The sequence below is a fragment of the Pseudophryne corroboree genome, chromosome 7 (assembly GCF_028390025.1).
Source record: "Pseudophryne corroboree isolate aPseCor3 chromosome 7, aPseCor3.hap2, whole genome shotgun sequence".
Classification (NCBI taxonomy): Eukaryota; Metazoa; Chordata; class Amphibia; order Anura; family Myobatrachidae; genus Pseudophryne; species Pseudophryne corroboree.
In genome coordinates, this window is record NC_086450.1 from 59,154,889 (window position 1) to 60,308,321 (window position 1,153,433).

Consider the following 1,153,433-nt stretch of genomic DNA (forward strand, 5'->3'; position numbering starts at 1 on the left):
TGTCCCCCAGCACACCATGCTGTACCTGTACTAAGACATGAAGGACTATATATATATATATATATATATATGTGTGTGTGTGTGTTATAGAAATCCAGAGGTCTTAGTTACATACATTTGCAAATGAATGATGAAGCCACCAGGCCTCACGACAAGGCTCCTCTGATGCTGGTGGTCCCTATCTGTACATGGCAAAGTGGTCATGATGGGCTGACGTTAGCGTATGAAAACTGGTCTAGCGAACGTCTTTTCTTACCATTATTCTTCCAGCAGTCAGGATGCCGGCGGTCATGTGACCGGCACCGGAACACTGACAACAGACATCCCGATGGTGAGTACCGGGGTTCGGGTCACGGTTAGGGCCTGGGGTGTTAGGGTTAGACACTGGGGGAAGTTTACTTTAGCCACACCACCGAAGGGTTAGCCTTAGCCGCCACCCGCAGAGGGTTAGGAGAGGGTAAAAATAGTTACATCTTCAGTGTCGGGATGCTGCTGTCTGTCATGTGACCGCCAGCATTCTGACCACCGGTATTTCATACCAAACCCATCTTAACCACTAAGCCAACTTTGTAAGAAACATTATATATAACTAGTTATCAGTCCGTCAAGATGACAGAACAGCATAACACTTGAATTCCCCCCATAGAGGTGAGGAGCAGTGTTAGCCTTTTATTATATAGGATGCTTCATATAATTTTAAGTAGGTCTGTAAGACAAAAAGTTCCATTTTTATAACGATAAAACAGATGTGTCCTCATACATCCAGCCTCAGTATGTCATGCATCGTGAGATGCCTGGCGCAAGTGAGCCGCTAGGTCCTGTGCAACTCAGCATCTTTTTTTTTTTGCTGAAAATGCATCTACCAATACCAATATGACTTGGACGCACCAGGATACTGTGCTGATTACTTTGATATGTGACACTTGTATATCTGTGTGCGACTGAGTCTATATATGAAGCACAGCGGAACTTGGCATGTAAAAAAGCTGCAGCCGCTACATTGTAGCACTTCCTATACAGATTCAGAGACTGTCGTACACAGATATACAAGTGTCGCTTACCAAATGAATCAGTGCAGTCTCTCGGTGCGTCATAGCCGCATTGCTTAAGTGCATTTTTGGCAAAAAGGATGTCTGACGCTAGCCGCGTCTCACGGGACCTGGCGCGCCAAGAGGGGCTGTTTGTCGCGACTGCAGCAAATGATGCATGAGGACACATCTGTATAATGGTTTTCCAGGTGCCTTATAATTTACAAGCAACTTCCTAAATGGAGGACAGCAGCAACAGTGTTCAAGTCCTCTGAATCACCATTCTTAAGTGGAATGGTAGTTTTGCTTGCAGGTAATTGTGTTAATTCAGGAATGAATCATTATACTGTATTCTTCAGTGCTAAGTGTACGATGTGGCCTTGTGAGGCAGCAATCCACCAGTCATTGCAGTACATGGTAGCATATTGAAAAACAAGTTTGGAATTAAAAACAGTGTGTCATATAAAGCTGCGTCTGACATCACGTCAGTAAGACAGACACCTCATATAACCGCTCTGTCCAGTTACGGAACCCTGTTCGTCCTGTTCTGTCATTCTCTCGCTTCCATTGTGTATAGGTAGATGCCTCCCTCCCAGTTAGCACACTCATCTACTGATCTGCTCTCTGCTGCTGGACTGCAGGGATCTGTACGGCTGTAGGAGGTTATTCAGAGTTGTTAGCAATTGGGCAAAACCATGTGCACTGCAGGTGGGGCAGATGTAACGTGCAGAGAGTTAGATTTGGGTGGGTTATACTGTTTCTGTGCAGGGTAAATACTGGTTGCTTTATTTTTACACTACATTTTAGATTTCGATTGGATCACACCCCACCTAAATCTTAACTCTCTCTGCACATGTGACATCTGCCCCACCTGCAGTGCACATGGTTTTGCCCAGTTGCTAACTTTTTTTGGTTTGCTAACAACTCTGATCCATACCCATTTGAAAATTACAGTCACGTAAACTAGAAAAATAGACCATCAAAGAAGCCATGTTGCATTGTTTGGGGGCGGATGCCAGATAAAATATTAATGTTACTGTACCATTTAATTTGTAAAGCACTAACATATTATCACTGTATATTTGGAGTTGCCATCACACACACATTACATACAGTGGGCCTCATTCAGAGATGTGCGCTAATGTCACTGCCGCTGGGAATGTGTACACAGCCCTACTGTGCAAAAATATGCATATGTCGCAGCCGCCTGGTTTTGTATGGAGACTCCCACCAGCGGCTGTACGAGTCCTGGCGGCTGCGTACAAAGACGCAGCGTCGCTCGCAGATCAGTTCATTATATAATATATAATATGATGGACACACTTTCTGTTCTGGCCCCAGTGGGTTTCCAATTCCAGTGCGAAATGTTAATTTCCGGCCACGTAGTAATGCTAATTCAAGAAACTAACATGGTATATACTGTATATCCCAATGATGTACATTCATTTTTATCCTTGATAAGGCCTCAACTAGGGGCAAAAAGCATTGGGACTACTTACTTTGGACCTACAGTACATCCGGAAAGTATTGATAGCGCTTAACTTTTTCCTAATTTTGTTATGTTACAGCCTTATCTCAAAATGGAATACATTAATTTTTTCCCTCAAAATTCTACGCACAATACCCCATATAATGACTAAGTGAACAAAACTTTTTGGGAGATTTTTGCAAATTTATGAAAAATTAAAAAAAACTAAGAAATCACATGTACATAAGTATTCACAGCCTTTGTTAAATACTTTGTTGATGCTCCTTTGGCAGCAATTACAGCCTCAAGTCTTTTTGAATATGATGCCACAAGCTTGGCACACCTATCTTTGGGCAGTTTCGCCCATTCCTCTTTGCAGCACCTCTCAAGCTCTTTCAGGTTGGATGGGAAGCTTCGGTGCACAGCCATTTTCAGATCTCTCCAGAGATGTTCAATCGGATTGAAGTCTGGGCTCTGGCTGGGCCACTCAAGGACATTCACAGAGTTGTCCTGAAGCCACTCTTTTGATATCTTGGCTTTGTGCTTAGGGTCGTTGTCCTGCTGAAAGATGTACCATTGCCCCAGTCTGAGGTTAAGAGCGCTCTGGAGCAGGTTTTCATCCAGGATGTTTCTGTACATTGCGGCATTGATCTTTCCCTCTATCCTGACTAGTCTCCCAGATCCTGCCGCTGAAAAACATCCCCACATGATGCTGCCACCACCATGCTTCACTATAGGGATGGTATTGGCCTGTTGATGAGCAGTGTCTGGTTTCCTCCAAACATGACACTTGGCATTCGCTCCAACGAGTTCAATCTTTGTCTCATCAGACCAGAGAATTTTGTTTCTCATGGTCTGAGAGTCCTTCAGGTGCATTTTGGCAAATTCCAGGCGGGCTGCCATGTGCTTTTTACTAAGGAGTGGCTTCCGTCTGGCCACTCTACCATACAGGCCTGATTGGTGGATTGCTGCAGAGATGGATGTCCTTCTGGAGAGTTCTCCTCTCTCCACAAAGGAATGCTGTAGCTCTGATAGAGTGACCATCGGGTTCTTGGTCACCTCCCTGACTAGGGCCCTTCTCCCCCGATCGCTCAGTTTATACGGCCGGCCAGCTCCAGGAAGAGTCCTGGTGGTTCTGAACTTCTTCCATTTACGGATGATGGAGGCCACTGTGCTCATTGGGACCTTCAAAGCAGCAGATATTTTTCTGTACCCTTCCCCAGATTTGTGCCTCGAGACAATCCTGTCTCGGAGGTCTACAGACAATTCCTTTTGACATGCTTGGTTTGTGCTCAGAGATGCACTGTCAAGTGTGGGACCTTATATAGACAGGTGTGTGCCTTTCCAAATCATGTCCAATCAACTGAATTTACCACAGGTGGGCTCCAATTAAGCTGTAGGAACATCTCAGAGATTATCAGTGGAAACAGGATGCACCTGAGCTCAATTTTGAGCTTCATGGCAAAGGCTGAGAATACTTATGTGATTTCTTAATTTTTTATTTTTAATAAATTTGCAAAAATCACAAAAAGACTTTTCACATTGTCATTATGGGGTATTGTGTGTAGAATTTTGAGGGGGAAAAATGAATTTATTCCATTCTGGAATAAGGCTGTAACATAACAAAATGTGGAAAAAGTTAAGCGCTATGAATACTTTCCGGATCTACTGTAGGTCCAAAGTAAGTAGTCCCAATGCTTTTTGCCCCTAGTTGAGGCTTTATAAAGGATAAAAATGAATGTACATCATTGGGATATACAGTATGTACCATGTTAGTTTCTTGAATTACATTACTACGTGGCCGGAAATTAACATTTCGCGCTGGAACCGGAAACCCACTGGGGCCAGTACTGAAAGTGTGTCCATCATATTCTATATTACACAGCCCAGTTATCCCACTATGGACCAGAAGTGCGTCATTGCTCTTAGAGCCACTTCATTGTGTCGATACAATTTCACAGGAAACTTTGCAAAGGGTTGATTAGCTGTATCCATTTGTGTGAAGCACAGAACGGCGGCCACTTCCAGCACTTACTGTGAAATAAATAGTTTCCTCATGTGGTTGCTTGACTTTTTGAACACTGGAGGTGCAATCCAAATTTTGATCCGATTGTCCGTTTGGGCGTTATCGTTCATGAACCGCAAGCGACACATCGAAAGTGATAATGTCAACCTCATGTTTATCCCCTTAGGTGATGTTTATTAAAATTCTAATTACGTTGTGTTCCTATTTCCCACCTGAAGAATACCTATGTTACATTTCAGCTTCCTAACATATCGGGAAGTAAGAGTCAGTGATGAGTCAGTGAGTGAGGGCTTTTGCATATATACTTTATATAGATATATAGATAGATATACACACACACAGATGGAGCCACGCTAATCGTGGCTCCGTCTGTGCCTGGGCGCGCCTATCACCGGAGCGTCTCCATCCGCGCGCCTCGGTCGGAGACTTGCGCCATTCACTAGAATGGGAGAGCGTCTCCGTCCAGGGCGCGCGCACATCCATGACGGAGATGCTCCCCATACACTAGAATGGGAGAGCGTCTCTGTGCACTTTCGGCGGGGCTAGGAGGACGGATCGCTGCACTGGATGAGTGCGGCTTTATCTCTGTCTGTGTGTGTGTGTGTGTGTGTGTGTGTGTGTGTGTGTGTATAAATACGTACAGTATATGTATGTATATGTTTGTGTATATAAATTATATAATGTAAATATATATATGTGTGTGTGTGTGTGTGTGTGTGTGTGTGTGTGTGTGTGTGTGTGTGTAGTTGGAGTATCTTCAGGGGCGCTATGAAACAGTGTTTCTTAAAACATTGAAGGCATTAAAACAATCAATAATTAAGACATTGATTACATCCAATTAATTCGTACAGTAGCCTTCTTTGGACAATAGGAGTTCCCTAATTAGGGCGGAGCCTATAAGGTAGCTTCTGGGTGATTTACATTCTAAGAACAAAGAAGCTACCTTATAGGCTCCGCCCTAATTAGGTAACTCCTATTGTTCCAAAGAAAGCTATGTATTAATTGGATGTAATCAATGTCTTAATTATTGATTGTTTTAATGCCTTCAATGTTTTAAGAAACACTGTTAAAATAAATTGTCTGTCTATACTTCAAATGAAGTTTTATGGTTGTACTGAATAATACAATTTGTGAAGGTCTATCCATTATCTGAACCACATAAAAGGTTCATTAAACACTGCTTTACAAAGACTAGGTATTTATTAAAGTAAGTAGATCAAAACTATAGACGCCCCCGAAGATACTCCAACTACATTTACACTACAAAGGGTCGTTCTGGTAGAAGACCATCTTTGGGGTCGCTGCCATATTTATGAACACATATATATATTTAGCTAATACCATATACACAACAAATTGGTGAACAATTTAGAAGTGTAGCACCGGTAATTTAAATCTTTTTATATATACAGCAATGTGTGTGTATGTGTATATATATATATATATATATATATATATATATATATATAAAGAATCCAAGGTGTTGGCACTCACAAAGTACATTTAACATCCAGCTGGGGTGCACCTCAGGCGTATCCACAGAGTCCGTCCATAGTAGGCCATATATATTCATCCAAAACTAGAGAGAGCACTCACCAGTCTTCTTTCTTTAAAGTTCCAAATGTTTAATTAACTTACACCATGCTGTAAGTTAATTAAACATTTGGAACTTTAAAGAAAGAAGACTGGTGAGTGCTCTCTCTAGTTTTGGATGAATACATATATATATATATATATATATATATATATACTCACACACACATACATATACACACACATATGCAGTAGCCCAATGTACACTAGATTGTTCTATCGTGTAAATGATGCAGGAATGACTACATTGCCTTTCATGAGATCATTTTAGATTGCTCTGTATGCTCTTCTTACAGTGACACATACTTTGTTGTTTGTGGAGAGACGACACATAACACTTTTCCCAAATAGATTAATTGGTTAATCTAAAAAGATGGCAGGCGGGGGACTGAAAGGCGCTATTGTTCCCTTTCTAAGACTGTGATGTGAATCGGCCTTGACACTGGCACTTGCATAGGGATGATGCAGTGCACCTACATTCAATATATTCATCTATTTTCTCCCTATTTATTGGGCTTGAGTAGGTTCTCGACATTAGAGAGCGGCTGCTGCTCTGATTCATCTTCTCTGAGTTTGCTCATCTTCGGGGGCAGAAAAAATGCCAGGTCTTTCATATAACAGGCTTGTGTGTTTTATCAGTCTCACTTTGAGACAGTGATGGTAAGACTTGTAGGGAGGAATACATTAGTGTTTGCCATGAAGTTCCATCTGTTTACAGTTAAGTTTTATTTGTGAGAAATGGTCAGATATTGATTTATAAGATGTGATCTTTCTCCTTCACTAATAAATACACCTAGCAAGCTCGCTGGCTGTAATTCTGCAGTTGTTTACTAGTGCTAAGTTACGCAGCTCAATGCCAAACAGCCAGGGAATCCGTCCAAATGAAATAGCTCTGTATTAGGATTGTTTTCCAGGCAACATTTCCTCAAAAACCTTTAAAGTGAGTTGACCGTGAGCTGCGTTCACCTTATCCCCCCTGTGTCTATGCGTCATAATACTAACATAGGTCACTGACTATGTGGTTCAGCAAACTGGAAGATGAAGATGAAATGTTTTATTATCAGTACTTGCCTTCTTTCTTTTAATGACCTGTGCCACCTTTAAAAATTGGTATGACTCAGAGTTAATATCTTATGCAACACTTAATGTAATTCCATTCTGCAAATTATGTCATTAAGATATGCAGATTTTTTTTTATTTTTTACCTAGAGCTAGGGTACGATCTGTATAAAGGATATTACATTAATACAATTTTCTCATTACACTCTATTATGTAACGCATATGGAAAAGTCAGGCTGTTACCTGAGAACTGTGTTAAGGATTAGGCACAGGTTTATGCTTTGCCTTGTTTTATTGCATTCTGCTCCTGTTTCTTACTTCTATGTTATGTGGTTATTTCTGGTTTCCTATTCCTTGATATTTCCAAATGTAGCTCTCAACTAATATCCTATAATTACAGGTTGAGTTTCCCATATTTAAAATGCTTGGAACCAGAGGGATTTGGGATGTCGTAATTTTCCATGTTTTGGAATGTTTGCATACTATAATGAAATATGTTGGGGATGGGACCCAAGTCTAAGCAGAGAATATGTTTGTTTGATATACTCATGTCATTGTATACAATATTTTTAATAATTCTGTGCATTAAACAAAGTATGTGTACATCATAGGCAAATGCGGGGGGGGGGGGGGGGTCTGGTTGCCCGGAAACCCCCCTCCTCTGGACAAGTGGCTCAAATTATGACAACAGTAGCAATATAATATGATTACTAGAGCTGCCGCCACATCATGTAGGTTTATGGGACAGGACAGAGTGGAGCTGCTGTACATGCCCAGTGGTAGAAGCTTCTTCTATCAACTTTGCTGTGTGTGTGTGTGTGTGTGTGTGTGTGTGTGTGTGTGTATCCGAGTCCTCAAACAGTGCACTGAACCAGAGAGTAGCTACCAGGAAGAAGAGACAGGAGCCTTACCATGAGGTGGGAGAATGTGTGCTTAGAAAGTGTAGTACTATTATGTTTGTGTATTTATTTATTATGGTATGTTTAACCTTTTCCTTAACACTTATATTATTTCAGTGTTTGATACAGTTTATACTATAGACCAGTGGTTCCCAAACTGTGTGCCGTGGCACCCTGGGGTGCCTCAGGACACTTGCAGGGGTGCCTCGGGTTGGTGGTCCAGGATCAATTAAAATGATTTATGGTTAATGTAATAGGCAAAGCCAGTGCTGGGGGCTGCCAATCATAACATGTTTGGACAAACAGAGGCAAATCCTGTCCCTCAACACACACAATTGACCCTAAGGGTGACATATAAGCACAATTTACTTAATTTAATATTTCTTTCTTAATTTATCAATAAGAAACCTTTGACCTAGGGGTGCCGTGAAAACAATTCTGATGCTCTAGGGCGCCGTGCTTGTAAAATGTTTGGGAACCACTGCTATAGACCATCTATAGTGTTAAATATTAATACTGTATTCCATACAGTATCCAGTGTATAAAAATACCAATGATTACTTTAATGTCCAGGGTCGTTACTAGGTTCTTCTACCGCTCCCCCCAAACTCCCACACATGCTCCAATGTTCCGCAGAGTGGGAGATTAAGGACTGTATTTGGAAACCCCCCTTTTAGAAATCCTGCCTTTGCCACTGCACATATACGAAATTCACTTGTTTTATATACACCTTATTTTTATAGCCTAAAGGTAATTTCATATATTATGTTACAATATTTGTAATAATTCTGTGCATTAAACAAGGTTTGTGCACATTGAACTTATTGAAAGCAAAAATGTTATCTCAGGCGTGTTCAAAAATTCGGTATTTCGGAATATTCCGTATATCGGAATTTTGGGTATGGGAGACTCAACCTGTATATCATTATCGCTTTTATTTGTTAAAGTACAGAAAATTGTAGCCACATTAGGCCGGAGTCTGAGAAGTGGACGTTTCTCGATATGATCACCAGAATGAGCATGCTTCGATAGTAGCGCTCGCGGAGGACGCGGTATCCAGATGATAGACAGTGTCTAGTTAGACAGTCAATAGATAGACACCTTATTTTAGAGAGACATTCGGTCGACATGAAAAGGGTAGACAGTACAAAAGGTCAACATGGCCAAAAGATCGACGTGAAAATTGTCGACTTAAAAAAGGTAGACGCAGTTTTGAAAAAATGTACTTTTTGGACTTTTTCATACCGTCTCTACTTATGTCGGCATAGAGTTGGATATAAACCTTGTGGCGAGCTGCGAGCGGATACCTTTCTACAATTGGAGGTCCCAGATGATAAAACTAGCCACACAAACTCCAAAAATGAAAAAAAAAATATGGCGTCTACATTTTTTATATTGACCATTTTCATGTTGACCTTTTGACCCTGTCGACCTTTTGACCCTGTTGACCTTTTGACTGTCTAACATGTGGGATCAATCTATTGACTGTCTAACTAGACACGGTCTATCTACTAGGCCACACCCGGAGGACACGAGAGTGGATGGTTTGCTCTGTGTGAGGCCAGATCACTCTGCCCGTGTAAGGGGGGTTTAAGGACAGCAACTTGGTGGCTACTGTGTGGACACACAGAAAACAGATCCGCTTTGTGGGAGTGCCACGGACACATAACCTGACTTCTGTGATCGTATCGGGCGTCCTTACGAAGAAGGGGAGGCTTTTGTCAGAGGGATCAAATTCACCCAGTATGGCACCATAGTACCAATACTAATGAATTAGTGGGCAGAGCGTTGCATAGACAGCCCGTCACATACTCTTATAATTAGTAAATCTGCCTGCTGCCCGCCCACGTCGGTATCTGGATGATAGGTCGACAGTTAAAAGGTTTACAGGTTCAAATGGTCAACACATCATATTGTCGACATACGTTTTTGTTTTCTTTTTTAAATCAACTTTGGGTATAGCAGCCTTGCCTAGAGCATGGGTGAACGAACGCGGTGCACTAATTGGGGTTCCACGTGCTGCAAGGTAAAATTTGACACCAAAAAAACATGAAAAACTTATTTCTACCTTTTATATGTTGCCCATTTCCGTGTGGACCTTTTGACCATGTGGACCTAGACACTCAACCTTTTGACTGTTGAACTATTATACCTTAACCATCCACGTGTGCTGGCCTTTTACGTTGGACTCTGTATCATCTGGCCCATTGTGTTTAGGTCTAGACAGAACGCTCATTAAATATAATGTGTGTTGGATGCTCTAGAAGTGTGTATATCAACTAGCCGCAGCTGTTGTAGCCTCGTTCCAGGCCTATATCTGACCCTTACCAGGGGTGTGCTGGTTTTTAATCATGCCAAAAAGGACGTTGCACAAGATGTGGTAATGGAGCGAGAGGTTTCCAATAAGGAATAAGCTGCTTGTTTGCACACAGGCTTTCTTTTCATCCCTGTCCTTTGGCATTTACCATCAAGAAGAAAAAAATAGCAACCCTGGGTTAATTGCATTTATTATTTATTGCTAGATATAATTGCATTTATTAACATACAGCGTACAGCCAAGCCATGTTCCCTCTCTTACTAATCTTTTGTGACCTATTCCAAGCTTGCCTCACCAGTGGCGAGAGATGAATGTAATATGAAGTTCCCGTACTCGGTTTGTGAATCACCAACGTCAATGTGTCTAAATATAGGAAATGCAAATTTGCTAAGTGCGGGTGTGCCAGTGGGCATTGCGTTTTCCCAGTGCGGGACACGTGCTGTGTGGTGGGTAGCGCTGCACCATCTCTATAGTGGACTGACCATGCCTCAGTATCTGTACAGTACAAGGAAACACCGTTATACTGCCGTCTGATGAAAGCAGCTGCTGGGCCAGGAATAGCTGCGAGACAGTGGGCAGAGAGGGGGGTTCTGTGACTGCTGACTTATTAAGGAGTGCTGTACTGAGATCCTGGAGCAATGAGACCGTCCTGCTGACGAAGATTCGTCTCACAGGGACAATGCATGGAATATTTTCCACCTCCCCTTAAATGTTTCCTTATTTGAGCATCTGCTAAACCTCACACAGTGCTCTGATTGGTGATATAGCTCTTCCTGGCCAGAGGTAAACCTTGGTGAAAGGAAGGGACGGAGCAGCTGGGCAGGTATCAGCAGCAACTGTAACCAGACAACAGTGCAGTCACTGCAACTTCAGCTACCACCAGCAAAACTCTGCAGAGGAAATGGCATAATTTGTCATTGTATCTTTATTCCTGTTTTCTGCCAATGCATTTTATGACATAAACGTACAGAGTCTGCAGATTACTGGCTATGCCTTCCTCCAGCGTTTCCTTTATTTATTTATTTCTTGCTTCCTTTGTGTTATTATGCATCAGACAGGAGCGGTTCTTGGTGCGGGCAAGCAGTGCCGGCGCTGTGGCCTGGGGGCGCGGCTGCAGGCACCCGCCGCCTACCTGCACCCGCTTCCCGGCTGCAGCAGACACCGTGGGCTGTGTGGGCGTCTGCTGCAGCCGGCGCACCTGTCAGACGCTAGAGGTCATTATTGATCTCTAGTGTCTGTGCGGCGCTGCTATGGGAGAGACGTCATGACGTCTCTACCACAGAGAGGAGTCGCGGGCGGCCAGACGGAGCAGCAGCGGTCGGGAAGCAGGAGCGGGGCAGTGATAAGTATTGTTTGGGGGGTTTTGTGTGCATTTGTAAGCAGCTACTAAGGGGCACAGCAACAGGGGACACAGCTACAGGGGGCAAATCTACTGGGGGCACAACTACTAGGGGCATAACTGTGGCCACGCCCCTCCCCTATGGCGCCACAAGGTGTAGAACTGGCCCTGGCATCAGACATAGTTGCCCTGGGATATGGCACAGCTGTGTTCTCTGCATTGAGAACGTTATTCAACTTTGCTAAAATAGCAAAACTGTAACTACTATCACTCGCATGCTTGGGGCCACCCGGCATGTTAATGAGGGCCAGCGATGCGATCAAAAGGCAGAGGTGTTTGGCATCATTGCAATGCATTGATCGCATTGTCCGGGCCACGCATGCACAGAACAGATCCTGCGTGTGCGCACTGGCTCAGGGGACGGGAGATGCGATGCGACCTGAATAAGGCCCTATGTACATTGCTATCTATATTCAGCTTGTGTTCTATCACAGAACACAACCCAGTAACCCCTGCCTGGTGATATAAATATGTGGTTGAAAAGCAGAGAAGGAGCCTATAAAGAGAAGAATATTTGCTAGAATTTGCTTGGAGCCTTGTACGAGTCATTACAGCTTTGTCCACACGTCTATCCTGAAATAGTACCACATACCCCTGTTTGGAGCTTCATGAACTTTACCACGAAGCCGCACCATGCAGCTTTTTTTTATTATTATTATCCTTTATTTATATGGCGCCACAAGGGTTCCGCAGCGCCCAATTACAGAGTACATATGCACATAATCAAAACAGGAAACCAGTGACTTACAGTTGAAGACAATATAGGACAAGTACAGGGTAACTAAACATAACTACACCAGTAAACGACTTAGAGATAAGTTTCAAGTTGGCCAAAAAACTGCAGGATTTGGGCAGTTGAGGATTATTAAAGCAAGAAAATGATAAGCACATGAGGGAAGAGGGCCCTGCTCATGAGAGCTCACATTCTAAAGGGGAGGGGCAGACAGACAGGGGTGACACAGATGGGGTAGACCGAGCATGGAACAGAGGGTTAGGATGAGATTTGGCTGGGTTTGGTAAAGAAGTGGGTCTTGAGAGCCCGTTTGAAGTTCTGTAGGGAGATGGAGAGTCTGAGGGAGAGAGGGAGAGAATTCCAGAGAAAGGGAGCAGCACGTGAAAAGTCTTGGAGATAGGAGTAGTAGGAAGTAATCAGAAGACAGGAGAGTCGGCGTGCATTAGCAGAGCGAAGAGGATGGGTGGGAGAGTAAAGGGAGATAAGGTCAGAGATGTAAATGGGAGAGCAGTGGGTGAGTGCTTTGTAAGTGAGTGTGAGAAGTTTGAATTGGATTCTGAAAGGGAAGGGAAGCCAGTGAAGGGCTTGTTGGAGGGGGAGGGGGATGTAGTGCATTTGTTGAGGAAGATGAGCCGGGCAGCAGCATTGAGGATAGATTGGAGTGGAGAGAGGTAATTGTCAGGGAGGCCAGTTAGGAGGAGATTACAGTAGTCCAGTCTGGAAATAATCAGTGAATAATGGTCTTGGTGGCATCATGGGTGAGAAAGGGTCTGATCCTGGAAATGTTTTTGGAGATGAAAATTATATTTTGTTATGCATTTTTATACCAAATTATTTGCAAAAATACTTATCCTAAGTACCTAGTACTTTATAAGCTGATTAGGATGCAAAATGCTGGAAAAAAGTACACAATCTGGGTAAAAGGACAAAATACAGAGGTCAGATACCAGTGACCCGTACAAAGCCTCACACCACGCTTTGTGTCACTGTATACCAATTCCTGTGCAACGTACAGTAAATACCAACTCTAAGCACCTAGTAGACTATAAGTAAAATTTCAGGAAAAGTACAGATGCGTCCTCGTACATCTAGCCTGAATACGCCACGAGATGCCTGGCATAAGTGAGCCGGCAGTTCACAGACAGCTCCGCTAAAGTCGGGCATCTTTTTTCCCCAAACATGCGTCTTATTTGCATCGGTATGTGAATAAGACGCACAAGCAGAACCTGCTAATTAAATGATATACGGCATAAGAAATGCTGCGTTACAGTGTATTCCTGGAAAAAATACACAAAAAGACACCCGGTGTTAGTAAACATGCTCACGACTAGGTGCGACTAGAGGGGCTTTGTAACGTGACTGCAGCAAGGATTTAGGAGGGCACATCTGTACGCAAGCACCAGAATTGCTATACGGCTATAATGCGGAGCGTCTAGATTTCTCCAGGTGTCTTGTACCATATAGTGCAGAAAGATTGAGTGTACACATAAGTACATAAGTCATTTAAAGACTGGAAAAGAAGCAACCTATGATGTAATGACTATATGGCCCTTCTGGGCATCTTCAGCAAGTAAATGTATTATTAAACAAATAATATTGTAATGACAGGAGAGAAATAAATATCAGTTACCTCCTTTGCAGATGCCCACCTATACTGTACAGTAGACCTTTCCGCTCCTGACGCTGAGGATCAGAGATCGGGTATATTCTGCTCCCAGAAATCATATACATACAGGGGATCCATTTAATTTGCCGGCTGTCTGGATCCTGGTGGTCAGGATACCAACGTAGGAATCCCACCAGCCGGAATACCGGCGTTACAGGACATTTCCCACTTTTGGGTATCCACGACACCCATAGAGTTGAGAGAGATCCTCTGGTGAGTGGAGCGAGCCACTGAGCCCCCAGCGTTGTGAGTCCGCAAGGGGACTTTTTGCACTTGTCCCGCTGCTGGCATACTGGCGGCCAGGATGCTGCTGTTGGTATATTGACAGCCAGCATCCCGGCCGCCGGAAGATCATACTGAATCCATATACAGTATTAGCCCATGTGCACCTGGATGCCCGCCCCTGTGTGTGCGCTTGGATGCTACTAGTGCACCTGCCCTACACTAGCAAAACATATGCTGATAACATGGCGTATTTATATTATCCCATCAGCTGTCACTGATCTCTGCCTATGTGAGTACACTGCGTAACACCTCTTCTGTCATCCTTCTTGATGCTATTGAAATCAGTACTAGAGAGTGCACTACCTTCGCTGCAGAAACACGCAACCACAAACAGACGCCTGCGCAGCTCTGCAGCACCCCTTTAAGTACCAGGTTCATAATGCGCAGGTTCCTATTATCACTTATTTATATAGCGCCACCAGTTACGCAGCCTCGCTGCCCCCTTGGAGCATACCGTTTAATTTCCTTAATACACAGACATAAACTAGGGTAAAGCTTATTTATTAACACGCTAGTATGTTTTTAGGGGTTGTGTATAGATGCCGGCGGTCTGAAGACAGTCAGCGGCATCCCGACACCTGCTAGGTAAGTAGTCTAACCCTCTTCCCCTACCCTCCTAACCCTAACTCTCCCTACCTGCAGCATTACTCTACCCCCTCCCACCGCAACCTAACCCTATGGGGTCAATTATATTCATCGACAGTTGAATAGCGCCTGGAGTTAGCTCCCGTCGCTATTCAATTCAGCTCATGTTAAGTCGGCGAAGGCCGACTTAACAGGTTGAATTGTCGGGAGAACGGGCATTCTCCGACATAACTCCCCGGCGCGATGCTGATTCCTGACAGAATCAGCCTCGCACCGGCCTCGCGGCAGCATTTTTGTCGGTTTTCTTCTCTCATCCCCCGTGGGTGAGAGAAGAATTCCCGACAATTGGTATCACTTGGCGCTGTATTGAATTGCGCTGGCGCTATTCAACTGTCGCTGAATAGAATTGACCCCAATGATGGCTAAATCTAATTACTCCCCTCCACCCGGGGCCTAAACAGCCCCGACATACTTATGTTCTGGATGCTGACAGTTGGGATACTGGCGTCGGCATTGTGAGTGGTGTTGGAGTTCCGGTGCCTGTCTTCTGGCCAGTGTCAGGATTCTGGCTTCTGTGTTCCATCTGGCGGCATCCCGGACACTGGTATACCGAATGCATTCCTTTTTCAGTGTGTGGGAGAAAATCCATGCAAATGCCAACGCAACATACAAATGCCACTCGGATTCCCTTGTCCGGAATCTAACTCATGATGCCTTCCACTGTGCTGCCTCAGTTGAAACTTTTTTTTTCTGACCACAAAATGCCATTTTCTCCTTAAATGTTCTACTTTTTCCTCAATTATGAGTCTTTCTTCACACATAGGGCCTGATTCATGGATGGGCACTGTGCCGACATCGGACGCAAGCTGCCAATGTTTTTCAGACTGCGCACGCGTGCTATTTTGATCTGTCTTTCTGAGGTAACCATCGGGACAATGGTTACCTCAGAAAGACAGACCATAATAGCATGCAGATCCATGCAATTCGGATGGCTGTTTCTGGGTAGTAACTGAGGAGGTGGTTAGCGAGATGCGGGTGGTCGCAGTGGCCATGTTCATACAAACAGTCTGCACCTCTGTAGGGCGGGTACAGTGTCCAATGGTGTGACTTAATACACACAGCGGCACATTAGCGTGACCCATCAGCTGTCGTGTAAGCATAAAGACGCGGTAATGGCGACACCTCTGAATCAGACCCATAGTGTGCTAGGTACTTTGGATTAGCTTTTTTATCACAAATTAATTAGTATAAAGTTGCAGATAAAGTATAACGATGGCGCAGGTCACTCATATTGCATCTTTCTTTTGCCTCTGTACCCTGTTCAGTATTGTGTACCTTTTCCTCAATGTTGTCTTTGTATGCTAATAGTGTACTGGGTACTTGGCACCAGTTTTTTGGCATGGCTAAGTGGCAAAGTCTGCGGTGCGCTAACTGGGCTACAGTACTTGGTGCTATATGAGGGTAGGTGGATGTGGGCACATCTGTGTATGCCACAAATGCTTATTATCTAGACTAGATGCTGTTTAAAAACTGGAAATAAACATCTTGTTAACATTGAGTTGGCGTACATCTCCTATTTAGTTCCTGAGTCGCCCTGAGGAAGGCTAATTGGCATGCTTGTCTGCTGCTGCCACTTGCTCTGAAGAAGCATTGTCCCATACATTGCAGCCGGCCATACAGGGAGGGAAGAGTATTGTCATTCACATACTAACACTTCGGGGGGGGGGGGGGGGGGGTTACCATTATTTCTAGTGAGGGAGGGACAGTACATATGGAGACTGAATTGTTTCAAAAGAACAATAGATGGTTTTGAGCCAATCAGTGTTGTGTGTTGACCAATGCGCCCGTCCTTACTGGAGGATGACCACTGGTGTTACTGGCTTGTGAATATGATCTAACAAATCTCGCTGTCTGGCAAAAGTTTGTAGCATGCGCAGTGCCAGGAGTCATCAACGGATTTGAATTGACCTCACCTTGACTACATAAATGAGCCAATAAGTGACCAGATGATAAGGAGCAATTGCGCTGACTACTCATACATACCTACATTACAGTATACATACATGTACTTTTAGGCATTGAACAGACTACTTTGTTTGATCTATCAAGTGTGTAGCCAGCTTTAGAGGTAACAGTATTTTAATAGCTTGAATATTATAATTATTAAAAAAATGTCTTGTCTTAAAAGACAGCAATCACTTGAAATGAAAATAAAAGATCATTTGAACTGAGTTACAACTCATTTACCTTCTTGAAGCTGATGGAACCGTTCCGTTTCAAGGTGTCTGTCCCTCCATCCTGACTGTTCATCTTTTTGTCCAGGACTGTCCATATGTTTGTCCAGCTCTCTGCTTTTACAGATTTTTTTATCATTTTTGGGAAGGTGATGGATTATGCCTTCAACACGATGTACTAATGCCCCCTACAGATGTGTCCCCAACATGGTGTTCTAATGTCCCCTACAGACAAGTCCCCAACATGGTGTTCTAATGCCCCCTATAGTCGTGCCCCCAACACCGTGCTCTAATACACTCTACAGACATGCCCTCAACATGGTGTTTTAATACCTCCTACAGATGTACCTGAACCAGGTGTTCTAATGCCCCCTACAGACGTGTCACCAACATGGTGTACTAATGCCCTTAACAGAAGTGCCCCCGACCAGGTGTTCTAATGCCCCCTACAGACATGCCCCCGACATGTTGTACAAATGCCCCCTACAGACATGCTCCCAACATGGTGTTCTAATACTCCCTACAGATGTGCCCCCAACATGGTGTTCTAATACTCCCTACAGATGTGCCCCCAACATGGTGTTCTAATGCCACCTACGTATGTGCCCCCAACATGGCGTTGTAATGCCCCCTGCAGACCTGCCATGGGCCATCTTAACGTATAGGCACACTGATTCTAGAGGCCTTCAAGTAGCCCCCACTCCCCCGGCGTGGTGCCTCCAGAGCTTCTTGGTAGGCAGGTAGAGAATCAGAGCCAATAGGCAGCATTCCCTACCGGCCTGCAGCCAGATAGTGAATGGTTGCCAGAATGCTGATTGGGAGATGGCTGGAGCTATCCTCCAATCAGAGTGCTGACAGCCATTAACTGTATGGAAGCATGTGGAGGGACTGTGCAGGACCGCAGGAGGTGTAAGTTATGATATTTATTTTATTTGTGTATTCCCGAGAATGGGTGTTTATGGGCACCTGTCCATTGCTTTGCCCAGGGCCTACAATGCTGTTAAAAAGGCCCTGGACATGCACCCAGCATGGTGTTCTAATGCCCCCTACAGGCGTGCCCCTACAGGTAATACCCATACAGATGTGTGATTGTCCTGCTTGAATGACATAAAAAATGAGGAGGTCTTCTGTGTAATCAGAATTACACCTGTTTGTTACTTGCACACATTAATTTGCCTTACTGTACATGGTAATAAAGCAAAAGAAACACACTAGTAGAATTGAAACAGTAACAGCGGCAACTTGAACAATTGTAACTTTATTAGTCTGAGCAATATAAACACATAGACCAGCACTTATCCAACAAGCCCCAAATGATGTATGTAATGCTGTACACCTGGACAAACCTTTCGTGAGGCACACTTCCACCTATATTCATGTAGAAGGGGCAAAGAAAAATTTAGATTTTGAAGAAAGATTCTTAATGCAATATTTGTGGGGGAAATATAGTAAACTAAAAAAATCTTTGTTTTTAAAGTAAGCTGTGTTCTGGCTAAATATCATGAATGTGTTTATAACATTGGTTGGATTGCGCCAAAAATGAGCATTTCCACAAAAGCAGATTTGGAAAGGTGCCAGATGTTCTGCATTAAAAGTCTAGAAATTAGGTTTTGTTTCTGGCACCCGTGACCAGCCGGAGACTTCAAGTCTGGGAACTCCTTCCCAACTGCATAGCCTCCACTCCAGCCAGCTCAGTTAAATAATCCCATCCCGGTACATCCCCAATCCACCCAACTGTGGCGCCACCACAGATGTCGTGATCTTGGCAACAATGTAATCCATAAACAGATTTGCACAGCAGTTGGTACATAAGGTTACAAAACAACACGTGCGCTGCATTTTGGTATAGGAGCATTAATGTCTCAGGTTGCATTTTGGCTGGTAAAGTGCAACATCCAGAAACTCTGTCTATTTCCACTTCTTATGCTCTTGCCAGACATAGGCTTCCCAAGTGAGTGGCTTTAATAACAGCATTTTTATTATGACTAGATTTAAATAATCTTATTACTAATCTTGTGATTTGACAATATTGGACACTTATGCAATTATTTAAAAAATCCTGCATGAATCAAAGCAAAATTAAATGTAATGAAATTAAATAATAAGCCCTATGTTATTAAATCTTCTCAAGGACCTTTTTTTCAATGATATTTGTATCCTACACCTACAGTATTTATATATGTACACAGAAACATATAATTTTGAAGGCAGATAAGAACCGGTTGGCCCATCTAGTCTACCCTTAACACACGCATACAGATGCACTTATACACTAGTGTTAATTTTAGTTGGCAGCCAATTAACCTACCAGTATATTTTTGGATTGTGGGAGGAAACTGGAGTACCCAGAGGAAACCCACTTAAGCATGGAGAGAATATACAAACTCCACATAGTTATGTCCATGGCAGGAATGGAACCCATGACCTCTGTACTGAGGCAGTAATGCTAACCATTACACCATCCGTACTATACTGCATCTCATTCATTCTATTTGTGCCACCAGTTAATACATTTTAATGCATGTTTGTTCAAAATAAACTTAGTGATAAGCACAGGCGGGTGGTCTGAAGTGGGAGCACTGTATCGAATACATATCTGTAGTTGTCCCTTTACACTTATATTAGAATTGGCTGATTTTGTCCTAAATAATTAAAACTATAAGTTATGTCTGTAGAATGTTTTGGTCAATAAGCATGGGTGTGCTGAACTGAGAAAAGCAATATTTGGATGTTATACAATATTGTGAATTAAATGTAAAGGAACAGTTATGGGGACCATTAACACTTTCACCACTGAATCTTTTCTCACCCCTGTGTTGAGTCTACTTTGGCACTTTGTAGACTGGTCACAGTTCAACATTAATGTCCGTATTTTAAAAGACAAAGCATCATTTTTTTTTGCTACCAAATTATATTTTATATTAGTTTTTACTGATACTAAGTTTTCGGAAAATGTAATTAGTTTGCGAACTCCTATCTCTACCAACAACCCATAATCAAAAAGTGTGTGTGAGGGGGAGGGGGGGGGGGGGGGGGGGGATTTGAAATTGCAATAAAGTGAACGAAAGCAAATATGTGTTGTTGTTCTTTTTAGTTTGTTTTATAAACACCACAAATAAATACTTTGTGGATCTTGCTTCGGCATATGTTTTTCTTTTCAGATCAGGGAAAAACTGAATTTGACACACAGGTTTTCATAATAAAATTAGCGTTTGAAAATAGTTACACTTTTTAACCCACATAGGAATAATAGGATAGCCTAGAAACTCATACCATTTTGAAAAGCAGGTAACAATGCACCAAATTACGACATCTCTGAACCTTGTCACAGGTGGTTAGCAGCCCATTGTCCACCCTTCCACCCGCCATCTCAAGAACTGTTTGGCGGGATCTTGAGTAGGAGAGGTGGAGGCTGTGAGTCTGCAATATGGAGATATAGAGAAGGGTGATTTCTGCGCCAAACTTGTCCCAGCTTCAGCCTTGTTGTTGCTACCGGTAATTTTCTTTTTAGATGATGGGCCCCGATGCTCCCAATTTGGTTTTACATAAAAAGAAATAACATATACATAGGTGTGCGCAGGGAGGGTGCCTGGTGCGCACAGGCACCCCCTAATGTCTGGCACCCCAATCTCACATGCCTGATGCAGCGATCGCTGAGCAGGCTGATTACTGTCCCCTCTGCACTGCACCCTGTCAGGACTGCATTACTGACCGGACGCCTGGGTTAATCAAGGGTACCACTGCCACCGGCTTTCAAACTCCCGGCTCCACCTCCATGTACAAAAACAGCGTGATGTGATTACGTCATGCTGCTCGCACGCCCACACGCCCACCTCTCTCCTTCTATGCTATGCCAACGCCAGCCACTGATGAGGATCAGCATGCAGCCAGCGTTCCTCTTAGGAAGACAAATTCAATACTGGCAGGCGGTCGGCAGCAACATTGACACGTCACTTGTTTTCCCAGCAGCAGCAGTACTAGTCTGCGACTGTCAGTGTCAGTGAGTGGCTGGCTTGTAAGTAAGCTGCTGCAGCTTGCAGGGGAAAGAGAGGGGGAGCCTGACCAGGCTGAGGAGGAGCACTGTAATTGCAGTGAGTGCCATCTGGGGTGTTTGTTTGGTGCACACCACAACATCTGACAATGTATCTGCTTTAACATAAACACACAGAAAAAGAAGCCGTTTCCTGGGTGCACTGAGAACCTAACAATTACATAATAAATTCATAGATAAAACATATCCTTTATTATTGTCATTTAAAATTTACAGCAAAATGAAATAAATAAAATCTAGGAGATAAGGCAAGTGAAAAAGTATTGAAACAATGTGATATTAAAATAAATTTGTATTCATCAGAGACTGCCACTGCTATGTTGAATATTTATCTTGTAATAAAGGCATAATAGCCCCCACTGCTATTCAAAGCTGATATTTTGTGAGATTCTACTGACTTCTTGATATTATCATTCAGTATTAATCAGTAATTCCCACTGTTTTTATTATAAAGAGTGTCAAATATCACATCTACTGCATGACTTCTTTCTAAAGAGTATTGGTTATCATAGATGTTATGTAACTCTTTATTTTAATAAAGCTTTGTTTATCAAAAGTTTTGCCACAGTTTTAGCATTCCCTAATAGCAAAAACCATACCTCCCAACTGTCCCGATTTTCGCGGGACAGTCCCATTTTTTGGGAACTGTCCCACAGCGTCTATTCACTGGAGTTAGAGAGGGCATGCCAGCAGCTCACAAAGTGCTGGGCATGCCCCCTCAGTGACGAAAACGGGGGGCGTGGCTCGCGATCGCAGGTCCTCCCGTGAAGCCACGCCCCCTTTTACGGGAGCGCACGCGGCTTCGCCACGCGTGTGTCCCTCTTTCTGATACTGAAAAGTTGGGAGGTATGGCAAAAACTGTGGCAAAGCATGCTGGGACTTGTAGTTTCACAACAGCTGGAGATCCATAGGTTGGCCAGGCCTGTGCTAGATAAATGAGAAGTAGAATCTGATTGGTTGCTATGGGCAACATCACATCTTAAATAGAACTCCCATCTTAGTAAATCTAACCCATAAACATATTTATTTATGTAGCAGTTCAAGCTTTCCATGTGGATGCACCTTACTCACCTGCACTCTTCTGGAGAATCTACATAGGAGTACAGAGGGCGTGCGGAAAAACGGGAGCACATAGTTGTGCAGTGGTGGTACAGTGGAAGTAGCAGGTCTCTGTCTCATACACTCCTTTGTGGAGACTCTCAGGGACATGTCCTATCAGTATGGAGGATAGAGCTGAAGATTCACAGTATGGCAAAGCATGCGCAGTAGCAGACAAGGTTGGAGGTGGCACCTCCAGCAGCCCAGGGTCCTAGCACTGGACAGAGACCTCATAGGACACTCTCTCCTAGATACAATACTGTACTGTAATTCCTAATCTTCTCTCAGAAGAATGCCGCTACAGTATATACTATATTGCATTGCCTGTCCTCTACGTATAAGAGAAAAACCCCTGCAGGGAGCCTAGTTACACTGCCCAAACTTCTCCACTCTTCTTCTATGGATCATATTTCTGTCAGCGGAATGAATGCACTTGCTACTGATACCATTCTCTGTGTCTTAATAGGTCCTCAGGGGACACAGAGACGAGTAGCGAGAATTTCTTTCTGACCTGTTCTTTTCATATCCTGTTTTAATGATCATTTTTAGCTATGATTTTTTATTTTTTTAATGTTTGTAGAGCACGCATAGACAGTTTAATTAAGAATGTCTTATTCATAATTACCAAGGCAGCTGTAGAAAAGTTGTTGGGAGTCAGGGCTCAGGAGCAGAAAGCAGCGTTCTCGGGAGAGAGTAGTAAATTCCAGACTTCCAGAACATTGTACTGTATATGTCTGCATGTGCCACAGTACATTGCAGCAATGAGCAATGTACTTACATAAGACTAACGTACAGGAAATGTAGTTGCTTAGCAATAAAAGAGCAGCATGGCATCTAATGTCATTATAGCGTGGCTTAAAGGGAAAATATATCCAAGTTCTAAGTAGAATTGACTCTCCCATAAAAGGACATTAACATACATTGGCATGCATGCATAAATCTATTGTGTATGGCAGCCATGGTTTCTATGCACATTTACATCTAAATACACGCACAAAGGCAAATGACTAAGTTCTGTTGAATAAACATAAAACAAATCCTGTTAATTTATAAGAAACCACATAGATGAAAGCTGATATAGTGTGTATGTGTATATATATCTTCTATACGTCTTATAAAGAGAACGTTTGTTTGATTGATTGCAATAAACTCCAAAACCACTGAACCGACTGTGATGCCGTTTTCCCCATTGTGTAGGTCATTTTCCCAGGCTGGTTTTAGGTGAAGTATCATCTTGATTGGTTGTCAGGATGCTGTGGGCAGATCTCCGCAGTGAGGGGTCCCCTGTACACTCAGCAAGTCACATGTGCACTGTGGGGATGGAGTTATGTGACTGGCGGAATACCGGCGGTGGGATCCCACCCCCTCACAATCTTGACAGTCGGCATGCCGACTAACAGGGACTATTCCCACTCGTGGGTGTCCACGACACCCATAGAGTGGGAATTGAATCTGTGGTGAGCGCAGAGAGCCCGCAAGGGTCTTTGATGCGCTCACTTCCTCCCCACCGGGCATCTAAAAGCCAGGATCCCAGCGTCGGTATGATGACCAGCGGTCTCCCGACTGCTGGTCACACGAACCCAACCCGCACTGTGTACCATGATAGACTTATTGGGTGTGGTTCGTTGGGTTGACAGTCATTAGGTTGACCACTATTGGTCGACAGTGACTAGGTCAAAACCTGAAATAGGTCGACAGGGTCATTAGTTCGACATGGAAAAGGTCGGCATGAGTTTTGTTCTTTTTTTTTGTGTCGTTTTCTTCGTAAAGTGAACGGGAACCCCAATTAGTGCATCATGTCCCCTCGCATGGCTCGCTTTGCTCGCCATGCTTTCGGGCAAGGTTGCTGTTTTCAATCGTAGTCCACGTGGATCGTAAAGTATGAAAAAGTTCAAAAAATGTAAAAAAATTGTGAACACTCATGTCGACCTCTTCATGTGTCGACATTTGCCACGTGGTCCTAGTGACATGTCAACCTAAAGACCATGTCGACCAATAGTGCTCGACCTAATGAGTGTCGACCTAAGTGTTGTCGACCTAGGCAAGCGTTTTTAATTAGAAAAATAATTAGTGTAGGTCAAAGGGCTATAAATGATGTTATCTAACTGGTTAATTTTTGTTGAGATTTCACAATGCCTAGGAGAAAATCTTCACTTGGTCGTGACTGCGGGTAAAAGGACACGCATTATGAGAAGGAATGAGGATAGCTTGGTGAGAGAACGTTGCCTCTTAGAAGACCGAGAGAGACATGCTTCTCAGGTGCAACAGAAACTCTGCGGCAGATACTGTATGTACTCGCCTATCCTTTCAAAGAGAGGGAACCCGTTTACATTGTAAACAAGAAGAAACCTCTAAAGAAAATACATCATGCCTCTCTTCACAAAGAGAGCATACCTGTATATATAGGGAGAACGAAACCTCTGAAGCCTGCCTCTCTTTGCAAACAGAACATACCAGGATAAATAAGAAGAATGAAACCTCTTTGCAAAGAGTGCAAACACGTGCACATAGGGAGGTGGAAACATTTTCAGAGACCCCTGAATGACTTGACTGAGAAAGCATGTGTCATCATGAGCTCAGGGCAACTAGAGTTCTGGAAGGAGACAGTCATCAAGGATCTAATCCCATATTCACTAATTGGCGCAATAAAGAATATTCTGCCTTTCACTATGCTGCAAATGTAGACCAGCCTAACGATGGGTCGATGTGTTTGGGACCCATGAATGTCAAGTTTCAATACTTCTGTGCACTTAAGTGAAAAGACATGTCAAAGGGCCTTTGTTACCGAAATGGAAAATTAAAATTACTCGAAATCCTCTAGCTCCCAGAGCCTCTATTTTCATTGCTTTCTGGTCAACATCCTCTATCAGGAGGATGAGTGGCTGTGGAAAGTATTAATGGCGTCCTCAGTGCTGAGAAATACAGGCAGGTACTTCTCCATCAGGGAGGCGTCTGATTGGCTCCAGATTTTTTCTGCAGCAGGACAACGACCCCAAACATATAGCCAATGTCATTAAGAACTATCTTCAGCGTAAAGAAGAAGAGTGAGTCCTGGAAGTGATGATATGGCCCCACAGAGCCCTGAGCTCAACATCATTGAGTCTGTCTGGGATTACATGAAGCGACAGAAGGCTTTGAGCAAGCCTACATCCACAGAAGATCCGTGGTTTGTTCTCCAAGATGTGTGGAACAACCTCCCTTCCAAGTTCCTTCAACTACTGTGTGCAAGTGTACCTAGAAGAACTGATGCTGTTTTGAGGGCAAAAGATTTTAGTTCTTGAATCCATGGGGGCCTGCTACCACAACATATCAAAATGCTCTGAAATCATCACACAAACCTCCAAGTTAGCAAAATTCCCTGATTTGCATAAAATGGGTCATAGGTGCAGCTTGCCCTGTGTCCCTGGTGTTCTTCACCCTAACAATGGTGTTGGCTACCCAAAAAAAGTATAGCCTATTATAAGGGGTGTCAAGGGTCAGTGCTGTTCAAATCAGATACATTGTATTGCACTGCATTTCTCTACTAGCATATAATATTTGTAAATTTCCACTTTGCTGGGAATTGGATCTAAGACCTTCCTGTACATCTTATATAGGTGGAATTACACCACTGGTCTATACATAACTATGGAGTTGATTTACTAGCTTCTAAAACAGACACATGTTGGTATTGTCCATACCAGCTAATCACATTCCGTCTATTATTTTCTAGAATGTAATAGAGAAATTATAGCTAAATCTGATTGGTTGCTATGGGCAATATCACCACTTTTCATTTGTAGAAACTTTAGTAAATCTACGCCTAGGTAACTATTGGCGTAATATGACCGTACAATGACTGACCGAGTAGACTGTATGAAGATAGCTACTCCCTGTAGACTGCTGTACTATTTTAGATCTCTTCCCATGCCATGATTAAACAGATGTAACAAATCGCGGATGGGCAAGATAAACTGTGCCAGGATGGTCATTCTCCCGTGACTACTATATTATTTCAGATCACTTCCCATCCCATTCCCCTTGATCTGTTGCAGTTTCAGAAACATATTTTGCATTCATTAGGGAAAATATTATTTCCCAGAATTCAAAAGAAAAATAATGTTCCTGCCAAAATATTTGGGGCACTGTCAATCTAAGTCATGTATTATAGGGTATGTATTTATGTTATGTTGTGACATGGGAGAGAGACACGGTCTGTGAGTTGACTTTTACGAAATAACATAAATGCCTGGTCTACAGCTTGCAACTTAAACTGATAAAGCAACATGTAAATTGCAGTACTTGACGGAGCCTGTCTGGTTCTATAGTGGCTGTATGACTATGTATGGTGCAAGCTCCCCATACTGCTTCCTTTAGTGAAGACAGGACAATGTGGCCAACATGGCTGACTTGTCCTAAGGTCTCAACATATTTTTTTTTGTGTCTCTTAAATTCCAATTGGCAACAACGGGTGCACTAAGAGGAGAGCAGGATAGGAACATAGAACCGAGGAACAGTGGTAGCTATTTTGGAGTGGGCAAATGTTGATTTGGTGACAACAGCTCATTCACGTTTCCATTTGAGCCAGATTATGGGTAGGGAAAGGTAATTGGGCAATTGGTTGCTGTTCACCTGTGTGGTAAAACCCTGACTTGGCTACTTGTCAAGGTTTTGGAAGGAGCACCAGGAAAAAGCCGCATTAAGATATTCCTCTAAGTGACCCTGGAGACTGGCCCCCTAGAAAGCCAGCAGATTGGGAAATATATATTAAGCCTGGAGAAGTAATAAACCAGTGATAAGTGCAAGGTGAGAATGCACCAGCCAAATATGTAAAGTGACAGGAGCTGATTGGCTAGTTTATCATCTTGCAATTATCACTGCTTTATGACTTCTCCAGGCTTAATACATCTCCCCCATTGTCTTATAATTCATGTATTTACAGTATGGCAGGGAGACTGCATATCCCAAAAATTGATAAAGAATGTACTGGCGCCAGCTGGATTTCCAAATAATGAGCAGATATGTTGCTTCAGTAAAAAGAATTTTCATACATTTATTACACATACATTAAAAATCTAAAAAACCAGGGCTTCAAAAGGATAATATATCATAAAATTGGACACGTCTCAGACTTAATTAGAAAAAATTACCAAGTTGCGCTAGACAATCAAATAAAAAAGCATTTATTTTAATGCATAAAATGTATTATGATAACAACAATTCTCCCGGGAGTACAATACACACTTTAAAATGACATCTCTATAACTGTAGACCTACTGCTAATTTTATAACAGAAGTACAAATTAGTACTATTCCAGAGCTTATGACCCCAGGGATATCACTTTAAATAGAATATTACCAACAGAAATTAATATTATCTGTTAAAAGAAAAAAGAAAAAGTCTGTGTTGACATGCATAAACTCACTTGGTCCACATGAATACCGAACAGTCCTGATCATTGATGACTGTGAGCTTAATCCAATGATCCTGTAGTAGACCGGACTTTTATAACATAAAATAGAAACTTATGTAGTTGATGCTGTGAGCAAATGCATAATTGGTAAACCACTGGCCGCTGTGACAAGGGGGAGAGCCCGGAGCAATGTTGCTGCGGTCAGCCGCTGGCTCCTGCACGGGGAGTGGAAAGCCGTACCTGAAGTGACCGCTGGACTGGATGAAATGCGGCTGTGTATAGCTGACACGCGGCTGCAGTATCCGGACGGTTGGCTGTTACCTTGCGTGGTACAATGTATGGGCTCTCAACAGCAGGCGGCTGACCTGTGCTCCCACGGGCAGCTCCGATTGAGCCTCCCTGCAATTGCCAGTGTGTATAGAAGGTGGATGAACACTCAGGCGGCGGCTGGTCCGTAATCAGTGGTATACCGTAGTAGCAATATTGCTGATCTCCCGCACAGAGTAAAGCTGGATGAGGCTCCAAGTGAAGTTAGCAACAATAAGCACCTGTATCCTAACGCGTTTCAACGCCAGCAGGGCGTCTTCTTCCAAAGGCACGTCTCAGACTTAATAAAGTCAGTTGCATGGATGTAATTAGACCACTTGAATCCCAATCGTAACTGATTGTATTGGCTTCTGGCAGGGGCTTAAATTCTCCAAACAGTCCTCAGTAATTTTAAATGTGGATATTACCCGTTCTTTATCAGCGGTCCCCAGAGGTCTCCGTTGCAGTCAGAAATCCAATAGCAGTTTGGGGATTGTCCCGGGTTTCCAAGCAAGGAACACTTATGAGGATCCAGTAGGAGCATAAAAGGTCCAATTGTTGCCAGATTAGATGAAAAGTAGCGGTGGGCACAGTGCCAGTGGTCAAAAACAAAAAACTGGATGTTAACCAAACTATACTTAAATTAACTTTGACATGTGACTGATGTTACATACGAATGTGACTCACGTTACATTTATGTCCCCAGTCACAGGGCTCCGATACACATTACTCTAACTTGTAGAATCCACATGAATTAATCAGTGTAGGCCTGATTACTGTATCTTCCTGATTAACTGTGAAGATGTATACAATATTCCATCTGGTGGTGATGGCCATTTCCAGTTGCTTCCATCTTGCTCCATCATCCTCACTAAGTATTCACCATCTCTGATGTCCTTGATCACACCTGGGTAACTCTTTCCATCATATGCAACATACAAGTCGATACGCAATAAATATATCGATTTTCAATTATCACACAATATTCTATTACTGTATGTTTAGCAGCATAAATATACCAAAATGTTAGTGGCTATGTGAAATTACATTTTCATGTGTTGTGTCCTATATTTCATGGTATGACCCATACAGATAAAATGTAAGCTGATATATGTAGTGCATAAGTTACATTTCCTCTTTAAAACATCACTCACAGTGAATTACAGCAGAAGACGCGCACAGGAATCACTGCTAACTCATGTCTTTGTTTTTATTACTATACTTCCTGCGCTGGAAGAGTGATGCGGTAAATTGATTCATACATGAGCAACCAAAGATAAATATGGAGATGTCTGTGTGTTCCGGAACAAAGCCAACTCCCTGGGACAGACAAGATGCTCATTGTTTACTGTGGTTTGGCGATTTTCCTCAATGTCCTATTCTAATCTCACATGTAACAGCTTTACACGTATGCACATCTTCTTCCCAATCTGTACAAAGTATTCCGGACATACTGCCCTCTCTCCTGGAATATACAGTAGTCTCCTGAATTCTATCTTAGAATTCCCTACTATCGGAGGCTCAACGATATAATTCACAGCGAATTGCACCAACGTTGTCCCGCCACCGTGATACAGCGCTGAAAATTGCGGCATTGTTCACTGGGGAGATGCAGTGATGCAGTTGTAAGTCTGGCCTGTTTTACCCAGAACAAACGTTTTGGCATCTAGGATGAATATACATTATTATTTATCAGTGAATTGAGAGCGTATAACGTGTAGACTACAATCTTGCTGATTTCTGGATTGGTCAATGATCATTTTCCATGGCAAGTAACTCCTTTATTTTAGTAACTTTAAAATCAAATATTGCATCCAGACAGAAAATCAGCACCCTTTCTGCTTTCAAATACTCACTATACTGTATGCATAAAGTGTTGGAACAAAGTGGCAATAATCCGAAATTAAACCTAATTTTTGTATTGAAATGCAACATGTGGGACTATTGTGACAAAACTCTTAGCTCTGGAAATATAAATCTTATAAATTCAAATCACAGGAAAATTAGGAGTCAGTTTTTTAGTCCATAAGCGAAGAACTTGGCCAAACTAGGGTTTTATTAAAAACCTTTAGTACTTCATATTTATCCAATCCAAATTGTAGAGTTGTTATAATTATCTTAAACAACATACACAGGAGGGTATCCAATTACCCGCAGTCAATAACGGCGGGTAATTGTATCACTGGGGGTTATTTTATTAGCCCCGATACAGCGGCCTCCTCCCCCAATGCCTGCACTTATCTGCGATTATTCATAATCCGTGATAAGTGGCCTGCCGGAGCTGCGGTAACACATGGGATCGAGTACTTCTCCCTGATACCATGTGTTTTCGCGCGATCATGTGTCCAATTTTGGCCAATCAAAATGGCCTCTAATTGGATGCCGCAATAATGTCCATCGGTCATTAATCGCGATATCGGCCCGTTTGATCGGCCGAAACGGCATCAGGGCTAGTTGGATACCCCACCCCCACACCCGTAGACTTTATGCTGCATTGTTTGTTTTTCATCAGTATTTATTGACTTTTTAATGTTTATCAAAAGAGGGATATAAAAAAAGAAACAAGGAAGGAAAGCAAGAAAAAGACGGTTGTACATGGGGAAACCAGCAATGTGTGATACAGGCAGTGTCGGACTGGGGCATGTAGGGCTCACCGGGGGAATGCAGTGGTAGGGGCCCATGTTTAAGGGTGTGGTCAGTCTGCAGAGGGGGTGTGGCCTGCCACCTCATTTGTTTGACTAACCATTAGATAGTGCAACGTCTGGGCCCCTTTATAAATATATACAGTAAATTCAGCTGCTGCATGCATGATAATGTATCAGATTAATAACAGCAATGCACTGTAGAAAATACACCATAGTCCAGTATAAGGTAACATATGTATGATGTATAATTCAAGTGCACAGTCTGGAACCTGATCCTTAGAGCAGGAGGAGGGCCCCCAGGCAGTGGGGCACACACGGTGGTTTCCCCTGTACGCCTGTGGGCCAGTCCAGGCCTGGATACAGGTAGTTCAATTCTTGAAACAGTAAACCATAACAGAGTAAAATACAATAAGAATGAGATAGTAACACACAGGCACAGATTAAAGCCCCGTACACACGGGGAGAGATGTGTGCTGAGCGAGGGGGAGGCGCTCATTTCACCCAGCGGTGAAATGAGCAATCTCACTAGATTTCTATTACGTCCTAGAGGATGCTGGGAACTCCGTAAGGACCATGGGGATAGACGGGCTCCGCAGGAGACATGGGCACTTTAAGAAAGACTTTAGGATTTGGGTGTGCACTGGCTCCTCCCTCTATGCCCCTCCTCCAGACCTCAGTTGATTACTATGCCCAGAGGAGACTGGGTGCATTACAGGGAGCTCTCCTGAGTTTCTGACACAAAGTATTTTGTTAGGTTTTTTATTTTCAGGGAGCCTGCTGGCAACAGACTCCCTGCATCGTGGGACTGAGGGGAGAGAAGCAGACCTACTTCTGTGAGTTGAAAGGCTTTGCTTCTTAGGCTACTGGACACCATTAGCTCCAGAGGGATTGGTACGCAGGTCTCATCCTCGCTGTCCGTCCCGGAGCCGCGCCGCCGTCCTCCTCACAGAGCCTGAAGGTAGAAGCCACGTATGAGAAGTTAGAAGACATCAGAGGTGGCAGAAGACATCACTGTTCTTCACTGAGGTAACGCACAGCACTGCAGCTGTGCGCCATTGCTCCCATTCATCTCACATACTGTGTCACTGTAAGGGTGCAGGGCGCAGGGGGGGGGGGCGCCCTGGGCAGCAAATAAACCTCTCCTGGCAAAAGATGGGTATATACAGCCGGTCACTGTATATACCTACGAGCCCCCGCCAAAGTTTTGTATTTTAGAGCGGGACAGAAGCCCGCCGCCAAGGGGGCGGGGCTTCTCCCTCAGCACTCACCAGCGCCATTTTTTTCTCCACAGCACCTCTGAGAGGAAGCTCCCCGGACTCTCCCCTGCTTAGATCACGGTGACAAGAGGGTTTTAAAGTAGAGGGGGGCACATAATTGGCGAATTGAGTATAAAAGCGCTATCTGGGTAAACATAAATATTGTGTTTTTGTCCTGGGTTATTATAGCGCTGGGTGTGTGCTGGCATACTCTCTCTCTGTCTCTCCTAAGGGCCTTGTGGGGGAACTGTCCTCAGATAAGAGGGTTCCCTGAGTGTGTGGTGTGTCGGTACGTGTGTGTCGACATGTCTGAGGTAAAAGGCTTTTTGAGGGAGGAGGAGGAGCAAATGAATGTGGTGTCGCCGTCGACGGCGCCGACACCTGACTGGATGGATATGTGTAATGTTTTAAGTGCCAATGTGAATTTATTGCACAAAAGATTGGATAAAGCTGAAGCTAGGGAACAGTCAGGGAGTCAACCCATGCCTGTACCTATGTCGCAGGGACCTTCGGGGTCGCAAAAGCGCCCACTATCCCAAATAGTTGACACGGATACCGACACGGATTCTGACTCCAGTGTCGAATATGATGATGCAAAATTACAGCCAAAGGTGGCTAAATGTATTCGATATATGATTATTGCAATCAAAGATGTTTTGCATATCACAGAGGAACCCCCTGTCCCTGACACGCCGGTACACATGTATGAGGGAAAGAAAACTGAGATAAATTTTCCCCCCTCACATGAGCTGAACGAGTTATGTGAAAAAGCTTGGGAATCTCCAGACAAGAAACTGCAGATTCCCAAAAGGATTCTTATGGCGTATCCTTTCCCGCCAACGGACAGGATACTGTGGGAATCATCCCCTAGGGTGGACAAAGCTTTGACACGCTTATCCAAAAAGGTAGCACTGCCTTCCCAAGATACGGCTACCCTCAGGGATCCTGCTGATCGCAAGCAGGAGGTTACCCTGAAGTCCATTTATACACATTCAGGTACCTTACTCAGACCGGCGATTGCGTCGGCTGTAGCAGCATGGACAGATACTTTATCAGCGGAAATTGATACCCTGGATAAGGATACCATCCTATTGACCCTAGGACATATAAAAGATGCTGTCTTATATATGAGAGATGCACAAAGAGACATTGGTCTATTGGGTTCGAGAATCAACGCTATGTCGATCTCGGCTAGAAGAGTCCTTTGGACCCGACAATGGACAGGTGATGCCGACTCAAAAAGACATATGGAGGTTTTACCTTACAAGGGTGAGGAATTGTTTGGGGAAGGTCTCTCGGACCTGGTCTCCACTGCTACGGCAGGCAAATCTAATTTTTTACCTTATATTCCCTCACAACCTAAAAAAGCGCTACATTATCAAATGCAGTCCTTTCGATCAAATAGAAACAAGAAAGGCCGTGGATCGTCCTTTCTTGCCAGAGGTAAGGGCAGAGGGAAAAAGCTGCACAACACAGCTAGTTCCCAGGAACAGAAGTCCTCCCCGGCCTCTGCAAAATCCACCGCATGACGCTGGGGCTCCACTAAGGGAGTCCGCCCCAGTGGGGGCACGTCTTCGAATTTTCAGCCACATCTGGGCCCACTCACAGGTGGATCCCTGGGCAATAGAAATTGTTTCCCTAGGTTACAAACTGGAATTCGAAGAGGTGCCTCCTCGCCGGTTTTTCAAATCGGCTCTGCCAACGTCTCCTCAAGAACGGGAGATAGTGTTAAATGCAATCGACAAATTGTATCTTCAACAGGTGGTGGTCAAGGTTCCCCCGCTTCAACAGGGCAGGGGATATTACTCAACCCTGTTTGTGGTCCCGAAACTGGACGGTTCAGTCAGACCCATTTTAAATTTAAAATCCCTGAACCTATACTTGAAAAGGTTCAAATTCAAGATGGAATCGCTCAGGGCGGTCATCGCCATCCTGGAAGGGGGAGATTTTATGGTATCTCTGGACATAAAGGATGCATACCTTCATGTTCCCATATATGCACCTCATCAGGCGTACCTGAGATTTGCGGTACAGGATTGTCATTATCAATTTCAGATGTTGCCGTTTGGGCTTTCCACGACCCCGAGAATTTTCACCAAGGTAATGGCGGAAATGATGGTGCTCCTGCGCAAGTAAGGTGTCACAATTATCTCGTACTTGGACGATATCCTCATAAAAGTGAGATCAAGAGAACAATTACTGAATAGCGTGTCACTTTCACTGAAGGTGTTACAGCAACACGGCTGGATTCTCAATATCCCGAAGTCGCAGCTGGTTCCTACGACTCGTCTACCCTTCTTGGGCATGATTCTGGATACGGACCAGAAAAGGGTGTATCTGCCGATAGAAAAGGCTCAAGGCTATTGAAACCAAAACAGATGTCAGTGCATCACTGCACACGAGTCCTGGGAAAGATGGTAGCATCTTACGAGGCCATTCCATTCGGCAGGTTCCATGCACGGACCTTCCAATGGGACCTACTGGACAAATGGTCCGGGTCGCATCTACAAATGCATCGGTTGATCACCCTGTCCCCCAGGGCCAGGGTGTCTCTCCTGTGGTGGCTGCAGAGTGCTCACCTTCTAGAGGGCCGCAGATTCGGCATTCAGGACTGGGTCCTGGTGACCACGGACGCGAGCCTCCTAGGTTGGGGTGCAGTCACACAAGGAAGGAACTTCCAGGGTCTTTGGTCAAGTCAGGAGACTTGTCTTCACATCAACGTCCTGGAGCTAAGGGCCATATTCAACGCCCTTCATCAAGCGGAGACTTTGCTTCGCGACTTACCAGTTCTGATCCAGTCAGACAACATCACTGCAGTAGCTCATGTAAACCACCAGGGCGGCACAAAGAGCAGAGTGGCAAGGGCGGAATCCACAAAGATTCTACGCTGGGCGGAAAACCATGTAAGCGCCCTATCAGCAGTGTTCATTCCGGGAGTGGACAACTGGGAAGCAGACTTCCTCAGCAGGCACGACCTGCATCCGGGAGAGTGGGGACTTCATCAGGATGTCTTCACGCAGATTGCAAGCCAGTGGGGCCTGCCCCAGATAGACATGATGGCGTCCAGCCTAAACAAAAAACTGCAAAGGTATTGCGCCAGGTCAAGAGACCCTCAGGCGGTAGCGGTGGACGCACTAGTGACACCGTGGGTGTTCCACTCAGTATATGTTTTTCCTCCTATTCCTCTCATCCCAAAGGTGTTGAGAATAATAAGAAAAGGAGGAGTTCGGACAATTCTCATTGTTCCAGATTGGCCACGAAGGGCCTGGTACCCGGAATTGCAGGAGATGCTCACAGAAGATCCGTGGCCTCTTCCTCTAAGACAGGACCGGTTGCAACAGGGGCCCTGTCTGTTCCAAGACTTACCGCGGCTGCGTTTGACGGCATGGCGGTTGAACGCCGGATCCTAGCGGAAAAGGGCATTCCGGATGAGGTCATTCCTACTCTGATAAAGGCTAGGAAGGATGTGACAGCTAAACATTATCACCGTATATGGCGTAAATATGTTGCTTGGTGTGAGGCCAGGAATGCACCTACGGAAGAATTCCATCTGGGACATTTCCTTCACTTTCTACAAACTGGAGTGAATTTGGGCCTAAAATTAGGCTCCATTAAGGTTCAGATTTCGGCATTATCCATTTTCTTTTAAAAAGAATTGGCTTCACTTCCAGAAATACAAACTTTTGTAAAGGGAGTGCTTCATATTCAGCCTCCTTTTGTACCTCCGGTGGCGCCTTGGGACCTTAACGAGGTTTTGAGTTTCCTTAAGTCGCACTGGTTTGAACCACTTCAGACAGTAGAGTTAAAATATCTCACTTGGAAGGTGGTCATGTTGTTGGCCTTAGCTTTGGCTAGGCGAGTGTCAGAATTGGCGGCTTTGTCTCACAAAAGCCCCTATCTAGTTTTCCATATGGATAGGGCGGAATTGTGGACCCGTCCTCAATTCTTGCCTAAGGTGGTGTCATCCTTACATATAAACCAACCTATTGTGGTGCCGGTGGCTACACGAGACTTGGAGGATTCCGAGTATCTGGATGTAGTCAGAGCTTTGAAAATTTACGTGGCCAGGACGGCCAAAGTCAGGAAAACTGAATCGCTGTTTATCCTGTATGCAGCCAACAAGGTTGGCGCTCCTGCTTCAAAGCAGACTATTGCTCGCTGGATCTGTACCACGATTCAGCAGGCGCATACGACGGCTAGATTGCAGTTACCTAAATCAGTCAAGGCCCATTCCACTAGGAAAGTGGGCTCTTCTTGGGCGGCTGCCCGAGGGGTCTCGGCACTACAGCTGTGCCGAGCGGCTACTTGGTCAGGGGTAAACACGTTTGCGAAATTCTACAAATTTGATACCCTGGCTGAGGAGGACCTCCTGTTTGCTCAATCGGTGCTGCAGAGTCATCCGCACTCTCCCGCCCGTTTGGGAGCTTTGGTATAATCCCCATGGTCCTTACGGAGTTCCCAACATCCTCTAGGACGTTAGAGAAAATAAGATTTTAAACCTACCGGTAAATCTTTTTCTCGTAGTCCGTAGAGGATGCTGGGCGCCCGTCCCAAGTGCGGACTACTTCTGCAAGACTTGTATATAGTTTTGCTTACATAAGGGTTATGTTATGGTTGCTTTCAGTTTCCGACTGAAGCTATGTTGAATTTCATACGGTTAACTGGTTAGTTTATCACAAGTTATACGGTGTGATTGGTGTGGGCTGGTATGAATCTTGCCCTTGGTTTAACAAAAATCCTTTCCTTGTACTGTCCGTCTCCTCTGGGCACAGTTTCTCTAACTGAGGTCTGGAGGAGGGGCATAGAGGGAGGAGCAAGTGCACACCCAAATCCTAAAGTCTTTCTTAAAGTGCCCATGTCTCCTGCGGAGCCCGTCTATCCCCATGGTCCTTACGGAGTTCCCAGCATCCTCTACGGACTACGAGAAAAAAATTTACCGGTAGGTTTAAAATCTTATTTTGGCACGCATGCATGCCAAATCTAGAGCCGACGATAGTGACGTGTGGGGCTGCGCATCGCTGTTGCCGGCACCCTACACACAGAGAGATCCATGCTTAATTTCTAAGCTATTTAATCAGATAGCTTAGAATTTAAGCACGGATCTCTCCGTGTGTACCCCCCTCAAGGAAGGTTGCTTTTATTAAAACTTAACTGAAGCGGGTGTGACAAATGTGGTTTATTGAACAGATTGGCACCTTTACCGTCAGTGATATAGCCGTGCCATGAAAACCACTTCGTCATAGATGAGGAAGCTGAAGAGGAGTAAGGGATGAAGGCAGTTTCCATGTCAAAATGGTGTTGGACCTTATGAAAAACCTTATGAAGAGAGGCGGAAGGGGATCTTTCCAACATTGGGCAAGGGCAGCCTAGACAGCAATGAAAATATGACCTAACACTTATCTCTGATTGGGCAAGATCTGGGAAGGATAAAGATGAAGAAGAGCAGATTCACGGGCTAGGGAACCTTCTTAGCTAGAGAAAATACCTCAGCCCAGAAGCACCGAAGAACGGGACGGTACCAGAACACATGAAAATTGTGTCCCACCTCACCACAATTCCTCCAGCAATACTTAGATTGTGCGGGCCATATAGCATGCAACCGATCAGGAGTGCAGTACAACCTACAATATATAGTAATTTAATGTGCATCTTAGAGTGGTTGATACATTTCAAAATGGGTGTGGTTCATCAAATCGACAGTGTCTAGGTCGACCACTATAGGTCGACAGTCACTAGGTCGACATGGATGGAAGGTCGACAGGGTTTCTAGGTCGACATGTGCTAGGTCGACAGGTCTAAAGGTCGACATGAGGATTTTTTTTTTGTGTGTCGTTTTCTTCGTAGAGTGACCGGGATCCCAAATTAGTGCGCCGCGTCCCCTCGCATGGCTCGCTTCGCTCGCCATGCTTCGGGCATGGTGCCTTCGCTACGCTACCGCTTCGCTCGGCACACTTTACCGTTCCAATCGTAGTCCACGTGGATCGTTAAGTATAAAAAAATTCAAAAAAAAATGTGAAAAACTCATGTCGACCTTTAGACCTGTCGACCTAGCACATGTCGACCTAGAAACCCTGTCGACCTTCCATCCATGTCGACCTAGTGACTGTCGACCTATAGTGGTCGACCTAAACATTGTCGACCTAGACACTGTCGATCTTCAGACCGGATCCCTTTCAAAATATAGTTAGACATAGCATATATCAATTCACTCTGAATATCAGTGAAGGGGTGTACCAGTTTTAATTTCCACCAAGTTTGCAAAGGGGATTTAGTGTAAGGGCACAGTACAGTAAGTGACGGTATCAATAGCAAATACCTCCCTTCCCAATACCTGAGGTTAAGCGGTTATATAATCCTGAAGGTGGAGCAGGAGGCCAGGTAACACTATGAATCCGTGTCTGACCAGGGAATATTTGAATATGTCCGGAGGAGAGAGGGAGTATTGTGCCTGTAGGGAAGGAAAAGAGAGCAGAGAGCTGCATTGTTTTTTTTTTGGGGGGGGGGGGGGGGTTTATGTTATTGCAGTAAATTGATATTATTGGTAAATATCCCTGAAATAAGATGTCAGTGGGATTTCATGATGTTTGACTGCAAATCTCAGGGGAGCTTATTACATTCAGGATAAATGTTGTACAACAAAAGGCTTTTGCAGTGTTCTTTCTAAACAGAGACACATTTTACAGATAATTGCTTCGGATAAACACCTTTTTACACCTCTGAGCCTGCACAACATTTCTATCAGATACCAAGTTCAGATAAGGGGCTTTAGAGGTTGTCTTGGGGGTCACAACCCTAGAAATGACTGCATACAATGTCTCTACAGCTGCAAATGGAATTAATTGGTTACTGCTATGCGAAGTCTGTAATAAGCAAACAAAGCTAAAGGTTATCCACATCAAGTAATCCAAAAATCCTATCCATTTCCTTTTACTTTTAGTCTATGCAGACACTTTGTTCTAAAAGAGTGTATGTGTGTTTGTGTGTGTGTATATACAGTGTGTATGTATATATATATATATATATACACACGTGTGTGTGTGTGTGTGTGTGTATATATATACACAGATGGGTCCTATTTATCTTGACCTTTAATAGGATTTACTGAGACTGGCCAGTCGGACTTAATCCCCTGCTGTAATGACTTAATCCCCTGCTGTATTGTTCTCTGTATTGTATTGCAGTTGAGAACAATAGATGAAGGGTTTATGCTAATAAATCATGTTGTGCCGAGGCGCAGAAAACTAGTCAAGATAACCGTGGATCCTTCTGAATATGTGTGTGTGTGTGTGTGTGTGTGTGTGTGTGTGTGTGTGTGTGTATATATGCAGCCTGTAATATGACAGTTAGAAGCTTTCTCCAAGCTTTGATACAGAATGAGAGGCGTTTGTGACGCATCAGTAGTAATAACTACAGTATGTCACCATGCACTAAAAATTCCTGATTTATTTAAATCTAAATCTATTCAGAAGTATAACTTTCCCATTACGCGATTAATAGCTGTCATCTTTAAAAAGAAAATACATTTTTCACACAAATTTCTCATAGAGCTATACTGTATATATATATATATATATATATATATACACACACACACACACACACACACACACACACACACTGCTCAAAAAAATAAAGGGAACACTAAAATAACACATCCTAGATCTGAATGAATTAAATATTCTTATTAAATACTTTGTTCTTTACATAGTTGAATGTGCTGACAACAAAATCACACAAAAATGATCAATGGAAATCAAATTTATTAACCCTTGGAGATCTGGATTTGGAGTCACACTGAAAATTAAAGTGGAAAAACACACTACAGGCTGATCCAACTTTGATGTAATGTCCTTAAAACAAGTCAAAATGAGGCTCAGTAGTGTGTGTGGCCTCCACGTGCCTGTATGACCTCCCTACAACGCCTGGGCATGCTCCTGATGAGGTGGCAGATGGTCTCCTGAGGGATCTCCTCCCAGACCTGGACTAAAGCGTCCGCCAACTCCTGGACAGTTTGGTGGATGGAGCGAGACATGATGTCCCAGATGTGCTCAATTGGATTCAGGTCTGGGGAACGGGCGGGCCAGTCCATAGCATCAATGCCTTTGTCTTGCAGGAACTGCTGACACACTCCAGCCACATGAGGTCTAGCATTGTCTTGCATTAGGAGGAACCCAGGGCCAACCGCACCAGCATATAGTCTCACAAGGGGTCTGAGGATCTCATCTCGGTACCTAATGGCAGTCAGGCTACCTCTGGCGAGCACATGGAGGGCTGTGCGACCCCCCCCAAAGAAATGCCACCCCACACCATTACTGACCCACTGCCAAACCGGTCATGCTGGAGGACGCTGCAGGCAGCAGAACGTTCTCCTTGGCATCTTCAGACTCTGTCACGTCTGTCACATGTGCTCAGTGAGAACCTGCTTTCATCTGTGAAGAGCACAGGGCGCCAGTGGCAAATTTGCCAATCTTGGTGTTCTCTGGCAAATGCCAAACGTCCTGCACAGTGTTGGGCTGTAAGCCCAACCCCCACCTGTGGACGTCAAGCCCTCATACCACCCGCATGGAGTCTGTTTCTGATCGTTTGAGTAGACACATGCACATTTGTGGCTTGCTGGAGGTCATTTTGCAGGGCTCTGGCAGTGCTTCTCCTGTTCCTCCTTGCACAAAGGTGGAGGTAGCGGTCCTACTGCTGGGTTGTTGCCCTCCTACGGCCTCCTCCACGTCTCCTGATGTACTGGCCTGTCTCCTGGTAGCGCCTCCATGCTCTGGACACTACGCTGACAGACACAGCAAACCTTCTTGCCACAGCTCGCATTGATGTGCCATCCTGGATGAGCTGCACTACCTGAGCCATGGTGTGGGTTGTAGACTCTGTCTCATGCTACCACTAGAGTGAAAGCAACGCCAGCTTTCAAAAGTGACCAAAACATCAGCCAGAAAGCATAGGAGCTGAGAAGTGGTCTGTGGTCACCACCTGCAGAACAACTCCTTTATTGGGAGTGTCTTCCTAATTGCCTATAATTTCCACCTGTTGTCTATTCCATTTGCACAACAGCATGTGAAATTGATTGTCAATCAGTGTTGCTTCCTACGTGGACAGTTTGATTTCACAGAAGTGTGATTGACTTGAAGTTACATTGTGTTGTTTAAGTGTTCCCTTTATTTTTTTGAGCAGTGTATATATATATAGATAGATAGAAAAATGGAGAAGACAGCACTCAGTGAAAGATATAACCAATAAAACAAATAATGGTGCAAGGTCAAAGAAGGGTTAATATTGACACTCACTTTTCCAAGGTACTGAAAAATGAATATACCAGCACTAACTTTTAGAGATGAAAAATTATTATTTATTCTTCCTAAAGATTCCATTGCATATAGACCGACAGCTGCTGCCTGACAGCTGTTTAAACCAGCACGGAGTGGTTTTCTTCACTGTCAGAGAATTTTCTTAAAATACGTAAATTGAAGGCAGCTCAAACTGTGTTAGAAATCCACACCAACCAGGGGACCACACAGGAACCTACAATAAGAAACAAGGCAGCTAATGGCACCCCATATCATTTAGACATATGGCTAAATCACTGAATAAATACACTGAACTTATTCTAATTTGTTTAAAATAACTTATCTGATTATGCTGAACATCAACATGACAGACAGTGGACGGCTTCACTGCTCCTTTGTACCCAAACAGCCTGCCAAATAGTGCATATAAATATAAACGTATCTGATTGACCAAAGGGATTGAGTGTTACACAGTCACTACCAGTTTACAATTAATAGGATCACAGGTTTCAGTGCTGGCAAGCTAGAATTTCCAGACAGAGGCCATCCACTGGGGTAAATTTACTAAAGCTCATAAAAGAAGTGAAAAGAGGTGATGTTACCCATAGCAACCAATCAGATTCTGTCTATCATTTCTCTGTTGCATCCTAGAAAATGATAGACAGAATCTGTTTGGTTGCTATGGGCAACATCACCTCTTTTCACTTGTAGAAGCCTTAGTAAATTTACCCCATTTACCCCTATGAGTTTCGTTGCAATATCTTTTTTTTTTTTTTTCAATATCTCAATTCTGCCCAGAGAAAATAAGATTTCTCTTACGTCCTAGAGGATACTGGGGTCCACATTAGTACCATGTGGTATAGACGGGTCCACTAGGAGCCTTGGGCACTTTAAGAAATCAATAGTGTGCACTGGCTCCTCCCTCTATGCCCCTCCTATCAGACTCAGTTTAGAAAATGTGCCCGGAGGAGCTGGTCACGCTTAGGGAAGCTCCTGAAGAGTTTTCTGCTTTTATTTTCTGTTTGTTGTTTTCAGACAGGGCTGGTTGGCACCAGCCTGTCTTCTTCGTGGGACTTAGGGGGGGAGAACGGCCCAACTTCCTAAAGAGTTATTGGTCCCGTTTCTCCACTGTCAGGACACTGAGCTCTTGAGACTCATTCGCAAGCCCCACCATGGTGAGCTTACCCCCCCACCCCACCCCCCGCAGCGTGCCGCCGCCACCCCTAATAGAACCAGAAGTAAGAAGAGTGGTGAGTAGGTGGCCAGCATCCCGAATAGTGGGTCGCCGGCTATAAAGGCGGCATCAGGGTATTGAGCGCAGCACTGACATGGAGGCTGCGTCTCCAGGCTCAGTACAAAATGCTGTATGTGTGTGTGTTTCCGCTGTGAGGGGCGAGCTGAGCTTTTTAACATTACACTACACTGGCAAACAGCTTACAGGGGTTCTAACCTGCTGTTAAGCTTCTCAGACACCTCAGGAAGTATAATAAAACTGGGGAGATTGTGCGCCATTATGGGGGCGGGGCTTCACTATGAGCAGATCCAGAAGCTCACCAGCGCCATTTTCCCTCTGCAGCTCACACTGACAGGACTTGCAGGGAAGTGCAGCTCCTCCACAAAGACTCCACGTTTCCTCAGCGGTACCAGGGGGTCATAGTAAGGGGGGAAGGGGTGAGCGGTGTTAGAATACTAAGCCCTATTAAGGAGCTTAGTTTGCGACCCAGCTGAGCTTGGCTTTAGCATAAAGGGTGCGGTGTGGCTGGCTCCATCTTCTCTGTGTCTCCCTGCGGGCTCTGTGTGGGTTAACTGTGCTTTCACCTTTACTGTATGTGAGTGTGTGTGTCCCTTCACATTACCATGTCAAGGGACTGTGTTTCCTGTACAGCAGAGTGTCTGTCCTCCCCGGGGGAATCACTACAGTGTACCCAGGATAGTACACATTCCCAGGCTAGTGGGTCTGAACCCGCATGGTAAAGGGATGATCTCACATATTTCTAATAAATTATCCCATAATGAGAAAGAGACGCAATACTTAAGACAGTCTGTGAAGGACCTGATGACTAGAGATTCAGTTCCCATACCAGCATTTCAGACCCTGACCATTTGTCCACAAAAGTGTACTCTGGCCCAAATCCTGCAGGCTGACACTGATGATGACGTATCAGACGCGGAGGAGAGTGAAGTGGACTCGTGTGCGGGAAATGCAGCCCTGTCACAAGGAATACAGGCCCTGATAGAAGATATTAGAGAAGTCCTGGACATTCCTGACAAGGTGGCGGAGGTGGATGAGGAATCTTATTTTAATGTAAAAAATAAATCCTCTGCTACTTTCCCTGCTTCAAAGGAGTTAAATTCTCTGAAACTTGGGTTAATCCGGACAAGAAGTTTCAGATCCCTAAAAGGTTACTCACATCCTTCCCGTTTCCTCAGGATGATAGGAAAAAGTGGGAAAATCCACCGATTGTTGACGCATCGGTATCTAGGTTGTTACGTAGGATAGTCTTACCTGTCCCTGGGGCAGCCTCCTTAAAGGACACGGCTGACCGCAAAATGAGACCACTCTCAAATCCCAGTACACAGCTCATGGGGTGGCCCAGAGACCCACCATTGCTTGTGCATGGATCACTAAGGCCATTTTAAAATGGTCAGGTAATCTAATTGACGGGTTCGATTCCTTATCCAGACGGGAGATAATTTTACTCCTACAGCATATACAGGACTCTGCTAATTTTATGGTGGAGGCCATAAAGGAAATTGGTTTGCTTAACACACGCACCACTGCCATGGCAGTGTCAGCACGCAGGGGCTTGTGGCTACGGATGCGGATTCCAGGAAAGGAGTGGAAAGCCTACCATTCACAGGTGAAGCCCTTTTTGGGGATGAACTGGATACGTGGATATCCAAGGCTACGGCGGGTAATTCTACATACCTTCTTTCCTCAGCACCCCTAGCTAGGAAAACCTACTCTGCTCCAACTCTGCAGTCCTTTCGGACAGCAAAATTTTAAAGTAAATCCAAAGGTTCTTCTACAGCCTTCAAAGGCAATAGAGGTAAACCCAGAAAACCTGCAACTGCAGTTTCACAGGAACAGAACTCCAGTTCTGCTTCCTCAAAACATTGAGCATGACGGTGGACCACACTGCCTGGAAGACAGGCAGTTGGGAGACCGATTAAGATATTTCAGTGACATATGTCTGGATCCATGGGTCAAAGATCTTATCGCCCAGGACTACAGACTGGAATTTTAGAAACTCCTACCTTACAGATTCTTCAAATCAAGCTTACCATCTTCTCCAGAAGAAAGCATGACTTTACAGGCAGCAATTCAAAAACTGGTACAGACTCAGGTCATTGTTCCAGTTCCGCTTCAACTGCAAAACAAGGGTTATTATTCCAACCTGTTTGTGGTACCGAAACCGGACGGTTCGGTAAGGGCCATTTTAAACCTCAAGTCACTGAACCCGTACTTACGGATGTTCAAATTCAAGATGGAGTCTCTGAGAGCGGTGATCTCAGGTCTGGAGGAGGGGGAATTCCTGGTGTCTCTGGATATCAAGGATGCGTACCTTCATATTCCAATTTGGCCGCCTTATCAGGCTTATCTAAAGTTTGCATTACAGGACTGTCACTACCAGTTCTAGGCCCTGCCATTTGGTATCTCCACGGCACCGAGGGTGTTCACCAAGGTAATGGTAGAGATGATGTTTCTCCTCCGCAATCAAGGAGTGAACATAATACCATACCTGGACGATCTGCTGATAAAAGCGCCATCCAGGGAGAGGTTGTTAGACAACATTGCCCTCTCAACACGACTACTCCAGGATCAAGGGTGGATTCTGAATCTGCCAAAATCTCACCTGGAACCAACACGGAGGCTTCCATTCCTGGGTATGATACTGGATATGGAGGCACAGAAGGTATTCCTTCCATTGGAAAAGGCATTGGTAATTCAGTCGATGGTGCAGGACGTTCTAAGACCGACCCGGATACCAGTGCGTATTGCATTCGGCTACTGGGGAAGATGGTAGCCTCTTACGAGGCACTGCAGCACGGAAGGTTTCACGCAAGGCCCTCCCAGCTGGATCTGTTGGACAAATGGTCTGGATTGCATCTTCACATGCACCAGAGGATACGTCTGTTGCCAAAAGACAGGATTTCTCTTCTGTGATGGCTTCAGACTTCTCACCTGACCAATGGCCGAAGGTTCGGGATTCAAAATTGGATTCTGCTAACCACAGACGCAAGCCTCAGAGTTTGGGGAGCAGTCACCCAAGGGGAACAGTTCCAAGGAAAATGGTCAAGTCAGAAAACCATTCTTCCGATCAACATTCTGGAACTATGGGCCATATCCAACACCCTTCTACAGGCATCACATCTTCTTCAGGATCACGCCATTCAGGTTCAGTCGGACAATGTGACGGCGGTAATGTACATAAACCGACAGGGCGGTACGAAAAGCAGAGCAGCAATGTCAGAGGTAACAAGGATTCTCCTCTAGGCAGAACAGCATGCTGGGGCGTTGTCGGCATTCTTCATTCCGGGAGTGGACAACTGGGAAGCAGACTTCCTCAGCAGACACGACCTCCACCCCGAAGAGTGGGGCCTTCACCCAGAGATGTTCGGGTGCTTGACACGTCGGTGGGAAATTCCACAAATCAACATGATGGCCTCTCGACTCAACAAGAAGCTCAAGCGGTATTGTTCCAGGTCGAGAGACCCACAAGCAGTGGCGGTGGACGCTCTGGTGACTCCATGGGACTACCAAGGTGGTGTACATGTTTCCACCACTTCCATTGATCTCAAGAATTCTCAAAAAAATAAAAAGGGAAGAGGTTCAAGCTTTTCTCATTGCTCCGGACTGGCCCAGAAGGGTCTGGTACGTGGATCTACTGGACATGCTCCTAGAGGATCCGTGGCCTCTTCCTCTTTGCAAGGATCTTCTACAACAGGGGCCGTTCATCTATCATGACTTACCGTAGCTACGTTTGACGGCATGGAGGTTGAGCGTCAAATTCTAGCCTGGACAGGGATCTCAGACAGGGTTATTCCAACCTTGATCCAAGCCAGAGAGGTGGTTACGTCTAAACATTACCACCGTATTTGGAAAAAATACGTCTCTTGGTGTGAGAACAGGAAATTTCCTGTGGTGGATTTTCAACTGGGACATTTTCTCCTTTTTCTGCAGTCAGGAGTGGATGTGGGCCTACGTTTGGGCTCCTTAAAAGTCCAGATTTCGGCCTTATTCATTTTCTTCCAGAAGCAATTGTCTTCTCTCCTGGAGGTTCAGACATTTTTGAAGGGTATTCAGCACATCCAACCGCCCATTGTGCCTCCTATGGCACCTTGGGATCTCAAGGTGGTGTTGCAGTTCCTGCAATCAGAATGGTTTGAGCCTTTATAGGACGTTGACGTCAAGTTTCTTACGTGGAAGGCCATCACACTGTTGGCCTTGGCTTCAGCAAGATATGTGTCAGAGCTGGGGACGTTGTCTCACAAAAGCCCCTATTTGATTTTTCATGAAGATAGAGCTGAACTCAGAACTCATCAGCAATTTTTTCCAAAGGTGGTGTCTGCGTTTCATATCAACGAACCTATTGTGGTTTCCAGCAGTTACCGACACCTCTGCTACTTCAAAGTCCTTGGATGTTGTGAGGGCTTTGAAGATCTATGTGATGCGGACAGCTCGTCACAGAAAATCGGACTCGCTGTTTGTTCTCTATGATCCCAATAAAATTGGGTGTCCTTCTTCAAAACAGTCTATTGCTCGCTGGATCAGACTTACTTTCAAGCATGCTTATTCTACGGCAGCTTTGCCGGTTCCAAGATCTGTACAGGCCCACTCTACTAGATCGGTGGGTTCTTCCTGGGCGGCTGCCCGGGGTGTCTTGGCTTTACAGCTCTGCCGAGCAGCTATTTGGTCAGGTTCGAACATGTTTGCTAAGTTCTAAAAGTTCGATATTTTGGCATCTGAGGACCTTCGGTTTGGTAAATCTGTTCTGCAGGAACCTCAGCACTCTCCCACCCGGTTCGGGGACTTTGTTACATCCCCATGGTAATAATGTGGACCCCAGTAACCTCTAGGACAGAGGTTCTCAAACTCGGTCCTCGGGAGCCCACACAGTGCATGTTTTGCAGGTAACCCAGCAGGTGCACAGGTGTATTAATTACTCACTGACACATTTTAAAAGGTCCACAGGTGGAGCTAATTATTTCACTTGCGATTCTGTGAGGAGACCTGCAAAACATGCGCTGTGTGGGCCCCCGAGGACCGAGTTTGAGAACCTCTGCTCTAGGACATAAGTGAAAATAGGATTTTAATTATCTACCAGTAAATCCTTTTCTCGTAGTCCGCTTCGTGTTTTTCTGCACTGTTACTTGGTTCAGTATTGTTGTTGGTTCAGCTGTTGCTGTTCCTGTTCAGTTTGGTTAGCATGGCTTTCCTCTTGTTTGTGTGTGCTGGTTCGGAATCTCACCACTGTTCTTATAAATCCTTCTCTCAAAGTATGTCCATCTCCTCGGGCACAGTTTCTAGACTGAGTCTGGTAGGAGGGGCATAGAGGGAGGAGCCAGCGCACACTATTGATTTCTTAAAGTGCCCAAGGCTCCTAGCGGTCCCGTCTATACCCCATGGTACTAATGTGGACCCCAGTATCCTCTATGGACTACGAGAAAAGGATTTACCGGTAGGTAATTAAAATCCTATTATTTGTATGCTCAACAATATTTGTGGATTTTTAACATTTTTAATCCTTACAAATTAAAAATAAAAATAAGTAAAAACATATTTAAAGATTTGTAGTCAGGTTTATAGTCCATTTACTATACGGAGTGCAATAAAAAACAAAGTTGAAAAGGTAAATAAGTTATCAGTTGATGTGGAATGACAGTTTATCCATTTACAAACCTGGGCTCCTGCATAGAAACTCAGAGGTCGCAGAAGGGACCTGGTTTACTCAAATCCACTTTTAATCGGTTTAAAAAAATACAAAAATTGTAAAGAAGAGAGAATAGATACACAAACAATAAAAAATGGAAGATCCTTTGTCTGCTTATGTCAGTGGCAGCCCTAAGGACAGAGCCGGCCATAGGCATAGGCAAACTAGGCAATTCCCAAACTGTGTGTCGTGGCTCCCTGGGGTGCCTCGGGACACTTGTAGGGGTGCCCTGGGTTGGTGGTCCAGGACCAATTCAAATTATTCATGGTCAATATAATAGGCAAAACCAGTGCTGGTGGCTGCCAGTCATAAAATATGTGGCCAAACAGAAGCAAATCTTGTCCCTCACCACACAACTGACCCTAAGGATGACATATAAACGCGATCTACTTAATGTAATATTTTTTTCTAAATTTCTCAATAAGAAATTTTTGGCCATGGGGTGCCATGAAAAAAATTCTGATATTCTAGGGCATTGTGATTCAAAAAAGTTTTGAAACCACTGGCCTAGGGCATTTGATATGCCTATGGGCATCAGCAGCTTCTGCTGATTAAAATAATGTGCGGCATGCCTATATTCTGTATGTAGCATTTCATATGCAGATACACCCACAGTCTCACATAGTATATATGCATGCTGTATATCAGTTTAATCAGCAGAAGCTGCTTGTGCATCCTAGCCACATAGCAATGCAAATAAGATGCATTTTCATTAAAAAAAAGGTGCCCGACGTTAGCATTGATGCAAGATTTGTGAGGACACATCTGTATCCAAGCAGAGGCAGAGGTCACAGTGTTAGTGGAAGTGTGAGTGCTGCGTGCTTGTGAGTGGGTTGGTTGTGCAGTAGTGTTCAGAATATGTGTAAGGAGCATTATGTGTATCATGTAAAAATGCATTAATAATGTGCAACATATGTGTAAAGGGCCACTATGTGTGTCATTATGTGCATAAGGGCATTAATAATGTGCGGCATATGTGTAACAGGGTACTACTGTATGTGTGTCATTATGTGTATAGGGGCACTAATAATGTGCAGCAAATGTGTAGGGGGCACTATGTGTGTCATTATGTGTATAAGGGCATTAATAATGTGCGGCATAAATAAAGGTTGTCATAATGTGTAAGGTGCATTATGTTTATAAGGACATTAATGTGTCTCATATGTGTAAGGGGCATTACTGTGTGGAATTGTGTATAAATGCATTACTAATGTGTGGCATTATGTGTATAAGGTGCTCTACTATGTGGCGTTGCATATAGAAAGGGCACTACTGTGTCGTCTAATGTAAATAAAGAGCAATAAGGTGTGGTGTAATGTGAATAAGGAGCAATTCAGTGTGATGTAATGTGAATAAGGGGCTCTACTGTGAGGAGTAACGTTTATAAGGTAAAGTGATACTACTGTGGGATGTAATATGAATTATGGACACTATCGCAAGATAAAATGTGAATAAAGTTGCAGTACTGTGTGGCGTAATTGGAACTGGGGTTACTATTGTGTGGCCATGCCCCTTGCCAGCAAGAAGATGCCCCTTTTGGGGCTGTGCGTCAAATGTGCGAACTGTTCCTATTTAAAATATAGGGGGTACAAGGACTGCTATGGGTGAGGGGTGATGGTGCTGGGAAAGAGGTGCAAGGTCAGAGGCAGAACCAGCGGTGGTGCTAGGGGGCACCAGCCAAAATCTTGCCTAGGGCATCATGTTGGTTAGGGCCGGCCCTGCCTAAGGATACACAAAGAAGTAGCTTGCCAGTGGAGTCTGTCACAGAGCAGATACTTAAACCTTCTTACCCTATTCGGCACTGTTGATTCACAGGCTTGCACATGTCAGCTGGACAGTCATGTCAGAATTCACCTTTAGCTCAAAGGTGAGTTGAGCTATTCCAACCATTACGCAGCTTCTCTATGCTCACATGATTCACACATCCAATCTACTGCTAGCTGTTTACACTGCTTCTAGCCACCTGTACCTTGCCAGTACACGTTTCCTGGGACTCCTGTTCCCCTGTGGCAGGAGTGGTTCCCAGCTCCTTAGCTCCTGTCTCTGATACAGTTACCTGCATATGTTCCCTGAGTGCTCCCTTCCTGTGGTTCAGCCTGAATCAGCGCTTTCCAATCTTCAGCTGGAATCACCATCTGCTCCTGCTGTAAGCTACGCTACCTCCTAACACCAGTGTGCTGTCTGCTCCTTGCAGCTATACTTGTGCTTGTTCCAGTCTGCTCTCAAGCCTCATGTATGCAGTCTCAGTACAGTACATGGTTGAGATAAGTACCTTCATGGTTCTTATCTCAAAATGTCAATGCTATGGTTTATAGATCCACTAGATGAATACACGTGCTTCGCTGTGGGATGAGGTTGGTAAATTTAGAATTATAGTTGGTCGTTCATTTATGTTGGTTGGAGATCTAGTATATAGGCATATCTTGCTTCCCTGACCCACTTTGTGTAGTGGCCGGACCCTGCTGTTCCCAATATACAACTCTCAGTCTGTGGCTTCCTGCTGCCTCCATTCCCCTCCTCACATCATGTCACTGCCACTGTGAAATTATCGATTTATTTTCAGTTTCTTATATAGTGCAGCACATTATGTATCTTGTGATACTGATACTCTGTGCTGCTGGGGGACCCTGCTACTTCCACTATATAACTCAGTGTGTGGATTCGTGTTACCTTCATTCCCCTCCTCACAGCATGTCACTGCCCCTGCCACACGCAGCCCTGTCCTGCTTGACATATTATGCATCTCCTAATATACTCTGTGCTGCTGGGAACCCTGCTCCTCCCACTGTATAACTGTCAGTGTGTGGCTTCCTGCTACCTCCATTCTCCTCCTCACCAGTGCCGTAACTAGACATTTTAGCGCTGTGTGCAAGAAACGGCATCGGCGCCCACCTCCCCCTTAATATAATCCGGCGGCAGTGCGCGCCATAGGCGTGCGCAAAAAATATAGGAGCGTGGCGTCATGGGAAAGAGGTGTGGCCACAAAATAATCCCAATTCATATTTTGGTGCACAGTAGTCTCCATTATTTAAATTACGCCGCACAGTAGCGCCACTACACCAGGTAGATCCCCTTTATCACATTACGGCAGACAGTGTCCTCTTTTTACACATTACGGCAGACAGCGTCCCCTTTTATACACATTACGTCAGACAGCGTCCCCTTTTTTACACATTACGGCAGACAGTGTCTCCTTTTTTACACATTACGGCAGACAGCGTCCTCTTTTTACACATTACGGCAGATGTTCAATGCAGTGTTGGGAGGATGAGACGTCACTCTGCAAACTCTGCAGCGCCCGCGGCTGCAATGAGTGTGACGGCGGGGACTGGCTGTGAGTGGGCAGAGCCGAATGAAGGCTCTGGGGGGCCCGGGGCACTTCAGAGAGCGAGGCCCCTAATTAAAAGACAGGCAGCTGAGTTTTTATATACAGGTTGAATATCCCATATCCAAATATTCCGAAATACGGAATATTCCGAAATATGGACTTTTTTGAGTGAGTGAGATAGTGAAACCTTTGTTTTCTGATGGCTCAATGTACACAAACTTTGTTTAATACACAAAGTTATTAAAAATATTGTATTAAATGACCTTCAGGCTGTGTGTATAAGGTGTATATGAAACATAAATGAATTGTGTGACTGTACACACACTTTGTTTAATGCACAAAGTTATAAAAAATATTGGCTAAAATGACCTTCAGGCTGTGTGTATAAGGTGTATATGAAACATAAATGCATTCTGTGCTTAGACTTAGGTCCCATCACCATGATATCTCATTATGATATGCAATTATTCCAAAATACGGAAAAATCCCATATCCAAAATACCTCTGGTCCCAAGCATTTTGGATAAGGGAGACTCAACCTGTATATATATATATATATATATATATATAGATAGATAGATAGATAGATCTATCTATATATATCTATATATATATATATATATATACACTGCGGGAACACTTAAACAACACAATGTAACTCCAAGTCAATCACACTTCTGTGAAATCAAACTGTCCACTTAAGAAGCAGCACTGATTGACAATCAATTTCAGATGCTGTTGTGCAAATGGAATAGACAACAGGTGGAAATTATAGGCAATTAGCAAGACACCCCCAATGAAGGAGTTGTTCTGCAGGTGGTGACCACAGACCACTTCTCAGCTCCTATGCTTTCTGGTTGATGTTTTGGTCACTTTTGAAAGCTGGCGGTGCTTTCACTGTAGTGGTAGCATGAGACGGAGTCTACAACCCACACAAGTGGCTCGGGTAGTGCAGCTCATCCAGGATGGCACATCAATGCGAGCTGTGGCAAGAAGGTTTGCTGTGTCTGTCAACGTAGTGTCCAGAGCATGGAGGCGCTACCAGGAGACAGGCCAGTACATCAGGAGACGTGGAGGAGGCCGTAGAAGGGCAACAACCCAGCAGCAGGACCGCTACCTCCGCCTTTGTGCAAGGAGGAACAGGAGGAGCACTGCCAGAGCCCTGCAAAATGACCTCCAGCAAGCCACAAATGTGCATGTGTCTACTCAAACGATCAGAAACAGACTCCATGAGGGTGGTATGAGGGCCCGACGTCCACAGGTGGGGGTTGTGCTTACAGCCCAACACCGTGCAGGATGTTTGGCATTTGCCAGAGAACACCAAGATTGGCAAATTCGCCACTGGCGCCCTGTGCTGTTCACAAATGAAAGCAGGTTCTCACTGAGCACATGTGACAGACGTGACAGAGTCTGGAGGCGCCAAGGAGAACGTTCTGCTGCCTGCAACATCCTCCAGCATGACCGGTTTGGCAGTGGGTCAGTAATGGTGTGGGGTGGCATTTCTTTGGGGGGCCGCACAGCCCTCCATGTGCTCGCCAGAGGTAGCCTGACTGCCATTAGGTACCGAGATGAGATCCTCAGACCTCTTGTGAGACCATATGCTGGTGCGTTTGGCCCTGGGTTCCTGCTAATGCAAGACAATGCTAGACCTCATGTGGCTGGAGTGTGTCAGCAGTTCCTGCAAGACGAAGCCATTGATGCTATGGACTGGCCCGCCCGTTCCCCAGACCTGAATCCAATTGAGCACATCTGGGGCATCATGTCTTGCTCCATCCACCAACGCCACATTGCACCACAGACTGTCCAGGAGTTGGCGGATGCTTTAGTCCAGGACTGGGAGGAGATCCCTCAGGAGACCATCCACCACCTCATCAGGAGCATGCCCAGGCATTGTAGGGAGGTCATACAGGCATGAGGAGGCCACACACACACTACTGAGCCTCATTTGTTTTAAGGACATTACATTAAAGTTGTATCAGCCTGTAGTGTGCTTTTCCACTTTAATTTTGAGTGTGACTCCAAATCCAGACCTCCATGGGTTAATAAATTTGATTTCCATTGATAATTTTTGTGTGATTTTGTTGTCAGTACATTCAACTATGTAAAGAACAAAGTATTTAATAAGAATATATCATTCATTCAGATCTAGGATGTGTTATTTTAGTGTTCCCTTTATTTTGTTGAGCAGTGTGTATATATATATATATATATATATATATATATACACACACATATAAATACATATACTGTATATGCACACACATATATATACACAGACACAGATACATACACAGATATATATATATATACACAGTATATATATATATATATCTATTTACGAACAAACATATATGCACATATGTATAGACACAATGATAATACAGCCAGCCAGCCTTACTTTTGCTGGCAGGCTGCTGTAGCACAGGAGAGTGAGTGTTCGCTCCTCTCCTTCTCCAAACACCACTCCGTACGCTGCTGCCAGGGATTCTCTCATATAGCCTGCGCGCTCAGACGATAACTGAGCCGCAGGCTATTACGTTACACACTATTGGACAGCTGAGCTGTCGCTCAGCTCATCCTGTACTGATAGCCACGGCTCAGGTATTAGGTTCCCAGGGCAACCAAACAGGAGCCGGGAATGCAGTGCAGCGCCGCAGATCGGTAACAGCTGCTATCTGTGGCGGGGGGCCCGGGGTACTGACAGTGGGGAGGGAAGGCCATTTCAGTGCCGCGGATCGGATCGAGTTAGAGATCCGATCTCCGGCGGGGGCCATTTTCTGACAGGGGGGCCCGGGGACTTACCCCCGGAGTTCCCCCCTTAAACCGGCTCTGGGGGAAATATTCGCTCTAACTAGGTGTGCGCTGTGGGCAATGCCCCTTCTGCATACACCTAGTTACGGCGCTGCTCCTCACATCATGTTACTACCACTGTCACTTGCAGCCCTGTCGTCACTGACATATCATGCATGTCCTGATATAGTTTGTGCTGCTGGGCCACCCCTGGGGGTGTGTTACCCCCACAGTGTTTGTTCCCAGATTGTAAATCCTCTGTGTACCAAGTTTGGTGTAAATTGCTCCAGGCATTCCAGAGTTATGCTATCTGCTGAAATATGTTGTGCTGCTGCCTCACCCCTAGGGGTGCTAGGGGTGTGTTACCCCCACCGTGTTTGTTCTCATATTGTAAGTCATCTGTGTACCATGTTTGGTGTCCATTGCTCCAGCCATTCCAGAGTTATGCTGTCTGCTGAAATACTCTGTGCTGCCTCACCCCTAGGGGTGCTAGGGGTGTCTTACCCCCACAGTGTTTGTTCCCAGATTGTAAGTCATATGTGTGCCAAGTTTGATGTAAATTGGTCAAGGCATTCCGGAGTTATGCTGTCTCCTGATATACTCTGTGCTGCTGTCCCACCCCTAGGGGTGCTAGGAGTTTCTTACCCCCACAGTGTTTGTTCCCATATTGTAAGTCATATGTTTACCAATTTTTGTGTACATTGCTACAGCCATTCCAGAGTTATGCTGTCTCCGGATATATTCTTTGTTGTACATACACACATCCATTTTTGGCGATTACCGTGAATGGACAGTGACATTTGTAAAACCGGTTCTTAGCAAGCACCTGGGACCTAAGGAGAAGCTACCTGCCAAGTTTAAAGATTGTAGGCCTTGTGGTTTAAGAGATTTCGCGATGAGTCAAACTGTGAGTCAATCTCCTTTTTTGCCTTCTATATATCTCCTATATACGGTAATAGCCTAGATCTGTGACTCTGTGCCTGTGTGTATAACGCTGGGCGTGGCTAGAAGCTCTCATTGGGTAAGTGGCAGGTCTATCACACCCAGTCCACAGCTGATTGGGTGAGAAGGTTACATCCAATGGGAGGCTCTGCCCTCTGGCTACTGTATGTTCCCGGAGCAGGATTAACAATGGGGCTAATGGAGCTGCAGCACCAGGTCCACACCCCAAAATAGTCCCACTGCATCTGCAGCACCATACCCTCCAACAATTTACACATAAAAAGATACAAATTCGAAAAGGGGGCGTGGCCACGGGTAAAGGGGTGTGACCATGCCCCTTTTCCTGTACTTTCAATGGAAGTTTGGAGAGCCAAAAATTGATACAGACCATAAAAAAAAGGTATCGTACCTGCCAAAAAGGTACAGTTAGAGGGTATGCCGCTGCATCTGCAGCAAGTCTCTGCGCTGTAGAAAGGGGAATAAAAAATCCTTTTACTGCAGCGTCCTATGTCCTGCTGCCAGTCTGCCTGCCCCCTCCAGCATCAACAATCCCCACTCCCTAGCCACAGCGCAGGTAGAGCAAAAGCTGCTGCAGCCACCGACATAGATGTGTATGAAAGAGGCGCAGTTGAAGGCTTTCATAGCCCTCCCTGTGCCGCATACTCTCTGAGCCCCAGAGCCTCCTCTGCGCGTGATGTCACAGAAGTGCCTCCCCGCCACGACCGCGCCCAGATACCCAGAGGCCCTGACTCCGCAACACAGCGCCTGGGCTGCCGTCCTGGAAACCCCGAGATGGCTAATGTAACGGATAGAGTGGGTGATATCGCGGAGGGTAATGTCTGGACACTGAATCAATGTAAAAGGTGACAGTGCTGTGCAGTGCAGTGGGTGTGCAGTGTCACTGACCCTGCACAGCACTCTCACCTTTTACATTGATTCAGCGAGTCAGTCAGTTCTGCCAGCCAGTCACTATTGTTAGCGCCGGTGTCCCAACGCGCCGAATTACAGGGAAGTAGACGCACTAAATAAACTACAGCTCCAAGCAGCCCTTAGTGCTGAAGCATTCCCGCGCTAACGGCTGCTGGGAGCTGTAGTTTATTGAGTGCATCATCTTCCCTGTAATGCAGTGCGTTGGGACACCGGCGCTAACAATAGTGACTGGCTGCTTGGCTGCTGTGCGAGTCTCCGGGAGAGACACTGCCGAAGAGAGGACAGCAGCTTAGCTGCTTCCAGAAGGAGAAGCAGGAGAAGCATTACCCGCCCCTCCCCCACTCGCAGTATCTCCGGGCCCTATCCACGGCACCCCCACACCCCCTGCACCACCCATGGTGGCTCCGGGCCCCCACCCAAGAACCCGCCCCTCCCCCACCCACGGCACCATCGCACCAGCCCCTCCCCAGCCTCAGTCACCCACGAAAACTGCCCCTCCCCCACCCGCAGCACCCCCGGACCCCATCCATGTCTCCTGCGCACCCATCACTCCCCCAACCACAGCACCTACTAGGTGATTCATCAGGCCCCGCGTGCGCTGTTCACGCCGTTGCAAGGGGCTATGATACCTTTACCATTTCACACCCTTTGTCTGTGCAATATTTAACCACTCACATAATTATGATTGGAGGTAATACTCCATATAATAAAAATGTTGCATGCCACAAGGGCGTGCAAGGGTTAAGGGGGCGTAGCCCCTTACGACGGTGTGAATGAATCACCTAGTATATATATAATAAGAATTTACTTACCGATAATTCTATTTCTCGTAGTCCGTAGTGGATGCTGGGACTCCGTAAGGACCATGGGGAATAGCGGCTCCGCAGGAGACTGGGCACAAAAGTAAAAGCTTTAGGACTACCTGGTGTGCACTGGCTCCTCCCCCTATGACCCTCCTCCAAGCCTCAGTTAGGATACTGTGCCCGGACGAGCGTACACAATAAGGAAGGATTTTAAATCCCGGGTAAGACTCATACCAGCCACACCAATCACACCGTACAACTTGTGATCTGAACCCAGTTAACAGCATGATAACAGAGGAGCCTCTGAAAAGATGGCTCACAACAATAATAACCCGATTTTTGTAACAATAACTATATACAAGTATTGCAGACAATCCGCACTTGGGATGGGCGCCCAGCATCCACTACGGACTACGAGAAATAGAATTATCGGTAAGTAAATTCTTATTTTCTCTGACGTCCTAAGAGGATGCTGGGACTCCATAAGGACCATGGGGATTATACCAAAGCTCCCAAACGGGCGGGAGAGTGCGGATGACTCTGCAGCACCGAATGAGAGAACTCCAGGTCCTCCTCAGCCAGGGTATCAAATTTGTAGAATTTAGCAAACGTGTTTGCCCCTGACTAAGTAGCTGCTCGGCAAAGTTGTAAAGCCGAGACCCCTCGGGCAGCCGCCCAAGATGAGCCCACTTTCCTTGTGGAATGGGCTTTTACAGATTTTGGCTGTGGCAGGCCTGCCACAGAATGAGCAAGCTGAATTGTACTACAAATCCAACGAGCAATAGTCTGCTTAGAAGCAGGAGCACCCAGCTTGTTGGGTGCATACAGGATAAACAGCGAGTCAGATTTTCTGACTCCAGCCGTCCTGGAAACATATATTTTCAGGGCCCTGACTACGTCCAGCAACTTGGAGTCCTCCAAGTCCCTAGTAGCCGCAGGTACCACAATAGGCTGGTTCAAGTGAAACGCTGAAACCACCTTAGGGAGAAATTGAGGACGAGTCCTCAATTCTGCCCTGTCCGTATGAAAAATTAGGTAAGGGCTTTTATAGGATAAAGCCTCCAATTCTGAGACACGTCTGGCTGAAGCCAGGGCTAACAGCATTACCACTTTCCATGTGAGATATTTTAAGTCCACAGTGGTGAGTGGTTCAAACCAATGTGATTTTAGGAACCCCAAAACTACATTGAGATCCCAAGGTGCCACTGGAGGCACAAAAGGAGGCTGTATATGCAGTACCCCCTTGACAAACGTCTGAACTTCAGGAACTGAAGCCAGTTCTTTCTGGAAGAAAATCGACAGGGCCGAAATTTGAACCTTAATGGACCCTAATTTTAGGCCCATAGACAGTCCGGTTTGCAGGAAATGCAGGAAACGACCCAGTTGAAATTCCTCTGTAGGGGCCTTCCTGGCCTCACACCACGCAACATATTTACGCCAAATACGGTGATGTTGCACGGTTACATCCTTCCTGGCTTTGATCAGGGTAGGGATGACTTCATCCGGAATGCCTTTTTCCTTCAGGATCCGGCGTTCAACCGCCATGCCGTCAACGCAGCCGCGGTAAGTCTTGGAACAGACAGGGTCCCTGCTGGAGCAGGTCCTTTCTTAGAGGTAGAGGCCACGGGTCCTCCGTGAGCATCTCTTGAAGTTCCGGGTACCAAGTCCTTCTTGGCCAATCCGGAGCCACGAGTATAGTCCTTACTCCTCTCCTTCTTATGAATCTCAGTACCTTGGGTATGAGAGGCAGAGGAGGGAACACATACACTGACTGGTACACCCACGGTGTTACCAGAGCGTCCACAGCTATTGCCTGAGGGTCCCTTGACCTGGCGCAATATCTGTCTAGTTTTTTGTTGAGGCGGGACGCCATCATGTCCACCTTTGGTTTTTCCCAACGGTTCACAATCATGTGGAAGACTTCTGGGTGAAGTCCCCACTCCCCCGGGTGGAGGTCGTGTCTGCTGAGGAAGTCTGCTTCCCAGTTGTCCACTCCCGGAATGAACACTGCTGACAGTGCTATCACATGATTTTCCGCCCAGCGAAGAATCCTTGCAACTTCTGCCATTGCCCTCCTGCTTCTTGTGCCGCCCTGTCTGTTTACGTGGGCGACTGCCGTGATGTTGTCCGACTGGATCAACACCGGCTGACCCTGAAGCAGAGGCCTTGCTTGACTTAGGGCATTGTAAATGGCCCTTAGTTCCAGGATATTTATGTGAAATGACGTTTCTATGCTTGACCACAAGCCCTGGAAAGTTCTTCCCTGTGTGACTGCTCCCCAGCCTCTCAGGCTGGCATCCGTGGTCACCAGGACCCAGTCCTGAATGCCGAATCTGCGGCCCTCTAGAAGATGAGCACTCTGCAACCACCACAGGAGAGACACCCTTGTCCTTGGAGACAGGGTTATCCGCTGATGCATCTGAAGATGCGATCCGGACCATTTGTCCAGCAGATCCCACTGAAAAGTTCTTGCGTGGAATCTGCCGAATGGAATCGCTTCGTAAGAAGCCACCATTTTTCCCAGGACCCTTGTGCATTGATGCACTGACACTTGGCCTGGTTTTAGGAGGTTCCTGACTAGCTCGGATAACTCCCTGGCTTTCTCCTCCGGGAGAAACACCTTTTTCTGGACTGTGTCCAGAATCATCCCTAGGAACAGCAGACGTGTCGTCGGAATCAGCTGCGATTTTGGAATATTTAGAATCCACCCGTGCTGTCGTAGTACTACTTGAGATAGTGCTACTCCGACCTCTAACTGTTCCCTGGACCTTGCCCTTATCAGGAGATCGTCCAAGTAAGGGATAATTAAGACGCCTTTTCTTCGAAGAAGAATCATCATTTCGGCCATTACCTTGGTAAAGACCCGGGGTGCCGTGGACAATCCAAACGGCAGCGTCTGAAACTGATAGTGACAGTTCTGTACCACAAACCTGAGGTACCCTTGGTGAGAAGGGCAAATTGGGACATGGAGGTAAGCATCCTTGATGTCCAGAGACACCATGTAGTCCCCTTCTTCCTGGTTCGCTATCACTGCTCTGAGTGACTCCATCTTGAATTTGAACCTTTGTATGTAAGTGTTCAAGGATTTCAGATTTAAAATAGGTCTTACCGAGCCGTCCGGCTTCGGTACCACAAACAGCGTGGAATAATACCCCGTTCCCTGTTGTAGGAGGGGTACCTTGATTATCACCTGCTGGGAATACAGCTTGTGAATGGCTTCCAATACCGCCTCCCTGTCGGAGGGAGACGTTGGTAAAGCAGACTTCAGGAACCGGCGAGGGGGAGACGTCTCGAATTCCAATTTGTACCCCTGAGATACTACCTGCAGGATCCAGGGGTCCACTTGCGAGTGAGCCCACTGCGCGCTGAAATTCTTGAGACGACCCCCCACCGTACCTGAGTCTGCTTGTAAGGCCCCAGCGTCATGCTGAGGACTTGGCAGAAGCGGGGGAGGGCTTCTGTTCCTGGGAAGAGGCTGCCTGCTGCAGTCTTTTTCCCCTTCCTCTGCCCCGGGGCAGATATGAGTGGCCTTTTGCCCGCTTGCCCTTATGGGGACGAAAGGACTGAGCCTGAAAAGACGGTGTCTTTTTCTGCTGAGAGGTGACTTGGGGTAAAAAGGTGGATTTTCCAGCCGTTGCCGTGGCCACCAGGTCCGATAGACCGACCCCAAATAACTCCTCCCCTTTATACGGCAATACTTCCATATGCCGTTTGGAATCCGCATCACCTGACCACTGTCGCGTCCATAACCCTCTTCTGGCAGAAATGGACAGCGCACTTACTCTTGATGCCAGAGTGCAAATATCCCTCTGTGCATCTCGCATATATAGAAATGCATCCTTTAAATGCTCTATAGTCAATAATATACTGTCCCTGTCCAGGGTATCAATATTTTCAGTCAGGGAATCCGACCAAGCCACCCCAGCACTGCACATCCAGGCTGAGGCGATTGCTGGTCGCAGTATAACACCAGTATGTGTGTATATACTTTTTAGGATATTTTCCAGCTTCCTATCAGCTGGCTCCTTGAGGGCGGCCGTATCAGGAGACGGTAACGCCACTTGTTTTGATAAGCGTGTGAGCGCCTTATCTACCCTAGGGAGTGTTTCCCAACGCGCCCTAACCTCTGGCGGGAAAGGGTATAATGCCAATAATTTTTTAGAAATTAGCAGTTTTTTATCGGGGGAAACCCACGCTTCATCACACACCTCATTTAATTCATCTGATTCAGGGAAAACTACGGGTAGTTTTTTCACACCCCACATAATACCCTTTTTTGTGGTACTTGTAGTATCAGAAATGTTCAAAACCTCCTTCATTGCCGTGATCATGTAACGTGTGGCCCTACTTGAAAATACGTTTGTTTCCTCACCGTCGACACTGGAGTCAGTGTCCGTGTCTGGGTCTGTGTCGACCATCTGAGGTAACGGGCGCTTTAGAGCCCCTGACGGTGTTTGAGACGCCTGGACAGATACTAACTGATTTGCCGGCTGTCTCATGTCGTCAACAGTCTTTTGTAAAGTGCTGACGCTATCACGTAATTCCTTCCATAAGACCATCCAGTCAGGTGTCGACTCCCTAGGGGGTGACATCACTATTACAGGCAATTGCTCCGCCTCCATACCATTTTCCTCCTCATACATGTCGACACAACGTACCGACACACAGCACACACACAGGGAATGCTCTGATAGAGGACAGGACCCCACTAGCCCTTTGGGGAGACAGAGGGAGAGTTTGCCAGCACACACCAGAGCGCTATATATATACAGGGATAACCTTATATAAGTGTTTTTCCCTTATATAGCTGCTGTATTGATTAATCTGCCAAATTAGTGCCCCCCCTCTCTTGTTTTACCCTGTTTCTGTAGTGCAGGACTGCAGGGGAGAGTCAGGGAGACGTCCTTCCAGCGGAGCTGTGAGGGAAAATGGCGCTTGTGTGCTGAGGAGATAGGCTCCGCCCCCTTCTCGGCGGCCTTTCTCCCGCTTTTTTAAGGAAAAACTGGCAGGGGTTAAATGCATCCATATAGCCCAGGAGCTATATGTGATGTATTTTTTGCCATCTAAGGTGTTTTTATTGCGTCTCAGGGCGCCCCCCCCCCAGCGCCCTGCACCCTCAGTGACCGGAGTGTGAAGTGTGCTGAGAGCAATGGCGCACAGCTGCGGTGCTGTGCGCTACCTTATTGAAGATAGGACGTCTTCTGCCGCCGATTTCCCGGACCTCTTCTGTCTTCTGGCTCTGTAAGGGGGCCGGCGGCGCGGCTCTGGGACCCATCCATGGCTGGGCCTGTGATCGTCCCTCTGGAGCTAATGTCCAGTAGCCTAAGAAGCCCAATCCACTCTGCACGCAGGTGAGTTCGCTTCTTTTCCCCTTAGTCCCTCGGTGCAGTGAGCCTGTTGCCAGCAGGACTCACTGAAAATAAAAAACCTAAACTTAAACTTTTCACTAAGCAGCTCAGGAGAGCCACCTAGTGTGCACCCTTCTCGTTCGGGCACAAAAATCTAACTGAGGCTTGGAGGAGGGTCATAGGGGGAGGAGCCAGTGCACACCAGGTAGTCCTAAAGCTTTTACTTTTGTGCCCAGTCTCCTGCGGAGCCGCTATTCCCCATGGTCCTTACGGAGTCCCAGCATCCACTTAGGACGTCAGAGAAATATATATATTATTATTTTTTCTTTTCTTTTTTTTTCTTATGTAACATACATATCAGAATGTTTTCAAATAAAAATAAGTACTCAGACCTGGCTTGTACTTTAAATGTATCAGCTGTGTAACTGCGGATCTTGGGCCAAATGGAAGAGCCTGTGAGAAGCAGGAAGTGCGGGACTTTCCAATCACTTACGTGGCACTTCCTGCTTCTCGCAGTCTGTTCCGTGTAGCCTGTTTTATATAATGCAGGATCATTTTAGGTTTGTAAAATGGAGAGCACAGTAAACATTCAAATGACAAGCCTTATCTTTGTGTAATTTCACAAATAGCAAATAGGTATACTGTACTTATCCAAATCATTTTTGCTAAAACTATTTTCGTATTGCCTGAATGTTTTAACCACTTAACTGGCATGGTCAGATTTCATGCAACTGCGCCATCCCACCCTCTCCCCCCTGTTTTTGACGAGGAGATCCGTTCTGCAGATGTGCATAATATAATGTTTAAATATTTAAAAAAATACTTTTTCAACTTTATTAAATAAAATACATTTTAAAAAAACAATGTTGTTAATGCTTTTAAAGGGAAAAATTGTTAGTTAAGTAATAGGATTTGGAGCAGTTTTCGTGAAAAACTACTCCAAGTCCTTTAATTCATATATTTTAAGTAAGCAGATCGCATTTTTCATTCTTAGAATGGGAAATGCGATCTGCTTGAAATTACTAATGGGAAATGTGAAAAAATACCAGAGGGGAACCCTGCGATAACAACGCTATCTGGAGATGGCGTTAAGTAGAGTTCCCCCTGTTCCCCAACTCCTGCTCTGCTCTGACAGGCAAAACAGAGCTGTGAACTAGCCCTTGTGATCTGCTTTGTGGTCACAAGCTGATCACTTAAAAATAATAAAAAAAATAATAATACTTATCTGCTCCCAGGGGTCCGGTGATCGGATAGCTCTCTCCTCCGGTCAGCTGGTTGCCGGGCTCCTGCTCTGTAACCCCCGGTCAACTGTGCTGTAAACCGGCATCTCACTTTACAGCATATGAGATGCAAATATACAGCACATATGACCGGGGTCACAGAGCAGGAGCCTGGCGACCAGCTGACCAGTGGAGTCAGCCAGCAATCACCGCTCATTAGGCAGGTAAGTGTAAGCGGAGGGGCAAGGGGGGTTATGGGGGTATTGGAATGTTTAAACATGTTTAATATTCCTAATTCCCCGAACCGACCATTGGGGGATCAGGTCATTGCAACAATTAATTGCTGATGTATGGAGTCCATAAGATGCGCTTTATATGTATGAAATGCTCACAGTCTATGCTTAAAGTGGGTATAAACTCAGGCAGTGTGAGAACCCTATTATATAAATAGCAGTGCAATGCCACTTCTAGCTTGTTTATGACGCCTCTCCATTTAGGAATATGTAACGTGTTTTAATAATAGGGTTTTTTAATTACTACTGCAGAATCAATTCCTATGCCAGGGAACACGCTCTTTTCGTATGCTTTAATAAATGTATAGCGAATACAAAATGAACAGTAGCACTTAAGTTGTGTTAATTTCACTAAGAACTGGATGATATCATTAAAGAAGAATTATTATTAGCCTATATAGATCCTCTTCAAGATCCGGACAGATTCGTGGACAGATGTGTTACTATAGATACCTGCCAGGGAAAGGTGCAGAGAGGAAACACTGAAGTGGCCACAATTGCGCTCTCTCTCTCTCTGACTGCACAAAAGACATAGGTATGATCCTTTTAATTATATACAAAGTCAGTTTGGGGGTGAGCTTTTGGGGCGTGGGGCTCCCTATATTGCTCTGGCTGGGCCACCTTGGGGCATCACCACCTTACATTTACTTTTACACTTATATCACACTGTGGGGTATATTTACTAAGGTCCCGATTTTGACCGAGATGCCGTTTTTTCTTCAAAGTGTCATCTCAGGAATTTACTAAGCAAAAATCACGGCAGTGATGAGGGCATTCGTAATATTTTGGAAGTCCTTGGAAAAAATCACGAATCAATACACCATCGGTCAAATACGCCTGCAATTTGGTAGAAATCGGTCATTTACTAAAAAGTGCAAAACACAAACACTGCCGACAATAGCCAAACACTGCCGTGCTAAAATACAAATCGTGAAAAAGTGCTAAAAAAAACCAGACCTGCTTTTTTATCCCGTGTTTGTATAGGCATGCACGGATCCATGAGATCCGTGCATGTTTTTCAGTGGGAAGGGGGGGGAAATGTTATAAATTTTCAAAAAAAAATGCGTGGGGTCCCCCCTCCTAAACCAAACCAGCCTCGGGCTCTTTGAGCCGGCCCTGGTTGCAAAAATATGGGGGGGAAATTGACAGGGGTTCCCCCATATTTAAGCAATCAGCACTGGGCTCTGCGCCTGGTCCTGGTTCCAAAAATACGGGGAACAAAAAGAGTAGGGGTCCCCCGTATTTTTGACACCAGCACCGGGCTCCACTAGCTGGACAGATAATGCCACAGCCGGGGGTCACTTTTATACAGTGCCTTGCGGCCGTGGCATCAAATATCCAACTAGTCACCCCTGGCCGGGGTACCCTGGGGGAGTGGGGACCCCTTCAATCAAGGGGTCCCCCCCCCCCAGCCACCCAAGGGCCAAGGGTGAAGCCCGAGGCTGTCCCCCCCATCCAATGGGCTGCGGATGGGGGGCTGATAGCCTTTGTTCAAAGTGTTTGATATTGTTTTTAGTAGCAGTACTACAAGGCCCAGCAAGCCTCCCCCGCAAGCTGGTACTTGGAGAACCACAAGTACCAGCATGCGGCGGAAAAAACGGGCCCGCTGGTACCTGTAGTACTACTACTAAAAAAATACCCCAATAAAGACATCACACACACACCTTGAAAGTATAACTTTAATACATACATGCACACCAACATACATACATACTTACCTATGTTCCCACGCAGGTCGGTCCTCTTCTCCAGTAGAATCCATGGTGTACCTGTAGAAAAAAATTATACTCACATAATCCATGGTTGAAGGCTCCTCGGTAAATCCTTTTGTAATCCACGTACTTGTAAAAATAAAAAAACGGATACCCGACCACGAACTGAAAGGGGACCCATGTTTTCACATGGGACCCCTTTCCCCGAATGCCAGAAACCCACTCTGACTGATGTCTAAGTGGGTTTCTTCAGCCAATCAGGGAGCGCCACGTTGTGGCACCCTCCTGATCGGCTGTGTGCTCCTGTACTGTCTGACAGGCGGCACACGGCAGTGTTACAATGTAGCGCCTATGCGCTCCATTGTAACCAATGGTGGGAACTTTCAGGTCAGCGGTTGACCGAAAGTGACCTCACCGCTGACCTGAAAGTTCCCACCATTGGTTACAATGGAGCGCATAGGCGCTACATTGTAACACTGCCGTGTGCCGCCTGTCATACAATACAGGAGCACACAGCCGATCAGGAGGGTGCCACAACGTGGCGCTCCCTGATTGGCTGAAGAAACCCACTTAGACATCAGTCAGAGTGGGTTTCTGGCATTCGGGGAAAGGGGTCCCATGTGAAAACATGGGGCCCCTTTCAGTTCGTGGTCGGGTATCCATTTTTTTATTTTTACAAGTACGTGGATTACAAAAGGATTTACCGAGGAGCCTTCAACCATGGATTATGTGAGTATAATTTTTTCTACAGGTACACCATGGATTCTACTGGAGAAGAGGACCGACCTGCGTGTGAACATAAGGTAAGTATGTGTATATGGAGGTGTGGATGGATGTATTAAAGTTATACTTTCAAGGTGTGTGTGTGTTGTCTTTATTGGGGTATTTTTTTAGTAGTAGTACTACAGGTACCAGTGGGCCCATTTTTCCGCCGCATGCTGGTACTTGTGGTTCTCCAAGTACCAGCTTGCGGGGGAGGCTTGCTGGGCCTTGTAGTACTGCTACTAAAAACAATATCATTCACTTTGAACAAAGGCTATCAGCCCCCCATCCGCAGCCCATTGGATGGGGGGGGACAGCCTCGGGCTTCACCCCTGGGCCTTGGGTGGCTGGGGGGGGACCCCTTGATTGAAGGGGTCCCCACTCCCCCAGGGTACCCCGGCCAGGGGTGACTAGTTGGATATTTGATGCCACGGCCGCAAGGCACTGTATAAAAGTGACCCCCGGCTGTGGCATTATCTGTCCAGCTAGTGGAGCCCGGTGCTGGTTTCAAAAATACGGGGGACCCCTACTCTTTTTGTCCCCCGTATTTTTGGAACCAGGACCAGGCGCAGAGCCCGATGCTGGTTGCTTAAATATGGGGGAACCCCTGTCCATTTTTTCCCCATATTTCTGCAACCAGGATCGGCTCAAAGAGCCCGAGGCTGGTTTGCCTTAGGAGGGGGGACCCCACGCAATTTTTTTTTTACATTTAAAATTTTTTTATTTTTTTTTTACAAGGTGCACAATGAAGCCCAGCACGGATCTCTCAGATCCGGCCGAGATTCATTGTATTAAAGTCGGCAGTGTTTTACAAGTCACTCACGTAAAACACTGCCAAAAAAAACGAATGACATCGACATCGGAAAACCCGAAAATGCAGAATACGGCAGCTTAGTAAATTAGTCGTAATCAATTCAAAAAGTTGCATATTTACACTTTCGATGTCATTCGTGATTGAACTTTGACCTCAAACGGGAAAATACGAATCTTAGTAAATTTACCCGTGTTTGTTTTATATTTATGTAGCTTTTTCACATATTTTTTACACTTATAACACTGCTCAGCTATACTTCACATTCTAACACTCTGACACTTTACTGCTGTCCTCTTCTTTTCTTTTACATTCAGCGGCCTCTTTCATTTGCTAAACACTAATCTTTCACTCCTATCCTTTTTCTGTGTGATGCCCTGGGGTGGTTTGGCTGGGGTGGTCTGGGGGTGCTCTGCGTCCCGGAGGTGAACCCCTATAGTGTTAGGGACCTGTCCGATGAGGTCACCGTGAAGCAGGTGGGCAGGCTCATATACTGGCCAATATATGCCAAGAACCTCAAATATGATATTATGGTTATAATAATTTTAATGGTGTATGGTGCACCTGCACCCTTTGTTCCTATGTTGTAGTGTTACAGTACTTAGTCCCAGCAAGGTAGCACATCCCATTATAATAAGCTAGGGTGTGCAGTCCAGGCCCCGTTTCCATATAGTCTATATATATATATATATATATATATATATATAGTGATGTAGGCAGCACTCAACAGGATTTCCTTGGCAGCAGCAGATGGTTTTGAACGTTTCAATTATTTTAATTACAATTTTCGTCAGGAAAGTATGTCCCATGCTGCATTCAGTAATGTTTTGCTTGTAGGTTGCTGTAAGGCTGTTATGTGGCCTTCACAAAGGCTCTGCAGCGGGCTGAAACATCAACCTTTTTGCGCACTTTAACTTGATGGATTAATAAACAAAGTGTTGGTATTTCTCATAGAGGAGCCTGGTGAGTGCTCTCTGTATAATATAAGCAAGACTTTGCTAACCATGTAGCGTGATGCTGAGGTTGTACTTATACAGTATGGCAGCATTAGAGTGAATATCTTGTTTGCCACTTGAGGCACGTGCCTAGAGTCGCCACTTACTGGGGGGCAGCATTTGTCACTTGTTTTATTAATGAAAAAGAATGTATACAATATGTCCCCTTTGTTTGCACGTTGTTGATGTTCACAATCCTGTCCTTTCTTTTATTTGAGCCCTTCTAGCTGCTTAGTTCCATATTCCAGGCCATAGAAAACAAAAAATAAAAAAAATAACAGTGAATGTGTAGGATAGTCTTTCGATCGAGTTCACTTCACAAAGATATCACCCCAAATGATGTTAGAATTTAAGATTAAAAGCATACCCAGACTCACACTCTATAGAGTGATAACTCGTACATCAAGGCATCTTTCGATCCCTTAATACGGCTATAATTATTCACCCCTTGGTGTGTGTCCACCCAGATCCGCGTACCCCACTCACTATTTATGTGAAGAGGTCACACATATAAAGGTATCTTTAAGATACAGGATAATTCCAAGTGGAGATAAGCATACCCCACTCACAGTAAAAAAAAAAAAAAAAAAAAAGGTCAGTACACATAAAGGTTTCTTTAATGGGTCCATCCTAAAGGATATTATACAACAGATTATTTCCTCACATATATGGTCCAAAAAAATAAATGGTATTGAATAAAAAGATATTTATTCCAAAAGCATTCATGAAATAAAAAATTCCGATTACACTGTGAAAGATTAAAAACGAGTAATAGTCTTTTATGTAGAGATCAAATAGTATAGACACACACAAATAGAGACCATGAAAAAAAATATTGGATAAAAAATACATTAAAAAAAGAGTAACAACCTCTGGAGTATATAAAAATTGGCTGTTCACATTCCTCCTTGTCAAGGAGGAGTATGAACAGCCAATTTATAAATACTCCAGAGCTATGCATTATGGAACTTACTGGATCAGCATTGCTCTTTTAGGAAAAGTACCCTTTTTTATGAAATTTTTATCCAATAAAAATTTTTTCATGGTGTCTATAATGTATATAGACTGTCTCTGTAAGCTGTCCTAAATGATTAACTTGGACAGAATATCCAGATATGATAGGTGGCCATAGAAGATTAATAGGGGGAGATGTAACAATGCTTGGAGAGAAATAAAGTGGAGAAACCGCTCAAAGCAACCACTCTAACTGTCATATATCTAGCACAGTCTGTGAAATGACAGAAGTTGATTAGTTGCTTTGGGCAACGTCTCCACTTTATCTCTCTTCAAGGTTTGAGACATCTCCCCCATAATGTCTGTTGATAATGTTGTCCGCTTGTCCACACTGTGCTAGAACCAAAGCATCTTACTTGCAGACTGCCAGCTTGTTGCAGCCTCCTCCCATTCCATCTGGTCCATGTTAACAGATGTCGCCTGAATTATCCTTTTGTCCGAGATTTACTAAAATCTGGGTGGTGGTAAATTGCTCTTCTAAAATGGCTCATATTGTCTGGCTTTAGAGGTTACCTTCATCTCATTTGTTTTCAAAGCATATTGTTAGGCTTTGCGGTTGTCTTGGAAACGTAGTGACAGACAGAGGAACAGCATTTAAATGTATAGTCTGTATTTTAAGAGCAGTTTGCAGGTCTTTGTATATCCGTTTCTTCAGCCAATCGTTCCCCTGGTGAATGGCCAGATGGAACGCGTAAAATAATGATTGGCAAATATATGTGCAGTTCAACTATATGAAAGCATTGATTTGCTCTCCAATGCAGAGTTTCCATATGATAATTCTGTACCAAGGGAGTTATTCAGAGATGAACGCAGATCGCTGCATATGCAGCCAGATCTGCATTCATCTCTGCACATGCTGGGGGCCGCCCAGTATGTGTGAGGTCGCCCCTTGATGCGTCCGCAACTAGATTGCGTACACATTGGATCTAAGATTGACCCCTGGCAGCGCAGCCTGGCTGCGTTGTCAGGCAGTCAGCTGCCATTTTTTTGTTTGGAGCAGCTGTGTGTGATGTCATACAGCTGCCCCGCAAGCAGTCCTGGCCTGCCCCCATTCACCCCGCCCCCCCTCCCTCCCTCCACCAACGCCACGTTGCTGCCCTGCAAACACCTCTCTCTGTCAATAACACTGCGGTCACATCCATCGGGGGGGAGGTGGGGGTGCATGTGCAGCTACTGCGGCCTGGTCTGAATGACCCCCCAGTATTCAGAAGACAAGTTGTTGTTGTTTTTTTTATCAATTATGGCTATCACCCACCACCTATTCCTGACATTGTTACTGATGGAGTAGTGCCAGACCTTGATAGGAGACTATGGAATATCATAATAACTAGGCTAAACGAGCTAAATAAAGATACAAATACCAGGTGGACAGCTTTATAGCCCTAGCAGTATATACAGTATGCCCTCCTGGACATCCTGGAAGTTATATACGGTACTAAGAGAGGGGTACTGCCACACACTGCAGGGACTTGCTACAATATTCAGGCAAATATAGCAGTGGGCCAATTCATATTTGTATGCAACCCCAATGGTCTGAGTACAAATACGATGTTTTGGGGTCTGTGTAGGCGCAGAATGGGTCTTGCGATATCGCATGCAGCCTCCTATCAGCCGCAGCTGATGGCCGATTTCAAGATGGCGTCCATGTTCGGTACATACCCTAAAAGATAGCCCACCTCACCCATACCTTACTGGAGTATTCCGTTTTCCCATTTCCTGCACAGTTTTTGAAACAAAAGGGTGTACTGCAACTTTTGAATCACCCTGTATACTGTGTCTGTGCTGAATGAAAAGATCTTGTTTCCAGTAACCACTAATACTGTCTGGAACACATGAAGTTACCAATGTTCCTATCTCTGCCCTGACAACCAGGGTTACCAGCCCCCCGGCTTCTCATCTGACCACAAATGAGTCTGCTCCCAGGAACCCATTCTATGTACCATTTATAGCTACGTACAGTACAATACATGAGGGCTGTCATCCTGATGATTGGTTTACAAACTCTAAATTAATTGTATATAATTAAAATTCATGGCTAACAAGCTTCAATTGTATAAGATCTTTAGGCCTTCCTATGGATGTTCATTACCACAGTCCCTACTTTTAACAGCTGCATTGCCACCAGCCACTGAGGTCCATTGCTCAGAGCATTATCTGCGCAGCTTAGTTGCAGTGTGTATTACACTGTGTTGTGCAGCAGTCTCTAAGCTGCTCGGTAAAGAATAGAGGTGAATAGAATACTCTCTGTATTGTATAGTCATCATAAGAATAATCTCTGTATTGTGCAGTGGTTACTAGAAGATTTTCTGTATCGAACAGACGTCACTAGAATGCTCTGTGGGTGGAATATAGGTAATTTAAATGTGCTTTGTATTGTACAGAGGTCACTAGAATGCTCTATGTATGATACACTGGTCACTAGAATGTTTTCTGTATTGTACAGAGGTCACTATAATGCTCTCTGAATTGAACATAAATCACTAGAATGCTCTCTGTGTTACACACACCAGTATTTCATTGTTCACCGGAATGTGCTCTGTATTGTATAGTGGTCACTAAAATTATCCCTGTATTGTACAGTTGCAACTATAATTCTCTCTGTAATGTATTGCACTGAGGTCAACTGTATAATGTAGAAATGTTCATCTATATTAAACCACTTTTAATAGAACTATTTTTGTAATGCGCAGGTGCCGCTGGAATGTTCTCTGTATTGTATGAAGATGATTATTATAATACTCTCTAAGTTGTATAATGATCACTAGAATTTTCTTCATTGAATACTAGCCAATTGATGCTGGGTTGCTTATAATATTTGATTATGACTCTTTGAGGTATATTTTTTAATATACATTTAATTGGCTATATAGGCCACAGTAAACCAACCATGCATGGTTTTCAGCACACTCATGTTTCCATTGCAGTGTCCTTGATAGACGAGCCTTCAGTGACTTGTTTTGCTTGTGTCTGCCATCCAGGCCAAAGGTATCCCCTGTAGATTATCGATAGCAATGACCAAGCAATTTATAAATTAAAATCGTTCAGTACAAAGGGGAAAAAAACATTTATTATACAAAGTAAGAGCAAAAAGTGTATAGTACATATTGTAGAAAAATGTATACAATGGCTTACTACAAAACCAAATCAGGGAAAACCTTTTACAAAATGACAGCACTGCTTAATAAAAATACATAATTTGCTTAAAAATATGAGATTTTTTTGTTGTTGTTTTCATAAATTCTCCAACCATGGGGGTAATTCTGAGTTGATCACAGCAGGAACTTGGTTAGCAGTTGGGCAAAACCATGTGCACTGCAGGGGAGGTAGATATAACGTGCAGAGAGAGTTAGATTTGGGTGGGTTATTTTGTTTCTGTGCAGGGTAAATACTTGCTGCTTTATTTTTACACTGCAATTAGATTGCAGATTGAACACACCCCACCCAAATCTAACTCTCTCTGCACATGTTATATCTGCCCCCCCCCCTCCCCCCTGCAGTGCACATGGTTTTGCCCAACTGCTAACAAGGGCCCTCATTCCGAGTCGTTCGCTCGGTAATTTTCTTCGCATCGCAGTGAAATTCCGCTTAGTACGCATGCGCAATATTCGCACTGCGACTGCGCCAAGTAATTTTACAATGAAGATAGTATTTTTACTCACGGCTTTTTCTTCGCTCTGGCGAACGTAGTGTGATTGACAGGAAATGGGTGTTACTGGGCGGAAACACGGCGTTTTCGGGGCGTGTGGATAAAAACGCTACCGTTTCCGGAAAAAACGCAGGAGTGGCCGGAGAAACGGGGGAGTGTCTGGGCGAACGCTGGGTGTGTTTATGACGTCAAACCAGGAACGACAAGCACTGAACTGAACGCAGATGCCGAGTAAGTCTGAAGCTACTCTGAAACTGCTAAGTAGTTTGTAATCGCAATATTGCGAATACATCGGTCGCAATTTTAAGAAGCTAAGATACACTCCCAGTAGGCGTAGGCTTAGCGTGAGCAACTCTGCTAAATTCGCCTTGCGAGCGATCAACTCGGAATGAGGGCCAAAGTTCATGCTGCGATTAATTCAGAAATACCCCCATGTGTAATACCCCTGGAGTGATGTAAGATGAACCAGGCCATGGGGTAGGTTAGTGTGTAGTGGTGGCATGGGTGCATTTAAATGTCCCCTCCAGTGAGAAAGACAGACTGCTTTTTGTGAGTGAACTTTAAACGTCAACATCCACCATACTTTCAGGCTAAGGGGGACATTTACTAAGCAGTGATAAGAGCAGAGAAGTGAGCCAGTGGAGAAGTTGGCCATGGCAACCAATCAGCACTGAAGTAACATCTATAATTTGCATACTATAAAATTATACAGAGATGCTGAATGGTTGATGAGGCAACTTCTCCACTGGCTCACTTCTCCGCTCTTATCACTGCTTAGTAAATGTCCCCCTAAGTTCTTGACCACTACCTCACCCTCAAGCACAAGCCCTTACCTTTGGGTGTAGACTTTTGTTTTAGCAATAGAGCCTTTCCTATTAAGAACCTTATGGATATGGATGGACTGAGGCATAGTGACATCCTTGTAGCAGGTTGTCAGTAGAGCTAGCAAGAGAGCAACCCCGGGACTTCACTCCACTGATTTATTCTACATCTCAGTGAAGACACGGTAACCTCTAAGAATTGCAGGGCATGAACAGAGATGCTGGAAAACCACATGTGAGTGGCTTGACCAACTGGTTTCATTCGGTAATGCTGGAGTATAGGGATCTGCCCTGAGAGGCACTCCACCAGGTGCGGGGACTACATATTTCTGTGTACAACGTGGGGTGGACTGGAGAGCAGGTAGGGGAGGGGTGTAGTAGGGTATGCGGGCAGCCGGGCTCCCGGCTGCCAGCATACCGTCGCCGGAATCCCGACCGCTGACATACCGACAGCTGGGCGAGCGCAAATGAGCCCCTTGCAGGCTCGACACGCTGCGGGCACGGTGGCGTGCTATGCGCGCCACACTATTCTCCCTCCATGGGGGTCGTGGACCCCCAAGAGGGAGAAAAGGTGTCGGTATGCCGGCTATCGGGATTCCGGCGCCAGTATACTGTGGTGGGAAGGTGGTGTGTCTAATAGAATGGTGACACCAGGGAAAGTAGAAGAGTCTGCTGTGACAATCACTCCTGGCATCAGGACAGACCAGGTTACAGGTGGGTACTGGTGACCAGGAGGGGGAAGGAGGGAGGAAGGTACTGTATATCATTCAGGTATGTAGTCAAAAGGTCAACAATAACAATATTGACATCCATAATGTCGACCAGTTATGATGCAAACATTGTTAAAAGCAGCATTTAGACATTCTCAGAATGTCGACAGGTGAAATTACGACATTAAGGTTAGGCTCTGGGTGGGGCTGATAGGGTTAGGCTGCAGGAGAAGGTTAGGGCTAGGATGTGGGTGGGAAGGTTAGAGTTAGGCTGCAGGAGAAGGTTAGGGCTAGGCTGCAGTGGGTAGGGTTAGGATGTGGGTGGGAAGGTTAGGGTTAGGCTGCAGGAGAAGGTTAGGGCTAGGCTGCAGTGGGTAGGGTTAGGATGTGGGTGGGGCTGATAGGGTTAGGCTGCAGGAGAAGGTTAGGGCTAGGCTGCAGTGGGTAGGGTTAGGATGTGGGTGAGAAGGTTAGGGTTAGTCTGCAGATGGGAGAGTTAGGCTATGGAGGTAGGATACGGATAGGCTGTGTGTAAGGGGGGGGGGTTAGGCTTAGGCACTACAGAGAGGGTAAGGGGTAGAGATTATTAGGGATAGTGGAAAAATACTCACGGAATGGTGGAGGACCACAGGTCTGACCCGGAAGCCAGAGTCACATGACCACCAGGACTGGTGGCTCCCGCTGCATGGCTGCTGGCCATGCCTACCAGGGCAAAATGTCAATATTCTAACTTGTCGACATATCATCACTGTCTATATGATGAATACATGATGGATGTCGATTTTATGACTGATGATATTTTGTCTTATAAAAGTGTCATGGCTGTACTGCACATAGTCCTTGGCCCTTCTAGAAGCCTCTCGTACCTATGTGCATTGGCCTGAGATATTCAGTTTTGGTGGGGGAAGGGGCACAAAGAACATTTTCTCCCTGGACTCTACATGGTCTAGAACTTACCCTGACTTTACTTTTAAAGCAGTCCTTACCTACCTTTCTCATCCCAGTGCAATCTCTACTATTGTGTATTCCCCTGTGTCTTGTCGGATTTTTACCTGTGAATTGGGAAGCCCTTCTCAACCAAAGTACCTCTGCGCTTCATACTGGAGGCACCAAGAAGTGTATTGTCAGATTTGTTTGCTTAATGCCCCCATAGATCAGCCGCTGGGAATCTTAGAATCCACCCATTGGAGGCCACCAATGATCCGTGATCTGTTGGGGGATCGGGGAAATGAAACACACTAAAAATGCCAGATTCCCCAATCCCAGCCGATCAAGAAATTGGGTTTTTCAAGCCTGTTTAATATAACCGATCCCCAGACCAGGCCGTTAGGGGATCTGGACTTTGGCCCAATACATCTCAGATGTATGGGGGCCTTTACTTTGCCCTTGGGCTTGGCAATAAGTTAGTTTGTCTGAGGATAATCACAAGAGACAGATCTACCTAACATTGGAATTATCCTTTATTTGCTCATATTACATACCTCCCAACTGCCCTATTTTCACGGGACAGTCCCGGGTTTTTGGGACTGTCCCGCAGTCCCACCTGCAGGCCGCAGTGTCCCGCGGTGAGGAGGGCAGTTGGTAGGCTCCTGTCACTCACACTGTGTGCGTCTATTCACTGGAGACAGAGGGAGAGGGGGCATGCCAGCAGCTCACAGAACGCTGGGCATGCCCCCTCAGTGATGAAAACGGGGTCGTGGCTCGTGATCGCGGGCACTCCCACAAAGCCACATCCCCTTTTCCATAGACCATGCCCCCTTTTATTTTCTGTGGTTCAGGCACTTATCTGGGGTGAGATATCTGCAGTAAAGTTGTGTTTGCTCGGGGGCGTGGCCACGGCAGCAAGGGACTAGGCAGCAAGACCGAGGAGCTCCCTGGAAAAAAGATCCTGATTCAATCCTGGGGCTCTACACTCCGGTCTTCCCTGGTCCCCACTCTTGCCTATCAGCACTGGGGAGGCAGCAGGCACAGTCGCTGCCCGAAACGAACACTCCCGCCCGCGCCAGCGGCCGCCCGGACTTCGGGCCTAGGCCGCAATTCAATCCCCGGCCTCAGGTTTGGAGCTCCGCCGGGCGCGCGTGTGCGCGTGCGCGCGATCCCGCGCCGGAGGCAGACACAGCGGCTGGCGGCTCCTGGGGACAAAGACACCTCACTCCTGCACCCCCAGGGCTCCACACAGCAATAAGTCAGCTTCCCTGAGGGCTGGTGCAGGGTGAGAGGATGAAATAATAAAGGTGCTGGGCGGCCATCTTGATTGCAGCTTCCTCCCTCTCCCCTTACAGCAGGGCGCAGCGAGTGTGAAATTGAGCTGGGCTGGAAGAGTTTGGAATGACCCCAGCTGCCCTTCTCCTGCCTTTACCCTTGGAACATCACACACCACATATTGGATTTACATTTATATCTATCTACCACTGCACCCACCGGGTTCCCCCCTTCTCCCACTGGCCTGGCAGCTGGCTCTCCCAGTGCCCGGCAGCTGCTGATACTGCATCTACCGCCCTACTGCTATACCTCTTGACACTGAATAGCGAGACTTTGAGCTGTGCTGGGCATTGATACGATGGTGAGGGGCGGCCAGAGCGCTGCCGCTGCTAAATTGGAGAAGTTTGCACGACAGCCTGCAACCCAGTCGACGCAGCCATCACCAAAGACCTCCCCCCCTGCCAGAATGGATCCCTCGGCTGGGGCCGACTCGGGGGCGAATGCACAGCCACCCGCCCCCTCCATCCAGCAGGTCCTGGAGGCTATAGCGGCCAGCGAACAACGTCTGTCGGACAAAATGGAGAAGGTACAGTGCGATCTATCATTGATGCGGCAGGACGTCCAGCGAATACGGGAGAGAGTGGGCGAAACCGAAACAAGGGTCTCCAATTTGGAAGACCTCAGTGGCCCTCTACAGAGATCGGTGTCTGCAGTCACACAGCAAGTCGCGACAATGCAAACTAAACTCCTGGACATGGAGGGCAGACTCCGCAGAAATAATGTGAGATTCGTGGGCCTCCCCGAAAAGGAGGAGGGGGCAAATCCTGAAGATTTCCTGGAGTCCTGGCTAAAAGAGGCATATGGCGCTGAATCCTTCACCTCCCAGTTCGCAGTGGAGCGGGCTCACCGGGTGCCCTTCCGGCCTCTACCCCCAGGCGCCCCGCCACGAACTTTTATTGCAAAGTTCCTGCACTACAAGGATCGGGACTCGGTCCTGCGCCTGGGCCGTGTGAAGGGCCCTCTACTCCGGAATGGAATCAGGGTGTCGGCATTTCCGGACTTTGCAGCGGACGTTCAAAAAGACCGGGCCCAGTTCCTTCCCATCAAAAGACGTCTTCGAGACTTGAATCTGCCCTACTCGATGCTGTTCCCCTCCAGGCTCCGCGTGGTGGCGGACGGGGAGACAAAGTTCTTCGGCTCGCCGAGGGAGGCGGCGTCCTGGCTGGACAGGTATGCTCCGGGGGACCGCCAGCTGGCTCCAGACTGACACCGGGTCGCCCTCCTATATGGGCCAACACTCCGCAAGTATAAGTCCAGGGAGCTCCCTTTAGCTTAATGGTTCTGGACTTTGCTGAGAAGTGACATTAACGTACAAAAAAGGCTTTTTTTGTATCGGGGTTGAATTGATCTGTACACCTGGTACAGTGTTGCCGTAGGCTTTGGGAACTCCAAGGTTAGAGTTTAGTTAGGGATATGGGTATACCACAGTTCGGGGAGGTATACGGGGTGGGGGGAAGTTTGGGGGCCGCCGTTGGCCTCTTAGAAATTATTATGTTGCTAGTTTTGAATTTAAGAAACCTATATGCTAGTTACCTGGAGGGTGTGGTGGGCCTGTACTGTTTTATGGGGTCCGGCTTGGGGCTCGGGGCCTGCGGGCGACATGATTATAGGTGCGAAACACCGGTTGGTCGGGTGGTTGCTAAAAGAGCTGCGTCCCTGTTGATACTTAGACTGACATGCCTCCCTTGAAATTTCTGGCGTGGAATGTCCGGGGCATCAACAATAAAGTTAAACGTTCCCTAGTATTTAAAATGATCAAGAAATATGGCCCGGATATCATTTGCTTGAGTGAAACTCACTTGGAGGGGAATAGGCTGTTATCGCTCCGCAGGCCTTGGGTGGGGTGGGCGTATCATTCCTCACACTCCTCTTATTCCCGAGGGGTGTCGGTAATGATAAGGAGAACTGTACAGTTCGAGATGATCAGGGTAAACACAGATCCTTATGGTAGATACGTATTTTTAGAGTGCAAACTGTTTTCACGAAATTTTTTCCTATTGTCTGTGTATGTTCCTCCCCCATTCTCCTACGATGTCCTGCAAAAGGCTGCTTCATTCGTTGCCTCCTCCCCCCATACTCCTGTCATCTGCCTGGGAGACTTCAACGCTGTGTTGGATGCCTCTTTGGACAGATGGGGGACTCCTTCGAGACAGGGAGCGGGGGGCGACTTGATTCCTCCGAAATCTAAATTTGCAGAATTTCTGGACAGTATGCAGTGGGTAGATGTCTGGAGGGCTCGCAATCCTACCCTTCGGCAATACTCCTGTTATTCGAGTACACATGGCTCCTTTTCCAGAATCGACCTGGCCCTGGTCTCGCCTGAGCTTGTGCCTGGCGTGATGGATGCTCATTACGAGGCACGAGGGGTATCTGATCATTCACCCCTGGTGCTGTCACTGGTGGGGGACTGTGAGAAGGGACAATCATACTGGAGGTTGCATCCATCCTGGCTTGCCCAGCTGGGCGAATGTCCAGAATTAGCGCCCGCATGGGAGGGATTTTTCGCGGATAACGCTGACACGGCCCCGGCCCCGGTAATATGGGATGCATTCAAGGCATATATGCGAGGTACCTTAATTGGCAAAATTGCTGCCTGCAAGGTGGCTCGCAGGGCGACAGAAAGACAGCTTGAGACCGAGTGCAGGGACCTGGAGACACGCTACCTAACTGAGGGCACCCCTACGTTGAAGGCCCGATGGCAGATGGCTCAGGGGGCCTGGCTGGCTCACCTCTCAGACAAAAATGCACGCTCCCTCTTGTTTAGGGCCAATAATATATACATGCAGGCGGACAGACCAGGTAGCCTGCTGGCCCACCTGGTGCACTACGACAGGCCTGGGACCACGATAGCGCAGCTGCTCGGCGCTGACGGCTCCATTACAGATAACACCCCCGACATTGCACAGCTACTCCTCTGTTACTTTAGGGAGGTATACAACAGTCAACTGACATGCTCCGGGGAGGAGCTAGACCTCTACTTGACAAATATCCCCCTTTCTAAACTTTCCCCTGAGGCTAGGGACGCCCTGGACGCGCCTCTGACCCTGGAGGAGGTGATGTCGGCGATCGAGGCGGCTCCTAGTGGCAAATCCCCGGGTAGTGACGGTATTCCCACGGAACTATACAAACAGTACATTAAGTTTTTTGGACCTCAACTACTAGACATGTATGTCAACATATACGCCGCTGACTGCCTCCCTCCCTCAATGTCCGAGGCTATTCTAATAATGCTTCCAAAACCTGGCAAGGACCCTAAACTCTTGGAGTCATACAGGCCGATCTCCCTTATTCCCACAGACGCTAAGATCCTAGCGAAAATTCTTGCGGTCCGTATAAACACAGTAATTGAATCCATAATCCACCCCGATCAAACGGGCTTCATGCCAGGGAAATCCACGTCCATTAATTTGCGCAGGCTGTACACTATTCTGCAGGCTCCTCATGATTTCCCTTCAGACGAGGTCGTGGTCTCATTGGACGCGGCCAAGGCTTTTGATAGTGTTGAGTGGCCATACCTGTGGGGAGTTATGGGGAGCATGGGCTTTGGCCCTAACTTTATACAATGGGTCAAACTGTTATACCAAAATCCACGCGCCAGGGTCCTGGTGAATGGATACATTTCCTCCTCATTCCCTTTGACGCGAGGCACCAGACAGGGATGTCCCCTCTCTCCCGCCCTGTTTGCCATAGCCATGGAACCCCTGGCCTGTTTGATTAGGTCACACCCGGACATTGAGGGAATCAGTACGGGTCCCTGCACTGATAAATTGGCCCTTTATGCGGATGACCTGTTGCTATTCCTTCGAGACTACGCGGTGGATATGCCCATTGTGTTGCAGGTCATAGAGACCTTCGGTAGGTACTCGGGTCTCCGCATAAACTGGACCAAGTCGTTTATCATGCCCGTTATAGGCCCCCCCCCCCAGACTCCGAAAATATCCTTGCCGCTGTGTTGGACAGCCCAGTTTAAGTACCTTGGGATCCTGGTCACCAACGACCCATCGGACTTCGTGCCCTTAAACCTTGACCCTGTGATACAGATGGTTGTGCGCAAATCGAGAGCTTGGTGCAAGCTGCCACTGACAATGACGGGTAGAGTCGGCCTCATTAAAATGGTAGTGTTGCCCAAGCTTTTGTATGTTCTATTGCAGTCCCCCGTTTACATATTCCCAGCGTTCTTCAGAAAATTAAATAGTGTCCTGACGTCCTTGATATGGGCCAATAGAAGATCCAGAATAAAACTATCCACCCTTACCAGACAAAAAAGGGACGGTGGCCTGGCATTACCCCACTTCCAACTGTATTATTACGCTGCTCAGCTATCACACATTGGCACGTGGCTCCGAGGAGGGGAGGAAGATGAAATAGGCCGGGCGTTCCTTAGCTGCTACCACCCAAGTCTTTCCCCGGCACAGGTTTTGGCGGGGGGTAACCCTTCCAGACTCTCACCTCCAATTGTCTTCCAGGCTCTGAAGATATGGTTGGCATTGAAGGTCCTACTTGGGTATGAGGGAACGGACCCGGACACCTCTCTGTGGCACTCCAGATCTCTTAGTGAACTGGGGTCCCTGGGGGGTGAGGAGGTATGGGCTCCGTACTTGATAGTTTCGGTGTCCCAGCTATACAGCAATGGCACGTTAAAATCATTCCAGCAATTGAAAGAGGAGTTTGGTCTCCCGAATTCCCACTTCTATAGATTCTTACAACTGAGGCATGCCCTGCAGGCGCAATTCGCAGATTCTTCCCCAACGCTTTTCCCCTTCCCCATGAAAGCATTTCTACATTCACTGGGCCGAGTTAAGGTGATCTCCTTCACCTACTCGTATCTCCTTCAAACGACACATGCAGACCCGCTCTCAAGCCTTAGGGAGAGATGGGAGAGTGACGTAGGTCCCATGGACGGGGAGGACTGGGAGGGCGCCCTGGGTAACCCGAGTCAGGTCACCAAATCGCTGCGGTTTCAACAGATACAGCTTTTTATTCTACATAGATCATACATGACTCCGAGCAGGCTGGCCAGATTTAGGACAGATAGCGCTGGTGCTTGCCCCAAGTGCGGGGATGCCGGAGGCACATTCTGGCACCTTACATGGGAATGCCCGCTGCTGCAGGTGCTCTGGGCTGGGGTCGGGTCGATTCTGGAACATACGGGGATACAGAGAAGCTTGCTGACTCCGAAATTCTGCATTCTGGGGGTGGGAGACCCCGATTCTGGGTCCCGCTGGGAAGACTTATACGCCCGCAGCATGTGCGCCCTTGCAAAGGTGTGCATCGCGCGGACGTGGATGGCCCCGCGACCTCCCACGATACATGCTTTTAAAGGTTTGGTAAACGATACTCTAATAAAAGAACGTTATGTCTACATGAAATTTAACGCCCTTACCAAATACGAGAAGATATGGTCTCCTTGGATTAATTCCACATACTCATCCCTTGCCCTTAGGACTTAGAGGCACTGACCTTCGCCGTGGAGCGATATTAGGGCCCTGGGGCGCTGAGTCGGACCTTCACCTTTCCTCCATTATAGCTGTATACATATCTGGTCGCCACACCACATCACGCATATGTTAGGTAACTAGGCTTAAGTTAGTTAAAGGGTTTGTTCGGGGTAGAGGGGTTGGGGGATACTCAGGGCCTGATAGACGGGGTAACCTTTAACACAGGTCCTGGGAGGGGGGGAGGGAGGAAATACAAAATGTTAAGTATGCGAAAAATGACCTGGTTACAGACCTCAGAAAATATGTATATGGTGGGAAGATTGCACGGGAACTGAAAAAATGGGAATTGTTATTCGTATCAGTATAAATATACGTTTATCCTTGGAGACAATATTGCTTTGAATAACGTGTAACCCCAATATGCTTCCCAGTGTACACTGAAATGTCTGTATATATAAAACACTGTTGAATAAAAATTACTCTATTTAAAAAAAAAGTTGTGTTTGCTCGGAATCAGCCACTTATATGATAGACAACCATCCCGCACAAAGTAAAAAAAAAAAAGTATCTTTACACCTCGGTGAAATCAAAACTGCAGGTGCGGCAGATATTAAGGGCCTGTTTTGCACACTTCTGCGCTGCTTTTTGCTCTGGTTGCGACACTGTACTCACTTTCACATGCTAATGCAACAATTACCCGAATTAATGGACTCATTCTGATTTGGAAGTAAAGCAAAAAATTAAGCAAGTACGGTAACTGTGCACCTAGGCAAAACCATGCGGCAGTGCAGGTGGGGCAGATGTAACATTAGAAGAGAGAGTTAGATTGGGGTGGGGTGTGTTCAAACTGAAATCTAAATTGCAACGTAAAAATAAAGGTGTCGTAAGGGGGGTACACACGGGGCGATGTTCAGCTAATTTCTAAGCAATCTGGCTAGATTGCTTAGAAATTAGCTGAACATCGCTTCGTGTGTAGGGGTGCCGGCGACAGTGATGTGCGGTCCCACGCATCGCTATCGCCGGTGCTAGACTGGCCTGCATGCAGGCACAATCTAGCAGGTCGCTCATTTCACCGTTGGGTGAAGTGAGCGGCCCCCCGTGTCCGTCCCTCCCTCGCTCAGCACATTGCACATCTGTGATAGACCGCTCAGCACACATCTCTGGGGAAATCTCCCCGTCAGTACGGCCCTTTACATTCATGGGCTACATGCAAAAATAGACAGTATTTACTCTGCGCAGATAAGAATATAAATGCATTTGCTCCCCTTGCATGGCAACATGGTATGTTGCAGATACAAAATTACTTGCTTTTTTGCTTTACTGCCAAATCAAAATCAGGCCCAGAGTCACAAATCTGTGCGTCTGAAAGTGCAAGTCTGTGTGTAATCTTGCCGAGAAAGCTTGAACTCAGCTTTAAGGCAAATTTGAATACAACAGGAAACGTCTACATCAGTGGTTCTCAAACTCAGTCCTCAGGACCCCACACGTTTCACATTTTCCATGTCACTCAGCAGCTGCACTGTGTATCACCAACTGTCACATTTTAAAAATGTACAGGTGACCTGCAAAACATGAACCGTGTGGGGTCCGGAGGACCGAGTTTGAGAACCTGTGATCTACATTAAATAATGGTATGAGAACCGTTACATACATTGATATTTGTGGGTTCACTACGATATGCCGGCGGTCGGGCTCCCGGCGACCAGCATACCGGCGCCGGGAGCCCGACCGCCAGCTTACCGACAGTGTGGCGAGCGCAAATGAGCCCCTTGCGGACTCGCTGCACACGCTACGCGCGCCACACTATTTTATTCTCCCTCCAGGGGGGTCGTGGACCCCCACGAGGGAGAATAAGTGTCGGTATGCCGGCTGTCGGGCTCCCGGCGCCGGTATGCTGGTCACCGGGAGCCCGACCGCCGGCATACTGAAGACCACCCGATATTTGTTACTGTTATCCAGGGCCTCTTATACTAAAGAAACTTCTATTTTATGTTGTGGTTATTTAGGCTAAAGTACCACAACATGCCAACAGCGTAGGGATATTACCATACTGTGGGCCTTATTCAGGTTTGTTAGCAAATCAAAAAAGCACACTAATGTGCAAAACCATGTTGCACTGCAGGTGGGGCAGATGTAACATGTGCAGAGAGATTTAGATTTGGGTGGGTTATTTTGTTTCTGTGCATGGTAATAAATCTGGCTGCCTTATTTTTACACTGCAATTTAGATTTCAGTTTGAACACACCCCACCCAAATCTAACTCTCTCTGCACATGTTACATCTGCCCCACCTGCAGTGCCACATGGTTTTGCCCAGTTGCTTGCTTTTATGGTTCCCTAACAAGCCTGAATAACCCCCTGTACGCAAGATTTCCTTTGGGAGTTGAAGAATCCAAATCCATTACTGTTGAGTTTTGGTAATTGTACAGGGGAACTCAATTAAAAGAAGTGACAGTTGCAGTAAAACTATATAAATACATTTATTCCAAGAAAGAAAGAAAACAATAAAAATAGAGGTTTTTTTTGCGACTTTCAGCTATACAAAATAGATAACTTCTTTGCATCACTTAAAACTATCATTACACATAAATGAAAGTGATACACCATTGTAAAGATAGTGTCTTGTTTTTACTGGTTGCGAGCTCATCCGTTTTGTTGCCTGAAAAAAGACAACCACATTATTGGAAATACGTGATGTCGCCACGCTCTCAAAAGTCACATTTGGCAATTAATGAAGATGACCACATACTGTAGCAGAGAAATAGTGACCTACCCAAAGAGAAACCTTCTGCTACATATAGTAATGCTAAACACTGGGAAGGACTCTGATCAACAGATGCCTGTTTTTAGTTTTGGCATGACTTTAGAAAGCAATACCAAGTCCCCAAATCTACTTACATGGGGTCCTGGTATTTAGGCTATAAGATTGTCTCCAAGTGATTTATGTGATCCTGCAGCTGCTCCAGAAGGTATGGTTCAATAGATCTACAGTAAAAAAAAATAGTAAATAGGTCAACCCCAGATGGTCAACATGGAAAAGACAGTAGAAAAAGTCAACAGGGTCTAAAGTTCAACACGAAAATGCTAGACACAAACAATGGTCCACACAAGTTTTTTTGTGTCATACTGCACGTTTCACCATATCTGAACCAACTTAGTGGAAACGTGTACCCTTGCAGGCTTGCTTCGCTTGCTATGCTTCAGGCAACGTGCCTCACTCCACTACTGCTGTGCTTGGCATAAGTTACTATTCCCAATCGAAGTCCACATAGATGGTAAAGGATGATTTTTTATTTTTTATTAAGAATAAAATAAACCGTAGTGACCATCTATGTGTCAATAATTGTCATGTTGACTTTTGAACCTGTGGACATCAAGAACAGTCTACCTTTCACCTGTCTATTTTGACACTGTCGACCTTTTGGCCTTGTTGACGTTTTTCATGTCGACATTTTGGGGCTGACCTATTGACAGTCTATTTTTTTACTGTAGATCTATTAACTGTATACTGCTCCAGCTGAGCCTGTATGCTCCTGCAGGTGCCTATTGTATCTGCAAAAATAACTGGGATGGCAGGAAGCATCCATTCCTGACAATCTGGTCTTGTTTATCGGACAGACAACTGATCAGAACGTGCAGACATAGGCAAGGCAGCTACAGGCACACACAAGATGTCAGGAGCTTCATATAATAGTCTGCATCATAGATCCCAGTTAAAGGACCTTCTGGGACTGGTCTGCACTCAGTATAGCCCAGAGGTTACCAAATGTGGTCCTCAAGGCACCCTAACAATCCAGGTGACTTAATTAGTTCCTCCGTCAAATTGATTGAACCATCTGTGTTGAGCAATGGATGTAGTTAAAACATGGACCATTAGGGTGCCTTGAGGACCACATTTGAGGACCTCTGGTACAGCCTATTCAGAACTCTCTTTTCAGTTTAGGTAAGAACTATCTTTTAATCTAGAGAAATCCGTGAGGACCATTTTCTTTAACACGTAACTGCCATACATAGAAGCTACACGACTGCTGCTCACTCTTGACAGCTATTACAGAGCTTTCTTTATGTCACTTCTGATTGGCTAATGCCAGTCTTGCAGTGCTATTCATATTCTGTATATCATTCGCTCCATGTTATGTTCCAGCATAGGAGCTAGCCCCAATATTTGTGCTTCAACCGTCCATGTCTATGAAGACATTTAGTCATATGCTGATGCACTTGTCTCCCATGCGTTCCAGCACAGCAATAATCATCCCATTAGTATGTAAAGGCAGTCATATTTCATAATTCTACACGGCATATTACTAATGAGTTTGATTCTGAAGGCTAACACTCCAAACAGTGTGTAGAGTTAGAGATGTTGAATGACTTCTCCTCCATCAGTCTGCATGTAATCTCTAGGAAGGGGTTCGGAAGACTTGCAGACTTAATTGCCGTCAAACAATTCCTTCACTGCGCTTGCTCCTCCACACGACCAATGCCGTCATAAGAAGTGTTATGAGGACAGGAAAAAAGATGAAGGAATAGAGTATGGCGAAAGGCGGGTCAGCTGGGAGGCGACCGGTGAGGGCACAGTTCTTGAAATACTTTATATGGATATTTGTGAAGAAGTGATCCACCAGGTGGTTTGGCCAGAAGCAGCCCTGAACTTCAGCCAGCAGAATCGTACAATTAGTGACATCACCATAGATCCTATAGGAGACAAGAAACAAATGGAAAAAAAAATGAATCAGCTGTACACTCTAAGATCAGTATACACTAACATCAGGAATAATTATTTATTTATTACCAGTTATTTATATAGCGCACACATATTCCGCAGCGCTTTATAGAAAATATTTGGCCATTCACATCAGTCCCTGCCCCAGTGGAGCTTACATTCTATATTCCCTACCACATGCACACACATTCACGCTAGGGTTAATGTTGTCAGGAGCCAATTAACCTACCAGTATATTTTTGGATTGTGGGAGGAAACCACGCAAGTACGGGGAGAATATACAAACTCCACATAGGGCCATGGTGGGAATCAAACCCACGACCTCAGTGCTGTGAGGCAGTAATGCTAACCATTACACCATCCGTACTGCCCACATCAGTACACACCGACACCAGGAACACTGCAACATCAGTATACATTATGGGCAGTACGGATGGTGTAATGGTTAGCATTACTGCCTCACAGCACTGAGGTCGTGGGTTCGATTCCCACCATGGCGCTAACTGTGTGGAGTTTGTATATTCTCCCCGTACTTGCGTGGGTTTCCTCCGGGTACTCCGGTTTCCTCCCACAATCCAAAAATACACTGGTAGGTTAATTGGATCCCAACAAAATGAATCCTAAACGTTTCCTCCGGGTACTCCGGTTTCCTCCCACAATCCAAAAATACACTGGTAGGTTAATTGGATCCCAACAAAATGAATCCTAAACGTGAATGTGTTAGGAATGTAGAGTGTAAGCTCCACTGGGGCAGGAACTGATGTGAATTTACAAATATTCTCTGTAAAGCGCTGTAGAATATGTGTGTGCTATATAAATAACTGGCAATAAATAATAAATAAATAAATATACACTAACATCAGTATACGCTATCAGGAACACTGAAATATCAGTATACACTAACATCAGGAATACTGTAATATCAGTATATACTAACATCAGGAATAATAAAATCAGTCTACACTAATATCAGGACCACTGAAATATCAATATACACTAACATCAGGAATACTGTAATATCAGTATACACTAACATCAGGAACAATAATAGCAGTATACACTAATATCAGGAACACTGAAATATCAGTGTACACTAACATCAGGAATACTGTAATATCAGTATACACTAACATCATGAAATACTGCAACATTAGTATACACAAACTTCAGGAAACACTAACATCAGGAAGCAGATACCATCATTATGCACTAACATCAGGAACACTGTAACACCAGCATATACTAACATCAGGAAAGAGGTAACATGAGTATGCACTAACATTAGGAAATAATGTATTATCAAGAAACACTTTTAATACCAGGACACACTACGAATTGTCTAGTGTTGTGTTTGCTATGATATTCTCTGAAAAAAGTGCATCAAATATACAGTTGTGGCCACCTTCATCTTACCCTCTAGTGCGATTTTGCCGCGATTGTCTATAGTCGCACCCGCAATCACTCAGTTCATTTTCTATGGTTCGCGGGGGCAACTATAAGCACACACCCACGAACGTGCACATGCATGGCGTCAACCTGCTGCGAATACCCGCAATCGCAGGTAAGCTGAAGAGGGTCACACCTGTACAGCGGAATCAGCAGTTTTATGATAATGCAGCCTACAAATTCCCTAGGAACTAGAATAATGCTGCTTGCCCACATATAATATATATAGATTGTAATCTGGTGAGCAGGGCCCTCTGACCTCTGTCTGCCAAAACCCAGTCTCATTGTATGTCATTTTATTGTAAAGCACAATGGAAAATACTGCTATATAAATAAATGTTAATCATCATCATCATCATCATCGCATTTACAGAGGGAATCCCTGATATAACTCGCTCCAGAACTCGGGAAGGCGGCAATCACCCCACAATACTATTCATTTGGCTCAGGAGACAGGCTTGGCTGTGGTAATCTTACACACAGGACTAGACTCTACTGTTTTCATTTAATCTCGCCACCTCTTTTAAGCATCACAATAGGATTTACAGCAGAGGAAGAAAGGTGTAGAATAGATGAAGAGGGAACTGTGCAAACTGACACAAGCTACACATTAATTTCCCCAAGGAGTAAGGAGCCAGACATAGGGACAGCAGCAATTGTAAACAATGCCTATTAAATAGATACATCTCAGTGAACAGAAAGGTTTAAAAAAAAAAAAAGGTACAAGGGTTGTGTAATACGTTTCCGGATGCACAAAAAGTATCATGTTTACAAACAAAGTGAACATTATATTTTTTTTAAGTATTCGCCAGAGGACCGTATGCAAAGCTGCATGCAATCAAACCACTTGGTGAAGCAGCTGGACCAGTCCGAACCAGGTATATCTTCTACATGCTGGATGAAGAGCTCCATTGCAGCCGACTCAAAATGAATCCCACAACTCTTGAACTTGGTTTGTGTAAACGCAAAGAAGTCGCAGGGGTCCAGCACTGGCCTGTACGGTGGATAACCAAGCTACCAAATGCGTTCATGGGACAGAAAATCCACCACTTTCCTGGACTTGTGGACAGGTGCATTGTCATGATGGAGAAGGGCACCACGAGCGCGAGTTCTTGGACGGAACCTGGAAATGGTTTCTAAGACTTGCGGCAGGCATTGGTTGGTGTACCATCCCTCAGGGACAATACTGCTGAACGAGTGGACATGACCAGTCCTGGCCACAAAAACAGCCTTCATCTGCTTGGCCACACTGCGCTCATGTAGGAACTTTTGTGGTGGCACACTTCTAACTGGGGTCCACTGGGCCAACTGTTGTTTGGTCTCAGGGGTGAAACTGTAGATCCAGGATTCACCACTGATGATCTCCCAGACAGAGTAAAACCTGGCCAGCATGTTGTGGCACCAAGTCACCCGAGCCTCCTTCAGCTCTCACGTCAGCTCATGGAATATCAAGCAGATGAATCCCAATGAGATGCCTGCCTCCTTTTCTAACTGGGACACCATCACCGTGGCATCCACCTCAACTATGCTCCGCATAGCAGAAAAGTTGTTCTCAGTGATGGTGGGCACAGTTCAGCCGAAACACTCCTCGTCTTCCAGGGACTGTATTCCGCGCCGAAATTCTGCAAACCACTCAAACACAGTGGTTTAGGATGGTGCTTCCTCCCAAAAAGCAGCTTGCAGTTGGTCAAAAATCTCCTGCTGTCCCAGATGACTCTTGCAGTCATAGAAGATCATGGCTCTCCAGTGGCCTCTGTTGAGCTGCATGACGAGTTTGTGAAGGACGTTAACCTGCTGACTTCTTTGTTGTGCAATGCTACTAGTATACAGTTCTGTGCCTTGACATGTCACAAGAACTTTCTTAAGAGTTTACCGTTCACAACCAGACAGTTAGATTGTGTCTACTCTACCTATGTACTCCGGACATTGTTTTCACACCCCTCGTATGTGCAGATGTGCACAATACTAGAGTACATATAAAAAGATCCCCATTACTTGCAGGAAATCTCCATTTTTGCACATACACAATGAATGAAAGTGCTGTGCTGTGGTGGTCAGTAGGGGTGGAACTTCATCACCGTAGTCCATTTATTTTCAAATGGAGAAAGTAATTAAACCCCTCAAATTTCAAAATGAGGGTCTAGGGCTAGGATGATAAGTGAGTTTGCTGGGTACTGCAGTGGAGCTGCACAAGGGAACCCTGCAGGTTCTGCCAGTTGCCAGTTTCTCTGACAAAAAAAAAGAAAGTTTGCCTGGAGTTCTTTACTCCATTGACTGCTTGGCCCAAGTAATGTGAAATATCACCCATAGATGTCAGCGTGACCAGTACATGCTTGGCTCTACCAGGAAAAATCTTTTCTTTCTCTCATTCATTTTTATCTCAATTTCCAAATCTTTACAGTGGGTTAGACAGTTTACTTACATACAGCGCATATGTCGACCAGCACTAGAGGCTTTAAACCCTTTGTCAGAGCCAGATTAAGGTCCACACGGGCCTGGAGCTGAAATTTATAAAGGGCCTAATTTAGTTTTGCAACATAATGTTCCGCCCTATCAGTTTAATAAATAGAATGTGCGTCACACTAAAGCTATACTTCCCCGCCCACAAACATGTTATCTGCACGCTTACTGAGCTACTGAGGCAAAAATAATCAACACAAGTATTAGTTACCAGATGGGCAAGTGCACCCTGAGCGCATTTGATGCCAGTGTGAATCCACCTGATGACAGTGTGATGACCAAGACAACTGATTAACACAGGCCTGTGGACAGGGCTGGTGCAAGGTTTCTCAACACCCTAGGCAAAACTTCAGCCTGATGCCCCCTCCTACACACCAGTAGCCACTATACAGCCACTCAGGTGAAAGTGTGGATGCAGCATCTTAGAAGTTCAACAGCAGCCGTATGCATTAAGTTTAACAAGGACGCATCTTTCAGAGTTATCCTGTAATTTATGATACCCCCCCCCCACAGATCCTGGCGCCCTAGTCAGCTGCCTACAGCTGCCTAATGGTAGAGCCGTCCCGTCCCATGGAGGAGGATGTACTGAGGCTGATGGAGAGTAAAAATAAGGGATGAAGGGGAAGAAGACTGAGTGGCACGTGGAACATAGAGGAGGAAAGCAGCAAGACAGAGAAGGGGAAGAGAGAGGGTGTTACAGTATATAAAGACATTGTAGCAGGAGAAAAAGACAGTGTGGAATAAAAATAGACAAAATGGGAAAGAAAAAAAAGGTGAGTCTCAGAGATAAGGAGAAACAGACAGTGGGGGAAGGAAAGAGTCATGTGGAAGAGATAGCAGGGAAAGAGGCAGATGGAGTAAAAGCTGGGAGACAACTGTTAGGGGACAACCACATTTACAATATGATAATACAATATATATATAATAGCTAAATATAAAAATATTCATAAATGCAAGCTGGGGAATTAAATTAGCATTGTGTACACGTAGCTCCCAGGTTAAGTGCCCATAGCTATTCAATTGACTGTATCGCACCCAGTAACTATTGCCTTGGGCTTAGTCGTGATAAAATGCATCTCCTGGATTAAATGCAGAGTGCAATGGTGTTACCACAAGTGGTAAACCCGCAACCAACCCCAACCCACTAGTTATCATGGGCATACCACGTAGGCAATTGAATAGCTTTGGGCACATCCTCATGATGCTAATTGACTGTACCCCATTGCATTCTGTAACTAACTTAAACATATCAATATGCACTTCAGAAGCACCAAAAAAATACAATGAGCAAACTATTAAACACATAAAATGATCATGTTTACATGCATGGCACACACACATGGAGTTACAATTCAACAGCCAACGGCCTGCAGCCCCGCTATCAAACTTTCACCATCATCTCCCCGGACAGTAGCTCTCGCTAATCCGTAGCAAACAGGTGATTCCCGGCTGCTGCTCCCGGTTCCCCCTTCCCTGTATCTTTGCACTCTAACAAAGCTGAAGCTGTGACCTTCACAACCCTGGCGTCTTCTATCCAGGATCAAGGGGATTGGTGTCTCCATCCCTCAGACTGGGTACCAGAGGCCCAGCTCCCGAGTCCTATGTCTCCTGCTCAGCTTCTTCCACCCCTCAGTGGGCCAGAGACTGCTTGCCACCTACCCTCGTCACATGGGCTCAGATTGGGAGGTCCATGCACATACCCTGCACCACTAAACGTACTCCTGGCACATTCACATGCCCCATGTATATACACATACCTTTAATTTTACACACATAACCCCTAATATACTTATATGCACCCCTCATGTACATGCACATACCCCCCCCCCCCCCCATATGCATATATACAACACTCTGTATATACACATACCCACTAAAATACATATATAGACATAAGCCTCCCTACTAAAAATATATACACCCTCCCGTACTTACACCCAATATATAGTGCATATATACAAACTGCTATACATATACTCCCGGACAGCACTCCATAGACTGGCTATCACTGGATAAGTGATCAACAGCATCCAGCAGGAACACTGTAACTCACCCAGCCCGATCAGTAATTACTTCACCTGAGCCGGACTACCTCCGTGTAGCTGTGTTTAGGTGGTGTGGTAGCACCTGTGTTGGTTCACAAAGTCCGTAGGAGGCCATAAGACACTAGTAATGTAGCAGCGCACAGGAAGTGCAAGAGAAGTTTACCGCTGCGCTGCCACACAGTGTGCTGATGTTGATCCACAGAAGGAGGGGGGGCTCCAGTGGCTGAGCTGGCAGCGGGGGAGGAGTAATCCGCTGGCTGCGCTGTCAGAGGCGGGTGGACTGAAGGAGTGTGATCCGGCGGCTGTGCTGGCAGCAGGGGAAGGACTGAGTGAACCTCCGGTTACTGCGCAGGCAATTAGGAGAGGACTTGAGGAGTGATCTGAAGGCTGCACTGGCAGGGGGGCTCCAGTGGCTGCGCTGTCAGAGGGGGGAGAACTGAAGGAGTGATCCGACGGCTATGCTGGCAGCGAGGGGGAGTAGTGATCCACTGGCTGCGCTGGCAGGGGAAGTGGGGCTCCGGTGGCTGCGCTGGCAGGATGCTGACTGTAGCTAGTAAAAAAACATTCCTCAGAATGCTGTGGGCCTATTTTGATGAAGGGCCTGGAGCTGCAGCTCCATCAGGCCCATTGTTAATCCGGCCCTGCCCTTTGTAATACAGTATAGAGACCCATGTAATCGTGTGAGGAAAGGCTCCATGTGTGTGGTCCCTGGCAGGTGAGTCTCAATGTCTTCATGAAGATCCCTGAGATGAAGCTGTAAGTTTTACAGTTGTGCATTTTTAGTTGAGGTCATTTCTTGGGAGATGGCTGGTGCTTGCCTAAGCATGGATGTTCTTTCATTTACAACTGAAAAATATGATGTGAGTTCCACTGGTGCACTTCTCAGGTCATCCTGAATGTCCTCTAAATGACTAAAGGAAATGCTTAATAAATCTCTTCCTCATAGACAGGTCAAAATATAAATAAGTAATTGGTCAGAAAAACAATGTCATAAACAAAAACCAGTATAAGATGAGATAATAGAAAAAGAAACAACTAGGACAAAGGAAACATTTCAAAGTGGATGAGGAAGCAGTATGTATTTGGGGGAGGGTACTCATAAGGGCTGACATTCAAGAAGGGTGAGGAAGAAACACAGATGATAGGGTGCTCAGAGACAAGTGGAGTGAACTGTTGTATCTGTTAGAAAGCATAGAAAGCAGTGTGTTTCTCTCCCCACTAAGCATACTGTCTGGGCATTCGGACCCAGGGAGGTCTGTCCTCCAATCTGTTGTACTGCTGCACCATGTGACTGCAACCATCTTGTAGATCCTTAGTGCAGAGAGACTGTGTAAGAAATTACATTATAGAGACATAAATCTCCCACTTAGCTCCAGAGAGACCTGCAATATAGAGCCGTTCCAACAACATTGCACCAATACCTGCAAGCAGCATACACTCCCCGGCTGGTGAGCTGTATAGAAATCCACTACGCTGAAGCTTCGATTCATAAGAACTAATGTGTATACAACAGTGAGTACCACTGTACCTGTTATATTTCAATAAACCAACACCACTGGTTAAGTAGCTATGGGGGTAACTCAGATCTGATCGCATCAGCAAATTTGTTAGCAGTTGGGCAAAACTATGGGGGTAATTCCAGGTTCATCGCAGCAGGAAATTTTTTAGCAGTTGGGCAAAACCATGTGCACTGCAGGGGGGGCAGATATAACATGTGCAGAGAGAGATAGATTTGGGTGTGGTGAGTTCAATCTGCAATCTAAATTGCAGTGTAAAAATAAAGCAGCCAGTATTTACTCTGCACAGAAACAAAATAACCCACCCAAATCTAATTCTCTCTGCAAATGTTATATCTGCCCCCCCTGCAGTGCACATGGTTTTGCCCAACTGCTAAAAAATATCCTGCTGCGATCAACTTGGAATTACCCCCTATGTGCATTGCAGGTGTGGCAGATTTAGGACGGAATGCATTTTATATGCATGTAGGTGACTAAACACCCGAGCCTGGGGATGCTTACCTCTGGGCAAGGAAGGGTTAATGTTTCTGTAGAAGGCTTTGTGTGAGGTGGGGTGAGGTCAGTTTAGCCTATAGAATTAGAGATAGGGGGTGGAGTTTCAGGGCCACCACAGATTACTGTAGGTATCCATTTTAGGGAAAATTTTCCTGGTGGACGTTACCTCCCTCTCTTGTGTAGTTGTCTGTTGTTGGCGTCAGCTTTCGTGGCGGGAAAGAACGGTTGCAGTTGTCATCTGTTTTTGTGATCTTGAAGTGCTCTCCCCTCCAATACATGTCTTAGGCTGATTATACCCTACCGGGGTCAGCAGCACCACCGGTCCAGGTGGGCCTCATGTTGTTATGTCTTTGGGGTGGGAGGTGGATACCTTGAGCAGGGTCATGGGGCTGGCTGGTCGCCCCCCATGTGAAAAATTTAGGTGGGAATGCAGTTGGCGATATTGCACTGTGGGGGCCGTTCTTTCTGTGCCACCATACTTTTCCTTGTTTCCTTTCTTCCTCTTTCATTTTAGTATTATAGGTATATAGATATGCTAAATCCTTAAATAGTTTTAGTTTTAAATTAGTAAAGCTGACCTTACTTTCCCCTTATACAAGTCTCTGTGTCTTTATTTACTGTTGGGTACGGTGTATTGATTGACCCAGGTACTGTCAAGAGGGGGCATTCATCAGGTGATGGGGGGTTTAATAACATTTGTAGACAGAGTTAGATTTGGGTGGGTTATGTTGTTTCTGTGCAGGGTAAATACTGGCTGCTTTATATTTACACTGCCATTTACATTTCAGTTTGAACACACCACACCCAAATCTAACTCTCTCTGCGCATGTTACATCTGCCTCCCCTGCAGTGCACATGGTTTTACCCAACTGCTAACGATCAGATCTGAATTAGGCCCTATGATGTTAATAGTTGGAGTCATCCGCTGGGGTGTGCCTATATAACTCTGAAAATAACAACCCCTGCACACACATCATTCCCAACAGTGGAGGTAATTCAGACCTGATCGCTGGGCAGTGATTTTTGCACTGCTGCGATCAGATAGTCCCCACCTACAGGGGGAGTGTATTTTAGGTGTGCAAGTGTGCGATCGCATGTGTAGCAGGGGTGTGGTTCATCAAATCGACAGTGTCTAGGTCGACAATGTTTAGGTCGACCACTATAGGTCGACAGTCACTAGGTCGACATGGATGGAAGGTCGACAGGGTTTCTAGGTCGACATGTGCTAGGTCGACAGGTCTAAAGGTCGACATGAGGATTTTTTTTTGGTGTCGTTTTCTTCGTAGAGTGACCGGGATCCCAAATTAGTGCACCGCGTCCCCTCGCATGACTCGCTTCGCTCGCCATGCTTCGGGCATGGTGCCTTCGCTTCGCTCGGCACACTTTACCGTTCCAATCGTAGTCCACGTGGATCGTTAAGTATGAAAAAATGTAAAAAAAGAAAAAAAAATGTGAAAAACTCATGTCGACCTTTAGACCTGTCGACCTAGCACATGTCGACCTAGAAACCCTGTTGACCTTCCATCCATGTCGACCTAGTGACTTTCGACCTATAGTGGTCGACCTAAACATTGTCGACCTAGACACTGTCGATCTTCAGACCGGATCCCGTGTAGCAGAGCTGTACAAACTGATTTTGTGCAGTCTCTGCGCAGCCCAGGACTTACTCAGCCACTTACTTCAGCCTATCCAGGACCGGATTTGACGTCAGACACCTTCCCTCCAAATGCCTTTTCCCTCCTGTGTTTTCCCGGACACTCCTTGAAAATGGTCAGTTACCACCCATAAATGTCCTCTTCCTGTCAATCTCCTGCGATCCCCGATGCAGGGCCGGCTCCAGGCATGTTCCAATAGAGCGGCCGAACAGGGCGCCGCACTTTATGGGCGCCGCTAGCTCTGGCCGCCATATTGGAGCCTGGAGCTGTCTCTGCAGCACTGCACTGTCTGTCTCCCCCGCCCCCGCTAACCGGCGCCGGCCCGTGAGCCAACCAGAGCTCGCGGTCCGGCAGCTGAGGCTGATTGGCTGCCGGACCGCGAGCTTTGATTGGCTTGCGGGCCGGCGCCTAGTCGAAGCGGCCGCCGGAGATTGAGGGCTAGGAGAGCCGCACGCTGCGCTCTCCTCCCGCCCTCAGCTACAAAGCAGCACAGGCAGCAGCCTCAACCCACAGGATCAGACTCGCGGTGAGCAGGGGGGGGGGGGATATCTGGCCCTGGGGACATGTCTGGCACTGGGGGCATGGGACATGTGTATCTGGCACTGGGGGCATGGGACATGTGTATCTGGCACTGGGGGCATGGGACATGTGTATCTGGCACTGGGGGCATGTCTGGCACTGGGGGCATGGGACATGTGTATCTGGCACTGGGGGCATGGGACATGTGTATCTGGCACTGGGGGCATGGGACATGTGTATCTGGCACTGGGGGCATGGGACATGTGTATCTGGCACTGGGGGCATGGGACATGTGTATCTGGCACTGGGGGCATGTCTGGCACTGGGGGCATGGGACATGTGTATCTGGCACTGGGGGCATGGGACATGTGTATCTGGCACTGGGGGCATGGGACATGTGTATCTGGCACTGGGGGCATGGGACATGTGTATCTGGCAGTGGGGACATGTCTGGCACTGGGGGCATGGGACATGTGTATCTGGCACTGTGGGCATGGGACATGTGTATCTGGCACTGGGGACATGTCTGGCACTGGGGGCATGGGACATGTGTATCTGGCACTGGGGGCATGGGACATGTGTATCTGGCACTGGGGGCATGGGACATGTGTATCTGGCACTGGGGGCATGGGACATGTGTATCTGGCACTGGGGGCATGGGACATGTGTATCTGGCACTGGGGGCATGTCTGGCACTGGGGGCATGGGACATGTGTATCTGGCACTGGGGACATGTCTGGCACTGGGGGCATGGGACATGTGTATCTGGCACTGGGGGCATGGGACATGTGTATCTGGCACTGGGGGCATGGGACATGTGTATCTGGCACTGGGGGCATGGGACATGTGTATCTGGCACTGGGGGCATGTCTGGCACTGGGGGCATGGGACATGTGTATCTGGCATTGGGGGCATGGGACATGTGTATCTGGCACTGGGGACATGTCTGGCACTGGGGGCATGGGACATGTGTATCTGGCACTGGGGGCATGGGACATGTGTATCTGGCACTGGGGGCATGGGACATGTGTATCTGGCACTGGGGGCATGGGACATGTGTATCTGGCACTGGGGGCATGTCTGGCACTGGGGGCATGGGGCATGTGTATCTGGCATTGGGGGCATGGGACATGTGTATCTGGCATTGGGGGCGGGCATGGGACATGTGTATCTGGCACCGGGGGCATGGGACATGTGTATCTGGCACTGGGGGCATGGGACATGTGTATCTGGCACTGGGGACATGTCTGGCACTGGGGGCATGGGACATGTGTATCTGGCACTGGGGGCATGGGACATGTGTATCTGGCACTGGGGGCATGGGACATGTGTATCTGGCACTGGGGGCATGGGACATGTGTATCTAGCACTGGGGGCATGTCTGGCATTGGGGGCATGGGACATGTGTATCTGGCACTGGGGGCATGGGACATGTGTATCTGGCACTGGGGGCATGGGACATGTGTATCTGGCACTGGGGGCATGGGACATGTGTATCTGGCACTGGGGGCATGTCTGGCACTGGGGGCATGGGACATGTGTATCTGGCATTGGGGGCATGGGACATGTGTATCTGGCATTGGGGGCATGGGACATGTGTATCTGGCACTGGGGGCATGGGACATGTGTATCTGGCATTGGGGGCAAGGGACATGTGTATCTGGCATTGGGGGCATGGGACATGTGTATCTGGCACTGGGGGCATATCTGGCACTGTGGGAACAAGAGTATCTGGCATTAGGGGCATATCTGGCACTGTGTGGGTCATATATGTATCTGGCACTGTGGGGGCATTTATGTATCTGGCACTGTGTGGGGCATATATGTATCTGGCACTGTGTGGGGCATTTATGTATCTGGCACTGTGGGGGCATTTATGTATCTGGCACTGTGGGGGCATATCTGCACTGTGGGGGCATTTATGTTTTGTGGCACGGGGGCATTTATGTATCTGGCACTGTGGTGGCATATCTGCACTGTGGGGGCATTTATGTATCTGGCACTGTGGGGGCATTTATGTATCTGGCACTGTGGGGGCATATCTGTACTGTGGGGGCATTTATGTATCTGGCAAGGTGGGGGCACATTCATATATCTGGCACTGTGGGGGCATTTATGTATCTGGCACTGTGGGGGCATATCTGCACTGTGGGAGCATTTATGTATCTGGCACTGTGGGGGCATATCTGCACTATGGGGGCATTACTATGGGGGCATTTATGTATCTGGAACTGTGGGGGCATTTATGTATCTGGCAAGGTGGGGGCATATCTGCACTGTGGGGGCATTTATGTATCTGGCACTGTGGGGGCACATTCATATATCTGGCACTGTGGGGGCATTTATGTATCTGGCACTGTGGGGGCATATCTGCACTATGGGGGCATTTATGTATCTGGAACTGTGGGGGCATTTATGTATCTGGCACTGTGGGGGCATATCTGTACTGTGGGGGCATTTATGTATCTGGCACTGTGGGGGCGCATTCATATATCTGGCACTGTGGGGGCATTTATGTATCTGGCACTGTGGGGGCATATCTGCACTGTGGGGGCATTTATGTATCTGGCACTGTGGGGGCATATCTGCACTATGGGGGGCATTTATGTATCTGGCACTGTGGGGGCATATCTGTACTGTGGGGGCATTTATGTATCTGGCACTGTGGGGGCACATTCATATATCTGGCACTGTGGGGGCATTTATGTATCTGGCACTGTGGGGGCATATCTGCACTGTGGGAGCATTTATGTATCTGGCACTGTGGGGGCATATCTGCACTATGGGGGGCATTTATGTATCTGGAACTGTGGGGGCATTTATGTATCTGGCAAGGTGGGGGCATATCTGCACTGTGGGGGCATTTATGTATCTGGCACTGTGGGGGCACATTCATATATCTGGCACTGTGGGGGCATTTATGTATCTGGCACTGTGGGGGCATATCTGCACTGTGGGGGCATTTATGTATCTGGCACTGTTGGGGGGCATGTCACGTGTATCTGGCACTGCTGGGGGGCATGTCACGTGTATCTGGCACTGCTGTGGGGTATGTCACGTGTATCTGGCACTGCTGGGGGGCATGTCACGTGTACCTGGCACTGCTGCGGGGCATGTCACGTGTAGCTGGCACTGCTGCGGGGCATATCATGTCTATCTGGCACTGCACATTATGTGTATCTGGCACTATACTGGAGACATTGTGTGTAAGGAACACTACTGTGTGTAAGGCTGCTAATTGTGTGCGTAGAGGGGGTGTGAAAATATATTTATAGTTTGATTATATGAAGTTACGAGGCCAAGGCCACTTTTCCAGAGGTCATGCCCACATAAGGGGGGGACACTTTTCTATTTTCTCGCTCAGGGTGCTAGTAGGCCTGGAGCCGGCCCTGCCCCGATGCATTTGGAATTTTTGCACCATCCCGTCGCTAACCGGCAATCCCCGTTGCTGCGGTCCATCGTGCTTGCGCATTGCGGTGCATATGCATGCGCAGTTCAGATCTGATCGCAGGTTGTGAGAAAACGCAGCCTAGGACTACTGCACTGGGCATTAGGATGCATCAAATGCCCCGACATTCGGAATGCTTGCTGTCCCTATTCTTAAAATGTACCTTTTTAGCATAGAAACAACTGTGCAACTTTTTTTTGATGTACGATTTGACTTAGGTGGTCCACCTCCACACCCAAAAATTGTCTGTATTGTATTGTATTGTACTGTACTGTACTGTACTGTATTGTATTATACAAAACAACTAACTTTAGCAAAACGAAGCCAACTTTTGTATGTGTGCCATGAATGCATGTCTTACATTGATTTAAGAACATAGGCCCTCATTCCGAGTTGTTCGCTCGTTGCCGATTTTCGCAACGGAGCGATTAAGGCAAAAATGCACATGCGCATAATACGCAGTGCGCATGCGCTAAGTATTTTAGCACAAAACTTAGTAGATTTACTCACGTCCGAACGAAGAATTTCCATCGTTGAAGTGATCGGAGTGTGATTGACAGGAAGTGGGTGTTTCTGGGCGGAAACTGACTGTTTTCTGGTAGTGTGCGGAAAAACGCAGGCTTGCCAGGAAAAAACGCGGGAGTGGCTGGCCGAACGCAGGGCGTGTTTGTGACGTCAAACCAGGAACGAAACGGCCTGAGCTGATCGCAATCTGTGAGTAGGTCTGGAGCTACTCAGAAACTGCTAAGAATTTTCTATTCGCAATTCTGCTAATCTTTCATTCACTATTCTGCTAAGCTAAAATACACTCCCAGTAGGTGACGGCCTAGCGTGTGCAATGCTGCTAAAATCTACTAGCGAGCAAACAACTCGGAATGACCCCCATAATGCGTGTCTTACATTGATTTAAGAACATAAGAACATAACAAAGAAAGGGAACAGCATGAAGCCTCATGGGCCTATCGTGGCTGTTCCCATCCAAATCATAAATCATTAATCAAATCATTATTTCTTTTTCAGATAAAAAAAATAGAAATAAAATAAGAATTAAAAAAAAAATAAGAATTTACTCACCGGTAATTCTATTTCTCGTAGTCCGTAGTGGATGCTGGGGACTCCGTAAGGACCATGGGGAATAGACGGCTCCGCAGGAGACTGGGCACATCTAAAGAAAGATTTAGGACTATCTGGTGTGCACTGGCTCCTCCCCCTATGACCCTCCTCCAAGCCTCAGTTAGGAACTGTGCCCGGAAGAGCTGACACAATAAGGAAGGATTTTTGAATCCCGGGTAAGACTCATACCAGCCACACCAATCACACCATATAACACGTGATAGGAACCCCGGTTAACAGTATGATAACAAATGGAGCCTCTGAAGAGATGGCTCACAACAAAACCCGATTTTTGTAACAATAACTATGTACAGGTATCGCAGACAATCCGCACTTGGGATGGGCGCCCAGCATCCACTACGGACTACGAGAAATAGAATTACCGGTGAGTAAATTCTTATTTTCTCTGACGTCCTAGTGGATGCTGGGGACTCCGTAAGGACCATGGGGATTATACCAAAGCTCCCAAATGGGCGGGAGAGTGCGGATGACTCTGCAGCACCGAATGAGAGAATTCCAGGTCCTCCTCAGCCAGGGTATCAAATTTGTAGAATTTTGCAAACGTGTTTGCCCCCGACCAAGTAGCTGCTCGGCAAAGTTGTAAAGCCGAGACCCCTCGGGCAGCCGCCCAAGATGAGCCCACCTTCCGTGTGGAATGGGCTTTTACAGATTTAGGCTGCGGTAAGCCCACCGCAGAATGCGCCAGCTGAATAGTGCTACAAATCCAGCGCGCAATAGACTGCTTAGAAGCAGGAGCACCCAGCTTGGTGGGTGCATACAGGATAAACAGCGAGTCAGTCTTTCTGACTCCAGCCGTCCTGGAAATATAAATTTTAAGGGCCCTGACTACGTCCAGCAACTTGGACTCCTCCAAGTCCCCACTAGCCGCAGGCACCACAATAGGTTGGTTCAAGTGAAAAGCTGAGACCACCTTTGGGAGAAACTGAGGACGAGTCCTCAATTCTGCCCTATCCATATGGAAAATCAGATAAGGGCTTTTACAAGACAAAGCCGCCAATTCTGAAACCCTCCTGGCCGACGCCAGGGCCAACAGCATGACCACTTTCCACGTGAGATATTTTAAATCCACAGTCTTAAGTGGTTCGAACCAATGTGATTTCAGGAATGCCAAAACCACATTGAGATCCCAAGGTGCCACTGGGGGCACAAAAGGAGGCTGAATATGCAGTACTCCTTTGACAAAAGTCTGAACTTCAGGCAGTGAAGCCAGTTCTTTTTGGAAGAAAATCGACACAGCCTGAAATCTGGACCTTTATGGACCCCAATTTGAGGCCCAACGTCACCCCTGCTTGCAGGAAATGCAGGAATCGACCCAATTGAAATTCCTCCGTCGGAGGCTTCATGGCGTCACACCAAGCAACATATTTTCGCCAAATGCGGTGATAATGTCTTGCGGTGACATCCTTCCAGGCTTTGATCAGGGTAGGGATGACTTCCTCCGGAATACCCTTTTCCTTCAGGATCCGGTGTTCAACCGCCATGCCGTCAAACGCAGCCGCGGTAAGTCTTGGAACAGACAGGGTCCCTGCTGCAGCAGGTCTTGTCTGAGCGGCAGAGGCCAAGGGTCCTCTGTAAGCATCTCTTGAAGTTCCGGGTACCAAGCTCTTCTTGGCCAATCCGGAACCACGAGTATGGTTTTCACTCCTCGCCTTCTTATTATTCTCAGTACCTTGGGTATGAGAGGTAGAGGAGGAAACATATAAACCGACTGATACACCCATGGTGTCACTAGAGCGTCCACCGCTATCGCCTGAGGGTCTCTTGACCGGGCGCAATATCTTGTCAACTTCTTGTTGAGGCGGAACGCCATCATGTCTACCTGTGGTTTTTCCCACCGGTTGACCAGCATTTGGAAGACTTCTGGATGAAGTCCCCATTCTCCCGGGTGGAGGTCGTGCCTGCTGAGGAAGTCTGCTTCCCAGTTGTCCACTCCCGGAATGAACACTGTCGTCAGTGCTAACACATGATTCTCTGCCCATCTGAGAATCCTTGTGGCTTCTGCCATCGCCATCCTGCTTCTCGTGCCGCCCTGTCTGTTTACATGGGCGACCGCCGTGATGTTGTCTGACTGGATCGGTACCGGCTGGTTTTGAAGCAGGGGTCTTGCCTGGCTTAGGGCATTGTAAATGGCCCTTAGCTCCAGGATATTTATGTGAAGAGAAATCTCCTGATCTGACCACAGTCCTTGGAAATTTCTTCCCTTTGTGACTGCCCCCCAGCCCCGAAGGCTGGCATCCGTGGTCACCAGGACCCTGTCCTGTATTCCGAATCTGCGGCCCTCTAGTAGATGAGCCCTCTGCAGCCACCACAGCAGCGACACCCTGGTTCTGGCCGATAGGGTTATCCGCTGTTGCATCTGGAGATGGGACCCGGACCATTTGTCCAACAGGTCCCACTGGAACGTCCTTGCGTGGAACCTTCCAAATGGAATTGCTTCGTACGAAGCTACCATTTTTCCCAGGACTCGTGTGCATTGATGTACCGACACTTTTCCTGGTTTTAGGATGTCTCTGACCAGAGATGACAATTCCTCGGCTTTTTCCAGTGGAAGAAACACTTTTTTCTGGTCTGTGTCCAGAATCATTCCCAGGAACAGAAGACGTGTCGTCGGGACCAGCTGTGACTTTGGAATGTTTAGAATCCAGCCGTGCTGTTGTAGCACTTCCTGAGAAAGTGCCAACCCCACTATCAACTGTTCTTTGGACCTCGCCTTTATCAGGAGATCGTCCAAGTACGGGATAATTAAAACTCCCTTCTTGCGAAGGAGTATCATCATTTCGGCCATTACCTTGGTAAAGACCCTCGGTGCCGTGGATAACCCAAACGGCAGCGTCTGGAACTGATAGTGACAGTCCTGTACCACAAATCTGAGGTACTCCTGGTGCGGAGGGTAAATGGGGACATGCAGGTACGCATCCTTGATGTCCAGGGATACCATGTAATCCCCTCCTCCAGGCTCGCAATAACCGCCCTGAGCGATTCCATCTTGAACTTGAACCTTTTGATATAAGTGTTCAAGGCTTTTAAATTTAAGATGGGTCTCACAGAACCGTCCGGTTTCGGTACCGCAAACATTGTGGAGTAGTAACCCTTTCTTTGCTGAAGGAGAGGTACCTTGACAATCACTTTCTGTAAATACAGTTTTTGAATAGCCACCAACACTGCCTCCCTGGCAGAGGGAGTTGCCGGCAAGGCAGATTTTAGGAAACGGCGGGGGGGAGACGTCTCGAATTCCAGCCTGTACCCCTGAGATACCACTTGAAGGACCCAGGGATCCACCTGTGAGAGAGCCCACTGTGTGCTGAAAAACCTGAGACGTGCCCCCACCGTTCCCGATTCCGCCTGAACAGCCCCAGCGTCATGCTGTGGACTTACCGGACGCAGGGGAGGACTTCTGCTCCTGGGAACTAGCTGTGTGCTGCAGCTTTTTCCCCCTTCCTCTGCCCCTCGGCAGAAAGGATGAGCCTCTAGCCCGCTTATTTTTCTGGGGCCGAAAGGACTGTACCTGATAATACGGTGCTTTCTTTTGCTGTGGGGTAGCCTGTGGCAAAAAAGTCGATTTCCCAGCAGTAGCTGTGGAAACGAGGTCTGAAAGACCGTCCCCAAAAAGTTCCACCCCTTTATAGGGTAAAACTTCCATGTGCCGCTTGGAGTCGGCATCACCTGACCATTGCCTAGTCCATAACCCCCGTCTGGCGGCAATGGACATAGCGCTTATTTTTGATGCCAGCCGGCAAATATCCCTCTGTGCATCACGCATGTATAAGACCGCGTCTTTTATATGGTCAATCGTAAGCAAAATATTGTCCCTATCCATGGTATCAATGTTTTCCGACAGGGAGTCTGATCACGCAGCAGCAGCACTGCACATCCAAGCTGATGCAATAGCGGATCTCAATATAATGCCAGTGTGTGTGTATATAGCTTTTAGGGTACTTTCCTGCTTTCTATCAGCAGGTTCTTTTAGGGCGGCCGTATCCGGAGACGGTAGTGCCACCTTCTTTGATAAGCGTGTCAGCGCTTTATCTACCCTAGGGGGTGTTTCCCAGCGTGACCTATCCTCTGGCGGGAAAGGGTACGTAGCCATTAACCGTTTAGAAATGATCAATTTCTTATCTGGGGAAGTCCACGCTTCCTCACACACCTCATTTAATTCGTCCGATGCAGGAAAAACTACTGGTAGTTTTTTCTCACCAAACATAATACCCTTTTTTGTGGTACCTGGGGTATCATCAGAAATGTGTAATACATTTTTCATAGCCTCAATCATATAACGGGTGGATCTATTGGAGGGTACACTCGTCTCATCATCGTCGACACTGGAGTCGGTATCCGTGTCGACATCTGTATCTGTCATCTGAGGTAGCGGGCGTTTTATAGCCCCTGATGACATTTGAGACGCTTGGACAGGCACAAGCTGAGTAGCCGGCTGTCCTATGTCGTCAAACCTTTTATGTAAGGAGCTGACACTGTCACGTAATTCCTTCCATAAGTCCATCCACACTGGTGTCGACCCCGCAGGGGGTGACATCACATTCACAGGCATTTGTTCCGCCTCCACATCATTATCCTCATCATACATGTCGACACAGCAGTACTGACACACAGCAGACACACAGGGAATGCTCTTACAGAGGACAGGACCCCACAAAGCCCTTTGGGGAGACAGAGGGAGAGTATGCCAGCACACACCAGGGCGCTATATAACACAGGGATATCACTATACAGAGTGTTTTCCCCTATAGCTGCCTATAATATATATATACTGCGCCTAAATTGTGCCCCCCCCTCTCTTTTTTACCCTTTCTGTAGTGCAGGACTGCAGGGGAGAGCCAGGGAGCTTCCTTCCAGCGAAGCTGTGAGGGAATAATGGCGCCAGTGTGCTGAGGGAGTTGGCTCCGCCCCTTTTTCGGCTGGCTTTCTCCCGCTATTTTATCGTTTCTGGCAGGGGTTAATATACACCTATATAGCCTCTGGGGCTATATATGGTGTTAGTTTTGCCAGCCAAGGTGTTATTTATTGCTGCTCAGGGCGCCCCCCCCCCCCCCAGCGCCCTGCACCCATCAGTGACCGCAGTGTGTGGTGTGCATGAGGAGCAATGGCGCACAGCTGCAGTGCTGTGCGCTACCTTGGAGAAGACAGAAGTCTTCAGCCGCCGATTTTCCGGACCACCTTCTTGTTTCTGGCTCTGTAAGGGGGACGGCGGCGCGGCTCCGGGAACGGACGACGAGGTCGGGTCCTGTGTTCGATCCCTCTGGAGCTAATGGTGTCCAGTAGCCTAAGAAGCCCAAGCTACCACCACTTAGGTAGGTTCGCTTCTTCTCCCCTTAGTCCCTCGTTGCAGTGAGCCTGTTGCCAGCAGGTCTCACTGAAAATAAAAAACCTAAACTATACTTTCTTCTAGGAGCTCAGGAGAGCCCCTAGTGTGCATCCATCTCAGCCGGGCACAGAAATCTAACTGGGGCTTGGAGGAGGGTCATAGGGGGAGGAGCCAGTGCACACCAGATAGTCCTAAATCTTTCTTTAGATGTGCCCAGTCTCCTGCGGAGCCGTCTATTCCCCATGGTCCTTACGGAGTCCCCAGCATCCACTAGGACGTCAGAGAAATAGAAATTAATAGAAATCTTTAATCTTCAGGGGCATGGTGGGCCACATAAATATCATCTCAGATTCTTCAAATTTGGTATGCAATATATCCTTAACAATTCAAAAAAATGTAGCATGGGGACAAATCATTTTTCTTACTTTTAAAAATTCATGGTGCGTTTGGTGCACCCTACCGGGCATCGGTGCCTAGCAAAGGGGTGGTGTGAAAAAATTATCGCACAGCCGTTTGTGGGTGGCAACTGACCGTTTTACAGGAATGTCCGGAAAAACGCAGGCGGGACTAGCCGGGAGGGTGTCTGACGTCGGCTACGGCCCCGATCAGCAGGATTACATCGCAGAGGAAGAGTAAGTCCTGGGCTGAGCAGAGACTGCACACACTGATGTTTGTGCAGCTCTGCTACAAATGTAATCGCACACCTGCACCCTGTAGGCGGCGACTATCTGATCGCAGGGCTGCAAAAAACGCACCCTAGCGTTCAGATCTGAATTACCCACTATGTTCCCTACCACACGTACACGCACACACATACACTAGGGGTCTTTTTTTTTTTTTTTTGCCGGGAGCCAATTAACCTACCAGTATATTTTTGGACTGTGGGAGGAAACCGGAGTACCCGGAGGAAACCCACGCAAGTACAGGGAGAATATACAAACTCCACACAGTGACCCATGACCTCAGTGCAGTGAGGCAATGGAGCTAGTTCTGGAGTGTATTATATTAAATTTTCCACAATGTAAATTCCCTGGATTTACTTACTTTTATTCTAAAATAAATATATATATATTTTTTTCTAAATCCAAACAACAAAAGAATGATTTCTGTTTCCAGTTTATGTCTGTAATACAATCTGTGCGGCGCTCCTCAGCCTCTATTCCGGGCTGGGTGGGAGAGCAAATATCGCACACACGGATTTTATCTCTCTCAGTACTTCAGGCGGGTTGCTATGTGCGGCGAGTACTTCTGCTTATCAGATGCCTCTGTCCTATCTCCTCTTCTAATTCATATTCCTAATTACTCTGCAAATAAAAGCAAATGCGAGCAAGGCGTTATCACTGTACACTACACAGAGCACCAGTAGAATTTAATATACCCTGTAACTGCTGCAGTCAGTCTATGGGACAGATTCACTTACCCAAAATGCAGATATGGACATATTAAATGCTGATATTTCAACAATGCCAACATCATAACTGTTGACAAAATAGTGTTGACATTAGGACTGTCAACATTTACAATTTTGACATTTTGACTGCATCCCCTTGATCAGAGGCCACTCGTATAAACTCAGAATAGCGCAAAATTCTGGTTACATGCCCGCAGCACTCCTACAAAATGGGTTTCATGCGTGCTTTCCCAAGGTAACTTCCCAGCGGTTCGGGTATATGTGACCGGCGGATAGAATGCCGCCGGTCGCATTACCGACGCCAGCATCCCGGTCTTTAAAATCTTCACAGAGGCGAGGTAAGCATACTGTCCCCTCTCCCTTACTACAGCTAAACCCTAACCTCCCCCCTTAGTGCCTAACCTCCAACCTCTCAGTGGAGCCTAAACCTATCCCCCTACCTCCCCGCAGCCTAACCCCCCATTTAGTGTCTAAACTTGCCCGTGCCTAACCGTAGCCCCCCCCCCTCCCGCAGCCTAACCCTATCACCCCCTCACACACACACACACACACACACACACACACACACACACAGCCTAACCCTAGCACCCCCCCTCCCCAAGTAGAGTGGCCAATCCCGGGCCATTTTTTAAATCTCGGGTATCGGGATTGAAAATTGGTCAATTCCAGCATTCCTGGGATTGGCTTTTTTCCTGTGTGTATGCCAACCCCCCCTCCCCCTGCCCTCCAAGCAACGCACACATAACTCACCATACTACAGGGGCGGGTGGGTGGACCACTTCCTTCAGGCTCGGTGGCGGGTGATGGGCGGCTTTCCTTTGGGCTCAGCGGCGGTTGACGGGCGATGGGCGGCTCACGTCACGCTGCGTAGGGGGAGGAGGGAGCCGGGCAGCGTCTGAGCCTCCTGAGGACGCTCAACGCTGCCCGGCATTAAAACCACGAAGGACCGCCTGATCCCGCAATCCCCGGGATTAGCCACCCTAGAAACGAGCCTGCACTGCTTGCAACCCTGCCTTGAACACAGGTGCTATGTGCATGTGACTATGCAGGAACTGGTGAGAAACTACTATGGAATAGGTGAGTGCATAGGTGATTAAAGCACAAAGTCTCAGTCCAATGACGGCTGCATTTCATCCCCCCACAAAGCACCAGCCTCAGGAAGTGTATGCGCTGTATCCTGTGTTATAGACAGAGACAGCAACTGTTCATAAATCCTGCTAAGTGATGCCCTTAATCCTTATGGCGTCTTGTGCAAGCACACAGTTATACAGACCGTAAGATCACGCATGATCCCTGATCCACAATAAATCCCCAAAATAAAAGAAAACAGCAGTAAGATAAAGTAGTGTCCCTTAAAGGGAAATGCTCATCTCCCCAATTCATATTTTCCTTCTGGATAAACAAACAGTGTACCTGGGAGAGGTCAATGCCTAGGTAAAGGTATATCTCATTAAAAACATCTTGTGCTATGCTGAGACGGAGACGTTGATCCTGCATGCACAGCCCATGGCGGAGTCAGGCAGGTTGTCTCTTCAGACCAGCAGTGCAAATGTCCACAGGGCTGATGGCTGCTCACAGTGGCCTCCTGTCACCGCCAGGCTGGCTTTGATCAGCGCGAAGAACAGCTGGAAGCAATTCGAGAGCTCCCAACTTTACATCATCATTGGGCAAAAAGGGTGAATTTATATAAATACATCTGGGCTGGCTAGGGTTAAAGCGGGCTTACAGCAGTGCCAGTGCAGCCGCATTTCCTAAAGTGCTGTGGATTTGTGTTGTTGTAATGATGTCAACACTCTGCAAGAGCGATGTCACTGATTTGTGCTGGGGCAGTGTGGGAATGGACTGGAGCCCCCCGCAGGAAGCATGTATACTCCCCTAGCCCCAGGCTGAAACTGAGTCATTCACCCTGGGGGGTTTAGTGGTTTCCTCTAACCTTCAAACATCCTGAAGGGGAAGATATGCTGCTGAATGAACTATGGAGCAAAGCAGTGCATTGAACCCATCAAGAGGCTGCAGAGCTCTGGTACACTGGTAATAACCGACTCATTTATCGATGATTGCATTTGCAATGTAATCTGGGTGCGATATTAGCACCCAGGAACACACTGCAAAATGCGATCACTTTGGGTGAATGTATCACCCAGCACAGGGCCGAAACTAGGATTTTCATCACCCGAGGCAAGGCAGTAATTTCCCCCAACCCCCCCCAAAATATGTGCCTCAAATGCCCTATGCGTAACATGCCCCACCAGCGTGTTCAACTACATGCTCCACTGTGTGTCTCCATACATTGCACTATATCATAACACTTCATCACTGCACTACATTCCCCTATCCACTGCACTACATCACTATACTACATGCCCCTACGCACTGCACTACATAGTACCCTATATGCTACACTACATCACTACGCTACATCCCCTTATATGCTACACCACATAAGTGCACTACATGCTTCTATATACTGCAATACATTACTACACTACATACCCTATGTGGTACACTACATCATTGCACTACACCACCCTATGAGCTACACCAAATCCTCCCATCTGTGAGGCAAAGCGGAGGTTGATTCTGCTAACTGGGAGCACAGTGGGCTTCTATAGCTTGTATGGTGCACCGCACGCTAGTCGCAGCACTGCATGGCAAAGAAGAGAGTTTAAGACAGTAGCTGACATAGGAGAGATCCCTGGTACTGAAGCTCACCCACACAGCGTCGGAGCCAGCTGCAGTCAGACAGGTGGGTCAGAAACATTGCCCTGGGACCTGTCTGCTGTCTCACTGGAGCAGCACAGCACTGCCGGTAAAAAAAACAACCAAAAACCCTGCTCCTCTGTAACTCCTTGGCGCCCCCCTTAAATCCTGCACCCGGGGCGCATGCCCCCTTAGCCCCCCCCTAGTTACGGCCCTGCCCAGCACAGGCAGGAACAGGGGCTCTGAAATTAGCTATTCCCTATGACGTGCAGAGTGCGCGTCCATGCACAGTGCCCGTTTCTGGCGGAGGGTTTCCGGGGAACCCTGCTGGAACTTCATGCAGTGAAGTGTAGCCCATAAGCTACAACGGGCTACCGCAATCTGGAGATACATCGTGCTGCAGTCAGCAATGTAGGGATCGCAGCAGGTATGTGAGATACCTGCTGTGATCCCTCCTTTACACATTGCAGGGATACACAGTATTTGTGGCTAACCCCCGAAATAGGATGTTTTCAGAACATAGCTACAAATACTGTTTGATAAATGGGCCCCTAATGCTGGGAGCACACTGGAGTGACGGGGCATTCGTTCCGACATTAGAACAAATGCCCTTGTGCCCAGATTCTGCATACACAGTGGAACGAGTTTTATGAAGGACGGATTGATCATGTTCTGTGCTTCATAAGCATTAACAAGTTCAATAGCAACATTGCTAAGTTTGATGTTCAGCACATAAAACCTAGCATCCGTCGCTAGTGACCGCGGGAGCGCGCAATCACCCGTACACACTGAGCGATGTAGGCGATTGTTTGTCATTATGAAACAGCAAATCGGCCCGACATCGCTCCAATGTGTACCCAGCTTAAATGACAGGGCTGTGCTACAGACAGTCACTAGTAAGCTAGGTCTGGACACAATGATTAATATGTGAGGCGATAAAGAAGTCATCGTATCTTTGGACTAGATCACAGATTCTCAAACTCGGTCCTCAGGACCCCACACGGTGCATGTTTTGCAGGTCTCCTCACAGAATCGCAAGTGAAATAATTAGCTCCACCTGCGGACCATTTAAAATGTGTCAGTGAGTAATTAATACACCTGTGCACCTGCTGGGTTACCTGCAAAACATGCACCGTGTGGGGTCCTGAGGACCGAGTTTGAGGACCCGTGGACTAGATGCATCACCTTTGTATCACTCTCCCAGTGATGATGCATCTAGCCCTTGTGTCTGATCTTTTTTTTAAATATATATATTAGTTTAAGGCTGAAGAATATCTATAATTAATAGCAATCAGTAGACATAAGGTTATAGTCAATTGTTTGAAAAGTCGGTTGGGTGTTTTTTCCTGTCTAAAAAACAGACACCCAACTGACTTTTCAAACAACTGAATACCCCCCGACATATTTATTGTAGCCGGCTCCTACACATTAGATGCTGACATACTAAAAGCTACAAACATTGTAGATTTTACTATGTGCAGCTACCTAAAGCCTGTGTATCTGTTTTGTATATATTTTTCACGAGCTTAATCTCTTATGGGCCCTACACACTTTGCGATACGCTGCCGAGCTGCCCGACGGAGGATACGGCTGACGGGCGACCCAGCGGTGGAGGGGCAGTGACGAGGGGAGTGAACTTTCTTTACTCCCCCCGTCACCCGGCTCCATAGCAGTGCAGGCAAATATGGACGATCTCGTCTATATTAGCCTGCATGCACAAGCGACGGGGCACCAACGATGAACGAGCGCGGGACCACGCGTCGTTCATCGCTGGAGCCCCCACACTGAAAGATATGAACGGTATCTTGTTCATTAATGAACGAGATTGTTCATATCTTTCAGTATTATCGCCCAGTGTGTAGGGCCTATTATACTTAAACTTGACATCATTATCTCTCTGATACAAACTAACTGCATGACAGATCTCCCTATTATGTGTTGTACGTGCCGAGTTCCGAACCGCTCATGTGGGCTGGAGTTGGTAATACAAGTGCCTAAAAAATGGAAATGTGAGTGGGAGCTATGGGAAAACACACTGCCTATGTTCTAACCTGGGCTTCTAAACTAGTCTCATGCCATTTGTCAAGTCAATCAATTTAAAGGTCTGTCCGTGATTAAACCACAAAAAATTGTTTCATTTTTATATATTAGTAGGGATGATGATGATTATGTGCTTTAGCAGTTATTGTGAGTACTAGCCCCTTTTTAGGGGCCCATCGTTCTTACTGTTCTAATTTCCTCAATGTTTATTGAGCTCTGCAGCAGCCGTACACTGACACTACTTCACAGGTGCACATAATGCAGTCTCCAAGTTAAGACCCTTCCCACACCCTGCGGTTGACCCAACCAGCTGGTGCAAAGTGAGATGCACAACGTGAGAGGCGAACTGGATGTCAGAACACATTTGTTAGGTCTTTTGAATGAAATGGGACAGGGGTGAATGAGGGAAACCTGAGATGAGCGGCAGGTGGGAATCATTTATTTGGAAAGACCAGATTATATGTCTGTGTGGACTGAGAGCTTTGGGTACCAACTGGTTAACTGGCGTTTGTAGTCAGAGGGTTGTTAGAGGTCGCCCGGTGAGGAGAGATTGATTTGTGCTTTGGCATCCCAGCTACTATTCTGCTTACCCAGCCCATTAGCTGTAGATATGATCACAATCAAAGCTCTTGTACCCCTCCCCAGAGCCTGTTCTAGACCGAGTGGAGCCCAGTGTGAGACTTTCCTTTGGCACTCACACACACACACACACACACACACACACACACACACACACACACACACACACACACAATGCCCCCATAGCCCCACACTCATACACTGCCCCCATAGCCTCTCACACACACACACAATGCCCCCATAGCCCCACACTCATACACTGCCCCATGGCCTTACACACACACACACACACACACACACACACACAATGCCCCCATAGCCCCACACTCATACACTGCCCCCATAGCCTCACACACACACACACACACACACACACACACACACACACACACACACAATGCCCCCATAGCCCCACACTCATACACTGCCCCATGGCCTTACACACACACACACCCACCCACACACACACACACACACACACACACACACACAATGCCCCCATAGCCCCACACTCATACACTGCCCCATAGCCTCTCACACACACACACACACACACACACACACACACACACACACACACACACACACACACACACACAATGCCCCCATAGCCCCACACTCATACACTGCCCCATGGCCTTACACACACACACACACACACACACACACACACACACACACACACACACAATGCCCCCATAGCCCCACACTCATACACTGCCCCATGGCCTTACACACACACACACACACACACACACAATGCCCCCATAGCCCCACACTCATACACTGCCCCATAGCCTCTCACACACACACACACACACACACACACACACAATGCCCCCATAGCCCCACACTCATACACTGCCCCATGGCCTTACACACACACACACACACACACACACACACAATGCCCCCATAGCCCCACACTCATACACTGCCCCCATAGCCACACACACACACACACACACACACACACACACACACACAATGCCCCCATAGCCCCACACTCATACACTGCCCCATGGCCTTACACACACACACACACACACACACACACACACACACACACACAATGCCCCCATAGCCCCACACTCATACACTGCCCCCATAGCCACACACACACACACACACACACACACACACAATGCCCCCATAGCCCCACACTCATACACTGCCCCCATAGCCACACACACACACACACACACACACACACACACACACACACACACAATGCCCCCATAGCCCCACACTCATACACTGCCCCATGGCCTTACACACACACACAGACACACACACACAATGCCCCCATAGCCCCACACTCATACACTGCCCCCATAGCCACACACACACACACACACACACACACACACACACACACACACACACAATGCCCCCATAGCCCCACACTCATACACTGCCCCCATAGCCACACACACACACACACACACACACAATGCCCCCATAGCCCCACACTCATACACTGCCCCCATAGCCTCATACACACACACAATGCCCCCATAGCCCCACACTCATACACTGCCCCATGGCCTTACACACACACACACACACACACACACACACAATGCCCCACACTCATACACTGCCCCCATAGCCTCTCTCACACACACACACACACACACACACACAATGCCCCCATAGCCCCACACTCATACACTGCCCCCATAGCCTCACATACTCACGCTGCCCCATAGTTTAACACAGTGGTTCTCAACCTCGGTCCTCAAGTATCCCCAACAGTTCATGTTTTCCAGGTCACCTAGTAGTTGAACAGGTGTATTCATTACTCGCTGACACATTATTAAAGACCCACAGGTGGAGCAAATAATTTCACTTGCAATCCTGTGAGGATGACCTGGAAAACATGAACTGTTGGGGGTACTTGAGGACTGCGGTTGAGAACCACTGGTTTAACACACACACTGCCCAAATATCTTCTCACACATGGTGACAGAGGATGGAAGGGTGTTCACCAGGCCACAAATCCATAAATAGATAGGACAAAAGACCTAAGCAGGGATATACCCCACCCTCAGATAGCCCACATACATCTAGAAGTGAAGAGGCTAAGCAAGGGGACCCCTTTCCTGCAGGTAGATACACTGCCCCACCACAATCTGGCACTGAAATGGTTAAGGCTCATGAAGGGTCAATGTGAGCCCAGGGAACTCCATACAGAGCCCCCCCCCCCCCCCTACCCAAACCATGGAGGAGACCCCCTTGATAATATGTAATAGAGGCAGCCAATGTGCACCCCCTCCTTTAATACTAACATGCTAGTCATATACTGCTTAGCCTGCTTAACAAAGCTCCATGTGAGGTGTAAAGCATCCAGGTAGAAGGGGGGTAACCATCCGTGGATATTGCCAGCGCCAACGCACATGCCACCTCTCACCCTCAGGGGGCCCTGAGCCAGGTATCTTCTCTTGCAGCTGCTCTGGCCTCTTTGTCCACCTTGCGCTGTTCTGTGTGGTGGTTCTCCAACCCGCAGATGCAGCCTGCAATGCAGATGAGGAGCAGACAAGGCAGTGGGGCAGGCTGGTTGTGACAAAGAGGGCAGAGTGTCCGAGAGAATTCCAGACAGCATCAAGAACCAGAAGATGAGACCAGTGTTGCCCAAACCAGAGATTCAGCTGTCTACAGTTTTGCAAGCGATGGTCCTGTCAGCCAGTGCCTTAAGCCACCCCCTATCCTCCCTACTGTATTCTGACACTATTTGATGCCTTATGATTACCCGTCCCGCTATAAAATGTCCATCAATTCACAACATTCAGAACCAGTCTTCTTGGTTTCTCCTCTGCAGATGGAAACCACTTGTATAAGAGGACTGGATAATTCTGTATAAACTGCTCATATCATTCAAATGTATTTGAATCTATAACCACAGCCTCATTGTATAATAAGCATAATAGTATCAGATTCCCTTCCAGTGAGATAAAAGCATTGTGTCATGATTGACAGCCTGGAGTAGTAACGACAACCCTATAGAGCGTGCTACGTGACACTGGACCATTCTCACAGCCGACAGTCCTGTCACAACAGCTGCAGTGCAGATTACTGTTAACCTGTATCTCAGAGTTACTTATACAACCCATCATTACAGCAAAGTGCTGGGAGGTTATATGCAAACAGCGTTCACCCACATGACTTACAAAAAGCACAAAGGGAAATAGAAAAATGTATCTAGATAAATATACATAAGACTCATGTGTCAGGACTATCCGGATGGTAGATACAATAGTACATAGATAGTCAATAGTTCAACAAAAGATGGTCATCGGGGTCAAAAGGACGACAGTTAAATGGTCGACATGGGCTAGGGTCAACAGGGTCAAAAATAAGAATTTACTTACCGATAAGTCTATTTCTCATAGTCCGTAGTGGATGCTGGGGACTCCGAAAGGACCATGGGGAATAGCGGCTCCGCAGGAGACTGGGCACAAAGTAAAAGCTTTAGGACTAGCTGGTGTGCACTGGCTCCTCCCCCTATGACCCTCCTCCAAGCCTCAGTTAGGATACTGTGCCCGGACGAGCGTACACAATAAGGAAGGATTTTGAATCCCGGGTAAGACTCATACCAGCCACACCAATCACACCGTACAACTTGTGATCTGAACCCAGTTAACAGCATGATAACAGAAGGAGCCTCTGAAAAGATGGCTCACAACAACAATAACCCGATTTTTGTAACAATAACTATGTACAAGTAATGCAGACAATCCGCACTTGGGATGGGCGCCCAGCATCCACTACGGACTATGAGAAATAGAATTATCGGTAAGTAAATTCTTATTTTCTCTAACGTCCTAGTGGATGCTGGGGACTCCGAAAGGACCATGGGGATTATACCAAAGCTCCCAAACGGGCGGGAGAGTGCGGATGACTCTGCAGCACCGAATGAGAGAACTCCAGGTCCTCCTCAGCCAGGGTATCAAATTTGTAGAATTTAGCAAACGTGTTTGCCCCTGACCAAGTAGCTGCTCGGCAAAGTTGTAAAGCCGAGACCCCTCGGGCAGCCGCCCAAGATGAGCCCACTTTCCGTATGGAATGGGCTTTTACAAATTTTGGCTGTGGCAGGCCTGCCACAGAATGTGCAAGCTGAATTGTACTACAAATCCAACGAGCAATCGTCTGCTTAGAAGCAGGAGCACCCAGCTTGTTGGGTGCATACAGGATAAACAGCGAATCAGATTTTCTGACTCCAGCCGTCCTGGAAACATATATTTTCAGGGCCCTGACTACGTCCAGCAACTTGGAATCCTCCAAGTCCCTAGTAGCCGCAGGCACCACAATAGGCTGGTTTAAGTGAAATGCTGAAACCACCTTAGGAAGAAATTGAGGACGAGTCCTCAATTCTGCCCTGTCCGTATGAAAAATTAGGTAAGGGCTTTTATAGGATAAAGCCGCCAATTCTGAGACACGCCTGGCTGAAGCCAGGGCTAACAGCACTACCACTTTCCATGTGAGATATTTTAAGTCCACAGTGGTGAGTGGTTCAAACCAATGTGATTTTAGGAATCCCAAAACTACATTGAGATCCCAAGGTGCCACTGGAGGCACAAAAGGAGGCTGTATATGCAGTACTCCCTTGACAAACGTCTGAACTTCAGGAACAGAAGCCAGTTCTTTTTGGAAGAATATTGACAGGGCCGAAATTTGAACCTTAATGGACCCTAATATGAGGCCCATAGACAGTCCTGTTTGCAGGAAATGCAGGAAACGACCCAATAGAAATTCCTCTGTAGGGGCCTTCCTGGCCTCGCACCACGCAACATATTTACGCCAAATACGGTGATAATGTTGTATGGTTACATCCTTCCTGGCTTTGATCAGGGTAGGGATGACTTCATCCGGAATGCCTTTTTCCTTCAGGATCCGGCGTTCAACCGCCATGCCGTCAAACGCAGCCGCGGTAAGTCTTGGAACAGACATGGTCCCTGCTGGAGCAGGTCCTTTCTTAGAGGTAGAGGCCACGGGTCTTCCGTGAGCATCTCTTGAATTTCCGGGTACCAAGTCCTTCTTGGCCAATCCGGAGCCACGAGTATAGTCTTTACTCCTCTCCTTCTTATGATTCTCAGTACTTTTGGTATGAGAGGAAGAGGAGGGAACACATACACTGACTGGTACACCCACGGTGTTACCAGAGCGTCCACAGCTATTGCCTGAGGGTCCCTTGACCTGGCGCAATATCTGTCCAGTTTTTTGTTGAGGCGGGACGCCATCATGTCCACCTTTGGTTTTTCCCAACGGTTCACAATCATGTGGAAGACTTCTGGGTGAAGTCCCCACTCCCCCGGGTGAAGATCGTGTCTGCTGAGGAAGTCTGCTTCCCAGTTGTCCACTCCCGGAATGAACACTGCTGACAGTGCTATCACATGATTCTCCGCCCAGCGAAGAATCCTTGCCACTTCCATCATTGCCCTCCTGCTTCTTGTGCCGCCCTGTCTGTTTACGTGGGCGACTGCCGTGATGTTGTCCGACTGGATCAACACCGGCTGACCCTGAAGCAGAGGTCTTGCCTGACTTAGGGCATTGTAAATGGCCCTTAGTTCCAGGATATTTATGTGAAGTGACGTTTCCATGCTTGACCACAAGCCCTGGAAATTTCTTCCCTGTGTGACTGCTCCCCAGCCTCTCAGGCTGGCATCCGTGGTCACCAGGACCCAATCCTGAATGCCGAATCTGCGGCCCTCTAGGAGATGAGCACTCTGTAACCACCACAGGAGAGACACCCTTGTCCTTGGAGACAGGGTTATCCGCTGATGCATTTGAAGATGCGATCCGGACCATTTGTCCAGCAGATCCCACTGAAAAGTTCTTGCGTGGAATCTGCCGAATGGAATCGCTTCGTAAGAAGCCACCATCTTTCCCAGGACCCTTGTGCATTGATGTACTGACACTTGGCCTGGTCTTAGGAGGTTCCTGACTAGGTCGGATAACTCATTGGCTTTCTCCTCCGGGAGAAAACCTTTTTCTGTACTGTGTCCAGAATCATCCCTAGGAACAGCAGACGTGTCGTCGGAATCAGCTGCGATTTTGGAATATTTAGAATCCATCCGTGCTGTCGTAGTACTACTTGAGATAGTGCTACTCCGACCTCTAACTGTTCTCTGGACCTTGCCCTTATCAGGAGATCGTCCAAGTAAGGGATAATTAAGACGCCTTTTCTTCTAAGAAGAATCATCATTTCGGCCATTACCTTGGTAAAGACCCGGGGTGCCGTGGACAATCCAAACGGCAGCGTCTGAAACTGATAGTGACAGTTCTGTACCACAAACCTGAGGTACCCTTGGTGAGAAGGGCAAATTGGGACATGGAGGTAAGCATCCTTGATGTCCAGAGACACCATATAGTCCCCTTCTTCCAGGTTCGCTATCACTGCTCTGAGTGACTCCATCTTGAACTTGAACCTTTTTATGTAAGTGTTCAAGGATTTCAGATTTAAAATGGGTCTCACCGAGCCGTCCGGCTTCGGTACCACAAACAGCGTGGAATAATACCCCTTTCCCTGTTGTAGGAGGGGTACCTTGATTATCACCTGCTGGGAATACAGCTTGTGAATGGCTTCCAATACCGCCTCCCTGTCGGGGGGAGACGTTGGTAAAGCAGACTTCAGGAACCGGCGAGGGGGAGACGTCTCGAATTCCAATTTGTACCCCTGAGATACTACCTGCAGGATCCAGGGGTCCACTTGCGAGTGTGCCCACTGCGCGCTGAAATTCTTGAGACGGGCCCCCACCGTGCTTGAGTCCGCTTGGAAGGCCCCAGCGTCATGCTGAGGACTTGGCAGAAGCGGGGGAGGGCTTCTGTTCGTGGGAAGAGGCTGTTTGCTGCAGTCTTTTTCCCCTTCCTCTGCCCCGGGGCAGATATGAGTGGCCTTTTGCCCGCTTGCCCTTATGGGGACGAAAGGACTGAGCCTGAAAAGACGGTATCTTTTTCTGCTGCGAGGTGACTTGGGGTAAAAAGGTGGATTTTCCAGCCGTTGCCGTGGCCACCAGGTCCGATAGACCGACCCCAAATAACTCCTCCCCTTTATACGGCAATACTTCCATATGCCGTTTGGAATCCGCATCCCCTGACCACTGTCGCGTCCATAATCCTCTTCTGGCAGAAATGGACATCGCACTTACTCTTGATGCCAGAGTGCAAATATCCCTCTGTGCATCTCGCATATATAGAAATGCATCCTTTAAATGCTCTATAGTCAATAATATATTGTCCCTGTCCAGGGTATCAATATTTTCAGTCAGGGAATCCGACCAAGCCACCCCAGCACTGCACATCCAGGCTGAGGCGATTGCTGGTCGCAGTATAATACCAGTATGTGTGTATATACTTTTAAGGATATTTTCCAGCTTCCTATCAGCTGGTTCCTTGAGGGCGGCCGTATCAGGGGACGGTAACGCCACTTGTTTTGATAAGCGTGTGAGCGCCTTATCTACGCTAGGGGGTGTTTCCCAACGCGCCCTAACCTCTGGCGGGAAAGGGTATAATGCCAATAATTTTTTAGAAATTAGCAGTTTTTTATCGGGGGAAACCCACGCTTCATCACACACCTCATTTAATTCATCTGATTCAGGAAAAACTATGGGTAGTTTTTTCACACCCCACATAATACCCTTTTTTGTGGTACTTGTAGTATCAGAAATGTTCAAAACCTCCTTCATTGCCGTGATCATGTAACGTGTGGCCCTACTGGAAAATACGTTTGTTTCCTCACCGTCGACACTGGAGTCAGTGTCCGTGTCAGTGTCTGTATCGACCTGAGGTAACGGGCGTTTTATAGCCCCTGACGGTGTTTGAGACGCCTGTACAGGTATTAACTGATTTGCCGGCTGTCTCATGTCGTCAACAGTCTTTTGTAAAGTGCCGACACTATCACGTAATTCTTTCCATAAGACCATCCAGTCAGGTGTCGACTCCCTAGGGGGTGACATCACTAACACAGGCAATTGCTCCGCCTCCACACCATTTTCCTCCTCATACATGTCGACACAGCGTACCGACACACAGCACACACACAGGGAATGCTCTGATAGAGGACAGGACCCCACTACCCCTTTGGGGAGACAGAGGGAGAGTTTGCCAGCACACACCAGAGCGCTATATATATACAGGGATAACCTTATATAAGTGTTTTTCCCTAATATAGCTGCTGTATATATTAATATGCCAATTTAGTGCCCCCCCTCTCTTGTTTTACCCTGTTTCTGTAGTGCAGGACTGCAGGGGAGAGTCAGGGAGCCTTCCTCCAACGGAGCTGTGAGGAAAAAATGGCGCTTGTGTGCTGAGGAGATAGGCTCCGCCCCTTTTTCGGCTGCCTTTCTCCCGCTATTTTGTGGAAAACTGGCAGGGGTTAAATACATCCATATAGCCCAGGAGCTATATGTGATGTATTTTTAGCCATTTAAGGTATTTTCATTGCGTCCCAGGGCGCCCCCCCCCCAGCGCCCTGCACCCTCAGTGACCGGAGTGTGAAGTGTGCTGAGAACAATGGCGCACAGCTGCGGTGCTGTGCGCTACCTTATTGAAGACAGGACGTCTTCTGCCGCCGATTTTCCGGACCTCTTCACTCTTCTGGCTCTGTAAGGGGGCCGGCGGCGGTGCTCCGGGACCCATCCATGGCTGGGCCTGTGATCGTCCCTCTGGAGCTAATGTCCAGTAGCCTAAGAAGCCCAATCCACTCTGCACGCAGGTGAGTTCGCTTCTTCTCCCCTTAGTCCCTCGATGCAGTGAGCCTGTTGCCAGCAGGTCTCACTGAAAATAAAAAAACCTATTTAAACTTTTACTCTAAGCAGCTCAGGAGAGCCACCTAGATTGCACCCTTCTCGTTCGGGCACAAAATCTTAACTGAGGCTTGGAGGAGGGTCATAGGGGGAGGAGCCAGTGCACACCAGCTAGTCCTAAAGCTTTTACTTTGTGCCCAGTCTCCTGCGGAGCCGCTATTCCCCATGGTCCTTTCGGAGTCCCCAGCATCCACTAGGACGTTAGAGAAAGATTGATACAATGTTTTTCATGATTTGTAGGGTTAGGGGTTAAGGTTAGGTTTAGGGTTAGGCACTTAGGGGACGGTTAGGATTAGGCTTCCCGAGAGGAATGATTATGGTTAGGCACAAGGAGGAGGGTTAGCCACTAGAGGGAGGGTTGGGTACATGGTGGACTGTTAGGGCTAGGTTGCAGAAGGGGATGATTAAGTTTAGTCACTAGGGGAAGGCTTAGGCACCAGTGGGAGGGTTAGGGTTAGGCACTAGGAAGAGGATTAGGGGTTGGCACTAGGGGAGGGCTAGGGTTAAGCACTAGGGGGGGTTAGGCACTAGGTGAAGGCTTAGGGTTAGGCTCTAGAGGGAGGGTTAGGGTTAAGGTTAGGCACTAGGAAGAGGATTAGGGCTTGGCACTAGGGAAGGGTTAGGGTTAAGCACTAGGGGAGTTAGGGTTAGGCACTAGGTGAAGGTTTAGGGTTAGGCTCTAGAGGGAGGGTTGGGGTTAAGGTTAGGTACTAGGAAGAGGATTAGGGTTTGGCACTAGGGGAGTGTTAGGGTTAAGCACTAGGGGTTGTTAGGGTTAGGCGCTAGGTGAAGGCTTAGGGTTAGGCTCTAGAGGGAGGGTTAGGGTTAAGGTTAGGCACTAGGAAGAGGATTAGGGTTTGGCACTAGGGGAGGGTTAGGGTTAAGCACTAGGGGGGTTAGGGTTAGGCTCTAGAGGGAGGGTTAGGCACTAGGAAGAGGATTAGGGTTTGGCACTAGGGGAGGGTTAGAGTTAAGCACTGGGGGGGTTAGGGTTGGCACCAGGGGGAGGGTTCAGGGCCGGATTAACAATGGGGCGGATGGAGCTGCAGCTCCAGGCCCCCCATTAAAATAGGCCCTCAGGATCTGCAGAGCAGCTGCTATACACAAGAAAAAGTTTTTTTTCTTGCAACAGCAGCGTGGCACAAGCCATCCGAGTCCCCGCTCCGCCCTCTCCACCACCCCCAGGCCGCGACCCCTCTTCAACCCCTCCCTCGGGACTGGTGGATCCAATGCTGCCACCAGCATGTACATTTGTGGCGCTGTGGTGGCACAGTGAAATGCTTCTCTAGCCTGGCCTCCCTGCAAACGCAGCAACGTCAGGAGTTGTGATGCCGCGGAGAGGCTGCCCCACCACCACAGCGCCATGGAGAAAACGGCAGGTACATTCAGGCAGCTCACTGAAGGTGGCCTGTGTACGCCTGTGTAACCGATCGTCCACCCAAGGTGAGCTTTTAGTCTTTCTAGCTGCAAGCCTGGCTGCTGCATTGCTAATATCAACAATACATATAAAAGTATTGCCCTTTAATATATATATATATATATATATATATATATATATATATATATATATATATATATATATATAAAAAATATATATATATATATTAAAAAAATATATATATATATATATATAAATGGATATATACACACACACACAAATGCGTGTGTGTGTGTATATATATATATATATATATATATATATATGGGATATAGTGTGTATGTATATATATATATATATATATATATATATATATATATATAATATAGTGTATATATATATATATATGATATAGTGTATATATATATATATATATATATATATATATAATAAGAATTTACTCACCGGTAATTCTATTTCTCGTAGTCCGTAGTGGATGCTGGGAACTCCGTAAGGACCATGGGGAATAGCGGGCTCCGAAGGAGGCTGGGCACTCTAGAAAGATCTTAGACTACCTGGTGTGCACTGGCTCCTCCCACTATGACCCTCCTCCAAGCCTCAGTTAGGTACTGTGCCCGGACGAGCGTACACAATAAGGAAGGATTTTGAATCCCGGGTAAGACTCATACCAGCCACACCAATCACACCGTACAACTCGTGATATGAAACACAGTTAACAGTATGAAACAATAGAGCCTCTCAACAGATGGCTCAACAATAACCCGATTTAGTTAACAATAACTATGTAGAAGTAATGCAGATAAACCGCACTTGGGATGGGCGCCCAGCATCCACTACGGACTACGAGAAATAGAATTACCGGTGAGTAAATTCTTATTTTCTCTAACGTCCTAGTGGATGCTGGGAACTCCGTAAGGACCATGGGGATTATACCAAAGCTCCCAAACGGGCGGGAGAGTGCGGATGACTCTGCAGCACCGAATGAGAGAACTCCAGGTCCTCCTCAGCCAGGGTATCAAATTTGTAGAATTTTGCAAACGTGTTTGCCCCTGACCAAGTAGCTGCTCGGCAAAGTTGTAAAGCCGAGACCCCTCGGGCAGCCGCCCAAGATGAGCCCACCTTCCTTGTGGAATGGGCATTGACAGATTTTGGCTGTGGCAGGCCTGCCACAGTATGTGCAAGCTGAATTGTACTACAAATCCAACGAGCAATAGTCTGCTTAGAAGCAGGAGCACCCAGCTTGTTGGGTGCATATAGGATAAACAGCGAGTCAGATTTTCTGACTCCAGCCGTCCTGGAAACATATATTTTCAGGGCCCTGACAACGTCTAGCAACTTGGAGTCCTCCAAATCCTTAGTAGCCGCAGGCACCACAATAGGCTGGTTCAGGTGAAACGCTGACACCACCTTAGGGAGAAACTGGGGACGAGTCCTCAATTCTGCCCTATCCATATGGAAAATCAAATAAGGGCTTTTACAAGACAAAGCCGCCAATTCTGATACTCGCCTGGCAGAAGCCAAGGCCAATAACATAACCACCTTCCATGTGAGATATTTCAGATCCACGGTTTTTAGTGGTTCAAACCAAAGTGATTTTAAGAAAACTCAACACCACGTTGAGATCCTGTCAAAGTCAGAAAAATATCTCTATGCACACTACCATATTTGCACCTCACACAGGTCCGTGCTGCGCATGCGTACGCTCTCCCGTACGTGCGCATACTCACAGTCGCGGGCACCCGCAGGCGCATGGTATGCATATTTACGGTAGAGTTTATGTGGTTGTAGCGTGCGACTCAATCGTAACATATTTTCAGTAATAATGTATTTTGTAGATCATGGTCCCTTTGATAGATTCTGAAAGTTTGGTTAATATAGAATGTTTATGAACAGAGGAATCCCTCTTTGTTTGATACGAAGGGTCAGACAGGAGTAATACAGTGGTGTTTAGTATCCATCGGAAGAATATTTAATTTGAAATATTCCGGTGTTGGTTTGAAGCAGATCAATCGCCCGTGCGAATAGTTATGGACATAAGAAGTTTATGAACATTTACTTTATTTGCACTTTATTACCCATGCGGCGGGAAACCCAGTTTCCCTCCCACCTGAGCAGTTGGAAATAGTCACAGCCCACCTGTATGAATCAACCTATGACCTTTTGTTATAATGCGAAGCCGAATTCCTATGTCCAATGAACAATGAGATTGTAGGGACCATTGAATTGTATTGTGTGTGGGGCATAAATAGGCAGGCCGACCGTATCCAGTTCTCTCTCTTCAACGGTTCTCATTGCTGATAATCGGGAGCTGGATATCGAGGCGCATGCGATCGTTCCCCTTGTGCGTAAGTTTTCTCCGTAATCATATTGTCTTACTGTGAGCCATCTCTCTCTCTCTCTCTACTCTTTCTCTCGTATTTTCCTTTAATTGTATTGTATTGTATTTCCTGTGTAGTTTATCTGGTTAGTTGGTTTATGTTATATTGTAGTGTATGCTTTGTACTGTGATTCTTTTTGCAAGTATAATAGTCATAATACATAATAGGTTTCGGACCCTAAGCCCAGGTATCTGTGTATTCTTTATAAGGGTTAAGTATTCTCTGAGCGTCGGTGACGCTCAAGCAGCTTTGTAGTTAATCAGGTTACACCAGGTTGCACTTACACTCTGTCTCTACACTAAGGTATACTGTGTATCTCATCGTTAAAGGTATAGATATAAAGGTTTAAACGTTGTAAGCGTCTGCACCGCTGGTGATCTCCTCGTGGTCCCGAGCGTACGCTACGCTATAGCGAATCATTACGTTAGTCGGCAGCCAATAGCGTCCCTGCCTGTGATCACTGGGCCGTAAGCGAACGTGACGCTTGAGCGTCTCGACTACGGTTGAGCGATCGCTACACAACTTGCGTACCCTTACGGTACTTCTTACGTAGATAGCGTACAGTGTTCTTAGACCTCTTAAGGTGTTTTATATACGATAAATATTCAGCTTTATCAATTGGCGGCTCGCCCGTCCTTCACATATCTGCACTAGGTAAATCAGCAGACATTATCCCTCAGCAAAGGGCGGGAGGTTGTATCCCTCGTAGTGCTGACAGGATAAGCGTCTGCTTCGCTTAGGTAAAGAGTGCTGAAGGAATCCGGGAACCGGAGGTAAGAACAAAACGCTAGTGTCTTTTAAAACTGTTTATTTTTCTGTCTTGCGTACACACGCACGCACACATATATATATCTGCATTTCTTTTTCTTTTTCATTTTCGTATATCACTCTCCTGTCTGCCAGTTTTTATAGTTGATAGAAGTGCTAAAAGAGAGTTGCCGTTATTTCATAGTTTAAGAGTAAAGGTAATATAGTTAAAAGATAGACAAACACACAGTTTCGCCTGGGAGATAAGGCGAAGTCAGTGTGTTTGTGTGGTAGATGATCAAGGATCATCTACATTGATAAAAGTATAAATTGTGTTACGGTGGATCTTTGCTTTGCGTATACGTGTCTCTAACAAAGACTTGCGTACGCAATCCAAAGGCCGACGCACGCAGCGTACGTTACGCAACGGAGCGTCCGGTTACGCCCACGTAGCTCAAGTCACGATAAGTTGATTTTTAACGCAAAGCGATAAATAACGCAAAGCGATAAATAACGCGAGGCGAGAAATAACGCAAGTCTATTTTTGGAAATCCAAAATTTAAATTAACAGATCCTGCTCCTAATTGGTAACACAGCTGGGCTAAAGAAAAATTTCTGCGCAGAAATAGAAATAGAAACAAAAGTGTACATGTGATGAGTGAGTGTTTTTACAATTTTTAAAGGTTGAACCACAAGAAAAGTCGAGTACTCGTGAGGTACATGCGTGTAAGTGACGTGCACGGTGGCTAGGGAGGCATCTCTGGTTAAATACAATTTTGAGCATTAGAGTATAGCAGACCAGGAGGTCATACTGTAACAAGACCAGGAGGTCATACTGTAACAAGACCAGGAGGTCATAACAGACCAGGAGGTCCAGGTACAGCCGACAAGGAAGTCCGCTATACAGTTCACAGGCACAACACCGAAAAGGGTTGGTGCAACACCCATATAGGCCATATAAGCTCTGGCTGAAGGAATTCGCAGTCGTAAGTTTCGATTCCATTGGTTTTTCCGTACATAAGCTTAGTTGTTTGTGTACTGAACGACTGGACCGCACGTAAGTGTGTGCAGTAGTTAGTAATCTGACCTAATACCATTAGAGTAAAGGGGTCACAAACGCTATCTGTACACTCTAACGTGATTTGTGTAATTTTTTTTATTTTAAGGGAAGTTCGCTGCTCACTCAGGAACTATCCAACAACCAATAGTTACTGGAAAGAGTCAGTGTTCTTCGGATAACCCTCGCAGGTTCCAGTAAATAGAGGTTCAGGTCGCAGGGGCCCTAGGTCGAGTACGCCAGCACCATATCGGTGTGATCAGGTCGTATTGGTCGGCGTGGGCGAGTGAGTGGGGTACTCGGTAAACCGCCACCGTCAGCCTATTGTTGGCATTTGGTTTTGCGTAAAGGGTTGGCTAAATAAAGCAACACTTTCGAACTATGGGGGCCACTTGTTCAGGTAGGGGGCGATCAACCTCGGTTCGGGTTGATTCAGTGGTCCGGCCAATTGGGTCGGCCAGGTATATAATGTGTGAGAAATATGGAAGTCACACAGAAACTTTATGTGATGAATGGGAGAGAATGACTGTACATGACGGGGAGAAATTCCCAAGAGTAGGGAGCTTCAGCTCAGAAGTGTTACAAAATTTAAGGAGGAGGATATGTCTCATAAAATCAACAAAGAGACGAATCCAGCATTATGATTATTTACAGTTGTGGCAACAGGAAGGTGAGATACAGAGAGGTTTGGCTCAGGCGGCGGGATCTGGCTCTAACAGAAAACTGATTGCCACGGCCCCGCCGCCACCATACATATCAGGAGAGAAGTTGATTGCGGAGAAAGACGCACTAAGGTGTAACACAAAATCACTTAGTAACTGTGTAAATGTTAATGATAATGTTAACCCATTAACCCATGCAAGTATTAACCCGTGCAAGTTGTACCCTGTTTTGAACTTTCCTCAGGAGTGTGATCAAGAGGACGAATCGGCAACGATTTCAGCGCTCTCTCTAGCAGCCACCATAGCAGAGACCACAGTAGGCACAGCTCCACCCACGAGATTAGTAAAGGCCCCTAGCGGAGGGATAGGTGAGGTCGTATCAACTGGTAAGTACGGCACCATGCATTATGCTGAAACTATTTCACCACAGCCTGTAGAATCTACACAGAATGAGGTTATTAGAATTACACCTGTTAGAGTAATAGCAGTGCCAAATGGGAAAACAGACGCATCAGGAGCCACTCCCATTAGGAACATTGCCATGTACACTCCATTTTCCCGAATGGAATTAAGGACCATAGTGTCTGAATTTCCTGACCCTAGAAAAGACTTAGTTGCCAGTCAAAAATACATCAGAGACTTGGGTAACACTGTAGAGCCCAACAATAAAGACTGGCAGATATTGCTGAGAGCATGTTTACCCTCAAATGTCGACGCAACTCAATTTTTAGCTGATTGCGGACTAGGTCATGATGTACCTCTTACAGATGTGTACAACCAAGATAATGTGAAAAGAATAAACTTGCAGCTAAAAGAGTATTTCCCAGCAGTAGCTAAATGGAATAAGATATTCTCCATTAAACAGAAGGAGTCAGAGACAGCTGCAGAGTATTTTCACAGAGCATTATTAGAAATGGCAAAATACACAGGCATAGAGGACATTAAAACAGTCACAAACCATCGGGAAGTAGCAGTATCGGTACTGATGGATGGTTTAAAAGAGTCATTGAAGACTAGGGTACAGACCACGCAACCATGTTGGCGAGGTCTGTCTGTGGCTACTTTGAGAGAGGCTGCTATTGATCACGACAGAAACATCACCAGACACAGGGAACAACAAGGTGACAAATTAATGTCAGTAAGTATACAGGCCCTGACCACAAGGCAGCCTTTGTTTGTATCACCAAATCCTGTGGGTAAGTCAAGTATGGTTACTTGTTATTCTTGTCACAAACAGGGACACATGGCACGAGATTGTAGAGTAAAGAATCCACGAAACTCATACCAAACCCCTAGACAACGACACGACACACGACATTGGGAGCAAGGTCCGCAGAAACGGAGTTATGAGCCACATACAGGGGAAACAAAAAGATATCCCCCAAACAGAGACTGGCATGCCTCTGGTAGTTCCCAACTATCTCCCTCACAAGTAGTTGCTGCCAGCGGGATTCAGGGAGGTCACCATACCCAATAGGGGTGTGGCCATACCTGTAATCTGCAGCCAGTAAAATTAATTGCCAATCTTGGAAGTGAACCCGAGATCGCAATTAATGTAGCTGGTAAAACTTTAAACTTTCTTGTAGACACAGGGGCGGCCAAGTCAGTGATAAATTCGACAGTGGGCATGAGAACCACTGGTAGGACAATTCCAGCCATGGGAGTAACAGGAGTAGTCCAGCACTACCCTGTTAGCAAACCAGCCGAGATTACAATAGGGCCTTTGCATACCAAGCATTCCTTTTTGCTGGCTGCATCGGCACCAACCAATCTCCTGGGAAGAGACTTACTGTGTAAAATGGGGTGCGTCATTTATTGTACTCCTGAAGGTGTATTCTTGGACATACCTGAGAAACACGCTCAGGAAGTGCGAGACATGTTAGACTCCCCATCAAAATTAATGTCACATACCATTATGACAAATAGGAATCCATCCCAAATAGAAGAGATGACATCTCAGATACCAGAGTCACTTTGGACAAAAGACGGACAAGACACTGGATTAATGGCAAACGTAGCTCCAGTAGTTGTACAAGTAAAAGATGGTAGGATAGCTCCAAAAATCCCACAGTACCCTCTGAAGCCAGAGGTGGAGTTAGGAGTTTACCCAGTAATAGAGCGCTTGCTACAACAGGGCATTCTGGTAAGAACGTCCAGCACTGCCAATAGTCCCATCTTCCCTGTTAAAAAGAGTGGGGGGAGGGGTTACAGACTAGTGCAGGATCTAAGGGGGATTAACAAAATAGTTGAGTCAGTTCCCCGTAGTGCCAAATCCAGTTGTCATCCTAATGCAAATCCCTCCCACTGCCAAATTTTTCACTGTTATTGACCTCTGCTCCGCTTTCTTTTCGGTACCTCTGCACCCTGACAGCCAATATTTGTTTGCATTTACATACAGAGGAGTCCAATACACGTGGACTCGATTACCCCAAGGTTTCATAGATAGTCCAAGTATATTTTCTCAGGCTTTGCATGATTGTTTACAGTCTTTCCAACCAGACAGTGGATCAGTATTGATACAGTATGTGGACGATTTATTACTGTGTTCAGATTCACTGGAAGCATCTCTGAAGGATACGAAACAGCTCCTGTTTCATCTTTCAGACACAGGACACAAGGTGTCCAAAGACAAGTTACAATTATGCCAAACTAAGGTAAAATATTTGGGACACTGTCTAACACAAGGACTGAGACACCTGACCGCTGATAGAATCCAAGCAATTAGAGACATGACTCTGCCACAAACCCAGCAACAGATCAGAACGTTTTTAGGAATGTGTGGGTATTGCCGTAATTGGATCCCAGGGTTTTCCATTTTGGCGTTACCTTTGCAGGAAATGGTCTCCTCAAACAAACCTGATAGGATTTCGCATACAGACGAGTCCGAAACAGCATTTGAGAGACTCAAACAGTGCCTAACGCAGGCACCAGCACTAGGTATGCCAGACTATGGGAAACCCTTTGAACTATACGGAACAGAAAGTGCTGGTTGCGCGGCAGGTGTACTAACCCAAAAGCACGGTGATGCCAGCAGGCCAGTTGCATACTACAGCGCTCAGCTAGACACGGTAGCGCGATCCCTCCCCACATGCTTGCGAAGCGTTGCTGCGATAGCATTGCTAGTGACAAAAAGCGAAGATGTCGTGCTAGGCCACAACCTCACAATCCATACGCCACATGCAGTATCAGCCTTATTGAATTCTGCCCAAACCAGACACGTCTCATCAGCGAGATTTACAAGATGGGAATTGGCACTAATGGCCCCCGTAAACATCACCATAAGGAGATGCAGTGCATTAAATCCTGCAACGTATCTCCCAGGTGTGCCTGGTCAGGCACAAAGGGTGGAAGGTGAGAGTGATGGGGAAGGAGGATTTAATACAAAGGAAGATACACATGATTGTATGGAATATTTGACCCAAAATTTTACCGCAAGGCCTGACATCAGTGACAACCCACTGGAAGATGCAGAACTCACGTTCTACACGGACGGTAGTTGTCATAGACAGTCAGACTCGGGAGACTTGTGTACTGGATACGCAGTCGTAGATGACCAAGACACCATAGAAGCGGAACCGCTAGGCCCACCTCACTCAGCCCAGGTTGCTGAACTGGTCGCCCTAACCAGAGCATGTGAATTGGCTAAGGGTAAGTCAGCCAATATCTACACCGATTCTAGATACGCATTCGGGGTAGTCCATGATTTCGGAGCCCTATGGCGCCTCAGAAATTTCATGACGGCCGCTGGTACACCGGTAGCGCATGCAGCTCACATAAAAAGGCTTCTAACAGCAATACAGGAACCCGACAGAGTGGCTGTTATCAAATGTAAAGCACACACATATAGCCAAGACCCGGTATCACTTGGTAACAGCCGAGCAGACGAAGCTGCTAAGTTAGCAGCTGCTACCCCCATACAGACAGACACCACACAATTAATGGTATTTAATACCATTAACACACAGAAGTTGTGTGAAATGCAAAATTTGTGTTCCACACAGGAAAAGGCAGTCTGGAAGGCAAAGGGATGTGGCCAGGAGTCCTCAGGACTCTGGACGGATGGACATGGTAAACCAGTGGCCCCCAGAGCATATCTTCCATGTCTGGCTGAAGCAGCTCACGGGCTGACTCATCTAGGCAAGGAGGGAATGTGCAAATTGGTGAGAGCATATTGGTGCGCCCCAGGATTCTCCTCTCATGCGAGTAAAAGAGCAATGTCATGCCTTACCTGTTTGAGAAAGAATATTGGAAAGGCAATACCTACAGAACCATCCCATATCCCACCTGCCGGCGGCCCTTTCCAGGTAATACAAATTGACTTTATACAATTACCCCCTTGTCGGAATTTGAAATATGTACTTGTTTGTATAGATGTTTTCTCAAATTGGGTCGAAGCATTTCCTGCAGCTACAAATACCGCTATGTTTACTGCTAAGAAAATTGTGCAGGAATTTGTATGTAGATATGGTATCCCTAGAATAATCGAAAGTGATAGGGGTACCCATTTTACAGGTGATGTCTTTCAAGGAATGTGTAAGTTGATGGGAATTGATAGCAAGCTGCACACTCCGTACCGTCCACAGGCGAGTGCGAAGGTCGAAAGAGTGAACAGCACTATTAAAAATAAATTGAGTAAAGTGATGGCAGAGACAGGATTGACATGGCCAGAAGCTTTACCCATTGTATTGTACAGTATCAGAACCACTCCCAGGTCCCCTCTTAATCTGTCCCCTTTTGAAATCTTGTTTGGTCGACAACCGCATGTCATGATTAACCCTCAGGATGATTTGAAATGTAACAATGAAGTAACTGTAAAGTACTTGATTAACATGAGTAAACAGTTAAGGAATCAAAATGATAATCTGAAGTTGGTGATTCCTGATCTACCTGATAGTAATTGTCATGACATTGAACCTGGGGATTATGTAATGATACGGAATTTTCTACGCTCAGGTTGCCTTATTGACAGATGGGAAGGACCATACCAGGTCTTATTGACTAGCACTACGGCATTGAAGGTTGCTGAGAGAGAGACTTGGGTCCATTCATCCCACTGCAAGAAGGTTGCTGATCCAGAGAAGTCCCGTGATAAGGAACAGACGGTAGAGGTTGTATCACTGGAGTGTCTGTTCCAGGAGGACTGAGGCGGCACCTGAGCCTTGAAGACCGAGAGCTGTTGTCGACTCCCCACTCCCTTTTATTGTTTTTCTCCACTTCCCATCCCCTCTCCCTCAAATTTATTTTTCCTCCTTCTCATTCTTCTCCGTTTCCTCCTATAAGATGGACTTGCCCCAAGAGACTGTGATCCGGATTTTCCTGTTGACCATGATGTTGACCAGAGCAGTCTGTTCCGGCGAGAGTACCATGGAGGTCGATAGAGGTTCTGGAATGGGTTCTGATGATAAAGCTGGAGGCGTAGTTTTCCAAGATCAACCTAACCAACAAGCAAAGGCGAGTATCAGAAAACGATCCGATAGCATTGACCATAGAAGAAATTGTGACGGATTGTTAGCTGAAGAAAACTGTATCTGTAGGCTCTGTAACAATGTCATTGAAGATGGGTGCATTAAGAAATGCCAATCCAGTTTTAATATCCATATGGACCGGCATCCATTGAGTGACTATCACTCCTTAGTGGGTAATGTGTTAAACAAAACAGATTGTTGGGTATGCTCTCAAGTACCTCAAGGTCACAGCAAATCAGGGCTAGTGCCATTTCCTTTAACGATAGGGGAGGTACTTGAGTTAAATGGTGGGAGACCGGTGGACAGGAGGTTTAATATCTCCAGCCCTCCTAGTTTGAAGCTCCACCAATACCATGTGGATAGGTCCCTATTATGTTTCAACATCTCCAATCCCAGAAAGCCGGGAAATTGGGAAGTGTCATGGAGTAACCACACCATGACCTTTTCGCATAGAGCAGATAGAATGCCTACAGATACAGAGCTTGTACGCCACATAGCCAGTAGAGGAAAATCTTTCCGGTATAGATACACCTTAGGAAATAGGATTACTAGAGTTGGAGAAGTATCACCAGGATACTGTGCACATATCGTACAACCTGATACGTGCATTAAGCAGATGGAAGAATTAGGGCTAGGAGATTTCACCTGGAAGGTGTGTAATATGGTAATGTCTTTCTCCGTCCCATATGTTCTCCCCGATGATGCATATTTCATATGCGGGAGAAAGGCGTACAAGTGGCTTGCCCCAAACTCGGAAGGATTGTGTTATATTGGAAAAGTATTGCCTGAAGTAATGACTGTAACACATGACAAAATGAAAGACATACACCGTGGTGCCCAAGCTCCTTATACTCACACTCATTACGAGCACCTCGTTAAAAGACAACTGTCAGAAAGGTTAGAGCATCCGGCCTCTGATCTGATCCATGAATCCACCGGGATTCAGGTTCTGGTGGCGTTAGATTTCACTCGCACCGCTCGAGGAGTGATGAATTATAGATACATTTCCGCACTCGCCAATTTGTTAGATAATATCACTGAAATGTATGATGACACGTTTAGATACACTGGAAGAGAACTTCAAGCTTATAAAACGGAACTGGTGCAGCATAGAATGGTTCTTAATTACCTCACAGCAGTGACAGGCGGATATTGTGTTACATTGGCAACACAGTACGGCGTGAAGTGTTGCACGTATATCACAAATAGCACCGAGGATCCGGTCGAGGTCATAGACCAAAAGATGGACGATATTCTCCAATTGAAGTGGGAATTTCGCCGAAAACACAATCTCACTCTTGCTGCTGTAGGTAATGAGCTGACTGGTTGGGTGTCATGGTTGAACCCGCGAAATTGGTTCTCCGGTTTGGGAGACTGGGCTCAAGGAGTCATAATGGATGTTGGGAAGTTTCTCCTATGTATCTTAGGTGTTATCATAACGATCGGTTTGATATTTAGATGCGGTCAGGCTTTAATGAGGTGCAATCGTCGTACTAAGGTAATGAGTTTGAGGAGTGAGGAAACTGTAATTAACCTGGATTTGATTTATGACCCAATGATAGAAACAATGATGTGATGAAAATGCGATTTCTACGGTCCGTTTCTTTCACCTGTTTTTCTGGTTTTTCTCCAAGATAAAAAGACCCACTTGGACGAGGAAGTTGACGAGACGCTATACAGACAACGGATAGACCAAAGAAGAAGTTTTGACCACTTGAGATATGGACATTTGATGAACTTTGCCATGGATCCCCAGTTTCCCTAGAATTCTTAAACTTACGCTAGCCCAACATTTTTTGTAAATCTAATGGCATTGACAAAGCTTTTTGCTCACACCTAATGGGCAACACAGCGCAAAGAAGACGACTTTCAACTGATACCGAACAAAACTTCAACCGACAGATGTACATTAACCTGACATAGAATACCACCGCATTTACCGTAATTATGTCTTTTCTTCATTTCTACAACCCTCAGGTAATGACACACATAGTATAGGGAATACAGGCACAGATATCAGCAATCACATATTCCCCCATTCATGTATCATCAACTAAAATGTGCTCCCCATTTTGTTCAAAATCCGAAAAGAGCTCGGTAAAGTTTGACAGCCCATCCACAGACCCGTACCACGGGATAAGAAGGAATTCAAATGTATACTTCGCAATACCTCGAAGCTTGATTTACAACACGTACGGCACGATGATACATGACCCCCCAAACACGGATTCATACACACATGCTTCTGCTATCTCACTAGGTCATACCCTCTTCACACCTACTCCTCTCTCCTCCCTTACCCAACCATGGAAATGAATTAACCCCTAACATATATTTTTCTCCTTTTGAAATGTTTTCAGGAAGTGGCAGTTATTATTGACTGCCAAAGGGTGGACTGTCAAAGTCAGAAAAATATCTCTATGCACACTACCATATTTGCACCTCACACAGGTCCGTGCTGCGCATGCGTACGCTCTCCCGTACGTGCGCATACTCACAGTCGCGGGCACCCGCAGGCGCATGGTATGCGTATTTACGGTAGAGTTTATGTGGTTGTAGCGTGCGACTCAATCGTAACATATTTTCAGTAATAATGTATTTTGTAGATCATGGTCCCTTTGATAGATTCTGAAAGTTTGGTTAATATAGAATGTTTATGAACAGAGGAATCCCTCTTTGTTTGATACGAAGGGTCAGACAGGAGTAATACAGTGGTGTTTAGTATCCATCGGAAGAATATTTAATTAGAAATATTCCGGTGTTGGTTTGAAGCAGATCAATCGCTCGTGCGAATAGTTATGGACATAAGAAGTTTATGAACATTTACTTTATTTGCACTTTATTACCCATGCGGCGGGAAACCCAGTTTCCCTCCCACCTGAGCAGTTGGAAATAGTCACAGCCCACCTGTATGAATCAACCTATGACCTTTTGTTATAATGCGAAGCCGAATTCCTATGTCCAATGAACAATGAGATTGTAGGGACCATTGAATTATATTGTGTGTGGGGCATAAATAGGCAGGCCGACCGTATCCAGTTCTCTCTCTTCAACGGTTCTCATTGCTGATAATCGGGAGCTGGATATCGAGGCGCATGCGATCGTTCCCCTTGTGCGTAAGTTTTCTCCGTAATCATATTGTCTTACTGTGAGCCATCTCTCTCTCTCTCTCTACTCTTTCTCTCGTATTTTCCTTTAATTGTATTGTATTGTATTTCCTGTGTAGTTTATCTGGTTAGTTGGTTTATGTTATATTGTAGTGTATGCTTTGTACTGTGATTCTTTTTGCAAGTATAATAGTCATAATACATAATAGGTTTCGGACCCTAAGCCCAGGTATCTGTGTATTCTTTATAAGGGTTAAGTATTCTCTGAGCGTCGGTGACGCTCAAGCAGCTTTGTAGTTAATCAGGTTACACCAGGTTGCACTTACACTCTGTCTCTACACTAAGGTATACTGTGTATCTCATCGTTAAAGGTATAGATATAAAGGTTTAAACGTTGTAAGCGTCTGCACCGCTGGTGATCTCCTCGTGGTCCCGAGCGTACGCTACGCTATAGCGAATCATTACGTTAGTCGGCAGCCAATAGCGTCCCTGCCTGTGATCACTGGGCCGTAAGCGAACGTGACGCTTGAGCGTCTCGACTACGGTTGAGCGATCGCTACACAACTTGCGTACCCTTACGGTACTTCTTACGTAGATAGCGTACAGTGTTCTTAGACCTCTTAAGGTGTTTTATATACGATAAATATTCAGCTTTATCAATCCCAAGGTGCCACAGGAGGCACAAACGGGGGCTGACTATGCAGCACTCCTTTTATAAATGTCTGAACTTCAGGTACTGAAGCTAGTTCTTTTTTGAAAGAAAATCGACAGAGCCGAGATCTGTACCTTAATGGAACCCAATTTAAGGCCCATAGTCACTCCTGCTTGCAGGAAATGCAGAAATCGACCTAGTTGAAATTCCTCTGTTGGGGCCCTTTCGGCCTCACACCATGCAACATATTTTCGCCATATGCGGTGATAATGAGTTGCTGTAACCTCTTTCCTGGCTTTAGTAAGCGTAGGAATTACTTCCTCCGGAATACCCTTTTCCTTCAGGATCCGGCGTTCAACCGCCATGCCGTCAAACGCAGCCGCGGTAAGTCTTGGAACAGACAGGGCCCCTGCTGCCGCAGGTCCTGACTGAGTGGCAGAGGCCATTGGTCCTCTGATATAAATTCTTGAAGTTCTGGGTACCAAGCTCTTCTTGGCCATCCACGAGTATCGTTCTTACTCCTCGCCTTCTTATTATTCTCAGTACCTTTGGTATGAGAGGCAGAGGGGAGAACACCTAAACCGACTGGTACACCCACTGTGTTACCAGAGCGTCCATAGCTATCGCCTGAGGGTCCCTTGACCTGGAGCAATATCTTTTATAGCTTTTTGTTAAGGCGGGACGCCATCATGTCCACCTGTGGCCTTTCCCAATGGTGTACAATCCTATTGGAAGACTTCTGGAGGAAGTCCCCATTCTCCCGGGTGGAGGTCGTGTCTGTTGAGAAGATCTGCTTCCCAGTTGTCCACTCCGGGAATGAACACTGCTGACAGTGCTAACACATGATTTTCCGCCTATCGGAGAATCCTTGTGGCTTCTGCCATCGCCATCCTGCTTTTTGTGCCGCCCTGTTGATTACATGGGCGACTGCCGTGATGTTGTCTGATTGGATCAGTACCGGCTGGTTTTGAAGCAGAGGCCTTGCTGGCCTCAGGGCATTGTAAATGGCCCTCAGATCCAGAATATTTATGTGTAGGGAAATAACCTGACTTGACCAAAGTCCCTGGAAGTTTCTTCCCTATGCGACTGCCCCCCAGCCTCAAAGGCTGGAATCCATGGTCACTAGGACCTAGTCCTGTATGCCGAACCTGCGGCCCTCTTGAAGATGGGCACTCTGCAGCCACCACAGTAGAGATACCCTGGTCCTTGGAGACAGGGTTATCAGCCTATGCATCGGAAGATGCGATCCGGACCACTTGTCCAACAGGTCCCTCTGAAAAGTTCTTGTATGGAACCTGCCTAATGGGATTGCTTCGTAAGAAGCTACCATTTTTCCCAGGACTCGCGTGCAATGATGCACCGCTACCTATTTTGGTTTCAGGAGGTCTCTGACTAGAGATGACAACTCCTTGGCTTTCTCCTCCGGGAGAAACACTATTTCTGGTTTATGTCCAGAACCATCCCCAGGAACAGTAGAAGTGTCATAGGAACCAGCTGTGACTTTGGACTGTTTAGAATCCACCTATGCTGTTGTAGCACTTTCCAAAATAGTGCTACCCCGACTACCAACTGCTCCTTGGACCTCGCCCTTATAACGAGATTGTCCAATTACGGGATAATTACAACTCCCTTTTTTTTTTTTTGAAGGAGTATCATCATTTCGGCCATTACCTTGATAAAACACCCTCGGTGCCATGTACAGTCCAAACGGCAGTGTCTGGACTTGGTAATGGTAATCCTGTACCACAAATCTGAGGTACTCCTGGCGAGGATGGTAAATGGGGACATGCAGGTAAGCATCCTTGATGTCCCGGGATACCATGTAATCCCCCTCGTCCAGGCTTGCAATAACCGCCCTGAGCGATTCCATCTTGAACTTGAATTTTTTTATGTTCAAGGATTTTAAATATAAAATGGGTCACACCGAACCATGCGGTTTCGGTACCCCAACCCGTGTGGAATAGTAACCCCGTCCTTGTTGAAGTAGGGGCACCTTGAGTATTACCTGCTGGGAATACCGCTTATTAATTGCCTCTAGCACAGCCTCCCTGCTTGAGGGAGTTGTCAGCAAGGCATATTTTAGGAAACGGCTGGGGGGAGACATCTCTAATTCCAGTTTGTACCCCTGAAATACTACTTGGAAGAAACAGGGATCCACCTGTGAGCGAGCCCACTAATTGCTGAAATTTTTGAGGCGGCCCCCCACCGTACCTGGCTACACCTGTGGAGCACCCGCGTCATGGTGTGTACTCACAGGAGGCGGGGGAAGAATCTTGATTCTGGGAACAGGCTCACTGGTGCAGCTTTTTCCCTCTACCCTTGTCTCTGTACAGAAAGGAAGCGCCATTTGACCCGCTTGCTTTTCTGAAGCCGAAAGGACTGTACCTTTTTCTGTGAGGAAACCTGAGGTAAAATTATTTCTTCCCAGCAGTTGCTGTGGATACGAGGTCCCAGAGACCATCCCCAAATAATTCCTCACTCTTATAAGGCTCTCTATGCGCTTTTTAAGTCAGCATCACCTGTCCAGTGACAGGTCTCTAATACCCTACTGACAGAATGGACATTACATTTATTTTGGATGCCAGCCGGCAAAATATCCCTCTGTGCATCCCCCATATATAAGACAACGTCTTTAATATGTTTTTATGTTTGCCCACTATTATCCCTGTTTGACAGGGTCACCAACCACGCTGCAGCAGCACTATCTGCAGGTCTCAGTCTAGTACCTGAGTGTGTAAATACAGACTTCAGGATAGCCTCCTGTTTTTTTTTTATCAACAGGTACCTATTAAAGTGGCCGTATCCTAAGACGGCAGTGCCACCTTTTTTGACAAACGTGTGAGCGCCTTATCCACCCTAGGGGATATCTCCCAGCGTAACTTATCCTCCTGGCGGGAAAGGGTACGCCATCAGTAACTTTTTATAAATTACCAGTTTCTTAACGGGGGGAACCCACGCTTTTCACACACTTCATTTATTCATCTGATGGGGGAACAAAACACTGCCTGTTTTTTCTCCCCAAACCTAAAACCCATTTATAGAGGTTAAAGTCAGAAATGTATAACACATTTTTTATTGCCGGGATCAAGTCACGGATTGGATTGTGTATATGTCTCCACCTTGTCGACACTGGAGTCAGACTCCGTGTCGACATCTGTGTCTGCCATCTGAGAGAGCGGGCGTTTTTGAGCCCCTGATGGCCTTTGAGACGCCTGGGCAGGCGCGGGCTGCGAAGCCGGCTGTCCCACAGCTGTTACGTCATCCACCCTTTTATGTAAGGAGTTGACACTGTCGGTTAATACCTTTTACCTCTCTATCCACTCTGGTGTCGGCCCCACAGGGGGCGACATCACATATATCGGCCTCTGTTCCGTCACCATATAAGCCTCCTCATTCAACATGTCGACACAGCCGTACCGACACACCGCAGACACACAGGGAATGCTCTAAACGAGGACAGGACCCACAAAAGCCCTTTGGGGGGACAGAGTGAGAGTATGCCAGCACACACCAGAGCGCTATATACTGCAGGGACTAACTGAGTTATGTCCCCTATAGCTTTATATCTATATATATAATGTATACTGCGCCTAAATTTAGTGCCCCCTCTCTCTTTTTTTAACCCTTGTAGACTGCAGGGGAGAGCCAGGGAGCTTACCTCCAACGGAGCTGTGAGGGAAAATGGCGCCAGTGTGCTGAGGAGATAGGCTCCGCCCCTTTTTCGCGGCCTATTCTCCCGTTTTTTATGGACTTCTGGCAGGGGTATTTACCGCATATATAGCCCCTGGGGCTATAGAGGTATTTTTGCCAGCCAAGGTGTTTTTATTGCTGCCTCAGGGCGCCCCCCCCCCCCAGCGCCCTGCACCCTCAGTGACCGGAGTATGAAGTGTGTGAGAGGAGCAATGGCGCACAGCTGCAGTGCTGTGCGCTACCTTGGTGAAGACTGAGTCTTCATGCCGCCGATTTTCCGGACCATCTTCTTGCTTCTGGCTCTGTAAGGGGGACGGCGGCGCGGCTCCGGGACCGAACATCAAGGCTGGGCCTGCGGTCGATCCCTCTGGAGCTAATGGTGTCCAGTAGCCTAAGAAGCCCAATCCGGCTGCAAGCAGGCGAGTTCGCTTCTTCTCCCCTTAGTCCCTCGCTGCAGTGAGCCTGTTGCCAGCAGGTCTCACTGAAAAGAACAAATTCTAAGACTATAACTTTCTAAGAGCTCAGGAGAGCCCCTAGTGTGCATCCAACCTCGGCCGGGCACGAAATCTAACTGAGGCTTGGAGGAGGGTCATAGTGGGAGGAGCCAGTGCACACCAGGTAGTCATAAATCTTTCTAGAGTGCCCAGCCTCCTTCGGAGCCCGCTATTCCCCATGGTCCTTACGGAGTTCCCAGCATCCACTAGGACGTTAGAGAAATATATATATATATATATATGATATAGTGTATGTATATATATATATATATATATATATATATATATATATGATATAGTATATATATATATATATATATATATGGGATGGAGTCAGCATACTTGCATTCGGGATACCGTCACTCAAAATACCGGCGCCGGGATTCCAACGTCAATCACAATGCCGGCACCGGAATTCGAAAGTATGTATTCTGTGGCTTTATAGTGTAACTACAGAAGGTGCGCTTGCTATGGGGCCTCGGCCGTTTCGGGTGCCCACAGGCCAAGCAACTTCTCTGCACCATGCTAAAAATGTTTTACTTTTTTTATATTGTATCCACATCACTACGGATTTCAAAGAGAGAGAGTAGCCGTTGCCCCCCCACCAGCAATGCCAAGTCGGCCAGTGTGCCGGCAGCAGTAATGAGGAGCATGGAGTTGGCTGCATGAAAGTGAAATGGTTCCCCCCCAGCAGCAGCGTTGCCTTCAAACCTCAACTCGGCCAGTGGCCCCCTTGATCAGGGAGACCGCAGCAGCACGGGAGAGCAGTGCCCCCCACTCCAACAGCAGTGTCAGCTGGAAAACAGAGGCAGCAACCCGCCCTCAGCAGCAGCGACAAACCTGGCCATTGTTAAGAGGCATTTTGTTTTCACATGGTGGTGCCCGGAGTAGTGGCTGCCTGGGGTCACTCCCCAGGGAAAAGTGGTAGTGATTTTAGTGTGCACTGGCGTGCGGACGGGATGTATATATGTATGGAGGCAATGGATGGATGGCAGCGACAGTGTATGGATGTATACATGTATGTATGTATGTATGAGAGCGGCTATGTATGTATGTATGTATGAGAGCGGTTATGTATGTATGTATGAGAGCGGGTATGTATGTATGTATGAGAGCGGCTATGTATGTATGTATGAGAGCGGCTATGTATGTATGTATGTATGAGAGCGACTATGTATGTATGTATGAGAGCGGTTATGTATGTATGTATGAGAGTGGCTATGTATGTATGTATGTATGTATGAGAGCGGCTATGTATGTATGTATGTATGTATGAGAGTGGCTATGTATGTATGTATGTATGAGAGCGGTTATGTATGTATGTATGTATGTATGAAAGCGGCTATGTATGTATGTATGAGAGCGGCTATGTATGTATGTATGTATGAGAGTGGTTATGTATGTATGTATGTATGAGAGCGGCTATGTATGTATGTATGAGAGTGGCTATGTGTGTATGAGAGTGGCTATGCATGTATGTATGTATGAGAGCGGCTGTGTATGTATGTATGTATGTATGAGAGTGGCTTCTGTATGTTTGTATGAGAGCGGCAGTGTATGGATGTATCTGTATGTTTGTATGTATGTATGAGAGCTGCAGTGTATGTATGTATGTATGAATGAGAGTGGCAGTGTATGTATGTATGTATGTATGAGAGTGGCAGTGTATGTATGTATGTATGAGAGTAGCAGTGTATGTATGTATGTATGAATGAGAGTGGCAGTGTATGTATGTATGTATGAATGAGAGTGGCAGTGTATGTATGTATGTATGAGAGTGGCAGTGTATGTATGTATGTATGTATGAGAGTAGCAGTGTATGTATGGATGTATGTATGTATGAGAGTGGTAGTGTATGTATGTATGTATGTAAGTGGCAGTGTATGTATGTATGTATGTATGTATGAGAGTAGCAGTGTATGGATGTATGTGTGTATGTATGTAGGTATGAGAGTGGCGATGTATGGATGTATGATAGTGGTAGTGTATGGATGTATGTATGTATGAGAGTGGCAGTGTATGGATGTATGTATGTATGTATGTATGAGAGTGGCAGTGTATGTATGTATGTATGTATGTATGAGAGTGGCAGTGTATGTATGTATGTATGTATGTATGAGAGTGGCAGTGTATGTATGGATGTATGTATGTATGAGAGTGGTAGTGTATGTATGTATGTATGTATGAGAGTGGCAGTGTATGGATGTATGTATGAGAGTGGCAGTGTATGGATGTATGTATGTATGTATGTATGTATGTATGAGAGTGGCAGTGTATGGATGTATGTATGTATAAGAGTGGCAGTGTATGGATGTATGTATGGATGTATGAGAGTGGCTATGTATGTATGTATGTATGAGAGCGGCTATGTATGTATGTATGAGAGCGGTTATGTATGTATGTATGTATGTATGAGAGCGGCTATGTATGTATGTATGTATGAGAGCGGCTATGTATGTATGTATGAGAGCGGCTATGTATGTATGTATGTATGTATGAGAGCGGCTATGTATGTATGTATGTATGAGAGCGGTTATGTATGAGAGTGGCTATGTATGTATGTATGTATGTATGTATGTATGAGAGCGGCTATGTATGTATGTATGTATGTATGAGAGCGGTTATGTATGTATGTATGTATGAAAGCGGCTATGTATGTATGTATGAGAGCGGCTATGTATGTATGAGAGTGGTTATGTATGTATGAGAGCGGCTATGTATGTATGTATGTATGAAAATGGCTATGTATGTATGAGAGTGGCTATGCATGTATGTATGTATGTATGAGAGCGGCTGTGTATGTATGTATGAGAGTGGCTTCTGTATGTTTGTATGAGAGCGGCAGTGTATGGATGTATCTGTATGTATGTATGAGAGTGGTAGTATATGTATGTATGTATGTATGAGAGTGGCAGTGTATGTATGTATGTATGTATGTATGAGAGTGGCAGTGTATGGATGTATGTATGTATGTATGAGAGTGGCAGTGTATGGATGTATGTATGTATGTATAAGAGTGGCAGTGTATGGATGGATGTATGTATGTATGTATGAGAGTGGCAGTGTATGTATGGATGTATGTATGTATGTATGTATGAGAGTGGCAGTGTATGTATGTATGTATGTATGTATGTATGAGAGTGGCAGTGTATGGATGGATGTATGTATGTATGTATGTATGTATGAGAGTGGCAGTGCTGTTAACACCTTGTGCAGAGGAAAACCATAGGCCCATCAGAAATTTTAGCTCCAGGCCCATGAGGACCTTAATCTGGCACTGGGAGGGTTAGGGTTAGGCTGCCAGAGGGGATGGTTAGGGTTAGGTACTTGGTGGACCCTAGGGCTAGGCTATGGAAGGGGATGATTCGGGTTATGCACTTGGTGGAGGGTTTGGATTAGGCTGCCAAAGCGGACAGTTAGGGTTAGATGCCTTATGGACAGATAGGGCTTGGCTGTGGACGGAGACAGTGTTAGGTACTAGGGAAGGGTTAGGGTTAGGCACCACGGGGATAGTTAGGGTTAGGCACTAGGGGCAGGGTTAGGGTTAGGCACTAGGTGGAGGGTTAGAGTTAGGAACCAGGTTAGGGTTAGGCACCAGGGGGACAGTTAGGGCTAGACACTAGCAGGAGGGTTAGGGTTAGGCGCTAGGGGTAGGGTTAGAGTTTGGGTTAAAAAATGGGTTGACCTCTTCTGTGTTGACTATTTGCATGTTGACCTTTTGACCCTGCTGACCTTTTAATCCTGTCAGCCTATTGCCTGTCGACCATCTGGTATTGACTGTCTATCAATGTACTGTCTATCCTTCAAGCCACACCCATGTCGGGACACAACTTCATTATTTTCAATTTAAAAGAGAAAGTAAATGCATAATCCAGGATCACATTCACTTTGAAAGATACCTACTCTATAAGATAGGTATGTACTATAGCCACCATGTCAACAGCCAAAATATAACACCTGCAAAATGTCAACATATGAAATAATTTATCTACAAAGTCAAAATATTTACAGTAGAAATGTTGGGTTTAGGGTTAGGGTTTATCTTAAAATTGGGTGTTAACATTATTTATCTGTCGACATTTTGGATGTCGACCATATTTTAACATTTTATCAGTCAACATTGTGTACCTGTCAACAGTGTGGTATCTATATAATGACTGTTGATAATTGTGATTGTCGACAAAACATACCAAAACCAGACTGTAAGTGTATACAAGTAGTAAATGAATAACATAGTTACCTTTTTTTAAAAAGGCATTCAGAATTCCGACTGCTCGCACAGCAATATATATATAATGACTTTTATGAGAAATAAATTCTTTACAGATTTGTCTCTATTCATATTGGTGTTCTCAGTTTTCTTTGTCCTTTTATAATTTAAGACTTGCAAAAACTCATCTCCAAGGAGATGAATTCCAACCTCATGGTATTTAGTTACTATAGAAACATAATATTTTTTTGTGATTATTTATCTTATAAAGTTCTGTGGTCAATAGGTACAGTGCTGTACAGACCCTTTAAATCAACTCTGGTAACATATAAGGGTGTGGTTCATCAAATTGACAGTATCTAGGTCGACAATGTTTAGGTCGACCACTATAGGTCGACAGTCACTAGGTCGACATGGATGGAAGGTCAACAGGGTTTCTAGGTCGACATGTGCTAGGTCGACAGGTCTAAAGGTCGACATGAGGATTTTTTTTTTTTTTCGTTCGTAGAGTGACCGGGATCCCAAATTAGTGCACCGCGTCCCCTCGCATGGCTCGCTTCGCTCGCCATGCTTTGGGCATGGTGCCTTCGCTCCGCTACCGCTTCGCACGGCACAGATTACCGTTCCAATCGTAGTCCACGTGGATCGTTAAGTATGAAAAAATTCAAAAGAAGAAATTTTTTTGAAAAACTCATGTCGACCTTTAGACCTGTCGACCTAGCACATGTCGACCTAGAAACCCTGTCGACCTTCCATCCATGTCGACCTAGTGACTGTCGACCGATAGTGGTCGACCTAAACATTGTCGACCTAGATACTGTCGATCTTCAGACCGGATCCCACATATAATACAGGAGCAATGATAGAAAGGAAACATTTGTCATACAGAATAATATCTTCTACTGTTCTGCCTTGTTTTTTGATTTGTTAATATAGTACTGTACAGTCGTTTTTAGTTCACTTCTTCTGCCGATAACTATCTGCTTGTCCAGGAAACTACAGGTAAGCCTAGTCCTGAGCTGCAGCTTCATTGAGTGAATTAGTATTATAAATAAAGTTGTTGTTATTATTATTATTATTACTATCATTAGGCTTATGTATCGAGCGTCACAAATGTCTGCAGCACCACACAGAGTAAAGCACCACTGCAGCAAAGACACAAAGCAGTGTAAACAAAGTAACAGAATAGCTTATGGCCCTCATTCCGAGTTGTTCGCTCGGTATTTTTCATCGCATCGCAATGAAAATCCGCTTAGTACGCATGCGCAATATTCGCACTGCGACTGCGCCAAGTAACTTTGCTATGTAGAAAGTAATTTTACTCACGGCTTTTTCATCGCTCCGGCGATCGTAATGTGATTGACAGGAAATGGGTGTTACTGGGCGGAAACACGGCGTTTCAGGGGCGTGTGGCTGAAAACGCTACCGTTTCCGGAAAAAACGCAGGAGTGGCCGGAGAAACGGTGGGAGTGCCTGGGCGAACGCTGGGTGTGTTTGTGACGTCAACCAGGAACGACAAGCACTGAACTGATCGCACAGGCAGAGTAAGTCTGAAGCTACTCCAAAACTGCTACGAGGTTTGTGATCGCAATATTGCGATTACTTCGGTCGCACTTTTAAGAAGCTAAGATACACTCCCAGTAGGCGGCGGCTTAGCGTGTGTAACTCTGCTACATTCGCATTGCGACCGATCAACTCGGAATGAGGGCCAATATACATAATTACAAGTGTAGGCATGATAACAGCCTATACCGCTTGGCTGTGATAGTGAGCGGTATAGCAGAGATACAAGGGGTTAAGGTTAAAGGACGGAATTCTGGATCAGGCAGAGACAGAGGTAAAAGTGCATAAGTGAGTTCTGGGCGAGAAGCAGCACAGTGACTGGAAAGAACTGGAGGGGTGTGGAGGGAAAGGAGGATGGAGATGTAGGAGGGAGAGGATAATGTGATTGCTTTGTAATACTCCTTTCACACCGCATCTCAGACCCAGGATATTGTCGGGGCAACCCAGATTGTGTGTTGCTGGGTCAGCAACAAAAACTTGGGGCCCGATACACTCATATTTTTAGGGCCCCCTATTACTCAGAGGTAGGTACCTGTGTTTCTCAGCCTCCCCCTGTGACTCTCAGCCCCCCATCTCCCTGTGTCTCTCAGCCTCCCCATCTCTCTCAGACTCTCCATTCCCGTGTCTCTGAGCCTCCCCATTCCCTTGTCTCTCTCAACCTCCCCCTGTGTGCCCACTCTCAGCCTCTCTATTCCTCTATGTCTCTCAACCTCCCGATTCCCTTGTCTCTCTGAGCCTCCCCTTGTGGACCAGCCTTCCTGTGTCTCTCAGTCTTCCCCTTCCCTTGTGGCTCAGCATTCCCCTGTATCTCTCAGCAAACCCCCTATCACCCTGAATCTTTCAGTCTCCTCCTCCCTCTTTGGCTCAGCTTTTCTATGTCTCTCAACATCCCCCTGTGTCCCCACCACCCAACCCATGTCTCACTAACGCACACTTACCTCCTGCTGAACCTGTTGCTCCATCTTTGCAGGTGGCTCGGCTTCTCTGCTGTCCAGCGGTGCACCATTACAACGTCACGCGCGTTGCATCTGACACGGGACAAACAAACTTTATTATGCCAGCTACTGGCAGCCAGTCAAGCTCCTGGACTCCTACTCCTTCATACAGAAAGATTCAGCCTGATTACTATAGCATGGCACAGTCAAGGGGGACACAGAAACTGGACTGCTGAGGTTCCTGTGGGTCCGGGGATCCTCGGAATCTTGGGCCCATCACAATTGTCCCCTTTGTCCTACCTGTTTCCGGGCCTGGTCTGTTGGTGTGAGCGGTTCAACCCAGGTTGCATGTCCCAGGACCGATCCACGTAGGCTGCCGAGTGAAAGGTGCGACCCAAGTTACTCTACCCAAGTTTCATTAATGCCTGTGTATCTTTATTCCAGGTCAACCCTATTCACACCGATCTCCCGGCAAAGGGTCTACAACAGGTATCAACATGGCTTGAACTTGTTGACGCATTGTAAACCGCAAACAATTCCTAGTATACGTGCGTATACATGGCCAATAAAGTCGATTCTGATTCTGATGACCCCAGCTCAGACAAAGGAATTAGATGTGAAACAGATGTATGAGATGTTGAGAAGTTAAATTTAACTCCTGTAGGACGGTCATGCAGACTTTGGATTTCATTATTGTTTGACAGTTTAAGGATTACATTTAAGGGAATTACTAATGATAACCCTAGATCAAGCTGTAAGATTCTGTAAATGTACAGTGTGAGACCCTTGCTAAATAATATTTAAAAAAATGTGGTTTTGTTTTGATATAGTTGTACGTTACCAGGGCCCCTGGGCTTCTCATGCATACCCAAAGTGAGGTCTCACAGATTCCTTATAAGTGGACATTTCTCCGCACTTATTTTTGGCATTGAATTCCCTTGCTAGGTCTATCATCTACAGTTATATCAAGATCCTTTGCCATCATAGATGGACCCATTCATGCTAAAATGTAATCTGCATTTTTAGCTCCTAAATGCATAATCTTACATTTATCTACATAAAACCAAGGGGGAACATTTACTAAGCAGTGAAAAGAGTGGAGAAGTGAGCCAGTGGAGAAGTTGTTCATGGCAACCAATCAGCATTGAAGTAACATTTATAATTTGCATACTATAAAATTATACAGAGCAGCTGATTGGTTGCCATGGGCAACTTCTTCACTGTCTCACTACTCCACAATTTACACTGCTTAGTTGATATCCCCTCTAATCTGCAATGTTCTGACTATGGATAGAAGAAAAGAGGGGGGGTCGCACAGACATGTATATGTACTGTGTCAATAATTTCAATAAGTCACATAGAATCCTTTCCCATAAATTTAAATCTCATTATTGTATCTATCAGTTTTATTATATGGAAGGTGCTCCTGGGAATAAATTGTATATATGTAAGGACCAAGAGAAGGAAGTATTCCCTATTGTGGTCACGCTCGGACTTTGTAACAATGTTCTTAAAGTCAGATATCAACGGTTATATTTGACCATTAATATTAAAATGTAGCTTTTATTTATTATCTTAAAACATCTGCGAAAATATTGTGCAAGTGAAAACAAGTGTAAAAATAATAAACAAATGTGAAGTAAAAATTCAGTCACTGCAACCTTTTAATTCTTCACTCTCTCAAGTGTATCCATATTTGTTGCAATGTTCTTTTCCTTAGTGTCCTAATGGAAACAATCGTATCCTTTTAATGTAACTCCGTGAGGTAGCTAATTCCACTGTTTAGGACTAGAGGGGTGATTCCGAGTTGTTCGCTCGTTAGTTTTTTTTCGCTATGGAGCGATTAGTCGCAAACTGCGCATGCGCAATGTTCGCAGTGCGCCTGCGCCAAGTAAATTAGCACAAAAGTTTGGTATTTTACTCACGGCCTAACAAAGTTTTTTCATCGTTCTGGTGATCGTAGTGTGATTGACAGGAAGTGGGTGTTTCTGGGCGGAAACTGGCCGTTTTATGGGAGTGTGCGGAAAAACGCTGGCGTTTCTGGGAAAAACGCGGGAGTGTCTGAAGAAACGGGGGAGTGTCTGGGCGAACGCTGGGTGTGTTTGTGACGTCAAACCAGGAACGAAACTGACTGAACTGATCGCAGTGTAGGAGTAAGTCTCGAGCTACTCAGAAACTGCAAAGAAATTTCTATTCGCAATTCTGCTAATCTTTCGTTCGCAATTCTGCTAAGCTAAGATACACTCCCAGAGGGCGGCGGCCTAGCGTGTGCAATGCTGCTAAAAGAAGCTAGCGAGCGAACAACTCGGAATGAGGGCCAAGATTGTCTTTCTTAATTGACAGTCTCTCTCAATCTTGGCAGTGTGCGCACCACTGTCTCCAAGAATATATTCTATATACAGTGATGAGACAATATCATGTTCTGACTATGGGCCTAATTCAGACATGACCGTAGATGTGCTAAATTTAGCACATCTCCGATCAGTCTTCAGACATGCGGAGGGACGCCCAGAATAGGGCTAATCCGCCCCGCATGTCAGGCCCGACCCTCCCGCACAAGTACAAAAGCATCACACAGCGGCGAGTAGCGGAAGAGTAGCTCCCTACCAGCGCAGCTCCTGCGCGCTGGCAGGGAGCTACTCGTCGCTGCCCGGGTCGCAGCGGCTGCATGTGACATCACGCAGCCGCCGCGGCTCACCCCCCCCCCCCCCAACGTTGCTCGGACCGCTCCCCCTAAATGTTGGCCAAACGCAGCTGGCCCGTTCAGTGACCACCTCTGCCTGTCAATCAGGCAGAGGCGATCGCAGGGCTAAGACAGCCATCGGCTGTCTGTCATACACCGGCGCACTGCGTCGCCGGCACATGCGCAGTTCAGACCTGATTGCTGCTGTGCAAAAACGCACAGCAACGATCAGGTCTGAATTAGCCCCAATGAGGACAGTGTTTGGCTTTTGTCGCCCTGATGGCCTCATCACAGCCTGTAGCTCAATGTGGGTTGAATAAATCACCTGGGCAAATAGTGTGTGAAAGAAAAGCACACTCTTCTGTTATATACAACACAAAACAACAGCATAAATGTGCCAAATACCAGAGTAATAGAAACATAGAAACATAGAATTTGACGGCAGATAAGAACCACTTGGCCCATCTAGTCTGCCCCCATCTAGTATTCACCACACTGCAAATTGCACATTATTTCTATCCCTCATCAGCGTATTTGTGTCACAGTCACTTTGATGCCATTTGCAGCGGCCTGGTAAACGTGACATGCGACTTGTCGACAACATTGGTCAACATCTTACACTTGGTTCTGTAGGTCTGTGGAGCTATTGGGTCCATACTGCACTGTGCATTGTACCCCTCCTGTGTGCATGCCATCAGACTGGGATGTAGACATATGGGAAACTGCCACATCAATATAGTCCACAGTCATTATGGACTTCAATACCTGGATATCTTTTATGATGTCCTTTAAGGTCTCTTTAAACTTGGGAATTTCTCTATATCCCAGGTAAGTCATCAACCGGGTGTGGCAAAAGTCCAAGCACTTAAACTCTGGAGGGGCTCATAATTGGAGGAGCACCACCAGTACATATTCCATGATGCAGGCTCTTTCTGTTGTGGTAGTGGCCTTCTCCAAAGCCACCAGCAGCCTTGTTAGCAATGCAATGGGGTGGCTGGGACCCTCTGGATTGGAGACACGTGGTGCATTTTCATGTATAGGCGGGCGCATCACCTGCTCTTCTGGATCATCATCCATGTTCCATGATCTCCTTTGTGGTGCCATTGTAGTGCTGCTGGTCCCATTCCCTTATGTAGCTCAGCAGCACCACTAGCGTGTCTGTGAGTCATGTCTTATCCATCTATATGAAAACACAAGCTGACAGTTGTTCATAGTGTCGGAATGGAGCATGAAGGGCCCACCAGGGAATGCAAATGGTGGGGGTCCAAGATTAAGGAGTGTCATCAATCATCACAAGAGTTGTGGCCAGCCACCAGAGGGAATTGTCCAACCATTAGAGAGTAGACGCAAATTACAAGGCCCCTTTATAAAGGAGGAGACACCCAGTATGATTGACAGGAGGGCTGATCTTGGATGTAGTTTCCGCAGAAACAAGTCATGCACCCAAGTTCATTCATGATCCTGCTCCATCCCTAGCGTAGGGGATGGGGCTCTTGTGCAGTGGGGCCCACCGGGGCTTTCCGGAGGGCACCTGTGGGCCAGTCCAACCATGGTTGTTCAGCTCTCAAAGAAAGGATTCTTTGTATCGGTGCTTCACTTTTCACTATGTTCACTTCCTGAGGCAATTGTCTGACTCTTTCCTGGGCAGTGTTCCAACAGTGTGGTGAACCTGATGTGTTATACTCTGATTAGATGATCCCACTGCTGCCAACAAACCTGAGGCCACCACATAAATGTTTAGCTGTTTTAGCCCTGAACTGACCATAGGTCACCCTTATGCTTTCCCAGCCACTCCACCTTAGTAAATCAGCTCAGCAATTAGAGAAAGAAAGATGCAGCTTTTTTTAACATATAAAAAGCACACTCAAAAGAATAATATACATGTGACAAAGGGGGTCATTCCGAGTTGATCGTAGGTGTGCTAAATTTAGCACAGCTACGATCAGGCACTGAGACATGCGGGGGGACGCCCAGAACAGAGCTAGTCCACCCCGCATGTCAGTGCCGAGTCCCCCCCCCCCCCCCCCCGTGCAGAAATGCAAAAGCTTCGCACAGCGGTGATGCTTTTGCATTTGAGGAGTAACTCCCGACCAGCGCAACTCCTGCGGCAAGCCGGGAGAACCTCTTCGCTGCCCGGGTCGCAGCGGCTGCGCGTGACATCACGCAGCCACCGCGCCCCCCCCCCCCAACAGTCTGGCCATGCCTGCGTTGGCCGGAACCGCGCCCCCTCCCGCCCAGCGACCAACTCTGCCTGTCAATCATGCAGAGGAGACCACTAGGCAACGACGGCCTTCATCCATCTGGCATGCGCCGGCGCACTGCGGCGCGGTTCCGACCTGATTGCTGGGCTGCGATAAACTGCAGCGAGCGATCGGGTCTGAATGACCCCCAAAGTCCACTGTTCACTCCACTGTGCATCCTATCCTGCAGAGCTTCAATTTCCGTGCAGCCAATCCTTACTGTCCTGAGCCTAGTGCAAACAAAGTAGCAACCCTCCGCCACCACTATCCAGAATTGAGATACCGTTTGTCCTGGGTCTGCGGTTTTCTAATGAGTTTTTTTAAATGTATTTATTGGTTTTACAAAAGAGAACAAAAGCATAAAAACATACAGTATACTCTCAAAAGTATCAGGACAAAAATAACAGCCGGTACAGTATATCTAATTTCGCAATATGTGGCGAAATGGAACAACCAAAATGGACGACATTTGAGATATAGGGGTCTATTCGTGAAACAGTGAAAAGTGAGGAAAAGTGAGCCAGTGGAGAAATTGCCAATCAGCATTGACGTAACATTTATAATTTGCATACTATAAAATTATACAGAGCAGCTGATTGGTTACCATGGGCAACTTCTCCCCTGGTTCACTTCTCCACACTTTTCACTGCTTCATGAATAGACCCCACACTGTAAAGTAAGAAAGACTTCATAGGATAACGTAGACATCTTGTGGGGATTGTCAGAAAGCTAATAATGATCAGTATTGTCCTCACAAACTGGGACGTCAAAACAGCAGAGCATACTATACATGATAACAAAATATAACATCCACATGCAATAGACAGGAATAATCAAATGTGAAATGTGAGTCTAAAACTTATAACAGAAAAGTACACAATAGACAGGATATGACCAGGGAGGGAACAGAGGACAAAGGGAGAGGAGGGGAGAGAAAGGAGGTTAGGATAACTTCCTTCCAGTCGCTTAAGTGAGAAACAAGAATAAAGTTGTTTATATAAAAACCAATTAGTGGACTCATAAAAAGTCAAGAGATGCTGCTGTTGTGAAGTGTTGAAAGTTCCTGTATAAGCACCTCATTTTTAAAAAATAAATGCACAACATGTCTATCTAGATCTGAAAGTGTACATTTACATTATAGATGGAGAGAATCAGTTTTTTGCTTGAGTTTAAGAGGACACACAATATGGGTAAGAGATGTGTATGCGTAGGATATAGTTCCCACGCAGAAAGCTATAATACCAGCATTGCTCTGCAAATCATAGGTAGTTGCAAATTTTAATAAATCATAAAACCTTATGCCAAATTTTCTTAATTTTGGGGCATTGCCAAAAGTTGTGAAAAAATAAAGCATTGTAAGTGCTGCACTTTCGGCAACATCCCAACTCTGAGGGAACCACATCTTTTCTCTGACCTGGAGAGATATAAGCACAGTGTGAAATGTAGTTCCTGTAATTGTGAAGAATTGTGGGCTTTAACAATAAGAGGCAGATTATCTAGTAGATCTTCAACCAGGAGATAACTAAAATATTCAGAAGGCCATTTACTTGATGACCTGGACTACATTTTCTCCATATTAGTAGGTACAAGGTCCCAATATACTGTGGGTATCTGCTTGCATAGGGAGCAATGAAGATTAAAGATAGAAGGTAAACCAATAGATTTAAGTCTTGAGAAGAATCATATGGGTCTGGTAAAGATTGAACATAATGCTGAAGTTGAAGGTAAGTGTCTGCATATATTTAAACACCACTTATGTTCTCACTTGCAGGTACCTTCTGGTGTGTGGCTCCAGAATATCTGCTAAAGCAGGATGTCACTCAGTGGGACACCTGCTGCCTGCATATAGTCACAATGGCCAGGAGGTGTATTATAGTACACAAAATATTGCTAGGTAGAAGAGAAATTATGGTAGGTGTATGGAAGAAGAGGAACAATGGAAGAGGCTTGGAAGAAGAGGAACAGTGAAAGGGATTTGGAAAAAGAGAAACAATGGAAGGAGCTTGGAAGAAGAGAAACAATGAAATGGATTTGGAAGAAGAGAAACAATGGCAGGGGCTTGGAAGAAGAGAAACAATGGAAGGGACTTGGAAGAAAATAAAAAATTATGGTAGTTGCTTGGTAGAAGAAGAGCCATGGAATGGGCTAGGAAGAAGAGGAGCAATATAATTGGGCTAGGGAGAAGAGGAGCAATGGAAGTGGCATGGAAGAGGAGGAACAGTGGAAGGGACTGGGCAGAAGAGGAAAAATTTAAGGGGCTTGGAAGAAGAGTAGCAATGGAAGGGGCTTGGAAGATGAGAAACAATGGAAGGGGCTTGAAAGAAGAGAAACAATAGAAGGAGCTTGGAAGAAAAGGAAGAAGAGGAACAATTGAAGAGGCTTGGAAGAAGAGGAGCGATGGAAGGGTCTTGGAAAAAGAGATTCAATGGAAGGTGCTTAAAGAACAGAAATAATGGTAGTTGCTTGGAAGAAGAGAAGCCATGGAAGAGGCTAGGAAGAAGAGGAGCAATAGAAGAGTCTAGGCAGAAGAGGAGCAATAGAAGGAGCTTGGAAGAAGAGGAACAATGGTAGGGGCTTAGAAGAAGAGGATCAATGAAAGGTGCTAGGAAGAAGAGAAGCCATGTAAGGGCCTAGGAAGAAGTGGAGCAATGGAAGAGGATAGAAAGAATAAGAACAATGGAAGTAGCTGGGAAGAAGAGGAACATTGGAAGGGGCTTGGCAGAAGAGGAACAATGGAAGGAGTTTGGAAGTAGAGAAACCAGATGAACAGTTTGAGATGCACTTACCCTACTGTTGCCTCCCAGTCGCACCACAGACTCATGCTTAAGCTTTCCATCTCTGCACTGAACTGCTGCAGACAGTACTCATTGAGAAGAACAGCATACGCAGACTCATTACAGCCTGCAAACACCATCAGTGGAGGAGCTGCAAGAAGAAAAAAGAAATACAAATCCTCTGGTTATACAAATCCTCTTTCCAGCAAATACCTGTCAACTAAAAACAATGTTATGTGTCAGACATGACACCTGTATATGTATATATTTACATGTAATTGTTGTCATTATGCAGCAGAAACCACAGCAGGTATCAACATACAAACAGTGCACAGTGACAGATGATTGGCAGATAAACATAGGACATGACATACAGTATAAGTGTAACAACAGCAACATGCTTGAGAAGACATTGCTACATTTGGTACATGGTATATTCTGTAAGATAATAATACTTGTAAGATAATTATAGGATGAACACGAAATAGCGTTATTGTGCAGGATAAATTTAGAACTGCAGTCTAAAATTAGGACCACAAAATTTTTATTACCACCTTTTTGCATCCATAAAAGTCCAAACTCACAACGAAGGGAGAAGAGGGAGCACAGCGGCTGTTAATGAAACTGGTATCCGGTCTCTAGGTCGACCACACTTAGGTCGACAATGTCTAGGTCGACCACTATTGGTCAACAGTAACTAGGTCGACATGTTGTAGGTCGACAGATCAAAATGTCGACATGCGTTTTTCACAATTTTTATCTTTTCTTGAACTTTTTCATACTTAACGATCCACGCGGACTACGATTGGGAATAGTAACCTGTGCCGAGCGCAGCAGTAGCGGAGAGAGGCACCTTGCCTGAAGCTCGCGAGCCATGCGAGGGGACACGGTGCACTAATTGGGGTTCCCGGTCACTGTACGCAGAAAAAAACACCAAAAAAAATAACAAAACCTCATGTCGACCTGTTGAACTGTCGACCTAGAACATGTCGACCTAGAAACCCTGTCGACCTAGTTACTGTCGACCAATAGTGGCCGGCCTAGACATTGTCGACCTAAGCGTTGTCGACCTTCCATACCACACCCGATGAAACCAGCATGGGATGGGAATAATGAAACAAAGATACTTTAAAAAAGTGAGATATTGGAAATAAAGGAAAATACTAGATATTGATAAAATGCTTTGTTAAGTTTGGTAATAAATGCTTATAATAATTCAAAATCATTTATATATAAATACTGTGTGATGGCCAAATGACAGTAAATTTACTGACACCAATAATAATGAATGATTATACAGTACTTTTACCAGTCACCAGATTTACTCGCATGCTGCTACAACTGCTTTAGTGCATACTTGCCTACTTTTGAAAAAGCATTTCAGAGAGATTGTGAAAGTAACACCTATCAGCGTGGACTTGTACTGCTACATCTGAGAGGCGTGTCATGAAAATGACTTACATCCAAATGTAAGTGAGCCCCAAAGTCAGTAAGATCTACGTGTTAAAGAAAATACACTGATATTTTGCAGGATTTGTTTGTGTATTGTATTTTACAAGAGGTTCCATATACTATAAGTGGCCACGAGAAACCTTATTTAAAATGTATGTAGCTATAAGGATCATTGGTGGTCATTCTGAGTTGATCGCTAGCTGCATTCGTTCGCTGTGCAGCGATGAGGCAAAAAAACGGCACTTCTGCGCATGTGTATGCGGTTACAACGAACAATGTCGTTTCAAACAGGGTCTAGCGAAGCTTTTCAGTCGCACTGCTGGCCGCAGAGTGATTGACAGGAAGAGGGCGTTTCTGGGTGTTATCTGACCGTTTTCAGGGATTGTTCGAAAAAACGCAGGCGTGCCAGGAAAAATGCAGGTGTGGCTGGCCGAACGCAGGGCGTGTTTGTGATGTTAAAACAGGAACTGAACAGTCTGAAGTGATCGCAAGCGCTGAGTAGGTTTTGAGCTACTCTAAAACTGCACAAAAAAACTTTGTAGCCGCTCTGCGATCCTTTCGTTCGCACTTCTGCTTAGCTAAAATACACTCCACAGATGGCGGCGGCATAGCTTTGCACGGCTGCTAAAAACTGCTAGCGCGCGAACAACTCGGAATGACCACCATTGTGCCTTATACCCAATGCAAGGAAATGGCACTGATGATCCCATTTGAATGTATATATCTCTGGTTTTTTTCTTTCCCCATGAATGTTACAGCTACATAATGGGGTATAGGGTGCAATCGGGGAGATTGCTGGACTATTGAGGGAGTCAGGGAGATTGCTACTATTTCAGGGAGTCTCCTGCAGAATAAGGGAGGGTAGGCAACTATGCTTTAGTGTCTTTTGTCGTAGTCACGTTTGCGACTCTATGCTTATGCTGGTAAAAAGCCCTTCCCTGGTAAACAAGTGTGCATCTGAATGTCCAAGGACTGGGACACCCACTTAGTGCATCTTTGGACATTACCATTGGACGCTCCCAGAGCCGGCGCAAGCCACTCAGCAAAGGGATGCAGTGCAGGGAGGCGCCAGGAATGGAGAGGCGCTCTCCCTGCTCTGCATTCCTGTGCTGAGCTGATGTCCCCCTGTTGTTGCTGCGGCGCCTGCAGGAACGGCTCTTGCCGCTCTGAAGGAGCGCTGCCGCTGCTCCACTGCCTACCCTCCCGGCTCCCACATGCTGCCGTGCGGTCAGGACCGGACCGACGCGCGCGGCCACATGACGCTGCTCAGACAGTGAGAGACTGTCACTGTCTATACTGTGGGCGCCGCGGCCGCTCAGGCTGCACCTTGATAGCGCAGCTGTGCATCCTCCTGGCTCCTAGCCCTCCCGCGATGCCAGGGAAAATGGGAAGGAGACAATCTGCGTGCAGTATCAGGTGAGGATGGGGAGCTGGAGCTGCACTGTGACAGAGTTGGGAGGTATGTGTCTCTGCATGGCTGTAATGTTTGTAAGTGTGCCACTGGGACCTATATAGTGTGTGTCAGTGTGCCTATGTACAATTTGTTAGTGTGTCAGTGTGCTCCTGGTCCGTGTGTGTGTGTGTGTGTGTGTGTGTGTGTGTGTGTGTGTGTCAGTGTTCCCTATACAATCTATGAATGTGTGCACTAGTGGATCCAGGGATGGGAGAGGGCACGCGAGACTGTGCTCCCCCTGTTGTTTCTGCCTTTTTTTTTTTTAAAAACAGCAGTAATGATGGAGATAGCGCAGGTCCAACTCGACGCATATGCAGGGTACATGGCTGCCTCGAACGCAAAATGATGAGGGAACTGCCGCAATGTTACCCCACCTCCCGCAGCCACACTGGAGGCAGCCTAGCTGCGGCTCTCCCTCCTGTGTCTTCTACCCGCTCTCCCGGGCCCGCTGGCGGCACCTGTGGGAAGCGGAGGAGGTTCCCAGCATTCAAACACCACCAGTTTATGAGCAGCCAGGTCCCAAGGCGACGGGTTGTGCTGTTCTAGATACAGCAGTCGGAAGCTATGCCCCCCGACCATGACTCCCTCCCCATTTGAAGCACCACCATATTCTGGAGCAGAGAGAGGAGGCGTTGCGTGTTTGTAGGCGTCACTGCTACAGGGGGTGTTGCATGTGTAAGCGTCACTGCTACAGGGGCGTTACGTGTGTAAGCATCAATGGTACAGGGGGCATTATGTGTGTAAAGCATCACTGCTACAGGGGGAGTTACGTGTGTAAGCATCACTGGTACAGGGGGGTGTTACGTGTAGCGTCACTGGTAAAGGGGGTGTTGCATGTGTATGCGCCACTTCTACAGGGGGCATTACGTGTGTGCACTGCGTTACATGTTTAAGCGTCACTAATACGGGGGGCTTTGCGTGTGTAAGCATCACTACTACAGGGGGCATTACGTGTGTAAGCGTCACTGGTACAGGGGGCATTGCGTGTGTAAGTATCACTGGTACAATGGGGTGAAACATGTGTAAGCGTCACTGGTAAAGGGGGTGTTACGTGTGTAAGCGTCACTGGTACAGGGGGCGTTACATGTGTATGCTGTGTTACGTGTGTAAGCGTAACTAATACAGGGGGCGTTACGTGTGTAAGCAACACTACTATAGGGGGCGTTATGTGTGTAAGCGTCACTGGTACAGGGGCGTTAAGCGTGTAAGCGTCTCTGGTACAGGGGGCGTTACGTGTGTAAGCATCACTGGTACGGGGCATTACGTGTGTATGCGTCACTGGTACAGGGGGCATTACATGTGTAAGCATCACTGGTACAGGGGTGTTACGTGTGTATGCGTCACTGGTACAGGGTGGCGATACATGTGTAGGCGTTACGTCATGGGTAAAGTGGGCATTACATATGTAAGCATCACTGGTACAGGGGGACGTTATGTGTGTAAGCGTCACTGGTACAGGGGGCGTTACGTGTGTAAGCGGCACTACTACAGGGAGCATTATGTGTATATGTGTCACTGCTTTGTAAAGTATGGGAGGGCGCAAATTTATAGTTTGCAGGAGGGCGCCGAACACCCTAGCACCGGCCCTGGACGCACCATAGAAACTTGTACTTGCCCCATGCAAGGTGCAGATTCTCTGTCAGGGTATCTCTGTGCGTCTGAATAACCATTTCCCAGCCATCGCCAAGGAACGCCCAATATATTTCCAATACATTTCTGAGACCGTGCGTCTCAATCACTACTGCGTCCAGGGGCAAATGCAGGATTTATTGGCAGGGGTTTCCGTAAAAAAAAAAAAATATATATATATTGCCACTATATATAACACACACACACACACACACACACACACACACACACACACACACACACACACACACACACACACACACACACACATACTTTCCACATACATACTGTACATGAAAACATGCTTAATATTCTGCATACATACTATAAATATCATGCAATGCAAACATACATACATACATAGTACATACACAAGCAGACATACCCAGGGATGTAAAGAGGAGACTGGTCTGGTGGCCATGGTACTGTAAAAAGCTGATGAAAACTCCCTGCAGTAGCAGGAGTAGCTGTGATCGCGGTTTGTGTTGAGACGGAGACAAAGCTGTCTCCGTCTCTAAAAACACTATTTGGCCCATCGGGGGGGTTTCTGGGTAACCAGAAACCCCCCCTGCGTGCGCTACTGGCGTCTATGCGCACACACCATTGGACCTGTGGTGAATCTTGTGTGTGAACAAATTGAAACATATCTGGTTGGTGGTTGTGCATAGAGGTGTGGGGTGGAATCAATGACGGCCAAACCTTCTAACAGGATTACCGGTAGATACAGTATGTGTATCAGTTTTTCATGAATTGGTGAGGTACAATTAATCAGAAAATGTGCTTAAATTTCTAATAAAGAATTTGTTGTCAACCCCGCAGCCCCACCCCCAGAGATAAAACATGGGGGTCTATGTACTAAAGAGTCTATTTACTAAGCCTTGGAGAGACAAAGTGTAGAGAGATAAAGTACCAACCAACCAGTTCCTAACTCATTTTTCAAACACAGCCTGTGACATAGTAGTTAGGAGCTGGCTGATTGGCTGGTACTTTTTCTCTCTCCACTTTATCTCTCTCCAAGGCTTAGTAAACAGGCCCCCAAGGGGGAGATGTACTAAGCAGTGTAAAGAGTGGAGAAGTAAGCATGGCAACCAATCAGCTGCTCTGTATAAGTTTATAGTATGCAAACTATAAACGTTACTTCAATGCTGATTGGTTGCCATGGGCAACTTCTCCAGTGGCTCACTTCTCCACTCTTTTCACTGTTTAGTACATCTCCCTCTAAGTCTTGGAGAGGGATAAAGTGGCTGGCAAAAAAGTACCAGCCAATCAGCTCCTAACTGCTATGTCACAGGCTGTGTTTGAAAGATGACAGTTAGGAGCTGATTGGCTGGTATTTTATCACTGTGAAATGTATCACTTTTCAAGGCTTAGTACATCTCCCCCTTTATTTCCATCCACTTTATCTCTCTCCAAAACTTAGTACAGTGGTTCACAAACTGTGTGCCGTGGCACCCTGGGGTGCCTCAGGACACTTATAGGGGGTGTAGTATGGCTGACCGGCGGTCTCCTGACCGCCGGTCAGCTTACGGACGCCGGGATCCCGGCAGCATACAGACGCCGGGATCCCGGCGGGGAGAGGCGAGTGCAGCAAGCCCCTTGCGGGCTCGCTGCGCTCGCCACGCTGCGGGCTCGGTGGCGACCTGCGGTCGCCACGGGTTCTATTCCCACTCTATGGGTGTCGTGGCCACCCACGAGTGGAAATAGTCCCTGTTGGTCGGCATGCCGACCATCGGGATACTGAGCCGGCGGGATGGTGGAGGAGGTCATGTGACTGTCGGTCAGCAGACCGTCGGTCACATGAATACCACCCCTTATAGGGGTGCCTTGGATTGGTGGTCCAGGACCAATTCAAATTATTTATAGTCAATGTAATAGGCAAAATCAGTGCTGTTGGCGGCCAATCATAAAACGTGTGGACAAACAAGCAAATCCTGTCCCTCACCACACAATAGAACCTAAGGATGATATAAAACCAGTTTGCTTAATTTAATTATTATTTTTTTCAAAATTGCTCAATAAGAAACTTTTGGTCTAGGTGTGCCATGAAAAAAATTGTGATGCTTTCTAGGGCACCGTTTTTCAAAACCACTGGCTTAGTACATAGAACCCAAAGTCAGAAACAGAACAATTTATTTTTAACATATTATTGTTATTCAATTGAACTCAGCATTTATGATAAACATCTCTGTAAAACAAGTTCTTTACAACAATTTTCTTTTGTCTGGTATTGTTCTAAGGTTCTTGTTGGCCTAATAAAATAAACAGTTCTAAGAAAATAAAAATCAGATAAATATACGTAAAAGTGATGGCAGCTGTGATTATTACCCCCTGTGACGTTACTCTTACAGTTTACAGACCACAATGTTCCGGGAAAGGTCCCTGTGAGGTTTCTTCCAGACCGCAGCATTAAACAGTCAGCAAAATGTATTTTATAATTTAAAAAAAACATGTTTTTATTTCCATTGTCTGAGATAAGGGTCTATTATGAAGCACTGAGTAAGACGTTCTCACTACCTCCTCCTACGTAACAAGAAGACCACGCAGAGATATACCCCAGATTATTATGACCACTGGGGTCCTGACCTTCGGAAAACTAACTGCTTCCCCTCGTTTCCGCTGCTTCAGATTTGCGTGACACGCCTTTGTTATGTAATAATTAAAATACTGAATATTTTTGTATTCTCAATGTCTTCTAGCTCTGTAAAAGAAATAAGAGAATAATTAAAGTAATTCAATTTTGTGTCAGGAACAAGAGTTGCTCCATTTTCGGTGTTGTACCAGGTGGATTATCTTTATTTTAGCCCTCGTGTGTGGGTTTTAGCTGGGGATTGTTATCTTCATATCAGCAGATGGGAAATGCAAAATAGACTGACTTGTGATCACGCTTCCCAGGTATTTGCCACAAGTACAGCAATCTGACAGGAACAGTACAAGGTGCCGTGACAAGCTCACAATGTGTCATAATTGCTTCTAGCAGGTCTGTCATTACCTGGTAGGCATGAAGAGACTGGAATTACAGGTGTCAGGCATGTAAAGGAAGTTACAGGATATTTCACAATGTTTGCTGGCAAGCTGATCTACAGTAAGCAATTCTCGTTTCTGCTAGAGATGAACGGTTCGGATTCTGAGGAATCCGAACCTCGCCAAACAGGGAGGAATCCGAGCGCACCGGCTCAGGTGTTCCTGCCAGACTCGGATTCCCTAACAAGGTCAAATGTCATCTCCCCGTCTTCGGATTCTCACGGGACTTGGATTCTATAAAAGACGCCGCTGCCGGGGCTCGGCGCCATTTCACGGATTTCGCAGCATGCTGAGGTTTGCTGCATAAACTCTGCTATTCCGCATAAATAAAATATAAATTTGGGGGACACTTTTAGTTTTACAGTACAGTAGTATACTATAGTATATTATATTATTTATTTATAAGACATGTAGGGGATGAACTGCTGTGTCCAGACAGAGTCTCACAAGAGGCATGTACTTAGGGGGTACACTGTGTTGACTCTGCTGTGTATTAACATAAGTTCTATATAGTTCTATGACTGTGCTGTGTCCACTCAAGAGACTCAGCGTCTTCCAAGGGGGTGCGCTATACCCTAGTGCGCTTTCCTCACGTGCATCTAACCCTGTGAGTCACGCAGTTTCCCTGATGCTGAAGTGCTTGGTTTGTTAAAGTGTGAATGTCCTTTTTAATATCCAACAGAAGGGTAGGTGGGAAGGTACCAAGGACAATTCCATCTTGCACCACCATTCATTTCTCCCACTGCTGTGTGTGTCGGCAGTTTATAGATATGCTTTAAACTGCCTTGTGTTTGTGCCGCTGCTCTGCCGGTTAGTAAACCAGCCAGCTCGCTGCAGACTTTAGACTAAAGTGGATGAAAACATTGTGAGCTGTGAGGTGATCAAAATTGTCTGCAAATGACTGGAAATGAATGTTATTGAGGTTAATAGTACTCTAGGTACAAAAAAAATTAAGTGATTGTAGCTTTTTTGGTAAATTTTTGAAAAAAATCCAAAGCCAGTCACGGCGATTTGGCAAATCCAAATCCAAAGCCGGCCGACGAATTACAACCAAATCCAAATCCGGCAAAAATGGCCTGGCACAAACACAGAGCGACAATGCAGCAATAGCATCACTGACCTTCGCAGAGATCTAGTACTGAGGGGACTATGTATTAATAAAACCAGCACTGCTGCGGTTATTAATGGTCAGTATCACGATGGATATATTATAATTTTGAATGAACATATCCCTGCTATGTACTAAGTGCAACTCGCAGGCATCGCGGTAGCAATAACTACTGTCCCAGCGAGTTACATCTCCGACACAATGGAGGGATCCTTCACACTTGTGAAAGACTCCTCTGGAGGAATCTGACACTGCGCATGTACCAAGACGGAGGCTCCGGGAGAGGGATTGCAAGATCCCTATCCTGCGAATCTGCCTCCATAGTCATAAAGCAATTTACGCCATCTGATGACGTATGGAAACTGAAGGAGCCAAACTCCGAACTGTGTAGCCCCCATTAATAATAATGGGGATTGCAATCTGCAGTTTCGGCATCATTTTATGAAATAAATGCTTTAATAAATAGGCTTATAACTTGTGTCGTTTCATGGGACACCATTATTACTAGTTCGTAATAGGAGTTAAGAAACTGCGGGGTCATTCAGATCTGATTGCTGGGCTGCTAATTTTGCTGTCCTACGTTCAGATAGTCACCGAGTGTATATTGGCCGTGCAAGTGTGCGATCCCATGTGTACGCCGAGCTGCTAAAATCCGCTTTGTGCAGTCTCTGCGCAGCCCAGGACTTACTCCTCCAGTGCGGTCACATCAGGCTGATCGGGGCCGGAGCTGACGTCAGACACCCTCCCTGAAAACGCTTGGACGCGTCTGCGTTTTTCCGGACGCTCCCAGTAAACGGTTAGTTACCACCCACAAATGGCCTCTTCCTGTCAATCACCTAGCGTACGCCCGTGCAAGCAGATTTTTCGCACCATCCCGTCACTGGCCGGCGAAGCCCTTTGTAGTTGTCCAAGGCACGTGCGCATTGCGGTGCATACGCATGCGCAGTTAGTACCTGTTTCCCGCACAGCAGCAATCAGATCTGATTGACCCCCTGTATGTGAACTGAATTCCCTTTTGGATGGACCATGTGTATTCATATGGAACTTGTACATTTACACTAGGCATAAATTTGCCTCAACAAAAGTTTAAACTATTTCAACATTTTTGTAATTCCCTGGAGAGGTGGATATAAGGACAGCAGGTGTTACAGAATTGTACATTCAGCTTTTCTTCTTGTGCTTGTCAGGAAAATTGGATTCTCAGTCTTGTGCCAAAGACATATAGCTGAAAATCAGAGTCAGAGGAAAAGCCATTGGGATTTGCATGCAAACCCGTTCAGCCAAATTCTCGGGCTGCACATAAACATAGATTTCCTATAACAACTATTGGCCAATTGATTTATATATAATAGAAATGGGGAACGCAGCTAATTACAGGTCATTAGACCTACTGGATAATAATTAATGGACTTCTTTGTATCATGCCTGAACGAACATATGGAACGTCCTCCTACTGAGCTAAAAACAATAGACTGTCGGAATCCTGGCTACATACCCTTTCATAGACCGTTCATTGCATTTGCTACATTGTAATGCGACATCTTTATCTGTCTTTACAAAGAAATAAATGTTAAGGACATTTGTATCTCACTATTTCCAGGAATTTCCTAGCCTTGTGGCATAGATCATTAACTTGTTTTAAAAAGGCAATTAGCTTGAGGGTGAGCTGATAACTTGAAGGGACACACATTAAGTGCAATGATGCTTATATCAATGCGTGACACAAAACAAATGACCTTGCCTCCAGCAGCCCCCATTGTTATTTTTCTCAGCAGGAAGGAAACATCAAGTCATGCAGTTTCGGCCTCTACTCAACATGAATGACGGGGAAACGTTTCATGTGACCAGGTGATATTTCTACAGTTCTCTAGTGTTTGTGTTCCTTGGTGCATGTCAGTTCCTTATTTTTAAGATGATAAGAGTGGAGCTTGGTTGGGCATCATCTAGATCAGAGGTTCTCAAACTCGGTCCTCAGGACCCCACACGGTTCATGTTTTGCAGGTCACCTGTAGCTTTTGAAAATGTGATAGTTGGTGATACACAGTGCACCTGCTGGGTGGCATGGAAAACATGAACCGTGTGGGGTCCTGAGGACCGAGTTTGAGAACCACTGATCTAGATGTATCTAGAGGCAGACTGGCTCACCGGAACACTGGTTAAATCCCTGGTGTTCTGCAGTGTCTAAAAGCCTACTTCCGCTATTCCCTAGGTGGTGGGGTCAAGACTGTGCAACAGGGTAGAAGGATAGGGACAGGGCACCCAGCTCTAACATTGCTTGTACCACTGATGTGACCATTGAAACATGACCATTTGTGGTGGTGAAATTTTTTTCCCAAACCAATTTAATAAAGAAATGTTATATACAGTATATCTCATCCTAACTCTCTGTTCCACGCTCTCTATGTACCCCATCTGTGTCACCCCTGTCTGTCTACCCCTCCCCTTAGAATGTAAGCTCTCAGAAGTAGGACCCTCTTTCCTCATGTGCTTATCCTTTTCTTACTTTAATAATCCTCAACTGCCCAAATCACACAGTTTTTTGGCCACCTGGAACTTATCTCTGTCATTTACTGGTGTAGTTATGCTTAGTTACCCTGTACTTGTCCTATATTGTCTTCAATTGTAAGTCACTGTTTTCCTGTTTTGATTATGTGCATATGTACTCCGTAATTGTGCGCTGCGGAACCCTTGTGGCGCCATATAAATAAAGGATAATAATAATTATATATATATATATATATATATAGGGTTAGGACAGGGTCTCTGTCATTGCTTCAGGAAAGAACATTTACTGTTTTTTGATTGAAATGGAATAATATCAACACAACTATTGTCTGTACAAATATATCTTATTGTAACCTGGGCAAATTGTCAAACAGTTTTTATCAATTGTATGTTTTAAATAACAATAAAACGTCAATTTTAAGATTGTATTAGTAAACTTGTACATATCAAAGGACGACAAGCTGCCTGGGGAAATCTTTTCTCTATTTCTTCCAATATCATATCCCATCTAACGGGGGGTATCTTTCCCTAAGGTGTAGCTCTCCATACCATATAGCGCGAGAAAGGTCTTATCCCTTTTTAGCGATATATATATATATACATACATACATACATACATACAGGTTGAGAATCCCTTATCCAAAATTTTAAATCCCACATTTTTAGGTCCCCTACTGAGATAATGACATATATATTATATATTATGTATATATATATATAAATATATTATATAGATGTATAATATAATATACATATGTATGTGTCATTATCTCAGTAGGGGAACCAACAATGTGTGATTTTGAATTTTGGATACTCAACCTGTGTGTGTGTATATATATATATATATATATATATATATATATATACACAAACAAACAAATAGAAAACCACGGCACTCGCCACCCCAGAAGTGGGGTGCAGTGTCCGCACTCGCCACTAATAGGGTGGGGTGCATGTAGCCCATGGCCACCTACTCAAAAATATAGAAACAGAAAGTTCAGCACTCACCAAAATAAGTGCTGAACTTTCTGTTTCTATATTTTTGAGTAGGTGGCCATGGGCTACATGCACCCCACCCTATTAGTGGCGAGTGCGGACACTGCACCCCGCTTCTGGGGTGACGAGTGCTGTGGTTTTCTATTTGTTTGTATATTTTAGGGTTAATCCTTGGTTAACTCATTAACTGTGGCCACAAGCTTTGTTCATGCACCCCTATTATCTTAAACCTGTGTCAGCTGCCTTTCAGTAATTTATCAGCCAGTGTCAGGTGACGAGTGTACCTTTAAAAGCCATGGAGTTCATGGCAGATACACCTTAAACCAAGTAGGTATATTTGCAGTTATATTATGTGTGTTACAGTTGCCAGGTTTTAATTTTTATGATTTTGTGATAGTGTAGGACCTGCATGAAGGTGGGGTTCCTTGGCGAGCGGTGTGCAGGCTTCCGTGCATTGGCCAATTCACTAACTAAACCCCCATCATTTATTCATTTATTCCTAGATGTTGTGAGGATAAGTGAGCTTATTTTGGTGAGTGCTGAACTTTCTGTTTCTATAAATATATATATATATATATATATTCATTGGGCATCAGCTGCAGCAGATAAATATTATCAGTTTTGGCTGTTACTGTCTTCTCCAAGAGGCTGGCACCAGTCAGAATACAGCTGGGGTTAGGAAGTTGAACATGAACATCTGTACAAAACTATCAATTGTGGTTCCCTAGGCCAGGGGACAGCAAGACATATAGATTTCCATGCTGGTCCTATAATGGGCTGCCTAGGCAGGCCTGAAAGCAACCTCTAATCTAGTAAGAGGTGGGGCTACATGATGCTCTGGCACTTTGTACTGTGTCCTTACCCCTAACCCTGCACTCTATACTGTATTCTTACTCACTAACCCTGCACACACTACTATACCCTTATCCCTAACCCTGCACTCTATACTGTATTTTTACTCACTAACCCTGCACACACTACTATACCCTTATCCCTAACCCTGCACTCTATACTGTATTCTTACTCACTAACCCTGCACACACTACTATACTCTTATCCCTAACCCTGCACTCTATACTGTATTCTTACTCACTAACCCTGCACACACTACTATACCCTTATCCCTAACCCTGCACTCTATACTGTACTCTTACTCACTAACCCTGCACACACTACTATACTCTTATCCCTAACCCTGCACTCTATACTGTACTCTTACTCACTAACCCTGCACACACTACTATACCTTTACTCCTAACCCTGCACACACTACTGTACTCTTACCCCTAACCCCACATTCTATACTGTACTCTTACCACTAATCCTGAACCCACTACTATATGCTTACCTCTCCCCAACCCTGCACCCAATACTGTGTCCTTATCTCCCAACACTTTACCCAATACTGTGCCCATATCCACTAATTCTGCCAGGAATAAACCCAGCATACACTACTCCCGCTACAGTGTCCTTACCCCTAACCCTGCAATCTATACTGTACTCTTAATCACTAACCCTGCACACACTACTATACCCTTACCCCCCCCCCCCTCCTGCACACTATTTTACCCTTACCCCTCTAATCTTGTGCACACTACTGTACCCTTACCCCCTAACCCTGGACCAACTACTATATGGTTATTATCATTATTAGTATTATCCTTTATTTATATGGTGCCACAAGGGTTCCGCAGCGCCAAATTACAGAGTACATATGCACATAATCAAAACAGGAAAACAGTGACTCACAGTAGAAGATAATATAGGACAAGTACAGGGTAACTAAACTTAGCTACATCAGCAGATGACACTGAGATAAGTATCAGGGTGGCAGAAAACCACGGATTTGGGGCAGTTGTGGATTATTAAAGTAAGAATAGGATAAGCACATGAGGGAAGAGTCTGAGGGGGAGAGGTAGAGAATTCCAGAGTAAGGGAGCAGCACGTGAAAAATCTTGGAGATAGGAGTGGGAGGAAGTAATCAGTAAGCAGGAGAGTCGGCGTGCATTAGCAGAGCGAAGAGGACGGGTGGGAGTGTAAAGGGAGATAAGGTCAGAGATGTAAATGGGAGAGGAGTGGGTGAGGGCTTTGTAAGTGAGTGTGAGAAGTTTGAATTGGATTCTGAAAGGGAAGGGAAGCCAGTGAAGGGCTTGTATGAGAGGAGAGGTGGACGTAGTGCGTTTGGTGTCCTCTTTGTTCTGCTAATGCACGCCAACTACTGATTACTTCCTCCCACTCCTACCAAGACTTTTCACGTGCTGCTCTATGTTCTATTTCTCTGGAATTCCCTACCTCTCCCCCTGAGACTCTCCATCTCTCTTCAAAACTTCAAACGGGCTCTCAAGACCCACTTCTTCACCAAACCCAGCCAAATCTCATCCTAACCCTGTGTTCCACACTCTCTATGTACCCCTGTCTGTGTCACCCCTGTCTGTCTACCCCTCCCCTGTAGAATGTAAGCTCTCACGAGCAGGGCCCTCTTCCCTCATGTGCTTATCCTTTTTCTTATTTTAATAATCTTCAACTGCACCAAATCCAGCAGTCTTCTGCCACCTGATACTTATTGCAGTGTCATCTGCTGATGTAGCTATGTTTATTTACGATATACTTGTCCTATAGGATTGTCTTCAACTGTAAGTTGCTTTTCCTGTTTTGATTATTTGTTTATGTACTCTGTAACTGGGCGCTGCGGAACCCTTGTGGCACCATATAAATAAAGGATAATAATAATAATAATAATTAAAAAGATGTCAGAGTTGGTGAGAGGGAATGGGAGGGGTGATAAGGGTTGAGTGGTGGCTGGTTGCTGGATGTGATGTCCTGACGTATGGAGTCAATCTTGGATGTAAAATAAGTGGCAAAGTCAAGAGCAGACAATGAGGATGGGATAGGAGGTGGCAGTGGGCAGAGGAGGGAGTTGACAGTAGCAAAGAGGCACTGGGGGTTGGAAGACTGCGTAGAGATGAGAATTTTGAAGGTTGATTGTTTAGCGTGGGAAATGGCAGCACTAAAGGACGAGAGCATAAGTTTGAAATGGAGGAAGTCTGCCTTAGAGCGTGATTTCCTCCACTGTCGCTCGGCAGTACCTGAGCATTTTTAGAAGATATCTAGTGCATTTGGTGTGCCAGGGTTGAGGTGTTGATCTGCGAGGGTGAATAGTGGTTGGTGGAGCCACAGAGTTAAGAGCAGAAGTAAGAGATGCATTGTATAGGGATGTGGCTTATTCAGGACATGAGAGAGATAATAGGAGTGAGAAGTGAGTCGAACAGGGAGGATAGGGATGAGGTGTCAATAGCCTCAATGTTACGCTTAGTGATGTAGTGATGGTAGCCTTAGGAGGGAGAGATGGGGAAGCAGAGATATATAAGTTGAAAGAGAGCAGGTGGTGGTCAGAGAAGGGAAAAGGGGAATTGGAGAAATCAGAAATATCACAGCGGTGAGTTAAAACCAGATCCAGTGAGCTTCCGTTCACATGGGAGGGTGAGGTGATCCATTGGGAGAGACCAAGTGAAGAGGAGAGGTTAAGGAGTTTAGAGACAGGTGATTTTGTGGGGCTATCGATAGGGATCTTGAAATCACCTAGGATAATGGAGGGAATGTCAGAACGGAGGAAGTGAGGTAGCCAGGAAGCAAAGTTGTCAAGGAATTTGGAGAAAATGCCAGGGGGATGGTAAATGACAGCAACTCGAAGATTAGTAGGTTGGTAGAGGTGTATCGCATGGACCTCAAATGTAGAGAATGTAAGGGATGGTTCTGGAGGTATAAGCTGGTATGTGTAGCTAGAGGGTAAAAGGACCCCAACACCACCACCACCATGGCGACCCCCGGGTCGGGGTGTGTGTGAGAATGGATAAAGAGGGTGTAGTAATGGTGCTGGGTCCTTGGCTAGGAAGGGAGACTGCAGGAGTGAGGCATGGAGGGAGTGCAGTATGATAGTGGTGGAGGAGAGGTAAGGTGACAGAGGAGGGACAGAGCAGGGTAGAGTGGTAGGGTAGAGTGTCTGTGAAGGGGCAGAAGTGAATTGCAATGGGGAAACAGAAGAGGAGGGGAAGGGAGGCAGAGGGGAGGATGGGAGATAGAGGAGAGGAGAGAGGATGAGATGTAGGAGACTGGGAGAGAAGGATAGAGGTGGTACCAGGGAACAACATAAAGGATTAGGAAGACAGTGATTAATGAGGGATGTTGCCGTCCTGGCCATAGTATGAATGGGGTAAATAGTGGTAGTAATATGAAAATAGGAGGAGTGGTGGCTGAATGAGAGAGCAGTGGAATAGCAGAAATCAGAGCCGTAACTAGGGGTGTGCCGGCGGTGCCTTGCACACAGCGCATATGCGCTGAGGGCGGAGGACCGTCCAGCAGCACCCGCAGGGCCACTCTGCTGTCCCATCTCTCCCCCCCCCCCCCCCCCGCCCGCTCCTATGCGCACCGCACGTACAGTTCTCCGGCCAGTGCTGCAGCTGCACGCCAGCGCTCTCCGCCCCCACCTGCTCCCCCCCCCTTCCGGCCGCAGCGTCTCATCGATGCGCACAGATCAGCACATGTAGAAGAGCGGGGAGACGGAGAGTGACTGGCGCTGCTGCAGGCAACATAAAACATAGCTGTGCTGCGCTGTGCTCAACGGGGGGTGGTGGTGGTGGAGGAGGATGGGAATGATATAAAAGTACAGCACGTGATAAGATACAGGGCAGCTCAGAGAAGGGGGAAAAAACTGGAGGGGGGGGGGGTTGGTAGCACAAGGAACAGAGTGGATAGAGGGTGAAGGAAAAGAGAGAGGGAAGACAGAGGGAGGGGATTGGAGGATGGGTATGAGTGTTAAAAATGTTGCGTATTGGATAGGTGTGTAAATGATTTACACAATGATTTACACACCTATTCAATACACATTTTTCACACTCACTAATACCTGTCTTCAGCCACTCACATTTACACCCCCTTCTCCCATGTACCTCACAAATACTTGTCCCCAGCCATTTACATTTACACCCCCTTCTTCCGTGTCCCCTCACTAATTCCTGTTCCCAGCCACTCACATTTACACCCCCTTCTCCTGTGTCCCCAGGGCCGTAACTAGGTGTGGGCATAATGTGCTTTGCCCACAACGCATTTGGCCTGTGGTCGCACCTTCCACATACACCCGATTGGCCGCCCGCCACCTACTGCCCCCGTGTGCTCCGCTGACGGATGCTCCATGCTGCTCCCTCCACTCCCCTGTGTAGAGCGCTGACAGACGCTGCGGCCGCTCCTCCTGCACCCCTGTGTAGAGTGCTGATGGCCTCGCTGGTTGATGCATACTGTATGCACCATTAGTGAGCATTAGTCAGCGCTGGCCGCGTCTAACTCTCTCCCCTGTGTGCGGCACACCCACCTCCTGCAGACAATGGGGGTCATTCCGAGTTGTTCGCTCGCTAGCAGTTTTTAGCAGCCATGCAAACGCTATGCCGCCTCCCACTGGGAGTGTATTTTAGCTTAGCAGAAGTGCGAACGAAAGGATCGCACGGCGGCTACAAAATAATTTTGTGCAGTTTCTGAGTAGATCCAGACCTACAGAAGATAAAAACTTAACCTCACTCGCAAGAGTGGGTGAGCCACGCACTTGACAGAGTTGATTCTCCTCTAGCAGCTGAAAAATTTTTTTGGAACGCCACTCCAAACTGAACACAATATGCAATTGTACTCTAGGTACCAAAGACAGCGCTTAGTAATACACAACAAGATATTAGTAGAAATTGAAAATAAAACAGATGTATGCAGACAGGTGTAAAAGATCAATCAATATTTATTTAATTTCTATTTGATCGGTTAAAAATGCTTTGTTACACATATAAGGGCATTTATGTGAACAAGTTAAAACATGACTGACTTGAAGCAAGCTGGATGATCGTGTGCAAGGCACTAATAAGTAACCAGTGGTTGGTGGACCTATATTTCCTGGGTATAAATGGTAAGTCTCTCCATTAATAGTTACCGATCCTGGTGGAACCAAATGTCACATTCCCTGGTGATATCTCAGCATGAAGAGATTTCAACACACCGGTTGGGGGAAATAGGTCCTCCGTTTAGCAATGGAAAGGTCGTCAGAGAGAGTCCCAGACTTGTTCTGAAGAAGGTCCACCGTCCAAATGTCCTGGGTAGTAGTGCCACACGGTCCACTAGTATGGTCCTTACGCGTTTCGCTGACTTCCAGGGGCAGCTTTATCAACTTGTTCACATAAATGCCCTTATATGTGTAACAAAGCATTTTTAACCGATCAAATAGAAATTAAATAAATATTGATTGATCTTTTACACCTGTCTGCATACATCTGTTTTATTTTCAATTTCTACTAATATCTTGTTGTGTATTACTAAGCGTAGATCCAGACCTACTCCTAGCTTGCGATCACTTCAGACTATTTAGTTCCTGTTTTAACGTCACAAACACGCCCTATGTTCGGCCAGCCACGCCTGCGTTTTCCCAGGCACGCCTCTGTTTGTATCTGACACGCCTGCGTTTTTTCACACACTCCCTGAAAACGGTCATTTACCTCCCAGAAACACCCACTTCCTGTCAATCACTCAGTGGACAGCAGTGCGACTGTAAAGCATCACTAGACCTTGTGTGAAAGTACTTTGGCTGTTGTGAAAGTATGTCGCGCGTGCGCATTGCGCCGCATGCGCAGAAGTGCCACTTTTTGACCTAATCGCCACGCTGCGACCAAAAGCAGCTAGCGAACCACTCGGAATGACCCCCAATGTACAGAGGGAGTTCCGGAGCAGGAGCCACCAGCAGCGCAGAAGGGAGAAAATAATGTAAGTATCGACACTCACACTACACTACGTACACTACACTACAGTACTGTACACTACACTACAGTACACCCTAAAGGTAAGGGGAAGCATGTAAGGGGCTCTACCTGGCGTAATGTATATAAGGGGCTCTTCCTGGCGTAATGTGTATATGAGACTCTACCTGGCGTAATGTGCATAATGTGCTCTGCCTGGCATAATGTGTATGTGCTCTACCTGGAATAATGTGTATAATGGGCTCTACCTGGTGTAATGTGTGTAATAGGCTCTACATCGTGTAATGTATATAAGGGCTGTACCTGGCATAATGTGTATAATGTGCTCTACCTGGCATAATGTGTATAACGTGCTCTACCTGGTGTAGCATGTATAAGGGGCTCTACCTGGCGCAATGTGTACAAGTGTCACTACTGCGTGGTGTAATATAAATTGGTACTATTATGTGGCCACGCCCCTTCCCCATAAATCCACACCCAATTTTTTGCCGCACCCCTCTGACGAACACTGGCCATATTTTAGCTATGGAGGGGGGGGGGGCGCAGATGCTGTTTCTTGCACACAGCGCTAAAATGTCTAGTTACGGCACTGGCAGAAATAAAGACGATTTGCAAGTATTTAAAATGTGGTTAATGTCTACAGGTTAACAGTAAGGCAAATGTTTTGCTGATGTAAGATAGACAATTATTACACAGTGTTTGCAAACAGCAAGTCGGTGCTATGCTTTTCAGTGCAAAGTTTATTTTCCAGGCTTTGCAGGTGCTTTTTGCAGAAAGTTATTATATAGTTTCAGTGAGGATTGGAGAATATTAGACCTAACGCTGTACATGCTACTGTTCCCTAACCCCCCTACCAGGCACACTACTGACCCTTACCCCCTAATCCTGCATACACCGCAGTTCCCTTACCCCCTAACCCTGCATACACTACAGTACCCTTACCCCCTAACCCTACACACACCACTGTTCATTTACCACCCCTAACCCTGCACATATTACTGTACCCTTAACCCCTAACCTTACACACACCACTGTTCATTTACCACCCCTAACCCTGCACATATTACTGTACCCTTAACCCCTAACCTTACACACACCACTGTTCATTTACCACCCCTAACCCTGTACACACTACTATATGCTTTCCCCCTAACCGTGCACTCACTACTGTTCCCTTACTCCTCTTGCCCTGCACACACTACTGTTCCCTTACCCTGCACACACTACTGTTCCCTTACTCCCCTTACCCTGCACTCACTACTGTTCCCTTACTCCCCTTACCCTGCACACACTACTGTTCCCTTACTCCTCTTGCCCTGCACACACTACTGTTCCCTTACCCTGCACACACTACTGTTCCCTTACTCCCCTTACCCTGCACACACTACTGTTCCCTTACCCTGCACACACTACTGTTCCCTTACTCCCCTTACCCTGCACTCACTACTGTTCCCTTACTCCCCTTACCCTGCACACACTACTGTTCCCTTACCCTGCACACACTACTGTTCCCTTACTCCCCTTACCCTGCACACACTACTGTTCCCTTACCCTGCACACACTACTGTTCCCTTACTCCCCTTACCCTGCACACACTACTGTTCCCTTACCCTGCACACACTACTGTTCCCTTACTCCCCTTACCCTGCACTCACTACTGTTCCCTTACTCCTCTTACCCTGCACACACTACTGTTCCCTTACCCTGCACACACTACTGTTCCCTTACTCCCCTAACTCTGCACACACTACTGTTCCCTTACCCTGCACACACTACTGTTCCCTTACCCTGCACACACTACTGTTCCCTTACCCTGCACACACTACTGTTCCCTTACTCCGCTAACTCTGCACACACTACTGTTCCCTTACCCTGCACACACTACTGTTCCCTTACCTTGCACATGTAGCAAGGGCCAGTGTACTCGTGCGGTCACTGGCCCTGCTACTAGCGTGCGCGTCCCTCCTCACCTGGGACGGCCCGGCGCCGTCCCATGTGGCCGGGGGTAGCGCGGGCTTCGGGCGGTGCTGGGGACCGGATCTGGTCCGGTCTCCACCTGCCCCGCTGAGTGCAGAGTTCGGCAGCGGGCGTGGGGGCGGCGGTGCATACCCACCGCCGCTCCACGCGGGTGATGGCGGCGGGCCTGCATCCTCCGGGACGCAGACCCCGCCAATCGCCGCCCGGCATTTTGAATTTGGCGCCAGCCGCGAGCCAATCACGGCTCGTGAACTGGCAGCCAATCGGGAGTGGCGGCGGCGAGCCAATCCCGGCTCGCCGCGTCATAGCCCCGCCCCCCGGCACTGGCTTGTATTAGCCAGCGCTGGGCGCGAGGGCTCGGAGTCGTCGGCTGGGAGGGAGCAGCGAAGAGCTCCCGAAGACGGAACCGAGACGACGGCGCCAGAAGTCCTGGAGGGCGGCGGCACGTGCAAAAGAGCTGCTACACGCCGCCGCCCGCCGGGTGAAGTCCTCGGAAGCCCTGGGCCAGCGGTGTGCAACGCAAAAGAGCTTGCACCGGCCACCGCTGCCCAGGTGAAGTCTCCAGGAAGCCCGGAGGTGGTGGGAGCCATCCCGCCTCCGGCGAAGACAACGCGGTGGGCGTGGCCGGACCAGGCTTGGTCCGGCCGTGGCCCTTTGGACGGGTAAGTGCAGGTGCCCCCCTCCCCTAGACCACCAGGGATCGGGCATTAGGCCCGTGGGCATAGTCAGGCCCTTCCGGCCTGTGGGCATAAAGTCGGGCCCTCCCGGCCCGTGGGCATTTCTGGACGGGCCCTCCTGGCCCGTGGCACGGTTGAGCGGGCACTAGGCCCGAGGGGATAGTCAGGCCACCGGCCTGTGGCACCAGTAGGCGGGCACTAGGCCTGTGGGGCAAAAACAGGCACTAGGCCTGAGCTGAAGTCGGCGCTAGGCCGCAGGTTGCTGAAGTCGGCGCTAGGCCGCAGTTAGCTGAAGTCGGCGCTAGGCCGCAGGTTGCTGAAGTCGGCACTAGGCCGCAGTTTGCTGAAGTCGGCGCAAGGCCGCAGATTGCTGAAGTCGGCGCTAGGCCGCAGGTTGCTGAAGTCGGCGCTAGGCCGCAGGTTGCTGAAGTCGGCGCTAGGCCGCAGGTTGCTGAAGTCGGCGCTAGGCCGCAGGTTGAAGTCGGCGCTAGGCCGCAGGTTGCTGAAGTCGGCGCTAGGCCGCAGGTTGCTGAAGTCGGCGCTAGGCCGCAGGTTGCTGAAGTCGGCACTAGGCCGCAGGTTGCTGAAGTCGGCGATAGGCCGCAGGTTGCTGAAGTCGGCGCTACGCCGCAGGTTCGCGCAAGTTGGCGCTACGCCGCATGTGTGATGAGTTCTCAGTTTTCCCCACAGCCAGGCCCCCATGAAAGGTAGGCTGTCGGAAGTACGCGTTGGTGAGTACCACAAGGTTGAAACAGTATTACGGTGTTGTGCTATAACCTTTGTATAAGTGTCTCTCCGTCATAAAGCGTAAGCAGCGCCACGTCCCGTGGGCTGTGTTGTGTGTTCTCTTACAGGAGCAAAGAAGAAGGGCCAGTCGTCTGGCGGAAGCCGAGTATATAGCTGGTGAGCATAAAGGTGTTTCGTGTGTGTTTGTGGTGTATGTTGCCCCTCCCCCACTTCCCCTTTGGGCGTTTTCGTTCAGGGTCGCCCCTGGTGCTCCGCACCACTACGGGGGCGCCCAGTCTGAGGCCACAAGTGCCAATGATGACCCTCCACTGAGCCCAGTGTAGGCCACCCCAGCGTCGTGTGCCCCCCCCCCCCCTCCCCCCTATATTCGTTTCAGGTGACCCAGGAAGTTCTTCTCCGTGTTTGAACGTGTGCCAGTATCGTCTGAGCTACCTCGACGGACTGAAGGTGGAGGACGGGAGGCGTGCGGTACGTAGGCCTGGTAAGTGATCGATCCGAATTTTGTTCTCCAGGGCCCCACCCCCGTGCCTCTTACACACACACTACTGTTCCCTTACTCCCCTTACCCTGCACTCACTACTGTTCCCTTACTCCCCTTACCCTGCACACACTACTGTTCCCTTACTCCCCTTACCCTGCACTCACTACTGTTCCCTTCCCCCTCCCCCAACCCTGGACATACTACTATACCCCTGCTTATCACTTATTTTACATTATATTGCACATTACATTTCAAAATATGAAACACTGTAAAGAAACATGTCAAGGGGACATATTCGTAGGAGGGCGCAAATGTATCATTTGAATGTGGACTCCAAACACCCTTGCATCGGTCCTGCTACATACAGTATAAAGCAGCCAGTTTCTACATAGGCTGCAAGAGGTGCAGTGAGCGCTTTTAATTAAAAAGGTCATTTTCAGAAAGTGGTCAGGGGATTCAGGATTTCTAAAAACAACAAGTGTTAGACATTGTTCATGTGTTGGAAGTGTGTGTGAGAAGAGCCAGGAGAACCCTCACATGCTACATCAGAGTCAGCGTGGATTCACCAGCGGCGTCACAGCAGCTGTAAGACCCACAGGGGAGTTGTGAGTCACAATTGTCAAGAGGGAAAATCAGCAACAACTACATCCAAAGCATGCGAGGGGGAGGGGGGGGGGGGCTGATGAATGGATATAATAGAGAGTGACGGAGGCTGATGGGGAACTGTGCATATAAAGCTGGTAAGTGGTTTAGCATGAGGCTGTCCCATTAATGAATGGATGCACACACTGACATGCACTGCTCATCTACATCCCATAATTGTTGTTCTCCCTAGAGTCTTATTTTATCACCAGACACAGTGCTGGGGTGTCAGGAACATTGAGATCTAGCATTAAAATACCAGCTAGCGTTTCTCAGACTCCCTCAGGAGGAGGTTAGGATACTGTACATCAGCAAAGAGACTTGTAGTACTGCATTCACAAATGAGCCTGAATACTGCAAGCTTCCTGCCTGATGAGTGACCCCATCACCCATACACAGCAGACATTTGGTGGTCAGACATACTGTTCATGTAAAAGCAACACAGCAATTTAGCAGGCACCAGTGGAATCACTCTCTTAAGGATTTTTTAGGGACCACCTAAACTGAAGACGTGGAATGCGCTTTTATTTGGGCAACTCATACTCTGGGACTTCCGAATATTGGATAGTCTCCATGGATGACGTGATGGGTAGATCACCCTTCCGCACCCTGCCTACTTACTAGTGTAATGGGCCTAACCATGCAAATTGCCCAACCCCACCCCCAAAGGGATCACCTGCATTGTCTCCTCGAGAAATCTCCTGGAGGGGGGAATTAAAATGCTGTTAAGTGTGGCGTAAATGCCTCTGTTTGTACGCCCTGTGCATGTGGACGGCTGTACGCATACTTCCCAAGCTCTGGACCTATTCTTGCCCATTCAGATACATCTTAAACCATTGGGTGTGTTTTACCGGCGGCCAGGATCTCGGCGTTCAGCATACCAATGGATCCCGGCAGGGGGTTGAGCGCAACAAAGCCCTTTGCGGGATCGGTGGTTCGCTGCACTTGGCACAGGTTCTATTCCCATTCTATGGATGTCGTGGACCCCCAAGAGTGGCAACAGCCCTCTGCCCCCTGTCGGCATTCTGACGGACAGGATCCTGGCGTTGGTATGCTGACCGCCGGGATCCCGGGAGCCGGTTTCCTAATTACATCCCATCTTAAATGTAGCACGTGGCCCCATGAGTTAAAGGGGGGCTCTGCACTGTCCTGTTGGCATGTGGGTACACATGGTGACACAGCAAAGCATAACTAACGAGAGACAGGTTCTAGAACCACAAAATCACTTCTCACTACACTGAGCTCATAGTCATGTTGCTGACACCACCCTGAGATGACGTGTGCTGTGTGAGGCGACGCGTTATCCAGCTGGAAGTAGTTATTGGAAGATGGGTAGACTGGGGCTATAAAGGGATGCATGTGATCAATATACTTATTCAAAATTATTAAAAAACACCCGTGGCTGTCGTCTCTTATTTTCCCAGATTGTTTATAATGTAGTGGCTATATTGCCTTGTTCTATAAATTGTCAACTGTATACCGTGTACTATTTTATAATTTTTAATTCACATATCTCTATCTTTTCTATTCACTACTTTTTATTTTTTTAATATTTCCCCATGTTGCAAAAAGATATTTATGAATAATAAAATATTTTTAAGCTATACCAATAAAGATGAAACATTTTTATAATTAATGGCCCCAAGTGCACCAACACAAATTCATACATTTCATGTGGTGTTTAATATAGTTGTATATCATGCTTGGGAGTTTACATGGCTTGGATAATAATTTGGGCTGTATCATTCACTGACTACTTTGAAGTTCTGCTATTGTTAAGTATGATTGATTCTGCTAATGTGCCAAGCCACAACATCAAATAAACATATACAGTACTGTGCAAACGTTTTAGGCAGGTGTGGAAAAAAAGTGCTAAGTTAAGGTGCATACACACGGAGCGATATAACTGAGCGATTTCGACTATATAGTCAAAATCGCTCAGAAAGTTAGTGCATATCTCTCCATGTGTACACAGCCAGCAATAGGGATGCGCGTCCCCGCCAGGTCGCTATCGCTGCTAAAAATAGACTGTGCAGGCAAGTCAATTTTGGCTAGGTCGCTGGAAAAGAAAAAGCGTCCCCTTGCTTAAATGAGTTAGCTAAAATCGCCCATAGCCAAAGTCGCTGGAAAAGTTAGTCAAAATCTCTGGTAAAGTTAGTCAAAATCTCCTACAGCCAGTTCAAGGGAAATCGCTCAGTCAAAATCTCTCCGTGTGTATGCACCTTAAGAGTGCTTTCAAAAATAGAAGCGTTAATAGTTTATTTTTATCAATAAACAAAATGGTAAGTGAATGTACAGAAGAGAAATCTACATCAAGTCAGGGAAGGTTGTTTAAAACATCTTGGAGAACTAACCACAGATCTTCTGTGGATCTATCTCTTCATGTAATCCAGGCAGACTCGACGATGTTGAGATCAGGGCTCTGTGGGGGCCATATCATCACTTTGAGGACTCCTTGTTCTACTTTACGCTTACAATAGTTCTCAATGACATTGGCTGTGACATTGGCTGTATGTTTGGGGTCGTTGTCCTGCTTTAGAATACATTTGGAGCAAATCAGATGCCTCCCTGATGGTATTGTATGATGGATAAGTACCTGCCCGTATTTCTCAGCATTGAGGACACCATTAATCCTGACTAAGGGGTTCATTCTGACCCGTTCGCACGCAGCGGTGCGAATGGGTCGGGACTGCACATGCGCGCCGTGCACATTTCGCACACGTGTCATTGCCCTGGCGACAGCCGTGGCCGGGCAGCGACGCCGGGAACGAGGAAAGCGGTCGCAGCGGCGAACGCAAGAGGATTGACAGGAGGAAGGCGTGTCGGGGTGGCAACTGACCATTTTCCGGGAGTGGCCCAGCGAACGCAGGTGTGTCTAGGTGTTTTGAGGGGGGATGTCTGACGTCAAATCCGGGACCTGCATCGCTGGATCCGACGCAAATGGTAAGTAGGTGTAGGGCTGGTCTTGTTTTGCTATAAACTTTTTTAGCATAGCAGGGCTGCACAAGCGTTGGCAGCTCCGCTAAGCTAAAATACACTCCCCCATAGGCGGCGTCAGGTTGATTACAGGAGCAGCATAAAGTTGCTACGTGCGATCAACTCAGAATGTCCTCCTAAATCCCCAACTCCATTTGCTGAAATACAGACCCAAACTTGCAAGGAACCAACACCATGCTTCACTGTTGCCTGCAGACACTCATTATTGTACCGCTCTCCAGCCCTTCAGTGAACAAACTGCCCTCTGTCACAGCCAAATATTTCACATTTTGACTCATCAGTCCGGAGCTGACATTTTTCTGCACCCCAGTTCCTATGTTTTTGTGTATTGTTGAGTCACTTGGCCTTGTTTCCATGTTGAACCTATGGCTTTTTGGCTGCATTATTCCATGAAGTCCAATTCTGGACAGACTTCTCTGAACAGTATATGGGTGTACCTGGATCCCACTGGTTTCTGCCACTCCTGAGCTGATGGCACTACAGGGCATCATCTGATTTCAAAGGGAAATAAGCCTGATGTTTTTCATCTAATGCACTATGTTTCCGTAGTCCACTGCGTCTATGGTCCTCAACGTTGCCCATTTCTTTGTGCTTTTTCAAAACAGCTTGTACAGCACATCTTGAAACCCCAGTCTGCTTTGACATCTTTGCCAGGGAGAGACCTTGTGTCTTGTTGCTGTGCTCAGTCTTGCCATGGTGTATGACCTGTGACATGAAACTGTCTTCCACATCCTCACCTTTGTAGCAGAGTTTTGATGTTCCTCACCCAGTTTTAAGCCTCTTACACAGCTGTTTCTGTTTCAGTTAATGACATATGAAAATGACGATCATTATCAACGGTTTGGTATGATTGGTTAATCATACACCTGACTATAATCCTACAAAATCTCTGACTTTGTGCAAATGTACCTAAAAGAATTGATGCTCTTTTGAAGGCAAAGGGCAGTCACACCAAATATGATTTGATTTAGATTTCTCTTCTGTTCATTCACTTTGCATTTTGTTAATTGATAAATTGATTACCACTTCTATTTTTGAAAGCACTCTTACTTTGCAGCATTTTTCCAACACCTGCTTACATTTTTTGCACAGTACTGTTTATTTTGTAATTATTTATTTATTTTTCATCTTGGTTTTGGATGAGTTGTGTCCATTTCTTCTCTTAAGCTGGGTAGACACTAGGCAATATATCTTCCGTTTGAGCCAACAGCCAATATATAATGTGCTCGTCGATAGGTGGGTCCACCAACACGTCTGTCTAGTGTGTACCCAGCCTTACTTACAGAAGTCTACCCTCAGTCTTTCTGCTGCTTTACTTATGTCACTCGTGAGGAACAGAGGCTTAAAGCAAATAAACCATGTTTATAAGTAACATTGTGTATTTTCTTAAGTAATACAAAATGTTGGCAGGGTTTCAGTGCTTTCTCTATGCATATTTATTAAACGCAAACCAGCCTACAGTAGTTTATGTAGCCACAGACAAAGCTTGGTCTAATGATAACGGCTCACAGCCAGTGGTGCAAGTAGAAATATTTTCTTAGTGGTACTGAGTGCCGGAAAATGGGCGTGGCCATGTGTTGTGAGGGGCGTGTCCACATACTGCTAGTGGGAGTGGCTACATGACAAGAGCGGCGTGGCCACATGTCACAGACCCTTTTTTGGGTGGAATCTGGAGGCAAGGCTAAAAATATATAGTAATGACTCCAGTATAATAGAAATATATAAGAATGCCCCCAATTTAATAACAATATATAGTAATGCCTCCATTATAACAGGAAAATACAGCCACTGTCACACTCCCAGTAACCCTGACAAAGTGGGAGGAGCCGTCATGCTGCCAAACACCATGATCTTGTTGCTTTGTGGCAAATTATAATTGTGGTGATGGCAAAGTGTGTGGCAGGTGGTACTGGGTACCCGCTGCCAAATTCTTACGGGTACTCTGTACCCGAGCGTACCCGTATACTTGCACCGCTGCTCACAGCCACATCTTTTGGTACTGCTGACTGACTATACAGTACATCAGTGGCTGTTTGACTGAACTGCCCAATTTAACTCATTTTGGTGTCCAGATCAGACATGTAATACACTTAGAGATACTATATACAGTATTGTCTCTTCTGGCTTCTTGCCGATTGACAGCCCATAATAGCTGTACATTTAAGTGTCTTTCAGTTGTATTAATAATAATACAGGTTGAGTATCCCATATCCAAATATTCCGAAATACGGAATATTCCGAAATACGGACTTTTTTGAGTGAGTGAGATAGTGAAACCTTTGTTTTCTGATGGCGCAATGTACACAAACTTTGTTTAATACACAAAGTGATTACAAATATTGTATTAAATGACCTTCAGGCTGTGTGTATAAGGTGTATATGTAACATAAATGCATTCTGTGCTTAGATTTAGGTCCCATCACCATGATATCTCATTATGGTATGCAATTATTCCAAAATACGGAAAAATCCGATATCCAAAATACCTCTGGTCCCAAGCATTTTGGATAAGGGATACTCAACCTGTAGTAGCAACAGTTTCACTTTAATGCGCAGTTAGTGACCAGTACATAGACCTTTACAACAATTTTGATTTCATCATGGGCACATCCCAGTATCAGCTAGAAATTCTTCTTTATAATCAGAGTTTCATGGTTTTTATACTCTCCCACCTTGCTGGACGCATCACTCTGTAATGTTGGGCATCATATAGACAGGACTCAGGTCTCAGGTCTGTACTGTAGTGGGCATCAGGGGTGTGGTTCATAGGGTCGACCACACTTAGGTCGATAGTGACTAAGTCGACACCTGAAATAAGTCGACACACGCATTAGGTCGACACGAGGAAGGTCGACCTGACAAAAGGTCAACATGAGTGGTTTTTTTTTTTGTTTAATTTTTAATTGGTGTAGTTTTCTTCTTAAAGTGACCAGGATACCCAATTAGTGCACTGTGTTCCCCGTGTTAGCTCGCCATGCTTCAGGCAAGATGCCTCGCTCCGCTACTGCTGCACCCGGCACAGGTTACCGTTCCCAATCGTAGTCCTCGTCAGTGGTGCAAGTAGAAAGAATGTCATACAGGTACTGTGTGCGCGCATAAAAAAATGGGTGTGGCCAAATGCCACATGGGGCGTGGCCAATGAAAATGGGGGGCAGATACACATGTCCCCACAGTGCCAGATATGCCCCCAGTGCCAGATACAGAAATGCCCCCACAGTGCCAGATATGCTCCCAGTGCCAGATACAGAAATGCCCCCAGTGCCAGATATGCCCCCAGTGCCAGATACAGAAATGCCCCCACAGTGCCAGATATGCTCCCAGTGCCAGATACAGAAATGCCCCCAGTGCCAGATATGCCCCCAGTGCCAGATACAGAAATGCCCCCAGTGCCAGATATGCCCCCAGTGCCAGATATGCTCCCAGTGCCAGATACAGAAATGCCCCCAGTGCCAGATACACATCCCCACAGTGCCAGATATGCCCCCAGTGCCAGATACAGAAATGCCCCCAGTGCCAGATACAGAAATGCCCCCAGTGCCAGATACAGAAATGCCCCCAGTGCCAGATATGCCCCCAGTGCCAGATACAGAAATGCCCCCAGTGCCAGATACAGAAATGCCCCCAGTGCCAGATACACATCCCCACAGTGCCAGATATGCCCCCAGTGCCAGATACAGAAATGCCCCCAGTGCCAGATACACATCCCCACAGTGCCAGATATGCCCCCAGTGCCAGATACAGAAATGCCCCCAGTGCCAGATACAGAAATGCCCCCAGTGCCAGATACACATGTCCCCACAGTGCCAGATATGACCTCAGTGCCAGATATGCCCCCAGTGCCAGATACAGATAACCACAGGGCTATTAGTACTGTATATGCACGCAAAACTGGAGGTTTGAATCAAAGGACTGTGGTGAATACAGTACCATTTCTTTTGCCAGCACAGCCTCTTCTCTCCCATTCTGTGCCTCCGGGTCCGCTCCGTCACCGCCTGAGTCCGCATGCCGATTACAGCGTGGTGTTGCCTAGTGAGGGATGCGGGCGCCAGTGACACTGCGCGGGAATACCTTGCTTCTGGTTCAGTGGTCACTGGTGTGCGGCCCGCCCCCTGGGGGTTGGGTTGTGACCGGCCACCTCAGTCCTTCACTCAGCTTGCTCCCGTCCCTGCTGTGTGAGCCTGTCAGCTAGCTCCGGAACGCTAACGTCTCATCCCGTGCCCATCACACACAGCAGGCTGGATGATCGGATCGCATCGGAGGGACGGAGCGGCGGAGCGGCGGCCCGGCAGCGTGGGTACGGTGTACCCACGGCTAAATTCTTAAGGGCACGCCGTACCCACCCACTTGCACCGCTGGTCCTCGTGGATCGTAAAGTATGAAAAAGTTTTAAAAAATAGTAATATTGTGAAAAAGTCATGTCAACCTTTTGTCATCTCGACCTAGTGACCATGTCGACCTAGTGACCATGTCAACCCAATGCATGTCGACTAATAGTGGTCAACCTAATGACTGTCGACCTAAGTGTGGTCGACCTAAAGACCAGATACCGGGCATCAGATAATGGGTCTTTGCAATTTTTACTGCTGACCTTCAACTGTTGAGGTGATGTAGTGTATAGGGGAGGAAATCAGAGGAGGTGTCCGGATGATAGATAGGCAGTGTCTAGTTAGACAGTCAATAGATGTTAGACAGACATTAGGTTGACAGGGTCAAAAGGTCAACATAAAAAAGGTAGACAGGTTTTTTTTTTGTGTTACATGTTTTTGGACTATTTCATACCTTCTCTATCCATGTCGGCATAGAGTTGGTTATAAACCTTGTGGCAAGCGCAGCGAGCCAACGTGCCCGAAGCGTGGCGAGCACGCGAACCCCGCGAGGGGATGCCTTTCTACAATTGGGGGTCCCAGATGACAAAACTATCCACACAAAAATGCAAAAAAAGGTGTCTACCTTTTTTTGTGTTGACCATTTTCATGTCGACCTTTTGACCCTGTTGACCATTTGTACTGTCTTCCTTTATCATGTCGACTTTTTGACCCTGTTGACCTTTTGACCCTGTCGACCTATTGTCTGTCTATTGACTGTCTAACTAGACACTGTCTATCTATCATCCCACACACATCAGGTGGCGGGGCTGGGTGTAGTATGAACGGTAGAGAGTAACTAGGTCGACAGTATCTAGGCCGACCACTATTGGTCGACAGTAACTAGGTCAACAGGATCTTTAGGTCGACAGGGTCTAGGTCGACATAAGTTGTTTATGGGTTTTTTTGTGTCGTTTTCTTCGTATAGTAACCGGGAACCCCAATTAGTGCACCGTGTCCCCTCGCACAGGCAAGGTGTATCGCTCCGCTACCGCCGCGCTCGGCACAGGTTACTATTCCCAATCGTAGTCCACGTGGATCGTTAAGTATGAAAAGGTTCAAAAAAAGAAAAAAATCGTGAAAAACTCATGTCGCCATTTTGACCTGTCAACCTAGAACATGTCGACCTAGAGACCCTATTGACCTAGAAACCCTGTCGACCTAGTTACTGTCGACCTAGAGAATGGATCCCGGCAGGGCTCTGTGCTGTATACTGAGCACCAATTAATGAGGTGACAGTTGAGAGGTGATCATCAGATGGTTGGGCTCTGTGCTGTATACTGGGCATCAGATGGTGGACTCTGTACTGTATACTGGCCATAAGGTGATGGGGCTTTGTGCTGTATACTGGATATCAGATAATGGGGACTGTACTGTATACTGGGCATCAGATGGTGGGGTTGTGTACTGTATACTGGTCACCAGAAAGTGTGACTGTGTACTGTATACTGGCCATAAGGTGATGGGGCTTTGTGCTGTATACTGGATATCAGATAATGGGGACTGTACTGTATACTGGGCATCAGATGGTGGGGTTGTGTACTGTATACTGGGCATCAGATGGTGGGGTTGTGTACTGTACACTGGGCATCAGATGGTGGGGTTGTGTACTGTATACTGGTCACCAGAAGGTGTGACTGTGTACTGTATACTGATCATCAGACATTGGGACTCTATTCTATACTGGCCATCAGCTGGTGGTGCTGTGTACTGTATACTGGTCATCAGACATTGGGACTCTATACTGGTCATCACATGATGGGACTATTGTCTACTGGTCATCAGATGAAGAGGCTATGATTTGTATATAGGTGTTAACCTGATTATTGACTTTAGCACTATAAACTGATATCAGTACATGAGTCATCAGATGGTGTTTAGAATATTTTTCTGGTGGGCATCAGATGATTAGACTTGGCAATGCACAGCAGATAATTTGACTCTACTGTGCTACTGTACTGTGTGTGGGGCCATATATATTGATACTCTGCACTTTATAAGGGTGGCATCATATCATATTACACTGGGAGACCAGCTGGAACAGGGGATTGGGGAGCAGTGGTAAATACATTCTTCTTATTTATTTAACCTGTTGCCACTAAAACTACATTTTTAATTTAGGACGGAGTTATACTTTCAAACAACTGTCATTTAAATGACAAAAATGTCACACCCAATCTTTGTGACAACACACCTCACCTTGACTAATTATATCTAAGAATAACTGAGGGTGCGCATCTTTAAATACTATAATTTCTCTGTTGCCCTTCAGAACATAATAGACAGCATTTGATTGGTTGCTATGGACAACATCACCAATTCTCTGTTTTAAAAGCTTTAGTAAATTTACCCCTTAGTGTGCATCCTGTTGTTTCTCAGTGTGTGTCTTTTTTTAGTCATACTGAAGCCGCATCGGACCTACATGAAGGCAGTAGCGTAACTACCATCCCCCGCGGCCACTGCAGAGGCTTGGAGATGCAGGGCTACGGGAGTGCCGCTGCTGATTCACTGCAGATTGACATGTGGACGGCTCTGCTAAATATCCCTCCCAAAATGGCCGCCGCCATGGAGGAGACAGATGCTGGACCTCTAGTGTCTGACAGAGCCGGGAAGTGCTGGGACCCGGGAGCGCATAGCGCCGGGTAGCACTGGCAGCCACGGTAACCTTACACCCTTGGCAATGAACATGAAAACCCCTTGGCAATGAGCATTACACATCCAGCGCATGAAACCCCTGGCAACAAACATTACCCCTTGGCAATGAGCATTACACACCCAGCGCATGAAACCCCTGCCAACAAGTATTACCACTTGGCAACAAGCATGAGATTCAGTGTATGAAACCCCTGGCAACAAGCATTACCCCCTGGCAACGAGCATAACACCCAGGGCATGAAAACCAGTGGCAATGAGCATGGAACCAAGAGCATGAAACCCCTGGCAATGAGCAGAAAATGTGAAAGTAATTAGAAGCCTTACTGTGGGGCATAATGTGTAATGGACATTGCGGTGTGGGGCATAATGTGTAATGGACATTGCAGTGTGGGGCATAATGTGTAATGGACATTGCAGTGTGGGGCATAATGTATCACGGACATTGCAGTGTGTGGCATAATGCATAATGTGTATTGCAGTGTGCGGCATTATGTATGATGGACATTGCGGTGTGTGGCATAATGTATAACGTGCATTGCGGTGTGTGGCATAATGTGTCACAGGCATTACTGTGTGTGGTATACTGTATCGCGGGCATTGCGGTATGTGGTATAATGTCTCAGGGGAATTGTGGTGTGTGGAATAATGGATCAAAAGGTATTACGGTGTGTGGCATAATGTATAACGGGCATCGCGGTCATAGGTGTGCGCAGGGGGGGTTCCTGGTGCGCACAGGCACCCCCTAATGTCTGGTTCCCCGATCTCACATGACTGATGCAGCGATCGCCAAGCAGGCTGATTACTGTCACCTCTGTCTACCCTGTCAGGACTGCATTACTGACCGGATGCCTGGGTTAATCAAGGATGCCACCGCCCACCCGCCACATGCCCACCTCTCTCCTTCTATGCTATGCCAATGTCAGACACTGAGGAGCAGCATGCAGCCAGCATTCCTCCTAGGAAGACAAATTCAAAACTGGCAGGCGGCCGGCAGCAGCATTGACACGTCATTCGTTTTTCCAGCAGCAGCAGTACTAGTCTGCGACTGTCAGTGTCAGTGAGTGACTGACTTGTAAGTAAGCTGCTGCTGCAGCTTGCAGGGGAAAGAGAGGGGTAGCCAGACCAGGCTGAGGAGGAGCAGTGTAATTGCAGTGAGTGCCATCAGGGGTGTTTGTTTGGTGCACACCACAACATCTGACAATGTATCTGCTTTATTAGGATTGGCACAAGGGTGGATATGTTATATTGCGTTGATGTCAATAGATGGTGCTAACACGCCTAAAAGGTGGTGCTAGACACACCCCTCCGATGGTGCACCCCCTAATAAAATGTGCTGCGCACGCCTATGATTGCGGTGTATGGCATAATGTTTCACAGGCATTGCAGTGTGTGGCAATATGTGTTAGGGGCATTACGGTGTGTGGCATATTGTGTAATAAGCATTGCGGTGTGTGGCATAATGTTCAAGGGCCATTGCCGTGTCTGGTATAATGTGTAAAGTGCATTACTTACTTTAAGGAGGAAAAATGACAAATAATGTAAGGGGCATGAATCAGGATTATTTTTTTCCTGCGGTGGCCAACGTCTGGGCGTGCAGGTTGCAAAACTGGGGTATAAGATAGTATTTTCCTGCAATGACACGCCTCTTTAGCGATTTTTTTGGCTTGGGAGAGAAAAGTTTTTACTTACGCCACTGCATGAAGGGGTGGGATCTGCAGTCAGATGCAATTAAGAATAACAATAAGAATACATTATTGTCATTAACAAGACAAGACAAATGAAATTTTCCAATAAACATCCTGCACAATAAAACAAACAATAAAACTAATTTATTGTTTTATTGTTTGGTTGCCATGGGCGACTTCTCCACTTTTATTGTTTGGTTGCCATGGGCGACTTCTCCACTTCTCCATGACTTCTAATTAACTCCAAATATATACCAAAAATGCTACTTTTTTAAGACGCCTTTTGCTAATCCTTCTGAATCTGAGCCCAACTATAAAAACAGGCCCATTACAGGGTACTTACCTGATCTTTATCAGAAGGTGGTGCACATAAAAAAAACCCAGTTGCGAACACGTGGACTAGATGAGTACTGCACTGTGTTGCAGATATTACAAGGGCTTATTATAGAACTGACCTAACATACGGGCATTTTTAGTTAATTGACAAATTGGCTCCAGTAGCCAAAACACGTTGTTTGTCTTGTTATTCCCAGTCACTTTGAGCTGTCAGAAGTCCAGTTTGAGAAGATGCTGTAGTTACACTAATGTACTGTATTACACAATGCAGTTTTGTATTAAGTGCCAACTTGCCAATATTTGGGTTTAGGTGTGACGGATACTTCGTTTGTTGTATATACAAAGAGACTGTCAATGTCAATAGATACATGTAACTGAACCTAAACTATACTATCTCTATTTTCCATTTGACTACTGTGGACAGGTTACACAATGCTGTTAGTGGGAACAAATGTTTACTTTCTCAACAGTCCTTTATATAGCGCACACATATTCCACAGCGCTTACAGAGACTATGGGGGACATTTACTAAGTGAGCCAGTGGAGAATTTGCCCATGGCAACCAATCAGCACTGATGTAACATCTATAATTTGCATACTATAAAATTATACGGAGCTGCCGATTGGTTGATGGGGCCACTTCTCCACTGGCTCACTTCTCCGCTCTTATCACTGCTTAGTAAATGTCCCCCTATGTCAGCCATTCACATTAGTCCCTGCCCCAATTTACAGTCTGTACTCTCCACTGAATTACAAAATAAAGCGCCAATTTCCTACTCATCCAGATTGATTGTGACCACTGAAGACAGTCACACGATAAAAAATCAGGCCATTTAAGAAATGTAGTGCCACCTGTTCTATTCCATGAATAAAGAATATTTAAGGTATAAAGGTTTTTTTCCCCAAATATTTTTATTTTTAAATAAACGGAATTTAAAAAAAAAAATGTATTATGTTTTTTTTTGCTTTCAGTGGAAATAGGAGCCCAAATCTCACGGGCTGGCTGAAAGACTGGCGTGGCAACGTGGTAAGTCAAAGGTTTTACAAGGAACAGGAGGTAGACGTTCTTCCAAGAAAAAGAAGTATTAGATCATGAGGACACATGCTCACCCACCCAAGATCCTCTCCAGGAGGGACAGAATGCTCTGCTCCTGGACTTCCCTCTTCATGTATGATTGCCATCACCTGTGGTGAAACACCTTTCTTATCCATTAGCCTGTTCAACACAGGTGCTGGCAATCACAGAGAAAGAGAAAAGTCCAGGAGCAGAGCATTCTGTCCCTCCTGGAGAGGGTCATGTTGGGAGGTATGCATGCTGAAAATGGAAGGTGATAGGTTCAAAGGAAACCTGTAGGAACATTATAGTAGTGGATAGGTGGAACAGCTCCCATCAGTGGTGGTAGAAGTTAAGACAGTAGAGCAATTTAAACATGCGTGGGTTAGACATAAGGATATCCTTATAAAGAACTAAGGTATACACTTACTAAGCAGTGATAAGAGCGGAGAAGTGAGCCAGTGGAGAAGTGGCCCCATCAACCAATCAGCAGCTCTGTATAATTTTATAGTATGCAAATTATAGATGTTACTTTACTGCTGATTGGTTACCATGGGCAACTTCTCCACTGGCTCACTTCTCTGCTCTTATCACTGCTTAGTAAATGTCCCCCTAAGGATCAAACAGAGTTGAGGTTAAAAAGGGGGCAAACAAGATGGGCCACACTGCGATTCTTTATTCACAGTGTGATTTACAGGCAGGGAGTGTCTGAGGGAGTGCCTCAGGAGGTATTGCCTCAGCCTACAACTTCTATCCAGTACATACAAAACATTGCGCAAGTGTATCAAATGCCGCCGCATTCTGTGCAACCATAGGATTACTGATTATCAAAAGATGCAACCCCTGAATATTTGTAGGCAGTTGCTTGGAACTGCGAAGCAGCCAGCAGCCGTCTCAATAGAATGATAGGAAAATGCAGGGGGGTTTCCAGTTGCCCAGAATTCCCCCTTCTCTTGGCAAGTGCCTCATATTAAGACAACAATAGCAATGATATATAATACGGTTACAAGAGCTCCAGCCACATCATGCAGTTTAAGGAACAGAGCAGAGCTGCTGCACATGCCCAGTGGTAGGAGATTCTTCTACCAAATTTGGTGTGTGTTTCCTGACCACAGTATTTATATTATTTAAATGTTTGATACAACCTATACTAGAGACCATGTATAGTGTTAAATATTAATACTGTATTCTATACAGTATCCAGTGTATAAATAGACCAATGTTTACATTAATGTCCAGAGTTGTTACTAGGTTCTTCTACCGCTCCCCCAGACTCCCGCACTTGCTCCAATGTTCCGCAGAGCGGCAGATTGTAGACTTCATTTGGAAACTCCCCTCTAGAAATCCTGCGTTTGCCACTGGAAATCCAGGCATCTGTGTCATTTGCATATTTTCGTACATCCGCTGCAAATGCATTAGCCTGAATCAGGCCCTATAACACTAAGGTTGGGTACGCACTTGGCGATGTGCACCCAAAATATCCTCCCATCCAGCGGATGGGATGATATATCGTTCACATCGTCCAGTGTGTATTCACTATATTGTTAACGATGCGCGCTCCCACGGGTCGTTAACGATTTACAATATCTTTAATTTTCACCTTGAAATCTAAAGATACTGTAAAAGACTGGATGTGGCCGGGTGCTGTCATCCAGTATAGCAAACAATATATTTTGCTGGTGGAAATCTTGCACAATGTCACATGTCGGCAAGTGTGTACCCAGCCCAACACAAAAAAAAAAAGGAAAGAAGGGCACTTAGGATGTGCAGTATAATAGCGGGATGTATTAAAATACCCATTGCAGCTATGCTAATTTGAAAATGTACTAACATATGCGATTAGCATTGCAACGCGATGACAGAGGCCCCCTGCAATACCTGTGAGAGGGTTTGCGGCGGACTCTGTCACCTCCCAGCATCGGGAGGTGACATGTGCTGGGAGTCCCCGGACTCCTCCTCCCTGCAGCTGGAAGGAGAAATGGCTGTATTGCGTGGGAGGAGGAGGTGGGGGCCGGGCCGCCTTAACAGCAGTGTAGGCCCCTGGGCACAGCAATGCACTGGGCCCCCTACCCATCCTTCAGCAGTAGGGGTGGGAGTGCTATCAGCAGCAGGTTTGATGTCCTGCGGGACCTGGAGCAGTTCTGCTAATTACTCCTTTACTGCACAGATGGGGCAGGAAGGAGAATACTAAACTGTAGAAGGGGGCTTTAGGCTGAATGAAGAAGCCCTGGTTCATGACCCAGCGTGGTAAGGGGTGTTTAATACGTAGGGGAGGGTCGATAGTGGAGTGAGCTTAATATTTATCATTTTCCGGTGGGATGGCAACTTGCTTTACTGCAGATATCTCAAGTTCCTGGAAATAGATTTCTAAGCTTTCAATGGGATAAAACACTAGAGAGTCCCACCTTTTAGGAGGTACTGTGCACTTGGGGATCAGAGTTCAGGAGCCAGAGCAATTCGCCAACGAAAATCTAATACTGCATATTAGGTGTGTGGAGCTGGAGCAGGGACCAGCTGCTGGAAGGCTGATATCTCTGGTTCTGGGCATAATAGAGACAAGCTGCCAGTGTCCACCAAAAGGGGAGAGTCACAGCTTTAGGATTATACCTTCATAAAAACTCTAAATCAGACAGAACCCGAGATATCTGGCTGGGAAGTGCAATTAACAGGCTTGGATGGGGGCCACTGCTTTCAAGTCAGATATCTCCGGTTCCCCAGGGCCGATTTTCAAAAATCTGGTACCCCTGGAAAGAGAAGACCCTCAGCTATCAGCCTAGGGCCCTTATACTCCTGGGGCCCTTGGGCAAGAGCCCATTGAGCCCATACGAAAAGACGGCCCTGGGTGGGGGGATCGTGGAGGGCACCGGGAGGCTGCCTGGACACAGGTGAGGGGGGGGGGGGGGGAGGCGGGTGTGATGGTATGCGGAAAGAGGCCCATAGGCTTCTATGGTGATACCCTCTGCGAAGATATGCGGGCGGTCGGGTCTTAGTGAATTTGAAAATGCTGTAAAACCCCCGAAAACGGGGGGTTTACCACATTTTTCCTTTAGTACATCCAAGGCTAAGGGGGACATTTACTAAGCAGTGATAAAAGTGGAGAAGTGAGCCAGTGGAGAAGTAGCCCATGGCAACCAATCAGCATTGACATAACATTTATAATTTGTGTACTATAAACATATACCGAGCAGCTGATTGGGTGCCATGGGCAACTTCTCCACTGGCTCACTCAAGTGACTCCACTTTTATCACTGCTTAGTACGTGCCCCCTAAGTCTGTATAGTAAATGTATTATATGCAAGCAAAACATTCGGATAAAATTAACGAAAACTTGCCCAAAGCAACCAACCAGATTCTAGCTATTATCTTCTAGAAGGCGCTAGATATCAGTAGAATCTGAATGGTTGCTACGGGCAACATCTTCACTTCTAAAAACACGAACTTTAGTAAATATACCTATTAGAGTGCACAACATATATGAGTAGCCTTCTTTTCTGTTTACTGCATAGTACAACATATGGGGCATTGGCAGTAGTACACCCAGCTGAATACTTTATTCCGATACAAGACATAGAGGTAGAGACTGATGTACACATTCCAGCTACCAGTGCAGGAGGTACTTTACTTTTGAGATAATAGTTTATCTGCCCCTGCAGTGTTGTTCCCAACCTCCATGCCATACTTACCTACTTTGTGGCTGCTCCCTCCGGGAGGGAGCAGCCAGGTTACACAAGAGGGGGCGTGGAGGAGGCGGGACAGGGGCGTGGTGATGTGTTTGCATCATCGTAGCCCCACCCCTGCTCTGTAATGCCCACATTATTTGTATTGCAGAGTTGGGGGGGCTACAATGACGCAAATTAGCGCGATCACCCCGCCCTTTTTTATATGAACAGGCTGAAAGTGGTGGGGTGCAGCGGGAGGAGTGTGGGGTGCGGTGGGGTGTGGCGATTGGGATGCGGGAGACTTGCCCCCTTCCCCAGGGGGCCGGGAGTGCCACCCTAATTTCGGGAGCCTCCCGGCCTTTCCGGGAGAGTGGGCAAGTATGCTCCAATGTGCTATTTAGCCAGCCCACCAAACCAAGGATGGCTAGCCACGCCTCTTCAACCCCACACACACTATTTCACGGGCCCCTACCATTGCATTCCCCCAATGCAATGGTAGTAGCCAGGGAGGAGAGCCAGATGAAATGTAGGCGCCAGAGAGGAGAGCTAGATCACATGCTTGATCTGGGCCCCTTAATATATATTAAATATTATACTAAGAAGGAAAGAATGAGACTGAAATGAGTGCGCTTGTTGACAGTGTGCAACCAGATCGTACTATACCAAAATAAGAGGATTCCTCAAACCTCCACCATAGTATACAGAAAAAAAGGAAAATAGGTAAGACTTATCCGGCGCTACTGTCTGGGTGGTATCCTAATTTGGTTATCCTGGAATATTCCTCTATATGGCAGGATTGAATCCAGATGTACTCAAAAGCAATGAAAGAGGTAATACAGTTTTAATAGGTATCAATGTGTCACAGATAAAATCATAAATTTTAGCTCCACATATATTAAAAAAAATGTGCAAAGAATGTCAGAGTAGCCGTGACTGAATGAAATTACCATAGAGGTATGAACTGATGCATACAGTTCCTAATCAGCGTGTTAAAGGTGATTCCCGGGCACACACAGGTCTTAATCACACTGCTCTGAGTCCCCTGGGTCCAACAATCACAGTCACCGCCAGCTGGCCACTTGCAGATGCCGCCGACGCGTTTCAAACCCACGCTGGGGTCTTTTTCAAGGAGTCCATGTGGAGCTGTCTTCCGGAGTGATTTAAAAAGGTGTACCGTCCAATGAAGCGGGGCCGGTCACAGCTGATCTCTATACAGCAATCTCCTACAAGTCCCGTGATCATTAGCTGCGATCGGCGTCCGCTCCCACAGTAACGTTACGTCACATCCGGTAAATTCTTCCGATACGTCATCTCCGGTAAGATTTAAATGGTGATATAACAGAAATATTTATCCTTTTTATTATGGATAACTAAGGGGCCTATTTGTCACCATCCCCATCCAGGATGCGGATGACAGGTGATAAAATCGCCCAAACTCGCGCTGCGATAATTGATCACATCACAGGGATGTATCAATTATCGCATGACACTACGATGACACTCTGCAGCATCATCAGGGTATTTTTCAGGAAAAAATACCCCGATGACCTGTTGCGCATGCACCGCCACCATCGCCGCTACCACCGCCACACGGTTGACCCCCCCGTCGCAACTACCCCTGCATGCCGCAGACCTCCCCTAGCAGGATAATATACTCACCTTTCCAGGGAGCTGGTCCGCGCTGCTTCTGCTGGGCTGCCCGGCGCCGATTCCGGTGCTCTGCGGTGACCCCCAGTGCTGCAAAGTGCGCTGCCCCTTTGTAGCATCCCTTTACTGCACCGGGGTCACATTGCAGCACATGGAGGACCCGGCGCCCAGCAGCGCACAGTGGAGCAGCGGACACTGGATCCCTGGACAGGTGAGTATGTTTTTTTAGGGGTTTTTTTTGTTTTGTTTTTTTCCTTTTTACACTTTGATCAGCTATGTGTGTCCATCGGACACACATAGCTGATCACTGGAGCTGGGTCCCGCTCAGCTTTCTCTGCCAGGGGCAGAGAAAGCTGGGCAAATGCAAATGCTTCCCTATCGCAGTGATGCCCTGTGATCTGGGCAAATGCCTCCCTATCGCAGTGCTGCCCTGTGATCTCGCCAGCCTGAGCTGGTGAGATCACAGGGCACACTGCTGTATTTTTTCACATATTTTTTGGGTAAATTTGGCCACATCACATTTCCCATTATAGGTATGGGGAATGCGATGTGGCTTACTTAAAAAAAAAGTGAATGAAAGGGTTTGGAGCAGTTTTTCATGAACACTGCTCATAATGCCCTTTAATACATTCAGGTGATACTAAAATAATGTGAAAAGGGTGTGAAAACAACCTTTTTCACATTATTTTAGTAAAAGTAATGTTAATAAATAGACCCCTTAGTCCATTCCTGTTCCCGGATTGTTCAAATATCATCTCCCCCTAACATCGTCAGTATATACAAGGGTCCAGATAATCCCGATTTTAAATATCTATCCGCTGGCATGAAAATGCATAAAGAAGGAGGTTCCATAACAGTAAAAATAAAATACATGGAAATTAATAACTTATTGATACATTACCATCCATATGATAACCAGAAAGATAAATAGGTAGATGCTGAAAGAAGATGTATATAAATAGAAATGGATGGAAGGTAAGTACTAAAATACTGATTATAAGACCACTATTATAAAACCGCTACTATAAAAACTATTATTACTGCCATGTTTCTGTCTGAAATGTTCCGACAAGGCATGGGTTCGTAAGCCTTTCTTTATATTGCGTAGGTGCTCATCTATACGTACCTTTAACGGTCTAAATGTACGACCGATGTAAAATAGCCCGCAGGAACATTCCACCCCATAACATTCCACACCATGTTCTTTACGTTACATGTTATAAACTTATTCATTTTCTCTGTTTTTCCATTAATTATCACTTCAGTTATTTTTTTGTTGTCACCTTTAATTTCCCTTCAGGCAATAAATGGCCCACATCTACTGTACAATAACCTTTTGATTTTATTACAGGCCCCATTCTTCCAGATTTCTGTATTGACTACTAAAGGTGGTTATAAATGCCCAATTATATGTTGGCGAGTTTGTTGATTTTTTTGTCTTATTTGTCAATAGATCTATCCTGTCGACTTCCCCCACCTTATCAATGGTTTCCTCTACCAAGCCTTTTTGATATCCTGAGGCTACAAACTTATTTTTCATTGTTTCCGCTTGTTTGGTGTAGTTCTCATTTTTAGAGCAATTATGGGGGTAATTCCAAGTTGATCGCAGCAGGATTTTTGATAGCAATTGGGCAAAACCATGTGCACTGCAGGGGAGGCAGATATAACATGTGCAGAAAGAGTTAGATTTGGGTGGGTTATTTTATTTCTGTGCAGGGTAAATACTGGTTGCTTTATTTTTACACTGCAAATTAGATTGCAGATTGAACACACCACACCCAAATCTAACTCTCTCTGCACATGTTATATCTGCCTCCCCTGCAGTGCACATGGTTTTGCCCAATTGCTAACAAAAATCCTGCTGCGATCAACTTGGAATTACCCCCTATGTTTGATTCTCTTTAGTTGACCACCTGGGACGCATAGGTGAGCACCTACGCAATAGAAAGAAAGGCTTACAAACCCACGCCTTGTCGGAACATTTCAGACAGAAACATGGCAGTTATACTTCTGAGATAAAAAGGTTTTTCGGTTTGAAATGGATATCAGGCCATTGGAGGCAAAGGGATTTAGCCAGCCAATTGGCAAAAGCCGAAATGAAATTAATTTTTGATTTAGGAACTTTGAAGCCAGGGGGGCTAAACTCAGATTTTGAGATTAAATGGTTTTCATAGTAGTGGTTTTATAATAGTGGTCTTATAATTAGTATTTTAGTACTTACCTTCCATCCATTTCTATTTACTGTATATACATCTACTTTTAACATCTACCTATTTATCTTTCTGGTTACCATATGGATAATAATGTATCAATAAGTTATTAATTTCCATATATTTTGTTTTTACTGTTATGGAACCTCCTTCTTTATGCATTTTCATGCCAACGGAAATATATTTAAAATCGGGACTACCTGAACCCTTATATATACTGACGATGTTAGGGGGAGATGATATTTGAACAATCCGGGAACAGGAATGGACTAAGTGATCCATAAAAAAAGGATAAATATTTCTGTTATATCACCATGGAAATGTTACCGGAAATGATGTATCGGAAGAATTTACCGGATGTGACGTAACGTTACTATGGGATTGGCCATCGATCGCGGCTAAGGATCATGGGACTTGTAGGAGATTGCTGTATAGAGATCAGCTGTAACCGGCACTGCTTCATTGGACTGCACACCTTTTTAAACGCACTCCGGAAGACAGCTCCACATTGACACGTCAAGGACTCCTTGAAAAAGACCCCAGCGTGGGGCTGAAACGCGTCGGCGGCATCTGCAAGTGGCCAGCCGGCGGTGACTGTGATTGTTGGACCCAGGGGACTCAGAGCAGTGCGATTAAGACCTGTGTGTGCCTGGGAATCACCTTTAACATGCTGATTAGGAACTGTATGCATCAATTCATACCTCTCTGGTAATTTCATTCAGTCACGGCTACTTTGGCATTATTTGAACTTTTTTTTTTTATACATGTGGAGCTAAAATTTGTGACTTTATCTGTGACACATTGATATCGCCAGGGCCGGATCTACAATTAGGCAGCTTTAGGCGGCTGCCTAGGGGCGCCAGCTCCTGGGGGGCGCCACTGAATTCATCTAGAAAAAAGCTAAAGGATGTCTCTGTATGCGGCCTCCTCCTTTTACACTGCGCTGGCTGCTGCTGTGGGTCTAATCAGGTACAGCTACCACTATCAGGCTGTACCACATAATGCCTCAGCACTTCCTCTGTGCCGACATGAGTAACATCGTCATGTGAAGGCACATAGGAGGCGGATGTAACTATGGTTCCCGAGGGGCGCCCCCACGGCTGCTCCTCATAGCCGTGATGCACCTCCTGCAGGGGGGTTGCAGGTTAGGGGGCACCAGGTTGAAGCTTTGCCTAGGGTGCATAGAGACCTTGCACCGGCCCTGGATACCGCTTAATACAGTACTTCACTATATTACCTCTTTCATTGCTTTTGGGTACATCTGGATTCAATCCTGCCATATAGAGGAATATTCCAGGATAACCAAATTAGAATACCACCCAGACAGTAGCACCGGATAAGTCCTACCTATTTTCCTCTTTTATTCTGTATTAAATATTAAACTGTTTGAGTAATTAAAATGTCTTATTTTTTTATTATTCATTTGTCCCTAATAATACATTAAATAATTGTGCCCCATAAATATACTTATAAATTGTTTGGGCCCCTCAATTATTCATTTGGGACAACTTATTATATATGTGTAATGTGGCTCCTTATTAGGTGCATGCAGTTTGAGCAATCTTGTCAGCCAGAGGCAGATTTATCAAAGTTTGGAGAAAGGTAAATTGGAGAGAGATAAAGTACCAACCAATCAGCCCCCTAACTGCCATGTTACAGGCTATGTTAGAAAAATGACAGTTAGGAGCTGGTTGGTTGGATAATTTATCTCTTTCCGAGCTTTGATACATATGCCCCTTTATCTCTCTCCACTTTATCTATCTCCAAGCATTGATAAATGATAAATCTGGGCATAAATATGAAGATGTAGGGAGGGGGTGAGTTGCATTGAGTTGTGTTTTAATAATTGGTTTCCAGGGATATTCCAGGGGTTTTGCATGTAATACATCTGTCTATTTGTAACAACCCAAACACTGATGAAAGCCCATGATTTTAGCAAATTGTATTCCATTACATGTACCCTGTTATTTTCAGTCTGGTTCAAGGTTTTTGTGGGCAGGCAAATCAGAGTCCTCAAGAGTCAATGAAAAGATTCCAGTAAGTATTAATATCAGTGCTATTTAAGGTAAGCATTTCTGAATGCTGGTCTGCTAACCTGATCATTATGTTTTACAAGTGCTGTCACAGGGAACAAGAAAGTGTGTCCGCCAGACCTCTCAGCAAATCTTACTTAGGTGCTGCGTGCTGCAACAGTAATGTCATAAATTAGAGCACACAGTAATAAGGCCATGTCTTTATAGCAACATAATATAAGCAGTGCAATGCAAATTACAGTAGCACCAAGGTGGCATGACTGTTATAGGAGAAATAAATGTTTTATACAAATATAAATACCTATAGTCTCTCCAAATGTAGACTCTGGGCCTAATTCAGGGTTGATTGCAAAACAACATTTTCCTCTAATGGGTAAAACCATGTGCAGTGCAGGTGAGGCAGATGTAACATGTGCAGAGAGAGTTAGATTTGGGTGGGGTGTGTTCAAACTGAAATCTAAATTGCAGTGTAAAAATAAAGGGGCCAGTATTTACCCTGCACAGGAACAATATAACCCACCCAAATCTAACTCTCTTTGCACATGTTACATCTGCGCCCCCCCCCCCCCCCCCAAAGTGCACATGGTTTTGCCCATTAGAGGAAAATGCTGTTTTGCAATCAAACTTGAATTAGGCCCTCTATGGGGTAAATGCACTGTGAATCATGTTTGGTCTGAATTTAAACATGCTGGGATACACGTCCAATCTAGAGCCGGCGATAGCGACGCATAGGGCCTACATTGCTGTCGCCGGCACCACTACACACGGAGCGATGTTTGTAGATATCATTCCGTGTGTAACCCCCTTGAGAATCGTGTCTACCAATGGTCTATGCAATAATGTTTAGTCTTGTGCAATTCAGTCATGTTATGCCCGAATTCTATGCAACACCATGCGAGAAGCCTGTATTGTAGAAGCTTGCACATAGCACCGGCCTCAACTAGCAGGGGAGTAATGCCACAGCCAGGCAACACACTTGACGAGGTCACCCCACCCAAACATTATCCCCCCCCCCCCCCCCCCCAATAGTCAGCCCAGGCCGAGTATTCCTTGAGTGTAGGCCTGGGCTGAAGCCCTGGGGTATCTTCAGGGGCGGTGGCAGGGCCGGAGTAAGGGAGGGGCAACAGTGGCGGCCATCCCGGGGCCCCCACACACTGCGTTTTCAATAGGAGGAGTCTCACTCCGGCATCTCAGCTGTTCATTAACAGTGCCCACCCAGGAGCTCCTCTGTGTACAGTCAGTCTCGTGGGATAGTGAAGGGAAATCCCGCAAGACACTGACTGTGAGCTACCAATTTTAGTAGTGGGGTCCTGACTTCCACCAGCCTTAATCCGGCCCTGGGCGGTGGTTGTGGAGCTAATAGCAGTATAAACCAGATTTAAAAGTAATATTGGGCCTGATTCATATTTGTAAATAAAGCAAAAAAAAGCATGTACTGTGATTTTGTGTCTGGGACAAACCATGTTGCCATGCAAGGGGAGTAAATATTTTTTTTTTTTTTTAAACATTTCTCTCTTTATTGAAGCATTTCAGAGAAAAAAGTAACAACATTCACATAAGCATTGTGAGTAATAACACAGAAGAAATACAGTGCATATGACACAAAACATGCTGTACAATGTGGGGGATATGTCAAGATTCAATATCAGAATCATGGCCAAGTATAACAAATGCAATATTATAGTTCGACAGCCAATGGTCATAAGACCACCTATACCGCCTGGAGAGATGGGATCATGTTACGGCCGCGAGCCCTACACTATCGAAGGTGATGGGAGGGTCTCTAAGAAAAATCCTGGTTTCATACCAAAGCGTGTTGCGAAAACAATGATTAATGGCCTCTTTAGTAGGGATGGGCAACATCTCAATAAAACTTTCCCATGTTGCAAAAAAAGATTCGGTGCAAGACTCTTTTTGGAGCGAGGCCTCTAACCAATCCATGTGACATATAAAAAATAGTTTGTCTTTAAACATCTCCAAAGTCGGGACAGAACATTGTATCCACATTTTCAAAACGGCCTTTCTGGCGGCTGATGAAATTGCTAAAAGTAGTTTTTATACGGCCTTGGTAGTTCTGGTACCAGGGGGGAGCAGGCCAAAAATCGCCCACTCTGGTGTGAAGGGGACATAATTCACTAAATGTTGGGAAGCAAAGCGCCATACTGTTAGCCAAAACCGTCTCAGAAGTGGGCAAGCCCATAAACAGTGATAAAGGTCTGCCGTGTGATGTCCACATTTGGGGCAAGAAGGATCATCCAAGAGGCCTATCAAAAATCCCCTATGAGGAGAAATATAAGACCTATGAAATATACTGAGATACATCTCAGTGTATTTAGCCGCTGGGAACATAGTGGTGGAAATATGTAACATGTGTAATAGTTTATCGACATCTAGGTGCGGAAAATAGTCTAACCATTGGGTTATTCCTGTTTTAAATGTAGAATGTTCTATTATGGTATGGAGATGTTTATAGTAGAAAGAGATTGCACCCTTGGATTGCACTGGTTTCAATAGCAAGCGATCCAGATGATTATCCCAATTGCCCGTTGGCAATAATCTAGAGACCTTACTAGCGTAATGCTGGGCTTGAAGGATAGCAAAATTCTGGGGGCCAATGCATGTATATTTAGATACGGCCTCTGTGTAAGATAGTGATCTATGAGAGTCAAAATTAATCAGCTGTCCTACATTGCAAAGCCCCTGTGAATCCCATTCAGTAAAAGGATAGGTAGCCTCGCCACTTTGAAAACTGGGATTTCGTAAGAAAGGAAAGTGGATAGACAGGTGTTTGTGTAATTTATATTTATGTCTCAAGGACAACCAAACTTTTCTCGTAGTCATTAAAAGGGGGTTAATAATCAAGTCTGCAGAAATCTCAGCGTCAGTTAGATGTAAAAAAGCTATTAAGGATATATGAGGAATAGAGTAAATACATTTATATTTTTACTGTGCAGGGTAAATACTGGCTGCTTTTGCATATAGCCCACACATGTTAAGCAGATTTATTTTACACTGCAATTTAGATTTGTTTGAACACATCCCACCCAAATCTAACTCTCTCTGCACATGTTCCATCTGCCCTACCTGCAGTGCAACATGGTGTTTCCCAGTTGCTTGATAATTTGCTTTACTTACACTTACTATCACGATTCTCTGTAAATTTCCGTGTTGTATTCTTTTCTACAGTATTGACTTCTATTTGTGGGATTGTCCGTGTTTTGTAGTTCAAGTCGTGATTTTAATCTCTCGTTTGGCTTTCGTAAATCTCTGAGTTTAAAAAACAGGCTAAACTCGCCCAAATATGCAAACTCGGACCAACACTATTCTTAGTAAATTTACCCCTATATATCTCTATACAACCAATATGCCAAACATAGCAACTCTGCATCCATTATATATACGGGAGGCAATAAATTTGCCGGCTGTCGGGATCCCGGCGGTCAGGATACCGATGCCGAAATCCCAACAGCCGACAGCCGGAATACCGGCTCACCTGGGCGGGATGTATTAACATACATCGCCGCACCTCGCCGGTTACCGCAGCGATGTTGATCGCGTATGTACTAACATATGCGATCAACATCGCGATGCGGTGACGGAGGCCCCCCGCGATACCTGTTAGGTGGTCTGCGGGGGGTCTCCGTCACCTCCATGGGGTCCCCACACAGGATAGATGCAGGGAAGCAGCAGCAGGCTGCCCCCGGCGCCTCCTCCTCCCCCCTGCAGCCGGAAGGACGTCCGGCTGCGTTGCTAGGGGGAGGAGGAGATTACCTCCGGGGCATCATGGAGGAAGGTAAGCTGGGGGGGAGGAGGGTCGGCGTCTGCGGCGGTGTCGACGGTGTCGGCGGGTTGCGGCGGTCGGCGAAAAGAAGCCCATAGGCTTCTATAGGGTATCGCCATCCAGAGATGGCGATACCCTGGACGCCGAAAACGCGGCGGTAGGGTGTTAGTAAATATGAAAATGTGGTAAAACCCCCGTTTTCGGGGGTTTTACCGCATTTTTGCTTTAGTACATCCCGCCCAGGGTTATTATTTCCACTCGTGAGTGTCCACAACACCCATAGAGTGGGAATAGATCATCTGGCGAGTGCAGCGGGCCTGCAAGGGGACTCATAGCGCTCGTCCCACTGCTGGCATTCTGGTAGGCGGGATGCCGCTGTCGGGATACTGACAGCCGGTATCCCGTCCGCCTGGAAAACATATGTATTCCATATATACATATATAATATATATCTATATTACTAGGAGAGGGACATAGAGATCGGCCAATATTTCCATGTGATAGCCCCAATTAAATATTTGCAGTATAAAGTTATATATATATATATATATATATATATATATACAGTGGCAGATCCAGGGGGGGGCACTCAGGCCTGTGCCCCCCCTGTCATTTGTGGCCTCCGTCCCCCGTTCTCCCCCAGCACCGGCGCCGCACAGGGAGATGACGGGCGCCCGCTGAGATTGTGTTACCAGCGGGCGCCCGTCTCCCTGCACAGCAGCAGCCGGAGTCAGGAGATCAGTACTGAGCTCCGGCTTCCGGCGCTGTCACTGTGCGGCGTGCGCTATGGGAGAGACGTCAGTCATGACGTCTCTCTCATAGTGCTAAGTAGCGGACGCCAAGAGGAGGACTGCAGCGGTCTGGAAGCGGGAACGGGGCTCGGTAAGTATGTTGTTTTTTCTTCCTTAATGCAGCGGGGGCATCTACTGGGGGCAAACTACGAAGGGGACATTACTACTGGGGCGGCATCAACAAGGGGCATTACTACTGGGGGGGCATTATTACTGGGGGCAAACTACTGGGGGCATTATTACTGGGGTCATCTACTGGGGGCATTACTACTGGGGGGTCATCTATTGGGGGCATTACTACTGGGGGCAGCTACTGGGGGACATTTTTGCTGGGGGCATTATTACTGGGGGGCATCTACTGGGGGCATTACTACTGGGGAGTCCTCTATTGGGGCAAACTCCTAGGGGGCATTACTACTGGGGGCAAACTACTGGAGGACATTATTACTGGGGGGCATCTACTGTGGGCAAACTACTGGGGGACATTATTACTGGGGGGCATCTACTGGTGGCAAACTACTGGGGGACATTATTACTGGGGGTCAACTACAAAGGGGCTAACTACTGGGGGCATACTACAGGAGGGCATTACTACTGGCGGCGTAACTACATGGGCATTACTATTGGCAGCTTAACTACAGGGGCATTACTACTTGGGGGCTAAACTACAGGGGGGGGGGGGGCAAACTACTGGGGGCATAACTACAGGGGCCAAACTACTGGGGGCATTACTATTGGGGGCTAAACTACAAGGAGGGCATAACTACAGGGGCTAAACTACAATGGGGCAAACTACAGGGGGGGCATTACTACTGGGAGTCTAAACTAAAGGGGGTGGGGGTAAACTACTGGGGTCATAACTGCAGGGGCATTACCACTGGGGGCATAACTACTAGGGCGCTAAATGACTGCGGGCATTACTACAGGCAACATTACTACTGGGGGCAATACGAGCATTGCATAAGGGGCACCACTACTATGGGGTCTATATAAGGGGCACTACCAGTACAGGGGACATTGCATAATGAGCGCTACAACTGTGGGCATTGTATAAGAAGCGCCACCTCACATGCACCGAAGCCGCACGCAAATGTACTTGCCCCTTCTATGGTGCCCCCTATCACTTTCTTCTGGATCCGCCCCTGTATATATATATATATATACACACGTTTGCTATGCTCATGATTTAAATGGATGTTCTTGATTCAGCTGCTGTACTTTGAATACAGGCTCGGTTGTGCGAATTAAACTCCAGTTTGCTTCTATGAACAGCTGATCCGTTTTGTAAGGTTGACAGTTTTACAACTTTCTATCATACTTCTGCATGCGGTGTTTATTACTAATGTGTGAATTTTGCTGTAGGCGCCCGGCCTCAGATATATCTGCTACTTAGCAACCCCCCGTTATGGAATAAGAGTGGTTAAGTATAAATGACTTACTGTAGAGTGGGCTTCTAATGTGATTTACATTAACAGTGCACTACACCAATGTGCTGTACAGTAATTGCAGACCGTGCATAGAAGAAATACACAAATGCAACAAGAAACACAAGGACTCTTTTTTCTATTGGACTATACATCTAGTGTTATTGATATAAAGAGCGTCTGACGAGTATTAATAAGTGGAGGCAAGGAAAGGGCTCGCTGCACAAAGGCAGCACCACTAAAAAGGTCTACATCCAGTAGGACTGCTACTAATGGCAGACATGCATTAGGTTGACAGGGTCAAAAGTTCGTCAGGGTCAAAATCGAATAATCCACACCCGCACCACTGTCTTTAATAACAATACAGGTGGTATGCAGCGCTACAAACTCATGATGAGTGGTAGTGGTTTAACAAGGCATTTGTGGCCCCACTGCAATATTTCCTATAGGGCCCTCATTTATTTTGTATCAAGTCTGATAATGAGTGGAGAAGTGGAGGAGCTGCCCAACCAATCAGCTTCTACCTATCATTTTATAGAATGTACTTGATAAATGCTAGCTAGAAGCTAATTGGTTGCTATGGACAACTTCTCAGCTGGTCCACTTCTCCTCTGTTTAGGAACTTGGTACATCTCCTTCCAGGTGTATTATCCAGCTGGAAGAAGATGGGTACACTGTGGCCTTAAGGTATGCACATGGGCAGCTAGAAGACACAAGTAGACTGTGGAGCCTAGACAATGCTCAGTTGGTATTAATGTGTGCCAACAACACTTTCCTCACACCAGTACACCACCACCAATACAGCCATCCGGAACCATCAGCACATGGCTGGATGGATCCATGGTCTAATGCTGTTTGCTGTATATTCTGTCCCTATCATCTGTATGACACATCAGAAATTGAGAATGTGGATGCAGAAAGTACCTCTGTAATATGCTTAATATTCACAGCCTGTGTTCTATAGACAGTTAGAACGAGTGTCCTCACTCTACTGCTCACATTAGCTCAGGAGAACACATACAGGGCAGGAGAGACCAAGCATTACCCCATAGTCCATACCTCCCAACTGTCCTGCTTTTAGCGGGACAGTCCCGTTTCTCTGGGACTGTCCCGCTGTCCCACCCGCGGGTTGCAGTATCCTGCACTGGGAGGGCAGTTGGGAGAGCCTCTCTGACTCGCTGCTCTGCCAGCAGAGCAGCGGTGAATAGACGCTGTGTGCATGCGCATAGCGTCTGTCCACTGGGACAGGGGGCATGCCAGCAGCTCACAGAGCGCTAGGCATGCCCTTCACAGCCGACGAAAACGGGGGCGTGACCTGCGATCCCGGCACTTCCACGAGGTCATGCCCCCTACCTGCGAGGTCACGCCCTCTATTTTCAGAGGCGCGCATCTGTGTCCCTCCGCCCAACTTTCTAAAGTTGGGAGGTATGTTACCTAGAGGTTTCTGCAGCAGCGGATTGGCCATGTGGCTCACCAGGACGTGTCTGTAGGGCCTGTTTTGTGTGTTGTCATGTGACCGCACCCCCCACATGACAGACAGCCCACCTCTCTCAGTACACTGCATGCTCCCCATTTATTCCGATATTCCATCTCTGTAGTACAGCAACTTCCATGGCTACACGGTATGTTATACCTGTTGTGCTGCCCATGTTGGGCCACTTCTACAAAAGTTTACAGGGCCACATGTAGTTCCCAATCCGCACAACTGCACCAAAAGGTGCAAGGAAGGCCGCAACTGCATCAGGCCCTATGAGGAGGGCTCCCCCCACCCTCAACAGACTCCACCCCCATTATGGCTGCATCCATAAATTTCCCAGGCTGGCTTTCCAGCCCAATCCGCCCCTGGGTGTTTGTCATGTTTACAGGTGCAGACATCTCTTGCAGCTTGACATAGCTGTGATGCTTTATTTCTCGCCCGCACACTTGAAATACAACACTGCTGAGTAAGACGCCAGCGGTCTCGGTCAGAAGTGACAGGACACATACTGCAATATAAGCTGGGCACTGCCCGCTGGAACGCTCTATTCAGCACTTATGACCCGGCTCAGATCATTAGATATTTGGGTGTGATTACATGTACTGTAAGGATGTTTCCATGTGTCCATCTGTGTAGAAACATCATTTTTGAATGCATAAGTACTGTATATAACTTGGTGTATAACACTGTACAATACAACAACCTTCAAAATAAATTTTTGCTGCCCTCAGATATCAAACTGGTTTTTTTCAGGTCAAGGCCTGTATTATATAAACCCTACAAAACTAGAACAACACCAGTAAAAGACAATGGGGGTCATTCTGAGTTGACCACTCGCTAGCAACTTTTTGCAGTGCTGCGATCAGGTTAAATCTCTGCAAAACTGCGCATGCATATGCACCACAATGCGCAGGTGCGTCGTACGGGTACAAAGAGGATCAGTGCTAGGCAATGGATTTAACGAAGAATCCATTCGCACAGCCGATCGCAGGGAGATTGACAGGAAGAAGGCGTTTGTGGGTGTCAACTGACAATTTTCTGGGAGTATTTGGAAAAATGCAGGCGTGTCCAAGCGTTTGCCGGGTAGGTGTCTGACGTCAATTCCTGGACCAAAAAGACTGAAGTGATCGCAGCGGCTGAGTAAGTCCAGAGCTACCGAGAAACTACTAAAAACTTTTTGTGCCGTCGTCACGATCTGATCGCGGCACAGCAAAAAGTTGCTAGCAAGCGATCAACTCGGAATTACCCCCAACAAAATGTAGCTTATGTGACATATGACTACAGATGCGCCCTCATACATCCAGCCTCAATACGCCATGCAGTGTTAGATGCCTGGCGTGACTGAGCCCCCAAGTCCCGTGCAACTCTGCGAACGTTGGGCGTCTTTTTTTTTTTTTTACAGAAAATTCATTGTGGTGACACAGCAATATGAATAGGCTGCATAAGGTGACTGTGCTGATTAATCTGATATATGACACTTGTACATTGTGTGTGACTGAGTCTGTATACGGAGAAGAACAGAACTAGAATTGGAAAAAAGTTGCAGATTCAGAGACTCAGTCGCACACAGATATACAATGTCACATACCACATTAATCAGCATAGTCTCCTCATGCATACTGGTCACACTGCGTTGCAAATAAGATGCATTTAAAAAAAAAAGAAAAAAAGGCAAAGACACGCCCGACACTATAAGATTCACACGTGACCTGGTACGCCAAGACGGGCTGTTTGCGGGAGAGATGTATGTAATCACATCTATATAATGAGTATTGTGGTGATGTATACTGTCTTTTGTAGGACTTTAAATGGACTCTGTACACTTCACAGGAACTAATCTGTTACCCAGGTAGTTTGTTAAGCAGGGGTGAAGCTTGGTTTTCTGTCAAATACTGAGCTCGGAACCCTGCCTCTTCCTCCCTTCCCCGTAGTCACTCTAGGCTTTCTTGAACACAAACATCAACATTGTACAGAATGAAGGGATCATAGTGACCTCCATATAATACAGAAAGCATCACAGTGACTGCCAAATAATACAGAGCACATCATAGTGACCACCATAAAATGGTACAGAGCACTACAGTGACCACTATATCATACACAGAGCAGCACAGTGACCATCATACTGTATAATATAAAGAGCAACAGTGACCGCCATATAATGAAGAGGGCATCACAGTAACTGCCACACTATACAGAGAGCCTCAGTGATCTCCATATAATACAAAGAGCATCAGTGTCCACCAAGTAATATGGTATGCCGGGCAAGTTACTGGCTCAGCCCCTTGTATATGTATATATATATATATATATATTCACCATAACATATGTACAGAAAAAGGATTCTGTATCTTATATAATCTCCTGTTTGTAGTAAGTCAGGTGGAGGTCAGCTGGAGGGGCATAGAGGCTCATCTTGTGTGCCACCGCAATCTGGAACTTTGCTCTGCAGCGCTACGATTGGTGGCTGATCCCAGGGAAGGACTAGCCACCAGGGAGCAGAGCAATGGCAGGGTCTGCTGACCGATCCTGACTATCTGCACAATGCGGAATGTAGGCTACTGCTCGATAATATTAGCTGCAGGAGTGCCACCTCCACCATGATTGCAGCTTTAGCTCCAACCTTGGTGTTCCCCCATCATCCATCAACTCAGGCACACCCCACCAGTTGTGCCCCTGGTGTTATGTAATATATAGAGTGAGTTTTACGCTTGAGGTTTAAAAAAGGTTCAAATGTTTCTATGTGACCACTTCAGTCATTTATCCAGGGTTACATATTTATTTACACAATACATTATTTCTCTGTTGCAGGAGAATCCGCCAGGTGGTGAAAGTTCTGTACGTAATACTTTTGCACCAATCCATCGTTTTGTGAGGACACCTGCTTTGGCTCTGGGAACCCAGGCAGATGCATCCTCTTCTGCTCTATCTACAGGCACAAAATCTAAAAGAAAGTTGCTGTATAAGGTCTAATTATGTCTAAAAATGCCAGGAAAGCTTTGTCTTAAAGATGACATAATCGCAGATGAGTTAGCGAATAGGTCATGGATGCAAAGACAGAGATCTTTGTCCTGCAAGCACTGCTTTATGGCTCAGAACAGCTGGGCTGGAGAAATCTGTCCCAAGTACATGAAATATAAGACTTCACCAATGACCAAAGCGAGAACTTCCTCTAAACTTATCAACTACTTCCAGGTTCCAACCCTTACCAGCTCCCAGATGGCAGTCCACAATGGGGGAAGAATGTGCTGCTACTAACATGGAAGTGGGGGAGTTAAGCCCTGAATATAAACAACTGTCACGAGAGAATGAATAGGAACAAAGATGACTTAAAGAGACTGTAGGGCAGATGTACTAAGCTTGGAGAGAGATAAAGTGTAGAGAGATAAAGGGCGGGATGTACTAAACAGAAAATGCGGTAAACTCCCTGTTTACCGCATTTCCTGATGTACTAAGCCCCGGCCGCCAGGTCAGCGCCGCGGCGGGGTACGCCAGCGTACATCCATAGAAGCCTATGGGGCTTCTCTCCGCGGCGCTGTGTGAGGGATCCGATCGGATCCCTCCCAGCATGCCCTGCGGCCGCCACCGTCACCCCGCGCATGCGCAGACTGACTTCTGGGGCCGAATCCCGGAAGTCAGGCTGCCGCTGCGCATCGCGGAGGACAGCTCTTATCGGAAGAGCTGTCCTCCGCAATGCTGATCGCATATGTTAGTACATATGCGATCAGCATCGTGGCGCAGGGCGGCGATGGGCGGCGATGTACATTAGTACATCCCGCCCAAAGTACCAGCAAATAAGCCTTTAACTGCCATGTTACAGGCTGTGTTTAAAAAAATAACAGTTACTATAGGAGCTGATTGATTGGTACTTTGTCTCTCTCTACTTTATCACTCATCAAGGCTTAGTACATCTGACCCTGTATAATACACAAGTATATTTTTATGTGATCAAAATGTAAATATTAGGAACTTGCTCTCTCCGCTGACCTATGACCTTATATACTACACACCAGTTTCAGGACCCTATTCAGTAAGGATTGTAAATTCGCTCACATGCTGGTGGAGGCCCACCGCCATCTTTTTGACATCAAGCATCCACCTCGATCATGCACACACCACGCCCACCCCCCCCCCCCCCCCCCCCCCCCACCCCCCCCCCCCCCCCCCCCCCCCCCCCGTACGGAAGCTGCCGCCGCTGCCGCAACGCTCCGTCTCCGCCTTGGAAACGGAGTGTTCCCGCCCCACGAATGCCTCTGCCTGTCAATCGGGCAGAGGCATTCCCTTTTACTGCGGGTCGCAGGATGGGCCCTGTGCATGTACCCACAGAGCAAACGCAGAAATTCCGGTTGGATCGCGATTTGCTAGCCAACCTGAATTTGGCCCTCAGCTTCCAAATGTCCTCAAAAAAACCCTTAGAAACTGCCCAAAATTTGCATCTTTATCCAATTAAACTAATCGTCAATTACATGTGCTCCCAATTTGTGATGCAGTCTTCAGAATTAGGGGGACATTTACTAAGCAGTGATAAGAGCGGAGAAGTGAGCCAGTGGAGAAGTTGCCCATGGCAACCAATCAGCACTAAAGTAACATCTATAATTTGCATACTATAAAATGATACAGAGCTGCTGATTGGTTGATGGGGCAACTTCTCCACTGGCTCACTTCTCCGCTCTTATCACTGCTTGGTAAATATCCCCCAAATGACAAAACTTTCACAGAAGTGGAGTATAAATATTCCCAGCACCCATAGATTCAGTTCACCATAAATATGGAAAGTATGAAAGGAATATTGAGGATATTTACAGAGAATCGGAATAGGCTCCGTTTCTGCAAATGATGATGCTCTGCGGTTGCTATGGAGCCCACTGATCTCAGACACACTGCACCTATGCAGATGGACACGTAGGTATTACATGCTGTATGTCATATATGTTATTGCACATACAAATCATTACAGTCCAGATTATTTGTGCTTTACACCTTCCCATACAGACCTTAAAAAAAAAAAATAGCAGAAGGAATTAGATAGCCCCTTCCTCGAAGACAATTAAAACATTCAGATGGTTACCCACCAGCATTGTGAGATGGGAAGCTCTTACATGTGCTCCTAGAGTGGAAATTAATCAGTATAAGGTCTCAAGGCAGGAAGACGAGAGGGAGAAAGGCTGGAGAAAAATGTAATTCCATTGAGGTACTAGAAAGTACTCAGAAAATGTCCTTGAAAAAGCCCTGGGACCGATTAGGGAATTTAAGGCATAGACTGAAGCTGCTGATGCAGATGTATGCAAGAAAGTTCTTTTTATAGCTGGGACGGAAAGACTTTATAAGAATAGTAATAAGAATGAGAAGTGTAACTAAACTAAAACGAAAAGTAATATTTATTTATTATTTATTAACAGATTCTTAATATAAAGTAGGATATTGATGGAATAGCAGGTTCTCGTAGAAGGATCAAAAGGGTCATTAGATATATAGCTAATTCAAGGTATTAGAGCTATATACATTTCTGACTGCAACTGTACATATGTATACACACACACACATACACACCATATACATGTATACATATCTCTATCCCAAATCTTTCACCCAAATATTAGATGCGATTAAAATCAGGTACAATTTTAAAATGGTACTAATTAAATCCATTCAATTAAGATAGACATGGCAAGAGAAGTGGGATTAGTCCACAACCTAATGAATACAGCGTAACGGGAATATATACATAATCCCGGTATGACAATACTAGCCGTAGCCAACACCCTCTGGGGGTTAGCTATAGGGGGTGGTGGAGGAGGTGGCTAGAGTTAATCCCCCCAGCTAGTGCCTATCCATAGCCCCCCTGTCGGACCCCAACCCCCGATACACATTCGGCATCCCAGCTGTCGGTGATCCGGCGCCGGTCCCCTGAGTGGTGTCAGGATTCCGGCACCTGTCATATGACCGACAGCCGGGATGTGCTTAAAGTTCTACTTTATAGTTTGACTTTAAAGCAGAGATGTAGAATTCTCCAATAAACTATCTTTGCGTATTCAAGGCTATCATGGCTATTGTGCCTAAATCCTTAAAAGTAATTAGATTCTAATTATTGACAGTGGTCAAAGTGGAAATTTTTAAGTGGGGGTATGCAAAAGTCAAGGACGCAATTATGAGCCTCCAAAAAAGGGGGCGTGGTCACCTAATAGGGCGCGTGCCCAGTGTAGTAGAAACCCCTATACTATCTAATACCTGTGCCCCTTTCACCTTATAGCACACGGTACGAGCTGAAATTCACATTATAGCACACGGTACGAGCCGAAATTCACATTATAGCACACGGTACGAGCCGAAATTCACATTATAGCACACGGTATGAGCCAAAATTCACATTATAGCACATGGTACGAGCCAACATTCACATTATAGCACACGGTACGAGACGAAATTCACATTATAGCACACTGAATGAGCCGAAATTCACATTAGAGCACACTGAATGAGCCGAAATTCACATTATAGCACACTGAATGAGCTGAAATTCACATTGTAGCACACTGAATGAGCTGAAATTCACATTGTAGCACACTGAATGAGCCAGAATTCACATTATAGCACACTGAATGAGCTGAAATTCACATTATAGCACACTGAATGGGCCGAAATTCACATTATAGCACACTAAATGAGCCGAAATTCACATTATAGCACACTGAATGAGCCGAAATTCACATTGTAGCACACTGAATGAGCCGAAATTCACATTATAGCACACTGAGTGAGCTGAAATTGTGACAGCAGGGACAGCCAAAGTGATGACAGGGAGAGAGAGAGTTAAGACAGGGAGCGAGAGTAACGACGGAGAGAGAGTGAAGACAGGGAGAGAGAGTGACGACAGGGAGAGAGAGTGACGACAGGGAGAGAGAGTGACAGCAGGGAGAGAGAGAGTGACGACAGTGACAGCAGGGAGAGAGAGAGTGACAACAGTGACAGCAGGGAGAGAGAGAGTGACGACAGTGACAGCAGGGAGAGAGAGAGTGACGACAGTGACAGCAGGGAGAGAGAGTGACAGTAGGGACAGGGACAGTAACGACAGGGAGAGAGGGTGACAGCAGGGGAACATTACCTGACTCATTTGTTGCGGGTGAGCGGCTGGTGGCTGGCGGCGGTGAACGGCTGGTGGCTGGCGGTGGTGAGCGGCTGGTGGCGGCGAGTGGCATGCGGTGGGCGGCGGTGAGTGGCGTGCGGTGGGCGGCTGGTGGCGGTGAGCGCCGTGCGGTGGGCAGCTGGCGGCGGCGAGCGGCTGTGAGCTAGTACAGCGCTCTACACAGCCGCCGGCCGCTGAGCAGGGGCGGGAGCACCACGTGCAGGCAGGATGGCCACTTTCCTCGCCTCCTTCTGCACTTTCATTACCGGGGGTCAGTGGGAAGAAGTGGCGGTATACCATACCGCCGTATACTGCCCCACTTCGACCACTGATTATTGACCAATTTCATTACTGAAAATTAAGTATAATCTATATGCTAAAATCCACAAAGTAGAATTACCCTGTTCCTTATCTTGTTTATCTGAGAAACACACGCTTTACCCCTGGAAGAGCATCTAGGAGAATATAATAGAATATGCCAGCAAATAATCTATCCCGCTCTTTCTCTATCAAGTTGTGAATACATTTAGCTGTCCATCTAAAGTATTTCCCTTTATACATGTCCCACAGACAGAATAAGAGCTAATGGAGCGTTACCTGGAGCTTTGTCTTCTTATAACAATACTAGACAATACTCTCCATCTTGCCCATTAATATTTGTATTAACAATGGAGTGTTGGAAACGGGAGTTCCGCATAGCGCAGGGATTTCAGGAATTACGTTTGCAGGAAGACGCAGTCACTTTCTTTGCATATGGCACCTTATTAATATTGTCAAATCCAAATCAGTCCTATCACATGATTCAAATTAATTAGACAAATAATGGAAGATATCTCTCGTTAAATTAAAAACTACAAAAACAGAAGTAATGGGGAGATCTTTATCCCGGTCTCGCTTCTAATCTGTGAAAGCTACTTTACCATTTAAAGCATCCCTTATATTAGAACTAAATTAACACCTGCTATAAAAAAAAAAGTTTTTTTTCCAAATGAAACAAAACAAAAAAGATAACAGCCAGATCCTCTGGTTTTCTCATTCTTTCCTTGAATTTCAGGCAAAAGGACAAAGCAATGAAGAAAGAAAAGAGAGAGAGGAAGAGAGAGAGAGAGAGAGGGAGAGAGGGAGAGAGAGAGAGAGAGAGAGAGAGAGAGAGAGAGAGAGAGAGAGGGAGAGAGAGGGAGAGAGAGAGGGAGAGAGAGAGGGAGAGAGAGAGAGAGAGGGAGAGAGAGAGAGAGAGAGGAAGAGAGAGAGAGAGAGAGGGAGAGAGAGAGAGAGAGGGAGAGAGAGGGAGAGAGAGAGAGAGAGGAAGAGAGAGAGAGAGAGAGAGAGAGCGCGCTAAGGGCCTAGTTCAGAGTTGATCGCAGCAGAAAATTTGTTAGCTAATGTGCAAAAACCATGGTGGTCATTCCAAGTTGATCGCTCGCTAGCAGTTTTTAGCAGCCATGCAAACGCTATGCCGCCTCCCACTGGGAGTGTATGTTAGCTTAGCAGAAGTGTGAACGAAAGGATCGCAGAGCGGCTACAAAATCATTTTGTGCAGTTTCAGAGTAGCTTCAGACCTACTCAGCACTTGCGATCACTTCAGACTGTTCAGTTCCTGTTTTGACATCACGAACACGCCCTGCGTTCGCCCAGCCACGCCTGCGTTTTTCCTGGAATGCCTGCGTTTTTTCGAACACTCCCTGAAAACGGTCAGTTGACATCCAGAAACGCCCACTTCATGTCAATCACTCTGCGGCCACCAGTGTGACTGAAAAGCGTCGCTAGACCTTGTGTGAAACTACATCGTTCGTTGTAATAGTAAGACGCGCGTGCGCATTGCGGTGCAGACGCATGCGCAGAAGTGCCATTTTTTGCCTGATCGATGCGCAGCGAACGAAAGCAGCTAGCGATCAACTCGGAATGACCCCCCCATGTGCACTGCAGGTGGGGAAGATGTAACATGTGCAGAGAGAGTTAGATTTGGGTGGGATGTGTTCATACGGGTGCGGGATGATAGATAGACAGTGTCTAGTTAGACAGTCAATAGATAGACACCACATGTTAGACAAACATTAGGTAGACAGGGTCAAAAGGTCGACAGTACAAAAGGTCAACATAAAAATGGTCGACACAAAAAAATTTAGACACCATTTTTTTTTGCGGTTTGTGTGGATAGTTTTGTCATTTGGGACCCCCAATTGTAGAATGGCATCCCCTCGCGGGGCTCGCCACAGGGTTTATAACCAACTCTATGCCGACATGGATAGAGAAGTTATGAAATAGTCCAAAAACATGTAATTTTTGAAAAAACCTGTGTCGACCTTTTTATGTCGACCATTTTCATGTTGACCTGTTGACCCTGTCTACCTTTTGTTTTGTCTACCGTTTTCATGTTGACCTTTTGACCCTGTCGACCTAATGTCTGTCTAGCATGTAGTGTCTATCTATTGACTGTCTAACTAGACACTGTCTATCTATCATCAGGACACCATTCAAACTGAAATCTAAATTGCAGTGTAAAAATAAAGCAGCCAGTATTTACCCTGCACAGAAACAAAATACCCCACCCAAATCTAACTCTCTCTGCACATGTTACATCTGCCTCCCCTGCAGTGCACATGGTTTTGTCCTTTAGCTAACAAATTTGCTCCTGCGATCAGGTCAGAATTAGGCCCTAAAAACGAGCAAGCAGAAGATTGCTGTGGAATCTAATGATACCCTTATTTATTTATTTATCTATCAACAGTTTCTTAGGGATCAGTATGGTAAGCTGGCAAGCGGGATCCTGACGTCCAAAATACCGACGTTGGGATTCCGACAGCAAAGAAGCCGACAGGGGTGAGTAAGGGGTGCTATACTCTCTCCCCTACCCCCCAAACCCTGACCCTCCCTACCAACTGCCTAACCCTAACCTTCCCCTTAGTGCCTAACCCTAACCTTCCGCCCGTCAGTGCCTAAACCTAACCTCCTGTCCCCGCTGCCTAAAGCTAACTCTCCTGGGCCGCAGTCAACCCTCATCCCCCCTCTCCGCAGCTTACCTCCTCAGCGGCGCAGTGTGAGGACATTCGGTATCCCGGCTGTCAGGATTCCAACGTCGGGATGTCTACCTATTCGGGATGCCCGCATCGGCATTCCGAATGGTGTCGGGATTCCGGTGTCTGTAATCTGACTGAAGTGATCCCGACAGACGGGATTCTGACTGCATCCCATTTCTTATATAGCGCAGTAAATCCGTTGCACTTTACGATTGGAAACAACAGTGATAAAACAAAACTGGGTAATAACCGACAGTAATAGAGGTAGGAGGGCCCTGCTCCCAAGCTTACAATCTATGGTTGCACGTAACTGTAAGGCGCTGGGGGTGGGGTGTACTACACATCACATTTTGGCTGTGATACATCCCTCCACTTACCGGGTGCACAGCGGCATAGCTCTTCTGAAAAGAGTTGTTCCTTACAATGAGAGGACATCTGGTTTATGACCTGGAAGTCCTTCTGCACATCTGCCACAGACGAGTGAACCACGGGGAACACTGGGAGGGATCCGATTGTTAAAGTTTATTTTGTTTGTGATTGTACTGAGAGATATTACATTGTGACTGTGGCATTCTGTAGATTCAACAAATCTGCCTATTATTGGTATCAGCTGAAGTACTTGATGTCAGCATTTCTTTTCATTAATCCTTATACGGTTACCAATGCATTTCTCTAGAGCATAACTAAGTAATTTCATGGTACAAATGGAAAAAAAAACAATTCTCCAAGAGTTTTTGTCTGGTCTTACAAGAGTTGGTGGTCTAGGATTGTCCGGTGTTACGGAATATTCTCAGCCCACTGAGACTGCGAGAGCAGTAAATAATACACTGTACTGCAACAAAGCCACTATAGTAATCCCGGGGAAAGACAAAGTTAGATATTCACCTTGGCTGGGAAAGAATCTAGTCTCCAATTGGCTAAATTATATCCTACAATTGGCCCTATCCTTAAACAGATTAAATACCAATACAAAACCACGTCCACTAATACCATTGCTTGAAATTCCCATTATTTAACCTCAGAATACTAGATGGTTATTTTTTATTTATGAAGTAATAATGGTCATAAACATAGGATGCAGTTTTTTCCTTTCTACATATATGACAGGCACACAGTTTCCATGAAGACATTTACAATACATCACAATTCAGTGTAGAAAGAAACTGATCACATCATTATTTTCTGTACTATATTATGCTATGTATCTGTTAAGCGCCTTGAGTCCTATTGGAGAAAGAGCGCTATATAAATAAAATTATTATTATTATATTTCTTATGTGACTACGGGCAGATGTACTAAGCCTTGAAAGGTGATGAAGCAGTGAAAAGTATGGAGAAATGAGCCAGTGGAGAAGTTGCCCAAAGCAACCAATCAGCATTGAAGTAACATTTATAATTTGCATACTATACAATTGTACGGAGCAGCTGATTGGTTGCCATGGGCAACTTCTCCACAGGCTCACTTCTCCACTATTTTCACTGCTTCATGAATAAACCCTACAGTCTGCAACATGGCAGTTAGGAGCTGATTGGCTGGTACTTCATCTGTCTCCACCTTATCACTTTTAATGCTTAGTACATCGGCCACTTAGGGAGAGATGCATTGAGCCATGGACAGAGATAAAGTGGAAATGTTGCTCAAAGCAACCAATCAGATTCTAATTGTTATTTCAAAGACTTATGGTGCCCATACACTTATGAGATTATCGGTACTAGCCTTTGATTTCGACTACATCTGTGAGAGAAATCGAAGGATTGTATGCACATTCAAGATATGTGCTGCACTTAATATTTCTCACATCGCAGTGCGATCGCATGTGGTTTTAAGCCCACATGAGATATATCGCACTGCGATGTGCGATGGGCACCCGCCGGGAGCGATGATCGGATGGTAATCACTTTGGCAGTTCAGGTGCGATTTCATCGCACCTGAACTGCCGGTGCGATGCCCCGCGATTTCGCGTCGTGGGGCATCGCACAAGTGTATGGCCAGCATATGGGAGACATGTACTAAGCAGTTATAAAAGTGGAGAAGTGAGCCAGTGGAGAAGTTGCCCATGGCAACCAATCAGCTGCTCCGTACAATTGTGTAGTATGCAAATTAGAAATCTTTCATCAATGCTGATTGGTTTCCATGGGCAACTTCTCCACTGGCTCACTTCTCCACTTTTATCACTGCTTGGCACATGTCCCCTTTCGTTAGATAAATGACAGTTAGGAGCGGATTAGTAGTTTTAGCAACTTCTCCACTTTATGTCTCTCGAAAGCTTGAAACATCTCCCCCTAATTATATTAATGAATCAACCAGAGATGATACTTCATCTCATGTTACAAACTGACATAACAGACATTTTTAAAGGTTCAAACCAGAGGCGGTTTATGAGAGGACAGGGAGCATGTACAGGCAATGGAGCTATCTAAAAGATAGCAGGTCGATATGTGCAGGCAATGGAAGCTGACCATTCTAATGCCTGCAGCTGTTGTTTTCGATAGCTGCATGCTGGCGATGCCCATACATCGCTGCAGGGACAGAGCTGTGATGTATGTGAGTAGCGAGATCCCGCGCATGCGCAGAGGAGCAGAGACACAGCGCCTCAGCTCTGAGCTGAATCGCTGTGCGCTCTGGGGACATCTTCGGAGGGGAGAGCTTCACTCCCCTGTTTCGGCAGACAAGATGTTAATACATCTTGTCAATGTCCATTCCTGCTTCACTTCGGAAATGAGGTGAAGCAGGAAGTGTTATAGCGGCACGATGCGTGCCACTATAATATATTTCTCCCTTATTTTCCCCAGAGACTTTTATCTGCAGCTAGGGGTGCCAACAGCTCTGCAGGGCCCTGGTACTGGAAGGAGGTGTGGCCAATGTGGGGTGTGTGGCTAAACCCCCTCCTTAGAAATTTTTTAAACGGAAGATTATGTGTACGTGCAAAGCAGGGGGCGCCAGTGTCTGATCTGGTAGGCGGTGGCAGCAGAGGCAGCGAGCATTATTGCCCCCCCCCCCCCCCTCTGCACATCACATAGGGAGAGGACTGACTGCTTCTGCAGCAGTCAGTCTTCTCTCTACCTGTCCAAAGTGCATCTGTCTGTATTGGGAAAGGGGGAAGGGAGGGGGGGGGGGGGGGAAGCTGGACTCATGCCCCCGACAGGCTCCACCCACAGGCCCGGGTACCTGCCCCCCTCCCACTCTCTTGGGGCCACTGTCTGCAGTGCCGGGGGTAGCGGGACTGCGTAAATCAATAGTGACAGTTCTGTTAACTGCAGTTTCGGTTTAGCAAATTCACTGAACGGACAATGTGATTCTGCAACATTATGTTTATGGTAAAATTATTGGCCCTCATTCCGAGTTGATCGGTCGCACGGCGAATTTAGCAGAGTTACACACGCTAAGCCGCCGCCTACTGGGAGTGTATCTTAGCATCTTAAAATTGCGACCGATGTATTCGCAATATTGCGATCACAAACTACTTAGCAGTTTTAGAGTAGCTCCACACTTACTCTGCCTGTGCGATCAGTTCACTGCTTGTCGTTCCTGGTTTGACGTCACAAACACACCCAGCGTTCGCCCAACCACTCCCCCGTTTCTCCGGCCACTCCTGCGTTTTTTCCGGAAACGGTAGCGTTTTCAGCCACACGCCCATAAAACGCCGTGTTTCCGCCCAGTAACACCCATTTCCTGTCAATCACATTACGATCGCCGGAGCGATGAAAAAGCCGTGAGTAAAAATACTATCTTCATTGTTAAATTACTTGGCGCAGTCGCAGTGCGAATATTGCGCATGCGTACTAAGCGGATTTTCATTGCGATGCGATGAAAAATACCGAGCGAACGACTCGGAATGAGGGCCATTATTTGCCAGTTCCATCACGACGGATGCGCAGACTGCCAATAATCACTCACTTGCGAAAACTCTGAATCCGGCCCTACGTGTTTTATGTCATTCATTTTACATAACAATTTTTATTTTATTTATGATTGTATTCCCTTTAAAATATATCCTTTCATAAACTAGCATCTGTGCAATTAGGCTTTTACATTATCAAACTGTATCTGATTTCCTTTCATCCAGGCATGTTTATTAGTTTATTAGCGTGTACGGTGCTCCCTGAGGAACCCAACGTGAAATAAGGCAAAATATTATTCAAAGTTTCATCTCGTGTGTATATGTTTCCAATATTATCCTTTATATTATGCTTTATTAAATTAATTTCACAAATGCAACAAAAATGCAGATTAAAGCTAAAATCAGGGTTGAATGCAGTAATGAACATATTCAAAGCAATATGATTTTCTTTTTAAAATCCATCTGGAGTCCTACATCTTACATTATACTGCCGTATCAGAGTCATATCCGTGATAATAGGCATCATTAACAATACCCATATCAATGACAAACGGATTTCTAGAGGGAGGTTTCCAAATGCAATCCACAATCTCCTACTCTGCAGAACATTGGAGCAAGTGCGGGAGTCTGGGGGAGCAGCAGAAGAACCTGGACATTAATATAATCATTGGTCTTTTTATACTTTGGATCCTCTCTGGAATACAGTATTAATATTTAATAATATAGGTGGTCTATAATATAGGCTGTAGCACACATATTTAAACTATATAAACAAGATAAGTGGTCAGGAAAAGGTTAAACATACCATAATAGATAAATACACAAACATAATAGAACCTGTACTGCACTTTCTAAGCACACATTCTCCCACCTCATGGTAAGGCTCCTGTCTCTTCTAGCTACTCTCTGGTCCAGAGCAATGATTGTGGACTCAGATACACTTGATAAAACTTGGTAGAAGAAGTTGCTACCACTGGGCATGTGCACAGCTCTGCTCTGTCCCTTACGCTGCATGTTGTGGCAGCAGCCCCAGTAATTGTGTTTTATACTATTACTATTGTTGTCATAATTTGGGCCACTTGCCAAGAGGTGGCGGGTTCCAGGCAAGTGATGTTCATGAAAGTGGATTTATATTTGCTATTTCTCATTGGAATGCAATGATGGCTTTGGGGCCCCATAAGAAAATCCTGAAGGGTCCCATGCAGTCTATAGGGCTCTCCTTTTCCCTACACTTATGTAATGAGAAGGCCGCTCCTCGTCCTTGACTGCTCATACAGTAAGGGACCAGTAGCGGCTCTTGCCACGGGTAAGCAGGCTTTTTGCCCGGGGCGCCGCTACCCTGAGGGTGCCGTCGCCGCCGTGGCAAGAGCCGCTACTAATCCTCCCTCCCCGCTCCCCGGCTGCAGCGAGCGCCGCATGCGCCCGCTGCAGCCGGCGTCGCTGACTGACGCTAGAGGTAAAAATTGAACCCTAGTGTCTGTGCGGCGCTGCTATGGGAGAGACGTCATGATGTCTCTCCCATAGAGAGGAGCTGGCGGCCGGTGACAGCAGCAGCAGCGGTCCGGAAGCAGGAGTGAGGCTGGTAAGTTTTGTTGTTTTTTTTTTTAGGATTTCAAAGCGGCACTACTACTGGGGGCACTACTACAGGGGGCACAGCTACTGGGGGCAGATCTACAGGGGGCACAACTACAGGGGGAACAGCTACTGGGGGCAAATAAACTGGGGGCACAGCTACAAGGGGCACAGCTACTGGGGGCACTGCTACATTGGGCACTGCTACAGGGGGCACAGCTACAGGGGGCACAGCTACAGGGGGCACAGCTACTGGGACACAAGGTCTAGAACCAGCCCTGTAAGGCACTACCATAGTTCACACCTAGTCCAAGCAGAATTAGTGGCCTATTAAACGAGTGCCCCAAAAAGTGAATGTTCCTGTTTTAGGAATGGACTTTTGGGCTAGTTTTCATTCCCCCCACATGATAAGCAGCTGCCCAGGAGAAGCCGAACATTTACACTTTCTCCACAAAAGGTTTCACTGCCGGATTCAATCCTGCCAGTGTTACAGCGATCCTGTACTGCACATGTGCACTGGAGGGCCCCAGTGAGGCATGACCTCTGTTCACAGGGGTCACGTCTTCCGCAAATGCGAAATTCAACTTTTATTACAATTCACACAAATACAATTTACTGAATTAACAAATGAATCAACTTTTGACCCAGGCACAGCGCTTGTGACACCGATGTTCATACAGTATCTGAATTTATTTGGTATTCTCTGTCATCACCAGATTAACCGCAGTTTGGAATTAGTTTATGCCCTGAATCATTTCCTGTAACTAAAGATATTGGTTTCACCTGGGACACTGAGAGCTACAACTTTTCCTACAAAAAACAATCGCTCTCCCAGCAACGTAGAACAGCCTGGAAATTACAGGGTTATAAACTGAGCGTATTATGTAATAACGCATTGTGCTGGGTTATACTGAACAGGAGATTCTTAACGCAGTCCTGCAGATTATTCATCTTAAACGTAACAGTGGATTCAACACATGTATTATTAACACACATTCATTGTCACGTTTAACTAAAACTGCTGAATATAGGGGGTCATTCCGAGTTGATCGCTCGCTAGCTACTTTTAGCAGCCCTGCAAATGCATAGTCGTCACCCACGGGGGGAGTGTATTTTCGCTTTGCAAGTGTGCGATCGCTTGTGCAGCCGAGCGGGTCAAAAACATTTTGTGCAAAACAAGACCAGCCCTGAAGTTACTTACCCTATGCGATGATCCTAGCGCCGGAGGAACTGGAATTGACGTCAGATACCTGCCCTGCAAACACCTGGTCACGCCTGCATTTTTCCTACTACTCCCAGAAAACGGTCAGTTGACACCCATAAATGCCCTCTTTCTGTCAATCTCCTTGCGATCGGCTGTGCGAATGGAATCGTCGCTAGAAGCATTGCACAGCAACGATGCTGTTTGTACCCATACGACGCGCGTGTGCATTGCGCTGCATACGCATGCACAGTTTTGCCATTTTGTTTACCTGATCGTTGCGCTGCGAAAATCGGCAGCGAGCGATCAACTCGGAATGACCCCCATTATTCACTGTATAGTCCATGTCACCATTGAAGCAAAATAATAAAGTACAAAATAATGAAACAGTTTGACAGATGAAAGGAAAAATTAAAGCTTGACTATCTGCTTGACTAATAGAACATATATACTGTAGCCTCAGGCATTCAAGGAATGCAGAGATCTGCTAATTATCAAGAGGATGCACCTACTTTATGAATCCTCAGCCCATCTAATTTGTCTGGGAAAAATGAGAACTATGCAGAAAGGAAAATTAATTCTATCATTCTATGACACAGAGCAACAAAAAAGTGCATTTGATCAAGATTTGATTCTAGTTTTAGAACAAGCCCCTTTGAGGTTACCCACCTTGAAATGACATTAACTCAATTGTACATAGCGTACAGAAACTTTTACTACATACATTGCTTTATCTTTCTGTTTTCAGTATGTGCTTTTCAGCCACGTCATTATATCATAAGGCAGATTTACTTATTTCCATTGCTGTGCTGTATTATTTGCATTGTATCATTTCCAACGGCAACAAAAAGCAAACTGCTGTCTGAGAGTATAAAGCTATAGCTTTTATCACAAGTCCAGGTAAGAAAGGACATAAAGGTCTATTTAATGCAAGTTCGAATGAAGGACTTTCTTTTTTTTACAGATATTATAAGCCCTAATCATCATCATACCCAAACAGAGTCAGATCAGTGTTTAGCAGAGGTTTAGTTTAGGGCAATAATTCTGATGCATGGTCAGGGCATCAGAATTATTGCCCTATATCTCTGCTAACCATTCATCTGAAAATGTTTAGCAAATTTACAGCAAAAAGATAGCCAGCGAGATGCAGCCACAATCTGGGTGATTTTGCAGCAATAATTTAAAAGACAGATTCAATCTAGTGGCTAAGTGTTCTATTTACTAAGCCTTGAACGGACATAGGTGGTCATTCAGAGTTGTTCGCTCGTTGCCGTTTTTCGCAACGCAGCGATTAGGTGGAAAATGTGCATGGTACGCAGCGCGCATGCGCTAAGTAATTTAACACAAAACTTGGTAGATTTACACAAGCTCGAGCGACGTTTTTTCAACGCTCCAGTGATCGTAGTGTGATTGACAGGAAGTGGGTGTTTCTTGGGGGCGGCAACTCTGCGTTTTCAGGGAGTGTGCTAAAAAACGCAGGTGTGCCAGGTAAAAACGCAGGAGTGGCTGGAGAAACGGAGGAGTGGCTGGAGAAACGGGGGAGTGGCTGGCCGAACGCAGGGCGTGTTTGTGACGTCAAACCAGGAACTAAATGGACTGAGGTGATCGCAATTTAGGAGTAGGTCTGGAGCTACTCAGAAACTGCAAGGAATTATTTAGTAGCAATTCTGCTAAGCTAAGATACACTCCCAGTAGGCGGCGGCATAGCGTTTGCACTGCTGCTAAAAGCAGCTAGCGAGCGAACAACTCGGAATGAGGGCCACAGGGCCTAATTCAGACCTGATCGCAGTTGTGCTAAATTTAGCACATCTACGATCAGCTTCCCTGACATGCGGGAGGACGCCCAGCACAGGGCTTGTCCGCCCCGCATGTCAGGCCCGACCCCGTCACACAAGTACAAAAGCATTGCACAGCGGCTATGCTTTTGTACTTGAAGAGTAGCTCCTTACCAGCGCAGCTCCTGGGTGCTGGCAGGGAGCTACTCGTCGCTGTCCGGGTCGCAGCGGCTGCGTGTGACATCAGGCAGCCGCCGCGGCCCACCCCCCACACGGTATGGGCATGCCTGCGTTGCTCGGACCGCGCCCCTAAAACGGCGGCCAAATGCCGCCGGCCCGCCCCCTCACGCCCAGCAACCGCCTCAATCAGGCAGAGGCGATCACATGGCTGAGACGGCCGTCGGCTGTCTGGCATGCGCCGGCGCATGTGCTGTTCAGTCCTGAGCAAAAAGGCCCAGCACCGATCAGGTCTGAATTAGGCCCATAAAGTGGAAGGAGATAAAAGTACCAGCCAATCAGCTACTAACTACCATGTCACAGGCTGGGTTAGGTTGGCTGGTACTTTATCTCTATCCACTTTATTTCCGTCTAAGTCTTAGTAAATAGACCCCACAATCACTGAGATTGTGCCGATGCCTGCAACTCCCTAAAGGGGGGTACACACGGAGCAATGTTCTAATTGTAAAGCGCAACGGAATATGCTGCGCTATATAAGAAACTGTTAATAAATAATTTCTAAGCAATCTGACCAGATTCCAGATTGCTTAGAACATCGCCCTGTGTGTAGGGGTGCCAGCGACAGTGATGCGTGGTCCCGCGCGTCACTATCACCAGTGCTAGATTGGCCTGGCACAATCTAGCAGGTCACTCATTTCACCGCTGCCCCCCCCCCCGTCCGTTCCCTCTCGCTCAGCACATCGCGCTGTGCTGAGCGGGGGAGAGATGTGTGGTGAGCGGTCTGTGACAGAACGCTCAGCACACATCTGCCTCCACATCTCCCTGTAAGAACGGGCCCTTTACTCATACATTTGAGTCTAACAGGTAGATTTACTAAAGCTAAAAAAACAAACACATGGTGGTATTGCTCATAGCAATCAATGGTAGCTAGGATCTGATTTGTTGCTATGGGCAACACCACCATGAGCTACATTTAATAACCTGCAAACTGCAGGCTGTGCGGGAGTTTGTGAGAGTATTGCCGTATTTTTAAAGTGGCAATGTTTGCCGCTTTAAAAATGTGGCAGTACTCAAGCAAAATCCTGCACAGCCTGCGACTCACGGGATATTCAATTTAGCCCCAATGTGTCTGTTTTAGAAGCTTTAGTAAATCGGACCCCATGTCTGTGTGACATGGAGACAGTTCATACAATACTAGGGGCTCATTTATTACAGTATGCAGTGCTTTTGAAGGATGCATTGACAATGTAGCCCCAGGAGAGCCTACAGAATTCTATCACTCCATGCCCAGAGGGATGACCCACTAATGCTACCAGGGCTGTAACTAGGCATGTGCTAGTGGTGCCTGGCACACAGCGCAGATGCGCTGGAGGCGCAGGACCACCGGCAACACCTGACTGCCCGCTCCGCCACACTGTGGTGTCCTGGCCGCGTCTCCCTGCCGTCACCAGCTGGCCCCCAGCTGCATTGCCCGGCTACCTCTCACATAGGTAGCCGGGCAGCGCTGCAGCTCCCCTCCGATCCCCCCGTGTGCTGGGAGAGATGACGTCTCTCCCAGCCAGCCCCCAGCCGATCCACATTGCCCTGTGCTGAGAAGAGCACAGCGTAGGGCAGGAAGACAGAAGAGGTGAGGAGAGGCGCATCCATCATGCCGGCTCGTCACTGATGGTGAGTATAACACACACACTCTCACTCTCTCCTTCCTTTCCCTTCCCTCCCCACCCATAATGTGTAAAAAGGGGAACTTCCTGCCATCATGTGTAAAAAAAGGGGAACTTCCTGCCATCATGTGTAAAAAAGGGGAACTTCCTGTCATCATGTGTAAAAAAGGGGGTCTGCCTGCAGTAATACGTAAAAAAGGGGACTGCTTTCTATAATGTGCAAAAAAAGGGGTATTGCCTGCTGTAATGCGTAAAAAAGGAGACTGCCTGCTGTAATGCATAAAAAGGGGGGACTGCCTGCTGTAATACGTAAAAAAGGGGGACTGCCTGCTGTAAAGCGTAAAAAAGGGGACTGCCTAGCATAATGTGTAAAAAAGGGGGACTGCCTGCCGTAATATGTAAAAAGGGGGACTGCCTGCCATAATGTGTAAAATAGGTGGACTGCCTAGCATAATGTGTAAAAAAGGGGACTCTCCTGCCGTAATTTGTAAAAAATGGGGACTGCCTGCCGTAATGTGTAAAAAAAGGGAGACTTTCTGCCGTAATGTGTAAAAAAGGGGACTCTGCTGCCACAATGTGTAAAAAAAGTTTTTTTGTTTTTTTTTTGCTGTATGTGTGAAAAAGGGGGACATTATTGTTGTTGTAATGTGTAAAAAGGGAACTGTGCTGCCGTAATGTGTAAAAAAGGGGGTCTCTGCCTGCTGTAATGTGTAAAAAAAGGGGACTGCCTGCCGTAATGTGTAAAAAAGGGGGTCTCTGTTGCTGTAATGTGTAAAAAAGGGACTCTGCCTGCTTAATGTGTAAATAGGGGACTGTGCTGCTGTAATGTGTAAAAAGGAGCTCTGCCTGATTTAAAGTGTAAAAGGGAGCTATGTGGCCATGCCCCTTCCCCTTGAAGCCACGCCCCTATATATATATTTCACTGGCCCTGCTTTGTATATGGGGGCGCCGATGCTGTTTCTTGCACACAGCGCTAAAATGTCTAGTTACGGCACTGAATGCTATTCTCGCATGACGATAAGAAAGTATGTTCTAGCTACACTGAGGTTGCACAAAGCACCCAGCCAGGATTGGCTTTACACACCTCTTTCTGTAAGCACGACACTGCCAAAGCCAAGTTGGTTTTACCTTTTAAAATATTGTTGCTCTAAATCTAGCAGCCAAATAGTGGAAATCTCGCTGCTCCCTGCCGATCGCAGGTTATTGCATTAACCCACGATATGTCCACTCCATACTGTACCTTCCCTCCAAGTTTCTTTCCAGGGGTTAGCTAAGCTGATCCCAGGTCTAAATTTGGCCTCTTTGCTTTCCAAGGGGATCACAAATATTAACCATTTGTTTGAGGGGTGGTATTCATGTGACCGCCGGTCAGCTGACCGACAGTCACATGACCTCCTCCACCAGCCAGACGGGTCACTATCCCGATGGTCGGCATGCCGATCAACAGGGACTATTTCCACTCGTGGGGGTCGCCACAGAGCCCGCAGCGTGGCGAGCGCAGCGTGGCGAGCGCAGCGAGCCCGCAAGGGGCTTGCTGCACTCGCCCCTCCCCGCCGGGATCCCGCTGTCGGTATGCTGCCGGGATCCTGGCGTCGGTAAGCTGACCGGCGGTCAGGAGACCGCCGGTCAGCCGTACTACACCCTGTTTGAGTATTCAAATGTATTCTTTTCACAAATTCCAATCTCAATTCCTGATACCAAAAACAATATACCAACGTATGGCCCAGATTTATCAAGCCTTGGAGAGCATGGTGATAAAATATGAACCAATCAGCTCCTAACTGTCATTTTTCAAACTAAAGGGTCTATTTACTAAGCCTTGGATGGAGATAAAATACCAGCCAATCGGCTCCTAACTGCCATTTTTCAAACACAGCCTGTGACATGGCAGTTAGGAGATGATTGGCTGGTACTTTATCTCCGTCCACTTTATCTCAATCCAAAGCTTAGTAAATAAAGCCCACAGTCTGTAACATGGTAGCTAGGAGCTGGTTGGCTGGTACTTTAGCACCGTGCAATTTATCACTCTCCAAGGCTTGATACTGTAAATGTATTTATTTATTTATTATTAGCAGTTTCTTATATAGCGCAGGATATTCCGTTGCGCTTTACAATTAGAACAACAGTAATAGAACAAAACTGGGTAAAAACAGACCGCCATGGCATACAAGTTATTCAGGCGCTGCTTAGGGTTGTTTTACCTGGCAGGTGTTAAATGGGGGATAGTCAGTCTCCCAGAAACAAAATATAGAAGCAAAACCGTAACAGCGCTCCAGATAGATAATTTATTGATACATAATGTGTTTTTGGGCATTAAAAAGTCACAATGTAATCAATAAAACATAAAAACCACAAAACATCTGAATACCAACTGGACATCAATCCATTACCCCAAGCCGGACTGATGGCGACATGCCCACTGACTGTTAAGTGTCCAATATCTCCTATCAGGATGGTAAATACTAGTGCTCAGACACTGTGAATACTAACTGACCAGGTATTATTATTATTTCTATGGCCTTTGATCCAATATTCCGATGTTTTCTGTTTTATTGATTAAATTGTGATTTTTTTTTTAAATGCCTGAAAACACCTTATGTATCATTGAATGATCTGTCTGTTACTATTTTGTTGCTCAATTCCTGATCCCGCCTCATGACTTCTATAAATATTACATGTTAGATATTGGTTAGGGATGTTTGGTTTTGATCACAAATAAAACCTCTGAAAATATCTTTGCATGCACATTCACCTTTACCACAAGGGTAAGTATCTTTTTGGTTTCCACAGCTAATATCCATAAATCTTTATGCAAATGTATTGCACAAGCTCAGTAGGAATCTGATCTCATTTTCACACTCTCGCAGGAGGACTGGCAACAAATGTCATATAAAACTAGAATCAAATCTTCATGTAATGAATGTTTTTCTTCCATAAATCTCCTCCGCATACTTTTATTTATATATCCTACAAGTTTAGCTGAAAACCGTCTTACAGGTCATTTGCTATAATGCTCTGAGTAGTGTCAGTTATTTTATGAACACCCTAGATAGATAGATAGATAGATAGATAGATAGATAGATAGAGAGAGAGAGAGAGAGAGATCACAACATCAGCGATAAACACATCAGCGATAAAAATGAGCCGTTGCTAAGTACACGGTTAAATGAGGAAGTAGTACGAGAGAGACTAAGTAGATTAAGATAAATAAATCTCCTGGGCTGGATGGACTACACCCCTGGGTTCTTATGGAACTTAACTTAACCCTATATTTGATTTTCAGTGAGTCAATTACATCAGGAATGATAATGAAGAACTGGCATACAGCAGAGATAGTCCCAATATTTAAAAAGGGAATTAAAACTCATCCCGGTAACTATAGACCGGTAAGTTTGACATCTATAGTGGGGAAAATACTGGAAGGTATATTAAGGGATAGTATACTAGAGTACTTAGATACCTCCAAGGTTATTTCTAGGAATCAGCATGGTTTTGTGAAGTACAGGTCATGTCAAACTAACTTAATATGCTTCTACGAGAAATTGAGTGATAATATTGATCGGGGTAAAGCAGTGGATGTGGTCTTTCTGGACTTTGCCAAGGCCTTTGACACAGTGCCATATAAGAGACTAATTTTCAAATCAAAGAACCTGGGGTAGGAAACACTATTTGTACTTGGGTAATTGGCTGTACAACAGGGAACAGTGAGTGATGATTAATGGGATGTTCTCTGAATGAGCCTCAGTGCTCAGTGGAATACCACAGGGTTCAGTACTCGGGCCATTGCTGTTTAACATATTCATTAATGACCTAGGAGTGGGCCTGGAAAGCACAGTGTCAATTTTCACATGCGATACTAAACTTTGTTGAGTAATTAATTCAGACAAGGATGTTGAGTCTCTACGGAATGACTTATCTAGACTGGAGGTCTGGGCAGACAAATGGAGAATGAGGTTCAATATAGAAAAATTTAAAGTTATGCACTTTGGGATTACGAACAATCGGGCAACCTATAAACTAAATGGCGAAAATGTAGGAATAACGGTAGTTGAAAAAGGATTTGGGTGTGCTCATCGATAATAGACTTAGTAGCAGTGCGCAATGTCAAAATGCAGCAACAAAAGCAAATAAGGTGTTAGCATGCATAAAACGGGGGAATGGAGACAAGGGATGAGAGTGTAATCCTGCCACTGTATAAATCATTGGTGCGTCCGCACCTGGAATATTGTGTACAGTTCTGAGCACCGAACTATCAAAAAGATATCTTGGAACTAGAAAGGGTGCAGAGGCGAGCCACCAAACTGGTTAGGGGTTAGAGGCACTAAATTATGAGGAAAGACTTACAAGGTTAGATATGTTTACACTGGAAAAGAGGCGGCTGAGAGGGGACATTATTAATATTTATAAAATACATTAATGGATAATACAAGGACTTATCAGACGATCTGTTTATCAAAAAAAAAGCTACACAGGACACGAGGACACCCCCTGAGGTTAGAAGAAAAAAAATGTCATACACAACGGAGGAAAGGGTTCTTCACAGTAAGAGCAGCAAGGATTTGGAATTCTCTGCCCAAAGAGGTAGTAATGGTGGACTCACTAAATAAGTTTAAAAATGGATTAGATAAATTTCTAACTGATAGAAATGTCCAAGGTTACAGCATCTAAATTATATGTAATTTTATAATACAGGTTGAATGTAACAATGGGGGTAATTCAGACCTGATTGCTAGAGTGTGTTTCAGGTAGTCACCACCTACAGGGGGAGGGGGAATTCGCTGTGCAGGGGTGCGATCGCATGTGCAGGAGAGCTGCACAAACAGCATTTTTTGCAGTCTCTGCACAGCCCGGGACTTACTCTGCTGCTGCGATGATCAGGACCGGAGCTGACGTTACGAATACTCCCACAAAACGCTGGGTCCATCATACGTTTTTCTGGACACTACCTAGAAACGGTCAGTTGGCACCCACAAACGCCCTCTTCCTGTCAATCTTCTTGCAATCGCCGGTGCAATCTGATTTTTTGCACCATTCCGTCGCTCCCCGTCGCGCCTGCGCATTGCGGTGCATACGCAGTTCAGACGTGATTGCCCACTGAGTAAAAACGCACAGCAGCGATCAGGTCTGAATTTGCCCCTATGATAGATACTGTAGATAAAAACAGATAGATAGATAGATAGATAGATAGATAGATAGATAGATAGATAGATAGATAGATAGATAGATAGACAGACAGAAGTAGCAGTTGAAGAAATTGCAAATGAACAAGCTTTTTATGTATTTATCCATGTACTCATTATGGGACATTACTTGCCAGTTCAGGTCAAACCATAATTCCCAGCGGGAGTTGTCATGAATGCATCACATATGTTATCTGACTTTTCCTGACCTCTCATTGTGCCATCGGTTTACATATATAAATATTTATAATATTTAATTAAAAAAAAGAAATGTTGCTCACTGCTTCCCATCAACAACAGGTGGGGTGAGCTATGATTCAGCAACAGGCTCTCATCATTTACAGATAAGACGGCTGGCTGTTTATTTCAATTTTCTAGGCCCAGATGGGACCTTTATCAAGGACACTAGTTTCAGCCCTATCTACGCTGCTTTTGTTCCCGACCCTTACTGAGCAACATTTGCAAAAAACAGCACCTGCCTAAATGCACAGACGAAACTCAGTAAAAAAATAAAATAAATTACCCCTGCTGTAGAAACATTTGTTTAAAAAAAGAGAAAAAGAAAAACTTGCTCCAAAGGTCCCAATTTGTGCACTTACGCTCTTAATTATGGTTGGATGTAGGTTCCTCTGTATGAATGACATTACCTATTGCCTTGCAGAACACATATACCAGAATGGTTTTTTACGTACCTTATTATTACGAGATGGACTATTGTAGGTATATTACAGGGCATATTCAATTAGCCACTTGGCTTACCGCAGGAGGATAACCTTGAGTTTTAACGGTCAGAGCTATTCAATGTATGCCCATTTCATTCAGTGTTAAACCCAGGGCGAATCAGCGTTAACCTGTAGGTTTCAGATTAAGGGATCTATTCATGAAGCAATGAAAAGAGTGGAGAAGTGAGCCAGCAGAGAAGTTGCCCATGGCAACCAATTAGCTGGTACGTATAATTTTATACAATGCGCTTGATAAATGTTACTTCAATGCTTATTGGTTGCCATGGGAAACTTCTCCACTGGCTCACTTCTCCGCACTTTTCACTAGTTCATGAACAGAACTCTAAGTGCTCGAGCTAACATGCTTACAGCGGCCGCCATTAAAGCCCTGCTTACTGTTAATTTCTGTTCGCACCTCAGTAAGGTGCGAATAGCAACCTGCATAAGGGCAGCATGCAGGATTACCAGGATCTGCAATTATATAGCTCTGGACGCTGCAACCAGCTTGTAAATCCTGCGGCTAAATGAATATGCGCCTAATGGCATTAACATAACTACTGGAGATGCCAATTAATTAGACTTGGATGCCTCTATAGATACATTTCTGGCCTGGCGTACAAATGCGCCATTAATGGTGATGAGTATAACAGCAATATCTAACACTTCTGATTGGCTGATTGTGTATTAAATGATCACTCCAGGTAATAGGTACTTCATTCAGTAGCACCCAGGCTCCACTAAATCAGTTTGTGGACAACTTTTTGGATTTTTATATATGTTATTTAACTATTTATTTATTTATTACCAGTTTCTTCTATTGCACTTTACAACTGTTATTTCCATTGGGATTACTACAGTAAAAATAATTCACATTGCATTTAAAAAGTGGCAATAAATGGAAGTGGGATGTTTTTGTCTAATTAATGTTTTGCATTTTTTTATTATAATTATAATTATTATTTGATTTTTATAATAATTATTATTATTATTATTATTATTATTATTATTACTAGTAGTAATTATTTATTATTAATAGTAATTACTAATAACACACAGTTCTGTCTTGTGTATGTGACACTTCATTCCATTACATTGTATATGAATAGGGTAATGTTCTGTTCACATACCAATCACTGCCAAGCCACATCTCTATTCTATAGAAGGGCACAAGTATAGATACTGATATGTTGGTGCGATGTGTCTTCAACTACAGTGCATGAGTCAAAATACACATGGAAGACCACACTTTTACTACCAAATATTTATGTGCACAGTTATGATATAAAAACGTGTAATTCTCTAAATTAGGTCCTTAGTTTGTATAGTAAATAACAATGACTATTGATGCAACAGTTTCTAAAAATGTTTGTACAACAAATTCCAGTTCTATGACTGCAACGTTTCCCAATAGATTATAGCACAGGTTCTCAAACTCGGTCCTCAGGACCCCACACAGTGCATGTTTTGCAGGTCTCCTCACAGAATCACAAGTGAAATAATTAACTCCACCTGCGGACCTTTTAAAATGTGTCTGTGAGTAATTAATACACCTGTGCAGCTGCTGAGTTACCTGCAAAACATGCACCGTGTGGGGTCCTGAGGACCGAGTTTGAGAACCTATGGATTATAGGAAGGAGAAGAGGAGCGAGAAGAGAAGAGGAGAAGAGATGAGAAATGCTGCTTATTCATTGTTCAATGTCCAATATGTTCCTGTTACAGACTGCAGCTACACTAATTGCAGAACTATCTTTCCAGGGTGTTATCATCCAGGGTGTCCTGACATCGCGGGTAAAGAACAAGCTGAGATTTTATCAGTCAGCTCGTGTCTTGTAATCCCACTTTCTGGTGCTATATACAGGATATCATATAGCTGCATGTGGCTAAGGGGGGCACTGAAATGGGTCATTTTACTTTTAAATGTATTTATTTATTTATTTATTTCTTTATTTACCCTAGATAAATACTACAGGGAAGGGGATATTATGTAAATGGGTATAAGAAAGCAGACAAACACTGTAATGTCATCATTAAATACAGCCATGCTCCAATTCTTACATTGTGTGCATATTCTTACAGTTATTAACACAATTCTATCAGACTGTCCTAGAACGCACAGCTGTCACACAACTCACTTCCACAATCTTGGGATGAGTAAAACCCCCCAGTCTTATCACTTGCTTGTGGAAGTATGATGGTACTTGTAGTTCCACAAACACAAAGTACCCGGTCCCGGAGATTGCTTAAACCCCACTATACACACACCGAGAACAGATTGGGAGCTTCTGCATATGGGGAATGATAATTATAGTTTATGAGAGTTTAACTACTGCTCCACTAAATCCACACAAAATAATACAGTGCTCAAAATGACAACAATTAAAATAATAATAATAATAATAATATTAGAATGAATAAATAATAGTAATAATAATAATAGAATGAATAAAGAAAAATAATAATAATAATAATAATAATAATAATAATAATAATAATAAATACATTATAATAACACAGGTCACAAGCTGCAAGTGGCAAGTAGTAGCCTGGAATCGCTTACACAATAGTAGACTAGCACCTTTCCCCGGAGGTAAGTAAATAAAAATAAAGTGTCTAGATGTAAATATAGACAATACATTCTGTACCGTACTCGTCAGATGTGTCATGCAACTATGCGGAGAAGTTCTATCTATGCATCTGGGAGGTGACGGGAAGATCAATCATCGAGACAATGATTAGAAGCTATTATGTTATATGTTGCAGATTTGTATACAATACACATGTGAGCGCAGTGCCCCTGTGTGTACAGGCTGTGTGACAGATGTTGAGCTGTATCACCAGTGCTGTGTCCCTTACCTAGGAGGATCCAGAGCAGGTGCCTGGAGGTGAGGAGGAATCCCAGGTTCATGTCTGGACAAGGTGCCCCCAGCTCAGAGCGCCGTATAGCAGTACACTGGGGGAGCCATCAGAACGGTGTGGAGGTAGAGCACTTCCAATAGTGACAGCTCTGGGTGTACCTCCAGGACACCAGAGCCATCCAGGTGCAAGGGAAGTTCTAAATGTTCTCAAGATGACCAGGGAGGTGCTTCCACCGACCAACCACTTTTTGGTGCTCCAAGCCAACGAATGGGGTCTCCTTCTCTTATGCCTGGGAGATGCTGGGAGGATCCTACAGGCTTTTTGGATAGCACAATCTCATCTATAGTATGAACCTCATCGTAGTTTGGTCCTTTTTTGAGGTCAGCCCTTCTGGTCTGCAGAAGTCTTCTGCAACATGAATCCACTGGAGAGATATCCGAGAAGCAAGCAAACCCATAGACTAATAATACTACTGGAGTGGACCAGGCAAAGCAAGTTGGTGCTATGGGATCTCCACTTCTATAGAGCTTCCTCAGGTGATTGCTTCCGGCACTTCTATGTTCCTCAGTCTGAAGTGTAAGGTTCCTCTTGGTAGAGTTATGAAGATCTCCTCTTGGTAGAGTTATGAAGATCTCCTCCTCACCTTTTGCTGCTCTCCTCTGATGAATGTGATTCTGGATCTGTTGAGGGAAACTGAAGGTCCTCTATAGGCTCAAGGGCTTTGAATGTGTGCATGGGAAAGAACTTTCCTCAATCTCTCTGCTTGTGGAGTGTTCTCTCCCCCTCTCTGTAGATTTGAGGTTCTCCTATCCCCTTTGCATCTATAGGTGCGCGTATTCCCCTGCCTCCCACTGTGGATGGGGGAGGATCCTCCCAGCCTCCCTCTTGTCCTCTGTACAAGTGGAGGCTCTCCTGCAGCCTTCGTCTTCCCTTCTGCTGCTGGCATCTAAGTTTAGATCCGGATCTGTTATAAATAGGATCTGTATGCACAGACCGCAGCCGAGATCTCTCCCTTATAATCCCAGGAACGCCTGTCATTGCCATATGGGAGCTGTCAGTGTACAATGGTTATGATTGCTGCTGGTCGGTGTCAGACACACTGGGTGCACGGAGCAGGATGTCTCTCTGAGTACAACAGGGTGGAATTAAATGCTGTAATGAGTTTTGTGACTGTAGTGTTCCTCCTGGGTCTGCATGCAATAGTAATTTGCTTCCACTTGCAGTGACTTGCAGAGAGGGTACTGGATCTATATATTGGCGCAGCAAATGTCATTTCCAGCTGTGTGATCGTCTTGCAATCTCTGTGCCCTTTATCACAATGCAGCTAGATACCTGTCCAGGGACATAATTATCGCACCGCGAATTAAGCACGCTTTATTGGTAAATATGCAATTACATTCCTAACATTTAACTTGCATAGTTATATTTCATCTGCAAAATACAGTACTATGTAAAACAACATTATTTGTACTGAAATCATCTGTAGCCTTATGACATTCCACTACCAAAGGGTAGCATTGAGCCTGGCTTGCCTCTTGCGTATACACTGTCAATGGAAGAGTTTACTGTATATAGAGGTAAAATCAATGTTTGGAATGACTTATACAATGTATATAGATCGTTCCTCTAAGAGTATAAACAGAAGGATTGCATTTATTTACAGAAAGAACATACTTTTAGTAATGTTTAGTATGTATTCTTGGACTAGATTTAAAAGTTGTCAAATAAAGGTCTTTATAATATATATATGTACAGTACATACATTTACATCAGCAGAATATATTTTGGTGTGTAACCTCTATATGAACTGTGAGATACTGTAGGTAGGATTAATGTCGTTTTAAAATATTTAGTCTCCTCTGTCATCATTGTTCCTGATAGAAAACTGCAATGAAATCCTTCTTTCACTGCATCAAACTTTACTGTCTTGTAAGACATGTATGGAGTATATTTATCATGATCACCATTTAGAAATACAAAAATCAGACATTTCCACTATAAAATGACTTTCATCCTAAGTATGTATCATTTATCCTAGCAACTCTTTAGTGGTATCCAAGTGTTTATTTTACAGCAAACCACAAAGTGGTCACATTAATAGTTTGGAAAACTGTACACTGAACTATGATTGCTTCATTCTGTTACAAGTGAATATCATGAGCTTCCACATTGATCTTTATCAGACAATGTAGAGCATATATGATTAGATTCCACACACAACTGTCTCTGATTAGCAGGGCATGCTGTGGCTTGTGGTTCTACAGCAACAGGTGAGCTCCGGATTGTCAATTTATTCATTACAATTTTCCTTTTTGTTTTGGGGGATGTTTTGATGCTGTAGGGTTGCAGTGTAGTGACTATAGGGTTGTAGTGTAGTGACTATAGGCTTGTAGTGTAATGACTGTAGGGTTGTAGTGTAGTGACTGTAGGGCTGTCGTGTAGTGACTGTAGGGTTGTAGTGTAGTGACTATAGGATTTAAGTGTAGTGACTATAGGGTTGTAGTGTAGTGACTATAGGCTTGTAGTGTAATGACTGTAGGGTTGTAATGTAGTGACTGTAGGGCTGTCGTGTAGTGACTGTAGGGTTGTCGTGTAGTGACTGTAGGGTTGCAGAGTAGTGACTATAGGGTTGTAGTGTAATGACTGTAGGGTTGTAGTGTAGTGACTGTAGGGCTGTCGTGTAGTGACTGTAGGATTGTAGTGTAATGACTGTAAGGTTGTAGTGTAATGACTAAGGTTGTATTGTAGTGACTGTAAGGTTGTAGTGTAGTGACTGTAAGGTTGTAGTGTAATGACTGTAGGGTTGTAGTGTAATGACTGTAAGGTTGTAGTGTAATGACTAAGGTTGTATTGTAGTGACTGTAAGGTTGTAGTGTAATGACTGTAGGGTTGTAGTGTAATGACTGTAAGGTTGTAGTGTAATGACTAAGGTTGTATTGTAGTGACTGTAAGGTTGTAGTGTAATGACTGTAAGGTTGTAGTGTAATGACTGTAAGGTTGTAGTGTAATGACTAAGGTTGTATTGTAGTGACTGTAAGGTTGTAGTGTAATGACTGTAAGGTTGTAGTGTAGTGACTGTAGGGTTGTCGTGTAATGAATGTAAGGTTGTAGTGTAGTGACTGTAAGATTGTCATGTAGTGACTGTAGGGTTGTAGTGTAGTGATGTAAGGTTGTCATATAGTGACTAGGGAGTGACTGTAGGGTTGTAGTGTAGTGACTGTAGGGTTGCAGTGTAGTGACTGTAGGGTTGTACTAGTGTAATAACTATAAGATTGTAGTGTAGTGACTTTAAGGTTGTAGTGTAGTGACTGTAAGGTTGGGATCCGGACTGAAAGTCGCAGTAACTAGGTCGACAATGTCTAGGTCGACCACTATTGGTCGACAGTGTCTAGGTCGACAGGGTCTTTAGGTCGACATGTTCTAGGTCGACAGGTCAAAATGTCGACATGAGTTTTTCACAATTTTTTCCTTTTTTTGAACCTTTTCATACTTAACGATCCACGTGGACTACGATTGGAACGATAATCTGTGCCGAGCGAAGCGAGCCATGCGAGGGGACGCGGTGCACTAATTGGGGTTCCCGGTCACTCTACGAAGAAAACGACACCAAAATAACATGAAAAACTCATGTCGACCTTTTGACCTGTCGACCTAGAACATGTCGACCTAAAGACCCTGTCGACCTAGACACCGTGTTGACCTAGTTACTGTCGACCAATAGTGGTCGACCTAGACATTGTTGACCTAGATACTGTCGATTTTCAATACCACACCCGTAAGGTTGTAGTGTAATGACTGTAAGGTTGTCGTGTAGTGACTAAGTTTGTAGTGTAATGACTGTACGGTAGTGTAGTGACTGTAGGGTTGTAGTGTAGTGACTGTAAGGTTGTCATGTAGTGACTGTAGGGTTGCAGAGTAGTGACTGCAGTTGCTGACAAAGAAGAGGTTGCATTCCATTCATCATTAAGAGTTTAGCACTTATAGCAGCTGTGCCATCTGCAGGCTGTAAGCAGGTACTACATAAAATATGAGAATCCTACGACAAAATAGATAATGGAAACTGATTTTTGTTTTGTAATAAAACACCTTGCAAAATTCAGTTGTTGCAAAACACATTGGCCCTCATTCCGAGTCGTTCGCTCGGTCATTTTCTTCGCATCGCAGCGTTTTTCTGCTTAGTACGCATGCGCAATGTTCGCACCAGTAATTTAGCTATGAAGATAGTTTTTTTACTCACGGCTTTTTCTTCGCTCCGGCGAACGTAATGTGATTGACAGGAAATGGGTGTTACTGGGCGGAAACACTGCGTTTTATGGGCGTGTGGATGAAAACGCTACCGTTTCCGGAAAAAACGCAGGAGTGGCTGGAGAAACGGAGGAGTGTCTGGGCGAACGCTGGGTGTGTTTGTGACGTCAAACCAGGAACGACAAGCACTGAACTGATCGCAGATGCCGAGTAAGTCTGAAGCTACTCTGAAACTGCTAAGTAGTTTGTAATCGCAATATTGCGAATACATCATTCGCAATTTTAAGAAGCTAAGATACACTCCCAGTAGGCGGAGGCTTAGCGTGTGTAACTCTGCTAAAATCGCCTTGCGAGCGAACAACTCGGAATGAGGGCCATTGAAAGGTAAATCAAACTATTATCATTGACAGCCATTTATATAGTGCCTACGTATTATTCAGCACTTTACAAATAATATTTAATCATCAACATCACTACTTGCTCTAGTAAAGCTTAAAAGCTATGGTGGTGATTCCGAGTTGTTTGCTCGCTAGCAGTTTTTAGCAGCTGTGCAAACGCTATGCCGCTGCCCACTGGGAGTGTATTTTAGCTTAGCAGAAGTGCGAACGAAAGGATCGCAGAGCGGCTACAAAGTTTTTTGGGCAGTTTCAGAGTAGCTCAAAACCTACTCACCGCTTGCGATCACTTCAGACTGTTCAGTTCCTGTTTTGACGTCACAAACACGCCCAGCCACGCCTGCATTTTTCTGAACACTCCCTGAAAACGGTCAGTTGCCACCCAGAAACGCCCACTTTATGTCAATCACTCTGCGGCCAGCAGTGCGACTGAAATGCTTCGCTAGACTCTGTGTGAAACTACATAGTTTGTTGTAATAGTACGTCACGCGTGTGCATTGCGCCGCATACGCAGAAGTGCCAGCATGCGCAGAAAAGCAGCTAGCGATCAACTCGGAATGACCACCTATATTCCTTCTCACACAAACTCATAAAGAAGGGTTAATATCATCAGGAGTCAATTAAGCTAAAATTATGTATATTGGGGTATGGGAGGAAGCAGGAACAACCAGGAGGAACCCCACACAAACATTGAGAGAACAACCAAACTCCACACAGATTGGAATGAAGCCCATGGCAGTGATGCCTGTACATATAAGTGCTGATTCTTACAGTATTCCACCAATACTTGACCTACAGATGTATCCGCATACAACTATGCTCAAGTTGTGTGAAAATAACGTGTTTGGCGCACCACGGATTCTGCGACTAAGCATCACACTTTTGTAACAAAAGTGTGTTGTATTCATATTACTAATGTGACAGGAGTACAATGCACAAGTACCCTGGTCGCTGGCTTTACATGCAGCTGCGGCTCATCTGCAATTCTATACGGCTTCCTTTGTACCAAAAATACTATTCTTACAGTATATAAATAGGACACTAAAAGCGACTTTGGAGGCAGCTGTGATGCAAATAATACATTCAATTCAGAAATAAGTACAAAAGTCCGGATTGCTGGAGTGATGTGTAGCTGGAGGATATGGTGGCCGATGGGCTGACATATCGTTACCGCGGTACACACCAGAATGATGTAAAGAAGAACGGCTCCCTCATTCCGGCTTTCATTACCTTGCACGGCACCGCATGCAATATCGTCTGGTTGGCCGTGCAGCATTGCCGACAGGACGATATTGCATGTGACCTCTGCAGTGCGCAGATTGGAAGAACACACTGTATGATCCGGCCGATATGTTGTTCCGATTTGTCCGGAAAACGACATATCGAGCCGAGATTGCTCCAGTGTGTACCCAGCTTAAGTTGTGCCATGTTTCTCACGCCAATATTCAGCAAAAAGGATAGGTGCACGAGGACACACCTTCACATAGACATAGACAGAAAGATTATTAACCCGTTCTATCTGAAGGTGGGTACACACTAGGCGATGTGCTCTGTGAGTGATGTCGCCTAATGTTTCCTCCTCCCGGGCCGGGCGGTCGGGTAGTCACACTGAGTGATAGGATGTTCATAACGCTCAGTGACATCACGCAGCGGCCAGGAATACACTGATATGACGTTCATAACGCTCAGTGATGTCACGCAGCGGCCGGGAATACACTGATATGATGTTCATAAAGCTCAGTGACGTCACGCAGCGGCCGGGAATACACTGATATGATGTTCATAAAGCTCAGTGACGTCACGCAGCGGCCGGGAATACACTGATATGACGTTCATAACGGTCAGTTATGTCACGCAGCGGCCGGGAATACACTGATATGATGTTCATAACCCTCAGTGATGTCACGCAGCGGCCGGGAATACACCGATATGACGTTCATAACGCTCAGTGATGTCACGCAGCGGCCGGGAATACACTGATATGATGTTCATAACGCTCAGTGACGTCACGCAGCGGCCGGGAATACACTGATATGACGTTCATAACGCTCAGTGATGTCACGCAGTGGGCGGGCTGTGCAGGCAGCTCTTGGACGACAGTCCAGATTGAGCTGCCTGCACGTCCGACAGCGAGGGTCGTTAACGACCCGCAAGCCCGCGCATCGCTCATTGGCATACACACTTACAGAGGAAGTGAACGATGTCGCTTAGGAAGAGTTAAAATAAGCAACATTGTTCATTTTCTCGCCAAATGTGTATACACCTTGATACTATAAAGCATACTGTACACTTGCTGACCCTTTAAGGGATGGGTCTGGGCTCTACACACCATTAGGCAGGACTGCGGGAAAGGGGTGAGGATAAAAATGATATAGTTTGAATCATTTTAGCCCCACCCCCTCAATACAAGCCCGCGATTCACAGTATAATTTCCCCATCATGCCCAGTGCACTAGGAAGTGGTCGTGATGCGGGAGCTCCATCCACTCTTCCGGGCTCCTGAGGACTACCCTGAAAAGGCTAAATAATTTAGATATAAAGGAAGTCCACTATTTGTTCTTCTGGAGATTGCCACTTAGCAACAGCTAGTGGGCTTGGGTAGCAGGCATTCAGGGCCTCTGCTGGCAGGCAGGGGGGTGACATATCTCCATCGCTAACCTGCCAACACTAAGGGCCAGATGTATTAATCTTGGAAAGTGATAAATTGCACATTCATAATGCACCGACCAACCAGTTCCTAACTTTCATTTTTCAAACCCAGCCTGTAACATGGCAGCTAGAAGCTGATTGGCTGGTATCACCGTGAAATGTATCACTTTTCAAGACTTAGTACACCTCCCCCATGGCGCTGCACCTGTCCTGCAGACCAGGTTACGTAAGGTGACATGCACACTCTCAGCTGGGCAGGGATACTGCTCACAGAGGGGTCTATTCATGAAGCAGTGATAAAAGTGAAGAAGTGAGCAGTGGGGAAATTGCCCATGGCAACCAATCAGCTGCTCCATACAATTGTATAGTATGCAAATTACAAATGTTACTTCAATGCTGATTGGTTGCCATGTGCAACTTCTCCACTGGCTCACTTCTCTACACGTTTCACTGCTTCATGAATAGACCCCTGAATCAGATTTTGATGAAGGATGGAGGATGCAGTCTCGGGTGTAGATTGACTGAAGCTTAAAAAATGAAGGTTGTACCATAGTAACCAGTCAGATTCAGTCTATCATTTTCTAGGATGCAATACAGAAATGATAGCTAGACTCTGGTTGGTTGCTATGGGCAACATCACCCCTTTTAATTTTTAGAAGGATTAGTAATCTACCCCTCAGACTCTCTGACTGGCACACTGCTTTATCCTCATATTTGCTAAAATGGACATAAAAAAACATATAAAAGGCTATATCGGTGTCTGCTACTGCCTCATCTGAGAGAATGAGAAATCCTTCCGCCATAATACCTGATGACCAAGTTACCTCATATTCTGAGGTAAGATTTTGATCTGATCATTCAGGTTTTTCTCCATAATATATCCGTCCAACAGATTGGAGCAATATAGTAAACATGATATAGTGTATACGTCCGATTGTAAGTAAGATGGGACGTAGCAACGAAGACATGCCGTTACAACGACACGTCACACCGTCGAAAACTGGATTGTACTGTGTGTTCTGCTCTCATCATAAACCCATCGTAGGTCCTTCCCTTACTGAATAATCCTCAAACCCCTCTTCTGTGGTAGATGGGGAGTCAGAGGAAGGAATTGGGACAGCTGTGTCTTTAAATTCACATTGAGTACTTAGGAGTTTTCTTTCAAGAGATTGAGTATAGAAGGTATAGTGTCACAGATATATTGCATACTGTCACCTCTGACTGTAGCAGGCTCTAACATGCTAAGAACCTCATAAAGGCTTGTCACTGTGTCACTATCATCATACCTCTCCTCATGTATCAGTTGTCAGGCTCTGAGGTAAAAATGGATTCTGATCATAATGAAGCACTTTCTGAAGTAGGCGCATGTTCAAGACAGATGTTCCCAATATAAATAAATCCTCGTAGAGATGTCAGCTCAGGCACAGGCATAAAGTTCGATGATATTGCCTATAGAAGGTAAGTAGCAGCATTTGCAATCCTTTTGTTAGCATGCTGGGGGCCGCCCATCTCAGGGCAAGGTAGCTCATTATGCTGACCGCCGCATCCCCCCCCCCCTTCCCCTTCAAGCAGCAGAAATTGTGAGTGCAACTTTCTTATTGCGGCCGCTCCGCGTGACGTCACGCAGCAATCACTTCACCGGCACGCCCCAATTTCTTATACATGCCCCCACAATGTTCCATCTACGCCATGGAAACAAAGCGTTGCCTCCCCCAAGCCCAGCGCACGCATCTTTTTCGTATTATTTGCATTTCACACACTGAGATCCAACCTGGATGAGGCCCTAAGTGTGAACATTCTGAGGTGTATAAAACATTCAGGTTCATGCTCGTAAAAGAGTATTAATTGGTGCTGAAGAGTTTCATGGGCCTCCCTGGTGTGCCATCTCTTTTCTGACAGATATTGACTCAGCTCCCAATGCATTAATGGGTGATAAATGGCAGATTTCACAAGAAATACTGAGAAAAAGTCAATTACAATTACAGTTGCAGCAAGTCCTTTGCTATTGCTTGACAAGGCAGAATGGAAGACTACACTTACATCTGCTCCATTTATACACTTACCTTATTGTGTTCTTACAAAACACTACAATATAAAAAATGGCTCACTAGTGCAGTCTTAGAACTAGAACCTAAGTCTCTGGACTATTCTAGTCTTTCACATGCAGACCTGCTTGGACCATAGTTTCTGCCAGGAGTAAAGGGCCTTACACACTGGGCATTTTGAACGATGAATGATATGAACAATTAACGATTTTTCAGTAACGATTTTTTGCATACACACAACGATTTGTATAAACGATATAAACAATTTGACATTGCAAACATCTATATCGTCCAAATTGGCTTGCAATGATAAACCAACAATGAACGACTGCGGGGACGTGCATCGTCGGTGCCTCCACACTGATCGAAATGAACGATATAGCGTTCATTTTTGAATATCTTTCTAAAATGTCATCCAGTGTGTAGGGCCCTTTAGGTCTTGTTTTAAAGCTTGCAGATCCTTTGCAGTGATAAAGAGTTCAAAGTAAACGCAGGAGGCCCTTTTTGCAAGGGCAAGGGTGTAGCTACCATAGGTGCAGACAGTGCAGCTGCTATGGGGCCCAGGGTTGAGAGGGGCCCCTTTTATCTGTGAAAGTTACATATGTTATATACATATTTTGTCATTCGGTGGTACATAGGGGCACTTACAAATATTTGCCTTCGAGCCTGCAATCTTTCTATTTACGCAACTTGACCTGTTCATTGTAATGTGGTATAAAATGAACTGGAGGGGAATTATAATGTTGCATAATATGAACTGGGGCCCTGAAATGTGGCACAATATGAAGTGAAGGCACTGTATTGTGGCATAATATGAGCTGGGGACACTGTATGTCATATGTGAATTGATACTGCGTGGCATAATGTGTACGGGCAGTCCTATAATGTGAATTAGAGCGCTACTATGGTTCAGAAAATGAATTAAATCACTGCTATGGGGCATAATATAAACCAAGGCACTACTATGGTCCAGAAAATGAACTAGGGCATAAAATTAGCAACTGCTGTGGAGAGCTGTCTCTCTGGGAGTATTTGGGTAGGGGCCCCTTCAAAATGTTGCCATGGGGCCTGCAAAGTTCTGGCTACGCCCCTGTGCAAGGGTATTGTGCTTCCAGAGCTAGAGCTTAGTAGAGAGAGCTCCCCATAGACTAAAGGGGGGTACTCACGGAGCGATATTCTAAGCAATCTGACTAGATTGCTTAGAATATCGGCAGGATCGCTCCGTGTGTAGCCCCCTCGGCGATAGCGATGCGCGGCCCCGCACATCGCTATCGCCGCTGCTAGATTGGCCTGCATGCAGGCCAATCTAGCAGGTCGCTCACTTCACCCGCTGGGTGAAGTGAGCGGCCCCCCCGTCTCCCCCCGCACGCTCAGCACAGATCGCGCTGTGCTGAGCGGCAGGAGAGATGTGTGCTGAGCGGTTCGCTCAGCACGCATCTCTCCTTGATCGGCCCGTGAGTACTGGGCTTAATGGTTTAAGACAATACAATTTGGTGTCAAGTTGCAATTAATTTAATTGTTCATGAAAGCCATTTACATTGTTGGAGATGCAGTAGCCGTCTGAGCAAAATCTTACAAACAGTAGCCAGACCATAGTAAAATAGTTTACAAACCCATTTTGAATAGCTGAAAGGCCCATATCTTCCCTATCAAAAATATAAATAATATATAAGCAGATGTGAGACCAGTATTAAATGTAAGAGAGCTAAACAGCTTTTCGAAACCCAGAACCAGAGCCGTAACCAGACTTTTTGGTGCCCTGTGCCAGAAAGAGAATAGGCACATGCCCTCATGGGGAAGGGGTATGACAGAATTTAAGTCCATGCTACGATGCCCCTTTCCAAATCATATATATACACACACACATATATTTAGAGAACACTGCAAGAAAATAGATTTGGACACAAATCCTCTCTATACCACATTCATGCACTTAACTTGAGAGATTGTTGTAATTCATTTACAATACCCTTTATTAAATAACACATTTCAATATACTGACATACCAAAGATTCAAACCTATAACCAGTTGCATTCCAGTCAAACACCCTATTCATTGGGTAGTATTCAAATGATATATCATGCCCAATCTCCTTTCTAAAATAATCCGTTATCGCGCATATCGCGCCCATAGTAATCCGGTTTAACTGTGTAAAGGGTTGGGTGCCTCGCTACCCCGGGGATGATACCACGCCCCCGAGGGCAGAAACAGAATGGGCGTGGAAGGGGGTGAAAAGAATTGAATACCGCCCATTGAGCTATTTGACCCTGCCTAAAAATTTGGAGATTTCTATCTATATAAAGCTACTAAACCCCCCAAAAAAAATCAGCAATGCAATTGAGCAGATCTATGTAGTGTGCAGTCACATAGCCAATCCCTTGCAGCCACTAACTACATAGATCTGCTCAGCTGCAATGCTGATAATTTTTTCACAAAGTACAAGGTAAGCTTCACATAGAATTCTGTAACTTTTTTATGTAAGGGCAGATAACTCAATGAATAGAGTGTCTGACTGCAATGGCACAGGCAATGGGTTTGAATCCCAGGTATATCAGCATTTTGAAATGTAATAAATGACAGTATGACTAAATAACAAAGCGCTCTCAAGTTAACTTTACTAAAGTTATATAGGTATTAGCGACGGAAGGGGTGGGGGAAGCAGACAGGGGCTTGCTGGGCTTAAAAAAGGGACTAAGCTACAAATTAATTAAAACAGATAATTGACAGGTGCTGCCAACAGTGCTCCCTACCTCGCATACGGCCATGGCCAGAAATATTCCATATGGAATGTCTGCATGACATTCCCTTTTTACTGAACCAGAATGGTTTCTTTGTTAAAATAGATCTCCAGAATGTTTTCCTTTCCATCTCTATACATCTAAACAACAAATTCCCACGGTTTTATTGGAAAGACCTACTATACCAGTGTTCTGTCATGCAGGACCAGTGCAAGATCTTTCTGCAACCTAAGCAAAACTTCAGCCTAGCACCCCCAACCTACAACCTCCCCCCGCCCTCCTCCATACACACACCTTAGGTGGCCACTAGGTGGGCATGGGTGAATTGCATCATTATACATATACAGAGAAAAGGGACAACACTCAAGGACTTTTAAAGTGATAAAGTATACTGTAAACAAAGTCACAAAATGATGCGTTTGTTCACATAATACTTCCACTTTAAAAGTCAATTTATTCTTTATGTATAGCTGTACATGGGGTCTGGTTGGGATATTTAGTTGGAGTTGGGTATGGGATGCCAACTACATCCCTTTAATTGTATGTGTATACAGTACATACATTCAGTATATAGGCACAGGCATACTGTACATATATGTATGCTCCTTATTATGTTCCATCCCCCCATCTGTAAAGTTCATTACTGACCCTCCCTCCTCCATATTTACTGTATTGTACCCCAGTGCCTGTATTTTCTTTATTATCCTGTTCACAAGTGCAAACCACCCATTGGGCTGTAAGATGTGTACTGTCTGTGGTCCCGCAGAGACCACCATGGGTTATTTACCTTAAGTTGTTTTATTGTTTTTCCCTGGTCATTGTTAGGATTCCTATTGCAGGTGGCCACAGTATTACAGCGACACTGCGGGTGCAGACATGCAGACGGGTGCTGCTTGCTGCTGTAGAGCCAGGATCCAGGGGCCTGGAGGAGGTATATCAGGGATATGAGGAGTGGCCCTGGTGACGCCCCTCTGGAAACATAGTTACATCTGCCTCCTATGTGCCTTCACGTGACTTGATGTTACACGTGTCGGCACGGAGTAAGCGCTGAGGCACTATGTGGTACAGCCTGATTAGACCCGCAGCAGCAGTCAGTGCAGTGTACAAGGAGAAGGTTGCATACAGAGACTTCCTTCGGCTTTTGAGAGATGAATTCAGTGACGCCCTCCAGGGGCCGGCGCCCCTAGGCAGCTGCCTAAAGCTGGTAGAGCCAGCACTGCTGTTATGTCATTTTGCTTCTAAAACACCTTTTGCTACTAGAAAAGTTTGCACCTACAGACCTTAATACACCACAGGGAAATAACCCTATCTTTCTACCATAGCATAGCCCAGTCAGCAGAGCCGTTCTCAGATTTTTCTTACAAACCTGACACTGCTAGTCATACATTATTTACCTGCCCTCCCATGTCCTATGGGAAATTTCCAATTGATACTCACTGCCTTTTCCAAATTACAGGCCTGTGTTAGACCCTCCTCTGATTTTAATGCTAACGTCAGTCGTGTCTCCTGTGGGATAGGACGATTTCGCCCAACAACGAGCTATACAAGGAGAATGGTTAGGGGACGGAAATAGCCTTCATAAAAGTACTTTAGAACGAACAGCTAAAACAAATATCATTTCAGACTCTTTAACCCACAAAATGCTCTAGTTCTTCTCTGGACAATAAAACTGCTACGTCCTACATAAACAGAATGGGGGACATCTTTTAATGTTCCTTTGCATGGAAGCTTTGGACATTTGGAAGGAGACCACAGAAGGGAACATACTTTAAGTCTACAAGCAATAAACCTACCTAGAAATATTAACTAACTGGCAGATTCCCTTTTCTCTCTTTTTTTGGATACTTAGACTTCCTTACTAGATATTGGGATCGATTATTTATTGGGTTTTAGACCCGATAATTAGAACTTCTTATTGGCGCTTTTCATGGCAATATGAAGCGTAGTAATGCCCGGGTGTATTAAAAATCACATCCAGGGACAGGGGCTCAGCTAAGAGGCCGTTCCTGAGGTGAGTAAAGAATGGGGTTGCTTTTGCGATCAGAAACAGGGGAGCAGATACATTCAGGGGATACTTACAGTTTGCAGATGATGGACATTTTCTGGGGATTTCACACAATGGGGCAGATATATAAGGCCTGGAGAAGTGATAAAGCTGTGATAAGTGGAAGGTGATGACACACCAGCCAATCAGCTTCTGTCAATTTACATATTGGAGCCGATTGGCTGGTGCGTTATCGCCTTGCACTTATCACTGCTTTATAAATTCTCCAGGCTTAATACATCTGCCCCAATGTATTTAATAAATAATCCCCATTGTGTCTATTGGTTTTCCTCTTGGCTTTTGCATTTGCGATAAATGAATTAAGCTTACCTTACTAAATGTCTCAGACCCATGTTTTTCATACCCCAGAAGGGTACAAATTATCTCAAGGGTCTTACCAAACATATCTTATATAGGATTAATTAGTAAAATTAGACATAGTAACAGATGATAAAGAACCAAAACATACCCCACTTGTCAGAATATACAGCAATTATTCATTACCTAAAGAAAACCTTACTGTACAGCTAAACCCTCTACTCTTACAGGATACATTGTTTGCTACTGATATATGTCAATTTAAATGCCTCTTTCTGTCTTATTCGTGGGTATCTATAGCAGCCTCAAAGTCTTTCCTTTTCACATGGAAAGCCGGTCATCTGCATGTACATTTGCACAATAGGAGACTTGTAAGCAGCAGGCTTATCACCTATACCCTCCAAATAACTGGAAAATAATTGAACCTCACACTTTGATATAACCTCAACTTACAGAGAATGGATATTGGGGGTAATTCAGAGTTGATCGCAGCAGCAAGTTTGTTAGCAGTTGGGCAAAACCATGTGCAGTGCACTGCAGGGGGCAGATATAACATTTGCAGAGAGAGTTAGATTTGGGTGGGTTATTTTGTTTCTGTGCAGGGTAAATACTGGCTGCTTTATTTTTACACTGCAGGTTAGATTTCAGTTTGAACACACCCCACCCAAATCCAACTCTCTCTGCACGTTATATCTGCCACACCTGCACTGCACATGGGCCGTCATTCCTAGTTGATCGCTTGCTAGCTACTTTTAGCAGCCGTGCAAACCGCATAGACGCCTCCCACGGGGGAGTGTGTTTTCGCTTTGCAAGAGTGCGAACGCCTGTGCAGCCAAGCGGTACAAAAACATTTTGTGTAAAAATAGGATTTTGGTACTTACCAGGTAAATCCTTTTCTTTGAATCCATAGGGGGCACTGGAGTACTCTTGGGATATGGACGGCTTCCACAGGAAGAAGGCACTGAATAAATTAATTTTGAAACTACACCTCCCCTCCATATCCCTGAGTACCTCAGTGTTTTTTACTGAGCCGAACAGGAGCGATAGAGAGGTTGACAATGGAGAATTACATATAACATAACGGACAACAATAAAGTTGACACAACATTACTGACAACTAAACAGTTGACACCATCACCGATTAGAACTTGTTAATCTGAACCAGTCGGTGAAAATGTGTTACCATAAGATCTACTGAACCTACCCCAAACCAGGTAAACTGCTCTGGGTGGGCGTCCAGTGCCCCCTATGGATTCAAAGAAAAGGATTTACCTGGTAAGTACCAAAATCCTATTTTCTTTTTCATCCACTAGGGGTCACTGGAGTACTCTTGGGACGTACCAAAGTTTCCCCCGTGGGCGGGAGAGCTGTTTGGCACCTGTAACACTAGGCGGCCACAGCTAGATGCTGATGCCACAAACGTATCAAACTTGTAGAAGCGCACAAACGTGTGCACCGAAGACCATGTAGCCGCCCGGCAAAGCTGTGTCGTAGAAGCTCCACGACTCGCTGCCCATGACGTTCCCACAGCACGTGTGGAATGAACCGTTACTGATGTAGGCGGCTGTAACCTAGCATTAAGGTAAGCCTGACGTATGGTCAGTTTAATCCAACTGGATAAGGTCTGCCTAGAAGCTGGCCAACCCATCTTGGCAGCATCATGGAGAGCAAACAACGTATCCGTCTTACGAACTGTCGATGTTCGGGATACATAAATGCGTAATGCGCGTACCACATCCAACCTACCAGAGTCTCCTGTTAACACAGGAACTACTATTGGTTGATTGATGTGAAAAGATGACACTACCTTTGGTAGAAAAGCGGAATTCGTCCGAAGTTCCGCTCTGTCATGATGAAACACTAAATACGGTGGCTTGCACGACAAAGCACCCAAATCTGAAACACGCCTTGCTGACGCTAAGGCTAAAAGAAAAATTGTTTTCCCAAGTGAGAAATTTAATATCCACTTGTTGTAAGGGTTCAAAATAAAAAGACTGTAAGAAATCTAAAAACCAGATTCAAGTCCCATGGCGCAGTAGGTGGAGTGAATGGAGGCTGAACTCTGAGGACACCCTGCATAAAGGTGTGAACCGACGGCAATAGGGCCAATCTACTATGAAAATAAATTGACAACGCCGATATCTGCTCTTTTAGTGTGGATAAACTCAGACCTCCATCTAACCCCATCTGTAGAAATAACAAAAGACGGGATAACTTAAAAGATGATGTCGGAAACTTCCGAGCTTCACACTAACCTACATAGGCACGCCAAATTCTGTATAATGAGCTGCCGTAACCGGCTTCCTAGCTCGTAACATGGTTGGTATAACCGATTCTGGAATGCCCTCTCTTCTTAAGAGGGCTGTCTCAACAGCCACTCCGTCAAACGCGGCCGCGCTAAATTGGGGTAAAGGAACGGACCCTGCTGTAACAGGTCCGAACGTAGTGGGAGCGGCCAAAGACCGACTGTGAGTAGACCGCGGAGATCCGAGAACCAAGCTCTCCGAGGCCAAAGAAGCACCACTAGTATAACTGTGACGGACTCTCCTTTGATCCGTTTTAGCCACAGAGGGAGTAGCAGAAACGGTGGAAACAGATACACGAGACTGTATGGCCACGTGATTGTGAGAGCATCCACCGCCACTGCCTTTGGATCTCTCGTTCTGGACACGACCTGGGGCGTTTGATGATTGTGGCGAGATGCCATCAGGTCCACCTGCGGGTAACTCCACTTCTGGACCAGCATGTGAAACACTTCTGGATTTAATGCCCATTCTCCTGGATGAAAATTCCGACGGCTGAGATAATCCGCCTCCCAGTTGTCCACTCCCGGAATGACTACTGCCGACAATATCATTTGGTAATACTCGGCCCAATAGAGGATTCAAGCTACTTCCCGCATTGCCATACGGCTTTCCGTTCCTCCTTGTTTGTTGATATATGCGACCGCCGTCGCATTGTCTGACTGCACCTGAACAGCCTGAGCCTGCAGCCTGTGCACTGCTTGTCGTAGCGCATTGTAAATTGCCCGGAGTTCCAGGACATTTATAGACAGCAATCTTTCGTGATCCGCCCAGAGACCCTGGAGCTGATAATTTTGAACTACAGCTCCCCAACCTCTGAGACTCGCGTCCGCCGTGAGAATTATCCAATTCCAGGCGCCGAACCGTTTCCCTGAGGTTAGATTCTGTACTTTGAGCCACCAGAGAAGAGACACTCTGGCCCTTGGAGACAACCTCACCCTGCGGTAAATCTGCAGATGCGAGCCCGACCACTGTGCGAGCACATCCAATTGAAAAGGACGTGAGTGAAGTCTTCCGAACTAAAGCGCTTCGAAAGCCGCCACCATTGTGTCTAATAGGCGAATGCACAAATGAACCGAGACTGTGCGTGGCTTGAGCACTAATTGTACCAGATGACGAATGACCTGTACTATCTGTTCGGGTAAGTAAATTCTTTGATTTACCGTATCGAGAATCATACCTAGGAATTGAAGTCGTTGAGACGGAATCATTCAGGAATTCGCGTAGACAATGGTAGGAAATCAGATTTTCCCCCCCACTTGGTCTGCGATCTATCTCGTTTGGAATCTGACTCCGCCTGTTAGGAACGTAGCCAAAGTGGACGTTATGCGCCACTAGCGAAGCTGAAAACGCAAGAACCAACTGCCAACGTCCAAAGAAGCTGTAGGCAGCAAGAAGTGTAAGGTGGTCTTTATTTAGGGCAAACCTGAACTGGAGTGTCCTCCACTACAGCCTTGTTACCTCAAACCCTTACCAAAGCAGTGCGAAGCAACAGCCCTACTGCTGTGTAGGGTACACTCCGATAGGTAGTTAAACGCCCAATAATTGCAATTGTCTCTCATTGAAAATTGTTCAGCGTTCGCTGAGAACCTGACGTACTGGCCTGGTGCTATGAGGGCTGGCGGCAAATCGACCGCAACAATCTAACTGAAACAGTAAAAAAAATAAAAATTATTTTTTCAGGTAGTACATGCCCCCGCATTCCCCCCAAAGAGGACCGGTAAGGGTCTGTCTGTGCAGTTTTTACGTAGAGTACTAACCACTATACGATCACGGCAACTTAAACGAGCCTTAAACGAGCCTTAAACGAACCTACAATCTTGTTATACGTAGTCAGATGCGTTATACATTGCGCCACTGGCCCAGATTCGTATTTGTCCGACACACTGTGTGACCGACTTTGCAGCGAAGCTGCTTGTTTGACTATGCATTAGGCTTAGTGATCATGTACCCCAACCAGTAAGTACACCACGGAAGTAACGTGTGTATAAACCTGCATTACCGTGCATGCGGTTACCAGCAATAGTGAATCTTCCTGTAGAGTCATGCTGTACAAAAACAATTAATAAATTAAACTCCTAACAACACCCCGCTCCTCCAGAGGCTAAGTGTTGTAGGGCAGCAACCTCCGGGAAAGAACCAGGAAGTAACATTAAAAAATGGTGTCCTACCATGTTTTTTTTTTTTTTTAAACACCTGTTAAACCAGGATCTGAACCAATCACAATGTTCACTGTGGCCGGGAAGCCTAACCACTTGGCTACAGAGCCACCTGTAAAATCAATAAGCAAAGCTGCTGCAGGTGAGCCTGAACTCACCATGTTTGCAGTGCTCAAAAGATACTGTTTAATAAGCACTGTGTGCTGACCAATTAGTCTTGCTTACTGCAAAATAGATTTTTAAATGTCAGCATATTATATATATATAAATATATCCACACATACATACAACAATGTATATTCACACATACTCAGACCTTAATAAATATATATATATATATATATATTCCATATATGCATACATACACATATATATTATATACCTATATACATATATCCAGATACATCCTGATACAGGGGTATAATAATTTTTAGAAGTCTGAAACTAAATGTGACCTCACACAGGCTTAAAACCTGAGATGACTGCTGCTTAACCACAGCTTAGTTAATGGGCCATATCTAGTGGCCAGCGCCGGGAGCGGGCTCTGGAGAGCTATCATGACTGTAAAACCTATGGTAGGTTTATATTGATAGTGTAAGCCCAAACTGAGCTACCAGAATGTATCTTTTTTTCTTTATTTTTTAACAGTTTAAACTAGCATGCATTAGTATGCAATCTAGTTGGATCACCAGTCTCCCCCAGATGGCAAACAATATGCAACACTGCTTAGCTTCCAAAATCAGAAGAGTTTGGGCGTATCCAGTGTGGTGTGGTTGTAGATTAAAAAATACCTACAGCACCTTGTACTCCCAGGTGGCTAATCAGGCCCAAAACTGCTTAGCTTCCAAAATCAGATGAGATTGGGCGTATCCAGTGTGGTGTGGCCAAGTGAATTAAGCCAAAGCTGCTGCAGGTGAGACCTGAACTCACAATGCTTGCAGAGCTCCACAGATACTGTTTTATAAGCACCATGTGCTGACCAATTGTTATAACATATCTTAATTTACAACAGTGAACAAAGCCAGTATTTGGCTGCCACGGCCATGAATCAGATTTGCAGTCTTTAGGATAATATCATTATAAACAGTTATGATATAAATAATAGTAAGAGAAGTGAGTGTATCCATGTTTTAGACATGGCAGGGAAACTGCTTATTAGTAATTGCTGGTGTCTTACTCATGCAGACAGACAATACAAAAAATACAAATACAGACAACTTGCGCGACTCAGTAAATAGCACCAAGGTGTCTCTATAAATATATATCTGGCCAAGTGCAGTGCACGCCAGCAATATGCCTGATCCCAAATTCCCCTTAACACCCCTGCGCCTTCAATGGAGGAGAGATGTAACACAGGAAATTCTGGAAATACAACAGGAAAAACAACAAGAAGCATGGTTAATATGTCCCCATGCTCACAGTATAACACAAAGTGCCGACTTATAATTATGTAGGCAGATTTAATAAACATCTTATGTTGCACTCAAACCTGCACATATAACTTGTATCCTGTTTTAACAAAGACTTCATAGCCTATTGTAATACATATGCAGCGCTGCTGTATTCCCTTTATCAATAAGAGTTGAATCATGAGCTTTTATCCAGTGACCCTGACATTTCTGTGTGCAGGGAACATCACTGTGGCAGCAAAGTTACTCACTAAGCTATGGAGCCTGCCTTTTGACTCATTTGTGTGCCCCCCCGTGCTCCGTGTACCGTTCTCTATACACGGGGCCGGCTATGGTGGAGAGGGAGCCCGAAGCGGCATCGAGGGCCGGGGAGCGCGCTGCATAGAGCCGTGCACACACACACAGTATCCCACACAGTGGGGCGGCAGCGTGAGCTGACCGCCCCGTTCAACATACCTGGACCCTGTGGTGAGGCTATGACGGGCCTTCTCTGTAAGTTCCGTCCAGCCTTTACTGCAGGTTTTAGTCCTGCACGTGATAGTGAGGGAGCTCTTTTTAGAGAGGTCCGACACCCACAGCTGCTAAAGCAGCCTTCACTATACCGGACCCACGCCTATTGGAAGGGGGGAAGGGATGTGGTAAATCGTTGAAAAACTTAGAAAAAATTCCAATGAAATGTGGACAAACTCCACAAGCCTTCTAACTGTGTCGAGCACAGAAAAAACACTGAGGTACTCAGGGATATGGAGGGGAGGTGTAGTTTTAAAATTAATTTATTCAGTGCCTTCTTCCTGTGGAAGCCGTCCATATCCCAAGAGTACTCCAGTGACCCCTAGTGGATGAAAAAGAAACAAGACCAGCCCTGTAATTACTTATTCTGTGCGATGATTGCTGCGACGAAGGTCCCGGAATTGACGTCAGATACTCGCCCTGCAAACGCCTGGATACACCTGCGTTTTTCCAAAAACTCCCAGAAAACGGTCAGTTGGCACCCATAAACGCCCTCTTCCTGTCAATCTCCTTGCGTTCAGCTGTGCGAATGGAATCGTCGCTAGAAGCAGTGCAAAACAACGATGCTCTTTGTACCCGCACGATGCGCGTGCGCATTGCAGCTCATACGCATGCGTAGTTTTGCCATTTTTTAAAATGATCGCTACGCAGCGAACAACGGCAGCTAGAGATCAACTCGTAATGAGGGCCTATGGTTTTGACCAACTGCTAACATATTTGCTGTTGCGATCAACTCTGAATTAGGCCCAGTGACTGCAGTGCAGGTGTTGACACTATTCAGTCAGTGTAAAGGCCAGATTTTTGAGATGAGTTGCCAAAATGAAGGCACCTCAGGAGGTCTTCCACTGTAGACAGTTATGCACAATGGTCTTTTCTAGCATGGATGAAACTTGATGTGGTCCTTCTTAAAAGTCAACTTGTACTCTGGAGCCAAGGTATGAAGCTTTCTCAGTCCTCAATTTTCTTATGTTATTCAACCAGGCCATGGAACCAATGCAATGGACACAATCTTTTTTTCTCATATAGCATGCAACATAAATGAAACAAGCAGTAGTGCATTACAGTAACAAAGGATCCCTCTCAAAAGGTACCCTTAGGGGTTGACTATTAATTAAGGAACCATTGAGTGCATATAATGTAAAAAAATAAGAATTTACTCACCGGTAATTCTATTTCTCGTAGTCCGTAGTGGATGCTGGGCACTCCGTAAGGACCATGTGGAATAGACGGGCTCCGCAGGAGACTGGGCACTCTAAAAGAAAGATTAGGTACTATCTGGTGTGCACTGGCTCCTCCCTCAATGCCCCTCCTCCAGACCTCAGTTAGGGAAACTGTGCCCGGAAGAGCTGACACAACAAGGAAAGGATTTGGAATCCAGGGTAAGACTCATACCAGCCACACCAATCACACTGTACAACTTGTGATAACCATAACCAGTTAACAGTATGAACAACAACTGAGCCTCATTTAACGGATGGCTCATAACAATAACCCTTTAGTTAAGCAATAACTACATACATGTATTGCAGAGAGTCCGCACTTGGGACGGGCGCCCAGCATCCACTACGGACTACGAGAAATAGAATTACCGGTGAGTAAATTCTTATTTTCTCTGACTTCCTAGTGGATGCTGGGAACTCCGTAAGGACCATGGGGATTATACCAAAGCTCCCAAACGGGCGGGAGAGTGCGGATGACTCTGCAGCACCGCATGAGCAAACTCAAGGTCCTCCTCAGCCAGGGTATCAAACTTGTAGAACTTAGCAAACTTGTTTGACCCCGACCAAGTAGCAGCTCGGCAAAGCTGTAAAGCCGAGACCCCTCGGGCAGCCGCCCAAGAAGAGCCCACCTTCCTTGTGGAATGGGCTTTCACCGATTTTGGATGCGGCAATCCAGCCGCAGAGTGAACCAGCTGAATCGTGCTATAGATCCAGCGAGCAATAGTCTGCTTCAAAGCAGGAGCGCCAACCTTGTTGGCTGCATACAGAATAAACAGCGAGTCAGACTTTCTGACTCCCGCCGTTCTGGAAACATAAATTTTCAAAGCCCAGACTACGTCCAGCAACTTGGAATCCTCCAAGTCCCTAGTAGCCGCAGGCACCACAATAGGCTGGTTCAAATGAAACGATTATACCACCCTAGGGAGAAATTGGGGACGAGTCCTCAATTCTGCCCTGTCCATATGGAAGATCAGATAAGGGCTTTTACATGACAAAACCGCCAAATCTGACACACGCCTAGCCGAACCTAAGGCCAATAGCATGACCACTTTCCACGTGAGATATTTTAGCTCCACGGTCTTAAGTGGCTCAAACCAGTGGGATTTCAGGAAATCCAACATAACGTTAAGATCCCAAGGTGCCACCGGTGGCACAAAAGGAGGCTGAATATGCAGCACCCCCGGAACAACGTCTGAACTTCAGGCAGTGAAGCCAGTTCTTTTTGAGAGAAAATGGATAGGGCCGAAATCTTGACCTTTATGGATCCTAATTTTAGGCCCATAGTCACTCCTGACTGTAGGAAGTGCAGGAATCGACCCCGCTGGAATTCCTCTGTAGGGCCTTCCCGGCCTCACACCAAGCAACCTATTTTCGCTATATACAGTGAAAAAGTCTTGCTGGCACGTCTTTCCTAGCCTTTATCAGCGTAGGAATAACTGCATCCGGAATGCCCTTTTCCGCTATGATCCGGCGTTCAACCGCCATGCCGTCAAATGCAGCTGCGGTAAGTCTTGGAACAGACAGGGCCCCTGTTGCAACATGTCCTGTCTGAGAGGCAGATGCCCTGAGTCCTCTGAGAGCATTTCTTGCAGCTCCTGGTACCGAGTCCTTCTTGGCCAATTCGGAGCAAAGAATATTGTTCTCACTCCTCCTTTTATTACAATTCTCAGCCCTTGGGTATGAGAGGAAGAGGAGGGAATACATAGACCGACTGGAACACCCACGGTGTTACTAGTGCGACCACAGCTATCACCTGAGGGTCCCTTGACCCGGCGTAAAACCTTTTTTAGCTTTTTATTGAGGTGGGACGCCATCTAGTCCACCTGAGGCAGTTCCCATCAATTTGCAAACTGCGTGAAGACTTCCTGATGAAGTCCCCACTTTCCCGGGTGGAGGTCGTGCCTGCTGAGGAAGTCTGCTTCCCAGTTGTCCACTCCCGGAATGAACACTGCTGACAGTGCACTTACTTGATTCTCCACCCAGCGAATAATTCTGGTGGCTTCTACCCTCGCCACCCTGCTCCTTGTGCCACCTTGGCGGTTTACATGAACCCCTGCGGTCTGACTGGATTAGAACCGGTTGGTCGCGAAGCAGGATCTCCGCTTGACTTAGGGCGTTGTATATGGCCCTTAGTTCCAGGATATTGATGTGAAGGCAAGTCTGTTGACTTGACCACAGACCTTGGAAATTTCTTCCCTGTGTAACTGCCCCCCACCCTCGGAGGCTTGCATCCGTGGTCACCAGGATCCAGTCCTGAATGCCGAATCTGCGGCCCTCGAGAAGGTGAGCACTCTGCAGCCACCACAGGAGAGACACCCTGGCCCTGGGGGATAGGGTGATTAACCGATGCATCTGAAGAGGTGATCCGGACCACTTGTCCAGTAAGTCCCATTGGAAGGTCCTCGCATGGAACCTGCCTAAGGGGATGGCCTTGTATGATGCCACCATCCTTCCCAGGACTCGAGTGCAGTGATGCACTGACACCTGTTTTGGTTTTAATAGATTCCTGACCAGTGTCATGCATAGGCGTGCGCAGCACATTTTATTAGGGGGTGCACAATCGGAGGGGTGTGTCTATTGACGGTCAACGCAATATAAAATATCCACCCTTGTACCAATCCTAATAAAGCAGATACATTGTCAGATGTTGTGGTGTGCACCAAACAAACACCCCTGATGGCACTCACTGCAATTACACTGCTCCTCCTCAGCCTGGTCTGGCTCCCCCTCTCTTTCCCCTGCAAGCTGCAGCAGCTTACTTACAAGTCAGTAACTCACTGATACTGACAGTCGCAGACTAGTACTGCTGCTGCTGCTGGGAAAACGAGTGACGTGTCAATGCTGCTGCCGACCGCCTGCCAGTATTGAATTTGTCTTCCTAAGAGGAACGCTGGCTGCATGCTGATCCTCATCAGTGGCTGGCATTGGCATAGCATAGAAGGAGAGAGGTGGGCATGTGGCGGGTGTGGCAGGTGAGCGTGCGAGCATGTTTTTGTACATGGAGGTGGAGCCGGGAGTTTGAAAGCCGGTGGCAGTGGCACCCTTGATTAACCCAGGCGTCCGGTCAGTAATGCAGTCCTGACAAGGTGCAAAGCAGAGGGGACAGTAATCAGCCTGCTCGGCGATCATTGCATCAGGCATGTGAGATTGGGGTGCCAGACATTAGGGGGTGCCTGTGCTCACCAGGCACCCCCCCTGCGCACACCTATGGTGTCATGAGCTCCTGAGCTCTCTCTATCGGGAGATAAACCCTTTTCTGGTCTGTGTCTAGGATCGTGCCTAGGAGAGGCAGATGAGCTGTAGGAACCAACTGCGACTTTGGAATATATAGAATCCAGCCGTGTTGCCGTTACACTTCCAGAGAAAGTGATACGCTGTTCAGCAACTGCTCTCTTGATCTCGCTTGTATGAGGAGATCGTCCAAGTACGTGATAATAGTGACACCTTGCTTCCGCAGGAGCACAATCATATCCGCCATTACCTTGGTTATGACAATCCCGTACCGCAATTCTGAGGTAGGCCTAATGAGGTGGATTAATGGGGACATGAAGGTATGCATCCCTTATGACCCGATTCACGATAAAGTCTCCCTCTTTTTAGGCTTGCCCTGACCGCTCTTAGCGATTCCATCTTGAACTTGAACCTTCTCAGGTATATGTTCAGGGATTTTTAATTCAATATGGGTCTGACCGAACCGTCTGGTTTCGGCATTACAACATGGTCGAATAATAACACCCTCTTGTTGAAGGAGGGGGCCCTTGACCACCACCTGTTAAAGATACAATTTGTGAATTGCAGTTAACACTGGCTCCCTCTCTTGGGGGGAAGCCCGCAGGGCCGTCGGTGAGGGGGCATCTTCTCACAGTCCAGCTTGTTTCCCTGAGACACAATATCTATTGCCCAGGGACCTAACAGGGAGTGAACCCACTTGTGGCTGAACTTACGAAGTCGTGTCCCCACCGGGCCTAGCTCCGCCTGTGGAGCCCCAGCGGCATAGGTGGATTTTTGTAGGGGCCGGGGAGGACTTCTGTTCCTGGGAACTAGCTGTGTTGATCCCGGCTCTGACAAGAAAGGACGCACCTCAGACTTTCTAGTTTCTTTATTCGAAAGGCTGCATTTAATAATGTCGTGCTTTCTTAGGCTGTGCAGGAATATAAGGCAAACTAGCAGAATTACCAGCTATAGCTGTGGAGACCAGGCCCGAGAACCCTTCTCCACACAATCCTCAGCCTTCCATATGCCTCTTAAGTCGGCATCATCTGTCCAATGCATATTCTACAGGACACGTCAAGCAGAGATCGACATAGCTTTGACTCTAGGACCCAGTATACTCATGTCTCTTTGGGCATGCTTTATAACTATATATCTATCACTTAAGACAGCATCTTTAATATATTTACTAGGGTCTCAATCTCTGCTGATAAGGTACCTGTCCACGCTGCCACAGCGCTATAAACCCATGCCGACACAATCGCCGGTCTGGGTAGTATACTAGAATGTGCACGCTATCTGCAGGATCCCTGAGAATAGCAAGTGCTACCGTCTGTGCAAACAGGACACCCTAGGGGAAGATTCTCAACACATCCTGGCCCTAGTGGGGAAAGGATACAGCCGGAGAATTCTCTTGTGGGAAGCTGCCGTCTCTTGTCTGGAGATTCCCGCTCTTTTTCCTCATGAGAGGAGGGAAATTTACCTCAGCATTCTTCCCCTTAAACATGTGTACTCTCGTGTCAGGGACAGATGAGTCATCAGTGATATGCAAATCATCTTTTATTTCAATAATCATATATTGAATACCTTCTAGCCATCTTGGCTGTAACTTTGCATTATCGTAGTCGACAGTGGAGTTAAACTCCATGTCGATACCAGTGTTTGTTATTTTGGATAGTGAGCATTGTGAGACTCTGAAGGTCTCTGTGACATAGGGACAGACATGGGTAGATTTCCTGTCTGTTCCCTAACCATTTGTGCAATAAATTCACCTTAGCACTTACACATATCCAAACAGGTGTCGGCGTTGTCGACGGAGACACCCTCTCACACACATATCCGCTCTATCACCTCCTTAGAGGAGCCTTTTACCTCAGACATGTCGACACACGCGTACCGACACACCACACACACAAGGGATGCTCTATTTGAGGACAGTTCCCCCACAAGGCCCTTTGGAGAGACAGAGAGAGAGTATGCCAGCACACACCCCAGCGCTATATAACCCAGGGATTACACTACAACTCAGTGTTTACCCAGTAGCTGCTGTATATACAATTTTTGCGCCTAAATTTATGTGCCCCCCCCCCTCTCTTTTCACCCTTTGTGTACCAGGATACTGCAGGGGAGAGCCTGGGGAGCTTCCTTCCAGCGGAGCTGTGAAGAGAAAATGGCGCTGGTGTGCTGAGGAAGAAGGCCCCGCCCCCTCAGCGGCGGGCTTCTGTCCTGTTTCTGACTAAAATTGGCGGGGGTTTTACACATATACAGTCACAGACTGTATTATGTGTATTTTTATGCCAAAGGTATTTTTATTGTTGCCCAGGGAGCCCCCCCCCAGCGCCCTGCACCCTACAGTGACCGGAGTGTGTGGTGTGCTGTGGGAGCAATGGCGCACAGCTGCGGTGCTGTGCGCTACCTTAATGAAGACAGGAGTCTTCTGCCGCCGATTTCATCGCTTCTCTTCTGTCTTCTGGCTCTGCAAGGGGGACGGCGGCGCGGCTCCAGGAACGGACGATCGAGGTCAGGCCCTGTGTTCGAACCCTCTGGAGCTAATGGTGTCCAGTAGCCTAAGAAGCACAAGCTAGCTGCAAGCAGGTAGGTTTGCTTCTCTCCCCTCAGTCCCACGTAGCAGTGAGTCTGTTGCCAGCAGATCTCACTGAAAATAAAAAAAACTAACAAATACTTTCTTGCTAGCAAGCTCAGGAGAGCCCACTAGGAGCACCCAGCTCTGGCCGGGCACAGATTCTAACTGAGGTCTGGGGGAGGGGCATAGAGGGAGGAGCCAGTGCACACCAGATAGTACCTAATCTTTCTTTTAGAGTGCCCAGTCTCCTGCGGAGCCTGTCTATTCCCCATGGTCCTTACGGAGTGCCCAGTATCCACTAGGACGTCAGAGAAAACATTTTTTATTTCAACAGATCTGTAACTACAATTACCCTTAAATAGGGAAAGATAATGTCCATGTGCACATAAAACATTGTTAATGAATGAATAAAATGAACTCATACCAGAGTTAAATTTCAAATTAACTCTCAAACACTATAATCCCATGAGCTCCAGAAATCCTTAGGTTGGTGGAAAGAGGCTTCACAAACACCTACAGGAGACAGGTCAAACCTGTTGGCTGTGATTGTGGACATTAAAGTAATTTGACCTGAGTAAATGACTTCAATGTGGACTCTCTTCGCCACCCGAAGGTTTTCTGGAGCTCCTGAGTGTCATAGAGCGGAGAATATGTGGTTACACAAAAAGCAGTCACTCAGAGGATCAGAGCAGAGAATGGACAGCTGCCAGGGGATCCGGTCTCTAGGTCGACCACTATTGGTCGACAGTAAGTAGGTCGACATGACAAAAGGTCGACATGGGTTTTTAACTCTTTTTTTCATTTTTTTAAAAACATTTTCATACTTTACGATCCACGTGGACTATAATTGGGAACGGTAACCTGCCCGAAGCATGGCGAGCGGAGCGAGGGGACACGGTGCACTAATTGTGGTTCCCGGTCACTCTACGAAGAAAACGACACAAAATTTAAAAAAAAAATCATGTCAACCTTTTTTCATGTCGACCTAGTACATGTCAACCTAGAACCCATGTCGACCAATAGTGATCAACCTAAGTCTAGTCTATCTAATATACCACACCCTGCCAGGGAAAGGGAGACCCAAAAGCCTCCAGGTACTAGGGACAGACAAACATGTCATCCCCTCGATCTTGTTCTCTGGCCAGCTGCACTGATTGCACCACCCTAGCAACGGCCCCGTTGGCAGGAACTAATATGTGCCAAAAAATAAAACACTCCACAACATCACAATCCTGTATTGTTACACCCTGCAGGACTAATCTATGGATCATAGAACTATACAATAGATAGCTATACATTCACTACATCATTTATCACAACATGTTTATATTTACTGCGTATTGTAGTTTCTATGGGCCTAATTCAGACCTGATCGCAGCAGCACATTTGTTCTCTAATGGGCAAAACCATGTACACTGGGGCAGATATAACATGTGCAGAGAGAGTTAGATTTGGGTGGGTTATTTTGTTTCTGTGCAGGGTAAATACTGGCTACTTTATTTTTACACTGCAATTTAGATTTCAGTTTGAACACACCCCACCCAAATCTCTCTCTCTCTGCACATGTTATATCTGCCCCCCCTGCAGTGCACATGGTTTTGCCCATTAGAGAACGAATTTACTGCTGCAATCAGGTCTGAATTAGGCCTTACATTTGTCTTTTACGTACAAAGTTGGTCTTTTTCTGGGCTGTTATAAGGGGGAAATTTATCATTAATCACAATCTTCCCCCATTAATGATCTTTTCTAATTGCCGCATCTTGATAAATTGAAATATTACGAAATCAATAAAGAAAACATTTCTTCTGACATTTTGGAATCTACTGAATATTTGCAAGGATACAAACAGCCAACTGCATATGTAACAGTAACTAAACTTGCCGACACCAATGTAAGAAAGTAATATACTGTATTGACTTTTACAGGATTACCCGGTTATTTCAAACATGTATCTGATCTGTCAATAAGCCTTTGGATATATCAGGCATACTCATAATACATATGTATTCTCTGACATTATCTATGTCAATAGCTTCAGCATAACAAATCATACGCTTCTCTGCATACAAAAGTATTATTATATTGTGCTGTACATCTGATAGACACTGGAGAGCTGGCTTCCTGCTTTGCAGAGATGAATTGTACGCCCGATAATCCAAAGAACTCACCATCCAGTGGCTCCGGCACGCCAGACTTCAAATAAAGATGACTTCTTGCTTATATAGAGTATATAAATATTCATTTTCCAATTACACTATGCTTACCGAAGAGCTCAGCCGAAGCACAAGACACTAAAGGCCCATACACACTTGACGGTAAAATGAGCGATGTCGCTTATATTCCCCATTCCTGAGCGACGTCTCTCATTTTCTCGGCCAGTGTGTATGCCGCCAGCGACGATCGATGCGTGTCGGCAACGATAGTCACTGTCGTCAGTGCATGCATGCTGGATCTGGACTGTCGGTAGGACCTGCGTGACGTCACTGAGCGATATGAGCGGTCATATCACTCAGTGTGTACGGGCGGCCGCCGACCGCCTGGCCCGGGAGGGGAAACACTAGACGACGTCGCTCATAGAGCGACGTCGTCTAGCGTGTATGGACTTTAAAAGTGGAAGACCTGTAATAACTAATCAGTGAAGCATAAACAAAAAAGTATACACAGATTCCTCCTACAATCATGTTATAGAACCAGTGCTATCCAACAATTTTATATGTGTGTTTAATATACACGTCATGATTTCTACGAAGTGTAACCTCACAATTTGTACCGGATGATCATTTAGATGCATGGTTTTGGTGGATTAGGGACATAGTTGAATTTTTTTTCCAATTGCCAAATCGGTATAGTATAGTATGATCGAGATACATAGCTATCCCAGCTGATGGGAAGCCGGCGGTCATATGACCGACACCGGCGTCCCAAAGCAGAGAGGGGTGTTTGGGGCAGGCACTCATAGTTCATGAATCTAGGGGCCCTATGAGTGCATCTTCAAGTATTCTTTGGTCTCTTGGTATGCAACTATACCCATGGAAAAGTGACCAGTATTATTGGAATGACCACTTGGTTTACAGGCCTTCTTGGGACACTAGAGGGATTCACTTGAACTTGTAGCTGCATCTACAAGAATACATTTATTAGAAAATGGTGTAATTGTCAAGATTAGCATATTAGTGGCAGGCTCTTGAAATTTAGTCTTTGGGTTTTTTTTTTGCCATAGAACTCTTTTTGAAAAATGTATGCCATTAGCCCACCCCCCATATGCAAAGAGACCTCCCCAAATGTCCTATACGTGCACATCAGACTCTCCTCATATCTCAGACCAGCTCTTCGTGTTGCTCAGATTGCCTCACAAGCCCCCTTCTATACCCATTAGAACTCCCCAAATGCATTTACATGACATAAGACCACCACACATCATGTAGATAAGACATAAGACCCCCACATACCATCAGACCATACCCATGGGCACACCACACATCCCACTGGAACCCCCCACCGCATGCCATAAGATGTCCATACAGGTCCTGAAGACCTTCCCAAAAGGTATCCAACATCTACCATAGAACTGCAAAAAGTCAGGATCAGGTATAACTAGTCAACCCCGTTGCAAAAATAAGAATTTACTTACCGATAATTCTATTTCTCGTAGTCCGTAGTGGATGCTGGGAACTCCGTAAGGACCATGGGGAATAGCGGCTCCGCAGGAGACTGGGCACAAAAAGAAAGCTTTAGGACTACCTGGTGTGCACTGGCTCCTCCCCCTATGACCCTCCTCCAAGCCTCAGTTAGGATACTGTGCCCGGACGAGCGTACACAATAAGGAAGGATTTTGAATCCCGGGTAAGACTCATACCAGCCACACCAATCACACCGTACAACTTGTGATATGAAACCCAGTTAACAGCATGATAACAGAGGAGCCTCTGAATAGATGGCTCACAACAAGAACCCGATTAGTTAACAATAACTATGTACAAGTATTGCAGACAATCCGCACTTGGGATGGGCGCCCAGCATCCACTACGGACTACGAGAAATAGAATTATCGGTAAGTAAATTCTTATTTTCTCTGACGTCCTAGTGGATGCTGGGAACTCCGTAAGGACCATGGGGATTATACCAAAGCTCCCAAACGGGCGGGAGAGTGCGGATGACTCTGCAGCACCGAATGAGAGAACTCCAGGTCCTCCTCAGCCAGGGTATCAAATTCATAGAATTTTGCAAACGTGTTTGCCCCTGACCAAGTAGCTGCTCGGCAAAGTTGTAAAGCCGAGACCCCTCGGGCAGCCGCCCAAGATGAGCCCACCGTCCTTGTGGAATGGGCTTTTATTGATTTAGGCTGCGGTAATCCTACCGCAGAATGCGCCAGCTGAATAGTGCTACAAATCCAGCGCGCAATAGACCGCTTAGAAGCAGGAGCACCCAGCTTGTTGGGTGCCATCAGGATAAACAGCGAGTCAGTTTTCCTGACTCCAGCCGTCCTGGAAAAATAAAATTTTCAGGGCCCTGACTACGTCCAGCAACTTGGAATCCTCCAAGTCCCTAGTAGCCGCAGGCACCACAATAGGTCGGTTCAAGTGAAAACCTGAGACCACCTTCAGGAGAAACTGAGGACGAGTCCTCAACTCTGCCCTATCCATATAGAAAATCAGATAAGGGCTTTTACATGACAAAGCCGCCAATTCTGACACACGCCTGGCCAAGGCCAAGGCCAACAGCATGACCACTTTCCACGCGACATACTTTAGCTCCATGGTTTTAAGTGGCTCAACCAATGCGACTTTAGGAAATCCAACACCACGTTGAGATCCAAAAAGTGCCACAGGAGGCACAAAAGGAGGCTGAATATGTAGTACTCCTTTAACCAAAGTCTGAACTTCAGGCAGTGAAGCCAGTTCTTTCTGGAAGAAAATCGACAGAGCCGAAATCTGGACCTTGATGGACCCCAATTTGAGGCCCAAACGTCACCCCTGCTTGCAGGAAGTGCAGGAATCGACATAGTTGAAATTCCTCCGTCGGGGCCTTCATGGCCTCCCACCAAGCAACAAATTTTTTGCCAAACGCGGCGATAATGTCTTGCGGTGACATCCTTCCTGGCTATGATCAGGGTAGGGATGACTTCCTTCGGAATACCCTTTTCCTTTAGGATCCGGTGTTCTACCGCCATGCCGTCAAACGCAGCCACGGTAAGTCTTGGAACAGACAGGGTCCCTGCTGCCGCAGGTCTTGTCTGAGCGGCAGAGGCCAAGGGTCCTCTGCCAGCATCTCTTGAAGTTCCGGGTACCAAGCTCTCCATGGCCAATCCGGAACCCCGAGTATGGTTTTCACTCCTCGCCTTCTTATTATTCTCAGTACCTTGGGTATGAGAGGTAGAGGAGGAGACACATAAACCGACTGGTACACCCACGGTGTCACTAGAGCGTCCCCAGCGATCGCCTGAGGGTCCCTTGACCTGGCGCAATATCTTTTCAACTTCTTGTTGAGGCGGGACGCCATCATGTCCACCCGTGGTCATTCCCAACGGTTTACCCGCATTTGGAAAACTTCTGGATGAAGTCCCCATTCTCCTGGGTGTAGGTCGCCCATCGGAGAATCCTTGTGGCTTCTGCCATCGCCATCCTGCTTCTTGTGCCGCCCTGTCTGTGTACATGGGCGACCGCCGTGATGTCGTCTGACTGGATCAGTACCGGCTGGTTCTGAAGCAGGGGCCTTGCTTGGCTTAGGGCATTGTAAATGGCCCTTAGCTGCAGAATATTTATGTGAAGCGAAATCTCCTTGGAAATTTTTTCCCTGTGTGACTGCACCCCAGCCCCGAAGGCTGGCATCCGTGGTCACCAGGACCCAGTCCTGTATTCCGAATCTGCGGCCCTCTAGTAGATGAGCCCTCTGCAGCCACCACAGCAGCGACACCCTGTTTCTTGCTGACAGGGTTATCCGCTGTTGTATCTGTAGATGGGACCCGGACCATTAGTCCCACAGGTCCCACTGGAACGTCCTTGCGTGGAGTCTTCCGAATGGAATTATGCTTCGTACGAAGATACCATTTTTCCCAGGACTCGTGTGCCTTGATGTACCGACACCTGTCCTGGTTTTAGGATGTCTCTGACTAGAGATGACAACTCCTCGGCTTTTTCCACTGGAAGAAACACTCTTTTCTGGTCTGCGTTCAGAAACATTCCCAGGAACAGAAGACGTGTCGTCGGGACCAGCTGTGACTTTGGAATATTGAGAATCCAGTCGTGCTGTTGTAGCACTTCCCGAGAGAGTGCTACCCCCACTACCAACTGTTCTTTGGACCTCGCCTTTATCAGGAGATCGTCCAAGTACAGGATAATAAAAACTTCCTTCTTGCGAAGGAGTATCATCACTTCGGCCATTACCTAGGTAAAGACCTTCGGTGCCGTGGACAACTCCAACGGCCGCGTCTGGAACTGATAGTGACAGTCCTGTACCACATATCTGAGGTACTCCTGGTGAGGGGGGTAAATGGGGACATGCAGGTACGCATCCTTGATGTCCAGGGAGACCCTGTAATGTAATCCCCCTCGTCCAGGCTCGTAATAACCGCCCTGAGCGATTCCATCTTGAACTTGAATCTTCTGATATAAAAGTTCAAGCATTTTAATTTCAAGATGGGTCTCACCGAACCGTTTCGGTACCACAACCACTGTGGAATAGTAACCCCTTCCTTGCTGAAGGAGGGGCACCTTGACAATCACTTGTTGTGATTATAGTGTTGAATATCCACCAACACCGTCTCCCTGGCAGAGGGAGGTGCCGGTAAGGCAGATTTTAGGAAACGGCGGGGGGAAGAACGTCTCGAACTCCAGCCTGTACCCCTGAGATACTAATTGAAGGACCCAGGGATCCATGTGAGAGAGCCCACTGTGTGCTGAAATTCCTGAGACGGGCCTCCACCGTACCCGGGTCCGCCTGAGCAGCCCCAGCACCATGCTGTGGACCTACCGGACGCAGGGAGGACTTCTGCTCTTGGGAACTAGCTGTGTGTTGCAGCTTTTTCCTCTACCTTTGCCTCTCGGCAGAAAGGATGAGCCTCTAGCCCTCTTGCTTTTCTGGGGCCGAAAGGACTGTACTTGATGATACGGTGCTTTCTTTTGTTGTGGGGTAGCCTGTGGCAAAAAAATCGATTTCCCAGCAGTATCTGTGGAAAGGAGGTCTGAAAAACCATCCCCAAACAGTTTCACCCCCTTATAGGGCAACTTCCATGTGCCGATTCGAGTCGGCATCGCCTGACCATTGCCAAGTCCATAACCCCCGTCTGGCGGCAATGGACCTAGCGCTTATTTTTGATGCCAGCCGGCAAATATCCCTCTGTGCATCACGCATGTATAAGACCACGTCTTTTATATGCTTTATTTTCAGCAAAATATTGTCCCTATCCATAGTTATTTTCCGACAGGGAATCTGACCACGCAGCGGGAGCACTGCACATCCATGCCGAAGCAACGGCTGGTCGCAATATAATGCCCTAGTGTGTGACTATATCTTATAGGGTAACCTCCTGCTTTCTATCAGCAGGTTCCTTCAGGGCGGCCGTATCCGGAGACGGTAGTGCCACCTTTTCTGATAAGCGTGTAAGCGATGTATCTACCCTATGGGGTGTTTCCCCGCGTGACCTATCCTCTGGCGGGAAAGGGTACGCTGCCAATAACCGTTGTAGAAATTATCAATTTCTTACCGGGGGAAGACCACTCTTCCTCACACACCTCATTTAATTTCTCAGATGCAGGAAAAACTACTAATAGTTTTCTCTCACCAAACACAATACCCTTTTATGTGGTACCTGGGGTATAATCATAAATGTGTAATACATTTTTCATTGCCTCAATCCTGTAACGGGTGGACCTATTTGGAGGGTACACCAGTCTCATCGATGTCGACACTGGAGTCAGTATCCGTGTCGACATCTGTGTCTGTTATCTGAGGTAGCGGGCGATTTTAGAGCCCCCCATGACATTTGAGACGCTGGAACAGGCACAAGCTGAGTAGCCGGCTGTTCCGTGTCGTCGACCTTTTATGTAAGGAGTTGACACTTTCACGTAATCCTTCCATAAGTTCAACCACACCGGTGTCGACCCCGCAGGGGGTGACAACATATTTACAGGCATTCGCTTCGCCTCCACCTCATTATCCTCCACATACCTGTCGACACAGCCGTACCGACACACAGCACACACACAGGAAATGCTCTGATAGAGGACAGGACCCCACAAAGCCCTTTGGGGAGACAGAGGGAGAGTATGCCAGCACACACCAGGGCGCTATATATCACAGGGATAGCACCTATAAAAAAGTGTTTTCCCTTATAGCTGCATATATATTGTATACTGCGCCTAAATTGTGCCCCCCCTCTCTTTTTAACCCTTTCTGTAGTGTATTAACTGCAGGGGAGAGCCAGGGAGCTTCCCTCCAACGGAGCTGTGAGGGAAAAATGGCGCCAGTGTGCTGAAGGAGATAGCTCCGCCCCTTTTTCGCGGACTTTTCTCCCGCATTTTTATGGATTCTGGCAGGGGTTAATGTACATCCATATAGCCCTGGGGGTTATATGTGATGTATTTTTGCCAGCCAAGGTGTTAATATTGCTGCTCAGGGCGCCCCCCCCCCCCCAGCGCCCTGCACCCATCAGTGACCGCAGTGTGAGGTGTGCATGAGGAGCAATGGCGCACAGCTGCAGTGCTGTGCGCTACCTTGATGAAGACTGATGTCTTCTGCCGCCGATTTTCCGGACCTCTTCTTGCTTCTGGCTCTGTAAGGGGGCCGGCGGCGCGGCTCTGGGACCGGACTCCGAGGCTGGGCCTGTGTTCGATCCCTCTGGAGCTAATGGTGTCCAGTAGCCTAAGAAGCCCAAGCTGGCTGCAAGCAGGCAGGTTCGCTTCTTCTCCCCTTAGTCCCTCGATGCAGTGAGCCTGTTGCCAGCAGGTCTCACTGAAAATAAAAAACCTAAAACTAACTTTTATCTAAGAAGCTCAGGAGAGCCCCCTAGATTGCACCCTGCTCGGTCGGGCACAAAAATCTAACTGAGGCTTGGAGGAGGGTCATAGGGGGAGGAGCCAGTGCACACCAGGTAGTCCTAAAGCTTTCTTTTTGTGCCCAGTCTCCTGCGGAGCCGCTATTCCCCATGGTCCTTACGGAGTTCCCAGCATCCACTAGGACGTCAGAGAAAAAAATTTAGTGTGTTATACAATTTGTTCATCTAAAGTGCACTGTATCCCAACATTTTTACAGTATACTTAAAGTGTTAGAATCATGTCAACTAAATTTAGGGAAGAAAAAAATTGGCAAGGGTTTTACTGCAATTTACAGCCCAAAGGGAAAAAGCTTGTGTCCCCCCCCCCCCCCATGCTTTTTCTATGGGAAAACAAAACACGGTTTTGACACTTTATTCTTCAACAACCTGACCACTTATCACAACTCTGCAACCTTATTGCACATCTACATCACACACCCTATTGAATGACACTTGAACCAAATAAAATTGGTGTTGTCCTTGCGGACTGGTCACAAAAATATTACTTAGCCTAATAAATAGTTGAATTGGATCCCGTGCTTATTTTTTGGCTCCACAGCAGCACTTCCTTACAGACTTTCTTCAGCAGACATCAGATAACCGACCACTCAGCCCCTTAGCCATATGAGATGTGTACCAACAGGGCCTAATGACAGGGCAGGCCCTGTCTCATGTCTAGGAGGCTTGAACATGCTCCCAGGGACAAAGCTATCTCGGAGGTCACTATCTCTAGGCATCCATGCATGGTGAGACAAGCCCCACTCAAAAATTTATATGGGTGGTTTACAACAGTGAGGTGGAACATCATGATGAATTGCCAGGTGGCACGTAGTGACCGAACATATTCCCAAGGACAGCAGAAGTCAGAGTTACTGCTTATTTCTTCATGGATGAATGTGTCGTTCATACAGAAACCAGCCCATTCACAGAGCTTGTATCTGTAATGAGAGCGTCATCTACGATTCTCTTTTGAGAAAATGTAGGGGTCTATGTACTAAGCTTTTGGAGAGAGATAAAGTGGACTGAGATAGTACCAGAAAACCAGCTCCTGTCATTTTTCAAACACAGCCTGTAACATGGCAGTTAGGAGCTGATTGGCTGGTACTCCAAGAAGTTGACAGGGTCAACATTTCAAAAAAGGGAGGTATAATGACCGCACAAATGGAAATGGTCGACAAGTTTTTGTTAAGCTTGTTGGGTGTTATTTTCTCTGTTTCTTCTTATGTGACCACAATTTGTGCAAACGTATACCCTCGTGGGTTTGCCTCGCTCGCCACGCTTTGGGCAAGGTGCCTCGCTCCACTACTGCTGCGCTCAGCATAGGTTACTATATCCAATCGTAGTACTAGTAGATGGTAAATGAAGTAAAAGTTAAAAAAAAGATGTGAAAAACACAACAAATATGTGTTGACTAAATGTGCGTCAACTATTGTCATGTCAACCTTTTGAACCTGTCAACCTTAAGCACGGTCTACCTTTTACCCCTGTCAACATAATACATGTCGACCTATCACGTGGATACCAAATGGATAGAATATGAAATTTCATCAATATCCACAATGAAGTATCTTTGTACATTTCAGTATTCCATTACACATAACAGAGCCTTACAGGAAAGCCTAGTGGCTTTAAATCAGGGATGGGGAACCTTTGGCACTCCAGCTATTGTTGAACTACACATCCCAGCATGCCCTGCTACAGTTTTAGCATGGACAAATAGCAAAACTGTAGCAGGGCATGCTGGGATGTGTAGTTCAACAACAGCTGGAGTGCCAAATGTTCCCCATCACTGCTTTAGATGGTATCTGGACTATAGATCTACACTAAACAGGTCTACAGTCAATAGATCTACCATCAATGGTAGACATGCATTAGGTCAACATGTAAAAGATACAGTTCAACAGGGTCAAAAGGTCGACATGACAATAGTCGACACATATGGTACACACAAGTTTTTTCTATTTTTCATTATTTCCAAAGTTTTCATACTTTACCATCCACGTGGACTACGATTGGGAATAGTAACCTATGCCGAGCGCATCGGTAACAGAGCAAGGCATCTTGCCCGAAGCATGGCGAGTGGACGCAATACACTAATGGGGCTTATTTGTGGCAGAAAAGTGACAAAACACCCAAGAAAATTGTGTCTACCATTTTTGTGTTGACTTTTTGACCCTGTCGACCTTTCCTACTGTCTATTATGTCAACCTTCTGACCCTGTCGACCTAATGCATGTCTTTTTAGTGTAGATCTAATAATCCACAACAGCTTTAAACAAAGCAGGTCCCATTGTATCAGGTTCTTCAGCACCAAAAGGTAAAGGATTTAATTATAGACTATTCTCCGTCAAAGAGGGGATCCGGACTATTAGTTGACATATATTAGGTCCACAGTCATTAGGTCAACCCCATATGGTCGGCTTGTTGTATGCAAGGTCAACACCGGAAAAGGTCAGCAGGATCATATGGTCAACTTGACAATGGTCAAGAGGCATTTGAGTTTTTTCCTCATGTCCAGAAAAGTGCAATGCCAGATGACTTCTTATGGCATTGGTGAACTCCATGCTTTTGGACATCAGCAAAGAGGGGTGTGGTATGACTTGGTCACCATAATCATATCTACAGTCATCAGGTTGACATGAGAATGTCAACAGTGACCATGTAGACAAGCCTCATGTCTACCCGGTTTATATATCGATATGATGAACTGTGTACAGGTTGTCCCTGGTGGATTTGTGGTCCCTTACCTTCTCTTGGCGGCAACATCTTCTTACGGTTCCTGGTGGTGATTCAGCAGCAATCTGGTGTGTATTCCTCCCTCTGTCCCTAATTACTACAGAAAGTCGAGGCAGTAGCTGATTGGACCATTTGGTGCCTGCAGCTGGCCCGGCAGTAGATGATTGGACCATTTGGTGCCTGCAGCTGGCCCGTCAGTAGATGATTGGACCATTTGGTGCCGGCAACTGACCAGACAGTAGATGATTGGACCATTTGGTGCCTGCAGCTGGCTACGAATGGACAAAATCTGCCATATGATCTCAGTGCCACAATACTTTCCAGCTAGACCACATGTGTGGTTGAATCACAAAGGAGTGAAAGTTACTAGCAAATGAACAGGATAGGGTGGAAGCTGGAACGGGCCGAATTACAAACTAATTCCCTGCAGGCACCTGTGCCGTTGTGGAGCTGTGTGTGCCCCTGTGTATGACACACAGCACATGGTGCAGGGAGATGTACAGCTCCTTCCTGACCCACAGCTGCTGCACTCGTGCTGAAAAAATGGAAAGCAGCACTGCCAGAACACCAAACCGGGCCGGCACCCTACAGCAACTTTTGTTGCTGTGAAGCTTCCTGTGCACTCCGAACGTATGTGTCTGCTGTCGCACAACAAAAGGTGCAGTGATATGTGCAAAAAGTTCCACAGCAGCGGAGGTCGCTGCAGGTAGCTGTTCTGGTGCAGCGTTGCAGAGCCCGGACCGCACCGGTTTTCACCTAATCCCAAAATGCACCTGAGGGCATGCCTGATAATAATCCAACCGATTTCACTCAAATTACTCATGGGGATTTGGCCTGTTCAAGTTTGGATGTTCGTGTATTGCTAAAGTGATCACAACATAATAAAAATGATAAGCTACAACTGTAATGTTGTAAAACATTAAAGTCAAAGTATTTGAACCCTAATATTTTGGGACATTAAATTCATATTTAAGATAACCAGAAATGTAACTTAAAACCTTTGTATGAAATGTTTTTTGTCCTTCACTCATTTATTTACATAATTACATTCAACATTTGACAGCACATTTTATTCAAATTACATTTATTTTGTCTTGAATGTAACACTGACATCATTACCTGAATTTATGGAACATACCAATATTCATTTGTGTACATATCCGACAGGTGAAGCATTTGATTCTGTAGTTAAAAATTATAACAAAAAATTCTAACATTGGCCGGTCATAATCTGTAAATAATGGGTGTACATTATGTCCAGTCATTTACTGTAAGTACTGTGAATAATCACAGGAGCAGTAAGTTGATACAGTCCCATGTCTTCATTAGAAACATTATGAAATGTTACTGTTCACATTCAGTAGACATGAATATGCTGCCATCTTGTGGACACAATTAGCAATCAATCAACATATTTAGATTTATAAAAGAAGATTTTTGTCCTACCTTTAAAATCTTTTTTTTTTCTGAGGCCATGGTTGACACTGGGGACAGTGGGTATAGCTTAAAGCTTTAGTACGGGCACCAAGGAGTTAAAACATTTGAGTGCTGCCTGGGAGGCCCCTCCTCCCCTATACCCAGCCTGCACCAGGCCAGTCAGTTTATTACTATACAAGCAAGGAACAGGAAAGGAAGGCAGAAACATAGCAGAACCAAACCCACACAGCCACAAGACAAGCAGGAGAACATGTCCGATAAACACGCTCGCAAGGAACAAAAGGGTGGGCGCCCAGGGTCAACCATGGCCTCAGAAAAAAGGATTTTACAGGTAAGACAAAAATCCCCTTTTTTCTATCAGCCAATGGTGTGACACTGGGGACAGTGGGACGTCCCAAAGCTGTCCCTTTACGGGCGGGAATGCTCCCGACCTGCACTAGGGACCCAGCGCCCAAAAGCCACATCAGCTGAGGCGAAGGTGTCAAATCTGTAGGAATGTATGGACTGAAGACCATGTTGCAGCCCTGCAAAGTTGCTCCGCCGAAGCCCCCCGGCGAGCCACCCACGAGGTACCAACTGACCTCGTGGTATGGACCTTAACTGATGCCAGAACCGGCTTCCCAGCCAACAGGTAACCGGGACAAATAGTAAGGCGCAACCATCTGGCAATAGTCTGCTTGGATGCTGGCCAGCCTCGTTTATGTTCGTCATAAAGGATGAACAAGGAATCCGTTTTTGTAACGTATTAGTGCGGTGCACATAAATATGTAAAGCTCTGACCACATCAAGAGTGCCCATAGCGTCAAAATCCCTAGCAGAATCCGAAGGAGAAAAGGCTGGAACAACAATCCTCTGATTGATATGAAATCTAGAAACCACTTTAGAAAGATATCCAGACGGGTGCGGAGCACCGTCCAATTTGGATGGAAAATCAAAAAGGTCCGCTTCCCAATTTAATACCCCGGGATTGTATACTGCGGATAAGGCCGTCAGATACTTCTCTGCCCACTGCAAAATGTGGATGACTTCCGTCATGGCTGCTTGGCTGTGAGTGCCGCCCTGGTGGTTTGTCGCATTGTCCGACTGGATTCTTAGCGGACGGCGATGTAAGAGAGGACCCGTCTGAGTCAAGGCACTGAACACCGCTCGCAGTTCCAGTACGTTGATTGATAGTTGGCTCTCCTGAGGAGTCCCCCGGCCTTGGAAGGAGTGATCTTCGACGACCGCGCCACACTCGCGTAGGCTGGCATCCATCGTGAGAACTCCCCAGTTCAGTATGCTGAAGGAATGACCCATGTTTAAGTTGGATGTCTGGAGCCAACAAAGGAGCAACAGACAAGTGTCCCTGGAGAGTAGAATCATTTGAGATGTCGTGGAGAGTGATCCCAATTCCGTAGAAGTTCCAACTGTAATGGTCTGTAATGTAACTGCGCATATTCCCCTATCTCGAAACAGGATACCATCTTGCCCAAGAGTTGCATGCAGTAGTAAATGGACACCTTCTGATCCAGAAATCTGCGAATCATGGCCTGTAAGGCTCTCCTCTTGTCGTCCGGGAGAAAGATTCTCTGCACAAGAGTGTCCAATAGAGCACCCAGGTGTGTCATGCGCTGAGATGGTGTGAGGCTGGGTTTCCACCAATTTATCAACCAACCGTGTGACTGAAGAATTGTCAGTGTGATGTCGATGTGCTCCTGAAGACTCGCCTGTGACTGTGCCATGAGGAGGAGATCGTCCAGGTATGGTAAGATGCGGACACCCTGCAAGCGCAAATGCACCGTCATCACCCAAATCACCTTGGTGAAGACTCGCTGTGCCGTGGAAAGTCCAAACGGTAATGCCTGGAATTGGTAATGTTTATTCTGAATAGCGAACCTGAGAAACCTCTAATGGTTTTCCCGAATGCGGATGTGCAGATAGGCATCTTGGAAGTACAAGGAGGCCATAAAGTCTTACTGTCGCCTTTTCGAGTTCTGCTGGCAGTCCTGTAGGAAAGAAACATCTGGGTGGCCTGTCTCTGAAAGACAGGGCGTATCCGCTGGACACTATGCCCAGAACCCAGACATCAGACGCAGTCTGCCCCTAGACCTCGGCAAAGCGGAGAAGACGACCGCCTACCCTGGAAGCCTCCAGGTGGGAGCCCAGATTGCCATGCAGCAGGCTTTCGGTTTGCTTGGGGGCCTAGCGCTTTCTGGACCAAGATTGACGACCCTTTGGCTTTGAATTCTTGGTAGAAGGAGCCTGGGAGCGGGAGGAAGGCTGACCATGGGCCTTACCTTGTGGGCGAAAGGAGCGAAAAGTTGGAGATCTAGTCTGTGGCGCAGCTGAAGGAAGAAATGCTGTCTTGGAAGAAGCAACCGTGGCCACAATCTTGTTCAGTTCCTCACTAAAGAGGACCTCTCCCCCAAAATGTAAGGACTCCAAAGCTTTCTTAGAAATTTCATCAGCACGCCAGGAGCGCAACCACAGTGCACGCCTAGCCGCTACTGAGGCAGCAGAAAATAAGATTTTAAACCTACCGGTAAATCTTTTTCTCCTAGTCCGTAGAGGATGCTGGGGAGTCCGTAAGGACCATGGGGTATAGACGGGCTCCGCCGGAGACATGGGCACTATAAAGAACTTTTAGTATGGGTGTGCACTGGCTCCTTCCTCTATGCCCCTCCTCCAGACCTCAGTTAGAGAACTGTGCCCAGAGGAGATGGACAATATGAGGAAAGGATTTTGTTAATCTAAGGGCAAGATTCATACCAGCCCACACCAATCATACCATATTACCTGGAATAACGCAACCAGTTAACAGTATGAACCAAACAGCATCAGCCAGAGACTGATCACAACTGTAACATAACCCTTATGTAAGCAACAACTATATACAAGCCTTGCAGAAAATGTCCGCAAATCCAGGGCAAGATTCATACCAGCCACACCAATCACACTGTATAACTTGTGATAAACTTACCCAGTCAACAGTATGAACAACAACAGAGCATCAGTTCAACCCTGATGCAACAATAACATAGCCCTTATTGCAGCAATAACTATATACAAGTATTGCAGAAGAAGTTCGCACTTGGGACGGGCGCCCAGCATCCTCTACGGACTAGGAGAAATAGATTTACCGGTAGGTTTAAAATCTTATTTTTTCTTACGTCCTACAGGATGCTGGGGACTCCGTAAGGACCATGGGGATTATACCAAAGCTCCCAACCGGGCGGGAGAGTGCGGATGACTCTGCAGCACCGACTGAGCAAACGCAAGGTCCTCATCAGCCAGGGTATGAAACTTGTAGAATTTAGCAAAAGTGTTTGAACCCGACCAAGTAGCTGCTCGGCAAAGCTGTAATGCCGAGACGCCTCGGGCAGCCGCCCAAGAAGAACCCACCTTCCTAGTGAAATGGGCCTTTACCGAATTTGGTACCGGCAATCCAGCCATCGAATGAGCCTGCTGAATCGTGTTACAGATCCAGCGAGCAATAGTCTGCTTAGAAGCAGGAGCGCCAACCTTGTTGGCTGCATACAGGACAAACAGAGCCTCTGTTTTCCTAACCCTAGCCGTCCTGGCTACATAAATCTTTAAGGCCCTGACTACATCCAGGGACTTGAAGTCCTCCCAGTCCCCCGTAGCCACAGGCACCACAATAGGTTGGTTCATATGAAATGAAGAAACCACCTTAGGCAAAAATTGAGGACGTGTCCTCAACTCTGCTCTATCCACATGAAAAATCAAGTAGGGGCTCTTGTGAGACAAGGCCGCCAATTCGGACACCCGCCTTGCAGATGCCAAGGCCAATAACATGACCACCTTCCACGTGAGAAACTTTAATTCCACTGTTTGAAGAGGTTCAAACCAGTGAGATTTCAGGAAACTTAACACCACGTTAAGGTCCCACGGTGCCACTGGGGGCACAAAGGGGGGCTGTATGTGCAGCACTCCCTTCACAAATGTCTGGACTTCCGGGAGAGAAGCCAATTCCCTCTGAAAGAATATAGATAGGCTCCATTAAGGTACAGATTTCGGCCCTAACTTCAGGCCCATATCCACTCCTGTATGTAGAAAGTGGAGAAACCGGCCCAGATGGAAATCTTCCGTAGGAGCATTCTTGGCTTCACACCAAGATATATACTTCCTCCAGATACGGTGATAATGCTTTGCCGTCACCTCCTTCCTAGCCTTTATCAGAGATGGGATAACTTCCTCCGGAATACCCTTCCCAGCTAGGATTCGGTGTTCAACCTCCATGCCGTCAAACGTAACCGCGGTAAGTCTTTGAACACGCAGGGCCCCTGCTGTAACAGGTCCTCCCTGAGAGGAAGAGGCCACGGATCTTCTGTGAGCATTTCCTGAAGGTCTAAGTACCAGGCCCTTCGAGGCCAATCTGGGACAATGAGTATTGTCTGCATTCTTCTTTGACTTATGATTCTCAATACTCTTGAGATGAAAGGAAGAGGAAGAAATACATAGACCGACTGAAACACCCATGGTGTCACCAGGGCGTCTACTGCTACTGCCTGAGGGTCCCGAGACCTGGCACAATACCTCCAAAGCTTTTTGTTGAGGCGTGACGCCATCATATCTATTTGAGGAAATCCGCAAAGATTTGTTATCTCTGCAAAAACTTCTTGATGAAGTCCCCACTCTCCCAGATGGAGATCGTGTCTGCTGAGGAAGTCTGCTTCCCAGTTGTCCACTCCCGGAATGAAGACAGCTGACCGATCGCTTACGTGATCTTCCGCCCAGCGAAGAATCCTGGCGGCTTCCGCCATCGCCACTCTGCTCCTTGTCCCGCCTTGGCGGTTTACATGAGCCATGGCTGTGACGTTGTCTGATTGAATCAGAATCGGTAGGTCGCGAAGAAGATTCTCCGCTAGTCATAGGCCGTTGTATATGGCCCTCAATTCCAGTATGTTGATGTGTAGACAAGCCTCCTGGCTTGACCATAGTCCCTGAAAATTTCTTCCTTGTGTGACTGCTCCCCATCCTCGGAGGCTCGCGTCCGTGGTCACCAGAACCCAGTCTTGAATGCCGAATCTGCGACCCTTTAGAAAGTGTGCACTCTGCAGTCACCACAGGCCCTGGGGGACAGGGTTATTTTCTGATGTATTTGCAGATGGGACCCAGACCACTTGTCCAGAAGGTCCCACTGAAAAGTCCTTGCATGAAACCTGCCGAAGGGGATGGCCTCGTAGGCTGCCACCATTTTCCTCAGAACTCGAGTGCATTGATGAACAGACACTCTTTTTGGTTTTAGCAGGTCTCTGACCATGTTCTGGAGATCCTGGGCTTTTTCCAATGGGAGAAACCCCCTTTTTTGTTCCGTGTCCAGAATTATGCCTATCCAAGTATGGGATAATTGTGACTCCCTGCCTGCGCAGGAGCACCATCATCTCCGCCAAAACCTTGGTGAAAATCCTCGGGGCTGTGGAAAGCCCAAACGGCAACGTCTGAAACTGGTAATGACAGTCCTGTACAGCGAATCTCAGGTACTCCTGATGAGGGGGGTATATGGGGACATGAAGGTATGCATCCATTATGTCCAGTGACACCATCAAATCCCCCCCTTCCAGGCTGGATATTACAGCTCGGAGCAATTCCATCTTGAATTTGAACTTTTTCAAGTACAGATTTAGGGATTTTAGATTTAAAATGGGTCTGACTGAACCATCCGGCTTCGGGACCACAAACAGGGTTGAATAATACCCTTTCCCCTGTTGGACCAGGGGAACCTTGACCACCACTTGCTGTTGACACAGCTTTTGAATCGCAGCTAACACTACTTCCCTCTCCGGGGGTGAAGCTGGCAAGGCTGACTTGAAAAATCGGCGAGGGGGCACCTCTTCGAATTCCTGCTTGTAGCCTTGGGAAACAATTTCCATTACCCAAGGATCCACGTCTGAAAGAGTCCAGATCTGGCTGAAAAGTCGAAGGCGCGCCCCCACTGGTGCGGACTCCCTTAGGGGAGCCCCAGCGTCATGCGGTGGATTTTGTAGAAGCCGGGGAGGACTTCTGCTCCTGGGAACTAGCCGTAGCAGGTGTTCTCTTTCCTATACCCTTACCTCTGGCAAGGAAGGAGGAGCCCCGACCTCTTCTTGATTTATGCGAACGAAAGGACTGCATCTGATACTGTGGAGTTTTCTTTTGCAGTTGGGGGACAAAAGGTAAAAAGGTAGATATACCCGCGGTAGCTGTGGCAACCAGGTCCGCGAGCCCCTCCCCAAACCCTTGAAAGGTAAAACCTCCATATGCTTCTTCGAGTTTGCATCACCCGTCCATTGGCGAGTCCATAGAGCTCGTCTCGCAGAAATAGCCATGGCTCTGGAACCCAGCAGGCCACAGTCTCTTTGTGCGTCCCTCATATATAAGACTGCGTCTTTAATGTGGGCTAAGGTTAATAAAATGGTATCCCTGTCTAGGGTATCAAGGTCAGTGGACAAGGTATCTGTCCATGCTGCAACTGCGCTACATACCCACGCCAATGCTATTGCCGGTCTGAGCAAAGCACCCGTATGCGCATAAATACTTTAAAGTAGTCTCCTGTCTGCGATCAGCAGGATCCTTGAGGGCTGCCGTGTCCGGAGATGGCAGCGCCACCTTCTTGGACAGGCGCGTTAAAGCCTTGTCCACCCTGGGATAGGATTCCCAAGGTACCCTGTCCTGTGCAGGGAAAGTATACGCCATAAGAACCCTTTTGGGAATCTGCAGTTTTTTATCTGGAGTTTCCCAAGCTTTTTCAAATAACTCGTTAAGCTCATGAGATGGGGGAAAGGTTACCTCAGGTTTCTTTTCCTTATACATGCGCACCCTCGTATCAGGGACAGAGGGGTCATCAGTTATATGCAAAACATCTTTTATTGCAATAATCATACACTGAATACCTTTTGCCACCCTTGGGTGTAATTTTGCATCATCGTAGTCGACACTGGAGTCAGAATCCGTGTCAGTACCAGTGTCCACTATTTGGGATAGGGGACGTTTTTGAGACCCAGAAGGGCCCTGTGACCCAGTCCAATCCGTGGATTGACTCCCTGCTTTCTCCCTGGACTCTGCTTTGTCCAGTCTTTTATGTAATGAGGCCATATTCGCATTTAACATATGCCACATGTCCATCCAATCATGAGTCGGCATTGCCGACGGAGACACATCACACATCTGCTCCACCTCCTCCTTGGACAAGCCTTCCACTTCAGACATGCCGACACGCACGTACCGACACCCCCCACACACACAGGGATATATCTACAAGGGGATAATTCCTCACCAAGACCCTTTGGGGAGACAGAGAGAGAGTATGCCAGCACACAACCAGCGCCAAACTGACACTGGAATAACCCAGATAGCGCTTTATATATATATATATATATATATATATATACACACAGGTTGAGTATCCCTTATCCAAAATGCTTGGGACCAGACGTATTTTGGATATCGGATTTTTCCGTATTTCGGAATAATTGCATACCATAATGAGATATCATGGTGATGGGACCTAAATCTAAGCACAAAATGCATTTATAATTCATTTACACCTTATACACACAGCCTGAAGGTAATTTTAGCCAATATTTTTTATAACTTTGTGCATTAAACAAAGTGTGTGTACATTCACACAATTCATTTATGTTTCATATACACCTTATACACACAGCCTGAAGGTCATTTAATACAATATTTTTAATAACTTTGTGTATTAAACAAAGTTTGTGTACATTGAGTCATCAAAAAACAAAGGTTTCACTATCTTAGTCTCATTCAAAAAAGTCCGTATTTCGGAATATTCCGTATTTCGGAATATTTGGATATGGGATACTCAACCTGTATATATATAATCAATGTTATACACTCACTGCGCCTTAAACATGCCCCCCCCCCCTTTTCAGCACTCTGTCACCGAGTTCAGCAGGGGAATGTCCGGGGAGCCAGCTTCTCTGCAGCGTTCTGTGGAGAAAATGGCGCTGGTTAGTGCTGAGGGATCAAGCTCCGCCCCCTCCAGTGGCAGGCTTCGGTCCCACTTCAATATACAAAATATGGCGGGGGATCTATTCATTTACTGCCTCCGCAGCCTAATGTACCCGTTTTTGCCAGACCAGAGGTTTATTGCTGCCCAGTGCGCCCCCCCCTGCACCCATCAGTGCCCGTTCTGTGTGTGTAGCTTGTGGGAGCAATGGGGCGCAGCGTTACCACTGTGCGCTTACCTCAGTGAAGATCTGAAGTCTTCTGCCGCCTTGAAGTCTTCTTTTCTTCTTATAATCACCCGGCTTCTATCTTCCGGCTCTGCGAGGAGGACGGCGGCGCGGCTCTGGGACGAACGGCGGGGTGAGACCTGCGTTCCGACTCCCTCTGGAGTTAATGGTGTCCAGTAGCCTAAGAAGCAGAGCCTATCATTTAAGTAGGTCTGCTTCTCTCTTAGGGAACCTGTTGCCAGCAGTGCTCCCTGAAAATAAAAAAAACTAACAAAATTATTTTTCAGAGAAACTCTGGAGAGCTCCTCTGTAATGCACCCTATCTCCTCTAGGCACAGTTCTTTAACTGAGGTCTGGAGGAGGGGCATAGAGGGAGGAGCCAGTGCACACCCATACTAAAAGTTCTTTATAGTGCCCATGTCTCCTGCGGAGCCCGTCTATACCCCATGGTCCTTACGGAGTCCCCAGCATCCTCTAGGACGTAAGAGAAATCTTGGATGAAAAAGTTCCTGCATCCAATACTGCCTCACCTAAAAAGGTGTTGGCCTCTCTAATATTATCAACATATTTAATAAGATCAGGACGACGTATGTTTGATCTGAGACCCTCTGTTAACACATCTAACCAGCTGCTAATTGCCAAGGAGACCCAGGCAGATGCAATTGCAGGGCGTAGAGCTGCTCCAGCATTGGAGTAGATGGATTTCAAGGACTGCTCAAGTTTCCTGTCCGTAGGTTCCTTCAGAGAAGTGACATCTGGGATGGGAAGTGTGGAAAACTTAACCAGGCGGGCTACATGTGCATCCACCAGTAGGGGACACTCCCATTTCTTCCGATACGCTTCCGCCATGGGGTAGAAGGAAGAATTCCTCTTGGTTACCAAAAACTTCTTGTGAGAAAGAGACCAAGCTTCCTTGAAAAGATCCTCTAATTGCGTAGAAGGAGGAAAGGCTGACGGATCTTTCTTTTCTTTCTTCTTAAAAAAAGGGGTCTGTGCATCATGAGGGGTGTCAGTATCCTTAATCTGAAGGACTTCCCTAACCGCGTTGACTAGTGCCTTTACCCTGGCCAAACTCATCTGGCCGTCCTGGGCCTGAGGGTCCTCGGACTCTGAATCCTGATGTTCTTCCCCCTCTTCCAAGCATTCCTCAGAGTGGGAATACTCCGATGGTATCAGAGACAGTGCAGAGGAACTCTTATAGGCCCTACACACTGGCCGATTTTCTGAAAGATATGAACGATCTCAAACTCGTTCATATCTTTCAGTGTGGAGACTCCAGCGATGAACGATGCGCGGCCCCGCGCTCGTTCATCGCTGGTCTCCCGTCGGCTGTGCATGCAGGCCAATATGGACGATCTCGTCCATATTTGCCTGCACTTCAATGCAGCCGCGTGACGGGGGGGAGTGAAGAAACTTCACTCCCCCCCTGCCGCCAGGTCGCTCGTCGGGCACCTCGGCGGCGCATCGTCAAATGAGTAGGGCCCTTTACTCCTGCGCTTAGATGAAGAACCCAGGGCCTGCTGTAGGTTACTGTAAACCTGCACTAATCCCTGTACTGATTGGGACAACCCTTGGACCCAGGAGGGTTCAGAAGGTTGAGGTTGATCCGCACTAGTTGCAGCAACAGGCACCTGAGGGGTTCTGTTAGCTTCCAGCTGGGAAGCCAGTTCCTTCATAGCTGAGGCCAAGGAGGCAGCTTAAGCTGGCTCCGCAGGAGTTGAACCTCCCGCAGCAGGCTCGGCTGGAGGCTCGGCAGAGCAATGGTCACAGAGCCCCGTGTGGTCTTGTACCGTGCAAGATAAACTTTCCTTGCAAGCCGTACACATATAGGCGTGCAGTCCAGCTGTTCCCTTCTCCTTTTGGTCAGCCTTGGAAGGTCCCCTGGAGGACATGTTCAAACCTGTTGTGAAAGCAAAACACTCACCTACACAGATATAGCAGATAAGTGTGTGAGCTAAGTAACACTAGCCTATAGAACCACAAATAAATTATTGGGTCGGGTACTGTAACTGTGTGACCACCACAGGAGTAGCAGCTAAGGTAAACAGTGATACCAATACAATCTAATCTATTGCAATACAGCACCCTGGCAGTATACTGAAAAGAAAAAAACAATGGCATCTATTGTCCAATTACCAACACCATGAGGTGAGGGACATACAACCTGACACTGGTGCAGTGTTGGTAAAATGGAGGCAGGATGGCTCTCTCTAAAGTAGCGTGCAGCTGAGGTACAATGTAGAAACTCTGGGGCAAGCTGAACCCACGTGTAGAATAGCAGAGAGAAGCCCAATTTGCTGCTGAGCTAGTAGGAGTGGGAGTGTTAAGGGCAGAGCCTAGGCAGAGAGAGCGCCCTGAGAGTATAACCTAATGATAGAAAACACTCTCTGGGGAAGGGGGCGGAGCTACGGGTACATCCCCCTTCCTGGAGGCAATGTTATGTTTAAAAATGTAAAAAAAATAAAAAAACACCACCACATAAATCCCTATCTACAGCAGAGACTTGGTGCAGATGCAGTGGCATACCCTCCAGCTGTACCTTTTCGGCGGGTACAGTACCTTTTTTTTGGCTCTCCAAACTTTGATTGAAAGTATAGGGAAAGGGTTCGAGTTTGTAGCGATTTGTATGTGTAAATTATTGGAGGGTATGTTGCTGCAGATGCAGTGGGTCTATTTTGGGGTGTGGAGCTGCAGCTCCATCAGCCCCATCGTTAATCCTGCTCTGGGAACACAGCAGCCAAAGGGCAGTGCCTCCCATTGGATGTAAGTTACTGTGTGTGGGAGGGCGTTTCTCACCCAATCAGCTGTGGACTGGGTGTGATAGACCTGCTGCTAACCCAATGAGAGCTGCTAGCCACGCCCAGCGTTAGCCACACAGTCACAGAGTGACAGATCTGGGCAATTATATAGGAGATTCTGCTATAAAGCAGGCAGAAATTGTTCTTCTAAAATTATTTAAATAGAGCACTTTAAGGTTTTTAAAGTAACGTTTTTACGTATTTTTATACTTTTTATTTTGACTCATCCACACAAGTGCATATTGTCTGAGACTGGTCCAGTGATGTGTATGAATATATGGTTTGCATACATCTCCAATGGTGGGTGGACTGTGCATGCTCAGAATTCAGTTCATGAACAACAGCGTTTGGGTGCAGGAAGAGCTGAGCAGCATTCTCGAAAATGGGGACATGTCACACCCATTTTCTGGGAGTGCCCACTCCAGGGCCTGCATCTTCTGAAGCAGAGTTACTGGCCCCGGCTGAGCAGTTCCAGTGGTCATTTGGAGTAAGCTTCAGCTTCCTCAGATGACCAAAACTGCATAAGATGCTGGCCGGTGGTTAATTTTTCCTATAGACTACTCCTGTGGCATTAGCATTTTAACACATCACTGCTGCGTCCAAAGACCATCAGACCCATTTTTCATCCCACCTGTGGGCGTAACATCCATCTTGGGTGCATTACAAAGTATGAGAATAAGCCATAGAAGGAACCAAGAAATATACGGGTAATTGAAAAGCGAGTAATAGGATACGCAATGAATAGATCCACATATATTTCATCCTACCAGAGAAAGATATGGCTCACTTTAGGAATCAACACTTCTCTTTTCCTTTGGAAGGCCTGTGGGGAAATATATTCTGAGTAGAAGCCCACATAGAATGAGGATTTAACTACATGACTCTTGTCCTAAGAGTATCCTTTCCGCCTGTCCAATAACAACAGAAGATGGGCTACTACTAGTCAAGAAAGCGTCCTGCACTCTGAACGTCAGTAGGCTTTTGGGCCTTGTGCTTAGTGTCCAGGTTTGTTTTCTTTTCCGTGAAAAGAAAATCTGGATTTTAGAACTTCCGATAATCATTGGCTAGCTCTGCTAACACAACACAAACAAAATGGATGAAACCATGGCCCCTTAGGTATAAAAGATGTGCTTGAAAGAAAAGTACTTTTCCTACCAGTAGCTTGACATCTCATCCTATCAATTTAGTACCAAATAAAACGGATCCTTTAAAAGGCATTGCCTCTGTAGACATAGTTGTCTTCACATCAGCTGTCCACAATCTGAGCTATATCACTCATCTGGCAACAACTGCCAATGCAGAAATCCTAGAACAGAGTAAACAAATTTCAATAGTAGGAAATCAGAAGATATCCTAATTTGCAACACTATGTACAGAAGCGCAGTCCCAAACTAATTGCAAATCTGAAAAAGTTCAGACCATTTATCTAGAGCTTTCAAAACCTACACTGATGCTAAGTTTGTGTTGACCCTGCGGCAATATAAATAGACTTGAAAAAAATGCAGAATAAGCACATACCTGTGTGCCGCCAAGGTTCTTCCGCACGCATTTTTTTTTACATCACTTATGTCCAAACCCTAGTGAACCACCGTTACAAGATCATCTATGCTCTGGCCTCCAAAAGATTCAAATGAGGTGGAATCCGCTGTTTGAGAATCATCTTAAATTTCTCTTTAATAGAATTCAGAATAAGAATTTCTTGCAATATGAACCTAAGGAACATGTTGACGCTTGTGAATTTTGAGACACTAGAACGATAATGCCCGATTTCATCCAATTTCGGGCATTCGGGCCGATATCTCGGGTGAAATCGGGCATTTTGGATGTGTTTACAATCCGATGCGCGTTCCCGTGAGGGTCGGATCGGCCCCGCTAGATCATTAGTGCTGCACTCGTGATATGTCGGTTCCCACAGGCATGGCTGGGATTGCATACGATATATCGCATGCAAAATGGACCAAATCGTTTGGAATCTTATGGAACCACTCCCGGGAGAGTTCAAGGGAAATCGCCTCCGACATCAACCTCAGACATATCGTTGTAGTGTATGGGGCCCTTTAGACCTTAACAGACTTTCCAAGAAGGAATACCTTTTCTTTAAAACCCAAGCAGATTATCTCCAGTAACCTGGTCCAAGGTGGTGTTCCCGAGACTTTCCAATCTCTGAGAACTGGCCACAACTGGTGCAGTAGTCACCACCGAACATCCGTAGTTTAAACTGGATGAGACACCGTAGGATCAATACACTGCACAACAATTTAATTAGCTCAGACATGGATTTCACCCCCCAAAAAGTAGCAAATTATACTTACCGATAATTTGATTTCTACAAGATACTTCATGGCAGCCATTACTCTGGGATTGTATCCCATCCTCCTAGCTCTTGCCAGAAAGTTTTTCCACACTTAGGGACTGCCCACTTAGGGTACATAGGTTACTCCTCTTCCTCCCTAGTCTTTTGAGTGTCTCCTTACATTCGGTACCTGTGAAAAAACACTCTTAGGGAGGGTAATTATGGGCTACCATGAAGTATCTTGAAGAAATGAAATTATTGGTAAGTATACTTCATGGCAGCCATTACTCTGGGATATACCAAAGCATAATTACAGGGAGGGTGAAACAATAACTGCCCTTCAATCAAAATTCATGCTTAATAACTGAATTTATTTGTTACAATGCCTCTTTAAAGACACGGCTTCCAAAGTGGGCGCCAGCCACATCAAGAGCATAGTGACTGGAAAAAGTGTCAACTGATGACCAAATAGATGCTGCACATATATCCTTTGCCAACACCTGTGACTTTTTAGTCCAAGATGTTGCAACTGCCCTAGTTGAGTGTGCCTTCAAATTTACTGGTACCTCTTGACCATTCTCTTTGTATACAAACGTAATCAGCTCTGTGACCCATCTGGAAATAGTCTGTTTTGTAGGTGCCTCACCCTTCCTTGTTCCTGAATGCAGGACAAACAACTGCTTTGTCTTCCTACAGTCTTTCATTCTTTCCAGATAAATGGATTTTGCTCGCACCAGATCAAAAGTATATAATTTTTTTATCTTCTTCAGTATTCGGCTGCTGAAAAAATAAAGGCAATACCATTTCTTGGTTAAAATGGAATGTCAAAACCACTTTCGTCAGGAACTCTGGATTTCTCCTTAGTACTACTCTATCAGGAAAAATATTCAAAGAAGGCTCTTCCGCCCATAACGCCTGAAGTTCAGTGACTCTTCGTGCAGAAGTAATGGCAGTTAGACAAACCACCTTCCACCTGCTCTAGATACTGAGGCCAAAGCCACTCCCGGCTTCAGTGACACTGCTGACGAGCTATGCAATTTGTAGAACTTTCAATTCTTTTGTCCATGTCATATTTTAACACAGCCCCATCTTCAAGAAAAATAGTAGTTTTGGACACCACTTCTGCTACTGCAGCATCAATCTTGGGTAGGGAACACCATTTTAAAAATTGCTCATCATTGACAGGAAACATACGATCATCCCTCTTATTTCCTGATTGCTTATCAACATTCTGCCACTTCTAAATCATAATATGTTTAAGAGCCTTATGTACTGGAAAATATCGATTCTTCTTAACTCTGTCCTCAAATAAAGGCTTTTGACTGTCAGAATCCAGTGCAGGTTCCTTATCATTCATAGATTTGTAAACATTGTTTAACAAACTATCTACAAGATCCAGATTAAATAGCCTGACATCATCCTGAATTTCTCCAGATTCGGTACTAGATATTTCCTGATAATCATCTTCAAAATTAACCACAGAAGAAAAAATTTCATGAATAGAATCCAAACTAGTTTGAGTTTCAAGGGAATACGAGATCAAGATCTCAATCAAATCTTCTTTAGTGACAAAAGATTTCCTCATCCAGACCATTAAGTATTGCAGCTGTTTAGACTGATTATCAACAGGTGGCTCATTAGCTACACAGCCTTCACATAGATTAGAATCTCCTACTCCAGAGAAGACCATCACATGCAGCACATTCTTTAGCTAAATGCTTCTTCTTACAAGCTCTTTTCTTCACTGGAGACACACTAAAATAAATAGCATAGCCACAAATTACTAATAAAACCTTAGACCATAAAACATGCCCTCTATGAGACCTTACCTCTTTAGGGCAGTATCAGGCTTGTGTGGAGAAAGTACTTTATCCATTTTGTCAGTACCTAACGACAGAGGCACAGCAGATTTGTAATCCAGACTCTGTAGCTGTACAGTGCTGCTTCTGAACTGACACTCCAGCGACATCTTTAAATACCCAATTCCGATTCAAAGTGGGCGTGCGCATGCGCAGAGAGGTCCCGCACAGATACCTGGGACGTCTGCGTCAACGCAGAGTCTCTCCTGCGAGATCTGCACCTGCTCACCCACCTCGCTAAGCCCTCTGGGAACTGCATCACTTTCGGTCAGTGTGACGTACATGCGCCCACCCTCCAGGAACGCAGAGCATTGCGCACGTGCAGACCCTCTTCCAGACTGCCCGTACTCCAGCGGGAGCACCCATACCTAGTGATCTGGAGCCCGCTGAGCAGCAACATCAAGAGACAGTCTTTGGGAGGACTAAAAACGGCAGGGCTGCAGAATAACATGGAGATCCATAGCACTCTGCTTCCCTTCTCCCCAGGGAGCCACCCGTTCCAGCATGTCTGCAATAGACATTCGCTGGGCAAATTAAGTAAGCCTCTAAGAACAAAATAACAAACCATTTACACGGTCACTGCCTAGTAGACAGGAAAAAAAAAAAAAAAAAAGACTACGGCGGAAAGGAGGGGTAACCTTATATACCCTAAGTGGGCGGTCCCTAAGTGTGAAAAAACTTCCTGTATAGAGCTAGGGGGATGGTATATAATCCCAGAATGGCTCCCATGAAGTAGCGTAGAAGAAATTACTCCCTTACAGATGGCACCCCCAATGCGGATGCATATCACACCCCTCCTACTGGCAACAGACATCTCAGTGTCTATCCTCTGGACAATTGGACTGACACCTAGAGAAAAAAATATATATAAAAAGAGTTCCCTTCTAGCATTGGAATTACTTCCTTTTTCTGACACACCACAAAATAAGATATCCAACTGAATGTACGATTAGCTGCTGTGCAGTGGACAGGGGGCATGTGTGACAAAAGCTGCAGAGGTGAGGATATATGGCGTATATGTCTAACATTTTAACAATGGAAGCATACTGAGTGCCCACCTGTTTCTGTGATATCAGAATCGCTTATTTGGCTGGTCTTATGAAAAATTTGTTGAGGAGTAGGGAGAACACTTCATGATCATTTAGTAGATCAGACTATCCTTCTGTTGGTTTGATGAAAAGTTGGATATGTGGCCAACTTTAGCTTTGGCATGCTATGCCTGTCACTATTGCCATAGACCAACTGCAAGGAGAATGCTTCAGTCCTTGAGGTTCAAAGTCTTCAGAGCTTATTATAAGGGGTAGTTTATTACTTCAAGTGACCTCAATCTAGTTTCTGATAAATGCCACAGCTAGAGGGATGCGGTCAAGATGCCAGCTGGTGGGATCCTGGCAGTTGAAATACTGATGCCGGAATCCCGACGCCGGAACTCTGAAAGAGCCAGTAGACTGACGCCATAATCCCCCCACAGCAGGCCGGTTAGGTTTAGGGATGCGAAGGGGGTTAGGTACCACACAGAAGTATAGGGTTAGGCTGCAGGGGTGGGGTAGGTTACAGTTAGGCTGCGGTGAGGAGGGGTGGGGGTGTTAGGCACCCCCTGGGAGGGTTAGGGTCAGGCTGCAGGGAAGGGATGGTTAGTTTTAGGCAGCGGGGATCAGGGGGTAGGGTTTAGGCACCTCCGGAGGTGGTTAGGGTCAGGTACTAAAGGGCGGGGTTAGGCTGCGGGAACAGAGCGTAGGGGAATAGGGGAAGTAGCCTTTACTCACCCGTCGAGATTTCATATATCGAAATCTCAGTGTCGAACGCCGGGATGTTGTGGACATCATTACACACTAATTTCCAGCCAGCAGTAAGTTATTGTTGCACATAAAACAACCCATCAACAATACAAGCCAAGGCCGGAGTAAAGATTCTTTGGCAGGTTTTACCTGCCAAAGAATCCGAATCAATGTAAACTGAAAAAAAGGGAGCATGACATATTGGGAACTAAAGTGGTCCAAAAAATATGAATGGGGCCTCATAGGCAAAATCAAATGTATGAGGGCTCAATACAAAAAGCAGCGGGATGAAGATAAAATGTATTAATCATATTGCCTTGGTCTAACTGTACTGAAAATTTAGAGCCCCTAGTAAATACATCACATAGAGCAAGGGTAGGCAGACTTTCAACACTACAAAGAGAAAAAAATTCGATAGAGCCACCACCACTACAATATAGACAAACTTGTACACAAGTAATTGAGTACTACAAAAGGTAGTTGACTTCCCTGCCCTTTCTTTTGAAGCTAGTTTGCTCAGGTTAATTGGATAATTTGTAGTCTGGAGATAAAGACGAACGTCAGAAATTATTATGAGGACTATACAGTGAGGATTGAAAGTTTGGGCACCCCAGGCAAAAATTCATTTTAATGTGCAAAAAGAAGCCAAGGAAAGACGGAAAAATCTCCAAAAGGCATCAAATTACAGAATAGACATTTTTATAACATGTCAAAAAAAGTTTGATTTTATTTCCATCATTTACACTTTCAACAGAACAGAAAACAAAAAATGGCGTCTTCAAAAGTTGGGCCACCCTGCAGAGTTATTACCTTGTACTGCCCCCTTTGGCAAGTATCACAGCTTCTAAACGCTTTTTGTAGCCAGCCAAGAGTCTTTCAATTCTTGTTTGAGGTATCTTCGCCCATTCTTCCTTACAAAAGTCTTCCAGTTCTTTGAGATTCCTGGGCTGTCTGTGACGCACTGCTCTTTTAAGGTCTATCCATAGATTTTCAATTATGTTGAGGTCAGGAGATTGTGAAGGCCATGGCAAAACCTTCAGTTTATTCCTCTTGATGTAATCCATCGTGGATTTTGAGGTGTGTTTAGGATCATTATCCATTTGTAGAAGCCAGCCTCTTTTTAACTTCAGCTTTTTCACAGATGGCATCAAGTTAGCATCCAAAATTTGCTGAAATCTTATGGAATCCATTTTTCCTTCTACTCGTGAAATGTTCCATGCCACTGGCTGCAATACAACCCCAAAGCATGATTGATCCACCCCCAAGCTTAACAGTAGGACAGAGGTTCTTTTCATTAAATTCTGTGCCCTTTCTTCTCCAAACGTACCTTTGCTCATTCCGGCCAAAAAGTTCGATTTTAACCTCATCGGTCCACAGAACTTTATTCCAAAATACACCAGGCTTGTCTATATGTTCATTTGCAAACTTCAAATGCTGATTTTTGTGGTGAGGACGTAGAAGAGGTTTTCTTCTGATGACTCTTCCATGAAGACCATATTTGTACAAGTATGTCTTTATAGTGTGGAATAGTGTACCACAACTCCAGTGTCTGACAGATCTTCCTGGAGGGATCGTGCAGTCAAACGTGGATTTTGACTTGCTTGTCTCACAATCCTGCGAGCTGTTCTGTCTGATATTTTTCTTGGTCTTCCAGATCTTGCGTTAACTTCCACTGTTCCTGATGACTGCCATTTCTTAATTACATTCCGAACAGAGGATATGGGCATCTGATAACGCTTTGCTATCTTCTTATATAGCCTTCTCCTGCTTTGTGAGCGTCAACTATTCTCAGTTTCAGTGTTCTACACAACTGCTTAGAGGAACCCATGGTGCTGATTGTTGGAGCAAGGTCAGATGAGTCTGGGCTTTTAAACCTTTGAGATTGACATCACCTGGCCTTTCCAGACGATGATTGAGAACAATCCATGACACTGCCAGGTCTCAGCTGTCCAAAGGGGGCAGTACAAGGTATTAACTCTGCAGGGTGCCCAAACTTTTGCAGACGCCATTTTTTGTTTTCTGTTCTTTTGAAAGTGTAAATGATGGAAATAAAATCAAACTTTTTTTGACATGTTATAAGAATGTCTAATCTAATTTGATGCCTTTTGGAGATTTTTCCATCTTTCCTTGGCTTCTTTTTGCACATTAAAATGAATTTTTGCCTGGGGTGCCCAAACTTTCAATCCCCACTGTATGTGTCAAGATCCACTCAGCAATCGTCTGGGTTTCGTTGGTTATGTATTCCACGCTTGGGTTAATCTGTTTGCAGACGGTCTAGACTAGAGCGTCAAAAAGGTCTTCTCTGCGAGAGAAGGTAAGAGGAAGGAGCAATGCATGCACCTATTAAGAGGGTGGTTGACCCCGCAGATGCCAGTCAAAACATTCTTAAGTGCCAAGGGTTGCCTACCCCTAATAGAGTATCCTAGTGACCAATAGACAATACAGAGAATGCTACTAACCACTATGCAATACATGGAGCATCATAGTGATTATTAAAAACAGACAGCATCGTTATGACCACTATTCTAGCTCCATCTGCTTGTTTTACATCCTACTGGCTCAAGGACCATATGCACATTGTCGTGAATAGGGTGGTGCAACATGTGCCACCGCAAGATAGGGAACAGCACCTGTCAATTTTCTGTTTTAATCAGTCTCACTTGCAACTTCCTCCTCTTTAATATCCGGCATCACCTGGCTGTCTCCATCTCCCCCTTACATCTCTTAGTACCTTCAGTCACACACTCCTTTATTTAAAGGCATACATTTCAAAATATTCATACTTCCCATACAGGAGCAAATAGCTCATTGAGTAAGGTGTCTGCTGCAATATGGAAGATCATGGGTCCAAATTCTGGGTAGGACAGTATTTTGAAATGTGTGCTTTAAATAAAGAAGAATGTGACTGGAGGTCCTTGGTATAACTGCTAAGAAATATGTGACGGCCGGACACGTGGGCGATAAGCCTTTATAAGGTCAGATGTACTTTTATATGTTAATCTTTGACAAAAAATGTAATTAAACATCTGAAACGTTGGCTATAAAGCTTGTGGATTTCTTATACGATGTGAACACCTCCCTGCCTATTCATATTATCTATCATGTGGGAAGGGGCATCATAGCAGGTGCTTTCACTGGGCACCAGGGCTCACTATCAGCGGCACCAATGCTTTTTCTGGCCCAAGACACCAAAATGCCTCGTTACGACTCTGCATATACGGAGATTTCATAAATGTGTGGTGCATTCCAATGAATAAAACCCATTCTACAAAATCCAGATATCAGAAAATGGATACGGTGAGTGTTTAATTTCAAGCAAAAAAAAAAAACACAACAACTCACACAAGTTAATGAGAAGCTTTTTATTAACATGTAACACAGAGACACTGATGTTATGCATACTAAACAAATAATGCAAGAACACCAATTACAACAGCACTAATGGTTCTGCCAGCTTACTGTTAAATGGCTTTATAGCAAAACTAAGAGACTTGCGGCAGCTAAGCATGACTTCTTTCTTAACTGTTGAAACAAATAAATCTGAATCTGCTTTGGCTGCAAATAATTTTCTGCACCACACAAGTAAGGGCAATTTGGACCAAGCTGAACAACTAGTTTTTATTCTGTGTGGCCACCATTAACATGGCTGGTATGTAACATAACTGTAGTGTTATGTGGTCATTTTATTGGAAGATTCATTAAAGCCACATAATTTGCAATCACGTAAATTTAGTTTTACCAATCTGTGGCCCACTAGATATTACTGATCTGGCAGATAATAGACGTGGTCTGTGGATATCAGCAAATCTGCAGTGAGAGCGCCACAGAATACCTAAATGTGACAAAACAAGACAGAACCAGTGATACCAAACATGAAAATTTTTATCTATGTAATTCTATTTTTGTAAGGCTCAAACAATGTTGTCAAGAAAATCACTAGTAAAAAATGAAAAAACATTCCAAAACAAATAGGCCAATGAACTATTCATAGTCTCTTTAAAGCAAATACATGAGTATACAGACATGAAAATACAGGAAAGTAAGGGGTATAAACATTTTTTCTATATATATTTATTGACGAAATATTTTCTTAACAAAATGCTTATTCCAGGCTGCAACAACCAACAGATGAAGGGGTCTCAGAATTCGTCCGACGCTTTATTTTTCACAAAAGTACATGTTACAATGGTCTGGTTTACCAGAAAGAACATGGCTAAATAAACCTGTGAGGACAAAACAATGCAATATGAGTTTGCAGATGGTGTTATAGAATCATGACTGTTTGAAATCAATCTTGACATTGGACAAAACTGAAGTTAGCATGTCGAACAGAATTACATTCATACATTTTTAAGTCCTTGTTCAAGAAGATAGTAGGGATTTGTTAGACTAAAAATATTTTTCCTCTAACCATGTCAGTACAGTCGAAAAGCACTGAGAGAATGAAGACCTAATCTATTTCTCTGTAAATATGGCAATGAAAAAGCTAGGTGCAAAATGGTGCAGAACTACCACAAATTTGGGAAGCAATAAATTGAGGAGCGTAGGTCTTGGCTGTGTTTTTAGATTTGGTGTCTTTCTGCGTTTTCTCCATGTTGCACTACAGGTGCCAGCGGGATAACAGAGGTGGCGACAGCATTTTGGGATCAGTAGATCACTGTGGAAAATGCTTAATTTAATTTTTAATTATTCTAGTTACCACACTCCTATTGCACTCGGAGTATGGGCAAACACTAGAGTTCTTCAGCACAGTCGGTTTTCCAGGGGAAATTTTTTCTTTTTTGTTTTGTTTAGAATAACCCCTCTTTCATGCACCTGTAAAGCAACTCAAAATTGAGCAGCTACCACTTTATATTGCTGGTCTGAGAGGCATGGATGGCACCAGCATTTGGAGGACATGCTGGTTCTTAAAGGTAGGGGCAACAGGTTCTTAAATATGTTAAAGAATCACTACTTGTCTCAATTAGTCGAGGACCCAACTAGGGGTAAAACTACTCTGAATCTAGTAATTACTAATAATGTGGACATTATATCAAACACTAAAGTTGGGGAAACTTTGATGTCGAATGTGATCATATAGTGATCACTGTTACCCAGTTTCAGGAAACATTGCTATACGGGTTCAACCAAAACATTTAAACTTTAGGAAGGCTAATTTCAGTATGCTGAGATGTGCACTAAACGACATTGAGTGGGAAGTTTTGTTACATAACAAGAACACTTCGGAAATGTGTGATGCTTTAAAAGGGTTGCTAGATAGCAATATTCACAAATTTATTCCCATGGGCAGTAAATGCAGGAGTACCAAACTCAAACCGATGTGGCTTAACAAGGTGGTCAAGGCAGAAATGGATAAAAAGAAGCGTGCTTTCAAAGCATTTAAATCTAATGGAAAGGAGGAGTCATTCCAGTACTACAAGGAATGCAATAAAAGATGCAAAAAAGCAATAAGAGCAGCTAAAATTGAAAACGAAAAGCAAATCGCTATAGAGAGTAAAACCAATCCTAAAAAGTTTTATAAATACATAAACAGTAAAAGGTTAAAAAATAAGAATTTACTTACCGATAATTCTATTTCTCATGGTCCGTAGTGGATGCTGGGGACTCCGAAAGGACCATGGGGAATAGCGGCTCCGCAGGAGACTGGGCGCAAAAGTAAAAGCTTTAGGACTACCTGGTGTGCACTGGCTCCTCCCCCTATGACCCTCCTCCAAGCCTCAGTTAGGATACTGTGCCCGGACGAGCGTACACAATAAGGAAGGATTTTGAATCCCGGGTAAGACTCATAACAGCCACACCAATCACACCGTACAACTTGTGATTTGAACCCAGTTAACAGCATGATAACAGAGGAGCCTCTGAAAAGATGGCTCACAACAATAATAACCCGATTTTTGTAACAATAACTATGTACAAGTATTGCAGACAATCCGCACTTGGGATGGGCGCCCAGCATCCACTACGGACTATGAGAAATAGAATTATCGGTAAGTAAATTCTTATTTTCTCTAACGTCCTAGTGGATGCTGGGGACTCCGAAAGGACCATGGGGATTATACCAAAGCTCCCAAACGGGCGGGAGAGTGCGGATGACTCTGCAGCACCGAATGAGAGAACTCCAGGTCCTCCTCAGCCAGGGTATCAAATTTGTAGAATTTTGCAAACGTATTTGCCCCTGACCAAGTAGCTGCTCGGCAAAGTTGTAAAGCCGAGACCCCTCGGGCAGCCGCCCAAGATGAGCCCACTTTCCGTGTGGAATGGGCTTTTACAGATTTTGGCTGTGGCAGGCCTGCCACAGAATGTGCAAGCTGAATTGTACTACAAATCCAACGAGCAATCGTCTGCTTAGAAGCAGGGGCACCCAGCTTGTTGGGTGCATACAGGATAAACAGCGAGTCAGATTTTCTGACTCCAGCCGTCCTGGAAACATATATTTTCAGGGCCCTGACTACGTCCAGCAACTTGGAATCCTCCAAGTCCCTAGTAGCCGCAGGCACCACAATAGGCTGGTTTAAGTGAAATGCTGAAACCACCTTAGGGAGAAATTGAGGACGAGTCCTCAATTCTGCCCTGTCCGTATGAAAAATTAGGTAAGGGCTTTTATAGGATAAAGCCGCCAATTCTGATACACGCCTGGCTGAAGCCAGGGCTAACAGCATTACCACTTTCCATGTGAGATATTTTAAATCCACAGTGGTGAGTGGTTCAAACCAATGTGATTTTAGGAATCCCAAAACTACATTGAGATCCCAAGGTGCCACTGGAGGCACAAAAGGAGGCTGTATATGCAGTACCCCCTTGACAAACGTCTGAACTTCAGGAACTGAAGCTAGTTCTTTTTGGAAGAATATCGACAGGGCTGAAATTTGAACCTTAATGGACCCTAATTTGAGGCCCATAGACAGTCCTGTTTGCAGGAAATGCAGGAATCGACCCAGTTGAAATTCCTCTGTAGGGGCCTTCCTGGCCTCACACCACGCAACATATTTACGCCAAATACGGTGATAATGTTGCACAGTTACATCCTTCCTGGCTTTGATCAGGGTAGGGATAACTTCATCCGGAATGCCTTTTTCCTTCAGGATCCGGCGTTCAACCGCCATGCCGTCAAACGCAGCAGCGGTAAGTCTTGGAACAGACATGGTCCCTGCTGGAGCAGGTCCTTTCTTAGAGGTAGAGGCCACGGGTCTTCCGTGAGCATCTCTTGAATTTCCGGGTACCAAGTCCTTCTTGGCCAATCCGGAGCCACGAGTATAGTCTTTACACCTCTCCTTCTTATGATTCTCAGTACCTTGGGTATGAGAGGCAGAGGAGGGAACACATATACTGACTGGTACACCCACGGTGTTACCAGAGCGTCCACAGCTATTGCCTGAGGGTCCCTTGACCTGGCGCAATATCTGTCCAGTTTTTTGTTGAGGCGGGACGCCATCATGTCCACCTTTGGTTTTTCCCAACGGTTCACAATCATGTGGAAGACTTCTGGGTGAAGTCCCCACTCCCCCGGGTGAAGATCGTGTCTGCTGAGGAAGTCTGCTTCCCAGTTGTCCACTCCCGGAATGAACACTGCTGACAGTGCTATCACATGATTTTCCGCCCAGCGAAGAATCCTTGCAACTTCCGTCATTGCCCTCCTGCTTCTTGTGCCGCCCTGTCTGTTTACGTGGGCGACTGCCGTGATGTTGTCCGACTGGATCAACACCGGCTGACCCTGAAGCAGAGGCCTTGCCTGACTTAGGGCATTGTAAATGGCCCTTAGTTCCAGGATATTTATGTGAAGTGACGTTTCCATGCTTGACCACAAGCCCTGGAAATTTTTTCCCTGTGTGACTGCTCCCCAGCCTCTCAGGCTGGCATCCGTGGTCACCAGGACCCAATCCTGAATGCCGAATCTGCGGCCCTCTAGGAGATGAGCACTCTGTAACCACCACAGGAGAGACACCCTTGTCCTTGGAGACAGGGTTATCCGCTGATGCATTTGAAGATGCGATCCGGACCATTTGTCCAGCAGATCCCACTGAAAAGTTCTTGCGTGGAATCTGCCGAATGGAATCGCTTCGTAAGAAGCCACCATCTTTCCCAGGACCCTTGTGCATTGATGCACTGACACTTGGCCTGGTCTTAGGAGGTTCCTGACTAGGTCGGATAACTCCCTGGCTTTCTCCTCCGGGAGAAACACCTTTTTCTGTACTGTGTCCAGAATCATCCCTAGGAACAGCAGACGTGTCGTCGGAATCAGCTGCGATTTTGGAATATTTAGAATCCATCCGTGCTGTCGTAGTACTACTTGAGATAGTGCTACTCCGACCTCTAACTGTTCTCTGGACCTTGCCCTTATCAGGAGATCGTCCAAGTAAGGGATAATTAAGACGCCTTTTCTTCGAAGAAGAATCATCATTTCGGCCATTACCTTGGTAAAGACCCGGGGTGCCGTGGACAATCCAAACGGCAGCGTCTGAAACTGATAGTGACAGTTCTGTACCACAAACCTGAGGTACCCTTGGTGAGAAGGGCAAATTGGGACATGGAGGTAAGCATCCTTGATGTCCAGAGACACCATATAGTCCCCTTCTTCCAGGTTCGCTATCACTGCTCTGAGTGACTCCATCTTGAACTTGAACCTTTTTATGTAAGTGTTCAAGGATTTCAGATTTAAAATGGGTCTCACCGAGCCGTCCGGCTTCGGTACCACAAACAGCGTGGAATAATACCCCTTTCCCTGTTGTAGGAGGGGTACCTTAATTATCACCTGCTGGGAATACAGCTTGTGAATGGCTTCCAATACCGCCTCCCTGTCGGGGGGAGACGTTGGTAAAGCAGACTTCAGGAACCGGCGAGGGGGAGACGTCTCGAATTCCAATTTGTACCCCTGAGATACTACCTGCAGGATCCAGGGGTCCACTTGCGAGTGAGCCCACTGCGCGCAGAAATTCTTGAGACGGGCCCCCACCGTGCCTGAGTCCGCTTGTAAGGCCCCAGCGTCATGCTGAGGACTTGGCAGAAGCGGGGGAGGGCTTCTGTTCGTGGGAAGAGGCTGTCTGCTGCAGTCTTTTTCCCCTTCCTCTGCCCCGTGGCAGATATGAGTGGCCTTTTGCCCGCTTGCCCTTATGGGGACGAAAGGACTGAGCCTGAAAAGACGGTGTCTTTTTCTGCTGAGAGGTGACCTGGGGTAAAAAGGTGGATTTCCCAGCCGTTGCCGTGGCCACCAGGTCCGATAGACCGACCCCAAATAACTCCTCCCCTTTATACGGCAATACTTCCATATGCCGTTTGGAATCCGCATCACCTGACCACTGTCGCGTCCATAACCCTCTTCTGGCAGAAATGGACAGCGCACTTACTCTTGATGCCAGAGTGCAAATATCCCTCTGTGCATCTCGCATATATAGAAATGCATCCTTTAAATGCTCTATAGTCAATAATATATTGTCCCTGTCCAGGGTATCAATATTTTCAGTCAGGGAATCCGACCAAGCCACCCCAGCATCCAGGCTGAGGCGATTGCTGGTCGCAGTATAATACCAGTATGTGTGTATATACTTTTTAGGATATTTTCCAGCTTCCTATCAGCTGGTTCCTTGAGGGCGGCCGTATCAGGAGACGGCAACGCCACTTGTTTTGATAAGCGTGTGAGCGCCTTATCTACCCTAGGGGGTGTTTCCCAACGTGCCCTAACCTCTGGCGGGAAAGGGAATAATGCCAATAATTTTTTAGAAATTAGCAGTTTTTTATCGGGGGAAACCCACGCTTCATCACACACCTCATTTAATTCATCTGATTCAGGAAAAACTACGGGTAGTTTTTTCACACCCCACATAATACCCTTTTTTGTGATACTTGTAGTATCAGAAATGTTCAAAACCTCCTTCATTGCCGTGATCATGTAACGTGTGGCCCTACTGGAAAATACGTTTGTTTCCTCACCGTCGACACTGGAGTCAGTGTCCGTGTCAGTGTCTGTATCGACCTGAGGTAACGGGCGTTTTAGAGCCCCTGACGGTGTTTGAGACGCCTGTACAGGTATTAACTGATTTGCCGGCTGTCTCATGTCATCAACAGTCTTTTGTAAAGTGCTGACACTATCACGTAATTCTTTCCATAAGACCATCCAGTCAGGTGTCGACTCCCTAGGGGGTGACATCACTAACACAGGCAATTGCTCTGCCTCCACACCATTTTCCTCCTCATACATGTCGACACAACGTACCGACACACAGCACACACACAGGGAATGCTCTGACAGAGGACAGGACTGGGGAGACAGAGGGAGAGTTTGCCAGCACACACCAGAGCGCTATATATATATATAGGGATAACCTTATATGAGTGTTTTTCCCTGATATAGCTGCAATATATATTTATCTGCCAAATTAGTGCCCCCCCTCTCTTGTTTTACCCTGTTTCTGTAGTTCAGGACTGCAGGGGAGAGTCAGGGAGCCTTCCTCCAACAGAGCTGTGAGGAAAAAATGGCGCCAGTGTGCTGAGGAGATAGGCTCCGCCCCCTTTTCGGCGGCCTTTCTCCCGCTTTTTTATGGAAAAATTGGCAGGGGTTAAATGCATCCACATAGCCCAGGAGCTATATGTGATGTATTTTTTGCCAAAAAAGGTGTTTTTATTGCGTCTCAGGGCGCCCCCCCCCCCAGCGCCCTGCACCCTCAGTGACCGGAGTGTGAAGTGTGCTGAGAGCAATGGCGCACAGCTGCAGTGCTGTGCGCTACCTTATTGAAGACAGGACGTCTTCTGCCGCCGATTTTCCGGACCTCTTTAGTCTTCTGGCTCTGTAAGGGGGACGGCGGCGCGGCTCTGGGACCCATCCATGGCTGGGCCTGTGATCGTCCCTCTGGAGCTAATGTCCAGTAGCCTAAGAAGCCCAATCCACTCTGCACGCAGGTGAGTTCGCTTCTTCTCCCCTTAGTCCCTCGGTGCAGTGAGCCTGTTGCCAGCAGGTCTCACTGAAAATAAAAAACCTAAAACTAAACTTTTTTCTAAGCAGCTCAGGAGAGCCACCTAGACTGCACCCTTCTCGTTCGGGCACAAAAATCTAACTGAGGCTTGGAGGAGGGTCATAGGGGGAGGAGCCAGTGCACACCAGGTAGTCTTAAAGCTTTTACTTTTGTGCCCAGTCTCCTGCGGAGCCGCTATTCCCCATGGTCCTTTCGGAGTCCCCAGCATCCACTAGGACGTTAGAGAAAAGGAGAACATAGGTCCAATAAAAGACGAATTTGGAGTATTGATAAATGACGAAATAAAAGCAGAAATACTGAACACATTTTTTTCATCAGTGTTCAGAAGAGAAGAACTGACGGTGGGAGTAGTGCATAATGATAGTGACAGTAAAGATTCATGGTTAGATACTTGTTTAAGTGAAGATGTAGTCCGGGAGAGACTAAGCAAAATTAAGATTAATAAATCACCTGGCCCTGATGGACTTCACCCGAGGGTTCTTTTGGAGCTTAGGTCACAACTAGCAAGACCCCTATACTTGATTTTAAAAAGTTCAATTAGATCAGGCATGGCATCGAAGGATTGGCGTATAGTTGAGGTAATCTGGGTAACTACTGACCGGTTAGTTTGACATCTATAGTGGGGAAAATATTGGAAGGAATTCTAAGGGATAGCATACAGGAGTATCTGCAGACCGCTAAGATTATTAGCAAGAGCCAGCACGGGTTTGTTAGTGACAGATCATATCAAACTAACTTAGTTAGCTTCTATGAGGAAGTGAGCGACAATTTTGACCAGGGAAAAAGCAGTGGATGTGGTTTACTTAGATTTTGCAAAAGCCTTCGATTCAGTGCCTCACAGGAGACTGATCATCAAATAAAAAAATTGGCCTAGGAAAAACTGTTTGTACATGGATAAGTAACTGGCTGGATAATAGGGTACAGCGAGTAGTGGTCAACGGGAAGTCCTCAAGCTGGACACCAATAGTCAGCGGAATACCACAAGGGTCCGTACTCGGGCCACTACTGTTCAACATATTTATCAATGACCTAAAAATAGGCTAGGAAAGCAGATGATACTAAACTGTGTAGGGTAATTAATTCGGAAATAGATGTGGAGTCTTTGCAGAATGACTTATCTAAACTTGAATCTGGGCGTCTAAATGGAGAATGAGGTTCAACATAGAAAAATGCAAGGTTATGCATTTCGGGACTAAAAACAAACTTGCATCCTACATATTAAATGGGGAAAGTCTATGGGTAACAGCATTGGAAAAAGATTTTGGGGTACTCATTGATAATAAGCGTAATCACCGTATACAATGTTAAAGCTCAGTAAAGAAGGTAAGTAAGGTGCTAGTGTGCATAAAATGGGGAATTGAGAGAAGGGACGAGGATGTAATCCTGCCACTGTACAAATCATTGGTACGTCCGCACCTGGAATATTGTGTTCAGTTTTTGGCACCACTGTATAAAAAAAAGATATCGGTGAACTTGAAACGGTTCAAAGGCGAGCTACTACACTGATAAAAGGGCTAGAGGGACTGTATTACGAGGAAAGGCTTACTAGGTTGAATATGTATACACTGGACAAGAGGCATCTAAGAGGAGACATTATTAATATCTTCAAATATGTAAAGGGACATTACAAAGAGTTATCAGAGGAATTATTTATTAAAAGAACACTGTTTAGGACACGTGGGCACTCGCTGAGGCTGGAGGACAGAAAATTCCATACGCAACGGAGGAAAGGTTTCTTCACTGTTAGGGCAATAAGGATTTGGAATTCCCTGACAGGGAAGGTGGTAATGGCGGACTCTGTAAATGCATTTAAAAAAGGATTGGATATATTTCTGATTGAAAATGATATTCAAGGTTATAACATTTAAAATATTGACGTTTATAATCCGGGTGTAACATGTTAACCAGTCATAAAACATTACTTCAGCAGGTACATTTTAATCAACTCCACTTAATACAGAATATAGGTTGAACACAATGGGCATTTTGCCTCTATTCAACCTCAATTACTATGTTATTTGGAGGATCTAGGGGTGACCCCAGGTGAACTGACTCTCAATTTAGAGATATTTTCATATGTGCTATTATGTAGCATAACATTAAACAATTATTTGACCAGAGTGGGAGCGGTTACTATGTAATGTTAGGGACCACCAGCATCAGAGAAGCCTTGCTGAGGCCTGGTGGCTTAATCATATCTTTGCAAATATATGCATCAAAGACTTCTGAATTTTCTATTGTCATGTAGTGTTCAAGTCTCATTGCTGATACGTCTTTATGTACTAGGGGGGTGGGGACAACTTTTATACTATGTATATTATAAGCTTTTCAGGGACTTCCAAATTTTGCAGTTCCTTGCAAAATCTAAAATATTTTGGTCTGACCATGAACTATAGTACCTGAAGTGTTCAACGGTCAGACTGGTGCCTTCTTTCTCGCAGCCAATTTTGAACATGCCTCTGCTATAATTTCTGGAATAGGCACACCGCAGAGATAGCCTCCTCTGCTTCGTCTCATCTCTTCCAAGGTATCAGAAATCTGCTGACTGCAATATAGACACATGGTAGTAGGGAGTCTAATGCAGAAGCCAGCAACGCCAAGCACTGACAGTAGCCCTTACCTGGGAACATCTTTATGGTGGTCTGTCAGATAATTAAACACCCTTTGGTACTGGTAGAAATTAAATCGGTTAGGAATGACAATCATATTAAACTCAGCAGCTTCTTTCTCAAGTTCGGCCATACTCCAATCCTAAGTGCACACAGGAACACAGATAACGTCTAAAGTATTACTTTCATTTATTAAATCCTAAAGTAAGTTTCTACAAAATGTAACAAGTGTGACAGTTACAACCAGAATGTAATGTACAGCTTTGTTCTAATTCAAGTTCCTTGAAAAGAACGTATACACTATGAGCCAACACGATTAAAAGCTCCCCTACTTATTATGTGTTCTCAAGATCAGTTGCGCTCAACTTCTGATTTACCTGGGACCCAACTGCTGTGACACTCAATAAAATAAACTGACATTCAAGGGGACCCCAAAAATACAGATCATGGTACCTGGATGTGGGATCCAGACACACCGGCTGAATGCCTGAATATTGCTGTAAAGATTCATGACGGTTACGAAAACAAAAAATTAGGATTTTAATTACCTACTGGTAAATTATTACCATAGGGTATAGACCAGAGGTTCTCAAACTCGGTCCTCGGGAGCCCACACAGTGCATGTTTTGCAGGTAACCCAGCAGGTGCACAGGTGTATTAATTACTCACTGACACATTTTAAAAGGTCCACAGGTGGAGCCAATTATTTCACTTGCGATTCTGTGAGGAGACCTGCAAAACATGCACTGTGTGGGCCCCCGAGGACCGAGTTTGAGAACCTTTGGTATAGACGGTTCCACTAGGAGCCATGGACACTAAGAATTTGATAGTGTGGGCTGGATCCTCCCTCTATGCCCCCCCTACCAGACTCAGTCTAGAAAACTGTGCCCGAGGAGACGGACAAACTTTGAGAGAAGGATATAAAAGGATAGTGGTGAGATTCCGAACCAGCACACACAAACAAGAGGAAAGCAATGCTAGCCCAACTTTAAACAGTAACAGCAACGGCTGAACCAACAATACTTAACCAAGTAACAGTGCAGGAAGAACGAAGCACCGGGTGGGCGCCCAGTATCCTCTACGGACTACGAGAAAAGGATTTACCGGTAGGTAATTAAAATCTTATTTTCTCTTACGTCCTAAAGGATACTGGGGTTCCATTTAGTACCATGGGGATGTACCAAAGCTCCTTAACCGGGTGGGAGAGTGCTGAGGTTCCTGCAGAACTGATTGACCAAACTGAAGGTCCTCAGAGGCCAAAGTATCGAACTTGTAGAACTTAGCAAACGTATTCGAACCAGACCAAGTAGGTGCTAGGCCGAGCTGTAAAGCCGAGACCGCGGGCAGCCGCCCAAGAAGAACCCACCGACCTAGTAGAGGGGGCCTGTACAAATTTTGGAATCGGCAATCCTGCCGTGGAATAAGCATGTTCTCTTTACACACACCTTCAAAGCCCTTACATAATCCAAAGACTTTGAAGTAGCAGAGATGTTGGTTATCACCGGAACCACAATTGGTTGGTTGATGTGAAACGCAGACACCACTTTAGGAAGAAATTGCTGACGAGTTCTGAGTTCAGCTCTGCCCTCATGAAAAATTAAATAGGGGCTCTTGTGAGACAATGCCCCAAGCTCTGACACACGCCTCGCCGAAGCCAAGGCCAACAGTGTGACTGTCTTCCATGTAAGATATTTTACGTCAACCTCCTGTAACGTTTCAAACCAGTCCGATTGGAGGAACTGCAGCACCAAATTGAGATCCCAAGGTGCCATGGGGGGCACAAAGGGAGGTTGGATGTGTAGTACACCTTTCCAGAACGTCTGGACCTCAGGGAGAGAAGCCAATTGTTTCTGAAAGAAAATGGATAAGGCCAAAATGTGGACTTTTAAAAGAGCCCAGACGGATGCCCACATCCACACCTGCCTGCAGAAAAAGCAGGAAACACCCCAGATGAAATTCCCCCACAGAATTTTTTTTGCTCTCACACAGACGTATTTCTTCCAAATACGGTGGTAATGTTTAGACGTTACCCCCTTCCTGGCTTGGATCATAGTCGGGATAACCTTGTCAGGGATCCCTCTTCTGGCTAGAATCAGCCGTTCAACATCCATGCTGTGAAACGTAGCCGCGGTAAGTCTTGATAGACGAACGGCCCTGTTGCAGAAGATCCTCGGTTCTTCGAGGAGCATCTCCAGAAGGTCCGCGTACCAGGCCCTTCTCGGCCAGTCCAGAGCAATGAGTATTGCTTGAACCTTTTCCCTTTTTATTCTTTTTAGAATCCTTGGGATCAGAGGAAGTGGAGGAAACACGTACACCATATGATAGACTCAAGGGGTCGTCAGAGCGCCCTCCGCTACTGACTGCCTGTGGGTCTCTCGACCTGGAACAATACCACCTGAGCTTCTTGTTGAGACGAGAGGCCATCATGTCGATTTGTGGATATCCCCATTGACTTGTCAACCACCGGAACACTTCCGGGTGAAGGCCCCACTCCCCCGGGGTGCAGGTCGTGTCTGCTGAGGAAGTCTGCTTCCCAGTTGTCTACTCCTGGAATGAAGACTGTTGACAACGCCACAGCTTTTTTTCTGCCCAGAGGAGAATTCTTGACACCTCTGACATAGCTGCTCTGCTTTTCGTTCCGCCCTGTCGGTTTATGTACGTCACTGCCGTCACATTGTTCGACTGGACCTGAATGGCCTGATCTTGAAGGAGATATGAGGCCTGCAGAAGGGCGTTTTATATGGCCCCGAGTTCCAGAATGTTGATTGGAAGGATGACTTCCTGACTTGAACATCTTCCTTCTGCTCCCCAACCTCTGAGGCTCGCGTCTGTGGTTAACAGAATCCAATTCTGAATTCCGAACCTCAACGAGGTGAGAAATCTGTAGCCACCACAGAAAGGAGATCCTGGCTTTTGGCGACAGACGGATCCTCTGGTGCATGTAAAGATGCGATGCGGACCATCTGTCCAACAGATCGAGCTGGAAGGGTCTTGTGTGAAACCTTCCGTATTGAAGCACCTCATAAGAGGCCACAATTTCCCCCAGAAGGCAAATGCATAGATGCACCGATATCCGGGTTGGCTTCAGGACAGCCCAAACCATCGACTGGACTATCAATGCTTTTCCAACGGAAAGAACACTTTCTGCGACTGTGTCCAGTATCATTCCCAGGAATGGAAGCCTCCATGTTGGCTCTAGGTGAGATTTCGGAAGGTTCAGAATCCACCCATGACCCTGGAGAAGTCTGGTTGAGAAACCAATGCTTCCAGCAACCTCTCCCTGGACGGCGCCTTTATCAGAAGATCGTCCAGGTACGGAATTATATTCACTCCCTGTTTGCGGAGTAGAAACATCATCTCTGCCATCACTTTGGTGAACACCCTCGGTGCCGTGGAAAAGCCAAATGGCAGGGACTGGAACTGGTAGTGACAGTCATGTAGTGCAAACCGTAGATAAGCCTGATGGGGCGGCCAGATCGGAATGTGAAGGTACGCATCCTTGATATCCAGACACACTAGGAATTCCTCCTCCTCCAGACCTGAGATTACCGCTCTCAGAGACTCCATCTTGAACTTGAAAACTTTTAAGTACGGGTTCAAGGACTTGAGATTCAGAATCGGCCTTACCAAACCGTCCGGTTTCGGTACAACAAACAAGTTGGAATAGTACCCATTGTTTTGCATATGAGGTTTAACAATGACTGGAGTCTGTACCAGTTTTTGGATGGCATGCTGTAAAGTTATACGTGCCACTTGTGAAGCTGGTAAGCCTAATTTGAAGAATCTGTGAGGTGGGAGCTCTTGGAAATCCAGTCTGTAGCCCTGGGAAATAAGATCTATGACCCAGGGATCCCGGCACGAACTTGATCAGATGTGACTGAAGAATTTTAGTCGGGCTCCCACCTGACAGCCCTCCAGGCATCGCGGTCCACCGTCATGCTGAAGGCTTTGAGGAAGCAAAGCCTGAGCTCTGTTCCTGAGCAACTGCAGTTGCTGGTTTGCGTGGTTCACCTCTTGTGCCTCTGGAGGCCGTAGAAGCACCTCTGGATTTGCCCTTAAACTTGGCCGTCCGAAAGGACTGTAAATTTGAAGCTGAATAAGCTTTCCTGGCTGGGGGAGCTGCGGAAGGAACATAGGTAGACTTACCCGCAGTAGCTTTTGGAGATCCATTTGTCTAGTTCATCTCCAAATAAGGCCTCTCCTGTGAATGGTAGACCTTCCACTCCCTTCCTGGAATCCACATCAGCAGTCCACTGGCATAGCCACAAGCCCCTGCTTGCTGACACTGCCATAGCGCTGGTGCGTGCATTAAGCAAGCCTCTCTCTTTTATGGCTTCCACCATAAAGTTTGCAGAGTCCTGTATATGTTGCAGGAGTAAAACAACATCACTCCCTAGACAAGGAATCTAACCCCTCAATTAGGCTACCTGCCCATTTAGCAATGGCTTTTGTGATCCACGCACATGCAACAGTGGGTCTCTGGACGCCCCAGCAGCTGTGTACAATGATTTGAGCGTAGTCTCAATTTTACGATCAGCCGTGTCCTTTAGGGAGGCTGCACCAGGGACAGGCAATACAATTTTTCGTGACAACCTAGAGACTGATGCGTTGACTATCACTGGATTTTCAAATTTTTTCCCATCCTCCAGAGGAAGAGGAAAAGGAAAAGATGAGAGCAATCTTTTAGGGATTTGAAATTTCTTATCAGGAGTAACCCACGGTTCTTCAAACAAGGTATTCAATTCCTCTGACACAGAAAAAGTGATCAGTTTAACAGTACACTGTTCCCATATTGTCATTTCCTCCATGTCAGACACCTAAGTACTGGGAAACCTCAGAAATAATACCGCCGGAGGCTAGTAGAACGGACTTTCTTTGCCCTCAGTAGCTATGTAGGGCAAAGAAAGTCCGTTCTACTAGCATACTTTGGCTTGCTATGTACCTGCATGGTAATACTTGGAATAATAACTAGAGATGAGCGGGTTCGGTTTCTCTGAAACCGAACCCGCACGAACTTCATGTTTTTTTCACGGGTCCGAGCAGACTCGGATCCTCCCGCCTTGCTCGGTTAACCCGAGCGCGCCCGAACGTCATCATGACGCTGTCGGATTCTCGCGAGACTCGGATTCTATATAAGGAGCCGCGCGTCGCCGCCATTTTCACACGTGCATTGAGATTGATAGGGAGAGGACGTGGCTGGCGTCCTCTCCATTAGAAATTAGATTAGAAGAGAGAGAGAGATTGTGCAGAGTCAGACAGAGTTTACCACAGTGACCAGTGCAGTTGTTGTTAGTTAACTTTTATTTATTTTAATATAATATATCCGTTCTCTGCTATATCCGTTCTCTGCCTGAAAAAAAACGATACACAGCAGCAGCCAGTCACACAGTGTGACTCAGTCTGTGTGCACTCAGCTCAGCCCAGTGTGCTGCACATCAATGTATAAAAGGCAAAGCTTATAATAATTGTGGGGGAGACTGGGGAGCACTGCAGGTTGTTATAGCAGGAGCCCCCAGGAGTACATAATATTATATTAATTTAAAATTAAACAGTGCACACTTTTGCTGCAGGAGTGCCACTGCCAGTGTGACTAGTGGTGACCAGTGCCTGACCACCAGTATAGTAGTATATTGTTGTATGTATTGTATACTATCTCTTTATCAACCAGTCTATATTAGCAGCAGACACAGTACAGTGCGGTAGTTCACGGCTGTGGCTACCTCTGTGTCGGCAGTCGGAACTCGGCAGGCAGTCCGTCCATCCATAATTGTATTACAATATATACCACCTAACCGTGGTATTTTTTTTTCTTTCTTTATACCGTCGTCATAGTGTCATACTAGTTGTTACGAGTATACTACTATCTCTTTATCAACCAGTGTACAGTGCGGTAGTTCACGGCTGTGGCTACCTCTGTGTCGGCAGTCAGTCCGTCCATCCATAATTGTATTATTATTATAATATATACCACCTAACCGTGGTTTTTTTTTCATTCTTTATACCGTCGTCATAGTGTCATACTAGTTGTTACGAGTATACTACTATCTCTTTATCAACCAGTGTACAGTGCGGTAGTTCACGGCTGTGGCTACCTCTGTGTCGGCAGTCGGCAGGCAGTCCGTCCATCCATAATTGTATTATTATTATAATATATACCACCTAACTGTGGTATTTTTTTTTCTTTCTTTATACCGTCGTCATAGTGTCATACTAGTTGTTACGAGTATACTACTATCTCTTTATCAACCAGTGTACAGTGCGGTAGTTCACGGCTGTGGCTACCTCTGTGTCGGCAGTCGGCAGGCAGTCCGTCCATCCATAATTGTATTATTATTATAATATATACCACCTAACCGTGGTTTTTTTTTCATTCTTTATACCGTCGTCATAGTGTCATACTAGTTGTTACGAGTATACTACTATCTCTTTATCAACCAGTGTACAGTGCGGTAGTTCACGGCTGTGGCTACCTCTGTGTCGGAACTCGGCAGGCAGTCCGTCCATCCATAATTGTATTATTATTATAATATATACCACCTAACCGTGGTTTTTTTTTCATTCTTTATACCGTCGTCATAGTGTCATACTAGTTGTTACGAGTATACTACTATCTCTTTATCAACCAGTGTACAGTGCGGTAGTTCACGGCTGTGGCTACCTCTGTGTCGGCAGTCGGCAGGCAGTCCGTCCATCCATAATTGTATTATTATTATAATATATACCACCTAACCGTGTTTTTTTTTTCATTCTTTATACCGTCGTCATAGTGTCATACTAGTTGTTACGAGTATACTACTATCTCTTTATCAACCAGTGTACAGTGCGGTAGTTCACGGCTGTGGCTACCTCTGTGTCGGCAGTCGGCAGGCAGTCCGTCCATCCATAATTGTATTATTATTATAATATATACCACCTAACCGTGGTTTTTTTTTCATTCTTTATACCGTCGTCATAGTGTCATACTAGTTGTTACGAGTATACTACTATCTCTTTATCAACCAGTGTACAGTGCGGTAGTTCACGGCTGTGGCTACCTCTGTGTCGGCAGTCGGCAGGCAGTCCGTCCATCCATAATTGTATTATTATTATAATATATACCACCTAACCGTGGTTTTTTTTTCATTCTTTATACCGTCGTCATAGTGTCATACTAGTTATTACGAGTATACTACTATCTCTTTATCAACCAGTGTACAGTGCGGTAGTTCACGGCTGTGGCTACCTCTGTGTCGGCAGTCGGCAGGCAGTCCGTCCATCCATAATTGTATTATTATTATAATATATACCACCTAACCGTGGTTTTTTTTTCATTCTTTATACCGTCGTCATAGTGTCATACTAGTTGTTACGAGTATACTACTATCTCTTTATCAACCAGTGTACAGTGCGGTAGTTCACGGCTGTGGCTACCTCTGTGTCGGAACTCGGCAGGCAGTCCGTCCATCCATAATTGTATTATATACCACCTAACCGTGGTTTTTTTATACCACCTAACCGTGGCAGTCCGTCCATAATTGTATACTAGTATCCAATCCATCCATCTCCATTGTTTACCTGAGGTGCCTTTTAGTTCTGCCTATAAAATATGGAGAACAAAAAAGTTGAGGTTCCAAAATTAGGGAAAGATCAAGATCCACTTCCACCTCGTGCTGAAGCTGCTGCCACTAGTCATGGCCGAGACGATGAAATGCCAGCAACGTCGTCTGCCAAGGCCGATGCCCAATGTCATAGTACAGAGCATGTCAAATCCAAAACACCAAATATCAGAAAAAAAAGGACTCCAAAACCTAAAATAAAATTGTCGGAGGAGAAGCGTAAACTTGCCAATATGCCATTTACCACACGGAGTGGCAAGGAACGGCTGAGGCCCTGGCCTATGTTCATGGCTAGTGGTTCAGCTTCACATGAGGATGGAAGCACTCAGCCTCTCGCTAGAAAAATGAAAAGACTCAAGCTGGCAAAAGCAGCACAGCAAAGAACTGTGCATTCTTCGAAATCCCAAATCCGAGCCCACCCGCTGGCGGTGATGCAGGGCAGTCTGGAGCGACTGCTGATGCTGACATCTGGTCCGGACTGAAGGACCTGACAACCATTACGGACATGTCGTCTACTGTCACTGCATATGATTCTCTCACCATTGATAGAATGGTGGAGGATTATATGAGTGACCGCATCCAAGTAGGCACGTCACACAGTCCGTACTTATACTGGCAGGAAAAAGAGGCAATTTGGAGGCCCTTGCACAAACTGGCTTTATTCTACCTAAGTTGCCCTCCCACAAGTGTGTACTCCGAAAGAGTGTTTAGTGCCGCCGCTCACCTTGTCAGCAATCGGCGTACGAGGTTACATCCAGAAAATGTGGAGAAGATGATGTTCATTAAAATGAATTATAATCAATTCCTCCGCGGAGACATTGACCAGCAGCAATTGCCTCCACAAAGTACACAGGGAGCTGACATGGTGGATTCCAGTGGGGACGAATTGATAATCTGTGAGGAGGGGGATGTACACGGTGATATATCGGAGGATGATGATGAGGTGGACATCTTGCCTCTGTAGAGCCAGTTTGTGCAAGGAGAGATTAATTGCTTCTTTTTTGGTGGGGGTCCAAACCAACCCGTCATTTCAGTCACAGTCGTGTGGCAGACCCTGTCACTGAAATGATGGGTTGGTTAAAGTGTGCATGTCCTGTTTTGTTTATACAACATAAGGGTGGGTGGGAAGGGCCCAAGGACAATTCCATCTTGCACCTCTTTTTTCTTTTATTTTTCTTTGCGTCATGTGCTGTTTGGGGAGGGTTTTTTGGAAGGGACATCCTGCGTGACACTGCAGTGCCACTCCTAGATGGGCCCGGTGTTTGTGTCGGCCACTAGGGTCGCTTATCTTTCTCACACAGTCAGCTACCTCATTGCGCCTCTTTTTTTCTTTGCGTCATGTGCTGTTTGGGGAGGGTTTTTTGGAAGGGACATCCTGCGTGACACTGCAGTGCCACTCCTAGATGGGCCAGGTGTTTGTGTCGGCCACTAGGGTCGCTTATCTTTCTCACACAGTCAGCTACCTCATTGCGCCTCTTTTTTTCTTTGCGTCATGTGCTGTTTGGGGAGGGTTTTTTGGAAGGGACATCCTGCGTGACACTGCAGTGCCACTCCTAGATGGGCCCGGTGTTTGTGTCGGCCACTAGGGTCGCTAATCTTACTCACACAGCTACCTCATTGCGCCTCTTTTTTTCTTTGCGTCATGTGCTGTTTGGGGAGGGTTTTTTGGAAGGGACATCCTGCGTGACACTGCAGTGCCACTCCTAGATGGGCCCGGTGTTTGTGTCGGCCACTAGGGTCGCTGAGCTTAGTCATCCAGCGACCTCGGTGCAAATTTTAGGACTAAAAATAATATTGTGAGGTGTAAGGTGTTCAGAATAGACTGAAAATGAGTGTTAATTATGGTTATTGAGGTTAATAATACTATGGGATCAAAATGACCCCCAAATTCAATGTTTTAAGATGTTTTTTAGGGTTTTTTGAAAAAACCACCCGAATCCAAAACACACCCGAATCCGACAAAAAAAATTCGGTGAGGTTTTGCCAAAACGCGGTCGAACCCAAAACACGGCCGCGGAACCGAACCCAAAACCAAAACACGAAAAATTTTAGGCGCTCATCTCTAATAATAACACGTGCCACAATAGATGCATGCGCACGTCTCGTGTATGTATGATACCTCCGGCGGTATTATTCCTGAGGTTTCCTGGTACTTAGGTGTCTGACATGAAGGAAATTACAATATGGGAACAGTTTACCGTTACACTGAACCGGGCATTTCCTGGACATCACTTCCTGGACATTACTTCCTGTTTTTATGAATGACCAATAAAGTTTTTTAGATAAAAAGGAGCACCAGAAAGACACTGCCATCCATGATTAAGTGCGCTTAGACGCACAAAACGCTTTGGTGGCAACGAGACACCGCATCGGCACTTGTCTGCTTGGCCGGCTTACTGCACTCTGCCGCCGGCTTGCCGTGACGTCACCCGCCGGGATCCACGATTGCTGGACGCAGCGATCTGAAGTGTCTGGGAGGAAACAAGCTTGTAACCCAGCACGGACGGTACACGGAAATTACAACATCTGAGGGCACAAGGTAGGGCAAGTCAGGGAGAGGCTAATACAAACAGCAGCTACCCGCACGGACTGTGGACACTCTAATTACCCCAAAAGGGACTGTAAACATTCTTATAACCAATTTTTCCCTACAGGTGCTACATAATTTTTAGCGCTCATTTTTTTTTTTTTTTTTTTTATCTATAACCCACAAAGAGCCCTTCCAGGGAGAGACAGAGTTATTTGGAGCCGGCCCCCCACTGCACCCTTATCGCTAACGCCGGGTCTCAGACTAAGTATCCTGATAGGGGACTTAGGGGTCTATTTACTAAGCCTTGGATGGAGATAAAGTACCAGCCAATCACCTCATAACTGCTATTCCACAGGATCTGTTTGAAAAATGACAGTTAGGAGCCGATTGGCTGGTACTTTATCTCCAGCGACTTTATCTCTATCCAAGGCTTAGTAAATAGACCCCTTAGTACACTAATAAATCACTCCCGATTATATATTCCGATACATTGGCATGTGGCCAAACTATCGCCCGTATCTATACGCTAGAAGTAGTTGCTAACGTTAAAATCTGATGGATTCTATGTATAATTCCAAATATTGGGGTCTCTGTGTATAGTTCTAAATATTGGGGTCTCTGTGTAAAAGTTTTTCTTTGGGTCTGTTGATAGGACTCTGTCACTTTAAGAGAACATATGTATATCTACGTGCGCATGTTCCCTCTAAACATACTGTAGTCATCATTTAAATATCATATATTGAATACATTAACAATAAAAATGCTGTAATTTGATCTGATTAGAATATTAAGTGCTATTTCTGACTAGATAACGAAATCAAAATAAATCATAATTTTTTATACATATACACCATTTATACATTTTGGTTATCTAAAAAAGAAATATCACGATAATACATTTTAAAACATCTATCAATTAAGGCTCTGAAGGTTAGGGTGATTGTTGGGCTCATGAGAGACTGGAACCTGTGACCTTGTGAGCCGGGTTCCGGTTACTTATTGGTTGACCAAACTAAGAGGTATAAAACTTGACAACTAATGTGAGTAATCTTGAATCTCCTCTGGCGCTACCACTTAAGCATATACTAAATTACAACTAAAAGTTAGTTGAAAAACTTTCTATATTGATATAACATATATCAATATCACCATTCTATTAAAAAAAAGGCAGTATAAAAAAGTAAGATGATTTGATAAACTTCAGATATGCCGCTAGATTTATGTTCCTGATGCGTGATACATGACTGAATAGAATGAATTTAAATGTATCAAAATACCTCTATACACACTAATTTTAGATAAATGTATTGATACTGTATAGACAAAAAGCACCTTTCTTTATATATATCATATACGGTTTTTTATTTAAAAAAAAAAAATGAATGTATATATGGTCTTTTAAGATCTTTACACTTGTGCAGTGAATTAGGGTAATTATAATACACAGGTGTGTAAAACTGAACTGAACTAAGCTGATTGGCCACAGTGAATTTAAATACATCTCCACCTGTCCTGTGCAAACATATTGCTCCTGAAGAAACCGCCAAGTAGCGGAGAAACGCGTTGAGGACTTGAATGCTGCGAGTCCGGTGCTGGACACCAATTGGGACACATCAAGCCGGTGTACGTCCTCCCCCTGCCTTTATCACCTTGATATTGAACTGCTACCTATTACCGCTGTGCTAATAAGAGCCCCGTCAGCAGACGCGCTGTCACGGAATCGGTTATTTCCCCTCCGGACCATCTAAAGAAGGGGAATATATACAGCCGTCTGGAGCCCTCTTCTCTGCACCTGCTATTGACAGGAATCGGCGTACTCATTGGAAATAAGTGAAACATATCTACACAAACAGGGGTGAGCATAACGTACCCATTGTCTCTGACTACCACTAATTTGGACTTGCTATTCATAGCACACCAGTCTAACAAACCCGGGACAATATCAGCAATAAATACACACGGACTGCAGCATTGGTTTATTATAACCCAGATATTCAGATGAGTATATCATAACATTGCACTTATTAACTGCTATTTTTATTTCGTAGTCATTTTATATATGTGATCTTAATTGTGGTAAATAAATATAAATTTTTTTTATAAGCGCTCCTTTAATTGTTTAGTCATTGAAACATAGGTTTTAACTTACGTTGATAAAAAAAAAAAAAAGGAGTTTTATGGTAAGAACTTACCTTTGTTAAAACTCTTTCTGCGAGGTACACTGGGCTCCACAAGGAATAGACATAGGGGTGTAGAGTAGGATCTTGATCCGAGGCACCAACAGGCTCAAAGCTTGGACTGTTTCCAGAATGCACAGCGCCGCCTCCTCTATAATCCCGCCTCCCTGCACAGGAGCTCAGTTTTTAGTTAACCAGCCCAATGCAGTAGCAGGAAAAGAGACGACAACGGTTAGTAGCCACATACACCACATTCTCATGACAGGAGAAGTGTCAGCGGCTAATGCCATACCAACCCAAAGAAGCTCAGTGCATCAGGGTGGGCGCCTTGTGGAGCCCAGTGTACCTCGCAGAAAGAGTTTTAACAAAGGTAAGTTCTTACCATAAAACTAATTTTCTGCTGCGGGGTACACTGGGCTCCACAAGGAATAGACATAGGGGATGTCCTAAAGCAGTTCCTTATGGGAGGGGACGCACTGTAGCGGGCACAAGAACCCGGCGTCCAAAGGAAGCATCCTGGGAAGCGGCAGTATCGAAGGCATAGAACCTTATAAACGTGTTCACAGAGGACCACGTAGCCGCCTTGCACAATTGTTCAAGGGTCGCACCACGTTGGGCCGCCCAAGAAGGTCCAACAGACCGAGTAGAATGAGCCGTAATGTGAGCAGGAGCCGACAGACCAGCCCTCACATAAGCATGTGCAATCACCATTCTAATCCATCTTGCCAAAGTTTGCTTGTGAGCAGGCCAGCCCCGTTTGTGAAATCCAAACAGCACAAAGAGAGAATCAGATTTCCTAATAGAAGCAGTTCTCTTCACATAGATAAGGAGAGCCCGTACCACATCCAAAGACCGCTCTTTGTGAGACAGATCAGGAGAAACAAGTGCCGGAACCACGATCTCCTGGTTAAGGTGGAACGAAGAAACCACCTTAGGTAAATATCCGACGAGTCCTAAGAACCGCCCGGTCACGGTGAAATATCAGATATGGGGAACTACAGGACAAGACACTCTTCTAGCTGAATCAATAGCCAGCAGAAACACCACCTTAAGGGAAAGCCACTTAAGGTCAGCTGAACCAAGAGGTTCAAACGGAGACTCTTGTAACGCCTCCAAAACCACCGACAAGTCCCAAGGAGCCACAGGCGGGACATAGGAAGGCTGGATACGCAACACGCCCTGAGTAAAGGTATGCACTTCAGGTAAGGTCGCAATTTTTCTTTGAAACCACATCGACAAAGCAGATATTTGAACCTTGAGGGAGGCCAGACGCAGGCCTAAGTCCAGGCCCTGCTGAAGAAAAGCAACAACTTGGCTATACTAAACTTGGAAGCGTCATAATCGTTAGATGCGCACCAAACAAAGTAAGAATGCCAGACCCTATAGTAAATCCGAGCCAAAGCTGGTTTCCGGGCCCGCAACATAGTTTGAATGACCGCCTCAGAAAACCCTTTAGCCCTTAAGACGGAAGCTTCAAGAGCCACACCGTCAAAGACAGCCGGGCTAGGTCCTGGTAGACACAGGGGCCCTGAACGAGGAGGTCTGGGCGTTGTGGAAGTAGAATTGGACGCTCTGACGATAGGCCTTGCAGGTCTGAGAACCAGTGCCGTCTGGGCCACGCTGGAGCTATGAGAAGCAGAATTCCTTTTTCTTGCTCGAACTTCCGAATTACCCTGGGCAGGAATGACACCGGAGGGAACACGTACGGCAGCCGAAACCTCCACGGTACCGCCAGCGCATCCACGAATGCTGCTTGAGGATCCCTTGTCCTTGCTCCGAAGACCGGAACCTTGTGATTGTGTCGAGACGCCATCAGATCCACGTCTGGAAGGCCCCACTTTTCCACTAGGAGTTGAAACACTTCTGGATGGAGGCCCCACTCGCCGGCATGTACGTCCTGACGACTGAGAAAGTCCACTTCCCAATTTCGGAATGAATATTGCCGATATGACCGGTAGATGGCGTCCTGCCCAATGTAGAATCCGTGAGACTTCCTTCATTGCCAAACGGCTTCGAGTGCCGCTTTGATGATTTATGTAAGCCACTGTGGTGGCGTTGTCCGACTGCACTTGAACAGGACGGTTCTGAATTAAATGCTGGGCTAGGTTCAATGCATTGAAGACCGCCCGCAATTCCAGAATGTTGATTGAGAGGAGGGACTCCTCCTTGGTCCACCGACCCTGAAGGGAGTGTTGCTCCAGCACCGCACCCCAACTCCTTAGACTGGCATCTGTCGTCAACAGGACCCAGTTGGATATCCAGAAGGGACGGCCCCTGCACGAATCCTGTACTGAAGCTTCAGGACTTTCTCCTGACACAAGAACAACCTTTGGTTGTGAGTGTCCAATAGCGCTCTCAGATGCACCATGCTCTGAGCAGGGATCAGGGAGGATTTCTTCCAGTTGATGAGCCACCCGTGGGCTTGCAGAAACAGGACAGTCATATCCAGATGACGCAGAAGTTCTGGGAAATTTGCCAGGATTAACAAGTCGTCCAGATATGGCAGTATCCTGACCCCTTGACGGCGGAGTACCACCGTCATCACCGCCATAACTTTTGTGAAGACTCACGGAGCCATTGTTAAACCAAAAGGTTAACGCCGAAACTGGTAATGGAGGTTGCCAATAGCAAACCTCAGGTATTGCTGATGTGACGCTGCTATAGGAATATGCAGGTAAGCATCCTGTATGTCCAGGGAGACCATGTAGTCCCCAGGTTCCAAGGCCAGAACTATAGAGCAAAGGGTTTCCATACGGAACTTGGAAACCTTCACAAACCTGTTCAATGCCAATGAGCCGGGAGGACCCATTCGGTTTCGGGACTAGAAACAGCGGAGAATAGTACCCCCGGCCCCTCTGCGCAAGAGGCACCTGTACTACGACTCCTGTATCCAGGAGGGTCTGTACCACCAATTGCAGAGTGTTTGCCTTTGTCTGGTAAAACGGGACGTCTGTCTGCCAAAATCGATGAGGGGGTCGGTTTTTGAAGGCTATGGCGTAACCTCGAGTGAGGAGGCCCGCCCAGTCATGCGGCAGGCTTATCGGTCTTGGAAGCTGGCTGACGGGCTGCCCAGGCTCTTTTGGGCTTTGGCTTACCAGGTTTAGAAGTGCGGACCTGCTTGTTGTACGCCTGACCTTTTGCTTTACCTGAAGGACGAAAGGGGCGAAAGTACCTTTAGCCTTTGACACAGAAGGAGCGGTACTTGGCAGACAGGCAGTTTTGGCAGTAGCCTCCCCAAACAGAAGTCCTCCCCAAACAGAATATCTCCCTTGAAAGGGAGTACCTCCAGGGTTTTTCTAGAGTCCAGATCCACAGACCAGGATCTCAGCCACAATATCCGCTGAGCCAGGACTGACGTCGTAGAGGCCTTGGCTGCTAGGATACCGGCAGCAGAAGCCGCCTCTTTAATATAGCGAGAAGCTGTGACAATATATGACAAGCATTGTCTAGCATGGTCAGATGAGATTTCAGCTTCTAACTCCAAGGCCCATGCTTCAATAGCCTCTGCAGCCCATGTTGCTGCAATAGTGGGCCTTTGTGCAGCAACCGTGAGGGTGTAAATCGCTTTAAGACAACCCTCCACACGTTTATCCGTAGGCTCCTTTAGAGACGTGACGGTAGTGACAGGTAGAGCCGAGGAAACCACCATCCTAGCCACATGTGAGTCTACTGGAGGAGGCGTTTCCCAATTCTTGGACAGCTCTGGTGCGAGGGGATAGCGAGCCAGCATCTTCTTTTGAGGCACAAACTTTGTACCCGGGTTTTCCCAGGGTTCCTGACGTACATCCACTAGGTGATCAGAGTGAGGTAAAACTTGTTTAACCACCTTCTGACGCTTGAACCTATCTGGTTTCTTAGGAGGGACGAATGGCTCGGGATCATCCGTAATCTGTAAATTAACTTAATAGCCTCCAAAAGATCAGGAACATCCACATGTGAACTACCCTCCCCATCAGCAGCATCTGAGTCAGAACCTGTGGTGTCAGTGTAAGTGCCGTCTTCATCAGACGAGGTGTCAGTGACAGCAGTGGATTGTGAGGAGACAAGCGCTCGCTTAGAGGATCTCTTGGACTTAGGCGAGCGATGGTCAGACTTTCTTGTAGTCACGGACTGGTTCAACTTCTTCAATTGAGCAGATAAATCGTCCGCCCACGGCGGGTTAGCTGCAGGGACCACATACGGTTGTACCGGCATTGGGGGTCCCATAGGGGGTGTTAGTTTATGAACTAGAGTATGCAGAAGCGTGGAAAAAGCGGCCCACGGTGGGTCATTATATACCTCCGTTACCACAGTTCCACTGGGGGGCAAGGAGCCCCCAAGTACCAGAGCCCAAAGCTGCTATATTCCCCTCATAGTGATCTGTGGCTTCAGCAACACCGGCAGTGTGTTCAGCCCCAGAACCGTTACCCTCAGAAGCAGACATGATATAACTTGCAGTATCAGGTAACAGTACAATTGGCAGCAGCACAATACCTCTTACCCAAACCCCTGCGCAGTGTATTCAGCACTAGCAGAGATAAAGGAGAGATATGGTGACTAAATCACAGAGAAATATACGTATTAAAGTAGATCTTTGTGAAAATCGTATATCAATATAAAACCTGACGCACCAAGCCCCCTCAGGTTATAGAATATAGGGATAGCAAGTTGAGTGAAAGACACGAAATGGACACCATTCAGCTATCTAATGCACACACAGGTTATTACTAACAATAACACTGCACTGGACTAGCTTTTATATATATATATATATATATATATATATATAATCAATAGATATAACACTACACAGTAAGAACTGGATGTATATCACAGGGTAATTGTACTAGAAAACCCTGACTAAATGCACTCTTTCTTAACTAGCACTGTCTAAAAAGGCAGGTAGAATACTTAAGTGTCATGTAAAGTCACAGCACTGACAACCAGGCGGCTTTACACAGGAGGATTTGCCCAAGCAGTCCCAGGAACAGTGAAGCTGAGGGACAATGGCACCCAGACGCTGACAGGGAGTGAGGGAGAGACGGATATGCAGCTCCAGGGCGGGAACATTTGCGGAAAATGGCGCCCTGGGGCTTCAGGTCTAAGCCTTATCCCCCTGCTGGCAAAACCACCGGGTACTGTGGGCTACTGAAAATGGTTTAGAGAGAAAACCTGACCTGCACCCATGCCCTGGTGATCTAGTGGGATCGCCTGTACTGCCACAGTGTCCACCGCCAGCGCGCGCGGCCCGCCTCCCGCTGACCGCACCGGATCGCAATAAAGACCAGGTCCCGCAAGCGGGACCCACTCACCACCTCCCGAAGCGCGGCCGCGCGATCCCGGAGAGCCCCAGTCGTGTGTGCCTGACGTGAAGAAAACCGGAGCCTCCTGCTGTAGTTACCCGGCAACCAGGGCTCAGGAGTGTACAGCGCCGCTGGGGAGAGCTGGAGCTGCAGCAGTGAATGTCTTCTGACATTTACCACCGCTGCTGCCCTTGAAGTCTTCACTTTTTTCTACAAAAAAAGCTCTTCTTAGGGCTGCCTGGAGCAGCCCCTCTGTTATGTGCCTGCTTACTGCAGCACCAACTACAAAACTGAGCTCCTGTGCAGGGAGGCTGGGTTATAGAGGAGGCGGCGCTGTGCATTCTGGGAACAGTCAAAGCTTTGAGCCTGTTGGTGCTTCGGACCAAGATCCTACTCTACACCCCTATGTCTATTCCTTGTGGAGCACAGTGTACCCCGCAGCAGAAAGACATCCAGAATGTCCTTAGGAGCTGCCTGGTGAAATGTTGTAAAAACTATTGGAACCATTTAGGTGCTTTTTAATTCTGATAAGCTATAGCGCCCAAAAAATCAGGGTAAATTACCCCCTGAGTGTTTTGTTATATAAAATAAGAATTTACTCACCGGTAATTCTATTTCTCGTAGTCCGTAGTGGATGCTGGGAACTCCGTAAGGACCATGGGGAATAGCGGGCTCCGAAGGAGGCTGGGCACTCTAGAAAGATCTTAGACTACCTGGTGTGCACTGGCTCCTCCCACTATGACCCTCCTCCAAGCCTCAGTTAGGTACTGTGCCCGGACGAGCGTACACAATAAGGAAGGATTTTGAATCCCGGGTAAGACTCATACCAGCCACACCAATCGCACCGTACAACTCGTGATATGAAACACAGTTAACAGTATGAAACAATAGAGCCTCTCAACAGATGGCTCAACAATAACCCGATTTAGTTAACCATAACTATGTACAAGTATTGCAGATAAACCGCACTTGGGATGGGCGCCCAGCATCCACTACGGACTACGAGAAATAGAATTACCGGTGAGTAAATTCTTATTTTCTCTAACGTCCTAGTGGATGCTGGGAACTCCGTAAGGACCATGGGGATTATACCAAAGCTCCCAAACGGGCGGGAGAGTGCGGATGACTCTGCAGCACTGAATGAGAGAACTCCAGGTCCTCCTCAGCCAGGGTATCAAATTTGTAGAATTTTTGCAAACGTGTTTGCCCCTGACCAAGTAGCTGCTCGGCAAAATTGTAAAGCCGAGACCTCTCGGGCAGCCGCCCAAGATGAGCCCACCTTCCTTGTGGAATGGGCATTGACAGATTTTGGCTGTGGCAGGCCTGCCACAGTATGTGCAAGCTGAATTGTACTACAAATCCAACGAGCAATAGTCTGCTTAGAAGCAGGAGCACCCAGCTTGTTAGGTGCATATAGGATAAACAGCGAGTCAGATTTTCTGACTCTAGCCGTTCTGGAAACATATATTTTCAGTGCCCTGACAACGTCTAGCAACTTGGAGTCCTCCAAGTCCCTAGTAGCCTAGGCACCACAATAGGCTGGTTCAGGTGAAACGCTGACACCACCTTTGGGAGAAACTGGGGACGAGTCCTCAATTCTGCCCTATCCATATGGAAAATCAAATAAGGGCTTTTACAAGACAAAGCCGCCAACTTTGATACTCGCCTGGCAGAAGCCAAGGCCAATAACATAACCACCTTCCACGTGAGATATTTCAGATCCACGGTTTTTAGTGGTTCAAACCAATGTGATTTTAAGAAACTCAACACCACGTTAAGATCCCAAGGTGCCACAGGAGGCACAAACGGGGGCTGACTCTGCAGCACTCCTTTTATAAATGTCTGAACTTCAGGTACTGAAGCTAGTTCTTTTTGAAAGAAAATCGACAGAGTCGAGATCTGTACCTTAATGGAACCCAATTTAAGGCCCATAGTCACTCCTGCTTGCAGGAAATGCAGAAATCGACCTAGTTGAAATTCCTCTGTTGGGGCCCTTTCGGCCTCACACCATGCAACATATTTTCGCCATATGCGGTGATAATGAGTTGCTGTAACCTCTTTCCTGGCTTTAGTAAGCGTAGGAATGACTTCCTCCGGAATGCCCTTTTCCTTCAGGATCCGGCGTTCAACCGCCATGCCGACAAACGCAGCCGCGGTAAGTCTTGGAACAGACAGGGCCCCTGCTGCCGCAGGTCCTGTCTGAGTGGCAGAGGCCATGGGTCCTCTGATATAAATTCTTGAAGTTCTGGGTACCAAGCTCTTCTTGGCCATCCACGAATATCGTTCTTACTCCTCGCTTTCTTATTATTCTCAGTACCTTTGGTATGAGAGGCAGAGGGGAGAACACATAAACCGACTGGTACACCCACGGTGTTACCAGAGCGTCCATAGCTATCGCCTGAGGGTCCCTTGACCCGGTGCAATATCTTTTATAGCTTTTTGTTGAGGCGGGACGCCATCATGTCCACCTGTGGCCTTTCCCAATGGTGTACAATCCTATTGGAAGACTTCTGGAGGAAGTCCCCATTCTCCCGGGTGGAGGTCGTGTCTGTTGAGAAGATCTGCTTCCCAGTTGTCCACTCCGGGAATGAACACTGCTGACAGTGCTAACACATGATTTTCCGCCTATCGGAGAATCCTTGTGGCTTCTGCCATCGCCATCCTGCTTCTTGTGCCGCCCTGTTGGTTTACATGGGCGACTGCCGTGATGTTGTCTGATTGGATCAGTACCGGCTGGTTTTGCCGGCCTCAGGGCATTGTAAATGGCCCTCAGGTCCAGAATATTTATGTGTAGGGAAATAACCTGACTTGACCAAAGTCCCTGGAAATTTCTTCCCTGTGTGACTGCCTCCCAGCCTCAAAGGCTGGAATCCATGGTCACTAGGACCTAGTCCTGTATGCCGAACCTGCGGCCCTCTTGAAGATGGGCACTCTGCAGCCACCACAGTAGAGATACCCTGGTCCTTGGAGACAGGGTTATCAGCCTATGCATCGGAAGATGCGATCCGGACCACTTGTCCAACAGGTCCCTCTGAAAAGTTCTTGTATGGAACCTGCCTAATGGGATTGCTTCGTAGGAAGCTACCATTTTTCCCAGGACTCGCGTGCAATGATGCACCGCTACCTATTTTGGCTTCAGGAGGTCTCTGACTAGAGATGACAACTCCTTGGCTTTCTCCTCCAGGAGAAACACTATTTCTGGTTTATGTCCAGAACCATCCCCAGGAACAGTAGACGTGTCATAGGAACCAGCTGTGACTTTGGACTGTTTAGAATCCAACCATGCTGTTGTAACACTTTCCAAAATAGTGCTACCCCGACTACCAACTGCTCCTTGGACCTCGCCCTTATAACGAGATTGTCCAAGTACGGGATAATTACAACTCCCTTTTTTTTTTTTTTTTTGAAGGAGTATCAACATTTCGGCCATTACCTTGATAAAACACCCTCGGTGCCATGTACAGTCCAAACGGCAGTGTCTGGACTTGGTAATGGTAATCCTGTACCACAAATCTGAGGTACTCCTGGCGAGGATGGTAAATGGGGACATGCAGGTAAGCATCCTTGATGTCCCAGGATACCATGTAATCCCCCTCGTCCAGGCTTGGAATAACCGCCCTGAGCAATTCCATCTTGAACTTGAATTTTTGTGTTCAAGGATTTTAAATATAAAATGGGTCACACCGAACCATGCGGTTTCGGTACCCCAACCCGTGTGGAATAGTAACCCCGTCCTTGTTGAAGTAGGGGCACCTTGAGTATTACCTGGGAATACCGCTTATTAATTGCCTCTAGCACAGCCTCCCTGCCTGAGGGAGTTGTCAGCAAGGCATATTTTAGGAAACGGCTGGGGGGAGACATCTCGAATTCCAGCTTGTACCCCTGAAATACTACTTGAAAGAAACAGGGATCCACCTGTGAGCGAGCCCACTAATTGCTGAAATTTTTGAGACGGCCCCCCACCGTACCTGGCTACACCTGTGGAGCACCCGCGTCATGGTGTGGCCTCACAGGAGGCGGGGGAAGAATCTTGATTCTGGGAACAGGCTGACTGGTGCAGCTTTTTTCCCTCTACCCTTGTCTCTGTACAGAAAGGAAGCGCCATTTGACCCGCTTGGTTTTCTGAAGCCGAAAGGACTGTACCTTTGTCTGTGAGGAAACCTGAGGTAAAATTATTTCTTCCCAGCAGTTGCTGTGGATACGAGGTCCCAGAGACCATCCCCAAATAATTCCTCACCCTTATAAGGCTCTCTATGCGCTTTTTAAGTCAGCATCACCTGTCCAGTGATAGGTCTCTAATACCCTCCTGACAGAATGGACATTACATTTATTTTGGATGCCAGCCGGCAAAATATCCCTCTGTGCATCCCCCATATATAAGACGACGTCTTTAATATGTTTTTATGTTTTCCAACTAGTATCCCTGTTTGACAGGGTCACCGACCACGCTGCAGCAGCACTATCTGCAGGTCTCAGTCTAGTACCTGAGTGTGTAAATACAGACTTCAGGATAGCCTCCTGTTTTTTATCAACAGGTACCTATTAAAGTGGCCGTATCCTAAGACGGCAGTGCCACCTTTTTTGACAAACGTGTGAGCGCCTTATCCACCCTAGGGGATATCTCCCAGCGTAACTTATCCACCTGGCGGGAAAGGGTACGCCATCAGTAACTTTTTATAAATTACCAGTTTCTTAACGGGGGAACCCACGCTTTCACACACTTCATTTATTCATCTGATGGGGGAACAAAACACTGCCTGTTTTTTTCTCCCCAAACCTAAAACCCATTTTTAGAGGTGCTTGGGTTAAAGTCAGAAATGTATAACACATTTTTTATTGCCGGGATCACGTCACGGATGTTCCTAGTGGATTGTGTATATGTCTCCACCTTGTCGACACTGGAGTCAGACTCCGTGTCGACATCTGTGTCTGCCATCTGAGAGAGCGGGCGTTTTTGAGCCCCTGATGGCCTTTGAGACGCCTGGGCAGGCGCGGGCTGCGAAGCCGGCTGTCCCACAGCTGTTACGTCATCCACCCTTTTATGTAAGGAGTTGACACTGTCGGTTAATACCTTTCACCTATCCATCCACTCTGGTGTCGGCCCCACAGGGGGCGACATCACATATATCGGCCTCTGTTCTGTCACCATATAAGCCTCCTCATTCAACATGTCGACACAGCCGTACCGACACACCGCAGACACACAGGGAATGCTCTAAACGAGGACAGGACCCACAAAAGCCCTTTGGGGGGACAGAGTAAGAGTATGCCAGCACACACCAGAGCGCTATATATATACAGGGACTAACTGAGTTATGTCCCTAATAGCTTTTATATAATATACTGTATACAGTGCCAATTTTAATGCCCCCCCTCTCTTTTCCCTCTTACTGTACTGTAGAATTGCAGGGAAGAGCCAGGGAGCTTCCCTCCAGCCGAGCTGTGAGGGAAAAATGGCGCCAGTGTGCTGAGGAGATAGGCTCCGCCCCTTTTTCGCGGCCTATTCTCCCGTTTTTTTATGGAATTCTGGCAGGGGTATTTACCTCATATATAGCCCCTGGGGCCATATATTGAGGTATTTTAGCCAGCCAAGGTGTTTTTATTGCTGCCTCAGGGCGCCCCCCCCCAGCGCCCTGCACCCTCAGTGACCGGAGTGTGAAGTGTGTGAGAGGAGCAATGGCGCACAGCTGCAGTGCTGTGCGCTACCTTGGTGAAGACAGAGTCTTCATGCCGCCGATTTTCCGGACCATCTTCTTGCTTCTGGCTCTGTAAGGGGGACGGCGGCGCGGCTCCGGGACCGAACATCAAGGCTGGGCCTGCGGTCGATCCCTCTGGAGCTAATGGTGTCCAGTAGCCTAAGAAGCCCAATCCGGCTGCAAGCAGGCGAGTTCGCTTCTTCTCCCCTTAGTCCCTCGCTGCAGTGAGCCTGTTGCCAGCAGGTCTCACTGAAAATAACTAATTCTAAGACTATAACTTTCTAAGAGCTCAGGAGAGCCCCTAGTGTGCATCCAACCTCGGCCGGGCACGAAATCTAACTGAGGCTTGGAGGAGGGTCATAGTGGGAGGAGCCAGTGCACACCAGGTAGTCTAAGATCTTTCTAGAGTGCCCAGCCTCCTTCGGAGCCCGCTATTCCCCATGGTCCTTACGGAGTTCCCAGCATCCACTAGGACGTTAGAGAAATAATCACTCCCCCCTGCTATGACCCCCTGGTACCCCTGAGGTAATGCAGAGGGAAAATGGCGCTGGTGAGCTGCTGGATCCGCTTATAGTGAAGGCCCCGCCCCCTCAATGGCGCACAGTCTAACCGCTTTTTTATACTGGCTGAGGTAATCTAGTGCTTAAAATGGAGAGAAGTCAGTTTTAAGGCTGTGTTTGCCAGTGTGGGTACTGTGTACAGTGTACCGATACACAGCTGTGTACTGTGTCTGGAGACGCATTCTGCCCCAGTCAGAAGCCGTGCGTCTCCGTACCCTCATGCCGCCATAATGACCGGTGACTAGCTAACCGGGACGTCGGCTTAGTACTCACCACTCTTCATTCTTCTGGCTCTGTTAGGGGTGGCGGCGTGCTGCGGGAATGCTCGACATGGTGGGGCTTGCGAATAGTTCCCTCAGGAGCTAGTGTCCTGTCAGCGAGGAACAGGACCATTAACCCTTTGGGAGGTTGCCCCCCCCCCCCCCCAAGTCTGACGAAGCAGGTAGGCTGGTGCCATCCAGTCCTGCCTGAAAATAACATACGGATAAAATAAATGTAGAAAACTCTTCAGGAGCTTCCTTAAGCGTGACTGGCTCCTCCGGGCACATTTTCTAAACCAAGTCTGGTAGGAGGGGCATAGAGGGAGGATCCAGCCCACACTATCAAATTCTTAAAGTGCCCATGGATTCTAGTGGACCTGTCTATACCCCATGGCACTAAATGGAACCCTAGTATCCTCTAGGACGTAAGAGAAATCACATCAGTCATGAACAAGTCTGGCAGCAATGTCCCACAACACCCTGCTCAACTATTTATCTCCTGGAAGAACAGAGTTCTGAGTTAATTCAATCTACTTCAAGTAGGGTTACCAGTCAGTCACGACCACCCTCTGCATAAGAAAAGCCAGCTGACGGCTGCAGATGTACGTATGTGGCATGTGGTCCCCTGTACAAGTGCAAACCAAGGAATTTTCAAAGCTCACAGTCACGAGTGCATTTCCAGCACTCACCTTATGTGTCTCTCCCCAGTACCACTCCCATTCCTACCTCTCTCCCTTAGAATGCAAGGCCCACCTTCCTCTTGTCTCATTCCGCTCCCATAATTAAAGTTACTATGCCATTATTGGCATGCATGTAATTATGAATTTGCATGTAAAGAGGCATAGACAGGCTGGTGACTGTTAGGGCTACCTTGTTTGTATCACTGCTCCATACCACTCTGTGGAACTGTGTGGTGTCTATGAATAAATGTTTATATAAACATATATTCACTTTTTTTTTATTTTAGCTTTAGTAACTTTTTGAAACAAATATTTTTTCACATTATATTGTATATGGTCATGAACATTATATGTGTAAAAAAACAAAAAGATGGTATGCATTTATTCCACCCCATATCTGAGGTTTCTACATATAGAACTAACACTCAAAAGCATTTACCATTAATGTATACGGTGGAGGATCTTCTTGATGACCAGCAACACTGGAGCGCACATGGGCTTTATCTGTAGATTGGGACAAGGTTCCTGTGTTGGATGTAGCATTTGCAGAGGTTTCAGTGTCTCCTTCTATTGTCACACTGCATGGGACAAATGTTGGAACTCTCAAAGGTGCTGCAGGCTTGTAGATGGACGGCCCTGAAGTAGGCTTTGAAAGTAAGCTCTCAGGGGAGGACACACTTTCACTTACAGCAGTTCCTTCTTTAACCAAAGAAGTCGGGGTATTTGCTACAGAGACTGTGTCTGACAATTTCCAGTCGTTTGATGTGAAGACAGAAGCTGGTTTACTGACCGTCTGTGCAGCAGTTGGCTTATCTGTTGTGCCTCCTGCATTGGCCTCTCTTTCCGGTACCAGCGTTCCAGCGGTTGAAGGCCTGGTATTTTTCTGCACAGCATCCCTTACATTGAATAATTTAGCTCTACCTCTGCTTTGGCCATTTGTGGCATGCATCGGTTTCACTGACTTAACAGGCACGTAATTGCTACCAAGTTTACCAACGTAAGTGGGTGCATTAGGTTTCATATTAATATCTGGTGTGAAAATGTTGGTATTTGTCATGGGAACCTGTAGGGGACATGGAGTACAGCTGGGTGATGAACTTAGTGGATACATATATGGAACAGCCATTGGATATGGTGTGCCACTGTAAGCCATGTTTGGGTAAGGTGCAGGTAACATCCACTGGCTGCCAGGAGGCATGACACTAGGGCTATTGCTGTACGATGTAGCTGGAAATACTTTATTTACATTATTGTGAGGAAAGAACCCATATTGGTTTGTTACGCTCATAAAGAAATCTCTCCCGCTTCCACCACCTTGCGCTATGGGAGTGTCGACATGTGGGCCTGTTTTGGGTGCCCTGCCAAATGCTGACGGCAGCGAAGGATAACATCCTTCAGGCACAGTGCTGCCAATCTTGACTCCTCCTTGGGGCAAAGTTCCAGATGTTTTGAATGCTATTGGAAAATTGCTGTTGGAGTTGTTGACTGCACGAACTTTTAGTTTTTTCCCCCAAAGCTCCTTTAAATTCATTTCTTTTACAGCAGCCTGTGCTTGTTCTGGACTAGTGAAGATCAGTACAGCATACCTTCAGATGGAACCAGGACAAAACACAAGTAAATTAAGGTGTACACTTTATACTTAAATATGTGTCTGCCAGTAACGGGGTTTAGTATGAAATACCTACAATCAAAATCCCGGCGGTCAAAATACAGACAACAATTGACAGACGGTCAAAATCCCAACAAGGTCAAAATCCCGACATTTAAAAATAAGATTTTACTAAACGGTAAATCTATTTCTCGTAGTCCGTAGAAGATGCTGGGGACTCCGTAAGGACCAAGGGGAGAGACGGGCTCCGCAGGAGACATGGGCACTTTAAGAAAGAATTTAGTTCCTGGTGTGCACTGGCTCCTCCCTCTCTGCCCCTCCTCCAGACCTCAGTTAGAGAAACTGTGCCCAGAGGAGATGGACAGTACGAGGAAAGGATTTTTGTTAATCCAAGGGCAAGATTCATACCAGCCACACCAATCACACCGTACAACTTGTGATAACAATCCAGTAAACAGTATGACAATAACATAGCATCAGTTCACGCCCGATGCAACAATAACGTAACCCTTATTGAAGCAATAACTAAATACAAGTATTGCAGAAGAAGTCCGCACTTGGGACGGGCGCCCAGCATCCTCTACGGACTACGAGAAATAGTTTTACCGGTAAGTAAAATCTTACTTTCTCTAACGTCCTAGAGGATGCTGGGGACTCCGTAAGGACCATGGGGATTATACCAAAACTCCCAAACGGGCGGGAGAGTGCGGATGACTCTGCAGCACCGATTGAGCAAACATGAGGTCCTCCTCAGCCAGGGTATCAAACTTATAGAATTTTGCAAAGGTGTTTGTACCCGACCAAGTAGCAGCTCGACACAGCTGTAGTGCCGAGACCCCTCGGGCAGCCGCCCAAGAAGAGCCCACTTTCCTAGTGGAATGGGCCTTGATCGATTTAGGTAACGGCATTCCTGCCATAGAATGCGCCTGCTGAATCGTGTTACAGATCCAGCGAGCAAGAGTCTGCTTTGAAGCAGGGCCGCCAAGCTTGTTGGCTGCATACAGAACAAACAGTGCTTCTGTTTTTCGGACTCTAGCCGTCCTGGCTACATAAATTTTCAAAGCCCTGACCACATCAAGGGACTCGGAATCCTCTAAGTCCCGTGTAGCCACAGGCACCACAATAGGTTGGTTCATATGAAAGGATGAAACCAATTTTGGCAGGAACGGAGGACGTGTCCGCAATTCCGCTCTATCCATATGGAAAACCAGATAGGGGCTTTTATGTGATAAAGCCGCTAATTCCGACACTCGCCTAGCCGAAGCCAGCGCTAATAACACGACTACCTTCCAAGTGAGATATTTCAACTCCCCCATTTTCAGTAGTGATGAGCGGGTTCGGTTCCTCGGAAACCGAACCCCCCCGAACTTCATCCATTTTACACGGGTCCGAGGCATACTCGGATTCTCCCGTATGGCTCGGTTAACCCGAGCGCGCCCGAACGTCATCATCCCGCTGTCGGATTCTCGCGAGTTTCGGATTCTATATAAGCAGCCGCGCGTCGCCGCCATTTTCACTCGTGCATTGGAAATGTTAGGGAGAGGACGTGGCTGGCGTCCTCTCCGTTTATTAATGTTGAGCAAATATTTGTGCTTATTGCTTAATTGTGGGGACTGGGGAGCAGCTGTATTATATAGGAGTACAGTGCAGAGTTTTGCTGACCAGTGACCACCAGTAATATACGTTCTCTGTCTAAAAAACGCTCCATATCTGTGCTCACAGTGCTTTATTGTGGGGACTGGGGACCGGGGACCAGCAGTATTATACAGGAGGAGTACAGTGCAGAGTTTTGCTGACAGTGACCACCAGTATATATAGGAGTACGGTACGGAAGGCCACTGCTCTACCTACCTCTGTGTCGTCAAGTATACTATCCATCTAGATTCTATACCTGTGGTGCATTTTAGTTTTGCAGTTTGCTGACAGTGACCACCAATATATATAGCAGTACGGTACGGAAGGCCACTGCTCTACCTACCTCTGTGTCGTCAAGTATACTATCCATCTAGATTCTATACCTGTGGTGCATTTTAGTTTTGCAGTTTGCTGACAGTGACCACCAGTATATATAGCAGTACGGTACGGAAGGCCACTGCTCTACCTACCTCTGTGTCGTCAAGTATACTATCCATCCATACCTGTGGTGCATTTCCATACCTGTGGTGCATTTCAGTTGTGCGCAGTATATATAGTAGTAGAGCCATTGCTATTGATACTGGCATATAATTCCACACATTAAAAAATGGAGAACAAAAATGTGGAGGTTAAAATAGGGAAAGATCAAGATCCACTTCCACCTCGTGCTGAGGCTGCTGCCACTAGTCATGGCCGAGACGATGAAATGCCATCAACGTTGTCTGCCAACGCCGATGCCCAATGTCATAGTAGAGAGCATGTAAAATCCAAAAAACAAAAGTTCAGTAAAATGAGCCAAAAATCCAAATTGAAAGCGTCTGTTGAGAAGCGTAAACTTGCCAATATGACATTTACGGCACGGAGTGGCAAGGAACGGCTGAGGCCCTGGCCTATGTTCATGGCTAGTGGTTCAGATTCACATGAGGATGGAAGCACTCATCCTCTCGCTATAAAACTGCAGTGCCACTCCTAGATGGGCCAGGTGTTTGTGTCGGCCACTTGTGTCGCTTAGCTTAGTCACACAGCGACCTTGGTGCGCCTCTTTTTCTTTGCATCATGTGCTGTTTGGGGACAATTTTTTTGAAGTGCCATCCTGCCTGACACTGCAGTGCCACTCCTAGATGGGCCAGGTGTTTGTGTCGGCCACTTGTGTCGCTTAGCTTAGTCACACACCGACCTTGGTGCGCCTCTTTTTTTCTTTGCATCATGTGCTGTTTGGGGACTATTTTTTTGAAGTGTCATCCTGTCTGACACTGCAGTGCCACTCCTAGATGGGCCAGGTGTTTGTGTCGGCCACTTGTGTCGCTTAGCTTAGCCATCCAGCGACCTCGGTGCAAATTTTAGGACTAAAAATAATATTGTGAGGTGTTCAGAATAGACTGAAAATGAGTGTAAATTATGGTTATTGAGGTTAATAATACTATGGGATCAAAATGACCCCCAAATTCTATGATTTAAGCTGTTTTTGAGGGTTTTTTGTAAAAAAAAAAAAACACGAATCCAAAACACACCCGAATCCGACAAAATTTTCAGGGAGGTTTTGCCAAAACGCGTCCGAATCCAAAACACGGCCGCGGAACCGAATCCAAAACCAAAACTCGAAAAATTTCCGGTGCACATCACTAGTTTTCAGTGGTTCAAACCAGTGTGACTTTAGGAAGTCCAAGACCACATTAAGGTCCCAAGGAGCCACCGGAGGCACAAACGGAGGCTGAATATGCAGTACTCCCTTAACAAAAGTCTGAACTTCTGGGAGAGAAGCCAATTCTTTTTGAAAGAAAATGGATAGGGCCGAAATCTGGACCTTAATGGAGCCTAATTTAAGGCCCAAATCCACTCGTTTGTAGGAAGTGAAGGAAACGGCCCAGATGGAATTCTTCCGTAAGAGCATTCCTGGCCTCACACCAAGAAACATATCTTCGCCATATACGGTGATAATGTTTTGCTGTTACTTCCTTCCTAGCCTTTATCAGCGTAGGGATAACCTCAACCGGAATACCTTTTTCCGCTAGGATCCGGCGTTCAACCGCCATGCCGTCAAACGCAGCCGCGGTAAGTCTTGGAACAGACAGGGTCCCTGTTGCAACAGGTCCTGCCTTAGAGGAAGAGGCCACTGATCTTCCGTGAGCATTTCCTGCAGATCTGGATACCAGGTCCGTCGTGGCCAATCCGGAACAACGAGGATTGTTCTCACTCTTTTTCTTCTTACTATTCTCAACACCTTGGGTATGAGAGGAAGAGGAGGAAATACATAGACGGACCGAAACACCCACGGTGTCACGAGGGCGTCTACCGCTACTGCCTGAGGTTCTCTGGACCTGGCGCAATACCTCTGTAGCTTTTTGTTGAGGCGGGACGCCATCATGTCTATCTGTGGCAGTTCCCACCGACTCACAATCTGTGCGAAGACTTCTGGATGAATTCCCCACTCTCCCGGGTGTAGGTCGTGTCTGCTGAGGAAGTCTGCTTCCCAGTTGTCCACTCCCGGAATGAACACCGCTGACAGTGCACTTGCATGATTCTCCGCCTAGCGAAGAATCCTGGTGGCTTCCGCCATTGCCGCTCTGCTCCTTGTGCCGCCTTGGTGGTTTACATGAGCCACTGCGGTGATGTTGTCTGACTGGATCAGAACTGGTTGGTCGCGAAGTAAGGCCTCCGCTTGACGTAGGGCGTTGTATATGGCCCTTAGTTCCAGGATGTTGATGTGCAGACAAGTCTCTTGACTTGACCAAAGACCTTGGAAATTTCTTCCCTGTGTGACTGCTCCCCAACCTCGGAGGCTTGCGTCCGTGGTCACCAGGATCCAATCCTGAATGCCGAATCTGCGGCCCTCGAGAAGGTGAGCACTCTGCAGCCACCACAGGAGTGACACCCTGGCCCTGGGGGACAGGGTGATCAACAGATGCATCTGTACATGTGATCCAGACCACTTGTCCAACAGATCCCATTGGAAAGTTCTCGCATGGAACCTGCCAAAGGGAATGGCCTCGTATGAGGCCACCATCTTTCCCAGGACTCGAGTGCAATGATGCACGGACACCTGTCTTGATTTCAAAAGGTTCCTGACCAGAGTCATAAGTTCCTGGGCTTTTTCTATCGGAAGATAAACCCTTTTCTGGGTCGTGTCCAGAATCATGCCCAAGAAAGGCAGACGAGTCGTAGGAACCAACGGCGACTTTGGGATATTGAGAATCCAGACGTGTTGTTGTAACACTTTCAGTGAAAGAGATACGCTGTTCAGCAACTGCTCTCTTGATCTCGCTTTTATAAGGAGATCGTCCAAGTATGGGATAATTGTGACACCCTGCTTGCGCAGGAGCACCATCATTTCCGCCATTACCTTGGTGAAAATCCTCGGAGCCGTTGAGAGACCAAACGGCAACGTCTGAAATTGGTAATGACAGTCCTGTACCGCAAATCTTAGGTACGCCTGATGAGGTGGATAAATGGGGACATGAAGGTACACATCCTTTATGTCCAGTGACACCATAAAATCCCCCCCTTCCAGGCTGGCGATGACCGCTCTTAGCGATTCCATCTTGAACCTCTTCAAGTATAGGTTCAGAGATTTTAAATTCAATATGAGCCTGACCGAACCTTCCGGTTTCGGAACCACAAACATGGTCGAATAATACCCCCTTCCCTGTCGAAGGAGGGGAACCTCGACCACCACCTGCTGAAGATACAATTTTTGTATTGCATTTAACACTATCTCCCTCTCTAGGGGGGAAGACGGTAGGGCCGATTTGAAAAACCGGCGAGGAGGCACCTCTTCGAATTCCAGCTTGTAACCCTGAGACACAATTTCTATTGCCCAGGAATCCACCTGGGAGTGAACCCACATGTGGCTGAAATTCCGAAGACGCGCCCCCACTGGCCCCGACTCCGCCAGTGGAGCCCCAGCGTCATGCGGTGGATTTTGCAGAGGCCGGGGAGGACTAATGTTCCTGGGAACTAGCTGTATTGTACAGCTTCTTTCCTCTGCCCCTCTCTCTGGCAAGAAAGGACGCACCTCGGACTTTCTTGTTTCTTTGTGAACGAAAAGACTGCATTTGATAATGCGGTGTTCTCTTGGGCTGTGACGGAACATAAGGCAAAAAATTTGACTTTCCAGCCGTAGCTGTGGAGACCAGGTCCGAGAGACCTTCACCGAACAATTCCTCACCCCTGTAAGGTAAAACCTCCATATGCCGTTTTGAGTCGGCATCACCTGTCCATTGCAGAGTCCACAGGACCCTTCTGGCAGAAATCGACATAGCGTTTATTCTAGAACCCAGCAGACTAATGTCTCTTTGAGCATCTCTCATATAAAGGACAGCGTCTTTAATATGCCCCAGGGTCAATAAAACAGTATCCCTATCTAGGGTATCAAACTGCTCTGATAAGGTATCAGTCCATGCCGCTACTGCACTACAGACCCAGACCGACGCGATTGCCAGTCTGAGCAAGGTACCTGAATGTGTATAAATGGACTTCAGGGTACCCTCCTGTTTGCGATCAGCAGCATCCTTGAGGGTAGCCGTATACTGGGACGGCAGGGCTACCTTTTTGGATAAGAGAGTTAAAGCTTTGTCCACCCTAGGGAAGGATTCCCATCGTAACCTGTCCGTTGGCGGGAAAGGATACGCCATAAGAATCCGTTTGGAAATCTGCAGTTTTTTATCTGGAGATTCCCAAGCTTTTTCACATAACTCATTCAGTTTGTGTGAGGGGGGAAAGTTACCTCAGGTTTATTTCCCTTATACATATAAACCCTTGTGTCAGGGACAGGGGTTTCCTCTGTGATGTGCAAAAACTCCTTAATTGCTATAATCATATATCGGAGTGATTTAGCCAACTTTGGCTGTAACTTTGCATCATCGTAATCGACACTGGAGTCAGAATCCATGTCGGTATCTGTGTCAACAATTTGGGATAGTGGGCGCTTATGAGACCCCGGCGGTCCCTGCGACATAGGATCAGGCACGGGATGAGACCCTGACTGTCCCAATGCATCAGCTTTGTCTAATCTTTTATGCAAAGAATTAACATTATCATTTAAAACCTTCCACATATCCATCCAATCAGGTGTCGGCGCCGTCGGCGGAGACACCACATTCATTTGCTCCCGCTCCTCTCCCACATAGCCTTCCACATCAGACATGTCGACACAAGCGTACCGACACACCACACACACAGGGAATGTCCTTTCTGAAGACAGTTCCCCCATGAGGCCCTTTGGAGAGACAGAGAGAGCGTATGCCAGCACACACCCCAGCGCTATATAACCCAGGAATAACACAGTAACTTAATGTTAACCCAGTAGCTGCTGTTTATATACTTTTTGCGCCTAATTATGTGCCCCCCCCCTCTATTCAACCCTCTTCTACCGTGTATCAGCAGGGGAGAGCCTGGGGAGCTTCCTCTCAGCGTGCTGTGGAGAAAAACTGGCGCTGGTGAGTGCTGAGGGAGAAGCCCCGCCCCCTCGGCAGCAGGCTTCTGTCCCGCTTAAATTTTATTTCTTTGGCGGGGGCTCCTACATATATACAGTGCCCAGCTGTATATATGTGTTTATTTGCCAGAATGAGGTCCCAAAATGCTGCCCAGGGCGCCCCCCCTGCCCCCTAACAGTGACCGGAGTATGTGTAGGTGTGTGGAGCAATGGCGCACAGCTGCAGTGCTGTGCGTTACCTCCAGTGAAGATCACGAAGTCTTCTGCCGCCTGTGAAGTCATCTTGCTTCTCATACTCACCCGGCTTCAGTCTTCCGGCTCTGCGAGGGGGACGGCGGCGCGGCTCTGGGACGGATGGCGAGGGTGAGATCCTGCGTACCGATCCCTCTGGAGTTAATGGTGTCCAGTAGCCTAAGAAGCAGGACCTAGCTTCAGAGAGTAGGGCTGCTTCTCTCCCTTCAGTCCCACGATGCAGGGAGTCTGATGCCAGCAGAGCTCCCTGAAAATAAAAAACCTAACAAAAAACTTTCTATCAGCAAACTCAGGAGAGCTCACTGAAAAGCACCCAGCTCCTCTGGGCACAGAATCAAACTGAGGTCTGGAGGAGGGGCAGAGAGGGAGGAGCCAGTGCACACCAGGAACTAAATTCTTTCTTAAAGTGCCCATGTCTCCTGCGGAGCCCGTCTCTCCCCTTGGTCCTTACGGAGTTCCCAGCATCCTCTAGGACGTTAGAAAATACAGAAAAGGGCAAAATACCGACATTTAAAATGTTGACATGTCAAAAAGTCGACAAGTTTTATATTAGTTTTTTTGTGTGTGAATGTCGACATACAGATGGAGCATTCTTCATCTTTGCCTTTAGTGTTCACGCTAGGCTGTTTTAGCAAGGTGCTGCGCCCTGCCCGATTTTTTTAAGGGCCAAATCCACCCTGCACTTTCTGCGGCGCCCTGCTAAAACAGCCGCCCGCTTCCTGCCCTTCCAGTGTGTAAAGATTCCGTGCGCCATTCACGCTGTGGGAGAGAGCTTGGGGACACAGCACAGCATCTCCGTAGGTGCTGGGCACGCCCCCAACAGTGACACAGACGGCCACCCACGCCCCCTGTAATAACGTCTGCGGGCCGCACCGCCCACTTAAATGATGTTGCACGGCCATGGCCATGCCCCCTTTTCGGCCGTGTGCGTGCACACACATGTGCCCTTGCTGTCTGGCGCCCTGCCCTCTACATTTTCTAGAGGGACCACTAGCCTTTAATAGGATTAATTGATCCAGGGCAGTAGGACTTAATCCCCTGATGTATTGTTCTCTCTGTATTGTATTGCAGCTGAGAACAATAGATTAAAGACTTATGCTAATAAACCATGGTGCACCCCCTCCAGGTCCACTGGGATGGTAAAGTATGAACAAGTCGGTTTCAATGATGAAAATCATGAAAAACACATGTTGGCTTTTTGACCTTGTCTGTATTTTGACAGTCGGTCAATGGTTGTCGGTATTTTGACCGCATCCCCCAATAACACACCAATGTCCTAAAAATGACTGAAAACGACCATGACGCTGCACCTTCTGACATCTACATTTACAGTCTCTATTCTCATGAACTGCATATACAGTAAATGGTTAAATAAAATGCAGTATCTCCGTAGTTAGTGTATAAGATTTATTGATCCTGCATTGCATGGAACATGACAAATGCATTGATTAAAATCATTAAAATCATGAGCGTTTCAGCAACCAATTAACCCAAGGGTGCAACAGCGTATTAATGCACATAAAATTTTAAAAAAATTGACAGCCAGGAATAAATGCATTTAATAAATAGGAGCTTCTCTCCCAGAAAAGCACAGGTTTAGCTTCATAACAAAACAAATTGAAATTTTTGTAATGCAAATAATAGAGGTTGCTAAAAGCCTTTAGCTATGTTCCTCAACTGCCAGTCCCTTTTCCAGATGATCTAGCCTCAATACGCTACGCAGCATGAGATGTCTGGCGATAGTGAGCCGCCAGGTCCCATGCAACTCTGCTAGCATCGGGCATTGGTTAGTTGTAACGCAACGTGACTAGGACACACCAAGAGATGGTGATAAGTAATTCTATATATATATATATATATATATATATATATATATATATATATATATATATATATATATATATATATATTTATTTCTCTTACGTCCTAGAGGATGCTGGGGACTCCAAAAGGACCATGGGGTATAGACGGGATCCGCAGGAGCTTGGGCACACTAAAGAGACTTAAGACTGGGTGTGAACTGGCTCCTCCCTCTATGCCCCTCCTCCAGACCTCAGTTAGACTTTGTGCCCAGGAGTGACTGGATGCACACTAGGGGAGCTCTACTGAGTTTCTCTAGAAAATACTTTTTGTTAGGTTTTTTATTTTCAGGGAGCACTGCTGGCTACAGGCTCCCTGCAGCGTGGGAGTGAGGGGAGAGAAGCAGGACCTACTTCTGTGAGTTTCAAGGCTCTGCTTCTCGGCTACTGGACACCATTAGCTCCAGAGGGTTCGATCACTTGGTGCGCCTAGCTGCTTGTTCCCGGAGCCACGCCGTCACCCCCTCACAGAAGCCAGAAGTCGGGTGAGTATGAGAAGATCAGAAGACTTCAGGACGGCAGAAGACTTCAGTGACGGAAGGTACAGCACAGCGGTAACGCTGTGCTCCATGCTCCCACACACATCACCAACGGTATTTCACTGGGTGCAGGGCGCTGGGGGGGGGGGGGGGCGCCCTGGGCAGCATGTTACTGAAGTTTCTTAGGGCGGCACAAACATTGTGGGTGCCTCGGCACCGTGTACAGACCCCCGCCAGCATTTTTAAACAGTTTTGAATTTGGCGGGCCGAAGCGCGCCGGGAAGGGGGCGGAGCTTTGTCCCGCAGCTCTCCGGCGCCATTTTCCCTGCAACACGCGGCTGAGGGTTAGAGACGCTGCGGGGACCTCCACGATTCTCCAAGTAACGGGGGGCTTTTTCAGAGGGGGGCCGCAGTGTGGTGCTTAATAGTGAGATAAGGCAGCGCTGGGTACATATATTGTTTTTTGCGATATATGGGCGCTGAGGTGTGAGCTGGCATACTCCCTCTGTGTCCTCTATCTGGGCTTTATTCTAGGCCTGTCACCTAGCAGGGACGTTCTGTGTGTTGTGGTGTGTCGGTACTACGTGTCGGCATGTCTGAGGCTGAAGCTTATTCACCGGAGGAGGTTATTGGGGGAGCGGATGCGGGGCTAGAGTTGGGACTGTCGACGCAGCCGACACCTGATTTGCTAGCATTGCTCAGTACGATGAACTCGAATATAGCTTCCTTATCAAAGAGATTAGATAATTCTGAGGCACAGACCCAGGTGTGGAAAAAGTCTATGGAAGAGGCTTTGTCTCAGGTTCAGACCCCGTCTGGGGCGCAAAAGCGGCCATTTACTCAGGTGGTAGATACTGATACCGACACGGACTCTGATTCCGACGTCGATTTCACTGAGGCAGCGTTACATCCACGTTTAGTTAAGAGTATTCAGTACATGATTGTGGCTATAAAAGATGTTTTACACATTTCTGATGAACCTGCGGTACAGGAAACTAGGATTTGCTTGTTCAAGGGAAAAAAACCTGAGGTGAAATTTCCCCCTTCTCATGAAATGAATACTCTTTGTGAAAAGGCTTGGGAGTCGCCGGATAAGAAATGGCAGATTCCCAAGAGAATTTACATGGCGTATCCTTTCCCCTCTGAGGACAGGGAAAAATGGGAGACATCTCCAACTGTTGACAAAGCTTTATCTCGTTTGTCTAAGAAAGTGGCGCTTCCGTCTCCTGACACGGCAGCTCTCAAAGATCCGGCGGATCGCAAGCTGGAGACGTCTCTGAAGTCCATTTTCGCTAATCCAGGTGCATTACTCAGAACCGCTGTGGCGTCGGTATGGGTGAGTAGTGCTATTGCTAAATGGGCTGAGAATTTAGCTAATGATATGGATACTCTGGATAAAGATAATGTCCTTCTAACTCTTGGTTATATTAAGGACGCTGCAGATTACATAAAGGATGCGGCGAGGGACGTCTGTCTCTTCGGTTCAAGAACCAATGCCATGTCGTTATCAGCCAGGAGGGCCCTGTGGATCCATCAATGGAACGCTGATACCAACTCCAAGAGGGCTATGGAAGCGCTACCCTTCAAAGGTACTGTCTTGTTTGGGGACGGCTTGGCTGACCTGGTCTCGACCGCGACTGCGGGTAAGTCCTCTTTTCTTCCTTATGTTCCCACACAACAGAAAAAACCACATCAGCAGATGTAGTCCTTTCGTCACAATAAATACAGGCGTGGAAAAGGCTCGTCCTTCCTCGCTTCAAAAGGTAGGGGAAGGGGAAGAAAACCTTCTGCAGGTTCAGGCGCCCAGGACCAAAAGTCCTCCCTTGCTGCTACCAAGTCCACCGCATCACGCTGGAGCTTCCCTGGGGGAGTCCGAACCGGTGGGGGGCCGTCTACGAAGTTTGTCAGGTCTGGATTCAAAATCAGGCCTGGATCCCTGGGTACTAGAGATCGTGTCTCAGGGATACAAACTGGAGTTTCAGGAGATGCCCCCTCACCGGTTCTTCATTTCGGCATTATCAGTAGGTCTTCCGGACAGGGAGGTGGTGCTAGCAGCGATTCAAAAACTGTGTCTACAGAGGGTCATTATTCCTGTTCCCTCGTCTCAGCGGGGGGAGGGGTTCTACTCGAGCCTCTTTGTTGTGCCGAAACCGGACGGTTCGGTCAGACAAATTCTAAATTTAAAATCCCTCAATCCATACTTGAAAGTTTTCAAGTTCAAGATGGAATCCCTTCGAGCTGTGATCTCCAGCCTAGAAGGGGGGGATTTTACGGCGTCAGTCGAAATAAAGGATGCCTACTTACATGTGCCGATATATCCTCCGCATCAGGCTTTCCTCAGGTTTGCGTTACAGGATTCTCATTACCAATTTCAGACGTTGCCGTTTGGGCTTTCCACGGCTCCGAGGATTTTCACCAAGGTCATGGCGGAAATGATGGTGCTTCTTCGCAAACAAGGGGTTTCAATTATCCCGTACTTAGACGATCTCCTGATAAAGGCGAGGTCCAAGGAACGATTACTGAAAAGTGTGGAGTTGTCTCTTATCGGTCCTGCGACAACACGGATGGGTCCTCAATTTGCCGAAATCCCAGTTGATTCCGACCACTCGGCTTACATTTCTGGGCATGATTCTGGACACGGAGTTACAGAAGGTATTCCTTCCAGAAGAAAAGGCTCTGGAATTGCAGACGATGGTCAGAGAACTTCTGAAGCCGTCGAGTGTGTCGATACATCATTGTACTCAGGTTCCAGACTGGCCAAGAAGGGCCTGGTACCCGGATCTTCAGGACTTGCTGGTGGAAGATCCTTGGCCGCTTCCTCTAAGGGAGGATCTGTTGTTACAGGGTCCATGCGTGTTTCCGGACTTACCGCGGCTGCGTTTGACGGCATGGAGGTTGAGCGCCAGATCTTCGCTTGTAAGGGTATTCCCAGGGAGGTCATTCCAACTCTCATTAAGGATAGGAAAGAGGTTACGGTGAAACACTATCACCGTATCTGGAGGAAATACGTTTCCTGGTGTGAGGTTAAAAAGGCTCCTGCGGAGGATTTTCACTTGGGTCGTTTTCTCCACTTTTTACAGGCGGGTGTAGATGCAGGCCTGAAATTGGGTTCCATCAAAGTGCAAATTTCGGCTTTGTCTATTTTCTTTCAAAAAGAGTTAGCTACCCTCCCAGAGGTTCAGACTTTTGTGAAGGGTGTAATGCATATCACTCCACCGTTTGTACCGCCTGTAGCGCCATGGGACCTTGATGTCGTCTTGCGGTTCCTCATGTCTTCCTGGTTTGAACCTTTGTGGAAGGTTGAATTAAAATTTCTCACTTGGAAGGTGGTTATGCTTTTGGCGCTGGCATCTGCCAGGCGAGTATCGGAATTGGCAGCTTTATCTCATAAGAGTCCGTACTTGATTTTTCATGCGGATAGGGCGGAATAGAGGACTCGTCAACAATTTCTACTAAAGGTGGTTTCGTCATTTCACATTAACCAACCTATTGTGGTTCCGGTAGCTTCGGAAGAAGTGGCGATTCCAAAATCTCTGGATGTTGTAAGAGCGTTAAAAGTTTACGTTTCTAGGACAGCTGTTACTAGGAAAACTGAAGCGTTGTTTGTTTTGTATGCGGCCAACAAGGTTGGTCATCCCGCGTCAAAACAGACTATTGCACGCTGGATTTGTAGTACGATCCAACAGGCTCATTCTTCGGTGGGGTTACCGGTGCCGAAAGCGGTTAAAGCCCATTCTACTAGAAAGGTGGGCTCATCTTGGGCGGCTGCCCGAGGTGTTTCGGCACTACAGATTTGCCGAGCGGCTACTTGGTCGGGTTCGAACACTTTTGCTAAATTCTATAAGTTCGATACCCTGGCCAATGAGGACCTGGCGTTTGCTCAGTCGGTGCTGCAGAGTCGTCCGCACTCTCCCGCCCGTTCTGGAGCTTTGGTATAATCCCCATGGTCCTTTTGGAGTCCCCAGCATCCTCTAGGACGTAAGAGAAAATAGGATTTTGGTACTCACCGTTAAATCCTTTTCTCCTAGTCCGTAGAGGATGCTGGGCGCCCGTCCCAGTGCGGACTCTTACTTGCATTATGTATATTTTTTTGCTGGTTAAGTTAGTTATACACGACTTGTGTATTGGTTTATTACAGCTGGTTGCTGGAGTTTTATGCATACTGTTATCTGGTTTGGTGTTATTCCGGTTGTACGGTATGTTTATTGTGTGGGCTGGTAATTTGGTAGCCCTTAGTTAAGACAAAAATCTTTCCTTGTGGTGTCCGTCTCTCCTGGGCACAGTTCCTATAACTGAGGTCTGGAGGAGGGGCATAGAGGGAGGAGCCAGTTCACACCCAGTCTTAAGTCTTTTTAGTGTGCCCAAGCTCCTGCGGATCCCGTCTAAACCCCATGGTCCTTTTGGAGTCCCCAGCATCCTCTACGGACTAGGAGAAAAGGATTTAACGGTGAGTACCAAAATCCTATTTTCATATGTATATTGTGTGCAATGGAGTCTGCATACGGTGCGCAACGGAACTTGTATTGGACAAAAGCTGCGGCTGCTACATAGCAGCACTTCGTGGAGTTTCACAGACTCAGTCGCACACATATATAAGTGTCACATATCTAATTGCCAAACACAGTCTCCTTGTGCCTCCTAGCCACATCGTAGTGCGACTAAGGGCCTAATCCAGACCTGATTGCAGCAGCAAAATTTTTCTCTAATGGGCAAAACCATGTACATTGCAAGGGGGGGGAGGGGTAGATATAACATGTGCAGAGAGTTAGATTTGGGCACATGGTTTTGCCCATTACAGAAAGATTTTGCTTCTGCAATCAGGTCTGAATTAGGCCCTAAGACACAACGCCTGACGCTAGCAAAGTCTCAAGGCACCTGGAGTGTCAAAATGGTCTATTTGGTGCGACTGCAGCAATGATGTATCGGGACACATCTGTATGTATCTTTCTCAGTCAATAATGGTAAGTAATCACTAAGCATTCAGTATTGATACATAAAAGGGGGAAATTCAACTGTTTTGCATGCCCGATCTCCCATCTTAAGTGACGGGATATCACGGTGCGCAATTCAATTGTTGTTGTTTATTTATCGCGCCCAGACAGGCCAGGTTTAGCCACTTAAAACGGCTAAACCCTACCAAAGTGCTAGGCACGATGTGAGAAGTGCCGTTTGGGGCGGATCAGCGTGCCCAAACGTAGCAACAACTGAATTGCTCCGTTTGGCGCTATCTAGTGGTGGACATGGGGAGTAACGATTGAATTTTCCCCAAAGAGTTTACACTTTTTTCTTTTTTGCCTCTTCAAATTCATCTACACATTCAAAATAACTTCAGCAAATTTTACCTGGACATCATAGACGAGTCTTCAAGAAAAACATTAGACACCTTATATTTCTGGAAGACATTCAACACTTGTTCCTAAAACAAAATGATGAAAGGTGTTTATTTTCTTAAAATCAGGATTTTGGTACTTACCGATAAATCCCTTTCTCCGATTCCACAGGGGCCACTGGAGCACAGTTACAATGGGGAAATAGTAGGCAGTAATTGGGAGCTGGCACTTTAAAAATTCTAACACTGTGGCTAGCTCCTCCCCTACTATGTCCCCCCTCCAAGCCAGTCTACGTAAAACTGTGCCCGAGGAGAGCTGTAATAAACAAACTTGAAGGTAGAGGAGGTTAACGCCGCCATGTAAACCAGGATAACACAAAACAACCCTGGAACTTAACCTAACAAAAAGGTAAAACTGAACCAAACAAGCAGTCACATAGTGATCTGTAAACCGTTAAGCAAAAAAGGAGGAAACAGCGCTGGGTGGGGGCGTCTAGTGGCCACTGTGGAATCGGAGAAAGGGATTTATCGGTAAGTACCAAAATCCTGATTTCTCCTTCATCCACTAGGGGCCACTGGAGCACAGTTACAATGGGGACGTCCCAGAGCTCCCAAAACGGGTGGGAGAGCGCTGAGAGTCCTGTAAAACCGCTCGGCCAAACTGCGATGCAGAGGCCGCAAACGTGTCAAACCTGTAGAATTTGACAAACGTATGTCGGCCTGACCAAGTAGCCGCCCGACATAAAGTAGTCATGGAGACCCCACGGCAGCCGCCCACGAAGGTCCCACAGAGCGCGTAGAGTGCGCTGAAATCGAAGATGGAGGTTCCCGAGAAGCTGCCAAATAAGCTTGTCTGATGGTCAGTCGAATCCATCGAGACAAAGTCTGCTTAGAAGTAGAGATGAGCGGATTCGGTTTTACTCGGTTTTACTCGGTTCTCAAAACCGAATCTTATTGGCTCACGGATGTCACGTGTTTTGGATAGCCAATAAGATTCGGTTTTGAGAACCGAGTAAAACCGAATCCGCTCATCTCTACTTAGAAGCCGGCCAACCACGGCGACCAGCATCGTAGAGAACAAATAAGGAATCTGACTTCCGAATAGTTGAAGTCCTCTCCACATAGATCTTGAGCGCCCTGACAACGTCCAATGATCTCGAATCCGGAGAGTCCACCGAGAGTGCCGGAACCACAAGAGGCTGATTGATGTGAAAATCAGACACCACCTTAGGTAGAAAAGACATGCGAGTACGAAGCTCGGCCCTATCCGCATGAAACACCAGGTAAGGAGACCTACAAGAGAGAGCACCAAGTTCCGACACCCGTCTAGCTGAAGCCAGCGCCAGGAGAAGAACCACCTTCCAGGTGAGATATTTTATCTCCACTTATTCCAGGGGCTCAAACAATGAAGACTGCAGAAAGGAGAGGACCAGATTGAGGTCCCATGGCGCTGTCGGAGGGCGGAAGGGAGGCTGTATTCGAAGAACCCCCTGAAAAAGTCTGGACTTCCGGCAGCAGGGCTAACTTTTTCTGGAAGAAAACCGAAAGAGCAGAGACCTGCACCTTTAGTGAACCTAGTCCTAAGCCTGCTGAAAAATCTGCCTGCAAAAAACGGAGAAGGCGGGCTAAGCAAAACACGGAAGGAGAAAATTCTCGATGTTCACACCAGGCTACATAAGCCTTCCAAATGCGGTAGTAGTGAGACGATGTGACTGACTTTCTAGCCCGAAGCATAGTAGGTATAACCGTACGAGGAATCCCCTTTTCAAGATGGCTTTCTCAACAGCCACGCCGTCAAACGTAGCCTGCGTAAGTCTGGATAAAGAAAAGGACCCTGTTGTAGAAGATCGTCTCGTAGTGGCAGGGGCCAAGGCTCGGCTACCGACAACAGGTGTAGGGTGGAGTACCATACCCTGCGTGGCCAATCCGGAGCCACCAGGAGGACCAGCGCATTTTCTCTCTTGATGCGCTGCAGAACCCGTGTCAACAGCGGGAACGGAGGAAAGAGGTAAACGAACTGGAAATTCCAAGGAGCCGTGAGAGCATACACGCCCGCCGCCGCCGGGTCCCTCGTCCGAGAGTAATAAAGAGGCAACTGATGGTTCAGGCGGGACGCCATGAGGTCGATCTGTGGTCTTCCCCACCGGCGGACCAGTTGCCAAAACACCTGGGGATGTAGAGACCACTCTCCCGGGTGCATATCCTGTCGGCTTAGATCAGTGGTTCTCAAACTCGGTACTCCACACAGTGCATGTTTTGCAGGTAACCCGGCAAGTGCACAGGTGTATTAATTACTCACAGACACATTTTAAAAGGTCCACAGGTGGAGCTAATTATTTCACTTGTGATTCTGTGAGGAGACCTGCAAAACATGCACTGTGTGGGGTCCCGAGGACCGAGTTTGAGAACCTGTGGCTTAGATAATCGGCTTCCCAATTGTCCACTCCCGGAATGAATATCGCCGAGAAGGACAGAGCATACTTCTCCGCCCAGAGAAGGATGTTGGTGACCTCCCTCATCGCTGCACGGCTGCGAGTGCCGCCCTGACGGTTGATGTACGCCACCGTCGTGGTGTTGTCGGACTGAACTCTGACAGCTCGACCGCGTAGTAGGTGATGCGCCTGAAGCAGAGCATTGTACACCGCCCTTAGTTCGAGAATGTTTATGGGGAGAGCGGATTCGTGTATTGACCAGCGCCCCTGAAACCGATGTTCCAGGGTCACTGCTCCCAAGCCTCGCAGACTGGCGTCCGTGGTGAGGAGAGTCCAAATCCCATACACCGAACCGCCTTCCTTCCAACAGATGCGTCGACTGGAGCCACCAGAGAAGCGACGACCGTGCCTTTGGAGATAGCGTCACCCGCTGATGAAGGAACAGATGAGATCCTGACCACTGATGTAGAAGACACAGCTGAAACGGTCGAGAGTGGAAGCGACCGTACGGAAGAGCTTCGAACGCTGCTACCATCTTTCCCAGAAGGCGAATGCACAGATACACTGACACCCGACGGTTTCGAAGAACCGACCTTACCAGTGTCTGCAAAGACAGGATCTTGTCCTGAGGAAGGAAAACCTTCTGACGGACCGTGTCGAGAATCATCCCCAGAAACAACAGCCGTTGTGAGGGGCATAAGTGAGACTTCGGGAAATTCAGGATCCACCCGTGACGAATCAGAAGGTCCTGCGTCATCCGGATATTCTGAAGCAACAGTTCTGCCGAGCCTGCTTTTATTAGCAGATCGTCCAGATAGGGAACAATCGTCACACCCTGCTTCCGAAGTAGGGCCATCATGACCGCCATGACCTTTGTGAATACTCTGGGAGCAGAAGAGAGACCGAAAGGAAGGGCCTGGAACTGGAAATGAGCGTCCTGTATCGCGAACCGGAGAAAAGTCTGATGAGGAGGCCAAATGGGAACATGTAAGTATGCATCCTTGATGTCTAAGGATGCCAGAAACTCGTTTCTCTCCAACCCCGCAATAACAGACTGGAGGGACTCCATCTTGAACTTGAATACCCTCAAATACGAATTGAGATCCTTCAAGTTCAGGATTGGCCTGACTGAGCCGCCCGACTACGGTACGAGAAACAGGCTTGAGTAATAGCCCTGTTTCCGATGATGAGGGAACAGGGATCACCACACTTGCGGATAGAAGCTTCTGGACCGCTGCCTGTAAGGAAACTCCTCGGTTGTCGGAAACTGGCAAACCTGTGGTAAAAAAAACGCTGGGGCGGTTGTTTCCTGAAAATGGAGCTTGTAACCGCAAGTGATTAGATCCCGGACCCAAGCATCTGGACAGGACTGTACCCAGACCTCCTTGAAATCCCACACACGAGCTCCCACCCTGTGATCTCCCAGGTGGGAGGGAAGCCCGTCATGCGGTGGTAGTGGTAGAGGACTTAACCTCTGACTGGGCTGAGGCCGCGGACCCCTGCCGCTGCCTCTACCTCTATGGCCACGGAAGGTAGAAGTTCCTCCCCTGGCCTCGAAACCTGGAAGGGGTACGAAAGGAGCGACCCCTATATGACCTGCGAGTGGCTGGAGCAGCAGAAGGAAGATAAGTCGACTTACCACCGGTGGCCTGAGAGATCCAGGCATCCAGATCCTTACCAAACAGAACCTCACCCGTAAAGGGCAACGCTTCTGCTGCCCTTTTGGATTCCGTATCCGCTTGCCACTGCCGGAGCCAGAGAGCTCTGCGGGCCGCAATTGCTAAAGCGGAAATCCTAGCCCCGAGAATACAGATGTCCTTGGACGCTTCGCAAAGATAAAGGGCTGATTCACGGATGTGTTCTGCCCACTGTATCAATCGATCCACCGGCAATTCGTCACGAATTCCAGAGGACAAGTGCTCCGCCCAAGCTTCGATCGCCTTGTTGACCCAACAACCTACCTGCGCCGGGCGATGTAATACCCCCGCCGCCGAGTAAGCGAAGTTGCTCCCGGAACAGGTAGGACCGCGTCTTTTTGGACGGATGAGACACCGAAGGATCCACAATCGGAGAGGTCTCATAACGTTTCCTGCTATCTGTGGGAAAAGGATAGGAAGACAACAGTTTTCTTGATACCTGAAATTTTGCGTCTTGATGTTTCCAGGCTGTCGTTATGAGCGCATCCAGCTCCTCCGAAACTGGAAAAGTCACCGGCAAGCATTGGTTGGTGCCAAACCTTGAAGGGCGCAAGGCGTCCTGCTCTGTCTCCTCCACATGTAATACTGAGCGAATAGCAGTAATAAGAGCCTCTATACCCTGAGCTACTGGTTCAGAGTCCCCGTACACCTGATTGTCATCAGTATCCGGTATATCGACATCCTGTATATCCTGTACATCTAACCCCTCCTCATCTAATTGAGGCATATCATCGTCAAAGTCCTGCAACACAGAGGCTAGCAATCTCTTTTTAGAAGCCTGTTGAGTGGGGCTAAAGGACGGGGCTTGGGAAGGGATTACCGCCCTAGAGACCCCTTCTACTGACTTTGCCAATGAGACAGCCCAAGCAAGTTCTGGCTCCGGTACCGGGACAAGCTGTCAGAACCGGGCCGCCTCTCTATCTTCCCGAGAGGCCTTTAGTTCCCTAGTCAGCAAAGACATAACCTCTGTGAGATGTGTCGTCCATGCAGGGGCACTCTGGGGTTCTGAGGAGGGCTGAGCAGATGGCTCTGACTCCTCACATAAAACCTGAACCTGTTTTTGTGTTGCCTTGGAGCCTTTACTGGCCATGGCAGCACCTAACAACTGTAACCCTCCCATACAGGAAAACAGCAATAGGCAGAAAGGGAGGAAGGGGGGAGAGTAGGGAAAAATGCAGCCACAGCAGCCCGAGCTATCCTGCACGATACTGTGCAGTTACAGGCTGTAAGGAAGTATTTAGATGCCCCCCAGTGCCCCCTGTCCCCACTGTAACTGTCTCACTGTGTACTGTGCAGTGCCGTGGCGCTTCTCCGTCCCGCGCTGCTGCAACGGAAATGGCCGCCAGCGCGCGCTGATTCCGGCGGCGCAGAGCGGGACTAAGCTCCACCCCCTCCGCAAAGGCGCCAAGTTTGAAGTTGCTTTGCGCCTTTTGCAGGATCCCCGTAGCGGCTGAGCGGGGATCCGAGCGGGGAGGGGGGCGGGCGGGAGACAAGCCCAATCTGAACTGAGGTCTCTGTCCGCACTAAATAAATAACCAAAGAAAATAGCCAGAGCTATCCAAGCCCCTGTGCCACCCCCTAACCAAAACCTGTAGTAGCGGTGGAAGAGCGGGGGAAGCGGGAGGGGGAGGGGGGGCAGAGAAGCACTCAACATTTAATAATGTGGTGAGTGGCCTCGACACGCGCCACACGCAGCGGTGTCCGGCCACGTATACTTACCGCTGCCGGAATCTTCAGCCGACGGAGCGGCCCCGACGCGCGCCGCACGCAGCGGTGTCCGGCCGGCTCCGGAGAGCTCAGTGTCTCCTTCAGCCGGGGCCCATCCCGAGCCGCACGCAGCTGCGATGGGACCCCGCCGGCAGCCTCCCGTGGTGCAGACTGGCAGTGGCAGAGCTGCCAGTCTGTGAGTGTAAGTAAAGGCCCGTACACACTGGTCGATGTATCGGCCGTTCTCTTGAACGGCCGATACATCGCGGGACCGTCGGCCAGTGTGTACGGGCGATACGTCTGTGAACTCCGTCGTTCACAGACGTATCGCGTCGGCCGCGCAGCACAGCCGACAGCCAATATATCTAACGATATATTGGCCCGTCGCTGTGTGTGTACGGGGCGGTCGTCCGACCGCCCGTACACATGCTGCGGCGGCCGGCGGTGATTGACAGGTGAACTGGGCGGGCGCGAGCGCCCGCCCGCCCAGTTCATGACGTCAGTCCCCCGACGGATCGGGCTGTGTGTATGCACAGCACACTGCCCGATCCGTACATAGATATATCTGCAGATCAATTGATCTGCAGATATATCTAATAGTGTGTACCCACCTTTAGAAATAGAGAAAAAAAAAATAATTCTTCAGAGAAGACCCAAGTGAACCAGCTCCCTTGGGCACAAATTAAAGACTGGCTTGGAGGGGGGACATAGTAGGGGAGGAGCTAGCCACAGTGTTAGAATTTTTAAAGTGCCAGCTCCCAATTACTGCCTACTATTTCCCCATTGTAACTGTGCTCCAGTGGCCCCTAGTGGATGAAGGATAAATAATTTTCTCTACTAATGCAGTGATATTCTTCAGTAAACAACGTACAGAAAGGGAGGCAGAACATTGCCCTGAAAGAACTGGATGAGAAACCGAAGAATAAGAAAACCTAAAACTAGAGGAACAGAAGATCACTTGGAGGACATCTTATGTATCCTCATTAAATAGGAAATAAAATAAAAATCTTCTCTCCATTATAATATAACAAGCCCTTTAAACCCAGGCAACCTAAACGGCAGTAAAGGTCTCTAAAACAGAAGGTTGGACCATATCGGCATTCACCATTCTGAGGATAACCTAGAGGGCCAATCCACCAACTTTAAAGTTGACATCTAATTTTACCCTCTTGAGCACCATAGGTAGCATCAATACTCGGGGGAAGGGGGGGAAGCAGTACAAATTGCAAAAGCTACTCTGGCATCTACTAGTGTGTGGCAAGGTCCATGGTCCGGGAACAGTAGCTCTATGCACCTTGAATTTTTGCAGAGATTCCATCATGTCTACGTCCCATGGACCCCACCTATCCACCACACAAAATGCTCTGTTCTTGGTCTTCCTTCTTAATGTATGATTGCCATCATCTGTGGCGAGACACCTTTCTTATCAATTTACCTATTCAAAACAGGTGACGGCAATCCTAAATTAAGAGGGGACAGAGTACTTTGTCCCTCCTGGACTGGGTCATGTTGGGAGGTATGCCACCATGTGCTAGAATCCAACCAGCTGCAGGGACCACTTTCTAGGGTCAAGATCCTGCCCACTCAGGTAGTCAACCTTCCAATTTTCTACTCTGGCAATGAAGACTGCCTCAATGGCTGGAACCCGCTATTCTGCCTATTTTATGATCCGGCTAGTCTCTCTCTTTTGGTCTGGACACTCCTGGTGCCCCGTTGGTAATTCAGAACAGGTCATGTATGAAGGATTTACATCTGTGGAAGCAGATGGGATAATTACTGATCAACTCAGGTGTGCAGAATTAGAAAAAAAATCTTGCACAGCATAAACTGTTGCTAAGCAGGGTACTGGAGTTGAGAACCACTGGGCTTTCTGGATCTTCACTGGCTTTCCCTGAAGTGTGAGGCACTAGTGAGGGTGTGCAAGACTGCTCTGACCTTCAAAACTTTGATGGGAAGGAACAAATCTTACAATGTCCAATGCCCCTGGGCCATGGATTGAAATGAGACAGTCTCCTGCCCCGAGAATGGCATATCTTGTTACTAGTGCCCAATCCCAGATGGTGAATGGTGCCTATTTATATTGTCTTATTGTAATAAGCAAGAGGAGAGTTCTCAGGAACAGTGGGGCAGGTGGACTTGAGACTTTCTTTACGTCGAGATACATTTGATCAGTAACTTTCTAGAATGGAACTGGCAAACCTTAAACACTGGGATATCTAGTCCAGAAACATTATGCATTAGTGAACTGACACTAATCTTTCCTTCTTTAGCACCACATGGACTGACAGGATCTTTTTCAAAGGAAGAAACACTTGTTGTCTGTGTGTGTTGAAGATAATGCCCAAGAACAAGACTCTGAGATGGTAGAAGGTTGGATTTTGAACAATTGATAATCCTTCCGTGGGACAGCAACACTTGCTGTGCCACCTGCACGTGATCCAGGAAAACCTCTGTAGTAGCCTTGATCATGTGATTATTCAATATGGAACGACAGTCACTACAAACATTCTCAGATAGATGGTCATGACAGACAGAGTTAATCTGGGCATATACTATAAAATTATCTGGCAGACCATTTGTCCAATCTGGCTTGTTGGAATAAAAATCTGGTAATGCATGGGAGCAAATGACAAATCGACCATTTGCTCCCAAACAATGGAAAACAATCAAAACCTGTTATTCAGATAAATTGGTTAAATCAGTTTTGCTTTTCATTCCAACCAGCCAGACTGGACAGGTGGTCTGCCATATAATTGTATGGAGTATGCCCAGCTTAAGGCACATAGTTGGAATTAATGGACTCAAACTGCAAATGAAAGCGCCATTTGGTGCTACTCCCAGATGGGAACATAAAGGTGGTAGGCATTCTAGCGGACGCTATGGATCCCCTTACTGCTGCATGTTAGGACCCACAGACCTCTATCATTCCAGCTTGAAGATCTCAAACCTCAGCTTACAATCGGCTAGTAAGATCAGTCTGACTTCTGGACCAGAAGATGGTTTGATTGGAACCTTCCCCTTTTTGGTCCGTTGGAACAGAAACAACCACACCTGAAAATAGGGCCTGGATAGATACTTTTAGTACAAGATGCTTTGCGTAATCTGCAGGCAGGCCCACGGAGAAGAACTACAGGAAAGGTAGACCCAAAAGCCCTGTTTTGCAACCTGTTGAGAAAATTTATATTACACGAGCGTCAGAATTGGACTCTCACAAAAGAAAAGCAAATTGACTCCCATCTTGGTATCTCCAAAGTGGGAAGGGTCCCCACCAATCTGAAGGCTTGTCACAAGTCCTAAAATCTGAACAGCAAGCCATCCATGTCTGCTAACCACTGGATTGACCACCGTAGTTGGCTGGAAAGGGACCCTAAAATGTGGTCTGACTTCTTGACTTGTCTGGACAACGAAAGGAGTGAAAAGAACTCTGTGTTGGAGCAGCTAATGAAATAAAATAGCGCAAACGACATGGATAGGAAAATCTTACCCAGCTCTGGCCCAAACTGGACCACTCTATCATGCTGCAGTGCCTCCAATGCCAACAAAAGGTCTTGTCCACACTGCTGAAGCAGAGACTAGAGCACTAAAAAGGTCAGGATCTATGGCCATGATTTAGACTACAGGTGCATACAAATCTGGATCGGTTCAACGTAACAGTGTTTGTTAGTAATATCCACCCTCAATATAGTGTTTTATTTAAGCACATACTACCTCAGTTAAAGCTATTTTACAATCTATTATTAAAACAAAAAAACACCTAAACCTTACAGCAGAGGTTCTCAAATGCGGTCTTTGAGGCACTCCAACAGTTCATGTTTTAAGTTTAACCATGGTTGGCAACAGGTGACTTCATTAGCACCTCCGTTAATTTTAATTAGGCATCTGTGCTGAGCCATGGATATACCTAAAACCTGGACTGTGGTGCCTTATGGACCGCGTTTGAGAACCTCTGCATTACAGGTTCGAAAACTCTGCCGCAGTTATCTGTGCTTCGGCTAAAATCAGGATTTTGGTACTTACCGATAAATCCCTTTCTCCGATTCCACAGGGGCCACTGGAGCGTAGTTACAATGGGGAAATAGTAGGTAGTAATTGGGAGCTGGCACTTTAAAATTCTCACACTGTGGCTAGCTCCTCCCCTACTATCTCCCCTCCAAGCCAGTCTACGTAAAACTATGCCCGAGGAGAGCTGTAATAAACAAACCGTAAGGTAGAGGAGGTTAATGACGCCCTGTAACCCAGGATAACACAAACCCAACCTGGAACAGAACCTAACAAACAACCGGCTAGCCCGAACTCAACAAGCAGTCATATGGTGATCTGCAAACCGTTAAGCAAAAAACAAGGAGGAACAGCGCTGGGCGGGCGTCCAGTGGCCCCTGTGGAATCGGAGAAAGGGATTTATCGGTAAGTACCAAAATCCTGATTTCTCCTTCATCCACTAGGGGCCACTGGAGCGTAGTTACAATGGGGACGTCCCAGAGCTCCCAAAACGGGTGGGAGAGCGCTGAGAGTCCTGTAAAACCGCTCGGCCAAAGTGAGATGCAGAGGCCGCAAAAGTGTCAAACTTGTAGAATTTGACAAAACGAATGTCGGTCTGACCAAGTAGCCGCGCGACAAAGTATTCATGGAGACCCCACGGGCAGCTGCCCACGAAGGTCCCACCACGCACGTAAAGTGCGCTGAAATGGAAAACGGAGGCTCCCGAGCAACCGCCAAGAAGACTGTATCCAACAGCCCAGCATATGCTGGGACCCTGGCTATTTAGTACGGGAGCATCGTACAGAATAAAGAAGAAAAAACCATTCGTCGAATAGCCTAAGACCTCTGTAGAGAAAGTCAGCGAGCCCTGACAACAGTCAAAGAGGACTGAAAAACACTAGTGTCAGATTTATATGAAAAACGGACATGCCCTTTGGGAGAAACGACCGCTGAGGCCGAAGCTCAGCCGGGGGAGTTGCTAATAGAGTACTCCCTGAAAGAGAGCCCGAACTTACGGGCGCCAGGCTAATTTCTTTTGGAAGAAAACCGAAAAAGGCAGGGACCGAAAATTCAGGTCAATGTGGTTTGAAGCGCAGCGGAGCAAAACCTCCCAGAGAAACCAAAGATTACGGCTGAATGGTAACTGAAAGAAGGGGAAAACCCCCTTTTATCCTTATTATGTCCCATACAGCTTTCCAAAAGTGGCAAAAGCGAGAAGAGGTAACAGACTTCTGAAATCGGGGCCTAGTAGGCCTAACCGAACTAGGGAACTCCTCCCTTCTGAGGGCTCGTGAACAGTCACACGGTTAAATGAAACCAGTGTAAGATTGAACAAAGAAAAGGACCCTGTTGAAGTAGACAGTCCAGTCGAGGTAGGAGCCAAGGCTCCTCTACCGACAACAGTTGTAGCCGTATCTTCAAGTCATGGGTGGCCCAACCAGAGCCACCGAGAGGACTAGCACGAATATTCTCCTCCTGTGTTACCGAAAGTGAGGTAGAAATAGAAAAGGAGGCAGGATAGAATAACCAGAAACTCCCCGGAGCCCTGAGGGCATCCTCGGCTATTGCCACCAGAGCTCACGTCGGTGAGTAGTAAAGGGTTAAAGAGTCAGTCAGAACGCCCTGAGGTCGATTCGAAATCTCCGCCCACAGCAGACCAGCTGACAAAACTCCGGGGAATGTTCCCTCACCCAGGAGTCTGACCTGGTGGCCTGATCTGGAAAGAAGATTGTTGTCCCCCGCTCAGAGGGGAATGTAGGCGACCACTCATTGCGTCGCAGCTTGACTGAAGAAATAGAGTACCTGGTACCGAGGAAGGAAAAATCCTCCGACGGACCCTGTTGAGAAAACGTTTATGAGGAGCATAAATCGGATCTTCAGAAGCCACGTAATGTACAGAGTGGGATAGTAGCAGTAGATTGTCCCATTAGGGAACCAACGTCAACCCCTTGAAAAAGAGTTATTCTGTGATCTTCCTGAACCCTGTGGGAGCGGAAGAGAGACCGAAAGAAAAGGACTTACAGTGAAAATGAGAATCCTGTAATGCGACTGAGTAAAGCCCGATGAGGAAACCCAACGGAAATCAGTAAACAGGCATCCCTGAAGACAAGGGACGCGTAAAACTCCCTTTCTTGTTCAACTAGCAATCACAAACTGAAAGGATTCTAAGGCCAGAATAGGCCTGGCCGAGCCAACTGGCTTCGGAACGTGAAAAGAAAACAAAGGCCTGAGAACTGTCCCGATTCAAATGATATGTAAAAAACAGGGATCAACACCCTTTGCGGTTAGAAGCATATGGAGCGCCGCCTGCATTATGACTCTCTTGTCATCGTAAATCGGTCGACCCCTGCCGAGGGACTCCCGAGACGGTTGTACTCCCAAATCTAGTCTGTAACCGCCCAAGCCTTCTTCCACCGACCTGCGCCTACCCTGGGACCCTCCAGGTGGTAGGAAAGTCTGACCTTTAATGTGTGTATAGGATGATGTAAAATCAGACTGGACCGAGGATGCTGAACCTCTGCTTCAGCTTTTTTTTTTTTTCTGAGATCCCCTGGCGACAGAGATATCGCCCGTGTGGAATCGGAAGCCTGAAAGGGCACGGTAAAAATCTAAAGGAAAGACCGGTAAAGGTCTGTCTTGGAGCTGGGGCAGAAGTAGGAGAAAGCAAAGTGGACTTACCTCCAATGGTTCAAGAAATCCTGCAGAAAGTTCCTTCCCTTGAACCATCTGCCCCGTAGGATTTCATGTTCACCTGTCACTGTCGCAGCCCCAGAGGTCGTCGGGTTAAGACAGCCCAAAGCGAAAATGCAGGTTCCGAGACTGCAGACGTGGACACCTCCAAAGAACAAAGCAGAATCGTGATTCTGACCCGTACCAAAGTATCAATTGATCCGGATGCAAAACATCCTGTAACCTAGAGGACAATTGTTCCACAACCTACCTGCTCCGGACAAGGTAGAACCCTGCTGCCGTATATGTCTTTGATGGATCCCTGAGCAAGGTTGCCTCAGGAAAACGGCAGCCTGTTGGACCGGCGATACATCGAGGGGTATACCCTGGAGAGGTTCTGATACCCTTTCCTGCCGTCTGCGGGGAAAGGATAGGAAAACAAACATTGTTTGATACCTGAAATTGTGTATTCGGGTGTCTGCCGGCCGTCTACCGGAGCCTGCCCAGCTCATCCGAAACTGGACCAGTCGCTGTCATTTCGTCATCGGCGTCGAACCCTGATGGACTTGACGTGTCCGCCTCCTTTACCTGCAGTCTCAGACGAACTGCTGTATAATGCACCTGGATATTCTGAGACACAGGTTCAGACTCCACAGAAAACAGACATCATCAGTATTGTAACATGGAAGGTTAGCAAGGTTTCTTTAGAAACCTGGAGAGGTGAAATGACGTACAAGGTCTCTGGTTACCAGTGACATTACCTGTATAATCTGAGCTGTTCAAACAGGAGTGTCCTGCAGGTGCGTGGAGGGCTCTGCAGATGGCTCCACCGCATACTTCACACCTAAGAGGGAATTCTTTGACTATCCCAGGTGAGACAAACAAAAGGAGAAAAGGTGGGTTAAATAAACACAGCCCTATGTAAGGTCTGCACTATAATGTGTAGTGACCGACACGATTCAAATAAACTTTCTGGGGCAGCGGAGACCTGAACCAGTAACGCTGCGCTGTGGGACAGGAGTCTTAGCCCTAGGCTATAGGAGCTCTCCTTAAAGTTTTGTTTGGATTCAAACCCCTGTTCAGATACCCGCTACTAGCGTACTGAGCCACAGCGCTATTTGTCTGATGCCTTACACACATTCCCCAATTACAAATAGCATTAGTAACTAGTGACACCAAGGAATAATAAAGGGAAGGCAACACCCCGCCCTGTATGTAGTGTACCGCTAATTAAGGTGCACCCGATGTTTCTCGGAGGTTCCGCTGGCTTTTCAAAATGGTGACCAGCCTGTGAGAAAAGATGGGTGAAAATGTTATGTGGCAAGGTGGGGTATTCTGTTTCTAGAAAACATTGCGGAAGTGTTTGTTTTATCCCCTATATATGGTATTGTATGGATATATCTATATACATACCCACACACTTAAATATATATATACAAACATATCTATATATATATACACACACCACAGTGAACCCATGCACCTAATAGGGCAGATAAATACTGTGCACCTAATAGGGTAGATAATTACTGTGCACCTAATAGGGTAGATAAATACTGTGTATTTGTAGGGTAAAGAAATACTGCCAGTAGATTTTTAATTATCAATGAGCTGAGTCCCAGCTCCTGTAATAGAGCAGATTCCCTGATCTAAATGTCTGAAATGGGGCAGAGGACTCCCCTGCAGGAGGAATGTAGCCAAAGCAAGATGTAACAATATTTCTGCAGCACACTGCACAGAAAAGCTACAAACTCCAGAGACAGGTGTGTTGCCTAGAGACAATGAGAGCTGGGAGCCTCCACCGGGGGGGAATAAGCTTCACCCCCCTTCCCCCCTCATACCTTATACATGTAAAGAATCCTCCCTGCACAGCCAGGAGAGGAAAGGAGCTTTCAGTGGCCCGGGGAGCGGGGGACTGTGGAGCGGCGTCTCGTCATGCTGCAGCGGCTGGGGAGCGGAGAAAGCCCGCCGTACAGAGCGGTAGTTAGCTCCGCCCCCTCCGCTTCGGCGCCAAATTCAAATCCGCTGTATAGTAAGCGGAAAGCGCCCATGCATCCCCCGGCCGCCTGTATGCTGCGGCCGGGGAGCGATGTGCGGCCGGGGAGCGGAAAGCCTGAGCCCGCCGAACGGAGCGGGAGTTAGCTCCGCCCCCCTGCTCCGGTCACTTTCAAATTAAAACCGCACTATCATCCGGCTGCCTGTAAGTGTGTATGCTGCGGCCGGGGAGAGTGTGTCCTTTGCTGGAATCGAACCCTAGCTCGTGGGCATCGTAACTATAGGTGTTACCACTCTGCCATGAGAGCTATGCTAATTATTACACAGATATATGATATATGTAAATGTATCACCCGGCTGCCTGTATGCTGCAGCCGGGGAGTGAAGAGCGCTGAGCCCGATTACAGAGCGGGCTGAAGCTCCGCCCCCCACATAATGGCGCCAATTTCAAATTAGTAAGCCTTTTATGCACTCCAGCCTGTCTGACTGGAGAGTATAGGGGAGCCTGTCCATCCATGTATTAAAACACTGAAACTGAAAAATGTAAAAACATACATCAGTCTGGAGGGGGAGGGGGGGAGATTGTACTCACCGCTTCCTTCCGTCAGGCGTTTCGACCCAGCGGCCCCGACACGCGCCGCACGCAGCGGTGTCCGGCCATTTTTGATACTCACCGCTGCCATGCTGCCGGAATCTTCTGCTGGATGGAGTGGCCCCGACACGCGCCGCACGCAGCGGTGTCCGGCCAACTCAGGAGAGCTCAGTGTCTCCCTCAGCCGGGGCCCATCCCGAGCCGCACGCAGCTGCGATGGGACCCCGCCGGCAGCTCCCGCGGTGCAGACTGGCAGTGGCAGAGCTGCCAGTCTGAGTGTGTGAGAGAAAAATAAAATAATAAAGAAAAAAGAAAAAATTCTTCAGCTAAACCCAAGTGAACCAGCTACCTCGGGCACTAAACTAAGACTGGCTTGGAGGGGAGATAGTAGGGGAGGAGCTAGCCACAGTGTGAGAATTTTAAAGTGCCAGCTCCCAATTACTACCTACTATTTCCCCATTGTAACTACGCTCCAGTGGCCCCTAGTGGTTGAAGGAGAAACTTCCTTTAACAGTCATCGAAGGACTTCCGGTTCCGGCGCCCATGTGAGGAGAAGCTGATTGCTGCAGCTCTCCTGCACCCTCGGTAACCGGAGCACACAGCGCCTCCCGCTCGCGGCTTTTCTCCGCACCTGGCGCACACTACCTGTGGGAAAGTGCTGGGGACTGGATGGAAAGGTTTCTGTCCTCCCCCATGCCCCCTAAAGCCCAGAGATCAAGGTCTGAAAAACGGCCGGGGGAATCCAAGATGGCCGCCGCACCTAGCTCACAAATGAGTCTGCAGGCTGCTGGCAGCATTAAACAGGCTTCTGCAAAACACATTTCTCCCTCAGGTGAGCTTGACTGTTCCCCTGCCTCTCCAGTGACTTATGCTGATGTAGTGAGAGCTGATAGGGATGCCATGGAGCCTATCATGGATGCACATGCTGCTAAAATGCAGCAGGCAGTAAAAGACCTAAAATCCCAAATCAAGCAGTTATCCAAGACTGTTCTTACAAATGAACAAAGGCTGGGGGAGACTTTTCAGGATGTTGGGGATCTTAAGCACAGATATGATGAGCTCCAGAAATCTCACTTCCAGCTGCTGAACAAGGTTGACGATCTTGAAAATAGATCGAGGAGATCGAATCTTCGGGTGCTGGGGCTCCCCGAGTCACTGAAAGGTCCTGATTTGACTCTTTTTTTACAAACGTCCCTCCTTGATTTGTTGCATATCCAAGATGAATGCACTGGCTTAGTTATCGAGAGAGCCCACAGACTGGGTCCCCCACGTTCTTCACCTAATAGCAGACCACGTGTGGTTATATTTAAATGTCTGAACTTTCTCCATAAGGAGGCAATATGGACGGCATCCAGGAGGCATAGGAATTTACAATGGGAGGGAGCTCGTTTAGCCATTTTCCAGGACTACTCCGCGGAGGTATCCCGGGCACGCCGGGAATTTACCCCCCTTTGCTCCCGTTTGGTAAAGGCGAATAAAAAATTTGCTCTGCTCTTCCCTGCAAGACTACGCCTGTTTGATGGAAATTCTTTCCGGGACTTTACAAATCTTGCAGATGCAGAGGCTTATGTTTCTGAGGCATCCAAGGCAGATGACGACTCCTCTCAGGCGGATGACACCCTGGATCGAGATGGCTGAGTATTGCTCCTGGACTTTTCTGTTTCCGGTTATGTCTGCCAATTTAATTATTGCTCTAGAATCTGCTGCAGGTGTTTTTTCCCCCAAAAGAGACTTTGGTCTTATAAAGCGGGCTGAACCTTTTTGTCTTGTTTTCTGTTTTAGATTTTTCTTATTCATCTGTTGTCTTTTTGTGGCTATGTAATCTTTCTAGAATGGTTATATATGCTTAGCGGAGATATCTCCCCCTACTTCTTATGTGACAGGCTGCGTTTTTCTTTTTCTGTAACAGGCTCTGTGTGCTCTGATATTTTCTTGTTATTTTTCCTATGTATATTTTCATATATTATGTTGCCGAGGGTGGGTAAGGGCGCCCCCTCCCTCATTTTTCCTCAGGTTTTCATAATTCCGGCTGGCTCATTGGCGGTCTATGACGGCCTCTGTGCTTGCTTGAACCGGTTGTTCTCGTTTTCTGAAGTTATGATTGTCCTTAGCAGGACTTTCTTCCACAATGTTAATGTTATATTTTGTGTGTTTTCTATGTTTCTGTCCCTCTTTTCTTCTCCCCCTCCCCTTCTCCTCCTAATGTGTCCACCCCGGTATGATTTGTATCCATTTTTCGGCGGCTGTAGATATCATGATTACTGCGCAGGTTTTCAGGTTTTCCCAGTTCATTTGATGCATGGCTAGTTTGAGTGTCGGCATGTGGAATGTGGGAGGGATCAACTCCCCAGCTAAACGCAGAAAGATTTTGCTCTATCTTCGGAAGGTGGGGATGGATGTTGTTTTCATTCAGGAATCTCACCTTATGCCAAATGAGGTGGTAAAACTGAACACTATGGGTTGGTCTGTGGTAGCCTCTTCTTCCTTCTCTTCTAAGGCTAGGGGAGTGATAATTTTAGCACGGCACACGGTCCCTATCTCTGTCCATGCGATTTTAGATGACACTCAGGGTCGGTATGTACTGGCAGATGTCACATTGTATGCATCCAGGTTCCTACTTTGTAATATCTATGCTCCTAATCAGTACTCTAAGCAATTTTATACGAACATGGTCACTAAGCTACTCTGAAATTCCTATAATCTTGGGTGGAGATTTTAATTTATATTCTTCTCCAACCTTGGATAAACCCCCCCCCCTCGTTACCACGTATTGGTATCCCCTATATTTGCTCGCAGTTGTCCTTAGTGGATGTGTGGCGCGCATGCTACCCATTAGAAAGGGAATTTACATGCCTCTCAGCTGCGCACCACACGTTCGAGGATTGACTATCTGCTGTTATCTGACTCCTTTTTCTCAAAAGTGGCTGACTCTAAAATTGAGGATATCTGTATTTCGGACCATGCTTTATGCTGGATGAAATTGATGCTCCTCTCAGAAAAATCCCCTTTTCGCTCCTGGCACTTCCCCTCTCATTTAAGTGGCTCTCTGAAATTCCGCTCCTCATTAGATGCAGCGTGGCAGGATTATCATACGCATAATGGAGAAACTCTGAGTGAGGATCCTGCTCTTTTCTGGCAGGCGTCAAAATCAGTTATTCGGGGGCACATTATGTCCTATAGTAAAAAAAAGGGATTTAGATTTAAACTCACAATATTTGGAAGCCCAGGCGGCTCTTACTCACTCTTTTCAGGAATTTAAATCCTCCCCCTCCCCTTCTACTAGGGAACGGTACCTTACACAAAAAAACACTGTTTGATACCCTCCTTTCTCAATTGGAAGCTAAATATTCATTTTCAAGAGACTGTGGCATTTACAGATATGGCAATAAGTCTGGCAAACTGTTATCCCGTTTGTTAAAAGGCAGACACCCTAAAGTGGTCATTCACTCTCTGCTCACCCAAGGTGGGGACAGAGTACGGACCTCGGCCGAGATTGCTGAGATGCTACAGTCTTTTTATACCACTCTTTATGCACGTCCTGTTATTAACCAGACCCACAAGTCTAGCTTTTGGTCTTCTACTGATCTGCCTCAAATGTCAGAGTCGCACTGTACCTCTCTTCTTGCACCTATCACCACTGAGGAAGTTTCTTTAGCAATAGCTGGACTGAAGACTGGGAAGACTCCGGGCCCTGACGGTTTTGCCAATGACTACTATAAAATTCTATCTACTAGACTGTGCGAACCTCTTTGTCTTATTTAATTATTTTATGCAGGGTGCTTCCTTGCCCCAATATTTTAATTCCGCGGTCATAAAGGTTATCCCGAAGCCTGGCCGGGATCCTGAGTCTCCCAGTTCTTATCGTCCGATCTCCCTTCTAAACACGGATTATAAATTGTTCACTAAAATCCTCTCGAATAGACTCAAATTCATAGTCCCTGATATAGTTCATACAGACCAGACTGGATTTGTCTGGGGTTGGCAATCAGTGAGCAATATCCGAAAGGTATTGACTGTTATGCAGGCCTTTCAGCTTTCCAAACCCACTGACACTAATGTATTATTGTCACTTGATGCCGAAAAGGCCTTCGACCTGGTCACCTGGGACCATCTGTATGAAACGCTTCACCGCTTTGGTGCACCTGAGGACTTTGTCTCTCTTATTTCCCGATTATATGAATCTCCCTCCACTCAAGTTTTGGGGAATGGTATCCTCTCATCCCCTTTTCTTATCCAGAGTGGCACACGTCAGGGCTGCCCCTTGTCACCTTTATTATTTGCCTTAGCTTTAGAACCCCTAGCTGTTTCCCTGAGAAATTCTCCCAGATTTACAGGCATAAAAATAATGGACACCATGGTAAAATTATCACTGTATGCTGACGACATGCTTCTATTTATTTCTCAGCCTGATACGTCCATCCCTGCGATTGTCTCCCTGATTGAACAATTTGGTTCCTTTGCGGGATACAAAATTAATATATCCAAATCCGAGCTTCTCCTCCTTTCAGGAGACTCTTCTCTCTTTCCATTACACCCAGTCCTGTCCCGATTCCCAGTGGCTCGAGATAGTCTTAGATATTTAGGAGTTCAGATCCCTACTTCCCTCCCACATCTATATGCGGTTAATTTTGGTCCTATTTTGTCCAAGGTGTCTAAAATCCTTACAGACTGGGCGTCTCTGCCCTTGTCTCTTATGGGTCGCGCAGAAGTTATTAAATCTGTTGTTTTTCCCAAGATTGCTTATTTTCTTCTTATGCTCCCTATTGCCCTTGTTGAGAAAGATGTCCTTTTTCTTAAACAGTGTTTCACTAGATTTCTATGGGCAGGTTAACGACCAAGAGTCCCCTACGCTAGGTTACAGCTATTACGTGAAGAGGGATGTATGGGAATCCCGGATCCTGTTCTATTTAGTAGAGCAGCGATGTACCGGTATATCACAGACTGGCTTTGGGGCAGATCAGTATTTACGAACTTGCCACTTGAACTGGCGGTATTCCATCCTTTCTCCCCTGCTGCACTCTTACACACCCCAAACTCCCGTCTCCCATCCGAGATAAAACATAATATTCTATTTTGGCATACATATCGAGCATGGCAGGCCACTCACACTAAAGCCCAGAGAAAACCTGACACCTCTCTTCAGACTACGTTTTGGGGTAACCCATGTTTCCTTCCTGGCCTTGATAACGCACATTTTTTGAGTTGGAGAGAAAAGGGGATCGCAGCTATTAGAGACATATACGACCCAGGAGGCAACGCAGTGCTTTCTTTCTCTGATATCCAGATAAAATTTGGTATTTCCCACCGGGAATTTTTTATGTACCTGCAGGCTAGACACTTTGCTCAATCCCAGTCTCACCCAATGATTTCTGAGGCTACCACAGACCCGCTGCGCACCTTAATGGTGCTTACTAAAGATTGTCCTTACCATCTTAGTTACTTCAGAAACACCTTTAGGGTCTCATATAGAGACCGGCTCTGGGATTCCGCGTTGTCTTCATGGGCCAGAGATATCCCCAATATGGGATCGTGCGCTGAATTGTTAGATAACATTTTACCCACTTTTAGGTTCTTATACTCTGCCTCTTTGCAAGAGGTTCACTTGAAGACGCTCCAAAGGGCATATATAGCACCTAATCAGAGGGCACACATGGTCCCAGACGACACTGGCTGTTGCATCAAATGTACTGCGCAGAGTGCCACCTTGTACCACAATATGTGGTCTTGCCGGAAAATATCTAAGTTTTGGTACAAGGTGGTCGCTTATCTCAACACAGTATTTAACTTACGGTTAATAAAACGCCCGAGGGCTTGTCTGCTACTTGATTTTAGGGAGTGGTCTCTTGGGCCCGAAGATAGAGACATTGTTCCGGTACTCTCTGTTATCCTGACAATTGCCAAGAAACAAATTCTTAATAATTGGATCAAACCGTCTACCCCTTCTTTGATGGCTGTAAAACACATGACCCTCCGGATTATTTATTTTGAGAGGCGTGCTACTCTTCCTGATATTGAATTGGGGGTCAGGCGATTTGCCAAGAAGTGGGAGAAGTATATTGATACCCTAGACCCTGATGTACAGTCGTTCATATATAAACTTTTTGAGACTACAACGTGGTATCTATATAGACAAATCGATAGGGCCTCTTGACAACCTAGGCCCATGTACTGTTCCTTTGGGACCCCCTGCTGTTTTCTTAGGAAATGCAATTATATTTATTTTAATACCCCATGCTGTATGTTTAGTCTGATGCCATATAGGTACTTAACCTTCTCTTTGGTTAGAATGGCTAAACATGCCTGAATTACTTCTTTAATATTTTTAATTAGGACTTCTATGGCCGCTACTCATTCATGATATGATTATACTTGTATTGTTTTCACCATTTGTCCCCCCCCTCCCCTCCTGTATGTCTTCTTTACTGACCTCTCGGGTATACTGATGTCCTGTAAATCCTCAGGTAGAATTGTATGCTTAGCCTTAGGTATATGGTGATTTCTTATGCTAAGACGCACGTCGGTAATGTTTTCATCATTTCCTAGACATCATGTAGGTTAAGATTGTTTATCCTTTACCTCTTACTCAAGCCTACAAGTACCGACTATGTATCTGTTGTCTCACTGATGTGGCTTAAAAGCACCTTACGATGGATTATTGTAACTATACCGGTTTCTCTCCGGTTTTTGGTATGTCTGTATCATGAAGGTCTTCCATGATCTTGTATTTCTATAAAAAAATCTAATAAAAATTGTTGAATTAAAAAAAAAATAAGAATTTACTTACCGATAATTCTATTTCTCATAGTCCGTAGTGGATGCTGGGAACTCCGTAAGGACCATGGGGAATAGCGGCTCCGCAGGAGACTGGGCACAAAAGTAAAAGCTTTAGGACTACCTGGTGTGCACTGGCTCCTCCCCCTATGACCCTCCTCCAAGCCTCAGTTAGGATACTGTGCCCGGACGAGCGTACACAATAAGGAAGGATTTTGAATCCCGGGTAAGACTCATACCAGCCACACCAATCACATCGTACAACCTGTGATCTGAACCCAGTTAACAGCATGATAACAGAGGAGCCTCTGAAAAGATGGCTCACAACAATAATAACCTGATTTTTGTAACAATAACTATGTACAAGTATTGCAGACAATCCGCACTTGGGATGGGCGCCCAGCATCCACTACGGACTATGAGAAATAGAATTATCGGTAAGTAAATTCTTATTTTCTCTGACGTCCTAGTGGATGCTGGGAACTCCGTAAGGACCATGGGGATTATACCAAAGCTCCCAAACGGGCGGGAGAGTGCGGATGACTCTGCAGCACCGAAAGAGAGAACTCCAGGTCCTCCTCAGCCAGGGTATCAAATTTGTAGAATTTAGCAAACGTGTTTGCCCCTGACCAAGTAGCTGCTCGGCAAAGTTGTAAAGCCGAGACCCCTCGGGCAGCCGCCCATGATGAGCCCACCTTCCTTGTGGAATGGGCTTTTACAGATTTAGGCTGTGGCAGGCCTGCCACAGAATGTGCAAGCTGAATTGTACTACAAATCCAACGAGCAATAGTCTGCTTAGAAGCAGGAGCACCCAGCTTATTGGGTGCATACAGGATAAACAGCGAGTCAGATTTCCTGACTCCAGCCGTCCTGGAAACATATATTTTCAGGGCCCTGACTACGTCCAGCAGCTTGGAGTCCTCCAAGTCCCTAGTAGCCGCAGGCACCACAATAGGCTGGTTCAAGTGAAATGCTGAAACCACCTTAGGGAGAAATTGAGGACGAGTCCTCAATTCTGCCCTGTCCGTATGAAAAATTAGGTAAGGGCTTTTATAGGATAAAGCCGCCAATTCTGAGACACGCCTGGCTGAAGCCAGGGCTAACAACATTACCACTTTCCAAGTGAGATATTTTAAGTCCACAGTGGAGAGTGGTTCAAACCAATGTGATTTTAGGAACCCCAAAACTACATTGAGATCCCAAGGTGCCACTGGAGGCACAAAAGGAGGCTGTATATGCAGTACCCCCTTGACAAACGTCTGAACTTCAGGAACTGAAGCCAGTTCTTTCTGGAAGAAAATCGACAGGGCCGAAATTTGAACCTTAATGGACCCTAATTTTAGGCCCATAGACAGTCCTGTTTGCAGGAAATGTAGGAAACGACCCAGTTGAAATTCCTCTGTAGGGGCCTTCCTGGCCTCGCACCACGCAACATATTTACGCCAAATCCGGTGATAATTGAAGGGTTACCTCTTCTGTCTTTGTACATATTACTTTTTATATGATCAGTTTCCTTGTGGTGGTTACAGTGTAAAAGTGAATATTTCTATTTCCCTAGTGAAGGGTTAAAACATGCTATATGAACTCTTATGTGTTTGCATGGATGCGTGCTGCCCTGTGCTAGGTGCCTTTGTCTCTCATACAGATACCAGGCTTGTGTGGGTCTGGCATCCAAGGTCAGTTCTATACCAGATGAAACCTGCTTTTTCTACTTCTGTGTGTTACTAAAAGATCTTGTGTTAAGTTCCGTTTGATGCAACGTATATAACATCTGCCTAGCAACTGCTATATCCAATTATGTTATGTCAAGTATTAACCACCCCTACGTACCCCACTAGGGCACCACCCCTAAGCCAATGAGCCCTTTTACACTTATCAGTTACACCCTTATGTGTTCTCTTTTTATACCAATGTTAAAACATTCAATAAAGCAGAGTGATTCTTAACTACATGGTGTCGTGTATTATCTGTAACGTTAAGGATTGCTCTCACTGACGTCAGTAGGCCATCACATCGAGGGCTAAAACAAGAGGCTGAATTCCTTTCAAAGTGGGGGCTCAGTCCTGGATTCAGTTGATCGCCCCCGGACCGGTAAGATAGAGAATTTATTGTCTGTCTTTGCCGTAAGGGATTGCGTTCAAACACTGAATTTGAACTCACTCCGTGTTCCGGGAACACGTGATAAGGTAATATTTAAGTCCGGGACTTAATATTACGTAGTTTTATGTAAAGGCATAAAACAGGTATCAGGGATACCATAGAATCTTTAATGTCTGGGACTTAAAGATACGTCTGAGAAAGGACCAGGAGTCCAAGCGCAATTCTCCAAAGACGTTAGTATCTGGGATACTTAAAAAAAAAAAAAAAAAAAAGAAAAAAATAGACCTGGGGTCTATACGTAACGTAGAGAATACCCCGATTTGATCGCCAATATATTCTTGTATGTTTGTAGTGAGATAAGTTCTTATATTTGGTTCAGACGGCTGGTAAGTTTTCGTCTGCCAGATATCTTTACTCAAACACTTTTCTTGCTTCCTGTTTAAAACGCTGTATTTTTCTGACATCTTGTACGAATGGTAAGCGTACCCGTCAAAAGATTTCATGTTCTCATTATACAGATAATATTGTGATATTGTCAATGACTAATTAACTGGTGTTAGCTAATGCATGCATAGAATGTTTTTGTAAATTGCATTTTTTGTTGTGAAATTGCATAGAAAGTCTTTTTGTTGTGAAATTGCATAGAAGGTTTTTTTTTTTTGTGTAAACTGCATTTTTGTTGTGATATTGCATAGACAGTTGTTGTAAGTTGTTGTGGAAATTGCGTAGAAAGCTGGTGTAGATTGTATTCTTTACTATGGGAGGGGGTCAGAGTAAGACAGTCATTTATCCTCCACCTTTACCAGGGGAGACATGTAAGGAGTATGTTGCTCGTAACTCCACCACAGATTATTATTTAGTTAACCCTTGGGTGGATAACTTAGCAGGGTGGACAGAGAAAGTTGGCAGCCCCAGCCCATTCCCCCGTGATGGTATTAATTATCCATTTTATATGGACATGGTCAAAGGTCTTTGTCTGGAAGACAAGGAAGCCTGGCCGTGGTATGATCATGACCCACAATGGGACATGACATATATGCGTGCTGGAGGAGAGCAATGGCTCACGATAGCACCTCATTGGTATGACAAGAATATCAAGCAGAAACAGCGTAGAATAAAAACTGTAACTTCCAGACTACATAAAGCTGAGGAATTTAGAAGCAACAAGTTTCTAAAAAACTCTTCTCCCCCGCCCTACACTCCCCTATATCCCTCCTTAAAAGACACAGATCTTTTAGCTGCAGTTGCTTTGTCACGAATGCCGATGCAAGGGGGAGGGGGAGGAGGAGGAGGGGAAGGAGGCTCAGGAGGCTCTGCAGGAGGAACAGTCCCCCCTGACAGTACCCTCCACACAGGCATAACCACCCCCGCCCCTAGTGCCCCTGACGCAGCTATTGTGGGTGGCGACTCTGACATTCCTATTGAAGGTGGTGGCCGCTCGGGCCATGATCAAATATATGTAACCCAGCTTGAAACTACAGTCCAGACTCCTAGCAAACAAATCACCTCCCGCCGTAACGCTGACTCAACTGTTGTCATTAACCACCCTCTTACCCCCTCCATAACGCGATCCGGCACTGGTTTCCTTGAAAACAGTGCTGGTGCCAGCGGTGTCGCTACACACCTGCCCTTCATGACAGTAGGGGATCAATTGTTAAAGAAACCCATTGAAATAGAGGATTTAGACAGAATTGTTAAGAACTGTCCCAAACCCACTGTTGCACCTGACGGCTGCATAGCTTACTTGAAAAAGGCTTGCACAGGACGCAGCTATACTCAAGAAGATATGAAGCTGATCATAGATGGGGTTATAGACCATTACAACGGGTGGGATTGGAAAATGATTCCCTCTATCAACACTCCTGCAGTCCTAAACAATGCCACTAATTACCCCCTCAATACCGAGGAAGGTGTAAAGCAAATGTGGAAGGAAATTGGAGAACACATGAAAGAAATCTTTAAGACCCGTGCCTCCCTTCCCATTGCTGTAGCATGCAAGCAAAAACCTACTGAAACTGTCACTGAGTTTTGGAAGAGGTTTAAAAAGTGTTGGTCTGAAGATGCAGGTCTCACTCTTGTAGATACAGACCATTTACTAATTTCTACCTTTGTAAATAACTTGTTGCCATCTGTTATGGTCCCTGTTAAGCAAGGTGTTTCTTCCTGGACCTCTGATAATATTAAGGAATTTGAAAAGCACTTATATGAAAAGGAAGCTGCAGGATGCTTTGATGTTAAAAAACCCTTGCAGAATGCCCCAACTCATAATTACCAAAATCAGAGAAACCGGGGAGATAGACGCCAGCAGCACTTTACTGGCCCACCCCGCAATCCAGCCCGATATCAAAACCCACAAGCCCGATATCAAAACCCACAAGCCAGGCCACCCCACCCCCCTGACTCTGCCAGCAGGAAACAAACCTCCTGCTTCAACTGTGGAAGGGACGATCACTGGGCAAGGGATTGCCCTTGTCCCTCACAAAACCAGCGACAGCCCCAAGCTCCGGCTCCCTCCCGGGATCATCCCCGACAGTCACACAACAACCCCTTTCAGGATCATGTCCGATTCCGAGTTGACTGGCAGGATCCCTCCCACTGACGGGGCTCGGAGGAGGGTATCCCAGCCTTTGCCCAACTCACCAGACACTGGAAGGACCCACCGCTACTAACCTTGATTATAGGAAAGAGAGCAATCCCTTTCCTGGTGGATAGCGGGGCAACTACTAGTGTTTTGTGTGTCGACCTGTACGACGGTCACTTGGAAAAGACTGCTCCTTCAATGGGAATCAATGGGATACCCACAGATGCTTACCTGACAGATGCCCTTAGTGTCAGAACCACGGGAGGCACATATATGGGTAAACACAATTTCACTGTAATACCTGAATGTCCAATTAATCTTCTGGGAAGGGATCTTCTTAGCAAACTCGAAATCTCCATTCTCCCTTCACCCACTAGCAGCGGCCTGGAGGTCGAGTCCCCACACCTACCGGTGTGGGAAGCAACAGACATTACACCTGATTTTGACAAAGTAAACCCTGCTCTATGGTCGGAGGGTCCCTATGACACTGGCCTCATTCCTTGCACACCATATAGAGCAACCCTGAAACCTGACACACAACCTGTCTATCAAAAGCAATACCCCTTGTCACAAGAGAAGATTGAAGGTCTTAGACCAATGATACAACAGTTTCTCCAACAAGGCATTCTCAGACACGTAATTTCACCTTACTGCACACCAGTCAACCCAGTTGCTAAGTCAGATGGCAGTGTAAGGTTTGTACAAGACCTTAGGGCAATTAACCAACTCATTGTGCCTATAGCACCCATTGTACCTGACATTAACTCACTCATTTCAGCTATCCCTGCAGATGCTGCATTTTTTTCTGTGATTGATTTAAAAAATGCATTTTTTAGCATTCCAGTGGATGCACAGACACAGTTACTTTTTGCATTTTCTTTTGAGGGCAAGCAACTCACATGGTGTCGTTTACCCCAGGGCTACATTGACGCACCTGTTGTGTATAGCATTGTACTCCAGGCCACATTGGGGCCCTGGCAACCTCGCCATGGTTCAGTCCTGCTACAGTATGCAGATGATCTGCTGCTCTGTAGTCAAACTGAGGAGGCCTGCCGGGAGGATGGTATATCACTGTTAAACTGGCTCTGTGAATGTGGACACAAGGTGTCCAAAACAAAAATGCAATGGTGTAAGAAGCATGTGGATTACTTAGGTTTTGTGCTCACTCAGGGGGAAAGGAAAGTCAGTCCACAGCGCATTCAGTCTGTATTGGGCCTGGTCACCCCAACTACCCAGAGAGAACTGCTGTCTTTTCTGGGTATGGTAAATTACTGCAGACAGTGGATATCTGATTGTTCCTATTATGATAACATTTTGAGACAAGCCACACTGAAAGACAAACCTAATATTGTACAATGGTCACAAGAAATGTTAACTGCATATGAAAGCTTAAAGTGTATGTTAATGAAAAGTCCGGCACTTGGCCTCCCCAACTATGTACTACCTTTTCATTTGTTTGCAAGGGACAATTGTAAAACCATGGCGGGGGTGCTCACACAGTTTCATGGAGGAAAGTTGCGCCCAGTGGCATTTTTTTCCAAAGTAATGCCTGTCTCAGTGCAAGGTATGCCTGCTTGCCTCAGGGCACTTGCAGCCTGTGCAATGGTAACTGAAATGGCCACCACACTCACCCTAGGCCACACAACAATACTTCACACCACTCATGATGTTCTAACCATTTTAAAAGGGTTACACACACAACACATGTCAGCTCAGCGCCTCAGTGGATATGAGGTTCTCCTTTTGAACAACCCCTCACTCACCATTAAGTATGCCACCAACTCTTCAGGTCCTGCACCCATTCTCAACGCTCTACTGGGGCTCAAAGGTCCTGAAGACCACCCTCCTGAACCCCATGACTGCTCAGCTTCCATTGAGTCAGAAACATCCCCCAGACTGGACATGTCCCCTGTCCCTGTCCCCGACGCGGATGTCATTTTTGTAGATGGTTCCTGTAGCAGACCCAATGACACCACGTACCAAGCGGGTTATGCTATTGTCACTCTCCCTGACATTATTCTGGAAGCACAGCCCATTCCTTACCAGTCAGCACAGGCTGCAGAGCTCATTGCTCTCACAAGGGCTTGTCACCTTTACCAGAATAAACCAGTCACCATCTACACTGACTCCAAATACGCGCACGGCGTCGTGCATGACCATGGGGTCATTTGGCGACGCCGTGGTTTCCTTGGAGCTGATGGAAAAGGCATATCACATGCCCAACTCATCTCTGACCTTCTGCATGCCATAACCCTGCCCTCTGACATTGCAATCCTCCATTGCAGGGCACACACGGGGGGGAAGGATGCAGTCTCCCTTGGAAATGCTCTTGCTGACTCTGCTGCCAAACATGCGGCCTCACAGCCCATCACTCAGGCCCACATGTCCATCATGACCCCCCCAGCTCTCGACAACCATTACCTGATCACCCAGTTACAGGCCTCAGCCTCCAATGCCGACCTAGCTGACTGGATTTACCCAGTTTTGCAGAAGAATCCTAAAACAGGATTAATCTGCAAAGAGGGGAAACCTTGTATACCCCAGTCCAGTGCACCCTTGTTTATTGCCCACTACCATGGCATAGGACACCACAGTAAGGCAACAACTACCTTACTCTTACGTAATGATTTCTATGTCACGGATGCCAAGTCATTAGTAGATCAGTATGTCAGTAGATGCATCACTTGCCTGCGAAACAACCCCAACAACCCTGACAAGGCAAAACATCAGCATCTTGAATACCCCACCACACCCTTTACACACCTGCAAATTGACTTCACCCATATCCCAGGTACTGGTAAACAGGAGTATGCCCTGGTCATTGTAGACATGTTCTCTCGATGGCCAGAGGTATTCCCCACTAAATCTGAGGATGCAAAGACAGTTGCTAGGATCCTAACTCAGGAAATCATCCCCAGATGGGGGTGCCCATTGCAAATCAATAGTGATAAAGGCTCCGCCTTTACAGCAAAAATTACACAGGCCTTGGTAAAGGCCCTGCAGGTGGAATGGAAGTTCCACATCCCGTATCACCCGCAGAGTTCAGGGGTCGTAGAACGCATGAATAGGACCCTCAAAGACAAGCTTAGGAAGGCCACAGGAGGCACCTTCCACAAATGGAAGCAAGTCCTTCCCATTATCTTGGCAGAAATTAGAATGACACCACAAAAGACTTTGGGTTACTCCCCCTTTGAAATATTAATGGGTAGGCCCTTCCCTACACCTTGGGCTAAGAAACCATTAGTAATACAGGAGGGAGATCTAGAACTTATCAGAGAAGAGTATGTCAGGTCCCTGATAATAAAACTGAATGAAATTGAACATGAGGTTGTTTGTAAAAACCCTTTGAATCCACAGGAACCTACACACCCCTTTAAAGTCGGAGACAGAGTCGTGGTGAAGGTGCTCCCCAGGAACAAGAGCCCAGGAGACTTTACCTACGGTCCAGAGACAGAGGTCGTAGCAGTAACCAGAACAGCAGTCCTGACAGAGGAAAGCCCCACCTGGATCCATGCATCCCGAGTGAAAAAGGTTCCTAGACCAGACCTAGAGAGGGAAGCAAGTGATTCCAGCGAGGTACGAACGGGGGCAGACAGCCCTGACCTCCCACCTAGCGAAGACAGAAGAACAGAGGAAGATGAGGAACCTGTCCCCTACCTCTATCCTGGGGACTATGTTGATAATCCTAATGGTCCTCACTTGCCAAGCTACAGCTGAAGTAGACATTACACAAAAATCCGGCACCTACACATTTTGGTATAACTCCTCCAATACTGAGGTTGCCACCTACAAAATAGATTTCTGTACCATTGCTCCCTGTCTTAACAAATATTATTCCTGGCAGTGTGATCAGTATGGTACACGTAATACCCCCATTGAAGCCTATATTTGTGTTACTAGTAAATATTGGGGAAATAAATGTGCGTATTGGGGATCAGTGGGATGGAATTCTGGCCATGGTTATGGATACCAGCCCAAAGAGGCTCTCTCAAGTAAAGACAAATATGGTGAGTCCCTGCTTACCCGTCTTACCCTTCATAGACAAAACAGATGTGATAGTAAATTCATATTAAGCATAAAACATCCCCAGTCTACTGATGCAGGCACCTATGTCCTAGGTGAATCTTTTTTTTAAACCCATCCCTTACACCATTCTTGTTACAGGATATGTTTAACAATGAAAAGTATGCCCAGCTCAAGCCCTCTAAACCACGCCCCAACCTCTTGAAACCTCATATAACCACCTTCAAGGATATGATGGCCGTTAACAATCCCACCTTTAAAGACACCCTAGCTATTGAAACTGGTTTCTCTGACATCAATTTCTGGTTGGAATGGATGAAGTATAGTGCTAACAAACACAATAAAAGCAACTGTTATGTCTGTGGCAAATCTAGGCCCCACCTCGGTACAGTGCCCCTTAATATACCCCTAGAACAGGAAAATTGTTTTTTCAGCCTTTTTAATGACACCAAAACAAATGATAGTCAGTGCGAAATGTGGAAAAGGGAATATCCCATATTGTCAAAAAATCCCAACCCAGGAAGCACCATAACCATATATCCTGGAAACTATACCTGTTATACATCTAACACCACCACAGGGAGAAATCTAAAAACCTTCCCACCAGGGTATTGTGCAAATAAAAGAACAACTGTTTTAGTCAACCAAACTAGATCATTAGGCGACATTTATTACATATGTGGGGATATGAAACTTAGAATTAAATTAGACACACCATGGTATGGTGAGTGTGCCCTGGCCAAAGTCATAATGCCACTCCTAATGATCACCGATGACCCCACTCCTCCCTCTAATACTCCTGCTAATCGAAAGAAAAGAGCACTCCCAGGAGGTAGCTTTGACCCCCACGTATACATTGATGCTATAGGGGTCCCAAGAGGTGTTCCAAATGAGTTCAAAGCTAGAGATGAAGTGGCTGCGGGTTTTGAATCATTGTTTCCTATAGTAACTGTAAATAAAAACGTAGCCTGGATTAATTATATATATTATAATCAACAAAGATTTGTTAATGATACCAAAGATGCTCTTAAAGGTATAGCTGAACAGCTAGAAGCCACTTCCCAAATGACATTTCAAAATAGAATGGCCCTTGACATGATTCTAGCAGAAAAAGGCGGTACATGTGTTTACATTAGTAAGGTGGAAGGCTGTTGTACATATATTCCTGACAACACTGGTCCCAATGGTAAGGTTACTTTAGCCATAAACAAGTTAGAAACCTTATCCATAGAACTTAAGAAAAATTCAGGTATTGATAACCCATGGAGCCAATATTTTGGGTGGTTTGAAAATTGGAAACAGGCTCTTGTGCAAATAAGCATATTTATACTCATAACTTTAATTCTTTTAGGCATTATAGTTTATTGTGTAATTCCCTGTGGAAAGAAACTTACCTCCAAAGGCATTGATAAGGCCCTGATGTATTATGATATAACTACCAGTCCTGTCACCTCCTCTGATAGTGAGGGACCCGACGATTATGTCCAATATCTCAAGAACTGGAGAAACAAGAAAGGAGCCTCACTCCAGAATCATGTCATATAATAATCATGATTCTAAGAGGGGATTGAAGGGTTACCTCTTCTGTCTTTGTACATATTACTTTTTATATGATCAGTTTCCTTGTGGTGGTTACAGTGTAAAAGTGAATATTTCTATTTCCCTAGTGAAGGGTTAAAACATGCTATATGAACTCTTATGTGTTTGCATGGATGCGTGCTGCCCTGTGCTAGGTGCCTTTGTCTCTCATACAGATACCAGGCTTGTGTGGGTCTGGCATCCAAGGTCAGTTCTATACCAGATGAAACCTGCTTTTTCTACTTCTGTGTGTTACTAAAAGATCTTGTGTTAAGTTCCGTTTGATGCAACGTATATAACATCTGCCTAGCAACTGCTATATCCAATTATGTTATGTCAAGTATTAACCACCCCTACGTACCCCACTAGGGCACCACCCCTAAGCCAATGAGCCCTTTTACACTTATCAGTTACACCCTTATGTGTTCTCTTTTTATACCAATGTTAAAACATTCAATAAAGCAGAGTGATTCTTAACTACATGGTGTCGTGTATTATCTGTAACGTTAAGGATTGCTCTCACTGACGTCAGTAGGCCATCAATAATGTTGCACGGTCACATCCTTCCTGGCTTTGATCAGGGTAGGGATGACTTCATCCGGAATGCCTTTTTCCTTCAGGATCCGGCGTTCAACCGCCATGCCGTCAAACGCAGCCGCGGTAAGTCTTGGAACAGACAGGGTCCCTGCTGAAGCAGGTCCTTTCTTAGAGGTAGAGGCCACGGGTCCTCTGTGAGCATCTCTTGAAGTTCCGGGTACCAAGTCCTTCTTGGCCAATCCGGAGCCACGAGTATAGTCCTTACTCCTCTCCTTCTTATGATCCTCAGTACCTTGGGTATGAGAGGCAGAGGAGGGAACACATACACTGACTGGTACACCCACGGTGTTACCAGAGCGTCCACAGCTATTGCCTGAGGGTCCCTTGACCTGGCGCAATACCTGTCCAGTTTTTTGTTGAGGCGGGACGCCATCATGTCCACCTTTGGTTTTTCCCAACGGTTCACAATCATGTGGAAGACTTCTGGGTGAAGTCCCCACTCCCCCGGATGGAGGTCGTGTCTGCTGAGGAAGTCTGCTTCCCAGTTGTCCACTCCCGGAATGAACACTGCTGACAGTGCTATCACATGATTTTCCGCCCAGCGAAGAATCCTTGCAACTTCTGTCATTGCCCTCCTGCTTCTTGTGCCGCCCTGTCTGTTTACGTGGGCGACTGCCGTGATGTTGTCTGACTGGATCAGCACCGGCTGACCTTGAAGCAGAGGTCTTGCTAGGCTTAGAGCATTGTAGATGGCCCTTAGCTCAAGGATATTTATGTGGAGTGATGTCTCCGGGCTTGACCACAAGCCCTGGAAATTTCGTCCCTGTGTGACTGCTCCCCAGCCTCTCAGGCTGGCATCCTTGGTCACCAGGACCCAGTCCTGAATGCCGAATCTGCGGCCCTCTAGAAGATGAGCACTCTGCAACCACCACAGGAGAGACACCTTTGTCCTTGGTGACAAGATTATCCGCTGATGCATCTGAAGATGCGACCCGGACCATTTGTCTAGCAGATCCCACTGGAAGGTTCTTGCGTGGAATCTGCCGAATGGGATTGCTTCGTAAGAAGCCACCATCTTTCCCAGGACCCTTGTGCATTGATGCACTGAGACTTGGCCTGGTTTTAGGAGATTTCTGACTAGTTCGGATAACTCCCTGGCTTTCTCCTCCGGGAGAAACACCTTTTTCTGGACTGTGTCCAGGATCATCCCTAGGAATAGAAGTCGTGTCGTCGGGATCAGCTGTGATTTTGGAATATTGAGAATCCAACCGTGCTGGCGCAGCACTATCTGAGATAGTGCTACCCCGACTTCCAACTGTTCCCTGGATCTTGCCCTTATCAGGAGATCGTCCAAGTAAGGGATAACTAAAACTCCCTTTTTTCGAAGGAGTATCATCATTTCGGCCATTACCTTGGTAAAGACCCGGGGTGCCGTGGACAATCCAAACGGCAGCGTCTGAAACTGATAGTGACAGTTCTGTACCACAAACCTGAGGTACCCTTGGTGAGAAGGGCAAATTGGGACATGTAGGTAAGCATCTTTGATGTCCAGAGACACCATATAGTCCCCGTCTTCCAGGTTTGCAATCACTGCTCTGAGTGACTCCATCTTGAATTTGAACCTTTGTATCTAAGTGTTCAAGGATTTTAGGTTTAAAATTGGTCTCACCGAGCCGTCCGGCTTCGGTACCACAAATAGTGTGGAATAGTACCCCTTTCCCTGTTGTAGGAGGGGTACCTTGATTATCACCTGCTGGGAATACAGCTTGTGAATGGCATCCAATACTGCCTCCCTGTCTGAGGGAGACGTCGGTAAAGCAGACTTTAGAAAACGGCGAGGGGGAGACGTCTCGAATTCCAATTTGTACCCCTGAGATACCACTTGAAGGATCCAGGGGTCCACTTGCGAGTGAGCCCACTGCGCACTGAACTTCTTGAGACGGGCCCCCACCGTGTCTGCTTGTAAAGCCCCAGCGTCATGCTGAGGACTTTGCGGAGGCGGGGGAGGGCTTTTCTTCCTGGGAACTGGCTGTTCGTTGCAGCCTTTTTCCTCTCCCTCTGCCACGGGGCATAAATGAGGCGCCTTTTGCCCGCTTGCCCTTATGGGGCCGAAAGGACTGCGCCTGATAATACGGCGTCTTCTTAGGTTGAGAAGCTACCTGGGGTAAAAATGAGGATTTTCCAGCAGTTGCCGTGGCTACCAGGTCTGATAGACCTACCCCAAATAACTCCTCTCCCTTATAAGGCAATACTTCCATGTGCCTTTTAGAATCCGCATCACCTGACCACTGCCGCGTCCATAAACCTCTTCTAGCAGAAATGGACAGCGCGCTAACTCTTGATGCCAGTCGGCAAATATCCCTCTGTGCATCACGCATATATAAAAATGCATCCTTCAAATGCTCTATAGTCAGTAATATACTGTCCCTATCTAGGGTATCAATATTTTCAGTCAGGGAATCCGACCACGCCAGGCCCGCACTGCACATCCAGGCTGAGGCGATTGCTGGTCGCAGTATAACACCCGTGTGAGAGTATATACATTTTAGGATATTCTCCAGCTTTCTATCGGCAGGTTCCTTTAGGGCGGCCGTATCAGGAGAGGGTAGTGCTACCCGTTTAGACAAGCGTGTGAGCGCTTTATCCACCCTAGGGGGTGTTTCCCAACGTGCCCTATCCTCTGGCGGGAAAGGGTACGATGCCAATAACCTTTTAGGAATTATCAGTTTTTTTTTATCGGGGGAAACCCACGCCTCATCACACACTTCATTTAATTCCTCGGATACAGGAAAAACTACAGGCAGTTTTTTCTCACCAAACATAGGCCCTCATTCCGAGTTGATCGGTCGCAAGGCGAATTTAGCAGAGTTACACACGCTAAGCCGCCGCCTACTGGGAGTGAATCTTAGCTTCTTAAAATTGCGACCGATGTATTCGCAATATTGCGATTACTAACTACTTAGCAGTTTCAGAGTAGCTCCAGACTTACTCTGCCTGTGCGATCAGTTCAGTGCTTGTCGTTCCTGGTTGACGTCACAAACACACCCAGCGTTCGCCCAGGCACTCCCACCGTTTCTCCGGCCACTCCTGCGTTTTTTCCGGAAACGATAGCGTTTTCAGCCACACGCCCCTGAAACGCCGTGTTTCCGCCCAGTAACACCCATTTCCTGTCAATCACATTACGATCGCCGGAGCGAGGAAAAAGCCGTGAGTAAAAATACTTTCTTCATAGTAAAGTTACTTGGCGCAGTCGCAGTGCGAACTTTGCGCATGCGTACTAAGCGGATTTTCACTGCGATGCGATGAAAAAGAACGAGCGAACAACTCGGAATGAGGGCCATAATACCCTTTTTAGTGGTACTTGTATTATCAGATATATGCAATACATTTTTAATTGCTTCAATCATGTAACGTGTGGCCCTAGTGGAAGTCACGTTTGTCTCATCATCGTCGACACTGGAGTCAGTATCCGTGTCTGTGTCTACCATTTGAGGTAACGGGCGTTTTAAAGCCCCTGATGGCGTTTGAGACCCTTGGACAGGCACAAGCTGAGTAGCCGGCTGTCTCATGTCGTCAACTGTCTGTCGTAACGAGCTGACACTGTCACGCAATTCCTTCCATAAGCTCATCCACTCAGGTGTCGACTCCCCAGGGGGTGACAACTGTATAATAGGCAATTGCTTCGCCTCCATCTCATTTTCCTCCTCAAACATGTCGACACAATCGTACCGACACACCGCACACACACAGGGAATGCTCTGATAGAGGACAGGACCCCACTAGCCCTTTGGGGAGACAGAGGGAGAGTATGCCAGCACACACCAGAGCGCTATATATAAACAGGAATACCACTATAAAATGTGCTTTTCCCTTTATAGCTGCTGTTCGTATCAAAACTGCGCCAAATTAGTGCCCCCCCTCTCTTTTTTACCCTTTTCTGTAGTGCAGGACTGCAGGGGAGAGTCAGGGAGACGTCCTTCCAGCGGAGCTGTGATGGAAAATGGCGCCTGTGTGCTGAGGAGATAGGCTCCGCCCCCTTCTCGGCGGCCTTTTCTCCCGCTTTTTTGTAAGTTCTGGCAGGGGTTAAAATACATCCATATAGCCCTGGGGGTTATATGTGGTGTATTTATGCCAGCCAAGGTGTTTTACATTGCTGCTCAGGGCGCCCCCCCCTAGCGCCCTGCACCCTCAGTGACCGGAGTGTGAAGTGTGCCTGAGTAACAATGGCGCACAGCTGCAGTGCTGTGCGCTACATTGTTGAAGACTGATGTCTTCTGCCGCCAGTTTTTCCGGACCTCTTCTTGCTTCTGGCTCTGTAAGGGGGCCGGCGGCGCGGCTCTGGGACCGAGCTCCGAGGCTGGGCCTGTGTTCGGTCCCTCTGGAGCTAATGGTGTCCAGTAGCCTAAGAAGCCCAATCCACTCTGCACTTCAGGTGAGTTCGCTTCTTCTCCCCTTAGTCCCTCGATGCAGTGAGCCTGTTGCCAGCAGGTCTCACTGAAAATAACAAACCTAAAACTAAAACTTTCACTAAGACGCTCAGGAGAGCCCCTAGTGTGCACCCTTCTCGGCCGGGCACAAAAATCTAACTGAGGCTTGGAGGAGGGTCATAGGGGGAGGAGCCAGTGCACACCAGGTAGTCCTAAAGCTTTTACTTTTGTGCCCAGTCTCCTGCGGAGCCGCTACTCCCCATGGTCCTTACGGAGTTCCCAGCATCCACTAGGACGTCAGAGAAAAAAACAGTCATCGAAGACCAGTGTAACTGCTGGGGATCCACACATCCCAGCAAGTCTTGCCAATTGTGTTGTTACGGCATGCTAAAACTGTTGCCGGGCATGCTGGATGCGTATTCATTGGCAGCTTGGGTGCCACACACTGCTTACCCCTACCCCTCTAAACTGATCATTGCTGCAATATAGTGCCCAGGTGATACAGAGGGATGTCAGAGATTGCAATACATGTACAGTACTGTATGTGTTATCTTGAGCATGATAGGTTGGTGTCACATATGCAGAGTGCCATAATGTAGTTCATGATCAACTAAAGTGAAAAGAGCAGATAAGGCATGAAGTGAGAACACAATATAAACTGGAGACTAAGCTGACAGCGGGATCAGTATGTATGACTGATGGACGGGATGCCGGTGGTCAACATACCGACACTGGCATCCCGTCCATCATAATCCCGACAGCCCCCCCCCCCCCAGCAAGCCCCCTAACTCTCACCATTTCCCTACCCTAACTCTCCCTTGTGGGTGTCTAACCTTAACCCTTCCTTCCCCGCTGCCTAAACCTAACCCTCCCCTTCTTTGTGCCTAACCTTAAACCTCCCTCCTTGGGCCCTAACCTTCCATGCCCTTCCCCTTAGCCGCCCCCCCCTCTTCTGCCTAAACCAAGCCTCCACCCAACCCCCCCCATCCCTGTCCGTATGTAGGCGACGGGATAGCTTCTTCGGGATCCTGGTGTCTGTATATCGACCACCATGCTCCTGGCAGTCGGTAAACTGCTTCCCCTGACAGCAGGTGCCTAGAACTTTGTAATGCCCATATGGTAGTGAGCATGAAGTCCTCCAAAACCATTTGAAAACCTAATCGTGCACAATTAGTCAGGACACAGACCAGCAAAACCCACTACAAATATAACACAAACCACGGGACAGAAAGCTACGTGACTAATAGTGTTAAGCGCATACACACTTGCCGATCTGTGCGGGCGATATGAACGATCTCGTTCAGTAATGAACGAGAAATCATTCATATCACTCAGTGTGTATGCACGAGCAATGAACGATGTGCGGCCCCACGGACCTTCATCGTTGGTTCTCCGTCGCTTTGCAACGCAAGTTAATTTGGACGATGATCGATCATCATTCAGATCGATCATCAAAACTGAATGCATCGGCAAGTGTGTAGGGCCCTTTAGACAGCTCAAGCTGACAGGCCATAAGAAGCAGGAAGAACGAGAGCTTAGGGAATTACAGCAGTGTACCAGACAGACACGCCAGGAAGCGGATTATTTACCATGGACTTGTAAACTCATACCTCTGTGACTGACGGCGCTATATTTCCCACGTGGACATAGTAAGCTTGCTGCACCCCTGACTGAGTCCCAGAGTTCCTGCCTTCTAGGAGAAATAAAACAAAATAAACATAAAGCATACATGTGCATAAGCAGCTGCATTCATTCATTTACTCCACTTATACTCTGGCAGCTTGATGCAAGACCTGTTATTTGCATACATGATTTTATTTTATTGTAGCAGTGATCGCAAAAACGCTCCATGGCGCGTTTTTTTACACGATTTTGAAGACCTGGGACTCCAGTTTCTAAAGTGGGTGGGTCCTCGGGGATGCGCTCATCATCAGCCAATCCCTAAGGGGGATTTGCATGGATTGATTGATGCTGGCCCCGGCTGAATGATAGAAAGAGGAGGTGGAGCCTTTAACCTCCTCTATGGCGCCTCTCCTGTGCATGCTGCTGCTCGCAGTGGGCTAAGCTTCTGAACAGGGGGGTTGCCACAGTGTCTGGGGGGTGCTGGCGATGTGGCAGAGTGCAGGGATCTGCGTCCGTGATCGAGCAGGTAAAGCTGGGCTTAGTGAGAGGGGCTTCCCGCGTTGCCGTCTGAGGCGGTGGCCGCGCTGCCGCGTTTGCTAGAACCCTACAAAGCAAGCGCGGCCACCACCTCAGATGGCACAGCGGGAAGCCCCTCTCACTAAGCCCAGCTTTACCTGCTCGATCACGGACGCGGGTCTGGCGTCTCCGGTGGGAGGGGGGCTGGCTATGCGGTGGCTGCCTGCCTGTGTCCGCTGCGCGTGATTAGATGGGCTTGCTTGGGATTATGTGGGCTTGCTTGGGATTCTGCCTTATAGCCTTTGGACACCGCTGTGGGGTCCAGCAGGGAGGTGGTGGTGGTGGTGGTGGTGGGGGGGGGCTGGTGATTGGAGCTGTATCTGCAAAGGGAGACACTTTGTCTTAGTCTAGTGGGTTATACTATATGGTCTCTGATTTGGCATCATAGCAGCATACCTCTCAATATGACGTGTATAAGTGCTCTACCTGGTGCAATGTGTATAACGTGCTCTACCTGGTGCATTGTATATAACGTGCTCTACCTGGTGCATTGTATATAACGTGCTCTACCTGGTGCATTGTATATAACGTGCTCTACCTGGTGCAATGTGTATAACGTGCTCTACCTGGTGCATTGTATATAACGTGCTCTACCTGGTGCATTGTATATAACGTGCTCTACCTGGTGCATTGTATATAACGTGCTCTACCTGGTGCATTGTATATAACGTGCTCTACCTGGTGCATTGTATATAACGTGCTCTACCTGGTGCATTGTATATAACGTGCTCTACCTGGTGCATTGTGTATAACGTGCTCTACCTGGTGCATTGTGTATAACGTGCTCTACCTGGTGCATTGTATATAACGTGCTCTACCTGGTGCATTGTATATAACGTGCTCTACCTGGTGCATTGTATATAACGTGCTCTACCTGGTGCATTGTATATAACGTGCTCTACCTGGTGCATTGTATATAACGTGCTCTACCTGGTGCATTGTATATAACGTGCTCTACCTGGTGCATTGTGTATAACGTGCTCTACCTGGTGCAATGTGTATAACGTGCTCTACCTGGTGCATTGTGTATAACGTGCTCTACCTGGTGCATTGTGTATAACGTGCTCTACCTGGCGTAATGTGTATAACGTGCTCTACCTGGCGTAATGTGTATAACGTGCTCTACCTGGCGTACTGTGTATAACGTGCTCTACCTGGTGCATTGTGTATAACGTGCTCTACCTGGTGCAATGTGTATAACGTGCTCTACCTGGCGTAATGTGTATAACGTGCTCTACCTGGTGCATTGTATATAACGTGCTCTACCTGGTGCAATGTGTATAACGTGCTCTACCTGGTGCAATGTGTATATTGTGCTCTACCTGGTGCAATGTGTATAAGCTGCACTACTGTGTGGTGTAATGTAAATTGGCACTATTATGTGGTCACACCCCTTCCCCATGAAGCCACGCCCCTACATTTTTGCGGCACACACTGCCTACACTTTAATATCTGGGAGGTGGAGCACCAATTCACTTTCTGCCAAAGGGCACCAAAATGTCTAGTTACAGCTCTGGTGCCGGGTGTCCTGTATGCTACACAGCCCAGCAGCATTGTCACCCCATTCCCCCACCTTGCAACACTTTTGTAGTGTCCAAACAAGATTAAGATTAATAAGAACCCTCACTCCGATGGGACCCAGAAAAGGACCGGTAGGACCCCAATTTTTAAAAGTATGGGGTCCCTGGGACCCACTTTTTCTTGGGCTCAGCACAATCACTGTGTAGAATAAGGTGAACACTGCAATGTGTTCATTTAATCACTATATTGAATATAACTTATTTGTATATTTTATGATTCACTGACATAGAATTTTTTTTAAATATTAATTATTAGTAAGCAATTGTTTCCCTGATGTCAAAGTCGAAAAATATTGCAGTACACACACATCACGTACAAACTACACACAGATGGCCTCCGCGCGTGTACTTGTTCTGCTGTGCGTGCACATATTCGCAATTTGCGTATGGTCGCTCCCACGGTCCTGCGCATCAGCGCGTGGTATGGGTATTTACGGTAGAGTTTGTGAACGCATGGAAAGCTATCAAAACACATTACATATTTAATCCAAATAGTGCACAATGTACACATAGTCCCCCTGCACCACATCAGAAAGTAACAGCAGTTTAAATGGTAACATAACAAAGGGATTCACCTTTACAGAATAGGAGGGGACAGAACAAGGTTATAAGGTGGTGTTTGGTATCCAGCTGAAGGGTATTTTAAGGGCAACATTCCGGTGTTGGTTTGAGGAAGATCGCATGTTCCTGCGGATAGTTATGTGCAGGAGCAAAATATAGATTTAAACTGTATTTACTGTACATTATGTATGCGGCGGGAATCCAGAGGAGACCACCCACAAGAGCAGTTGGAACAGACATCGCCTACCTATTCAAACCGACCTATGACCTCTCCTGTACTGTAAATGTGCATCCCTGTGTCCAATGGACAAAGAGATTACAGTATCTATTGTATTGCTTTTTGGATGAATTGTATAAAGAGAGCCTGCTGCAGGCCTGCTCAGACACAAGACTCACAACGTTATCTATCAGATGACGGAGGACCGGCAAATTCACTCACGTATGTACCATTGAATGTAGCCATTTACTGTTATACTGTATTGTATTATTTGTATTGTAACCCCCTTTCAGCAATAATACGCTGTGGTTTCGGAACCCAGCGGTTTAATTACAATCTGGTGTCGTGTCTTCATTGCCCTGCTAAGGTTTAAAGTGTATTATCATTGCATTGCATTGCTGTAAAAGGTTTAAAGTGTATCTCTGGGTGTGTACGCGCTGTGAGTACTTTGTACCGTCAGCGCGGCGTTTGTACGCAAAGTCCGTACACAGTACGAGACTTTGTACACTATTAGCGAACAAAGTACGTAGAGTGTGTATTAAGTCTAGCGGCCGCAGCGGCTCCATGGTAAAGTGTATTTAAGGTGTGTTTAAGGTATTGCTTTCATTCCTGTAAGATAATCAGCATTATCACTGAACTAAGTGATCTGTTCTCATCTTGTCTTGGGCTGTCTGCATCACTCAAGGGCCCCATACACTTATGCGACCACATGTCGCAGGCGATCACCCCGGCAGCCTCCCGGAGGGCAGGATCGCCCAAGATATATCGTATGCTGTCCTTTTGCATACGTACAATGTATCTTGGGCAATCCCAGCCATGCCCCCAGGTCGGACCTGATTGAATGTGCAGCACATTCAATCTGGAGGATCCGATCCGATGCTCACGGGATCGCGCATCGTATCGGAAACACCTCCAAAATGCCCGATTTCATCCGATATATCGGGCCGAATGCCCGAAATCGGATGAAATCGGGCATTATCGCTCTAGTCTAGTGTATGGGGCCCTTTAGGATAACACTGCTGAACGTGTTTTGCACACGCATACTTGTTCTCCATCTAGCATTATACCCAACAAGCATGGCACTACCTGACTGTAGCCATTAGCTGCAACTACAGAGGAGACTAGGCTTGTTCAGCAACAGCAAGTAATAGATCTACAGCTCAGACGTTACAGGAAAGAAAATTTTTTTTACTTCAAACCACAGGTTCATCATAAACCAGTGTCACTACACCAAGACACTTCTAATAAGAGAGCCAGTTTCACATCATATTAAGGGGCAGATGTATTAAGCCTGTAGCAGTGATAAGTGCAAGGTGATCACACCAGTCAATCAGCTACATTATGTACTTTTCCATTTAGGAGCTGATTGGCTGGTGCGTTATCACCTTGCACTTTTCACTGCTTTATCATTTCTCCAGGCTTAATACACCTGTACCTAAGTGCCTTGAGAGCACTGCCTGAAGCTTAGAGTTCAATGAAAACACCTAACCTATCCATCCTACATGATATGCTTCAATGACCTTATCCTGCACCACTAAACATTCATATTGTACTACACAGAAAAACCAAAGCACCTGTAAAAAGCACGGGGAGCAATGAGCAAAAGGCCTCAAAAAGGCAAAAGAAATGTGTAAAGTTTTCAATTTTTTTTATGTTGGTGAAGGAGCCCTATACAACCAACCAATACCCACTAACACCCTAAGCCTAGTCTGACCATTCAGCGATTTTACTGGAGCTCTAAGCTGCAATATTATTTTTCAACAGACGGTAGAATAACATGCACTCCTCAAAAATAAATCCGATAACCTCACATAAGCTACAGTTCAATTTAATAAAACATCAGAGGTCACTTCATATTGCCAATATGTAGTCATTACTGTGCAGCATCAGCGCGTCCCCTAAGTGCAAGACATACATCTGATTACTTAATTTTAAGGGTGGTGACTGGAGGTTAACCGGCTTTTACTGGACCGGATAAAGCAGGTTGATCCGCCAACTGCCAGGGATATTATGAGAGGCACTACTAGGCTGACACACTCCTAGCACTAAATTGTAAAGCAAAGCGAACAATAGGACCACAAAATATAAATATACTGTAATGAAAGTTTGTACCATGACTGACCACGCTTCTGTTGGTGCTAGAAGTAAAAAATATCATGGCAGCCATAGTGGTCATATATAGGGATAGCCAAGACACGGACCATCTGCTAGCTACAAGCCAATAGCCTTCCTAAACCTCAATTGACATCTTCTGATCAACATTTTTGCAGACACACTGGGATTGATGGTGGTTGCCAGGTTAAGTCAGCACAAAGCTTCTCACAACACTACCTTCGATATTCTGGAAACTCCAGCTACATGGGAAGTTTTCCAACGTTAAAATAAACAAAAGATAAGAAATTCCAGAAGACTACAGATGAGACTAGCAATTGTATGAGTAAACCATTACAGATGTGTACTTATACAGCGCTGCCACACTACTCGTAGCACAGTGGGCCGTACGCCCCGCTATGTCATTCACTTTCAATGGGAACTGGCAGCAAATGCGCTGCGTTTGCATCGCGGTACCACGCTCCTATACGTAGCAAGGCTGCAGCGCAGGCCTGGCTAACCTGTGGCTATCCTGCTGTTGTGAAACTACGAGTCCCAGAATTCCCCGCTACACTTTTGCTATTAGGAAATGCTAAAACTGTGGCAGGGCCCGTTAGGATGCGTACTTTCGCAACATCTGGAGAGCCAAAGGTTGGCCAGGCCTGCTGTAGCGGGATGCATCTGTATATCAAAGTGGAGAATAAGAATCCAAATTGTAACATATGGTTCTGTGGAATATCACCTAATTTAGAACTAGTTGAGCTTTTAACACACTTAACGTGCAATTAAATTTAAATGCAGACAGGAACATTCGGTTGTGGATATGAAGCAGCGTATAATGGGGGATATTGAATTGTTTATTGCTCCCTATCTCCCATGTGTGTGTGGGGGTTAATGTGATATCCAATAGTTTCTTATATCGCGACCAGGGAGGTTGGGTTTAAAGCGGCTAAACTCAACCAAACTAACGGGCGCACTGCAGAAAAGTACTGTTTGAGCGCTCAAATGGGTCAGTTTTCACTCATTTCAGCTTGACCACCTCAGGGGCAACAAACACAATTGAACACCGCCCAATATATCATAACAAAAGCAGCTACTATTGAGTATTATTTAGGGTATGTGTTTTACATTTCACTGGAATTGAAAAAAACACACCAACCTCCCTCTCCTCTCTCCTGGGTATCCTGTGTAGCAGAAAGGGACGTGCTTGTCAGATCCTAAAATAAAATAAGTCATTAATGAAGCTTGTGCACAAGTCAATGGGCTGATTAGTACATATTTGGTAAATATCACGTACATTTGCCACACTATTAGTTTTCTTGAATCCCCAAGATGCACTATCAGACCTGTTCTGCAGTGTGCTGTGCTGAGGAGTATCCATGAAGCATTCCTTCAGTAAGTTACTGAAAAATGGAAAATCCAGGTATTACATCAATTATTGACGAATGTAACCATATATTAGTGCAATCATCAGCTAGGATATAAAAAATTTAGATACTTACTCAGCTGGAGATTTCAATTCGGTGAGCTATAGAAAACAAAAATTTTTTAATCTGCATGAGTGAATTATTTATTGAAAGAATTACAATCTGACAGCGAAAAGAACAAAAAGATAATGACCAGTGGATTACTTAGTACATTCAGTCACAAACATTCAGATTCCTTGCATAGTAGTACAACGCTTAAAACATTCCCAATGGGAGGAGTGATTTAAAGAAATGAATAACTGTATTGATACAGGAAGAAAGATTTATGGTCAGAACTTACCCTTGTTAAATCTCTTTCTGCGAGGTACACTGGATTCCACAGGGAATAACATCAGGGTGTAGAGTAGGATCTTGATCCGAGGCACCAACAGGCTCAAAGCTTTGACTGTTCCCAAGATGCACAGCGCCGCCTCCTCTATAACCCTGCCTCTGTGCACAGAAGCTCAGATTTGTTAACTAGTTCAATGCAGTAGCAGGTAAAAGACGATAAAAGTTAGTAGCCACAGACACCACATTCTCACGACAGGAGAAGGTATCAGCGGCTAATGCCATACAAATCCAAAGAAGCTAAGTGCGTCATGGTGGGGGCCCTGTGGAATCCAGTGTACCTCGCAGACAGATTTAACAACGGTAAGTTCTTACCATAAATCTCGTTTTCTGCTGCGGGGTACACTGGGCTCCACAAGGATTAACATCGGGGATGTCCTAAAGCAGTTCCTTATGGGAGGGGACGCACTGTAGCGGGCACAAGAACCCAGCGTCCAATGGAAGCATCCTGGGAGGCTGAAGTATCGAAGGCATAGAACCTTATGAACGTGTTCACTGAGGACCACGTAGCCACCTTGCACAATTGTTCAAGGGTCGCACCACGGCGGGCTGCCTAGAAGGTCCAACAGACTGAGTAGAATGGGCCTTAATAGTAGCAGGAGCTGGGCGACCAGCCTGTACATAAGCATGTGCAATCACCATTCTAATCCATCTGGCCAAGGTCTGCTTGTGAGCAGGCCAGCCACGTTTGTGAAAATCAAACAGTACAAAGAGAGAATCCTACTTCCTGATGGAGGCAGTTCTCTTCACGTAGATACGGAGAGCCCGTACCACATCCAAAGACCGTTCTTTGGAAGACAAAGCAGGAGAGGCAAAGGCCGGAACCACAATCCCCTGATTAAGGTGGAAAGAAGACACCACCTTAGGTAAATACCCGGGACGTGTTCTAAGAACCGCCCGATCACGGTGAAAAATCAGATATGGTGACCTACAAGACAAGGCACCCAAATCTGACACCCGTCTAGCAGAGGCAATAGCCAGCAGAAACAATACCTTAAAAGAAAGCCACTTAATGTCTGCAGATTCAAGAGGCTCAAACGGAGGCCCTTGCAATGCCTCCAGAACCACCGACAAGTACCAAGGAGCCAACGGCGGGATCGCGATTTACAGCGGGTCCCGTCGAGGGGACCCCTTACCTCCTCCCTGAGTGCGGCCACGCGATCAGGAAGAGCAGCAGTCATGTGTGTGACTAACTTGGAAGAAAACTAAAGCCTCCACTGTAGGTACCCAGCAACCAGGGCGCGGGAATGTACAGCGCCGCTGGGGGAGGTGATGGAGCTGCAGCAGGAGATGTCTGACTGACATCTAACACAGTCAGTGTCTCTGCTGCAGCCCTTGAAGTCTTCAATATTCTTTAAAAGCTTCTCTCAGGGCTGCTGGAGCAGCCCTGTTATGTGCCTGCTTACTGCATGGCACCAACTACAAACCTGAGCTCCTGTGCACGGAGGCAGGGTGATACAGGAGGCAGCGCTATGCATCTTGGGAAGAAGGTCAAAGCTTTGAGCCTGTTGGTGCCTCGGATCAAGATCCTACTCTACACCCCAATGTTAATCCTTGTGGAGCCCAGTGTACCCCGCAGCAGAAACACATATATATGAAGCGCAGAGTGTAGGTAATCAGGGCAGTGAAATAAGTTCCAATATAACAGCAAAAAATTACGGTATCTCAAAGCTAGCAAAGGATCCTATTAGTTTAAGAGTGAGATGAGACTAAAAATAGAAGGAAAAAGTACCACATTAGTAAACTCTTCTACTTTGCAATGCTTCTCACACCTTGTAGATCTCTTGGTATTTCCTTCCCTTTCAGAATCCAAGTCAAACTTCTCACATTCACTAACAAAGCACTCACCCCCTCCTCTCCTACGTACATCTCCGACCTTATCTCCCTTTACACTCCCACCCGTCCTCTTCACTCTGCAAATGCACGCCGACTCGCCTGTCTTCTGGTTACTTCCTCCCACTCCTGTCTCCAAGATTTTTCACGTGCTGCTCCCTTACTCTGGAATTCTCTACCTCTACCCCTCAGACTCTCCACCTCTCTACAAAACTTCAACAGGCTCTCAAGACACACTTCTTTACCAAACCCAGCCAAATATCATCCTAACCCTCTGTTCCACGCTCGGTCCACCCCCATCTGTGTCACCCTTGTCTGTCTGCCCCACCCATTTACAATGTAAGCTCTCACGAATAGGGCCCTCTTCCCTCATGTGCTTATCCTTTTCTTACTTTAATAATCCTCGACTGCCCCAAACCCAGAGGTTTTCAGAGACCCTGATACTTATTTCAGTGACATCTGCTGATGTAGCTACAGTATGTTTAGTTACCCTGTACTTGTCCTATATTGTCTTCAACTGTAAGTCACTGTTTTCCTGTTTTGATTATTTGTTTATGTACTGTGTAATTGGGTGCTGCGGAACCCTTGTAGCGCCATATAAATAAAGGATAATAATAATAATGAACACAAAAAAACATCAAAGAAACTGATAATCAAACACATCTGATGACCCTGTTCAACCATAATGTGGTTAGTAATCAACAGCGGGAAGGTATCTCTGCTCTGGATGATCCATCGACCACAGAAAAAGGGATTTCAAAGTAAAATATTCTAATTTTTCTTTCAGCCATCTGTAAAACACAAACTGAATAATAACCTTGGTAGTAAAGAGATTGGTTTTTAAGAAGCCAACATATGCGGCACTTTTGACGAGGCCCGTACAGTCATAATGTCTCTCCATGTTCATTATGGACAATCCCCTCTAGTGGTTATGAGCCATGTTCCAAAAGGTGGATATAATATACCCAGCTCAGGGTGGATTGGGTAGGAATGTGGAGAGGGAGAGGACGGTGCTAATGTCCCTTTTTGGACCTCAAAAAGAACTATAAGCTTTTCCTTTCTCATAAAAGACCATGCCCTGTCCACCAAGTGAAGATCTCCCGTTTACATCTATGGAATTCTGCAGACTTTATTATGGGTTGCAGGATAGGTAGAGCTCTAAGCTATTATGAAATCAGTAGACCACCTTAGGGAGGAAATGAGAGTCTCCTAGTAACAGCCACATTTTCTTGAAAAACAAAGAATAGGTCCAAAGGGAAACTGTGACTAAAGGGGTCCAGATCAAGGTTACGCTATGTATACATTTTCTGACATGCATAACAGAGGACAAACGCCTCTGGAAAATACACACGAGGACAGGCAACTGCCCATACTGTCCTATAGGAAAACAGAATGAAAGGCTGAAACCCTTGTGAGAGTCAAGTGCAAAGCAAACAACTGAATGCCACCATAACCTGCTGTACACCTTGGATGAGATTAGCTTGAAAAATTGACAGTATTCCAATCTGTAAAATTTAACAAAAACCCAACAACAGGGAAGAATGGTAATGGACTAGACGGAGATAATGGTTACTGGTTAAGGTTATAGTCATGTAAACAGTATTGTAAGCAAGGTAAACTCTAGGACTGTTCGCTATTATATGGAAGCAAGAAGACAGAGCACAGGGTTTTTGTTGTGAGTTTGTGTACGGAGACTTGCACTGTAGTAGCTACTGTATAAATAAGTTTTAGTTGGTAGTTTGGAATTTCCAAGCAGTAACAATAGAGTTTGTGATAGATGTGAAAAATAGGATTTGAATTACCTACCAGTAAATCCTTTTCTCGTAGTCCGTAGAGGATACTGAGGTCCATTTAGTACAATGGGGTATAGACGCTTTCACTAGGAGCCATGGGCACTTTAAGAATTTGATCGTGTGGGCTGGCTCCTCCCTCTATGCCTCTCCTACCCGACTCAGTCTAGGAAACTGTGCCCGAGGCGACGGACATACTTTGAGTGAAGGATAAAGATAGTGGTGAGATTCCGAACCAGCACACACACACATACAACAAGAGGAAAGCCAAGCTAACCAAACTGGAAACAGGGACAGCAACGGCTGAACCAACATTACTTTACCAAGTAACAGTACAGGAATAACGAAGCACTGGGCAGGCGATAAAGGATTTACCGGTAGGTAATTAAAATACTATTTTCTCTTACGTCCTAGAGGATACTGGGGTACATTTAGTACCATGGGGATGTACCAAAGCTCCCAAACCGGGTGGGAGAGTGCTGAGGTTCCTGCAGAACGGTCTTCCACCTAAGACACTGTATTATACGTCCACCTCCTGTTATGGTTCAAACCAGTCCGATTGGAGGAACTGCAGCACCAAATTGAGATCCCAAAGTGCCGTGGGAGGCACAAAGGGAGGCTGGATGCGCAGAACCCCTTTCAAAAACATCTGGACCTCAGGGAGAGAAGCAAATTGTTTCTGTAAGAAAATGGACTAGACCGAAATCTGGACTTTTATGGAGCCCATACGTAGGCCCACATCCACACCTGCCTGCAGAAAAGGCAGGAAACGTCCCAGGTGAAATTCCACTGCAGAATAAGTTCTACTCTCGCACCAAGAGACTTATTTCTTCCAAATACGGTGGTAATGTATAGACGTTACTCCTTTTCTTACTTGGACGATAGTCGGGATAACTTTCTTAGGGATCCCTCTTCTGGCTAGAATCAGCCGTTCAATTTCCATACCATCAAAAGTAGCCGCGGTAAGTCCTGATAGATGAACGGGCCCTGTTGCAGAAGATCCTCGAAGAGGTAGAGGCCATGGATCTTCGAGGAGCATCTCCAGAAGGTCCGCGTACCAGGCAATTCTTGGCCAGTCTGGAGCAATGGGTATTGCTTGAACCTTTTCCCTTTTTATTCTTTTGAGAATTCTTGGCATCAGAGGAAGTGGAGGACACACGTACACCATCTGATAGACCCATGGAGTCGTCAGAGCGTCTACCGCCACTGCCTGTGGGTCTCTCGACCTGGAACAATACCACTTGAGCTTCTTGTTGAGACGAGAGGCCATCATGTTGATTTGTGGATATCCCCACCGACGTATCAAGCACCTGAACACTTCTGGGCGAAGGCCCCACTCCCCGGGTGCAGGTCGTGTCTGCTGAGGAAGTCTGCTTCCAAGTTGTCTACTCCCGGAATGAAGACCGCTGACAACGCCACAGTGTTTTTTTTCTGCCCAGGGGAGAATTCTTGACACCTCTGACATCGCTCCTCTGCTTTCCGTTCCGCCCTGTTGGTTTATGTACGTCACTGTCATCACATTGTCCAACTGGACCTGAATGGCCCGATCATGAAGAAGATAAGAGGCATGCAGAAGGGCGTTGTATATGGCCCTGAGTTCCAGAATGTTGATTGGAAGGGTGACTTCCTGACTTGACCATCTTCCTTGAAACTGCACCCCCTGGGTGACTGCTCCCCAACCTCTGAGGCTTGTATACGTGGTTAACAGGATCGAGTCCTGATTCCGAACCTCAACGAGATGAGAAATCTGCAGCCACCACAGAAGGGAGATCCTGGCTTTTGGCGACAGACAAATCCTCTGGTGCATGTGAAGATGCAATCCCGACCATTTGTCCAATAGATCGAGCTAAAAGGGTCTTGCGTGAAACCTTCAGTATTGAAGCGCCTCGTAAGAGGCTCCCACCTGACAGCCCTCCAGGCATCGCGGTCCGTCATCATGCTGAAGGCTTTGAGGAAGCAGAGCCTGAACTCTGTTCCTGAGCACCTGCATTTGCTGGATTGCATGTTTTACCTCTTGGACCTCTCGAAGACGTAGAAGCACCTCTGGATTTCCCTTAAACTTGGCCGTCTGAAAGGACTGTACATTTGAAGCTGAATAAGCTTTCCTGGCTGGGGGAGCTGCAGTGGGAAAATACGTAAACTTACCCGCAGTAGCTTTGGAGATACATTTGTCTAGTTTGTCTCCAAACAAGGCCTCTTCCTCTTCCACACCTTTCCTGGAGTCCGCATCAGCAGTCCATTGGCGTAGCCACATATGCCCCTTTGTGCTGAAACTGCCATAGCGGTGGTGCGTACATTAAGCAAATAAATCTCTTTTATGGCTACCACCATAATGTTTGCAGAGTCCTGTACTCCCCCCCCTTAGAATCTAACCCCTTAATTAGGTTACCTGACCATTTAGCAATGGCTTTTGTGATCCACGCACATGCAACAGTGGTTCTTTGGCCACCCCAGCAGCTGTGTACAATGATTTGAGTGTAGTCTCAAATTTACGATCAGCCGTATCTTTTAGGGAGGCTGCACCAGGGACAGGCAATACAAATTTACGTGACAGCCTAGAGACTGATGCGTCCACTATCGGTGGCTTTTCCCATTTTTTCCTATCCTCCAGAGGAAAAGGAAAAGATGAGAGCAACGTTTTAGGAATTTGAAATTTCTTATCAGGATTAACCCACGGTTCTTCAACAGGGTATTCAATTCCTTTGCCGCAGGAAAAGTGACTGAGGATTTCTTTTTTACATTAAAATAAGATTCCTCACACTCCCCTGACACCTTATCAGGAATTTGCAGAACATCTCTGATAGCCTCTATTCCCTGAAACAGAGTAGCATCCCCCCATCCTCCAAATCCACCTCACTCTCCTCCATGTCTGACCCGTCAGTGTCAGACTGCAGGATATGGGCCAAAGATCGCTTTTGCGGACAAATGGGAAGGGATTGAGACGCTGGTTTGGGGACTGAGTCTCTATTCATAGTATCCTAATTATTGCGTCTCTTTCTCATTACGGGATAGCTTTGTAGAAATATTTGAGATCATTCCCTTAATGGAATTAACTCGTTCCGGTTCAGCCCGCTATTCTGGAAAGGTGCACTGCCCTGAGTACCCAGTAGTGAGCCCCCTGGTGAAGAGGAACACTCCGCTGTACAAGAAACACACTCTTTGCCTGACATAATGTAAATGTGACAGCACACACAGGAAAAGGTTAAGCACAATTAACCCACATAGTGCCTTTCAGGGAGACACGGAGTAATTTGGAGCCAGCCCCCACCGCGCCCTTTTCGCTAACGCCAAGCTTAGCCGGGTCGCAGACTAAGTACCCTTAATCGCTCCCCCCATGCTATGACCCCCTGGTACCGCTGAGGCAATCTGGAGTCACACCGGAGGAGCTGCGAGTAGCTGTCAGTCAGCGTCTGTGTCCACTGCAGAGGGAAAATGGCACTGGTGAGCTGCTGGATACGCTCATAGTGAAGCCCCGCCCCTTCAATGGCACGCGGTCTTCCCACTTTTTTCACACTGGCTGAGGTAATCTGTTGCTTAAAATGGAGAGAAAACCGTTTTAAGGCTTTGTTTGCCAGTATGGGTACTGTGTACAGTGTACTGAGACGCAGCTGAGTACTTTGTCTGGAGACGCAATCCGCCCCGGTTAGAAGCTGCGCGTCTCCATACCCTCATGCCGTCATAATGGCAGGCGACCCCCTAGTCGGGACGCTGGCTTAGTACTCACCACTCTTCTTTCTACTGGCTCTGTTAGGGATGGCGGTGTGCTGCGGGAATGTATGCTCGCCATGGTGGGGCTTGCGAATAGTTCCCTCAGGACCTCAGTGTCCTGTCACCGGGGAACGGGACCATTAATACTTCAAGAGGGTAGGCCGGAATCCCGACCACACAATCCCGACAGGGGTGGCGAGCGGAACGCAGCCCCTTGCGGGCTCGCTTCGCTCGCCACGCTGCCTCGCTACGCTCGGCACACTATTATATTCTCCCTCTATGGGTGTCGTGGACACCCACGGAGGGAGAATATGTCGGGATTGTGGCGGTCGGTATTTCGACTGCCGGGATCCCATCCAGCGGGATGTTGACCGCCTCCCCCCCCCCCCCGCCCTCCCTAAGTCCCACGAAGCAGGCAGTCTGGTTCCAACCAGCCCTGCTTTAAAATAACAAACATATAAAATAAAAGCAGAAAACTCTTCAGGAGCTTCCATAAGCATGACCGGCTCCACCGGGCACATTTTCTAAACTGAGTCTGGTAGGAGGGGCATAGAGGAAGGAGCCAGCCCACACTATCAAATTCTTAACGTGCCCATGGCTCAGAGTGGACCAGTCTATACCCCATGGTACTAAATGGAACCCCAGTATCCTCAAGGGCGTAAGAGAAATATACTGTAGGTGCATTTGTGGTTAATACAGTGGTTTAGGAGAGCATGTGATTTATGCTATCAGTTGTACTGAGTAATGAGGAGGACTCGACCATGTGTGTGTATAATATATATTTATATTTTTTATATTACACTATAAATTTGTAGCCTGCTATTATTAATTGGAGACCCGAGTGCCGCCTATAAAAAAAATAAAAGATCTCAAATGAAAAAAATCTATCTGCATGCAGTCTTTCCTGATAGAAGTATCACTGTGGCCACGATGTGTTGCATATTTTGGCGTACACGGAATCCTCACCCTGCAGAGAACAAAGAATACTGGGAGAAAGGGGACCACTTCGGAGATGAAGAACATGGTTTGAATAAGCTTCATTACCTGATGAATGCTTGCCATTGGAATTATACACAGGAATCAGATAAGGGTTTGCAAAGCCTAGACCCCATTAAAGAAACAGCTGGAAGGGGGTAATTAAAGGAATAGGTAAGTAAGCTCTTATGACAGATTTAGGGGAGTTGACCAAGTAACCATACCTATGTAGTGTAGGTTAATTTGTATATAGACTCATCAACTTCTCCAAAGCCAGTTGATAAGAAACAGGATTTTAAATACCTACCGGTAAAATCTTTTCTCGTAGTCCATAAGGGATATTGGGGGCACATTAGTACGATGGGGTAGAGACAGGGTCCAAAAGAGCCTATGCACTTTAAATTTCTTCAACTGGGTGTGCTGGATCCTCCCCTCTATGCCCCCTCCCACAGGCAGTTACAGAGAAGGAAACTTAACGAGAAGTGTGGTGAGATTTATACACCAGCACACCATAACATAACTGGGCCAGCGACCGCTGGCAACAAACAGTAACAGATGAACAAGTAACACATAACAGAGAACCTGCAGAAAGTTACCGCACAGAGGCGGGCGCCCAATATCCCTTATGGACTACGAGAAAAGGATTTACCGGTAGGTATTTAAAATCCTATTTTCTCTAGCATCCATAATGGATATTGGGGACACATTAGTACGATGGGGATGTCCCAAAGCTTCCAGAACGGACGGGAAAGTGCGGAGACATGTGCAGCACCGCCTGCCCAAACTGGGTATCAAACTTGTAGAACTTCACAAAGGTGCTCTTCCCCAACCAGGAAGCCGCTCGGCACAGTCGCAGGGCCGAGACTCCACGGGATCTTGTAGAGTGGGCCTTCAGAGACTGTGGAACAGGTAAGGCTGCCAACACATAGGCTTATGGAATAGGGAGCCGAAGCCAACGAGCAATGGACTGCTTTGAAGCAGGGCAACTCTTTTTCTGTGCGTCATATAGCACAAACAAGGAATCAGTCTTTCTGACCAGAGCTGTCCTCATGACATAGATCTTCAAGGCTCACAAAGCATCCAATGCCCCCGGAGGGGCAGAAGCGCCAGAACTTGACGGGATCACAATAGGTTGATTCAAGTGGAATGCAGAGATGACCTTCGGCAGAAACTGCTGCCTAGTCCTGAGCTTCGCTCTGTCCTCGTAGAAGATCAAGTATGGACTTTTATACGATAAGGCCCCTAATTCTGAGACACGTCTAGCAGAAGCCAGGGCCAGTAACATCACCGTCTTCCATGTGAGGTACTTGTCTTCTACCGTCATCAGCAGTTCAAACCAGGAGGACTGTAAAAATCATAATACAACATCCAAATCCCAAGGTGCCGTAGGCGGCACAAACAGAGGTTGGATGTGAAGCACCCCTTGCAAGAAGGTCTGAACTTCAGGCAGTAGAGCCAACTTCTTATGGAAGAAGATTGAAAGAGCTGAAATCTGAACTTTATTGGATCCCAGACGTAAGCCGTGATCTACTCCAGCCTGCAGGAAACAAAGAAATCTTCCCAAGTGAAATTCGGCAGCTGGATATGTGCGTTCCTCGCACCAGGAGACATATCTCTGCCAGATATTATGATAAGTGTTTTGACGTCACAGGTTTCCTTGCTTGAATCATAGTGGCAATGACCTTTTTGGAAAGTCCCTTGTGAGCTAGGATGTTCCACTCAACCTCCATGCCGTCAAACGAGGGATACGGTCGTTAGGTCGACACAGCTTAGGTCGACAGTCATTAGGTCGACATGGTCAATAAGTTGACTTGTACTAGGTCAACGGGTCAAAAGGTCGACATGAGGTTTTTTGGTTTCTTTTTTTTAAATTGGATTTTTTCATACTTCACGATCCACGTGGACTACGATTGGAACGGTAACCTCCCCGTAGCATGGCGAGCGAAGCCAACCTTTTGATCTGTCTACCTAGTACATGTCGACCTTTTGACCTGTCTACCTAGTACATGTCTACCTAATGACCATGTCGACCATTTGTCCCTGTCGACATAATGCATGTCGACCTTCCATTGTCGACCTTTTGTCCCTGTCGACGTAATGCATGTCGACCTTCCATGGGCAACCTGATGACTGTCGACCTAAGTTGTGTCTATCCAACGACCCATACCCTCAAATGAAGCCGCCGTAAGTCCGGGTAGACGAGCGGACCTTGTAGAAGAAGTAGATCTCTTCTAAGTGGTAGAGGCCAAGGGTCTTCAACGGACATGTCCAGAAGATCTGCGTACCACGCTCTCCGGAGCAAGCAGAATTGCTTGTACTCCTTGATGCCGGATCCCCTTGAGCACCTTTGGGATCAACGGGATCAGAGGGAATACGTAGACCAGCTGGTAAGGCCAAGTCGACGTCCGTGCATCCACTGCGCACACCTGAGGGGTCTCTGGTTCGCGAGCAATAGCAGCGAAGTTTCTTGTTGAGGCGAGATGCCATCATGCCGATCTGGGGGCAACCCCACCAGTCGATGATCTGTTGAAACACTTGAGGATGTAGGCCCCACTCCCCTGGGTGGAGATCGTGGCGACTTAGGAAGTCTGCTACCCAGTTGTCTACTCCCGGAATGAAGATTGAGGACAGTGCTATTGCATTTCTTTCCGCCCAGAGGAGTATTCTTGATACTTCTCACATGCAGACCTTGCTTTTTGTCCCTCCATGTAGATTGATGTACGCCACAGCCATGGCGTTGTTGACCGACTGGACCTGGATTGCCTGATCCCGGAGCAGAAGGAAGGCCTGAATCAGAGCACTGTAGATGGCCCGAAGTTCAAGGATGTTGATCGGAAGTAGGGCCTCTGGGCAGACCACCTGCCCTGGAACTGCACCCCTTGGGTGACAGCCCCCCACCCCCTCAGACTCGCATTCGTCGTGAGGAGGATCCAATCCTGAATCCCGAAGCGTCAACGTTCCCGGAGATTAGAAGACTGCAGCCACCACAGGAGTGAAATCCTGGCCTGGGTGACAGATGAATCATCCGGTGAATCTGAAGATGGGAACCAGACCTTTTGTTCAGGATGTCCAATTGAAAGGGTCTGGCATGGAACCTTCCATACTGAATGGCCTCGTACGAGGCTACCATCTTATGCAAATATGAATGGAAACTCGAGTCGGTCGGAGAACCATGCGCACCATTTCCTGGAGAGTTCTCACTTTGTCCTCTGGGAGGAAAACTTTCTGCGCTACAGTATCATTCCCAGAAACAGGAGCCGCTGAGATGGCTCCAGGTGGGACTTCTGTAGATTGCAGATCCAACCGTGGTGAGATAGAAGTTGGAGAGTGCGATCTATATGGAGCAGTAGGAGCTCCCTGGAACTCGCCTTTATCAGGAGATCGTCCAGGTAAGGGACCACAATGACCCCCTGGAACCTGAGCTGGAGCATAATTTCCGCCATCACCTTCGTGAACACCCTCGGAGCTGTAGTTAAGCAAAAGGGTAACGCCTGGAACTGGTAGTAATTGTTCAGCAGAGCGAACCTCAGATAGGCCTGATGAGGAGACCAAATTGGTATATAGAGGTAGGCGTCCTTGATATCCAAGACAACTAGGAATTTCTGATGTTCCAGGCCTGCGATCACTGCTTTCAAAGATTCCATCTTGAATTTGAAAACCTTTAGGTAAGTATTCAAGGACTTCAGATTCAAAATTGGGCTCACAGACCCGTCTGGTTTCGGCACAATGAACAGACTGGAGTAGTAACCTTGTCCTTGCTGTTGCAGGGGTACTAGGGGTACTGGAACAATGACTTGGGACTGGACCAACTTGGTGATGGCCTGTAGTAGAGTAACACGCATATTTTCCAAAGCTTGATTTGAAAAATGGTTGGGGAGGAGCACCGTCAAACTCCAGCTTGGAACCCTGAGAAATAAGGTCCCTTACCCAGGAGTCCTGGCAGGAACTTTCCCAGATGTGGCTGAACAGACGTAACCGGGCTCCCACCTCGAGATCCTCCCGGGGAGGGCGGGCACCGTCATGCTGAGGTTTTCACGGAAGCTGAACTGGTGCCCTGTTCTTGAGAGCCAGCTGGTTCCTTAGGTTTACCCCTGGTGCCTCTAGCTGCATATGATGCACCCCTGGCCCTAGATCGAAATCTGGTGGACAGAAAGGACTGAGTAGGTACGTCTAGCAGGTGGAGCCCCCGAGGGAAGAAACGCGGATTTCCCAGCAGTAACTTTGGAGATCCATGCATCCAATTCGCCTCCGAAGAGCCATTCACCTGTAAAGGGAAGAGATGCCACATTGCATTTGGAGTCAGCGTCTGCAATCCACTGACGCAACCGTATGGCTCTGCGTGCAGACACACGAATAGCAGTGGTCCTAGCGTTAATATTGCCAATCTCCTATAGGGAGTCACAGAGGACTCCTGCCGTCTCTTGAATGTGTTTTAGGAAAGTCACTGTAGTAACCAGGGTCATGTTACCCGAGAGACCCTCCTGAATTTGAGTAGCCCAGGAATGAATTGCATGTGTCATCCAGCAACCTGTAATGACCGGTCTTTGAGATACCCCTGCAGTAATGTAAATAGATTTCAGTGTGGTCTCAATTTTTCTATCCCCCGGGTCCTTTACTGTAAAGGAGACCGGAACTGGGAGCACCGCCTTCTTAGAGAGGAGAGAGACAGACGTCTACAACTGGAAATTCTTCCCAGAACTTTCTGCCTTCAGGGGCAAAGGGGAATGTATGCAAAAACCATTTTGACACCTGATATTTCTTATCTGGATTTTTCCAGGCAAGCTTAAATAAATCATCTAATTCTTTGGAATCAGGAAATGTGACAGTCAGTTTGTCTTGTGGGAGGAAAAAGGACTGCTGATTAGTAGTGTCCTCTAGGGGGAGCTTTAGCACATCCCTTATAGCCAAAATGAGGGGTTCAATACCCTGTGTAGGGGTGGAATCCCCACTTATGGGATTCACATCATCCTGTAAATCATCATCAGTATCTGAGAAGAGTGCAGGTAAAGCGCGTTTATGCGCACCTTTATTAGACAGAGGGGAATGAGGCACCTCAGGCCTGGCAGCTAGATCTGCTACTGCTTGTTGCAGTTCTTGTGTTTTGTTGGCATTTGCAGTGAGTTGAGATGACATATCAGACATCATAGTTTTGATAGCCCCGAAGCCAGGAAGGCTCGTGACTCTCCACCACATTATCCTCAGCATTTCGTGAGGACCGACTACACTGCTCACAAGAAATGGAAACAGATGAAAGAGGGGAGAATCTGGTATTACATACACTGCATAACGCGTGTATTACCATTATGAAGTACACACAATACACATACAACACAGACTGATTTACAATGTAATCCTGCCCTATTACATGTGAGAGGAGACACAGAAGAAGAGAGGGGTTCCTGTCTATAGATAGTTAAAAGATAGACAGTCATTAGTTAGACACTATATGGTCGACAGTCCAAAGTCGAGACAGGGTCCAAAGTCGAGACAGGGTCCAAAGTCTTGAGAATCATAAGTCAGAGACAAAAAATAAAGTTTTGCCTCATTTACTATCCATGTCACAAACTATTACCTATAGTAAAGTTGTGGCGAGCAAAGCGAGACACAGAGCCCGAAGCGTGGCGAGCGCCCGAATTTCACCAAATTTGGGTAAATATACCGTTATGGTAACAAATTACCGTTGATAACGGGATTTCTCTTATGTCCACAGGATAACATTGGGATATGCCGGAGCGACAGCGGAAATGGTACCAAATAGTCACGAGCTTTCTGCCCTCCCAGGATGCATCGGGCTCCTCAATATAATCCCGCCCACCAACTCAGTCAAATCAGTTGTTTTCACAGAAATTAGGCAGGAGTAACATGTAGAACCCTATTCAGGCGATAAGAACACACATGCACACCCTTCCATACAAGAGGGAAGAGGTTTAGTGATTGTCAAGATCCTCAAATCAGGTGCATCAGGGTGGGATCCCTGTGGACATAGGAGAAATCCCGTTATCAACGGTAAGTTCTTACCATAACGGTATATTTCTCCGGCTGGGTCCACAGGATTATCCACAGGATAACATTGGGATTCCCAAAGCCATTATTAGTGGTGGGGACGCTCTTGATTAGCCAGGAGAACCTTTCGCCCGAAGTCTGCGTCATGAGAGACAAAAGTATCCAAGGCATAATGTCTAATGAATGTGTTAATGGAAGACCATGTGGCTATATATTTGGGAGAATACCGCACCGGTATGTAATAAATATCAAAAATCAATATAATAACCAAAATAAAAAGATGTAGAGAAAACCCTGTTTTCTTATTTTTATTTGGTGGTGCACCCTGAGTCAATGGCAACTTGAGACAACAAAAAGGAGAAAAAAGAGACTCTTTTGTGGGCGCACTCTTAACTTAAATTAATGTATGAAAAATTGGAAGATTGATCTAAAAATTAGCTTTTATTAATAATACAACGATAAAATGTGATCAATGGTCAATGGCATCAAAAATAAGAATTTACTTACCGATAATTCTATTTCTCGGAGTCCGTAGTGGATGCTGGGGTTCCTGAAAGGACCATGGGGAATAGCGGCTCCGCAGGAGACAGGGCACAAAAAGTAAAGCTTTTCCAGATCAGGTGGTGTGCACTGGCTCCTCCCCCTATGACCCTCCTCCAGACTCCAGTTAGGTACTGTGCCCGGACGAGCGTACACAATAAGGGAGGATTTTGAATCCCGGGTAAGACTCATACCAGCCACACCAATCACACCGTACAACTTGTGATCTAAACCCAGTTAACAGTATGATAACAGAGGAGCCTCTGAAAGATGGCTCCCTAAACAATAACCCGAATTAGTTAACAATAACTATGTACAAGTATTGCAGATAATCCGCACTTGGGATGGGCGCCCAGCATCCACTACGGACTCCGAGAAATAGAATTATCGGTAAGTAAATTCTTATTTTCTCTATCGTCCTAGTGGATGCTGGGGTTCCTGAAAGGACCATGGGGATTATACCAAAGCTCCCAAACGGGCGGGAGAGTGCGGATGACTCTGCAGCACCGAATGAGAGAACTCCAGGTCCTCCTTTGCCAGGGTATCAAATTTGTAGAATTTTACAAACGTGTTCTCCCCTGACCACGTAGCTGCTCGGCAGAGTTGTAATGCCGAGACCCCTCGGGCAGCCGCCCAAGATGAGCCCACCTTCCTTGTGGAATGGGCCTTAACAGATTTAGGCTGTGGCAGGCCTGCCACAGAATGTGCAAGTTGAATTGTGTTACAAATCCAACGAGCAATCGACTGCTTAGAAGCAGGCGCACCCAACTTGTTGGGTGCATACAGTATAAACAGCGAGTCAGATTTTCTGACTCCAGCCGTCCTTGAAATGTATATTTTTAAAGCTCTGACAACGTCCAACAACTTGGAGTCCTCCAAGTCGCTTGTAGCCGCAGGCACTACAATAGGCTGGTTCAGGTGAAACGCTGATACCACCTTAGGGAGAAAATGCGGACGCGTCCGCAGCTCTGCCCTATCCGAATGGAAAATTAAATAAGGGCTTTTATAAGATAAAGCCGCCAGTTCAGATACTCTCCTGGCGGACGCCAGGGCCAGTAACATAGTCACTTTCCATGTGAGATATTTCAAATCCACATTTTTTAGTGGTTCAAACCAATGGGATTTGAGGAAATCTAAAACTACATTTAGATCCCATGGTGCCACCGGAGGCACCACAGGAGGCTGTATATGCAGTACTCCTTTGACAAAAGTCTGGACCTCAGGAACTGAGGCCAATTCTTTTTGGAAGAATATTGACAGGGCCGAAATTTGAACCTTAATAGATCCCAATTTGAGACCCATAGACAATCCTGATTGCAGGAAATGTAGGAAACGACCCAGTTGAAATTCCTCCGTCGGAGCACTCCGATCCTCGCACCACGCAACATATTTCCGCCAAATGCGGTGATAATGCTTCGCGGTGACTTCCTTTCTTGCCTTAATCAAGGTAGGAATGACTTCTTCTGGAATGCCTTTTCCTTTTAGGATCTGGCGTTCAACCGCCATGCCGTCAAACGCAGCCGCGGTAAGTCTTGGAATAGACACGGTCCCTGCTGAAGCAGGTCCTGTCTTAGAGGTAGAGGCCACGGATCGTCCGTGACCATCTCTTGAAGTTCCGGGTACCAAGACCTTCTTGGCCAATCCGGAGCCACTAGTATCGTTCTTACTCCGCTTTGCCGTATGATTCTCAATACCTTTGGTATGAGAGGCAGAGGAGGAAACACATACACCGACTGGTACACCCAAGGTGTTACCAGCGCGTCCACAGCTATTGCCTGCGGATCTCTTGACCTGGCGCAATACCTGTCCAGTTTTTTGTTGAGGCGAGACGCCATCATATCCACCATTGGTCTTTCCCAACGGTTTATTAGCATGTGGAAAACTTCTGGATGAAGTCCCCACTCTCCCGGGTGAAGATCGTGTCTGCTGAGGAAGTCTGCTTCCCAGTTGTCCACTCCCGGGATGAACACTGCTGACAGTGCTATCACGTGATTCTCCGCCCAGCGAAGGATCCTGGCAGCTTCTGCCATTGCACTCCTGCTTCTTGTGCCGCCCTGTCTGTTTACATGGGCGACTGCCGTGATGTTGTCCGACTGGATCAACACCGGTCTTCCTTGAAGCAGAGGTTCCGCCTGGCTTAGAGCATTGTAGATTGCTCTTAGTTCCAGAATGTTTATGTGAAGAGACTTTTCCAGGCTCGACCACACTCCCTGGAAGTTTCTTCCTTGTGTGACTGCTCCCCAGCCTCTCAGGCTGGCGTCCGTGGTCACCAGGATCCAATCCTGTATGCCGAATCTGCGGCCCTCCAATAGATGAGCCCTCTGCAACCACCACAGAAGAGATACCCTTGTCCTTGGAGACAGGGTTATCCGCAGGTGCATCTGAAGATGCGTGCATTGATGTACAGACACCTTTCCTGGTTTTAGGAGATTCCTGACCAGGTCGGATAACTCCTTGGCTTTTTCCTCGGGAAGAAAAACCTTTTTCTGAACCGTGTCCAGAATCATCCCTAGGAACAGCAGACGAGTTGTCGGCATTAATTGGGATTTTGGAATATTCAGAATCCATCCGTGCTGCTTTAGCACCTCTTGAGATATTGCTAATCCCATCTCTAGCTGTTCTCTGGACCTTGCCCTTATTAGGAGATCGTCCAAGTATGGGATAATTAATACGCCTTTTCTTCGAAGAATCATCATCATCTCGGCCATTACCTTTGTAAAGACCCGAGGTGCCGTGGACAAACCAAACGGCAGCGTCTGAAACTGATAGTGACAGTTTTGTACAACGAACCTGAGGTACCCCTGGTGTGAGGGGTAAATTGGAACGTGGAGATACGCATCCTTGATGTCCAAGGATACCATAAAGTCCCCTTCTTCCAGGTTCGCTATCACTGCTCTGAGTGACTCCATCTTGAACTTGAACTTCTTTATGTACAGGTTCAAGGACTTCAGATTTAGAATAGGCCTTACCGAGCCATCCGGCTTCGGTACCACAAATAGAGTGGAATAATACCCCTTCCCTTGTTGTAGAAGAGGTACCTTGACTATCACCTGCTGAGAGTACAGCTTGTGAATGGCTTCCAAAACCGTCTCCCTTTCGGAAGGGGACGTTGGTAAAGCAGACTTCAGGAAACGGCGAGGTGGATCTGTCTCTAATTCCAACCTGTACCCCTGAGATATTATCTGCAGGATCCAGGGATCTACCTGCGAGTGAGCCCACTGCGCGCTGTAATTTTTGAGACGACCTCCCACCGTCCCCGAGTCCGCTTGAGAAGCCCCAGCGTCATGCTGAGGCTTTTGTAGAAGCCGGGGAGGGCTTCTGTTCCTGGGAAGGAGCTGCCTGTTGCTGTTTCTTCCCTCGACCTCTGCCTTGTGGCAGATATGAATAGCCCTTTGCTCTCTTATTTTTAAAGGAACGAAAGGGCTGCGGTTGAAAAGTCGGTGCCTTTTTCTGTTGGGGAGTGACTTGAGGTAGAAAGGTGGATTTCCCGGCTGTAGCCGTGGCCACCAAATCTGATAGACCGACTCCAAATAACTCCTCCCCTTTATACGGCAAAACTTCCATATGCCGTTTTGAATCCGCATCGCCTGTCCACTGTCGCGTCCATAAAGCTCTTCTGGCCGAAATGGACATAGCACTTACCCGTGATGCCAGTGTGCAGATATCCCTCTGTGCATCACGCATATAAAGAAATGCATCCTTTATTTGTTCTAACGACAGTAAAATATTGTTTCTGTCCAGGGTATCAATATTTTCAATCAGGGACTCTGACCAAACTACCCCAGCACTGCACATCCAGGCAGTCGCTATAGCTGGTCGTAGTATAACACCTGCATGTGTGTATATACTTTTTTGGATATTTTCCATCCTCCTATCTGATGGATCTTTAAGTGCGGCCGTCTCAGGAGAAGGTAACGCCACTTGTTTTGATAAGCGTGTTAGCGCCTTGTCCACCCTAGGAGGTGTTTCCCAGCGCTCCCTAACCTCTGGCGGGAAAGGGTATAATGCCAATAATTTCTTTGAAATTATCAGCTTTTTATCAGGGGCAACCCACGCTTCATCACACACGTCATTTAATTCTTCTGATTCAGGAAAAACTATAGGTAGTTTTTTCACACCCCACATAATACCCTGTTTAGTGGTACCTGTAGTATCAGCTAAATGTAACGCCTCCTTCATTGCCAAAATCATATAACGTGTGGCCCTACTGGAAAATACGGTTGATTCGTCACCGTCACCACTGGAATCAGTGCCTGTGTCTGGGTCTGTGTCGACCGACTGAGGCAAAGGGCGTTTTACAGCCCCTGACGGTGTTTGAGGCGCCTGGACAGGCACTAATTGATTGTCCGGCCGCCTCATGTCGTCAAACGACTGCTTTAGCGTGTTGACACTATCCCGTAATTCCATAAATAAAGGCATCCATTCTGGTGTCGACCCCCTAGGAGGTGACATCCCCATATTTGGCAATTGCTCCGCCTCCACACCAATATCGTCCTCATACATGTCGACACACACGTACCGACACACAGCAGACACACAGGGAATGCTCTTAACGAAGACAGGACCCCACTAGCCCTTTGGGGAGACAGAGGGAGAGTTTGCCAGCACACACCAAAAGCGCTATATATGACAGGGATAGCCTTATAATAAGTGCTCCCTGTATAGCTGCTTTTATAATATAATTTTTGCCACTATTTTGCCCCCCCTCTCTTGTTTTACCCTGTTTCTGTAGTGCAGTGCAGGGGAGAGACCTGGGAGCCGTCCTGACCAGCGGAGCTGTGTAAGGAAAATGGCGCTGTGTGCTGAGGAGATAGGCCCCGCCCCTTTTCCGGCGGGCTCGTCTCCCGCTCTTTAGTGTATTCTGGCAGGGGTTAAATATCTCCATATAGACCCGGAGGCTATATGTGAGGTATTTTTTAGCCAAATAGGTTTTCATTTTGCCTCCCAGGGCGCTCCCCTCCCAGCGCCCTGCACCCTCAGTGACTGCCGTGTGAAGTGTGCTGAGAGGAAAATGGCGCACAGCTGCAGTGCTGTGCGCTACCTTTAGAAGACTGAGGAGTCTTCTGCCGCCGATTCTGGACCTCTTCATGTTTCAGCATCTGCAAGGGGGCCGGCGGCGAGGCTCCGGTGACCATCCAGGCTGTACCTGTGATCGTCCCTCTGGAGCTGATGTCCAGTAGCCAAGAAGCCAATCCATCCTGCACGCAGGTGAGTTCACTTCTTCTCCCCTAAGTCCCTCGTTGCAGTGATCCTGTTGCCAGCAGGACTCACTGTAAAATAAAAAACCTAAGCTAAACTTTCTCTAAGCAGCTCTTTAGGAGAGCCACCTAGTATGCACCCTTCTCGGCCGGGCACAAAAATCTAACTGGCTTGGAGGAGGGTCATAGGGGGAGGAGCCAGTGCACACCACCTGATCGGAAAGCTTTACTTTTGTGCCCTGTCTCCTGCGGAGCCGCTACCCTGTCTCCTGCGGAGCCGCTATTCCCCATGGTCCTTTCAGGAACCCCAGCATCCACTAGGACGATAGAGAAATAAGTAAATGTCTGCAAAGGTGAATATAGTCAAAAAATAAGATTTTACTTACCGGTAAATCTATTTCTGGTAGTCCGTAGTGGATGCTGGGGACTCCGTAAGGACCATGGGGAATAGACGGGCTCCGCAGGAGACAGGGCACTTTAAGAAAGAATTTGGATTCTGGTGTGCTCTGGCTCCTCCCTCTATGTCCCTCCTCCAGACCTCAGTTAGAGAAACTGTGCCCAGAAGAGCTGACAGTACAAGGAAAGGATTTTGGAATCCAGGGCAAGACTCATACCAGCCACACCAATCACACCGTATAACTTGTGATAACTATACCCAGTTAACAGTATGAACAACAACGGAGCATCAGATCAACCCTGATGCAACCATAACATAACCCTTATTTAAGCAATAACTATATACAAGCATTGCAGAAGAAGTCCGCACTTGGGACGGGCGCCCAGCATCCACTACGGACTACGAGAAATAGATTTACCGGTAAGTAAAATCTTATTTTCTCTAACGTCCTAGTGGATGCTGGGGACTCCGTAAGGACCATGGGGATTATACCAAAGCTCCCAAACGGGCGGGAGAGTGCGGATGACTCTGCAGCACCGAATGAGCAAACATAAGGTCCTCCTCAGCCAGGGTATCAAACTTGTAGAACTTTGCAAAAGTGTTTGAACCCGACCAAGTAGCTGCTCGGCAAAGCTGTAATGCCGAAACCCCTCCGGCAGCCGCCCAAGAAGAACCCACCTTCCTCGTGGAATGGGCTTTTACCGATTTTGGTAGCGGCAATCCAGCCGCAGAATGAGCCTGCTGAATCGTGTTACAGATCCAGCGAGCAATAGTTTGCTTTGAAGCAGGAGCACCCAGCTTGTTGGGTGCATACAGGATAAACAGTGACTCAGTTTTCCTGACTCTAGCCGTTCTGGCTACATAAACCTTCAAGGCCCTGACCACATCTAGTAACTCGGAATCCTCCAAGTCACGAGTAGCCACAGGCACCACAATAGGTTGGTTCATATGAAAAGATGACACCACTTTTGGCAGAAATTGCAGACGGGTCCGCAATTCCGCCCTGTCCATATGGAAAACCAGATGGGGCTTTTATGTGACAAAGCCGCTAATTCTGACACACGCCTAGCTGAAGCCAAGGCTAACAGCATGACCACCTTCCACGTGAGAAATTTTTACTCCACGGTTTTAAGTGGCTCAAACCAGTGTGATTTCAGGAAACTCAACACCACGTTAAGATCCCAAGGTGCCACTGGAGGCACAAACGGGGTCTGAATATGCAGCACTCCCTTTACAAACGTCTGAACTTCAGGAAGAGAAGCCAGTTCTTTTTGAAAGAAAATGGATAGGGCCGAAATCTGGACCTTAATGGAACCCAATTTTAGGCCCAATGTCACTCCCGACTGTAGGAAGTGAAGGAAACGGCCCAGCTGGAATTCCTCTGTAGGGGCATTCCTGGCCTCACACCAAGCAACATATTTTCGCCATATACGGTGATAAGGTTTAGCCGTCACGTTCTTCCTAGCCTTTATCAGCGTAGGAATAACCTCATCCGGAATGCCTTTTTCTGCTAGGATCTGGCGTTCAACCGCCATGCCGTCAAACGCAGCAGCGGTAAGTCTTGGAACAGACAGGGCCCCTGTTGCAACAGGTCCTGTCTTAGAGGAAGAGGCCATGGGTCCTCTGTGAGCATTTCTTGCAGCTCTGGATACCAAGTTCTTCTTGGCCAATCCGGAACAATGAGTATTGTTCTCACTCCTCTTTTTCTTATGATTCTCAGCACCTTGGGTATGAGAGGAAGAGGAGGAAACACATAAACCGACTGGAACACCCACGGTGTCACTAGTGCGTCTACAGCTATCGCCTGAGGGTCTCTTGACCTGGCGCAATACCTCTGTAGCTTTTTGTTGAGGCGGGATGCCATCATGTCCACCTGTGGCAGTTCCCACCGACCTGCAATCTGCGCGAAGACTTCTTGATGAAGTCCCCACTCTCCCGGGTGGAGGTCGTGCCTGCTGAGGAGGTCTGCCTCCCAGATGTCCACTCCCGAAATGAACACTGCTGACAGTGCTCGTACGTGATTTTCCGCCCAGCGAAGAATTCTGGTGGCTTCCGCCATCGCCACCCTGTCCTTGTGCCGCCTTGGCGGTTTACATGAGCCACTGCGGTGATGTTGTCTGATTGAATCAGCACCGATTGGTCGCGAAGCAGGGTCTCCGCTTGACTTAGGGCATTGTATATGGCTCTTAGTTCCAGGATACTGATGTGAAGGCAAGTCTCCTGACTTGACCACAGACCCTGGAAATTTCTTCCCTGTGTGACTGCCCCCCCACCCTCGGAGGCTTGCATCCGTGGTCACCAGGACCCAGTCCTGAATGCCGAATCTGCGGCCCTCGAGAAGGTGAGCACTCTGCAGCCACCACAGAAGAGACACCCTGGCCCTGGGGGATAGGGTGATCAGCCGATGCATCTGTAGATGTGATCCGGACCACTTGTCCAACAGATCCCATTGAAAGGTCCTCGCATGGAACCTGCCGAAGGGAATGGCCTCGTATGATGCCACCATCTTTCCCAGGACTCGCGTGCAGTGATGCACCGACACCTGTTTTGGTTTTAAGAGGTCTCTGACCAGTGTCATGAGTTCCTGCGCCTTCTCCGTCGGGAGAAAAACCTTCTTCTGGTCTGTGTCCAGAATCATGCCCAGGAAGGTAGGAATCAGCTGCGACTTTGGAATATTCAGAATCCAGCTGTGCTGTTGTAACACTTCCCAAGAGCGTGCTACGCTGATCAGCAACTGCTCTCTGGACCTCGCCTTTATGAGGAGATCGTCCAAGTATGGGATAATTGTGACTCCTTGCTTTCGCAGGAGCACCATCATTTCCGCCATTACCTTGGTAAATATTCTCGGTGCCGTGGAGAGACCAAACGGCAACGTCTGGAATTGGTAATGACAATCCTGTACCACAAATCTGAGGTACTCCTGATGAGGTGGATAAATGGGGACATAAAGGTAAGCATCCTTTATGTCCAGAGACACCATAAAATCCCCCTCCTCCAGGCTTGCGATGACCGCTCTGAGCGATTCCATCTTGAACTTTAACTTTTTCAGGTATATGTTCAGGGATTTTAAATTCAATATGGGTCTGACCGAACCGTCCGGTTTCGGTACCACAAACATGGTTGAATAGTAACCCCTTCCCTGTTGCAGGAGGGGAACCTTTATCACCACCTGCTGGAGATACAATTTGTGAATTGCAGCTAACACTATTTCCCTCTCTAAGGGGGAAGCTGGCAGGGCCGATTTGAGGTAACGGTGAGGGGGCATCTCTTCGAATCCCAGCTTGTATCCCTGAGACACAATCTCTATAACCCAGGGATCCACCTGGGAGTGAACCCACTTGTGGCTGAAATTTCGGAGACGCGCCCCCACCGGGCCTGGCTCCGCCTGTGGAGCCTCAGCGTCATGCGGTGGATTTAGTGGAAGCCGGGGAGGACTTCTGTTCCTGGGAACTAGCTGTATTGTGCAGCTTCTTTCCTCTGCCCCTGCCAAGAAAGGACGCACCTCGGACTTTCTTGCCTTTTTGTGATCGAAAGGACTGCATTTGGTAATACGGTGCTTTCTTAGGTTGTGAGGGAACATATGGCAAAAATTTTGACTTTCCAGCCGTAGCTGTGGAGACCAGGTTCGAGAGACCGTCCCCAAACAATTCCTCACCCTTGTAAGGTAAAACCTCCATGTGCCTTTTCGAGTCGGCATCGCCTGTCCATTGCCGAGTCCACAGGACTCTTCTGGCAGAAATCGACATTGCATTTATTCTAGAGCCCAGTAGGCTAATGTCTCTTTGAGCATCTCTCATATATAGGACAGCGTCTTTTAAATGCCCCAGGGTTAGTAATATAGTATCCTTGTCCAAGGTATCAAGTTCCTCAGATAAGGTATCTGTCCATGCTGCTGCAGCACTACACATCCAGGCCGACGCAATCGCCGGCCGTAGTAAGGTACCTGAATGTGTATAAATGGACTTCAGGATATCCTCCTGCTTTCTATCCGCAGCATCTTTAAGGGTGGCCGTATCCTGTGACGGCAGGGCTACCCTCTTGGATAAGTGTGTTAAAGCTTTGTCTACCCTAGGGGAGGATTCCCAGCGCAACCTGTCTGTTGGCGGGAAAGGATACGCCATAAGCATCAGTTTGTAAATCTGCAGTTTTTTATCTGGAGATTCCCAAGCTTTTTCACATAACTCATTTAACTCATGTGAAGGGGGAAAGGTCACCTCTTGCCTTTTCTCCCCATACATATAAACCCTCTTGTCAGGAACTGGGGTTTCCTCTGTGATGTGCAACACATCTTTCATTGCTATAATCATGTAACGGATGGCTTTAGCCATTTTAGGCTGCAACTTTGCATCATCACCATCGACACTGGAGTCAGAATCCGTGTCGATATCTGTGTCAACAATTTGGGATAGTGGGCGCTTCTGAGACCCTGACGGCCTCTGCGACGTAGGATCAGGCATGGGTTGAGACCCTGACTGTCCCAAGGCTTCAGCTTTATCCAACCTTTTATGCAAGGAATTAACATTATCATTTAAAACCTTCCACATATCCATCCAATCGGGTGTCGGCGCCGTCGGCGGCGACCCCACATTCATTTGTACCCGCTCTGTTTCCACATAGCCTTCCTCGTCAAACATGCCGACACAAGCGTACCGACACACCACACACACAAGGGATGCTCTATTTGAAGACAGTTCCCCCACAAGGCCTTTTGGAGAGACAGAGAGAGAGTATGCCAGCACACACCCCAGCGCTATATGACCCAGGAATCACACAGTAACTTAGTGTTAACCCAGTAGCTGCTGTATATACTGTTTTTGCGCCAAATTTATGTGCCCCCCCCTCTCTTTTTACCCTCTTTCTACCGTGATTCTGCGGGGGAGAGCCTGGGGAGCTTCCTCTCAGTGGAGCGAAAATGGCGCTGGTGAGTGCTGAGGAAGAAGCCCCGCCCCCTCAGCGGCAGGCTTCTGTCCCGCGTTGTGTGTGTAAAATAATGGCGGGGGCTCATGCATATATACAGTGCCCAACTGTATATATGCTGCTTTTTGCCAAGAGGTTCCTAATTGCTGCCCAGGGCGCCCCCCCCCCCTGCGCCCTGCACCCTACAGTGACCGGAGTGTGTGGGTTTAGTGTGGGAGCAATGGCGCACAGCTGCAGTGCTGTGCGCTACCTCATATGAAGACTGGAGTCTTCTGCCACCGATTTTGAAGTCTTCTTGCTTCTCACGCCGGCTTCTGTCTTCTGGCTCTGCGAGGGGGACGGCGGCGCGGCTCCAGGATCGGACGACCAAGGGTGCGATCCTGTGTACGATCCCTCTGGAGCTAATGGTGTCCATTAGCCTAAGAAGCAGGACCTATCTTCAGTGAGTAGGGCTGCTTCTCTCCCCTCAGTCCCACGCTGCAGGGAGTCTGTTGCCAGCAGATCTCTCTGAAAATAAAAAAACCTAACAAAATACTTTCTTATAGCAAGCTCAGGAGAGCTCACTAAGTAGCACTCAGCTCGTCCGGGCACAGATTCAAACTGAGGTCTGGAGGAGGGACATAGAGGGAGGAGCCAGAGCACACCAGTATCCAAATTCTTTCTTAAAGTGCCCTGTCTCATGCGGAGCCCGTCTATTCCCCATGGTCCTTACGGAGTCCCCAGCATCCACTACGGACTACAAGAAATAGATTTACCGGTAAGTAAAATCTTATTTTTTGACTATATTCACCTTTGCAGACATTTACTTATATTGTCTCTATGCACTCTCAGCCTCTCAGTTACGGTTTGTGTATTTGTTACAATGTTTATCCCTATCTGCTACATGAGTATCATTATTGTTGAAACCTCTAAGCACAGAATACTATAGGTTTAAAGTCATTATCTATGTATTTGTTACACTGTTATTCTTCCAATTTTGGGCTTATATCTATCTTTTTTTACTTGCTGGACTCCTATATCTGGCTTCAGAACCATACTGCTCTAGATATTTTCAGATATTAATTCATACAGCTTATCTAAGAATGTCATTATATTTTGCTTGATTATAGCAGCTGATAATTGTCATTTCTAATCAGATCTGATATACTTTTCTGATATAGCAGTATTGGGTATACGTTTCTTTCACTTGTTTCAGTCTTTTTCTAATTTTCATGGACTCTCACCGATTCAGGGTTCGCCCCTGTCTAACATTGGCAGCAGATCCATCTTATCTCTGGTACTCTTTTGATACTGTGTAATTCGTGAACTCTCATCAGTGATTCCAGAAGCATTCGATCATCGTTCATTTCGTCTCTACTATCATACCACACTGGTAATGCCCAAAACCGTCCGATCTTGGAAGCTAATCTGTGTAGGGCTGGGTCAGTACTCAAGTGGGCGACTCTTGAGGAAGACTCAGTTTAGTAGAGATAAGACTGGCCTATTACGCTCAGAGTCTAACACTGACAGCAGATTCACTCTGCTATCTTATTTCTTACTGCTCTTTCTTTCCTTATGACAGCTGGGTACATTACGCCTGTTTGCTTGCACATATTCAAATCTCCATCAGGTACTCTAACTATATTAACACAGGGCTAGTACATTTAAGTGTCTTATCTGTCTCATAAACTGTTTGGGTTAATCCCCCTTAAAGACTTTGGACTCTGGCAGCCGGAATTTATCATGCTAAAATTAGCATCTGATTATTACTGATTATATTATAGTATTGCATTGTTCTATCTAGTATCAGCAAACTTACTGCTACTTATTTCACTTGTTTGATTACTATTTTGATGCCATTGACCATTGATCACATTTTATCGTTGTATTATTAATAATAGCTCAATCTTCCAATTTTTCATACATTAATTTAAGTTAAGAGTGCGCCCACAAAAGAGTCTCTTTTCTCCTTTTTGTTGTCTCAAGACCATGTGGCTGCCTTACAAATCTGTTCTGCTGAAACACCATGCTGTGCTGCCCATGAAGGACCTACCCTACGTGTAGAGTGTGGAGAGACATTAGCCGGAACAGGGAGATCAGCACGAGAATATGCTTCTGACATTGTCATTCGAAGCCATCTTGCTAGTGTCTGTTTAGTAGCAGGCCATCCTCTTTTGTGAAATCCGTAAAGAATGAAGAGAGAATCTGTCTTTCTGATGGCACTAGTACGATCCACGTAAATTCTTAATGCACGGACTACATCCAGCGACGCTTCTCTTGCAGACATTCCTGATACCTGAAAAGCCGAGACTAAAATTTTTTTGTTCAGGTGAAACTCTGAGACCACCTTCGGAAGATAACCAAATCTAGTTCTGAGAACTGCTTTATCTGGATAAAAGATCAGAAAAGGAGACTTACACGATAGTGCCCCTAAGTCTGACACTCTTCTAGCCGACGCCATTGCCAGCAGAAAAAGAACTTTAGCCGTTAACCATTTAAGATCTGCTCTCTTAAGTGGTTCAAACGGAGCCCCCTGAAGGAATTTAAGAACCAGATTTAAATCCCAGGTTACTGCAGTAGGAACAAACGGTGGTTGAATGTGCAACATTCCCTGAAAGAAAGTACGCACATCCTGCAGGTTCGCAATGTTTCTCTGAAACCATACAGTTCATGCTGATACTTGAACTCTCAAAGAAGCCACTTTTAAACCCTTACCCATTCCTGCTTGGAGAAAATCCAAAATCATGGATACTTTAAAAGATCTTGGATTCATACCTCCCTTGTTACACCAAAGAATATAGGCCTGCCCACCTTAGTATGTGAGTTACTTCTTCCATCAGTCCTTTGCTGTGAGTTCCTCCCCGATGGTTGAGGTACGCTACTGCTGTTGCATTGTCTGAACGGATCTGGACTGGTCTTCCCCACAGAATGTCCTTTGCCTGAACTAGAGCCATATATATGGCCCTTATTTCCAACAAATTTATTGGCAGGCAACTTTCCTTCGTGGTCCATTTTCCCTGGAACCAAACATTTTTGAACACTGCTCCCCAGCCTTGAAGACTGGCATCCGTTGTCAATACTTGCCAATCTGCTATCCAAAAGGGTCTCCATTTGTCTAGATGGTCCATCTTTAGCCACCAAGCTAGTGACCTTTTTACCCTTACTGGGAGCTTTATCATCTGTCTCTTTATTGTCTGGTGTCTTCCATCCCATCTGGTTAGAATGAGGTGCTGTAAGGGTCTGGAGTGGAATAGCGCATATTCCACCATATCGAATGTTGACACCATCAGACCCATCAGTCGTATTGCTGCATGGACAAACTGACTGTGCAACAATTCCTGAGTCATTACCTGTACCTTGGAGATCTTCTTCTCCGGTAAGATAATCCTTTGTAGACTTGAATCCAATATGGTCCCCAAGTGAACCATCCGTTGTGATGGATTCAGGGACGACTTCTCCTAATCTATGAGCCATCCGTGTCCTTGTAGACAAGCTATTGTCTGTTGGAGATGGCCCAAGAGTAACTCCTGGGATTGAGCCAGGATCAACAGATCGTCTAGGTATAGAAAAATTCTTATTCCCTGCTTGCGGAGTTAAGCAGCCATAACAACCATAATCTTGGTAAATACCCTGGGGGCTGTTGCTAGCCCAAAGGGCAAAGCCTGGAACTGATAATGCTGCTGGAGGATGGCAAACCTGAGGAAACACTGATGTGACCGTGCTATGGGCATATGGAGGTAAGCATCCTGTACATCCAGAGATACCATGTAATCTCCTGGTTCCAGGGCTAATACTATGGAGCGTAACGTCTCCATGTGAAACTTTGGAACCCAAATGTATTCGTTTAACCCTTTGAGGTTGAGAATTGGTCGGAATGATCCATTTGGCTTCTGGATCAAAAACAGGTTTGAGTAAAACCCCCGTCCCCTTTGTGTCAGGGGTACCGGGATAATTACCCCAGACTGAAGCAATTTCTGAACTGCTTCTTGCAAAGCCCTGGCCTTCGACTCTATACGAGATGGGCTGGTGCAAAAGAACCTTTGAGGAGGCTGGAAACCATAACCGAGAGATACCACCTTCTGCACCCAAGCATCTGTCGTCGACTGGCGCCAAATGTGTGCAAAGTGATGGAGTTGGCCCTCAACCCTGGCTGGTTCCTCCAGACACAAAATAGCTTTCATGGCATCAATGGAGCTCAGTTATATCCTCTGTGCTGAAGCCCTCCGACTGGTCATCATATGGGGTATTTGAATACACTGTATCCTCATCTGTTGTATCATCTTGTGTAGTCTGTAACATGGATGTATCTACCCTGGTATTAATAGCCTGGCAACTTGTAGAAGCTGTTGGCATCAAACCATATGGAGGGAGCTGCATGTATGGGTTAATACTGTAACCTATTCCCGGGGGTGGAACTGCAGGTGCTAATCTGTTAGCTATTGTAGACCAGGTCTGTGCGACCACACCCCTTCTTGCAGGGCGTTGCCCCTCATAAGTAAGATACTGGGCTATTCCATGCAAAATCCTTTTACCAGATAAGCATGTTAAGGGTGTCCCTGATAAAGTATCCTCGTCTTTTGCCGCTCACAGACATGGTAAATAATCAGTTTTTTTTTACAAATACTACACTCTGTGACTGAAAATCACCTATATAGATATTAGTGATGTGCGGATTCGGTTTTACTTGGTTCTCAAAACGGCATCTTATTGGCTATCCAAAACACATGACATCCGTGAGCCAATAAGATGCCGTTTTGAGAACAGAGTAAAACCGAATCCGCTCATCACTAATAGATACAGAAGTGATATCAATCTGACCACAATCCGAGCACCTGAATTGAGTATCAGAAACCATGCTTGACAAACATATAAAAGTCAGCAATCACACTAGTAGTCAGTCACATGTTAATTATTAGACATTGTCATATGAGAATATAATCAACCACAGAATACTTTTCTAGTATGTAGAATTACAATTACTGCAGTTCTGTTTTTCAACAGCTATTATCACAAGTTTTCTCAGACATGTTATGCAGAAAACAATAGTACTGTACAGGTCTCATATGCATTGTGTACCAAAATTAACTATTCATACTAACAAGTAGAAAGAATTTTAGTACTGTATAACCCTCACTCAGAGTGGGATACAGGGAGACTCACCCCACTACCAGAATCAATCAATACACCCGACAGACGCTGAGTGGATTCAGACGCTACTGGTGTACACTGCCGCCCGGTAACTGATGAAAGACACAGACGCTCAATAAGGGACCCAGACGCTCAGTGAATGATCTGCGACCCGGTCTCGGCGGCAACTCTAGTGTACACAATCGCAACGTCTAAACTGCGACCGAGTATCTTTGTGGTAGCGTCTGAGACGGAAGTGAGGTCATCAGTTCATGGACGGGAGACGCACGGAAACTGGTCATGAACTGGGGGGAGGGGCGACCAGGAGAGCGTCCGACTCCCCCTGCTGACATAAACCACAAGGATCGCGGCCTCAGCCTAGTCCTGGCACCTATAATCCCTGCAGCATAGCGTTGTTGCACTTAAGAGTGGCGGCGCATCAGCCACTGTTTGGTAGTCTCCTCCAATACAGTGCGGCTGTGTCTGAATTCCTCTAGTAAGTGGAATCGATGCCTTACCTTCTCCCCATGCTCCGGTGACAACCTGGTAACGTCTGCTGGACCTGCTAGAACATCCGACACAGACGCCCGTCAAGACAGCACTAATACCCGCGGGTAAGCGTTGTTGCGACCCGGTGGGGAGTTGTTGGAGCGACTCTTTTCAGAATGCGTTTAAGACACTGTTAGGAAAGATCACTCAACACTTAGTAAGACTATAAAAATAAAATAACAAAAGCTTAGGGCTGCCTTAGCAACAGCCCTGTGACCATGTTCCGGCTCCTGCCGCACCAGAAAGGGAGGCCAGAAAGCTCGTGACTATTTGGTGCCATTTCCGCTGTCGCTCCGGATAACCTGTGGACCCAGCCGGAGAAAAAAAATATGTTTAAAAACACAACAAAAAAAACTAAAAATAAAAAATTGTGTCTGACTTGACTGTTGACCAACTAATGACTGTCTATCTTTTAACTGTCTATGAACTATACCACACCCGAAGAGAGGACACCAGCACACCCAACACTGCAGAGCCCCAGTGAGGCTGTCAGCATTGTTTATATATCAGTGAAAACTGTTTTTTTAAATGAATCCCCTGAGGGGAATAATATCTGTGCACAAATAGCAGCTCTCCCCCAACTACACCCTGTACCAGTGATCCAGCATGTGACAAGCCTGGAGAAGCTGTGTGAGACTGTTGCTTATGCAGAGAAAGGCGCCAAAATGCCGCTGAGCCCGCACTGATGTAGCTCCGCCCCCCGTAATGGCGCCAGAGCTACAGATATATATTTAAACTGGCCACGTCTCCTAAGCATGCTGAAGCCTCACATAAATGTTAAGTACAGCCATCACTAGCCAGTCTCACGCAGGGGCTATAGCGAGTCCCCCCAGGAGGGTCCCGTATGCCTCAAGCGCGCTTCTGCCGCACAAGGAACCAGGGGATCCCCCTAGCGGGACCCCCGGCTTGTACTCACCACTGACGATCACCATCAGGCAGTTAGGGGTGTGCGGCGTGCTGCGGTTGCGACAGCCAAGACGCAGTGCCCTGCTGAACAAACAACCCCTCAGTGGTGTTCCTGCTGCGGGGAAACGGCTCTGCATTTCACGAGGCAGGTGATCGCCCCTTCCCCCCTTAACTCCCACGGCGCAGGTATGCTGGTGCCCAAACAGCATACCGGAAAAAAAATAAAAATAAAACTGCCTGTGGGAGGGGGCATAGAGGGGAGGAGCCAGCACACCCAGTTGAAGAAATTTAAAGTGCACTGGCTCCTTTGGACCCGTCTATACACCATCGTACTAATGTGTCCCCAATATCCCTTATGGATGCTAGAGAAAGACAAATAAAATGGGCAAATATCACTAATTCCAGTACCAAGGGCACATACACTGAAGCCCTTTCCTGCTTGAAAAGGGCACTGAGCCAGGATAGGAAAAAAGTGTTACGTCTCCTTTGGCTGGTACTTGACATTTACCAGTTTGTGTTTGACAGATGGTGGAGTAAAAACAGGATTTTTATACCTACCTGTAAAACCTTTTCTCCTAGTCCGTAGAGGATGCTGGGGTCCACTTTAGTACCATGGGGTATAGATGGTTCCGCAGGAGCCATGGGCACTTTAAGACTTTTTCAGAGTGTGAACTGGCTCCTCCCTCTATGCCCCTCCTCCAGACCTCAGTATAGGAACTGTGCCCAGGGAAACGGACAATTCGAGAAAAGGATTTACTTTTAAGTTAATGGTGATATTCACACTAGTGATGAGCGGATTCGGTTTTACTCGGTTCTCAAAACCGAATCTTATTGGCTATCCAAAACACGTGACATCAGTGAGTCAATAAGATTCGGTTTTGAGAACCGAGTAAAACCAAGTAAAACCGAATCCGCTCATCACTAATTCACACCAGCTCACACTTCAACCATGCCGCACAACATGGCATTCAACATAACCCATGCTAAGCAGCATAAACATTACAGCAACGAGCTGAAAATAATTTTAACACAACACCTGTGTAAAACTTATAACAAAATAACTACTGCAGGTAAAGTACGCACTGGGTTGGGTGCCCAGTATTCTCTACGGAGTAGGAGAAAAGGATTTACCGGTAGGTATTAAAATCCTGTTTTCTCATACGTCCTAGAGGATGCTAGGGTCCACTTTAGTACCATGAGGTTATACCAAAGCTCCAGTCAGGCGGGAGAGTGCGGATGTCCCTGCAGGACCGATTGACCAAACTTTAGGTCATCAGCGGCCAAGGTGTCAAACTTGTAAAACTTAGCAAACGTGTTTGTCCCTGACCAGGTAGCTGCTCGGCAAAGTTGTAATGCCGAGACCCTCCGGGCAGCCCCCCAGGATGAGCCCACCTTTCTAGTAGAATGAGCATTTACCGAATCCGGCATCGGCAATTCTGCCGTGGAATGAGCGTGCTGAATCGTACCTCTGATCCAACGCGCAATAGTCTGCTTAGAAGCAGGACACCCAATCTTGTTGGGAGCATACAGGACAAACAGTGCGCCTCTGTTTTCCGTATATGAGCTGTTCTTGCGACAAATTCTCAAAGCTCTGACCACATCCAGAGACTTCAAACCAGTGAAGGTGTCAGTAGCCACTGGCACCACAATAGGTTGGTTTACATGGAAAGAAGAAACCACCTTTGGAAGAAATTGCCGACGAGTTCTTAGCTCAGCCCTATCTTCATGGAATATCAAGTAAGGGCTCTTGTGAGACAAGGCCCCTAACTCAGACACCATCCTTGCGGATGACAAGGCCAACAGCATGACCACTTTCCAAGTGAGAAACTTCAACTCTACCTCCTGGAAAGGTTCAAAACAATCTGATTGAAGGAACTGCAATACCACGTTAAGATCCCACGGTGCCGTAGGAGGCACAAATGGAGGTTGGATGTGCAGAACCCCTTTCACGAACGTCTGAACTTCTGGAAGTGAGGCCAATTGTTTCTGAAAGAAAACGGACAAGGCCGAAATCTGGACCTTGATTGAACCCAATCGTAGACCAGCATCCGCACCCGCCTGAAGAAAATGGAGAAAACGTCCTAAATGAAACTCTCCGTTGGAGCCTTTTTGGTTTCACACCAAGACACATATTTTCTCCAAATACGGTGGTAATGTTTAGACGTTACTCCTTTCCTGGCCTGAATAAGAGTGGGAATGACGTCTTTGGGAATACCCTTTCGGGCTAGGATCCGGCGCTCAACAGCCATGCTTTCAAACGTAGCTGCGGTAAGTCTTGATACACGCACGGCCCCTGCTGCAGCAGGTCCCCGCGAAGAGAAAGAGGCCTAGGATCTTCTATAAGTAACTCCTGAAGATCTGGATACCAAGCCCTCCTTGGCCAGTCTGAGACAATGAGGATCGCTTGAACCCCTGTTCGCTTATGATTTTGAGAACCTTTGGTATCAATGGAAGTGGAGGGAAGACATACACCGACTGAAACACCCACTGGGTCACTAGTGCATCCACTGCTATTGCTTGAGGCTCTCTCGACCTGGAACAATATCTCTGAAGCTTCTTGTTGAGACGAGATGCCATCATGTCTACTTGAGGAACTCCCCAAAGACCTGTCACCTCCGCGAAGACTTCTTGGTGGAGGCCCCATTCTCCTGGATGGAGATCGTGTCGGCTGAGGAATTACGCTTCCCAGTTGTCCACTCCTGGATTGAAAATTGCCGACAGAGCTCTTGCATGTCTTTCTGCCCAGAGGAGGATCTTTGTCACCTCTGCCATTGCCGCTCTGCTTTTCGTTCCGCCCTGACGGTTTATGTACGTTACTGCTGTTACATTGTCCGACTGGATCTGTATGGGTTGATCTTGAAGAAGATGCACCGCTTGTAGAAGGACGTTGTAAATGGCTCTCAACTCCAGAACGTTTATGTGAAGACAGGCTTCTTGACTTGACCATCTTCCTTGAAAGCTTTCCCCCTGTGTGACTGCTCTCCAGCCTCGGAGACTTGCAACCATGGTTACTAGGACCCAGTCCTGAATCCCGAACCTGCGTCCTTCCAGGAGGTGAGAACTGTGCAGCCACCACAGGAGCGAAATTCTGGCTTTGGATGACAGGATTATCCTCTGATGCATGTGTAAATGGGATCCAGACCACTTGTCCAATAGGTCCCACTGGAATACTCTGGCATGGAATCGGCCAAACTGTATGGCCTCGTAGGCCGCTACCATCTTCCCCAACAACCGAATGCATTGATGAATCGACACTCTTGTTGGTTTCAGAATTTGTTTGACCATTCTCTGGATTTCCAGAGCCTTTTCTACTGGAAGAAATACCCTCTGTACTTCTGTGTCCAGTATCATCCCCAGAAACGATAATCTTGTCGTTGGTTCCAACTGTGACTTTGGAAAATGTATGATCCAACCGTGTTGTTGAAGTACTGTCAGGGAGAGTGCAATGTTCTGCACCAACCTTTCCCTGAACCTCGCTTTTATCAGGAGATCGTCCAGGTAAGGAATTATATTGACTACTTGCTGTTGAAGGAGGACCATCATCTCCACCATCACCTTGGTGAACACCCTCGGTGCCGTGGAGTGTCCGAACGGCAACGTCTGAAACTGGTAATGACAATCCTGCACTGCAAATCTCAGATAAGCTTGATGTGGAGGATAGAGAGGAACATGTAAGTAGGCATCTTTTATGTCCACTGACACCATGAAGTCCCTTTACTCCAGACTGGAAATCACTGCCCTCAGAGATTCCATCTTGAATTTGAACTTTTGCAGGTAGAGATTCAGTGTTTGCAGATTTAGAATCGGTCTGACCGAGCCGTCCAATTTCGGAACTACGAAGAGGCTTGAATAAAACCCCTCTCCTTGTTGCGACAAGGGAACCAGGACAATCACTTGATCCTGACACAATTTTTGTATTGCCGCTGATACCACTTCCCTGTCTGGGATAGAAGCTGGTAAGGACGATTTGAAAAATCAGCATGGGGGAATGTCTTGAAACTCCAGCTTGTACCCGTGGGACACTATATGTAAGACCAACGGGTCCAGGCCAGATTGAACCCAAATCTGACTGAAGAGTTTCAGACGTGCCCCCACTTGAGCGGACTCCCGCAAGGGAGCCCCAACGTCATGCTGAAGATTTGGCAGAAGCAGAGGTTGATTTCTGCTTCTGTGATCCAGGAGAGGCTGTGGATTTTTCTCCTTTTCCCCTTCCATTACCGGCAAAGAAGGGGGAACCTTTACCCTTTTTGTATTTATTGGGCCGAAAGGACTGCATTTGATAGTGATGCGTCTTTTTCGCCGGCGCAGGAGCATTAGGCAAAAATGTCGATTTACCTGTGGTAGCCGCAGAGGCTAAGGCATCCAGCCCATCTCCAAACAAGGCCTCGCCTTTATATGGGAGAGCCTCCATATTCCTTTTGGAATCTGCGTCAGCATTCCATTGGCGAATCAACAACGCCCGATGTGCTGAGATCGCCATGGCAGCGGCTCTTGATCCCAAGAGACCAATATCTTTCATGGCTTCCAGCATGTATGCAGCAGCGTCTTTGATATGACCTAATGTTAGGAGTATCGCGTCTCTCTTTATTGTGTCAATGCCTGATGACAAGTTTTCTGACCACTTTTCAATAGCACTACTCACCCATGCACAGGCAATGGTAGGCCTGAGTAGCGTCCCATTGGTCACATAAATAGATTTCAACGTAGTCTCTAACTTGCGGTCTGCCGACTCCTTTAGTGAAGCCGTCCCAGGGAGAATCACCTTTTTTGTTAACCGTGACAGGGCATTGTCTAAAATGGGGGGTAACTCCCACCTTTTCCTGTCCTCTGCAGGGAAAGGGTAAGCTGCCTGAATTCTTTTGGGAATCTGAACTTTCTTTTCAGGCTTTGTCCAGACTCCCTCAAAGAGACTGTTCAGTTCATGAGATGTAGGGAAAGTGACATTCATTTTTTCTTCTCTATATTAAAGTAAGCGTCCTCCTGTGGTAAAGGAGGAGGCTCCGTAACTTCTTACACCTCCTTTATAGCAACAATCATGTATTGAATGTTTTTTGCCAACTTTGGATCTATTCCCCTGGATTCACTAGTGTCGACACAGGAATCAGAGTCCGTGTCGGTATCAGTTTGTACTACTTGTGCAAAATAGACGATATGGTAAGAACTTACCGTTGATTACGTAATTTCTCTTATGTCCACAGGTATTCACAGGATAACATTGGGATATGCCGGAGCGACAGCGGAAATGGCACCAAACGGTCACAAGCTTTCTGGCCTCCCAGGATGCATCGGGGCTTCACCATATAATCCCGCCCACTGACTCAGTCAAATCAGTTCTTTCCACAGCGATTAGGCAGGAGCATCAGGTAGAAATCTATTTAGGCGATAAGAACACACATGCACACCCTTCCATACAAGAGGGAAGAGGTTTAGTGATTGTCAAGATCCTCAAATCAGGTGCGTCAGGGTGGGACCCCTGTGGACATAAGAGAAATTACGTTATTAACGGTAAGTTCTTACCATAACGTCTATTTCTCTGGCTGGGTCCACAGGTCATACACAGGATAACATTGGGATTCCCAAAGCCAGTTTTAGTGGTGGGGACACTCCTGATTACACAGGAGGACCTTTCGCCCGAAGTCTGCGTCATGAGAGGCAAAAGTATCCAAGGCATAATGTCTGATGAATGTGTTAATGGAAGACCATGTGGCTGCCTTACAAATCTGTTCTGCTGAAGCACCCTGTTGTGCTGCCCATGAAGGACCTACCTTACGTGTAGAGTGAGCAGAGACATTAGCCGGAGTAGAGAGATCTGTATGAGAATAAGCGTCTGATATTACCATTCGGAGCCATCTTGCCAGCGTCTGTTTACTAGCAGGCCATCCTCTTCTATGAAATCCGTAGAGGATGGAGAGAGAATCTGTTTTCTGATGGCACTAGTACGATCTATGTAGATTCTTAATGCTCGGACTACGTCCAGCGACGCTTCTCCCGCAGAAAGTCCCGATACCTGAAAAGCTGGTACTACAATCTCTTCATAAGGTGAAACTTTGAAACCACCTTCGGAAGATAACCAGATCTAGTTCTGAGAACTGCTTTATCTGGAAAAAAAAAACTTAGGAAAGGAGACTTACACGATAACGCTCCTAAATCTGACACTCTTCTGGCTGACACCATTGCCAGTAGAAAAAGTACTTTAGCCGTTAACCATTTAAGATCTGCTCTCTTAAGTGGTTCAAACGGAGGTCCCTGGAGGAATTTAAGAACTAGATTCAAATCCCAGGGAGCTGCAGGAGGAACAAATGGAGGTTGAATATGCACAACTCCCTGAAAGAAAGTACGTACATCCTGTAAATCAGCAATCTTTCGCTGAAACCATAACGTTAACGCTGATACTTGAACTCTCAAGGAAGCTACTTTCAAACCTTTATCCAATCCTGCATGAAGGAAATCCAAAATCCTGGATACTTTAAAAGATCTTGGATTCAAACTTTTTTCAGTACACCAATGAATATAGGCTTGCCATATTCGATGATAAACACGAGCTGAAGGCGGCTTTCTTGCTCTAAGAATAGTTTGGATTACTTGTTTGGAAAATCCTCTAGCTAAAATAGAGGTTTCAACAGCCACGCCGTCAAAGACAGACGATCCAGATGGCTGTGACAACAAGGACCCTGCATTAGCAGATATGGACGTTGAGGGAGCAGTATCGGTGCTTCCATGGACATCCTTGGTAGATCTGTGTACCAATGCCTTCTTGGCCAAGCTGGAGCTATTAGAATTATGGCTCACTTCGCTTGCTTTATTTTTCTCACTACTCTGGGTAACCGAGAAATTGGAGGGAACAGATATTCCAGATGAGATTTCCATTCTACTGACAGTGCATCTACAAGGACCGCTCCGGGATCCTTTGTTCTTGATCCGTACCTTGGAACTTTGTTGTTTAGACGAGACGCCATGAGATCTATCTCCAGTAGACACCATCTGTTCACTATTGTCTGAAACACCTCTGGGTGTAATGCCCATTCGGTTTCCTGAATGGTGTGTCGACTGAGAAAATCCGCTTCCCAGTTCAGTACACTTGGGACAAATACTGCTGATAATGCTGGAAGATGAAGTTCTGCCCATCTTAGAATGGGAGTTACTTCCTCCATCAGTCTCTTGCTGTGAGTTCCTCCCTGATGATTGAGGTACGCTACTTCTGTTGCATTGTCTGAGCGAATCTGGACCGGTCTTCCTTGCAGACTGTCCTTTGCCTAAACTAGAGCCATATAAATGGCCCTTATTTCCAACAGATTTATTGGCAGGCGACTTTCCCTTACGGTCCATTTTCCCTGGAACCAAAGGCTTCAGAGTACCGCACCCCAGCCTTGCAGACTGGCATCTGTTGTCAGGACTTGGCATTCTTTTATCCAAAAGGGTCTCCCCTTTTTTAAATGGTCTGTCTGTAGCCACCACGCTAGAGACCTTTTTATGTTTACTGGAAAGTTTATCATCTGCTTTTTTATCGTCTGATGATTTCCGTTCCTTTTGGTCAGAATAAGGTGCTGTAAAGGTCTGGAGTGGAATTGCGCATATTCCACCATGTCGAAGGTTGATACCATCAGACCCAACAGTCGCATTGCTGCATGGACTGACATTGTCTGGGTGTGCAACGCTTCTTGAGTCATGACCTGCACCTTGACTATCTTCTTCTCTGGTAAAAAAACTTTCTGTAGACCTGAATCCAATATGGCCCCCAAATGAACCATCCGCTGTGACGGATTCAGAGACGACTTTTCCCAATTTATGAGCCACCCGTGTCTCTGTAAACAAACTACTGTCTGTTGAAGATGGCTCAAAAGTAACTCCTGCGAATGTGCTAGGATTAACAAGTAGTCGAGGTATGGGAATATTATTATCCCCTGCTTGCGGAGATAAGCTGCCATAACCACCATTATTTTGGTAAACACCCTGGGTGCTGTTGCTAGCCCGAAGGGCAAGGCTTGGAACTGAAAATGTTCCTGGAGGATGGCAAACCTGAGGTAACACCGATGAGACCGTGCTATAGACACATGTAGGTAAGCATCCTGTACATCCAGAGATACCATGTAATCTCCCGGTTCCATAGCCAACATTATGGAGCGTAATGTCTCCATGTGGAACCTTGGAATCCAAATGTATTTAACATTTTCAGATTGAGAATTGGTCGAAATGACCCATTTGGCTTCTGGATCAGAAATAGATTGGAGTAAAACCCCTGTTCCCTTTGTGATGGAGGTACTGGGACAATCACACCTGACTGCAGTAATTTTTGGACTGCTTCTTGCATGGCATTGGCCTTCGACTCTATACAAGACGGGCTGGTGCAAAAAAATCTTTGAGGAGGCTGCCTCCTGAATGGGAACCCATACCCCTGAGATACCACCTTCTGCACCTAAGCATCTGTTGTCGACTGTTGCCATATGTGTGCAAAATGAAGGAGTCGGCCCCCAACCCTGGAGTCCTCCAGGCGGAGGCCCGTCTCTTCAGGCTGATGGTTTCTGTTCAGGCTTGGAAGCTGGCTTTCTACTAGCCCATTGCTTCCTACCCCTGGCCGATCTATTGGACTGGGGTTGCTAATACCCCTTTTCCACCTACGTACCGTGTCCGATCCGGGATGTTTAACACGGCTACAACCCGTGTCGGCTCCCCCATTTCCACTACACTTCGACACGGGTTATTCCCGTGTCTGATCTGTTTCCACCTAACCCGGGTAAGCTCTGTAAAATCCTATTGCTGTCATTACAAATGGACTTTTTACTGTCTCATCAAGATGATGTCATCAAAAGGACCAAAACGGAGGGGTGGGGCCTGCTCACAGCATTGCAGCAATGGACACCGGTGCAGTAGCTGTGTCTAGCATGGAGTCGCAGACTGTTTGCAGTTTACTGCTGCTTTCTGCTACAGACCGCTTGATGCAGCTTTTCACCTTGTGCTACCTACTGCAGAGCTGGAGAAGGAGAGCTCAATTCTTTGCAGAGAGGGCTACCTATCGACGCAAATATTTGAAAAGGAGGAGAGCGCGTATATCATCCACTGTTGTTATTTCTTTCATAACAATGAACTGTACACCAAGCCGAAGAATGTGGATGAGAGATCGCAGACATATTAAGCAGCTCCTTGATCTCTGTGTCTGACCAGATATGGCTAGCCATGTTGCTGTGCTGGAGCTTCTGCTGCTGTATATTGTCTGTTTGTTTGGAAGCTGCTGCAATAAAAATATCTGTATGTACCCAGCGCGACTTCAGAGTGTTTTGTTTGCTGCCTCAATGCCTGCATGTGCCCAGCGTGTCTCCCAGGGATGACATCATCTTCCAGTGCCCCAGAAGCACCAATCAGCGTCTCAGAGCGTTACTCGGGTCTGAAAACACGTGTAATGACCGTTTCCACTGCACCGCTATCCGTGTCATTACCGTGTTCTACCCAGGTAAATAGCCGGGTTGGATTCCCGGGTCACTCAACCCGTGTTGACCCGTTTCCACCTACTAAAAATCCGTGTCGATGCGCGCCCCCGTGCAAAAACACGGGTAAAAACAGCTAGTGGAAAAGGGGTATTAGACTCCTCTTTAGCTTTCGCTTTGCCATCGAAATGGCCGAAACTTTGAACCCTTAGTCTTAGGGTTATAACTAGCCGGAAATCTGACCTTCTTTGATTCAGCTTCCGATTCTAGAATACCAGACAATTGTTTTCCAAACAATATATTACCAATGAAAGGCAATGCTTCCAATTCTTTCTTGGATTCAGCATCTGCTTTCCAGGTACGTAGCCAAACTGCTCTACGAGTGGCTACTGTCAAGGCTGAAGCTTTAGAAGCAATTGTACCCATATCAATTGCTGCTTCTTCCAAATATTGGGCAGCTTGTCTCAAACGGCTCAAATGATACTCTTGCTCCCTATCAGGAGGAGAGAGGCCATTCTCTAGTTCCTCTATCCATTCGCCCATTGCCTTTGCTATCCAGGCCGAAGCCATAGCAGGTCTTACCACTGCTCCTGAGAGAGAAAATATATTTTTCAAGAAGCTGTCTACCCTTCTGTCTGTGACATCATTTAATGAGGTAGATGACAGTGGTAAAGCAGATTTATGCACAAGTCGCAGTACATGTGCAGCTACTTTCGGAGGAACTTCTCTTTTCGAACAATCCGCAGCTGGAAATGGATAATAAGTATCCCATTTTTTCGGAATCTTATACTTTTTACTGGGCGTCGCCCAGTATTCATCCATCATTTCAGTCAGCTCATCTGACGCTGGGAATTCAGTTTTAACGGTCTTTGTTCGTTTAAACACAGGTGCTTTAGATTTTGACACTGTTTTGGCTGACTCTTCCAAAGAGAACAGCCTTCATAGCATCAATAAGTTCAGCTACATCCTCTGAACTAAAATTCTGCGACTGATCATCATACGGAGTATTTGAATATACTGTATCATCATCTGTTGTATCATCTTGTGTAGTCTGCCACATAGACGCATCGGTCTTAGTCTTACCTGTCCCTTGGTTACTTGTAGATGCTACTGGAACCAACCCGTAGTAAGGGAGCTGCATGTATGGGTTAATAGTGTAACCTAACCCCTGGGGTGGTGTTTCTGGGGTTAACCTGTCCGCTATTGAAGACAAAGTCTGTGCGAACATACTCCATGGTGGCTCTGCTGGTTGTTGAACCAAATCCTGTTTTTTACTTTGCTGAAAAGCAAAACAGTTCGCACACAACCCCTCATACCAAGTAACCCTGTTTCACAAGATAAACATGTTAGGGATGTAGGAGTGCCTGATTAATTCTCCTAGTCACTTTTGCCGCTCACAGACATGGTAATATTCTGTTAATGACAACACAATTTGTGACTGAAAATCACCTATATATGGATATATAGAAGTGAGATCAATCTGACCACAACCGTGCACCTGAATTGAGGTTCAGAACAGGACTGACGACATAAAAAAGTCAGCACACATACTAGCAGTCAGTCACATGTTAAGGCAATAAACATTGTCATATGAGAATACAACCCCCATAACAACTTACAAGTAAGTAGGAAAATTGTACTTTTGTTTTTAACTGGGTTTTTTCAAACATAACATGCAGAAACAACAGTAATATACAGGTCTCATATGCAATATGTACTAAAATTAACAATTCAAACTAACAAGTAGAGAGAATTTATAGTACTGTATACCCTTCCTCCATAGAGCGGGATACAGGGAGACTCACCACACTTCAATATCCAAACAAATACGCTCGCAAGACGCTGAGTGGATTCAGACGCTACTGGTGTACACTGCCGTTTTGATAACTGATGCAAGACACGGACGCTTAGTGAAATGCCACGTGTATGCAGACGCTAAGGCCTGCGACTCGGTCCGGCAATTTCTAGTGTACACAACCGCAGCGTCTAAGCTGCGACCGAGTACCCTCGTGGTAGTGTCTGAGACGGAAGTGAGGTCAGTCAGTTTACGGACGAGAGACGCACAGAAACTGGTCATGAACTTGGGGGAGGGGCGGCCAGGAGAGCGTCTGATTCCCCCTGTTGACTTAAACTTTAAGGATCGCACCCTCAACCTAGTCCTGGCGCCTATGATCCCTAGAGCGTAGCGCTGTCGCACCAGAGAGTGTTTGGCGCATCAACACACTGTTTGTAGTCTCCACCAAAAGCAGTGTAGCTGTGTCCGGACCCCCCTAGTAAGAGGAAATCCATAGACTTACCTTCCCTCCATGCTCCAGCCACAGCCTGGTTACGTCTGCTGGACCTGCTAGACCATCAGACACAGACGCCCGTCGAGACAGCACTGTACCGCGAAGGTAAGCGTTGTTGCGACCTGGTGGGGAGTTGTTGGAGCGACTCTTTCTAATATGCGTTTAAGACGCTGTTAAGAAAAGTCACTCAAAAACATAGTAAGACTATAAAAATAACATAAAAAAAGCTTCAGGCTGCTTTATTAACAGCAGCCCTGTGACCATGGTCCGGCTCCTGCCGCACCAAACAAAAAATAAGATTTTAAACCTACCGGTAAATCTTTTTCTCCTAGCCCGTAGAGGATGGTGGGGACTCCGTAAGGACCATGGGGTATAGACGGCTCCGCAGGAGACATGGGCACTGTAAGACTTTAGAATGGTTGTGCACTGGCGCCTCCCTCTATGCCCCTCCTCCAGACCTCAGTTAGGACTGTGCACAGAGGAGACTGACAGTACGAGGAAAGGATTTTTGTTAATCTAAGGGAGAGATACATACCAGCCCACACCATACATACCGTACAACATGGTATATAATAAACCAGTTAACAGCATGAACAAAACAGTATCAGCCAGAGACTGAACACAACCGTAACATAACCCTTATGTATGCAATAACTATATATAAGCCTTGCAGAATTTTTCCGCACTGGGACGGGCGCCCAGCATCCTCTACGGACTAGGAGAAAAAGATTTACCGGTAGGTTTAAAATCTTATTTTCTCTACCGTCCTAGAGGATGCTGGGGACTCCGTAAGGACCATGGGGATTATACCAAAGCTCCAGACCGGGCGGGAGAGTGCGGATGACTCTGCAGCACCGATTGAGCAGACACGAGGTCCTCATCAGCCAGGGTATCAAACTTGTAGAATTTTGCAAAAGTGTTCGAACCCGACCAAGTAGCCGCTCGGCAAAGCTGTAATGCCGAGACGCCTCGGGCAGCCGCCCAAGAAGAGCCCACCTTCCTAGTGGAATGGGCCTTAACCGAATTTGGAACCGGCAGTCCAGCCATAGAATGAGCCTGCTGAATCGTGTTACAGATCCAGCGAGCAATAGTCTGCTTATACGCAGGAGCGCCAACCTTGCTGGCAGCATACCGGACAAACAGTGCTTCTGTTTTCCTAGCCGTTCTGGCCACATAAATCTTTAAGGCCCTGACTACATCAAGGGACTTGGAATCCTCCACAGCACCCGTAGCCACAGGCCCCACAATAGGTTGGTTCCTATGAAATGACGAAACCACCTTAGGTAGAAAATGAGGACGAGTCCTCAACTCTGCTCGATCCGCATGGAAAATCAGATAGGGGCTCTTGTGAGACAAAGCCGCCAATTCGGATACCCACCTTGCAGATGCCAAGGCCAATAACACGACCACTTTCCAAGTGAGAAACTTCAATTCAAACGCTTGAAGAGGTTCAAACCAGTGTGATTTAAGGAACTGTAACACTACGTTAAGGTCCCACAATGCCACCGGAGGCACAAAAGGAGGTTGGATGTGCAACACTCCCTTTACAAAAGTTTGGACTTCTGGGAGAGAAGCCAATTCCTTCTGAAAGAATATAGATAAGGCCGAAATCTGCAGCTTAATGGAGCCTAACTTCAGGCCCATATCCACACCTGACTGCAGAAAATGGAGAAAACGACCCAGCTGAAAATCTTCCGTAGGAGCATTCTTGGCTTCACACCAAGAATACCTTTCCTAGCTAGGATTTGGTGTTCAACCGCCATGCCGTCAAACGTAACCGCGGTAAGTCTTGGAACACATAGGGCCCCTGTAGTAACAGGCCCTTCCTGAGAGGAAGAGGCCACGAATCTTCTGAGGGCATTTCCTGAAGATCTGAATACCAGGCCCTTCGAGGCCAATCTGGAACAATGAGCATTGTCTGCACTCGTGTTCGTCTTATGATTCTCAATATCTTTGAGATGAAAGGAAGTGGAGGGAACACATAGACCGACTGAAACACCCACGGTGTCACCAGGGAGTCCACTGCCACTGCCTGAGGGTCCCTTGACCTGGAACAATACGTCCAAAGCTTTCTGTTGAGGCGTGACGCCATCATGTCTATTTGAGGAAGTCCCCAACGACTTGTCACCTTGGCAAAGACTTCTTGATGAAGTCCCCACTCTCCTGGATGGAGATCGTGTCTGCTGAGGAAGTCTGCTTCCCAGTTGTCTACTCCTGGAATGAAGACCGCTGACAGAGCGCTTACATGATTTTCTGCCCAGCGAAGAATCCTGGTGGTGGCTGCTGCCATTGCTGCTCTGCTTCTTGTCCCGCCCTGGCAATTTACATGCGCAACAGCTGTGATGTTGTCTGACTGTATCAGAACAGGTAGGTTGCGAAGAAGATTCTCCGCCTGTCGCAGACCGTTGTATATGGCCCTTAATTCCTGCACATTGATGTGTAGACAAGTCTCCTGGCTTGACCATATACCCTGAAAAATTTTTCCTTGTGTGACTGCTCCCCATCCTCGGAGGCTCGCGTCCGTGGTCACAAGAACCCAATCTTGAATGCCGAACCTGCGACCCGCTAGAAGGCGAGTACTCACAGGAGAGAGACCCTGGCCCTGGGGGACAGGGTTATCTTCCGATGCATCTGCAGATGGGACCCTGACCACTTGTCCAGAAGGTCCCACTGAAAAGTCCTTGTATGGAACCTGCCGAACGGAATGGCCTCGTAGGCCGCCACCATCTGTCCCAATACTCGAGTGCAGTGATGAACTGACACTCTGTTTGGTATTAACAGGTGCTTGACCATGTTCTGGAGTTCCTGGGCTTTTTCCATTGGGAGAAAAACCCCTTGTTCTTCAGAGTCCAGAATCATGCCCAAAAAGGACAGTCGAGTTGTCGGAACCAACTGCGACTTTGGTAGATTTAGAATCCAGCCGTGCTGTTGTAGTACTCTCAGGGAGAGAGACACGCTTTTTAATAACTGTTCCCTTGAACTCGCTTTTATCAGGAGATCGTCCAAGTATGGGATAATTGTGACGCCTTGCTTGCGCAGGAGCACCATCATTTCCGCCATCACCTTGGTGAAAATCCTCGGGGCCGTGGAAAGCTCAAAAGGCAACTTCTGAAACTGGTAATGACAATCCTGTACAGCAAATTTCAGGTACGCCTGATGAGGAGGATATATGGGAACATGAAGGTATGCATCCTTTATGTCTATTGACACCATAAAATCCTCCCCTTCCAGGCTGCCTGAGAGATTCCATCTTAAATTTGAACCTCCTCAAATATAGGTTTAGGGATTTTAGATTCAGAATTGGTCTGACCGAGCCCTTTCCCCTGTTGCACTAGGGGAACCTAGATAATCACTTGCTGTTGACACAGCTTTAGTATGGCAGCCGAAACTATTTCCCTCTCTGGGGAAGAAGTTGGCAAGGCCGATTTGAAAACTCGGTGTGGAGGCACGTCTTCGAACTCCAGTTAGTAGCCTTGGGATACAATTTCGACCACCCAAGGATCCAAATCCGACTGAACCCAGACTTGGCTGAAGAGTCGAAGACGTGCCCCTACTGGTGCGGACTCCCGTAGCGGAGCCCCAGCGTCATGCGGTGGATTTGGTAGAGGCCGGGGAGGATTTTTGTTCCTGTGAACTAGCCGTAGCCGTTGTTCTTTTCCTTCTACCTCTTCCTCTGGCGAGGAAAGAAGAGCCACGCCCCCTTCTGAACTTATGCGACCGAAAGGACTGCATCTGGTAATGAGGTGTTTTCATTTGCTGTGGGGGAACGCAAGGCAAAAAAATAAGAATTTACTTACCGATAATTCTATTTCTCGGAGTCCGTAGTGGATGCTGGGGTTCCTGAAAGGACCATGGGGAATAGCGGCTCCGCAGGAGACAGGGCACAAAAGTAAAGCTTTCCGATCAGGTGGTGTGCACTGGCTCCTCCCCCTATGACCCTCCTCCAAGCCAGTTAGGTACTGTGCCCGGACGAGCGTACACAATAAGGGAGGAATTTTGAATCCCGGGTAAGACTCATACCAGCCACACCAATCACACCGTACAACTTGTGATCTAAACCCAGTTAACAGTATGATAACAGCGGAGCCTCTGAAAAGATGGCTCACAACAATAATAACCCGATTTTTGTAACTATGTACAAGTATTGCAGATAATCCGCACTTGGGATGGGCGCCCAGCATCCACTACGGACTCCGAGAAATAGAATTATCGGTAAGTAAATTCTTATTTTCTCTATCGTCCTAGTGGATGCTGGGGTTCCTGAAAGGACCATGGGGATTATACCAAAGCTCCCAAACGGGCGGGAGAGTGCGGATGACTCTGCAGCACCGAATGAGAGAACTCCAGGTCCTCCTTAGCCAGGGTATCAAATTTGTAGGATTTTACAAACGTGTTTGCCCCTGACTAAATAGCCGCTCGGCAAAGTTGTAAAGCCGAGACCCCTCGGGCAGCCGCCCAAGATGAGCCCACCTTCCTTGTGGAATGGGCATTTACATATTTTGGCTGTGGCAGGCCTGCCACAGAATGTGCAAGCTGAATTGTATCACACATCCAACTAGCAATAGTCTGCTTAGAAGCAAGAGCACCCAGTTTGTTGGGTGCATACAGGATAACAGCAAGTCAGTTTTCCTGACTCCAGCCGTCCTGGAACCTATACTTTCAGGGCCCTGACAACATCCAGCAACTTGGAGTCCTCCAAGTCCCTAGTAGGTGCAAGGCACCACAATAAGCTGGTTCAGGTGAAACACTGACACCACCTTAGGGAGAGAACTGGGGACGAGTCCGCAGCTCTGCCCTGTCCGAATGGACAAACAAATATGGGCTTTTTTGAGAAAAAAAACCCACCAATTTGACACTCGCCTGGTCCAGGCCAGGGCCAAGAACATGGTCACTTTTCATGCGAGATGCTTCAAATCCACAGATTTGACTGGTTTTAAACCAATGTGATTTGAAGAATCCCAGAACTACGTTGAGATCCCACAGTGCCACTGGAGGCACAAAAGAGGGTTGTATATGCAATACTCCCTTGACAAAGTTCTGGACTTCAGGAACTGAAGCCAATTCTTTCTGGAAGAAAATTGACAGGGCCGAAATTTGAACCTTAATGGACCCCAATTTGAGGCCCATAGACACTCCTGTTTGCAGGAAATGCAGGAATCGACCGAGTTGAAATTTCTTTGTGGGGCCTTCCTGGCCTCACACCACGCAACATATTTTCGCCACATGTGGTGATAAGGTTGTGCGGTCACCTCCTTTCTGGCTTTGACCAGGGTAGGAATGACCTCTTCCGGAATGCCTTTTTCCCTTAGGATCCGGCGTTCCACCGCCATGCCAACAAACGCAGCTGCGGTAAGTCTTGGAACAGACATGGTACTTGCTGAAGCAAGTCCCTTCTTAGCGGCAGAGGCCATAAGACCTCTGTAAACATCTCTTGAAGTTCCGGGTACCAAGTCCTTCTTGGCCAATCCGGAGCCATGAGTATAGTTCTTACTCCTCTACGTCTTATAATTCTCAGCACCTTAGGTATGAGAAGCAGAGGAGGGAACACATACACCGACTGGTACACCCACGGTGTTACCAGAACGTCCACAGCTATTGCCTGAGGGTCTCTTGACCTGGCGCAATACCTGTCCCGTTTTTTGTTCAGACGGGACGCCATCATGTCCACCTTTGGTATTTCCCAACGGTTTACAATCATGTGGAAAAAACTTCCCGATGAAGTTTCCACTCTCCCGGGTGGAGGTCGTGCCTGCTGAGGAAGTCTGCTTCCCAGTTTCCATTCCCGGGATGAAACACTGCTGACAGTGCTATCACATGATTTTCCGCCCAGCGAAAAGTCCTTGCAGTTTTTGCCATTGCCCTCCTGCTTCTTGTGTCGCCCTGTCTGTTTACGTGGGCGACTGCCGTGATGTTTTTCCCACTGGATCAATACCGGCTGACCTTGAAGCAGAGGTCTTGCTAAGCTTAGAGCATTATAAATTTACCCTTAGCTCCAGTATATTTATGTGGAGAAAAGTCTCCAGACTTGATCACACTCCCTGGAAATTTTTTCCTTGTGTGACTGCTCCCCAGCCTCTCGGGCTGGGCTCCGTGGTCACCAGCATCCAATCCTGAATGCCGAATCTGCGGCCCTCTAGAAGATGAGCACTCTATAACCACCACAGGAGAGACACCCTTGTCCTTGGATATAGGGTTATCCGCTGATGCATCTGAAGATGCGATCCGGACCATTTGTCCAGCAGATCCCACTGAAAAGTTCTTGCGTGAAATCTGCCGAATGGAATTGCTTCGTAGGAAGCCACCATTTTCTACCAGGACCCTTGTGCAATGATGCACTGTTTTTAGGAGGTTCCTGACTAGCTCGGATAACTCCCTGGCTTTCTCTTTCGGGAGAAACACCTTTTTCTGGACTGTGTCCAGAATCATCCCTAGGCACAGCAGACGTGTCGTCGGGATCAGCTGCGATTTTGGAATATTTAGAATCCACCCGTGCTGTTGTAGCAGTATCCGAGATAGTGCTACTCCTACCTCCAACTGTTCCCTGGACTATGCCCTTATCAGGAGATCGTCCAAGTAAGGGATAATTAAGACGCCTTTTCTTCGAAGAAGAATCATCATTTCGGCCATTACCTTAGTAAAGACCCGGGGTGCCGTGGACAATCCAAACGGCAGCGTCTGAAACTGATAGTGACAGTTCTGCACCACGAACCTGAGGTACCCTTAGTGAGAAGGGCAAATTTGGGACATAGAGGTAAGCATCCCTGATGTCCCGGGACACTATATAGTCCCCTTCTTCCTGTTCGTTATCACTGCTCTGAGTGACTCCATCTTGATTTGAACCTTTGTAAGTGTTCAAAAACTTTTTAGATTTAGAATAAGTCTCACCTAGCCTTCTGGCTTCAGTACCACAATATAGTGTGGAATAATACCCCTTTTCTTGTAGTAGGAGGGGTAATTTAATTATCACCTGCTGGGAATACAGCTTGTGAATTTTTTCCCATACTGCCTCCTTGTCGGAGGGAGACCTTGGTAAAGCAGACTTCAGGAGCCTGCGAAGGGGAAACGTCTCGACATTCCAATCTGTACCCCTGGGATACTACTTGTAGGATCCAGGGGTCCTGTACGGTCTCAGCGCCATGCTGAGAACTTGTCAGAAGCGGTGGAACGCTTCTGTTCCTGGGAATGGGCTGCCTGCTGCAGTCTTCTTCCCTTTCCTCTATCCCTGGGCAGATATGATCTTATAGGGACGAAAGGACTGAGGCTGAAAAGACGGTGTCTTTTTCTGCAGAGATGTGACTTAGGGTAAAAACGGTGGATTTTCCAGCAGTTGCCGTGGCCACCAGGTCCGATGGACCGACCCCAAATAACTCCTCTTCCTTTATACGGCAATACACCTTTGTGCCGTTTGGAATCTGCATCACCTGACCACTGTCGTGTCCATAACATCTTCTGGCAGTTATGGACATCGCATTTACTCTTGATGCCAGAGTGCAAATATCCCTCTGTGCATCTCGCATATATAGAAATGCATCCTTTAAATGCTCTATAGTCAATAAAATACTGTCCCTGTCAAGGGTATCAATATTTTTAGTCAGGGAATCCGACCAAGCCACCCCAGCTCTGCACATCCAGGCTGAGGCGATCGCTGGTCGCAGTATAACACCAGTATGTGTGTATATACTTTTTATGATATTTTCCAGCCTCCTGTCAGCTGGTCCTTGAGGACGGCCCTATCTATAGACGGTACCGCCACTTGTTTTGATAAGCGTGTGAGCGCCTTATCCACCCTAAGGGGTGTTTCCCAACGCGCCCTAACTTCTGGCGGGAAAGGGTATACCGCCCATAATTTTCTATCGGGGGGAACCCACGCATCATCACACACTTTATTTAATTTATCTGATTCAGGAAAAACTATGGTAGTTTTTTCACATCCCACATAATACCCTCTTTTGTGGTACTTGTAGTATCAGAAATATGTAACACCTCCTTCATTGCCCTTAACGTGTGGCCCTAATAAGGAATACGTTTGTTTATTCACCGTCGACACTGGATTCAGTGTCCCTGTCTGTGTCTGTGTCGACCGACTAAAGTAAACGGGCGTTTTAAAACCCCTGACGGTGTTTTTGAGACGTCTGGACCGGTACTAATTGTTTGTCGGCCGTCTCATGTCGTCAACCGACCTTGCAGCGTGTTGACATTATCACGTAATTCCCTAAATAAGCCATCCATTCCGGTGTCGACTCCCTAGAGAGTGACATCACCATTTTAGGCAATTGCTCCGCCTCCTCACCAACATCGTCCTCCTACATGTCGACACACACGTACCGACACACAGCACACACACAGGGAATGCTCAGATAGAGGACAGGACCCACTAGCCCTTTGGAGAGACAGAGGGAGAGTTTGCCAGCACACACCAAAAACGCTATAATTATATAGGGACAACCTTATATAAGTGTTTTCCCTTATAGCATCTTTTTTATATATTTCTAACGCCAAATTAGTGCCCCCCCTCTCTGTTTTAACCCTGTTTCTGTAGTGCAGTGCAGGGGAGAGCCTGGGAGCCTTCCCTCCAGCCTTTCTGTGAGGGAAAATGGCGCTGTGTGCTGAGGAGATAGGCCCCGCCCCTTTTTCGGCGGCCTCGTCTCCCGCTCTTAACGGATTCTGGCAGGGGTTAAATATCTCCATATAGCCTCCGGAGGCTATATGTGAGGTATTTTTAGCCAAAATAGGTTTTCATTTGCCTCCCAGGGCGCCCCCCTCCCAGCGCCCTGCACCCTCAGTGACTGCCGTGTGAAGTGTGCTGAGAGGAAAATGGCGCACAGCTGCAGTGCTGTGCGCTACCTTTAGAAGACTGAGGAGTCTTCTGCCGCCGATTCTGGACCTCTTCTTATTTCAGCATCTGCAAGGGGGCCGGCGGCAAGGCTCCGGTGACCATCCAGGCTGTACCTGTGATCGTCCCTCTGGAGCTGATGTCCAGTAGCCAAGAAGCCAATCCATCCTGCACGCAGGTGAGTTCACTTCTTCTCCCCTAAGTCCCTCGTTGCAGTGATCCTGTTGCCAGCAGGACTCACTGTAAAATAAAAAACCTAAGCTAAACTTTTCTAAGCAGCTCTTTAGGAGAGCCACCTAGATTGCACCCTTCTCGGCCGGGCACAAAAATCTAACTGGCTTGGAGGAGGGTCATAGGGGGAGGAGCCAGTGCACACCACCTGATCGGAAAGCTTTACTTTTGTGCCCTGTCTCCTGCGGAGCCGCTATTCCCCATGGTCCTTTCAGGAACCCCAGCATCCACTAGGACGATAGAGAAAGAAGACTTACCCGCGGTAGCTGTGGAAACCAGGTCCGCGAGGCCATCCTAAAATAAAAGTTCACCTTTGTAAGGTAAAGCCTCGATATGCCTCTTTGAGTCAGCATCCCCTGTCCATTGACGGGTCCACAGGGACCTTCTAGCAGAAACTGCCATGGCATTAGCTCTTGAACACAAAAGCACAATATCTCTCGCAGCCTCTCTCATATATAACGCTACGTCCTTGATGTGACCTAAGGTCAACAAAATACTATCTTTGTCTAGGGTGTCAATGTCAGATGACAAGTTATCAGCCCAAGCTGCAATTGCGCTACCTACCCATGCTGACGCTACTGCAGGTCTGAGCAGGGCTCCCGTAGTCGCATTAATTGATTTCAAGGTAGATTCCTGCCTACGATCCGCAGGATCCTTTAGTGCCGCTGTATCCGGGGATGGTAGTGCTACCTTTTTGGACAAGCGCGTTAAGGCCTTGTCCACTGTGGGCGAGGATTCCCACCGTAACCTGTCCTTTGAGGTGAAAGGATACGCCATAATAATTCTCTTGGGAACCTGCAGTCTCCCAAGCTTATTCAAATAAAGCGTTCAGCTCATGAGATGGGGGAAAAGTTACATCAGCTTTCTTTTCTTTAAACATGCAGACCCTCGTGTCAGGGACAGAGGGGACCTCTGTGATATGCAAAACATCTTTTATTGCAATAATCATATATTGAATACATTTGGCGACTCTTGGGTGTAACCTCGCCTCATCATAGTCGACACTGGAGTCGGAATCTGTGTCGGTATCAGTGTCTGCTATCTGGGTAAAGGGATGTTTATGGGACCCTGACGGGTCCTGTGACACAGTAAAAGCCATGGGTTGATTCCCAGCATTGTCTTTGGACTCCTTTGTCCAATCTTTTATGTAATAGAGCCACATTAGCATTCAAAACATTCCACATGTCCACCCAATCAGGTGTCGGCTGTGCCGACGGAGACACCACCACCATCTGCTCTGCTTCCTCCTTTGACGAGCCTTCCGCTTCAGACATGTCGACACACACGTACTGACACCCCCACACACACTGGGATAACTGAAATATAGGGACTGACCTACAATAAGGCCCTTTGGAGAGACAGAGAGAGAGTATGCCAGCACACACCCAGTGCCACAATATACTGAAACAAAAAGTCACAGCCTAAATAGCTCTTTATAAATATACAATTCTGCACCAAATAATGTGGCCCCCCCCACCCCCTCGTTTTTGCCCCCTCTTACTGTGTTCAGCAGGGGAGAGTCCGGGAGCAGCTTCTCTGCAGCATGCTGTGGAGAAAATGGCGCTGGTTAGTGCTGGAGGATCAAGCCCCGCTCATTTATTTATACTGGCGGGGGTTTTATAATATACTGCTTCCGCAGTATCTAAGAATGCTGCCGGTTTCATTTGAGGTGATTATTGCTGCCCAGGGCGTCCCCCCCTGCGCCCTGCACCCATGCTGTGCCTTGTGTGTGTGTGGGAGCAACTGGTACCTCAGTGAAGATCTGAAGTCTTCTGCCACCTTTGAAGTCTTCTTGCTTCATATACTCACCCGGCTTCTATCTTCCGGCTCTGTGAGGACGGCGGCGCGGCTCTGGGACGAACAGCAAGGACGACACCAGTGTTCCGACCCTCTGGAGCTAATGGTGTCCAGTAGCCTAAGAAGCAGAGCCCATCAGTCCAGGAAAGTGGGTCTGCTTCTCTTTCCTCAGTCCCACGAAGCAGGGAGCCTGTTGCCAGCAGTGCTCCCTGAAAATAAAAAAACTAACAAAAGTCTTTTCAGAGAAACTCAGTAGAGCTCCCCTGCAGTGCATCCAGTCTCCTCTGGGCACAGGATCTAACTGAGGTCTGGAGGAGGGGCATAGAGGGAGAAGCCAGTGCACACCCATTCTAAAGTCTTACAGTACCCATGTCTCCTGCGGAGCCGTCTATACCCCATGGATTCTTACGGAGTCCCCAGCATCCTATAGGACGTAAGAGAAAACTGATTTGACTGAGTCAGTGGGCGGGATTATATGGTAAAGCCCTGATGCATCCTGGGAGGCCAGAAAGCTCGTGACCGTTTGGTGCCATTTCCGCTGTCGCTCCGGCATATCCCAAAGTCATCCTGTGGATAACCTGTGGACCCAGCCAGAGAAAGATCTTTTTTTGTGAACCCGAGGGGTCCCCTGTGGATGAAAAGGCAGAACTATTAAAAATCACATCTTCCACGGATTTTCTCCAGTTTTCTGCATGAGACTTAGACTTATCCAATCTCTTACTGATATGATTCACACGATCACGTAATTCTTTCACCCATTCAGGCTCGTACTGCGACGGCAGCGCCACCACATTACAACTCTGTGTCCATAAAATGGCTCCCTCAGGGGAAGAGCTCCCTGCCTCAGACATGCCACACACGTGCACAATCACACCAAAGACACTTATTGGGGATAGACCCACAGTAAAATCTGTCAGAAGGACACAGAACAGGATTTGCCAGCTCACAACTCAGCGCCAAGGAAAAATAGGATTTTAATACCTACCGGTAAATCCTTTTCTCCTAGTCCGTAGAGGATGCTGGGGACTCCAAAAGGACCATGGGGTATAGACGGGATCCGCAGGAGACATGGGCACACTATAAGACTTTGACTGGGTGTGAACTGGCTCCTCCCTCTATGCCCCTCCCCCAGACCTCAGTTATAGGAACTGTGCCCAGGGGAGACAGACATTTCGAGGTAAAGGATTTTTGTTAAACTAAGGGTGAGAAACATACCACCACAAACACACCGCACAACTGGAACAGCAGGAATACCAGATAACAGTATGAACTAAAAAAGAACAGCAACAAGCTAAACATAGGTGATACACACCCATCGTGTAACCGAAAACAACAATACAACTGCAAGTAACAGTACGCACTGGGATGGGCGCCCAGCATCCTCTACGGACTAGGAGAAAAGGATTTACCGGTAGGTATTAAAATCCTATTTTCTCTTACGTCCTAGAGGATGCTGGGGACTCCAAAAGGACCATGGGGTCTATACCAAAGCTCCAGACCGGGCGGGAGAGTGCGGACGACTCTGCAGCACCGATTGAGCAAACATGAGGTCCTCCTCAGCCAGGGTAACAAACTTGTAGAACTTAGCAAAAGTGTTTGAACCCGACCATGAAGCTGCTCGGCAAAGTTGAAGCGCCGAGACCCCTCGTGCAGCCGCCCAAGATGAGCCCACCTTCCTGGTAGAATGGGCTTTTACGGACTTCGGCAACGGCAAACCAGCCGAAGAATGAGCGTGCTGAATCGTATTACAAATCCAGCGTGCAATAGTCTGCTTGGAAGCAGGATTTCCAATCTTGTTGGAAGCATATAGGACAAACAGAGCCTCCGTTTTCCTAACAGGAGCTGTTCTGGCGACATAAATTTATAAAGCTCTTACGACATCAAGAGATTTCGGGACTGCCACGGGTACCACAATAGGTTGATTTATGTGAAAAGAAGAAACCAGCTTCGGCAGAAATTGTTGATGAGTCCTCAATTCCTCTCTATCCACATGAAAAATCAAATATGGGCTCTTGTGAGACAAAGCCGCCAATTCTGACACTCGTCTGGCAGACGCCAAGGCCAAAAGCATGACCACTTTCCAAATGAGAAACTTTAACTCAACCTTTCGCAAAGGTTCAAACCAGTGAGACATAAGAAACTGTAACATCACTTCAAGATCCCACGGTGCCACGGGTGGCACAAACAAGAGAATGGATATGCAGCACTCCCTTCACGAAAGTCTGAACCTCAGGAAGGGCGACCAGTTCTTTTTGGACTTTTATGTAACCCAATTTGAGGCCTGCATCCACGACCACCTGCAAAAAATGGAGGAAACGACCCAAGTGAAACTCCACCGCAGGAGCTGTTTTGGTTTCACACCACGACACATTTTCTCCAAATCCGGTGATAATGTTTCGCCGTGACCTCCTTTCAAGCCTCAAGGAGAGTGGGGATGACTTCCCCGGGAATACCCTTACGAGCTAGGATTTGGCGTTCAACCTCCACGCCGTCAAACGCAGCCGCGTTAAGTCCGGAAACACGCATGGCCCCTGCAGTAACAGGTCCTCTCTGAGAGGAAGCGGCCAAGGATCTTCTATGAGCAACTCCTGAAGATCCGGATACCAGGCCCTCCGTGGCCAATCTGGAACGACGAGTATTGCCTGAACCCTTGTTCGTCTTATGATCCTCAACACTCTAGGAATGAGAGGAAGTGGGGGGGGAACACATACACCGACCGAAACACCCACGGAGTTACCAGGGCGTCCACCGCACTGGCTTGGGCGTCCCTTGACCTGGAACAATACTTCGGAAGCTTCATGTTGAGGCGAGACGTCATCATGTCTATTCCCCAACGCCTTGTCACTTCTGCGAATACCTCTTGATGAAGGGCCCACTCTCCTGGATGGAGATCGTGTCTGCTGAGGAAGTCCGCTTCCCAGTTGTCCACGCCCGGAAGGAAGACTGCTGACAGAGCGCTCACGTGCTGTTCCGCCCAGCGGAGAACTCGTGTCCTCCGCCATTGCCGCCCTGCCCCTTGTACCGCCCTGGCGGTTTACATACGCCACCGCTGTTATGTTGTCGGACTGGATCAGGACAGGTAGACCTTGAAGAAGGTTCTTTGCTTGTAGAAGGCCGTTGTAAATGGCTCTAAACTCCAGAACATTTATGTGGAGACAAGATTCCTGGCTTGACCATTTTTCCTGGAAACTTCTTGCTTATGTGACTGCACCCCAGCCTCGGAGACTTGCATCTGTGGTCAGCAGGACCCAATCCCGGATTCCGAACCTGCGTCCCTCTAGAAGGTGAGAACTTTGCAGCCACCACAGGAGAGAAATTCTGGTCCTGGAAGATGGACTTATTTTCCAGTGCATGTGCAGGTGAGACCCGGACCATTTGTACAGCAGATCCCACTGAAAAACCCGGGCATGAAACCTGCCAAACGGAATGGCTTCGTAAGCCGGAACCATCTTCCCTAGCACTAGAGTGCATTGATGAATCGACACACTTGCCGGTTTCAGAATCTCCCTGACCATGGTCTGTATTTCCAGAGCTTTTTCCGCCGGAAGAAACACTCTGTAGTTCCGTGTCTAGGATCATGCCCAAGAAGGGCAGCGGAGTTGTCGGAATCAACTGAGACTTTGGCAAATTTAGAATCCAACCATGATGTTGCAGAACAGTCAGGGAGAGTTCCACATTTCTAAGCAACTGCTCTTTTGATCTCGCCTTTATCAGGAGATTGTCCAAGTACGGGATAATTGTGACACCCTGCTTGCCGAGAAGTACCATCATTTCCGCCATCACCTTGGTGAAGACCCTCGGGGGCCGTGGAAAGCCCAAACGGCAACGTCTGAAATTGGAAATGACAATCCTGCACCGCAAATCTCAGGAAGGCCTGATGCGGAGGATATATCGGGACGTGTAAGTAGACATCTTTTATGTCGACTGACGCCATAAAATCCCCCCCTTCTAGGCTGGAGATCACAGCGCGAAGAGATTCCATCTTGAACTTGAAAGTCTTCAAGTACGGATTGAGCGATTTTAGGTTTAGAATCGGTCTGACCGAGCCGTCCGGCTTTGGCACGACAAAGAGGCTCGAATAGAACCCTTCCCCCCGTTGGGACGGGGGAACCGGGACAATGACCCTCTGTTGACACAACTTTTGTATCGCAGCATTTACTACTTCTCTTTCTGGAAGAAACTGGCAAGGCTGATTTGAAAAAGCGGCGGGGGGGGGGGGGGCATCTCCTGAAACTCCAGCTTGTACCCCTGGGACACTATGTCTAAGACCCAAGGATCCAGGCCCGATTGGAACCAGACCTGACTGAAGATTTGGAGACGGCCCCCCACCGGCACGGACTCCCGCAGTGGAGCCCCAGCGTCATGCGGTAGATTTGGTGGAGGCGGGGGAGGACTTTTGGTCCTGGGTGCCAGACACAGCAGGCGACCTTTTTGCCCTTCCTCTACCCTTTGAAGGGAGCAAGGACTAGCCCTTTCCTTTTTTGAATTTATTAGGCCGAAAGGACTGAATCTGATAATGGGGTGCTTTTTTCTGTTGTGTGGGAACATAAGGAAGAAAAGATGACTTACCCGCAGTAGCGGTAGACAACAGGTCAGCAAGGCAGTAACCGAACAAGACACTACCTTTAAAAGGGAGAGCTTCCATAGCTTTCTTGGGAGTCGGCATCAGCATTCCATTGATGAATCCACAGCGCCCTCCTGGCCGAGACCGCCATGACATTGGCCCTTGATCCCAAGAGGCCAATATCCCTCGCCGTATCCTTTAGGTAATCTGCAGCGTCCCTGATATAACCAAGAGTCAAAAGAATGTTATCCTTATCAAGGGTACCCATGTCAGCTGCTAAATTATCAGCCCACTTAGCAATAGCACTACTAACCCACGCCGACGCCACAGCAGGCTTGAGGAGTGCACCAGTAGTAACGAAAATGGCCTTCAATATCGTCTCCTGCTTGCGATCCGCCTGATCCTTGAGGGCAGCCGTGTCAGGAGACGGAAGCGCCACCTTTTTGGACAGTCGGGATAGAGCCTTGTCCACATTGGGAGACGACTCCCATTTCTCCCTGTCGTCAGAGGGGAAAGGACATGCCATAAAAATTCTCTTGGGAATCTGCCACCTTTTGTCAGGCGACTCCCAAGCCTTCTCACAAAGAGCGTTCAGTTCATGAGATGGGGGAACTTCACCTCAGGCTTTTTCCCTTTAAATAAACAAACCCTTGTTTCTAGGACAGGAGGTTCCTCATAAATATGTAAAACATTTTCAATAGCCACAATCATGTACTGAATACTCTTTACCAACTTCGGATGTAAAGTGGCCTCATTGAAGTCGACACTGGAATCAGAGTCTGTGTCGGTATCTGTATCTGCCATCTGGATAAATGAACGTTTTTGTGACCCTGAGGGGGTCTGTACCTGAGACAAAGCGTCCTCCATGGATTTTCTCCATGTTTGTGTCTGAGAATCAGATTTATCTAGCCTCTTAGACAAGAATGCCACGTTTGCATTCAATGTACTCAACATATTAACCCAATCAGCAGTCGGCTGTGCCGACAGAGTCATTCCCAAATCTTTCTCCGCGCCCCCAGTAACTTAATCCGGGGAGGAACACTCAGCCTCAGACATGTCGACACGCAGTACCGACACACCCACACCGGCCAAAAGGGGACAGACCCACAGGGAAGCCTGCAGAGAGAACACAGAGGGAGTATGCCAGCTCACACCCCAGCGCCCATATACTACTAAATAAATAATATATGATGGCTGCGCTGTAATACATATACATATATAGCACCAAATTGCCTGTGCGTGTCCCCCCCCCCCCCCCCCGTTTTGCTCCCTTGTACTTGTAAGGAGAGTGGAGGTCCGGGCCAGCGTCTCTGCAGCAGCTGTGAAGAGATAAAATAGCGCTGGTAAGCTGTGCGGCTAAGCCCCGCCCCTTCCCGGCGTGATGTAGTCTCGCTCAAATTTGAATTTATTTATACTGGCGGGGGGTATCGTATACAGTGCCCGGGCACTGAATATGCATCTCTTGCCAGTCAAAAGACCCTCAGTAACTTGCTGCCCAGGGCGCTCCCCCTCAGCGCCCTGCACCCTGTGAGTGCCGTTGGTGTGTGTGTGGGAGCATGGAGTGCAGTGCGACCGCTGCGCTGTACCTCCGTTACTGAAGTCTTCTGCCGTCACTGAAGTCCTCTGTTCTTCTAATACACACCCGGCTTCTTTCTTCTGGCTTCTGTGAGGGGGGGGTGACGGTGCGGCTCCGGGAACAAGCAGCTAAGCGCACCAAGTGATCGAACCCTCTGGAGCTAATGGTGTTCAGTAGCCTAAGAAGCAGAGCCCTTAACTCAGAAGAAGTAGGTCTGACTTCTCTCCCCTCAGTCCCACGAAGCAGGGAGCCTGTAGTCAGCAGGTCTCCCTGAAAATAAAAAAGCCTAACAAAGTCTTTCCAGTGAAACTCAGTAGAGCTCCCCTAGTGTGTGTCCAGTATCTCCTGGGCACAGAATCTAACTGAGGTCTGGGGGAGGGGCATAGAGGGAGGAGCCAGTTCACACCCAGTCAAAGTCTTATAGTGTGCCCAAGTCTCCTGCGGATACCGTCTATACCCCATGGTCCTTTTGGAGTCCCCAGCATCCTCTAGGACGTAAGAGAAAAAACCCTTTGTCATGTACCTTGTACACAGAGACCTTAAGTGCTTATATAATGCCATTACACTGTACCCCCCCCCCCCCCCCCCCGTTCTTTTGCACCCTGATACTTGATTCAGAAGTGGAGAGGAGGATCAGCTGTTCTTCCCCTGCAGCAGGCAGGAGAAAATGGCGCTGAACAGTGTGCTGGCTGCCTGAGGAAGAAGCTCCGCCCCCTGTAACGGCGCGCCTCCCCTAAGAGCTAATTTCTAATCTTTATACTGGCGGCGGTGTAGGACTGTGCCACAACATCATATGCTACCTTTTGCCAGTGAGAGTAGGTTTCATGCTGCCCTGTCAGCAGAAGCAGAGCCATGAAACTATTTAGGAAGTTGGTTCCTACTTCTTCCCCCTAAGTCCCACGAAGCAGGGAGAATGTTGCCAGCAGTCTCCCTGTAAAATAAAAAAACTAACTAAAGTCTTTTAGTAGACCTCAGTAGAGCTCCACTAGAGTGCGACCAGTCTGCCTAAGCACATTTTCTAAACTGAGGTCTGGAGGAGGGGCATAGAGGGAGGAGCTAGTTCACACTGATAAAGTCTTAAAGTGCCCATGGCTCCTGCGGAACCGTCTATACCCCATGGTACTAAAGTGTACCCCAGCATCCTCTAGGACGTATGAGAAATAAGTAGTTTCAACGGCTATTTCATGCAATTGCAATTTTGAAAATTAGAAGTTAATTTTTTTATTTATTTTTTAAATAGTGGTGTGCTTGTTTTCAGGTAATACCCCTCTACCTCCTGTGGACCCATGCTGGAAGCATGCAAGCACACCCTCCCTCACTAACCAAAAGCAATAGTGTACCTTGTACTTTACCAAGAGCAAAAGAAGAGAGTGTCAGGAGAGCAGGGTAGTGACAAAAAAAATTAAACACATGCAGAGTATTACCTGCATATTGAGAGGCTTCAATGCATCAAGTGGTATGCCAGACTGAATTTGTTTCTTCATTTCCTGGTACTTCTCTTCTACTTCAGCGAGAGCCGCCATGAGATTGAAGCGAACCCCAGTTGGGGGCTGATCAGTAGGTGCTCTGTGCAGGCTAAGGAAAGGCTCCGTCTCCATGCTCTGCTGTTGCGTTTTCCAGCAGAGCTGTAAACACAACCAGCGCTGCACATCCAAAAGCAGGATTTCAGCCTTTACTGCTCTGGCTTCACTAGAAGCCGATGGCAAGCCATCACTAACCCTGGGCAATGCAAATAAAATACGTTAAAGAGGTCAAACTTAAATACTCCATTTTCAATTAATTAACGAGGTCACACAAACACAAAAATACAGGTAGTGCACAGGAAATAGAATATACAAGTTGCTTACAGTGGGGATTGAAAGTTTGGGCACCCCAGGCAAAAAATCATTTTAATGTGCAAAAAGAAGCCAAGGAAAGATGTAAAAATCTTCAAAAGGCATCAAATTACAGATTAGACATTCTTATAACATGTCAAAAAAAGTTTGATTTTATTTCCATCATTTACACTTTCAAAAGAACAGAAAACAAAAAATGGCATCTGCAAAAGTTTGGGCACCCTGCAGAGTTAATACCTTGTACTGCCCCCTTTGGACAGCTGAGACCTGGCAGTGTCATGGATTGTTCTCAATCATCGCCTGGAAAGACCAGGTGATGTCAATCTCAAAGGTTTTAGAAGCCCAGACTCATCTGACCTTGCTCCACCAATCAGCACCATGGGTTCCTTTAAGCAATTGCGTAGAACACTGAAACTGAGAATAGTTGACGCTCACAAAGCAGGAGAAGGCTATAAGAAGATAGCAAAGCGTTATCAGAAGCCCATATCCTATGTTCGGAATGTAATGAAGAAATGGCAGTCATCAGGAACAGTGGAAGTTAAAGCAAGATCTGGAAGACCAAGAAAAATATCAGACAGAACAGCTCGCAGGATTGTGAGAAAAGCAAGTCAAAATCCACGTTTGACTGCACGATTCCTCCAGGAAGATCTGGCAGACACTGGAGTTGTGGTACACTATTCCACTATAGAGAGATACTTGTACAAATATGGTCTTCATGGAAGAGTCATCAGAAGTAAACCTCTTCTACGTCCTCACCACAAAAATCAGCGTTTGAAGTTTGCAAATGAACATATAGACAGGCCTGATGGATGATTTTGGAATAAAGTTCTGTGGACCGATGAGGTTAAAATCGAACTTTTTGGCCGCAATGAGCAAAGGTACGTTTGGAGAAGGAAGGGCACAGAATTTAATGAAAAGAACCTCTGTCCAACTGTTAAGCATGGGGTGGATCAATCATGCTTTGGGGTTGTATTGCAGCCAGTGGCACAGGGAACATTTCACGAGTAGAAGGAAAAATGGATTCAATAAGATTCCAGCAAATTTTGGACGCTAACTTGATGCCATCTGTGAAAAAGCTGAAGTTAAAGAGAGGCTGGCTTCTACAAATGGATAATGATCCTAAACACACCTCAAAATCCACGGTGGATTACATCAAGAGGCGTAAACTTAAGGTTTTGCCATGGCCTTCACAATCTTCTGACCTCAACATAATTGAAAATCTATGGATAGACCTTAAAAGAGCAGTGCGTCACAGACAGCCCAGGAATCTCAAAGAACTGGAAGACTTTTGTAAGGAAGAATGGGCGAAGATACCTCAAACAAGAATTGAAAGACTCTTGGCTAGCTACAAAAAAAGTTTACAAGCTGTGATACTTGCCAAAGGGGGCAGTACAAGGTATTAACTCTGCAGGGTGCCCAAACTGTTGCAGACGCCATTTTTTGTTTTCTGTTCTTTTGAAAGTGTAAATGATGGAAATAAAATCAAACTTTTTTTTGACATGTTATAAGAATGTCTAATCTGTAATTTGATGCCTTTTGGAGATTTTTCAATCTTTCCTTGGCTTCTTTTTGCACATTAAAATGAATTTTTTGCCTGGGGTGCCCAAACTTTCAATCCCCACTGTATATCCCTTTCAAACTAGCAAAAAGTTAATGGGGTTATTGCACGTGCACGCGCATCAACCCGGGGTTTTGCTTAGTCTGAAAGGGTTCCAAAGCAATATCTCGGCATTTCATCCCAGGTCGTGACCTGGGTTGAAGCCGGAATCTACCCAGGATGCGGTGCAGTGTGAACGGTAAGCCAGGTCAAGGCGACCCAGGACCCGTTCTCTGCATAAGAGGAGGCGGCACTTTGAGAGGATCATCTCCAAGCGCTGCCTCCTGTAGCGTCGACGGTGATGTCACCAACCCAGCAATATGTCGGGTCGGGCTGCAAGTCTGAAAGGGCTCTCAAGACAGGTCTGAAAAGGGGTTTTAATAGTGTGTTGAGCCTCCATACACTTCCACAACTGCTTGCCTGAAGTTTACAGGCATCCGGAACTGTGCAGGAGGGGTGTAGAACATGGGTCTTCAACGTGCGGCCCTCCAGCTGCTGTGTAACTACACATCCCAGCATGACCTGCCTCAGTTTTAGCATACCTTAATAGCAAAACTGTGACAGGGCATGCTGGGCTGTGTAGTTTCACAGCAGCTGGAGGGCCACAGGTTGAAGACCCATGATGTAGAACAGGCATGTCGTGGCTCTCCAGCTGTTGTGAAACTACAAGTCTCAGCATGCTTTACCAGCTGCTTGGTGGAAGGTATGCTGGCAAAGCATGCTGGGACTTGTAGTGTCACAACAGCTGGAGGGCCACGAGTTTGACATGCCTGATGTAGAACAATGTCTCCCCAAGATACTCAACACACATCTTGGGGTAGTGTTGCAAAAAGAATGCCAAAATGCTCAACTGGGATCAGATCTGATGACTAAAAAAGCAAAGCCCTTTAAATGACATCTGTTTCTATGTCCATTATATATATATATATATATATATATATATATATATATATATATATATATATATATATATATATATAGAAAATATTTAGGTTAGGCCTCGAAGGATAAACCTTGCATGCAGTATGGATCGTTGTACTGCAAGACGTCCACCGCAGTGGACATGTGATTTCAACTGTGACGATATAAATTGAGTGTTTGAGCAAAACATCCACTATATTATGCCCTAGATGTTACTTTCCTTGAATTTTTTTTCCACCTGCTCTGCTATCTTTGAGTAAAAATATTTTACAGAAATCCCTGAAGTTCTCGGTACTGGTGACATTTCCTCAGCCATTTTATTTTAATCTTTTTGTTTTAGTAGGAATTAAAAGCTTCCAGGTGGCATACCTTCTATGTTTGGTAGAGGTCCAAAAAGATTACACCATGTACTAGTGATGACACCATGTACTAGTGATGTCAAAAGAGTTTCTACAAGAGATAAGGACTTACAAACAGCTGTCCACTGGGAATACATACGAAATGCTGGCGGTCGGGATGCCAGCAGTCACATGACAGACAGCGGCATCCCAGCTGTGAAGATACCAACATCGGAGGGGATAAGTATTTCTACCCCCCCCCCCCTCTAACCTAACTCGCACGGGATGGTGGCTATGGCTAACCCCCGCAGGGGTGTGGGCTACGGCTAACCCTTGCATGGTAGCTACAAGAGCTAAACCCCCACCCCTAGTGCATAAACCTCCCCCTAATGGGTCCTAACACCAATACACACACACGGCATCCCGGCGGTGATCAGGCGCCAGTCTCCTGAGCAGTGTCAGGAATCCGGCGTCAGTCACATGACCGCCGGAACCCTGACAGGAGGGATGGTCCACTGTACCGGCCGCTGTAAATGAAAGCGTTAACCACTGCCTTTTAAGAAAAGAAATAAACAAAAACCGACACATACCCCTTGCAATCCTCCATCTTTTTGCTGGCTCCATTTCCTGCCTGTTCTGTGTCCTGGCAAGTAGCACAAAATTAAATGTTAAGTGAAATATTCTGAATTAACACCATAAACAGAGGTATTTTAGAATTTTGGGATCATACCTCATTCCAGTTTCACTGTGTTTTAGTTACTTTGTGTACACTAATATCACACTTTTTTTTTATTTTATTTTTTTACAGCATAGAAATAAAATTACTTTAAGTGCATTATACAAGTTTTCAAGCAATTTAACAAAACATGCATACTATAAGCACATAGCACAGTGGTTAGACTTGCTAATCCAACCAGGGTAATATACATGTACCGTATGTGTTTGTAAGTATTCCCATATTTGGTTGAGTTTCCTCCAGGTGCTTACTTCCTACCACTTTCTAAAAAGGAAGTTTAGACTAAAGGTGATTACACACAGTGCAATGTATTTATGCGATTTTGACTATATAGTCAAAATCGCAAGAAAAATTAGCACATATCGCACCTTGTGTACAAAGCTTGTGATACTGTTGCGCGGGACCGTGGGATATCGCAAGAAAAGAAAAAAAAGACTGTGCAGGCAAGTCAATCTTGACTACCTAATACAAAACGAGTTTTATGGTAAGAACTTACCTTTGTTAAAACTCTTTCTGCGAGGTACACTGGGGTACACTGAGCTCCACAAGGAAAGACATAGGGGTGTAGAATAGGATCTTGATCCGAGGCACCAACAGGCTGAAAAGCTTTGACTGTTCCCAGAATGCATAGCGCCGCCTCCTCTATAACCCCGCCTCCCTGCACAGGAGCTCAGTTTTTAGTTAACTAGCCCAATACAGTAGCAGGGAAAGAGACGACAACGGTAAGTAGCCACATACACCACACTCTCACGACAGGAGAAGTGTCAGCGGTTAAAGCCATACCAACCCAAAGAAGCTAAGTATGTCGGGGTGGGCACCTTGTGGAGCCCAGTGTACCTCGCAGAAAGAGATTTAACAAAGGTAAGTTCTTACCATAAAACTCGTTTTCTGCTGCGGGGTACACTGGGCTCCACAAGGAAAGACATAGGGGATGTCCTAAAGCAGTTCCTTATGGGAGGGGACGCACTGTAGCGGGCACAAGAACCCGGCATCCAAAGTAAGCATCCTGGGAAGCAGTGTATCGAAGGCATAGAACCTTATGAACGTGTTCACTGAAGACCACGTAGCCGCCTTGCACAATTGTTCAAGGGTCGCACCACGGCGGGCCGCCCAAGAAGGTCCAACAGACTGAGTAGAATGGGCCGTAATGTGAGCAGGAGCTGATAGGCCAGCCCTCACATAAGCATGTGCAATCACCATTCTAATCCATCTGGCCAAAGTTTGCTTGTGAGCAGGCCAGCCTCGTTTGTGAAATCCAAACAGTACAAAGAGAGAATCAGATTTCCTAATAGGAGCAGTTCTCTTCACATAGATACGGAGAGCCCGCAACCACATCTAAAGACTGCTCTTTGGGAGACAGATCAGGAGAAACAAGTGCCGGAACCACGATCTCCTGGTTAAGGTGGAACGAAGAAACCACCTTAGGTAAATATCCGGGATGAGACCTAAGAACCGCCCGGTCACGGTGAAATATCAGATATGGGGAACTACAAGACAAGGCACCCAAATCCGACACTCTTCTAGCTGAAGCAATAGCCAGCAGAAACACCACCTTAAGGGAAAGCCACTTAAGATCAGCTGAACCAAGAGGTTCAAACGGAGACTCTTGTAACGCCTCCAAAACCACCGACAAGTCCCAAGGAGCCACAGGCGGGACATAAGGAGGTTGGATACGCAACACACTCTGAGTAAAGGTATGCACATCAGGTAAGGTCGCAATCTTTTTCTGAAACCACACCGACAAGGCAGATATTTGAACCTTGAGGGAGGCCAGACGCAGGCCTAAGTCCATACCCTGCTGAAGAAAGGCCAACAACTTGGCTGTACTAAACTTGGAAGCGTCATAATCATTAGATGCACACCAAACAAAGTAAGAATGCCAGACCCTATAGTAAATCCGAGCAGAAGCCGGTTTCCGTGCCCGCAACATAGTTTGAATGACCGCCTCAGAAAACCCTTTAGCCCTCAAGACGGAAGCTTCAAGAGCCACGCCGTCAAAGACAGCCGGGCTAGGTCCTGGTAGACACAGGGGCCCTGAACGAGGAGGTCTGGGTGTTGTGGAAGTAGAATTGGACTCTCTGACGATAGGCCATGCAGGTCTGAGAACCAGTGCCGTCTGGGCCACGCTGGAGCTATGAGAAGCAGAATTCCTCTTTCTTGCTTGAATTTCCGAATTACCCTGGGCAGAAGTGACACCGGAGGGAACACGTATGGCAGCCAAAACCTCCACGGCACCGCCAGTGCATCCACGAATGCTGCTTGAGGATCCCTTGTCCTTGCTCCGAAGACCGGAACCTTGTAATTGTGTCGAGACGCCATCAGATCTACGTCTGGAAGGCCCCACTTTTCCACTAGGAGTTGAAACACTTCTGGATGGAGACCCCACTCACTGGCATGTACGTCCTGACGACTGAGAAAGTCCGCTTCCCAATTCAGGACTCCCGGAATGAATATTGCCAATATGGCCGGTAGATGGCGTTCCGCCCAATGTAGAATCCGTGAGACTTCCTTCATTGCCAAACGGCTTCGAGTGCGACCTTGATGATTTATGTAAGCCACTGTGGTGGCGTTGTCCTTCTGTACTTGAACAGGATGGTTCTGAATTAAATGATGAGCCAGGGTCAACGCATTGAAGACCGCCCGCAATTCCAGAATGTTGATCGAGAGGAGGGATTCCTCCTTGGTCCACCGACCCTGAAGGGAGTGTTGCTCCAGCACCGCGCCCCAACCTCTTAGACTGGCATCTGTCGTCAACAGGACCCAGTTGGATATCCAGAAAGGACGTCTCCTGCACAATTGTCGGTCCTGGAGCCACCAGAGCAGCGACAGATGGACCTCCGGAGTCAATGAGATCATGTGAGACCTGATCCGGTGAGGCAGGCCGTCCCACTTGGCTAGAATCAGCCTCTGGAGGGGACGAGAATGGAACTGAGCATACTCCACCATGTCGAATGCTGACACCATGAGGCCCAGCACCTGCATCGCCGAATGTATCGACACTTGCGGACGAGAAAGGAAGCAACGAATCCTGTCCTGAAGCTTCAGGACTTTCTCCTGAGACAAGAACAACCTCTGGTTGTGAGTGTCCAATAGCGCTCCCAGGTGCACCATGCTCTGAGCAGGGTCCAGGGAGGATTTCTTCCAGTTGATGAGCCACCCGTGGGCTTGTAGAAACCAGACAGTCATATCTAGATGACGTAGGAGAATTTCTGGGGAATTTGCCAGGTTTAACAAGTAGTTCAGATACGGCAGTATTCTGACCCTTTGACGGCGGAGTACCACCGTCATCACCGCCACAACTTTGGTGAAGACTCGCGGAGCCGTAGTTAAACCAAAAGGTAACGCCCGAAACTGGTAATGGAGATTGCCAATCGCAAACCTCAGGTATTGCTGATGTGACGCTGCTATAGGAATATGCAGGTAAGCATCCTGTATGTCCAGGGAGACCATGTAGCCCCCAGGTTCCAAGGCCAGAACTATAGCGCAAAGGGTTTCCATACGGAACTTGGAAACATTCACAAACCTGTTCAATGCCTTGAGGTTGAGAATGGGCCGGGAGGACCCATTCGGTTTCGGGACTAGAAACAGCGGAGAATAGTACCCCCGGCCCCTCTCCGCAAGAGGCACCTGTACTACGACTCCTGTATCCAGGAGGGTCTGTACCACCGAATGTAGAGTGTTTGCCTTTGTCTGGTACAACGGGACGTCTGTTAGGCAAAATCGATAAGGGGGGGTCGGCTTCTGAAGGCTATGGCGTAACCTCGAGTGACGACTTCCCGTACCCATGCATCTGAAGTGGTCATCAACCATTCCTGGGTATACCCTAGAAGCCGGCCCCCCACCCTGGGATCCCCCACGGGGAGGCCCGCCCCGTCATGCGGCAGGCTTATCGGTCTTGGAAGCTGGCTGACGGGCTGCCCAGGCTTTTTTGGGCTTTGGCTTACCAGGTTTGGAAGTGCGGGTCTGCTTGTTGTACGCCTGACCTTTTGCTTTACCTGAAGGACGAAAGGGGCGAAAGGAAGTACCTTTAGCCTTCAACACAGAAGGAGCGATACTTGGCACACAGGCAGTTTTGGCAGTAGCCAAGTCAGCCACAATCTTATTTAAGTCCTCCCCAAACAGAATATCTCCCTTGAAAGGGAGTACCTCCAGGGTTTTTCTAGAGTCCAGATCCACAGACCAGGATCTCAGCCACAGAATCCGGCGAGCCAGGACTGATGTAGTAGAGGCCTTGGCTGCTAGGATACCGGCATCAGAAGCCGCCTCTTTAATATATCGAGAAGCCGTGACAATATATGACAAGCATTGTCTAGCATGGTCAGAAGAGATTTCAGCTTCTAACTCCAAAGCCCATGCTTCAATGGCCTCTGCAACCCACGTAGCTGCAATAATGGGCCTTTGTGCAGCACCCGTGAGGGTGTAAATCGCTTTCAGACAACCCTCGACACGTTTATCCGTAGGTTTTTTTAGAGACGTGATGGTAGCGACAGGTAGAGCTGAGGAAACCACCATCCTAGCCACATGCGAGTCTATTGGAGGAGGCGTTTCCCAATTTTTAGAGAGCTCTGGCGCGAGGGGATAGCGAGCCAGCATCTTCTTTTGAGGCACAAACTTCGTACCCGGACTTTGCCAGGGTTCCTGACGTATATCCACTGGGTGGTCAGAGTGAGATAAAATAAGATTTTAAACCTACCGGTAAATCTTTTTCTCGTAGTCCGTAGAGGATGCTGGGGACTCCGTAAGGACCATGGGGTATATAGACGGGCTCCGCAGGAGACATGGGCACTATAAAGAACTTTTAGCATGGGTGTGCACTGGCTCCTCCCTCTATGCCCCTCCTCCAGACCTCAGTTAAAGAACTGTGCCCAGAGGAGATGGACAATACGAGGAAAGGATTTTGTTAATCTAAGGGCTAGATTCATACCAGCCCACACCAATCATACCATATAACCTGGAATACACATAACCAGTTAACAGTATGAACCAATAACAGCATCAGTCAGAGACCGATTCCAAACTGTAACATAACCCTCATGTAAGCAAAAACTATATACAAGTCTTGCAGATCCAGTCTGCACTGGGACGGGCGCCCAGCATCCTCTACGGACTACAAGAAAAAGATTTACCAGTAGGTTTAAAATCTTATTTTCTCTTACGTCCTAGAGGATGCTGGGGACTCCGTAAGGACCATGGGGTTTATACCAAAGCTCCAGATTGGGTGGGAGAGTGCGGATGACTCTGTAGCACAGACTGAGCAAAAGCGAGGTCCTCGTCAGCCAGGGTATCAAACTTGTAGAATTTAGCAAAAGTGTTTGAACCCGACCAAGTAGCTGCTCGGCACAACTGTAATGCCGAGACGCCTCGGGCAGCCGCCCAAGAAGAGCCCACCTTCCTAGTGGAATGGGCCTTCACCGAATTTGGTAACGGCAAACCAGCCGTAGAATAAGCCTGCTGAATGGTGTTACAGATCCAGCGAGCATGAGTCTGCTTCGAAGCAGGTGCGCCAATCTTGTTGGCTGCATACAGGACAAACAGAGCCTCTGTTTTCCTAACCCTAGCCGTTCTGGCTACATAAATTTTCAAGGCCCTGACCACATCCAAGAACTGGGAGTCCTCCAAGTCACTTGTAGCCAAAGGCACCACGATAGGTTGGTTCATATGAAATGAAGACACCACCTTAGGCAGAAATTGAGGACGAGTCCTCAGTTCCGCTCTATCCACATGAAAAACCAAAGAGGGGCTCTTGTAAGACAAGGCCGCCAATTCTGACACTCGCCTTGCAGATGCCAAGGACAATAACATGACCACCTTCCAGGCGAGAAATTTTAATTCAACCGTTTGAAGGGGCTCAAACTGGTGAGATTTAAGGAACCGTAACACCACGTTAAGGTCCCAGGGTGCCACTGGGGGCACAAAAGGAGGCTGGATGTGCAGCACTCGTTTCACAAAAGTCTGGACTTCTGGCAAAGAAGCCAATTCCTTCTGAAAGAATATAGATAGGTCCGAAATCTGTACTTTAACAGAGCCTAACTTTAGGCCCATATCCACTCCTGTCTGTAGGAAGTGGAGGAAACTGCCCAGATGGAAATCTTCCGTATGAGCATTCTTGGTTTCACACCAAGAGACATATTTCCGCCAGATACGGTGATAATGTTTCGCCGTCACCTCCTTCCTAGCCTTCATCAGAGTAGGTATGACCTCCTCCGGAATACCTTTCTCGGCTAGGATTCGGCGTTCAACCTCCATGCCGTCAAACGCAACCGCGGTAAGCCTTGGAATACGCAGGGCCCCTGCTGCAACAGGTCCTCCCTGAGAGGAAGGGGCCAAGGATCTTCTGTGAGCATTTCCTGCAGATCTGAGTACCAGGCCCTTCGAGGCCAGTCTGGAACAATGAGTATCGACTGTACTCTTTTCTGTTTATAATCCTCAAAATCTTTGCGATGAGAGGAAGAGGAGGAAACACATAGACCGACTGAAACACCCATGGTGTCACCAGGGCGTCTACTGCTACTGCCTGAGGGTCCCGAGACCTGGCACAGTACCTCCGAAGCTTTTTGTTGAGGCGTGACGCCATCATGTCTATTTGAGGAATTCCCCAGAGACTCGTTATCTCTGCAAAGACTTCTTGATGAAGTCCCCACTCTCCTGTGATGGAGATCGTGTCTGCTGAGGAAGTCCGCTTCCCAGTTGTCTACTCCCGGAATGAAGACAGCTGACCGAGCGCTTACTTGAATTTCCGCCCAGCAAAGAATCCTGGTGGCTTCCGCCATTGCGACTCTGCTCCTTGTCCCGCCTTGGCGGTTCACATGTGCCACTGCTGTGACATTGTCTGATTGAATCAGAACCGGTAGGTTGCGAAGAAGACTCTCCGCTTGTCGAAGGCCGTTGTATATGGCCCTTAATTCCAGCACATTTATGTGCAGACAGGCCTCCTGGTTTGACCATAGTCCCTGAAAATTTCTTCCTTGGGTGACTGCTCCCCATCCTCGGAGGCTCGCGTCCGTGGTTACCAGAACCCAGTCCTGAATGCCGAACCTGCGACCCTCTAGAAGGTGAGCACTTTGCAGCCACCATAGAAGAAACACCCCGGCCCTGGGGGACAGTGTTATTTTCTGATGTATTTGTAGATGGGACCCGGACCACTTGTCCAGAAGGTCCCACTGAAACGTCCTCGCATGAAACCTGCCGAAGGGAATGGCCTTGTAGGAGGCCACCATTTTTCCCAGAACTCGAGTGCATTGATGAACTGACACTCTTTTTGGCTTTAGCAGGTCCCTGACCATGTTCTGGAGGTCCTGGGCTTTTTCCAACGGGAGAAAAACCTTCCTTCGTTCCGTGTCCAGTATCATGCCTAGGAACGACAGTCGAGTCATTGGAACCAATTGTGACTTTGGCAGATTGAGAATCCAACCATGCTGTTGGAGCACCCTCAGGGAGAGCGACACGTTCTTCAGCAATTGATTTCTTGATCTCGCTTTTATCAGGAGATTGTCCAAGTATGGGACAATTGTGACACCCTGCCTTCGCAGGATCACCATCATTTCCGCCATTACCTTGGTGATAATCCTCGGGGCCGTGGAAAGCCCAAGCGGCAACGTCTGAAACTGGTAATGACAATCCTGTACAGCGAATCTCAGGTATTGTTGATGAGTGGAATATATGGGGACATGAAGGTTAGCATCCTTTGTGTCTAGCGACACCATAAAATCCCCTCCTTTCAAGCTGGATATTACAGCTCTGAGCAATTCCATCTTGAATTTGAACAGTTTCAAGTACAGGTTTAGGGATTTTAGATTTAAAATGGGTCTGACCGAACCATCCGGCTTCGGGACCACAAACAGGGTCGAATAATATCCTTTTCCCTGGTGGTGCAGGGGAACCCTGACAATCACCTGCTGTTGACACAGCGTTTGAATTGCAGCTAATACTACCTACCTCTCTGGGGAAGAAGCTGGTAAGGCCGACTTGAAGAACCGGCGCGGGGGCACCTCCTCGAATTCCAGCTTGTAGCCCTGGGAATTTCCTGGGCCCTGGGAATTTCCCTCGCCCAAGGGTCCACGTCTGACTGAACCCATACTTGGCTGAAGAGTCGAAGGCGTGCCCCCACTGGTGCGGACTCCAGTAGAGGGAGCCCCAGCATCAAGCGGTGGACTTCGCAGAAGCCGGGGAGGACTTCTGCTCTTGGGAACTAGCCGAAGCAGGTGTTCTCTTACCTCTACCCTTACCTCTGGCGAGGAAAGAGGAGCCCCGACCTCTTCTGGACTTATGTGACCGAAAGGACCGCATCTGATACTGTGGAGGTTTCTTTTGCTGTTGGGGAACAAAAGGCAAAAAGGTAGATTTACCCGCAGTAGCTGTGGAAACCAGGTCCACGAGACCATCCCCAAACAATAAGTAAGGTAAGACCTCCATATGCTTTTTTGAGTCCGCATCACCCGTCCATTGGCGGATCCATAAAGATTGTCTTGCAGAGTTAGCCATGGCATTGGCTCTTGAACCCAGTAATCCAATGTCTCTTTGAGCGTCCCTCTGCGTCCTTAATATGAGCTAATGTTAACAAAATGGTATCCCTATCAAGGGTATCAAGGTCAGCTGACAGGGTATCTGTCCAAGCTGCTACTGCACTACATACCCATGCCGACGCAAATGCCGGTCTAAGTAAAGTACCAGTATGTGTATAAATAGACTTCAATGTAGTCTCCTGCCTGTGGTCCGCAGGATCCTTGAGGGCCGCTGTGTCAGGAGACGGCAGCACCACCTTCTTGGACAGGCGTGTTAAAGCCTTGTCCACAGTGGGAGAGGATTCCCAACGTACCCTGTCCTGCGTAGGGAAAGGGTACGCCATAAGAATCCTTTTGGGAATCTGCAGTTTCTTATCTGGAGTTTCCCAAGCTTTTTCACATAACTCGTTAAGTTCATGAGATGTAGGAAAGTTTACTACCTGTTTCTTCTCCTTAAACATGTGTACCCTCGTGTCGGGAGCAGAAGGTTCATCAGTGATATGCAAAACATCTTTAATTGCAATAATCATGCACTGAATACTCTTTGTAACCCTAGGGTGCAATCTCGCTTCATCATAGTCGACACTGGAATCAGAGTCCGTGTCGGTATCTGTGTCCACTATTGTGACAAGGGACGTTTCTGAGACCGCGACGGGCCCTGTGAGTCGGTGTAATCTGTGGATTGACCCCCTGTCGACACGATGGACTCTGCTTTGTCCAGTCTCTTATGTAATGATGTTACACTTGCATTTAACATATGCCACATACACATCCAATCCTGAGTCGGCACCACCGACGGGGACACACCACTCATCTGCTCCACCTCCTCCTTGGATAAGCCTTCCGCTTCAGACATGCCGACACACACATACCGACACCCCCCACACACAGGGATATAACTATAAGGGGACAAATCCCCAAACCAGGCGCTTTGGATTGACAGAGAGAGAGTATGCCAGCACACACCCAGCGCCAAACTGACACTGGAAGCAACCCAGATAGCGCTATTATATGAAATTACACTGATTTCCCCACTCACTGCGCCTGTAATGTGCCCCCCTCCTCCTTTTTCAGCCCTCTGAGTTCGTGCAGCAGGGGAAAATCCGGGGAGCCAGCGTTCTCTGCAGCTTCTGTGGAGAAAATGGCGCTGGTTAGCGCTGAGGATCAAGCTCCGCCCCCGCCAGCGGCGGGCTTCGGTCCCACTCTGTTTAACAAAAAATTGCGGGGGTTGTATTGTTTACTGCCTCCGCAGCCTAATAATGTATATTGTGCCATCCAAGAGGTTTTTTGCTGCCCAGGGCGCCCCCCCTGCGCCCTGCACCCATATGTGCCTTTCTGTGTGTGTTGTCTGGGAGCAATGGCGCGCAGCGTTACCGCTGCGCGCTTACCTCAGTGAAGATCTGAAGTCTTCTGCCACCTTGAAGTCTTCTTTCTCTTACGTCCTAGAGGATGCTGGGGACTCCGTAAGGACCATGGGGTATAGACGGGCTCCGCAGGAGACATGGGCACCTAAAAAGAACTTTTCCTATGGGTGTGCAGTGGCTCCTCCCTCTATGCCCCTCCTCCAGACCTCAGTTAGATTCTGTGCCCAGAGGAGAAAGGGTACACTGCAGAGCTCTCCTGAGTTTTCTGTAGAAAAATATTTTTTTTAGGTTTTTTATTTTCAGGGAGTCCTGTTGGCAACAGGCTCCCTGCATCGTGGGACTGAGGGGAGAGAAGCAGACCTACTTAACCGATAGGCTCTGCTTCTTAGGCTACTGGACACCATTAGCTCCAGAGGGAGTCGGAACACAGGTCTCACCCTGGGGTTCTACCAGGAGCCGCGCCGCCGTCCTCCTCACAGATGCAGGAAGATAGAAGCCGGGTGAGTATGAGAAGATAGAAGACATCTCAGGCGGCAGAAGACTTCAGATCTTCGTGAGGCCATTGCTCCCAGACACAACACACAGAGGAAGCACTGATGGGTGCAGGGCGCAGGGGGGGCGCCCTGGGCAGCAATAATCCTCAATTTTGGGCACAATAGAGTATGATTAGGCTGCGGAGGCAGTAAATCACAGATCCCCCGCCATTTTATTACAATTGCACTGGGACCGAAGCCCGCCGTTGGGGGGGGGCGGAGCTTGATCCTCAGCACTAACCAGCGCCATTTTCTCCACAGAAACTGCATGAGAACGCTGGCTCCCCTGCTGAACACTTCACAGGCTGGAAAAAGAGGAGGGGGGCACATTGGTAACGCAGTGAGTGGGAATTTGGATAGTATATATAAAAAAGCGCTATCTGGTCATTTTTTTCCAGTGTTATTTGGGCGCTGGGTGTGTGCTGGCATACTCTCTCCTAAGGGCCTGGTTGGGGTCCTGTCCCCTTACAGGTTTATCCCTGTGTGTGTGGGGTGTCGGTACGTTCGGGTCGACATGTCTGAGGCGGAAGGCTTCTCCAAGGAGGAGGTGGAGCAAATGAGTGGTGTGTCCCCGTCGGTTGTGTCGACTTAGGAATGGATGGATATGTGGCCTATGTTAAATGCAAGTATGGCATCTTTACATAAGAGGCTTGATAAGGCTGAATCAGGGGAGGCATCACGGGGTCAATCCTCGGATTGGACCAACTCACAGGGCCCGTCGGGGTCTCAAAAACGTCCCTTAGCACAAATTGTGGACACTACTACCGACACGGACTCCGATTCCAGTGTCGACTATGATTAAGTAAAATTGCACCCTAAGGTGACAAAAAGCATTCAGTGTATGATTGTGGCAATAAGGGATGTGTTGCATATTGCTGATGAACCCTCTGTTCCAGACACGAGGGTACACATGTTTAAGGGAAAGAAACCGATTATAAATTTTCCCACATCTCATGAACTAAATGAGTTCTTTGAAAAGGCTTGGGAGACTCCGGAAAAGAGACCGCAGATCCCCAAAAGAATTTATATGGCATACCCCTTCCCTAAACAGGACAGGGTGCGTTGGGAATCACCTCCCACTGTGGACAAGGACTTAACGCGCCTGTCCAAGAAAGTGGCGCTACTGTCTCCAGACACAGCGGCCCTCAAGGATCCTGCGGATCGCAGGCAGGAGACTACTTTAAAGTCTTTTTATTCGCATACTGGAGCTGTGCCAAGACCGACAATTGCGTCGGCATGGGTATGTAGCGCAATTTCAGCATGGACAGATGATCTGACGTCTGAATTTGATACCATGGATAGAGATGCTGTATTGTTAATTCTAGCCCATATTAAGGATGCAGTCTTATTTATGAGAGATGCTCAAAGGGATATTGGATTGCTGGCTTCCAGAGCCAATACCATGTCTATCTCAGCGAGACGATCCTTATGGACTCGCCAATGGACGGGTGATGCGGATTCAAAAAAGCATACGGAAGTCCTACCCTATAAGGGAGACGTATTGTTTGGGGATGGGCTGACGGACCTGGTTTCCACAGCTACCGCTGGTAAATCAAATTTTTTACCATTTATTCCCCAACAGCAAAAGAAAATACCACCGTATCAGATGCAGTCCTTTCGGTCGCAAAAGTCCAGAAGAGGTAAGGCTAGAGGGAAAAGAGCACCCGCTTCGGCCGGTGCCCAGGAACAAAAGTCCTCCCCGGCCACTACAAAACCCTCAGCATGACGCTGGGGCTCCCCTGAGGGAGTCCGCACCGGTGGGGGCACGTCTTCGACTTTTCAGCCAGGCCTGGGTCAGCTCATACCTGAATCCTTGGGTGTTGGAAATAGTTTCCCAGGGTTACAAACTGGAATTCGAAGAGGTGCCCCCACGCCGATTTTTCAAGTCGGCATTACCAGCTTCTACACCAGAACGGAATGTAGTGTTCGCTGCAATTCAAACGCTGTGTCTACAGCAAGTAATTATCAGGGTTCCCTTGAACCAGCAGGGAAGAGGCTACTACTCAACCCTCTCTATGGCCCCGAAACCGGACGGTTCGGTAAGACCTATTTTGAATCTAAAATCCCTAAACCTGTACATGAAAAGATTCAAATTCAAGATGGAATCGCTCAGGGCGATTATAGCCAGTATGGAGGGGGAGTTTATGGTGTCACTGGACATAAAGGAGGCGTACCTTCATGTCCCCATATATCCCTCCCATCAGGAGTACCTGAGATTCGCTGTACAGGATTGTCATTACCAATTTCAGACGTTGCCGTTTGGGCTTTCCATGGCCCCAAGGATTTTCACCAAGATAATGGCGGAAATGATGGTGGTCCTGCGCAAGCATGGAGTCACAATTATCCCATACTTGGACAATCTCCTGATAAAGGCGAGATCAAGAGAGAAATTGCTGAGCAGTGTAACGCTCTCTCTGAGAGTGCTCCAGCAACACGGATGGATTCTCAATCTACCGAAGTCACAGTTAATTCAGACAACTCGACTTACGTTCCTAGGTATGATACTGGATACGGAACAAATGAAGGTTTTTCTCCCGTTGGAAAAAGCCCAGGACATCCAGAACATGGTCAGAGACCTGCTAAAACCGAAAAGGGTGTCAGTTCATCAATGCACTCGAGTTCTGGGAAAAATGGTGGCGGCCTACGAGGCCATCCCCTTCGGCAGGTTCCATGCGAGGACGTTTCAATGGGACCTTCTGGACAAATGGTCCGGGTCGCATCTGCACTTACATCGGAAAATAACTCTGTCCCCAGGGGCCAGGGTGTCTCTCCTATGGTGGCTGCAAAGTGCTCACCTGCTGGAGGGTCGCAGGTTCGGAATTCAAATTCAGGACTGGATCCTGGTAACCACGGATGCGAGCCTCCGAGGATGGGGAGCAGTCACCCAAGGAAGAAATTTTCAGGGACTGTGGTCAGACCAGGAGTCCTGTCTACACATCAATGTGTTGGAACTCAGGGCCATATACAACGGCCTTCGACAAGCGGAGAGTCTTCTTCGAAACCTACCAGTTCTGATTCAATCAGACAATGTCACAGCAGTGGCTCATGTGAACCGCCAAGGCGGGACAAGAAACAGAGTCGCGATGGCGGAATCCACAAGGATTCTTCGCTGGGCGGAAAATCACGTAAGCGCTCTGTCGGCTGTCTTCATTCCGGGAGTGGACAACTGTGAAGCAGACTTCCTCAGCAGACACGATCTCCATCCAGGAGAGTGGGGACTTCATCAAGAAGTCTTTGCAGACATAACACGTCTTTGGGGAATTCCTGAAATAGACATGATGGCGTCACGCCTCAACAAAAAGCTTCGGAGGTATTGTGCAAGGTCTCGGGACCCTCAGGTAGTAGCAGTAGACGCCCCGGTAACGCCGTGGGTGTTCCACTCGGTCTATGTGTTTCCTCCTCTTCCTCTCATCACAAAAGTGTTGAGGATCATAAAGCGAAGAAGAGTACAGACGATACTCGTTGTTCCAGACTGGCCTCGAAGGGCCTGGTACTCAGATCTTCAAGAGATGCTCACAGGAGATCCGTGGCCTCTCCCTCTGAGGGAGGACCTGTTGCAACAGGGGCCCTGTATATTCCAAAACTTACCGCGGTTACGTTTGACGGCATGGCGGTTGACCGCCGAATCCTAGCAGAGAAGGGGATTCCGGAGGAGGTCATCCCTACTTTAACTGAGGCTAGGAAGGAGGTGACGGTGAAACATTATCACCGTATCTGGCGAAAGTATGTGTCTTGGTGTGAAACCAAGAACGCTCCTACTGAAAATTTTCATTTGGGGCGTTTTCTCCACTTCCTGCAGACAGGAGTGGATATGGGCCTGAAAATAGGATTTTGGTACTTACCAGGTAAATCCTTTTCTTTGAATCCATAGGTGGCACTGGAGTACTCTTGGGATATGGACGGCTTCCGCAGGAAACAGGGCACTGAATATTTAAATTTAGAACTCTCCACCCCTCCATATCCCAGAGTACCTCAGTGTTTTTTACTAAGCCGAACAGGAACTATAGAGAGGTTGACAATGGAGAATTACATATAACATAACGGACAACAACAAAGTTGACACACAACGTTACTGACAACTAAACAGTTGTCACCATAACCGATAGAACTTTATAATTTGAACCAGTCGGTGAAAATGTGTTACCATAAGATCCCCTGAGCTTACCACAAGACAGGTAAACTGCTCTGGGTGGGCGTCCAGTGCCCCCTATGGATTCAAAGAAAAGGATTTACCTGGTAAGTACCAAAATCCTATTTTCTTTTTCATCCACTAGGGGTCACTGGAGTACTCTTGGGACGTACCAAAGTTTCCCTTGTGGGCGGGAGAGCTGTTTGGCACCTGTAACACTATGCGGCCAAATCTAGATGCTGATGCCGCAAACGTATCAAACTTGTAACAGCGCACAAACGTGTGCACTGATGACCATGTATCCGCACGGCAAAGCTGCGTCGTAGAAGCTCCACGACCAGATGCCCATGAAGCTCCCACAGAACATGTGGAATGAGCTGTTACTGATATATGCGGCTGTAACCTAGCATGAAGGTAAGCCTGACGTATAGTCAGTTTTATCCATCCGGATAAGGTCTGCTTAGAAGCTGGCCAACGTATGTTGGCAGCATCATAGAGAACAAACAACGTATCCGTTTTACGAACTGTAGACGTTCGGAATACATAAACGCGGAATGCGCGTACCACATCCAGAGTTCCAGAATGTCCGGTTAACACAGGAACTACTATTGGTTGATTGATGTGAAAAGATGACACTACCCTTTGGTAAGAAAACGGGATTCGGCCGAAGTTCCGCTCTGTCATCATGAAACCCCAAATACGGTGGCTTGCATGACAAGGCACCCAAACCTGAAACACGCCTTGCCGAAGCTAAGGCTAGGAGAAAAATTGTTTTACAAGTGAGAAACTTTATATCCACTTGCTGTAAGGGTTCAAAATATGAAGACTGTAAGAAATCTAAAACCAGATTCAAGTCCCATGGCGCTGTAGGTGGAAAGAATGGAGGCTGTACTCTGAGGACCCCTTGCAGAAAGGTGTGTACAGACGGCAATAGAGCCAATCGTCTTTGAAAGTAAATTGACAAAGCAGATACCTGCACCTTTAGTGTAGATAAACGCAGTCCTCCATCTAACCCCGTTTGTAGAATAACAAAAGACGGGATAACTTGAAAGATGATGTCGGAAACTTCAGAGTTTCACACCAACCTAAATAGGCACGCCAAATTCTGTAATAATGAGCTGCCGTAACTGGCTTCCTAGCTCGTAACATGGTTGGTATAACCAATTCTGGAATGCCCTCTGTTCTTAAGAGGGCGGTCTCAACATCCACCCCGTCAAACGCAGCCGCGCTAAATCGGGGTAAAGGAACGGACCCTGTTGTAACAAGTCCGGACGTAGTGGGAGCGGCTAAGGATCGCCTGCGAGTAGTACGCGGAGATCCGAGAACCAAGCTCTTCGAGACCAATGAGGCGCCACTAGTATGACTGTGACGGACTCTCTTTGGATCCGTGTTAGCAACCGAGGGAGCAGCGGAAACGGTGGAAACAGATACACGAGGCTATACGGCCACGCGATTGTGAGAGCATCCACCGCCACTGCCTTTGGATCTCTCGTTCTGGACACATACTGGGGCGTTTGGTAATTGTGGCGAGATGCCATCAGGTCCACCTGAGGGTAACCTCACCTCTAGACCAACATGTCAAACACTTCTGGATTTAATGCCCATTCTCCTGGATGAAAAGCCCGACGGCTGAGATAATCCGCCTCCCAGTTGTCCACTCCCGGAATGAACACTGCCGACAATATCACCTGGTGGTATTCTGGCCAACTGAGGATTCGAGCTACTTCCTGCATTACCATGCGGCTTCTTGTTCCTCCTTGTTTGTGTATGCGACTGCCGTCGCGTTGTCTGACTGCACCTGGACAGTCTGAGAGCGAAGCATGTGTACTGCTTGTCGTAGTGCATTGTAAATTGTGCGGAGTTCCAGGACATTTATATACAGCAATCTGTTGTGACCCGCCCAGAGACCCTGGAGCTGACAATTTTGAACTACAGCTCCCCAACCTCTGAAACTCGCGTCCGTCGTTAGAATTATCCAATTCCAGCCGCCGCCTGCGGTTAAATTGTGTACCTTGAGCCACCAGAGTAGAGACACCCTTGCCTTTGGCGACAACCTCACCCTGTGGTGAATCTGCAGATGCGAGGCCGACCACTGTGCGAGCACATCCAGTTGAAATGGACGTGAGTGAAATCTTCCGAACTGAAGCGCTTCGAAAGCCGCCACCATTGTTCCTAATAGGCGAATACACAAATGTACCGAGACTGTGCGTGGCTTGAGCACTCATTGTACCAGATGGCGAATAATCTGTACTTTCTGTTGTGGTAGGTAAATGCTTTGATTTACCGTATCGAGAATCATACCTAGGAATTGAAGTCGTTGAGACTGAATTAGATGTAATTTCTTGAAGTTAACACTCCAACCGTGGTGAACCATTACATTGTACGTTTGCAGCGCCTGTTGGAGGAGCATCTGTTGAGACGGAGCTTTTATGAGCAGATCGTCTAAGTACGGAACGATTGTCACTCCCAGGGATCTGAGATGAGCTATCATCACAGACATCACTTTGGTGAATACCCGAGGCGCTGACGAGAGGCCAAACGGTAGAGCCTGAACCTGGTAATGGTTATGGCGCATTGCAAAACGCAAGAACCTCTGATGAGGTGACCAAATCGGAATGTGTAAGTACGCATCCTTGAGATCTAGCGCAATCATGCATTCTTGTGGCTCTAAATCTGCAATTACTGACCTGAGAGATTCCATTTTTAATCTGTAGTAAGTGACTTACTGATTGAGACTCTGGCGGAGCCATCCGGCTTCGGTACCCCAAACAAACTGGAATAATAACCCTGCCCTTGTTGGTGTACCAGGCCGGGAATTAAAACTGCTGAATCCAGCAGAGACTGAATGGCAATTTGCCGAACCGCCTTCTCGTCGTCCGACAGAGGCAGGTCTGTCTTGAAAAATCGCAGTGGCGGGAGACAGCTTTCTTTTAACACTAAATTGCGGATACATACATCAGTGGATGTCTGGAATCCCGGCAAATGTAACGTCTGAAGGCGCGCTCCCACTATTGGAACTCCGAGATGACCTGGGAGCCCGTCAAGCCACTGGCTTGTCGGTGACCTTAGCGCCCTAACGTTACAAGGCGTGGCTGTTTCTCTACCACAGCCTTGAAAGGACTGAAGTCTAAAGGATCTGAACGCCGGGCCAGAGTATTTCCGTCTCGGTACCAGTGGAGGCAATGGCAGGAAACTAGACTCCCCCCCCCCCCCCCCCCCCCCCCCCCGCCCCCACCTCCCCTTGTGGCCCGAGAAAAGCATTTGTCCAATTTAGGACCAAACAACTTCTGGCCAACGTATGCTTTGGACCTCTGACTCCGCTTGCCAAGAACGCAGCCAGAGTACTTGTCATGCTGTAACTAGCGACGATGAAAAGCGAGAAGTGAGCTGACAGCCGGCAGCCGAAGCTGTACATAGATACTCAGCAGCTTCTCAGATTTGATTAGCGATAAGTATAACGTGATCGTCAAGTAGAGCAGACTTGATTTCCGTTATCCATACAAATAGCGCCTTAGTGACCCAAATGCCCTTCTGTCTTACGTCTGAAGGGTCTTTATAAGGTTTGACACAGACGAATCCACCAATGGTGGATTTTCCAATGTAGAGGTCACTGTGTGGAAACGGGTAAGTAGACTTAAATCTGTGAGGTAACGAACCGGTTATGCGGTTCTTTCGTGTTTCTACTAACATCTTATTAAGATATTCCTAAAGAAGAACCCCATTGGAGATCTCTGTCGTTTAGTAAATACGACTTTATTATATGTCAGAGGCTCCTTAGTCTCTGTAAACTTCAGAGACTGACGCACTGGCCTGATGAGATTATCAATGTCTGGGCTGTCAAAAGCTGCACTATCTGACTGCTGGTCTAATTTGCCCTCCTCACCCTTATTTAGCGCCGTGAGGTCTGGCATAGAATTGTTAGACTGCAACAAAGTAGAAACGGGTAAATTATAAGACAAAATAAGATTTTACTCACCGGTAAATCTATTTCTCGTAGTCCGTAGTGGATGCTGGGACTCCGTAAGGACCATGGGGAATAGCGGCTCCGCAGGAGACTGGACACAACTAAAGAAAGCTTTAGGACTACCTGGTGTGCACTGGCTCCTCCCACTATGACCCTCCTCCAGACCTCAGTTAGGATACTGTGCCCGGAAGAGCTGACACATTAAGGAAGGATTTTGAATCCCGGGTAAGACTCATACCAGCCACACCAATCACACCGTATAACTCGTGATACTATACCCAGTTTAACAGTGTGAAACATAACTGAGCCTCTCAACAGATGGCTCAACAATAACCCTTTAGTTAAACAATAACTATATACAAGTATTGCAGACAATCCGCACGTGGGATGGGCGCCCAGCATCCACTACGGACTACGAGAAATAGATTTACCGGTGAGTAAAATCTTATTTTCTCTGACGTCCTAAGTGGATGCTGGGACTCCGTAAGGACCATGGGGATTATACCAAAGCTCCCAAACGGGCGGGAGAGTGCGGATGACTCTGCAGCACCGAATGAGCAAACTCTAGGTCCTCCTCAGCCAGGGTATCAAACTTGTAGAATTTTGCAAATGTGTTTGACCCCGACCAAGTAGCTGCTCGGCAAAGTTGTAAAGCCGAGACCCCTCGGGCAGCCGCCCAAGAAGAGCCCACCTTCCTCGTGGAATGGGCTTTCACTGATCTAGGATGCGGCAGTCCAGCCGCAGAATGTGCAAGCTGAATCGTACTACAGATCCAGCGAGCAATAGTCTGCTTTGAAGCAGGAGCACCCAGCTTGTTGGGTGCATACAGGATAAATAGCGAGTCAGTTTTCCTGACACTAGCTGTCCTGGAAACATAATTTTCAGGGCCCTGACTACGTCCAACAACTTGGAATCCTCCAAGTCTTTAGTAGCCGCAGGCACTACAATAGGTTGGTTCAAATGAAAAGCTGATACCACCGTAGGGAGAAACTGGGGACGAGTCCTCAATTCTGCCCTATCCATATGGAAAATCAGATAAGGGCTTTTACATGACAAAGCCGCCAATTCTGACACACGCCTGGCCGAAGCCAAGGCCAACAGCATGACCACTTTCCACGTGAGATATTTCAAATCCACGGTTTTAAGAGGCTCAAACCAATGCGACTTTAGGAAATCCAACACCACGTTGAGATCCCAAGGTGCCACTGGAGGCACAAAAGGGGCTGAATATGCAGCACTCCCATAACAAATGTCTGAACTTCAGGCAGTGAAGCCAGTTCTTTCTGGAAGAAAATCGACAGAGCCGAAATCTGGACCTTAATGGAACCCAATTTTAGGCCCATAGTCACCCCTGACTGTAGGAAGTGCAGAAAACGGCCCAGCTGAAATTCCTCCGTTGGGGCCTTCCTGGCCTCACACCACGCAACATATTTTCGCCATATGCGGTGATAATGGTTCGCAGTCACTTCTTTCCTAGCTTTAATCAGCGTAGGGATGACTTCCTCCGGAATGTCCTTTTCCTTCAGGATCCGGCGTTCAACCGCCATGCCGTCAAACGCAGCCGCGGTAAGTCTTGGAACAGACAGGGCCCCTGCTGCAGCAGGTCCTGTCTGAGCGGCAGAGGCCATGGGTCCTCTGAGATCAGTTCTTGAAGTTCCGGGTACCAAACTCTTCTTGGCCAATCCGGAACAATGAGTATAGTTCTTACTCCTCTTTTTTTTTATTTTTTTATTATCCTCAGTACCTTGGGTATGAGAGGAAGAGGAGGGAACACATAAACCGACTGGTACACCCACGGTGTCACCAGAGCGTCCACAGCTATCGCCTGAGGGTCCCTTGACCTGGCGTAATATATTTTTAGCTTTTTGTTGAGGCGGGACGCCATCATGTCCACCTATGGCCTTTCCCAATGGTGTACAATCATTTGGAAGATTTCTGGATGAAATCCCCACTCTCCCGGGTGGAAGTCGTGCCAGCTGAGAAAGTCTGCTTCCCAGATGTCCACTCCGGAAATGAACACTGCTGACAGTGCTAACACATGATTTTCCGCCCATCGGAAAATCGTTGTGGCTTCTGCCATCGCCATCCTGCTTCTTGTGCCGCCCTGTTGGTATACATGGGCGACCGCCGTGATGTTGTCTGACTGGATCAGCACCGGCTGGTGTTGAAGCAGGGGTCTAGCCTAACTTAGGGCATTGTAAATGGCCCTTAGTTCCAGAATATTTATGTGTAGGGAAGTCTCCTGACTCGACCATAGTCCTTGGAAGCTTCTTCCCTGTGTGACTGCCCCCCAGCCTCGAAGGCTGGCATCCGTGGTCACCAGGACCCAGTCCTGTATGCCGAATCTGCGGCCCTTTAGAAGATGAGCACTCTGCAGCCACCACAACAGCAACACCCTGGCCCTTGGAGACAGGGTTATCAGCCGATGCATCTGAAGATACGACCCGGACCACTTGTCCAACAGATCCCACTGGAAGATCCTTGCATGGAACCTGCCGAATGGAATTTCTTCGTAAGAAGCTACCATCTTTCCCAGGACTCGCGTGCATGGATGCACCGACACCTGTATTTGTTTTAGGAGGTCTCTGACTAGAGATGATAACTCCTTGGCCTTCTCCTCCGGGAGAAACACTTTTTCCTGTTCTGTGTCCAGAACCATACCCAGGAACAGTAGACGCGTCGTAGGAACCAGCTGCGACTTTGGAATATTCAGAATCCAGCCGTGCTGTTGTAGCACTTCCCGAGATAGTGCTACTCTGACCAACAACTGCTCCCTGGACCTCGCCTTCATAAGGAGATCGTCCAAGTAGGGATAATTATAACTCCCTTTTTTTTTTTTTTTTTTTTGAAGGAGTATCATCATTTCGGCCATTACCTTGGTAAATACCCTCGGTGCCGGGGACAGACCAACGGCAACGTCTGGAATTGGTAATGACAGTCCTGTACCACAATTCTGAGGTACTCCTGGTGAGGAGGGTAAATGGGGACATGCAGGTAAGCATCTTTGATGTCCAGTGATACCATGTAATCCCCTTCGTCCAGGCTTGCAATAACCGCCCTGAGCGATTCCATTTTGAATTTGAACCTTCGTATATAAGTGTTCAAGGATTTCAATTTTAGAATGGGTCTCACCGAACCGTCTGGTTTCGGTACCACAAACATTGTGGAATAGTAACCCCGGCCTTGTTGAAGGAGGGGTACCTTGATTATCACCAGCTGGAAGTACAGCTTGTGAATTGCCGCCAGTACTACCTCCCCTTTCTCCGAGGGCAGCAGGCAAGGCTGATTTGAGGTAACGGCGAGGGGGAGTCGCCTCGAACTCCAGCTTGTATCCCTGTGATACTACTTGCAGAACCCAGGGATCCACTTGTGAGCGAGCCCACTGGACGCTGAAGTTCCCGAAACGCGCCCCCACCGCACCTGGCTCCACCTGTGGAGCCCCAGCGTCATGCGGTGGACTCAGAGGAAGCGGGGGAAGATTTTTGATCCTGGGAACTGGCTGTCTGGTGCAGCTTTTTTCCCTCTTCCCTCGACTCTGTGCAGAAAGGAAGCGCCTTTGACCCGCTTGCTTTTCTGAAGCCGAAAGTACTGTACCTGATAATACAGTGCTTTCTTAGGCTGTGAGGAAACCTGAGGTAAAAAAAATTCTTCCCAGCTGTTGCTGTGGATACGAGGTCCCAGAGACCATCCCCAACAATTCCTTACCCATATAAGGCAGATGTGCCTTTTAAAGTCAGCATCACCTGTCCACTGCCGGGTCCCTAATACCCTCCTGGCAGAATGGACATTGCATTAATTCTGGATGCCAGCCGGCAAATATCCCTCTGTGCATCCCTCATATATAAGACTACGTCTTTAATATGCTCTATGGTTGGCAAAATAGTATCCCTGTCCTGACAGGGTAACAGACCACGCTGCAGCAGCACTATCCATGCTGAGGCAATTGCAGGTCTCAGTATAGTACCTGAGTGTGTATATACAGACTTCAGGATAGCCTCCTGCTTTTTATCAGCAGGCTCCTTCAAAGTGGCCGTATCCTAAGACGGCAGTGCCACCTTTTTTGACAAACGTGTGAGCGCCTTATCCACCCTAGGGGATATCTCCCAACGTGACCTATCCTCTGGCGGGAAAGGGTACGCCATCAGTAACTTTTTAGAAATTACCAGTTTCCTATCCGGGGAACCCACGCCTCTTCACACACTTCATTCACTCATCTGATGGGGGAACAAAACACAGGCTGCTTTTTCTCCCCAAACATAAAACCCCTTTTTTGTGGTACTTGGGTTAATGTCAGAAATGCGTAACACATTTTTCATTGCCGAGATCATGCAACGGATGTTCCTAGTGGATTGTGTATATGTCTCAACCTCGTCGACACTGGAGTCAGACTCCGTGTCGACATCTGTGTCTGCCATCTGAGGTAGCGGGCGTTTTTTGAGCCCCTGATGGCCTTTGAGACGCCTGGGCAGGCGCGGGCTGAGAAGCCGGCTGTCCCACAGCTGTTACGTCATCCAGCCTTTTATGTAAGGAGGTGACACTGTCGGTTAATACCTTCCACCTATCCATCCACTCTGGTGTCGGCCCCACGGGGGGCGACATCACATTTATCGGCATCTGCTCCGCCTTCCACGTAACCTTCCTCATCAAACATGTCGACACAGCCGTACCGACACACCGCACACACACAGGCAATGCTCTGATTGAGGACAGGACCCCACAAAGTCCTTTGGGGAGACAGAGAGAGAGTATGCCAGCACACACCAAAGCGCTATATAATACAGGGATTCACACTACCCACAGTGATTTTTCCCTTATAGCTGCTATAATACACAATTTTGCGCCTAAATTTAGTGCCCCCCCTCTCTTTTTAACCCTTTGAGCCTGAAAACTACAGGGGAGAGCCTGGGGAGCTGTCTTCCAGCTGCACTGTGAAGAGAAAATGGCGCCAGTGTGCTGAGGGAGATAGCCCCGCCCCTTTTTTGGCTGACCTTTCTCCCGCTTTTTATATGGATTCTGGCAGGGGTATTTATCACATATATAGCCTCTGGGACTATATATTGTGATTTTTTGCCAGCCAAGGTATGAATATTGCTGCTCAGGGCGCGCCCCCCCCCCCCCCCCCCAGCGCTCTGCACCCATCAGTGACCGGAGTGTGAGGTGTGCATGAGGAGCAATGGCGCACAGCTGCAGTGCTGTGCGCTACCTTGTTGAAGACCGAAGTCTTCTGCCGCCGATTTCCAGGACCATCTTCATGCTTCTGGCTCTGTAAGGGAGACGGCGGCGCGGCTCCGGGACCGAACGATCGAGGTCGGGTCCTGTGTTCGATCCCTCTGGAGCAAATGGTGTCCAGTAGCCTAAGAAGCCCAAACTATCTCCAGTCAGGTAGGTTCGCTTCTTCTCCCCTTAGTCCCTCGTAGCAGTGAGTCTGTTGCCAGCAGATCTCACTGAAAATAAAAAACCTAAAATATACTTTCTTTTCTAGGAGCTCAGGAGAGCCCCTAGTGTGCATCCAGCTCAGCCGGGCACAAGATTCTAACTGAGGTCTGTAGGAGGGTCATAGTGGGAGGAGCCAGTGCACACCAGGTAGTCCTAAAGCTTTCTTTAGTTGTGCCCAGTCTCCTGCGGAGCCGCTATTCCCCATGGTCCTTACGGAGTCCCAGCATCCACTTAGGACGTCAGAGAAATTAAATTTATCCTTTGTACCCAAAGTGAAGTTGGACCTTTGCAAAGGCTGAGACTCCTCCGTTAGATCTGGCGGTCTCACCCGAGACTCCGATCTTGCCGCTCGTGTCGAGCGGCGGCCAATTCTAATTGCAACCCAGCCATTACATTTGCTTAACATAGGATCTGGGAATGAAACCGGCTTCCGGAGTGGAAACCTACAAAACATACTGAACATGTGATAGATTTATGTACAGACATTGCAGTAAAACTTCTTTTTAGTCTTTGCTGGTGCCTTACTCATTATGCAGACAGACAACACAATAGACAAAGACAGACACTTGCACGACTCAGTAAAATTGTTACTTAAGGTGTGTAATTATATATATATATATATATATATATATATATATATAGCCGAAGTGCAGTTCACATGGCCAGCCTATATGAAACCTGAACCAAAAATTCCCACTAACAGCCCTGTGCCTCCGGTGGAGTAGAGATGTAGGACAGGAACGTTCTGGAATTAGAAACAGGAAGCATGGTTAAAATGGCCCCCATGCCATGCTTACACTGATAATCACAGGACAGGTTACAATACAAGCCTCCTGACTGCAGTTTAATATAGGCTCAATAGTCTATTAATACAACCTATGGTGCATATGGCAGCCTGTCATACAGGCTATTCTTCCCATAAAAGTTTTTCTCCCTTGCAGCAGCGCTGTAATCAGACTTGTCCCTTTCCCTCCCCCTGTGCTCCCTGTAGCGCTGTGTCTCAGCGGGGAGTGTTGCCGGGAAGCTGACCTTGTCATTGCAGGGAGGCGGGGGACGTTTATGAAGATAGCAGCCGAGGGAACATTATGCAGACAGCGGAGTTCGGCTGGCCGGAGCGGCGCTTAGCGGCTTCCGGCGGCGCTAGCTGAGCTGCGGCGGTTCTCCCCCTCTTAGTGCTGGTACTTTGATGGACGTACAGCGCGGACGGAGCGGCTGGGGCGGGCGGACAGAGCGGCTGGGGCGGGCGAACGGAGCGGCTGGGGCGGGCTGTATCAGGGGCAGGTGCGGGCGGCGTTATAACACGGACCCCACACAGCGGGGCGGCAGCGTGCGCTTACCGCCCCGTTCCCCCCCAGCATACCTTGTCTCCTGTAGGGAGGGCTGCGACGGGGCTTCTTTCTGAAAGCTCCGTCCAGCTCTTGCAGCAGGCAGTGAGCTGCGTGTGGCTGTGAGGGTGCGCTTTGTAAGGACCGACACGCCATGCGCTGCTCCGTGCAGCGGCACTATCCCGGACCCATGTTTTTAGTAGAAACTGGGAAGGGATGTGTTTAAGTAGTAATAAAAAAGGTAAAAATTAAAAACAAAATCAAAAAATATTCAAAGAAAAAGTGTGGATCCCCACACAAGCCTCTGTTAGTGCATGAGCACAGAAAAAACACTGAGGTACTCTGGGATATGGAGGGGTGGAGAGTTCTAAATTTAAATATTCAGTGCCCTGTTTCCTGCGGAAGCCGTCCATATCCCAAGAGTACTCCAGTGACCCCTAGTAGATTAAAAAGAAATTAGGTTCTGTTAAGGTACAGATTTCAGCCCTTTCGATTTTCTTTCAGAAGAAATTGGCTTCTCTTCCAGAAGTCCAGACGTTTGTAAAGGGAGTGCTGCACATCCAGCCTCCTTATGTGCCTCCAGTGGCACCGTGGGATCTGAACGTGGTGTTGCAGTTCCTAAAATCACACTGGTTTGAACCACTTAACAAGGTTGAGTTGAAATTTCTTACCTGGAAGGTGGTCATGTTGTTGGCCTTGGCATCGGCAAGGCGAGTGTCAGAATTGGCGGCCTTGTCACACAAGAGCCCCTACTTGATTTTTTATGTGGATAGAGCGGAATTGAGAACACGCACTCAATTTTTGCCTAAGGTGGTTTCTTCTGTCAAAGTCGAAAAATATAGCGACCTATGATGCCTTGTACTAACCCCATGCGCTTGCCCGCTGCACGTGCACATTCTCTCCCGTGCGTGCGCATATTCGCAGTTGCGTGACGACGCCTCCACGGTCGTGCGCTCAGGCGCGTGGTATGTGCATTTACGGTAGAGTTTGTGTGCGTCTGGCGGGCGACTCGATCGTTACATAGTTAATCCAAATAGTGTATTTTATAGGTTATGGTCCCTTTAATAATATCAGTAAGTTTGTTTAGTGTAACTGGTTCATGGACAGAGAGATCCCTCTTTACATAATACGAAGGGTCAGACAGGCTTTGAGCAATGGTGTTTAGTATGTAACTGAAGAGTATATTATTAGTAACATTCCGGTGTTGGTTTGAAAGAGATTAATCGCTCCTGCGAATAGTTATGTTTATAAGAAGTTTATGGACATTTACTGTATTTGCAGTTCATTATCCATGCGACGGGAATCCTGAGATTCCCTCCCACCTGAGCAGTATGAAATAGTCGCAGCCCACCTGTTCGAATCAACCTATGACCTTTTGTTATAATGTGAAGACAGATTCCTGTGTCCAATGAACAATGAGATTGTAGGACCCTTTGTAGTGTACTGTATGTAGTGTATATAAGAACAGCCAGCCAGGGCCAGCTCAGTCTACTCTCCACAACGGTTTTCATCATTGACTAACTAGAGAGCTGGTACCAGGACTGCGCAGCGATCATTCCCCAGTGTGTAAGTTATTCTCTGTAACCAACTTATTCTCTGTTTGTATTTGCCATATTCTCTCTCTCTCTCTGTTATTGTTAAGGATTAAGACGCTGTTGTATATTGTATAAATTCAGTTATTCTGTTTAGGTGTTTTATGTTAGTGCTGTAGTGTATAAGCTGTAACTGTTTTCCCCTTTTACATACTAAAATCATCTAGATAAAGGTTTTGGAACCTTACAAGGTATTGTGTGTTTATCATTACATTGCTAAGGGTATTCGGAGCGTCTCAATCGCTCAAGCAGTTTTTATATTAACAAGGATAAGAAGCGTTATATCATTACAGTATTTCAGTATTAGGGTTTACAGTATAAGTATAGCCTTTCAGTGTGATTCATACAAGGTTTACTGTGTGTCATCCTGTGAGCGTCTGCGCCGCTCGTGTTCCACTCGTGGGCACAGCGTCCGCTACGCTAGTAGCGTAGCATTACGGTACTCGGGCCGCCTATAGCGTGCTCGATACCCAGCGTAAGCCGTGAGCGAACGTGCCGCTCGTGCGTCTCGACCACGGCCTAAGCGTCTGCTACGCTAAGTGCGTACCATTACGGTACCCCGTACGCCCATTGCGTACTGAGTCTCTTACCAATAATATAGTGAATGTTATAAGATAAATAATTAGCTTTATCACTTCATTCCATCTGAACCAACCTATCGTGGTGCCTGTGGCTACGAGTGACTTGGAGGATTCCAGGTCGCTGGACGTAGTCAGGGCTTTGAAGATTTATGTAGCCAGAACGGCTAGAATTAGGAAAACAGAAGCACTGTTTGTCCTGTATGCTGCTAATAAGATTGGCGCACCTGCTTCGAAGCAGACTATTGCTCGCTGGATCTGTAATACGATTCAGCAGGCTCATTATACGGCTGGATTGCCGGTTCCAAATTCGGTTAAGGCCCATTCCACTAGGAAGGTGGGCTCTTCTTGGGCGGCTGCCCGAGGCGTCTAGGCATTACAGCTTTGCCGTGCCGCGACTTGGTCGGGGTCAAACACCTTTGCTAAATTCTACAAGTTTGATACCCTGGCTGACAAGGACCTAGCTTTTGCTCAGTCTGTGCTGCAGTCATTCGCACTCTCCCGCCCGATTGGGAGCTTTGGTATAAACCCCATGGTCCTTACGGAGTCCCCAGCATCCTCTAGGACGTAAGAGAAAATAAGATTTTAAACCTACCGGTAAATCTATTTCTCCTAGTCCGTAGAGGATGCTGGGCGCCCGTCCCAGTGCGGAAACTCTGCAAGACTTGTATATAGTTGTTGCTTACATAAGGGTTATGTTACAGTTGGAGTCGGACTTGGACAGTCACTGTTGTTGTTCATACGGTTAACTGGTTATGTATGTTCCAGGTTACATGGTACGATTGGTGTGGGCTGGTATGAATCTTGCCCTTGGATTTTTAAATCCTGCCTTGTATTGTCCATCTCCTCTAGGCACAGTTCTCTAACTGAGGTCTGGAGGAGGGGCATGGAGGGAGGAGCCAGTGCACACCCATAGGAAAAGTTCTTTTTAGGTGCCCATGTCTCCTGCGGAGCCCATATATACCCCATGGTCCTTACGGAGTCCCCAGCATCCTCTACGGACTAGGAGAAATAGATTTACCGGTAGGTTTAAAATCTTATTTTTCTTCTCATACTCACCCGGCTTCTTTCTTCCGGCTCTGCGAGGAGGACGGCGGCGCGGCACCGGGACGAACCCCAGGGTGAGACCTGTGTTCCGACTCCCTCTGGAGCTAATGGTGTCCAGTAGCCTAAGAAGTAGAGCCTATCACTTAAGTAGGTCTGCTTCTCTCTCCTCAGTCCCACGATGCAGGGAGTCTGTTGCCAGCAGAGCTCCCTGAAAATAAAAAACCTAACAAAATTATTTTACACAGAAAACTCAGGAGAGCTCCCTGTAATGCACCCTATCTCCTCTGGGCACAAGATCTAACTGAGGTCTGGAGGAGGGGCATAAAGGGAGGAGCCAGTGCACACCCATACTAAAAGTTCTTTATAGTGCCCATGTCTCCTGCGGAGCCCGTCTATACCCCATGGTCCTTACGGAGTCCCCAGCATCCTCTAGGATGTAAGAGAAAACTTGTTTAACCACCTTCTGACACTTGAACCTATCTGGTTTCTTAGGAGGGACGGATGGCTCGGGATCATCCGTAAGCTGTAAAATCAACTTAATAGCCTCCAAAAGATCAGGAACATCCACATGTGAACTACCCTCCCCATCAGCAGTATCTGTGTCAGAATCTGTGTGGTCAGTGTAAGCGCCATCTTCATCAGACGAGGTGTCAGTGACAGCAGTGGACTGTGAGGAGATAAGAGCTCGCTTAGAGGACCCCTTGGTCTTAGGCGAGCGAGGGTCAGACTTTTTTAGTCGTCAGGGACTGGTTCAACTTCTTCAATTGAGCAGATAAATTGTCCGCCCACGGCAGGTTAGCTGCAGGGACCACATACGGTTGTACCAGCATAGGGGGTCCCATAGGGGGTGTTAATTTATTAACTAGCGTATGCAGAAGCGTGGAAAAAAGCAGCCCACGGTGGGTCATTATGGACCTCCGTTGCCACAGTCCCTCTGGGGGGCAAGGAGCCCCCAGAACCAGAACCCACAGCTGCTATATTCTCCCCGTATAGATCTGTGGCTTCAGCAACACCAGCAGTGTGTTCCGCCCCAGAACCGTTACCTTCAGAAGCAGACATGATATAACTTGCAGTATTAGGTAACACAGTACAATTGGCAGCAGCACAATATCTCTTACCCAAACCCCTGCGCAGTGTAGTCAGCACATGCAGAGATATAGGAGAGATATTGGGGTATATGCAATAGCGGGCGAATTCGCGGCAATTATCGCCGTTTTTTCAATTCGACCAAATTCGCCAGGTGAATTCCGGAAGGTGGCTTCCGGAATTCACCATATGCAATGAAAAACGGATTCGCCAGTCGCGGGCGAAAATCGGCCGATTTGGCGGATTTTGCCGCGATTTTAAAAAACGGGAAAAAACGGGGAAAAACCCGAAAAAAAAATGGCGTGGGGTCCCCCCTCCAAAGCATAACCAGCCTCGGGCTCATCGAGCTGGTCCTGGTTCTAAAAATGCAGGGGAAAAATCGGCCAGGGATCCCCCGTATTTTTAAAACCAGCACCGGGCTCTGCGCCTGATGCTGGTGCCAAAAATACGGGGGACAAAAAGAGTAGGGGTCCCCCGTATTTTTAACACCAGCATCGGGCTCCACTAGCTGGACAGATAATGCCACAGCCGGGGGTCACTTTTATGCCGTGCCCTGCGGCCGTGGCATCAAATATCCAACTAGTCACCCCTGGCCGGGGTACCCTGGGGGAGTGGGGACCCCTTCAATCAAGGGGTCCCCCCCCCCAGCCACCCAAGGGCCAGGGGTGAAGCCCGAGGCTGTCCCCCCCCATCCAATGGGCTGCGGATGGGAGGGCTGATAGCCTTTGTGTTAAAAAAAAAGATATTGTTTTTTCCATTAGTACTACAAGTCCCAGCAAGCCTCCCCCGCAAGCTGGTACTTGGAGAACCACAAGTACCAGCATGCGGGAGAAAAACGGGCCCGCTGGTACCTGTAGTACTACTGGGAAAAAAATACCCAAATAAAAACAGGACACACACACCTTGATAGTAAAACTTTATTTCATACGCCGACACACACATACTTACCTGTGTTGACACGCCGACTGCAACGATCTCCGACGATCCGAGGGTACCTGTCAAAAAATTATACTCACCTTCCAGCGTCCAGAGGTCCAGGTCCAGAGGTAAATCCACGTACTTTGTAAAAAAACAAACCGAACACGATCCACCGGACTAATGAAAGGGGTCCAATGTTTTCACATTAGACTCCTTTCCCCGAATGCCGGGACATCACGTGACTCCTGTCACTGATGTCCCTTCAGCCAATCAGGAAGCGCTACTGCCGTGGCGCTCACCTGATTGGCTGGACGCCGTCTGTACTCTGACAGCGCCTCGCAAAGCCGCTCCATTACTTTCAATGGTGGGAACTTTGCGGCTAGCGGTGGGGTCACCCGCCGGTCAGCCGCTGACCGGCGGGTGACCTCACCGCTAGCCGCTAAGTTCCCACCATTGAATATAATGGAGGGAGCTGTGCGATGCGCTGTCACAGCGATCAGCCAATCAGGTGAGCGCAACGAAGTTGCGCTTCCTGATTGGCTTAGAGACCTGTCAGTGACAGCTGTCACTGACAGGTCTCAATCGTGGAAAGGTGTCCCATGTGTCAGCATGGGACCCCTTTCAGTCCGTTCTGGAGCGGGTATTTGCGTTTTCTTTTTTTGCCAAGTACGTGGATTTATCTCTGGACCCTGAGGTGAGTATATTGAACTTTGCTTTTCAGGTATCCGTGGATTCTACATGGAGAAGAGGACCGATGTCGGCGTGTGAACATAGGTAAGTATGTGTGTGTCGGTAGTGTGAAATAAAGTTTTACTGTCGACGGTGTGTGTGTCCTGTTTTTATTTGGGTATTTTTTTCCCAGTAGTACTACAGGTACCAGCGGGCCCGCTTTTCTCCCGCATGCTGGTACTTGTGGTTCTCCAAGTACCAGCTTGCGGGGGAGGCTTGCTGGGACTTGTAGTACTAATGGAAAAAACAATATCTTTTTTTTATCACAAAGGCTATCAGCCCCCCCATCCGCAGCCCATTGGATGGGGGGGGACAGCCTCGGGCTTCACCCCTGGCCCTTGGGTGGCTGGGGGGGGGACCCCTTGATTGAAGGGGTCCCCACTCCCCCAGGGTACCCCGGCCAGGGGTGACTAGTTGGATATTTGATGCCACGGCCGCAGGGCACGGCATAAAAGTGACCCCCGGCTGTGGCATTATCTGTCCAGCTAGTGGAGCCCGATGCTGGTGTTAAAAATACGGGGGACCCCTACTCTTTTTGTCCCCCGTATTTTTGGCACCAGCACCAGGCGCAGAGCCCGGTGCTGGTTTTAAAAATACGGGGGATCCCCTGTCAATTTTTCCTCCGCATTTTTAGAACCAGGACCAGCTCAATGAGCCCGAGGCTGGTTATGCTTTGGAGGGGGGACCCCACGCCATTTTTTTTCTGATTTTACCGTTCCAGCAATAAAAAAAAAAAAAAATAATATTTTAAAAAATATATAAATAATATTTGTGCCTCCCCCCCCAAAAAAAAAAGTACCTAATCCCTTCTAATATAAATAGATCTGCTATTCCCCAAAAAAAAAAACACCAAAAAAAACATGTTTAAAATTTTTTTATTTGTTTTCACCCTCCAAAGTGTGGCGGATTGAAAATGACGAATTTGCTGTCTAAAAGCACTGCTGTCGAATTTCCAAACTTGAATTGAATATGCTTTGGTCGAATTGCAGCACTTGTATCATTGCAGAAAAGTCGAATTTGCAAAAAGTCGAATTTCAAAAAGTCGAATTTTGAAAGTCCGTTTTTTGGTCGGAAAGCACTGCATTGCATAGGCGAATTTTTTTTTTTGGTCGAAAATGACCCGAAATTCGCCAATTTCGGGAATTCGACCACAATTGCATATACCCCATTGTGACTAAAATCACAGAGAAAAAATAAGATTTTACTCACCGGTAAATCTATTTCTCGTAGTCCGTAGTGGATGCTGGGGACTCCGTAAGGACCATGGGGAATAGACGGGCTCCGCAGGAGACTGGGCACACTAAAAGAAAGATTTGGTACTACCTGGTGTGCACTGGCTCCTCCCTCTATGCCCCTCCTCCAGACCTCAGTTAGGATACTGTGCCCGGAAGAGCTGACACAATAAGGAAGGATTTTGAATCCCGGGTAAGACTCATACCAGCCACACCAATCACACCGTACAACTCGTGATATTAAACCCAGTTAACAGTATGAAATACAACTGAGCCTCTCAACAGATGGCTCAACAATAACCCTTTAGTTAGGCAATAACTAAATACAAGTATTGCAGACAATCCGCACTTGGGATGGGCGCCCAGCATCCACTACGGACTACGAGAAATAGATTTACCGGTGAGTAAAATCTTATTTTCTCCGACGTCCTAGTGGATGCTGGGGACTCCGTAAGGACCATGGGGATTATACCAAAGCTCCCAAACGGGCGGGAGAGTGCGGATGACTCTGCAGCACCGAATGAGAGAACTCAAGGTCCTCCTCAGCCAGGGTATCAAATTTGTAGAATTCAGCAAACGTGTTTGCCCCTGACCAAGTTGCAGCTCAGCAAAGTTGTAAAGCCGAGACCCCTCGGGCAGCCGCCCAAGATGAGCCCACCTTCCTCGTGGAACGGGCTTTCACTGATTTAGGATGCGGCAATCCAGCAGCAGAATGCGCCAGCTGAATTGTGCTACAAATCCAGCGAGCAATAGTCTGCTTAGAAGCAGGAGCACCTATTTTGTTGGGTGCATACAGGACAAAAAGCGAGTCAGTTTTCCTGACTCCAGCCGTCCTGGAAACATAAATTTTCAAGGCCCTGACTACGTCCAGTAACTTGGAATCCACCAAGTCCCTAGTAGCCGCAGGCACCACAATAGGTTGGTTCAAGTGAAAAGCTGATACCACCTTAGGGAGAAACTGGGGACGAGTCCTCATTCTGCCCTATCCATATGGAAAATCAGATAAGGGCTTTTACATGACAAAGCCGCCAATTCTGACACACGCCTGGCCGAAGCCAAGGCCAATAACATGACCACTTTCCACGTGAGATATTTCAGATCCACAGTTTTAAGTGGTTCAAACCAATGTGATTTTAGGAAACTCAAGACCACATTGAGATCCCAAGGTGCCACAGGAGGCACAAAAGGGGGCTGAATATGAAGCACTCCCTTTACAAAAGTCTGAACTTCAGGTAGTGAAGCCAGTTCTTTCTGGAAGAAAATCGACAGAGCCGAAATCTGGACCTTAATGGAACCCAATTTTAGGCCCATAGTCACTCCAGACTGTAGGAAGTGCAGAAAACGACCCAGCTGAAATTCCTCTGTAGGGGCCTTCCTGGCCTCACACCACGCAACATATTTTCGCCATATGCGGTGATAATGGTTTGCGGTTACTTCTTTCCTAGCTTTTATCAGCGTAGGAATGACTTCCTCCGGAATGCCCTTTTCCTTCAGGATCCGGTGTTCAACCGCCATGCCGTCAAACGCAGCCGCGGTAAGTCTTGGAACAGACAGGGCCCCTGCTGCAGCAGGTCCTGTCTGAGCGGTAGAGGCCATGGGTCCTCTGACATCATTTCTTGAAGTTCCGGATACCACGCTCTTCTTGGCCAATCCGGAACATGAGTATAGTTCTTACTCCTCTTCTCCTTATTATCCTCAGTACCTTTGGTATGAGAGGAAGAGGAGGGAACACATAAACCGATCGGTACACCCACGGTGTTACCAAAGCGTCCACAGCTATCGCCTGCGGGTCTCTCGACCTGGCGCAATATTTTTCTAGCTTTTTGTTTAGGCGGGACGCCATCATGTCCACCTGTGGTTTTTCCCACTGGTTTACAATCATTTGAAAGACTTCTGGATGAAGTCCCCACTCTCCCGGGTGGAGGTCGTGCCTGCTGAGGAAGTCTGCTTCCCAGTTGTCCACTCCCGGAATGAACACTGCTGACAGTGCTAGTACGTGATTTTCCGCCCATCGGAGAATCCTTGTGGCTTCTGCCATGGCCACCCTGCTTCTTGTGCCGCCCTGTCGGTTTACATGGGCGACTGCCGTGATGTTGTCTGATTGGATCAGAACCGGCTGGTTTTGAAGCAGGGGCCTTGCCTGACTTAGGGCATTGTAAATGGCCCTCAGTTCCAGAATGTTTATGTGGAGAGACGACTCCTGACTTGACCAAAGACCCTATAAATTTCTTCCCTGTGTGACTGCGCCCCAGCCCCGAAGGCTGGCATCCGTGGTCACCAGGACCCAGTCCTGTATGCCGAATCTGCGGCCCACTAGAAGATGAGCACTCTGTAGCCACAACAGTAGACACACCCTGGTCCTTGGAGACAGGGTTATCAGTTGATGCATCTGAAGATGCGATCCCGACCACTTGTCCAAGAGGTCCCACTGGAAGGTCCTTGCATGGAACCTGCCGAATGGAATTGCTTCGTACGAAGCCACCATTTTTCCCAGGACTCGTGTGCAGTGATGCACCGATACCCGTTTTGGTTTTAGGAGGTCTCTGACTAGAGATGACAGCTCCTCGGCTTTCTCCTGCGGGAGAAACACTTTTTTCTGTTCTGTGTCCAGAACCATCCCCAGGAACAGTAGACGTGTCGTAGGGACCAGCTGTGACTTTGGAATGTTTAGAATCCAGCCATGCTGTTGTAGCACTTCCCGAGATAGTGCTACTCCGACCAGTAACTGCTCCCTGGACCTCGCCTTTATTAGGAGATCGTCCAAGTACGGGATAATTAAAACACCCTTTTTTCGAAGGAGTATCATCATTTCTGCCATTACCTTGGTAAACACCCTCGGTGCCGTGGACAGTCCAAACGGTAGAGTCTGGAATTGGTAATGGCAATCCTGTACCACAAATCTGAGGTACTCCTGGTGAGGAAGGTAAATTGGGACATGCAGGTAAGCATCCTTGATGTCCAGGGATACCATGTAATCCCCCTCGTCCAGGCTTGCAATAACCGCCCTGAGCGATTCCATCTTGAACTTGAATCTTTTTATGTAAGTGTTCAAGGATTTCAAATTTAAAATGGGTCTCACCGAACCGTCCGGTTTCGGTACCACAACAGTGTGGAATAGTAACCCCGTCCTTGTTGAAGTAGGGGTACTTTGACTATCACCTGCTGGGAATACAGCTTGTGAATTGCCTCTAGTACAGCCTCCCTGCCCGAGGGAGTTGTCGGTAAGGCCGATTTGAGGAAACGGCGGGGGGGAGGCGCCTCGAATTCCAGCTTGTACCCCTGAGATACTACTTGAAGGATCCAGGGATCCACCCGTGAGCGAACCCACTGATCGCTGAAATTTTTGAGGCGGCCCCCCACCGTACCTGGCTCCGCCTGTGGAGCCCCACCGTCATGCGGCGGACTTGGAAGAAGCGGGGGAGGACTTTGGTTCCTGGGAACCTGCTGCGTGGTGCAGCTTTTTTCCTCTTCCTCTGCCTCTAGACAGAAAGGACCCGCCTTTTCCCCGCCTGTTTTTCTGGGGTCGAAAGGACTGTACCTGATAGTACGGCGCTTTCTTAGGCTGTATGGGGACATGGGGTAAAAACGCTGACTTCCCAGCTGTTGCTGTGGAAACAAGGTCTGAGAGACCATCCCCGAATAACTCCTCACCCTTATAAGGCAAAACTTCCATGTGCCTTTTAGAATCTGCATCCCCTGTCCACTGCCGAGTCCATAAGCCTCTCCTAGCAGAAATGGACAATGCACTTATTCTAGATGCCAGCCGGCAGATCTCCCTCTGTGCATCTCTCATGTACAAGACTGAGTCTTTTATATGCTCTACGGTTAGCAATATAGTGTCCCTGTCCAGGGTGTCAATATTTTCTGACAGGGAATCTGACCAAGCAGCAGCACTGCACATCCACGCTGAAGCAATAGCTGGTCTCAGTATAACACCAGTGTGTGTATATATAGACTTTAGGATAGCCTCCTGCTTTCTATCAGCAGGTTCCTTTAGGGCGGCCGTATCCGGAGACGGTAGTGCCACCTTTTTAGACAAACGTGTGAGCGCTTTATCCACCCTAGGGGGAGTTTCCCAACGTGACCTATCCTCTGGCGAGAAAGGGAACGCCATTAGTAATTTTTTTGAAATCACCAATTTCTTATCAGGGAAAGCCCACGCTTCTTCACACACTTCATTCAATTCTTCAGATGGGGGAAAAACTATTGGAAGTTTTTTCTCCCCAAACATAATACCCTTTTTTGAGGTACCTGGGTTTATATCAGAAAGGTGTAAAACCTCTTTCATTGCCTCAATCATGCCACGAATGGCCCTAGTGGACATTAAATTTGACTCATCGTCGTCGACACTGGTATCAGTATCCGTGTCGACATCTGTGTCTGCCATCTGAGGTAGCGGGCGTTTTAGAGCCCCTGATGGTCTTTGAATTGCCTGGGCAGGCACGAGCTGAGAAGCCGGCTGTCCCGCATTTGGCATGTCGTCAAATTGTTTATGTAAGGAGTCGACACTTGCACGTAATTCCTTCCATAAGTCCATCCACTCAGGTGTCTGCCCCGCAGGGGGTGACATCACATTTATAGGCATCTGCTCCGCCTCCACATAAGTCTCCTCATCAAACATGTCGACACAGCCGTACCGACACACCGCACACACACACAGGGAATGCTCTTAAAGGAGACAGGACCCCACAAAAGCCCTTTGGGGAGACAGAGAGAGAGTATGCCAGCACACACCAGAGCGCTATATAATGCAGGGACTAACTGAATTATGTCCCCTATAGCTGCTATAATATTTACTGCGCCTCAAATCTGTGCCCCCCCTCTCTTTTTTACCCATTGCTGTAGTGTAGACTGCAGGGGAGAGTCAGGGAGCTTCCTTCCAGCGGAACTGTGAGGGAGAAATGGCGCCAGTGTGCTGAGGGAGAAGCCCCGCCCCCTTTTCGGCTGACTTTTTCCCGCTTTTTTCTGTATTCTGGCAGGGGTAATTACCACATATATAGCCTCTGGGGCTATATATTGTGGTTATTTTGCCAGCCAAGGTGATATTATTGCTGCTCAGGGCGCCCCCCCCCCCAGCGCCCTGCACCCTCAGTGACCGGAGTGTGAAGTGTATATGAGGAGCAATGGCGCACAGCTGCAGTGCTGTGCGCTACCTTGGTGAAGACTGAAGTCTTCTGCCGCCGATTTTCCGGACCATCTTCTTGCTTCTGGCTCTGTAAGGGGGACGGCGGCGCGGATCCGGGAACGAACACCAAGGACGGGTCCTGCGGTCGATCCCTCTGGAGCTAATGGTGTCCAGTAGCCTAAGAAGCCCAAGCTAGCTGCAAGCAGGTAGGTTCGCTTCTTCTCCCCTTAGTCCCTCGTTGCAGTGAGCCTGTTGCCAGCAGGTCTCACTGTAAAATAAAAAACCTAATATATATACTTTCTTTCTAGGAGCTCAGGAGAGCCCCTAGTGTGCATCCAGCTCGGCCGGGCACAGAAATCTAACTGAGGTCTGGAGGAGGATCATAGAGGGAGGAGCCAGTGCACACCAGGTAGTACCAAATCTTTCTTTTAGTGTGCCCAGTCTCCTGCGGAGCCCGTCTATTCCCCATGGTCCTTACGGAGTCCCCAGCATCCACTAGGACGTCGGAGAAATACGTATTAAAGTATATCTTGTGAAATCCTATATAAATATAAAACCTGACGCACCAAGCCCCCTCAGGTTATAGAATATAGGGATAGCAAGTTGAGCGAGAGACACGAAATGGAAACCACTCAGCAAGCTAATGCACACACAGATAGTCACAGTTGTACAATGCAGAGGTTATTAACAATAATACTGCACTGGACCAGCTTATATATATAGCTATGAAGTCAATAGATATAACACTGCACAGTAAGAACTGGATGTATATCACAGCGTAATTGTACCAGAAACCCTGACTAAATGCACTCTTTCTTAACTAACACGGTCTAAAAAGGCAGGTAGAATAGTTAAGTGTCATGTAAAGTCACAGCACTGACAACCAGGCGGCTTTACACAGGAGGATTTGCCCAAGCTGTCCCAGGTACAGTGTAGCTGAGAGAAATGGTGCCCAGACACTGACAGGGAGTGAGGAAGAGACAAAATAGGATTTTGGTACTTACCAGGTAAATCCTTTTCTTTGAATCCATAGGGGGCACTGGAGTACTCTTGGGTTATGGACTGGGCGTAGCCGGAAATGGCACATATTTAAATATTTAAATTAGTAACTGGCCATCCCCTCCATAATCCCACAGAGCCTTCAGTATTTTTACTGGGCCGAACAGGAGTGATAGAGAGGATGAACCATAGAGAATTACATATAACATTATATGAACCTATAACATTATAATATAATGGTCAACCCTAAAGTTGACACATAACGGAACTGATAACAATCAGTTGACACCATAACATCGAATGCATTGGTGATAAAGTGTTACCATAAGATCCACAGACCTTACCACAAGACAGGTAAACTGCTCTGGGTGGGCGTCCAGTGCCCCCTATGGATTCAAAGAAAAGGATTTACCTGGTAAGTACCAAAATCCTATTTTCTTTTTCATCCACTAGGGGTCACTGGAGTACTCTTGGGACGTACCAAAGTTTCCCCCTTGGGCGGGAGAGCAGTTTGGCACCTGTAACACTAGACGGCCAAAGCTAAATGCTGATGCCGCAAACGTAGCCAACCTGTAAAAGCGCACCAACATGCGCACTGATGGTCATGCACTGATGACCATGTAGCAGCTCGTCTACGCTGTTTTGTAGAAACTCCACGACCTGCTGCTCCTGACGTTCCCAAAGAACGTATGGAATGGTCTGACACTGATGTAGGCGGTTGAAGCCCGCTTATGACGTTCACTAGAACGTTTGAAATGGTCTGACCCTGATGTAGGCGTTGTAGCCTATTATGAAGCTAAGCCTGACGTATGACATAAGGTCTGCTTGGTAGCTTGTAAAGCCATCTTCACCACATTATAGAGAACAATGTGTCTGTTCTACGTACAATTGTTTGGGTTACATAAACGCGTAGTGCGCGTACCACATTCAAAGTAACTTAAGTTCTCGAACATATTGATAACCGAGGAACTACATTAATTAGTTGATACGTGACATACGATCTTTGACTGGAACACGGAATTTGTGCGAAGTTCCGCCCTATGACCATAAAACACCAGATTTGGGGCCTTGACATGCAAACCACCCTATGTTAAAACACGCCTTGCTGAGAGGCTAAGGCTAAGAGAAAAGTGTTTACCAATTGATAAACGTAACATCCACTTGTTGTAAGAATTCAACAAATGAAGACTGTAAATAAAAAACCTAAAACCAGATCACGTCCCCTGGCGCTGTAGGTGATAAAACCAGATCACGTCCCATGGCGCTGTAGGTGGTATAAATGGAGGTCGTCTGAGGACACCGTGCAGGAAAGTGTGTACAATCAGCAAAGGAGCCAAACACCTTTGCAGGTAAATTGACATGCAGAGACCTGCACCTTGAGTGTAGAATATAATCCTTCACCAAACCCAGTCTGTAAAAATATTAAAAGACGGGATAACTTGAACATGATGTTGGAAACTTCTGAGCGTCACACCAACCTATAGAGGCACGCTAAACCTTGTGATAATGAGCTGCCGTACTGGCTTCCCAGCCCCTAACATGGTTTGTATACCAGATTCTGGAATGCCATCCGTTCTTGAGAGCGCTTTGAACAGCCACCCCGTCAAACGCTGCCGCGCTAAATCGGGGTAAAAGAACTGACCCTAGTGGGACAGGTCCGGACGTGGCGAGAGCGGTGAAGGATCGGCTGCGAGTAGTTCGCGGAGATCCAAGAATCATTGCCTCCGAGGCCAATGTGGCGCCACTAGTATGACTGTCATGGAGTCTTGTATGATCCATTTTAGTACCCGAGGAAGCAGCGTAACCGTTGTAACAGATTCACAACGCTGTACAGCCACGCGATCGTGAGAGCATCAGAGCATCTACAGCTGCTGCCTTCGGAGCTCTTGTACTGGACACATACTGGGATGGACACATACTTGGATTTTTTTTTTTGTTTTGTTTTTTGTTTTGTTTTTGAGAGATGCCAATAGATACCCCTGTGGGTAACTCCACCGCTGGACCAACATCTGGAACACTTAAGAATTCAATGCTCAGTGTCCTGGAATAAGCTGCCGGCCAGCTGTTCACTCCCAGAATGAACATGGAGCAACTTGCCGCATGGTCATGCGACTTCGATTCCGTCCTTGATCGGTGATGTATGCGATCGCCGTTGTGTTGTCTGACCGCACTTGGACAGTCTGAGAACGGAGCATGTGGCCCGCTTGCCGCAGCGCGTTTGACCGAAATCTCCGTGATTTGTGAAGTTAATCATTTGGGACCCCAGGTCCCCAACCTCTGAGACTCGCGTTCATATTTAGAATGATCCAATTCCAGACGCCGAACATTGTCCCTGCGGTAAAATTATGTACTTGGAGCCACTAGAGTAGTGAAACTCTGGCCCTTAGAGACAACCGTACTATTTGATGAACTTGTAGGAGCGTGCAAGAACTTCCAGGTGAAAATGACCCGAGTGACTCCTTGCGAAGTAGAGTGCGTCGAAAGACGTCACTCTCCTTACCTTTACCAATAGGCAAAAGGCCAAACGGATCAAGACTGTCCGTGGCTTGCGTACGAACTGTACGTGATGACGAACAGTTTGTGTGGTATGTTCAGGCAGGTAAATCCGTGCAATCACGGAATTATCCCTATGCATGAGTCCGTTGTTACGGAATGAGGCTTGATATCTCTAGGTTAACAATCTAACCGTGTTGAACGACACCCTTGTACGTTAGTAAGGGCCGTTGCATGACGAAGTTTTGAGACGGAGCTTTAATGAGCAGATCTGCAAAACACTGAACTGTTATCACTTCCAGGGATGAGCTATCACGATAGCCATTACTTGTGACAACCCTAGGCGCCATACGAAGCCAAAACGGTAGCGCTTGAAAGAGAGAATGGTTTTTACTGCCAACTTAAGTAGGCCTGATGCGTCTAAGTACCTATTCTTGTTGAAATCCAGAATCACTGTGATTTTCAACCTGTAGTCACCAACTGCAGGTATTCATGAATGTGTAGTAAGCGACGCCCTGATTGACCTGAAGGGTCAGTATCGGACTGACAGATTCAGCCAGCTTTGGAACTACCCCAAACTGGAATAATGTTGTTGACTGCAGTCAAAGTGCTCAATCTACTAGAGCTTGTATGGCGGTGTGCAGAACCGCATGTTATGACCCAGGCAGACCCGTCTTGCAAATTGCAATGGTGGAAAACAAGCAACCTTTGTCTGGTAAACTGCGAACCCAAAAATTGCGGATCCCCCAACTGTGGATGCCCACAACCGACGATCGGCGATGGCCTGGAAACTCATTCTAGCCTTGGCTTTTCAGTGGCTTAGCTGTAAACGCCACTGAACCCTGGTTAAAGATGCGTGGAAGTAGGTGGCAGCACTTTAACCGTATATTGACGACAATCAGACAGGTAGAGGTTATCGAAAACCATGTTCACTACCACCTGACCCGCCTGTGGCTGTTTCTGTAGCACGGGCCCGAAAGGACCGAGATGTAACGACTATATCCTGAATCTATTTATTCAGGAATTTGTCCAAGACAGGACGAAACATGTGGGCAGCGTAAGGTAATGTTTCTATTCTCGTTTAGAAACGGACACCGTCCTGTTAAGCACGTAGCGAAAAAACACGTCGTGCCGCACTAGTGAAACTGAAAAGCGAGAACTAAACTGGCTGACGTCCACAGAAACTGTACCTAGATAATATATTGAGCAGATTCACAAGTGTGATCAGCGAGAAGCGTAAGGTGTGCTTCTTGTAGGGCAAACGTGAACTGTATTGCCATGCAACCACTGCCCTGTTAAGCCGAAACCGGGCCCAAACCAGGTTAAACAACACCCCTACTGCTGTATACTATAGGACACACTGCGACGGGTATTGAAACCGTCAAATTATAAAACAATAATAACAATTGTTCACAGTCAGTATATACGCCAGCCTCCCTATGTGCAGTCTTATTTGTCCGACGGACTCTGCAGCGAAGCTGCTATGTCTTAGACTTACTCCTTATGTACACGGACAAGCAAGTACAGAAGGATAGACTAGTACCGTGACTTAGTACCACGTAAATAAAGTGTGTATAAATCTACATTACAGCACACGTGTTCATCTTGTGCTTGTACAAAACCAAGAAAATAAAATTCCTAACAACACCCCGGCTCCTCTTGAGGCCGAGTGTTGTAGGGCAGCAACTTCCTGGGAAGAACCAGGAAGTAATGTTAAAATGGTGTCCGGCCATGTGCTTGCTTATTGCAAGATTGCTGATATACATTAATACATGCATATGTATATACACAGACACACCTATCTGTATACCATCAGTGTGTAAACACACAAACACATATACACACATACATACACATATATATAAATAATAAGAATTTACTTACCGATAATTCTATTTCTCGGAGTCCGTAGTGGATGCTGGGGTTCCTGAAAGGACCATGGGGAATAGCGGCTCCGCAGGAGACAGGGCACAAAAGTAAAGCTTTCCGATCAGGTGGTGTGCACTGGCTCCTCCCCCTATGACCCTCCTCCAAGCCAGTTAGGTACTGTGCCCGGACGAGCGTACACAATAAGGGAGGAATTTTGAATCCCGGGTAAGACTCATACCAGCCACACCAATCACACCGTACAACTTGTGATCTAAACCCAGTTAACAGTATGATAACAGCGGAGCCTCTGAAAAGATGGCTCACAACAATAATAACCCGATTTTTGTAACTATGTACAAGTATTGCAGATAATCCGCACTTGGGATGGGCGCCCAGCATCCACTACGGACTCCGAGAAATAGAATTATCGGTAAGTAAATTCTTATTTTCTCTATCGTCCTAGTGGATGCTGGGGTTCCTGAAAGGACCATGGGGATTATACCAAAGCTCCCAAACGGGCGGGAGAGTGCGGATGACTCTGCAGCACCGAATGAGAGAACTCCAGGTCCTCCTTAGCCAGGGTATCAAATTTGTAGAATTTAGCAAACGTGTTTGCCCCTGACCAAGTAGCTGCTCGGCAACGTTGTAAAGCCGAGACCCCTCGGGCAGCCGCCCAAGATGAGCCCACCTTCCTTGTGGAATGGGCATTTACATATTTTGGCTGTGGCAGGCCTGCCACAGAATGTGCAAGCTGAATTGTATTACACATCCAACTAGCAATAGTCTGCTTAGAAGCAAGAGCACCCAGTTTGTTGGGTGCATACAGGATAACAGCAAGTCAGTTTTCCTGACTCCAGCCGTCCTGGAACATATTTTCAGGGCCCTGACAACATCTAGCAACTTGGAGTCCTCCAAGTCCCTAGTAGGTGCAAGGCACCACAATAAGCTGGTTCAGGTGAAACACTGACACCACCTTAGGGAGAGAACTGGGGACGAGTCCGCAGCTCTGCCCTGTCCGAATGGACAAACAGATATGGGCTTTTTTGAGAAAAAAACACCAATTTGACACTCGCCTGGTCCAGGCCAGGGCCAAGAGCATGGTCACTTTTCATGTGAGATGCTTCAAATCCACAGATTTGACTGGTTTTAAACCAATGTGATTTGAGGAATCCCAGAACTACGTTGAGATCCCACAGTGCCACTGGAGGCACAAAAGGGGGTTGTATATGCAATACTCCCTTGACAAACTTCTGGACTTCAGGAACTGAAGCCAATTCTTTTTGGAAGAAAATCGACAGGGCCGAAATTTGAACCTTAATGGACCCCAATTTGAGGCCCATAGACACTCCTGTTTGCAGGAAATGCAGGAAACGACCGAGTTGAAATTTCTTTGTGGGGCCTTCCTGGCCTCACACCACGCAACATATTTTCGCCACATGTGGTGATAATGTTGTGCGGTCACCTCCTTTCTGGCTTTGACCAGGGTAGGAATGACCTCTTCCGGAATGCCTTTTTCCCTTAGGATCCGGCTTTCCACCGCCATGCCGACAAACGCAGCTGCGGTAAGTCTTGGAACAGACATGGTACTTGCTGAAGCAAGTCCCTTCTTAGCGGCAGAGGCCATAAGACCTCTGTAAGCATCTCTTGAAGTTCCGGGTACCAAGTCCTTCTTGGCCAATCCGGAGCCATGAGTATAGTTCTTACTCCTCTACGTCTTATAATTCTCAGCACCTTAGGTATGAGAAGCAGAGGAGGGAACACATACACCGACTGGTACACCCACGGTGTTACCAGAACGTCCACAGCTATTGCCTGAGGGTCTCTTGACCTGGCGCAATACCTGTCCCGTTTTTTGTTCAGACGGGACGCCATCATGTCCACCTTTGGTATTTCCCAACGGTTTACAATCATGTGGAAAAAACTTCCCGATGAAGTTTCCACTCTCCCGGGTGGAGGTCGTGCCTGCTGAGGAAGTCTGCTTCCCAGTTTCCATTCCCGGGATGAAACACTGCTGACAGTGCTATCACATGATTTTCCGCCCAGCGAAAAGTCCTTGCAGTTTTTGCCATTGCCCTCCTGCTTCTTGTGTCGCCCTGTCTGTTTACGTGGGCGACTGCCGTGATGTTTTTCCCACTGGATCAATACCGGCTGACCTTGAAGCAGAGGTCTTGCTAAGCTTAGAGCATTATAAATTTACCCTTAGCTCCAGTATATTTATGTGGAGAAAAGTCTCCAGACTTGATCACACTCCCTGGAAATTTTTTCCTTGTGTGACTGCTCCCCAGCCTCTCGGGCTGGGCTCCGTGGTCACCAGCATCCAATCCTGAATGCCGAATCTGCGGCCCTCTAGAAGATGAGCACTCTATAGTCACCACAGGAGAGACACCCTTGTCCTTGGATATAGGGTTATCCGCTGATGCATCTGAAGATGCGATCCGGACCATTTGTCCAGCAGATCCCACTGAAAAGTTCTTGCGTGAAATCTGCCGAATGGAATTGCTTCGTAGGAAGCCACCATTTTTACCAGGACCCTTGTGCAATGATGCACTGTTTTTAGGAGGTTCCTGACTAGCTCGGATAACTCCCTGGCTTTCTCTTCCGGGAGAAACACCTTTTTCTGGACTGTGTCCAGAATCATCCCTAGGCACAGCAGACGTGTCGTCGGGATCAGCTGCGATTTTGGAATATTTAGAATCCACCCGTGCTGTTGTAGCAGTATCCGAGATAGTGCTACTCCGACCTCCAACTGTTCCCTGGACTATGCCCTTATCAGGAGATCGTCCAAGTAAGGGATAATTAAGACGCCTTTTCTTCGAAGAAGAATCATCATTTCGGCCATTACCTTGGTAAAGACCCGGGGTGCCGTGGACAATCCAAACGGCAGCGTCTGAAACTGATAGTGACAGTTCTGCACCACGAACCTGAGGTACCCTTAGTGAGAAGGGCAAATTTGGGACATAGAGGTAAGCATCCCTGATGTCCCGGGACACTATATAGTCCCCTTCTTCCTGGTTCGTTATCACTGCTCTGAGTGACTCCATCTTGATTTGAACCTTTGTAAGTGTTCAAAAAATTTTTTTAGAATAAGTCTCACCTAGCCTTCTGGCTTCAGTACCACAATATAGTGTGGAATAATATCCCTTTTCTTGTAGTAGGAGGGGTAATTTAATTATCACCTGCTGGGAATACAGCTTGTGAATTTTTTCCCATACTGCCTCCTTGTCGGAGGGAGACCTTGGTAAAGCAGACTTCAGGAGCCTGCGAAGGGGAAACGTCTCGACATTCCAATCTGTACCCCTGGGATACTACTTGTAGGATCCAGGGGTCCTGTACGGTCTCAGCGCCATGCTGAGAACTTGTCAGAAGCGGTGGAACGCTTCTGTTCCTGGGAATGGGCTGCCTGCTGCAGTCTTCTTCCCTTTCCTCTATCCCTGGGCAGATATGATCTTATAGGGACGAAAGGACTGAGGCTGAAAAGACGGTGTCTTTTTCTGCAGAGATGTGACTTAGGGTAAAAACGGCGGATTTTCCAGCAGTTGCCGTGGCCACCAGGTCCGATGGACCGACCCCAAATAACTCCTCTTCCTTTATACGGCAATACACCTTTGTGCCGTTTGGAATCTGCATCACCTGACCACTGTCGTGTCCATAACATCTTCTGGCAGATATGGACATCGCATTTACTCTTGATGCCAGAGTGCAAATATCCCTCTGTGCATCTCGCATATATAGAAATGCATCCTTTAAATGCTCTATAGTCAATAAAATACTGTCCCTGTCAAGGGTATCAATATTTTTAGTCAGGGAATCCGACCAAGCCACCCCAGCTCTGCACATCCAGGCTGAGGCGATCGCTGGTCGCAGTATAACACCAGTATGTGTGTATATACTTTTTATGATATTTTCCAGCCTCCTGTCAGCTGGTCCTTGAGGACGGCCCTATCTATAGACGGTACCGCCACTTGTTTTGATAAGCGTGTGAGCGCCTTATCCACCCTAAGGGGTGTTTCCCAACGCGCCCTAACTTCTGGCGGGAAAGGGTATACCGCCCATAATTTTCTATCGGGGGGAACCCACGCATCATCACACACTTTATTTAATTTATCTGATTCAGGAAAAACTACGGTAGTTTTTTCACATCCCACATAATACCCTCTTTTGTGGTACTTGTAGTATCAGAATTATGTAACACCTCCTTCATTGCCTTTAACGTGTGGCCCTAATAAGGAATACGTTTGTTTATTCACCGTCGACACTGGATTCAGTGTCCCTGTCTGTGTCTGTGTCGACCGACTAAAGTAAACGGGCGTTTTAAAACCCCTGACGGTGTTTTTGAGACGTCTGGACCGGTACTAATTGTTTGTCGGCCGTCTCATGTCGTCAACCGACCTTGCAGCGTGTTGACATTATCACGTAATTTCCTAAATAAGCCATCCATTCCGGTGTCGACTCCCTAGAGAGTGACATCACCATTACAGGCAATTGCTCCGCCTCCTCACCAACATCGTCCTCATACATGTCGACACACACGTACCGACACACAGCACACACACAGGGAATGCTCTGATAGAGGACAGGACCCACTAGCCCTTTGGAGAGACAGAGGGAGAGTTTACCAGCACACACCAAAAACGCTATAATTATATAGGGACAACCTTATATAAGTGTTTTCCCTTATAGCATCTTTTTTATATATTTCTAACGCCAATTTAGTGCCCCCCCTCTCTGTTTTAACCCTGTTTCTGTAGTGCAGTGCAGGGGAGAGCCTGGGAGCCTTCCCTCCAGCCTTTCTGTGAGGGAAAATGGCGCTGTGTGCTGAGGAGATAGGCCCCGCCCCTTTTTCGGCGGCCTCGTCTCCCGCTCTTAACGGATTCTGGCAGGGGTTAAATATCTCCATATAGCCTCCGGAGGCTATATGTGAGGTATTTTTAGCCAAAATAGGTATTCATTTGCCTCCCAGGGCGCCCCCCTCCCAGCGCCCTGCACCCTCAGTGACTGCCGTGTGAAGTGTGCTGAGAGGAAAATGGCGCACAGCTGCAGTGCTGTGCGCTACCTTTAGAAGACTGAGGAGTCTTCTGCCGCCGATTCTGGACCTCTTCTTACTTCAGCATCTGCAAGGGGGCCGGCGGCAAGGCTCCGGTGACCATCCAGGCTGTACCTGTGATCGTCCCTCTGGAGCTGATGTCCAGTAGCCAAGAAGCCAATCCATCCTGCACGCAGGTGAGTTCACTTCTTCTCCCCTAAGTCCCTCGTTGCAGTGATCCTGTTGCCAGCAGGACTCACTGTAAAATAAAAAACCTAAGCTAAACTTTTCTAAGCAGCTCTTTAGGAGAGCCACCTAGATTGCACCCTTCTCGGCCGGGCACAAAAATCTAACTGGCTTGGAGGAGGGTCATAGGGGGAGGAGCCAGTGCACACCACCTGATCGGAAAGCTTTACTTTTGTGCCCTGTCTCCTGCGGAGCCGCTATTCCCCATGGTCCTTTCAGGAACCCCAGCATCCACTAGGACGATAGAGAAATACATATATATATATATATATATATATACATACAACAGTTATATTGTATATGTAACAGAGACTTCTGATATTGGCCACAGGCTTAAAATCCTGATGATTTTGCTGCCTAAACGCAGCTTAGCTATTGGGGCCTCCCTGCGGGCTTCCTCCCCCCCTCTCTCTCCTGCAGAAGAGTATTATATGCAAGTTCAGCCTTTATTCTGGCTGCCGACTTCCCCCCACACTGCTCCCCCCCCCGTTGTTCAGCAGACGGGAGACGGGGAGTGCAAGTTTCACCGCAGCCGCGTGAAGGACAGTACCTCGGAGATTGGTGAGCGGCTGCCTGAGCGGGCCGCGGCAGCAGCTGTCCGCGGTCAGGTCGGCCGCTCAGCCCACGAGAGCCGTACCGGGGTAGGGAGGAGGACGAATCCGGAGAGACGGGGAGCGGCGAGCGTTCCGGCGGTAGTGGCGGGAGCTGCTCGCTAGCTACCCCTGCAAGCGGCCAGCGGCGCCGGGTGACCCAGGAAGCGTCGAGCGGCCTGCGCAGTGCCGGGGTTCGCTCGCTGGCTCCATCTGCAAGTCCAGGGGAGCATTATAGTGGCAGCAAGGGTTAGCTAGTGGCAGGCAGCAGGGGAACGATTACAGTTAATATAAACACATACAGTCCCCCCATAATGGGCGGCAGCGTGAGCTGACCGCCGCAATAGATCGAAAAAGTAAGTAAGTGAGCGGCGGCAGTGAGAGCTGCCTACCGCTCAGTACCTGCACCACCTGCGGAGGCCATGACGGGACTTTTCTGTAAGCGCCGTCCTGCGTCCTTGTGCAGCCCGTGGCTGCAATCAGCTGCGCTGATTTTAGTCAATGGCGGGGCCCTTTGTATGAGCGCCGGCAGACCATCTGCTGCTAATGCAGCACCAATGATCCCTAACCCGAACTTCTCTGATAAGTTGGGAAGGGATCAGGTAGAAAAAACAAAAATAATCTTGCTTGAAATAATCTTGCTTGAAGAATCGCAGGACATTCAGTCCTCAGTACCTTCCGCTAGAGGCACAGAAAAATACTGAAGGCTCTGTGGGATTATGGAGGGGATGGCCAGTTACTAATTTAAATATTTAAATATGTGCCATTTCCGGCTACGCCCAGTCCATAACCCAAGAGTACTCCAGTGACCCCTAGTGGATGAAAAAGAAATATGCACCTCCCGAAGCGCCCCCGTCGTGTGTGCCTGACCATGGAAGAAAACCGGAGCCTCCTGCTGTAGGTACCCGGCAACCAGGGCTTGGGAGAGTATAGCGCCGCTGGGGAGAGATGGAGCTGCAGCAGTGAATGTCACTAGACATGTACACACTGCTGCAGCCCTTGAGGTCTTCACTTTTCTTCTAAAAAGCTCTTCTTAGGGCTCCCTGGAGCAGCCCCTCTGTTATGTGCCTGCTACCTGCAGCACAAACTACAAAACTGAGCTCCTGTGCAGGGAGGCGGGGTTATAGAGGAGGCGGCGCTATGCATTCTGGGAACAGTCAAAGCTGTTTAGCCTGTTGGTGCCTCTGATCAAGATCCTACTCTACAACCCTATGTGTTTCCTTGTGGAGCCCAGTGTACCCCGCAGCAGAAAGTATGCTATAGCCAAAATCGCACCGTGTGTATAGACCATATCGGTGCTTATGGGCTCTGGGGGAGTTCAAGGGAAATCACAAAGTCAAAATCGGGCATTGACAATATCTCACCGTGTGTATGCACCCCATGGGGCGATTATCGGATGAGTGTGCATGCACGAAGGCCAAAATGCGATCGCAGAGCCAGCAAAGCGTGATCGCCAGGAAGTGACCATTAGTCTGAGGTAACATGGCGTTTGTGGGGAGTTGTTGGGAAGATGCAGGTGTGTCATCTGACGTCAGCTGCGAATGAAAACATGGCGCTGCTGCGACTGAAGCTGTGTATATAATGCGTAGGCATGGGTCAACAGGTATTATTGATGGTGGCTGACTGTTCCCGATTACTGCGTATGCATAGTGCTTACGCGAATACATACGCAAATTTGTGAATGCATCGGTGGTCTTTTTCCTTTCTGGGCGGCTCTTCATGTGTTTTTTTTTAGCAGAAGCAGGATTGAGAAAATCCCAATTTCTGTTTCAATAGCGATCCATCCTGAATTAGACCCTAAACTTGCAATGGGACAGTTACTGATGTAAATGATTAAAATAAGATTTTACTCACCGGTAAATCTATTTCTCGTAGTCCGTAGTGGATGCTGGGACTCCGTAAGGACCATGGGGAATAGCGGCTCCGCAGGAGACTGGGCACAACTAAAGAAAGCTTTAGGACTACCTGGTGTGCACTGGCTCCTCCCACCATGACCCCCCCCCCCTCCAGACCTCCGTTAGGACACTGTGCCCGGAAGAGCTGACACAATAAGGAAGGATTTTGAATCCCGGGTAAGACTCATACCAGCCACACCAATCACACCGTATAACTTGTGATACTATACCCAGTTAACAGTATGAAATATAACAGAGCCTCTCAACAGATGGCTCAACAATAACCCTTTAGTTAAACAATAACTATATACAAGTATTGCAGACAATCCGCACTTGGGATGGGCGCCCAGCATCCACTACGGACTACGAGAAATAGATTTACCGGTGAGTAAAATCTTATTTTCTCTGACGTCCTAAGTGGATGCTGGGACTCCGTAAGGACCATGGGGATTATACCAAAGCTCCCAAACGGGCGGGAGAGTGCGGATGACTCTGCAGCACCGAATGGGCAAACTCTAGGTCCTCCTCAGCCAGGGTGTCAAACTTGTAGAATTTAGCAAATGTGTTTGACCCCGACCAAGTAGCTGCTCGGCAAAGTTGTAGAGCAGAAACCCCTCGGGCAGCCGCCCAAGAAGAGCCCACCTTCCTCGTGGAATGGGCTTTCACTGATTTAGGATGCGGCAGTCCAGCCGCAGAATGTGCAAGCTGAATCATACTACAGATCCAGCGAGCAATAGTCTGCTTTGAAGCAGGAGCACCCAGCTTGTTGGCTGCATACAGGATAAACAACGAGTCAGTTTTCCTGACACTAGCTGTCCTGGAAACATAAATTTTCAGGGCCCTGACTACGTCCAACAACTTGGAAGCCTCCAAGTCTTCAGTAGCCGCAGGCACCACGATAGGTTGGTTCAAATGAAAAGCTGATACCACCTTAGGGAGAAACTGGGGACGAGTCCTCAATTCTGCCCTATCCATATGAAAAATCAGATAAGGGCTTTTACATGACAAAGCCGCCAATTCTGACACACGCCTGGCCGAAGCCAAGGCCAACAGCATGACCACTTTCCACGTGAGATATTTTAATTCCACGGTTTTAAGTGGCTCAAACCAATGTGACTTTAGGAAATCCAACACCACGTTGAGATCCCAAGGTGCCACTGGAGGCACAAAAGGTGGCTGAATATGCAGCACTCCCTTAACAAAAGTCTGAACTTCAGGTAGTGAAGCCAGTTCTCTCTGGAAGAAAATCGATAGAGCCGAAATCTGGACCTTAATGGAACCCAATTTTAGGCCCATAGTCACCCCTGACTGTAGGAAGTGCAGAAAACGGCCCAGCTGAAATTCCTCCGTTGGGGCCTTCCTGGCCTCACACCACGCAACATATTTTCGCCAAATGCGGTGATAATGGTTTGCGGTCACTTCTTTCCTAGCTTTAATCAGCGTAGGAATGACTTCCTCCGGAATGCCCTTTTCCTTCAGGATCCGGTGTTCAACCGCCATGCCGTCAAACGCAGCCGCGGTAAGTCTTGGAACAGACAGGGCCCCTGCTGCAGCAGGTCCTGTCTGAGCGGCAGAGGCCATGGGTCCTCTGAGATCATTTCTTGAAGTTCCGGGTACCAAGCTCTTCTTGGCCAATCCGGAACAATGAGTATAGTTCTTACTCCTCTTCTCCTTATTATCCTCAGTACCTTGGGTATGAGAGGAAGCGGAGGGAACACAAACCGACCGGTACACCCACGGTGTCACTAGAGCGTCCACAGCTATCGCCTGAGGGTCTCTTGACCTGGCGCAATATCTTTCTAGCTTTTTGTTTAGGCGGGACGCCATCATGTCCACCTGTGGCCTTTCCCAACGGTTTACAATCAGTTGGAAGACTTCTGGATGAAGTCCCCACTCTCCCGGGTGGAGGTCGTGCCTGCTGAGGAAGTCTGCTTCCCAGTTGTCCACTCCCGGAATGAACACTGCTGACAGTGCTAACACGTGATTTTCCGCCCATCGGAGAATCCTTGTGGCTTCTGCCATCGCCGTCCTGCTTCTTGTGCCGCCCTGTCGGTTTACATGGGCGACTGCCGTGATGTTGTCTGACTGGATCAGTACCGGCTGGTTTTGAAGCAGGGGTTTTGCCTGACTTAGGGCATTGTAAATGGCCATCAGTTCCAGAATATTTATGTGTAGGGAAGTCTCCTGACTCGACCATAGTCCTTGGAAGTTTCTTCCCTGTGTGACTGCCCCCCAGCCTCGAAGGCTGGCATCCGTGGTCACCAGGACCCAGTCCTGTATGCCGAATCTGCGGCCCTCTTGAAGATGAGCACTTTGCAGCCACCACAGCAGAGACACCCTGGTCCTTGGAGACAGGGTTATCAGCCGATGCATCTGAAGATGCGATCCGGACCACTTGTCCAACAGATCCCACTGAAAGATCCTTGCATGGAACCTGCCGAATGGAATTGCTTCGTAGGAAGCTACCATTTTTCCCAGGACTCGCGTGCAGTGATGCGCAGACACCTGTTTTGGTTTCAGGAGGCCTCTGACTAGAGATGACAGCTCCTTGGCTTTCTCCTCCAGGAGAAACACTTTTTTCTGTTCTGTGTCCAGAACCATCCCCAGGAACAGTAGAAGTGTCGTAGGGACCAGCTGTGACTTTGGAATATTTAGAATCCAACCGTGCTGTTGTAGCACTTCCCGAGATAGTGCTACCCCGACCAACAACTGCTCCCTGGACCTCGCCTTTATCAGGAGATCGTCCAAGTACGGGATAATTAAAACTCCCTTTTTTCGAAGGAGTATCATCATTTCGGCCATTACCTTGGTAAATACCCTCGGTGCCGTGGACAGACCAAACGGCAACGTCTGGAATTGGTAATGACAATCCTGTACCACAAATCTGAGGTACTCCTGGTGATGATGGTAAATGGGGACATGCAGGTAAGCATCCTTGATGTCCAGTGATACCATGTAATCCCCCTCGTCCAGGCTTGAAATAACCGCCCTGAGCGATTCCATCTTGAACTTGAATTTTTTTATATATGTGTTCAAGGATTTCAAATTTAAAATGGGTCTCACCGAACCGTCCGGTTTCGGTACCACAAACATTGTGGAATAGTAACCCCGTCCTTGTTGAAGGAGGGGCACCTTGACTATCACCTGCTGGGAATACAGCTTGTGAATTGCCTCTAGCACTGCCTCCCTGCCGGAGGGAGTTGTTGGCAAGGCAGATTTGAGGAAACGGCGGGGGGGAGACGTCTCGAATTCCAGCTTGTACCCCTGAGATACTACTTGAAGGATCCAGGGATCCACCCGTGAGCGAGCCCACTGATTGCTGAAGTTTTTGAGACGGGCCCCCACTGTACCTGGCTCCGCCTGTGGAGCCCCAGCGTCATGCGGTGGACTTGGCGGAAGCGGGGGAGGACTTTTGCTCCTGGGAACTGGCTGTATGCTGCAGCTTTTTCCCTCTACTCTGCCTCTGGGCAGAAAGGACTCGCCTTTAACCCGCTTGCCTTTCTGGGGCCGAAAGGACTGTACCTGATAATACAGTGCTTTCTTTGGCTGCGAGGGAACATGGGGTAAAAATGCTGACTTCCCAGCTGTTGCTGTGGAAACGAGGTCCGAGAGACCATCCCCGAACAACTCCTCACCCTTATAAGGCAAAACTTCCATGTGCCTTTTAGAATCTGCATCACCCGTCCACTGCCGAGTCCATAATCCTCTCCTGGCAGAAATGGACATTGCACTTATTTTAGATGCCAGCCGGCAAATATCCCTCTGTGCATCTCTCATGTATAAGACTGCGTCTTTAATATGCTCTATGGTTAGCAATATAGTGTCCCTGTCTAGGGTATCAATATTTTCCGACAGGGAATCTGACCACGCAGCTGCGTGAAGCAATAGCTGGTCTCAGTATAATACCTGTGTGAGTATATACAGACTTCAGGATAGCCTCCTGCTTTCTATCAGCAGGCTCCTTTAGGGCGGCCGTATCCGGAGACGGTAGTGCCATCTTCTTTGGCAGGCGTGTGAGCGCTTTATCCACCCTAGGGGATGTTTCCCAACGTGACCTATCCTCTGGCGGGAAAGGGTACGTCATTAGTAACCGTTTAGAAATTACCAGTTTCTTATCGGGGGAAGCCCACGCTTCTTCACACACTTCATTTAATTCCTCAGATGGGGGAAAAACCACTGGTAGTTTTTTCTCCCCAAACTTAATACCCTTTTTTGTGGTACCTGGGGTAACATCAGAAATGTGCAACACATTTTTCATTGCCTCAATCATGTAACGTGTGGCCCTATTGGAAGTTACATTAGTCTCATCGTCGTCGACACTGGATTCAGTATCCGTGTCGACATCTGAGGTAGCGGGCGTTTTAGAGCCCCTGATGGCTTCTGAGACAGCTGGGCAGGCACGAGCTGAGAAGCCAGCTGTCCCACATCTGCTATGTCGTCAAACCTTTTATGTAAGGAGTTGACACTTTCACGTAATTCCTTCCACAAGTCCATCCACTCAGGTGTCGGCCCCGCAGGGGGTGACATCACATTTATCGGCACCTGCTCCGCCTCCACATAAGCCTCCTCATCAAACATGTCGACACAGCCGTACCGACACACCACACACACACAGGGAATGCTCTGACTGAGGACAGGACCCCACAAAGGCCCTCATTCCGAGTTGTTCGCTCGGTATTTTTCATCGCATCGCAGTGAAAATCCGCTTAGTACGCATGCGCAATGTTCGCACTGCGACTGCGCCAAGTAACTTTACTATGAAGAAAGTATTTTTACTCACGGCTTTTTCTTCGCTCCGGCGATCGTAATGTGATTGACAGGAAATGGGTGTTACTGGGCGGATACACGGCGTTTCAGGGGCGTGTGGCTGAAAACGCTACCGTTTCCGGAAAAAACGCAGGAGTGGCCGGGGAAACGGTGGGAGTGCCTGGGCGAACGCTGGGTGTGTTTGTGACGTCAACCAGGAACGACAAGCACTGAAATGATCGCACAGGCAGAGTAAGTCTGGAGCTACTCTGAAACTGCTAACTCGTTTGTAATCGCAATATTGCGCGTACGTCGGTCGCAATTTTAAGAAGCTAAGATTCACTCCCAGTAGGCGGCGGCTTAGCGTGTGTAACTCTGCTACATTCGCCTTGCGAGCGAACAACTCGGAATGAGGGCCAAAGTCCTTTGGGGAGACAGAGAGAGAGTATGCCAGCACACACCAGAGCGCTATATATACACAGGGATTAACACTATGAGTGATTTTCCCTTATAGCTGCTTATATGTATACTACTGCGCTAAATTTAGTGCCCCCCCTCTCTTTTTTACCCTTTGTAGTCTTGAAACTGCAGGGGAGAGCCTGGGAGCGATCCTTCCAGCGGAGCTGTGAGGGAAAAATGGCGCCAGTGTGCTGAGGGAGATAGCTCCGCCCCTTTTCCGGCGGACTTCTCCCGCTTTTTTATAGATATCTGGCAGGGGTATTTTTCACATATATAGCCTCTAGGACTATATTATGTGATTTTTATGCCAGCAAGGTGTTTAATATTGCTGCTCAGGGCGCGCCCCCCCCCCCCCCCCAGTGCCCTGCACCCATCAGTGACCAGAGTGTGAGGTGTGCATGAGGAGCAATGGCGCACAGCTGCAGTGCTGTGCGCTACCTTGTTGAAGACCGAAGTCTTCTGCCGCCGATTTCCAGGACCATCTTCTTGTTTCTGGCTCTGTAAGGGGGACGGCGGCGCGGCTCCGGGACCGGACGATCGAGGTCGGGCCCTGTGTTCGATCCCTCTGGAGCTAATGGTGTCCAGTAGCCTAAGAAGCCCAAGCTAGCTGCAAGCAGGTAGGTTCGCTTCTTCTCCCCTTAGTCCCTCGTAGCAGTGAGTCTGTTGCCAGCAGATCTCACTGAAAATAAAAAAAACTAAAATTATACTTTCTTTTCTAGGAGCTCAGGAGAGCCCCTAGTGTGCATCCAGCTCAGCCGGGCACAAGATTCTAACTGAGGTCTGGAGGGGAGTCATGGTGGGAGGAGCCAATGCACACCAGGTAGTCCTAAAGCTTTCTTTAGTTGTGCCCAGTCTTCTGCGGAGCCGCTATTCCCCATGGTCCTTACGGAGTCCCAGCATCCACTTAGGACGTCAGAGAAATATCATTCACCATAAATTGCTGCATAATTTACACACACATGCATATATAATGGCAGGCATCCTATACAGCATTCACTTCACTGAATCGCATGGGTGGTCTTTAGTTTGCCGGCTGTCGGGATCCCGGCGCACAATATACCGGCGCCGGAATCCCGACAGCCGGCATACCGACACCTTTTCTCCCTCTCTGGAGGGAGAACAGATAGCGTGCGCCACCGTGCCCGCAGCGTGTCGAGCGCAGCAAGCTCGCAAGGGGCTCATTTGCGCTCGCCCAGCTGTCTGTATGCCGGCAGTCGGGATTTCGGCCGCCGGCATGCCCTACTACATCCGAATCGCATAGCCAGGAATGGTAAGTAACCATTTTAGTTTTTGATTATAGCATACAGGTTATTCATTACATGATGCATCTAGTTACTGAACCTAGGGCCTAATTCAGACCTGATCGCAAAAGCAAAATCTTTCTATAATGGGCAAAACCATGTGCACTGCAGGTGTGGCAGATGTTACATGTGCAGAGAGAGATAGATTTGGGTGGGTTATTTTGTTTCTGTGCAGGGTAAATACTGGCTGCTTTATTTTTACACTGCAATTTAGATTTCAGTTTGAACACACCCCACCAAAATCTAACTCTCTCTGCACATGTTATATCTGCCCCACCTGCACTGCACATGGTTTTCTGCCCATTAGAGAAAATTTTTGCTGTTGCGATCAGGTCTGAATTAGGCCCATAATCATAAAACACATTTCAAATATAAATTTAGATCAGCCAAACATTTCCATGACGCCCCATTTACCTGAGTCAGTGACGATAATCCATTAGTCATGTCTGGATTTACTCCAGTACATTGTGGGCCCGTTTTTACGATCGGAGTTCCTTTGATGTAACAATCAGTTTTAGAAGCCTTCTTGACCTCTGTAGACGGGTTAATTATGGCAGATGGAGGCCTGGTATCAGTGGATGTAAACGGAAGACCAGGTGGAGGGTTAACTTGGCTGTACAAAGAAAAACTGGAAAGGTCTTCAAGGGCCTCTTCAAAGGTACACTGCTCTACATCTGTATCATCAAGCGAAAATTGTGAACTTGATCTACTGTGAAAGCTGCCACTTCTCACAGACAGAAATGTTTCATCATCGAGAAGGTCACTCGCTGAACAGTCTTGGTCCCCAGAGTGGTCAGAGTTCTCCGAGCGGTATGTCTGAAATTGTAGAGAGTCATAAATTTTGTTTAGTTCAGCTACACGGCCAGATTCTTTGAAGACTAAATTTGTGCTTTCAATAACCAAATCTCCCTCAGTAATTCCAGAGTCATGAAGAGACTCGCATACATTGGGCACAGCTGGCATAAGATCCGGTGTTTTCACTTGCACATTACTAGACACACCCGGGTATGGAGGATCCCCAGAAGTTTGTGGACAATCATTTTCACTATCCCACACTTCCAAACATGGAGCAGCTTGTGTTTCATATTCCCACGCTGAAAGCTCATTCTCACAACGCTGCTCTTCTGTATCAGTCTGATCAAGCCACAATGCTTCTCGTTGAGGGATCACATCTGTAATCAGCTCCTTACCAGACTGGCCATACCCAGGAGGATGCAGCACTCCCTCAGAGCACACCTTACTGTAGTTTGGGTTATATTTATGACTAAAGCTCTCTGGCTTCTCCATGATGGTGCAGTAAATGTCACAGGAGTTGTCAAAGGTCTTCAAGTAACTTTTACCTGTATTAAAGAGAACAAGAAGTTAAGAAAGCCGTATAAACAAAGCACCAACATTGCAAAAATAACAATAAATATGGAAAGATTTATTTCAGCAAGTGCAACAAAAATGATGTAAGACCTTCAACAGCATTTCATTGCCCAATGCTCTCTGTGCTGTGATGTTGTTTGACTGACCGCGAGTAACCTCACAGCTGACCGCAAAGTTCCCACCATTGAAGATAATGGAGCAGCAGTGCTATGTGCCTTCTGACAGCTCCGACGCGCACAGCCAATCAGGAGAGTGCCACGACGTGGCGCTCCCTGATTAGCTCAAGGGACCCTCTGTGACAGGAGTCACGGGGGGTCTCAGCAGTCGGGGAAAGGGGTCCCATGTGTAAACATGGGACCCCTTTCAGTACGTGTTCCGGGTTTTGCGTTTTATTATTTTGCCAAGTACGTGGATTACAAACTAAGAAGAGGACAGATCTACACAGGATTTTTGTGAGTATAATTTTATTTACAGGTAACCCGTGGATTCTACTGGTGAAGGGGACCGACTGCTTCGTGTCAACATAGGTAAGTATGTGTGTGTCGGTGTGCATGTATGTAATAAAGTTTTACTATCACGGTGTGTGTGTACTGTTTTTATTTGGGTATTTTTTTTGCAGTATAACTACAGGTACCAGTGGGCCCGTTTCCCCCCCGCATGCTGGTACTTGTGGTTCTCCAAGTACCAGCTTGCGGGGGAGGCTTGCTGGGACTTGTGGTTCTGCTACAAAAAACAATATTTTTTATTTTTACACTTTGCTATCAGCCCCCCATCCGCCGCCATTGGATGAGGGGGGACAGCCTCGGGCTTCACCCCTGGCCCTTGGGTGGCTGGAGGGGGGGGACCCCTTGATTTAAGGGGTCCCCACTCCTCCAGGGTACCCCGGCCAGGGGTGACTAGTTAGTGATTTAATGCCAGGGCCGCAGGGATCGATATAAAAGTGTCTCCCGGCTGTGGCATTATCTCTCTGACTAGTGGAGCCCGCTGCTGGTGTTAAAAATACGGGGGACCCCTACGTTTTTTGTCCCCCGTATTTTTGGCACCAGGACCGGACGCAGAGCCCGGTGCTGGTTGTGAAAATACGGGGGATCCCCTGTCATTTCCCCCCCCCGTATTTTTACAACCAGGACCGGCTCAAAGAGCCCGAGGCTGGTTATGCTTAGGAGGGGGAACCCCACGCATTTTTTTTCATGATTTTTTACAAACTTTTGTGCCGTCCATGAAGTCGAATCCAGGACGCACACTATCGTCAATTGGTCCGTTTTTCGACAGCGGGACTGTCGAATCCGTTTTTTATTGAATATGTCGAATTCGGATCCTGGCGGGAGGGTATGTGACTGTCGAATTGTGTCGAATTTAAAAACGGTCGAATTCCGACAATTGCATAAACCCCATAGTGAGGCTGAATCCGTAAAACACCGAGTGAAAGTATGAACGTCAGGAATAGACGCAATTTTCCTCTGAAACCACACCTACAAGGCAGATATATAAACCTTGAGGGAGGCCAGACGAAAGCCTAAATCTAGGCCTTGTTACAGAAAAGCCAAAAGCCTAGAAGTACTGAACGAATAGGCATCATAATTCTTAGCAGCACACCATGTGAAGTAAGATTACAGACCCTGTAATAAATCCATGCAGAAGCCGGTTTGCGGGCCTATGTAGTTTGAATAACCGCCTCGTAGAATCCCTCGGCCCTCAGGAGTGAAGCTTCAAGAGCCACGTCGTCAAAGCCAGTCTGGCCAGGTCCAGATAGACACAAGGGCCCTGAACGAGGCGGTCTGGGCGTTGAGGAAGTAGAAGATGACGCTCTATCGATAGACCCTGCAGGTCTGAGAACCAATGCAGTCTGGGCCATGCTGGAGCGACTAGAAGTAGTATTCCTCTTTCTTGCTTGAACTTCCGTAGAACCCTGGGCAGGAGTGACACTGGAGGGAACACGTATGGCAGCCGAAAGTTCCATGGAATTGCCAGTGCGTCCACGAACGCTGCTTGAGGATCCCTTGTCCTTGATCCGAAGACCAGAACCTTGTGATTGTCGAGACGCCATCGGATCTACATCTGGTATAGGAGTTGAAAGACTTCCGGGAGAAGACTCCACTCTCCTGTGTGAACGTCCTGACGACTGAGGAAATCCGCTTCCCAGTTGAGGACTCCAGGGGTGAACACTGCCGATATTGCTGGCAGATGGCGTTCTGCCCAACGGAGGATTTTTGATACTACCAGCATTGACATGCAGTTTAAGTGCCGCCTTGATGATTTATGTACGCCACCGTGGTAGCATTGTCTGATTGTACTTGAACACGCCTGTTTTGTACTGGAGGCAGGGCCAGTGTCAACGCATTGAACACTGCCCGCAATTCCAGAATGTTTATTGGGAGGAGAGATTCCTTCCTGGTCCACCGACCCTGGAGAGAGTGTTGCTTTAACACCGCACCCCAACCTCTCAAACTGGCATTCGTCGTCAGAAGAACCCAGTTGGAGATCCAGAAGGGACGACCCCTGCTCAATCGGTGGCCCTGTAGCCACCAGCTCAGTGACAGACGGACCTCCAGAGCACTTGCATTGCGAAATGTATCGACACTTGCGGACGAGATAGGAAGCATCGAATCCTGTCCTGTAGCTTCAGGATTTTCTCCTGAGACAAGAACAACCACAGGCTGTGAGTGTCCAACAACGCCCCCAGGTGCACCATGCTCTGAGCAGGGACCAGGTAAGATTTCTTCCAGTTGATGAGCCACCCGTGGGCTTGCAGAAACTGGATAGTCATATCCAGACGGCGTAGGAGAATTTCTGGGGAATTCGCCAGGATCAACAAGTCGTCAAGGTACGGTAGGATCCTGGCCCCTTGTCGGCGGAGCACAGCCGTCATTACCGCCATGACCTTGGTGAAGACTCGCGGAGCCGTGGTCAAACCAAAAGGTAACGCCCGAAATTGGTAATGGAGGTTGCCAACAGCAAACCTCAGGTACTGCTGATGCGACACTGCAATGCAAATATGCAGATAAGCATCCTGTATGTCCAGGGCGACCATATAATCCCCAGGTTCCAAGGCTAGAACAATAGAGCGAAGAGTTTCCATACGAAACTTGGGAGACCCTCACAAATTTGTTCAAGGACTTGAGGTTGAGAATGGGCCAGGAGGACTCATTCGGTTTCGGGACTAGGAACAGTGGTGAATAGTACCCCTTGCATCTTTGAGCCAGAGGCACCTGTACTACGACTCCTGTGTCCAGGAGGGACTGTACCACCGAATGAAGAGAGTCTTTGCCTTCACCTGATCCGAAGGGAGGTCTGTCAGGCAAAAATCGATGAGGGGTACGATTCTTGAAGGATACGGCGTAACCTCGAGTGACGATTTCCCGTACCCAGGCATCGGAAGTGGTCTTCAACAATTCCTGGGTATACCCTAGAAGTCGGCCCCCCACCCTGGGATCCCCCAGGGGGAGGCCCGCCCAGTCATGCGGCAGGCTTGTCGGTTTTGGAAGCAGGATGACGGGCAGCCCAGGCCCATTTGGGTTTATTGGGTTTGGGATTGTGCGAACCTGTTTCGGGTACGCCTGACCTTTTGCTTTCCCTGAAGGACGAAAGGAGCGAAATGGAGTACTCTTAGCCTTCGGCACCAAAGGACCAGTACTAGGCAGACATGCTGTTTTAGCAGTAGCTAAGTCAGCCACTATCTTGTTGAGGTCTTCTCCGAAAAGAATCTCTCTTAAAAGGGAGTACCTCCAGGGTATTCTTAGAGAATCCGGGGAGCCAAAATGGACGTAGTAGAAGCCTTGGCCGCCAGATTACCGGCATCAGAAGCAGCCTACTTAATGTAATGAGACGCTGTGATAATATATGACAAGCATTGTCTAACATGATTAGAAGCGTTGGAAGGCAACTCCGCCTCCAGCTCCTGAACCCACGCTTCAACAGCCTCTGCAGCCCATGTCGCTGCAATGGTGGGCCTATGCACAGCACCGGTTAGGGTGTAAAATAAGAATTTACTTACCGATAATTCTATTTCTCGGAGTCCGTAGTGGATGCTGGGGTTCCTGAAAGGACCATGGGGAATAGCGGCTCCGCAGGAGACAGGGCACAAAAGTAAAGCTTTTACAGGTCAGGTGGTGTGTACTGGCTCCTCCCCCTATGACCCTCCTCCAGACTCCAGTTAGGTACTGTGCCCGGACGAGCGTACACAATAAGGGAGGATTTTGAATCCCGGGTAAGACTCATACCAGCCACACCAATCACACCGTACAACTTGTGATCTAAACCCAGTTAACAGTATGATAACAGAGGAGCCTCTGAAAGATGGCTTCCTAAACAATAACCCGAATTAGTTAACAATAACTATGTACAAGTATTGCAGATAATCCGCACTTGGGATGGGCGCCCAGCATCCACTACGGACTCCGAGAAATAGAATTATCGGTAAGTAAATTCTTATTTTCTCTATCGTCCTAAGTGGATGCTGGGGTTCCTGAAAGGACCATGGGGATTATACCAAAGCTCCCAAACGGGCGGGAGAGTGCGGATGACTCTGCAGCACCGAATGAGAGAACTCCAGGTCCTCCTTTGCCAGGGTATCAAATTTGTAAAAATTTACAAACGTGTTCTCCCCTGACCACGTAGCTGCTCGGCAGAGTTGTAATGCCGAGACCCCTCGGGCAGGCGCCCAAGATGAGCCCACCTTCCTTGCGGAATGGGCCTTAACAGATATAGGCTGTGGCAGGCCTGCCACAGAATGTACAAGTTGAATTTTGTTACAAATCCAACGAGCAATCGACTGCTTAGAAGCAGGTGCACCCAACTTGTTGGGTGCATACAGTATAAACAGCGAGTCAGATTTTCTGACTCCAGCCGTCCTTTAAATGTATATTTTTAAGGCTCTGACAACGTCCAACAACTTGGAGTCCTTCAAGTCGTCTGTAGCCGCAGGCACTACAATAGGCTGGTTCAGGTGAAACGCTGATACCACCTTAGGGAGAAAATGCGGACGCGTCCGCCGCTCTGCCCTATGTCGAATGGAAAATTAAATAAGGGCTTTTATAAAACAAAGCCGCCAGTTCAGATACTCTCCCGGCCGAAGCCAGGGCCAGTAACATAGTCACTTTCCATGTGAGATATTTCAAATCCACATTCTTTAGTGGTTCAAACCAATTGGATTTGAGGAAATCTAAAACTACATTTAGATCCCACGGTGCCACCTTAGGCACCACAGGAGGCTGTATATGCAGTACTCCTTTGATAAAAATCTGGACCTCAGGGACTGAGGCCAATTCTTTTTGGAAGAATATTGATATGGCCGAAATTTGAACCTTAATAGATCCCAATTTGAGACCCATAGACAATCCTGATTGCAGGAAATGTAGGAAAACGACCCAGTTGAAATTCCTCCATCGGAGCACTCCGCTGCTCACACCACGCAACATATTTTCGCCAAATACGGCGATAATGCTTCGCGGTGACTTCCTTCCTTGCCTTTATCAAGGTAGGAATGACTTCTTCCGGAATGCCTTTTCCTTTTAGGATCTGGCATTCAAACGCCATGCCGTCAAACGCAGCCGCGGTAAGTCTTGAAAAAGACACGGACCCTGCTGAAGCAGGTCCCTTCTCAGAAGTAGAGGCCACGGATCGTCCGTGACCATCTCTTGAAGTTCCGGGTACCAAGTCCTTCTTGGCCAATCCGGAGCCACTAGTCTTACTCCTCTTTGCCGTATAATCCTCAATACCTTTGGTATGAGAGGCAGAGGAGGAAACACATATACCGACTGGTACACCCAAGGTGTTACCAGCGCGTCCACAGCTATTGCCTGCGGATCTCTTGACCTGGCGCAATATCTGTCCAGTGTTTTGTTGAGGCGAGACGCCATCATGTCCACCATTGGTTTTACCCAACGGTTTAATAGCATGTGGAAAACTTCTGGATGAAGTCCCCACTCTCCCGGGTGAAGGTCGTGTCTGCTGAGGAAGTCTGCTTCCCAGTTGTCCACGCCCGGGATGAATACTGCTGACAGTGCTATCACGTGATTCTCCGCCCAGCGAAGGATCCTGGCAGCTTCTGCCATTGCCCTCCTGCTTCTTGTGCCGCCCTGTCTGTTTACATGGGCGACTGCCGTGATGTTGTCCGACTGGATCAACACCGGTCTTCCTTGAAGCAGAGGTTCCGCCTGGCTTAGAGCATTGTAGATTGCTCTTAGTTCCAGAATGCTTATGTGAAGAGACTTTTTCAGGCTCGACCACACTCCCTGGAAATTTCTTCCCTGTGTGACTGCTCCCCAGCCTCTCAGGCTGGCATCCGTGGTCACCAGGATCCAATCCTGCATGCCGAATCTGCGGCCCTCCAATAGATGAGCCTCCTGCAACCACCACAGAAGGGATACCCTTGTCCTCGGCGACAGGGTTATCCGCAGGTGCATCTGAAGATGCGACCCTGACCATTTGTCCAACAGATCCCTTTGCATGGAACCTGCCGAAAGGGATTGCTTCGTAAGAAGCTACCATTTTTTTTCCCAGGACTCTTGTGCATTGATGTACAGACACCTTTCCTGGTTTTAGGAGGTTCCTGACCAGGTCAGATAACTCCTTGGCTTTTTCTTCGGGAAGAAAAACCTTTTTCTGAACTGTGTCCAGAATCATCCCCAGGAACAGCAGACGAGTTGTCGGCATTAATTGGGATTTTGGAATATTCAGAATCCATCCGTGCTGCTTTAGCACCTCTTGAGATAGTGCTAAACCCATCTCTAGCTGTTCTCTGGACCTTGCCCTTATTAGGAGATCGTCCAAGTATGGGATAATTAATACGCCTTTTCTTCGAAGAAGAAATATTATCTCGGCCATTACCTTTGTAAAGACCCGAGGTGCCGTGGACAAACCAAACGGCAGCGTCTGAAACTGATAGTGACAGTTTTGTACAACGAACCTGAGGTACCCCTGGTGTGAGGGGTAATTGGAACGTGGAGATACGCATCCTTGATGTCCAAGGATACCATAAAGTCCCCTTCTTCCAGGTTCGCTATCACTGCTCTGAGTGACTCCATCTTGAACTTGAACTTCTTTATGTACAGGTTCAAGGACTTCAGATTTAGAATAGGCCTTACCGAGCCATCCGGCTTCGGTACCACAAAAAGAGTGGAATAATACCCCTTCCCTTGTTGTAGAAGAGGTACCTTGACTATCACCTGCTGAGAATACAGCTTGTGAATGGCTTCCAAAACCGTCTCCCTTTCTGAGGGGGACGTTGGTAAAGCAGACTTCAGGAAACGGCGAGGTGGCTCTGTCTCTAATTTCAACCTGTACCCCTGAGATATTATCTGCAGGATCCAGGGATTTACCTGCGAGTGAGCCCACTGCGCGCTGTAATTCTTGAGACGACCGCCTACCGCCCCCGAGTCCGCTTGCGAAGCCCCAGCGTCATGCTGAGGCTTTTGTAGAAGCCGGGGAGGGCTTCTGTTCCTGGGAAGGAGCTGCCTGTTGCTGTCTCTTCCCTCGTCCTCTGCCTCGTGGCAGATATGAATAGCCCTTTGCTCTCTTATTTTTAAAGGAACGAAAGGGCTGCGGTTGAAAGGTCGGTGCCTTTTTCTGTTGGGGAGTGACTTGAGGTAGAAAGGTGGATTTCCCGGCCGTAGCCGTGGCCACCAAATCCGATAGACCGACCCCAAATAACTCCTCTACGCATCGCCTGTCCACTGTCGTGTCCATAAAGCTCTTCTGGCCGAAATGGACATAGCACTTACCCGTGATGCCAGTGTGCAGATATCTCCCTGTGCATCACGCATATAAAGAAATGCATCCTTTATTTGTTCTAACGACAGTAAAATATTGTCCCTGTCCAGGGTATCAATATTTTCGATCAGGGACTCTGACCAAACTACCCCAGCACTGCACATCCAGGCAGTCGCAATAGCTGGTCGTAGTATAACACCTGCATGTGTGTATATACCTTTTTGGATATTTTCCATCCTCCTATCTGATGGATCTTTAAGTGCGGCCGTCTCAGGAGAGGGTAACGCCACTTGTTTTGATAAGCGTGTTAGCGCTTTGTCCACCCTAGGAGGTGTTTCCCAGCGCTCCCTAACCTCTGGCGGGAAAGGGTATAAAGCCAATAACTTCTTTGAAATTAGCAGTTTTTTATCGGGGCACCCCACGCTTCATCACACACGTCATTTAATTCTTCTGATTCGGTAAAAACTACTGGTAGTTTTTTCACACCCCACATAATACCCTGTTTAGTGGTACCTGTAGTATCAGCTAAATGTAACATCTCCTTTATTGCCAAAATCATATAACGTGTGGCCCTACTGGAAAATACGGTTGATTCGTCACCTTCACCACCGGAATCAGTGCCTGTGTCTGGGTCTGTGTCGACCGACTGAGGCAAGGGGCGTTTTACAGCCCCTGACGGTGTTTGAGGTGCCTGGACAGGCACTAATTGAGTGTCCGGCCGCCTCATGTCGGCAAACGACTGCTTAAGCGAGTTGACGCTATCCCGTAATTCCACAAATAAAGGCATCCATTCTGGTGTCGACCCCCTAGGAGGTGACATCCTCATATTTGGCAATTGCTCCGCCTCCACACCAATAACGTCCTCATACATGTCGACACACACGTACCGACACACAGCAGACACACAGGGAATGCTCTATACGAAGACAGGACCCACTAGCCCTTTGGGGAGACAGAGGGAGAGTCTGCCAGCACACACCAAAAAGCGCTATATATGACAGGGATAGCCTTATGATTAAGTGCTCCCTTATAGCTGCTTTTATATTAATATATATTGCCATTTATTTTGCCCCCCCTCTCTGTTATACCCTGTTTCTGTAGTGCAGTGCAGGGGAGAGACCTGGGAGCCTTCCTGACCAGCGGAGCTGTGACAGAAAATGGCGCCGTGTGCTGAGGAGATAGGCCCCGCCCCTTTTTCGGCGGGCTCGTCTCCCGCTATTTAGTACATTTAGGCAGGGGTAAATATCTCCATATAGCCTCTGGGGCTATATGTGAGGTATTTTTAGCCTTTTTAAAGGTTTTCATTTGCCTCCCAGGGCGCCCCCCTCCCAGCGCCCTGCACCCTCAGTGACTGCCGTGTGAAGTGTGCTGAGAGGAAAATGGCGCACAGCTGCAGTGCTGTGCGCTACCTTAAGAAGACTGCAGGAGTCTTCAGCCGCCGATTCTGGACCTCTTCTTGCTTCAGCATCTGTGAGGGGGCCGGCGGCGTGGCTCCGGTGACCATCCAGGCTGTACCTGTGATCGTCCCTCTGGAGCTTCATGTCCAGTAGCCAAGAAGCCAATCCATCCTGCACGCAGGTGAGTTCACTTCTTCTCCCCTCTGTCCCTCGTTGCAGTGATCCTGTTGCCAGCAGGAATCACTGTAAAATAAAAAACCTAAGCTAAACTCTCTAAGCAGCTCTTTATGAGAGCCACCTAGAATTGCACCCTTCTCGGCCGGGCACAAAAATCTAACTGGAGTCTGGAGGAGGGTCATAGGGGGAGGAGCCAGTACACACCACCTGACCTGTAAAAGCTTTACTTTTGTGCCCTGTCTCCTGCGGAGCCGCTATTCCCCATGGTCCTTTCAGGAACCCCAGCATCCACTTAGGACGATAGAGAAATTGCCTTTAAACAACACTCCACACACTTATACGTCAGCTCTCTCATGAACGTGACGGTAGTTACAGGCAGAGCGGAGAACACCACCAGCCGTGCCACCTGCGAATCCACTGGCGTGGGTGTTTCCCAATTTTTACTTCGCTCCGCAGTGAGGGGTAGCGAGCCAGCATCTTCTCGTGAGGCGTGAATTTCTTTCCTGGATTTCCCCAAGACTCCTGACGTATGTCAACTAAATGGTTAGAGTGAGGTAAAACTTGTTTAGCCACTTTGACGTTTAAACCGGTTTAATTTCTTAGGGGTAGCATCAGGCTCCGGGTCATCATCAACTTGAAGAATGAGCCTGATAGCCTCCAACAAGTCAGGAACATCCACCTGTGAAACAGCTTCCCCATCAGAAGTATCAGGATCAGAATCTGTGGGGTCAGTATACACGCCATCCTCATCAGACGAGATGTCTGGGACGTTGGTGGATTGTGAGGAAGTAACTGCCTGCTTAGAGGACCCCTTGGTCTTAGGCGGGCGAGGGTTAGACTTCTGAGTAGTCAGTGATTTGTTCAATTGCTGTAACGGATTGGACAGCTGATCTTCCCACGGCGGGTTAACCGCGGGGACCATAAGCGGTTGTACCGTCACAGGAGGTCCCATAGGGGGCTTTAGTCTAGTTACCAGCTTATTCAATAGCGTAGAGAAGGTGGTCCAAGGCGGGTCATTTTGAACCCCCGTTGCTATAGTACCACTGGGGGGCAAGGAACCCCCAAAACCTGAACCCTCAGCTGCTATGTTATCCTCAAATGTGTCTGCAGCATCAACACCACACAGTGTGGGATCAGCAAAAGCACCATTGCCCTTTGTAGCTGACATAGTCAAAAGCTCAATGCAAGGCAACACAGTACAATATCAGCAGCACAGTACCTGACAAGAAACCCCTGTGCAGTGTATTTCAGCACAAACCGGGAATTCTAGAGGTATATGGTGACTAAAAATCACAGAGAAAAATACACAATGAGTATATCCTGTGAACTACCTATATTAAATGATAAACCTGACACACTTAGCCCCCTCAGGTTATAGAAAATAGGGATAGCAAAATGAGTGAGATATACGAAATGGAGGTCACACAGCAGTTATATGCACACAAAGAGTCCGTTAGTACAATGCAGAAAATAAGATAAGATTTTACTTACCGGTAAATCTATTTCTCGTAGTCCGTAGTGGATGCTGGGAACTCCGTAAGGAACATGGGGATAGACGGACGGGCTCCACAGGAGACATGGGCACTTTAAGAAAGAATTTAGGTTCTGGTGTGCTCTGGCTCCTCCCTCTATGCCCCTCCTCCAGATCTCAGTTAGAGAAACTGTGCCCAGAAGAGCTGACAGTACAAGAAAAGGATTTTGGTAATCCAGGGCAAGATTCATACCAGCCACACCATATAACTTGTGATAAACTTACCCAGTTAACAGTATGAACAACAACAGAGCATCAGGCCAACCCTGATGCAACCATAACATAACCCTTATTGAAGCAATAACTATAAACAAGTATTGTAGAAGAATTCCGCACTTGGGACGGGCGCGCAGCATCTACTACGGACTACGCGAAATAGATTTACCGGTAAGTAAAATCTTATTTTCTCTAACGTCCTAGTGGATGCTGGGGACTCCGTAAGGACCATGGGGATTATACCAAAGCTCCCAAACGGGCGGGAGAGTGCGGATGACTCTGCAGCACAGATTGAGCAAACACAAGGTCCTCCTCAGCCAGGCTATCAAACTTGTAGAACTTTGCAAAAGTGTTTGAACCTGACCAAGTAGCCGCTCGGCACAGCTGCAATGCCGAGACCCCTCGGGCAGCTGCCCAAGAAGAGCCCACCTTCCTAGTGGAATGGGCCTTAACTGCTTTTGGCAGCGGCAATGCAGCCGCAGAATGAGCTTGCTGAATCGTGTTACAGATCCAGCGAGCAATGGTTTGCTTTGAAGCAGGAGCACCAAGCTTGTTGGAAGCATACAGGATAAACAAATACTCTGTTTTCCTGACCCTAGCCGTTCTGGCTACATAAACCTTCAAAGCCCTGACCACATCAAGCAACTCGGAATCCTCCAAGTCAGTAGTAGCCACAGGCACCACAATAGGTTGGTTTATATGAAAGGATGAAACCACTTTCGGCAGAAATTGTGGACGGGTCCGCAATTCTGCTCTATCCGCATGGAAACCAGATAGGGGTTTTTATGTGACAAAGCCGCCAACTCTGACACATGCCTAGCCGAAGCCAAGGCTAATAGCATGACCACCTTCCACGTGAGTTATTTCAACTCCACCGTTTTGAGTGGTTCAAACCAGTGGGATTTCAGGAAACTCAACACCACGTTAAGATCCCAAGGTGCCACTGGAGGCACAAAAGGGGGCTGAATATGCAGCACTCCTTTACAAACGTCTGAACTTCAGGTAAAGAAGTCTACTCCTTTTGAAAGAAAATGGATAGGGCCGAAATCTGGACCTTAATGGAACCCAATTTTAGGCCCAAATTCACTCCTGACTGTAGGAAGTGAAGGAAACGGCCCAGCTGGAATTCCTCTGTAGGGGCATTCCTGGCCTCACACCAAGCAACATATTTTCGCCATATACGGTGATAATGTTGAGCTGTCACGTCCTTCCTAGCCTTTATCAGCGTAGGAATGACCTCATCCGGAATGCCTTCCTCTGCTAGGATCCGGCGTTCAACCGCCATGCCGTCAAACGCAGCAAGTCTTGGAACAGACAGGGCCCCTGTTGCAACAAGTCCTGTCTTAGAGGAAGAGGCCACGGGTCCTCTGTGATCATTTCTTGCAGATCTGGATACCAAGTCCTTCGTGGCCAATCCAGAACAATGAGTATTGTTCTCACTCCTCTTTTTCTTATTATTCTCAGCACCTTGGGTATGAGAGGAAGAGGATGAAATACATAGACCGACTGGAACACCCACGGTGTCACCAGGGCGTCTACAGCTATCGCCTGAGGGTCTCTTGACCTGGCGCAAAACCTCTGTAGTTTTTTGTTGAGGCGGGATGCCATCATGTCCACCTGTGGCAGTTCCCACCGACTTGCAATCTGTGCGAATACTTCCTGATGAAGTCCCCACTCTCCCGGGTGGAGGTCGTGTCTGCTGAGGAAGTCTGCTTCCCAGTTGTCCACTCCCGGGATGAACACTGCTGACAGTGCGCTTACGTGATTTTCCGCCCAGCGAAGAATTCTGGTGGCTTCCGCCATCGCCACCCTGCTCCTTGTGCCGCCTTGTCGGTTTACATGAGCCACTGCAGTGACGTTGTCTGACTGAATCAGAACCGGTTGGTCGCGAAGCAGGGTCTCCGCTTGACGTAGGGCGTTGTATATGGCCCTTAGTTCCAGGATGTTGATGTGAAGGCAAGTCTCCTGACTTGACCACAGACCTTGGAAATTTCTTCCCTGTGTGACTGCTCCCCACCCTCGGAGGCTTGCATCCGTGGTCACTAGGACCCAGTCCTGAATGCCGAATCTGCGGCCCTCGAGAAGGTGAGCACTCTGCAGCCACCACAGGAGAGACACCCTGGGGGATAGGGTGATTAACCGATGCATCTGAAGATGTGATCCGGACCACTTGTCCAGTAAGTCCCATTGAAAGGTCCTCGCATGGAACCTGCCGAAGGGAATGGCCTCGTATGATGCCACCATCTTTCCCAGGACTCGAGTGCAGTGATGCACTGACACCTGTTTTGGTTTTAATAGGTTCCTGACCAGTGTCATGAGTTCCTGAGCTTTCTCTATCGGGAGATAAACCTTTTTCTGGTCTGTGTCTAGAATCATGCCTAGGAAAGGCAGACGAGTCGTAGGAACCAACTGCGACTTTGGAATATTTAGAATCCAGCCGTTACACTTCCAGAGAAAGTGCTACGCTGCTCAGCAACTGCTCTCTTGATCTCGCTTTTATGAGATCGTGCCAAGTATGGGATAATTGTGACCCCTTGCTTCCGCAGGAGCACCATCATTTTTGCCATTACCTTGGTAAATATTCTCGGAGCCGTGCAGAGACCAAATGGCAACGTCTGAAAATAGGATTTTGGTACTTACCAGGTAAATCCTTTTCTTTGAATCCATAGGGGGCACTGGAGTACTCTAGGGATATGGACGGTTCCACAGGTACTAGGCACTGAATAGTTAAACTTTGACTATACCTCCCCTCCATATCCCAGAGTACCTCAGTGTTTTTTACTGAGCCGAACTGGAGCTATAGAGGTTGACAATGGAGAAATACATATAACCAAAAACGGACAACAATAAAGTTGACACAAAACGAAACTGACAACTAACAGTTGACACCAACCCGATAGAATTTCTAATTTGAAACAGTCGGTAAGAGTGTGTTACCATAAAATTCCCTGCACTTACCACAACCAGGTAAACAACTGCTCTGGATGGGCGTCCAGTGCCCCCTATGGATTCAAAGAAAAGGATTTACCTGGTAAGTACCAAAATCCTATTTTCATTTTCATCCACTAGGGGTCACTGGAGTACTCTAGGGACGTACCAAAGTTTCCCCCCTGGGCGGGAGAGCTGTTTGGCACCTGTAACACTAGACGGCCAAATCTAGATGCTGATGCCGCAAAAATATCAAACCTGTAAAAGTGCACTGAAGACCATGTAGCCGCACTGCAAAGCTGTGTCGTAGAACTCCACGACCAGCTGCCCATGACATTACCGGAGAACGTGTGGAATGAGCTGTTACTGATGTAGGCGGCTGTAATCTAACATGAAGGTAAGCCTGACGTATGGTCAGTTTTATCCATCTGGATAAGGTCTGCTTAGAAGGTGGCCAACCCATCTTGGCCGCATCATAGAGAATAACAACGTATCCGTCTTAGGAACTCTAGACGTTCGGAATACATAAACTCGTAATGCGCGTACCACAACCAAAATTCCAGAATCTCCTGTTAACACAGGAACTACTATTAGATGATTGATGTGAAAAGAGGACCCTACTTTTGGTAGGAAAGCGGGATTCGTCTAAAATTCCGTTCTGTCATTATGAAACACTAAATACGGTGGCTTGCATGACAAGGCACCCAAAACTGAAACCCGCCCTGCCGAAGCTAAGGCTAGGAGAGAAATTGTTTCCCAAGTGAGAAACTTAATATCCACTTCTTGTAAGGGTTGAAACAAAAAAAAACTAAGAAATCTAAACCCAGATTCAAGTCCCATGGCGCAGTAAGTGGAGTGAAATGGAGGCTGTACTTTGAGGACACCCTGCATAAAGGTGTGTACCGACGGCAATAGAGCCAATATTCTTTGAAAATAAATTGACAACGCAGATACCTGCACCTTTAGTGTGGATAAACGCCGACCTCCATCTAACCCCATCTGTAGACATAACAAAAGACGGGATAACTTGAAAGATGATGTCGGAAACTTCCGAACTTCACACCAACCTATATAGGCACGCCAAGTTCTGTAATAATGAGCTGCCGTAACCGGCTTCCTAGCTCGTAACATGGTTGGTATAACCTATTCTGGAATGCCCTCTCGTTTTAAGAGGGCTGTCTCAACAGCCACTCCGTCAAACGCAGCCGCGCTAAATCGGAGAAAAAGAAAAGACCCTGTTGTAACAGGTCCGGACGCAGTGGGAGCGGCCAAAGAACGTCCGCGAGTAGACCGCGGAGATCCGAAAACCAAGCTCTCCGAGGCCAATGAGGCGCCACTAGTATGACTGTGACGGACTCTCTTTTGATCCGTTTTAGCAACAGAGGGAGCAGCGGAAAACGGTGGAAACAGATACACGAGACTGTATGGCCACTTGATTGTGAGAGCATCCACCGCCACTGCCTTTGGATCTCTCGTTCTGGACACGTACTGGGGCGTTTGATAATTGTGGCGAGATGCCATCAGGTCCACTTGCGGGTAACCCTACTTCTGGACCAGCATGTGAAACACTTCTGGATTTAATGCACATCCTGGATAAAAATCCCGGCAGCTGAGATAATCCGCCTCCCAGTTGTCCACTCCCGGAATGAATACTGCCGACAAAATCACCTCGGCCCAATTGAGGACTCTAGCTACTTCCCGCATTGCCATGCGGCTTTTCGTTCCTCCTTGTTTGTTGATGTATGCGACCACCGTCGCATTGTCTGACTGCACCTGAACAGCCTGAGCCTGGAGCATGTGCACTGCTTGTCGTAGCGCATTGTAAATTGCCCAGAGTTCCAGGACATTTATAGACCGCAATCTTTCGTAATCCGCCCAGAGACCCTGGAGCTGAAAATTTTGAACTACAGCTCCCCAACCTCTGAGACTCGCGTCCGCCGTGAGAATTATCCAATTCCAGGCGCCGAACCGTTTCCCTGCGGTTAGGATTCTGTACTTTGAGCCACCAGAGTAGAGACACCCTGGCCCTTGGAGACCACCTCACCCTGCAGTGAATCTGCAGAAGCGAGCCCGACCATTGTTTTTGGCATGCATTGCAGGCAGACACTGTACTCGTTAGGCCGCAGCCAACCATTGCGAGCACATCCAGTTAAAAAGGACGTGAGTGAAGTCTTCCGAACTGAAGCGCTTCAAAAGCCGCCACCATTGTGTCTAATAGGCGAATGTACAAATGAACCGAGACTGTGCGAGGCTTGAGCACTAATTGTACCAGATGACGAATGACCTGTACTTCTGTTCGGGTAGGTAATTTCTTTGATTTACCGTATCGAGAATCATACCTAGGAATTGAAATCGTTGAGACGGAATCATTCAGGAATTCGCGTAGACAATGGTAGGAAATCAGATTTCCCCCCCCCCCCCCCCCACTCGGTCTGCGATCTATTCTCGTTTGGAACGAAGCCAAAGTGGACGTTGTGCACCACTAGCGAAGCTGAGACGCAAGAACCAACTGCCAACTTCACAGAAGTGTAAGGTGGTCTTTATTTAGGGCAAACCTGAACTGGAGCGCCCTGCCACTACAGCCTTGTTACCTCAAACCCTTACCAAAGCAGGGCGTACCAACAGCCCTACTGCTGTGTAGGGTACACTCCGATAGGTAGTTAAACGCCCAATAATTGCAGTTGTCTCTCATTGGAAATTGTTCAGCCTTCGCGGAGAACCTGACGTACTGGCCTGGTGCTATGAGGGCTGGCGGCGAATCGACCGCAACAATCTAGCTGAAACAGTAATTTTTTTTTCCTCTCAGGCAGTACATGCGCCCGCATTCCCCCCAAAGAGGACCGGTAAGGGTCTGTCTGCGCAGTCGAGTTTGTCCGACACACTGTGTGACCAACTCTGCAGCGAAGCTGCTTGTTTGATTATGCATTAGACTTAGTGATCATGTACCCCGACCAGTAAGTAGTAATCTGTGTATAAACCTGCATTATAGTGCATGTGGTTTCCAGCAATAGTGAATCTTCCTGTAGAGACGTGCTGTCAAAAACAATTAATAAATTAAATTCCTAACAACCCCCCGCTCCCCCACAAGCTGAGTGTTGTAGGGCAGCAACCTCCAGCAAAGACCCAGGAAGTAACGTTAAAAATGGTGTCCTACCATGTTTTTTTTTTGGTTTGTTTTTTTATTATTATATCTATATATTACACCTGTTAAACCAGGATCTGAACCAGTGTCCATGCAATCACAATGTTCACTGTGGGCGGGAAGCCTAACCACTTGGCTACAGAGCCACCTGTAAAAATAATAAGCAAAAGCTGCTGTTTAAACATCAACTCTGGTGATGAAATGGTTGTTGTAGTGACTTGCAATCCAGATGGTACCTGAACCCACAATCCCTGGTTTAGGAGGGCAGTGTCCTATCCATTAGGCCACTGGGGATCTGGGAAGGTGAGGCCTGAACTCACAATGTTTGCAGTGCTCAACAGATACTGTTTAATAAGCACTGTGTGCCGACCAACTGCGCCACTGTAGTCTTGCTTATTGCAAAATAGATTTTTAATGTCAGCATATTATACATATATATATATATATATGGAAAAAGTGGGGGATAGGGGTACCGGCGACCTGTGTTGTTTTAAAAAAGTATGTACTAAAAAAACTTTGGATTTATGAGCCAAAAAAATATATATATAAAAATAAACCAATTTTAATAAAATATAAAAGTTATTTGATACAAAATTAAAATTTTCAAGAGATAATAGTATATAAATATATAAATATAAGATAGGAGATTCGACTTAGCTTTAAAAATAGGCAGGGGGTCAGTGCAGGGAACCCAACGCGTTTCGTCACATATGACTTCTTCAAAGGGTAGGGACAGAATGATTACTTAAGCCTATTTATACCCTTACATACTAGGTAAGGGGTTGTGACATCACAGGTGGTCATGTGATTCAATCTCAAGGTCTGACATAAAAATATACATGATGGCTGTTTTAAACGTGACAGCAGTCTGTGGGTGTCATTAGGGGCATATTTACATCTAAAACGAATGGTTTATAAGTTAAAAAAGTGTAAATACATCATGTAGAAAGGATTAGAACATTAAATAGCGGTACTTCCGCCACACTTCCGGTGACGGAGGCCGCGGGTCACATGACTTCGGGTACTTCCGCCCCACTTCCTGTTCGCGTCTGCGCATGCGCCGGCGGCGAAACCCGATCTCAGTGTGTTCTATTGTGTCTCCTCAGTCTCTGGTCAGGGTTTTCTCCTTCACGGCGGCCATTTCTTTGTGTGGAAAAACCATAGTAATTAGAGGAGTTGCGGTGGCCATTTTATTGGAGTTTCAGGAGACCCATATTCTTTTCAATAAGGAATATCCATGGCAACGTTTCCATGTAAAAAATAAAAACAAGCAGTTGGTAGTAATCCTTATAGCGGTGTTTATTTATCATAAACCAGCAGTTGTCAATATCATAACAATCCATAGGCTAGTATTTGAGTGGGTATCTATATGCAAATTATAATACAGTGATCCGTTTAAACTGTCTGACAGGGCTCTCTCAGGTGATTCTAAGGTGAGGGGGAGGTGCTTATACTATATATGTAAATTAACACAGCTGTGTTTAAAAGCTTTTTTTCTCAGCACATTAACGCAAAGAACAATTACTATAAATAATAATAATAATAGTAGATAATTAAAAAATATATATATTTATATTTATTATATATTTTTTAAAAACACGTAGGTATTTTAAGGTTTTTTAAAAAAATTCCTAAAGGACACGTTTAGTTGTAGAAGTGCCAAGTATTGATAGATCGCCCACCAGTTGGCTTGACGTCCTATCTTCACTCACTACAGTACCTGATCTTCCCAGGTAGTCCCCTTCCCTGGTACTGGTCAGGCCCGATACACTGCTTAGCTTCCAAGATCGGACGAGGTTGGGCGTACCAGTGTGGTATGACTGTACATATGTGTGAGACGTCGTAACACCGGTGGTCCGATTGCTCAATACCACTCGAGTTCAGGTTAGCTTAAATAATTTATTATAGTGCAAAATTGTGTTTACTAAGAGGAAGATTGTGAATGTGACAAGCAGGAGTATATGAAAAAAGAGGATACTGCACCTCACAGGAAAGGTGCAATCTCGTATCCTTCGTTAAGGCCTGTTGGTTGCAGGGTCCCCAACTGGAAAATCCAGTACATTTCGCGTCTTGAGAGCTTGTTTGCAAGGTCACCACCTCTCTCGCCCAGGTCCACATGCTCAATCGCCTTGAACGTAAGGTCTTCTGGATTTGAATTGTGTTGTGATGTGAAGTGTCTGGAGACTGTGTGGCTTTCGACTTTATTTTTAATATTTCTGATGTGTTCCTGGATCCTTATTTTCAACTGTTTCTTGGTCTTGCCTACATATTTCATCCCGCAAGTACATTCCAATAGGTAGATTACGGACGTGGTGTTGCAGTTCATAAAATGTTTAATAGTATATTCTTCTTTATTTTCCATGTCACTGAAGGTTTTTCTATTCCGATTCAGATACTTACAAATGTTACACTTCCCACATTTATAAGATCCTAAACACTTAATCATCGGGATCCTTTGGGTGGGTTTCTCCTTTATCATGCTGGGTGCCAGGCAGTCCTTCAGGTTCCTTGACTTTTTGAAAATGAGTGTTGGTTCGGGCGGTAGGATATCTTTTAGTACTGTGTCCATCAGAAGAATATTCCAGTGCTTTTTAAGTGAATTCCTTATTATTCTCTCATGTTGACTGTAGGAGGTGATGAAAGCGACTGTGTCCTTCATTTCGTCTCTCGGTTTGTACCTCAACAGGTCCTCTCTATTCAAACTTCTTGTCTTCTTCATTGCTTCATTCAGGATGGGCTCAGGATACTCTGTCTTGGAACCTTCTCTTATATATCTCCAGTTGGTCTTCACAGTCTTTGGTACTCGTGCAGTTTCTCTTAATCCTGGAGAACTGTGAGGCCGGTATATTGCTCTTCCATCTTTCTAGATGGTTACTTCGGAAGACCTTCACTTCAACTACCAATAGTAGGTCGGTTGAATACTTGGACTTGGTTTTAACTGGGGAGTCTGGTGGCGTTACTACTAAGAATTTTATCAAGGAGGTCGACATGAACAGTTATTTGCATTTCCGAAGTAACCATCTAGAAAGATGGAAGAGCAATATACCGGCCTCACAGTTCTCCAGGATTAAGAGAAACTGCACGAGTACCAAAGACTGTGAAGACCAACTGGAGATATATAAGAGAAGGCTCCAAGACAAAGAGTACCCCTGAGCCCATCCTGAATGAAGCAATGAAGAAGACAAGAAGTTTGAATAGAGAGGACCTGTTGAGGTACAAACCGAGAGACGAAATGAAGGACACAGTCGCTTTCATCACCTCCTACAGTCAACATGAGAGAATAATAAGGAATTCACTTAAAAAGCACTGGAATATTCTTCTGATGGACACAGTACTAAAAGATATCCTACCGCCCGAACCAACACTCATTTTCAAAAAGTCAAGGAACCTGAAGGACTGCCTGGCACCCAGCATGATAAAGGAGAAACCTACCCAAAGGATCCCGATGATTAAGTGTTTAGGATCTTATAAATGTGGGAAGTGTAACATTTGTAAGTATCTGAATCGGAATAGAAAAACCTTCAGTGACATGGAAAATAAAGAAGAATATACTATTAAACATTTTATGAACTGCAACACCACGTCCGTAATCTACCTATTGGAATGTACTTGCGGGATGAAATATGTAGGCAAGACCAAGAGACAGTTGAAAATAAGGATCCAGGAACACATCAGAAATATTAAAAATAAAGTCGAAAGCCACACAGTCTCCAGACACTTCACATCACAACACAATTCAAATCCAGAAGACCTTACGTTCAAGGCGATTGAGCATGTGGACCTGGGCGAGAGAGGTGGTGACCTTGCAAACAAGCTCTCAAGACGCGAAATGTACTGGATTTTCCAGTTGGGGACCCTGCAACCAACAGGCCTTAACGAAGGATACGAGATTGCACCTTTCCTGTGAGGTGCAGTATCCTCTTTTTTCATATACTCCTGCTTGTCACATTCACAATCTTCCTCTTAGTAAACACAATTTTGCACTATAATAAATTATTTAAGCTAACCTGAACTCGAGTGGTATTGAGCAATCGGACCACCGGTGTTACGACGTCTCACACATATGTACAGTCATACCACACTGGTACGCCCAACCTCGTCCGATCTTGGAAGCTAAGCAGTGTATCGGGCCTGACCAGTACCAGGGAAGGGGACTACCTGGGAAGATCAGGTACTGTAGTGAGTGAAGATAGGACGTCAAGCCAACTGGTGGGCGATCTATCAATACTTGGCACTTCTACAACTAAACGTGTCCTTTAGGAATTTTTTTAAAAAACCTTAAAATACCTACGTGTTTTTAAAAAATATATAATAAATATAAATATATATATTTTTTAATTATTATCTACTATTATTATTATTATTTATAGTAATTGTTCTTTGCGTTAATGTGCTGAGAAAAAAAGCTTTTAAACACAGCTGTGTTAATTTACATATATAGTATAAGCACCTCCCCCTCACCTTAGAATCACCTGAGAGAGCCCTGTCAGACAGTTTAAACGGATCACTGTATTATAATTTGCATATAGATACCCACTCAAATACTAGCCTATGGATTGTTATGATATTGACAACTGCTGGTTTATGATAAATAAACACCGCTATAAGGATTACTACCAACTGCTTGTTTTTATTTTTTACATGGAAACGTTGCCATGGATATTCCTTATTGAAAAGAATATGGGTCTCCTGAAACTCCAATAAAATGGCCACCGCAACTCCTCTAATTCCTATGGTTTTTCCACACAAAGAAATGGCCGCCGTGAAGGAGAAAACCCTGACCAGAGACTGAGGAGACACAATAGAACACACTGAGATCGGGTTTCGCCGCCGGCGCATGCGCAGACGCGAACAGGAAGTGGGGCGGAAGTGCCCGAAGTCATGTGACCCGCGGCCTCCGTCACCGGAAGTGTGGCGGAAGTACCGCTATTTAATGTTCTAATCCTTTCTACATGATGTATTTACACTTTTTTAACTTATAAACCATTCGTTTTAGATGTAAATATGCCCCTAATGACACCCACAGACTGCTGTCACGTTTAAAACAGCCATCATGTATATTTTTATGTCAGACCTTGAGATTGAATCACATGACCACCTGTGATGTCACAACCCCTTACCTAGTATGTAAGGGTATAAATAGGCTTAAGTAATCATTCTGTCCCTACCCTTTGAAGAAGTCATATGTGACGAAACGCGTTGGGTTCCCTGCACTGACCCCCTGCCTATTTTTAAAGCTAAGTCGAATCTCCTATCTTATATTTATATATTTATATACTATTATCTCTTGAAAATTTTAATTTTGTATCAAATAACTTTTATATTTTATTAAAATTGGTTTATTTTTATATATATATTTTTTTGGCTCATAAATCCAAAGTTTTTTTAGTACATACTTTTTTAAAACAACACAGGTCGCCGGTACCCCTATCCCCCACTTTTTCCATACATTCTAGCAATACTCTACCAGCATTGCATTTTTAGGGGGTGGCAGACACCTATAACAAGGTAGAGTGTGTGTTTTTAAAGATTTTCTCTTTTAGAAACGGTTTGACATTACTTTGGAATCCATCCCACAAGTGGCGCTGTATATATATTTTTTCTATATATATATATATATATATATATAAATATACACACATATACAACAATGTATATTCACACATACTCAGACCTTAAAAATATATATATATATTCTTAGAAGTCTGAAACTAAATGTGACCACTCACAGGCTTAAAAACCTGAGAAATCTGCTGCTTAACCGCAGCTTAGTTAATGGGTCCCGAATCCAGTGTGGTGTGGCTGTAGATTTAAAAATAACTACAGCACCATGTATTCCCAGGTGGCTAACCAGGCCCAACACTGCTTAGCTTCTAAGATCAGATGAGATCGGGCGTATCCAATTGTGGTGTGGCTAAGTGAATTAAGCAAAGCTGCTGCAGGTGAGCCTGAACTCACAATGCTTGCAGTGCTCCACAGATACTGGTTTATAATCACCATGTGCTGACCAATTGTATAACACATCTTACTTTACAACAGTGAACAAAGCCAGTATTTGGCTGACCACAGCCATGATTTAAATTTGCAGTCTTTGGGATAATATCATTATAAACAGTTATGATAAAAATAGTAAGTGAGTGTAGATCCATGTAATACACTGTTACAGACATGGTAGGAAAACTGCTTTTTAGTCTTTGCTGGTGTCTTACTCATTATGCAGACAGACCATACAAAATACAACTTGCGCGACTCAGTAAATAGCACTAAGGTGTCTCTATAAATATATATCTGGCCAAGTGCAGTGCACGCCAGTAATACATGATCCCAAATTCCCCTTAACACCCCTGCGCCTTCAATGGAGGAGAGATGTAATACAGGAAATTCTGGAAAAACAATAGGAAGCATGGTTAAAAGTGCAGACTTATAATTATGTAAGCAGATTTAATAAACATACTATGTTGCATTCAAACCTGCAAATAACATGTATCCTGTTTAACAAAGACTTAATAGCCTATTGTAACACACATGCAGCGCTGCTGTATTCTAGAAACATACTTCTTTTATCAACAAGAGTGGAACATGAGATTTTATCCAGTAACCCTGACATTTCTGTGTGCAGGGAACATCACTGTGGCAGCAAAGTTACTCACTAGGCTATGGAGCCTGCCTTTTAAAAAAATAAGAATTTACTTACCGATAATTCTATTTCTCATAGTCCGTAGTGGATGCTGGGGACTCCGAAAGGACCATGGGGAATAGCGGCTCCGCAGGAGACTGGGCACAAAGTAAAAGTTTTAGGACTAGCTGGTGTGCACTGGCTCCTCCCCCTATGACCCTCCTCCAAGCCTCAGTTAGGATACTGTGCCCGGACGAGCGTACACAATAAGGAAGGATTTTGAATCCCGGGTAAGACTCATTACCAGCCACACCAATCACACCGTACAACTTGTGATCTGAACCCAGTTAACAGCATGATAACAGAAGGAGCCTCTGAAAAGATGGCTCACAACAACAATAACCCGATTTTTGTAACAATAACTATGTACAAGTAATGCAGACAATCCGCACTTGGGATGGGCGCCCAGCATCCACTACGGACTATGAGAAATAGAATTATCGGTAAGTAAATTCTTATTTTCTCTAACGTCCTAGTGGATGCTGGGGACTCCGAAAGGACCATGGGGATTATACCAAAGCTCCCAAACGGGCGGGAGAGTGCGGATGACTCTGCAGCACCGAATGAGAGAACTCCAGGTCCTCCTCAGCCAGGGTATCAAATTTGTAGAATTTAGCAAACGTGTTTGCCCCTGACCAAGTAGCTGCTCGGCAAAGTTGTAAAGCCGAGACCCCTCGGGCAGCCGCCCAAGATGAGCCCACTTTCCGTGTGGAATGGGCTTTTACAGATTTTGGCTGTGGCAGGCCTGCCACAGAATGTGCAAGCTGAATTGTACTGCAAATCCAACGAGCAATCGTCTGCTTAGAAGCAGGAGCACCCAGCTTGTTGGGTGCATACAGGATAAACAGCGAGTCAGATTTTCTGACTCCAGCCGTCCTGGAAACATATATTTTCAGGGCCCTGACTACGTCCAGCAACTTGGAATCCTCCAAGTCCCTAGTAGCCGCAGGCACCACAATAGGTTGGTTTAAGTGAAATGCTGAAAACACCTTAGGGAGAAATTGAGGACGAGTCCTCAATTCCGCCCTGTCCGAATTGAAAATCAGATAAGGGCTTTTACAGGATAAAGCCGCCAATTCTGACACGCGCCTGGCCCCGGCCAGGGCCAACAGCATGACCACTTTCCATGTGAGATATTTTAACTCCACAGATTTAAGTGGTTCAAACCAATGTGACTTTTGGAATCCAAAAAAAAAACTACATTGAGATCCCAAGTGCCACTGGAGGCACAAAAGGAGGCTGTATATGCAGTACCCCTTTTACAAACGTCTGAACTTCAGGGACTGAAGCTAGTTCTTTTTGGAAGAAAATTGACAGGGCCGAAATTTGAACCTTAATGGACCCCAATTTCAGGCCCATAGACACTCCTGTTTGCAGGAAATGTAGGAATCGACCCAGTCGAATTTCCACCGTCGGGCCTTACTGGCCTCGCACCACGCAACATATTTTCGCCAATTGCGGTGATAATGTTTTTGCGGTTACATCCTTCCTGGCTTTGATCAGGATAGGGATGACTTCATCCGGAATGCCCTTTTTCCTTCAGGATCCGGCGTTCAACCGCCATGCCGTCAAACGCAGCCGCGGTAAGTCTTGGAACAGACAGGGTCCTTGCTGGAGCAGGTCCCTTCTTAGAGGTAGAGGCCACGGATCCTCCGTGAGCATCTCTTGAAGTTCCGGTTACCAAGTCCTTCTTGGCCAATCCGGAGCCACGAATATAGTGCTTACTCCTCACCATCTTATCAATCTCAGTACCTTGGGTATGAGAGGCAGAGGAGGAAACACATACCCTGACTGGTACACCCACGGTGTTACCAGAGCGTCTACAGCTATTGCCTGAGGGTCCCTGGACCTGGCGCAATACCTGTCGAGTTTTTCCCAACGGTTTATAATCCTGTGGAAGACTTCTGGGTGAAGTCCCCACTCTCCCCGGGCGGAGGTCGTGCGGAGGAAGTCTGCTTCCCAGTTGTCCACTCCCGGAATGAATACTGCTGACAGTGCTATCCCATGATTTTCCGCCCAGCGAAGAATCCTTGCAGCTTCTGTCATTGCCCTTCTGCTTCTTGTGCCACTCTGTCTGTTTACGTGGGTGACTGCCGTGATGTTGTCCGACTGGATCAACACCGGCTATCCTTGAAGCAAAAGGTCTTGCTAAGCTTAGAGCATTGTAATTGTCCCTTAGCTTCAGGATATTTATGTGAAGTGATGTCTCCAGGCTTGACCATAAGTCCTGGATATTCCTTCCCTGTGTGACTGCTCCCCAGCCTCGCAGGCTGGCATCCGTGGTTACCAGGACCCAGTCCTGAATGCCGAATCTGCGGCCCTCTAGAAGATGAGCACTCTGCAACCACCACAGGAGGGACACCCTTGTCCTTGGTGACAGGGTTATCCGCTGATGCATCTGAAGATGCGACCCGGACCATTTGTCCAGCAGGTCCCACTGGAAAGTTCTTGCGTGGAATCTGCCAAATGGGATTGCTTCGTAGGAAGCCCCCATTTTACCCAGAACCCTTGTGCATTGATGCACTGAGACTTGGCTCGGTTTGAGGAGGTTCCTGACTAGCTCGGATAACTCCCTGGCTTTCTCCTCCGGGAGAAACACCTTTTTCTGGACTGTGTCCAGGATCATCCCTAGGAACAGAAGACACGTCGACGGAACCAGCTGCGATTTTGGAATATTGAGAATCCAATCGTGCTGCCGCAACACTATCTGAGATAGTGCTACACCGACCTCCAACTGTTCCCTGGATCTTACCCTTATCAGGGAATCGTCCAAGTAAGGGATAACTAAAATTCCCTTCCTTCGAAGGATCATCATCATTTCGGCCATTACCTTGGTAAAGACCCGGGGTGCCGTGGACCATCCCTACGGCAGCGTCTGAACTGATAGTGACAGTTCTGTACCATAAACCTGAGGTACCCTTGGTGAGAAGGGTAAATTTTGACATGAAGGTAAGCATCCTTGATGTCCCGAGACATCATGTAGTCCCCTTCTTCCAGGTTCGCAATCACTGCTCTGAGTGACTCAATCTTGAATTTGAACCTCTGTATGTAAGTGTTCAAATATTTTAGATTTTAGAATCGGTCTCACCGAGCCGTCTGGCTTCGGTACCACAATAGTGTGGAATAATACCCCGTTCCCTGTTGCAGGAGGGGTACCTTGATTATCACCTGCTGGGAATACAGCTTGTGAATGGCTTCCAAAACGGCCTCCCTGTCAGAGGGAGACGTCGGTAAAGTCGACTTTTGGAAACGGCGAGGGGGAGACGTCTCGAATTCCAATATGTACCCCTGAGATATTACCTGAAGGATCCAGGGGTCTACTTGCGAGTGAGCCCACTGCGCACTGAAATTCATTGAGAACGGGCCCCCACCGTGCCTGAGCTTGTAAAGCCCTAGCGTCATACTGAGGGCTTGGCAGAGGCTGGAAAGGGTTTCTGTTCCTGGGAACTGGCTGATCTCTGCAGCCTTTTTCCTCTCCCTCTATCACGAGCAGAAAAGAGGAACCTTTTGTACGCTTGCCAACAAAGGACTGCGCCTGATAATACGGCGTCTTATTTTGAGAGGCGACCTGGGGTACAAACGTGAATTTCCCAGCTGTTGCCGTGGCCACCAGGTCTAAAAGACCGACCCCAAATGTCCCCTTTCAAAGGCAATACTTCCAAATGACGTTTGGAATCCGCATCACCTGACCATTTTACTGGTAGAATTGGACAACGCACTTATACTTGATGCCAGTCGGCAATTATTCCGCTGTGCATCATGCATATATAGAAATGCATCTTTTAAATGCTCTATAGGCAATAATATACTATCCTTATCTAGGATATCAATATTTCCAGTCAGGGAATCCGACCATGCCAACCCAGCACTGCACCTCCAGGCTGAGGCGATAGCTGGTCGCAGTATAACACCAGTATGTGTGTAAATACCTTTTTTTGGATACCCTCCTGCTTTCTATCAGCAGGATCCTTAAGGGCGGCCATCTCATGAGAGGGTAGAGCCCTTGTTCTTACAAGCGTGTGAGCGCCTTATCCCCCCTAGGGGGTGTTTCCCAATGCATCCTAACCTCTGGCGGGAAAGGGTATGCAGCCAATACTTTTTAAGAAATTATTAATTGTTATCGGGGGGAAACCCACGCATCATCACACATTTTATTTCTCAGATTCAGGAAAACTACAGGTAGTTTTTCCCTCACCGAACATAATACCCCTTTTTTGGTGGTACTCGTATTATCAGAAATGTATAAAACATTTTCCATTGTCTCAATCATGTAACGTGTGGCCCTACTGGAAATCACGGTTGTCTCTTCACCGTCGACACAGGAGTCAGTATCCGTGTCGGCGTCTGTATCTGCCATCTGCCTGACGGCCTATGAGACGTCTGGACAGGCACAAGCTGAGTAGCCCGCTGTCTCATGTCAACCACTGTTTTTTTATATAGAGCTGACACTGTCACGTAATTTTCAACAGTACATCCACTCAGGTGTCGACCCCCTAGGGGGTGACATCACTGTTACAGACACTCTGCTCCGCCTCCACATCATTTTCCTCCTCATACATGTCGACACACACGTACCGACACCCAGCACACACACAGGGAATGCTCTGATAGAGGACAGGACCCACTTAGCCCTTTGGGGAGACAGAGGGAGAGTTTGCCAGCACACACCAGAGCGCTATATATGTATAGGGACAACCTTACAATAAGTGTCTATCCCTTATAGCTGCTTATATCTGTAATTTTGCCAAATAAGTGCCCCCCTCTCTTTTTTACCCTGTTTCTGTAGTTGCAGGATGCAGGGGAGATTCTGGGAGCCTTCCTACCAGCGGAGCTGTGTGGGAAAAATGGCGCTGTGTGCTGAGGAGATAGGCCCCGCCCCCTTCACGGCGGGCTCTTCTCCCGCTTTTTACTGGAAAACTGGCAGGGGTTAAATACATCCATATAGCCCAGGAGCTATGTGTGATGTATTTTTCGCCAACTAAGGTAAATTCATTGCTTCCCAGGACGCCCCCCCCCAGCGTCCTGCACCCTCAGTGACCGGAGTGTGAAGTGTGCTGAGAGCAATGGCGCACAGCTGCAGTGCTGTGCGCTACCTTATGAAGACAGGAAAGTCTTCTGCCGCCGATTTATGGACCTCTTCTTGCTTCAGCATCTGTAAGGGGGCCGGCGGCGCGGCTCCGGGACCAATCCATGGCTGGGCCTGTGATCGTCCCTCTGGAGCTAATGTCCAGTAGCCTAAGAAACCCAATCCACTCTGCACGCAGGTGAGTTCGTTTCTCTCCCCTAAGTCCCTCGATGCAGTGAGCCTGTTGCCAGCAGGTCTCACTGAAAATAAAAAACCTATTTAAACTTTTACTCTAAGCAGCTCAGGAGAGCCACCTAGATTGCACCCTTCTCGTTCGGGCACAAAATCTAACTGAGGCTTGGAGGAGGGTCATAGGGGGAGGAGCCAGTGCACACCAGCTAGTCCTAAAGCTTTTACTTTGTGCCCAGTCTCCTGCGGAGCCGCTATTCCCCATGGTCCTTTCGGAGTCCCCAGCATCCACTAGGACGTTAGAGAAATAAGATTTTACTCACCGGTAAATCTATTTCTCGTAGTCCGTAGTGGATGCTGGGGACTCCGTAAGGACCATGGGGAATAGCGGCTCCGCAGGAGACTGGGCACAGCTAAGAAAGAATTAGGACTACCTGGTGTGCAGTGGCTCCTCCCACTATGACCCTCCTCCAGACTTCAGTAAGGATACTGTGCCCGGAAGAGCTGACACAGTAAGGAAAGTATTTTGAATCCCGGGTAAGACTCATACCAGCCACACCAATCACACCGTATAACTCGTGATATTATACCCAGTTAACAGTATGAACATAACAGAGCCTCTCAACAGATGGCTCAACAATAACCCTTTTAGTTAACAATAACTATATACAAGAATTGCAGACAGTCCGCACTTGGTACGGGCGCCCAGCATCCATTACGGACTACTAATAGATTTACCGGTGAGTAAAATCTTATTTTCTCTAACGTCCTAGTGGATGCTGGGGACTCCGTAAGGACCATGGGGATTATACCAAAGCTCCCAAACGGGCGGGAGAGTGCGGATGACTCTGCAGCACCGAATGAGCAAACGCAAGGTCCTCCTCAGCCAGGGTATCAAATTTGTAGAATTTTGCAAACGTGTTTGCCCCTGACCAAGTAGCAGCTCGGCAAAGTTGTAAAGCCGAGACCCCTCGGGCAGCCGCCCAAGAAGAGCCCACTTTCCTCGTGGAATGGGCTTTTACTGATTTAGGCTGTGGCAGGCCAGCCACAGAATGCGCAAGCTGAATTGTGCTACAAATCCAGCGAGCAATAGTCTGCTTTGAAGCAGGAGCACCCATCATGTTTGGTGCATACAGGATAAATAGCGAGTCAGTCTTCCTGACTCCAGCCGTCCTGGAAACATAAATTTTCAAGGCCCTGACTACGTCCAGTAACTTGGAGTCCTCCAAGTCCCTAGTAGCCGCAGGCACCACGATAGGTTGGTTCAAGTGAAAAGCGGATACCACCTTAGGAAGAAACTGGGGACGAGTCCTCAATTCTGCCCTATCCATATGGAAAATCAAATAGGGGCTTTTACATGACAAAGCCGCCAATTCTGACACCCGCCTTGCCGAAGTCAAGGCCAAAAGCATGACCACTTTCCACGTGAGATATTTTAAATCCACGGTTTTGAGCGGCTCAAACCAATGTGACTTTAGGAAACCCAACACCACGTTGAGGTCCCACAGTGCCACTGGGGGCACAAAAGGAGGCTGAATATGCAGCACTCCCTTGACAAATGTCTGAACTTCAGGTAGTGAAGCCAGTTCTTTTTGGAAGAAAATCGACAGAGCCGAAATCTGGACCTTAATGGAACCCAATTTTAGGCCCATAGTCACCCCTGACTGTAGGAAGTGCAGAAATCGACCTAGCTGGAATTCCTCCGTTGGGGCCTTCCTGGCCTCACACCACGCAACATATTTTCGCCATATGCGGTGATAATGTTGTACGGTTACATCTTTCCTAGCTTTAATAAGCGTAGGAATGACTTCCTCCGGAATACCCTTTTCTTTTAGGATCCGGCGTTCAACCGCCATGCCGTCAAACGCAGCCGCGGTAAGTCTTTGAACAGACAGGGCCCCTGCAGCAGCAGGTCCTGTCTGAGCGGCAGAGGCCATGGGTCCTCTGAGATCTTTTCTTGAAGTTCCGGGTACCAAGCTCTTCTTGGCCAATCCTGAACAATGAGTATAGTTCTTACGCCTCTTCTCCTTATTATCCTCAGTACCTTGGGTATGAGAGGAAGAGGAGGGAACACATAAACCGACCGGTACACCCACGGTGTCACTAGAGCGTCCACAGCTATCGCCTGAGGGTCTCTTGACCTGGCGCAATATTTTTCCAGCTTTTTGTTTAAGCGGGACGCCATCATGTCCACCTGTGGCCTTTCCCAACGGTTTACAATCAGTTGGAAGACTTCTGGATGAAGTCCCCACTCTCCCGGGTGGAGGTCGTGCCTGCTGAGGAAGTCTGCTTCCCAATTGTCCACTCCCGGAATGAACACTGCTGACAGTGCTAACAGGTGATTTTCCGCCCATCGGAGAATCCGTGGCTTCTGCCATCGCCGTCCTGCTTCTTGTGCCGCCCTGTCGATTTACATGGGCGACAGCCGTGATGTTGTCTGACTGGATCAGAACCGGCCGGTTTTGAAGCAGGGGCTTTGCTTGACTTAGGGCATTGTAAATGGCCCTCAGTTCCAGAACATTTATGTGTAGGGAAGTCTCCTGACTTGACCAAAGTCCTTGGAAGTTTCTTCCCCGAGTGACTGCCTCCCAGCACCGAAGGCTGGCATCCGTGGTCACCAGGACCCAGTCCTCTATGCCGAATCTGCGGCCCTCTCTGAGGTGAGCACTCTGCAGCCACCACAGCAGAGACACCCTGGTCTTTGGAGACAGGGTTATCAACCGATGCATTTGAAGATGCGATCCGGACCATTGGTCCAACAGGTCCCACTGAAAAGTTCTGGCATGGAACCTGCCGAATGGAATCGCTTCGTAGGAAGCTACCATCTTTCCCAGGACTCGCGTGCAATGATGCACCGACACCTGTTTTGGTTTCAGGAGGCCTCTCACTAGAGACGACAGCTCCTCGGCTTTCTCCTCTGGGAGAAACACTTTTTTCTGGACCGTGTCCAGAATCATCCCTAGGAACAGTATACGTGTCGCCGGAACCAGCTGAGACTTTGGAATATTCAGAATCCAACCGTGCTGGTGTAGCATCTCCTGAGATAATGCTACGCCGACCAACAACTGCTCTCTGGACCTTGCCCTTATCAGGAGATCGTCCAAGTATGGGACAATTAAAACTCCCTTTTTCCGAAGGAGTATCATCATTTCGGCCATTACCTTGGTAAATACCCTCGGTGCCGTGGACAGGCCAAACGGCAACGTCTGGAATTGGTAATGACAATCCTGTACCACAAATCTGAGGTACTCCTGGTGAGGATGGTAAATGGGGACATGCAGGTAAGCATCCTTGATGTCCAGAGATACCATGTAATCTCCCTCTTCCAGGCATGCAATAACCGCCCTGAGCGATTCCATCTTGAACTTGAATTTTCTTAAATATGTGTTCAAGGATTTCAAATTTAAAATGGGTCTCACCGAACCGCCCGGTTTCGGTACCACAAACATTGTGGAATAGTAACCCCGTCCTTGTTGAAGTAGGGGCACCTTGACTATCACCTGCTGGGAATACAGCTTGTGAATTGCCTCTAACACAGCCTCCCTTTCTGAAGGAGTCGTTGGTAAGGCAGATTTGAGGAAACGGCGGGGGGGGGGGGGGGGGGGGATGTCTCGAATTCCAGCCTGTACCCCTGAGATACTACTTGAAGGATCCAGGGATCTACCTGTGAGCGAGCCCACTGATTGCTGAAGTTTTTGAAACGGCCCCCCACCGTACCTGGCTCCGCCTGCTGAGCCCCAGCGTCATGCGGCGGACTTAGCAGAAGAAGCGGGGGAGGACTTTTGTTCCTGGGAAGTGGCTGTATGCTGCAGCTTTTTTCCCCTACCTCTGGGCAGAAAGGACGCGCCTCTACCCCGTCTGCTCTTTTGGGGGCGAAAGGACTGCACCTGATAATACGGTGCTCTCGTTGGTTGTGAGGGGACATGTGGCAAAAATGCTGACTTCCCAGCTATTGCTGTGGACACTAAGTCTGAAAGACCATCCCCGAACAACTCCTCACCCTTATAAGGCAAAACTTCCATGTGCCTTTTGGAATCTGCATCCCCTGTCCACTGCCGGGTCCATAACCCTCTCCTGGCACAAATGGACAGTGCACTTATTTTAGATGCCAGCCGGCAAATATCCCTCTGTGCATCTCTTATGTAAAAGACAGCGTCTTTAATATGCTCTACGTTTAGCAATATAGTGTCCCTGTCTAGGGTGTCAATGTTCTCTGACAGGAAGTCTGACCATGCAGCTGCCGCACTGCACATCCATGCTGAGGCAATAGCTGGTCTCAGTATAATACCAGTGTGTGTATATATAGCTTTTTGGAGAGCCTCCTGCTTTCTGTCAGCAGGTTCCTTCAGGGCGGCCGTATCTTGGGACGGCAGTGCCACCTTTTTTGATAAGCGCGTAAGTGCTTTATCCACCTTGGGGGGTGTTTCCCAACGTGACCTATCCTCTGGCGGGAAAGGATACGCCATTAGTAATTTTTTTTAAATTACAAATTTTTTATCAGGGGAAGCCCACGCTAGTTCACACACGTCATTTAATTCTTCAGAAGGGGAAAAAAATAAGAATTTACTTACCGATAATTCTATTTCTCGGAGTCCGTAGTGGATGCTGGGGTTCCTGAAAGGACCATGGGGAATAGCGGCTCCGCAGGAGACAGGGCACAAAAAGTAAAGCTTTAGGATCAGGTGGTGTGCACTGGCTCCTCCCCCTATGACCCTCCTCCAAGCCAGTTAGGTACTGTGCCCGGACGAGCGTACACAATAAGGGAGGAATTTTGAATCCCGGGTAAGACTCATACCAGCCACACCAATCACACCGTACAACTTGTGATCTAAACCCAGTTAACAGTATGATAACAGCGGAGCCTCTGAAAAGATGGCTCACAACAATAATAACCCGATTTTTGTAACTATGTACAAGTATTGCAGATAATCCGCACTTGGGATGGGCGCCCAGCATCCACTACGGACTCCGAGAAATAGAATTATCGGTAAGTAAATTCTTATTTTCTCTATCGTCCTAGTGGATGCTGGGGTTCCTGAAAGGACCATGGGGATTATACCAAAGCTCCCAAACGGGCGGGAGAGTGCGGATGACTCTGCAGCACCGAATGAGAGAACTCCAGGTCCTCTTTTGCCAGGATATCAAATTTGTAGAATTTTACAAACGTGTTCTCCCCTGACCACGTAGCTGCTCGGCAGAGTTGTAATGCCGAGACCTCTCGGGCAGCCGCCCAAGATGAGCCCACCTTCCTTGTGGAATGGGCCTTAACCGATTTAGACTGTGGCAGGCCTGCCTCAGAATGTGCAAGTTGAATTGTGTTACAAATCCAACGAGCAATCGACTGCTTAGAAGCAGGCGCACCCAACTTGTTGGGTGCATACAGTATAAACAGCGAGTCAGATTTTCTGACTCCAGCTGTCCTGGAATATATTTTCAGGGCCCTGACAACTTCTAGCAACTTGGAGTCCTCCAAGTCCCTAGTAGGTGCAAGGCACCACAATAAGCTGGTTCAGGTGAAACACTGACACCACCTTAGGGAGAGAACTGGGGACGAGTCCGCAGCTCTGCCCTGTCCGAATGGACAAACAGATATGGGCTTTTTTGAGAAAAAACCACCAATTTGACACTCGCCTGGTCCAGGCCAGGGCCAAGAGCATGGTCACTTTTTATGTGAGATGCTGCAAATCCACATATTTGACTGGTTTTAAACCAATGTGATTTGAGAAATCCCAGAACTACGTTGAGATCCCACAGTGCCACTGGAGGCACAAAAAAGGGGTTTGTATATGCAATACTCCCTTGACAAACTTCTGGACTTCAGGAACTGAAGCCAATTCTTTCTGGAAGAAAATTTACAGGGCCGAATTTGAACCTTAATGGACCCCAATTTGAGGCCCATAGACACTCCTGTTTGCAGGAAATGCAGGAAACGACCGAGTTGAAATTTCTTTGTGGGGCCTTCCTGGCCTCACACCACGCAACATATTTTCGCCACACGTGGTGATAATGTTGTGCGGTCACCTCCTTTCTGGCTTTGACCAGGGTAGGAATGACCTCTTCCGGAATGCCTTTTTTTCCCTTAGGATCCGGCTTTCCATCGCCATGCCGACAAACGCAGCTGCGGTAAGTCTTGGAACAGACATGGTACTTGCTGAAGCAAGTCCCTTCTTAGCGGCAGAGGCCATAAGACCTCTGTAAGCATCTCTTGAAGTTCCGGGTACCAAGTCCTTCTTGGCCAATCCGGAGCCATGAGTATAGTTCTTACTCCTCTACGTCTTATAATTCTCAGCACCTTAGGTATGAGAAGCAGAGGAGGGAACACATACACCGACTGGTACACCCACGGTGTTACCAGAACGTCCACATCTATTGCCTGAGGGTCCCTTGACCTGGCGCAATACCTGTCCCGTTTTTTGTTCAGACGGGACGCCATCATGTCGACCTTTGGTATTTCCCAACGGTTTACAATCATGTGGAAAAAACTTCTCAATGAAGTTTCCACTCTCCCGGGTGGAGGTCGTGCTGAGGAAGTCTGCTTCCCAGTTTCCATTCCCGGGATGAAAAACTGCTGACAGTGTTATCACATGATTTTCCGCCCAGCGAAAAGTCCTTGCAGTTTCTGCCATTGCCCTCCTGCTTCTTGTGTCGCCCTGTCTGTTTACGTGGGCGACTGCCATGATGTTTTTCCCACTGGATCAATACCGGCTGACCTTGAAGCAGAGGTCTTGCTAAGCTTAGAGCATTATAAATTTACCCTTAGCTCCAGTATATTTATGTGGAGAAAAGTCTCCATACTTGATCACACTCCCTGGAAATTTTTCCCTTGTGTGACTGCTCCCCAGCCTCTCAGGCTGGGCTCCGTGGTTACCAGCATCCAAAGGAGAGCCACCTAGATTGCACCCTTCTCGGCCGGGCACAAAATCTAACTGGCTTGGAGGAGGGTCATAGGGGGAGGAGCCAGTGCACACCACCTGATCCTAAAGCTTTACTTTTTGTGCCCTGTCTCCTGCGGAGCCGCTATTCCCCATGGTCCTTTCAGGAACCCCAGCATCCACTAGGACGATAGAGAAACTACTGGTAGTTTTTTCTCCCCAAACATAATACCTTTTTTTGTGGTACCTGGGGTCACTTCAGAAATGTGTAAAACATTTTTCATTGCCTCAATCATATAACGAGTGGCCCTATTGGACATTACATTAGTCTCTTCGTCGTCGACACTGGTATCAGTATCCGTGTCGACATCTGTGTCTGCCACCTGAGGTAGCGGGCGTTTTAGAGCCCCTGATGACTTTTGAGACGTCTGGGCAGGCACGGGCTGAGAAGCCGGCTGCCCCACATTTGGCATGTCGTCAAATTTTTAATGTAAGGAGTCGACACTTTCGCGTAATTCCTTCCACAAGTCCATCCACTCCGGTGTCTGCCCCACAGGGGGTGACAACACATTTATAGGCACCTGCTCATCCTCCACATAAGTCTCCTCATCAAACATGTCGACACAGCCGTACCGATACACCGCACACACACAGGGAATGCTCTGACAGAAGACAGGACCCCACAAAGCCCTTTGGGGAGGCAGAGAGAGAGTATGCCAGCACACACCAGAGCGCTATATAATACAGGGATTAACTAAATTATATCCCCTTATAGCTGCTATATATGTATTTTGCGCCTAAATTTAGTGCCCCCCCCCCTCTTTTTTACCCTTTTCTGTAGTGTAGACTGCAGGGGAGAGCCAGGGAGCCTCATTCCAGCGGAACTGTGAGGGAGAAATGGCGCCAGTGTGCTGAGGGAGATAGCTCCGCCTCTTTTTCGGCTGACTTTTCTCTCGCTTTTTTATGGATTCTGGCAGGGGTATTTATCACATATATAGCCTCTGGGGCTATATATTGTGATATATTTGCCAGCCAAGGTGTATTTATTGCTTCTCAGGGCGCCCCCCCCCCAGCGCCCTGCACCCTCAGTGACCGGAGTGTGAAGTGTGCATGAGGAGCAATGGCGCACAGCTGCAGTGCTGTGCGCTACCTTGGTGAAGACTGATGTCTTCTGCCGCCGATTTTCCGGATTCTTCTTGCTTCTGGCTCTGTAAGGGGGCCGGCGGCGCGGCTTCGGGACCGAACACCAATGGCCGGTTCCATGCGGTCGATCCCTCTGGAGCTAATGGTGTCCAGTAGCCTAAGAAGCCCAAGCTACCACCAGTTAGGTAGGTTCGCTTCTTCTCCCCTTAGTCCCTCGCTGCAGTGAGTCTGTTGCCAGCAGATCTCACTGTAAAATAAAAAACCTAACATATACTTTCTTTCTAGGAGCTCAGGAGAGCCCCTAGTGTGCATCCAGCTCGGCCGGGCACAGGATTCTAACTGAAGTCTGGAGGAGGGTCATAATGGGAGGAGCCAGTGCACACCAGGTAGTCCTAATTCTTTCTTAGCTGTGCCCAGTCTCCTGCGGAGCCGCTATTCCCCATGGTCCTTACGGAGTCCCCAGTATCCACTAGGACGTTAGAGAAACTCTCATTTGTGTGCCCCCCCCCCCCCCCCCCCCCCCGTGCACCGTCTCTATACACGGAGCCGGGCTATGGTGGGGAGAGAGCCGGAAGCCGCATCGAGGGCCGGGGAACGCGCTGTATAGAGCCGTGGAGCGGCCTATGCATAAATCAACGTGGCCGGCGCGGCTCAGAGCGGCGGGGGACACAGCATAAACAGCGGCGCTGGAAGCGGCGGCGGGCGGCTGAAGACAGCGGCCGGCGGCCACACACACACACACAGTATCCCACACAGCGGGGCGGCAGCGTGAGCTGACCGCCCCGTTCAACATACCTGGACCCTGTGGTGAGGGCAATGACGGGGCTTCTCTGTAAGCACCGTCAGCCTTTTACTGCAGGAGTCCTGCACGTGGTAGTGAGGGAGCTCTTCTAGAGAGGTCCGACACCCACAGCTGCTTCAGCAGCTTTCACTATCCCAGACCCTCGCCTTCTTGGTAGGGGGAAAGGGATTCCAAAAAATTATATACAAAAAATTCAGTAATTGTGGATCAAGTTCCACAAGCCTAGTCACGGTGAGCACCGAAAAAACACTGAGGTACTCTGGGATATGGAGGGGAGGTATAGTCAAAGTTTAACTATTCAGTGCCTAGTTCCTGTGGAACCGTCCATATCCCTAGAGTACTCCAGTGACCCCTAGTGGATGAAAAAGAAATTGGTAATGAAAATCCTGTACCACAAATCTGAGGTACGCCTGATGAGGTGGATAAATGGGGACATGAAGGTATGCATCCTTTATGTCTAGAGACACCATAAAATCCCCCCCTTCCAGGCTTGCGATGACCGCTCTCCGCGATTCCATCTTGAACTTGAACCTTTTCAGGTACATGTTCAGGGATTTTAAATTCAATATGGGTCTGACCGAACCGTCCGGTTTCGGGACTACAAACATGGTCGAATAATAACCCCTTCCTTGTTGAAGGAGGGGAACCTTGACCACCACCTGTTGAAGATACAATTTGTGAATTGCAGTTAACACTAATTCCCTCTCGTGGGGGGAAGCTGGCAGGGCCGATTTGAGGTATCGGTGAGGGGGCATATCTTCGAATTCCAGCTTGTATCCCTGAGACACAACATCTATTGCCCAGGGATCCAACTGGGAGTGAACCCACTTGTGGCTGAAATTTCGGAGATGTGCCCCCACCGGGCCTAGCTCGCCTGTGGAGCCCCAGCGTCATGCGGTGGATTTTGTGGAAGCCGGGGAGGACTTCTGTTCCTGGGAACTAGCTGTGTTGTGCAGCTTCTTTCCTCTGCCCCTGCCTCTGGCAAGAAAGGACGCACCTCGGACTTTGTTTTCTGTGATCGAAAGGACTGCATTTGATAATACGGTGCTCTCTTAAGCTGTGAGGAAACATATGGCAAAAAATTTGACTTTCCAGCAGTAGCTGTGGAGACCAGGTCCGACAGACCCTCCCCACACAATTCCTCACCCTTGTAAGGTAAAACCTCCATATGCCTTTTTGAGTCGGCATCACCTGTCCATTGCCGAGTCCACAGGACCCTTCTGGCAGAAATTGACATAGCATTTATTCTAGAACCCAGTAGACTAATGTCTCTTTGAGCATCTCATATATATAGGGCAGCGTCTTTAATATGCCCCAAGGTCAACAATATAGTATCCTTGTCTAAGGTATCAATTTCCTCAGATAAGGTATCCGTCCATGCTGCTACAGCACTACACACCCAGGCCGACGCGATCGCCGGCCTCAGCAAGGTACCCGAATGTGTATAAATGAACTTCAGGGTAACCTCCTGTTTGCGATCCGCAGCATCTTTGAGGGTAGCCGTATCCTGTGACGGCAGGGCTACCTTCTTGGATAAGCGTGTTAAAGCTTTGTCCACCTTAGGGGAGGATTCCCAGCGTAACCTGTCCGTTGGCGGGAAAGGATACGCCATAAGAATCCTTTTGGAGATCTGCAGTTTTTTATCTGGAGATTCCCAAGACTTTTCACATAACTCATTTAGCTCGTGTGAGGGGGGAAAGGTTACCTCCGGCTTCTTTTCCCCATACATATGAACCCTCTTGTCAGGGACAGGGGTTTCCTCTGTGATGTGCAACACATCCTTAATTGCTATAATCATATAACGGATGGATTTAGCCAATTTAGGCTGTAACTTTGCATCATCGTAATCGACACTGGAGTCAGAATCCATGTCTTTATCTGTGTCAACAATTTGGGATAGTGGGCGCATCTGAGACCCTGACTGTCTCTGCGACATAGGATCAGGCACGGGTTGAGACCCTGACTGTCCTGAGGCTTCAGCTTTTTCTAACCTTTTATGCAAGGAATTAACATTATCATTTAAAACCATCCACATATCCATCCAATCAGGTGTCGGCGCCGTCGGCGGAGACACCACATTTATTTGCTCCCGCTCTGCTTCCACATAGCCTTCCTCGTCAAACATGTCGACACAAGCGTACCGACACCACACACACAGGTAATGCCCTTTTTGAAGACAGTTCCCCCACAAGGCCCTTTGGATAGACAGAGAGAGAGTATGCCAGCACACACCCCAGCGCTATAAACCCAGGAATAACACAGTAACTGAATGTTAACTCAGTAGCTGCTGTTTATATTGATTCTTGCGCCTAATAATGTGCCCCCCCTCTCTTTTTACCCTCTTCTACCGTGTATCTGCAGGGGAGAGCCTGGGGAGCTTCCTCTCAGTGGAGCTGTGGAGAAAAAATGGCGCTGGTGAGTGCTGAGGAAGAAGCCCCGCCCCCTCAGCGGCGGGCTTCAATCCCGCTTAAATGTACAATTTTTGGCGGGGGCTCATACATATATACAGTGCCCAACTGTATATATGTTAAACTTTTGCCAAAAGAGGTCCCAATTGCTGCCCAGGGCGCCCCCCCCTGCGCCCTGCACCCTTACAGTGACCGGAGTATGTGAGGTGTGTGGGAGAAATGGCGCACAGCTGCAGTGCTGTGCGTTACCTCAGTGAAGAACGGAGTCTTCTGCCGCCGATTTGAAGTCTTCTTGCTTCTCATACTCACCCGGCTCTGCGAGGGGGACGGCGGCGCGGCTCTGGGATCGGACGGCAAGGGTGAGATCCTGTGTACGATCCCTCTGGAGCTAATGGTGTCCAGTAGCCTAAGAAGCAGGACCTAGCTTCAGAGAGTAGGGCTGCTTCTCTCCCCTCTGTCCCACGATGCAGGGAGTCTGTTGCCAGCAGAGCTCCCTGAATATAAAAAACCTAACAAAATACTTTCTCTCAGCAAACTCAGAAGAGCTCACTGAAAAGCACCCAGCTCGTCTGGGAACAGTATCAAACTGGGGTCTGGAGGAGGGGCATAGAGGGAGGAGCCAGAGCACACCAGAACCTAAATTCTTTCTTAAAGTGCCCATGTCTCCTGCGGAGCCCGACCGTCTATCCCCATGGTCCTTACGGAGTCCCCAGCATCCACTAGGACGTTAGAGAAAATAAGAATTTACTCACCGGTAATTCTATTTCTCGTAGTCCGTAGTGGATGCTGGGAACTCCGTAAGGACCATGGGGAATAGACGGGCTCCGCAGGAGACTGGGCACTCTAAAAAAAAAAGATTAGATACTATCTGGTGTGCACTGGCTCCTCCCTCTATGCCCCTCCTCCAGACCTCAGTTAAGGAAACTGTGCCCGGAAGAGTTGACACAACAAGGAAAGGATTTGGAATCCAGGGTAAGACTCATACCAGCCACACCAATCACACCGTACAACTTGTGATAATCATACCCAGTTAACAGTATGAACAACAACTGAGCCTCAGTAATAGATGGCTCATAACAATAACCCTTTAGTTAAGCAATAACTATATACATGTATTGCAGAGAGTCCGCACTTGGGACGGGCGCCCAGCATCCACTACGGACTACGAGAAATAGAATTACCGGTGAGTAAATTCTTATTTTCTCTGACGTCCTAGTGGATGCTGGGAACTCCGTAAGGACCATGGGGATTATACCAAAGCTCCCAAACGGGCGGAAGAGTGCGGATGACTCTGCAGCACCGCATGAGCAAACTCAAGGTCCTCCTCAGCCAGGGTATCAAACTTGGAGAACTTCGCAAACTTGTTTGACCCCGACCAAGTAGCAGCTCGGCAAAGCTGTAAAGCCGAGACCCCTCAGGCAGCCGCCCAAGAGCCAACCTTCCTTGTGGAATGGGCTTTCACCATTTTGGATGCGGCAATCCAGCCGCAGAGTGAACCAGCTGAATCGTGCTATAGATCCAGCGAACAATAGTCTGCTTCGAAGCAGGAGCGCCAACCTCGTTGGCTGCATACAGAATAAACAGCGAGTCAGTCTTTCTGACTCCCGCCGTTCTGGAAACATAAATTTTCAAAGCCCGGACTACGTCCAGCAACTTGGAATCCTCCAAGTCCCTAGTAGCCGCAGGCACCACAACAGGCTGGTTCAAATGAAACGATGATACCACCCTAGGAAGAAATTGGGGACGAGTCCTCAATTCTGCCCTGTCCATATGGAAGATCAGATAAGGATTTTTACATGACAAAACCGCCTATACTGACACACGCCTAGCCGAAGCGAAGGCCAATAGCATGACCACTTTCCACGTGAGATATTTTAGCTCCATGGTCTTAAGTGGCTCAAACCAGTGGGATTTCAGGAAATCCAACACAACGTTAAGATCCCAAGGTGCCACTGATGGCACAAAAGGAGGCTGAATATGCAGCACCCCCGGAAGAACGTCTGAACTTCAGGCAGTGAAGCCAGTTCATTTATTAGAGAAAATGTATAGGGCCGAAATCTTGACCTTTATGGATCCTAATTTTAGGCCCATAGCCACTCCTGACTGTAGGAAGTGCAGGAATCGACCCCGCTGGAATTCCTCTGTAGGGCTTTCCCGGCCTCACACCAAGCAACCTATTTTCGCCATATACAGTGAAAAAGTCTTGCTGTCACGTCTTTCCTAGCCTTTATCAGCGTAGGAATAACTGCATCCGGAATGCCCTTTTCCGCTAGGATCCGGCGTTCAACCGCCATGCCGTCCAATGCAGCCGCGGTAAATTTTGGAACAGACAGGACCCCTGTTGCAACATGTCCTGTCTGAGAGGCAGAAGCCCTGAGTCCATTTCCTGCAGCTCCGGGTACCGAGTCCTTCTTGGCCAATTCGGAGCAAAGAATATTGTTTTCACTCCTCCTTTTATTACAATTCTCAGCCCTTGGGTATGAGACGAAGAGGAGGGAATACAGAGACCGACTGGAACACCCACGGTGTTACTAGTGCGACCACAGCTATCACCTGAGGGTCCCCTGACAAGGCGTAAAACCTTTTTTAGCTTTTTATTGAGGTGGGACGCCATCTAGTCCACCTTAGGCAGTTCCCATCAATTTGCAAACTGCGTGAAGACTTCCTGATGAAGTCCCCACTTTTCCGGGTGGAGGTCGTGCCTGCTGAGGAAGTCTGCTTCTCAGATGTCCACTCCCGGAACGAACACTGCGGACAGTGCGCTTACTTGATTCTCAGCCCAGCGAAGAATTCTGGTGGCTTCTACCCTCGCCACCCTGCTCCTTGTTCCGCCTTGGCAGTTTACATGAACCCCTGCGGTCTGACTGGATCAGAACCGGTTGGTCGCGAAGCAGGATCTCCGCTTGACTTAGGGCGTTGTATATGGCCCTTAGTTCCAGGATATTGATGTGAAGGCAAGTCAGTTGACTTGACCACAGACCTTGGAAATTTCTTCCCTGTGTAACTGCCCCCCACCCTCGGAGGCTTGCATCCGTGGTCACCAGGATCCAGTCCTGAATGCCGAATCTGCGGCCCTCGAGAAGGTGAGCACTCTGCAGCCACCACAGGAGAGACACCCTGGCCCTGGGGGATTGGGTGATTAACCGATGCATCTGAAGAGGTGATCCGGACCACTTGTCCAGTAAGTCCCATTCGGAAGGTCCTCGCATGGAACATGCCTAAGGGGATGGCCTCGTATGATGCCACCATCCTTCCCAGGACTCGAGTGCAGTGATGCACTGACACCTGTTTTGGTTTTAATAGATTCCTGACCAGTGTCATGAGCACCTGAGCTCTCTCTATCGGGAGATAAACCCTTTTCTGGTCTGTGTCTAGGATCGTGCCTAGGAGAGGCAGATGAGCTGTAGGAACCAACTGCGACTTTGGAATATATAGAATCCAGCCGTGTTGCCGTTACACTTCCAGAGAAAGTGATACGCTGTTCAGCAACTGCTCTCTTGATCTCGCTTTTATGAGATCGTCCAAGTACGTGATAATAATGACACCTTGCTTCCGGCAGGAGCACAATCATATCCGCCATTACCATGGTGAATATTCTCGGGGCCGTGGAGAGCCCAATCGGCAACATCTGAAATTGGTAATGACAATCCCGTACCGCAATTCTGAGGTACGCCTAATGAGGTGGATAAATGGGGACCTGAAGGTATGCATCCCTTATGTCCCGATTCACAATAAAGTCTCCCCCTTCTTAGGCTTGCACTGACCGCTCTTCGCAATTCCATCTTGAACTTGAACCTTCTCAGGTATATGTTCAGGGATTTTTAATTCAATATGGGTCTGACCGAACCGTCTGGTTTCGGGATTACAACATGGTCTAATAATAACACCCTCTTGTTGAAGGAGGGGACCCTTGACCACCACCTATTAAAGATACAATTTGTGAATTGCAGTTAACACTGGCTCCCTCTCTTGGGGGGAAGCCCGCAGGGCCGTCGGTGAGGGGGGCATCTTCTCACAGTCCAGCTTGTATCCCTGAGACACAATATCTATTGCCCAGGGATCGAACAGGGAGTGAACCCACTTGTGGCTGAACTTACGAAGGCGTGTCCCCACCGGGCCTAGCTCCGCCTGTGGAGCCCCAGCGACATTGGTGGATTTTTGTAGGGGCCGGGGAGGACTTCTGTTCCTGGGAACTAGCTGCCCGGCTCTGACAAGAAAGGACGCACCTCAGACTTTCTTGTTTCTTTATACGAAAGGCTGCATTTAATAATGTCGTGCTTTCTTAGGCTGTGCAGGAATATAAGGCAAACTAGCAGAATTACTAGCTATAGCTGTGGAGACCAGGCCCGAGAACCCTTCTCCACACAATCCTCAGCCTTCCATATGCCTCTTAAGTCGGCATCATCTGTCCAATGCATATTCTATAGGACACGTCAAGCAGAGATCGACATAGCTTTGACTCTAGGACCCAGTATACTCATGTCTCTTTGGGCATGCTTTATAACTATATATCTATCACTTAAGACAGCATCTTTAATATATATATATCTCTATATATACATATATATATCTATATGCATATTAGGGTCTCATCTCTGCTGATAAGGTACCTGTCCACGCTGCCACAGAGCTATAAACCCATGCCGACACAATCGCCGGTCTGGGTAGTATACTATAATGTGCACGCTATCTGCAGGATCCCTGAGAATAGCAAGTGCTATCGTCTGTGCAAACAGGACACCCCAGGGGAAGATTCTCAATATATCCTGGCCCTAGTGGGGAAAGGATACAGCCTGAGAATTCTCTTGTGGGAAGCTGCCGTCTCTTGTCTGGAGATTCCCGCTCTTTTTCCTCATGAGAGGAGGGAAATTTACCTCAGCATTCTTCCCCTTAAACATGTGTACTCTCGTGTCAGGGACAGATGAGTCATCAGTGATATGCAAATCATCTTTTATTTCAATAATCATATATTGAATACCTTCTAGCCATCTTGGCTGTAACTTTGCATTATCGTAGTCGACAGTGGAGTTAAACTCCATGTCGATACCAGTGTTTGTTATTATGGATAGTGAGCATTGAGAAACTCTGAAAGTCTCTGTGACATAGGGACAGACATGGGTAGATTTCCAGTCTGTTCCCTAACCTTTTGTGCAATAAATTCACCTTAGCACTTACACATATCCAAACAGGTGTCAGCGTTATCGACGGAGACACCCTCCCACACACATATCCGCTCTTTCACCTCCTTAGAGGAGCCTTTTACCTCAGACATGTCGACACACGCGTACCGACACACCACACACACAGGGGATGCTCTGAGGACAGTTCCCCCACAAGGCCCTTTGGAGAGACAGAGAGAGAGTATGCCAGCACACACCCCAGCGCTATATAACCCAGGGATTACACTACAACTCAGTGTTTACCCAGTAGCTGCTGTATATACAATATTTGCGCCTAAATTTATGTGCCCCCCCCTCTCTTTTCACCCTTTGTGTACCAGGATACTGCCGGGGAGAGCCTGGGGAGCTTCCTTCCAGCGGAGCTGTGAAGAGAAAATGGCGCTGGTGTGCTGAGGAAGAAGGCCCGGCCCCCTCAGCGGCGGGCTTCTGTCCTGTTTCTGACTAAAATTGGCGGGGGTTTTACACATATACAGTCACAGACTGTATTATGTGTATATATTGCCAAAAGGTATTCTTATTGCTGCCCAGGGCGCCCCCCCCCCTGCGCCCTGCACCCTACAGTGACCGGAGTGTGTGGTGTGCAGTGGGAGCAATGGCGCACAGCTGCAGTGCTGTGCGCTACCTTAATGAAGACCGGAGTCTTCTGCAGCCGATTTCATCTCCTTCTCTTCTGTCTTCTGGCTCTGCAAGGGGGACGGTGGCGCGGCTCCGGGAACGGACGATCGAGTTCAGGCCCTGTGTTCGAACCCTCTGGAGCTAATGGTGTCCAGTAGCCTAAGAAGCACAAGCTAGCTGCACGCAGGTAGGTTTGCTTCTCTCCCCTCAGTCCCACGTAGCAGTGAGTCTGTTGCCAGCAGATCTCACTGAAAATAAAAAATAAGATTTTACTCACCGGTAAATCTATTTCTCGTAGTCCGTAGTGGATGCTGGGAACTCCGAAAGGACCATGGGGAATAGCGGCTCCGCAGGAGACTGGGCACAACTAAAGAAAGCTATTAGGTCACCTGGTGTGCACTGGCTCCTCCCACTATGACAATCCTCCAAGCCTCAGTTAGGACACTGTGCCCGGACAAGCTGACATAATAAGGAAGGATTTTGAATCCCGGGTAAGACTCCTACCAGCCACACCAATCACACCGTATAACTCGTGATACTATACCCAGTTTAACAGTATGAAAACAACTGAGCCTCTCAACAGATGGCTCAACAATAACCCTTTAGTTAACAATAACTATGTACAAGTATTGCAGACAATCCGCACTTGGGATGGGCGCCCAGCATCCACTACGGACTACGAGAAATAGATTTACCGGTGAGTAAAATCTTATTTTCTCTGACGTCCTAGTGGATGCTGGGAACTCCGAAAGGACCATGGGGATTATACCAAAGCTCCCAAACGGGCGGGAGAGTGCGGACGACTCTGCAGCACCGAATGAGAGAACTCAAGGTCCTCCTCAGCCAGGGTATCAAATTTGTAGAATTTTGCAAACGTGTTTGCCCCTGACCAAGTAGCAGCTCGGCAAAGTTGTAAAGCCGAGACCCCTCGGGCAGCCGCTCAAGATGAGCCCACCTTCCTTGTGGAATGGGCTTTTACTGATTTAGGATGCGGCAGTCCAGCCGCAGAATGCGCCAGCTGAAATCCAGCGAGCAATAGTCTGCTTAGAAGTAGGAGCACCCAGTTTGTTGGGTGCATACAGGATAAATAGCGAGTCAGTTTTCCTGACTCTAGCCGTCCTGGAAACATAAATTTTCAAGGCCCTGACTACGTCCAGTAACTTGGAATCCTCCAAGTCCCTAGTAGCCGCAGGCACCACAATAGGTTGGTTCAAGTGAAAAGCTGATACCACCTTAGGGAGAAACTGGGGACGAGTCCTCAATTCCGCCCTATCCATATGGAAAATCAGAAAAGGGCTTTTACATGACAATGCTGCCAATTCTGACACACGCCTGGCTGAAGCCAAGGCCAATAACATGACCACTTTCCACGTGAGATATTTTAGATCCACGGTTTCAAGTGGCTCAAACCAATGTGATTTTAAGAAACTCAACACCACGTTGAGATCCCAAGGTGCCACTGGAGGCACAAACGGGGGCTGAATATGCAGCACTCCTTTCACAAGCGTCTGAACTTCAGGTAGTGAAGCTAGTTCTTTCTGGAAGAAAATCGACAGAGCCGAGATCTGTACCTTAATGGAGCCTAATTTCAGGCCCATAGTCACTCCTGCTTGTAGGAAATGCAGAAATCGACCTAGTTGAAATTCCTCTGTTGGGGCCTTTTTGGCCTCACACCAAGCAACATATTTCCGCCATATGCGGTGATAATGCTTTGCAGTTACATCTTTCCTGGCTTTAATCAGCGTAGGAATGACTTCCTCCGGAATGCCCTTTTCCTTCAGGATCCGGCGTTCAACCGCCATGCCGTCAAACGCAGCCGCGGTAAGTCTTGGAACAGACAGGGCCCCTGCTGCAGCAGGTCCTGTCTGAGCGGCAGAGGCCATGGGTCCTCTGAGATCATCTCTTGAAGTTCCGGGTACCACGCTAGTCTTGGCCAATCCGGAACCACGAGTATTGTTCTTATGCCTGCTGAGAAAGTCTGCTTCCCAGTTGTCCACTCCCGGAATGAACACTGCTGACAGTGCTAGTACGTGATTTTCCGCCCATCGGAGAATCCTTGTGGCTTCTGCCATTGCCATCCTGCTTCTTGTGCCGCCCTGTCGATTTACATGGGCGACTGCCGTGATGTTGTCTGACTGGATCAGTACCGGCTGGTGTAGAAGCAGGGATTTTGGCTGATTTAGGGCATTGTAAATGGCCCTTAGTTCCAGAATATTTATGTGTAGGGAAGTCTCCTGACTCGACCATAGTCCTTGGAAGTTTCTTCCCTGTGTGACTGCCCCCCAGCCTCGAAGGCTGGCATCCGTGGTCACCAGGACCCAGTCCCTTGGAGACAGGGTTATTAGGCGATGCATCTGAAGATGCGATCCGGACCATTGGTCCAACAGGTCCCACTGAAAGATTCTGGCATGAAACCTGCCGAAAGGAATTGCTTCGTAAGAAGCCACCATCTTTCCCAGGACCCGCGTGCAGTGATGCACCGATACCTGTTTTGGTTTCTGGAGGTCTCTGACTAGAGATGACAGCTCCTTGGCTTTCTCCTCCGGGAGAAACACTTTTTTCTGGACTGTATCCAGAATCATACCCAGGAACAGTAGACGTGTCGTCGGAACCAGCTGTGATTTTGGAATATTCAGAATCCAACCGTGCTGGTGTAGCACCTCCTGAGATAGTGCTACTCCCACCAACAACTGCTCCTTGGACCTCGCCTTTATTAGGAGATCGTCCAAGTACGGGATAATTAAAACTCCCTTTCTTCGAAGGAGTATCATCATTTCCGCCATTACCTTGGTAAACACCCTCGGTGCCGTGGAGAGTCCAAACGGCAGCGTCTGGAATTGGTAATGGCAATCCTGTACCACAAATCTGAGGTACTCCTGGTGAGGATAGTAAATGGGGACATGCAGGTAAGAATCCTTGATGTCCAGGGATACCATGTAATCCCCCTCGTCCAGGCTTGCAATAACCGCCCTGAGCGATTCCATCTTGAACTTGAATTTTTTTATGTATGTGTGTCAAGGATTTCAAATTTAAAATGGGTCTCACCGAACCGTCCGGTTTCGGTACCACAAACAGTGTGGAATAGTAACCCCGTCCTTGTTGAAGTAGGGGCACCTTGATTATCACCTGCTGGGAATACAGCTTGTGAATTGCCGCTATCACAGCCTCCCTGTCTGAAGGAGTAATCGGCAAGGCAGATTTTAGGAACCGGTGGGGTGGAGACGCCTCGAATTCCAGTTTGTACCCTTGAGATACTATTTGCAGGATCCAGGGATCCACCTGTGAGCGAGCCCACTGATCGCTGAAATTTTTGAGGCGGCCCCCCACCGTACCTGGCTCCGCCTGTGGAGCCCCACCGTCATGCGGCGGACTTGGAAGAAGCGGGGGAGGACTTTTGCTCCTGGGAACCTGCTGTTTGTTGCAGCCTTTTTCCCCTACCTCTGCCTCTGGACAGAAAGGCAGAGGTAGGCTGTGAGGGAACATGGGGTAAAAATGCTGACTTCCCAGCAGTTGCTGTGGAAACTAGGTCCGAGAGACCATCCCCAAATAACTCCTCACCCTTATAAGGCAAAACTTCCATGTGCCTTTTCGAATCTGCATCGCCTGTCCACTGGCGAGTCCATAAGCCTCTCCTAGCAGAAATGGACAATGCACTTATTTTAGATGCCAGCCGGCAGATCTCCCTCTGTGCATCTCTCATGTAAAAGACTGAGTCTTTTATATGCTCTATGGTTAGCAGAATAGTGTCCCTGTCTAGGGTGTCAATATTTTCTGACAGGGAATCTGACCACGCAGCGGCAGCACTGCACATCCATGCTGACGCAATAGCTGGTCTAAGTATAATGCCTGAGTGTGTATATACAGACTTCAGGATCGCCTCCTGCTTTCTATCAGCAGGTTCCTTGAGGGCGGCCGTATCCGGAGACGGTAGTGCCACCTTTTTAGACAAACGTGTGAGCGCTTTATCCACCCTAGGGGGTGTCTCCCAACGTGACCTATCCTCTGGCGGGAAAGGGAACGCCATTAGTAACTTCTTAGAGATTACCAATCTTTTATCAGGGAAAGCCCACGCTTCTTCACACACTTCATTTAATTCTTCTGATGGGGGAAAAACTACACGTAGTTTTTTCTCCCCAAACATAATACCCTTTTTAGTGGTACCTGGGTTTATATCAGAAATTTGTAACACCTCTTTCATTGCTTCAATCATGCAACGAATGGCCTTAGTGGACATTAGACTAGACTCATCGTCGTCGACACTGGTGTCAGTATCCGTGTCGACATCCGCGTCTGCCATCTGAGGTAGCGGGCGTTTTAGAGCCACCGATGGCCTTTGAGACGCCTGGACAGGCACGAGCTGAGAAGCCGGCTGTCCCGCATTTGGCATGTCGTCAAATTTTTTGTGTAAGGAGTCGACACGTGCACGCAATTCCTTCCATAAGTCCATCCACTCAGGTGTCTGCCCCGCAGGGGGTGACATCCCTTCTATAGGCATCTGCTCCGCCTCCACATCATTATCCTCATCAAACATGTCGACACAGCCGTACCGACACACCGCACACACACAGGGAATGCTCTAACAGAGGACAGGACCCACAAAAGCCCTTTGGGGAGACAGAGTGAGAGTATGCCAGCACACACCAGAGCGCTATATAATGCAGGGACTAACTGAATTATGTCCCCTATAGCTGCTGTTATATATACTGCGCCTAAATTTAGTGCCCCCCCTCTCTTTTTTACCCTTTTCTGTAGTGTAGACTGCAGGGGAGAGCCAGGGAGCTTCCTTCCAGCGGAGCCGTGAGGGAGAAATGGCGCCAGTGTGCTGAAGGAGACAGCTCCGCCCCTTTTTTGCGGACTATTCTCCCGCTTTTTTATGGATTCTGGCAGGGGTAATTATCACATATATGGACTCTGGGGCTATATATTGTGGTAGTTTTGCCAGCCAAGGTGTTTTTATTGCTGCTCAGGGCGCCCCCCCCCCCTAGCCGGAGTGTGAAGTGTGTATGAGGAGCAATGGCGCACAGCTGCAGTGCTGTGCGCTACCTTGGTGAAGACTGATGTCTTCTGCCGCCGATTTTCCGGACCTCTTCTTGCTTCTGGCTCTGTAAGGGGGACGGCGGCGCAGCTCCGGGACCGAACACCAAGGCCAGTTCCATGCGGTCGATCCCTCTGGAGCTAATGGTGTCCAGTAGCCTAAGAAGCCCAAGCTAGCTGCAAGCAGGTAGGTTCGCTTCTTCTCCTCTTAGTCCCTCGCTGCAGTGAGCCTGTTGGCAGCAGGTCTCGCTGTAAAATAAAAAACCTAATTATATACTTTCTTTTTAGAAGCTCAGGAGAGCCCCTAGTGTGCATCCAACCTCGGCCGGGCACAAAATCTAACTGAGGCTTGGAGGAGGGTCATAGTGGGAGGAGCCAGTGCACACCAGGTGACCTAAAAGCTTTCTTTAGTTGTGCCCAGTCTCCTGCGGAGCCGCTATTCCCCATGGTCCTTTCGGAGTTCCCAGCATCCACTAGGACGTCAGAGAAAACCTAACAAATACTTTCTTTCTAGCAAGCTCAGGAGAGCCCACTAGGTGCATCCAGCTCTGGCCGGGCACAGATTCTAACTGAGGTCTGGAGGAGGGGCATAGAGGGAGGAGCCAGTGCACACCAGATAGTACCTAATCTTTCTTTTAGAGTGCCCAGTCTCCTGCGGAGCCAGTCTATTCCCCATGGTCCTTACGGAGTTCCCAGCATCCACTAGGACGTCAGAGAAAATAGGATTTTAATACCTACCGGTAAATCCTTTTCTCTTAGTCCGTAGAGGATGCTGGGGATGCTTCAAGAACCATGGGGTATAGACGGGATCCGCAGGAGACATGGGCACACTATAAGACTTTGAATGGGTGTGAACTGGCTCCTCCCCCATATGCCCCTCCTCCAGACTCGTTATAGGAACTGTGCCCAGGGAGACGGACATTTCGAGGAAAAGGATTTAATTATTTTAAACTAAGGTGAGATACATACCAGCTCACACCACTAACACGCCATACAACATGGCATTCAACAACAACGCATGCAATGGCATGATCAACATCAGTCACAAACTGACTGAACTCAACACAACCTGTGTGTAACTATAACCAATTACTGCAGATACAGCCCGCACTGGGACGGGCGCCCAGCATCCTCTACGGACTAAGAGAAAAGAATTTACCGGTAGGTATTAAAATCCTATTTTCTCATATGTCCTAGAGGATGCTGGGGATGCTTCAAGAACCATGGGGTTTATACCAAAGATCTAGAACGGGCGGGAGAGTGCGGATGACTCTGCAGCACCGATTGACCAAACAAGAGGTCCTCCTCAGCCAGTGTATCAAACTTGTAAAACTTCGCAAAGGTGTTTGATCCCGACCAAGTAGCAGCTCGGCAAAGCTGTAATGCCGAGACCCCTCGGGCAGCCGCCCAAGATGAGCCCACCTTTCTGATAGAATGGGCCTTCACCGATTTCGGTAACGGCAATCCTGCCGTAGAATGAGCCTGCTGAATCGTATTATAGATCCAATGCGCAATAGTCTGCTTAGAAGCAGGAGCCCCAATCTTGTAGGGAGCCCACAGGACAAACAGAGACTCTGTTTTCCTAATCTGCGCCGTTCTGGCGACATAGATCTTCAAAGCTCTAACCACATCGAGAGACTTTGACTCCGCCAGGGCTTCAGTAGCCACTGGCACCACAATTGGCTGGTTAACATGAAATGATGAGACCACTTTTGGCAGAAATTGCTGACGAGTTCTCAACTCCGCTCTATCAGCATGGAAAATCAAATTGTGAGACAAAGTCGCCAACTCAGATACCCGTCTTGCAGACGCCAAGGCCAAAACATGACCACTTTCCAAGTAAGGAATTTTAACTCAACCTTGCGCAAAGGTTCAAACCAATGTGATTGCAAGAATTGCAACACCACATTAAGGTCCCATGGTGCCACTGGGGGCACAAAGGGAGGTTAGATGTGCAGCACACCTTTTACGAAGGTCTGAACCTCTGGAAGAGAGGCCAATTCCTTTTGAAAAAAGATCGACAAGGCCGAAATCTGTACTTTAATAGAGTCTAACTTTAGGCCCGCATCCACACCTGCTTGTAGGAAATGGAGCAAACGCCCCAGGTGAAAATCCTCCATAGGAGCCTTCTTGGATTCACACCAAGAGACAAATTTTCTCCAAATACGGTGGTAATGCTTTGCAGTTACTTCTTTTCTAGCCTGAAGAAGTGTAGGAATGACTTCACTGGGAATACCCTTTCGGGCTAGGATATGGCGTTCAACCTCCACGCCATCAAACGCAGCCGCTGTAAGTCCTGATACACGAATGGCCCCTGTCGTAACAGGTCCTCCCGAAGAGGAAGAGGCCAGGGATCTTCTATGAGCAACTCCTGAAGATCTGGATACCAGGCCCTTCTTGGCCAATCCGGAACAATGAGGATCGCCTGAACCCTTGTTCTTCTTATAATTTTTATCACCTTTGGAATGAGTGGAAAACCCACTGTGTCACTAGGGCGTCCACCGCTATCGCTTGAGGGTCCCTTGACCTGTAACAATATCTCTGAAGTTTCTTGTTGAGGCGGGACGCCATCATGTCTACTTGAGGAACTCCCCAACGACTTGTCACTTCTGCAAAGACCTCTTGATGAAGACCCCACTCTCCTGGATGGAGATCGTGTCTGCTGAGGAAGTCTGCTTTCCAGGTGTCCACTCCTGGAATAAAGACCGCCGACAGAGCGCTGGCCTGCTTTTCCGCTCAGCAAAGAATTTTCGTGGCCTCTGCCATAGCAGCTTTGCTCTTCGTTCCGCCTTGGCGGTTTATGTACGCCACTGCTGTCACGTTGTCTGACTGAATCAAGACCGGCAGACCTCGAAGAAGATGTTCTGCTTGCAGTATGCCATTGTATATGGCTCTTAATTCCAGAATGTTTATGTGTAGACAAGCTTCCTGGCTTGACCACTTTCCCTGAAAGTTTCTTCCCTGTGTGACTGCTCCCAAGCCTCGGAGGCTTGCATCTGTGGTCACCAGGATCCAGTCCTGAATCCCGAACCTGCGTCCTTCCAGAAGGTGAGAACTGTGCAGCCACCACAGAAGTGAAATTCTGGTCCTGGGAGATAGAATTATTTTCCGGTGCATGTCCAGGTGAGACCCGGACCACTGGTCCAGCAGGTTTCACTGAAACACCCTGGCATGGAACCTGCCATACGGAATGGCCTCGTAGGCCGACACCATCTTCCCCAGCAACAGAGTGCAGCGAAGAACTGACACCTTTGCGGTTTCAGAATCTGTTTTACCATGTTCTGTATTTCCAGAGCTTTTTCCACTGGAAGAAAAACTCTCTGTAATTCTGTATTCAGAATCATACCCAGGAACGACAGCAGTGTCGTTGGATCCAACTGTGATTTTGGCAAATTTAGGAGCCAACCATGATGGTGTAGAATCGTCAGTGAAGGGCAACATTCTTCAACAGTTACTCCTTGGACCTCGCCTTTATGAGGAGATCGTCCAAGTACGGGATAATTGTGATTCCCTGCTTGTGCAGGAGAACCATCATTTCCGCCATTACTTTGGTGAAAATCCTCGGAGCCGTTGATAGACCAAACGGCAACGTCTGAAATTGGTAATGACAACCCTGCACCGCAAATCTCAGGTAAGCCTGATGTGGAGGATATATGGTGACATGTAGGTATGCATCTTTTATGTCGACCGACACCATAAAATCCCCCTCCTCCAGACTGGAGATCACTGCTCGTTGAGACTCCATCTTCAACTTGAATCTTTTCAGAAAGAAATTGAGGGATTTTAGGTTTAGAATCGGTCTGACTGAGCCATCCGGCTTCGGGACTACGAACAGGCTCGAATAAAAACCTTCCCCCTGTTGAGACGGGGGTACCGTGGAAATCACTTGATTTTGACACAACTTTAGTATCGCAGTGCTTACTCTCTCTCTTTCTGGAAGAGAAGGCCGATTTGAAAAATCGGTGAGGGGGTATGTCTTGAAACTCTAATTTGTACCCCTGGGTTACAATGTCTACTATCCAGGTCCGAGTGTACCCAGACCTGGCTGAAGAGCTTGAGACGTGCCCCCACTGGTGCGGACTCCCGCAGAGGAGCCCCTGCGTCATGCGGTGGATTTGGTAGAAGCCGGAGAGGAATTCTGCTCCTGGGAACTTGCCACAGCCTGTGACCTTTTTCCACGACCTCTCCCCCTTGCAGCAAGGAAGGAGGACCCACGTCCTTTTTTGAATCTATTGGGCCGAAAGGACTGCATCTGATAGTGAGGCGATTTCTTCTGCTGTGCAGGGACATAAGGTAAAAAGGAAGACTTACCCGCGGTAGCCGTAGACACCAGGTCAGTGAGGCCGTCGCCAAACAAAACCCTACCGTTAAACGGTAGGGCCTCCATCGCCTTCTTAGAGTCAGCATCAGCATTCCATTGATGTAACCACAACGCTCTCCTTGCAGAGACCGCCATGGCATTGGCCCTTGAACCCAAAAGGCCAATATCCCTTACAGCTTCTTTTAAATATGCTGCAGCGTCCCTGATGTGACCCAGAGTCAAAAGTACACTATCCCTGTCTAGGGTATCTACCTCAGATGACAAGTTATCTGCCCACTTTTCAATAGCGCTACTGACCCATGCCGCAGCAACGGCAGGCCTGAGTAGCGAACTGTAGTGACATAAATGGATTTTAGTGTATTTTCATGCTTAGGATCCTTTAGGGCTGCCGTGTCCTTTTTGGATAGACGCGATAAAGCTTTGTCTACCGTGGGGATTGATTCCCACCTTTCCCTGTCCCCAGAGGGGAACGGATATGCCACTGAAATGCTTTTGGGAACCTGAATCTTTTTGTCCGGATTTTCCAAAGCCTTTTCAAAAAGTGCGTTCAGTTCATGAGAGGGAGGAAATGTTATCTCAGGTTTCTTTCCTTTAAACATACAGACCCTAATATCAGGAACAGCAGGGTCCTCAGTAATATGTAGTACGTCCTTTATCGCCACAATCATGTACCGAATACTCTTAGCCAGTTTTGGATGTAATCTGGCATCACTATAGTCGACACTGGAATCAGAGTCCGTGTCGGTATCTGTATCTACTATCTGGGCAAATGCACGTTTCTGCAACCCCGAAGGGGTCTGGGTCTGTGACAAAGCATCTTCCATGGATTTCCTCCATGTTAGGTTCTTAAACTCAAATTTATCAAATCTCTTAGTTAACTTAGTCACGTTTGCATTTAAAACACTCAACATATTCACCCAATCATCCGTCGGCGGTGCCGACGCGGTCACTCTCACAGCCTTTTCTGTCCCCACTCCAGCCTCTTCCTGGGAAGAGCATTCAGCCTCAGACATGTCGACACCCACAACCACACTGGGGCTATTGGAGACAGACCCACAATAAAGCCTGCAAGAGGGACACAGAGAGATTTCTGCCAGCTCCACACCCAGCGCCTATCCCGGTACTGAGGCCAGTAAAGTGACTGCACAGACCTGTTAGCGTTTTTTAATAAGAATTTACTTACTGATAATTCTATTTCTCGTAGTCCGTAGTGGATGCTGGGGACTCCGTAAGGACCATGGGGAATAGCGGCTCCGCAGGAGACTGGGCACAAAAGTAAAGCTTTAGAACTACCTGGTGTGCACTGGCTCCTCCCCCTATGACCCTCCTCCAAGCCTCAGTTAGGATACTGTGCCCGGACGAGCGTACACAATAAGGAAGGATTTTGAATCCCGGGTAAGACTCATACCAGCCACACCAATCACACCGTACAACTCGTGATCTAAACCCAGTTAACAGCATGATAACAGAGGAGCCTCTAGAAAAGATGGCTCACTACAGCAATAACCCGATTTTTTGGTAACAATAACTATGTACCAGTATTGCAGACAATCCGCACTTGGGATGGGCGCCCAGCATCCACTACGGACTACGAGAAAATAAGAATTTACTTACCGATAATTCTATTTCTCGGAGTCCGTAGTGGATGCTGGGGTTCCTGAAAGGACCATGGGGGATAGCGGCTCCGCAGGAGACAGGGCACAAAAAGTAAAGCTTTAGGATCAGGTGGTGTGCACTGGCTCCTCCCCCTATGACCCTCCTCCAAGCCTCAGTTAGGATACTGTGCCCGGACGAGCGTACACAGTAAGGAAGGATTTTGAATCCCGGGTAAGACTCATACCAGCCACACCAATCACACTGTACAACCTGTGATCTGAACCCAGTTAACAGTATGATAACAGCGGAGCCTCTGAAAAGATGGCTCACAACAATAATAACCCGATTTTTGTAACTATGTACAAGTAATGCAGATAATCCGCACTTGGGATGGGCGCCCAGCATCCACTACGGACTCCGAGAAATAGAATTATCGGTGAGTAAATTCTTATTTTCTCTATCGTCCTAAGTGGATGCTGGGGTTCCTGAAAGGACCATGGGGATTATACCAAAGCTCCCAAACGGGCGGGAGAGTGCGGATGACTCTGCAGCACCGAATGAGAGAACTCCAGGTCCTCCTTAGCCAGGGTATCAAATTTGTAGGATTTTACAAACGTGTTTGCCCCTGACTAAATAGCCGCTCGGCAAAGTTGTAAAGCCGAGACCCCTCGGGCAGCCGCCCAAGATGAGCCCACCTTCCTTGTGGAATGGGCATTTACATATTTTGGCTGTGGCAGGCCTGCCACAGAATGTGCAAGCTGAATTGTATTACACATCCAACTAGCAATAGTCTGCTTAGAAGCAAGAGCACCCAGTTTGTTGGGTGCATACAGGATAACAGCAAGTCAGTTTTCCTGACTCCAGCCGTCCTGGAACCTATACTTTCAGGGCCCTGACAACATCCAGCAACTTGGAGTCCTCCAAGTCCCTAGTAGGCGCAAGGCACCACAATAAGCTGGTTCAGGTGAAACACTGACACCACCTTAGGGAGAGAACTGGGGACGAGTCCGCAGCTCTACCCTGTCCGAATGGACAAATAGATATGGGCTTTTTTGAGAAAAAACCCACCAATTTGACACTCGCCTGGCCCAGGCCAGAGCCAAGAGCATGGTCACTTTTCATGTGAGATGCTTCAAATCCTCAGATTTGACTGGTTTTAAACCAATGTGATTTTAGGAATCCCAGAACTACGTTGAGAACCCACAGTGCCACTGGAGGCACAAAAGGGGGTTGTATATGCAATACTCCCTTGACAAACTTCTGGACTTCAGGAACTGAAGCCAATTCTTTCTGGAAGAAAATCGACAGGGCCGAAATTTGAACCTTAATGGGCCCCAATTTGAGGCCCATAGACACTCCTGTTTGCAGGAAATGCAGGAATCGACCGAGTTGAAATTTCTTCGTGGGGCCTTCCTGGCCTCACACCACGCAACATATTTTCGCCACATGTGGTGATAATGTTGTGCGGTCACCTCCTTCCTGGCTTTGACCAGGGTAGGAATGACCTCTTCCGGAATGCCTTTTTCCCTTAGGATCCGGCGTTCCACCGCCATGCCGTCAAACGCAGCTGCGGTAAGTCTTGGAACAGACATGGTACTTGCTGAAGCAAGTCCCTTCTTAGCGGCAGAGGCCATAAGTCCTCTGTGAGCATCTCTTGAAGTTCCGGGTACCAAGTCCTTCTTGGCCAATCCGGAGCCATGAGTATAGTTCTTACTCCTCTACGTCTTATAATTCTCAGTACCTTAGGTATGAGAAGCAGAGGAGGGAACACATACACCGACTGGTACACCCACGGTGTTACCAGAACGTCCACAGCTATTGCCTGAGGGTCTCTTGACCTGGCGCAATACCTGTCCCGTTTTTTGTTCAGACGGGACGCCATCATGTCCACCTTTGGTATTTCCCAACGGTTCACAATCATGTGGAAAAACTTCCCGATGAAGTTTCCACTCTCCCGGGTGGAGGTCGTGCCTGCTGAGGAAGTCTGCTTCCCAGTTTCCACTCCCGGAATGAAACACTGCTGACAGTGCTATCACATGATTTTCCGCCCAGCGAAAAGTCCTTGCAGTTTTTGCCATTGCCCTCCTGCTTCTTGTGCCGCCCTGTCTGTTTACGTGGGCGACTGCCGTGATGTTTTTCCCACTGGATCAATACCGGCTGACCTTGAAGCAGAGGTCTTGCTAAGCTTAGAGCATTATAAATTTACCCTTAGCTCCAGTATATTTATGTGGAGAAAAGTCTCCAGACTTGATCACACTCCCTGGAAATTTTTTCCTTGTGTGACTGCTCCCCAGCCTCTCGGGCTGGCCTCCGTGGTCACCAGCATCCAATCCTGAATGCCGAATCTGCGGCCCTCTAGAAGATGAGCACTCTGTAACCATCACAGGAGAGACACCCTTGTCCTTGGATATAGGGTTATCCGCTGATGCATCTGAAGATGCGATCCGGACCATTTGTCCAGCAGATCCCACTGAAAAGTTCTTGCGTGAAATCTGCCGAATGGAATTGCTTCGTAGGAAGCCACCATTTTTACCAGGACCCTTGTGCAATGATGCACTGACACTTTTCCTGGTTTTAAGAGGTTCTTGACTAGCTCGGATAACTCCCTGGCTTTCTCTTCCGGGAGAAACACCTTTTTCTGGACTGTGTCCAGAATCATCCCTAGGCACAGCAGACGTGTCGTCAGGATCAGCTGCGATTTTGGAATATTTAGAATCCATCCGTGCTGTTGTATCAGTATCCGAGATAGTGCTACTCCGACCTCCAACTGTTCCCTGGACTTTGCCCTTATCAGGAGATCGTCCAAGTAAGGGGTAATTAAGACGCCTTTTCTTCGAAGAAGAATCATCATTTCGGCCATTACCTTGGTAAAGACCCGGGGTGCTGTGGACAATCCAAACGGCAGCGTCTGAAACTGACAGTGACAGTTCTATACCACGAACCTGAGGTACCCTTAGTGAGAAGGGCAAATTTGGGACATGGAGGTAAGCATCCCTGATGTCCCGGGACACTATATAGTCCCCTTCTTCCTGGTTCGTTATCACTGCTCTGAGTGACTCCATCTTGATTTGAACCTTTGTAAGTGTTCAAATTTTTTTTTATTTTTTTTTTAGATTTAGAATAGGTCTCACCTAGCCTTCTGGCTTCAGTACCACAATATAGTGTGGAATAATACCCCTTTCCTTGTTGTAGGAGGGGTAATTTGATTATCACCTGCTGGGAATACAGCTTGTGAATTTTTTCCCATACTGCCTCCTTGTCGGAGGGATACCTTGGTAAAGCAGACTTCAGGAGCCTGCGAGGGGGAAACGTTTCGACATTCCTATCTGTACCCCTGGGATACTACTTGTAGGATCCAGGGGTCCTGTACGGTCCCAGCGTCATGCTGAGAGCTTGGCAGAAGCGGTGGAAGGCTTCTGTTCCTGGGAATGGGCTGCCTGCTGCAGTCTTCTTCCCTTTCCTCTATCCCTGGGCAAATATGACTCTTATAGGGACGAAAGGACTGAGGCTGAAAAGACGGTGTCTTTTTCTGCAGAGATGTGACTTAGGGTAAAAACGGTGGATTTTCCAGCAGTTGCCGTGGCCACCAGGTCCGATGGACCGACCCCAAATAACTCCTCTTCCTTTATACGGCAATACACCTTTGTGCCGTTTGGAATCTGCATCACCTGACCACTGTCGTGTCCATAAACATCTTCTGGCAGATATGGACATCGCACTTACTCTTGATGCCAGAGTGCAAATATCCCTCTGTGCATCTCGCATATATAGAAATGCATCCTTTAAATGCTCTATAGTCAATAAAATACTGTCCCTGTCAAGGGTATCAATATTTTTAGTCAGGGAATCCGACCAAGCCACCCCAGCTCTGCACATCCAGGCTGAGGCGATCGCTGGTCGCAGTATAACACCAGTATGTGTGTATATACTTTTATATGATATTTTCCAGCCTCCTGTCAGCTGGCTCCTTGAGGACGGCCCTATCTATAGACGGTACCGCCACTTGTTTTGATAAGCGTGTGAGCGCCTTATCCACCCTAAGGGGTGTTTCCCAACGCGCCCTAACTTCTGGCGGGAAAAGGTATACCGCCAATAATTTTCTATCGGGGGGAACCCACGCATCATCACACACTTCATTTAATTTATCTGATTCAGGAAAAACTACAGGTAGTTTTTTCACATCCCACATAATACCCTCTTTTGTGGTACTTGTAGTATCAGAAATATGTAACACCTCCTTCATTGCCCTTAACGTGTGGCCCTAATAAGGAATACGTTTGTTTATTCACCGTCGACACTGGATTCAGTGTCCGTGTCTGTGTCTGTGTCGACCGACTAAGGTAAACGGGCGTTTTAAAACCCCTGACGGTGTTTTTGAGACGTCTGGACCGGTACTAATTGTTTGTCGGCCGTCTCATGTCGTCAACCGACCTTGCAGCGTGTTGACATTATCACGTAATTCCCTAAATAAGCCATCCATTCCGGTGTCGACTCCCTAGAGAGTGACATCACCATTACAGGCAATTGCTCCGCCTCCTCACCAACATCGTCCTCATACATGTCGACACACACGTACCGACACACAGCACACACACAGGGAATGCTCTGATAGAGGACAGGACCCACTAGCCCTTTGGAGAGACAGAGGGAGAGTTTGCCAGCACACACCAAAAAACGCTATAATTATATAGGGACAACCTTATATAAGTGTTTTCCCTTATAGCATCTTTTTATATATTTCTAACGCCAAATTAGTGCCCCCCCTCTCTGTTTTAACCCTGTTTCTGTAGTGCAGTGCAGGGGAGAGCCTGGGAGCCTTCCCTCCAGCCTTTCTGTGAGGGAAAATGGCGCCGTGTGCTGAGGAGATAGGCCCCGCCCCTTTTTCGGCGGCCTCGTCTCCCGCTCTTCAACGGATTCTGGCAGGGGTTAAATATCTCCATATAGCCCCCGGAGGCTATATGTGAGGTATTTTTTGCCAAAAAATAGGTTTACATTGCCTCCCAGGGCGCCCCCCTCCCAGCGCCCTGCACCCTCAGTGACTGCCGTGTGAAGTGTGCTGAGAGCAATGGCGCACAGCTGCAGTGCTGTGCGCTACCTTAAGAAGACTGAGGAGTCTTCTGCCGCCGATTCTGGACCTTCTTCTCTTTTCAGCATCTGCAAGGGGGCCGGCGGCGAGGCTCCGGTGACCATCCAGGCTGTACCTGTGATCGTCCCTCTGGAGCTAATGTCCAGTAGCCAAAGAAGCCAATCCATCCTGCACGCAGGTGAGTTCACTTCTTCTCCCCTAAGTCCCTCGTTGCAGTGATCCTGTTGCCAGCAGGACTCACTGTAAAATAAAAAACCTAAGCTAAACTTTTCTAAGCAGCTCTTTAGGAGAGCCACCTAGATTGCACCCTTCTCGGCCGGGCACAAAAATCTAACTGAGGCTTGGAGGAGGGTCATAGGGGGAGGAGCCAGTGCACACCACCTGATCCTAAAGCTTTACTTTTTGTGCCCTGTCTCCTGCGGAGCCGCTATCCCCCATGGTCCTTTCAGGAACCCCAGCATCCACTAGGACGATAGAGAAATAGAATTATCGGTAAGTAAATTCTTATTTTCTCTAACGTCCTAAGTGGATGCTGGGGACTCCGTAAGGACCATGGGGATTATACCAAAGCTCCCAAACGGGCGGGAGAGTGCGGATGACTCTGCAGCACCAAATGAGAGAACTCCAGGTCCTCCTCAGCCAGGGTATCAATTTTGTAGAATTTTACAAACGTATTTGCTCCTGACCAAGTAGCTGCTCGGCAAAGTTGTAAAGCCGAGACCCCTCGGGCAGCCGCCCAAGATGAGCCCATCTTCCTTGTGGAGTGGGCATTTACAGATTTTTGGCTGTGGCAGGCCTGCCACAGAATGTGCAAGCTGAATTGTACTACAAATCCAACGAGCAATAGTCTGCTTAGAAGCAGGAGCACCCAGCTTGTTGGGTGCATACAGGATAAACAGCGAGTCAGATTTTCTGACTCCAGCCGTCCTGGAAACATATTTTCAGGGCCCTGATAACGTCTAGCAACTTGGAGTCCTCCAAGTCCCTAGTAGCCGCAGGCACCACAATAGGTTGGTTCAGGTGAAACGCTGAAACCACCTTAGGGAGAAACTGAGGACGAGTCCTCAATTCCGCCCTGTCCGAATGGAAAATCAGATAAGGGCTTTTACAGGATAAAGCCGCCAATTCTGACACGCGCCTGGCCCAGGCAAGGGCCAACAGCATGACCAATTTCCATGTGAGATATTTTAACTCCACAGATTTAAGTGGTTCAAACCAATGTGACTTTTGGAACCCAAAAACTACATTGAGATCTCAAGGTGTCACTGGAGGCACAAAAGGAGGCTGTATATGCAGTACCCCTTTTACAACGTCTGAACTTCAGGGACTGAAGCTAGTTCTTTTTGGAAGAAAATTGACAGGGCCGAAATTTGAACCTTAATGGACCCCAATTTCAGGCCCATAGACACTCCTGTTTGCAGGAAATGTAGGAATCGACCCAGTTGAATTTCCTCCGTCGGGCCTTACTGGCCTCGTACCACGCTACATATTTTCGCCAAATGCGGTGATAATGTTTTGCGGTTACATCCTTCCTGGCTTTGATCAGGATAGGGATGACTTCATCCGGAATGCCTTTTTTCCTTCAGGATCCGGCGTTCAACCGCCATGCCGTCAAACGCAGCCGCGGTAAGTCTTGGAACAGACAGGGTCCTTGCTGGAGCAGGTCCCTTCTTAGAGGTAGAGGCCACGGATCCTCCGTGAGCATCTCTTGAAGTTCCGGTTACCAAGTCCTTCTTGGCCAATCCGGAGCCACGAATATAGTGCTTACTCCTCTCCATCTTATCAATCTTAGTACCTTGGGTATGAGAGGCAGATGAGGGAACACATACACTGACTGGTACACCCACGGTGTTACCAGAGCGTCTACAGCTATTGCCTGAGGGTCCCTTGACCTGGCGCAATACCTGTCGAGTTTTTCCCAACGGTTTATAATCATGTGGAAGACTTCTGGGTGAAGTCCCCACCCTCCCGGGTGGAGGTCGTGTCTGCTGAGGAAGTCTGCTTCCCAGTTGTCCACTCCCGGAATTGCTGACAGTGCTATCACATGATTTTCCGCCCAGCGAAGAATCCTTGCAGCTTCTGCCATTGCCCTCCTGCTTCTTGTGCCACCCTGTCTGTTTACGTGGCTGACTGCCGTGATGTTGTCCGACTGGATCAACACCGGCTGACCTTGAAGCAGAGGTCTTGCTAAGCTTAGAGCATTGTAAATGGCCCTTAGCTTCAGGATATTTATGTGAAGTGATGTCTCCAGGCTTGACCATAAGCCCTGGAAATTCCTTCCCTGTGTGACTGCTCCCCAGCCTCGCAGGCTGGCATCCGTGGTCACCAGAACCCAGTCCTGAATGCCGAATCTGCGGCCTTCTAGAAGATGAGCACTCTGCAACCAACACAGGAGGGACACCCTTGTTCTTGGTGACAGGGTTATCCGCTGATGCATCTGAAGATGCGACCTGGACCATTTGTCCAGCAGGTCCCACTGGAAAGTTCTTGCGTGGAATCTGCCGAATGGGATTGCTTCGTAGGAAGCCACCATTTTACCCAGAACCCTTGTGCATTGATGCACTGAGACTTGGCTCGGTTTTAGGAGGTTCCTGACTAGCTCGGATAACTCCCTGGCTTTCTCCTCCGGGAGAAACACCTTTTTCTGGACTGTGTCCAGGATCATCCCTAGGAACAGAAGACGAGTCGTCGGAACCAGCTGCGATTTTGGAATATTGAGAATCCAATCGTGCTGCCGCAACACTACCTGAGATAGTGCTACACCGACCTCCAACTGTTCCCTGGATCTTACCCTTATCAGGGAATTGTCCAAGGAAGGGATAACTAAAATTCCCTTCCTTCGAAGGAATAATCATCATTTCGGCAATTACCTTGGTAAAGACCCGGGGTGCCGTGGACCATCGCAATCACTGCTCTGAGTGACTCAATCTTGAATTTGAACCTCTGTATGTTAGTGTTCAAAGATTTTAGATTTAGAATCGGTCTCACCGAGCCGTCCGGCTTCGGTACCACAACAGTGTGGAATAATACCCCGTTCCCTGTTGCAGGAGGAGTACCTTGATTATCACCTGCTGGGAATACAGCTTGTGAATGGCTTTCAAAACTGTCTCCCTGTCAGAAGGAGACATCGGTAAAGCCGACTTTAGGAAACGGCGAGGGGGAGACGTCTCGAATTCCAATTTGTACCCCTGAGATATCACCTGAAGGATCCAGGGGTCTACTTGCGAGTGAGCCCACTGCGCGCTGAAATTAATTGAGACGGGCCCCCCACCGTGCCTGATTCTGCTTGTAAAGCCCCAGCGTCATACTGAGGGCTTGGCAGAGGCGGGAAAGGGTTTCTGTTCCTGGGAACTGGCTGATTTCTGCAGCCTTTTTCCTCTCCCTCTGTCACGGGGCAGAAATGAGGAACCTTTTGCCAGCTTGTCCACGAAAAGACTGCGCCTGATAATACGGCGTCTTCTCATGTTGCTTCCAAATGCCGTTTGAAATCCGCATCACCTGACCACTGTCGTGTCCATAACCCTCTACTGGTAGAAATGGACGACGCACTTAGACTTGATGCCAGTCGGCAAATATTCCGCTGTGCATCACGCATATATAGAAATGCATCTTTTAAATGCTCTATAGGCAAAAATATACTGTCCCTATCTAGGGTATCAATATTTTCAGTCAGGGAATCCGACCACGCCAACCCAGCACTGCACATCCAGGCTGAGGCGATTGCTGGTCGCAGTATAACACCAGTATGTGTGTAAATACCTTTTAGGATACCCTCCTGCTTTCTATCAGCAGGATCCTTAAGGGCGGCCATCTCAGGAGAGGGTAGAGCCCTTACAAGCGTGTGAGCGCTTTATCCACCCTACGGGGTGTTTCCCAACGCACCCTAACCTCTGGCAGGAAAGGATATAATGCCAATAACATTTTAGAAATTATCAGTTGTTATCGGGGGAAACCCACGCATCATCACACAGCTCATTTAATTTCTCAGATTCAGGAAAACTACAGGTAGTTTTTCCTCACCGAACATAATACCCCTTTTTGGTGGTACTCGTATTATCAGAAATGTGTAAAACATTTTTTATTGCCTCCATCATGTAACGTGTGGCCCTACTGGAAGTCACATTTGTCTCTTCACCGTCGACACTGGAGTCAGTATCCGTGTCGGCGTCTATATCTGCCATCTGAGGTAACGGGCGCTTTAGAGCCCCTGACGGCCTATGAGACGTCTGGACAGGCACAAGCTGAGTAGCCGGCTGTCTCATGTCAACCACTGTCTTTTATACAGAGCTGACACTGTCACGTAATTCCTTCCAACAGTTCATCCACTCAGGTGTCGACCCCCTAGGGGGTGACATCACTATTACAGGCAATCTGCTCCGTCTCCACATCATTTTTCTCCTCATACATGTCGACACAAACGTACCGACATACAGCACACACACAGGGAATGCTCTGATAGAGGACAGGACCCCACTAGCCCTTTGGGGAGACAGAGGGAGAGTTTGCCAGCACACACCAGAGCGCTATATATATACACAGGGATAACCTTATATAAGTGTTTTTCCCCTTATAGCTGCTGTATCTTTAATACTGCGCGTAATTAGTGCCCCCCCTCTCTTTTTTAACCCTTTCTGTAGTGTAGTGACTGCAGGGGAGAGCCAGGGAGCTTCCCTCCAACGGAGCTGTGAGGGAAAATGGCGCCAGTGTGCTGAGGAGATAGGCTCCGCCCCCTTATCGGCGGCCTTATCTCCCGTTTTTCTATGTATTTTGGCAGGGGTTAAATGCATCCATATAGCCCAGGAGCTATATGTGATGCATTTTTTGCCATCCAAGGTGTTTTTATTGCGTCTCAGGGCGCCCCCCCCCCCCCCAGCGCCCTGCACCCTCAGTGACCGGAGTGTGAAGTGTGCTGAGAGCAATGGCGCACAGCTGCAGTGCTGTGCGCTACCTTGTTGAAGACAGGACGTCTTCTGCCGCCGATTTTCCGGACCTCTTCTGTCTTCTGGCTCTGTAAGGGGGCCGGCGGCGCGGCTCTGGGACCCATCCATGGCTGGGCCTGTGATCGTCCCTCTGGAGCTAATGTCCAGTAGCCTAAGAAGCCCAATCCACTCTGCACTCAGGTGAGTTCGCTTCTTCTCCCCTTAGTCCCTCGAAGCAGTGAGCCTGTTGCCAGCAGGTCTCACTGAAAATAAAAAACCTAAAACTAAACTTTTCACTAAGCAGCTCAGGAGAGCCCCTAGTGTGCACCCTTCTCGTTCGGGCACAAAATCTTAACTGAGGCTTGGAGGAGGGTCATAGGGGGAGGAGCCAGTGCACACCAGGTAGTTCTAAAGCTTTACTTTTGTGCCCAGTCTCCTGCGGAGCCGCTATTCCCCATGGTCCTTACGGAGTCCCCAGCATCCACTTAGGACGTTAGAGAAATATAAATCAATCAGCATCAAATTACTTGTGCCCCGCCCCTGTTTTTCACCCTGTTACTTGTACAGCAGTGCGGAGGACAGGGTCAGTGTCTCTGCAGCTTCTGAGGAGATAGAAGATGGCGCTGGTCAGAGCTGTGCGGCTAAGCCACGCCCCCTACATGGCGTGCTTCAGTCCCGCTCAAAATGCTGATTATACTGTCTGGGGTCCCTGAACTAGTGCCCGGAGCACTTTTACTATACATGCCAGTCTGATCTGAGGTCTCATGCTGCCCAGGGCGCACCCCCTGCGCCCTGCAGTGCCGTGATAAGCGTTGGAGCATGGCGCGCTGCGCGGTACCTCTTTTGCAGTCACTGAAGTCTTCTGCCTTCTCATACTCACCCGGCTTCTATCTTCCGGCTTTTGTGAGGGGGCGACGGCGCGGCTCCGGGAACAAGCAGCTAGGCGTACCGTAGTAATCGAACCCTCTGGAGCTAATAGCCTAAGAAGCAGAGCCCTTGAACTCTTAAGAAGTAGGTCTGCTTCTCTCCCCTCACTCCCACGATGCAGGAAGCCTGTAGCCAGCAGGTCTCCCTGAAAATAACAAAACTAAATAAAGTATTTTTCTGAGAAACTCAGGAGAGCTCCTCAGTGTGCATCCAGTCTCACTGGGCTTAGAATCTAATTGGAGTCTGGAGCAGGGGCATAGGGGGAGGAGCCAGTTCACACCCATTCAAAGTCTTATAGTGTGCCCATGTCTCCTGCGGATCCAGTCTATTCCCCATGGTTCTTGAAGCATCCCCAGCATCCTCTAGGACGTATGAGAAATTATGACATGCAATAAAACTGCACTGGACTAGCAATACATAGTAGTACTAAGAATAGCTATACACTTAATAGATATAACAATGCACAGTAAAGACTGGATGCACAGGGTACTTGTACTAAATAACCCTGACTAAATGCACTGTTTCTTAACTAACACTGTCAGCAGACATGTAGAATACTTAAGTGTCCTGTAAAATGCACAGCGCTCACAGGCAGGCGGTATTACAGAGGAGGATTTGCCCAAACAGTCCCAGGATCAGCTCAGCTTGTCCTAATGGCACCCAAACACTGACAGGGAGTGAGGGAGAGAGAGATATGCAGCTCAAGGGCGGGAACATTTATTCTAAATGGCACCCTGGGGCTGGGGGAGGGGCTACAGGTCAAAGCCTTATCCCCCTGCTGGACTTCACCACCGGGTACTGGGGGCTTAAATAACGAGTTTTATGGTAAGAACTTACCTTTGTTATAACTCTTTCTGCGAGGTACACTGGGCTCCACAAGGAATGGACAATGGGTGTTGTAGAGTAGGATCAAAAGCTTTAACATTCTTCCCAAGATACATAGCGCCGCCTCCTTTATCACCCCGCCTCCGTGCACAGGAGCTCAGTTTTGTTAACCAGCCCAATGCAGTAGCAAGTAAAAGAGACGACAACTGCCAGCTGCCACAAACACCACACTCTCCCGACAGGAGAAGTGTCAGCGGCTAATAACATATCAACCCAAAGAAGCTAAGTGCGTCATGGTGGGCGCCTTGTGGAGCCCAGTGTACCTCGCAGAAAGAGTTTTAACAAAGGTAAGTTCTTACCATAAAACTCGTTTTCTGCTGCGGGGTACACTGGGCTCCACAAGGAATGGACAATGGGGATGTCCTAAAGCAGTTCCTTATGAGAGGGGACGCACTGTAGCGGGCACAAGAACCCGGCGTCCAAATGAAGCATCCTGGGAATCGGCAGTATCGAAAGCATAGAACCTTATGAACGTGTTCACAGAGGACCACGTAGCCGCCTTGCACAATTGTTCAAGGGTCGCACCACGTTGAGCCGCCCTAGAAGGTCCAACAGACCGAGTAGAATGGGCCTTAATGTGATCAGGAGCAGAGAGATTAGCCTTTACATAAGCATGTGCAATCACCATTCTAATCCATCTGGCCATAGTCTGCTTGTGAGCAGGCCAGCCAGGTTTGTGAAACCCAAACACAACAAAAAGAGAATCAGATTTCCTAATAGGAGCAGTTCTCTTCACATAGATACGGAGAGCCCGTACCACATCCAAAGACCGCTCTTTGGGAGACAGGTCAGGAGAAACAAGTGACGGAACTACAATCTCCTGGATAAGGTGGAACGAAGAAACCACCTAAGGTAGATAGTCGGGACGAGACCTAAGAACCGCCCGGTCACGGTGAAATATCAGATATGGGGAACTACAAGACAAGGCACCCAAATCCAACACTTTTCTAGCTGAGGCAATAGCCAGCAGAAACACCACCTTAAGGGAAAGCTACTTAAGGTCAGCTGAACCAAGAGGTTCAAACGGAGGCTCTTGTAACGTCTCCAAAATCACCGACAAGTCCCAAGGAGACACAGGCGGGGGAGACACAGGCGGGACATAAGGAGGTAGGATAAGCAACACACCCTGAGTAAAAGTATGAACATCAGATAAAGTCGCAATTATTCTCTGAAACCACACCGACAAGGCAGAAATATGAACCTTGAGGGAGGCCAGACACAGGCCTAAATCTAAGCCTTGCTGCAGAAAAGACAAAAGTTTGGCTGTACTAAACTTGGAAGCGTCATAATTGTTAGATGCGCACCAAAACAAAGTAGGAATGCCAGTCCCTATGATAAATCCGAGCAGAAGCCGGTTTCCGGGCCTGCAACATAGTTTTAATGACCCCTTCAGAAAACACTTTAGCCCGCCAGACGGAGGCTTCAAAAGCCACGCCGTCAAAGACAGCGTTTTTTCTAGAGTCCAGATCCACAGACCAGGATCTCAGCCACAATATCCGGCGAGCCAGGACTGACGTAGTAGAGGCCTTGGCTGCTATGATACTGGTATCAGAAGCCACCTCTTTAATATATCGAGAAGCTGTAACAATATATGACAAGCATTGTCTAGCATGGTCAGAAGAGATTTCAGCTTCTAACTCCAAAGCCCATGCTTCAATGGCCTCTGCAACCCACGTAGCTGCAATAATGGGCCTTTGTGCAGCACCCGTGAGGGTGTAAATCGCTTTCAGACAACCCTCCACACGTTTATCCGTAGGCTCTTTTAGAGACCTGACGGTAGTGACAGGTAGAGCTGAGGAAACCACCATCCTAGCCACATAAGAGTCTACTGGAGGAGGCGTTTCCCAATTTTTAGACAGCTCTGGCGCGAGGGGATAGCGAGCCAGCATCTTCTTTTGAGGCACAAACTTCGTACCCGGGTTTTCCCAGGGTTCCTGACGTATATCCACTAGGTGGTCAGATTGAGGTAAAACTTGCTTAACCACCTTCTGACGCTTGAACCGATCTGGTTTCTTAGGAGGGACGGATGGCTCGGGATCATCTGTAATCTGCAGAATTAACTTAATAGCCTCCAAAAGATCAGGAACATCCACATGTGAACTACCCTCCCCATCAGCCGTATCTGAGTGAGAACCTGAGGGGTCAGTATATGTGCCGTCTTCATCAGACTAGGTGTCAGTGACAGCAGTGGATTGTGAGGAGTTAAGCGCTCACTTAGAGGACCTTTTGGACTTAGGCGAGCGTTGGTCAGACTGTTTAGTAGTCAAGGACTGGTTCAACTTCTTTAATTGAGCAGATAAATCGTCCGCCCACGGCGGGCTAGCTGCAGGGACCACATACGGTTGTACCGGCATTGGGGGTCCCATAGGGGGAGTTAGTTTATGAACTAGCGTATGCAGAAGCGTAGAAAAAGAGGCCAACGGTGGGTCAGTATTTGCCTCCGTTGACACAGTCCCACTGAGGGGCAAGGAGCCCCTCAGAACCAGAGCCCACAGCTGCTATATTCTCCTCAAATGGCCCCGTGGCATCAGCAACACCGGCAGTGTGTTCAGCCCCAGAACCGTTACCCTCAGAAGCAGACATGATATAACTTGCAGTATGAGGTTAACACAGTACAATTATCAGCAGCACTATACCTCTGAACCCAAACCCCTGCGCAGTGTAGTCAGCACTAGCAGAGATAAAGGAGAGATATGGTGACTAAATCACAGAGAAAAATACGTAATACAGTATGGGGTATATGCAACTGCGGTCGAATTGCCGCAAAAGTCGAAAAATGGGGCATTTTCGACAAAAAAAACATGTCGAATTGGATTCGACAATGCAATACAGTACTTTTCGACAAAAAAACGGACGTTTCAGATTCGACTTTTTGCAATTCGACATGTCTGCAGTAATAAAAATGCGGCTTTTCGACAAAAGTATATTCAATTGAAGAATGTCGATTCGACAACAGTGCTTTTCGACAGTAATTTCGTCAATTTCATTCCGCCTCACTTTGCTGGCGGAATCTAATAAAAAAATGTAAAAACATGTTTTTTTGTGTGTTTTTTTTATTGCTAATAGCATATCTATTGAGAGCATGGTTTTCAGTGGGAAGGGGTGGGAATGGGTTAAAATCCAGAAAAAAAACTAAGCAAAACCAGCCTCGGGCTCTTTGAGCCGGTCCTGGTTGTAAAAATACGGGGGGGAAATTGATAGGGGATCCCCCATATTTTTAGAACCAGCAGCGGGCTCTGCGTCCGGTCCTGGTGCAAAAAATACGGGGGACAAAAGACGTAGGGGTCCCCCGTATTTTTAACACCAGCACCGGGCTCCACTAGCTGGAGAGATAATGCCACAGCCGGGGGACACTTTTATATCGGTCCCTGCGGCCGTGGCATTAAATCCCCAACTAGTCACCCCTGGCCAGGGTACCCTGGAGGAGTGGGGACACCTTAAATCAAGGGGTCCCCCCCCCCCTCCAGCCACCCAAGGGCCAGGGGTGAAGCCCGAGGCTGTCCCTCCCATCCATGGGCTGCGGATGGGGGGCTGATAGCCTTGTGACAAATAAAGAATATTGTTTTTTGCAGCAGAACTACAAGTCCCAGCAAGCCTCCCCCGCAAGCTGGTACTTGGAGAACCACAAGTACCAGCATGCGGGGGGGGGGAAACGGGCCCGCTGGTACCTGTAGTTCTACTGCAAAAATAATACCCAAATAAAAACAGGACATGCACACCGTGATAGTAAAACTATTACATACATGCCGACACACACATACTTACCTATGTTCACACGCCGACTCTGTCCACTTCTCCAAGTAGAATCCACAGTGTACCTGAAAATAAAATTATACTCGCCTAAATCCAGTGTAGCTGTCCTGTTCTTTTTTGTAATCCATGGATGTATATCACAGGGTAATTGTACTATAAAACCCTGACTAAGTGCACTCTTTCTTAACTATCACTGTCTAAAAAGACAGGTAGAATACTTAAGTGTCATGTAAAGGCACAGCGCTGACAACCAGACGGCTTTACATAGGAGGATTTGCCCAAGCAGTCCCAGGAACAGTGAGCTGAGGGATAATGGCGCCGCAAACACTGACAGGGAGTGAGGGAAAGACAGATATGCAGCTCCAGGGCGGGAACACTTGCTAGAAATGGCGTCCTGGGGCTGGGGGAGGGGCTTCAGGTCTAAGCCTTATCCCCTCTGCTGGCAAAACCACCGGGTACTGTGGGCGATATAAGAATTGGTTTAGAGAGAAAACCTGACCTGCGCCCATGCCCTGGTGATCTAGTGGGATCGCCTGTACTGCCACAGTGTCCACCGCCAGCGCGCGCGGCCCACCTCCCACTGACCGCGCCGGATCGCGATAAAGACCGGGTCCCGCAAGCGGGACACACTTACCACCTCCCGAAGCGCGGCCATGCGATCCCGGAGAGCCCCAGTCGTGTGTGACTAACTTGGAAGAAAACCGGAGCCTCCTGCTGTAGGTACCCGGCAACCAGGGCAGCGAGTGTACAGCGCCGCTGTGGGAGAGATGGAGCTGCAGCAGGCAATGTCTACTGACATCCAGCACAATCTGTGCCTCTGCTGCAGCCCTTGTAGTCTTCTTTTTTCCTCAGAAAAAAGCTTTTTCTAGAGCTACTGTGAGCAGCTCTTCCTGTTACATGCTTGTACTGCAAGCACCAACTACAAACTGAGCTCCTGTGCACGGAGGCGGGGTGATATAGGAGGCGGCGCTATGCATCTTGGGAAGAAGGTCAAAGCTTTTGAGCCTGTTGGTGCTTCAGATCAAGATCCTACTCTACACCCCCCATTGTCCATTCCTTGTGGAGCCCAGTGTACCTCGCAGCAGAAAAACGGTTTTATGAGAGAAAATCAACCTGTGCCCATGCCCTGGTGGTCTAGTGGGGTCCCTGTACTGCCAGTGTCCACCCCAGCGCACGTGGCCTGCCTCCCACCGGCTGTGCGGGATCGCGATTTACAGCGGGTCCAGCCGGGGGGACCCACTTACCTCCTCCCTGAGTGCAGCCACGCAATCCAGGAGAACCGCTGTCGTGTGTGTGACTAATTCGGAAGAAAACCGGAGCCTCCGCTGTAGGTACCCGGCAACCAGGGCGCGGGAGTATACAGCGCCGCTGAGGGAGGCGATGGAGCTGCAGCAGGAGATGTCTGACTGACCTCTAACACAGGTCAGTATCTCTGCTGCTGCCCTTGAAGTCTTCAATATTCTTTAAAAGCTTCCCCCTTGTTGTATGCCTGCTTACTGCATGGCACCAACTACAAAAATTGAGCTCCTGTGCATGGAGGCGAGGTTATAGAGGAGGCGGTGCTATGCATTCTGGGAAGAAGGTCAAAGCTTTGAGCCTGTTGGTGCCTCGGATCAAGATCCTACTCTACACCCCAATGTCATTCCCTGTGGAGCCCAGTGTCCCCCGCAGCAGAAATAAGAAGTAGTTACACCTGGCGGTCAGCACAGGACTGACAGAGATCCTCATATACAGGGTAACCACAGGTCCTATGGTGAGTGCGCTGGCTTTGGGGTAGGGGGGGACCATACATTCCCATATGCCGCCGGCATATATGGGGCGGTTGGGATTGGGGCAGTGGATCTCCAGGAATTGATGCTGCATGAGGTGACCTAGAAGGTGGTGGATTCTACAAGATTTTCAGTGCATTGGTATATTTTGTTGACATTTATAATTCTGACATAAAATGTCGAAATGAACAGAATGTCAGCAAAACAGTGTGCAGCGTTATCTTACTACTGAATCTCCGGTGGTTCCAGATGTGTTTTCTGGGTCTGACGGCCACGTGATGGTAAGTTACAGCTGTCATCCGGCGCTTAGTAACTTCCCTAAACCTAAGCCCTAACCCTCTGCTCCAGCAGCACAACACTAATGTCGGCATTCTGCAGAATGACCACATTTCACGTCAACACTTTGAGAATGTTGACATTCATCAACGTTAACATACCCGTTGATATTTTTACTGCATTCCCTGTCCAATGTGAAAATATTTTATATACTTTTTATTTCTATTTGTGGAATTCAATTGTTCCTCCCAATCTCCCATCTAAAGTGACGAGAGATCGGGGGGCAATAATAAGAATTTACTTACCGATAATTCTATTTCTCGTAGTCCGTAGTGGATGCTGGGGACTCCGTAAGGACCATGGGGAATAGCGGCTCCGCAGGAGACTGGGCACAAAAGTAAAGCTTTAGAACTACCTGGTGTGCACTGGCTCCTCCCCCTATGACCCTCCTCCAAGCCTCAGTTAGGATACTGTGCCCGGACGAGCGTACACAATAAGGAAGGATTTTGAATCCCGGGTAAGACTCATACCAGCCACACCAATCACACCGTATAACTTGTGATCTAAACCCAGTTAACAGCATGATAACAGAGGAGCCTCTAGAAAAGATGGCTCACTACAGCAATAACCCGATTTTTTTTGGTAACAATAACTATGTACCAGTATTGCAGACAATCCGCACTTGGGATGGGCGCCCAGCATCCACTACGGACTACGAGAAATAGAATTATCGGTAAGTAAATTCTTATTTTCTCTGACGTCCTAGTGGAAGCTGGGGACTCCGTAAGGACCATGGGGATTATACCAAAGCTCCCAAACGGGCGGTAGAGTGCGGATGACTCTGCAGCACCAAATGAGAGAACTCCAGGTCCTCCTCAGCCAGGGTAGCAAATTTGTAGAATTTTACAAACGTATATTTGCTCCTGACCAAGTAGCTGCTCGGCAACGTTAAAAAGCCGAGACCCCTCGGGCAGCCGCCCAAGATGAGCCCACCTTCCTTGTGGAATGGGCTTTTACAGATTTTGGCTGTGGCAGGCCTGCCACAGAATGTGCAAGCTGAATTGTACTACAAATCCAACGAGCAATAGTCTGCTTAGAAGCAGGAGCACCCAGCTTGTTGGGTGCATACAGAATAAACAACGAGTCAGATTTTCTGACTCCAGCCGTCCTGGAAACCTATATTTCCAGGGCCCTAACAACGTCTAGCAACTTGGAGTCCTCCAAGTCCCTAGTAGCCGCAGGCACCACAATAGGTTGATTCAGGTGAAACGCTGAAAACCACCTTAGGGAGAAACTGAGGACAAGTCCTCAATTCCGCCCTGTCCGAATGGAAAATCAGATGAGGGCTTTTACAGGATAAAGCCGCCAATTCTGACACGCACCTGGCCCAGGCCAGGCCAACTGCATGACCACTTTCCATGTGAGATATTTTAACTCCACATATTTAAGTGGTTCAAACCAATGTGACTTTTGGAACCCAAAAACTACATTTAGATCCCAAGGTGCCACTGGAGGCACAAAAGGAGGCTGTATATACAGTACCCCTTTCACAAACGTCTGAACTTCAGGGACTGAAGCTAGTTCTTTTTGGAAGAAAATTGACAGGGCCGAAATTTGAACCTTAATGGACCCCCATTTCAGGCCCATAGACACTCCTGTTTGCAGGAAAAGTAGGAATCGACCTAGTTGAAAAATTCCTCCGTCGTGGCCTTACTGGCCTCGCACCACGCAACATATTTTCGCCAAATGCGGTGATAATGTTTTGCGGTTATATCTTTCCTGGCTTTGATCAGGATAGGAATGACTTCATCCGGAATGCCTTTCTCCTTCAGGATCCGGCGTTCAACCGCCATGCCGTCAAACGCAGCCGCGGTAAGTCTTGGAACAGACAGGGTCCTTGCTGGAGCAGGTCCCTTCTTAGAGGTAGAGGCCACGGATCCTCCGTGAGCATCTCTTGAAGTTCCGGTTACCAAGTCCCTCTTGGCCAATCCGGAGCCACGAATATAGTGCTTACTCCTCTCCATCTTATAATTCTCAGTACCTTGGGTATTAGAGGCAGAGGAGGGAACACATACACTGACTGGTACACCCACTGTGTTACCAGAGCGTCTACAGCTATTGCCTGAGGGTCCCTTGACCTGGCGCAATACTTTTCGAGTTTTATAAACATGTGGAAGACTTCTGGGTGAAGTCCCCACTCTCCCGGGTGGAGGTCGTGTCTACTGAGGAAGTCTGCTTCCCAGTTGTCCACTCCCGGAATGAATACTGCCGACAGTGCTATCACATGATTTTCCGCCCAGCGAAGAATCCTTGCAGCTTCTGCCTTGCCCTCCTGCTTCTTGTGTCACCCTGTCTGTTTACGTGGATGACTGCCGTGATGTTGTCCGAATGGATCAACTCCGGGTGACCTTGAAGCAGAGGTCTTGCTGAGCTTAGAGCATTGTAAATGGCCCTTAGCTTCAGGATATTTATGTGAAGTGATGTCTCCAGGCTTGACCATAAGCTCTGGAAATTCCTTCCCTGTGTGACTGCTCCCCAGCCTCGCAGGCTGGCATCCGTGGTCACCAGGACCCAGTCCTGAATGTCGAATCTGCGGCCCTCTAGAAGATGAGCACTCTGCAACCACCACAGGAGAGACACCCTTGTGCTTGGTGACAGGGTTATCCGCTGATGCATCTGAAGATGCGACCCGGACCATTTGTCCAGCCGGTCCCACTGGAAAGTTCTTGCGTGGAATCTGCCGAATGGGATTGCTTCGTAGGAAGTCACCATTTTTCCCAGAACCCTTTCATTGATGTACTGAGACTTGGCTCGGTTATAGGAGGTTCCCGACTAGCTCGGATAACTCCCTGACTTTCTCCTCCGGGAGAAACACCTTTTTCTGGACTGTGTCCAGGATCATCCCTAGGAACAGAAGACGAGTCGTCGGAATCAGCTGCGATTTTGGAATATTGAGAATCCAATCGTGCTGCCGCAACACTACCTGAGATAGTGCTACACCGACCTCCAACTGTTCCCTGGATCTTACCCTTATCAGGGAATCGTCCAAGTAAGGGATAACTAAAATTCCCTTCCTTCGAAGGAGTATCATCATTTCGGCCATTACCTTGGTAAAGACCCGGGGTGCCGTGGACCATCCATACGGCAGCGTATGAAACTGATAGTGACAGTTCTGTACCACAAACCTGAGGTACCCTTGGTGAGAAGGGTAAATTGGGACATGAAGGTAAGCATCCTTGATGTCCCGAGACATCATGTAGTCCCCTTCTTCCAGGTTCGCAATCACTGCTCTGAGTGACTCAATCTTGAATTTGAACCTCCGTATGTAAGTGTTCAAGATTTTAGATTTAGACTCTGTCTCACGAGCCGTCCGGCTTCGGTACCACAACCGTGTGGAATAATACCCCGTTCCCTGTTGCAGGAGGGGTACCTTGATTATCACCTGCTGGGAATACAGCTTGTGAATGGCTTCCAAAACTGCCTCCCTGTCAGAGGGAGACATCGGTAAAGCCGACTTTAGGAAACCGCGAGGGGGAGACGTCTCGAATTCCAATTTGTACCCCTGAGATATCACCTGAATGATCCAGGGATCTAATTGCGAGTGAGCCCACTGCGCGCTGAAATTCATTGAGACGGGCCCCCACCGTGCCTGATTCTGCTTGTAAAGCCCCAGCGTCATACTGAGGGCTTGGCAGAGGCGGGAGAGGGCTTCTGTTCCTGGGAACTGGCTGATTTCTGCAGCCTTTTTCCTCTCCCTCTGTCACGGGGCAGAAATGAGGAACCTTTTGCACGCTTGCCCACGAAAGGACTGCGCCTGATACTACGGCGTCTTCTTATGTTGAGAGGCGACCTGGGGTACAAACGTGGATTTCCCAGCTGTTGCCGTGGCCACCTCCGCCTCACCTGACCACTGTCGTGTCCATAACCCTCTACTGGCAGAAATGGACAACGCACTTAGACTTGATGCCAGTCGGCAAATATTCCGCTGTGCATCACGCATATCTAGAAATGCATCTTTTAAATGCTCTATAGACAATAATATACTGTCCCTATCTAGGGTATCTATATTTTCAGTCAGGGAATCCGACCACGCCAACCCAGCACTGCACATCCAGGCTGAGGCGATTGCTGGTCGCAGTATAACACCAGTATGTGTGTAAATACATTTTAGGATACTCTCCTGCTTTCTATCAGCAGGATCCTTAAGGGCGGCCATCTCAGGAGAGGGTAGAGCCCTTGTTCTTACAAGCGTGTGAGCGCTTTATCCACCCTAGGGGGTGTTTCCCAACGCACCCTAACCTCTGGCGGGAAAGGATATAATGCCAATAACATTTTAGAAATTATCAGTTGTTATCAGGGGAAACCCACGCATCATCACACACCTCATTTAATTTCTCAGATTCAGGAAAACTACAGGTAGTTTTTCCTCACCGAACATAATACCCCTTTTTGGTGGTACTCGTATTATCAGAAATGTGTAAAACATTTTTCATTGCCTCAATCATGTAACGTGTGGCCCTACTGGAAGTCACATTGGTCTCTTCACCGTCGACACTGGAGTCCGTATCCGTGTCGGCGTCTATATCTGCCATCTGAGGTAACGGGCGCTTTAGAGCCCCTGACGGCCTATGAGACGTCTGGACAGGCACAAGCTGAGTAGCCGGCTGTCTCATGTCAACCACTGTCTTTTATACAGAGCTGACACTGTCACGTAATTCCTTCCAACAGTTCATCCACTCAGGTGTCGACCCCCTAGGGGGTGACATCACTATTACAGGCAATCTTCTCCGTCTCCACATCATTTTTCTCCTCATACATGTCGACACAAACGTACCGACACACAGCACACACACAGGGAATGCTCTGATAGAGGACAGGACCCCACTAGCCCTTTGGGGAGACAGAGGGAGAGTTTGCCAGCACACACCAGAGCGCTATATATATACAGGGATAACCTTATATAAGTGTTTTTCCCCTTATAGCTGCTGCATTTTTAATACTGCGCGTAATTAGTGCCCCCCTCTCTTTTTTAACCCTTTCTGTAGTGTAGTGACTGCAGGGGAGAGCCAGGGAGCTTCCCTCCAACGGAGCTGTGAGGGAAAATGGCGCCAGTGTGCTGAGGAGATAGGCTCCGCCCCCTTCTCGGCGGCCTTATCTCCCGTTTTTCTGTGTATTCTGGCAGGGGTTAAATTCATCCATATAGCCCAGGAGCTATATCTGATGCATTTTTTTTTTGCCATCCAAGGTGTTTTTATTGCGTCTCAGGGCGCCCCCCCCCCCAGCGCCCTGCACCCTCAGTGACCGGAGTGTGAAGTGTGCTGAGAGCAATGGCGCACAGCTGCAGTGCTGTGCGCTACCTTGTTGAAGACAGGACGTCTTCTGCCGCCGATTTTCCGGACCTCTTCTGTCTTCTGGCTCTGTAAGGGGGCCGGCGGCGCGGCTCTGGGACCTATCCATGGCTGGGCCTGTGATCGTCCCTCTGGAGCTAATGTCCAGTAGCCTAAGAAGCCCAATCCACTCTGCACGCAGGTGAGTTCGCTTCTTCTCCCCTTAGTCCCTCGATGCAGTGAGCCTGTTGCCAGCAGGTCTCACTGAACATAAAAAACCTAAAACTAAACTTTTCACTAAGCAGCTCAGGAGAGCCACCTAGTGTGCACCCTTCTCGTTCGGGCACAAAAATCTAACTGAGGCTTGGAGGAGGGTCATAGGGGGAGGAGCCAGTGCACACCAGGTAGTTCTAAAGCTTTACTTTTGTGCCCAGTCTCCTGCGGAGCCGCTATTCCCCATGGTCCTTACGGAGTCCCCAGCATCCACTAGGACGTCAGAGAAATTCAATTGTTCTTTATTGCGCCCAGAGAGGTCAGGTCTAAGCTGCATAAAGAAGCTAATCCCAACCATGGTAATGAGCGTAGCGCTAACAGTCTATATCTGCCATCTGAGGTAACGGGCGCTTTAGAGCCCCTGACGGCCTATGAGACGTCTGGACAGGCACAAGCTGAGTAGCCGGCTGTCTCATGTCAACCACTGTCTTTTATACAGAGCTGACACTGTCACGTAATTCCTTCCAACAGTTCATCCACTCAGGTGTCGACCCCCTAGGGGGTGACATCACTATTACAGGCAATCTTCTCCGTCTCCACATCATTTTTCTCCTCATACATGTCGACACAAACGTACCGACACACAGCACACACACAGGGAATGCTCTGATAGAGGACAGGACCCCACTAGCCCTTTGGGGAGACAGAGGGAGAGTTTGCCAGCACACACCAGAGCGCTATATATATACAGGGATAACCTTATATAAGTGTTTTTCCCCTTATAGCTGCTGCATTTTTAATACTGCGCGTAATTAGTGCCCCCCTCTCTTTTTTAACCCTTTCTGTAGTGTAGTGACTGCAGGGGAGAGCCAGGGAGCTTCCCTCCAACGGAGCTGTGAGGGAAAATGGCGCCAGTGTGCTGAGGAGATAGGCTCCGCCCCCTTCTCGGCGGCCTTATCTCCCGTTTTTCTGTGTATTCTGGCAGGGGTTAAATTCATCCATATAGCCCAGGAGCTATATCTGATGCATTTTTTTTCGCACATTTCAGCTTGCCACCTTAGGGGGTAGCGGACTGAATTGCCAGCGCCGGCAGCTGATCGCGCCTCAATGGAGAAACTATTGAATAGCTTGGTTGGGCGACATCTACTAGCTGCTGACGATGAAAATAATTAAATTCTGCCCTTTATGTGAAAGACTTGTTTTAAGTTTTATGTATGTTCTACATTAGTAAGCCATTAGTGTAGGTCATAAGACAGTTAAGACAACCGTGGAATTTTCTTACATTACAGGATGAAAGGTTAATAAGGTGTAGTGCGAGAAAGTGGTCTGAAATTTTTCATTACGTTAAAGTTTTGCATTAATTGGTCTCTGAAATGATCTATAAAACTTGCTACAAGGTTATTACATTTCACTGATGCTAGATGAGACAATGACTCCTTCAATGTACTTGTACATCAACTAGCTAACATTTATGAAGTTTAAAAAGTGTACCAGATGTGATGTGGATTCCTGTATGGAAGGTGATGTCCTGTCAACACATCAAAGTATAACGCCTACTTACTCTTCAGCGTCACCCAATTATTATATGGCTGCAGAGATGGGTTGCCCTTGAGAAATTTTTCCAAGCCACCAAATTCTGGAAAATAAAAAAGCCTGGACAATCAGAAATTCCAAGACTGTGCTATAACAAAGACATACTTAAAATAGTTACTGGAAGAGTATTGGAACATTAGGTCTTTTCACGGTCACTCAATGTAATACTACTGTGCTAACAAACATATAAAATATACTGTTAAAAGGAAACCAGGAGCAGTAAGTGCAAAGTGAAACAAAGTGGTAAATACTTCTACTTCTCCACTTCCTACAAATCAAAATAATACAATTAGTACGCTGTAGTTTTAAACAACCCTCAAAAAACTAAATTAAGACTTTTAGCTCTAACAGATCAAAATGTATTACACATTTTCAAACACCCAAACAAAACAAAGGAGGGAGTACAGCAGGTAGTTAAGACAAAGGATTGCAGGGAGGCGTTGTTACTTCCCAGTGGTCACTCCCCCAAGGAACACGCTACAGTACTCCACTTCATTGCTGCACCCAACACATAGAGAAATCGGTCCAGTGTAGGGGGTGTGACTGCGCCACCTCCCCAGTACCCAGGCATGCGGTCACACTGCAAGGATTTCTGAGAGAAACTTCCTTCTCTAGAGGAAGATCTTTGTGGGTGAGGAGTTTTTTTTAGGCTAAGTAGGCGATGCACGTCCCACATAGCCCAACATAAATAACATTAGGCATGGTTACCAATTCCTAGGCAAAGTAGGTAATGAACATCATTACCTACTTTGTCTAACAAATTTTGGGAAAAGTGTTGCAGTTTTAAGTGAGAAAATAAGATTTTACTTACCGATAAATCTATTTCTCGTAGTCCGTAGTGGATGCTGGGACTCCGTAAGGACCATGGGGAATAGCGGCTCCGCAGGAGACAGGGCACAAGAATAAAAGCTTTAGGATCAGGTGGTGTGCACTGGCTCCTCCCCCTATGACCCTCCTCCAAGCCTCAGTTAGGATACTGTGCCCGGACGAGCGTACATAATAAGGAAGGATATTGAATCCCGGGTAAGACTCATACCAGCCACACCAATCACACCGTACAACTTGTGATCTGAACCCAGTTAACAGTATGATAAAACGAAAAGGAGCCTCTGAAAAGATGGCTCACAACAATAATAACCCGAATTTTTGTAACAATAACTATATACAAGTATTGCAGACAATCCGCACTTGGGATGGGCGCCCAGCATCCACTACGGACTACGAGAAATAGATTTATCGGTAAGTAAAATCTTATTTTCTCTGACGTCCTAGTGGATGCTGGGACTCCGTAAGGACCATGGGGATTATACCAAAGCTCCCAAACGGGCGGGAGAGTGCGGATGACTCTGCAGCACCGAATGAGAGAACTCCAGGTCCTCCTCAGCCAGGGTATCAAATTTGTAGAATTTTGCAAACGTGTTTGCCCCTGACCAAGTAGCTGCTCGGCAAAGTTGTAAAGCCGAGACCCCTCGGGCAGCCGCCCAAGATGAGCCCACTTTCCTTGTGGAATGGGCTTTTACCGATTTTGGCTGTGGCAGGCCTGCCACAGAATGTGCAAGCTGAATTGTACTACAAATCCAACGAGCAATCGTCTGCTTAGAAGCAGGAGCACCCAGCTTGTTGGGTGCATACAGGATAAACAGCGAGTCAGATTTTCTGACTCCAGCCGTCCTGGAAACATATATTTTCAGGGCCCTGACAACGTCAAGCAACTTGGAGTCCTCCAAGTCCCTAGTAGCCGCAGGTACCACAATAGGTTGGTTCATGTGAAATGCAGAAACCACCTTAGGTAGAAATTGAGGACGAGTCCTCAATTCTGCCCTGTCAGAATGAAAAATTAAGTAAGGACTTTTATATGATAAAGCCGCCAATTCTGACACACGCCTGGCTGAAGCCAGGGCTAACAGCATCGTCACCTTCCATGTGAGATATTTGAAGTCCACAGTGGTGAGTGGTTCAAACCAATGTGACTTTAGAAAACTCAACACAACATTGAGATCCCAAGGTGCCACTGGAGGCACAAAAGGAGGCTGTATATGCAGTACCCCTTTTACAAATGTCTGAACTTCAGGCATTGAAGCCAGTTCTTTCTGGAAGAAAATCGACAGGGCCGAAATTTGAACCTTAATGGACCCTAATTTTAGGCCCATAGATAGTCCTGTTTGCAGGAAATGGAGGAAACGACCCAGTTGAAATTCCTCTGTAGGGGCCTTGGCCTCACACCACGCAACATATTTTCGCCAAATGCGGTGATAATGTTTTGCGGTTACGTCCTTCCTGGCCTTGACCAGGGTAGGGATGACTTCATCTGGAATGCCTTTTTCCCCTCAGGATCCGGCGTTCAACCGCCATGCCGTCAAACGCAGCCGCGGTAAGTCTTGGAACAGACAAGGCCCCTGCTGGAGCAGGTCCTTTCTCAAAGGTAGAGGCCACGGTTCGTCCGTGAGCATCTCTTGAAGTTCCAGGTACCAAGTCCTTCTTGGCCAATCCGGAACCACGAGTATAGTTCTTACTCCTCTCCTTCTTATGATTCTCAGTACCTTTGGTATGAGAGGCAGAGGAGGGAACACATACACTGACTGGTACACGCACGGCGTTACCAGGGCGTCCACCGCTATTGCCTGTGGGTCCCTTGACCTGGCGCAATATCTGTCTAGTTTTTTGTTTAGACGGGACGCCATCATGTCCACCTTTGGTTCTTCCCAACGGTTTACTATCAGGTGGAAGACTTCTGGGTGAAGTCCCCACTCTCCCGGGTGGAGGTCGTGTCTGCTGAGGAAGTCTGCTTCCCAGTTGTCCACTCCCGGAATGAACACTGCTGACAGTGCTATCACATGATTTTCCGCCCAGCGAAGAATCCTTGCAGCTTCTGCCATTGCCCTCCTGCTTCTCGTGCCGCCCTGTCTGTTTACGTGGGCGACTGACGTGATGTTGTCCGATTGGATCAATACCGCCTGACCCTGAAGCAGGGGTTTCGCTTGACTTAGGGCATTGTAAATGGCCCTTAGTTCCAGAATGTTTATATGAAGAGATGCTTCCATGCTTGACCACAAGCCCTGGAAATTTCTTCCCTGTGTGACTGCTCCCCAGCCTCTCAGGCTTGCATCCGTGGTCACCAGGATCCAATCCTGAATGCCAAATCTGCGGCCCTCTAGTAGATGAGCACTCTGAAGCCACCACAGAAGAGACACCCTTGTCCTTGGCGACAGGGTTATCCGCTGATGCATCTGAAGATGCGATCCGGACCATTTGTCCAGTAGATCCCACTGAAAAGTTCTTGCATGGAATCTTCCGAATGGAATCGCTTCGTAAGAAGCCACCATTTTTCCCAGGACCCTCGTGCACTGATGCACTGACACCTGGCCTGGTTTTAGGAGGTTCCTGACTAGCTCGGATAACTCCCTGGCCTTCTCCTCCGGGAGAAACACCTTTTTCTGGACTGTGTCCAGAATCATTCCTAGGAACAGTAGACGTGTCGTTGGAATCAGCTGCGATTTTGGAATATTTAGGATCCACCCGTGCTGACGTAACACTACCTGAGATAGTGCTACTCCGACTTCTAACTGTTTCCTGGACCTTGCCCTTATCAGGAGATCGTCCAAGTAAGGGATAATTAAGATGCCTTTTCTTCGAAGAAGAATCATCATTTCGGCCATTACCTTGGTAAAGACCCGAGGTGCCGTGGACAACCCAAACGGCAGCATCTGAAACTGATAATGACAGTCTTGTACTACAAACCTGAGGTACCCTTGGTGAGACGGGTAGATTGGGACGTGGAGATAAGCATCCTTGATGTTCAGAGACACCATATAGTCCCTTTCTTCCAGGTTTGCTATCACCGCTCTGAGTGATTCCATCTTGAATTTGAACCTCTTTATGTAAGTGTTCAAGGATTTCAGATTTAAAATTGGTCTCACCGAGCCGTCCGGCTTCGGTACCACAAACAGCGTGGAATAATACCCCTTTCCCTGTTGTAGGAGGGGTACCTTGATTATCACCTGCTGGGAATACAGCTTGTGAATGGCTTCCAAAACTGCCTCCCTGTCGGAGGGAGACTTTGGTAGAGCAGACTTCAGGAACTGGCGAGGGGAAAACGCCTCGAATTCCAGTTTGTACCCCTGCGATACTACCTGTAGAATCCAGGGGTCCACTTGCGAGTGAGCCCACTGTGCGTTGAAATTCTTGAGACGGGCCCCCACCATGTCTGAGTCTGCTTGTAAAGCCCCAGCGTCATGCTGAAGACTTGGCAGAAGCAGGGGAGGGCTTCTGCTCCTGGGAAGCGGCTGCATGGTGCAGTCTTTTTCCCCTTCCTCTGCCCCGGGGCAGGAAGGAATGGCCTTTAGCTCGCTTGTACTTATGGGAACGAAAGGACTGAGTTTGAAAAGACGGTGTCTTTTTCTGCTGATGTGAAGTGACCTGGGGTAAAAAGGTGGATTTTCCAGCCGTTGCCGTGGCCACCAGGTCCGATAGACCAGCCCCAAATAACTCCTCCCCTTTATACGGCAATACTTCCATATGTCGTTTGGAATCCGCATCGCCTGACCACTGTCGCGTCCATAACGCTCTTCTGGCAGAAATGGACATAGCACTTACTCTTGATGCCAGGGTGCAAATATCCCTCTGTGCATCACGCATATATAGTAATGCATCCTTCAAATGCTCTATAGTTAACAGTATATTGTCCCTATCCAGGGTATCAATATTTTCAGTCAGGGAATCCGACCACGCGACTCCAGCACTGCACATCCAGGCTGAAGCGATTGCTGGTCGCAGTATAACACCAGTATGTGTGTATATACTTTTAAGAATATTTTCCAGCCTTCTATCTGCTGGTTCTTTGAGGGTGGCCGTATCAGGAGACGGTAACGCTACTTGTTTAGATAAACGTGTGAGCGCCTTATCTACCCTAGGGGATGTTTCCCAACGCGTCCTAACCTCTGACGGGAAAGGATATAGTGCCAATAATTTTTTAGAAATTAGCAGTTTTTTGTCGGGGGAAACCCACGCTTTATCACACACCTCATTTAACTCATCTGACTCAGGGAAAACTATTGGTAGTTTTTTCACACCCCACATAATACCCTTCTTTGTGGTACTTGTAGTGTCAGAAATGTTCAATGCCTCCTTCATTGCCGTGATCATGTAACGTGTGGCCCTACTGGACATTACGTTTGTCTCCTCACCGTCGACACTAGACTCAGTATCTGTGTCTGGGTCTGTGTCGACCCACTGAGGTAACGGGCGTTTTAGGGCCCCTGACGGTGTCTGAGACGCCTGGACAGGCACTAATTGATTTGCCGGCTGTCTCATGTCATCAACCGTTCTTTGCAAAGTGCTGACATTATCACTTAATTCTTTAAATACGATCATCCAGTCAGGTGTCGACTCCCTAGGGGGTGACATCACTAACCCAGGCAATTGCTCCGCCTCCACATCATTTTCCTCCTCATACATGTCGACACACACGTACCGACACACAGCACACACACCGGGAATGCTCCGATAGAGGACAGGACCCCACAAGCCCTTTGGAGAGACAGAGGGAGAGTCTGCCAGCACACACCAAGCGCTATATATATATATACAGGAATAACCTTATATAAGTGTTATTCCCTTATAGCTGCTGTTTATATAATTTTTAGCTGCCAATAGTGCCCCCCCTTCTCTTTTTTTACCCTGATTCTGTAGCAAGTCTGCAGGGGAGAGTCAGGGAGCCGTCCTTCCAGCGGAGCTGTGAGGGAAAATGGCGCTTGTGTGCTGAGGAGATAGGCTCCGCCCCTTCACGACGTCCTTATCTCCCGCTCTTTTCTGTAAAAATGGCAGGGGTTAAAATACATCCATATAGCCCAAGAGCTATATGTGATGTATTCTTTTGCCAACCTAAGGTATTATCTGTTATATTGCGTCTCAGGGCGCTCCCCCCCAGCGCCCTGCACCTCAGTGACCGGAGTGTGAAGTGTGCTGAGAGCAATGGCGCACAGCTGCGGTGCTGTGCGCTACCTTAGTCTGAAGACAGGATCGTCTTCTGCCGCCGATTTCACCGGACCTCTTCGCTCTTCTGGCTCTGTAAGGGGGCCAGCGGCGCGGCTCCGGGACCCATCCAGGCTGAACCTGTGATCGTCCCTCTGGAGCTAATGTCCAGTAGCCTAAGAAACCCAATCCACTCTGCACGCAGGTGAGTCCGTTTCTTCTCCCCTTAGTCCCACGATGCAGTGAGCCTGTTGCCAGCAGGACTCACTGAAAATAAAAAACCTAAAATACACTTTTATTCTAAGCAGCTCAGGAGAGCCACCTAGCCTGCACCCTTCTCGTTCGGGCACAAAAATCTAACTGAGGCTTGGAGGAGGGTCATAGGGGGAGGAGCCAGTGCACACCACCTGATCCTAAAGCTTTTATTCTTGTGCCCTGTCTCCTGCGGAGCCGCTATTCCCCATGGTCCTTACGGAGTCCCAGCATCCACTAGGACGTCAGAGAAATTAGTTTCTCTTTTATGCTTTATTTTATGGCTCATTTTTAAACGTGTGATACTGTATTTTTTAATTATTTGTATTTATTCATTCTTTCAACCATTGTTGCCTACCATTATGAAACCAATTATGTTATTTTATATTGTTTATCCATGACAATAGTGAGTTGCATTATGAAGCCAATAATCTGGTTAATAAAATCATTTGATTATGGATTATCAATTTTTGTTGGCTCATCCATTTATTTGCCAAACGCAGGCCAGATTAGGCACAGACACTACTTTTAACAGTCATATTTTGTTGGCTCCTAAGTTTTGATCTATAAAGTCCCCCTCCCATAGCCGAAGACACTTTCTTGTTTTCTATTACGTTGGGAAACGTGCTAGTTCTCCTTAGGTCAGAGATTGGTCACCCACTAGCGCAGCCCTTACTTTCATGTTTATATTATGTATAATACTTGATTTTCCACTTCGCCTGTTACATTACATACAGTATAGATTTGGGCACACTGCATAAAGCCCGGTTTAGATCACCTTTGAAAAAGCCACCTAGAGTGGTGAAACGCGTCAGGTTTACACACCAGGAACTGGACAGCTCCACCTAGTACTACTCATTTCATTGGGAAACCGTTGACCTAACTACTTCTTCATCCAGCACTGTTTCCTGAGGTCGGGAACATCCAGCTAAGCAGCATTATCAGCAAAGGACATCTGTGAACCAGGATCCACTACTGCCACTGCCGTCGCTGAACGAGCTTAAACAATTGGACTCCTTCTTTGGAACACAGTTGGAAACCTTGTATAGCTGGAACAGTTCTCTTGCTGGTGAAACATGGCCATGTGTGAGTAATTACCACAAAAACATTGGACACTGGTTCCTATAGTAGTGCAATTAATGGTGGATAAGCCTTATAATCGAGTCTGATACCTGTGTGTTTGACATCAGTAATGGTTTTATTCTATAATTGTATAATAAATACGGATTAGATTGTTTTACAATTATTTACATACAGCGATGTTATTTTATTCCTTTCATTTCATTTAGGGAGACTGACTACCTCCCATTACAGCTGCTAGGAGAAACCACTCATACGTGCACGTGTCCATATCTATCTTGATATATATTCCAACCGGTTTAGATCACATTTAATTTTAATAAAATAATGAAGAAAACAGGACTCAAAAAGAAAACTTGCAATGCAGAACTCAATACCTTTTATAATGTTTCTCTCTTCAGCAGCAAGTAGAATGTACCACCCCAGAATCTCTTTTCCATCAACTTCAACTGCAGTGTGTTTTTTCAGTAACTCGACCACCTGTCTGAAGGCACACACAGAGAAAGGTCTCAGATATCTATATGGCTTTATATAATCTACAGTATACCCACTATATCCCATCTATATACAAAAGAGCCTATAGCAACTAAGTTACACTAGACTAACTTTCTTCCAACCATCCAACTAAAAACGGTTCTCCGTACGCCCAATGGTGATCACAGTTACCTAATTTTTTTTTCATGAGATCAGCCGATCAATTCTTTCAGCGGACCCCCAAACCTTTTAAAACTTGTGATGTCACAGAAGTAGACAGTGTCTGCCTACTCCTGCATTTTTCAAATAAATTCATCTGTATGTGTATTTTAATAATTTAAACTGTTGGCATTTATAAAAGTAAATAACCCCCTACCCCATCACTTTCTAATTAGCACGCGTATATTCAGTCCATGACCCCTATGTTGTTTCCCCCTCCCCTGATTGTAGAGCAAACAGCACTAGGCTGAATGCATCAGTGTTGGTTACAAACTTGGGGGACCCGCACACATCATCTTTACTAGACGGGCAGTGTCCATCTACTTCTGACAGACTGGTCGTTCAGTTATTAAGGTGGAAAGCTTCTAACGTTTCCCCTACACTGAACGATAGCGCCCAAATATAGGAGAGAAATAAAACTTGTTTGATTTATCCTGCAAGTTGGACGGACCGTTCTCCGACGTTTTTCAGTATATGGGAGCAAACAGCAAATTATTAATCCGAAACAGCCATTTAGTTGGCTGGTTGGAGCGATAATGGTTTACTGCAGTGGTTCCCAAACTGTTTGCCTAGGCACCCCGGGGTGCCCCAAGACTCTTGCAGGGATGACTTGGGTTGGTGGTGCAGGACCTAATAAAATTATTTATTGTCAAACTGCTTGTGGCTGTCAATCATAAAACATGTGGACAATCAGAAGCACAACTCTGTATACCACCATATAACTAACCCTAAGGAGGACAGTGAAGCACAATTTACATCATTTAATTTATTTTATTTTTTTCCAAAAAAAAAACAAAAACAACTTTTATCCTAGGGGTACTGTGAAAAAAATAAATGCTGATACTCTTGGGTATCGTGACTCAAGACAGTTTGGGAACCACTGGTTTAGTGTATGGCCAGCTTAACACTTCTGCAGAAAATTTTGATTTGATAACCTACCGGTAAATCCTTTTCTCCTAGTCCGTAGAGGATGCTGGGGACGACATCAAGATCATGGGGTATAGACGGGATCCGCAGGAGACATGGGCACTCTAAAGACTTTTCATTGGGTGTGAACTGGCTCCTCCCTCTATGCCCCTCCTCCAGACCTCAGTTATAGGACTGTGCCCAGGGAGACTGACATTTCGAGGAAAGGAATTACTTAACTAGTGATGAGATATCTACCAACTCACACCCTCAACCATGCCGCACACATAGCATTCAACATAACACACACCAACAGGCATGAACCAATTGCAGCAACATGCTGAAACCAAGATAACACAACTTGTATAACTGTAATAACTAAACTGCAGGTAAAGTACGCACTGGGACGGGTTCCGGTATAAATGGTCGACCATGTTATGGTCGACAGTCATTAGGTCGACCACTATTGGTCGACATTGACATGGTCGACATGTACACATGGTCGACACATGAAAAGGTCGACATGAGTTTTTTAACCTTTTTTGGTGTCGTTTTTTGCGTAAAGTGACGGGGAACCCCAATTAGTGCACCGCATCCCCTCGCATGGCTCACTTCGCTCGCCATGCTTCGGGCATGGTGCCTTCGCTTCACTCGGCACAGATTACCGTTCCAATCGTAGTCCACGTGGATCGTAAAGTATGGAAAAGTTCCCCAAAAGAAAAAAGTTAAAAAAACTCATGTCGACCTTTTCATGTGTCGACCTTTCATGTGTCGTCCATTTTCATGTGTCGAACATGTGTCCATGTCGACCAATAGTGGTCGACCTAATGACTGCCGACCATAACATGGTCGACCATCTGAACGGATACCACTGGGACGAGCGCCCAGCATCCTCTACGGACTAGGAGAAAAGGATTTACCGGTAGGTTATCAAAATCCTATTTTCTCATACGTACTAGAGGATGCTGGGGACGACATCAAGACCATGGGGTCTATACCAAAGCTCCAGTACGGGCGGGAGAGTGCGGATGACCCTACAGCACCGATTGACCAAACTTTAGGTCCTCATTGGCCAAGGTGTCAAACTTGTAGAACTTAGCAAATGTGTTTGACCCTGACCAAGTAGCTGCTCGGCAAAGTTGTAATGCCGAGACCCCCCGGGCAGCCGCCCAGGAAGAGCCCACCTTCCTAGTGGAGTGGGACTTTACGGACGTCGGTAACGGCAATCCAGCCGTAGTATGAGCTTGCTGAATCGTATTTCTAATCCAACGTGCAAAAGTCTGCTTGGAAGCAGGACAGCCAATCTTGTTGTGATCATACAGGACAAACAGAGCCTCTGTTTTAAGTATACGAGCTGTTCTAGCAACATAAATTTTCAACGCTCTAACCACATCTAGAGACTTTGAATCAGTGAATGTGTCAGTAACTACTGGCACCACAATAGGTTGGTTTACGAGAAAGCAGAAAACCACCTTAGGAAGAAAATGTTGTTGAGTTCGCAACTCTGCCCTATCTTCATGGAAAATCAGGTAAGGGCTCTTGTGAGACAAAGCCCCCAATTCAGACACCCGCCTCGCGGATGCCAATGCCAAAAGCATCACCACTTTCCAAGTGAGAAACTTCACCTCTATCTTTTGTAGAGGCTCAAACCAATCCGATTGAAGGAACTGCAATACCACGTTAAGGTCCCATGGTGCCACTGGAGGCACGAATGGAGGCTGGATATGCAGAACCCCTTTCACGAAGGTCTGAACCTCTGGAAGAGAGGCCAATTGTTTTTGGAAGAACACTGACAAGGCCGAAATCTGGACCTTGATTGATCCCAATCGTAGGCCCGCCTCCACACCATCCTGCAAAAAATGGAGAAAACGTCCTAAGTGAAACTCTTCTGAAGGAGCCTTCTTGGATTCACACCAAGACACACATTTTCTCCAAATACGGTGGTAATGTTTTGACGTTACTCCCTTTCTGGCCTGAATAAGGGTGGGGATGACCTCCTTAGGAATACCCTTCCTGGCTAGAATACGGCGCTCAATACCCATGCCATCAAACGTAGCAGCGGTAAGTCTTGGTACACACACGGCCCCTGCTGCAGCAGTTCCTCCCGAGGAGGAAGAGGCAGAGGATCTCCTATGAGTAACTGCTGAAGATCTGGGTACCAAGCACTTCTTGGCCAGTCTGGGGCAATGAAGATTGCTCAAACCCTTGTCTGTCTTATGATCCTGAGTACTTTTGGGATCAGCGGAAGTGGAGGGAAAACATACACTGAAAGAAACACCCAGTGGGTCACCAGTGCATCCACTGCTACTGCTTGAGGGTCTCTCGACCTGGAACAGTATCTCTGCTGAGACGAGACGCCATCATGTCTATTTGAGGAAATCCCCAAAGACTTGTCACCTCTGCGAAGACTTCTTGGTGGAGGCCCCACTCTCCTGGATGGAGATCGTGTCTGCTGAGGAAGTCTGCTTCCCAGTTGTCTACTCTCGGAATGAATATTGCCGACAGAGCTTGTAGATGTTTTTCTGCCCAGCGGAGGATTTTTGTCGCCTCTGCCATTGCCGCTCTGCTTTTCGTTCCGCCCTGCCTGTTTATGTATGCGACTGCTGTTACATTGTCCGCCTGGATCTGCACGGGACAGTCTTGAAGAAGATGTACCGCTTGTTGAGGGCCGTTGTAAATGGCTCTTAGCTCCAAAACGTTTATGTGAAGGCAGGCTTCCTGTTCTGACCAACGTCCGTGGAAGTTTTCTCCCTGAGAGACTGCACCCCAGCCTCGGAGACTTGCATCCGTGGTTACTAAGACCCAGTCCTGAATCCCGAACTTGCGTCCCTCTAGCAGGTGAGAGCTGTGCAACCACCACAGGAACGAAATCCTGTTTTTTTGACGACAGGATTATCTTTCTGTGCATGTGTAGGTGTGACCCCGACCATTTGTCCAACAGGTCCCACTGGAATACTCTGGCATGGAACCTGCCAAACTGTATGGCCTCGTAGGCCGCCACCATCTTCCCCAACAACCGAATGCACTGATGGATCGACACACTTGATGGTTTCAATATCTGTTTTACCATTTTCTGGATTTCCAGAACCTTTTCCAGCGGAAGAAATAAATACTCTCTGAACTTCTGTGTCCAGAATCATCCCGAGGAAAGACAACCTTGTCGTCGGTTCCAACTGTGACTTTGGGTAATTTATGATCCACCCGTGTTGTTGGAGTATTGACAGGGAGAGGGATATGTTTTGTAATAACTGCTCCCTGGATCTCGCCTTTATCAGGAGGTCGTCCAGATAAGGGATTATACTGACTCCTTTCTGACGAAGGAGGACCATCATCTCCACCATCACCTTGGTGAATACCCTCGGCGCCGTGGAGAGACCGAAAGGTAACGTCTGGAATTGGTAATCGCAATCCTGAATCGCAAATCTCAGATATGCCTGGTGAGGAGGATAAATGGGAACATGCAGCTAAGCATCCTTTATGTCCACCGGCACCAAGTAGTCCCCCTCCTCCAGACTGGCAATCACCGCCCGAAGTGATTCCATCTTGAACTTGAACCTTTTCAGGAAGAAATTCAGATCTTTTAGATTTAAGATCGGTCTGACCGAGCCATCCGGCTTCGGAACAAAGAGGCTTGAATAAAAACCCCGCCCTTGTTGTGACAACGGTACCAGGACTATGACCTGGTCTTGACATAATTTTTAGATTGCCGCTGTTACTGCTTCTCTCTCTGGCTGAGAAGCTGGCAAGGTCGAATTGAAAAATCGGCATGGGGGGAACGTCTTGAAACTCTAGTTTGTACCCCTGGGATACTATTTGCAACACCCAGGGGTCCAGGCCAGATAGAATTCAATCCTGGCTGAGGAGTTTGAGACGTGCCCCCACCCGAGCGGCCTCCCGCAAGGGAGTTCCAGCGTCATGCTGGGGATTTGGCAGAATTAGGGGTAGACTTTTGCTCTTGGGAACCTGGAGCCGGTGTGGGCTTCTTTCCCCTTCCCCTAACTGCAAAGAAGGGGGAACCTCTCGTCTTATTGTATTTATTGGGCCGAAAGGACTGCATTTGCAGGTCTTTTTTTTTCTTTTTGCCGATGCAGACGCAGAGGGTAAAAACTGTACCTGCGGTAGCCGCCGAGACTAACGCATCCAGGCCATCGCCAAATAAGGCCTCACCTTTATATGGGAGAGCCTCCATGTTTCTTTTGAAATCTGCATCCGCGTTCCACTGGCGAATCCATAAGGCCCGCCTAACCGATACTGCCATGGTAGCGGCTTGTGAAATCAAGAGTCCAATATCCTTCATTACTTCCAGCATGTAGGCGGCAGTGTCCTTGATATTCCCTAATTTAAGGAGTATCTCATCTTTAGCAATCGTGTCAATTTCTGACGACACACTTTCCGACCATTTTTCAATATCGCGACTCACCCATGCGCAGGCAATAGTGGGCCTGAGCAGTGTACCATTGGTAACATAAATGGATTTCAATGTCGTTTCCATTTTGCGGTCTGCCGGCTCTTTAAGAGAAGCCGTGCCAGGAGCAGGGAGAATTACCTTCTTTGTCAAGCTGGAAAGTGCACTGTCTAACACATTTTTTCCTGTCTTCAACCGGGAAAGGATAAGCTATGTGAATCCTTTTGGGAATAGAAATTTTTTTATCAGGATTCACCCACATCCCTTCAAACAGAGCATTTAGTTCGTGTGAAGGAAGGAACGTGACTTTGGATTTCTTTTCCTTACATAAATAATCTTTCTCCTGAGGTACAGAAGTGCTTTCTGTAACCTCCAACATGTCCCTTATAGCCACAATCATATATTGTATACTTTTTGCCAATTTATGATCTATCTCTCTGGATTCACTATCGTCGACACAAGAATCAGAATCTGTGTCGGTATCAGTGTTTACAACATTTGCAAATGGTCTCTTATGTGACCCAGAGGGGCCGTCCGCATAAGGAATAACAGCATCCTGAAAAATCACATCTTCCACAGATTTTCTCTAGCATGCAGCCTTAGATTCAGACTTATCCAATCTACTGTTAATCAGATGCAAACTGTCACGTAGCTCTTTCACCCATGGAGGCTCTTGGTGTGCCGGTAGCGCCACCACATTACAACTCTGTGTTCCTAAAATGGCTTCCTCCGGGGAGGAACTCCCTGCCTCAGACATGCCTCACACTTGTACAGCACTCACAGACACACTGGGACTTATTTGGGGACAGACCCACAGTAAAATCTGTCAGAGGGACGCAGCCAGATAGGATCTGTCAGATAGGAGCAGCCAGCTCACAACCCCAGCGCCTGTATTTAATGTCTGTGAACACAGAATGCCCACTGACATGCAGCGCTCTTTACACAGTAAAACACATTTGTAAAGCACCCAAATCGCTTTGTGCCCCCCTTATTTACACCCTGAATACTTGTAGTCAGAAGTGGAGGAGGACCAGCTATATCTCTGCAGCCTGAGAGAGAAAATGGTGCTGAGCAGTGTGCTGGCTGCCTGAGGAAGAAGCTCCGCCCTTGTTACCTCAGAGACTGTTTGTAATATTTATACTGGCGGGGGTAGGGCTGTGCCTGGGCATCTTATGCCCCCTATTAGCCAGTTTATAGAGGTATTTTGCTGCCCAGGGCGCCCCCCGCGCCCTGCACCCTGCAATGCCTGTGTGTGTGGGCAGCAATGGCGCGCTGCGCTCCCGCCAGCCGCGTCGTACCTCAGCCGTCACTTACTTGATTGAAGTTCAATCTTCTCATACTCACCTGTCTTCTGACTTCTGGCTCTGTGAGGGGGGTGACGGCGTGCTGTGGGAGTGAGCATCTAGACACGGCTAGCGTTCAGTTCCCTTCAGGAGCTAATGGTGTCCTGTCAGCCAGAAGCAGAGCCATGAAACTCTGAGGAAGTTGGTTCTGCTTCAGCCCCCTCAGTCCCACGAAGCAGGGAGTCTGATGCCAGCAGATCTCCCTGAAAAAAAAAAAAACTAACATAAGTCTTTTCAGAGAAACTCAGTAGAGCTCCTCAGAGTGCATCCAGTCGACCTGAGCACATTTCTAAAACCGAGGTCTGGAGGAGGGGCATAGATGGATGAGCCAGTTCTCCCCCAATTAAAAGTCTCTAGAGAGCCCATGTCTCATGTGGATCCCGTCTATACCCCATGGTCTTGATGTCGTCCCCAGCATCCTCTAGGACAGGGCTGGCCAAACCGGTCCTCGAGATCTACCAACAGTTCATGTTTTCCAGGCCTCCTGGAGATCTGTAGAATGGTCAGTTAGGAATGAATGCAGCACATCTTAATTAGTAATGACTACACCTGTGTACCAGCTAGGTGGTCTGGAAAATGTGAACTGTTGGTAGATCTCGAGGTCTGGTTTGGCCAGCCCTGCTCTAGGACGTATGAGAAAATCAGTTAGCCAAATACAGAGATCTCTCACTGTTACCCAAGCATTAGAAAATAGAATTCTAAATGGTCTACAACAGGCCTGGCCAACCTGTGGCTCTCCAGCTATTGTGAAACTACAAATCCCACCATGCTCTGCAACGGTTTCAGCATTTCCTAATAGCAAAAGTGTAGCAGGGTATGCTGGGACTTGTAGATGCACAACAACAGGTTGGCTAGGCCTGGTCTACACACTGTAAATTTCTGCTTTTTTATTTTAATGTACTTTTGCTAAATATTGTATGCAATATTGTAACCAAGCATCCTGCTATTTTGTGAAGTAAACAGTCTAATCCGTGGCCTACAGGTACATACAGTAGGTAAGTATGAGATAATTACTTGTACCTTTACAGCAGGGGTGGGGAACCTCCGGCCCGCGGGCCGTATAAGCCGTTTGGTCCGGCCCACCAGCTTGTGTCAGTGAGACACGCTGCCGCTCAGTCCGGCGGCAGCGTGTCTCAGCTGTCAGAACAGGGAGACAGGGAGGAGAGCGCGGCTGTCGAGTGGGAGCGGAGGCGTGTAGTACTGCAAACCAGCCGCCGGTCCGTGAGCCAATCAGAGCTCGCGGACCGGCAGCCAATCAGGAGCCGCGGCTGCCGGTCCGCGAGCTCTGATTGGCTCTCGAACCGGCGGCTGGTTTGAAGTACTACACGCCGCCGCTCCCACCCGACAGCCGCGTTCTCCTCCGTGTCCCACGGTAAGCAGCACGGAGGGGAGGGGGGAGAGCATCTGTATACCTGGCACTGTGGGGGGCATTTGTATACCTGGCACTGTGGGGGGCATTTGTATACCTGGCACTGTGGGGGGCATTTGTATACCTGGCACTGTGGGGGGCATTTGTATACCTGGCACTGTGGGGGGATCTGTATACCTGGAACTGTGGGGGCATCTGTATACCTGGCACTGTGGGGACATCTGTATACCTGGCACTGTGAGGGGCATTTGTATACCTGGCACTGTGGGGGCATCTGTATACCTGGCACTGTGGGGACATCTGTATACCTGGCACTGTGAGGTGCATTTGTATACCTGGCACTGTGAGGGGCATTTGTATATCTGGCACTGTGGGGGCAATTGTGGATCTGGCACCGCACTATTGGGGGCATATCACGTCCCATTTTAACTGGCCACACCCATTTTTTTGGCGCGCGCCTCCGGCGCGCACACACAGTACCTCTAAGGGGCAGACCTACTGGGGGGCAGGGTAATTTTTTAAGTTGAGAATTTTTGTACGGCCCCCGAAGGATTTTATAAATATCCAAATGGCCCTCGGTAGAAAAAAGGTTCCCCACCCCTGCTTTACAGTAACATCCCACATCTGGTGTACGCAGATGTTATCATTTTTACAACTACACAGGTGCATCAAGAGATGAAGAGTACGACAGTAAGGAATGAACACTATGAATACCTGTTAAGAGAATCTTTCTTCGCCAATTTGCAGTTTTCACAGGTGCCCTCACTAGATAGGTCTTTAGCATAAAAATAGGAATGTAACAGTAAGAATAAAATAATTCTATTATATAGACAAACTGTGCAAAACTATTAGGCAGGTGTGAAAAAATGCTGAAAAGTAAAAAGGTTTCCATACACTAGTGCGATTTTGCCTGATTTCATCCAATTCAGACGTTTCGGGGCGATAAATCGATGAAGAAGGGCAAATCGCATGTGCTTTACCTCCGATCCGATGCGCGCTCCAGTGAGCATTGGATCGTAGCCTCTAGATCGGAAGTACTGCACTATAGATGACGGATCCCGCAGGCATGGTTGGGATCGCATACGATACATTGTATGCAAAAGGACCGGATACGATTTATCGAAAACCCTTCCAAACCATTAACCATAAAACAGGTCAACATAGCAAAAACACTGCACACACCTCACTGGCTGCAAGATATACTGTACTATATAGCAGTCAATACTTAATCACAAGATACAATAAAGGGCAATTCTCCGTGATGCACGGGAAAGCTACACAAATTCAAATGACAAACGTCTCCAAACATCAATATTTTAGCGGATCTTACATTACAGCTTGAACCCGATGGGCATTTTGCTTCTTTTCAACCTCACTAACTATGTAACTATGGTATAGTGTAAGGCATTGCTACTAATGGGCCCTACAGACTGGGCGACATCACTGCACGATATGAACGATCTCGTTCATTAATGAACGAGATACCGTTCATATCGTGCAGTGTGGAGGCACCAGCGATGAACGATGCGCGGCCCATCGCTGGTGCCATGTCGGCTGTGCATGCAGGCCAATATGGACGAGATCGTCCATATTTGCCTGCAAGTCTACGGAGCCGGGTGACGGGGGGAGTGAAGAAACTTCACTCCCCCTGTCACTGCCCCCCCCCCCCGCCGCCAGGTCGCCCGTTGGCCACCTCGGTGGCCAATCGTCAAATGTGTAGGGCCTATAAGCAATTAAGTTTTCATATAACAATATCTTAACAGACCAGTTTAAAAGAAAAAATAAGATTTTACTTACCGGTAAATCTATTTCTCGTAGTCCGTAGTGGATGCTGGGGACTCCGTAAGGACCATGGGGAATAGACGGGCTCCGCAGGAGACATGGGCACTTTAAGAAAGAATTTAGATTCTGGTGTGCTCTGGCTCCTCCCTCTATGTCCCTCCTCCAGACCTCAGTTAGAGAAACTGTGCCCGGAAGAGCTGACAGTACAAGGAAAGGATTTTGGTAATCCAGGGCAAGATACATACCAGCCACACCAATCACACCGTATAACTTGTGATAACTTACCCAGTTAACAGTATGAACAACAACAGAGCATCAGTACAACCCTGATGCAACTATAACATAATCCTTATTGCAGCAATAACTATATACAAGTATTGCAGAAGAAGTCCGCACTTGGGACGGGCGCCCAGCATCCACTGCGGACTACGAGAAATAGATTTACCGGTAAGTAAAATCTTATTTTCTCTAACGTCCTAGTGGATGCTGAGGACTCCGTAAGAACCATGGGGATTATACCAAAGCTCCCAAACGGGCGGGAGAGTGCGGATGACTCTGCAGCACCGATTGAGCAAACACGAGGTCTTCCTCAGCCAGGGTATCAAACCTATAGAACTTTGCAAAAGTGTTTGAACCTGACCAAGTAGCCGCTCGGCACAGCTGTAATGCCGAGGCCCCTCGGGCAGGGGCCCAAGAAGAGCCCACCTTCCTAGTGGAATGGGCCTTAACTGATTTTGGCAGCGGCAATCCAGCCGCAGAATGAGCCTGCTGAATCGTGTTACAGATCCAGCGAGCAATAGTTTGCTTTGAAGCAGGAGCACCAAGCTTGTTGGAAGCATACAGGATAAACAAGGACTCTGTTTTCCTGACCCTAGCCGTTCTGGCTACATAAACCTTCAAAGCCCTGACCACATCAAGCAACTCGGAATCCTCCAAGTCAGTAGTAGCCACAGGCACCACAATAGGTTGGTTTATATGAAAAGATGAAACCACTTTTGGCAGGAATTGTGGACGGGTCCTCAATTCTGCTCCATCCGCATGGAAAACCAGATAGGGCCTTTTATGTGACAAAGCCGCCAATTCTGACACACGCCTAGCCGAATCCAAGGCTAGTAGCATGACCACCTTCCACGTGAGATATTTCAATTCCACCCTTTTGAGTGGTTCAAACTAGTGGGATTTCAGGAAACGCAACACCACGTTAAGATCCCAAGGTGCCACTGGAGGCACAAAAGGGGGCTGAATATGCAGCACTCCCTTTACAAACGTCAACTTCAGGTAGAGAAGCCAGCTCTTTTTGAAAGAAAATGGATAGGGACGAAATCTGGACCTTAATGGAACCCAATTTTAGGCCCAAAGTCACTCCTGACTGTAGGAAGTGAAGGAAACGGCCCAGCTGGAATTCCTCCGTAGGGGCATTCCTGGCCTCACACCAAGCAACATATTTTCGCCATATACGGTGATAATGTTGAGCTGTCACATCCTTCCTAGCCCCTATCAGCGTAGGAATAACCTCATCCGGAATGCCTTTCTCTGCTAGGATCCGGCGTTCAACCGCCATGCCGTCAAACGCAGCCGCGGCAAGTCTTGAAACAGACAGGGCCCCTGTTGCAACAAGTCCTGTCTTAGAGGAAGAGGCCACGGTTCCTCTGTGAGCATTTCTTGCAGATTTGGATACCAAGTCCTTCTTGGCCAATCCGGAACAATGAGTATTGTTCTCACTCCTCTTTTTCGTATGATTCTCAGCACCTTGGGTATGAGAGGAAGAGGAGGAAATACATATACCAACTTGAACACCCACGGTGTCACCAGTGCGTCCACAGCTATCGCCTGAGGGTCTCTTGACCTGGCGCAATACCTCTGTAGCTTTTTGTTGAGGCGGGATGCCATCATGTCCACCTGTGGCAGTTCCCACCGACTTGCAATCTGCGTGAAGACTTCTTGATGAAGTCCCCACTCTCCCGGGTGGAGGTCGTACCTGCTGAGGAAGTCTGCTTCCCAGTTGTCCACTCCCGGGATGAACACTGCTGACAGTGCGCTTACGTGATTCTCCGCCCAGCGAAGAATTCTGGTGGCTTCCGCATTTGCGACCCTGCTCCTTGTGCCGCCCTGTCGCTTTACATGAGCCACAGCGGTGATGTTGTCTGACTGAATCGGAACCGGTTGGTCGCGAAGCAGGGTCTCCGCTTGACGTAGGGCGTTGTATATGGCCCTTAGTTCCAGGATGTTGACGTGAAGGCAAGTCTCCTGACTTGACCACAGACCTTGGAAATTTCTTCCCTGTGTGACTGCTCCCCACCCTCGGAGGCTTGCATCCGTGGTCACCAGGACCCAGTCCTGAATGCCGAATCTGCGGCCCTCGAGAAGGTGAGCACTCTGCAGCCAACACAGGAGAGACACCCTGGCCCTGGGGGATAGGGTGATCAACTGATGCATCTGAAGATGTGATCCGGACCACTTGTCCAGTAAGTCCCATTGAAAGGTCCTCGCATGGAACCTGCCGAAGGGAATGGCCTCGTATGATGCCACCATCTTTCCCAGGACTCGAGTGCAGTGATGCACTGACACCTGTTTTGGTCTTAATAGGTTTCTGACCAGTGTCATGAGTTCCTGAGCTTTCTTTATCGGGAGATAAACCCTTTTCTGGTCTGTGTCCAGAATCATGCCCAGGAAAGGCAGACGAGTCGTAGGAATCAACTGCGACTTTGGAATATTTAGAATCCAGCCGTGTTGCCGTAACACTTCCAGAGAACGTGCTACGCTGATCAGCAACTGCTCTCTTGATCTCGCTTTTATGAGGAGATCGTCCAAGTATGGGATAATTGTGACCCCTTGCTTCCGCAGGAGTACCATCATTTCCGCCATTACCTTGGTAAATATTCTCGGAGCCGTGGAGAGACCAAACGGCAACGTCTGAAATTGGTAATGGCAATCCTGTACCACAAATCTGAGGTACGCCTGATGAGGTGGATAAATGGGGACATGAAGGTATGCATCCTTTATGTCCAGAGACACCATAAAATCCCCCCCTTCCAGGCTTGCGATGACCGCTCTCAGCGATTCCATCTTGAACTTGAACCTTTTCAGGTATATGTTCAGGGATTTTAAATTCAATATGGGTCTGACCGAACCGTCCGGTTTCGGTACTACAAACATGGTCGAATAATAACCCCTTCCTTGTTGAAGGAGGGGAACCTTGACCACCACCTGTTGAAGATACAATTTGTGAATTGCAGTTAACACTATTTCCCTCTCGAGGGGGGAAGCTGGCAGGGCCGATTTGAGGTATCTGTGAGGGGGCATCTCTTCGAATTCCAGCTTGTAACCCTGAGACACAACATCTATTGCCCAGGGATCCAACTGGGAGTGAACCCACTTGTGGCTGAAATTTCGGAGACGCGCCCCCACCGGGCCTAGCTCCGCCTGTGGAGCCCCAGCGTCATGCGGTGGATTTTGTGGAAGCCGGGGAGGACTTCTGTTCCTGGGAACTAGCTGTGTTGTGCAGCTTCTTTCCTCTGCCCCTGCCCCTGGCAAGAAAGGACGCACCTCGGACTTTCTTGCTTTTCTGTGATCGAAAGGACTGCATTTGGTAATACGGTGCTTTCTTAGGCTGTGAGGAAACATATGGCAAAAAATTTGACTTTCCAGCAGTAGCTGTGGAGACCAGGTCCGACAGACCCTCCCCAAACAATTCCTCACCCTTGTAAGGTAAAACCTCCATGTGCCTTTTTGAGTCGGCATCACCTGTCCATTGCCGAGTCCACAGGACCCTTCTGGCAGAAATCGACATAGCATTTATTCTAGAACCCAGTAGACTAATGTCTCTTTGAGCATCTCTCATATATAGGACAGCGTCTTTTATATGCCCCAAGGTCAATAATATAGTATCCTTGTCTAAGGTATCAAGTTCCTCAGACAGGGTGTCCGTCCATGCTGCCACAGCACTACACACCCAGGCCGACGCGATCGCCGGCCTCAGTAAGGTACCTGAATGTGTATAAATGGACTTCAGGGTTCCCTCCTGCTTTCTATCCGCAGCATCTTTGAGGGTAGCCGTATCCTGTGACGGCAGGGCTACCTTCTTGGATAAGCGTGTTAAAGCTTTGTCCACCCTAGGGGAGGATTCCCAGCGTAGCCTGCCCGTTGGCGGGAAAGGATACGCCATAAGAATCCGTTTGGAAATCTGCAGTTTTTTATCTGGAGATTCCCAAGCCTTTTCACCTAACTCATTTAGCTCGTGTGAGGGGGGAAAGGTTACCTCCGGCTTCTTTTCCCTCTTGTCAGGGACTGGGATTTCCTCTGTGATGTGCAACACATCCTTAATTGCTATAATCATATAACGGATGGATTTAGCCAATTTTGGCTGTAACTTTGCATCATCGTAATCGACACTGGAGTCAGAATCCATGTCGGTATCTGTATCAACAATTTGGGATAGTGGGCGCTTCTGAGACCCTGACGGCCTCTGCAACATAGGATCAGGCACGGGTTGGGACCCTGACTGTCCTGAGGCTTCAGCTTTTTCCAACCTTTTATGCAAGGAATTAACATTATTATTTAAAACCTTCCACATATCCATCCAATCAGGTGTCGGCGCCGTCGGCGGAGACACCACATTCATTTGCTCCCGCTCTGCTTCCACATAGCCTTCCTCATCAGACATGTCGACACAAGCGTACCGACACCACACACACAGGGAATGCCCTTTTTGAAGACAGTTCCCCCACAAGGCCCTTTGGAGAGACAGAGAGAGAGTATGCCAGCACACACCCCAGCGCTATCAACCCAGGAATAACACAGTAACTTAAGGTTAACCCAGTAGCTGCTGTTATATTGATTTTTGCGCCTAATTATGTGCCCCCCCTCTCTTTTTACCCTCTTCTACCGTGTATCTGCCAGGGGAGAGCCTGGGGAGCTTCCTCTCAGCGGAGCTGTGGAGAAAAAATGGCGCTAGTGAGTGCGGAGGAATCCCCGCCCCCTCGATGGCGGGCTTCTGTCCCGCTTAAATATGCATTTTCTTAGCGGGGGCTCATACATATATACAGTGCCCAACTGTATATATGCTCACTTTTGCCAAAAAGAGGTCCGAATGCTGCCCAGGGCGCCCCCCCCTGCTCCCTGCACCCTTACAGTGACCGGAGTATGTGAGGTGTGTGGGAGCAATGGCGCACAGCTGCAGTGCTGTGCGTTACCTCAGTGAAGACCGGAGTCTTCTGCCGCCGATTTCGAAGTCTTCTTGCTTCTCATACTCACCCGGCTTCTGTCTTCCGGCTCTGCGAGGGGGACGGCGGCGTGGCTCCGGGATCGGACGACGAGGGCGAGATCCTGTGTACGATCCCTCTGGAGCTAATGGTGTCCAGTAGCCTAAGAAGCAGGACCTAGCTTCAGAGAGTAGGGCTGCTTCTCTCCCCTCTGTCCCACGATGCAGGGAGTCTGTTGCCAGCAGATCTCCCTGAAAATAAAAAACCTAACAAAATACTTTCTCACAGCAAGCTCAGGAGAGCTCACTGAAAAGCACCCAGCTCGTCCGGGCACAGATTCAAACTGAGGTCTGGAGGAGGGACAGAGGGAGGAGCCAGAGCACACCAGAATCTAAATTCTTTCTTAAAGTGCCCATGTCTCCTGCGGAGCCCGTCTATTCCCCATGGTCCTTACAGAGTCCCCAGCATCCACTAGGACGTTAGAGAAATTAAATTAAAAGCGTGTGATGCACAGGACTTTATGTTCACTTTCCGGAGAATCACCCAACAGCGTAAACAAAGTGACAAATGAACATTTACACAATTACAGGTGTAGATGTAGTTTTAGTGTATCCTCAGATGGCATGGGAGCCGCTTTATGCCGATGGAGGCATTTTGGTGTTGAGGTGGATCCAATAATCCCTTTCCCGTGTAGACGATTTTCCAAAACGGACACGTGCAGTGTCAATAACTGTGGAGGACACACAAAGACTCCTTCAATGTGCCGGGAACTATTTCCCAGTGACAACACTTTATGGAAAGCCATGTCCCTGTATAAATTGTTAGTAAATAAGAGAGGATAATCATGCTAAATAAATAAATAAAATCCCACTGCAATATAAACTGGGGAGGGAAACTAATTGCGGCACTTCATGCGATTTTTAATACAAAGTCCGTTACTCCATAGGCCCACTTAATTTTTCTACCGATGGTCATTATCGGGATATTCAATTAAAGCCAGATTTTTGAGGAAACGTCCCGTTATCATGCGATAACACATGGGACCCGGGATAAGTATCCAGACCCATGTGTTATTGTGGCTCAGAGGGTTTATCGAGGATTAAGCTTCGGGTGCCCATAATCCCTGATAAATGCCAGGGATTGGGCTTAATTGACTAACCCCCAGTGAATCAATCAGATGTGGTAAATTACTGCAGCTAATTGAACACATGACATAGCGTAGGCCCCTAAATTACTCAATTTAAAATGGATGAGGTCATAATGCAATCTCAAAATTGACTTGGAAAATTACTAAACCATAGGGCCTATTATATACACACTGTCATACTCACACATAAAATATACACACACTCTCACACTCCTAATATAGTCACACACTCATCTAAATAAGCGGCAAAGTGTGTTTGCGTCTGTTTGTCCTTTATGCACAGCCAGAGATTTCTACCTAGCTCCACCAAATTTGTCAAAGTGGTGTAGTCTGGCCAGGATTCAATGTTTTCCCTAGGTTTGAACTTTGACAGGGCCACACACGCTCAGACAGAATATACTAGTCTTACTATACTTCTAATATACACACAGTCACAATCTCATAAAATACACTGTCACAGTGTAATATACACACACACTTAGTTTTCACTCTAGGATTTTTTTTTTAGGGCAGGGAGATTATCATTGAGGAGGGCACATATGTTTATAGTTTTTATACATATATTTTCCCCTTAATGTATCCTATACCCCTTCATACTGTACATATAGGACACCCATGTATCACCCAACATATGTACCGAGAAAATACTGTATATGTCCAGTCGAACGGCTTCAGCGTATACCTAAAGTAGCAGCCAGAATTTACCATGCACAGAAACAATATAACCCACCCAACTCTAACCCTCTTCACGTTACATCTGCCCCACCTGCAGTGCACATGGTTTTACCCATTAGTGTGCTTTTTTGGTTTGCTAACCATCCTGAATAAGACTCTAATAGTCTAAATCTGCTTTATTCCTGGAATGCATTTTTTTTCTGAATGAATGCAGGTACACTGCCAAGGGTAGCAACCCGCATCCTTAATTACTTTTCGCCAACACGTGGGAACAATTTCCCCATAAGGCAGGCATTGCGTTAAGTATAATCTTTGCTACCCTTAGTTGTGTCCATGTACCCACACAAAATGGCTTCAACCACTGTGCCCAGTGCCTACAGCACTTCAGGACTCGCTCTCCATGACCTATGCACACTTACCAGTCGCTTGCAGCCTGCTTATGCTCCACACTTAAACAACACATGGGGTGGTGGAATAGACAGAGACAGAGGGGTAAATGTACTAAGATGGGAGTTCTATTTAAGATGGGATGTTGCCCAAAGCAACCAATCAGATCCTACTTCTCATTTATCTAGCACCTTCTAGAAGGTAATATTTGTAATCTGGTTGCTATGGGCAACATCCCATCTTAAATAGAACTCTTATCCTAGTAAATTTACCCCAGGCTGCCTGATACACAAAATGTACTGCTCGCTTTATCACTATGGAAAAACAAGATGAAATAGTTATGGCCTTTCTACTACCAATACAAGGCAGAAAGGAACCTATAATCCTATTATCTTACAGTATACAGGTTGAGTATCCCATATCCAAATATTCCGAAATACGGAATATTTCGAAATACGGACTTTTTTGAGTGAGAGTGAGATAGTGAAACCTTTGTTTTTTGATGGCTCAATGTACATAAACTTTGTTTAATACACAAAGTTATTAAAAATATTGTATTAAATTACCTTCAGGCTGTGTGTATAAGGTGTATATGAAACATAAATGAATTGTGTGAATGTAGACATACTTTATTTAATGCACAAAGTTATAAAATATATTGGCTAAAATGACCTTCAGGCTGTGTGTATAAGGTGTATATGAAACATAAATGCATTCTGTGCTTAGATTTAGGTCCCATCACCATGATATCTCATTATGGGATGCAATTATTCCAAAATACGGAAAAATCCCATATCCAAAATTCCTCTGGTCCCAAGCATTTTGGATAAGGGAGACTCAACCTGTACTATAAAACTACAGAACGTCTCTCTATGACAAATTCTATAAACCTACACATAAGCTTTACACTCACATAAACCTAACCTAATATACATTCTGCTAGCACTCTATAAATGTCCCTTAAGCCCAAACACCAATGTCCAAAGTACTATGGGGGTGATTCAGACCTGATCGCTGGGCTGCAAACATTGCTGGCCTGCGTTCAAATAATCGCCGCCTCCAGGGGGAGTGCAAATTCGCCGTACAAGTGTGCGAATCCATGCATACGCCATGCAGCAAAAATCCACTGTGTGCAGTCTCTGCGCAGCCCAGGACTTACTCCTATAGTGCAATGAGTAGAGCCTGATCAGGGCCAGAGCTGACGTCACACACCCTCCCTGAAAACGTTTGGACACCCTCGCGTTTTTCCGGACACTCCCAATAAACGCTCAGTTATCACCGACAAACGGTCTCCTCCTGTAAATCAACTTGTGAACGCCCGTGCAAATGAAATTTTCGCTCCATCATGTCGCTGACCAGCGATGCCCTTTGTTGTTGTCCAACGTGCGTGCGCATTGCGGTGTATACGCACGCGGTTAGTACCTGAAAAAGCACAGCAGCACCAGGAATGAATCAGGCCATATGTGGTACAATAAAGACTTTCTAAATTACTTCAGTTCTGCAAATCTGGATCACACCGGAGCCTTCGTGTGCAAATTCCGGCTCTGGAAGTGTGTACACAACTAGGAGTCAGATAGAAACACTGATATGTATATAAATGTACCACTAACTACTATACTGGAATTCAGCTCCTGAGAGACACTTAATTACTTCTTGCGACTAGCTGCACATATAACAGATCTCAGCTTGCACCCTCCGAAGACGCAATAAATCCACATTAAGTAGGGCTTCACGGCTAGCCGCAACCAGACTACACCTGGCACAACACAGGAGCTGCAACTTACCACTACTAACCCTGGGCATTATTTTGGGAAAAAGGTGGCAGCAGAAGAACTGAGGGGGGGGTTCAGTTCTACCGCTGCCACTTTTTCCCTAAATAATGCCCAGGGTTAGCAGTGGTAAGTTGCAGCTCCTGTGTTGTGCCAGATATCGTCTGGTTGCGGCTAGCCCTGAAGCCCTACTTAATGTGGATTTGACTATTCCTTATGGACACATAAATGGTTTAACTTCACCATTGTAGTATACCGAGTCAGGATGCTACTTTCCCTCTAAAAAGTGAAGTTCAGCGGTCACTTTAGCAGGACTCCATGTCCAAGTCTCAGCCAGTTTGCTTGTTGCAGCCTCTCCCTCTATCTGCCTCAGACTGCTCTCCTTTCTCAACGGCTCCAACTGTCATCCCTCCAACTGCATTTTTTTTTTTTTTTTTTTTTTTTTTTTTTAAACCAACTTTGTCTAAAATGGCACTGGCCTCTATGCCCTATTCCAAAATGGTTTCATTTGAGTCAGATCTCATTAACCACAAAAAAAATAAAAAATAGTATTTTAATCACCTGCCGGTAAATCCTTTTCTCATAGTCCATAGAGGATGCTGGGGTCCACATTAGTACCATGGGGTATAGACGGGTCCCTTGGGAGCCATGGGCACTTTAAGAGTTTAATAGTGTGGGCTGGCTCCTCCCTCTATACCCCTTCTAACAGACTCAGTCTAGAAACTGTGCCCTAGGAGACTGAAATACTTCGAGAGAAGGAAATACACAGATAGTGGTGAGATTCACACCAGCTCACACATAACAGAAAACCAAGCTCACCAGCTTGAAGCAAGTCAGCAACGGCTGAACAATATTACTTAACCAAGCAACAATGCAGTACTTAACCAAGGAACAAGGCAGTACTGAACCAAGTAACAACTGCAGGAAAACGAAGCGCTGGGCAGGCGCCCAGCATCATCTACGGACTACGAGAAAAGGATTTCCTGGTAGGTAAATATACCGTTATGGTAAGAACTTACCGTTGATAACGGGATTTCTCCTATGTCCACAGGTATCCACAGGATAACATTAGGGATATGCCGGAGCGACAGCGGAAATGGCACCAAATAGTCACGAGCTTTCTGGGCTCCCATGATGCATCGGGCTCCTCCATATAATCCCGCCCACCGACTCAGTCAAATCAGTTGTTTTCACAGCAATTAGGCAGGAGTATCATGTAGAACCCTATTCAGGCGATAAGAACACACATGCACACCCTTCCATACAAAAGGGAAGAGGTTTAGTGATTGTCAAGATCAGAGGTTCTCAAACTCGGTCTTCGGGGGCACACACAGTGCATGTTTTGCAGGTAACCCAGCAGGTGCACAGGTGTATTAATTACTCACTGACACATTTTAAAAGGTCCACAGGTGGAGCTAATTATTTCACTTGCGATTCTGTGAGGAGACCTGCAAAACATGCACTGTGTGTGCCCCCGAGGACCGAGTTTGAGAACCTCTGGTCAAGATCCTCAAATCATGTGCGTCAGGGTGGGATCCCTGTGGATATCTGTGGACATAGGAGAAATCCAGTTATCAACGTTAAGTTCTTACCATAACGGTATATTTCTCCGGCTGGGTCCATAGGTTATCCACAGGATAACATTGGGATTCCCAAAGCCATTATTAGTAGTGGGGACGCTCCTGATTAGCCAGGAGAACCTTTCGCCCGAATTCTGCGTCATGAGAGGCAAAAGTATCCAAGGCATAATGTCTAATGAATGTGTTAATGGAAGACCATGTGGCTGCCTTACAAATCTGTTCTGCTGAAACACCATGCTGTGCTGCCCATGAAGGACCTACCCTACGTGTAGTGTGCAGAGACATTAGCCAGAACAGGGAGATCAGCACGAGAATATGCTTCTGAAATGGTCATTCGAAGCCATCTTGCTAGCGTCTGTTTAGTAGCAGGCCATCCTCTTTTGTGAAATCCGTAAAGAATGAAGAGAGAATCTGTCTTTCTGATGGCACTAGTACGATCCAAGTAAATTCTTAATGCACAGACTACATCCAGCGACGCTTCTCCCGCCGGGACTACAATCTCTTCGTTAAGGTGAAACTCTGAGACCACCTTCGGAAGATAACCAAATCTAGTTCTGAGAACTGCTTTTTCCTAAATCTGACACTCTTCTAGCTGACGCCATTACCAGTAGAAAAAGAACTTTACCCGTTAACCATTTAAAATCTGCTCTCTTAAGTGGTTAAAACGGAGCCCCCTGAAGGAATTTAAGAACCAGATTTAAATCCCAGGGAACTGCAGGAGGAACAAACGGTGGTTGAATGTGCAACATTCCCTGAAAGAAAGTACGCACATCCTGCAGGTTCGCAATATTTCTCTGAAACCATACAGTTAATGCTGATACTTGAACTCTCAAATAAGCCACTTTTAAACCCTTATCCATCCTGCTTGGGGAAAATCCAAAATCCTGGATACTTTAAAAGATCTTGGATTCATACCTCCCTTGTTACATCAAAGAATATAGGCCTGCCATATTCGATGATAAATCCGAGCTAAAGAAGGCTTTCTTGCTCTTAGCATGGTTTGAATTACCTGTTGTGAAAAACCTCTTGATTTCAGGATAGAGGTTTCAACAGCCACGCCGTCAAAGACAGCCGTTCCAGATGGCTGTGACAACAAGGCCCCTGCATCAGTAGATCTGGACGTTGAGGAAGCAGAATTGGAGCTTCCAAGGACATCCTTAGCAGATCTATGTACCAATGTCTTCTGGGCCAGGCTGGAGCTATTAGAATTATGTCTCCCTTTGCCTGCTTTACTTTCCTCACTACCCTGGGCAACAGGGAGATAGGAGGAAATAGATAATAAGATTTTACTTACCGGTAAATCTATTTCTCGTAGTCCGTAGTGGATGCTGGGGACTCCGTAAGGACCATGGGGAATAGACGGGCTCCGCAGGAGACATGGGCACTTTAAGAAAGAATTTAGATTCTGGTGTGCGCTGGCTCCTCCCTCTATGTCCCTCCTCCAGACCTCAGTTAGAGAAACTGTGCCCGGAAGAGCGGACAGTACAAGGAAAGTATTTTGGAATTCCAGGGCAAGATTCATACCAGCCACACCAATCACACCGTATAACTTGTGATAAACTTACCCAGTCAACAGTATGAACAACAACAGAGCATCAGTGCAACCCTGATGCAACAATAACATAGCCCTTATTGCAGCAATAACTATATACAAGTATTGCAGAAGTAGTCCGCACTTGGGACGGGCGCCCAGCATCCACTACGGACTACGAGAAAAAGATTTACCGGTAAGTAAAATCTTATTTTCTCTAACGTCCTAGTGCAGAGGTTCTCAAACTCGGTTCTCGGGGGCACACAGAGTGCATGTTTTGCAGGTCTCCTCACAGAATCGCAAGTGAAATAATTAGCTCCACCTGTGGACCTTTTAAAATGTGTCAGTGAGTAATTAATACACCTGTGCACCTGCTGGGTTACCTGCAAAACATGCACTGTGTGTGCCCCCGAGGACCGAGTTTGAGAACCTCTGTCCTAGTGGATGCTGGGGACTCCGTAAGGACCATGGGGATTATACCAAAGCTCCCAAACGGGCGGGAGAGTGCGGATGACTCTGCAGCACCAAATGAGCAAACACAAGGTCCTCCTCAGCCAGGGTATCAAACTTGTAGAACTTTGCAAAAGTGTTTGAACTTAACCAAGTAGCCGCTCGGCACAGCTGTAATGCCGAGACCCCTCGGGCAGCAGCCCAAGAATAGCCCACCTTCCTAGTGCAATGGGCCTTAACCGATTTTGGCAGCGGCAATCCAGCCGCAGAATGAGCCTGCTGAATCGTGTTACAGATCCAGCGAGCAATAGTCTGCTTTGAAGCAGGCGCATCAAGCTTGTTGGAAGCATACAGGATAAACAAAGATTCTGTTTTCCTGACCCTAGCCGTTCTGGCTACATAAACCTTCAAAGCCCTGACCACATCAAGCAACTCAGTATCCTCCAAGTCAGTAGTAGCCACAGGCACCACAATAGGTTGGTTTATATGAAAAGATGAAACCACTTTTGGCAGGAATTGTGGACGGGTCCGCAACTCTGCTCTATCCGCATGGAAAACATGATAGGGGCTTTTATGTGACAAAGCCGCCAATTCGGACACACGCCTAGCCGAAGCCAAGGCCAGTAGCATGACCACCTTCCACGTGAGATATTTAAATTCCATCGTTTTGAGTGGTTCAAACCAGTGGGATTTCAGGAAACTCAACACCACGTTAAGATCCCAAGGTGCCACATGGGGGCACAAAAGGGGGCTGAATATGCAGCACTCCCTTCACAAACGTCTGAACTTCAGGTAGAGAAGCCAACTCTTTTTGAAAGAAAATGGATAGGGCCGAAATCTGGACCTTAATGGAACCCAATTTTAGGCCCAAAGTCACTCCTGACTGTAGGAAGTGAAGGAAACGGCCCAGTTGGAATTCCTCCGTAGGGGCATTCCTGGCCTCACACCAAGCAACATATTTTCGCCAAATACGGTGATAATGTTGAGCCGTCACGTCCTTCCTAGCCTTTATCAGCGTAGGAATGACCTCATCCGGAATACCTTTTTCCGCTAGGATCCGGCGTTTAACCGCCATGCCGTCAAACGCAGCCGCGGTAAGTCTTGGAACAGGCAAGGCCCTTGTTGCAACAAGTCCTGTCTTAGAGGAAGTGGCCACGGGTCCTCCGTGAGCATTTCTTGCAGATCTGGATACCAAGTCCTTCTTGGCCAATCCGGAACAATGAGTATTGTTCTCACTCCTCTTTTTCTTATGATTCTCAACACCTTGGGTATGAGAGGAAGAGGAGGGAATACATAGACCGACTGGAACACCCACGGTGTTACCAGGGCATCTACAGCTATCGCCTGAGGGTCCCTTGACCTGGCGCAATACCTCTGTAGTTTTTCGTTGAGGTGGGATGCCATCATGTCCACCTGTGGCAGTTCCCACCGACTTGCAATCTGTGCGAAGACTTCTTGATGAAGTCCCCACTCCCCCGGGTGGAGGTCGTGCCTGCTGAGGAAGTCCGATTCCCAGTTGTCCACTCCCGGGATGAACACTGCTGACAGTGCACCGACGTGATTCTCCGCCCAGCGAAGAATTCTGGTGGCTTCCACCATCGCCACCCTGCTCCTTGTGCCGCCATGTCTGTTTACATGAGCCACAGCGGTGACGTTGTCTGACTGAATCAGAACCGGTTGACCGCGAAGCAGGGTCTCTGCTTGACGTAGGGCGTTGTATATGGCCCTTAGTTCCAGGATGTTGATGTGAAGGCGAGTCTCCTGACTTGACCACAGACCTTGGAAATTTCTTCCCTGTGTGACTGCTCCCCACCCTCGGAGGCTTGCATCCGTGGTCACCAGGACCCAGTCCTGGATGCCGAATCTGCAGCCCTCGAGAAGGTGAGCACTCCGCAGCCACCACAGGAGAGACACCCTGGCCCTGGGGGATAGGGTGATTAACCGATGCATCTGAAGATGTGATCCGGACCATTTGTCCAGTAAGTCCCATTGAAAGGTCCTCGCATGGAACCTGCCGAAGGGAATGGCCTCGTATGATGCCGCCATCTTTCCCAGGACTCGAGTGCAGTAATGCACTGACACCTGTTTTGGTTTTAATAGGCCCCTGACCAGTGTCATGAGTTCCTGAGCTCTCTCTATCGGGAGATAAACCCTTTTCTGGTCTGTGTCCAGAATCATGCCCAGGAAAGGCAGACGAGTCATGGGAACCAACTGCGACTTTGGAATATTTAGAATCCAGCCGTGTTGCCGTAACACTTCCAGAGAACGTGCTACGCTGATCAGCAACTGCTCTCTTGACCTCGCTTTTATGAGGAGATCGTCCAAGTATGGGATAATTGTGACCCCCTGCTTCCGCAGGAGCACCATCATTTCCGCCATTACCTTGGTAAATATTCTCAGAGCCGTGGAGAGACCAAACGGCAACGTCTGAAATTGGTAATGACAATCCTGTACCGCAAATCTTAGGTATGCCTGATGAGGTGGATAAATGGGAACATGAAGGTATGCATCCTTTATGTCCAGAGATACCATAAAATCCACTCCTTCCAGGCTGGCGATGACCGCTCTTAGCGATGCCATCTTGAACTTGAACCTTTTCAAGTATAGGTTCAGGGATTTTAAATTTAATATGGGTCTGACCGAACCGTCCGGTTTCGGGACTACAAACAGGGTCGAGTAATATCCCCTTCCTTGTTGAAGCAGGGGAACCTTGACCACCACCTGTTGAAGATACAATTTGTGAATTGTATTTAACACTATCTCCCTTTCCTGGGGAGAAGTTGGTAGGGCCGATTTGAAAAACCGGCGAGGAGGTACCTCTTCGAATTCCAGCTTGTTACCCTGAGAAACAATTTCTATTGCCCAGGGATCCACCTGCGAGTGAACCCAGATGTGGCTGAAAACTCGAAGACGTGCCCCCACTGGGGCGGACTCCTTTAGTGGAGCCCCAGCATCCTGCAGTGGATTTTGTAGAGGCAGGGGAGGACTTCTGTTCCTGGTAACTAGCTGTGTTGTGCAGCTTTTTTCCTCTGCCCTTACCTCTGGCAAGAAAGGACGCACCTCATACTTTCTTGTTTCTCGGTGATCGAAAGGACTGCATTTGATAATGTGGTGCTTTCTTAGGCTGTGAGGGAATATAAGGCAAAAAATAAGAATTTACTTACCGATAATTCTATTTCTCGTAGTCCGTAGTGGATGCTGGGGACTCCGTCAGGACCATGGGGATTAGCGGCTCCGCAGGAGACAGGGCACAAAAGTAAAAGCTTTAGGATCAGGTGGTGTGCACTGGCTCCTCCCCCTATGACCCTCCTCCAAGCCTCAGTAAGGATACTGTGCCCGGACGAGCGTACACAATAAGGAAGGATTTTGAATCCCGGGTAAGACTCATACCAGCCACACCAATCACACTGTACAACCTGTGATCTGAACCCAGTTAACAGCATGATAACAGCGGAGCATCTGAAAAGATGGCTCACAACAATAATAACCCGATTTTTGTAACAATAACTATGTACAAGTATTGCAGACAATCCGCACTTGGGATGGGCGCCCAGCATCCACTACGGACTACGAGAAATAGAATTATCGGTAAGTAAATTCTTATTTTCTCTGACGTCCTAAGTGGATGCTGGGGACTCCGTCAGGACCATGGGGATAATACCAAAGCTCCCAAACGGGCGGGAGAGTGCGGATGACTCTGCAGCACCGAATGAGAGAACTCCAGGTCCTCCTCAGTCAGGGTGTGCCCCTGACCAAGTATCAGCTCGGCAAAGTTGTAAAGCCGAGACCCCTCGGGCAGCCGCCCAAGATGAGCCCACCTTCCTTGTGGAATGGGCATTTACATATTTTGGCTGTGGCAGGCCTGCCACAGAATGTGCAAGCTGAATTGTACTACACATCCAACGAGCAATCGTCTGCTTAGAAGCAAGAGCACCCAGTTTGTTGGGTGCATACAGGATAACAGCAAGTCAGTTTTCCTGACTCCAGCCGTCCTGGAAACTATATTTTCAGGGCCCTGACAACATCTAGCAACTTGGAGTCCTCCAAGTCCCTAGTAGCCGCAGGGCACCACAATAAGCTGGTTCGGGTGAAACACTGACACCACCTTAGGGAGAAACTGGGGATGAGTCCGCAGCTCTGCCCTGTCCGAATGGACAATCAGATATGGGCTTTTTTGAGACAAACGCCGCCAATTCTGACACTCGCCTGGCCGAGGCCAGGGCCAACAGCATGGTCACTTTCCCTGTGAGATATTTCAAATCCACAGATTTGAGCGGTTTAAACCAATGTGATTTTAGGAATCCCAGAACTACGTTGAGATCCCACAGTGCCACTGGAGGCACAAAAGGGGGTTGTATATGCAGTACTCCCTTGACAAACTTCTGGACTTCAAGAACTGAAGCCAATTCTTTCTGGAAGAAAATCGACAGGGCCGAAATTTGAACCTTAATGGACCCCAATTTGAGGCCCATAGACACTCCTGTTTGCAGGAAATGCAGGAAACGACCGAGTTGAAATTTCTTCATGGGGCCTTCCTGGCCTCACACCACGCAACATATTTTCGCCACATGTGGTGATAATGTTGTGCGGTCACCTCCTTCCTGGCTTTGACCAGGGTAGGAATGACCTCTTCCGGAATGCCTTTTTCCCTTAGGATCCGGCGTTCAACCGCCATGCCGTCAAACGCAGCCGCGGTAAGTCTTGGAACAGACATGGTACTTGCTGAAGCAAGTCCCTTCTTAGCGGCAGAGGCCATGAGTCCTCTGTGAGCATCTCTTGAAGTTCCGGGTACCAAGTCCTTCTTGGCCAATCCGGAGCCACGAGTATAGTTCTTACTCCTCTACGTCTTATAATTCTCAATACCTTGGGTATGAGAAGCAGAGGAGGGAAGACATACACTGACTGGTACACCCATGGTGTTACCAGAACGTCCACAGCTATTGCCTGAGGGTCTTTTGACCTGGCGCAATACTTGTCCAGTTTTTTCCAACGGTTCACAATCATATGGAAGACTTCCCGATGAAGTCCCCACTCTCCCGGGTGGAGGTTGTGCCTGCTGAGGAAGTCTGCTTCCCAGTTGTCCACTCCCGGAATGAACACTGCTGACAGTGCTATCACATGATTTTCCGCCCAGCGAAAAATCCTTGCAGTTTCTGCCATTGCCCTCCTGCTTCTTGTGCCGCCCTGTCTGTTTACGTGGGCGACTGCCGTGATGTTGTCCCACTGGATCAATACCGGCTGACCTTGAAGCAGAGGTCTTGCTAAGCTTAGAGCATTGTAAATTGCCCTTAGCTCCAGTATATTTATGTGGAGAAAAATCTCCAGACTTGATCACACTCCCTGGAAATTTTTTCCCTGTGTGACTGCTCCCCAGCCTCTCAGGCTGGCCTCCGTGGTCACCAGCATCCAATCCTGAATGCCGAATCTGCGGCCCTCTAGAAGATGAGCACTCTGTAACCACCACAGGAAAGACACCCTTGTCCCTGGAGATAGGGTTATCCGCTGATGCATCTGAAAATGCGATCCGGACCATTTGTCCAGCAGATCCCACTGAAAAGTTCTTGCGTGGAATCTGCCGAATGGAATCGCTTCGTAATAAGCCACCATTTTTCCCAGGACTCTTGTGCAATGATGCACTGACACTTTTCCTGGTTTTAGGAGGTTCCTGACTAGTTCGGATAACTCCCTGGCTTTCTCCTCTGGGAGAAACACCTTTTTCTGGACTGTGTCCAGAACCATCCCTAGGAACAGCAGACGTGTCGTCGGAAACGGCTGCGATTTTGGATATTTAGAATCCACCCGTGCTGTCGTAGAACTACTTGAGATAGTGCTACTCCGACTTCCAACTGTTCTCTGGACCTTGCCCTTATCAGGAGATCGTCCAAGTAAGGGATAATTAAGACGCCTTTTCTTTGAAGAAGAATCATCATTTCGGCCATTACTTTGGTAAAGACCCGGGGTGCCGTGGACAATCCAAACGGCAGCGTCTGAAACTGATAGTGACAGTTCCGTACCACGAACCTGAGGTACCCTTGGTGAGAAGGGCAATTTGGGACATGGAGGTAAGCATCCTTGATGTCCAGGGACACCATATAGTCCCCTTCTTCCTGGTTCGCTATCACTGCTCTGAGTGACTCCATCTTGATTTGAACCTTTGTATGTAAGTGTTCAAAGATTTCCCATTTAGAATAGGTCTCACCGAGCCGTCTGGCTTCAGTACCACAATATAGTGTGGAATAATACCCCTTTCCTTGTTGTAGGAGGGGTACTTTGATTATCACCTGCTGGGAATACAGCTTGTGAATTGTTTCCAATACTGCCTCCCTGTTGGAAGAAGACGTTGGTAAAGCAGACATCAGGAGCCTGCGAGGGGGAGACGTCTCGAATCTCCAGTCTGTACCCCTGGGATACTACTTGTAGGATCCAGGGGTCCACTTGCGAGTGAGCCCACTACGCGCTGAAACTCTTGAGACGACCCCCCACCGCACTTGAGTCCGCTTGTACGGCCCCAGCGTCATGCTGAGGACTTGGCAGAAGCTGTGGAGGGCTTCTGTTCCTGGGAATGGGCTGCCTGCTGCAGTCTTCTTCCCTTTCCTCTATTCCTGGGCAGATATGACTGGCCTTTTGCCCGCTTGCCCTTATGGGGACGAAAGGACTGAGGCTGAAAAGACGGTGTCTTTTTCTGCTGAGATGTGATTTGGGGTAAAAAAGGTGGATTTTCCAGCTGTTGCCGAGGCCACCAGGTCCGATGGACCGACCCCAAATAACTCCTCCCCTTTATACGGCAATACTTCCATGTGCCGTTTGGAATCTGCATCACCTGACCACTGTCGTGTCCATAAACATCTTCTGGCAGATATGGACATCGCACTTACTCTTGATGCCAGAGTGCAAATATCCCTCTGTGCATCTCGCATATATAGAAATGCATCCTTTAAATGCTCTATAATCAATAAAATACTGTCCCTGTCAAGGGTATCAATATTTTCAGTCAGGGAATCCGACCAAGCCACCCCAGCGCTGCACATCCAGGCAGAGGCGATCGCTGGTCGCAGTATAACACCAGTATGTGTGTATATACCTTTTTAGGATATTTTCCAGCCTCTCAGCAGGCTCCTTGAGGGCGGCCCTATCTGGAGACGGTACCGCCACTTGTTTTGATAAGCGTGTGAGCGCCTTATCCACCCTAAAGGGTGTTTCCCAACGCGCCCTAACTTCTGGCGGGAAAAGGTATACCGCCAATAATTTTCTATCGGGGGAAACCCACGCATCATCACACACTTCATTTAATTTATCTGATTCAGGAAAAACTACAGGTAGTTTTTTCACACCCCACATAATACCCTTCTTGTGGTACTTGTAGTATCAGAAATATGTAACACCTCCTTCATTGCCCTTAACATGTAACGTGTGGCCCTAAAGGAAAATACGTTTGTTTCTTCACCGTCGACACTGGAGTCAGTGTCCGTGTCTGTGTCTGTGTCGACCGACTGAGGTAAATGAGCGTTTTACAGCCCCTGACGGTGTTTGAGACGCCTGGACAGGTACTAATTTGTTTGCCGGCCGTCTCATGTCGTCAACCGACCTTGCAGCGTGTTGACATTATCACGTAATTCCTTAAATAAGCCATCCATTCCGGTGTCGACTCCCTAGAGAGTGACATCACCATTTCAGGCAATTGCTCCGCCTCCTCACCAACATCGTCCTCATACATGTCGACACACACGTACCGACACACAGCACACACACAGGGAATGCTCTGATAGAGGACAGGACCCCACTAGCCCTTTGGGGAGACAGAGGGAGAGTTTGCCAGCACACACCAAAAACGCTATAATTATACAGGGACAACCTTTATATAAGTGTTTTTCCCTTATAGCATTTTAATATATATATACATATCGCCAAATAAGTGCCCCCCCTCTCTGTTTTAACCCTGTTTCTGTAGTGCAGTGCAGGGGAGAGCCTGGGAGCCTTCCCACCAGCATTTCTGTGAGGGAAAATGGCGCTGTGTGCTGAGGAGAATAGGCCCCGCCCCCTTTTCGGCGGGCTTCTTCTCCCGTTTTTCTGAGACCTGGCAGGGGTTAAATACATCCATATAGCCCCCAGGGGCTATATGTGATGTATTTTTAGCCAGAATAAGGTACTATCATTGCTGCCCAGGGCGCCCCCCCCCAGCGCCCTGCACCCTCAGTGACCGCTGCTATGAAGTGTGCTGACAACAATGGCGCACAGCTGCAGTGCTGTGCGCTACCTTATGAAGACTGAAGAGTCTTCTGCCGCCGTTTCTGGACCTTCACTTTTCGGCATCTGCAAGGGGGGTCGGCGGCGCGGCTCCGGGACGAACCCCAGGGTGAGACCTGTGTTCCGACTCCCTCTGGAGCTAATGGTGTCCAGTAGCCTAAGAAGCCAATCCATCCTGCACGCAGGTGAGTTCACTTCTCTCCCCTAAGTCCCTCGTAGCAGTGAGCCTGTTGCCAGCAGGACTCACTGAAAATAAAAAACCTAACAAACTTTTACTCTAAGCAGCTCTTTAGGAGAGCCACCTAGATTGCACCCTTCTCGGCCGGGCACAAAAATCTAACTGAGGCTTGGAGGAGGGTCATAGGGGGAGGAGCCAGTGCACACCACCTGATCCTAAAGCTTTTACTTTTGTGCCCTGTCTCCTGCGGAGCCGCTAATCCCCATGGTCCTGACGGAGTCCCCAGCATCCACTTAGGACGTCAGAGAAAAAATAAGAATTTACTTACCGATAATTCTATTTCTCGGAGTCCGTAGTGGATGCTGGGGTTCCTGAAAGGACCATGGGGAATAGCGGCTCCGCAGGAGACAGGGCACAAAAAAGTAAAGCTTTTACCAGATCAGGTGGTGTGCACTGGCTCCTCCCCCTATGACCCTCCTCCAGACTCCAGTTAGGTACTGTGCCCGGACGAGCGTACACAATAAGGGAGGCAATTTGAATCCCGGGTAAGACTCATACCAGCCACACCAATCACACCGTACAACTTGTGATCTAAACCCAGTTAACAGTATGATAACAGAAAGAGCCTCTTAAAGATGGCTCCTTAACAATATAACCCGAATTTGTTAACAATAACTATGTACAGTATTGCAGATAATCCGCACTTGGGATGGGCGCCCAGCATCCACTACGGACTCCGAGAAATAGAATTATCGGTAAGTAAATTCTTATTTTCTCTATCGTCCTAAGTGGATGCTGGGGTTCCTGAAAGGACCATGGGGATTATACCAAAGCTCCCAAACGGGCGGGAGAGTGCGGATGACTCTGCAGCACCGAATGAGAGAATTCCAAGTCCTCTTTTGCCAGGGTATCAAATTTGTAGAATTTTACAAACGTGTTTTCCCCCGACCACGTAGCTGCTCGGCAGAATTGTAATGCCGAGACCCCTCGGGCAGCCGCCCAAGATGAGCCCACCTTCCTTGTGGAATGGGCCTTAACAGATTTAGGCTGTGGCAGGCCTGCCACAGAATGAGCAAGTTGAATTGTGTTACAAATCCAACGAGCAATCGTCTGCTTAGAAGCAGGGGCACCCAACTTGTTGGGTGCATATAGTATCAACAGCGAGTCAGATTTTCTGACTTCAGCCGTGCTTGAAATGTATATTTTTAAGGCTCTGACAACGTCCAACAACTTGGAGTCCTCCAAGTCGCCAGTGGCCGCAGGCACCACAATAGGTTGGTTCAGGTGAAACGCTGATACCACCTTAGGGAGAAAATGCGGACGAGTCCTCAGTTCTGCCCTATCCGAATGGAAGATTAGATAAGGGCTTTTATAAGATAAAGCCGCCAATTCAGATACTCTCCTGGCGGAAGCCAGGGCCAGTAACATAGTCACTTTCCATGTGAGATATTTAAAATCCACCTTTTTCAATGGTTCAAACCAATGGGATTTGAGGAAATCTAAAACGACATTTAGATCCCACGGTGCCACCGGAGGCACCACAGGAGGCTGTATATGCAGTACTCCTTTAACAAAAGTCTGTACCTCAGGAACTGAGGCCAATTCTTTTTGGAAGAATATTGACAGGGCCGAAATTTGAACCTTAATAGATCTCAATTTGAGACCCATAGACAATCCTGATTGTAGGAAATGTAGGAAACGACCCAGTTGAAATTCCTCCGTCGGAACACTCCGATCCTCGCACCACGCGACATATTTTCGCCAAATGCGGTGATAATGTTTCGCGGTGACTTCCTTCCTTGCCTTAATCAAGGTAGGAATGACTTCTTCTGGAATGCCTTTCCCTTTTAGGATCTGGCGTTCAACCGCCATGCCGTCAAACGCAGCCGCGGTAAGTCTTGAAAGAGACAGGGACCCTGTTGTAGCAGGTCCCTTCTCAGAAGTAGAGGGCACGGGTCGTCCGTGACCAACTCTTGAAGTTCCGGGTACCAAGTCCTTCTTGGCTAATCCGGAGCCACTAGTATTGTTCTTACTCCTCCTCACCGTATAATCTTCAATACCTTTGGTATGAGAGGCAGAGGAGGAAACACATATACTGATTTGTACACCCAAGGTGTTACCAGTGCGTCCACAGCTATTGCCTGTGGATCTCTTGACCTGGCGCAATACTTGTCCTTGAGGCGAGACGCCATCATGTCTACCATTGGTCTTTCCCAACAGTTTATTAGCATGTGGAAGACTTCTGGATGAAGACCCCCCTCTCCCGGGTGAATATCGTGTCTGCTGAGGAAGTCTGCTTCCCAGTTGTCCACGCCCGGGAAGAACACTGCTGACAGTGCTATTACGTGATTCTCCGCCCAGCGAAGAATGTTGGCAGCTTCTGCCATTGCACTCCTGCTTCTTGTGCCGCCCTGTCTGTTTACATGGGCGACCGCCGTGATGTTGTCCGACTGAATCAACACCGGTTTTCCTTGCAGGAGTGGTTCCGCCTGGCTTAGAGCATTTTAGATTGCTCTTAGTACCAGAATGTTTATGTGAAGAGACTTTTCCAGGTTCGTCCATACCCCCTGGAAGTTTCTTCCTTGTGTGACTGCTCCCCAACCTCTCAGGCTGGCGTCCGTGGTCACCAGGATCAAATCCTGTATGCCGAATCTGCGGCCCTCCAATAGATGAGCCTTTTGCAACCACCACAGAAGATATACCCTTGTCCTTGGCGACAGGGTTATTCGCAGGTGCATCTGAGGATGCGACCCTGACCATTTGTCCAACAGATCCCTTTGGAAAATTCTTGCATGGAATCTGCCGAATGGAATTGCTTCGTAAAAAGCCACCATTTTTCCCAGGACTCTTGTGTACAGACACCTTTCCTGGTTTTAGGAGGTTCCTGACAGGTCGGATAACTCCTTGGCTTTTTCCTCGGGAAGAAAAACCTTTTTCTGAACCGTGTCCAGAATCATCCCTAGGAACAGCAGACGTATCGTCGGAAAACAGCTGCGATTCTTGGAATATTTAGAATCCAGTCGTGCCGTCGAAGAACTACTTTAGATAGTGCTCTTCCGACCTCCAACTGTTCTCTGGAACTTGCCCTTTTTAGGTCGTGCAAGTAAGGGATAATTTAGATGCCTTTTTTCTTTGAAGAAACATCTTTTCGGCCATTACCTTGGTAAAAAGGCCCGGGGTGCCGTGGATAATTCAAACGGCATCGTCTGAAACTGATATTGACAGTTCTGTACCACGAACCAGAGGTACCCTTGATGAGAAGGACAAAATTTGGACATGGAGGTAATCCTTGATGTCCAGGGACACCATATAGTCCCCTTTTTTCCGGTTCGCTATCACTGCTCTGAGTGACTTTATCTCGATTTGAACCTTTTATGTAAGTGTTCAAAACATTTTAGATTTAGACTATGTGTCACCAAGCCGTCTGGCTTCAGTACCACAATATAGTGTGGAAAAATAATACCCTTTTCCTTGTCGTAGGAGGGGTACTTTGATTATCACCTGCTGGATATACAGCTTGTGAATTGTTTCCAATGCTGCCTCCCTGTCGGAGGGAGCCGTTGGTAAAGCAGACTTCAGGAACCTGCGAGGAGAAGATGTCTCGACTCTCCAATCTTTACCCCTGGGATAATACTCGTACGATCTAGGGGTCAACTTGCGAGTGATCCCACTGCGCCCTGAGACTCTTGAGACTACCCCCCCACCTTGAGTCCGCTTGCACGGCCCCAGCGTCATGCTGAGGACTTGGCAGACGCGGTGGAGGGCTTCTTTTCCTGGGAAAGGGCTGCCTGCTGCAGTCTACTTCCCTTACCTCTATGTCTGGGCAGATATGACTGGCCTTTTGCCTGCATGCCCTCATGGGAAAGGAAAGATTGAGGCTGAAAAGACGGTGTCTGTTTTAGCTGAGATGTAACTTGGGGTAAAAAAGGTTGGATTTCCCAGCTGTTGCTGTGGTCCCCAGGTCCGATGGACCGACCCCCAAATAACTCCTTCCCTTTATACAGCAATACTTCCATCTGCCGTATGGGATCTGTATCACCTGACCACTGTCGTGTCCCTGACATCTTCTGGGAGATATGGACAACGCACTTATCTTGATGCCAGAGAGCAAATATCCCTCTGTGCATCTCACATACATATATATAGAATGCATCCTATTAAATGCTCTACATGAATAAAATATTTTCAGTCAGGGAATCCGACCAAGCCAACCCAGCACTGCATCTCCAGGCTGATGGCGATCGCTGGTCGCAGTATAACCACCGTATGTGTGTATATACTTTTTAGGATATTTTTCCAGCTTCCTATCAGCTGGCTCCTTGAGGGCGGCCGTATCTGGAGACGGTAACGCCACTTGATAAGCGTGTGAGCGCCTTATCACCCTAAGGGGTGTTTCCCAACGTACCCTAATTTCTGGCGGGAAAGGGTATAACGCCAATATTTGCTATCGGGGTAACCCTACGCATCATCACACACTTCATTTTATTTTATCTGATTCAGGAAAAACTACAGGTAGTTTTTTCACTCCCACATAATACCCTTTCTTATGGTACTTGTAGTATCAGAAACACGTAACACCTCCTTCATTGCCCTTAACGTGTGGCCCTAATGAGAAATACGTTTGTTTATTCACCGTCGACACTGTATTCAGTGTCCGTGTCTGTGTCTGTGTCGACCGACTGAGGTAAATGGGCGTTTTTTAAAAAACCCTGACGGTGTTTCTGAGACGCCTGGACCGGTCCTAATAGATTGTCGGCCGTCTCATGTCGTCAACCGACCTTGCAGCGTGTTGACATTCTCACGTAATTCTCTAAATAAGCCATCCATTCCGGTGTCGACTCCCTAGAGAGTGACATCACCATTACAGGCAATTTCTCCGCCTCCTCACCAACATCGTCCTCATACATGTCGACACACACGTACCGACACACAGCACACACACCGGGAATGCTCTGACAGAGGACAGGACCCACTAGCCCTTTGGGGAGACAGAGGGAGAGTCTGCCAGCACACACCAAAAACGCTATAATTATATAGGGACAACCTTATATAAGTGTTTCTCCCTTATAGCATCTTTTATATATATACAATATCGCCAAAATCAGTGCCCCCCCTCTCTGTTTTAACCCTGTTTCTGTAGTGCAGTGCAGGGGAGAGCCTGGGAGCCTTCTCTCCAGCTTTTCTGTGAGAGAAAATGGCGCTGTGTGCTGAGGAGATAGGCCCCGCCCCTTTTACGGCGGGCTCGTCTCCCGCTATTTTTGAAGTTAGGCAGGGGTTAAATATCTCCATATAGCCTCTGTGGGCTATATGTGAGGTATTTTTTGCCTCTAATAAGGTTTTTATTTGCCTCTCAGAGCGCCCCCCCCAGCGCTCTGCACCCTCAGTGACTGTTGTGTGAAGTGTGCTGAGAGGAAAATGGCGCACAGCTGCAGTGCTGTGCGCTACCTTTATGAAGACTCAGGAGTCTTCAGCCGCCGATTTTGGACCTCTTCTCTCTTCAGCGTCTGCAAGGGGGCCGGCGGCGCGGCTCCGGTGACCATCCAGGCTGTACCTGTGATCGTCCCTCTGGAGCTAGTGTCCAGTAGCCAAGCAGCAAATCCACTCTGCACGCAGGTGAGTTCACTACTTCTCCCCTAAGTCCCTCGTTGCAGTGATCCTGTTGCCAGCAGGACTCACTGTAAAGTAAAAAACCTAAGCTAAACTTTCTCTAAGCAGCTCTTTAGGAGAGCCACCTAGACTGCACCCTTCTCGTTCGGGCACAAAATCTAACTGGAGTCTGGAGGAGGGTCATAGGGGGAGGAGCCAGTGCACACCACCTGATCTGGTAAAAGCTTTACTTTTTTGTGCCCTGTCTCCTGCGGAGCCGCTATTCCCCATGGTCCTTTCAGGAACCCCAGCATCCACTTAGGACGATAGAGAAATAGATTTACCAGCTGTAGCTGTGGAGACCAGGTCCGAGAGACCTTCCCCAAACAATTCCTCACCCCTGTCTTTTATATGCCCTAGGGTCAATAAAATGGTATCCTTACCTAGGGTCTCAATCTCCGCTGATAAGGTATCTGTCCATGCTGCTACAGCACTACAAACCCAGGCCGACGCAATTGCCGGTCTGAGTAAAGTACCAGAATGTGTGTAAATGGACTTTAGGGTAACCTCCTGCTTGCGGTCAGCAGGATCCCTGAGGGTGGCCGTATTTACATTAGCACTTAAAACATTCCACATATCCATCCAGTCAGGTGTCGGCGTTGTCGACGGAGACACCACATTCATCTGCTGCCGCTCCTCTCTAGCAGAGCCTTCTACCTCAGACATGTCGACACACGCGTACCGACACCACACACTCAGGGAATCCTCTTATCTGAAGACAGTTCCCCCACAAGGCCCTTTGGAGAGACAGAGAGAGAGAGTATGCCAGCACACACCCCAGCGCTATATGACCCAGGAAAAAAAACACAATTTTATGTTTACCCAGTAGCGCTGTATTCACATATATATATGCGCCTAATTATGTGCCCCCCCTATTCTTTAAAACCCTCTTTCTACCGTGGTATAAGCAGGGGAGAGTCCGGGGAGCTTCCTCTCAGCGGTGCTGTGGAGAAAAATGGCGCTGGTGAGTGCTGAGGGAGAAGCCCCACCTTTCGGCGACGGGCTTCTGTCCCGCTCAAATACAGTAAAAATTGGCGGGGGCTATATATATATATATATATATATATATATATATATATATATATATATATATATATATATATATACACATACATACATACATACACACACACACACAGTGCCCAGCTGTATATATATTTATTTTGCCAAAGAGAGGTCTATATGCTGCCCAAGGCGCCCCCCCTGCGCCCTGCACCCTTACAGTGACCGCCGTGTGTGAGGTGTATGGGAGCAATGGCGCACAGCTTTACTGCTGTGCATTATCTCAGTGAAGATCATGAAGTCTTCTGCCGCCTCTGAAGTCTTCTTTTCTTCTCATACTCGCCCGGCTTCTATCTTCCGGCTCTGCGAGAGGGACGCCGGCCCGGCTCTGGGACGGACGGCGAGGGTGAGACCTGCGTACCAATCCCTCTAGAGCTAATGGTGTCCAGTAGCCTAAGAAGCAGAGCCTTTCAACTCACAGAAGTAGGTCTGCTTCTCTCCCCTCAGTCCCTCGATGCAGGGAGTCTGTTGCCAGCAGGCTCCCTGAAAATAAAAAACCTAACAAATAGGATTTTGGTACTTACCAGGTAAATCCTTTTCTTTGAATCCATAGGGGGCACTGGAGTACTCTTGGGATATGGACGGTTTCCGTAGGAACAAGGCATTGAATATTAAAATTTAGAACTCTCCTCCCCTCCATATCCCAGAGTACCTAAGTGTTTTTTACAGAGCCGAACAGGAGCGATAGAGAGGTTGACAATGGAGAATTACACATAACAGAACGGACAACAATAAAGTTGACACATAACGTGACTGACAACTAAACAGTTGGCACATTAACCGATAGAACTTGAAACTTGAACCAGTCGGTGAGAATGTGTTACCATACGATTCCCTGAACTTACCGCAAACTAGGTAAAACTGCTCTGGGTGGGCGTCCAGTGCCCCCTATGGATTCAAAGAAAAGGATTTACCTGTAAGTACCAAAATCATATTTTCTTTTTCATCCACTAGGAGTCACTGGAGCACTCTTGGGACGTACCAAAGCTTCCCCCGTGGGCGGGAGAGCAGTTTGGCACCTGTAACACTAGGCGGCCAAAGCTAGATGCTGATGCCGCAAACGTATCAAACTTGTAAAAGCGCACAAACGTGTGCACTGATGACCAGGTAGCCGCACGGTAAAGCTGCGTCGCAGAAGCCCCACGACCAGCTGCCCATGAAGTTCCCACAGAATGTGTGGAATGAGCTGTTACTGATGTAGGCGGCTGTAACCTAGCATGAAGGTAAGCCTGACGTATGATCAGTTTAATCCATCTGGATAAGGTCTGCTTAGAAGCTGGCCAACCCATCTTGGCAGTATCATACAGAACAAACAACGTATCCGTCTTACGAACTGTAGACGTTCGGGACACAAACGCGTAATGCGCGTACCACATCCAAGGTTCCAGAATTTCCTGTCAACACAGGAACTACTATTGGTTGATTGATGTGAAAGGATGACACTACCTTTGGTAGGAAAGCGGGATTCGTCCGAAGTTCCGCTCTGTCATCATGAAACACCAAATACGGTGGCTTGCATGACAAGGCACCCAAATCGGAAACACGCCTTGCCGAAGCCAAGGCTAGTAGGAAAATTGTTTTCCAAGTGAGAAACTTAATATCCACTTAGTGTAAGGGTTCAAAATATGAAGACTGTAAGAAATCTAAAACCAGATTCAAGTCCCATGGCGCTGTAGGTGGAATGAATGGAGGCTGTACTCTGAGGACACCTTGCAGAAAAGTGTGTACAGACGGCAATAGAGCCAATCGTCTTTGAAAGTAAATTGACAAAGCAGATACCTGCACCTTTAGTGTAGATAAACGCAGTCCTCCATCTAACCCCGTCTGTAGAAATAACAAAAGACGGGATAACTTGAAAGATGATGTCGGAAACTTCCGATCCTCACACCAACCTATATAGGCACGCCAAATTCTGTAATAATGAGCTGCCGTAACTGGCTTCCTAGCACGTAACATGGTTGGTATAACCGATTCTGGAATGCCCTCTCTCCTTAAGAGGGCGGTCTCAACAGCCACCCCGTCAAACGCAGCCGCGCTAAATCGGGGTAAATGAACGGACCCTGTTGTAACAGGTCCGGACGAAGTGGGAGCGGCCAAGGCTAGTCTGCGAGTAGTCCTCGGAGATCCGAGAACCAAGCTCTCCGAGGCCAATGAGGCGCCACTAGTATGACTGTGACTGACTCTCTTTTGATCCGTTTTAGCAACAGAGGGAGCAGCGGAAACGGTGGAAACAGGTACACGAGGCTGTACGGCCACGTGATAGAGTCAGTTTTCTACCTTTTAACACAAGCTATTTACTAATACCTTCAAGCCGTAATGGCCGCTAAACCACGTGCAACGCACTCCGTACGCTATTTGCGTACAAAGACCTCGCACGTGGTACGCAAGTTACGTACACACGCTGCGCTGAGTGTACGGAATACACACAGCGAGCGTACACACAGATAATAACCTTTTAAACCTTAAACACAGTATGATTATACTGTAAGTCTTAGTATTGAGATACTGTAATGATATACCACTGGTTAACCTGGATATTTAAGCAAGCTGTTTGAGTGATTGAGATACTCAGAAACCCTTTGTACTAGCTAGAGAAACACAGACACCTTGCTGAGGTTCCAACACCTTTACTAACGAAATTTAGCTATGTAAAAAGGAAAAATACAGTTAACAGCTTATACACTACAGCACTAACATAAAACACCTAAACAGAATACTAGACATAAATATACAATAGCGTCTTAATCCTAAACAATAACAGTGAGAGAGAGAGTATGGCAAATACAAACAGAGAATAAGTTGGTCACAGAGAAACTTACACACGTGGGAATGAATCGCCTGCGCTATCTGGAAATCCAGCTCTCAGTTAATCAATGATGGAAACCTTGTGGAGAGAAGTGAGAGAGCTGGCCCAGGCTGGCTGCCTTATATAAACAACATACAGTACACTACAAAGGGCCCTACAATCTTATTGTTCATTGGACACAGGAATGCCTCTCCGCACTGTAACAAAAGGTCATAGGTGGATTTGAACAGGTGGGCTGTGACTATTTCAAACTGCTCAAGTGGGAGGAATCCTCAGGACTCCCACCACATGTGTAATAAAACAGCAAATACTTTTAAAGTCCATAATCTACTTTTACATATAACTAACCAACACCGGAATGTTTCTAATAAAATACTCTTCGGTTAGGTACTAAACACCACCGCTCAGACCCTGTCTGACCCTTCGTATCATACAAAGAGGAATTCCCTTGTCCATGAACCAGTTACACTAAACATACTTACAGATATTATAAAAGGGAATATTACCTATAAAACACGCTATTTGGGTTAACTATGTGGCGATCGAGTCGCCCGCCGGACGCTCAAACTCTACCGTAAATGCGCATACCACGCGCCAATGCGCACAGCCATAGAAGCTCCATTACGCAACTGCGAATATGCGCACGCACGGGAGAGCGTGTGCACGCCCAGCGGGCATGTGTATGGGGTTAGTGCAAGGCATTGTGGATCACGATATTTTTCGACTTTGACACACGCGACGGTGAGAGCATCCACCGCCACTGCCTTTGGATCTCGCGTTCTGGACACATACTGGGGCGTTTGGGGATTGTGGCGAGATGCCATCAGGTCCACTTGAGGGTAACCCCACCTCTGGGCCAACATGTGAAACACTTCTGGATGTAATGCCCATTCTCCTGGATGAAAATCCCGACGGCTGAGATAATCCGCCTCCCAGTTGTCCACTCCCGGAATGAACACTGCCGACAACATCACTTGGTGACGCTCGGCCCAATTGAGGATTCGAGCTACTTCTCGCATTGCCATGCGGCTTCTCGTTCCTCCTTGTTTGTTGATGTATGCGACCGCCGTCGCATTTTCCGACTGCACCTGGACAGGCTGAGACCGAAGAATGTGCACTGCTTGTCGTAGCGCACTGTAAATTGCCCGGAGTTCCAGGACATTTATAGACCGCAATCTTTCGTGAGCCGCCCAGAGACCCTGGAGCTGACAATTTTGAACTACAGCTCCCCAACCTCTGAGACTCGCGTCCGTTGTTAGAATTATCCAATTCCAGGCGCCGAACCGTTTCCCTGCGGTCAGATTGTGTACATTGAGCCACCAGAGTAGAGATACCCTGGCCCGTGGCGACAACCTCACTCTGTGGTGAATCTGCAGATGCAAGCCCGACCACTGGGCGAGCACATCCAGTTGAAAAGGATATGAGTGGTCTCCCAAACTGAAGCGCTTCGAAAGCCGCCACCATTGTGCCTAAGAGGCGAATGCACAAATGTACCGAGACTGTGCGTGGCTTGAGCACCAATCGAACCAGATGACGAATGATCTGTACTTTCTGTTCTGGTAGGTAAATTCTTTGATTTACCGTATCGAGAATCATACCTAGGAATTGCAGTCGTTGAGACGGAATCAGATGTGATTTCTTGAAGTTGACAATCCAACCGTGCTGAACTAGGACATCGTACGTTAGCAACGCATGTTGGAGGAGCATCTGTTGAGACGGAGCTTTGATGAGCAGATCGTCCAAGTACGGAACAATTATCACTCCCAGGGATCTGAGATGAGCTATCATCACAGACATCACTTTGGTGAATACCCGAGGCGCTGACGAGAGGCCAAACGGTAGAGCCTGAAACTGGTAATGGTTCTGCCGGATTGCAAACCGCAAGAACCTCTGATGAGGTGGCCAAATCGGAATGTGTAAATACTCATCTTTGAGATCCAGCGCAATCATGAATTCCTGTGGCTCTAAACCTGCAATTACCGACCGCAGAGATTCCATCTTGAATCTGTAGTAAGTGACGTACTGATTGAGGCCCTTTAAGTTCAATATTGGCCTGATTGTGGTACCAAAGCCGGATGGCTCAAACAGACTGGAATAATAACCCTGCCCCTGTTGGTGTACAGGGACCGGAATCAAAACTGCTGACTCCAGCAGAGACTGAATGGCAAGTTGCAGAACCGCCCGTTTGTCGTCCGACACAGGCAGTCCTGTCTTGAAAAACCGCAGTGGCGGGAGACAGTCGATCTCTATTTTGTAACCTTTGAGCACTAAATTGCGGATCCACCCATCTGTGGACGTCTGGAACCACGCCAAATGGAACGTCTGAAGGCGTGCTCCCACAACTGGAGATCCAAGATGGGCTGGGAGTCACTGGCTTGTCGGTGACCTTAGCGTCTTGACGACTGGCGTTGGTTTGTTGGAAACCACGCCCTCGACCTCGTCTACTGGCCGTGGCTGGTCCCCTACCACGGCCTCGAAAGGGCTGAGGCCGAAAGGATTTGAACGCCGGGCCTGAGTATTTCCGCCTAGGCGCCGTTGGAGGCAATGGTAAGAAAACAGACTTACCACCCGTGGCCTCAGCAATCCATTTGTCCAATTCAGGACCAAACAACTTCTCGCCACCGTAAGGTAACGACTCTATACCTCTTTTGACCTCCGCTTGCCAAGAGCGCAGCCAGAGTGCTCGTCGTGCTGCAACTAGCGACGATGAAAGGCGAGAAGTGAGCTGACAGACGTCAGTAGAAGCTGTACATAGATAATCAGCAGCTTCCCAGATTTGATCAGCGAGAAGTATAAGGTGATCGTCATGTAGGGCAGACTTGAGTTCTGTTATCCATACCATGAGCGCCTTAGTTACCCAAATGCCAACCAACCCAGGTCTAAGCAACACTCCTGCTGCTATATACATGGATTTTAGCATAGCTTCAATTTTACGGTCTGAAGGGTCTTTAAGCTTAGTAGCCGTTGGTACTGGTATGGTTAATTTCTTTGTAAGTTTAGACATAGACGAATCCACCAATGGCGGATTCTCCCATGTAGCTGTCACAGACTCCGGAAACAGGTAACTAGACTTAAATCTGCGAGGTATAGAAAACAGTTTATCCGGATTCTTTCATGTTTCCAGTAACATCTTATTAAGAGATTCCGAAACCAGAAAACACATCGGAGTCCTCTGTCGTTTAGCAAAGACGACTTCATCATTTGTCAGAAGCTCCACAGATTCTGTAAACCTCAGAGACTGACGCACCGCTCTGATGAGATTATCAATGCCTGGGCTGTCAAAATCTTCACTATCGGACTGCTGGTCTACTTCGCCCTCCTCACCGTCATCTTGCGCAGTGAGGTCTGGCATAGAATCATCAGACTGTAACATAGCAGAAACAGGTAAATCATAAGACAAAGTACATTTATCCCTACTACCCAAAATGGACTTAGACTGTTGGCAAGGCTGAGACCCCTCCGGTAGTCCTAGCGGTCTCACCCTAGACTCAGATCTTGCCGCTTCCCGCTCCTGTCGAGCGGCGGCCAATTCTGATTGCAATCCAGCCATGACATCTGCTAGCATAGCCCATGGAGGTTCGGGGATGAAACCGGCTTAGACAGCGGAGCAGAGATTGTATTCGTAGCTGAATCCACAAAACATACTGCGCATGTGGTAGAACCATCCGGTAACACACTGTCACAGACATGGCAGTGCTTTTTTGGTTTTGCCGGTGCCTTACCCATTATGCAGACAGACAATACAACATACAAAGACAGACAACCTGCACGACTCAGTAAATAGTACTAAGGTGTGTATATTATATATATATATATATATATGTATATATATATATCTATATCTGGCAAAGTGTAGTGCACATGGCCAGTACTATATGAAACTGATCCCAAATTCCCACCTACACCCCTGCGCCTCTGGTGGAGTAGAGATGTAGTACAGGAACATTCTGGAATCACAAACTGGAAGACAGGAAGCAAGATTAAAATGGCCACCATGGCTCATAGTGCAGGGTATATGTAACAAGTGCAGCCAAACCTGTAATATAGGCTTAACAGCCTATTTCATCAATGTCACCCCCCTTATGCAGCCCTCCGCTAATGTCACCCCCCCCCCTCTTCTACTCCCTCCCCCGTGGCCCGTGTACCGCTGTCTGAGCGGGAATTACCGGGGCGCGGGTATCTCACTCCCAGCGCAATCAGGGTGCAGGGAGCAGGGGAGCGCTGTAATGGAGCGCGGCCGGCGGGTGCGAGCGGCGGGTGAGCGCGGCAGCCGGGTCTCGGCGGTGGAGGCGGCGCTGCTCGGAGCGGTTGCCGGGGCGGCCTGTCAGGAGAGGCGGGTGCGGGCGCAGTGAGAGCGGCGTCAGTGACCAGTGTCCCCCCACAGCGGGGCGGCAGCGTGCGCTGACCGCCCCCGTACCCCAAGCATACCTGACTCCAGAGGCGAAGGCTGTGACGGGGCTTCTATCTGTAAGCTCCGTCCAGCTGTAGCAGCAATCAGGGAATGAGCTGCATGTGGCTGTGAGGGTGCTCTTTGTGAAGACCGACACGCCATGCGCTGCTCCGTGCAGCGGCACTATCCCGGACCCAAGTTTTTACAGAAACTGGGAAGGGGTGTGCTGTGAGCAAAAAAATAAGAATTTACTCACCGGTAATTCTATTTCTCATTGTCCGTAGTTGATGCTGGGGACTCCGTAAGGACCATGGGGAATAGACGGGCTCCGCAGGAGACTGGGCACTCTAAAAGAAAGATTAGGTACTATCTGGTGTGCACTGGCTCCTCCCTCTATGCCCCTCCTCCAGACCTCAGTTAGGGAAACTGTGCCCGGAAGAGCTGACACTACAAGGAAAGGATTAGGAATCCAGGGTAAGACTCATACCAGCCACACCAATCACACCGTATAACTTGTGATAACCATACCCAGTTAACAGTATGAACAACAACTGAGCCTCAATCAACGGATGGCTCATAACAATAACCCTTTAGTAAGCAATAACTATATACACGTATTGCAGAAGAAGTCCGCACTTGGGACGGGCGCCCAGCATCCACTACGGACTACGAGAAATAGAATTACCGGTGAGTAAATGCTTATTTTCTCTGACGTCCTAGTGGATGCTGGGGACTCCGTAAGGACCATGGGGATTATACCAAAGCTCCCAAACGGGCGGGAGAGTGCGGACGACTCTGCAGCACCGAATGAGCAAACTCAAGGTCCTCCTCAGCCAGGGTATCAAACTTGTAGAACTTTGCAAATGTGTTTGAACCCGACCAAGTAGCAGCTCGGCAAAGCTGTAAAGCCGAGACCCCTCGGGCAGCCGCCCAAGAAGAGCCCCCTTCCTTGTGGAATGGGCTTTTACTGATTTTGGATGCGGCAATCCAGCCGCAGAGTGAGCCAGCTGAATCGTGCTACAGATCCAGCGAGCAATAGTCTGCTTCGAAGCAGGAGCGCCAACCTTGTTGGCTGCATACAGAATAAACAGCGAGTCAGACTTTCTGACTCCCGCCGTTCTGGAAACATAAATTTTCAAAGCCCGGACTACATCCAGCAACTTGGAATCCTCCAAGTCCCTAGTAGCCGCAGGCACCACAATAGGTTGGTTCAAATGAAACTATGATACCACCTTAGGGAGAAATTGGGGACGAGTCCTTAATTCTGCCCTGTCCATATGGAAGATCAGATAGGGGCTTTTACATGACAAAGCCGCCAATTATGACACACGCCTAGCCGAAGCTAAGGCCAATAGCATGACCACTTTCCACTTGAGATATTTTAGCTCCACGGTCTTAAGTGGCTCAAACCAGTGGGATTTCAGGAAATCCAACACAACGTTAAGATCCCAAGGTGCCACTGGTGGCACAAAAGGAGGCTGAATATGCAGCACTCCCTTTACAAACGTCTGAACCTTAGGCAGTGAAGCCAGTTCTTTTTGAAAGAAAATGGATAGGGCCGAGATCTGAACCTTTATGGACCTTAATTTGAGGCCCATAGTCACACCTGACTGTAGGTAATGCAGAAAACGACCCAACTGGAAGTCCTCTGTAGGGGCCTTCCTGGCCTCACACCAAGCAACATATTTCCGCCATATGCGGTGATAATGCTTTGCTGTCACATCCTTCCTAGCTCTTATCAGCGTAGGAATTACTTCATCCGGTATACCCTTTTCCGCTAGGATCCAGCGTTCAACCGCCATGCCGTCAAACGCAGCAGCGGTAAGTCTTGGAACAGACAGGGCCCCTGCTGCAGCAGGTCCTGTCTGAGAGGCAGAGGCCATGGGTCCTCTGTGACCATCTCTTGAAGTTCTGGGTACCAAGTCCTTCTTGGCCAATCCGGAACAATGAGTATCGTTCTCACTCCTCTTTTTCTTACTATTCTCAGTACCTTGTGTATGAGAGGAAGAGGAGGAAACACATATACCGACTGGAACACCCACGGAGTTACCAGTGCGTCCACAGCTATCGCCTGAGGGTCCCTTGACCTGGCACAATATTTTTTTTAGCTTTTTGTTTAGGCGGGACTCCATCATGTCCACCTGTGGCCGTTCCCACCGATTTGCAATCTGCTCGAAGACTTCTTGATGAAGTCCCCACTCTCCCGGGTGGAGGTCGTGCCTGCTGAGGAAGTCTGCTTCCCAGTTGTCCACTCCCGGAATGAACACTGCTGACAGTGCTTGTACGTGATTCTCCGCCCAACGAAGAATCCTTGTGGCTTCCGCCACCCTGCTTCTTGTGCCGCCCTGTCGGTTTACATGGGCGACTGCCGTGATGTTGTCTGACTGAATCAGCACTGGTTGGTCTCGAAGCAGGGGCTCCGCTTGACTCAGGGCGTTGTATATGGCCCTTAATTCCAGTATGTTTATGTGCAGACGAGTCTCCTGACTTGACCACAGCCCCTGGAATTTTTTCCCTGAGTGACTGCCCCCCATCCGCGGAGGCTTGCATCCGTGGTCACCAGGACCCAGTCCTGTATGCCGAACCTGCGGCCCTCGAGAAGATGAGCACTCTGCAGCCACCACAGAAGAGACACCCTGGCCCTCGGGGACAGAGCGATCAGCCGATGCATCTGAAGATGCGATCCGGACCACTTGTCCAACAGATCCCACTGAAAGATCCTGGCATGGAACCTGCCGAAAGGAATGGCTTCGTATGACGCTACCATCTTTCCCAGGACTCGCGTGCAGTGATACACCGACACCTGCTTTGGTTTCAGGAGATCCCTGGCCATGGTCACTAACTCCTGAGCCTTCTCCTCCGGGAGAAATACCTTCTTCTGTTCTGTGTCCAGAATCATGCCCAGGAAGGGCAGACGCGTCGTAGGAATCAGCTGCGACTTTGGAATATTCAGAATCCAGCCGTGCCGTAGCAACACTTCCTGAGAGTGCGCTACGCTGACCAACTGCTCTCTGGACCTCACCTTTATGAGGAGATCGTCCAAGTACGGGATAACTAACTCCTTGCTTCCGGAGGAGTACCATCATCTCCGCCATTACCTTGGTAAAGACTCTCGGTGCCGTGGATAGACCAAACGGCAACGTCTGGAATTGGTAATGACAGTCCTGTACCACAAACCTGAGGTACTCCTGGTGAGGCGGATAAATGGGGACATGCAAGTACGCATCCCTGAGGTCTGGAGGAGGGGCATAGAGGGAGGAGCCAGTGCACACCCAGATCTAAAGTCTTTCTTAAAGTGCCCATGTCTCCTGCGGAGCCCGTCTATCCCCATGGTCCTTACGGAGTCCCCAGCATCCTCTAGGATGAATAATATTTAAGCAATTAAAGCTGGATATCAAAGCTAACCTTCTGCATTAGACAAACTTGTTATTTTTGTAGGGCCTACAGAAAATACAACATGGGAACTCTAATTCATACCTGTGGTCCTTTTTGGCCACTGTTCCCTATTTGGACAGAATGTGCGTCTTTCACAAAAAGGGTAATTCAGATCTGATCGCTAGGCAGCGATTTTGCAGTCCTGCGATCAGATAGTCGCCGCCTACACGGGGAGTGTATTTTCTCTGTGCAAGTGTGCGATAGCAGGTGTAGCAGAGCTGCACAAACTGATTTTGTGCAGTCTCCGCGCAGCCCAGGACTTAGGGTGACATTTATGACGCAGTGATAAGAGCGGAGAAGTGAGCAAGTGGAGAAGTGGTCTCATCAACCAATCAGCAGCTTTGTATCATTTTATAGTATGCAAATTCTAGATATTACTTCAGTGCTGATTGGTTGCCATGAGCAACTTCTCCACTGGCTCACTTCTCCGCTCTTATAACTGCTTCGTAAATGACCCCCTTAAATCAGCCGCTGCGATCACATCAGCCTATTTGGGACCAGATTTGACATCAGACACCCTCCCTTCCAACACTTGGACACGCCTGCGTTTTTCCAGACACTCCCTGAAAACGGTCAGTTGCCACCCACAAACGCCCTCTTCCTGTCAATCTCCTTGCGAATGCCCGTGCGAATGGAACCTTCACACAAACCCATCGCTGAGCGGCGGTCCCCTCAACACACATAGTTTGGATCTGATTGCCCGCTGTGAGAACGCACAGCTGCAATCAGATCTGAATTACCCCCAAAATGACAGAATCTGTAATCTCAAAGAACCTATGGATCTTTCTACTATGTTACCTTACAATATAAGCAAGCACTCAAGAAAATTAACAGCACGTATTGTAACAGCTTAAAAACTGCGGGCCTGTAAAGCATTGCATCTTTAGGTTTGTAGTTAATGTATTATGGTTTAAAGCGGAGGTTCCCAAACAGGGTCCTCAAGGCACCCCAACGGTCCTGGTTTTAAGTATATCCATGCTTGGCCACAGTGACTTAATTATCACCTTCGTCAATTTGATTTAACTATCTGTGCTGAGCCATGGATATACTGTACCTAAAACCTGGACTGTCGGGGAGCCTTGAGGACCACGTTTGGGAACCGCTGGTTTAAAGTGTATAGGTATATTTTTGATGATTTGGTCCTAAACATGCTGTCAATGTGCATTGGTCCAAACCGATAAAATGTATATAACATAATATATCTTGCAATGTATGCAGGACTCCATGCAAACCCCTTAGGGCAGTGATGGGGAACCTTTGGCACTCCAGATGTCGTTGGAACTACACATCCCAGCATGCCCTGCTACAATTTTAGAATGGCAAAACTGTAGCAGGGCATGCTGGGATGTGTAGTTCAACAGCTGGAGTGCAAAAGGTTCCCCAAAACTGCCTTAGGGCAGTGGTTCTCAAACTGTGTGCCGTGGCACCCTGGGGTGCCTTGGGACACTTGCAGGGGAGCCTTGGATCGGTGGTCCAGGCCCAATTTAGATTATTTATGGTCAGTGTAATAGTCAAAACCAGTGCTAGTGGCTGCAAATTATAAAATATGTGGACAAACAGAAGCAAATCTTTTCCCTCATCACACAATTGAACCTAAAGATGACATCTAAACATAATTTACTTAATTGAATTTTTCTTGCTATATTTCTCCGTAAGAAACTTTTGGTCTACGGGGTGCCGTGAAAAAAATTCTGATACGCCAGGGTGTCGTGAATAAAAAAAAAAAAAAAGTTTGAATACCACTGCCTCAGGGAATACTTGCTCCATTAAAAGAACTGCTTCTCCATCATATGAGGCATCACGCAGATACGGTGGCATTAGTGTACATCTCTAAAGCAGGCCCTACATACGGCAAATTGTTGCCATAGGGGTATATGCAATTGCGGTCGAATTGCCGAAAATGTCGAAAAACAGGGCATTTGACAAAAAAAAAAAAATCGACACTGCAATACAGTGCTTTGACAAAAAAAAAAAAACGGACTTTTCAGATTCGACTTTTTCAAATTCGACAGTTCACAAATTCGACATGTCTGCAATGGTAAAAATGCGGCTTTTCGACAAAAGTATATTCAATTAAAAAATGTCGATTCGACAACAGTGCTTTTCGACAGTAAATTCGTCAATTTCATTCCGCCTCACTTTGCTGGCGGAATCTAATTAAAAAAAAATTTAAAACATGTTTTTTTTGTGTTTTTTTTTATTGCTAATAGCATATCTATTTATATTAGAAGGGATTAGGTACTTGGTTTGTCTATTAGGATTTTCAACTATTATTTATATATTTTTTTAAATAATATTTTATTTTTTAACTTGAGAGAGCATGGTTTTCAGTGGGAAGGGGTGGGAATGGGTTAAAATTCTGGGAAAAAAAATGCGTGGGGTCCCCCCTCCTAAGCATTACCAGCCTCGGGCTCTTTGAGCCGGTCCTGGTTGTAAAAATACGGGGGGGAAGTGGACAGGGGATCCCCTGTATTTTTAGAACCAGCACCGGGCTCTGCGTCCGGTCCTGGTGCAAAAAATACGGGGGACAAAAAGCGTAGGGGTCCCCCGTATTTTTTTGAACCAGCACCGGGCTCCACTAGCTGGGGAGATAATGCCACAGCCGGGGGACACTTTTATAGCGGTCCCTGCGGCCGTGGCATTAAATACCCAACTAGTCACCCCTGGCCGGGGTACCCTGGAGGAGTGGCCAGGGGTGACTAGTTGGGAGACGGACGAAGACGTGGCCAGAGTCGGCGTGCCAACATAGGGAAGTATGTGTGTCGGCATGTATGTAATAAAGTTTTACTTTCACGGTGTCTGTCCTGTTTTTATTTGGGTATTTTGTTTGCAGTAGAACTACAGGTACCAGCGGGCCCGTTTTCCCCCGCATGCTGGTACTTGTGGTTCTCCAAATACCAGCTTGTGGGGGAGGCTTGCTGGGACTTGTAGTTCTGCTGCAAAAAACAATATTCTTTCATTTTTACACAAGGCTATCAGCCCCCCATCCACAGCCCTTGGATGGGGGGGGGGGGGGACGACGACAGCCTCGGGCTTCACCCCTGGCCCTTGAGTGGCTGGAGGGGGGGGGGCCTTGATTGAAGGGGTCCCCACTCCTCCAGGGTACCCCGGCCAGGGGTGACTAGTAGAGATGAGCGGGTTCGGTTTCTCTGAATCCGAACCCGCCAGAACTTCATGTTTTTTTTCACGGGTCCGAGCGACTCGGATCTTCCCGCCTTGCTCGGTTAACCCGAGCGCGCCCGAACGTCATCATGACGCTGTCGGATTCTCGCGAGACTCGGATTCTATATAAGGAGCCGCGCGTCGCCGCCATTTTCACACGTGCATTGAGATTGATAGGGAGAGGACGTGGCTGGCGTCCTCTCCATTTAGATTATAAGAGACTGAGAGAGATTTACTGGAGCTGACTAGGAGGAGTACTGTTACTGTAGAAGTGTAGAGACTGAGTGGAGAGAGTTTACTAGTGAGGACAGTGCAGTTTACTTTATAATCCGTTCTCTGCCTGAAAAAAGCGATACACAGCACACAGTGACTCAGTCACATACCATATCTGTGTGCACTGCTCAGGCCAGTGTGCTGCATCATCTATTATCTATATATAATATTATATATATCTGTCTGACTGCTCAGCTCACACAGCTTATAATTGTGGGGGAGACTGGGGAGCACTACTGCAGTGCCAGTTATAGGTTATAGCAGGAGCCAGGAGTACATAATATATTATATAGTGAGTGACCACCAGACACACAGTGCAGTTTATTTAATATATCCGTTCTCTGCCTGAAAAAAGCGATACACACAGTGACTCAGTCAGTCACATACCATATCTGTGTGCACTGCTCAGGCTCAGGCCAGTGTGCTGCATCATCTATTATCTATATATAATATTATATATATCTGTCTGACTGCTCAGCTCACACAGCTTATAATTGTGGGGGAGACTGGGGAGCACTACTGCAGTGCCAGTTATAGGTTATAGCAGGAGCCAGGAGTACATAATATATTATATAGTGAGTGACCACCAGACACACAGTGCAGTTTATTTAATATATCCGTTCTCTGCCTGAAAAAAGCGATACACAGCACACAGTGACTCAGTCAGTCACATACCATATCTGTGTGCACTGCTCAGGCTCAGGCCAGTGTGCTGCATCATCTATTATCTATATATAATATTATATATATCTGTCTGACTGCTCAGCTCACACAGCTTATAATTGTGGGGGAGACTGGGGAGCACTACTGCAGTGCCAGTTATAGGTTATAGCAGGAGCCAGGAGTACATAATATATTATATAGTGAGTGACCACCAGACACACAGTGCAGTTTATTTAATATATCCGTTCTCTGCCTGAAAAAAGCGATACACACAGTGACTCAGTCAGTCACATACCATATCTGTGTGCACTGCTCAGGCCAGTGTGCTGCATCATCTATTATCTATATATAATATTATATATATCTGTCTGACTGCTCAGCTCACACAGCTTATAATTGTGGGGGAGACTGGGGAGCACTACTGCAGTGCCAGTTATAGGTTATAGCAGGAGCCAGGAGTACATAATATATTATATAGTGAGTGACCACCAGACACACAGTGCAGTTTATTTAATATATCCGTTCTCTGCTTGAAAAAAGCGATACACACAGTGACTCAGTCAGTCACATACCATATCTGTGTGCACTGCTCAGGCTCAGGCCAGTGTGCTGCATCATCTATATATATTATATATCTGTCTGACTGCTCAGCTCACACAGCTTATAATTGTGGGGGAGACTGGGGAGCACTACTGCAGTGCCAGTTATAGGTTATAGCAGGAGCCAGGAGTACATATTATATTAAAATTAAACAGTGCACACTTTTGCTGCAGGAGTGCCACTGCCAGTGTGACTGACCAGTGACCTGACCACACTGACCACCAGTATAGTTAGTAGTATACTTATATTGTGATTGCCTGAAAAAGTTAAACACTCGTCGTGTGACTTCACTTGTGTGTTTTTTTTTTTTTTATTCTATAAAAATAAAACTCATTCTGCTGACAGACAGTGTCCAGCAGGTCCGTCATTATATAATATATAATATATACCTGTCCGGCTGCAGTAGTGATATATATATATTTTTTATATCATTTATCATCCAGTCGCAGCAGACACAGTACGGTAGTTCACGGCTGTGGCTACCTCTGTGTCTCTGCACTCGGCAGGCAGTCCGTCCATAATTGTAATACCACCTAACCGTGGATTTTTTTCATTCTTCTTTATACATACATAGTTACATAGACATCTTCTCTTTATCAACCAGTCTATATTAGCTGCAGACACAGTACAGTACGGTACGGTAGTTCACGGCTGTGGCTACCTCTGTGTCTGCACTCGGCAGGCAGTCCGTCCATAATTGTATACCACCTAACCGTGGATTTTTTTCAGTCTTCTTTATACATACATAGTTACATAGACATCTTCTCTTTATCAACCAGTCTATATTAGCTGCAGACACAGTACAGTACGGTAGTTCACGGCTGTGGCTACCTCTGTGTCTGCAGTCGGCAGGCAGTCCATAATTGTATACTAGTATCCATCTCCATTGTTTACCTGAGGTGCCTTTTAGTTGTGCCTATTAAAATATGGAGAACAAAAATGTTGAGGTTCCAAAATTAGGGAAAGATCAAGATCCACTTCCACCTCGTGCTGAAGCTGCTGCCACTAGTCATGGCCGAGACGATGAAATGCCAGCAACGTCGTCTGCCAAGGCCGATGCCCAATGTCATAGTACAGAGCATGTCAAATCCAAAACACCAAATATCAGAAAAAAAAGGACTCCAAAACCTAAAATAAAATTGTCGGAGGAGAAGCGTAAACTTGCCAATAATAAGAATTTACTTACCGATAATTCTATTTCTCGGAGTCCGTAGTGGATGCTGGGGTTCCTGAAAGGACCATGGGGAATAGCGGCTCCGCAGGAGACAGGGCACAAAAGTAAAGCTTTCCGATCAGGTGGTGTGCACTGGCTCCTCCCCCTATGACCCTCCTCCAAGCCAGTTAGGTACTGTGCCCGGACGAGCGTACACAATAAGGGAGGAATTTTGAATCCCGGGTAAGACTCATACCAGCCACACCAATCACACCGTACAACTTGTGATCAAAACCAGTTAACAGTATGATAACAGAGGAGCCTCTGAAAGATGGCTTCCTAACAATAACCCGAATTAGTTAACAATAACTATGTACAATTATTGCAGATAATCCGCACTTGGGATGGGCGCCCAGCATCCACTACGGACTCCGAGAAATAGAATTATCGGTAAGTAAATTCTTATTTTCTCTATCGTCCTAGTGGATGCTGGGGTTCCTGAAAGGACCATGGGGATTATACCAAAGCTCCCAAACGGGCGGGAGAGTGCGGATGACTCTGCAGCACCGAATGAGAGAACTCCAGGTCCTCCTTAGCCAGAGTATCAAATTTGTAAAATTTTACAAACGTGTTCTCCCCTGACCACGTAGCTGCTCGGCAAAGTTGTAATGCCGAGACCCCTCGGGCAGCCGCCCAAGATGAGCCCACCTTCCTTGTGGAGTGGGCCTTTACAGATTTAGGCTGTGGCAGGCCTGCCACAGAATGTGCAAGTTGGATTGTGCTACAGATCCAACGAGCAATCGTCTGCTTAGACGCAGGAGCACCCATCTTGTTGGGTGCATACAATATAAACAACGAGTCAGATTTTCTGACTCCAGCTGTCCTTGCAATATATATTTTTAATGCTCTGACAACGTCCAGTAACTTGGAGTCCTCCAAGTCACTTGTAGCCGCAGGCACTACAATAGGCTGGTTCAGATGAAATGCTGACACCACCTTAGGGAGAAAATGCGGACGAGTCCGCAGTTCTGCCCTGTCCGAATGGAAAATCAGATATGGGCTTTTGTAAGATAAAGCTGCCAGTTCTGACACTCTCCTGGCCGAAGCCAGGGCTAGTAACATGGTCACTTTCCATGTGAGATATTTTAAATCCACCTTTTTTAGTGGTTCAAACCAATGAGATTTTAGAAATTCCAAAACCACATTGAGATCCCACGGTGCCACTGGAGGCACCACAGGAGGCTGTATATGCAGCACTCCCTTAACAAAAGTCTGGACTTCAGGAACTGAAGCCAATTCTTTTTGAAAGAAAATCGACAGGGCCGAAATTTGAACCTTAATAGATCCCAATTTGAGACCCATAGACAATCCTGATTGCAGGAAATGTAGGAATCGACCCAGTTGAAATTCCTCCGTCGGAGCACTCCGATCCTCGCACCACGCAACATATCTTCGCCAAATGCGGTGATAGTGTTGCACGGTTACTTCCTTCCTTGCTTTAATCAAAGTAGGAATGACTTCTTCCGGCATGCCTTTTTCCATTAGGATCCGGCGTTCAACCGCCATGCCGTCAAACGCAGCCGCGGTAAGTCTTGAAACAGACAGGGACCCTGCTGAAGCAAGTCCCTCCTTAGAGGTAGAGGCCACGGATCTTCCGTGATCATCTCTTGAAGTTCCGGGTACCAAGTCCTTCTTGGCCAATCCGGAACCACTAGTATCGTTCTTACGCCTCTTTGCCGTATAATTCTCAATACTTTTGGTATGAGAGGCAGAGGAGGAAACACATACACCGACTGGTACACCCAAGGCGTTACCAGCGCGTCCACAGCTATTGCCTGCGGATCTCTTGACCTGGCGCAATACCTGTCCAGTTTTTTGTTGAGGCGAGATGCCATCATGTCCACCATTGGTCTTTCCCAACGGGTTACCAGCATGTGGAAGACTTCCGGATGAAGTCCCCACTCTCCCGGGTGAAGGTCGTGTCTGCTGAGGAAGTCTGCTTCCCAGTTGTCCACTCCCGGGATGAACACTGCTGACAGTGCTATCACATGATTCTCTGCCCAGCGAAGAATCCTTGCAGCTTCTGCCATTGCACTCCTGCTTCTTGTGCCGCCCTGTCTGTTCACATGGGCGACTGCCGTGATGTTGTCCGACTGGATCAACACCGGTTTTCCTTGAAGCAGAGGTTCTGCCTGGCTTAGAGCATTGTAGATTGCTCTTAGTTCCAGAATGTTTATGTGAAGAGACGTTTCCAGGCTCGTCCACACTCCCTGGAAGTTTCTTCCTTGTGTGACTGCTCCCCAGCCTCTCAGGCTGGCGTCCGTGGTCACCAGGATCCAATCCTGTATGCCGAATCTGCGGCCCTCCAATAGATGAGCACTCTGCAACCACCACAGAAGAGATACCCTTGTCCTTGGAGACAGGGTTATCCGCTGGTGCATCTGAAGATGCGACCCTGACCATTTGTCTAACAGATCCCTCTGGAAAATTCGTGCATGGAATCTGCCGAATGGAATTGCTTCGTAAGAAGCCACCATTTTTCCCAGGACTCTTGTGCATTGATGTACAGACACCTTTCCTGGTTTTAGGAGGTTCCTGACAAGCTCGGACAACTCCTTGGCTTTTTCCTCCGGTAGAAAAACCTTTTTCTGAACCGTGTCCAGAATCATCCCTAGGAACAGCAGACGAGTTGTCGGCATTAACTGGGATTTTGGAATATTCAGAATCCAGCCGTGCTGTTTTAGCACTTCTTGAGACAGTGCTAATCCCCTCTCTAGCTGTTCTCTGGACCTTGCCCTTATTAGGAGATCGTCCAAGTATGGGATAATTAATACGCCTTTTCTTCGAAGAAGAATCATCATCTCGGCCATTACCTTTGTAAAGACCCGAGGTGCCGTGGACAATCCGAACGGCAGCGTCTGAAACTGATAGTGACAGTTTTGTACAACGAACCTGAGGTACCCCTGGTGTGAGGGGTAAATTGGAACGTGGAGGTACGCATCCTTGATGTCCAAGGACACCATAAAGTCCCCTTCTTCCAGGTTCGCCATCACTGCTCTGAGTGACTCCATTTTGAACTTGAACTTCTTTATGTACAGGTTCAAGGACTTCAGATTTAGAATAGGTCTTACCGAGCCGTCCGGCTTCGGTACCACAAATAGAGTGGAATAATACCCCTTTCCCTGTTGTAGAAGAGGTACCTTGACTATCACCTGCTGAGAGTACAGCTTGTGAATGGCTTCCAAAACCGTCTCCCTTTCGGAGGGGGACGTTGGTAAAGCAGACTTCAGGAAACGGCGAGGCGGATCTGTCTCTAGTTCCAACCTGTACCCCTGAGATATTATCTGCAGGATCCAGGGATCTACCTGCGAGTGAGCCCACTGCGCGCTGAAATGCTTGAGACGACCGCCCACCGCCCCCGAGTCCGCTTGAGAAGCCCCAGCGTCATGCTGAGGCTTTTGTAGAAGCGGGGGAGGGCTTCTGTTCCTGGGAAGGAGCTGCCTGTTGGTGTCTCTTCCCCCTTCCTCTGCCTCGTGGCAGATATGAATATCCCTTTGCTCTCTTGTTTTTAAAGGAACGAAAGGACTGCGGTTGAAAAGTCGGTGTCTTTTTCTGTTGGGGAGTAGCTTGAGGTAAAAAGGTGGATTTCCCGGCTGTAGCCGTGGCCACCAAATCTGATAGACCGACTCCAAATAACTCCTCCCCTTTATACGGCAAAACTTCCATATGCCGTTTTGAGTCCGCATCGCCTGACCACTGTCGCGTCCATAAACTTCTTCTGGCCGAAATGGACATAGCACTTACCCGTGATGCCAGTGTGCAGATATCCCTCTGTGCATCACGCATATAAAGAAATGCATCCTTTATTTGCGCTAAAGACAGTAAAACATTGTCCCTATCCAGGGTATCAATATTTTCAATCAGGGACTCTGACCACACTACTCCAGCACTGCACATCCAGGCTGACGCTATAGCTGGTCGTAGTATAACACCTGTATGTGTGTATATACTTTTTTGGATATTTTCCATCCTCCTATCTGTTGGATCTTTAAGTGCGGCCGTCTCAGGAGAGGGTAACGCCACTTGTTTAGATAAGCGTGTGAGCGCCTTATCCACCCTAGGAGGTGTTTCCCAGCGCGCCCTAACCTCTGACGGGAAAGGGTATAAAGCTAATAACTTCTTTGAAATTAGCATCTTTTTATCGGGGGCAACCCACGCTTCATCACATACATCATTTAGTTCTTCTGATTCAGGAAAAACTATAGGTAGTTTTTTCACACCCCACATAATACCCTGTTTAGTGGTACCAGTAGTATCAGCTAAATGTAACGCCTCCTTCATTGCCAAAATCATATAACGTGTGGCCCTACTGGAAAATACGGTTGATTCGTCACCGTCGCCACTGGAATCAGTGCCTGTGTCTGGGTCTGTGTCGACCGACTGAGGCAAAGGGCGTTTTACAGCCCCTGACGGTGTTTGAGGCGCCTGGACAGGCACTAACTGATTGTCCGGCCGTCTCATGTCGACAAACGACTGCTTTAGCGTGTTGACACTATCCCGTAATTCCATAAATAAAGGCATCCATTCTGGTGTCGACCCCCTAGGAGGTGACATCCCCATATTTGGCAATTGCTCCGCCTCCACACCAATATCGTCCTCATACATGTCGACACACACGTACCGACACACAGCAGACACACAGGGAATGCTCTTAACGAAGACAGGACCCCACTAGCCCTTTGGGGAGACAGAGGGAGAGTTTGCCAGCACACACCAAAAGCGCTATATATGACAGGGATAGCCTTATAATAAGTGCTCCCTGTATAGCTGCTTTTATAATATAATTTTTGCCACTATTTTGCCCCCCCTCTCTTGTTTTACCCTGTTTCTGTAGTGCAGTGCAGGGGAGAGACCTGGGAGCCGTCCTGACCAGCGGAGCTGTGTAAGGAAAATGGCGCTGTGTGCTGAGGAGATAGGCCCCGCCCCTTTTCCGGCGGGCTCGTCTCCCGCTCTTTAGTGTATTCTGGCAGGGGTTAAATATCTCCATATAGCCCCGGAGGCTATATGTGAGGTATTTTTTAGCCAAATAGGTTTTCATTTGCCTCCCAGGGCGCTCCCCTCCCAGCGCCCTGCACCCTCAGTGACTGCCGTGTGAAGTGTGCTGAGAGGAAAATGGCGCACAGCTGCAGTGCTGTGCGCTACCTTTAGAAGACTGAGGAGTCTTCTGCCGCCGATTCTGGACCTCTTCATGTTTCAGCATCTGCAAGGGGGCCGGCGGCGAGGCTCCGGTGACCATCCAGGCTGTACCTGTGATCGTCCCTCTGGAGCTGATGTCCAGTAGCCAAGAAGCCAATCCATCCTGCACGCAGGTGAGTTCACTTCTTCTCCCCTAAGTCCCTCGTTGCAGTGATCCTGTTGCCAGCAGGACTCACTGTAAAATAAAAAACCTAAGCTAAACTTTCTCTAAGCAGCTCTTTAGGAGAGCCACCTAGATTGCACCCTTCTCGGCCGGGCACAAAAATCTAACTGGCTTGGAGGAGGGTCATAGGGGGAGGAGCCAGTGCACACCACCTGATCGGAAAGCTTTACTTTTGTGCCCTGTCTCCTGCGGAGCCGCTATTCCCCATGGTCCTTTCAGGAACCCCAGCATCCACTAGGACGATAGAGAAATGCCATTTACCACACGGAGTGGCAAGGAACGGCTGAGGCCCTGGCCTATGTTCATGGCTAGTGGTTCAGCTTCACATGAGGATGGAAGCACTCAGCCTCTCGCTAGAAAAATGAAAAGACTCAAGCTGGCAAAAGCAGCACAGCAAAGAACTGTGCATTCTTCGAAATCCCAAATCCACAAGGAGAGTCCAATTGTGTCGGTTGCGATGCCTGACCTTCCCAACACTGGACGTGAAGAGCATGCGCCTTCCACCATTTGCACGCCCCCTGCAAGTGCTGGAAGGAGCACCCGCAGTCCAGTTCCTGATAGTCAGATTGAAGATGTCAGTGTTGAAGTACACCAGGATGAGGAGGATATGGGTGTTGCTGGCGCTGGGGAGGAAATTGACCAGGAGGATTCTGATGGTGAGGTGGTTTGTTTAAGTCAGGCACCCGGGGAGACACCTGTTGTCCGTGGGAGGAATATGGCCGTTGACATGCCAGGTGAAAATACCAAAAAAATCAGCTCTTCGGTGTGGAGGTATTTCACCAGAAATGCGGACAACAGGTGTCAAGCCGTGTGTTCCCTTTGTCAAGCTGTAATAAGTAGGGGTAAGGACGTTAACCACCTCGGAACATCCTCCCTTATACGTCACCTGCAGCGCATTCATAATAAGTCAGTGACAAGTTCAAAAACTTTGGGTGACAGCGGAAGCAGTCCACTGACCAGTAAATCCCTTCCTCTTGTAACCAAGCTCACGCAAACCACCCCACCAACTCCCTCAGTGTCAATTTCCTCCTTCCCCAGGAATGCCAATAGTCCTGCAGGCCATGTCACTGGCAATTCTGACGAGTCCTCTCCTGCCTGGGATTCCTCCGATGCATCCTTGCGTGTAACGCCTACTGCTGCTGGCGCTGCTGTTGTTGCCGCTGGGAGTCGATGGTCATCCCAGAGGGGAAGTCGTAAGCCCACTTGTACTACTTCCAGTAAGCAATTGACTGTTCAACAGTCCTTTGCGAGGAAGATGAAATATCACAGCAGTCATCCTACTGCAAAGCGGATAACTGAGGCCTTGACAACTATGTTGGTGTTAGACGTGCGTCCGGTATCCGCCGTTAGTTCACAGGGAACTAGACAATTTATTGAGGCAGTGTGCCCCCGTTACCAAATACCATCTAGGTTCCACTTCTCTAGGCAGGCGATACCGAGAATGTACACGGACGTCAGAAAAAGACTCACCAGTGTCCTAAAAAATGCAGTTGTACCCAATGTCCACTTAACCACGGACATGTGGACAAGTGGAGCAGGGCAGGGTCAGGACTATATGACTGTGACAGCCCACTGGGTAGATGTATGGACTCCCGCCGCAAGAACAGCAGCGGCGGCACCAGTAGCAGCATCTCGCAAACGCCAACTCTTTCCTAGGCAGGCTACGCTTTGTATCACCGCTTTCCAGAATACGCACACAGCTGAAAACCTCTTACGGCAACTGAGGAAGATCATCGCGGAATGGCTTACCCCAATTGGACTCTCCTGTGGATTTGTGGCATCGGACAACGCCAGCAATAGTGTGTGTGCATTAAATATGGGCAAATTCCAGCACGTCCCATATTTTGCACATACCTTGAATTTGGTGGTGCAGAATTTTTTAAAAAACGACAGGGGCGTGCAAGAGATGCTGTCGGTGGCCAGAAAAATTGCGGGACACTTTCGGCGTACAGGCACCACGTACAGAAGACTGGAGCACCACCAAAAACTACTGAACCTGCCCTGCCATCATCTGAAGCAAGAAGTGGTAACGAGGTGGAATTCAACCCTCTATATGCTTCAGAGGTTGGAGGAGCAGCAAAAGGCCATTCAAGCCTATACAATTGAGCACGATATAGTAGGTGGAATGCACCTGTCTCAAGTGCAGTGGAGAATGATTTCAACGTTGTGCAAGGTTCTGATGCCCTTTGAACTTGCCACACGTGAAGTCAGTTCAGACACTGCCAGCCTGAGTCAGGTCATTCCCCTCATCAGGCTTTTGCAGAAGAAGCTGGAGGCATTGAAGAAGGAGCTAAAAGGGAGCGATTCCGCTAGGCATGTGGGACTTGTGGATGCAGCCCTTAATTCGCTTAACAAGGATTCACGGGTGGTCAATCTGTTGAAATCAGAGCACTACATTTTGGCCACCGTGCTCGATCCTAGATTTAAAGCCTACCTTGGATCTCTCTTTCCGGCAGACACAGGTCTGCTGGGGTTGAAAGACCTGCTGGTGACAAAATTGTCAAGTCAAGCGGAACGCGACCTGTCAACATCTCCTCCTTCACATTCTCCCGCAACTGGGGGTGCGAGGAAAAGGCTCAGAATTCCGAGCCCACCCGCTGGCGGTGATGCAGGGCAGTCTGGAGCGACTGCTGATGCTGACATCTGGTCCGGACTGAAGGACCTGACAACGATTACGGACATGTCGTCTACTGTCACTGCATATGATTCTCTCAACATTGATAGAATGGTGGAGGATTATATGAGTGACCGCATCCAAGTAGGCACGTCACACAGTCCGTACTTATACTGGCAGGAAAAAGAGGCAATTTGGAGGCCCTTGCACAAACTGGCTTTATTCTACCTAAGTTGCCCTCCCACAAGTGTGTACTCCGAAAGAGTGTTTAGTGCCGCCGCTCACCTTGTCAGCAATCGGCGTACGAGGTTACATCCAGAAAATGTGGAGAAGATGATGTTCATTAAAATGAATTATAATCAATTCCTCCGCGGAGACATTGACCAGCAGCAATTGCCTCCACAAAGTACACAGGGAGCTGAGATGGTGGATTCCAGTGGGGACGAATTGATAATCTGTGAGGAGGGGGATGTACACGGTGATATATCGGAGGGTGAAGATGAGGTGGACATCTTGCCTCTGTAGAGCCAGTTTGTGCAAGGAGAGATTAATTGCTTCTTTTTTGGGGGGGGTCCAAACCAACCCGTCATATCAGTCACAGTCGTGTGGCAGACCCTGTCACTGAAATGATGGGTTGGTTAAAGTGTGCATGTCCTGTTTTGTTTATACAACATAAGGGTGGGTGGGAGGGCCCAAGGACAATTCCATCTTGCACCTCTTTTTTCTTTTCTTTTTCTTTGCATCATGTGCTGATTGGGGAGGGTTTTTTGGAAGGGACATCCTGCGTGACACTGCAGTGCCACTCCTAGATGGGCCCGGTGTTTGTGTCGGCCACTAGGGTCGCTAATCTTACTCACACAGCTACCTCATTGCGCCTCTTTTTTTCTTTGCGTCATGTGCTGTTTGGGGAGGGTTTTTTGGAAGGGACATCCTGCGTGACACTGCAGTGCCACTCCTAGATGGGCCCGGTGTTTGTGTCGGCCACTAGGGTCGCTAATCTTACTCACACAGCTACCTCATTGCGCCTCTTTTTTTCTTTGCGTCATGTGCTGTTTGGGGAGGGTTTTTTGGAAGGGACATCCTGCGTGACACTGCAGTGCCACTCCTAGATGGGCCCGGTGTTTGTGTCGGCCACTAGGGTCGCTAATCTTACTCACACAGCTACCTCATTGCGCCTCTTTTTTTCTTTGCGTCATGTGCTGTTTGGGGAGGGTTTTTTGGAAGGGCCATCCTGCGTGACACTGCAGTGCCACTCCTAGATGGGCACGGTGTTTGTGTCGGCCACTAGGGTCGCTAATCTTACTCACACAGCTACCTCATTGCGCCTCTTTTTTTCTTTGCGTCATGTGCTGTTTGGGGAGGGTTTTTTGGAAGGGACATCCTGCGTGACACTGCAGTGCCACTCCTAGATGGGCCCGGTGTTTGTGTCGGCCACTAGGGTCGCTTATCTTACTCACACAGCGACCTCGGTGCAAATTTTAGGACTAAAAATAATATTGTGAGGTGTGAGGTATTCAGAATAGACTGAAAATTAGTGTAAATTATGGTTTTTGAGGTTAATAATACTTTGGGATCAAAATGACCCCCAAATTCTATGATTTAAGCTGTTTTTTAGTGTTTTTTGAAAAAAACACCCGAATCCAAAACACACCCGAATCCGACAAAAAAAATTCGGTGAGGTTTTGCCAAAACGCGTTCGAACCCAAAACACGGCCGCGGAACCGAACCCAAAACCAAAACCCGAAAAATTTCAGGCGCTCATCTCTAGTGACTAGTTGGGTATTTAATGCCACGGCCGCAGGGACCGCTATAAAAGTGTCCCCTGGCTGTGGCATTATCTCCCCAGCTAGTGGAGCACGGTGCTGGTTCAAAAAATACGGGGGACCCCTACGCTTTTTGTCCCCCGTATTTTTTGCACCAGGACCGGACGCAGAGCCCGGTGCTGGTTGTAAAAATACGGGGGATCCCCTGTCAATTTTTTCACCGTATTTTTACAACCAGGACCGGCTCAAAGAGCCAGAGGCTGGTTACGCTTAGGAGGGGGGACCCCACGCAATTTTTTTTCAGGTTTTTTAACGATTTTTGTACCGTCGGAAAAGTCGAATCCAGGACGCACTTATCCGTCAATTGGTCCATTTTTCGACAGCGGGACTGCCAAATCCGTTTTTTATTGAATATGTTAAATTCCGGCACCCGCCGGCCGGAATTCGACGGTCGAATTGTGTTGAATTTAAAAACGGGCGAAAAAATGCCGCAATTCGCCCGGAATTGCATATACCCCATAGTGAGAAAAGAAAACAAAAAGTACATATTACCCTCATGACAGGGAACGTGTGTTTGGGTAGGCCAGAGAGCCAATCTACAGTACCCTATCATAAAAGAAAACAATGTAACAAATGCTAATTTCGCAGTGCCCATTAGCAGCTTTGTATGGTGAAGGAAGATAAAAAATAAAAAAAATAGGGTTTTAATACCTACCAGTAAATTCTTTTCTCATAGGCCAAAAGGGATATTGGGGGAAACTAGTAAGATGGGGGTATAGACGGGGTCCAAAGGAGCCAGTGCACTTTAATTTCTTCAACTGGGTCTGCTGGCTCCTCCCCTCTATGCCCCCTCCCACAGGCAGTTATAGGTAAAACAGTGCCCGAAGGAGAAAGGACATGAGAGAAGGAACATGATAACAAAGGGTGGTGAGATTTACACACCAGCACACCACAAACATAACCAGCAACAGCTGGTAACAACAACAGCCACAGCTGAACAGGTAACCACAGAACAAGAACCTGCAGAAAAGTCCACGCACTGAGGCGGGCGCCCAATATCCCTTATGGACTACGAGAAAAGGATTTACTGGTAGGAATTAAAATCCTATTTTCTCTAGCATCCATAAGGGATATTGGGGGAAACTAGTACGATGGGGACGTCCCAAAGCTTCAAGAACAGGCGGGAACGTGCGGAGACTACTGCAGCACCGCCTGCCCAAACTGGGTATCCTCTTTGGCCAGAGTATCAAATTTGTAGAACTACACAAAAAAAAAAGAAAAAAAGAAAAGGTGTTCTTCCCCGACCAGGTAGCCGCTCGGAATAGTTGCAAGGCCGAGACTCCACAGGCAGCCGCCCAGGAAGAACCCATAGATCTAGTAGATCTTCTGGGACTTAGGAACCGGTAAGGCTGCAGACACATAGGCCTGTTGAATAGTAAACCTAATCCAACGAGCAATGGACTGCTTTGAAGCAGGGCAACTCTTCTTCAGCGCATCATAGCGCACGAACAAGGAAACTCTGCAGGCGGATATGTGCGTTCCTCGCACCAAGAGACATATCTCCTCCAGATATGATAGTATTTTGAAATCACATGTTTCCTGGCCTGAACCATGGTTGCAATAACCTTCTTGGAAAGGCCCTTGTGAGCTAGGATGTTCCGCTCAAACTTCCATGCCGTTCTGAGTGGTAGAGGCCAAGGGTCTTCGACGGACATGTCCAGAAGATCCGTGTACCACGCCCTCCGAGGCCAATCCGGGGCGGACACCTTAATTCCTGATTCGCTTTAGCACTCTTGGGAGCAATGGGATCGGAGAAAACAGGTAGACCAGCCCGTGCGGCCAAGGCAACGCCAATGCGTCCACTGCCCTCGCCTGAGGGTCCTGGTGCGTGAGCAATACCAGGGAAGTTTCTTGTTGAGACGAGAAGCCATCATGTCTGTCTATTTGTGGGCATCCCCATCGGTCGATGATCCGCTGGAACACCAGATGGTGGAGCCCCCACTCCCCCGGGTGGAGATTGTGACGACTCAGGAAGTCCGCCTCCCAGTTGTCTACACCCAGAATGAAGATTGCCGACATGGCTCTTGCATTTCTTTCCACCCAGAGGAGTATCTGACACCTCTCGCATGCAGGCTCTGCTTTTTGTCCCTCCTTGTCGACTGATATATGCCACCGCCGTGTCATTGTCCGACTGTACCTGGATTGCGTGATCCTGGAGCACAGGAGAGGCTTGAAGTACAGCATTGTAGATTGCCCGAATTTCCAGAATGTTGATTGGAAGGAGGCTTTCGTGGGCTGTCCACCTGCCCTGGAACTGCGCTTCTTGGGTGACAGCTCCCCATCCTGAATCCCGAAACTCCTGCCCTCCAGGAGATTGGAGGACTGTAGCCACCACAGGAGGGAAATCCTGGCCTGAGGTGACAGCTGAATCATCCGGTGCATCTGGAGATGCGATCCGTACCACCTGCTCTGGAGATCCAACTGAAACGTTCTGGCATGGAACCTCCCATACTGGATTGCCTCGTAAGAGGCAACCATCTTTCCCAACAATCTTATGCAGAGATATACGGACACACCAGTAGGTCAGAGCACCATGCGGACCATCTCCTGAAGTGTTTTCGCCATGTCCTCTGGTAGAAATACCTTCTGGGCCACAGTATCCAGCAACATCCCCAGGAACAGGAGCCTCCGAGTTGGGTCCAGGTGGGACTTCTGTAAGTTGAGGATCCACCCATGGTCGGACAGAAGACGGAAGGTGCGGTTGATATGGAGCAAAAAAAGCTCCCTGGATCTTGCCTTTAGCAGAAGATGGTCCAGGTAAATCCGAAGTTGAAGCATCATCTCCGCATTCAACTTCGTGAATACACTTAGGGCTGTTGACAGGCCGAAGGGCAGTGCCTGGAACTGATCATCCAGCAGGGCAAACCGCAGGTACGCCTGAGGAGGCCAACTCGGAATATGGAGATAGGCGTCTTTGATATCCAAGGAGACCATAAATTCCTGTACTTCCAGGCCCGCAATCACTGCTCGCAGGGACTCCATTTTGAACTTGAGCACCCTCAAAAAAGGATTCAATGATTTCAGATTCAGAATGGGTCTGACCGAACCGTCCGGCTTCGGACAACAAACAGGTTTGAGTAAAGCCCCCTGCCGCATTGCGGTAGTCGTACTGGAACAATGACGTGGGATTGGACCAATTTTCGGATAGCCTGTTGCAACGTAACCTGCATATACTCCAAAGCTGGTAAGCTTGATTTGAAAAATCGTTGGGGAGTACTGTCAAACTCCAGCTTGTAGCCTTGAGAAACGAGCTCCCTGACCCAGGCGTCCTGGCAGGAAGTCTCCCAGACGCGGCTGAAGTGACGCAGTCGAGCTCCCACCTCGAGATCCCCTCGGGGTGGGTGGGCACAGTCATGCTTAGTGGAAGCAGAACCAGTGGACTGTTCCTGAGAACTGGTGCTTGCAGGTTTTCTGGACTTACCTCTGGTACTTCTGGCCGCATTGGAGGCACCTCTGGCCTTCGATCAAAATCCGTGAGATTGAAAGGACTGGACAGACAGCCCCGGATAGGAGCGTCTTGCTGGCAGGGCCCCAGAGGGGAGAAACGTGGATTTCCCAGGCGTAACTTTGGAATCCAGGTATCCAATTCGACCCCAAAAAGCCATTCCCCAGAAAATGGGAGAGATTCCACACTACATTTGGATTCTCCGTCCGCAATCCACTGACGCAACCACAAGGCCCTGCGCGCCGACACTACCATGGCAGACATCCGAGCATTAATGTTCCCCATCTCCTTGAGGGAATCACAGAGGACACGTGTAGTGTCCTGAATGTGCTTCAGTAGAGTGACCATAGTAACTAAGGGCGTATCTCCCAAGAGACCCCCCTGAATTTGAATGGCCCAAGCATGCACAGCATGGGTCATCCAGCAACCTGCAATAACCAGTCTTTGTGAGAGGCCGGCTGCAGTGTATATAAACTTTAGGGTAGTCTCTATCTTCCGATCCCCAGGATCCTTCATGGTAAAGGAGCCCAGGACAGGTAGCATCGCCGTTTTAGACAGACGAGAAACTGAGTCATTCAAGCCAGGGGGTTCCTCCCAAAATTTTCTACCTTCAGGAGCAAACAGGAAAGTGTGCAAAAACTTTTTGGACATTTGGAATTTTTTGTCTGGATTTTTCCAGGCCTGTTTGAATAAGTCATTTAACTCTGGAGAATCAGGGAAAGTGACATTGGGCTTGTTTTGTACAAAGAAAAACGACTGCTGTGATGCAGTGTCCTCCAGAGGGAGCTTTAACACATCCCCTATAGCCAAAATGAGGGGTTCAATACCCAGAGTGGGGTCGGGATCCCCACTAACGGGATCCAGGTCATCCCCATCATCTTGTATATCATCATCAGTATCAGATAATAGAGCAGGTAAACCACGCTTCTGAGGACCTGCATGAGAGAGGGAGGCTGTGCATCAGCCTTAGCAGCTACATCTGCAACAGCTTGTTGTGAGCTGGGATGACATATCGGACACTATAGTCTTAAGAGACCCTAACCAGGGGGGCGTGGTCTGACTGATGAGGAGTGCAGACGTGCTTATGCCTGGATCCTCTGCCCACCTTAATTAAAAGCGTTTCTATAGGGTCAATACCCTCTGTGGACACTCTCCGGGGGATCCCCTTCCCCCTGTAACCCACCTGTGCCCAGTATATTCCGCCGCAGAGCCGGGGAGCAGTTCTCTGTTTCCGCAGGTTGCGGCCTACATACCTCCGGAAGCCGGGGCATCACGTACCTCCTTCATCCGCGTGGGGACGCGGCGCCGGGAAGCGGCGCGGACCCTTCCCGGGACGCAGGAATCATCGGCTGGCTCCACCAAGACCCCCAAAGTGGACACCCCCCGTGGGCAGCAAGTAGAGGAGGCATCTGGCAGTGGGGGACAGCAGAGAGACAGGCTCCCAGGAGACGCGGCGGCCATTTTGGATCCCCCTGGAGGGGCTGATTTGAGAAGGTAGTGTGCCTGTGTGCTGTGGGGGACTCTGAACTGGGGCTGCACTGGGTCTGGTGGCCCTCTGGCTCTACTTTGGCTGTGTTCCCACTCTGGGGCCTCTGTTGAGGGATCTGGGCTTTTACCTTTTTTGTGGAGCTTTAGCCTTTCACTCAGCAGTATCTTCTTCTACTACAACTGCCCCATCCTGTGGCCACTGGGTGTAACTGTATGCACTTCCCCCACAGTGTGCTCGATACAGAATACATATTATACTGCAGACTTCTTTGGATCGCAGCTATCCCAGCCCTGCCGTGAAAATCAGATGCGTTGTCCCCATGGTAAAATGACCACGCTCGCTATTATGATGTGATTGCTCTGAGATAATTTTGCCTCCACCCGACTGCTCCTTTGACATGATATGACAATTCAACTTTCATGTGGATCCTTCTTTGATTGATATTACTAACACCTCCTGTCTCCAGTTCCTCTATTTGTGTCGGTCAGCTTTATCATGCCTCCCAAGAAATATAAGGCCGCTAAATCTGTTTCCCAAGTGGCGTTCTTTAAACCTTCTCCTTAAGCCACTAAAACAAAAGATGTACGGAGTGGCTCCTCTAAGTCTGTTGTCCTTGTGTCCTCGCCGCTTCGAGATGCGCCCGCCCCTACCACTGTTACCGCACACACCAGCTCTATCGAGGACAGTGACTCGCTTACGGTGGGCGCTATGAAGCATCTCCTAACGCAATTTAAGGATGAAGTTACGGCAGAATTTAGAGCGACTATGAAGGAATGCCAGAGATCCATTGATGAGATTGGTGGCCGCACCGATCACTTAGAAACAAAAATGGGTGAAGTGGTGTCGTCGCATAATGACCTGATCTCTTCCCATAAACTGCTTCAAAATGAGGTCACAGCACTCAGGGACAAACTTTCTGAACTGGAGGACAGATCGAGACGTAACAATATAAAGTTGCGAGGTGCTCCGGAGGCTGTCGCCAATAGCGCTTTAAATGATTTTGCAGTTGACCTCTTTAGCAAACTCCTTCCCTCATACCGCTCGGCGGACTTTCTGATCGATCGCATCCATAGGCTCCCAAAAGCCAGGAACGCTCCTGCTGGAGTCCCCCGAGACGTCCTTATGAGGTTACATTATTTCCACATGAAGGAGGCAATTTTGAAACTCCTAGACCCTCGGATACTGCTTCGGAGGCTTTGGGCTCACTTCAGATATTCGGAGACCTGTCCCCTGCTACTCTAGCGAAAAGGCGCTCTTTACCCCATCACGTCAGTGTTACGCAAAGAGAACATTCTATACAGATGGGGATTTCCTACAAAGTTGTTTATTTCTCGAGAAGGTTCTACTGTCGTTATAACGAACGTTGAGGAGGGTAAAAAGATCCTTGCGTCATGGAACTCTGCAAGCTCATCTACACACACCTCTCCCGACCGAGGCCTTCAGCGGGACTGGACCCCTCGTCGGCTGCTGATCTTTGAGTATCGTCTGTTCTACTATGCTTGCATTGTTTCTATATCTTTTTAATCGTTTTGTTATGTCATGTTTCCTATTTTACACCAGTTCCTTGGCGGTTGCTTATTACGGGTGTTTATGTAAGGCCTATTTGAGTGTTGTTAGACTGTTTTAAGGTGATGCCTCAACACCGCTGGTTTACTGTTTGATGTCTGCCTCTGCTGCCCCGTCTGCCGGCCATGTCTCTTTGTTAGCTGGGTATTCTACCCAAAATTTTTTTTTTTTTTATTAGTCCCGGAGGCTGGCGATGCGGGGGATCAGAGATAGAGGTCCGAGGAACTGCATTTTGTTAAATTTTAGTTCGAGTGTGGGCAGAGTGACCACTACCCCCCACAGATTAATTCTGAGTCGCCATGGTTAGGCGTCCAACCGTGCCCCCGAGAGGGGTTAATGTTATGTTTCCTTTAACTGTTTTTCTCCTTTTTCTTATCCTTTCTTTTCCTTTTCCTCTCCTTCTGTCTGGAAATTGTTGCACATACTTTCTACATGCCAGCTGGTTGATGATAATTATGCAATCTTCGATTCCTTTACAGTATGGTTAACATTGTTTCTATAAATGCAAAAGGTCTTAATTCCCCACATAAGAGGAAGTTAGCACTTAATTATTTTCATAAACTTAAAGCTCAAATCATAGCCGTCCAAGAGACACATTTTATTAAATCTGCCCCTCCATGGTTTACTAATGTGAGATTTCCCCATTGCTATTGGCCAATGGACCAACGAAGAAGGCGGGGGTGGCAATCTTGGTGTCTCATCATTGCGCGTTTTCCCTCACGTCACAACCGACCCTGAGGGGAGAATTCTAATTTTGGTGGGCACTCTTGAAAATAAAGAGGTGACGATTGTTTCTCGTTATGCCCCGAACACCAAGCAATTAGCATTTTGCAGGAAACTCTGTGCTAAGGTGCTACAATTGGCCAAGGCTGCTTTACTTTTCTTGGGGGACTTTAATTTGACCCTTAACCCTTTGGTTGATAACTCTGGCAAGCGGCCCTCACTCTCCAGTCAGCTCCATAGGAATGCAAAGGGCTTTAGCCAGTTATTGGCGGAATATGATCTTTTAGACCTTTGGCGAGTTAAACACCCAATGGATGGATAGACTACACATTTTATTCCCCGGTACATGCCTCTTATTCCAGAAAAGACCTAGCCTTAGCGGATAAGTGGACTCTACAGTCCATCCGTAAAATTTCCATTCTCCCCATGTCATGGTCGGATCACTCCCCACTATTCATTGAGTGGGATATTAGTAGTAGAAAGATTACCCCAGCCCCCTGGCGCTTAGGTAAACAAAGTCTTCTTCAGCCGGAGACCAAGCAGGCTATCCAAACCACCATAGATTTTTACCTCTCTGAGAACTCTCCTCGGGAGACATCCACCTTCACATTCTGGTGCGCCCTCAAAGCAGTATCACGAGGGACAGCAATTCAAACAGCGGCTAAACTTAAAAGGGAATATCGTAAAAAAAATTGAACAAGCTGAGCTTGCAGTCGCTTCCTTGGAGAGTTCTCACAAGGCACAGCCACATGATAAAACCCTTCTTAAATCATTGCAGGAAGCAAGAGAGGCGGTAAACGGTTTTTATTTAGCGGAAGTCCAACGCAACCTGCATAGACTGAACCAAAAATTCTATGTATATGGTAACCGGGCTGGCAGACTGCTGGCGAGGAAGTTGAGGGGCAGGAAAACTAAAGAAAAAATTCACATTGTTTATTCGGATAGGGGCAAGAGAGTATATGACGAAATTGCAAATGTCTTTGCATCTTATTACTCTAAACTATACAACTTGAAGGAGGATTCCTCCACTTTTCAACCCACAGGCATGGATGTTCAGAATTTTCTGGGCAATTTTCCTCTCCCTTCGCTGTCACCGGAGTCTTGTAGCTCCCTTAGTGTGCCTTGGACTTTAGCGGAAGTCGAAAAGGCTATTGACTCCCTTCCAGCAGATAGGGCCCCGGGACCAGACGATTATCCTTCTGGTTTCTATAAATCCTTTAAGGAGAGTTTGGCCCCGGTGCTCCTATCAGTGTTTAATGAAGCCTCAGAAGTTGGGCGCTTCCCCAGGGAGATGCTGGAAGCTCAAATCGTCACCATCCCCAAACCGGGAAAAACTCCCACCTCAGTACAAAATTTTAGACCAAATGCTCTATTAAATACAGATTTAAAACTTAATGCCAAATTAATTGCCAAACGTATTAGTCCCCTCCTCCCTTCTCTTATCAACCCTGAACAAGTGGGCTTCGTGTTAAACAGACAGGCCCCAGATAATACGCAAAGGGTGATTAATGTTATTGAACATTCTGCCTGTAGAAAAGAACCCCTCCTACTTTTGTCTCTGGATGCCGAAAAGGCGTTCGATAGGTTGAATTGGGACTTTATGAGATTAACTCTGGACAAATTTGGCTTCTCTGGAAGGATCCTAGACTCTATCCTGGCTCTCTATTCCACGCCCTGTGCGAGGGTCTTTGTTAACGGATTTCTTTCTTCACCCTTTAATATCTCTAATGGCACTAGTCAGGGCTGCCCGTTATCTCCTATTTTTGCGTTGGCGATAGAACCCTTGGCTGCTTGCATTAGATCCCGGGACTCGATTAGTGGCCCTGTTATAGGGGGCATTTCTCACAAAATCAGCTTGTTTGCGGACGATATTTTATTATGTCTTTCTGATCCTGAGACTTCCTTGCCGGTTCTCCATGCCGTTCAAGACTATTCGGATGTTTCCTTTTATAAATTAAATACTAATAAAACTGAGGCCCTCCCACTCAATATATCTCCGACTGTGGTCTCTAGGTTGAAGGAATCGTACAAATACGCATGGAAGTCCTGCTCCCTGAGATACCTAGGGATTAATTTATCCAGGGAAGATAATTTAATTGAATGTAATTATGCCCCGTTATTAAAAACCTTTACGGAGCTGACTAGGGAGTGGATGCTGCAGGTGGTGTCTTGGCTGGGTAGAGTTGCTGCTTCCAAGATGGTCTTATTGCCGAAATTAATGTATCTGTTTCGCGTAATACCAAGACCCCTTCCCAAACTCTTCTATAATAAATTTAATCAGGTCCTGATTAGGTATGGGTGGGGAGGCTCTAGGCCGAAAATTGCTAAAAAGATTCTTATTCTGCCGAAACAAACCGGTGGGGTAGCTTTCCCAGATATAGAAAAGTACCATGCTGCTTGTCTGTTAAGTCAGTCTAGAGACTAGTTTGACACTTCGAGCCTGAAACCTTGGGTTATTCTGGAAGCTTCTTATTTGAACGCTGTTACTCTCTCTGATTTGTTTTGGTTACCACCTTCTGCTGCCCGAAGTAGGTCCGGATCTTGCAAGTCTATTAAAACGACCCTAGATTCATGGCATAAACTAGTGTCCTCTTCGGAAGAGATTAAATTACCTTCACCCTGCCTGTCGTTAGCCGCTTTTATGTCATTGATTCCTAACATTACCCTAGAACACAGGTTCTCAAACTCGGTCCTCAGGACCCCATGCCGTGCATGTTTTGCAGGTTTCCTCACAGAATCGCAAGTGAAATAATTAACTCCACCTGCGGACCTTTTAAAATATGTCAGTGAGTAATGACTACACCTGTGCACCTGCTGGGTTACCTGCAAAACATGCACTGTGTGGGGTCCTGAGGACCGAGTTTGAGAACCTGTGCCCTAGAAGATTGGATTCGGAAGGGGCTCTCCACTGTGGGCGATTTTTTTTCTAGGTGACGTCTTGATGTCCTTTTCTCAATTACAAGAGAGATTTGGGATTCGGACTCAAGACTTTTTCAAATATTTGCAGGTGAGAAGTTGGTTACACTCATTTACACCGCATCTTCACAAACGCTTACATTAAAAGCCAAATGGAGACATCCTCACATAAATGTGGGATTACGTGGTGGTATCAATTTCAATTAACTAGCAGCACACAGACTAAATTCAAAGCGCAGATTTTATGGAAAAGAGATTTGAATAGATACTTTACTGATGCAGAATGGGAAAGTATATTTAAGTCTTGTTTTAAAGTCTCCAAATGTATTAACCACTCTGAAACATTCTATAAGATTATACAGAGGGCCTACTTCACCCCTGAAACAAAATAGAATCTGGCCTTCACAATCTAAATTATGTTGGAGGAAATGTGGTTCAACGGGGGATATCTTTCATATTTTCTGGGCATGCCCTCATATACAACCACTTTGGAGAGAAGTTTTCAATATGGTTAGCATGATTTTAGGGTTCTCCATCCCCCTGGACCCAGCTTTAGCGTTATTTCTCTGACGTCCTAGTGGATGCTGGGAACTCCGTAAGGACCATGGGGAATAGCGGCTCTGCAGGAGACTGGGCACAACTAAAGAAAGCTTTTGGACTACCTGGTGTGCACTGGCTCCTCCCTCTATGACCCTCCTCCAGACCTCAGATAGAATTTTGTGCCCGGCTGAGCTGGATGCACACTAGGGGCTCTCCTGAGCTCCTAGAAAAGAAAGTATATTTTAGGTTTTTTATTTTCAGTGAGATCTGCTGGCAACAGACTCACTGCTACGAGGGACTAAGGGGAGAAGAAGCGAACCTACCTGCTTGCAGCTAGCTTGGGCTTCTTAGGCTACTGGACACCATTAGCTCCAGAGGGATCGAACACAGGGCCCGACCTAGATCGTCCGGTCCCAGAGCCGCGCCGCCGTCCCCCTTACAGAGCCAGAAGCATGAAGATGGTCCTGAAAATCGGCGGCAGAAGACTTCGGTCTTCAACAAGGTAGCGCACAGCACTGCAGCTGTGCGCCATTGCTCCTCATGCACACCTCACACTCCGGTCACTGATGGGTGCAGGGCGCTGGGGGGGGGGGGGGGGGGGGCGCCCTGAGCAGCAATATTAACACCTTGGCTGGCAAAATAATCACAATATATAGTCCCAGAGGCTATATATGTGAAAAATACCCCTGCCAGGATCCATAAAAAAGCGGGAGAAAGTCCGCCGAAAAAGGGGCGGGGCTATCTCCCTCAGCACACTGGCGCCATTTTCTCTTCACAGTGCAGCTGGAAGACAGCTCCCCAGGCTGTCCCCTGTAGTTTTCAAGCTCAAAGGGTTAAAAAGAGAGGGGGCACTAAATTTAGGCACAAATCTGTGTATTATAGCAGCTAGAAGGGAAAAAAATCACAGTGGGTAGTATGAATCCCTGCATTATAAAGCGCTCTGGTGTGTGCTGGCATACTCTCTCTCTGTCTCCCCAAAGGGCTTTGTGGGGTCCTGTCCTCAGTCAGAGCATTCCCTGTGTGTGTGCGGTGTGTCAGTACGGCTGTGTCGACATGTTTGATGAGGAGGCTTATGTGGAGGCGGAGCAGATGCCGATAAATATGATGTCACCCCCTGCGGCGCCGACACCTGAGTGGATGGATAGGTGGAAGGTATTAACCGACAGTGTCAACTCCTTACATAAAAGGCTGGATGACGTAACAGCTGTGGGACAGCCGGCTTCTCAGCCCGCGCCTGCCCAGGCGTCTCAAAGGCCATCAGGGGCTCAAAAACGCCCGCTACCTCAGATGGCAGACACAGATGTCGACACGGAGTCTGACTCCAGTGTCGACGAGGTTGAGACATATACATAATCCACAAGGTACATCCGTTACATGATCTCGGCAATGAAAAATGTGTTACACATTTCTGACATTAACCCAAGTACCACAAAAAAGGGGTTTTATGTTTGGGGAGAAAAAGCAGCCAGTGTTTTGTTCCCCCATCAGATGACTTAATGAAGTGTGTGAAGAAGCGTGGGTTCCCCCGATAAGAAACTGGTAATTTCTAAAAAGTTACTGATGGCGTACCCTTTCCCGCCAGAGGATAGGTCACGTAGGGAGATATCCCCTAGGGTGGATAAGGCGCTCACACGTTTGTCAAAAAAGGTGGCACTGCCGTCTTAGAATACGGCCACTTTGAAGGAGCCTGCTGATAAAAAGCAGGAGGCTATCCTGAAGTCTGTATATACACACTCAGGTACTATACTGAGACCTGCAATTGCCTCAGCATGGATAGTGCTGCTGCAGCGTGGTCTATTACCCTGTCAGGACAGGGATACTATTTGCTAACCATAGAGCATATTAAAGATGTCGTCTTATATATGAGGGATGCACAGAGGGATATTTGCCGGCTGGCATCCAGAATTAATGCAATGTCCATTCTGCCAGGAGGGTATTAGGGACCCGGCAGTGGACAGGCGATGCTGACTTTAGAAGGCACATGAAGATTCTGCCTTATAAGGGTGAGGAATTGTTTGGGGATGGTCTCTGGGACCTCGTATCCACAGCAACACCTGGGAAGGAAAAAAATTTACCTCAAGTTTCCTCACAGCCTAAGAAAGCACCGTATTATAAGGTACAGTCCTTTCGGCTTCAGAAAAGCAAGCGGGTTAAAGGCGCTTCCTTTCTGCACAGAGACAAGGGAAGAGGGAAAAAGCTGCACCAGCCAGCCAGTTCCCAGGATCAAAAATCTTCCCCCGCTTCCTCTGAGTCCACCGCATGACGCTGGGGCTCCACAGGTGGAGCCAGGTGCGGTGGGGGCGCGTCTCGGGAACTTCAGCAACCAGTGGGCTCGCTCACAGGTGGATCCCTGGGTTCTGCAAGTAGTATCACAGGGATACAAGCTGGAGTTTCGGGGCGACTCCCCCTCGCCGTTACCTCAAATCAGCCTTGCCTGCTGCCCTCGAGGAGAGGTAGTACTGGCGGCAATTCACAAGCTGTACTTCCAGCAGGTGATAATCACGGTACCCCTCCTTCAACAAGGCCGGGGTTACTATTCCACAATGTTTGTGGTACCGAAACCAGACGGTTCGGTGAGACCCATTCTAAAATTGAAATCCTTGAACACTTATATACGAAGGTTCAAGTTCAAAATGGAATAGCTCAGGGCGGTTATTGCAAGCCTGGACGAAGGGGATTACATGGTATCACTGGACAAGGATGCTTACCTGCATGTCCCCATTTACCCTCCTCACCAGGAGTACCTCAAAATTGTGGTACAGGACTGTCATTACCAATTCCAGACGTTGCCGTTGGTCTGTCCCCGGCACCGAGGGTATTTACCAAGGTAATGGCCGAAATGATGATACTCCTTCGAAAAAAGGGAGTTATAATTATCCCGTACTTGGACGATCTCCTTATAAAGGCGAGGTCCAGGGAGCAGTTGTTCGTCGGAGTAGCACTATCTCGGGAAGTGCTACAACAGCACGGCTGGATTCTGAATAGTCCAAAGTCGCAGCTGGTTCCTACGACGCGTCTACTGTTCCTGGGTATGGTTCTGGACACAGAACAGGAAAAAGGGTTTCTCCCGGAGGAGAAGGCCAAGGAGTTGTCATCTCTAGTCAGAGACCTCCTAATACAAATACAGGTGTCGGTGCATCACTGCACGCGAGTCCTGGGAAAGATGGTAGCTTCTTACGAAGAAATTCCATTCGGTAGGTTCCATGCAAGGATCTTCCAGTGGGATCTGTTGGACAAGTGGTCCGGGTCGCATCTTCAGATGCATCGGCTGATAACCCTGTCTCCAAGGGCCATGGTGTCGCTGTTGTGGTGGCTGCAGAGTGCTCATCTTCTAGAGGGCCGCAGATTCGGCATACAGGACTGGGTCCTGGTGACCACAGATGCCAGCCTTCGAGGCTGGGGGGCAATCACACAGGGAAGAAACTTCCAAGGACTATGGTCAAGTCAGGAGACTTCCCTACACATAAATATTCTGGGACTAAGGGCCATTCACAATGCCCTAAATCAGGCTAGACCCCTGCTTCAACACCAGCCGGTGCTGATCCAGTCAGACAACATCACGGCGGTCGCCCATGTAAACCAGCAGGGCGGCACAAGAAGCAGGATGGTGATGGCAGAAGCCACAAGGATTTTCCGATGGGCGGAAAATCATGTGTTAGCACTGTCAGCAGTGTTCATTCCCGGAGTGGACAACTGGGAAGCAGACTTTCTCAGCAGGCACGACCTCCACCCGGGAGAGTGGAGACTTCATCCAGAAGTCTTCAAAATGATTGTACACCATTGGGAAAGGCCACAGGTGGACATGATGGCGTCCCGCCTCAACAAAAACCTACTAAGATATTGCGCCAGGTCAAGGGACCCTCAGGCGATAGCTGTGGACGCTCTGGTAACACCGTGGGTGTACCAGTCGGTGTACGTGTTCCTTCCTTTGCCTCTCATACCCAAGGTATTGAGAATACTAAGAAGGAGAGGAGTAAGAACTATACTCGTGGAAGAAGAGCTTGGTACCCAGAACTTCAAGAAATGATCTCAGAGGACCCATGGCCTCTGCCGCTCAGACAGGACCTGCTGCAGCAGGGGCCCTGCCTGTTCCAAGACTTACCACGGCTGTGTTTGACGGCATGGCGGTTGAACACCGGATCCTAAAGGAAAAAGGCATTCCGGAGGAAGTCATTCCTACGCTGATTAAGGCTAGGAAAGATGTGATCGCAAAATATTATCACCGCATATGGCAAAAATATGTTGCTTGGTGTGAGGCCAGGAAGGCCCCAACGGAGGAATTTCAACTGGGTCGATTTCTGCACTTCCTACAGTCAGGAGTGACTACGGGCCTAAAATTGGGTTACGTTAAGGTCCAGATTTCGGCTCTGTACATTTTCTTCCAAAAAGAACTGGCTTCACTGCCTGAAGTTCAGACTTTTGTTAAGGGAGTGCTGCATATTCAGCCCCCGTTTGTGCCTCTAGTGGCACCGTGGGATCTCAACGTGGTGTGGGATTTCCTGAAGTCGCATTGGGTTGAGCCACTTAAATCCGTAGAGCTAAAATACCTCACGTGGAAAGTGGTCATGCGGTTGGCCTTGGCGTCGGCCAGGCGTGTATCAGAATTGGCGGTTTTGTCATGCAAAAGCCCTTATCTGATTTTCATATGGATAGGGCGGAATTGAGGACTCGTTCCCAATTCCTTCCTAAGGTGGTATCAGCTTTTCATGTGAACCAACCTATTGTGGTGCCTGCGGCTACGTGGGACTTGGAGGACTCCAAGTTACTGGACGTAGTCAGGGCCCTGAAAATATATGTTTCCAGGACGGCTGGAGTCAGGAAAACTGACTCGCTATTTATCCTGTATGCACCCAACAAACTGGGTGCTCCTGCTTCTAAGCAGACTATTGCTCGCTGGATCTGTAGCACGATTCAACTTGCACATTCTGCGGCTGGACTGCCGCACCCTAAATCTGTAAAAGCCCATTCCACGAGGAAAGTGGGCTCTTTTTGGGCGGCTGCCCGAGGGGTCTCGGCTTTACAACTTTGCTGAGCTGTTACTTGGTCGGGTTCAAACATTTTTGCAAAAAGTCTACAAGTTTGATACCCTGGCTGAGGAGGACCTTGAGTTTGCTCATTCGGTGCTGCAGTCATCCGCACTCTCCCGCCCGTTTGGGAGCTTTGGTATAATCCCCATGGTCCTTACGGAGTTCCCAGCATCCACTAGGACGTCAGAGAAAATAAGATTTTACTCACCGGTAAATCTATTTCTCGTAGTCCGTAGTGGATGCTGGGCGCCCGTCCCAAGTGCGGATTGTCTGCAATACTTGTATATAGTTATTGCCTAACTAAAGGGTTATTGTTATGAGCCATCTGTTAGTGAGGCTCAGATATATTTCATATTGTTAACTGGGTATAATATCACGAGTTATACGGTGTGATTGGTGTGGCTGGTATGAGTCTTACCCGGGATTCCAAATCCTTTCCTTATTGTGTCAGCTCTTCCGGGCACAGTATCCTAACTGAGATCTGGAGGAGGGTCATAGAGGGAAGAGCCAGTGCACACCAGGTAGTCCTAAAACTTTCTTTAGTTGTGCCCAGTCTCCTGCGGAGTCGCTATTCCCCATGGTCCTTACGGAGTTCCCAGCATCCACTACGGACTACGAGAAAATAAGATTTTACTTACCGATAAATCTATTTCTCGGAGTCCGTAGTGGATGCTGGGGTTCCTGAAAGGACCATGGGGAATAGCGGCTCCGCAGGAGACAGGGCACAAAAAGTAAAGCTTTTTCCGATCAGGTGGTGTGCACTGGCTCCTCCCCCTATGACCCTCCTCCAGACTCCAGTTAGGTACTGTGCCCGGACGAGCGTACACAATAAGGGAGGATTTTGAATCCCGGGTAAGACTCATACCAGCCACACCAATCACACCGTACAACTTGTGATCTAAACCCAGTTAACAGTATGATAACAGCGGAGCCTCTGAAAGATGGCTTCCTACAACAATAACCCGAATAAGTTAACAATAACTATGTACAATTTATGCAGATAATCCGCACTTGGGATGGGCGCCCAGCATCCACTACGGACTCCGAGAAATAGATTTATCGGTAAGTAAAATCTTATTTTCTCTATCGTCCTAGTGGATGCTGGGGTTCCTGAAAGGACCATGGGGATTATACCAAAGCTCCCAAACGGGCGGGAGAGTGCGGATGACTCTGCAGCACCGAATGAGAGAACTCCAGGTCCTCCTTAGCCAGAGTATCAAATTTGTAAAATTTTACAAACGTGTTCTCCCCTGACCACGTAGCTGCTCGGCAAAGTTGTAATGCCGAGACCCCTCGGGCAGCCGCCCAAGATGAGCCCACCTTCCTTGTGGAGTGGGCCTTTACAGATTTAGGCTGTGGCAGGCCTGCCACAGAATGTGCCAGTTGGATTGCGCTACAGATCCAACGAGCAATCGTCTGCTTAGACGCAGGAGCACCCATCTTGTTGGGTGCATACAATATAAACAACGAGTCAGATTTTCTGACTCCAGCTGTTCTTGCAATATATATTTTTAATGCTCTGACAACGTCCAGTAACTTGGAGTCCTCCAAGTCACTTGTAGCCGCAGGCACTACAATAGGCTGGTTCAGATGAAATGCTGACACCACCTTAGGGAGAAAATGCGGACGAGTCCGCAGTTCTGCCCTGTCCGAATGGAAAATCAGATATGGGCTTTTGTAAGATAAAGCTGCCAATTCTGACACTCTCCTGGCAGAAGCCAGGGCTAGAAGCATGGTCACTTTCCAAGTGAGATATTTCAAATCCACCTTATTTAGTGGTTCAAACCAATGAGATTTTAGAAAATCCAAAACTACATTGAGATCCCACGGTGCCACTGGAGGCACCACAGGAGGCTGTATATGCAGCACTCCCTTAACAAAGGTCTGGACTTCAGGGACTGAAGCCAATTCTTTTTGGAAGAAAATCGACAGGGTCGAAATTTGAACCTTAATAGATCCCAATTTGAGACCCATAGACAATCCTGATTGCAGGAAATGTAGGAATCGACCCAGTTGAAATTCCTCCGTCGGAGCACTCCGATCTTCGCACCACGCAACATATTTTCGCCAAATTCGGTGATAATGTTGCACGGTTACTTCTTTCCTTGCTTTAATCAAAGTAGGAATGACTTCTTCCGGCATGCCTTTTTCCATTAGGATCCGGCGTTCAACCGCCATGCCGTCAAACGCAGCCGCGGTAAGTCTTGAAACAGACAGGGACCCTGCTGAAGCAAGTCCCTCCTTAGAGGTAGAGGCCACGGATCTTCCGTGATCATCTCTTGAAGTTCCGGGTACCAAGTCCTTCTTGGCCAATCCGGAACCACTAGTATCGTTCTTACGCCTCTTTGCCGTATAATTCTCAATACTTTTGGTATGAGAGGCAGAGGAGGAAACACATACACCGACTGGTACACCCAAGGCGTTACCAGCGCGTCCACAGCTATTGCCTGCGGATCTCTTGACCTGGCGCAATACCTGTCCAGTTTTTTGTTGAGGCGAGACGCCATCATGTCCACCATTGGTCTTTCCCAACGGGTTACCAGCATGTGGAAGACTTCTGGATGAAGTCCCCACTCTCCCGGGTGAAGATCGTGTCTGCTGAGGAAGTCTGCTTCCCAGTTGTCCACTCCCGGGATGAACACTGCTGACAGCGCTATCACATGATTCTCTGCCCAGCGAAGAATCCTTGCAGCTTCTGCCATTGCACTCCTGCTTCTTGTGCCGCCCTGTCTGTTCACATGGGCGACTGCCGTGATGTTGTCCGACTGGATCAACACCGGTTTTCCCTGAAGCAGAGGTTCTGCCTGGCTTAGAGCATTGTATATTGCTCTTAGTTCCAGAATGTTTATGTGAAGAGACGTTTCCAGGCTCGTCCATACTCCCTGGAAGTTTCTTCCTTGTGTGACTGCTCCCCAGCCTCTCAGGCTGGCGTCCGTGGTCACCAGGATCCAATCCTGTATGCCGAATCTGCGGCCCTCCAATAGATGAGGACTCTGCAACCACCACAGAAGAGACACCCTTGTCCTTGGAGACAGGGTTATCCGTAGGTGCATCTGAAGATGCGACCCTGACCATTTGTCCAACAGATCCCTTTGGAAAATTCTTGCGTGGAATCTGCCGAATGGAATTGCTTCGTAAGAAGCCACCATTTTTCCCAGGACTCTTGTGCATTGATGTACAGACACTTTTCCTGGTTTTAGGAGGTTCCTGACAAGCTCGGATAACTCCTTGGCTTTTTCCTCCGGGAGAAAAACCTTTTTCTGAACCGTGTCCAGAATCATCCCTAGGAACAGCAGACGAGTTGTCGGCATTAACTGGGATTTTGGAATATTCAGAATCCACCCGTGCTGTTTTAGCACTTCTTGAGACAGTGCTAATCCCATCTCTAGCTGTTCTCTGGACCTCGCCCTTATTAGGAGATCGTCCAAGTATGGGATAATTAATACGCCTTTTCTTCGAAGAAGAATCATCATCTCGGCCATTACCTTTGTAAAGATCCGAGGTGCCGTGGACAATCCGAACGGCAGCGTCTGAAACTGATAGTGACAGTTTTGTACAACGAACCTGAGGTACCCCTGGTGTGAGGGGTAAATTGGAACGTGGAGATACGCATCCTTGATGTCCAAGGATACCATAAAGTCCCCCTCTTCCAGGTTCGCTATCACTGCTCTGAGTGACTCCATTTTGAACTTGAACTTCTTTATGTACAGGTTCAAGGACTTCAGATTTAGAATAGGCCTTACCGAGCCATCCGGCTTCGGTACCACAAAAAGAGTGGAATAATACCCCTTCCCTTGTTGTAGAAGAGGTACCTTGACTATCACCTGCTGAGAGTACAGCTTGTGAATGGCTTCCAAAACCGTCTCCCTTTCGGAGGGGGACGTTGGTAAAGCAGACTTCAGGAAACGGCGAGGTGGATCCGTCTCTAATTCCAACCTGTACCCTTGAGATATTATCTGCAGGATCCAGGGATCGACCTGCGAGTGAGCCCACTGCGCGCTGTAATTTTTGAGACGACCGCCCACCTTCCCCGAGTCCACTTGAGAAGCCCCAGCGTCATGCTGAGGCTTTTGTAGAAGCCGGGGAGGGCTTCTGTTCCTGGGAAGGAGCTGCGTGTTGCTGTCTCTTCCCTCGACCTTTGCCTCGTGGCAGATATGAATAGCCCTTTGCTCTCTTATTTTTAAAGGAACGAAAGGGCTGCGGTTGAAAAGTCGGTGCCTTTTTCTGTGGGGGAGTGACTTGAGGTAGAAAGGTGGATTTCCCGGCTGTAGCCGTGGCCACCAAATCTGATAGACCGACTCCAAATAACTCCTCCCCTTTATACGGCAAAACTTCCATATGCCGTTTTGAATCCGCATCGCCTGTCCACTGTCGCGTCCATAAAGCTCTTCTGGCCGAAATGGACATAGCACTTACCCGTGATGCCAGTGTGCAGATATCCCTCTGTGCATCACGCATATAAAGAAATGCATCCTTTATTTGTTCTAACGACAGTAAAATATTGTCCCTGTCCAGGGTATCAATATTTTCAATCAGGGACTCTGACCAAACTACCCCAGCACTGCCCATCCAGGCAGTCGCTACAGCTGGTCGTAGTATAACACCTGCATGTGTGTATATACTTTTTTGGATATTTTCCATCCTCCTATCTGATGGATCTTTAAGTGCGGCCGTCTCAGGAGAGGGTAACGCCACTTGTTTAGATAAGCGTGTTAGCGCCTTGTCCACCCTAGGAGGTGTTTCCCAGCGCTCCCTAACCTCTGGTGGGAAAGGGTATAATGCCAATAATTTCTTTGAAATTATCAGCTTTTTATCAGGGGCAACCCACGCTTCATTACACACGTCATTTAATTCTTCTGATTCAGGAAAAACTATAGGTAGTTTTTTCATACCCCACATAATACCCTGTTTAGTGGTACCTGTAGTATCAGCTAAATGTAACGCCTCCTTCATTGCCAAAATCATATAACGTGTGGCCCTACTGGAAAATACGGTTGATTCGTCACCGTCACCACTGGAGTCATCGCCTGTGTCTGGGTCTGTGTCGACCGACTGAGGCAAAGGGCGTTTCACAGCCCCTGACGGTGTTTGAGTCGCCTGGACAGGCACTAATTGATTGTCCGGCCGCCTCATGTCGTCAAACGACTGCTTTAGCGTGTTGACACTATCCCGTAGTTCCATAAATAAAGGCATCCATTCCGGTGTCGACTCCCTAGGGGGTGACATCCTCATATTTGGCAATTGCTCCGCCTCCACACCAATATCGTCCTCATACATGTCGACACACACGTACCGACACACAGCAGACACACAGGGAATGCTCCTAACGAAGACAGGACCCACTAGCCCTTTGGGGAGACAGAGGGAGAGTTTGCCAGCACACACCAAAAGCGCTATATATATATCAGGGATAGCCTTATAATAAGTGCTCCCTTATAGCTGCTTTGTTATATCAAATTTTCGCCATAAATGTGCCCCCCCCTCTCTGTTTTACCCTGTTTCTGTAGTGCAGTGCAGGGGAGAGACTTGGGAGCCGTCCTGACCAGCGGAGCTGTGAGAGGAAATGGCGCCGTGTGCTGAGGAGATAGGCCCCGCCCCTTTTCTGGCGGGCTCGTCTCCCGCTATTTAGAAAAATTAGGCAGGGGTTAAATATCTCCATATAGCCTCTAGGGCTATATGTGAGGTATTTTTAGCCTTTATAGGTAATCATTTTGCCTCCCAGGGCGCCCCCCTCCCAGCGCCCTGCACCCTCAGTGACTGCCGTGTGAAGTGTGCTGAGAGGAAAATGGCGCACAGCTGCAGTGCTGTGCGCTACCTTTTGAAGACTGCAGGAGTCTTCAGCCGCCGATTCTGGACCTCTTCTGTCTTCAGCATCTGCAAGGGGGCCGGCGGCGTGGCTCCGGTGACCATCCAGGCTGTACCCGTGATCGTCCCTCTGGAGCTTGATGTCCAGTAGCCAAGAAGCCAATCCATCCTGCACGCAGGTGAGTTGACTCCTTCTCCCCTCAGTCCCTCGCTGCAGTGATCCTGTTGCCAGCAGGAATCACTGTAAAATAAAAAACCTAGCTAAACTTTTTCTAAGCAGCTCTTTAGGAGAGCCACCTAGATTGCACCCTTCTCGGCCGGGCACAAAAATCTAACTGGAGTCTGGAGGAGGGTCATAGGGGGAGGAGCCAGTGCACACCACCTGATCGGAAAAAGCTTTACTTTTTGTGCCCTGTCTCCTGCGGAGCCGCTATTCCCCATGGTCCTTTCAGGAACCCAAGCATCCACTAGGACGATAGAGAAATAGATTTACCGGTGAGTAAAATCTTATTTTCATTTGTACGTAAACCACCTCTCCGCAGGTGATTGCTACATCTTGGGGCATATCTTGATAGCTACTAAAGCTGCTATAGCCCAAGTGTGGAAATCTGAGAATCTTCCTGCCCTAGCGTCTATTCAAAATAAGATTCACAAACATTACATTTTTGAAACAGCGGAAGCTAAATATTCTTCCTCAGCTAATTCTATTCACCTGAAATGGTTAGGTTGGTCCGACTATAGGGGGAGAGTAGGTAGGCTAACAGTCTATAGCTCTCCAATTGTGCTTCACCCCACCTAGACTGACTTCTTTAAGAATGTTGTGATATCAGACAATTTTTTTTTGTTTTGTTTTGTTTTATTTGGTTTGTGCTATGCCTCTTTTTTGTGTTTTTTTTTTCTTGTTTCTGAACGCCCAATGTAACCAATTGTATATTCATCCAACTGTGCGTTAATAGTGCTTTGATTATGGTAACCATTCCGGACTGCGCCTATGTTTCCCTTTATCTCTTTTTTCTGTTCCCCATTTCTGTGTGAAAAATCTTCAATAAAAATTTAATGTTTAAAAAAAAAAAAAAAAAGAGACCCTAACCAGTGGGACCCTCTCCCCCAACCTCTTCACTAATTTGTGAATATTGACTGCATTGCTCACAGGAAACAGTCATTAGATAATGGAGAGAATCTGGTGTGACATATACTGCAAGCCTGCCCTACTGTATGTGAGGAGACACAGAGAGGGGATACCAGCACACCTTGAGCTGCACAGCCCCAGAGAAACTGTCAGCTCTGTAAATCATAGTAAATACTACTAAATGCAGTCCTAATTAGGCTCAGAATAGTGTACACAAGCGGCTCTCCCCTTAGCTACGCTCTGTACCAGTTTCCAGCGTGTCTGTGAGGCAGGAAGCGCTAAGTGTGTGCTGTTGATGGCTGCTGTAAGCAGAGGAAGGCACCAAAACGCTGCTGGTCCCGCTCTGAGGAAGCTCCGCCCCCTCCAATGGAGCCGGAGCTGTACATCTTATTTATACTGGCAGAGTCTCCAAACAGACTTAAAACCTCACACAACTGCTTAATTAAGCAGTTTTGTGCCAGTGTACACATGGGGGATCTTCGCAGGACCCCCCATGTGTGTAAGGGAGGGTTCCGTATGCCACGTCCATGGTCAGCTGCACTCTGAACCAGGGACCTGTACTCCCCACCAATGTCACCTTCAGGCAGCATTAGGAGTGTGCAGCGTGCTGCAGCTGTGACAGCCAAGGCGCAGTGCCCCACTGAACAAACAGCCCCTCAGGACTGTGGTCCTGCAGCGGGGAAGCGGCTCTGCACCTCGCAAGGCCGGTGACTGTCCCCCCCCTAACTCCCACGGCGCAGGTATGCTGTTGCCCAGACAGCATACCGAAAAAACTAAAAGTTTTAAATTAAATTGACGAAAACTCTCTGGAGCTGCAGAGATGGGCATTATTTTCTAAACTACCTGTGGGAGGGGGCATAGAGGGGAGGAGCCAGCAGACCCAGTTGAAGAAATTTAAAGTGCACTGGCTCATTTGGACCCCGTCTATACCCCCAACGCACTAGTTTCCCACAATATCCCTTATGGATGCTAGAGAAAAATAAGAATTTACTTACCGATAATTCTATTTCTCGGAGTCCGTAGTGGATGCTGGGGTTCCTGAAAGGACCATGGGGAATAGCGGCTCCGCAGGAGACAGGGCACAAAAAAGTAAAGCTTTACTAGGTCAGGTGGTGTGCACTGGCTCCTCCCCCTATGACCCTCCTCCAGACTCCAGTTAGGTACTGTGCCCGGACGAGCATACACAATAAGGGAGGCATTTTGAATCCCGGGTAAGACTCATACCAGCCACACCAATCACACCGTACAACTTGTGATCTAAACCCAGTTAACAGTATGACAACAGAAAGGGCCTCTTAAAGATGGCTCCTTAACAATAACCCGAATTAGTTAACAATAACTATGTACAAGTATTGCAGATAATCCGCACTTGGGATGGGCGCCCAGCATCCACTACGGACTCCGAGAAATAGAATTATCGGTAAGTAAATTCTTATTTTCTCTATCGTCCTAAGTGGATGCTGGGGTTCCTGAAAGGACCATGGGGATTATACCAAAGCTCCCAAACGGGCGGGAGAGTGCGGATGACTCTGCAGCACCGAATGAGAGAACTCCAGGTCCTCCTTTGCCAGGGTATCAAATTTGTAAAATTTTACAAACGTGTTCTCCCCCGACCACGTAGCTGCTCGGCAGAGTTGTAATGCCGAGACCCCTCGGGCAGCCGCCCAAGATGAGCCCACCTTCCTTGTGGAGTGGGCTTTTACAGTTTTTGGGCTGTGGCAGGCCTGCCACAGAATGTGCAAGTTGAATTGTGTTACAAATCCAACGAGCAATCGACTGCTTAGAAGCAGGTGCGCCCAACTTGTTGGGTGCATACAATATAAACAGCGAGTCAGATTTTCTGACTCCAGCCGTCCTTGCAATGTATATTTTTAAGGCTCTGACAACGTCCAACAACTTGGAGTCCTCCAAGTCGCTAGTGGCCGCAGGCACCACAATAGGTTGGTTCAGATGAAATGCTGATACCACTTTAGGGAGAAAATGCGGACGAGTCCGCAGTTCTGCCCTATCCGAATGGAAGATTAGATAAGGACTTTTATAAGATAAAGCCGCCAATTCAGATACTCTCCTGGCAGAGGCCAGGGCTAGTAACATAGTCACTTTCAATGTGAGATATTTCAAATCCACCTTTTTCAATGGTTCAAACCAATGGGATTTGAGGAAATCTAAAACTACATTTAGATCCCACGGTGCCACCGGAGGCACCACAGGAGGCTGTATATGCAGTACTCCCTTGACAAAAGTCTGGACCTCAGGGACAGAGGCCAATTCTTTTTGGAAGAATATTGACAGGGCCGAAATTTGAACCTTAATGGATCCCAATTTGAGACCCATAGATAATCCTGATTGCAGGAAATGTAGGAAACGACCCAGTTGGAATTCCTCCGTCGGAACCCTCCGATCCTCGCACCACGCTACATATTTTCGCCAAATGCGGTGATAATGTTTCACGGTGACTTCCTTCCGTGCCTTAATCAAGGTAGGAATGACTTCTTCTGGAATGCCTTTCCCTTTTAGGATCTGGCGTTCAACCGCCATGCCGTCAAACGCAGCCGCGGTAAGTCTTGAAAAAGACAGGGACCCTGCTGTAGCAGGTCCCTTCTCAGAGGTAGAGGCCACGGTTCGTCCGTGAGCATCTCTTGAAGTTCCGGATACCAAGTCCTTCTCGGCCAATCCGGAACCACTAGTATTGTTCTTACTCTTCTTTGCCGTATGATCTTCAATACCTTTGGTATGAGCGGCAGAGGAGGAAACACATACACTGACTGGTACACCCAAGGAGTTACCAGTGCGTCCACAGCTATTGCCTGTGGATCTCTTGACCTGGCGCAATATTTGTCCAGTTTCTTGTTGAGGCGAGACGCCATCATGTCTACAATTGGTCTTTCCCAACGGTCTATTAACATGTTGAAGACTTCTGGATGTAGACCCCACTCTCCCGGATGAAGATCGTGTCTGCTGAGGAAGTCTGCTTCCCAGTTGTCCACGCCCGGGATGAACACTGCTGACAGTGCTATCACGTGATTCTCCGCCCAGCGAAGAATCTTGGCAGCTTCTGCCATTGCACTCCTGCTTCTTGTGCCGCCCTGCCTGTTTACATGGGCGACCGCCGTGATGTTGTCCGACTGAATCAACACCGGCTTTCCTTGCAGGAGAAGTTCCGCCTGGCTTAGAGCATTGTAGATTGCTCTTAGTTCCAGAATGTTTATGTGAAGAGACTTTTCCAGGCTCGACCACACTCCCTGGAAGTTTCTTCCTTGTGTGACTGCTCCCCAGCCTCTCAGGCTGGCGTCCGTGGTCACCAGGATCCAATCCTGAATGCCGAATCTGCGGCCTTCTAATAGGTGAGCCTTCTGCAACCACCACAGAAGTGACACCCTTGTCTTTGGTGACAGGGTTATTCGCAGGTGCATCTGCAGATGCGACCCTGACCATTTGTCCAACAGATCCCTTTGGAATATTCTTGCATGGAATCTGCCGAATGGAATTGCTTCGTAAGAAGCCACCATTTTTCCCAGGACTCTTGTGCATTGATGTACTGACACTTTTCCTGGTTTTAGGAGGTTCCTGACCAGATCGGATAACTCCTTGGCTTTTTCCTCTGGAAGGAAAACCTTTTTCTGAACCGTGTCCAGAATCATTCCTAGGAACAGCAGACGAGTTGTCGGGATTAAATGGGATTTTGGAATATTCAGAATCCACCCGTGTTGTCTTAGCACCTCTTGAGATAGTGCTAAAGCTGTCTCCAGCTGTTCTCTGGACCTTGCCCTTATTAGGAGATCGTCCAAGTATGGGATAACTAATACGCCTTTTCTTCGAAGAAGAATCATCATCTCGGCCATTACCTTGGTAAAGACCCGAGGCGCCGTGGACAATCCGAACGGCAGCGTCTGAAACTAATAGTGACAGTTTTGAACAATGAACCTGAGGTACCCCTGGTGTGCGGGGTAAATCGGAACGTGTAGATACGCATCCTTGATGTCCAAGGATACCATAAAGTCCCCTTCTTCCAGGTTCGCTATCACTGCTCTGAGTGACTCCATCTTGAACTTGAACTTTTTTATGTAGAGGTTCAAGGACTTCAGATTTAGAATAGGCCTTACCGAGCCATCCGGCTTCGGTACCACAAATAGAGTGGAATAATACCCCTTTCCTTGTTGTAATAGGGGTACTTTGACTATCACCTGCTGAGCGTACAGCTTGTGAATGGCTTCCAACACCCTCTCCCTTTCGGAAGAGACGGTTGGTAAGGCAGACTTCAGGAAACGATGAGGAGGATCCGTCTCTAATTCCAACCTGTACCCCTGAGATATTATCTGCAGGATCCAGGGGTCTACCTGCGAGTGAGCCCACTGCGCGCTGTAATTTTTGAGACGGCCCCCCACTGTCCCCGAGTCCGCTTGAGAGGCCCCAGCGTCATGCTGAGGTTTTTGCAGGAGCCGGGGAGGGCTTCTGTTCCTGGGAAGGAGCTGCCTGTTGGTGTCTCTTCCCTCTTCCTCTGCCTCGTGGCAGGTACGACAAGCCCTTTGCTCTCTTATTTTTGTAGGAGCGAAAAGGCTGCGGTTGAAAGGTCGGTGCCTTTCTCTGTTGGGGAGTGACTTGAGGTAAAAAAGTGGATTTCCCGGCAGTAGCCGTGGCCACCAAGTCTGATAGACCAACTCCAAATAACTCCTCCCCTTTATACGGCAAAACCTCCATGTGACGTTTTGAATCCGCATCGCCTGTCCACTGTCGTGTCCATAAGGCTCTTCTGGCTGAAATGGACATAGCACTCACCCGAGATGCCAGTGTGCAAATATCCCTCTGTGCATCACGCATATAGATAAATGCATCCTTTATTTGTTCTAACGACAGTAAAACATTGTCCCTATCTAGGGTATCAATATTTTCAATCAGGGATTCTGACCAAACTACTCCAGCACTGCACATCCAGGCAGTTGCTATAGCTGGTCGTAGTATAACACCTGCATGTGTGTATATATTCTTTTGAATAACTTCCATCTTTCTATCTGATGGATCCTTAAGTGCGGCCGTCTCAGGAGAGGGTAACGCCACTTGTTTGGATAAGCGTGTGAGCGCCTTGTCCACCTTAGGGGGTGTTTCCCAGCGCGCCCTAACCTCTGGCGGGAAAGGGTATAATGCCAATAACTTTTTTGAAATTATCAACTTTTTATCAGGAGCAACCCACGCTTCATCACACACGTCATTTAATTCTTCTGATTCAGGAAAAACTGTTTGTAGTTTTTTCACACCATACATAATACCCTGTTTTACGGTATCTGTAGTATCAGCTAAATGTAACGTCTCCTTCATTGCCAAAATCATATAACGTGTGGCCCTACTGGAAAATACGTTTGAATTTCTACCGTCGTCACTGGAATCAGTGCCCGTGTCTGGGTCTGTGTCGACCGACTGAGGCAAAGGGCGTTTTACAGCCCCTGACGGTGTTTGAGGCGCCTGGACAGGCATTAATTGATTGTCCGGCCGCCTCATGTCCTCAACTGACTGTTTAAGGGAAGATAAACCATCACGTAATTCCACAAATAAAGGCATCCATTCTGGTGTCGACCCCCTGGGGGGTGACATCTGCATATTTGGCAATTGCTCCGCCTCCACACCAATATCGTCCTCATACATGTCGACACCACGTACCGACACACACCGCAAACTCACAGGGAATGCTCTAATGAAGACAGGACCCACTAGCCCTTTTGGGGAGACAGAGGGAGAGTCTGCCAGCACACACCACAAAGCGCTATATATACAAGGGATATCCTTATATTAAGTGCTCCCTTATAGCTGCTTTAATATATATATATATATAGCCATTAATGTGCCCCCCCTCTCTGTTTTACCCTGTTTCTGTAGTGCAGTGCAGGGGAGAGACCTGGGAGCCGTTCTGACCAGCGGAGCTGTGACAGAAAATGGCGCCGTGTGCTGAGGAGATAGGCCCCGCCCCTTTTTCGGCGGGTTCTTCTCCCGCTATTTTTCCAGTCAGGCAGGGGTTAAATATCTCCATATAGCCCCTATGGGCTATATGTGAGGTATTTTTAGCCTTGTATAAGGTTTATATTTGCCTCTCAGAGCGCCCCCCCCCAGCGCTCTGCACCCTCAGTGACTGCCCAGTGAAGTGTGCTGAGAGGAAAATGGCGCACAGCTGCAGTGCTGTGCGCTACCTTATGAAGACTGAGGAGTCTTCAGCCGCCGGTTTCCGGACCTCTTCACGCTTCAGCATCTGCAAGGGGGTCGGCGGCGCGGCTCCGGGACCGGACTCCACGGCTGGGCCTGTGTTCGATCCCTCTGGAGCTAATGGTGTCCAGTAGCCAAGCAGCAAATCCACTCTGCATGCAGGTGAGTTTACTACTTTCCCCCTAAGTCCCACGTTGCAGTGATCCTGTTGCCAGCAGGACTCACTGTAAAGAAAAAAACCTAAACTAAACTTTCTCTAAGCAGCTCTTTAGGAGAGCCACCTAGATTGCACCCTTCTCGTTCGGGCACAAAATCTAACTGGAGTCTGGAGGAGGGTCATAGGGGGAGGAGCCAGTGCACACCACCTGACCTAGTAAAGCTTTACTTTTTTGTGCCCTGTCTCCTGCGGAGCCGCTATTCCCCATGGTCCTTTCAGGAACCCCAGCATCCACTTAGGACGATAGAGAAAAAGGAAATCATCATCATCATATTATTATCATCATCATCAACGCAAAATACTCTGGCAGACCTAGAATGCACTCACCTGCAGATCTACGCACGGGTGTTTGTCGTTGTGGGAATTCCGTTATGGCTGAACTCTGGCAAGGGATGGTTGTGAAGGTCACACAATGCGACACTACAGTATGAGCAACAGGTACAGAAACACAACTCTGGCAGAAAGGTAGCACATCTCCCGTGTTACACTGAAAAGTAGGACTCTGGAGAGAGTTCGTAAAATCCATCACAGAAATCAGTATAAGTCATTACAACGCGTGAGACCTAAAACAAACTCGCACACCTGTTGCTGTAAATCAAACAAATAGAGCAGGTTATAAATAGCTATTAAAGACATTCCTGTACAGATGTGTCCTGATACAGCTATCCCTCTTCCGCCAAGTAGCACGAGAAGCCTAGTACCATGCACAATGCTGCGGCCAATCCTCAGTTTTTCTACTTTTTCCTCAGTTTTGTGTCTTAGTTTACTAAGGTTTTTGGAGCAAAAACGTTGGAATAAAGTCAAAGATTAAGCATAATTATGCGAGGTTCACAAGGATTGGACCTGCCTAATGCCTTTACCGCAACTTTGCAAATAGTGGGGCAGATGTATTAACCTGGAGAAGGCATAAGGAAGTGATAAACCAGTTATAACTGCAAGGTGATAAACGCGCCAGCCAATGAGCTCATATATACAAATTGACAGTTAGGAGCCGACTGGCCGGTGCATTTATCACCTTGCACTTATTAGTCGTTTAGCACTTCCTTATGCCTTCTCCAGGTTAATACATCTGCCCCAGCGTACTAGGTACTGTACTTAGGATTAGTTTTGTGGCTTGGCTAAGCAGAAAAGTTTGTGGAGCAATAAATGGGGCTACTTGGCGTGACTTGAGGATAAGTGTATGTGGATACATCTGCAGTACAGCAGAAGGATGGCAAGCAAGTTCTTAAATAACATAATGGGAAAACATGTTCAACATGAGTTACACCAATGCACGGGTATTGGGTCTTTCTGTCCTCCTACTGTATATCTATGCTAAGAAGCCTCTCTTAGCACACCAGATCTTGGGAGAATCTTCTATCATAGAGCATCTTATTTGTATTGTTGCAATGTAAAGTGCCTAGGACGCACAAGGAGACTGACAATTACTTTGATATATGACACTTGCATATCTGTGTGCGGCTGGGGAGAATTCAATTGTTTATTGTGCCAATAGCCAGCTAGATGGCGCCCAACAGAGCAATTCAATTGTTGCTCTGTCCGAGTAGCATTTCAGTTCGCAGCCACTAGAGGTGAATACAACCATTTCAAAACGGGCTGCATTCAATAACCCGGTTGTCAGGATCCTGGCGCTCAGCATACTGGTGCTGGGATCCCGACACCTATATTCCCTCTTGAGGTGTCCACGACACACTTGGGAGGGAGAATAAATAACGTGATGCCCACAGTGTGGCAAGCCCGCAAAGGGCTCTTTTACGCTCGCCCCGCTGCCGGCATTCCGCGGTCAGGATTCTGACCGCCGGGATGGCGGGTGCCAGTATATAGATACCAACACTTAAAAGCATGTTACAACTGATAGTTGACTTCTGGTTGCCCAAAATCAGATTTTCCCGATATAATTGCATCACTTTCGCCCATTTTTGGTGCCAAAGAAATAAATTAGACTACGTGAGGACAGGTTATTAGTCAGTTTCTTATTTCTCCACTTTGCTCATCCCTACACTCCCACGTTGTGTATGTACAAATGTTTATGGGTCCGCATAGTTGTACCTGTTCTTAACCTTGAATCAAGTGAATTGGCCTCTATCAATTCACCGGTGTTGGACGCTTGCCACGAATCAGAGTAGAGAATGCGTCTACCAGCAACGTTGTCCTCGATCAGAGGTAAGTTTTGGTGCTTCTGTCATGGGACTTCTGTAACATAGAAAATTGTAAAATTTGCTTACAGCTAGCACCAAAATACCCATTGCTGGGGACAAACCCCTCCCCTGCATTGCTCTTTCGTTTTAATAATATTTTTCTTCAAGTTCAATACTCATTTTTTATTCCACCAATTTTTTCTTCTTTGCCCCATTTTCCCCAGAGATGAGCGAAGACTCCAATCAGATAGTTATTCCAAAAAAACAAATTCTCTCATCTGCTTTTTCCAGTTGCCCTGTACACCATTAAAAAGAGGTAATTAAATAACTCCAAGAGTCCAATTCAATTGTTTTCCCCGCAGCTACAGCCTTCACCCAGTACCCGCGGGGATACAGTATTTTATACCATCCCTGCGGCTACCTGACGTCTAAATGGAGCAGCAATTGAATTGCTCTGTTTTGCACCTCTTAGCTGTAACTGCGGGGAAAAACAATTAAATTGGACCATTTATGCCTCGGTGCAGCTGGTATAAATAGATGGACAGTGCAATTCGCCCAATCATCAGGAGGGGCGTGTTTACACCAGGTGACCGGGAGCTGTTCTCCCAGCGCCATTACCAATCGGGTGCCGGGAATCAGACTCTAGAAGGAGTTGCGGCCGCCCGCCCCTCCTGATGATTGGACGAATCACACTGTCCATCTAATTACACCAGACGCACCACGGCATTATGGGTGACCGCTAGGCATTATGGGGCATTTTACTAATTAAGGTTTAACTCCGTTGTAGTATTATATCTCAGGCCCCAAGTGGGGCTTTTTTTGTAAAATACATTACATCCATATCCTATTAATTTTTTAAGTTTGTGTCTATAATATATGGCCATGTTTCTATTCTTAGTTTCCAGCACCAATGATAGGTGGGGGGGGGGAGTGATGTAATCATGCTGGCCTTAATAAAAGGAGGTAAAGTATACTTACACAAACACTTCAGATACTTGGATCTATAGGAAAGCTCATATTGAATTGCCAGGAGGTAAGAAATCCTTATACCTTTATTACCATCACCAGCTCTCTTATTGTTTATTATGCTGTAACGCTATTTTATGGATGAATTATTAATAAGCCCAATTGGGCCTGCAGTTTAAAATCAATTATGTTATCGGATTTAAATGTGACACATTGGAAAAATAGTCCAGGGGCTAAGTTTTCCTATAATTATTCTTAATTGGATGTTTAGTAATGATACTTTTGTGAGAAACCTTACGAAGCGTTTACACAAAAATGTTATGATGTTTTCCCAATAAGTGATTGGACCAGGTATACAAGAACCGTATGCTCAATTGATTAGACCTGAATGTCCAAATATATTTTACTCACTTCTGATTTTCATGATTGCCTCATTCATAGTAAGGTATGTGCCCTTATGTATAGAAAGCCTAGTTCCTTGTACTTATCCCTCTCTGCTTTTTGTCCATGTTTTATTCTGTTATGTCATCAGTTGGATTTTATTATGTGTTTCTCATCGGGGGATGAGATGTTCGTGCAGCCTGTTGTGTCTTTTTATCTAATTTGTGGGAAGCTGAAGCTAAGAGCGTTGTTTAGTGCTGTGACCTACTCTTTGTGTCCCTGACAGTCAGGGTCCCATACAGGAGTCCCCCCCGCTTTGAACCCCCGCTCCCCCCGTCACTAGGCCTGCCTACAAGGCAATGTTATTCCCTGATAGCAGTGGCCTTGTTCAGAAGGATAATGTGCAATGTCACGCTGCAATAATGGTTATGACTGATCAGATAGAGATTATTATATATAATATTTTTTTTACCATAATATAATAGGTTCTGTGGCAGACTACATCCAGGTAAAATGCAGGCTTGAATTTAGCCAGTTACAATAACTGTAAATCACAGGTGTTCCGTATTAAAGAGATATTATGGCAAGCCTGTATAGGTTCTCTTTCTGGCTGCTTGCCTTACACATCTTCTATGCTGCTATGTCCTGAAGACTGTCCCTTGGGGTTCAAAACATCGACTGTATGTATTCCTGCATTTATTGTTACTAATTTACCGCATTAAACATTTACTAATTCTCTATTTTGTGGTGGTGAGTGCCTGAAAAACTTTTTGGCTATACTATGGACTTTTTGTCTCTACTGGCGCACCCGCTATCCAGCTTGGTAAGATGAGAGCGGACACTCTGGAAAGTCGTGTAGAAATATGTGCAAGAAACGATCCAGAGAAGTTTATAGATTGAACTGGGAGGAGCTGTTGTTCGCTAAAACCAAAAAAATGACAAGACGGAGAAAGTCCTGTTCTCAAGTACATACTCAAGATCTTCTGTAGCCTTAAAAGAGATCATGGGGCTAATTCAGAGTTGATCACAGCAGAAAATTTGTTAGCAGTTGGGCAAAACCATGTGCACTGCAGGTGTGGCAGATATAACATGTGCAGAGAGAGTTAGATTTGGGTCTGTCAGCTTCTCAGCTTCCGCTTTGGTCTTGTTAACAAAACTGACCTGCCTGAGAATGGGGGCAGGGTTATAGGGAGAGGTACTGGAGCATCCTGGGATATCTGAAAGGGCAGTGCCCAGAATTGATAATGTTGATTGCTAAGAGCAAAAAGGAGATTTATGGTAGACTTACCATGGTTAAATCTCTTTCTGCAAGGTACACTGGATTCCACAGGGAATAACATTAGGGTGTAGAGTTGGATTTTGATCCGGGGCACCAACAGGCTAAAGCTTTGACTGTTCCCAGGATGCACTGCACCACCTCCTCTATAGCCCCACCTCCAGGCACTGGAGCTCAGTTTTGTTAACCAGTCCAATGCAGTAGCAGGTAAAATAGAGACGGTAGATGTTAGCCACATAGAACCACATTCTCACGTCAAGAGAAGGTAACAGCTGCTAATGCCATACAAACCCAAAGAAGCTGAGTCAGGGTGGGCGCCCAGTGGAATCCAGTGTACCTCGCAGAAAGAGATTTAACAATGGTAAGTCTACCATAAATCTCCTTCTCTGCAGCGGGTTACACTGGTATTCCACAGGGAATAACATTGGGGATGTCCTAAAGCAGTTCCTCATGGGAGGGGACGCACTGTAGCGGGCACAAGAACCCGGCGTCCAAAGGAAGCATTCTGGGAGACGGAAGTATCAAAGGCATAGAACCTGATGAACGTGTACACCGAGGACCACATAGCCACCTTGCACAATTGTTCTACGGATGCGCCACGGCCGGCCGCCCAAGAAGGTCCAACAGACCGAGAAGACTGGGCTTTGATAGCAGCAGGAGCTGGGAGCCCAGCCTGCGCATAATCTTGTGCAATCACCATTCTAATCCATCTGGCCAAGGTCTGCTTAATTGCAGACCAGCCACGTTTGTGAAAAAATAAGAATTTACTCACCGGTAATTCTATTTCTCATAGTCCGTAGTGGATGCTGGGGACTCCGTAAGGACCATGGGGATTAGCGGCTCCGCAGGAGACTGGGCACAACTATAAAGAAAGCTTTTAGACTACTGGTGTGCACTGGCTCCTCCCACTAAGACCCTCCTCCAGACCTCAGTTAGGATACTGTGCCCGGAAGAGCTGACACAATTAGGAAGGATTTTGAATCCCGGGTAAGACTCATACCAGCCACACCAATCACACCGTATAACTCGTGATACAATACCCAGTTAACAGCATGATAACAACTGAGCCTCTCAACAGATAGCTCAACAATAACCCTTTAGTTAAGCAATAACTATATACAAGTATTGCAGACAATCCGCACTTGGGATGGGCGCCCAGCATCCACTACGGACTATGAGAAATAGAATTACCGGTGAGTAAATTCTTATTTTCTCTAACGTCCTAAGTGGATGCTGGGGACTCCGTAAGGACCATGGGGATTATACCAAAGCTCCCAAACGGGCGGGAGAGTGCGGATGACTCTGCAGCACCGAATGAGAGAACTCCAGGTCCTCCTCAGCCAGGGTATCAAATTTGTAGAATTTAGCAAACGTGTTTGCCCCTGACCAAGTAGCAGCTCGGCAAAGTTGAAGAGCCGAGACCCCTCGGGCAGCCACCCAAGAAGAGCCCACTTTCCTCGTGGAATGGGCTTTTACTGATTTAGGATGCGGCAGTCCAGCCGCAGAATGTGCAAGCTGAATCGTACTACAGATCCAGCGAGCAATAGTCTGCTTAGAAGCAGGTGCACCCAACTTGTTGGGCGCATACAGGATAAAAAGCGAGTCAGTCTTCCTGACTCCAGCTGTCCTGGAAACATAAATTTTTAGGGCCCTGACTACATCCAACAACTTGGAAGCCTCCAACTCATTCGTAGCCGCAGGCACCACGATAGGTTGGTTCAGATGAAAAGCTGATACCACTTTGGGGAGAAACTGGGGACGAGTCCTCAATTCTGCCCTGCCCATATGGAAGATCAGATAAGGGCTTTTACATGACAAAACCGCCAATTCTGACACACGCCTAGCCGAAGCTAAGGCCAATAGCATGACCACTTTCCACGTGAGATATTTTAGCTCCACGGTCTTAAGTGGCTCAAACCAGTGGGATTTCAGGAAATCCAACACAACGTTAAGATCCCAAGGTGCCACCGGTGGCCCAAAAGGAGGCTGAATATGCAGCACCCCCGGAACAACGTCTGAACTGCAGGCAGTGAAGCCAGTTCTTTTTGAGAGAAAATGGATAGGGCCGAAATCTTGACCTTTATGGATCCTAATTTTAGGCCCATAGTCACTCCTGACTGTAGGAAGTGCAGGAATCGACCCCGCTGGAATTCCTTTGTAGGGCCTTCCCGGCCTCACACCAAGCAACCTATTTTCGCTATATGCAGTGAAAAAGTCTTGCTGTCACGTCTTTCCTAGCCTTTATCAGCGTAGGAATAACTGCATCCGGAATGCCCTTTTCCGCTATGATCCGGCGTTCAACCGCCATGCCGTCAAATGCAGCCGCGGTAAGTCTTGGAACAGACAGGGCCCCTGTTGCAACATGTACTGTCTGAGAGGCAGAAGCCCTGAGTCTTCTGAGAGGATTTCTTGCAGCTCCGGGTACAGAGTCCTTCTTGGCCAATTCGGAGCAAAGAAAATTGTTCTCACTCCTCCTTTTATTACAATTCTCAGCCCTTGGGTATGAGAGGAAGAGGAGGGAATACATAGACCGACTGGAACACCCACGGTGTTACTAGTGCGACCACAGCTATCACCTGAGTGTCCCTTGACCCGGCGTAAAACCTTTTTTAGCTTTTTATTGAGGTGGGACGCCATCTAGTCCACCTGAGGCAGTTCCCATCAATTTGCAAACTGCGTGAAGACTTCCTGATGAAGTCCCCACTTTCCCGGGTGGAGGTCGTGCCTGCTGAGGAAGTCTGCTTCCCAGTTGTCCACTCCCGGAATGAACACTGCCGACAGTGCGCTTACTTGATTCTCCGCCCAGCGAAGAATTCTGGTGGCTTCTACCCTCGCCACCCTGCTCCTTGTGCCGCCTTGGCGGTCTACATGAACCCCTGCGGTCTGACTGGATCAGAACCGGTTGGTCGCGAAGCAGGATCTCCGCTTGACTTAGGGCGTTGTATATGGCCCTTAGTTCCAGGATATTGATGTGGAGGCAAGTCTGTTGACTTGACCACAGACCTTGGAAATTTCTTCCCTGTGTAACTGCCCCCCACCCTCGGAGGCTTGCATCCGTGGTCACCAGGATCCAGTCCTGAATGCCGAATCTGCGGCCCTCGAGAAGGTGAGCACTCTGCAGCCACCACAGGAGAGACACCCTGGCCCTGGGGGATAGGGTGATTAACCGATGCATCTGAAGAAGTGATCCGGACCACTTGTCCAGTAAGTCCCATTGGAAGGTCCTCGCATGGAACCTGCCTAAGGGGATGGCCTCATATGATGCCACCATCCTTCCCAGGACTCGAGTGCAGTGATGCACTGACACCTGTTTTGGTTTTAATAGATTCCTGACCAGTGTCATGAGCTCCTGAGCTCTCTCTATCGGGAGATAAACCCTTTTCTGGTCTGTGTCTAGGATCGTGCCTAGGAGAAGCAGATGAGCTGTAGGAACCAACTGCGACTTTGGAATATATAGAATCCAGCCGTGTTGCCGTTACACTTCCAGAGAAAGTGATACACTGTTCAGCAACTGCTCTCTTGATCTCGCTTGTATGAGGAGATCGTCCAAGTACGTGATAATAGTGACACCTTGCTTCCGCAGAAGCACAATCATATCCGCCATTACCTTGGTTATGACAATCCCGTACCGCAATTCTGAGGTACGCCTAATGAGGTGGATAAATGGGGACATGAAGGTATGCATCCCTTATGACCCGATTCACGATAAAGTCTCCCTCTTTTTAGGCTTGCCCTGACCGCTCTTAGCGATTCCATCTTGAACTTGAACCTTCTCAGGTATATGTTCAGGGATTTTTAATTCAATATGGGTCTGACCTAACCGTCTGGTTTCGGGATTACAACATGGTCGAATAATAACACCATCTTGTTGAAGGAGGGGACCCTTGACCACCACCTGTTAAAGATACAATTTGTGAATTGCAGTTAACACTGGCTCCCTCTCTTGGGGGGAAGCCCGCAGGGCCTTCGGTGAGGGGGCATCTTCTCACAGTCCAGCTTGTATCCCTGAGACACAATATCTATTGCCCAGGGACCTAATAGGGAGTGAACCCACTTGTGGCTGAACTTACGAAGGCGTGTCCCCACCGGGCCTAGCTCTGCCTGTGGAGCCCCAGCGGCATAAGTGGATTTTTGTAGGGGCCGGGGAGGACTTCTGTTCCTGGGAACTAGCTGTGTTGATCCCGGCTCTGACAAGAAAGGACGCACCTCAGACTTTCTTGTTACTTTATTCGAAAGGCTGCATTTAATAATGTCGTGCTTTCTTAGGCTGTGCAGGAATATAAGGCAAACTAGCAGAATTACCAGCTATAGCTGTGGAGACCAGGCCCGAGAACCCTTCTCCACACAATCCTCAGCCTTCCATATGCCTCTTAAGTCGGCATCATCTGTCCAATGCATATTCTACAGGACACGTCAAGCAGAGATCGACATAGCTTTGACTCTAGGACCCAGTATACTCATGTCTCTTTGGGCATGCTTTATAATAAGAATTTACTTACCGATAATTCTATTTCTCGGAGTCCGTAGTGGATGCTGGGGTTCCTGAAAGGACCATGGGGAATAGCGGCTCCGCAGGAGACAGGGCACAAAAGTAAAGCTTTCCGATCAGGTGGTGTGCACTGGCTCCTCCCCCTATGACCCTCCTCCAAGCCAGTTAGGTACTGTGCCCGGACGAGCGTACACAATAAGGGAGGAATTTTGAATCCCGGGTAAGACTCATACCAGCCACACCAATCACACCGTACAACTTGTGATCTAAACCCAGTTAACAGTATGATAACAGCGGAGCCTCTGAAAAGATGGCTCACAACAATAATAACCCGATTTTTGTAACTATGTACAAGTATTGCAGATAATCCGCACTTGGGATGGGCGCCCAGCATCCACTACGGACTCCGAGAAATAGAATTATCGGTAAGTAAATTCTTATTTTCTCTATCGTCCTAGTGGATGCTGGGGTTCCTGAAAGGACCATGGGGATTATACCAAAGCTCCCAAACGGGCGGGAGAGTGCGGATGACTCTGCAGCACCGAATGAGAGAACTCCAGGTCCTCCTTAGCCAGGGTATCAAATTTGTAGGATTTTACAAACGTGTTTGCCCCTGACTAAATAGCCGCTCGGCAAAGTTGTAAAGCCGAGACCCCTCGGGCAGCCGCCCAAGATGAGCCCACCTTCCTTGTGGAATGGGCATTTACATATTTTGGCTGTGGCAGGCCTGCCACAGAATGTGCAAGCTGAATTGTATTACACATCCAACTAGCAATAGTCTGCTTAGAAGCAAGAGCACCCAGTTTGTTGGGTGCACACAGGATAACAGCAAGTCAGTTTTCCTGACTCCAGCCGTCCTGGAACATATTTTCAGGGCCCTGACAACATCTAGCAACTTGGAGTCCTCCAAGTCCCTAGTAGGTGCAAGGCACCACAATAAGCTGGTTCAGGTGAAACACTGACACCACCTTTAGGGAGAGAACTGGGGACGAGTCCGCAGCTCTGCCCTGTCCGAATGGACAAACAGATATGGGCTTTTTTGAGAAAAAACCACCAATTTGACACTCGCCTGGTCCAGGCCAGGGCCAAGAGCATGGTCACTTTTCATGTGAGATGCTTCAAATCCACAGATTTGACTGGTTTTAAACCAATGTGATTTGAGGAATCCCAGAACTACGTTGAGATCCCACAGTGCCACTGGAGGCACAAAAGGGGGTTGTATATGCAATACTCCCTTGACAAACTTCTGGACTTCAGGAACTGAAGCCAATTCTTTCTGGAAGAAAATCGACAGGGCCGAAATTTGAACCTTAATGGACCCCAATTTGAGGCCCATAGACACTCCTGTTTGCAGGAAATGCAGGAAACGACCGAGTTGAAATTTCTTTGTGGGGCCTTCCTGGCCTCACACCACGCAACATATTTTCGCCACATGTGGTGATAATGTTGTGCGGTCACCTCCTTTCTGGCTTTGACCAGGGTAGGAATGACCTCTTCCGGAATGCCTTTTTCCCTTAGGATCCGGCTTTCCACCGCCATGCCGACAAACGCAGCTGCGGTAAGTCTTGGAACAGACATGGTACTTGCTGAAGCAAGTCCCTTCTTAGCGGCAGAGGCCATAAGACCTCTGTAAGCATCTCTTCAAGTTCCGGGTACCAAGTCCTTCTTGGCCAATCCGGAGACATGAGTATAGTTCTTACTCCTCTACGTCTTATAATTCTCAGCACCTTAGGTATGAGAAGCAGAGGAGGGAACACATACACCGACCGGTACACCCACGGTGTTACCAGAACGTCCACAGCTATTGCCTGAGGGTCTCTTGACCTGGCGCAATACCTGTCCCGTTTTTTGTTCAGACGGGACGCCATCATGTCCACCTTTGGTATTTCCCAACGGTTTACAATCATGTGGAAAAAACTTCCCGATGAAGTTTCCACTCTCCCGGGTGGAGGTCGTGCCTGCTGAGGAAGTCTGCTTCCCAGTTTCCATTCCCGGGATGAAACACTGCTGACAGTGCTATCACATGATTTTCCGCCCAGCGAAAAGTCCTTGCAGTTTTTGCCATTGCCCTCCTGCTTCTTGTGTCGCCCTGTCTGTTTACGTGGGCGACTGCCGTGATGTTTTTCCCACTGGATCAATACCGGCTGACCTTGAAGCAGAGGTCTTGCTAAGCTTAGAGCATTATAAATTTACCCTTAGCTCCAGTATATTTATGTGGAGAAAAGTCTCCAGACTTGATCACACTCCCTGGAAATTTTTTCCTTGTGTGACTGCTCCCCAGCCTCTCGGGCTGGGCTCCGTGGTCACCAGCATCCAATCCTGAATGCCGAATCTGCGGCCCTCTAGAAGATGAGCACTCTATAACCACCACAGGAGAGACACCCTTGTCCTTGGATATAGGGTTATCCGCTGATGCATCTGAAGATGCGATCCGGACCATTTGTCCAGCAGATCCCACTGAAAAGTTCAGTGCGTGAAATCTGCCGAATGGAATTGCTTCGTAGGAAGCCACCATTTTTACCAGGACCCTTGTGCAATGATGCACTGTTTTTAGGAGGTTCCTGACTAGCTCGGATAACTCCCTGGCTTTCTCTTCCGGGAGAAACACCTTTTTCTGGACTGTGTCCAGAATCATCCCTAGGCACAGCAGACGTGTCGTCGGGATCAGCTGCGATTTTGGAATATTTAGAATCCACCCGTGCTGTTGTAGCAGTATCCGAGATAGTGCTACTCCGACCTCCAACTGTTCCCTGGACTATGCCCTTATCAGGAGATCGTCCAAGTAAGGGATAATTAAGACGCCTTTTCTTCGAAGAAGAATCATCATTTCGGCCATTACCTTGGTAAAGACCCGGGGTGCCGTGGACAATCCAAACGGCCGCGTCTGAAACTGATAGTGACAGTTCTGCACCACGAACCTGAGGTACCCTTAGTGAGAAGGGCAAATTTGGGACATAGAGGTAAGCATCCCTGATGTCCCGGGACACTATATAGTCCCCTTCTTCCTGGTTCGTTATCACTGCTCTGAGTGACTCCATCTTGATTTGAACCTTTGTAAGTGTTCAAAAAAATTTTTAGAATAAGTCTCACCTAGCCTTCTGGCTTCAGTACCACAATATAGTGTGGAATAATACCCCTTTTCTTGTAGTAGGAGGGGTAATTTAATTATCACCTGCTGGGAATACAGCTTGTGAATTTTTTCCCATACTGCCTCCTTGTCGGAGGGAGACCTTGGTAAAGCAGACTTCAGGAGCCTGCGAAGGGGAAACGTCTCGACATTCCAATCTGTACCCCTGGGATACTACTTGTAGGATCCAGGGGTCCTGTACGGTCTCAGCGCCATGCTGAGAACTTGTCAGAAGCGGTGGAACGCTTCTGTTCCTGGGAATGGGCTGCCTGCTGCAGTCTTCTTCCCTTTCCTCTATCCCTGGGCAGATATGATCTTATAGGGACGAAAGGACTGAGGCTGAAAAGACGGTGTCTTTTTCTGCAGAGATGTGACTTAGGGTAAAAACGGCGGATTTTCCAGCAGTTGCCGTGGCCACCAGGTCCGATGGACCGACCCCAAATAACTCCTCTTCCTTTATACGGCAATACACCTTTGTGCCGTTTGGAATCTGCATCACCTGACCACTGTCGTGTCCATAACATCTTCTGGCAGATATGGACATCGCATTTACTCTTGATGCCAGAGTGCAAATATCCCTCTGTGCATCTCGCATATATAGAAATGCATCCTTTAAATGCTCTATAGTCAATAAAATACTGTCCCTGTCAAGGGTATCAATATTTTTAGTCAGGGAATCCGACCAAGCCACCCCAGCTCTGCACATCCAGGCTGAGGCGATCGCTGGTCGCAGTATAACACCAGTATGTGTGTATATACTTTTTATGATATTTTCCAGCCTCCTGTCAGCTGGTCCTTGAGGACGGCCCTATCTATAGACGGTACCGCCACTTGTTTTGATAAGCGTGTGAGCGCCTTATCCACCCTAAGGGGTGTTTCCCAACGCGCCCTAACTTCTGGCGGGAAAGGGTATACCGCCCATAATTTTCTATCGGGGGGAACCCATGCATCATCACACACTTTATTTAATTTATCTGATTCAGGAAAAACTACGGTAGTTTTTTCACATCCCACATAATACCCTCTTTTGTGGTACTTGTAGTATCAGAAATATGAAACACCTCCTTCATTGCCTTTAACGTGTGGCCCTAATAAGGAATACGTTTGTTTATTCACCGTCGACACTGGATTCAGTGTCCCTGTCTGTGTCTGTGTCGACCGACTAAAGTAAACGGGTGTTTTAAAACCCCTGACGGTGTTTTTGAGACGTCTGGACCGGTACTAATTGTTTGTCGGCCGTCTCATGTCGTCAACCGACCTTGCAGCGTGTTGACATTATCACGTAATTCCCTAAATAAGCCATCCATTCCGGTGTCGACTCCCTAGAGTGACATCACCATTACAGGCAATTGCTCCGCCTCCTCACCAACATCGTCCTCATACATGTCGACACACACGTACCGACACACAGCACACACACAGGGAATGCTCTGATAGAGGACAGGACCCACTAGCCCTTTGGAGAGACAGAGGGAGAGTTTACCAGCACACACCAAAAACGCTATAATTATATAGGGACAACCTTATATAAGTGTTTTCCCTTATAGCATCTTTTTTATATATTTCTAACGCCAAATTAGTGCCCCCCCTCTCTGTTTTAACCCTGTTTCTGTAGTGCAGTGCAGGGGAGAGCCTGGGAGCCTTCCCTCCAGCCTTTCTGTGAGGGAAAATGGCGCTGTGTGCTGAGGAGATAGGCCCCGCCCCTTTTTCGGCGGCCTCGTCTCCCGCTCTTAACGGATTCTGGCAGGGGTTAAATATCTCCATATAGCCTCCGGAGGCTATATGTGAGGTATTTTTAGCCAAAATAGGTATTCATTTGCCTCCCAGGGCGCCCCCCTCCCAGCGCCCTGCACCCTCAGTGACTGCCGTGTGAAGTGTGCTGAGAGGAAAATGGCGCACAGCTGCAGTGCTGTGCGCTACCTTTAGAAGACTGAGGAGTCTTCTGCCGCCGATTCTGGACCTCTTCTTACTTCAGCATCTGCAAGGGGGCCGGCGGCAAGGCTCCGGTGACCATCCAGGCTGTACCTGTGATCGTCCCTCTGGAGCTGATGTCCAGTAGCCAAGAAGCCAATCCATCCTGCACGCAGGTGAGTTCACTTCTTCTCCCCTAAGTCCCTCGTTGCAGTGATCCTGTTGCCAGCAGGACTCACTGTAAAATAAAAACCTAAGCTAAACTTTTCTAAGCAGCTCTTTAGGAGAGCCACCTAGATTGCACCCTTCTCGGCCGGGCACAAAAATCTAACTGGCTTGGAGGAGGGTCATAGGGGGAGGAGCCAGTGCACACCACCTGATCGGAAAGCTTTACTTTTGTGCCCTGTCTCCTGCGGAGCCGCTATTCCCCATGGTCCTTTCAGGAACCCCAGCATCCACTAGGACGATAGAGAAAACTCTATATCTATCACTTAAGACAGCATCTTTAATATATTTACTAGGGTCTCAATCTCTGCTGATAAAGGTACCTGTCCACGCTGCCACAGCGCTATAAACCCATGCCGACACAATCGCCGGTCTGGGTAGTATACTAGAATGTGCACGCTATCTGCAGGATCCCCGAGAATAGCAAGTGCTACCGTCTGTGCAAACAGGACACCCTAGGGGAAGATTCTCAACACATCCTGGCCCTAGTGGGGAAAGGATACAGCCTGAGAATTCTCTTGTGGGAAGCTGCCGTCTCTTGTCTGGAGATTCCCACTCTTTTTCCTCATGAGGGGAGGGAAATTTACCTCAGCATTCTTCCCCTTAAACATGTGTACTCTCGTGTCAGGGACAGACGAGTCATCAGTGATATGCAAATCATCTTTTATTTCAATAATCATATATTGAATACCTTATAGCCTTATAGTCGACAGTGGAGTTAAACTTCGTGTCGATACCAGTGTTTGTTATTTTGGATAGTGAGCATTGTGAGACTCTGAAGGTCTCTGTGACATAGGGACAGACATAGGTAGATTTCCTGTCTGTTCCCTAACCATTTGTGCAATAAATTCACCTTAGCACTTACACATATCCAAACAGGTGTCGGCGTTGTCGACGGAGACACCCTCTCACACACATATCCGCTCTATCACCTCCTTAGAGGAGCCTTTTACCTCAGACATGTCGACACACGCGTACCGACACCACACACACAGGGGATGCTCTATTTGAGGACAGTTCCCCCACAAGGCCCTTTGGAGAGACAGAGAGAGAGTATGCCAGCACACACCCCAGCGCTATATAACCCAGGGATTACACTACAACTCAGTGTTTACCCAGTAGCTGCTGTATATACAATTTTTGCGCCTAAATTTGTGGCCCCCCCCCCTCTCTTTTCACCCTTTGTGTACCAGGATACTGCAGGGGAGTGCCTGGGGAGCTTCCTTCCAGCGCAGCTGTGAAGAGAAAATGGCGCTGGTGTGCTGAGGAAGAAGGCCCCGCCCCCTCAGCGGCGGGCTTCTGTCCTGTTTCTGACTAAAAATGGCGGGGGTTTTACACATATACAGTCACAGACTGTATTATGTTTATTTTTATGCCAAAGGTAATTTTATTGCTGCCCAGGGCGCCCGCCCCCCAGCGCCCTGCACCCTACAGTGACCGGAGTGTGTGGTGTGCTGTGGGAGCAATGGCGCACAGCTGCGGTGCTGTGCGCTACCTTAATGAAGACAGGAGTCTTCTGCCGCCGATTTAATCGCTTCTCTTCCGTCTTCTGGCTCTGCAAGGGGGACGGCGGCGCGGCTCCGGGAACGGACGATCGAGGTCAGGCCCTGTGTTCGAACCCTCTGGAGCGAATGGTGTCCAGTAGCCTAAGAAGCACAAGCTAGCTGCAAGCAGGTAGGTTTGCTTCTCTCCCCTCAGTCCCACGTAGCAGTGAGTCTGTTGCCAGCAGATCTCACTGAAAATAAAAAACCTAACAAATACTTTCTTTCTAGCAAGCTCAGGAGAGCCCACTAGGAGCACCCAGCTCTGGCCGGGCACAGATTCTAACTGAGGTCTGGAGGATGGGCATAGAGGGAGGAGCCAGTGCACACCAGATAGTACCTAATCTTTCTTTTAGAGTGCCCAGTCTCCTGCGGAGCCCGTCTATTCCCCATGGTCCTTACGGAGTTCCCAGCATCCACTAGGACGTCAGAGAAAAGTACAGTTACTGAGTGTGTGTCCAAATATGCTCTGTGGTATTTAGACCATTGGAGGAATAGCTTTAGAATAGGTGGCCGACATGAATATGACAACAGAGCAAAGAATTACCTCTCCCTATGGGTGCTTCGGGACGAAACCGCTGTGTGAGCTCCGTGTGGCAACTGCAGCCAGGACCTTACTCTCTCCTACGTTGATTACCAGCGGACGGTGCACGTCCAGGGCGTCTTGGAAAAGTTCCAGACACAGTTGGTTCTGTGCGGCGGTTCCCATTCAATCGGTTACAGCTACGCTCTTTCCACAACTCTCTGCAGCAGACAGTGGGTGATGCACCCACAGGGAAATTGAGCCTGCAATAGCGTGGCCCCGACCATCTGTGCACACAAGCTACTAATCCTCTAGCCCGACATAATATTGGGCAATCTCTGGACACACCGGTGACGCCCGGGCTCATCAGCCCATAGGGAGAGGACATTCTTTGCTCTATTATCATATTCATGTCGGCCACCTATTCTGAAGCTATTCCTCCAATGGTCTAAATACCACAGAGCATATTTGGACACACACTCAGTAACTGTACTTTATTCATGAACTTTATTTACAGCAGTTTTGGCAACAGTGTTCCCCATTTCAACAGATTGTTACATTGGAACTTTTCATCAGCCACTTCAGTGAGCTTCACTGTTACAGTATCCATTGCAACAGTTGACACAATCTATGTGATTCTTTTATGTACACATGTGGCTATCAGTGAGATAGGAATTATATAGTAATAACCTATGTACTTGTTTTTATCAAGTGGTATTTTATTGGATTATTGTGATCATTAAATATTTATCGTACTAATTTATTTGACTCTTTGGTTGTATCAGGATTTAGGAAGTTATGGTGTTTAAATGCAATGATCGCCTCTATTAATTTCTTTTCTAAGCTTCCTGGCTTGACCATTTTCCCTGGAAATTTTGTCCCTGTGTGACTGCTCCCCAACCTCAGAGACTTGCATCCGTGGTAACTAGGATCCAATCTTGGATCCCGAACCTGCGTCCCTCTAGAAGGTGAGAACTTTGGAGCCAACACAGGAGAGAAATCCTGGCCCTGGGAGATAGCCTTATCTTCCGGTGCATGCGTAGGCCGCCACCATCTTCCCCAGCACCCAAGTGCATAGATGAATCGACACTCTTGCCGGTTTCAGAATCCCCTTGACCATGTTCTGTATTTCCAGAGCTTTTTCCACCGGGAGAAAAATTCTCTGCAGTTCCGTGTCCAAAATCATGCCCAAGAACGACAGCCGTGTTGTCGGAATCAACTGCGACTTTGGCAAATTTAGGAGCCAACCCTGTTGTTGCATAACTGACAGGGACAGCGCAACGTTTTTTAATAACTGCTCCTTTGATCTCGCTTTTATCAGGAGATCGTCCAAGTACGGGATAATTGTGAGACCCTGCTTGCGCAGGAGCACCATCATTTCCGACATTACTTTGGTCATTCCACAGCCCCGAGGATTTTCACCAAACGGCAACGTCTGATATTGGTAATGACAATCCTGAACAGCAAACCTCAGGTAAGCCCGATGTGGAGGATATATGGGGACATGTAGGTAAGCATCCTTTATGACACCATAAAATCCCCCCCTTCCAGACTGGAGATCACTGCTCGGAGAGATTCAATCTTGAATTTGAATCTTTTCAAATATAGATTGAGGGATTTTAAGTTCAGAATCGGTCTAACCGAGCCATCCGGCTTCGGGACCACGAACAGGCTTGAATTAAACCCTTCTCCCCATTGTGACGGGGATACAGTGACAATGACTTGTTGTTGACACAGCTTTTGTATTGCAGCGCACACTACTTCTCTTTCCGGAAGAGAAACTGGCAAGGCCGATTTGAAAAATCAGTGGGGGGGCACGTCTTGAAACTCCAGTTTGTATCCTTGGGCCACAATTTCCAGCACCCAAGGATCCAGGCCTGAGTGACCCCGGACCCGACTGAAGACGTGCCCCCACCGGTGCGGACTCCCGCAGCGGAGCCCCAGCGTCATGCAGTGTACTTGGTAGAACTTCTGCTCCTGGGAGCTTGCCACAGCCGGCAATCTTTTTCCCTTACCTCTAGCAGCAAGGAAGGAGGACCCTCGTCCTTTTTTGAATTTATTAGACCGAAAGGACTGCATCTGATACCGAGGCGTTTTCTTTTGCTGTGGAGGGACAAAAGGTAGAAAAGATGACTTACCCGCGGTAGCTGTAGATACCAGGTCCGCGAGGCCTTCACCAAACAAAACGCCACCTTTGTAGGGCAGAGCCTCCATAGCCTTCTTAGAGTCAGCATCACCATTCCATTGAGGAGTCCACAACGCTCTCCTAGCCGAGATTGCCATGGCATTGGCCCTTGATCCCTAGAGGCCAATATCTCTCTCAGCCTCCTTTAGATAGACTGCAGCGTCCCTGATATGACCCAGCGTCAAAAGCACGCTCTCTCTATCCAGGGTGACAATTTCAGACGACAAGTTATCTGCCCACTTTTCAATAGCGCTACTCATCCATGCCGCTGCCACGGCTGGTCTGAGCAGCGTACCTGTAGTGACAAATAGATTTCAAGGTAGTTTCCTGCTTCCGATTCGCAGGATCCTTTAGGGCTGCCGTGTCAGGGGACGGAAGCGCCACCTTCTTGGACAACCGCGCTAGAGCTTTGTCCACTGTGGGCGTCGACTCCCACTTTACCCTATCCTCAGAGGGAAACAGATATGCCATAGAAATTCCCTTGGGAATCAGCAACTTCTTGTCAGGAGTATCCCAAGCCTTTTCAAAAAGAGTGTTCAGTTCATGAGAGGGAGGAAACGTTACCATAGGTTTTTTTCCCTTATACATACAGACCCTTGTCTCAGGCACATCAGGGTCTTCCGTGATATGTAACACGTCCTTAATTGCCACAATCATGTACTGAATGCTCATAGCCAGTTTAGGATTCAATTTGGCATCACTATAGTCGACACTGGAGTCCGAATCTGTGTCGGTATCTGTGTCTGCTATCTGGGTAAACGAACGTTTCTGTGACCCTAGGGGGGTCTGAGTTTGTGACAAAACATCTTCCATGGATTGTCTCCATGCTTGGTTCTGAGACTCAGATTTGTCTAATCTCTTATGCAACGAAGCCACACTTGCATTTTAGACACTCCACATATCTACCCAATCAGCAGTCGGCAGTGCTGACAGAGTCACTCCCACATTCTGTTCTGCCCCCACACCAACCTCCTCCTGGGAAGAGCATTCAACCTCAGACATGTCGACAAACGCGTACCGACACCCACTATCACACTGGGCTATAGGGAACAGACCCACACAGTAAGGCCCTTCAGAGAGACAGGGAGGGAGTTTGCCAGCTCACACCCAGCGCCTCACCCGGTCTGAAGGAATATACAATGCCCCAGACCTTGCAGCGCTTTTATATATAAATACAGTTGTGCTCATAAGTTTACATACCCTAGCAGAATTTGTGCTTTTCTGGCCATTTGTCAGAGAATATGAATGATAACTCACAAACTTTTCTTTTCTTTCACTCATGGTTAGTGGTTGGGTGAAGCCATTTATTGTCAAACAACTGTGTTTACTCTTTTTAAATCATAATGACAACAGAAACTACCCAAATGACCCTGATCAAAAGTTTACATACCCTGGAGATTTTGGCCTCATAACATGCACACAAGTTGACACAAACGGGTTTGAATGGCTACTAAAGGTAACCATCCTCAACTGTGATCTGTTTGCTAGTAATCAGTGTGTGTGTATAAAAGGTCAGTGAGTTTCTGGACTCCTGAGAGACCCTTGCATCTTTCATCCAGTGCTGCACTGACGTGTCTGGATTCTGAGTCATGGGGAAAGCAAAAGAATTGTCAAAGGATCTGCGGGAAAAGGTACTTGAACTGAATAAAACAGGAAAGGGATATAAAAAGATATCCAAGCAATTGAGAATGCCAATCAGCAGTGTTCAAACTCTAATTAAGAAGTGGAAAATGAGGGATTCTGTGGAAACCAAATCACGGTCATGTAGACCAGAGGTTCTCAAACTCGGTCCTCGGGGGCACACACAGTGCATGTTTTGCAGGTAACCCAGCAGGTGCACAGGTGTATTAATTACTCACTGACACATTTTAAAAGGTCCACAGGTGGAACTAATTATTTCACTTGCGATTCTGTGAGGAGACCTGCAAAACATGCACTGTGTGTGCCCCCGAGGACCGAGTTTGATAACCTCTGATGTAGACCAACAAAAATTTCAGCCACAACTGCCAGGAAAATTGTTCGGGATGCAAAGAAAAATCCACAAATAACTTCAGTTGAAATACAGGACTCTGAAAAAAAGTGATGTGGTTGTTTCAAGATGCACAATAAGGTGGCATTTGAAGTAAAATGGGCTGCATGGTCGAGTCGCCAGAAGAAAGCCATTACTACGCAAATGCCACAAAGCATCCCGCTTACAATACTCCAAACAGCACAGAGACAAGCCTCAAAACTTCTGAAACAAAGTCATTTGGAGTGATGAGATCAAAATTGAACTTTTTGGCCACAACCATGGGAGAGGAGTCAACAAGGCCTATGATGAAAGGTACACCATTCCTGCTGTGAAACACACAGAGGTGGATCGCTGACGTTTTGGGGTTGTGTGAGCTACAAAGGCACTGGAAACTTGGTCAAAATTGATGGCAAGATGAATGCAGCATGTTATCAGAAAATACTGGAGGGGGTGTGGCCTGGCTGTGGATGCAGGAGGTTGTGCTGCACTCAAGCTCCTGCCACAGTAGCAGTTTTAACTGCTCTTTTGCCCCACAAGCATAACTGAAACCTTCCATATACCCCACTCGGTCCCTCACAGCAATAAGCAGGGCGGTTGCGGAGCCGGCGGGTGCCCCCTGGACCCGTGCGGGTTGCGGCCTACCCCGCCAGCTGGAGCCGGGACCTCGCGTTTGGAGTCACCCCGGACCGGAAGTGCGGCGCCCCGCGGCTGAGAGACGGGCCGGAGCTGTCCCCAACACCCCCAGAGCCCCCGCAGCACTCACCGCCCATCACCTCATCCTGGTGAGTCATTGCCCCGGCGATCCGCTCTGTGCGGCGGGTTCCCGTGTGTCCGGCGTCTGGCTCAGCTGTGAGAGGAAGTGCGGCGCCGGTCACGTGGTGCCGCTCCCGGGGCCAGACGCGGTCACTGATATAACCAAAGCCCACGGCGTGCCCCAGGAGACCCCGCCTGGGCTCTGGGGAAGCCAGCCACTGCCACCACTGAAATTATCCTGCAGACAGGGGATACTTAGGGCCCGTTGCAGGCACCTGGAGGTGGCAGCCTGGCGGCGCCATCTTGGATCCTGGCAGACTCCACTGGCAATTGGGAATAGGAGCCCGCCGTCGCCATTTTTAAATCTGGAAAGGCGCCCATACTAAGAGTGCTGTATAGCCCTGCTGCCAAATAGGGTGTAGGTGACAGGGGCTGCCGACACAGGATCCCAACCACCCCACTAATTAAAGGGGACAAGCTGCACATTCTTTGCCTGACATAAGGAACTGAAGCTCCCCCTGGTGGTCCCCTGCTACATCTCACCTCCCCACTGCTACACTTGGCTGTATTATAACAAAATAACTTGCCTACATCTAGCCACCGCTACGTGACCACCATGTCCCCACCCAAAAGGAAATAGACGCCTCCTCCTGCAGTCATGTAGGGCCGTCTCGAGGGATGATAGCTGACGCCCTCTGACACGTTCTACTACCAAAATGACCACAGATCTGTTTTGCTGATTCTGCAATACCTTGCCAGACCCGACACGATAACGCATCCACCCTGACATGTCTTTAACGGCGTGATTCACTCACCGCTGCACCTGACACTATCTCCTGTATGGTGGCGATTTAGGGATCAGTGAATATCAGCCCCAAGCTCTGGGATATGGGACCGAGGGAGTGCTCAAAGTGTGACCTGTGATACTGAATCGCCCATCACATCTACCCCAACGCCTGTCGCACAGGTCTCGACGCCCACATCCCCTTCTTATTACCCATGAGTCGCAGGAAACGTAGGGGAGTGAAAACCTCTATTTGTCAGTCTGAAGTTACCCCCCGCTCAGACCTAAGGCGGTTTCTCAATCTCCGGAAAGATACAGTTATGTCGACTCCGCCGACGCCTTCCTCTCCGGCACATTCCGAGAGGGCAGAGAAGCAGGGCGAAAACAGAGTGACTACACCAGATAGGAATTCCACCGGACAGCAGGACATGCAGAAGGTCCTCGCACTCCTGCAGACCTTGCCCACTAAGGCGGACTTCACATCTTTGGAGAGTAAACTCCGAGACGTGGTCCACTCTGAGGTGTCCTCACTTCGGTCTGAACTGACTCAGCTGGGTTCTCGAATTGAAACATTGGAGACCAGGGGAGATGAATCCAACGCTTTCCAACACGCACTGGTGGATACTATCAGACTTCAAGCAGTAGAGATTCAGAACCTGCACGACCATCTTGATGATATAGACAACAGGGGACGTAGGAATAACCTGCGAGTGAGGGGCATCCCAGAAGACATACCACAGCAAAGCATCTCAGATGTCCTCAACAAAATCTTCGGTGCAGTCCTGGAAACCGACCCGAACGACCCCATTGTTTTCGACAGGGCACACAGAGCACTGCGTCCCAGAGGCTTGCAGTCCGACCGACCAAGAGACATTATTTGCCGCCTTCACTACTACAGCCAAAAAGAAGAGATAATCAGGAAACTCCGGAACGCCGGAGACCTAGACTTCAACGGCGTACCTATCCAGGTCTTTCAGGACCTCTCTCGCCACACCCTACAGTCAAGACGTCAAATAAAACCCCTAACAGACGCCCTCCGTAAAAACAACATCAAATACAGGTGGGGTTTTCCGTTCAGCATCACAGCTACCAATGACGGCAGGTCTGCAACGATTCGGACCCCCGAGGATGTCGCCCCCTTCTGCTCCACCCTATCTATTGACCCAGTACAGGTCCCTGAGTGGCAATCCGTAGGCTTGAGGATACGCCCCCCCCAACCTCCCCGGGCTGACATGCCTTTCCAAACAGTGGGATCTCCTTCAGCAGCACAGAAAAGGAATCGCTCCCTTTCGTCCCCTCTGTCTTCATCTACTCCCTCGGCTGCGAAGACCTGATCGCACCACCTTTAAAACGGCAACCTTTCCTTGCTACGCAGGACTGACGGGTACGGAGAGGACTACTCCAATATGTCAAGTCCCCATGGGAGGGTCCATGGCCTTTATATGAAGACTGCCTCCCTTGAGGCATCATGCAGTTGGGGGGCGCGTTGCCTCTCGGACTCTCGCCTCTATATTTAATAGTCCCGCCATGCCCGAGGGACATAGACATTTTAACTTCCCGAATAGAGTGAGATTTAAGCAACTCTGCCACGGTATTTACTGTACTATCGTAGCTCGGGTAATGTTCTATACCTAGTGTGATGGCATGCAATGTTCACATTATTGTGGTTATTCATTATGTTCCATTGATATAGTCCGTGTGGGAGGGCGGATCCGTTCCCCCCTCCCTCGTTACCCCATTTGCACCGCAATGTTTGGTCCTGGAATGATCGATGGGGACACTGTCCCCGTTGTTCGTATCACCAGGAGCGGTGCTACGTCTTCACATGTTCAACTGTGCTATATTGTTATGTTTTTCTGTTCTGCTGTTCTTCCCCTATCCCTTTCTCTCTCCCCCCCTCTTCTTCAGGTTCTCTCTTCCCCTCCAAAATTACCTAGACTCACCAACGCCCAAACCCTACTCTATGCGGCTGGGATCTCGGTAAGACCAGATTTACTATTTCTTATTGGAACGGATAAATGGCGCAACTAAAAGTGGTTTCTATTAATGCCCGGGGACTCAACATTCCTGAGAGGCGGTCAAGGGCCTTACGAGAATTGAAAGCCGAAAAAGCAGATGTTGCCTTTGTGCAAGAAACCCACTTTAAAGAGGGAATGGCCCCCTCTCTCAGGAATCGAGACTTCCCTACAGGGTATTTCTCCAATAATGTTGATGGTAAGACATTAGGGGTAGCGATTCTGATCGCCAAGCATGTTACCCTCGCTGATGTTGTTTGTCACCAACTTGTCCCCGGCAGGGCTCTACTTATAAACTGCACCATCGCTAATAGAGCTCTTACATTTCTTAATGTTTATGCCCCCAATAAGGCACAGCCAGGCTTTTTGGAAAGAGTCCTCACGCTAGCCCAACCTCATATTAATGGGATTCTACTTTTTGGCGGGGATTTAAACTGGTCTTTGGAGCCTCGGTTAGACTCCTCCAACCCCTCCCCAAGGTATTCAGATAAATTACATCGTAGGGTCCGGAAGATTCTACATAACTTCCAACTTATGGATGTCTGGAGAATACAACACCCCTCCACTAGGGATTTTAGCTTCTATTCACACCCTCACAACACTTACACTAGGATTGACTACTTATTTATCCCGCATAGATTTTTACATCTGGCTGAGGTATCTGCTGTGGGCAACATGTCCTGGACAGACCATGCTCCCGTCTCTCTGGGGGTTCGCCTGTCCCCAGTCCGCCCGAACTCCTACACGTGGAGACTAAACGAGATGATCATCCAGGACCCCGGTTGCCAGCAGCAGATCAGGGAGGCGATAGCCGATTATATTGAGGTCAACGACACAGAGGAGATATCTAAAGTAGTAGTTTGGGAGGCACACAAATGTGTAATAAGGGGAAAACTCATTCAACTGGGCGCCCATAGGAAAAGACAACATATGGCGGCACGGGAGGCCTTGTTACAAAGAATTCAAGCCTTAGAACTTCTCCATAAATCCACCATGTCAGATGAAAACCTTCAATCATTACTAATAGCTCGGAAGGAATTAGACTCGCTTATGTCCCACAGATTGAAGTTAGAGGCTAGAAAATGTCGTAGTCGCTATTTCCTATGGGGGAACAAACCTGGGAAGCTGCTGGCGCGGGCTCTCCAGGCTCAACGCGCGGCATCTTTTATATCTAAAGTAAAATCTCATACGGGAACAACACAACATACCACGACAGAGATAGCAGCTGCTTTCCGACATTATTATACCCAACTATACAACCTAAGAGGCTCCACGGAGGCAGAATCCAATCTTTCCCGAAAGGCCTCCATTGCAGAGTTTTTAAGGGAAATTAAATTTCCCACTCTTACACCTGAAGAAGTCGAGTCACTTGAGAACCCCTACACTCTGGCAGAACTCGAAGACGCTGTTAAGACCACTCCAAATGGCAGGAGCCCGGGCCCTGACGGCTTCTCTTTAGCCTACTATAAGACATTTGGAGATGTCTTGCTACCTATGATGCTTAGAGCTTTTAATCAGGTTTCAGACCAGTCCTCCTTCTCCCCTCAGTCTATGCTCGCACATATCACAGTGATCCATAAGGAGGGCAAAGACCCGTCACAATGTTCCAGCTATAGACCAATTTCCCTATTAAACGTAGACTTGAAGCTCTTCGCCAAATTAATGGCGAATCGCTTAAAACTCTTCCTTCCAAAACTGATACACTCGGATCAGGTGGGATTCGTTCCGGGCCGCGAGGCCAGGGACAACACCACGAAGATTCTCGATTTGATTCATTACGCATCAACTTGTAAATCCCCCTCCATCCTCCTCTCAACAGACGCAGAAAAAGCGTTCGACAGGGTGGACTGGGATTTCCTATTGGGGGTACTGGAACACATGGGCATGGGCATGGTGGGCCTCCAGAGAATTAGGGCCCTGTATTCTGACCCCGCTGCTCGCGTGCGTATCAATGGCGAACTATCAGACCCGTTCCAGATACGGAATGGGACTCGTCAGGGGTGTCCTCTGTCACCACTTATTTTTGTGCTATGCATGGAGACCCTGGCGAGGGCCATTCGTCAGAATGTTAACATCACAGGGCTGCAGGTGGGGAGGACGGAGTACAAGCTCGCCCTATTTGCAGATGACCTCCTTGCAGTGATTTCTAATCCTTTGACCTCTATACCCAATCTCCTTAAAGAGTTCAAGCGGTTTGGTACTCTCTCCAATTTTAAAATCAATTTATCAAAATCTACAGCAATGAATTTAACACTAGACCAGACCAGCCTCCAAGTACTACAATCTATCTCGCCCTTTGCATGGCATCCAACACAATTAAAATATTTAGGAGTAACCCTTCACAAGGATCTTTCCCAAATTTACCAACTGAATTTCCCCCCACTCTTATCAAAACTCCACTCTGATCTCTCCAAATGGGGCGGGAAAAAAATTTCATGGATAGGGAGAATAGCAGTAATCAAAATGAATATTTTGCCCAGAATTCTTTACCTACTACAAACTCTGCCTGTTACTATTCCTCGATCATGGTTCCTCTTACTACAACGAAAGATCAGAGACTACATTTGGGCGGGGCGAAAACCCCGATTTAAGCATGAGATCCTCTTTAGACGGAAACATCAAGGAGGTCTCCAACTTCCTCACTTTTTATCCTATTACCATGCAGTACTCCTTACGAGAGCCATGGAATGGAGTAGTGAACTCCACAGGAAACAATGGGTAGATATTGAACTGGCCTCTCTTCCCTCTCTTAGCTTGAACTCCCTCTGGCTTTCTAAAGTCCCCCAGGTAACGCACCCACTGGCTAGTCCCATCTTTTTGTGTTGGCGGCTCCTACGCTCTCTCCCACATATTTCAACACATCCCTCCCCACTCTCACCACTGTTTGGGAACCCTGAGTTTCCCCCTGGATGCCACTCCTTGTCGTTTCATGCATGGCAAGAAAAGGGCATCCGGAGAACTAATCAGATGCTAGATTCATCTGGTATAATACCCTTTCCCGGACTGCAAACTAAATGGAACCTACCCAATAAAGAAATCTGGAGATATCTCCAAATTAAACATTACCTACAGACTTTTTGCTCTTCTGGAAAGGGTACACGGGCACTAACTTTATTTGAACAGATGTGCCTCTCCCACACATACCCTAGACACACTCTTTCCACGTTTTACAAGTGGATCTTGAATTATAGATTTTCTTCCCAACCGAAATTTGTCAGGGATTGGGAATTAGACCTAGGGGGTCTGGTGGCCACAGACGATTGGGAAGGTATCTATAAAAATACCTTCTCATTAACTACCAATGTGCTAGTCTTGGAGACTCACTACAAAGTTCTTACAAGATGGTATAGATGCCCAAATATCCTCGCAAAAATCTATCCTGGAGTACCCAACACGTGCTGGAGATGCGAGACAGCAGTAGGCACCCCACTACATATATGGTGGGAATGCTCTCTCTTGCAACCGTTCTGGCGCAAGGTGGTGGAGACAGCTAGCATTATCCTCGGTGAGGACTTACCCTTTTGCCCTAGCTTTTGGTTATTAAATCTCACGCGTACATCTAGATTTCACCTCAAGAAATCACTACTTCGCCATATTCTGAGTGCCTCTAAGGCAGTGATCCCAGTCCACTGGAAATCAACAGTGCCCCCCACTATGAAAGAATGGTCCGCCCGATTAGACCATTATATGGCAATGGAAGATCTCATTTTGTCTCTAGAAATGAAAAACACCTCCTTTATAGCTACCTGGAGCCCATGGCTGGAGTACAAGGAGACAACCCATTACAAATCTTCTTTTTAAGAGAAACCCCCCCCCTTTTACCTCCAGTTGCCATATGTAATTAATCATGCTTTAAGCCCCTTGGGATAGGAAGAGAGAACCTCCCCCCCCCCCCCCCCCCTTCCTAAACCTTATCTCCCTAAGCTACCTCTCTTTCTCCCCCTCTACACTGAGAGTAATACTACCCCTTACCCTTCTATTTTTCTCTTTGTATCTCGTTACTCCTCTACCCTTTCCTACTTCTACTCTCTCCCTTTTGCATCAAGAAGTTGTAATTCATGAAACGTTTATGGTTCTTACTCCTTTATGCTCTATATACTTTTCTTTATCTGGAATTATGATACGTTAGTGGAAAGAGGACATCCCCCTCTACAGTTATTTTCCATTGCTTTTATTATACACGGTGTTAAGTTTCTCCGGATGATGTACCTCTGACAATCTTAGAAGCTATTCAAATGTCTCTGCAACTTCCTGTTTTCGTTCATTTGAAATTTAAATAAAATCTATTTGCAAAAAAAAAGAAAATACTGGAGGAAACTTAGCACTCGTCAGCCCGGAAGCTGCGCATGGGACGTACTTGGACGTTCCAACATGACAATGACCCAAAACACAAGGCCAAGTCGACCTGTCATTGGCTACAGCAGAATAAAGTGAAGGTTCTGGAGTGGCCATCTCGGTCTCCTGACCTCGATATCATTGAGCCACTCTGGGGAGATCTCAAATGTGCAGTTCATGCAAGACAGCCCAAGAATTGACAGGAACTGGAGGCTTTTTGCCAAGAAGAATGGGCAGCTTTACCATCTGAGAAAATAAAGAGCCTCATCCACAACTACCACAAAAGACTTCAAGCTGTCATTGATGTTAAAGGGGGCAATACACGGTATTAAGAACTGGGGTATGTAAACTTTTGAACAGGGTCATTTGGGTAGTTTCTGTTGTCATTATGATTTAAAAAGAGCAAACACAGTTGTTTGACAATAAATGGCTTCACCCAACCACTAACCATGAGTGAAAGAAAAGTTTGTGAGTTATCATTCATATTCTCTGAAAATGGCTAGAAAAATCACATTCTGCTAGGGTATGTAAACTTATGAGCACAACTGTATATTCAACACCAAATATGCTGTGCCCCCTCCCCCTGTTTTTGCACCCCGTCACTTGTGACAGAAGTGAAGGGCCAGGACCAGCGTCTCTGCAGCTTGCTGTGAAGAGAAAAGATGGCGCTGAAAAAAGCTGGAAGGACGAAGCCCCGCCCCCTAAATGGCGCGCTTGTGTCCCGCTTATTTTTATACTGGCGGGGGTCTGTATACAGTGCCTGCGCACTGTATACCTCTGTGCCAGATCTTAAAATAAGAATTTACTCACCGGTAATTCTATTTCTCGTAGTCCGTAGTGGATGCTGGGAACTCCGTAAGGACCATGGGGAATAGCGGGATCCGAAGGAGGCTGGGCACTCTAGAAAGATTTCAGACTACCTGGTGTGCACTGGCTCCTCCCCCTATGACCCTCCTCCAAGCCTCAGTTAGGATACTGTGCCTGGACGAGCGTACACAATAAGGAAGGATTTTGAATCCCGGGTAAGACTCACACCAGCCACACCAATCACACCGTACAACTCGTGATATGAAACCCAGTTAACAGTATGAAACAACTGAGCCTCTCAACAGATGGCTCAACAATAACCCGATTTAGTTAACCATAACTATGTACAAGTATTGCAGATAAACCGCACTTGGGATGGGCGCCCAGCATCCACTACGGACTACGAGAAATAGATTTACCGGTGAGTAAATTCTTATTTTCTCTGACGTCCTAGTGGATGCTGGGAACTCCGTAAGGACCATGGGGATTATACCAAAGCTCCCAAACGGGCGGGAGAGTGCGGATGACTCTGCAGCACCGAATGAGAGAACTCCAGGTCCTCCTCAGCCAGGGTATCAAATTTATAGAATTTTGCAAACGTGTTTGCCCCTGACCAAGTAGCAGCTCGGCAAAGTTGTAAAGCCGAGACCCCTCGGGCAGCCGCCCAAGATGAGCCCACCTTCCTTGTGGAATGGGCATTGACAGATTTTGGCTGTGGCAGGCCTGCCACAGAATGTGCAAGTTGAATTGTACTACAAATCCAACGAGCAATAGTCTGCTTAGAAGCAGGAGCACCCAGCTTGTTGGGTGCATATAGGATAAACAGCGAGTCAGATTTTCTGACTCCAGCCGTCCTGGAAACATATTTTCAGGGCCCTGCCCACGTCTAACAACTTGGAGTCCTCCAAGTCCCTAGTGGCCGCAGGCACCACAATAGGCTGGTTCAAATGAAACGCTGACACCACCTTACGGAGAAACTGGGGACGAGTCCTCAATTCTGCCCTATCCATATGGAAAATCAGATAAGAGCTTTTATAAGACAAAGCCGCCAATTCTGATACTCGCCTGGCAGAAGCCAAGGCCAATAACATGACCACCTTCCACGTGAGATATTTCAGATCCACGGTTTTTAGTGGTTCAAACCAATGTGATTTTAAGAAACTCAACACCACGTTGAGATCCCAAGGTGCCACAGGAGGCACATATGGGGGCTGAATATGCAGCACTCCCTTTACAAATGTCTGAACTTCAGGTACTGAAGCTAGTTCTTTCTGAAAGAAAATCGATAGAGCCGAGATCTGTACCTTAATGGAACCCAGTTTTAGGCCCATATTCACTCCTGCTTGCAGGAAATGCAGAAATCGACCTAGTTGAAATTCCTCAGTTGGGGCCTTTTCGGCCTCACACCATGCAACATATTTCCGCCATATGCGGTGATAATGATTTGCTGTAACCTCTTTCCTGGCTTTAATAAGCGTAGGAATGACTTCCTCCGGAATGCCCTTTTCTTTCAGGATCCGGCGTTCAACCGCCATGCCGTCAAACGCAGCCATGGTAAGTCTTGGAACAGACAGGGCCCCTGCTGTAGCAGGTCTTGTCTTAGCGGCAGAGGCCACGGGTCCTCTGAGATCATCTCTTGAAGTTCCGGGTACCATGTTCTTCTTGGCCAATCCGGAACCACGAGAATTGTGTTTACTCCTCGCTTTCTTATTATTCTCAATACCTTTGGTATGAGAGGCAGCGGAGGGAACACAAACTGACTGGTACACCCACGGTGTCACCAGAGCGTCCACAGCTATCGCTTGAGGGTCTCTTGACCTGGCGCAATACCTCTCTAGTTTTTTGTTTAGGCGGGACGCCATCATGTCCACCTGTGGACGATCCCACTGATGTACAATCATTTGGAAGACTTCTGGATGAAGTCCCCACTCTCCCGGGTGGAGGTCGTGTCTGCTGAGGAAGTCTGCTTCCTAGTTGTCCACTCCCGGAATGAACACTGCTGACAGTGCTAGTACATGATTTTCCGCCCATCGGAGAATTCTTGTGGCTTCTGTCATTGCCCTCCTGCTTCTTGTGCCGCCCTGTCGATTCACATGGGCGACTGCCGTGATGTTGTCTGACTGGATCAGCACCGGCTGGTGTAGGAGCAGGGATTTTGCTTTACTTAGGGCATTGTAGATGGCCCTTAGTTCCAGAATATTTATGTGAAGGGAAGTCTCCTGACTTGTCCATAGTCCTTGGAAGTTTCTTCCCTTTGTGACTGCCCCCCAGCCTCGCAGGCTGGCATCCGTGGTCACCAGGACCCAGTCCTGAATGCCGAATCTGCGACCCTCCAGAAGATGAGCACTCTGCAGCCACCACAGAAGAGACACCCTGGTTCTTGCAGACAGGGTTATCAAGCGATGCATCTGAAGATGCGATCCGGACCACTTGTCCAACAGGTCCCACTGAAAGATTCTGGCATGGAACCTGCCGAATGGAATTGCTTCGTAAGAAGCTACCATCTTTCCCAAGACCCGCGTGCAGTGATGCACCGATACCTGTTTTGGTCTTAGGAGGTCTCTGACTAGAGAAGACAACTCCCTGGCTTTCTCCTCCGGGAGAAACACTTTTTTCTGGACTGTGTCCAGAATCATCCCCAGGAACAGTAGACGTGTCGTCGGGACCAGCTGTGACTTTGGGATATTCAGAATCCAGCCGTGCTGGTTCAGCACTTCCTGAGATAGTGCTACTCCCACCAACAACTGTTCTTTGGACCGTGCCTTTATTAGGAGATCGTCCAAGTACGGGATAATTAAAACTCCCTTTCTTCGAAGGAGTATCATCATTTCCGCCATAACCTTGGTAAATACCCTTGGTGCCGTGGAGAGTCCAAACGGCAGCGTCTGGAATTGGTAATGGCAATCCTGTACCACAAATCTGAGGTACTCCTGGTGAGGATGGTAAATGGGGACATGCAGGTAAGCATCCTTGATGTCCAGGGAAACCATGTAATCCCCCTCGTCCAGGCTTGCAATAACCGCCCTGAGCGATTCCATCTTGAACTTGAATTTTTTTATGTACATGTTCAAGGATTTCAAATTTAAAATGGGTCTCACCGAACCGTCCGGCTTCGGTACCATAAATAGTGTGGAATAGTAACCCCGGCCTTGTTGAAGTAGGGGTACCTTGATTATCACCTGCTGGGAATACAGCTTGTGAATTGCCGCTAGCACCGCCTCCCTGTCTGAGGGAGCAATCGGCAAGGCAGATTTTAGGAACCGGTGGGGTGGAGCCGCCTCGAATTCCAGCATGTATCCCTGAGATACTACTTGAAGGATCCAGGGATCCACCTGTGAGCGAGCCCACTGACCGCTGAAATTTCTGAGGCGGGCCCCCACCGTACCTGCGTCCACCTGTGGAGCCCCACCGTCATGCGGCGGACTTGGAAGAGGAAGCGGGGGAGGACTTTTGTTCCTGGGAACCTGCTGTCTGTTGCAGCCTTTTTCCCCTACCTCTGCCTCTAGACAGAAAAGACCCTCCTTTTCCACGCTTGCTTTTCTGGGTCCGAAAGGACTGAACCTGATAAAATGGTGCCTTCTTAGGCTGTGAGGGAACATGGGGTAAAAATGCTGACTTCCCAGACGTTGCTGTGGAAACTAGGTCATAGAGACCATCCCCAAATAATTCCTCCCCTTTATAAGGCAAAACTTCCATGTGCCTCTTGGAATCTGCATCTCCCGTCCACTGACGAGTCCATAAGCATCTCCTAGCAGAGATAGACAATGCACTTACTTTAGATGCCAGCCGGCAAATTTCCCTCTGTGCATCTCTCATATATAAGACTGAATCTTTTATATGGTCAATCGTTAGCAGAATAGTGTCTCTGTCTAGTGTGTCAATATTTTCTGACAGTTTTTCTGACCATGCAGCGGCAGCACTGCACATCCAAGCTGACGCAATAGCTGGTCTAAGTATAATGCCTGAGTGTGTGTATACAGACTTCAGGATTGCCTCCTGCTTTCTATCAGCAGGCTCCTTAAGGGCGGCCGTATCCTGAGAGGGTAGTGCCACCTTTTTTGACAAACGTGTGAGCGCTTTATCCACCCTAGGTGGTGTTTCCCAACGTGACCTATCCTCTGGCGGGAAAGGGAACGCCATTAGTACCTTCTTAGGAATTACAAATTTTTTATCAGGGAAAAGCCACGCTTCTTCACACACTTCATTTAGTTCATCTGATGGGGGAAAAACTACGGGTAGTTTTTTCTCTCCAAACATAATACCCTTTTTTGTGGTACCTGGATGTAAATCAGAAATGTTTAACACCTCTTTCATTGCCTCAATCATGCAGTGAATGGCCCTGACAGGCATTAGGTTTGACTCATCGTCGTCGACACTGTTATCAGTATCCGTGTCGACATCCGGGTCTGCAAACTGAGGTAGCGGGCGTTTTAGAGCCCCTGACGACCCCTGAGGCACCTGGACAGGCACGAGCCGAGATCCCGGCTGTCCCACATTTGGCATGTCGTCAAATTTCTTATGTAAAGAATCTATACGTGCACTCATTTCTTTCCATAAGTTCATCCACTCGGGTGTCTGCCCCGCAGGGGGTGACGTCCCTTCAAAATGCATCTGCTCCGCCTCCACCTCATTATCCTCATCAAACATGTCGACACAGCCGTACCGACACACCCCACACACACAGGGAATGCTCAACAGAGGACAGGACCCACAAAAAGCCCTTTGGGGGGACAGAGTAGAGTATGCCAGCACACACCAGAGCGCTATATATATATATATATATATATATATATATACATACATACACACACAGGGACTAACTGAGTTATGTCCCCAATAGCTGCTTTTCATATAATATATGTATATATACTGCCAAATTTAATGCCCCCCCTCTCTTTTCCCTCTTACTGTTACTGTATATTGCAGGGAAGAGCCAGGGAGCTTCCTTCCAGCCGAGCTGTGAGGGAAAAATGGCGCCAGTGTGCTGAGGATAGGCTCCGCCCCTTTTTCGCGGCCTATTCTCCCGCTTTTTATGGAATTCTGGCAGGGGTATTTACCTCATATATAGCCTCTGGGGTTATATATTGAGGTATTTTAGCCAGCCAAGGTGTTATTATTGCTGCCTCAGGGCGCCCCCCCCCCAGCGCCCTGCACCCTCAGTGACCGGAGTGTGAAGTGTGAGAGGAGCAATGGCGCACAGCTGCAGTGCTGTGCGCTACCTTGGTGAAGACAGAGTCTTCATGCCGCCGATTTTCCGGACCTCTTCTTGCTTCTGGCTCTGTAAGGGGGACGGCGGCGCGGCTCCGGGACCGAACACCAAGGACTGGGCCTGCGGTCGATCCCTCTGGAGCTAATGGTGTCCAGTAGCCTAAGAAGCCCAATCCGGCTGCAAGCAGGCGAGTTCGCTTCTTCTCCCCTTAGTCCCTCGCTGCAGTGAGCCTGTTGCCAGCAAGTCACACTGAAAATAAAAAACCTAAGTCTATTCTTTCTAAGAGCTCAGGAGAGCCCCTAGTGTGCATCCAACCTCGGCCGGGCACGAATTCTAACTGAGGCTTGGAGGAGGGTCATAGTGGGAGGAGCCAGTGCACACCAGGTAGTCTGAAATCTTTCTAGAGTGCCCAGCCTCCTTCGGAGCCCGCTATTCCCCATGGTCCTTACGGAGTTCCCAGCATCCACTAGGACGTCAGAGAAAAGAGGTTTTATTGCTGCCCAGGGCGACCCCCTGCGCCCTGCACCCGTGTAGTGCCGTTTGTGAGCGGGAGCAATGGCGCGCAGCGCGACCGCTGCGCGTTCTCTGAGACTGATGTCTTCTGCCGCCTTCACTGAAGTCTTCTTTGCTTCGGATACTCACCCGGCTTCTCTCTTCTGGCTCTGTGAGGGGGACGGCGGCGTGGCTCCGGGAACGAGCAGCTAGGCGTACCAAGTGATCAGACCCTCTGGAGCTAATGGTGTCCAGTAGCCTAAGAAGCAGAGCCATTAAATAACAGAAGTAGGTCTGCTTCTCTCCCCTCAGTCTTACGAAGCAGGGAGCCTGTTGCCAGCAGTGCTCCCTGAAAACAAACCTAACAGAAAGTCTTTTCTAAAGAAACTCTGTAGAGCTCCCCTAGTGTGTGTCCAGTTTCTCTGGGCACAGAATCTAACTGGAGGCGCGGCATTGAGGGAGGAGCCAGTTCACGCCAATTTAAAGTCTTAAAGTGCCCATGTCTCCTGCGGATCCAGTCTATGCCCCATGGTCCTTTTGGAGTCCCCAGCATCCTCTAGGACGAAGGAGAAAATAAGAATTTACTCAACGGTAATTCTATTTCTCGTAGTTCGTAGTGGATGCTGGGAACTCCGTAAGGACCATGGGGAATAGACGGGCTCCGCAGGAGACTGGGCACTCTAAGAAATAATTAGGACTACTGGTGTGCACTGGCTCCTCCCTCTATGCCCCTCCTCCAGACCTCAGTTAGGGAAACTGTGCCCGGAAGAGCTGACATTACAAGGAAAGGATTTGGAATCCCGGGTAAGACTCATACCAGCCACACCAATCACACCGTACAACTCGTGATAACTATACCCAGTTAACAGTATGAATAACAACTGAGCCTCACCGAACAGATGGCTCATAACAATAACTATATACAAGTATTGCAGAGAGTCCGCACTTGGGACGGGCGCCCAGCATCCACTACGGACTACGAGAAATAGAATTACCGGTGAGTAAATTCTTATTTTCTCTAACGTCCTAGTGGATGCTGGGAACTCCGTAAGGACCATGGGGATTATACCAAAGCTCCCAAACGGGCGGGAGAGTGCGGATGACTCTGCAGCACCGAATGAGCAAACTCAAGGTCCTCCTCGTCCAGGGTATCAAACTTGTAGAATTTTGCAAACGTGTTTGATCCCGACCAGGTAGCAGCTCGGCAAAGTTGTAAAGCCGAGACCCCTCGGGCAGCCGCCAAGAAGAGCCCACCTTCCTCGTGGAATGGGCTTTTACTGATTTAGGATGCGGCAGTCCAGCCGCAGAATGTGCAAGTTGAATCGTGGAGCAGATCCAGCGAGCAATAATCTGCTTAGAAGCAGGAGCACCCAGCTTGTTGGGTGCATGCAGGATAAACAGCGAGTCAGTCTTTCTGACTCTAGCCGTCCTGGAAACATAGATTTTCAGGGCCCGGACTACGTCCAGCAACTTGGAAGCCTCCAAGTCCCGAGTAGCCGCAGGCACCACAATAGGTTGGTTCAAATGAAAACGCTGAAACCACCTTAGGGAGAAATTGGGGACGAGTCCTCAATTCTGCTCTGTCCATATGGAAGATCAGATAGGGGCTTTTACAGGACAAAGCCGCCAATTCTGACACCCGCCTAGCCGAAGCCAAGGCCAAAAGCATGACCACTTTCCACGTGAGATATTTTAATTCCACGGTCTGAAGTGGCTCAAACCAATGTGATTTTAGGAAATCCAACACAACGTTGAGATCCCACGGTGCCACAAAAGGGGGCTGAATATGCAGCACTCCCTTAACAAACGTCTGAACTTCAGGCAGTGAAGCCAGTTCTTTTTGAAAGAAAATAGACAGGGCCGAAATCTGGACTTTAATGGATCCCAATTTTAGGCCCATAGTCACTCCTGACTGTAGGAAGTGCAGAAATCGACCCAGCTGAAATTCTTCTGTGGGGGCCTTCATAGCCTCACACCAAGCAACATATTTTCGCCACATGCAGTGATAATGTTTTGCTGTCACATCCTTCCTAGCTTTTATCAGCGTAGGAATGACCTTTTACATCAAAATCCGGCGTTCAACCGCCATGCCGTCAAACGCAGCCGCGGTAAGTCTTGGAACAGACAGGGCCCCTGCAGTAGCAGGTCCTGTCTGAGAGGCAGAGGCCAAGGGTCCTCTGAGATCATTTCTTGTAGTTCCGGAAACCAAGACCTTCTTGGCCAATCCGGAACGATGAGTATAGTTCTTACTCCTCTCTTTCTTATTATCCTCAGCACCTTTGGTATGAGAGGAAGAGGAGGGAACACATAAACCGACTGGTACACCCACGGTGTCACTAGAGCGTCCACAGCTATCGCCTGAGGGTCCCTTGACCTGGCGCAATATCTTTTTAGCTTTTTGTTGAGGCGGGACGCCATCATGTCCACCTGTGGCCTTTCCCAACGACTTACAATCAGCTGGAAGACTTCTGGATGAAGTCCCCACTCTCCCGGGTGGAGGTCGTGCCTGCTGAGGAAGTCTGCTTCCCAGTTGTCCACTCCCGGAATGAACACTGCTGACAGTGCTATCACGTGATTTTCCGCCCATCGGAGAATCCTTGTGGCTTCTGCCATCGCCATCCTGCTTCTTGTGCCGCCCTGTCGGTTTACATGGGCGACCGCCGTGATGTTGTCTGACTGAATCAGCACCGGCTGGTTTTGAAGCAGGGGTCTTGCCTGACTTAGGGCATTGTAAATGGCCCTTAGTGCCAGAATATTTATGTGTAGGGAAGCCTCCTGACTCGACCATTGTCCTTGGAAGTTTCTTCCCTGAGTGACTGCCCCCCAACCTCGGAGGCTTGCATCCGTGGTCACCAGGACCCAGTCCTGTATGCCGAATCTGCGGCCCTCGAGAAGATGAGCACTCTGCAGCCACCACAGCAGACACACCCTGGCCCTCGGGGACAGGGTGATCAGACGATTCATCTGAAGATGCGATCCGGACCACTTGTCTAACAGATCCCACTGAAAGATCCTTGCATGGAACCTGCCGAATGGAATTGCCTCGTAAGAAGCTACCATCTTTCCCAGGACTCGCGTGCAGTGATGCTTTGGTTTCAGGAGGTCTCTGACCAGAGATTACAACTCCTTGGCCTTCTCCTCCGGGAGAAACACCTTCTTCTGTTCTGTGTCCAGAATCATACCCAGGAACAGCAGACGCGTCGTAGGAACCAGCTGCGACTTTGGAATATTCAGAATCCAGCCGTGCTGTTGTAGCACTTCCTGAGATAGTGCTACTCCGACCAACAACTGCTCCCTGGACCTCGCCTTTATAAGGAGATCGTCCAAGTACGGGATAATTATAACTCCCTTCTTTCGAAGGAGTATCATCATTTCGGCCATTACTTTGGTAAATACCCTCGGTGCTGTGGACAGACCAAACGGCAACGTCTGGAATTGGTAATGGCAGTCCTGTACCACAAAACGGAGGTACACCTGGTGAGGTGGGTAAATGGGGAAATGTAGGTAAGCATCCTTGATGTCCAGTGATACCATGTAATCCCCCTCTTCCAGGCTTGCAATAACCGCCCTGAGCGATTCCATTTTGAACTTGAACTTCCTTATATAAGTGTTCAAGGATTTCAAATTTAGAATGGGTCTCACCGAACCGTCTGGTTTCGGTACCACAAACATTGTAGAATAGTAACACCGTCCCTGTTGAAGGAGGGGAACTTTTATTATCACCTGCTGGAGGTACAGCTTGTGAATTGCCGCCAGCACTACCTTCCTGTCCTGGGGAGTAGCTGGCAAGGCTGATTTGAGGTAATGGCGAGGGGGAGACGTCTCGAATTCCAGCTTGTATCCCTGAGATACCACTTGTAGAACCCAGGGATCCACCTGTGAGCGAACCCACCGGTCGCTGAAGTTCTGGAGACGGGCTCCCACCGCACCTGGCTCCACCAGTGGAGCCCCTTCCATGTGCCTTTTAGAATCCGCATCACCTGTCCACTGCCGAGTCCATAATACTCTCCTGGCAGAAATGGACATTGCATTAATTCTAGATGCCAGCCATCAAATATCCCTCTGTGCATCTCTCATATATAAGACTACGTCTTTAATATGCTCTATGGTTAGCAATATAGTATCCCTGTCAAGGGAATCAATGTTATCTGACAGGGAATCAGACCATGCTGCTGCAGCACTACACATCCATGCTGAAGCAATAGCAGGTCTCAGTATAGTACCTGAGTGTGTATATACAGACTTCAGGATAGCCTCCTGCTTTCTATCCGCAGGCTCCTTTAAGGCGGCCGTATCCTGAGACGGCAGCGCCACCTTTTTTGACAAGCGTGTGAGCGCTTTATCCACCCTCGGGGATGTCTCCCAACGTAACCTGTCCTCTGGCGGGAAAGGGTACGCCATCAGTAACTTTTTAGAAATCACTAGTTTCTTATCAGGGGAAGCCCACGCTTCTTCACACACTTCATTCAACTCATCTGATGGGGGAAAAACCACTGGTTGCTTTTTCTCCCCAAACATAATACCCTTTTTAGTGGTACCTGGGTTAATGTCAGAAATGTGCAACACATTTTTCATTGCCGTAATCATGCAACGGATGGCCCTAGTGGAATGTACATTAGTCTGAGAAGCCGGCTGTCCCACAGCTGTTATGTCATCGAACCTTTTATGTAAGGAGTTGACACTGTCGTGTAAAACCTTCCACATATCCATCCACTCTGGTGTCGACCCCGCAGGGGGTGACATCACATTTATCGGCACCTGCTCCGCCTCCACATAAGCCTCCTCATCAAACATGTCGACACAGCCGTACCGACACACCGCGCACACACACAGGGAATGCTCTGACTGAGGACAGGACCCCACAAAGTCCTTTGGGGAGACAGAGAGAGAGTATGCCAGCACACACCACAGCGCTATATAAACAGGGATTTACACTATTACAGAAAGTGATTTTCCCTATAGCAGCTATACAATACAGTTTTGCGCCCTAAATTTAGTGCCCCCCCTCTCTTTTTTACCCTTTGAGCCTGGAAACTGCAGGGGAGAGCCTGGGGAGCTGTCTTCCAGCGGAGCTGTGAAGAGGAAATGGCGCCAGTGTGCTAAGAAAGATAGCCCCGCCCCCTTCTCGGCGGGCTTATCCCGCTCTTTATATTTATATTATGGCGGGGGATTTTTGCACATATATAGTTTATTAGACTATATTATGTGCTGTTCGCCATGTAAGGTACTCTAATTGCAGCCCAGGGCGCGCGCCCCCCCCCCCCCCCCCCCAGCGCCCTGCACCCATCAGTGACCGGAGTATGTGGTGTGCATAGGGAGCAATGGCGCACAGCTGCAGTGCTGTGCGCTACCTTAATGAAGACCGGAGTCTTCAGCCGCCGATTTCCAGGACGTTCTTCTTGCTTCTGGCTCTGCAAGGGGGACGGCGGCGCGGCTCCGGGACCGGACGACCGAGGCTGGGCCTGTGTTCGATCCCTCTGGAGCTAATGGTGTCCAGTAGCCTAGAAGCCCAAGCAGGTAGGTTCGCTTCTCTCCCCTAAATCCCTCGTAGCAGTGAGTCTGTTGCCAGCAGATCTCACTGAAAATAAAAAACCTAAATATACTTTCTTTTCTAGAAGCTCAGGAGAGCCCCTAGTGTGCATCCAGCTCGAGCCGGGCACAGATTCTAACTGAGGTCTGGAGGAGGGGCATAGAGGGAGGAGCCAGTGCACACCAGTAGTCCTAATTATTTCTTAGAGTGCCCAGTCTCCTGCGGAGCCCGTCTATTCCCCATGGTCCTTACGGAGTTCCCAGCATCCACTAGGACGTCAGAGAAAAAAAACATTAAAAAACTCATGTCAACCTTTTGACCTGTCGACCTAGAAACCCTGTCGACCTAGAGACTTTACCTTCCATACCATACCCACAAAGAATACTCCTGAACACCTGGTCCTTTACAGGGCAGAGGGAAAAGAGACAGGGATAGATATAAAAGTTTATGTAAAGCTGAAGAGAGAAATATCAAACAGCAGAAACTAGCATAAGTCACATACATAGGAGAGAAATACAATGGTATAACTGCAATGAGCACTTAAGTACTCAGCCTTGGTTGTCAGCAGGTATGATATCAGTGTTTTAAAAACCTGACTCCTTGGAGACGTTTTTTTTACAGGGAGACTGGATCCGGCGTTCCCGAAGACCTGGCTTGCTTGCCCAGGCATGGCTGCCGGAGTCACTGAGGGGAGGAGGGTGTGGAGCTGCAGCTAAATGGCGGAAAGTTCGTGGTGGACTAGTGCCCAAAGCTGGGGGAGGGGTTACAGGTTGGCGCTCCCTCTCCTATGCTGGCACGTCAATCACCGTTACTGGGGGGCCTTAATAAATATTTCCTGTGCCCCCATATGCCCTGGTGGTCTAGTGGAGTCCCTGGTCAGCATCCACCTCCCAGGATGCGAAGGGGACCACAATTCGAGTGCAGGTTCTAGAGACCGGGACCCTCTTACCTGCTCCCAGATGGCCGGCCACGCAGTTATGGGGTTGCCAGCAGCAGGAGTGCTAGTCGCTTGGTGGGGGCCAGTGGCCGTGCGGGAGTTTTGGCGCCGGCGGGGAGTGTTGGAGCCTGGGTGCTGGAGTCTAAAGGTGTGTACACACGGTGAGATCCTTGCTATGGCCGATTTTCACTTGCGATTTCCCCTGAACTCCCCGGAGCCCAGATAGCACAGATTTTGACTAACTTTTCTTGAGATATGGACTATGTGTGCTTACGATAGCACTGACAGTCTCAGTTTAAGAGAGTAAAAAATTAAAGGCTTTGGAGCCCCCCTGTAAAAAGGTGCATGCAGCTTCCTGCTGCGCCATACAAAAAATAATAAGAATTTACTCACCGGTAAATCTATTTCTCGTAGTCCGTAGTGGATGCTGGGGACTCCATAAGGACCATGGGGAATAGACGGGCTCCGCAGGAAACATGGACACTTTAAGAAAGAATTTTGATTCTGGTGTGCTCTGGCTCCTCCCTCTGTCCCTCCTCCAGACCTCAGTTAAAGAAACTGTGCCCGGAAGAGCTGACAGTACAAGGAAAGGATTTTGGGAATCCAGGGTAAGACTCATACCAGCCACACCAATGACACCGTATAACTTGTGATAACTTACCCAGTTAACAGTATGAACAACAACAGAGCATCAGATAAACCCTGATGCAACTATAACATAACCCTTATTTAAGCAATAACTATATACAAGCATTGCAGAAAAAGTCCGCACTTGGGACGGGCGCCCAGCATCCACTACGGACTACGAGAAATAGATTTACCGGTAAGTAAAATCTTATTTTCTCTAACGTCCTAGTGGATGCTGGGGACTCTAAGGACCATGGGGATTATACCAAAGCTCCCAAACGGGCGGGAGAGTGCGGATGACTCTGCAGCACAGATTGAGCAAACGATAGGTCCTCCTCAGCCAGAGTATCAAACTTGTAGAACCTTGCAAACGTATTTGAACCTGACCAAATAGCAGCTCGGCATAGCTGTAATGCCGAGACCCCTCGTGCAGCCGCCCAAGAAGAGCCCACCTTCCTAGTGGAATGGGCTTTCACTGATTTTGGCTGCGGCAATCCAGCCACAGAATGAACCTGCTGAATCGTGTTACAGATCCAGCGAGCAATGGTTTGCTTTGAAGCAGGAGCACCCAGCTTGTTGGACGCATACAGAATAAACAGTGACTCCGTTTTCCTGACTCTAGCCGTTCTGGCTACATAAACTTTTAAAGCCCTGACCACATCTAGTAACTCGGAATCCTCCAAGTCACGAGTAGCCACAGGCACCACAATAGGTTGGTTCATATGAAAAGATGAGACCACTTTTGGCAGAAATTGGGGACGTGTCCTCAATTCCGCTCTATCCATATGGAAAATCAGATATGGGCTTTTATGAGACAAAGCCGCTAATTCTGAAACGCGCTTAGCCGAAGTCAAGGCTAATAGCATGACCACCTTCCACGTGAGATATTTCAACTCCACTGTTTTAAGTGGTTCAAACCAGTGTGATTTCAGGAAACTCAAAACCACGTTAAGATCCCAAGGTGCCACTGGAGGCACAAAAGGAGGCTGGATATGCAGCACTCCTTTCACAAATGTCTGAACTTCTGGCAGAGAAGCCAACTCCTTTTCAAAGAAAATGGAAAGGGCCGAAATATGGACCTTAATTGAGCCTAACTTCAGGCCCAAATCCACTCCTGACTGAAGGAAGTGAAGGAAACGGCCCAGCTGAAACTCCTCAGTAGGAGCATTGCTGGCCTCACACCAAGAAACATATTTTCGCCATATCCGGTGATAATGTTTAGCTGTTACGTCCTTCCTAGCCGTTATCAGCGTAGGAATGACCTCCTCCGGAATACCCTTTTCTGCTAGGATCCGGCGTTCAACCGCCATGCCGTCAAACGCAGCCGCGGTAAGTCTTGGAAGAGACAGGGTCCCTGTTGCAACAGGTCCTGTCTTAGAGGAAGAGGCCACGGATCCTCTGTGAGCAATTCTTGCAGATCTGGATACCAAGTCGTTCGTGGCCAATCTGGAACAATGAGAATTGTTCTTACTCTTCTTTTTCTTATTATCCTCAGTACCTTGGGTATGAGAGGAAGAGGAGGAAATACATAGACCGACTGGAACACCCACGGTGTCACCAGGGCGTCTACAGCTACAGCCTGAGGGTCCCTTGACCTGGCGCAATAGCTCTGTAGTTTTTTGTTGAGGCGTGACGCCATCATGTCTATCTGTGGTAGTTTCCACCGACTTGTAATCTGTGTGAAGACTTCTTGATGAAGTCCCCACTCTCCCGGGTGGAGGTCGTGTCTGCTGAGGAAGTCTGCTTCCCAGTTGTCCACTCCCAGGATGAACACTGCTGACAGTGCACTTACGTGATTCTCCGCCCAGCGAAGAATCCTGGTGGCTTCCGCCATCGTCACCCTGCTCCTTGTGCCGCCTTGGCGGTTTACATGAGCCACAGCGGTTATGTTGTCTGACTGAATCAGAACCGGTTGGTCGCGAAGTAGGGACTCCGCTTGACGTAGGGCGTTGTATATGGCCCTTAGTTCCAGGATGTTGATGTGAAGGCAAGTCTCCTGACTTGACCACAGGCCTTGGAAATTTCTTCCCTGCGTGACTGCCCCCCACCCCCGGAGGCTTGCATCCGTGGTCACCAGGACCCAGTCCTGAATGCCGAATCTGAGGCCCTCCAGAAGGTGAGCACTCTGCAGCCACCACAGGAGAGACACCCTGGCCCTGGGGGATAGGGTGATTAAACGATGCATCTGAAGATGTGATCCGGACCACTTGTCCAGGAGATCCCATTGAAAGGTCCTCGCATGGAACCTGCCGAAGGGAATGGCCTCGTATGATGCCACCATCTTTCCCAGGACTCGTGTGCAGTGATGCACCGACACCTTTTTTGGTTTTAATAGGTCTCTGACCAGTGTCATGAGTTCCTGAGCCTTCTCCATCGGGAGATAAACCCTCTTCTGGTCTGTGTCCATAATCATGCCCAGGAAGGGCAGACGAGTCATAGGAATCAACTGCGACTTTGGAATATTCAGAATCCAGCCGTGCTGTCCTAACACTTCCAGAGAGCGTGCTACGCTGATCAGTAACTGCTCTCTTGATCTCGCTTTTATGAGGAGATCGTCCAAGAATGGGATAATTGTGACCCCTTGCTTCCGCAGGAGTACCATCATTTCTGCCATCACCTTGGTAAATATTCTCTGTGCCGTGGGGAGACCAAACGGCAACGTCTGAAATTGGTAATGACAATCCTGTACCACAAATCTGAGGTACGCCTGATGAGGTGGATAAATGGGGACATGAAGGCATGCATCCTTTATGTCCAGAGACACCATAAAATCCCCCTCTTCCAGGCTTGCAATGACCGCTCTGAGCGATTCCATCTTGAACCTTTTCAGGTATATGTTCAGAGATTTTAAATTTAATATGGGTCTGACCGAACCGTCCGGTTTCGGTACCACAAACATGGTCGAATAATAACCCTTCCCTTGTTGAAGGAGGGGAACCTTGACCACCACCTGCTGAAGATACAATTTGTGAATTGCAGCTAACACTACTTTCCTCTCTAATGGGGAAGCTGGCAGGGCCGATTTGAAGTATCGGTGAGGGGGCATCTCTTCGAATTCCAGCTTGTATCCCTGAGACACAATCTCTATTGCCCAGGGATCCACCTGGGAGTGAACCCACTTGTGGCTGAAATTTCGGAGACACGCCCCCACCGGGCCTAGCTCCGCCTGTGGAGCCCCAGCGTCATGCGGTGGATTTAGTGGAAGCCGGGGAGGACTTCTGTTCCTGGGAACTAGCTGTGTTGTTGCAGCTTCCTTCCTCTGCCCCTGCCTCTGGCAAGAAAGGATGCACCTCGGACTTTCTTGCCTTTTTGTGATCGCAAGGACTGCATTTGGTAATACGGTGCTCTCTTAGGTTGTGAGGGAACATATGGCAAAAAATTTGACTTTCCAGCAGTAGCTGTGGAGACCAGGTCCGAGAGACCCTCCCCAAACAATTCCTCACCCTTGTAAGGTAAAACCTCCATGTGCCTTTTTGAGTCGGCATCACCTGTCCATTGCCGAGTCCACAGGACCCTTCTGGCAGAAATCGACATTGCATTTATTCTAGAGCCCAGTAGGCTAATGTCTCTTTGAGCATCTCTCATATATAGGACAGCGTCTTTTATATGCCCCAGGGTCATTAATATAGTATCCTTGTCTAAGGTATCAAGTTCCTGAGACAAGGTATCCGTCCATGCTGCTACAGCACTACACACCCAGGCCGACGCAATTGCCGGCCTTAGTAAGGTACCTGAATGTGTATAAATGGACTTCACGGTACCCTCTTGCTTTCTATCCGCAGCATCTTTTAGGGTGGCCGTATCCTGTGACGGCAGGGCTACCCTCTTGGATAAGCGTGTTAGAGCTTTGTCCACCCTAGGGAAGGATTCCCAGCGTAACCTGTCCGTTGGCGGGAAGGGATACGCCATAAGCATCCTCTTGGAAATCTGCAGTTTTTTATCTGGAGATTCCCAAGCCTTTTCACATAACTCATTTAGCTCATGTGAAGGGGGAAAGGTCACCTCCTGCCTTTTTTCCCCATACATATGAACCCTCTTGTCAGGGACTGGGGTTTCCTCTGTGATGTGCAACACATCCTTCATTGCTATAATCATATTACGGATGGCTTTAGCCAATTTAGGCTGTAACTTTGCAACATCGTAATCGACACTGGAGTCAGAATCCATGTCGGTATCTGTGTCAACAATTTGGGATAGTGGGCGCTTCTGAGACCCCGACGGCCTCTGCGACATCGGATCAGGCATGGGCTGAGACCCTGACTGTCCTAAGGTTTCAGCTTTATCCAACCTTTTATGCAAGGAATTATCATTTAAAACCTTCCACATATCCATCCAATCAGGGGTCGGCGCCGTCGGCGGAGACCCCACATTCATTTGCTTCCGCTCTGCTTCCGCATAGCCTTCCTCGTCAAACATGTCGACACAAGCGTACCGACACACCACAAACACACAGGGGATGCTCTTTTTTGAAGACAGTTCCCCCACAAGGCCCTTTGGAGAGACAGAGAGAGAGTATGCCAGCACACACCCCACTGCTATATGTCCCAGGAATAACAGTAACTTAGTGTTAACCTAGTAGCTGCTGTATAATATGTTTTTGCGCCAAATTTATGTTCCCCCCCTCTCTTTTTACCCGTGAATCTGCAGGGGAGAGCCTGGGGAGCTTCCTCTCAGCGGAGCTGTGGAGAGAAAATGGCGCTGGTGAGTGCTGAGGAAGAAGCCCCGCCCCCTCGACGGCAGGCTTCTGTCCCGCGTTTCTGTACACTATTATGGCCGGGGCTCATACATATATACAGTGCCCAACTGTATATATGTGTAACTTTTGCCAAGAGGTCCTTAATTGCTGCCCAGGGCGCCCCCCCCCTGCGCCCTGCCCCATACAGTGACCGGAGTATGTGGGTGTAGTGTGGGAGCAATGGCGCACAGCTGCAGTGCTGTGCGCTACCTCAGTGAAGACTGGAGTCTTCTGCCACCGATTTCGAAGTCTTCTTGCTTCTTTCACCCGGCTTCTGTCTTCCGGCTCTGCGAGGGGGGGCGGCGGCGCGGCTCCGGGATCGGACGACAAAGGGTGAGATTCTGTGTACGATCCCTCTGGAGCTAATGGTGTCCAGTAGCCTAAGAAGCAGGACCTATCTTCAGAGAGTAGGGCTGCTTCTCTCCCCTCAGTCCCACGATGCAGGGAGTCTGTTGCCAGCAGAGCTCCCTGAAAATAAAAAAACCTAACAAAATACTTTCTTATAGCAAGCTCAGGAGAGCTCACTAAACAGCACCCAGCTCGTCCGGGCACAGATTCAAACTGAGGTCTGGAGGAGGGACATAGAGGGAGGAGCCAGAGCACACCAGAATCTAAATTCTTTCTTAAAGTGCCCATGTCTCCTGCGGAGCCCGTCTATTCCCCATGGTCCTTACGGAGTCCCCAGCATCCACTAGGACGTTCGAGAAATACATATATAGATTGGCGATCATAAAGGCCACAAATAGCACACCACCTGCACAGCACCGTATCCCCGAACATGGCTCGCTTCGCCCACTATGAACGGCCGATATATCGCGAGTCCGTTGGCCAGAGTGCACAAGCAATATATCTGAACGCCGTCATTCACAGACATATCTCGTCAGCCCTATAGCACAGCCAACAGCCAATATATCTAAGGATATATTGGCGCATCGTACTGCGTGTACAGGCGGTCAGCCAACCGCCCGTACACCCGCTGAAGATGCCGGCGGTGACTGACAGCTGAACTGGGCGGATCCATGTAAACACCCACCCAGTTTGTGACGTCAGTCCCGACAGATCGGGCAGTGTGTATGCTCAACACACTGACCGGTCCGTCTGCAGATGTATCTGTAGGTGTGTGCCCAGCATTACACATACTGTAGAATTACTATGCAACTGTACATAAACTGACAGTCAGGGGGTAAAGGTAGTGCAGAAACCCACCTCCACTCTGCCCAGCATCGCAAATGATGCCACAAAACCTCTCTCCCTAAGCATTGCACATGATGCCACAAAACCTCTCTCCCCAGAATTGTACATGATGTCACCCGCCCTCTCTCCCCAGCATTACACATGATGCCACAAACCCCAACTCCTCAGCATTGCACATGCCACCTGCCCTCTCTCCCCCAGCATTGCACATAATGCCACCCGCCTTCTCCCCAGCACTGCACATGCCACCCGGCCTATCTCCCCAGCACAACCAACTTCTCACATGCCGCCCAGCTTCTCTCTCCCCAGCATTGCATATGCCACCCGGCCAGCTTCTCTCCCCCAAGCATTGCATATGCCACACGGCTTCTCTCCCCCCAGCATTGCATATGCCACCCGGCCAGCTTCTCTCCCCCAGCATTGCATATGCCACCCGGCCAGCTTCTCTCCCCCCAGCATTGCATATGCCACACGGCTTCTCTCCCCCCAGCATTGCATATGCCACCCGGCTTCTCTCCCCCAGCATTGCATATGCCACCCGGCCAGCTTCTCTCCCCCAGCATTACATATGCCACCCAGCTTCTCTCCCCCAGCATTGCACATGCCACCCGACCAGCTTCTCTCCCCCAGAATTGCATATGCCACTCAGCTTCTCTCCCCCAGCATTGCATATGCTACTCAGCTTCTCTCCCCCAGCTTCTCTCCCCCCAGCATTGCATATGCCACTCAGCTTCTCTCCCCCAGCATTGCATATGCCACTCAGCTTCTCTCCCCCAGCATTGCACATGCCACTCAGCTTCTCTCACCCAGCATTGCACATGCCACTCAGCTTCTCTCCCCCCAGCATTGCATATGCCACCCGGCCAGCTTCTTTCCCCCCAGCATTGCACATGCCACTCAGCTTCTCTCCCCCAGCATTGCATATGCCACTCAGCTTCTCTCCCCCCAGCATTGCATATGCCACTCAGCTTCTCTCCCCCAGCATTGCATATGCCACTCAGCTTCTCTCCCCCCAGCATTGCATATGCCACCCGGCCAGCTTCTCTCCCCCCAGCATTGCATATGCCACTCAGCTTCTCTCCCCCAGCATTGCATATGCCACCCGGCCAGCTTCTTTCCCCCCAGCATTGCACATGCCACTCAGCTTCTCTCCCCCAGCATTGCATATGCCACTCAGCTTCTCTCCCCCCAGCATTGCATATGCCACTCAGCTTCTCTCCCCCAGCATTGCATATGCCACTCAGCTTCTCTCCCCCCAGCATTGCATATGCCACCCGGCCAGCTTCTCTCCCCCCAGCATTGCATATGCCACTCAGCTTCTCTCCCCCAGCATTGCATATGCCACCCGGCCAGCTTCTCTCCCCCCAGCATTGCACATGCCACCCGGCCAGCTTCTTTCCCCCCAGCATTGCACATGCAACTCAGCCTCTCTCCCCCCAGCATTGCACATGCCACTCAGCTTCTCTCCCCCAGCATTGGATATGCCACCCGGCCAGCTTCTCTCCCCCCAGCATTGCACATGCCACCCGGCCAGCTTCTCTCCCCCCAGCATTGCACATGCCACCCGGCCAGCTTCTCTCCCCCCAGCATTGCACATGCCACCCGGCCAGCTTCTCTCCCCCAGCATTGCACATGCCACCCGGCCAGCTTCTCTCCCCCCAGCATTGCATATGCCACCCGGCCAGCTTCTCTCCCCCAGCATTGCATATGCCACCCAGCTTCTCTTCCCCAGCATTGCATATGCCACCCAGACAGCTTCTCTCCCCCAGCATTGCACATGCCACCCGGCCAGTTTCTCTCCCCCAGCATTGCTTATGCCACTCAGCATCTCTCCCCCCAGCATTGCATATGCCACCCAGCTTCTCTCCCCCAGCATTGCACATGCCACCCGACCAGCTTCTCTCCCCCAGCATTGCACATGCCACCCGGCCAGCTTTCTTTCCCCCCAGCATTGCACATGCCACCCGGCCAGCTTCTCTCCCCCCAGCATTGCACATGCCACCCGGCCAGCTTCTCTCCCCCCAGCATTGCACATGCCACCCGGCCAGCTTCTCTCCCCAAGCATTGCACATGCCACTCAGCCTCTCTCCCCCCAGCATTGCATATGCCACCCGGCCAGCTTCTCTCCCCCAGCACTGCACATGCCACCCGGCCAGCTTTTCTCCCCCCAGCATTGCATATGCCACTCAGCTTCTCTCCCCCCAGCATTGCATATGCCACTCAGCTTCTCTCCCCCAGCATTGCATATGCCACCCGGCCAGCTTCTTTCCCCCCAGCATTGCACATGCCACTCAGCCTCTCTCCCCCCAGCATTGCACATGCCACTCAGCCTCTCTCCCCCAGCATTGCATATGCCACCCGGCCAGCTTCTCTCCCCCCAGCATTGCACATGCCACCCGGCCAGCTTCTCTCCCCCCAGCATTGCACATGCCACCCGGCCAGCTTCTCTCCCCCCAGCATTGCACATGCCACCCGGCCAGCTTCTCTCCCCCCAGCATTGCACATGCCACCCGGCCAGCTTCTCTCCCCCAGCATTGCACATGCCACTCAGCCTCTCTCCCCCCAGCATTGCATATGCCACCCGGCCAGCTTCTCTCCCCCAGCATTGCATATGCCACTCAGCTTCTCTTCCCCAGCATTGCATATGCCACCCGGCCAGCTTCTCTCCCCCAGCATTGCACATGCCACCCGGCCAGCTTCTCTCCCCCAGCATTGCTTATGCCACTCAGCTTCTCTCCCCCCAGCATTGCATATGCCACCCAGCTTCTCTCCCCCCAGCATTGCATATGCCACCCAGCTTCTCTCCCCCAGCATTGCACATGCCACCCGACCAGCTTCTCTCCCCCAGCATTGCATATGCCACCCGGCCAGCTTTCTTTCCCCCAGCATTGCACATGCCACCCGGCCAGCTTCTCTCCCCCCAGCATTGCACATGCCACCCGGCCAGCTTCTCTCCCCCCAGCATTGCACATGCCACCCGGCCAGCTTCTCTCCCCCAGCATTGCACATGCCACTCAGCCTCTCTCCCCCCAGCATTGCATATGCCACCCGGCCAGCTTCTCTCCCCCAGCACTGCACATGCCACCCGGCCAGCTTCTCTCCCCCAGCATTGCTTATGCCATTCAGCTTCTCTCCCCCCAGCATTGCATATGCCACCCGGCCAGCTTCTCTCCCCCCAGCATTGCACATGCCACCCGGCCAGCTTCTCTCCCCCAGCATTGCTTATGCCACTCAGCTTCTCTCCCCCAGCATTGCACATGCCACCCGGCCAGCTTCTCTCCCCCCAGCATTGCATATGCCACCCGGCCAGCTTCTCTCTCCCCAGCATTGCATATGCCACCAGGCCAGCTTCTCTCTCCCCAGCATTGCATATGCCACCAGGCCAGCTTCTCTCTCCCCAGCATTGCATATGCCACCAGGCCAGCTTCTCTCCCCCAGCATTGCACATGCCACCCGGCCAGCTTCTCTCCCCCCAGCATTGCATATGCCACCCGGCCAGCTTCTCTCCTCCAGCATTGCATATGCCACTCTCAGCTTCTCTCCCCCCAGCATTGCATATGCCACCCGGCCAGCTTCTCTCCCCCAGCATTGCATATGCCACTCAGCTTCTCTCCCCCAGCATTGCATATGCCACTCTCAGCTTCTCTCCCCCCAGCATTGCATATGCCACCCGGCCAGCTTCTCTCCCCCAGCATTGCATATGCCACTCAGCTTCTCTCCCCCAGCATTGCATATGCCACTCAGCTTCTCTCCCCTCAGCATTGCATATGCCACTCAGCTTCTCTCCCCTCAGCATTGCATATGCCACTCAGCTTCTCTCCCCTCAGCATTGCATATGCCATTCGGCCAGCTTCTCTCCCCCAGCATTGCATATGCCACTCAGCTTCTCTCCCCCAGCATTCCCTCAGCATTGCATATGCCACTCAGCTTCTCTCCCCTCAGCATTGCATATGCCACTCAGCTTCTCTCCCCCACTATTGCGTATGCCACCCAGCTTCTCTATCCAGCTTTGCACACCCAGCTTCTCCCCAGCATTGCATCCGACACCCCGTCTCTGTCCACAGCATTGCACTATTGCACCAGACACCCTGTGTCTCTCTCCAGCATTGCACCAAACACCCTGATATACAGGTGGATATGTAGCAGCGCCAAATGCCAGGGGATAGTCAGTCAGCACCCTGCCCCGTGCGGAGCCATCCGACCTCAGCAGTAACCAGGGCCCAACTATCCGGAGCAGGGAACTTCGTCACAGCTCGCCATACTAACCTTCACCAACTCCCCGCCACACGGTTGGTTCTAAATCGCAGTGGGAGAAAGGACCTCAACCCCGCCACACCTGGGCTACACAGTATTCCAGGGAGCAGCGTTCTCCTACTCAGGCTCACGCCGCTTCCGTCAGTCCCGCCCCGTGACGCGGCTCCTCCGCGGACTTCTTGGCCGCATCACCGGTGTCAGGATGGGGAACTGAGGTCACCAGCCAAGATCCATCCCCCAGTATAAAATGAAGGGAGCGGCGAGCGGTCTCTGGCGGGAATATAGTCCGGGTCATTGGTGCCTCGGAGTTCTGTGTGTACGCCCAGCATATATGGCAGTATCTGGGGGCTGTTAAAAACAGGGTTACAGATATGCTGTAGTTCTGGGTTTGCATACTTCGCTGATACAGTATCAACATCAGCTCCTCACATGTTATACAGCTGAAACTAATGGAGAAATGTGAAGTCACATAAATAATAATAATTAAAACAAAAATTGCATAAAACGGCTAAAGCTGACCAAAGTGCTGGTTTGAGCGCTCAAACAGGTCACTATTTGCTAATTTCAGCTTGCCACCCCGGGCGCTGCAAATTGAATTGCCGGCAGCTCTTAGCGGCAGAACGGAGCAACAATTGAATTGCTCCGTCGGGAGCCCGGCAACAGGGCCGTCTTAGCAGTGTAGGCCCCTGGGCACAGCAATGCACTGGGCCCCCTACCCATCCTCCAGCGGTAGGGGTGGGGGGTGCTATCAGTGGCAGCTTTGATGTCCTCCGGGCGGTAGAGGGTGTTCTATCTTCCCCCAGCATGTAGGACCTGGAGCAGTCATTTCTGCTAATTACTCCTTTACTGCACAGATGGGGCTAAACTGTAGAGGGGGCATTGGGTTGAATGAAGAAGCCCTGGTACATGACTAACAGGGTGATAGGGGGTGTTTAATATGTAGGGAAGGGGTGGATAGTGGAGTGGGTTTAATATTTATCATTTTCCAGTGGGAGGGCAGCTTGCTTGACTGCAGATATCTCTAGGCTTTGAATCGGATTAAAAAAAAAAACTAGAGAGTCCCACCTTTTAGGAGGTTCTGGGGACGTGGGCATCAGAGCTCAGAAGCCAGAGCAATCCACCAACGAAAATCTAAAACTGCATATTAGGTGTGTGGAGCTGGAGCAGGGTCCAGCTGCTGGAAGGCTGATATCTCTGGTTTTGGGCATAGTAGAGAAAAGCTGCCAGTGTTCACCAAAAGGGGAGAGTCTCAGCTTTTGGAGTATACCCTCAGAAAAACTCTAAGTCACACAGAACCCGAGATATCTGGCTGGGAAGAGCAATTAACAGGCTCGGATGGGTACCACTGCTTTCAAGCCGGATATCTCCGGTTCCCCAGGGCCGATTTTCAAAAATCTGGTACCCCTGGAAAGAGGGGACCCTCAGCTATCAGCCTAGGGCCCTTATACTCCTGGGGCCCTTGGGCAAGAGCCCATTGAGCCCATACGAAAAGACGGCCCTGCCCGGCAACTGTCAGTACCGCACAAAACAACTGAATATCACCCATATTGTTGGTCAATCTTGCTTTCTCATATGTCCTAGAGGATGCTGGGGTCACATCAAGAACCATGGTGTATAGACGGGATCCGCAGGAGACATGGGCACTATAAGACTTTCAAAGGGGTGTGAACTGGCTCCTCCCTCTATACTCCTCCTCCAGACTCCAGTTTAGAATCTGCCCAGGCAGACTGGATGCACTCTGAGGAGCTCTACTGAGTTCCTCTGAAAAGACTTTATGTTAGGTTTTTTATTTTCATGGAGACTGCTGGCAACAGTCTCCCTGCTTCGTGGGACTTAGGGTGTGTACACATGGTGAGATTCGGGCTATGCCCGATTCTCACTATGCGACAGGGGCCGGGTTGGCACATAGTCAGTATCGCAAGCACATAATGAGTGTGCTTGCGATACCGACTATGTGCGATTTTGGCTAAGTGTCAATTTTGAATATCTCTTCTATAGAGATAGCCAAAATTGACTTGCCTGCACAGTCTATCTTTTCTTTAGATGCCGACCGCGCATCAGCATCGAATCGGGATCGCAAGGTGACTGTCACCTTGCGATCTGCACTAACTTTTCTTCCGATTTTGACTATATAGTCAGAATCGGAAGAAAAAATCTCACCGTGTGTACACACCCTAAGGGGAGAGAAGTCAGACCTACTTCTGTGAGTTTCAAGGCTCTGCTTCTTTGGCTACAGGACAGCATTAGCTCCTGAGGGTTTGATCACTAGGTACGCCTAGGGGCTTATTCCCAGAGCCGTCCGTCACGCCCCTTGCAGAGCCAGAAGTCAGAAGACAGGTGAGTAGAAGGAGAAAAGAAGACTTCAGTACGGCTTTGAGGTACCGCACAGCGATCGCACGCTGCGCGCCATGCTCCCACTACACAGCGGCACTACAGGGTGCAGGGGGGGGGGGGGCACCCTGGGCAGCATATCTAACCTCTATAACTAACTGGCGAGAGGGGACATAGTGCCAGGGCACTGTCCAGACCCCCACCAGTATAAAAAATTATTTAAAAAGAGCAGGTCTGAAGCGCCCCATTACGGGGGCGGAGCTTAGTCCTCACAGCACAAGGCTGCAGAGACGCTGGTCCTTCCACACACTGCTGCATAAGTATCAGGGTGAAAAACAGCGGGGGGGGGGGCACAGTTATTTTGGTGCATTATTTGTAAAATATAAAAGCGCTGCAGGTCTGGGGCATTTCTGTGGTGTTTCAGACCGGATTGGGCGCTGTGGTGTGAGCTGGCAATAACTCCCTCTGTGTCTCTTCTCTTTGACAGGCTTTACTGTGGCTCTGTCCCCTATAGGCCCAGTGTGTCTGCGTGTGTTGGGTGCACATGTGTCGGCATGTCTGAGGCGGAGGGCTCTTCCCAGGAAGAGACTATGTTAGGGAGTCTAGGGACACAAACGGCTGCTGGAGTGACCCTGTCGGCACCGCCGACACCTGATTGGGTGAATGTTTTGAGTGCTCTGAATGCTAATGTCGCTTTGATAAATAAGAGATTGGATAAATCTGAGTCTCAGAACCAGGCTTGGAAGAAATCCGTAGAGGATGTGTTGTTACAAGTCCAGACCCCCTCGGGGTCACAAAAACCTTCATTTGCCCAGCTGGCAGACACGGATACCAACACGGACACTGACTCAGTTGTCGACTATAGTGATGCCAGATTAGATGCAAAACTGGCAAAGAGCATTCAGTACATGATTGTGGCTATAAAAGACGTATTACATATCACTGAGGACCCTACTGTTCCTGATACTAGGGTCTGTATGTATAAAGGAAAGAAACCTGAGGTAACGTTTCCTCCTTCTCATTAACTGAACACGCTTTGTGAAAAGGTTTGGGAAAATCCTGACAAAAAGTTTCAGATTCCCAAAAGGATTCCAGTGGCGTATCCGTTTCCCTCTGGGGATAGGGAAAAATGGGAATCACCCCCCATTGTGGACAAAGCTCTATCACAGCTGTCCAAAAAGGTGGCTCTTCCGTCCCCTGACACGGTAGCCCTAAAGGATCCTGCGAATCGTAGGTAGGAAAATACATTGAAATCCATTTATGTCACCATGGGTACACTACTCAGACCAGCCATTGCATCTGCGTGGGTGAGTAGTGCTATCGAAAAATGGGCAGATAACTTGTCATCTGAGATAGATACCCTTGATAGGGATAGCATTCTTTTGACACTAGGTTATATCAGGGACGCTGCAGTCTACCTAAAGGAAGCCTCTTGGGATCAAGGGCCAATGCCATGGCGCTCTCAGCTAGGAGAGCATTGTGGATTCATCAATGGAATGCGGATGCGGACTCTAAGAAAGCTATGGAGTCTCTACCGTATAAAGGTGGTGTATTGTTTGGTGACGACCTCGCTGATTTGGTATTTACAGCTACCGCGAGTAAGTCATCATTTTTACCTTATGTGCCTGCACCACAAAAGAAAGCACACCACTATCAGATGCAGTCCTTTCGGCCCAATAAATACAGAAAAGGCTGAGGGTCTTCCTTCCTTGCTACTAGAGGAAAGGGTAAAGGTAAACGATCACCGGCCGTGGCCGGTTCCCAGGAGCAGAAGTCCTCCCCGGCTTCTGCCAAATCCACCGCATGACGCTGGGGCTCCTCTGCAGGAGTCCGCACCGGTGGGGGCACGTCTTAAGCTCTTCAGTCAGTTCTGGGCTCGTTCAGCCCTGGACCCATGGGTTTTAGAAATAGTGTCCCAGGGGTACAAACTGGAGTTTCAAGACATTCCCCCTCACCGATTTTTCAAATCGGCCTTACCAGCTTCTCTTCCGGACAAGGAGGTTGTATGCGCCGCAATACAAAAATTGTGTCACAATCAAGTAATTGTCAGAGTTTCCCCGTCGCAACAGGGAGAAGGCTTTTATTCGAGCATGTTCGTGGTCCCGAAGCCAGACAGCTCAGTCAGACCAATCCTGAACCTCAAATCCCTCAATTTCTACCAGAAAAAATTCAAATTCAAGATGGAATCTCTCCGGGCAGTGATCTCCAGTCTGGAGGAGGGGGATTTTATTGGGTCGGTAGACATAAAGGATGCCTACTTACATGTTCCCATTTATCCTCCACATCAGGCTTACCTGAGGTTTGCAGTTCAGGATTGTCATTACTAATTTCAGACGTTGCCGTTTGGTCTGTCCACGGCTCCGAGGATTCTCACCAAAGTAATGGCCGAAATTATGGTTCTCCTGCGCAAGCAAGGAGTCACAATTATCCCGTACTTGGACGATCTTCTGATAAAGGCGAGATCCAAGGAACAATTACTGCAGAACATTACGCTCTCCGACAATTCTGCAGCAACATGGTTGGCTCCTAAACTTGCCAAAATCACAGTTGGTTCCGACGAGACGGCTGTCGTTTTTGGGAATGATTCTAGACACAGAATTACAGAAAGTTTTTCTTCCAGTGGAAAAGGCTCTTGAAATTCAGAACCTGGTCAAACAAATTCTGAAACCAGCAAGAGTATCAATCCATCAATGCACTCGGTTGCTGGGGAAGATGGTGGCGGCCTACGAGGCCATTCAGTTTGGCAGATTCCATGCCAGAGTGTTTCAGTGGGACCTGTTGGACAAGTGGTCCGGGTCCCATCTACACATGCACCGAAGGATAACCCTGTCTTCCAGGACCAGAATCTCACTCCTGTGGTGGCTGCACAGCTCTCACCTCCTAGAGGGATGAAGGTTCGGGATCCAGGACTGGATCTTAGTGACCACGGATGCGAGTCTCCGAGGCTGGGGAGCAGTCACACAGGGGGAAAGCTTCCATGGAAGATGGTCAACCCAGGAAATGTGTCTACAGATAAACGTTCTGGAGTTAAGGGCCATTCACAACGGCCTTCTGCAAGCGGAACATCTTCTTCGCAATCGGTCCGTCTTGATTCAGTCGGACAACATAACAGCAGTAGCGTACATAAACCGCCAGGGCGGAACAAAGAGCAGAGCAGCAATGGCAGAGGCCACAAAAAGGTTCTCCGTTGGGTGGAAAGGCATACAAGCGCTCTGTCAGCGATCTTCATTCCAGTAGTGGACAACTGGGAAGCAGACTTCCTAAGCAGACACGATCTCCATCCAGGAGAGTGGGGTCTTCATCAAGAGGTCTTTACAGAAGTGACAAGTCTTTGGGGAATTCCTCAAATAGACATGATGGCGTCTCGCCTCAACAAGAAACTTCAAAGATATTGTTCCAGGTCGAGAGACCCTCAAGCAATAGCAGTGGACGCCCTAGTGACACCGTGGGTGTTTCAGTCGGTGTACGTGTTTCCTCCACTTCCACTTGTTCCAAAAGAGATAAAGATCATAAGAAGAACAAAGGTTCAAGCGATCCTCATTGTTCCAGACTGGCCAAGGAGGGCTTGGTATCCAGAGCTTCAGGAATTACTCATAGGAGATCCCTGGCCTCTTCCTCTGAGGGTAGATCTGTTACAGCAGGGGCCGTGCGTGTTCCAAGACTTACCGCAACTTCGTTTGACGGCTTGGAGGTTGAATGCCGGATCCTAGCCCGAAAGGGTATTCCCAAGGAAGTCATCCCCACTCTTATTCAGGCCAGGAAAGGAGTTGTCAAAGTCAGAAAAATATCTCTATGCACACTACCATATTTGCACCTCACACAGGTCCGTGCTGCGCATGCGTACGCTCTCCCGTACGTGCGCATACTCACAGTCGCGGGCACCCGCAGGCGCATGGTATGCGTATTTACGGTAGAGTTTATGCGATCGTAGCGTGCGACTCAATCATTACATATTTTCACTAATAATGTATTTTGTAGATCATGGTCCCTTTGATAGATTCTGAAAGTTTGGTTAATATAGAATGTTTGTGAACAAAGGAATCCCTCTTTGTTTGATACGAAGGGTCAGACAGGAGTAATACAGTGGTGTTTAGTATCCATCGGAAGAATATTTAATTAGAAATATTCCGGTGTTGGTTTGAAGCAGATCAATCGCTCGTGCGAATAGTTATGGACATAAGAAGTTTATGAACATTTACTTTATTTGCACTTTATTACCCATGCGGCGGGAAACCCAGTTTCCCTCCCACCTGAGCAGTTGGAAATAGTCACAACCCACCTGTATGAATCAACCTATGACCTTTTGTTATAATGCGAAGCCGAATTCCTGTGTCCAATGAACAATGAGATTGTAGGGACCATTGAATTGTATTGTGTGTGGGGCATAAATAGGCAGGCCGACCGTATCCAGTTCTCTCTCTTCAACGGTTCTCATTGCTGATAATCGGGAGCTGGATATCGAGGCGCATGCGATCGTTCCCCTTGTGCGTAAGTTTTCTCCGTAATCATATTGTCTTACTGTGAGCCATCTCTCTCTCTCCCTCCTCTATCTCTCTCTCATTTTCCCTTTATTGTATTGTATTGTATTTCCTGTGTAGTTATCTGGTTAGTTGGTTTATGTTATATTGTAGTGTATCATTTGTACTGTGATTCCTTTTGCAAGTATAATAGTTATAATACATATAATAGGTTTTGGACCCTAAGCCCAGGTATCTGTGTATTCTTTATAGGGTTAAGTATTCTCTGAGCGTCGGTGACGCTCAAGCAGCTTTGTAGTTAATCAGGTTACACCAGGTTGCACTTACACTCTGTCTCTACACTAAGGTATACTGTGTATCTCATTATTAAAGGTATAGATATAAAGGTTTTAACGTTGTAAGCGTCTGCACCGCTGGTGATCTCCTCGTGGTCTCGAGCGTACGCTACGCTATAGCGAATCATTACGTTAGTCGGCAGCCAATAGCGTGCCTGCCTGTGATCACTGGGCCGTAAGCGAACGTGACGCTTGAGCGTCTCGACTACGGTTGAGCGATCGCTACACAACTTGCGTACCCTTACGGTACTTCTTACGTAGATAGCGTACAGTGTTCTTAGACCTCTTAAAGTGTTTTATATACGATAAATATTTAGCTTTATCAATTGGCGGCTCGCCCGTCCTTCACATATCTGCACTAGGTAGATCAGCAGACATTATCCCTCAGCAAAGGGCGGGAGGTTGTATCCCTCGTAGTGCTGACAGGATAAGCGTCTGCTTCGCTTAGGTAAAGAGTGCTGAAGGAATCCGGGAACTGGAGGTAAGAACAAAACGCTAGTGCCTTTTAAAACTGTTTATTTTTCTGTCTTGCGTACACACGCACGCACACATATATATATCTGCATTTCTTTTTCATTTTCGTATATCACTCTCCTGTCTGCCAGTTTTATAGTTAATAGAAGTGCTAAAAGAGATTTGCCGTTATTTCATAGTTTAAGAGTAAAGGTAATATAGTTAAAAGATAGACAAACACACAGTTTTGCCTGGGAGATAAGGCGAAGTCAGTGTGTTGTGTGGTAGATGATCAAGGATCATCTACATTGATAAAAGTATAAATTGTGTTACGGTGGATCTTTGCTTTGCGTATACGTGTCTCTAACAAAGACTTGCGTATGCAATCCAAAGGCCGACGCACGCAGCGTATATTACGCAACGGAGCGTCCGGTTACGCCCACGTAGCTCAAGTCACGATAAGTTGATTTTTAACGCAAAGCGATAAATAACGCGAGGCGAGAAATAACGCAAGTCTATTTTTGGGTATCCGAAATTTAATTAACAGATCCTGCTCCTAATTGGTAACACACCTGATCTGAAGAAAAATTTCTGCGCAGAAATAGAAATAGAAACAAAAGTGTACATGTGATGAGTGAGTGTTTTTACAATTTTTAAAGGTTGAACCACAAGAAAAGTCGAGTACTCGTGAGGTACATGCGTGTAAGTGACGTGCACGCTGGCTAGGGAGGCATCTCTGGTTAAATATACAATTTTGAGCATTAGAGTATAGCAGACCAGGAGGTCATACTGTAACAAGACCAGGAGGTCGTACTGTAACAAGACCAGGAGGTCCAGGTACAGCCGACAAGGAAGTCCGCTATACAGTTCACAGGCACAACACCGAAAAGGGTTGGTGCAACACCCATATAGGCCATATAAGCTCTGGCTGAAGGAATTCGCAGTCGTAAGTTTCGATTCCATTGGTCTTTCCGTACATAAGCTTAGTTGTTTGTGTACTGAACGACTGGACCGCACGTAAGGGTGTGCAGTAGTTAGTAATCTGACCTAATACCATTAGAGTAAAGGGGTCACAAACGCTATTTGTACACTCTAACGTGATTTGTGTAATTTTTTTATTTTAAGGGAAGTTTGCTGCTCACTCAGGAACTATCCAGCAACCAATAGTTACTGGAAAGAGTAAGTGTTCTTCGGATAACCCTCGCAGGTTCCAGTAAATAGAGGTTCAGGTCGCAGGGGCCCTAGGTCGAGTACGCCAGCACCATATCGGTGTGATCAGGTCGTATTGGTCGGCGTGGGCGAGTGAGTGGGGTACTCGGTAAACCGCCACCGTCAGCCTATTGTGGACATTTGGTTTTGCGTAAGGGTTGGCTAAATAAAGCAACACTTTCAGACTATGGGGGCCACTTGTTCAGGTAGGGGGCGATCAACCTCGGTTCGGGTTGATTCAGTGGTCCGACCAATTGGGTCGGCCAGGTATATAATGTGTGAGAAATATGGAAGTCACACAGAAACTTTATGTGATGAATGGGAGAGAATGACTGTACATGACGGGGAGAAATTCCCAAGAGTAGGTAGCTTCAGCTCAGAAGTGTTACAAAATTTAAGGAGGAGGATATGTCTCATAAAATCAACAAAGAGACGAATCCAGCATTATGATTATTTACAGTTGTGGCAACAGGAAGGTGAGATACAGAGAGGTTTGGCTCAGGCGGCGGGATCTGGCTCTAACAGAAAACTGATTGCCACGGCCCCACCGCCACCATATATACCAGGAGAGAAGTTGATTGCGGAGAAAGACGCACTAAGGTGTAACACAAAATCACTTAGTAACTGTGTAAATGTTAATGATAATGTTAACCCATTAACCCATGCAAGTATTAACCCGTGCAAGTTGTACCCTGTTTTGAACTTTCCTCAGGAGTGTGATCAAGAGGACGAATTGGCAACGATTTCAGCGCTCTCTCTAGCAGCCACCATAGCAGAGACCACAGTAGGCACAGCTCCACCCACGAGATTAGTAAAGGCCCCTAGCGGAGGGATAGGTGAGGTCGTATCAACTGGTAAGTACGGCACCATGCATTATGCTGAGACTATTTCACCACAGCCTGTAGAATCTACACAGAATGAGGTTGTTAGAATTACACCTGTTAGAGTAATAGCAGTGCCAAATGGGAAAACAGACGCATCAGGAGCCACTCCCATTAGGAACATTGCCATGTACACCCCATTTTCCCGAATGGAATTAAGGACCATAGTGTCTGAATTTCCTGACCCTAGAAAAGATTTAGTTGCCAGTCAAAAATACATCAGAGACTTAGGTAACACTGTAGAGCCCAACAATAAAGACTGGCAGATATTGCTGAGAGCATGTTTACCCTCAAATGTCGACGCAACTCAATTTTTAGCTGATTGCGGACTAGATCATGATGTACCTCTTACAGATGTGTACAACCAAGATAATGTGAAAAGAATAAACTTGCAGCTAAAAGAGTATTTCCCAGCAGTAGCTAAATGGAATAAGATATTCTCCATTAAACAGAAGGAGTCAGAGACAGCTGCAGAGTATTTTCACAGAGCATTATTAGAAATGGCAAAATACACAGGCATAGAGGACATTAAAACAGACACAAACCATCGGGAAGTAGCAGTATTGGTACTGATGGATGGTTTAAAAGAGTCATTGAAGACTAGGGTACAGACCACACAACCATGTTGGCGAGGTCTGTCTGTGGCTACTTTGAGAGAGGCTGCTATTGATCACGATAGAAACATCACCAGACACAGGGAACAACAAGGTGATAAATTAATGTCAGTAAGTATACAGGCTCTGACCACAAGGCAGCCTTTGTTTGTATCACCAAATCCTGTGGGTAAGTCAAGTATGGTTACTTGTTATTCTTGTCACAAACAGGGACACATGGCACGAGATTGTAGAGTAAAGAATCCACGAAACTCATACCAACCCCCTAGACAACGACACGACACACGACATTGGGATCGGGGTCCACAGAAACGGAGTTATGAGCCACATACAGGGGAAACAAAAAGATATCCCCCGAAAGGAGACTGGCATGCCTCTGGTAGTTCCCAGCTAACTCCCTCACAAGTAGTTGCTGCCAGCGGGATTCAGGAAGGTCACCATACCCAATAGGGGTGTGGCCATACCTGTAATCTGCAGCCAGTAAAATTAATTGCCAACCTTGGAAGTGAACCCGAGATCGCAATTAATGTAGCTGGTAAAACTTTAAACTTTCTTGTAGACACAGGGGCGGCCAAGTCAGTGATAAATTCGACAGTGGGCATGAGAACCACTGGTAGGACAATTCCAGCCATGGGAGTAACAGGAGTAGTCCAGCACTACCCTGTTAGCAAACCAGCCGAGATTACAATAGGGCCTTTGCATACCAAGCATTCCTTTTTGCTGGCTGCATCGGCACCAACCAATCTCCTCTGGGAAGAGACTTACTGTGTAAAATGGGGTGCGTCATTTATTGTACTCCTGAAGGTGTATTCTTGGACATACCTGAGAAACACGCTCAGGAAGTGCGAGACATGTTAGACTCCCCATCAAAATTAATGTCACATACCATTATGACAAATAGGAATCCATCCCAAATAGAAGAGATGACATCTCAGATACCAGAGTCACTTTGGACAAAAGACGGACAAGACACTGGATTAATGGCAAACGTAGCTCCAGTAGTTGTACAAGTAAAAGATGGTAGGATAGCTCCAAAAATCCCACAGTACCCTCTGAAGCCAGAGGTGGAGTTAGGAGTTTACCCAGTAATAGAGCGCTTGCTACAACAGGGCATTCTGGTAAGAACGTCCAGCACTGCCAATAGTCCCATCTTCCCTGTTAAAAAGAGTGGGGGGAGGGGTTACAGACTAGTGCAGGATCTAAGGGGGATTAACAAAATAGTTGAGAGTCAGTTCCCCGTAGTGCCAAATCCAGCTGTCATCCTAATGCAAATCCCTCCCACTGCCAAATTTTTCACTGTTATTGACCTCTGCTCCGCTTTCTTTTCGGTACCTCTGCACCCTGACAGCCAATATTTGTTTGCATTTACATACAGAGGAGTCCAATACACGTGGACTCGATTACCCCAAGGTTTCATAGATAGTCCAAGTATATTTTCTCAGGCTTTGCATGATTGTTTACAGTCTTTCCAACCAGACAGTGGATCAGTATTGATACAGTATGTGGACGATTTACTACTGTGTTCAGATTCACTGGAAGCATCTCTGAAGGATACGAAACAGCTCCTGTTTCATCTTTCAGACACAGGACACAAGGTGTCCAAAGACAAGTTACAATTATGCCAAACTAAGGTAAAATATTTGGGACACTGTCTAACACAAGGACTGAGACACCTGACCGCTGATAGAATCCAAGCAATTAGAGACATGACTCTGCCACAAACCCAGCAACAGATCAGAACGTTTTTAGGAATGTGTGGGTATTGCCGTAATTGGATCCCAGGGTTTTCCATTTTGGCGTTACCTTTGCAGGAAATGGTCTCCTCAAACAAACCTGATAGGATTTCGCATACAGACGAGTCCGAAACAGCATTTGAGAGACTCAAACAGTGCCTAACGCAGGCACCAGCACTAGGTATGCCAGACTATGGGAAACCCTTTGAACTATACGGAACAGAAAGTGCTGGTTGCGCGGCAGGTGTACTAACCCAAAAACACGGTGATGCCAGTAGGCCAGTTGCATACTACAGCGCTCAGCTAGACACGGTAGCGCGATCCCTCCCCACATGCTTGCGAAGCGTTGCTGCGATAGCATTGCTAGTGACAAAAAGCGAAGACGTCGTGCTAGGCCACAACCTCACAATCCATACGCCACATGCAGTATCAGCCTTATTGAATTCTGCCCAAACCAGACACGTCTCATCAGCGAGGTTTACAAGATGGGAATTGGCACTAATGGCCCCCGTAAACATCACCATAAGGAGATGCAGTGCATTAAATCCTGCAACGTATCTCCCAGGTGTGCCTGGTCAGGCACAAAGGGTGGAAGGTGAGAGTGATGGGGAAGGAGGATTTAATACAAAGGAAGATACACATGATTGTATGGAATATTTGACCCAAAATTTTACCGCAAGGCCTGACATCAGTGACAACCCACTGGAAGATGCAGAACTCACGTTCTACACGGACGGTAGTTGCCATAGACAGTCAGACTCGGGAGACTTGTGTACTGGATACGCAGTCGTAGATGACCAAGACACCATAGAAGCGGAACCGCTAGGCCCACCTCACTCAGCCCAGGTTGCTGAACTGGTCGCCCTAACCAGAGCATGTGAATTGGCTAAGGGTAAGTCAGCCAATATCTACACCGATTCTAGATACGCATTCGGGGTAGTCCATGATTTCGGAGCCCTATGGCGCCTCCGAAATTTCATGACGGCCGCTGGTACACCGGTAGCGCATGCAACTCACATAAAAAGGCTTCTAACAGCGATACAGGAACCCGACAGAGTGGCTGTTATCAAATGTAAAGCACACACATATAGCCAAGACCCGGTATCACTTGGTAACAGCCGAGCAGACGAAGCTGCTAAGTTAGCAGCTGCTACCCCCATACAGACAGACACCACACAATTGATGGTATTTAATACCATTAACACACAGAAGTTGTGTGAAATGCAAAATTTGTGTTCCACACAGGAAAAGGCAGTCTGGAAGGCAAAGGGATGTGGCCAGGAGTCCTCAGGACTCTGGACGGATGGACATGGTAAACCAGTGGCCCCCAGAGCATATCTTCCATGTCTGGCTGAAGCAGCTCACGGGCTGACTCATCTAGGCAAGGAGGGGATGTGCAAATTGGTGAGAGCATATTGGTGCGCCCCAGGATTCTCCTCTCATGCGGGTAAAAGAGCAATGTCATGCCTTACCTGTTTGAGAAAGAATATTGGAAAGGCAATACCTACAGAACCATCCCATATCCCACCTGCCGGCGGCCCTTTCCAGGTAATACAAATTGACTTTATACAATTACCCCCTTGTCGGAATTTGAAATATGTACTTGTTTGTATAGATGTTTTCTCAAATTGGGTCGAAGCATTTCCTGCGGCTACAAATACCGCTATGTTTACTGCTAAGAAAATTGTGCAGGAATTTGTATGTAGATATGGTATCCCTAGAATAATCGAAAGTGATAGGGGTACCCATTTTACAGGTGATGTCTTTCAAGGAATGTGTAAGTTGATGGGAATTGATAGCAAGCTGCACACTCCGTACCGTCCACAGGCGAGTGCGAAGGTCGAAAGAGTGAACAGCACTATTAAAAATAAATTGAGTAAAGTGATGGCAGAGACAGGATTGACATGGCCAGAAGCTTTACCCATTGTATTGTACAGTATCAGAACCACTCCCAGGTCCCCTCTTAATCTGTCTCCCTTTGAAACCTTGTTTGGTCGACAACCGCATGTTATGATTAACCCTCAGGATGATTTGAAATGTAACAATGAAGTAACTGTAAAGTACTTGATTAACATGAGTAAACAGTTAAGGAATCAAAATGATAATCTGAAGTTGGTGATTCCTGATCTACCTGATAGTAATTGTCATGACATTGAACCTGGGGATTATGTAATGATACGGAATTTTCTACGCTCAGGTTGCCTTATTGACAGATGGGAAGGACCATACCAGGTCTTATTGACTAGCACTACAGCATTAAAGGTTGCTGAGAGAGAGACTTGGGTCCATTCATCCCACTGCAAGAAGGTTGCTGATCCAGAGAAGTCCCGTGATAAGGAACAGACGGTAGAGGTTGTATCACTGGAGTGTCTGTTCCAGGAGGACTGAGGCGGCACCTGAGCCTTGAAGACCGAGAGCTGTTGTCGACTCCCCACTCCCTTTTATTATTTTTCCTCCACTTCCCATCCCCTCTCCCTCAAATTTCTTTTCCTCCTTCTCATTCTTCTCCGTTTCCTCCTATAAGATGGACTTGCCCCAAGAGACTGTGATCCGGAGTTTCCTGTTGACCATGATGTTGACCAGAGCAGTCTGTTCCGGCGAGAGTACCATGGAGGTCGATAGAGGTTCTGGAATGGGTTCTGATGATAAAGATGGAGGCGTAGTTTTCCAAGATCAACCTAACCAACAAGCAAAGGCGAGTATCAGAAAACGATCCGATAGCATTGACCATAGAAGAAATTGTGACGGATTGTTAGCTGAGGAAAACTGTATCTGTAGGCTCTGTAACAATGTCATTGAGGATGGGTGCATTAAGAAATGCCAATCCAGTTTTAATATCCATATGGACCGGCATCCATTGAGTGACTATCACTCCTTAGTGGGTAATGTGTTAAACAAAACAGATTGTTGGGTATGCTCTCAAGTACCTCAAGGTCATAGCAAATCAGGGCTAGTACCATTTCCTTTAACGATAGAGGAGGTACTTGAGTTAAATGGTGGGAGACCGGTGGACAGGAGGTTTAATATCTCCAGCCCTCCTAGTTTGAAGCTCCACCAATACCATGTGGATAGGTCCCTATTATGTTTCAACATCTCCAATCCCAGAAAGCCGGGAAATTGGGAAGTGTCATGGAGTAACCACACCATGACCTTTTCGCATAGAGCAGATAGAATGCCTACAGATACAGAGCTTGTACGCCACCTAGCCAGTAGAGGAAAATCTTTCCGGTATAGGTATACCTTAGGAAATAGGATTACGAAAGTTGGAGAGGTATCACCAGGATACTGTGCACATATCGTACAACCTGATACGTGTACTAAGCAGATGGAAGAATTAGGGTTAGGAGATTTCACATGGAAGGTGTGTAATATGGTTATGTCCTTCTCCGTCCCATATGTTCTCCCCGATGATGCATATTTCATATGCGGGAGAAAGGCGTACAAGTGGCTTGCCCCAAACTCTGAAGGATTGTGTTATATTGGAAAAGTATTGCCTGAAGTAATGACTGTATCACATGACAAAATGAAAGACATACACCGTGGTGCCCAAGCTCCTTATACTCACACCCATTACGAGCACGTTGTTAAAAGGCACCTGATAGAGAAGACAGAGCATCCGGCCTCTGATCTGATAAGTGAATCCACCGGGATTCAATTCTTAATCGCGTTAGATTTCACCCGCACCGCTAGAGGAGTGCTGAATTATAAATACATATCGGCGCTCGCAAATTTGTTAGATAATATCACTGAAATGTATGATGACACGTTTAGATATACTGGAAGGGAACTTCAAGCTTATAAAACAGAACTGGTGCAGCATAGAATGGTTCTTAATTACCTCACAGCAGTGACAGGCGGATATTGTGTTACATTGGCAACACAGTATGGCGTGAAGTGTTGCACGTATATCACGAATAGCACCGAGGATCCGGTCGAGGTCATAGACCAAAAGATGGACGATATTCTCCAATTGAAGTGGGAATTTCGCCGAAAACACAATCTCACTCTTGCTGCTGTAGGTAATGAGCTGACTGGTTGGGTGTCATGGTTGAACCCGCGAAATTGGTTCTCCAGTTTGGGAGACTGGGCTCAAGGAGTCATAATGGATGTTGGGAAGTTTCTCCTATGTATCTTAGGTGTTGTCATATCAATTGGATTGATATTTAGATGCGGTCAGGCTTTAATGAAGTGCAATCATCGTACTAGGGTAATGAGTTTAAGGAGTGAGGAAACTGTAATTAACCTGGACTTGATTTATGACCCAAATGTAGAAACAATGATGTAATGAAAATGCGATTATACGGTCCGTTTCTTTCACCTGTTTTTCTGGTTTTTCTCCAAGATAAAAAGACCCACTTGGACGAGGAAGTTGACGAGACGCTATACAGACAACGGATAGACCAAAGAAGAAGTTTTGACCACTTGAGATATGGACATTTGATGAACTTTGCCATGGATCCCCAGTTTCCCTAGAATTCTTAAACTTACGCTAGCCCAACATTTTTTGTAAATCTAATGGCATTGACAAAGCTTTTTGCTCACACCTAATGGGCAACACAGCGCAAAGAAGACGACTTTCAACTGATACCGAACAAAACTTCAACCGACAGATGTACATTAACCTGACATAGAATACCACCGCATTTACCGTAATTATGTCTTTTCTTCATTTCTACAACCCTCAGGTAATGACACACATAGTATAGGGAATACAGGCACAGATATCAGCAATCACATATTCCCCCATTCATGTATCATCAACTAAAATGTGCTCCCCATTTTGTTCAAAATCCGAAAAGAGCTCGGTAAAGTTTGACAGCCCATCCACAGACCCGTACCACGGGATAAGAAGGAATTCAAATGTATACTTCGCAATACCTCGAAGCTTGATTTACAACACGTACGGCACGATGATACATGACCCCCCAAACATGGACTCATACACACATGCTTCTGCTATCTCACTAGGTCATACCCTCTTCCCACCTACTCCTCTCTCCTCCCTTACCCAACCATGGAAATGAATTAACCCCTGACATATATTTTTCTCCTTTTGAAATGTTTTAGAAGGTGGCAGTTATTATTGACTGCCAAAGGGTGGACTGTCAAAGTCAGAAAAATATCTCTATGCACACTACCATATTTGCATCTCACACAGGTCCGTGCTGCGCATGCGTACGCTCTCCCGTACGTGCGCATACTCACAGTCGCGGGCACCCGCAGGCGCATGGTATGCGTATTTACGGTAGAGTTTATGCGATCGTAGCGTGCGACTCAATCATTACATATTTTCACTAATAATGTATTTTGTAGATCATGGTCCCTTTGATAGATTCTGAAAGTTTGGTTAATATAGAATGTTTGTGAACAAAGGAATCCCTCTTTGTTTGATACGAAGGGTCAGACAGGAGTAATACAGTGGTGTTTAGTATCCATCGGAAGAATATTTAATTAGAAATATTCCGGTGTTGGTTTGAAGCAGATCAATCGCTCGTGCGAATAGTTATGGACATAAGAAGTTTATGAACATTTACTTTATTTGCACTTTATTACCCATGCGGCGGGAAACCCAGTTTCCCTCCCACCTGAGCAGTTGGAAATAGTCACAACCCACCTGTATGAATCAACCTATGACCTTTTGTTATAATGCGAAGCCGAATTCCTGTGTCCAATGAACAATGAGATTGTAGGGACCATTGAATTGTATTGTGTGTGGGGCATAAATAGGCAGGCCGACCGTATCCAGTTCTCTCTCTTCAACGGTTCTCATTGCTGATAATCGGGAGCTGGATATCGAGGCGCATGCGATCGTTCCCCTTGTGCGTAAGTTTTCTCCGTAATCATATTGTCTTACTGTGAGCCATCTCTCTCTCTCCCTCCTCTATCTCTCTCTCATTTTCCCTTTATTGTATTGTATTGTATTTCCTGTGTAGTTATCTGGTTAGTTGGTTTATGTTATATTGTAGTGTATCATTTGTACTGTGATTCCTTTTGCAAGTATAATAGTTATAATACATATAATAGGTTTTGGACCCTAAGCCCAGGTATCTGTGTATTCTTTATAGGGTTAAGTATTCTCTGAGCGTCGGTGACGCTCAAGCAGCTTTGTAGTTAATCAGGTTACACCAGGTTGCACTTACACTCTGTCTCTACACTAAGGTATACTGTGTATCTCATTATTAAAGGTATAGATATAAAGGTTTTAACGTTGTAAGCGTCTGCACCGCTGGTGATCTCCTCGTGGTCTCGAGCGTACGCTACGCTATAGCGAATCATTACGTTAGTCGGCAGCCAATAGCGTGCCTGCCTGTGATCACTGGGCCGTAAGCGAACGTGACGCTTGAGCGTCTCGACTACGGTTGAGCGATCGCTACACAACTTGCGTACCCTTACGGTACTTCTTACGTAGATAGCGTACAGTGTTCTTAGACCTCTTAAAGTGTTTTATATACGATAAATATTTAGCTTTATCAGAGTAACGTCTAAACATTACCACCGTATTTGGAGGAAATACGTGTCTTGGTGTGAATCCAAGAAGGCTCCTACGGAAGAATTTCAGTTAGGACGTTTTATCCATTTTCTACAAGCCGGTGTGGACGCGGGCCTAAAGTTGGGCTCAATGAAAGTACAAATTTCAGCTTTATTGGTTTTCTTCCAAAGACAATTGGCCTCCCTTCCAGAAGATCAGACTTTCGTGAAAGGCGTGTTGCACATCCAACCTCCCTTTGTGCCCTCTGTGGCACCGTGGGATCTTAACGTGGTGTTGCAATTCCTTCAATCTCATTGGTTTGAACCTTTACAGAAGGTAGAGTTGAAATTCCTCACTTGGAAAGTGGTCATGCTGTTGGCCTTGGCATCCGCAAGGCGGGTGTCTGAATTAGCAGCCTTGTCTCACAAGAGCCCTTATTTGATCTTCCATGAAGATAGGGCAGAGTTGAGGACTCGTCAGCAATTTCTGCCGAAAGTGGTTTCGTCGTTCCACTTGAACCAACCAATTGTGGTGCCAGTGGCTACTGACGCCCTGCTGGAATCGAAGTTTCTCGATGTAGTAAGAGCTTTGAAAATTTATGTCGCCAGAACGGCTCAGTTTAGGAAAACGGAGGCTCTGTTTGTCCTGTATGCTAACAACAAAATTGGGGCTCCTGCTTCCAAGCAGACTATTGCGCGCTGGATCTGTCATACGATTCAGCATGCTCATTCTACGGCTGGATTGCCGTTACCGAAATCGGTGAAGACCCATTCTACCAGAAAGGTGGGCTCGTCCTGGGCGGCTGCCCGGGGGGTCTCCGCATTACAACTTTGCCGAGCGACTACTTGGTCGGGTTCAAACACCTTTACGAAGTTCTACAAGTTTGATACCCTGGCTGATGAGGTCCTCATGTTTGGTCAGTCGGTGCTGCAGAGTCATCCGCACTCTCGCACCCATTCTAGAGCTTTGGTATTACCCCATGGTTCTTGATGTGACCCCAGCATCCTCTAGGACGTATGAGAAAATAGGATTTTAATACCTACCGGTAAATCCTTTTCTCTTAGTCTGTAGAGGATGCTGGGCGCCCGTCCCAGTGCGTACTTTATCTGCAGTTGTTGCGTTTTTAACACAGGTTGTGTTACGTTTAGTCAGCCTGTTGCTGACGTTGTTCATGCCGTTGATTTGCGTTATGCTAAATGCCGTGTTGTACGGCGTGCTTGAGGTGTGAGCTGGTATGTATCTCACCTTAGTTTAACAATAAATCCTTTTCCTCGAAATGTCCGTCTCCCTGGGCACAGTTCCTATAACTGGAGTCTGGAGGAGGGGCATAGAGGGAGGAGACAGTTCACACCCCTTTGAAAGTCTTAAAGAGCCCATGTCTCCTGCGGATCCAGTCTATACCCCATGGTTCTTGATGTGACCCCAGCATCCTCTACGGACTACGAGAAAAGGATTTACCGGTAGGTATTAAAATCCTATTTTCTGCGATGGATCTCGGTGACCATCGTATAGGGCGGGATGTATCAAGCATTTGCAGTACATCCTGCCACTTACCGCATTGATACTTATCGCATATGTACTAACATATGCAATTAGTATCGCAAAGGACAGCTCTCCCCTATAAGAGTTGTCCTTTGCGATGCCGGCTGCTGGAGCTACAAGAGGAAGGAGGGACACGGATGCCAGCTCCACCCTCGCTGCTATCACCAGAGGCTCAACCAACCAGTGCAGCCTGGGGGAGGAGGAAGTGGCGGCTGGCGGGCAGGCTGTGGCTGCTGGTGTACGCTGCGCTGATGCTCCTGCTCCTCCCACTGATGCAGTATAAAGGCTGGCTGACCGGCAGGGGGCGCCCGGAGCTGGTCTCCTCCCTGTGGGCGGACGATGAGGATGCTGCCGAGGAGGAGGGCCATTGGCATTTTTATAATGGGTGCAATGTGTGCGATGCACATGGGCCCCTGGGTCCAGAGGGGGCCCACACCACACCCATATTTTAATACTTGCCTTTCTGGAGTCCAGCATCGGGCACTGCTCTCGCGGCGGAAATCACAGCCAAAATGGTCGCCGCACATGCGTAGTAGCCAAATTGGTCTCCGGAACATGGCACATTGCCGGAGACTACTATGCCGTGCAGAGGAGGGGGCCCACCCGGAGATGAACACGGACCCCCTCCTCTGTTATGGCGATCCTGAGGACGTTGCGGTGTCAGTGCTGCCCCACACACACATGAATATACATGCCACCTGGTGGATGACGGGAGTAAGCTCCACCAGTGCCTGGCAGCCCTGATGTGTGACTGAGGGGGCACAGAGCTACGGATGGAGGAGGTGCCCTGCTCAGAGGTACACGGGGCGGGGAGGATCCCTCAGGATGGCTGGTGAAGGAAACCCCCCCCCCCCCCCCCCATAGATCCTGGAAGTTGAGTTGGAATATAGACTACTACAAATGGTCAGTAGTTGCATATTCTGCATTATGCTAAACAATAAGGAAATTATCATTGGGGGTAATTCAGAGTTGATTGCAGCAGCAAATTTGATAGCAGTTGGGCAAAACCATGTGCACTGCAGGTGTGGCAGATATAACATGTGCAGAGAGAGTTAGATTTGGGTGGGTTATATTGTTTCTGTGCAGGGTAAATACTGGCTGCTTTATTTTTACACTGCAATTTAGATTTCAGTTTGAACACACCACACCCAAATCTAACTCTCTCTGGCCATGTTATATCTGCCCCCCCTGCAGTGCACATGTGAGTTGATCGCAGCAGCAAATTTGTTAGCAGTTGGGCAAAACCAAGGGGGTCATTCAGAGTTGTTCGCTCGTTATTTTTTTGTCGCAACGGAGCGATTAGTCGCTAATGCGCATGTGCAGTGTCCGCAGTGCGACTGCGCCAAGTAAATTTGCTATGCAGTTAGGTATTTTACTCACGGCATTACGAGGTTTTTTCTCATTCTACGGCAGGATTGCCGTTACCTACGTCTGTGAAGGCCCATTCCACTAGGAAGGTGGGCTCTTCTTGGGCGGCTGCCCGAGGGGTCTCGGCATTACAGCTGTGCCGAGCGGCTACTTGGTCAGGTTCAAACACTTTTGCAAAGTTCTACAAGTTTGATACCTTGGCTGAGGAGGACCTTGTGTTTGCTCATTCGGTGCTGCAGAGTCATCCGCACTCTCCCGCCCGTTTGGGAGCTTTGGTATAATCCCCATGGTCCTTACGGAGTCCCCAGCATCCACTAGGACGTTAGAGAAAATAAGATTTTTCTTACCGGTAAATCTATTTCTCGTAGTCCGTAGTGGATGCTGGGCGCCCGTCCCAAGTGCGGACTTCTTCTGCAATACTTGTATATGGTTATTGCTTAAATAAGGGTTATGTTATGGTTGCATCAGGGTTGATCTGATGCTCTGTTGTTGTTCATACTGTTGACTGGGTATGTTTATCTCAAGTTATACGGTGTGATTGGTGTGGCTGGTATGAATCTTGCCCTGGATTACCAAAATCCTTTCCTTGTACTGTCAGCTCTTCCGGGCACAGTTTCTCTAACTGAGGTCTGGAGGAGGGACATAGAGGGAGGAGCCAGAGCACACCAGAATCTAAATTCTTTCTTAAAGTGCCCATGTCTCCTGCGGAGCCCGTCTATTCCCCATGGTCCTTACGGAGTCCCCAGCATCCACTAGGACGTTAGAGAAATGTAATGTATTTTGTGGTCTATTCATAAAGCAGAGAAAAGCCCTGTTTTGCATTCTCTAATCTTGCACTCGGGGAGGGGGGGGGGGGGGGGGGGGATTGTATCAAGCCCAAAGCAGTCATACTATCATAAAGGCTCCTCTACGCAGGCCCTGTGCAGACCGCTCAGCAAAGGGATGCCATGGTGGAGAGGCGCTCTTCCTGCTCTACATCCCTGTGCTGAGCTGCTGCTGATTTCCCTGCTGCCGGCTGCTGTCACACTCTATGATATGCAGCGGCGCCGGCAGCACAAAGCCTCCTCTCCCCTCTGTGACAGTGCATTGTCCGGGCGGGCTCCAAAAGGGGGCGGAGCTAGATGGGAATAAGGGCCCTCATTCCGAGTTGTTCGCTCGCTAGCTGCTTTTAGCAGCATTATACGCTAAGCCGCCGCCTACTGGGAGTGAATCTTAGCATAGCAGAATTGCGAACGAAAGATTAGCAGAATTGCGAATAGAAATTTCTTACCAGTTTCTGAGTAGCTCGAGACTTACTCCTACACTGCGATCAGTTCAGTCAGTTTCGTTCCTGGTTTGACGTCACAAACACACCCAGCGTTCGGCCAGCCACTCCCCCGTTTCTCCAGCCACTCCCGCGTTTTTCCCAGAAACGCCTGCATTTTTTCGCACACTCCCATAAAATGTCCACTTCCTGTCAATCACACTACGATCAGCAGAACGATGAACAAACCTCGTTACGCCGTGAGTAAAATACCAAACTTATTTGCAAATTTACTTGGCGTAGGCGCACTGCGATCATTGCGCATGCGCAGTTTGCGACTAATCACTCCGTTGCGAAAAAAACTAACAAGCGAACAACTCGGAATGACCCCCAAGGGGCAGAGGATGAGCTGCTGCAGCTTTGGCCAGCCAGACTTCCTTAGGTAAGTGTCTGGAAAGAGAGTGAGTGTGTGTTTGTGTATACACAGTATCTGTGTATACTGTATATATGTGTTAGTGTATGTGTGTAATGTATGTACAGTATGTATGTGTGTGTGTGTGTGTGTGTGTGTGTGTGTGTGTGTGTCTGTATACATATGTGTATGTGGTGTGTGTATCTGTGTGTGTACGTGTGACTGCGGCATAATGTGTGTAAGCGTCACTGGTACAGGGGGCGTTACGTGTAAGCGTCTCTGGTACAGGGGGCGTTACATGTGTAAGAGTCACTGGTACAGGGGGCGTTACGTGTGTAATCGGCACAGGAGGGTGTTACGAGTCTGAGCGGCACTGGTACAGGGGGTGTTACATTGGTAAGCGGCACTGGAACAGGGGGCGTTACGTGTGTATGCGGCACTGCAACAGGGGTTGTTACGCGTCTAAGCGGCACTGCTACAGGGGGCTTTACTTGTCTAAGCGGCACTGCTACAGGGGGCTTAACGTGTCTAAGCGGCACTGCTACAGAGGGCGTCACACGTGTCTAAGCGGCACTGGTACAGGGGGCGTCACACGTTAAGCGGCACTGGTACAGGGGGCGTCACGCATGTAAGCGGCACTGGTACAGGGGGCGTCACGCATGTAAGCGGCACTGGTACAGGGGGCGTCACGCATGTAAGCGGCACTGGTACAGGGGGCTTTATGCGTCTAAGCGGCACTGGTACAGGGGGCGTTACGTGTAAGCGGCACTGGTACAGGGGTGTTGTGTGTGTAAGCGTCACTGGTACAGGGGGCGTTACGTGTGTAACCGTCACTGGTACAGGGGCGTTACGTGTGTAAGCGGCACTGGTACAGGGGGCGTTACGTGTCTAAGCGGCACTGGTACAGGGGACGTTACGTGTAAGCGTCACTGGTACAGGGGGCTTTACGTGTGTAAGCGGCACTGGTACAGGGGGCGTCACGCATGTAAGCGGCACTGGTACAGGGGGCTTTATGCGTCTAAGCGGCACTGGTACAGGGGGCTTTACGTGTGTAAGCGGCACTGGTACAGGGGGCGTCACGCATGTAAGCGGCACTGGTACAGGGGGCTTTATGCGTCTAAGCGGCACTGGTACAGGGGGCGTTACGTGTAAGCGGCACTGGTACAGGGGTGTTGTGTGTGTAAGCGTCACTGGTACAGGGGGCGTTACGTGTGTAACCGTCACTGGTACAGGGGCGTTACGTGTGTAAGCGGCACTGGTACAGGGGGCGTTACGTGTCTAAGCGGCACTGGTACAGGGGACGTTACGTGTAAGCGTCACTGGTACAGGGGGCTTTACGTGTGTAAGCGGCACTGGTACAGGGGGCGTTACGTGTGTAAGCGTCACTGGTACAGGGGGCGTTACGTGTGTAAGCGTCACTGGTACAGGGGGCGTTACGTGTAAGCGTCACTGGTACAGGGGGCTTTACGTGTGTAAGCGTCACTGGAACAGGGGGCGTTACGTGTGTAAGCGTCACTGGTACAGGGGGCGTTACGTGTGTAAGCGTCACTGGTACAGGGGGCGTTACGTGTGTAAGCGTCACTGGTACAGGGAGGCGTTACGTGTAAGCGACACTGGTACAGGGGGCGTTACGTGTAAGCGGCACTGGTACAGGGGTGTTGTGTGTGTAAGCGTCACTGGTACAGGGGGCGTTACGTGTGTAAGCGTCACTGGTACATGGGCGTTACGTGTGTAAGCGGCACTGGTACAGGGGGCGTTACGTGTAAGCGTCACTGGTACAGGGGGCTTTACGTGTGTAAGCGGCACTGGTACAGGGGTCGTTACGTGTGTAAGCGTCACTGGTACAGGGGGCGTTACGTGTGTAAGCGTCACTGGTACAGGGGGCGTTACGTGTGTAAGCGTCACTGGTACAGGGGGGCGTTACGTGTAAGCGACACTGGTACAGGGGGCGTTACGTGTAAGCGGCACTGGTACAGGGGTGTTGTGTGTGTAAGCGTCACTGGTACAGGGGGCGTTACGTGTGTAACCGTCACTGGTACAGGGGCGTTACGTGTGTAAGCGGCACTGGTACAGGGGGCGTTACGTGTAAGCGTCACTGGTACAGGGGGCTTTACGTGTGTAAGCGGCACTGGTACAGGGGGCGTTACGTGTGTAAGCGGCACTGGCACAGGGGGCGTTACGTGTGTAAGCGGCACTGGTACAGGGGGCGTTACGTGTGTAAGCGGCACTGGTACAGGGGGCGTTACGTGTGTAAGCGGCACTGGTACAGGGGGGCGTTACATGTGTAAGCGGCACTGGTACAGGGGGCGTTACGTGTGTAAGCGGCACTGGTACAGGGGGCGTTACGTGTGTAAGCGGCACTGGTACAGGGGGCGTTACGTGTGTAAGCGGCACTGGTACAGGGGGCGTTACGTGTGTAAGCGGCACTGGTACAGGGGGCATTACGTGTGTAAGCGGCACTGGTACAGGGGGCGTTACGTGTGTAAGCGGCACTGGTACAGGGGGCGTTACGTGTGTAAGCGTCACTGGTACAGGGGGGCGTTACGTGTAAGCGACACTGGTACAGGGGGCTTTATGCTTTTAAGCGGCACTGGTACAGGGGACGTAACGTGTCTAAGCGGCACTGGTGCAGGGGACGTTACGTGTAAGCGTCACTGGTACAGGGGGCTTTACGTGTGTAAGCGGCACTGGTACAGGGGGCGTTACGTGTGTAAGCGTCACTGGTACAGGGGGCGTTACGTGTGTAAGCGTCACTGGTACAGGGGGCGTTACGTGTGTAAGAGTCACTGGTACAGGGGGGCGTTACGTGTGTAAGAGTCACTGGTACAGGGGGGCGTTACGTGTAAGCGACACTGGTACAGGGGGCGTTACGTGTAAGCGTCACTGGTACAGGGGTGTTGTGTGTGTAAGCGTCACTGGTACAGGGGGCGTTACGTGTGTAAGCGTCACTGGTACAGGGGCGTTACGTGTGTAAGCGGCACTGGTACAGGGGGCGTTACGTGTGTAAGCGGCACTGGTACAGGGGGCGTTACCTGTGTAAGCGGCACTGGTACAGGGGGCGTTACGTGTGTAAGCGGCACTGGTACAGGGGGCGTTACGTGTGTAAGCTGCACTGGTACAGGGGGGCATTACGTGTAAGCGGCACTGGTACAGGGTGCGTTACATGTAAGCGGCACTGGTACAGGGGGCGTTACGTGTAAGCGTCACTGGTACAGGGGGCGTTACGAGTGTAAGCGGCACTGGTACAGGGGGCGTTACGTGTGTAAGAGTCACTGGTACAGGGGGCGTTACGTGTGTAAGCGGCACTGGTACAGGGGGCTTTATGCATCTAAGCGGCACTTGTACAGGGGACGTTACGTGTCTAAGCGGCACTGGTACAGGGGGCGTTACGTGTGTAAGCGGCACTGGTACAGGGGGCTTTACGTGTGTAAGCGGCACTGGTACAGGGGGCGTTACGTGTGTAAGCGGCACTGGTACAGGGGGCGTTACGTGTGTAAGCGTCACTGGTACAGGGGGCGTTACGTGTGTAAGCGTCACTGGTACAGGGGGGCGTTACATGTAAGCGGCACTGGTACAGGGGGTGTTACGTGTGTAAGTGTCACTGGTACAGAGGCGTTACATGTGTAAGCGGCACTGGTACAGGGGGCGTTACGTGTGTAAGCTGCACTGGTACAGGGGGCGTTACGTGTGTAAGCGGCACTGGTACAGGGGGGCGTTACGTGTAAGCGGCACTGGTACAGGGGGCGTTACGTGTAAGCGTCACTGGTACAAGGGGCGTTACGTGTGTAAGCGGCACTGGTACAGGGGGCGTTACGTGTGTAAGCGGCACTGGTACAGGGGGCGTTACGTGTGTATGCGGCACTGGTACAGGGGGCGTTACGTGTGTAAGCGGCACTGGTACAGGGGGCGTTACGTGTGTAAGCGGCACTGGTACAGGGGGCGTTAGGTGTGTAAGCGGCACTGGTACAGGGGCGTTACATGTGTAAGCGGCACTGTAACAGGGGGCGTCACGTGTCTAAGCGGCACTGCTACAGGGGGCATTACGTGTCTAAGCGGCACTGCTACAGGGGGCGTTACGCATGTAAGCGGCACTGCTACTGGGGGCGTTATGCGTGTAAGCGGCACTGCTACATGGGGCGTTACGTGTAAGCGTCACTGGTACAGGGGGCGTTACGAGTGTAAGCGGCACTGGTACAGGGGGCGTTACGTGTGTAAGAGTCACTGGTACAGGGGGCGTTACGTGTGTAAGCGGCACTGGTACAGGGGGCTTTATGCATCTAAGCGGCACTGGTACAGGGGACGTTACGTGTCTAAGCGGCACTGGTACAGGGGGCGTTACGTGTGTAAGCGGCACTGGTACAGGGGGCTTTACGTGTGTAAGCGGCACTGGTACAGGGGGCGTTACGTGTGTAAGCGGCACTGGTACAGGGGGCGTTACGTGTGTAAGCGGCACTGGTACAGGGGGCGTTACGTGTGTAAGCGTCACTGGTACAGGGGGCGTTACGTGTGTAAGCGTCACTGGTACAGGGGGGCGTTACGTGTAAGCGGCACTGGTACAGGGGGGTTACGTGTGTAAGTGTCACTGGTACAGAGGCGTTACATGTGTAAGCGGCACTGGTACAGGGGGCGTTACGTGTGTAAGCTGCACTGGTACAGGGGGCGTTACGTGTGTAAGCGGCACTGGTACAGGGGGGCGTTACGTGTAAGCGGCACTGGTACAGGGGGCGTTACGTGTAAGCGTCACTGGTACAAGGGGCGTTACGTGTGTAAGCGGCACTGGTACAGGGGGCGTTACGTGTGTAAGCGGCACTGGTACAGGGGGCGTTACGTGTGTAAGCGGCACTGGTACAGGGGGCGTTACGTGTGTAAGCGGCACTGGTACAGGGGGCGTTACGTGTGTAAGCGGCACTGGTACAGGGGGCGTTAGGTGTGTAAGCGGCACTGGTACAGGGGCGTTACATGTGTAAGCGGCACTGTAACAGGGGGCGTCACGTGTCTAAGCGGCACTGCTACAGGGGGCATTACGTGTCTAAGCGGCACTGCTACAGGGGGCGTTACGCATGTAAGCGGCACTGCTACTGGGGGCGTTATGCGTGTAAGCGGCACTGCTACATGGGGCGTTATGCGTGTAAGCGGCACTGCTACAGGGGGCGTTATGCGTGTAAGCGGCACTGCTACAGGGGGCGTTATGCGTGTAAGCGGCACTGCTACAGGGGGCGTTATGCGTGTAAGTGGCACTGCTACAGGGGGCATCACGCATGTAAGCGGCTCTGCTACAGGGGGTGTGACGTTTCTAAGTGGCACTGCTACAGGGGGCATTATGCGTATAAGCGGCACTGCTACAGGGGGCGTTACGTGTATAAGCGGCACTGGTACAGGAGGCATTACGCGTGTAAGTGTCACTGGTACAGGGGGCGTTACGTGTAAGTGGCACTGGTACAGGGGGCGTTACGTGTGTAAGCGTCACTACTACAAGGGGTATTATGTGCGCTGTCCCTTTGTAAAGTATGGGAGGGCACAAATTTGAAGTTTGCAGGGGGGCGCCAAACACCCTAGCACCGGCCCTGCCTCTACGGGCTCCATGTTGTGAGTTATACTAGTTTATTGGACTGAAAAAGTAAAGAAATCAATTGAGCAGAACGGACAAATCAGTTTATCATGCCTATCTACACAGTGAAGTTGTGCCTGCAAGTCCTCAAATAGGGACTGTCCCGCAGAAAATGGGACATTGGGAGGTATACTATACCATGTAAATGACGGCTACATCACTGATTTATGTGCACCATCAGCTACTGGGGACAAATTAACTGGGGGCACAACTACTGGGGGCAAATCTACATGGGGCACAAATACAGGGGGCACAGCTACAGGGGGCAAATCTACTGGAGGGTAGAACTACTTGGGACAAATCTGGGGGCACAGCTACTGGGGGTATAACTATGGCCACGACCCTCCCCTATGAAGCCATGCCCCTGTTTTGCTGCGTGGGGGAGAGGGACGCCAGTGGAAACTTTCGCACTGGGCGCCACAAGGTGTAGAACCAGCCCTGGCGGCACTGGTACAGGGGGTGTCACGCGTCTAAGCGGCACTGGTACAGGGGGCGTTACGTGTGTAAGCATTACTGGTACAGGGGGCGTTACGTGTAAGCGGCACTGGTACAGGGGGCGTTACGTGTAAGCGGCACTGGTACAGGGGGCGTTACGTGTGTAAGCGGCACTGGTACAGGGGGTGTTACGTGTGTAAGCGGCACTGGTACAGGGGACGTTACGTGTGTAAGCGGCACTGGTACAGGGGGCGTTATGTGTGTAAGCATTACTGGTACAGGGGGCATTACGTGTAAGCGGCACTGATACAGGGGGTGTTACGTGTGTAAGCGGCACTGGTACAGGGGGCGTTATGTGTGTAAGCATTACTGGTACAGGGGGCATTACGTGTAAGCGGCACTGATACAGGGGGCGTTACGTGTGTAAGCGGCACTGGTACAGGGGGCGTTACGTGTGTAAGCGGCACTGGTACAGGGGGCGTTACGTGTGTAAGCGGCACTGGTACAGGGGGCGTTACGTGTGTAAGCGGCACTGGTACAGGGGGCGTTACGTGTGTAAGCGGCACTGGTACAGGGGGTGTTACGTGTGTAAGCGGCACTGATACAGGGGGTGTTACGTGTGTAAGCGGCACTGGTACAGGGGGTGTTACGTGTGTAAGCGGCACTGGTACAGGGGGCGTTACGTGTGTAAGCGGCACTGGTACAGGGGACGTTAGGTGTGTAAGCGGCACTGGTACAGAGGGCGTTACATGTGTAAGCGGCACTGTAACAGGGGGCGTCACGTGTCTAAGCGGTACTGCTACAGGGGCGTTACGCATGTAAGCGGCACTGCTACAGGGGGCGTTACGCGTGTAAGCGGCACTGCTACATGGGGCGTCACGTGTCTAAGCGGCACTGCTGCAGGGGGCATTACGTGTCTAAGCGGCACTGCTACAGGGGGCGTTATAGAATTTGTCGGCAGATAAGAACCATTTGGCCCATCTAGTCTGCCCCTTTTTTTATTTTTTTTATATTATTTTTATCCCTAACCTTATTTGATCCTTATTTCTTTGTAAGGATATCCTTATGTCTATCCCATGCATGTTTAAATTGCTCTACTGTCTTAGCCTCTACCACCTCTGATGGGAGGCTATTCCACTTGTCCACTACCCTTTCTGTGAAATAATTTTTCCGCAAATTTCCCCTGAACCTCCCCCCCTCCAGTCTCAGTGCATGTCCTCGTGTCCTATTGCTTCTCTTCATTTGGAGAATGTTTCCCTCCTGGACTTTGTTAAAACCCTTGATATACAGTATATGAAAGTTTCTATCATGTCCCCCCTTTCCCTTCTCTGCTCCAAACTATACATATTGAGATTTCTTAGTCTTTCTGGGTATGTTTTGTGATGTAGGCCATGCACCATTTTAGTTGCCCTCCTTTGTACAGTTTCTAATGTATTAATATCCTTTTGAAGATATGGCCTCCAGAACTGAATACAGTATTCTAGATGAGGCCGTACCAATGACCTATACAGTGGCATTATTACTTCTTTCTTTCTGCTGCTGATTCCTCTCCCAATGCAGCCAAGCATCTGACTAGCCTTCCTCATTGCCTTGTTACATTGCTTACCTGCCTTTAAGTCATCTGAAATAGTGACTCCTAGATCCCTTTCCTCCTCAGTAGTTTCCAGTATAGTGCCATTAATACTGTATTTAGCTTTAGGATTTTTGAGACCCAAGTGCATGATTTTGCATTTTTTGGCATTAAACTGTAATTGCCAGACTCTTGACCATTCCTCTAGTCTACCTAGATCCTCAATCATTTGTTTTACCCCATCTGGTGTGTCTACCCTGTTGCATACCTTTGTGTCATCTGCAAAAAGGCATACTTTCCCTTTAATGCCATTTGCAATGTCACCAATAAAGATATTAAAAAGCACTGGTCTAAGTACAGATCCCTGGGGTACTCCACTGGTAACATTTCCCTCCTGCGAATGCACTCCATTTACCACAACTCTCTGTTTTCTATCCTTCAACCAAGATCTTATCCATTCAATAATCCTAATATCCAATCCCAAACTTTCAAGTTTATTTAGCAGTCTGCGATGTGGAACTGTGTCAAAAGCCTTACTAAAGTCTAGATAAGCTATATCCATGGCTCCACCTTTATCCATCACTTTAGTCACACAATCAAAAAAGTCAATAAGATTTGTTTGACATGATCTCCCCCCAGTGAATCCATGCTGTTTGGGATCCAGTAAATTGCCGGATTTGAGATAATCTACAACTCTTTCTTTTAAGAGTGTTTCCATCAATTTCCCTACTACTGATGTAAGACTCACTGGTCTGTAGTTGTTTGCCTCTTCCTTGCTTCCACTTTTGTGCAGTGGGACTACGTTTGCTCTTTTCCAGTCCCCTGGAATTACTCCTGTAGCTAATGACTGGTTGAATAATTCTGTCAATGGTGCTACCAGCACCTCTTTAAGTTCTTTTAGTATCCTTGGATGTATCCCATCTGGCCCCATAGATTTGTCCACTTTCAGCTTTGAGAGTTCTGTTAGGACCTTCTCCTCTGTAAATGTACTTGTTTCATTTTCCTGAATATCCCTACAACTTAACTGTGGCCCCTTCCCCTCTCTTTCAGTTATGCGTGTAAGCGGCACTGCTACATGGGGCGTTATGCGTGTAAGCGGCACTGCTACAGGGGGTGTTATGCGTGTAAGCGGCACTGCTACAGGGGGTGTTATGCGTGTAAGCGGCACTGCTACAGGGGGTGTTATGCGTGTAAGCGGCACTGCTACAGGGGGTGTTATGCGTGTAAGCGGCACTGCTACATGGGGTGTTAAGTGTCTAAGCGGCTCTGCTACAGGGGGCGTTACGTGTCTAAGCGGCACTGGTACAGGGGGCGTTACGTGTGTAAGCGGCACTGGTACAGGGGGCGTTACGTGTAAGTGGCACTGGTACAGGGGGCGTTACGTGTAAGTGGCACTGGTACAGGGGGCGTTACGTGTGTAAGCGTATTATGTGCGCTGTCCCTTTGTAAAGTATGGGAGGGCACAAATTTAAAGTTTGCAGGGGGGCGCCAAACACCCTAGCACCGGCCCTGCCTCTACGGGCTCCATGTTGTGAGTTATACTAGTTTATTGGACTGAAAAAGTAAAGAAATCAATTGAGCGGAACGGACAGATCAGTTTATCATGCCTATCTACACAGTAAAGTTGTGCCTGACAGTCCTCAAATAGGGACTGTCCCGCAGAAAATGGGACACTGGGAGGTATACTATACCATGTAAATGACGGCTACATCACTGATTTATGTGCACTTATCGGGGGGGGGGGGGGGGGGAACAAAAATGTCACATGATTTTGCATCGCAGAACAAGATGAATGGCACAACACAGGTTATAACTGTATGCTGTCAAAATGCTGATACGGGATGGAATCCCGAACATAAGTATCTCTGGGAGGTTAGGGTTAGGCTATGTGTGGGGGGGTAGTGCTTGGCTCTGGGGGGGGGTCAGGCTGCAGACTAGGAAGACATGGTCAATTCTTCTGCTGGTGGTATTTGTCCTGCAAGCATTTCAAGTGAAGGTTGTCTTCTTTTCTATCCAGAAACCAAGATTTCTTGTAATAACTGTAGAATACTCTGCTGGGTTTTGTAGTTGGACAGCGCATATGGGTTTGCCAGTGATCCATTCCGGGGCAGATGATGGTAGTCAGTACACGGTAATAGTGGCAGTCTACATCAGGACAATGACCATTTAGATGCTGTTCCTTCGGAGTTTCCACAATCATCTGCATCTGCTTGGCAATAGCTAGGGGAGTGAGCGGTGTTGCCATCAGCACCTGCATTTAGGCTGCAGGATGTCTGGAGCGGCGCACTGCGGCCTGTACAGCCGCCCCTGGACAGTTCTTAGGACACTGCAAGCAGTGCTCTTGTTCCTGGTGCATGAAGCCCTACGCCCTCAGCGTGATGTTACATGTTCAGGAGGACGGGCCAGCAGGCATAGGGTGGAAAATCGCCCTGTTGCAGCGCTGTGCAGCTTTGAAAACTAATGATTGGGAGGAGGTTTAATTTAAATGCCCTAGAACTATTAGAAGGGTATAAACGTAGCACCTGATTGAATTGTTGCAGAGACCAACCAATGAGATGCCGCTTTCACATAAAACGGATGATGTAAAGTGCTACTGCTCAATAGGGGAGCATAATATACCCCAATGGTAATGCAATTCTCAATGATAATTCAATCAAAATGAATCTGGTTATCATTAAGCACAATAGTAAATAGAATAGTAACATGAATGTATTCTGTATATAAAACGGCAGTCATTTTGAATGCATACAAATTTCATTAAATATTATTGCCATTTTAAATCCCGACGGTAAAACATCCAAAACTCAGCGACTTTAAAAACCAGATGCTTAGTAAATCGGGATCCCGGCTGTAAGCATATCGACGCCGGCATCCCGACTGCCAGAATGCTGATAGGAGGTGGGGGGGGGGGGGGGGAGTGCAACGAAGCCCCTTGCGGGCTTGGTGACTCGTGGACACCCACAAGTGGGAATAGCCCTCGGCTCCTTGTCAGCATTCTGATGGTCAGGATTACGGCGCCAGTATACTGACTGCCGGGATCCCGACCGCCACTCTCGTAACTACATCCCCTTAGTAAGGGCCTTTCTTTCCTTCACAGTCAGGGCTGTTGGAAAGTATGTAACATCAGATAAATTGTAGGGGAAGTTCATGGAAAAACAAAGAGAAAAAGGGAGATGGCGCAATGAGTGAGCTACTAGATCCAGTAACATTATTCCAAATAATGATAATAACGTAAACTGACTGCAAAGATTACGGCCGGATGTACTGCATTGCGAGACGGCCGGAAGCTCAGAGATTCCAGCCGTAATCATACATTTTTTAAAAGTGCCAATCATTTACAAGGCAAAACCAACGTGGGTTTCGCCTTGTAAATGTTTACAGCTTTGGTTTTGGCTTGTAAATGACTGCGCTTTTTAGAAAAAACGTACGAGTTTGGCCGAAATCTCGGAGCTCCGGCCGTCTCGCGCTGCATGACATCCGGCCCAATCTACTAACAATACTGAAAGCTATTTAATAGTATCAAATTATTGAAAAAAATTGCCAGCGCCGGCATTTCAGCTCGCAGCCCCCTAGAGGTGGCGAGCTGAGATGAGAAAAAAATTACCCGTTTGGGCGCCAAAACGGCACTTTTCACAATGCGCCCAGCACTTTGGTTGGGTTTAGCCGTTTTTTTTGCGGCTAAACCCGCTGTCTTTGGGTGCAAAAAAAATAAGATTTTACTCACCGGTAAATCTATTTCTCGTAGTCCGTAGTGGATGCTGGGGACTCCGTAAGGACCATGGGGAATAGCGGCTCCGCAGGAGACTGGGCACAGCTAAGAAAGATTTAGGACTACCTGGTGTGCACTGGCTCCTCCCACTATGACCCTCCTCCAGACTTCAGTTAGGATACTGTGCCCGGAAGAGCTGACACAATAAGGAAGGATTTTGAATCCCGGGTAAGACTCATACCAGCCACACCAATCACACCGTATAACTCGTGATAATATACCCAGTTAACAGTATGAACACAACAGAGCCTCTCAAAAGATGGCTCAACAATAACCCTTGTAGTTAACAATAACTATATACAAGTATTGCAGACAGTCCGCACTTGGGACGGGCGCCCAGCATCCACTACGGACTACGAGAAATAGATTTACCGGTGAGTAAAATCTTATTTTCTCTGACGTCCTAGTGGATGCTGGGGACTCCGTAAGGACCATGGGGATTATACCAAAGCTCCCAAACGGGCGGGAGAGTGCGGACGACTCTGCAGCACCGAATGAGAGAACTCAAGGTCCTCCTCAGCCAGGGTATCAAATTTGTAGAATTTTGCAAACGTGTTTGCCCCTGACCAAGTAGCAGCTCGGCAAAGTTGTAAAGCCGAGACCCCTCGGGCAGCCGCCCAAGAAGAGCCCACTTTCCTCGTGGAATGGGCTTTTACAGATTTAGGCTGCGGCAGGCCAGCCACAGAATGCGCAAGCTGAATTGTGCTACAAATCCAGCGAGCAATAGTCTGCTTTGAAGCAGGAGCACCCATCTTGTTTGGTGCATACAGGATAAATAGCGAGTCAGTCTTCCTGACTCCAGCCGTCCTGGAAACATAAATTTTCAAGGCCCTGACTACGTCCAATAACTTGGAGTCCTCCAAGTCCCTAGTAGCCGCAGGCACCACGATAGGTTGGTTCAAGTGAAAAGCTGATACCACCTTAGGAAGAAACTGGGGACAAGTCCTCAATTCTGCCCTATCCATATGGAAAATCAAATAGGGGCTTTTACATGACAAAGCCGCCAATTCTGACACACGCCTTGCCGAAGCCAAGGCCAAAAGCATGACCACTTTCCACGTGAGATATTTTAAATCCACGGTTTTGAGTGGCTCAAACCAATGTGACTTTAGGAAACCCAACACCACGTTGAGGTCCCACTGTGCCACTGGAGGCACAAAAGGAGGCTGAATATGCAGCACTCCCTTGACAAATGTCTGAACTTCAGGCAGTGAAGCCAGTTCTTTTTGGAAGAAAATCGACAGAGCCGAAATCTGGACCTTAATGGAACCCAGTTTTAGGCCCATAGTCACCCCTGACTGTAGGAAGTGCAAAAATCGACCTAGCTGGAATCCCTCCGTTGGGGCCTTCCTGGCCTCACACCACGCAACATATTTTCGCCATATGCGGTGATAATGTTGTACGGTTACATATTTTCTAGCTTTAATAAGCGTAGGAATGACTTCCTCCGGAATACCCTTTTCTTTTAGGATCCGGTGTTCAACCGCCATGCCGTTAAACGCAGCCGCGTTAAGTCTTGGAACAGACAGGGCCCCTGCAGCAGCAGGTCCTGTCTGAGCGGCAGAGGCCATGGGTCCTCTGAGATTAATTCTTGAAGTTCTGGGTACCAAGACCTTCTTGGCCAATCTGGAACAATGAGAATAGTTCTTACTCCTCTTTTCTTTATTATCCTCAGTACCTTGGGTATGAGAGGAAGAGGAGGGAACACATAAACCGACCGGTACACCCACGGTGTCACTAGAGCGTCCACAGCTATCGCCTGAGGGTCTCTTGACCTGGCGCAATATTTTTCTAGCTTTTTGTTTAAGCGGGACGCCATCATGTCCACCTGTGGCTTTTCCCAACGGTTTACAATCAGTTGGAAGACTTCTGGATGAAGTCCCCACTCTCCCGGGTGGAGGTCGTGCCTGCTGAGGAAGTCTGCTTCCCAGTTGTCCACTCCCGGAATGAACACTGCTGACAGTGCTAACACGTGATTTTCCGCCCATCGGAGAATCCTTGTGGCTTCTGCCATCGCCGTCCTGCTTCTTGTGCCGCCCTGTCGATTTACATGGGCGACTGCCGTGATGTTGTCTGACTGGATCAGAACTGGCTGGTTTTGAAGCAGGGGCTTTGCTTGACTTAGGGCATTGTAAATGGCCCTCAGTTCCAGAACATTTATGTGTAGGGAAGTCTCCTGACTTGACCAAAGTCCTTGGAAGTTTCTTCTCCGTGTGACTGCACCCCAGCCCCGAAGGCTGGCAACCGTGGTCACCAGGACCCAGTCCTGTATGCCGAATCTGCGGCCCTCTCTGAGATGAGCACTCTGCAGCCACCACAGCAGAGACACCCTGGTCCTTGGAGACAGGGTTATCAACCGATGCATTTGAAGATGCGATCCGGACCATTGGTCCAACAGGTCCCACTGAAAGGTTCTGGCATGGAACCTGCCGAATGGAATCGCTTCGTAGGAAGCTACCATCTTTCCCAGGACTCGCGTGCAATGATGCACCGACACCTGTTTTGGTTTCAGGAGGCCTCTCACTAGAGATGACAGCTCCTTGGCTTTCTCCTCTGGGAGAAACACTTTTTTCTGGACTGTGTCCAGAATCATCCCCAGGAACAGTAGACGTGTCGCCGGAACCAGCTGAGACTTTGGAATATTCAGAATCCAACCGTGCTGGTGTAGCACCTCCTGAGATAATGCTACGCCGACCAACAACTGCTCTCTGGACCTCGCCCTTATCAGGAGATCGTCCAAGTATGGGATAATTAAAACTCCCTTTTTCCGAAGGAGTATCATCATTTCGGCCATTACCTTGGTAAATACCCTCGGTGCCGTGGACAGGCCGAACGGCAACGTCTGGAATTGGTAATGACAATCCTGTACCACAAATCTGAGGTACTCCTGGTGAGGATGGTAAATGGGGACATGCAGGTAAGCATCCTTGATGTCCAGAGATACCATGTAATCTCCCTCTTCCAGGCTTGCAATAACCGCCCTGGGCGATTCCATCTTGAACTTGAATTTTCTTAAATATGTGTTCAAGGATTTCAAATTTAAAATGGGTCTCACCGAACCGTCCGGTTTCGGTACAACAAACATTGTGGAATAGTAACCCTGTCCTTGTTGAAGTAGGGGCACCTTGACTATCACCTGCTGGGAATACAGCTTGTGAATTGCCTCTAACACAGCCTCCCTTTCTGAAGGAGTTGTTGGTAAGGCAGATTTGAGGAAACGGCGGGGGGGGGGGGGGGGGGGGATGTCTCGAATTCCAGCCTGTACCCCTGAGATACCACTTGAAGGATCCAGGGATCTACCTGTGAGCGAGCCCACTGATTGCTGAAGTTTTTGAGACGGCTCCCCACCGTACCTGGCTCCGCCTGCTGAGCCCCAGCGTCATGCGGCGGACTTAGCAGAAGAAGCGGGGGAGGACTTTTGTTCCTGGGAAGTGGCTGTATGCTGCAGCTTTTTTCCCCTACCTCTGCCTCTGGGCAGAAAGGACGCGCCTCTACCCCGTCTGCTCTTTTGGGGGCGAAAGGACTGCACCTGATAATACGGTGCTCTCTTTGGTTGTGTGGGGACGTGGCAAAAATGCTGACTTCCCAGCTGTTGCTGTGGACACTAAGTCTGAAAGACCATCCCCGAACTCCTCCTCACCCTTATAAGGCAAAACTTCCATGTGCCTTTTAGAATCTGCATCACCTGTCCACTGCCGGGTCCATAACCCTCTCCTGGCACAAATGGACAGTGCACTTATTTTTGATGCCAGCCGGCAAATATCCCTCTGTGCATCTCTTATGTAAAAGACAGCGTCTTTAATATGCTCTACGTTTAGCAATATAGTGTCCCTGTCTAGGGTGTCAATGTTTTCTGACAGGGAGTCTGACCATGCAGCTGCAGCACTGCACATCCATGCTGAGGCAATAGCTGGTCTCAGTATAATACCAGTGTGTGTATATATAGCTTTCTGGAGAGCCTCCTGCTTTCTGTCAGCAGGTTCCTTTAGGGCGGCCGTATCCTGTGCCACCTTTTTTGATAAGCGCGTAAGTGCTTTATCCACCCTAGGGGGTGTTTCCCAACGTGACCTATCCTCTGGCGGGAAAGGGTACGCCATTAGTAATTTTTTTGAAATTACCAATTTTTTATCGGGGGAAGCCCACGCTAGTTCACACACTTCATTCAATTCTTCAGAAGGGGGAAAAACTACTGGTAGTTTTTTCTCCCCAAACATAATACCCTTTTTTGTGGTACCTGGGGTCACCTCAGAAATGTGTAAAACATTTTTCATTGCCTCAATCATATAACGAGTGGCCCTATTGGACATTACATTAGTCTCTTCGTCGTCGACACTGGTATCAGTATCCGTGTCGACATCTGTGCCTGCCATCTGAGGTAGCGGGCGTTTTAGAGCCCCTGATGACTTTTGAGACGTCTGGGCAGGCACGGGCTGAGAAGCCGGCTGCCCCACATTTGGCATGTCGTCAAATTTTTTATGTAAGGAGTCGACACTTTCGCGTAATGCCTTCCACAAGTCCATCCACTCCGGTGTCTGCCCCGCAGGGGGTTACAACACATTTATAGGCACCTGCTCCTCCTCCACATAAGTCTCCTCATCAAACATGTCGACACAGCCGTACCGACACACCGCACACACACAGGGAATGCTCTGACAGAAGACAGGACCCCACAAAGCCCTTTGGGGAGACAGAGAGAGAGTATGCCAGCACACACCAGAGCGCTATATAAATCAGGGATTAACTAAATTATATCCCCTTATAGCTGCTATATGTATATTGCGCCTAAATTTAGTGCCCCCCCTCTCTTTTTTACCCTTTTCTGTAGTGTAGACTGCAGGGGAGAGCCAGGGAGCTTCCTTCCAGCGGAGCTGTGAGGGAGAAATGGCGCCTGCAGCTGTGCGCTACCTTGGTGAAGACTGATGTCCTCTGCCGCCGATTTTCCGGATTCTTCTTGCTTCTGGCTCTGTAAGGGGGCCGGCGGCGCGGCTCCGGGACCGAACACCAATGGCCGGTTCCATGCGGTCGATCCCTCTGGAGCTAATGGTGTCCAGTAGCCTAAGAAGCCCAAGCTACCACCAGTTAGGTAGGTTCGCTTCTTCTCCCCTTAGTCCCTCGCTGCAGTGAGTCTGTTGCCAGCAGATCTCACTGTAAAATAAAAAACCTAAAATATACTTTCTCTCTAGGAGCTCAGGAGAGCCCCTAGTGTGCATCCAGCTCAGCCGGGCACAGGATTCTAACTGAAGTCTGGAGGAGGGTCATAGTGGGAGGAGCCAGTGCACACCAGGTAGTCCTAAATCTTTCTTAGCTGTGCCCAGTCTCCTGCGGAGCCGCTATTCCCCATGGTCCTTACGGAGTCCCCAGCATCCACTAGGACGTCAGAGAAAAAACAATTGAACTGTACCTCGCAATCTCCCGTGACTTTAGACAGGAGATTATCGCGTCGGTTGTGCACCCAAACAACTGAATTGTCCCCAAAGAATATGCACAGATTACTTTACATACTATGATCATATACATAAAAATATTTAGAGCAATAAAACATTAAAATATAAGATCGTGCAATCAGGGGCGCATCTAGAATGGAGGCGGCCCGTGTGCAGGTTTAGACTGGGCCCCCTCCTCTCTAGCCGGCGGCGTAGCTCTGGGCACTGGTTGACCCTAGAACTGTCCAAGAGTCTTGTGTGCATGTGCAGGTCGCTGGGAAAATGGCGCCACCATTTCTGCAGCACTGTTGTTGTCGACGCGGGACTGTGACAGGCCATGGTCACAGAGACCCGTCCCCAATTTTAAGCGGCAGGGTTCAGTTTGGACGGCGGGATAATTGCACAGAGGGTAGATGGAGACTGCACTGTGAATCGGCATTCACTGCTGGTCACTATTATATCTGTGCCCAGCCTGCAAGTGGGTAATATATGCAAGAGTCCTTAAAATGCTTGGATTATTTAATTTCAAATTGCTGATCTCTCGCTCAAATCAAAATTAGGATTTCAACATTTTTCATTATTGCAAAGTATTACACTGCAAAATTTCCTGGTGAGAACACCGATATCTACTCTGAAATAAGACAGGTTGCAAATTTAAGTTCGAGAATTATCCTCTCTTTATTCAGTGAAACATTTTTTTTTATTAATCCTGAAAGAGAAAACTCCAGTGATTAAAGATATAATAGTTCTTTAGCTTCATGCTCATTCATCGTTAAGTCCAGCACAAATCAAATAAGGCCACTTCCCCCCCCCCCCAAAAAAAAGAACGGCAATGGGAATTCAAAACACATCCCATCACGTAAGTCTGTGTCCCAATGGCTTGTTCTGAGTCCAAAGAGTTAATCACACATTTGCACAAACACACACATTCATTAATCTTTGGGTGACTTTTGTATCTACATATTTCCTCCAATATCCTTCCGAGGATCACCCAAAAATAATAAATAGGCAAAAAAAAAAACATTCCAAGTGTCTGAAAAAAGCCCAGGGCAGGAGAGGACATCCAGCATCTGGCTTCAGTAGGCAGTGCAGTCACCAGTATGAAAGCAGGACTGGAACACAGAGTAATCTGGTCTCAGTGTGGTGGTCCTCTACAGTAGTGGTAGAGATATAGAAGCCCTCTCCTTTCAGGCTGTTCAGAATGTGTAGCAGCTGATGGTCAAGCAGGATGGCGCAGGCCTCGTGCCACTATGTAGCACAACTGGGCTCCGTATTTGTGTCCTAGATAACTTTCACCAGTCCATAATTGTGCTTTTGTCACAGCAGCAGCAGGTACATAAATGTAGCAAGTTATCCAGGTTACAGTCCCTCAGACCTCCGTTACTGGCAAACATTATTGGCCTATACACTACTGAATGGTTTTTCTTACCTGTGATGTGTTGAAAATTCAAATGGCTTTATATACCTCTAATAAGTCCTGGGGAAATGTATCAGGAGGTGTTGTGGGGGGTGTTCAAAATGAACAACAACATTTAGAAGTTTCTGTGGCATGAGAAGGTCCTTCAACAGTCAGATGTCCAGAACAGAACCCATTTGTGTCAGCAAGACCCTGCTACACTCCTAATAATAAGCCATGCTCTGCTGCTGGAGGTACCTGCTTCAGCATACTGTACTTGTGTGTTCCCTGCCAGAGGTGCCAAAGGAGGTATCTTCACACAGATTTGGACTGCCAAGATTTTTGTTGTCAAGGGTGCGAGATGCATTGCAAGTTCCACAGGTAGTGAAGTGATTTAGGAGATGATCCACTGGCAATACAAAAACACCTCTGTTATTCACCATGGCTCCATATTGCTGGTTCTTGATATTTAGAGAGAAGCTAGAAGCCTGGGCAAATGGCACGTCCAGTGCTCATTCTCCGTACGTGGTCCAACCACTGCAGAGGGAGGCGTCACTGCTTTGACAGAACAGCGCTTCGATTGGCTTTCATCTTCTCCAACCTCTTGACTAAATGGCTATTACCTACTTCAAGCTCCTCTATTTTATCCAAGGCTGTACGGAGCTATGGACAAGGGAAAGAGGTGAGAAGTGAATTATGAAAACCTGGAGAGGACAAATTATTAAAAATAAATATTTGTGCAAGATCAAACAATGAAATGGCATTCCTTTTTAAGCAACCAATTAGATATTGTCCTTTACATTTCTCCATGGGAAACAAACCACTATCACCTGTGGAGGCCAGATAAAATGTAATTAATATATATATATATATATATATATAATTTGTGTAGAACCCAAGTATTGTGCTGTTGTAACAGAAATTTGGCCTTTATTTATGAAGCTGACTGTTCAACTCCAAGTTGCATCTTGTAAAATCTGATGCTTTGTAAATATTGATTCAACAGGAACATGGAGGTGGGGTTCCAGGCAGAAACAATGTTACATGGTGTAAAAATAGGGGTCAATTCAATGCGAATTGAATAGCGCCAGGAGGGACCTCCCAAAACTATCCAATTCAGCGAGATGTTAAGTTGGAGAATGATGATTCTCGCGCCTTAAACATGGTGTTTAGTCGTGAGAACTGGCATTTTCTGACTTAAGTGCAGGGCGTGATACTGTTAGGGTCAAAAAACAGCATTAAATAATGAGTTTTGCGCATTTCTGCTCACACCCCAGGAGGGCTGCAAGAAGAAATCCTCAACTCCGGCATATATCGCGCTGAATTGAATATTATTACCAGTTAATTACTCCCTACTGGCGCTATTCAATTTGTGTTGAATTTAAATTGACCCCATAGTTACAAACAAAATTTTATTGAATGTTTGTATTTAATGCCAGAATATAGCAACAAGACCACACTTGGTTGCAAACTCAAACAAGCCCAACATGCAGGTCCAGAATGGAACCAACACATTGTTGCAGTGCGTTACCAGATGATTTGTTCACATTTAGCCTTGCATGCTGCTATAAAAGGATATCACACAGCTAAGGAACAGTCCAGGGATTATACAAGCAAATCACAATTCACCTCCCTCTGTAATCTTCGTTTTTCAGCTTTTAATTCATCTTCTACTTTTTCCGAATTCTCAGCTGAAGATTTGTACCGGGTTAACTGACTGTCTAGCCGGGTAATCTGAAAGAGAGATTGGCAGAATAGTTCCATAATATGAAATAAGGCAGAATATACAGTAAATAAGCAAATAAAAATATGCCCTCTGCGACAGCTGCTGAGATGAGAATCATGGGTAAAGAGCCAGAGAGCCAATGGGCAGATGTATTAAGTCTGGAGAAGTGATTAAGCACCAGCCAATCATTACGGATTTGAAAATTGACAGGAGCGGACTGGCTGGTGCGTTATCACCTTGCACTTATCACTGCTTTATTACTTCTCCAGGCTAAATACAGTGCATCCGGAAAGTATTCACAACGCTTCACTTTCTCCACATTTTGTTATGTTACAGCCTTATTCCGAAACGGAATAAATTATTTTTTTCCCTCAAACTTCTACACATTATGGTGGTCATTCCGAGTTGTTCGCTCGTTGCCGATTTTCGCTATGCTGCGGTTTGTTGCTAAATGCGCATGGTACGCAGAGCGCATGCGCTAAGTTATTTTACACAAAACTTAGATTTGCTTTTCAGTCGCACTGCTGATCGGTGAATGATTGACAGGAAAGGGGCGTTTCTGGTTGGAAACTGAGCGTTTTCCGGGAGTGTGCTAAAAAACGCAGGCGTGTCAGGGAAAAACGCGGGAGTGTCTGGAGAAATGGGGGAGTGGATGGCCGAACGCAGGGCGTGTTTGTGATGTCAAACCAGGAACTAAACGGACCGAGCTGATAGCAATCTAGGAGTAGGTCTGGAGCTACTCAGAAACTGCTAAGCTAGATACACTCCCAGAGGGCGGTGGCCTAGCGTTTGCAATGCTGCTAAAAGCAGCTAGCGAGCGAACAACTCGGAATGAGGGCCTATACCCCATAATGACAACATGAAAAAAAATTTTTTTGAGATTTGTGCTATCTTATTAAAAATAAAAAACTAAGAAGTCACATGTACATAAGTATTCACAGCCTTTGCCATGAAGCTCCAAATTGAGCTCATGTGCATTCTGTTTCCACTGATCATCCTCGAGATATTCCTAGAGCTTAATTGGAGTCCACCTGTGGTAAATTCAGTTGATTGGACATGATTTGGAAAGGCACACACCTGTCTGTATAAGGTCCCACACTTGACAGTGCATGTCTGAGCACAAACCATGCATGAAGTCAAAGGAATTGTCTGTAGACCTCCGAGACAGGATTGTCTCAAGGCACAAATCTGGGGAAGGGTACAGAAAAATATCTGCTGCCTTGAAGGTCCCAATGAGCACAGTGGCCTCCATCATCCGTAAATGGAAGCAGTCCAGAACCACCAGGACTCTTCCTAGAGCTGGCTGGCCATCTAAACATCAGGGGAGATGGGCCCTAGTCAGGGAGGGGACCAAGAACCTGATGGTCACTCTGTCAGAGCTACAGCATTCCTCTGTGGAAAGAGGAGAACCTTCCAGAAGGACAACCATCTCTGCAGCAATCTACCAATCAGGGCTGTATGGTAGAGTGGCCAGACGGAAGCCACTCCTTAGTAAAAATCACATGGTAGCCCGTCTGGAGTTTGCCAAAATGCACCTGAAGGACTCTCGGACCATGAGAAACAAAATTCTCTGGTCTGATAAGACAAAGATTGAATTCTTTGGCATGAATGCCAGGCGTCATCGCTCTTTACCAGGCCAATACCTTCCCTACAGTGAAGCATGGTGGTGGCAGTATCATGCTGTGGGGATGTATTTCAGCGGCAGGAACTGGGAGACTAGTCAGGATAGAGGGAAAGATGAATGCAGCAATGTACAGAGACATCCTGGATGAAAACCTGCGCTCTTGACCTCAGACTGGGGTGATGGTTCACCTTTCATCAGGACAACGACCCTAAGCACAGATTTCTTTGATAAAGCACCTTGAAAGGGAGCGAAACGCGTCAAAAAGTATTGAACCCCTTTATTGGACTTTGATATTGCTTGCTGATAAGTCCACTAAGAGCCGCGAGGAGACCGCTTATCGGTGCATGCAGCACACGAGTAGAGGACGGAGCTCACAGAGCATTGATGACGGGAGTGATTTATGCTACAGGTGCCAGCAGAGTGCCGGATCCCGCAGCCAGAGCCTACCTCTCACGATAACAGGAATCCTCCTTGCCGCATTTGATTGCTTATGGAGACCGCATGTAAGGCTCTGATTTGGAGCAACTAAAACACACTACGTTGTTATTATCGATACAGGCATATTATTAAAGGAACCGAGCTAAAAATCAATCCATGGTGGAAACATTCATTATTCATATGTTATACTAGCTCCGCAATAAGAAATATGGACTTCCTAAGCAATATTTTTTTGTTCATTAATAGTTTTTTTATATATATTTTTTATATATTTTGTGCACATATATTAATTCGGATCCACCTCCATAGTGATATTTAATATGAAATGTGACTTTTATATTAATTATATGACCGGTCAAATGTAAGTAAAAAAATGTATTTTATTAAAATATGTTATATAGATTATTGGAATCGGAATCAATTGAATCTCAGCTGTACCATTTAATTATTATTATTTTTTAATCAAGTATTTTTTATTGTTTTACAAGAGAAAAGAAAAAGAACATTACAATAAACAATTCCAATAAACATCTACAAAACCAAAATCGTGCTTTATAGGTAGTTCAAATTATTGCAGTACGTGGATATAGGACATAGTCACATCCACTCATCAGAGCAAAATAAAACAGACATAGAAGAGAAAACAAAAGAATCAAATGGCGTGCTAGAGAGCAAGGGGAGATACTGAAGGAAGGCGAGCCGGACCGTACCAGAAACAGTGCATTGCAGCAATCAACACACATTATTTAAAGAAGGGGGTCAATAGAGTACGGAGAGTTCCTCCAAAGAGCCCAAATCTTATCAAATTTCAATAAAGAATTCCGCTTAGTGTACATAAAGCGCTCATGGGAAAGGGTAGAATTTACAAGGGCAACCCATTCAGCAGAAGACGGAGGAGCATGAGCCATCCAGGTGCGAGCGATACACACCCGGGCTAGTGCTAGAACAATATTCACATAAAGGCAGGAGTGAAGTGGGAGGCAGTCCCTCAAGTCAAGGCCAAATACACAAATACGCGGAGTCAGCAATGGGATCCGAATACCCGTACGGGCAACAGATGTCGTGACATCCTCCCAGAAGGCGTACACCCACGGGCATTGCCAGAGCAAGTGCCAGAACCCAGCAGCCGAAGCAGAGCATTTCGGACAGTTATCAGAGGTCGAGCCTCCAAATTGAAATAGACGAGAAGGAGTCCAGTAGACCCTATGTAAAATATAAAGCTGTATTTGCTGGATCTAGCACTCGCCGAGGCCGCACGTGGGGAAGCCAATATATAATTCCAATCCTCCTCACCAATTCCACCCAAGTCCTGCATCCATTTAGCCCTGAGGGTGGACAGCCCATCCAATCCAGAGGAGGAGAGAAGGGAGGAGTACGAAGCCAAAACCCTCCCACGAGAAGGCAGAGTACGAATTAATTTGTGAACAGGGGATTCAGAAAGTTGTGGAGCAGAGCCCCGCCACTGTGCCATCATAGCATGCCAGAGCTGTAAATAGCGAAAAAAATATTGTCTTGGGATACTATGGGGTATATGCAATTAGCGGCGAATCGCGGCAAATTATCGGCCGTTTTTCAATTCGACACAATTCGACAGTCTAATTTCGGCAAATGGGTGCCGAAATTGACCATATGCAATAAAAAACGGATTCGACAGTCCCGCTGCCGAAAAACGGCCGATTTGACGGATTTGTTCCGTTTTTTTAAAAACGTGTAAAAACGGGAAAAAACTCGGAAAAAAATGGCGTGGGGTCCCCCCTCCAAAGCATAACCAGCCTCGGGCTCTTCGAGCCGGTCCTGGTTCTAAAAATCCGGGGGGGAAATGGACAGGGGATCCCCCGTATTTTTAAAACCAGCACCGGGCTCTGCGCCTGGTGCTGGTGCAAAAAATACGGGGGACAAAAAGAGTAGGGGTCCCCCGTATTTTTTACACCAGCATCGGGCTCCACTAGCTGGACAGATAATGCCACAGCCGGGGGTCACTTTTATACAGCAGCCCTGCGGCCGTGGCATTAAATATCCAACTAGTCACCCCTGGCCGGGGTACCCTGGGGGAGTGGGGACCCCTTCAATCAAGGGGTCCCCCCCCCAGCCACCCAAGGGCCAGGGGTGAAGCCCGAGGCTGTCCCCCCCCATCCAAGGGCTGCGGAAGGGAGGCTGATAGCCTTGAGAAAATGTAAAGAATATTGTTTTTTCCTGTAGTACTACTACAAGTCCCAGCAAGCCTCCCCTGCAGCAGTCACGTGGGGTCCCGGCATTCGGGGAAAGGGGTTAGGACCCCTTTCAGTGCGTGGTCCGGGTAAATGCGGTTTGTTTTTTTGCCAAGTACGTGGATTTATATCTGGACACTGGATTGAGGTGAGTATAATTTGATTCACAGGTACCCCGGATCGTCGGATCAGGAGACGTGGCAGTCGGCGGGTCAACATAGGTAAGTATGTGTGTGTCGGCAGGTGTGTAATAAAGTTTTACTCTCAAGGTGTGTGTCTCCTGTTTTTATTTGGGTATTTTTTTTCCAGTAGTACTACTACAGGTACCAGCGGGCCCGTTTTTCTCCCGCATGCTGGTACTTGTGGTTCTCCAAGTACCAGCTTGCGGGGGAGGCTTGCTGGGACTTGTAGTACTACAGAAAAACAATATTCTTTACATTTTCTCAAGGCTATCAGCCTCCCATCCGCAGCCCTTGGATGGGGGGGGACAGCCTCGGGCTTCACCCCTGGCCCTTGGGTGGCTGGGGGGGGGGGGACCCCTTGATTGAAGGGGTCCCCACTCCCCCAGGGTACCCCGGCCAGGGGTGACTAGTTGGATATTTAATGCCACGGCCGCAGGGCGCTGTATAAAAGTGACCCCCGGCTGTGGCATTATCTGTCCAGCTAGTGGAGCCCGATGCTGGTGTAAAAAATACGGGGGACCCCTACTCTTTTTGTCCCCCGTATTTTTTGCACCAGCACCAGGCGCAGAGCCCGGTGCTGGTTTTAAAAATACGGGGGATCCCCTGTCCAGTTCCCCCCCGGATTTTTAGAACCAAGACCGGCTCGAAGAGCCCGAGGCTGGTTATGTTTTGGAGGGGGGACCCCACGCCATTTTTTTCCGGGATTTTACCATTCCATCTAAAAAAATAAATAAAAAAAATATATATATTTTAAAAAATAAGAATTTACTTACCGATAATTCTATTTCTCGTAGTCCGTAGTGGATGCTGGGAACTCCGTAAGGACCATGGGGAATAGCGGCTCCGCAGGAGACTGGGCACAAAAAGAAAGCTTTAGGACTACCTGGTGTGCACTGGCTCCTCCCCCTATGACCCTCCTCCAAGCCTCAGTTAGGATACTGTGCCCGGACGAGCGTACACAATAAGGAAGGATTTTTGAATCCCGGGTAAGACTCATACCAGCCACACCAATCACACCGTACAACTTGTGATACAAAACCCAGTTAACAGCATGATAACAGAGGAGCCTCTGAATAGATGGCTCACAACAAGAACCCGATTAGTTAACAATAACTATGTACAAGTATTGCAGACAATCCGCACTTGGGATGGGCGCCCAGCATCCACTACGGACTACGAGAAATAGAATTATCGGTAAGTAAATTCTTATTTTCTCTGACGTCCTAGTGGATGCTGGGAACTCCGTAAGGACCATGGGGATTATACCAAAGCTCCCAAACGGGCGGGAGAGTGCGGATGACTCTGCAGCACCGAATGAGAAAACTCAAGGTCCTCCTCAGCCAGAGTGTCAAATTTGTAAAATTTTACAAAGGTATTTGACCCTGACCAAGTAGCAGCTCGGCAAAGTTGTAAAGCCGAGACCCCTCGGGCAGCCGCCCAGGATGAGCCCACCTTCCTTGTGGAGTGGGCTTTTACAGATTTTGGCTGTGGCAGGCCTGCCACAGAATGCGCAAGCTGAATTGTATTACAAATCCAGCGAGCAATAGTCTGCTTAGAAGCAGGAGCACCCAGCTTGTTGGGTGCGTACAGGATAAACAGCGAGTCAGATTTTCTGACTCCAGCCGTCCTGGAAATATATATTTTCAGGGCCCTGACTACGTCTAGCAACTTGGAGTCCTCCAAGTCCCTAGTAGCCGCAGGCACCACAATAGGCTGGTTCAGGTGAAACGCTGACACCACCTTAGGGAGAAACTGAGGACGAGTCCTCAATTCCGCCCTGTCCGAATGGAAAATCAGATAAGGGCTTTTTCAGGATAAAGCCGCCAATTCCGACACGCGCCTGGCCGAAGCCAGGGCCAACAGCATGACCACTTTCCACGTGAGATATTTTAAATCCACAGATTTAAGTGGTTCAAACCAATGTGATTTTAGGAACCCCAAAACTACATTGAGATCCCAAGGTGCCACTGGAGGCACAAAAGGAGGCTGTATATGCAGCACCCCCTTGACAAACGTCTGAACTTCAGGAACTGAAGCCAGTTCTTTCTGGAAGAAAATCGACAGGGCCGAAATCTGAACCTTAATGGATCCCAATTTGAGGCCCATAGACACTCCTGTTTGCAGGAAATGCAGGAATCGACCCAGTTGAAATTACTCCGTCGGGGCCTTCCTGGCCTCGCACCACGCAACATATTTTCGCCAAATGCGGTGATAATGCTTTGCGGTTACATCCTTTCTGGCTTTTATCAAAGTAGGGATGACTTCTTCTGGAATGCCTTTTTCCTTCAGGATCCGGCGTTCAACCGCGGTAAGTCTTGGAACAGACAGGGTCCCTGCTGGAGCAGGTCCCTTCTTAGAGGTAGAGGCCACGGGTCCTCTGTGAGCATCTCTTGAAGTTCCGGGTACCAAGTCCTTCTTGGCCAATCCGGAGCCACGAGTATAGTTCTTACTCCTCTCCGTCTTATAATTCTCAGTACCTTGGGTATGAGCGGCAGAGGAGGGAACACATAAACCGACTGGTACACCCACGGCGTTACCAGGGCGTCCACAGCTATCGCCTGAGGGTCCCTTGACCTGGCGCAATAACTTTTTAGTTTTTTGTTGAGGCGGGACGCCATCATGTCCACCTTTGGTTTTTCCCACCGGCTTACAATCATGTGGAAAACCTCCGGGTGAAGTCCCCACTCTCCCGAGTGGAGGTCGTGTCTGCTGAGGAAGTCTGCTTCCCAGTTGTCCACTCCCGGAATAAACACTGCTGACAGTGCTATCACATGATTTTCCGCCCATCGGAGAATCCTTGCAGCTTCTGCCATTGCCCTCCTGCTTCTTGTGCCGCCCTGTCTGTTTACGTGGGCGACCGCCGTGATGTTGTCCGACTGGATCAACACCGGCTGGTCCTGAAGCAGAGGTCTCGCTTGGCTTAGGGCATTGTAAATGGCCCTTAGCTCCAGGATATTTATGTGAAGTGAGGTCTCCAGGTTTGACCACACTCCCTGGAAATTTCTTCCCTGTGTGACTGCTCCCCAGCCTCGAAGGCTGGCATCCGTGGTCACCAGGACCCAGTCCTGAATGCCGAATCTGCGGCCCTCTAAAAGATGGGCACTCTGCAACCACCACAGGAGAGACACCCTTGTCCTTGGTGACAGGGTTATCCTCTGATGCATCTGAAGATGCAATCCGGACCATTTGTCCAGCAGGTCCCACTGGAAAGTTCTTGCGTGGAATCTGCCGAATGGAATTGCTTCGTAAGAAGCCACCATTTTTCCCAGGACCCTTGTGCATTGATGCACCGATACTTGACCTGGTTTTAGGAGGTTTCTGATTAGATCGGATAACTCCCTGGCTTTCTCCTCCGGGAGAAATACCTTTTTCTGGACTGTGTCCAGAATCATCCCTAGGAACAGAAGACGTGTCGTCGGGATCAGCTGCGATTTTGGAATATTGAGAATCCAACCGTGCTGTCGTAACACTTCTTGAGATAGTGCTACCCCGACTACCAACTGTTCCCTGGATCTCGCCCTTATCAGGAGATCGTCCAAGTACGGGATAATTAAAACTCCCTTCCTTCGAAGGAGTATCATCATTTCGGCCATTACCTTGGTAAAGACCCGCGGTGCCGTGGACAATCCAAACGGCAGCGTTTGGAACCGATAATGGCAGTTCTGTACCACAAACCTGAGGTACCTTTGGTGAGAAGGGTAAATTGGGACATGCAGGTAAGCATCCTTGATGTCCAGAGACACCATATAATCCCCTTCCTCCAGGCTCGAGATAACCGCTCTGAGTGACTCCATCTTGAATTTGAACTTCTTTATGTAAGTGTTCAATGACCTTAGATTTAAAATGGGTCTCACCGAGCCGTCCGGCTTCGGTACCACAAACATTGTGGAATAATACCCCTTTCCTTGTTGCAGGAGGGGTACCTTGATTATCACCTGCTGGGAATACAGCTTGTGGATAGCTTCTAATACTGCCTCCCTGTCGGAAGGAGTCGTCGGTAAGGCAGACTTTAGGAAACGGCGAGGGGGAGACGTCTCGAATTCCAATTTGTACCCCTGAGATACTACCTGAAGGATCCAGGGATCTACTTGTGAGCGAGCCCACTGTGCGCTGAAATTCTTGAGACGGGCCCCCACCGTACCTGAGTCCGCCTGTAGAGGCCCAGCGTCATGCTGAGGACTTGGCGGAAGCGGGGGAGGACTTCTGTTCCTGGGAACTGGCTGTTTGCTGCAGCCTTTTTCCACTCCCTCTGCCACGGGGCAGAAAAGAGGAGCCTTTTGCCCGCTTGCCCTTATGGGGCCGAAAGGACTGCGCATGATAATACGATGTCTTCTTTTGCTGAGAGGCGACCTGGGGTAAAAACGTGGATTTCCCAGCAGTTGCCGTGGAAACCAGGTCCGACAGACCTACCCCAAATAACTCCTACCCTTTATAAGGCAATACTTCCATATGCCTTTTAGAATCGGCATCACCTGACCACTGCCGAGTCCATAACCCCCTTCTGGCGGAAATGGACATAGCACTTACTCGTGATGCCAGTCGGCAAATATCCCTCTGTGCATCACGCATGTATAAAAATGCATCTTTTAAATGCTCTACAGTCAGTAATATACTGTCCCTATCCAGGGTATCAATATTGTCTGTCAGGGAGTCTGACCAAGCCACCCCAGCACTGCACATCCAGGCTGAGGCGATTGCTGGTCGCAGTATAACACCAGTGTGTGTGTATATACACTTCAGGATAGTCTCCTGCTTTCTGTCAGCAGGATCCTTAAGGGCGGCCGTATCCGGAGACGGTAGTGCCACCTGTTTGGACAAGCGTGTGAGCGCTTTATCTACCCTAGGGGGAGTTTCCCAACGCGCCCTATCCTCTGGCGGGAAAGGGTACATTGCCAATAACTTCCTAGGAATTATTTGTTTTTTATCAGGAGAAACCCACGCTTCATCACACACTTCATTTAATTCCTCAGATGCAGGAAAAAATAAGAATTTACTTACCGATAATTCTATTTCTCGGAGTCCGTAGTGGATGCTGGGGTTCCTGAAAGGACCATGGGGAATAGCGGCTCCGCAGGAGACAGGGCACAAAAGTAAAGCTTTTACAGGTCAGGTGGTGTGTACTGGCTCCTCCCCCTATGACCCTCCTCCAGACTCCAGTTAGGTACTGTGCCCGGACGAGCGTACACAATAAGGGAGGATTTTGAATCCCGGGTAAGACTCATACCAGCCACACCAATCACACCGTACAACTTGTGATCTAAACCCAGTTAACAGTATGATAACAGAGGAGCCTCTGAAAGATGGCTTCCTAAACAATAACCCGAATTAGTTAACAATAACTATGTACAAGTATTGCAGATAATCCGCACTTGGGATGGGCGCCCAGCATCCACTACGGACTCCGAGAAATAGAATTATCGGTAAGTAAATTCTTATTTTCTCTATCGTCCTAAGTGGATGCTGGGGTTCCTGAAAGGACCATGGGGATTATACCAAAGCTCCCAAACGGGCGGGAGAGTGCGGATGACTCTGCAGCACCGAATGAGAGAACTCCAGGTCCTCCTTTGCCAGGGTATCAAATTTGTAAAAATTTACAAACGTGTTCTCCCCTGACCACGTAGCTGCTCGGCAGAGTTGTAATGCCGAGACCCCTCGGGCAGCCGCCCAAGATGAGCCCACCTTCCTTGCGGAATGGGCCTTAACAGATTTAGGCTGTGGCAGGCCTGCCACAGAATGTACAAGTTGAATTTTGTTACAAAACCAACGAGCAATCGACTGCTTAGAAGCAGGTGCACCCAACTTGTTGGGTGCATACAGTATAAACAGCGAGTCAGATTTTCTGACTCCAGCCGTCCTTTAAATGTATATTTTTAAGGCTCTGACAACGTCCAACAACTTGGAGTCCTTCAAGTCGTCTGTAGCCGCAGGCACTACAATAGGCTGGTTCAGGTGAAACGCTGATACCACCTTAGGGAGAAAATGCGGACGCGTCCGCAGCTCTGCCCTATGTCGAATGGAAAATTAAATAAGGGCTTTTATAAGACAAAGCCGCCAGTTCAGATACTCTCCCGGCCGAAGCCAGGGCCAGTAACATAGTCACTTTCCATGTGAGATATTTCAAATCCACATTCTTTAGTGGTTCAAACCAATTGGATTTGAGGAAATCTAAAACTACATTTAGATCCCACGGTGCCACCTTAGGCACCACAGGAGGCTGTATATGCAGTACTCCTTTGATAAAAATCTGGACCTCAGGGACTGAGGCCAATTCTTTGTGGAAGAATATTGATAGGGCCGAAATTTGAACCTTAATAGATCCCAATTTGAGACCCATAGACAATCCTGATTGCAGGAAATGTAGGAAAACGACCCAGTTGAAATTCCTCCATCGGAGCACTCCGCTGCTCGCACCACGCAACATATTTTCGCCAAATACGGCGATAATGCTTCGCGGTGACTTCCTTCCTTGCCTTTATCAAGGTAGGAATGACTTCTTCTGGAATGCCTTTTCCTTTTAGGATCTGGCATTCAACGCCATGCCGTCAAACGCAGCCGCGGTAAGTCTTGAAAAAGACAAGGACCCTGCTGAAGCAGGTCCCTTCTCAGAAGTAGAGGCCACGGATCGTCCGTGACCATCTCTTGAAGTTCCGGGTACCAAGTCCTTCTTGGCCAATCCGGAGCCACTAGTCTTACTCCTCTTTGCCGTATAATCCTCAATACCTTTGGTATGAGAGGCAGAGGAGGAAACACATATACCGACTGGTACACCCAAGGTGTTACCAGCGCGTCCACAGCTATTGCCTGCGGATCTCTTGACCTGGCGCAATACCTGTCCAGTGTTTTGTTGAGGCGAGACGCCATCATGTCCACCATTGGTTTTACCCAACGGTTTAATAGCATGTGGAAAACTTCTGGATGAAGTCCCCACTCTCCCGGGTGAAGGTCGTGTCTGCTGAGGAAGTCTGCTTCCCAGTTGTCCACGCCCGGGATGAATACTGCTGACAGTGCTATCACGTGATTCTCCGCCCAGCGAAGGATCCTGGCAGCTTCTGCCATTGCCCTCCTGCTTCTTGTGCCGCCCTGTCTGTTTACATGGGCGACTGCCGTGATGTTGTCCGACTGGATCAACACCGGTCTTCCTTGAAGCAGAGGTTCCGCCTGGCTTAGAGCATTGTAGATTGCTCTTAGTTCCAGAATGCTTATGTGAAGAGACTTTTTCAGGCTCGACCACACTCCCTGGAAATTTCTTCCCTGTGTGACTGCTCCCCAGCCTCTCAGGCTGGCATCCGTGGTCACCAGGATCCAATCCTGCATGCCGAATCTGCGGCCCTCCAATAGATGAGCCTCCTGCAACCACCACAGAAGGGATACCCTTGTCCTCGGCGACAGGGTTATCCGCAGGTGCATCTGAAGATGCGACCCTGACCATTTGTCCAACAGATCCCTTTGCATGGAATCTGCCGAAAGGGATTGCTTCGTAAGAAGCTACCATTTTTTCCCAGGACTCTTGTGCATTGATGTACAGACACCTTTCCTGGTTTTAGGAGGTTCCTGACCAGGTCAGATAACTCCTTGGCTTTTTCTTCGGGAAGAAAAACCTTTTTCTGAACTGTGTCCAGAATCATCCCCAGGAACAGCAGACGAGTTGTCGGCATTAATTGGGATTTTGGAATATTCAGAATCCATCCGTGCTGCTTTAGCACCTCTTGAGATAGTGCTAAACCCATCTCTAGCTGTTCTCTGGACCTTGCCCTTATTAGGAGATCGTCCAAGTATGGGATAATTAATACGCCTTTTCTTCGAAGAAGAAATATTATCTCGGCCATTACCTTTGTAAAGACCCGAGGTGCCGTGGACAAACCAAACGGCAGCGTCTGAAACTGATAGTGACAGTTTTGTACAACGAACCTGAGGTACCCCTGGTGTGAGGGGTAATTGGAACGTGGAGATACGCATCCTTGATGTCCAAGGATACCATAAAGTCCCCTTCTTCCAGGTTCGCTATCACTGCTCTGAGTGACTCCATCTTGAACTTGAACTTCTTTATGTATAGGTTCAAGGACTTCAGATTTAGAATAGGCCTTACCGAGCCATCCGGCTTCGGTACCACAAATAGAGTGGAATAATACCCCTTCCCTTGTTGTAGAAGAGGTACCTTGACTATCACCTGCTGAGAATACAGCTTGTGAATGGCTTCCAAAACCGTCTCCCTTTCTGAGGGGGACGTTGGTAAAGCAGACTTCAGGAAACGGCGAGGTGGCTCTGTCTCTAATTTCAACCTGTACCCCTGAGATATTATCTGCAGGATCCAGGGATTTACCTGCGAGTGAGCCCACTGCGCGCTGTAATTTTTGAGACGACCGCCTACCGCCCCCGAGTCCGCTTGCGAAGCCCCAGCGTCATGCTGAGGCTTTTGTAGAAGCCGGGGAGGGCTTCTGTTCCTGGGAAGGAGCTGCCTGTTGCTGTCTCTTCCCTCGTCCTCTGCCTCGTGGCAGATATGAATAGCCCTTTGCTCTCTTATTTTTAAAGGAACGAAAGGGCTGCGGTTGAAAGGTCGGTGCCTTTTTCTGTTGGGGAGTGACTTGAGGTAGAAAGGTGGATTTCCCGGCCGTAGCCGTGGCCACCAAATCCGATAGACCGACCTCAAATAACTCCTCTACGCATCGCCTGTCCACTGTCGTGTCCATAAAGCTCTTCTGGCCGAAATGGACATAGCACTTACCCGTGATGCCAGTGTGCAGATATCTCTCTGTGCATCACGCATATAAAGAAATGCATCCTTTATTTGTTCTAACGACAGTAAAATATTGTCCCTGTCCAGGGTATCAATATTTTCGATCAGGGACTCTGACCAAACTACCCCAGCACTGCACATCCAGGCAGTCGCAATAGCTGGTCGTAGTATAACACCTGCATGTGTGTATATACCTTTTTGGATATTTTCCATCCTCCTATCTGATGGATCTTTAAGTGCGTCCGTCTCAGGAGAGGGTAACGCCACTTGTTTTGATAAGCGTGTTAGCGCTTTGTCCACCCTAGGAGGTGTTTCCCAGCGCTCCCTAACCTCTGGCGGGAAAGGGTATAAAGCCAATAACTTCTTTGAAATTAGCAGTTTTTTATCGGGGCACCCCACGCTTCATCACACACGTCATTTAATTCTTCTGATTCGGTAAAAACTACTGGTAGTTTTTTCACACCCCACATAATACCCTGTTTAGTGGTACCTGTAGTATCAGCTAAATGTAACATCTCCTTTATTGCCAAAATCATATAACGTGTGGCCCTACTGGAAAATACGGTTGATTCGTCACCTTCACCACCGGAATCAGTGCCTGTGTCTGGGTCTGTGTCGACCGACTGAGGCAAGGGACGTTTTACAGCCCCTGACGGTGTTTGAGGCGCCTGGACAGACACTAATTGAGTGTCCGGCCGCCTCATGTCGGCAAACGACTGCTTAAGCGAGTTGACGCTATCCCGTAATTCCACAAATAAAGGCATCCATTCTGGTGTCGACCCCCTAGGAGGTGACATCCTCATATTTGGCAATTGCTCCGCCTCCACACCAATAACGTCCTCATACATGTCGACACACACGTACCGACACACAGCAGACACACAGGGAATGCTCTATACGAAGACAGGACCCACTAGCCCTTTGGGGAGACAGAGGGAGAGTCTGCCAGCACACACCAAAAAGCGCTATATATGACAGGGATAGCCTTATGATTAAGTGCTCCCTTATAGCTGCTTTTATATTAATATATTGCCATTTATTCTGCCCCCCCTCTCTGTTATACCCTGTTTCTGTAGTGCAGTGCAGGGGAGAGACCTGGGAGCCTTCCTGACCAGCGGAGCTGTGACAGAAAATGGCGCCGTGTGCTGAGGAGATAGGCCCCGCCCCTTTTTCGGCGGGCTCGTCTCCCGCTATTTAGTACATTTAGGCAGGGGTAAATATCTCCATATAGCCTCTGGGGCTATATGTGAGGTATTTTTAGCCTTTTTAAAGGTTTTCATTTGCCTCCCAGGGCGCCCCCCCCCAGCGCCCTGCACCCTCAGTGACTGCCGTGTGAAGTGTGCTGAGAGGAAAATGGCGCACAGCTGCAGTGCTGTGCGCTACCTTAAGAAGACTGCAGGAGTCTTCAGCCGCCGATTCTGGACCTCTTCTTGCTTCAGCATCTGTGAGGGGGCCGGCGGCGTGGCTCCGGTGACCATCCAGGCTGTACCTGTGATCGTCCCTCTGGAGCTTCATGTCCAGTAGCCAAGAAGCCAATCCATCCTGCACGCAGGTGAGTTCACTTCTTCTCCCCTCTGTCCCTCGTTGCAGTGATCCTGTTGCCAGCAGGAATCACTGTAAAATAAAAAACCTAAGCTAAACTCTCTAAGCAGCTCTTTATGAGAGCCACCTAGAATTGCACCCTTCTCGGCCGGGCACAAAAATCTAACTGGAGTCTGGAGGAGGGTCATAGGGGGAGGAGCCAGTACACACCACCTGACCTGTAAAAGCTTTACTTTTGTGCCCTGTCTCCTGCGGAGCCGCTATTCCCCATGGTCCTTTCAGGAACCCCAGCATCCACTTAGGACGATAGAGAAACTACAGGTAGTTTTCTCTAACGTCCTAAGTGGATGCTGGGGACTCCGTAAGGACCATGGGGAATAGCGGCTCCGCAGGAGACTGGGCACATCTAAAGAAAGCTTTAGGACTATCTGGTGTGCACTGGCTCCTCCCCCTATGACCCTCCTCCAAGCCTCAGTTAGATCTCTGTGCCCGAACGAGAAGGGTGCACACTAGGGGCTCTCCTGAGCTTCTTAGTGAAAGTTTTAGATTAGGTTTTTTATTTTCAGTGAGACCTGCTGGCAACAGGCTCACTGCATCGAGGGACTAAGGGGAGAAGAAGCGAACTCACCTGCGTGCAGAGTGGATTGGGCTTCTTAGGCTACTGGACATTAGCTCCAGAGGGACGATCACAGGCCCAGCTTGGATGGGTCCCAGAGCCGCGCCGCCGGCCCCCTTACAGAGCCAGAAGAGGTCCGGAAAATCGGCAGCAGAAGACGTCCTGTCTTCAACAAGGTAGCGCACAGCACTGCAGCTGTGCGCCATTGCTCTCAGCACACTTCACACTTCGGTCACTGAGGGTGCAGGGCGCTGGGGGGGGCGCCCTGAGACGCAATAAAAACACCTTGGATGGCAAAAAAATGCATCACATATAGCCCCTGGGCTATATGGATGCATTTAACCCCTGCCAGAATCCATAAAAAAGCAGGAGAAAAGTCCGCGAAAAAGGGGCGGAGCCTATCTCCTCAGCACACTGGCGCCATTTTCCCTCACAGCTCCGTTGGAGGGAAGCTCCCTGTCTCTCCCCTGCAGTCACTACACTACAGAAAGGGTTAAAAAAAGAGAGGGGGGCACTAATTAGGCGCAGTATTAACTATACAGCAGCTATAAGGGGAAAAACACTTATATAAGGTTATCCCTGTATATATATAGCGCTCTGGTGTGTGCTGGCAAACTCTCCCTCTGTCTCCCCAAAGGGCTAGTGGGGTCCTGTCCTCTATCAGAGCATTCCCTGTGTGTGTGCTGTATGTCGGTGCTTTTGTGTCGACATGTATGAGGAGAAAAATGATGTGGAGACGGAGCAGATTGCCTGTAATAGTGATGTCACCCCCTAGGGGGTCGACACCTGAGTGGATGAACTGTTGGAAGGAATTACGTGACAGTGTCAGCTCTGTATAAAAGACAGTGGTTGACATGAGACAGCCGGCTACTCAGCTTGTGCCTGTCCAGACGTCTCATAGGCCGTCAGGGGCTCTAAAGCGCCCGTTACCTCAGATGGCAGATATAGACGCCGACACGGATACTGACTCCAGTGTCGACGGTGAAGAGACGAATGTGACTTCCAGTAGGGCCACACGTTACATGATTGAGGCAATGAAAAATGTTTTACACATTTCTGATAATACGAGTACCACCAAAAAAGGGGTATTATGTTCGGTGAGGAAAAACTACCTGTAGTCTTACTGAATCTGAGAAATTAAATGAGGTGTGTGATGATGCGTGGGTTTCCCCCGATAACAACGGATAATTTCTAAAATGTTATTGGCATTATATCCTTTCCCGCCAGAGGTTAGGGTGCGTTTGGAAACACCCCCTAGGGGGGATAAAGCGCTCACACGCTTGTAAGGGCTCTACCTTCGCCTGAGATGGCCGCCCTTAAGGATCCTGCTGATAGAAAGCAGGAGGGTATCCTAAAAGGTATTTACACACATACTGGTGTTATACTGCGACCGGCAATCGCCTCAGCCTGGATGTGCAGTGCTGGGTTGGCGTGGTCGGATTCCCTGACTGAAAATATTGATACCCTAGATAGGGACAGTATATATTTTTGCCTATAGAGCATTTAAAAGATGCATTTTTATATATGCGTGATGCACAGCGGAATATTTGCCGACTGGCATCAAGTCTAAGCGCGTTGTCCATTTCTACCAGTAGAGGGTTATGGACACGTCAGTGGTCAGGTGATGCGTATTCCAAACGGCATTTGGAAGTATTGCTTTATTAAGGGAGGAGTTATTTGGGGTCGGTCTTTCAGACCTGGTGGCCACGGCAACAGCTGGGAATTCCACGTTTGTACCCCAGGTCGCCTCTTAACATGAGAAGACGCCGTATTATCAGGCGCAGTCTTTTCGTGGACAAGCGGGCAAAAGGTTCCTCATTTCTGCCCCGTGACAGAGGGAGAGGAAAAAGGCTGCAGAAATCAGCCAGTTCCCAGGAACAGAAACCCTCTCCCGCCTCTGCCAAGCCCTCAGTATACGCTGGGGCTTTACAAGCAGAATCAGGCACGGTGGGGGGCCCGTCTCAATGAATTTCAGCGCGCAGTGGGCTCACTCGCAAGTAGACCCCTGGATCCTTCAGGTGATATCTCAGGGGTACAAATTAGAATTCGAGACGTCTCCCCCTCGCCGTTTCCTAAAGTCGGCTTTACCGATGTCTCCTTCTGACAGGGAGACAGTTTTGGAAGCCATTCACAAGCTGTATTCCCAGCAGGTGATAATCAAGATACCCCTCCTGCAACAGGGAACGGGGTATTATTCCACACTGTTGTGGTACCGAAGCCGGACGGCTCGGTGAGACCGATTCTAAATCTAAAATCTTTGAACACTTACGTACAGAGGTTCAAATTCAAGATTGAGTCACTCAGAGCAGTGATTGCGAACCTGGAAGAAGGGGACTACATGATGTCTCGGGACATCAAGGATGCTTACCTTCATGTCAAAATGTACCCTTCTCACCAAGGGTACCTCAGGTTTATGGTACAGAACTGTCACTATCAGTTCAGACGCTGCCGTATGGATGGTACACGGCACCCCGGGTCTTTACCAAGGTAATGGCCGAAATGATGATATTCCTTCGAAGGAAGTGAATTTTAGTTATCCCTTCCTTGGACAATTCCCTGATAAGGGTAAGATCCAGGGAACAGTTGGAGGTCGGTGTAGCACTATCTCAGGTAGTGTTGCGGCAGCACGATTGGATTCTCAATATTCCAAAATCGCACCTGGTTCCGACGACGTGTCTTCTGTTCCTAGGGATGATCCTGGACACAGTCCAGAAAAAGGTGTTTCTCCCGGAGGAGAAAGCCAGGGAGTTATCCGAGCTAGTCAGGAACCTCCTAAAACCGAGCCAAGTCTCAGTGCATCAATGCACAAGGGTTCTGGGTAAAATGGTGGCTTCCTACGAAGCAATCCCATTCGGCAGATTCCACGCAAGAACTTTCCAGTGGGACCTGCTGGACAAATGGTCCGGATCGCATCTTCAGATGCATCAGCGGATAACCCTGTCACCAAGGACAAGGGTGTCCCTCCTGTGGTGGTTGCAGAGTGCTCATCTTCTAGAGGGCCGCAGATTAGGCATTCAGGACTGGGTCCTGGTGACCACGGATGCCAGCCTGCGAGGCTGGGGAGCAGTCACACAGGGAAGGAATATCCAGGGCTTATGGTCAAGCCTGGAGACATCACTTCACATAAATATCCTGAAGCTAAGGGACATTTACAATGCTCTAAGCTTAGCAAGACCTCTGCTTCAAGGTCAGCCGGTGTTGATCCAGTCGGCCAACATCACGGCAGTCACCCACGTAAACAGACAGGGTGGCACAAGAAGCAGGAGGGCAATGGCAGAAGCTGCAAGGATTCTTCGCTGGGCGGAAAATCATGTGATAGCACTGTCAGCAGTATTCATTCCGGGAGTGGACAACTGGGAAGCAGACTTCCTCAGCACGACCTCCACCCGGGAGAGTGGGGACTTCACCCAGAAGTCTTCCACATGATTAAAAACTCGACAGGTATTGCGCCAGGTCCAGGGACCCTCAGGCAATAAGCTGTAGACGCTCTGGTAACACCGTGGGTGTACCAGTCAGGGTATGTGTTCCCTCCTCTGCCTCTCATACCCAAGGTACTGAGATTGATAAGATGGAGAGGAGTAAGCACTATATTCGTGGTTCCGGATTGGCCAAGAAGGACTTGGTAACCGGAACTTCAAGAGATGCTCACGGAGGATCCGTGGCCTCTACCTCTAAGAAGGGACCTGCTCCAGCAAGGACCCTGTCTGTTCCAAGACTTACCGCGGCTGCGTTTGACGGCATGGCGGTTGAACGCCGGATCCTGAAGGAAAAAAGGCATTCCGGATGAAGTCATCCCTATCCTGATCAAAGCCAGGAAGGATGTAACCGCAAAAACATTATCACCGCAATTGGCGAAAATATGTTGCGTGGTGCGAGGCCAGTAAGGCCCGACGGAGGAAATTCAACTGGGTCGATTCCTACATTTCCTGCAAACAGGAGTGTCCATGGGCCTGAAATTGGGGTCCATTAAGGTTCAAATTTCGGCCCTGTCAATTTTCTTCCAAAAAGAACTAGCTTCAGTCCCTGAAGTTCAGACGTTTGTAAAAGGGGTACTGCATATACAGCCTCCTTTTGTGCCTCCAGTGGCACTTTGGGATCTCAATGTAGTTTTGGGTTCCAAAAGTCACATTGGTTTGAACCACTTAAATCTGTGGAGTTAAAACATCTCACATGGAAAGTGGTCATGCTGTTGGCCCTGGCCTGGGCCAGGCGCGTGTCAGAATTGGCGGCTTTATCCTGAAAAAGCCCTTATCTGATTTTCCATTCGGACAGGACGGAATTGAGGACTCGTCCTCAGTTTCTCCCCAAGGTGGTTTCAGCGTCTCACCTGAACCAACCTATTGGTGGTGCCTGCGGCTACTAGGGACTTGGAGGCCTCCAAGTTCCTAGACGTTGTCAGTGCCCTGAAAATATATGTTTCCAGGACGGCTGGAGTCAGGAAATCTGACTCGCTGTTTATCCTGTGTGCACCCAACAAGCTGGGTGCTCCTGCTTCTAAGCAGACTATTGCTCGTTGGATTTGTAGTACAATTCAGCTTGCACATTCTGTGGCAGGCCTGCCACAGCCAAAAATCTGTAAATGCCCACTCCACAAGGAAGGTGGGCTCATCTTGGGCGGCTGCCCGAGGGGTCTCGGCTTTACAACTTTGCCGAGCAGCTACTTGGTCAGGAGCAAATACGTTTGTAAAATTCTACAAAATTGATATCCTGGCTGAGGAGGACCTGGAGTTCTCTCATTTGGTGCTGCAGAGTCATCCGCACTCTCCCGCCCGTTTGGGAGCTTTGGTATAATCCCCATGGTCCTTACGGAGTCCCCAGCATCCACTTAGGACGTTAGAGAAAATAAGAATTTACTTACCGATAATTCTATTTCTCATAGTCCGTAGTGGATGCTGGGCGCCCATCCCAAGTGCGGATTGTCTGCAATACTTGTACATAGTTATTGTTACAAAAATCGGGTTATTATTGTTGTGAGCCATCTTTCAGAGGCTCCTCTGTTATCATGCTGTTAACTGGGTTCAGATCACAGGTTATACGGTGTGATTGGTGTGGCTGGTATGAGTCTTACCCGGGATTCAAAATCCTTCCTTATTGTGTACGCTCGTCCGGGCACAGTATCCTAACTGAGGCTTGGAGGAGGGTCATAGGGGGAGGAGCCAGTGCACACCAGATAGTCCTAAAGCTTTCTTTAGATGTGCCCAGTCTCCTGCGGAGCCGCTATTCCCCATGGTCCTTACGGAGTCCCCAGCATCCACTACGGACTATGAGAAATAGAATTATCGGTAAGTAAATTCTTATTTTTTCTCACCAAACATAATACCCTTTTTAGTGGTAACGTGTGGCCCTACTGGAAGTTACATTTGTCTCCTTGTCGTCGACACTGGAGTCAGTATCCGTGTCGACGTCTGTATCTGCCATCTGAGGTAGCGGGCGTTTTAGAGCCCCTGATGGCCCTTGAGACGCCTGGACAGGCACAAGCTGAGAAGCCGGCTGTCCCATGTCATCAAACTTCTTATGTAAAGAGTTGACACTTTCACGTAATTCCTTCCATAAGCCCATCCACTCAGGTGTCGACCCCCTAGGGGGTGACATCTCCACTACAGGCAATTGCTCCGCCTCCACATCATTTTCCTCTTCATACAGGTCGACACAGCCGTACCGACACACAGCACACACACCGGGAATGCTCTGAAAGAGGACAGGACCCCACTAGCCCTTTGGGGAGACAGAGGGAGAGTATGCCAGCACACACCAGAGCGCTATATATACACAGGGATATCACTATATAGAGTGTTTTCCCTTATAGCTGCTGTTATCTGTAATACTGCGCCTAATTAGTGCCCCCCCTCTCTTTGTTACCCTTTTCTGTAGTGCAGGACTGCAGGGGAGAGTCAGGGAGACGTCCTTCCAGCGGAGCTGTGAGGGAAAATGGCGCCAGTGTGCTGAGAGAGATAGCTCCGCCCCCTTTTCGGCTGACTTTTCTCCCGCTTTTTTGTAAAATCTGGCAGGGGTTAATGTACATCCATATAGCCCTGGGGGCTATATGTGATGTATTTTTGCCAGCCAAGGTGTTAATATTGCTGCTCAGGGCACCCCCCCCCCCCAGTGCCCTGCACCCATCAGTGACCGCAGTGTGAGGTGTGCATGAGGAGCAATGGCGCACAGCTGCAGTGCTGTGCGCTACCTTGATGAAGACTGATGTCTTCTGCCGCCGATTTTCCGGACCTCTTCTTGCTTCTGGCTCTGTAAGGGGGCCGGCGGCGCGGCTCTGGGACCGGACTCCGAGGCTGGGCCTGTGTTCGATCCCTCTGGAGCTAATGGTGTCCAGTAGCCTAAGAAGCCCAAGCTGGCTGCAAGCAGGCAGGTTCGCTTCTTCTCCCCTTAGTCCCTCGATGCAGTGAGCCTGTTGCCAGCAGGTCTCACTGAAAATAAAAAACCTAAAACTAACTTTTTTCTAAGAAGCTCAGGAGAGCCCCCTAGATTGCACCCTGCTCGGTCGGGCACAAAAATCTAACTGAGGCTTGGAGGAGGGTCATAGGGGGAGGAGCCAGTGCACACCAGGTAGTCCTAAAGCTTTCTTTTTGTGCCCAGTCTCCTGCGGAGCCGCTATTCCCCATGGTCCTTACGGAGTTCCCAGCATCCACTAGGACGTCAGAGAAAATATATAAATAATACTTGTGCCTCCCAAAAAGACAAACCAAGTACCTAATCCCTTCTAATATAAATAGATATGCTATTACCAATAAAAAAAACACCAAAAAAAACATGTTTTAAATTTTTTTTATTAGTTTCACCCACCAAAGTGTGGCGGATTGAAAATGACGAATTTACTGTCTAAAAATAGGATTTTGGTACTTACCAGGTAAATCCTTTTCTTTGAATCCATAGGGGGCACTGGAGTACTCTTGGGATATGGACGGGCTTCCGTAGGAACAGCACTGAATATTTAAATTTAGAACACTCCACCCCTCCATATCCCCGAGTACCTCTGTGTTTTTTACTGAGCCGAACAGGAACTATAGAGAGGTTGACAATGGAGTATTACATATAACATAACGGACAATAACGAAGTTGACACATAACGTTACTGACAACTAAACAGTTGACACCCTAACCAGCACTTGTAATTTGAACCAGTCGGTGAAAGTGTGTTACCATAAGATCCTCAGAACTCACCACAACTAGGTAAAACTGCTCTGGGTGGGCGTCCAGTGCCCCCTATGGATTCAAAGAAAAGGATTTACCTGGTAAGTACCAAAATCCTATTTTCTTTATCATCCACTAGGGGTCACTGGAGTACTCTTGGTACGTACCAAAGCTTCCCCCATGGGCGGGAGAGCTGTTTGGCAGTTTTAACACTAGGCGGCCAAAGCTAGATGCTGATGCCGCAAACGTATCAAACTTGTAAAAGCGCACAAACGTGTGCACTGAAGACCATGTAGCCGCACGGCAAAGCTGCGTCGTAGAAGCTCCCCGACCAGCTGCCCATGAAGTTCCCACAGAACGTGTGGAATGAGCGGTTACTGACGTAGGCGGTTGTAACCTAGCATGAAGGTAAGCCTGACGTATGGTCAGTTTTATCCATCTGGATAAGGTTTGTTTAGACGCTGGCCAACCCATCTTGGCCGCATCATAGAGAACAAACAACGTATCCGTCTTACGAACTGAAGACGTTCGGGATACATAAACGCGTAATGCGCGTACCACATCCAGAGTTCCAGAATGTGCCGTCAACAGAGGAAATACTATTGGTTGATTGATGTGAAAAAATGACACTACCTTTGGTAAGAAAGCGGGATTCGTCCGAAGTTCCGCTCTGTCATCATGAAACACCAAATACGGTGACTTGCATGACAAGGCACCCAAATCCGAAACACGCCTTGCCGAAGCTAAGGCTAGAAGAAAAATTGTTTTCCAAGTGAGAAACTTTATATCCACTTGCTGTAAGGGTTCAAAATATGAAGACTGTAAGAACTCTAAAACCAGATTCAAGTCGCATGGCGCTGTAGGTGGAATGAATGGAGGCTGTACTCTGAGGACACCTTGGAGAAAAGTGCGTATAGACGGCAATAGAGCCAATCGTCTTTGAAAAAAAAAAAATTGACAAAGCAGATACCTGCACCTTTAGTGTAGATAAACGCAGTCCTCCATCTAACCCTGTTTGTAGAAACAACAAAAGGCGGCATAACTTGAAAGATGATGTCGGAAACTTCCGAACTTCACACCAACCTATATAGGCACGCCATATTCTGTAATAATGAGCTGCCGTAACCGGCTTCCTAGCTCGTAACATGGTTGGTATAACCGAATCTGGAATGCCCTCTTTTCTTAAGAGGGCGGTCTCAACAGCCACCCCGTCAAACGCAGCCGCGCTAAATCGGGGTAAAGGAACGGACCCTGTTGTAACAGGTCTGGACGTAGTGGGAGTGGCCAAGGATCGTCTGCGAGTAGTACTCGGAGATCCGAGAACCAAGCTATCCGAGGCCAATGAGGCGCCACTAGTATGACTGTGACCGACTCTCTTTTGATCCGTTTTAGCACCAGAGGGAGCAACGGAAACGGTGGAAACAGATACACAAGACTGTACGGCCACGCGACAGTGAGAGCATCCACCGCCACTGCCTTTGGATCTCTTGTTCTGGACACATACTGGAACGTTTGGTGATTGTGTCGAGACGCCATCAGGTCCACCTGAGGATAACCCCATCTCTGAAACAACATGTGAAACACTTCTGGATTTAATGCCCATTCGCCTGGATGGAAATCCCGACGACTGAGATAATCCGCTTCCCAGTTGTCCACTCCCGGAATGAACACGGCCGACAACATCACCTGGTGGCATTCCGCCCAATTGAGGATACGAGCTACTTCCCGCATTGCCATGCGGCTTCTCGTTCCTCCTTGTTTGTTGATGTATGCGACCGCCGTCGCATTGTCTGACTGCACTTGGACAGGCTGAGAGCGAAGCATGTGCACTGCTTGTCGTAGCGCATTGTAAATTGCGCGGAGTTCCAGGACATTTATAGACAGCAATTTTTCGTGATCCGCCCAGAGACCCTGGAGCTGACAATTTTGAATTACCGCTCCCCAACCTCTGAGACTGGCGTCCGTAGTTAGAATTATCCAATTCCAGCCTCCAAACCGTCTTCCTGTGGTTAAATTGTGTTCCTTGAGCCACCAGAGCAGAGATACTCTTGCCCTTGGCGACAACCTCACCCTGTGGTGAATTTGCAGATGCGAGCCCGACCACTGGGCGAGCACATTCAGTTGAAATGGACGCGAGTGAAATCTTCCGAACTGAAGCGCTTCGAAAGCTGCCACCATTGTGCCTAAGAGGCGAATGCACAAGTGTACCGACACTGTGCGTGGCTTGAGCACTAATTGTACTAGATGGCGTAGAATTTGTACTTTCTGTTGTGGTAGGTAAATTCTTTGATTGACCGTATCGAGAATCATACCTAGGAATTGAAGGCGTTGAGACGGAATTAGATGTGATTTCTTGAAGTTGACAATACAACAGTGGTGAACCAGTACATCGTATGTTAGCAGCGCATGTTGGAGAAGCATCTGTTGAGACGGAGCTTTGATGAACAAATCGTCTAAATACGGAACTATTGTCACTCCCAGGGATCTGAGATGAGCTATCATCACAGACATCACTTTGGTGAATACCCGAGGCGCTGATAACGCAGAGACTCCATTTTGAATCTGTAGTAAGTTACGTACTGATTGAGACCCTTTAAGTTCAATATTGGTCTGACTGAGCCATCCGGCTTCGGTACTACAAACAGACTTGAATAATAACCCTGACCCTGTTGGTGTACAGGGACCGGAATCAAAACTGCTGAATCCAGTAGGGACTGAATGGCAATTTGCAGAACCGTCCTCTTGTCGTCCGACAGAGGCAATCCTGTCTTGAAAAACCGCAGAGGCGGAAGACAGTCGAACTCTATTTTGTAACCTTTTAACACTAAATTGCGGATCCACCCATCCGCGGATGTGTGGAACCACGCCAAATGGAACGTCTGAAGGCGTGCTCCCACAATCGGAGAACCGAGATGGGCTGGTAGGCCGTCATGCCACTGGCTTGTCGGTAACCTTAACGTCCTGGCGAGTTGTGTTGGTTTGTTGGAAACTACGTCCGCGACCACGTCTAGCAGGCGTGGCTGTTCCTCTGCCACGTCCTCGAAAGGACTGAGGTCTAAAGGATTTGAACGAAGGTCCAGCGTACCTCCTTCTTGATACCGGTGGAGGCAATGGTAAGAAAACCGACTTACCTCCCGTAGCCTCAGCAATCCATGCGTCCAATTCAGGACCAAACAGCTTCTTGCTATCGTAAGGCAACGCCTCTATACCTCGTTTGACCTCTGCCTCCGCATGATAAGCACGCAGCCAGAGTGCTCTTCGTGCCGTAACTAGCGACGATGAAATACGAGAAGTGAGCTGACAGACGTCAGTAGACGCTGTACAGAGATACTCTACAGCTTCACTCATTTGATTTACAAGAAGTATCAGGTTTTCGTCATGTAAGGCAGATTTGAGTTCTGTAAGCCATATTATGAGTGCCTTAGTGACCCAAATGCCAACCAATCCAGGTCTCAGCATCACACCTGCTGCTACATACATGGATTTTAGCATAGTTTCTATCTTGCGATCTGAAGGATCTTTAAGCGTAGTAGCTGCTGGCACTGGTATGGTTAATTTCTTGGTAAGCTTGGACACTGAAGAATCAACTATTGGTGGATTCTCCCATGTACACGTTACCGAGCCTGGAAACGGGTAACTAGACTTAAATCTGCGAGGTATAGAAAACCGTTTATCTGGATTCTGTCGTGTTTCTACTAACATCTGATTAAGAGATTCCGACACAGGAAAACTTATTGGAGTTTTTTTGTCGTTTAGTAAATACGACCTGATCATTCGTGAGAGGCTCCTCAGTTTCAGTAAACTTCAGAGACTGACGTACCGCTCTGATGAGATCATCAATGCCGGAACTGTTAAAATCCTCGCCATCTGACTCCACTTCGCCCTCCTCACCCTCATCTTGTTCCGTGAGGTCTGGCATGGAATCGTCAGAATGCAACATAGCAGAAACTGGAAAATCATAAGACATATGAAATTTATCCCGTTTTACCCAAAATGGATTTGGACCTTACGCAAGGCTGAGACGCCTCCGGTAGTTCTGGCGGTCTCACCCTAGACTCAGATCTTGCCGTTTCCCGCTCCTGACGAGCGGCGGTCAATTCTGATTGTAACCTATCCAGTACATTTACTAACATACCCCACGGAGGGTCCGGTGAGGACATTGGTTGTAAAACTGGAGCAGAAATGGTATTCTGAACCGAATCCACAAAACATACTGTACATGTGGTAGATCCATCCGGTAACACACTGTTACAGACTTTGCAATTATGCTTTTTAGTTTTTGCTGGTGCCTTACTCATTATGGCGACAGACAATACAATACACAAAAAACAGACACTTGCACGACTCAGTAAAATAGTAGTAAGGTGTCTCTGTATATATATCTGGCCAAGTGCAGTACACGTGGCCAGTACTATGAAATGTGATCCCAAATTCCCACTAACACCCCTGCGCCTCCGGTGGAGTAGAGATGTAGTACTGGAACGTTCTGGAATCACAGCAGGAAGACACAGGAAGCATGTTAAAATGGCCCCCATGCTATGCTTACACATATAATCATAGTTACAAACTTTCACTGATTATAACCTCTGTAAATATCCCTGCAGCCTAGCATCTGCTGTTGCTGCAGTATTTCTTATGCCGCTGTATTGCCCCCTTATTTATTGCCCCCCCCCTCCGTGTGGTAATGCCTGCATGCTCTTTCAGATGCAGAGCAGCGGGCAGCGCAGCGTGTGGGGCCGCCAGCGGGTATCGCCGAGCGGATCGCTGTGCTGTGAGCCGCGGGAGCCGGGTGAGCAGCGGGTAAAACAGCGGTGGGACCCGGAGCAGTGCGAGCGGCCAGAGCAGCAGCGGCGGCCGGCGCAGTGAGCGGGAGAGCAGCGGCGGCCGGCGCCGTGTGAGCGGGAGAGCAGCGGCGGCCGGAGCCGTTGTGAGTGGGGAGAGCAGCGGCGGCCGGAGCCGTTGTTGTGAGTGGGGAGAGCAGCGGCGGCCGGAGGCAGTCTGCAGCCAGAAACAATGTCCCCACACCTCGGGGCGGCAGCGGGAGCTGACCGCCCCGTTTACATACCTTCACTCCTGCAGCTTGTGAGGAGGCTCCGACGGGGCTTCTGAACAAGCGCCGGCCAGCCTGTGCAGGAGGATGTGTGTGTGTGTGTGGCTGTGAGGGAGCTCTTTCAGAGAGGCCCGACACGCCCCTGCTGCTATCAGCAGCTGCACTATCCCTGACCCTGCCTTTTGGAAGGGGGAAAGGGATGTATAAAATAGAAAAAATAAAAATAAAAATTCAAAGTAATTGTGGACTCAGCCACAGAGCTGTTACTACTTCGAGCACAGAAAAAACACTGAGGTACTCGGGGATATGGAGGGGTGGAGTGTTCTAAATTTAAATATTCAGTGCTGTTCCTACGGAAGCCCGTCCATATCCCAAGAGTACTCCAGTGACCCCTAGTGGATGATAAAGAAAGCACTGTTGTCGAATTTCCAAACTTCAATTGAATATACTTTTGTCGAATTGCCGCATTTGTACCATTGCAGAAAAGTCGAATTTGACATAAGTCGAATTTCAAAAAGTCGAATTTGGAAAGTCCGTTTTTTTGACGGAAAGTACTGTATTGCATTGTCGATTTTTTTTTTTTGGCGAAAAAGTCCAGTTTTTCGAGAATTTCGGGAATTCGACCGCAATTGCATATACCCCTATATGTAGTGGACAGATACTCATAACTATGGAGTACTCCATCCTGGTAGAGTTGCCCCACTGCAGTCACCTCATACGAAATCCAAATCGAACCACCCTCCATTTTAAAGAGCTCGGAGAAATTTGTATTATTCCAAAGTGGAGAGCAGGGATCCACCGACCATTTAATTATTTTAATTTATAGCGCAGGGGGCAAGGTTTTAGTAACCCTAAGCACACAGCCAAGATATCAAAGGAGTGGCTTCAGGACAACTCTGTGAATGTCCTTGAGTGGCCCAGCCAGAGCCCAGACTTGAATCCGATTGAACATCTATGGCTGTACACCGACTCTTCCCATCCAACCTGATGGAGCTTCAGAGGTGCTGCAAAGAGGAATGGGTGAAACTGCCCAAAGATAGGTGTGCCAAGCTTGTGGCATCACATTCATAAAGACTTGAGGCTGTAATTGCTACCAAAGGTGCATCAACAAAGTATTGAGCAAAGGAGGTGAATTCTGATGTATATGCGATTTCTTAGTTTTTTATTTTCAATAAATTTGCGAAAATCTAAAAAAAAACTTGCCACATTGTCATTATGGGGTATTGTGTGTATAATTTAGAGAGAAAAATAAATTTATTCCATTTTGGAATAAGGATGTAACATAACAAAATGTGGAAAAAGTGAAGCGCTGTGAATACTTTCCGGATGCACTGTACATCTGCTCCATGTGTTACACGTCCTGTTCTATAACTATCATTTACCCACTGCTCAGTGGATTGTCAAACATCATGAGTTGGGCAGAGCTCGCCGAGGACCAGCATTCTGGCAGAGCACAGTGGGGCAGATATATTAACCTGGAGAAGGCATAAGGAAGTGATAAACCAGTGATAAGTGCAAGGTGATAAAGGCACCAGTCAATCAGATCCTAACTGTTAATTTACATATTGAAACTGATTGGCTGGTGCCTTTATCACCTTGCACATATCACTGGTTTATCACTTCCTTATGCCTTCTACAGGTTAATACATCTGCCCCAGTATCAGGTAAGAGCAAATACCTCCATATCGCAACATTCTTCCCTTTACCATCAGCCATACAAATGGTTTGAAGAACTCACATTCTGTTCTAGGGCGGTTATCTCTTGCGTAGACTTGGTGAGTTTAAACTTGAGGTCGCTGATTAATCGGCTGGCATCCCCTAGAACAATACAAAATAAAAATGTCACTTTACAGTTTTATATGCAAAGAATCTTTTCCAATTACACAAGCACAAAGACCACAGGCTGTTAGTACTGTATTTTGGGGTTCTGGGGCTGACACATATTGAAAGGAGTCTGTAAAGCTTGGGCAGAGCATGTACTCACTCAGCTGTGAACATTACCCTACCTACCATCTGGCCTTATGTCTGCACTTTAGAATATGGCATCTCAGTCCAACGGGTGTAGTACTGGTGACCGGCGGTCTCCTGACCGCCGGTCACCTAACCGACGCCGGGATCCCGGCGGGGAGGGGCGAGTGCAGCAAGCCCCTTGCGGGCTCGCTGCGCTCGCCACGCAGCGGTCACCAAGGGTTCTATTCCCACTTTATGTGTGTCGTGGACACCCACGAGTGGAAATAGTCCCTGTTGGTCGGCATGCCGACCATCGGGATAGTGAGCCGTCGGGCTCACGGAGGAGGTCATGTGACTGTCGGTCAGCTGACCGGCGGTCACATGAATACCACCCCAGTCCAACATGTGGTATACAGTGTAAGGAAGCAGTACATACAGTATAGCTTGCAGCAGTAAATATCCCCTGCAGCCCTCGTCATTACATCCTTGGTGCTTCGTTTTAGCTAATGTATGGGTCTTAACAGAAAAATGTGTGATAGGGAGTGAGATAAAATCCCAGCCAATCAGCTTCTGTCATGTTAGAGGCTGTGTTTGAAAAATGATAGTTAGGAACTGAATGGTTGGTAGTTTATCTGTCTCCATTTTATCACTCTCCAAGGATTAGTACATTTCCCTATGGGGAGTATTCAATAAGTGCCGTTTTTTCGACCAGACTGGTCGAAAAAAACGGCTCGGGTGAAAACCACGTGGATCAGCAAATTCGCCACCATTCCACGTGTTTTCTAGAATATGTGGGCATTTTCGCCCGTGTTTGGGTCCATTTTTCGCCCATGCTGATCGACAAAACAAAAAAGCAAAAAGGCATGGGTGAAAAGTGATTAAAAAACGACCGCAATTGAATACATTAGGTCGAATTAGTGCTGTTTTTTCGGCTAGCTGAAAAAAATAACTCACTACATGAATACCCCCCCTATGTGTTTTACATGCAGTGCAGCTGAAGGAGAATGCGCACACGAGAACATTACTGAAAATGCAGGTAAATCATTTACCTTTAGGACTACTGTAAGGAAACCCAAAATCACACAGGGGTCTATTTATCAAGCAGTGATACAGTAACTCTCTCAGCATTTATTTTTTTTGCTGGAGAAAAGAGATATCACTGCTTCACCCTACATAACAAAAAAGTGATGTAACAGAGAAAATAAGAATTTACTTACCGATAATTCTATTTCTCGTAGTCCGTAGTGGATGCTGGGGACTCCGTAAGGACCATGGGGATTAGCGGCTCCGCAGGAGACTGGGCACAAAAGTAAAGCTTTAGAACTACCTGGTGTGCACTGGCTCCTCCCCCTATGACCCTCCTCCAAGCCTCAGTTAGGATACTGTGCCCGGACGAGCGTACACAATAAGGAAGGATTTTGAATCCCGGGTAAGACTCATACCAGCCAGACCAATCACACCGTACAACTCGTGATCTAAACCCAGTTAACAGCATGATAACAGAGGAGCCTCTAGAAAAGATGGCTCACTACAGCAATAACCCGATTTTTTTGGTAACAATAACTATGTACCAGTATTGCAGACAATCCGCACTTGGGATGGGCGCCCAGCATCCACTACGGACTACGAGAAATAGAATTATCGGTAAGTAAATTCTTATTTTCTCTAGCGTCCTAAGTGGATGCTGGGGACTCCGTAAGGACCATGGGGATTATACCAAAGCTCCCAAACGGGCGGGAGAGTGCGGATGACTCTGCAGCACCAAATGAGAGAACTACAGGTCCTCCTCAGCCAGGGTATCAATTTTGTAGAATTTTACAAACGTATTTGCTCCTGACCAAGTAGCTGCTCGGCAAAGTTGTAAAGCCGAGACCCCTCGGGCAGCCGCCCAAGATGAGCCCATCTTCCTTGTGGAGTGGGCATTTACAGATTTTTGGCTGTGGCAGTCCTGCCACAGAATGTGCAAGCTGAATTGTACTACAAATCCAACGAGCAATAGTCTGCTTAGAAGCAGGAGCACCCAGCTTGTTGGGTGCATACAGGATAAACAGCGAGTCAGATTTTCTGACTCCAGCCGTCCTGGAAACATATTTTCAGGGCCCTGATAACGTCTAGCAACTTGGAGTCCTCCAAGTCCCTAGTAGCCGCAGGCACCACAATAGGTTGGTTCAGGTGAAACGCTGAAACCACCTTAGGGAGAAACTGAGGACGAGTCCTCAATTCCGCCCTGTCCGAATGGAAAATCAGATAAGGGCTTTTACAGGATAAAGCCGCCAATTCTGACACGCGCCTGGCCCAGGCCAGGGCCAACAGCATGACCACTTTCCATGTGAGATATTTTAACTCCACAGATTTAAGTGGTTCAAACCAATGTGACTTTTGGAACCCAAAAACTACATTGAGATCTCAAGGTGCCACTGGAGGCACAAAAGGAGGCTGTATATGCAGTACCCCTTTTACAACGTCTGAACTTCAGGGACTGAAGCTAGTTCTTTTTGGAAGAAAATTGACAGGGCCGAAATTTGAACCTTAATGGACCCCAATTTCAGGCCCATAGACACTCCTGTTTGCAGGAAATGTAGGAATCGACCCAGTTGAATTTCCTCCGTCGGGCCTTACTGGCCTCGCAACATATTTTCGCCAAATGCGGTGATAATGTTTTGCGGTTACATCCTTCCTGGCTTTGATCAGGATAGGGATGACTTCATCCGGAATGCCTTTTTTCCTTCAGGATCCGGCGTTCAACCGCCATGCCGTCAAACGCAGCCGCGGTAAGTCTTGGAACAGACAGGGTCCTTGCTGGAGCAGGTCCCTTCTTAGAGGTAGAGGCCACGGATCCTCCGTGAGCATCTCTTGAAGTTCCGGTTACCAAGTCCTTCTTGGCCAATCCGGAGCCACGAATATAGTGCTTACTCCTATCCATCTTATCAATCTCAGTACCTTGGGTATGAGAGGCAGATGAGGGAACACATACACTGACTGGTACACCCACGGTGTTACCAGAGCGTCTACAGCTATTGCCTGAGGGTCCCTTGACCTGGCGCAATACCTGTCGAGTTTTTCCCAACGGTTTATAATCATGTGGAAGACTTCTGGGTGAAGTCCCCACTCTCCCGGGTGGAGGTCGTGTCTGCTGAGGAAGTCTGCTTCCCAGTTGTCCACTCCCGGAATTGCTGACAGTGCTATCACATGATTTTCCGCCCAGCGAAGAATCCTTGCAGCTTCTGCCATTGCCCTCCTGCTTCTTGTGCCACCCTGTCTGTTTACGTGGGTGACTGCCGTGATGTTGTCCGACTGGATCAACACCGGCTGACCTTGAAGCAGAGGTCTTGCTAAGCTTAGAGCATTGTAAATGGCCCTTAGCTTCAGGATATTTATGTGAAGTGATGTCTCCAGGCTTGACCATAAGCCCTGGAAATTCCTTCCCTGTGTGACTGCTCCCCAGCCTCTCAGGCTGGCATCCGTGGTCACCAGGACCCAGTCCTGAATGCCGAATCTGCGGCCCTCTAGAAGATGAGCACTCTGCAACCAACACAGGAGGGACACCCTTGTTCTTGGTGACAGGGTTATCCGCTGATGCATCTGAAGATGCGACCCGGACCATTTGTCCAGCAGGTCCCACTGGAAAGTTCTTGCGTGGAATCTGCCGAATGGGATTGCTTCGTAGGAAGCCACCATTTTACCCAGAACCCTTGTGCATTGATGCACTGAGACTTGGCTCGGTTTTAGGAGGTTCCTGACTAGTTCGGATAACTCCCTGGCTTTCTCCTCCTGGAGAAACACCTTTTTCTGGACTGTGTCCAGGATCATCCCTAGGAACAGAAGACGAGTCGTCGGAACCAGCTGCGATTTTGGAATATTGAGAATCCAATCGTGCTGTCGCAACACTACCTGAGATAGTGCTACACCGACCTCCAACTGTTCCCTGGATCTTACCCTTATCAGGGAATCGTCCAAGTAAGGGATAACTAAAATTCCCTTCCTTCGAAGGAATATCATCATTTCGGCCATTACCTTGGTAAAGACCCGGGGTGCCGTGGACCATCCATACGGCAGCGTCTGAACTGATAGTGACAGTTCTGTACCATAAACCTGAGGTACCCTTGGTGAGAAGGGTAAATTTGGACATGAAGGTAAGCATCCTCGATGTCCCGAGACATCATGTAGTCCCCTTCTTCCAGGTTCGCAATCACTGCTCTGAGTGACTCAATCTTGAATTTGAACCTCTGTATGTAAGTGTTCAAAGATTTTAGATTTAGAATCGGTCTCACCGAGCCGTCCGGCTTCGGTACCACAACAGTGTGGAATAATACCCCGTTCCCTGTTGCAGGAGGGGTACCTTGATTATCACCTGCTGGGAATACAGCTTGTGAATGGCTTCCAAAACTGTCTCCCTGTCAGAAGGAGACATCGGTAAAGCCGACTTTAGGAAACGGCGAGGGGGAGACGTCTCGAATTCCAATTTGTACCCCTGAGATATCACCTGAAGGATCCAGGGGTCTACTTGCGAGTGAGCCCACTGTGCGCTGAAATTCATTGAGACGGGCCCCCCACCGTGCCTGATTCTGCTTGTAAAGCCCCAGCGTCATACTGAGGGCTTGGCAGAGGCGGGAGAGGGTTTCTGTTCCTGGGAACAGGCTGATTTCTGCAGCCTTTTTCCTCTCCCTCTGTCACGGGGCAGAAATGAGGAACCTTTTGCCCGCTTGTCCACGAAAAGACTGCGCCTGATAATACGGCATCTTCTCATGTTGCTTCCAAATGCCGTTTGAAAACCGCATCACCTGACCACTGTCGTGTCCATAACCCTCTACTGGTAGAAATGGACAACGCACTTAGACTTGATGCCAGTCGGCAAATATTCCGCTGTGCATCACGCATATATAGAAATGCATCTTTTAAATGCTCTATAGGCAAAAATATACTGTCCCTATCTAGGGTATCAAATATTTTCAGTCAGGGAATCCGACCACGCCAACCCAGCACTGCACATCCAGGCTGAGGCGATTGCTGGTCGCAGTATAACACCAGTATGTGTGTAAATACATTTTAGGATACCCTCCTGCTTTCTATCAGCAGGATCCTTAAGGGCGGCCATCTCAGGAGAGGGTAGAGCCCTTACAAGCGTGTGAGCGCTTTATCCACCCTAGGGGGTGTTTCCCAACGCACCCTAACCTCTGGCGGGAAAGGATATAATGCCAATAACATTTTAGAAATTATCAGTTGTTATCGGGGGAAACCCACGCATCATCACACACCTCATTTAATTTCTCAGATTCAGGAAAACTACAGGTAGTTTTTCCTCACCGAACAGAATACCCCTTTTTGGTGGTACTCGTATTATCAGAAATGTGTAAAACATTTTTCATTGCCTCCATCATGTAACGTGTGGCCCTACTGGAAGTCACATTTGTCTCTTTTGTCTTCTGGCTCTGTAAGGGGACCGGCGGCGCGGCTCTGGGACCCATCCATGGCTGGGCCTGTGATCGTCCCTCTGGAGCTAATGTCCAGTAGCCTAAGAAGCCCAATCCACTCTGCACGCAGGTGAGTTCGCTTCTTCTCCCCTTAGTCCCTCGATGCAGTGAGCCTGTTGCCAGCAGGTCTCACTGAAAATAAAAAACCTAAAACTAAACTTTTCACTAAGCAGCTCAGGAGAGCCACCTAGTGTGCACCCTTCTCGTTCGGGCACAAAATCTTAACTGAGGCTTGGAGGAGGGTCATAGGGGGAGGAGCCAGTGCACACCAGGTAGTTCTAAAGCTTTACTTTTGTGCCCAGTCTCCTGCGGAGCCGCTAATCCCCATGGTCCTTACGGAGTCCCCAGCATCCACTTAGGACGTTAGAGAAATCACGGTTTATCTTGCAGTCTCACTGCTTTCATTGATTTACACATCTCCATAGACTGCTATGGGGACTGTATACGGCTGGCGTTACCCTCCTACACCCACCAATGGACCCACCCACAAACCCAGAAAGACATCAGCGCATCACATCCAGGTTAAATCTCAATGCACATATTGCCTAAACTACTTTTATATTTTTGGGTGTTTATTTTTTTATTTTTTTAGTCATGTGGTTTCACATGTAAAACAAATGGTGAACAAGCCACAAATGGTATCACTGTTTCTTACACAATGCATAATTTATATACAAACCTATACACAAAATGTATGTTTACCTGTTATAATTGTGGCACCGAGGAATGGTATTGCTGGCCTCCTGGGTCTGTGTAACTGTGTGGCTCTACACATGTCTACAATAATGGGAGTTATTGAATGAATATGTTGTTCTGAACGTAGCGGCTGTGGTCGGTGATTATAGGGATGCCCTAATTGATTAGAATTCTGACCCATCACAAGTTTCTCAGGTGGTGTAAGCATGTGGGCAAATAGGATGAGAGCAAAGTGTCCAGGGGATGTCGATAATACTATAAGACCATCATTCCCAATTAATCAAACTAGCCAAAAATGTTATGGTTAATGATAAAGAGGAAAATGGGGCACAACTATAAATACTGGACCCTATATAAAATCAAACTGACCTTCTGAATTTTCTCCCAAAAGGATGCCCCACTCTATATTTAACCAATATACGGCACTGCGAAACACTTGTGGCGCCTTATAAATAGAATGTAATAATAATAATAATATATTAATAATAATAATAATAAATAAGAATTTACTTACCGATAATTCTATTTCTCATAGTCCGTAGTGGATGCTGGGACTTCCGTAAGGACCATGGGGAACAGCGGCTCCGCAGGAGACCGGGCACAAAAAGTAAAAGCCCTAGACTAGCTGGTGTGCACTGGCTCCTCCCCCCACGACCCCCCTCCAAGCCTCAGTTAGGATACTGTGCCCGGACGAGCGTACATAATAAGGAAGGATTTTGAATCCCGGGTAAGACTCATACCAGCCACACCAATCACACTGTACAACCTGTGATCTGAACCCAGTTAACAGTATGATAAACGTAGGAGCCTCTGAAAAAATGGCTCACAACAATAAACAACCCGATTTTTTGTAACAATAACTATATACAAGTATTGCAGACAATCCGCACTTGGGATGGGCGCCCAGCATCCACTACGGACTATGAGAAATAGAATTATCGGTAAGTAAATTCTTATTTTCTCTGACGTCCTAGTGGATGCTGGGACTTCCGTAAGGACCATGGGGATTATACCAAAGCTCCCAAACGGGCGGGAGAGTGCGGATGACTCTGCAGCACCGAATGAGAGAACTCCAGGTCCTCCTCAGCCAGGGTATCGAATTTGTAAAATTTTGCAAACGTGTTTGCCCCTGACAAGTAGCTGCTCGGCAAAGTTGTAAGGCCGAGACCCCTCGGGCAGCCGCCCAAGATGAGCCCACTTTTCTTGTGGAATGGGCTTTAACAGATTTTGGCTGTGGCAGTCCTGCCACAGAATGTGCAAGCTGAATTGTACTACAAATCCAACGAGCAATCGTCTGCTTAGAAGCAGGAGCACCCAGCTTGTTGGGTGCATACAGGATAAACAGCGAGTCAGATTTTCTGACTCCAGCTGTCCTGGAAACATATATTTTCAGGGCCCTGACTACGTCCAACAACTTGGAGTCCTCCAAGTCCCTAGTAGCCGCAGGCACCACAATAGGTTGGTTCATGTGAAACGCTGAAACCACCTTAGGGAGAAATTGAGGACGAGTCCTCAATTCTGCCCTGTCTGAATGAAAAATTAGGTAAGGGCTTTTATATGACAAAGCCGCCATTTCTGAGACACGCCTGGCTGACGCCAGAGCTAACAGCATGACCACCTTCCATGTGAGATATTTTAATTCCACAGTGGTGAGTGGTTCAAACCAATGTGATTTTAGGAACCCTAAAACTACATTGAGATCCCAAGGTGCCACTGGTGGCACAAAAGGAGGTTGTATATGCAGTACCCCCTTGACAAACGTCTGAACTTCAGGCAATGAAGCCAGTTCTTTCTGGAAGAAGATCGACAGGGCCGAAATTTGAACCTTAATGGATCCTAATTTTAGGCCCATAGACAGTCCTGCTTGCAGGAAATGCAGGAAACGACCCAGTTGAAATTCCTCTGTGGGGGCCTTCTTAGCCTCACACCAGGAAACATATTTTCGCCAAATGCGGTGATAATGTTTCGCAGTTACATCCTTCCTGGCTTTGATCAGGGTAGGGATGACTTCATCTGGAATGCCTTTTTCCATCAGGATCCGGCGTTCAACCGCCATGCCGTCAAACGCAGCCGCGGTAAGTCTTGGAACAGACAAGGTCCCTGCTGGAGCAGGTCCTTTCTTAGAGGTAGAGGCCACGGGTCCTCCGTGAGCATCTCTTGCAGTTCCGGGTACCAAGTTCTTCTTGGCCAATCCGGAGCCACGAGTATAGTCTTCACTCCTCTCCTTCTTATGATTCTCAGTACTTTTGGAATGAGAGGCAGAGGAGGGAACACATACACCGACTGGTACACCCACGGTGTTACCAGAGCGTCCACCGCTATTGCCTGAGGGTCCCTTGACCTGGCGCAATATCTGTCCAGTTTTTTGTTGAGACGGGACGCCATCATGTCCACCTTTGGTTTTTCCCAACAGTTTACAATCACTTGAAAGACTTCTGGGTGAAGTCCCCACTCCCCCGGGTGGAGGTCGTGTCTGCTGAGGAAGTCTGCTTCCCAGTTGTCCACTCCCGGAATGAACACTGCTGACAGTGCCACCACATGATTTTCCGCCCAGCGAAGAATCCTTGCAGCTTCTGCCATTGCCCTCCTGCTTCTTGTGCCGCCCTGTCTGTTGACGTGGGCGACTGCCGTGATGTTGTCCGATTGAATCAATACCGACTGACCCTGAAGCAGAGGCCTTGCTTGACTTAGGGCATTGTAAATGGCCCTTAGTTCCAGGATATTTATGTGAAGAGACGTTTCCATGCTTGACCACAAGCCCTGGAAATTTCGTCCCTGTGTGACTGCTCCCCAGCCTCTCAGGCTGGCATCGGTGGTCACCAGCATCCAATCCTGAATGCCGAATCTGCGGCCCTCTAGAAGATGAGCACTCTGTAACCACCACAGGAGAGACACCCTTGTCCTTGGAGATAGGGTTATCCGCTGATGCATCTGAAGATGCGATCCGGACCATTTGTCCAGCAGATCCCACTGAAAAGTTCTTGCATGGAATCTTCCGAATGGAATCGCTTCGTAAGAAGCCACCATTTTTCCCAGGACTCTCGTGCATTGATGCACTGACACTTGGCCTGGTTTTAGGAGTTTCCTGACTAGCTCGGATAACTCCCTGGCCTTCTCCTCCGGGAGAAACACCTTTTTCTGGACTGTGTCCAGAATCATCCCCAGGAACAGTAGACGTGTTGTTGGAATCAGCTGTGATTTTGGGATATTTAGGATCCACCCGTGCTGACGTAGCACTACCTGAGATAGTGCTACTCCGACCTCTAACTGTTCCCTGGACCTTGCCCTTATCAGGAGATCGTCCAAGTAAGGGATAATTAAGACGCCTTTTCTTCGAAGAAGAATCATCATTTCGGCCATTACCTTGGTAAAGACCTGTGGTGCCGTGGACAATCCAAACGGCAGCGTCTGAAACTGATAATGACAGTTTTGTACCACAAACCTGAGGTACCCTTGGTGAGAAGGGTAGATTGGGACATGGAGATAAGCATCTTTGATGTCCAGAGACACCATATAGTCCCCTTCTTCCAGGTTCGCTATCACTGCTCTGAGTGACTCCATCTTGAATTTGAACCTTTTTATGTAAGTGTTCAAGGATTTTAGATTTAAAATTGGTCTCACCGAGCCGTCCGGCTTCGGTACCACAAATAGCGTGGAATAATACCCCTTTCCCTGTTGTAGGAGGGGTACCTTGATTATCACCTGCTGGGAATACAGCTTGTGAATAGCTTCCACTACCGCCTCCCTGTCGGAGGGAGACGTTGGTAGAGCAGACTTCAGGAACCGGCGAGGGGGAGACGTCTCGATTCCAATTTGTACCCCTGTGATACTACCTGCAGGATCCAGGGGTCCACTTGCGAGTGAGCCCACTGCGCGCTGAAATTCTTGAGACGGCCCCCCACCGTGCCTGAGTCCGCTTGTAAGGCCCCAGCGTCATGCTGAAGACTTGGCAGAAGCGGGGGAGGGCTTCTGCTCCTGGGAAGAGGCTGCCTGGTGCAGTCTTTTTCCCCTTCCTCTGCCCCGGGGCAGAAATGAGTGGCCTTTTGCCCGCTTGCCCTTATGGGAACTAAAGGACTGAGTTTGAAAAGACGGTGTCTTTTTCTGCTGAGAGGTGACCTGGGGTAAAAAGGTGGATTTTCCAGCCGTTGCTGTGGCCACCAGGTCCGATAGACCGACCCCAAATAACTCCTCCCCTTTATACGGCAATACTTCCATATGTCGTTTGGAATCCGCATCACCTGACCACTGTCGCGTCCATAACGCTCTTCTGGCAGAAATGGACATCGCACTCACTCTAGATGCCAGGGTGCAAATATCCCTCTTTGCATCTCGCATATATAGTAATGCATCCTTTAAATGCTCTATAGTTAATAATATACTGTCCCTATCCAGGGTATCAATATTTTCAGTCAGGGAATCCGACCAAGCCACTCCAGCACTGCACATCCAGGCTGAGGCGATTGCTGGTCGCAGTATAACACAAGTATGTGTGTATATACCTTTTAGGATATTTTCCAGCCTTCTATCAGCTGGTTCCTTAAGGGCGGCCGTATCGGGAGACGGTAACGCCACTTGTTTTGATAAGCGTGTGAGCGCCTTATCTACCCTAGGGGGTGTTTCCCAACGTGCCCTAACCTCTGGCGGGAAAGGGTATAGTGCCAATAATTTATTAGAAATCAGCAGTTTTTTATCGGGGGAAAACCACGCTTTATCACACACCTCATTTAATTCATCTGATTCAGGAAAAACTACTGGTAGTTTTTTCACACCCCACATAATACCCTTTTTTGTGGTACTTGTAGTGTCAGAAATATTCAATGCCTCCTTCATTGCCGTGATCATGTAACGTGTGGCCCTACTGGACATTACGTTTGTCTCCTCACCGTCGACACTGGATTCAGTATCCGTGTCTGGGTCTGTGTCGACCATCTGAGGTAACGGGCGTTTTAGCGCCCCCGACGGTGTCTGAGACGCCTGAACAGGCACTAATTGATTTGCCGGCTGTCTCATGTCGTCAACAGTTTTTTGCAAAGTGCTGACACTGTCACGTAATTCTTTAAACACGACCATCCAGTCAGGTGTCGACTCCCTAGGGGGTGACATCACTAACACAGGCAATTGCTCTGCTTCCACATCATTTTCCTCCTCATACATGTCGACACAATCGTACCGACACCCAGCACACACACAGGGAATGCTCTGAAAGAGGACAGGACCCCACGAGCCCTTTGGGGAGACAGAGGGAGAGTTTGCCAGCACACACCAGAGCGCTATATATATATAGGGATAACCTTATGTAAGTGTTACTCCCTTTATAGCTGCTGTTTTATATTAGCTGCCAATAGTGCCCCCCCTCTCTTGTTTTACCCTGATTCTGTAGCAGGACTGCAGGGGAGAGTCTGGGAGCCTTCCTTCCAGCGGAACTGTGAGGGAAAATGGCGCTTGTGTGCTGAGGAGATAGGCTCCGCCCCCTTCACGGCGGCCTTTTCTCCCGCTTTTTTTAGGAAAACTGGCAGGGGTGAAATGCATCCATATAGCCCAGGAGCTATATGTGATGTATTTCTTTAGCCATATAAGGTTTAAACATGTTTTATTGCGTCTCAGGGCGCTCCCCCCCAGCGCCCTGCACCCTCAGTGACCGGAGTGTGAAGTGTGCTGAGAGCAATGGCGCACAGCTGCAGTGCTGTGCGCTACCTTATCTGAAGACAGGAACGTCTTCTGCCGCCGATTTCTCCGGACCTCTTCGGTCTTCTGGCTCTGTAAGGGGGCCGGCGGCGCGGCTCCGGGACCCATCCAGGCTGAACCTGTGATCGTCCCTCTGGAGCTAATGTCCAGTAGCCAAGAAGCCCAATCCACTCTGCACGCAGGTGAGTTCGCTTCTTCTCCCCTTAGTCCCACGATGCAGTGAGCCTGTTGCCAGCAGGACTCACTGAAAATAAAAAACCTATTTAAACTTTTACTTCTAAGCAGCTCAGGAGAGCCACCTAGCATGCACCCTTCTCGTTCGGGCACAAAAATCTAACTGAGGCTTGGAGGGGGGTCGTGGGGGGAGGAGCCAGTGCACACCAGCTAGTCTAGGGCTTTTACTTTTTGTGCCCGGTCTCCTGCGGAGCCGCTGTTCCCCATGGTCCTTACGGAAGTCCCAGCATCCACTAGGACGTCAGAGAAATAATATGATACAAGGGGAAGAACAATTGACATTTCTTTTCATCACAGTTGACCGACGCACAAATACATCTTTTACCAGAATAAACACATACATGTCCTCATACACATAGATATCCTCACACACCCGGCCTCAATACTCCATGCAGCGTCAGATGCCTGGTGTGAGTGAGCCGCCAGGTCCCGTGCAACTCTGCTAACGTCGGGTGTCTTTTTTTTGCAGAAAATACGTCTTAACGCTTGTATATTGTGTGTGACTGAGGGCCCGATTCAGTATAAAACGGAGAAGCCTGAAAATCACTGTTTGGCGATTTTTGAACTTCTGCACATGTGCGCCGCCGTTGTGCGCATACATGAGGACGGTGCATAGACGAGGGGGTGGTGACGGTGTGTTGATGGCGCGTTTGGTGGACATCGACGTACCGTTTGGGGGGCGCGTTCTGGACAACGGAGGTGTGTCCGGACAATTTGTGGGGCAGGCCGCAGCAGCACACGCAGCCGCTGTGACCCAAAAGATGGCTGCCCGTCAAATGCCTTTGCAGGCAGGAGGCAACCCTAAACATGCGAGGGCATTGCTGTCTTGCGATGCGCTAGCATGTCTGCGGAGGAAAGGGATGGGGGGGGGGGGGGGGGTAAAAGACCCCTGTGCTGGGTGTTCCCCAGCATGTTACAGTAAAGGGTTGTAGGTGTGCGTTTTTTCGCACATCTACAACCAGAGCCGGCCATAGGCATAGGCAAACTAGGCAATTGCCTAGGGCATTTGATATGCCTAGGGTCATCAGCAGCTTCTGCTGATTAAAATGATATGCGGCATGCCTATATTCTGTGTGTAGCATTTCTTATGCAGATACAGCCACAGTCTCACACAGTATATAGGCATGCTGCATATAATTTTAATCAGCAGAATCTGCTTGTGCATCCGAGCCACATAGAAATGCAAATAAGATGCATTTTCATAAAAAAAGGTGCCCAACGTTAGCATTGAGGCAAGAATTATGAGGACACATCTGTATCCAAGCAGAGGCAGAGGTCACAGTGTTAGTGGCAGTGTGAGTGCTGTGTGCATGTGAGTGGGTTGGTTGTGCAGTAGTGTTCGGAATATGTGTAAGGAGCATTATGTGTGTCATGTAAAAATGCATTAATAATGTGCAACATATGTGTAAGGGGCACTATGTGTGTCATTATGTGTATAAGGGCATTAATAATGTGCAGCATATGTGTAACAGAATACTACTGTATGTGTGTCATTATGTGTATAGGGGCACTAATAATGTGCAGTAAATATGTTGGGGGCACTATGTATGTCATTATGTGTATAAGGGCATTAATAATGTGCAGCATATATGTAAGGGACATTATGTGTAAAAGGGCATTAATAAAGGTTGTCATAATGTGTAAGGTGCATTATGTTTATAAGGACATTAATAATGTGTAAGGGGCATTACTGTGTGGAATTATGTGTATAAATGCATTACTAATGTGTGGCATTATGTGTATAAGGTGCTCTACTATGTGGCGTTGCATATAGAAAGGGCACTACTGTGTCGTCTAATATGAATAAAGAGCAATAGGGTGTGGTGTAATGTGAATAAGGAGCAATTCAGTGTGATGTAATGTGAATAAGGGGCTCTACTGTGAGGAGTAATGTTTATAAGGTAAAGTAATACTACTGTGGGATGTAATATGAATTATGGACACTATCGCATGATCAAATGTGAATAAAGTTGCAGTACTGTGTGGCGTAATTGGAATTAAGGTTACTATTGTGTGGCCATGCCCCTTGCTAGCAAAAACACACCCCTTTTTGGGCTGTGCGCCAAATGTGCGAACTGTTCCTATTTAAAATATAGGGGGTACAAACACCAAAATAAGGACTGCTATGGGTGAGGAGTAATGGTGCTGGGAAAGAGGTGCAAGGTCAGAGGTGGAACCAGCGGTGGTGCTAGGGGGCACCAGCCAAAATCTTGCCTAGGGCATCATATTGGTTAGGGCCGGCTCTGTCTACAACCCATGCTAAATTAGGCCCAGAATCTGTATATGGATCGGAACAGAACTTGTATTGGAAAAAAGCTGATACATTGTAGCACTTTGTGTACAAATTCAAAAACTCGGTCACATACAGTGTCATATATCAAATTAATCAGCACAGTCTCCTCGTTTATCCTAGTCACATAACACTGCGATTAATGCATTATCGGGAAAATAGAAGCAAGAGGGACTGCTTGGCATGACTACAGCAAAAATTGTAAGAGGACATATCTGTACACTAGGTTTCCGGAGACCAAAAAACCCTAAATTGCTGGACCCCATAGCTCTTGCAGGTGCTTCTACAGGTTTTCTGTACATACACCCAGGAAGTGGAGGTATAACTATGAGGAGCTCAGTTATTTCTAGAAAGTCTTGCTTTTGTATATCTTGCTTTTGATGATTAACACAAACACAAATATGCAATACAATGATCTTGCAGATTGGACCAGGTCGATGTAAACCTGCTCACTTTGCACATCGGTGCCATTCTCCATATCTTCACTCTCTGCGTTTTCAGGGCTTCGGTTGCCGAGGTTTCTGTCTTCCAACTGGCCCTTCAACTTCTTAATCTGAGATGAGAGAACATTCAAGAATGTCATATTGGCAAGAGCTAAGCACAATGGGGGTCATTCCGAGTTGATCGCTAGCTGCCGTTGTTCGCAGTGCAGCAATCAGGCTAAAAATCGGCATTTCTGCGCATGCGTATGGGGCGCAAAGCGCACGCGCGTCGTACGGGTACAAAGCCTGTTGTGGTTGTGCACAGGTTGTAGCAATGTTTTCCTTTGCACTGGCAGCCGCAAGAAGATTGACAGGAAGGGGGCGTTTCTGGGTGTCAACTGACCGTTTTCAGGGAGTGTTTGCAAAAACGCAGGCGTGTCTGAAAAAACGCAGGCGTGGCTGGGCATTTGCTGGGCGGGTACATGACATCAAATCCGGACACAAAAAAGCTGAAGTGATCGCAAGCGCTGAGTAGGTTCAGAGCTACTCTGAAACTGCACAATCTTTTTATGCAGAGCTTGGCAGCACATGCGTTCGCACTTCTGCTAAGCTAAAATACACTCCCCAGTGGGCGGCGGCATAGCATTTGGACGGCTGCTAAAACTAGCTAGCAAGCGATCAACTCGGAATGACCCCCAATGCACGGTGCATGAATACATAACACGAAAGACTGCAAAACTGAATGCACAGTAATGTTCCACCTGCAGATCAAAGTGAGTAGTCTTCGTGTTATTTTGTCATTGAGGGCTAAATGCGTTAAAGGAGACTTGGTAGACTTACTAACTACCCTGAAATCTCTCAGCAGATCCACCTCTGCCCACACTCCCTCTCCGGCACTCACCATGCAACCCTCATTTCTTGCCTCCTGAGCTGGAGTCTGCGATCCCAGCTCTACTCTTTTCTTTCTCTTCAAAAAACACACATTGAGCCAGTTCCCTCTATGCTTCTCTGCTCCGTCAGTTCCTGGACCTAGATCATCTTTCACTCTCCACCGATGACCTTTCCTTTAACTACTGCCCCATTTATCTGATCCTCTTTGCTTTCAAAACTCTTGAATATTTGAACACCTTGGGGTCAATCCAATTAACTCACCCCACACGCAAGTGGGCCAAGTTACTGTTGCCACGGTATGTAAATACCAACAATGGCATCGATATTCGCCTCCCTCATGGCCTTATCTCGCTCTAGATTCATAGATTTTTGTACTCAGCCTATGGGGCTGCAAACAAGAATCCACAATTACAGCGGTACCATAAGTAGCCGCACTTACTTGCAACTCAAGTTAATCGCAGTTAATCGGATTCAACCACTTGCCTTCAACCAGCTGACCCACTTTCTCCCCTCCCACTCTCTAACTGACCCTCTTCCCTCTACTGAAAATGCCCTCAACAAAGTGACCAAGGACTTGCTCTTAGCCAAGTCAAAGGGCCACTTCTCCTTTCTCATACACCTCCACTTCTCCACTAGTTTAAACACTGTGGATCACGCTCTTCTCCTTGATATCATTCACTCTATGGGCCTCTGTCTTTGTCCACTCAGATTGCTCCTTCAGCATCTCCAGTTCTGATTTTTCTCCTCTCCCCATCCTCTATCTAGTATGGTGTTCCTCCGGGTGCTGCCTCAGGATCTCTACTCTTCTCCATCTGATATTGTGACAGGAAAATCTATCCATCTATAGGTGTGTCTCCCTCGTATATATATATATATATATATATATATATATACACATACATACACACACACACACACACACACACACACGCAGATATATATAGTGCACACTGTGGAGCTGATGCAAAGTTGGGTGCAAATTACCCATACAGTAATTACAGCCTCATTACTTGCATGGAAGAAATTGGTCAGTATGCAGCATTGTATGCATCTACAGCAGGTGGCAGCACTGTCCCTATCTATGTGCTTTCCTTTTTCATCCCATTACAGTCTTTATTAGACACAGAAGGGCATAGCATATAGACCCAATGCATCATATAAAATAAAAATTTAACTTACAAAAGTGATACAAAAAAGAGAAAGAAAAAAATAGGATTAAGAAAATACTTATAGAACTAGGGCCCTCATTCCAAGTTGGTCGCTCGTTATTTTTTTCCGCTACGGAGCGATTAGTCGCAAACTGCGCATGCGCAATGTTCGCAGTGCGCCTGTGCCAAGTAAATTAGCACAAAAGTTTGGTATTTTACTCACGGCCTAACGAGGATTTTTCATCGTTCTGGTGATCGTAGTGTGATTGATAGGAAGTGGGTGTTTCTGGGCGGAAGCTGGTCGTTTTCTGGGAGTATGCGAAAAAACGCTGGCGTTTCTGGGAAAAACGCGGGAGTGTCTGAAGAAACGGGGGAGTGTCTGGGCGAACGCTGGGTGTGTTTGTGACGTCAAACCAGGAACGAAACTGACTGAACTGATCGCAGTGTAGGAGTATTTTCTATTCGCTAAGAATTTTCTATTCGCAATTCTGCTAATCTTTCGTTCGCAATTCTGCTATGCTAAGATACACTCCCAGTAGGCGGCGGCTTAGCGTGTGCAATGCTGCTAAAAGCAGCTAGCGAGCGAACAACTCGGAATGAGGGCCTAGGTTTCCAATGCAAAATATAACATTTTTCCAATTCCCCTTCTCAAAAATACTCAACGCATTTCACAGAGCCCTGTCTGCTCCCTTCAAGTAACTGAGGGGACCATATTTTTAAGGAGATAATAAATCACCTGCATACGGTGAGTGATTTACCTTGGTTCTATTTTCAACACTTAGGAATGGTTTGCTTAGCATTGCCGTGCATGTTTTCGGGCTACACATAAGCAACGGGATGGAGCATAAAGCAAGTATAGGCAATGTAGTGTCATCAAAGATCAGAGATGGCGTTTTGAGGGTATTGTGGGCTACACAAAGTTGTACTGAAGCGTAAATATACCTTTTATCAGACATATTTGTTTTATACTTAGTATAGGGCTAGCGCAAGTGCGCGCTGATGGTGACAACAAGTAATAAGCTAAGGTAGTGGTGTTCCGCTGTCAAAGATGCATACAGTGCTCCATACTGAATAGTATATCCCTTAATATCCATGCACACAATGCGGTAGCGCAGGATCGAGTTGCGTTCAAATATGCCTCAGTCCATTTGTCTTTATCTAGACTATTGGATATCATTTCTGTTTCCATATAGGTCTTCTGGCTGAGACATCCATCACTTTAGGACCTCAACACATGGATGCTCATCAAGAATTACATAACCACAACATTCACCTAATTCCAACTGCATGCATTGGCACCATTACACACACTGTGTGCACCATCTTTTATTCTTTTCCCATATTTTGTCACACCTGACATGAATATGAACTCTGTCATGGAGTTATGATGTAGAAAAGTCCCAACTGATTGATTGATCACATTACGCACAAAGAACCTGATTCAGAGTTGTACGCTAACCCCGAAAGTTAGTGTACAATTCCAAGGAGGAGGCGTTTGGGGGCGGGGAAGGGGCGGCAACCAGGTCCATTACTCAAAACGGAGGCGTATCATCTCAGTTTTGTGGGAGTGCTGAAGTCTGACCTCGGCTGCAGACCTAGGATGGCCGATGGTCCCACAGAGTGATCTGAGGTTGCGTCTTGAGCTTACCAGCAGAACACGGAAGCAGGCAGGAGACGTCTATTTACACCAGGCGCCTCCTGCTGCATTAGCATATTAGCTGTATGGTGTTGTACAGGTTCTTCCCTGCAGGAATGAATTACTGTGCTCAAAAACATTACATGTACAAAGATGATAATAAAAGCATGGATGATGTTTCATCTTTTTACCTGGATGCAATTTCTGGAACCTCCCTAAACCACAAATACTTGTCCTTTGGTGCTAGTCCATCCTTCTGTCTTCTCTATCCATACCACCTCTCTTAGTGAACTCATGCGCTTTTTCAACCTCTAATAACACTTCTATGAGTTTGGACACCCAGATCTACTTTTACACCCCCTGACCTCTCTCCGTGTCCTATTCTATCCAACTGCCTCTGTCCCATCTCCACCCAGATGCCCAACCCTTCCTCAAATACCCCAGGCAAATAAATGGCTCCGACATGGGTTTTTAACATGGGTGTAGCCCGAGTTCCAGCTTGGAGAACCCCTTTCACACTACACTGCAGAACCCGGGTTTTTCCAGGGTCGACCCCGTTCACACAAAAGCAGTGTATGCCCTGGGAGTGTGAAGTCATTTAAAGTGGATGCTTATTTGACTCACAAAAATGAAGTCATGCAAACTGGGTGGTGACTTGTGTGCCCAGGAAGGGTGAAGCCCCAAGCAGTCCAGAGCAGCCAATCAATCCCTTCTCGGCACGACCCGGGTCATGCCATTCAGTAATATGTTGGGGCACTGACCCGGGTTGCAAGTCCAGGAATAGCCCTGGTTGATTGCACTGTCAACCCAGTCTGATCCTTTCAGACAAAAGTAGGGCCTGGGTCATCTCTGCATGCCCCGGCAAATTCCTGGGTATTTGGCTATGTCTGAAAGTGGTTACAATTAACATGAACTCATGATCTGTCCTCCTGCTGTCACTTACCTCTCCATATATATCTTTCAGTTGACAATATACTGCTTTCCCATATTCTCCATGCCCACTTCCTTGGTATTATCCTAAACTCCACCCAAAAGTTTCACTCCTTCCATCCACTTCCTCTCCTCCTACCACCTTCCTCAGAGGAAGAAACCAAATATCCTTGATCCAGTCACTCATTATTTCCCACCTTCACTACAGAACCACCTCTTCACTGGCCTACCCTTGTCTAAGGTTTCCTATCTTCAATCCACCCTGACAGCTGAGGCTACATTTAGAATGGACTGAAGAGGGGAATTCTGTTGGTGTGGAGAGCCAGTGAAGGGGTTTACAGAGTGGAGCAACAGATAAGTGTCAGGAGAAGATTAGTCTAGCGGCTAAACTAATCTCCCAACGCTCATCTGTTGCTCCATTCTGTAAACCCCTTCTCTGGCTCCACACCAACAGAACTCCGTTCAAACTACTCAGCCTAACTTACAAAGCCCTCACAACTTGTCCCATTCTCAAATTTTGGATGTAGTCACGAGATACACCCAAACTGGTCATCACCACTCTGTCTTATACCTTCACATCGCTTTCCCTCGAATACAGTCTAGCCACTACCACCTACAAGACTTCTCTACCAGACTTGCCCCCCCATCCAGGGGCGTATCAAAGGACGAGAGGACTTGAGTACAGTCTCCATTTTGGCTCCCTCCCTTCCTCTGTAGCAGTCAGCACTGGTCTGAGCACTAGTAGACTCTGGTGCTCAGAGCAGAGCACCATTTTCCTGATTTCCCTACTGTGCATGCACGAAACATTGGGAAAATTGCCACCACGCATTTTTTCCTATGATTTTGCAGCACTGTGGCGGACAAAGCTGGACTCCAAAAAGGTAGGTATAGAAAAAGTGGGCAAGTGTGGTGTAGGCCCCCCTGGACCCAGGAGCCCGTGTGCACTGCACCCGTTATGGATACAGCATTGCCCATATCCCCCTCATGTCCACTCCATATACAGTGGTACCAGAAGGTTTGTAAACCCTTTATAATATACTGAATTCCTGCATACATGTGCCCTTAAATGTGTCCAGCTCTGCGTCTAAGTCATACAAATATCTAAATAAATCCTAATAAATCAAGCAACACATAATAGGATATATATTTTTTCATTTGTTTATTGAGCAAGGTGATAGAACATTAAACGCCTCTGTCAGAAAATGTAACTGAACCTCTAGGATTATCATTTCTATCAAGGTGTTACCTAGTGTCAGGAGTGTCAATGAACAGGATTACAATTAGTTTTGGTGGCCCTGTCCTATTTAAAAAAAAGTAAATTAGAGTATTCACTATCAAAGTATTGTCTTAATAGCAGTCTTGTGAACACGACAGGACTCATTCAAAAGGGTTCATGGAGGACCTCAGAACAGTTGCCGGTGCCCCCACTGTTACTTTCCCCAGAGGTGGTCCTCAAACAAATCCACTCAACAGCAAGGCAAATAATATTCCTCAAGATCACAGAGACCCCCAGGGTAACATCAAAGCATCTGCAGATCTCTATGGCACTGGCTAATATCATGAGTCCACCTTCAGGCAAACACTAGAATAGTGAACATTGGAGAACATTCAGGTGGAAGTCACTATTCTATGAGAAGAACATTGCTGCTCATTTATGGTTTGCTATAGACCTCCTGGATGAGCCAGACCAGTCAGGTGGAAGTCACTATTCTATGAGAACATTGCTGCTCATTTATGGTTTGCTATATACCTCCTGGATGAGCCAGACTACTGTAATAATATTTTGTGGACAGATGAGTCTAAAATAGAACTTTTTGGCGTAAAGGAAATACATTATGTTTGGAGGAAACCAAAGATCTCCTTCTGAGATCTCCATCCAACCATAAAACACCACAGAGGCGTTTTCATGGGTTAGTTTTTTTCGCTGCAACAGAAATATAATGTTGGATCATTTTCATAAATAAATGAAGAAAAAAAGTATATGCTATTGTGTGTTCTTTAATTTATCTTGACCTGTTTTTACCCCTTAGATAGAGACCTGAACATGTTTACGGTCAAATTTATGCAGAAATTCAGAAAAAAATGTAAATACTTTTTTATTAACGCTGTTGTAATTTCTCCATCCACCAATCTCGCCTGTGCCCCTATTTGACCCGACGACCTCCTTATCTCCTCCCTCTAGAATGTACAGTAAGTGATCACAGGCAGTGTCCTCTCCATCCTCTCTCCGTCTATCTCGTATGGTCCTCGTCATGTCTTATGCTACAGTAACTTTTTATTCTATCCTTGTGTATCAATGCCTATTTCCCTCCCTATAGATTGTAAGCTTGCGAGCAGGGCCTTCCTACCTCTATGTCTGTCTGTTTTTGCCCAGTTTTGTTCTATAACTGTTGTTCTAATTGTAAAGCGCAACGGAATATGCTGCGCTATATAAGAAACTGCTAATAAATAATAAAATTGTGCATTTGCAAACATGCACAAAATTTGTACATGTACATGTCGGATTTGCTCATGCATGACTTATAGTTATTTGTTCCTCATGCTGCTATCACGCGTGACAGTAGTAAGGTGTGTGTGAATATGCTTAGCCGTATTCTTCACCGTTCGCTTTGCTTGTTGTTTTAATGTAGGTCATACAGATGTGTCCTCTGCTCAAGTCTCTGCAAACAGCGCCAGGTCACAGAACGAGCATCTTTCTTGCTCAAAATGTGCATCTTATTCGCATAAATGGGAGTGATAAAACTACATTACTGGCTTTCACTGATCAAGTTGATGTGTCACATTTGCTTATCTGTGTGCAACATAGTCTAAATCTGCGCAAGAAGTGCTACAATGCAGCAGGCACGGCCTTCTCTCACGCCAAGTTCATCTTTGATGATGTAGTTTAAGTTTATAGCCGGTGTAACCTTATTTAAGCCAGTGGGAGAAGTCATATTTTTGTATTTAAGGTTACTGACAACCATGTTCAGAGAGTCAGGAATATTGTTATTCTTTTGAAAAGGGAAAACAACAACAACATACAACACATAGGCCCACACGTAACAGAGTGAGAGTTTCAAAAAGTGAGAGATTTGGTAAGGTTTTGCTGATTTTTATTTAAAGTGGCAGTTGGCAGGTTTGTTCTGAAACTCTCACTCTATTACATTTGGTCCAAAGTATTAAAGCAACACGTAAAAAACTTAAAAGTTTCTTCCACTAATTTACTTCAGTTAATTGAAAATATTTACAGCGGCAAAAGCCAATCCGGTCCTGTGACGCTCACTGGACGCTCTCTATCCGTCGTCTTACATCTGGATGTTTCTCCGGCGGAGGAATATACAGTCCATCAATCTAAATCCAATCTATTGAACGCACGGGTAAAGATAATAAATCCCAAGGAATTGGATGAAGACTGCACAGTATCTGCACTGTCACTGTGTCATCTTCATCCAATTCACCCAAGATTTAATACATTGGAATCCAATACCAAAAAAATCACTTTTTAAACTGGAGAAAGTATAACTCTAAGTCGCAGATATCGTATAAATGGTACACTTGCGCACAATAAAGCAATCCCAATTCTATTTGTGTTTTTAGGGGGATCCTCCCCACCCCCTCCCCCCTCCTGGTCTCTCAGTGGCTGCAACAGTTAACCCCCAACAGTTCAATTTTCCAGGTCTCCTCCTAGAATAGCCAGTGAAAAAATTAGCTCCACCTGTGGATCTTTTAAAATGTGTCAGTAAGTAATGAGTACACCTGTGCTCCTGCTAGGTGACCTGGAAAACATGAACTGTTGGGGATCCTTCAAGACAGAGTTTGGGAACCACTGAGTTAGAGATACAGACAGATCTGAATAAGCATACATTAATTATGGCCAAGTGGTATACATGTAAAGGAGATTTCTTGCTGGTCTATGTTTAAAGGGCCCCATACACTAGAACGATCTCATGTCGGAGGTGATCGCAGGCGATCACCCTGACAGCCTCCCGGGGGGCAGGATCGGCCAAGATACATCGGATGCTTCTCATTTGCATACGATATATCTTTGCGATCCTGGGCGATCCCAAGCCATGCCCCCAGGTCGGACCAGATTGAACGTGCAGCACATTCAATCTGGAGGATCCGATGCTCACGGGAATGCGGATCGGATCGGTTCGGGAACACCTCTAAAATGTCCGATTTCAGACGATATATCGGGCCGAATGCACGAATTGGGCTGAAATCGGGCATTATCGCTCAAGTGTATGGGGCCCTTAAGACTACTATAGCAGGATCACGGATTCATTTTCCAATTTAAAAAGCCAGACCATATCATCCTTCCTCCTCCTCTACACATAAAACGTTATCAAGGGTCTGAATCCATTGTAAGTCTTTGTAAACTGCTTAGAACTTTCTGCACAAAGCAGTTGAGTTTTGACCCTGATACTTTTCAAACAATAACTGCAAACGTTCAAGTTATTCCCAGTAGAATATTTTAAATAAACGAGCAGTAAAGCAGATTTGTTTTTCTTCTTGCACTTGGCAGGTGCGTTCCCAAAAGCAGAGGCACAGCTGTAGCCAACTAAATTATCATCAAAGTAATAAATTGTTTATACAACGTCATTAATTGACAGTCTTTTATAAACACCCATTTCTGATCCACCCACGGAGCCTTACATTACCTGTTCCAGGAAGAACTCCCTCTCATCTAGCAGCTTCTTCAGACGGATTTCTTCACAGTTCAGAAGAAAACACAGAGACGGAAAGAAAGAAGAGTTACGATAGAATAAGGAAGAAAGAAAGAAAGATGTAGAGCAGGGGTAGGCAACCTGCGACACTCCAGCTGCTGTGGAACTAGTTTTAGCATGCCTTAACAGCAAAATTATGTCAGGGCAAGTCAGGGACGGATCTAGACTTTTCTTTAGGGGGGGCGGTTTACTGTTTAATCTTGACTCCTCCCCTCTACAGTCCCAACTCCTCCCATCTGCAATCCTAACTCCTCCTCTATCAATTCTGACTGAACTTTTTGAGTGAAACGGAGATAGAGCTTTGTGATTGTTCTATGTACATGTGACTGTGCTATGGGGTAATTGCATTTATTAGCCCTAGTACCCACACACCAGCAAGTAAGGGGCAAATGCTCTGTAACCCTTGCTCTCCTGGCTCCTCTGTGCTGCTGTGGTATAAGCTGCGCACATCGTTCTGCCTCAGGCTCTCCCCGGAGAGTTCTCTTCTGCTCAAAAGTGGGCGTGGCTATGACTGTGTTAGGGGGGGGCGGTCGCCCCCTTCGCCCCCCCCCCCCCTCCCTAGATCCGGCCCTGGGGCAAGTGGGATGTGTGGACCCACAGCAGCTGGACTGCCCCAGGTTGCATACTGTCTATGTATAGTATTGAATAAAAGATTTTAAAACAGAGGGGAGAATACATCAAGTGAACAGTAATTGCATACATACACACAGAAATATATATAAAAAAAAACTGTTTTTATGGTTTCATTTTTTTTATTACACGCACACAGCAAAGTGACCCTTTAATACAAAGCAAATGGTAATTAGAAACACAATGACTTGTGTACACAACAATAATTAAGAGTTCTGAAACGACATCATCATACCGTACTTTTACAATAAGGAGTTTTAGAAGGGGTTCGGAGAGTAATGTTCACACTGTTTGTAGAGGTGTAAAGTACACAAATCGGAATAATGCAGTGAAATAAGAGCCTAATTCAGATCTGATCGCAGCAGCAAATTTGTTAAAAGTTGGGCAAAACCATGTGCACTGCAGGTGGGGCAGATATAACATGTGCAGAGAGAGTTAGATTTGGGTGGGGTGTGTTCAAACTGAAATCTAAATTGCAGTGTAAAAATAAAGCAGCCAGTATTTACCCTGCACAGAAACAAAATAACCCACCCAAATCTAACTCTCTCTGCAACTGTTATATCTGCTCCACCTGTAGTGCACATGGTTTTGCCCAACTGCTAACAAACTTGCTGCTGCGGTCAGGTCTGTATTACCCCATAAGTTTTCAGAACATTAAAAATTGCACTGGATCAAGATATGGTTTATATGAGTTTTAGTCATGCAACTTTATAACACGGCCCCCAACGCCCCAACGCCCTGCAGCAAAGAATGTTTCTGCATTACACAATTGCTACATTTGTTCCTAGTACTGTTGTTTTCCTAAGGTACAAGACAAAAGAAATATAACCAAGCGCTCTGTCACTCCAATCTATGTGCAGCCAGTAATATAGGGCTACTCACCCGTATTAAATAGATAAAACCAAAAAAGAAAAAAAACTGGTATTACAGCGCATATAGATTGGATATAAACAATTTATTAAAACACATAAAAATGTATATTAACAATTCATAACCACCGGCCGGTTGTTTTTACGGCTTAATCATATATATTTATTAAAAAACATACAATGTAACTTAATCTCTGTTTGGCAGTGTTCAATTTAGCAACAGAAGTTACTGAGCTCACTAGAAGTTACATTGTATGTTTTTTATTAAATATATATTATTAAGCCGTAAAAACAACCGGCGGGTGGTTATGAATTGTGAATATATATTTTTGTGTGTTTTAATAAATTGTTTATATCCAATCTATATGCGCTGTAATACCAGTGTTTTTCTTTTTTGGTTTTCCTAAGGTGTTTGTGTTCCCAAGAAGAGATTTACAATGAAAGATGAATGATGTCGTAATTGTCAAGTTCCAAATATTGATAATTATTCGAATTAATTATTAATTTAAGTTTAAACCAACAATTGGATTAATCACCATTAACCATTTGTGACATCTGCTGAAAGCTAGCATAGTGTGCTCTTACCCTTCCGGGTGTGGGTTGGGGAAGGGGGTTGTATATTAACCGATTTCTCAGGTAGCACCAAGCTCAACGCAATGGAATTGATGTACACTTAAATGCAAAGTGCTTTGTAAATAAAGATTCACTCACTTTCAAAATAATAAAATTGGTTTATTTCCATTGTATACACATCTCACAATACCCAAACAACAGCCTCATCTCTCCCTCATTCGTTCTAGATTGTAATTAATCCACTTCTCCCCTCTCAGCAGCAGATTCCAGGCCTGATTCTGAGTCTCGGACAAATCGAAAGGTGGCCACATACTGTAGAGTGATTTTACTTACCGCGAATGCGTTGGTGACTACATAAGTCTGCACAGTTCAGAGGCATACGCATCTCATCCACTTATATGCAGCAATACGAACGTATGCAACAATATATGTACGCCAATTTGAGTCGCATCGCTTATACCAAGCACAGGGTAGGCGTAAGCGCCAGGGATAATGCTCTGGCGGAGGGGAGTGGAGAGGAGTGATGGCACAGATGTGCACAACCAAGGAAGAGAGTATAGTCGCATTAGAATTCCGTTCGAAGTTGCGTCAGAAATATCTGACTCTGAACCAGGCCCTCTGTTTGGAACAGGCAGACAACTTATTTACATCTTCATTATCTGCAGTCAAATTGCTGGTTTCACCTGGGAATGCATGCAGTGCATATCAAATTAAGGGGTCTATGTACTAAGCCTTTGAGAGATAAAGTGGGGAGAGATAAAGTACCAGCCAACCAGCTCCTGTCATTTTTCAAACCCAGCCTCTAACATGGCAGTTAGGAGCCGATTGGCTGCTACTTTATCACTCTCTACAGTTTAGTACATAGAACCCCTATGATGGGTATGCGTCTTAAACAGATATATATCAACACAATACCATCAGTATACAGCAACAAGCAACAGTTACACAGCAAACTATCGGCCCGCTTCAGAGAAGGACACAGGAGCACTCAGAGCTGCACCTATAGGCAGTCGCCGGTTTGCAACTTAATGTATAAGCCGATACAAAGCCCTTCCCTTGTCTATGTGTCCGGTGTGCAAGGACTGAACGGCCGCTGTCTGTGCCCGTACGTGCAGTAATACCACTTGGTGTGTCCTTAGATGCCACCATTGGTCGCACCAGCCCTGTGGCCGGTGCAGTTTCTCCATCCAAGTATGACCTCCTATGTGAGCAGTCTGCATCTCTGCAAGCATGACTTCTGCAGACACGCTCTGCACACTCCCATAACACACATATAAGAAGAACTCTCTCCATGCGCATGCTGAGACACCTCCCTACACAGCCGGACTGGCCATCTGGCAAATGCCAAAAGGGGCGATGGCCTGTTGGGCCAGTCTACCTTAAAAGTCCTGACGCGCAGCTCCACCTCCAGAAGCTCAGCTTGGCCGCCCAGCAACAGAGAAACAGGGTGGTACCCCCTACAATCCCGGCATGCTCCATACAGCACAGAGGAAGGAGGACATGCCCCTAATGGTGGGTTCACACTATTAGATATATCTGCAGATCAATTGATCTGCAGATATATCTATGTACGGATCGGGCAGTGTGCTGTGCATACACACAGCCCGATCCATCGGGGGACTGACGTCGCCCGCCCAGTTCACCTGTCAATCACCGCCGGCCGCCGCAGCATGTATACGGGCGGTCGGACGACCGCCCCGTACACACACAGCGACGGGCCAATATATCGTTAGATATATTGGCTGTCGGCTGTGCTGCGCGGCCGACGCGATACGTCTGTGAACGACGGAGTTCACAGACGTATCGCCCGTACACACTGGCCGGCGGTCCCGCGATGTATCGGCCGTTCAAGAGAACGGCCGATACATCGACCAGTGTGTACGGGCCTTAAGAGAGACATGGGGGGACATTTACTAAGCAGTGATAAAAGTGGAGAAGTGAGCCAGTGGAGAAGTTGCCCATGGCCACCAGATGCCCTGTATAATTTATAGTATGTAAATTATAAATGTTACGTCAATGCTGATTGGTGACCATGGGCAACATGTCCACTGGCTCACTTCTCCACTTTTATCACTGCTTAGTAAATGTCCCCCATAGCCACGCCTCTTTTACATATGCGAAAGCTATAAAGCCAGGGCTCACGCTGTAAAGGGCAAAATCGGGATGCATGCATGGCATGATTAGATGCATGCACCTTAGCAAAAAAACTGCTCCATTAAATCAGAAATCGGCAGTGTGCCCCGCTCTGAATAAGGCCCAATGTGTGTGCCTGGCATTATTACACAAGATACAGATTTCACTGCACAAATATCAACATGTAACATTCATATTTCGGAATATTGGAATGCATAGTTAAAGTTCAACTGTCATACAAATATTACTTTGAATGTTTGTTATTCTATAATGTTCAAATTCCACCTCAGTTTCAAAAGTTAGGGGCAGATTTAACAACGAGTGATATTCTTATGACTTGTTACGAATGATAAATGGTGCTCCAGCCAATCAGCTCCTAACTTTCATTTTTTAAACACATGACAGGATCTGATTGGCTGGAGCACCGTTTATTACTTTGTAATGAGAGATTATCACTCGTTTTATCCTGTCACTTAGATTACAGTAAGTCTCAACTGCCACAAGATGGCGATGTAGGACTTCTATAGACATTCAGTTCCATTCCCGCAAAGATAACCGCACACTGAAAATGCCCGGTAAATACCAAAAAGAAGGGCTCCACTTACAGTAGAAGATGGGTAATGTTACACAGGGGATGAGTTAAATTTCCCAGCAGTCGGTATCCCGATGCTAGAATCCCAACAGTTGACAATGCCTCAGCCAGAATCCTGGCGCGCAACAGGACTATTCCCACTCGTGGGTGTCCACGTCACCCACAGAGTGGAAACAGATGCTCGCTTGCAAGGGGACTCTTTGCGCTCGCCCCGCAGCCGGTATTCTGGTGGGCGGGATAACACTGTTGGGATATTGACAGCCGGCATCCCGCCCGCTGGTAAATCATACTGAACCCTTACACAGCAACCTAAAATTAATATGTAACATTACAGAAAGAACAACAAAACAGATATAAAAAAAAGTGCAAACAAAATTCTCAGCCTCAAGGTATTTTGGCTATTGCATATCTTTAGAGATTATTATCTCACTAGAGAGCCGATATCAAACACATTCCATTTACAGGACACAGCCTGCAAGTCGCTGGCCTTCAAAGACAGCATCCTTCGTACTAAAATGGGTATACAGTATGTCTTAAATGTGTCTGCAAATAAGTGCATTTAAATTTGTATCACAAGAAGTTCCCAAGTTGTGCACTACTTGTACTTCTATATTAAGCAATCTATATACATTTACATATTTTTTCTCTAAATGTGACCTCCTCAAAGGTGCAGAAGATAAACGTTTTAAGTGCTAACTGAGCGATTTATACCTTATTATATTACCATATACAAAAAGGTGATTGCTCGCAAAACTTATTCCTGGTATGCAGTTACTATATTTCAGCCTATACAATGTTGCACATCTCTCTATTGATCTAGCATTCTAGACCAAAGCACGAGCTTTACGGCCTAATTCAATGTTGATTGCAAAACAACATTTTCCTCTAATGGGCAAAACCATGTGCACTGCAGGTGACGCAGGTGTAACAGATTTGGGTGTGGTGTATTCAAACTGAAATCTAAATTGCAGTGTAAAAATAAAGCAGCCAGTATTTACCCTGCACAGAAACAAAATAACCCACCCAAATCTAACTCTCTCTGCACGTGTTACGTCTGCCTCACCTGCAGTGCACATGGTTTTGCCCATTAAAAGAAAATGTGGTTTTGCAATCAACCTTGAACCTTCGTGCAGAAATGCTTGGAACACTACAACCCTCAGAATTTGCTGAGAGAAGTTGTCCAGAAAGCCACCCACATTGCAACATAGCAACGTCGGAGATCCCCCATATGTATTCCTTGCACCTCATGTCAATATCATTACATTGTACGTTTACAAACATCCAGCTATTTAAATACACAATTTCAGTAACGGTGGGGAGAATGGATGTGGATCAAGTGCACGTGTCTGCATTTACAATTCTATACATAAACGTGAATACATACAAAGCTAACAAACATATGGAAAAAAAAAAGTTTAATTTAGTAATTATATATTTGTCATACATTCATTCTGTTTAACATGGAATGTGAGATCAAATTAAACACTTATCCAGTGACAAGCCAGTGAAATAAATAAAAGCTAGCGCCATTCCACCGTTCTTCGTATCCCTGCAACATAACTTATATAGAAATATTTTTGAGGTTTCTTTTCTTGGTTATTCTTGATGTATAAAGCACAAGGTGCCTCTGAGTGACAGAGGAAGCATAGGTCCAGCAAAAAAGGCCACAGTTAATCTGAATCAGACGTAAAAAACAAACAAACAAAAAAACAGTGCTATAACCTAAAGTACTTAAAAAGGATAAGCGATTAGATTCTGTATTTTTCGTTTACACCAAAGAGGAGTTGAGTTTCACCCAGAACACAAAAGTACATCCTTGGTATTGCCAAAACATAAGCCAAACTATTTAGGTACACGTAAAAGGAACAACTGGGGCATTAAACATGTTACTATAGGATAGGGAGAGAACGGGAGAATGCAAACCTAAAAATATAAAAATTCCCTAGCACAGACATCATGGAAATGAATAGCGGTCTTGGCTGCAGGCAACATTTTCAGAACAATTTCCTGGACCAGCCACTGTCCTGTAATGTTGCTATATTCCAGGAGCTAAACATCTGAAAGTGGTATACCAACTGGTACACTTTAAGATAGACAGACGGGTATAATTCTGTGGAGCAAAGCTGTGCCTCTTCATTTTGCCACACATGAGATGCAGTCTCCCCTGGTAGCATAGTGCAATAGCATTAATGGTTGAGGATGTTCAGCAGTGTCATGTGGGTATCTACTTAGCATAAAGAACCACTTAGATCTCTTTCTCAGCAAACCACACAGTCCTCTTTGTTTTTGCCTTTTCCTCTCTTTGGTGTTGTATCGGAGCCTTCATCCATTCTTATATCTTCCATAGACTGCCCACACCCGCCCGGTACCGATGGTGCACCGGATAATTCACTTTCTCCGGTGTACTTCTCACTTCGTACAGCACCCTCTTCTTCCTCGTCCGTTTCATCTCCCTCTTGTGCCGATTCGCCCTCGCTGCTGAATGTGTCAACAGACTCCTTTGGATTTTCAGTAACGTTTGCCACTTTGTCATCTTTTTCCTGAAGTTTGCCATCAGAAGGTTTGTTTTGTTCCCCTTGCTCCACCATCTTAGCATCTTCACTTTCTGGGGACTCTGGTTTTTCAATCTTCTGACTTATTTCTGGACTGGTGATCTGATCTTGGTCACAGTCCAAACCATCAGGCCTGATATTTTCTGTTTTGTCCTCAGTAATGCTTTCCCTTTTGTTTATAATGCAAGGCTCTAGACTATCCAACATTTTATGCTCAGGTTCCACCACAGGAGCAGCCACCTCTAATATTGTGTCTTGTGAAGGCAGCTCAGGAGGACAAGCATTCATCTGATCCATATCGTGTCTACCATCCTCAGTGCCGGTCTCTACGGAGACTAACAAGTTCTCATCTGTCACGGACCCTGTGGCATCATCATTTTTTGGGGGGCCCAGGTTTTCCCCAATAGGCTGGAATTCTGATTCATCCTTTGGAGACTCCTCTGCAAGTTTAGTCATCTCCCCACAAGATTTGTTATGTTCTAGATCAGCTGCTATAGTATCATTGGCAGCCTTCCCTTCCAAATCGTTTTTACAACACTCTTGAGGGCTGAAGCTGGTGCTATCATCATTTGGAGTGCTCTTTAATGCTTCATTCTCATCACTCTTATGTTCATAGGTTGAAATTTCATGTGTGTTATGTGCTCCAGAATCTGAAGCCTGGATCCTTTCTTCTGGATTAACGTTACATTCACTGGTTGTGTACTCTACCTCATGTTCCCTGTCTTCACTCGGGAGGTCCCCCAGTTGGCTGCTTTTTAGGGCCTCATTCTTAATGTCGGTGATGGAAAATATAGCTTCTTCATTATGCCCGCTAATTGCATCTGGAGTCTGGGTAACAAAATCCAGAGCATCCTGAAAGACTTCACTTCCCGATGGGCTTACCTCTCTATGATGTAGTGCTGACTCTCCATCTACCTCGGAGGAATTTGGTGCCAAAACCTCTACGTTTTTATGCTCAACATCTGCCACAGTTTCCTTATTGTTGTTTACATGGTCTGAGCCATCAGACAGCTCTTCTTCCTGCTGGTCCAAATTTGTTTCTTCGTCAAGGTCGGTACCATCGTCTGCAGTTACCATTGCCTCGCTTGTGTTACCATTAATATCCGTCTCACTCTGTTCCTCTGGGGTAACTCCACTTTCTGCCCATAATGATAATTCCACTGGGGCATCTTGTAGCACTTCCGGTCTATCCTGCTGTGCCGCTGATGGGGGACATTCACCCACCACTGACGCAGTCTCCATTTTCTCCACTTCTCCGTCTGATTTGCCTAAAAAACCATGGACAGTAACATGAAGACTCCATAGGAAGCATAAACCCACATCCCCAAGAGAGCTGAGAGAGAAAGCGAATGAGAGGTTTCCATCCAAGGCAGATTATGTAGAAAAGCAACAGGTTGGACAGTGCAGGAGAAGTGCCACCCATCGCTAGGAAGCCGGGATAACTGCTGAAGAGAACGGACATACATACAAAGCAAAGCAGAGCCTTTATGTCCTGAAAAGTAAGAAACAGATACTCAGTGGCTTGCTGTGAAAAAAAGAAGGTAGATGAGCATTTTTGGCCTGTTGCAGTCTTTATCTGCTACCACAACTGGAAGAGATCTGCTGAACGCCAAGTACAAAACTACAGTACTATTAAGCACTGCAAACACCTGCAAATAATTAACTAGGAAGAAAGAATACTCTCTCTTCTCCATAAACCACCTTGTGATTTCTCTCAGGCTAAACAAAGAAGCTGGAATTAAATCCTCTAAAAGTTCTAAAAATGATTGATGGCACCTACGCTCCATGTCAGAGAAGACAGTTTGCATTCCTCACAGGGATTTTCTGTGTTCAAAGCACCCCCACCCCATCGTAAGCCTTCAGGGGTTTAGTACGAAATACCTACAATCAAAATCCCGACGGTCAACATACCTACAACAATTGCCCGATGGTCAAAATCACAACAAGGTCAAAATACCGACAATTAAAATACCGACAAGGTCACAATACCGACATTTAAAATGTCGACAGGTCAAAAAGTCTACACAAGTTTTTTTTTTAAATAAAAAATTTGATGTCTGTGGCCACACATCGACATGGACACCGTATAAGTGTACCGCTGAGCTCGCCATACTTCGGGGACACGGTGCCTCGCTGCGCTCGGCATACTATTACATTCCTCCTCCAGGTCCACTGGGATGGTAAAGTATGAACAAGTCGGTTTCAATGAAAAAAAATCCTGAAAAACCTCATGTCGACTTTTTGACCTGTCGACACTTTAAATGTCTGTATTTTGACCTTGTCGTTATTTTAAAATGTCGGTATTTTGACCATGTCGGAATTTTGACCGTCGGTCAATGGTTGACGGTATTTTGACCGTCGGGATTTTGATTGAAGGTAAACTGACCACATCGCGCCTTCAGAGTATACTGCAAACCAAAAGAGTCCTAATAATTACCAGGTGAAAGAGGTGCAATTCAGGGGCGCAAATCTCCACATGGAACACCTGCTGTATTCTGCTTCTATCTTACATTAAAGTCTATTTTGCCTTTATCAGTCCAACTACTTTGACTCTGGATGGGGGGGGAGGCTGTTTTACACCAAAAATACCCTTACAAGGTAAGAAGCTGAAGGAGCTACATTAAGCACAGCATGCAGGGTTAGTGGAAATCTACCAAGCTCACAGTAGGATTTGCAGAGAATCACAGGCAGAGCCACTTACCCATTGAGGTTATCCGTAACGGTGGATCTGGTGGGCCGTCGGCATTTACATGGGGCTCTAGTGAAGCGTCGCCATTGGGAGTATCCACGGAATCCAGTGCAATGCCGTTTTTCTAAGTGGAGAAGAATTAGCTATGCATTAGCAGGCACTGGAAAGTATAATACTTCAACACTGGATTAGGGAGAATACCTTACCAAACATGGACACGGAATACAACGTTTTCCACAGACTTATGAATGGCCCATTCGGGAGAAATAAGGTAGTACTGTAATTACTTTCCTATTTGCTACATTATGTTTTATGATTCCTATTACAGACTTCTGGATATTTGATGTTTCATATCAGCTTTAACCATAATAGCTGAAACAGTTTTACTCTTACAGTAACTGACAGCGCTTGAGGGGGGCTAGCAATGTGTGGCACTGCAGCTGCTGTGGAACTACACATCCCAGCATGCCCTGCCATAGTTATAGCATATAACTGTGGCAGGGGATGCTGGGATGAGTAGTTCCACAGCAGCTGGAATGCTGCACGTTGCCTCCCACTCCTGTAACATATGACAGAAAAAGGACATCTCTTATTAAAGTTCAGAGAAAAAGTGTTTCCAGAATATGTATGTGCTTATTATATTAATCCGATGCTGGCACCTCACCCAAAATAGAACTTCCAAACATTCATACTTAATAGCAACACAGATTATACCCAAGCTATGTACCTTTAACTCCTCCCTCAGACGGGTCACCTCTTCCCTTAGGGTGTCGCGTTCACTGCGTACTGGTTCAAAAAACTCTTTTTGCCTCTCCAGAGCCTGCACTTCCCCAGTTAGGAGAGGAAGAAGAGGAAATGGGGTGTGGAAGAGAGAGAGTGAAAAGAATGAAAGCAAGAGTGAACTGATGTGCAAGATGTTAAAGTAAGACCAGAACATGCTGAGAAGGAAACCTCATTAAATAAAGATGGGCAACAATGGGGGAATCAGGGGCAGTTGATTAATACAGTCAGGGGCGGATTCAGAGTTCGGAGCAAAAAAGAAAACACATTTGCACCTTGGCAAAACCATGTTGCAATGCAGGTTGGGCACATTTCATTTGTGCAGAGAGATTTAGAGTTGGGAGGGGGGAGCTTTAAATTGGTGTTAAAAAAAAAAAAAAGAAAAAAAAAAGCTGTCCAGTATTTGTGGGCTGCATACAAAGCCAGCCAATATTTACCCGGCATGCAAAACTGATAAATCTATTTGACCTGTTGCATTACAACATGGTTTGTCCAGGTGCAAAATCACTTCTCTTTACTTTGAGTTACTCCCAACCCTGAATAGCCCCTCAGGGTGAATTGTTTCTTGGAGTTATTTTAAAACCTGAATATTCATGGTCCCCTAAATAAAATGCTAGCGACTGCTGGCTGCTTCCCCCAAATCTTACCCTTTGGTAGTTGCCGTGGGTAACCCAGACTTTCCATTTATTTAGTGCAGGACTTAATACAGACTGGTATCTGGTACTATAAAAATGAAATGCCATATACTTTTAGGCAGATAGACGCGTCTTCTCATACACGGCTGATGATCTAACCCATTATACTGTTTGGGCTTTACCCTTTCTAGGGCTCCTTTAAATGGCTACAGGGGGCTAGTACAGGACAACATATGCCTTATATTACTGAGAGCCAGTTACTTTTCTGTGGTTTCCTCGTCACGCCAGATACGGCTGCGCCAATTTATAGCAACCCTTAATACGGATTCCTACCCCTATTTTTTTATCCTTCCACTCTATGGTTTCCTTGAGGTCGCAAATCTCCCGGTCGCTGTTTTCTTGTTTTTGTTGCAGCTGGCGAATCTCCTAGTAGGCAGTAGACAGACATATTAAAGAAAGATAGGATGGTCAAGAGGAATAAAAAGAGGAAAGGATGGATTAAAACGGGGCAAACGTCTACGATAAAACTGATTCCACACAGGAACGCCAAAATGACCCAGAATGTATTCAAGTCCCATCAGCTAAAATATATGATGCGTTGTTTTGAAGCCTGATGGTGTCTCGTTGAAGACATCACCTCCACGTTTGCAGCCGTACGACCATTAAAATTTGACCGATATCGTGGCAAAGAAATCAGTGCAAATTTTTTAATGAAGTCTAAATCGAATTACAGGGAAAAAATATATATATATATATATATATATATATGTATACAGTATCTTTTATATTTTCCTCTCACCGTCAGCAGTGCCTCCCTTTGCTCCAAAGCGTCCTTCATCTCAGCCAGCTGGAAACGCAGGACGCCTTGATCATGTTTCTGCCGTTCGCACTCCTGCCAGGAACAGAAGCAGATCATGCAGCAATCGACAAAACACCATAAGCAGACAATATCAATAGTGTGTGGATACATATTATGGGGGTTTGGCTGGGCGAGATCACGATTCCACCAGATCAGACACATACTGTATTTCCAGTAGACACTAGGCATTAGCGCCGGTCACCATCCTGGCTTATAGATGCCCGGCGGGAGGGGCGAGAGCAACAAAGCCCCTTGCGGGCTTGGTGGCGAGCGCTGACTGTTGGGATTGTGAGGGGGCGGGATCCCGTGGGTCGGTATTGTGATCGGCTGTCTCCTGACCGCCGGTCACATAACTACATCCCGTATTAACGCCTCTAGGAACATAGTTACGGAATCCGATCTCTGCTCCTGACATTATAGAGGCGTGTATAATGATCTGGTGGAGAGGGCAATAAATAAATATTGGGTAAAAACTAAGATCATACATTATATAATTATTATTATTACAACAACAAATGCCCAGATGACAGAAAAAAAAAATAGCAAATAAAAAAATCCTATTTATAATCCGTGCATAAAAAGTGACATTTATAAAATGGACATATATTAAATAATAGAATGAAAGAAAAAAACATCTTTCACTATAGACACTACGGCCCCAGCCATCACTGAACTACCAACAGTGGGCTAAAGAAGACGTAACAGTTCCACAAGACTACGTTCCAGCGAGCGGGCCCATGCAGGAGCCCCCTTGGTCTTCCCTTACTTACTTTGTGCTTTTCATCATACTGTCTCCGGGACTCTGCCAGTTCTTCCTCTAGCTCCAGCAGCACCTCCCGCAGGTTCTCCACCTGGTATTGCAAGGAGCTTTTCTCATTGTCTAACTGGGCATTTGTCACCATAGACCTCTTGTACTTCTCCTCCACCTCTGCCAGAGAGTCCTGCAGAGAAAGAGCGACATTAATAACGGACTGCAAAACGGTCTAGCAGACGGAAAAAAACAATGTGGATTATTAGCAGAAATCAATGAATCGTTCGCCGTAAGTAGTGAACAGACTGTTACATAGATTAGTTTAATTGCACACCAATCATCACACACAGACGAGGGTCTGCGGGGTGCCTCTGCCATGCCCTGGTGCAGGATTAGTGTCACACAACTGGTACCTTCATCTCCTTTAGCCCTTGCATGTATTTCCCTTCTACATCCTCAATCTGCTCCTTTAACTCACTGATCTCCTGACGGGGGGAGGAAAGAATGCACAGGAATGAAGACAAGAAGGTGTGATAGAGAACAGAACACAGCACACGCTTAATGCCTGGTGTACAATGTCTACTGGGGATGAAAGAGAACATCACATGTATCCTAGGCCAGTGGCAGATAGACTAGCAGACCGGGGGGGTGAAACAGCTGCGTACAGCTGGGACAGAACTCAGCGCACGAGACCCTCCCTTATCCTACATGACATCAGAGCAGAACTGGGAATATTTACAATAAACGGAGCCTAGGAACCTGCTGTGGTCACCACCAGTTTCAGCTGGAAAATGAAGTCATACTGTATCGGGCGCAAATAAATCGTCAGTTATTACCGTATATACTCGAGTATAAGTCGACCCGAATATAAGCCGAGGCACCTAATTCTACCACAAAAACCTGGGAAAACTTATTGACTCGAGTATAAGCCTAGGGTGGGAAATGCAGCTCTAGCCGTACACAGCCCTCAGTGCCAGATATGCCCTCATACTGCCAGATATGCCCCCACAGTGCCAGATATGCCCCCACAGTGCCAGATATGCCCCCACACTGCCAGATATGCCCCCACACTGCCAGATATGCCCCCACACTGCCAGATATGCCCCCACACTGCCAGATATGCCCCCACACTGCCAGATATGCCCCCACACTGCCAGATATGCCCCACAGTGCCTGATGTGCCAGATATGCCCTCATGCTGCCACATATGTCCCTCATGCTGCCACATATGTCCCTCATGCTGCCACATATGTCCCTCATGCTGCCACATATGCCCCTCATGCTGCCACATATGCCCCTCATGCTGCCACATATGCCCCCTCATGCTGCCAGATAGGTCACCTCATGCTGCCACATATGCCCCCTCATGCTGCCAGATACGTCCCCTCATGCTGCCAGATACGTCTCCTCATGCTGCCAGATACGTCCCCTCATGATGCCACATATGCCCCCTCATGCTGCCAGATATGTCCCCTCATGCTGCCACATATGCCCCCTCATGCTGCCACATATGCCCCCTCTCATGCTGCCACATATACCCCCTCATGCTGCCAGATATGCTCCCTCCCCAAGTGCCAGGTATGCCCCACAGTGTTGTTACTTACCCCTCCGTCGATCCCGCGCTGTCTTCTGGAGGGACACGAAGCGCACAGCACGCGCCTCTCCTGTGTCCCTCCTGCATCTTCGGCGGCCGCGGCAGGTCTATTAAAGGAAGTGCCGGTTCGTGATCAGAGGTCACGAACGGGTACTTCCTGTAATAGAGCTGCCGCCGGAGATGCAGGAGGGACACAGGAGAGCCGCGCGCTGTGCGCTTCGTGTCCCTCCTTCACACTGCTCTGCCTCTGCCTGTCACTGACTCGAGTATAAGCCGAGGTGGCTTTTTCAGCACAAAAAAAAGTGCTGAAAAAGTCGGCTTATACTCGAGTATATACGGTATATTTGTAGACAGAAGACCTAATTAATTAGTAAATAAGTAACTGCAGCCGTGTACTACGTCATCTCACAACGTAACAAGGTGAAGCAGCCTACTGAGACAGACAGAGGAAGCTTTGTGTATGTATGGGGATCTATGAACAAAGAGAACAGATGTCTGGCAGTCTAAAAACAACAAGTTTGGACGAGTTGAAAGACAAAAAAAGACAGATAATAGTTTAATGCAGACAGTCTCAGAGAAAAAGAAGCACAGACAGGTTCTAGAACAAGTGGAAGATGAAACGGAAAAGTCACATCACAAGTGGCATTTTATATTTCTAATTTGCTACAGTAAGTGGGAGGGTGATAATTATAACTTGAAGATACCACACTGTGAAATAATTTCTGAGCCGCGCATTATCGATAGGTTTGTATCATGTTCCCCCAAATTAATATCCAGCATTACGCTATAATGAACGAACCAGAGAATAATGCAGAGGTACTATTCCCCTACTCTAGGTCACTGGCAGGGCAGAACAGATTGTTGCAGTAAGCCTCCAATTTCTGATGAGTCCTTTAGACAGTGAATGGCTTGTGCAATATAATATACATAGTCATTTAAATTGATCATTTTAATTTGATTTTAACCAGAGTTAGTGCTGATAGCTTTATACAAAGCTCCAAGGATGTGTCAGAAATGGTTACAGAAGGTGAGCAGAATTCTCAGGAATCATTTTTACTTTTCCAACTGAATGAAAGTCTTTTGTCATCATGTTGAGAGAATGCTTTTTTACATGAACCGTGCGCAGCCTCGCGTTTCACCACTCACTGTTGGCTGATGGAGCATTTGGCAGGTTTCATACCAGCACTGGCTCTAAACGCAATATTTGCCCGTTTTATGTCGTCCCTGCTCACAGGTATGACAATAGTAAGAAGGAGTGGAACAAATCTGGCAGGCTACAAGATAGTGGTTGACTAGGATAATTCTGCTTCCCTCACAGATGGCCAAGGTTAGTATTTTGCAAACCTTTGGATAGATTCGGGGAATATACTTAACAGTTTTGAAACAATTTATAAGAAGAAAAACTATTTCGCCGACCCTTGCGCATGTGAGGTTACGATGTCGCACAACGAGGATCGGAGAGCAGTAAGGTGGGCACAAGGGACATCCGATAACTTGCTGTAAGTGACTGCCACTGGGCACTGGCTGTGCCACTCGACTGGCCTTATGCCTTGGGTGGTGGCACTGATTACATGCCCCTGCTATGGCCCTGGTCCCCCTCTGTGTGCAATGTGGAACATGATATCAGGGATTTACAACTGTTCTACAATGGCGATGTTTAGTAGTCCTTTAAATGAATACGTATGCAGTTACCTTTATTTCTCTGATGGATGCCTCTGTGTCTACAGATATGGATGTGTCTCCGCTGCCTCTCCGAGAAGATGTCCCACCCAGGGAAGCAAGGGTGGCTGCAGACAAGCTGGACACAGGACGGCCGCTCTGAATCAGTAGAGGAAATGCAATACAAAAAAAGAAAACATTTTCAGATTTGGAGCTTGAAAAAGAAAATATGCATACATTGGGTGTGTGTATATATATATATATATATATATATATATATATATATATACACACACACACACACACATACATATACACACGATAGGAGGCCTGGCACTCCAAATTACAATGCAGCTTCGGTCGGTGCCTTCACAGTAGGAGCATGCAGATAGAGGAAGGTGCGGCACTCGGCTCTTAACAAATGTAACAAAGTCGAATGATATTTCAACAACGTTTCAGTGCCTCCTGACGACAGTGCGGCGGCACTGAAACGTTGTTGAAATATCATTCGACTTTGTTACATTTGTTAAGAGCCGAGTGCCGCACCTTCCTCTATCTATCTATCTATCTATATATATATATATATATATATATATATATATATATATATATCTATATATATATATATATATATATATTCATCATTCAAAGGGACAATTAGTGTGCTGCAAAACAAGTATAATGAATAGTCACTCTCCCTGTATGACAATAGTTGGCAGCTGACCTATGAAACCAGCTGATGCCCCGGGTGTAATTAATCTGGAAAAATAAGTAAAAAGAGACAAAGTGCCTCTCCGTGTACTAGGTCAGGTGCCAGAATCCTTAGCACAGAAGTACAAAGTGAAAGCGTACCATTTTGGCACGCATTCCCGCTGTTGACAACGTCTGGCTCCTGACATTCTACACACGCTACTACACTATTAGGCGGATGTGTATCATTTCCATTTTATAAAGATGAATGAATTGTAATTAGTGCTTCTATGGAATGGGGGGTTATATAAGGTAAGCCCACACAGCTCCATTCTGTCACTGCAGCAATTGGGAAGGTAAAGAACACGTCTCACCTTCTCTACAAAGTCTTTGTCTGGTCTTTCTTCCACCTGCAAGATTAAGAAATAGATACAAGTCAGCCTCTGTATCAACATGTTTCACCCGGGGAGGGTAGACAGTCCAGCAATGGAGACCATCTATCAAGTACCAAGTCATCGATATTTGGTAAGATAGTTAGTTAAGCTTAAATTGCGCTAAAGAAAACTGATTAGGCATCAAAATATTTCCAGGACACGCAAACAGCTATTAGGCAGAGTGACTATGGATTAATCCATAATTGGTGGAGTAGAATTCAGTTCACCATGCGTTGCATTAGAATGCACTGGTAGAGCATTGTGATAGGGAGAGAACCACACATAGCCTAGGAATGACTTAATGGTTAGCTAGGCATTAGAATGTTCACAACCGTGTGTCCCAGGAACACCAACAAAACACACCAGCTAAGAACTACTGCACAAAGAGAATGTTTATTTACTAATATTTAAATCTGCTTTTTTTATTACAGAGTGTCTCTGGCAAATGTATTCCATGGTCTTCTCAGTTCTCCATAGAAATGCTGACCCTTGTCAAGTGACCAGACCCAGAAGAGGCTCCAGTGATACTCAATCGGATAGGCTTCAAAGACCACTTGGCCCACCCTCTAACCTTTTAAAGGGCCACACATTACCTTTAATCTCAGTAATACGTTAAAACAATACATTTAGAAGGAGGCATTCATCTCTAAAGACAGACCATCAGTTGTTTGCAACGAATGTTACAAGCTACACCAAGCAAATCTGACACAAGTTAGGAGCTAGCGGAAGCATCAGAGGGACGCCTGCGGCCCTGGAGCCAGGATTACCGGAGATGCAGCCATGCTTCTAGTTAGTGAGTCAGCAAGCACTGGCCATACATTACACACTGGCGTCTCGTGAGCCACACTCATACTCTCACTCACTCTGCTCACTGCAGGAACAGATACATCTTCAATGCGACTCAGTGAAGGGAGACTGCCACCGGCGGAGCCACGCCGAAACAAAGGCGGGCCAGGGGGCTCTGCAGACTGCTTGAAGAAAACATGGGCAGCTGTTACAGGAGTGAGAATACTGGTAAGGCTGCAGCAACCAGGGGCAAGAGGGCAAGTTGTGCAACCATTGGAAAGGACTTCAAATCATTGGCAGATGTTGGCCGGATACAACCAACCACTCCCGGGGGTTTCATGTTACAAAATCAGCTCACGTCAAGCATATATGTGATAATAAACCTCAGACCATAATAAGGCTGCATCTGCTAATATACTGTCCTGAATATAGAATACCTTATGTGTGGCCATGGTTAAGAAGAACAGAAATAAAAAAGCCAGCAGCACTCATAGGGAGGCACCAAATCACATACTGTACACAAGGTAACATTTGGAATTTCAAATCCTCCTGTCTTAAGTTGTGCTATACTGTACAAGCACCAACATGAACATAAGCTGGCCAGGGGATCAGAAGATATTGATAGTGATTTTACTAGGGCCACATGGTTAAAATAAGAATTTACTTACCGATAATTCCATTTCTCATAGTCCGTAGTGGATGCTGGGGACTCCGAAAGGACCATGGGGAATAGCGGCTCCGCAGGAGACTGGGCACAAAAGTAAAAGCTTTAGGACTACCTGGTGTGCACTGGCTCCTCCCCCTATGACCCTCCTCCAAGCCTCAGTTAGGATACTGTGCCCGGACGAGCGTACACAATAAGGAAGGATTTTGAATCCCGGGTAAGACTCATACCAGCCACACCAATCACACCGTACAACTTGTGATCTGAACCCAGTTAACAGCATGATAACAGCGGAGCCTCTGAAAAGATGGCTCACAACAACAATAACCCGATTTTTGTAACAATAACTATGTACAAGTATTGCAGACAATCCGCACTTGGGATGGGCGCCCAGCATCCACTACGGACTATGAGAAATAGAATTATCGGTAAGTAAATTCTTATTTTCTCTGACGTCCTAGTGGATGCTGGGGACTCCGAAAGGACCATGGGGATTATACCAAAGCTCCCAAACGGGCGGGAGAGTGCGGATGACTCTGCAGCACCGAATGAGAGAACTCCAGGTCCTCCTCAGCCAGGGTATCAAATTTGTAGAATTTAGCAAACGTGTTTGCCCCTGACCAAGTAGCTGCTCGGCAAAGTTGTAAAGCCGAGACCCCTCGGGCAGCCGCCCAAGATGAGCCCACTTTTCGTGTGGAATGGGCTTTTAAAGATTTTGGCTGTGGCAGGCCTGCCACAGAATGTGCAAGCTGAATTGTACTACAAATCCAACGAGCAATAGTCTGCTTAGAAGCAGGAGCACCCAGCTTGTTGGGTGCATACAGGATAAACAGCGAGTCAGATTTTCTGACTCCAGCCGTCCTGGAAACATATATTTTCAGGGCCCTGACTACGTCCAGCAACTTGGAATCCTCCAAGTCCCTAGTAGCCGCAGGTACCACAATAGGCTGGTTTAAGTGAAACGCTGAAACCACCTTAGGGAGAAATTGGGGACGAGTCCTCAATTCTGCCCTGTCCGTATGAAAAATTAGGTAAGGGCTTTTATAGGATAAAGCCGCCAATTCTGAGACACGCCTGGCTGAAGCTAGGGCTAACAGCATTACCACTTTCCATGTGAGATATTTTAAGTCCACAGTGGTGAGTGGTTCAAACCAATGTGATTTTAGGAACCCCAAAACTACATTGAGATCCCAAGGTGCCACTGGAGGCACAAAAGGAGGCTGTATATGCAGTACCCCCTTGACAAACGTCTGAACTTCAGGAACTGAAGCTAGTTCTTTTTGGAAGAATATCGACAGGGCCGAAATTTGAACCTTAATGGACCCTAATTTTAGGCCCATAGACAGTCCTGTTTGCAGGAAATGCAGGAAACGACCCAGTTGAAATTCCTCTGTAGGGGCCTTCCTGGCCTCACACCACGCAACATATTTACGCCAAATACGGTGATAATGTTGCACAGTTACATCCTTCCTGGCTTTGATCAGGGTAGGGATGACTTCATCCGGAATGCCTTTTTCCTTCAGGATCCGGCGTTCAACCGCCATGCCGTCAAACGCAGCCGCGGTAAGTCTTGGAACAGACAGGGTCCCTGCTGGAGCAGGTCCTTTCTTAGAGATAGAGGCCACGGGTCTTCCGTGAGCATCTCTTGAAGTTCCGGGTACCAAGTCCTTCTTGGCCAATCCGGAGCCACGAGTATAGTCCTTACTCCTCTCCTTCTTATGATTCTCAGTACCTTGGGTATGAGAGGCAGAGGAGGGAACACATACACTGACTGGTACACCCACGGTGTTACCAGAGCGTCCACAGCTATTGCCTGAGGATCCCTTGACCTGGCGCAATATCTGTCCAGTTTTTTGTTGAGGCGGGACGCCATCATGTCCACCTTTGGTTTTTCCCAACGGTTCACAATCATGTGGAAGACTTCTGGGTGAAGTCCCCACTCTCCCGGGTGGAGGTCGTGTCTGCTGAGGAAGTCTGCTTCCCAGTTGTCCACTCTCGGAATGAACACTGCTGACAGTGCTATCACATGATTTTCCGCCCAGCGAAGAATCCTTGCAACTTCCGTCATTGCCCTCCTGCTTCTTGTGCCGCCCTGTCTGTTTACGTGGGCGACTGCCGTGATGTTGTCCGACTGGATCAACACCGGCTGACCCTGAAGCAGAGGCCTTGCCTGACTTAGGGCATTGTAAATGGCCCTTAGTTCCAGGATATTTATGTGAAGTGACGTTTCCATGCTTGACCACAAGCCCTGGAAATTTTTTCCCTGTGTGACTGCTCCCCAGCCTCTCAGGCTGGCATCCGTGGTCACCAGGACCCAGTTCTGAATGCCGAATCTGCGGCCCTCTAGAAGATGAGCACTCTGTAACCACCACAGAAGAGACACCCTTGTCCTTGGAGACAGGGTTATCCGCTGATGCATTTGAAGATGCGATCCGGACCATTTGTCCAGCAGATCCCACTGAAAAGTTCTTGCGTGGAATCTGCCGAATGGAATCGCTTCGTAAGAAGCCACCATTTTTCCCAGGACCCTTGTGCATTGATGCACTGACACTTGGCCTGGTTTTAGGAGGTTCCTGACTAGGTCGGATAACTCCCTGGCTTTCTCCTCCGGGAGAAACGCCTTTTTCTGGACTGTGTCCAGAATCATCCCTAGGAACAGCAGACGTGTCGTCGGAATCAGCTGCGATTTTGGAATATTTAGAATCCACCCGTGCTGTCGTAGTACTACTTGAGATAGTGCTACTCCAACCTCTAACTGTTCTCTGGACCTTGCCCTTATCAGGAGATCGTCCAAGTAAGGGATAATTAAGACGCCTTTTCTTCGAAGAAGAATCATCATTTCGGCCATTACCTTGGTAAAGACCCGGTGTGCCGTGGACAATCCAAACGGCAGCGTCTGAAACTGATAGTGACCGTTCTGTACCACAAACCTGAGGTACCCTTGGTGAGAAGGGCAAATTGGGACATGGAGGTAAGCATCCTTGATGTCCAGAGACACCATATAGTCCCCTTCTTCCAGGTTCGCTATCACTGCTCTGAGTGACTCCATCTTGAATTTGAACCTTTGTATGTAAGTGTTCAAGGATTTCAGATTTAAAATAGGTCTCACCGAGCCGTCCGGCTTCGGTACCACAAACAGCGTGGAATAATACCCCTTTCCCTGTTGTAGGAGGGGTACCTTGATTATCACCTGCTGGGAATACAGCTTGTGAATGGCTTCCAATACCGCCTCCCTGTCAGAGGGAGACGTTGGTAAAGCAGACTTCAGGAACCGGCGAGGGGGAGACGTCTCGAATTCCAATTTGTACCCCTGAGATACTACCTGCAGGATCCAGGGGTCCACTTGCGAGTGAGCCCACTGCGGGCTGAAATTCTTGAGACGGGCCCCCACCGTGCCCGAGTCCGCTTGTAAGGCCCCAGCGTCATGCTGAGGACTTGGCAGAAGCGGGGGAGGGCTTCTGTTCCTGGGAAGAGGCTGCCTGCTGCAGTCTTTTTCCCCTTCCTCTGCCCCGGGGCAGATATGAGTGGCCTTTTGCCCGCTTGCCCTTATGGGGACGAAAGGACTGAGCCTAAAAAGACGGTGTCTTTTTCTGCTGAGAGGTGACCTGGGGTAAAAAGGTGGATTTCCCAGCCGTTGCCGTGGCCACCAGGTCCGATAGACCGACCCCAAATAACTCCTCCCCTTTATACGGCAATACTTCCATATGCCGTTTGGAATCCGCATCACCTGACCACTGTCGCGTCCATAACCCTCTTCTGGCAGAAATGGACAGCGCACTTACTCTTGATGCCAGAGTGCAAATATCCCTCTGTGCATCTCGCATATATAGAAATGCATCCTTTAAATGCTCTATAGTCAATAATATACTGTCCCTGTCCAGGGTATCAATATTTTCAGTCAGGGAATCCGACCAAGCCACCCCAGCACTGCACATCCAGGCTGAGGCGATTGCTGGTCGCAGTATAATGCCAGTATGTGTGTATATACTTTTTAGGATATTTTCCAGCTTCCTATCAGCTGGCTCCTTGAGGGCGGCCGTATCAGGAGACGGTAACGCCACTTGTTTTGATAAGCGTGTGAGCGCCTTATCTACCCTAGGGGGTGTTTCCCAACGCGCCCTAACCTCTGGCGGGAAAGGGTATAATGCCAATAATTTTTTAGAAATTAGCAGTTTTTTATCGGGGGAAACCCACGCTTCATCACACACCTCATTTAATTCATCTGATTCAGGAAAAACTACGGGTAGTTTTTTCACACCCCACATAATACCCTTTTTTGTGGTACTTGTAGTATCAGAAATGTTCAAAACCTCCTTCATTGCCGTGATCATGTAACGTGTGGCCCTACTGGAAAATACGTTTGTTTCCTCACCGTCGACACTGGAGTCAGTGTCCGTGTCTGTGTCGACCATCTGAGGTAACGGGCGCTTTAGAGCCCCTGCCGGTGTTTGAGACGCCTGTACAGGTAATAACTGATTTGCCGGCTGTCTCATGTCGTCAACAGTCTTTTGTAAAGTGCTGACACTATCACGTAATTCCTTCCATAAGACCATCCAGTCAGGTGTCGACTCCCTAGGGGGTGACATCACTATTACAGGCAATTGCTCCGCCTCCATACAATTTTGCTACTCATACATGTCGACACAACGTACCGACACACAGCACACACACAGGGAATGCTCTGATAGAGGACAGGACCCCACTAGCCCTTTGGGGAGACAGAGGGAGAGTTTGCCAGCACACACCAGAGCGCTATATATATACAGGGATAACCTTATATAAGTGTTTTTCCCTTATATAGCTGCTGTATAGATTTATCTGCCAAATTAGTGCCCCCCCCCCCCCCCCTCTCTTGTTTTACCCTGTTTCTGTAGTGCAGGACTGCAGGGGAGAGTCAGGGAGCTTCCCTCCAACGGAGCTGTGAGGAAAAATGGCGCCAGTGTGCTGAGGAGATAGGCTCCGCCCCCTTCTCGGCGGCCTTTCTCCCGCTTTTTTAAGGAAAAATTGGCAGGGGTTAAATACATCCATATAGCCCAGGAGCTATATGTGATGTATTTTTTGCCATATAAGGTGTTTTTATTGCGTCTCAGGGCGCCCCCCCCCCAGCGCCCTGCACCCTCAGTGACCGGAGTGTGAAGTGTGCTGAGAGCAATGGCGCACAGCTGCGGTGCTGTGCGCTACCTTATTGAAGACAGGACGTCTTCTGCCGCCGATTTTCCGGACCTCTTCAGTCTTCTGGCTCTGTAAGGGGGCCGGCGGCGCGGCTCTGGGACCCATCCATGGCTGGGCCTGTGATCGTCCCTCTGGAGCTAATGTCCAGTAGCCTAAGAAGCCCAATCCACTCTGCACGCAGGTGAGTTCGCTTCTTCTCCCCTTAGTCCCTCGGTGCAGTGAGCCTGTTGCCAGCAGGATTCACTGAAAATAAAAAACCTATACTTAAACTTTTTTACTAAGCAGCTCAGGAGAGCCACCTAGTGAGCACCCTTCTCGTTCGGGCACAAAAATCTAACTGAGGCTTGGAGGAGGGTCATAGGGGGAGGAGCCAGTGCACACCAGGTAGTCCTAAAGCTTTTACTTTTGTGCCCAGTCTCCTGCGGAGCCGCTATTCCCCATGGTCCTTTCGGAGTCCCCAGCATCCACTAGGACGTCAGAGAAAATGGGATAAGGTCATTAGGTCAACACCACTTAGGTCAACAGTCATTAGGTCGACCACTATAAGTCGACAGGGTCATTAGGTCGACCGGGCAGGTCGACATGAGTTTAAAAAATAATAATCATTTTGGGACTTTCATACTTTACGATCCACGTGGACTACAATTGGGAACAGTAACCTGTGCCGAGCGCATGGCTAGTGAAGCGAGCGGACAAGGTGAACTAATTGGGGTTCCCCGTCACTTTATGAAGAAAACCACACCCAAAAAAGTAAAAAAACTCATGTCGACCTTTTCCCATGTTGACCTAATTACCATGTCGACCAATAGTGGTCGACCTAAGTGTGGTCGACCTAATGACCCATAACAGGCAGGAGTAGGGGACTTGTGTTGCAGCGAAATACTGGTCACACTTTTCAAGAGACATAACACATATGGCCACTCCCCATACACACCATGACCACGCCCCCTACAACAGCTCTCTACCCCAGCAGGGGACTTTCACTGTAAAAAATGACGGCATAACAGCAAAGAGGTTACGCTCTTTTATTCTGAAGTGAAATCTATGGAGGGTTTTTAAAGCAAATTAACTTCAGCCTTTTAAAAAAAATGCAGTGTCCCTATATGGCTCGTGGAGCAAAAATGCTTGTGTACTCCACATACATACTAAACAACTCCATATAAGAGCACCTTGGCAGGGTATGTGTCACAATTGTTTCCCTACACCCCCCTCCCCTTCCCCCGCACACACAAATTTTCAAGCTTCCCCCAAGATTCCTTTTGATCTCGCTTGCTGTAATTATCTAATTGTATTTTTCTCTCTGCAATTAATACAATTAGCTTATTTGAAGGAGGAGGTTTATAACACAATTGTTACTATAGAATACATATAGTTGTAACAGGTATGTGCACTTTCTTTATTTGCCCAACCAGGCAGCAGGAAGCTGTCCGTCGCATCACCGCTGCTTCCCTAACTCTTCTTTCATACACTTCTCATTATACAACTAACAGGTTTTACTGCACTCTAACGTGCCCTTTAGGATTTAAAACACAGACACTGGAGCAAAGGAAACGCTAATGGGAAAGAGTAAGGATTATAAAACATTCCTCACCACAGGGCTGGCACGAGCAGAACTGGCACGAGAGGAGGCACGGGATCCAGAGCCTAGGTAACAGCTGTACTCAGATGGCTTTTAACAGCAAGCAGGGCAGAAGGTGACGAGGCAGAGTGCGGAATGAACCATAAGCGAGACAGAGAGAGAGAGAGAAAAAAGAAGAGAGAGAGAGAAAGAAAGAAAAAGAAAGAAAGAGAGAGAGAAAAATAAAGACAGTATTTGCAAGGAAAAATACAAAGAAAGAATCTGGGCAAAATGTAAAAAAATCCTGTCTCATTACTACAGAAGGCTAAGAGAATAGAAATATGGGCCTGCTATATGGAAACACACTGCAAGGCCTTGATAGTTAACCCGACATCAGAGTTCAGGGCTGCGCTCTGTATTACAGGCCCGTCTAACCACCCGGCTATGCAAACCACATGCTAAGTAACATACTAAAAATAACGGAGTGTGTAAGACATTCTTCGGAATACAGATTACATAAACTATTCCAAGTATCTCAATGCTCTGTAGTGCACATGTTATGGGGACACCAGTCATACAGTATATAAAAAGGACAACCAAAGGTAAACTGCAGGTACCTGATATACAGGTGAAACTCAGAAATGTAGAATATCGTGCAAAAGTTCATTTATTTCAGTAAATCAACTTAAAAGGTGGAAATAATATATTATATAGACTCATTACATGCAAAGTGAGATATTTCAAGCCTTTGTTATAATTTTGATGATTGTGTATTACAGTTTAAGAAAACCCCAAATCCAAAATCTCACAAAATTATAATATTACATAAATCAATAAAAAAACGGATTTTAAATACAGAAATGTCGGCCCTCTGAGAAGTATAATCATGCATATGTACTCAGTACTTGGTTTGGGCCCCTTTTGCATGAATTACTGCCTCAATGCGGCGTGGCATGGATTCTATCAGCCTGTGGCACTGGTGATGTGTTATGGAAGACCCGGATGCTTTAATAGTGGACTTCAGCTCTTCTGCATTGTTCGGTCTCATGTCTCTCATCTTTCTCTTGGCAATGCCCCATAGATTCTCTCTGGGGTTCAGGTCAGGCGAGTTTGCTGGCCAATCCAGCATAGTAATCCCACGGTCATTGAACCATGTTTTGGTACTTTTGGCAGTGTGGGCTGGTGCAAAGTTCTGCTGGGAAATGAAGTCAGCATCTCCATAAAGCTTGTCTGCTGAAGGAAGCATGAAGTGCTCTAAAATGTCCTGGTAGACGGCTGCGTTGACTCTGGACTTAATAAAGCACAGTGGACCAACACCAGCAGATAACATGGCTCGCCAAATCAACACAGACTGTGGAAACTTCACAATGGACTTTAAGGATTGTGTGCAGCTCCATTCTTCTTCCATACTCTGGGACCTTGGTTTCCAAATGAGATGCAAAATTTGCGCTCATCAGAAAAGAGGACTTTGGACAACTCATGTCCAGGATCCGTCTGTGTGTGGGGCTTCTTGATGCACTAACTCCAACCTCCGTCCACTCCTTGTGAAGCTCCCCCACACTTTTGAATGTCCTTTTCCTGACAATCCTCTCCAGGCTGCGGTCATCCCTGCTGTTTGTGCAAATTTTTCTTCCACAATTTTCACTTCCACTTAACTTTATATTAATGTGCTTTGATACAGCACTTTGAGAACATCCAATTTCCTTTTGAGGCTGTCCCTCCTTGTGGAGGGTGTCAATGATGGTTTTACTGCACAACTGTCAGGTCAGCAGTCTTCCCCATGATTGTGAACTGTATTGAACCAGACTGATACCCCTTTTCCACTAGCTCAAAAAACACGGGTAAATGCACGGGGGCGCGCATTTACCCGTGTTTTTTGCAAGTGGAAAAGGGTAAACCCGGATCAAGTGATCCGGGAATCCTACCCTGGTAGCTAGCCGGGTTGAACACGTGTTCAACCCGGCTAGCTGTCTAGTGTGAACGGGAGCCGTGTCGAGGTGACACGGCTCCCGTTCACAGTGCATAGGGAAGGCGGCGCTGGGAGATCATGTGATCTCCCTGCGCCGCCCCTGCCGTGTCACTAGAAGCGTCACCAACCCGGCATTTGCCGGGTTGTGACTGCTAATGGGAAAGGGACCGAGCACGGGTCGCAGCAGGGGGCAGCTCCCGTGTCAGGCTCCCGGCTGCGACCCGTGCTCGTTAGTGGAAAAGGGGTATAAGAGACCATTTGAAGGCTCAGGAACCTTTTGCAGATGGTTTGGATTAATTAGCTGAAATTAATTGAACCTTTTCACAAAATTCTAATTTTCTGAGATTTTGGATTTGTGGTTAAACTGAAAATTCAGCACTCACCAAAGCAGGCTCACTTATCTTCACAACATCAATAAATAAATGATGGGGGTTTAGTTAGTGATTCAAAACTTTTAAGACTCTGTGATAGTGTAGGACCTGCATGAAGGTGGGGTACCTTGGCGAGCGGTTTGCAGACTTCCGTGCATTGGCCAATTCACTAACCAAACCCCCAACATTTATTTATTGATGTTGTGAAGATAAGTGAGCTTGCTTTGGTTAGTGCTGAATTTTCTGTACACAGTATATATATTTTGTTCTTATGACCTGGTTGGGTGTGTATTGGTGCATTTATGTCTGTCGTGCTCCTACTGGTGTAGAGATGGTCGGATGCTTCTTGCTTTGCACCTATCTCAGCATATAGGTGTATATATGCTATGTTTTTGTACTTTCTTTGAAGCTTTTAATTTTTTGACTCATATGACTCCAGGTCAGCTTTTGCTTATATGCCAGTATGTTGTAAGCTTGCAAGCAGGGTCCTTATACAGTGAGATAAGAGGCAGCAGTCTCTACCTGGTTGGGGGAGAGGGCTGAGTTTGCTGTAGAGGCATGAGGGCCCCCCTGTCTTAAGTACCCCGGGCCCCCTAAAGACTTAATCCGGCCCTGTGTGTACCCGGCATTAATGTTGAGCATGAGCTGTGGCTTTTCCACTAATTATAACGTATACAAATGATGGGTGATAAAAGTTGCCCTCACACATGCGCAGATTCAATTAGCTGCAGGGTCCTATTCAATCAGCGCTGCATCCCTGCACATTAACCCCAGAGAATGCACTTAATACTGATTTTTCCTTGCAGCCTCAGAAGCTGCGTCAAAAAAATCTATGTTAAAATGCCGACTCTGGGAATACACGTGCAGGGAAATCCTATAGATTCCAGGACATGACGCGTAATCTATGGGTTAGTGCGCTCTACATGCAGATTTACCGTACTGGGAAATTGCCAATTAATTGAATAGCTCCGGCCGTTAAACCTGGAGCTTTACCTGTGCAGTGAACACGGCGGATAGTTAAATCTGCCCCAGCGTATATACATTCCAGAGGTAAATGAAAGCACGGGTCAAAAGTGACTTAACTGGGGGGGAAGGGGGGGTGGAAAAGCAAACTTATTTTTGTGCAAGCAAAACATAGAATCATTATTCTCTTGTACTATAATCAACAAGGAGATGTTACTGCTTGTTGATTATTCTCTTGTACTATAATCAACAAGTTAGATATTAGGAAAATAATCTCACAGGTCTGGAACTTGAAGAGCGACGGCTACCGCTGGTGATACCCTCATCATACAGAGACCCCTACCAGTAGGGAACAGACAGAAGAGAGTCAGCTGGAGTAAATTAAATCATAAAAGAGAGCTAAACAGATAAAAGATTAAAAAAAATAAAATAATAATAATAATAATAAATAAAAAAAAGACAGGATTTAAAGTAGATTGACAGATAACCCACCCGCTGGGATCTGGAAGGTAAGGAGTTGCAATTTAATAGTGACGGCTGCAAGAAGAGAGAATGAAAGTTTAAGGCAAAGAGAAGCAAACAGTGTGTTCTTTATGCTGCAGATAGAGAGGCTGCGCTTCAACTGCTGACCCAATCTAAACGTAAGTGGTCACACTATACTACACATAAGAGCAGGTTTATGCAGCACTGGGAACTATGGATATACAGATGCTGCATTCGTTAAAAATGTCTCCACATACTGGGTTATTAAAGTATTGTGTTCTGTTTAAATAGAAATTCTTTAGTACTGAAATTCCCTGCAATACATTTGACTGACAACACATGGCACTTTGATACATAGAATTTGCCATAACATAAGAACCACATGGCCCATCTAGTCTACCCCTTTTTAAACTATATTGTTGCCTCAAACCCTATTTGGGTTGCATGCCATATGTACTGTACTATGCATGCCATATGTACAGTATAACATGCAGAGCCGGCCCTAATCAATATGATGCCCTAGGCAAGATTATGGCTGGTGCCCCCTAGCACCGCCGCTAGTTCCTCCTCTGACCCTGTACCCCTTTCCCAGCACCATCACCCCTCAGTCATAGCAGACCTCATTTTGGTGCTCCTACCCCCTATATTTAAAATAGGAACAGTGTGCACATTCTGCGCGCAGCCCAAAAAAGGGGCGTGTTCTTTTGGGAAGGGCTAACGTTAGGCGCCTTTTTATTGCAAAAAATGCATCTTATTTTCATAGCTATGTGACTAGGACACAAGCAGCTTCTGTTGATTAAAATGATAATTAGCATGCCTATATTCTGTGTGCATACGAAATGCTAGATTACAGTGATTTCCAGGTATACACTGTAACACAGCATTTGGTATGCAGATACAGCCGCAGTCACACACAAAATATAGGCATGGCACATATTTTAATCAGCAAAATCTGCTTGTGCCCCTAGGCACTCCAAATGCCCTAGGCATTTGTCTAGTTTACCTATGCCAAAGGCCGGCTCTGATAACAAGCATGCAGCATGTGTGTGCTTTGTGAATCAAATGGCATCCTATGCAAATGAATACATCAGTAGTTATAGTCTGAGCGGAGGTAACTGTCACTCACTAAAGATTTTTATAAAAATTTGTTTTCCAGGAAGGGGGATAATTCTCTTTTTTTACCATGTGTGTTAGGACAGACCAAGAAATAAGACAGATTTAATATTAATAAAATGCAATTTCAAGTCCAACCACATGAAAACAATGGCACAAGTCTGTCCATGTTAGTATCAAGTAGGTTTTCTTGGTCCTACACATCTTATATTAATCATTTAGAACCATTTTAGTAGGCTACTATGCAATTCTGTATGGGGCACTACCCAAGAACAATGCCTGAAGTGTTTTGATTCTTTGAGAAAGTCCCCAAAAAGTATAAGTGACTGGAGCTAATCTAGACTAGAAATATTGCGGAAGAAAAAAAAAAATAGTAGAAAAAGGAGAAGAAAAAAAAAATAGTAGAAAAAGGAAAAAAAAAAAAAAGAACATAAAAATAAATGAAAAAGACAAAGGAAAAGAACAAAAAAATATATTTTTGCAAATTGTGAGGATGTTAATTTTTTACTTTTTCATTTTATTAATATTTTTTAACAGTTTTGGATTGTGAGCAGGGGTCACCTGTTCATTATACTATGAACACCAGGGGCTTTATTTACAAAGCGGCAGACTTCCGGGCGTGTTGAAAGTGAACATTTAAAATGGCACTCGCAGCCAGTGTAAAGCCCAGCGCGCTTTACAATGACTGAGTGCTATTTTACATTTTCACCTCCAAAGCCGCCGCTTCAGAGATAAAGCCCCGGGAACGGCCAAGCTACCACTCCAGAGGTCTTTTTGTTTCCTCGGTCCTACAACCAAAATGAATGGGACAAGTACGGATGGTGTAATGGTTAGCATTACTGCCTCACAGCACTGAGGTCATGGGTTCGATTCCCACGATGGCCCTGTGTGGAGTTTGTATATTCTCCCTGTACTTGTGTGGGTTTACTCCCACAATTTAAAAATATACTGGCTCTCAACAAAAATTAACCCTAGTGTGTGTGTGTGTGTGTGTGTGTGTGTGTGTGTGTGTGTGTGTGTGTGTGTGTGTACATGTGGTAGTGTGGTAGGGAATATAGATTGTAAGCTCCACTGGGGCAGGGACTGATGTGAATGGCCAAAATATTCTCTGTAAAGCGCAGCGGAATATGTGTGCGCTATATAAATAATGGGTGTAGTATGGTATACCGGCGCCGGGAGCCCGACCGCCGGCATACCGACAGCGTGGCGAGCGCAAATGAGCCCCTTGCGCCGCGCTATTTTATTCTACCTCCAGGGGGGTCGTGGACAGTAGAGCACCCCCTAAGCGCGCCATGCTATTTTATTCTCCCTCCAGGGGGGTCGTGGACCCCCACGAGGGAGAAAAAGTGTTGGTATGCCGGCTGTCGGGATTCCGGCACACAGTATACTGGCGCCGGAATCCCGACAGTCGGCATACTGAAGACCACCCATAAATAACTGGTAATAATAATAAGCCCTGATGCGTTCCAAAGTGCATTTCGTATCCTCTACAAAGGGAACATCTAGTTATTTTTCTATCATACAGTGCAGTATCCGGAATAAGAAGAAGAGGTAACTGTCAATCATTTGCAGATCACCACTATTTAGCAGAGATTGTTTTTTTCTTTCAGGGTGTGACTGTTCTATCTGCTCAGACCACGTCTATTACGCTACATCTGTATATCAATGTAAAAGTTAATCAGACATGCAACTTAATCAGGCCTAGAACCGAACAACATTTCAAATAATTAAAGCAGGACATTTGGGGATTTTTATTTTTGTTTCATGCACTTGCAGACTCGTGCACACACCTTCACAGGCTTCTAATACACCGCTACAATCAGCATAAGCAATGTTGTACGTAGTATACACAGGGGGTGCTCTACTGTATGTGTATACGGTACACATTGTGTATACAACCCAACAGGAAAGCAGAGAGGAAAGGTAGAGAAAGCAACAGACCCGACTTCCATTGTGCACAGACTGCGGTTGAGCCTTGGACGTGGCCACGTTAAGGTCAGAGTAATAAGCGCTCTGCATACAGGGAGACAGGAAACATGCATGAAAGACCGAAGTTGTTCAAAGCCAAGAGCACACACACACATGATAACCTTTCATCTGCAAGTCACAGGGACATCCCCTGCACTGCACATGGATTCCTGGATACACTGTAAATTACACTTTACGTGACAAGGTCTGATAGCAAAATGGATAATGTGAAGCTATAATCTTCACCATGAATAATGACAAGAAAAAAAAATATCCAATAGGTTTCACTCATCACATGGGGAATACCCCAATTCCGGTCCTTTCATGATGCCAACTAAAAAAGTTAGCAATTGGACAAAATCATGTTGCACTGCAGGTGGGGCAGATGTAACATGTGCAGAGAGAGTTAGATTTGGGTGGGTTATATTGTTTCTGTGCAGGGTAAATACTGGCTGCTTAATTTCCACACTGCAGTTTAGATTTCAGTTTGAACACACCCCATCTACATCTAACTCTCTCTGCACATGTTACATCTGCCCCACGTGCAGTGCAATATGGTTTTGCCCAATAGCTAACTTTTTTGGTTTGCTAACAAACCTGAATAAGGCCCTGTACACGTGAAGATGAGAAAATCCATTACATTTCCTTAAGAGTCACAAATGTAAACATTCCATTTACTATAGGATCAATAATCTCGGTGTCAGACTTTGCTGGTGTAGTACTGGCGCTCATCTTCTCATGCAGACGCAGGAACTGTCCGCCAGATGCACATAGCCACATGGGTGCGTCTTCTGACATATTTATTGCAGCTGACCAGTGATTTCATGCACTGACCGCCCTACCACTCACGCTTCCTTTGATAAAAATAAACTTGACAGTTCCCTGCCCAATTCTTAATTTAAGCAATTGCAGAAGTATCTGTATAAATAGGATGAACCCTTCATATTGTTATGTACAAGAGACACACATTGTTATCTCATGCTGCTCTGGGGACAGACTGAAAGGGGATCCGGTCTTTAGGTAGATAGTAAGTAGGCCGACACTGTATAGGTCGACACTATTGGTCGACATGGTTTCTAGGTCGACAGGGACTCTAGGTCGACATGACAAATGGTCAACATAAATTTCTAAAAAAGAAGCGCTAATGTTACTTATTGAATGCTCATACCTGTAAAAATAAAATTTGTTAGTTTAAATGTATACAGCTCTTTTATGTAGATTTTGGAGGAATATAATGTTTTCATGAGTGCTGGGGGGGGTTCCGTTTATTGGTCCGGATATTTGTTGTACTTTAATTTCCAACTGAAGTCCAGATCCTGTCTGTCCCTGCTAACCCTACCTTCCGTGAGCCGCTGACCGTGGCTCACTGATGGTGTCCCGGCTTTGGTTCCCTCCTGTAGCGGTGTCCGTGAGCGCTTGTTGCTAGGCGTTCGGCGATGATGTCACCACTACGTCTCTTTCCTCCGTGAGTTTGTCATTTTTTTTACTTTTTCATACTTTACGATCCACGTGGACTACAATTGGGAATGGTAACCTTGCCCGAAGCATGGCGAGCGAACACTGTGCACTAATTGGGGTTCCCGGTCACTGTACGGAGAAAACGACACCACAAAAAAAAAGGAAAAAAACTAATGTTGACCTAGTACATGTCTACCTAGAGTCCCTGTCGACCTAGAAAGCATGTCGACCGACTGCCGACCAATAGTGGTCAACCTAGACACTGTTGACCTAAGTCTAATCTACCTAACATACCAGACCTGACTGAAAGACTGGACATATGTGAGCACTACGATTACGCAAAACATGGAATAAATCGGAAATAAAATACAGATCTTTAATACAACTAGGGATCGGTAGCTTCTGCCAGAAATGAATGAGCTACACCGCCTTGTGTCTCATTCTACACATAGGGCCTGATTCATGATTGTAAGGAATTTGCAGAGCTGCAAGGAAGCGGCTGTGCAATTCCGTGTCATTGAAACTGTAATGCAGCAGGAGGCGTTTGTAGAAGATGGGTGTCTCCTGTTAGCATTAACGAAGATCAGAGTGTTGCAACTGAGGATGCAGCCTCTGATCACCATAGCAACCATCGGTTACGATGTGCATTGTCTACAGGCACCGGCCAGCCTGCATAAGCTGCAGCTTACTCAGACTGGCCATCGGATACAGACACCCAGGTCCAAGGCGGCTGCGTTCAACGACGCAAACCATGGACCTGTCATGCCTTATAAACGGGGCCGACATGCTCCCACTTTGAAGAATGGTGCCAGTCAATCATGTCAATCATTCTGCAGGGGACGGGGGCTGCAAGCGACATTGCAAGACCGGTTCTGCATAGTGAATGACAGTCAGTGAGCAGTTATGGGAGGTAAGAGGGGCTGCTGAAATGTTCGCTGGTGCGACCAATGGTTGATCCTTGTATATAAGCCACAGATTAGAGACACTACTGGAGGGCATCTCTGTACCAATCCCAGCTGCTGCAGAACTAGCATATTATCCCAGTTCCGCTGCTTACAGAGGTGCAGTTGCTAAGGGATTTGCATCCACCCCTGAGTCATGTAGACATTTCTCAGCAGACATCTCGCACTGTGCATAGACTGTAGTTGGTAACGCGGCTTCTCCCCCCCCCCCCGCGGTGCATACCCAATACTATATAGCGCCTCTCTGCTCCACATTCATAACTAGAAAAGGTCATTATACGTATAAGGAATCCAGAATATCATTGTAAAATAATTCAGCCAAAGACAGTATTAATGATAAGCAATTAAGTCATCCACCAGTTGAATTATTAAAATACTTTGGGGGCAAATTCAGTTATCTGCCATGTGACGTTGGAACGGCATGGGAACGCTCGTAAAGGTGGCACATGGAAAGCCCAAAGGGGTGCAAAGTAAAACGGGCAATGCTGGGCTGCCAGAAGTATTAATGCATCGCGTCCCAACACCACGAATAATTGAACATGCCCCTTTAATTGTTGTCACAAGTTAGTGAGTTGTTAAGCATGGTCCCCATGCACAAGTGCCAATCACAGGCTAGACTAACGGCAAACACAGAACCAACCGTTGCCTCGTCCCTGGGAGGCCTCCGGGAGGACTGGAAGGTCTCTCCGCTGCCTGTAGAGCTCTAGGGGTGAAGGAAAAATGCCACAACTCACATTTTCTGGCACAGCATAGAGCCGCGTAACCTAGGACTCAGGAGGCTATCATTCTTTCCCTTTAAATAATGACAATAATGTTTAAACTTAAAGGGAATAATAAAACATAAAGCTTCCCCAACACACAGCTGACTCGGAACGTCACCGTCCTCTTTGCAATCAGACACAAGCCCAGCTCTAGTATGTGGCTCCTACATGCATATCTTGAGCTCTCCACTGACCCTGCTGGATTTCCTATACTGAGTTGCTCCAAGCAATTCGTCCTCATAACCATTGGTCTGTCGGAAAAAGAGAAGGAAGGAATGAGGTGTATGTGGACCAGCGACATAGAACACACACCTGTACACAGCAAGATCAGGGGGCATGCAGGGGCAACACGGAACAGGAGCCTGACTTCAGCAACCTACATAATAATAGGTGAGCAGCCTGTATGATGGGCTGAGTGTGTGGTGGGCACGGCTTTCGTTGTGGTGCCTTGAGCGCCGCTCTCTATACAAACTCTAGGCATGTAACGATCGCACATTTTTAGTTACGTGGGAGGAGATAAAAGATGAGCATTTATGTGGTGTATTAAGTACATTATAAAACTTTGTTTTGTTACATCACTTTTCCTTTGTAGAGAATTGTCTTTTGAAACAACTAAATAGGTCTTTCTTTTAAGAAGAGTCAAAACAATGGAAATGTATTTCAGTGTACGTCTTGTAACTTTAAGGACAATGGTTCTGTAATTACTCCTCAAGTAGGAAGTGAACGCTTAAATGCAGAATGCCACGGGGTGCGCCTTGGCGGCCGCTGACGTCACCAGGCAAAATAGTGGGCCGTTGACGTGTCAGATTTAGGACTAAGAATAACGAATAGACAGTAAAACAATATCTCTTGCACAGTGATAACTAGTAGGACTAGTTACAGTGTCTCACGTGGTGACTGAAATCTATGCATGCAGAACATATTGTACTAAGCTTTGTTGGAGGTTACTGACCCTAAGACTGCTCCTGCTGGTCACAGACATAACGTCGTCTTCGTCAGATGCCTTTAAAAGGTGGAAGAAAAAGAAGAAGAAGCAAGAAAAATGATAAGCAGAATACAGAGAGAAATCTAGGGAAGAACCTCATGCACGAACATACTGTAGCTTAGTTACAAAGCACCGGGCCATTCCTAACGGCAGGTTCAGGTGTAATAGATGGCATATTACATTATATCACCTGAGACCAACATTTTTGTTTCTTATATAGATTATTGTTCCAATTGCACTGCAGTAAATACTAAAAGGATGTGCCAAAGTAACTACAATAGCCCAAAACGTAGCATACTAGACCAGGGGTGGGCAACGCCTGGCTCTCCAGCTGCTGTGGAACCACACATCCCAGCATGCTCCAACACATGGGTCTTCAACCTGCGGCCCTCCAGCTGCTGTGGAACTACACATCCCAGCATGCCCTGCCTCAGTTTTAGCACGCCTTATTAGCAAAACTGTGGCACGGCATGCTGGGATGTGTAGTTCCACAGCAGCTGGAGGGCCGCAGGTTGAAGACCCATGCTTTAACAGCATACTTGTGGCAGGGCATGCTGAGATGTGTAGTTCCGCAGCAGCTGGCGTGCTGGGCGTTGCCTACAAATGCACTAGACAGATTAGGCAGATTTTCCACCATTACAGCCAGTTTAATAGGTTCTGAGAACAGGTGTAGTATGGTATGCCGGCGACCAGCATACCGGCGCCGGGAGCCCGACCGCCGGCATACCGACAGTGTGATGAGCGCAAATTAGCCCCTTGCGGGCTCGCTACGCGCGCCACACTATTTTATTTTCCCTCCAGGGGGGGCGTGGACCCTCACGAGGGAGAATATATGTCGGTATACCGGGTGTCGGGATTCTGGTGCCGGTATACTGTGCGCCGGGATCCCGACATTCGGCATACTGAAGACCACCCCTGAGAACGATTTAAACCAATACCCTTGTCTATGAGGCCACACTGGTTATGTTGATGAAGATTTGGTTACAGAGGAACATACAGGATGGAAATAGGATTGTGCAGCCTGAGCACACAGAAGCATCACTTTATTATATTAAATCAGCAGGTTTTCAGGAAAACTGGAAGAGCGGACGTAACAGTGCAGGGGAAAGACTGACCTGCAGATTCCTCCGTGGCCTGTGTGAGTATCGCTCACTGTCTTCCTGGAAATGCATGGCAGGAATAAGAGAGACACATGAAGCAGCTGAGAGCAAGGAGAAGAGGATACTATAGATAGAAGGAAAGCTTGGGGACAGACTGACATGCACATAGTTACATGGGAGAGTGGTGATGAAGAGGAGAAACATGCAATCTCTCTCATCTATCCTGATCACTCCATCTATGTAGGAGCAATAGCCCCGTGCAGGCACTCGCTTCACATGGGAGCACAAGACGGAGCGGGAGAGGGAGAGAGAGTACCGACGTCTGAAACTAAGGCCCAGATTTATCAAGCCTTGGAGAGTGATAAATTGCACGGTGACAAAGTACCACCAATCAGCTCCTAACTGCCATTTTTCAAACACATGGGCAGATGTATTAACCTGGAGAAGGGATAAAGAAGTGATAGAGTAGTGATAAGCGGAAGGTGATAACGTAGCAGCCAAATCACTACAGATTTGAAAAATGACAGTTATGAGCCGATTGGCTGGTGCATTATCACCTTCACTATCCCTTCTCCAGGCTTAATACATCTGCCCCACAGTCTGTAACATGGCAGTTAGGAGCTGAATGGTTGGTACATTATCACCGTGTAATTTATCACTCTCCAAAGCTTGATAATACCCTTTTTCCATCTGTAGCATGAGTCACAGCCGTGTCGCCTGACACGGCTGCGACCCGTGCTACAGTCCCCTTTCCCACAGCGCTCACCAACCCGGCATATTGCCGGGTTGGTGACGCTGCTAGTGACGCGTCAGGAGCAGCGCTGGGAGATCACATGATCTCCCAGCGCCGCCCTCCCATATACTGTGAACGGGAGCCGTGTCGCCTCAACACGGCTCCCGTTCACACTACACAGCTTACCGGGTTGAATACGTGTTCAACCCGGCAAGCTAACTGGGTAGGATTCCTGGATCACTTGATCCGGGAATTTGCAGGGGGACCCTTTTCCACTAGGGAAAAACACAGGTAAATGCGCGCCCCGCGCATTTACCCGTGTTTCTAAGAGCTAGTGGAAAAGGGGTATAAATCTGGGCCTAAGAGCCGCATACATAGTAAATAAGTTATCAAATATAATTTTGGGGCCAGATTTAGAGAAATGCCTACCATCCATTGCTCAATGTCACCCCACTTGGCATCCAAACCATAATATTTCTGGAGGAAGAAGAAATAACAGAGAGATACAAATCAAGAGATGAATATACTGTATCAAACACCAGAGTTTTTGGTGTTTTGGCTCATCAGTTATCAGATGTCACATGATATATATTATCGGAACCACGTCAGTGTTTAATTTGAAGAAATCAAATTAAAAGCAAGAATAAAATGATTGTACTCATTTACAGTTATGACATACTGCAGTTCAGGCTCGTTCCATGAAAACGTTGTGTCAGTTACAAAAAAAAAGTTGCTGCCTTGTATTTGGTAATAAAAAAAAGTATTTTTATAGTGTTAAAATGGTCACGATAGTTTCAGATTTATAAAGTCACAATTTGGTTTAGTTTTACAACGGATGCAACGATTCCATGGAATGAGCCTTCACGTGGAATTTTTTATTATATTGAGAATTTCTTGCATTTTTTGTGATAGGACTGGGGACATATAAGGCCAAGCCCAGCGCAACTATAAATGCAAAACTTTCTGCCAAATGTGGAACAGGGCAAATATTACAGTGAAGAGTAGGTCAATTGCACTCATCTCTAACACGGAGGCCGTTCACTCCGACACAAATATGTCAAATATTCCAATTGCCATCTGCAAGACACAATACAAAACTGCAGAGCGGAAGTCTTTATAGTTACATCTAATAAGGGCTATGCATGGAGATGTAATCCAGCATAACAACGTCCAGTCACAGACAGGCTGGGTGACCCTGCATGTGTAAACATACAAATGCGTCTTCTTATACCCTTGCTGCAGTCACGCTAAACAGCCCTTAAAGTCACGCCATGCCGTGGCGGGATTACGTATCGCAGAGTGTATTTTTTGCAAAAAATGCGTCTTAGATGCAAAGTAATGTAATATGACGCACAAGCAGCTCTGCTGATTAAAGTGATATGCCGCATGCCTATATTGTGTGTGTGTGTGTGTGTGTGTGTGTGTGTGTGTGTGTGTGTGTGTGTGTGTGTGTGTGTAACAGCAGTTCTATCTGCATCCGAAATGCCACGTTACAGTTTACCATAAAAAAAACACAGTAGCATAGCATTTTGTATGCATTTTAATCAGCAGAAGCTGCTTGTGAGTCATATTACATTACTTTGCACCTTAGACGCATTTTTTCGGAAAAAGACGCAAAAACAATCGACTGGCGCTACCGAGTCACACGGCACTGGCACGTTATGTGTAATGCGACTTGAAGCGCACGGAGCAAAGATGTAAGGGGCCACATCTGTATCAGCAGTATATGAAACCAGAGGAGCTTTCAATCCACAAATGAGGTACAAGAACACAGATATAAAACAGAAGAATAGGCTGGCAGCTGACCACACACAATCATGCGGGGGGGATAACACAAACATTACCTTCTGAATCTGGTATATCTGCAGATGGAAAGAGAAAACAGGACAGAGACAGTAGTTAGAAAGAAGCAAGCAAAGATATAAAGCAGGATTAGAGAATAGATAAAAGGCAACTCAATAAATCGTAACTGGTAGGAAAACGCAGAGGGTGCTGTATGTGTACACAGGATCTGACAGGTCATATAGTTAGGGTACATCTCACAAAGTTCTGCACCTGTCTGTCATTTGGAGATTAATATATTTGCAATTTTTTCTTTCAGGAAAACGTTGCTCCTAATGATACAGCTAACAGAAGGAATGGCAGAGCTCGGGGTCAGCATTCAGATACAGGACTGAGAACTGCAAACACTCCTGAAGATTTATCATCAAAGCTTAAGAGGTGTTTTAAAAAAAAAAACAACGGATGTGGTTATAAACAGTAACCCTTCTCCTGCGGGGACCTGCTGTCTCTGAAATCCCTTACAGAGAAGCCCGGAGACATTTATATATACACAAGCCAGAGGCAGAAGGTGTGTGCAGCCTCTCAGACTCACACAATTGTGACTGGCAGCATCTAGAGTACAATTTAGGTCAGGCGGGCACGTGACAAAGCCAGAATATAGTGTGATACCACCGCCTAAGTGATCTTAGAAAGGATACACCGCCTGCGCTGACACCTCCTGTTACATGCAACCAGAGCCAGGGGCATAGTAGCAGAAGCTGAGCCAACCTGACCATTTCCAATTGTGTAGTGAACGTATGCACAATGATCATTTTAAAAACTTACAAACGTGTTATTTACCATCTATTCCCCAATGTATACTTACCACCTATTCCTCAATGTGTACTTACCACCTATTCCCCAATGTGCACTTACCACCCATTACTCAATGTGTACTTACCACCCATTCCTCAATGTGTACTTACCACCCATTCCTCAATGTGTACTTACCACCTATTCCATAATGTGTACTTACTACCTATTCCCCAATGTGTACTTACTACTGTACCTCTTCCCCAGTGTGTTCTTACCACCTATTCCTCAATGTGTACTTACCACCTATTCCCCAATGTGCACTTACCACCCATTCCTCAATGTGTACTTACCACCTATTCCTCAATGTGTACTTACCACCTGTTCCCCAATGTGTACTTACCACCTATTCCTCAATGTGTACTTACCACCCATTCCTCAATGTGTACTTACCACCTGTTCCTCAATGTGTACTTACCACCTGTTCCTCAATGTGTACTTACCACCCATTCCTCAATGTGTACTTACCACCCATTCCTCAATGTGTACTTACCACCCATTCCTCAATGTGTACTTACCACCTATTCCATAATGTGTACTTACTACCTATTCCCCAATGTGTACTTACTACTGTACCTCTTCCCCAGTGTGTTCTTACCACCTGTTGCCCCAACGGGACCATGAACATTATTTAGACTACCCAGTAGCAACACACGGGCAGCTTTATGTAACTGCTGCAAAGTGCCTCAGTGGGCAACTACACAAAGGGGAAATGTATCATACGTCCTAAAGAGTGGACACGTGGAGATGTCAAATCAGCTTCTACCTGTCCTATTACAGAATGTACTTGAAAAATTCTATCTAGAAGCGGATTGGTGTCTTTGGGCAAATTCAACACCCTTTAAGGAGGTTTGATAAATCTCTTCCATAGACTCACAAGCCAGAGTAGGCCAATCTGGAAGTTCTTGTCTGAACACCAGCAGTCCCATCTCATAGGTGGTACTATAAGCATCCAGGCAGGTCTGTGCACTTCAGTAATGTCACTAATGGAGAACAGTACTTGATCTCAAGGCAGCAAATAAACACAGACAGGTGACTCTCCCCCTTCCTCCTGCGGGCTTATAGAGGATTCTGCTAAGGATTAATGCTGATCTGTCCGAGATGGGTTGTGAGAGAATAAACAATCAATGCTAACAAAGGGCTGCAGATTATGCCGGCACTATATAAATGATAATACTAATAATCCTTGTGTAAACATACAAGCGGTAAAAGACCACACTTCACAAAATAAACTGGCCTAGCCTGCAATCAGCAGTCCCCAACTGGCCGAATGAACTGGTGTATCTACGAGTAACGGGTGAAGGGTGTTACATAGTCCCCCACTGCACAGCCTGGACCCCTTCCAGCTACAATGTCCTGCCGACGCCCGTTTCTAAGCTAGCTTTAGAGAAACGTCACCAGCACCACAGCGCTGAGGTCATTATCGGAAACATGGCAGCGATGGCGTATTTCGAAAGACAAGGCTGAAACATAGGCAGGACACCACCAGAGTCGTACCTCAAGTACCAGCATCTGCCCTTTTTTTAATTTTTTTTTATTTTAAGGGTAGAGGTGGCACACAGACAGTGTCGGACTGGGGCATGTAGGGCCCACTGGAGGAATGTAATGGTAGGGGCCCATGTGTAGAAAATACACCATAGTCCAGTATAAGGTAACATATGTATGATGTATAATTCAAGTGCACAGTCTGGAACCTGATCCTTAGAGCAGGAGGTGGGCCCCCAGGCAGTAGGGCCCACCGGTGGTTTCCCCTATACCCCTGTGGGCCAGTCCAGCCTGCTCACAGACATGTACCCCCAGCCTTAAAACGTATTTGGCCAAAGGTTAAAGAAAGCAGTACAACTCAGTAAATTATCTTAAGCAGAACACCTTAGTTGAATGTGCCCAACAGTAATGGAATTAGTAGTATAGGCTGGCTTGGTGTTTTGCACAAACATCGAAACATTATATAAAGCTGTCTGATAGATATAGCTCTGTAGAACGCTATAGATAAGTAAAGAAATGCTTGTTTGGGATGACAAAACCTCTCGAAAGAATTCAGAGAGACATTATTCAGCCCTGGTTTTGCAATCCTTGGCATTCCAGCTTTACATATGAACTAGTGGAGGTAGTATACAGATGCCTGGGGTAACAGAGGAATTAGAACAGGCGCTACAAGATGACACTATTGCTGCGACAATGACTCGAGAGGCAACAAACAGACACTGGCAGATCCTGACCGACGATGTCTCAGTATGGCTACACAGAGAAGCACATTGGTTTGCAGATTAAGTAGCCTGCAAGGAAGTAAATTTAGCACCAAAAAAGTTTGACAGCCAAACATCACCTCCGACGTCAGCAAGCTGGCCACTATTCCTGCGATTTCTGGCCTCAAAATGATCAGCATTGCCAAGAATGATTCAATCGAATTATCAGATCACATTCAGTGATGCACGGAAGATCGAAATTGGCACCAAGAGGATGTCATGTGATCTGCAACTGCCAAATAATTGGATCTGCCCAAGCTGCCCACACATGGGTAAGATCAGGTTGAAAGATGATCGGGGAGGGGGGGGGGGGGGGGGGGGCGCATGTGTATCGCAAAATGAAACGATAGATAAAACTGCTCACCCTATGCCCAGATAGGACAATCCTAAGCTGATGGCAGCAAACAGTACAGCTGAGAAGTTTAAAGAAAAATTGCTCTGTGCGAGGGCCAGAAGCAATCAGGAGTCTATTCATGATGCAGTGAAAAGAGTGGAGAAGTGAGCCAGTGGAGAAGTTGCACATAGCAACCAATCAGCACTGAAGTAACATTTATAATTTGCATACTATACAATTGTACGGAGCAGCTGATTGGTTGCCATGGGCAACTTCTCCACTGGCTCACTTCTCCACTCTTTTCACCACTTCATGAATAGACTCCACAGTCTGCATGACCAAAGCCTGACCAGTACGGCTTGAATTTTAAATCAGGCTCCGTGGAAAGAATAGCCAGCTGACAATGGAGATTGCATTGCTATGCCTTCGTTATAGCTTGAGCAGACCTGTACGACATATATGTCCTTACATGTGGGCAAACTAGTGACAGATCCAGCGATTCTTAGTGACAGCGTCGCGCAAACAATCTCATCTCTGCATGTATGTCCAACTGTACTTCGTAAATATACCACTGGCTGAGTGCAGAGACCAAAACGTAACAGGCCTGAGCACTAAAAGCAGAACGTTATGGTGGATGTAGTACCAGTTGGCGGGCGTATGAATACTATGTGGAGTTCCTGCTGGGTTCTTACCTCCTTCTGCTGCCTCTCCAGCTCCTTCATACGAATCTCCCGCGCTTCAGCCCGTGCTGCACGCTTTGCCGCCAACCTCGCCTCCGCCTGCAGAGACAGAACAAGAATAATCAAAAAAGAAGCCTCACAATAATTAAAGGATTTAACGAACAATATATTCAATCTAAAATATGATTATTAATGGGATTATGAGAACATGTATGTTGCACTGTAAGACAGCGCCATTTTTCCCTTTAAGGTTGCACAGCTTGCAAATGGTCTCATAAGTTTATGAGCAAACATATAGCAATGTCTTGTGTCCTATGTAGTTTATGCAACACAAAATCCCGTTCCTTGGAATACTGATTTTTGCTCTGGCTCCTATCCTACTTACTTCTGAGTATACACTGTATCTTTGGAATGCCCACTACAACAAGCCCTTAAGCCCTTCTATACACATGCATTATATATATATATATATATATATATATATATATATATATATATATATATATATATATATATATATGCACCCCTTCAGAAGTCTGGAATGTAATATAATATAATAATAATATAATAAACCGCGTTGGATATTTTACTGTGGACCTGTGCTCCTTAACTACCTCTTGGTTCAGATAAGTTTTACTTTGGAACATATTACACTACTGGGATTCTATTCTTTTCCCTTCAGGACTGGTTCAGACCAAAAGATACACTAGAATGTAAAGCGAATAGTGATGACATCACTGGTCCTGTACTCAATTTTTGCTGCACATTTTGCCGACACTTAGGCCAGAATGTGATGAAGTCAGCATTTGGCAGCTGTGCGGGATACTAGCTGAACTCTGACATTTATTTTAAAGGGGCAATCATGCACAAGGCATGGTTAAGCCTTGTACATGATTGCCCTTTAAAAAAAAAAAAGAAAAAAAAAAAGAAAGAAAGTCCATGTTCGGCCTGCATCACGCACGGCCATTGAACTCGGACTTCATTACATCCCACCCCTAATGTATTTTGCTGCTCACTGAGTTACAGTATTTTTTACACAGTGTGAAGTGCAGCATTTAAAAAAAATAATAATTGCATAAACATATTATATATATACTTTGAGTGGTAAGGAGGGCACCAAGGCCAGTACTGTTTTGCAGATTGAGTGCCGGCGACTGCAGCATCTACATATACTATATATATAACTATATATATATATATATATATATATATATATATATATATATATATATATATATATATATATATACACACACACTATATATATATATATATATATATATATATATATATATATATATATATATATATATATACACACACACACACACACATACATACATACATACACACTGCTCAAAAAAATAAAGGGAACACTAAAATAACACATCCTAGATCTGAATGAATGAAATATTCTTATTAAATACTTTGTTCTTTACATAGTTGAATGTGCTGACAACAAAATCACACAAAAATTATCAATGGAAATCAGATTTATTAACCCATGGAGGTCTGGATTTGGAGTCACCCTCAAAACTAAAGTGGAAAAACACACTACAGGCTGATCCAACTTTGATGTAATGTCCTTAAAACAAGTCAAAATGAGGCTCAGTAGTGTGTGTGGCCTCCACGTGCCTGTATGACCTCCCTACAACCCACACAAGTGGCTCAGGTAGTGCAGCTCATCCAGGATGGCACATCAATGCGAGCTGTGGCAATAAGGTTTGCTGTGTCTGTCAGCGTAGTGTCCAGAGCATGGAGGCGTTACCAGGAGACAGGCCTGTACATCAGGAGACGTGGAGGAGGCCCTAGGAGGTCAACAACCCAGCAGCAGGACCGCTACCTCCGCCTTTGTGCAAGGAGGAACAGGAGGAGCACTGCCAGAGCCCTGCATAATGACCTCTAGCAAGCCACAAATGTGCATGTGTCTACTCAAACGATCAGAAACAGACTCCATGAGGGTGGTATGAGGGCCCAACGTCCACAGGTGAGGGTTGTGCTTACAGCCCAACACCGTGCAGGACGTTTGGCATTTGCCAGAGAACACCAAGATTGGCAAATTCGCCACTGGCGCCCTGTGCTCTTCACAGATGAAAGCAGGTTCTCACTGAGCACATGTGACAGACATGACAGAGTCTGGAGACGCCAAGGAGAATGTTCTGCTGCCTGCAACATCCTCCAGCATGACCGGTTTGGCAGTGGGTCAGTAATGGTGTGGGGTGGCATTTCTTTGGGGGGCCGCACAGCCCTCCATGTGCTTGCCAGAGGTAGCCTGACTGCCATTAGGTACCGAGATGAGATCCTCAGACCCCTTGTGAGACCATATGCTGGTGCGGTTGGCCCTGGGTTCCTCCTAATACAAGACAATGCTAGACCTCATGTGGCTGGAGTGTGTCAGCAGTTCCTGCAAGACGAAGGCATTGATGCTATGGACTGTCCCGCCCGTTCCCCAGACCTGAATCCAATTGAGCACATCTGGGACATCATGTCTCGCTTAATCCACCAACGCCACGTTGCACCACAGACTGTCCAGGAGTTGGCGGATGCTTTAATCCAGGTCTGGGAGGAGATCCCTCAGGAGACCATCCGCCACCTCATCAGGAGCAGGCCCAGGCGTTGTAGGGAGGTCATACAGGCACGTGGAGGCCACACACACTACTGAGCCTCATTTTGACTTGGTTTAAGGACATTACATCAAAGTTGGATCAGCCTGTAGTGTGTTTTTCCACTTTAGTTTTGAGGGTGACTCCAAATCCAGACCCCCATGGGTTAATAAATTTGATTTCCATTGACAATTTTTGTGTGATTTTGTTGACAGCACATTCAACTATGTAAAGAACAAAGTATTTAATAAGAATATTTCATTGCTGTTTTTCCGCCCTGTCGAAAATTCCGACATGTCAAAAAACACATGGATGAGCGGTATCTCTGCTCATCCATGTGTTTTCGACCCCGCAGCGATTGAAAAAGGGTCCGTTATCGACCATTCATTTTCGACCATAAGAGTGGACGGTAATGAATGGTCGGAAACAGAGGGTAAAAGTGCAGAAACGGCCCGCAATAGAATAGTGCAGTGTCAGATCCTCGTGTCGGAGAGGATCCAACACTAATTGAATATCCCCCATAGTCTTTTTATCATGGAAGCCACCCTAATTGAATAGTATACGTTTGCATGCATAGAACATGAGCATTTGTCCATACTTAGGGAGGTAGCCTTTTTAACACCCATTAAAGTAGCGTGTTAATGCGCAATAACACACAGAATCCATGAAAAGGGTCACAGAATCGCATGTTAACAGGGTCATAGCACCCGTTTACATGATGGTTATTGGGGATTTCTTTTTCTGATGACTAGGTGCCTCCTGAAGCCAAGTGCATTGCATTTTAGAGGTCTTACACTGCCTTAAACTCCATTTCTTGCCAAAGAAGGCGTCACATCACTAAATATGGTGCATCACCTGATCAGTTCTCCTCCAGTAACGTGATCTAGGCGCGTCTTGCTGAGGTTAGTGATGGCCATTAAAGGCAGTACCATTGATTATTGATGGATCTGAAGCATCAGTTGAAAAATAAGAATTTACTTACCGATAATTCTATTTCTCATAGTCCGTAGTGGATGCTGGGGACTCCGAAAGGACCATGGGGAATAGCGGCTCCGCAGGAGACTGGGCACAAAGTAAAAGCTTTAGGACTAGCTGGTGTGCACTGGCTCCTCCCCCTATGACCCTCCTCCAAGCCTCAGTTAGGATACTGTGCCCGGACGAGCGTACACAATAAGGAAGGATTTTGAATCCCGGGTAAGACTCATACCAGCCACACCAATCACACCGTACAACTTGTGATCTGAACCCAGTTAACAGCATGATAACAGAAGGAGCCTCTGAAAAGATGGCTCACAACAACAATAACCCGATTTTTGTAACAATAACTATGTACAAGTAATACAGACAATCCGCACTTGGGATGGGCGCCCAGCATCCACTACGGACTATGAGAAATAGAATTATCGGTAAGTACATTCTTATTTTCTCTAACGTCCTAGTGGATGCTGGGGACTCCGAAAGGACCATGGGGATTATACCAAAGCTCCCAAACGGGCGGGAGAGTGCGGATGACTCTGCAGCACCGAATGAGAGAACTCCAGGTCCTCCTCAGCCAGGGTATCAAATTTGTAGAATTTAGCAAACGTGTTTGCCCCTGACCAAGTAGCTGCTCGGCAAAGTTGTAAAGCCGAGACCCCTCGGGCAGCCGCCCAAGATGAGCCCACTTTCCGTGTGGAATGGGCTTTTACAGATTTTGGCTGTGGCAGGCCTGCCACAGAATGTGCAAGCTGAATTGTACTACAAATCCAACGAGCAATCGTCTGCTTAGAAGCAGGAGCACCCAGCTTGTTGGGTGCATACAGGATAAACAGCGAGTCAGATTTTCTGACTCCAGCCGTCCTGGAAACATATATTTTCAGGGCCCTGACTACGTCCAGCAACTTGGAATCCTCCAAGTCCCTAGTAGCCGCAGGCACCACAATAGGTTGGTTTAAGTGAAATGCTGAAACCACCTTAGGGAGAAATTGAGGACGAGTCCTCAATTCTGCCCTGTCCGTATGAAAAATTAGGTAAGGGCTTTTATAGGATAAAGCCGCCAATTCTGATACACGCCTGGCTGAAGCCAGGGCTAACAGCATTACCACTTTCCATGTGAGATATTTCAAGTCCACAGTGGTGAGTGGTTCAAACCAATGTGATTTTAGGAATCCCAACACTACATTGAGATCCCAAGGTGCCACTGGAGGCACAAAAGGAGGCTGTATATGCAGTACTCCCTTGACAAACGTCTGAACTTCAGGAACAGAAGCTAGTTCTTTTTGGAAGAATATCGACAGGGCCGAAATTTGAACCTTAATGGACCCTAATTTGAGGCCCATAGACAGTCCTGTTTGCAGGAAATGCAGGAATCGACCCAGTTGAAATTCCTCCGTAGGGGCCTTCCTGGCCTCGCACCACGCAACATATTTACGCCAAATACGGTGATAATGTTGTACGGTTACATCCTTCCTGGCTTTGATCAGGGTAGGGATGACTTCATCCGGAATGCCTTTTTCCTTCAGGATCCGGCGTTCAACCGCCATGCCGTCAAACGCAGCCGCGGTAAGTCTTGGAACAGACAGGGTCCCTGCTGGAGCAGGTCCTGTCTTAGAGGTAGAGGCCACGGGTCTTCCGTGAGCATCTCTTGAATTTCCGGGTACCAAGTCCTTCTTGGCCAATCCGGAGCCACGAGTATAGTCTTTACTCCTCTCCTTCTTATGATTCTCAGTACTTTTGGTATGAGAGGAAGAGGAGGGAACACATACACTGACCGGTACACCCACGGTGTTACCAGAGCGTCCACAGCTATTGCCTGAGGGTCCCTTGACCTGGAGCAATATCTGTCCAGTTTTTTGTTAAGGCGAGACGCCATCATGTCCACCTTTGGTTTTTCCCAACGGTTTACAATCATGTGGAAGACTTCTGGGTGAAGTCCCCACTCCCCCGGGTGAAGATCGTGTCTGCTGAGGAAGTCTGCTTCCCAGTTGTCCACTCCCGGAATGAACACTGCTGACAGTGCTATCACATGATTTTCCGCCCAGCGAAGAATCCTTGCCACTTCCGTCATTGCCCTCCTGCTTCTTGTGCCGCCCTGTCTGTTTACGTGGGCGACTGCCGTGATGTTGTCCGACTGGATCAATACAGGCTGACCCTGAAGCAGAGGCCTTGCCTGACTTAGGGCATTGTAAATGGCCCTTAGTTCCAGGATATTTATGTGAAGTGACATTTCCATGCTTGACCACAAGCCCTGGAAATTTTTTCCCTGTGTGACTGCTCCCCAGCCTCTCAGGCTGGCATCCGTGGTCACCAGGACCCAATCCTGAATGCCGAATCTGCGGCCCTCTAGGAGATGAGCACTCTGTAACCACCACAGGAGAGACACCCTTGTCCTTGGAGACAGGGTTATCCGCTGATGCATTTGAAGATGCGATCCGGACCATTTGTCTAGCAGATCCAACTGAAAAGTTCTTGCGTGGAATCTGCCGAATGGAATCGCTTCGTAAGAAGCCACCATCTTTCCCAGGACCCTTGTGCACTGATGCACTGACACCTGGCCTGGTCTTAGGAGTTTCCTGACTAGGTCGGATAACTCCCTGGCTTTCTCTTCCGGGAGAAACACCTTTTTCTGTACTGTGTCCAGAATCATCCCTAGGAACAGCAGACGTGTCGTCGGAATCAGCTGCGATTTTGGAATATTTAGAATCCATCCGTGCTGTCGTAGTACTATTTGAGATAGTGCTACTCCGACCTCTAACTGTTCTCTGGACCGTGCCCTTATCAGGAGATCGTCCAAGTAAGGGATAATTAAGACGCCTTTTCTTCGAAGAAGAATCATCATTTCGGCCATTACCTTGGTAAAGACCCGGGGTGCCGTGGACAATCCAAACGGCAGCGTCTGAAACTGATAGTGACAGTTCTGTACCACAAACCTGAGGTACCCTTGGTGAGAAGGGCAAATTGGGACATGGAGGTAAGCATCCTTGATGTCCAGAGACACCATGTAGTCCCCTTCTTCCAGGTTCGCTATCACTGCTCTGAGTGACTCCATCTTGAACTTGAACCTTTTTATGTAAGTCTTTCAGATTTAAAATGGGTCTCACCGAGCCGTCCGGCTTCGGTACCACAAACAGCGTGGAGTAATACCCCTTTCCCTGTTGTAGGAGGGGTACCTTGATTATCACTTGCTGGGAATACAGCTTGTGAATGGCTTCCAATACCGCCTCCCTGTCGGGGGTAGACGTTGGTAAAGCAGACTTCAGGAACCGGCGAGGGGGAGACGTCTCGAATTCCAATTTGTACCCCTGAGATACTACCTGCAGGATCCAGGGGTCCACTTGCGAGTGAGCCCACTGCGCGCTGAAATTCTTGAGACGGGCCCCCACCGTGCCTGAGTCCGCTTGTAAGGCCCCAGCGTCATGCTGAGGACTTGGCAGAAGCGGGGGAAGGCTTCTGTTCGTGGGAAGAAGCTGTCTGTTGCAGTCTTTTTCCCCTTCCTCTGCCCCGGGGCAGATATAAGTGGCCTTTTGCCCGCTTGCCCTTATGGGGACGAAAGGACTGAGCCTGAAAAGACGGTATCTTTTTCTGCTGCGAGGTGACTTGGGGTAAAAAGGTGGATTTCCCAGCCGTTGCCGTGGCCACCAGGTCCGATAGACCGCCCCCAAATAACTCCTCCCCTTTATACGGCAATACTTCCATATGCCGTTTGGAATCCGCATCCCCTGACCACTGTCGCGTCCATAATCCTCTTCTGGCAGAAATGGACATCGCACTTACTCTTGATGCCAGAGTGCAAATGTCTCTCTGTGCATCTCGCATATATAGGAATGCATCCTTTAAATGCTCTATAGTCAATAATATATTGTCCCTGTCCAGGGTATCAATATTTTCAGTCAGGGAATCCGACCAAGCCACCCCAGCACTGCACATCCAGGCTGAGGCGATTGCTGGTCGCAGTATAACACCAGTATGTGTGTATATACTTTTAAGGATATTTTCCAGCCTCCTATCTGCTGGCTCCTTAAGGGCGTCCGTTTCTGGAGACGGTAACGCCACTTGTTTTGATAAGCGTGTGAGCGCCTTATCCACCCTAGGGGGTGTTTCCCAACGAGCCCTAACCTCTGGTGGGAAGGGATATAGTGCCAATAATTTTTTAGAAATTAGCAGTTTTTTGTCGGGGGTAACCCACGCTTCATCACACACTTCATTCAATTCATCTGATTCAGGAAAAACTACGGGTAGTTTTTTCACACCCCACATAATACCCCTTTTTGTGGTACTTGCAGTATCAGAGATGTGCAAAACCTCCTTCATTGCCGTGATCATGTAACGTGTGGCCCTACTGGAAAATACGTTTGTTTCTTCACCGTCGACACTGGAGTCAGTGTCTGTGTTGAGGTAACGGGCGTTTAATAGCCCCTGACGGTGTTTGAGACGCCTGGACAGGCACTAACTGAGCTGCCGGCTGTCTCATGTCGTCAACAGTTTTCTGTAACGTGCCGACACTGTCACGTAATTCCTTAATTACGGCCATCCATTCAGGTGTCGACTCCCTAGGGGGTGACATCACCATTATAGGCAATTGCTCCGCCTCCACATCATTTTCCTCCTCATACATGTCGACACACACGTACCGACACCCAGCACACACACAGGGAATGCTCTGATAGAGGACAGGACCCACTTAGCCCCTTGGGGAGACAGAGGGAGAGTTTGCCAGCACACACCAGAGCGCTATATATGTATAGGGACAACCTTACAATAAGTGTCTATCCCTTATAGCTGCTTATATCTGTTATTTTGCCAAATAAGTGCCCCCCTCTCTTTTTTACCCTGTTTCTGTAGTTGCAGGATGCAGGGGAGATTCTGGGAGCCTTTCTACCAGCGGAGCTGTGTGGGAAAAATGGCGCTGTGTGCTGAGGAGATAGGCCCCGCCCCCTTCACGGCGGGCTCTTCTCCCGCTTTTTTAAGGAAAACTGGCAGGGGTTAAATACATCCATATAGCCCAGGAGCTATATGTGATGTATTTTTTGCCAAATAAGGTAAATTCATTGCTTCCCAGGGCGCCCCCCCCCAGCGCCCTGCACCCTCAGTGACCGAAGTGTGAAGTGTGCTGAGAGCAATGGCGCACAGCTGCAGTGCTGTGCGCTACCTTATGAAGACAGGAAAGTCTTCTGCCGCCGATTTATGGACCTCTTCTTGCTTCAGCATCTGTAAGGGGGCCGGCGGCGCAGCTCCGGGACCCATCCATGGCTGGGCCTGTGATCGTCCCTCTGGAGCTAATGTCCAGTAGCCTAAGAAGCCCAATCCACTCTGCACGCAGGTGAGTTCGCTTCTTCTCCCCTTAGTCCCTCGATGCAGTGAGCCTGTTGCCAGCAGGTCTCACTGAAAATAAAAAACCTATTTAAACTTTTACTCTAAGCAGCTCAGGAGAGCCACCTAGATTGCACCCTTCTCGTTCGGGCACAAAATCTTAACTGAGGCTTGGAGGAGGGTCATAGGGGGAGGAGCCAGTGCACACCAGCTAGTCCTAAAGCTTTTACTTTGTGCCCAGTCTCCTGCGGAGCCGCTATTCCCCATGGTCCTTTTGGAGTCCCCAGCATCCACTAGGACGTTAGAGAAACCTTCGATGGTATAATCAATGGCGGTCAAATGCTGCCTATAAGCAGGCTTCGGCCATCGGACCAATATCACAATGTTTTCTCAACATCAGGCGCCAGCAACGATTGTGCACCATCAGTTCCTTATCAACGATGGGAAGAAAGAAATCCCACATACCGCAAGTCATAGACCATCCATGGTCGACGGCCATCCCTATACTACATAATTCTACAAAACAAATACTTTACTTATCAACTCCCTCTGTCTGCTGCAATTAAGGGGTTACATTGTAGCCAGTACCGCTACAATCACTCACATCAACAACCGCAGAGCTACTGTAGAAGATAAACAAGTATACGAAAAGCCCCCTGTCTGCCTCGCTTCATCTAAGGAGGCATTTCTCTCTTCTCCAAATAAATTTCCTGCTGTATGGTCACCTTTGTTTTTCTAATAGGACTACATCCTGAAAACAGCTCAACATGCTACGGAACATTACTGCATGTGTACACGAGATTCCACCAAACTTTCAGTACAATACTACAGTAGCCTAGTACAAGGCACTTACAGATAATTAACTTTCTCTATGTCAGGTCCCCAAATCAGTATGACAACTAAATGAAGATATTATCATTACATTAGCGTACCGATGTGCGGACAGGACGATACAGGGGTTAAATTGAACTCCGTCATTAGAAACCTAACACGGATAGAGAGCAGCTTGCTGAATTTAGACAGTGAATAGAATAAAATGCAAATACGGTAGAGTTGCAAATGAAACAAAGACTTTGGCAATTGAGCAGCAATTTACATAAATGCATATACACTTTTTCCTATGTAGCAACTAGAACAGTTTGTAACATCCATGAGATGAGAAGAACCCTTTAACAGTGCAATGCATCCAACTCCGTGTAATAAGCACATTCCACAATAAAGCAGGCTTTGGTCTTTAAAAATTAACAAAAAAAAGAAAGAAAAAATAAAATGATATCCGGCAGTAGCAGTTGCAGAGGTGGGGCTGCAGCACAGTCCAAACTTCAAGTAGGGTGGACTGCCAGCGAGTTCCAGACAGTGATGTCTGGCAGTGTTTGGGGTGGCAGTTGGTGTGGCGCCCCTGTTTGAATTTTGGACTGAGCTGCAAGAATTGCTCAGCGACCTTCATACTTTGCTACATATGCATCTGTAAATTGCTTTGTCGATTCTGTAATGCGGAAATAACAGAGCCCGGGGAAACCCAGCTCCATGTGGCAGTCCCTGAGGCTTTGGTTAGGGTTATGGCTAAAACCACCTGGGGGAAAGGACCTCTGACGTCACCAGGGTGGAGGAGCAAGGCCCGAACAGGGTACCCAAAATTTACGCTCGCCACCCTACAGGTTAGTAAAGGGAGCAGTTGGGGCTGTGGACAGTGAAAGAACTATCCCGCCGGCCTAGCTCCTCCCCCTGATGTCAGAGGTCCTTTATCCCACTTGGTTCTAGCACCTACTCTTTGGTTAGGTACTGAGGGCCTGATTCACACGCAAATCACACATGGACAACAACTGTGGACGACCCCCTGTACCCACAGCTAGGCTGTGTATGCATTTTCTTGATCGGACCAGCTGCGTGTGACGTCACACAGCCACCCCAAAAACGCAACTGACGGCCCCCGTTTTGCCCCGCAACGGCCGCCGTTGTCAAAGTGCGGTCGCACCTAGATTGCGTGCACACGCTCAGTGCGCAATGTACTGAAAATTGCTCATATACGATTTTTAGTACTCTGCGTGCAGAGTTGAATAGCCCCCAGTGTCAGGAGCCGGACACATGCTGCGGGAGAGGGACTGTAAGATCCCTCTCCTGTAAAAATGCCTCCATAGGCATAAAGCTTCGCTTTGTGGAGTTTGATACAGAGGTCAGACTGCAGTCCCTGTGGACATTAATGGGGACTACGGTCTGCAACAGTAGTTAGACTTTTGTAGGCGGTTTCTATCCTGCAATAGGCTGTTGTTACATGCCCGGAATGTATAAAATTATTCAGAACCTATAAATTCTACATAATTTTATGAAAAACATGGCCAGATAAATAGGCCCTAACTCTTAAACAACCTCTGAAAGAATTTAAAATAATATTAGTAGGAGGATTAGAAATAAGTCAATATAGAAGTATAAGTATAATACTTTTATTTTGCCATAACCTCACCCTCAGCAGTATTACAATTAAAGATGGTTCACCAAGTAAGGTGGACAGATAGGGAAGAAGGAAAGGAAGACGTGCAGTGGGAGGAGCCCCAGCAAGCTTGCTTATCCGCCCAAAGGAAGGAAGAAAACTAACATACATATTAATCTAACACAGGAAACCTCTGAGTAACTGCAGTAATCACACACACGCTTACAAACTGTGATGCATGCACAGACAAGGAATTACAGCCTCAGCTGTGCAAAGGGTTGGGAATTATTTGCCAACATGTTACACAGAGTAGTTACAAAAGCATATATATTGTAAATTTGGTGTAAAGACAAAATGTTACGTATTATTTTGAAAGAAAAATACATTGTAAAAATAAAAAACAAATGTTTGACTTTTATACCACTTTCAGACAGAAAAGTCAAAGTCCCGGCAATTAGCTGGCATTTCAATGATGGGTCGTTTTGCCAGGACCTGCCTGACCCTATCCCCCTCCTTCACCTTTCATACAGACACACAAATTCTCGACCTGGTAATCTGCAGAACGACACAGGTATTTCGTCTGTGTGAAAGGGTCAACACAGGTCAAAATTCCCGTGTCCCTGACCCTGGTAGATTCCAGGGTCGAAGTCGGAATTTCAACCTGGGTCGACCCCTTCACAAAGAAAAAAGGACCCGTGTGTTTCATGAAATTACCGGGTGGAACTGCTTCACCCGATAAGTTCATTTTCTGTCTGAAAGGGGTATAATTCTCTTTTCGGGTGATATTTTTGGTGACAGTTTAGGTACAGCCCACCTTGAATTGGCTTAACGAGACAAGTTCTTCTGCGTTTTTAATTCGACTCTGAATATACAGTATTGTATTTATTAGCGCACTTAGATATTGTCTTGTATTCTGTGAATTGTAAGGTTCCCACTAACAGGGGATCCATCTATAGTGCTGCTCCGATACAGCGCAAAATAATATTTTGGATTATATATATATATATATATATATATATATATATACACACACACACACACACACACATACATACATACACACACACATATATACATACACACACACATATATACATACACACACACATAAATACTGTATACATCTACGGCTACATAGACTATATTAAGTATCTGCAATGAAATCTCACGAGATTCATCTCTTAACAAAACAAAATGCGCCTTCACGTCATTTTTTTGCAATAAATCTCAAGAGATGAAATCACCAAAGGAAAATAAACCTTTCCTCAGTTTCCTATTCCACTGTGTACTGTACGTCCTGCCAGGAATTATCCAAGATCTCCTGACTGAGGGGTTAAATCGATCATCCCATTGAATAAACTGTCTGCAGAAAATGTATTGCCTGAAGTTAACAAGAGGAGCATCAATTACTTCTTTACACTGAAAGAAATATTTGCATTACAAAACTTACTTCAACAGTAGAGGACTATAAAATGAGCAATCAACATTCCGAGTTCTTACTCCTGAGGTTGCACCACTAAAAATTGCAGCTGTATTGTAGGAACATATCCATCAAACCCCTTTTACATAAAATTATGTAGATACTTTAACCTATCGCTCTCTACTGGCATCTTTCCCTCACCATCCAAACATGCTCTGGTGTCCCCTATTCTCAAAAACAACAACCTCGACCCTTCATCACTCACAAGCTACCGCCCCATCTCTCTTCTCCCTTTCGCCTCCAAACTACTTGAACGACTGGTCTACAGCCGTCTCACAAGCTACCTCTCTGACCACTCCATCCTTGACCCACTACAATCTGGCTTTTGCCCACTCCACTCCACCGAGACTGCCCTGGTGAAAGTCACAATAACCTGCTTTCGGCCAAATCCAAGAGCCACTTCTCTCTGCTCATCCTTCTGGACCTCTCTGCTGCCTTTGACACCGTGGATCACCCTCTCCTCCTCCGCACACTCCAAAACGTTGGCCTCTCTAGCACCGTCCTTGACTGGTTTACCTCATATCTCATTAACCGCTCCTTCTCTGTGTCTGCCTCCGGAACCACCTCACATCCTTCCTGTTGGTGTCCCTCAGGGTTCTGTCCTGGGCCCCCTTCTGTTCTCCCTGTACACCTCTTCCCTGGGTACGCTCATTAACTCCTTTGGCCTTCAATACCACCTCTATGCTGACGACACACAACTCTACCTCTCCTCTCCTGATCTGTCCCCCTCTGTCCCCTCTCAGGTCTCCACCTGCCTCTCTGCCATCTCCTTCTGGATGTCTGAGCGCTCTCTGAAGCTCAACATGGACAAAACTGAACTCATTATCTTTCCCCCAGCCAGAGCAACACCCCCTACAAATATCTCTATCACTGTTGACAACACAATCATCTCCCACGTTCCCCAACTCCGCTGCCTGGGCGTCACTCTTGACTCCTCCCTCTCCTTGGCTCTGGCGCAATCTTGTCGGTTCCAGCTACGCAACATTGTTCACATCAGGCCATTTCTCTCCCAGAGTGCAACTAAACTTATCATCCACTCACTGGTCATCTCACGACTCGACTACAGCAAGGTTTTCCTCACTGAGCCTCACTTGCCCCCACCTCGCTCCCCTCAACTCCGCAGCTAGGCTCATCTTTCTCTCCCGCCGCTCCACTGTTGCCACTCCCCTTCGACAAAATTTACACTGGCTCCCATTCTCATACAGAATCCTCTTCAAACTCCTCACCCTCACATACAAGGCCATCTCTAATTCCACTGCGCCCTACCTCTCCAACCTCCTCTTCCTTCATACTCCCTCCCGCCCACTACGGTCAGCTGATGACCGTCGCCTCTCCTCCTCCTTGGTCACTGCTTCCCATGCACGAGTTCAAGATTTTGCCCGTGCTGCACCCCTTCAGTGGAACGCACTCCCCTGCTCCATTAGACTCTCTCCGACCTTGCAAAGCTTCAAACGGGCACTGAAAACCCACCTATTTATCAAAGTGTACCCCTCCAATGCATAACCCAGTCCTTAGGCTGCTCCTCCATTTCCCTGCCCCATTCCTTGAACATCTCTGCTTTGCTTGCATACTGCCATCAGGCTTCCTCCTGCTTGCTTGCACCTCATGTCATCTGTCTGTCGCCCCGCCCCACTAGATTGTTAGCTCTTCAGAGCAGGGCCCTCTTTCCTCTTGTTGTCTAAGCCCTCTTCTCGACACATTTCACTCAGCGGCCATCTTTACCTGCTTTTTCTCCTACTGGTAAAGGCTTCTCTCTACCTATGGCCGCCAGCCCCAAGTAGTACAATGATTACTCCCTTGCTACTTACATCTAAGCTGTATTATGTTTTGAGAATTGTGGTGCTCTTTGTTACCTGTACTCTATTTTTGTTATTTATTTACCGTTATGCTAAGTTTTGTCTCCCTGTACTGTCCTTTGTACGGCGCTGCGAAACACTTGTGGCGCCATATAAATACAATATTATAATAATAATAATAATAATGCAGTTTCTGCATAATTCTATGTATCCCCACTATGTAACAATAGCCCAATTCTGGAGATTTCACCAAAGGCACCTACAAAAAGCTATTTATTGCTTCTTAATGGGGACTGCAGCTCGAGTCCCATGTTCCAAGATCCAAAAAGCAGAGCTGTTAGTTTGGTCACAAAGGTGACCACCATCACCGCTATGGTGGCATATGGCGGTTATGCCAATGGAGGTATTTTCAGAGGAGAGGGTTCTTGCGATCCCTCTCCCACAGCCTTCATTCTCCTCCCTAGTGTTTCAGAAGCTGACAAAGTGCGCAACTGCTGATCCCAATATTTACGGAGGAGTCTTTAGAAAATTTCGGGAATAATTTCACAGGGACAGCGACTTTTCAAAATCGCTTTTCTCGTAGATCCTTTTGATAAACAGTGGATATAATCATATTCCAAATTGTTGTAAACTGTTTATAATCACAGAACTGCTGCAATTATACAGAGGCCCTGTAAGTTTTGCCCTTAATGCTGAATATGTAATATCACTTTTAAAAATAACAACATACTGTCATATTTAGTAAGGCAATAGAAAAGCCAGCTGCTAGACATTAAGCAACAACACATTAAGCAGCTACATAAATCGACCAAAGATCTGTAGCAATTCTAACCTGTATTATCTACTAAATCTTGGCTTACTTTCTATTACATTTGCAGTACTTATTTTGCAATCGCCCACAATGCTAGTCTGTGAGCTTTTTTTTTTGTTGCAAAAATGCCAAATGCTATATTCCCAACGTCTACAGTTAGCATCTTAATGCGACACTACTATCTATCCACTTGGAACCCCTGCGGATCATCTGTGCAATGCAGCCTCTCTCCCTGGTGTTCACCACTTGTCCTCATCACCCTGATCAAACATCATGGCTGTGTAATGGTTCAAAGCAGCTGTGGGGAGGGAGACCAATCAGAAGAACCCAATCTGTAACTGGTCCTCCCACCCACATACCCTCTCTGCCATATTAAAGTGGCACTAAACCCATATGACAATTCCATATTACAAATCTGAAGACTCTCGAGAAAGCAATGGCTGTTTGGGGTGCCCCGCACGGTGCATGTCGCTACAATGCAACTAAGACGCAAGTATTAGGAAAAAGTAGACTTCGCTACCTTTTTGCCAAGCGACTCGTGTCTAGGTGTATGATATATCTGTACACACAACTTGAGGATCAAATAATTATTTTGCTTGAAAACCTCACATACTTTACAGAAAACATGTTGTTAATCCCATCTTTGGAAGTTGGTACTCCCATCTGTGGCTGGAACCGGATAAAACAGCGAAGGCTGGCACACAGAGGCTCCCCAGCATTCACAGACGTCCGATACCATCTTAGCTCGTGGCAATGGGCGAATAGATTCCCACATTATCATCAGCTTTATTTTAAAGGCTAAGTAGCAATTACCATTGAAAATGTCTGAGCTGCTTAGGCTCCAGTTTCATTAAAAGCAGAACGTTGCTCTTTAGAGGTAATGTATCGGCTTCCTCACTTCCAGTGCAAGTCATAATGCAACCAGTGCTCATTGGCAAGCAACAGTTATAGATCACAGACAATAGCGGCCTCTTTGCTGGTGACTGGAGAATACGCTGTAACATCTATTGGTCTGCAATGAGTTTCTGTAGTGCTCACCCTCATTTATTTCTTAATGAGTTGTGAGTGAGGGGACATCTGGATTGTCTTTATCAGATGTTTCACTTTTGAGTGTTGAAAGAACTTTTATTACTTTGTTTGATGCCCCGAAGGAAATAGTTGTGAGCATTGCTACAAAGCAGAAGCCTACTTGTAAATTCATACTCTCTACCCCCTTAAGATGTTCACTTCAGTGCAAAACTAGACTCAAATCATAGAAGGATTCCACAGTTAGGGGGGCTGTTTATCAAGGTCCACTCTCCCAACCCTCACTTCTGTCCACATGCTCCTGCTGGCTTCATCTTCTTATTCTGCTGCTGTGAATGACGTCTCCTCCAAATCCTACACTGGCTGTCCTTCCCCTACAGAATTCACTTTAAGTTCTTCACCTTAACATTCAAAACACTTAATCGCTCCACTTTTGCGAACATTTCCAACCTCATCTCAAACCACGTTCTCTCTCATCCTCTCCGCTCAACCTCTGTCTGATGGTCTGTAACTAAGGGTGTGCAAGTGGTGCTGTCAGGGCCAACTTAACGTATGGCCACACTGGGCAGTTGTCCATGGCTCCACTATTCTAGGGGCCTTCGAGCAGGATCAGTATGATTTGCCAATGGACGGGATGCCGGCTATCAGTATACCGATAGAGGCATCCCGTTTATCAGAATCCAGACAGCCCCCATTAAGGCCCCTAACCCTCACCTTTTCCCTACCCTAACCCTCCTTTGGGGGTGCCAAACACTAACCCACCCCGCTTGATGCCTAACCCTATCTTCCACATCTAAGTGCCTAAACCTAACGCTCCCTTCCCGGTCACTAACCCTAACCTTCCCATCCCTGCTCGCTAACGCTACCCCCCCTTTTCCTGCCTAAACCTACCCCCCCCCCCCCCCCCCCACAACATTGCAGGACGCAAGCGTGTCCCACTGTTAGGACGATCGGGATTCCAGCTGTCGGTAATGTGCCGCCGGCATCCCGAGCGGCGTAGGTATATAGACGCCGTCATTGCGTCCACCTTCGAGATACCGGCGTCGGTATATTGACCGCCGGGAAGCTAACTACTTCCCCTTCGAGCAGGGGCTGATGCCTCTGGAGCTTCATGGGCAGGTAGAGAATGTCGTGCAGCCGCTCTTAATGTAAATTATACACAATCAGAGCTGTAGCGATACATCACGTCTAAAATGTTGTCCTTCAAAATAAAAATATGGCCTCAGTGATTAGATGCACGGTGCTAGAATGAACACTACATGCTGATTGGTGAATAGCTCCAGCCATCCACCAGACTACTAGCAGCAGAGCTCTACTTTGTGGTGCTGCCAGCCCTGCCCCCTTGATGGGACATTAAGAGTTTGAGGCCGGGCCGGCACCAAGTCTTTCTCCGCTCCTGACTGTCACCTTGCCTCTGCCCTGGCTACCTGCCCCCACTCCCCAAAACTGAGGGTATAACTCCCCTCAATCCCCATTCCTTCCCTATACCCTGTCTCCCGTGCACTCCCATTCACAGCCAGACACTCTCACCCTTCTAGTCCACTCGGTCACTAGAGTTTTTAAGAGCCCTTTACTTAGTTCTCCACATGTTAATGCCCAGATTTATCAAACCTTGGAGAGTGATAAACAGAACGGTGATAAAGTACCAACCAATCAGCTCCTAACTGTCATTTTTCAAAAACAGCCTGTAACATGGCAGTTAGGAGTTGATTGGCTGCTACTTTATCACTCTCCAAGACTTGATAAATGAGTCCCTCTATGTATTACGGTTTGGCGTTTCGCTTGTACCGTCTGTTTGATCCTTTTTACATTGAATTGCTTATCAATGTAATGTCCACTGTCTAGTCCCATGGACACTTGAAAATACTAATAAAAAATATTCTTTTTTCAGGGTCTGTTTTGCAATTATTAATAAACAGGCCCCTTAGCACGGAACACCCGCAGTGGGAACAGCGCCTCCCATCCGCTGGTGCAAAGTATTCTACTCCTGCCATCTTTGCCAGTATATCCTGGGGCTTCCCTGTATTCACTCACGCTGCACAGAAGTGCTGTTCCGCACCTGTCTCACAACAAGTGACTACAAGACTATGCCTATTGTTATAAAACCTGTCTGACCTGACCAAGAACAATTATTAGTGACTAACTTTGCTTATTGGATACCTTATGGTTGAAACAAGTCAACACAGTATGACACTAACAGACAGAATTAGTTGAAGCACCTCCGTTTGCCACGATGTTTAACGTAGCAATTTTCTCAAGTGGGACAGTGATTCAGTCATTTTATAGAAGTAAAAAAAATAAATTAAAAAAACAGTAAAAATCATTGCCAACAGCACTCCACCCACTAACGCCTGTGACTGTACATGCATTGCTATAAACCATCCACTCTGCTCGGATTTCAGGCTCATGGACTTACCATCTCTACCCGCCACCTAAATTCACTAAGGAGGAGATGTACTAAGCAGTGACAAGTGAGCCACTGGAGAAGTTGCCCATGGCAACCAATCAGCACTGACGTAACATTTAGAATTTGCATACTATAAAAGTATACAGAGCGGCTGATTGGTTGCCATGGCCAACTTCTCCACTGGCTTACTTCTCCATTTTTATCACTACTTAGTACATCTCCCCCTAAGACAAGGACATGAAACATTCACCTAAAGCAGGCATGTCAAACTCATGGTCATCCAGCTGTTGTGAAACTACATGTCCCAGCATGCTTTACCAGCTGATCAGTGGAAGATGTGCTGGAAAAGCATGCTGGAACTTGTAGTTTTACAACAGCTGGGGGGCCACGAGTTTGACATGCCTGACCTAAAGTATCTTAAAAAAGACAAAAAGCCTTGTTCACAGGATGGAATGAATGCATCACAATATGTGCATGATGGAATGAATGCATCACAATATATAGGTTAATGGGCATATACGAGGAAAGCCCAGCCGCAGAAACAGATGGGCACCTGTATAAAGCAACTGTTACAGTGACAACTTCCTGTTGATGATGACACCATGCAGAAAGGCTGTAGTGAGGCAAAGCACTTCTCCATGCAACACTGTAGCTATTTATAAAAAGCACCTTATGCAGAACATGGGAAACTAAACTTGCACAGAAGACAATACTGCCTGAAGGTGCAAACTGGGAGCAGGGTTTATAGAGAACTTGTTTCAGGCCTCCCACACAGTGGCCTGGGCAAGGGCCAGTGACAGGGGAAGGTGTTACACAGTAGCTGAAGGGCAGACAGGTCTCTTACCACATTCTGAGCCTCTGTGCTGAGGCAGTCTGAGATATCCTGCATCTCGGTGTCTCCTGGTTGCAGTCACCTCTCATCCACAGAAGAGTCCCAGCTCCTTCCCAGGGATCAGCTGCTTACAGGAGGGTTATTCCCAGGCTCTGTCCAGCCAGTCATCAGCTGTGCAGCTTCCAGCAGCCCTCGCTCACCTGGCAGGAGTGTACTTGGGGAAGGCTCCCTCCCAGGTGAGTCACCTTCAGCAGGTGGAGCAGGCCTGGCACTCCCACACTGACTGGCCAGGTAGGTGACCTGCTGAGTGCGGTGGTAGCTGCTTAGTTCGTGCTGCTGCTGTGATGAGACTAGCAGAGGCTGGAGGGAGGTGCAGGAACTGTGAGGCACAGGCAGACTGTGCACAGTTTCCTCTGTGTGACTCAGCGCCCGCCCCTGGGCTCTGCACAGTTTGCATCACACCTCACACAGGGAGAGAGGCAGCCGAGCAGCAGAGCCTTGTAACAACAACCTGTCCCTGCAGAGCAGCGCTGCTGCCTCCTCCCCAAGTCACTGACTCTGACACATTCCTGTGCAGTCAGCTGGGGGGGAATCACATAAACTGCTTTATTGTGCTCTCTGCAACAGTAACAAGTGGCTCTCCAGATAGTAGTGTGGAACTACAAATCCCAGAATGCAATTACAGATGTACAAGAGCTGGAGCATTGCAGACTCACAAGCAGAAATAAATTACACCATCCAGCAGTGACCTTATTCTGGTGTATGACCTCAAACAGGAGTGTGAGGGTGGTCTCACACACACAATTTGTACCATAATAAAAGAAACACCCTACTGTCTTAACATATATATATATATATATATATATATATATATATATCTATCAGAAAATGTATTGGTCTAAAACTGGCAACCGTGATAATTTCCCTCCTGAGGTGGTGAGAAGAGTTCCACGCAGAGTCGGGCATTTGGGCCCAATGCTTTGCACATGCTTAGCCGCTTCACGCATCTAAACAAGCGCAATAAGTAATAGGCCCATCTGCAGAATAACTGAATATCGCCCATCGGACGCCTATTATTTACAGGTGCCCAAAAACAAATAAAATAATAATAATAAACATGCAATATAAACAGTATATATGTTGTAAATGGAATTTAAACATTGTTATTGTTTAGTGCAAAATCATTTTTTTAACAGATTTCTTGCACTTATTACACACAATAAAGCTACGGTGGATAAGGACCCTTATTTATTGTGCAGTTAAATTTATTGTGTTAAATAATATAAACTACATTGTGTTCCTGTTACCTCTTTCATACCAAAAATGCAGGGTCTTACCTGGGAATACGGTCCCGGGATCATGCAGGGACATTCCCGGGTAAGACGCCTTGCATACCGCAGTCAGCAGCCCGGCATATTGCCGGGTTGGTGACGCGGCTGGGGCGGCGCTAGAGATCGCATGATCTCCAAGCGCCGCCTGCACATAGAGAGTGAACGGGAGCCGGGGCGCATTGACCAGGCTCCCGTTCACACCGCACAATGAGCCGGGTTGAACACGGGTTCAACACTGGTCAAGAACAGGGTTGAAATACCGGGTCACTGGACCCGGTATTTCAACCCCAGTACCCTTTTATACCGCACATGAACACGGGTTATGCACGTTCATGTGCCAATCAGAGGTGCTGGTGTGAAAGGGGTATTAGTGACTAAGGGGGACATTTACTAAGTAGTGATAAGAGCGGAGAAGTGAGCCAGTGGAGAAGTTGCTCCATCAACCAATCAGCAGCTCGGTATAATTTTATAGTATGCAAATTATAGATGTTACTTCAGTGCTGATTGGTTGCCATGGGCACTTATCCACTGGCTCACTTCTCTGCTCTTATCACTGCTTAGTAAATGTCCCCCAAAATGTGGTACCTTTCAGAGCTCACATGTCCTGGGAAACTGGATAAAAATGCACCAACACCCATTTCTATATGCTTTCATGCATTGCGCTGTTATTGATGCAAATAATTGTGCGGAAGTGGGGTATCAAGCATGAGAAATTATTAATGTGGCGTTAACATTCAGACAGGCTGCACTGACTTTTGTCATACATGTATTAAAATAAGATTTTACTTACCGATAAATCTATTTCTCGTAGTCCGTAGTGGATGCTGGGGACTCCGTAAGGACCATGGGGGATATAGCGGCTCCGCAGGAGACAGGGCACAATAATAAAAGCTTTAGGATCAGGTGGTGTGCACTGGCTCCTCCCCCTATGACCCTCCTCCAAGCCTCAGTTAGGATACTGTGCCCGGACGAGCGTGCATAATAAGGAAGGATATTGAATCCCGGGTAAGACTCATACCAGCCACACCAATTACACCGTACAACCTGTGATCTGAACCCAGTTAACAGTATGATAACAACGAAGGAGCCTCTGACAAGATGGCTCACAACAAGAATAACCCGATTTTTGTAACAATAACTATGTACAAGTATTGCAGACAATCCGCACTTGGGATGGGCGCCCAGCATCCACTACGGACTACGAGAAATAGATTTATCGGTAAGTAAAATCTTATTTTCTCTGACGTCCTAGTGGATGCTGGGGACTCCGTAAGGACCATGGGGATTATACCAAAGCTCCCAAACGGGCGGGAGAGTGCGGATGACCCTGCAGCACCGAATGAGAGACTCCATGTCCTCCTCAGCCAGGGTATCAAATTTGTAGAATTTAGCAAACGTGTTTGCCCCTGACCAAGTAACTGCTCGGCAAAGTTGTAAAGCCGAGACCCCTCGGGCAGTCGCCCAAGATGAGCCCCCTTCCTTTTGGAATGGGCTTTTACAGATTTTGGCTGTGGCAGGCCTGCCACAGAATGTGTAAACTGAATTGTATTACAAATCCAGCGAGCAATCGTCTGCTTAGAAGCAGGAGCACCCATCTTTTTGGGTGCATACAGGCTAAACAGCGAGTCAGATTTTCTGACTCCAGCCATCCTGGAAACATATTTTTCAGGGCCCTGACAACGTCAAGTAACTTGGAGTCCTCCAAGTCCCTAGTACCCGCAGGTACCACAATAGGTTGGTTCATGTGAAAAACAAAAAACACCTTAAGGAGAAATTGAGGACGAGTCCTCAATTCTGCCCTGTCAGAATGAAAAATTAAGTAAGGGCTTTATATATGATAAAGCCGCCAATTCTGACACACGCCTGGCTGAAGCCAGGGCTAATAGCATCGTCACCTTCCATGTGAGATATTTTAAGTCCACAGTGGTGAGTGGTTCAAACCAATGTAACTTTAGGAAACTCAAAACAACATTGAGATCCCAAGGTGCCACTGGGGCACAAAATGAGGCTGTATATGCAGTACCCCTTTTACAAACATCTGAACGTCAGGCACTAAAGCCAGTTCTTTCTGGAAGAAATTCGACAGGGCCGAAATTTGAACCTTAATGGACCCTAATTTTAGGCCCATAGACAGTCCTGTTTTCAGGAAATGTAGGAAACGACCCAGTTGGAATTCCTCTGTAGGGGCCTTCTTGGCCTCACACCACGCAACATATCTTCACCAAATGCGGTGAAAATGTATTGCGGTTACATCCTTCCTGTCTTTGACCAGGGTAGGGATGACTTCATCTGGAATGCCCTTTCAGGATCCGGCGTTCAACCGCCATGCCGTCAAACGCGGCCGCGGTAAGTCTTGGAACAGACAAGGCCCCTGCTGGAGCAGGTCCTTTCTTAAAGGTAGAGGCCACGGGTCTTCCGTGAACATCTCTTGAAGTTTCGGGTACCAAGTCCTTCTTGGCCAATCCGGAACCACGAGTATCGTTCTTACTCATCTCCCTCTTATGATTCTCAGTACTTTTGGTATGAGAGGCATAGGAGGGAACACATACTCTGACTGGTACACCCACAGTGTTACCAGAGCGTCCACCGCTATTGCCTGAGGGTCCCTTGACCTGGCGCAATATCTGTCTAGTTTTTTGTTCAGGCGGGACGCCATCATGTCCACCTTTGGTTTTTCCCAACGGTTTACAATCATGTGGAAGACTTCCCGATGAAGTCCCCACTCTCCCGGGTAGAGGTCATGCCTGCTGAGGAAGTCTGCTTCCCAGTTTTCCACTCCCGGAATGAACACTGCTGAGAGTGTTATCACATGATTTTTCGCCCAGCGAAGAATCCTTGTAGTTTCTGCCATTTCCCTCCTGCTTCTTGTGCCGCCCTGTTTACGTGGGCGACTGCCGTGATGTTGTCCCACTGGATCAATACCGGCTGACCTTGAAGCAGAGGTCTTGCTAAGCTTAGAGCATTGTAAATTGCCCTTAGCTCCAGTATATTTATGTGGAGAGAAGTCTCCAGACTTGATCACACTCTCTGGAAATTTTTTCCTTGTGTGACTGCTCCCCAGCCACTCAGGCTGGCATCCGTGGTCACCAGGACCCAGTCCTGAATGCCGAATCTGCGGCCCTTTCATAGATGAGCACTCTGCAGCCACCGCAGAAGAAACACCCTTGTCCTTGGAGACAGGGTTATCCGCTGATGCATCTGAAGATGCGATCCGGACCATTTTTCCAGCAGATCCCACGGAAAGGTTCTTGCGTGAAATCTACCGAATGGGATCGCTTTGTAAGAAACCACCATTTTTCACAGGATCCTTGTGCAATGATGCACTGATACTTTTCCTGGTTTTAGGAGGTTCCTGACTAGCTCGGATAACTCCCTGGCTTTCTTCTCCGGGAGAAAACATCCTTTTCTGGACTGTGTCCAGAATCATCCCTAGGAACAGTAGACGTGTCGTCGGAAAAAACTGCGATTTTGGAATATTTAGAATCCACTCGTGCTGTCGTAGAACTACTTAAGATAGTGCTACTCCGACCTCCAACTGTTCTCTGGACCTTGCCTTTATCAGGAAAGCGTCCATATTTCTTTTAAGAAGAATCATCATTTCGGCCATTACCTTGGTAAAGACCCGGGGTGCCGTGGACAATCCAAACGGCAGCGTCTGAACTGATAGTGACAGTTCTGTACCACGAACCTGAGGTACCCTTGGTGAGAAGGCAAATTTGGACATGTAGGTAAGCGTCCCTGATATCCAGTGACACCATATCGTCCCCTTCTTCCTGGTTCGCTATCACTACTCTGAGTGACTCCATCTTGATTTGAACGCTTGTATGTAAGTGTTCAAATATTTCAGATCTCACCGAGCCGTCTGGCTTCAGTACCACAATATAGTGTGGAATAATACCCCTTCCCTTGTTGTAGAAGGGATACTTTGATTATCACCTGCTGGGAATACAGCCTGTGAATTGTTCCCAATACTGCCTCCCTGTCGGAGGGAGACGTTGGTAAAGCAGACTTCAGGAACTTGTGAGGGGGAGACATCTCGAATTTCCAATGTACACCTGGGATACTACGTGTAGGATCCAGGAGTCCACTTGTGAGTGAGCCCCCTGCGTGCTGAAACTCTTGAGATGACCCCCTACCGCACCTGAGTCCGCTTGTACTGCCCCAGCGTCATGCTGCGGACTTGGCAGAAGCTGTGGAGGGCTTCTGTTCCTGGGAATGGGCTGCCTGCTGCAGTCTTCTTCCCTTTCCTCTACCCCTGGGCAGATATGACTGGCCCTTTTGCCCGCCTGCCCTTATGGGGACGAAAGGACTGAGACTGAAAAGACTGTGTCCTTTTCTGCTGAGATGTGACTTGGGGTAACAAAAGGTGGATTTTTCAGCTGTTGCCATGGCCACCAGGTCCGATGGACCGCCCCTTTATACGGCAATACTTCCATGTGCCGTCTGGAATCTGCATCACCTGACCACTGTCGTGTCTTCGTCTGGCAGATATGGACATCACATTTACTCTTGATGCCAGAATGCAAATATCCCTCTGCGCATCTCGCATATATAGAAATGCATCTATAGTCAATAAAATCTTGTCCCTGTCAAGGGTATCAATATTTTCAGTCAGAAAATCCGACCAAGCCCCCTCAGCGCTGCACATCCAGGCTGAGGCGATTGCTGGTCGTAGTATAACACCAGTATGTGTGTATATACTTTTAGGATATTTTTCAGCTTCCTATCAGCTGGCTCCTTGAGGGCTGCCGTATCTGGAGACGGTAACGCCCCTTGTTTTTATAAGCGTGTGAGCGCCTTATCCACCCTAAGGTGTGTTTCCCAACTCGCCCTAACTTCTGGCGGGAAAGGGTATACCGCCAATAATTTTCTATCGGAGGAAACCCACGTATCATCACACACTTCATTTAATTTATCTGATTCAGGAAAAACTACAAGTAGTTTATTCACACCCTACATAATACCCTTATTTGTGGTACTTGTAGTATCAGAAATATGTAACACCTCCTTCATTGCCCTTAACATGAAACGTGTGGCCCTAAAGGAAAATACGTTTGTTTATTCACCGTCGACACTGGAGTCAGTGTCCGTGTCTTCTGTGTCAACCGACTGAGGTAAATGGGCGTTTTTACAAGCCCCTGACGGTGTCTGAGACGCCTGGACAGGTACTAATTTGTTTGCCGGCCGTCTCATGTCGTCAACCGACCTTGCAGCGTGTTGACATTATCACGTAATTCCTAAATAAGCCATCCATTCCAGTGTCGACTCCCTAGAGAGTGACATCACCAATACAGGCAATTTGCTCCGCCTCCTCACCAACATCGTCCTCCTACATGTCGACACACACGTACCGACACACAGCACACACACAGGGGATGCTCTGATAGAGGACAGGACCCCACTAGCCCTTTGGGGAGACAGAGGGAGAGTTTGCCAGCACACACCAAAAACGCTATAATTATACAGGGACAACCCCTTATACAAGTGTTTTCCCTTATAGCATTTTTATATATGTAATCATATCGCCAAATAAGTGCCCCCCCTCTCTGTTTTAACCCTGTTTCTGTAGTGCAGTGCAGGGGAGAGCCTGGGAGCCTTCCTCACAGCAGAGCTGAGCAGGAAAATGGCGCCGTGTGCTGAGGAGAATAGGCCCCACCCCCTTTTCGGCGGGCTCTTCTCCCGGAGTTTGTGAGATCTGGCAGGGGTTAAATACATCCATATAGCCTCAAGGGCTGTATGTGATGTATTTTAGCCATAAAAAGGTATTATACATTGCTGCCCAGGGCGCCCCCCCCAGCGCCCTGCACCCTCAGTGACAGTTGGTGACTGTTGGTGAAGTGTGCTGACAACAATGGCGCACAGCTGCAGTGCTGTGCGCTACCTTATGAAGACTGAAAGTCTTCTGCCGCCTGTTTCTGGACCTCTGGACCTCTTCAACTTCGGCATCTGCAAGGGGGGTCGGCGGCACGGCTCCGGGACGAACCCCAGGGTGAGACCTGTGTTCCGACTCCCTCTGGAGCTAATGGTGTCCAGTAGCCTAAGAAGCAAATCCATCCTGCACGCAGGTGAGTTTACTTCTCTCCCCTAAGTCCCTCGTAGCAGTGAGCCTGTTGCCAGCAGGTCTCACTGAAAGAAAAAAACCTAACTTAAACTTTTATTCTAAGCAGCTCAGGAGAGCCACCTAGATTGCACCCTTCTCGGCCGGGCACAAAAATCTAACTGAGGCTTGGAGGAGGGTCATAGGGGGAGGAGCCAGTGCACACCACCTGATCCTAAAGCTTTTATTATTGTGCCCTGTCTCCTGCGGAGCCGCTATATCCCCCATGGTCCTTACGGAGTCCCCAGCATCCACTAGGACGTCAGAGAAATAATGGCAAACTGCTCTAATCAAGCTGGTAACACTCCTCAGGTGCTGCGGGAGGGGGTTACTCTAGACAAGAAAAACAAAGGGATTTTTCCCACACACTCTGCTGGCTGTTAGTAAGAAGAACTGTATTCTATATAATAATAGAAAATTTAGAGCTCTTCGTTACATATGAACATATGTAACGAAGACCTCTCAATTTTCTATTATTATATAGTATACAGTTCTTCTTACTAACAGCCAGCAGAGTGCGTGGGAAAAATCCCTTTGTTTTTCTTGTCATACATTTATTAACGTGACACATGAAAAAAGCAGATAGGCCACCAGTAGGAGGAAGTAATATGTTGCAAATCTGTACAGTTAGGTATGTAGTCAATTCCCTTTTTTGTGCATAATAATGCTTCATACTCAAAAATAAATTTCTAGATTTACGTGATTCAAATTTTCCACTTTTGCACTGCTGAGATCAAGAATGGGACTTTCACACATCATTTCCCCATAAACAGATTACAGCGGATATTAAAAGTCCTATTTTTCACATTTTTACTCACCTGCAACAAATTGTTTTAGTCCGTTTGCCATATTCAATTACTGTATCTTTAACGGTCATTAACTGCCATATTATGGGGGGGGAGTCAATTAATTGCAGTATTTTATTTATTTTTTTGCACGAAAAAGTGGGGGGTTCGTGATTTTTTTTTTTTTACGATGTACATTGTTGGGAAATTCAATTACCCCTCATTTTTACATGCAAAAAAACCCAACACTTTTTTTGCACAAAAACACAGGGATCCGACAACTTATCCCAGCTCCCTGCGTTTTCGCGATAACGGGTGCAAAAAAAAATGCACTTTATCGATTCGCCTACTTTCAGGCAGGTGAAACAAAATCCCTGATAAAGCCAGATATCTGGGATAACTGAATTACTCCCTAGGGATCAATTAGTCATGGTAATTGAATTCCCCCCTATGTTGTTGTTTAAAATCAAGTATCCCACACGGTAACACACACACAATTGTATCATTGTTGATGAATTGCAGGGGTTGCTGTATTAGTCTACTGATCTAAATAAAACCAATACCGTTCTTTCATTTGCTATGTACATACATATTTGCAATAGTAAGGCGTAAGACCTGTCATCATGTTTTGATTAGTATATAGCAGCATTATATTGCCATGCTGATAGTTCCCAGGAGAGTACCGGTGTAACCTTGAGCTGGTTTATTTTGAATCTGTTTATTTATTTTGAACAATTATTGCCTAATGTTGTTATAGTTGTTATCCAGCCGGTTTATTAAAGGTTACTGGGATGTGGTTAAAAGAAAAAATAACAGCCTTTTGGTTTATATGAGCCTCCACGCCTGGGAGGTGATTATAACTGCGCAAAGTCTGACGCATCAATGTACTGTAGGGACACACAAATAGGAGAATACATGACGTTGGGTTACAAGTTTATACGTAATTTTGCTACATATCGGTTTGCAATGCTGAAATACAGACCGCTGAGATACCGACACCTATTCTCCCTACTGGGGTGTCCATGACACCCCTGAAGGGAGAATAAATAGTATGCATAGCGCGCCACCGTTCCCGCAACGAGCCCGCAAAGGGCTCTTTTGCACTCACCCTGCTGTTGACATTCCGTCCCCCAGCATCCTGTGGTCAGGATTCTGACAGCCTGGATGATGGGCATCAGTATATCGATACCAACCCGTTTGCAATAGTAAGGATTGTGAAAGTCAAAAAATATTCCAGTACACACATCACGTACTAACCACACACACATGCCCGCTGCGCGTGCACTTGTTCCGCCGTGCGTGCATATATCCGCAATTTGCGTATGGTCGCTCCCGCGGTCCTGCATGTGGTGTGGGTATTTACGGCGGAGTTTGTGAACGCATGGAGGGTAATCAAAACATTACATATTTAATCCAAATAGTGCACATTGTACACATAGCCCCCCTGCACCACATCAGCAAGTATCAACAGTTTAAATGATTCCAGGACTAAGGGATACACCTTTGCATGATAGGAAGGGACAGACTAAGGTTATAAGGTGATGTCTGGTATCCAGCTGTAGGGTATTTTAAGGGTAACATTCCGGTGTTGGTTAGAGGAAGATCGCATGTTCCTGCGTATAGTTATGTGCAGAAGTAGAATATAGATATAAACTGTATTTACTGTATATTATGTATGCGGCGGGAATCCAAAGGAGACCACCCACAAGAGCAGTTGAGAAAGACATCGCCCACCTTTTCAAATCAACCTATGACCTCTCCTGTAATGTAAAGATGCATCCCTGTTTCCAATGAACAAATGGATTACAGTATCTATTGTATTGCTTTTGGAAGTAGTGTATAAAAAGCCTGTTGCTGCCTGGCCGTTCAGAAGACTCTTAACGCTATCTACCTGATTAGCGGAGGACTGGACCAGGAAGCGCATGCGAATATTCTCACGTATGTACATTGACTGTAGCCATTTACTCTGTTGTATTGTAGTGTATAAATTGTATTGTTATCCCCTTCCAGATATATGCTGAGGTGTTTACGCCCAGTGTTTAACCACAAATCGGTGTTATGTCCTCTTTTCCCTGCTAGGGTTTAAAGCGTATTAAATTACCTAACTGTATAAGGTTTAAAAGTGTATTGATAAGTTGTGTACGCGCTGGGGGCACTTTGTACCGTCAGCGCTGCATAAGGTTTAAGGTGTAACATCATTGCAGTGCTTTGCTGCATAAGGTTTAGAGTGTAATAATATCATTGTGTTGCATTACTAATAAGGTTTAAAGTATATCAAGAGTGTGTGCGCGCTGTGTGTACTTTGTACCCCCAGTGCGGCGTTTGTACGCTAAGTCCGTACACGGTACAGGACTCTGTACGCAAATAGCGTACAAAGTACGTAGAGTGCATATTAAGTCTAGCGGCCGCAGCGGCTCCATGGTAAAAGTGTGTTTAAAGGTATAGCTATATGGTTCAAGACAATATCGACATTATCAATTGGGGGCATCGTCCGGTTTTTCCTCATACCCGCAGCCTAGCAGGTTAAAGCAGACTTTATCTATCAGCAAAGGGCGGAAGGGTATCCTACGTGAACCTTTTCCTGGCCGTAGAATACACTGGAAACCCTAAGTTATTGCTGATTAGATGGCGTCTGCTCTGCATGGTTTGTAGGGATGCTGGTGGGACCCGTAAAAGTAAATACGCAAAGCTGTTTATAAAAAAATAAAAATCTGTGAATTTCTATTTTGGCGCCAAATGCGCACACAACACAAGCATACACCTGTACTTTGTATTTGTATACCTGCTCGCATTGTTGCCATAAGTACTGATTACTAGATTCATTTAGACCTGTACGGAGAAATTTGTTGCTATTTAGTTAAAATATAGAATAAATATTAAGGAAGTAAACGTAAAACACAAAAACAGTCTGGCCTAGTTAAACAGGTTTATACAGAAAGAAACTGTGTTGTGTTAAGTAAACGATTATAGGTAATATCGCTTACATTTATAGAAGTGTGGGATTTGTACTATTGTGGACGTACGGTTTTTGTACACGTGTCTCGGACAAAGTACGGGACTGCGTACGCAACGTAAAGACATACGCATGGTCGCGTGTTTGCGCAACGTGCATAAGGGTACGACCGCTAAGTACAAATGACACAATAGCATTGTTTAGTTTAGGGGCGTAACAGTAGCCACGCTACAATAGCACAAATTGCTCGGTTTCCAAAATTTAGTTTAAATAAAACCTTTTTTACTGTATTACCTCTGGGGAAAGCTATCAGTTAACAGGAAAGGATATTTTTCTGATCAGAAAACTATAGAGTGTTAGTGTGGGCTGAAAAAGGTGTGAATGTATTGAACCCCGCTTGGTGAACTTGGTGAACTCGGTGAACTTGGTGAGCACGGTCTAGGTGAACATGTGCAACGGAGTGTGATAAAGCTTTGTGAAGTTGTTGTTTTCTTGGTATTACACTCCGGCTGTTTTGGAGCACAGTGTGAAGACTCCAGTGATCCTATAACTTATAGATAGCAAGTGTCTATAAGCGGTACGATTGGACCGCACGGTTGTGTGAGCAATACGTGGCGCAACGTGATACAAAGTTTTGCATATTTGTGCGTAAATCTCGTCATCATACGCGTTGTGTAGAGCACATGCAAGCGTGATTTGTGTAAAAATTGTCTTTTATGCAGATATTCACTGGGTACGGTAAGTTACTCCTAAAGGCCCAGGGGATATAGGCCGAAGTAGGGCCTGCAATGGCTACACGTGTCTGCTAAATATGGCGGATCCGTGGTACTCGGAGCAGAAGAAGTTAGTGGAAGAACTTTGAGGACTTCCACCGTTAGACTACTGTGTTTGGAGCATTTTAGGAAATTTTCCCGTGTTAAAAGGGTCCACAATGGGAGCCAAGTGCACAACACAGGGACGTTCCTCAGTCAGGGTTCAGACAGCAGAATTGAGACCCAGGGGGTCAGCTCGGTTGGTAATGTGAGGGAAGTATGGTCCCCACACTGAGACCTTTTGTGATGAATGGACACGAATGACTGTGGGGGATAAAGCATAATTTCCTGGGATAGGTAGTTTTGATCCAGAGGTACTACACAATGTAAGGAGTAGGATATGTCTAATAAAATCCAGAAAACAAAGGATTAGACATACAGATTGTTTAAATTTATGGCAGCAAGAGGGCGATATGCAAAGGGAACTAGCTTACGCAGCAGGTTCCAAACCTAGCAGGAAAATGATGGCAACCGCACCACCACCACCGTATATTGTAGGGGAGAAAGTGGCTACAGACAATGGCATATTGGTATCTGATAAGAGTATAGTTGACAAATGTACTAATGCTAACCCGTGCAAGTTTTATCCCATTTTAAACTTTCCTCAGGACTGTGAGCAAGAAGATGAGCCCAGCGCGATATCGGCACTCTCTCTAGCAGCCACCATACAGAACACCCAACGGCCCAACCAGTAAGAGCAGTAGTAAGGCCCCCTAGCGGAGGGATAAGTGAGGTTGTGTCCACAGGTAAGTACGGTACCGTACATTATGCAGAGACAATTGCACTTCACATTGTAGAATCAACTCAGAATGATGTAATCGAACTAAATCCTGTCAGGGTGATCGCAGTCCCCTATGGGAGGACTGACGATCAGGGAGTCACGCCCATCAGAAACATTGCTATGCATTGTCCCTGGTCCCACACAGAATTGAGGACAATTATGTCTGAATTTCCCGATCCCAGAAAGGATCTAGTCGCATGCCAGAGGTTTATTAAAGAATTAGGTAACGCCACCGAACCCACAAACAAAGATTGGCGAACAGTGCTACGGGTTTGTTTACCCTCCAATATTGACCCAGCGAAATTCATTACTGATTGTAAATTAGACGCAGAAGTACCTCTCACTGATGAGTACACTCAGGAGAATGTACGACAAATCAATCTGCAATTAGGAGTAATTTCCCTACTGTTGTCAAATGGAATAAAATCTTTTCCATAAGACAAAAAGAAGGTGAAACGGCATCTGAATATTTCCATCGAGCACTGCAGGAAATGGCTAGATACACTGGGGTCGAGGGACATTAAGGAAAATGTACATCACAGGGAGGTAGCTGTGTCAGTATTAATGGACGGGTTAAAAGAGACATTAAGAACAAGGGTACAAACCTCTCTACCTAACTGGAGAGGTATCTCGGTGGCTGCATTAAGAGAGTCCGCTATCGAGCACGACCGTAATATCCAGAAAACCAGGGAGGCACAGGGGGAGCGGTTGATGGTGATGAGCATCCAAGCACTGGAAGGAGCACCAACTCGACCAAAACCCCAGGCCCCTGACACATGGAGAAAGCCAAGAGTTTGTTATCTGTGTAAAAGGGAAGGGCATTATGCCAGCAATTGTAACAGCACACAAAAATTCAGACCCCCTAGACAAGAACACGAGCAAAGTTATTAAACACATAATTGGGATCAGGGATCGCATAGGAGAAGTTACGAGCCACACGCAGGGGAAACAAAGAAGCACCCACCAAGGAAGGACTGGCAGACCTCTGAAAATTCTCAGCTATCCCCCTCACATATTGTAGCTGCCAGCGCGCTGCGGGAGGGTCACAATATACAATAGGGGTTGGGCCACACCTGTAGTCTGCAGCCAGTGAAGTTGATTGCTAGCCTTGGTAGTGAACCTGAGGTCACAGTTGATGTAGCTGGTAGATCATTCCTTGTAGATACTGGGGCGGCCAGGTAAACTCTGTGATTTGTCTTCAAAGTTTCCTCTTCATCCTCTTACGTTCACTGACAGGATTACAGTTCAAACGTCACATGCCTTCTCGGTCTGTCAGAGCTCTGCCTAAATCCAGTATATCTCACTAGCATAGGGACACCAGTATCAGTGTGCCTGGTCATGCACAAAGGGTGGAGAATGGGAATACTGGTGAAGATAGACTGTGCATAGATACCGATATACATGATGGTGTGACAGCCTGATGGTGAACGCAAATTTGACAAATTTTCTTTTTATTATTCCCCCCCCCCCCTCCTCTCTTTTCACTTTCCAAAGATGGTTTACTTCATACAACAGTTAAACACATTGAAATACAAGATTTATGTTCCCTACAGAAAGGTCGCTGACCCGGAGAGAACATTGTATCACTGGAGTGTCTGTTCCGGGAAGGTTGAGAGACAGGACTGTTGTCACGGCACCTGAGCGCGGAGAACAACAAGACCAGAGGCGGTTGTCGCACCAGTTTTTCTTTTTTTTATTATTTTCTCCATCTCCCACTACCCTCCTTCCCTTTTCCTCCCCCTTCTTGTTTCCCTTCTCTCCCCTTAACAAGATGGACTTACCCCAAGAGACTGCATTCCGGGTTTTCCTGTTAACCCTGTTGTTGACCAGAACAGTCTGTTTCGGCGAGAGTCCCAGAGAGGTCGAGAAAGGATCTGGAATGGGTTCTGATGGCGAGGACGGATTTGTAGAATTCCAAGAGCAACACATCACTCGAGCAAAGGCGAGTATCAGAAAACGATCTGGTAGTCAGGGAGCTCGGAGGCACTGTGAAGGGTTATTGGCTGAGGAAAATTGCATTTGTAAGAATTGTGAGAACATAGTTGAGGATGGGTGCATCCAGAGATGTCAGTCCAGCCTTAATATCAACATGGACCGTCATCCATTGAGTGATTACCACTCACTAGTGGGTAAGGTCTTAAACCAGACAGAATGCTGGGTGTGCTCACAAGTACCTCAAGGTCAGAGCAAGTCAGGATTAGTACCGTACCCTTTAGCAATAGATGAGGTACTCGAATTACGGGGTGGGAGACCAGTGGACAAGAAATTTAATATTTCTAGGCCCCCTAGTTTGAAGCTCCACCAGTATCATGTAGATAGATCCTTACTATGCTTCAACATTTCCAATTACCGAAAACCAGGAAATTGGGAGGTGACATGGAATAACCAGACCATGGCCTTTTCACACAGAGCTGATAGGATACCCATAGACTCTGAACTTGTACGCCAAATAGCCAACAGTGGAAGGTATTTTCGGTATAGGTATACTCGAGGAAGCAAGACAATGTGGGTTGGAGAAGTATCACCAGGGTACTGTGCTCATATCATCCAGCCGGATACTTGTACTGAGCAGATGGGAGAACTAGGGATTGGGTTTTTCACTTGGAAAGTTTGTAATATGGTAATGTCATATTCTGTCCCATATGTTCTCCCCGATGATGCCTATTTCATATGTGGGAGGAAGGCGTATAAGTGGCTTGCCCCGAACTCAGAGGGATTGTGTTATGTTGGAAGAGTGTTGCCAGAGGTCATGACCATAACCCATGATAAGATGAAAGACGTTCACTGCAGTGCTCAGGCTCCTTATACTCATACTCACTATGAACACATCGTTAAGAGACACCTCATAGATAGGACAGAGCACGTAGCCTCTGATTTGATCCACGAATCCACCGGGATTCAATTCCTTCTCGCATTAGACATCACCCGTACTGCCAGAGGAATTATAAATTATAGGTATATCCATGCGCTAGCGAACTTGATAGATAATATCACTGAGATGTATGACGACACCTTCAGGTATACGGGTAGGGAGTTGCAAGCTTACAAGACAGAACTGATCCAGCATAGGATGGTCCTTAATTATATCACAGCTGTGACGGGTGGGTACTGTGTCACTTTGGCAACTCAATATGCTGTGAAGTGCTGTACGTATATTACAAACAGCACTGATGACCAAACCGAGATCATTGATCAAAAGATGGACGATATCTTGCAGTTGAAGTGGGAGTTCCGAAGGAGACACAACCTTACCCTGACTGCTGTGAGTAATGAACTGACCGGCTGGGTCTCATGGTTGAACCCACGAAATTGGTTCTCAGGATTAGGAGAGTGGGCTCAAAATGTTATTATGAGTGTGGGAAAGTTTCTCCTTTGTATCCTGGGAGTCGTCATAATTATTGGTTTGATATTTAGGTGTGTTCGAATTCTAACGCGGCGCAAGCACGGCACAAAATTGATGAGTTTAAGGAGCGGGGGCGCTGTTACAGCAGCAGATTTAATTTATGACCCATCCATAGAGACAGTGTTATGATAAGGATTGCAAATGAATTTCATGGCCTGTATCTTTCACCCGTTTTTCCTTTGTCTCCCCCTTTGCCCGAGTACATCGATCCGGAAAAGACATCGACTACACCCAAGAATGATTACGAAAATGTTATGTGAATGTATTTTAGATATGTGTCTTATCTTCATCTCTACAACCTTCAGTTAGTGACAAACATAGTCGACAGGTGATATCCACATATATTAGCACTCACATATGTTCCCCCTCCATGTATCATCTACTTAATGTGCACCCCATTTGTTGGAACAAGAAGCCGAAAAGAGCTCGGTAGTGTTTGCTGGCCCACTTACAGACCCTTAATACGGGATAAGAAGGATTTAATGTATACTTCGCAATACCTCGAAGCTTATCTAGAACATATACGGCACGATGATACATGCCCCTCAGACATGGATTCATACATACATGCTTTTTCTATCCCACTAGGTCATACATTTCCCACCTACACCTCTCCTCCTACCATCCAACCATCTGTAGATATTGTATTGTATATTTTTCTGTTTAGTGTTTAGATAGTGGCAGTTATTGTTGACTGCCAAAGGGTGGACTGTCAAAGTCGAAAAATATTCCAGTACACACATCACGTACTAACCACACACACATGCCCGCTGCGCGTGCACTTGTTCCGCCGTGCGTGCACATATCCGCAATTTGCGTATGGTCGCTCCCACGGTCCTGCGCGTGGTGTGGGTATTTACGGCAGAGTTTGTGAACGCATGGAGGGTTATCAAAACATTACATATTTAATCCAAATAGTGCACATTGTACACATAGCCCCCCTGCACCACATCAGCAAGTATCAACAGTTTAAATGATTCCAGGACTAAGGGATTCGCCTTTGCATGATAGGAAGGGACAGACTAAGGTTATAAGGTGATGTCTGGTATCCAGCTGTAGGGTATTTTAAGGGTAACGTTCCGGTGTTGGTTAGAGGAAGATCGCATGTTCCTGCGTATAGTTATGTGCAGAAGTAGAATATAGATATAAACTGTTTTTACTGTATATTATGTATGCGGCGGGAATCCAAAGGAGACCACCCACAAGAGCAGTTGAGAAAGACATCGCCCACCTTTTCAAATCAACCTATGACCTCTCCTGTAATGTAAAGATGCATCCCTGTGTCCAATGGACAAAGGGATTACAGTATCCATTGTATTGCTTTTGGAAGTAGTGTATAAAAAGCCTGTTGCTGCCTGGCCGGTCAGAAGACTCTGAACGCTATCTACCTGATTAGCGGAGAACTGGACCAGGAAGCGCATGCGAATATTCTCACGTATGTACATTGACTGTAGCCATTTACTCTGTTGTATTGTAGTGTATAAATTGTATTGTTATCCCCTTCCAGATATATACGCTGAGGTGTCCGGAGCCCAGTGTTTAACTACAAATCGGTGTTGTGTCCTCTTTTCCCTGCTAGGGTTTAAAGCGTATTACATTACCTAACTGTATAAGGTTTAAAAGTGTATTGATAAGTTGTGTACGCGCTGCAGGTACTTTGTACTGTCAGCGCTGCATAAGGTTTAAGGTGTAACATCATTGCAGTGCTTTGCTGCATAAGGTTTAGAGTGTAATAATATAATTGCATTGCATTACTAATAAGGTTTAAAGTATATCAAGAGTGTGTGCGCGCTGTGTGTACTTTGTACCCCCAGCGCGGCGTTTGTACGCTAAGTCCGTACACGGTACGGGACTCTGTACGCAAATAGCGTACAAAGTACGTAGAGTGCATATTAAGTCTAGCGGCCGCAGCGGCTCCATGGTAAAAGTGTGTTTAAAGGTATAGCTTTATGGTTCAAGATAATATCGACATTATCAGGATTCAGTAAGTGCCGAGGACATGTGTGTTTTTGTCTTGCATTGCGCCTGATTCAGACGTGGGCGCAATGTCAATATTGTACGTGGGGCAATATTTTACTACTGCGTGCGTGTATACGTTGCGCAGCGCAAGTGCCACGTTGGTCTGCATTTTTCCTAGGACGCCTGCGTTTTTTCGAACACTCCCTGAAAACGGTCAGTTGACACCCAGAAACACCCACTTCATGTCAATCACTCTGCGGTCAGCAGGGCGACTGAAAAGCTTCGCTAGACCATGTGTGAAACTACATCAGTCGTTGTAAAAGTACGTCGCGCGTGCGTTTTGCGCCGCGTACGCATGCGCAGAAGTGCCGTTTTTTAGCCTCATCGCTGCACAGCACACGAATGCAGCTAGCGAACAACTCGGAATGACCACCAATGTGTAATGTTGTGGTAACATTTACTGCTGATACTTCATTGTATTATTATATTGTCACTTTAGCATTTTTCACTAATACTGTGAATCTGCATTTCTATGCTATGGCCAGGGGGAGATTATCAATGCTTGGAGAGATAAAGTACCAACCAGCAGCTCCTGTCATTTTTCTAACACATCTTGTAAAATGACAGTTAGGAGCTGATTGGTTGGTACTTCTCTGCACTTTATCACTTTATCTCTCTCCAAGGCTTGATATATCGCCCCATAGAAACAGAAGTACCGTTTCTCTAAACATTCAATATTATTTGTTTCAGAATAATATTCCATTGCACTCTTCAAGACGACACCGTAAGAAATACTCGGCTCCCAGACTCCAGCTCTCACCCTGCTATAATACTGCCTCTGCTACAGTCTGTGTGCCTCACTACTGTATATAAGAATGCAGCCAAGCCCAGGACTTCTATTTATACAATTCTGCGATGGGCAGAGGTTTACTGTTAACACACACGCAGGCACACCCTGCTCCTGGCTATTTCTGTATGTGCCTTCATTCCGGACGTCTGGGAAAATGCACAGAGAGGAAAAAGAAAGGTGTGGGCAGCTAGAGATGTCCCATGTACGGTATACAACTGGCAGGGGTTCAGTATGATTTACCGACGGACACAATACCGACGGCCATAATCCCGACAGCTATTGACCTACAGTCCAAATACCGACACGGTCAAAATGCCGACATTTGTTTTGCCGACATGTTCAAAATGCCGACATAGTCAGAATACCGACATGTGAAATGCCGATGTGCATTTTTCGGGGGGGGGGGGGGGGGGGTCGACATGGACACTGTCTCAGTGTACCACGTCCCCTCACATGGCTCGCTGCGCTCGGCCCACTATTATATTCCCCGTCCAGGTCCATTGGGATGGTAAAGTATGAACATGTCTGTTTTTGGGCAAAAAATTCCTTGAAAACGCATGTCGCATTTTGACATGTCAGAATTTTAATTGACGGTATTCTGACTATGTCAGCATTTTTAACATGTCGGCATAATGAATGTCGGTAAATCAGCTGCTACCCAACTTTCAGGCATTTGTAAAAGAAGTGCACCCTACACACAACACACGTCGGAATCACACACGCGTGCCCTGACATGTGATTTCTAAGCTGCATGTTTCGTTTTTTGGTTTGTGGATCCCCCCTCCATAATTCATTTCTACCATGCTACATAGGCACCCAGAATAATACTCCTCCCAAATTGACTTGCCATTGCTTCCAATCCTTCAAATTGAAAAAAATATTTGCACATCATTCTTATTTTTTTCTTTATGTTGTTTAGTTATTACTAACGTTCTTTCCTACTTTGCAAATTGTGTTCTAGAAAATATCTTATTACTTGTTAGGGCAGCTGAATTATCCTGTAGACCAGGGATGTGGAACCTTTGGCCCTCCACATACCAGCATGCCCTGCTACCGTTTTGCTATTTTTACTAGTGATGAGCGCCGGAAATTTTTCGGGTTTTGTGTTTTGGTTTTGGGTTCGGTTCCGCGGCCGTGTTTTGGGTTCGAACGCGTTTTGGCAAAACCTCACCGAATTTTTTTTGTCGGATTCGGGTGTGTTTTGGATTCGGGTGTTTTTTTCAAAAAACCCTCAAAAACAGCTTAAATCATAGAATTTGGGGGTCATTTTGATCCCAAAGTATTATTAACCTCAATAACCATAATTTCCACTCATTTTCAGTCTATTCTGAACACCTCACACCTCACAATATTATTTTTAGTCCTAAAATTTGCACCGAGGTCGCTGGATGGCTAAGCTAAGCAACCCAAGTGGCCGACACAAACACCTGGCCCATCTAGGAGTGGCACTGCAGTGTCACGCAGGCTGGCCCTTCAAAAAACTACTCCCCAAACAGCACATGACACAAAGAAAAAAAGAGGCGCAATGAGGTAGCTGTGTGAGTAAGCTAAGCGACCCTAGTGGCCGACACAAACACCTGGCCCATCTAGGAGTGGCACTGCAGTGTCACGCAGGCTGGCCCTTCAAAAAACTACTCCCCAAACAGCACATGGCGCAAAGAAAAAAAGAGGCGCAATGAGGTAGCTGTGTGAGTAAGCTAAGCGACCCTAGTGGCCGACACAAACACCTGGCCCATCTAGGAGTGGCACTGCAGTGTCACGCAGGCTGGCCCTTCAAAAAACTACTCCCCAAACAGCACATGACGCAAAGAAAAAAAGAGGCGCAATGAGGTAGCTGTGTGAGTAAGCTAAGCGACCCTAGTGGCCGACACAAACACCTGGCCCATCTAGGAGTGGCACTGTAGTGTCACGCAGGCTGGCCCTTCAAAAAACTACTCCCCAAACAGCACATGACGCAAAGAAAAAAAGAGGCGCAATGAGGTAGCTGTGTGAGTAAGCTAAGCGACCCTAGTGGCCGACACAAACACCTGGCCCATCTAGGAGTGGCACTGCAGTGTCACGCAGGCTGGCCCTTCAAAAAACTACTCCCCAAACAGCACATGACGCAAAGAAAAAAAGAGGCGCAATGAGGTAGCTGTGTGAGTAAGCTAAGCGACCCAAGTGGCCGACACAAACACCTGGCCCATCTAGGAGTGGCACTGCAGTGTCACGCAGGCTGGCCCTTCAAAAAACTACTCCCCAAACAGCACATGACGCAAAGAAAAAAAGAGGCGCAATGAGGTAGCTGTGTGAGTAAGCTAAGCGACCCAAGTGGCCGACACAAACACCTGGCCCATCTAGGAGTGGCACTGCAGTGTCACGCAGGCTGGCCCTTCAAAAAACTACTCCCCAAACAGCACATGACGCAAAGAAAAAAAGAGGCGCAATGAGGTAGCTGTGTGAGTAAGCTAAGCGACCCTAGTGGCCGACACAAACACCTGGCCCATCTAGGAGTGGCACTGCAGTGTCACGCAGGCTGGCCCTTCAAAAAACTACTCCCCAAACAGCACATGACGCAAAGAAAAAAAGAGGCGCAATGAGGTAGCTGTGTGAGTAAGCTAAGCGACCCTAGTGGCCGACACAAACACCTGGCCCATCTAGGAGTGGCACTGCAGTGTCACGCAGGCTGGCCCTTCAAAAAACTACTCCCCAAACAGCACATGACGCAAAGAAAAAAAGAGGCGCAATGAGGTAGCTGTGTGAGTAAGCTAAGCGACCCTAGTGGCCGACACAAACACCTGGCCCATCTAGGAGTGGCACTGCAGTGTCACGCAGGCTGGCCCTTCAAAAAACTACTCCCCAAACAGCACATGACGCAAAGAAAAAAAGAGGCGCAATGAGGTAGCTGTGTGAGTAAGCTAAGCGACCCTAGTGGCCGACACAAACACCTAGCCCATCTAGGAGTGGCACTGCAGTGTCACGCAGGCTGGCCCTTCAAAAAACTACTCCCCAAACAGCACATGACGCAAAGAAAAAAAGAGGCGCAATGAGGTAGCTGTGTGAGTAAGCTAAGCGACCCAAGTGGCCGACACAAACACCTGGCCCATCTAGGAGTGGCACTGCAGTGTCACGCAGGCTGGCCCTTCAAAAAACTACTCCCCAAACAGCACATGACGCAAAGAAAAATTAAAGAAAAAAGAGGTGCAAGATGGAATTGTCCTTGGGCCCTCCCACCCACCCTTATGTTGTGTAAACAGGACATGCACACTTTAACCAACCCATCATTTCAGTGACAGGGTCTGCCACACGACTGTGACTGAAATGACGGGTTGGTTTGGACCCCCACCAAAAAAGAAGCAATTAATCTCTCCTTGCACAAACTGGCTCTACAGAGGCAAGATGTCCACCTCATCATCATCCTCCGATATATCACCGTGTACATCCCCCTCCTCACAGATTATCAATTCGTCCCCACTGGAATCCACCATCTCAGCTCCCTGTGTACTTTGTGGAGGCAATTGCTGCTGGTCAATGTCTCCACGGAGGAATTGATTATAATTCATTTTAATGAACATCATCTTCTCCACATTTTCTGGATGTAACCTCGTAGGCCGATTGCTGACAAGGTGAGCGGCGGCACTAAACACTCTTTCGGAGTACACACTTGTGAGAGGGCAACTTAGGTAGAATAAAGCCAGTTTGTGCAAGTGCCTCCAAATTGCCTCTTTTTCCTGCCAGTATAAGTACGGACTGTCTGACGTGCCTACTTGGATGCGGTCACTCATATAATCCTCCACCATTCTTTCAATGGGGAGAGAATCATATGCAGTGACAGTAGACGACATGTCCGTAATCGTTGTCAGGTCCTTCAGTCCGGACCAGATGTTAGCATCAGCAGTCGCTCCAGACTGCCCTGCATCAGCAGTCGCTCCAGACTGCCCTGCATCACCGCCAGCGGGTGGGCTCGGAATTCTGAGCCTTTTCCTCGCACCCCCAGTTGCGGGAGAATGTGAAGGAGGAGATGTTGACAGGTCGCGTTCCGCTTGACTTGACAATTTTGTCACCAGCAGTTCTTTGAACCCCAGCAGACTTGTGTCTGCCGGAAAGAGAGATCCAAGGTAGGTTTTAAATCTAGGATCGAGCACGGTGGCCAAAATGTAGTGCTCTGATTTCAACAGATTGACCACCCGTGAATCCTTGTTAAGCGAATTAAGGGCTCCATCCACAAGTCCCACATGCCTAGCGGAATCGCTCTGTGTTAGCTCCTCCTTCAATGTCTCCAGCTTCTTCTGCAAAAGCCTGATGAGGGGAATGACCTGACTCAGGCTGGCAGTGTCTGAACTGACTTCACGTGTGGCAAGTTCAAAAGGTTGCAGAACCTTGCACAACGTTGAAATCATTCTCCACTGCGCTTGAGACAGGTGCATTCCACCTCCTATATCGTGGTCAGTTGTATAGGCTTGAATGGCCTTTTGCTGCTCCTCCAACCTCTGAAGCATATAGAGGGTTGAATTCCACCTCGTTACCACTTCTTGCTTCAGATGATGGCAGGGCAGGTTCAGGCGTTTTTGGTGGTGCTCCAGTCTTCTGTACGTGGTGCCTGTACGCCGAAAGTGTCCCGCAATTCTTCTGGCCACCGACAGCATCTCTTGCACGCCCCTCTCGTTTTTTAAATAATTCTGCACCACCAAATTCAAGGTATGTGCAAAACATGGGACGTGCTGGAATGTGCCCATATTTAATGCACACACAATATTGCTGGCGTTGTCCGATGCCACAAATCCACAGGAGAGTCCAATTGGGGTAAGCCATTCTGCGATGATCTTCCTCAGTTGCCGTAAGAGGTTTTTAGCTGTGTGCGTATTCTGGAAAGCGGTGATACAAAGCGAAGCCTGCCTAGGAAAGAGTTGGCGTTTGCGAGATGCTGCTACTGGTGCCGCCGCTGCTGTTCTTGCGGCGGGAGTCCATACATCTACCCAGTGGGCTGTCACAGTCATATAGTCCTGAGCCTGCCCTGCTCCACTTGTCCACATGTCCGTGGTTAAGTGGACATTGGGTACAACTGCATTTTTTAGGACACTGGTGAGTCTTTTTCTGAGGTCTGTGTACATTTTCGGTATCGCCTGCCTAGAGAAATGGAACCTAGATGGTATTTGGTACCGGAGACACAGTACCTCCAACAAGTCTCTAGTTGCCTCTGCAGTAATGATGGATACCGGAACCACGTTTCTCACCGCCCAGGATGCCAAGGCCTCAGTTATCCGCTTTGCAGCAGGATGACTGCTGTGATATTTCATCTTCCTCGCAAAGGACTGTTGGACAGTCAATTGCTTGGTGGAAGTAGTAAAAGTGGTCTTACGACTTCCCCTCTGGGATGACCATCGACTCCCAGCAGCAGCAACAACAGCAGCGCCAGCAGCAGTAGGCGTTACACGCAAGGATGCATCGGAGGAATCCCAGGCAGGAGAGGACTCGTCAGAATTGCCAGTGACATGGCCTGCAGGACTATTGGCATTCCTGGGGAAGGAGGAAATTGACACTGAGGGAGTTGGTGGGGTGGTTTGCGTGAGCTTGGTTACAAGAGGAAGGGATTTACTGGTCAGTGGACTGCTTCCGCTGTCGCCCAAAGTTTATGAACTTGTCACTGACTTATGATGAATGCGCTGCAGGTGACGTATAAGGGAGGATGTTCCGAGGTGGTTAACGTCCTTACCCCTACTTATTACAGCTTGACAAAGGCAACACACGGCTTGACAAATGTTTTCCGCATTTCTGTTGAAATACTTCCACACCGAAGAGCTGATTTTTTTGGTATTTTCACCAGGCATGTCAATGGCCATATTCCTCCCACGGACAACAGGTGTCTCCCCGGGTGCCTGACTTAAACAAACCACCTCACCATCAGAATCCTCCTTGTCAATTTCCTCCCCAGCGCCAGCAACACCCATATCCTCCTCATCCTGGTGTACTTCAACACTGACATCTTCAATCTGACTATCAGGAACTGGACTGCGGGTGCTCCTTCCAGCACTTGCAGGGGGCGTACAAATGGTGGAAGGCGCATGCTCTTCACGTCCAGTGTTGGGAAGGTCAGGCATCGCAACCGACACAATTGGACTCTCCTTGTGGATTTGGGATTTCGAAGAACGCACAGTTCTTTGCTGTGCTTTTGCCAGCTTGAGTCTTTTCATTTTTCTAGCGAGAGGCTGAGTGCTTCTATCCTCATGTGAAGCTGAACCACTAGCCATGAACATAGGCCAGGGCCTCAGCCGTTCCTTGCCACTCCGTGTGGTAAATGGCATATTGGCAAGTTTACGCTTCTCCTCCGACAATTTTATTTTAGATTTTTGAGTCCTTTTTTTACTGATATTTGGTGTTTTGGATTTTACATGCTCTGTACTATGACATTGGGCATCGGCCTTGGCAGACGACGTTGATGGCATTTCATCGTCTCGGCCATGACTAGTGGCAGCAGCTTCAGCACGACGTGGAAGTGGATCTTGATCTTTCCCTATTTTTGGAACCTCAACATTTTTGTTCTCCATATTTTAATAGGCACAACTAAAAGGCACCTCAGGTAAACAATGGAGATGGATGGATACTAGTATACTTATGGATGACGAGCGACTGCCGACACAGAGGTAGCTACAGCCGTGGACTACCGTACTGCGTCTGCTGCTAATATAGACTGGATGATAATGAGATAAAATATATATATATATCACTACTGCAGCCGGACAGGTATATATTATATAATGACGGACCTGCTGGACACTGTCAGCTCAGCACTGCAGACTCCTAAAGTAAGCTACTAGTATCAAGAAGATAGAAAAAAAAAAAACACCACGGGTAGGTGGTATACAATTATGGATGGACGAGCGACTGCCGACACAGAGGTAGCTACAGCCGTGGACTACCGTACTGCGTCTGCTGCTAATATAGACTGGATGATAATGAGATAGAAAATATATATATATCACTACTGCAGCCGGACAGGTATATATTATATAATGACGGACCTGCTGGACACTGTCAGCTCAGCACTGCAGACTCCTAAAGTAAGCTACTAGTATCAAGAAGATAGGAAAAAAAAAACACCACGGGTAGGTGGTATACAATTATGGATGGACGAGCGACTGCCGACACAGAGGTAGCTACAGCCGTGGACTACCGTACTGCGTCTGCTGCTAATATAGACTGGATGATAATGAGATATAAAATATATATATATCACTACTGCAGCCGGACAGGTATATATTATATAATGACGGACCTGCTGGACACTGTCAGCTCAGCACTGCAGACTCCTAAAGTAAGCTACTAGTATCAAGAAGATAGAAAAAAAAAAACACCACGGGTAGGTGGTATACAATTATGGATGGACGAGCGACTGCCGACACAGAGGTAGCTACAGCCGTGGACTACCGTACTGCGTCTGCTGCTAATATAGACTGGATGATAATGAGATAAAAAATATATATATATCACTACTGCAGCCGGACAGGTATATATTATATAATGACGGACCTGCTGGACACTGTCAGCTCAGCACTGCAGACTCCTAAAGTAAGCTACTAGTATCAAGAAGATAGAAAAAAAAAAAAAACACCACGGGTAGGTGGTATACAATTATGGATGGACGAGCGACTGCCGACACAGAGGTAGCTACAGCCGTGGACTACCGTACTGCGTCTGCTGCTAATATAGACTGGATGATAATGAGATATAAAATATATATATATCACTACTGCAGCCGGACAGGTATATATTATATAATGACGGACCTGCTGGACACTGTCAGCAGAATGCGTTTATAAAAACACCACACGACGAGTGTTTAACTTTTTCAGGCAGACAATCACAATATACTGGTGGTCAGCAGACAATCACAATATACTGGTGGTCAGTGGTCACTGGTCAGTCACACTGGCAGTGGCACTTTGGCAGCAAAAGTGTGCACTGTACTTAAAATATGTACTCCTGCTATAACTGCTCCCCAGTCTCCCCCACAATTAAGCTGTGTGAGCAGTGAGCACTCAGCACAGTCAGATAATGATATACAGTATTACATATGATGCAGCACACTGAGGATGAGCACAGATATGGTATGTGACTGTGTCACACTGTGTATCGTTTTTTTTCAGGCAGAGAATAGATTAATTAAACTGGTGGTGGTCACTGGTCACTGGTCACACTATCAGCAAGTAGTACTCCTAATATGCTCCCCAAAATTGGTAAATCAAGTGTCTCTAGTACTCTAGTCTAAACGGAGAGGACGCCAGCCACGTCCTCTCCCTATCAATCTCAATGCACGTGTGAAAATGGCGGCGACGCGTGGCTCCTTATATAGAATCCGAGTCTCGCGATAGAATCCGAGCCTCGCGAGAATCTGACAGCGGGATGATGACGTTTCGGGCGCGCTCGGGTTAACCGAGCAAGGCGGGAAGATCCGAGTCTGCCTCGGACCCGTGTAAAAAGGTTGAAGTTCGGGGGGGTTCGGTTTCCGAGAAACCGAACCCGCTCATCACTAATTTTTACATGCTAAAACTGTTGCAGGGCATGCTGGGATGTGTAGTTCAACAACAGCTGGAGGGCCGCAGGTTCCCCACCCGTGCTGTAGACAAATGATTTATTGTAAAAACTTTAATATGTGTTGTCATTGCAGCGGATAACAGCAGAAACCTTAATTACAATGATTCATGAATCCTCTTATTATCAGTTGGGAAGTTATTATTATTATTATTTATTACCAGTTATTTATATAGCGCACACATATTCCACAGCGCTTTACAGAGAATATTTGGCCATTCACATCAGTCCCTGCCCCAGTGGAGCTTACAATCTATATTCCCTATCACATGTACACACACACACATTCACACTAGGGTTAATTTTGTTGAGAGCCAATTAACCTATCAGTATATTTTTGGATTGTGGGAGGAAACCGGAGTACCCGGAGGAAACCCACGCAAGTACGGGGAGAATATACAAAGTCCACACAGTTAGGGCCATGGTGGGAATTGAACCCATGTCCTCAGTGCTGTGAGGCAGTAATGCTAACCATTACACCATCCGTACTGCCCCAAGTTAGGGGCATATACATTAAAACAGGGATGGGGAACCTTCGGGCCTCCAGCTCTTGTTGAACTACACATCCCAGCATGCCCTGCAACAGTTTTAGCATGGCCAAATAGCAAAACTACACCCGTCACCTTCCCCCCCGCCTCCGGGTCGCCCGTCGGCCGCATCGGCCATCGGGCAGCTCGGCGGTGGGTCGCCTAATGTGTAGGGCCCATTACTGCTGCCTCAGCAACTGCTCGCTGATAAATTGCACCAACATTTTAATTTTGAGGGCATTAGTGCAAATCTTCATAAACAGTCCCCTAGACATAGTAAACTGTCTTCAGATGTTATTACGCGGGTTTATTCCTGGATTAAAAATGTAAAAAAAAAAACTGTTCTGTAGATAACAGCACATTCTAATATTATCAGTATTACATTATACACTGGAATCTGGAGTATGTGTGTGATCTGATAAGCACTCAGAGGTCTGCTTGTTCCTGCGAAGATTGCTGCAATAAATGGTAATGTGACTTATGAAGCATTTACTTTCTGACACAGTGATTTTTTCCCATTTTATTCAAGACCAAGACCCAATAAATTCTATATATAGTATCACGGCTACAGGTAATCAAAAATGTGGGAATATTAAACTCAAATTTAGTGTCTCAGTGTAACAGGCCATTTTGCAGAGGTGCAGAGTTTTAGCGCTGCAATCTCCAAGTTCTGTGTTTGCACCAACTGACCAACATCAGATGTCAATTCTATTAGGCGCTGGGTTGGTCATGCACGCTATTTTCACGTGAGCAGGTGAAAAGGTAGAGAAGATCTTTATTTTAAGGTAAAAAGGTTGAGACACAGTGCAGAACATCTGGTATATCCCTGTCAATGAATGATCAAGTGCTTAGAAGGCAATAAAGAAAAGTCATTTTCAGGTGAATTTCTCAAAAAGGAACAATAATGGGTTATATGATGTGGGTGTATGTTGAGGTGTAAATGACGTGGGACATGTATGTTGAGGTGTAAATGACGTGGGACATGTATGTTGAGGTGTAAATGACGTGGGACATGTATGTTGAGGTGTAAATGACGTGTGACATGTATGTTGAGGTGTAAATGACGTCATTTTCAGTTGTAAAGCGCAGTGGAATTTGCTGCACTATATAAGAAACGGGTGTGGTATGGAAGATTGACAGTAACTAGATCGATAGTGTCTAGTTCGACCACTATTGGTCGACAGTAACTAGGTCGAGAAGGTCTCTAGGCCGACATGGGCTAGGTCAACAGGTCAAAAGGTTGACATGCGTTTTTTATGTTTTCTTTGGTGCCGTTTTCTCCGTACAGTGAACGGGAACCCCAATTACAGCACCGTGTCCCCTCGCATGCTTCGGGTAAGATGCCTCGCTACGCTCGGCACAGGTTCCTATTCCCAGTCATAGTCCACGTGGATCGCTAAGTATGAAAAAGTAAATAAAAAATAAAAAAATGGGAAAAACTCATGTCGACCTTTTGACCTGTCGACCTAGTTACTGTCGACCTAGAGACCGGATCCCATAAGAAACTGTTAATAATAATAAATAATAAATTATGTGGGACATGTACTGTATGTTGAAGTGTACATAAAGTGGGGCATGTATGTTGAGGTGTAAATGATGTAGGTGTATGTTGAGGTGTAAATGACGTGGGGCATGTATGTTGAGGTGTAAATTAAGTGGGGCATGTATGTTGAGGTGTAAATGATGTGGGGCATGTATGTTGAGGTATAAATGACGTGGGGCATGTATGTTGAGGTGTAAATGACGTGGGGCATGTATGTTTAGGTGTAAATGATGTGGGTCACGTATGTTGAGGTATAAATGACGTGTGCCATGTATGTTGAGGTGTAAATGATGTGGGGCATGTATGTTAAGGTGTAAATGACGTGGGACATGTATTGTATGTTGAGGTGTAAATAACGCAGTGCATGTATGTTGAGGTGTAAATGACGTGGGACATGTATTCTATGTTGAGGTGTAAATTATGTGGGTCATGTATGTTGAGGTGTAAATGATGTGGGTCATGTATGTTGAGGTATAAATGACATGAGGCATGTATGTTGAGGTATAAATGAGGTGAGGCATGTATGTTGAGGTGTAAATGACGTGGGACATGTATGTTGAGGTGTAAATAATGCAGTGCATGTATGTTGAGGTGTAAATGACGTGGGGCATGTCTGTTGAGGTGTAAATGATGTGGGTCATGTATGTTAAGGTATAAATGACATGAGGCAGGTATGTTGAGGTATGAATGAGGTGAGGAATGTATGTTGACGTGTAAATGACGTGGGACATGTATTGTATGTTGAGGTGTGAATAATGCAGTGCATGTATGTTGATGTGTAAATGACGTGGGACATGTATTGTATGTTGAGGTGTAATTAACGCGGTGCATGTATGTTGAGGTGTAAATGACGTGGGGAATGTATGTTGAGGTGTAAATAACCAGGTGCATGTATGTTGAGGTGTACATGATATGGGACATGTATGTTGAGGTGTAAATGATATGGGACATGTATGTTGAGGTGTAAATGATATGGGACATGTATGTTGGGCATGTATGTTGATATGTTGCATCGATGAGAGAGGGTTTAGAACTTACAGATAAAAGCAAAAAGTGTTTTTTTTTCTCAACTTTTTAAAACTTGTATATAGTAAAAATACTGCAAAATCAAATTACAGACATTTTTCCATACCCCAAAATACTGTACAGACTTTAGGGCTCTATTTACTGTGTCTTTCAATTAGGTGGAGCTATCAACAGTACCCTGGCAATAATAAGATTTTACTTACCGCTAAATCTATTTCTCGTAGTCCGTAGTGGATGCTGGGGACTCCGTAAGGACCATGGGGAATAGACGGGCTCTGCAGGAGACAGGGCACTTTAAGAAAGAATTTAGGGGGGGCGTGGCCTAGCTGGAGCTGCAGCAGGACGTGTGTCTGAGGAGCTCCTGCTTTATAAGCTCCCATCCAGACAGAAATATTTGGGGTGGCTGAAAATTTTCCCCCTCCTTCACAGCCTGCACTGTCTGGGGACCCCTAGGAGTGAGCTGCGGAGCCGGGAGGCCCGTTACTGGGCCTCTGCGGGTTGCGGCCTACGTGAGCTCCTGAGACCCCGGCCTCGATTTATATACCTCCCCAGCTGCGGGACCGCGATCGACGGAGAGGACGCCTGCCCTTCTCCACATCTTAACTGCTGCATACCTGATCCCTGGGGCCCCGTGGATCGACGCTGGCAGCACGGACGTGTTCTCCCCGGCGACTACAGCGGGGAGCTCGGGACTCGGAGGCGGCGGCGGGAGGTGGGGAACGAGTGCGCGGCTGGCAGCTTCTCAGCGGCACCCAACGCAGGGAGCTCCAGAGCGGGACCAGAGGCACAGCTGAATCCCTGGACCCTGGCAGCGGCGGTGGGGGCCCAATCGGAGGGAGGAGGTAAGACAGAAGCCTCATACCCAAAAGAAGCCGGGTCTCCCCTGGGTTCCCCCCCCCCCTCCTGAGTGGTGGAAGAGAGTAAGGCCCCACAGAATATACAGTGGCCTGATCGATCAGCCTTAGGGCTGACTCTCCTGCACGGCTGCTCATAAAGCTGGACCCCTCTCATATTTACTCTTCCAACGCAGCCCCCTTACGAAGTACCCCTGTCCCCCAATATACAATATACTATATCACATTACCTACTACATTATAGCTGGCTGCTGGCCCAGAAGCTCCATCTAGTGTCCACTCTGATATACTACACCCCCCCTGATGGGAGAGCTCCATTCACACATGATGGCTGCGATTTGATTTGATTACTTCTTTTCCCTCCACCGTCCCGGCCCGGGATGTGCACCGATTGGTAACCCAGCGTGTGGAACCCTCGCTCTCAACACTTGCAACTCTGACAGTTCCCCCAAATCATCCTGACCTCTGTTATGGCTCCCAAGCGTCAGAAAGCCTCCAAATCTGTATCACAAATATCATTCTTTAAATCTTCCCCTCAACCTCCTAAAAAAATGGGAGATAAACCACAGATGAAGAAGGCTGACCCCCCGCCTTCACCTCTTCCCTCTGACACATCTCCCCCGAGACAGCCTTCCCCATCTATGGCAGCTGTCAACGACTCTGATGCGTTAACAGTGGGTACAATGAAATTGCTCATGTCACAATTTAAATCAGAAATCGCGGCGGAGTTTCGCTCCACTCTCCAAGCATGTCAGCAATCCATCGACGAGATAGGAGACCGTACCAACCATCTGGAAACAAAAATGGAGGAGGTGGTGGGGTCACATAACCAACTATTGGACTCCCACGATAACCTAGAGGATGAGGTGCACAAACTTAGAGATAAGATCGCAGATCTCGAGGACAGATCTAGACGGAGCAATATTAAACTGCGCGGGGTTCCTGAGGAGATATCTAACAGTAGCCTTCATGATTTCGCTGTTAACCTATTCGGAAAACTCTTACCGCAGGCCTCATCGGCTGATCTCCTTATTGACAGGATCCACAGACTACCTAAAGCCAGAGCAGCCCCGGCCCACGCTACAAGAGATGTTCTGATGAAAATGCATTATTTTCATATCAAAGAGGCAATTCTTAAAGCATCAAGACCATCATCAGATACCGCAAAGGCTCTTGTGGACCTGCAACTATTTGGAGACCTGTTTCAAACTACTCTCCTCAGACGCCGCTCCTTTCAACCCATCACATTGGCACTAAGGAAAGCCAATATCTCTTACCGTTGGGGATTTCCTGTCAAGCTTCTCATTGCACGTGAGGGTTCCACGATCGCGATTGATAATGTCGATGAAGGAATGAAGCTCCTGAGCTCCTGGAATATAACGAGTTCACCCGGGGGAGATTCCTCTCCTCTTCAACAGGACTGGTCCACAGTGAAGTAGGAGTCAAGTCTAGGTGATGGCTGACTCTTCATATGTCGCATTTAAAGTATATATTGCTTTGATACATGCATTCCCTCCTTTCACCTAGCGAGTTAATGTTCTCTCCAGCTGTTTCAGCGTTCTATTATATTTATGTTTTTTGAGAGGTTTAAATTTAAGAGGAGGATGTGTGTGGCCAAGAACTACCTTTAAGATAGACCGGCCAACTCAAAGTGTTATTTTTTCTCTCCTCCTTCTTGTTACTGTTACCTATTTCGGTATATTGCAATATGTTGATTTAACGATACTGGACGCCTGGCTTGGCTTCCCCCCCGGGGCCCCCCCTCCCTCCTCCGTGGCGCCGTGGGTAAGTCCCGGGCGGTGCGGGGGGGAGGGGGGGGGGGGTGGCTCGGGGGGGGGGGGGGGGCTGAGTCGGGGGTTCACACATATCCCTGGGCTGGGGTGGTGGATGGTTGTCATGCCACTAACCCCCAAAAGTTTTACACGGATGCCTGGTCAAGGCGTCTGGTTCTGGTCTCATGGGAGACTAGTTATGTTCTTTGTTGTTTTTTATTTCCCACCTTTTATTTTTGTTTTTTTCCCCACCTCCCAGTTTTGTAAGCCAATCTACGTCACCTCTATTGTCAAGTATGTTTTATATAAATCCTTTGAGTCGCTTACGCTACGCAGTTCCTTTTCTTGACCCATGGTGAATGTTATCTCAATTAATGCTAAGGGGCTGAACTCCCCCCATAAGAGGAAACTAGCCCTTACTTATTTCACAAAACAAAAAGCACATATTGCAGCCGTGCAAGAGACACACTTCCCAAGTACTAATCCCCCGCGTTTCTCTAACCCTAAATACCCCCAATGTTATACGGCTAATGGCCCTGTTAAGAAGGCTGGGGTAGCTATTCTTATAGCACATAACTGACCGTTTGTGCTTTCGACCCAATACTCAGACCCAGATGGCAGATACCTAATACTGGTTGGCCATCTGCAAAAAGTTGAGATAACCATTGCCTGCTGCTACGCGCCTAACACCAAGCAGATTCCTTTTTGTAGAAAGCTCTTTCAAACCCTCCAGGAGAAGTCCAGGGGAGCTGTTTTGCTTCTGGGCGATTTTAATATAGCCCCGGACTCTAACATAGATAGATCCAACCCGCCTATACTCCCTCATCCGTTAAAACCCCATAAGTTAGCCGGGCCCTTTAAAACTTTATTAGCTGAATACGACTGGTATGATGCCTGGAGAGTTAAACATCCCACGACACGAGATTACACCTTTTATTCACATGTACATAGATCATACTCCCGAATTGACATGGCCATTACAGATAGACCAACGTTAGCCTCAATTCGCAAGATTACCATCTTGCCAATGACGTGGTCGGACCATTCCCCTCTATTTCTGAGCTGGGATGTCTTCTCATATAATGCTCCCCCGGGACCCTGGAGATTAGGCTCCCATCTATTAAATAATCCTGAGGGCCTACAGGCCGTACAGGCGGCTTTGGAATTGTACTTATGTACTAATCAACCTTCAGACACTTCTACGTTCACCCACTGGTGTGCGTTGAAAGCCGTGGTCCGAGGCTCAGCGATACAAATCGCGGCTAAATTGAAACGAGACTCACGCCAACAGCTGGCCTCCGCGGAGCAGGAGGTCGCCTCACTAGAGAAGGCCCATAAAAAAGACCCCTCAAACAAAACCATTTTCTCTAAGCTATTATCAGCCAGGGACAAAGTTAATTCCTTTGCGCTTGCTGAGGTCCACCGCAACATTCAGCGGCTTAACCAAACATATTATTCCTTAGGCAATAGAGCGGGAAGACTTCTTGCTCGTAAACTTCGTGGACGCAGAGCTCGGGAACGGATACAGGCAGTATATAATTCCAAGGGCACCAAAGTTATGGACCCCTCAGATATAGCCAACGCGTTCGCGGACTACTACTGCCAATTATATAATTTGAAAAATGACCCTGATACTCCTCAACCTGAGCCTCTGGAAATTTCTGAGTTCCTCCAGACCCTCCCCCTCCCATCTTTGTCGAAACAAGACACTGAACTCATTGACTCCCCATGGACTCTGGAGGAAATAAACACTGCTATTACCTCCCTTCCTCTTAATAAGGCCCCTGGCCCAGACGGGTACCCGTCTAACTTCTATAAGCAATTTAATACACTGCTTGCCCCTACCTTATTAAATGTGTTTCATGAAGCCTCTACCAGCTCCTATTTCCCGAAAGAAATGCTAGAATCCCAAATTATAACAATCCCGAAACCCGGCAAATCACCCACTTCCGTCCAAAACTATCGCCCCATAGCTTTGCTCAATGTTGATGTCAAACTTTTTGCGAAACTAATAGCAAATAGACTTGCTCCCCTTTTACCCGCCCTGATCGACCCGGATCAAGTTGGATTTGTAGTAGGTAGACAGGCTTCTGATAACACTAGGAGAGTGATCAATATCATTGAACACTGCCGACAGGCTGATCAACCTCTCTTGCTCCTCTCACTTGATGCCGAAAAGGCATTCGACAGGCTCCATTGGAATTATATGCAGCATACGCTCCACAGGTTTGGCATTAGAGGTCGTTTTCTTAACTCTATATTAGCCCTATATTCCTGCCCATCAGCTAGAGTATTCACGAATGGGTGCCATTCTACGAGATTTGAAATTACTAATGGTACCCGACAGGGATGCCCCCTGTCCCCGTTAATATTCGCTCTTGCGATTGAACCATTAGCGGAATGTATTAGAAGAGATAATCTAATCTTGGGTCCCCATATAGGCGGGAAACAGCACAAGATAAGTCTCTTTGCAGATGATATTTTGCTCTGTCTCTTGCAACCGAGATCCTCCTTACCCCACCTACATGCTGTCCTCGATCGATATGCTAAAATGTCGTACTACAAGCTTAATACCGCTAAAACCGAAGCCCTCCCACTGAACATAAATACAGACGAGGTCCTCTCCTTGAAAACAAAATATAAATATTCCTGGCAATCACTATCTCTTCGATACCTGGGAGTCCACCTCTCTAGGCAGGAAGATCTCCTGACATGTAACTTTGACCCACTTCTAGCAGCATTTAGAACACTTACCAAAGACTGGATGTTGCAGGATGTCTCCTGGCTTGGGCGCGTAGCGGCGGCAAAAATGGTGCTCCTACCGAAGCTAATGTACCTTTTTAGAACTATCCCTCGTCCTCTCCCGAAGAAAACTTGTAACGATTTTAATAAGATCCTTTCCAACTACATCTGGGCGGGGAAAAAACCTAAAATAGCTAGATCCACCCTTACAACCCCTAAGGTCAAGGGAGGAGCAGCCTACCCTGACATAGAAAACTACCACAAAGCGTGCATTTTGAGCCAAATCAGAGATTGGGTCGACGTGGATACAGTGAAACCATGGGTACTTGTCGAACAGACAACAGTGTCTCCATTCTGCCTGGCAGATCTGTTGTGGCTCCCAATGCCTGCTATCCCTACGTCAGTTCATAAAAATAAAGCGATCCAATGCACATTAACTGCCTGGCATACTCTCCTCTCACCCGAAGCTAAGCAATCTCTCCCTTTCCCCCAGCTTTCATTAAAAACAATAACTCTAATGATCCCCAACCTGTCCCTACGCTCCTGGTCAGACCGGGGCCTACTGACGCTCCAGGATATTCATTCACAGGTTATGTTAGTCCCATTCACCCATTTGCAAACGCATTTCCACATTCAGAAACAGGACTTCTATAAGTATCTCCAAATACGAAACTGGCTCTCCAGATATCGCCCCAACCCCTCAGCTATTAAATATCTTCCCAAGATGCTCCCTCTTCTTGCTCGCACCAAACAAAGTAGAGGCAATGTCTCCAGGTGGTATAATTACTTAATTTCAGAAATGAAGACCCATACGTTTGGGTCCCAAAGTAGATGGGAAGCTGACCTGCCCAATGTATTCACTGAAGAGATATGGTTGAGAATTTATCACTCATGCTTTAAAATTTCACGCTGTATAGGTCATTCGGAAATGTTTTTTAAATTAATCCACAGAGCATACCTCACCCCAGATCGGCTGCATAAGATATGGCCGGATGTCTCCCCCTACTGCTGGAGAGGGTGTGGACAAATTGGGAACATTATGCATGTGTTTTGGTCCTGCCCAATGTTACAACCCTTGTGGAATGAAGTTTTTGTCCTAATCTCAGATGTGCTCGGATATACTGTCCCCTTGGACCCCCTTATTGCCCTATTTCACTACCCCCACCCGCACGTAGTTGTCTCAGATACGTACTTACTGGGACACATTCTTATAGCTTCGAAAGCCTCCATAGCCCAATTATGGAAATCAGCAAAATTACCTGACATTATAGCCATTAAAAAGAAAATTCATAATCATCATGTCTTTGAAACGTCAGGTAAACAATATTCCCAGTCTGGCTCCCGTGTTATTGCTGGTTGGCAGAAATGGGATGACTATATCAGAAGAAGTAACTCCCCCTGGGTTGATATTCCACACCTTACCATGGACAATCTTATATCACCCCCCTTATGCACATAAATTTTAGCTAGAAATGTATTTGCCAACATAGACCTCAGGTCAGGAGATCTCCTAATTTCCTATAGGTTCATTTGTCTCAATGAAGATAATATTCTTGACTATATTGTTTACCATACAGATAGACATGTCGGCTTCTCCCCTCCCCCCCCCCTTTTTTTTTTTTTCCCTTTTAGCTCTATTTGTTTCTTTGTCTTTTCTCTACATCCATGTCTACCTGACTTCTTTATAGAAATGATAGCTAATACGCTGTTTGATATCTAAATGTTCTTTATTGAATTTGTAACTGCTATTCATAAACTTCAATAAAAACTATTGTAAAAAAAAAAAAAAAGAAAGAATTTAGATTCTGGTGTGCTCTGGCTCCTCCCTCTATGTCCCTCCTCCAGACCTCAGTTAGGGAAACTGTGCCCGGAAGAGCTGACATTACAAGGAAAGGATTTTGGTAATCCAGGGTAAGATTCATACCAGCCACACCAATCACACCGTATAACTTGTGATAACTTACCCAGTCAACAGTATGAACAACAACAGAGCATCAGATCAACCCTGATGCAACTGTAACATACCCCTTATTTAAGCAATAACTATATACACGTATTGCAGACAATCCGCACTTGGGATGGGCGCCCAGCATCCACTACGGACTACGAGAAATAGATTTACCGGTAAGTAAAATCTTATGTTCTCTAACGTCCTAGTGGATGCTGGGGACTCCGTAAGGACCATGGGGATTATATCAAAGCTCCCAAACGGACGGGAGAGTGCGGATGACTCTGCAGCACCGAATGAGCAAACACAAGGTCCTCCTCAGCCAGGGTATCAAACTTGTAGAACTTTGCAAAGGTGTTTGAACCTGACCAAGTAGCTGCTCGGCAAAGCTGTAAAGCCGAGACCCCTCGGGCAGCCGCCCAAGAAGAGCCCACCTTCCTTGTGGAATGGGCTTTTACTGATTTAGGCAGCGGCAACCCAGCCGCAGAATGAGCCTGCTGAATCGTCTTACAGATCCATCGAACAATAGTTTGCTTTGAAGCAGGCGCCCCAAGCTTGTTGGAAGCATACAGGATAAACAAAGATTCTGTTTTCCTGACCTTAGCCGTACTGGCTACATAAACCTTCAAAGCCCCGACCACATCCAGTGACTCGGAATCCTCCAAGTCAGTAGTAGCCACAGGCACCACAATAGGTTGGTTTATATGAAAGGATGAAACCACTTTCGGCAGAAATTGTGGGCGGTCCGCAATTCTGCTCTATCCGCATGGTAAACCAGATAAGGGCTTTTATGTGACAAAGCCGCCAATTCTGACACACGCCTAGCCGAAGCCAAGGCTAATAGCATGACCACCTTCCACGTGAGATATTTTATTTCCATCGTTTTGAGTGGTTCAAACCAGTGTGATTTCAGGAAACTCAACACCACGTTAAGATCCCAAGGTGCCACTGGAGGCACAAAAGGAGGCTGAACATGAAGCACTCCCTTTACAAACGTCTGAACTTCAGGCAGAGAAGTCAGTTCTTTTTGAAAGAAAATGGAAAAGGCCAAAATCTGAACCTTAATGGAACCCAATTTAAGGCCCAAAGTCACTCCCGACTGTAGGAAGTGAAGGAAAAGGCCCAGCTGGAATTCCTCCGTAGGGGCATTCCTGGCCTCACACAAAGCCACATATTTTCGCCATATACGGTGATAATGTTGAGCCGTCACATCCTTCCTAGCCTCTATCAGCGTAGGAATGACCTCATCCGGAATGCCTTTTTCTGCTAGGATCCGGCGTTCAACCGCCATGCCGTCAAACGCAGCTGCGGTAAGTCTTGGAACAGACAGGGCCCCTGTTGCACAAGTCCTGTCCTATAGGCAGAGGCCACGGGTCCTCTGTGAGCATTTCTTGCAGAGCTGGATACCAAGTCCTTCTTGGCCAATCCGGAACAATGAGTATTGTTCTCACTCCTCGTTTCCTTATGATTCTCAGCACCTTGGGTATGAGAGGAAGAGGAGGAAATACATAGACCGACGGGAACACCCACGGTGTCACCAGTGCGTCCACAGTTATCGCCTGAGGGTCTCTTGACCTGGCGCAATATCTCTGCAGCTTTTTGTTGAGGCGGGATGCCATCATGTCCACCTGTGGCAGTTCCCACCGACTTGCAATCTGCGTGAAGACTTCTTGATGAAGTCCCCACTCTCCCGGGTGGAGGTCGTGCCTGCTGAGGAAGTCTGCTTCCCAGTTGTCCACTCCCGGAATGAACACCGCTGACAGTGCGCTTACGTGATTCTCCGCCCAGTGAAGAATTCTGGTGGCTTCTACCATCGCCACCCTGCTCCTTGTGCCGCCTTGGCGGTTTACATGAGCCACTGCGGTGATGTTGTCTGACTGAATCAGAACCGGTTGGTCGCGAAGCAGGGACTCCGCTTGACGTAGGGCGTTGTATATGGCCCTTAGTTCCAGGATGTTGATGTGAATGCAAGTCTCCTGACTTGACCACAGCCCTTGGAAATTTCTTCCCTGTGTGACTGCCCCCCACCCTCGGAGGCTTGCATCCGTGGTCACCAGGACCCAGTCCTGAATGCCGAATCTGCGACCTTAGAGAAGGTGAGCACTCTGCAGCCGCCACAGGAGAGACACCCTGGCCCTGGGGTGATTAACCGATGCATCTGAAGATGTGATCCGGACCACTTGTCCAGTAAGTCCCATTGGAAGGTCCTCGCATGGAACCTGCCGAAGGGAATGGCCTCGTATGATGCCACCATCCTTCCCAGGACTCGAGTGCAGTGATGCACTGACACCTGTTTTGGTTTTAATAGATTCCTGACCAGTGTCACGAGCTCCTGAGCTCTCTCTATCGGGAGATAAACCCTTTTCTGGTCTGTGTCTAGGATCATGCCTAGGAGAGGCAGATGAGCTGTAGGAACCAACTGCGACTTTGGAATAAATAGAATCCAGACGCTTTTCCGTTACACTTCCAGAGGAAGTGATACGCTGTTCAGCAACTGCTCTCTTGATCTCGCTTTTATGAGGAGATCGTCCAAGTACGTGATAATAGTGACACCTTGCTTCCGCAGGAGCACCATCATTTCCGCCATTACCTTGGTGAATATTCTCGGGGCCGTGGAGAGACCAAACGGCAACGTCTGAAATTGGTAATGACAATTCTGAGGTACGCCTGATGAGGTGGATAAATGGGGACATGAAGGTATGCATCCTTTATGTCCAGAGTCACCATAAAATCTCCCCCTTTAAGGCTTGCAATGACCGCTCTTAGCGATTCCATCTTTAACTTAAACCTTTTCAGGTATATGTTCAGGGATTTTAAATTCAATATGGGTCTGACCGAATCGTCTGGTTTCGGGACTACAACATGGTCGAATAATAACCCCCTCCTTGTTGAAGGAGGGGAACCTTGACCACCACCTGTTGAAGATACAATTTGTGAATTGCAGTTAACACTGTTTCCCTCTCGTGGGGGGAAGCCGGCAGGGCCGTCGGTGAGGGGGCATCTCCTCAAAGTCCAGCTTATATCCCTGAGACACAATATCTATTGCCCAGGGATCTAACAGGGAGTGAACCCAATTGTGGCTGAACTTAAGAAGGCGTGCCCCCACCGGGCCTAGCTCCGCCTGTGGAGCCCCAGCGACATGCGGTGGATTTTGTAGAGGCCGGGGAGGACTTCTGTTCCTGGGAACTAGCTGTGTTGTGCAGCTTCTTTCCTCTGCCCCCGCCTCTGGCAAGAAAGGACGCACCTCGGACTTTCTTGTTTCTTTGTTCGAAAGGCTGCATTTGATAATGTCGTGCTTTCCTAGGCTGTGCAGGAATATAAGGCAAAATATCAGAATTACCAGTTATAGCTGTGGAGACCAGGTCCAAGAACCCTTCTCCACACAATCCTCAGCCTACCATATGCTTCTTAAGTCGGCATCATCTGTCCATTGCATATTCTACAGGACACGTCAAGCAGAAATCAACATAGCTTTGTCTCTAGGACCCAGTAGACTCATGTCTCTTTGGGCATGTTTTATATATATATATATATATATATATATATCTCTTAAGACAGCATCTTTAATATATATATCTCTATATATACATATATATATATATATATATATATATACATACTAGGGTCTCCATCTCTGCTGATAAGGTACCTGTCCACGCTGCCACAGCGCTATAAACCCATGCCGACACCATCGCCGGTCTGAGTAGTGTACCAGAATGTGCACGCTATCTGCAGGATCCCTGAGAATAGCTGTTACGTCAGGGCTACCTTTTGGGCAAACGTGACACCCTAGGGGAAGATTCCCATCGTATCCTGGCCCTAGTAGGGAAAGGATACTCCCTGAAAATTCTTTGTGGGAAACTGCAGTCTCTTGTCTGGAGATTCCCGCTCTTTTTCCTCATGAGAGGAGGGAAATTTACCTCAGCTTTCTTCCCCTTAAACATGTGTACCCTTGTGTCAGGGACAGACGAGTCATCAGTGATATGCAAATCATCTTTTATTACAATAATCATATATTGAATACTTTTCTGCCATTTTGGCTGTAACTTTGCATTATCGTAGTCGACACTGGAGTCAGACTCCGTGTCGATATCAGTGTCTATTATTTTGGATAGTGAGCATTGAGAGACTCTGAAGGTCTCTGCGACATAGGGACAGACATGGGTAGATTCCCTGTCTGTTCTCTAATCTTTTGTGCAATAAATTCACCTTAGCACTTAATTACACATATCCAAACAGGTGTCGGCGTTGTCGACGGAGACACCCTCTCACACACATATTTGCTCCATCTCCTCCTTAGGGGAGCCTTTTACCTCAGACATGTCGACACACACGTACCGACACTCCACACACTCTGGGAATGCTCATCTGAAGACAATTCCCCCATAAGGCCTTTGGAGAGACAGAGAGAGAGTATGCCAGCACACACCCCAGTGCTATTAACCCAGGAATAACACAGTAACTTAATGTTAACCCAGTAGCTGCTGTTTGTATTGATTTTTGCGCCTAATTATGTGTCCCCCCTCTCTTTTTACCCTCTTCTACCGTGTAACTGCAGGGGAGAGGCTGGGGAGCTTTCTCTCAGCGGTGCTGTGGAGAAAAAACATGGCGCTGGTGAGTGCTGAGGAAGAAGCCCCGCCCCCTCGACGGCGGGCTTCTGTCCTGCTTTCATGTACAATTTTTGGCGGGGGCTCATGCATATATACAGTGCCCAACTGTATATATGCCCACTTTTGCCAAGAGGTCCTAATTGCTGCCCAGGGCACCCCCCCCCTGCGCCCTGCACCCTACAGTGACCGAAGTATGTGGGTGTAGTGTGGGAGCAATGGCGCACAGCTGCAGTGCTGTACGCTACCTCAGTTTGAAGACTGGAGTCTTCTGCCGCCGATTTCGAAGTCTTCTTGCTTCTTTCACCCGGCTTCTGTCTTCCGGCTCTGCGAGGGGGACGGCGGTGCGGCTCAGGGATCGGACGACAAAGGGTGAGATCCTGTGTACGATCCCTCTGGAGCTAATGGTGTCCAGTAGCCTAAGAAGCAGGACCTATCTTCAGAGAGTAGAGCTGCTTCTCTCCCCTCAGTCCCACGATGAAGGGAGTCTGTTGCCAGCAGATCTCCCTGAAAATAAAAAACCTAACAAAATACTTTCTTATAGCAAGCTCAGGAGAGCTCACTAAGTAGCACCCAGCTCGTCCGGGCACAGATTCAAACTGAGGTCTGGAGGAGGGACATAGAGGGAGGAGCCAGAACACACCAGAATCCAAATTCTTTCTTAAAGTGCCCTGTCTCCTGCGGAGCCCGTCTATTCCCCATGGTCCTTACGGAGTCCCCAGCATCCACTAGGACGTTAGAGAAATTAAACTATTAGTTTAAATCTAATATACACCATTGGGCTAAATTTAATATACACAATCCATGCGTCCCAACATGACCCATTCCAGGAGGGACAAAATTCTTAAGTTATGATTGCCTGCACCTGTGGTGAAACACCTTCCTTATCAATGAAACAGTTCAACACAGGTGACTACAATCTTACATTAAGAGGGAAGTCCATGTAAAGAGCATTTTCTCACTCCTGGAATAGGTCACGATGGGAGGTATGCACAGTCTTATGTACACCACCACCCCCTTCCACTGGGGCCCCCCCTATCTAAAGTGCCCCGGGCACCCCAAGGATTAATCTGGTCCTGAAATAGACCCCTTAATTTGCTGGGGGGAAAAACACTTGTTGCCTTTCATTAATAAAAAAGAAAATAATTAAAAACTCAGACATTTGGTACTATTGGAGACCCTCCGGTACTTTCTTTTTGGTCACTAACAGCCTTCTATATGTTCCTGCTCAGAGGTGTAGCTAGGCGCCATGGTGCCCGGAGCAAGGGCATGTTTTGGTGCCCCCCTCCCCTATACTGAATACTGAATTGGGGGCCTAGACAACATGTGGTGGCATGTTACATTTGAAAAGAAACAATATTTACAAATCCTAAATTGGTGACGGTAGATCTTGCGGATCTCATGGTAATCTGATAATCTCCCAATGTCTCAATTAAAATAATGCCCCAAATGTGACCCCCCCCCCCACAGACACAAACCGCCCCTAAACTCTCAATGAAAATACTGCATCAGAATTGCCCCCCCCCCCCCCCTTACACACTATTTCATAGTCCCCAATGCCTTAACCCTAGAACTGATATCCAGACCTGATAATCCCACTATGCTTCAATGAAAATAATGTCCCAGAATTTCCTGAGAGGCAGAGAGAGGTGCTGCAATATCAATGTAGAGAGAAGTGCTGCAGCAGCCGGGGCAGAGAGATGGCACAGCAGCCTGGGCAGGACAGAAGTAACCCTGCTGCACAGCTACAAGCAGACAGTGAGACATATAAAGAGGGTGGGCAGAGCTCCGGCATGTGCCGGCTGTCAGTGTCTCCTGCTCTCGCCTCTGGCCTGCCCTGTTCCCTACCTAGTCTCCGAGTCAGTGTGTGCCCCCTGCTTCTCCTGTTCTGTGGCTGCCAGTACAGTGACCTGTGGGAAGGGTGTGTGGGTGGGTGGCAGCGCGCCGTCTAACTATTCCGTGCCCAGAGCTCGCGCTCCACTGGAGCCACCCTCGGTACACCCCTGCTTGCGAGCAGGGCCTTCCTGCCTCTATGACTGTTATTACCCAGTTTTGTTTTATCTCTGTTGTTTCCAAATATAAAGCGCAACAGAATTTGCTGCGCTATCGAAGAAACTGTTACTAAAAGAATAATAAATTGGAGGTAGGGGATGTGGTCGGCGTCCCGGCGGCCTGTATTCTGGCGGTTGTGTGACAGACACCGGAACACAGACTGCCGGAATGTCGAAGGTGAGTATCAGGGTATATGCACTAAGGGGGGTTGTTAGCCGTAGCCGCCACCTCCCCACAGGTTAGCCCTAGATGGCACCACCCAAGGGTTATGGTAGGGGGCAGGAGAGGGGTAAAATACTTACCCGTGTACAGTGTCGGGATGCTGCAGTCGGTGTTGTAACTGTTGGCATGCTGACAGCCGGTATTTCATACCCAACCCGTAGATAGATATGAGATAGACAGGACATATATAGATACACGGTAGGGAGATAGATATGAGATAGATATGACCTATATAGATATAAGGTAGGGAGATAGATATGAGATATATATGACCTATACAGATATAAGGTAGAGAGATAGATATGAGATAGATATGACCTATATAGATATAAGGTAGGGAGATAGATATGAGATAGATATGACCTATATAGATATAAGGTAGGGAGATAGATATGAGATAGATATGACCTATATAGATATAATGTAGGGAGATATATATGACCTATATAGATATAAGGTAGGGAGATAGATATGAGATAAATATGACCTATATAGATATAAGGTAGGGAGATAGATATGAGATAGATATGACCTATATAGTTATAAGGTAAGAAGATAGATAATAAGATTTTACTTACCGGTAAATCTATTTCTCGTAGTCCGTAGTGGATGCTGGGGACTCCGTAAGGACCATGGGGAATAGACGGGCTCCGCATGAGACATGGGCACTTTAAGAAAGAATTTAGATTCTGGTGTGCTCTGGCTCCTCCCTCTATGTCCCTCCTCCAGACCTCAGTTAGAGAAACTGTGCCCAGAAGAGCTGACAGTACAAGGAAAGGATTTTGGAAATCCAGGGCAAGACTCATACCAGCCACACCAATCACACCGTATAACTTGTGATAAACTTACCCAGTCAACAGTATGAACAACAACAGAGCATCAGTTCAACCCTGATGCAACTATAACATAACCCTTATTGCAGCAATAACTATATACAAGCATTGCAGAAGAAGTCCGCACTTGGGACGGGCGCCCAGCATCCACTACGGACTACGAGAAATAGATTTACCGGTAAGTAAAATCTTATTTTCTCTAACGTCCTAGTGGATGCTGCGGACTCCATAAGGACCATGGGGATTATACCAAAGCTCCCAAACGGGCAGGAGAGTGCAGATGACTCTGCAGCACCGATTGAGCAAACAATAGGTCCTCCTCAGCCAGGGTATCAAACTTGTAGAACTTTGCAACCTGACCAAGTAGCAGCTCGGCATAGCTGTAATGCCGAGACCCCTCGGGCAGCCGCCCAAGAAGAGCCCACCTTCCTTGTGGAGTGGGCTTTTACAGATTTTGGCAGCGGCAATCCAGCCGCAGAATGAGCCTGCTGAATCGTGTTACAGATCCAGCGAGCGATAGTCTGCTTTGAAGCAGGAGCACCAAGCTTATTGGATGCATACAGGAGAAACAGTGACCCCGTTTTCCTGACTCTAGCCGTTCTGGCTACATAAACCTTCAAAGCCCTGACCACATCCAGTAACTCGGAATCCTCCAAGTCACGAGTAGCCACAGGCACCACAATAGGTTGGTTCATATTTAAAGATGACACCATTTTTGACAGAAATTGTGGACAGGTCCGCAATTCTGCTCTATCCATATGGAAAATCAGATAGGGGCTTCTATGTGACAAAACCGCTAATTCTGACACACGCCTAGCTGAAGCCAAGGCTAATAGCATGACCACCTTCCACGTGAGAAATTTTAACTCCACCATTTCAAGTGGTTCAAACCAGTGTGATTTCAGGAAACTTAACACCACGTTAAGATCCCAAGGTGCCACTGGAGGCACAAAAGGAGGCTGAATATGCAGCACTCCCTTTACAAACGTCTGAACTTCAGGTAGAGAAGCCAACTCTTTTCTAAAGAAAATGGATAGGGCCGAAATCTGGACCTTAATGGAACCCAATTTTAGGCCCAAATTCACTCCTGACTGTAGGAAGTGAAGGAAACGGCCCAGCTGGAATTCCTCTGTAGGAGCATTCCTGGCCTCACACCAAGAAACATATTTTCGCCATATACGGTGATAATGTTTAGCTGTCACGTCCTTCCTAGCCTTTATCCGCGTAGGAATGACCTCGTCCGGAATGCCCTTTTCTGCTAGGATCCGGCGTTCAACCGCCATGCCATCTAACGCAGCCGCGGTAAGTCTTGGAACAGACAGGGCCCCTGTTGCAACAGGTCCTGTCTTAGAGGAAGAGGCCACGGGTCCTCTGTGAGCATTTCTTGCAGATCTGGATACCAAGTCCTCCGTGGCCAATCTGGAACAATGAGGATTGTTCTCACTCCTCTTTTTCTTATTATCCTCAGCACCTTGGGTATGAGAGGAAGAGGAGGAAATACATAGACCGACTGAACACCCACGGTGTCACCAGTGCGTCCACAGCTATCGCCTGAGGGTCTCATGACCTGGCGCAATACCTTGTAGCTTTTTGTTGAGGCGGGATGCCATCATATCCACCTGTGGCAGTTCCCACCGACTTGCAATCTGCGTGAAGACTTCTTGATGAAGTCCCCACTCTCCCGGGTGGAGGTCGTGCCTGCTGAGGAAGTCTGCTTCCCAGTTGTCCACTCCCGGGATGAACACGGCTGACAGTGCGCTTACGTGATTCTCCGCCCAGCGAAGAATTCTGGTGGCTTCTGACTGAATCAGAACCGGTTGGTCGCGAAGCAGGGTCTCCGCTTGACGTAGGGCGTTGTATACGGCCCTTAGTTCCAGGATGTTGATGTGAAGGCAAGTCTCCTGACTTACCCACAGAGCTTGGAACATTTTTCCCTGTGTGACTGCTCCCCACCCTCGGAGGCTTACATCCGTGGTCACCAGGATCCAGTCCTGAATGCCGAATCTGCGGCCCTCGAGAAGATGAGCACTCTGCAGCCACCACAGGAGAGACACCCTGGCCCTGGGGGGGGGGGGGGGTAGTCATGTGACCGCCGGTCGGCTGACCGACAGTCACATGACCTCCTCCGTGAGCCCGACGGCTCACTATCCCGATGGTCGGCATGCCGACCAACAGGGACTATTTCCACTCGTGGGTGTCCACGACACCCATAGAGTGGGAATAGAACCCGTGGCGACCGCAGGTCGCCACCGAGCCCGCAAGGGGCTTGCTGCACTCGCCCCTCCCCGCCGGGATCCCGGCGTCGGTATGCTGCCGGGATCCCGGCGTCGGTAAGGTGACCGGCGGTCAGGAGACCGCCGGTCACCCGTACTACACCCCCCTGGGGGATAGGGTGATTAACCGATGCATCTGAAGATGTGATCCGGACCACTTGTCCAGTAAGTCCCATTGAAAGGTCCTCGCATGGAACCTGCCGAAGGGAATGGCCTCGTATGATGCCACCATCCTTCCCAGGACTCGAGTGCAGTGATGACCTGACACCTGTTTTGGTTTTAATAGGTTCCTAAACAGTGTCATGAGCTCCTGAGCTCTCTCTATCGGGAGATAAACCCTTTTGTCTAGAATCATGCCTAGGAAAGGCAGATGAGCCGTAGGAACCAACTGCGACTTTGGAATATATAGAATCCAGCCGTGTTGTCGTTACACTTCCAGAGAAAGTGATACGCTGTTCAGCAACTGCTCTCTTGATCTCGCTTTTATGAGGAGATCGTCCCAGTATGGGATAATTGTGACACCTTGCTTCCGCAGGAGCACCATCATGTCCGCCATTACCTTGGTGAAGATTCTCGGGGCCGTGGAGAGACCAAACGGCAACGTCTGAAATTGGTAATGACAATCCTGTACCGCAAATCTGAGGTACGCCTGATGAGGTGGATAAACGGGGACATGAAGGTATGCATCCTTTATGTCCAGAGACACCATAAAATCTCCCCCTTTCAGGCTTGCTATGACCGCTCTTAGCGATTCCATTTTGAACTTGAACCCTTTCAGGTACATGTTCAGGGATTTTAATTTTCAATATGTGTCTGACCGAACCGTCCGGTTTCGGGACTACAACATGGTTGAATAATAACCCCCTCCTTGTTGAAGGAGGGGAACCTTGACCACCACCTGTTGAAGATACAATTTGTGAATTGCAGTTAACACTATTTCCCTCTCGTGGGGGGAAGCCGGCAGGGCCGTCGGTGAGGGGGCATCTCCTCAAAGTCCAGCTTGTATCCCTGAGACACAATATTGCCCAGGGATCCAACAGGGAGTGAACCCACTTGTGGCTGAAATTACGAAGACGTGCCCCCACGGGGCCTAGCTCCGCCTGTGGAGCCCCAGCGACATGCGGTGGATTTTGTAAAGGCCGGGGAGGACTTCTGTTCCTGGGAACTAGCTGTGTTGTGCAGCTTCTTTCCTCTGCCCCTGCCTCTGGCAAGAAAGGACGTACCTCGGACTTTCTTGTTTCTTTGTGATCGAAAGGTTGCATTTCATAATGTCGTGCTTTCCTAGGCTGTGCAGGAATATAAGGCAAAAGATCAGAATTACCAGCCATAGCTGTGGAGATCAGGTCCGAGATCCCTTCTCCACACAATCCTCAGCCTTCCATATGCCTCTTAAGTCGGCATCACCTGTCCATTGCATATCTACAGGACACGTCAAGCAGAAATCGACATAGCGTTGACTCTAGAACCCAGTAGACTGATGCCTTTTTGGGCCTGTTTTATATATATATATATCTTAAGACAGCATCTTTAATATATATATCTATATATATACATATATATATATATACATACTAGGGTCTCAATCTCTGCTGATAAGGTACCTGTCCACGCTGCTACAGCGCTATAAACCCATGCCGACACAATCGCCGGTCTGAGTAGTGTACCAGAATGTGCACGCTATCTGCAGGATCCCTGAGGATAGCTGTTAAGTCAGGGCTACCTTTTGGGCAAACGTGACACCCTAGGGGAAGATTCCCATCGTATCCTGGCCCTAGTAGGGGAAGGATACTCCCTGAGAATTCTTTGTGGGAAGCTGCAGCTTCTTGTCTGGAGATTCCCGCTCTTTTTCTTCATGAGAGGAGGGAAATTTACCTCAGCTTTCTTCCCCTTAACATGTGTACCCTTGTGTCAGGGACAGATGAGTCATCAGTGATATGCAAATCATCTTTTATTACAATAATCATATATTGAATACTTTCCTGCCATTTTGGCTGTAACTTTGCATTATCGTAGTCGACACTGGAGTCAGACTCCGTGTCGATATCAGTGTCTATTATTTTGGATAGTGAGCATTGTGAGACTCTGAAGGTCTCTGCGACATAGGGACAGACATGGGTAGATTCACTGTCTGTTCTCTAATCTTTTGTGCAATAAATTCACCTTAGCACTTAATTACACATATCCAAACAGGTGTCGGTGTTGTCGACGGAGACACCCCTCACACACATATTTGCTTCATCTCCTCCTTAGGGGAGCCTTTTACCTCAGACATGTCGACACACACGTACCGACACACCACACACTCAGGGAATGCTCATCTGAAGACAATTCCCCCACAAGGCCCTTTGGAGAGACAGAGAGAGAGTATGCCAGCACACACCCCAGCGCTATTAACCCAGGAATAACACAGTAACTTAATGTTAACCCAGTAGCTGCTGTTTATAATGATTTTTGCGCCTAATTATGTGCCCCCCCTCTCTTTTTACCCTCTTCTACCGTGTTTCTGCAGGGGAGAGGCTGGGGAGCTTCCTCTCAGCGGTGCTGTGGAGAAAAACATGGCGCTGGTGAGTGCTGAGGAAGAAGCCCCGCCCCCTCGACGGCGGGCTTCTGTCCAGCTTAAATATACATTTTCTTGGCGGGGGCTCATACATATATACAGTGCCCAACTGTATATATGCTAAACTTTTGCCAAAGCGGTCCCAATTGCTGCCCAGGGCCCCCCCCTGCGCCCTGCACCCTCTACAGTGACCGGAGTATGTGAGGTGTGTGTGGGAGCAATGGCGCACAGCTGCAGCGCTGTGCGCTACCTCAGTGAAGACTGGAGTCTTCTGCCGCCGATTTCGAAGTCTTCTTGCTTCTTATGCACACCCGGCTTCTGTCTTCCGGCTCTGCGAGGGGGGCGGCGGCGCGGCTCTGGGATCGGACGACGAGGGTGAGATCCTGTGCACGATTCCTCTGGAGCTAATGGTGTCCAGTAGCCTAAAGGGGGGTACTCACGGAGCGATATTCTAAGCAATCTGACTAGATTGCTTAGAATATCGGCAGGATCGCTCCGTGTGTAGCCCCTTCGGCGATAGCGATGCGCGGCCCCGCACATCGCTATCGCCGCTGCTAGATTGGCCTGCATGCAGGCCAATCTAGCGGGTCGCTCACTTCACCCGCTGGGTGAAGTGAGCGGCCCCCCCCCCGTCTCCCCCCGCACGCTCAGCACAGATCGCGCTGTGCTGAGCGGCAGGAGAGATGTGTGCTGAGCGGTTCGCTCAGCACGCATCTCTCCTTGATCGGCCCGTGAGTACTGGGCTTTAGAAGCAGGACCTATCTTCAGAGAGTAGGGCTGCTTCTCTCCCCTCTGTCCCACAATGCAGGGAGTCTGTTGCCAGCAGAGCTCCCTGAAAATAAAAAACCTAACAAAATACTTTCTTACAGCAAGCTCAGGAGAGCTCACTGAAAAGCACCCAGCTCGTCTGGGCACAGATTCAAACTGAGGTCTGGAGGAGGGACATAGAGGGAGGAGCCAGAGCACACCAGAATCTAAATTCTTTCTTAAAGTGCCCATGTCTCCTGCGGAGCCCGTCTATTCCCCATGGTCCTTACGGAGTCCCCAGCATCCACTAGGACGTTAGAGAAATAACCTATACAGATAAGGTAGGGAGATAGATATGAGATAGATATGACCTATATAGATATAAGGTAAGAAGATAGATATAACCTATACAGATATAAGGTAGGGAGATAGATATGAGATAGATATGACCTATATAGATATAAGGTAGGGAGATAGATATGAGATAGATATGACCTATACAGATATAAGGTAGGGAGATAGATATGACCTATACAGATATAAGGTAGAGAGATATATATGACCTATACAGATATAAGGTAGGGAGATAGATATGAGATAGATATGACCAATATAGATATAAGGTAGGGAGATAGATATGAGCTATATATGACCTATACAGATATAAGGTAGGGAGATAGATATGACCTATACAGATATAAGGTAGAGAGATAGATATGACCTATACAGATATAAGGTAGGGAGATAGATATGAGATAGATATGACCTATATAGATATAAGGTAGGGAGATAGATATGAGATAGATATGACCTATATAGATATAAGGTAAGAAGATAGATATGACCTATATAGATATAAGGTAGGGAGATAGATATGAGATAGATATGACCTATACAGATATAAGGTAGGGAGATAGATATGAGATAGATATGACCTATATAGATATAAGGTAGGGAGATAGATATGAGATAGATATGACCTATATAGATATAAGGTAGAGAGATAGATATGAGATAGATATGACCTATATAGATATAAGGTAAGAAGATAGATATGACCTATATAGATATAAGGTAGGGAGATAGATATGAGATAGATATGACCTATATAGATATAAGGTAGGGAGATAGATATGACCTATACAGATATAAGGTAGGGAGATAGATATGACCTATACAGATATAAGGTAGGGAGATAGATATGACCTATACAGATATAAGGTAGGGAGATAGATATGACCTATACAGATATAAGGTAGGGAGATAGATATGAGATAGATATGACCTATACAGATATAAGGTAGGGAGATAGATATGACCTATACAGATATAAGGTAAGGAGATAGATATGACCTATACAGGTATAAGGTAAGGAGATAGATATGAGATAGATATGACCTATATAGATATAAGGTAGAGAGATAGATATGAGATAGATATGACCTATATAGATATAAGGTAGGGAGATAGATATGAGATAGATATGACCTATACAGATATAAGGTAGGGAGATAGATATGAGATAGATATGACCTATACAGATATAAGGTAGGGAGATAGATATGACCTATACAGATATAAGGTAAGGCGATAGATATGAGATAGATATGACCTATACAGATATAAGGTAGGGAGATAGATATGACCTATACAGATATAAGGTAAGGAGATAGATATGAGATAGATATGACCTATACAGATATAAGGTAGGGAGATAGATATGACCTATACAGATATAAGGTAAGGAGATAGATATGAGATAGATATGACCTATGCAGATATAAGGTAGGGAGATAGATATGACCTATACAGATATAAGGTAGGGAGATAGATATGAGATAGATATGACCTATACAGATATAAGGTAGGGAGATAGATATGAGATAGATATGACCTATACAGATATAAGGTAGGGAGATAGATATGACCTATACAGATATAAGGTAAGGAGATAGATATGACCTATACAGATATATGGTAAGGAGATAGATATGACCTATATAGATATAAGGTAAGAAGATAGATATAACCTATACAGATATAAGGTAGAGAGATAGATATGAGATAGATATGACCTATATAGATATAACGTAGGGAGATAGATATGACCTATACAGATATAAGGTAGGGAGATAGATATGAGATAGATATGACCTACAGTATACAGATATAAGGTAAGGAGATAGATATGACCTATACAGATATAAGGTAAGGAGATAGATATTACCTATACAGATATAAGGTAAGGAGATAGATATGACCTATACAGATATAAGGTAAGGAGATAGATATGACCTATACAGATATAAGGTAGGGAGATAGATATGACCTATACAGATATAAGGTAGGGAGATAGATATGAGATAGATATGACCTATACAGATATAAGGTAGGGAGATAGATATGACCTATACAGATATAAGGTAAGGAGATAGATATGACCTATACAGATATAAGGTAAGGAGATAGATATGACCTATACAGATATAAGGTAAGGAGATAGATATAACCTATACAGATATAAGGTAGGGAGATAGATATGAGATAGATATGACCTATACAGATATAAGGTAGGGAGATAGATATGACCTATACAGATATAAGGTAAGGAGATAGATACGACCTATACAGATATAAGGTAAGGAGATAGATATGACCTATACAGCTATAAGGTAAGGAGATAGATATGACCTATACCATACCTCCCAACTGTCCCGATTTCAGAAATATATGAGATCCTGATTCTATATCTTATTTGCCACTTTTTTTGTGTCCAGGATTATTTCCCCACTTTTTCATGTATTTCTGCCAGGTCACTTATTGTAAAAGCTGTAAGTTCCACTTATCGCCATTTCTATTTGAAACTCACAGAGCACACATTGCCGCAATGTATGTGTGTGTCATAATGCATCACATCTAATTCAAGTAAGCCGTAGAGTTGCATTGGGCTGCTTATAAAGGGGGAGATGTAACGAACTTTGGAAAGAGATATTGTGGAGAGAGGTAAAGTATAAACCAATCAGCTCCTAACTGTAAGCCTGTAAAATGTTAATTAGGAGCTGACTGGCTGGTACTTAATCTCTCTCCAAGGTTTGATAATTTCCTCCCATAGTCTTTGTTCATAGTTTGGACAACAACGGTCAATTCAGTCTGCTGTGTAGTGTAATGGATGTATAACTGGGACCACTTACAGCTACGTATAACTGGGACCACTTACAGCCAAATTCCAGTGGTGAAACTTTCTACAGAGGCGGAATGATGCAAATTTTCAGTGGAACCATTTTGAAACTTTCTCTAATCTCTCTCACATCTTGGATAACGTATCTCTAAAGCTGGGTACACAGTAGGCAATGTCCTCCCAACCAGAGGATCAGACCGACATATCGTGGCACATCATCTACTGTGTACCCACTATTGAACGCTACCGTGTGTCGTTTGCCAGGTCATCCCATTAGGGCGTGCTACATGCCCAATGGAGGACCCAGCAAACAACGGGATACAGGTGAATGGCGTACATATCATTCAGTGTGTGTACGGCACGGCCGATATATTGTTCTATTGACCGTGCCATCGGCTGAGTGCACACATCGTTAGGTGTGCACCCAGCTTTAGTTCTCAGAGTCCTAAAAGTTGAGAGTAAAAAATCCCTTATTAGCAACCTTAGCCTTTGTCTCCCAGGAACAGTCTCTATGAGGCTGATGCTGAATTGTGTCATATAAAGCATGGCACACACACATACAGTGGTGCTGAAAATGTGTCAATCCTTTCATTTTATGAGTTCTCCATAAATCCAGAGGCTTCACAGTTTCACATACTGTTTCCAACAAATAAATGTAATGTTGGATCACTTAGCTAAATTAATGAATGCAAAAATAAGTCCTTGTGTATTATATGTTATTGGCCTCTATAGGTGGACATCATGATGTATCAAACCTTTGAGAAAGATAAAGTAGAAGCGTTGCCCATACCAACCAATTAGAACCTGTTATTTATCTAGAACAGGCTATAAAAGAGGTTCTCAAACGCGGTCTTCAAGGCACACCAACAGTGCAGGTTTTAAGTTTATCCATTCTTGGCCACAGGTGACTTAATTAGCACCTCAATCAGCTTGACTTAATCATCTGAGCGGAGCCATGGATATACCTAATAAATGGACCGTTGGAGGGCCTTGAGGACCGCGTTTGGGAACCTCTGGGCTATAAAATTATAGAAGTTGAGCGACGTCTCCACTTTATCTCTCTCCTAGGTTTGATACATCCCCCCTCAGTTTGATACATGTCACCCTATTCTTTTCTTTTAATGACTTTTAAGATCTGAACTACAGTAACTAAGCATCAATGCAGAAATTTCAAAAATTCAAAAAGTGTTCACAAACTTTCTACCACATTCTATGCACCATGGTCAGACTGGGGCATGTGGAGCCCACCGGAGAATCCATTGGTAAGGGCCCAAGCTAAGGCGTGTGTCCAACTATTAGAGAGGACATAGCCTACAAAGAACAGCGCCACTTTATAAGGTAGGGGAGAGTGGTGTGTCCGGACTGCCCACTTTGGTGTAGTTTCCAGAGAAATAAACCAAGCTTCCCAGTTCATCCTTGGTCCTGCCCCACCATGTTACTGGCCTTCGCGTAAAGTAACAATGTATAATCTGAGTGCACAGCCCTCAACCTGACCCCTAGAAGATGGGGTGGGCCCTCAGGCAGTGAAGCCCACTGGGGTTATCCCCTGTCCACCTATGTGCCAGTCCGACCCTGCGTATGCATGTCTACATATTTGGAGAGGCAAGTTGGTGGAGATATGGAGCGTTTTAATGTACAGGGAATACAGAATGGGCGTGTTTGTGTAATCGCTAACAGATGAGGACCGACACAGAGATGCAAATACACCTGTAACCTATCCATGGCTGTATGGGTAACTGAGATCTGGCACAAATACATACTGGTGATGATATCATTCGCCAGTACTACAGACTGGCTGATTGCAAATTCATCTGTGTTATGGGGTTTTTTTTGCACGTTTTAGCTTTATTTTATGTATATTAGATGGAGCGTTGTCCCTGCTTAAGAAAATCATACCAGGGGGTAAATTTACTAAGATGGGAGTTCTGTTTAAGATGGGATGTTGCCCATAGCAACCAATCAGCTTCTACTTCTCATTTATTTAGCACCTTCTAGAAGATAATACCTGGAATCTGACTGGTTGCTATGGGCAACATCACATCTTAAATAGAACTCCCATCTTAGTAAATTTACCCACAGGTCGGACAACTTTCAATACAAATTGGCTACATCTGAAAATACATTTCAAGAAAGCTTTTCTGCCGGGCAATTTAAACATTTCACAAGGTGAACATGGCTATAATGTACAGCTCTGTCCTGGCTCATCTTAAATTCTATTCACGGCAAACGCGGCTTGTTTCCTGCGAATTGTGTGCCCGCAACTGTGCGTGGGCATGTGTATACGCAACCACCTCTGTAGGAATTACTGATGCATATGCATGCCGCAACTAGTCATGCAAAAACCCACAAGCTGAAGGACACATCTGTAATTTTTTTTATTTTGGATTATGCACCCATAATAATAATAGTAATACAATTATTAATTTTCGGACGGGGGGGGGGGGGAGTTTATGGTACTCAGGCACCTTTTTTTTTTTAGTCTGACATTTTGGGGGAGGTACTGGACTTTGTACGAGAATACCCTATTTTTACAGCGGCAGTCATTAGCAACAAGACCAGGAGAACATAAACGAATAATCAAAACAGGAAAACAGTGACTTACAGTTGAAGACAATATAGGACAAGTAGAGGGTGAATAAACACAGCTACATCAGCAGACGACACTGACATAAGTATCAGGGTGGCAGAAAATCTGACGGGGAAGCACAAGTCTGACGGGGAAGCAGAGTCATTTTAGCACTATAAGGAATGTAACAAAATTTGCAAAAAGGAAATAAGAGCGGCTAAAGTAGAAACTGAAAAACTAGTAGCAAAGGAAAGCAAAGCGAATCCCAAAAAATTCTTTAAATACATTAATAGCAAGAGATTAAAGAAGGAGAGTATAGGCCCTGTAAAAGACAAGTTGGGAGTCTTAAACAAAAATGATAATGACATAGCGGACACACTAAATGAGTTTTTTTTCAACAGTATTTACTAGAGAGGACCCAATTCAGGGACTGACACACAATCTCAATAATGAGAATATCCCACTGATAGGTACTTATTTAAGCGAGGAAGTAGTCTGTGACCGATTAAAACATTTAAAGATTAATAAATCACCAGGGCCCGATGGTATTCACCCAAGGGTTCTAATGGAGCTTCACTCTGAACTGGCAAAACCGCTATTTTTGATCTTTAAGGATTCAGTTATATCAGGTATGGTTCCCAAAGACTGGCGTATAGCGGAAGTAGTGCCTATATTCAAAAAGGGAAGTAAAGCTGAACCAGGTAATTGTAGACCAGTTAGTCTTACATCTATAGTGGGGAAAGTATTGGAAGGTATTCTAAGAGATAGTATTCAGAAGTTCCTTGAAGTCAATAAGGTCATTAAAAAGAATCAACATGGGTTTAAGAAGGACAGATCCTGTCAAATCAACTTACTTGGCTCTTATGAAACAGTAAGCGCAAACCTAGATCAGGGTAAAGACGTGGATGTAATCTTTTTAGACTTTGCCAAAGCGTTCGATACTGTACCACACATGAGACTTATCTACAAGCTACAAGAATCAGAGCTAGGAAGCACAATATGCACTTGGGTCAAAAACTGGTTAGATAAAAGGGAGCAGCGCGTTGTCGTTAATGGATCTTTTTCAACTTGGACTGAAGTGCTAAGTGGTGTGCCGCAAGGCTCAGTATTAGGACCGCTATTGTTCAATATTTTCATTAACGACCTAACAGAAGGTCTAGAGAGCATGGTGTCAATTTTTGCAGATAATACCAAATTGTGTAAGGCGATAAATACAGAGGAGGATGCCGAGTCTCTTCAGAACGACTTAGTTAAATTAGAAGCATGGGCAGCCAAATGGAGAATGTGCTTCAACACAGACAAGTGTAAGGTAATGCACTGTGGTAACAAGAACAAAAATTACACCTACCTACTAAATGGGGTAAAATTAGGGGATTCTGTACTGGAAAAGGACTTAGGTGTCCTCATAGATAGCAAACTAAGCAGTAGTACCCAAAGTAGGACTGCAGCAAAGAAGGCTAATAAGATATTAGCATGCATAAAACGGGGTATTGATGCTATGGACGAGAGTATTATACTCCCGTTATATAAATCACTAGTGAGGCCACACCTTGAATACTGTGTACAGTTCTGGGCACCGTACTACAAAAAGGATATCCTGGAGCTAGAAAAGGTTCAGAGGAGGGCGACCAAACTAATTAAGGGCATGGAGACGATGGAATACAAGGAAAGGCTTGAAAGACTAGGCATGTTTACACTGAAAAAGAGGAGACTAAGAGGGGATATGATCAACATCTACAAATATATAAGGGGACAATACAAAGAGCTTGCGCAGGACCTGTTTTTGGTTAGATCAACACAGAGGACTCGTGGACACTCGCTCAGGTTAGAGGAGAGGAGATTCCGCACAATACGGCGTAAAGGCTTTTTCACGGTAAGGACAATACGTGTTTGGAATTCCCTGCTTGAGGGAGTTGAAATGGCGGAATCTGTCAACACCTTTAAGAATGGGTTAGATAAATTCCTAATGGATAAGGATATCCAGGGGTATGGTGCATAGTCATGCATTATAGTTACTATAAATAGGGATAAAATGCAACGGCTGACAGCAGCATCAGTCAGAAATTGTAGTCAAATCATCATGCATAGGAGACCACAAATAGGTTGAACTCGATGGACAATTGTCTTTTTTCAACCTCAGATACTATGTTACTAGAAAGCCGCAAGATTTGGTGCCGTCAAAGATGGTTTCGGTAAGAGAAGGATAAGCACATGAGGGTTGAAGGCCCTGCTCGTGAGAGCTTACATTACATTTTGCACCTTATTTATTATAACTTGTTTCAGAAACAGGAACAAATCCGTTAAATCATTTCAGAAATTAATAAAATAAGCATCTGAATGTCCAGGGGACAGTATGAAAGCTTCTATGGGGCAGATTCAATTAGGAGTGGGCATCGCTCTGAATTATGGCAGCCTGACATCACAGAATTTCTTGCCCTCCTCTATGGCGTGCAAGGAGAAATCCTCAGCATTGGTGGACGTCAGTTGCTACCAAAACAACTAGAAAGACAACAACTACCAGGAATCACCCCTTATTGAGCTGCATTAATACCCCCCCCCCCCCCCCCCCCCCCCACACACACACACACACACCTTACCAGTGACAGAAATTTCTAAGAACAAATCTCTGGAACTGGCGGCTATTTCTGGATTTAATGGACAGACAGCAGCTATAGGATGTAAACAAGGCAGGCTAATCTCTAGATTATTGTATGTGTGCCAGTTGTGCTTCCGGATTTTCAGGTTTGTCATAGATTGAGGCATCAGAAAAAGGAACATGTTGTGTAGTTTGTGAGGTCATGCTGTGTTTCTATAGATGCCACTTATGATGTCATATGTGTGACCGTATAAGGCCACTTTAGGAGCCTGTGCGTAAACATTAGAGGGATCACAGCGATGAGCCGACAGTGCTGCATGAAAGAGATTACTCTGGCCATAATCCATGAAGCATTAACTAGATCCTTGCAGGGACCAGAAAAGATTGAATCCTTGCCTCACAGGAGCAGACATGCAAAATACAAACACACTCTTTCCACCTTACCGTCAGGAAGACTAGTAAAGCCTTCAAGCCTGCATTTCCAAGAATTGCGGGCTCCAAGGTTTATTGAGCATTATTGCGGCCTCCTAGAGCCTCAGACTGATTTATCTCAATGAAGGAAAGTCAGAACAATGATATAAATGTCACCCTTTTAAGATGCCAAGTATGATTGCAGAATAGGAAAAGTAAGGATTCCATAAAAGTTAACACAGGTCAAGATAACGAGCATGCTGGGCAGTAATTTCCGCATGCCCGCTCCAGAGATCTGCGGTATTCAATTAAAAAGACACCTCCTTGTGGGGGGGGACCACAATGTGGCACAGACCAGTAATTGTACAGAGTGTGACTTAAATGAGAGCCTTGAACAGAGAGGAGGGTTCGAGTTATTTGAAGACAAGGAAAGTGAATTTGTGGAAATTCTCCTGGGCTTATAGCAGAATAGACATCCCCCCATAAACAGTGTAAGTGGGTGGGGCCCCATTACCTCCCATAAATGCACGCTGACTGTCAATCACCGAGATTGCTGCCCATCGGTAATCAATCATGGCTCATGCTCCGTGAGACATAGGACTAAATGTATTAAGCCTTAACAAGAGATAAAGTGAAGACGGATAAAGAGTGATAAAGTATCAGCCAATCCGCTCCTAACTGCCATGTCACAGGGGGTGTTTGAAAAAATGACAGGAAGCTGATTGGCTGGTCATTTATCACTCTTTGGCCCAGATTTATCAAGCCTTGGAGAGTTATAAAAAGCAACCAATTATCTCCCAACTGTCATTTTTCAAACACAGCCTGTTACAGGGAAGTTAGGAGCTGATTGGTTGGTACTTTATCACCGTTCTATTTATCACTCTCTGAGGCTTGATAAATGGGGGCCTTTATCCGTCTCCACTTTATCTCTTGTTATAGCTTAATATATCTGGGCCTTAGACACACGCGCAGATAAAAAAATTAAATTGATCAAAGATCGGCATTGTGTCTACCTCCGAATTAGGCCCACAGTGATCTACGTCATCATGGCCCACAAACCTATAAACTTAACGTCCCACCAAATTTCCTGGAGACCATCTTAAAATAAGAATTTACTTACCGATAATTCTATTTCTCGGAGTCCGTAGTGGATGCTGGGGTTCCTGAAAGGACCATGGGGAATAGCGGCTCCGCAGGAGACAGGGCACAAAAGTAAAGCATTCCGATCAGGTGGTGTGCACTGGCTCCTCCCCCTATGACCCTCCTCCAAGCCAGTTAGGTACTGTGCCCGGACGAGCGTACACAATAAGGGAGGAATTTTGAATCCCGGGTAAGACTCATACCAGCCACACCAATCACACCGTACAACTTGTGATCTAAACCCAGTTAACAGTATGATAACAGCGGAGCCTCTGAAAAGATGGCTCACAACAATAATAACCCGATTTTTGTAACTATGTACAAGTATTGCAGATAATCCGCACTTGGGATGGGCGCCCAGCATCCACTACGGACTCCGAGAAATAGAATTATCGGTAAGTAAATTCTTATTTTCTCTATCGTCCTAGTGGATGCTGGGGTTCCTGAAAGGACCATGGGGATTATACCAAAGCTCCCAAACGGGCGGGAGAGTGCGGATGACTCTGCAGCACCGAATGAGAGAACTCCAGGTCCTCCTTAGCCAGGGTATCAAATTTGTAGAATTTAGCAAACGTGTTTGCCCCTGACCAAGTAGCTGCTCGGCAAAGTTGTAAAGCCGAGACCCCTCGGGCAGCCGCCCAAGATGAGCCCACCTTCCTTGTGGAATGGGCATTTACATATTTTGGCTGTGGCAGGCCTGCCACAGAATGTGCAAGCTGAATTGTATTACACATCCAACTAGCAATAGTCTGCTTAGAAGCAAGAGCACCCAGTTTGTTGGGTGCATACAGGATAACAGCAAGTCAGTTTTCCTGACTCCAGCCGTCCTGGAACCTATATTTACAGGGCCCTGACAACATCTAGCAACTTGGAGTCCTCCAAGTCCCTAGTAGGTGCAAGGCACCACAATAAGCTGGTTCAGGTGAAACACTGACACCACCTTAGGGAGAGAACTGGGGACGAGTCCGCAGCTCTGCCCTGTCCGAATGGACAAACAGATATGGGCTTTTTTGAGAAAAAACCACCAATTTGACACTCGCCTGGTCCAGGCCAGGGCCAAGAGCATGGTCACTTTTCATGTGAGATGCTTCAAATCCACAGATTTGACTGGTTTTAAACCAATGTGATTTGAGGAATCCCAGAACTACGTTGAGATCCCACAGTGCCACTGGAGGCACAAAAGGGGGTTGTATATGCAATACTCCCTTGACAAACTTCTGGACTTCAGGAACTGAAGCCAATTCTTTCTGGAAGAAAATCGACAGGGCCGAAATTTGAACCTTAATGGACCCCAATTTGAGGCCCATAGACACTCCTGTTTGCAGGAAATGCAGGAAACGACCGAGTTGAAATTTCTTTGTGGGGCCTTCCTGGCCTCACACCACGCAACATATTTTCGCCACATGTGGTGATAATGTTGTGCGGTCACCTCCTTTCTGGCTTTGACCAGGGTAGGAATGACCTCTTCCGGAATGCCTTTTTCCCTTAGGATCCGGCTTTCCACCGCCATGCCGACAAACGCAGCCGCGGTAAGTCTTGGAACAGACATGGTACTTGCTGAAGCAAGTCCCTTCTTAGCGGCAGAGGCCATAAGACCTCTGTAAGCATCTCTTAAAGTTCCGGGTACCAAGTCCTTCTTGGCCAATCCGGAGCCATGAGTATAGTTCTTACTCCTCTACGTCTTATAATTCTCAGCACCTTAGGTATGAGAAGCAGAGGAGGGAACACATACACCGACTGGTACACCCACGGTGTTACCAGAACGTCCACAGCTATTGCCTGAGGGTCTCTTGACCTGGCGCAATACCTGTCCCGTTTTTTTGTTCAGACGGGACGCCATCATGTCCACCTTTGGTATTTCCCAACGGTTTACAATCATGTGGAAAAAACTTCCCGATGAAGTTTCCACTCTCCCGGGTGGAGGTCGTGCCTGCTGAGGAAGTCTGCTTCCCAGTTTCCATTCCCGGGATGAAACACTGCTGACAGTGCTATCACATGATTTTCCGCCCAGCGAAAAGTCCTTGCAGTTTTTGCCATTGCCCTCCTGCTTCTTGTGTCGCCCTGTCTGTTTACGTGGGCGACTGCCGTGATGTTTTTCCCACTGGATCAATACCGGCTGACCTTGAAGCAGAGGTCTTGCTAAGCTTAGAGCATTATAAATTTACCCTTAGCTCCAGTATATTTATGTGGAGAAAAGTCTCCAGACTTGATCACACTCCCTGGAAATTTTTTCCTTGTGTGACTGCTCCCCAGCCTCTCGGGCTGGGCTCCGTGGTCACCAGCATCCAATCCTGAATGCCGAATCTGCGGCCCTCTAGAAGATGAGCACTCTATAACCACCACAGGAGAGACACCCTTGTCCTTGGATATAGGGTTATCCGCTGATGCATCTGAAGATGCGATCCGGACCATTTGTCCAGCAGATCCCACTGAAAAGTTCTTGCGTGAAATCTGCCGAATGGAATTGCTTCGTAGGAAGCCACCATTTTTACCAGGACCCTTGTGCAATGATGCACTGTTTTTAGGAGGTTCCTGACTAGCTCGGATAACTCCCTGGCTTTCTCTTCCGGGAGAAACACCTTTTTCTGGACTGTGTCCAGAATCATCCCTAGGCACAGCAGACGTGTCGTCGGGATCAGCTGCGATTTTGGAATATTTAGAATCCACCCGTGCTGTTGTAGCAGTATCCGAGATAGTGCTACTCCGACCTCCAACTGTTCCCTGGACTATGCCCTTATCAGGAGATCGTCCAAGTAAGGGATAATTAAGACGCCTTTTCTTCGAAGAAGAATCATCATTTCGGCCATTACCTTGGTAAAGACCCGGGGTGCCGTGGACAATCCAAACGGCAGCGTCTGTAACTGATAGTGACAGTTCTGCACCACGAACCTGAGGTACCCTTAGTGAGAAGGGCAAATTTGGGACATAGAGGTAAGCATCCCTGATGTCCCGGGACACTATATAGTCCCCTTCTTCCTGGTTCGTTATCACTGCTCTGAGTGACTCCATCTTGATTTGAACCTTTGTAAGTGTTCAAAAATTTTTTTAGAATAAGTCTCACCTAGCCTTCTGGCTTCAGTACCACAATATAGTGTGGAATAATACCCCCTTTTCTTGTTGTAGGAGGGGTAATTTAATTATCACCTGCTGGGAATACAGCTTGTGAATTTTTTCCCATACTGCCTCCTTGTCGGAGGGAGACCTTGGTAAAGCAGACTTCAGGAGCCTGCGAAGGGGAAACGTCTCGACATTCCAATCTGTACCCCTGGGATACTACTTGTAGGATCCAGGGGTCCTGTACGGTCTCAGCGCCATGCTGAGAACTTGTCAGAAGCGGTGGAACGCTTCTGTTCCTGGGAATGGGCTGCCTGCTGCAGTCTTCTTCCCTTTCCTCTATCCCTGGGCAGATATGATCTTATAGGGACGAAAGGACTGAGGCTGAAAAGACGGTGTCTTTTTCTGCAGAGATGTGACTTAGGGTAAAAACGGCGGATTTTCCAGCAGTTGCCGTGGCCACCAGGTCCGATGGACCGACCCCAAATAACTCCTCTTCCTTTATACGGCAATACACCTTTGTGCCGTTTGGAATCTGCATCACCTGACCACTGTCGTGTCCATAACATCTTCTGGCAGATATGGACATCGCATTTACTCTTGATGCCAGAGTGCAAATATCCCTCTGTGCATCTCGCATATATAGAAATGCATCCTTTAAATGCTCTATAGTCAATAAAATACTGTCCCTGTCAAGGGTATCAATATTTTTAGTCAGGGAATCCGACCAAGCCACCCCAGCTCTGCACATCCAGGCTGAGGCGATCGCTGGTCGCAGTATAACACCAGTATGTGTGTATATACTTTTTATGATATTTTCCAGCCTCATGTCAGCTGGTCCTTGAGGACGGCCCTATCTATAGACGGTACCGCCACTTGTTTTGATAAGCGTGTGAGCGCCTTATCCACCCTAAGGGGTGTTTCCCAACGCGCCCTAACTTCTGGCGGGAAAGGGTATACCGCCCATAATTTTCTATCGGGGGGAACCCACGCATCATCACACACTTTATTTAATTTATCTGATTCAGGAAAAACTACGGTAGTTTTTTCACATCCCACATAATACCCTCTTTTGTGGTACTTGTAGTATCAGAAATATGTAACACCTCCTTCATTGCCTTTAACGTGTGGCCCTAATAAGGAATACGTTTGTTTATTCACCGTCGACACTGGATTCAGTGTCCCTGTCTGTGTCTGTGTCGACCGACTAAAGTAAACGGGCGTTTTAAAACCCCTGACGGTGTTTTTGAGACGTCTGGACCGGTACTAATTGTTTGTCGGCCGTCTCACGTCGTCAACCGACCTTGCAGCGTGTTGACATTATCACGTAATTCCCTAAATAAGCCATCCATTCCGGTGTCGACTCCCTAGAGAGTGACATCACCATTACAGGCAATTGCTCCGCCTCCTCACCAACATCGTCCTCATACATGTCGACACACACGTACCGACACACAGCACACACACAGGGAATGCTCTGATAGAGGACAGGACCCACTAGCCCTTTGGAGAGACAGAGGGAGAGTTTACCAGCACACACCAAAAACGCTATAATTATATAGGGACAACCTTATATAAGTGTTTTCCCTTATAGCATCTTTTTTATATATTTCTAACGCCAAATTAGTGCCCCCCCTCTCTGTTTTAACCCTGTTTCTGTAGTGCAGTGCAGGGGAGAGCCTGGGAGCCTTCCCTCCAGCCTTTCTGTGAGGGAAAATGGCGCTGTGTGCTGAGGAGATAGGCCCCGCCCCTTTTTCGGCGGCCTCGTCTCCCGCTCTTAACGGATTCTGGCAGGGGTTAAATATCTCCATATAGCCTCCGGAGGCTATATGTGAGGTATTTTTAGCCAAAATAGGTATTCATTTGCCTCCCAGGGCGCCCCCCTCCCAGCGCCCTGCACCCTCAGTGACTGCCGTGTGAAGTGTGCTGAGAGGAAAATGGCGCACAGCTGCAGTGCTGTGCGCTACCTTTAGAAGACTGAGGAGTCTTCTGCCGCCGATTCTGGACCTCTTCTTACTTCAGCATCTGCAAGGGGGCCGGCGGCAAGGCTCCGGTGACCATCCAGGCTGTACCTGTGATCGTCCCTCTGGAGCTGATGTCCAGTAGCCAAGAAGCCAATCCATCCTGCACGCAGGTGAGTTCACTTCTTCTCCCCTAAGTCCCTCGTTGCAGTGATCCTGTTGCCAGCAGGACTCACTGTAAAATAAAAAAACCTAAGCTAAACTTTTCTAAGCAGCTCTTTAGGAGAGCCACCTAGATTGCACCCTTCTCGGCCGGGCACAAAAATCTAACTGGCTTGGAGGAGGGTCATAGGGGGAGGAGCCAGTGCACACCACCTGATCGGAATGCTTTACTTTTGTGCCCTGTCTCCTGCGGAGCCGCTATTCCCCATGGTCCTTTCAGGAACCCCAGCATCCACTAGGACGATAGAGAAAAAGGAAGCTATGGGCCTAATTCAGACCTGATCGCTCCACTGCGAATTTGCTGCCCAGTCAGATTAAAAATCCGCCCGGCGCAAGTCTGCGAGCGCCAATCAGCCGCAAATCTGTTCACAACTCACTCACCATCTAATGATTTTCCCAGTCTGTGCATAGCCCAGGACCTACTCCCACAGTGCGATACAAACAGGCTGTTCGGGCCGGAACTGACGTCACACACCCTCCCTAAAAACGCTTGGGAACGCCTGCATTTTTTCTGACACTCCCAGAAAACGCCTGCTTCCTGTCAATCAACTTGCGTACACTTAGCGATCAAAATATTAGCTGAATTCTTTCACAGTTTGGCCTCGCGTGTGCGATCGATAATCGGCTGCCTTGTGAATTTGCACAACAGGGATCAGGTCTGAATCGGGCCCTATGTACTGTATGATTGGTGCATGTTGGTGCACTTTTGTTTTTTTGCTTTGTATGTTGGTAGGGCGATTTTCTATTTGAATCGATAAAATACAGGCAAATAAAAGTACTAATTGAGTTTTAATTGAGTTCAGTTGAACACAAATATCCAATGTCTGCCCTTAAATGGGAATCTACTTTCATGACTCTGACTGATTGAAAATATTAAATAAACAGCGTGAATACATTGCACCATTCACAATGATAATAATAATAATAATAATAATAATAATAATAATAATATCAGTGGGATTGGGTTTCAAGACGTACTCAGCTAAGTGCATGCTGATTATCATTATAACCATTGCATGTTTTGCACCACGGGCCGAGCACCTGCAAGTTATAAAGCACCTGACATGCATGTAAGTGTCTTTGTTGCGTCTGCACAGCATGGACACACAATTCGAATATGCATATGGGTGAATCACGTGAGAATTTTACAAAAAAAGCTAATTTTGCACCATAAAATACACTTTTCTATCAACAGCTCTGAGAGTTATACAAAGGCGGAAAACACTGATGTCATATTTTGTCCAAGTGCTTTTTGTAACTAATACCCCTTTTCCACAAGTCGAGGGTCTGACCCGAGATTTGGAACACGGTTCCAAGCCGCCAGGTCAGACCCGAGACATGACCCTTTTTCCACAGTGGCACGACTCGGGAATATCCCGGGTCACCACCGTTTACACTGCACCCGGGTACAGTGTCTTCTAGCCGGCGCTTAGAGGTGGCATCATCTCCAAGCGCCGGGAAATGTCTTCAGTACCGTTAGGCCACGCCCCCAATTCGAAGGTGCCCACACTCTGAAAGCTGCTGGTTTGCCCCCAGCCTCCAGGACACACTTTCCCGGCCAACGCTTCTGTCTGCATAGTAGGACAGACAGGAGCGCTGACAGCATGCGCTGTTCCCCCCCCAACCTCCCGACCGCCCGCGAGACACTTCGGTCAGGGAGGTATGGGCTCTAGACATGCTGTAAACATGTCCCGGGTCGGATGACCTGGGTAACCTTTTTACACTACACCCTTACCCGGGTCATTCCCGGGTCCAACCCAGGTAGCTACCCGGGTAGGATTCCCGGTTCACTTGACCTGGGTTTTTTTGGAGGGAACCGTTTCCATTACCAAAAAAAACGGGTCGATGCGCGCCCCCGTGAAAAATCCGGGTTTTTTGAGCTAGTGGAAAAGGGGAAAGGGGTATTAAGATGCATTTTCTGTATCTGTCTGTTTTCATCGCCCATGCTCACTGCTATGTCTGACTCTCTAGCTCCCTCTGCTGACGATTTCATGTTGTCTGTATTATTATACAGGTTGAGTATCCCATATCCAAATATTCCGAAATACGGAATATTCCGAAATACGGACTTTTTTGAGTGAGAGTGAGATAGTGAAACCTTTGTTTTTTGATGGCTCAATGTACACAAACTTTGTTTAATACACAGTTATTAAAAATATTGTATTAAATGACCTTCAGGCTGTGTGTATAAGGTGTATATGAAACATAAATGAATTGTGTGAATGTACACACACTTTTTTTAATGTACAAAGTTATAAAAAATATTGGCTAAAATGACCTTCAGGCTGTGTGTATAAGGTGTATATGTAACATAAATGCATTCTGTGCTTAGATTTAGGTCCCATCACCATGATATCTCATTATGATATGCAATTATTCCAAAATACGGAAAAATCCGATATCCAATATACCTCTGGTCCCAAGCATTTTGGATAAGGGATACTCAACCTGTATAAACAAATAACTTTTTAGAGCAGTTCTTCAGATATAGAGCTATCTTGACAAATAAGTGACTTCTGGATTTGTGACTCGGGAGTCCTGTGCACACACGCAGCATTTGGTTCTCTCTCCGGGGCTTTTTACGAAAAAGCCTATAGCAAGCCTAGCCAACCTGTGGCTCTCCAGCTGTTGTGAAACTACAAGTCCCAACATGCTCTGCCACATTTTTGTTTTTAGGGAATGCTACAACTGTGACAGAGCAAAGCTGAGATGTGTAGTTTCATAACAGCTGGAGAGCCACAGGTTGGCCAGGCCTGGCCTATAGGCTTCCCGGAGCTTGATGCTAATGGGCACATTGTAGTACCATAGAATTCTATGGGGCCTGCTTTGCTGTGGTTCAGCGGCAGATATCTCCAATATATGCTGCTGACATTTTAAAACTTTTTAGAAGTTTTGCTGCATTTTTGGATTAATACATCCCTCCCCTAATGTTTAAATGAAGTAACTATTGTGCCTGTAACGAGTGAGATCTCTTGTCAAGGTATATACCTGTGCAGGTGAATACAAGATACAGGTAGTAGCCAACAAAACAATGGAAACAACACGGTTAGTGAGGTGCCTAATTTACTAAGCGTTGATGATATAAACTCTGTGATTATCAGTGATTTAGCCCACAGCTTTTAAAATAATTTTATCAAAGGCAAAACGGTGGGTATTTTCCAATCCTTCATGCTGGGTTTTGCCTTTACTAAAACTACAGCTGTAAAATCTGCTGAAAAGGATAAAGTAAAAAAACGATGCTCAATAATTCAAGCCACAAACATATTAGAACTTAAAGCAAGTTCTTCCACACAGGAGCGGCTACTGCAGGGGCGGTTAAAGTAAGTAGGGGGACCGTGGGCTCACCCGGTGTGGGCCCCCTTACTCCCTGCAGCGCAGTAGACTGTTCGCATACACAGGTCTCCGGAAACATGGCGCCCGCCATGTATCCAGTGACAACTTTCTACTGCACATGCACGAATCACCGGGAAAATGGCCACCGTGCCATTTTCCCGGTGATTTCTGCTGCTGCTGCGGAGAGGTAAGTAATTCATCAAGGGTGCAGGGGGTTAGAGTGTGGCACCCCCTAAAAAAACCGCACAAACTGTACCCATTATAGATACAGCTGCAGGCTAATGTATTCATGGAGAAAGTAACACCCTGGCATGGTCAGGATCTGGATGATAATAACTAGCTCAGAGACCTAGCAGAGAGGAAGAGGGATTGTCGAGCCATGTGACCAACACAGCGAAGGTGACGTCAACATGAAACTCCAAGTAAAAAACATCATCAGCAAATGGCATCAGTGGACGGAAATTGATACTTCGGGATCGTGATATGTATGCATTAATTAACTTGCAAGATAACACAGGCGGCAACTAATGATTGATTTAATCCCTACAAAGTAAGCAGCCGTTTCCTTAAAAACCAGTCAGAGATCTTCCACACACAGCAGGATATCATAGTTGGGTTCAATTACACAAACTGCTCATCACGCATGGCAACTGGTGCTTGAGATTTCAGTGGGGCAAATAGCACAGGTAACAGACAACTGTGTGTGGATGAGGGCACACAGGGACAGGCTGGGCCCTGGTGCCAGCAGGGCCGGCGACAGGGGGGGTACAAAGGGGACAACTGTACCGGGTCCCAAGGATCAGAGGGGCCCCAAGTATATGCTGATAAGTACCCGGCAGGGATGTGAGCCGTCTTGTCCAAATAGGGCATTGAGCTGTAGGCGGTGGGGCCACAGCCTCAGAGTGACAGGAGCCTCTCACTCACAGTAACTGTGCGGAGCGAGTGTGCGTATGCTCTTTACCGGTCCAGCTCTGTGGCAGGCAGTTACGGGACATGTCAGCAGCTCCGCTGGCCAGGGTTCCCAGGACCTGCACTGGCCTCATCTGGAAGGGTCTGTTGTGCGGTGTTCGGATCTGGGGAGTGCAGCACAGGTGAGTCTCCCCGGGGTAAGAGTGGCTTGGTGAGGGGATACAGGGCTTTGGGATGGGCTGGAGGAGCTGGTAATGCAGCATGGAGTCATTGGGGAGAGACAGATTGTGGGGTGTGTGGGAGAAAGGAGAGAGGAAGACACAGACTGTGGTGTGTGTGGTGGAAGGAAGGAGAGATATACCTATTTATATATTTGTATAAATAAATATATAAATAGAGCACAAGATATCCCCAGAAGAAGGATTCAGGCGGCACTCAGAGACTTGAAGAAAACTATCAACTTTATTTCACCTACGTTTCAGGGGTCTCCGCCCCTTTTGTCAAATAAATATATAAATATATACTTTAACAGTTTCTTATATAGCGCAAATTCCGTTGCGCTTTAATAATAAGAATTTACTTACCGATAATTCTATTTCTCGTAGTCCGTAGTGGATGCTGGGGACTCCGTCAGGACCATGGGGAATAGCGGCTCCGCAGGAGACAGGGCACAAAAGTAAAAGCTTTAGGATCAGGTGGTGTGCACTGGCTCCTCCCCCTATGACCCTCCTCCAAGCCTCAGTTAGGATACTGTGCCCGGACGAGCGTACACAATAAGGAAGGATTTTGAATCCCGGGTAAGACTCATACCAGCCACACCAATCACACTGTACAACCTGTGATCTGAACCCAGGTAACAGCATGATAACAGCGGAGCCTCTGAAAAGATGGCTCACAACAATAATAACCCGATTTTTGTAACAATAACTATGTACAAGTATTGCAGACAATCCGCACTTGGGATGGGCGCCCAGCATCCACTACGGACTACGAGAAATAGAATTATCGGTAAGTAAATTCTTATTTTCTCTAACGTCCTAAGTGGATGCTGGGGACTCCGTCAGGACCATGGGGATTATACCAAAGCTCCCAAACGGGCGGGAGAGTGCGGATGACTCTGCAGCACCGAATGAGAGAACTCCAGGTCCTCCTCAGTCAGGGTGTGCCCCTGACCAAGTATCAGCTCGGCAAAGTTGTAAAGCCGAGAGCCCTCGGGCAGCCGCCCAAGATGAGCCCACCTTCCTTGTGAAATGGGCATTTACATATTTTGGCTGTGGCAGGCCTGCCACAGAATGTGCAAGCTGAATTGTACTACACATCCAACTAGCAATCGTCTGCTTAGAAGCAAGAGCACCCAGTTTGTTGGGTGCATACAGGATAACAGCAAGTCAGTTTTCCTGACTCCAGTCGTCCTGGAAACTATATTTTCTGGGCCCTGACAACATCTAGCAACTTGGAGTCCTCCAAGTCCCTAGTAGCCGCAGGTACCACAATAAGCTGGTTCAGGTGAAACACTGACACCACCTTAGGGAGAAACTGGGGACGAGTCCGCAGCTCTGCCCTGTCCGAATGGACAATCAGATATGGGCTTTTGTGAGACAAACGCCGCCAATTCTGACACTCGCCTGGCCGAGGCCAGGGCCAACCGCATGGTCACTTTCCCTGTGAACTATTTCAAATCCACAGATTTGAGCGGTTTAAACCAATGTGATTTGAGGAATCCCAGAACTACGTTGAGAAACCACAGTGCCACTGGAGGCACAAAAGGGGGTTGTATATGCAGCACTCCCTTGACAAACTTCTGGACTTCAGGAACTGAAGCCAATTCTTTTTTGGAAGAAAATCGACAGGGCCGAAATTGGAACCTTAATGGACCCCAATTTGAGGCCCATAGACACCCCTGTTTGCAGGAATGCAGGAAACGACCGAGTTGAAATTTCTTCGTGGGGCCTTCCTGGCCTCACACCACGCAACATATTTTCGCCACATGTGGTGATAATGTTGTGCGGTCACCTCCTTCCTGGCTTTGACCAGGGTAGGAATGACCTCTTCCGGAATGCCTTTTTCCCTTAGGATCCGGCGTTCAACCGCCATGCCGTCAAACGCAGCCGCGGTAAGTCTTGGAACAGACATGGTACTTGCTGAAACAAGTCCCTTCTTAGCGGCAGAGGCCATGAGTCCTCTGTGAGCATCTCTTGAAGTTCCGGGTACCAAGTCCTTCTTGGCCAATCCGGAGCCACGAGTATAGTTCTTACTCCTCTACGTCTTATAATTCTCAATACCTTGGGTATGAGAAGCAGAGTAGGTAAGACATACACCGACTGGTACACCCACGGTGTTACCAGAACGTCCACAGCTATTGCCTGAGGGTCTTTTGACCTGGCGCAATACTTGTCCAGTTTTTTGTTCAGGCGGGACGCCATCATGTCCACCTTTGGTCTTTCCCAACGGTTCACAATCATGTGGAAGACTTCCCGATGAAGTCCCCACTCTCCCGGGTGGAGGTTGTTCTGAGGAAGTCTGCTTCCCAGTTGTCCACTCCCGGAATGAACACTGCTGACAGTGCTATCACATGATTTTCCGCCCAGCGAAAAATCCTTGCAGTTTCTGCCATTGCCCTCCTGCTTCTTGTGCCGCCCTGTCTGTTTACGTGGGCGACTGCCGTGTTGTTGTCCCACTGGATCAATACCGGCTGACCTTGAAGCAGAGGTCTTGCTAAGCTTAGAGCATTGTAAATTGCCCTTAGCTCCAGTATATTTATGTGGAGAGAAGTCTCCAGACTTGATCACACTCCCTGGAAATTTTTTTCTTGTGTGACTGCTCCCCAGCCTCTCAGGCTGGCCTCCGTGGTCACCAGCATCCAATCCTGAATGCCGAATCTGCGGCCCTCTAGAAGATGAGCACTCTGTAACCACCACAGGAGAGACACCCTTGTCCTTGGAGATAGGGTTATCCGCTGATGCATCTGAAGATGCGATCCGGACCATTTGTCCAGCAGATCCCACTGAAAAGTTCTTGCGTGGAATCTGCCGAATGGAATCGCTTCGTAATAAGCCACCATTTTTCCCAGGACTCTTGTGCAATGATGCACTGACACTTTTCCTGGTTTTAGGAGGTTCCTGACTAGCTCGGATAACTCCCTGGCTTTCTCCTCCGGGAGAAACATCTTTTTCTGGACTGTGTCCAGAACCATCCCTAGGAACAGCAGACGTGTCGTCGGAAACGGCTGCGATTTTGGATATTTAAAATCCACCCGTGCTGTCGTAGAACTACTTGAGATAGTGCTACTCCGACTTCCAACTGTTCTCTGGACCCTGCCCTTATCAGGAGATCGTCCAAGTAAGGGATAATTAAGACGCCTTTTCTTTGAAGAAGAATCATCATTTCGGCCATTACTTTGGTAAAGACCCGGGGTGCCGTGGACAATCCAAACGGCAGCGTCTGAAACTGATAGTGACAGTTCCGTACCACGAACCTGAGGTACCCTTGGTGAGAAGGGCAATTTGGGACATGGAGGTAAGCAACCTTGATGTCCAGGGACACCCTATTGGTTCGCTATCACTGCTCTGAGTGACTCCATCTTGATTTGAACCTTTGTATGTAAGTGTTCAAAGATTATCCATTTAGAATAGGTCTCACCGAGCCGTCCGGCTTCAGTACCACAATATAGTGTGGAATAATACCCCTTTCCTTGTTGTAGGAGGGGTACTTTGATTATCACCTGCTGGGAATACAGCTTGTGAATTGTTTCCAATACTGCCTCCCTGTCGGAGGAAGACGTTGGTAAAACAGACATCAGGAGCCTGCGAGGGGGAGACGTCTCGAATTTCCAATCTGTACCCCTGGGATACTACTTGTAGGATCCAGGGGTCCACTTGCGAGTGAACCCACTACGCGCTGAAACTCTTGAGACGACCCCCCACCGCACCTGAGTCCGCTTGTACGGCCCCAGCGTCATGCTGAGGACTTAGTAGAAGCGGTGGAGGGCTCTGTTCCTGGGAATGGGCTGCCTGCTGCAGTCTTCTTCCCTTTCCTCTATCCCTGGGCAGATATGACTGGCCTTTTGCCCGCTTGCCCTTATGGGGACGAAAGGACTGAGGCTGAAAAGACGGTGTCTTTTTCTGCTGAGATGTGACTTGGAGTAAAAAAGGTGGATTTTCCAGCTGTTGCCGTGGCCACCAGGTCCGATGGACCGACCCCAAATAACTCCTCCCCTTTATACGGCAATACTTCCATGTGCCGTTTGGAATCTGCATCACCTGACCACTGTCGTGTCCATAAACATCTTCTGGCAGATATGGACATCGCACTTACTCTTGATGCCAGAGTGCAAATATCCCTCTGTGCATCTCGCATATATAGAAATGCATCCTTTAAATGCTCTATAGTCAATAAAATACTGTCCCTGTCAAGGGTATCAATATTTTCAGTCAGGGAATCCGACCAAGCCACCCCAGCGCTGCACATCCAGGTTGAGGCGATCGCTGGTCGCAGTATAACACCAGTATGTGTGTATATACCTTTTTAGGATATTTTCCAGCCTCTCAGCTGGCTCCTTGAGGGCGGCCCTATCTGGAGACGGTACCGCCACTTGTTTTGATAAGCGTGTGAGCGCCTTATCTACCCTAAAGGGTGTTTCTGGCGGGAAAGGGTATACCGCCAATAATTTTCTATCGGGGGAAACCCACTCATCATCACACACTTCATTTAATTTATCTGATTCAGGAAAAACTACAGGTAGTTTTTTCACACCCCACATAATACCCTTCTTTGTGGTACTTGTAGTATCAGAAATATGTAACACCTCCTTCATTGCCCTTAACATGTAACGTGTGGCCCTAAAGGAAAATACGTTTGTTTCTTCACCGTCGACACTGGAGTCAGTGTCCGTGTCTGTGTCTGTGTCGACCGACTGAGGTAAATGAGCGTTTTACAGCCCCTGACGGTGTTTGAGACGCCTGGACAGGTACTAATTTGATTTTCCGGCCGTCTCATGTCGTCAACCGACCTTGCAGCGTGTTGACATTATCACGTAATTCCTTAAATAAGCCATCCATTCCGGTGTCGACTCCCTAGAGAGTGACATCACCATTTCAGGCAATTGCTCCGCCTCCTCACCAACATCGTCCTCATACATGTCGACACACACGTACCGACACACAGCACACACACAGGGAATGCTCTGATAGAGGACAGGACCCCACTAGCCCTTTGGGGAGACAGAGGGAGAGTTTGCCAGCACACACCAAAAACGCTATAATTATACAGGGACAACCTTTATATAAGTGTTTTTCCCTTATAGCATTTTAATATATATACATATCGCCAAATAAGTGCCCCCCCTCTCTGTTTTAACCCTGTTTCTGTAGTGCAGTGCAGGGGAGAGCCGGGGAGCCTTCCCACCAGCATTTCTGTGAGGGAAAATGGTGCTGTGTGCTGAGGAGAATAGGCCCCGCCCCCTTTTCGGCGGGCTTCTTCTCCCGTTTTTCTGAGACCTGGCAGGGGTTAAATACATCCATATAGCCCCCAGGGGCTATATGTGATGTATTTTTAGCCAGAATAAGGTACTATCATTGCTGCCCAGGGCGCCCCCCCCAGCGCCCTGCACCCTCAGTGACCGCTGCTATGAAGTGTGCTGACAACAATGGCGCACAGCTGCAGTGCTGTGCGCTACCTTATGAAGACTGAAGAGTCTTCTGCCGCCTGTTTCTGGACCTTCAATCTTTGGCATCTGCAAGGGGGGTCGGCGGCGCGGCTCCGGGACGAACCCCAGGGTGAGACCTGTGTTCCGACTCCCTCTGGAGCTAATGGTGTCCAGTAGCCTAAGAAGCCAATCCATCCTGCACGCAGGTGAGTTCACTTCTCTCCCCTAAGTCCCTCGTAGCAGTGAGCCTGTTGCCAGCAGGACTCACTGAAAATAAAAAACCTAACAAAACTTTTACTCTAAGCAGCTCTTTAGGAGAGCCACCTAGATTGCACCCTTCTCGGCCGGGCACAAAATCTTAACTGAGGCTTGGAGGAGGGTCATAGGGGGAGGAGCCAGTGCACACCACCTGATCCTAAAGCTTTTACTTTTGTGCCCTGTCTCCTGCGGAGCCGCTATTCCCCATGGTCCTGACGGAGTCCCCAGCATCCACTTAGGACGTTAGAGAAATAAATATATATATATATAATAAGAATTTACTTACCGATAATTCTATTTCTCGGAGTCCGTAGTGGATGCTGGGGTTCCTGAAAGGACCATGGGGAATAGCGGCTCCGCAGGAGACAGGGCACAAAAAGTAAAGCTTTTCCAGATCAGGTGGTGTGCACTGGCTCCTCCCCCTATGACCCTCCTCCAGACTCCAGTTAGGTACTGTGCCCGGACGAGCGTACACAATAAGGGAGGATTTTGAATCCCGGGTAAGACTCATACCAGCCACACCAATCACACCGTACAACTTGTGATCTAAACCCAGTTAACAGTATGATAACAGAGGAGCCTCTGAAAGATGGCTCCCTAAACAATAACCCGAATTAGTTAACAATAACTATGTACAAGTATTGCAGATAATCCGCACTTGGGATGGGCGCCCAGCATCCACTACGGACTCCGAGAAATAGAATTATCGGTAAGTAAATTCTTATTTTCTCTATCGTCCTAGTGGATGCTGGGGTTCCTGAAAGGACCATGGGGATTATACCAAAGCTCCCAAACGGGCGGGAGAGTGCGGATGACTCTGCAGCACCGAATGAGAGAACTCCAGGTCCTCCTTTGCCAGGGTATCAAATTTGTAGAATTTTACAAACGTGTTCTCCCCTGACCACGTAGCTGCTCGGCAGAGTTGTAATGCCGAGACCCCTCGGGCAGCCGCCCAAGATGAGCCCACCTTCCTTGTGGAATGGGCCTTAACAGATTTAGGCTGTGGCAGGCCTGCCACAGAATGTGCAAGTTGAATTGTGTTACAAATCCAACGAGCAATCGACTGCTTAGAAGCAGGCGCACCCAACTTGTTGGGTGCATACAGTATAAACAGCGAGTCAGATTTTCTGACTCCAGCCGTCCTTGAAATGTATATTTTTAAAGCTCTGACAACGTCCAACAACTTGGAGTCCTCCAAGTCGCTTGTAGCCGCAGGCACTACAATAGGCTGGTTCAGGTGAAACGCCGATACCACCTTAGGGAGAAAATGCGGACGCGTCCGCAGCTCTGCCCTATCCGAATGGAAAATTAAATAAGGGCTTTTATAAGATAAAGCCGCCAGTTCAGATACTCTCCTGGCGGACGCCAGGGCCAGTAACATAGTCACTTTCCATGTGAGATATTTCAAATCCACATTTTTTAGTGGTTCAAACCAATGGGATTTGAGGAAATCTAAAACTACATTTAGATCCCACGGTGCCACCGGAGGCACCACAGGAGGCTGTATATGCAGTACTCCTTTGACAAAAGTCTGGACCTCAGGAACTGAGGCCAATTCTTTTTGGAAGAATATTGACAGGGCCGAAATTTGAACCTTAATAGATCCCAATTTGAGACCCATAGACAATCCTGATTGCAGGAAATGTAGGAAACGACCCAGTTGAAATTCCTCCGTCGGAGCACTCCGATCCTCGCACCACGCAACATATTTCCGCCAAATGCGGTGATAATGCTTCGCGGTGACTTCCTTTCTTGCCTTAATCAAGGTAGGAATGACTTCTTCTGGAATGCCTTTTCCTTTTAGGATCTGGCGTTCAACCGCCATGCCGTCAAACGCAGCCGCGGTAAGTCTTGGAATAGACACGGTCCCTGCTGAAGCAGGTCCTGTCTTAGAGGTAGAGGCCACGGATCGTCCGTGAGCATCTCTTGAAGTTCCGGGTACCAAGACCTTCTTGGCCAATCCGGAGCCACTAGTATCGTTCTTACTCCGCTTTGCCGTATGATTCTCAATACCTTTGGTATGAGAGGCAGAGGAGGAAACACATACACCGACTGGTACACCCAAGGTGTTACCAGCGCGTCCACAGCTATTGCCTGCGGATCTCTTGACCTGGCGCAATACCTGTCCAGTTTTTTGTTGAGGCGAGACGCCATCATGTCCACCATTGGTCTTTCCCAACGGTTTATTAGCATGTGGAAAACTTCTGGATGAAGTCCCCACTCAGGGCCGGCTCCAGGCCTACTAGCACCCTGAGCGAGAAAATGTAAAAGCGCCCCCCCCCCCCCCCCATGCGCGCGCCGAAGGCGCGCGCGCTCCCGGAAAAGTGGGTGTGGCCTCTGGAAAAGTGGGCGTGGACTCGTAACTTCATATCATCAAACTGTAAAAATATTTTCACACAATTAGCAGCCTTACACATAGCCACAGTAGTGTTCCTTACACACAATGTCTCCAGTATAGTGCCAGATACACATAATGTGCAGTGCCAGATAGACATGACATGCCTCCCAGCAGTGCCAGATAGACATGACATGCCTCCCAGCAGTGCCAGCTACACATGACATGCCCCGCAGCAGTGCCAGCTACACATGACATGCCCCGCAGCAGTGCCAGCTACACATGACATGCCCCCCAGTAGTGCCAGCTACACAGGATAGTGTTCACTTTTTAGGGCATGGTGCTGATCACAGGGAGGGCACATTTTTAAGTTAGGAGGGCAAAATGATGTACATACTGCTTGTTGTTCCCACACCTATATGTCAAAGCATGGACAGTGCGCGCCGAAGGCGCGCAGCAAAAATTAATGGGAGTTACTTCGTGGGGAAGGTACGTGGCCACATAATAGTGGCAATTTGCATTACACCACACAGTAGTGCAGCTAATACACACTGCACCAGGTAGAACCTCCTATACACTTTGCGCCAGGCACAGCACTGAGACACATTGCCTAGCCACAGACGCCTAGCGGGAACACTACATGACATGCCCCCCAGCAGTGCCAGCTACACGTGACATGCCCCCCAGCAGTGCCAGCTACATAAATGGCCACACAGTGCCAGATATGCACCCACAGTTCAGATACATAAATGCCCCCAAAGTGCCAGATACATAAGTGCCTCCACAGTGCAGATATGCCCCCCACAGTGCCAGATACATGATGCCCCCGCAGTGCCAGATACATAAGTGCCCACACAGTGCCAGATATAAAAATGCCCACACAGTGCCAGATATAAAAATGCCCACACAGTGCCAGATATGTCCCCACTGTGCCATATATAAAAATGCCCGCACAGTGCCAGATATGCCACCACAGGGCCAGATACATAAATCCCCCCAGTGCCAGATACATAAATGCCCACATATTGCCAGATGCATAAGTGCCCACACAGTGCCAGATGCATTATTGCCCCCCACAGTGTCAGATACATTAATGCCCCCAGTGCCAGATATGCCCCCACAGTGCCATATACATAATGCCCCCACAGTGCAGATATGCCCCCACAGTGCCAGAAACATAATGCCCCCACAGTGCAGCTATGCCCCCACAGTGCCAGATATATAATGCCCCCACAGTGCAGATATGCCCCCACAGTGCCAGATATATAATGCCCCCACAGTGCAGATATGCCCCCACAGTGCCAGATACATAATGCCCCCACAGTGCAGATATGCCCCCACAGTGCCAGAAACATAATGCCCCCACAGTGCAGCTATGCCCCCACAGTGCCAGATATATAATGCCCCCACAGTGCAGATATGCCCCCACAGTGCCAGATACATAATGCCCCCACAGTGCAGATATGCCCCCACAGTGCAAGAAACATAATGCCCCCACAGTGCAGCTATGCCCCCACAGTGCCAGATATATAATGCCCCCACAGTGCAGATATGCCCCCACAGTGCCAGATATATAATGCCCCCACAGTGCAGATATGCCCCCACAGTGCCAGATATATAATGCCCCCACAGTGCAGATATGCCCCCACAGTGCAAGAAACAATGCCCCCACAGTGCAGCTATGCCCCCACAGTGCCAGATATATAATGCCCCCACAGTGCAGATATGCCCCCACAGTGCCAGATATATAATGCCCCCACAGTGCAGATATGCCCCCACAGTGCAAGAATCAATGCCCCCACAGTGCAGCTATGCCCCCACAGTGCCAGATATATAATGCCCCCACAGTGCAGATATGCCCCCACAGTGCCAGATATATAATGCCCCCACAGTGCAGATATGCCCCCACAGTGCCAGATATATAATGCCCCCACAGTGCAGATATGCCCCCACATGAATAAACATAATGCCCCCACAGTGCCAGATATATAATGCCCCCACAGTGCAGATTTTAACTTACATGGCATTGTCACTGCGGACTGCGGTGCTGGGAGCCGGGAGGGGGAGTACTGCTGTGGGCCCAGGCAGGCAGGCAGGCGGGCGGGCGGCTGGACGGATGAACGATTCCGTCTGCGCTGCGCGGCGCCGGCGTCTAACGTCAGACGCCGGCGCCGCACAGCGCGCTGCGCGCACACACACACAGTTTGAAGGCTGGCTCCAGGCAGGAATATGGCGGCCGCAGCGTGCGGCGCCCTAAAAGAGTGGCGCCCCGCGCGGCCGCTCCAGTCGAACATGCCTGGAGCCGGCCCTGTCCCCACTCTCCCGGGTGAAGATCGTGTCTGCTGAGGAAGTCTGCTTCCCAGTTGTCCACTCCCGGGATGAACACTGCTGACAGTGCTATCACGTGATTCTCCGCCCAGCGAAGGATCCTGGCAGCTTCTGCCATTGCACTCCTGCTTCTTGTGCCGCCCTGTCTGTTTACATGGGCGACTGCCGTGATGTTGTCCGACTGGATCAACACCGGTCTTCCTTGAAGCAGAGGTTCCGCCTGGCTTAGAGCATTGTAGATTGCTCTTAGTTCCAGAATGTTTATGTGAAGAGACTTTTCCAGGCTCGACCACACTCCCAGGAAGTTTCTTCCTTGTGTGACTGCTCCCCAGCCTCTCAGGCTGGCGTCCGTGGTCACCAGGATCCAATCCTGTATGCCGAATCTGCGGCCCTCCAATAGATGAGCCCTCTGCAACCACCACAGAAGAGATACCCTTGTCCTTGGAGACAGGGTTATCCGCAGGTGCATCTGAAGATGCGTGCATTGATGTACAGACACCTTTCCTGGTTTTAGGAGATTCCTGACCAGGTCGGATAACTCCTTGGCTTTTTCCTCGGGAAGAAAAACCTTTTTCTGAACCGTGTCCAGAATCATCCCTAGGAACAGCAGACGAGTTGTCGGCATTAATTGGGATTTTGGAATATTCAGAATCCATCCGTGCTGCTTTAGCACCTCTTGAGATATTGCTAATCCCATCTCTAGCTGTTCTCTGGACCTTGCCCTTATTAGGAGATCGTCCAAGTATGGGATAATTAATACGCCTTTTCTTCGAAGAAGAATCATCATCTCGGCCATTACCTTTGTAAAGACCCGAGGTGCCGTGGACAAACCAAACGGCAGCGTCTGAAACTGATAGTGACAGTTTTGTACAACGAACCTGAGGTACCCCTGGTGTGAGGGGTAAATTGGAACGTGGAGATACGCATCCTTGATGTCCAAGGATACCATAAAGTCCCCTTCTTCCAAGTTCGCTATCACTGCTCTGAGTGACTCCATCTTGAACTTGAACTTCTTTATGTACAGGTTCAAGGACTTCAGATTTAGAATAGGCCTTACCGAGCCATCCGGCTTCGGTACCACAAATAGAGTGGAATAATACCCCTTCCCTTGTTGTAGAAGAGGTACCTTGACTATCACCTGCTGAGAGTACAGCTTGTGAATGGCTTCCAAAACCGTCTCCCTTTCGGAAGGGGACGTTGGTAAAGCAGACTTCAGGAAACGGCGAGGTGGATCTGTCTCTAATTCCAACCTGTACCCCTGAGATATTATCTGCAGGATCCAGGGATCTACCTGCGAGTGAGCCCACTGCGCGCTGTAATTTTTGAGACGACCTCCCACCGTCCCCGAGTCCGCTTGAGAAGCCCCAGCGTCATGCTGAGGCTTTTGTAGAAGCCGGGGAGGGCTTCTGTTCCTGGGAAGGAGCTGCCTGTTGCTGTTTCTTCCCTCGACCTCTGCCTCGTGGCAGATATGAATAGCCCTTTGCTCTCTTATTTTTAAAGGAACGAAAGGGCTGCGGTTGAAAAGTCGGTGCCTTTTTCTGTTGGGGAGTGACTTGAGGTAGAAAGGTGGATTTCCCGGCTGTAGCCGTGGCCACCAAATCTGATAGACCGACTCCAAATAACTCCTCCCCTTTATACGGCAAAACTTCCATATGCCGTTTTGAATCCGCATCGCCTGTCCACTGTCGCGTCCATAAAGCTCTTCTGGCCGAAATGGACATAGCACTTACCCGTGATGCCAGTGTGCAGATATCCCTCTGTGCATCACGCATATAAAGAAATGCATCCTTTATTTGTTCTAACGACAGTAAAATATTGTCCCTGTCCAGGGTATCAATATTTTCAATCAGGGACTCTGACCAAACTACCCCAGCACTGCACATCCAGGCTGTCGCTATAGCTGGTCGTAGTATAACACCTGCATGTGTGTATATACTTTTTTGGATATTTTCCATCCTCCTATCTGATGGATCTTTAAGTGCGGCCGTCTCAGGAGAAGGTAACGCCACTTGTTTTGATAAGCGTGTTAGCGCCTTGTCCACCCTAGGAGGTGTTTCCCAGCGCTCCCTAACCTCTGGCGGGAAAGGGTATACTATAATGCCAATAATTTCTTTGAAATTATCAGCTTTTTATCAGGGGCAACCCACGCTTCATCACACACGTCATTTAATTCTTCTGATTCAGGAAAAACTATAGGTAGTTTTTTCACACCCCACATAATACCCTGTTTAGTGGTACCTGTAGTATCAGCTAAATGTAACGCCTCCTTCATTGCCAAAATCATATAACGTGTGGCCCTACTGGAAAATACGGTTGATTCGTCACCGTCACCACTGGAATCAGTGCCTGTGTCTGGGTCTGTGTCGACCGACTGAGGCAAAGGGCGTTTTACAGCCCCTGACGGTGTTTGAGGCGCCTGGACAGGCACTAATTGATTGTCCGGCCGCCTCATGTCGTCAAACGACTGCTTTAGCGTGTTGACACTATCCCGTAATTCCATAAATAAAGGCATCCATTCTGGTGTCGACCCCCTAGGAGGTGACATCCCCATATTTGGCAATTGCTCCGCCTCCACACCAATATCGTCCTCATACATGTCGACACACACGTACCGACACACAGCAGACACACAGGGAATGCTCTAAACGAAGACAGGACCCACTAGCCCTTTGGGGAGACAGAGGGAGAGTCTGCCAGCACACACCAAAAAGCGCTATATATGACAGGGATAGCCTTATAATAAGTGCTCCCTTATAGCTGCTTTATATATATCAAGATATTGCCATTAAATTTGCCCCCCCTCTCTGTTTTACCCTGTTTCTGTAGTGCAGTGCAGGGGAGAGACCTGGGAGCCGTCCTGACCAGCGGAGCTGTGAGAGGAAATGGCGCCGTGTGCTGAGGAGATAGGCCCCGCCCCTTTTTCGGCGGGCTCGTCTCCCGCTATTTTGTGAATACAGGCAGGGGTTAAATATCTCCATATAGCCTCTGGGGGCTATATGTGAGGTATTTTTAGCCTTTATATAGGTTTACATTTGCCTCCCAGGGCGCCCCCCCCCAGCGCCCTGCACCCTCAGTGACTGCGTGTGAAGTGTGCTGAGAGGAAAATGGCGCACAGCTGCAGTGCTGTGCGCTACCTTTAGAAGACTGCAGGAGTCTTCAGCCGCCGATTCTGGACCTCTTCTTACTTCAGCATCTGCAAGGGGGCCGGCGGTGCGGCTCCGGTGACCATCCAGGCTGTACCTGTGATCGTCCCTCTGGAGCTGATGTCCAGTAGCCAAGAAGCCAATCCATCCTGCACGCAGGTGAGTTCACTTCTTCTCCCCTCTGTCCCTCGTTGCAGTGATCCTGTTGCCAGCAGGAATCACTGTAAAATAAAAAACCTAAGCTAAACTTTCTCTAAGCAGCTCTTTATGAGAGCCACCTAGAATTGCACCCTTCTCGGCCGGGCACAAAAATCTAACTGGAGTCTGGAGGAGGGTCATAGGGGGAGGAGCCAGTGCACACCACCTGATCTGGAAAAGCTTTGCTTTTTGTGCCCTGTCTCCTGCGGAGCCGCTATTCCCCATGGTCCTTTCAGGAACCCCAGCATCCACTAGGACGATAGAGAAATATATATATATATATATATATATATCTCTGTAATCTGAGGTGCCCCCAGTGATATCAATGTATGGGGCCCCAAGATTTCTGTTGCCAGCCCTGGGTGCCAGGGCCATAACTAGGGGTGTGCAGGCAGTGCCATCACACTAAGCGCAGTGTCCTGGGGGTGGCACCATTGCTGCTCCATAGCTCCTACATATGGATTGTAGGGTGTCTCAAACAGCGCCATGCAGCCGGCAGCACTGCTGCAGAACCTCCCAAAGTATCCAGGACATTCCAAACAGTGCTCTATTTCCTAGTGTTGGTGGCCCCGCCCGTTGTGGCATTACAGCATGACATCACTGACTCGGGGATGTGGCCAGCAGGGTGCGTCATACAGCCCTGCAGGGAACAGAGAGATACTGTTTTATATTATAATAAAGCCACAACCATGGTTCTGGCACTTGTGTGGTAAATTCACCATAGATCCGTGCTCTGCAGAAATGTTATGGGTCTGCACTGTAACACCACCAGAGTTCAAGAATCCTGCATCATAAAGCCACCAGAGATATAGATGTGTGCACAACAGACAGACTTTAGAACAGGGTTGACTATAATATATAGAAGCTAAGATGTTCTCTGTATTGCGTATCAGTTATAAATATGCTCTCTGTACTGTTTAGAGTTCACTACAATCTTTCCTGTATTGTTTATTGCTAAGAATGCTCCCTGTGTTACACATTGATCATGAGAATGCTCTCTGATTTGTATGCTGGTCATTTAGATGCCCTCTGTATTGTATAAATATTACCAGGATGCACTGTATTTTAAAGAGATCCATTGAGTGCTCCATGTATTGTATATGAGTCACTAGGAGTGTACAAAGAAGGGCAACTAAAATGGTGCATGGCCTACATCACAAAACGTACCCGGAAAGGCTAAAAGATCTTAACATGTATAGTTTGGAGGAGAGAAGGGAAAGGGGGGACATGATAGAAACTTTCAAATATATCAAGGGTTTTAACAAAGTTCAGGAGGGAAATATTCTTCAAAGGAAGAGAAATATTAGAACTCGAGGACATACACTGAGACTGGAGGGGGGGAGGTTCAGGGGAAATTTAAGGAAAAATTACTTCACGGAAAGGGTAGTGGATAAGTGGAATAATCTCCCATCAGAGGTGGTAGAGGCTAAGACTGTAGAGCAATTTAAACATGCTTGGGATAGGCATATGAATATCCTTACAAAGAATTAAGGTTCAAAAAGGGTTGAGATTACCTAAAGGATAAAAAAAAGGGGCAGACTAGATGGGCCAAGTGGTTCTTATCTGCCGTCAAATTCTATGTTTCTATGTTAGGATGTCTCCTGGATTGTATATTGGACATTGTAATGATCTATGTATTATGCAGACATTATAAGAATGCTCTAGAGGTCAGTAGTCTTCTGCATTCAATACTAAATACATGGCCCTGTCTCACTGATTACCACTGGGGGACGCAGTGCGATTTTGGACACAGAGAACTGGTATGTCAGTGGGCGTTTCTGGGTTGTTACAGACGTAGATCAAAGATGCAATGGCACGGACGTTCTCAGCAGCCGCAGTGCTGCTTTAATGTTTGATGGTGGAACACATGCGCGTCTGATGGTGGGACTTTTCAAGCAAAGCGGCAGCTTAGGAACACAGCCGGTGTACGAATTCCATTGCCTGCAGCATTTGCATAAATCTACAGTCGCACTGTGTAAAGTGGCGCAGTCGCAAAGTTGCATTTGCAATCGGCATCTCTGAATCAGCCCCATAATAGTACACAAGGTTTAGATGCAGTAACATTCCCTTAGACGGAAGGTTAAAGCTAATCCCTGCTTAATGACCAATGCTTACAGACAATTATCACCCCCACCCCCCGTCCACATAGTCTGTGTGGTCACCAAATGGTGTGAAGGACATAACAGTAATGTTATGAATATGTTACGGATTTCTCAGTCGCAAGACTTAAATACAATCAATCAGTTTGGGGGTATTCTAGAATGAGAATGAACCATGCATAAGGTGAGTGACTCTCTTGTAGTGGAATGGTGCGCCAAGGGACTTGCACAGTGTCAGACCGGGGCATGAAGGGCCCACTGGAGGAATGCAGTTATAGGGGCCCATACTTAGGGGTGTGGCCAGCCTACAAACGGGGTGTGGCCAGCCTCCATAGAGGCTTGAAATACACAATAGTTTAGTGCAATGTAATGCAACATATCTGCCATGTATAACACAAGTGCACAGTCTGGAACCTGATCGGTAGAGGAAGGAGTGGGCCCTCAGGCAGTGGGGCCTTCCGGTAGTTTCCCTGGTACCCCTGTGGGCCAGTCCGACCCTGGTCTTGCACAATTCCAGACAATTCTCCCCCTAAATTAGTAATTTATTAGTCAAATATAAAGGAGTAACCGAGTGCACACAGCATAAAGGAAAACGTAATCATAGGTTTCCTTTGTAATAAGTCTATGTAGCAATATTTTAGTTCTAATTTCAATTTGCATTTTTTTTTAATAGACACGAGAAGGAGGCAATGGTTCCACACACTTCTTCTAGGAGGCCAAGTTTCTCAGCGCAACCTGATCTTGTCGTGGCATCATTAGTGAAGCCTACACTCATGACATCAGCCAGTCATGCACAGGTTGTCATGTAGATCATAGAATCAGGTTACTCAGTGCAAGGTCAACAGCTGTCAGATTATAAAATGTATGTCAGGTGCCAAGCAGCTAATTGCCTCTAACAGGCCTGCATAATAAGCACATATATTAATAAGCACATATATTTCTTAGTACATATCCTTGCAAGCTATATGCAACTACTTTTGGTGACCTGTCACTAGCTCCTTTAAGTGCAGGCCACTCCTTTAAGTACAGTATGTCGGCAACAGCCTAAAGCTTGTGGTCTTCCAAAGATTAACAGAGCGTCATTAATTACACATCACTTTGAGCAGGAAACACTGTTTTTTTTGGGACGTAAAAGAGACCTTTGAGCACTCTCAGCTATCACAGTGCTGCTTGCAGTAAGGGACCAGGACACCCTGAATTTTATGTGCTACAATATTTCAGACCGCCACCTATGAACACGGGTTATTGGCACATGAACGCGCATAACTCGTGTTCTTGTGCGGTCTGAAAGATGCCAGGGTTGAAAAACCAGGTCGAGCGACCCGGTATTCCAACTCGGGTAGCGAGCAGGGTTAAACACGTGTTCAACCTAGCTTGCTGTGCGGTGTGAACGGTAGCTGGGTCGATGTCACCCGGCAACCGTTCACTTTGTGTGTGCGGGCGGCGCGTGGAGATCATGTGATCTCCAAGTGCCCCCCCCCACCGAGTCGCCGATGATGTCACCAACCCAACATGGTTGGTGACATCAGCGGTGACTCGGTGGGGGCGGCGGCGGAGCGCCTGAGGCGGGTCGCACACTGGGAGCTCCCGTGTCAGGCTCCCAGGTGCGACCTGCCTCAGGCAGTCTGAAAGGGGTATCACTTATACCCCTTTCACATCGCCAAAACAACCCGGGTTATTACTGGGTTGTTGCCAGGTTAACCTGGGTCAAGGTGCAGTGTGAAAGCGCCAAAGTGAACAACCCGGGTCGAGCAATCCGGCATTTCAACCCGGGATAAAAGAAGGAGGGAAACACGGGTCAGATCCGAGTCGCCGTGCAGTGTGAAAGCCTCTGACCTGGGATATTCAACCCGGGTCTCAGAAAAAGGTGCTGATTGGCTGTTTATGTGTCTGCTCAGAGCAGTCCCCGCCCCTCCTTTTATTTCCTTTGAAACCTCATCAATGTGAGCCAGAAAAGTCAATTTTAAATCACATCACAGTGTTTAACATGGGTGACCCGGATTCAGTGTGAAAGGCGCCAACCCGGGAATAACCCAGGTTGAAACTGCAATGTGAAAGGGTCTGAGGGTGCTCGGACCCAGGTTCAAAAGCCAGGTCCGACCTGGGTTTGAGATGTGAAAGCGGTAATAGGTAAAGATGCCTTTTAATTAGAGAAGTGCGGCGGGCACTTTTCGGGTTTTGTGTTTTGGTTTTGAATCTGGAACCCATCTCGTGTTTTGGATCTGGATTGGTTTTGCCAAAACCACCCTTTCGGGTTTTGGTTTTGGATCTGGATGATTTTCACAAAAAAACATAACAGCTAAAATCACGGAATATGGGGGTAATTTTGACCCTGCGGTATTATTCACCTCAATAACATTCATTTCCACTAATTTCCAGTCTATTCTGAACACCTCACAATATTGTTTTTAGGCTTAAAGGTTACACAGAGGTCGCTGGATGACTAAGATAAGCGACACAAGTGGGCGGCACAAACACCTGGCCCATCTTGGAGTGGCACTGCAGTGTCAGACAGGATGGCAGTTTTACAAACTAGGCCCCAAAGAGCACATCATGCAAAGAAGAAAAAGAGGTGCAAGATGGAATAGTCCTTGGGCCTTCCCACCCACCCTTATGTTGTATAAACAGGACATGCACACTTTAACAAACCAATAATTTCAGCGACAGGGTCTGCCACACGACTGTGGCTGAAATGATTGGTTTGTTTGCCCCCCCCCCCCCCCCCCCCCAAAACAGAAGCAATTAATCTCTCCTTGCACAAACTGGCTCTACAGTGGCATGTTGTCGTCCTCATCCTCAGATCCCCCCCCCCCCCCCCCAGTGTTTACATCCTCGCAGAGAAATAATATTCAAACAAACAAAACCACATCAATGAAGTGTCAGTGGACTGCTTACACTATTACTCAAAGCTTCTGAACTTGACATTGGGGGTAGTTCAGACCTGATCGCTCGCTAGTGTTTTTTGCAACGCTGCGATCAGGTCAGAACTGCGCATGCTAATGCATCGCAATGCGCAGACGCATCACACGGGTACAAAGCGGATCATTGCTGTGCGATGGGATTTACGAATAATCCACTCGCACAGCGGATCGCAAGGAGATTGACATGAAGAAGATGTTTGTGGGTGGCAACTGACCGTTTTCAGGGAGTGGTTGGAAAAACACAGGCGTGTCCAAGCGTTTGCAGGGCGGCTGTCTGACGTCAATTCCGGCCCTGGACAGTCTGAAGTGATCGCAGCGGCTAAGTAAGTTTTGGGCAACTCAGAAACTGCACAAAGTTTTTTTGTACCGCTCGGCTGCACATGCAATCGCACACTTGCACAGCTGAAATACACTCCCCGGTGGGCGGTGACAATGTGAACGTTGGACTGCAAAAATAACACTAGTGAGCATTCAGGTCTCATTTACCCCCAATAATTTATGATGAATGTGCTGCAGGTGACAGATAAGGGAGGATGTTCCTAGGTGGTTGACGTCCTTACCCCTACTTATTATGGTTTGACAAAGGCAACAGATGGCTTGACGCCTGTTGTCCGGATTTGTGGAGAAATAATTCCACACTGAAGAGGTGGCTTTTTTGGTATTTTGCCCAGGCATGACAATGGGCTTTTTCATCCCATGGCCAACAACTGTCTCCACTGGTGCCTTATTCAAACAAACCACATCACCATCAGAATCCTCATCGTCAACTTCTTCTACAGCGCCAGCTACACCCATATCCTCCTCATGCTGGTGTACTTCTACAGTGACATCCTCAATCTCAATATCAGCAACTGGACTGGCGGTGCTCCTCCCAGCACTTGCGGGGGGCGTGCAAATGGTGGTAGGAGCCTCCTCTTCCCATACAGTGTTGTGAAGGTAAGGCCTAGACATCGCAACCACAGACAGTGCCAGCACCCCTGTATTTTCACAACACCCCTGTAATTTTACAGCATAGTAGACAGGGCCAGTGTACATTGATTTTCACTGCACCCTAGAGTAATTACAGCATACAAGACAGGGTCAGTGTACATTGATTTTCACTGCACCCTAGAGTAATTACAGCATACAAGACAGGGCTAGTGTACATTGATTTTCACTGCACCCTAGAATTATTACAGCATACAAGACAGGGCCAGTGTACATTGATTTTCACTGCACCCTAGAATAATTACAGCATACAAGACAGGGCCAGTGTACATTGATTTTCACTGCACCCTAGAAATATTACAGCATACAAGACAGGGCTAGTGTACATTGATTTTCACTGCACCCTAGAATTATTACAGCATACAAGACAGGGCCAGTGTACATTGATTTTCACTGCACCCTAGAATAATCACAGCATACAAGACAGGGCCAGTGTACATTGATTTTCACTGCACCCTTGAATTATTACAGCATACAAGACAGGGCCAGTGTACATTGATTTTCACTGCACCCTTGAATAATGATAGCATACAAGACAGGGCTAGTGTACATTGATTTTCATTGCACCCTAGAATTATTACAGCATACAAGACAGGGCCAGTGTACATTGATTTTCACTGCACCCTGGAATTATTACAGCATACAAGACAGGGCCAGTGTACATTGATTTTCACTGCACCCCTGAATTTTGATAGCATACAGGGCCAGTGTAATGTTATGTGAACAGCAACACCCCTATAATTTACAGCATAAAGCAGTGTGCTTTTACTTTTTAACAACTGCACCCCTGAATTTTTATAGCATACAGGGCCAGCAGCACCCTAATATTTTACAGCATACAGGAGCAGTGTGCTTTTAATTTTTAACAACTGCACCCCTTAATTTTTATAGCATACAGGGCCAGTGTAATGTTATTTGATCAGCAACACCCCTATACTGTATTTTACAGCATACAACAGTGTGTTAATACTAGATAACCTCGATCGTGGTTTCAGCCATAAATGGTCACCCCCTACTATAGTATTCAGTGAGCCGCGGGCCAATGAGGACCCGGGGGGGCATGGCTTTGTGTGTGTTGGGGGCGGAGCTATGCTCCATGTCCCAACACCTAGTTTAAAAAATATATATATTTGGTTATGCCATACCATCAATGGTGGGAAACCATCTGGTTCTTCCCCATCGATGGCAAAAGTATTCTACATCGGCCAAAAACCATTGATGATTAGGAATCATCGATGGTCAATGGCCATCCCTACCACAGTGTCACTGGTGGCTCTATAGCAGTCCTAGCCAACCCGTGGATCTCCAGCTGTTGTGAAACTACAAGTACCATTATGCCTTGCCACAGCCTTGTTATTAAGGAATGCTAAAACTGTAGCAGGGCATGCTGGGATGTGTAGTTTCACAACAGCTGGAGAGCCACAGGTTGGCCAGGCCTGCTCTATAGACTGCAGGGTGCGTGCCAGGAGTGCATGCTGGTGCATGGTGCCTGAAGCTTGTTACAAACATCTGACTTTTTATATTACAAAATGATCCGTCCTACTAAAATGGAGTGCTTCCGAATATGTTTCACACCAGACTGGTCATGAGATCACTTCTATTTTACTATTCCAACAGGGCACATTACTGCTGCCCTCCAGTGGTCTGTGCTGGATGCCCTGACCCACTCATAGGGCCTCTGAGACATTAGGCAGGCCGTAGAGAGCAGGGACGGTCCTGAGTACTAAATCCCCCTTTTGCAGCATTGCAAAATGCCGCCACGTGCTCCACAGAAGGGTGCCTTGTGCCCTTCAGCCAGGAGCAGATGAAGAGGGCATAGTCAGGGCGACTGCTCCCCTCCCTGCGCAGACAGAGAAGACTGCTGTTGTTCACAGCTGCACTCCCTGCAGCCCAGCACACAGCACCATGCAAGTAGAAGCCGCTAACAGGTAAAGGGGAGGAGGGGGGTCAAGGCAAGTGGTGTACCTGGGCACCCACCGGGCCTTTCCATCAGGCTCAGGCAATTAGTACCCGATATATTCTCCCCTCATCAGTGCCACTGCTCCTCCAGCCCCTAGAAAATGCACAGGACTGATACGGGCTGGTGCTTAGGCACAGTCAGGGAGTAGGAAAACTTGCAAATGTGTACTCTGGGGGTGGGGGGCTGAGAGAGGTGTGCCTAGGACACTGCCCCACTAATCTTGTTCTTTGTATGCCCAGCGTATGCCATGTCCCTGGGTTACACCAGGAGAGAGCAGTAATATATGTGCCTAGGTTACACCAGGAGAGAGCAGTAGTATATGTGCCTAGGTTACACCAGGAGAGAGCAGTAATATATGTGCCTAGGTTACACCAGGAGAGAGCAGTAATATATGTGCCTAGGTTACACCAGGAGAGAGCAGTAGTATATGTGCCTGTGTTACACCAGGAGCGAGCAGTAGTATATGTGCCTGGGATACACCAGGAGAGAGCAGTAGTATATGTGCCTGTGTTACACCAGGAGCGAGCAGTAGTATATGTGCCTGGGTAGAGAGCAGTAGTATATGTGCCTGTGTTACACCAGGAAAGAACAGTAGTATATGTGCCTGGGATACACCAGGAGAGAACAGTAGTATATGTGCCTGGGATACACCAGGAGAGAACAGTAGTATGTGTGCCTGTGTTACACCAGGAGAGAGCAGTAGTATATGTGCCTGGGATACACCAGGAGAGAACAGTAGTATATGTGCCTGGATTACACCAGGAGAGAGCAGTAGTATATGTGCCTGGATTACACCAGGAGAAAGCAGTAGTATATGTGCCTGGGTTACACCAGGAGAGAGCAGTAGTATATGTGCCTGTGTTACACCAGGAAAGAACAGTAGTATATGTGCCTGGATTACACCAGGAGAGAGCAGTAGTATATGTGCCTGTGTTACACCAGGAAAGAACAGTAGTATATGTGCCTGGGATACACCAGGAGAGAACAGTAGTATATGTGCCTGTGTTACACCAGGAGAGAACAGTAGTATATGTGCCTGTGTTACACCAGGAGAGAACAGTAGTATATGTGCCTGGGTTACACCAGGAGAGAACAGTAGTATATGTGCCTGGGGTACACCGGGAGAGAACAGTAGTATATGTGCCTGTGTTACACCAGGAGAGAACAGTGGTATATGTGCCTGGGGTACACCGGGAGAGAACAGTAGTATATGCACCTGGGTCACACCAGGAAAGAACAGCAGTATATGTGTCTGGATTACACCAGGAGAGAACAGTAGTATATGTGTCTGGATTACACCAGGAGAGAACAGTAGTATATGTGCCTGGGTTACACCAAGAAAGAACAGTAGTATATGTGTCTGGATTACACCAGGAAAGAACAGTAGTATATGTGCCTGGGATACACCAGGAGAGAACAGTAGTATATGTGTCTGGATTACACCAGGAAAGAACAGTAGTATATGTGCCTGGGTTACACCAGGAGAGAACAGTAGTATGTGTGCCTGGATTACACCAGGAGAGAACAGTAGTATATGTGCCTGGATTACACCAGGAGAGAACAGTAGTATATGCACTGGGACGAGTTCACCATACCGCTAGTCGGGATCCCGGACGTTGCAATGCCGACACCGGAATCCCGTCTAGCTGTGAAATACCGACTTCCGCCTGGTGTAACCCAGGCGACATTCCGTTTCCACCTGTTTTATATACCAATCCCATATGTGCCTGGGTTACAATAGAAGAGAACAGTAGTATATGCACCTGAGTTAATGCAGAATATTACAATATCAGTAGTAAATGCTAAAACTGCATACACAATATGTAGCCTAATTCAGTAAGGATATCAGATTCTGCTAATTCACCACCCCCGTTCATCCGGCTCCACCCCCTCAACGCTCCGTCTCCTCCCTGGAAACAGAGCGGTGCCCACCCCACGACCGCCTCTGCCTGATTGACACACTGCGATCCAACCTGAATCAGGCCCATAGTCTGTGTATGCAGGAACAGTGGGCTTGATTCAGATGAAGTCACAAAACGCCTATTGTACGCATACAGGGGGTTGCAGATTTTGGTCGCAGGTTTTACTATCGCAGCCCTCACATGCTGGGGGCTGCCCAGCACAGGGCAATGCTAAATATGCAACCAAAAAATAGATTATAAAAAAAAGTGCTAACTCTCAGTATATAGGTTATGCAGGACTGCATGAAGTCAGTGCCATGGGGTCATCAGATCATAGGATGCCAACAGTGACTTTAATAAATTCCTAAGGTAAAATAAGAGCTCAAAACAGAGCTATGGGGGCGCTAATTTCTGAGGAATTGCAATTAGACCTTTACTCCGGCTCCACCGCTGGGACCTGATACAGAGACGCGCACAGAGCATATGGGGGGTCATTCCGAGTTGATCGTAGCTGTGCTAAAGTTATTTAGCACAGCTACGATCAATCACACTTACATGCGGGGGGATGCCCAGCACAGGGCTAGTCCGCCCCGCATGTCAGTGCCGCCCCCCCACGCAGAAGTGCAAAGGCATCGCACAGCGGCGATGCCTTTGTACTTCAAAAGTAGCTCCCGGCCAGCGCAGCTTTAGCGTGCTGGACAGGAGCTACTCATCACTCCCTGGCCCGCAGCGGCTGCGTGTGACATCACGCAGCCGCTGCAGCCCGCCCCCCGTTCGGTCCGGCCCACAAAACGCCCCCTCCCACCCAGCGACCGCCTCTGCCTGTCACTCAGGCAGAGGCGATCGCATCCCTGCTACGGCCTTCGGCGCCGGCACATGCGCAGTAGGGACCCGTTCGCTCGGCTGCAACAAAAAGCAGCGAGTGAGCGGGTCAGAGCGGGTCAGACCCCCATGGTCAGGGAGTTGAGTGACTTCTTGCTACTGCGCATGTCCGAAAATCCCTAAAAATTCCTGCAGCGCATGCGTTACAGATCGCTGTCGCACAGTACAAGAGAGGTCTGAGAAAAGGGCTTGGTGTTCGTGGTCTGTGACTGCGAGGTGGCTGAAGAGCCGGAACGTCCAGTCAGGGGAGGGGGTGGGGGGCAGAGCCTCAATTTCCATAATGATTAAAATAATAAAGAAGATTTTTTTTATAACAGACTAGTTACCAGCTCATCAAAATGACTGAACAACATAACAGTAAAGTCAGCTCCGGCGGCTGTGTGTGCGCCCCGGTGCAATCTAGTGGTCACTGGTGCAAAAAACACTTGAATTCCCCCATAGAGGTGAGGAGCAGGTTAGCCTTTTATTATATAGGATTCTGTGGCATAAATATCTGCTTTATATTATCTGAATCATTTTCGCAGTGAAAACGCAGCCAAATCCAGAAGTGAGGCAGCAAGAACCATACGGCAGATAAGAACCATATGGCCCATCCAGTCTGCCTTTCACCTGCTCTCCTTTTCCTACAGAATACTCCTCAAACCCTCACCTCAGGTACAAGGGCCCTCATTCCGAGTTGTTCGCTCGCTAGCTGCTTTTAGCAGCATTGCACACGCTAAGCCGCCACCCTCTGGGAGTGAATCTTAGCATAGCAGAATTGCGAACGAAAGATTAGCAGAATTGCGAATAGAAATTTCTTAGGAGTTTCTGAGTAGCTCCAGACTTACTCCTACACTGCGATCAGTTCAGTCAGTTTCGTTCCTGGTTTGACGTCACACACACGGCCAGCGTTCGCCCAGACACTCCCCCGTTTCTCCAGACACTCCCGCGTTTTTCCCTGACACGCCTGCGTTTTTTCGCACACTCCCAGAAAACGGTCAGTTTCCGCCCAGAAACACCCACTTCCTGTCAATCACACTACGATCAGCAGAACGATGAAAAATCTTTGTTAGGCCGTGAGTAAAATACCAAACTTTTGTGCAAATTTACTTGGCGCAGGCGCACTGCGAACATTGCGCATGTGCAGTTTGCGACTAATCGCTCCGTAGCGAAAAAAAATAACGAGCGAACAACTCGGAATGACCAAGGTGCCCCCAACTCCACTGCTCCCTACATCTTCAATCTCATCTTCATACATACTCCCTCCCACCTTTCCTCCACTCTAGTAACCACAACATTTTCCCATTGTCTATCCCTCATAATGTCCATATTTATGGCCTTCTACACTGTTTGCGTTGTGTACATGTGTACCTATACCTTTGTCACTTACAAGGTTTCTCTTCTCTTTATAGGACCTGGACTGCACCCCACTAATGGGAAAGTGACATCCCCTATGAGAGGTTTACTTAAAAAGCATCAAAAAACAACAAATAAAAAACAAAACAAAAACAAAACAACAAAACCATTAAAAAAAAAGGCATAAAAAAAATATCAATGGGGGGTATTGTCGTACTGAGGTGGATGTTGAGGCCAGCTGTGATCATGTGGTAATTTTTTTTGACTCTAGGAGAAGCTGGTAGACTGGAGGAAGTGTTGGTACTTACCTTAGGTGTAACTGTGGGGAGTAAACCCTTTATTACCCATTTATTTGGTAACTCCCCTCAGCTACACCTAAGGCAAGTACCAACACTTCCTCCAGTCTGCCATATTTCTTCTGGTCTTTCATAGATCTTTACCACATGATCACAGCTGACTTCAACATGCATCTCAGTACGGCAATTCCCCTCCCATTGACTCACATGGATTGTAATGTCATTCTGACCTGGGTGCCTGTGGCTGGTCAATGTCAGGGGAAACAACACATTCAGCCTGCCCAAAGACCGTCACTTCTTTGCCACTTATCCAGCTGAGGAATGTGAGCAAGCCACCAGGACCAGTTGCAGCTGCTTCAAATCTGAGGCCTTTCCGCCTCCCGAAGCTGAAACCAGGAAGTCCATCTGATGCTCCGGCACTCAAAATGAAGACCAGCACCTCCTGAGGTTTCATGTCATCAAGAAACTGTGACATACATGAACCAGGACAGTTATGTGGTCTGGAATTTGATTACATCAATCCAATTCATGCAAACAAAAAAAATATTGACATATAAAAAAAATAAAACTCTAGCTCTTTGCTGTCTAAGACTCTTTTTTTTTTGGGGGGGGGGGGGGGGGATCTGCCTATGTGATGCATATTGTCTTTAGTACACAGAATGCAGAAAACACTTCAAGGGGATCCATGTATTAGTCTTCTTCAAGTATTTAGTAAAAAATATTAAAAAAAAGGTCTCTATTCCGAGTGTACATACAACATGGGGCCTAATTCAGACCTGATCGCAGCAGCAAAATCTTTCGCTAATGGGCAAAACCATGTGCACTGCAGGTTAAGCACATGTAACATGTGCAGAGAGAGCTGGATTTGGGTGGGTTATTTTGTTTCTGTGCAGGGTGAATACTGCCTTTATCTTTATACTGCAATCTAGTGTTCAGTTTGAACACACCCCACCCAAATCTAACTCTCTCTGCACATGTTACATCTGCCGCCGCCCCCCCCCTGCAGTGCACATGGTTTTGTCCATTTATTAACAAATTTGCATATGTGATCAGGTCTGAATTAGGCCCCAAGTACCGAAATTTTTACCTTAAAATAGGGATTTCCCAAACGTAACAGCTGCTCAGGGGCTGCATAGAAAAGGCCGCCTTAAGTCCTACGGAGAGTAAATGTGGCTAAATTTGAGCAGCTAAATATATAGCAAAAAAAAATTGTGCTCACCCATTTTGAGATGAATTCAGCGACTAATTGCATTCCACCCATAGGGCCCAATTCAGATCTGATCACTAGGCTGCGTTTTCGTACAGCCTGTGATCAGGTCTGAACTGCGCATGCATATGCACCGCAATGCGCAGGCGCGTCGGTCCGCAGCGACGAGGAGCGCCGGGCAGCGACTGGATGGTGCAAGAAAAGCGATCGCACGGGCGATCGCAAGGTGACTGACAGGAAGAGGCCGTTTGTGGGTTGCAACGACTGTTTTTAAGGAGTGTCCAGAGAAACGCAGGAGGGACCAGGCGTTTGAAGGGAGGGTTTCTGACGTCAGCTCCGGCCCCGATCATCGCAGTGGAACAGTAAGTCCTGGTCTGTGCAGAGACTGCACAAACTTCCCCCTCCCCCTGTAGGCTGCGACTACCTGATTGCAGGGATGCAAAAAACGCACCCTAGCGACCAGGCCTGAATTAGGCTCATAGTGTGTAATATACAGTGTAGTAGAGTATATAGAAATAGTCTGCCATCCACAGTGCCCATCAACAGCAGCTTCAGAATCCAAGACACTAGTGTGACGCTGTTTTGCATTTTATTTACAGGACTTCTCAAGTTGGAGATGTTTTCAGGAGGCTGCAAGTAAGTGAATAAAACATCTGTACATCAGTCTCTAGGGAATGTGGGGGAGTCTGAGCCGTATGGCTCTGGCATGGGTGTGGTATGTAAGGTCGACAGTAAGTAAGTCGACAGTGTTTGGGTCGACCACTATTGGTCGTCAGTAAGTAGGTCGACATGGATGCTAGGTCGACAGGGTCTTTAGGTCGACATGTTCTAGGTCGACAGTTCAAAAGGTCAAGATGAGTTTTTGATATTTTTTTGTTTTGTTTCGTTTTCTCCGTACAGTGACCGGGAACCCCAATTAGTGCACCGTGCTTCGGGCAAGGTGCCTCGCTCCACTACCGCTGCGTTTGGCACAGGTTACCATTCCCAATTGTAGTCCATGTGGATCGTAAAGTATGAAAAGGAAAAAAAAAGATATTTTTTTTAAACTCTTGTCGACCTTTTGACCTGTCGACCTAGAACATGTCGACCTAAAGACCCTGTCGACCTAGAAATCCCGTCGACCTACTTACTGTCGACCAATAGTTGGGCAGTATGGATGGTGTAATGGTTAGCATTACTGCCTCACAGCACTCAGATCATGGGTTCAGTTCCTACCATGGCCCTAACTGTGTGGAGTTTGTATATTCTCCCCATGCTTGTGTGGGCTTCCTCAGGTTATTCTATTTTCCTCCCAAAATCCAAAAATATACTGGTAGGTTAAATGGCTTCCACCAAAAATGAACCCTAGTGTGTGCATATACATGTAATTAGGGCAGACTAGATAGGCCAAGTGTTTCTTACCTGCTGCCAAAATTCTAGGATTCTAACAGTTATTAATATTTGGTGGTGGAAACTGTGTTAAATCATTTTTCACCTCTTAAGACAAATTAATATTTTTACATCACAAGTTACCCCAACAGTAATTGCTGCAATGTGCGGAAGGCACAGTGAAAGTGCATAGTAATATAAGGCAGCATTTCCCAGCTCCTAACTGTTGATTTACATATTGGAGCTGATTGGCTGGTGCGTTTATCACCTTGCACATATCACTGGTTTATCACTTCCTTATGCCTTCTCCAGGTTAATACATCTGCCCCAATGTCTGATACCCTGTCCTCCCGCATCACAGAATTAAGACACGCTCCTGGGAAATGCTGCCTTATATTACTATGCACTTTCACTGTTACCTTAATCCATACATGAAATTAGGAGGTCTCGTAAGACTCTACTTGTTCCAATCGTCTTGTGCCAATCGCCCAATAATGCATCAGAGTCACAATGCTATGTGACTAGGACGCATCAGGAGACGGCGCTGATTAATTTGATATGTGGCACTTCAAAATCTGTATAGGAAGTGCTACGATGCAGCAGCTGCTGCTTTTATCCACGCCAAGTTTTATTGTTTTATATACAGACACGGGCAAAAATCAATTAGCAGAAAAATCTCAGCCATTTTTACTGCAGGCCCATCTTTTTTTGCCGCAAAAATACCACATCCTGCGATTTGTGTATTCAATTACAACATCGCGAAAATGCAAAAAATTGGTGCCGAAAGTGAAAACTGAAACATTTGCCTGCACCCCCCAAAAAAGCTAAATTAACATCAGATAAAAACATAGAAGTTTATTATTGGTAAAAATAAAAGTACTTATGGTACTTAAATTGGGTAAAATGGCTGTTATAACAAAATATAGAAAGCTTTTTTTCAGCAAAATAAATGCTCTCATTAAATTTGGGGTACATGAAAATGGGTATAAGTATATATTTGGGTCATAATAGGGGACTTAAAAAAAAGTGGAAACAGACCGATTACTCCCACCTGCAAGTCTAAAAACACTTGTCCCACTCATAAAGCACCCCAATATACCTGTCTCATACCCTGTACCCCAATTTCCATAATTTTGCATTTTTCACCCCAAAAATGATGTCATTATAGGCTGAATGAAAAATAATGAAAAATGTCTAAGTTGTCATTCAGGAGGGCATCCCAGGGGATCTGAACCAAAGCCTAACATTTGTAACTTAAAATAAGGATTTTCCCCAAGCTTATCACCTGCTCAGAGTTGGTGAATAGAAATTTGTGGTAAAATGACCGCAAATCCGTTTTCGCGGACAATTGAATAGGTGCAATTCGCCATTCACGGTAAATTTACGTCTTTTACCGTGAAAACACATTGATTGAATTTGTCTCACAGTCGCACAGATATACAAGTGCTGCATATAAAATAAATCAGTGTAATCTCTTGATGCGTCTTCCTAACACACATTTTTCATGCTTACAAGCAGTGTCGGACATGAACTGGAGGCTCGCTGGAGTCTCTTGTTGCATGGCGTATTGAGGCTAGATGTATGAGGATACATCTGTATCAGCTTTACAACCACAATAAATGAATCTCTCTGTTTTTGTGCCATGAAATGTAATAAACCTGTAACATTTATTAAGTAGCTTGTATTGGTGCTTACACTCTATATTCCCTCTAAAATGTATTTTCTTTCCTGTAACACAGTACCATCGCAGATGGAGAAGAGGAGAAATAAGTGACTTTCGTAGCAGCGGAATGCCAGTATAACTATTGTCCAATCACTCATCCTTTCCCATCTCGACTACTGAAACCTTCTCCTTACAGGCCTCCCTCACTCCCATCTCACTCCCCATCAATCTTCTTTTCTCGCTGCTCCACATCTGTCCCCCCCCCCCCACTGCCACGCCTTAGAAACATAGAATTTGATGGTAGATAAGAACCATACGGCCCATCCAGTCTGCCTAACATCTGCTCTCCTTCCCCTACAGAATACTACTCAAAGCCTCACCTCAGGTACAAGGCCCCCTCCAGCTCCACTGCTCCCTACATCTCCAACCTCATCTTCATACATCTTCCCTCCGGCCTTTCCTCCACTCTAGTAACCACAACATTTTCCCATTGTCTTTACCTCATAATGTCCATATTTATGGCCTTCTACACACTGTTTGCGTTGTGTACTGTACATGTGTACCTATACCGTTGTCACTTACAAGGTTTCTCTTCTCTTTATAGGACCAAGACTCCACCCCTCTCATGGGAAAGTGACATCCCCTATGAGAGGTTAACATAAAAAAAAAAAAGCATCAGGGAAAAAACAAACAAACAGAATTTTATGGCAGTCTGCTCTCCTTCCCCTACAGAATACTCCTCAAACCCTCACCTCACGTACAAGGCCTCCTCCAGCTCGAATGCTCCCTACATCTCCAACCTCATCTTCATATGGGAGGCATTCGATATGCCGGCTGTCGGGATCCCGGCGCTCAGCATAACGACGCCGGGATCCCGACAGCCGGCATACCGACAACTATTCTCCCTCTTGGGGGGTCCACGACACCCCTGGAGGGAAAATAAATAGCATGGCACGCGTAGCGCGCTACCGTGCTCGCAGGAAGGCCAGCGCAGCAAGCTCGCAAGGGGCTCTTTTGCACTTGCCCCGCTGCCTGCAAGCCAGCGGCCGGGATCCCGAGCGCCGGCATAACGTAGTAGACCCCTTCACACATACTCCCTTCGGCCTTTCCTCCGCTCTAGTAGCCACAGCATTTTCCCATTGTCTTTCCCTCATAATGTCCATATTTATGGGCTTCTATACTGTTTGCATTGTGTACATGAAAATAAAAAATTGTGTACAAAAAATAATTAAAAAAACATTAAAAAAACCCCACAAACAATAGGGGAGTATTGTCGTACTGAGGTGGATGTTGAGGCCAGCTGTGATCATGTGGTAATTTTTTTGACTCTGGAGAGGCTGGTAGACTGGAGGAAGTGTTGGTACTTACCTAGGTGTAACTGTGGGGAGTACACCCTTTTATCATCTTTTGATACCCACTTATTTGGTAACTCCCCCCAGCTACACCTAAGGCTACTGTTCCCAAATCGGTTGATATTTTCTTACTGAGTACACATCTGAGCAGCACGAGCAGTGAGTGGAATGCAATGATCGTTTGAGGGTGGTAACGGGGAGTGGTCAGATAAACGCAGGCGTTTAGCTTTTTACTGTATATTGCTTCATTCTGTGTGGGGGGTCAGATATCTGATACTGAATGTGTGAAATTAGAAGATACTTCTAATATCAGATGAATGGCATAGTGGCTAGTGTCAGCAGTGAGGTCATGAAGTCAATTACTGCTCATAGTCCCATATGTGTGGGGTTTGTATGTTCTCATTGTGATTGTGTGGGTGCCTTGGGTTTGCTTCCACACTCCAAAACATACTGGTAGGTTATTTTGATTCTCATGAAATGAACACTAGTGTATATGCATGTGTGTGCATGATTGCTAGGGAATTTAGACTGTAAGCTGCAATGGTGCAGGGATAAAATGAATGACATATATATTCTCTGTGCAGTGCTGCGTAACTTAGTTGCACAATATAAATACATGATAATAGTAACTCGGTATACAACTCATAGCGGGCACAGTAAGTTAGATGATTTCCAGAGTTAATGTTTAAGGGGCCATAAAATTGGACCCTGAAGAATCTGTAAAATTGAGCTCTTTGTTTTCTCAGTACAGTAGGCCGGGTGTGGGACTGAGGGTCGACAGCACAAAGGTCGACACACCTTAGGTCAACACCAATTGGTCTACACACCTTAGGTCGACATGGACAAAAGGTCGACGTGGACAAAAGGTCGACAGGAACAAGGTCGACATGGAAAAAGGTCGACATGAGTTTTTTATGGGTTTTTTTGTGTCGTTTTCTTCGTAGAGTGACCGGGAACCCCAATTAGTGCACCGCGTCCCCTCGCATGGCTCGCGAGCTTCGGGCATGGTGCCTTCGCTCCGCTAACGCTTCGCTCGGCACACTTTACCGTTCCAATCGTAGTCCACGTGGATCGTTAAGTATGAAAAGGTTAAAAAAAAGAAAAAAATCGTGAAAAACTCATGTCGACCTTTTTCCATGTCGACCTTGTTCCTGTCGACCTTTTGTCCATGTCGACCTAAGGTGTGTCGACCAATTGGCGTCGACCTAAGGTGTGTCGACATTTGTGCTGTCGACCTGGAGTCCGGATACCCAGTAGGCCGGATGTGCAGCATTGGACAATGTATTTATTCCTGTCAGACTTTTTTTTGCATTTATTGTTGCTTGGGTAAATTATTTCTGTATACTTTTGTAAAATAAAAATAGCATAGGCCCATATTAATTTGTAACTGAAGAGTTAATCTGCCACTCCCTCTCAGCACTGACCCAAAAAAGCGTCTGTTCCAAAAAACACTGCGTTCTAGACTACCATTTTTAGTAACATGGCATGCCGTCACATTCACAGAAGATTTTTAAAGCAGCAATCACTTAAAGGCAAAACCACCTGCCTTGTAAATGTTTGCTGCTTTAAAAAAAACTTACGAGTTTGGCCGGAATCTCAGAGTTCTGGCCGTCTCGCAACTCAATACATCCGGCCCGCACTTGGAGTTGCTTCCTGATGCGCAAAGTACCGATTATCGGTACTGTGCGCATGCGCCAGACCCGTCAATCACTGACAGTCTACCGCCGTCTGGGGGGTGGGGAGGGGGCAACGACGACCTCCATTTGTGAAAACAGAGGCATTTGGGGAGGAGCCAGGGATCTCCGTTGTAGGACGCAGATTTCCTGTCATCTCCAAGGAAGCAGCAGTCATGGGGTCTGGGACTGAGGGTCGACAGCACAAAGGTCGACACACCTTAGGTCGCCGCCAATTGGTCGACACACCTTAGGTCGACATGGACAAAAGGTCGACATGGACAAAAGGTCAACAGGAACAAGGTCGACATGGAAAAAGGTCGACATGAGTTTTTATGTTTTTTTGGTGTCGTTTTCTTCGCAGAGTGACCGGGAACCCCAATTAGTGCACCGCGTCCCCTCGCATGGCTCGCTATGCTTCGGGCATGGTGCCTTCGCTCCGCTACCGCTTCGCTCGGCACACTTTACCGTTCCAATCGTAGTCCACGTGGATCGTTAAGTATAAAAAGTTAAAAAAAGCAAAAAAATCGTGAAAAACTCATGTCGACCTTTTTCCATGTCGACCTTGTTCCTGTCGACCTTTTGTCCATGTCGACCTTTTGTCCATGCCGACCTAAGGTGTGTCGACCAATTGGCGTCGACCTAAGGTGTGTCGACCTTTGTGCTGTCGACCTGGAGTCCGGATACCGCAGTCATAGCACCTCCAACCACATCTGAATCCAGCATCCTGTATGTCCTGCAGCTTTAACTGTTCATCTTTTTGACTTTCACTATGTGCAGTGTATCCTCTTTGCAGTTAATGCAGCTATGGAGAACTAGGCGTCCATGTTACTTGGATTACTATGTGTTTTCTTTTTATTAGTCATTGTTCTTAGAGAATTTTCGAACAGGCATAAAAACATTTCAGTTGTAAATAAGTGACGAGATTTGAGGGATAAATGGGAGGGGGTTGATATTATTAGAATTTGTCCTTTTACAGTAAAGTCTCAGACACAGGGTTTCTCTTAGCTAACAACCAACTTTTGGAGACACTTTCAGCCAGCTCTCATTGGTTGGCCTCAAGCCTTATTTATGTATTATTTATTTATTACCAGTTATCTATATAGCGCACACATATTCCGCAGCGCTTTACAGATAATATTTGCCCATTCACATTGGTCTCTGCCCCAGTGGAGCTTACAATCCATATTCCCTATCACATGTACACATTCACTAGGGTCAATTTTTGTTGGGAGCCAATTAACCTACCAGTATATTTTTGGATTGTGGGAGGAAACCGGAGTACCCGGAGGAAACCCACGCAAGTACGGAGAGAATATACAAACTCCACACAGTTAGGGCCATGGTAGGAATGGAACCCATGACCTCAGTGCCGGGAGGCAGTAATGCTAACCACTACACCATCCGTACTGCCCTAAATGTAAAGGTTTATCTACCTTTTTTATAATTTTTCCTTCAGTTCTGTAACGCATACTGGGGGTAATTCCAAGTTGATCGCAGCAGGAATTTAGTTAGCAATTGGGCAAAACCATGTGCACTGCAGGGGAGGCAGATTTAACATGTGCAGAGAGAGTTAGATTTGGGTGTGGTGTGTTCAATCTGCAATCTAATTTGCAGTGTAAAAATAAAGCAGCCAGTATTTACCCTGCACAGAAACAATATAACCCACCCAAATCTAACTTTCTCTGCACATGTTATATTTGCCCCCACTGCAGTGCACATGGTTTTGCCCAATTGCTAACTAAATTCCTGCTGCGATCAACTTGGAATTACCCCCACTGTACATACAAACAAACAAAATGTATGTAAATAGAGTTTGCTGCACTGCTCTACACAACACATTCCACGCTTTCTGAAGGAAAAAGTAAAAAGATGAAGTAAATGCAGAAATATACACTAGAATTGCAGGGCCACCATTTTCCAGTGCCTGGCGCTGCTGTTATTTCCCCCCTCTACCTCATCTCTGTTCCCCTTTCCCTCCATGCCTCTATTGCTATCTGCCCGTCTTATCCCATATCTGGCTTTCCCCATTCCCCATTTCCCGTCTCTCTCTTTCTTTACCTCTCTTTGCCCATCTCTCTCTCTCCCCCTCTTGCACCCGTCACTTTTTCACATCTCTCTCTCTTTCTCTCTCGCTCTCTCTTTATCTGCCCAGCTTTACCTCTCCTCCTCTTTTTCCTCTTCCTCATCTTTTTTCAAATTTTTCTAGCAGAGTACTGTCTGTGCTATTGCCATGCTATTGGGAGATGTGGGGATTCTCCCCTGTCAGTACCATATTGGGCTCCGGACAGATTTGGGGCACTGCAGTGGGAGGTGGCCGGAGCGTGCCATGCAACTCATATAACTGGTGCGCTGTGGGGCGAACAAGATACAATGGCATGGCACCTACATGGGGAGGAGGAGCTGTCTGTAGTCGGGGGCAGACATTCTAGCACATTATGGGTTATATTCAATTGAAGTCGAAAACTGCCGTCTGTCGAAAAGGCAGTTTTCGACTTTTTAAGGTCGAATCCTGATTCGACCTATTCAGTATATCCCTACATTTTTCGACAAGTAGCTGCCGATCCACGTGCTTGTGTCGAAAATGGGGCCAAAACCGACAGGTTTTGGCCCCCTTTTCGACCATCTCAGTCCGACATCAAAAAAATGTCAAACTGAGATGCGGACCCAGAGGAGGAGAGGGGGGGGGGGACCCGCAGGGAAATGGGGGTACAGCCGTTGGGCATACAGGGGAGATCAGCGCTACAGTAGCGCTGCAGCTGGATGTCACTCAGCCACCCGACCTCACGGCAGCTTCCACCCGGCTCCAGCACGCTGCTGGAGCCAGGTGGAAGCTGCCGTGAGGTCGGGCGGCTGAGTGAAATCCTGCTGCAGCGCTACTGTAGCACTGATCTTCCCTGCATGCCCGCCGGCTGTCCCCCCACTGGTCTCCCCGCGTCTCGCCCCCCTTCTCCTCCTCTGCGTCCTATCTCAATTCGACTTGAAAAAGTCGATTTAAGATGGGATTGAATAGGGGTTGTCGGAATGGATCCGACTTTAATCGAATATACCCCTATGTATAGATGCTCCTTCAGTCAGGACTCATGGAATACATACTTTGAATAGGTCAATGGTGCAGTGTTTTGCTCTGGGTCAGGGCACATTAGTAGCAAGTTTTTGGACTTTACATATTTTCTGTTCGAGTTTTTAAGCAACAGAATAATAAAAGGGAAAACTTTGGCAAGGAGCTGCAGGAATTCAGTCAGAAACAGATTGCTACTTAAAAGCGTCCCTAGTAATCATAGCCCACCAGTCCTCATGTCTATGGTAAGAATAGCAATGTTCTGCTAAACAACATCGCAGAGCGCTCCGTCATTCATCATCTGGGCGGTTTGCAACTTTGTCTATTGGCCGCACTTAGCGGAGGCCATATAATAAGTGTGTAGTGGTTGGGGCGTTTCATTATATATTACATGCGACTGGGTTATCCATCTCATTCTAAGCAAAAGTCTGGTAACCCAGACCACTCCACTAATGCACTCAGAAGGCCCTTGTGGCCAGAGCTGGCAGAGTTCCCGTCCGGCCATGAATGCATTACAACCAGTACTCAAGGAAAGTAGAAGTAGAACCGATTATGTGAAACTAGAAGGTATCCTGATGTTCTATAACAGTTCTAAGAGCTGTCACACTTTCATTGCTAAAACAAAATCAGATTCTTAATACTCTATACAGAGCACACAGTAACTTGGGGGTCTATTTACTAAGCATTGGAGAGAGTTAAAGTAGAGAGAGATAAAGTACCAACCAACCAACCAACCAACCAGCGCCTAACTGTTATTTTTCCAAGACAGCCTGTAACATGGTAGTTAGAAGCTGATTGGCTGGCCCTTTATCTCTCTCCACTTTATTTCTCTTCAAGGCTTAGTAAAGAGACCAATTGGCGTTTATATAATGGGTGCAATGTGTGCGGTGGACATAGGCCCCTGTGTCCAATGGGCCCCACACCCACAGCACACATTGCAACCATATTTGCAACCTACTTGCTGTCGTGGGTAAAAGGAGCGATTTACTGTATATGAGTTGCAAAAAAAGGATGATTGGCGGTATTTCTGACACAGAGCAGTTTGTGAACAGTTCCCTGCTGTGGTGATGGTGCATCGTGCCTGGACAAATGGCACCACTGCTAATAACCGACGTGGAAACTGCGGAGCATCACGTGTCATTGAGAGGTGACCATTGGCTATGAAGGTGCGTCAGGGGCTCAGGGCCGACCAACACGCTACAGGGGAGCAGCTTACTGTCAGAATAAACCTGGGGGCTACCACACGTGTATGTAAAATGACAGTTCAGCTCGTCTAGCTGCTGTCTGCGCTGCACACGGCGGTTACTCTGGTTATTAGCTGGTGGTCATAATAATGGGACTAGACTGTATATATGTAATTGCAGGGTGCATTTCTAAACCTGCAGTGGTTGATAACAGAAGATCATAGCTTGTAGAGCAGTAGACAGCGAGGCATTAGTACAGTAGCTTAATAGTGTCCACTCACAGAGGTATATGCATAATAATCCTCATTTAGTCAAATATAGGGGGTAATTTACAGTTGATCGCAGCAGCAAATTTGTTAGCAGTTGGGCAAAACCATGGGGGTAATTCCAAGTAGATCGCAGCAGGAATTAGTTAGCAATTGGGTAAAACCATGTGCACTGCAGGGGAGGCAGATTTAACATGTGCAGAGAGAGTTAGATTTGGGTGGGGTGTGTTCAATCTGCAATCTAAATTGCAGTGTAAAAATAAAGCAGCCAGTATTTACCCTGCACAGAAATAAAATAACCCACCCAAATCTAACTCTCTCTGCACATGTTAAATCTGCCTCCCCTGCTGTGCACATGGTTTTGCCCAATTGCTAACTAAATTCCTGCTGCGATCAACTTGGAATTACCCCCATGTGCACTGCAGGGGAGGCAGATATAACATTTTCATAGAGTTAGACTTGGGTGGGTTATTTTGTTTCTGTGCAGGGTAAATACTGTCTGCTATATTTTTACACTGCAATTTAGATTTCAGTTTGAACACATCCCAGCCAAATCTAACTCTCTCTGCACATGTTATAACTGGCCCCCCCTTCCTGCAGTGCATATAGGGGGTCATTCCGAGTTGTTCGCTCGGTAAATTTCTTCGCATCACAGCGATTTTCCGCTTAGTGCGCATGCGCAATGTCCGCATTGCGACTGCGCCAAGTAAATTTGCTATGCAGTTAGGAATTTTACTCACGGTTTTTTCTTCGTTCTGGTGATCGTAATGTGATTGACAGGAAGTGGGTGTTTCTGGGCGGAAACAGGCCGTTTTATGGGAGTGTGTGAAAAAACGCTACAGTTTCTGGGAAAAACGCGGGAGTGGCTGGAGAAACGGAGGAGTGTCTGGGCGAACGCTGGGTGTGTTTGTGATGTCAAACCAGGAACGACAAGCACTGAACTGATCGCACTGGCAGAGTAAGTCTCGAGCTACTCAGAAACTGCACAGAGATGTCTTGTCGCAATATTGCAAATCTTTCGTTCGCAATTTTAAGAAGCTAAGATTCACTCCCAGTAGGCGGCGGCTTAGCGTGTGCAAAGCTGCTAAAAGCAGCTTGCGAGCGAACAACTCGGAATGACCCCCATAGTTTTGCCCAACCGCTAACAAATTTGCTGTTGCGATCAACTCTGAATTAGGCCCATAAACTGTTTGGTTATGTAATGCATATTAATCAGCTTGATAATACGCAGCCTTTCAGATGTAGCAATGCTGAATGGTGGTGTTAGATGCTCTCTATGGCTACTGCGCCTCTGTGCACACACACCACAGGACGCATGCGCTCTGCAACTCTTTAGCTACTTAGACGCATGTTCAAATGGAAAACACTGACCATTTGAGTGAATATGGGTATTGCGTGGGACTCAGGCGGGCCCATGTGCGCAACTCACATAACACAAAGCTCCCACACAACCTTGCGCTTAATGGATTCTCACCTTTTATGTCAGAAGCAAGAACATGACAAAGTTGCGTAACAAATTATTTTGCAACTGATGTCTCTCACAGACACCACACAAAGAACTGACAACATCTCTGACATCACACCAGTATCGTCTGTGAGTTATGATATTATTTATTTCATAGAACAGTAAAGCTGGGAACACACTACAGCAATGTCGGCACAATATACCGTTTCGTAGCAACATATTACCTACATCGCTCAGTGTGTACGGGGGATTGCGCGCTCCCACGGACGCTAGCGATGGACGCTTGGTTCTATGTGTTTGTTCCAACCTTCATTAGCATCGCCCCAGTGTGCACACACGATCTAGGGCTGACAGGGATTTGTTCCGATGTTGGAACGAATCCCTGTCACTATAGTGTGTACCCATCTTTAGTCACAGAGGGTTTACAGTGAAATGCCCGCAAGTGTTCAGTGATAACATGTGTCAGACATAAACTCATGTAACACATCCAGGATAGAGCTGTGACACAAATGTATCCTGACACAGAGGCTAGGAATCGGTGACACAGGTGACAACACATCAATGATAAGAACGGCTTATGACAGTACGTGTTATCATTAGTGACGTCAACAAATATACAGTGTACTGTGCATGCAGAGATGAGTATTATACCCCTTTTCCACTAGCTCTAAAAACACGGGTAAATGCGTGGGGGGCGTGCATTTAGCCATGTTTTTTCCTAGTGGAAAAGGGGTATAATACTCATCTCTGCATGCACAGTACAAATTCAAGTGATCCGGGAATCCTACCCAGGTAGCTTGCCGGGTTGAACACGTGTTCAACCCGGTAAGCTGTGTAGTGTGAACGGAAGCCGTGTCGATGCGACACGGCTCCCGTTCACAGTGTATGGAAGGGCGGCACTGAGAGATCATGTGATTTCCCAGCGCCGCCCCTGCCGCGTCAGCAGCAGCGTCACCAACCCGGCAATTTGCCGGGTAGGTGAGCTAGTGTAGAAGGGGGCTCTAGCACAGGTCGCAGCCGTGTCAGGCTCCCGGCTGTGACCCGTGATACAAGTGGAAAAGGGGTATTACTGAGTGTACAGACTCAAGCTGCGCCTGGCTGGGTAAAGAAAGAAGAGGAGACAGGCAACTCAGTTCACAAAGACAACAGACAAGGTATAAGTAAGGATGCCATATAGCAGAGGTGCGAGAGAGGGTGGGTACAGTGCACCCTGGCCTCACCACAATGCCCCGCCCATGCCACCTCTGCTCCACTGTCCCAGCATAAAGTGTAGTTATGCCCCCTCTGGTGGTCACGGGATATACTGTAGATATTGAAGAAGAGGTTAAACTACAGTTCAAATAAAATTTTATCTAGTTAGCGTAACAGGAAAAAGTGCTATCTACAGTATATGGGGTTTGTAACGTCTCTCTGAATCAGGCTGGGATGATTTAGTTTTCCCCCTACAGTAAAAGACTTTACTGATGGCTTCAAATGAAAGTCCTGAGTGTGGATTTGTGTCACTGGTGCACCAGGGTAGACTCTCCTGGAACCTGGGGGAGACTATTTCAGGTAGTCCCCCGCACCCCAGAAGGGTGGGTGTTTTTCCAGCATCCGGCCCACTTACTAGTGAAGTGGGCTGGATGGGGAGAACATTACCAGTAATCACAGGTCTGTATGGAGGGCGGGGCCATTATGGCGTGTTTCCATGATACTTACATCATTTGGCAACGCCTCTTCACATTAGCGCAATTTGCTGCATTTCATCCATGAGGGGACAGGGCCTAATGATCTGAATTGTCCTGCCTCACATCTATCACATGCTGATTAATAAAAGTAGGCAGGTATGGCTAGAAGACGTCCACTGAGTAATCCGCTCCGCTAATTCCTTTCACACACTAGTACCTGGCGAGGCAGCCATGTTTGGCGCACTACACAGGTTACAATGGTGGAATAATCAATACATGGAGATTTGATTGCATTTTGGAGAGATACAAATGATGTAACACAATATACTCGTATATCTAGAGATTATTAATCCCCTCTAGAAGCAGGTGAGGCAGCCATTTTGGGAACACCACGTAGGTTATTGTGGGTGGAATAAGCAATACCTGGAGATGCGATACACTTTCCGTAAATTAATCAACATTCTCCTGATTGCACTGCATTATATGTTGGTTCTGTATAAATAAGGAGTGCTGACAATATTATCTCCATCCTTAGACTACATTAAAGGGCAGATGTATTAAGCCTGGAGAAGTGATAAAGTGGAAGGTGATAACACACCAGCCAATCAGCTCCCATCATTTTTCAAACCCAGCCTGCAACTTGACAGTCAGGAGCTGATTGGCTGGTGCGTTATCACCTTCCACTTTATCACTTCTCAGGGCTTAATACATCTGCCTGTAAGTCACTTAGGGGTAAATGTATGAAGCAGTGATAAGAGCGGAGAAGTGAGCCAGTGGAGAAGCTGCTCCGTATAATCTTATAGTATGCAAATTATAAATGTTATGTCAATGCTGATTGGTTGCCATGGGCAACATCTCCACTGGCTCACTTCTCAGCTCTTATCACTGCTTCATACATTTACTCCTTAGAGGCATATTCAGTAAATGCAGTGTGCCCCAGAAACGTAAGGTACCTTATCACCACAAAACAAAGCACAAAGGAAGCTTTTTGCCATACAGTAGCCGGGTACGGGCTTTGATAAGAGCTTGTCTGGGCTATCAGTAAGAAAATAAGATTTTAATACCTACCGGTAAATCCTTTTCTCTTAGTCCGTAGAGGATGATGGGGATGCCTCAAGAACCATGGGGTATAGACGGGATCCGCAGGAGACATGGGCACTTTAAGACTTTAAAAGGGGTGTGAACTGGATCCTCCCTCTATGCCCCTCCTCCAGACTCTTGTTATAGGAACTGTGCCCAGGGAGACGGACATTTCGAGGAAAAGGATTTATTTAATTTTTAAACTAAGGTGAGATACATACCAACCCACACCTCAAACACGCCGTACAACATGGCATTCAACAACAACGCATGCAACGGCATGACCAACATCACCCACAGACTGACTGTACTAACCTCAACATGAGTGTAACCAAAACCAAAACTGCAGATACAGCCCGCACTGGGACGGGCGCCCAGCATCCTCTACGGACTAAGAGAAAAGGTTTTACCGGTAGGTATTAAAATTAGAGATGAGCGGGTTCGGTTTCTCTGAAACCGAACCCGCACGAACTTCATGTTTTTTTTACGGGTCCGAGCAGACTCGGATCCTCCCGCCTTGCTCGGTTAACCCGAGCGCGCCCGAACGTCATCATGACGCTGTCGGATTCTCGCGAGACTCGGATTCTATATAAGGAGCCGCGCGTCGCCGCCATTTTCACACGTGCATTGAGATTGATAGGGAGAGGACGTGGCTGGCGTCCTCTCCATTAGAAATTAGATTAGAAGAGAGAGAGAGATTGTGCAGAGTCAGACAGAGTTTACCACAGTGACCAGTGCAGTTGTTGTTAGTTAACTTTTATTTATTTTAATATAATATATCCGTTCTCTGCTATATCCGTTCTCTGCCTGAAAAAAAACGATACACAGCAGCAGCCAGTCACACAGTGTGACTCAGTCTGTGTGCACTCAGCTCAGCCCAGTGTGCTGCACATCAATGTATAAAAGGCAAAGCTTATAATAATTGTGGGGGAGACTGGGGAGCACTGCAGGTTGTTATAGCAGGAGCCCCCAGGAGTACATAATATTATATTAATTTAAAATTAAACAGTGCACACTTTTGCTGCAGGAGTGCCACTGCCAGTGTGACTAGTGGTGACCAGTGCCTGACCACCAGTATAGTAGTATATTGTTGTATGTATTGTATACTATCTCTTTATCAACCAGTCTATATTAGCAGCAGACACAGTACAGTGCGGTAGTTCACGGCTGTGGCTACCTCTGTGTCGGCAGTCGGAACTCGGCAGGCAGTCCGTCCATCCATAATTGTATTACAATATATACCACCTAACCGTGGTATTTTTTTTTCTTTCTTTATACCGTCGTCATAGTGTCATACTAGTTGTTACGAGTATACTACTATCTCTTTATCAACCAGTGTACAGTGCGGTAGTTCACGGCTGTGGCTACCTCTGTGTCGGCAGTCGGCAGGCAGTCCGTCCATCCATAATTGTATTATTATTATAATATATACCACCTAACCGTGGTTTTTTTTTCATTCTTTATACCGTCATAGTGTCATACTAGTTGTTACGAGTATACTACTATCTCTTTATCAACCAGTGTACAGTGCGGTAGTTCACGGCTGTGGCTACCTCTGTGTCGGCAGTCGGCAGGCAGTCCGTCCATCCATAATTGTATTATTATTATAATATATACCACCTAACCGTGGTTTTTTTTTCATTCTTTATACCGTCGTCATAGTGTCATACTAGTTGTTACGAGTATACTACTATCTCTTTATCAACCAGTGTACAGTGCGGTAGTTCACGGCTGTGGCTACCTCTGTGTCGGCAGTCGGCAGGCAGTCCGTCCATCCATAATTGTATTATTATTATAATATATACCACCTAACTGTGGTATTTTTTTTTCTTTCTTTATACCGTCGTCATAGTGTCATACTAGTTGTTACGAGTATACTACTATCTCTTTATCAACCAGTGTACAGTGCGGTAGTTCACGGCTGTGGCTACCTCTGTGTCGGCAGTCGGCAGGCAGTCCGTCCATCCATAATTGTATTATTATTATAATATATACCACCTAACTGTGGTATTTTTTTTTCTTTCTTTATACCGTCGTCATAGTGTCATACTAGTTGTTACGAGTATACTACTATCTCTTTATCAACCAGTGTACAGTGCGGTAGTTCACGGCTGTGGCTACCTCTGTGTCGGCAGTCGGCAGGCAGTCCGTCCATCCATAATTGTATTATTATTATAATATATACCACCTAACCGTGGTTTTTTTTTCATTCTTTATACCGTCGTCATAGTGTCATACTAGTTGTTACGAGTATACTACTATCTCTTTATCAACCAGTGTACAGTGCGGTAGTTCACGGCTGTGGCTACCTCTGTGTCGGCAGTCGGCAGGCAGTCCGTCCATCCATAATTGTATTATTATTATAATATATACCACCTAACTGTGGTATTTTTTTTTCTTTCTTTATACCGTCGTCATAGTGTCATACTAGTTGTTACGAGTATACTACTATCTCTTTATCAACCAGTGTACAGTGCGGTAGTTCACGGCTGTGGCTACCTCTGTGTCGGCAGTCGGCAGGCAGTCCGTCCATCCATAATTGTATTATTATTATAATATATACCACCTAACCGTGGTTTTTTTTTCATTCTTTATACCGTCATAGTGTCATACTAGTTGTTACGAGTATACTACTATCTCTTTATCAACCAGTGTACAGTGCGGTAGTTCACGGCTGTGGCTACCTCTGTGTCGGCAGTCGGCAGGAAGTCCGTCCATCCATAATTGTATTATTATTATAATATATACCACCTAACCGTGGTTTTTTTTTCATTCTTTATACCGTCGTCATAGTGTCATACTAGTTGTTACGAGTATACTACTATCTCTTTATCAACCAGTGTACAGTGCGGTAGTTCACGGCTGTGGCTACCTCTGTGTCGGCAGTCGGCAGGCAGTCCGTCCATCCATAATTGTATTATTATTATAATATATACCACCTAACTGTGGTATTTTTTTTTCTTTCTTTATACCGTCGTCATAGTGTCATACTAGTTGTTACGAGTATACTACTATCTCTTTATCAACCAGTGTACAGTGCGGTAGTTCACGGCTGTGGCTACCTCTGTGTCGGCAGTCGGCAGGCAGTCCGTCCATCCATAATTGTATTATTATTATAATATATACCACCTAACTGTGGTATTTTTTTTTCTTTCTTTATACCGTCGTCATAGTGTCATACTAGTTGTTACGAGTATACTACTATCTCTTTATCAACCAGTGTACAGTGCGGTAGTTCACGGCTGTGGCTACCTCTGTGTCGGCAGTCGGCAGGCAGTCCGTCCATCCATAATTGTATTATTATTATAATATATACCACCTAACCGTGGTATTTTTTTTTCTTTCTTTATACCGTCGTCATAGTGTCATACTAGTTGTTACGAGTATACTACTATCTCTTTATCAACCAGTGTACAGTGCGGTAGTTCACGGCTGTGGCTACCTCTGTGTCGGCAGTCGGCAGGCAGTCCGTCCATCCATAATTGTATTATTATTATAATATATACCACCTAACTGTGGTATTTTTTTTTCTTTCTTTATACCGTCGTCATAGTGTCATACTAGTTGTTACGAGTATACTACTATCTCTTTATCAACCAGTGTACAGTGCGGTAGTTCACGGCTGTGGCTACCTCTGTGTCGGCAGTCGGCAGGCAGTCCGTCCATCCATAATTGTATTATTATTATAATATATACCACCTAACCGTGGTTTTTTTTTCATTCTTTATACCGTCATAGTGTCATACTAGTTGTTACGAGTATACTACTATCTCTTTATCAACCAGTGTACAGTGCGGTAGTTCACGGCTGTGGCTACCTCTGTGTCGGCAGTCGGCAGGCAGTCCGTCCATCCATAATTGTATTATTATTATAATATATACCACCTAACCGTGGTTTTTTTTTCATTCTTTATACCGTCGTCATAGTGTCATACTAGTTGTTACGAGTATACTACTATCTCTTTATCAACCAGTGTACAGTGCGGTAGTTCACGGCTGTGGCTACCTCTGTGTCGGCAGTCGGCAGGCAGTCCGTCCATCCATAATTGTATTATTATTATAATATATACCACCTAACTGTGGTATTTTTTTTTCTTTCTTTATACCGTCGTCATAGTGTCATACTAGTTGTTACGAGTATACTACTATCTCTTTATCAACCAGTGTACAGTGCGGTAGTTCACGGCTGTGGCTACCTCTGTGTCGGCAGTCGGCAGGCAGTCCGTCCATCCATAATTGTATTATTATTATAATATATACCACCTAACTGTGGTATTTTTTTTTCTTTCTTTATACCGTCGTCATAGTGTCATACTAGTTGTTACGAGTATACTACTATCTCTTTATCAACCAGTGTACAGTGCGGTAGTTCACGGCTGTGGCTACCTCTGTGTCGGCAGTCGGCAGGCAGTCCGTCCATCCATAATTGTATTATTATTATAATATATACCACCTAACCGTGGTTTTTTTATACCACCTAACCGTGGCAGTCCGTCCATAATTGTATACTAGTATCCAATCCATCCATCTCCATTGTTTACCTGAGGTGCCTTTTAGTTCTGCCTATAAAATATGGAGAACAAAAAAGTTGAGGTTCCAAAATTAGGGAAAGATCAAGATCCACTTCCACCTCGTGCTGAAGCTGCTGCCACTAGTCATGGCCGAGACGATGAAATGCCAGCAACGTCGTCTGCCAAGGCCGATGCCCAATGTCATAGTACAGAGCATGTCAAATCCAAAACACCAAATATCAGAAAAAAAAGGACTCCAAAACCTAAAATAAAATTGTCGGAGGAGAAGCGTAAACTTGCCAATATGCCATTTACCACACGGAGTGGCAAGGAACGGCTGAGGCCCTGGCCTATGTTCATGGCTAGTGGTTCAGCTTCACATGAGGATGGAAGCACTCAGCCTCTCGCTAGAAAACTGAAAAGACTCAAGCTGGCAAAAGCACCGCAAAGAACTGTGCGTTCTTTGAAATCCCAAATCCACAAGGAGAGTCCAATTGTGTCGTTTGCGATGCCTGACCTTCCCAACACTGGACGTGAAGAGCATGCGCCTTCCACTATTTGCATGCCCCCTGCAAGTGCTGGAAGGAGCACCCGCAGTCCAGTTCCTGATAGTCAGATTGAAGATGTCAGTGTTGAAGTACACCAGGATGAGGAGGATATGGGTGTTGCTGGCGCTGGGGAGGAAATTGACCAGGAGGATTCTGATGGTGAGGTGGTTTGTTTAAGTCAGGCACCCGGGGAGACACCTGTTGTCCGTGGGAGGAATATGGCCGTTGACATGCCAGGTGAAAATACCAAAAAAATCAGCTCTTCGGTGTGGAGGTATTTCACCAGAAATGCGGACAACAGGTGTCAAGCCGTGTGTTCCCTTTGTCAAGCTGTAATAAGTAGGGGTAAGGACGTTAACCACCTCGGAACATCCTCCCTTATACGTCACCTGCAGCGCATTCATAATAAGTCAGTGACAAGTTCAAAAACTTTGGGTGACAGCGGAAGCAGTCCACTGACCAGTAAATCCCTTCCTCTTGTAACCAAGCTCACGCAAACCACCCCACCAACTCCCTCAGTGTCAATTTCCTCCTTCCCCAGGAATGCCAATAGTCCTGCAGGCCATGTCACTGGCAAGTCTGACGAGTCCTCTCCTGCCTGGGATTCCTCCGATGCATCCTTGCGTGTAACGCCTACTGCTGCTGGCGCTGCTGTTGTTGCCGCTGGGAGTCGATGGTCATCCCAGAGGGGAAGTCGTAAGCCCACTTGTACTACTTCCAGTAAGCAATTGACTGTTCAACAGTCCTTTGCGAGGAAGATGAAATATCACAGCAGTCATCCTACTGCAAAGCGGATAACTGAGTCCTTGACAACTATGTTGGTGTTAGACGTGCGTCCGGTATCCGCCGTTAGTTCACAGGGAACTAGACAATTTATTGAGGCAGTGTGCCCCCGTTACCAAATCCATCTAGGTTCCACTTCTCTAGGCAGGCGATACCGAGAATGTACACGGACGTCAGAAAAAGACTCACCAGTGTCCTAAAAAATGCAGTTGTACCCAATGTCCACTTAACCACGGACATGTGGACAAGTGGAGCAGGGCAGGGTCAGGACTATATGACTGTGACAGCCCACTGGGTAGATGTATGGACTCCCGCCGCAAGAACAGCAGCGGCGGCACCAGTAGCAGCATCTCGCAAACGCCAACTCTTTCCTAGGCAGGCTACGCTTTGTATCACCGCTTTCCAGAATACGCACACAGCTGAAAACCTCTTACGGCAACTGAGGAAGATCATCGCGGAATGGCTTACCCCAATTGGACTCTCCTGTGGATTTGTGGCATCGGACAACGCCAGCAATATTGTGTGTGCATTAAATATGGGCAAATTCCAGCACGTCCCATGTTTTGCACATACCTTGAATTTGGTGGTGCAGAATTTTTTAAAAAACGACAGGGGCGTGCAAGAGATGCTGTCGGTGGCCAGAAAAATTGCGGGACACTTTCGGCGTACAGGCACCACGTACAGAAGACTGGAGCACCACCAAAAACTACTGAACCTGCCCTGCCATCATCTGAAGCAAGAAGTGGTAACGAGGTGGAATTCAACCCTCTATATGCTTCAGAGGTTGGAGGAGCAGCAAAAGGCCATTCAAGCCTATACAATTGAGCACGATATAGGAGATGGAATGCACCTGTCTCAAGTGCAGTGGAGAATGATTTCAACGTTGTGCAAGGTTCTGATGCCCTTTGAACTTGCCACACGTGAAGTCAGTTCAGACACTGCCAGCCTGAGTCAGGTCATTCCCCTCATCAGGCTTTTGCAGAAGAACGCTGGAGGCATTGAAGAAGGAGCTAACACGGAGCGATTCCGCTAGGCATGTGGGACTTGTGGATGCAGCCCTTAATTCGCTTAACAAGGATTCACGGGTGGTCAATCTGTTGAAATCAGAGCACTACATTTTGGCCACCGTGCTCGATCCTAGATTTAAAGCCTACCTTGGATCTCTCTTTCCGGCAGACACAGGTCTGCTGGGGTTGAAAGACCTGCTGGTGACAAAATTGTCAAGTCAAGCGGAACGCGACCTGTCAACATCTCCTCCTTCACATTCTCCCGCAACTGGGGGTGCGAGGAAAAGGCTCAGAATTCCGAGCCCACCCGCTGGCGGTGATGCAGGGCAGTCTGGAGCGACTGCTGATGCTGACATCTGGTCCGGACTGAAGGACCTGACAACGATTACGGACATGTCGTCTACTGTCACTGCATATGATTCTCTCAACATTGATAGAATGGTGGAGGATTATATGAGTGACCGCATCCAAGTAGGCACGTCACACAGTCCGTACTTATACTGGCAGGAAAAAGAGGCAATTTGGAGGCCCTTGCACAAACTGGCTTTATTCTACCTAAGTTGCCCTCCCACAAGTGTGTACTCCGAAAGAGTGTTTAGTGCCGCCGCTCACCTTGTCAGCAATCGGCGTACGAGGTTACATCCAGAAAATGTGGAGAAGATGATGTTCATTAAAATGAATTATAATCAATTCCTCCGCGGAGACATTGACCAGCAGCAATTGCCTCCACAAAGTACACAGGGAGCTGAGATGGTGGATTCCAGTGGGGACGAATTGATAATCTGTGAGGAGGGGGATGTACACGGTGATATATCGGAGGGTGAAGATGAGGTGGACATCTTGCCTCTGTAGAGCCAGTTTGTGCAAGGAGAGATTAATTGCTTCTTTTTTGGGGGGGGTCCAAACCAACCCGTCATATCAGTCACAGTCGTGTGGCAGACCCTGTCACTGAAATGATGGGTTGGTTAAAGTGTGCATGTCCTGTTTTGTTTATACAACATAAGGGTGGGTGGGAGGGCCCAAGGATAATTCCATCTTGCACCTCTTTTTTCTTTTCTTTTTCTTTGCATCATGTGCTGATTGGGGAGGGTTTTTTGGAAGGGACATCCTGCGTGACACTGCAGTGCCACTCCTAGATGGGCCCGGTGTTTGTGTCGGCCACTAGGGTCGCTTATCTTTCTCACACAGTCAGCTACCTCATTGCGCCTCTTTTTTTCTTTGCGTCATGTGCTGTTTGGGGAGGGTTTTTTGGAAGGGACATCCTGCGTGACACTGCAGTGCCACTCCTAGATGTGCCCGGTGTTTGTGTCGGCCACTAGGGTCGCTAATCTTACTCACACAGTCAGCTACCTCATTGCGCCTCTTTTTTTCTTTGCGTCATGTGCTGTTTGGGGAGGGTTTTTTGGAAGGGCCATCCTGCGTGACACTGCAGTGCCACTCCTAGATGGGCCCGGTGTTTGTGTCGGCCACTAGGGTCGCTAATCTTACTCACACAGCTACCTCATTGCGCCTCTTTTTTTCTTTGCGTCATGTGCTGTTTGGGGAGGGTTTTTTGGAAGGGACATCCTGCGTGACACTGCAGTGCCACTCCTAGATGGGCCCGGTGTTTGTGTCGGCCACTAGGGTCGCTTATCTTTCTCACACAGCTACCTCATTGCGCCTCTTTTTTTCTTTGCGTCATGTGCTGTTTGGGGAGGGTTTTTTGGAAGGGACATCCTGCGTGACACTGCAGTGCCACTCCTAGATGGGCCCGGTGTTTGTGTCGGCCACTAGGGTCGCTTATCTTTCTCACACAGTCAGCTACCTCATTGCGCCTCTTTTTTTCTTTGCGTCATGTGCTGTTTGGGGAGGGTTTTTTGGAAGGGACATCCTGCGTGACACTGCAGTGCCACTCCTAGATGGGCCCGGTGTTTGTGTCGGCCACTAGGGTCGCTTATCTTACTCACACAGCGACCTCGGTGCAAATTTTAGGACTAAAAATAATATTGTGAGGTGTGATGTGTTCAGAATAGGCTGAAAATGAGTGTAAATTATGTTTTTTGAGGTTAATAATACTTTGGGATCAAAATTACCCCCAAATTCTATGATTTAAGCTGTTTTTTAGGGTTTTTTGAAAAAAACACCCGAATCCAAAACACACCCGAATCCGACAAAAAAAATTCGGTGAGGTTTTGCCAAAACGCGTTCGAACCCAAAACACGGCCGCGGAACCGAACCCAAAACCAAAACACAAAACCCGAAAAATTTCAGGCGCTCATCTCTAATTAAAATCCTATTTTCTCATACGTCCTAGAGGATGCTGGGGATGCTTCAAGAACCATGGGGTTTATATCAAAGCTCTAGAATGGGCGGGAGAGTGCGGATGACTCTGCAGCACCGATTGACCAAACAAGAGGTCGTCCTCAGCCAGGGTATCAAACTTGTAAAACTTTGCAAAGGTGTTTGAATCTGACCAAGTAGCAGCTCGGCAAAGCTGTAATGCTGAAACCCCTCGGGCAGCCGCCCAGGATGAGCCCACCTTTCTGGTAGAATGGGCTTTCACCGATTTTGGTAACGGCAACCCTGCCGTAGAATGAGCCTGTTGAATCGTATTACAGATCCAGCTCGCAATAGTCTGCTTGGAAGCAGGAGCCCCAATCTTGTTGGGAGCCCACAGGACAAAACAGAGCCTCTGTTTTCCTAATCTGGGCCGTTCTGGCCACATAAATTTTCAAAGCTCTGACCACATCGAGAGACTTCGATTCCGCCAAGGCGTCAGTAGCCACTGGCACCACAATAGGTTGGTTTACGTGAAATGAGGAAACCACTTTTGGTAGAAATTGCTGACGAGTTCTCAACTCCGCTCTATCAGCATGGAATATTAAATAGGGGCTTTTGTGAGACAAAGCTGCCAATTCAGAAACTCGCCTTGTGGATGCCAAGGCCAACAACATGACTACTTTCCAAGTAAGGAATTTCAACTCAACCTTACGTAAAGGTTCAAACCAAGGAGATTGCAGGAACTGCAACACCACATTAAGATCCCACGGTGCCACTGGGGGAGCCTTCTTGGATTCACACCAAAACACATATTTTCTCCAAATACGGTGGTAATGCTTCGCCGTTACTTCCTTTCTAGCCTGAAGAAGAGTGGGAATGACTTCACAGGGAATACCCTTTCTGGCTAGGATTTGGCGTTCAACCGCCATGCCGTCAAATGCAGCCGTGGTAAGTAATGATACACGCAAGGACCTTGTTGTAACAGGTCCTCCCGAAGAGGAAGGGGCCAGGGATCTTCTATGAGCAACTCCTGAAGATCTGGATACCAGGCCCTCCTTGGCCAGTCTGGAACAATGAGAATCGCCTGATCCCTTGTTCTTCTTATAATCTTTATCACCTTTGGAATGAGTGGAAGTGGAGGGAACACATAGACCGATGGAAACACCCACGGTGTCAGAATGGCGTCCTCCGCTATTGCTTGAAGGTCCCTCGACCTGGAACAATATCTCTGAAGTTTCTTGTTGAGGCGGGACGCCATCATGTCTATTTGAGGAATTCCCCAACGACTTGTCACTTCTGCAAAGACCTCTCGATGAAGACCCCACTCTCCGGGATGGAGAACGTGTCTGCTGAGGAGGTCAGCTTCCCAGTTGTCCACTCCTGGAATGATGACTGCTGACAGAGAGCTTGCATGTCATTCCGCCCAGCGAAGAACTTTCGTGGCCTCGGCCATCGCCGCTCTGCTCTTTGTTCCGCCCTGGCGGTTTATGTACGCCACTGCTGTTATGTTGTCTGATTGAATCAAGACGGACAGACCGCGAAGAAGATGTTCTGCTTGCAGAATGCGGTTGTAAATGGCCCTTAATTCCAGAATGTTTATGTGCAGACAAACTTCCTGGCTTGACCATTTTCCCTGAAAGTTTCTCCCCTGTGTGACTGCTCCCCAGCCTCGGAGACTTGCATCTGTGGTCACCAGGATCCAATCCTGAATCCCGAACCTGCGTCTCTCCAGAAGGTGAGAACTGTGCAGCCAGCACAGAAGGGAGATCCTGGTTTTTTGAAGATAGGATTATTTTCCGGTGCATGTCCAGGTGAGACCCGGACCACTTGTCCAACAGGTCCCACTGAAACACTCTGGCATGCAACCTGCCATACGGAATGGCCTCGTAGGCCGCCACCATCTTCCCCAGCAACCGAGTGCATTGAAGAACTGACACTTTTGCTGGTTTCAGAATCTGTTTTACCATGTTCTGTATTTCCATAGCCTTTTCCACTGGAAGAAAAACTCTCTATAATTCGGTATTCAGAATCATACCCAGGAACGACAGCCGTGTCGTTGGAACCAGCTGTGATTTTGGCAAGTTTAGGAGCCAACCATATTGTTGCAGAACCGTCAGTGAGAGCGCAACATTCTTCAACAATTGCTCCTTGGACCTCGCCTTTATGAGGAGATCGTCCAAGTACGGGATAATTGTAATCCCCTGCTTGCGCAGGAGAACCATCATTTCCGCCATAACCTTGGTGAAAATCCTTGGTGCCGTGGACAGACCAAACAGCAACGTCTGAAATTGGTAATGACAATCCTGAACCGCAAACCTCAGGTATGTCTGAGGCGGAGGATATATGGGAACGTGTAACTAAGCATCCTTTATGTCGACTGACATCATAAAATCCCCCTCCTCCAGACTGGAGATCACTGCTCGGAGAGATTCCATTTTGAATTTGAACTTTTTCATAAAGAAATTGAAGGATTTTAAGTTCAGAATCGGTCTGACCGAGCCATCCGGCATCGGGACCACGAACAAACTTGAATAAAAGCCCTCCCCCCGTTGTGACGAGGGTACCGTGACAATGACCTGATTTTGACACAGCTTTAGTATCGCTGCGCATACTACTTCCCTTTCTAGATGAGAAGCTGGCAAGGCCGATTTGAAAAATCGTTGAGGGGGCACGTCTTGAAACTCTAATTTGTACCCTTGGGTTACTATTTCTAATATCCAAGGATCCAGGTCCGAGTGCACCCAGACCTGACTGAAGAGCTTGAGTTGTGCCCCCACCGGTGCGGACTCCCGCAGAGGAGCCCCAGTGTCATGCGGTGGATTTGGTAGAAGCCGGAGAGGACTTCTGCTCTTGGGAACTTGCCATCGCCTGTAACCTCTTTCCTCGTCCTCTACCTCTCGCAGCAAGGAAGGAGGACCGTCGTCCTTTTTGAATTTATTGGGCCGAAAGGACTGCATCTGATAGTGTGGCGTTTTCTTCTGTTGTGCAGGAACATAAGGTAAAAATTACGACTTATCCGCGGTAGCCGTAGATACCAGGTCAGTGAGGCCGTTGCCAAACAAGACACTACCATTAAATGGTTAAGACTCCATCGCCTTCTTAGAGTTGGCATCAGCATTCCATTGATGAATCCACATTGCTCTCCTAGCTGAGACTGCCATGACATTGGCCCTTGATCCCAAAAGGCCATTATCCCTCACAGCTTCTTTTAAATATGCTGCAGCGTCCCTGATATGACCCAGAGTCAAAAGCACGTTATCCCTGTCCAGGGTATCTATCTCAGATGACAAGTTATCTGCCCACTTTTCAATAGCGCTACTCACCCATGCCGAAGCAACGGCAGGCCTGAGCAGCGAACCCGTAGTGACATAAATGGATTTTAGTGTATTTTCCTGCTTGCGATCCGCAGGATCCTTTAGGGCTGCCGTGTCGGGAGACGGGAGCACCACCTTCTTGGATAGATGTGATAGAGCTTTATCCACCGTGGGGGTTGACTCCCACTTTTCCCTGTCCCCGAAAGGAAAGGGATATGCCACTGGAATTCTTTTGGGAACCTGTGCCTTTTTGTCAGGATTTTCCCAAGCCTGTTCAAAGAGAGCGTTCAGTTCATGAGAGGGAGGAAAAGTTACCACAGGTTTCTTTCCTTTATACATACAGACCCTAGTATCAGGGACAGCAGGGTCCTCTGTTATATGCAACACTACTTTTATCGCCACAATCATGTACTGAATGCTCTTAGCCAGTTTAGGATTTAATCTGGCATCACTATAGTCGACACTGGAATCAGAGTCCGTGTCGGTATCTGTATCTGTTAATTGGGCAAATGTACGTTTCTGTGACCCCGAGGGGGTCTGAGTTTGTGACAATGCATCTTCCATGGATTTTCTCCATGTCTGGCTTTTAGACTCAGATTTATCCAATCTCTTCGTCAACTGAGCCACATTAGCATTCAAAACACTCAACATATTCACCCAATCAGCCGTCGGCGGTGCCGACACGGTCACTCCCCCAGTCTTTTCTGTTCCCACTCTAGCCTCCTACTGAGAAGAGCACTCAGCCTCAGACATGTCGACACACACGTACCGACACCCTCAAGCACACTGGGGCTATGGGAGACAGACCCACAACAAAGCCTGTTAGAGAAACACAGAGGGAGTTTGCCAGCTCACAAACCAGCACCTGACCCGGTTCTGAAGTGAATAAAATACTGCCCAGACCTGCTAGCGCTTTCACATTACAATAATCAGCACCAATCTCTTGTGCCCCCCCCCCCCCCCCCGTTTTGCACCCTGTTACTTGCACAGTAGTGTGGGAGACCAGGCTCAGCGTCTCTGCAGCTTCTGTGAAGAGAAAATGGCGCTGGTCAGAGCTGTGAGGGCTAAGCCACGCCCCCTTAGTGGCGCGCTTCAGTCCCGCTTTTATTCATATTATTTATACTGGTGGGGGTCTGTAATCAGTGGAAACGGTATATACAGTGCTTATAAACTGGATATGGAAAAACAATTATGTTTTATTACATAAAAATTGTTGCAACAACTAATTTAAAGATCAATTCATGGATGTACATCAATATATATAAGGAATAAAAATAAACCAAAAAAAATAAAATAAAAAATAGGGCAGGCACGGCAATTAGTTTGGTATATTACCATACAGGAAGTCAGGCAAAGATTGTTTGTATGGACTCCAAGGAACTTGTGCCACAGTCCTTGGGGCAGTTTTCAATGCTGGCAGATGAAAGTCCACATTAATCATAGGGACAGACCTTAGCTTTGTTCCGAGCAGCAACCCAGTCCTATTGGAAGTTTGGTCTCCTGTGCTTTTTGTGGATGTCTGCCGAATCCCCGTTTTAGCTTGTTTGATGGACTTCTAGGCTTGTTCCAAGTGTAAAGTAGTGGAGTCTATATTGCCCAGCTTCTCTTAACCAACGCGTTTCGCTGTATCAGCAGCTTTGTCAAGGGTCTGTAATCAGTGCCTATGCACTTTATACACTTTTGCCAGTGGCTGATATTGAGGATTAATGCTGCCCAGGGCGCCCCCCCTGCTCCCTGCACCCTACAGTGCCTTATGTGTGCGTGGCCGCTGCGCGGTACCTCAAAAGCCTTCTTCTGCCGTCATTGAAGTCTTCTGTTCTTCTAATACTCACCCGGCTTCTATCTTCTGGCCCTGCAAGGGGGGTGACGGCGCGGCTCCGGGAACGAGCAGCTAGGCGTACCAAGTGATCGGACCCTCTGGAGCTAATGGTGTCCAGTAGCCTAAGAAGCAGAGCCTTTGAACTCAGAGAAGTAGGTCTGGCTTCTCTCCCCTCAGTCCCACGATGCAGGGAGCCTGTTGCCAGCAGGACTCCCTGAAAATAATAAACCTAACAAAGTCTTTTTTTCTGAGAAACTCTGGAGAGCTCCTCAGTGTGCATCCAGTCTCACTGGGCACAGAATCTAACTGGAGTCTGGAGGAGGGGCATAGAGGGAGGAGCCAGTTCACACCCCTTTTAAAGTCTTAAAGTGCCCATATCTCCTGCGGATCCCGTCTATACCCCATGGTTCTTGAAGCATCTCCAGCATCCTCTAGTACGTATGAGAAATAAAGTGATCATTCATGCGCTCAATTTACCGGCAGGTTCAGACTCCAGCACAGCTACAGCCCACGTGCTGTCATCAGACCGCACGTGGCCATTAGTGTGTGGGGGGGTCAGCTTTGGTGCACTACAAACAACTTTGTGAACTTAGGACCCCATTTATCAAGCCTTGGATAGTGATAAATAGCACGGTGATATTGTACCAACCAATTATCTCCTAACTGCCATGTCACAGGCTGTGTTTGAAGAATGACAGTTAGGAGCTGGTTGGTTGGTACTTTATCACCGTGCTATTTATCACTCTCCAAATCTTGATACATTTTGGGCCTTAATATTATTTTTTTTGTATTTGATATAGCTCTACTTTAATATTAATATTCACCATTAACAAAACACAAAAAAATAGGATTACACAAGTATCATTTTATATACAAAATAAAACAAATTATAAAATACAGCGGGAAGATTTTGGAAAAGAGTATATTCTATGCACAGTGGGACTGTTCTTAGCACTTAGGGACAGTTGGTAGCTACAGTATGTACAGGTGCAGGGGTGTAGCGAGGGTGGCTCCGGTGGAGCGCGAGCCTGCCCCTTCTCCCTACACCCGCTATACCATGGGTGGAGAGACAAGAAGCCACAGAGCAGGAGGAGGAGAAGCAGAGGGGTGCACACTGATTCAGACACTAGGGGGGAAATTTACTAAGCTCCCGATTTTGACCGAGATGCCGTTTTTTCATCAAAGTGTCATCTCGGTAATTTACTAAACACTAATCACGGCAGAGATGAGGGCATTCGTAATTTTTTGCAAGTCCAAGTAAAAAATTACGAATGAATACACCATCGGTCAAAACGCGGCTGTTTAAGTATGAATCTCGGTCATTTACTAAGAAGTGCAAAGCAAAAAACAAACAAACACTGCCGTGAAAAATTACAACTCGTAAAAAAGTGCTAAAAAAAACCAGACCTTTTTTTTTTATTCGTGATTGGATAGGCATGCACGGATCCATGAGATCCGTGCATGTATATCAGTGGGAAGGGGTGGGAAAGTGCTTATTTTTTCAAAAAAAATTGCGTGGGGTCCCCCCTCCTAAGCATAACCAGCCTCGGGCTCTTTGAGCCGATCCTGGTTGCAGAAATATGGGAAAAAAAATGACAGGGGTTCCCCCATATTTAAGCAACCAGCATCGGGCTCTGCGCCTGGTCCTGGTCCCAAAAATACGGGGGACAAAAAGAGTAGGGGTCCCCCGTATTTTTAAAACCAGCACCGGGCTCCACTAGCTGGACAGATAATGCCACAGCCGGGGGTCACTTTTATATAGTGCCCTGCGGCCGTGGCATCAAAAATCCAACTAGTCACCCCTGGCCGGGGTACCCTGGGGGAGTGGGGACCCCTTCAATCAAGGGGTCCCCCCCCCCCCAGCCACCCAAGGGCCAGGGGTGAAGCCCGAGGCTGTCCCCCCCATCCATCCAATGGGCTGCGGATGGGGAGGCTGATAGCCTTTGTTGTAAAAGAAAAGATATTGTTTTTAGTAGCAGTACTACAAGGCCCAGCAAGCCTCCCCCGCATGCTGGTACTTGGAGAACCACAAGTACCAGCATGCGACGGGAAAACGGGCCCGCTGGTACCTGTAGTACTACTACTAAAAAAATACCCAAAAAAAGACAAGACACACACACCGTGAAAGTATAATTTTATTACATACATACACACATACATACATACATACATACTTACCTTAAGTTCCCACGCAGGTCGGTCCTCTTCTCCAGTAGAATCCAAGGGGTACCTGTTGAAGAAATTATACTCACGAGATCCAGGGGTCCAGGCTCCTCGGGAAATCCAGGGGTAATCCACGTACTTGAAAAAAAAAAAAAAACGGTGTCCCGACCACGAACTGAAAGGGGACCCATGTTTGCACATGGGTCACCTTTCCACGAATGCCAGAAACCCACTTTGACTTCTGTCTAAGTGGGTTTCTTCAGCCAATCAGGGAGCGCCACGTTGTAGCACTCTCCTGATCAGCTGTGTGGTCCTGTCCTCACTGACAGGCAGCACACGGCAGTGTTACAATGTAGCGCCTATGCGCTACATTGTAACCAATGATGGGAACTTTCTGCCCTGCGGTTGACCTAAAGTGACGTCACCGCTGAGCAGAAAGTTCCCATCATTGGTTACAATGTAGCGCATAGGCGCTACATTGTAACACTGCCGTGTGCTGCCTGTCAGTGAGGACAGGACCACACAGCTGATCAGGAGAGTGCTACAACGTGGCGCTCCCTGATTGGCTGAAGAAACCCACTTAGACAGAAGTCAAAGTGGGTTTCTGGCATTCGTGGAAAGGTGACCCATGTGCAAACATGGGTCCCCTTTCAGTTCGTGGTCGGGACACCGTTTTTTTTTTTTTTTTCAAGTACGTGGATTACCCCTGGATTTCCCGAGGAGCCTGGACCCCTGGATCTCGTGAGTATAATTTCTTCAACAGGTACCCCTTGGATTCTACTGGAGAAGAGGACCGACCTGCGTGGGAACTTAAGGTAAGTATGTATGTATGTGTGTATGTATGTAATAAAATTATACTTTCACGGTGTGTGTGTCTTGTCTTTTTTTGGGTATTTTTTTAGTAGTACTACTACAGGTACCAGCGGGCCCGTTTTCCCGTCGCATGCTGGTACTTGTGGTTCTCCAAGTACCAGCATGCGGGGGAGGCTTGCTGGGCCTTGTAGTACTGCTACTAAAAACAATGGCCCTCATTCCGAGTTGTTCGCTCGTTCTTTTTCATCGCATCGCAGTGAAAATCCGCTTAGTACGCATGCGCAAAGTTCGCACTGCGACTGCGCCAAGTAACTTTACTATGAAGAAAGTATTTTTACTCACGGCTTTTTCTTCGCTCCGGCGATCGTAATGTGATTGACAGGAAATGGGTGTTACTGGGCGGAAACACGGCGTTTCAGGGGCGTGTGGCTGAAAACGCTACCGTTTCCGGAAAAAACGCAGGAGTGGCCGGAGAAACGGTGGGAGTGCCTGGGCGAATGCTGGGTGTGTTTGTGACGTCAACCAGGAACGACAAGCACTGAACTGATCGCACAGGCAGAGTAAGTCTGGAGCTACTCTGAAACTGCTAAGTAGTTAGTAATCGCAATATTGCGAATACATCGGTCGCAATTTTAAGAAGCTAAGATTCACTCCCAGTAGGCGGCGGCTTAGCGTGTGTAACTCTGCTAAATTCGCCTTGCGACCGATCAACTCGGAATGAGGGCCCATATCTTTTCTTTTACAACAAAGGCTATCAGCCTCCCCATCCGCAGCCCATTGGATGGGGGGGGACAGCCTCGGGCTTCACCCCTGGCCCTTGGGTGGCTGGGGGGGGGGACCCCTTGATTGAAGGGGTCCCCACTCCCCCAGGGTACCCCGGCCAGGGGTGACTAGTTGGATTTTTGATGCCACGGCCGCAGGGCACTATATAAAAGTGACCCCCGGCTGTGGCATTATCTGTCCAGCTAGTGGAGCCCGGTGCTGGTTTTAAAAATACGGGGGACCCCTACTCTTTTTGTCCCCCGTATTTTTGGGACCAGGACCAGGCGCAGAGCCCGATGCTGGTTGCTTAAATATGGGGGAACCCCTGTCATTTTTTTTCCCATATTTCTGCAACCAGGATCGGCTCAAAGAGCCCGAGGCTGGTTATGCTTAGGAGGGGGGACCCCACGCAATTTTTTTTATTATTTTACAGTGTTTAATTAAAAAAAAAAAAAAAAAATAAACCCCAGCACGGATCACACAGATCCGGCCGAGATTGATTGTAAAAAAAGTCGGCAGTGTTTTGCTAATCACTGCCGTAAAAATAGAAAAAAAACCACGAATGACATCGACATCGGAACAAAAGAAAAACCCGAATACGACAGCTTAGTAAATTAGTCGTAATCAATTCAAAAAGTTGCAGTTTTACACTTTCGATGTCATTCGTGATTGAACTTTGACCTGAAACGGGAAAATACGAATCTTAGTAAATTTACCCCTAGGTAGGGAACAGGGCAGCCAGGACATGCCGGAGCTCTGTTGTCCTCTTTATATGTCTCACTGTCTGCTTGTAGCTGTGCAGCGGGGTTATTTCTGTCCTGCTACACCACTCTCTACCCTGGCTGCTGCAGCACCTCTCTCTGTCCCACCTGCTGCTCCAGCACCTCTCGCTGTCCCAGCTGCTGCTGCTGCAGCACCTCTCTCTATCCTAGCTGCTGCTCCAGTACCTCTCTCTGTCCCAGCTGCTGCTGCTGCTGCAGCACCTCTCTCTGTCCCAGCTGCTGCTCCAGCACCTCTCTCTGTCCCAGCTTCTGCTGCTGCTGCTGTTGCTGCAGCACCTCTCTCTGTCCCAGCTGCTGCTCCAGCACCTCTCTCTGTCCCAGCTGCTGCTGCAGCACCTCTCTGCATTAGAAGTTGCAGAGTGACATGTATAAGCGGCTCTACTGTGGCATAATGTGTATAAACGACTCTACGGTGGTGTGGCGTGTATAAACTGCTCTACTGTGGTGTAACATGTATAAATGGCTCTACTGTGGTGTAACATGTATAAATGGCTCTACTGTGGTGTAACATGTATAAATGGCTCTACTGTGGTGTAACGTATAAGCAGCTTTACTGTGTTGTGTAATGTGTATAAGGGGCTCTACTGTGTAGTGTAATGGTAATAACGGACATTACTCTTTGGTGTAATCTGAATTGGTACTATTCTGTGGCAACTCCCCTTTCCCATGAAGCCATGCCCCTATATTTTTGATGCGCGCCTTAGGCATGTAACATGCACCCAATTCAATACAGTAGAGGGGGCGCTGAAGCATACCCTTGCTCCGGGCACCAAGGAACCTTGCTACACCTCTGTACAGGTGTGTGAACATCGGACTGCCTGAGAATACCACATATTTGACATTTACCTGCACACTGTCAGCAGATCATTATAGGGTGACAGGAATGAACTGTGATTTTCCTTTGTACGGAATCTCGTTCCTATACATGGCAAATGTGCTATCCACACACGTCTTTCTGCTTTATGTGTAATAAGAACATATTAGTCATGTTGTGTTTCATAGTGAGATTTATGTGCCGCGCGAGAACTAAAGGACAGCTCAGCCACCAGGGACAGCCTGACAGAGAGGCCCAGCTGTCCCTATCAGTACATACCAGACATAGCTCATTGCCAAGCCTCTGATTATTTACCTTATTAGTCCAAGAGGACTTCAAGCTGGGGAGGGCTGGAAGCCCACCATAATAACATGTATAGCTGACCGCTCTCTGCTCCACAGCAAAGATTAATGAAGGCCTAGGCAACTCGCTGCTCTACATTTGTTGTGGAACTACAAGTTCAATGATAGCTTCATTTTGTTAGCAGGCTTAGTGGGAATTGCAGTTCTACAAACGTTTTTAGCCCTTGTTAGTATTATTATTATTATTATTATTGAGCGATAGTTTACTTTGATTGACTTTTTTTATTATTTTGTGGGCCATGTGCAAGAGATTAAAGAAGGAGAGTATAGGCCCTTTAAAAGACAAGTTGGGAGTCTTAAGCAAAAATGATAATGACATAGCGGACACACTAAATGAGTTTTTTTCAACAGTATTTACTAGAGAGGACCCAATTCAGGGACTAACACAGAATCTCAATAATGAGAATATCCCACTGATAGGTACTTATTTAAGCGAGGAAGTAGTCTGTGACCGATTAAAACATTTAAAGATTAATAAGTCACCAGGTCCCGATGGTATTCACCCAAGGGTTCTAATGGAGCTTCACTCTGAACTTGCAAAACCGCTATTTTTGATCTTTAAGGATTCAGTCATATCAGGTATGGTTCCCAAAGACTGGCGTATAGCGGAAGTAGTGCCTATATTCAAAAAGGGAAGTAAAGCTGAACCAGGTAATTATAGACCAGTTAGTCTTACATCTATAGTGGGGAAAGTATTGGAAGGTATTCTAAGAGATAGTATTCAGAAGTTCCTTGAAGTCAATAAGGTCATTAAAAGGAATCAACATGGGTTTAAGAAGGACAGATCCTGTCAAACCAACTTACATGGCTTTTATGAAACAGTAAGCGCAAACCTAGATCAGGGTAAAGAGGTGGATGTAATCTTTTTAGATTTTGCCAAAGCATTCGACACTGTACCACACATGAGACTTATCTACAAGCTACAAGAATCAAGGCTAGGAAGCACAATATGCACTTGGGTCAAAAACTGGTTAAATAATAGGGAGCAGCGCGCTGTGGTTAATGGATCTTTTTCAACTTGGACTGAAGAGCTAAGTGGTGAGCCGCAAGGCTCAGTATTAGGACCGCTATTGTTCAATATTTTCATTAACGACCTAACAGAAGGTCTAGAGAGCATGGTGTCAATTTTTGCAGATGATAACAAATTGTGTAAAGTTATAAATGCGGAGGGGGATGCTGAGTCGCTTCAGAACGACTTAGTTAAATTAGAAGCTTGGGCAGCGAAATGGAGAATGCACTTCAATACAGACAAGTGTAAGGTAATGCACTGTGATAACAAGAACAAAAATAACACCTACCTACTAAATGGGGTAAAATTAGGGGATTCTCTACTGGAAAAGGACTTAGGTGTCCTCATAGATAGCAAACTAAGCAGTAGTACCCAAAGTAGGACTGCAGCAAAGAAGGCTAATAAGATATTAGCATGCATAAAATGGGGAATTGATGCTAGGGACGAGAGTATTATACTCCCGTTATATAAATCACTTGTGAGGCCACACTTTGAACACTGTGTACAATTCTGGGCACCTTACTACAAAAAGGATATCCTGGAGCTAGAAAAGGTTCAAAGGCGGGCGACCAAACTAATTAAGAGTATGGAGACGCTGGAATACGAGGAAAGGCTTGCAAGACTAGGCATGTTTACACTGGAAAAGAGGAGATTAAGAGGGGACATGATCAACATTTACAAATATATAAGGGGACAATATACAGATCTTGCGCAGGCACTTTTTTTGGTTAGATCAACACAGAGAACTCGTGGACACTCGCTCAGGTTAGAGGAGAGGAGATTCCGCACAATACGGCGTAAAGGCTTTTTTACGGTAAGGACGATACGTGTTTCGAATTCCCTGCCTGAGGGAGTTGTAATGGCCGACTCAGTCAACACCTTTAAGAATGGGTTAGATAAATTCCTAATGGATAAGGATATCCAGGGTTACGCGGCATAGTCACGCACTATGGTTATTATGAGAACACCAAGACCAAGCTTACCACCTCTCTGGCTGAGAACATCAAGCCTGCCTCAGGGCCTAACCCCCAAGATGAACAGGGAACTGTGGGGCATAGTACCAGGACCAGGCTCAGCAGGGACATCCCCATTGCTTCTGAGTATTGAGTATGCCCCCCACATTCTCCTACCCACCCGTACTAAGATCTGATCAAAATGTTAGCCCAATCCTACTCTGCCACTAGTTACCTGCTATTGTTTTTTTTTTTTTCTCTCTTCATTGCTCGCTTCCACCCCACCATGTGTTTTTTCTGTAATGTTTACCTCCACTGATTGCACACCTTGCCATTGTGCCCTACATGCAGGGTACATCATACTACTACATAAGCATCAGTTTTCCCATATATGAACTTGGCCCTTGTATGGCTCACCTCCCACAGTGTAACCTCCAAAGTGCACCCAACATGGCTGCCCCATATGGTACACTTGTGGATGGGATGAAAAATACATAGGCCTGATGGTTTTGATGGAACCCTACTCTGAACTGTAGGACTCTGAAATCACCCCCATTTTGTTTCATCACTTCTAGGGGTGGACTATTCCACCCTGGGTAATCCTACGCTGAGCGCCCAAGATGGCTGCCGCACCTGGTACCTTGTGAGGGTGGAATACACAACCCTTGGAAGTTATTACCCAAAATGCCTGCACCAATCCTGCGTTATGCTTTCTGTGGGCTTAAGGTTTTCTTTTATATCTGTGTTGCTTGTCTATTGTTGTATTACTCAAATCCTCTGTATCATGTGCATTGTTTTTGATGTCTGTAAAGCGCCTTGAGTCCTGTTGGAGAAAGAGCGCTATATAAATAAAATTATTATTATTATTATTATTATTATTATTATAAAAAAGAGGGGTAAAACGTAACGGCAGTCATCAACTTCAGTCAAAATTTTATACGAAATAATCGTGCATAGCAGACCACAAATAGGTTGAACTCAATGGACAATTGTCTTTTTTCAACCTTAGATACTATGTTACTATGTTGCTGTGTGGCAATTCTTTGTCTTTCCTTTAGCATCAGTGGTGGATTTGCACTAGGCACATGAGGCACCTGCCTAGGGGTGGCATTTGCTGGGGGCGGCACAGCAGGCTGCCCTGCATGAGAGACCTGCTAGGCCGCTGACCAGATGATTCTTTTTTTTTTTTTGCCATTTTGACTAATTTTTGTTTTGCAACTGGCGGGGGGATGGGGGGCAATGGGCAGTAATTTGTGGTACGTGAGGTGGTGGGGGATGAGGTTGTGGCTCTGTTGGCAGTCTGGGGGTATTGGGACTGGCCCTAACATGAAGGGGACAATGACGTGATGAGGGTGATCAATAGCGTTGTGCCTGGGATGGCATGACCCCTAAATTTAGCTGCTGACAAAGTGCGGACGTGCTAGCTTTTATGCACGATCTCCTCAAAGGAATTGGATTGAAGACAATCGCAAATGCAAAAGAGTGTACTGGAGCAAATTTTGTTTTCGCAAGGTGGTAAGGAAATGGTAAACCTGACTTTTTTTGGGGGGTGGGGCATTGGGATACTGTCATTATGTCGACCACACTTAGGTCGACAGTCATTAGGTCAACAACTATTTGTCGACGTGATTTATGTCAACATGGTCACTATGTCAACATGGTCACTATGTCGACATGGAAAAAGGTCGACATGCGGTTTCAAATGTTTTCCCAGTTTTTGTACTTTTTCATACTTTACAATCCACGTGGACTACGATTGGGAATAGTAACTTGTGCAGAGCGCAGCGGTAGCGGATTGAGGCATCTTGCGAAGGGGACACGGTGCACTAATTGGGGTTACAGTAAAAAAACTCATGTCAACCCTTTTCTCATGTCAACCTAGTACATGTTGACATAGAGTCTCTGTCGACATAGTGACCATGTCGACTACTAATGACTGTCGGCCTAAGTGATGTCGACCGAATGACTCATACTCGGGGCATCATAAGCTTTCACTGTCAATTTTTGTACATTCAATAAACAATATATTTAAAAAAATGTATTAAATATTTAATTTAAATGGGGGGGAGGTTAAATGAAATATTTCAATACATTTTTGTAAATATATTGTTTATTAAATATATTGTTTATTAAATGTCCATAGGTCTTCATTGTAAAATTCCCTTCCTACCCCACCCCCGGTGTAATAGATTTTTGCAGAGATAAGCGTTAGAGTTCAGAGTGGAACTGAAGTCACCCTGCTCGCACGTTAAGAAGCAGCACATGCACTCCAGAATGCCGTTCTAGAGCACATTATTCTGGGGCACGGTTGTGGTAGAGATGTTGGTGGCCACAGACAATGACACCACTGCCTATAGGCTGGGGAGGCAGAGGAAATATGTTCTACACATATGCAGAATGGATTTCCTTTTCATAGGCAGATGGCGCAATCACATGGGATGTAACTGTGTCAGCTAAAGCCCTGCTGGCTGCAGTCACATCCCATGGTGCTGGTGAAAGCAGTGATATGAGACATTAATTTCCTGACCAATTCAACAAATAAAGGTAAATAGGCCCTTACGGTCCAAATGTAATAGCGCCTTGCGGCAAGTGCTGAGACTTCGCCAATTTAGTCACAAGATTTAAAGCAGCAAAAACCTCATCAGAAAACTGGCAGCATATTACATTCAGCCTTTTATAAGGTCTCTCATATCAGTGGGTGCTACTCCATAGCAAATCCACATACTGTATACAATAGAAATGAACCTGCAGTACAAACATATTCAACCTTCAGCTCCAGTTTGTAAATTGACAGGCGCTGACTGGCTGGTGCGTTATCACCTTGCACTTATCACCGCTTTATCACTTCCTTATGCCTTCTCCAGGCGTAATACATCTGCCCCACTCTTTTTTTATATCTACTACTATCTTTACTAATACGTTAAATTCACGGCTATTTAATATTTCCACTGAATGCGGAAGTCACAAGGTTCACGCGAGGGTGAAGATACCCTTTCACTTGCCAGATGTCCGTATCTTACATAGATAGTCCTGGCTTATGTAGATTCTGCCGTCCCCTGAGAAAGTGCTGTGTGACTGTGTGTGACAGGTCCTGCAGCAAATTGGGGAAGCGGTTAAAATACCGCCAGTCGGGATCCTGACGGTCACAATACCAATGTTGGAATCCCGGAAGGCGGTGAATTGCCGACACACACTATTCTCCCTCTGTGGGTGTCCACAACACCTGTAGAGGGAGAATATAACTAGTGGCGAGCGCAGTGAGCCCGCAAGGGTTTTCTAGCGCTTGCCCTGCTGCCGGCATTCTGGCAGACGGGGAATCGTATTTATTGCGCAAATTGTATTCATAGGAAGGCAGCTGTGTACATTAGAGGGAGCAGGTTTTCAGTACAGCTACGAAGAGTTTACTTTCAGTGGTCAACAATACTGCCTACAAGCACTGGGGTATCTGGTTCTATTTCCAACAAGTACTCTTATCTGTGTGGAGTTTGTATGTGCTCTTCGTGTTGCTCCAGATGCTACAGTTTCCTCCAATCTAAAAATATACGAATAGTTTAATTGGATGCTGACAAACAATTAACCCTAATGAATATGTGTGTGATAGGGAATATAGCTTGTAAGCTCCCCTGGGACAGTTACTGATGTGAATGACTGAAATATTCTCTGTAAAGCGCTGTGGTATTTATCTGTGCTATATGAATAACTGGTATTAAACAAATAATACTATATGTGTAGTGTTTAAGTATGCCGCATGTATATTCAGTGGACATGATGTTCAGGGATCCGGTCGTGATTCCAGTATTACAGATTCTAACAGTCGGAATACCAACGCTGGTATCTCGACGCTGGCGTTGCTGGGAATACCGACACCTGTCAGTAAACGCAATGCTGGCACCGGAACCCCGGCCCTGGGATCACAAAAGCCAGGATCATGACTGAGTGACTGCTGGCACAGCAGAGTGGTTAGCCATGGAGGAGGAGGAGGGGGAGGAGTTATGTTTACGCTGCGGGGGGGCGGGGTTAGAGTTAGGCTGTGTGGAGGGAGGGTTAGGCACCTCCGGGGAGGGTAAGGGTTAGGCTGCAGGGAAAGAGGATCAGGTTTAGGGTGCGGGGAGGGGGGAATTAGTGTTAGGAACCGCCGTGGAGTGTTAGGGTCAGTCAGTGGGTAAGGAGGGTTAGGGAGGTTAGGGATTAGGGGTAGCATAGTTATCGAGTAGGAGTCGGGATCCTGAGCGTCGGGACGCCGCTGTCGGTATTCTGACTGCCGGTATCCCAAGCGTTGGGATCCCAATACCATGCAATTTTCACTTGAGCTAATTAAAGTTTTAGGAACATGGAAAACTGGAAAGACCTGGGTAAGTGATAATACTGAAATCATGGAATTACCCATGTGTGTAGCTCATTAAACATAGTTGGGGTCTGCTATAGTAATGGTGGAATATAGTAATGGCTGCAACAGTGACCTCTGTGACTTGGTAAGAGGTGTGATTATGGTGACACATTCAGAAAGAGTAGTACAGTGGCATAGTGGTTAGCATTGCTATGTCCCCACAGTAAGTTTTGAGTTCACATTCCAGACAAGGCACTGTCTGTGTGTAGTTTGTACGTCTCCCTGTGTTTGTGTATATTACCTCCAAGTGCTTCCCACCTTACTGGTAAGTTAATTGGTTTCTGACAAAATATTAACCCTAGCGTGTAGGTACCTGTATGTGTGCGTGTTGTAGGGAAAATAGATTGTTAGCTCTGCTATCTGTTGTATAAATAACTGATATATATATATATATATAGTCTTTTGAGAAAAGAGGGCACTCACCAACAATTTCTTAAAAGAAGGTCAGAAGGTCATTTATTGATACATTCGTAGGTCGACGTTTCGATCACATCCCAGTGATCTTTGTCAAGACAACAAAGCAGTGTTGTGTGGTGACAGGGCACCAGAAGCAGTGTGCTTCTGGTGCCCTGTCACCACACAACACTGCTTTGTTGTCTTGACAAAGATCACTGGGATGTGATCGAAACGTCGACCTACGAATGTATCAATAAATGACCTTCTGACCTTCTTTTAAGAAATTGTTGGTGAGTGCCCTCTTTTCTCAAAAGACTATTATCAGGAACCCGAAATTCCTTGGAGTTGAGCACCACCGTGTTGTCTTCTAGTGATACAGTTCTGTGCGGATGCCCGTATATTCTATATATATATATATATATATATATATATATATATATATATATATATAAATAAATAAATACATAAGAGCATAATTGCTCAAGACAGCTCAACTTTTTTAATATTTCACAAGCAGACAGCTCAACTTTTTTAATATTTCACAAGCAACAATGTCTAAAGCTGGCCTTACACCAAAACATTATCTTTCCAATCAGTTAACTAGTAATCAGCCAGTGTGTGGGAGCAAACCGTAATCATTAATTTGCTCCAAAAAAAGCGTCAAAATACGTTCGGTCAAACTAGTGGAGTCACACACAAGGTCAACTGCTGCGAGGCTAATCTTCCTCGCCAGACGTTCATCGTCTGCAGATCCGCTCTGTCAGTCCCTCCATTGGTTACCGGTATTCTACCGTATTAAAGATAAAAATAAGAATTTACTTACCGATAATTCTATTTCTCATAGTCCGTAGTGGATGCTGGGGACTCCGTCAGGACCATGGGGAATAGCGGCTCCGCAGGAGACAGGGCACATCTAAAGAAAGCTTTTAGGATCACATGGTGTGTACTGGCTCCTCCCCCCATGACCCTCCTCCAAGCCTCAGTTAGGTACTGTGCCCGGACGAGCGTACACAACAAGGAAGGATCTTGAATCCCGGGTAAGACTCATACCAGCCACACCAATCACACTGTACAACTTGTGATCTGAACCCAGTTAACAGCATGATAACAAACGAAGTAGCCTCTGAAAAGATGGCTCACAACAATAATATTAACCCGATTTTTGTAACAATAACTATGTACAAGTATTGCAGACAATCCGCACTTGGGATGGGCGCCCAGCATCCACTACGGACTATGAGAAATAGAATTATCGGTAAGTAAATTCTTATTTTCTCTAACGTCCTAGTGGATGCTGGGGACTCCGTCAGGACCATGGGGATTATACCAAAGCTCCCAAACGGGCGGGAGAGTGCGGATGACTCTGCAGCACCGAATGAGAGAACTCCAGGTCCTCCTTAGCCAGAGTATCAAATTTGTAAAATTTTACAAACGTGTTCTCCCCTGACCACGTAGCTGCTCGGCAAAGTTGTAATGCCGAGACCCCTCGGGCAGCCGCCCAAGATGAGCCCACCTTCCTTGTGGAGTGGGCCTTTACAGATTTAGGCTGTGGCAGGCCTGCCACAGAATGTGCAAGTTGGATTGTGCTACAGATCCAACGCGCAATCGTCTGCTTAGACGCAGGAGCACCCATCTTGTTGGGTGCATACAATATAAACAACGAGTCAGATTTTCTGACTCCAGCTGTCCTTGAAATATATATTTTTAATGCTCTGACAACGTCCAGTAACTTGGAGTCCTCCAAGTCGCTAGTAGCCGCAGGCACCACAATAGGCTGGTTCAAGTGAAAAGCCGAAACCACCTTAGGGAGAAAATGAGGACGTGTCCGCAGTTCTGCCCTGTCCGAATGGAAAATCAGATATGGGCTTTTGTACGATAAAGCCGCCAACTCTGAAACTCTCCTGGCTGAAGCCAGGGCCAGTAGCATGGTTACTTTCCATGTAAGATACTTCAAATCTACAGATTTGAGAGGCTCAAACCAATGAGATTTGAGAAAATCCAAAACTACATTTAGATCCCACGGTGCCACTGGGGGCACAATCGGGGGCTGTATATGTAGTACACCCTTGACAAAAGTTTGTACTTCAGGCACTGAAGCCAATTCCTTCTGGAAGAAGATTGATAAGGCCGAAATTTGAACTTTAATAGACCCCAATTTGAGGCCCATAGACAATCCTGCCTGCAGGAAATGTAAGAATCGACCCAATTGAAATTCTTCCGTTGGGGCCTTCTTGGCTTCACACCACGCAACATATTTTCTCCAAATGCGGTGATAATGTTGTGCGGTCACTTCCTTCCTAGCCTTAATCAAGGTAGGAATAACTTCCTCTGGAATGCCCTTTTCTTTTAGAATCCGGCGTTCAACCGCCATGCCGTCAAACGCAGTCGCGGTAAGTCTTGGAACATACAAGGTCCCTGCTGAAGCAGATCCCTTCTTAGAGGTAGAGGCCACGGATCCTCCGTGAGCATCTCTTGAAGTTCCGGATACCAAGTTCTTCTTGGCCAATCCGGAGCCACTAGTATTGTTCTTACTCCCCTTTTCCGAATAATTCTCAGTACCTTTGGTATGAGAGGCAGAGGAGGAAACACATACACTGACTGGTACACCCATGGTGTTACCAGAGCGTCCACAGCTATTGCCTGAGGGTCTCTTGACCTGGCGCAATATCTGTCCAGTTTTTTGTTGAGGCGAGACGCCATCATATCCACCTTTGGTTTTTCCCAACGGTTCACAATCATGTGGAAAACTTCCGGATGAAGTCCCCACTCTCCCGGGTGAAGGTCGTGTCTGCTGAGGAAGTCTGCTTCCCAGTTGTCCACTCCCGGGATGAACACTGCTGACAGTGCTATGACATGATTTTCCGCCCAGCGAAGAATCCTTGCAGCTTCTGTCATTGCTCTTCTGCTTCTCGTGCCGCCTTGTCTGTTTACGTGGGCGACTGCCGTGATGTTGTCCGACTGGATCAACACCGGCTGACCCTGAAGCAGCGGTTTTGCCAAGCTTAGAGCATTGTATATCGCTCTTAGCTCCAGTATATTTATGTGAAGAGACGTCTCCAGGTCTGACCATACACCCTGGAAGTTTCTTCCCTGTGTGACTGCTCCCCAGCCCCGTAGGCTGGCATCCGTAGTCACCAGGACCCAGTCCTGTATGCCGAACCTGCGGCCCTCTAACAGATGGGCACTCTGCAACCACCACAGGAGAGACAACCTTGTTCTTGGTGACAGTGTTATCCGCTGATGCATGTGCAGATGCGATCCGGACCATTTGTCCAGCAGATCCCACTGAAATGTTCGTGCATGGAATCTGCCGAATGGAATTGCTTCGTAAGAAGCCACCATCTTTCCCAGGACTCTTGTGCATTGATGTACTGACACAGTTCCTGGTTTTAGGAGGTTCCTGACCAGTTCGGATAACTCCCTTGCTTTCTCCTCCGGGAGAAACACCTTTTTCTGAACCGTGTCCAGAATCATTCCCAGGAACAGCAGACGTGTTGTCGGGGTCAATTGAGATTTTGGAAGATTCAGAATCCACCCGTGTTGCTGAAGCACTACTTGGGTTAGTGCTACACTGACTTCCAGCTGTTCTCTGGACTTTGCCCTTATCAGGAGATCGTCCAAGTAAGGGATAATTAATACGCCTTTTCTTCGTAGAAGAACCATCATTTCGGTCATTACCTTGGTAAAGACCCGAGGGGCCGTGGACAAACCAAACGGCAGCGTTTGAAACTGATAATGACAGTCTTGTATCACGAACCTGAGATACCCTTGGTGTGAGGGGTAAATTGGGACATGCAGATAAGCATCTTTTATGTCCAGGGACACCATGAAGTCCCCTTCTTCCAGATTCGCTATCACTGCTCTGAGTGACTCCATCTTGAACTTGAATTTCTGTATGTACAGGTTCAAGGATTTCAGATTTAGAATAGGTCTTACCGAACCGTCCGGCTTCGGTACCACAAATAGTGTGGAATAATACCCCTTTCCCTGTTGTAGGAGGGGTACCTTGACTATCACCTGCTGAGAATACAGCTTGTGAATGGCTTCCAATACCGTCGTCCTTTCTGAGGGAGACGTTGGTAAAGCAGACTTTAGGAACCGGCGAGGGGGAGACCTTTCGAACTCCAACATGTAACCCTGAGATACTATCTGCAGGATCCACGGGTCCACCTGTGAGCGAGCCCACTGATTGCTGAAAATCTTTAGTCGACCCCCCACCGCTCCTGAGTCCGCTTGTAAAGCCCCAGCGTCATGCTGATGGCTTTGTAGAACCCGGGGCGGGCTTCTGGTCCTGGGCAGGGGCTGCTTGCTGCCCTCTCTTACCCTTTCCTCTGCCTCGCGGCAGATAAGACTGTCCTTTTGCTCGCTTGTTTTTATAGGAGCGAAAGGACTGCGGCTGAAAAGACGGTGTCTTTTTCTGTTGGGAGGGGGTCTGAGGTAAAAAAGTGGATTTGCCGGCAGTTGCCGTGGCCACCAGATCCGATAGACCGACCCCAAATAATTCCTCTCCTTTATATGGCAATACTTCCATATGCCTTTTGGAATCCGCATCACCTGACCACTGTCGCGTCCATAAACTTCTTCTGGCAGATATGGACATCGCACTTACTCTTGATGCTAGAGTACAAATATCCCTCTGAGCATCTCGCATATAAAGAAACGCATCCTTTAATTGCTCTAGAGTCAATAAAATACTGTCCCTATCCAGGGTATCAATATTTTCAGTCAGGGAATCCAACCACACTACCCCAGCACTGCACATCCAGGCTGAGGCTATTGCCGGTCGCAGTATAACACCAGTATGAGTGTATATACTTTTCAGGGTAGTTTCCAGCCTCCTATCCGCTGGATCCTTGAGGGCGGCCGTATCAGGAGACGGCAACGCCACTTGTTTTGATAAACGTGTGAGCGCCTTATCTACCCTAGGGGGTGTTTCCCAGCGCGTCCTAACCTCTGGTGGGAAAGGGTATAATGCCAATAACTTCTTAGAAATTAGCAGTTTTCTATCTGGGTTAACCCACGCTTCATCACACACGTCATTCAATTCCTCTGATTCTGGAAAAGCTACAGGTAGTTTTTTCACCCCCCACATAATACCCCTTTTTGAGGTACCAGCAGTATCAGAGATCTGCAAAGCCTCCTTCATTGCCGTGATCATATAACGTGTGGCCCTGTTGGAAAATACGTTTGTTTCTTCACCGTCGACACTAGATTCATCTGTGTCGGTACCCGTGTCGACTGACTGAGGTAAGGGACGTTTTACAGCCCCTGACGGTGTCTGAGACGCCTGAGCCGGTACTGACTGGTTTTCCGGCCGTCTCATTTCGTCTACTGACTTTTGTAATGTACTAACATTATCACGTAATTCCATAACTAAAGCCATCCATTCCGGTGTCGACTCCCTAGGGGGTGACATCACCATTACCGGCAATTGCTCTGCCTCCACACCAACATCGTCCTCATACATGTCGACACACACGTACCGACACACAGCAGCCACACAGGGAATGCTCTAATCGAAGACAGGACCCCCTTAGCCCTTTGGGGAGACAGAGGGAGAGTTTGCCAGCACACACCAAAAGCGCTATAAATGTATATAAACAACCCTAAAAGGTGTTGTTTTTGTTATAAGCGCTTTTAATATATAAATATCGCCAATTTATGCCCCCCTTCTCTTTGTTACCCTGTTTCTGTAGTGCAGTGCAGGGGAGAGTCCTGGGAGCCTTCCTCACAGCGGAGCTGAGCAGGAAAATGGCGCTGAGTGCTGAGGAGAATAAGCTCCGCCCCCTTTTCGGCGGGCTTTTCTCCCGGGTTTTGAGAAATCTGGCCTGGGTTAAATACATACATATAGCCTTAATGGCTATATGTGATGTATTCTTTGCCACTAAAGGTATTTAATATTGCTGCCCAGGGCGCCCCCAGCAGCGCCCTGCACCCTCCGTGACTGGTCAGTGAGAAGTGTGTAGCAACAATGGCGCACAGCTGCCGTGCTGTGCGCTACCTTCATGAAGACTGAAGAGTCTTCTGCCGCCTGTTTCCGGACCTCCGATCTTCAGCATCTGTAAGGGGGGTCGGCGGCGCGGCTCCGGGACGAACCCCAGGATGACCTGTGTTCCGACTCCCTCTGAAGCTATGTCCAGTAGCCTAAGACTCCAATCCATCCTGCACGCAGGTGAGTTGAAAATCTCTCCCCTAAGTCCCTCGATGCAGTGAGCCTGTTGCCAGCAGGACTCACTGAGATTTAAAACCTAAAAAAACTTTTTCTAAGCAGCTCTTTAGGAGAGCCACCTAGATTGCACCCTGCTCGGACGGGCACAAAAACCTAACTGAGGCTTGGAGGAGGGTCATGGGGGGAGGAGCCAGTACACACCATGTGATCCTAAAAGCTTTCTTTAGATGTGCCCTGTCTCCTGCGGAGCCGCTATTCCCCATGGTCCTGACGGAGTCCCCAGCATCCACTAGGACGTTAGAGAAATACTTTTACTCACATACAAGGCTATTAACCAAACTGCACCAACATACATCCTCTCCGCTTTGCACAAGATCTACCTCTCTCATCCACACGCATTACTTGTTCACACTCAAAATTACAGGACTTTATCCGGGCTTCACCCACTCTGTGGAATGCCCTCCCACGCACAGTAAAACTCGCCTCTAGTCTCCAAACCTTTAAACGTTCCCTAAAAACTCACCTCTTCAGACAAGCCTACCAAATTCCATGTCCACCCACATAACCTTCAATGCTTCCCTATCTAATTACATCCTCTCTGTACAGTATTCATAACATCACATATTTTGTCTTTCTTTACTCTCACACCCTCCTGACACTTGGCCAACTTTGTGGGGTATCATCATAGATACAACCCATTAAGAACCTAGCGATCTGGTGAACCATTATGCAATGGTTGGTTCTATATCGGAGTGGGAGAAGGGACCTTCTGACGTACCTAGGGGAGGAAACCCGTCACCAGGGGGAGGAGCTACGGCCGAACAAGGTACCCGAAAAGTACCCTCGCGGGCTCGCTTCGCTCGCCACGCTTCGGGCACGGTGGCTCGCTTCGCTCACCACCTAATTACTAAAGGTAATAGTTGGTGGCGTGGATACTAGAGCAACTGTACCACTGGTGTAGCTCCTCCCCCTTGTGTCGTGGCTCCTCCCCCTGACGGAAAAGGTCCCTTAGGCCACTTGGATCTAGCCTCAACCATTATGCAATAGGTAGCATCTATCCTTGTATATAGGTTCACTACGATATGCCGACGGTCGGGCTCCCGGCGACCAGCATACCGACCGCCGGGAGCCCGACCGCCGGCTTACCGACAGTGTGGCGAGCGCAAAAGAGCCCCTTGCGGGCTCGCTGCGCTCGCCTCGCTACGCGCGCCACACTATTTTATTCTCCCTCCAGGGGGGTCGTGGACCCCCACGAGGGAGAATAAGTGTCGGTATGCCGGCTGTCGGGATCCCGGCGCCGGTATACTGTGCGCCGGGATCCCGACAGCCGGCATACTGAAGACCACCCCTTGTATATCAATGCCTATTTCCCTATAGATTGTAAGCTTGCGAGCAGGGCCTTCCTACCTCTGTCTGTCTGTTTTTAGCCAGTTTTGTTCTATTACTGTTGTTCTAATTGTAAAGTGCAACGGAATATGCTGCACTATATAAGAAACTGTTAATAAATAAATAATAAAATAAATTATCGACTGATTTTCCCTGAGATCTGCGCATGCCCCACAGAGAAATAATTCGGAAAACGGGACCAAAACGGGAAATTTATTAAAAGTCGATTTTGATGATTTTTGGTCAGGCAATTACCCCATATGAACGTGTTTGTGGTCATCATCCTATCACGCTGATTGTGCTCTCCTGGATCCAGACAGTTCATCCGAATATCACAGGTCTATAAGTATATGGCCAAATCTAACCAAGATCAAGTTGCTATGCAGCAGGGGAGAGCAGCGTGTGTATGGCCAGTTGAAGATGATTCCTCACTGGGAAAGTGATCAGTGAGAGGGCAAATACAGTAGCTACCAGGAGACCAGTTATTGGGCCTAATTCAGACCTGATCGCTGAAGCAAAATTGTTCTCTAATGGGCAAAACCATGGGGGAAATTCTGAGTTGATCGCAGCAGGATTTTTGTTAGCAGTTGGGCAAAACCATGTGCACTGCAGGGGAGGCAGATATAACATGTGCAGAGAGAGTTAGATTTGGGTGTGGTGAGTTCAATCTGCAATCTAAATTGCAGTGTAAAAATAAAGCAGCCAGTAAAAACAAAATAACCCACCCAAATCTAACTCTCTCTGCAAATGTTATATCTGCCCCCCCCCCCCCCCCCTGCAGTGCACATGGTTTTGCCCTGCTGCTAAAAAATTTCCTGCTGCGATCAACTTGGAATTACCCCCCATGTGCACTGCATGGGGGAGGGGGGCAGATATAACGTGCAGAGGGAGTTAGATTTGGGTGGGTTATATTGTTTCTGTGCAGAGTAAATACTGGCTGCTTAATTTTTACACTGCAATTTAGATTTCAGTTTGAACACACCCCACCCAAATCTAACTCTCTCTGCACATGTTACATCTGCCTCCCCTGCAGTGCACATGGTTTTGCCCATTAGAGAACAATTTTGCTGCTGCAGTCAGGTCTGAATTAGGCCCATTGGCTGCTGTGATAAGGGGAATGTGTACATAATCTGGCGGCTGAGGTATGCTGGAGGCAATGGGGGTCATTCCGAGTTGATCGCTAGCTGCCGTTGTTCGCAGCGCAGCGATCAGGCTAAAAATCGGCATTTCTGCGCATATGTATGCACCGCAATGCGCAGGCGCGTCGTACGGGTACAATGAGCATTGTGGGTTTGCACAGAGTGTAACAAACATTCCAGTCACACGGCCAAACGCAGGAAGATTGACATGAAGTGGGCGTTTCTGGGTCGCAACTGACCGTTTTCAGGGAGTGCTTAGAAAAACGCAGGCGTGGCTGGGCGTTCGCTGGGCGGGTGTGTGACGTCAAAAGCCGTCCCTCCATCGTCAGAATCAACGCACACAAAGAGTAACTACAGGGCTGGTCTTGTTTTGCACAAAAAGATTTTGCAGGCGCTCTGCTGCACAAGCGTTCGCACTTCTGCAAAGCGAAAATACACTCCCCGGTGGGCGGCGACAATGCGTTTGCACGGCTGCTAAAAACTGCTAGCGAGCGATCAACTCGGAATGACCCCGTTGTGCTGTGAGCTGCACGGTTATTTTAATGTTAGATATTTCTGCACCATGGGCCTCATTCATGTTTGCACACAATGGCCGATGTTAACGCAATTGAGTGATTATTTGCAGGCGCTTATACTGCGCATGTGTCATGGTGCCTTTGTGATCGCGCTCGCACTGAGGTTTTTATCATAGAATGAATGACAGGAAGGGACTATTTGGGGGAGGTAACAGGGACTGGCAGCAGAAACGCAGGAGTGTCATGCCTGTTTTAGGGGGGTGTATGTGCCATCAGCTGCGATCATATACGTAGAGAAACATGGCTCCTGTATCGCTACTGCCGCAGCCAATCTGCATAGCCATAGACAGCCAATTTCCTCTTTATTGCGTATAGGCTGCATATGTGTACGCAGTTGCGGAAGAGTTTGCGATGGCTCAGGTGGGCATCTATTATCTTTTCTGGGCCGCAGCTTCACTTGCTAAAATAGTTCCGAAGCTTAAAGAATCGCAATAGCGTACAAACATGAATTAGGCCCAATGTCCAGAGTCTGCACTAAGGTCTATCTATCATTACTTTTCAATCCATCTTGCCGCAATTTGCAACAAGAAAAACCTAATTATTGATCATTGCTCCTCTGCCGGGACAGCGCATGCGACCAACCGCTGTCCTAATGAATATTTATGCCCCTTAAAACCCTCACTTTCATCTTTAATACTATACATGACGTGCTTAGTACATCTGCCCCTAGGGGAGGTAACCTGCATGACACGAGACACTGGTGGTCATTCCGAGTTGTTCGCTCGCAAGCTGCTTTTAGCAGCATTGCACACGCTAAGCCGCCGCCTACTGGGAGTGAATCTTAGCTTATCAAAATTGCGAACGAAAGATTCGCAATATTGCGAAAAGACTTTTCTGTGCAGTTTCTGAGTAGCTCGAGACTTACTCTTCCAGTGCGATCAGTTCAGTGCTTGTCGTTCCTGGTTTGACGTCACAAACACACCCAGCGTTCGGCCAGACACTCCTCCGTTTCTCCAGCCACTCCCGCGTTTTTCCCAGAAACGGTAGCGTTTTTTCGCACACACCCATAAAACGGCCAGTTTCCGCCCAGAAACACCCACTTCCTGTCAATCACATTACGATCACCAGAACGAAGAAAAAACCTTGTAATGCCGTGAGTAAAATACCTAACTGCATAGCAAATTTACTTGGCGCAGTCGCACTGCGGACATTGCGCATGCGCATTAGCGACTAATCGCTCCGTTGCGAGAAAAAAATAACGAGCGAACAACTCGGAATGACCCCCACTGTCCACACTTCAGCACCACACTGACTCCAAAATCCTAATGTGTCTTGCTCCCCGGATGCACTTTCTGTGAAACACACATTGGTGCCTGATGTTCGGAACTTTGCGTATGCCCCAGACACGTACTGCGCATGTGCAGTACAGGTATCCGATGTGGCACGCATATCGGCAGTAGACTGTCAGTGAGTGACAGTCTGATGCCATTTGGGGGTCTGGAGTCGTCGGCCTACATTTCCAAAAATGGAGGTGCGTCGTCGCTGTTGTTGAGGTGAGACAGGCCAGAATCTCCATGGGAGGACAGAGATTTCCTGGCCTCTTTGTTGGATCTGCAGCGGCCGACTTGCGTGAACCCATGGATCAGTCATTGAGGTTGTAGATGATGTGAAGTTGCGTTCTAGGTTGCAGGTCAGATCAGTAATGTATGCAGGAGGTGTGACGCCCCCTGCTGCATTACCATATTAGTGCTATCACTGCTGCTTCCATGTATTCAGTAGCCATAGCAACTCCACCCCATCTGATCACGCCCTTTCTGACTTAAAACTAAAAGGATCTGAGTACTGTACACCTCAAAAACCCCAAACAAGCCCCAGTCCCATCTGTAACATTCAGAGGCTGATTCTGAGTTTTATATAAAAGCAATTGACGTTACACCTGGACAAACCTTGTTGCAATGCAAGAGGAGCAAATACATATATATATATTTTTTTCTGTGCAGGGTAAATACTGGCTGCTTCTGCATGCAGACCACAAATCTTGGACAGCTTTATTTGTACACTGTGATTTATATTTAAGCTGGGATACACCCCTCTCACATCTCTTTGCTCGTGTAACATCCCCCACCCCCCAACATGGTTTGTCCAGGTGCAAAGTTACTTGATTTTATTTACTTTACTCCCAATTTAGAATCCAGTATCTATAGAAAACCAAAACAAAACAATGGAGCCTGTGTGGAGCCCGTGGACGGAAACATTGATGAGTACAGGCTGCCAGTACAATCGATAGTGTACCACGAGAAGGGGGTTATTAAAAACAGCCATTTGTATATAAAATAATAACAATTGTAGCCATGTGTCCTATTGCCGGAGGCTGGTGTTCATGCGGTGAGGCCCCCAGCTCCCGTAATCGCTGCAGCATCATTACATCATGATCGCAACGCTTATCAGGTGCTGGAAACCGCACTACATGCGCACAGCACGGAAAGAGTTCATGCAAAAGTGTGAGCAAGAGCCCTAAGGTAAGTAAAGTATCGCTACCCGTGGCGGAGGGTCTACGTTATACCAGGCATCTCCTGCCATGTGGCACCATAAGGATAGGTGTATGAGGACACATCTGTAAGTTACATAACTGTTTGGACTGTGTGTTTATCTTGGTGTGTATATTGTGTTGTGTTGTGTTGTGTAGTGCAGTGGGTGATGAGTACACATGAAAATCACGACATGTCCTTTGTGGGGGCCGCATCCCTGCAGTGAATGTACACACCCACCCCAGTCATATATCCACAATGCGGTGGCATATCCACACCCTCTAAATTGGCCATGTCCCACAACACCCAGATCCACCCAAAGTCTCACCGACCCCCTTCATGCCCCAGTGTGACACTGGGTGTATAATAAAAGATGAGTTGCTGGTCCCTCATCAAGGGGGAAATATATCAAACCTTCTGGGGTAGTGGACAAGTGGTGCCTCTACAGTACCCATTAAACCAATAAACTTCTAGATACAGTTGCATTTAGCTTGACTTGCATCCTACATTCTATAAAATAATAGATAAAAGCTGGTAGGTTGCTATGGGCAACCACGTGTCCACTTCTCCGCTTAAAAAGGTTTTACACATCTCCCCCTACAAAAAGAAGGCGTCAGACAGGAAATAGCATTAGTCCCTAGATTCTAAATATCACACAGGAAAATATTACGACCAGTTCAGTAATCAGGTTTTGATTAATCCCATGCTGAATATTCCTGATCAAACACACATGAACTAATGCATAGCGGAAGTCACCAGGAATAGTCTGTGATGGGCCAGAGTTTGCGTAAAAAGGGGGAGATGTATCAAGCCTTGCAGAGAGCTAAAGTGTAGAAGTTGCCCAAACCATCCAATCAGATTCTGTCGTTTGTCTTGCACAGTCTATGAAATGAGAGAAGCTGCTTTGGCAACTTCTCCAATTTATCTCTCCAAGGCGTGATACACCTCCTACTGTCACTTTCTGGAAAGAGTAAGAAATCTGGGTAGACAATATGAGGGTCACCACTAGTTCACCCTTGTGGCAGCTCCGTCAGGCTCAGTGTAGACAGTGTGTAGACGGCGTGGTTAGTTAAGTTGTCAAACCCCATTAAATCAGAGCGCTGATAGAGATCAGACTTGATAGCGCGATACACATGTGCCATCTGCCCGGCGTAGAGCTGGCTTTACAGGGAAGGCTATTTTAGGCTATGTCTCAGCAGGGAGCATTTCGGGCTACCCACCATAAAACCTAGGTCTCTACACTAGATTACAGTTTGATCTTCATATGACTATAAATATGTCTTTATATATAGTGCATGACAGACAGATTGAAGTCACCGTGTACTATGAGTGATAGCGATGGCCAGGAACCATTCTTGATTTGTTTCCTGGACACTGGCCAGCTATAAAGCCATCATTGTTCCAACAATAAGTACGGTAACTTAAGCAAGCAATAAATCAGTTTTGGTGTGCCAGGCCAACCCCCTCCATTCATCCATAGGGCGAAGGTTTAAAAATGTTTCCATATGCTGCTATGGGATCCGGTCTGAAGATCGACAGTGTCTAGGTCGACAATGTTTAGGTCGACCACTATAGGTCGACAGTCACTAGGTCGACATGGATGGAAGGTCGACAGGGTTTCTAGGTCGACATGTGCTAGGTCGACAGGTCTAAAGGTCGACATGAGTTTTTCAAAAAAAATTTTTCCTTTTTTTGACTTTTTTCATACTTAACGATCCACGTGGACTACGATTGGAACGGTAAAGTGTGCCGAGCGAAGCGAAGGCACCATGCCAGAAGCATGGCGAGCGAAGCGAGCCATGCGCCGGGACGCGGTGCACTAATTTGGGATCCCGGTCACTCTACGAAGAAAACGACACCCAAAAAAAAAAAATCCTCATGTCGACCTTTAGACCTGTCGACCTAGCACATGTCGACCTAGAAACCCTGTCGACCTTCCATCCATGTCGACCTAGTGACTGTCGACCTATAGTGGTCGACCTAAACATTGTCGACCTAGACACTGTCGATTTGATTAACCACACCCGCTGCTATACCCACTACAGCCTGATGACCAAGCTGCAGAATTATAACTGAATCAAAGCAAGCAGACACTTTGGGCGGTATTCAATTCTATTCACCCCCTTCCACACTCGTTCTGTTTCTGCTGACGGCATGGTGTAATTATTTCAGCTCGCTACCCCTGGGGTAGCGAGGGCGCCCAACCAGTTACGCAGCTGTACCTGATTACTATGTGCACGATACGCATGATAACCAGGAGCGCTTTAGAAACGAGATTGGGCGTGATATATCATTTGAATACCGCCCTCTTTGTTTCTCATTGATCACAGTGTTTCAGTGCAAACATAAAACTAAAGGCCCCCATACACTACAGCGGATATGCCTGAGGCTGAAGTCGGAGGCGATTTCCCTTGAACTCTCGCGGGAGCTTCCCTGGAGTGGTTCCATACGATTTGGTACATTTTGCATGCAATATATCTTATGCGATCCCAGCCATGCCTGCCGGAACCGACATATCACGAGTGCAGAAGTAACGACCTAGGGAAGCTGATCCGACCCTCACGGGAACGCGCATCAGATCGGAAACACATCCAAAATGCCAGATTTCACCCGATATATTGGCCAGAATGCCCAAAATTGGATGAAATCGGGCATTATCGTTCTAGTGTCTGGGGCCCTTTATAAGTAATTCTAGTAAATAAGCAACATTGGGCCGAAGTCAGAACCCAATCCAAAAGCTCACACGTTTCTTGAGATGATCAGCATATTGAGCGCCTGAATGGTGAACAAAGGAGAGAACGGCTCGCTCGCGCTGTCTGTGAAATCGGCATGTCTGCAGTCTGACTTCGGGGCCTGTTTGACACTTGTACTAAGCTTTGGAGAGAGATAAAGTACCAGCCTAACTGTCATTTTTCAAACACAGCCTGTAACATGGCAGTTAGGCTCTGATTGGCTGGTATTTTATCTCTATCCAGCACAGATGTCCGCATATGACGGCACTCTGCGTCCGACTCAAGCCGGCAATTGTTTTGTTAAGCGCTGCAAGACGTTTATTTCCTTCAGACTGTAGCCACAACTCTGACAGAATGAGATTCCCGCTCTCCAGGTTTTCATGCTGTCAGTCTACCTTTTCCCGGGACTAGACATCAAAGCGGGGAACGCTACAGTGTTAACAAGCAACAAAGGGGTTAACGTGGCTCTAATAACTGGGGCAGAAGGCTTAGGGCATCTCAGGCCTGACAGCAGCACCAGGTGACAGGACAGCTGGGAGAACCTTGTGTGAGTTGGTTTGGATGTGTGACAGGGAAAGCAGGACTCTCCAGGGACTTTTAACCCAAAATACGCCATAGAAGTTTCCAAGTCTGGGAACTTCTACTTCACTTAACACCAAGACACACACTAGTTGTCATTGCTAGCAGTTGTCAGGAGAGTCCGGGACAGCAGCTGGTGTGACGTCCACTGCCTACCCTGAGATTGTTACACAGCACTTCCAGAGCGACCCAATTATTTTGGGTATTGAGGTATAAATGCATAACATACATTATTATTATTAATATTATTATTATTATAATGTTCGTACTGTAACTTCAGCATGTTCCACAGTGCTACCCAATATTTATCAGCATAATCTAGAACTGGGATTTCTCTGGAAATATATTTGTTTCGTGCCAATAAGTGATCTTTTAATTGCTATTATAAATCTTAGGCTTATTTGATACTCCATTTGTTTACGTTACATATGTAATAAATACTTGGGCCCAGATTTATCAAGCCTTGGGGCGGGATGTACTAAGCGGAAAATGCGGTAAACCCCGTTTACCGCATTTTCCTGATGTACTAAGCCCCGTCCGGTAGGTCAGCGCCGCGGCGGGGTTCGGCGATAGTCCATAGAAGCCTATGGGCTTCTCTCCGCGGCGCTGTGTGAGGGATCCGATCGGATCTCTCCCAGCATGCCCTGCGGCCACCCCCGTAACTCCACGCATGCGCAGACTGACTCCCGGGGCCGAATCCCGGAAGTCAGGCTGCAGCTGTGCATCGCGGAGGACAGCTCTTATCGGAAAAGCTGTCCTCCGCAATGCTGATCGCATATGTTAGTACGTATGCGATCAGCATCGTGGCGCAGGGCGGCGATGGGCGGCGATGTACATTAGTACATCCCGCCCTTGGAGAGATAAATTGCACTGTGATAAAGTACCAACCGAACCAACCAGCTCCTAACTGTCATTTTTCAAACACAGCCTGTAACATGGCAGTTAGAAGCTAATTGACTGGTACTTTATCACTGTGCCATTTATCACTCTCCAAGGCTTGATAAATCTGGGCCTAAGAGGGACATTATCTAAGCAGTGATAAGAGCGGAGAAGTGAACCAGTGGAGAAGTTGCCCATGACAACCAATCAGCACTGAAGTAACATCTATAATTTGCATACTATAAAATTATACAGAGCTGCTGATTGGTTAATGGGGCAATTTCTCCACTGGCTCACTTCTCCGCTCTTATCACTGCTTAGTAAATGTTCCCCTTAGCTACATACAGTATTTCACCAGATATTGCTACATATTTACATACATATTTTTGTAGCATGATACTATATAAAAATCCCAGCTGTAAACACAACACGTGCTCTATAACGCTGCTTATATTGCAATTGCAGCAAAGATACAGTAAGTATCCAGACTCACCTCTCTAGCTATCTGATTTAAGGCCTGGTCCTCTGCGGACAGCTTCTCCCTGTTGGGGTGTCTTTTCCTTCCAGGGCCCTGGGTACCCATCTCCAGTCCAGAGGTAGTAAGTAGTGTTTGGCAGATCAGTCCAATGTCCGCATACAGCCTGTTGTGAATGAGCCCCCAGCCGCAGAGCAGTCCAGGCTAGCAGGTCTATCAGGGCAGAGGTGACAGGGCTTCAGCTGGCCTCCCTCCTTTACAGTGTGCCTGGTGATGTGAATGACTGACCTGTTCTGTGTAAGTGCTGCGTAATATGTGTGCGCTATATAAATAGCTGTTCATACTAATAATAAATACTAACAGTATTACTATTCTTTTGATATCTATTCCCCTTTTCTGGTAATGGTTTTACCCCGTTCCTTAGGACAGTTTATGCGGCAGTGCCCTGTATACTGCTATTTATGGGGATTTTGGACCATAATCCTCCCACATAACCCTTGTTATCTGGTACTTACAGTCACAATGTGTCTCCCCTTATCTGCACCATACATTGCACTGGGATATATACATGCTTATACCTCTTCTGCCCTTGTCACAGTGTGTCCTCCACTGATCCTGCTGGTTCTAATCCTTTGCTGCGCGCTGCATGCAGATACCTGGCTGTCATGTCTCCCAGCCCACTCTGGTCACAGAATCCCCCTCTATCTGCTACTGTGTCTAGCACTGAGATTGCAGGAGGAAATGGGTAAGATGTCCTTCCTCTCTGCAGGCAGGCTTCTGCTCTCCCCTCTCTCCCTCCTCATCCCTCTCCCCCTCAGCTCTGCAGCTGACATCAGTGGGAGTGGAAGAAGGGCATTGCAGGGGGAGGATTAGCCCAGTAGTATACATTGAATTTCTCTATTGGTCAAGAATGATATCCTATGTTATTAATGAAAGTAGTATGACTTATTCCTGTTGTAAATTACGACAGCAGTAATTCACATTTACATGTTTGCATGAAATATTTACATTTCCACACAAAACAAATACAGGTCTTTTTTCTGGGTACAATCATGGAGGGGGGGGGGGGGGGGGGGGTCCATACGGGGACCCAAGGTTCAGGGGGCCCAAGGATAAAGGACACAACAATTGAGGCCCTATTGCTTTTTACATTGTTTCTTCCAACTTAAGTAAGATAATAATAATAATAGTTTTATTTATATAGCGCTCTTTCTCCAAACAGGACTCAAGGCGCTTTACAGACATCAAAGTAAGCATAATACAGAAGATTAATACAGCAATACACAGGCATAAAAATGAAAACCTAAAATGCATAGAGTAATCATAATGCAGGATTGGTGTAGGCATTTTGGGTAATAACTTCCATGGGCTGTGTATTCCACCCTCACAGGGTACCAGGTGCGGCAGCCATCTTGGGCGCACAGCGTAGGATTACCCTGGGCGGAATAGTCCACCCCTAGAAGAGGTGACACAAAATGGGGGTGATTGCAGCGTCCTAACATTCAGAGTAGGGTACAAACAAAACTATCAGGTCCAAGATAACAATTAATAGGCCCCCATACCCCCCTCTCCTTTTACTCCGTAACATGGTCTGGTCCCTGTGGTCCGTGCTGTATTGCCATCATTACGCATGTCGCTGCGCTGATGCTTCCCTGTTTGTCCCTGATTCTACCACCGAAGAGTCGGTAGCCCAGCAGGAAAACTGCCCACCGGGCTCACTGACCGTCTGAGTCAAAGGCTCCACACAGGGTGTCCGGTCTCTAGGTCGACCACACTTAGGTCGACATTGTCTAGGTCGACCACTATTGGTCGACAGTAAGTAGGTCGACATTGTTTCTATGTCGACAGGGACTCTATGTTGACATGTTCTATGTCAACATGACAAAAGGTCGACATGAAGTTATCAAAAAATTTTCCTCATTTTTTTTTACTTTTTCATACTTTACGATACACGTGTGCTGCAATTGGGAACGGTAACCTGTGCCGAGCGCAGCGCTAGCGGAGCGAGGCACCTTGCCCGAAGCTCGCGTGTCATGCGAGGGGACAAGGTGCACTAATTGGGGTTCCCGGTCACTGTACGGAGAAAACGATACCAAAAAAGTAAAAAAAACTCATGTCGACCTTCTGTCATGTCAACCTAGTACATGTCGACCTAGAGTCCCTGTCGACTAGAGTCCCTGTCGACCTACTTACTGTCGACCAATAGTGTTCAACGTAGACAAAATATTCGAGTCAGGAAAACCTGAAGTGTTGAGACATAATACTCACTGCAGCAGCCTCTCTCCCCAGCTCACAAACATTCACATACAGCACAGCGCAGCCCACATGTCTTTCTGCCGAGGCCTAAGTGACTCCTGGTCTCAGGATCCGCCCCCTTGTCTCTCCCCCAGGCTATGGCTCACTCTTGGTCTCAGGATCCGCCCCCTTGTCTCTCCCCCCAGGCTATGGCTCTCCTCTCCTGATGAGTCCTGAGTGACTCTTGGTCTCAGGATCCGCCCCCTTGTCTCTCCCCCCAGGCTATGGCTCTCTCCTAATGAGTCCTGAGTGACTCCTGGTCTCAGGATCCGCCCCCTTGTCTCTCCCACGGGCGACGGCTCTCCTCTCCTGATGAGTCCTGAGTGACTCTTGGTCTCAGGATCCGCCCCCTTGTCTCTCCCACGGGCGACGACTCTCCTCTCCTGATGAGTCCTGAGTGACTCCTGGTCTCAGGATCCGCCCCCTTGTCTCTCCCACGGGCGACGACTCTCCTCTCCTCTCCTGATGAGTCCTGAGTGACTCCAGGTCTCAGGATCCGCCCCCTTGTCTCTCCCACGGGCGACGGCTCTCCTCTCCTGATGAGTCCTGAGTGACTCCTGGCATTAGGATCCGCCCCCTTGTCTCTCCCACGGGCGACGACTCTCCTCTCCTGATGAGTCCTGAGTGACTCCTGGTCTCAGGATCCGCCCCCTTGTCTCTCCCACGGGCGACGGCTCTCCTCTCCTGATGAATCCTGAGTGACTCCTGGTCTCAGGATCCGCCCCCTTGTCTCTCCCATGGGCGACGGCTCTCCTCTCCTGATGAGTCCTGAGTGACTCCTGGTCTCAGGATCCGCCCCCTTGTCTCTCCCACGGGCGACGGCTCTCCTCTCCTAATGAGTCCTGAGTGACTCCTGGTCTCAGGATCCGCCCCCTTGTCTCTCCCACGGGCGACGGCTCTCCTCTCCTGATGAGTCCTGAGTGACTCCTGGTCTCAGGATCCGCCCCCTTGTCTCTCCCACGGGCGACGACTCTCCTCTCCTGATGAGTCCTGAGTGACTCCTGGTCTCAAGATCCGCCCCCTTGTCTCTCCCATGGGCGACGGCTCTCCTCTCCTGATGAGTCCTGAGTGACTCCTGGTCTCAGGATCCGCCCCCTTGTCTCTCCCACGGGCGACGACTCTCCTCTCCTGATGAGTCCTGAGTGACTCCTGGTCTCAGGATCCGCCCCCTTGTCTCTCCCACGGGCGACGACTCTCCTCTCCTGATGAGTCCTGAGTGACTCCTGGTCTCAGGATCCGCCCCCTTGTCTCTCCCACGGGCAACAACTCTCCTCTCCTGATGAGTCCTGAGTGACTCCTGGTCTCAGGATCCGCCCCCTTGTCTCTCCCACGGGCGACGGTTCTCCTCTCCTGACGAGTCCTGAGTGACTCCTGGGATTAGGATCTGCCCCCTTGTCTCTGCTCTGAGTCCCTCTGCAGTGTGATGCAGTGAAGGTGAGCCGTGAGTCGAGACACTGTGTCGAGCCACTCCACTGAGCTGAATCATGTGACTCGACATACACCAGTGTCTCGGCTTGCCCATCTCTAGTGTGTATAATATATGTGTAAATGTTATATATCTGTCTATAGTACTTTTTTAAAACCACCCTCGGCTTTAAAAGGGTGTGGTCAAGGGGGGTTTGTGGGAGGTCCCAGAGATAACAGTGTGCTGGCTTCAAGTTTTCTGTTAAGAGCCTTGACCCTAAACCAGACCCCTAAACTAGCCCTAATGCTAGACTAAAGGGCAGACTGGATGGGCCATGTGGTTCTTATCTGTTGTGAAGTTCTATGTTTTTATGTATATGGCATACTTCTCAACTTTTGGGAGGCAGAAAGAGGGACTCCTGCACGGCGTAGCCAGCCCCGCCCTGAAAAGGGGCATGGCCTCAGAAAAGGGGTCGTGTTCTTGCGGTAAAGCCGCGAACGCGAGCTATGCCCCCATTTCTCGTCACTATGGGTACATGGCCAGCACTCTGTGAGCTGCTGGCATGCCCCCTATTCCGCTAAGCAGAGCAGCGAGTGACAGAGCCTTCCAACTGGCTACCCCCCCCCCCCACCCCCACGGGACATTTCTGCCTGTGGGTGGGACAGTAGGACAAGTCCCCAAAAAAGGACTGTCCTGTGAATATTGGGACAGTTGGGAGTTATGATATAGTGTATTGCAAGAAAATATTTGCGAATCCAATGGTACCATAAGTTCGCTATATAACTGAACTTGCTCGCAATGCGAGAACTTCTCCCCTAATTGAATTCAGCCCTATGAATAGAGGTTGTGTGATCCCTGTGCAGCAGTCACAGAAAGGGTTAATGTCTGCAGCTTGTCACTCAAATTACATTGTTGCTCTTTTTTTTTTTTTTTTTTTGCAAAAGCTGAGCTGGGAGCTATAACCCACAGGCCAGCTGCAATAACGGGGCGACTTGTGTCTGTGTGCTAAGCGATCTAGTTAGCACAGATCGCTCAGCCATCGCTATACAGGGTCGGACTGGCCCACAAGGGAACAGGGGAAACCACCGGGGGGCCCTACTGCCTGTGGGCCCTCCTCCTCCTCTAGGGATCAATCCTAGTGCACTTGAATTATAATAATTACTCCATCCCCTTCATTAATTTAATTGTCGGGATGCCGGAGTCGGTCATGAGACCATTGGAATCCCAAACGCTGGGATCCTATATCATACCCGTCGTAGCAGCCCTAAATAATACCCCCTCATCCCTTACACTACATACCATTTTCTCTCACTCTGAATTGTCTGCATCTTTCTCAGAGTACTTTACTATAGCATAGTTTCAGAGTGTGATCCACTTACTGGACTAGATGGCTGAATATACAATTTGATGAAAGTATAACTGTACATTTACCATTTACATATACCTCTCTCTGCCCTTGCAAACCCTCCACCCTATTAGCCTCCATAACTCTCATAGCTCACCTCATACCATACCAATCCCCCTCCCCCTTCTCTACACATGCATCTACCTCCCCTCCTCTCATATTTTTTTTTGTCAGGTACCCCAAGGATTTGTCCTTGCCTCCCTATTCTCGTCCCTCTATACTTTTTCCCTCTGTGAGCTTATCTGCTTCTTCATCCTCTAATACCACCAATGACATGCAAATTTATGTCTGCTTCCCTGACCTCTCCCCTTTCGTCCACGATCATGTCTCTGGGTAACTGCAGAAGTGTGTCTTTACTCACAGCATCATGCTGAATAATGGCTGCAGGTCTTCGTATCTTCTGTTCCTCAAGTCCATTATCTGGGTGTCATGTGCAACTTTTCCATCTCCTTTTCCCAATATTTCACATTACTTTTGGTTCCACATCCCTAATTACTCCAGGATCACCCTGGAGCATCTCATTCACACCATAGTCATCTCTTGTCTAGGTTACTATCATCTACTCTTACTAGCCTACCAAACTAGTGCCTCTCCAGTCTCTCTTCAGCAGCTCTTTACTTCGGTCACTCCACTGGCTCTACCCATTGTAAAGATGTATCAAACCTTCCAGGCAGATAAAGTGGAGTAGTTGCCCATGGCAGCCAATTAGATTCTATTACTGCCTTTTATCTAGCACAGTCTTGAAAATGATAGCTAGAAAATTATTGGTTACTATGGGAAATTTCTTCATGTTATCTCTCTCAAAAGTTTGATACAGTACATTTCCCCCCAAACAGAACCAGCTCCAAACTCCTGTAGCTCACCCACAAAACCCTCAATAACACCTTTCCTGCCTACATCTCCAACCTGATTTCCACTGACAATGCTAAATTCCTTTGTCGTATAAACAACCCTTTATGAAGCTAAGAACACTGTACGCTGTTTACTTAAGAAGTACCGTATGGTACGCTAGTTGCGTAACGATCGCTCAGCCGTAGGCGAGACGCTCAAGCGTCACGTTCGCTCACGGCCCAGTGATCACAGGACACGTTATTGGCTATGACTGGAGTAATGATTCGCTATGGCGTAGCGGACGCTCGAGACCACGAGGAGATCACCAGCGGCGCAGACGCTCACAACGCTATACCTTTATGTCTAAACCTTATACCAATGAAATACACGGAATACCTTAATGTGAATACAGGGTGTAAGTGCAACCTTGTGTAACCTGACTAACTACAAAGCTGCTTGAGCGTCACCGACGCTCAAGTGAACACTTAACACTATAGGAAATACACAGATACTGGTTTAGGTTCCAAAGCCTATTAACTGTATTATCTCTAATATACTTGTAAAAGGGGATAACAGTACAAATGATACACTACAATATAACAGAGACTTCCTAACCACAGAACTAAACAATGAATACAAAAAGACAATACTACACTGACCTAAATGCAATACAATACAATGCTATAATACTATGAGAGATATAAGAGAAAAGAGGAGAGAGAGAGAGAGAGACGGGGAGAGATGAGAGAAATTGGCTCACAGAAAGACAATGATTACGGAGAGAAACTTACGCACAAGGGTAAACGATCGCATGCGCCTGGACATCCAGCACCCGATTTTCAGCAATGAGAACCGTTGAAGAGTGAGAGCTGGATGTGGCCGGCCTGCCTATTTATGCCCCACGCACAATGCAATCCTACAGTCCCTACAATCCCATTGTCCATTGGACGTCGGAATTCGGCCCTGCATCATAACAAAAGGTCATAGGTTGATTCATACAGGTGGGCTGTGACGATTTCAAACAGCTCAGGTGGGTGGGGAACTAGGTTTCCCGCCGCATACCTGAGTATGAGTAAATAATAGAAATGGACATAAACTTCTTATGTCCATAACTATTCGCACGAGCGATTAATACGCTCCAAACCAACACCGGAATATTGCTAATTAAATACTCTTCCGATGGGTACCAAACACTGCTGTATGATTCCTGTCCGACCCTTCGTACAATACAAAGAGGGATTCCTCAGCTCAGGGACATTCTATATTAACCAAACTTTCAGAATCTATCAAGGTGACCATGATCTACAAACTACATTAATTGTGAACATTTGTAACGAATGAGTCGCACGCTACGACTACATAAACTCTACCGTAAATACGCATACCGCGCCTGCGAGTGCACGCTATCGCGGGTATGCGCCTTCACGGGAGAGCGTACGCATGCGCAGCGCGGACCAGTGTGCGGTGCAAATATGGCAACGTGCATAGAGACATTTTTCTGACTTTGACAGTCCACCCTTTGGCAGTCAATAATAACTGCCACCTTCTAAAATATTTAAGGAGAAAAATGTAAGTCAGGGGTTAATTGATTTCCATGGTGGGGTAAGGAAGAAGAGAGGAGTAGGTGTGAAAAGGGTATGACCTAGTGAGAAAGTAGAAGCATGTGTGTATGAGTCCATGTTTGGAGGGTCATGTATCATCGTGCCGTACGTGTGGTAAATCAAGCTTCGAGGTATTGCGAAGTATACATTTGAATTCCTTCTTATCCTGTGGTACAGGTCTGTGGATGGGCTGTCAAACTCTACCGAGCTCATTTCGGCTGTGGTTGTAACAAAATGGGGATGCACATTTTAGTTGATGATACATGAATGGGGGAGGTATGTGGTTGCTGCTATCTGTGCCTGTATTCCCTATCGTCTATGTGTGTCGTTACCTGGGGGTTGTAGAGATGAAGATAAAGAACACTTACGAAAAAAATGCAATGATATTCTATGTCAGGGAAATGTACATCTGTTGTTGAAGTTGTGTTCGGTATCTGTTGAGAGTCGTCTTCTTTGCGCTGTATTGCTCCTTGGGCATGAGCAAATAGCTTTGTCTGAGCCATCAGATTTACAAAAAAATGTTGGGCTAGTGTGAGTTTAAAAATACTAGGGAAACTGGGGATCCATGGCAAAGTTCATCAAGTGTCCATATTAAAAGTTGTCAAATCTTCTTCTTTGGTGCTTGTCTGTTGTCTGTATAGCGTCTCGTCAACTTCCTCGTCCAAGGGGGTCTTTGTATCTTGGAGAAAAGCAGAAAAACAGGTGAAAGAAACGGACCGTATAATCGCATTTTCATCACATTCTGGTTTCTATCATTGGGTCATAAATCAAATCCAGGTTAATTACGGTTTCCTCACTCCTCAAGCTCATCACTTTTGTACTTTGTTTGCACCTCATTAAAGCCTGCCCGCATCTAAATATCAATCCAATCGATATAATGACACCCAAGATACATAGTAGAAACTTTCCAACATCCATTATGACTCCTTGAGCCCAGTCTCCTAAACCGGAGAACCAATTTCGCGGGTTCAACCATGACACCCAACCAGTCAGCTCATTACCTACAGCAGCAAGGGTGAGATTGTGTTTTCGACGAAATTCCCACTTCAATTGGAGAATATCGTCCATCTTTTGGTCTATGACCTCTACCGGATCCTCGGTGCTATTTGTGATATACGTGCAACACTTTATGCCGTACTGTGTTGCCAATGTAACACAATATCCGCCTGTTACTGCTGTAAGATAATTAAGAACCATCCTATGCTGAACTAGTTCTGTTTTGTAAGCTTGAAGTTCTCTTCCAGTGTATCTAAACGTGTCATCATACATTTCAGTGATATTATCTAACAAATTGGCGAGTGCGGAAATGTATCTATAATTCATCACACCTCGAGCGGTGCGAGTGAAATCTAACGCTACCAGAACCTGAATCCCGGTGGATTCATGGATAAGATCAGAGGCCGGATGCTCTAACCTTTCTGACAGTTGTCTTTTAACTCGGTGCTCGTAATGAGTGTGAGTATAAGGAGCTTGGGCACCACGGTGTATGTCCTTCATTTTGTCATGTGTTACAGTCATCACTTCAGGCAATACTTTTCCAATATAACACAATCCTTCAGAGTTTGGGGCAAGCCACTTGTACGCCTTTCTCCCGCATATGAAATATGCATCATCGGGGAGAACATAAGGGACGGAGAAGGACATGACCATGTTACAAACCTTCCAGGTGAAATCTCCTGACCCTAATTCTTCCATCTGCTTAATGCACGTATCAGTTTGTACGATATGTGCACAGTATCCTGGTGATACCTCTCCAACTCTAGTAATCCTATTTCCTAAGGTATATCGATACCGAAAAGATTTTCCTCTACTGGCTATATGGCGTACGAGCTCTGTATCTGTAGGCATTCTATCTGCTCTGTGTGAAAAGGTCATGGTAAGGTTGCTCCATGACACTTCCCAATTTCCCGGTTTTCTGGGATTGGAGATGTTAAAACATATGAGGGACCTATCCACATGGTATTGGTGGAGCTTCAAACTAGGAGGGCTGGAGATGTTAAACCTCCGGTCCACCGGTCTCCCACCACTTAGCTCAAGTACCTCCCCTAACGTTAAAGGAAATGGTACTAGCCCTGATTTGCTGTGACCCTGAGGTACTTGAGAGCATACCCAACAATCTGTTTGGTTTAACACGTTACCCACTAAGGAGTGATAGTCACTCAATGGATGCCGGTCCATATGGATATTAAAACTGGATTGGCATTTCTTTATGCACCCATCTTCAACCAGATTATCACAGAGCCTACAGATACAATTTTCTTCAGCTAACAATCCATCACAATTTCTTCTATCGGATCGTTTTCTGATACTCGCCTTTGCTTGTTGGTTTGGTTGATCTTGGAAAACTACGCCTCCATCATCATAATCGGAACCCATTCCAGAACCTCTTTCGACCTCTATGGTACTCTCGCCGGAACAGACTGCTCTGGTCAACATCATGGTTAACATCAAAATCCGGATCACAGTCTCTTGGGGCAAGTCCATCTTTGAGGAGGAAATAGAGAAGAATGAGAAGGGGGAAAAAGAAATTTTAAGGGAGAGGGGCTGGGAAGTGGAGAAAAACAATAAAAGGGAGAAGGGAGTCGACAACTGCTTTCGGTCTTCAAGGCTCAGGTGCCGCCTCAGTCCTCCTGGAACAGACACTCCAGTGATACAACCTCTACCGTCTGTTCCTTATCACGGGACTTCTCTGGATCAGCAACCTTTTTGCAGTGGGATGAATGGACCCAAGTCTCTCTCTCAGCAACCTTCAATGCTGTGGTGCTAGTCAATAAGACCTGGTATGGTCCTTCCCATCTATCAATAAGACAACCCGAGCGTAGAAAATTTCGTATCATTACATAATCCCCAGGTTCAATGTCATGACAATTACTACCTGGTAAATCAGGAATCACCAACTTCAGATTATCATTTTGACTCCTCAACTGCTTACTCATGTTAATCAAGTACTTTACAGTTACTTCATTGTTACATTTCAAATCATCCTGAGGGTTAATCATGACATGCGGTTGTCGACCAAACAAGATTTCAAAAGGAGACAGATTAAGGGGGGACCTGGGAGTGGTTCTGATGCTATACAAAACAATGGGTAAAGCTTCTGGCCACGTCAATCCTGTCTCTGTCATTACTTTACTCAATTTATTTTTAATAGTGCTGTTCACTCTTTCGACCTTCGCACTCGCCTGTGGACGGTACGGAGTGTGCAGCTTACTATCAATTCCCATCAACTTACACATTCCTTGAAAGACATCACCTGTAAAATGGGTACCCCTATCACTTTCAATGATTCTAGGGATACCATATCTACATACAAATTCCTGCACAATTTTCTTAGCTGTAAACATGGCAGTATTTGTAGCTGCTGGAAAAGCTTCGACCCAATTCGAGAAAACATCTATACAAACAAGTACATATTTCAAATTTCGACATGGGGGTAATTGAATGAAGTCAATTTGTATTACCTGGAAAGGGCCGCCGGCAGGTGGGATATGGGATGGTTCTGTAGGTATTGCTTTTCCAACATTCTTTCTCAGACAGGTAAGGCATGACATTGCTCTTTTACTCGCATGAGAGGAGAATCCTGGGGCGCACCAGTATGCTCTTACCAATTTGCACATCCCCTCCTTGCCTAGATGAGTCAGCCCGTGAGCTGCTTCAGCCAGACATGGAAGGTATGCCCTGGGGGCCACTGGTTTACCATGTCCATCCGTCCAGAGCCCTGAGGACTCCTGGCCATATCCCTTTGCCCTCCAGACTGCTCTTTCCTGTGTGGAACACAAATTCTGCATCTCACACAACTTCTGTGTGTTGATGGTATTAAATACCATCAGTTGTGTGGTGTCTGTCTGTATGGGGGTAACAGCTGCAAGCTTTGCGGCTTCGTCTGCTCGGCTGTTACCAAGGGATACTGGGTCTTGGCTATATGTATGTGCTTTACATTTGATAACAGCCACTCTGTCGGGTTCCTGTATCGCTGTTAGAAGCCTTTTTATATAAGCTGCATGCGCTATCGGTGTACCAGCCGCCGTCATGAAATTTCTGAGCCGCCATAAGGCTCCGAAATCATGTACTACCCCGAAGGCGTATCTAGAATCGGTGTAGATATTGGCTGACTTACCCTTAGCCAATTCACATGCTCTGGTTAGGGCGACCAGTTCAGCAACCTGGGCTGAGTGAGGTGGGCCTAGCGGTTCCGCTTCTATGGTGTCTTGGTCATCTACGACTGCGTATCCAGTACACAAGTCTCCCGAGTCTGACTGTCTATGACAACTACCGTCCGTGTAGAACGTGAGTTCTGCATCTTCCAGTGGATTGTCACTGATGTCAGGCCTTGCGGTAAAATTTTGGGTCAAATATTCCATACAATCATGTGTATCTTCCTTTGCATTAAATCCTCCTTCCCCATCACTCTCACCTCCCACCCTTTGTGCCTGACCAGGCACACCTGGGAGAAATGTTGCAGGGTTTAATGCGCTGCATCTCCTTATGGTGATGTTTACTGGGGCCATTAATGCCAATTCCCATCTCGTAAACCTTGCTGATGAGACGTGTCTGGTTTGGGCAGAATTCAATAAGGCAGATACCGCATGCGGTGTATGGATTGTGAGGTTGTGGCCTAGCACGACATCTTCGCTTTTTGTCACTAGCAATGCTATCGCCGCAACGCTACGCAAGCATGTGGGGAGGGATCGCGCTACCGTGTCTAGCTGGGCGCTGTAGTATGCAATTGGCCTGCTGGCGTCACCGTGTTTTTGTGTTAGTACACCTGCTGCGCACCCAGCACTTTCTGTTCCGTATAGTTCAAAGGGTTTCCCATAGTCTGGCATACCTAGTGCTGGTGCCTGCGTTAGACACTGTTTGAGTCTCTCAAATGCTGTTTCGGATTCGTCTGTATGCGAAATCCGATCAGGTTTGTTTGAGGAGACCATTTCCTGCAAAGGTAGCGCCAATATGGAAAACCCTGGGATCCAATTACGGCAGTACCCACACATTCCTAGAAACGTCCTGATCTGTTGTTGGGTTTGTGGCAGTGTCATGTCTCTAATGGCTTGGATTCTATCAGCGGTCAGGTGTCTCAGTCCTTGTGTTAGACAGTGTCCCAAATATTTTACCTTAGCTTGGCATAATTGCAACTTGTCTTTGGAAACCTTGTGACCTGTGTCTGAAAGATGAAACAGGAGCTGTTTCGTATCCTTCAGGGATGCCTCCAATGAATCAGAACACAGTAGTAGATCATCCACGTACTGTATCAACACTGATCCACTCTCCGGTTGGAAAGACTGTAAACAATCATGCAAAGCCTGAGAAAATATACTTGGACTATCTATGAAACCTTGGGGTAACCGAGTCCACGTGTATTGGACTCCTCTGTATGTGAATGCAAACAAATATTGGCTGTCAGGGTGCAGAGGTACCGAAAAGAATGCGGAGCAGAGGTCAATAACAGTGAAAAATTTGGCAGTGGGAGGAATTTGCATTAGGATGACAGCTGGATTAGGCACTACGGGGAACTGACTCTCAACTATTTTGTTAATCCCCCTTAGATCCTGCACTAGCCTGTAACCCCTCCCCCCACTCTTTTTAACAGGGAAGATGGGACTATTTGCTGTGCTGGACGTTCTTACTAGAATGCCCTGTTGTAGCAAGCGCTCTATTACGGGAAAAACTCCTAACTCCACCTCTGGCTTCAGAGGATACTGTGGGATTTTTGGAGCTATCCTACCATCTTTTACTTGTACAACTACTGGAGCTACGTTTGCCATTAATCCAGTGTCCTGTCCATCTTTTGTCCAAAGTGACTCTGGTATCTGAGATGTCATCTCTTCTACTTGGGATGGGTTCCTATTTGTCATAATGGAATGTGACATTAATTTTGATGGGGAGTCTAACATGTCTCGTACTTCCTGAGCGTGATTCTCAGGGATGTCCAAGAATACACCTTCAGGAGTACAATAAATGACGCAACCCATTTTACATAGTAAGTCTCTTCCCAGGAGATTAGTTGGTGCCGATGCAGCCAGCAAAAAGGAATGCTTGGTATGCAAAGGCCCTGTTGTAATCTCGGCTGGTTTGCTAACAGGGTAGTGCTGGACTACTCCTGTTACTCCCATGGCTGGAATTGTCCTACCAGTGGTTCTCATGCCCACTGTCGAATTTATCACTGACTTGGCCGCCCCTGTGTCTACAAGAAAGTTTAAAGTTTTACCAGCTACATTGATTGCAATCTCTGGTTCGCTTCCAAGACTAGCAATCAACTTAACTGGGTGCAGATTACAGGTATGGCCACACCCCTATTGGGTATGCTGACCTCCCTGAATCCTGCTGGCAGCGACTACTTGTGCGGGGGTTAGCTGGGAACTACCAGAGGCATGCCAATCTCTGTTCGGGGGATATCTTTTTGTTTCCCCTGTATGTGGCTCAAAACTCCGCCTCTGTGGACCCTGCTCCCAATGTCGTGTGTCGTGTCGTTGTCTAGGGGGTTGAAAAGATCTTTGTACACTCTTTGTTCTACATTCTCGTGCATAGTGTCCCGGTCTGTTACAAGAAAAACATGTTATTACACTTGCCTTACCCACAGGATTCGGTGGTACATACGCAGGCTGCCTTGTGGTCAGCGCCTGTATACTTACGGACATCAACTTATCACTTTGCGATTCCCTGTGCCTAGTGATGTTTCTGTCGTGATCAATAGCAGCCTCTCTCAATGTGGACACTGACAGACCTCGCCAACATGGCTGTGTGGTCTGTACCCTAGCTTTTAATGTTTCTTTCAAACCATCCATCAGTACAGATACTGCTACTTCTCGATGGTTTGGGTTGGTCTTAATGTCTTCTATACCAGTGTACTTTGCCATTTCTAATAGTGCCCGGTGAAAATATTCTGTTGCCGTTTCGGACTCCTTTTGCTTAATGGAAAATATTTTATTCCATTTAACAACGGCTGGGAAATACTCCTTTAGCTGTAAATTTATCCTTTTTACATTATCCTTGTTGTACACGTCTGTAAGCGGTACATATTTATCCAATGCACAGTCAGCTAAAAATTGAGTTGCGTCAACATTGGAAGGTAAACAAGCTCTTAGCAGTATCTGCCAATCCTTGTTGTTGGGTTCTACAGTGTTACCTAGATCCCTGATGTATTTTTGGCTAGCAACTAAATCCTTCCTGGGGTCAGGAAATTCGGACACTATTGTTCTTAATTCCATTCTGGAAAATGGAGTGTACATGGCAATGTTCCTTATGGGAGTGGCTCCAGACACATCTGTTTTTCCATTGGGAACTGCTATTACCCTTACAGGAGCAATTCTAACAGCCTCTTCCTGTGTAGATTCTACAGCTTGTTGTGGTACAATTGTTTCAGTGTAGTGCATGGTGCCGTACTTACCCGTTGACACGACCTCACCTATCCCTCCGCTAGGGGCTTTCACTAATCTCGTGGGTGTCGCTGTGCCTACTGTGGTCTCTGCTATGGTGGCTGCAAGAGAGAGAGCTGAAATTGTTGCTGAATCGTCTTCTTGATCACACTCCTGAGGAAGGTTCAAAACAGGGTACATCTTGCACGGGTTAATACTTGCATGAGTTATTTGGTTAACATCATTAACATTTACAGGGTTACTAAGAGTTTGTGTTTTACAACCCAGTGCGTTTCTCTCCGCAATCAACTTCTCTCCTGCAATGTATGGTGGAGGAGGAGCTGTGGCTATCAGCTTCCTGACTGCCCCAGATCCTGCCGCCAGAGCCAAACCTCTCTGTATCTCACCTTCCTGGTGCCATAACTGTAAATAATCATGATGCTGAATTCGTCTCTTTGCTGATTTTACGAGACATATCCTCCTCCTTAAATTTTGTAACACTTCTGGACTAAAGCTACCTATTCTTGGGAATTTGTCCCTGTCTTGTACAGTCATTCTCTCCCATTCATCACATAAAGATTCGGTGTGACTTCCATATTTTTCACACATTACATATCGTGCCGACCCAACTGGTCGGTTCACAGAATCAACCTGAACCAGGGTTGATCGCCCCCTACCTGAGCAACTGGCCCCCATAGTCTGCAGGTGTTGCTTAGTCCTCCTTGGATTTCTGTATCAAGGTTTTCAGCAAGCCTTTACAGACAACCAAATTACTCCACAGTAGGCCGGCGGTGGCGGTTTACCGAGTACCCCACTCACTCGCCCACCTCGACCAATACGACCTGATCACACCGACGTGGTGCTGGCGTACTCGATACAGGGCCCTACCAAAAACCTTCTGTTTACTGGAACATATGAGGGTTACCCGCAGGACACTTACTCTTTCCAGTAAAGGTGGGGTTGTTAGATAGTTCCTGAGTGACCAGCGAACTTCCCTTTAAAAATAAAAAATTACACAAATCACGTCAGAATGTACAAATAGCGTTTGTGACCACTTTACTCTAATGGTATTAGGTCAGATTACTAACTACTGCACACAATTACGTGCGGTCCAATCGTTCAGTACATAAGCACTACTTGTCATGTACTGAAAGATCAATGGAATCGATGTTTCCGGCCGCGATTCCTTCAGCAAGAGCTTATGGCCTATATGGGTTCTGCACCAACACCCCAGGCGTTGTGCCACTGGACTTTTATAGCGGACCTTTTAGTACCTTGTGACCTCCTGGTCTTGTTACCTTATGACCTCCTGGTCTTGTTACCTTATGGTCCGCTATACTCTAATGCTCAAATATTATTTAACCAGGGATGCCTCCCTAGCCACCGTATATGTCACTTACACGTATGTCCCTTGACGAGTACCCGACTTTCCTTTTGGTTCCACCTTAAAGTTGTATAAACTTATGTAATAAAAACACACTCACTCAACACATGTACACTTTGTTTCTATATCTATTTCTGCGCAGAAATTGTCTTCAGTCCAACAGTGTTACCAATTAGGAGCAGGATCTGTTAAACTAAATTTCAGATTTTTTCAAAAATAGATTTGCGTTATTTACCGCTGTGCGTTACTTATCGCCTTTGCGCTAATTATCGCTTTGCGCTAATTCAACTTTTCGTGACTTGAGCTACGTGGGCGTAACCGGACGCTACGTTGCGTAATATACGCTGCGTGCGTCTGCCTTTTGGATTGCGTACGCTAGTCTTTGTTAGCGACACGTGTACGCAATGTAAAGATCCACCGTAACACAATATATACTTTTATCAATGTAGGTGATCCCTGATCATCTACCGCACACCACACTGACTGTCTTATCTCCCAGACAAGCCGTGTGTTGGTCTATACTTTAACTATTACCTCTACTATGAAATAACAGCAAATCTCTTTTTGCACTTTCTATCAACTATAAAACTTGGCAAACAGGAATAGTGATATACGAAATTTGAAAAAGAAATGCAGATAAATGTATGCGTGCGTGTATACGCAAGACAGAAGAGAAATAAAACAGTTTTAAAAGACACAAGCGTTTTGTTCTTACTTCCGGTTCCCGGATTCCTTCAGCACTCTTTATCTAAGCGAAGCAGACGCTTATCCCGTCAGCACAGCGAGACAACCTCCCACCCTTTGCTGGAGGGATAATGTCTGCTGATCTACCTAGTGCAGATATGAGAAGGATCGGACGAGTCCCCAATTGACAATGCTAAATTCCTTTGTCGTATAAACAACCCTTTATGAAGCTAAGAACACTGTACGCTGTTTACTTAAGAAGTACCGTATGGTACGCTAGTTGCGTAACGATCGCTCAGCCGTAGGCGAGACGCTCAAGCGTCACGTTCGCTCACGGCCCAGTGATCACAGGACACGTTATTGGCTATGACTGGAGTAATGATTCGCTATGGCGTAGCGGACGCTCGAGACCACGAGGAGATCACCAGCGGCGCAGACGCTCACAACGCTATACCTTTATGTCTAAACCTTATACCAATGAAATACACGGAATACCTTAATGTGAATACAGGGTGTAAGTGCAACCTTGTGTAACCTGACTAACTACAAAGCTGCTTGAGCGTCACCGACGCTCAAGTGAACACTTAACACTATAGGAAATACACAGATACTGGTTTAGGTTCCAAAGCCTATTAACTGTATTATCTCTAATATACTTGTAAAAGGGGATAACAGTACAAATGATACACTACAATATAACAGAGACTTCCTAACCACAGAACTAAACAATGAATACAAAAAGACAATACTACACTGACCTAAATGCAATACAATACAATGCTATAATACTATGAGAGATATAAGAGAAAAGAGGAGAGAGAGAGAGAGAGACGGGGAGAGATGAGAGAAATTGGCTCACAGAAAGACAATGATTACGGAGAGAAACTTACGCACAAGGGTAAACGATCGCATGCGCCTGGACATCCAGCACCCGATTTTCAGCAATGAGAACCGTTGAAGAGTGAGAGCTGGATGTGGTCGGCCTGCCTATTTATGCCCCACGCACAATGCAATCCTACAGTCCCTACAATCCCATTGTCCATTGGACGTCGGAATTCGGCCCTGCATCATAACAAAAGGTCATAGGTTGATTCATACAGGTGGGCTGTGACGATTTCAAACAGCTCAGGTGGGTGGGGAACTAGGTTTCCCGCCGCATACCTGAGTATGAGTAAATAATAGAAATGGACATAAACTTCTTATGTCCATAACTATTCGCACGAGCGATTAATACGCTCCAAACCAACACCGGAATATTGCTAATTAAATACTCTTCCGATGGGTACCAAACACTGCTGTATGATTCCTGTCCGACCCTTCGTACAATACAAAGAGGGATTCCTCAGCTCAGGGACATTCTATATTAACCAAACTTTCAGAATCTATCAAGGTGACCATGATCTACAAACTACATTAATTGTGAACATTTGTAACGAATGAGTCGCACGCTACGACTACATAAACTCTACCGTAAATACGCATACCGCGCCTGCGAGTGCACGCTATCGCGGGTATGCGCCTTCACGGGAGAGCGTACGCATGCGCAGCGCGGACCAGTGTGCGGTGCAAATATGGCAACGTGCATAGAGACATTTTTCTGACTTTGACACCACTCACACACTTAGGGGTCTATTTACTAAGCTTTGGATGGAGATAAAGTAAACAGAGATAAAGTACCAGCCAATCAGCTCCTAACTGTAATTTTTCAAATACAGTCGGTAACATGGCAGTTTTGGTTCGACATCTTCATCGTGTTTTGGTTATGGCAAAATCACCATAAAATGTTGTTGTTTTTTTGTTTGTTTTGGATCTTGATTTCTTTAAAATTTGATAAAAATAGCTAAAATAATTTAAAATGTACCCGTTTGTCTACTTACAGTATTATTAACATCAATAACATTAATTTCCAGTAATTTCCAATCAGTTTTGACCACCTCACATCTCACCATATTGATTTCACCAATATTGACCAAAGGCTGCAGCGAGCTGGCTGGTTACTAAGCAACAGAGCAGCGGCACAAACACATGGCAGTTTAAATAAGATTTTACTCACCGGTAAATCTATTTCTTGTAGTCCGTAGTGGATGCTGGGGACTCCGTAAGGACCATGGGGAATAGACGGGCTCCGCAGGAGACTGTGCACTCTAAGAAAGATTTAGTACTACTGGTGTGCACTGGCTCCTCCCTCTATGCCCCTCCTCCAGACCTCAGTTAAGGAAACTGTGCCCGGAAGAGCTGACATTACAAGGAAAGGATTTTGGAATCCAGGGTAAGACTCATACCAGCCACACCAATCACACCGTATAACTTGTGATAAAATTACCCAGTCAACAGTATGAACAACATCAGAGCATCAAACAATGGATGCCAACATAACATAACCCTTTATTAAGCAATAACTATATACACGTATTGCAGAAAGTCCGCACTTGGGACGGGCGCCCAGCATCCACTACGGACTACGAGAAATAGATTTACCGGTGAGTAAAATCTTATTTTCTCTAACGTCCTAGTGGATGCTGGGGACTCCGTAAGGACCATGGGGATTATACCAAAGCTCCCAAACGGGCGGGAGAGTGCGGATGACTCTGCAGCACGGAATGGGCAAACACAAGGTCCTCCTCAGCCAGGGTATCAAACTTGTAGAACTTAGCAAATGTGTTTGAACCCGACCAAGTAGCTGCTCGGCAAAGCTGTAATGCCGAGACCCCTTGGGCAGCCGCCCAAGAAGAGCCCACTTTCCTTGTGGAATGGGCTTTCACTGATTTTGGATGTGGCAATCCAGCCGCAGAATGAGCATGCTGAATCGTGTTACAGATCCAGCGAGCAATGGTTTGCTTTGAAGCAGGAGCACCCAGCTTGTTGGATGCATACAGGATTAACAGCGAGTCAGTTTTCCTGACTCCAGCCGTCCTAGCTACATAGATCTTCAAAGCCCTGACTACATCAAGCAACTTGGAATCCTCCAAGTCACGAGTAGCCGCAGGCACCACAATAGGTTGGTTCAAATGAAAAGATGACACCACCTTCGGCAGAAATTGCGGACGAGTCCGTAATTCTGCCCTGTCCATATGGAAAACCAGATAGGGGCTTTTACATGACAAAGCCGCCAATTCTGACACACGCCTAGCCGAAGCTAAGGCCAATAGCATGACCACCTTCCACGTGAGATACTTTAGCTCCACGGTCTTAAGTGGCTCAAACCAGTGGGATTTCAGGAAACCCAACACCACGTTGAGATCCCAAGGTGCCACTGGTGGCACAAAAGGGGGCTGAATATGCAGCACTCCCTTAACAAACGTCTGAACTTCAGGAAGAGAAGCCAGTTCCTTTTGAAAGAAAATGGATAGGGCCGAAATCTGGACCTTTATGGACCCCAGCTTCAAGCCCATAGTCACTCCAGACTGTAGGAAGTGCAGGAACCGGCCCAGCTGGAATTCCTCTGTAGGGGCCTTCCTGGCCTCACACCAGGCAACATATTTTCGCCATATACGGTGATAGTGTTTTGCTGTCACGTCCTTCCTAGCCTTTATCAGCGTAGGAATAACTTCATCCGGAATGCCTTTTTCCGCTAGGATCCTGCGTTCAACCGCCATGCCGTCAAACGCAGCCGCGGTAAGTCTTGGAACAGACAGGGCCCCTGTTGCAACAGGTCCTGTCTGAGAGGCAGAGGCCATGGGTCCTCTGTGAGCATTTCTTGCAGTTCCGGGTACCAAGTCCTTCTTGGCCAATTCGGAACAATGAGTATTGTTCTCACTCCTCTTTTTCTTACGATTCTCAGCACCTTGGGTATAAGAGGAAGAGGAGGAAACACATAGACCGACTGGAACACCCACTGTGTTACTAGTGCGTCCACAGCTATCGCCTAAGGGTCTCTTGACCTGGCGCAATACCTTTGTAGCTTTTTGTTGAGACGGGATGCCATCATGTCCACCTGTGGCAGTTCCCATCGATTTGTAATCTGAGTGAAGACTTCGTGATGAAGTCCCCACTCTCCCGGGTGGAGGTCGTGCCTGCTGAGGAAGTCTGCTTCCCAGTTATCCACTCCCGGAATGAACACTGCTGACAGTACTTGCACGTGATTCTCCGCCCAACGAAGAATCCTGGTGGCTTCCGCCATCGCCACTCTGCTTCTTGTGCCGCCCTGGCGGTTTACATGAGCCACTGCGGTGATGTTGTCTGACTGAATCAGCACCGGTTGGTTGCAAAGCAGAGGCTCCGCTTGACTCAGGGCGTTGTATATGGCCCTTAGTTCCAGGATATTTATGTGCAGACAAGCCTCCTGACTTGACCAGAACCCTTGGAAGTTTCTTCCCTGAGTGACTGCCCCCCATCCTCGGAGGCTCGCATCCGTGGTCACCAGGACCCAGTCCTGCATGCCGAACCTGCGGCCCTCGAGAAGGTGAGCACTCTGCAGCCACCACAGAAGAGACACCTTGGCCCTCGGGGACAGGATGATCAGCCGATGCATCTGAAGATGCGATCCGGACCACTTGTCCAACAGATCCCACTGAAAGATCCTCGCATGGAACCTGGCGAAGGGACTGGCTTCGTACAATGCCACCATCTTTCCCAGGACTCGCGTGCAGTGATGCACCGACACCTGTTTCGGTTTTAAGAGGTCTCTGACTAGAGTCACGAGCTCCTGAGCCTTCTCCGCCGGGAGAAACACCTTCTTCTGGTCTGTGTCCAGAATCATGCCCAGAAAGGGCAGACGCGTCGTAGGAATCAGCTGCGACTTTGGGATATTCAGAATCCAGCCATGCTGCTGCAACACTTCCTGAGAGTGTGCTACGCTGATCAGCAACTGCTCTCTGGACCTCGCCTTTATGAGGAGATCGTCCAAGTATGGGATAACTGTGACTCCTTGCTTTCTCAGGATCACCATCATTTCTGCCATTACCTTGGTAAATATTCTCGGTGCCGTGGAGAGCCCAAACGGCAACGTCTGGAATTGGTAATGACAGTCCTGTACCACAAATCTGAGGTACTCTTGATGAGGTGGATAAATGGGGACATGCATGTAAGCATCCTTTATGTCCAGAGACACCATAAAATCCCCCTCTTCCAGGCTTGCAATGACCGCTCTGAGCGATTCCATTTTGAACTTGAATCTTTTCAGATAAATGTTCAGGGACTTTAAATTCAATATGGGTCTGACCGAACCATCCGGTTTCGGTACCACAAACATTGTGGAATAGTATCCCCTTCCCTGTTGAAGGAGGGGAACCTTTACCACCACCTGCTGGAGATATAACTTGTGAATTGCCGCTAACACTACTTCCCTTTCCATGGGGGAAGCTGGCAGGGCCGATTTGAGGTAACGGTGAGGGGGCATCACTTTGAATTCCAGCTTGTATCCCTGAGACACAATCTGTATAGCCCAGGGATCCACCTGTGAGCAAACCCACTGGTGGCTGAAATTTCGGAGACGCGCCCCCACCGCTCCTGGCTCCACCTGTGGAGCCCCAGCGTCATGCAGTGGATTTAGTGGAAGCCGGGGAGGACTTCTGTTCCTGGGAACTAGCTGTATGGTGCAGCTTCTTTCCTCTACCCCTGCCTCTGGCAAGAAAGGATGCACCTCTGACTTTCTTGCTTCTTTGTGATCGAAAGGACTGCATTTGGTAATACGGTGCTTTCTTAGGCTGTGAGGGAATATATGGCAAAAAATTTGACTTCCCAGCCGTAGCTGTGGAAACTAGGTCCGAGAGACCGTCCCCAAACAATTCCTCACCCTTGTAAGGTAAAACCTCCATGTGCTTTTTGGAGTCGGCATCACCTGTCCATTGCCGAGTCCACAGGACCCTTCTGGCAGAAATTGACATTGCATTTATTCTAGAGCCCAGTAGGCAAATGTCCCTCTGGGCATTCCTCATATATAGGACAGCGTCTTTTATATGCCCCAGGGTCAGTAAAATGGTATCCTTGTCTAAGGTATCCAGTTCCTCAGACAGATTATCTGTCCATGCTGCTACAGCACTACACATCCAGGCCGACGCAATTGCCGGCCTCAGTAGAGTACCTGAATGTGTATAAACAGACTTCAGGATACTTTCCTGCTTCCTATCGGCAGGATCCTTTAGGGAGGCCGTATCCTGTGACGGCAGGGCCACCTTCTTAGATAAGCGTGTCAGAGCTTTATCTACCCTAGGGGAGGATTCCCAGCGCATCCTGTCCGTTGGCGGGAAAGGGTACGCCATAAGTAACCTTTTGGAAATCAGCACTTTCCTATCGGGGGAATCCCACACTTTTTCACATAACTCATTTAACTCATGTGAATGGGGAAAAGTCACCTCTTGCTTTTTCTCCCCATACATGTAAACCCTCTTGTCAGGGACAGGGTTTACCTCTGATATGTGCAATACATCCTTCATTGCTATAATCATGTAGCGGATGGCTTTAGCCATTTTAGGCTGCAATTTTGCATCATCGTCATCGACACTGGAGTCAGAATCCGTGTCGATATCTGTGTCAACAATTTTGGATAGTGGGCGCTTCTGAGACCCTGACGGCCTCTGCGCTGTAGGATCAGGCATGGGCTGAGACCCCGACTGTCCCAAGGCATCAGCTTTATCCAACCTTTTATGCAAGGAGTTTACATTATCATTTAACACCTTCCACATATCCATCCAATCAGGTGTCGGCGCCGTCGGCGGAGACACGTCATTCATCTGCACCTGCTCTGCCTCCACATAGCCCTCCTCGTCAAACATGTCGACACACGCGTACCGACACACCACACACACAGGGGATGCTCTATATGAGGACAGGACCCCCACAAGGCCTTTTGGAGAGACAGAGAGAGAGTATGCCAGCACACACCCCAGCGCTATATGACCCAGGAATCACACAGTAACTTAGTGTTTACCCAGTAGCTGCTGTATATATGATTAATGCGCTAAATTTATGTGCCCCCCCTCTCTTTTTACCCTCTTTCTACCGTGAGTCTGCAGGGGAGAGCCTGGGGAGCTTCCTCTCAGCGGAGCTGTGGATAGAAAATGGCGCTGGTGAGTGCTGAGGAAGAAGGCCCCGCCCCCTCAGCGGCGGGCTTCTGTCCCGCGATTTTGTGTAAAATTAATGGTGGGGGCTCATGCATAATACAGTGCCCAGCTGTATATATGCTGCTTTTTTTGCCAGGAGGTAATCAATTGCTGCCCAGGGCGCCCCCCCCCCCCCCCCCCCCCCTGCGCCCTGCTCCCTACAGTGACCGGAGTGTGTGGGTTAGTGTGGGCGCAATGGCGCACAGCTGCAGTGCTGTGCGCTACCTCATATGAAGACAGGAGTCTTCTGCCGCCGATTTTGACGTCTTCTTGCTTCAACCCGCCGGCTTCTGTCTTCTGGCTCTGCGAGGGGGACGGTGGCGCGGCTCTGGGAACGGACGACCAAGGTTAGGTTCCTGTGTTCGATCCCTCTGGAGCTAATGGTGTCCAGTAGCCTAAGAAGCGTTAGTAGGTTTGCTTCTCTCCCCTCAGTCCCACGTAGCAGAGAGTCTGTTGCCAGCAGAAGCTCTCTGAAAATAAAAAACCTAACTAAAATACTTTCTTATTAGCAAGCTCAGGAGAGCTCACTAAAATGCACCCAGCTCTGTCCGGGCACAGATTCTAACTGAGGTCTGGAGGAGGGGCATAGAGGGAGGAGCCAGTGCACACCAGTAGTACTAAATCTTTCTTAGAGTGCCCAGTCTCCTGCGGAGCCCGTCTATTCCCCATGGTCCTTACGGAGTCCCCAGCATCCACTAGGACGTTAGAGAAAAAGAATCTAACACATTGATGAAACATAGTGGCACAGCAGTGGCAGACATGGCATAAACTAGAATACCACATAGAATGTTTTCATTAATCAAGACCTAATAGCCTAAAATGAAAAGCCTAGTAGAGAATATGATACATGAACACACTTCTTCAAAGCCATTAGTTTAGATGTTGCTAGTAGCAGCAAAATCAATAATCAGCTTCGGACTTGAGCCTGGTCTGGGATTAAAAATATGGTTTGCAGACAGGTTTTACCCTTAGGCCCTAATTCCGAGTTGATGGCTCACTAGCTACTTTTAGCAGCCGTGCAAATGCATTGTCGCCGCCCACGGGGGAGTGTATTTTCGCTTTGCAAGTGTGCGATCAGGGCCGTCTTAACAGCAGTGTAGGCCCCTGGGCACAGCAATGCACTGGCCCCCCTACCCATCCTCCAGGGCAGGCATTCCCAACCACTATCCTCAAGGCACACTAACAGTGCAGGTTTTAGTGATATCCAGGTTTCAGCACAGGTGACTTAATTAGTAGCTCAGTTATTTTGATTTAACCATCTGTGCTGAAGCCTGGATAGCAATAAAACCTGCACTGTTTGTGTGCCTTGAGGACCGCGGTTGGGAATGCCTGCTCCAGGGGTAGGGGGTGCTATCACTTGCAGCTTTGATGTCCTGCGGGCGGTAGGGGGCGTTCTATCTTCCGCTCAGCATGTAGGACCTGGAGCAGTAAATTCTGATAATTACTCCTTTACTGCACAGATGGGGCTAAACTATAGAAGTGTGCATTGGGCTGAATGAAGGGGCCCCTGTACATGACTTCCAGGGTGTTAGGGGGTATTTAATACGTAGGGGAGGGGTGGATAGTGGAGTGGGCTTAATATTTATAATTTTCCGGTGGGAGGGCAGCTTACTTGACTGCAGATATCTCATGTTCCTGAAAATATATTTCTTAGCTTTGAATGGGATAAAAAACTAGAGAGTCTCACCTTTCAGGAGGTGCTGGGGACTTGGGGATGAGAGTTCAGGAGCCAGAGCAATTCACCAACGAACATATAAAACTGCATATTAGGCGTGTGGAGCTGGAGCAGGGACCAGCTGCTGAAAGGCTGATATCTCTGGTTCTGGGCATAGTACAGACAAGCTGCCAGTGTCCACCAAAAGGGGAGAGTCCCAGCTTTTGGACTATACCCTCAGAGAAACTCTAAGTCAGACAGAACCCGAGATATCTGTCTGGGAAGAGCAATTAACAGGCTTGGATGGGGACCCCTGCTTTCAAGTCGGATATCTCCAGTTCCCCAGGGCCGATTTTCAAAAACCTGGTACCCCTGGACAGTGGGGAACCTCAGCTACCAGCCTAGGGCCCTTGCACTCCTGGGGCCCTTGGGCAAGAGCCCATTGAGCCCATACGAAAAGACGGCCCTGTGTGCGATCGCATGTGCAGCCGAGTGGTACAAAAACATTTTGGGTGGAATTCAAATGTTTGAAAAGTCGGTTGGGTGTCTGTTTTTTCCTGTCTATTACATAGGAAAAAACAGACTCCCAACTGACTTTTCAAACATTTGAATCTCCCCCGTTGTGCAAAACAAGACCAGCCCTGTAGTTACTTATTCTGTGCGATGATTCTAGCGACGGAGGTCCCGGAATTGACGTCAGACACCCGCCCTGCAAACACCTGGTCACGCCTGCGTTTTTCCTACCACTCACAGAAAACGGTCAGTTGACACCCATAAATGCCCTCTTTCTGTCAATCTCCTTGCGATCGGCTGTGCAAATGGATTCGTCGCTAGAAGCATTGCACAGCAACGATGCTGTTTATACCCATACGACGCGCGTGCGCATTGCGGTGCATACGCATGCGCAGTTTTGCCGTTTTTTTTACCTGATCATTGCGCTGCGAAAATCGTCAGCGAGCGAACAACTCGGAATGACCCCCTTAGTACATAGAAGCTCATGGTATTACAGCCAAGTGCATTACTTCATACAAAGGGGGATATGTATATATGAGCTTGCAGAGAAATAAATTGGAGAGAGATAAAGTACCAGTCAATCAGCTCCTAACTACCATGTTACTGACAGCTGATTGGTTGGTACTTTATCTCTCTCCAATCTTTGATACATACAGTAGGCCACAAAATTATTTACCAATGGTCTAATCCAGGGATGGGGAACCTCAGGCCCGAGGGCCGTATAAGGCCCTCGAAGCCACTTGATCCGGCCCGGCCAGGCTCACCTAAACGAGAGGAGATGCCGAGCGCCCGCTGAGATTTTACCACCAGCGGGCGCCCCGGCTCCTCAGCAGCAGCCAGACGCAGGAGCTCACTCCTGAGCTCCAGCTTCTGGCTCAGGCAGTGTACATGTGTGGTTGTGCGGCGCTATGGGAGAGACGTCATGACATCTCTCCCATAGTTCTGAGGAGAGGGAGGGCAGCGGTTCGGAAGCAGGAGCAGGGCTGGTGAGCATTGTGTTTTTTTTTTCCTTTAAATGTGTGTGTGTGTGTGTGTGTAAGCGGCGCTACTAGGGGGCATATTTAATGGGGCATAACTACAGGGGGCATATTTAATGGGGCATATCTACTGGGCCAAAACAACTGACAGTGGGCATATCTAATGGGTCATAACAACTGAATGGAGGCAAATCTAATCGGACATAACAAGTGACTGGGGGCATACTACTGACTGGGGGCAGGCTCATTTTTAAGTTGATAATTTTTGTATGGCCCCCGAAGGATTTTATAAATATCCAAATGGCCCTTGGTCGAAAAAAGGTTCCCCACCCCTGGTCTAATCAAAAGATTCTTTGAAGCTGCCAAATAATTAGCCCATGGGTAATCTTTTGTGCCGACTCCAGGCCTCAATCTTGTTTTAATAGTCCTAAATCTAGTTTCTTTTGAACCACTACACAGATATTCTCTGTAGCAGTCACCTCATCAGGCATTATGGTACTGACAAACCATATCTGTGCACACAGTAAGATAAAATGGCCTCGTGAAGGAATCCTGCATTCTTGCCTAAAGTCGTCTCAAGTTTTACGTCAAGCAAGAGATTAGACTTGTGAGGACACACAAACCTCCACTAAAACCAACTCAGATCCTGTTATCACACGTTCTTTCGGCCTGACAAGCAAAAGGCTTTCATTTTTCCCAACTAGTCACGCTAAACTCTCCGATCGGAAGGTGAATTTACTTATCTCAATTCCACAATCATTTTAAATTGAACATTTTTCAGAAAGTCTGTGATTACTGTATAGTAACATGATGATTGCAGCAGTTAGAGAATCTTTTTTTTTTTTATACAGAAAAAGAGAACATTTGATCCTCTTGGTATGAAGTCAATTTCCGCTGTGTAGCTAAATCTAAAGCCGTCATAAATAACATTTTTATAGTGTATGTATTTTAAAATTTATTGTAGGAAAATACTGACGAGACTTTGATAACCCTGGAATCACCTTGAGCCTCCCTTTTTGGACTTATTGTATACAGTATATACCATATTATAGTTCTAATATGTCATTTCTCCACAGCAGAGATCCCCTGTCTCAGTCTGGAGAATATACGATGAGAATAGTCTGGGTCTCTGATTTTCCCAAATGATGTAACAGGGTATAATAGATCACTGAACTTGTATGTAACATATGGTAGTACCACTGATGCAGGCTAGTTACTTAGAGACAGAGGCCCTCATTCCGAGTTGTTCGCTCGCTAGCTGCTTTTAGCAGCATTGCACACGCTAGGCCGCCGCCCTCTGGGAGTGTATCTTAGTTTAGCAGAATAGCGAACGAAAGATTAGCAGAATTGCTACTAAATATTTTCTTGCCGTTTCTGAGTAGCTCCAGACCTACTCCTAGATTGCGATCAGCTCGGTCCGTTTAGTTCCTGGTTTGACGTCACAAACACGCCCTGCGTTCGGCCAGCCACTCCCCCGTTTCTCCAGACACTGCTGCGTTTTTCCCTGACACGCCTGCGTTTTTAGCACACTCCCGGAAAACGCTCAGTTACCACCCGGAAACGCCCCATTCCTGTCAATCATTCACCGATCAGCAGTGCGACTGAAAAGCGCCGCACGAACACCAGCAAATCAACTAAGTTTTATGTAAAATAACTTTGCGTACCAGGCGCATGCGCATTTAGCAACAAATCGCAGCATAGCGAAAAACAGCAACGAGCGAACAACTCGGAATGACCGCCAGGGTGAAAATCCGCCCTGTGCAAGTCTGCGTACGCCGTACAAAAAGCTTTGCAAACGCCGGTCAGCTACAAATCCGTTCGCAACTCACTCACCATCAAATGATTTTTCCAGTCTGTGCAGTCCGTGCGTAACCCAGGACCCTACTTTTGCAGTGCGATAGAATAAGGCTGATGGGGCTGGAGCTGACATCACACATCCGCCCTGAAAACGCGTGGGAACCCTGTGTCTTTTCCTGACACTCCCAGAAAATGTCCAGTTACCACCCACAAACGTCCGCTTCCTGTCAATCAACCTGCATTTACCTAGCGATCAAAAAAGACGCAGGATTTTTCCGCAGTTTAGCCTCGCGCCTGTGCATTATGATCTATATGCATGCACAGTCTTTCGATAATCAGCCGCTGTGTGATTTCGCACAACAGTAATCGGGGCTGAATTAGGCCCTTAGTTTCATAACTCACAAGTGAAGATGTGAGCAGGAATCCCTTACTCCCACAGAGAGACAACGCAGGGGGGAGGTGATGGTGTGCTGAGAGACGCAGGCGGGAGATGATGGTGTGCTGAGAGACAATGCAGGGGGGAGATGGTGGTGTGCTGGGAGACGCAGGCGAGAGATGATGGTGTGCTGAGAGACCATGCAGGGGGATGTGATGGTGTGCTGGGAGACGCAGGCGGGAGATGATGGTGTGCTGAGGGACAATACAGGGGGGAGATGATGGTGTGCTGAAAGATAATGCAGGGGGGAGGTGATGGTGTGCTGGGAGACGCAGGCGGGAGATGATGGTGTGCTGAGGGACAATAAAGGGGGGAGATGATGGTGTGCTGAGAGACAATACAGGAGGGAGATGATGGTGTGCTGAGAGACAATACAGGGGGGAGACAGTGGCGTAACTACTGCCCCCGCAGTCCTCGCGGTGGCTTGGGGGCGAGGGGCTGCGGGGGCGCCACTGACTTTGCACAGATTGACATGCGGACGAGCGTCCGCATGTCAATCTGCGGTCTCCTTCCCTCCACTGCTGTAAGGAGGGACACGGAGCGCACATCGCGCGCCTCTCCTGTGTCCCTCCCTGGCTCTCCCCCGGCCTGTCTAATAAAGGAAGTGCCGTTCGTGAGCTCTGATTGGCTCACGAACCGGCACTTCCTTTATTAGACCGTCAGGAGAGCCAGGAGGGACACAGGAGAGGCGCGCTATGCGCTCCATGGCCCTCATTCCGAGTTGTTCGCTCGTTCTTTTTCATCGCATCGCAGTGAAAATCCGCTTAGTACGCATGCGCAAAGTTCGCACTGCGACTGCGCCAAGTAACTGTACTATGAAGAAAGTATTTTTACTCACGGCTTTTTCTTCGCTCCGGCGATCGTAATGTGATTGACAGGAAATGGGTGTTACTGGGCGGAAACACGGCGTTTCAGGGGCGTGTGGCTGAAAACGCTACCGTTTCCGGAAAAAACGCAGGAGTGGCCGGGGAAACGGTGGGAGTGCCTGGGCGAACGCTGGGTGTGTTTGTGACGTCAACCAGGAACGACAAGCACTGAACTGATCGCACAGGCAGAGTAAGTCTGGAGCTACTCTGAAACTGCTAAGTAGTTAGTAATCGCAATATTGCGAATACATCGGTCGCAATTTTAAGAAGCTAAGATACACTCCCAGTAGGCGTAGGCTTAGCGTGTGTAACTCTGCTAAATTCGCCTTGCGACCGATCAACTCGGAATGAGGGCCCATGTCCCTCCAACACAAAGGAGCGGGGGGTGGGGGGAGCAGGCACTGTTTGGGAATATCTGGCACTGGGGGCATATACCTGGTACTGTGGGGGAATATCTGGCACTGGGGGCATATACCTGGCACTGTGGGGGAAGATCTAGCACTGGGGGCATATACCTGTCACTGTGGGGGAATATCTGGCACTGGGGGCATATACCTGGCACTGTGGGGGAAGATCTGGCACTGGGGGCATATACCTGGCACTGTGGGGGAAGATCTGGCACTGGGGGCATATACCTGGCACTGTGGGGGAAGATCTGGCACTAGAGGCATATACCTGGCACTGTGGGGGAAGATCTGGCACTGGGGGCATATACCTGGCACTGTCGGGGAATATCTGGCACTGGGGGGAGCAGGCACTGAGGGGGCATATGTGGCACTGTGGGGGAATATTTGGCACTGGGGGGAGCAGGCACTGAGGGGGCATATGTGGCACTGGGGGGGTATATGTGGCACTGGGGGCATATACCTGGCACTGTGGGGGAATATTTGGCACTGGGGGGAGCAGGCACCGAGGGGGCATATGTGGCACTGTGGGGGAATATCTGGCACTGGGGGCATATACCTGGCACTGTGGGGGAATATCTGGCACTGGGGGGAGCAGGCACTGAGGGGGCATATGTGGCACTGTGGGGAAATATTTGGCACTGAGGGGGCATATGTGGCACTGGGGGGGTATATGTGGCACTGGGGGTATGTACCTGGCACTGTGGGGGAATATCTGGCACTGGGGGCATATACCTGGCACTGTGGGGGAATATCTGGCACTGGGGGCATATGTGGCACTGGGAGCATGGCCCTAGCAACAAGCACTACCCCCTAGCAACGAGCATGACACCCAGTGCATGAAACCCCTGGCAACAAGCATGACACCCAGTGCATGAAACCCCTGGCAACGAGCATGACACCCAGTGCATGAAACCCCTGGCAACGAGCATGACACCCTGAGCATGAAAACCCCTGGCACCGTGCATGGAACCAAGAGCATGAAACCGCTGGCAACGAGCATGACACCCAGTGCATGAAACCCCTGGCAACGAGCATGACACCCTGAGCATGAAAACCCCTGGCACCGTGCATGGAACCAAGAGCATGAAACCCCTGCCAACGAGCAGGTAATTTAAAAGTAATTAGAAGCCTTACTGTAGAACTTAATGTGTAATGGGCATTACGGTGTGTGGCATAATGTATCACGGACATTGCGGTGTGTGTCATAATGTGTCAGGCATTACGGTGTGTTGTATACTATATCACGGGCATTGTGGTATGTGGTATAATGTCTCAGGATCATTGTGGTGTGTGTCAAACTGTGTCACAGACATTGTATGTGCTATAATGTATCAGGGGCATTGCAGTGTGTAGCATAATGTATAACGGGCATTGCGATTCCTGTCATAATGTGTTGCAGGCATTACGGTGTGTGGCATAATGTGTCGGGGGCATTACAGTGTGTGCATATTGTGTCATGTGCATTATTGTGTGTGGCATAATGGCTAAGGCCATTGCAGTATGTGGAATAATGTATACTGGGCATTGCTATAAGGAGGAAAAATGACAAATAATGTAAGGGGCATGAATCAGGATTATTTTTCTTTCCTGTGGTGGCTAACGTCTGGGCGTGCAGGTTGCAAAACTGGGGTATAAGGTAGTCACGCCCCTTTACGTGAAACCACGCCCATTTCAACAAAGCCACACACCCTTTTTGGTGGCGCACACCTACGGCGCGCACATATTTGTCCCTTTACTAGTGCCAATTATGGGGGGTATGGGGGGGGGGGGGGGGCGCCGAAGGATTTTTTGGCTTGGGGGAGAAAAATTTCTAGTTACGCCACTGGGGGGAGATGATGGTGTGCTGAGAGATGCAGGCGGGAGATGATGGTGTGCTAGGAGACAATACAGGGGGGAGATGATGGTGTGCTGGGAGACGCAGGCGGGAGATGATGGTGTGCTGAGAGACAATACAGGGGGGAGATGATGGTGTACTGGGAGACGCAGGCGGGAGATGATGGTGTGCTGAGAGACAATGCAAGGTGATGTGATGGTGTGCTGGGGGATGCAGGCGGGAGATGATGGTGTGCTGAGAGACAATGCAAGGGGGAGATGACGGTGTGCTGATAGACAACACAGGGGGAGATGATGGTGTCAGAGCTGGATTAAGGTGGAGGCCCAGGGGGTAAGTATCCCAGGATCCCCCTGGCACAAGGTCCTCCCCCCCCCCCCCCTGTCCACAGCTGCTTTGCTTTTTTTATGTAGCACCACAAGTCTCAGTAGGTAGCACCACACAATACTGGCAGCTATAGGTGTGCAGTCTAAGGCCCCTTCCTAGCAAACTAAAAGGGTTTTATATAGACACATCTGAAGGAGTGAGACACCTTCATACTTAAGACGTGCACCCGCCCACACCTGACCCTCATTTATTTTAACTAGGGACCCTAGCATGACTGCACTTGTGAATATGGCACAATTCTAAGTAAATCCAAGTATTCTGTACTATAAGTCAGCAATGGGGTGGCTCCTGGGGTGCGGGGCCTCCTGGACTGCCGTGGCCAGGTGACAACAGGGCATCATTACATTTAATTTGGCACTTTCACTGTTTGTTTGTTTGTTTGTTTGTTTATTATACATGTCACAAGTTCACAACTTGTTCACTTATATTAATTCACCCCATAACACTTTTTTCTCACCTATTCCTTATCCTTCTCACTACATATAATCATTCCCTGTGATGCCCTGGGGTCGCTTGGCTGTGGTGGTTTGGGGGGTCCCGTGCCCTAGGTTTGAACCCCTATAGTGTTAGGTACTGCAGCAGAGTGGAGTCCCTTGCCGCGGGGCTGCAGCTACATGCATCGATCAATACATACCTAAACTCCACTATTTATTATATGCCAAGCTGTATGATATCAGTAATGCTAGAGACAGTGCACCTACAACACCCCCCTTTTTCTGTAGAACTACAAGTCTCAGTAGGCAGCACCTCACATTACTGGCAGCTATAGGTGTGCAGTCTAAGACCCCTCCCTAGGGAGATGATGGTGTGCTGAGAGACAATGCAGAGGGGATGTAATGGTGTTTTGGGAGACGCAGGCAGGGGATGATGGTGTGCTGGTAGACAACACAGGGGGAGATGATGGTGTCAGAGCTGGATTAAGGGGAAGGCCCAGGGGGGAAAATATCCCAGGGCCCCCCTGGCTCAAGGCCCCCCCCCCGGCCAGAGCTGCCTCAGCTCTGATGCTGCTGTCCCCCCTCTCCAGCCTTCACTGTTAGCAGCACCTCTCCCAGCAGCAGTGGAGTCTGAAGATTACAGTATCATTCCACGTGGCGCCCGAAAGGATGTGGGAGTGAGGGAGATGCCGCACACCTGACAACACACTGGTGCCTCCATGGGACTCATTACTCTCCTCCTCACCTAGAAGCCTGAAACCCTTCCTTCCCTACAGCCTGCCCCGAAATCTCCCCCCAGCATACACGATGCAGCATCAAACTATACTTGCCGACCTTCTGGCTGCCTCCTCCTGGGAGGCAGCCAGGTCGGTATTGTGTGTGTGTGTGGGGGGGGGGGGCATATGGGGGGCATGTCGGCGGGCATGATGATACAAAGAGGGCAGAGCAGGAGCATGATGACAAAATTGCGTAATTGTAGCCACGCCCCTGCTGCACAATGCCGGGATTACCGGCATTGTTAGAGCAAGGGGGCGGAGTCATGATATCGCGATTCCATGCGATCCCCGTCATCAGCTTCTTTAGCGTGCGGGGGCAGTTATGTGCGGGTGCGGGGGTTGGTGGCCATCGGAGAGACTTGCCTACTCTTCCGGGGAGGAGATTGCCCCCCAACTTTCGAGAGCCTCCCGGCCAATCCAGGAGAGTAGGCAAGTATGCATCACACCATCTCTCCCCAACAGCATATCTTCTCCCCGCCTCCTCCTCCTCCACCCCTCCCTGTGCTGGTTGTCCGCCTGCATTCGGTTCCACCCTAGCGTCGAGACTCGCTAGCGGCCAGCCCCAGCAAATCAGTGAGGAGCAGGAAATGGTGCAGTGCCAGGGAGAACCTCGTCTGAAGGTGCATTCAGTGATTAGCCTCATTGTGGTGGAAGGAGGTGTGTGTGGGGGAGGGTGGACAGCAGGCACATCCAGGGGTTGCTGACAAGATGGGGAGGGCCCCCTTGCCTTAAGTTCCCTGTGCCTTCCGAATGGTTAATCCAACCCTGGATGGTGTGGCTGGATGATGCAGGGGGGAGATGATGGTATACTAAGAAACGCAGGGAGGAGGAGCTGGTGTGCTGAGACTGAGAGACATCACAGGGGGGAGATGATGGTGTGCTGAGAGATGCAGGGGGGTAATGGTGTGCCGAGAGGCGCAAGTGGTAGATGATGGTGTGCTGAGAGACACAGGGGGGGGGGGGGGGTGATGGTTTACTAAGAGATGATGGTGTGCTAAGAAACACAGGGGGGAGATGATGGTGTGTTGAGAGACGACGCATGGGGGAGATGATGGTGTGCTGGGAAACAACGCAGGTGGAAGGTGATGGTGTGCTGAGAGATGCAGGGTATTAATGGTGTGCTGAGAGACACAGGTGGGAGATGATAGTGTGCTGAGGGACAACACAGGCAGGAGATGATGGCGTGCTGAGAAATGAGGCAGGGGAAGGTAATGGTGTACTGAGAAATTACGCAGGGGGCGGTGACAGTGTGCTGAGAAATGACGTAGTGGGAGATGATGATGTGCTGAGAGACAACACAGGAGGGAGATGATGGTGTGCTGAGAGACAACACAGGAGGGAGATGATGGTGTGCTGAGAGACAATGCAGGCTGGAGATGATGGTGTGCTGGGAAATGACGCAGGGGGAGATGGTGTGCTGAGAGACAACGCAGGTGGAAGATGATAGTGTCCTGGGAGATACAGGTGGGAGATGATGGTGTGCTGAGAGTTGACACAGGAGGGAGATGATGGTGTGCTGAGAGATGACACAGGAGGGAGATGATGGTGTGCTGAGAGACAACACAGGAGGGAGATGATGGTGTGCTGAGAGACGCAGGCTGGAGATTGATGGTGTGCTAAGAGACAACACAGGAGGGAGATGATGGTGTGCTGAGAGTCGAGATGACACAAGAAGGAGATGATGGTGTGCTGAGAAACAACACAGAAGGGAAATGATGGTGTGCTGAGAGATGACACCGGCGAGAGATAATGGTGTGCTGAGAGATGACACCGGCGAGAGATAATGGTGTGCTGAGAGACGCAGGAGGGAGATGATGGTGTGCTGATAGATAACGCAGGCAGGAGATGGTGTGCTGAGAGACAACACAGGAGGGAGATGATGGTGTGCTGAGAGACGACGCACGGGGAGATGATACTGTGCTGGGAAATTACGCAGGCAGATGATGGTGTGCTGAGAGACAACACAAGGGAAGATGATGGTGTGCTGAGAGACAACACAGTAGGGAGATGATGGTGTGCTGAGATACAACACAAAAGGGAGATGATGGTGTGCTGAGAGACAGCACAGGAGGGAGATGATGGTGTGCTGAAAGACAACACAGGAAGGAGATGATGGTGTGCTGAGAGACGCAGGAGGGAGATGATGGTGTGCTGAGAGACGACGCACGGGGAGATTATACTGTGCTGGGAGACACAGGTGGGAGATGATGGTGTGCTGAGAGATGCAGGCGTGAGATGATGGTGTGCTGAGAAATGATACAGGGGGAGATAATAGTGTGCTGGGAGACACAGGTCGGAGATGATGGTGTGCTGAGGGACGCAGACAGGAGAAGATGTGTGCTGAGAGACAACACAGGAGGGAGAAGATGGTGTGCTGGGAAACGACGCAGGCAGGAGATGATGGTGTGCTGAGAGATGACGCAGGAGGGAGATGATGGTGTGCTGAGAGATGACGCAGGAGGGAGATGATGGTGTGCTGAGAGACGCAGGAGGGAGATGATAGTGTGCTGGGAGACACAGGTCGGAGATGATGGTGTGCTGAGGGACGCAGACGGGAGATGATGGTGTGCTGAGAGACAACACAGGAGGGAGATGATAGTGTTCTGGGAGATACAGGTGGGAGATGATGGTGTGCTGGGAAACGACGCAGGCAGGAGATGATGGTGTGCTGAGAGATGACACAGGAGGAAGATGATGCTGTGCTGAGAGATAACGCAGGCGAGAGATTATGGTGTGCTGAGAGACAACACAGGAGGGAGATGATGGTGTGCTGAGAGATGCAGGAGGGAGATGATGGTGTGCTGAGAGACAACACAGGAGGGAGATGATGGTGTGCTGAGAGACAACACAGGAGGGAGATGATGGTGTACTGAGAGACGCAGGAGGGAGATGATGGTGTGTTGAGAGACGACGCAGGGGGAGATGATACTGTGCTGGGAGACCCAGGTGGGAGATAATGGTGTGCTGAGAGATGCAGGCGGGAGATGATGGTGTGCTGAGAGACAACACAGGAGGGAGATGATGGTGTGCTGAGAGACAACGCAGGAGGGAGATGATGGTGTGGTGAGAGACACAGTAGGGATATGATGGTGTGCTGAGAGATGACGTAGGCTGGAGATGATACTGTGCTGGGAGACCCAGGTAGGAGATGATAGTGTGCTGAGAGACGCAGGAGGGAGATGATGGCGTGGTGAGAGACACAGTAGGGATATGATGGTGTGCTGAGAGATGACGCAGGCTGGAGATGATACTGTGCTGGGAGACCCAGGTAGGAGATGATGGTGTGCTGAGAGACGCAGGAGGGAGATGATGGTGTGGTGAGAGACACAGTAGGGATATGATGGTGTGCTGAGAGATGACGCAGGCTGGAGATGATACTGTGCTGGGAGACCCAGGTAGGAGATGATGGTGTGCTGAGAGACGCAGGCGGGAGATGATGGTGTGCTGAGAGACGCAGACGGGAGATGATGGTGTGCTGGGAGAGACAGGTTGGAGATGAGGGTGTGCTGAGGGACGCAGACGAGAGATGATGGTGTGCTGGGAGACGCAGGTGGAAGGTGATGGTGCACTGAGAGATGATGCACGTTAGGAAATGATGAGACGCAGTGTGAGATGGTGTGGCTGAGAGGTAATGCAATGGGGAGATGATGTGGCTGAAAGATGCACAGGGGAGATGGTGTGGCTGAGAGACGCAGGGGGGAGATGGCGGTGTGCTGAGAGATGATGCAGGGTCAGGAAGGGACACAGGGGTCTGTGGAACCACTGTTGTATGATGATGACCTTGTTAACATTCCTACACAAACATGCATCTTACAGATGATTTGATATCCTATATGAATAGTAATTACCGTCTGAAGACGCTGTCTTTCTAGGGAGGATACATTTCTTCAGAGGATCCCCATTGTGAGTGACCATCTCATAGGTAAGGTGCATATGGAATGGAAAGGAATGTTCTCAGAGTGTCAGGAAATGGGTGGCGGCATGTAATTTTGACATGCCCCATTTTCAGTTACCAAGCCCCTTTCGGCATGTGACCACGCTCATTGTCGGCGTATGCACATAGTTTTGGAGGGGGTGGGAGAGGGTGCCATTCACCATCTTGCCCTGGGTGCCAAAGTCCCTAGTTACACCTCTGAGTGTACTATATATTAATACGCTATATATTTATAGTTATTTGAGGATCAAACTGTAATCTCCACTTTATCTCTCTCCAAGCTTTGATACATATGCCCCTTTATCTTTCTCCAATGTTTGATACATCTCCCCCTGGGTTAGGTGGTGGATGTAGGAAGGAATTGTTTTCTAGCACACATGGATATTATATACAGAAATCACTGTGTAAATATGTTCTGCCATAACATTTTAGTAATTTAGTATTCTGCAGTCTCACATTGATTCTCCATCCTCTATGACCGTTACTCAGTGTCGGACTGGGGCATGTAGGGCCCACCGGGGGAATGCAGTGGTAGGGGCCCATGTTAGGGGTGTGGCCAGTCTGCAGAGGGGGTGTGGTCTACTACCTAATTGGTTTGACTAACCATTAGAGAGTGCAACGTCTGGGCCCCTTCATAAATATATACAGTAAATTCAGCTGCTGCATGCATGATAATGTACCAGATTAATAACAGATTGATAACAGCAATGCACTGTGGAAAATACACCATAGTCCAGTATAAGGTAACATATGTATAATGTATAATTTAAGTGCACAGTCTGGAACCTGATCCTTTGAGCAGAAGGTGGGCCCCCCAGGCAGTGGGCCCCACCGGTGGTTTCCCCTGTACCCCTGTGGGCCAGTCCAAGCCTGCCGTTACTAGAGCTTATCTCTCCCTCACTGGGGATTCTACCAGGCCTGACCTGTCTGACCCAAGACATCCAACAGATGATTTACAGGTGGTGATCCAGAAACACTCCACCCAGCATTCCACAGCAACCACTGTCACCTTCTTACTAATCTTACTAGGTGCTGCTGGACAATGAGGATACATGGCAACCAGTAATCTATGCATCAAAAGCACTGACAAGTGCTGAAACAAGGTATGCTCAGATTGAAAAAGAACTTCTAGCGATCACATATGCATGTAAGCGATTTCATCAATTTGTGTATGGTCAAACATTTACAGTGGAAACTGACCACAAGCCATTGGTAGCTATCATGACTAAATCATTACATGACTGTCCCATGAGAATTCAACGAATGCTTATCAGACTACAGAAATATGATGTACACTTGCTGTACTGTCCCGGCAAATACATGTACATTGCTGATACACTTTCTCGTGCTGTGGACAAAAGTGAAGGTTCCAAAAGTCTGATGGATGAAGAGATAGAAGCCTATGTTAATTTGATCGTAGCTTCTCTACCAGTGTCTCTTGCAAGACAAGAACAGATTAGGAACGAAACTGAGACAGATGACACAATGAAAGTGTTGAAAGATATCATTCTGAAAGGTTGGCCAGCAGAAAAACATGCGTGCCTGCTGTCTATCCATGATTATTGGATGTACCGCAGTGATCTTACAGTTGTCGATGATATTACAGGTTGAGTATCCCATATCCAAATATTCCGAAATACGGAATATTCCGAAATACAGAATTTTTTGAGTAAGAGTGAGATAGTGAAAACTTTGTTTTCTGATGGCTCAATGTACACAAACTTTGTTTAATACACAAAGTAATTAAAAATATTGTATTAAATGACCTTCAGGCTGTGTGTATAAGGTGTATATGAAACATAAATGAATTGTGTGAATATACACACACTTTGTTTAATGCACAAAGTTATTACAAATATTGGCTGAAATGACCTTCAGGCTGTGTATATAAGGTGTATATGAAACATAAATACATTCTGTGCTTAGACTTGGGTCCCATCGCCAGGATATCTCATTATGGTATGCAATTATTCCAAAATACGGAAAAATCCGATATCCAAAATGCTTCTAGTCCCAAGCATTTTGGATAAGGGATACTCAACCTGTATTTACAAAGGCAATAGGTTTGTCATACCTGCACGACTAAGAAAAACTATGCTGTGCAAGATACATGAAGGCCACTTAGGAGAAGAAAAATTGAGCGGAGAGCACGTGAAGTTATGTATTGGCCAAAAATGAACCAAGACATAGCACAGACTACAGCTACATGTGAATTATGTCTTACGTATAGATTGAAACAACAAGTTGAGCCACTGAGTCCTCACGCAGTGCCAGAGAGACCGTACCAGAAAGTTGGCGCAGATTTGTTTGATTGTAATGGGAAAACGTACATTGTCATGACTGATTATTACTCTAACTACCCTGAGGTGAAGACACTACATACAACTACTAGTAAAGCCGTAATCAATTGCATGAAGTCAATCTTTGCAAGGCATGGTGTTCCTATGGAAGTGTTCACTGACAATGGTCCTCAGTTTTCCAGTGCTGAATTTAGACAATTTGCTGATGAGTGGGAATTTGTCCATACTACGTCAAGTCCCCACTATCCACGCTCAAATGGGTTGGTGGAAAGTTCAGTAAAAACTGTAAAGAGTCTCATGAAAAAAGCTCAAGAAGCTAAAGAAGATTTCTACAAAAGTCTTTTAATCTACCGCAGTACACCTTTACAGAATGGACTTTCTCCTGCACAAATGCTGATGGGAAGGAGGGTTAGAGCAAATCTCCCGATACATGATGAACTGCTTAATACACATAACTCAGCATTGGTCAGACTGAGTAAGGAACGTCAACAGGCGAAACAGAAACTGTTCCATGACAGGCGAGCAAAAAGCTTATCTGATCTAAAATCGGAAGTCCGTCTCACAGATCATGAGAAAGGTATTTGGGTGCAGAAAGGTATTGTGCAAGCACAAGTAGCACCAAGATCTTATACTATACGTAGAGAGCGTGGAACTGAAGTAAGAAGAAATCGGGTGGATTTAAGATCTCAACCTAACCATAATGAAGACAACATGACTGAAGGATACCCTTCATCTGACATGTATGATGATCCTGATAATGGTGAACAAACCACGATTCTAGAAAGGTCCAACATGGTCGATGAAACACAGACTGTGTATGAAAGACCCAAAAGGGAAATACGCAGACCTGAGAGACTCATTGAAACGTGTTAGATGATGTTCTTAATATGACGTTGTTAATTGTTGCATTGAAGCGTACAGGGCTCATCTTTAAAGAAAAGAGGATGTGATGTTAGTGTATTAGAATGCTTAATATTTGTAGACACTCCCTTACTAATCTTTGTAAGCCTGAATCTTCAGTGATGGTCCCTGGGACCAGGGGGATGCTGGGAAGTGGGTGGTCCAGTGTGCAGTGTGCCTGGAGTTGGTGATGGAATAAACAGCACAGCAGTGAACTCACATGTCTCTGTGTCCTGATGACTGGATTTACAAACGTATGAACAAAACAGTGTATAATAAATTCTAAAAAGGACAGGTGACGTTACCTATGGCAACCAATGAACTGATAGCTATCATTTTATAGAATGCACATGATAAATGATAGCTAAAATCTGATTGGCCGCTATCGCCAACTTCTCCACTTGTACTCTTTAAAAGGTTTGATATACAGTATCTCCCCTTTTTGTGTTTTATCTTTGTATTGAGGTCATATACAGTAAATGGAACGTCCTGATTTCAAACAGCAACTAAAAATTAGATTTGTGGACTTTTGATTATCTCCGTTTATTTAGGCTCCACTTTTTCTTTGTCTGCCTGATGTACCTGTATATTGCCATTCTCGGTATCAGTTACTCTGTATATAGCTGCACAATACCACTTCTCAACACTGTATGTGGCATATAGGTGGTCATTCTGAGTTGTTCGCTCGCTAGCAGTTTTTAGCAGCCGTGCAAACACTATGCCGCCTCCCACTGGGAGTGTATTTTAGCTTAGCAGAAGTGCGAACGAAAGGATCGCAGAGCGGCGGCAAAGTTTTTTTTGTGCAGTTTTAGAGTAGCCCAATACCTACTTAGCGCTTGCGATGACTTTAGACTGTTCAGTTCCTGTTTTTACGTCATAAACACACCCTGCGTTCGCCCAGCCACGCCTGCGTGTTTCCTGGCACGCCTGCATTTTTCCGAACACTCCCTGAAACGGTCAGTTGACACCCAGAAACGCCCTCTTCCTATCAATCACTCTGCGGTCAGCAGTACGACTTCGCTAGACCCTGTGTGAAACTACATCGTTCGTTGTAAAAGTACGTCGCACGTGCACATTGCGCCGCATACGCATGCACAGAAGTGCCGTTTTTTTGCCTTATTGCTGCACAGCGAACGATTGCAGCTAGCGATCAACTCGGAATGACCACCATAGTTACTGTCAGGAATCGGCGGTCAGCTGCGTCTCACTTACCAGCGCGCTGGTGTGCAGGCCTCCGGAGGTCATGGCCCCAGTCGCGGCTGCATGGATGCGCTGACCGCGAGCGTCATCTCCCGTGTCGCTGAGTGCCCTGAGTCTGGTCCTGCGTATGTGTTCTGCTGTGTGCCGGCATCTGGCCTGTATGGACGCTGCCATGACACCTGCACTCAGCTGATCCCGGCATCCAATCCAGCGCTGTGTTTCCAGCCAGGCCCCTGTGACCAATCACTGAAGAGCAAGGGGTATAAGTTCCTATCCGGGGCTCACTCACATCGCCTCGGACAACGAGTCACATACCCTGTGTCTAGTTCTCCCAGTTCCTGTGTTCCTGTTTCCAGCGTTCCTTGTGGTTATCTTCATAGTTCCAGTTACCATCTCTACAGCTCTCCTGTTACTCCGGACTTCAGCTACATCCAGCTTCAAACCCATCAGCAGTAAGAGACTCTCCTCAGGTGTACTTTCTCATTACCTTACCTGTGCACTAATTGTCAGCATACCATCTGTGCAACTCAGCAGTAATAACATCTACTTGCTTAGAGATTGTCTCCTGCTTTAGCCTAAGTGTGGCTATATGGACATGATTTACAGAGACTGTGAGTTTCTAATATATATTGGAGTTCTGTTATTTCACCTGCATTCAGTATCAAGTTATTTTACATTCTGCTGCAAGAGACTTTTAAGTTGTTCGGATTCAGTTACCTGTCATTGTTTTCCACATTACCGGTTTCCAGTGTATTCAGTATTATACCATCTGCTTTGCATTAATAAACATCAGAGCTTATGCGCAGGACTTGCCTCCCCGCTTTGTACATCGCACCAACACTGACCCACTAGCGCCCCCGCTGTGGACAGACAAAACCAGAGACCTGACAGTTTGTCCGAGGCCCATGGACCCGGACGGTGGTCAGAGTGTGGGGTCAGGGACACTCCAAGGCTTAGTGTCACGACTAGATGGTCAAGAGGCTGCGCAGCAGCAGATTATACAATTCCTGCAAGAAATGTCTTCTCGCTTAGATACTCTGCAACAGGGTCTGGGACTCAGGGTCGACAACAAAAAGGTCGACACACCTTAAGTCGACGCCAATTGGTCGACACACCTCAGGTCGACATGGACAAAAGGTCGACATGGAAAAAGGTAGACATTAGTTTTTTATGTTTTTTTGGTGTAGTTTTCTTCGTAGAGTGACCGGGAACCCCAATTAGTGCACCGCTTCGCTCGCCATGCTTCGGGCATGGTGCCTTCGCTCCGCTTCGCTCGGCACAGATTACCGTTCCAATCGTAGTCCACGTGGATCGTTAAGTATGAAAAGGTTCGAAAAAAAGAAAAAAAAACATAAAAAACTCATGTCGACCTTTTTCAATGTCGACCTTGTTCCTGTTGCCCTTTGTCCATGTCGACATTTTGTCCATGTCGACCTAAGGTGTGTCGACCAATTGTCGTCGACATAAGGTGTGTCGACCTTTTTGTTGTCGACCTGGAGTCCGGATACCCTGCAACAATCATTTCCAATTTCAGCTCCTCCAGTGTCCTCATCAGTTACTGCTCCTGTTCCTAGTTCCATAGTTTCTAGCTCTCCAGCTGCTTCTGTTCCAATGTCTCGCATCCACCTTCCTACACCAAGTAAATTTGATGGAAATCCTAAGATGTGTCGTGGATTTTTGAATCAATGCGAAGTCCACTTTGAATTGCAACCACAGAACTTTCCAACACCCAGAGCAAAGGTTGCATATATTGTCTCTCTTTTAAGCTGGTTCTGCTCTGAATTGGGTCTCTCCGCTGTGGGAGCGAGCAGATGCATTGCTGAATAACTATACAGAGTTTGTTGCCGCATTCCGACTCATCTTTGACGAACCAGGGCGTATGACCTCTGCTTCTTCAGACCTCCTTCAGATCCGCCAGGGAACACGTACTGTGGGTCAGTACGTCATTCAGTTCCAGACATTGGCATCAGAGGTGAAGTGGAACAACCAGGCATTGGTTGCCGCCTTCTGGCATGGTCTGTCTGACCGCATAAAGGATGAGTTGACTACCCGAGATCTACCAGAGCAACTGGAAGCCCTAATCTCTCTATGTGTCAAGTTGGATCTACGTTTACGCGAGCGAGCCTGTGAACGCTCTCGAGGTGATCTTCGCAAGCACTGTATGCCTCCTGTACAGTCTCTACCTATTACTGCTGACGAACCCATGCAGGTAAACAAGTTTCGTTTAACACCTGAGGAGCGGTCCAGAAGATTAAAGGGAAGACTGTGTCTCTATTGTGCTGCTGATGGTCATCTGATTGGTTCCTGCCCTGCTCGGTCGGGAAACGCCAGGTCCTAACTTGCAAAGGAGGAGTCAAGTTAGGGACCTTGAATAAAGCTCCACTATCTCAAGACCTTATATTGCCTGTCACTTTGGAAATGCCAGATGGACTTCAGTCTCTGTCCGCTTTAGTGGATTGTGGTGCTGCTGGGAATTTTATCACACAATCTGCAGTAGATAGACTTTCTCTCCCAGTGTCAAAGCTGTCTCGTCCGGTTTATCTCACTGCCGTAGACGGAAGCCGTATTGCTGAAGGTTCCATCACTCAGCAGACCAAGTCGGTAGTTCTGGGAGTGGGCTTCCTGCATTCTGAGCTCATCAAATTCCTGGTCGTACCAAAAGCTACCTATGAGATTGTACTGGGTATGCCTTGACTTCAATTGCACAATCCACAATTTGACTGGTCTACCTTACAGTTGACGGCGTGGAGTTCCTCCTGTCTTCATTCATGTTTAGCTCAAGTATGTCCAATAAAATCTACAAGTGTAAAACCTCAGTCTGGCCTTCCAGAGGCCTTTCAGGAATTCACTGACGTCTTCAGTGAGAAAGCTGCGGATGTCTTGCCGCCTCATCGAGAATGGGATTGTCCCATCGATTTGATTCCAGGGAGCAAGCCACCTAGAGGGCGTACATACCCTCTTTCAGTTCCAGAGACCCAAGCAATGAGTGAACATATAAAGGAGAATTTACAGAAGGGGTTTATCCGTCCATCTTCTTCCCCGGCTGGTGCGGGATTCTTCTTCGTTAAGAAGAAAGATGGAGGACTACGCCCCTGTATTGATTATCGGGGTTTAAATGACATCACGATTAAAAACAGCTACCCGTTACCTCTTATCACAGAGCTGTTTGACAGAGTCAGAGGTGCCTCCATCTTCACGAAACTGGATCTTCGCGGGGCTTACAATCTTATCAGGATTCGAAGTGGCGACGAGTGGAAAACCGCATTCAATACTCGTGATGGCCACTATGAATATCTAGTGATGCCCTTCGGTTTGAGTAATGCCCCGGCTGTGTTTCAAAACTTTGTCAACAAAGTATTCAGAGATCTCCTGTATAAGTGTGTGGTAGTTTACCTCGATGACATCTTGATATTCTCCCGTGATTTAGTTTCTCATCGCCAACAGGTAAAAGAGGTTCTTCGACGTCTTCGACAGAATCATCTGTATGGCAAACTATCTAAATGCACGTTTGAAGCTTCTTCAATATCTTTCCTGGGATACATCATTTCCGGAACAGACCTTCAAATGGACCCGGCTAAATTAGAAGCCATAGAAAACTGGTCTCTTCCAACAACACTCAAGTCAGTTCAACGTTTTATTGGCTTCGCTAACTACTACAGGAAGTTTATTAAGGGCTTTTCCACATTAATAGCCCCAATTACCTACCTTACTTGAAAAGGGGGAAATCCTTCCCAATGATCTGATGAAGCACTGTCTGCTTTTCATAAAATAAAACAGGCTTTTATTACAGCTCCCGTGTTACAACAGCCAGATGTCAATAAGGCCTTCATCTTGGAAGTAGACGCCTCAACGGTTGGCGTGGGCGCAGTCCTGTCCCAGGTGGGCGTTGATGGTAAGACTCACCCTTGCAGGTTTTTCTCTCGTAGATTCTTGCCCGCAGAAATGAACTATACCATCGGTGACCAGGAGCTGTTGGCAATCAAATTGGCCCTTGAAGAATGGAGGTATCTGCTGGAGGGTACGAGATTCCCTATTACTATCTACACGGATCACAAGAACCTCCTTTACTTGAAAGCAGCGCAGTGTCTGAATCCCCGACAAGCAAGGTGGGCCCTATTCTTTTCTCGTGTTGACTTTAAGTTAATGTTTAGACCTGGCTCACAAAATGTTAAGGCAGATGCATTATCTCGCTCTATGTGTTCAACTGAGGAATCATCAGAACAAGCTGCTCGACCTGTGTTAAATCCTGTGGTGTTCGCAGCTACAGGGGTGTCCCAAGTTCCACCTCCAGGCAAGATGTTTGTCTCTCCTGAGCTTCGTCCAAATCTTCTGTCCTGGGCTCATACGTCTAAATTTACTGGTCACCCTGGAGTCCTAAAAACTTTCAAGTTCCTATCCCAAATTACTGGTGGCCTCATATGAAAGTATATGTTCAAGAATTCATAGCTTCATGTCCCAAATGTGCTCAGCACAAAGTTCCTCATCAGGCTCCTGCAGCTCAATTGTTACCAAATTCCATTCCCAAGCGCCCCTGGTCTCATTTATCAATGGATTTTATTTCAGATCTTCCTCCCTCTAATGGGTATGATACCATCTGGGTAGTGGTCGATAAGTTTTAAAAAATGGCACATTTCATTCCACTCATGGGGTTCCCTCTGCTCCAAAGCTGGCACAGTTATTTCTTCGTGAAATCTTTAGGTTACATGGACTTCCAACAGAAATAATATCTGACCGTGGTGTACAGTTTGTGGCAAAGTTTTGGAGGGCTCTGTGTTCTGCGCTGCAGTTTAAACTTAAGTTCTCTACGGCCTATCACCCTCAAACAAATGGGCAGACGGAGAGGGTAAATCAAGAGCTTGAGACCTATCTAAGACTGTATATTTCCTCTTCACAGGATGACTGGGTAGATTTATTGCCTTGGGCGGAGTTTCCTCATAATTTTCGTTATCATATTTCTACAGATACAACTCCTTTTTTTCGCAGTTTATGGTCAACATCCTAGAGTACCGGATTTCCAAGATTTACCCGTCATAGACGTGCTTGCGGCTGCTTCTGCTCTTCAGCGGTTCTCTCAAATTTGGAAGAAGATTCATCTATCTCTTAAAAAGGTTTCCCAACGGTACAAAATGTTTGCTGATCGAAAGAGACGAGCAGTCCCTAGTATAAAGCCAGGCGACAAAGTCTGGTTATCTACTCGGAATCTCCGTCTCAGAGTTCCGTCAATGAAATTTGCTTCGCGGTTTATTGGACCATTTCCAGTAGAAAGTGTTATTAATCCGGTGGCTTATAAATTAAAACTGCCTTCCTATTTGAAAGTTCCCAACTCATTCCATATTTCTCTCCTCAGACCACTAATTCTCAATCGTTTCCAGAGAGCGCTTCCAGTAGCTCCAAAGGTACAAACTCATCGGGGCGTGGAATACGAGGTGGAAAAGATCTTGGACTCTCGTCATCGCTATGGTCGTTTGCAATACCTGATTGACTGGTCTGGATATGGTCCTGAAGAGAGGAGTTGGGTTAACGCCATGGATGTGCACGCTCCACGGTTGGTACAAGCCTTCCACAGATTCTTCCCTGCCAAGCCTCGTGGGTGTTCGGTGCCCACCCATAAAGGAGGGGGTACTGTCAGGAATCGGCGGCCAGCTGCGTCTCACTTACCAGCGCGCTGGTGTGCAGGCCTCCGGAGGTCATGGCCCCAGTCGCGGTTGCATGGATGCGCTGACCGCGTCATCTCCCGTGTCGCTGAGTGCCCCTGAGTCTGGTCCTGTGTATGTGTTCCGCTGTGTGCCGGCATCTGGCCTGTATGGACGCTGCCATGACACCTGCACTCAGCTGATCCCGGCATCCAATCCAGCGCTGTGTTTCCAGCCAGGCCCCTGTGACCAATTACTGCAGAGCAAGGGGTATAAGTTCCTGACCGGGGCTCACTCACATTGCCTCGGACAACGAGTCACATACCCTGTGTCTAGTTCTCCCAGTTCCTGTATTCCTGTTTCCAGCGTTCCTTGTGGTTATCTTCATAGTTCCAGTTACCATCTCTACAGCTCTCCTGTTACTCCAGACTTCAGCTACATCCAGCTTCAAACCCATCAGCAGTAAGAGACTCTCCTCAGGTGTACTTTCTCATTACCTTACCTGTGCACTAATTGTCAGCATACCATCTGTGCAACTCAGCAATAATAACATCTACTTGCTTAGAGACTGTCGTCTGCTTTAGCCTAAGTGTGGCTATATGGACTTATGCTTTACAGAGACTGTGAGTTTCTAATATATATTGGAGTTCTGTTATTTCACCTGCATTCAGTATCAAGTTATTTTACGTTCTGCTGCAAGAGACTTTTAAGTTGTTCGGATTCAGTTACCTGGCATTGTTTTCCACATTACCGGTTTCCAGTTTATTCAGTGTCATACCATCTGCTTTGCATTAATAAACATCAGCGCTTATGCGCAGGACTTTCATATTGCCTCCCCGCTTTGTACATCGCACCAACACTGACCCACTAGCGCCCCCGCCGGGGACAGACAAAACCAGAACCCTGACAGTTACATCTTATATTACAGATTGGGTCACCAGAGAACTTATCCCATATCTGGTAGGTTGGCTTCTCACGGTGATGACCTAAACATTTCAAATGTTCTATTTATAAAGTGGATTAGGAGGCTTGTGAGTGCATGCATTACTATGGTGTCTGTGTAGAAACTGATTCAGTAATAAAACACTCAGGCATGTGAAAGTACTTTCCACAAGGATGCTGTGCCACTCATTTGATCAATCATCTCCATCCGCATTTCATATGCCTCCATTCACATTGCTAGCGGTTCTTCTTGCATTACACTACAAATGCATCCTTTACACTCTTCTGCTTGTTATTTTGTTACCACTTAATGCATATACATATTTAATGGTTCTGCTCTGCCTGTAAATCTTACTGATTGCTGTCCTGCTCCTCCTATCTCCAGCCTGTGAATTACTGGTCTTGGAACACCAGAAGGAGAACAAGGAGCACACAAAGGACCGAAACATCAATGTACACAGCCTATGTATCCCTAGTATAGGAAACAAATATTGCAATCCCCAATAAAGACTCTGGACCTGGGCAGTACAAGGGGAAAGCATTAGAATGTAAGCTCTCACGAGCAGGGCCCTCTACCCTCATGTGCTTATCCTTTTCTTGCTTTAATAATCTTCGACGGCACAAAATCCAGCGTTTTTCTGCCACCCTGATACTTATGTCAGTGTCATCTGCTGATGTAGCTATTTTTATGTTAGGATATGGTGGGCTCTGTACCTGTCTCCTTCTGTGTACCAGTCTATGGGAGCATCCCCTGGTTAGAGCTCTAGTGCCAGGAGTCACTCAGAGGCGGAGTTATATGATGTAAATTCCTGTTCCTCCATCTCAGAGTGAGGAGAGTGTGACACACACAGAGACTGAGAGACAGAGGGGGTCATTCCGAGTTGTTCGCTCGTTATTTTTTTCTCGCAACGGAGCGATTAGTCGCTAATGCGCATGCGCAATGTTCGCACTGCGACTGCGCCAAGTAAATATGCTATGCAGTTAGGTATTTTACTTACGGCATTACGAGGTTTTTTCTTCGTTCTGGTGATCGTAATGTGATTGACAGGAAGTGGGTGTTTCTGGGCGGAAACAGGCCGTTTTATGGGTGTGTGCGAAAAAACGCTACCGTTTCTGGGAAAAACGCGGGAGTGACTGGAGAAACGGAGGAGTGTCTGGGCGAACGCTGGGTGTGTTTGTGACGTCAAACCAGGAACGACAAGCACTGAACTGATCGCAGATGCCGAGTAAGTGTGGAGCTACTCAGAAACTGCTAAGAACGGTCTATTTGCAATTTTGCTAATCTTTCATTCGCAATTTTGATAAGCTAAGATTCACTCCCAGTAGGCGGCGGCTTAGCGTGTGCAAAGCTGCTAAAAGCAGCTTGCGAGCGAACAACTTGGAATGAGGACCAGAGTCCTGTGTGTACAAGTGTGCAGAGCTGAGACCAGGAGCGGCTACAGAGACTCACAGTGTCCAGTGCATGCATCAACTTCTCTACAGTGGGAGTCAGACTGCACAGCTGTGCAGTCCTCTATGCTTCACCACCACAGACATCTCCTGATAAGTACCACTTCCTAATGCTGTTACCTTGTGTGATATATGGGCTCCTGATTACCACTATCTGTGTTACATCTGAGTCACCTGTGTACACTAAATAAACCTGCATTACTGTTTAAGTCACAAAGTGTGTGGACTGAGGTCACTGCACCAGATAGCCCAGAACACTCTGCCAACAGGTTATGGGCCCAGTCCCGCACCCAGACCTGCGTGTGCCTGAAGATTAACCCCCTGAGTGCTGGTGAATAACTACCGTGACACAGTTTAAAGTGACATTTTATACAGGGCAGAAAGGATGTATAATACAGGACACAGCATGAGCTTTGCTAAGCTGAAAGGTTCAGAGAACTATGCTACATGGAAGTTTGCCATGGAGATGCAGCTTATGCGGGAAAAGTTGTGGAAGGTTACTATAGACCCAGGAGCAAGTCCAAACCCAGACGACGCAGACAGAGCCATCGGGACTATAGGTTTAGCTGTGGAGCAGCATGTCTATTCAGTAGTCAGTGGGAAAGTGTCAGCTAAGGACATGTGGACAGCCTTGCAAAATGCATATGAAGATAAAGGTCTAATGAGAAGAATAAGTTTAAGACACATGCTCTCTGGAACGAAACTGAGCGCCTGCAAGGACATGAACGATTACATTGATAAGTTATTGTCAATAGCTCAGCAGTTGGCATCTGTGGGGGCACAGTTTAAACACACTGTACTTGTCCTATATTGTCTTCAACTGTAAGTCACTGTTTTCCTATTTTGATTATTTATGTATTCTGTTATTGGGCGCTGCGGATCCCTTGTGGCGCCATATAAATAAAGGATAATAATAATTAGTATTGAAGTACAGTAGGATGAATGAGAGAGGGTAGTTGGCTGTAATTTGGTATATGGAATAGGAACAATAACGATGCAATTCTAGAAAGACATGGAAGTAGAACAGGATACCCGTATTCTGGAGAGTGATCGATTACACCTACAGCAGATTTTACTATGGAACACTGGGGCAGACACACTTTATAGTCCTGGAAGTAAACCCCATCAGAAAATCCACATCACATTACAGAAATTAGGTTTTACAGTCATTTGTTTTTATTTCACTTGGTATAAAATATTCCACTTTGAAAGAAGAAAATGTAGTGCATCCAGTATTATAAGTTATGGGATGAATGGGAGAAAAAGAAATGAGATTTAATGGACTAACAAAAGGTAGATGTGTATAACAAGCCCAGAGCAGTCAGTGGTGTCATTAGTTATGGGGGCAGATTGTAAAGTGCAACAAAATATGCCTGCACTATATAATTATAAGTTATAAAGTTCCCATCACTCATCTACCTGACTACCCAAGGGGTACCTAGGGAGAATATTACAATAAAGACATATTTATTAATGTGAGTGATGTCTGCGTACATATTGGGCATTTGGTAATCTTCTGGACTTTAATGAGTTGCGAAAATCTGCACAAAGCCCTTTTTAATGCAGGCGATCACTGTTTGTTGGTTTATTACATACATATGCCAAATGTCTATCTTAGCTATGCTTGTGCCCCGCATTTTATGCCCGAGTACAAGAATATGGTTAGAATTCAAGACTACAGCAGATACTTTAAGATTTATTTTTCATAACACAGGTTAGAAAATTAATGTAACTGTCACATCGGTTGCTACGGGTTATATCCATTTTCCCTGTGTTCCGTTTTTTTTTTTTTTTTTTTTTCGTTTTTGTTTTTTCATAACAGTTCCAAATAGAATTTTATTTTTGGATTAAATGTTTTTTTTTGTTTCACATGAATTCCAGAATGTGTGACCTTCCCAATGTCATGGAGATATGTTGCTAACGTGCATGCACTCTGCTAGACGCTCCATACCGGCAATGAGGCTGTTAAAGGGCTGCCCACCCCCTGTATGTATACAGCACACAGCTAAAAGATGATTGGACACCTCGGCGCGCTGAATTTGGTTTTAGTTGTCATCATTTATCTCAAAGCTGTCTTCTATTGGGACACATGTCTGTCCCAAGGGTCTATAAACGGCGTTCTGGGCGTCTCCCCAGGCGGTGCCCCTCCTACCGAAACGGCCCACTGGGCGGATACCACGGCCAGTGTACCATGATGGGTCAATGTCTGGATCTGTGATAAAGGAGAGTAGAAGATGTATCAAAATGTAGAACATGAAGGCATTAAGGGAACCATAAAAGTTCATCAATATAGAAAGGTTAATGTGGACTGAATGGTTAATAAGAGATGGGGCAGGTGTATTAAGCCTGGAGAAGTAATAAAGCAGTGATAAGTGGTAGGTGATAACGCACCAGCCAATCAGCTCATAACTGTCAATGTAGTAAATTTACATATTGGAGCTGATTAGCTGGTGCATTATCACCTTGCACTTATCACTGCTTTATCACTTCTCCAGGCTTAATACATCTGCCCCCCTGGGGAGAGAAGGAGATAAATGCCAGCAAGACTGATGGCTAGACACACAGCACTTAATGTTATTACACATGTAATACATAATATATGTGCTGTTATTGGTGTGTAATTTATGTATTGGAATACTCATATCTATGCTACCCTATCCTGTGTGGGATAACACTCCATATCTATCTATCTATCTATCTATCTATCTATCTATCTATCTATCTATCTATCTATCTATCTATCTATCTATCTATCTATCTATCGTCATCCAGGGAGAGTCAGAGACCATTTAATTCAGCACATACAGTAGTTCCAAACGTCTGTTTTTTTTTTTTCTCTAAATGCCCAGGCACTGCAGTTCAGTATCTCAGACAGTGAGAATGTTCTGTTGATATCCCCTTTGTTTGTGTAATGTGTACAGTACATTCAGTACGCGCTGGCATTTGCCCATCTTTGCACCCAGAATTCCTCTGCACAGTGGATTCTGCATGGCCCAATTTCCATAGTAAAATCACTGCCAAAAGCATTCATGGTGGTGCACCAAGCTGCTAGCACTGATTACATATATACATATGGCTAAGCACCAGTGTTGGTGCACATACCGTGACAGTACAAGACTAAAGATATCTGCCGCACAACCTCTGGAGATTACTGTGGGGGCTTATACCATATACTGTGCTTGCTGGAACTGATATGTACTTAGTCTCGGTTTATAAAGGGAGCTACGTGATCTCCTGTAATCAGTTCTAGAAAAATACATTGATAGTTAAATATACAGTAGATGCCCAATTAAGTGATTTTACTTGTTTATGTTAAAGAGGTTGCAAAGTAAAGTAAATATTAAGGATGTTGGTGCACTTTGGCATTATAATGTATGCTTTAGTATCTGTTTTAATGCTAATATAGGGCAGACACTACTTCCACTTGTTGCGGTGGATAGGACTAACATCATGTTTAGACAATGCACGCTCCAGTTACTTGCATTCATGATTGCAAGGTGCATCCATCCTATGAATGATATAGGTACTAACATATATATTTGTAGCGGGAATATTTCTGAAGACGTTGATGGTCAATGAAACGCATTGAATAGTTCCTGTCTGTTGGGCCAACATTTCATAGAGCAATTACATCTGCTGGGTGCTCACACTTGGATTCAAGTGCAGCAGGAAACGTACTCGGACTATCCTTTGCGGCTTGTGATCAGCAGAATTATAGTTATATTATGTAAGAGTCTTAGGCCCCATTTATCAAGCCGTAGAGAGTGATAAATAGCATGGTGATAACGTACCAATCAGCTCCTAACTGCCATGTCACAGGCTGTGTTTGAAAAATGACAGTTAAGAGCTGATTGGTTGGTACTTTATCACCTTGCAATTTATCACTCTCCAAGGCTTGATAAATCTGGGCCTGAATACTTGTAGCAAACAATTTGAATTACTACACTATGAATTACTACACTATTATGGCCTGGTGAATACGATGCTAGGCTATAATTTCTGATAAAACGGAGGCGGAGGAGGGAGGTGTTCCTGTGTCATCACCACATTTGTGCGTGAAATAATTATTTCAATTGAGATTTCAGATAAGCTTTAAAGTCTTTTCCTAAAATTTGTACAGTAGTATTGGATTTGTTCTCCAGGCTAATTGTACTTTCTACAAGATAAGCGGGATCCGGTCTCTAGGTCGACCACTATTGGTCGACAGTAACTAGGTCGACCGGGTCTCCAGGTCGACATGTTCTAGGTTGACAAGTCAAAAGGTCGACATGAGTTTTTCAATTTTTTTTCCTTTTTTTGACCTTTTTCATACTTAACGATCCACGCAGACTACGATTGGGAATAGTAACCTGTGCGGAGCACAGCCAGGCACCTTGCCTGTGGGAGGGGTCACTGTGCACTAATTAGGGTTCCCGGTCACTGGGGGTCATTTCGAGTTGATCGCATGTAGCAACTTTTTGCTGCTCGTACGATCAACCTGACGCCACCTATGGGGGAGTGTATTTTAGCATAGCAGGGCTGCGATCGCATGTGCAGCCCTGCTATGCTAAAAACGTTTCACGTAAAACAAGACCAGCCCTGCACCTACTTACAATTTGTGACGGATCCAGCGATGCAGCTTCCAAATTTGACGTCAGACATCCGCCCTCAAAACGCCTGGACACGCCTGCGTTTGCTGGACCACCCCCGGAAAATGGTCAGTTGACGCCCCGACACGCCATCTTCCTGTCAATATTCTTGTGGTTGCCGCTGCGACCGCTTTCACTGTTCCCGGCGCCGTTGCCCGGCGTCAGCCGTCGTCCGGGCAATGACACGCGTGCGCAATGCACACGCCGAGCATGCGCAGTTCCAACCCGATTGCACGCTGTGAAGAAGTGCAACCTGCGATCGGGTCAGAATGACCCCAACTGTACGGAGAAAACGACACCAAAAAAACATTAAAAACTCATGTCGACCTTTTGAACTGTCGACCTACACCATGTCGACCTAGTTACTGTCGACCAGTAGTGTCGACCTGGTTACTGTCGCCCTTGCGTACTTGTGGTTCTACTACACCCCTGTTAGTACCCTTCCTGGGTTCTATATGGACAGTACAGGTATGAGATCTCTTATTTGGGAAACTGTTACCAGAAAGAAGTGACACGAAATGAATAGTAGAAAGTGTCTGTTTTTCGCCAGTAACTACAAATACACGACATTGGGGCAGATGTACTAAGCCTTGGAGATTGATAGTGGAGAGAGATAAAGTACCAACCAATCAGCTCCTAACTGTCATTTCTCAAACACAGCCTGTAACATGGCAGTTGGAAGCTAGGCTGGTACTTTATCTCTCTCCACTTTATCCCTTTGAAGGCTTAGTACAGATGGAGCCACGACGTCTGTGACTAAGCGCGCCCACCCGGGTCATGTCTATCGCCTAGAGCGTTCCCGTCCGCCCGGATGCGCGCGCCTGTGACGGAGACGCACGCCATTCACTTGAAGGGAGAGCATCCCCGTCCGTGCACCCGGACAGAGACGCTCTGAATAGGAGCGTCTCTGTGCACTCCCGGCGTGACTAGGTGGACGGATCGCCTAGTCACGTCAGGAGCGCTCGTTTGCGATGGAGCCACCTCAGATGAGCGCGCCTCCAACTGTACATCTCCCCCATTGTAACTAGTTACTGAAACAAGTAATGCTAAACACTATAAAACTAAGAGGAATGCCCGGAGAATTGTGGGTGAGAATATAGGTCATTAATGAATGTACAGTAACAGGACATACACTGCTCCAAATGACAGAGACATTCCTTATCTGCGAAACCCTAGGTTCCAAGCGGGATGGAATCGGGATCCCGCTGCTTGGGATGCCGGCGGTCAGAATACCGACAACGGCATCCCGATGTGCAGGATCCCGACACCTACTAGGTATGTATACTATACCTAACCTCCTACCTCCCTAACCTTAACCCTCCCACCCCATACCCTGAACCTAACTCTCCCCTCGCAGCCTAACCCTAACCCTCCCTTCCCTGCAGCCTAACCCTCCCTTCCCCGCAGCCTAACCCTCCCTTCCCCGCAGCCTAAGCCTCCCTTCCCGCAGCCTAACGCTTCCCGGTGGTGCCTAACCCCAACCTCGCTCCCCACAGCCTAACCCTCCCTTCCCCGCAGCCTAAGCCTCCCTTCCCCGCAGCCTAAGCCTCCCTTCCCCGCAGCCTAACGCTTCCCGGTGGTGCCTAACCCCAACCTCGCTCCCCACAGCCTAACCCTCCCTTCCCCGCAGCCTAACCCTACCTTCCCCGCAGCCTAAGCCTCCCTTCCCCGCAGCCTAAGCCTCCCTTCCCCGCAGCCTAACGCTTCCCGGTGGTGCCTAACTCCAACCTCGCTCCCCACAGTCTACCCCTTACCTTCCCCAGTGGTGCCTAAACCTAGCCCCCCTCCCCCCCCCCCCCCCCGCAGCCTAATCTTAACCCTCCCATGTGGTGCCTAACCCCAACCTCCCTCCCTGAAGCCTAACTCTAGCCCCCCCCCCCAGCCTAACCCTAACTCTCTCCTTGCAGCCTAACCCTAACCTAACCAGCCCCCCCCCCCCCCCCCCCCCCCCCGCCTATTCCTAAACAGCCCCGGCATACTTATGTTTGTTATGCTGGCAGTCAGGATTCCGGCGACGGCATAGCGTTAGATGTTGGGGTCCCGCTGTTGGTATCCTGATCAGAGTCGGAATCCCGCTCCAAACATTCCAGATAACAGTGCACATACCTGTATATAATGCATGTCACCTGTGTAACACATATAGCAAAGTGCAGCTAAGTATGAATGTATGTGAGATAGGTGCAGTGTGTACAGACATACATACCGCTTCTCCTATGTGCTGCCGATGCCATTTTAGGGAACAGACCTAAAGACAGTTGAATAAAAGTAGTTATACAGGTAGGTGACAGTCGGAATGGTTTGCATGTATAATAAGGGCCTGAGAAATGATTGACAGACAGTCTTATATGTAATATTCACTGTAAGTGCTTTTACAATTCGAAGCATTTATTTTAGGACATACACAATAAAGGGAGAAATGCATCAAACAGTGAGAGTGGGGGTTGGCATAGTAACCAATCAGCTTCAAGGTAACATTTATCATGTCAATTCTAAAAACTGATTGTTGGAAGCTTATTGGTTGCTATGGGCAACTTCTCTAATGGTCCACTGCCATCTTTACACTGCTTGATACATCTCTCCCAAAACTCTGAAAGTTGACAGCATATCGCATATGTACAACGTAATGAAAATTCCCTTGAAATAAAGATGTGTTTCAGGGCGAGTGCATTGCAAATTCTACGGGGACACATACTGGCAGTGCCGCACATAGCAGTGTTCTGAGTGGCAGCAAGAAAGACCCACATGCACGGCAATAAGACAGGCTGCATCGCTGTCCGTTCTGTGCTCGGTCAGAATGCTTGTGTAACTACAGGTGCGTTCTTTGTAGGGTTAAACAGACCCTATTACCTGTCCCAGGCGAGCCGTGTTCAGGAGTCTTTCAGTTTTGTATACATATACGGCATTAATACTGCCACGCAGAGGTGTAGCTGGGCGCCATGGTGCCCGGAGCAAGGGCATGTTTTGGTGCCCCCCTCCTTTATACTGAATACTGAATTGGGGGCCTAGCCAACATGTGGTGGCATGTTACATTTGAAAAGAAACAATATTTACAAATCCTAAATTGGTGATGGTAGATCTTGCGGATCTCATGGTAATCTGATAATCTCCCAATGGGGGAGATGTACTAAGCCTGAAAAGTGATAAATATCACTGTGATAAAGCACCAGCCAATCGGCTCCTAACTGCCATGTCACAGGCTGTGTTTGAAAAATGACAGTTAGGAGCCGATTGGCTGGTGCTTTATCACAGTGATATTTATCACTTTTCAAGCTTAGTACATCTGGCCCACTGTCTCAATTAAAATAATGCCCCAAATGTGACCCCCCCCCCCCCCCCACAGACACAAACCGCCCCTAAACTCTCAATGAAAATACTGCATCCAAATCCCCCCCCCCCCCCCACATACACACTATTTCATATGGGCCCTACACACATGCCGATATTACTGCACAATATGAACGATCTCGTTCATTAATGAACGATATAACGTTCATATCGTGCAGTGTGGAGTCACCAGCGATGAACGATGCGCAGCCCCGCGCTCGTTCATCGCTGGTGACATGTCGGCTGTGCATGCAGGCCAATATGGACGAGATCGTCCATATTTGCCTGCACGTCTATGGAGCCGGGTGACGGGGGGAGTGAAGAAACTTCACTCCCCCCGCTGCCGGGTCGCCCGTCGGCCGTATCGGCCGCCGGGCACCTCGGCGGCACATCGCCTAATGTGTAGGGCGCAATAGTCCCCAATGTCTCAACCCTAGAACTGATATCCAGACCTGATAATCCCACTATGCTTCAATGAAAATAATGTAGCAGAATTTCCTGAGAGGCAGAGAGAGGTGCTGCAACATCAATGTAGAGAGAAGTGCTGCAGCAGCCGGGGCAGAGAGATGGCACAGCAGCCTGGGCAGGACAGAAGTAACCCTGCTGCACAGCTACAAGCAGACAGTGAGACATATAAAGAGGGTGGGCAGAGCTCCGGCATGTGCCGGCTGTCAGTGTCTCCTGCTGTCACCTCTGGCCTGCCCTGTTCCCTACCTAGTCTCCGAGTCAGTGTGTGCCCCCTGCTACCCCTGTTCTGCGGCTGCCAGTATAGTGGCCCGTGGGAAGGGTGTGGGCAGCAGCGCGCCCTCTAACTTTTTCAGTGCCCCGAGCTCGCGCTCCACCCCTGTTCTGCGGCTGCCAGTATAGTGGCCCGTGGGAAGGGTGTGGGCAGCAGCGCGCCCTCTAACTTTTTCAGTGCCCCGAGCTCGCGCTCCATTGGAGCCACCCTCGCTACACCCCTGATGCCACGCAGCTGGGACCATGTACACTCTGAAATATACAAGAGACATATATTTTTTCTGTTTTATTAAAAATTATTTTGCCTAGTGCTGTCATGGCAGCTTTCAATTAAGGCTATAAAAGGCCTAGTTGGGTGCGGCTCACAAGCCAGCCCTGTATAGATGCTCCTTTCTGCATCTGGGAGGTAAGAACATTTGGTGGGCTGGGTATATAACTAGCAGAGAATTGGGGACCCTTGACGATAGGCTGCAACATATAGTCGTGGCCAAAAAGTGAGCGCTACCATCAGCCCTGTGTTATGCAAACAGTAAAGCATCCTGAGACCATTCATGTGTGGGGTTCTTTACCAGCCATGGGCGTGGGCTCACTCACAATTTTGCCTAAGAACACAGCCATGAATAAAGAATGGCACCAAAACATTCTCCAAGAGCAACTTCTCCCATCCATGCAAGAACAGTTTGGTGATGAAGCACCTTACCATAAGGCAAAAGTGATAACTAAGTGGCTCGGGAAACAAAACAACTACATTTTGGGTCCATGGCCAGGAAACTCCCCAGACCTTAATCCCATTGAGAACTTGTGTTCAGAGGCGTAGCTAAGTGCCATGGTGCCCGGAGCAAGGGGATGTTCCGGCACCCCCTCCCCTATACTGAATTGGGTGCATGTTACATTTGAAAAGAAAAAAATATTGAAAAATCCAAAATTGGTGACAGGGCCGGTTCTAGACCTTGTGGACCTCAGGGTGAAAGTTTCTTTTGGGTGCCCGTCATGTTTAAAACAGGGACAGTGCGTGCCAAAGGAGCGCAACAAAAATATAGGGGAGGTTATGCCATAGTAGAGCCGCTTATAAATGTTACTCTGCAGCTTCTTATGCAGAAAGAGGTGCTGCAGCAGCCAGGACAGAGATAGGTGCTGCAGCACCTGGGGAAGAAAAAGGTGCTGCAGCAGCTGGAACAGAGAGAGATGCTGCAATAGCTGGGACAAAGAGAAGTGTTGCAGCAGCCGTGGCAGAAGGAGGTGCTGCAGCAGGTGGGGCAGAGAGTGGTGCTGCAGGACAGAAGTAACCCTGCTGCACAGCTATAAGCAGACAGTGAGGCATATAAGGAGGGCGGCAGAGCTCCGGCATGTGTTGGCTGTCAGTGTCTCCTGCTGTCACCTCTGACCTGCCCTGCTCCCTACCTAGTCTCAGAGTCCGAGTCAGTGTGGTATAGCGGCAGAAAGAGGGGGTGAGCAGGCGGCGGTGCGCCCTCTAACTTTTCCGGCACCCGGAGCTTGCGCTCCACTGGAGCCACACTCGCTACACCCCTGCTTGTGGTCAATACTCAAGACGCAGGTAGACAAACAAAAACTGACACATTCTGACAAACTCAGAGAGCAGCAGAGAACATCACTGATCCCCATATAATACAGGGAACATCGCAGTGACCTCTATATAACACAAAGGGCATCACAGTGACAGCCAGATAATACAGAGAGTATTGCAATGATTTTCAGATAATACAGAGAGCATTGTAGTACAGCCATAAAGAAAAGAGAGAATCACAGTAACCACAATATAATATAGGGAGCGCTTCTGTAATACTGTCTACTGAGAATCACATCTAGTATATAGTATTACAGAAGTGCCGTGGTGCAGCTGTCAGTCACTTATACTAAGAATTACATGCTTTACAAAGGATTACACCCAGTGGTGTAACTTCATCCCTGTAGCCCGGAGGCAAGGTAGATCTTGGGTGCCCCCCACCCTCGCGAATGCCGAACTGTTATCGCTCACGTTCACCCATGGATGCAAATCTATGTGAATTTGGACTGCTAATTTGATACAATTAACATGAGAGAAATCAGATGACCAATAGTGTAGTAGGTTTTTTTGTCCAGAAGGCAAGTTTCCTTACTATAGGCTTTCTTAGGCTGGTGGTGTGCGTACCATACTAATTATCCTCTATGGGAATGCTTCTAATCCAGCATACCCCAGCAAAGGTCACCAGACATAAGTAAGACAATGATATATGGGGTGTATATGGGGCGTACCCAACTCACACTTGAATGCGTGGAAGCACGTTCATAAAGGTTTCTTTAGGGGTCCTCGTAACTTCTTAGCTCCAATCGGTGGTTCCGTACCTCAGATAAAGTGGAAATAGGTATGCGGAGAAAAATTGGATATCAGGAACACAATGAAGGTGTATCCAAAAAATAAAAATTTTATTCCACAGATTAATAAACACAATAAAAGAAATAAAAATAAGCTAAAAACAGCTGTGGAGCCCTGGTTATAACTGGGAGGTGTCAACCTTGAAAAATACATCAGTCGAAATGCGTTGGTGTGAGGGCTCGGACCACTTTGGAATAACTTGCGCTGCGAGTTTTGAGGTGAGAAAGTCCGGACTTTCATATCACTTACCCATCCTTGCATTTTCATCTCTCCCAGTTATAACCAGGGGTCCACAGCTGTTTTTAGCTTATTTTTATTTATTTTATTGTGTTTATTAATCTGTGGAATAAAAATTTTATTTTTTGGATACACCTTCATTGTGTTCCTGATATCCAGGACTAGGGTAATTTTTTTTGTCAAGGACCAAGTAACCTACCAGTATATATTTGGATTGTGGGAAGAAACCAGAGTACCCAGAGAAAACCCACGCAGCATGGGGAGAATACACAAACTCCACACAGTTAGGGCCATGGTGGGAATTGAACCCATGACCTCAGTGCTGTGAGGCAGTAATGCTAACCATTACACCGTCCGTACTCACTGAAACCGCCGCCAGTAATCTGAGTTGGCAGTATGACTCTGACGCATACACAGTCCAAAACAAATCGCTCATTGTGTCCACCAAGCTTTTGTAAATACTATCTGCTGTAACAATTAATGGTAATGTTACCACAAAATTTTCTAAATTATAACATTTCAATGAATACTATCAGCTCAGCCTGTAGTTCATGTACAACAGCTTGTCATGCTTGTGCATATCCACCTTTACTGAACACTGGCACGTTTTAAGGCAGCAACAGGTGAGCACAACTGTATACACACAGCTTATGCACAGGGGACAGTACAAATACACACATTGGGGGTAATTCCAAGTTGATCGCAGCAGGAAATTTTTTAGCAGTTGGTCACATGTTATATCTGCCTCTCCTGCAGTGCACATGGTTTTGCCCAACTGCTAAAAAAAATTCCTGCTGCGATCAACTTGGAATTACCTCCATTGGGCGATAGTCAATAGAAATATCGCACCCAATCTCCTGTCTAAAGTGACGGGAGATTGCGAGGCAATATTCAATTGATCTTTTTTTTTTTATTTCGATTATCGTGCCCATAGAGGTTGGATTTATCCACTTAAAGCAGCTAAACCCAATCAAACTCTTGGGCGCAACGCAAAAATTACTGTTTGGGTGCCCAAACATGTCACTGTTCGCGCATTTCAGCCTGCCACCCCGGGGAGTGCGAGCTGAAATGCTGATGCAGGTCGCCATCGCTCCCAAACGGAGCAACAATTGAATTACTTGTTGGGCGCCATCTAGTGGCTGCCGGCATGATAACAATTGAATGTTGTCCATTATGTCTATGTACACTGTGAGGAGTCTATATATCACTTTATTTTTATCTTAAAATTATTGGCAGAGTACACAAAAAGGTCATAGGAGATGTCTAACAGACCAGATTAAATGCATTAACAAATTATATATAGCTGAACTGTCCCCATTGCCGTATATAGTACAACTGGTGGTTCATTTACTGTTATAACCAGGGCCGGTGCTTCCATTAGGCAGCTGCCTATGAGCGGGGCACATGAAGGGGCAGCCACCGGAGAAAGCAGTGTACTCATAGGTGTGCAAACAGGGTGTACCTGGTGTGCACAGGCACACCCTAATGTAGAGACTAGAGCCGTCAGTGGTGTAAGTGTGCAGCTGGGTACACTCAGGCACCGCGGCGCCTGCCGCACACTTTACACCTGTGTTCCAGTCCGCCACTACCGCTGTCACCCACTTTGCTGGGCTGCTGGAATGCGGGACTCGGGAAGCACGACATCAACATTACTGACTGCTGCGCCCGGAGCTCATAGAGACACACAGGTGAGACAGAGTGGGTGCCAGTGATCGGGTGAGGGTTACTGAGAGACACAGAGTAAAGGGGGTGGGGGGGGGGGGGGGCAGTTTGAGTGAAGGTGAAGGGTATGAGGCTGAAAGACACAAATTGGTGGTGGTGGTGGTGGGGGAGGGGGGGGTTGCCTTATCTTGCACTGGGTGTAACTATACATATTTCCTTATATTGTTTCAAACTGTTACATGCATACCCTCCAACTGTACCTTTTTAATAGGTACAGTACCTTTTTTTCATGGTCTGTACCTATTTTTGGCTCTCCAAACTTCCATTGAAAGTATAGGAAAAGGGGCGTGACCACGCCCCCTTTACCCATGACCACGCCCCTTTTTCTAATTTGTACCAATTTTTGTGTGTAAAATGTTGGAGGGTATGTTACATGCCTCATAAGAAGCATGAAGTATGTATGTACAGTGCTTACCTGTTAATATACATGGTACTCTGTGTAGGAAAGCATGCATGACAGACAGAAAGAAGAGCATGCATGCCAGAAGAATATGTCCATCCTTGGGCAATGTTACACTGCAGGAACCAGGTCTTGGTAGCTTCGCCCCTTGCTGGGAGTCTGCCACTTGCATCTCCTGCCCCTTCTTCTGTTGATCGAGCATGGTCCCTTGAAGGAGTGGGTGATGGGGACACATGCTCTCAGAGACCCCCTGTGAGCCATCATTCTCAAGATACTGTGCAAGCAAGCAGCTGCCCCTCGTTGTCTGGGAGGCGGAGCTTCTGCCTGTATGAGACGAGTGCCTGGTTGTGAGGGGAGATCAGAGCAGCAGCAGCAGGAGAAGGCGGAGCGGAGCTTCTGCACTGGCTGCCGGCTGGTGAGTCACACAATTACAAGAGGAGCAGGAGGGCAGAAGTATTGAAATAGCGCTGGCTGCGGCTAATTAGAGCCGCAGCCGTCGCAGGCATCAGATGATTGATGTGCTGGACAGCGTCACCAGTGACCTGGGCTGAAAGCTGGCGGGGACAACGGAGTAAAAGTGCCCCCTTCAGGGCTGGAGCCCGGCGGCAAAAGACTCCGTTGTCTCCTGCAGTTCCGCCCCTGATTACACCAATGGTACTGTGCAGCTGTCAGTGACTTATACTGAGACTTAAACCCAATATACAGTAATACATAATTGGTGTGACACTATAGGCCCGTACACACTAGGTGATATAGTAGCGATATCGCTCATTTTTACCCTCCTGAGCGATATTGCTTACTATATCGCCCAGTGTGTATACTGCTGACGACGGTCAATGTGCGGCCCTGCGGGTCTTTAACAACCCCCGGTGTCGGCCGAGCATGCAGCTCAATTTGGACTCATCATACAAAGCTGCATGCATGGCCCAGCCGCAGCATGGCGTCACTGTGCGATATCGCTAGCGATATCGTACAGTGTGTATGCCCACGTCGAGCGTCCCGAGCCAGGAGGGGGACACACTGGGCGATGTCGCTCATGGTGCACATCACCTAGTGTGTACACACCTTTACTGAGAATTACATCCACTATACAGGAATATAGAAGTGTTGGCTGTGTTACATATAAGAGTAATTATTGCAGCTGCTCTGTGGGTTATAGCTCCCAGCTCAGCTTTTGCAACAACAAAAAAAAGCAACAATGTAATTTGAGTGACAAATTGCAGAGATTAACCCTTTCTGTGACTGCTGCACAGGGATCACACAACCTCTATTCATAGGGCTGAATTCAATTTGGGGAGAAGTTCTCGCCTCGTGAGCAAGTTCAGTTATATACCACACTTAAGGTACCATTGGATTTGCAGATATTTTCTTGCAATACACCATATACATAGAAACATAGAATTTTACAGCAGATAAGAACTACATGACCCATCCAGTCTGCCCTTTAAAGTTGAATGAAATCTTGAAGCCGGCACACTGATATCTCTGGGACCCCCCCCCCCCCCCCCCCCCCCCCCACACACACACACACACACACACACACACACACACACACACACACACACACACACACACACACCCCCTCTTGACCACCCCCTTTTAAAGCAGTTGGTGGTCTTAAAAAAAGTACTATTGATAGATAACATTTACACATATACTGTATACACACACACATACATATATTTCTAGATAGATAGATAGATAGATAGATAGATAGATAGATAGATAGATAGATAGATAGATAGATAGATCAGAGGGCGCTAAGACTCCAAACTATTGTCCATAGAGGATTCCTTACATAAAAAGTACAATAAAAGTTGTTTCTTATACCATACAAAGGTGTTTTTCCAGAATACCAGCATTACATATGAACTGATGTTGCAAAATGCCACCAACCACCCTTTGGGTGTGAGCTCAGTGGTGATGTTCTTAATGTAGACGGTGGGTCCGATCACCTGATACCGTACACGTATCGTCCTGTTCATAGGACTTCTTCAGGGGTATGATGGTTGGCAGCATATTGCAACATCAGTTCATATGTAACGCTGGTATTCCAGAAAAAAACATCTCTGTATGGTATAAGAATCAACGTTTATTGTACTAACTTTTTATGTATCATTTTTATGTATTCTCTCTGAATGTTATGAATAAAGACAATTCAGATGTTCTATTAATGAAAGGCCTTGGTGCCATATTTTGGGTGTCCATTCTGGTGTGAGGGTATCTTCCAGGTCAAAACACAAATTTGAGTCTAATCCATTCGGTGACCTAAAGAACTCTTCCAACACCCCCAGATTGGGGTTCCAATCAAGTCCGGTTGTGAAACTTTGAAATCCTTGAACATTCGTTTATCACTCTCTGTAAGGAGTCTTCTATGGACAATAGTTTGGTTTCTTAGCACCCTCTGGTCCATACAGTACAGTATATCTAAGTTTCTTTCTGTTCTTGCTAGCAGGGATTCTACTGTGAGGTGCTGCTTTTGAAGTGCATGATAAAGGTTTTATATATATATATATATATATATACACACATACTGTATAAAAAAGGCTTAGTGGTGGGGCTGTGGGGGGCTTCTGTGTGGAGCCTTTGACTCAGACAGTCAGTGAGCCCGGTGGGCAGTTTTCCTGCTGGGCTCCCCAACTCTTCGGTGGTGGAGTCGGGGACAGACAGGGAAGCACCAGCGCAGCGACATGCGTAATAATGGCAATACAGCACGGACCACATGGACCAGACCAAGTGACGGAGTAAAAGGAGGGGGGGGGGGACTGGGGACCTACAGTATTAATCTTACTTAATTTGAGCAGTTGGAATAAACACTTTAAAAAGCAATACGTCCCCATTTTTCCATGTCCCTTATGTTTGGGGCCCCCTTGAACCTTGGGTCCCTGTACAGGTGTCCCATTTGTCCCAGCCTGTCGCCGGGGCCTGCTTAGTACACACAGACCCCCAAATGCGCATACACTCACCGCTGCATGTGCAAAACAGGTGTCATACTGAATAACAGTGCAAAAAAATACAATAAAAATAATAAATAAATGTAAAAAAAAAATAATCAGTAAGCAGGAGAAAAGCATTTACATTTTGACAGTGTTTATACAATAATTCAATGACAGAACTCTTTAAGCATCTGTGAACTGGGATAGTGCATCATGTTAGATACTGTACCACCCCCTAGTGGTTCACACTGGGAACAGCTCCCTAAGATTAGGATACTCACTTCTAATGTCTATGGAGGGCTGCAGCACTCTGCTTTGGGTCTCCGGTATGGCCAGGCACAGCAGCAGCAAGCAGGCTAAAGAGGCACACACCAGTTTCATTCTACGTTCCTTGTACCCACTGGCTGCAGGTAGAGTGCAGCAGGGCATCAGACAGTCTGCAAGAGGAGCAGAGGGTGAGAGCTGGCATGGATCTTTATTTGGTGTTTTATAGACAGTTCTGTATATGAGTATAACTACTGTATACTTTTGTCTTGGGTGCCACAGAGCTCAGTTCCTGCAGGTAGAGGTTCAGGGACATCAACTGGCACTAACATTCTTTCATCTTCTTTGCACAATATTCCTGCACAAGATCTAGCAGGGACAACGGTTATAGAGCTACATGCCAGGGTCACAGGTCATGCTGGGACTTGTAGTACCATAGCAGCGGTAATCTAAGAGCCGCATGAGTCTTTAATGTCGTACACGAGCTGGATAACCGTTTACTAGTCATGTACACTACTGCAGCATTGATGAATGTGTTAGCTTTTATAACGTTCTGATTGTTAAAATATCATGGGGGGAAATGTAATAGGTTGTGAGAATCAGAAAGTGAGAGATTTTGGTAACATTATCCTGTTTTATTAAAGTGGCCATCATATACATGGCCAAATCAACCTGGTTTTGACATGTAAGTGATTGCCACTTAAAAAAAAAAAAAAAACAGGATAATTTTACCTATATCTTTCACTTTCTGATTCTCACACCCTATCACATTTCCCTCCATATTTTATACATTTCACCTTAATAATGGATTGCAGAACGTAAGAGGACAATTAAGAAAAGATTTTAAATGATAGCAAATAAGCAAAGATATGCCTTATAATAAACATGTAGCCTAGTAATGGCAGATCACTTTCCATCATGTATACCGTATACACCTTTTACTAAATAGCTGCATGTTGTCTATACTGTATGTCTTTACTGTACTTGATGATTTAGAATCCGCTTCCCATAGTGCATCACTAATCATATCCCCAGTAACGTGTGCCAGATATATTGCAGTACTATATATATATATATATATATAATAGAACAAATGACCTGCGGCACTCAGAGACTTGAACTCCCATGTGTATTTGTTAATACAGCACGTTTTTGCATCAAGTCTCTGAGTGCCGCAGGTCATTTGTTCTATTATACCCATTATATTCTGGAGGCACCGGAGCACCCAACAATACCAAGAGGAGTGCCGGTCCATACACTGGTATATATATATATATATATATATATATATACACAAAACTGATGAGGTCGGCACTCACTTATGTGGGCATCTGCCTGGGTGCCGTCCTAAGGTCCAATGTATATCAAATGTCGTTCTAATAGAGAGGGGTATGCATCCATCCACTCATCATGTATATAGAACAGGCGGCACTCTCAGGTCTTTGTGAAAAAAGTGTATTATCAAAAAAATTCAATGAAATAATTGGCACATAGCGCCAACGTTTCAGCGCCGCGCAGGGCGCTTTTTTCAAGGCTGTGTGCAAAAGCCTTGAAAAAAGCGCCCTGCGCGGCGCTGAAACGTTGGCGCTATGTGCCAATTATTTCATTGAATTTTTTTGATAATACACTTTTTTCACAAAGACCTGAGAGTGCCGCCTGTTCTATATACATGACGAGTGGATGGATGCATACCCCTCTCTATTAGAACGACATTTGATAGATATATATATATATATATATATATATATATATGTGTGTGTGATTCCCGCAGCCTAAATCTAATCTCCCCGCAGTCTAATCCTCGCCTCCCCTCCCGCAGCCTAATCCTAACCTTCCCTCTCCACAGCCTAAACCTAACCCTCCCACCCCGCAGCCTAACCTTATCCTCCCCGGGATACTTACGGCGGGATTCCGTCTGTCTGAATGCCGGCGTCGGTATTCTGACAGGTGTCAGATCGCTTAGAAAAATAAGAATTTACTTACCGATAATTCTATTTCTCGGAGTCCGTAGTGGATGCTGGGGTTCCTGAAAGGACCATGGGGAATAGCGGCTCCGCAGGAGACAGGGCACAAAAAGTAAAGCTTTAGGATCAGGTGGTGTGCACTGGCTCCTCCCCCTATGACCCTCCTCCAAGCCTCAGTTAGGTACTGTGCCCGGACGAGCGTACACAATAAGGAAGGATTTATGAATCCCGGGTAAGACTCATACCAGCCACACCAATCACACTGTACAACCTGTGATCTGAACCCAGTTAACAGTATGATAACAGCGGAGCCTCTGAAAGGATGGCTCACAACAATAATAACCCGATTTTTGTAACTATGTACAAGTAATGCAGATAATCCGCACTTGGGATGGGCGCCCAGCATCCACTACGGACTCCGAGAAATAGAATTATCGGTAAGTAAATTCTTATTTTCTCTATCGTCCTAGTGGATGCTGGGGTTCCTGAAAGGACCATGGGGATTATACCAAAGCTCCCAAACGGGCGGGAGAGTGCGGATGACTCTGCAGCACCGAATGAGAGAACTCCAGGTCCTCCTTAGCCAGGGTATCAAATTTGTAGGATTTTACAAACGTGTTTGCCCCTGACTAAATACCCGCTCGTCAAAGTTGTAAAGCCGAGACCCCTCGGGCAGCCGCCCAAGATGAGCCCACCTTCCTTGTGGAATGGGCATTTACATATTTTGGCTGTGGCAGGCCTGCCACAGAATGTGCAAGCTGAATTGTATTACACATCCAACTAGCAAAAGTCTGCTTAAAAGCAAGAGCACCCAGTTTGTTGGGTGCATACAGGATAACAGCAAGTCAGTTTTCCTGACTCCAGCCGTCCTGGAACCTATATTTTCAGGGCCCTGACCACATCTAGCAACTTGGAGTCCTCCAAGTCCCTAGTAGGCGCAAGACACCACAATAAGCTGGTTCAGGTGAAACACTGACACCACCTTAGGGAGAGAACTGGGGACGAGTCCGCAGCTCTGCCCTGTCCGAATGGACAAACAGATATGGGCTTTTTTGAGAAAAAAAAAAAACCCCACCAATTTGACACTCGCCTGGTCCAGGCCAGGTCCAAGAGCATGTTCACTTTTCATGTGAGATGCTTCAAATCCACAGATTTGACTGGTTTTAAACCAATGTGTTTTGAGGAATCCCAGAACTACGTTGAGATCCCACAGTGCCACTGGAGGCACAAAAGGGGGTTGTATATGCAATACTCCCTTGACAAACTTCTGGACTTCAGGAACTGAAGCCAATTCTTTCTGGAAGAAAAATCGACAGGGCCGAAATTTGAACCTTAATGGACCCCAATTTGAGGCCCATAGACACTCCTGTTTGCAAGAAATGCAAGAATCGACCGAGTTGAAATTTCTTCGTGGGGCCTTCCTGGCCTCACACCACGCAACATATTTTCGCCACATGTGGTGATAATGTTGTGCGGTCACCTCCTTTCTGGCTTTGACCAGGGTAGGAATGACCTCTTCCTGAATGCCTTTTCCCTTAGGATCCGGCGTTCCACCGCCATGCCGTCAAACGCAGCTGCGGTAAGTCTTGGAACAGACATGGTACTTGCTGAAACAAGTCCCTTCTTAGCGGCAGAGGCCATAAGTCCTCTGTGAGCATCTCTTGAAGTTCCGGGTACCAAGTCCTTCTTGGCCAATCCGGAGCCATGAGTATAGTTCTTACTCCTCTACGTCTTATAATTCTCAGTACCTTAGGTATGAAAAGCAGAGGATGGAACACATACACCGACTGGCACACCCACGGTGTTACCAGAACGTCCACAGCTATTGCCTGAGGGTCTCTTAACCTGGCGCAATACCTGTCCCGTTTTTTGTTCAGACGGGACGCCATCATGTCCACCTTTGGTAATTCCCAACGGTTTACAATTATGTGGAAAACTTCCCCATGAAGTTCCCACTCTGCCGGGTGGAGGTCGTGCCTACTGAGGAAGTCTGCTTCCCAGTTTCCATTCCCGGAATGAAACACTGCTGACAGTGCTATCACATGATTTTCCGCCCAGCGAAAAGTCCTTGCAGTTTTTGCCACTGCCCTCCTGCTTCTTGTGCCGCCCTGTCTATTTACGTGGGCGACTGCCGTGATGTTTTATCCCACTGGATCAATACCGGCTGACCTTGAAGCAGAGGTCTTGCTAAGCTTAGAGCATTATAAATTTACCCTTAGCTATATTTATGTGGAGAAAAATCTCCAGACTTGATCACACTCCCTGGAAATTTTTTCCTTGTGTGACTGCTCCCCAGCCTCTCGGGCTGGCCTCCGTGGTCACCAACATCCAAAACTGAATGCCGAATCTGCGGCCCTCTAGAAGATGAGCACTCTGTAACCACCACAGGAGAGACACCCTTGTCCTTGGATATAGGGTTATCCGCTGATGCATCTGAAGATGCGATCCGGACCATTTGTCCAGCAGATCCCACTGAAAAGTTCTTGCATGAAATCTGCCGACTGGAATTGCTTCGAAGGAAGTCACCATTTTTTTACCATGGCCCTTGTGCAATGATGCACTGATTTTAGGAGGTTCCTGACTAGCTCGGATAACTCCCTGGCTTTCTCTTCCGGGAGAAACACCTTTTTCTGGACTGTGTCCAGAATCATCCCTAAGCACAGGAGACTTGTTGTCGGGATCAGCTGCGATTTTGGAATATTTAGAATCCACCCCTGCTGTTGTAACAGTATCCGAGATAGTGCTACTCCGACCTCCAACTGTTCCCTGGACTTTGCCCTTATCAGGAGATCGTCCAAGTAAGGGATAATTAAGACGCCTTTTCTTCGAAGAAGAACCATCATTTCGGCCATTACCTTGGTAAAGACCCGGGGTGCCGTAGACAATCCAAACGGCAGCGTCTGAAACTGATAGTGACAGTTCTGTACCACGAACCTGAGGTACCCTTAGTGATAAGGGCACATTTGGGACATGGAGGTAAGCATCCCTGATGTCTCGGGACACCAGATAGTCCCCTTCTTCCCGGTTCGTTATCACTGCTCTGAGTGACTCCATCTTGATTTGAACCTTTGTAAGTGTTCAAATTTTTTTAGATTTAGAATAGGTCTCACCTAGCCTTCTGGCTTCAGTACCACAATATAGTGTGGAATAATACCCCTTTTCTTGTTGTAGGAGGGGTAATTTAATTATCACCTGCTGGGAATACAGCTCGTGAATTTTTTCCCATACTGCCTCCTTGTCGGAGGGAGACCTTGGTAAAGCAGACTTCAGGAGCCTGCGCAGGGGAAACGTCTCGACATTCCAAACTGTACCCCTGGGATACTACTTGTAGGATCCAGGGGTCCTGTACGGTCTCAGCGTCATGCTGAGAGCTTGTCAGAAGCGGTGGAACGCTTCTGTTCCTGGGAATGGGCTGCCTGCTGCAGTCTTCTTCCCTTTCCTCTATCCCTGGGCAGATATGACTCTTATAGGGACGAAAGGACTGAAGCTGAAAAGACGGTGTCTTTTTCTGCAGAGATGTGACTTAGGGTAAAAACGGTGGATTTTCCAGCAGTTGCCGTGGCCACCAGGTCCGATGGACCGACCCCAAATAACTCCTCTTCCTTTATACGGCAATACACCTTTGTGCCGTTTGGAATCTGCATCACCTGACCACTGTCGTGTCCATAAACATCTTCTGGCAGATATGGACATCGCACTTACTCTTGATGCCAGAGTGCAAATATCCCTCTGTGCATCTCGCATATATAGAAATACATCCTTTAAATGCTCTATAGTCAATAAAATACTGTCCCTGTCAAGGGTATCAATATTTTTAGTCAGGGAATCCGACCAAGCCACCCCAGCTCTGCACATCCAGGCTGAGGCGATCGCTGGTCGCAGTATAACACCAGTATGTGTGTATATACTTTTTATGATATTTTTCCAGCCTCCTGTCAGCTGGCTCCTTGAGGACGGCCCTATCTATAGACGGTACCGCCACTTGTTCTGATAAGCGTGTGAGCGCCTTATCCACCCTAAGGGGTGTTTCCCAACGCGCCCTAACTTCTGGCGGGAAAGGGTATACCGCCCATATTTTCTATCGGGGGGAACCCACGCATCATCACACACTTCATTTAATTTATCTGATTCAGGAAAAACTACGGTAGTTTTTTCACATCCCACATAATACCCTCTTTTGTGGTACTTGTAGTATCAGAAATATGTAACACCTCCTTCATTGCCCTTAACGTGTGGCCCTAATAAGGAATACGTTTGTTTATTCACCGTCGACACTGGATTCAGTGTCCCTGTCTGTGTCTGTGTCGACCGACTAAAGTAAACGGGCGTTTTAAAACCCCTGACGGTGTTTTTGAGACGTCTGGACCGGTACTAATTGTTTGTCGGCCGTCTCATGTCGTCAACCGACCTTGGCGCGTGTTGACATTATCACGTAATTCCCTAAATAAGCCATCCATTCCGATGTCGACTCCCTAGAGAGTGACATCACCATTACAGGCAATTGCTCCGCCTCCTCACCAACATCGTCCTCATACATGTCGACACACACGTACCGACACACAGCACACACACAGGGAATGCTCTGATAGAGGACAGGACCCACTAGCCCTTTGGAGAGACAGAGGGAGAGTTTGCCAGCACACACCAAAAACGCTATAATTATATAGGGACAACCTTATATAAGTGTTTTCCCTTATAGCATCTTTTTTATATATTTCTAACGCCAAATTAGTGCCCCCCCCTCTCTGTTTTAACCCTGTTTCTGTAGTGCAGTGCAGGGGAGAGCCTGGGAGCCTTCCCTCCAGCCTTTCTGTGAGGGAAAATGGCGCTGTGTGCTGAGGAGATAGGCCCCGCCCCTTTTTCGGCGGCCTCGTCTCCCGCTCTTAACGGATTCTGGCAGGGGTTAAATATCTCCATATAGCCCCCGGAGGCTATATGTGAGGTATTTTTAGCCAAAAAAGGTTTTCATTTGCCTCCCAGGGCGCCCCCCTCCCAGCGCCCTGCACCCTCAGTGACTGCCGTGTGAAGTGTGCTGAGAGGAAAATGGCGCACAGCTGCAGTGCTGTGCGCTACCTTAAGAAGACTGAGGAGTCTTCTGCCGCCGATTCTGGACCTCTTCTCGTTTCAGCATCTGCAAGGGGGCCGGCGGCGAGGCTCCGGTGACCATCCAGGCTGTACCTGTGATCGTCCCTCTGGAGCTAATGTCCAGTAGCCAAGAAGCCAATCCATCCTGCACGCAGGTGAGTTCACTTCTTCTCCCCTAAGTCCCTCGTTGCAGTGATCCTGTTGCCAGCAGGACTCACTGTAAAATAAAAAACCTAAGCTAAACTTTTCTAAGCAGCTCTTTAGGAGAGCCACCTAGATTGCACCCTTCTCGGCCGGGCACAAAAATCTAACTGAGGCTTGGAGGAGGGTCATAGGGGGAGGAGCCAGTGCACACCACCTGATCCTAAAGCTTTACTTTTTGTGCCCTGTCTCCTGCGGAGCCGCTATTCCCCATGGTCCTTTCAGGAACCCCAGCATCCACTAGGACGATAGAGAAATAGGTAAAAATCACCCTGTGTGTATGGGGCATAACACAATAGATCTACAAGAGACACTAATTACTCCTGAGGATAGCTTGAAAACATGCACTGTTAAGCCCCATACACAGTACGCCAGAGCTGGCCAAACCGGTCCTCGAGATCTACCAACAGTTCACATTTTCCAGACCACCTGGCTGGTGCACAGGTGTAGTCATTACTAATTAAGATGTGCTGCATTCATTCCTAACTGACAATTCTACAGGTCTCCAGGAGGCCTGGAAAACATGAACTGTTGGTAGATCTCGAGGACCGGTTTGGCCAGCCCTGCACTACACGATCCCCACCGACGCAGATATTGGTGGCTGCGGGGACCCGGTGGGGTGCCGGCATTGGTTGCCAATGCCGACAGGGAAGGGAGCGATAGCGGGAAGGGGGGCGCGGGGGGAACAACACCTATGCAGCATCTGCAGCATGGCTCTCATTAACAAAGTCCTCCCTCGCCTGTACATGTTCAGACGAGGGAGGGGGTCGTTAACGATGCGCGGCTGCGCGCATCGTTAACGACATTGAGTGTACACACTGGACGAGATTGTAAAAGATCTCACTCAGATTGGCCCTTCTGAACGAGGTTTTTTACTTTCTCGTCTAGTGTGTGTGGAGCTTTAGGCTTCCATGAGGACAGAGTCTGGGAAACACCGATCTAGTAACATTCAGGTTAAAAAACATTAATAATGGTTAGAGCACTGAGACTTTGAATGAAATACAGTAGGGCAGATTTAACAACGAGTAATATTCTTGTTATCACTCATTACGAATGATAATGGTGCTCCAGCCAATCAGCTCCTAACTGTCATGTTTTTGAAAAATAATAGTTAAGAGCACCATTTAACATTCGTAACGAGTGATAACAAGAATATTACTTGTTGTTAACTCTGCCTCTTTGTATGAAAAGCACGTTTGTTATGCTGTTAAATATTGTTCACGGTCTCCTCTTTATTGATTACAATCACAGTGAGTGTAAGATCACATTGTTTGCTTATAGCAGTTAGGTCTGACCTAGCTCCTGCTCCATTCACACCATCTACCATGGCTAAGGCTACTACCTAAGATATTAACACCACAGTCTGTTTATTAGCAACTAGTTAATAAAACAGTAACATTCTTGTTTTTTATGTAGAATGTGCTCTAGGCGAAACAGCTGAAAATGTTGGGGTCTAGAGGTTTCAACACTCATAGGGGGGAATTCAAATGTTTTAAAAGTCGGTTGGGTGTCTGTTTGTTTTTTTTTTCTAACAGACAGGAAAAAGACACCCAACCGACTTTTAAAACATTTGAATTCCCCCCATAATGTACTTTAGACGGTGGTGTCCCTTTAAGGAGTGTGGTATAAAAAGTAATGAGTGTCAGCATGGTCTGAATGTATTCATTCTGAATGCCAACACGGACAGCATGTTGACATGTCGACAGTGACATAATGTTGGCATTGCATGAATGTCGACAGTTGTTTTTCCATTGACTAGTCAACTAACCCTGACTGCAGCCTAACCCTAAACCTAACTGTAGCCTAAACCGTAGGCACAGTCTAAGCTTAACCTCAGCCTAACCCTAACTGCAGCCTAACCCTAACAACAGCCTAAGCTTAACCTCAGTCTAACCCTAACTGCAGACTAACCCTAAACCTAACTACAGCCTAACCCTAGCCACTGTCTAAACTTAAGCTCAGCCTAGCCCTAACTGCAGGCTAACCCTAACCACAGCCTAAGCTTAACCTCAGCCTAACCCTAACTGCAGCCTAACCCTAACTGCAGCCTAACCTTAACCTAAGTCTAACCCTAACTGCAGACTAACCCTATCCACAGCCTAAGCTTAACCTCAGACTAACCCTAACTGCTGCCTAACCACAGCCTTTGCTTAACCTCAGCCTAATCCAAGTTGCAACATTACCCAAGTTGCAGCCTAACCTTAACTATAGCCTCACCCTAACTGCAGCCTAACCCTAACCACAGCCTAAGCTTAACCTCAGTCTAACCCTAATTGCAGCATAACCCTAACTACAGCCTAATCCTAAACTTAACTGCAGTCTAACCCTAACTAATGCCTAACCCTCACTGCAGCCCTACCATAACCCTAACTGCAGCCTAACCCTAACTGCAGCATAACCCTAACCACAGCCTAACCCTAACTGCAGCATAACCCTAACCCTAACTGCAGCCTAACCCTAACTGCAGCATAACCCTAACCCTAACTGCAGCATAACCCTAACTAATGCCTAACCCTCACTGCAGCCCTACCATAACCCTAACTGCAGCCTAACCCGAACTGCAGCATAACCCTAACCACAGCCTAACCCTAACTGCAGCATAACCCTAACCCTAACTGCAGCCTAACCCTAACTGCAGCATAACCCTAACCCTAACTGCAGCATAACCCTAACTGCAGCATAACCCTAACCACAGCCTAACCCTAACTGCAGCATAACCCTAACCCTAACTGCAGCCTAACCCTAACTGCAGCATAACCCTAACCCTAACTGCAGCCTAACCCTAACTGCAGCATAACCCTAACCCTAACTGCAGCATAACCCTAAAATTGACTGTCAATATTCTGAATAAGTGTTTGGTCCATGTCTCACATTGATCATTGAGTGCTCATTGCTAATGTATCTGCAGTCCTGCACACATTATCTCGTCTGTGCTATAGTATGTTAGGGAGAAGAAGTTCAGTGATAAAATGCTCTGATTAACTATTATAATGAAGACACTTGTCCCAACTTTCTACTTTGAAAGAATGGATTATGCTAATTACTGTACTACCAATAATTACATTACTGTAACTCTACCATATACAAAGAGAGTAATAGCCACATATTACTGTACTGCCAATAATTACATTACTGTAACTCTACCATATACAAAAAGAGTAATAGCCACATATTACTGTACTGCCGATAATTACATTACTGTCACCCTACCATATACAGAGAGTAATATCCGGCAGTATACTCACAGTTTTCCTTGGTAGGGGTCTCTCTCCCCGGCTGTCCTCCTCTGCCTGATCCCCTCATAATCTTGTTATATTAGCCGTCTGATTTCTGACGTCAGTCTCAGCCCCTCTATGAGCGCTCTCTTACACCCTTCACCTGCCTATCCCCTAAACCCATTATGCTAATTTCTTGTTAACCAAGCAGTGGCTTTCAGTGACTCACATGTGACTCTTATCTTTTCAAGTTCCATTTACAACTTAATAAAGAAAGGGAAAGGCCAGGTCTTTTCTCATTGCTCTGTATTAATGAGCATTTAAGATGTACGTTCCGCACTTCCATATGAGGTCATTTGCACCTACTTGCACACATTATATTCTTAGGTATCCGACTAAGAACATGTCTTCAAAGGGTTTATTTAGTGAGATCGCAGGTATGGAGCAAATTATTGAGGAGGCTTTAAAGAGGGCCCTTATCACACCACAAAAAGAACAGATCACATCGATCGGGCAAAAGAAGTATACATAAAAAGAGGATATTACTGTGTAAGATGAGAGGGGTAGCACAGGTTCCAGGTTTTGCAGACAGCTAATGTAAAAGGGTCATGTTTTGTAAGCAGGACTTCTGGTTAATAGGATGGAAATGTTCCCCAAGGACAAACATTTATGCAAGAAATGATGGCACTTGTTGGAAGTAGTTTGGTAGAGCAAATGGTTAATGTCCAGCGTACGTTTACTGAATAATAAGAATTTGATAAATTTGGTACTGATAACTGTTTATTATTAGTGACAGAATGTGGCACATACAGAGTTCTGTGTTAGAAACCTCAGTGTGCGTGGACCTCTGTTTGCAGTTACCATGTTGCTTAACCATCCAGCAAAGTTGAAGCTTCATATAGTTTTTCAGCTACCAGCCCACACATCCATCCAACCAGAAGGTCCTCAGTTGCTTCTTGCCAGTTTATATTAAGTTTGATTGATATCAGATTCTTACGTGACCCCCATAATGTTATCAACAAATTCTGGCTCCAGATAGCTTTCTTTATGAGGAAGGCACCGGCCCATTGCTAAACTCTGAAAGTGAATTTGTCATCTCTACCTCATGTGGCTAAAAACATTCTTGGTAAAACCTACTTTCTTCCATCAGATACGGTTGGTTCCATGTGCAGCTCTGTGTAACTTTGGTGTGAAAAGTTATAATTAGACAATGTTTGTATTGATATTGGATATATTTATACCTATTCATAGATCACCTCTCAGGGACCTTTTTTCCCCACAGTAAAACATACTTAGTTTTTCTAACTCTTTATAAGAGCAATGATTGAAGGTCAGGCGGTATATTGGCCAATTCATAGCAGAGCAATGGTAAAGGGGAGCAGTTAATTTGTCATGTGAAGGAAGTACAGGTTGAGTATCCCTTATCCAAAACGCTTGGGACCAGAAGTATTTTGGATATCGGATTTTTCCGTATTTTGGAATAATTGCATACCATAATGAGATATCATGGCGATGGGACCTAAGTATAAGCACAGAATGCATGTATGTCACATATACACCTTATACACACAGCCTGAATGTAATTTTAGCCAATATTTTGAATAACTTTGTGCATTAAACAAAGTGTGTGTACATTCACACAATTCATTTATGTTTCATATACACCTAATACACACAGCCTGAAGGTCATTTAATACAATATTTTTAATAACTTTGTGTTATAAACAAAGTTTGTGTACATTGAGCCATCACAAAACAAAGGTTTCACTATCTCACTCAAAAAATTCCGTATTTCGGAATATTCCGTATTTCAGAATATTTGGATATGGGATACTCAACCTGTAGTAAGTTTGTTGCTCC

At 47.2% G+C, this 1,153,433-nt stretch overlaps 4 protein-coding genes, 2 long non-coding RNA genes and 2 pseudogenes across 30 annotated transcripts; 2 read left to right on the forward strand and 6 right to left on the reverse strand.

The window, feature by feature from the left end:
- Positions 1 to 84,552: 84,552 nt before the first annotated feature.
- RAMP1 (receptor activity modifying protein 1) lies at positions 84,553 to 240,100 on the reverse strand. The gene is made up of 3 exons (XM_063933179.1): positions 239,147 to 240,100; positions 156,453 to 156,591; positions 84,553 to 86,783 (listed from the first exon to the last, which is right to left on the reverse strand). The coding sequence occupies exons 1-3, from the start codon at positions 239,196 to 239,198 to the stop codon at positions 86,528 to 86,530; spliced, it is 447 nt and encodes a 148-aa protein (XP_063789249.1). The 5' UTR covers positions 239,199 to 240,100; the 3' UTR covers positions 84,553 to 86,527.
- LOC134944546 (uncharacterized) lies at positions 90,687 to 94,399 on the reverse strand. The gene is made up of 3 exons (XR_010181896.1): positions 94,184 to 94,399; positions 92,771 to 93,673; positions 90,687 to 90,758 (listed from the first exon to the last, which is right to left on the reverse strand). It is a non-coding gene; the product is annotated as an uncharacterized LOC134944546 (long non-coding RNA).
- On the forward strand, positions 239,601 to 384,640 carry LOC134944545 (uncharacterized). The gene is made up of 2 exons (XR_010181895.1): positions 239,601 to 239,685; positions 381,917 to 384,640. It is a non-coding gene; the product is annotated as an uncharacterized LOC134944545 (long non-coding RNA).
- RBM44 (RNA binding motif protein 44) lies at positions 300,437 to 757,675 on the reverse strand. Of its 4 annotated transcripts, none has more exons than XM_063933176.1 (18): positions 757,453 to 757,673; positions 707,045 to 707,188; positions 705,323 to 705,583; positions 620,674 to 620,734; positions 611,621 to 611,727; positions 603,910 to 603,984; positions 521,238 to 522,163; positions 463,498 to 463,550; positions 459,641 to 459,935; positions 397,275 to 397,300; positions 397,070 to 397,175; positions 396,932 to 396,989; positions 390,735 to 390,814; positions 352,050 to 352,123; positions 335,882 to 337,028; positions 310,674 to 310,804; positions 310,453 to 310,598; positions 300,437 to 301,312 (listed from the first exon to the last, which is right to left on the reverse strand). In XM_063933176.1, exons 3-17 carry the CDS (start codon positions 705,519 to 705,521, stop codon positions 310,469 to 310,471), a joined length of 3,468 nt encoding a protein of 1,155 aa, XP_063789246.1. In that variant the 5' UTR covers positions 705,522 to 705,583; positions 707,045 to 707,188; positions 757,453 to 757,673; the 3' UTR covers positions 300,437 to 301,312; positions 310,453 to 310,468. The 4 variants fall into 4 exon arrangements, with proteins under 4 accessions (XP_063789246.1, XP_063789245.1, XP_063789247.1 ...); XM_063933175.1 differs by having other exon boundaries at positions 390,735 to 390,817; XM_063933178.1 differs by lacking the exons at positions 300,437 to 301,312; positions 310,453 to 310,598; positions 335,882 to 337,028 and having other exon boundaries at positions 310,678 to 310,804; positions 390,735 to 390,817; positions 757,453 to 757,675.
- On the reverse strand, positions 541,001 to 541,120 carry LOC134946264 (5S ribosomal RNA; annotated as a pseudogene).
- Positions 543,356 to 543,475, forward strand: LOC134946265 (5S ribosomal RNA; annotated as a pseudogene).
- A 40,291-nt stretch (positions 757,676 to 797,966) lies between the features above and the next one.
- On the reverse strand, positions 797,967 to 1,074,866 carry LRRFIP1 (LRR binding FLII interacting protein 1). Of its 22 annotated transcripts, XM_063933201.1 has the most exons (26): positions 1,074,071 to 1,074,624; positions 898,426 to 898,512; positions 894,364 to 894,381; positions 892,949 to 892,996; positions 891,802 to 891,846; positions 890,654 to 890,704; positions 889,896 to 889,952; positions 889,581 to 889,643; positions 886,494 to 886,565; positions 883,449 to 883,493; positions 883,236 to 883,295; positions 879,687 to 879,764; positions 872,337 to 872,444; positions 871,414 to 871,449; positions 870,383 to 870,508; positions 867,510 to 867,581; positions 867,116 to 867,286; positions 866,286 to 866,378; positions 865,820 to 865,912; positions 864,799 to 864,891; positions 864,084 to 864,195; positions 853,968 to 854,017; positions 844,754 to 844,853; positions 829,713 to 829,792; positions 800,339 to 800,443; positions 797,967 to 799,372 (listed from the first exon to the last, which is right to left on the reverse strand). In XM_063933201.1, exons 1-26 carry the CDS (start codon positions 1,074,158 to 1,074,160, stop codon positions 799,262 to 799,264), a joined length of 2,064 nt encoding a protein of 687 aa, XP_063789271.1. In that variant the 5' UTR covers positions 1,074,161 to 1,074,624; the 3' UTR covers positions 797,967 to 799,261. The 22 variants fall into 22 exon arrangements, with proteins under 22 accessions (XP_063789271.1, XP_063789251.1, XP_063789261.1 ...); XM_063933181.1 differs by lacking the exons at positions 797,967 to 799,372; positions 800,339 to 800,443; positions 829,713 to 829,792; positions 844,754 to 844,853; positions 853,968 to 854,017 and adding exons at positions 860,231 to 862,650; positions 1,074,631 to 1,074,866 and having other exon boundaries at positions 1,074,071 to 1,074,265; XM_063933191.1 differs by lacking the exons at positions 797,967 to 799,372; positions 800,339 to 800,443; positions 829,713 to 829,792; ... (1 more) ...; positions 853,968 to 854,017; positions 1,074,071 to 1,074,624 and adding exons at positions 860,231 to 862,650; positions 1,074,631 to 1,074,866.
- Positions 1,074,867 to 1,125,656: 50,790 nt separating this feature from the next.
- PRLH (prolactin releasing hormone) lies at positions 1,125,657 to 1,151,652 on the reverse strand. The gene is made up of 4 exons (XM_063932257.1): positions 1,151,604 to 1,151,652; positions 1,141,126 to 1,141,281; positions 1,131,317 to 1,131,358; positions 1,125,657 to 1,126,697 (listed from the first exon to the last, which is right to left on the reverse strand). The coding sequence occupies exons 2-4, from the start codon at positions 1,141,271 to 1,141,273 to the stop codon at positions 1,126,531 to 1,126,533; spliced, it is 357 nt and encodes a 118-aa protein (XP_063788327.1). The 5' UTR covers positions 1,141,274 to 1,141,281; positions 1,151,604 to 1,151,652; the 3' UTR covers positions 1,125,657 to 1,126,530.
- Between the last annotated feature and the right edge of the window lie 1,781 nt (positions 1,151,653 to 1,153,433).

Bases quoted from the DNA above. Each gene is read 5' to 3' on its own strand.
- RAMP1 (XM_063933179.1), bottom strand. From the start codon at position 239,198: ATGAACCTGGGATTCCTCCTCACCTCCAGGCACCTGCTCTGGATCCTC. The intron at 156,592-239,146 runs GTAAGGGACACA...TTCTTCTTGCAG, and splicing joins CCTGCTCTGGATCCTCCTAG to CTCCTCCACTGATGGTGTTT. The intron at 86,784-156,452 runs GTAAGTGCATCT...TGTCTCCTATAG, and splicing joins GACTGGGAGGCAACAGTAGG to GATCTATGGTGATGTCACTA.
- RBM44 (XM_063933175.1), bottom strand. From the start codon at position 705,521: ATGGATTTTACGAACTCTCTCCAGAGTCCTACTTTTCAGTGTAACACG. The intron at 397,301-459,640 runs GTAATACTCTGC...TGTTTTCTATAG, and splicing joins TGAAGCCTCTCAATATGCAG to CTCACCGAATTGAAATCTCC. The intron at 397,176-397,274 runs GTAAGTATCTAA...TCCATTTTTCAG, and splicing joins GAATTGAAATCTCCAGCTGA to TAACTTACTGAAGGAATGCT.
- LRRFIP1 (XM_063933181.1), bottom strand. From the start codon at position 1,074,160: ATGGGTACCCAGGGCCCTGGAAGGAAAAGACACCCCAACAGGGAGAAG. The intron at 870,509-871,413 runs GTGAGACGTGTT...CTACTGATTCAG, and splicing joins ACAAAGACTTTGTAGAGAAG to AGCGGCCGTCCTGTGTCCAG. The intron at 864,892-865,819 runs GTAGGAATCCGT...GGGGAAGTGCAG, and splicing joins GGAAGGATAAAAAAATAGGG to GCTCTGGAGAGGCAAAAAGA.
- PRLH (XM_063932257.1), bottom strand. From the start codon at position 1,141,273: ATGCCCTGCTGCACTCTACCTGCAGCCAGTGGGTACAAGGAACGTAGA. The intron at 1,131,359-1,141,125 runs GTGAGTATCCTA...AACTGTCTTTAG, and splicing joins GCCCTCCATAGACATTAGAA to GTCTGTTCCCTAAAATGGCA. The intron at 1,126,698-1,131,316 runs GTATGTATGTCT...CCTTTATCACAG, and splicing joins GGCAGCACATAGGAGAAGCG to ATCCAGACATTGACCCATCA.